Here is a 1,145,153-nt window from a genome sequence, read left to right as displayed (position 1 = left end):
GATTCTTTCAAGCCCGCTTCAGAGAAAGATGGTCTCCTCTTACAAGCTACTTGAGCTCTCCCAGCACCACACCCTGCTTTGAAGGCAAGGATGTCAAACAGGTTGGTTTTCCCCTGCGGGGAGGAGGTGTACTCTGAGCACTCAGGCTCCCTCCTCATTGGGTGCTGCCATTGCTTCCCCAGCTCTCCGTGCTTCCTGCCTGGGTAATAAATAGATTTCTTGGAGCACAGGTCGCACCTCAGGTGCTGCTCACAGCTTGGCCCTAGCAAGGTTATTTGCTTTTGTTACTTGTCTTGTACACAAACAGGTTTTCAGGGACTTCTCTCTCTTCTGCATTGCTTGCATGTGATGGTGAGAGACCTCTTTGGGCAGAGCCGCTGATTCTAAGCGTGTCACTCAAACCTTGGCGCTGCTGTTACAACATCATCACTTGGAAAAAACCAACCGGTACAATCAAGGCACTGCATAGAAGAGCATGGAGAAATTCAGAAGTATTTTTCTTTTGTGCTTTGGCTTCCTTCTAGTCCATGTAAGAGGTAAGTGACCTTTGCCTTGGCTTATTTCTAGTGCATGATTATTAAAAATGAAAAAAAAAAAAAATCAAAACCTTAAACTCCAACCCCTAAAACAAATATGTTTGTTTATTTGGAAATGCTTGCTGGCTTTTGTTTATTTGTTTGTTTGTTGCTATCGATTCACGAGAAGCATTCAAGAGTGTTTACGTAACTATTTCTGCAGTTTCTAAAGAGATATGTATCTCTTGGGTGATTGCTCATAATAGCCATGCTAGTTGGAGTTTGTTTGTTATAATTTCTTATTTTCTCTGTAGTGTTGCTCCCATAAAATTATTCACAAGCTTAGACTTGAGTATAAACTTTTTAAATGGAAGCGGTAAAATGAGAGCTTCCAGGGGAACTTACAGTTTCCAGAGAGATCCTTAGTAAAATACTGACTTCATGTTTTAAAGCTGTTCTTGGTTATTGATATCTTGAAACATACTAGTTTTTTTGTAAAAACAAATTCAGTTTAAGGATTCTTATGCTTTTATATTGGTGCATATGCTTAAATAATTATAAATTAATAATTGATTAACCTTAGTCCATGCATTCCACACACAAGCATACATTTTTTCATGCAGGATTAGTTAAGAATTGAATACATTTTAAATGTGTGTATATATATATATATATATACATGTGAGAGATATAGATATATATATATGTGATGAACAAATAGTCAGGAAAATTTAACCTGTTCATACTTAGTTGTTTTACTATATTCAAATACATGGTCTTTAAGCAAAACATTCTGTTAAACTTTTCTTGATGTCAAACCAAATAGGATTATCCTGGTGTGCATTTGCCATATGGTGTACTTGTAACCTTTTCTTTTTTTGTGTATTAGCATTACTTCAGAAACTTGTAGTGCAGTGTTTTGCTGCAGGAAGAAATCTATCATTAATCACTAGTTCCAAAATAGCTGCTGCTGATCCTCCCACCATCCTTGATTTAAATGGAGTCCCTAGGAGACCTTGCAGTGATGAGCAGTTAAAAATCCTTGCTTTAACTTAATGCAATATTTTAACAAATGAGAAATTATTTAGAGGTCTTCAGCAAGTAACATTACGTAGAAAGAGCAGAGCAGTAGGATTGTGCTGGCCTGCATGTAGCGTGTTGTTAGCAGTGATGATTCATGGAGTCTCTCATCCCTGGCATGCAGATTTTCTTGTTCTGGAAGACTGTCTTATGTTGAATATTTCTGTTCAAACAAACTGAGCATGAGCAAGCCAATTTCCATATACTCTACCATTTTAATTATAAGGGTAGTCGGCCTAATCATTCTTGATTTATGCACATCTTAATTTAGAGCCTGTTCAGGCCCTGCTTTGGGGGGAAAAGTCATTACTGAAAGTTGCTGTGGGCTTTGGGCACAGTCTTATGACTCTGGAAACTATTTAATCCACTCTGATGAGCAAAATTAATTGTTTTAATCTATAGCAACAGACACTGAATTTTATCATCAAAGTATTCACCATGTTTAAGGGGATATGTACAGGAACCACTTCTCAATCCCAATCAAGACATGATATGAGAAAGGCTTGGCCATGCTGGTAAAGAGTTGGTCTAAGTCCTCATGATAAGAAATGTCTGTGGTATTGTTCACCTTTTTATATTGCAGCTTAATTCTTTTCTAAGCTGTAACCATCTGTGATAACTTCTAGAAACTACTGAGCCACCACAGCCAGACCAGATGACACGATTCTTCTTCCCATTTAGCACTTCCTTTATGTCTGACTATCTTCAGTTACTTCACTAGATTGCCTTGATGGACACATCTCAACAGAAGCGTAGCATAAACAAGGACCATATTGAGCAAGAAAAGTGAGACCTGATACAGTTCGGGTCTGAATGGCTTTTAGGCCAATCCAAATGAAATAAACTTCACAGAAACTTCTTCCACTGGAGTTCATGCTAACATCCTGTGTCAGATACTGAGGCTGGGCTGACCTGTGGTAATCCAGCTTTTGGCTGTGTCTACACTGCCCACTTAGTTGTGTCTCAGCACAGCCTAAGTTAGGTTCCTAGCCTCCCAGTAACTGAGATCATGCACTTGTTGGAAACATAGTGTGGGTCTCATTTGGACCATAAACCTGTGTGCACACCTGCAGTGTGGAAGCAGTGCAACCTGAGGGCTCTCTCCTTTATGGACCTGGGAAGCAGGTGAGACTTTCACTCACACCTGACTGCCCAGAATGCTCCTCAGGTTCCCAATATAGACATAATCCAAATATCCATGGTCTTTAAGGTCAGCTGATAGATCACGTGTTGACTTAGTAACAAAAACGGTGAAAAGATTGATGATGTCTGATATGCCTTCAGTTTGCTCCATCAGGTATGGAATGCTACGTAGGTGAAAAGAACATCATTTATTGCTAGGCAGTAAGCCATGTACCACCGTTCAGCTAAGGCTTATAAAGTTTTTGACTCAAAATTAATTGTATTCTTGGTTAATTAGCTGGGCACTTTATGGGGAGAAAATGACAGACCTGTTTGGATTTGAGACGCTATGTGACTTAGTTCTGTGAATAATGTAGTTTTCACTGGAGTTAAAAGACAGAATAGGAGAGATGAAAATCACAGTCCTGTTTTTCTTACTGCTCCATCCAGCTCTAGTCCCCACTGTTGTTCCGTGTGAGGTCCCTGTGCACGTGCTGAAGCCCTCACGGGACTGAGTGCAGGGAAGTATCAGACAACAAATTCTCTCCTGCTGACTGCCAAAACTATTTCACTCCCAGTACCAGAACTGCGATTATCTGTAGGCATGTCAGTGCTATCATTCAAGGGTGTGATTGCAGTGTGATAAATTGACATACCTGAACTGATTGAAACAGTAACTGAAACACTAAAGGGCAGAGTTGCAACATCAGAGCTTGAGAAGAGAAAAAACCTGGGGTAGTTACTCAGCTTCTCAGATTCACTTTTCAAACATTGCTGCCACATTGCAAGCCTGGCAGCAGTGCCCAACCTGCCTGTTTTCAGTATCTATTTTAGCTTATTTGCATCAGCAATTGTCAATCCCTTTCCACCCCACTGATGGTAATAAAAAAAACCAAAAAAACAAAAACAAAAACAAAACAAAAAAACCACGAACAAAAAAAAATGTCAGAACTCTTTCAAGATTAGAAATCAATAAAAATAGGTCCTTAAGAGAAGAGAGGTTTAGATTGTCTTGTCTTCCTTCATTTCCACAGGCTGACATCTATGGATGTTTTGGGAAAATACTGTCTAAAATCTGATCTTAGTACAGTATCTCATGAAGGCAAACACCATCTCAGATGATAGAAAGGGCTTGGGTGGGTTATGAAAATGTAACAGTTCCACTTCCATTGAATAAGCTTTGCTTGTCATCAATAGATTTTAAATTCCTGAGGAATTTACGTAGGAAGTAAAATCACAGCAATATATTTTTAAAGGGCAACAGTGCTCCATGTTAAATGAAAACAAAGGCCAGAGTAGGCACTAAGATTAGCAGAAAAATTAAAATAAAGTCCTTCCTTACATCCCAGGTCTCCTTCCTTAGATCCCAGGTCTTACCACACCAGTGGTGAAGGAACCAGGGACATACACTCCACATCAGGAACAGTCCTGAGTTAACAGCAACAAAGCCTCCAGAATCACAATCTATATCAAATCTATGCACATCAAAACTGCATCTCCATCTTACAGGCTACCATCTGCAAGGAGCAGAAGTTGAGATACGAGCGAGATATTTCTATTCACGAATGTCATACAGACCCTTTTGTTTCCTGAGCATAATTGTAAAAGAAAGAAACTGACTCTTTTTTTCATAAATCCAACCCAGATATTCACAACATTTTGCATGACAAGACTCTTCGTTTCAGTTCTCTGTGGAAGACTAAGCTGCCAGATCCTCTTCCAAGTCTCTTGCTTCTGAAATTCAGATAGAAACTGATCCTCAATATCACCCTCTGTCCAGGGTCATTCTGAGAGGCTTCTCTGCGTACTGTGGTGGCACATGCAGAGGCTTCTTCAGGCCTGAGAAAGGAGCCTAATTGTACTTCTCATTTACTCTGTAGAGACTTTGTTGCTGAACAGGCCTGCTTGCTTATGTCCAGCAAATCTTTCCAGCATTATTGTTTTCTGGAAAATATGTTCTTAATGGCATGAAAGAGACAAGAGGCAGGCCCTGCTTCGTTGCTGTCTTGCATCCTAAACACACAAGCAAAGAATCTGTATAAAGCACCCTGATCACCCACTTCAGTTTGGCAATATTACTAACCCCCTTAGAAGCAGCAGAGATAATTACGCTGATGAGCTCCTATGACATCAGGGGGCATGGAATTCCTGAAAAAAATTCAACTTGATGTTAAGTTACAGGACAGCACTGTTGAGATCTGGGCTACCCCTGCTGAAGATCTAGAGGTATTTTGCATGTATTTTACCAGTGTACTTGGTATGTCCAGAGCAAAGCAAATATCATAGAACTGGAAGATTTTCTTTCATGTTTGATGATACCAGGCTGCACAGGGCTAAAGCAGTACTACCACTCTTGCTTTATTAGCCCATCTAAGTTGCTAGTAATTATTTAAATGAGTTCTTGTTTGAGTAAGTGAGAGAGTCCTTTTAATTTCCCTTGAATTCAAACTACAACCAGAAGTGGCCTAGCTAAAAACATGAAGCCAATAATCAGGTCCACATGTTGTGGTCTATATACTGGACCTTAGGTCTTAATTATAGATTTTGAAGCATACTCATTTTCCACCCCAGCATCAAGGGGTTGTAATGGCAATCATTGTTTATGAAACTAAAGGGTCATGAAGGAAAAACAAGCTACAGGAACCTCATCAGGAAATATGGATCATGAGGGTATTACATGAAAGAAATAGTACCTGCTAATGGAGATTTTGTCCACAGTGTCCACTGTGGGGCGTAAACTTTAATGTTCTCCCACAACTTTTCTTAAATGAGTAATTTCCTTTTAACAAACATAATTGCTTCCTGAATAAAGCTGGATCAATAAACGGGTGTGTTCTGAATCACATGCATGGGAAAATCCATCCCTTTTTCTAATTACAGAGGAAATAGCTCTCATGATTCTATTATAATCAGAAATGGTCTGTGTAAAGAATAACTTACTATTTCAGCTGAAAAGAACACAAAATGGGTCTCATGAGTGATTTTGGTAACATACTGTTCCCTTTTAGAAAATTTTTGTTCTCATTTTTGAGTCATTCACTTCTTCCTCAGTCTCTGCCAGCTTCATAGTGTTTTAAGCTCATTGTATTCACAAAACAATTCTTATTTAATTACACTGAAGAAATCATACTTGTTCATGTCTTAAATACTGTAAAATAAGCTTATTTTCCCTTTTTATCTAGCTCACAATTTGAAGCTAATTGCTTCTAATTTATTTTTTATTTAATGCACTCAAACCCAATTAATTTAATAACAATAATTTAATAACATTAATAACAACATTATTTATCTAACACACATGTGCATATATGCATTTGAAACTTATGTCCACAAACATTTATAAACACATACAAACACATTTTCTCATGGCTCTTAGCTTTATTTTTAATACTAGACTGTGCATATTAAAAGCCTGAGAAGTTAATTTCATTTGTCGCATAACCTGATTCTCACTTAGCAATATTCATGCTGTCTTATTTAAATATGCATCATTTTAAGGGCCACAGGCTGTACTTGTATGGATCCAGTGCAGGACTGAGCCTAGTTAGGGAGATTAAAAATTGCAGTGATGTCATGGTAGCTTTTTGTCAGAAAAGTTCTGACCACAGTTGAAATGATGAACTGGTAACACTCACCTGCAGAAAGCTTGTTCCTCATAAATCCTCCTTAAAAGCTGTGGGACCTCAGACTCTTGTGATCAGACAGCTACGTAATCAAAGGGTGGATCCATCTAACATTTAGGTAACAAATTAAATCATAGACAAAAGACGCTGTTGTCTGCATTTTAGCTACTGGATATTTGTGTCACATTTTCAGAAAACTAACGTGGGACAAAGTTTGTGAGCATTAAATGCACACGTGCCTGAGGACATGACTTTGCAGAGGACTGACTGCCTTGGCAGGGTAAGATGACCTCAGCTCTACAGTGCTTCAGCAGGATGTGTCTTATAGTCAAGGGGAATTACTTAAAGCTGTCTCAGTATCTCTGGGGCAAACAGCAACCGTAACAGTCTTCATATCACCAGCCTTCCACACGTGATATTACAAAGGTTAGGCTGGCTCTACACTTCATTTTTTTACTGGCACAGCAACAGGTCTTGGGTGGGAATGAGGGAATTGCATCCCAAATAAGATTGGCAGTGCTAGCTAAAGTCCTGCTGTTATTATAGTTCATTGTGTTTGAGCAGCTAGCATAAACATAATTAAAATAGCTCCTTTCTCAATACAATCCATATATCCATCCAAAAGGCTTGCCTTCTTGGCTTTGCATTTTCTCATTTGCAGATAAGGACTGTTTTGCAGTGTTAGGCAATGCTTATAAGCATTTTTTCAAATTCTCTGTTATGAATCATTGAGGACCACCCAATAAAAACCAGTATTACAGTAATTTTATTTCTTTGTCAAAACATGGATACTCCCAGAAAAAAGGTTAGAAGTTATGCCAAGAAATAGCATACTACTAGCCCAAAGTGGTAATAACAGAAATAACTCTGTTACCACCTGTATAGCTAAGTATCTTTATAACTATTCAGGTTTCATAACTTTATTCAACCAACAAAACAAACAGCACATACAAAAGCCCCAATCAAATAAAAACCCCAAAGGCACAAAGCTGTTTTCACCCCACTAAAATTTCTTTCATTCTTATTTTCATGGATATATTTCCAGCTGTTTCTAATATGGAAGCTGATTAAAAAAAAAAGTGTAATTTTTATATGTGGAAAATTAATATCTTTCAGTCTGTTTATTCTGTGGAGAAGCTTCAGTAATTTATTTTCCTTGTAATTTATCTTGAAAGTTCTCTGAAGTGACTGCAGTTCTTATTGAGCTAAATATTCTGAGTCTCTGATGTGGTTTTGTTTTTAGACCCACCATTCTGTGAATGAAGTCTGAGCTGTTCAGCTATTTAACCATCTGTTATCCTCCAAAATTAGATTCGTAAAATGTCTAGGTACAGTCTCAGAAATAGTAATGAGCATTTAAAATTCTGCTCCACAAAGTCCTAGTCCTTGTGGTCATTTGATACTATTATCAGAGGAAGTTGGGATGGAAGTCCAAGCAATCTTCTGGTTTATTGCAATATCACATGCAATGCTGCACAGATGTCCACGTACAAACTGCCCATCTGTCAAGGTTTATATTCACACAGCCAAAGAGATTTCAGTGTGGATTCCTGTCTTACTCCCAAACAGCCATTCTGTGTTGGTATCTGTTTCTTTTTATTGCTAGGTTTATTGTCAGAAATAATTTTTTAAATATCAATATATATATTAAAAAAAAATTGATGTAATTTTCTTCTATTTCTCCTTTGCAGTCTCAAAATAACTTCTTTTGCCTTTTCCCAGGTTTTTGATAACAGAACAGACATGCAGTAGGGAGGGAAATGATGTTGTCCAGTAGAAGGGCAGATGTTAGTAACTGTTTCAGTCTGTTGTTTTGCTTTAATTCTCACGCAATTGAAATCATCTGCATCATCTTGCTTGAATTCTGATTAAATTCCAGCTCTTATTTTTATTTTTCCCTAACTTCAAAGAAATATTGTACCTGAAGTTTTCCACAGTCTTCCTTCACGAGATGATTTTGTCACATTCTCTTTACAACATTAGGACCTCAGTAGTGTCTTTCCATATTGTTACTTCCTGCATGTCAGGACCTGTAACAAAGCAGCTGGTTTTGCCAACAGCTATTCAGTGTTACCAAATTATTTCTGATGACTCATGTTCTGATTATGGTTACAAAATTGTTTCTGATGGCTCAGTCCAACAAGAAATGGTTTTAGCTCTGACGGCAGCATCCTGTGGCAGTGGGGCTCAGGTCAGGCAGCCTCCTCCAGCACTCAGGATATCGATCTAGAGGACAAAATCAAAGGACAGTCAAGTTTAAGTTGCTTATACTCCTGGCACTGAAGAAATGCTTCAGAAAAATATAATTCGACCATATAAGTCAAGGCAATGCCAGGATGTCAGCCTGCTGGTAGTGGTCTGCATCAAGATCAAATGGTTCCATAGCTGGGGAGCAGCATGGTGTGATAGCCCATGGGCAGGGACTCAGGGCCAGTAAAGGCTGGTGGTGCACTCAGGGCTCTGGCAGAGAATATATTCTGATGAAGCAACTTGTCTATTTTATATATTTATATATTTAATAGATTCATATTTAAAAAACAACCTATCAGTGTCTTAGAATATGGCTTTAGCAATGGCTTTAAATTGAAGGAGACTAGATTTGAATTAGATATTAGGAACATCTTTTTTTTTTTTTTTTTTTTTTTTTTTTACTGTAGGGGTCATGAGGTACCAGAACATGTTGCCCAGACAAGCCCAATCCAAATAATTCTATAAATTCCATTAATATTATCCACCTAAAGACCCCATCCAAAGATTACTGGACTCAGCAAGGTTAGCTGAGTGGCCAGGGCACAGGAAAGAGAGGTGGCCAGATAAGGTGACACACTGAGAACAGATCAAATTATAAGAGATAAAATGCTACTCTGATAAAATCAGTGGGAAAGCCTTATGCTGTTATCTGTTTTTCCTTACCAAACATGGGTTTGTCATAAAATTTTGTAGCGACAGATTTGCTTTAGAAGCCATTCGCTACTTTGCATTCCAAACTTGCTTTATCTCTTCCGTCAGACCCCATCTATAATTAAGTTCACAGATTCACATTAAAATCCTCACAGGAATCAAAACATTTCTACTTTATGCTCCTGTGCTGATTGTTATTTGAGGATCACACAGTGTTTCACCACTGATAGTTAATCTTTCTGGGAGCTTTTTGACACAGGCAAGAGCTATTACTCAGGAACAGTGATTAGTGAAAAGAATGCCATGAAGATGTACAGCACCTGTCAAGAACAGGGAGCTGAGCTGAAGCCAGAGCACAGTTGTGCTGAAGAACTTCTGACAGCCTCTCTCTGTTCATAACTTTCCCCACCTAAACAACAGTGCCTTTCTTGCTGTGAAGTGTTCAAGACTACTCAAGAAAAACACATCAAGGTTGGGTATGAAGCTTTTGAGATGGGAAGATAAACAGATGCAGAACAAGAGCATCCTGAGGCTTACTCAATAGAGCACAGTAATACTTGTGTGTTTAGGGAAGTCATGACACATCAAGACTTTTTGTCGGTTTGTACCTGCTGATCTTGTATTTGGAATGCAAACACAAAGATGATGCAGTTTCAGCCTGGATAAAAACTAATGGATACATTTTCTGCAAAGAGGTATTTCATGAAGGCTGTAGATTAAAGGGAAAGTGGCAGGCTGTAGAGTTGAAAGTAAGACTCCCATGAATAAATGTGTGTGTTCTGTTCAAAGTTGTCTGCTTCAGTTTAAACATTTTCCAGTTTTATTCACCTGCTAACTTCAAAAGTTGGGATGCTAATTGCCCTGCTGCAACATTTAAAGACATTATGGTCACCTAACACAGAACAGGAAGGGGTTTTTTTTCCCTCCCTTTTCAGACTTTTTAACGTACAGGGAAACTAAATTAGGTAAACACATCTTAATATCTTTTACTTCTGGCCCATGTTACAGGAAGAATTAAAAAAAGAAAGTTGATTTGTGTTACAAGTGATCACAAGGCAAGTTTGCCAGTAAAGCTGCTCTCTGAAGCTGAGCTAGTAAAATAATAATGAAGAATATTAAAAATTCTCACCTAATGATCTGGGTTTGCAAGTACCACACTGAATGCTATTTCAGCTGTCTCCTGGCAATAGTCCTCTGCCCTATAACAGGCAACCTGTGTTCTTCAAAGGCATGTTTGCACAGCAGATGAATGTAGATAACATGAGAGAGCAGCTTCTCCTTGCACTACCTGAACAAATAGCTTCTTTGAATTAAATGAGCCCATTTCTCACAGTCATTCAGGACTGTACAGCACAGGGATGACAGCTAACAGCTTGTTCTGTGCCTGCTCCAGGCACAGATGGGGTTTTGGATGAGGTTTTTCTTTTGCCTCTTACTGGTGTTCCGGCTCTGTCCAGAGCCCTCAGGTCTGGAGGTCATGGAAACCTGTCCACTGACTTCGTGTCTTTTCTTCTGTCACATTCCTTATAGGTCAAGGCGATTTTGATTTAGCTGATGCCCTTGATCACCCAGGTATGTAAATCTCACATCCTTATTTTACTATGGCATTTACACCCAGTAATAAATCCTAAGTCTTTTTCCTTGAGGAATGGAATATGAAGTGGCTACTACTTCAGTTAAAGAGATACAGAACTAGAAAATGCTAGATTTCAATGTTTCTGTCATAAAATGAAAGATTTCTTTAAAACAAACAAACCAAAAATGGCTGTGAAAACACATCCATTCATTTTTAGCTTATGCTGTGATAAACAAAAATTTATTGAAAGCAGCTGTCTAGATTTTTAGATATCTGCTTTTCTTAAGTTGAAGCTTATTGTTTATTGGTGTGTCATTGTGTCCAACAGATGACATAATTACAAGGAAGCCTACAGTGATCAGAAGACCCACAAGACCTGTGCTGAGTGAGTAATAATGGGTCATAAAACTGATTTTCTATATGTAAGGAACTGTCTTCTGAGATTCTTGATCATTTTTGCTACTGTACTTTAGCTGAGATAATTTGTGTGAATAATTTCTGTCTTCTTTATGTAAAGGAAGTGTTTTTTTGACAGTTACCATTTGCAGGTCTTTACCACTTCCAGTAAGGTTTTACAGCCTAACTGGCCAGTGCTGATACTTTATTTGCTGAAGATCTTCTTCACACTTTTCCAGATTGTATTGAATTCCCTGAGGAGTATAACAATGGGTAACTGTTGCTAAAATGGATAACTGATCTACTTTTTTTCCCATTGTTTTTTCTTTCTGTATAATTATTCATGATGCTTGATAACAGACTCAGAAAAGAATCAGAAGGAAATTTGATATTCTTTCTTCTTACTATGTATTTACTTCATATTATCTAGTATTGATTGCTACAAAACCTGTGTCATAAAGGAAAAAGGGCTCTAAACAGTGGAGAGAACCAAAAGGTTTTAGCCATAGTCCTGAGAATGCCAAACAATGAATTCCAATGAGCAGTTCTTAATGCTGAAAAAACCATATTTTTGGTGGAACAACTTATAATAACATATAGAGCATTTTCACCTAAACAACACTGAAATAAATTTCTGTCTGTCAAACAAAATGTTTGAATTGGAAAATGCTGGATAACATTAGCCTACACAACAACTTTAGTTCTTCTTCTGGATAAACAGTGCAGTAAGACTTAAGATACACATAATTCTCTGTCTTGCTCTTTGAACAAACAAGGTCAACATTTTGTGAATGTGGCAGCTACTATATCCTTTAATGGTTGCATTCTTCATTCCCACTTCATTTGGCAAAGAAAATCTGTGTTTGGCCTAGATTAGAAGTGTCTGTCTAGCTTAAAATACTGCACTAATCATGGATTTGTTCTCATCCTAATGTAAATATTTCAAGCAAGTTACTTGAATTGTGTCTAAAATACTCTGTCCTTGGTCATGTTTAAAGGTAGCTTAGGGATTCCAGTATCTGCACCGAAGCTGCCTCAGTCAGGTGAAATGAATTTGATTTTCAGGGACTCGTAAATCTGTTAGAGATATGACTGCCAAATGATTCGAATCCACCTCACTAATTCTTGGGAATGAAGAACTCCACAGTTTACTGACCATATTGGAATCTCTTTCAGCACTGATGAGGACTGCAGAGAGTTTTAAAAATCCCAAATCCACAGTGTTAAAAATCAATTATTGGATTTGGAAAGTGCAGAAAGATGAAACAATAGTATGTTTCAGCATCTGCCTAATGCTTCATCTTAATGCTGGGGTTGCCTCTATGTCTCGTTCAGTCAATGCCATTGAGAAGTGAGGCTGGCTGAGGTTTTTGTTCAGTGGAGGCCAATTGCTACGTAGGCCATGTCATCTGGGCATCCCACACATCTCTTCCTGAGCTGAAGCTCTCCATTAGGTACCTTCCCAGTGCAACAAAATTCATCACAAAATGTAATGGAAGGTAATGTTTATTTACAGAATCTCAAAATGACTTGATTTTACCACTCACATTCATCCTGCATTTGATTTAACTCAGCCATATCCTCAAACCCCTGTGCTCATGAGCACCAAGATGTATGTGCTTAGGTGGTCTGGTGAGCATCATGTGCAATATGGGACAAGGTATGCCAGCTACTGAGCTCTTATCCTTTCTCTGAGGTTCTTCTTGATCAGAAATGACAAGCTTGTTTATGTACAGATCTTTTATATCCCTTAGGATAAATCAGGTATTATGGAGAGGTTCTTTTGCCTCATAATATTTCTTACTTCAGTGTCTCTGAACCCTAGGTCAGGTTGCTGCCCACTATCTGGTTTTGCTTGTTTGGAATACACAGACCATGTCCAAGACTTATTTTCTGGACGGATGATCAGGAAAAGTAGTGATATGCTGCAACCTTTGGTGTAGAAATTCTTTCTGCCTTTCCTCTGCTGTCAAGTCATCTGTGCTGTCATCGGAACACAGGCCAGCTGGTTTTGACAGAAACAACACATTCTTCAGTTTTACAGCTGGGAACGGTGACCTTTACTGTCTGTTCTTTTAACACTTTGCTGATTTTTATGGTCCCTACATACACATGCATTTCCATTTGTATTTCATTCATATAACCCTTAGCATTTATACAACAAATCTCTGCATGAACCGTCCAGAGCAGAATCCTAAATGTTACCTGAATTCTTCATCTCAACAATAAATTGAATCCGGTTTTCAATTTATTCCTTCTCACAGTGTTAGCTTTTGACAGGTAAAGGTATTTTTGAAATGCAACTCTCTTCTGACTGGACATAGGGAGGATCAACACCTGTCAGGAACAAACCAAATTATTTAGTATGAATTTGATCACTTTCCTGCCAGATATCCTGGTGACACCAAAGCATTTCCGAGTTGCTACACAAATGAGACTAGATAACTAGATATTGTGCAAAAGCAGCTTCTCACTCCTTCTGGATATAAAGAACACAGAAGGCATATTTCTGCACTATGATTTGGGAATTCTAACACAATTATAATGAAAAAGATATTTATTTGAGAGTCTATCTAATTGTCTGTGGCAATAAGCACTGGTGTCAAAATTTAGGTAGGTTTTGCTGTCCCATTTCTTCTGATTTATTGTACCATTCCACATTTATAAGTGTAAATAAAGGGATCCTTGGAGTTATGGCATCCATCTAATGTACTTCTCTCAGAACTTGCCATCATTCCATATACACCTTGAAATATCACCCACACACTCATATCCACATCTGTATGTTGGAAAGAGAGTTCCTCTTTTTGCATCTGCAGCTCATATACAAGTTGTTTATTGGATGGAAAATTCCATCCCAGGTACAGAAAGACACGTGTGCAGTGCTGGGACAATGGTTGTAGCCTCTTGACTTTCTGTGTAACATGCACATGCAGACATTTAATTCTATTTTAAAACATTTATAGCTCAGAGAAAGAAAAACTAGACTGTCACTCATTCCACAGACAGGTGCATTAAATTGCCTGAAGCAAAACTTTTTATGTCACCATGACTCGTACATAGATTAGTTGATTCAATATCTCTGTCCAAGTAGGTTTATTGCTCCCTAGTATTTATTCTTGAAATGTGTATTCAGTTTTTGTAGTTCAATAAATTACAAACCAGTTTTAACCACAGACATAAATGTTGATAATTTAGCATATTTAAAAAAATAGGTACAACGCAACATATTTAGAAAATAGGTTTGTTATGTTAACATAGCAAATTTTATTTATGTATTCACAGATATGTTAGAGGTATTATCTTGATTCAACTATAAGATTTATTTTTACATCATTTACAGCAGAAAAAAACCCTTCATATTTTGAGTAGAAAATACTGTATAATTTGTCACTTAGTGTGCAGGAAACTACTAGATTCTGTCAGCCTTTTAAAGAAAAGTGTAATAGCTTAGGTGAGTTTGTGGGACTAATCTGAAAAAGGTGCTTCTCAAACATTCAGTTGTACATGTTCTCTTAAAACTAACATTTCGCTTCCCACAAGAGTGGTGTGTAACTCACTTTTCTGCATCTTCCTCCTACTCATTTTTAGACAATGATCTACATTTAGGAGATGCACTTGGTGGGGGTGAGTACTCTCTTCTTTCCTTAAATATAATGTTGGCATTTTTGTAGTCTTTTTCTCAACTCTGCCTTATTTGTGAAGATTGTGATACTGCAGAAGGAGCTATGGTAATGAGAGTCATTCCAGCTCCTGTACATGCAGCTCTCCTGCCTGAGGCCATCATGCGGAGTGGGGACAGCATCTGGTTGCCAGCTACCTGAGAGCTTCCAGACTGGCCTACCTGCATGAACTGAAGTCATCTGTGTCTTAAATTACCATGATAGACCACCCCAGGAATGGCTAAGGGGAGAGAGCTTGGCCCATTCAGTTGTGATGGTTCAGGAAGGCGTCCTCTGACAGAAGTGTGAAGACAACAGGTGATGGCTGTAGTTTCTTCAGCTACCAAAAATGAGTCTGCCTAAGATTAGGAATCAGAGCTAACAGCGGATGGAGAGGTTTGAGCTTCTTGTAACTCTAGTGATGGCAAATTAGAAATTCAGAAGGGAATGTTTCAGAGATAAGCGCTGCTGATACAGTTTAAGCTTGAAGAAGTCAAACAGTTGTAACATACTGTTAACTTCCAGGTGTTTCTGTAACACCCAGACCTGACCTAGGAAGTATTCACAGTATTGTACGGAAGCATATAAAATCCTTGACTTTGGGAATTTTTACATCATTTATTTAGTGTGTTTAGAGATATAGCAAGGATATGAGGTACTCTAGATAGGTTCTTGTACACTCAAATTATCCAAAATGCAAGTAATATTGAATCAAAGCCTGAAGTTCCACTTGAATCGCAGTCACACAAAAGCAAAATTACTTCTCAGCCCATCGCACAGAACTTGCCGCAATGGTCTGGTTTAGGAGTGTTTCAGTCTTAGAGAATGACACCTTTTATATTGTGTTTTCCCATTTCCAGGTTCCCAAGTGGCACTTCATGCCTGTGGTTTATTAGTCCACACATTGCAAAGATTATTCTAATTTTATTAATGATTCTCCTGTGTATATTGTCATTTATTCCTGTCCATACTATTTGTTCAATTCCTGCAAGTTAATAATGAGCACTGTTATGAGAGGATGGGTTAAGTTTATTGAGTAAATTATCAATTAATAGCTTATGTATCTTCAATAAACCCAATGTTTACTCTGAAGATGGTAAATGATGTTTGCCTTGGTTTTTATTTCTTTGTTCCATTTTCAGCTCAGGTTCTTAATTGACATTCATACATGGTATAATGAGGTTAGGGATATGTATCTCATTATCAATATTTCTGAACACATTATTTTTCATTAGCTATGACATAGAGTATGTCTTCTTATCCTTAGAGAAGGCTGAATAAGTGAAGGAACACAACAGAAATAAAAAATGGGATTGGTTGTTGTCTGCTTTTGTGCCATAGTGAGTCTTAGTTCATTACACAGAGAGCTGAAACAGAGCAAGTCCCTTCTTCTATTGAATATAATTCATTGGACGAAGTCTGATTTAGCAAAGTTTTAAGACTCTACCTAAAATCCATTGACTGTAGGCTACACTCACAAGAAGTTTAGCTCAGATCTAAATAATTTGCTGAATCAGAACCTAGATGTTACTTAGAAACAGAAGCATAGTGTTTAGCAGCTAGGCAAGAGAAAACATGGTGAAAGGGCATCTGGCATGTTTGGAAGGTGAAAGAAAGATTTAAGGAGGGAGAGAGAAATTTCTATTTATTTCTGTGTCCTAATTTTGATTTATTCAGAGCTAAATTCTCTGTCTGGCTATGAGAACAGTTAAATTTGTGACTGAACTGGCTGAAGAGAGAATCGCAAGAGAGGGCCTACTCTACTTATGCAGAGCAACAGCCTTGGACATTAAATTTGGCAGGTTTTGACCTGAGAGAGCTCTTGCTACTCCAGCACTTTACATGCAGTTTGGATACTGCTGTGAGTTAGATCTCCTACTCTAGCCAATGCATCTCTTTCTAATACTTTGGCAAATGCTAGCACAAAGCCCTAAAAAACAACGAAACTGAAGTCTGAGTTCATTTTGCACAGTTCAAGAGCAGAAATTTCAGCATATATTAAATAAATTCAGCATCTGTTAGATGAAACTAATCTGTAGATTTTATTAATACTTGCTGATGGTACAGACATGACCTGTTGCCTCCAGCCCAGCCTAGAACACCAGCTTCTCTGTCAGCTCTGCAAAAACTGAACCACTGACACCCAAGTAACACACCGTGTCTCCCAGCTGTCAGCATTAAACAATGTTAGCAATTGTCAGAAATACATGAAATATTTTCCTTCAACATTTTCATGAATTCTTCTTGTGTTTTAATTTAGAAAACATTCCCTATTCACTTCCAAATCAGTTTTAATAGCTAGCTATTTGCTGATATAATGCTTAAGTATTTTTAACTAGTGACAAGGTCCTTTTCTTAATTCACTGGGGGGCAAATTAGAAATAGGTAGAAAATCTCAAATTATCATACTTTTATTTAAAGCTCTCAGTTTTGTCCATTCAACTATCTAACAATATTAATTATCAATAGGTGACATCTCAAGAAAACCTTTATACCCACCTCTTCCACCACGACCGGGAAGTTACGGTAATTCTGGTAAGATAATTTTCTCCTAAAAAAATCTCTCTCGTCAATAGCTTTTATCATCCTTTCCCATCATCTCCCTTTTTTAATCACTGTTCCAGTCTTTGGAAAGATTTTCTGAGCTTTAGTGTTGGTATCATAAAGGTTTTCTGTCTGCCCAAAATGTGGGATACTGGCTCCTAAGTGCCACAAGACTAACAGTTTCAAAGGTCTCTCACCCTTCCCTAGAACCTTAAAAAAGGAGTGGACAAGGAGACTGGAGGGGTTACATCCAGTGGATAAATTTGCAACTAGAATCTTAATCTTCATCTTGCAGGAGGTTTTGATGACTCAGATCTCCTTGATGGGAAGCCTTTACCACCAGTCATAACAGGTAGCATTTCCCAATTCCCCTTGCAACTTCTTCCCAACACTTGTAAGTCAGAGATGTTTGGTTTTGCTTTAGTGGTAATTTGTTTGTCTGAGAGACATTTTTATGTAGAGTAGCTATTCTTCACCAAAAAACATGGTTATGAGCCTGAAGCTGAAATTTGAAACATATTCCTAAACATTTTTTAGCATTCTGGTACATGCCAGAACCCTGCCGGATTTATCCCTTTGAATTCAGCTAGGACAGTCCCAAAGCAAGGGGTTTCTGCTCAGCACTGAAAGCAGATGCACCAGGCCTATGATCTTAACTTAAATTACAGATAAGTTATCTGATTGTCTGGCAGCACGGAATAGCCAGAGCATACTGGCCTCCCACTCCCTGTGAAATCAGTTTGATGTAGACTGCTAGGTATGACACTTCTATTAGATGATAATATGCTTCTCCAAAAATGAAGTGTCAGGAGGATGAACAGTTATTCCTCCAGCCAGCACTGCTGTCAGTGAGGTCTAGAAGGGGAGCTCCTCTCTTGCAGTCCTGTAGAGCTGCACCTTTTGCCCTCTATAAAAAAATCATACTTTACTGAGCAAAAGGCTGAGTTCTCAAAACAAGTTGATAAACATTTCTTTGATGAAACTTCACCCTCTATTCCAGGAGAAGAGGAGCATCATTTCAATCATGGAGGAAACACAGGTATAGAGTAAATAATTTATTCTACAATTTATTTCTGATCATCATGAAATAGAAAAACAATGTTATATTTATAAAAGTAGCATATATACTAAATTAGGCTTTTAGACAACATTTTCACACCAGCTGTAATGTAACTTAATTACTATTCATCTGGTTAATTCTATTGTTTCACCAAACAATTCTCATAATTTGGTAAAAGCACACTTTAGTAGACAATATGCTTAAGTCAGACTATTTCAATGCCTCTGAAATAAAAGCCAAACCTCTTTCTTTTTCCACAGATTCAGGATTAATAGCTGGAGTTACATCTCCTGTAATTTCTGCCTTTGTAATATTGGTTGTTGGATCAATAGCAGCCTACTCTGCTTACAAGAATAACAAACTTTGTTTCAAACCACGTGGTAAGAACAAATCAGTTTCCAACTGATTTAGTGCTGAAATAGATGGGAATTTGACAAACAATTTGAATGGGGGCAGAAACAGGGCAGGGATAAAAGCATTTAAATATTTTGTCCAAAACAGCCTCACTGGTCTCTAAGAGACACTGGTAATTAATACTCTTCATCAAGGACAAGAATGGGAAGCCATAACATGCCCAGAAGATGGATATACATCACTTTGTGAAGGCAATTACAAAAAAATTACAAAGTAAAGGGTGTGAGGTCCATGCCACCACAGAAGTGGCTGACTGTTGTGGCTGTGCATGTGGAAAACAGTCTGGGTGTCTCAGATCAGCCTCACTTAGGGGTACCCCTTCTGGCCAGGACCCACATTTTAGCTCTGGCCTGGGTAGGCTCCCTGCCCCAGGCTGCACCACATCCCCGCACACCTGTCCCAGCCCTGAGTCCGGGTGGCCGGCTGGGTGTCCTGGCTTGGCCTTTGGCACAAGAGGGTGTCCCCTCTGTGCACACCCACCACCGGGAAGGCAACAGCCTGGGCCCTGTGCTGGCTGCCCTTGGCTCACGGCTCTGCGGGAACAGCCTCGGCCTGGCCCTTGGCAGTCACAGAGGGCAATTTAAACCTCTAATTCACATTATTTTTTCCCTAATGAGACTAATAGCTAAGACACGAGTGAAATTCGGGAGAAGCTTCACAGGCATTTCTCAGAGATCTGTGAAATCCCCTGGCACTTCAGGAAGCCTCAGTCTAGGGGTACCATGGCAGGCTCCAGGGCAGCCACTGCTGCTTAGGCACTGTGGGAAGGCTTGGGCAGGGGTACACAGGGGAAATCCAGCTGCAATATAGCCCCAAATGCCCTGAGGAGATTGGTCAGGGCTGTGAAGGCTGTTTGTGCCCTCAGGGGCCCTAAAGTCACTCATTTTTTTTGTCCATTTCTATGGCCAGAATGTAACTAAAGCATCAGGTCAGTGATCCTACAGCCCCCAAAAATGGGGACTGAGACAAATGGGGAAGGTTATTCACGTGTCTCTGGGGATATAAGGTTCTACCTGTTGTCTGAAAGGGACTGAAGCAAGAAATATTCTGAAAAGCTGGCAAAGAGCATCCACAGTGGAAATACTGAATGTTCGATCTTAATTTTTCAGGTGGGGCTACAGTGTAAACCACTGAAAGAAGAGTTGCCCTCTGATCACAGGCTCCGTTGGTTGGTGACATTCTACTGTGTCATTCTGATAAAAAAAAAAATCTTCTTCTAATGAATGTTTTCTTGAGACTGCTCTCTCTAACTTGATGTCACTTTTGGCCTTGAGCTTCATGTCATCAAAGATATGCTTAAAACATCCTGGGATTTTATTGCACTATCTGACCTGCATTTATAAAGGTTGGATGTGGATTTTGACTTAGAAGTTATTTTAAACAACAAAGAAATCAAGTGCATTATAAGCTAAAAATGGAAAGTTTGGGGTTCGTCAGCGTTTGAGTCATCGAACAAATTTCTTTTTCTCTTTCCAAAATTACTCAAAAATAATCCCTCTGATAGAATAGGAAAAAGGAGTTTGCCATTTTCATTCATGCATGTTGAGTTTCTTCAGTATATTTCTGTAATGTTTAGAATATTTAAGGAAAAGTTATAGTTGTCTAAAGGATAAAAAATTTTCGTGCCTTTATGTTGTATTTAATTCTAGCAAAGAAAACTCATTCTTAATTTTATAATAAATTGAAAAGAATATGTATATTGACAAACTACTTTAAAAAATAAAAATAAGAGAAACACATGATGATTTTATTTATTTATTTATTTATTTAATTGCTTAATTACTGAAATGGTGTTTAGCTCTTCTCAGGAACTAGAATTTCACATTAATTTAGTTTCTTTTTTTGAAAACTTGGGCCTTGCTCTGGGAACTTTTGAATGCACTAATCTGGAAGCTGTTTTTTTTAAAAAAAACCCATATTATTCATAGCTTCTGAAAAGGGAAAATGGGTTCCAAGCTTTCTGATTCATTGAGAATGAGTTTATGACACTTCATTCTCTAAAATCTAAGTCACAACAACTTTTAAACTTCATACATATGTGGAGGTGTGGTTGACATGTTTTTTATAGCAAAACTGTTTCATCTTTTTGCCTCATTCCTGATCAACCTTGCCGTGCTAACAAATGTCCTTATGTAGATAAATCTACCATGAAAACTAACACTTTTCCAGTCTCTCTGCCTTCATTTAGCTAACTGAATCAAAATACCAGCAAATAAATGAAATACAGATGGAAGATGACAAAACTCTTAGTTTACTAACAATACTTCTTTTTTAGCTAACTTTTTAAAGCATAAGGGAATCGCTGTGTTTTTATCTTAATTTTGTATGCAAGGCATGGTTTTGCTACCATCTTCCATTTAGATGAAGGTAAACATGAGTTTGGGTTTATTAAATCGTTGAGAGGAAGACATAATCTGGAAAAGTAATTTTTTCTCAAAATGCAATACTATTTATCTAAATTGTATTTTAAATGGATATATATCACTTTCTTTGATTACAACAATCTTTTTTCTGATCCTGAAAGTAAGAAATTACAATGTGCATCAGTTTAAATATGGAAATACCTTAACAACCTGCAAAAAAATGAACACCTTTGTGGCTATCACTTTCAACTTATGAATGAGAAAATATTTTAAATATAGTTTTCAAGGAGACTTGATATTTCTTTTAAAATACTAATTTTCCACGTTAATAGTTAAAACAGATTGATGTATATTTTTCCAGGTAGACATAAAATTTTGATTAATGAAATGTTAAGTCTTTTGCTGTTACCACTTCAGCTGTTTGTTTAACCAGTAAAATATATATATTTTGCTTCTTTCTCCTGAAAATTTTCAATAAACACATATTGTGTTTTATCTAAGATGATCTAAGTTTTGTTTATTTTGTGTGCTACTTTCTGGGACAGATGAGGACTTCTATATACAAGTTCAACTGTGTCCCACTAGGGCAGACAAAGAAATGCTTCAAACTAATAACAAATTAAAGGGGGAAAAAAAAAATCAAACCAGCTTAATGATCTATTTTTTCCCCAGTAACTGTTTAGAGAAGGATCTATGTGCACTTTTAACATTTTTGCTTTTGACATACTATGACATTTGATTTGAAATTGCTCATAGAATTTTCAAAATAATTTATTACTCATGTTAATATTAGCCCAAAAGCCAATTTATTATGGAGAATTTGAGCAAAAACTATGAATCTGAATGGAAAAACCCTGTTTACCCAAATGTTTAACCCTCTGAAGCTCTTTGGACTAATTCCATCACCATGCTACCAATATACCACTGTTCAGGCACACTTTTCAGGGTTAATTATCCTTTTAACTAGGATGATGATGATGATGATAATAATAATATTATAATTATTTTGAAAATTATTTCTACCTTTTTTTCAGGTAGTTGAGGGGTTATGTAGGCAAGATCTAATGCATTTACATCTGGAAGGGAAGGAACAAAGGAATAGAAACTAGCTGCTGGAACATCAGAACTCTAGCTTGTATTACTGGCTCGGATATTTAAAATTTATTCTATACTGCGTAAAAAGTTGGTGACACAGAAGCAAAACAGAAAGTCATCTAAATGACATCACTTTAATTACCAAGAAAAAGCTTTTGTTGGTCATAAAGTCCCCCAAATGAAATAGATCTGCTAGTTAAATTATCTACAACAGCATTCTTGCTACTGATAAGCATGTTGTTTAGCTGACTTGTCTATATAAACTGATGGTGAAGACAAATCCCTGAGAATTTTGTTTCTGTGGGCTAAGTAAAGCTTGATTTCCTATGTGTTTATGTTCCTCCTCTGTTAAACACCTCACCACTATTAAAGCAATAATACCCTCTTCTCCAGTGGACCTTTGGGATTCTCCCAGTGTGTGAGAGAACAAATGCTGCAGCTTGGAGCAGCAGCAGTGATCCCTTGCAAATTGTTGGAAATAAAGTTTTTTAAATGGTTGAGGGGTACCACTGGGTATTTTCTTCAGTGGCACACTATCTGAAGTTCTCGACCTTTGCTAAGTAGTTACTGATGTTGACAGCACATGCTGATGCAAAAATACCTCAGCTGAACCACACCAGCCTAAAATTACCTTGCAGAGAAATTGTGTGGCTGAGTTACATGTCACGGTTACATGACTTCTAAGTTAGTGGCAAAAACACGCTGTGTGAATAACTGCACATTTATTTATGCATTACTTAAAATATTCACAGCTCTCTGAATAGCACAAGCTCCCTGAAAACATCTACTTATCTGGGTGGCAAGTTATCACACCGTGTGTATCTATAAGGGGCTGCAACGGCCTCAGAAAGTTAGGGGTAGACTCCCTTAAATTACGGCAAACCCCATGTATCTGGGTTGACCGCATACCACGCTGGAGTCATGGTACTCGTGCTCTACGACCTCGTTCCGCACTCTGCCACCTTCACCACCACGGGCTTTGCCTGTCTTCCTTCCTCTTCGTTCCCGCACAGCCCTATGCGTGGCCGGGGAGGCTCTGTTTCAGCGGCTGAAAGCCGGAGCCGCTCCGAGCAGCGCGCAGGGGCCGTGCCGTGCCGGGAGGGCAGAGGAAGAAGGGGAGGCGAGGGCCTCCCCCCGGCGCGGGGTGGGCGCTGCCGCGGGCCGCCAATGGAGCGGGAGCGGGAGCGCCGCGCCCACTGGAGGTGCCGCCGCGGGGCGCGGGGGCGCCGCGGGCAGGTGCGGGGCCCGTGTCGGGGGCTGCGGGTTCCCAGCTCCGCACCGTGCCCAGCTCCGCACCGTGCCCTGCTCGGGAGCGGGGCGGCGCGGGGGCGCACGGCGAAGAAGAGGAGCGGGCAAGAGAAGGATGCCTCCCCTGCAGTAAAGCCAGCGCCGGGAGCGGGGGCGGGGTGGGTCGTGCCAACACCGCCCCCCCGATGGTCTCTGCCGCTAATGCCGTTTTTCTGCCGCTGCGCAAGGAGTCCCTGCGAATGTAATTCACCTGCCACTGCCTTCAGCAGGAAAGAAGCTAATCCCATTTGGCGATTTAGCGGGCCCGCCGCCAGCAGGTGAGGCGGCGGTGGCGGTGGGTTCCCGGTCTGAGCCGTGCCCGGCCGGCCCCGGAACTGCCCACGATGCCCGGTAAGTACCTCCGGCCGGGGACCCGGGGTTCCGCAGCCCCCCTTGAGCTCAGCAGCCTCTCGGGGCAGGCAGGGCCGGTCGGCAGCGCAGGCTGGTGCCCCCCGGGGCTTTCGCCCTTCTCACACCCCCATGTGGGCGAGGGTCTCTGCGGTTTCCTTATCAGCAGAGTACTGTGCAACTTCAGATTGGGATTTCAGCTGTCTGGATGGTGGACTGAAATAGTTGAACTGGTTTCTGTGTTCTGCTTGTATGTACAGGTTGGCCTGCTCGGGTCTCTGTGTGCTTTCCTGGTGGATCCGCAGGGTGACAGCCTGGGGTTGGCTCCCTCAGTCTAAAGCAGATTCAGAGAAACCTTTTTCATGTCCTCTTCTTACAAAACAGCAGTATTATTCTTATTTGTTTATCCTTAAAGCCGTGAGGTACTGATCTTAGGGATAACTAGATGTGGTGGGTAAAGGTGCAGTTTTGTTTCTTGAACATGCTCTCAAAACCGAGGGAAAGGTTGAGTAGCAGCTCTCCCAAAGCTGGGTTTATTGAACGATTTGGAGGATGTCAGGCATTCAGCCTGATGAATCCCAAGCTTGAATTCCTGTATGTGGCACCTCAGCACCACTGGAAAGATGCAGAAAGGGAGTCTGCAAATTAAAGGATTAGAGGTTTGTGGGTTTGTTTGGTTTGTTGTTTTGGGTTTTGTTTTTGTTTAAAGGAAAGTGTGGAAAGACTGGAAGCATCTAGCTTGATACATATTAGTTCCTCTGTTCTATCTCTGGATTGCTTAAGCAATTATAATGATATACTAATATTAATACTATATATTATTATTATAACTTTTTCAAACTGGTATATAACTGTTTTGGGACTAGTTTTGGGTGCTATGCCTTATGCTTATTTACATATTATAATGTTGCATTTGAGTTTTTATGAGGGTCGTTTACTATGTTGAATAACAAAATTGCAGGGTCTTGAAGCAGAATGTAACTGTTCTTAACTGAAAAGTACATAGTAAAAGCTACAAAATATTGGAATCAAGTCCTCTTCCAACACGATAGTCATAATCCTGTCTACTAAAATTCAGTATTGTTTTAATAAAAGATACGAGCGGATCTTCTGGGGAGGACCCCAGAGCGTGCTGTGAGCTGGGGCTGTGTTACATCATTGTTGCTTGGGATTTCAGAAAGATACTTTGGGCCCAGTGGGCACAGGTCCAGACTGTAGCCTGCTCGTCCTGAAGGTTGTTTCTGAAGTAGTAGGGGGGAGGTGACAAAAGAGCAACAGATGGTGCTGGGGAGGAATTTAAGAAAGCAGTTGTACAGTGTTGGTTAGTATGAATGGCAGCACACACTGAGGGCCTAACCAGCCCCTTGGAGGCTTCTGGCTATTGACTTATCTGCTCTTATTTTTATGCATGAGATGGTAATGTGTTATTTAGAATATGCTTGTAGAAAAACTATAACATAGGAGTGTCTGGTCTTCTGTTGCAATTTTGGACTGGGTAGCTTGGTAAATCTGAGTTGTTACTCTAGGAGCAACAGTCAAAAAACGTTTATCCTTTCTCTTTCTATCAGGAGAAATATGAAAATACATTTAAAAAGTCCTGTCTGGTGGATTATGGAAAAAACTTCCCTACCATATTTAAACTTGTCTCAAAGCTGGCAGGTGCATCTGGTTCACCCAGTGGTTGTTATTGTCAGTCAGTCCTGATTCTCAGAATAGGTACCTGGTGTTGGTTCATTTCCCTTTCTCTTTTTCTTTGAACATCAAAGTGAGCACCACCCTGTCTGCTTGCTCTGTTCATATTCTAAGTAAGGTTTTTAGATGCCCTAGAGTTGGTTTTCATGCCTGTTGAATAATTTTACCTTTGGCAGTGTCTGAGGAACTACTGCTACGAGTGAGTAGAATAAGAAGTTGGTGATCTTGGTTAAAAAAGATTTAACAAGTTCAGCATAAGATCACTCTGACTGTAGTGATTCACATACTTTCGCTGTCTTTCCTGTGTGGCTATCTGTGTAGCTTCAGAGCAGATTCTAAAAACTTACTTCTTTGAAAATCCTTGTTTTGTTCTAAGAAGCTATTGTTAGGTAATAAAACTGAGAAACCACTACTGATAATAATGATTTCTTAATTTGCATCATCATATGCTGTGTAGTAATCCATACAAGAGAAATGAGTAGATTTATAAATTCATATGATAGGGTTTTAATGGGATTCTAATCATACACTTACTTTTCTCATAATTCACTGATAATGGTATTAGCAATAAATATCCACAACTTGAAAACAATTTGCTTAAAAACTTGATATTCTTCACACTAGGTGTTGTCCATAAAAAATCCTACTGTCATTCAGCCCAAAGAATTGAAAGTTATGCATAGTGGTGTTCTCAACAATTTTTAAAAAAATCCAGTTGCAATGAGTTCTAAATACTTACACCTTTTGTATTTCAAACTTAAAAGATTAAATCTTCTTTTGCAGCCTAAAGCCAGTGAGTGAAAACCTGTATACATTAGATTTATTGCAGCATTGTCCCAGTTTCAGTTAAATGGGGATTTTCAGGTAAACAGTTTACTTTCACAAGTTTATATGAAAACCTGATCCTTAGTTTTCAGTAATAAAAACAAAATGTTTACTTATGGGGACAGTGTTCCAAGGAAATTTATAAATATGGCAAGTCAAGTAACACTTTTTCCTTGAAAGCAAGGATTAGGTGAAAGAAAAAGTAATGATAAAACATTTTGATTTTAACCTCCCTACAGATCCTTAATGGATTAGCAATGCACCTGTAGGATTTTAAAATAGCTAGAACATGCTTCTCTCTTTGCCCCAGAAATATTTTAATGTTAAATTGTTTCATTCAATTCAGTTTGATTATATGTTTAATTAATGATTCACTCTGTTAAGAAGGCCATAACATGTATCCCACATCTGATTCTCAAAACAGACAGTTGGTTTCTTTGTGAGGTATCCAAAAGAGTTTCTTAGAAGCAGTATTTGTCTGGCTGTTTGCCTCCTCGTGTTGTGACCACAGCTTTTGCCCCAGAGGTACAGGGCACGAAAGCATGTCTAGAATGTGGTAATTTGCCATACCAGCTTGCTGAACTATTTGATGACTAGCTTGTGTGGTTTTATATGTACTACTTAGGCAGAGATTCAGTTTCTGTAGCTAAAAGTATTTGCAAAAGCAATGCAAAGATCATGTGTTCAGCTTCGTGGTTGTTATTTAAAACAGTATTTTAAGATTTGAACTCCCACTCATTTCACAGTTTGCTTTTTGTATTAACCTACCTCCCACATTCCTCTCAGTAGCTGTTTTATTACCTTTCTTTGGCTGAAGAAGCTTGTTGCCTAACACAAAAGTGCCTTTCTTTGTTGACTTTTTGTGTCTTGTCAGAGTAATTTTATTGCTTAAGTAACCTTCAGTGTCTTTTTGGTTTATATTGGTTTTTATGGATGTTTGTATTTATTCCTGTAACCTTTCGGAAAATTGCAGTAGGAGTAGTTTACTTGCACAACTGTCCTTTTAAGGCAACTCCTTATTCATTGTTTTTCTGGAACACCCATAACTTGTTTGAGCTGTTACAATAACAGGAGTTTTGAAAGCTCATTTTTTCATTTTCTTCTTCTGGAAATTGTAATTAGAAATATTATTGGAGTTTGCTTAGCTATGAGTCCTCCAAACTACTTTGAGTTTGGGTGGATGATTCAGGCTTTTTGGCCAATTTTGACACTACGAGGATTCTCCTAAGGTGTAGAGATGTGTTGCAATGTCAGCAAACATAATTTGCATCATTTGAATTCAGGTCTGTCTGGAGATGAGTAAGAGGTAGGGATGAAAAGGGGAGCAAAGACAGCACACCAGTGAGTCCGTGCTTTGCTCTGCATTTGGAGGACATGAAAAATGAAAATACTTAGTGTCTGAGAACTTGTCACAAGCACCAACCATACTTTATTGCATACCTTGATGTTAGGTTAGAGGTTTGAGCTCATTAATTTTGGCAACCTCTGGCTGAGGCAGCCATGAGGTCATTTTTTGTGTTCTCTGCAACTAGTTCTCTGAGATTCTTTCCTAGTGTCTCTCACAGACCCTGGAAACTGTATGACAGGGTTTTTATGTTGTTATTGTTTGGTTGTTTTGATTTATTTAATGTAACTGCTTGTCCCTTAGGATGACGGTGGTTTTAAACAAAGTTCAAGTGCAAGTATTTCAACGCAAGTGTTTGTGAAACTCCATAGAGCTCAGTGGAATTCCCGTCATCTGTGTGACCTGCTTGTCTCGTTCTGGTTAATTTTGCAGCCTAGAATGCTGAGGTCATCCTTCTGCTCCAAGGAAGCTGTTCACCTAGCCGAGTCATTGTTCTGGCTCATCCCAGGAGAACTCTGGTAGTGGTGGTTCTGTCAGAGGGTAGAGCTGAAGAAGCAGCCCCTAACGATACTGCCACAGGGCTGGTATCTCTGCAGAATACATTATGTCTCCTGTTGTGCAGAAGTGCCTCTTCTTTTTTAATTGTAACTTTTTCCCGTGTGTTTCTTCACAATGAGGAACACTCCTAATTTTCTTGGTGTTCCTTGAGGTAAGGCTCCTCAGCTTCTAGGAGGTGTACCAATCTTGGTAGCAATTTCTCTGCAGTTGTTCACCCAGCACCAGTTACTCCAGTACAAAGAGGACAGAGCAAAGAATAATATCTGTTGGTTTGTACTCAGTGATGTTATGGAAAGAAGAGTATTTCTGGCTAGCACTCAACATCTTGTTCTTTTCCTTAGCTTTTGGCACTGCATAAACAGGAACATTTTCTTTATTGGTTGTATTATATTACGTTAGATAAATCTCAAACCTAAATATGTACAATTTTGGCTTTTCTTGTTTGACATTATGTTTAGGCAATAAGACGTAGAGAATTATTTTTCTAAGACTAGTCCAAAAACTTCATACCTGTCATTATGTAAATCAGGCAGTCAAAAATAACACAATTCAGAAACACATACTGCAGTCACGTTCACTGGATCTTCTATTCGATTGTGTCTTCTGGGGGAGTTTGGGAGAGAAAAGAGTTTATCACAGAAACTGCAGGTTGTTATAAGCCACAGCCTGTTGTTTAGCTGGAGGAGGAGGGACTCTGCCAAAAGAGCTTATGTTAGAGCTGTAAAGTGAACCTTCTGAATGTTTGCTTGCAGTAACAGATCAAGCCTTTGTGACCCTTGCTACTGATGACGTGTACTGTCAAGGCGCTCTGGTTCTCGGACAGTCACTGAGGAACCATAAGACATCTAGAAAATTGGCAGTTCTAATTACACCAGAGGTTTCCAGTGGGATGAGGTAAGTATTCATGTATTTTTGGAGACCTGATATTATGGAAGAACAAACAACAGCATGAAAGATTTTAGGAGGCTTCCCCTTTGGCTAGTGATTTCTGAGAGGAGTCCCAAATAACATCCATGATAAGATTTTAAACATAATAAGAATTCACTTACAGGAGTAGAGCTTGTTGGCTGGAAGTTTTCTTAAGCTCATAATTGAGAATATAAGCTGAAAATTTTGAAACTAAGGTTTGAGTGTAATGCTTTTGAGCTGAAATAAAGGCACTATTGCTGGTTTGTTTGGTTTGTTGTTTTGTTGTTTGTTTGTTTGTTTTTCTCCAAAGTGTTTCTCTTTTAGAAAGAGCAAGATATATAACCACCTGTAACATCAGAACTCTCCAAAAACTAAAGGGCTAGGTTTCTGATGAGTAATCTTAAAATATTGGTGCACAGCTATCATGATGAGAAATTAATTTCTTCTTGCTTCGTTTTGTTCAATGTGGGTTATGTTTCTACAGGCACTACAGAATTACCTTTACACCAATCTGATTAGGTCTGTTGAATCAAGCCCTGTTACTTTGAGGACTGTATCACCTGTTAAAAGGAACATGCCATGCCATGCTACTTAAACTCTTAGTTCTGTTATGGCTTAGGCAGTGTGCAAGCTCCTGATTTTTGTATGCAATGTGAAATGTATTTGCAAGGCATCTGACTCAAGGAACATGTTTTCACATTTTTCTATGACTAAATGCACAAAAATCTGTTTCTACAGACTTTTTAGAGTATGGATTTTGTTATGTCAGAACACTGTCACCTTCCCAAGGGAATACTGTATCCATTTGACACATGAGTCAATTCTAAATCCACAGGGTTTTTTCATCCCCATTCAGTGGGAAGAAAAACCTTTATAATATATATTTTTAATCAAAGATAGCATTTTTTAAAAAGTACATCACTGAACTATCCTTCTAAAAATCTGTACCCACTCTTAGATCTTTCCCAGTTAACTCCTGTCCCTTGCAGATCAGGCAGGCAAAAGCTAATGTCCCTGAAATCTAGATTTCAAACAGCACAGGCTTTTCTCTTTCTGTGTATGTGTGATATCCAGGACTTTGCAATTAATAGTGTAATGCAAAAAATAACCTGTGCTTGAAAGACTTTTTTTCTTGTTGGAAAATTACCTACTTCAGTGTTGCCTGTAAAATTCCCATGAAAGACATGCACAGAAAAAGAAGTGTCTTCCTAAAAGTCTCATTTTAGATAATTTGTAGTAATGAGCAACTCTATGTTGCCAGTTTGAAAAGGTGCAGTTTTTAAGCTGTGTTTACTTGGGCATAATGTGCTGGCAGTGCTGTTCAGTGTAGAGGGAACAAAGTATGGTGCTGTTCTTTAGAATCAATTGTGCAGAATGAAAGTTGGTGTTTATACAAGAGATCAAGCGACTTAAATAAGGATTGTTTTCTCCTTCATACAGCAGCTGTTGCTTTTGAGATGTGCTGGCCCCCAGAGTGGAAGAGGCAATGGTTTGTGGTCTGATTCTTCAGCAGACTGTTTGCAAGGACTTTGCACTTCTGACTTCTTATTCTAACCAATCAATCTAGCCTTGGTTATTGCCATAATTAATACGGTGCTATGTGTCACTGTTTTCACGCCTGAAGTGAACTCTGAAGTTGTCTAAGTGCCCTTCTTTCTCTTCACTGCTCACTCTGGTAGGTCAGTCCTCCGCAGTGTATTTGATGAAGTAATCCAGGTGGATGTGCTTGACAGTGCTGACTCAGTCCATTTGGCTCTGATGCAGAGGCCAGAACTGGGTGTAACCTTCACTAAGCTTCATTGTTGGACTCTTACTCAGTACAGCAAGTGTGTGTTCATGGATGCAGACACTTTGGTGAGTAGAGTGGGAGCTGCAGAAACATTTGTGTCTGTCTCCTGAGTGTGGGATACTTCCTTGTCAGGCAGCCTATTGGTCCGTGAAGTGACCAGATTTGCTGCTCACAGTTTTGCTGGCTGCATAAAAATAAATTCATTCTTAAGGAAAGTAGAATCAGGACTGTCCTCAAAAGAGATCACAAACTCACTCAATGCACAGAGGCTTCTTATAGATGTTTAAAGGGATCTCTCTCATATACTTTTGTTCCTAATTATTCTGGTCAGGAAGGCAGGCTAGTTTTAAAATGGGAAAAAAAAACCCCAGAAACAATAATTACTTTTTTTAATGCAGTTTTTAGAAGTATAGAGACAAAAAATGGCCATAAGTTTGACACGGGCAATCATGCCAGCCTTCCCTTGCATTTTCACAGCTCACTTTGAAAGACTGGGCTGCATCTGAATTAGAAACCAAATTAAGTTATTCTTCTTGAGGAGAGAGGCTTATGATTTCCTGATTTACACTGAAGGAGGAAGGCAAATTTTTGTCTTTGTTTTAAATTCAATTAAGTAATCTTTCTCCTAAAAAAATTTTCTTCTGGTTTTCACAGTTGTAGGTGGGGTCTTGACTTTCAGCGACTGCACAGATGTCTTTCCACCAACTTTAAATGTGATCTGGGCCATAATCTGATTGACTTTCTCACTTCCGTGTGAAGCTTAAAAAACAAATAACTTAACTTACATTAGAAAACTGGTAGCGAGATACAGTTTTTCTACTACCCCTTTAGTCAGTCAGTTCCTAGCCCAAGTTATTTAGACTGCCCAGTTTTCATTCAGGTCTGTTGCAATTACTGAAAATAATGAATTATGAAAGGTGAGCTAAGAAAGAAGGAAACTGTATTTTCAGGGTATGTTATAATATTTAAAAGGACTTTCTAGATGGTCTCCAAAGTTCATGAAATAATATCACAGGCTCTGCACTTTCATCAGAGAAATCATGAAGAACCACAAACAATGTTGCCTTATTAAATCAAAAAAAGGGGTTCTGACCCCTAGCATATTTACACTTCCAATGCTTTTATGCCCTGCATGCCGTATACTAGACCAAACTAGCAATTTACTGCATTGGTACTAATTTAGCAACTCATGTTTTAGGCAAACATTTCCTCTAACATTTTCTCTCTTTTCCGGCTCTCTCTAAGGTACTTTGCAATGTTGATGAATTGTTTGATCGAGAAGAGTTTTCAGCAGCTCCTGATTCTGGCTGGCCTGACTGCTTTAATAGTGGAGTATTTGTGTTCCGTCCCTCTTTGAAAACCTACAACCTACTGCTCCGGTTTGCTGCCGAACACGGCAGCTTTGATGGTAAGGGGCAAAGCATAAGGAATGAAGTGCAAGTCATAGTTTCCATGCTATCAGGCAGAAAAGAGGAAGGCAGGAGTTCTCTGCGCTTTACCTAATTCTGCCCCACAAGAATTAAAGGTGCAGAACTTTGCCTCTCATGCTGTATTTAAGACCCGTTGATTTAATGTGGACTGTGCTTCCCAGAAAAGGGCAATGAAGGGACACTGGGTCTGAATCTTGCTCAGAAAGTTTTAATTTTGCTGTCTGGCTTAGGAGAGAGAAATACAGCTGATCTTCATCTTCTGCTCTGAGGGAGACCAAACCCTACTCCTTTCTTCATATATTACAATAGAACTTCATTTGCACTGAACTTGCATCGGAGTGAATCAGGTATTATTCACTTGTACCTGCTCACATGGCCATATTTTCAAGCCCAAGTTGCTGTCCCATGAACACATCAGTCTCATTCCCATCCTTGGATGTGAAATTCTGATATAAATTTGAGTGTGCACACAACACATAATACCAGTAATACTGTTTTATGTGTTCTTTAGGAGGTGATCAAGGACTGTTGAATAGCTTCTTCAGCAACTGGGCAACAGCAGATATTGGCAAACACTTACCTTTCCTCTACAACTTAAGCAGCAATGCTGTATACACCTATGTTCCTGCTTTCAATCAGTAAGTAGTAACACTTCTGACTGACTGTAAACCTCTGTAGTTTGTTAAAAAACATCCTTCTGTAAGAGAGATTAATAGTGGCATATCCTGTTCATGATAAATTACAGTAGTAACAAATGATCTTATGTAAAAGCCGTGCAATAGAAACCTAAATGCAATATGAATGTCTTGCATCTGGACACTGTCTCATGTTCTTTCAGAAAAGCTTCTTTCATGTTTGAAAAGGTGTAATTACTTTAGCATTAGGTTGTGACAGCTTTACTTTTAAACTTGTTCCTTTCATTTCTGTGAGAATTTCATTTCTATGAGAAATTTCTATGAGAAACAGTTGGAGTTGTTGTTTAAATTTTTTTGAACCATTTCTTAGGTTCTTCTGTGAAATGAAATTTGTGCTACTAATTATATGACTTCAGACAATGCAGATGAAAAATTTTCAGGTAAAAAGAAAGTGGGATTTAGGGTGTTACGAATTTCTGTTTCAGTTGCACAGTACATTTACTGGAAGGTGAAATTAGGTCAATGTATTTAGTAGTAATTCTTAATATGAAATCAGTAATAACTAATTATGTTGATTTAATATTTGAAGTGGTATTTGTTTGTGAACAGAGCATGCAGGAGGACTGGAAATGGTACTTCGTGAGCCTGTCAGTTTCCTTCATGAGCTTTTCTACTAGAATGAGCAACTGGAAGTGAATGGCAATGCAACATTTTTGTATTTTAAATGAGATGACTTAAACAAATAAGATAGAAAAAAAATTAAATATATACTCATCTTGAATGTGTTACTGTTGCAAAATGTCCAATTACCTCACCTGTGAGAGTAAGCATGTTTCTTTATGAGCTTATATATGCTAAAAAAATATCTCTATTGATCTCTACAGTTTTGGTAGAGATGCCAAAGTTGTTCACTTCTTGGGAGCGACAAAGCCCTGGAACTACAAATACAACCTTCAGACAAAGAGAGTTATGCAGGATGGCACCACCTCTGGATCTTTTCATCAGCTGTCATTTCTTGCCCTCTGGTGGAATATATACAGTGCCAGCATACTGCCTTTGTTAGAAAAACTTCAAAAGGTGGAAGAATCAGAATCTGAGGAATGTAAGGTAACTGATAAGGAGTTGGTTGGAATATGTTGAAATAAAAACCCAAAAATTCTGAAAATTTTATGTTTGTTAGAGGAAGAAATTACATATGTGGTGGGCTGACCCTGGCTGGACCCCAGGTGCCCACCAAAGCCACTCTATCACTACCCTCCTCAGCTGGACAGGGGGAGAAAATATAACAAAAGACTCATGGGTCCCTATAAAGACAGGGAGAGATCACTCACCACGTACTGTCACAGGTGAAACAGACTCAACTTGGGGAATCTAATCAAATTTATTACCAGTCAAATCAGAATAGGATAATGAGAAATAAACCCAAACTTAGAACAACTTTTCCCCATCCCTTCCTTCTTTCTGGCTCAACTTAACTTCCTATTTTCTCTACCTCCTCCCCGCAATAGCACATGGGGATGGGGAAAGCGGGCATCCTCACACTCTTCCTCTGCTCCAGTGTGGAGTCCCTCCCACAGAAGACCATGGATTTTTCCAACATTAATCCTTGCCATGGGCTGGAGTTTTTCATTAACTGCTCCAGCATGGGCTTCCCTTCCATGGGGTGTAGTCCTTCAGGAACAGACTGCTCCAGCATGGATCCTCCATGGAGTCACAAGTCCTGCGAGCAAACCTGAGTGCAGGCTCTTGTCTCCATGGCTTCACAGGTCCTGCCAGTAGTCTGCTTCAGTGTGGGCTTTCCGTGAAGTTGCAACCTCCTTCAGGCATCCACTGGCTCCAGTATAGGGTCCTCCACAGGCTGCAAGTGAATCTCTGCTTTACCATGGACGTTCATGGGCCGCAGGGGGGCATCTGCCTCACCATGGTCTGCAGGGTTGTCTCTGCTCTGGCACCTGGAGCACCTCCTACCCCTCCTTCTTCACGGACCTTGGTGTCTGCAGGAGTATTGCTCTCACATATTCTCACTCCTCCATCTGCAGTTGTCCAGTGGCACAGCAACTTTTCCTCCTCCTTAAATCTGTTATTCCAGAGGTGCTACCACCGTCACTAATGGGCTTGGCCTTGGCCAGTGGCAGGTCCATCTTGGAGCCAGTGGGCATTGGCTCCTTTGGACATGGGGTGAGCTCCTAGCAGCTTCTCACAGAAGCTACTCCTGTAGCCCCTTGTTACCAAAACCTTGCCGTGTAATCCCAATACATGTGTTCTGTTGATTGGTAGTAGCACTGATTGCTTGTAGAAGCATCCAAAGTAGCAGTTTGGAAAAATCCCTTTTAAAGATTTACTGCAGCCCTCTTCTTAATCTATAAATAGTTCTTATGGGAATGTACGTGCGTAGATTCTGCGAATTAAAGTATGGTACAAATTAGCTGAGGAAGGTGATAATCTGGCTGTGAAACAAACAGACTTTTGTTTTTCATGAAGCTAAGTTGATACAGACAATCAAACTAATCCTTGAATTGTAATAAAATTTTACGTTTTCAGAACTGCATTATAACTTGTTTCACAATGGTCATAACAAATAAATCAGGATTGCAAAACCAGAGTTAATGACGTTTAGGATGTTATACACAGTACTCATATGTCACCAAACATTTATTGATCTCTTTATGCTTTTTTTCTTCTTTGAAGGAAATGCAGCAATCTATGCTTTTCATGAATAGAATAAAAAAAATCTGTTGATAAATAGATGATTTCTTGGGGACCAGCAGCATAAAGTAATGTGTAGAAATACAGTTTTTAATTTTGTATCCAGCCATGACAAATTAGATCACATTTATATATATGTAAATATTTCTTAATGTTTTGTAATGTTAATTTATTATCATCCTTGAACTAATTGCATAGTCCCATAGGATCAGTTGAACAATTACTATCAAAGCATCAGAGGATAATTTGGTTTGTTAACATCATGACAAATTGGAAGGCAGAGCAAGGAACAGGTAGTTTTTGATCTCTTACTTTAACATGTTTTACTTTTAAGACATTGTGCATTAAAGAAATACTTCAAATATGGTAACATGAAGGTGGAAATACCTGTTAGATTTACCTCCTGATTATGCTAGCATGCTCATGAGTGCAAAACTCTAAGCTGCAAGGTGCTCTGAATCTAGGACTGCCCACTTTTTTTTTTTTGCATTAACTTATTCCTTTCATGCTGAAATCCCTCTAAGGAAGTGCAGCTGTTGCAGATAAGATATTACTTTTCTGCAAAATTGTATTTTAATGGTGAGATGTTCTTGGTTTTGTTAGCACACTTTCAATGGAGTTGAAATTACACTGAAGAAGGTCAGTCCTTGTGTGCCCAATTCACAGCAAACGCCTGAGCTTCCGGAGCAGGCAAATGAAATAAATCCCACAGTGTCTTCACCCGAGGAACTCACTTTCGAAGCTGTAAGTATGTTGTATATTACTATTTGCATTAACAAAGTAAAATTATATACTAAAAGGAGATTCTTTCATTATGCTTCTGATCTGGGAGATTATATCTTCAAATTAGCTGTAGCTCTTGAATTTTCTTTCTGGCATCAAAAATAGTCTAAAGAGTATTTTTCTTTTTTTAATCCTAAGTCATGCATGCCTGAGGTGTCTGGAGGTTGAGAGCTTGCATTGTATTTTAGGAAGAGATTACTTATTCAAAATTGCTAGGTACTTAATAAAATGTAATATAAAAAAATCTGTTACCAAAGTAATATTTTGAATATTAACAGTCTTGTGAATTAATATATTTAAAACTAGAACCCTTTCTATCACTCCTCTGTAGAACTCTTTTTTCCCCTCAGGTCTTGACCCACAGAAAACTGTTCCCCAAATTTCTGTGAATTGGGCAACAAGGAGAGTCTTGAAAAGAATCCACTAACAAACAGTGCAGTCTTCCTGTCTTTTGTCTTTTCTTGTACTTTTCTTGTATTTGTGTATTTCTTTTGCAGCGGGTCCCCTTGTTGTATGCAGGAATTAAGTTGGACATAATAGCAGAATGTTTCTGCAGGTGTAAGTCATTAGGCCTTGTATGATAAACTGTGCTACGCAAGGTACAATTGGGAGAAAAGAAAATTAGTGTTCTAATGCCATCTGCTATTGTAACTTGTGGACTACTCTCTAGTAAGATGAAGACAATTTTTAATATGTTCAGTGCTTCATCTCTTTAGACTGTAGTTACTCCATAAAGTAAAACTGTGGTCTCGCTTTCCCTTTCCAGGGGCTTAAGGAAAATTTTGAGCCTTCTAGCTCTGTAATTTTAAAACAACTTATTTGCAAAGAATGTATTTTCTTCTGTGCCTCATGCGTCTGACTCTATTGGGAAAGCTCAAACCAAATAGGAACACGTTATCAAGGTGTTTGTTTGGGGTAAAAAAAATAAAAACGTTCACTTAAAGTAGTTTCATTAAAATTTAAATTTCTATTATTATTTAAATTACTAGGATTGTTTATCAGAAGACCATATTAGTTAGAAAGAAATAGCCTGATTCTCTTCTTATTTAGCAATACCATCACTCCACTTTTTGTTGCTTTGCTTCAGTAGTCTTGTGGGATTGTTTTTGGGGAAAAGACTTCAGAATAGGGTCTGCTTACTCATTTATGTATCGGCATTTGTCAAAGGCAAATATTTGGGACAATATTTTTTGGGCAATCTATTTTGCCTCTGTTTTTGAATACATTGTCCTGTTCCTATTTCATACACATAAAAAGCTTATGCATCATAGAGCAAGCTGTTATTCCAAAATGAAAGTTTTCTTGTTGAGGTTTGACCTCAAGAATGGTAAGCATCTACTGTAAGCTCACTTTCCAGGCTGTATCTGTAGTCACTGAAGAATGACAGCCACTCTGAACCTATCTTAGGATGAGATGAACTGCCCTGTGGAGGTATTTGTCCTAGATTGATTATAGTAGGAATTTCGATTCAATGCCATTTTGATAGCTAAAGCTAGGTGAGATGAATTTTCTCCTTGGTCATAATGTGCTTCCCTGCTTTTCCTCCCATCACTACTTTCCCCTCCCCAAGACTGAAAGTGATTGTATTGTATGGATGAAAAAAATATTCTCCTAATTAAACCTCAGTGGCTGTATTTTAGCAACCTGTACATGAAGTTGAACCAAGCGATTCTAGCATCCATCTCTCTGAGCCTGACAGACCTTCAGAACAACCTGTGTCCCATCCTGCGTTTCAGGAACCCTCAGAACTGGTACACATAGCTTTGTGCATTGTACATCTGTTGGTGATTGCATGCGTGTCTTGGCTGCCAGCATAACTTTTGGGAAATCTCAACTAATTATGATACAATGTGCAAATAAATTCTTTAATCTTTCAGGCTATGTAATTTCTTAACTGCTTCCAATACTGGGTTATGATCCCTTTCTAGGGATCCCTTTCCAGTGTTTGGGGTTTTTTTTCAGTTTAAAAACTTGGAGTTTTTAAATGGGTATTTTTGTGTGCTAACCCCCAAGTAATCAATGCATGGTGTTAATTTTAGTTCTCCAATACTAATACAAGCAAAACTGTTTGGATTTTTTGTTTGTTTGTTTGTTCTGTTTTGTTTGGTTGTTTGTTTTGTTAGAATCCACAGTAGCCTAACTGACTAGGTTTTCCTTTGTGATGTTGCACTGCATTTATGGGCACATGTGGGTGGTGTGAGAACAGGAACAGACTCAGTGTTGATGGGCTTGACAGGGTGTCAAGGACTTGTAAGCTACACAACACAGCCATTTTCCTAATGAGGCCTTTTGTATGATTGTTAAGCACTGTGGTGAAATATTTTAAGACTGAGAAATACACCTGTAGCTCCCCTGCAGCCAGGGGTGTTTGGGACCTGGCTAAAATTCTTCATTTCTAAACACATGATCATTCCGGTCCTCTTGTTAATTGCATCCAGAGCTGTTCATAAGACTTGCTAATGATAAAGAAACTCCTGCTCAAAAATTAAATACAAGTGCATGTTGCATGTTTGCATATATATACAGGGAGCAAGCATGCTCTTCAGAGGATATACTCATGTTTAGAGTTGGTTGCAGGTGGGGATACATATGGAAGGATGCAGTTACCTAAGCATGTAGTGTCCTGCTGGCTGTTTGAAATACCTTACCTTGTCTTGCACAAGTCCTATGCCTTGTCTGCCCAAAACTGACAGATGTAATGGATATTCCAGGGCATTTAGGCAGTTTAAGCCAGTGATTCCTGCCCATTAAGTTCTGTCCTGAAACAGTTGTATATTGAATTTGTGCAGGCTTCACTAGGTCATTCAAATTGATTTCAATTTTGTTCATAACATGAGATTAGTTGTTTGGCTTTGAGCCTCTTCGAGTAGTACTGAAAGCAGGTTTTCAGTGGATGCCTTGATTAGTCCTTGTTATATTTCACCTTTATTACAGATTATAGTTGTTGGGATGTTCCCTTTTTACTGGCCTTCATCAAGCATGGACATAAATTTTTCTTTTATGTGGTTGAATTTATCGCTAATAATGTCTCGCATTGGTGCACCTATGATAATTGTGAGTCCTGGTTCAAGGTCAAGTTTTGGACTGTCATTTAAAATTAACTAGCTATTGGTATAATGAATAGTGTCAATCTTTTGAATTAATTTATGCAAGCCATGTGTCTCACATCTGCTAAATAATACTGATCTCACTGATGTTCAGATAAAGCAAATGACCAAAAATTCTAGAAATGTATGTTCACATGAAAACCTATTGAAAACAAGATTTGCACAGATAAATGGTTACACTTTATTGTAGGAGAAATTCTACTCTAAACAGGCCATATTTGTAAATTTTGTATTGTGTTGTTGCTGCGTATACCAAGGTTTGAGTAAAGATCAGTAAAATAAATCTTTGGTATGTTCAAATATTCTATGAAAAGTAGTAAAAGCATGAGAAAATGATCTCACATTATCAAAACAGGAAGGGATGTTTGAATAGTTTGTTTTATTGTTTTAACTGGGAATGTACAAAGCAGAAGTTTGACATTTAAGGTTCAACATCACAACACTGAAATGAGAACAACCAAATGACTGTTCTCCCACTGTTCTACTTCTTCCCACAGAACGAGGTTGCAGATTCTGTTTCAGAGCTGTCTATTCACCTCAAACCAGCAAAACCAATTCCAGAAGATGAGCGGAGAAAATGGGAGGAGGGGCGCATGGACTATATGGGGAAAGATGCTTTTGAACATATCAAAAAGAAATTGGATGCATTTTTACATTAAGATAGAGTGTATTATAAAGGCCATCGTGATATATGTTTCTTCTATAAATGCAATTCTTGAATACTTGGCTATCTTAACAGTTTACCTGTTGCCAGAGGTTATTATGGATCCTCATAGATTCTTGGACGAGATTAACAGATACAGACTCTTCTTTTTTAACTGATGTGTGCCTCATCTTTATTGTTACTTTTGTCTCATCTTCAGTGTTCTCCAATAGTGCCTTCTAAAGAATAATGAATGGTATGCTCTGAGTATGATCTCTCATGTATTTAGCATTGTTCCCTGTTCCTCCCTACAGCATTCTGCAGAAACAGTCATGAGTGGGAAACATGTGGGAAGTTGAGATTATTTTGGAAGTTCAGTTTATTTTGCAGACTGAAATTATTCCTGAAGTATTTAAAAGAAGCTATAAAGCTATTTAAATAAAAAACTTGTTCCAGAAACCAAATAAATGCTTTCAAGGGTAACCATGATGTAGACTTCAATATGAGAAAAAAGTGAGGAGATGAAATCTGTCCTCATAGGAGTCTGCAACAAAACTTTTAAATTTAAATATGATTAGGGTTAGAGGAACTGCAGACTTCATCTGAGATCACTAGTGGATGTTCTGTGTTTGTCTGTTTACAGGAAGATGTTCAGCTTTATAACTAGTGTAAGGGAAGAGTGGTTTAAAACCCTTAAGACAGACTGCTAATGTATGTTAACCTTTCATATTGTTGCTTTAGGATACTGTTGCTTTATAAAATATTGTTAGCTTTACTTGAGTATTCTCAGTTGTGTAGTCAGAGGAAGAAACACGGATGGTATGGTGTAAACCTTCTGGTGCTTTATATCAATTTGTTTACAGTACTTCAAACTGCAGCTGATACAGGCTTCCTTCTTGCTCAGCATGATAGCCCCATATTACAGGCAATTTGAGTGCAAATGAAAACTCAATTGGCACTTGTTTTAGTAAACAGGCCCTTTGAAGATATTTTAAACAATAGCTGTGTGTGGGAACCAATAAATCTGTGAGGGTTGTTCCAGAAAAAAATCTACTGATGAGACTCCATTTTATTACGGGTACTTAGGAGGGATTGTTTTGTGAATTTGGGTATTTAAATTTGATTCAGTGAGTTTGTCTTAACAAACACAAAAAAGTACTTTCTTTCAAAGTAGAAAACATTGAAAGAAAGGATTTTGACAGTTATGCTAATATGATAACTGATTTGACACAGTTATCTGTAACATCACTCAATATTAGAATATAAATTCTGCAGTGATGATGCAGGACTTGAAAATTTTGGTTTTAATATGTCACCAATTTTGGTAGAGATATACATAATGAAATAACTTGGGAATTCTGTTTAAAAATACTGTTACATTATGCAAGGATGCACAAATTAGGAAATTAATGAAAGAGATAAAAAGTCCTTTAAAAGAAGAAAAATATATCTTTGAGTATCTTAGAATTAATTTCTAATATTCACAATAGTGGATTTGCTTTTACTTTTGTAGGATTTTTCTGATTTTTGCCTAGTTCTCATTTATTCTAAGCACTCTTTAAAAGAGTGAATCTCATTGGTGTGTCTTCTGCATATAAGCTTCTAGCTTAAGTTAGATGTTTTAGGGTCAGCAGAGAAATGGGGAAGAATCATCTCTCTTTGGCTAACCTGGGGACCCTCGATAGCCAGCGCCTTTCTGGGTAGGTGACCTTCACACCTTAGTGCACGTAGGTGCATCCTACCTCTTGGTGCTGTGGCCCAGTGCAGCACTTGTGTGGAGACGGCAGAAGCTGCACTGTCCTCTTACTCGCATGGCATTTGATCTGCTGATTAGCCCTGTTTCTTTGTGATCCTTCTGCACTTCTGAGAAAGTTTTGTTTTATAAGCATTGTTGCTAACATAATTCAAACGGGTTTTGAAGACTATAAAACTAGTCAGCAGTGTGAACTCACGCTTCAGGCAGCTGGACTTTTTACAGTAACAACTAGATTTTACTGGGCACATTAATTAGATTATGGGAGAAAAATTACTGAAGTGAAATCAGTAACTGAAAGTTTTTTTAAATAGGTGTATGTAGTAAAAGGAGTTGTTACTGGACACGTCAAACTGTTAGTATGTAAAATGGTACTGTGTGTCTTATACAATGTTTTGCAAAGAATGTACATTAATGTAATGGAAATAAAAGAAATGGAAAAGACGTATGAAGTCATGTACTTATCAGATGATAGGTTGCTACAGGTTGTTTACAATATGCCAGGGATTATTACTTGTTACTGACTAGTTACTTTAATTTTTTTTTAATTTGATTTAATTGCTTTTGAGACATTTAGCATTACCTGCTGAGCAGAATTAAAAGGTTAGACTTATAATTATTTCTACAGACATATGTAATTATAATGTTTAGGATCTCCTGAATTAGCACAACACCATTTTGTTTATTATATTTCATGGAAAAGTGTAGCTGTTAAAGGCCCTGCCCAAGTTTTTTTGTCCTGTCTTCACATCAAAAAAAAGTTGAACTAATTACACATAGTGTAGTGTTGCAGTGGCTTCTAGCACACAACTGTTGTCACCAATGTGTGAGAAGGGAGAATCTTGTATGTGACTCCAGAATTTGCAAGTCCTGTGCTTCAGGCAGCATTGTGTGCTTTTATGGACATCATTCTGAAATCCTGAGATCACAGGCAGGTCTGAGGGGTGTTATGGGCTGCATGCTGCCACGAATCATAGGGCTGAGGTTTCCTAAGTTGAAACATAACTTGGGAAGAAAAAACTTATCAAGCTTTACCTGGAATTTTTCCACATTAAACTGTGGTATAGCCCCAAGTATTTTTAGGATGAAGAAAGTTAAGCTTTGGCTTTTTGGTGGGTGGCACTATTCTTCTTTAACAAGGCCGGACTATGACCTATTGCTGTGTGGCAGACTGTATTTAAAGAGGACAGCTTGTGTTTAAAACAAAACATGCTGATGCTGCTTCTGTCATGTGCTTGGAGTTATTCATAGCCTGACTTAGAGGGTAATTTTATTTGCCATACAACAATTTTATTGGGTGCTCTTCATGTAAAAACAGGAGATAGTGTAGGTTAGACGTGTGGGTTAATGCACTTTCCTAGCCTACAGAAAAGGAGATTGTTCTTGAAATATCACTTTTCTTAATGCCTGGTGTCTTGCGAGGACTCTTCCAACTGCGTTATTCTTTGTAAATAAGACGTTTCCTTTGTCTCTCTAGTTCATTCAGCTCACAGTGGTTTTTCTGAAGCTGGTATTTGAAAAAGTGCTTAGTTGTTTCATTTTGGTTGTTTTTTCACTTTGATTTTTCTGTCCATGAATGGGAGGCTGGGTTAGTAGCAGGTGGCAATATATGTTTGTGTGCTCCCGTAAACATATAGTTGTTCAGCAGCAACAAGTGTGCAGCATGCCTGCTTATTCCTTAATGGATGTGATTCTGTTGCTTTCCTAATCGAAACTGTTTTGATTCCTATGACTTTGAAAATAACATGAGATGGGCCCGTTTTCTTAAGTCACATCTCATTAATTCACATCTCACATTCCAATTCCCCAACAATTTTCTTGTCATAATATTGGGATTTTATTTCTGTAGTTTGTTTTTTAAAATCAGCCTTTTAAATGAGATTAAATGCATCGTAGTAAGTTCTTAAATGGCCTGCAAAAATACGTGTCAGTTAGTGGTCATTGAAGCAGTCTGCATTGTCAGTATATTGTTTGCAAAATGTTTCAGCTAAAATTCTGTTCATCCTAAGTTGGATGGCTCATAAAGAACAATTTCTTTGGTGCTGTCAGTTAAAGGGGTGACATTCAAGTTTTACTTTACATCCTGGTATAAGCTTTCAACTTGTAATAACATCATACCATAATCATATCAAAGGTAGTTAAAAAAGTACAATGATATATATTTGACTCAAACATCATAAATAATAATTGTTAGAAAACTGAAAATCATATGCTACGAATAAGGGGGAAAAATAGTTGCAAGGTTTTTTTCCTGAATTTTACTTTGACTGTTGTCAGAGCCCTTTCAAATTCAACAAACTTGATGGACAAGAAAAGTAAAATTCCAAGACAGCCAGCCTCTGACTGGTGATTATTTTAGGATTTGCAGGATGGCATGATGTTAGCTGCCTTGGAAAAGTGTCTGTTCCATTTTATGGCACAGTACAGTGTTCTGAACAATGATAAATACATGAAACAGTTTATTTGTTTTATTTAAGAGCAGTAAGATATTCAAAGCCTTCTCATAGTATTAAATACTTGGAACAGAACTGACTGCATGTGATGGGTGGGTACCTGTTTTATCTTTTGTTCAGAGACTATTTTTTTTTTTTTTTCATTTTTAAACCTCCATAAATTCTTTCTGTTTCCAAACCTTTTACTTACAATTTTTAGACAAATGGCAGAGTAGAAGTCAGGGTTGTTTGGATCCTATAATAATGCCTTTTATATCAACATGGGGAGTTGAGATTTTTTTAAAATGTTTTTTTCTTGCTTTCAAAAAATCTTAATAATGCAGTTGTATGGTAATCCAAAAAGAAGCCAGGTTTTGAATAAATTTGATTTTTTTTTAATTTAGTTGATTAGATGTAACATTACACTCACAACATTCTAAAAAAGTCTTCAGTATTTTATTGAGTTCAATACTATATTTATGCCTGCATATGTGTATTTTAACCTACAATCTGTCAATGAGCAAAAGTTTTTTTAATATTTACTCCTTCTTTTTGGTCATTTATGTAAATGCTTCTCAAATATACCCAGAGTCCTCAAGAATTTCAAGCTGGATGAGCTTTGAGCTCAAATTACTTTTCTGAGTTTATTTGTTGAACAATTATTTTGCATCCTTAAATGATGGGATCTTGTGATCCATATGCTGGCATTCCCTGGGGTCCCAGCAGGGAGCAAAGCAATGTGTCTAATATTTAAACATGGTGAAGTTTCTTAGAAGCTTATTGTCTCATTCCTGTGAGACTTGACAATAACTCTGTTGAGTCAGTCTAATGCAACAATTCCAAATGTCATTTAATAACGATCAAACAATTTAAGTGGAAGTCAGCTTCGTACAACGTGATTGTCAAACGTTTACACAGTACAACCACAGCTCTTTCAGTAAAACAAACTTAATATGTTACAGAGTATTACTCCCCTCTCTGTGGTGTGTATATTGAACCATGTGTAGGCACATTCTGGTATGGTTAACACCAGCTTGAAGATGGGTCAGTTGTCTCAGGTTTTCCCAACAGGTCATTTTTATGTAGTCCTTGCTCCTTTCTACAAAGGGAGGAACTATGTGAAAAGAAGGGATAAAGCATATAGATTAGCTTTTATTTTAATATTACTATATTTTGCAAAAGATCATTATAGATGACTTTTCAAGCAAACCTAAGGAACCCACTTATGAGTTTCTTCCTTCCAGTGTTATTCAAGCAGTCTTTTTAACAGCTCTTTTCCCCATTAATGCATTTTATGTGAAAGTGTGCATGAGGATAACTCTTGGGTGATGTTGGGTTCACCTGCTTTACGGGGAATATACCTTGGTCGGTAGATCAGAATAATAGCTTGTGCAGATCTTACGTGGTCTGGTTAGAGTATATACAGACAAAGAGATCTGCAACCACTCCTGGCTAGGATCTGCATGAAATGGGTAAAATAATTAACCTCCTTTCCCTGCTTACCACCGACTCCTCAAAATTTTTATCTTTTAAGGTACATTTAGATTTAGGCAGTAAAAGGAGTTTAGGACTGAAAATAGTCTTCTCTCCTGTCCCTCATGTTTTTTGAAGTGGTGTGCATTCTATTCACCAATTTTCCATTACTTTGTTCTCCTTTCACCGCTGTGTGCACTGTCTGCCCTCTCCCTCTGTGTATGGGAAAAGCACATTTCTCTTTGCCTGGTTGGGGTTTCTTAACAGTGAGTTAACAAAAGCCAGTTACTCTATGCTGCCAGCCCTAATTCCTCCTCCTCCTGCCTGAAAGCCCCTCTGGCTTTCCACAGATGCCAGCCAAGATAAAATTATTTATGTTTGGATGTCAGGAAGGCAACATGGATATCTACGTGACTCCTTAGCATCTGACTCTGTATGGCAGTTTAGCAAATTTAACTTTCAGACAAATGAGGGGTTACACAAATGTTTAATGTTTACATTTATATGGGGTGATTTTTTTTTCACACTGTGCTTGGAAATGGAGTTCAGGGTTTTGCTGATGTATTGGCTTTCCTAGTCTGGCTTTCTAGAGTTTGGACCTATGTTCACATGCTGAGTGGGTGCTTGAAGACCTTCCCATCCCCTGGTAAAAACTCTCGTCATAACCTAGTCTGGGACTGGGCATGTTCTTGTGTATAAATCATAGAATCACAGAATATGCTGAGGTGGACGGGACCCATTAGGATCATCAAGTCCAACTCCTGGCCCTACACAGGACTCCCCAAAAATCACACCATGTGCCTCAGAGCATTGTCCAAACAGTTCTGAAACTCTCAGGCTTGTTGCTGTGACCACTTCCCTGGGGAGCCTATTCCAGTGTTCAACCACTCTCTGGGTGAAAAACTTTTTCCTGATATCTAACCTAATGGAGTGGGTGAGTGGGGAAGGCACTGAGGTGAACTGAGAAAATGCCTATCCTTGTGTTTAACTGACAATGCAGATGCTACTGAACTGATTGGCTTGACTCTAGAGAACAGCTTTTGGTTTTGTTCCCCACTGAGCAATAAGGTTTGTCCTCCATCTCTGAATCGGCCAAATTGGTTTTAAAATGCATGGTCTTTTATGCTTTTTCTCCCTGCATGAATCCAGTAAAATGCAGTTGCTCTGGTTTTGGTCCCTGTCAGACACAGGAAAATGTCACATCTTCTGATGAGTTCTTAGCAATGTTGATGTGGATTTAAACGCTATCAAGCAGTGAGAACAAATGTATTTTTAGATACCCCTGTCAAGTGTAACATTGATTCACCCAATCAGTTCATTGTCATAAGTGCCCTTCGATTTATGTGGAGTGTTTTCCACATAACTTTCTTGGTGACCTTGTAGAGGAAAGATGAAATGGGAAATAACCTGAAGGAATGCCCAGTCAGCTTTTTGGAGACTTGCATTCGGTGCCATGTCATGGTCACAACCATGTTTAGAGCTAAACAGCAGTGACTTACCACACTGCTGACCTGCCACATTGGAGGTGTAAGTCAGGAGGTTCTCTGAAAACACTGCAAAAGGTGCATAGTCCAGACATACATTCGCTTCTATCCTGAGGCTGGTGAAAGGGCTGGGATTTGCTGTGCCAGCCTAAGAACTGAGGGACGGACCTGCTGAAAGCCTTCCTATCTCTTGTTGTTTCTGAAAGGTAAAAATGACAGGCAACCTTGGTGCTGAATAGAGCTGCACTGGTGTGGCTCTGCAAGTCTGCTAGCTTTAAGGAAATAGGTCACCTGAAGTACCTGCTCTGCAGCTCTTACCATCCTTTGTTACTTTTAAAATCTGGGTGACCTTTAGCTGTGTGGTACGAGTGAACATACAGTGTTCAGAAAGGCTTAGAAGTTTGAATCGGAGTTTCTTGCCTGCAATCTACCTTTTCTGAAGGCAAAAATACAGAAACCTCCATTTAAAAATCAGATTTGACACGAAACCTGGCAAGAGCATGGTTAGGATTACATATTGAGAGATGAATTTATTTAACCTGAGGGCAGCAAGAGAGGATTACATATTTTAATCCCCTCCCTTTCCTTAATGACTGTACAGAGTGCTGACACTTGTTTGGCTTGGAGAAGATGACCTGTACACAGAAGTGATTAGTGTGTCAGGTGAAATTTTTTTTTAACACCTCCTATTGAAAACAAAGTGCTTTCTCACAAAACAACGCACATTTTTCATGGGCTCATATGAAATCAGAGTCATTGGCACTCAAGTGGGACATGCAGCTTAAAAATTGGTCTCAGATTGTGAAATTTGGGACCTATTTTCTCAAGGGTGATGATTTTCAATGCTCTCGCAAGTGAGATGACCTAACTACATGGGAAATGCATTTTGGTAAGAATTGTGGCTTATCATTTCAGAATAGCTAGGTACTTTGCTTCTGATCTTGAGATGCTAACTTCAGCTATCTAATTTTTAAAACATACTCGTCAGTTTGGTTTTCCCTGGGAATTCGTACATGATAGAAAAATGAATGTACAGATGAGGCAAAAAATTGCTGTAAATTAATAGGTATTTATTTCTGAGAGGCAAATGCATTTTGGTATGTTTCCAAATGAAATGTGCTATTTTTTTCATTATTTAATTTTTTTTCATTGTCATCATAATTTCATTTTTGTGCAACATGGTTTTTCATTAAAAAGATAAGCCCTGAATAGGCATACCCTTTTGGGCTTAGTACTGTTGTCCTAATAAGCATGTTTCTTGTACAAGCATCTGCAATGAAAAGTTTACTTTCTTATCAGCCATCATTTGCTTGAATTAAAAATCACTAAGGAAAGAAATATTTATTTATTTATTTGGGTATTTAATCCAGAATTATGCACTTGAGGGGCGGGTTATACAGGTGACTGCTAATTTTTAAGCCACAGGCTTACTGAATTTCTGTGGGTATAAAAAAAGTTGAACAAAAACACCCCACTAATATCTCTTTAAGTTATTCCAATGTAATTTAACCCATATCTCTAATTTCTCTATGAATGTAAATGTCATGTAAATGTGAAAACTATCAACTTTAAAGAAGATAACTTTGATTTTGGTATTAAACTATGCTATCTGCTTTGCTATTTTCTTCATGGCACCAACAGAATGGGAATGTCCCACAGCATGGCTGCAGCCATGGCTTCCATATATTATTGTAAGGAGACAGCTGTTGTGGGACTGGAGTCAGCGTCTTGTGATGCTCTTCCACAGCTTTTCTTATTCTCCTCATCACAGTGTCAAACAAGGGCTCAGTGTCAGCTGATAAAGGATTTGCCTCAGACGGATCTTGTGAGAGATTGAACAGCAGGGAGGGTCATGATGGGTTACACCATCCCCAAAACATGGGCAAATTCCTCTTCTGAAACAGGCTCCAGAGGCTTCTGGTTGGAATACTGGAGTAGCATAATGAGCTTTCCACACGGTGCCACCTGTCACAGAAGAAGCACATTTGAACATCTTAATGGCATTAAGAATTGGGAGGGGCGGGGGATGTGTCCTGAAAGTTTGGTTCACGTTTGAGTGACCTGCTTTGTCATTGCTAGGGGCAAGCTTATATCACAGATGGGGAAGGGGTCTTGTGGAAGCTGTCAGGATTAAGATGTTCTTTGCGGCTTATGGGAACACCTTAGCTTAGTACATGCAGTATGTGAATAGTTAGCCTAACATTTTGGATAAAGGGGGGGTCTGACACTTTCTTGTGTCCCTTTAAAATGCTACAAGCCTCTTGGGGAGGGAAAATGGAAAATGCAGTCCCCAGTTTCTGGGTGCAAGTACTTGCAGGTGGTTCTTCTGCTGCCTCTGTATATCTGAGTGAAGAAGTACACCTGGGCAGAAATTCATCACGGTTCATTTCCATGTTCATGTTCCAGCACACTTTCAAATAGGGTGGTAATTGCAGACTGAGAAAATAGCAAAATCTGGAGTCTAGGTTTTGAATTAACATGATGAAGGCAGCTTTAGAGCTTGCACATCATCAGGCTCTTGCACTGTCCATAGGATAAGCATAGGTCTGTAACTTGTAATGAAAGAATGGCAAATGCCTAGGACTAAATCTGAGTGCAGCTCATCAGCACACTTTACTTCCTCCTCCTTTTTCCCCTATTCCTCACTCCACGTTTAGAATACAGTACACTGAATTCAGAGGCAATTCTGTGCCCAGCGAGAAAACAGCAATTAGGTACTATGTTGGAAAGAAGGAGACAAGAAGAAAGGGGACATTTAACACTTGGAGCCACTTCTCTAATCCACTGAGCACAAATAGCTGACAACTGCATTGTCCCTACACGGAATTTTCTTTTTAGTTCAATGGAATCAGCTGAACTTTCCTTCCTTTCTTCTTTTGTCCCCAGAGGTGTTCTTTATGTCTGGAGCCTGCAGCTTTATTCTTTGGTCTCTGTCTTGTCACTACTACTAGAACACTATTTTTTAATAAATAAAATTTTAAAACTTCTGAAAAGGTGAGGGGAAACAAATAACAGACGTTAAGGATCAGGCAATATTTTAGCTTAAAATATCTAGTTGCTAGCTGGCTGAGTATCTATTTATTTTCACCCCGTGGTTTCCACATCCTGCTTAACCTATCCTTCTGCACTTCTGTGGAGGTATGATGTCTCAATGGTTCTGAAATGTTTTGGATAATAGTTCTGTAACATTTCTAAATGTTATCTCCATTTCTGAAATGGTGAGAGAAAGGATGATGAAGGTTGATTGGGCTCACTTTCTGATGGCTTACCAAAGACAGATAGATACTCCTTAGGTCTGTTAGAGTGTGTGCTTTGCTGCTGCCTGGGTAAGCTCCACGTCCTTCAGCTTATCCCTGTCTTGTAACTAAAAGAACATTTGTCTCGCAACAAAAATGCAAGCATCCTCCTTGATATCAGGGTTCCCAGAGCATGGGATTTGGGTCTTATGTTTATCAGTCAGGTAGCACAGATGCTTGCTACAAGGAGTCAAATCAGTACTTTCTGGGACAGGCATTTCTTTCCTGAGTATCTGGCTTAGTTGGAGTACTGTTGTGATATTGGTAAAATAACCATTTATTAGGTAAATAAGATGGAGAAGCTTATCTAGTTGTAAGTAGGAATTTATGCGATCAATCTTCAGAAAAAAACTAACTAGTCATTCTTTTCTATAAATAATTGGGCTGAGTTCCTTATACACTGTATGAAAATTTGGAGTGCTGAGTGTAGAGTGTCTGATGCTGCTCAATTTTAACATTCACTTTTCACAGCTGCAAATAATTACTGGAAATGCAGAGTGAATGACAGCCAGGTCCTTGTTAGTTCACTTTGAAGGATACAGAGAGGCTGATTGTAATTAACCTGTGTTGGTGAGCTGAGCAGACAATTGGGTTACAGAAAGATAGAAGAAAAAAAAAGGTGGTAGAAATCAGTGCTGATAAAAGCAGTGGGGGTTGCACTCATCTCCAAGAGGCAAACAGGGATATGCAATTTTCTACTGAAGTGGCTCTGACAGAATCTGAAGTTGCATGTGAATTTTAGGGCATCGTGTTAATTTAATATGTCCAAGGGAAAGGAAACCTGCTGCTTCAGTACAAACATCTCTCAACCCCATCTGGTAACAATCAATCAGTTTAATGAGCAGAAAGAAATGTACTGTCACTAATAAGACTTATTGTGCTGGGGTGAAGAAAAGGACTCTTTTAACTTATAAACAAAGGATTCTTCTGGCTTCAGTGAAGGGCTTAAAGGATGGATCCTGCCTGGACGACATCAAGATGCAATGCCTTCATATCTTCAATAGACAGATGTAAACGGACAATAAATACGTAAAATGACTGATTTACTTGCAGATGAGCTAAACCCCTCGAAATAGTCTGTTAGCCCAGTCAGAAGAAATGGCAGTTGGAACACAGAATCAAAATTTATATCTCGTTTGAAAGCTGAGCCACATATTTGATTAGCCAGTCTTTCATATGCAGAAGAACACTGCATTGTTTTCAGGACCCTTGCCATGAGCAGTTGAGGTTCAATGGGAAAAACTGTAGAAAGGCATGCATAGGAAATCTAGCTCTGTGTGTGATTTCATAGGATCATGAAATGCCACCAAATATATCTTGCATCTGCACAAGTATGCATAGCTACTTATGTAGAACTTATATAGCCTAGAAGAACAAGTGATGAAAGCTGGGCAAGGAGAGTAACAATCCTTCAACGTGAAAAGCAGTTCTTCAAATGCACTGCTTGACTGGAGCATGTATTTAGCCTTTTGGTAGGGAAATGTAGCATGACTCTTCTAGCAGGACTTTTCTCCAGGAGTCCAGCAGTCAGGCACAGCTCTCTATGCCCAGAAACTTTCTGTTTCCTGAACAAAATGTGTGTTAAAAAGAAACAAAAAGAGATCTCTAAGAATGGTGAGTGATTTAGAGACATAGGAGATTTGAGTTTCTGAGCGCTCTTCTGCTCTAGGTAATGTGAAAAGGTGACTGTGCTTGGGGATAGACTGTAGAATCACAGAATTCTTTAGGTTAGAAAAGACCCTTAAGATCATCATGTCCAGCGCTGCCAAGTCCAACACTAATCCATGTCCACATCTACACATCTTTTAAATACCTCCAGGGATGGCCACTGCACGGGGCCGGGGGCGGCCGCTCTCCCCCCACTCTCCCACAGCCGTGGGTGGCCCTTTCATACGGGGTTACCTCGAGATGTGAAAACAACACACGCAGCAGCTGACTGCGCTGAAGGGCCGGGAGGCTGGGTTTTGTTTTATTTTGTTTTGTTTCGTTTTGTTTTGCCGTTTGCAAGCTCCTCGCTCGGGCGCTGTGGGCCGCCCGGCAGGCCGCGGCTGTGGCGGCCGGCGGTGCCGCGCTGCCCCCTGGCGGCGCTCTGGCCCCTACACCAAAGCTGATCCCGCGGGCTTTTGCGTCAAAAATGATACAAAGGCTGCAACAAAATGGGGATTCTTGAAGTTGTGCTTCCCAGGAAGCACAACCCTTCATCTCGGGCAAGGCAGGACAGCTAATTCTTCTGCAGCTTGTAGAAGAACTGAGAGTTTGAGACAATACACTTACTCCAGATGTACGTATGTATATTTTTACATGACACTCGCTTGGGAGCTAGAGGCCATGACGTGGTCTCTGGTCTGCTGGAGGGGGATGTTTGTACTCACTGTCCCTCTGGTGCCACCGCACCGCGTGCAGAAACACACCACAGTAGTGGAACATGAACTCGTGCCCGGAGTGCCGAACTGTCCCACGCAGCAGAGGCAGCAAAGCGCGCCCGTCGATTACCCTGAAGGGGAGAACAGGACTCACCAGACTGCTTCAGGATTTCGGTCTGCAGCTGCAGCACAAGCTCTGCCCACTCTGTGTAAGCAGCATTAGAATTTCAAGTGTCATCTCTCGACCAAGGTACTTTCTTGCTAATGAGCCCTGAGTTTTTTAGTTGTGTGAATGGGTGGAGATCAGGAATTAGCACTTACTGGAAGTTTTTGCAAATACAGCTAGTTCACACGTCCTGCCTGGGGAGATAAGTCACCACTACTGTAATTTTCCTGGAAGTAAGTAATTTTGCTACCTGAAATGGAAGTCACTGAAGTCACTGACAGCTCTGTGAGCTTCAGGCTTTACAGGAGGGGGAAAAAAAAAAAAAAAAAAGAAAAAAGCCACCTACTGAATTGACAAAGAGTTGATTTATTTACACACCACCAGTACTTCTTTTGCTTTTTGCTGAAATGATGTAGCCACCTACGCTTTCTCGTGTCCTTTAGAGGAGGCTAACATAGATGCTACAAGTTGTTTACTATTGAGGAAGCTACTTCTTTGGTACCGGCAGAAAAATGTAGGTCATATGCCATTTGCTCCACCTTCCCTACTTATGAATAACTGGGCTTCCTAGGCTTCCTGTCATAGTACTCTAACAGGACCAAGCCAACTTAGTGAAAGTCTGTGGATTTTTCATTTAAAAAAAAAAAAAAAAGTAAAATAAAAAAGGGTGGCTTTGGTTGTGAGTTTTGTTCTGGATTTTTGTTGGGGTTTTTTTTTTACAATCATCCTAGTGCCCCAAATCAACCAAATTGCCTTTTGGTGATTAGAGGACTGAGTTAGCTAAATGATCCTTGATAAAACATACTGTTTTTTCCTTTGCCTTTTCCATACAAGCAGACAAGACAAGGAAGGCTATGCAGAAAGGAAGTTAGAGAACTGCCTGGTTTAGAAACAATCAGAATTTAACCTGTGGCTGTCAGTTTCTATCTAAATCAAGAAAGGGAAGCAAATATGGTTTATGAAGCCACCTCTGTACCTGTCCTGAGGCACTGCCCCTCCAGCCAGATGAACCACTGTAGGATAAATGTCCATAAGGCTTGTAGGTTCATCAATGACTGTCCCTGCAGGCAACACTCCTGGCCATTTAAATATTCCTGGAACACGGATTCCTCCTTCCCATCCTCCCATTCCTTTTCCACCTGTTAGGTAAGGGGGGGGGGGAAGTGTAAAAAAAAAAGAGAAAATAATAAGAAATTCTAGATGTTCATCGTGCATGTATAATAAAAGGTTTTAAATTCTTAGAATAATCATGTAACTCTAATGACAACACACTGAATCCTGGAGAACAGTGGAGTGACTGCAGTGGAAATTCTACTCTTCAAAAAAAGTCTTATTGACGTCTTTATTTTACACTGCGTTTTTGGGTTGTACATATAACAACCCACTACGAAGCAGTATTTTTGGCAGAAGAGGAACAATTCCACCCTCTGATGCCTGAGAAGTCATTCTGACCCAGAGCTTAAGTTGAATGTCACTTCAACTCAAGTATCTGAGAATACTCTCCACGTTCCCTAATAACGTGCTCAAGGAAAAAAAGAAAATCTGTTGATAAAATATCAGTTAATAAAATGAATGAATTAATGAATTAAATAATTAAGATCAAAATCTGACTTGTCAATGGTATAGAGGTTGCAGCCCCACTTGGTGCCTGAGGAAGGAAAATTAACACAGGGCAAGCTTGGTTGTCAGCTCCCAATCAGAGACAGCAGGAACATTACAAAATTAATTGCAGTTCTGGAGAGCAGTGAGAGAAATTAGGATAATATTTGATTGCCCTCCAGGAGAATACAGTCCCAGGGAGGCTCTGAGGTGGTCCCAAATGGAAGAGTTTAGAACCAATGCATTAAATAGGGGAGTGCTCTGAATATGCTGCAGTGACAAAGACTTCCCACCTGCATTTCTATTGAAATTGTCTTTAGGTAGTACAAAGAGTTTTTCTTAACTTCATTTCTCTTGCATTCTCTGGTCTTCTAAAGTCTCTCCTCCATGGAGTGTCTCTTACAAGTCAAAAATTCATTGAATAGTATTTCAAAGTGAGAACCATTAACTAATTACAGATATAAGTTACAGATGTCAAAGATGGGAATATTAATGAAACAATGTGGTTCAAAGTCAGAACTACAAGTGAAGGATCCAATTAGAAAACAAAAATTGCAAAATGATTAAACTCAGGTACCTATATGACCTTTTCTCTGTTATTCCTCCTATCAAAGGCAGAAATGACAAATTGTGGCTGGAAAGTGTTGTAGGAAAACCGGTGAACAAAGCTTGAAGCCAGCTGATTAGCTCAGCTAATAAATCAGCAGCTGAATGGTAGCTTACATTAGCCCCAGGCTTTGCTAAGTAATACCATACCTTGCTATGAAGGAGGTGTGCTAACAGTTACAACTGAGAGGCAAGGTTCCCAGAGCTTGGATATAAAGGCTGACAAGGTGTCATGATGGATAACAAACAGGGCAAGTCCAGCTGCTTATGAAATAATGTTTGTGCTATGTAAAATAGCAGTATCTCATGCTTTGTCAATCAGTAGAGGCTCTTCTCATTATTCAGATGTGTGGCTTATTTATCTTCTTGTTTTTAATATGTTGTTTCAAATAGCAGCAGTGAGTTTTACAGATATTTATTAATTAAATTATATTTTTTAATCTTGCTAGTTAGTTTCAATGGGATGTCCCCTGTTCTGCCATATGTGGACATAAATGGGCATGCCTTTCTATTATTGATATATAAACTGATATTATGTCTTCTTTTGCCTTCTCTCTAAGCAGGCATAATTTCATCACTGTCCTCTCATGCTTAAATCTCTAATCACATTTACCTTTCCTCTCTGGCCTCTCCTGTTACTAATATATGTGTGTTCAGTTAGTAGAAGTGAATTCATCAGATTAGATTCTAAACTATTGAGCTGTGCCTCTTGGCCTTTTTGCAACTGTTACTGATATGGAAACTTCATATAAAGAAATAAAGGCTCATTTTGCATTTAGGACTGTTCCTAGATGGATCCTAGCTGTATCAAACACTGCTTGTATGGCCCAAGTAACTTGCTACTAGGCAGTGTGCACTGTCATGCTGAGCAAGGTCAAGGTATACACAACTCTTCTTCAGTAGGGAAATAAGTGATTTTAAGATAAGTTTTCAGACTTCATTATACGGTAAGTGCCAATCTGTGCAAGCTGCCAGTAGCTTTTCAAGGCTTAACAGCCTGGAGGGGGCACATGCAAGAGATACCACAGATCTTTGTTTCAGACCTATAATCCAAGTTTGTAATACCAGCATATAGTTTATTAAATTTAGTCTGTCTGAATGTATTTTATTCTATCATTTTCTTTTTAAGAGGAAGTCTTATGCATGTAGACACTACCAAAATTTTACCTTTATAGATCCCATTCCATCCACCCAACTGAGAATTTTTTCTGCGAGCCTCTAAGGATCCTCCATGATCAGATGCAAAATAAATGAATGTGGTATTCTTCAAGCTTTCTTTGTCAATAACATCCACAAGCCTTCCTATAAACAAAGCATAACATCATAATTACATCAGGAGATGAACTCAGATTTTCTAGGTCTTGACTCAAAATTCAGCGAAGACTGAATTTACCTGAATGAGTTCTGTTATTATCTACTACATTCAATGCAAAGAGACCTCAACAAATAAGAGAGATAGGCAATCACCAGTAGTATGAAGTTTATCAATGGCAAGTGCCAGATTCTGCACCTGGGATGGGGCAACCCTGGTTGTTTGTACAGACTAGGGAATGAGAAGCTGGAGCAAAGTGCTGCAGAAAGAGACCTAGGGGTCCTGGTCAGTGCCAAGCTGAGTGAGAGTCAGCAGTGCCCTGGCAGCCAGGAGGGCCAACCGTGTCTGGGGGGGCATCAGGCAAAGCACTGACAGCTGGTTGATGGAGGGGATTGTCCCTCTCTGCTCTGCACTGGGGGGGCCTCACCTTGAATACTGTGTGCAGTTTTGGGCACCACAATATAAGAAAGATATTAAGCTGTTAGAGAGTGTCCAAAGAAGAGTAGTGAAGATGGTGAAGCCATGTGAGGAGCAGCTGCGGTTACTTGGTCTGTTCAGCCTGGAGGAGACTGAGGGGAGACCTCATTGCAGCCTTCAACCTCCTTACAAGGGGAAGGAGGAGGGGTAAGTACCAATCTGTTCACTCTTGTGACCAGTGACCGGACTCAAGGAAACGGTATGAAGTGGAGTCAGGGGAGGTTTAGGTTATACTTCAGGAATAAGTTTTTCACCCACAGGGTGGCTGGGCACTGGAACTCCCCAGGGAAGTGGTCACAGCACCAAGCCTGACAGAGTTCAAGAACTGTTTGGACAATGCTCTCAGGCACATGATGTGATTCTTGAGGTGTCCTGTGCAGGGCCAGGAGTTGAAGTGGATGATCCTGACGGGTCCCTTCCAACTCAGAATATTCTATAATTCTGTGAAATAATAAGAGCCCAACAAAAAGTGGATGAATGTTTATAAAATTTGTTTGTAGTGTCTATAAAAATGGGAAAATAAAAATTACCACCAACTGGAAAATAATTTAAATGATTGATCCTTTTATTCCAACTACTCAGAATACTCAGTCAACTTTATTCTGTAAATTCTCTGAGTCAAGGAATATGCTGACTAGGTAGCCTCAAACATCTTGAAAAGCTTAAATAATAGTGCTGCCTTGATTACTAGCCATAGTAAACTGCTGTGTCTCACATAGGGACTCTGAGACCAGGCTACATACTATCAACCAAAATAATCTCCTGATGTCAGTGGTAAAAACCTTGCAGACTGTAATTCAAACCTAATTTCATAAGGAATGTTTTTGTACTGATAACATCATATGTTTATACAGAATGTGATTTATCTTAGACTGACTGTCCTCATCACCTTCTGTATCAAGTATATTTGCCAAGAACAGCTTCCATAGCTATAGAAGCAGCAGCAAAAGGTGAACTGCACAAGGAAAAAGCATAATGTAGTATTTAGCATCAGCACCACTCACATCTGCGAAGACCAGACCTAGCTGGAGAAATGTCATAATTTTGATTAACAGCATGATCAAGGACATATTTGATTATGTCTGCATTTAACACTTCAGCACCGAAGCATGTCAATTAAAACAGGGAGTCTGGTGATCACCTCTTTAATTTCTTTTCCACATTCAAATAAATGAAGAATTTTCCTCAAGACCAATACTTACCTACCATCCAATCCATCTCCTCTACGTTATCTCCATACAGGCCATGCCTGCTTCTTCCTTGAAACTTCTCTGTGGTAGGGAGAGGGGTGTGAACATGTAAAAGGGAAACAAGGAGAAGAAATGGTCTATGCTTGTTTCTGAAATAAAAGAAAACAAGGGTCATTTCTCTTCAAACTGTCACTCAAAGCAAAATATAACAGTGGTATTGTAGTTACTATCTCAATAATATTATTGTTGTGATCTTAATAAATATTATTGTTGTGATCTAAACACATTTTTTTTATTATTTTATTTTGACATCTTTTCACTTTTGAGGTTTTGGGAGACAGAGCGGTTTAAAACACTCTCAAAGATTTTTGTTCAGTATTAAGGTCAAAACAGTAATGGGCCCTTTCTTTTTCATGTTCCAAATTAGACATGTTAGAACATTAAATAAGCAACTAGGAGAGGTTGTAGCCGAAAGACTGACACACTCTCAGAGGCAAGGAGAGGCAAGCCTAAACTTAAACATGGATGTATGTCACTGAGCGTCATTTGAAGCGTCCTCATGGAAGAGACAGGTATGACACTTCTATATATCACATTCTGTATAAACATATGATGTTATCAGTATAAAAACATTCCAAAGTGAAACCGTGATCCCTTCAACATCAGGCCAGGTAGGATATCCTAGGAACCTAGGATTACCTATGCTCAAAGTTTTACACAAGGAATATATTTGACCTCCAATTTCCTTGAGAAAACAAACACACAACCTCAAAACCCTGACAGAAAGAGTATAGTCTTTTTCAAGGATGTTCCCAGACTTAACACATGAATACTTTTAAAGACTTAGTGGTTTGTTCAATTCCAGTTGAGGTTATTGATAGAAATGAAGGACACCTTTCGGAAAAAAAAAGAAAAAACCCAAACACAAAACTAAACAAAACTCACTATCACTCTTCTGTTTGTAAAATATTAACTTCATATGACGCTTTCTATAACAGTCCATTCACCAGTCTAAGACCATGTTCCTACTGACAGAAAGCACAGTCCTTAGACAGGACCCCTTTGCATCAGCTGAACAAAACGTAAACACCAGAAAAATCATCTTCCTTTTCCCAAGGAACCGATCAGCAATGTTGCCATGGTTTAGGAATGGTACTCCCCAGTTTAGTGCTCCCACTGAGACTCTCCAAACCACACTGCTGCTTGCCTGCTTTTCACCCTTTCTCTCCCCCCTGCAGCAGGCTGGAGAGGAGAACTGGAGGCACAAAAGGTAAAGATCATGGGCTGAAATAAGAATAATTTAGTGGAAGCAGCAATGAGATAAGAAAATGAACAGTAACAGCAACAATGTTAATAACAAAAGTGTACAAGAGAGGCGAGTGCATTCACATGCAAAATGCTCAGAACAGGAGTTATCCCACAGCTCCCTCTGCCATGCTTACTGGACCAGGACAGACACCTTCTCCCCACGGTGGCAATGCCTCCTGGGTACTGCAGAAATTAACCCTCTCCTGGCCAGAACCAGACAGATGAGTAAGACAAAGGACAGCAGCTGGATGTTGTCAGGTAGGAAAATGCCAGAAATTAACAAATTACTGGCCAGCATTAGGACGGAGAGTTCAGCATGCCAGCTACCCAACCTAGTGGTATATGACACAATAATGACATCATTGTTAAAAACCCTTAAAATGTGATACCATTTTTGTTGATTACCTTTTAATGAATGTAACTGCCTCCTTCAGCATATTAGAAGTAGTTTTGTTTAGGTTCATAGGTTGTTCAGTGACATCATGGTTTCTCATCAGGATACAGTTCCAGTACTTGGTGAAACCATAGCTGGAGAACCAGGAGAGGAAGTGAAGGAGACCACAGATGGCCAGACAGATGATTATTTTCCATTTTACTGGGAAAAAATTGGCAAGTTTTCCAATCACAAGAGTACATACTGCAAGGGTGATCATCTGTGTGTAAAGCCAATACCTATCTTGCAAAGACTTGGCCAGTTCAGGGTCGTCTGTGCCTTGGCACTCATTCACAAGGGTAAAAGGCATGCCATAAAAATAGTCAAAACCATGATTTAAAGGATGGTGGCAGTGATCATGGCGGGTTTCGCAGTTCACACCCATATGCCACTTCCCTGAAAATATAAAATAAAGATCTTAAATCCAACATCATGACTCCTGGGTGTGTCTGCCTGTATTTCTAAGAGGTTGGCTGCACCTCTCAGTAAAGGTGCAGCTGAGGGAGGAGCTGGTGTGGAATGGGGACAGATTCAGGGAGCAACAATGCATTGGCACTTTATCTGTCTAGAACAGCTGCTTCTCCTTGCCTATCTATTTAAATTCCAGGCAGGGCAATGGCCCAGCTTAGACATGTCCTTGAAAAAGAACAAATAAGGTTGCAGTGGTTGGTGCTTATTTTTTTTTCACCTGATGAAGTAGCCATACATTAACAGGTAACCTGGTGGGGAGAAACTGAAAAAATCCTTGTGTGAAAAGAAAAAGCTAAGTGCAAAAATACGAACTATTTTACACACAATTTCTATCAGACCTTCATAGTCCTGGAACAAATTTCAGGAAGAAGACATATGTGTTGTCTCTGTGTGGCCATATTCATCTTAAAATGAGTAGCAGAAATAGGCCATTCCAATTATCCAGTACAATTGGATATATCAGAATATGTAATACACTGATAATGAACCTTAATTAAGTCATATTACAGAGCAGTGTAATTATCCTGACACTGAAGGACAGCCAGTGTATAACCATGGGCTTAGGAGCTATTACCCAGACAAATAACTTCTGAGAACTGCTGACCAGTCCTGCACTTGTGTATATGAATGTAGTTTACAGTATAAGCTATATTAGACTGCAGTGAGTAGTGTGTGAAGTCAGTACATCACTGAGACTTGCTTCAGTTTAGGAAGTAAATGACACCTCAGTGTGCAGAACTGAGCAGAGGTGTGAAAAGCACAGTAATTACAACTAAGCACATTACACCTCTGACTACATCAAAAGGAGTTTAAAAAGGAGAGGTGCTTGAAACACACAGCCTTTAATTGCTGTTCAGTCAAAATTAGCAAAGAGTTAAGAGGATTTTCTCTTTTTTGGACATGTATTTTGATCCAAGGCCCACTGAAGTAAAAGGGATTCTTTGAGCTTTTTTTGGAAGAGTTTTGTTTTGCAAAAATAAAGGAAGTTTTAGCATCCCAACTGTGATAATAAGCAGGATGCTTGAATAACAGAAAATCTAGCCACTAGATATCACAGAATGGGTAAGGTTGAAAGGGACCACAGTGGGTCATCTGGTCCAACCTCTCTGCTCAAGGAGGGTTGTCCTGGCACATTGTGCAGGATTACATCCAGACAGTTCTTGAATATCTCCAGTGAGGGTGGCTGCACAACCTCTCTGGGAAATGTGATCCAATACACAGTCACCCTCATAGTAAAGAAGTTCTCCCTTATTGTCAGGTGGAACTTCCTGTGCACCTGTTTCTGCCCATTGCTTCTTGTCCTACTGCTTGGCACCACTGAGCAGAACCTGAATCCATTCTCTTGACACCCTCCCTTCAGATATTTCTACATATTGATGAGGTCCTCTCTCACTTGTCTCTTCTCAAGGCTGAACAGGCCCAGCTACCTCAGCCTTTCCTCATAAGACAAATGCTTCAGTCCCCTAATTATCTTCATTATTGATGAGTAAGTCAAACAATACTGGGCCCAGTATCGACACCTGGGGACACCACTAGTGGCAGGCCTCTAACTACACCCCATGCCACTGATTACAACCCTCTGGGATCTGCTGTTCAGCCAGTTCTCAATCCATCTCACTGTCCATTCATCCAGTCCAAACTGAGTTTGCCTATGAGGATGTTGTGAGACACAGTGTCAAAAACGTTGCTGCAGTCGATTATAATTAAGACCACTGTGCTGAAGCTGATACAATTAGGGCCACTGGTGTCTCAGTACCAACCAGCAGACAATATTTTTCTGCTCTAACAGATTAGTAAAAATCTCTGTTTGTTCATCCTAAAGCAATCTGGAGTGGGCAAACAAGATTCTTTTTTTTTTTGAGTTTACTTCCATTTTCAGTGTGTATCTATGTATTTCATATATCCTTATTTTTGATCTATCAGATATGCTTTACTGACATTGGGACTTGTGGATAGCATTCTAAAAACCCTGCTGATTTTGAAACTTGTGCATACAAGAAAATCTAGTTTAACTGATCCTGGACATTTTGCAAAACAGAAATGTATTTATAGAATCAGCCTAATCTGAATAACAAGCAATGAAAAGGCGATAAGTTGCTCTGTCTCATACCTACAAGTGCTGTAGAATAACCTTGCTGGTGCAGTATTCTGGCAAAAGTAGTTTCATTTGGTGGAAGTCCCCCAGAACACCCGTTCCAAAAGAGAATCCGCTGTTGAGTGCTGGAGGCCATGCCTACAGAGGAATAATGGTCTTTAAAATACAAGCCAGATTTCAGATTTTCAGTCTGCTGAGACTGTGCTTTCTAATGAATGGGGCTCAGTTGTCTAAGCCTAGTGCCTTTTTAAAAGCCACTTAGTATGTCCTGGGATATTCTGATTAACCCCCAGAGTTATGTCTCTTCCAGTTCCCATGTCATTATACGCTACCCCAATGCAGATGCCTCAGCTATGGTGGGGCGTCTACAAATGGCAGGAAGATGTTTGGACATTAGGCAACGTCTTACAATCAAAGTTCTATCAAAATATAATGTTAAAAAAAAAGAAAGTAAGTTTTATACAGAACAAAAGGTTTACAGAGTCAGGGGTACACACTTCTGAAATGCACAGTTCATGATTACATTTCTCCTTTAACAAATCAGAATCACATCAGAGGTGCTGCACTGATTACTATTGCCATATGCTGGCAATATGATGGCTGAAGTTTTCTGTCATGAATTTACATGGCTGAAGTAAATAATTTTTAAAACACAATAACTGAGAACTAGTCCACAGTCTGACGCATTTCACTGTGAAAAAAATTGCCAGGATATAAAAAAATTACATTTAATATAATCTTAATACCACTAAACAGACAGCATTTGCACAATTTTCTTCTTCATTTTTCTGTCTCTAGGTGCTTTGTGCTGTTTAGATTTTCATCCATTTAGCCACATTAAATGTGCTTTATGTGGGCATTTTCCCATAGAAATCAATCATTAGTCATCTCTTATTTTTTCTCACCTCACTGAAACTCCAAATCCCAAGATTAACTAGTCTTTAAAATTGTTTATTTAAGGGGATTTTTAATATTAACACTGACTAGACTAACTGCATCAAACCATTAGAGAGCGGCCCAACCTGATCTGATGGGGTATCTGCCAGTCAGGAAAGCAGCTCTGCTTGGAGTACAGACAGCAGCTGCAGCAATGTGCTGAGTAAGTCTCACTCCTTCCTTTGCCAAGCCATCAATGTTAGGAGTCCTAAAGAGAAAAATCCCATCTCTGATGAAAATGTATTACACAGAAGTTCATGGTATCCCACTCCTCTTAGTTTTGCAGAGCACATCACCATCAGATTTACAAAAATCTGTTTACCTACAGCGCAACTATAAAAGCTCTGTGTTATATATGTTTTTGAGATACACTGACTCCTTAGAAATTAATTTTCCATGGATATGTATGTTTTTATTATTAACCAAAAAAATGGGGAGGGAGGAGGGGGAAGAGAAGATATTTCACATCTGTCTCATATCAAAATCTCATGTAGCATAGGGAAAAAGAGTCTGTTAATAGATACAGTACAACACAATATCCAAGACTATAAAAGGCTAGAGCAAAGACAGGATATTTCTACAATAATCCTCTCAATCAATCTATATACAGATTGATAACTGCACTAGGGATAAATATATCAACATAGTCTAAGCTGTCATTTCCTAAAAAACCTACTACAGTTGTTAACTGATATTAAATTCTAATCTCAGTCCTTCATATTTCAGCCCTGGAGTTGTGGAAATTTGTACATTATACACATGCCTGACAAATACAGTGCACAGACACAATTGCAAAGTTCTAAATCCAAGAAAGTTTCTCAAGCATGCCTGTATAATTATGACTACAGTAGGAATTACTGTAGAGCAACTATTTTGTACATAGTTTGAAAAGAAGTGTATCTAGATAAACTAATCAATTAATACTGAATTTTTTAATTACTGTCATCAGTGCTTTTTTTACTTAACTTCACTGGGAAGATATAATTTATTTCATACCTTATTGTATCATTGCCGTAGCAACCCAAATCTCCAATACCAAGATCATCCGCCAGTATCAGTAAGAAATTAGGTCTTGTAGGACTTGATACACAGGTTCTTGGAAACAAGCATAAAACTAACCAAATGTTTAAATAGCTCCTAAAAGTAAAAGTAAAAAAGTAAAGTTACAAAAAACAATTTTAAGTTTTACAACAGGCTTTAAGCTATTATTCTTAAAGTTTTATGGGGACTCAGTATAGGTGCAAACAGCAACCACATACTGCCAGTAGATGGAGCTCCTGAATATTTTAAAAAGTCCTTTAGCTTTCTATTATCAGTACTTTTTAAAATTATTAAATTATTATTATTTTTATATTATTGATTTATTTATTATTGTTATTTATTCACACAGGAATTTTGTGTCTGCATTTCTTTATCGACATATGCACTGATCTCAGCAGATGTTCCCAGTAGATTGAGTGGCTACTCCTAGATTCTCAGTGAGTTGTGCCAGGGGTGGCAGGGACAAAGCGGGAGATTTGTTTACATTTTCTTAAGAACAACACCTAAAAGCCAGGAAAGACCCTCAGTGAATGCTTTTCTTACCATTGTTTTCCCTGGTAAACTTCATAGTTTTCCCTTGTATGAAACAGGTCCATAATTGGTCATATGAATTCTGGTGAAAAAGCGAAAAAAAAAAAAAAAATCAAAGCCTAGCACTTCTGGTGATGTTGCATGCAGTTCTTCAAAATCTGGACTGTTCTCAGCTGCTGATAACTCCAGGGGGACTTGTGGGAATTTGGAGAAGGCTAAATGTTAATGGCTTTAAAAAAGTGCCAAAGGTGCCTATTAGGCAGTACATGCACAGAACTGTTGGAGTTCTCTGAAAGGAACGTTTTCACCATTTAATAAACAAAGTAGTAGTAAGGAAAACTAGTATCTCACTTTTTACCTAACCTCAGATCAACTTTAAGAAAAATAATCTAACCTTTACTGTGAGATTAGAAAACATAAAAAGTACATCAAATAAAAGCCATCCTGGAAACTAATATTTGCAGTGTAATTCTTAGGGAAGAGACTGTAATGTTTTTATGTTTAGATGCCATCTGGTACATTCAAAGAGGTGTTTATCTCTGAATGTTACAAAAAACTATCTATAAACATAAATATCTTTATTTCCTTAAAGAATACCAAAGCTTAATGCCATTTATAAATTTAATTTGTCACGTTTTCTACCTGTTAACTGTATGAACTCAACCTTTAAAAATCTAGAAATAATTTTTCAGTTTCTAAATATTTATTTTTGTCTCACAAGGCAAACTTTATGAGTGGAAGCGATTTTCTACACCAGATGAAATAGAGAACACACTCTTTGGAAAAAGAATGGCTTGAGAAATGCACTCCTTTTCCTTGTGAATAGCCTAAGGGGTCTTCAGAAAATGTTGCACTAGAATTGTGCAAACAGTCATGGAGAAGTACGTGGTAAACTGGCTCCACTGGGGACTGGCACATGCTCATCTTCATGGTGTACATTGTGCTAAATTAAATATGCTATTCTTTCCCTCATTGTGAAAAGGGATAGAAAAATCTGAAATATCCTATCCATGCAAAATCCCCACTTTTCAACCCTTCTTTCCATTTCAAAACAGCACAAGAACAAAGGTGTTGTCGGCTGTATTAAGGAACAGATTGAAAGTAATTATAATATTTACTTTCTGTAACAACTCAAAACCCATTTGTAAACAAACAGTCAGTTCTAAATCCAGAGAATCGAAAAGTTACATCTTGACTAATGAAAGACTTGTGGGATTTTTTCCTCCAAAAATCAGCTGGAAAATATAGTATTTTCTGAGAATGCTTTTTCTGCCTTTTTAGTAGATAACAATGTTACCTTGAATGTCTAAGGAATACTAAACTAGCCAGAGCAGAATATAATCCTCTCTGTATGTTTCAAAGTATAAACAATAAGATTAAAAATTACAGATATTGTTATTTTAACCAGGAAAGCAGTATAAAAAGAGTCAGAACCTGGGGTCCATTTATGATTTTTCCAAGTGACATCTAGATGCTTATTTGGCTATGGCTGAACCAATATCGGAAATAAAAAAACAAAACCAAAAACAATACCACCCCCCAAAAAACCACAAAACCGCCCAAATAACAACAACAAAAAACCCCACAAACAAACAAAAAAAAATGAAACAACAAAAAAAACCCAAGGAAAACCACAAACCCACCAAAAGAAAAAAACCCCAAGCAAACAACAAAAAAAGCCCAACAACTATAAAATAAACAAAGAAGCAATAATTAAAAAAAAACGCCAAAAAAACACCAACCAAAAAATCCCAAGAAAAACTCAACAAACTTGATTGTGGTCAGTTATGGAATTTTTTGTAGGGTTGATGTTTCCCTTTGCTATTGGCAAGATCCTGAAAGACAGTACTGACAACTCATCCTTCCTGCCCAGTGGCTGAGTCAGACTGTTTGAAGCAAGACCTTACTGCGGATGCAGATGCCTGAAGCCCAATACCATGCTTTGAAAAGCAAAGGACTAATTACTAGGATCTTAAATCTCTTTGAGATGGCAGTGTAGTGGTGTTTCACTGTCACAGCCTGACTGCAGTTCCCCTGAAACCCCAATGAACTGTGGTCCCACAAGACAGAGCTGGAGTGATGTTCAGGCAAGTACACATGAAGACATTAATCTGTGAGAATAAAGAACGAGTGATGGCTCTGGTCATCATATATAGTAGTGATATCTTTAAGGTGTTTTAACAATTATGGCTGAGCTCTGCCTTCCCAGCAACTGTTAGATAGCATTGCATTTAAAGAGCTTGTGGTACATGATTAAGCCAGAACTACTGCAATGAAAATGTTCTCAGTCTATACCAAGTAGCAAAGGATCATCATACCCCTTGTGAGCTGTAGTGGAGAAAAAGAACCAGACAGATCTGAACATCTAAGAAATCCTGTGAGTTCCCAGGGAGTTGATAAGCTTTCAGAGCTGCTACAATAGCTCTGCTGCTGTCCACTTTCTCCCCACAGGTTCTTGCACCACAGCCAGCTGGTCACAGCACGCATGTCAGTATTTAGACAGAGGCTTTGTACAGCCCCTCAGGAAAACTGTGAACTTTGAACCAGGGAGGTGCACTGGTGGTATTAAAATGATACTTCAATCTATTACCATTGGCTGTGGCACCATCTGATTTACTGCAAGCCGTTTTAGAAGCATTGCTCTTACTGAAGGAGTAGAAGAAGTATCACACATTAAAAAACCTTATAATTTAAATATGCATATTAACATTTCTCATTTAGGTTCTGATTCCTTCTGAAAGTAGAGCTCTCACTGACAATGCCAGGATGTGATGAACCCAGTACTGCACCCTAGGGCTTGTCCAGTTTCCTTAGCTGTTAAATGAAAAAAAACAACTTGATTCATAAATCGAACAGCAGCCTCCAGAAATCCGAAATTTCTTAGAGAAATCCAATAATATGTCAGATAGTAATTCCCTCTGTAAACCGGTAAGCCATGATAAATGATCATCAGGACTAATAAAAAAAGGCCAACCCCTTTTTACATGTGGAAAACAAACAAACCCTTGTCTCAATTATTCTTTTTGTTCCGAAATCCCTCCTCCTTCTTGGTGTGCCGAGCAGTCCTGACCCTCTAAGAAGTGCGTGGGCAAAAGTGGGCTGGGACTTGCTCCTTTTCCTCTTGCTCTCCCTTCCCCCACCTCCAGCATGGACGCCACCTGGGATCCCTGCCAGGAACAGCCAGCAAACTGGAACTGCTATGCAGGTTTTACATGAATTCCAGGCAGAGTACAAAGTCCGTATTCTCGAAATACTGGCACAACACGGCTACTGCCTTTTCTAGATTCCCTATCCAGTTTATTTTGTGCAAATTTGTATAAAGTCTCTCACTGCTCTATTTCAGTGCTTTAAAAGAGATGCTATAAATAATAACAAGAGATGCTATAAAGGCTTTTGGTTCTCCCACACAGCTTTTTCAGTCTTCCAGACGGAATAAAAGGATTGTCCTCCCTCTTTTCTTCTATCATGTTGTCTTTTTGTTTTCATTACATTTTCTAGAAAGGTAGATACCTAAATTGTGTTTTCTTCCCCTACACCCAAAAACTGAACATCTAGTCTCCACCTCCCTTCTTTCAGATCCTAGCTCTGTTGTAATACATTTTACAGGTCAAAAGGTCTTTAGCAACTACTTGGAGGAGCTCTTTCTATTTGCTAACATTTTGGTTCTCCAAGTTACTTGAATACAGTGACTGCTGAATGTAAGACTATGTTCTAGAGAAGTCAGTAGGAGCCATGAGGTAGAAAGTTGAAGCAGCTTAAACTATCAGGTTCAGATAAGCCCCTGGCAGGGATAACCAGGGCTGGAGGTTTTTTATTTGTTTACCTCCTTGCATTTAAAAAAATAACTGAATGCAGTATAAGTTGTCATATGGGGCTACTTTTACTTGTATCTATTTGACTATAATACTTATTTTGTATGACTGCTTAACAGCTTGTGATGCTTCTGGTGCAAAGATTTTTCTTGAAAAAATTATCAAAAATTACATCATCCTTTGGGAAAGACGGATCTTTAAACACTGCCAATAACATAAGCATTAATTTTCACCTGGCTTTGGTCCAAATTATGACTAAACTTTCTTTTCAGTCTTTCTCAACTGTTTACATCTTTCTCAGCATGTGCTCAGTACTGAAGATGTGCCCATGCTGCTGCTGTCATGACTTAAAAATACAAACTGATACCCCACCACCCTTTCCCTCCACCCAGAATCCCACACCTTTACATTTTTTCCTGCTAACAAAACTATCTGGAAGCAAAGACCTTGCACTCTGTTCCTCATCACTGCGTTAGTGACCCAGTACAGAGATAACAGCTGTGATTACTCATTGTCTTAACAGAACTAAATTTTAAACAAAGACTTTTTCTAACAACAAGAACAACAAAGGAAAGAAGTAACACTGAAGCAGGGAGGTGATTTTTATCTCTGCAGTTTGAGCCCTGTGGTATTTCCTGCTCTTCAACTAACCAGTTTTTCACTGCGCCTGAGCACAGGAAGCTGCTGTTTACTCCCTGTTCACACAGGAAAATTCTCTGCCAGCAAAACCTTATTTTGAGTCACTGTGTACTTCTTTCTGGCTTTTTGCACGTCTGAGTAATAAAAGCAATCCTTGGCATTCATTTAGCCCCTTTTCCTTTTGACAAACTTTCTGAGTGAACTTAGAGTAGCGAAAAACATAAATATTTAAATGACATACAAAATTTTTTAAAATCATTTCTATGCCACACTTTGGAAAAAAAATCACTAAGAGAGAAGAAGAAAAGTGTTAACCAACTAAACTAGCTGAACAAGTAAAGTTTTGCAGCGATATTTGATGGGGGAAGCAAAACAACAAACTACAATGACTTTTTCCACTTACTGAATTCAACCACCAGTTTCTCTAGAATTCTATCAGGATGCTTACAACGATCTCTGACGTCATCTACTCCTGAAAAAATACAGCCATTATTATAGTTTAAAGCCCTAAAATCTGTGTAATTTCATTGCAAAATATACACTGCTCCTGAATATTTTTTTACTCCAATACTCAGATGAACCTTGTTTTTCTAGGATTTGCATTGAAACAGTGCAAACTATCAATCCAAAACATTTTTATTAGCATCTTAAATGCAATAAAATTGCTTTTGCCAAATTAGTATGCAACAGAACTTTTTTCTGAATAGAAAAATGCTTCTCTCCTTTTTGTAACTGTTGTAGAGCTATACTGCACGTCAACAGTTTGTACTTCACAATGTCTGTGATACAGGTAATTTTTACCCAGCTAAAGCTTCAGATCACAAGTTCACAACTTGAGGACACTCCCTAACTAAATCAGATTCACTCCCTCTCAGGTGTTGCTCAACATCCCATTGGTATTTCTGCAGAGACAATGGAGCAGTACAGGAAGCAGTAACAACTCAAACTACTATGTTTGGATAGAGAGCAACTGTGATTTGTGGACTACAGAGACACAGCTGCAAACATCTTGAGTTTTATGTGAACCTAGCATTTCTTACTGCTGCCTGCTCAGCACCTAGTCCTGCTCAGCGCTGTACACTAGGCTCTCTGCAGCATTCTCCAACTGTCTCCCTTGAGCAGGCATAAGTTAGTCAGAGATTAGGCATGTACTTCTACAGTTTTCTCTTACATGCAAGACTGCAAAAACAGGATTTCCTTAAACCTTTTGCAGTGGTAAAAGAATGAAAGGGGAAACTTCTGATTGGCATTGCCTTTTTTTTATTATTATTTTTTTTTTTTTTTTTTTTTTATTTTCATCCACTTTGCTTCCCAGAGAAAGAAAAGACACAATTATTATCTGAGACCTTTGTCAGCAGGGGACTCAGTGCCACAGCACATGTCATTAGAACACACATCTCACAAAATTTGTGTGCTGTCACCTTCCTTATCACACCAGCAGAATGGGAATGTCCCACAGCACGGCTGCAGCCACGGCTTCCACACCACGTTGTACACAGAGAGCTGCTCTGGGACTGGAGTCAGTGTCCTGCGATGCTCTTCGATGGCTCTTCCCATCTTCCTTATGACAGTGTCAAAGAGGGGCTCAGTATCAGGTGAGAGAGGTTTGGCTTCAGAAGGGTCTCGTGAGAGATCAAACAGCAGTGGAGGATCATGATGGGTCACACCTTCCCCAAAACATGGGCAATTTTTTTTTCCATAACAAGCCCCAGCTCCGGGAGGACTGAAGATAGGGGTCACATAGTGAGCCTTCCAAATGGCTCCACCTGGCAGGAAAGAAATCTTATGGCACAACTACAAGGCTGTAGAGAAAAATGGAAAGTTCCCTGAAGCAATAGGAATACAGCTATTTACTAAGGAGAACTCTTCTCACACACCCTGGCACTCCCAACACAACAAATCAGATTATCTGTGTAGACTTCTCACTTTGAAGATGGAAAACTCTATAAATATGAAAAAAAACCACATTGAATTTCCAGTGTGGTAGTAAACTGCCTGTATTTTCATCCAACTTTAAGGCATTCCCTTTGCTACTTAGAAAAACATTGTTTTAAGACATCTCTGGCTAGCTAGTCAGTGATAATGTCATGCATAACCATTTCATGAATCTCAGTACTGAAAAACAACAGCCATGCAAGAAACTTGTCAATTAGCAAGAGGAAAAGAATCATGTTTTGCAGTTACCATGGAACAAACATTTATACTTACTGTCTTTTTGGTGCCACCTCACTGCGTGCAAGTAGGAGCCACAATAGTGAAATAGAAACTCATGATCTGACTTTTGAGCTCTTCCTTGCAGTAAAGGCAGCAGGTTTCGTCCATCAATCACCCTAATGTAATGGAGAGAAGCACAGTCAGGCAGGGGCAAACCTGACAGTGAACTGCATACTTAGAACTGCTTTTGCATTGGCTGCACCAGTGCTTAAGATAGCATACAGAATAATTTGGTCATAGATTTGGAGCAGCCAGCAGACTGCCAAACAAATATTTACGTCCCTAGATTTTTTAGTATTTGTTTGGGGTTTTTTTCAGTTTATTTATTTTATTTCATGTAATATCTGGCTCAACTAATTTCGTTTAGCAGTACATAAACAATATTTAGAGCTTGGTCTTGCAGAAAGAAGTAATTTATTCCTTAAATCAATACTGATCTCATAACTGTTAACATTTTGCAACTTTCAAGGGAACTTAAAGAAATCTGTTGAGTAAGATGGGTTTAACAAACGTAGGAGGTACTTGTAAGTGCCTGTAAATCAAGTCAGTTGGTGCCAAAACAACCCCAGCCACCAAATCTTTCCTGAATGAGGCTGAACCTGTGTTTGAAACTGGCACCAGGTCTTTGGAAGGAACAACTGCTCTGGCCACATGCATGCCTATGTGTATATCTGTGAGGGTTTACTCACTAGTTTAAAATCTCAGACTAGGCTTGAGGCAAAGGAGCATTTGTGGGATCTCCAAGGATGATATGAAACAGTCAATTTTTGGTCATTAGCTCTCCAGTGGTGAACACCTCCATACCTGTCACGCGGCAATATTCCTCCAGCCAGATGAACCACTGTGGGATAAATATCCATCAGACTTGTAGGTTCATCAGTAACTGTGCCTGCAGGTAGTACTCCTGGCCACCTAAATATTCCTGGCACACGGATCCCTCCTTCCCAGCCTCCCATGCCTTTTCCGCCTGCAGTAAAATGAATCAACACATAGAACTCAGAGGAAAACACAAACCTCTTCATCGGCTTGTTTCATTTGAGTGTACAGAAAGAAATGCAGTAATACATTGCTTATCCAACAGATTCAACTCTTCACTTTGCTTTGGACTTCACATACTTCATATTTCACATAGTTCACAGAAGAAAGTCCTGAGCAAGAGATAAAGAGTGAGATCCTCTTAGACCAGAAAGACCATTTGGATTTTATGTCAATCACTGATTTTGGGTGGAATATAAAAGGATACAAGGAAAAAATTGTTGCAGCCAGTCCTGACACAATGTGCCCTTACTCTATTCGGTTATATTTCAAGCTAAAAATGCAACTCATTCCAGCTTTGCTGGCTTCATCCAAGCACAATTCCTTGTTTCCAGTTTTAACCTTCATTTAAAGTTACAGTGGTTTTCCTACCTTTATAAATACCATTCCAGCCACCTAGCTGGGCAGACCCATTCTGAGCCTCCAAGTGTCCTCCGTGATCAGAGGCAAAGTATGTGAATGTATGATTTTTCAAACCTTCTTCATCAAGCACATCCAGAATTTTTCCTTAAATTTAAGAAGACAGACAGCAAGGTTTCTATTAAAAAATTGGAAAGAACAAGGCACACTTAAAATATTTCAATAATAGTCTTTCACAATGCCCCATTAGAAGTTTTTAAAAGCTTACATTTCTGTAGGTATTTTGGCCTTATTAGTTTTTCTGCTTTAAAATATACAGGTGTATGTGTCTGAAACATATCCTTCATAAAGAATACTTACCCACCATCCAGTCCATTTCTTCTACATTGTCTCCATATAATCCATGACGGCTCTTCCCAAGAAATTTTGATGTTGTAAAGAGAGGGGTGTGAACATGTAAAAAGGAAACAAAGAGAAGGAATGGTCCATGCCTGTTTCTTAAGAACAAAACAAAACAAAACAAAACAATATTCTGTGTTTGTGTTTGGAATATTTTGAAAGGTTTCATATCTGTGCACAGACACAGACACTGGATCTAGACTATACTCACATCTAGTGCTTCCTCACTAATCACAGATGAGTTCTCTTTTTGCATGAAATGTGGGCAAGAAAGATCCTTTTCAGACTGATCATTTTCAATTTCCAGTGTGTACCCAGGCATAGAATTTGCACAGTGCTTAAATAAATCAGATGCTCAATTCTGTTGACTTTTTAATTAAATGCAACTGGATACAGTCTCATGTTTAATATTTGTGTGGCTTTTTTAAGATAGTCACCTATAATTTTCATTATGTTTGTTTTCACAAAGTAGAAGAGAAGAATAGTTACTTTCCCTGTACTTTAAGACATTTGATGCATAAAAATATAAAAAGCTGTGCAGGAAAAACTTGAATCTAGAAACTGAACAACCTTACTTGGCTTCCTTTTCAATCCATAAAGTTAAATTTCAAGTGTTTTGATATTTTAACATGTAACAATTTAATGCATCAAACACATTTTATCTCATTATTTTGTAGGGTTTATGAAAAAGAACACAAAGGAGGCTTGTAGAATGAAGTGTAAAAACAAGCAGTTCTCATGATACAGTTACAGTTACTAGTGAGAAATATTAAGAAAGAAATATTAAGTGAGAAATATAAAATATTCCAAGTTCCCAGCACATCCCAGCTCCTTTAGAGAAAACTACAGACCTTTTGATAAATGATATTGCCTCCTTCAGCATGAGGAAAGCAGTCCTCTCTAACTTCATCGGCTGCTCAGTGACATCGTGGTTCCTCATCAGGATACAGTTCCAATATTGCACAAAGCCATAACTGGAATACCAAGAAATGAAGAAAAGGCCGCCAACCAAAGTAACACAGGCAATTGTCTTCCAGCGGATGGAAATCAAATCAGTCAGTTTTCCAGCAGTAAGAGTAAACACAGCAAGGGTAATTATCTGACTGTAAAGCCAAAGCTTATCTTGAAGGGCTGCATCCAGGTCTGGAGGTTTATTTTTTTGACAGTTGTTTCGAAGTGTTAAAGGCATTCCATAAAAGTAGTCAAACCCATGATTGAGAGGATGGTGACAGTGATCGTTGAAGGATTCACAGTTTACACCTTGATGCCACTTTCCTGAAGGTTTTAAAGCATGAAAGAAATTAGAACATTGCGGTGAACAACTCAAAAGGAGCTCAAGGTAACAGTGTCAGCCTCTCTTTGGGAATTAGGTAAGTCACTCAGTTTTTCCACAGAATGTCAATGCATTCTTCTCATGCCCTAGGATACTGAGTGAAACCAATGCCTGATCAGGTGAACATGATACCATAATGGGTGATCCCCAAGTGGTCAGGCAATAAACAGATAAATTTGTGAGATTCTCAACTACTGAGGTGACAAGGGTCACATAAGGATAGGATTTCATTACATTTCAGTGAGGACCAAAGAATTAAGGTACTCTGAGTTGCAGGTGGCTTTATTATGCTCCCTTCCAAACTTTCAATTCATAGATTAACATACAGAAGATATAACCAAAAGATCTGGTAAACTTTTGGGCAATGTTGACAAACATTTTGATCACCAGACTCAGGAGGAAGATTTCTCAAGCATGTCCCTACTCCACATGAAAAGAGAAAAAGCTGTAAACCAATGCCTTACCCTATCCCTGCCCAAAATATAAAAAGAAGCTGTAGTCTGCTTTGAACATGTGCTGAATCAAAAGACTCTTGGTTCGCCGAGTTATGTGATTGCCAAGTGATTACAGAGACAGCCATAAAGACTACAGTTAATTAGTTTGTCGTTCAATGCCTCCCTCCACATCTATTTCTAGCAGGTGGAAATGACAATGCACTTGGCACAGCTGGCCCTAAATCACCTGATTTTAAATGACACAGTGCTTACTTTACCTACCCATTTATGTGAAGGGATCCATCATGGAGTGACTGTCACAATAAAATGTGACAGGATAAAAATGTGAATGGAATGGGAAAGAAATGTTGCCGGTTGATTTTAGAGATATTTGGTAAAGGAAAAACGAATCTTGAAACTGTTGTGTCTGATCAAAGTCACAGACAGGCAGGTGTTGTGGGACAGTGTTTCCCTGACACCTTTGCATTTTGGCTCCCTCTGAGGAAACAGCCACCATATCATGTCTCTGGGACTCAACAGCCTCATCTGTGAGATGCTTGTGCTTTGTGATCTCCTCTGTGATACAAACTTTGTTCCTTTCTCTCCCTTTCTCTTTTGTTTCTCTGCCTCTAGCCTCCTAAAGGCAGATGAAATACTTGAAGAGATTATTTTATTTGGATCAGTCTCTACTTTAATAAAACTCTTACAGTGGTCTTTGAAAGAACCTTAGACCAAGTAAAATAAATGCTCACCATTATAGTCATGAGCCAGTTTTTCATTCTTCCTGTTTTGGGTAGCTTGTACAGGCATTACCATTGTGCTAAAACTGCTGTATTTTTAGTCTTCTTTCAAATAGAGGTTTTTTTACCCCCTCAGCCTTTTGGAGAGGATTTGTATCTGTGACTAACAGAACATGCTAAAACAACCCCTAAATTCCTTTCATATAACTAGTTCATTCTTCAAGGTCATGCTAAAACATTTTCCCTTACCTATCAGTCCAGTGGTATAGCCTTGTTGCTGCAGCAGCCTGGCAAATGTCGTCTCGTTAGCAGGGAGCCCTCCTGACCCGGCGTTCCACTGCAGCGCTCGGTACCTGTTGCTGGATGCCATCCCTGACGGAAATTGCTGTGGTCAGTCCTGTGAGCCTTTTTTTCTCTGCTGGCAGAGCCCGGGCTGCTCCTGCCAATCTTTGCATCAGGAGCTCAACCTCAAGCCAGCAGAGCTCCTCACGAGACATAAAGCAAAGCATATCTTGTAGGCAGTCACATCCCGTTATCAATAGTGTGCCTTAGGTACTCCAGGTACTCAGGAGCTGTATTGCAACACAAATATTGCTTGATACCAGTTTTGACATCAAATTGATAATAAATCAGTGGTGATTGTATATTGTAAATTTTGGGTTCTGACCTTCTGAGTATCTGTGAGTAACAATCTAAACTAGGAGATAACAGTTGCATTTCCCTAGCTCAGAGGGATGCTGTATCATGTTAGGCAGGAGACAGTTCACCAAACACACACACTGAATTTGCACTTAGTTCTAAAAATTAGATATCTAATTTTCCTATATATCACCTAGCGAGAGATGAATATCTATAAAGTTCTCCATAAGGCACCTTAGAAAGGTGGGCAATGGATCCACCCTTCATTTTCGCCAGAGCTTTGTGACTTTCTGCAACATGTTGGCAATGAACTTGCCCATTTCTTTGAGAACCCTGTTTTAAACCCTTACCTACAACCATAATCATCAAGAGGGATTCTGGCAGATTACACCCCAGGCTGTGTTGCAGTAAGGAAGTGACAGGTATTACTGCTGTTGGCATTTCTCCATACCTATTTATTTGCATTATGTAGCTCTCCTACATCCTATAAGGTAAGGTTAAAGCTCTGTCAGCTGGCAAGAAATGTCGTGGTTTTGCCTGTGAACATCTAGCAGTGCATTTTCTGTCTCAGGTTGAGAAAATAGCCTCAGTTCTTCTATTCCAGTACTTATTGGCTATTGTAGTTTCTCAGCACCATGCAAAGAAATTTTTAATTCAAAATGGGCCAAACCTGATCTAATGGGGTATCTGCCAGTGAGGAAGGCTGCTCTGCTCGGAGTGCAAAGCGAAGCTGCGGCAATGTGCTGAGTAAGCTTCACTCCTTCTCTTGCCAAGCGGTCAATGTTTGGGGTCCTAAAAAACAGTTACAAGTTTAATAGAAGCAAGGTAATCTGAAATTTGTTAAAATAAATTGTCAAGCACTAAAGTTTTTAAAACAGCTCCTCAAAAAAACAAAAAGCAACAAAAATACCCAAACCCACAACTTTAATACTCCAAGACTAGTATAGTAACAAGCTTGATACAGTGGGTGAAGTGGGTTGTAGCCACTGGCAAATCCATTCTTGAAACAGTCTTAGAATGCACCTGGCAACACTGCAAAGACACTTAGGTATTGTTGGAACTGTTTACAATACTTTCAACAGATCACTTCTGCCAGACATTTGGACCTTAAGTTTCAGAGTTCATTGAGCCAGAGCACTTCCCAGGGTGTCTGTCCCAATGTCTCTTTAAACCAGGACTTTCTGTTCCATGTTTTTAAATCATGCTATTTATATCATAATAGGTAGATATCTTTATGGAGGTCTACTTGTATGGGAGCTCAGCTCTTCCAGATGAGTGAACTACAACACCATGAAGAGTGAAAGAGGCCTCACTACTGTCTTTACCACTAGCAAAGAAGGGTAGCAGAGTCCCACAAGCACAGTCCCATATCTCTGTATAACCCCACCAACATCATGTGAGAGACATGCACTCAGAGCATGCCACCAAAACATCTGAGCTCCACTTGGAGAACACAATACGAGGCTCATAAGATGTGCCCCTGATGCATGTTCACTTCTGCTTTGCCTCTTTAGTTTTGAAGGACTGCAATCATTAGCTTCTGAGGCACATAATAATGTAATAACTCCTGTGGGTCAGTCCATGTGAGTCTGGATTGTAGTGTTTTGGAGAGGGCAGCAAATAAGTATATGAGGGATTCTGGAAAGGTACCAGGTGAATAGGGTAAGGCTTAACTATGCATGAAAAGGGATGAAGAAATTCATGCATGAGATGAAGACAAAACAGTAACTGTAATACAAAAACAAGTGGCTGAAGAGTTAGCGCATTTTGGGTTCAAGGGGAAAGGGATTCCCAGAACAAACTTAAAAACAAAATAAAAATATTATACTTCTTTTCTTTCACTGCACACTGTTTATTTAGGCCCCAATACTATGTGCATATATACAAACACTTAGATACACAATTACTAGAGTCTTGAATTAGGAGATTAGGATTTTTTTTCTTTTTTTTTAGTAATTAGGCTTAATTGCCCAAGGATAGGTGTACTATAGTGTTAAGAGTATTGTACAGAATACTTTACCTTATGGAATTGTTCCCATAACAGCCTATATCTCCAATGCCAAGATCATCAGCCAGAAACAGAAGCATATTGGGTTTAGAGTCCACAGCTGCACTGAAGCCAAATGTGTTCCAGAATAAACATGAAGTCAATGACATTAGGAGGCACCTCCTGAAACACAAAAAATTACTTTTTCTATACATAATTTGTAAGTGTTGGAGAGTGTCACGAAACTTTATTGGCCAGCCACACTTTCAGAGGGAAGCAGAGGAGCAGAAATTTGCTGGTTTCACTTCTTCCATCTCAACAAATGAAATAACTCTAGCCACTGAGGCCACGGAAACCTTTCTATAGCACAAGAAACCTTGTCATTCATTTGGCTCAGGAATTTTCATCTTGAATCATTTGCATAGATTCCAAAATGTTTCAAAAACTTCTAGGAGTTGAGAACAGTTAGTGCTTCCAAGTTTCACAAATTCTATGAAAATTCAGGTTATGTTCCACAGTGAATCTAGCATTTTTTTAATATATTGTCTCCAGTGAGTAAACTAGTTTTAATTTTAATTTAGAAGGGAAGTGGAAAAACTTAAACAATCTCTCCCTTACAAATCAAAACCACTTGAACTTGAAGCCATCTTGACTACTGCCATTTTAAGATGCCAACCAGGCCCCATGCCAGCATCAACTATAATAAATATCTGTTGCAAAAAACCTAGAATTTACATTTTTACACATACATACCAGAATTTTCATATAAATAAGCCTAGAATGTGTTTCTCCAAGTAAATATTGCTCATCAATAGCCTTAAAACCTAATCTTGGTTTGATATTTGCAGATGGACACAGTTATCATTGCAATATGTACTAACTTTGCAAAACATGGGGCACCAGCAAATCTCTAGAAAAGACTGAGAGAGTTCCTGAAAATCCTTTCAGGATTTGCCATTTTGATGGAAAGGTCTTCTATGCAAAACCACGTTTTTTAATGAATCGGTAACCACCACCTCTGACAGGCAAATGCAACACATCGGACTACCTGTAAACATGACTGTGATCACCCTACTGTAAATAATTAATCAGTGCCTATGGGAATTTAATTATAAAATAGCAATGGGAATTTAATTATAAAATAGCAAAGTTCCATGTTTGTTTGTGTTTTTTTTAAAATTATTGTTGTTGTCGTTTTTGTTTTTGTTTTTAATGTGCATTCTACTCTAAGTTGCATCACTGATGTATAGAATTGTGGTGGAAGATTGCATGAGATGCACTATGGGCTATTTCCATCTGCACACAGAATATTCATTTTAAGGAAAGGAGACTTTTCTATTTGTCAGTGTTGTATCTCTTAAGAATTTCAGGGCATAACACTGGAATAATGAATCCTTCCAGAGTGCTAATACATTCGGTTAAACTGCAGTGGGAAGGTCTCAAAAAGGACCCTGAAAGCCCATTTCAGTCACTCAGGCATTCTTCTTTCCAAGCTGAGGACAAGTGTAGTGCTCTCCAGCTCTGCCTGTCTTGTTAAAAACAAAGGAAATGGGGAAAAAAAAACCCAAACAAAGTATGAAATCTGCTTTTACTTATGTCAAGTCCCATCCTAGTGCTTGGTTTTCTCATGCTTAAGTGTTGGATATTTTCTGATCCCTCTGATAATCCTGCTTGTGGATTAGTATAGGGTCAAGGGCAAATTCCATCTCACAAGGGGAAAAAAAGAAAAGCACCTCCAAAAACTGAAGTTTGGCTTGAAACACTAAAAGCAGAAGGAAAGCACAGCTTGTTAATTATCGTACTCTGCTGATTCCCCCCTCACACACTCTAAGCCTGATCATGCCTTGTTTTTGATGTTTATGACCTCCTGGACCAGCCCCACTGGCAGGTGAGGGGTTCAGCTCGGCAGGGGAGGATGGGAGAGAGCAAGAACAGAGGCAGGACACCGCCCCCAAGGGAGTGCACAGCTCTGCTGGGCAGAGTTCACTGATCCTGTGCAACTTCCCACTACCTCCTCATGGAAAATGGGCAGGAATCTGCCTGGGAAGGTGCTGGCCTAGGCGATCACTCCCACCTCGAGCCCCATGGTCCCAGGCAAAAGTGCTTGGCGGCTAGTGATGGCAAGTTCACTCCCTGCCCAAAGGATAGGTCAGCTTTGTACAAAGAAAGGAAGAAAAAGTCTTCTCCAGAGGAAAAACAAAGGCGAGGAGGCTTTTTTGGGGGGTGGGATTTTTTGTTTTGTGTAACAACAACAACAACAACAATAACAACAAAACCCAAACGACCAGAAACCCAAAGAAACCTCTAATTTTTTACTTACTTCATGCTTACGCAGGGCAGGAGCTTTGTTCTTACTTCCCTCTTCACCTCAGGCTTTCTGATCTTTGCTTCCAAGGAGGGGTTATCAAAAGCACGGCTCGTATATCATATCTGAGTAATTGGCAGGTGTCGGTCCCCTTTAAAGTCTGGGCAAAGGCACTCATTTCATCCCGCCTGCTGCAGGGGGGGCTTCCCTGCCTCCTTCTGGTAGCAAGTGCTGAGTAAGGAAGAGCTCTCTAAAGCAGAAGCTTGAAGTAAGCCGCTCCAACTGCCAAGGCCAATAGAAGAGCTATAGAAGTAACTGGGAGAAAGTACCTAAATCCCAGGCAGTGAGACTGTTGGCTACATCACGCCATGTGGAAAACCACCCTCTGGATGGAAGTGGGAGAGCCGTGGATAATGCAGAGGGTGAGCCAACCAGCCCCCTTGAAATCAAAAATCAGTCATTGTACTGTCATATTGGTGTGTGCATGCCAGTTCTAGCAGCCTGGTAAGTCCCTGGTATGTTAATATAGTTCCGCTGTTTCTGAGTTCTCTCCTGTGCCAGTACTAATACAGATGTGCTTGCACAGTCTGGCTTGCCATGCATCTGTACAGTCCCATGGGGGCCCTGAACTCCTCTTTTACTGGCCATGTGTGCTTACGGTGGTTTAAAAAGGGGGTATAAAAGTGTCAAGCTGTAATCCACAGAAAAAGGGCTTTATTCAAAGAATGGCAGAAAACAGGATAGAGGTTCTTAGTGTAGGCATATTCTTGTTTGGAGGCCAAAATAAATATTAATACAAAATACCATGGCAAGGAGGAGAAAGCAGAACTCATTAACCAGACCCTGATAATTACAATGGTATTCACAGCATTATTGGTGTATGCGGTGCATGAGTCTTAAGGGGAACATTAGGCTCTTAAATGTTTATCTGCGTATAGGAGTAGTAATTGCAACATTTTCCTCAAGAAATTCTGCTCAAATAAGTAATTGGTAGAAGTAATTGAAGTTGGGAGAAGCCCATGGAGTGGGGCAAAGAAATGAGACTGCAAGGAAGAAGCTTTCAGCTGAAATTAGCACAAGGGCACTCCTGAGGAGAGGAAGATGCTTGAATGCATTAAGGAGCAGATATTAAAGGAAAGATTCAGAAATACTAAGAGGAAGATTTTTTTTTTCCTTGTTTTGAAGGACTTGGAAAGTACTAGGTAAAAATGGTACAATTCAGGAGGCAGAAGAAAGTTCCTGAGCTCAGGACTCAAGGAAAGGATCCATCCTGCAAAGACACGGTGAAGAAAGTAGGGATTTAGATTTGGTCCTTTTACTCCAGAGAAGATTGGATCAGACAATTTCCAACTCTCACATCTGTGGAAATTCACTCTATCCAGCCAGAACGGCTCTTCAATCTTGTCTACCTTGCCTTCTGCCATAATCAGAACCAGAATAAGGTGATGTGATGTTTTTAAAGCCTTTCTTGTCACCGACATCTTTAGTTTGGCCTCAAGAGAAAGACTGAAACATGGTGAAATAGATCAACTTCAATATCTTCTAAAAGTTGCAAAGTCTTCTCATCACTCTGCAAAATAGGTCATAGACAAGAAAGAATTATAAACCAGAATCTTGAAGAGCCAGGGTTTCCAAGCAAAATAAAATATTTCTGCATTTTTCTTATTTTGCTCTGCCAGCTTTAAGAAGGAGAAATGAAATTATGTAGTGAGAAAAGAATGGCAAAAAATTCTCCTCTTACCCTACCCTCTAGGAAGGGATTATGGAATTTCATGGAGTGAGTGAACGTAAGTAACCAGTTTATAAATGGTTCCTTAATTGTAGCAATTATTAGTGAGAAATAAATAAACTTCCTAATGACAGAAAGTCAACTCTGTAACTGGTTCACATGTTTGAGTTTTGGAAGTATCCCAGTCTTCTGCTGAGACTAGTAAAATCCTTTATAAGAAAACCACCAAAAGGCTGTGGAGGCTGCTCATGTATACAGTAGAAAAACATGGAAGCACCAGTGAGAAAATAATGCTAACTGAACTCAAATCCTGAAAAGCAGGACAAGGAAGTGTTTGCTTTTTATATAATATTTTTATATAATAATAATAATAATAATAATGTGCTGTGAGGGTTTTTTATTTGTAATCCTAATTTTGATATTTCTAGGTGCTACCATTGATTATTTATATATTTGATTTGCCCCTGAGATGCTATTGAACAGACACTGTCAGTCTTGCTTGAGTCTTGTTCAAGCATAGAAATCACAGATACCAACTTTTTAGTTCAGGGACAAAACTGTTAATCTGTGAAGCCTGGCAGATGCTCACAATGTTGCATCACAGTGTCCACAGAAGAACACTAAGCTTGGAATACTGAAGGAATACTGAAATCTATGTGATTTTTGGTGGTGATTACATGCTAAAATCAAGATGAAGCACTTGACCAATGTGTGTTCAGGAGACTTCAAAGCCAGCTTGAAATACTCCTATTATTCTAATAAAAAAAAAAAAAAAAAAGGTGAAATTCTTTCTCCTCTTCTGCTTCACAGATCTCCTTTTCAGTAAAACAGATAAATATTTTATGACTAATTTGAATGAAAAGAGATAATTTTATTTTCATGCTGAAATGTTGCTTTCTACAGTGTTTGAAAACATTTTCAGTATTTGAATTTAGATTTTAGGGGGTTTGTAAGATGCTCTTGAAATTTAATCTTGAACATTATTTATGTCACCTTAGGCTATGACCAGCATAATCACCTAGATGAAAACTGTGTTGTGACTAAGCAGTAAAGATCAGTCTTAGCAAATGATTTGCACTGAAATAGTAGTACATTCATTGAGTAGAAAAAAAGAAATGTTAACAAGCTGATTAGTATTCGACAGTTAGGATGTCTCCAATTATAGTTTTGTCAAGGCAGCCTTAATTATTGCCCATGATTGTTCCACATGTAATGTCCATGTTATCCAACTCTAAATGTTTGCTGATTCCATGGCACTTTGTGTATCAGCAGGGCCTGATGACTGTGTTTTCATATACAAACAGCAGTGTCCAAGACAAATCCTAGCTCAGATGTTTTCTGGTACCCTCTAGCTCCAAATGGATATCCTACAGTGCTATGAAGTTTTTCTGTGCAAGAGAAACTGGTTCAATCATATTAACCCTCTTATTTTTAAAGGTGTTGAAAAATTGAAAGGATGTAAAATCCCAGAGACTAAACTGGCTTCAGAATGGAAGTGAGATCTTGGAATGACTGAAAAAATAAAAAATGCCGGTCTGATTCCACTTATTTCAGGTAAAGAAAAGACTTCATATTGAATATGAAAAGACCTTTAAATCTATCCAAGGAAGAAACAGTTAAATAGACTACACTCAAGTGAGGAAAAAAGCAGACATTTCTAACAATGGAGGAATTTAAGCACCAATCTAGGAAATGTGAAGTGATGGGTTTACTGAATCTCTTGAAATTTTCACAGTAAGACTTGAGCACCTTTCTCATCAATAACACTGATGGAGCATCAGGGTGAATTATAACTGTCTGTGAACTGCATAAAATAAAACTTTACTTTTAAGCTGTAGGGCTTTGTTTACCTGCGGATTTCCTGATGGCTGAATTGTAGGAAATGAAGGAGGAAATAAAACCAAAATAAACCAAAAATTTATCAAGGAAGGTGAAGAAGAGAAACAGGTCCTAGCACAGTAGTTAGAAGAACAGCTAAAAACGTGTGAAGTAAAAAAAAATGGGCAAATTCTGTTCTCAGATGTCTACATATTCAGATATACCAGTGTAAACATGTCTATGTGAACAGGTGAATTTTATTCCCTACAATGAAAAGCATTACCTTCAAAGCCAATTAAATAGAAACAATTATTTTAACACAAAGGAGAAAAGAACTGCAGTGAAAGAAAGAACAAGAGTGAAGAGAGAGACCTTAGTAACTCTAGCTCTTTGGTGGCGTGAAAAAGGAACTCGTGAAGCAAAAAATATCTTTATTTTGCATTTCTTTTTTCCATAACAAATTACTGTTTGTTTTCATAGTTAGTGTTTGATATCTTTCAGAGTCTTTTCTGAACCTGTTACTTGTCAGCAGCAGTGAGATATGACTGAGATATGGGCAGCAGGGTAATCTGTGCAATCATGTGCCCAAATAACTGAACTCATTATCAGTGCAGCATTTTGTGGTGATCAATGCCAAAATGCCCTTCCCAGTGCTGCTTAGGGAGCTGGGTGGGATGGGAGTTTTGGAAAGGAAAAATCCTTTCCCTTTTGTGTTCTCCATCAAAAGAGGCTGACTCCAATCAGAGGAGTCCCATCCTTCTCAGAGAGTGCAGACAGCTGCTACCCAGCTTGTCATGTTTCTGGACAAAATTATTTTTTCATTATTTTGGAAGCAATCAGTCTGCAAAAATTTATTATAGGGGCATTTTATGCATCCTCTTTAAGGATAACAAAGTTAAGGAAGACCTCAGTCCAGGAATCACTTAGAAATTCAGCACAAAAAAACAAAACCAAAGCTTCTGAGTGTACATTTGTAATCATCAAAACATAAGTTGTATCATTACTTGTACAGCTCTAACCTTGGCCTGCTTCAGTGCATTTGAACTATTCATTTAGTTGTCAGCAGATGCAAGTTAAAACATAGTCTTCAGAGCATTCTGTCTTAATCCTTCCCTGAGAGTGCCCAGCCTATAGTCACCTTAACTAAATACTGTGCCATTCACTGGAACAATTCTTATATAAAGGCTCCATTTAGAGAAACAAATGACCCACCTATCAACACCCCCAAAGAAAACACTCTTAATCTAAATACATTTCTGAGGAAGTATCTGTTTCTGTCCTTTATAGGTCAGCAAGTTTACTATCACCTTCCTTATCACACCAGCAGAATGGGAATGTCCCACAGCACGGCTGCAGCCACGGCTTCCACACCACGTTGTACACAGAGAGCTGCTCTGGGACTGGAGTCAGTGTCCTGCGATGCTCTTTGATGGCTCTCCCCATCTTCCTTATGACAGTGTCAAAGAGGGGCTCAGTGTCAGCTGAGAGAGGTTTGGCTTCAGCAGGGTCTCGTGAGAGATCAAACAGCAGTGGAGGATCATGATGGGTCACGCCTTCCCCAAAACATGGGCAAAATCCTCTATCATAACAAGCCCCAGCTCCGGGAGGACTGAAGATAGGGGTCACATAGTGAGCCTTCCAAATGGCTCCACCTGGCAGGAAAGAAAGAATCACAGAAGGCTTGCAGTGATACTGGCAGTTATCACAGGGAAGGGTGAATATTCTTCTAGAGTTTGTTTTTGTTTGCACTTCAGCTCTACATTTATTAGTTGATATAGTATTTTAATTTCATTTAAAAATAGGTGACACAGAAATAAACCAATAATGAAAAATTATTTCTGACACTTTGAAATTTCTTCAAAGTTTTCAGCAAGTACCAGCTATCACGAACTTTGCTTTTTATGAAAACATGAAAAAAAGATTTGGGGATTCCATGACTTGCTTCCTTTTTAAGGTAGCAGTACTACAGACAAAAGGCTGAGGCAGGACTTCTCTATGAGACAAGGAGGGTACAGACTCCTCAGGCATTGCTTTCAGGTGGAGATGTGGGTGAGAGCTATCCTAAACCTTTAAGCCACAAAAAAACCCTCTTTGTGCTATACAATTGAGGCAATGATAGTAAGTTCTTTACGTACACCTGGAATTACATGGAAATCTGCAATCCCAGAAAAAAAATGTGTTAGGCCAGTGTGCCCTTCTGTAGACTGGACCTAATTCTTTGCAGAGAAGCTGTATACTCACTGTCTTTCTGGTACCACCTCGCAGCATGTAAATGAATGCCACAGTAGTGGAACAGGAACTCGTGCTCTGAGTGCGCAACCGTTCCTCGCAGTAAAGGCATCAGATCCCGGCCATCAATGATCCTGGCAGAAAAAACAGAGAACATAAGACTGAGGTAAGCTATACAGGACTGCATTCCTTTTGCTAACCTCTTGCTGGAACTGGCAGCTTTGAATGTAGAAGGTATTGGGTAGAGGCTGAATTTCAAATGTAAAGAAGAGATGACCAAGCTGTGCTAACAGAGATGTGCCTAGAAAAGAAGCAGGGCTGAAAAAGAAAACATCAGACTCTTAGAATATGTTTCCAAACTTTATTTTCCAATGTTTTGGTAAAGAAGGAGTAATAAAGATACTTGTATTTGTACCTGTCCTGAGGCACTTCCCCTCCAGCCAGATGAACTACTGTAGGATAAATATCCATAAGGCTTGTAGGTTCATCAATAACTGTGCCTGCAGGTAACACTCCTGGCCATCTAAATATCCCTGGAACACGAATTCCTCCTTCCCAGCCTCCCATAGCTTTTCCACCTTTCATTAAAACAAAAAAATTAAAATAAATTTCATTTAAAATAAAGAGAAATTTTAGACAAATGTTATTGTATTATCGTAAGCTAATGTTAATTTAATGAGCCTTCTTTACTCTTTTGGTTTTACTGCCAAGCTCCTTCTCTTCAGCATCAGTGAAAGTGTGTTCACTAGATCAGCCCAACCCCTGAATGACCTTGTTTGTTTCTTTCTTGGTACCTTCTATTGTTTTACAAACACATTAACCCATCAGCACTCAGTGTGGATAAAATTTTCAGGCATGAAATAATTTCCTAGTTTAGTTCTCATCTTTCTTTTACAGTCCTATAACATACCTGTTGTAATGAAAGCAAGAATTCATATGTAAGATGAAACTAATATTAAGTGAGAAGTTATACAATCTTAATAAAAGTTAACTTGTGATTGATTGCCTTATGAGGAAATTACAGTTTGAGAATTCATGCTTATAAAGAACAACTGTTCAGGTTAGCATTTACTTTATTTTTAAATGTCTAATTAGAATGAGACAAATTTGCTTCTCAGTGATAAAACACTGCCTTTCCTTAAACATACAGTCTTATCTACCCCTTAGGGGTGTCCAAAGTACTTTACTGGTTGTTGCTGGGTTGTCATTGTCCCTGACAGCTCTTACCTTTGTATATTCCATTCCAGCCACCCAGCTGCCTTTTGTCTTCTTGTCTTTCCAGCCATCCACCATGATCAGAGGCAAAGTAAACTAGTGTAGTATCTTTCAATCCTTCCTTGTCAATAGCATCTAGAACCTGACCTGTAAACACAAGAATATGTGTATATTAAGAAGAAAAAAACATAGCTTACGCTACAAGAATTTTAGCCTCTGACTTGTCAACATTCATCAATGTAATTTCTTATCCCTGTAGGGCTGCCCATTGTTTAAAAGGTTTTGAGATCAAGATTTTTGGTTATTATTTTACTAATATTAATATTTTTGCTTATTAAAAGCATAGAAAATTTATGATGTGCTGTAATCCCTCTATTCTTGGTATTTTAATGAAGGAGTGCAATAACCACAGTCAGAGCCTGTGTTGTAAAGGGCAAAAGTGCCACTTACTGTAAAAATACAGAAAGAAAGTGTGATTCAAGGCCCCAAAAAGTTGGATTCTGCGTCAGTGGTGGCAATCATGAGAAACATGTAAAAAATACCATCTACCCTTACTTTATATTGTCTAGACCACAGTTCAGATGTGCATTACATTACTGAATGGATATAATATGCATTAATGATAAATTTCCTTTTCATTTAAAAGTAATTCTTGAACTATTTCTGATGTTCTTAATTTCTTAATTATATTCTTGGTGTGCAAGTGTTTGACAGGTAGGTCTGAATCCAATTTCTGTATATCACAGAATCATAGAATCAGGTGGGTTAGAAAGGACCTCTGAGATCATCAAGTCCAACTCTTGATCCAACACTGCTGTGGTTACCAGACCATGGCACTAAGTGCCACATCCAGTCTCATCTTAAAAACCTCCAGGGATGGTGAATCCACCACCTCCCTGGGCAGCCCATTCCAATGTCTGATTACCCTCTCTGTAAAGAATTTCTTCCTAGTATCCAACCTACACTTCCCCTGGCAGAGCTTAAGCCCGTGCCCTCTTGTCCTACTGCTGATTGCCTGGGAGAAGAGACCAACCCCCACCTGGCTACAATCTCCTCTCAGGTAGTTGAAGAGAGTGATGAGGTCACCCCTGAGCCTCCTCTTCTCCAGGCTAAACAACCCCAGCTCTCTCAGCCTCTCCTCATAGGACTTGTGCTCAAGTCCCTTCACCAGCCTGGTTGCTCTTCTCTGGACCTGCTCCAGCACGTCAATATCCTTCCTGAACTGTACCTAACTCTTATCCCTTTTGCAAATATGGGTCCTTTTACTCCATCATGACTGAATGATAAATAATTCCTCTTTCCCTCCAAAAAAACAGGCTGAAAAATAATATGAATTTGGGGGGGGCATACCAGTTAAAATTTATGAACACTTCTGGATTTATGAATGGGGCTGAAAAAAATTCAGTACTCTGCTTAATGCAGCAGTCAGAGATAAATAGCCTGCTGGTTTATATCTGGAAATAATTTGCTTATCAGTTTCATCACATTCTGATCACCTACTTAGAAATGACCATAAGAGGCTGAAATAACTTGTCTCTATAAATTACAGAAAACTAAATAATTCTCAATATTTAGTAAGAAGATCAGGAGAGCTCCTTGACAGGAGCTAAGGGGATGTGGTTAAAACAGGTAAACACTTGACCAAAAAAAATGAATGAACAGAAAGACTCATTTTATCCAAGACTGCAGAAAGTAAAAAGCCAGTGCTATAAGCCAACAGTGCTCATACAAATTGACAGATGTTCATAAAAAGCTTAGAACTTGTTCCTACTTGCTTTTAATTATCTTTCTTGTTCTTTTAATAACAAGTGTGTTTTATTATGTATTTAGACCTAGATATTAGATAGTTTCAGACATTTTTATTTGCTGTAGTGACTTACCCACCATCCAGTCCATCTCCTCTACATTGTCACCATATAAACCATGTCTGCTCCTCCGAAGAAACTTCTCTGTGGTGAGGAGAGGGGTGTGGGAATGTAAAAAGGAAAGAAAGAGGAGGAATGGCTTGTGCTTATTTCTAAGGAACAGAAATCAACATTTTGTTGTTAGGCAGGAAGGTTCTCAGTGCATAGAGAGGTCAATCGTAATGAAAAATCGTATTATTTGTGTGTAGATATTTCGGCAGTCTCTTCAGAGACATCATAGTTTGTAAGATATTATAACACAGTGATTAGGATTTGTCTGATCAAATAATGTTTGGCCTGTATAAAATGACGCTCTTTTTCCCTCTGAGTCATAGATAGAAAACTTCTGGATTGAAGCTACACTTTCTGCTATTGCAAACCACCACTGTGCTACTGAAGCGAAGGCAGCAGGTTCATCTCCTGTCAGCTGCTGCCCACGTATTAAGACTGTATGACAAGGCTACACCACAGCTCTGCTTTTCCTTCCCTGGCCCACACATGCATTTCTGGTACTAGCTGCTATTCCTTAAAGCTACTATGTTGGTCTCATTGATAGGTTTATGTATTTCCCCAATATAGCCCAGAAATATTCAGTCCAACACATGGAAATTTGGAAATGTTATTAGCTTTAGTGAAGCGAGGAATATGGGACATCCTTAAGCAGCAGCTAATTTTTTGGTTTAATGATATGATATACTTATTGATAATGTTTAAAATGAATAGGCATAATAATACTTATAATCCTATATTATATTATTAAAAAATATTAAACACATGGCAAAGTGCTGTTTAAAAGTTGCAAGATGTGGAAGAAAATTTGTGATCAAAGAAAAGCCACTTTACCTTTCAATAAATGAAATGGACTCTCTCAAGATAAGGGACGTAGTTCTGTCTGTCACCATTGGCTGCTCAGTAACTTCATGGTTTCTCATCATGATGCAGTTCCAGTATCGAACAAACCCATAACTTGAGAACCAGGATACAAAGAGCAGGAGACAAAAGCCAGCAAGGCAGGTCAGTGTTTTCCAGCGGACGGGGATCAAGCCAGTCAGCCTTCCCAGGGCAGCAGTGAGTACAATGAGGCCAATCATTTGAGTATAGAGCCAGAGTTTCCTTCTAAAGGCTCTGTCCATCTCCGGTGTTTCCGTTGGTTGACAGTCACTTATTAGCGTAAAAGGCATCCCATAAAAATAGTCAAATCCGTGATTTAAAGGGTGATGGCAATGGTCATTGCGGGATTCACAGTTAACACCTTGATGCCATTTCCCTGAAAATAAAGATTATTAAAATGTAAAGAGAAAATATTTTTAAAAAGTGGATAAGGTTTCCTCATACAAAATATTTCTCAAATAATGGTTGGTTTCATTCTGCTGGTGATGACTTCTTCATCCTACACAGAAATATACTTATTATGCAGTGATATAATGGGTTTGATAAAACCAAACCTCTACCAACAAAGTTATTGGTGCTCTGCACACATATTCATGCTCTTAAGCTCTTATCAAATATAAAAGAAATGGATTATAAAGGGAACCAGAAATTGAGAAAAATTCAGAACTTAGCAAAAATGTACTGGCCTTTCTGGAGACCTATCAGGTAAAGTAGGAGGAAGCTGTCTCTTTTTACGCACATGGCAAAGTAACACTTCTGTTGTCTCTTTGCCTTGAAGGTGCTATGCAGATTTGTTTCTGAAAAGTTTTGAAGAGCTTGATGTCAGGACTGTGGCAAAACTCATTGTTGGTGCCAGACTGATAAGGGAGGCTATGGAGAGTAGTCAAATAACTGGCAGCTCAGCTGTCTGTTTGCCAGATAAACCACCAGATCCAGAAATACTTGAGCTCAGGAGATCAGGATTTCTTATGAAGCTGTACATACGTAAGTAACTTTGCTGATCATTGTATCTCCATATATGGAATGAGAATAAAAGACTTAGTTTTATAAATATGTTTGCCACTTATTTGTATTTAGTCAAATTTTAAAAAATTAAAGCCCCCCTTCTTTTAAATACTGACGTCTTCATACATCAGAAGGAACATCTCTTGACCTTTTGCAATGCAATATTTTCCTTAGTATGAACACACAAACTAATATGATGAATGGCACATCAAAACCATGCTTTTTCTTCCCCTTCAGCCTATTCAAAGAAACTGGTTAGGCACTTACAAGGGGACATTGCCAGCAGGCTCATTTGGCTTAAACACTGAAGTCTGTGAATATCTGAATCAAATGATCAAAATCTACCTCTTGTCACAGAGATGTAGTTTAATTGCATTTTATGATCTGTGTTGTAATGCAGATCTTGGGTACTAGATCTATAGATCAGAATGAACATTTAGAATTTTACTTGAAATCTAATTTGCAACTAGTTCTTGTTGTGGAGTCAGGAATTGTGCACTTACAAGACGATGTTATAGTAAACCATTTGTTTAGGATATTACCAATACATATACTAGCAGCCAACCCTAAGCAGGTTTCAATAGAATTGCTGTGTATTACAATAGGAGCAGAAAAAACTGCTTTGGAGGAGGAGAAAAAATGCTGCTCTTTAGATATAAATATAAAGAAAGAATGGAAGTTCTATTGTAGGTGGAGGAATTGCTTTCAGCTAAAATCTCTACTCAGTTTACCTCTTGACGTATTTAGAGCCAGCTATAGAATGAAACAGGTTTGTAATCAATACATAGATGCACTGGTCCTAAATACAGGTGCAGCTAAAGTATCCTTGGAATCCTTGCATTCCAACACCTACATCTCCAGCCAAGGTTGATAAAGACTTCTGACATGCTAGAAAAGACTCAAATCTCCAGAAGATAAACTAAGTGTATAATTAAGATAAATTGATCTCTGAGGGCATACATTATGCAACACTGGCTTTCTGACTATAAAGTATCTTCAAAACCTTTCCAACAAAAAGTCTCATTATCACCTCCAGCTGCAGATTATTAATAGGATTTAATTTACAATTAAACTGGTTGTGCTCAGGGCAAAACAATCAGAAACCATTCAGGTGCGACTCCTTAGTGCTCATTCAGCTGTGGTCACATGCACAGATGTTGTGTTAAGATTTTTTGCTTCATGACTTGAACGTAAAGTTCTTGTGGGGTTTTGTGTGTCACTTACTTTCCATCAGCCCCTACAGAGCAATTAATCAGGATCTGTCAATTCAGTTAAACTAAGTGATGCTTTTGGTGTCCATAGTGTGATTTTAGCTGAGATGCCCACAGGGAGAATGCCAGTACATTTTGCTTTTGAGAAGTATACAGCAGAGTCTCCCTGCAGGGCAATTCCCTTGGGAGAGTGGAGAGAAATCTGATTGTTTTGTTAATGATTACATGCTGAAACCAAGCTGAAGCATGCACAGCGTGTTTTATGAGCTGATTAAAACAACTACAATAGTATTGCTGCAAAACTAACAGGAGATGGAGCTTTAGTAATGTAGAATTTAAAATGCATGGAAGGCTTCTTTTAGTTTTGTCCTGTGTGGTTTAGATCTATTCTTTTGAATGAATACAAATCTATTTCTACAGGAACTTTTATTAATACATTCTGTTGGTTTGTACAGCCAATATTTTTAAAAGTCAAGTGTAGGTTTTGGGTTTTGACATTTTAGATGCTCAGATGAAGTAGGACAATTAGCTGAAAATTCAGCTCAGGAATGTTCGTGCTTTATCACCTTGTGGAATTATGTAGCATATCTAAGATAAATAATTATTTGAAACTAGATCATGACTCAAAGTTACAACAATTAAAAAGATAGAGCTATAATATATAAACAAAATTCATGAGAATGCTGAAGAAGGCAATGTTTTACAGGCTGTACTGAAATCTTGGTGAACTTATTGTCATGCTATATTATAGAAAAAAATAATTGCTTTGTTTCTGGTTTTGAAAGGCCAAATCCTGTGGTACTATACATTGTCTCTACTGTTTTAAGTAGCAGCTGTTCCCTTTTGTCATGAATCTACTATGAACTGGGTAAAACATTATCATGCATATTTAAATGGCACTCGTATTTTTGCCTTTTTTTTACAAAGTAGCATCAAATAAGCATCTTGTACCTGGTACAATAATATTCAGGAATAATTAACAGATTTTCCATTGTATTTTCCAACAACCAGCAAAGTTTTTCCTCTTTATCAGATGCTTGTTCTTTTAAGAAATGTACTGTTTGATCAGGATTTCTTCTTACGTAATATTCTCAAATTGGGAAATAAAAGTATTCCAACAGAAGTATTAGCAGTTACTAACTAAAACAACTGGTTTGAGTGAGATGTGCAGGTGAAACACATTCTAGAACATTTTTAGGATGTCTCCATACCTATCAATCCTGTGGTGTAGCCTTGCTGCTGCAGTATTTTGGCAAAAGTGGTTTCATTTGGAGGAAGGCCTCCTGAGCCCGCATTCCAAAAAATAACACGGTAATTGTTTATAGCATCCATCCCTAAAAATGAAACAATCTGAGTAAGTATAAGGGGCAGAGTACTTTTAGCCAACATACTTTGTTGTTTCCAGATTTCATTGAAATGATAGTGTTTAACGTTCATCTTCATGCTCTTTGTTTGGAAACATGAATCTAGGACTCTGGACAAGGTTAAAAAAGAGTTAAGCCTCTCTATGGTACCCATTCTTCTTTGTACCTCATACTGAGACTCTTATTTAATTTAACTTCATTTTATTTGATTTCATTTCATTAGGAATGACACAGTTGTATAGGAGCTTTTATATGTTACAGTGGCATCCAGGCTGTATGAGATGCACGCACTTAGTGTGACTGTGAGGGCAGGGAAGAGCATAAAGAGACTTAAACCCTTTATTAGCCTCAAACTCCAGCTCACATAGGGCTGCCTGGAAACTCAAGATTTCCCTGTGCAGTGTCATGGATGGTATCCCATCTCTGAGACCCACAGAGTAGCTACCTAGCACTGCAGTATTCTCTTCACCTGCAGGTTTACACCTTGTTATTTAGCAATTTATGCTGGCATAACCCTGTCATACAGCATTATGTGAAGTTCAGTCACTCCTGGCAGCGTTGAACATCTCTGGAACTGTTGTTATAGTAGGAGAGGGTTTGTACAAGCCCACGTGCATTTTCAAGCTACCCGTCTCAGTGGGAGCTGTCGTGATAAATGTGGGATGACATATCAGCTTCAAAATGCCTCAGGAATGAAGGCTCTGAAGATAATTTGCAATAGAACAAGCATTTGAGAGTTGCTGTTAGAAACATGTAGAGCTGTTTGTTTTTCATACCTCTTCATCTCAGGGATGCAGTTTGACAGGATCGTATTTTTTCTTCAAAAACACAGTTGGGAAAAATAATATAGCTGTCAAACTGTTATTTCATAGGATGGATTAATTCTGACAGATAAGTAAAGGAGCTTTCCCATACGTGACTCATTCTGCACCTCGACTGGAGGGAATGGACACACATCTGCATAGGTCTACTCTGCTCCCTGCAGGGTTGAGCTGCTTCTGACATGTGATGAGGAGTCACCCATGACAGAAATTAATATAACTGGTGCTTTAGAAATGTGTTGTTCATTATTATTATTCATGTTTTGTGTAATGACTTCTTCAAATGTAGCAATTTGCTCTAACTTCATTCTGGCTGCAATCTATATGGGAGAGCACCAAAAGGCAACCAAAATTGTGAGTTGAGGGGACCAAGATGCTCTGCAGAGCTGTTTTTTCTCTACTTTCCCCCCCAATCAGTTGGATGTACTCCATAAATATAGATGCCACCTCAAAGGTTCTAGGCTGGTGTCTTGTGGGTCTCAGTGAGGGATGATGCATCTGTGGCACCCCTTGTATTTGCACACCCTCATTTTTTTTGTGCCCTTCGTATGACATTGTTCCCTACAGTAATAAAGCAATGTTTAAAGGCTGCTTGGCTTTGCAAGGCAAACCTGATCGGAGTGGGTATCTGCCGGTGAGGAAAGCTGCTCTGCTGGGGGTGCAAAGAGGAGCCGCAGCAATGTGTTGGGTCAGTTTCACTCCTTCCTTTGCCAGGCGATCAATGTTCGGGGTCCTAAAAATGTGACCAGCACCATCAGGTATCATTCAGAGAGTTTTTCAGGGGAATAAAGAATTATATACTTATCTTTATTATGGGAAGTTTCTTCTATTTGAAGATGGTCAGGAAATAATTTTTTTCATATTTATTTTAACTTTCTTAAGTGCTGGGTAAATAGTTCTTTTTTTTTTTTTTTCTTTTTACATTAGCATCTGTATCTGGATTAATTTCAAGCCAACCATTCCTTCTTGTTTCCCATGTCCTGTGAAGAGTCTTGCAGAAATCGTAGAACTATAGAATGGTTTGGGTTGGAAGGGACCTTAAATATAATCAATTTCCAAGCCTCCTGCCATGGGCAGGGACACCTTCCACTAGATCATGGTGCTCAGAACCCCATCCAACCTGGTCTTGAACACTTCCAGGGCTCAAGAGCTTCTCTGGGCAACATGCTTCAGTGCCTCACCTCTCTCACAGTAAAGAATTTCTTTCGAATGTCTAATCTAAACCTACCTTCTCTCAGTTTAAAGCCATTCCCTTATCCTGTCACTGCATTTCCTTGTAAAAAGTTCTTCTCCAACCTTATTATGGGCCCACTTGAGGTACTGGATGGCTGCTATAAGGTCTCTCTGGAGCCTTTTCTTCTCCAAAATACTTTTAAATTATATTTTTCTTACCCAGGGTTGAGGCTGGAATAACAAACAATCAGTCCCACATGTATGAGGAGAGCTGTCTCTGTGTGCTGGACCTGTGCTTTTTCTCTCTGCCTCAAGAAGCTCCATTACTTGCATGAAACATGCACACAGACCTTTCATCCCTCCAGAACTGCATTTCCTACGCCAGATTTTTAAAGAGGAGCATATCAACGTACAGTGCAATGGTAATTTAGTTGCCACAGGGTGACAGTGCTTGACTACACAAGATGCTACATAACTTACAGTATAGAAGAGGAAGCAAACAAAATGCTTCTCTGATGTTTGAAATGAAGGGAAAAGGAGAAAAATTGAAAGAAATCCTGCATGTTTTCACACTGTAGTGGCAACATGAATTAAGTGTAGGTGAGTGAAGGGTATTTTGTAGGCAACTGACAACCAGCAAAACTAGGCTTGCCTAACACACTAGTTACAGACAAGAGAATATCTTACATTTCAGAATACAATACTTAGTCACTCTGCTAGTACATCCCAAATGTACCCCACTGCTTTTGAAAAGAAAATCCATGCCAGGGGGATGATGGTATGGAGGCCCAGCATTGCAGAGCACCAGCAGCTACCTACATTTGCCTGCTGCCCATCTGAAACTTGCCAACTGAAGCCGATCAGAGTAAGATTCTGAGAAATTTGCTGGATGAGGGGAATGACCACAGCAAATTTGGTTTTGTTCAAAGAAGTGACAAGCTGGTAGGAAGCCAGAAGGCAATACTGTGGCACAATTTTGAAAGAGAAGGCAAATTCTATGTCCCTGAGATTGAAAAGAGAAATATTTCCTAGTAACATGGTTCATTGCAGTCATTTAACTGTACTTTGATGTGAGACTGGGAAACATAATGGCAACATAAAGTGAGGTAATAATATGTTGAAAGAGGGGACAACATTTCTATCTTTGGGTATAGCTCTTTCTCAATGTCAGGCAATTAAGGGATACACAAGAACAACTGGCATGTTCCCACAGTAAAGCAACTCCACATAGCAGAGCTGTCCCTGGAGTTGCATTCTAGGCTATGAGGTAATCCTGGGCAGATTTCAGGTTTATGTTAAATATCACACCAGCTCTGCTCACCCTTACACTCAGTTTCCTTACCTGATAGTATCATTCCCATAGCAACCTACATCCCCTATGCCGAGATCATCAGCCATCAACAGGACAATGTTTGGCTGTGTGATGATGGAAGGCTGTGTGAGTGGTGGCTGCAGAAGCAGACCAAAAATCAGGGGTGTAACCAGGGGTGACCTGAAACACAGAAGAAGGACAGAAGCCAATGACCTGGACATTCATCATGCCCTCCACACGTGGCCAGAGACCCTCCAGTGTAAGCTTGACTGCAGACCAGACCACTCTGTCCAGACACAGAGGGTGTGCTAAGTGTTTATCATTGACCCAAACAGATGCAATGAAAGGAAAATGTCAGGTCTATAACTTTAAAATCTCCTTTTCTGATTGTTTCCAAGTTTCCTGTGAGCAGTCTCATATGGGAATTTACATGTAGCACGTGACATACAAGTGATTGTGCTTCAGTGGCCTGGGATGTTTATTAGAAGTTGGTCTGGGAAACTGAGAATGGGATCAACTTCCTCTGACATCATTCTTGACCAGACTGAGACCTTTGGGTTGTGCAAAAATTAATAACAAGAAAAACAAACAAACAAGCAAAACCCACATTGTTAGTGTACTTTTGGATAGACAATGCTACTCTTTTATAACACAGTATTATGTCATTATTAAGATGATATAATAATTACTCGTGATTTTTTTTCTTACCAGTAAGATGCTAGTTGCCAAATCATTTCTGCATTTGGAGTATTCAGATCCTGCAAAACCAAGAGTACCTTTATCATATTTACATCTTCCTAGTAGTCACTGCAATAAAAATAGATTGAAAACTTTACCAAAGCCTGCTAACATTCTGTTTTATTTACTGCAGTGCACCTCAAGTCCAGACCCTAAATGAAGAAGAGTAAAGGCATTCTTCACTTCTTAGAGAATTTTTCTTTTTGTGTAGAGAAGTTTATCTTAAAATAGCAAAATAATTCTCTTTTCTTACATGACTCAACTGTATGAAAAATACTCACTGTTCAGAATGGAAAAGAAGAGCATTTTAAAATCCAGTCAATGTAATTTATTTTTCTGTGATCATAGAGAGAGCAGCAACCTGCTGCTTCTTCACGTAATGTGCCAAGTTCACTTTCAGGCTTATAAGAGGTATTTTTAGTTCTAGAAATTCTAGTCATCTTTTTCCAATAATATTTTCTTAGAAGAATTTTTAGCCTCTTGTTATTTTCTCTGAGAATACGTAGGTTTCTCTGGGGCTTTTCCTTTCACTGCCAGGACAAGAAAAACTATTTAAAAGCTTTGAAATAAGGGCCAAATGAACTTCGTTCAGAAGCTTTAAAATAGACTCCTTTCAAATTTATCCCATGTCTAGTTGAACTGTCCCAAGCATGTCAATTTTATAAATTATGTTTGTTTCATATTTTGTTTTCCAGAAATGATGAATTAAGCAGCTTAGTTAATATCCATAGTCCTTACATTTTATGCATCAACACTACCAGCTTTAAAGGGAAAATTGAACTTTCTACACTTAGAAAATCAGCATCCAAACACTGACTTACCAATGCTGATACAGCATTGCTATGTACAGACACTCAGTTTCCTGTGTTTGAGTTTGTACCTTTGTTGCATCCTAAGTAGATATAGGAAAAGAACTGGAAAATACCTCAGCCATCTTTTACATTTTTATAGTATGTGCCTCCAAAACAGTTGAAATAAAAGGGAGTTGGAAAAAATCAGGCTTAATTGTGCAATTGGTTGTCACTAAGTGCTTGCACTTCACACTAGAGAGACACTGATTTAAAGCACAGCCTGGAGCTCAAGGCTGAGCTTCCTTAGAAGCTGCCTGTAAAATAGCAGGTAATAAACAGTTACTGCACTGACTGGTATTATCCCTGTCAAGCCATTTCTTAGTGAAAGGTGGTGTGGGAGTCCAGGCAGCGAAACTTTAGCAGCTCTGACTGGAGCAAGATGGACGGTGAAAGCAGCTTTCCCCAGTCAGAACAATCAAAGGGAGTCTGGGTCCCTGCACATACAGCTGTGCAGCTCCCTGCTTGGCCCCTGGCAGCTGGGGCAGCAGCAAACAGTTCAGAGGATGCATTTTTGGAGACCTGTATGGAACCACTCTCGCCAAAGTGCCACTGAAGCCATGCTGCAAGCAAACAGTCCTCTCTGCTATCTGAACTGAATTTGGCTAGAGTAAAACACTTTTCTCCATTTCCCATCATTAATCCCTCCCCCAAAATAATTTATATTTTATGCCTTTCTTCATCCATTTTAATAATCTAAGAATGGGGAGGGAGAAGGGGGGAGAGAGGAAGTTAGCTTGCATATCTTTCATATTTTATTAGTTGTTTTCTTATGTTGATTTAAAGCAATAAAATTCAAATTAAACAACAACAACAACAAAAAAGTATTTACCTTTCCATCACAACACTTACAGGATACTGAAATCCCAAATCAAACCAGTTTGCATAAAAGAAAATATTCATATTTTTATATGTACTCAGATATACACAGTACCCATTTGTGGCATCAGTTTGGCAACACTCAGTGAAAAGCCTCATAGTTAATACCACTCAATTCAGTACTGTTCAATCTGTGAAACTTTCTTTGAAAAATTCCTGTTTTGAAGACCTGGGATAAATAAAAGTCAGACTCATGATAACAAATTGTCTGCAGCTCTCACTTTGTATGTACGTTTCTATGAGAACAATGTTGTTGTAAAGGGAAAAAGTATTTTAGAGACTTCCTGGAGATATTTTTATCTACAGAAGCAAGAAAGAATTTCCAAACACCCGTTAAAATTTTCCTGTGCATTTTCCAACATAGTAAAGGAGGAATACAGTACCTGGTCAAGTTATGTTCAAAGCAGGCAGTCGATAGACTGGCACATGAGCTTATTTTCAGTCGACTTAAAACCATTCAAAATTTTTTCAGCACAAGGGTTGCTGCTATGGCACAGCGTCTGATAATTGCTTCTGGAGGCGGTCCTGAAATCTGCCCTAGTTGTATGTCCTACAGTTCACTACAGGAAAAGCGTGTTATACCAGAGCTTGCAAGCAGCTGGATATTCTAGCTTATCCTGGAGTCCCTTAAGCTGCATGTCCCATTGCTGTCTGCACAACTCTGACATTCATACAGCGTGTGAGGGTCGGGCTGGGGAACACCACAAATGCAGCTAAAATGCTTTCTGCCCAACCACCAGTTCCTCAAGGGATGGGAATGATCTCCTTCAAGTCTGAGACGCTCCCATGAAAGGCACTATAAATAACCTTTCCTCACTTCCACCAAGGAAAAGAGAAAATCGCTGTACTTACGGAGCAGCAATTCTTTGTCTGTAGAAATAGAAACTGAGCTAATTTCTTCACTTTATGGCAGTCCTGAGTGCTTGCAACAGTGACAAGGTTGTCTCTGCACATGCACTGAGAAATAGTTCTAGGGTGGGGAGGAAATGCCAGTAAGAGACTCGAATTTGCTTTTTCAGAAAATGAGTCATTCAGCTTGACTTCTGAGTGCTGCCTGTTTTCTTATCGTCACTCACAGACACAAATTGAGGTTGCATGCTGGCTAATGCTTGCTTTCTTGATTTTTCTTGTTTGAGTCCTGCTGTACTGTGTGTTTTGGGACAGCATGAGACAGTACCAAACAGCAATCTTGCTTTACAGACAGAGAATTTCCTGTGTTTTCATATCTTAAAAGGGAAGGGTGATGTTATTACGAGTTGGTGTTTCATTACCAATTGCAATGCTCAGGTTGGTTTGCTAGTAGATCACCTCTGAGGCACATTACAGCACCACAGGTGATCCCTTCCCTGCTCCCTCCCACCCTAAAATTTCGTGCTCAAGTGGTTACAGACAACACACACAGAAGCCATGATGTGTCTGATTTTCCTTCTCTCAGTGCCTGCTTTCTTATCCCCACCTGTGTTACAGCATCCCAGTCTGTACCTCTCTAATTCCCATTCCCCTCATTGTGCCTTTAGCGCTTCAAGGATTCATTAAGGTCTATAGGATTTCTTGTTTTCTGATGCCCTCTACTGCTGTATATTTTCTAAAAAGAAACACCTGAGCTGCTTATGTTTTTTTCTGTTCAGGTTGCAATCAATTCCAGCAGGGCTCTGCTAACTGAGAGAGGCCCTCTTGCAGCTGGGGCCATCTTCACAGCTTCCATATTCTTGTGTTTTTTCTAGGACTTCTTGCAAATTCTATAGAACTTGTAACAGAGAACCACAAACTATAACTGCTATGTTATTTACTAAATTTAGAGTACAGCAGAAAATTGGAAGCACGTCTGCAGTTATACTGCACTGTTATTTTGTAGACAGTCATCTTACCAACATGGAGAGAGCTAGACTAGATTGCTGTTCTAACTAGCACTCGTTGAAATCTGGCTGGAAATCTGGGAATTACCACCTGGGCACACCTATAGTGTAATGAAGGTAAAGAAGAGAGGGTAGTGCTGGTGGTCTAAGGACTTTCCTTTCAAAGTGACAACTTACGCCCATTTTGGTGTTTGATCTCTGAAGGAGGGAAAGGTGGGTGCCTTCTCACTGGTGCCACTTAAAGATGGCATTTTAAAAAAGTCTTGGCAAAACTAATTCTGTTCCTACCCGCTGAACTGACTTTGCTGATTTTCTGTGGGGAAATCTTTAGAAAGTCTGTGTTTGAGTGGAATGAACGTCGAATTTTGCAGAAGCCTTGCATAGTCCTGTCTTTTTACTCTTGTTTTCTTTACGCCGAGTACTGGAGGCAGTAACACTCTGTGACTGTGTTAAAGTGCTTCAATATCTAGGAGCTGAAGGCCCAAGTTAGTGCGGTATGATGATTAAGAGGCTCCCTCTAGCGACTACTCTCTTATATTTGTTGTTTTGGAGAACAGTTGATACACCCTCCACCTTTCTAAAAGTCATCGTACAATGATGTTTTTTTCCTGGAACTCTGATTTACACCAGGTCTTCAAGACCCGGATGCCCAAGAGCAGTTGCAGAGCCTTACCTGTCATCCTGGACCAAGTAATACAGATTTGTGACACCGGGAAGGAACCTGATTCCTGGGAAGGAACCTGGTTTGTGTATTCCAGGACTACTCTGAAACATTAGCCAAACTGCAGGAAGTGGAGGTGAGTGGAAGAGGCACTTCAAAAGGGAACTCCTGGTCTGGGGTAAAGCAATAATTCAGATGCCCCGATTCCTGCCTAAGGCTCAACTTATCAACTAGCTGGTAAGTAATACTATTAATATACTTAAAAAACTGTAATGAAACTAGTTGCCCACATGGTTTCCAAGAGGAGACATAATCCAGTGCTGTTTCCTATTACATCACAGAATGGATTCATATCACCTGGCTTTCACTACCAAAAAAATTAACTGTTTACATCCAAACCTGTCATCCAGACTCTCTTTATGATCAATGGTGAAAGACAGTCACAGTGATGGCAGTCCAGCTGTCCTATACTGCTATTCTAGGATGAGATGAAACATCCTTTGAAGGTTCTGATCTATCTTTAGTGTCTGTACAGAGAAAATTTTTATGGCTCTGTATTCAAGCTAGATTGAAATTGGTTAGTGTTACAAATACCATACGGATCAAACAAATGAATGCTAGCATACAAAAGCATTTATGACAGCTGTTTTTATGACAGCATTTTCAATAATGTTCTGAAAGGTGAGTTTGTATTTTTTAAGTTTAAGGAAAACAGTCCAATATGAATATTACTGGTAGAAGAATGCAGGTGCCTTTAATTTCTAAGACCTGTATACTTCTTATTCTCTTGGGATTGAAGCTTTTAAAAGTGAAGTATTTAGTTAGATTTTAAAATGGAATGGAAAAAAGCTAACCTGAAATGCCAGAAGAGTAGAAAGTTAACATTTGGAGGAAGATATATTCTGCATTGCATTCTTGATATGTATTTCTCAAGAAAGGCATAGAAAGGCAGTGACACATACGTGCTGTGGGAGATCACTGGAGTCCCAGAGAGCCCCAGGTGAGTACTTGGAGAAGCCTCTGGATTTCTTTGAGAAACTGTTTTTTTCTGCAGCACTGGTGAGGCCTCACCTTGAATCCCGTGTTCAGTTTTGGGCCCCTCATGACAAGAAAGACATTGAGTTGTTGGAGCATCTCCACAGAAGAGCAACAAAGCTGATGAAGGGACTGGAGTACAAGTCTTAGGAGGATCTCGTGAGGGAGCTGTGGTTGTTTAGCCTGGAGAAGGGGAGGCTCAGGGGAGACCTTTTCACTCTCTACATGACAGGAGGCTGTAGCAAGGTGGGCGTTGGTCTCTTCTCCCAAGTATCAAGCGATATGACGAGAGGAAATGGTCTCAAGTTGTGTCAAGGGATGTTTAGATTAGATGTTAGGAAAAATTCTTCCCTGAAAGGTTTGTCAAGCATTGAAGCAGGTAACCCATTCAGATTGCTCCTAACTGCCTGTGCAGAGGCACTACCCTGAGCCTGCTGCCACGGAAGCTTTTGCAGCTGGGTGAGTGAGTAGTTGGAAGTTAGATCCAAGTCTGTGGGTTGTATAAATGCATGACAGCTCAGCTGAAGTCTCAGTTTGTCAGGTTAAAGGATTTTGTAACAGGATTGAGTGAGAAGGTGCTTCCTTCTATAGCAGATGCAAGTAGACAGGCACAGAGGCAGAACTCACCACTGTCACTGCTGAGGATACCTACAAGCTGTACTTGAAACCTGAACTTACTTGGTAAGCAGAAGAAAAGGCCCTGTCAGTCTGGAAAGTCCAAATAAAGCAATACTATAACTATTCATGCATGTCTGACATGACAGGGCTTTGTGATTGTGTCCAGAAAGAGAAAAAATAAATTAATAAAATTAAATAAAACCAAAAATGGATAAAGAAAAAGAGAGATGCTATTGCACCCGTGGAGCTGGTTCAATATTTAAAAAGAATTGAGAGACTCAAATAAATTAATTTTCATATGTAAACTACTGTACAAGTAGAGTGCTCACATGCTTTACAAAACAGCCTGGGGAACACCAGCTGCTGCAACCTGTCCCTGTAGGAGAGGTGCTCCATCCCTCTGATCATCTTGGTAGTCCTTCTCTGGACTCACTACAACAGGTCAATGTCCTTCCTCTCCTGGGAACTCCAGAGCTGGATGCAGTACTCCAGGTGGGGTCTCACCAGAGCAGAGCAGAGGGGCAGAATCACCCCCCTCAATCTGCTGGTGATGCCGCCTTTGGCGCAGCCCAGGACATGATTGGCTTTCTGGGCTGTGAGTGCACACTGCATTGGAACAATAAGGCAGCGTTTAGCCACAATGGTGCCTAATGTTGCCATTCTGCCTGGCTCTTCAACAGCTTCATAAATGACTTGGATGCAGGGCTGGAAAGGATACCACGCAAGTTTGCAGATGACACAAAACTTGAAGGAGCTGTTGACTCCCTCAAGGGCAGGGAGGCCCTGCAGAAATACCTCGACAAATTAGAGGACTGGGCAATCCCCAACCATATGAAGTTCAGCAAGGGAAAATACTGGATTTTGCACCTGGGATGGAGCAACCCCAGATGTTTGTACAGACTGGGGAATTGGCTTCTCAGAGTTTGCAGAACAATCCATTCATACTAGGAATATAAGGATGAATAAATTATAAATCAGAATTTCTCATACCTGGGTGAGCTTATGTTGAAAGGGTGTAGACTCAGGTACGTAAACAGAGGGAAATGAGAGTTAATAACAAGGTGGGCCTGGTCCATACTACAACAGTGACCGAAGTTCTTTAAATGTTTAAACTCACAGTTTTTCTGATATTGAGCCCAGGATGTAAAACCCAGTTCTACGCTATTAAAAATTACTAGTTCTGTCTGGGTTTGTGTCCACTGTGCTCACTTTCAAATTCTTCCTCTCAACTAAATACTGCATGCTGAGAAATAATTTCTCTTTCCTTTGGCAAACCAAAGGCAGTTCAAGGAAGCAGTTTTGTTGTGGTCATTTTGGGGTGGGGGTTTTTTGTTTGTTTTGTTGTTGTTGGATTTTTTCCCCTCAAAAGCAAATGCAATACATTAGAGACAGCTTTGGCTCTGTTAATTAGAGGGCTGGCAAATCACAAACTGTATGAAGTTTAACCTGGGCAAGTGCCAGATTCCGCATCTGGGACGGGTTAACCCTGGTTGTGTGTATAGACTAGGGAATGAAGGGCTGGAGAGCAATGTTGCAGGAGGAGACCTAGGGGTCCTGGTCGATGGCAAGTGAATCTGAGTCAGCAGTGCCCTGGCAGCCAGGGGGGCCAACTGTGTCCTAGGGGGCATCAGGCAAAGCATTACTAGCCAGTTGAGGGAGGGGATTGTCCTGCTCTGCTCTGCACTGGGAGGCCTCACCTTGAATACTGTGTGCAGTTTTAGATGCCACAATGTAAGAAAGATATTAAGCTATTACAAAGTTGGACTTTGATGATCCTCCTGGGTCCCTTCCAACTCAGGATATCTATGAATCTATGATTATTCATGGAATTAATTCATAATTAATCACAGAGTGAATTAATAATTAATCACAGAATCAGGAAGAAAAGATTACTTCATTGGCCTTGGTGCTCCAGAAGCTTTTTCTTTCTTTTTCTCTTTTCCTTTCTATTTTTCTCATTTCGTTTTTCTCATTTCCACTTGAAGTGTCCGAAGCGATCACACTCAGTTTAAAGGGGAGAGGATTTTTTTTTAGCAGCTCGTTCTGTGCAGAGATGGAAAGAAACGGGGGATGAGGTTCAGTGTCTGCTGCTGCCCTCGGGTGGGGACAGGCAGGCAGTACTGACAGACTGTACGAGACTCCAGCTCCCTCAAAACCGTGATGAGGAGGAGGATGATGATAAGGATGGCGATGATAATGACGACAATGATGATTGTGTGAGGTTATAAAAAACCCCTGATGATGGAGTCAATGAAATTAACACTTTTTTGCATGTTCTCAGTATAGCAGTGATAAACACAAGAGAGTACAAAGCCAAAGAAAGCTAGAAAAAGGGATTCTTGATAGAACAAGTAAAGAAAGAAAGGAAATAAGGGATGGAAGAAGTAGCAGACTGTGCTTCTCCTGTTTTCACTGCTTATTGCTTCCACTGATGGTGAAAGATACGCTCATGGCAGTTTTAAGAGGTTGGAAAGTATACCATCATCATTTTACAGACAAAGAATGCCAGACTCAACCTCATTTCTCATCAGCCTGCTCGGCTTGTTTGCATCAGCCGTGACTCACTTCCAGTGTAGCAGCTCAATAGTATTATCCTACTGGTTGAGCACTGGTAATTTTGGCTGGTATTTGCAACTGATAACTGAATACAGACAAAAGATGGCCCATCATGAACTTTCTCTCAAAAAAATTACCAGTTTGATAAAATGCCAGACTAGCACAGGACTGAAAGGTTGCATGGAGCAACGGAGACAGTGGGGAAGTCAGGCAGCAGGAACAGCAGCACGGGTCTTCTTGCTGTTCCCTCAGCTTTACACACCCCTCCCACACAGCTACATCTCAGCTACTTCTCCTGCCTGCCACAGCATCCAATGGGCACTTTACCCCATCCGCTCACTTTGCTCTTACCGTCCCCTTCTTGGGCTGGGGGCAGGTGGCAAATCTACTCTTTGAAGGAAAAAAAAAAATCAACAAACATTATTATTTCAAAACAGACTTGTATAGCTTTTAAAATCTTTATCATTCTTGTGACCTTCCAATTCTGAGGGCAAACAAAACTAGGTAAGAAACCCTGAGACAGCAGTTTACCACCAGATACTGCTTATCTGCCACCATCTGACAAAAGTTTCCCCCTTATTCTTCCTGCTTTAAAAGTGCTAGGTTTGCTCTCCAGTGGTGGCAGAAACTACAAAGTGGTTGTTTTCTAGTTCCCTAGTGTCCAGACAAACACTTTCTAAGCACAGGTAGAACTGTTAATACTTACTCCACAGCTACACAGAGCAGTTTCTATGAGGTTTGTGGGGAGTGGAGTTTCCCTTTTAGTATAGGAAATAGGAACAGATCAGTGGATGTCCTCTGTCTCCAGTCCCCATCAAATCTTCCAATGCAAAGCTAAGTGCTCACATTGAAGATGGCCAAACTTGTCTTTGTAATCTCAGTCCTACTACCTGTAACAGAACTTACTTTATATATACTCTCAAATAGCCCTTCCAATTAAGATTCCTATCACACTCAGTACCCACAATGTCCAGCACCTAAGCAATGATTTGAGAACTTTTCCTCACACTTTTTTCAAAGCATGTCTCTTGGCTGATTGCTCACTTCTAAGTTTGCCTCCAGTTTAGAATTTATTTCCCCAGGGCTTTTTCAGAATATTTGCTGCTGTAGTATTTCTAAGCAGAATTACACGCCTCCTTCAAATATTCAAAACACACTCCTGCTAATTTCATTTGCAGCTGTGAGTTTCAACACTTCTGCAGAGGAGACCACAAAGGACATCAGTCAGTCAGCCAGAGAATGAGGAACATTCACTGAGTGACCACCTGTGAAAAATCGGGTATAAGGAACTCTGTTGTAAAGACTAGGGCAGTTTGGAAATTCTCAAACAAAACAGAGCTTTGTCAAAACCACAGTTTTGACATAGCATGTTCTGTTTAAAATATTTCAGACTGGACAAACTATTACGAAACTTAAAATGATGTCTGGGGGAACTCAGCTTAGACTTCCAAAAGGGCTGTTGGCTACTAAGCCAGGGAAACCGGAAGTGGCAATTTACAGATGCAAAGGAGCTCATCGGGAGTCTTCCCTAGCACAAGAAGCTCTGGAAGAAAAGTGCCCTGAGCTCAGTCGGGAAGGAGAACTCACACACACTTTGTCAGACTGGACTTCCTGCAGATATTGGAATAACTAACATTCATCAGGATTAGAGATAGGATCTGTAGATTTGCAAAAAAAACGTTTTGGTAGAAATGGTTTTAAGTCAAAACTGAAACAACTCCAGATTTAAAGAAAGAAAAAAAAATCAACATCTGCCAAAAATAAACATGACTGTTCAGACAGCTCTCACAGACAGAAAGGGAATACAATTCTGATTTAAACAGGACATCAAAATTTCTCTTCTTTCAGGTTCTGCCTCATTTACTACTTCCTTCCAGTATATATTCTGGGCTTCAGCTTAAAACATTTTCCATCGATATCCCATTTTCCACAGGATGAAGTATCTTCTATCCACTGAGCAAAGTGATGGGGAGCAGCAAAAAATAAGTCAATGGAAACTTGCAAGTGAGTGAATGAAGATTATTACTTGGCCACATGGTTTGATTCAATTTACACTCTTAGGTTTGAGGTCACGCAGTACCTGATGACTACTAGCAACTTGCTGTGCTTAACTAGAACCTGCCCTGTGCAGTACATAAATGTTTGCTGATCCTGTTTAGGGGCACACTGAGGAACCCATGTTTCATTTGCACTCAGGAAATGAACACCCTTCCTTTCCCAGCAGGACCCTTTCTGACCCACATCTCTCAGTCCTTTCTCTGCCCTGCACATCTTCTGGTTTCTTACCATAGAATCAGCCAAGGGAAAGGGATCATTTAGAAGTCTGTACTTCACCCTGCTCAAAGCAGGATCAACACTGAATTCAGACTACATAGCTCAGGGATTGATCCAATAAAGTGTTAGAAATCTGCAGGAACAGACTTTTCACAGCCCCTCTGGACAATATGCAGCAGTGGTTGATGTGGTCCCCATGTCCTCATGGGGACACGTGCTGTGGCAGAGGAGGAAGGATGAGCACTCTCCCCATCATTTAGGTAACTGTTTTACTCATAGGTGCATGAATTATGAGTTGCGAGTTATGTATTAGAGAGCTTGTGAATCAGAAACCTCATGACTTAAGTGATGAATTAGTGAATTCACGTTAGAGTAGTCTGTAAAAAGTTATTTGAATCCCTGTTTGTCATGTTTGTTTTCTTTCCTAATGAGTCATAAGATGAAGTTTAAGTTACAGAGTATGTAGACCTGTAAATTTGAAAGATTCAAATGGATCATGACACCATGATAACAAGTTTTTTTCCTTATGCCTGTACAAACTTTCTAGTTTGATTTGTGCTCATTGTGTCTTTTCACACCACTGTGACCTCTCAAAGGATATGTTTCTGTTTTCTTGACAACTTCCTAACTGGTATTAGAAGATTCTTATTAGAACCCGCCAAGCCTCTTCTCCAGAGTGGCAAACCCATTTCCCTCAGCCCCTCCTCATAGGACATTGCTTTATCTCAACTACCCCCAATAAAAGGGAAATAACCTCTTCCCTTAATCTACTGGTGACACTCCTGCTGATACAGAGCAGTATGCTGTTAGCCTTTGCCTCTGACAGGGCTCAATGTGGATTTGTGTTTAGCTTGCTTTCCCCCAGGAACCCCTCCTTTTTCCACAAAGCTGCTATCTTTGCCTAACCTCACCTAATCCCCAGGTCACAGCCAGTCTTTTTCATGCTGTCACATTTCTCCCCACCTCACAAGCAACTAAATCCTAGTTAGGATCTCTCTAGTTTCTGCAGCCCAGCAGAAACTGGTTTGTTTTCCCCATCACCCCTAAGCTCTATGTAACGTGTAGACTTCATGAGATCCTTTCTACATCAAACATTTAGCTTCCCTCTTCCCTTTGTTTTCATCAACTTTCTTCTCATACTGCTTGGACTGACCTTGGAAAACAACCTTAGATCTTACCGGTGGTGGTAATCCATGACCAACCAAGACAAAAACCTGCTGGGAATATTTTCCTCTTCTCTTTGAAAGAGGTAGAATATGCTTAACATGAAAAAGCATAAAATATTCTTCAAAAGCATACACCTTGTCAGAGTGCAGAAGAAAGGAACAAAGAAAAAAACCCTGCTTAAAACAAAGCAAAACTCACATTACACACATTTCTTCTTTCAAAGCATAGATTCTCTACACCTTTCCAAAGAAAAACTATCCAAATTGTTAAAACAAAATCCAAACAATGTATTTTTTCCTAACCTCATCTTTAGAAGAGCAGAACATCGATGGCTGAAGTTACCCAAGACAATTCAATCTAAGATGTAAACCAGAGATACAGAAAATGTCAACTGCAGTGGTATAAGCTTAGCAAAACTATGGGACAACTGAAGTTAAAGTCTTGGCACATGCTGAGCAATCTGAGAAACAGTCAGATGCAGGAGAGCCATGTAATGAATATACTCTGTATGTTGGCAGGGTATGTGACTGCACATTATATAACAGATATTTTAATTTTTAAGACACAAATTACATTAATTACATTACATTCAAAGCAGCTATATATCTGCCAACTGCCCATTATTAAAAAGGAAAGAATGATACAAGCTCACATATTCTGTAAAAATGTACTGGAAAGAAAAAGTCCCTTATGTTTGCCATGCTGCTGCTTAAGACCACAAGAAAAAGAACCAGCGTATTCACTCAGTGTGTTGTATTTGCAGAAACCTGTCTTAAATGCTAGATATCCTTGATAAGAATGCAAAATATCTATATATGACTCACCTAGATACTACTTATTACCCATCACACTAATTTAAATAACATCTACCAAATGCAGAAACTTTAACTCCCAGCAACTCCCGAAACAGAAGGTGATGGTGGTCTGGATGCACTTTGCTACCTTCTGTATCACCAGTTTCTTAGCAGAACAATAAGATATGAGATATTCTTCTTTTCTTCCTGCTTTCGTCAGAAAATGATGATCTGTTAAAACTCAACTTCGTGCAGAAGCAGATTAATTTTGAGAAGTCTTCTTGTGAAGCCAGCTCAAAGCTAATCTGACATCAACAAAATTGCCAGACATGTCGGTAGAAATATGTGAACAGTCTGTTGACTTGCACTCTCTGCACATATGTGGGAGTTCTGGTTCACAAAAACATGGTTCCCATTTTTTTGTGGAGAAACTTGACATTCATTTTCATCCTACTAAGGAAGGGAACAACTCTGAAATATTTTCTTAGAAAAGTTTTACTCCAAACCAAATGATACCCCAAACCCTTTCCGAAGTTTTGCAATGTACACATTTGTCAGCAGCACAAGGAAGAAGTATGGCCAGGGATTAAGTTAAGCACACACAAGCCCACTGAAACCACTGGGGAAGCTTACACACAGAAAGTTGAATTTGCAAGTTTAGCCACCAAGTCTCTGTGAAAGCAACACTAACAACAGGGTTTTTTTCTATAATCAGACAATGCTAAAATCAACAAACTTCTAATTATGGATTCTGAGCATGATTAATGTATGTCAGTAATAACAGACAACTCGCTGCATGCTAATAGTTGGTTTATCCACATTAAGAGTCACACAACCTTGGGTAAACTGAGGGTTTCTGTAGAGGACTTAAAAAGCCTTTTTGGCAAACTTAGCACATCAAAATTACTATTTGGTAATAATAGTAACAATGACAATAATAATAATAAGCAGAAGCTTCAGATCCACAACACATAAATAAATAAATTTGAAAAAGGAGGAGTTCCAGACATTCTGAAATTGTAGTTAAGCCTCATAAAAATCCCAGTGTAGTAATCCAATATATATATGCAATCCACAAATGTCTTCCTGAAGCCCAGAGAAGCTGAATTAATTGTTGCATTAGTTTACCATGCTCTATAATTCTTAGGTCCAAAACTCTTTTATTTATTGTCTATCACTCTGAGAACTCAATCAAATGACAGTTTATAAAACAGACAAAGAGACTGCAACATACAAAGCATCTTTTCTTTACTAAATAAGCTTACATAACACAATTCTCAAATCCTAGAAAAAATTTTCAAATTAAGTACAGTTCATTATGGGGAGGAGTTGTTATTTTATCTATTCCAATAGCACTTCAATAATTCTTTAAAGATCAGTGGAACAAGTACTCAAGGTTTGTATTACAATAGCTACTAGAAGTCTTGACTACACTATTACCAGTATATTACCTTGACCATGCAATATTTGGGGTAAAAAAAGACATAAATCCCATCTATTGTACAAAGCAGACAGACAAAAGAAAAGGAAAAGGGATGTCTTGTTTAGTTTTTCTACAGGTCTGATTTTTCTTGTGAAACAGCATTGAGCAATATATTCAAAACTGCAGACGAAGCCTATAGTTAATCTAGGATTGAGCCTAGATTTCTGGGATACAAATGTATTTTCTTAGCTGCATGGCTGGTTCCAGGTCTAATGGATTTTATTTTTTACTATGTTGCATAGAAGGAATCATAGCAAGAGGCAAGAGAAATACAAGAAATATGTATGAAGTAATATTTCCATTGGATAAACTATTCAAAGGAAGATAAAATTCTATGTTCAAATGTCCAAGACATGCGTGTGTACATACTTTCATATATATACAAATACATAATGTATATATACATATCTATATATGACTGCAGAAATGATGAAGCCAGAAATCCAATTCCACCCACTGTAATGTGTCTAATCTCAGCGTTTCTTTCTGTCCCTGCCTTGGTTTCATAGAATTGCACTCATATTCCTTGACGAGTAGCAATGCTTTGAAGACTGAGCTGTTGAAGCATCTCACGTGTCCTTTTCCCACTAACATTAATTCTAATTTGTAAATACTAATAGATTTTAGTAAATCTTTTGTTCACAGGGAAGAAGCGAGACAGTGGCTACTATTCTGTATATTTGTTTACATTATCCCATACATTTAGATTTTTTCCTTCCCCAAAATCTTTGTTTCAAATAAAAAAGAAAAACAAAACCCACAACCCACCTAACACCTCCATTTTGTGATAAGGAATCTACTGTATAATGTTTCTTTCCCATCCTTCATACTTCAAATATTTTATTAATGAAATAATGAAAATCTAACATGTATTTTAGTTTTCCTTTTCAATTTTGACTGATAATTTGATATTCTATGGTCCTGGTCATGCTTTTATTTATGTCAACTCCATCTTTTTTTTACCTTAGGGACAACACATTGTTTCAAAGCCAAAAACTCACTGTTTTACAGCTGTTATCTAGAGTCTCCCATTGTCTGAAATAAATTGGCTTTCTGGTAATCGCATGGTGGTTATATCACAAGTTTGTCTGGTGTGTTTCCTGTTTTGGCTTTGCTTATAAAAGTGAAGAAAAGTTCTCAAAAGTTGGTGGTGGCTGGGGAGAGACTGAATTGGCAGTTTTATTACAAATTACAAATTACAAATAAATTTTTTATGACGAAGGCATAGGAAAAGAATAAATTTCCATTAAGCATAATAACAGAAATGAAGGGCTTCAGAGGAGTCGTACTGCACCAAAAAAAGTACCATCTCCATCCAAGGATATTTTGGCCCTTCTCCGTGGTATTGTAAGTTGAAGTTCATCCCCTTCTTCTAATTTTGCAATGCCTGGCAAAAGATTTGGAATATTTTTAAGTTAATATTTCAAATACATTATTTTCATAAATGGTATTAAAAAAGTCATTATGTGTCATCTTGCAAATGTAAGCATGGATTGTTATATGTGATGAGCGGTTTTTTTATCTTTAGGTACAAACTAAGAGTTTACAGCCTATCCAAAGCTGACACTTAACATCCTCTATGAAGCTGGACTTCATTTCCACTCTGCACTCAGCACAACACAGTTAATTTAAGCAAACGCTGCAGAAATTTATATCAGTGGTGTGCCCAGATTCCTCATGTTATGGTGTTGTGTCAGGCAAGGTCAGCACCGAGTATTGCTGATCCTAGACCACTCCATTCCCACATTTCTGGAGGAGCTCTCATGAGCTTTACCAGTCTAATGAAGCTACCAGACATCAGCTGATCCATTGCAACTGCAGAGCACAGAAGTCTGCTTCCTGCCAGCTGCACATCAGCTGATATGATAACTGAAAGCATCTCCCCTTCAAGCTGCAGTCACTGAGCTAAGAACATATCTAACATCTGCTGTGAGACATGCTCAACAGCATGAGAGATAGCAGTGAGAACGGTTTTTCCAGGTGAAAAAGGAACAGCAGGAATTTGGGAAGTAAGAACTGTTAAGTGGCAGGATAGAGTAGAGATCCTAGTTAAGAAAAAAGGGCAGCAGTAATAAAAGGGTAAAATAAGAGCATGGATGAAATTGAAGGTGGTTATGATGCCAGAATGTACAAGTGAAGGGACAGAAAATTAGAGGAAATGTTTGAAGAGCCTCAATTTCCAGACAAAGTATTTATTTATTTGGAATTTATTTTTATTTGGAGAAAATTAGCTTTGTGCTGCATACCATTTGTTTAACGTCCTTACTTGCCAACAGTCTACTCAGTGTCACCCACTCAGTGCCACCTACTTTTTCATAAAGCATTGAAAAAAAAATCTTGCTGGAAAATAACTGAAGACCCTCAAATCCACCATTAAGGTGGAATGACAGATAAGAGCGGAAAAATGTGGTTTTATAGGCCTACTTCCTTAAATGCTACTGCAGGAATATACATGTATATTGATCTTTGAGCCTGCTGGACTTGCATTAAATATTTTAATTGGTCTTTCTTGTGATGTTTCTAATTTGTGAAGTCATAAAGAGCACCTTATAGGAATTAACTATTTTTCATCTAACTAAAGATTAAAAATGCAGTAGCCATTATAAGGACTAGAAATACCACAGTAAGGTATGCAAAGATTGGATGGCTAAAATTTATATATGATATTTTAAAACAGAACATAGCTCCTAAATATTTTATTGGGATACCTAAATGTGGAATTCAACTCTTAAGTTAAACTGAGTTCTTTAATAAGGACAGTATGTACTCCTTTTGTCTGCTTCAGGCATCTGCCCGAGAGCACCAAAGTTTCCAACCACATTACAGAGTCAGTGGAGAGAATAGAACTGCTCAGATCACCAAGTTAGATACATACCCTCTGATTGCTGATACTTTATATAAAACTGTATTTTTTTGAAAATATTCTGTAACTTTGCAGTCAACCAGATCCATGAATGCATTCCCTGTTCTTAGTCACCCAATACTACAGATTCTATTTGATACAGCTTACTTGCAAACAAAGAAAAGGAAAATGTAGGTATTTACCAGCAGTATAGCAAGAATTGTTTGGATAAGACTGTGGCATATTTTGGATGCAACGAAACAATGTCACCAAGCTGAGATCATCACCAAACACGTGAGCCTTCTTCCTCTGTATTAGGTGTCCCATAGCAAATGTTGTATCCGTATATAGAACCTACAGAAAAAAAGAGGTAGACTTCAAACTTACTGCATGGAGGCATTAAAAAACCCTTGCAAAAGTCAGATGCTGAAATGAATTGAGTTTTCTCACCTGGCCATATATGAAAAAATAACCTGTTTCCTTGATCACTATTTTATTTCCTTGTTCTTCCAGAGCTGTTCCCCGTTTAAAGCTCAGAAGCCAAGGGACAATGCTTGAATCATCTAAAAGAAACAATAATTTTGGGTAATCAGAAAGAAAAGTTATCTCTTCATTTTTGCCTGCCAAAAATTAACAAAGCTGATTTCTAAACAAGACTTCCAGTCTCACTAGCTGGATCTCCCCAGCATCCTGAAAAAATGCTATTTGGAAGAGCTGTCCAGATGCAGAGACCTACCAGATGCAGGAACCACCTTACTGTGTTTTTAGATTTGTTTGTTTGGTGATGGTGGTGGTATTTTAAAAATTATTTTTAAACAAACTGGCAAAACTCAGTTAACTGCTTTGAAGTTGAACAAAAATTTCAAAATTTGTTGAAACAGCTAACCCATGAAATAGATAGCTACAGATCATGGAACATATTCTTACCATTCTGTTGGATATCACTTTTGCTGTCAGCGATCAGTTGCAAGCAGGCCTGCAGCACTGGGAAGTGAAAGCATTTAGAAATCAAAGAAACATATATCAGTAATAGAATAGCTTAAGCTTATGAAACTACATTGTAAAAAAAGAAAAAAAGGACATGAAAGAAATCTCTGAGTCTCACCACTTATTTTAAAACAAAAACTATTGATTTTAACATAGATCTTACTCAAGTGTGCAAAAGCAGAATTCCTATCACAACACATACTAGGTAACTTTCAGAGATCGGGCAGCTAAGTGGGAGGCCTCAGACAGCAGCACAAGTTATACTTGTTTTAATATCAGGTCCTAATATAATTAAAAGATGTAGCAGTAAGTCAAATGAGTTAAAAATCATCAGACAAGTAGTCTTGTTAATCTTCTAATCAAAAGCTCAAAAAAAGTCCCAACCCTGCCAGCTATGACAGGTAGCAGCTTTCTAATGATGTTTACTGTATTATTTAAAGAAATTACTTTCCAATTATAGTTGCTGTGAAATATTAGTCATATGTACTGGTTAAGTGGTACTTTCATAATAATTTCTCAAAATCCATATATATGTACTTTCATTATATTTTCAGATACCTACACTCAAACAACCTATACTAAGACAGAGGGAAGGTAGAGATATGAGTGTTAGCAAATTAAGGTACACATAACAAACAGCTCAGTATCTGTCAAAATGTGTTGCTCAAAACTGTAGAGAAACTAGGGAGTTTAATCAGAGAAAAATACTGCAGAAAGTTAAAATATAGTCTTGCAAGTGAAACAAAGATCTTGTAAAAAATCTGCTAAGCATAAATGTGAGGGAACAGGATAAAAGGAAAAAAGAAGAGTTAGAATTGCTTAGGGCAAATTTTAATCAAAACATCTGGTTCTTGCACTGCTTTGAAGTTTGGAAAATGGAGTAGCAACATTTACTACACTTGAAAGAGACTAAATGAATTTACTAAGAGTCGAGAGAAGAAAACTGTCATGGTTTGCTGAATCTCCATTTTGTTTATCTCTTTTCAGATAAGAAGGCTCTGGGTCAGATTTGGCCTCACTTGCTATAATGGGAAATGCCATGGATAAGTGGGATCCTGTGACTACTGTGTCTACCAAGTGTCCAGTAGGATAAACTTCTTGCCACACAGCAGGCAGTGAGAGAATTAGGGTAGAAAGCAGCCTCTCTCTGTAACTAAGCCTCCTTTTTAAGGAGTCCTGCTTGAAAACAGCAGAAGAGGGCTGGATGCTCACCAGCACTCAGCAGTGCCAGCTGGCAGCACAGAGATTCAAGTGCACATCTGGGAATGCTTCAGTGTCACAATGATCACACAACCTGCAAGCCCTACTTACGTTAACACAAATGTTATCCTCCAAGCTTCTGTCTCCTACACTGAAACGTGTCCTTGAGTTCTATGAACAAATCAATGATGTGCTAAAATCTACAGATTTGCAAACCAAGAATTTGAAGGCATCTGAATTACCTACCTTCCTTCTGGTAAGGAATAGAAAAACCAAGCCAACACAAAATTGAAAAAGGTATTATACTTCAGTCATTTTTCTATTGAACTTGGGAGCAAAAGAATTTTCCGGAAAAGAAGCTTCCAAATAAAATCAAAATGTGATTTCCTGCAGATGCACAACACAGTGCACTAGGCAATTAATTTTACAAAGTATTAATTCACTCTCCTTTGGGACAAAATGACTTCCTAGAGAATGAAATTTGCTGCTTCCCTAGTATTTCGGTAAGCTAAATGAAAATTCCAATTCCTGCTTTTGAAAGAACTCACGAGTGTGGCCACTGGATTTTCCACTAACCAAACAAGATAGGATTTGTGAAGATACACACTAACCAGCTGCTATCCAGCTGGGTACCAATGAGTACTGTCCACAAGCAGTAAAAGTTATGGCTACTTTAGCAACTCTTGTTAAGACTGCTGTGCAAACTTGATGGGCATTTTTGAAACTATCCTAATTCACAGTTTGCAAGTCTGAATTTTATGTTTCACTTGTTTGCAACACTGAAATAGTAGTCAGCATGGCTGAAAATTTCTACACAGTAATTAAAATGGGCAAGATCACTACAGTTTGAGATCATCTCCATCATTTTAAAACACATACCAACTGCTTTATTCTACAGATATCAGATCTAGACATATTCTCTAAAAAAATCTCTTTTTTCTTTAATCTATGCAGATAGGAATAAGGCTCCACAGAACACAGTAAGCTTGTTTTTCATGGAGAAAAATGGATGCAACGGTGTTATTCATGACAACAAGGAAACAGAAACTAGCACAGTGTCCACTTTCTACCTAAAGCTACAAAGGACAAATAATATCTAAAAAATTTCCTGAGATATTGAACAACAACATGCTTAAAAAATATGTTCAGAAGCCAAGACTGACATGTAACTATTTCCAGTATATACAAGTACTTCATTTTGACCTCAGTGGAACTACATACATGCTTAAAGTTAAGTAATTAATTAAAACTAATTCAGAGAAAACAACCTTACTATTAAGGAAAGAATATGGATAGGCAAAGTATTTTCAGGGGAAAATACAAAGGGACTTTGAGTAAAATGTTAAAGCTGTTAAGAAATGTTAGCAATTCTATTCCAAGAAGGACACTAATCTCACCTGAAGTGCAGTATGAAGCATATATGTATTACAAAATACACATTGAATAGTTACTATTGGCATTGAGCAGAATAAATCAAAAGTTCTATGTGAATGTCTTTCAGCCCTTTGTATATCAAACTCGAGCACAATCTTCATAGTCTAAAGTCTTTCAGTCTAAAGGATTTTTGAATAATTAATAAAGAAAGCAGAATACAGGATTTGTAAAATACATCTTGAACGTGTGTAAAAATTTCTAGACTGAGTGTCACAGTGAGGTCTAGCTGTATAAAAGTGTATCTGGAACTATAAAGCATGCCCCATCCTCTTGTGACTTTATATAATAGCTTTGCTTCAATGAACATTCTTTTTTTCCCTGATTTTAATTGCTCTGCAGGCTGCGGTTGGCAGAAGTACATTTCAGAATCTGTCTTATTCCATGAACAGAACAGCCAATTCTGAAAAAGTAAGTAGGTCCAGATGCCTTTATAAACCACAGCTAGCACATGAAAGGATGTGTTCTCTAGGGGTTGAGCAATGTAGCCACAGTTTAAAAAAAAGGCACTAGCTTTTGCAGCAGGACAGCTTTCTGCATATCTGCATGATTTAAGACCTTATACTGGTAAAATTAAATTTGCCCTTACAGGCAAATTTTCCTGTTATTTAACTAGCATAATCATTTTAATATTTTGCAATCTCACTTAATGATCCATCCAAACAAAATTTCAGGTTTACTACTTGTGAGCTCATGCATAAAATTTGAAGTTTTGATAGCTGAGGCCTGAAACATCTGTTTCAACTTTTGCTGAAATAAAACTCAGGAAGAGCCCTGACCTTGGAAAACAAAAAAAACCCAAAAAAAACCCCAGACCTTCTTATTTAGGTTCCTTCTTTGGTCTAGATCTGTTCTCTGTAGACTTCTCAAAACACACTCAAACACTAGATAATTTACTATAGAAATGATAAGCATGTTCTTGAACCATTTGCAGTTCTTAATTTCTTGTCACAAGATACCTCATTTTAGTTTTTGTTTGTGCATTTTTATAAACTGGTGTTCATGAACTCTATCCCAGAAGAAAACAGGAAAAGTGGTTAATTTGTTGCTTTTAAACTGACAAGTTTTTATATAATCCATTTATAATCCATTAATCATGGATTCAGTCAGTCCCTGCATTAAAATGGCTCAATCGTGGTTGCAGGTAGGACTCAGATCTAACAAATATCTTTGAAGTATTGGTACCTTTATTTTGACCTTACCAGAATTGCCAGTAATATGTTAGTCAGAAGAGCAAGGAAATAATTTACTAGGAATTAAGAATACTTTATGTAGACTTCTATTATACAGTTCAAAGCAGAATATTGTTTTTAAAAATTAGAGTCTATTTTATGTATTTTTGATTGCACAGTGTTCTGCATTACACACAGCACTGCTTCATTCACTCATTCATTCAGTGAAATTCTTCATGTAAAACTGCAGGCATTGCATCAAGTAATTTTATATCTTTTTACATAGAAGGGTCTACTTCCTTTTGAATTAAACTGTTGTCAGCAGAAACAAATAAGAATAACATATGTTTTCAAGAAGTAGGCCTTTCTCTTTTTTTTTAAGAGAACTTTTATATTTCCTCTCTTTAAACAATAAAATAAGAAGTATTGTTAATATTTGGTAAGGGAATTTTATCTGTGGCATTTTTTTAGGCTAGTAAGAAAAGGTTATGACTCAATTCAGAGATCACTAAAGTCAAGTACCACTTGTATAAGTTCTTGCTATCCCTGTTTCACAGATATCTAAAGCAACAACCTACAGAGTCAAAGCACTTCTAAGCAACAAATGCACCAATTTTCCTGTACAGCTGTTATATCAAGAACAATGGCAAAATTCTCACAACTTATACACCAAGCTTGCAAGACAATAGTTATTTCCCATGGTCATAGCTGATATTGGAGTAGAACCTGGGAATTGGTAATAGAGACAAGACATATGCCAGGTTAACCCGCTTCACTGCTTTGTGGAATACCACAGAATTGCTCCTCAGCTCCTTGCATATATCTGCATTTGAGTTTACAGGAGACCTGATTCTCACCTCCCTAGGCCACAGGAATTGACCAGAATGAGGCACTGAGGGAGCATGTAAATGAAACTTGATGTTCGTACACTGAAGTGGCTTAGACAGTGGAACGTGTAGTTTGCTCCTGGACTTAAGTACACTTGCAGCTCAGAGAGGAGCACTCAAGCAAGGCAATCAATAATTGTGAATAGGGTCTAAAATTCACGAGAAGTTTTTGTTGTGCAATGATTTTCCTCTACAGGCAGAATTGACAAAGAAAAATGATAAAAAAAGAAAGATTATATCTGGTTTTATGCATCCTGATAAGACACTTGTTAAAAGGTCTATCTGCCTGCATATTAATAATATGTACCTTTCAAAATCACCCATTAACTCCTACTCATTGAATCAAGAACTCTAGTTCTGACTGCTAACTGTGCATCATTATTTGGAGTTGATGCTTGAAACCCTTCTCTCTAACTTACTTGAGCTGGAAATTTTCTCAAGGTGCAAAATGTATAACTACTGATGGCTAATAGTTTCATGCACGAACACAGACAAATGCCTACCCTATAAAAACATGAAAGAACAAGATTGTGTTAGATCCACTTTCATTCAATCGTCATATTAATGAAAATGCTAATTTATGACCGCTTCTATTCACAAAACATCAATAAGTAGTAAAAACATTAAAATGTTAATTCCATATGTTCAAGGAGGGCTGTGCTGAGCCTAAAAAAAATAATAGGGCATCCATTCCTGGAATTTAATAATTAAAGTCTGAAAAGAAAACATAATTGAACCACAACTTTATTTATAAACAAAATAATAGTTCTGTATTTTACTTCTGCTCTCCGTTTCAGCACAAGAGAAGCAATTGTGTATCAGTGATGTTTTCAAATATTATCTTTCTAAGGAATTGTTCTGTGTAAAAGTAAAAGGATGGGTCGACAATTAATTACGGGACCAGACTCTACTTTGAGAAATAGGACAAGAACAGGCATCTCACTCAACACTCTAATTGATGAGTACCGCACATCTGCAGGACAATTTTGAGGCTGCCGGGATTCTGGTACTCAGATATGGATGTCAAAAGATCAAAATGCAGGGCCAGTTATTCTGTGTACATGACCAAATAATAGACTGGATTCAGCACCATGAACAACACCATGTTCTCTTACTTAACTCACTCTGCTAAGACAAAATTTAACATCGACTAATAGGTTCATAGTCATCAGTGAAATCTGATCTGAGAAAATTTAACATCTTACTGAACTCTGGCAATCTAAATTTGTTGTAATTAGAGCAGGCAGAAAGGTAACCCTAACAGATGACCTTTGATATAAATGCAAGATTTGTAATTTACTTTTTCTTTTTATATATACAAAAATATGAGGTTCATGTTAGAAAACAGTTTTGTAGTACATCAAAATATGTAGCTTTTCCCTTTTAAATGGATGTTCATATTCTGTGCTTTCTGTCGTCAATCCTAAACAATTTTAAAGCCATCTTAAAAAATGTTTACAAAAATAAGTAGCTTAATTATAATGTTATGTGAATAAAGGTAAATAGGTATAATCAAAGGTGGCTACATGATGAGAAGAATATTAAGTCTACCTAGAAGAACAGCGGAGGAGCCCCAAACCCTCCTCACCCACGTACACCCTCAAATAGCAAGAAGAATAAAGGTGAAAGCTATTGTGAAGGAAACTGGATCACTCCCATAGTACTGATGCTATAACATTCATTTTGAAAAAGATGTCTCTTTGTTTTTTATGATACTTGTAATTTAGATCACTATTTTGTATTTGGGAGTTGCTAGGGTGGGGAGAACAGGGAAACTCTGTGGTTCCCATGAAAGGAAGCAAGCTACAAGAAATACAATTTAAGCAATCATGTTCTCAGTCCTGTTTGCGAAATCTGTCTTAGCCAAGGCCATGAACAAAAGATTACTAATGAAGTAGAATAAATCCCATATAAACCTGTGGGTTTTAGGTGATGTCCTAAATGAATGTTCTCTTTTGAGAATATTAGAAGTAAGTAGAGTGATTATACCCTAGAACTTAAATTTCATTTAGTTTTTGCTTATAAATTACTCCATTTCAACGTCATCTCTTAATAACTTATTAGTTTTCATCAGTTACAATAAAAAAGTATACATAAAAGGAGTGAATTGATTTAGCAACTCAGGAATATTTTTAGTTACTTAGTGCAGTTAGAGTATGTGTGCAGACTGTTATAATAAAATTCTGCATTTCATCCTATAAGGCATTATTGTGTTTGGAAAAAATAAAGAAACGTAGACATTTTATCCCCAAAGAAAATAAATACATCCCATTAATATGTCAACATTACAATACACATCAGATGTCTTTTATGAAGCACAGTCTTCAGTGTTCTCTGCAGAAACTTTTATAGAGGCCATGAGAGAAAAAAAATCTTACTGGATAGGCCTTTTTTTTATTCATGTTTCTAATTATATTAATAGGTTGTTTTAATGTAGAAATAATGCTAAACTTCTGGATTCCTTGTAGTCTGTCTCTTTTGCCAGGTACAAGCCAATCCTTCTCTTTGAAAGCTCCTACTTCCCTAAATTTCTCATTACTTCTCTTTTAGGATGAGCATGCTTCCCCGAAAAGTGAGTTGGCATTTTTAATAATAGATTTCTCTCTTTACTATTGATCAGAGAGAACACAACAACTGAAATGCAGATAGCATGAATACCAGTACCTTAAACAGTATGTCCCAACTCATTGCAGGGGGGGTTGGACTAGATGGCCTTCAAAGATCCATTCCAACTCAAAACATTCTGTGATTCTATATGGTAACCATTAAGACAATATGCCTACTGTTAAAACCATTCATTCAGCAATAATTTTGAAAGCCAGAATGGGCTCTGGGAGCATTGGATACTGACAGGAGAAGACACAAATCAAGCACTGTTGCTTTTCTCAAAACAGTGTCCAACTGCAGCATCCCAACCCATTCCACCAGATGCCATTTACCTTTCTCTTCTGTGTGGACAACAGATCGTCTGCCCCTGTTTCTACTCCCATTCCAGATTTCCTTTTGGAAGCTCTCAGGAAGCCTGTTCTCCTAACAAGAAGAAGCAACAGTCAGTGAAAGCAGCCCCACATTTGTTCATCCCCTGCAAGCTGAAAACCACCCCTCCAGCTTACCTGCCTGGTGCCAGCTGCAGACACTTGCAGGAAGGAAGAAACAGGGGTACCTGCTTTATTTTCATCAGGGGACACGGGTGGCCGGTCTAGCGGAGACCTTGCCTGGACCCTGTAGATCAGCTCGCTGCGCAGAGCTTCTAGTTCTGTTTTCAGGGTGATAACATGGTAAAGAGACACTGCTGCAAGACAAGAGGACAGGAGCATTGCGAGCCACAGGAATGTGACAGAAAAAAGTCCCGTGGTGCCTGAAACAGCACCAGGGGGGGCAGAAGGAGAGGAGGCGGTATCCTTCTGTTGGATGACGTGCACACAGTCCACGGATTTCATCGCTGCTTTTTCCTTACTAAAGCCAGAGGGAGAGTTCAGCTGTCCCCTTCCGAGGTGCAATCCATGTTACCGGTTGCTCTCTGAAACTAATGGCATCCAGAATAAGTGAACAAACCGCCCAGATCATTTCCTGTCATATGAAGCTGTTGATAGCACCATTAAACTTAATGTACAGAGTGAATATCTAAGATTCAATTTGTTTTCATCTCTCTGTGCTGCATTTTGGAAATGAATACTTTCTCATGAGCTACTTGTTCAATCTACCTTCCTCCTTTCACTTTCAGCTATTTATTTATGTGGCAGCTTGCTATAACCATTTCCCATATTCTTTAAATTTAGGCACAGACAGTACCATTGGTAACTTTAGAGCCTTATCTAGAAATGCAGAAACTATATAAAGTTTCCTGGCAGCATATCATCCAGTGATACTTAAAGGGCATACACATATGACAGGAATGTGCCTCTGTGTGCATGAAGATGTACTGTGTATATACATTATATCACACGTATTAACATATATATATTCATATCTAAAGTGACAATATGCCTACAGAGGAGAAAAATTATTCAAAAAAAATTTTTTGTGGTTTCCTAAACCAACAGTGAAAAATATTCCCAGGTATGAGTCATAAATTACTGGTCTCTCAACTGTATGTAGCTGCAGATGTTGCAGTTCAGTTCATCTAACTAACTTGAAAAGGGATGACACTTAATTAAACTTACCTAATAAATACAGTTTCTCTACAGAATTCAAGGACCTGAATTAATGCAAAAGGGGACACAGAGAAGCAGGGAGAGGAAACCTGGCAGGGGGGACTAGAAGAGGTGAAAACTAGACGATGGAAAAGAATAAGAGATGGGAAATAAGAATGGAGGGAAGGAGCAGAGAGGTATAGAAAAAAAAATGATATTTAAAGAATTTAAAAATGAAACACAAAATAAAACTTTAAACATGCATGCTAACATTTTTCAGATGAATCCTGAGCGTCTGGTCCAAGTTCATAGTTTTAAGATTTTAAGTCCTTTCATCTTAAAACCCTGCATTAGGAATTCCTTTCTTTTCTGCAGCAGCAAGGGTACCTAAATATCCCAAACATGTTTATATGCTTTTTGTAGTTTCTTCTCACACAAAATTCAACTTTTACCCCTTTGTTAAAAATTCCAGTGGTCTGAGACAGACAAAAAAAGACAGCATCACAATTAGGGTTAAAATCAACAGGTCAACCCCCCTTACCACGTGATTGAGCTTTATCTGCACAAAAGAGAGAACTTTTACAGGTCAGTCCAAACACTCTGTAGTGAATCCTGATGGCAACACCTACCAGAGTAGTTCAGATCAAGTTAATTCTGTTGGGAAGGAGAAGGAAGAAGGAACAACAATAGAGTAACAACTTCTGTAGCCTCTCCCACTTCCGTTTCTTAAGGCTATGAGAAATTTAGGGCGATTATAAGCTTTATCATCTTCCACTGTGATGCAATGCACTCTTTTCCTTATTTTGCCACCTATAGCAACCACGCTTATCCTGCAACCACTGCACAGATGAGTAAATCTGTTCCTAAATGCAGAGGAAAAAAATACACAATGTATCTTAGTGTGCTCTTAGAAGCCACCTACATACTGTGAGAAAGTATAAAGAAATCAGTGTAGGGTGGAACAAGCAGAATATCATACCATTCTGTGCCTATTTTCAAGGCTAAGTTAAGGTGTTAATGGGGCTGCATTTTGGAGGAAATTTAAGATAAACTAATGCAGTCGTTTTTTAACAAATAAGCAATTATTAGAATGAAGCAGACATGCCTTGAAGTATCCCTACTATCAGAACATTACCAGCCTAGTATGGACTGTTCCAAAAATAAAAAAAAAAACATATTACAGTTGGAAAAGATGTGCTATTTTAGAAAATGAAACTGAGAGCATGAAGGTTATAACTAGCTATTCAGGAATACTGAGAAACAATTGGCCAGTGAGGTCTCTGCGGTCATTAACACATCAGAAAATAACAGACAGATATATAAATAGCAGCACTTTCGTCACTTCTAGAGAAAATAGGCTGTTCCCAGCCTCCACACCTTCTTTAAATAGGGTCATTATTTGGGCTGACAAAATAATTGTGGTGACACAGAGGACTTCTGTAAGACATCTGGCTTCATCTTGCTTATCATTCTGATCAATGAAAATTTCAAAGGGGAGATGAGGAAAATCACAACAGCCTACATATGGCAAATTATTAAATTCAGTAGATATTTGTAGTTGAGCATCAATGGGATCGCTCTGCTGGCAACCTTATATTGTTCTGTAGATTCATAAGCAGTTATGTGGATTGAAAGAAAACATAACTTCTGACAACTTCGGTGATGACAAAATCATAGTGGAACAATAAATAATGGCAGTAAGAGGTCAATAATGAAAAACAACGAGAACCGCCTAGAAATAAACTAAGTTGAACAGCTTCTGTTTTAATATACTCAAATGAAGCTTCAGTTGGTTGTAGACGCTAATTGCATTAAATCACAAAAATTACTTAAAAATCCCCCAAAAAACAACAGAAAAACAAACCCTGAACCAAACAAACCCCTCATGCTACTTGCAGAGCCTAGAAGAATCAGTGCTCAGTGCTTGCCACTACGTCTTGTCATAACATACCTCTCCTTTTGATTCCTCTTGTTGGTAGAGCTGAAAGGTAGTCCTTAGCCTCCTTAAATCAAGTCAGTAAGATCACAGTATGTGCCATTTTTGCTGTGTTTTAAACTAAGATATGACTAAAGAGGACTAAGGAGTGCCCAAATTAGCCCCCCATTAGGAGACATGGGAAGGTGTTGCCTTCAGCTGAACACAAGCTCTCAGTGGAATATTCTTGTTGAAACAGAGGCGTATTATTTGAAGATATATATTCTGGGGCAAAATAATAAGCAAAAAAAAGAGGCAGCATCATGCTTTTATATTGACAAAACTATTTACATATAGCTAAGATGGAAAACACTGAATAGTGAAAAGGGTTCACAACAAAAAAACCAAATAAATATAGGAAGCTTAAGGAACTCATAATGGAAAGGGCATTCAGTTTGTGGTTAACACCCTGCTTCTACTGGCCAGCTTCCCTGAAAATCCTTTTACAGAAGGATATACCATATTAACAGTTTTTGACTCAAGACACACATGCACGCAGAAAAACCCTGGGGCCTGCCTCAAGACCAGTTCAAAGCAGCATTTTCCAAACTATTTCTAGAAAAGAAAATGCCACTGCACTAAACTGGAGAAACCCGTCTATCTCTGGAAGCAAATAAGAATAAACCCTTACAATAAATTATTCTGAAAATATGGTCCTATTTTGCATGCAGAGTACATGATCCATGGACATATAGTGAATCCAACCACCGTGCCTCCTTAACTGAAAGGATGAACTATATTGAACACTCAGGTTGACTAACTAAGAGACCTCATTAATTTAGACAAGGAAAATCATTAAGAAATGTCTTGGCTAGTCTAAGAATTCTACTTAACCCAGTCCTTCACTTTTGAGAAAAAGAGCAAGCTTTTAGGTAAAACTCAAAATAATAAATAAATAAATAAAAAAGAAAACCCAACACATTACCACTGAAGACTCTTACGGGTGAGAATGTTTCACTACAACCCAGGGAAATTAAGACTGGTTAAACCTTTGAACATGTTACAGTAGAAAAAAAAATTTGTAACTTTATGGAAGCAATTAATTTTGTTCATTCTGTTATGCAGAGTATCAGATTAAATGACCAAGATGGGTCCTGGTAATCTGCACATTTACAAAAGATCAGCACTACATCTGTGGGGAACCAAGGCAGAGATAGTAACCAATCACACAGGAAATCTGTGGTTGAACCAGAAACTGAATTCTTGATTTCCTGAAATCCAGCAATGTACTTTAATCATAAAAGCATCTTCTTAGTGAAAGAGGAAAATCCCACAATGAAGTTTATATGTACAAAAGAGAAGCAGATGATATTAATATGAGGGCTTGAGTAAAAACCCAATTTACTGAGGAAACATGAAAGTTTACTTAAAAACAAGTGTTCTTATTTTAAAAAGGACGTTGTGCAGATGCTGCAACCCAGAGATCCAGGCAAATGTCAAAGGCCACAGTAAAAGTATGCCTCCAGTGGGAAGGGTCCAACCTCATATACTTCTGAAGTAGCCACAAAATGGTCCCTACGGTTATTATGATAAAGAGACCACAACAGCTTGCCTTGCTACACAAGACAGTGCAGAATAGATAGAAGAGCAAAGAATAAGCAAAGCTTCCATCTGAAGCACATTTAGTTTCAAGTCCTTTCTGAAGATGGACAAAATAGGAGGACTGTTTTGGGCGAGATCAGAATCAATCCTGTATTACAGTTTTCTGCTATTACAGAGATCTCTATTAAGAACATTTATAGATACCCCTCTGAAACAGCACATATTCCCTTCAAGGACACTTAATTAATGCTTTCATTCTTATCATTAACTACAATTTACACTGTAGCAAATCCAGGCAAGTTCTGTCTCACATACAGATCCAGAAAGCACTCTATTTCTGGATACTCCACTTGATGGCTTAGTATCTCATATCCTATTATTTTAATTTTCAGGAAGCTGTTCAATACCTTGCAAGAAAAGTATGTTTTATACAAACAGTTAAAGCCTTATTTGATACATTACCTTGCTAAAAAGGAAAAAAAAAAAATCTTCTGAGATTTTTCTGAAGCAAAAAGTGTATTTTTTCTCTTTGCCTCACAATTTCAAAATTGCCTAGGACAACACAATTGTCTGCACATTTTACATATGACATCCTTGATTTATTCCTTGAAAGATTTTATTTTTTTAGACATCTAGACAATTTGGGTCCAAATCTGGCATGCATATTACACATAGTAAACCTACAGCTGACTTGCAGTCATTGTCACTTTTCACATGGTTATTACAGTGTTTTCAAAGAGAATAGGAAATGACACAGGAAGGAAAAGCAATTATTATAGGTGTCTTTCAAAGTATGCAGAAGAGCCAACAAGACATAGAAAATAATTTTAAAACCATATAAAATATAAAAAGAAAACACATGATTTATATACTACAGCAGCTTAATAACAGCCTCCATCCCTTCCACCCCTCCAACCCCGTGATGTTATAGCAATTCCTTCTTACTGCCCAGGGAAAAACGAGCTCTGTCATACAGCTGTAGTTCACTTCTCTTACAGTCTCACTGGCTTTGCTATCCAGTAGCACCGAGTACTGCATTTCTCCACCTCTTTGATACTGTGCAACTCGACTGCTTTTGCACAGATGGGCTACAAATTCATTTGTATGGTAACAAAATAAACACAGACCCATGGCCTTTCATGTGGGAGTGGCCATTCTGCTGCTGCTACACTCTGGAGACCTTCAGTAGAGGGCACAGGACAAGGGTCCAAGTATTTTCAAATCATAATGTTATTTCTTCGTAGCTATATCTGATTAGTACACTGTTCCTGAGTCCTAAAGGACAGAAAGGGTTTTCTGCCTGACCTTTCCCTTTGAATTTTTGTAAATAATTAGCCCACACCAGACATTAAGTGTAATGCAAACCAGCTGTAGAACTTCCTTCCTTTCTGTCTTCAAGAAGCAAAATCCATTCCTTAGTTGCTTGTCAAAACTAGAGGCAACAGCTCTCTAAACCTGGTATGTGAACATATATTTCTGTCAGCCATCTTGCAGTTTTGCATTATTCAGCTCATTGCTTCAGATTATTACATATGTATCTCCAATTAGGAGTGAAACCACGGTCCGTAATACAGTAAAACCAAGTCTGCTCTTTAGCTGTATTGCTTTCAGAGAAAGAAAAATTGCTGTTTTTCCAAGGCTTACGAGAGTTATTCTGCCTCCATCCAAGCTGAAGCATAACAAATTAATCACATCAATGTTTTCAAAACAATTCCAGAAAATAATCAGTGTATCTTCCTTATCTACTTACAGAGACAGAACTCTGTACAAAGTCTAAAATGAAGACCCTGAATAGGGTCCAACAAAACATTTAAAAGCTCAGACATGTTCAATATCTTTGGAGCAAATAATTTTTTTTTAGCCAATGGTATTTTCTCAAAACTTTATCTACTTGTACTTGATCTTTTTAACAGACAGCAAGGCCCCTGCCTTTGGTTTATGTTTCATTTCATAGAATCATAGAATGGTCCGGTTGGAAAGGACCTTAAAGATCATCTAGTTCCAACCCTCTTGCCATTCACTAGATCAGGTTGCTCAGAGCTTCATCCACCCTGGCCTTGAACACTTTCAGGAATGGAATTTCTCTGGGTAATCTGTTCCAGTGCCTCACCACTATCACAGCAAAGAACTTCCTCCTAATATCTAATCTAAACCTACTCTCTTTCAATTTTAAGCCATTCCCCCTTGTCCTATCACTAGATGCTCTTGTAAAAAGTTCCTCTCTATCTTTCTTGTAGGCTCCTTTCAGGTACTGGAAGGCTGCAATTAGGTCACCCCTAAGCCTTCTCTTTTCCAGGCTGGACAAACCCAATTCTCCCATCCTTTCCTCACAGGAGAGGTGCTCCATCCCCCTAATCAACTTGGTGGCTCTCCTCCAAACTCTCTTCGACAGCTCGATGTCCTTCCTGTGCTAAGGAATCAAGAGCAAGACTTGTGTTCTCCGGAGTAGCACTGTGCAGGTAAGTTTTAGTGACATAGTTCACAAGACAGCAACCTGCTTCTCATTCAAGAAGGGCAGTATTCACATGGACTACACAAATCTGAGTTGCTCCTGCACTTCCATTTCTTCCTTTACAAAAATCAGAAAAAATCTGGTTTTTTCATTCAAAATTAACAGGTATCTTGAACAAAGTGTCCAAATATACCACACCTACACCACCCAATCACACCCCCATTTACTAGGTAGTGGGTTAAAAATTAACTATAAGCCTTGCAGTAGTCAGGAGAGGACAAACATTTTGCAGCCTTAGAAAAGAATCCTTATTTTCTGGGTATTTCATATAAGCTATGCAGAATGGCAGCAGGGGTGATACAAGCTTAGTTATACATTTCTGTATAAGAAAGTATAAGTTGCTTCAATATCCCACTGCAGCTACGTGAATTAACTATAAACCTGCTAGAATGGCATTATAGGATTTAAAATTGACATTTGAAATTTTGCCAGCATGAGGTGGTAAAACCAGTCAGGAACACATCAAAATACTTCCTAATGGACATCATATTTAGATCATCTCTTAGTCCCCCAGGCAAGTGAGAAATTTTGAAATGCAAACTGTGTTAGAAAGCAATGCAGAGCTACTGCATACCAGTTTTACTTATTAACACTTCCTGGAAGTGAGTATACATGACAAAGCTTAGAAACATGTATTTGCAATATGCTTTTTCCCCTGCCATAACAGCTTTCTACAAATGCCACAACTAATAATGCAGACGTCTAGTCCATGTGCTCTGGCTTTAGAAACTGAAAACAATACCTTGGGGTTGACTTGTTACCATACACACACAACTACCCCTTTGCACACACTGAAGAAAGGCCACAGACTAGAACAAGACATTAACAGCACTTTTAATGTATCAATTTATTGCATATGTCAGTACATAAAAATAGAAAAGTGTTTTTTGTAAAATTAACTTTATTGTAAAAACCAGACTAGAATGAGAATGTAAAACTTTGCCACAATTAGCACATATACAGTAACATTTATGCTTTGTCTACAAAACTTAAGAATACTTTAAGACAATTTTGCCTTAACTATAAAGAAAAATCAAATAAAAAGCTTGCATCTTATATTCAGTGACTGTTTCTGAATTCAAAACACAAGTGTTATTTAGAACTTCAATATGCTATCTCTATTTACACTTCTGTGGGGTTCTACTTTAAATTATACAAGCAGGATGGCATTGCAAATTATACCTAATGGGATGCATCAGGCTGATCCCACTACATGCAAGAGGCACTGATTTTATATTTGGCAGAAGTGCCCCTAGCAAAATGACCTGTCATTAACAAAAATAAAAATATACTTTTCAAGAATCGAATTATGAAATACAAATGGAGGTACGTCTGCATCTTTTTGCTAACAGAAGAGACCATACCTTGGACTCTCAGTTCAGCCTTGCATTCTTCACTGTGAACATACAACGTGACCCAATGATTAGCTCAGAGATGCTGATATGCATATTTTGTATAACAGTTAATCCTTCTGCCCTTCAGCTGAGAGATTGTCCGTAGCCTACCAAATGCATTTGTGCTCTATTTCTAATTTTACCTGAGAAATGGACATGAGGGCATCTAAACCAGTTAACGTGTCTTCAGAAGAAAGCACAGCTTATCTCTGCATTTCACAGTTCAGAAACAAATACTGGGAATGTAAACTTGGGTTAGCAGGAAGTCTCAAGTATTTCCACTAATTAAAAACACACACATGTGCACACAAGGTCTTATGCTTACTTACAAGGACTCTACTGCTACAGCTGTTCAACTCCTGCCCCCTCAACTTTGTTTTTCCTTTTTTTTTTTTAAACTTAAATTTCCTCTTATAAAACAGACAATTCCTTTAATGAGCATGTTTAAACCAAGATGCTTTCGTACAAAGCTATGAAAATAACTCAACTTTTTCCCAAACTAGAAATTTATATGTACAGGACAAATACTTGAGAAATATCTATGTACAAATGGATAACTTTTATGAGAAAACATATAATGGCATTAAATAAATGCAACAGTACCATAGCACACATTTTGGCAATTTAAAGTTATTATTACTATGTTGCTTACAGTTCAGTTTTTAGCAGCAGGTAACTGTGGGTTTACATCACACAGTCCATAAAATAAAAACAAGTCTTGACTTGTCAGAACAAGTTCCTTCCCCCTCCTCCCTCCCTTAAAGGACTGTATGCACAGCAGTGGATATTTGCATAAACCCATCATTTCCTTCCTGTTTTCTTTCAGTGGATTTCACAGCCAATACAACAAAAAAATAGCATGATAGCATTCATTCACAAGTGTATGTGGCCAACCCATTAAGGGAGAAGTAAAACCATGCATATGTGGCAGGTGGAAGAAACCACATTAAGTGTAAAGGATGCATATATGACAACTGTGTCTTCTCACACTCAATACTTGCAAAAGCAGACACAAAGTTTCATATTTATGTCCCAGACAGTATAGTGAAAATATATGGCTTGATAATCAAAAGTAATATTTAAACACAGCCCATTTTGAACAGTTTCAGATTGCCATAATCTAACATCACACATTTGACTCTGACTTTGCAACTGTATGCCCAAATGAGAATACTCCATTTGTACAAAAGTGCTACGTAATACGAGGGGTATTTTGGGTTGAGAGTTTTGTTTTGATTGGTGGGAACTGGGATTAAAAGCCATGTTACTTTAGAAATTGACATTTTATGAAAAAAATCACAATCGTATTTAATGGCAAGTTGTGACACCTTCTGAAACAACTATTTTCTCTTCATTCTGTCTCCAACAATTAATCTATTCTTTTGGTTTTATCAACTGATTTTTACAAAAGCAGTATTTGCCTGCTGATATTCCTTCTCCCCTTCCACCTCTATTCTAAAGTAAAGTGAAGTAGATGAAAAAAAATCTATGCAAGCAGCTCACATCGGGAAAAGGCAATGCTACGTCTGTTAACTCCTTTCTGCTGGTACAAACACTGCCTCCCCTCCCAGCCCCACAGCCAAACTTCTCAAATATACCTTCCCCCCATGCCCTGCCTGCTTGCCACCCCCCCCACACAAAAAAAATCAACAAAACCACCACCACTGTAAGGCTGAAAAGACAGTTTTGGTTTCACTCAGATTTAAAACTATGCTCTACGATTTTAGGTCTATAGATCCCAAAAGACCTACAGTTTTTTTCAATCAACTCTAAGAAAACCTTAATAATAGTATCATAAAACATACTTACCAGAGAAAGCAGCAAGTTCTGGTATGAATATATTTAAAAATTTAAAAAAAAAAAAAAAAGGTCACATTTACGTAAAGATGTATCACCCTATCTACAAATTGCTGATAACTATTATCCATGTGTACAGAAGAACTGTAATTCCATTTGGAGGCATAACCATTAAGGCACCAGTTCAGGAAAGCAGTTTTATTCAACCAAAGAACTTAAGCACAAGCTTAAAATACCATTGTCCCTCAGGAAACAGATTTTAGGTGTGTGCTGAGATGCTTTTCTGAATCAGAACAACATGGTATAAACGTTGATTTAAAAATTTCAATCTGAAGGGCAATCATACAGATTGTGTGGAAGATTTTCCAGTTTGCTCTTCCCAATAAAGAAATATTTGGAAGAGGCGAAATCAGCTGCAGTGGATGGGAAATTAAACCTGCAGAAGAGATATAAATCGCTCCCATACTCCAATACAGACTGAGCTAACAGCATATGTCTTTGCAGAATCATCAAGGCTGGAAAAGACCTTCATGATCATCTAGTCCAACCATCAACTAAGACCACCATAGCCACTCCTAAACCATATCTTCAAGTGCCACATCCAGATGGTTCTTGAATAATTCCAGAGATGGTGACTCCACCACCTCCCTGGGCAACTTAGTGCAAGGCCTAGCACCTCTTCCAGTGAAAATATTTTTCTAATATCTAATCTGAACCTTCCCTGACGCAACTTAAGGCCATTTTCTCTCGTCCTTCCACTTGAGACATGGCAGAAGAGATCAAAACCCACCTTGCTAAAACCTCCTTTCAGGTAGTAGAAAGCGGTAAGATCTCCCCTGAGCCTTCTTTTCTCCGCACTAAACGACTCCAGCTCCATCAGCTGCTCTTCATAGGACTTGCCCTCTAGGCCCTTCCCCAGCTCCATTGCACTTCTTTGGATACGCTCGAGGACCTCAATGTCTTTCTTGTCATGAGGGGTCCAAAACTGCACACAGAACTCAAGATGTGGCATCATCAGTGCCAAGTACAGACAGACATTCATTGCCCTAGTCCAGCTGGCCACACTATTTTTGATACAGGCCGAGATGCCATTGGCCTTCTTGGCCACCCAGACACAGTACTGCCTTATGTCCTTACATCCTTAGCTGGATGTTGACCAACACACCCAAGTCCCTTTCTGCTGAGGAGCTCTCAAGCCACTCTTCCCCCAGCCTGTAGTGCTGCCTGTGCTTGTTGTGACGCAAGTGTAGGACCCAGCCCTTGGCCTTGTTGAACCTCATACCATTGGCTTTGGCCCATTGATCAGTCAGTATCTGCAGAGCCTTCCTACTCTCAATAATAGCACTGCCTAGACTACCTGCCCATTTTTATTATCCTTATTGTAACAACTGTATATATTCATCTCTAATCAAGTGATGGCTGATTATTATTTGAATTTGTTTCTTCTGGAGGTATAAATAAAGGGCACATACATTTAACTACCAGCCTAAAAAACTAACACAGATACCTACTTTTACCTTGTACGTATGACCACCCATTTCACCTTGAGAAATACCACCTCAAAATGCACAAGCAGATTACCAGTAACAAATAGTTTGCGTGTACATCAGTGAGGAAAGCTTGAGGCAGAAGGGAGCTTAGATTGCACTGCTGTCTTTCTGAAGGTTACTTCTATTTTCTATGGCAAAATCGGTAAAATCCTGAAGTCGTGATGTTTAGGCACATACAACTTTCTGTGCACTATTATAATACAAATAGTAAAATGAAAACAGGGAAAATATTTTTTTTTTTCATTTTCAGTTGCAGTTTGAAATATATATGTTTGCATAACCATAAAAAACTAATAATAACCCAGGATAGTATACCTGCATGTATACTCTACCATTAATGTTATTTTATATTATTTAGCACATTAAAGACTTCCCACTTTGCATAATATAAAATTTCAAGGAATAAAACACTAATCTCATGCATGGCACACTGTAAATAAACTCTAAGAGAAGCAACAAATCATTGTGCTAACCATGGCTGTCCAAAAAGCTCACACATACAGCAGTGAATACTGAAGAGCCTCCTGATGTTCTAAACTAATACATTCTGTACTACTTTTGTAGCAAGTTCCTTTAATAGCATCTGTTGTACATATCAAAGAAATGGAATTTAGGGACAGAGATACCAAAAAAGTATGAGAAAGACATAAAATGGTTCATTTACAATGCTGCAAATGTAAAAGTTATCTGGAACACCTTAATAAAATATCAGACCTTTCCAAGTTTAATTTCACTCTTTAGGCAAGTACAGACATGACATACATTTAAAAATGGACATTCTTTTACCACTTATCACAAATCAAGGTACAGTGCAGGTACTCCCCCCACCCTACCCCAAAGAAGAATATCAATTATATTATTGTCACGTTAGATGATGTTTTCGCCATTTCTTCAGGGGAGTGAGTCTTTATTACTTCTTTGATGAACTGTTCAAGTGCAGTGAAATAACCCTGGCACTGCCAAGTGTCATTATGAGTTCCATCAGGAAATATTGCCAATCTCTTAGTCCGAGCTGGGGATAATTCATAAAGTTGCTTCATCATAACTGGTGGAATTAACTGGTCAGACAACCCAGAGATGAAGAGAGAAGGCATTCTGCACTGAGAGATTTTTCTGTAGGACAGAAATTTATTTTTGTAGCACCATAAGGGAAGATATCGCATTGGAAAGAAAGAGAACAAAGTGCTGGCCATATAAGGGATGCTAAGAAAGGTGTTCTCCACCACAATGGCAGAAATCCTATGGGAATTTTCAGAAGCCAAGTGAATAGCTACTGCTCCCCCCAAGGAACGGCCAAAAAGAAAAATTTTTGTTTTATCAAGATCGGACCGAGTCATCACATAGTCTAACACAGCCTCAGAATCTAAGTACAAGCCTTCTTCACTTGCTTCTCCTTCACTTTTTCCATACCCTCTATAATCGACCAGAATCAAGTTTACTTTCAGGTTTACCAGCATTAACAAAGCATTTGGCAACCTGTGGCCGATGTTGCCTGCGTTGCCGTGAAAGTAAATGATGGTTGGAGAATAAGCTGCATTGTCCCCTGTGTATCTCAGCAGGATAAGATTGAGAAGAACTCCATCTTTGGTTTTGATGAAGATGTTTTCATGTGGTATACCAGTAGGCATAGGAACATAAAGGCGTGATGAAGAGGGCTGTTCAGGAAAGTAAAGCAGCACATCCTGGAATTTATATAATATACCCGCTATTGATACAAATATTAATATAAGTAGTATAATGCCTCCGTACAGGTGGAAAGTCACTATCAGGGGTAAAAGACAAATACGGCAGAGACTCCAAGACCAGGAAGCCAAAGCTAGTAGCCATCTTTTAACAAAGGTCCAAAGCATCCATGATTTTTCCATTGTAGAAGTCAGTGATCTTTTACTCCAAGTAAATCCTGGAAAAAAAAAAGCCAAAGGTATGCATATAAATAAAGGGAAAAGAAAAATGATGCAATTTAAGCACTCATGCTTGCAGAAGATTAATGGCAAGTCAACATATCAGGGCATTAAAATCATATTTGGTGGCAAACTCCCTTTTTGGAAACCATTTGACTCTGTAAAACAAGCAGAAAAGCAATCATAAGGAAAGGCTTTAGAACTCTTCAAAGTCCTATTTATAGTATTTCAGCAAAATCCATTAATAGCACTAGAAAACTGGTTGACTGAGACCATAGTAACTTATGCTTTCCCCTCAGTCTTCCCTTCCAACCAAGAGAACAACCATACAGACCGTATCACCAGTTTGTCAAAGCTTCTTATATAAGTTATTTTAAACCCAGAACACAAACAAAAATAGCCTTTATTTTTACGTTGCTAAGTAGCATTCAATAAGCCTGTGCACATCACTTTGCAGCCAGTGGAGGCTCACCATGCGTCCTGGCTCTGCTATCAGTGGCTGTCTTTCAGCATCTCAATCAACCATGATTACAGAGCAACACGTGAAGGGGTCAGAAGAGACTCCTCTATAGTAAGATACTACACTGTTGTTATATTTGTGACAGCTTTTTTTGCTAGATTTTGATTGTTTCTGTTTTGCAATGCTAGTTTTCCACTATTAGATCAATAATTCATATTAAGTCTTTAGCTGAATGGAAGATTGTATCATCACACAAGACATTGAAAACAGTCAGCTAACTACACTGTTCTCTGATTAATGAAAAGCACAATTGCTGAAAGGACCAAACATGAAAACAGACTCATGACAAAAACATGCATACAGCATAAAACAAGGAGAGTGATGTTAATGACCATAGATTAAACCTTCTTTCCAATGATAAGAGACAGTTACATCTCCCAGTATACATATAATCTCTCCCAGTATTTACTGCTGGGAACAGGTAAAAACTGCCACACTTACATGAGAACTACAGCACACCACTCAGTTGCCACACTGCCTGGAATGACAACACAAGCTCACTTGTTTAACAAAACTGAGTCATAGAGCAGATAATAATTACAGTTTAGACACAAAGTTATAATCTCCTGAAATGATGTAATGCAGTAAGAATCTGAATTTAATCCAAAGGAGTTTGACATGCAGAGATGCATCCAAGTATTCTGCACCAGCCATCCTGGTAGGAACAAGTGATAACCAGTGACCTCTGCAGCCACAGCTTTTGTGTTCCACAGATATGTTAAGCACCCAATCTGACCAGGAAAAACTGCCATCCATAACTATTTTATGCAATAATTAGAAATAAATCCAAAATAAAACTAATCTGTTACATCTAAAGATTCAAATATTAACCAAAACCATGTCATTAAGATTTTATATAATGTATCTACTCTAAGTACATAAAACTGGTGAAATACAAAGTAATACAGAGCAGTTATCCCAGCTTTGTTCTCCTGTATTATTTATAAGCTCATGTTTAACATCCACATCCAAGTATGCACAAAATATTGTCTATAAGACAATTTAATTCTTGTGATCCATTTCTCTAGTAAAGAACTCACAGCAATTAGGAGACATATAAAGTAGCTACTTCAATTTCCAAGAGAGCTTCCTAATGAAGGTAGCAAATGTTTCCTGCATTACATTTCAAGACTATAAGAACATTGACAATGAGAGAGTAAAACCATTCTCATCTATTATGTTAATCAAAATTTTTCTGACTTCCTTAAAAAAGAGACTCCAAAAATGCTTTCTCATCAAGACATTCACAAGAGTATAAGACCCATGATTAAACCCACATAAAACTAATAAAAGACAAAGAAGTAATAAAAATCTCGCTTAAGGTGATGAAGCTTTGCAAAATTCCCATATACACTAAGGACTGTTGCTTGAAGACAGATACAGCTGATTTTAGTTTCATTTGTGCACTGCTTCTATTTTTATTTTAGTAGGCTAATATTATCAAAATGTTATACTACTGAGATACTGCTGCCGTGTGATTATTTCTGAGATATATACATATATACATATATATATATATAAACTTTGCTAGTGGAGTTCTAAAACCCATGCATCCTACAACTAGAACTCAAAACACAGTAGTTAACAGGAAGGGCAAACTACATGGCCACAAATGTTACACACTCAGTACATATTTAAACTAAGTGGACTACTCTGCACTAATGAACAACTACATTACCATTAAAGTTTTCTTCCCCATTATGATAAGCTTCACTAGTTCCATTGATTTCCAGGCCTGAATCAGCCCATATCTCATACTTCACATCCTACTGAAAGATTTGTTAGCTAGAGAACTAAGCTGTAAGTTTCTCCTAGGTTCTTCCCCACTTCCTTCCAATACCAATTGAAAGATCACTGGAGAGACAAAAGATGGTTTCTCAAACGCACAGGCCTAGAAGAGACTCTAAACCAAACTAATACAACCTTATTCTCAATAAAGCTACAATCCATGCTTTCTATGGAGCCCAATGCAACAGACCTTTCAAACACTGTCTTATTTGAGCTGAACAGCAGATCATGATACAAACAGAACCAAATTTCCACTTGAAGGACAGAAATAAAAAGGGTAAGCTAATATAGTAATTTTCAATGAGCAATAAGGTCAGCACTTTTTGAAGTGTATGAGATTTAGGACTGTTCAAAGTGTATGAGATTTGAGACTGTTCAATATACTGCAAGACAACACACAGACACAAAAAAATTCTCTTCTTGATCTTCATTTCCCACTCGTATTGTGCTGGATGGGAAGTTATACACCTTTCAAACACTTTACAATGTAACATCTTATGATGCAAAAACTCTGTGTTGATGTATGAAGAGCATGTGTTACAGTTCTCCTGTATCTCTAATTTTTGCAACTAATAGGGGGACAGAATAGTCAGGGAAAGGTGTGAGAGGGGGATAGGAAAGGGAGAGCAATGTATTTAGACTTTGATGTCTGACCAGGTTAAACTAAGAAACAGAGAAGACACATCACCTGGGCAAAACTGTCCCTCTTTCTAGACAAGACTGCTTCTCTTCCTGGACTACAAGAACCACTCATGGACTTGCTCCATAACTGTCTGATGTTCCAGTTATGCCAAGAAGCAGGCACACCTTTATGTCTTCTAAAAGAGAAGTTTTTAATCAATTTCTGCCTTATGCAAGTATGACTAGTTTTTTTTTTTTTCATGGCTGTTTAACAGGATTATCTCAGTTGTACTGCCTCTACAGCTCTCTAAAGAGATAACATGAAACATCACCCATGTATTACAGATGGAGACATGGGAACCAAGGGAAGTCAGCTAGTTGGCCAGTGGCAGGGTAGTGGAAGTTTTGTATCATACAGGGAAATAAGATTTCTCTACAGGTTTCCTTCCCAAATCTCCTAGACAAAACATTAACTCCCTGGAACTTATTCTTGGTTCACTAAAAAAATTTTTAAAAATTTTTTTTGAAGGAACATTGCATTGCGGTACTGTATTTCAAGTAATTGTTGTAACTCTGCAAATGACTTTGCAAGAAGTTTTCCTATAACAAAGAGTCACATCCCATTTTACAGCATTCACAGTATTTTATAACTGCTGATTATTTAAACTAAGTTAGAGGCTATGTAAACAAGCATAAGGGCATTTTTTTTTAAACTTGTCATGAAAGTCAATGTCTGTGACAAATATAGTCAACAACACCAGAACCATACAGTTCTATCTGGTAGATGTTTTCCTAAGTAACTCTTACGTTAACATTAATTCCTACATATGCTGTTCTTGTTCTACGCTACTCTTACTACTGGAAAATATTTCTTAATACACTTAAAAAGAAGAGAGACTTATTACTTAAATTCTTCACTTTGAGTTCAAGGTTCATTAACCTCCAAATACGTAATCTACCTTCATTTCCTCCAGACTATGTAAACTCAGTTCCTCTGCTTTCTTCTCATAATTTCTTCTCTCAGTTTTCTCATTCCCAAATATGATTAGAGGTCTTTCCTCTAGAATGCACGTGCTTCACATTTTCTCCTGTCCCTCTGATAATGTGCATTAGAAAGGCTAGCCTTTGGGAATCCTGATGCTTCCTACAAGTATTTCTTTGATGATGCTTGCATACTTCAAAGACAAGCAGAAGACAGTACTGAAATATAAAGTTCTACTGTGGAAATCATTAACACGCAAGAACAGCAATCCAGCCTAATTCAACCTTGACCTAATGAAAGTAAGACTTAGCCAGACTGCTGCTGTACCTTTGGCTTAAAGACTAGTTCAGTTTACACTGCCACATAAACTGTATTGCCCCTCAAAAGAGAAAGGAAATTTGCAAGTGATGAGTTTCACTTTTATGTCAGAGGGATATACACTATGCTGATATACACACACACACCTGTATATACACTTCAGTATCTCCACTGCTGAATCCACAGTCGAGGAGCTATTGCAGACCTGTATGTTCTATCAGACGAGCTACAAATCTCATAATTAGGTAGCTACCGAAAACACAAATCACTCACAGCAATAAAAATAAAAAAATAAAGTCTTTATGATCAAGGTACTTTAACGATATTCTGCTTTGCTCTAATGCTATTCTTAATTGGTTAATGCCATTATTGACTGAAAAATCATGAAAACTCAAGTGCATACTTAGAGTACTTGTGAACAATTTTTCATTCATTTTGAACAGCAGCTGAAATTACTCTTGTATCTGTCGCGAATTCTGTTGTTTTGTCTTTGTCCATATTTTTAATATTAAAAGTGCCATTTTCATACACCAATCACATTATAAAGCATTTACCTTTAGATGTGATGATTTCCCAGGTTTCATCTCTGCCTGAAAGACAACTCCATTTATGAATTGAGTGAAATTGCTTTTGAATTACACACATAATTTACTGTTTGCCTTCAGTTACTCATAAGAAAATTAAGAAGTGCTAACAGCCAAACCCCCTAGAACTACAACTACTTTAATGATGAAATTACGCATTTCATATTCATGCTTCACCTATTAAGCTGAACACTTGTTTGAAACATGTGATGAACTTGAAAACATTTTACAATGAAGTTCAACAATCACATCAAAATGTCCTGGACTGTACACACAGTACACATATAATATAAAAATTGCATAAAAATGAAGTTATGCTAGATTTACATTGTCTCCTTCAAACTAATTTTTAGTGTATGAGCAGCCTTAAAGTTAGTGCTAAGAAGCACAATCAGGTGTTTAATGGCTGCTTCCTCATTTAAGAGTTAAGTCTTAGCACTCACTGCAATCTTTTGTGTTTTAAAATAAACAAACAAAATCAGATTATTTCTCTGTGTTTTTAAGAAATACCTAAAGACATCTGTTGGTTTTTACTACACTTCCTTCTCCTAGACTCTACCTGCTCCAGACACAGATAAGATTTGCTCAAGCTTTACATTTACTCATACTTATTCAGAAGACTCCTGTAAACAGAAATATTAAGTCCTCAGCTGTAAAAAATTAGTTTCAGATGGGAACTGATCCAACAGAAAATTTACAAGCTACAATCTACAAACCCACAAGACAGGAAAAATACACTTCCTTAGTACTACGGAGAGAAAGGAAAAGAGAAAAAGGAAAAATGACAGCAAAGCAGTGACTCCTAACAAAGGAAAAAGCACAGCAAGAATAACACATTTAAGGGCTCTGGCTTTTAAAATCAACAAACCACTTGTCCTACTTAGTTCAAACAGGGAATTTTCACAACTCTGCATCAGACTGTACACGTTCATAACTGAAAGTGTTTTCCTCTTAACTCTTATTACACCTCCTTTTACAATCGACAAGTCTTAATGAACCTTAGAGGCATGTCTTGAATAATGATGATACTGGGTAAAAAACCGCCAAAACAATAACTAACCAAGGCTGGCTATCTTAGAACCTTAGTCTTCCAGTGAGTATAGGCTTCTAAAACATATTACTTCACAAGCATGTTAAATTATTTTGTTTTTTACCTAAGACAACCACCTGTTTCAGCCTTGCCAATACAGTCACTTGGCACAGTAAGAACATTAAAGTTATCATCATCAGCCCCACCTCCTACAAGCATCCCCATTTGCAGGAATTGTTCCCTACGGCAGCGGAGACAAACGAAACAGTAGACCAAGACCTTGCTACGAGGAAGCTAAAGATCTCCCGGGGCTCCGCAGGAAGGCACCTGCAGGAACTTCTGACGGCGCTGCCAACGCGGCAGCTCCTCGGGAGCCACGTCCCGAAAGGCCGGCACAGGAGCCGCGCACTCGCGGGGACAGAACCGGCCTGCCAGCCGCTCCCAGGAAAAAGCCGCGTTTATGCACGGACAGACCCCCAACACCAAAGTGACAACCAGACCTGCCGGCCGCCCCCGCCGCCCCGGCTCCCGCCCGCCCCGCCGCGGCCTCCCGGGGCCGGGGCCGGCCGCCACCTCCCCGTGCCCAGCGCTCCCCCCGCGGGGCGGGACCGGCCCCAGGGCGGCCAGACCCACCCGCCGCATCCTCCCGGGCGGCCGCCGCCGGTGCCTCGGGCCAGCGCAGACCCCGACGCGCAACTTCAACCGCGGCTCCTTCCTCCCGAGGCAGGAAGCCGCCGCAGCCGCGGTTCCGCTTCCAGGTCACCGCCCGGCCGTTCTCCCTTCTCTCCCCGCCTTCCCGCACCGGGGGATCCGCCAGCGCTTCCCCGCCCCGGCCCGGGGGAGGAGCGCGGACCGCGGCATCAGCGGGCCGCTCTTCCTCTTCCGGGGCGGGGGTAGCTGGTGTCAGCCCTTCACTGCAGGTATCCTCGGCTCCACGTAAGTCTCGCCCGGGGTGGCTGCGCCTCCATCGCCCCCGCAGTCTCCTCTCGTGCTGAGCAGGAGGTGCCCCTCCCCGGGAGGTGTCCGCTCCCCCGCCGTGACCGTGGCAGGGGGATGTGGCACAGGGATGTGGGATGGTTGGGTGAGTGGGGTCTCTCTCCGCGGGAGGAGCACCGGGAGCGGTGCCGGCCCCGTTGGACACCGCTCCCTCGGAGCGCGGGGAGCGGCCGGTTGACAGGGGCCGAGGGCGGGCGGTGTCGGGGGCAGGCTGCGTTCCCGGGCGGGGCGGAGGAGGAAATCGTTCTCCGAGCAGGGACAGCTCCTGCCTGGGCACCAACGGGAGGGGAGCGCGCTGCCTTCTCCTGCCTTGCAATCAGTCAGTCCTCTGTGTAGGTGATGCCGGTGTTTCAGTGTCGCAGCCCCACTGCTGAGTGTGACCCTTAACTAAGGACAGTGGTACCAGCTGATGACCTTTAAGAAAGATAACGGTTAAATCTTAGTTCGAAAAAGGAGAAATAAAGGTAAATAGTAGTTACAGATGGGGGTTTTTTTGGAATAACGTGCTGGTGTTTTCTCTAAAAATATATACCTTTTTTTGTTCTTGATGAAAAGCAGACTGATGGCTTTCGCACCTGTGTCGCAGCCTCCTAAAAAAACAGTGGCCTCTCACGTGCCTTTCGCAGATCTGTGCGCTACTCTGGAGCGAATACAGAAGTGTAAATCTCGTCCGGAGAAGACCAAGTATTTTAAGGATTTTCTGGACTCCTGGAGGAAATTCCATGATGCACTTCACCAAAAAGAGAAAGACGTCACAGATTCCTTTTACCCAGCTATGCGGCTTATTCTTCCACAGCTGGAAAGAGAAAGGATGGCATATGGAATTAAAGAAACTATGCTTGCAAAACTGTATATTGAACTGCTTCATTTACCAAAAGATGGAAAAGACGCTGCAAAGCTTTTAAATTACAGAACACCTACAGGCTCACGTGGAGACGCTGGAGATTTTGCAATGATCGCATACTTTGTGCTGAAACCTAGGAGCCCAAAACAAGGCAGACTGACAATAGAACAAGTCAATGAACACTTAGATGCGATAGCTAGTAATAATGCTGCGAAAAACAAGGGTCAGTTAAAGAAAAGCCTTCTTCAGTTAATTACCCAGAGCACAGCACTGGAACAAAAATGGCTTATCCGGATGATTATAAAGGATCTAAAGCTTGGCGTTAGTCAACAAACTATATTTTCCATTTTTCATCCTGATGCTGCTGAATTACACAATGTCACAACTGATTTGGAAAAAGTTTGTATACAGCTGCATGATCCCTCTGTCTCACTTAGTGATGTTTCTATCATGTTGTTTTCTGCCTTTAAACCAATGCTTGCTGCCATTGCAGATGTCCAGCAAATTGAGAAACAAATGAATAACCAGATATTCTACATAGAAACTAAGCTGGATGGTGAGCGTATGCAGATGCACAAAGATGGGGATGTGTATAAATATTTTTCCCGAAATGGGTTTGACTATACTCAGCAGTTTGGTGCTTCACCCCTTGAAGGTTCATTAACGCCATTTATTCATAATGTATTTAAAAGCAATATACAAAATTGCATTCTCGATGGTGAAATGATGGCTTACAATCCTGAGACGCAAACCTTTATGCAAAAAGGAAACAAATTTGACATAAAAAGAATGGTGGAGGACTCTGATCTGCAGACCTGCTTCTGTGTGTTCGACGTGTTGATGGTTAATGATCAGAAGTTGGGGCACGAAGTACTAAGCAAAAGATATGAAATCTTAAGTAGCGTATTTACCCCGGTAAAGGGCAGGATTCATATTGTAAATAAGAAAAGTGCCAGAACAAGAAAAGAAGTAATTGATGCTTTAAATGAAGCAATAGATAACAGAGAGGAAGGGATTATGGTGAAAGATCCCATGTCCACCTACAAACCTGACAAACGCGGGGAAGGCTGGTTAAAAATCAAGCCAGAATACGTCAATGGACTGATGGATGAGCTAGACCTTTTAATTGTTGGTGGTTACTGGGGGAAGGGGTCACGTGGTGGGATGATGTCTCATTTTCTGTGCGCTATTGCAGAGACGCCCCCTCCAAATGAAAAACCAACCATTTTCCACTCAATTTGTCGTGTTGGCTCTGGCTATACTATGAAGGAGTTGTATGATCTAGGCTTGAAACTGGCTAAATACTGGAAGCCCTACCATAGGAAGGACCCTCCCTGCAACATTTTGTGTGGAACTGAAAAACCTGAAATGTACATTGAACCTTGCAACTCTGTCATAGTTCAGATCAAGGCAGCCGAAATTGTTGACAGTGATATGTACAAAACTGACTGTACTTTGAGATTCCCCCGAATCGAGAAGATAAGAGAGGACAAAGAATGGTATGAGTGCATGACTTCAGACATGTTAGAAGATCTCAGAAGCAAAGCAGAAGGGAAACTGGCATCTAAGCACCTTCATATAGATGAGTATGATGAGCCACATGAGAAAAAAAGGAAAACTGTTTCAAAGGTGAGGAAAGTAATTGGAATAGCTGAGCAATTTAAAGCTCCTGATCTTTCTAGTGTAAACAAGGTTTCAAATGTATTTGAAGATGTTGAGTTTTGTGTTATGACAGGAACAGGGAAATACACAAAGTCTGAGCTGGAAAGCAGAATAGCCGAATGTGGTGGCAGTGTGGTACAGAACCCGGGGCCGGATACTTACTGTGTCATTGCAGGAGCTGAGAATGTCAGAGTGAGAAACATCATTGCTTCCAACAAATACGATGTGGTGAGGGCAGAGTGGCTCCTTCAGTGTTTTCAAACCAAAATGCTGGTGCCTTGGCAACCAGCCTTTATGATTCATATGTCTCCTGACACAAAAGAACATTTTGCTCGTGAGTACGATTGTTATGGAGACAGCTACACAGCAAACACAGATGTTGCACAGCTCAAGGAAGTGTTCTCAAGAGTGAAAAACAATAAAGCAATGCCTTTGGACGTAATTGCAGAGATAGAAGAACGTTATTCATGGAACAGTTGTCAGCTCAGTATATTCAGAGGAAACACTATTTATGTGGACTGTTATGCTGTTGTTAATGACCCTAAAAGCAAAATCCCTGGAATAACACTATCAATTAGAGCTTTGGAGCTCCGTTTTTATGGTGCAAAAGTAGTCTCTCACCTTGAAGATGGTGTCTCCCATGTTGTTATAGGAGAAGATCATTCCCGGGTAAAAGAGATGAAAGCACTCAGGAGAACATTTGGGAAAAAATTCAAAATTGTAACTGAGCTGTGGGTAACAGAGTCAGTGGAGGAAGGAGTCGCAAAGAATGAAAATCAGTACTTAGTTTAAAGTAGTTTTTACGATTGGAGCAAAGGCAATCTTGTTGGAATGACTGGACTCGGATTTTATGAGGTTGCCTTAAATTTTTTGTGTGTTTTCATGTCTGCTTAAAGCTGGCTCTGGCTAAAGAATAACACTGTACTGCTGAAATCAGAGGAAGGCTTTTAATTATAGTGTTGTGGAAGCAAGAGGATGCTAATCTATGTTGGAGGAATAAAAATCACCACAAGATAAATAATGTAAGCCTTTTAATGCATAAACAGATCTCAGGAGAGATTTAATATTTTACATAAATAAAATATGTTTGAAACTGGCTAGTTTGTCCTAGCTGTTAGCAATGCTTGCCTCTATTTTTCAAAATGGAGACAATAATTTACCATTTTATGGAGATTTTACTATTTATCTATTGTTTATTTATCAATTTGCAGTCACATTCGTGCTTTTGTTGATGTGTTTTGCGTGTATTCCGTATGCTACAGAATTTGGTAATTTATGAACTTAATCTGTACTATTTTGACTTGTTTACATTGGTTTTAGCATTGAGCACTGCACAGCCTCAGAAGCACTTTGATTTTACGATATTGCATAGATCCCATGTTTCTTTGTAAATAACCTTTGATAAATAACCTTTGTAAATAACCTAAACTTTTGATTGAGGTGCTAATGAATTAATAATGACCTATATTTATGAAATACAAATCAGTTACTTAAAAACTAATAACCTCCTGTGTGCTTATTACAGTTAAAGCTAAACTGTGAAGTGCAACAGGGCTAGGCTTTTACAGTCACCTATCAGTTTATCTTTCAAATAATGCTTCTTAAGATATTTTAGTAATGTAGGATTTATTTCCAAATATCCAGTTCAATGTATATTTTTTCAATTACTAAATAAAACCTATTTTTAAAGTCTACCTGGTATTTATTTTTAGGAAGCAATAATTCTTTTGAAAAGCACAAAACTTAGTTTCTGATTTTACTGTTAGATAATTCATGCATTAACTTTGAGGGGAGAAGGGTTGAGGTCTGAGTTCTTGTTATGTCAGTAATGGTACCAAACAGATGGGGAGATCACACTGAATCAGTTTTTAGCTGACCTGTTTCTTCAATGCTTTTTGTGGTCATGTTCATACAAAAGTTACTGTAAAAAGAATTGGGAAATGTTACAAAACACTAATTGGAAAGAAGTTTATTGTTATCTCCTATAGTTAATGTCTTTGGAGCTCCCTTATTATTTGAAATATACTAAATAGGTAAAATGTAAAAAACATTGACCACAGATTACTGTTACCAGGCCTGCTTTTCTCATCTTCTTGGGTGGGGCTTGTATGGTGGGACTGTGCCATTTGTTGGTGAGGGTACTGCCTTGTGCCTGTCTTGCTGTTCCCCTAGCACACTTTCCCTTGTGGAGCAGCCCTCTTGCATCCCTTGACACAATAAGGGATTGAATGAATGAAGGAAAGTTGGCTTCCTTGCTTCTTTCTGTTCCCTCACAGAACTACCTTTCTTTGTCCCCCTGATATTCATCTGGTATTTGGTTTGGATGTGAACTTCTTTCCAGGACCAAATTAAAAATTTGTGGAAAGCTTATAATTTTTTTTACTGTAGTACATCTGTTTGCTAAAACACTTAAAGTGTGTGGTCCCTGTTGCTCAATTTCCAGTTAATCTTTCCTGAAAGAGTCCATCTGTATGTTTTGAAAGAGTCTGTTTTAAGAAGGCCCATTTATTCAGGTGAAATCAGTCAAAACCTGTCACTATAGTAAATAACAGATAAGGTGTACTATTCTGTTTATGGCACCTCAGTTTTAAGATCTGGTGAGAGATTTTAAAAAGCCCTGCAGTTTTTCTGTTAAAAAAACCCAAATGACCAACAGTCATTTAATCTTTCCAGTCTGTGTGTAACTGCAGTTGGAATTCTTTCAAAAGAGGGACTTGACGTTATAAAATGTCACGAAAAGGATTAAGAAATGTTCCTTCAAAGGTGACTAGGGAAATGCCTTTTAAGATAGTTCAAGCAAGTATAAAGCATCTACAGCTGGTAACAGCTGTTGTACCATGAAACAGTAGATGGCCCTGTAAAATTTTACGTTACTGCTCTTTGCTGTGAAGGGATAGGAATGAGAGAACACCAAGTTTGACTTATACAAACCTAACAGTGAAGGTAGAGTTTATAGGTCTAATTAAAATGTTTCTCCATGATGCTTTCTGGAAGTAAGGAAATTAAAAGGCATCCACCTCAAAATTGTTTTCTTTTATAAAAAATATATTCAGCATTATATTTGGATGCTTTTTACAGATGTAGCTTTTCTTCTTAATTTTGGGGAAGATTATTTCTAGAGAACATAGAAGGGATAATTTAAGTTCAAACTGCAAGCATTAATGTTCTTTGCTTTTCTTATAAAGGATGCAGAAAGCCTGAGCGTGTGATTGTGTTTGAAAACTGAGATAACAAGGCAATTTCAACACGTATACTTGGCACTAGGTTAGTGACAAAATATATTTAAATTCATTCTTTTGTTAATGCTGCAGGTAGAGGAACTATGTAAAGCCACAAAACCAGAGTTCATTTTTCTCCTGTGTTGCGTATCATATATAAAGTTAAATACAGTTTTCAGGACTGAAGTTGCCAGAAATAAGATACCATGGAAAAAAAAGTATTGTTACACACAAAATATGGTGTGAGGGATTGTGTATTCCACTCTCTCATCATCACTTTCCCAAAACAGAATGAATTTACATAGTCTGGTTCTGTATAGAACTAGTTAGAAAATGTTAGCTATGATATTACTGTGATAGTACTGTTGCTTTTTATGAAGTTCAAACTAGCATTTGGAAATAGGTTCAGGTAGAAGGTTGTTTTGTTTCTTATAGAAGTCTTTGTGGTTCTGTTTAAATTTTTATAATTTGTCTAGCATTATGTGTTTTGTTATAGTATAAGAGTAGCTTGGTGGATAAGGGTAGAGCACTAGATGCTGGTTTTCAGGGGTTTAGGAACCCTTTTGACACTGTCCATGGACAGCAGGTGAAGTATGGACTAGATGAATGGACAGGGAAGCAGATTGAAAACTGGTTGAAATGCCAGGCTGAGAGAGTTGTCATCAGCAGTCAGGGTACAAAAGAAAACAGCAACTTTTGCTTAAAACTAGAAAAATACTTTCTTACTGTGAGGGTGGTGAAACATAGGAACAGATTGCTCAGAGAAGTTGTGGAGTCTCCATCCTTGGTGACATTTAAAACACAACTGGATAAAGTCCTGAAAAACCGGCTCTAGCTGACACTTCAAGTGGATAGAATTGGACTAGATGATGTTGAGAGGTGCCAATCAGCCTCAGTTGTTCTGTGAATCAGGTCTGAAGTTCCCAGTCCGATTTCAGGGGTCTTGTGAATGGGAAAAGTGTCAAATGGTGACATAGTATAAATTGCAAATTTAATGTTTTGGGTTTTTTTCATTTGCAATACAAGAGGTGTTAGTATAGCTAGCTCTCTTAATCAGCATGGTTTTGACAGCTATTTGACAGTAAACTGGAGGAAAACCATAGAATTTACATAATCCTGTACTGTAAAACAGTAATTAACTAATGAGTCTATGAGCAAAAGGACCCTCAACTCAAAATACATCCCACCCCCCCAAAAAACCCCACCAAAGCAACCAAATAAAAAAGACCCAAATAAACAAAATTTATTTATAATGAACATGAACATCCCTATCAGTGGAAAGAGCTTTCCCAGTGTTGTGTATAAATGTTTGAATACTAGCCATATCTGAGAGAAGAGCTTGTTTTCAATTTGAGGTTTTACATAGCTGTATGAATTTTGAAAGTGAAAACAGGTTCAGTAACTTAACCACTTTCATCTGATTGCCCAGTCTTGATCCAGGGATGCTAAAGTAACAGCTTCTTTCTTGAGACTGTGGACTTTACAAACGTAAACCCTGCTCTACGTATCCATGCAGGAGGTAGGATTTCACCACACTCTTGCACATGGAAGCTTCTTCCTGCAGCTAATATGCTACATCCTGCCATCCCTCAGCAGGCTTTGCTACGGCAGCAACCAGAGGCAATGTGTTCTTTGAAATTCATGTTTCCAACCTCCTCATCTTACACCTGCAGTTAATGAACCAAGGGTCTGGTCACAGGCAGGTGGATATTGGTGTGTGTCTGTGCGTAATTACATGCATAGATACATGTATTCAAGTAAAAGCAATAGATGTGTAACATAGCTACTCTCAGATTAGTTTTTGTGTTTGCTTTTGTCCTCCCTGGTCTCCCACAGTTTCTCCCTAGCCTTGGTCTCTTTTGACTAGTGTATTATAGATTTTAGGTACCAGACCTGTGTGCTGCCAAAGTGGAATGATTTTCTTCATCCAGTTTAAAGCTAGTTTGTGTGCCTGTGTGTTGTTCTTCGGTCTGTCCTATAAACATGTTCACATATGATTATATAAGACATAGTTACATACATTTGATTTTCTTTTTTTTTAACTTAAAACCTCAATGCTATTGGAGTAATAAGAAATTAAAGATTACTCAAGGCAAAAATAAATATGAAGATGACAGGTATCTGAACACATTGTTCAGATCTCTGAACGTGGTTATGTGAATAAAAGAGAAATAAACAGGATAGCCAGTTTTGTTGATTACATCTAGCTGTAACTGAAACACAGCAGGTGCTGCAGCTAGACTGCCTGAACCAAGGCAGAGCAGTGAGATCACATGCCATAGCAACATTAACAAATTCATTAAATAGAAGACAGGAGAAAAAAACCAATTTTTCTCCTTTTAATTTTTTTTTCACACTCTGAATTATGTGGTAACTCTAGAATAAATTTTTTTTATATTCATATTTTTAAATTCTTATGCTTATTGAAGAGCTATATAAACACATCCAACTGCTGTATACATATTTCAACAAATTCCTGGCAGACATTCAGTAAATGGCATCTGAGGTGCAGTACAGGTGATATGTAAATTACCTGTAATTTTTAAGACTGAAATAATTAACTTTTTTTAGTGACTAGGGGATTTAAAGGAACATTTTACCACTAAGAAGAGACCTGGGTCTTAACATGTAAGGGGACAGGAAAAATATTCTTCTGTATATGTGTTGGATAACCTGCCTTCCTGACCTGTATTTTTGGCAGACATGGCCAACTCAATCTTTCAAAAATCATGCTCACATTCTCTCTCATAGTGCATTATCTTTTAATGTAAAAAGCTTTTGGAATTATATGATATTTGTCTCTACATGCATTTTGCTGGGTTGTCTTTGTTTATGAATTCTAGTGAATTATGATTTACACAATTCTGTGGTTATTTTGGGGTGCTGAACCCTTAGCCCATGTTTTGGCTGCTGCCCAGGGAGGGACTATAGCTCGGTCATGACCTCCTCTGGACTTCTGCAACTGCATGACTGTCTGTCCAACGTGTGAGTGAGCTCCAGAAATATAGATGTTTATGAAGAGAGAGAGAGAATGAGATTTGTATGGTACTTATGATGGCTCGCCTCAGCCCTCATCTCATTTTATTCCTTCATCTTTACCAATGCTGAGGAATATTTTTAGAGATCCCAGAACCAGATAGAAAGGCTAGACAACAAGAATTTGTGACAGTGTTACAGGATTGGTATCTACACACATGGACATTCCTCCCCTCTCCTCCCATCTAGAAAACAGACTGTGGAAGTTTTACTTGGTCAGCAGAAATGAGAAGTTCCCAGGACTAGGCACAGACTGCATGACCATTTCTTGCATTTTTCTGCCTAGACTAAACAGAAAAAGTATTTCCCAGTTACAGTTACAGGTCTTTAAACTGTATTGTCAGCCACCAGCTATATCTCATTCATATAGTGAAAGGTCTAATTTCTTAAAACAGGCTGGTCACATAATAGCTGTACCCTTAGCCCTGGACAGGCCTTTCTAGCTGGTGCTTTGTCAGAGTTTTGGAAAACACTATTTGGTTCAGACCAAACAGCATTATGGACAACAACATGACAGTGGCAGGCCTGTACTATGGATCTGTCTAGTCAGAATGAGGAATTGGGCCTGGGTTGAGCATCTGGCATGAGCAGCCTTGTGCCTATGGAAAATCCATGCTGTCTCCTGGCTTATATTCAGGAGCAGAAAGGAAACATGGGTTTTGTGGTCCCTGAGCATGGGCAGAACTCTGCTGTGGGAATTTGAGATCATGGGAAGACTTGAAAGTTTTCACGATTGGCCATGCAGTTATTGGTGATATCAAAACAGAATGAGTGCACAGGGGCCAAGAAGAAAGACCAGAGGTGCCTCTTACACAGACTGAGGGGAGATGAAGAATGCTGTGTCGACATAACCGAAGTGTTCAGTCCATCCAGAGCAGTGGCAGGACTTGGCTGCTGTTCAGTTAAGCCTTCACCCACAATTATCTACCCTTTGGCTAAATTCCAGGATTCCCAAGGTAATTTTAATATTTAATATTCAATTATTATCTTGCAAAGGTTTTAGCAATTGGACAACACACAAATCACAAATTATCTTTTATAATTATATTAAAAGCTAACAGGAATTAAAATAAAGATTAAAATAATTTAGCAGCATTTGTACAGTAACAGTTCCCCAAAGATCAGCACAAGCAATGGAACACACTAGCAGGAAATAGTTAGGCAGGTGGCCAGCACAGATAATTGGGCTCATCAGTATCCAACCAATCTTTGCATTGGTTAGTCAGCCTAACCTCCCTCTGCATGAATGTACTCCTTTCCTCACTCCCTTTTATCGTCTACTTACTCCTTGTAGGTGGGGTTGCACCCTGCAGAATCCTGTGCTGGGTCTGGTTTTAAATGCTGTTGGAAGAGGGAGACAAGCTGTTTCAGTTAACATGTTTACAGATGACTTGGAAGTTAAATGCAAAAACAGAAGTTCATGCACCAGTATGTGCTGTAAATGGTGTGAAATAATTTCTGTGTACAAGGATAACAGGCTGGATTGGCTGTGTTATATCCATGAAAGTACTGTGAGAAGGTTCAAGGAGATCTCATGGAAGAAATAATTTCTGCCAATATATCCTTCTAACTTAAATGTTAACCCATCGACATTATGTGCATCTAGCTTCAAATCAGAACTGCTTAAGTTTGCTAAACAGCCTCTGGAGATCTGCAGAGAGAAGTCAGGTCCAGCTGTTTCCCATTACTTGGATAAAAACTTGGCCCTTGCTGCTTCCTGGATTTCATCTCTTCATGAGTTGTTCACTCCCACCTCCCTCTTCTTCCTTCAGGATTTTTTCTTCTCTACCTTGATGTTTTTTCCCCCTAAATCCTTGAACCACTAGCAGTCCCAGTTTCAGTAATCCTAACTCCACTGGCAATTTTACCTTTCTTATCTTGCATGGCTTCACTCTACATCCACAACTATTCCATCCATATTACAAGAACTCAACTCAGTTATCACTTCACAACAAACCTGCTGCTGTGGTTTAGTCTGACATGCAATGAAATTCACCGTTTGTTTAAAGCCCCACTGGTTGTTGTTACAACAGACATTATCAGGCAGGATGTGGGTGACCTGTGTTAAATATCCTGTGGTTGAGAGGCTACAGGCTCACTTGTGCCAACTTTCCAGAGGAAACCTAGGTGAGCAGGCTGGAGGCCGTGATATTCTCTGGGCATTCCTTACCTTGCCTGTGAAAGCTGTGCAGGAGCACTGCATTGCCAGCTCTCCTTCAAGAACTGGTTATACATTTCACTCTGTAACAGCTTAATGCAAAATAGATATTCACAAATAGATTCAAGTTTAAAGCTTCTGCGTCCTAAGCCAACACAAAGCTAATGGATTAATTTGTCACTGTATATATATATACACATATATACCTTTGTATATACATATTAGCTTTGTATACAAATATATACACACACACACATATAAAACTGGTGTCCTCCTACAAAAGAGGTTCCAGATCTAGATTTTAACTAGCTGGGAGTGCCTCTGGATAAGATAGGGTCCTATGTCTAAGACCTGGAGGTAAGCAATCTCTCAGGCACACTCACATCCTTGCTTACGGTGTCGTGCCTCCTCAGTAGTCAAAATAGAAAAAGCAATCCTTTTTCTATATGCACCTGTGTATAATTTTGTTCCTTGTGCCTGTATAAATACTGAGATGTATTACAGATACTCAGAGCTATCAAGAGATAATCAGAGACAAGCCACATCTGACTGATACTAATGTGTAGAAAGAGTTGCAGAATATTCGAAATGTAAATCAAGAATTAAAATGTAAGTTTACCTCAGTGTCATATAGAAAAAAAAAATGTGTTTATAGAAATCACATTTTAAGAAAAGGAAAATTCAAAAGTAAGACAAACATATCTAGATAATCATCCTCCTTTTGGGTTTGCATATCTGTATAAATATGTCTTTGAAATTAGAAGGACATTTGTTTGTATCAAAGTGCTGACACTTGAGAAGAGCATCACTTTTATTCTGATGGTATTATCAGTGAAAAAGCATTACATCTGCAGCAGTAATTGACCTTTTCTGTTTTCCACTTTTAAAAAACCCTGAAGGTATATTGCTCTTTTATGGCTAAAAATGCATTTGCTCTTTATGCTGAGTCAAATCAACACAGGCAAAAAGCCTTGTGTCAGTAAGGGAATCAAGAGCAAATAATTTCATTCATATGTCATCCTCATAGCAGATGAAAGATCAAAGGCCATCAGAAGAGGCAAAAGAATTCAGTGCTTTGGTTTGTAGCATTTTTGTTGCTCTCATCCTGCCAGCTGCTTAAGAATGTGGTTAATATTAAGTGTGGAAGTGGTTTTACTGATTAACGTATTTTTAAAATTTTGTTTAAAAGGCATATATTTAAGTGTGCGTAGGATTGGATTAAAATTTAAAATTTAGTTTTCACATCTGATGTGCAAAGATTATTCTGGGCATCTTTAATACACAAGTGACATTTTGAGCCAAGCCTTTAAATTGCTAAAGTCAACCTGGTACATCTTTGACTTTGATTCAATGGTACTGTTTTACACTAGCTGTGATCAAACTATTTTGTGTAGTTTAGAGCAGAGTCAATTTTGAGTGGACTTGGTTGACAGATTCTGTGGGTGAAAGCACAAAACAGTGTGGAAACAATTTCCTTGTCAGACAGTATTTTTGGAGACAACCTGCAGAGTTCAGCAGAAGAGAGACAGAAGCAATAAAACTGAAATGTAGGCTTTTCTCTGCTCTGTTTCAACTAAACCAAAGCAAAATAAAAGGTAAAATAAAAATATTTGGATGGAAAGAATGTCACTAAGAAAACATTCTCTTCATTGGTCTTGTCTTGTAATTGTCTGACAATGAAAGAAGGGATTCTTGCTTTAAAAGAATATATACTACCACTGACATGTTATCAACCACATGTACCCATAAATATTAAAATGATAAATTTATGAGATACCTACATAAATGTGCCTCAAAAATTATAAGACACCTGTAAAGAGAATAGAAAGAGGAGGAAAACACTTCAAGACATGTCACTACAAACATCATAGTTATTAAGTGACAAGAAGATGACAAGAAAGGGCCTGTAAAGAGGTACGTCATCTCACCAGACAGGCAAGGATTTTTCAGAGTAAGACAGAGGCGATCACTAAAGACGAAACAAGTGAGGTTTACTTAACTTCCGTCTCCTAAAGGACATGTTGGGGTTCCTGAGGCCTTGTTTTAGAGTAATTTTTCTTTTTATTTTTTAACTGAAAAAGAATTTTTTTAACGACTAAGCAGGTTAATATTACTTTTTCATACCCAAAACGTGAATAATTGCTGTATTTGTTACCACTGAAGTACAGTTTCTAGCATTGTGCATCCTGGAACAACATGTAGTCTATTCTCAGATTAAGGTAGTCAAAATATGGTACAGGTGCTAAGGGAACAGGTAATTTTAAGGTTCATGTTTATGATAAGAAGAACCATTGGAAAACGTGTTTTTAAGAGGGATATGGAAGACAGTGGAAAAAAAGGAGAAAATTAACTTAGGGACAGAATCACACAGAATGAAAGAATCAAGTAGGTTGGAAAAGACCTCTCAGACAGTGAAGTCTAACCTATGATCGAACACCACCATGTCAATTAAACCATGGCACTAAGTGCCTTATCAAGTCTTTCCTTAACTCCTCCAGGGATGGTGACTTCACCACCTCCCTGGGCAGCCTATTCCAATATCTAATTACCCTTTCTGTGAAGAATTTCTTCCTAATGTCCAACCTAAACCTCCTACGGTACAGCTTGAGACTATGTCTTCTTGCCTTATGTGATGCTGAATGGAAGAAGAGGCTAACCTCGACCTGTCTACAATCTCCTTCCGCCAAGGCAGGAGGATGCAGCTGGGCCCCACAATCACCAGCTCCTCCCCATGAGGGAAACCAGGCCCTGGCATGCACCCCCAGAGGCACATCCCCAAGGCACCAGCCCTCCCCCCACAGGCCACCCCGCCCCCCAACCCCCAAACCCCTCCAAACGGCACTTTGTCTCACCACGGCGACGCACGGCGCGGTCCCGTCCGCTGCTGGGAGCCGGGCCCTCTGGGCAAAGGCAGCTGGGCATGCATAGCAGCGGTCAGGGAGGCTGCCACCCTGCTTACAGGGGGCTCGAGCCGCTACCTGGACTGCAAAGTGCCTGGGACTCCAGGGCACTTACTCCCCGACTTACAGGGGGGCCCTGGGCCCAAAGGCCCACGGAGGCTCCTTCTCTCCGCTTCGGGGGCACTCGACCCTCTCCCCGCTAACGGGGCGGTCGCCCCGCACAGGCTGCCAGCTCAGGGAGCACAAAGGCTCCCAGACCCAGACCCCGCTTACGGGAGGGTCCACACCCAGGGAGCCACGGAGCTCGGCCTTCCCCCGCAGCAACGGCAAGGAGACTCAACTGCCAGGCAGAGGAGCTCATGGCCTAAGGCCCCGAGGTGGGCCCCGGGGACAGGGAGGGCATATGCCCCAGCCCCACGCCTGTGAAAGGCCGGGGACCCCGCGGGACACCCGCCTGATTACAGGGGGGTCCCTCCAACCGCCCGCCGAGCAGGGGGGACGCACAAAGCCCCACTTACGGGGGTGCCCCCCCCGAGGCCCGGCACTCCCAAGGGTGGCCTCACGGCCCAAGGCCGGGGGGACAGGGCCCCAGCCCCGAGGACGGGGTGGGGGGCGGGGGGGACGTGCCACGCTGGCCCGTCACCAGCAGGACAGGCAGCCCCGCAGCGCAGGCACACACCCCAGGCGCTGGCTACAGCCGGGTCACGGTGCCCACGCCACCACTAAGGGGCTTCGCTCCCTCCTCGGGAACGAGGGGCAAGGCCGGGCCGTGTCTCCGCCCGCGGCTTTAGAGGGCAGCCCCCGGTTGCTGCACAGAGCCCCTCTTTCCCTCCTGGGAAGTCTAAGCTACACTGCTCTCTAGTTTCTACGGGGGCTAAAGCACAAGCTCGCTCACTCACTCACACCGACAAAGACACAAAAGGGGAACGTCCCAGAAGGGGGAGCGAGCTCTGCGCATCAACGTGTGGGGAGCCAGCCCTGCCTGCCGTCGAGCAGGAGACGAGAGCCTCAGACCCGCCCCCGGGCTGCGCACAGGCCAGAAGGGCCTCGACACGCTGAGGGGCTTCGCAGCTGGCCGAGGCACAGAGGCTGTGACGCACCCCGACTACAGGGGCCTCACTCTGGCCAGGGGCCACCAGCAGGCACCAAGGTGCCAAGGAAAAAAGCCCTGCCCTGCTTACAGGTTGGGCTGGGGGTCGGGAGAGCTCCGTTTCCCCCCTCGGGTGCAGAGACAGGGGCTCTCACCCTCCTTACAGGGTGCTTCAGCCTCTCTCCGGGCAGCCTCAGGAGCACGATGGCCAAAGGCCGACGACAAGCAACGCAAAGACCCAGCCCTGCTTACAGGGAGGGCGCCCAGCGCTAGACCCCAGCTCCAAGCAAGTGAAAAATAAAACCAAAGTGTTGGAAGTACTAGCAGAATGGGAATGATCCCGAAAGAACAATGAGAACATCTAATGATTAGCTCATAATAAAACCATGAGGAAAAGAAAAAGGGGGGATTGTAAGGAATAAATGAAACGGTTTTATTACAAGCAGGGTTTCCATGATTGCCTCATGATGAGTTTTTGTGATCAGGGGTGTTCTGCAGTTGCCTATGGCTGCAGTTCTGTTGCAGCCATGACCTGTTAATAGTTGTGATCATGTTAGTGTGCTTATTGCTGTGTAAAGGCGAACCGGGAAGCCTGTAAGACAATGAGACCAGCCATTGCTGGCTCATTGCCAAGGGACCATGCGGCCGAGACAGGGAAACAATCTGATAGGTTGGTTAAAACAACCAATGGACTGGAAAAGGGACACCACATATTTCACCCCCAAAATGTCCCCTCCAAGATCTTCAGTCTGTCCCTCACACTTTACCTCTGATTTTCCCTCAAAAACACCCCCTGACTGCGCTTTCCAAGTTCCCTCAGCTTTACCTCTCTGAAACTCTGTCCTCTCTGAGTTACCTCACCAAGGAGCTCAACAAAATTTTCCCTCAGTAACTTCACCCAAACACCCTGCTCTGCCCCTCTGATGCCACTGCTTAATGCTTAATACCTGTGTAACAGCCTGAAATCTGCATAGGGCGACTCCACTACCATTTTATGACCTTCTCAAAGCGCCTTTCGCCTGCGCCCGCCTCACAGACCGTGGGAGGAGCGGAGACTTTGCGACTGAGCAGGCTGATGGGAGCGGCGGAAAACCATGCCCCTCTGCAGTGCGGGAAAAGCAGCGCAGAAGCAGCACAGCAGCCACCGACCCGTCTTGCCCCGTCTCGTCTCCCTCAGTGCACCCTCAAGTGTTGGCGACGGGGTCTACGAGAGCATGGATGAATGGAAAAGGAACAGAGAAGGCAACACCAACTTTGAGGCTTGGAAAGTGCAAAGAGACAACATGGAGATGGAACCTTGAGATCTGCCTCATGGACTGTCATGCAGTAGCTCGTGTTTTACATTTAAACCTAATGTTAGGTTGCCAATCCTCCATTTTCCCTTCTTCTCCCCCCCTAGCCGATAAGCCCTGTCAGGCTTGGCAACACTCACCCCATTGGTCGGTGTACCATGAGGTACCGTCCAATCAAGTTACCCCAAGTTCTCTCCTCCCCAGTTGACACCCAGTTATGTTTATGTATTCCCCTTTATCCAATAGATTGTAGTGGATTTGCATGCTCCGCCTAGGTACTTCCCCCTTTCCAGAGTGTTCTCTCCCCGAGGGTATAAAAAGCCCTCCATTTTGTTCAATAAACGGATCAGCCTTGGCTTCCTAGGTGTCCACACCGTCTCTGTGTCTTCCTTGCGGGTCACAGCGCGTGTGAACCTAACCTGAAAGCCCTTGCTGCTGCCTACCACAACCACTCACAAAGCAGCCTGCAAGAACCCCCGTCGCTGGTCTGCTCCCTTCCCAGAAAGCAAGACTGCGACAAATGGCGCCCAACGTGTAAGGTTGCTTTGTGAGATTTTCTTTCTGGATCTTCTCACATCAGCCTTCACTGGGTAACAGCTGCGGGAGTGTCTGATATGCCGCAGTCCGGCAGTCTCCCCCAGCAGAGACTGGACATCGCATCCCCATCATCGACGGAGCAGGCGACCGCCGAGAGAGGTGAGCTGTCGGGGAAGCCCCTACCCTTCCTAACCCTTCTTCAAACCCCTAAATTCTGTGCTTTTTTACAACATGGGATCTGCTCTCCGTAAGCCCGAGCACCCAAATAACAAAAAGATCAGAGCAGTTATCGATTATCAAGGGCATAAATATGATAAAGCTTCTCTCAAAGCCCTTGCCACCTGGATAAATGCCCATCAATTCTACATCCCAGAAGAACTTAATATCGAGGACTGGGATAAGCTTGGCGCTACCCTTTGGAGGTCAGAGAAAAGAGGGGACAAAATAGCGGCCAAAGCATTAATCGCATGGAGACTTATCTATATGTTGCTCCAAGACCGGCAGAAAAGTGGACTTTGTGCCCCTACAGTTAACTCTGCAACAACCCAAGATGGTGACTCCAAACCTTCTCCCAAACCTTCTCCCCCCCCTACTAACATGCCAGGAACAAACACCAGGCGAGATGAAGGACAAAATGGCGCGGGAACACGGGACCACTGCATGCCACGCGGCGAAAATGGCGGCGTTGGGAGACATCTTGTGACGTGGGACCACGAGGGAGGGACCGTGGGTGGAGCTGAAGTCAAAGACTTCAGGGAGGGACCACCACACTACACTCCCCCTGACATCACATCCTCGTTTGTCTCCGCCCTCATGACATAATGGACACTCCCCAACATCACCATGTCATGTCTCCGCCTTCATCCCAAGACCACACCTCATTTCCGGCAGCAGGCCCCACCCTTCCTGAACAACATGGCCATGCCCATAACATCGGGCCTAGAACCTATACACCTAAGGCCTATCCACCTTTACCACCTAGGCCTGTGACAAAGCCTTCCACTTCACTGCCACACTGTCCATCATACCCCACAGCACCTGAAGAGCCACACAGGCCTGAGCCCCTGGCCAAGGCTCAGGTACTGCTTCCACCCGTGGCCTTCTGGGAATTCTCTTTTAAATCAAAACACTCTCGCCGCACTACTACACACATACCTACCCCTCACTTGCAACATCAATCTCCTTACCTCCAAAGGAACAACATCTACTTGCCGCCGAGCACACACAGTCACCATCTGTTTCATCCGAAAATGATACCCATTCCAAAAGTGAGGAGGAAGTAAAACCACCCCCCCCACACTCAAATCATAAAGACAGCCAAATCCAAGAAACCTAAAGATAAAAAACATGCATCACAACGCTCCAAAGCACCCACTCCCACCACGTCTACATTTAAATACATAACAACTTCAGGGGATGCTGGAGATATATACACCTTTCTGGCTACTGCTACTACCCAAGAACCCATAACACCAGGCCCTTGGGTAGATATTAGACATGAGGTGATAGAAGCACAGGAGAAAGCCTGGAGAGTTTTCCATGAACAGGCGTCGCTTGCCGGCGACCTGGAAATGCTCCGAGCCTTCCCCATAATTAAAGAGGACGGCAAGCCCCCACAATGGAGACCAATTTCCTACCCAGTTCTTAAAGATATTAAGAAAGCAATTACTGATCATGGCTTAAATTCCCCATATACTATAAGTCTCCTCGATTCCTTCTTTAACTCTTTCGATCTAACACCTAACGATATTAGGCAAGTAGCTACTGCTTGGTTACCAACACTCCAGTATGCTGCTTTCGAGGCAGAGTGGAAATCCTTGATTAAAAAATACATGAAAGAGGGAGGAGACATCCGTGGGATGACCCACGAACAGGCCATCGACAGGTTATACGGGGAAGGGGCTTACACGTCAAACGCTAGGCAAGCCATGACACATATTACATTAATACATAAAACCAGTGAATTGGTGTTCAAAGCCATTAAAAAAGTGGCCAAGGTCAGCACTACCACTCCTTCATATGCTTTAATATTCCAAGGCCTTAAAGAGCCTTTTTTCGACTTCGCCACATGCCTAAAGGAAGCGATTGTTAAGCAAATTAGTGACGTTACATCACAAGATATACTCTTTAAGTCACTAGTAGTTGAAAAAGCAAATGAGGAGTGCCAGAAAATCTTACGACCACTAAAAAATCCCACGTTACTGGAAATGATCGAAGCATGCCGTAACGTGGGATCCACTAAAGAAGACCTAAAATTGGTAATGTGTGCTGTCAAAGGCCAATGTTTCAATTGTGAGAAACAGGGTCATCTAGAGAGACACTGCCCTGACAATCAACACCCACAACCAATACCTACTAGAAATTTGCAAAATTTAACTGCCAAAGATGCGGGAAAGGAAAACATTGGACTTCTCTATGCAGATCCGTGACCGATGTTAATGGTGACCCCCTTCCACCAAAGTCACCTAAATCCCAATACAGAAAACAAGTCACCTTCAACACTCCACCTCCACAACGAAAACTGGAAAGTGACCAGGGAAACTCTCTCCCGAGCGCCAAGAGGGGCGCGATGACAACAAATGCCTCTCCAAACTACCTCACACGGACCCAATCAGAACCAAATCTCCACTAAGGACAATACAGCACATTGCACTTTATCCCTCTACCTCACCAACCACCTTAACAGGGGAAGAGTGCACAATCACCACTACACCTGACAAAACTTTAAACAAAGGAGAGGGTTATCTAGTCCAACCCACTGAAGAAGCCTCTTCCAAGGGTATTATAGCCCTCACTGAACTTATCAATAACTGTGACACTAACACCTTTACTATTTCCCTCCGAGTTCTTCTTCCACCAGCAGAGATTATGCAACAGGAACCGGTAGCGACGTTAATACCTGTGTCTCAATTAACTCAACTGACTCAGGAGCAGGATCGACAAAAAGACACCACCAAGATTGTTAACTGGACAACTACACTCACGGATGCCTAGCCATTAATGACAGTCAACATCTCTTCGCCTCTGGGAACCATCTCAGTCAGAGGTTTACTTGACACAGGAGCAGACGTTACGATAATCGCTACGAAAGATTGGCCAGAATCCTGGCCTATTGATGAAACAACTGTAAATGTGTCTGGGGTGGGAGGCTCTCGGAGACCTCAACAGAGTAGGCATGTTATAACATTTACCGATACGGACTTGAACACAGCCACTTGCAAACCCCTCATTCTACCCTTACCAACTACGCTTTGGGGTAGAGACATACTGGTTCAATGGGGCACCAAAATTAAGACAAATTTGTAATATCGGCCACTGGTAGGCAGCTGCTACCCAAACTCAATTGGCTTACCCAAAAACCTATCTGGGTAGACAAGTGGCCCCTTCCAAACGAAAAGCTGCATCAATTGGAAATTTTAGTAAAAGAACAATTAGAGTTAGGACATATAGCCCCATCAACCAGTCCCTGGAACTTCCCCATTTTTGTCATCCAAAAAGCATCAGGCAAGTGGCGATTACTACATGACTTGAGAAGGATAAATGACATTTTGGAACCTATGGGTTCCCTACAATTGGGAATGCCAGCACTCTCTATGCTTCCGCAAAATTGGCCAATAGTAATTATCGATATTAAAGATTGTTTTTTCCAGATTCCCTTACACCCAGATGACATAGATAAATTCGCCTTTACCGTGCCATCCAGGAATGCCGGAGAGCCCAATAAGAGGTATGCTTGGAAGGTTTTACCACAGGGCATGAAAAATTCGCCCACTTTGTGTCAATTATACGTATCCAAAATACTATCCCCGATTAGACTCCAGAATCCATCTGTCATCATTTACCATTACATGGATGACATTTTAATTTGTGCTCAATCTAAAACTGAAGTCAATCAGGCCTTAAATTCGACCGTAGCTGCTTTAAAAACCTTCCACCTATATATCTCCTCTGAAAAAATCCAGTGGGACTCTCCGTGGCATTACCTGGGATGGAAGATCTCCAATATTTCTATTACTCCCCAAAAAATTAAAATTGACCATAACATTCGTACACTCAGTGACCTGCAAAAGCTTCTGGGAAATATAAATTGGATCAGACCGCAATTGGGAATATCAACTGATGATTTAAGTCCCCTGTTTAATTTACTTCAAGGAAACCCAGACCTTAACTCTCCTCGATCTATGACAATGGAAGCACTGGACTCCTTAAAGATCGTTGAGCGCAAAATTTCTAACATGCAAACAAATCGCAAACTTGTCGGTATTCCCCCCGTGGTTGTTATTCTGTTTGGTCCCAAACAACCGTTCACAGTTTTGGGTCAAATTACAAATAGCCCTGATAACTTCCTGATTTGGGAGTGGTTTTTTCTACCTCATTGTTTTAACAAGACTATAGTGACCCTCCCAGAATCACTTGGTAGGTTAATATTTAAAGCAAGAATACGATGTTGGGAAATGTCGGGTGAGGATCCTTACACCATCTTTATCCCCCTGTCTTCTCAACGTTTCGAGCAGATGTTGGTTCTCTCCTTAGATTTCCAATTGGCGATCCAAAATTTCAAAGGTCAAATCAAACTTTCAATTCCAGGACAGAAAATCTTACAAAAACTCAAATTTATCCCTATTACACTCAAATTTACCCAATCTCTAACACCTATTCCCGATGCCATTACAGTCTTCACAGATGGCTCGGGACGTACGGGTAAAGCTGTAGTAACATGGAAAGTCGATGACAAATGGCAGCATGACTGTCACGTTACTACTGGCTCTTCACAAATTGTCGAACTTTCAGCTGTTGTCAGAACATTCACCCTTTTTTCCAATCAGGCCCTAAATATTGTTAGTGACTCAGCTTACGTGGTAGGAGTTGTACAAAGAGCGGAACACTCCTACCTAAAAAATCTGGCTAACAAACAACTCTTTTCATTATTTCGGTCTCTAATTACATTGATTGGACAGAGAGAGCACGCCTTCTACATCACTCATATCCGCTCACATTCCACTCTCCCTGGCCCTTTAGCGGAGGGAAATCGCCAAGCCGATCTTCTGGCAGGTGTCTCTGTTGTCCCCAACCTATTGAAGCAGGCGCGCACTTCCCACGATTTTCTTCATCAGAATGCGAAATCCCTCCAAAAGCAATTCAGAATTACCCGGAATCAGGCCAAAGAAATAATCAGGGCCTGCCCTGATTGCCAAAAAATAACCCCCCTCCAACCTATAGGGGTCAACCCCCGAGGGTTGGAACCTCTCCAAATCTGGCAAACGGATGTTACTCACATCCCCCAATTTGGCAGATTAAAATATGTTCATGTTTCAATTGACACCTTTACCAAATTACTAGTAGCATCCGTGCATTCTGGGGAAAAAAGTTGCGATGTTAAGAAACACTTCTTAACGGCTTTTGCCCACATGGGAGTGCCTCATCAAATTAAAACAGATAATGGTCCTGCATATGTGTCTTCAGGCACCCAAATCTTCTTTCAAGAATGGGGCATCAAACACACCACTGGCATCCCTCACAACCCTACAGGGCAAGCGATAGTGGAACGTGCTCACCACACCTTAAAAAATATGCTTAAAAAACAAGAGAAGAGTACCAATTCCCTTACACCACAGGAGAAGCTAGCTAAAGCTCAATATGTTCTAAATTTCTTAAATCGCCATGACGGGGACCTCACTCCGATTCAGAAACATTTCTCCGGATCTCCCAACATGATTTCAGAAAAACCTCAAGTTCTCTTCAAAAATTTGGAAACTGAAAAATGGGAAGGCCCTTTCCCCTTGGTAACATGGGTAAAGGGATATGCTTGTATTTCAACAGATACAGGAATCAAATGGATACCATCTCGTCGAATAAGAGTCTTCCTTGGCTCTATGCCTTCCTCGGCCCTACGCCTTCCTCCTCCTCACCATCGTGATCATCTCTCCGACTTCACAACGTCCTGTTCCCCAACCTCCTCCCATATCACCTGTGGGATCACCTTTAAGAGGCAACCTGTGGGTGAGGCTTTCTGATGCTATAAAATCCCTAGTATCTCAAATTCCAATCTAATCACTGAAGAAATGTGACAATTTGTTCTCAGAGAGGTAAGAAAGTTTCTGGCTTAGAAAGCCTTGGTAAGAAATGAGGGAGCTTCACTGAGTGACAGACATAAATTCATCAGTGTTTCTGAAGGCATTTATCAGGAGTAGAATAAAAGTTGCTGTGGTTGCGCACAGATTGCTGGCCAGAAGTAGTTTGGGTGATTATTTTTCAGGTTGGAGTTCCCTGGACACCACAAAGATCTCCCAAAAGACAGACTGCCCAGAGCTTGGTGTCTGAGGATGCATCGCCTTCCCAGAGCTCAGTGTTAAAGGGAGGTGGGGTTTTTTTTATTTTTTTTTGTTTTTGTTTTTTGGTTGGACTTGATGATCTTGGAGGTCTTTTCCAACCCAATCTATTCTATGATTCCATGATTCTATTTTGGATTCCTTAATCAAGTGCATTGACTTCCTTAAAGATTTCATCTTAATGATGAGTAAAATGTGGTGTTCTCATAAGGTTTTATGGTTTAGGTCACTAAGAGGAGTTTAGTTTTGTCTAAGGATTTTTGTACATCAATGTTCCTAAGTACAGGAAAGAAAAGGCTGAAGCTGATTTGGATTCAGGTGCATATTTTCTTGATTCCTTTTCCTCCTTTTTTCTCCTCAACCACTGAAATATTAAAAAAAAGCTTGTACCATACTTTGCATCTTCTAGTCATCATCCCTGTGATATTGTTCTGCCAGATCTGTGCTAGGCATGAATTAACTTGTCAGCTAGCTACAAACACAGGCAGGGGAACTGAGGACTAACATATTTAGATAAAAAAACCTACTGTGTGGTGTGGCTGACAAGATTCTTGAGTCTTCCAGGACAGACCTGTGGGGAACCTCTTGGCAAAAAAATCAGAAATGTGCTCTTTTTTAGGCTGAAGATCCCTTCTGGTACAAACCTTCTATGCTGCAACATCCTTTTTGCTGCCTGAGTATAGGCCAAAGGTGAAAGATCTTTAGAAGGCCTTTTCTTCTGACAGAAGTGATAATGGAAAGCAGACAGCCAGCAGATTGGAAAAATGGCTTGAGTGCCAGGATCCTGCCAAAAGAACTATGCTTTTGCATTAAGATTACTGAGCACTGGCTTTTGTCACTTGAACATCTGTATCCTGCTCTGAGGATTTCAAAGCACATTTGAGATTCATCCTCTTGCAAAATGAAAGCACAGAAGGTAGTTCCAGGAATGCCAAAGATTGCAATGAGTTTAATCAGACAAACCTATTATACTGCCTCTGGCTTCTCAGAGAGCTTATTTAAAACAGTGAGAATATCTTCAAATCACAGTCTCCAATATATAAGTTCCTTGAGCTCTAAGAAATCAGGACTACAGTCAAAGAAAATAAACACACTACTAATAAAACTGCAGCTCACAGAAACCTGGGTGAGCGGGAGCTGCTGTCCGTGCCAGTTGTAGAAGCATGGAGAAGACAAGGCTGTGTATTGATTGGCGTATTGTACACTGCAGAGAAAGGCCAGGGAGGCAGATGTATCGGAAAGCATCCACAGCAACACTTCACACTACTTTAACTGCAACCTGTATAGAAGAAAGCTGCCAAATGTTTGAAAATGGTGCTGGAAACATGAAAGCTTAGAACAGTTAATCTTATGCTATAGAACTGAACAAATGTTAGTGGCCATATAATGGCACAAAGTTCAGAAATCCAGTGTATCACTGACTCAGTCTTCCTGGACTGTGTTGGTAGATATACAGCCTGAAACTGCATTTGATTAATGCAAAGGTCATCTTTGTTTTGGTTGTTGTTACTTCTTTTTCATAATCTGAGACACTGTCAAAAATATTGGATATCACAAGGTTTAACTTTCAAAGGGTAGATTACTCTGCCCTTCCTGGTTTAAAAGTGTTTGAAAAAAACCTTGAATTGATGGAGTTCACACTTCCAGTACATGTTTCCATTTACTGCTGCTGGGTGAATTTTCAGTGTTGGCATAATCCTGGATGCTGATGTCATCAATCTGAGGCATGTTAGGCTGCTGTTTGACTGAGTTGTTTCCTGTGTCTAAACAGAACAGAGATCCCCACGAACAAGCATCTTGCAGGTTTTATCTTTGTCATTCTCTAGCTTCTATTTTAGCATACTGTATAACAAATCTTACATTATTATCTTCTGATCTCCATTACATCTTTCTCCTATGAATATCTAATCTTAATGGATGAATCTAGCATATTGAAGGATGACTGTTGGGTAACTACTGATTTAATTATACTGGAAATGCAGGATTGCAAATATCAACCATTACACTTCCTGCCTAGCTAAATCTCTATTACTGCTATTATTTGCAACCTTGGTACAGCATAATCTTTTTTTTTTTTTTTTAATCTTTGAAGGAATTAATATATCTAGGTTATTCTAATTAGTAGCTTTCTATTACAGTCATAAAAAGCTTTAAATTTTGTCCCTATTAGCAGCAGAATAAGGTAGAGGCTGTACTGATAAAGAAAGCACAACAGTTGAAGCCTGACTCAAAACTATAATTATTGTGGCTTGGTTGAATCTCCAAGCCTGTCTGCAAGAAGAATAGAAGTGTTAAAGTAAAATAAGGGAATGTGTTTTAATCCTTTCCACAGGGATACCTGGGGTGGAATAACTTAAAGCAGTTTGGCACATGGGACTGAAAACCTGAGAAGCCAGATATAGTGCAAATACACAATAGAAAGGAAAGCTTCTGGGTTTCTCAGCTTCTGAAATGCACAAAATCAAATATCTGGTAACTTAAGCATCAATTCTCAATTTTATGTGGCTTTTCAGACTAAAGTGTGTGGATTCACACAAGGAGAACCTTGGACATACTGGAGGACTGAGAAACTCCAACTTCAGTATCATTTAGGAAGCATTACTAACCTATTGATGTTTACCTTGATAATACCTTTGCAGAAACCCACTATAGAATAATATGGTTTATAATATGTTCCAGTAATTTTCTAAAACGTGGGAAACTATTTCAATTAAAAAAACCTCCTTAGCTTGTTTCAAGAGACATTTTTTACTACATTCATAAATTTAAAATATGTAGTGTGTACCTATAATCAAAATGCATCTAGAAATGTGAAGTTTAAAGGTATATAAAAATTTATTGAATTGAATTGAAGTGTAGTTCTTTGTTCTATTCTATTTCTTAAAGTTATATTTTCTATTTGAATCATGTTAGTTGCCTCGAAACTTTCCCCTGCATCTGAAAACATCCTTCTAGAAAACTTTATCACTACATGACAAAAATGGAGCAAAGGTTCACTTCTTTCTCTGAAAGGACTCCTTCTTGTGAGCAGTCCTTATGATCAATGAACGACGTGCTATTTCTCTATATATGTCCTGGCTAACCTCTTAATGTTTACTACTCCCTTAATCTGTGGCTGGGTTAATTAAATCATTGGCCCATGTCCTGCTGTGAATACTCATCGAGTGAGAGGTCTGGTTGGTTGAGAGCCCTCAGTGACATTATTTATCAGAAATCTGTATTTTGTGGGTCATTACTTGCAGATCTTTGTCCTAAAGATCCATCTTTGGTTCCAGTTGCGACTGATGCTGATGAAGTGAGTGACACTGAAGTTTTCCACAACCTGCACCTGTGAGCTCAGTCACAAACACACATCATCCATTTTCCCCAGCACAGGCTTTTCAAGTCTCTGCAGCACACCATATCTTAAAGCCAGTGACTTTTAGCAATAACTACTTTTACTTAGTCTTGTCTCACAATATATCTGGCCAATGCAGGACAACTTTTTGAAACAAAGTTAATGTCCATTTGCCTTCCAGTCCACATAGACAATAATACAGTGGTCATTAGAATAGTTGTTGATATTTTTCCTAGGCTGATGCATACTGTCTAGGCCAATTTTGAAAATACCTTTATATACAGATACCCATATAAAAAGTACTTGATCCTGTTACTCCATTAAAGTAAAAATTTGGAAAATTTGCCCCTTTAAAATTTAACCATATACTAAGCTTTATGCTCTTTGATCACAGCCACTTATACTATAAATTTGCTTTTTTGGGGGACTGCTTAGGAATAGCCTATATGAAGTATAGGCTGAATAAATTTCAATTTTAATTTCATGTTTCTGAATATCTAACTCAAAGTAGTGATGTGCATATTTAAACCAAAGCATCAGGTATAAGAGATGGAGTACTCTATTTTGGTAAAAACCTTTCAGATTTATGTATTATTTTCTTGCTTTATGTATTGTTTTGCTAGAATAGGATCTGCACGGAAAATGAGGAGGGACAGTGACAGGATCCAAGGATAAGCCTCTACGTGGCATTTTTTATGAATGTGCAAATTATCTGTTAGCTTAACACCTCAGGAACACCGTGGTTTCTCTCTACTCCCAGCTCAGAGAGATGGAGCTGTTTGTGGCTCTAATGAAGCAGCACATCTGTATGTCCATCCTCTGCTATGCTTGGACTCTTTGGTGATCTAAAATTTATCATATCTTCATTATTCTAGAAATTGCTCAGCATTTGTGCTTTAAAAACTGGGAGGGAATAGGTTTTAAAACAAATAGGCAACAGTGTCAGAAAAAAGTCTCTCCAAGCTGTAGTGTAGGAGACATTTTTTAAATGCCTGAATTCTAAAAATGTGGTGAATGTGTTCTTAGAGCATGAAATAGGTATGCCTAGATATGTCCTCCAAACAGAAAGGGGATGGCTAAGAAGATGTTTAGTTTTATTTTAGAATGGTGCATGTTTTCTCCCAGTGGTTGGTTCGTATACAATTAGTATGGCCTCTTTAGACTGTGATAGGCCACATTTATTGTACCTATCTTGTCATCTTTGAATGTGGAGGATTTTAGTCTGTGTAGATTTTTAAGCATTATCTTATCTGTCTTTCTATTACTTGCTCTGTTAGTTTTGCACTTGGGTTTGCAAGTTTTTCGATGTGACACTAAAAAATAAAAGTGGTAATTATGTAAGGGTTTGAAAGCAGGACATTTTTTTCAATGTTCACATTGAGCTTGGCTGTACAAAAGTGGTCAGTATCATTACTCCCTTTTTGCAGAAGGGCAGAGAATCTTAAGGAGAAGTGAAAGTAACTGTTGCAAGTAAACCTGCAGTAAAGCTCCGATTTCTTCATTCTTGTCAGCAGATACCTTTGCCCTCATTCCTGTCACAGTTCATTATCCCCTTGTGTTAGTACTTGTGTTTCTGTCTGTCTTGTGTTTTTATACCCTTTTCTGTTCTTTGCTCCCAAGCACAGGAGGCATTTAGGGTTCTTATGCTCCTGAATGGTTACCTGTAGGGACTTTCTGTTCTGCTCAGAACCACAGTCAAGTTTACAATATGGGGTTAAAATTTTAAGAAATCTCATTCCACTTTTTCAGCTGTGGGATCAAGTATGCACAGTTGCTCTGGGAGATGGCTTAGGCCAATTACATTAAATGCAGAGATTAAGCATGCTCGCTCCATCAGTACACCCTTTGTAGAAATCAACTGCCAAATCCCACCATGGAAAATTCTCCTAAAGTTTATGGATTGAGTGAGTGAGTTTTACTAGACAGCAAAATGTCAATCCTTTCATATGATGTCTGAAATACCTGTTTTACAGTGAAATGCACTGAACTGTCTCAATTAAATCACTGTAACAACTATTTCAATTGGGTAAACAGCATCTTTCCCTTACAAAGCCCTGAACATTTTAATCAAAACTTTTGCAAAAATGTTCAGGCTGACACATATTTCTGAACTAGAAACTCCAATATGAGTAAAATAAAAATGAATCAATGAAATAAGGTATTACTAAAAAAAGAGATATTTTACTGCTGGTGATTAGGCAGATCTAATTATGAGAATTGCTATCATCAGCTCTGCTGCAGTGAGATCTGCACTGAGAACCTGGCAGCTAACTAGAACATGATTATATATATACACAGTCAAATTTCTGTGAAAGTGGAAAAATCCACCATAGAAAGCAGATTACCCCACACGGTTGTTTTGGGTTTGTTTTTTGCCTTCCCCCCAATATTTCACATTCAGTTGAAAAGGTAATCCTTAAAGGGCTGGATGATTCACATATGTTGGCAAAATTTGCTCACTCTGCACATGCCATGTGAGGGTGTGGACTACGCAGTTTTCCAAGGAGCTCAGGTTACAGTCGCCTGAAATCCCTCCAGCTTGTCTATTGCAAATGTCCTGCCATCACTCTACAAAGCGACTTTGCAAAGCCTGCTACACCTAGAAAGAGAGGTGACCTTAAGGAACACTTACTTTCTGGGAGTAATTGATTGAAGTGCAGGTTGGTACGACACCAAATATTTTTAAGATTTTTACATCATTTATTTGTTGAAGAAGATGACTTAGTCCCTCAAAAATCAAATGGCTAACAATATGTGCTGTTACTGTAGACATGCTCTCAGGTTTAGAGCTGTGCATCCAGAGCAGTTTATAGTAAAGACCAGCATCAGAATATTCTGAGCACAATAACGGACATCCTATAAACAATGTGAAAGGTCGTGAAAGGAGGATTTCACTTTTTTCTTGTAGACAGGGATAAGAAGCTGAATAGCCCCCTGTAATCAAGGAGGAAACAGTTAGTGACCTGATGAGCCACAAGACTACGGGACCAGATGGGATCCACCCAAGGGTGATGAGGGAGCTGGCAGAAGAGCTCGCCAAGCTGCTCTCCATCATTTACCAACAGTCCTGGCTCACTAGGGAGGTCCCAGATGATTGGAAGCTGGTGAATGGCACGCCAATCCACAAGAAGGGACGGTGTCCATTTGACAAAAGTAACTGCTACAGTCTGCACCATGAGCAGAAATGTCAACAATACAGCAGAAATGAGTAGTTGTTCTCATATTTATTTATTGTTCTGCATAAGTGATTTAGAACACTGGGCATATCTCTGAATTTCTCAGTGAATTTGTGCTTTTTTTACAGGTCAGCATTTGATTGCATGATTGCCCCTCCCTTTCTAGGAGTTATCTCCTGCAAGGAATGGAGCCTAGTAATTAACTTATTTCAGGGTATGTCCCAGTTTAAATGAGACAAGGGTCTTTTGCTGAGGATGGATTAGGAGGAAAAGACCCAAACTTCTCTTTCCAAGCAATTATAAATCCAAAATTAAGAGGCTTCGATTGAAGGAAAACAAATTATGGAAAAGGGAAAATAACAGCCCTTTATTAAAAGGTATGTGTGTATTAACAGGAACATGAAAAAAACCCAAGTAAAATAACTAAGCAATACTCCTATACCCACCAATAATCCCCTTCAAGAACAAAACCGATAAACCGGCAAAAGGAAAATAGTTCAATTTCTTGCACCCTTTGGTGCAGTTCCAACCACAGTCAGCAGGGGGCGCCGTCGGGTCACTGGAGATGCAAAATTTGTAATGTCCTGTACCATTCACCAGGTGGCGCTGTTGGGTCACTGAAGGTGCAAAAACTTGTAGTGTCCTATTGTAGTCACCAGGTGGCGCTGTTGGATCACTGAAGGAGTAGAACTTGTAATGTCCAGTACCCGTCACCAGGCGGCGCTGTGAGATCCTTGGCTGCCGACAGGTGGGGGGGATGAAGAAGGGGAAGGAAAAACAACAGCAATAAAACAGAAAGTTCTCCCAATGGAAGAAAACTCACAAACTTCAGCTGATTAGGGTCCGTTGTAAGCAGGGCCTGCAGCTAGCCACAGCTGAGCCAAGAGCAGCAGCAAAAACTCCCCTCCGACAGGAAAGAGACAAAGAAACCCGGCAGTGTCTGCAGCCCGCAGCAGGCTCCCCTCAGGGCAGAGAGAGACTCCCCTTCCCCTCCAGCCTCCACCCCTTCCAGTCACACACCCCACTAGCCCCCTCCCAAATCCTCCCCCTTCGTTGCTAGGAGACTAAATTCAGCCATTAGTGGACCGGCCGATTTCTTTGTTCACGTGATGGCTCATCCACAGAGCACACAGGCAGAGGGGAAGGGAAAGAAAAATTCTTTGCTGAAATCAGAACTATGACAGGGTATCAGGACATCTGATGGTTTGTAAATCTGTCAGGTAGATTTGCTAACAAGTTTCTTATTCCTTAAAGATTAAAAAAAAAAACCAAAACCACAAAAAAAACACAACACCCCGCCCCCAACATCCAAACCAATGAAAACTGCAGCAAAAAGAAAAAAATGAAGGAAAATAATTATTGTCAACCGAAGAAAAATCCAGAAGAATGAATAAGTACAGGCTTTTCTGCATGGAGGTTGCTTTTATTTCAGTTTCTCCTTGTTCTTTAACAAAACCTTTTTCACATCCCTCTTCTTATTTATTTGGGAATAGGGTGCTTTAGGACTGAACATCTACTAGAGGAATGTACAGTATGTCCACAGGCCATAACAAGAAGCATTGGACTTTTAGTTTGCTTTATCTGTAGAGCTATGGGCAGTCAGTTTTCATTAGCTACGTAGCTGTAAGATGCTCTGTGTCTTCATCAGACTTAGTAGGGACTGCAAGTAAGTGGGTTACCTTTTTGACTTTCTCAAATTTGCTTTCTAGGTGCCTTCTCAGCTATAAAATCACAGGTTAATATTAGTTGGTTTTCCTCTGAGCCAAAGTATTACTTCTATCAGATTATTTAAATGTGTTACCTTCTGTGTGGACCTGTTTTAAGTGTATCTTAGAATCTTTTAATGGTCTAGAATGGTTTAAGTTAAACTTCCACCTAATAGTTAAAGCTAAACTGAAAGCAGGCTACTTAAAAGTACTTGGAAAAAAAAATTCAAACTCTGTCAGTCTAAAGGATCCTGGCAGTATAGACCTGTTCTGGTTGTGCTCTTGGGGCTTTCCAGATGCCTGGTTTGCATAAGGGCAGTTGTAAGGTATCAAATGAAAGGTGTAGATATTCTAATATTCCTGCCTCTGAGATGATGAGTTAAGCAATAATTCAGGCAAGGCATGCCTAAAAGAAAGGGTGTAAGAACAGGATAAACTCCATTTGCAACTCAGGGATTTTCTGACTTCAAAGAGGCTATACAGCCATAGGTGATGGTTGAATGCATTACTAATTAGTAATCCTTGCTGGATTTTTCTTCCACTGTCTAGTTTCTCTTTTTGTTGACCACATACATTACTTCAGTAATGTATAAGCCATGTTTGTGTTTAAATGGCAGTAAACTTTTGTAGTTTCTTCTTTTGTGTTTCTTTTTCAAGTGGCACCAGTAAAACATTTGACTCTGATGTCAGTTACATAAGCACATGGCAGTATTCATATCACGTGTTTCAACTGAACCTTCAGTTCGTTCAACTGAAACTGGCACAAAAACTAAAGCTGCTTAGTTCCAAAGGAAAGCCAGCCCCTTTAGAGTGAGTGCACCTGCATGGGAGGGGTGTGCACTGAATGCTACAAGGAGAGCATTAAGAGGAAAGTGCAGAATAATTTAGATGGCTTGCTATTGGAGGCCTGAAGGTGTGCCTTTTTGGAGCTTGGAGCTTTAGCAGACATGCTGAGAGAAATAAGGCATAGTTGTACGAGTGAGGGATGGGGGAAGATTGAAAAACACTGGCAGACAGAGGCTGTTGCTACAGAAGCCTGAAACAGTAATGCAGAGGAGTTTATATGCTTTTGTTTGTCACAGATTATGTCTCTGCCTTGTCTCACAAAGCAAGTGATTCACTGTTTTTTTTTGCTCAGGGTGGGGCAGTAATTCCTTTCCTGGATTGCTAAAAATAAAGCCAAACAATGACTAAAAAATATTAATCTTTAAAGGAAAAAAGAGGCAGAAAACTGATATCTCCTGTAAGTAACTGAACCTTTATTCAGAATGGATTTATACTATTAGTATGAATAATAAATGCATGACTTTTTTTTCTATTTTTACTTAATCAGATCTGTTTATTCCTAATGTGTGTTTCCATGCATAGTAAGATACACTAGTTTTATTTTTCTACTGTTATTTATTTTCTCAGCATGTGGCATTCCTTCTTGATTCATCAATACAAATCCATCGGTGAAATGCCAAGCTGTCTTATTTAAAAATATCAAAATGAAACATAATAACCTGTTGGGCTTTCTGATGTGAAAGCATTTGACTTGCACCAGAAAAAAACCCAAAACAGTTGTTTATCTTTGGATATAACTAGTAAGTAATGGCTGGCATTATGTTGGATATTGCTGGTCATCTCTTCTCAATAATCTGGAAGATTACTGTTTTACGATGTGGTAGATGTGGAAAATGAATTATGTTGGATGTTAATATGTATTTTTCATATCATGCAAATATAGCTTGTATTTGTTAATGATTTTTACTTTGAGGAACTTTGACCATGTCATAATCCAAGCAAGCAGGGCACAGCTGTTATAGTCAAAAGACCAGATATATATTTTTTTTAAAATATATAGTAGAAATTTATTGAAGGCAAATAAGCAAAACAGCGTGCTGAAAGACCCGGGGAAACTCCTATTCCACCAACGGTCCTCCCGCCAAAAACGTGTAATGATCTTTTGTATGTGCCACTATTCCCTCCCCTTTAGGCGGTGCCTGGATGACGGCCGGCAGGTCCCAGATGGAGGCGGTCCTCGGATGGCAGCGGCTGCTCTCGCAGCGGGGCGAGTGGCTCCTCGCTCGGGCCGGCTCCTCCCTCGGGCAGCTTGCTGCCACGGCTGCTCTGCTGCTCCTGGCTCGGCTGCGACAGGCTGTGCCGGGGGCTGCTGCGCTCGGCTATGCCCCTTTTATCCATATCTTTATAGGCACATTTAAAGCTTACATTCAGAACTTGTTTAACATAGTAACATTGTGGTTTGACACTTGTAATTCAAACTAACCACCAACACTAACATTGCAAAGATAATTTGATTAGCAAATTATTTATCTTTGCTTTTATTAACTATTTCACAGCTATGAATTTTAGAACTGCAGTTCCTTGGCCTAGCAGTGGTCTGCACTGGTGACTCGATTTCTGCTGCAGAGCTGTACAGGGACTGCTGCACAGTAGTAATGGGACTGTTTTCTCCAGCAAGTCTGATTTACGGTCAGCACTATCTAGGAAAGCTTTCCGAGTATTATTGCTTCTCTTGCCCTGAGATAACACTGTCTTCTGTTGTGGAGTGCATGGGCATTTCCTGGTGGAAGGTGACTGGATGGTAAAAATGGAGTTTAGGCAGTTGGAAAGTCTGTGGTAACTTGTTTGAGAGAGGCAGCAAACCTGGTTAGATGGGCACAGCCGCCCTGTCGGGTGTCAGGGACTGTGGGCTCCCGGTAGAAACAGCAGCGCATGTTGGTGTAACCCAGTATTCAATTTCAGTGGGAGAGGCAGGGCGAGCATCCCTGCAGATCGATGCTGGGCACCGCGTCACGGCCGCCGTGCCCCGCGGGTCCCTGCGGGGAGGGAAGGGCTCTGGGAAAGGGCTCCTGGGGCTGCGAGGAGCGAGGGTCGCCCTCGGCGAGCGCCTCTGGCACAAACCCCACGGGCCGCGGAGCGGTGTCCGCGGCTGGAGCGGGTGAAGGGCCCCTCGATTCGGATAGGGACGGGCGGCCTCTGGAAGGGTGACGGGTACTTTCCCGGGAAGAGAACAGGCGCTAGGAACAGGCTCTCCTGTATGTGCAGCCGAGAACCACGCACACTCACCCATGCCCCTTGGCCGCTGCAAGGAGGAAGGATCCTGGGCGCGGCCGTGCCCGGGGCTCTCCCCCTCCCTCCCCTCCGCCTCTGAGGCTGCCCCGGGGAGTGCCTGCGTGCCCGCGGCGCCCCCGCCCGGTCCGTGTCCCGGTGCCGAGGCCCTTCCCCATGTCCCCCGTTCCCACGCCCCGGGCAGGGGTCGGGCCGGCCGTGCGGGCGGCGGCGGGCGCGGCTGGCGGGGCAGGCGGCGGGAAGGGCTGCCCCGGCTGGGCGGGCGGGCGGAGCGGTGCCTCCTTCACTTCGCCCTGCAGTGCCCGCGGCTGCAGCGGCGCGGCCTCCGCACGGCCCGACCCCGCACCGACCCCTCTCCGCCTCCCGCCCGACACACGCAGGGGCCGGCCCGGGCCGACACCGGCCCCCCCGGACAGGGGAGGGCGGGCGGAGCTCGTCCGGCGGCGAGCGGGGCTGGGGCCGCGCGGGCCGGGGTTGGTGGGGCCGCGGGCGGAGCGGGCGGAGCGGGCGGGGGGCTCTCGGCGGTCGCTGCCCCCCGTGTTCCCAGGGTCGGGCGCGGTCCCACGCGATCGATGCCTCTTGCTCTCTTCTTTTCTGGTGGGCCATTTTCCAGCCACTCTGTCCCCAGCCTGTATCGCTGCATGGGGTTGTTGAGGCCAAAGTGTACAATCCAGCACTCGGAAAATCTATTGGTCTCGGAGAATCTATTCAGCCTATGCAAATCCCTTGGCAGGGGGAACCAGCATACCCAACATATTCGGAGGACACAAGATGAATGAAATAGGGAAAGGCTGTACCAAAAGGAGATCAGAAAGCTGAGGTAAGAATTATTGTCATTAATGGCTGGGAAAGGCAGCTTCATTACATCTAATCCTACAAAGAAGTTTCCTTAGCTTAATTTGGTAGCCTAAAATTTTCAGCCATAGTTTCTACTCTTGCAGAAAAGTCTTATTGACAGAAGAACCTAAGAGGGTGACAAGGAGCACAAATCACTAGAAGTCCCACAGCAGACACTTTTCTCATAGCCTTTCTTAAATCTTCCCTTACTCCAGTTTAAAAGTTAATTCTAACTCAAGGGTGTCTCACAGTGAGATGCTGAAGGAAATTCTGACTAATAAGGATATGCGAGTAAGGCAAACTGAAATAGCCTTGTCTTTCCCAACTCCCCAACAGATGAAAGGAGAGACCTTTGCATTTCCTGATGCAGTGGATCCCAGGCAGCATGTGCATTTTTCTGCAGTGTTCAGGATAGACAAGTCCCAGGTGAGGTGTGTTCCAAAGCCTTTCCAGGGATGACATATGCTGGCACTGCTGCTGCTGGAGGTAGTACTTTTACAAGAACACTTGGGAAGCTCTGCTCTAAGGGGGAAGGCAATGGGGCTGTTAAAAGTGATGCACGAACATATGGCAAAATGTTTTGACATTGTAACAGTAAGGAAAAGGGAGCTTTGAGAGTTACTAAACCATGAGGAAATCAATCAAGTCTAGCAAGATAATGGTTATGACTGAGAGATTTGAAGTCTATAAATATAGTGGGGGAAAAAGAAGAAAAACAGAACAGTTATATTAGAAAAAAAGAGAAGACATTCTGTTTTGGAGGCTATGCCTAAAGTGACACCTGAAATCACCAGTAAAAAACTGTCCATGGGCTGCCTTAAATGTCAACCTGGACGAAAGAAGAAAAGAGCAAAAGGAGTAATTTTGGTAGGGTTAAGGGGTAAAACAGTGGGAGAAAATGGAGTTAGTAAGGAAAGAAAAGTGACAAGACTAGCAATCATAAACCCAAAATAAATACTGAGAAAAAGGAATAATTACTTTTATTGCTGTTGTTAATAATAGCACTTAGAACTAAACAAATTGTTCCTGTCATTGGCAGGGGCAGGAAGTGAAAAAGCACACAATGGCCTGAGCAGTAGGGTTGCACAGTGGTGGGAAAGCATTTCCATGTTTTTGACCAGGTGCTAGTTGTGTCTTTGTTACAGTCTAACCAGTGTAAAACCTCAGTGGATACCTGCATGGGCTGGTGAGTGAACTGGTGTCCTAGTCCTGAAGTGTGGGGCTGCCTAGGTGGTGAGATGAGGAGGTAGGAAAGTACCCAACTCTAGCACTACTATCAAAACCAAATTTCCCTTGTGTGTGTGCTCACACTACACTTGGAGCAGGAGAACCATTACCGCAATGTCTGGCCTACATCACTCTCTCAGTGAAAGATGTGCTGCTGGCCCAGCAGCATGGGAGAAAGTAGCTGGGTCTACATTGCACAGGCTCCTCTTTTCCCACCAGTCTTCTGATGTGGTTATGTCACCAGACATACCAGCTGTTCAGAAAGAGCTTTCCTTGTTGGGTTTACTCTTGAACAGTGGTGAATGCATGGGCAGGAGGAGAAAGGAACCTAGAGGGAGCTGCCATTGCCTCCTACTGTCCTTACAGCTCTGGTGTCTCCTGCTGCATCCCAGGCAACACTGTCCTACACTGTGGAAACACCAGAACAGTGTTCCTCAGACAGACAGCAGTGTGGCACAAGTGTGCAGCCAAGTTCGTCTCAGCATGGCCCTGACTCTGCTCTGCATAACCAGCTGGCAGCCTGCAGCTGATGTGGAGCTGGGATCCCTGTGTGGACTGAGAAGAGAGAAAACTTCTACAGGCTGCAAGACAGCTATGTGCTAGAATGACTGGCAGCAGGGACAGGATGAACTAGGACTGCTTTTTGATGAAAAGCAACCTGTAGAAGTTAGAACAAAAACTGGATTTGCTGCAGGACAATGTGTTTGGCTTTTCTTAATTAGCTCCTTCTGTACTTGTACTTTCTGTACTGTAGCATAAGCAGTACATGTACTCATGCATACTTATTGATACAACATAAACCTCTTTCTGCCTTCTTTCTCTTCTTCCCTAGACAAACTCTTCTTGTTCCTCCTCCAAAATCTTGAGTGGATGTAAGAAACCATTTTTCCAGATTGTGACGAACAGCCTAAGCTAATGCCTTGATAGTACTTACATGGATTTATACCTGCTGAGGATTTGGAAAATGAATTATTTACACATAATTCAGCGTCTTAATTGGAGGCAGACAAATGTCCTGGGAAAAAAAACAAACAGGGAAGCACACATTAAAATAGCCATATAAAATATATCCTTTGCCCCTAAAATATTCTTATTCTATCAAGTCATAAAGAGACATTTTGATTTTCTGAACATTTCTTAGCTTTTCTTTGAGTCAAATGGGTAACTGTGTAAAACAATAAATATTATTAATTTATATTCTGAATTTTTGATCCCTCGTGGCTTGATTTATTAAAAAACTCCCATTCAACTTGGAGCAATTGTTAATTTCTTAACTAAATTTTCTTTGTTTGGAAATAGTTAATCTTCAGAATTACTATTGACATAATGAATTGCAATTTCATATCTACAGCAGAGCTGTTTCGTAAATTTCTATGCATCTTAGAGACTGCCAAACTCCAGCTATTACAAATCATATATAATTAAGAAACTTTTAGTCAGAAAATATTTGGATGAATAGATAATTAAATTAGCATCAGAGAGAGATGCCAACAATCTAGCTGTATTTTAAATCTAAAAGGCTGGCTGCCTTAGGCAGTTTTAAAAGCTCTGAAATTGCACAGGCAATTTCAGTTGCTTACAGCAGGTGGTAGTATGTGCCATTAAAATAAAATACTTACTTCCAAGAAGAACTGCAGCTTAGTTAATAAGAACATGAGTAGAAGGTGCAAGAAAAGGACTGCTGTGTGTTAAAAGCTTGTAGATTAGATAACTGAGTATGTATGCTTTATTTTCAAAGCTTCCTATTTCTCTGCCATGAGACTACAGCACTAACACCTTGCAAAACATTTATGGACAAGTCATAGACATATTACTCGAAATAACTAACATAACCTAACTCTTACAGAGTAGTCTTCATCCACAAGTCCCACAGCCTTTATATGAAGACAAACAGGAGCTACTTTAGAACAAGGTGTAAATGGAATTTAAGTAGGTAAAACCAGACTGGTAATTCTGATAATCCTCTTTTAGCTGTAACCTGAGGGGTGAACAGAATTTCTAGAGTTTCTACTGCAGAGCCCACTAGAGGCCCGAGGCTGCTTTTTCTATACATGTGGAGCTGTGCCTCAATCTTACCCAAAGCTCAGTTGGGTCTAATCCCAAAATCACTGGGACTAGAGACTAGATGTTCCTATGGCAATATCCCTGAACCAACATGTGTGTATGTATGATGCATACAGCCAACAAGATGAGGTGACTTACAAAGGAAATTGCATAGATCACAAGTAGAAAAGATACCTTTTTGTGGTGTTTCAGGATGGGCTCATCACAAATCTCCATTTTCATTTTACATCCAGAGTATACCAACTTCAGAGAGATTTCAGTCTTTCTGCCCCTATGCCCCTGGGAGAGAAACTCCACAAGACCATGAATTCCTGTTATGGGGACAACATGTGAAAAACAGGGATTAAGAGACCCACTTCTATAGTCAGGAGTATTTTATTTATGAGTATGAACATGGGTTTCCCACATCAAGTATAAGATGCTGTGATCAGCATCTGCTGCACAGCATCCCCTGCACATCTATTTTATATTTTCATTTGGGTAGGTGAATTTTTACAGCATCTTTCAGTCTGGATTCTAGAGATAAGATGAGAGGCAGTATGATTAATGAGTAATTAGAATCAGCAAGGTGTCTACCAGCTTCTGGGCTATAGTTGATTATGGGTGAAGTTAGCAGCAACATTTAGGGCAAGTTTATCCATAAAATTATAGTTACCGTGGCATTTCAGATGCCTACAAGAGTGATAAAGAAGTAAACGTGTTTGTTGAGCAGCTCAAAGACACAGCTGTGAAACTGAGTTCTTTTGTGAATTTTTGTAAGTTATTTTTCAGTCTCTAAAGGTCTTTTGTCCTCATTTACTGCATTAATACAATATGTCTAAAGGTTGTTCCCCTTGATATTAGTTTAGCACAGCATGGTCTTTAACTGAGCCATCCTCTTGGAGTCAGTATAGTTATTTGCAAGTACATGAAAACAGCAGTTGATCTAGGAAAGTAATTTTTCTTCTCACAGAAACTTCTAATTAAGATTTTGATATTTCTCAAAATAATCTTTTGGCTACCAGTTCTGCTCAAACATGGCAAAAGAAGGACTCATAAGACCTTTGGTTGAGATAATGTCAGGGCATGAAATAAAGAGCTGCAAGGGCACCTAGGAGCACAGGTTCTTTATAATCCCTTTCCATCCTAATGTGCTACTGGTTTTGCACAACTGAAACATTTTTCCTCAGACAGTGTGTTTCCATTGCAAAGTGGAGAATCATTTTTGTCTTCTTCCACCTCGGAGGCTCATTTTTAAAACCAAGCAAGTCCAAACCTCTGCAAATTGCAGTCCCCAAAAGAGCAAGATTTCCCTTCATTGAACAGCTTCTTAAAAAATGTCAATGTCAGCTTTGGCTGAAGCTGGGCTTGTTCTCTGACATCCTTTCATTTCATACTGACCTACAATAACCCCATCATTCCCAAACTCCCTTGAGCAAAAGTTAACATTTGTATCAAGCTGTGTTATGGTATCTTGATTGCAAATACCCATTAGGAATTTAGCTGAAACACTCTTGGTTTGTGCATTACATAAAATTTCAATCCGGGAGCACAGTCAGATAAAAGAAACTATAATCAACTGTGCATTATCTGTGGGTCGTTTATCCAGTTCCTGATTAATCAGTCCATTAATCCTTGCAAACAAAGTGAGCTAACTCACTGAAGAGCCAATTTCTGTGAGATGGGCTTCTAAAGCCAAGTGCTCTGCCATATGAATCTGGCTGTATGTATCCAGATCACTTCGCACAGTTTGGCTCTTGAGTCAGTAAATGTATTGTTCAGAAGCTCCTGAACTGCTGCATGTGAACCAGGCCCAGATTTCCCCTCACTAATTCCCATTACTGAGAGTTCCGGGAAGAGTGACACAGAGTGATGGTGCTTAAAGTCAGTGCAGATTCAGCATGGCTGGGGCAGAGAGAAGGTGAATAAGGTCATGGGTGTTTGAGGGAAGTTCTGCAGAAACACTTTGCAGCAGTCTTGCTACCAGAATTTTCCATTTTGGTGCAGAGTGAGGAAAATGGAGCCAACACAGGTGCAGTGCTGTATCTGAAATAGTAGGCCTGTGTGAAACCAGAAGCTTGATGCAAGGAAGACATTGTGAGAGTAATTTCAGGTCCAGCCAGTGATTCAGTGATTATTGTGAACTACACAGAGGTATTTAGAAGCCTCTGTACAGTGTTGCCCAGTATCCTTAGAATCTAGGGTGGTTCACCTGCTTGTGTACCTGTCTGTCCTACTCTATTCCATTATCCTGGATGAAAGCTAGCGTGATAATAAGTCTGCTGAAGAGCTGCAAAGACTGCAAACTGAAACTAGGAAAACTGATGCATAAGTATTACAAAAAGTAAACAGTAAAGCTTATAGTTTGGTTATACTCCAGTTTTCTATGCTTTAACATCAGGATGGATGATTAGAAGTGTATGGGTTCAGCTGATGGTGCAGGCCTGAAGGAAATAATAAAAGCCTAAGGTTAAACTAGATTATTATATTGGTTGTTTTCAGTTTAAAAAGTCAACATGGTGATGCCAGCAATAGAGATAAAGCATGAGGTTAGTTCTGCAAGTCAAATCTATTGATTTACAGGACTGATGAATCTGTCTCAGGTTTAATCTTTTGATTTTTGTGTCTAGCTTCCACAAAGCTATTTATTACGAAGAAATAATTTCAAGGAAGGTGAGAGGTGCTTTGTAAGCACTCCCTTCCCAGTCGAAACACTAGTGTGACAGAGGCAGGTAGGTGGCAGTAACAAGTGACTAATACGCTGCTGGATAATTACATCTGCCATGGGCTTATCTCTTAGCACCAAGTGCCTCAAAATTAAAAGCAGGGAGTATAAGACAAATGTTGGAGATATTGAATCAAGCAGGAGGGAAAAAATAGCCTGTAGAGAATCAAAGAAACTGTAGGATTTCAAATGGGCAATGAAGATTGTAATGTGACAGACAGAGAAACTTCAGTGTGTAGGCTTTTGAGGGGAAAATGGTCAGTACCAGAATCTGCAGACATATTTTGGGCCTCTGACACTGATGTGGCAATGTACTGAACATAAGGCTCTTTGGAATAATATGCCAAGTCAAGGTGAGGTGTATAGGCTTTCAAAGCATGGGGAGAAAGAGAAGTACTTTCAGGTGTCTGAGCAAGGCACTTGTTACTCATTGTAAAGAGCCAAGGATTTCTGTAAAAGGGTTCAGTACTTATACAAAAGCCTATGTCCCTGATTCAGAATTTCACAGTAGGTTTCCCCATTTCATAAAGCTGAGCTTTTGTTTAAACACAGACAAAAGGAGAGGAAATCTCCTTTTTAGCACAATTTGTGTAGTTGCAGCATGTGAATATGCAAGTGAGTAATTTGAGCTACAGGCTCTCATTAGCTTGACACCTTTCAAAGTACCTACTGTCATGTTTTTAAAGTGTCTGAACCACAAGACTATGTGGTGTGCAAGAGGAAGGTCACTGCACATCTCTTCTCTTGAAGAAAGACGATTTTGCTGTGCTGAATGCAAAACTTAGGGCCTTATTTGTAACCATGGCTATTCTCTCAAAATAGATACCCACTTTCAAAAGGGCATTCCCCACAGTAGATATCAAGTGGGTGAAGATATAACACTGTAGCCCAAGAAAAACATGCTGGGGGTGGGCTTGATCTCCAAAAGTTTTAGCATATTTTTTGATCTTTAGTCCTGTAACCATGAATAACAAATGTATTTTATAAGAAATGTTATAACAGCTTCTCCTCATCTTGAAAAAAAAATAATGGAAGGGTACACCAAATTCCATGCCAAACTCCCAAATGCCTGTTCTTATTTGTCCTTTCTACTCCAGTAATAAGTGCAAAGTACAGCCTGTTCTGCAGACCACTGATTTAAACATATTTCTAAATAAAAATATCCTGAAAAGTTCTAAAACTGAATGTTACTTACTGGAGTCTGAACATTTCATTTTTTAATCAGAATACTCCAACTTGCATGTCTTTGTTGACCATAGCTACAGCAATAAGGTACATAGAAAAGCATTGTTTTGGGAAAAGTACTCCCTATACACTTGTGTATTACTAAATCAAACCTTAATCTTAAACTCAATTTGGGAAGTGATAAGCAACAAATCTTGTGGAATTGGTTTCACTTGCTCCTATGGGATTCAGTACTCAATATTCCACATCAACATTAACAGGGTTGATTTAAGAAGGCAGCTTTCCATCTCAGCTGAACCTGTTTGGCATTTTAAGAAGGCTTCCTTTGCTGGTGAGGATTTAAACCCGTACAACAGCTAAGGACCAGGAGACATACCTGGGATTTCCAGATTGCATGCATTTGGATTTCCTGGTAAAATATTTTCTTCTGCGTTACAGCATGTCTTGTGAAAACAAAAAATCTAAACCAACAAAAAAACCCCAAATGACCAATGATTTAAAAAATGTTAAGCTTGGCACTGTTTGAAACAGTGGCTGAGTGCAGTCTGGCACCTGGTGCAGAACACACATAAACTGTAGCAAGTAGCTCTGCAGATAATAAGCCACAGAAATACCACAACTTTGAGAGGAATTTCAGCTATGGACTTGAACTGAAGGGTCTTTCAGATTCAGAAGCAGATGGAGAATGAGGGCAAACTTGGGTGATGGTAATGGTGATTACACCGATGTCTTGCAGGCTTCTCTCCTGTTCCAGAGACACTTACACATCTGATCCCTGAAGAAATTTTTGTGCATATTTATGTCTGAACTCTGACCAAACCCCTTAAGATTAAGTACTGGAACAGCATTGTCCATTCCTGTAATTCACACAGAGAAAAGAGCAATGCAGCTGTTCATCTGCCTTTGAAAGGTTGTGGACAGTTTACAAAGGTGTATTGGGTTTCTGTGGCCAGGTTTTGGTAGCGGGGGAGCTACAGGGGTGGCTTCTGTGAGAAGCTGCTAGGAGTTTCCCCCGTCTGGCTGAGCCAATGCCACCTGGCTCCAGGATGGACCCACCTCTGGCCAAGACTGAGCCCATCAGGAATGATAGCAACATCTCTGTGTTAACATATTTAAGAAGGAAAAAGAAGTTATTGGGCAGATGAAAACTGCAGCCAGAGAAGAGTGGAATGAGAACATGTGAACAACAATGCAGACACAAAGGTCAGTGGAGAAGGAGGAGGAGGAGGTGCTCCACGCACTAGAGCTGAGGTTTTCCCCTACAGCCCATGAACAAGACTATGGTGAGATGGGCTGTCTCCCTGCAGTCCACAGAGGTGCAGAGATCAACCTGCAGCCCATGGAGGAGCCCACACCATAGCAAGTGGATGCCTGAAGGAGGCTGTGACCCCGTGGGAGGCCTGTGCTAGAGCAGTGACCTGCTGATCCATGGAGAGAGGAACTCACACTGGAGCAGGTTTTCCTGGTAGGACTTGTGGCCCTGGGGGGGACCCACACTGGAGCAGCCTGTCCCTGAAGGACTGCACCCTGTGGAAAAGTGACCCATGTGGCAGCAGTTTGTTGTCCACGGTATGGACTCACATTGCAGAAGTTCATGTCTCCTGTGGGAGGGACCCCACACTGGAGTAGGGTAAGGACTCCTCTCCCTGAGCAGCGGCAGAAATCACCTGTGATGAACTGACCATAACCCACATTCCCCATCTCCCTGCACTGCTGGGTGGGGAGGAGGTAGAACTTGGGAAGAAGGGAGGGGTGGGGGATGGTGTTTTAAAGATTTATTTTACTTTTCATCATCCTCCTCTGATTCTCTTAATAACAAATTTAATTATTATCCCTACTTCGAGTTCTGTTTTGCCCTGTTTTGCCCATGATGGTAATTGGTGACTTATCTCTCATGGTCCTTATCTCAGGTCATTAAACCTACACTGTACCTTCTCTCCTCTGTCCAGTTGCAGATGGGAGTGAGAGAGTGTCTTTAGTGGGTACTAGTGTCCTGCCAGAATCAACCTACTACAAAAGGTCAAAAGGCACAACACAGATGGAACTGAAAAAATGTAGGGAATGACTATAGCTGTTCTAGAGAAAACCAAATTTATCTCAACATAAGGGGCATGGAGAGTGGCCTTTGTTTTGGATGAATGTCAGCGTCAGTCAGTGGATCAACTGGTTGTGTAAATTGCCTTCCCTGAGGTAATGAAAAGGTAAATTTCTTCCTGAGCCATCCAGACCAGTAGTACCTGGACTTAGATTCAAACACATGAGGAAACAGTGCAAAGAAACATAGTTTGCAAAAGGGTATTTTGTTCATGCTTGCATTCCACACTGCTTTCAGGTTCATATTGAAATTCTCAGAAGTTTTAATTTAGTGTTCAGCCATCGGTCTACTTTTTTTCTTTCTTCCCAGCTTGCTACCAAAGTTTTTTATAGGTACACTATAGTGTGGGAGGTAGATTAGACACTAATCATATATAGTAATACTATAATGAAACTGTGTTCTTGCCAAGAAATAAACAAGATATATCAATCAGAACTTAACTGTGCATAGCTATACATATATTGAAATGTCTGCAGTTGATATTCTGTCAGCATAGTCCTACCGCAGTCACGGAACTATCCATCATGTAAAATTCAGCACAAGAAGTCGCTTTGAATCAGCCCATGTCTCAATCATCCCAATGAAGTGAAGAATTTTCATAACATCATTTAAAAAAACTTGCTACCATTCCTGTCCTGGCAGAAATAATAATTTATCTTTCACCTCTGGGTGCAATGACAATTGTGAAGAAGAATTGTTTATAGGTTATCAAGGATGCCTGAAAGACTGATCTGTTTCTAAGCCAGTATGACAGTGAAGGAGGCTGAGCTGTTGTCCTTGGACTATGTTTTGATGCTTATGCAATATTAGTCAGTAATGTTCAAGGCAAGTAAAAATGCCAATTTTAGTTGAACTTGGACAGGTGTATGCTGGTTTACTGGCTTAATTTCAGAGGTAGTTAATCAACCATATCAGTTTAGCGTAATTTAAATTATCTTAGTAAGTCTCTTGTTTACAAAATAATAATTAATTACTTTCAACACAATTTGAAGAATAGGAACCAGGAGCACACACACATTGTTTTTTACAAGTTTCTGACCCCGTTTGCTTTCCTTTAAAGTAGTTGTTTGTCAACTTAATGTAATAAACTGCTTTCAAGATTAACATACCCTTCAGATGAACACTGAAGATAAAAGAAATGTCTCTCAGTTGAAAACTAAGTGTGATATATATGACACAATTTCTTACATAGCTATCTATTATAATATATAATGTTCTAGTATTGGTAATATCTATATCTGTGTAAACTATAAGTAAAAATAATAAGAACACGTTATTAAATCAAATCAACCTCTTAGGTTAGTATTATGTGGCTATTAATCATAATTAGAATTTTGCCCCAATTGTGAGAAAAATTAATAAGCCGTAATAAAGCAAATAAACATATAATTTAAAAATACTAAATTAAAAAGTAGACACTTGATTTTGTAATATTATAACCTTTATGATAATGACACAGTTTTACCATGTAGGTTCAGCCTTGTAAATTTCATTTCTATTCCTTTATACCGGCAATTTTTATATAGTCTCATGGAGAAGTATTTAAAGGTGTGAAATTTGCTACATATAGCTTATATCTATTTATTCCTTATAGAAATGTTTATGTTCCTATATTCTTGATAGCATAGCATGTTCAGGGCATATTTTACAGGGGTGTTCACAGATATAACTAAGCAGCTCTTCTGTGACAAGCTACTGACCTCTGTTCTAGTTACTAGTGCTTTCCTCCTTCAAGTATCCACAAACTTTTCTGACAGACTTGCTGTCCCAGTAACCTCTTAAGCTACTTAGTTACTTTTATAGAGGTTCAATTATCCAATGTGTGAACAAACTGTCAGAACACAATGCTGATCTTTCATGCAACTTCAAGTAAACAGAACTTTTACTCTCATGTCCAGGTAGAAAAAGAGTATGGCCTTGAGTGGTCTAATCTGCATGTCGTAGTCTCACAGCAGGTAGACAGAATTCACAAAAACCAGTATGCTGGTAAAAATTGTCTAACAAATAAGAAAAGCATGCACCTTTTCAAAAGTTAGTATTAACTGTAAGATACTTTTCAAACAAAATCCCCACAATAATAATAATAAAATCATTTTATTTGGCTCTAAACAACAGTTGAGTGATTAATTTGTTATTTTCTCTTCCCTTTCAATACACTCTTAAAGCTAATTTTAATAATTTGTTTTTCATTTCTATCTTGAGAGGGTCGAGATGTGCTTCATGGTTTTTTGTTGGTTTGTGGTGTGGGGTTTTTTTTTTTGTTTGTTTGTTTGTTTTCTGATGCTGTGTCTTTAGTTGTGTAGAAGATGGTATTTCAGAAGGACATCAGCACTTTTTTGTTTATTCCATTAATTCAGTGGAATTGATTTGAACTCACCTTCATCTGCATTGTTATTCTACCTAAAAGAAGTAGGAATGCCTTAAACATGCTACATTTAATTGATTTCTATATTGAAATTCATTGGGTTTTAAAGAGGTACAACAGGGTTTGTTTTAGCCCTTCTCTTCGTGATCCAAAGATCTTGTCTCTGTTCACACACACAGAGGAAGCTGCAGTGTCACATATTGGCAAGAGGTTTGAACAAGACACTACTCAAAGAAGGGTTATAAAGTAATTTATTTCATTGCTTTAGGAAGTCAATTCCTCACATCTTAGAAAAGGATGTTCTTGTTATAGAGGGCAGCATGAAAGGCAGCATTTTTGGTCACTTTTTGTTATATCAAATCCTATGAGGTGCTGTGAGCAGAAAATTTAGGTACATTAGTAGATACAGCTCTCAAAGGTGCCCTTCAACCTTCTGCCATAAAGTGGAAATGAGTTATTATTTACTTGCCACAGTTTGGTAGGGGTGCAAGCCTTGATCAACAGGCAGAACCTCTGAGGGTATGTGTTTGCAAGAGGTTACTTAGGAACCACACTAAATCAGTTCATTTTCCATATACCGTATGACCTTATGCTTTCAGAATTTTTGGGTTTTTTCTGACAACTAGCACTTTCTGCTTTTAGGGAAGACTTTGGGCTGTGTGGCTGAATGAAGAAAGCGTTAATGGACTGGCACAGTATGGGTGCTGGTCCCTGCCTGACATTTGCTGGCATAGTACAGCTGAGGAGTGGGTCACAGGTGACACAGCTCCACACCAGCCTGGCAGCTCTGCTCAGGGGTGAGAGGCATAAACCTTTGTGAGGAGCATATTCCTAGATACTGCTTTGCTTTTCTGTCAAGATTTGATGTGAATGCGTGCCACATATTGTCTTTCACCTATTATTTCTCTGAGACTGATGCTACTGCTAACAATAAAATTTCACAGGCTTACTTTAGCAGAATATTAATGAAAATTTTCTAAATCTTTGCACATACACATGCAAAGCAGCAACTGCCTTTGGCACTCAGAGAGATTTCAAACATTTACTTACTGTCGAGCTTTATGCATATACGTGCATGTGAAAGGTCAGAGATGGTCGTTCTATCATTTGGGATGAACACAGCTCAATTGAAATGTCACAGCAGTCGTACCTAGCAATTTAAAAGCTTTGGAGTGTTGCAAGCCTGTGGATTCTCCTGCCAAGCAAATAAAAATCAACTCACTGACTGTACAAATTTACATGATTAGAGATAATATATTTTACATCATGCTTGTGGAGTTGCTGAGCACTGGTAGGCACAAGCAGCTTTTGGAGCTGATTGGAGTTGAGAAGCTTGCTGTGCAGGCTGGCGCAGGGAAGCAGGCTGTTCATAGCAGACCATGGAAGGCATCAGTCAGCCTGATATGCGGCTGATAGATGTTAGCCTTTTTAGACCTCTCAGACATTACAAAGGAACACTGCAGAAGAAGTCAGAGGATGTCACAGTGTAATAAAAGAGCATGAAGAAAATTAATTTTAAATAATTCATTGAAGAAAAGACAGTATCTCTGTAAGAAGGGCTCTACTAAAAAGAGATCATAATCCCTTTGTCAAATGTTTATAACTGGTTGCTTCAGGACTTTCCTTATTAAGAATGAATGCTGTGGAGGAACTTCCTGACTCAGGGGAAGGGGACCTGCTAGATCACTTATAGGTTCTCCTTCCCTCAGAAAACACTTTGCTAAAGAATGGTTCAAATGGGATGGGGAGGGTGGAAATGGAAACCTTATCACTGGAAATGGAAAGTGCCTGTTAAAGAAAATCAATCCAAATATATGAAGACTCTACAAGAAAATGTGTGTTTTTATTTTGTGATTGTGTTAGGAAAATTAAATCAAAAGGGTAAGAACAAGCAACTTGGATTCCATTTTTTCATCTGAGATTCATCCCGAGAAGAAAAGAAATTGAGATTAATTTATTTAGCATATGAAGTGAGTATAAACCATAATGAAACTAATTTTCGTGTGGAATTGTAAACTCTACTCTTGACTACTTCTGTAGTCATTAGGCATTTTTCTTAAACAATCCTCCAGAAGAGATGATAGTAATGAGGATGTGTGTAAGTTCTGTAGAAATTTTTTTGAAACCTACAGAATTGAATATTAAGTGGGATAATGCCTATAAGATTTTGAATAAAGCTATGTAATTTAATATATTTCAGATAAGTTTATTATTGTCTAATTGAATTCTACAAATAATTTTTAAAAGCTTGTATATTTTGCTTCTCTAGTGAAGGTAGATATTATTTGTTTAGGGAAAAACAATTATTCAAAAATAAGCTGTTGTCAACCTGCCCACTCTTAGCATACATTCTGCTTAGCAAATATAAATTTAGTTTTTATCTTGTACATCATCCACTAAGTGGGTGCTTCATGGCATCAGTGAATCTCAACATATGTTGTTTAATGACCTGTAACTGTCCTGATTTCCAGCATTACTGTCTTTTATATTTATATTTGAAAACAGTATCTGGTTGACAACAGGCGCAAAATATCCATAAAGACTCAAAAGAAGGGATGGTTAGACTCTTGGGGATCTAATAACCTTTTCCTCAACCATTCCTCTGTCTTATTTGTTTGTGTAACTATTTAGGACAAGAGCTAGTTCTTCCTCTTGCCTTGCACAGTGAAGCTCTGACTTCAGCTGACAATACTGTAGTGATATTTTTTTTTTTTTACCAGTAAATAGATAGGGCTTTTGGAAGACAGTTTTATTTCCTGTCACTGCTTTCAGAGGCAGAAGACATAATCTTCCAACACCTAGATTAAAGGTCCTACAAGGAAAAAGATATCAAGCAATTCACCCTCTCTAAGCAACCCTCTCAGGCAAAGAAAGGCCGTGTGAGTGCACTCAGCTGTTGCCAAAATCCCAGCAACCTGGATGCTGCTTCTGTCATCAAATCTTCACAGAAGATGGACAGGATTTTGAAGTTGCTAATTTCACGAGGGACTGAAGGCATTAAATTCATGGATCATTTGAAAGACTGAATAAAGACAGCTGTCTGAGGAAAGCTGGGGATAAGAATGCAAAGAGTTTCATATGTTGTCTGTTCTTTACCAGTAGTCAGGAAATAACAGAAAATAGCCTTGCTGGTAGGGTCCTCTTAGAGACCTGAGACATCCTGGGGGAAGGATTTGGAAAATCTAAGAAAAGGTCCTCTTATTGAAGAACCAGCTGCGGTGTTTACATTACTGTTGCTGTGGATAACAGCAGATGGGGAAAAAATAGAAGAAAAATTTCTGTAGGGTAGCCCGCTAAATGCAGTGTAGTTTACAGACAGGGAGGAATGGGGTGAGATATGGTCCATCTCTGCCAACCAGTCTGCTCTTGTGTGTTTGGTACTGGTGATAACACAGGTATCCAGGTTACAGTGAATGCCTGTACAGATGAGGGAATGGAGGTAAAGCAAATCATATCAGTATTTAAACCATTATTATTATAAATGGGCACCACTTTCCCCTATCAAAAAAAAAAAACAAACCCAAACAAACAAACAAAGAAAAACAAACAACTCAAAAGTCACCCTTCTTACTTGTACAAGCAAACCTAAAATAAACATGTAGAGAGAAAACCACAAACCCTTTTTTTTGAGCACTTGTGGGTGGAAACATAGAAGGAAAAAGGTAAATGATAATCTGGGGCAGACCTTGCTTTTCCAGAGAAGCAAGAAATGTAGATGCTGTGTTGAAAGGAGCTGTGTACATACAAACTATAAGGCAGGTATATTTCTGTGCTCAGTTGTAAAGAAAGGAGGGATAAGAAGAGAATTCTCCTCTAAATTCTGTAAGGAAAACTAAGAGATTTTTGCTGCTCTGACTCCTCCTTTGAGAAGATAAAATGTAACCTTAGCTTTGGATGTAATTTTTAGAAAGTCTGCAGTGGATTCTACCTGGAGCAATCAGGACAAGTGGTTGTCCTATTAAGCTTCAGAAAGCAGGAAGACACAGGGTTGCTGACAGGCGGTCAGGCACCTGCCGGGTAATGTGGGGGAACTGAACCAGTGGGTGCTTTCTTCTCTCCTCCGCTTTGAGTGTACTGTGGCAGATGGCATTTAGAATTGATTGGCATATCATAGAGGGTTTGTGCCAATTTAAATTATCTTTCAGACTTATCATATGAAACACTTAAGTGAACTGTGTCACTTGCTGAATCAACTCACTGAGAAAGAAAGAACAAAAAAACCACTTTGAAAAATTCCCCAAATCTGACTGCACAGATTTTAAAGGAGGGGAAAAGAGAGTCATCTGAAGATACTTACACTACAACTTGGGATGAGTTGCATGGCGTTGTCAGTTTGCAGCCTTACAAGGTGACTGTATCAAAAGTCCTTCAGATGGCTATCCAAGACAAATGGTTTGTTTAAGCAAATCTATTCTTACTTAGAAAGAAGAGGGTAGTATAAACTATACAAAGCTGTTTCATCGTGCTCAAAATTTATTATATGCCTGAAATGATTGACTTAAATAAAACACATATGATGGAGAGGATTGGGTAGCATTCCCATCACCTCTTTGAATTAAGTCTTAAATTTTCTGGGATGAATATTTTGCATAACATTCTGCGCTTGTATTTTACTATCAGTCAGTTCCGTTCATGTTCAAACAGGTGCCATAGATTGCTGTTTCTTCTGGCTAATCAGGAAGAAAAGCCCATTTACCCAGGAGGTCACAACATCATTTTAAAAGTTAGGGAGAAGGAAACAGGATGAAACCTTATTAGAGATGGTACTTAGAAGCAGTGACAATAGCACAAAACTGCTTAATAGGCTCCTAAACTCCATCAAGGACTTGAGAGAATAAAATGTAAGTGCTTGTCAGGGATATCAGTGAAGATACCTCATTCCTGCAGAGGTCTCGCAATGCAGAGCCAGTGCTGTCCCAGCAAGGCTCCTGGCACCATCCCAGTCCTGCCACTGGCGTCCCTCCCCTGCTGTCAGCACTGCAAGGCACGTCACTGCCTCCTCTCCTCCTGCTCTCGGCTGCCAGCAGCAAAGGGACAATATTGCTCGGCCCGCCGCCAGTTGCCTGGTGTGACGGCGTTGGATCAGCTCCTCACCTGACATAAGCCAGGCAGAAGGAAAGTAGACAATGTTCTGAAAGGTGAGAAGAAGCAAGGAGAAGGTGACAGCAGCCTGGCAAAGTGTCCAAAATGGGGGCGGGAGAAAGAGAGGTAAATCTAGGAAGGTCACCTTTAAGCAAAGAGCCCACTTCTCACGGCACAGTGAGAGGTAGTTATTTGTCTTTTGAGAGGGCTGTACTTGGCCCAGAGAAAGGAAGAGAGAGGCTGTTTTTTAAAATACATAAATTTTTGGTGATTAAAAATTGCATAAAGTAAACATTACTACTTTGAAGTAGATTTCATGTTCAGAGGAAAGCAAGTTATATGATTTTTATCAACATTCTCTTACAATATCTATGTTGCAAACATACTCCTAAAGCCATGGAGATGATCCTGAACTGAACTTTCTACTCAACGCTTTCATCTTTTAGGATCTTCTTGACAGACAGACTGCCAGTTTTCAGAGTGTCTGTCAACTGTGAAAGCTAGCAGCATATGCTGAGACAAGCTGGTAAGGGCAGGGTAAGAGAGATGACTTCTCTGTTTATAAAACAGGAGCTCAGTAAAGTGACTACAGCAACTCTCAGGAGGAGCAGATGCAGCTGAAGGTATGAAAAACAGTCAATCTGAAGTACTGCAGGGAAATTCATTTAATGCACAAAGCAAATTGTCCTAATTCATCTTTAGAACCAAATAGGGCTATGTTTTCTTTCTGATGATTCACTGTTATTATGCACATTATTGTTTACTGCTAATGATTACTTAGCCTATCACTTTGTCAGTCTCTAAGGTGCAGGTCATATTATCAATGCTTAATGGGTGTTACTGCTCAGAAGAGGGATTTACCCTTTTAGTTTGCAGCCTGGTATGCAGAAAACAAGGCAAAACTGCCTTGATCTAATGAGCCACTTAATGCTCCTTGGAACAGGAAATTCCAAGATTTGAAATGCTGTTTTGGAACCCTTCAAGTCTTTATCTGTGGTCATTGCTGTGCACCCTTTTTCTGCCCATGTAGCTCTTCAGCAATGGTTTTGCCTTAGTTCTCTTCTTAAAACTGGGAAGATCAAAAGAATTAGCACCCATGTCCTGTTTTATTCATTGATCACCTTTGGCAAACAGGTTATCATTTTTGTTTTTTGCAATGCTTGGAAGCTATCATCTTGTGTTCCAGAATTACTTTAGGCCACATCCAGATTGACCCATGGCCTTGTGGCATTCAGGGCACAGGGTCCTAATACAACCTCCTTGCAGTTACTCATCAATTTTTTTTTCCCTTGGACCAACACATTCAGATCTGCCTCTGAAAAGTAGAAAAAAAGTAGGATATAAAATCACAGAACGGTTTGGGTTGGAAGGAGCCTTAAAGACCATCTAGTTCCAATCCCCCTGCTCTTAGCATGGATGATCTAGTGGAAGGTGTCCCTGCCCACTTCTAGGGATGGTGCATCCACAACTTCTCTGGGCAACATGTTCCAGTGCCTCACCACCCTCACGGCAAAGAATTTCTTCCTAATATCTAATCTAAATCTATCCTCTTTAAGTTTAAAACCACTCCCTTTTGTCCTATCTCTACGTGCCCTTGTAAAAAGTCCCTCTTCAGCTCTCTTGTAGCCCTTTTAGTTACTGGAAGGCTGCTATAACCTCTCTCTGGAGCCTTCTTCAGGTCTCTGCAGCACCTCTCATACAAATGTAATGTGGAGCCAACCTGAGCTAACATCTGCACTCCATGTAGAGCACTGCTAATTGCTGCTTCTAAGGACATTAATATCTTGACCTAATGAGTAAATGCATGCCATATGTCTCCATTTGTGCATTCAGGTTAGAACAATAAATTTATCATGCAATACTAGAAATACAGTGCCAAACTGGCCCATCAGGCAGTGCATACACCTTGGTGACCAAGTTATCATGGAGACTGTGACATTAATATGAAGCAATGCCTGCTTGGGTTATCATAATTCTCCCAAGAAAAGGGAAATCCTGCCTCCTTTCCTGGACTAGAAGTTCAATAATCATTGTATAAATTTGAAGCATATAACCAGGGAGGGGTTACAGATTTAACATCAAAAGACAGTTTACAAGTATATAGTTGAGGAGGATTATCAAGACGTGCTTTACAGAAAATTTTCAAATCCACTGCATTTGGGAATTTATCATTAGACAGCAGTGTCAAATTTTAATAAGTGAAATTAGTTAATGCATGAACAGTGCTTTGAAGATATGAAATGCTATTTAAATTATGGGAAGTCAAATCAAGATTAGGAATACAGGCTGAGCAATAGAGAAAGAAATATTTTTATCTAACAAAACATTGGCTTCAGGTCCATAAAATTCTATGTACTCCTTGATCAGCAGAGAGTCCTCTCTCACCTTTTGGATGGGAATATTCTCGTGTTACTGCTGTTACCTTGGACTGAAAACCAAAGCATCAGCTTTTTTTTTTTTTTTTTTTGTAGATTGCATAATTTCTGCTCCATTTTATCAAAAGAAAACCAGCTTCTTCTGATTTCTCTTTTGTAAAGCATATTTCACTAGGGGAACTTTGGCACAATGATGTGACATTATGAAAAAGTCAGCTAGCATATGAGGTGATTATTATCTCAGTTATAACACTGATTTCTGCAGCTTTTTTTTTTAATTAGTCTGTTTAGGGAAACACATATTTGATGCTTGGAAAAAACCATTGAATTTGTGCTGTTTAAGACAACTGATAAATCTTAAGAAAAAAGTGGATAAAAAATATCAGTTTTTAAAATAAAACATGTGAAAAATGTTTGCATATTTGGTTGTATTTTCATTTTTTAAGAAGTTTAACAACACAATAAGCTGGTGAAAAATTCCAGAAAATATAAGTTTATGCAGTAAATTTCTCCTTTATAAAAGCAAATGCATTTTACCGATATAACACTGATTGGTTGGTTAATAAATCTTTTTTGGTATTTATAATGAAAATTCTTAGTCATTACAGCTGACCTGGTGTGCTCCTGAAAATTCTGCTTCAAATGCTAAATTGGAATTTAGCTAAATCACAGAAATTCCAGACCTCACTTCCAGTCAACATTACTGGTTTTAAAATACTCAATCTTTGACTTAAAACCGCAAATAAATATAAATATACTCCAGCGTAGAAGGCTGACCCTGACTGGGTCAGGTACCTGACCAATCCTCCCTTCTTCCCAAGTTCTACCTCCTCCCCACCCAGCAGTGCAGGGAGATGGGGAATGTGGGTTATGGTCAGTTCATCACAGGTGGTTTCTGCCGCTGCTCAGGGAGAAGAGTCCTTACCCTACTCCAGTGTGGGGTCCCTCCCACAGGAGACATGAACTTCTGCGATGTGAGTCCATACCGTGGACAACAAACTGCTGCCACATGGGTCACTTTTCCACAGGGTGCAGTCCTTCAGAGACAGGCTGCTCCAGTGTGGGTCCCCCAGGGCCACAAGTCCTACCAGGAAAAGCTGCTCCAGTGTGGGTTCCTCTCCCCATGAGTCAGCAGTTCCCTGCCAGGACCCTGCTCCAGCATGGGCCTCCCACAATGGTTACAGCCTCCTTCAGGCATCCACTTGCTATGGTGTGGGCTCCTCCATGGGCTGCAGGTGGATTTCTGCACCCCTGTGGTCCTCCATGGACTACAGGGGAAAACCTCAGCTCTAGTGCGTGGAGCACCTCCTCCTCCTCCTCCTTCTCCACTGACCTTTGTGTCTGCATTGTTGTTCACATGTTCTCATTCCACTCTTCTCTGGCTGCAGTTTTCATCTGCCCAATAACTTCCTTTTCCTTCTTAAATATGTTAACACAGAGATGTTGCTGTCAGTCCTGATGGTCTCAGTCTTGGCCAGAGGTGGGTCCATCCTGGAGCCAGGTGGCATTGGCTCAGCCAGACATGGGGGAAACTCCTAGCAGCTTCTCACAGAAGGCACTCCTTTAGGCCCCCTGTTACCAAACTCTGGCCAAGAAACCCAGCCTGAGAATGTTCCTTAGGCCTACAGATAAGTCCTTCTATCTCTTGGTCTTGCTAAAGGCAGCAGTGCATAAGTGCCAGCAAAAATACTGATATATTTGTGTTCTGCCTCATGGAGAAAACATATATGTATAATTTGGTGAGCAACTTGGACTTTTTTAGTATATTTTTGAGCTCTCAAACACTTACCTCTAGAGACAAACATGAGCTTCACTAAGGAATATAAAGTGCTGGCAATCAATTTTCTTATTCTTGAGTTATCTACCTTTGACCCTTTAGCATTTCTAGATTTTGAAGCCAAAGGAGATTATAGGTACTTTGTCCTGTTATTGTTAGCTAAGGGAAAGAGAATGCTTTGTGCACAAACCATAAGTCTGTAAATCTTTCAGCAGCATGCTTCCATTGTGCCACTGGAAGTTTTTGTGTCTAAATTAAACGTGAAAGCATCCCCTTTATATTTGTTTCGGTAAGACGAGAACTAGAAGCAATTGTTATTTTTACCAGTCCCAGCAAATACTTGTGGTGGGATGACCCAGGCTGGGCACCAGGTGCCCACCAAAGCTACTCTATCACTCACCTCCTCAGCTGGACAGCAGAAATAAAATATAATGAACAGCTTGTCCGTTGAGATAAGGACAGGGAGAGATCATTCACCAGTTGCTGTCATGGGCAAAATAGACTCAAATTGGGGAAATTAACAGAATTTAGTACCGATCAAATCAGAGTAGATCAATGAGAGACAAAATGAAATCTTCAAAACACCTTCACTCCACTCTTCCCTCCTTCCAGGGCTCCCAATTTTCTCTGCCTCCAACCCCCAACAGGGCAGGAGGATGGGGAATTGATGATGTGGTCAGTTCACCACACGTTGTCTCTGCTGCTCCTTTGTTCTCAGGAGAAAGATACCTCACATTCTTCTCCTACTGCAGTGTGGGATCCTTCCCATGGGAGACAGTCCTCACAAACTTTAGGAGAACATTAGTCCTTCCGATGTGTTACACTCCAGATTAAGCTATACATTGTCCAGAGCGGTTGCATTTTCTATTTAAAATTTTTTAAAAGCCTTTTCGTTCATTTTAACTTCTAATTAACGTCAGGAGAAAGAGTCGCACACTCTTCTCTAAGAGAAATTTTTAATTTAGTTAGAAAAATAAGGTATATTGGCAAAAGGTTTTTACAGGAGTAAACACAACCAAGAAAGCATTTCACTAAGACATTCAGCACAAAGACCTATTCCATGGGAAACACCCACTAAAACAATCCATACACCAGCTTTAGTAAAACACAATTCATTTGTTTTAAGTTACCCACAAGAGAAGGAAAAGAATAAAAGAAAACAGATTAAAGGAATAAAGAAAGAGAGAAGAAAGAGAGAAGGAGAGAGAGAAAGGAGAGAATAGTTACTGACAAGATTCGATTGTTCACATGGTGCCTGCTGGAGAGGGAGAAGAGAGAAGAGAGCAGAGAGAGAAGAGGAGGAAAAAAGTGTTACTGACTCACATGGTTCAGGCTGCAGGAGAAACCAGAGGGAAGGAGAGAGAGAAAGAGTGGATGGAGTCTCGTGTATTTATAGAGTTCATTTTTCCCTCCCAGGCAGGATATCCAGTCAGGGCCTTCCCGGCCGGCGTGAGCTGTGCTGTGGTCAGTCCCAGGCTGCAGGGCTGTGGTGTGGGTGGGCTGCCAGGCACGTCTGCCTTGGCTGACAGCCCAGCTGCAGGGCCTTCAGCCCTGCCATGTGCTCTGCATGGGCAGCAGGCCTTGCCTTCAGCTCTGCCCTGTGCCCTCAGAACAGGCCTTACGTGCCAGCCTTACCACGTTCCTGCAGGTCCAGGCCCAGCCCTTCCCCACACGCACACACACACTCACAGTGAGTTGGTTCTGACCCGTATCAATAATTCTGTGAGATTTGGATCCACTGCATCTCACACCATGGTCTGCAGTTCTTCATGATCTGCTCCAGAATGGGCCCCCACTCACGGGGTGAGTCCTTCAGGAACAGGCTGCCCCAATGTGGGTCCCCCATGGGGTCACACAGTCCTGTCAGCAAACCTGCTCCAGCTCAGGCTCCTCTCTCCATGGGTCCACAGGTCCTGCAAGGAGCCTGCTTCATTGTGGACTTCCCATGGCATCACAGCATTCTTTGGGCTTTTACCTGCTCCAGTGTGGGGCCTTCCATGGGCTACAGATGCATCAGACCCCTGCTCCACTGTGGAGTTCCATAGGCTGCAGGGGGACAGCCTGTCTCACCATGGTCTTCACTAAAAGCTGCAGGAGAATCTCTACTCTGGCATCTGGAGAGTGTCCTCCCCCTCCTTCAGTGACCCTGGTCTCTCACATATTCTCACTCCTCTCTCTGGCTGCAGTTGCTGCTGGGTTTTCCCTTCTGAAATACATTATCTCAGAGGTGCTAACACCATCACTGTCGTGTTCAGCCTTGGCCAGCGGTGGCTCCGCCTTAGAGCCATCTGGCATTGGCTCCAACAGGCATGGGGGAAGCTTCTAGCATCTTCTCACAGAAGCCACCACTGTAGCCCCCCAGCTACCAAAACCTCGCCAATACACTGCTCTCTAGTAGAGGAAAATGTGCAAACGCAAATAAATTGTTCAGAGGCTACATGGGCCACAACTGATCTGGAGAATGTATTGAGACAGTAGAGAATAATGCACAAAAAAACTATGCCCAGAGACACCACTAGGTGCTACTGTACTGTGGCTTACACTACGTCATTTACAGAAGCGCAGATCCCGGAGGGCAAATTGGAGAGCCCTGTGCAGGGCATCTGCAGAGAATTTTTGCAGAGAGTGGAGAGAGTTTGGCAGTGGAAAATGATCTCTTCTTCATGCCATTCAGAATTTTGATGCCATTCAGAGCTTTAATGCCTACTCAAGGTTTCAGGGCTATGACTCTTTTCTCTTTGACTTCACCCTTTAGACCATATGCCGTAACAGAGCAGAAATCAATTCTTTCTTTTTAAGGCATTAGTACTGGAAAGCCTATGGTTGTCGCGTATTTTATTGTAGCCTAGCAGGTAAATCACTGATCCAGCAGGCTGTTCATTTGTTGCCTTTGAAATCCTCTTTTCCTATAGTTTTACATCCTGCTAGGCTAGAAGGGAAAAAATGAAAGGTATTTGCTAACCATTTAGTTGAAGCTATTCCCTTAACAGTAGCACTTGGACACAGAAAAACAGTCACTATGAGTCTGGACTTAAAGCCAACACAGCCACCTCCCACCTGAAGGGAAAGGAGAGAAGCCTTGAAAGCTCTTGTCATCAAGATTTATAATGTATATTACATTGAAAGACATATTTAACACAATGCATAAATACTTATTCAGTAATTCTGAAGATTCTGGGGCCAGAACAGGGCTTGTTACATGCTTAGAAAGATATTGGCAAAGTTGTCAAGAAAAGCCAGTGTAAGGTCTCTCTGCAGTACATCTGCTTCCACTGTGCACAAAAACACAGATATCACTTTTTTTCTTATGTGATCACCAGAACTATTCTTTTCAATACAGCAATATCGATTCTACCTCTGGGAGTGGTTGGGAAAGCTGCATTAAGGGAACTGTACCTCTTGGAAGAACTGATAACTTGTCTCTTAGGCTCATGCTGTTAAATAAGGTGAAGTAAAGCCTACTGCAGGATGCTAAAGAGGAGCTTACCAGCAAAAAGTTTACAGAAGCATCACTATTTCCTCTCTGATTTTCATGTCGAAAGGCAGAAAAGTTGAAATCCTACAGAATGAGGCAGGTGTGGGTGTAGTGTACACTGCAACATTTGAACAGCACTAAACCCCACTGAATACTAAAAAATATCAAACCAATCTTTTAGCAAGTGACAGTGGCTGATCCTTTCTAAATTGCTTCAGTTGTTGCATATGCTGTCCACCCATTGTATCTGGGTTTGGTTCAAGACGGAGAAGAAAGCTAGTATGTCACTAAATCCTCTGTTCAGCTCCTTCCTTATGTAGGTGACGCCAGGAAATGGGTTTGATTATTGAATCAACTGCATCTTCTGAATGAAAGGAAAATCACAAACAAAACCAGTAATAAGACATTCAGTTGGCAGATGCAAGAGAAATCCATTATTGCATATATCATCCAGGTTAGCAAGGTGTGGAGCAGAGCACTAGAACTAGAGCCCAGCTAAGAATCAGCTTCCAGTATGAGTATGGCACTAGTATTGTGTGCTAGCAGCTCCACCCCTGAAATGCAGAACACCCAAATCCTCATGTGCGCTGACCTTAAGGAGCCATTTTGGAAAAATCACAACCAGGAAAGCTCTGAGTGAGAAGGCAGGAGAGAAAGTTCATTATCACCCAACACTACAAAAAAACTTGGTCCTCATGAAGCAAACCTGTTTAATTAAGAACAAAAGTAGATGAGTAGGACAAAAGTAGATGAGTAGAACATAAGAAGAAAGACTCAAATTAATCAAGCTTGACTCTCAGTGAAATTACTTCTTGTGATTCTCCTCACAACTGTCTGTACACTCAACCCCTTCCCGACTGGAACATTATGATTAAATATTTTACTATAAATGTGAACGAGAAGAAAAAAAATGGGTGCATGTAATATGCTAGGACCTATGAAATCGCCCAGAACTGAGTGAGACAAAGGTCTGCACCCTGCTTTTGTAAGAAAGCACCCAAACTGGCTGCAAATCTTACAGAAAAAAACAAACACAATCATTACACCCTCAGACATTGATCCATAATACAGGCATAGAAAGCTCTTCTCTATTACACCTAGAAAACCATGTTGAAATGTGTTCAATCCAGACTGGGTAGCTTTAATCCTGCATTTTTTTAGCAGTGGTGAAAACAACTCTGTTGACCCTCAAGGGCAGTTGACATGGGGAGCTACTATCAATAGCTGCTACACTAGACTGGGTTATGCTAGGCAGTGTTCTGTAAATTTAATTTGAAACCTAGTTCAAATGTATTCTGACCCTCCAACCCTTCTTTGAATTAATCCACAGAAAAATATACAAAATGAAATTGCTCTAAAATTCACAGGTCTTCTTTTTAAAAACTGGTTTAGTCCTAGTGAGTAATGCTGAAAAGTATCCTCATTTAAGACTTGAAAAAATTACTCATGCAATTAACAACACATTGAAGTGCACATACAAGCTTCTATGGAATGAAAGAAGAGAGAGAAAATGGATATATACCAATATTAATTAATTAGCTAAGCAATGTTAATTAGGTGACTACATAATTAGTTTTGGGACAATGAGCTTTCGTTTGCTCTATTTGTTAATATTTGCCTCTTTAAGACCCTAGTCTGTATTAAGTAGATGATATTGACTTACTTGATATATGTTTTCCAGGAAATCTGATAAGAAATTGTCAGATTTTCCAGGGTGACAGAAAAGCATATTCTCTGAGACACTTATGTAAATATCATAATAAATTTTTTTTAACCTATTGGCTTTTTTTTGGAAATCTTTTTTTCTAGGGAAAAAAGGTCTCTAGAGGACTACAGAGTATGTGAAAGAACACAAGAGTACCTGAATAATTAATCATATGTTTTATTTAAAAGCATGAAGATGATTACTTTCAATTTTGAATATATAGCAATATAATGTAAGGCTTTGTCAATTGTATTCTGAAGCTACAAAGACTTTCAAAAGTATGAACAATAATACTCAGATAAAGCTGGTGATTACTCCTTAACTGTTATACAATGCCCCCATTCAAATGAAATTAGTTTTATTAGATAACTGCTTAAAGATGCTCAGAAATGTCAACAAGCTAGCGATTCAGACCGTTGAAATTAGTTTGCATTATTAAGTTGACAACCTTCGTCTGTCTTGTTGTCATACTATCTTTATCTTTGTTCTTCATCAGTTCTTTTTATTTTCTCGTTTGCACTCAGCATCTCTCTTTAGTGCCTAAATCTGACTGTAGAGAAGAATAGATTCTTACACCCAAAGTTGATAGCAGTATTGGTGTAATCATCTTTAAAAGACTGACAGTAAGGAATATAATAGTTAGTTCACTTAGCTCCTCACACAAGGCATGTCTTTCCTCTTCTCGTTTTGTTACCTATTTATCTCTACCTATAATAAGCTTTTTCATGCTGTTGTCATTTCCTGGACAGCTGGCAGCAACTATTTTCCTGGCATGCCTATTTTCTCAGTTGGGTTTTGCTCCAAAATCAATGCATTTCTACTCTTTGCAGAGCTTTACTTCCTCTGAATCTTGCTCCTGTCTAGGAGCCAGGAAGCCTATTAGTATTTCATGACTCAGGGAACAAATTACTCTATTTCAGTCTTCTTCCTCAAAAGCCATTTTACTTTTTAAACTATCCCTTCTTTCTGGTACTTGGAAAAATAAAGACTTCTCATCATGTTTGATGAGCATTTAAATGAAGTCCTCTGAACCAGCCCAGAGTGCATGTTGTTGTAACCAGGAGCATCGAGGAAGGAGAGAAGGGAAGTATCACTTGCAATCAGAATCACAGAATCATAGAATATCCTGAGTTGGAAGATACCTAAAAAAAAAGATCATCAAAATCCAACTCCTGGCCCTGCACAGAACAGCCCCAAGAATCACACTGATGCCTAATCGCTGACTTATATTCAACTTGCCATTGACCTGAACCCCCAGGTCTCTTTGTGCATCGTATCATTCCCCAGTCTGTATGTACATCCAGGGTAGCCCTGTCCCAGGTGCAGAATCCAGCATTTGTCTTTGTTAAGCTTCATACAGTTGGTGACTGCCCAGCCCTCTAATTTGTCAAGGTCTCTCTGCAGGGCCTCTCTGCAGTCAACAGCTCCTCCCAGTCTAGTGTCATTGGCAAACTTAGTATCCCTTTGAGTCCTGCGTCCAAGTCATTTATGAGGATGTTGAAGAGAACTGGCACAAGACAGAGCCCTGAAGAACCCCACTAATGCCCATCTACTAGCCTGATGTAATTCTATTTAATAAACCTTTGTACCTGACCCGTGATCCAGTTGCTCACACATCATGACGTGTTTTTTTTTTTTTTTGCCCAGAAGGATACTGTGAGAGGCAGTATGAAAAACTTTACTGAAAGCCAAAAAGATTGCATCATCTGGCTTCCCTTGCATATGGTCACTTTTTTCATGAGTGCTCCCTCCAAAGGATGGCTGGCAGAAAGAGAAAAGCTGGATGTATTGTCAGTATTTAGCATGCGTGCCCTGAAGGTTTCATGACCTGGTAAGAAGGGTAAAGGAGTTTGGTCTTCTACCATTCAATGAAGTGTTTTAGTTAACTGTACATGTGGTGGTCTTAATTGTCTTAGTCTATGGGAACCATTGCAGGCTGTTTCTTATGTTTTTTGTTTTTTGTTTTTTTTGTTTTTAACAGAAACAGAACAACATTAAAAAAAAACAACATAAAGGCAAATCAATGATCCATAATATGAGATCATCAATTTTGAAAGTAAATGATTTCTCAGTTTGTAGTTTGGCTGATCACAAGTCACTGATGAAAAACAGTAGAGGTTGAAGCCATATGAGTTAGAAGAGCTGCACCAGTTAGCATCTGCTATCAGTTTATGCCCCTTCTGTCTCACTGGGATACCCTGGTTTTGGCCTTGTCTTCTGTCCACACACATGTATATGCTAATTCTCACTTTAGATCCATTACAAGGAAGGGCAACTTAAGAACAAATATGAGGTAGGGCAAACTCTGTCTCCTAGATGTAGTACCTCCCTATTGTAGCTACAGAATGTCAGCAAACCATCTCACTCTCTGGCTCTCATCTTTCAGGGATATCCAGAATATCCACTTGCCCTACAGGTGATCACTACAAACAAACGTCTCTGCTGAGCTCCAAAGCAGCTGTCTCATTTTTGTGCATAACTGTATAAAATTGCACATTAGCAGAGGGAAGTGACTTGTTTGTCCAGAAAAGAATGGGACCCTTGTCAATACATGCTGGGACCATTCTTTCAGAGACAGCTTTGCAGCTGGAGAGTTGGCTGGCAGCAGTATGGTGAAAAAGACTGATGCTGGCTCAGTCAATTAAACTAGCAAACAGCACTTAATCTTAAACCAGCATGCATTCAAATAAACTGAGCTTCTGCATGCAGCTCAGCATAGCTGGCTTCTCTTTTGCAGGACTGCACAAGACACTCAGGTAGAAGGCTGTCAGGGTCCTGAAGGCACTAAGGGGTATTTCAATTCCTGCTCAGTCTTCCTTGGGGACACCCCTCTCCTTCTCTCCATGGGTTTGGGAGCCCCATTTGAGCTCAGCCTTAATTTACACTCTGAACTGTGTTGTAGGTGTTCCCATCTCTGGTCCTACTATGAACTGGGTAGGTCCATCCTACCCAGATGAAATTCAGTCCTATCCTGTAGATATCTTACCTCCTGGATGGGATGGACCCATTGGTCGATACAACTCTGTTTCCCTAACAGATTACGGACTTACACTGCTGCCTTCCCCTCAGTCCTGTTTCTGGTCTGGTCTCCCTAAAGTCCTGACAGGACCCTGGATCTGGTTCATTGCTTGCCATGTCAGGGGCTGCCAAAGCACCCTGAGAGCAGCAGCTGGTCCTACTTTCAGAGAAAGAACAGCATGCTTAGTTTTTGCAAGGAAAAGTTCTGCTCCTTTGATCTGGGGTCCAAAAGAAAAAGTGAACTCTTTGATCAGCCTCTTTAAAGGGTGACTCACTTGTCGGTCCAACAGGTATGGATTGTCTGTGGGTATGTGATGTGGGAAAACTCATAGAGCAGATTTGAACTTACTACCAACTGGCCAAGGTGGAGTTGACAGTGCAACTCTACATACCATGCTGATGAGCTATCCCCTTGTCAACAGGTTGGCCATACTAGACTGTTACCTGGGTAGAGGTTAAAGGAAGCAAAAGAACAACTCCTCCTTGACTTCAAAATCTAGATAGCTAAAATTCCAACCTCAATCTTTCTGAGTTTGATTTACCTTTCTGGTGCGTTAGCCCAAGGAGTTAAAGGATGGTCCACTCTCTGCGGTTCAAGTGTTGTCAGTCTCACTGTCAATAGTATTTATAGTCATTTGATAGAAAAAGGTTATATTTGGAGAAAGGTATTTAATTAAATATTTGATATTATATAGCTATAAAAAATGTGAAAATCCTAAGTTACAGGTAGTTCATTGTTTGCAGGTATAGTAGTTAATTACCAAGTTACTCAACTATAATTATACATGAAATCTGAAAGGAAAATTACCTGAGCCTTTGAAGATTCATACTTCACCCACAAAGCTGGTGTATCCACCAAATTTAATGTTGTAAAATATTTGTGTTACAATGTTTTAAGTCTTCCAAGGAAGACAGAAAACTCCTCTGTGGAAATAATGCATGAGTGCAACTGAAAGCCCCAAGAGATTTTAACCTCTAAATGCTGGAATGTAGTATAATACGTATTATAATACCATGGGTCCTTTGATAATTTCCCAGTACAACTTTTATATGGCCTGTTTAGAGGAATATACAGTGTTTGGCTAGTCAAAACATGCTGGTGAGGCAGACAACATGCATCTAGATTCATGCTGCCATGTTCATCTCTCTCTTGCTTTGTGGGTGTTAGGGAGCTGTGCTTATTGTGCCAAGAAAGGCAGCAGAATGAAAGCCATAAATCAGTAAGAAATTGTCATTAGTATCTGTGACAATTTTTTTTTACTATTAGCATTTTACATTATATTCAGGAAAAAAAGGAATTACCATACAAATTCTACAAACTATGTTCCTTTTAACTGTTCTAGTTTTCTGTAATAAACTCCTGGGAACTTTTTGACTTGTGATAAATAGAAATTGTGGCAAAGCCTCTATCCTATTAAGTCAGTTCACATTTGCTGTCAAGAAACATAACATCACCCATACAGCCCACATTTTTCTCATAACAAATTGCAAAACCTTCAAGATAGATTTTGTGCAGTTTAAACCCTGCTGCCAAATATTTGCTACTGTGCAACAGAGGGTAAAAGATGCTTGAAACCAGGGAGAACAAACAACTGAGACCATGATCTGCTTAAGAAAATAAAACATTTTGGAGAATCTAGCCTTTTAATTTTATCCATGTTTTTTATCTTTTTCTCTCAGATTCAAGAGAAATAAGTATACAAAGCCTAAAAGGGAATGTTTCTGTTTGCTAAGGAGAAAACTGACTGGGGAGCTCATCTTCCAAGAGATGAAAAAGATACTAGGAATGATAATGAAGAAAGTGCATGGCTTTATCATAAGAGGTATCAGAAAAAGTGCCAAAAATTATCTATACTGTTTGAAATAATATGAGATATTGTGGCTTAATTTTATATTCTTGTTTTCTATTCTTTTTTTTTTTTTTTTAATGGACTAACAAATTCAGATTAGAATGGATAACAGAATTGCACCAGGTAGTAGAAGCCATTTCTAACAGAAAATGTGTGAAATAAGGACTGGCTATATTTTAGCAAATAATTTTTATAGTTAACTTCTTTTCTAAAACATGAAATAGACTTATGTCTTCTGTAACTGATTTACATTAAGAAACATTTTGGCTTCTAGTATTTAAATTTCAAATTGGATGAACAGAAACTAACACTAAAACGCATTAATCTTAATATTATCCCACACTGACTTGATTTAAAAGGGAAAAATTGCTTTGCTTATTGTATTCCGGTAGCAATGAATAGGTTTGGTAAAAATAATTTTGTATGTAAAGTCACAGAATCATAGAATGGTTTGTCTTGGAAGAGACTTTAAAGGTCATCTAGGCACTAAAACAAGATAAAAATCCATACCACATAATTTTTGACATCCTTACAATAGTATTTCCTAGTTCTTTAATGTCATACCAAAAACCAGTGTAGCACAATCAACTAAAACCAGAAGAGTTAAACTTTAGTTTTTTTAGTTTACATTTTTAAAATATATGGAGGTCAGACTCTGATACTGTTATTCAGGTGAACATCTTTCATGTTTCACAGTGATGCAGGATTTCAAAGCACTTATTTTGGAAGGGGAAATATAGCAAATCTGAATCTTTAAACAACTCTCAGGGTGAATACTAAAGTAACACTTAAATTTATTTACCAATACTGTATACTGATCATAAATTTAAATAGATTGATATATGCTTGATATCAGCATAAATGCTGTAACACTAATGAGCAGTGTTGTTGAGTGTCAACATAATTACCATTTCCTTTTGAAATTAAGTTCTCCTTTATCCAATGACTGTTTACCGTAAAATATACACCCTCTGTTCAGAGAGCACTAAGGAAAACCACAAGCTGAGGTGGTTTCACTTTAAAAATCTCCTTTATCTATCCCCTTTTTGTGCCTACCTTGCTTTTTTTTTTTTACTGTATTATGGGATATTTTCATTTGTAGCAATCGAGTAGGTCTTTTACCAGGAGAAGTCAGGAATATTTTCTCCCCATTCTGGATTTCAGACTGAGGATTATGAGACCCTCCTGGAAATTTAGAAATGTGGGATTGGACCCTCCTGAGAGGAGGTAGTGTTTCAGAGTTGTTTCCCATTTTTTTTTCTTTTCCAAGTGCTCTAAGTGCTAGACTGCTGGGCAAAAACCAAACTATCATCTGTGTGGGTTTTTTTGAAAGATTATTGCCACTTTATTGGAACTGTCCTTAAGAGACCCCCACATCCTCAATCACAATGCAGCTATTGAACCTAAATTCTGGAAGGAAGTGATTCAAGTGAAATGTGTGTCTGTGTTCTGTGTGTGTGTTTCCTGTCGTGTCCTTACTCTAAATTTTAGTTACTTGTCAGAGGTGCTTTATTCTGTCTTTTGGTAGTGCAACTAATAGTAGTGCATGACTCCAGCTCTGGTTCTTGAAGTCATCATGATGGAATAAGATATATCCATTTCAAGTGTCCATCCCTCAAATTTGGGGATTGTCCATCCCTCAAATGTAGGTAAGAAAGTGATAATAAACTGCAGTGTAGGATTGCTATTCAGAGAGATTTCAAGCAGTGTGGAAATGAGCTCACAGAATTCATGGGGTTCAGAAAAGACAAATGCTAAGTCCTGTACCTGGGGAGTTATAAGCCTATCTATGAGTACAGCCTGGGGACTGACTGTCCAGAAATCAGTTTAGTGGAAAACCCTTCATGGGTAATGGTGGAAAACCAAGCTGAACATGAGTAGACAGTGTGCCCTTGCACCAAAGAAAACCTGCATACTATGCTGTGTGAGCAGGACTGTAGGTAGCAGATTGGTGAAAGTGATTATTCCCCCCTATTCAGCTCTTGTTAGCCTCATCTGGAGTGCTGTGTCCAGTTTGGGGTTCCCCAAAGGAGGACCACTGGGATGACCACGATGTTTGAATGTATGTGATGTGCAAGAAGAGGCTGAGAGAGATGCACTTATTCTTCTTAGGAAGAGAAGGTGAAGAGATGTTGCTTGCCTTTAGGTATTTAATAAAAGGGAATGCTCAAGGATAGAAGTTGCAATACAGGAAATTTCAAATATTAGGAAAAAAATATGTTTGAATATTAGGAAAAAATTTCACAACAGTATAGTGAAACACTAAAAGAGGTCGTCAAGAGACACTATGGACTTTTCATCCTTGGGGATATTAAAAACTTTGCAAGGCCTTGGGAAGCCTGATCTAAACTGAACAGTGAATTGGACCAGACAGTGATCTCCACATGTCCCTGCCATCCTAAACATAAACTCTCAATTTGTAGATTTAGGTCTCCATAGTTCACATGATAAAATATGCCTCATTTATATGACTTGTGACATAAGAATTTAGACACCTTGGCTCTTTTTAAAAATTCCTGTGACTATTTGCATGTTTAGGCTTCCAAGTAACTTTAAAGCATATTTCCAGCCCTTTTTCCCATCAAACTAATGTGTTATATTTCTGTTATCCTTCCTTTCTTGAAACAGTTTCCACTAGGAACCCTAAACCTCTGTATAAATGCAGATAGTCAAAACTAAGGGGGACCTATCTGTGAGAGTCCGGAGAACAAAACATTAGGGTTTTTTCACAGTTAAGCACCCCAATGACAACTGGAAATTCATCTGGATGTTTTTGGATCTACATCTTCGAGGATTTTAATAAATTCTTAGGTACAGAAAGCCTGATACTTCTGATTTGACTGGACAGGATTCAGTGTTACACATGATTTGGACAAAGACCACACTTCCTAGACCAACACACTTGTTTGCTCTTCTAGCATATAGAGACTCCTGGCTGGTATATGGAGACTAAATTGCTGAAGTACAGTTTTAATTTTGATAGCATTTTCTCAGAAGTCACTCTTTATAAAACCTGTTAGCCTAGTGAAGTTTAGCTCCATAGAGAATGCTTTAAAAAGGCATTGAGAGGGTTTAAAGACCCTTTTTTATACATAAATTTACTTGCTTTCTCTAGTGTAGTGCCGGAGACCCAGAAAACAAAAATCTCAGTCTGGGCAATTTTCAAAGAGATAGGCCTCTGAATTTCAAGGCTATGGATAATGCAGTTATTTTCGTGTCCCTGGAATATTTCCAAGCCCCTTGAAAGAGAGAAAATGTGCAATACAACCAACTAACTGTAACAGTATAGAGTATAGATATGTATATTTTGGCTCATTGACCTTAGGTCCTCTTTACAAACAATGCAGAGAAACAGGCACTTTAAAGTCACTTGTCTTGTCTTAGAGCCAATATGTAAAGTGAGAGAGATGAGTGTGTTTTCACCATCAAAAGTTATGAGGCAGAAATAATACTGAAGATGGCAACTCTCATTTTAAAAAATCTTGTTTGATCATACTCCTCCAAACCTACCCATGAGTAGAGAAATGAAAGGGCTGTCCAGGAGTAAGATTTCCTTTTGTACTCAGAACATATTAATGGGAATAAAAAGGCTTTCATGGCTTTTAATTTGCTCTGCAAAAGCTACTTATTTTAGAACATAGAAAAAGACAAAATATTTTTGGCAAATCTGACTCCAAATACATCCAAGTGGTGCCACAGAGCAATATTTTTCTGTTCAACGTTATTGATAATTTATGTACTTGTCTGGAACACAAGGTAGGTCCCAGTTCAGAGGCAAATATACTTGTCTGTAATGGAGCATGTGGGCCACTTGATGGAGCCATGAGAAGGAAGGTGGCCAGCCTGCTCTTGCTATGGCTCTCTGATTGTCCCATTAAAATGGGAGCTTGTGTAGCAGTATCTAAAACATACATATAAAATACATCAACGACCTTAAAGAGGGGGAAAAATAACCCTTCCCCTGCCTCTTCTACAGTTTCAATCCCAGCCTCTATGAACCCCACTGGACCTCGCTACCGTGACTGGCCATGCCTAGTTGTCAAACACACAGGCATTTTCCAAACTTCCCCAAAACCCAAAGCCACTCATGCAGGTGTTCACCAATGATAAATAATAATAAGACTGGACGTTGCTGGATGAAACATCGTCTTGTTGTATGCAGGATACTGCATATATATTTTTCTAACATGCTTGACAAACCTTGACAACAATATGCAGCTTATGTACATGAAGGCATTTTTTTAATTCAGTAGATTGGATGTGGACTGAACCAAAACATACAGAATAAGAGATACACCTTTTAAAAAAGAGGTCTCTTAAGTGATTGCAAATTGTATTCAAATATCCACTAAAACCCGTTTTAAAATGACAAAACTACTTTGAGTAATATTTACTGCAATATTGTTCTTTTGAAAATATTCAGTTGGAGGAAGAGATATAATTCCTTTTTGGTTTCCTGATTTGAGTTTGGGGTTTAATTTGGATTTAAGTAGACATTCTGAACTAAGACACAGCACTGAGTTATGTGAGCTGATTCATGGTCTGACTTCTGTGTTACCAAAGAATGTGACCAAGGAAAAACTGCTATTTCTCTATGACTACAATAAAATATTTTAGTGACTGTCATTTTTGCTTTAGAGTGCAGATGTTTATACTGAACAACAAATGTTGACCCCTAATGTTGGCTCATTCTGTAAAAATTATCTCCTAGTACTGCTCTCTATTGTATAACTGTCATAAAGTCTTTTTAATCATCATCAACTCAGCGTACTAATAGATACAATGTAATTGTTCCATAGTTTATGTACTTTAATTTGAAAATTCATGATGAAAGGAAAGATTCAGTTATTGAGTAAAGGTAGGCAAAACTTAAGGAATAACACAGAAACAATATTGCCTAAAATACCATATTCGATACTGAGAAAGTAAACCTCCTTTTTTCTGAAAGTTTTTCTTCACAGTCAAAAGCAACATAATGAAATTAAGTATGTCTACATATCAAAGAATATATTAAGTGAAAGAACTTTGTGCAGATACAGAAATCTCAGTGAAATTAATTAAGAGAACCAGTGCTGTTGTTGTCAAGTTTTATCTTCCTTTCCAACCGTTCATCTGGCTGTTGTTTTTTTTTTATCACAATTCACAATCCTGACCACAAGCGCAGTATTACTGGAATTTATTAGACAAATGAACTGTCTACTGAGTACTTTGCAAAACTTCTTGCCTTAACCTGATTTGTAAGTGCATATTTTTTTGAGAGGCAGCTCTTTATTCTTAATAAAGAATATTCTGTGACATTCCATACATCCAAGATAGGGGTTTACAGTTATGATTTATACTATATTTAGAAAACATGCAGACAAAAACATGCAGCATCTCATAAAAAGTTTTATCACAATGTGGGATTCATGTAATCAGTATTTCTAATTATTTCATGGCTACAAAATCAAAATTATGCATAGCACTATTAAACAGTTATAGCAATTAAGTAAATATGTGCTAGAAATATTTATTATCAGTTTAATGTCTAACATTTACAACATAATGAGGTAGTCTAATTTTTAACCTCAAAAAAATTCTCAACCCTACACTTGAGTCAAGTGCATACAGAATTAACACAGCAGTACCCACAGAAGTTGTTTAAAAATATTCTATGCTGTCAGTATGGCACTCATTTATGTGTTTCTGATGTTTTTAACAAAGCTTGTTGGAATATTTTTTTCCTTTCCTGGTTTTAGGATTCATTTATGGAGAACAAGAAAAGATTTGGTTTTCCTAGTTTCTTTTTAATTTGAAAAGTATGTACTCTTTATGTGAAGGAATCAAAATTAGGAAACTGTTTTAGCTTTGCTATCTTTAAGTGCATTCCATGTGCAAAACAGTCATCCTAGAAATCCTGGTGTAATATCTGTTTTAACTCTAGAGAGATCTGTACAGAAGGTACCTTCAGTCCTATGTGCTATGAGCAGAAGATAGTGATAGCACAAGAGATTTTCAGTATTGTGGACACAGAAAAAAAAAAAGCCATTTGGGCTAAATAAACAGATGTAGAATATGGTTTACATTACAATGAAGGTTTTATTTGTATCAGAAGACTCACAAGATCTGGTGTACTTGTTCGTATGGTAAAAATCAAAATGAACTTCTAGTTCAAAAGCTCTTCAAAGCTCTTTCACAGAAGTATTAGGGTCTATCTGGAAGCTCATTAGAGCTCTAGCACTGTCCCTAAGAAACTTGTGCAGTGAAGCCTGTTTTGAATAAAGAATAATAAATATTTTTAATAACAAAAATTTACCTTCATTATGTGATTTCATAAAAATTTGTTCAATGCTTTGATAGCAGGGGGTATTGTTCAGTTAAAGACATAATTTTTCCCCCGGTCACTATTATGTTCTAAAGAACACAAGACAATCTTTTCCACTGCTTTTGCTGACACTAGCTCAAGAAATTATCCCTCTCACAGATATGAGGAGTAAAAAAATTTTTCTGGGAACTTATGAACAAGTCCAGAATTTATCATAATGGGAATGCTGATCAGTTGTAAATGACTGGTTTTTAAAAGCCAGTTTAACTTTTCACATCAATTTGTTGAAACTGCTTTTGCTGACCACCCTCCATTTGACTGAGACTATTGTTTGTTATTTGTCTTTACCATCCACCATCCTGCCAATGGCTGCCATTTTTACTGTTGCTTCTACCTACTCCGAAGCCTCCAGTTTCAGATGCAAAAAGGCAAGAACTTTATATCTTTATCCTAATAGTTCCATTCACTGTCTCTTCTCCCGCAGTTCAGTTCTAACTGTCATTCCAGAAAAGATTGATTGTTCCAGTCTATATAGTTTATCCTCTCTTTGGTACCTTACTGACCCCTACACTGTATGAAGCAACAATTTCTTTGACTCAGTAATTGGTGCAAAAGGAGATGTCCAATTTCTCTAACAATTCACTGTAATTTCTGGGTATGATCACAGGAGCTATTTCCTTTGCCTTGCTTTACTAATTCTAAAATCAAATACCTGAAGAACACAAAAAATTGTTTTCAAAGATTAGAGTGATTTTTCTTTAAGTAAAAATCCAGATTACTGTTAGATCGCATAAAACACATGCTTTTTTTTGAGACCTAGCAAGGTAAGAGAAAGAGCCAATAAAAGAGTCCTTTTTAAGATTGCATCTGTACTGGTGGTAAACCTCAACATATTTTTGTGAAATGCTGAACTACCTCTAAGATGTAAAGTTGGGGACTAAAATGTAAAATTTCTCCATTTTTTTGACTCATATTAGCTTTCCTCCTGACAAAACAACAGACTGGTACAGTTTAGTGCTTTATTCCCTATTTAAGGAATTTATTCAAGACATCACATATTCAATAGTCAGTTTTCAAGATAATGAATAGTTGTCTCTTTTCATTTGTATATGTTTCATCACTGTTCAATAGGGTTTCAGAGGAAATAAATGCCAAGTCTTAATTTCTGGTGGGAATTAAGGGAACTTATAAAGGAACTGGAAGCTGGGAGATGGCAGAAGAGCTGGGTTTCAAACTGAAGTACCCAGTAAGCAGTTCAAGTGAGAAAAAGTGTATTTGTTGCTTCTTATTAGATTGACTTCCATTAATGTATATGACTTCATCACACTGCAGCATGATGGACATGTTAGCATTCTTGTCTGGTGCCTTTTTAAAAAGTAATGAGTTCTTGGTCTTTTAGAGTTGTTTTTCAGATCACAGAAATAGTGGTTTATGACAGCTTGGCCAACACGTAAATGATCTGGTTATTTCTCTGGCCACATGGCACAATGGATTTAGGATGAATGTCCCAGCTTGGTGAGAGGTTAGGGCAAATAAATGTACACTGTGCAATATTAATTGCATTTTTTATTAGTGTTTTGCAACAGCATATTTGAACTAAAAGAAAATACTTGTGAAATACAAAGAAAAGTCTATTTCTTCCTAGTTTTATAGGATATTTTCTCTTGCCTTGACAGGTATATTGAACCTTCCAGTATATTCTCCTAGACACAGATGATCAGAACTTGTATGTGAGTACCTAGAATTATCAATCAGTGCTTTTATTTATTTCTCCCAAATAAGTGTATGCCTAAAAGGCTATTTAGTGATTCTTCTAAGCAAAGCAATCCAGTGTTCTTTCTTTATTCCATCACTTTCTTTCATTTTCTTTGCAGCAGAATTGGTATCATTATTGTATTAAAATCCAAAAGACAAAACTCGCATTGAATGTAATGAGACCTCTTAACAGGAAAAAATGGTCTTAAGGATTGTTTAAAATACATGCATATCATAAAAGTAAGTTTAAAGAACTAGAAATTTATTGAAAAATAATTTTTAAAATGCATTACAAGAGTAAAAGAAGGTATAAGTGAAAATAAGTAATGTTCTGTGAACACAACTTTCTCTTTAATATTCAGTTGACGATCTCCAAATAGGGTAATTTACTGTAATTAATTACATTTTCAGATAATTTTCTATAAAATACTGGCATAAGATAGTGTAATATGCAATTGTTAATTTCTCCATGATTTTGCAGAAGCAATTTGTACAGCTAACTTTAACAATATACGCTTACCAATTTAATTTTTTGTTGGAATGGGACTGCTTAATTAGAGAACCAATACATGCACTCTGATACCAACAAAATGAAATGTCATCCTTTGGTATAACTAACCTACAGGTTTCAGAACACACATCTTCGAAACACAGTATAATTGGATGCTGCTGCAACTCTTGTTTCAAGATATTAATATTTGCTTCAGGATATGAAGGACTTTCCTTCTATTAGTGTCTCCATATGCAACAGTTTGGAAAGGAAATTAGTGTACACCCAATAGTTTTGAACTCCCCCCAATTTTTTATTTCCTGTATGGGAATTTTCTCTTTTCTGCTTCTGGTCACAATTACAAAGCTGTAATAAAGAAAATTTTCAGATTGCTGAATTGCTGTTTAGAGATTCATGGTGGCTGAGTAGAACTGAACCCTGCATATATCAGCCTAGAGTCAATAGTTAATAAATGGATTCTGCTGATTGCCTATTCACAAGGTAGAGTTAGGGATTAAAATGACAGAACAAGTATAAAACCTTATTTGAAGTTAGTGTGAAGAAATTAAAGTATGGATGCTTATTAACAATGAAACAAAAATGTGTGTGATAAATAAAGAACAAGGAAAGAACTAAAAACTATTACATTTTTACATGAGAGGAACAGGTAGTGGTTTTTTTAACAATTAAGATTAGAAATATACCTTGGAGCCCAACAAAAAGAAAAAATAAATCACTTCAAAGGAAAGAAAATCTCATCAGAAAACTTATTTTAAACTCTTTTTCTTTCGTAGGATTTATTTTTTATGCTCTGTGTAGAGCCTGTCTATCTCACTATGTTTGGAAATGCTGGGAAGCACCTAGCCTCATGTCTCTGGCAAGACTTATGAAGCAATGCTTAAAAACTTGTCAGCTCTTGAAGGTGTGGTTGGGGGTGAGGGGCACGATATTCAGGTAAAGAGATAGAATCTGAGGAATTCATACTGAAGATTGATAGCTGAAATAATGACTCCAGTTTTAAGGTTTTAATGTAGGGCATATGAAGGAGAGGTTTCACGTTTTAGATGAATTTACATACTCAAAGCCATGTCAGAATATGGATCTGGTTAGTGAACAAAAGCTCAAAACATTTGGGAATTTAGCAGGTGCAGTTCCTTATAGCAATCTGTGCAATGGCCATGAAGGAGCAAAGGACAAATATCATCACACGGGAAAAAAACATGATGATGTATTATAGGAGGAAGCCAAAATGTTAAGCGTATGCATTGAGAACATAGTAAAATCAAGATGAAAAAATATGTATTATGAAATCCTAAAACCATGCAATTGGCAACACTAAACAATGCAGGGGTGCAAAAAACTTAAATCAGAAAGAGTTTGAAGCGGAAGAGAGCATCAAATTAGGGCAATTACAGACCTGGGATATGTATGCAATCCTCTGAACAAGGAAGTGTGAAAAGCAGTGTTAAAATGGCAGAATAGCTTTAAAGCTTTTGACAGATCCTACAGGGAAAAAGAAATTAAGAGGAAAGTTTTGTTCTGAAGAACAAAACCAGTAGGGGGTATTTTTTCCTCTGTTTCAGACATTTCTTAATAATGTCTACGGGCATTTTGCAGAAACACAGAAGAGGGTGCTTCTGTTTGTGTTACAGGAAATGTAAAATACCCGGCTCAGTTTGTGTTATGTACAGTGTTTACGTGCTTCTCTGAATTATGTTGGGCTACTACTAGTGCCCAGGTGCCGGGCCTACACGAGGACCAATAACAGGCGTTTACAGAGTCTCTGGCTGCCTGGGAGCTTGGGAATCACAATATTTTTTTTTTATTGGTATCAGATTCATGTCTATATACCACGTATTTATGTACCTGCTTTGTAACAAAAAACGCCTTGTTGAAATAGTTTCTAAAAAGAAAAACTTTTTTATTTTGAAGAAACTGATTTGCTCGTTTGCCACTGAAAATGGTTATACATTTTGAGTACAAAGAAACAAACACAGATTTTCAAGAGTTAGGAAACAGCAGAAAATAAGAAAATAAGACTGTCAATACTGTAACTGCTGCAAGGCATTACTGATAAGCATCTGAGTTGTTCAGTTTGGTATTTTTGCTGACATTTTATATATGTCTTAAGAAAAAAAATGCCTCTAGTCATTGTTTAGATACACTAAGGTAAAACTAACAAGGAGTTGTCAAAGATCTGAAACTCTAAGTCTAAATAATTACACTAATCAGATGTATTCATACACACTTTCATAGACAATAAACACAAGAATTTTTTTAAAGATATTAAAGTGACTTGTTATTTAATGAGTCTTGTGAATACTGAGTAGATACTTGTGTTATGTTCTAGTGACAGCTGAAGAAAGTCAATGCTGTGATAGCTGAGTGTTTGAACTTAACGTAGATTGTGCTGAGTGAAAATATTTGCAGAATTTTACAAGTGAGAATCACCTATATGTGGGAAGTCTGGTCCTGACAGCAAAGTGGAGATAAGGGGGAAAACTCCCCTTTTCAAACTTCACATCAAATAAATAGATTTATAAGTAACCTTAATATTAATATTGTAAATAAATAAGTAAATAAATTTATTTTTCATTTTTGAAGTTTAGAGATATTTTGAATGTAGCCATTTGGAGAAAAAAAAGTCAATGTTGGAATGCCTTAGAGTGTAATCAGTGGACAGGGTATAGTGATGAATAAGAGAAAGAAAAAAAAGAAGTGAAGAAATGAACTCCAGGACCCTCCCTCAAATTTTGGGAAATATCTCATCTTGTGGTGTGACACTACTGATGGTTTGTAACTTAGGAAGGATCATATACAAATATAGGATCACCAGCAAATTTCAGATTCTGCAATCATTGAATTTCCCTCAGTGATGGAGTGAAGAAAAGCTGTAAGAAAGAAGAAAGAGAGAGGAGGGGAAGAGAGGGGAGAGAGAGAGGAAAAGGAAAAAGAAGAGGAAAAGGAAAAGGAAAAGGAAAAGGAAAAGGAAAAGGTTTCACACAACAGTTATGCTTTCACAAATTGACTACTACCTGTAAATAGAACGCTGGCTGTATGGTGATAATTTCTTTCTTTTCTTATTTTTTTTCCTCTTGCCTTTGAAAAAGAAGAAAATGAAAAAGTCAGAAAGGTCAATACAGAAAGAACTACAATAAGTCCTTAACAGAAGAGAGTCATTCAAAGAATCTAAACCAAAAACTATAAAGGACTAGCAGTATTACAAAATTAAGTTAAACCACTGTGAAATAAAAGAGAGGGAAGAAAAGGCAGAGAGTGACAGGAAGATTGCACCAGGGGTTAAAATAAATTATAAGAAATGTTTCAAGTAAATAGAGAACAAAAGGTCAGCAAAAGAGATGACAGGAACTCTAACAGATAAGGAGCAGGTAAGGGTAATTTATTGACATAAGGGTTGACAGTACTGGGAAGAAATAGATGAATCCTCTTTGCAGTGCTCACTGAGAAGGCCAGGGAGCAGAAGCTGGCAGAGATAATAGATGTGCTTCCACCTGTCTCCTGCTGGGAAAGAAGAAATGTGGGCAGAAATCAAGATCCCTTCAGAACAGGTCAGCAAATTACAGCTGCCACCTCCCTGGCCACTATCTTTCCAGCATTTGTGCAAGGGTTTTCTTTGTATCTCCTGCCATGTGATAGACTCTCCCAATGTTTTTCTTATCTCTGTGTTGGCACAAGTCAGCTCTATCGCACACTACAAATTTGCCACAGAGGCTCAAATCCCTTAAATTTGTAGCTGTACCCATCTGCCTGCATCTTATACTTTTGCAAATTACAATCTGTCTTCATAGTACCCATATTCTGCTTTCAATGAATTTGGCAGATCGCCTTTAAAGGCACTGTTGGAAGAAAGACACCACACAGAAAAAATGCTAAGAACTGGACAGGATTACAGACTAAATGAGGCCTGTGCTGTTATTTAGAGGAAAGAATGAAGAATAACCCCTGAAACCAAGGGTGATGATATATATTATAATTCAGTACACGTGTATGGATGTAAGGAAAATGTCTATATTTCCTTGTTTCTTCTGGTATCAAAAGAATATCAGAGTCTGGAATATTTGCAAAGCTGTCATGGCAACCTTGCTCAAGCCATAGAAATGCCACTGAAATAGGTGCAATATAGTTATATTAAATGATACCTCTTTCTCACTAAGGATTCCTGGGCATACTGTACTCTATTATTAAAAAAAAAAAAAAGAAAAATACAGACTAATGGTTTATAACATTAGGAAAATTCATTGCCAGGTCAAAAGAATCTCAACATTTTGATATAAATAACCATGGCACAAGACTAAAACTCATATTAATTATAATATATTAAAGTCATATTAAATACAGTGTATTCAGTATGACAAGAAGTCACTTGTATTTTTTCTAATAAACACAAGATAACATTTCTTCCCCATGTTTTTAATAAGGGATCTTTCATTACAATATTTAGGTTAAATAATTTTTTCAAAGTGATTATAATCAATACAGCATATATAATATATATTTTTGTTTAATGATTCTGATAAGTCAAATAATTTTTTAAACTGAAAATCCCAAAATTTTTATACAAGTCATCATTAAGAATTTAGTTTTCAATAAATAGCAAAAAACAGTTTTAGTGAAAAAAAAAAAAAGCGGATATGTAAGTTATTCAACTATTTCAAAGCTATTGTTATACTCAGTTTTTCAGTAGATATGTACACATTTCTTATCCCTATTTTCTGTTAATTTCTGACCTCATATCTCTCAACTGTCCTTCATTTTCTTACTTCTTTATTATGTCACGACTGTCTGTTATAACATATAGGTTGCCTGTTAGATCACAGAAGCATTTCATTTGACTCCTGGGTAAATTTTATCTTTATTGTCAGATAACTCTTGGTCTTTATGTTGTCTTCTGAACTTTTCTTTTGTCTGTTGAACAGGATTACTGAAAACCTGTCATAAAAATAAAAAAACTGAAATCTAATACTGATATAACTGAAAAAGCAAGGGTATGTTTAAAAAAAAGAGTCTCTTTAAATTTTAAATTATAAAAACATTTGTAAAAAAATCAGATGCAGGCCTATCAGCACAATATTTTTTTGCTGTTTTCTTTCCTTTTTAGATACCTTCCTCAGTAGTGAACCTTGGAGTTGTCTTCAGCAAAATTAAGAATTCTGGAAGCTCTGTCTATAGCTTGGAATTTGCATGATGCCTTGTAAATGGGAAATGATACATGTATAAATATCAGTGATCATGGATTTAACCTTCCAAAGATAGTCCTTTGTGTCTTCAAAGTGATTAGGTTTCTAGACTTAGGATACTCCAAAATTTTCTTTACATGTTAACTTGAGCCAGTGCTCAGTGTTTCAGAGGGCAGAAACTCTTGGAGGGGTTGCTTTCAGAAGTTATAATAAAAAACTACAGAGATTCAGGAAAAAAAAATCCTGTGTAAATATTTTCCAATTTTTACTTTACTACATTACTAGTGGGCAGTTGTGGAAAAAGTGGCTGCTGGACGTGACTTCATACTAAAAGCCTGTATTTCATAGGTTTGGTGTTTGTCTTCTGTGCTGTGAGTAATCATGCTTCCCTTGTGCTTTAGAGAACTACAGAAGAGATTGAAGCCCAGCAGAAGTAGGGGTTTAGTAGGCCCCATACTACATGCCAGTCAAAACCAGTCAAGCTGTCATGCATACTTTGACCTACCACCACTTCTCATCTCTTTAAGACACATGAAACAATATTTTTTTTATCTCTTCTGTACCAGATCTTAGCTGAAGTGACTGCTCTAGTTTTAGGCTCCCCATTGCAGAAGGCTGTGGGCTAATAAAAAAACCCAGAACAGAGAAATGGGATTAATCTGATTTTTAACACAAAGGAAAAATACACACTGGAACCTTTCAGTCTTGAGATGAGAAAACTATGGCAAGATCAGAGCCAAAGTGAAGCAGAGGGGTAGTTGTTTTTAAATACTCTTTAAGCCACAGAAGAGCTACGGCACCTCCTGTAAAGGAGCCAAGGACTCAGCATTCTGCATACTTGGAAACTAGTGGAGTTAGATAGAGGATGTACACTACTGAGTACTATGGAGGTGGGGGCAAGGCCTTCACTGGGAAAACCAATGAATCATAGGCAAAATCTCGTATATTCTAATATCCTGAAAAGTTTGTAGAAATCTTTTAGATGTTGAAAGAAAATGAGCTGTTCTCCAAATCCAGCAGGGACAAGGTACAAAAATGAGTTAATTTTGTTAAAAAGGTGTGTTCTGACTGAACATAAACAGATAGCATTATTTATGTGTAGACTAACAGATGTCCAACCAGACAGTAATAAATGTTTTCTAAGCAATAGAAAGTACTGCTTAGTAGGAATCATGGAATTTTCTTCCAAGAACATTTTTTAAAGAATAATTCAGAGAAAACTCTGTTCTGAATAATGTAGAATTAGTAATTGATGTTGCTTTGGAACAGGGAGACAGATTTAATGACTTATTTTGATTAGAGTAGATATTCTATTGCATATACCCTGGGAATCATTCTATCACTGCAAGGTAAGTGGCAAGAATTGATCTACCATTCTTTCATTATTCTTCATTAAACATATCACTGCATGTTCAAGAAGTGACAAGCTTTTTATGAAACAGTTAGACATACTTTTTGTGTTTTGGTTACTTTCACAGTGTTCAAATTTTTAAATTGGGATAGGTAGTGCTATGTATAGCAAACCGCCTATGGTAAGAGTTTTTAGAAGCTTTCATATTCATCCCAATGGTAAACACCATCAACCCTTGTTATCAGTGATGTAATATCAATCCATAATCATAGAATCATCCAGAAAAATACTGCCTGATTACTCATCCTAGACATTTTAAAGCAGGGAATTTATATATGTATGCCAAAACAAGAATTATCATCCCTATGTTTTAATAATGATTTTTTAATGATGTACTTACATATACACTTTCTTTTGGGCCAAATTGTAACTTATGGCTTGTGCATAATTTTATAGTCCATTCTTTCATTAACATGCTTAGTTTGAAAGCACAACCAACAGCACACAAATCAACTGTATGGTCAGACACAACATTATTGTTGCAGTTGTTCATTAGGCATGCACAGTCCGTGTACTTCTGATGTAAATTTGAGGTACTATTGCAGAAATTGCACACCTGCTTCTGGAAATAGGCCATCCAAATTTTAACCACAGACAATACATATTTATGTTCAGCACATGTGTAAAAGCAACACAGACCTGGATGCTACAGAGCTGAAGCTGGATGTTACAGGCTAAACTAACTCTCAGAAGGAGATCAGAAGGCTGCTGTGGTTAAAAGATTTGCTATTATCCAGTTTCTCCTATCCACTTACTGTATGTAGGTGCTCCATCTGTCAGGATGGAGGTAACAACCTCAGTGCACTTGGGGACCTGAATCTGCCTTCCACCTGTACCTTTGTACAACAGGGAGCTGTCTGGCCTGAGTTTTGGGGTCATTATTTAGGCCTCTTCATTAATAACAGGGAAGGGAAGGTTTGGGAAGGGAAGGTTTGGGAAGGGAAGGTTTGGGAAGGTTTGGGAAGGTTTGGGAAGGGAAGGTTTGGGAAGGTTTGGGAAGGTTTGGGAAGGGAAGGGAAGGGAAATCTAAAAAGAAAATTGAAAAAGAGTAGGAGACAATATATTAAATGAGGTTTCTGACTTAGATGTGTCAATTGAGGCATGGATTTTCTACCCAGAAGCAGACCTTGAAGTACCAGATTTCACACATCAGTTAGCAATTTTCATGCTATTCTACCGTAATTATAACCCTTACTCTGTTCTTTCCATCCAGTGATTACAAGCACTGCCCATATATGAGCAATCAAACATTCAGCCATGCTGAACCTCTATGAAAACAGTATTCATATTTCTTGGGGGGAGAAATGGGAAAAATAAAAATACTTCTTAAGATTTTCCATGAAGTTTGTGGCAAAATTTCAGAGAAATCTGACTTTTTCAGTCTTTAGCTTTGCACAATATTTTCTGGTAAAATTTTTGACACAGTGAGTGAGAAATATTGTCATCATATGAATGGATGGAAATTTCCAAGGAGCAAGTTGTTTATGTCACTATTACATAGGGGTAAATAATTACAGAATATACACAGCTGTACACAATTTTAGTTTCATCTTTCTTGATGTTTTTTGTTTTACCCAATCCTTACTTTTCAAATACATTGCTAGACCTAAAGGACCAATTCTAGTATACAGAGTAAAAAAATGAATGGACATGATGAAAACTCTTATTTTCTGTGTTGCTGTGCTCTGGCACATACTTAACCTGAGGGGGAAAAAATTAAATTCCAAACTAATAAAATTTTTCGCAGTTTGAATAAATCACATAGAGAGGAAATAATGTTTCTTGGAGACATAATCTTGGATGCCAATATTCATAAATGGAGAAATCCCACGCTAGAATTTTTTGTCAACATTCCCAGGGGTGGAGGCCTTACTGCCTTTGGATATTCCTCTCCAGAAAATTAAAACCTTCATCTATTTGTGGGCCTTCTACATTATCCAAGCAAACTCCATGAGTTTCAGTGGGGATTTCATTGCTGTTGCCATCATGCTATAACACTGAAAGTTTTGGAAGTGTCTCTTCATAATCTGAGGGAAAATTGCGCTGATAGGATAACTCTGTGTGGACTTGGCAAGTGGGTTGTCCATTTCTTTATTCTAGAAAGCTACATCTTACAGGCAAAGCTGTCTGTAGCTATCAATGTATTCATTATCTCTCCAATTAACTGTACGTATTTAGGAGGCATTAACTATTGTCGTGGTTATTTCTTTATTACTGCCAATAATAACTGAAGTGGGAATTTGACTTCTAGCATGCCAAAAACCAATAAGCATTGCAGAAGAAACAAAATATTCTCACCAAACTGTAACTGGTTGGACAGCCACCTTCCTTTAACCTAGTGCAGTCTTTACAAAAGCTCTGCCCCAAAACTGTGAGTGTACTCATCCCATATGAATGTTAAAAACCAGCAAATAAGCAGTGGTACATACATTGAAGCCTGCTTTGGCAGTATGAGTAAGACACTTCTCTAACATTAGCTGCACAAGATACAGAGTAGAATCACTATCAAACCCACTATCAAAATAAGTAGAAAGGAAATACCAATTTGTTTTTTCAGAGGAGTAACATAGGTATAACACTTGAAAGGAATTACACTTGTACTTTTTACTTTCAAAGTTAAATTCAGATATGAAGTTTGCATTGGAGTATGTTTAAAGGCTCATGTTTTAGCCTTTCCTTTAGAAAAAGTGTCAGTAAACTCTTTTACCTTCTTTGTTTCCTGAAACACATAGCCTCTTACATACCTTTGACATCATTGTTTTGGTATCAATTAGCATGGAAATCAGTCAACAGATGGACATGCCCACAAGCAGAATGATCACAAGTATCATTTCCATAATTAACTGGTCTGAGAGTTGCTTAAATTTCAAAGACAAACTAGTATTATCCTCCTCATATCTGTTGTGGAGGCATGTGTTTGGGAGAAATGTTGATTTTTTTTTCTTTACTACACATTCCTGCCAAAACATAACTGCTGTTGACAGCAATGTAGAAGCAGATCTAATGATAGACGGAATTAGATATTAAATCAATATTGGATAGAACAACGCAGAACTTACAAATAGGTATTTGCTCCAGTATAATCCTCAAAATTACATGGGGTTTCAAAAGCCTAGGAAATTTTAAGGATTATACATACTGCTTGAGGTAGGACCTGAATCCTTGTGGTTTTCTTCCCATTTATGCATCTATCCTATGCTAAATTCAGAATAGTTTACTAGTAGTAGCCAGACATTTGAGTTTTTATATACATAGATCTCATTCTCAATTTTTGTTGGGGTTTTTTTTGTTGTGTGTTTTTTGTTTTGTTTTGTTTTGTTTTGTTTTTGTTTTTTTTTTTTTTTCTGAAGTGACAGTCAATGCTTTCTTTTGTAATGACCTTTTGTCAGATCTCATGAGTCACCATCATTTCGCTCTCTACCACACAGTGATGGATGAAGCTGGTTAGTCTCCAGTACCTGGAAATACAGGGGCTGAACATGATAAAAGAGGATAGCTTTCTCAAGTACTTCTGCAAGATTAGTGTCTTCTCTGTTTCACCCTTCCTGAAACACTAGATTCTTATTTTAAGAATTTTTGCAGGGTAATGACACATGATCAATCTATTTCTCCAGGTGATCTTTTCATTTTACACTAGTAAATAAACTACTCGATATTTAAATTAGCAAACTACACATAATTTTTTGGAGTCCTGGTCAATATACTTACACAGAACAGCATTAATTGTGTCTACATTATGTCTACATTATGCCTACATTATGCCAGGCACTGTTGTCTACCTTTAGATGCATATACCTATCAGATGTACAATATGTGATAAAACAAAAGGAGCCTCTAAATTATACACCTTTGAGAATCTAGGAAGGATTCAGAAGGATACAGAATCTAGGATCAGATGTCAGATCTGATGCCTGTGATCCTTGTGGAATGCTCAAGACTTGTATGCCTGAGAAGACATTTGTGACCTGCTGAGGGAAGACACTCCTAGCAATAAGGCAAAGGCAAAATGCCAGGACTGGGGTATTTCTGAAACTTCATCTTCTCTGGAAATGAGATAGTGGAGGCAGGGCTGCAGGTAGATTTCCCTCTCCCCACAGACTTGAAACCTGAAGGTATGTAGAGCTATTAATTTAGAAATAAAACTGGAGTTGATACTTTCTTTTAAAATGCAATTATTGATGTTTAAAGCTTTGAACAGCAAATGGGAGACTTGGATTTAATATATCCTAAGCCTAATAAGTATTCTAAGTTGTGTCTTCCAGCACAGAATGCTCTGCATGGTTTGGGCTGTTTGCCAATGTCCTTAACAAAGTACCTTAAACCAGGTAGCACAGAATAAAAAAATTAGGAATCTAAGAAAGAAGACTAGAAGAAGAGAAGTGAATGGAACCTAAATATCAAGCTCTGTAATGACTGAACTTGTTGATGTGCCAGTAGAACAGGACTTCAGGGTATCAGAGCCCAGAATTCCCTAGATTCAGCTCAGGATTAGAGGGGCATCAGCTTCTCCTGACAGGGTGGAAAGTGCCACTCCACTTAACTCAACAACTAAGGAACTGTCCTGTGAGTAGAAGTTTGATTTGAAAAATTAATTCAAATTGTGGCAAATCTAACTATAAAGATAGGTTGATGTTTAAAGAAAATTGTAGATGATTCCTGTTAATTTGTATAATTCTAGAATGCTAGACTTTCATAATTTTTCTCTTCTGGTTGTCTTGGTGCTTTTTTTGTATCAGGCTTAATTCTGTTGAAGTATCTGGTTGTCTGGTATTTAAAGTAGGGGCAAAATATAACCCTGTTTTGGGACCCTGCTCTTTGTCCTAATTTTCAGCATTCAAAACTAGTATTGCTAAAGTCATTGGATCCTTGAATGAAAATGTCAAAAAAGATGTGATTGATTTTTGCTCTGTATTTCATATTCCTTTTCTTAGCCATATCTACATGTAGATGTTTCCATTTATGATCCTAAGTGGTCTACAATTTGAAGAATATATCATTGTGCTACAACTGCTTCATGGTACTAGGAGATTGATTAACTTTCCAATTGTTATACCATTCTCTTTGGTATCCTGAAGTTGCATGTTCTTTTTCTTTCTCTTTCAGCATAGAACAACTAAGCACCACAGTGAATACCTCCAAGTAGTTTGACAATTATTGCTCTATTGATTTTTCTCTTCACTTCAGTTATTTTCAGTATATATTCAATAATTTTATAAAATGGATTAATGTAAATTTTATTTTCTTAACTGCTCATGCTTCTCAGGAATGATTTGTTAAGTGAACACTTAAATGAACCTATATGGTCTCCTTTGAAAAGCAGGGGGAAATCCTGTAATAGCTTGGACTCATATTAATTGGAGCAAGAAGATTTGTAATTTAGAAGACTTTATTTTCAAATTTGCATTGGTACCAAGACATGTAGAGAGGGGCATCATATTGGCAACTAAGATCTCAATGTGACTTAGAAAATTAAAATGGTTATATAATTATTTTATACTTGTTTTTATTCACAGGTGCATAACTAACCTGCAACTTTTCCCACTATGTGGACATATGAGGATGTTACAGTGAAGAAAGTCTGTGTGTGTGTAGCATTGTCTGTTGCACAAGTCACGTCTGAATGTGTGTGATTTTGCCCTGTGACATGTGAAATATCAAAGACCTTTTTTTTTCCTGAATATTGTAAGGAAGCCTTTAACCCAGATTAGTTTTGATGGTTGACTTTGTCACCCCAGAGCTTGTGTAAGCGGTCTCTTTCATTGTAATACAGGACAGTGGTTGCTAAGAGGCCCGAGACCTATTTAGCTAGATAGTTAAAACAGTCCATTAGTGACATTTGAGACACAGTTTGACCATCTCTCATCATCCTCACTTCAGGATTTGCTACCACGTAGTGCATTGAAAGAGAGGACTTACCTAAGATCAGATAGTCCTGGAGTATTGAAATCTAACATGCTGAGAGAAAATGATGAAATCTGTATTCCTTTATCAGCATCAAACAGTACAACTGGATATTTAATGTGATGTGATGTGACAGCAAATATGGAGAAAGAGGGTAGGAAAATCACTAAAGCCACCTGAAATACACTTGCCTCTGGAAATATATGGAAGATCTCAGGATAATGCTTTCTTGAAAAAGCCAGAAATTAGAACAAAAAGACAAGGCAGAGCAATGCTCCTGGAGCAATGATGTGTAACATTGAAGCATAGTAACAATAGACTCCTTTATCCATAATGAATGGAAGTTAAAGCAGGGTGGTGAAACACTATGTCCAGTGTTAGGTCATACAGATGAATGTCAGTATTTATTTCCCACAGAATTAATATATTTTATCAGTCTTCAATGGAAGCCAAAATATGATCATCTTAAACAAAGTTATAGTATAATTAAAGTAGAATAAAAGGGCTATTTTATCAACATGATGCTTTGTCATGAAAAAAAGCAGTTTTGAATCACAGGTGGCTTGCTCCCAAATATGACAAACTAAGGCATCTTGACAGCAGAACAATGTTGTTTATGAAAACACAAAATCAAGGGAGGTGTGATTAATTATGCCTGTTCTTGGAAGATGTCAGAATTGATTAGCAGATAAATGCCTGAATGATTCACCTCCTGCAGGTCAAAGTGATTGCACAAAGCTGAAATTAACATATTTAATACAGGGGTTGCCTCAGCAGTTATCCCACTGCAGAAGAAAGTATGGGAAGGTGATATCAACTACTAGCAACCCCTCTAGCTTGGCTTGTGCTAGAGCTTGATTTCACAGGAGATTAGAGTTCAAGGAATATTATACCAATCATTCTTCATGCAAAAGATAGAGATTTTTTTGAATTTCAAGAATAAATGTATTTTGGGTGACTCCTTTTACATCATTTCTATTCTTTCTAATGTAAGTCTTTTACAAAAAGCTAAAAAGGAAACATTACCTAAGTTAAAAAGAAGATATGAAAAAAACCTATTGATATTAAAGAAGCAATAGGATATTTGGGACGTTAAACTGCATAAAGATCAGTAGATCTGGAGAATACTCATTCTAGTGTATAGTAAATAGCATATAGTATTTGTATAGGAAATAATACATGAATGTATTGAATACTAAGAGTTTTGGAAAAACCTTGAAGGTACAAGAAATTCTACAAAGCTTATAGAAAAATCAAGCATGGTACCAATCCCCCCCAAAATGTATTTCAGCCAATTTCTTTGAGTATTATTAATATACATCATAATTTCTAGCTTCTAACATCACCTGTGATATTGGCTGTAACTGGAAAAACACTGTGGTTTTTTCTAGTTATTTCTATTAACTTTCTTTTTCACCTGTAGAAATGAATTTGGGAAATAATCTATTTTGGTGATGTTCCCTGTTCTACTCACAACTAAAACTCTTCAATAGTCTACTCTGTATATGACTTCTAGGCTTCTGAAGATGCTGGGGTTTTTGTTTGTTTCGGGTGGGTTGTTTTTGTTTTTGTTTCTGGAATTGGGGTTCGACTTTTTTTAGTCTGTTTTTCCTGTTTATTTGGCACATGTAACTCTCCACCCCAGTTCCCAGACCTTTGTATATCTTCATTTACAATTCACTTTTCATCTTCAATGAACATTTACCAGAGCAACATTGAAGTCCAAGAAGTTTGCTGAAGGGACAAATCCCTGGAGCTGCCTTCGTCAGACCAACAGCCCAGCAGAAACCTGTACTGTAAGTTAGTGTGTTTCTTCTCAGGAGCCAAAGAAACACTGATTCTAAAGACTTAAAATTAAGCAAAGGAATACAACCCATTCTCAAAGAAGAGAAACCAAAATACAGTAGATATCTTGCACCGTATTTTGTCTTGATGCATATGCAGTTACTTCTAATCGGGTCTGCTGAGGTACTTAACTCTGCAATAAGTGTTCCTGATTCATGAGCACCAGCTACCATACAGCACAGGTAGCATTCAGAGCATTCATTGATTTTACCAGTATATGCTGATTCACAAAATGGTCTGAATACTCCTTTTTTTATATCACCTTGTGACAAGTACAGACCTTTTCTGTTACTTTCCTCTCTCAATCTGAGTAACCTGCAGCTATCATTCAGAAATCAAGGTTTCTTCTTAGTGTTAATAGCTAAAGAGCATTTCCACTTCAGTAGCAGAGATGTTGTTAGTGGTTCTTATCTATCATCTAACATCGAGGTTGCAGTCAGGATTTCTCACAAGTTTTACGGGAAGATAAATTCTATTTCATGAAAAAAATCTGAAAGAAATGTTTTCAGATTGACATTGGAGTTTTTCCTGTTGTTTCCCCCCTCACCCCGTGGTTGTATCCTTCTGCCTCAGAACTGCAACAGCTGAGTACATTTGAGTATTCTCCCTTTCCTTTGCCTCTTAAACATGGCAAAATGGCTACGTGTCTAATGTTATGCCTCTTTTGAACCCAAGCTTGCAAAATAAACAAGCTATGGAAACCAGAAGTCTTACACAGTGACTTTGCAATATAGCTAAAAGTGTAGTAAAAAAGATGCCCCTCATTTTATCATTTAATTCTATTTATCTGACTGACTTAAGACAACTTGGAATGAAAGCTATATGTATACACATACATATAAATTGTGTCCAACAACATGAATTAGTCTTGCCACATTTTCTTTCCATATGTGACACCTGCAATGAGGTACTATTGAGTCCTGCTCAGCACTGATTTACTCATTTTCAAAATTCTTGCTTTTAGAGAAGGTGTTACCTGAATAAGCAGCTCAGATCAGTAAGGGACGGGGGAACCTAAATTCCAAATAACATATTTTCTTTACTAGTGAGATAACAGCTAAACAGAAACTCAAGCACAAAGATGACCAGGTCAAGAGTAATTTGAAAGGTAGTTTTTTTTGTTGGTCGTAGTTTTTTTGTTTGCCTGAGGTTGTTGGAGTTTTTTCCTTGCTGTTTTGTTAATGGTGCTTCCTTTAAATTGCTTTAAATGTCATGTAAATTTAAATTTTTTTGTGAGATAACTACAGGCTCTATAACTATACATTTTCTGCAGAGTGCAGACCTGTTGGCTGTAGTTGTACCTTGTTTAGGTTTTAAATAACAGGTGAGAAAGTAAAGTGCCTGCTTGAGAAATTATCTTAAACACTGGGTCTTCACTTTGCCAGGCTCCTGCAGTGAACACTGCAGAACAGCAGGAGGTTGCAGAATGCAGATAATGCAGAAAGAAAATGCACTTTGTACTATTCTGCCCTAATCCTATTAAGACCAAACATAAGGGCAAAAGAACAATGTAGGTGGCATTATACCAGATGCTTTTATCACCTGCTGGAAGACTGAAACTTTACAATGTATCCTATCAATGTAATAAAAAAAAAAAATTTTTTTCTTTCCAGGTCTAAAATAGTTTTAGTGCTCCAAAATAATATTTAGATTTTCTTAGTACTACCACAATTCTCTGACGTGTGTATACAAAGAAAATCTAATTATTTCATCATCTAATTCGATGCCTTTCAGAATCAATAATGAACTTAACATCATTCCATCAAGTCAACAGGGATCCTCTAAATCCAGGTGTTAAACTCAGCTTAGTGCTGGGACTAGCAAGCATTATACCCAAACCCCTTTTTTCTGTGAGCTGGTTAGCTAAAACCTGCTATAAACTCTGTGTCTGTGTTTCTGCAGACAAATCACACCATAGTGCTACTTGCAACTAGATGTCAAAAGAGGTAAGTACAAAGTTAAATATGGCCAAATTAATAAGTGCATTGCACTGTTTTCCCACACTGCATCTTTGAAATGCTGCATCAGATAGTAGCAGGTGGAGGATGGGAGTCAGCAGGACTAAAAAGACAAAGATTTGGAAGACAATCAGGAGCATGAAGCTAGCTGGAAATTCCAGCTTCAAAAAAAGTGCCCTTAGATCCATACATATCTGAGGGTGTTTCACTATTACACTGAAGCTGAAGAGCATATATAGCTGTACTGGAACAGGGACTTTTGTCCCCTCTGAGCTCCAGAGGCAGAAACCCACAGTCAACAAGGTGACAGGCTGCCTGCTTTGGGGGTCCAGCTGGAAGGGGAAAGGAGACATGTTCTTGCACCTACTCTCCGTTGGCTTCTTGTGCAGACAACAAACAGAGAAAGTTAGTTTAGTGTGCTGCTAAGAAATGGCTCCAAACCATTTGTGATGGTTTTAGTCTAGGCCTTCCTGGAAACCAGCTCGCAACCAAGGAAGCGGCCATGTTCCCAGTATTCCATACGATTTTTATGTAAATTAGGGTATAAATAAGATGGAGATTAGAGACCTTGCTCCCTTCTCTTCTGGTGAGGTTCGGGAGCAGTGGGTCCTTGGGTTGGTCTCGCTTATCTAGAGGCTGAGGCTGCAGCGACCATTGGTCTGCCCCGAGGGAGGTTGGAGAGTTCTGGTCGTGTCTGGGGATCTTGTTTCTTCTGAGGGACGTGGTGAGATTTCGTTTTGCTAGTTCTTTATTTTGCTAGTCCTTGAGTTCGATTGTGCATATCTGTTCTGTTTTTTCCCTTTTTTGTCCCTTTTTTAACCCTTTCCCTTTGCCTTCGTGGGTGTTTGGGATCCCTTTGCTGTGTACATAGTATTTTAATTGTATATGACTTTAATATATGTAAAAATATATATTGTGATGTAATTCAACTTGTTTCAGGTTCTTCAATTTTTGTAGTTTTTTTCCTTTGCCCTAAGGGAAGAAAGGAGGGGGAAGGGGTTGTTGCTGTGAGTTCGGGCATTTGGCAGGGAGCCAGGTCCGAACCATCACACCATTGAAACTATTTGGATTTGTCAAAAGCTTGACAGATCTCTGCTGCATCTTGTGTCTCAAATTCAGCTGAAATTGAAGTCTTTACGTAGCTGTAACCGGCCTGTCATTTGGAAATTGACTTGTAATTTAAGGCTTATAGGGCAGAGAGGCATCACACAAGACTTTAGGTGAGCAGAGAGAGTGAGCACAATGTACCGCTGGCGTAAGACAATTACTAAAATTTCAGTGACATTTGAAATAATGATTTCAGGCACCATTTTGCCACATTAAGGTCTTCTTTTGCAGGTATATGTACCCAAAGAAGCAAGAAAAGTTATTAGAAAAGTCTCAACAAATTAAAAACAAACAAAAAAAGAAAGTTGAAGTCCCATTCAGTTGGGTTATATCACATCACCACTGGAGATGAACAATAATTAAAAGCAACAGAAAACTGACAGATTAATGTGACAGTACACTGGAAAGGAAGGAGGCAATTCAGTCGGATCACTGACTCAATGTTTAATGCTTCAAGCCCCTTATCATTTAAACCAGTGTGTAAACTTCTACTGTGTTTGGCATCAGAAGAAAATTTCATGGCAGTTTCTTCAGTAGCAAGAAAAAGCTGGACCATCACTGGCCCTTAGCAGTAACTCACACAGAAACCACAATGCACGTTTGTTCAGCGATAATGCCAAGAACATGATGCTAGCACAATAGCAGAATAATTCAAAAGCTATCAGATTTGGCTCTCAAGTCTGACTCATCCTTGAAAATGCTGTTTAAACTTGATCACCACATTACAGAGCTCTTTTATTAATATAACTGTTGTTTGTGCTTGTTTTTCTAAATGACTTTAGCAAACTGACAGCTATGGCAAATACAGAGGTTGTCTGTAAGATTTGAAAATGCATCCTTTGTTGCATATATCTCCTTTATAGGGAAAAAATATGACTCATTCCATTTTACTTCTAATTTTTTTCAGAGGAGAGGGCCATGTCATTACAGTTCTCAACCAAAAAGCTTTTCCAGGAGTAACTTAGCTGAATTTGTATCAGGCAGCAAATGCTGTCTGGAGATATCCAGTCCTCCTGGCTCACAAAGGTTTGTGAGAGTGGACAAGGGGTAGCAGTTAGATGCATATTGCTGCCATTGGAAAGATTGAGGCTTAGTTGGAAGAAAAGGCCCTGCTTCCCTGCAGGAAAATATGCTTTTCACCTACATTTTTTCACATTAGAGAAGCCAAGAAATGACATTACAGCTTTCATAATCTCAGTGTGGCCCATAGACTGTGACATTATCATGCAGCCCTTGTTAAGCATTCTTACGCCATTTTTAAAAAACTGTGATACCTCAGATAACACTGTACACAGCTGTATTGATCAATAATATTTAACTGGCATGTCTTTAAATAAGCACTGCTCAAAAATGTGAAAACTGCATTGATAAATTACCTGCCAAACACCCAAGTTTACCAATCTCCAGATTTTATTGTGGGTATCAGAATGTTTATTGCTTTTCTTAAATATCTAGTAGCACAAGACCTGTGAGCAAAGGGTAGCTTCTTTCCCCTTTGAATTAAATAATAGCAAATAATTTGATTCATTTGCAATCAATTCTATCAGCTAGTTGAAGAAAATGGATCATCACCGAAGTGTGCACTATGGAGATACAGAAAGCAAGGCAAAACTTTCAAAACATTTTGCTATTTAAAAGTGAACCTTTCAAGGGAGACACTGATTGGACTACTGAAATTTTTCAGTGGTAATAAAGTGCTACTTTATTTCCCTTTTATGCAGGCACACCCCAAGGCTGCTATAGGTGTATCTATATTGGATGATAAGACTGAGTTAAATAAAACCTGCTGAAAAGCTCAAATGTGCCAGCTGGGGTATGGAGAAACTTTGGACCAAATTAAGGAACAATAAAGCTTGCTCTGATTATTGAGAATGGGAGTTTAACTCAAACAATCTCACACAAATAGGCATTTCTGCTTTCTGAGCCCAAAAGTGGAACCAGCTTAGGCATTGCTGCACCGCATACTCCAGAGCTTCCTATGCTGGGGTCAAAGCCTGTGCAGCCATAGCAAAGGATAAAGTTGTGTTTGCAGTGGGCCCCAGGTAAAGACAGAGCTTAACCTAGATGGAATGGATGAATCCTTTACTGGTCCATTATACCTGTAGCATCAAACAAGGGTTTGGGCCCCTATTTTCCCTGCTAGTTTGCACACCTTGCTCTTTTTTTGAAGGCATAGGTATATGTGTTCTAATACCTAAAGCTGCTATTGCACAAATAAAATTGACCTAAGGCAAATACTCTATGAAAGAAAAAAAGTCTATTATTGTTCAGATTTTGATTCATTGTAATAGCAAGAAACAAACTACCACCTTTGTATGCCATTACCAAAACATCTGGTTTGCATGAAGGAACGAATTCAGCTATGTCAGTGACTGCACAATTAAATACTACTGGGCATGTTCCATGCTGCTGCTTCTTTAGATGTAAAAGGATTCACGGTCTTTGCACATTTTCTTCTGGAATGCTTTACTGGTTTAGGTACCAAACATGAGTTTACACTAATTAAAACAGCATTAGGTAGAACAGTGCAGATTACATGTACAGAAAGGTTTATTTTTGATTAAAATTGTTTTGTTTAAATTCAATTCTATGCAACTTCAGTTAAACTGAAAGAAGCCCAATTTAAAATGATGAGTTTTCAAGCTTCACTGATTTAGTGAAATTGTTTGAAATCATACATCAAATTGATCACTACTATTATTTTTGCATAAATAAACACTAAATCTAGATTTTCATGTGCCCTACATCTAGCGTGAATAATTTAGCTTGACTCTTGAAGCACTGGCATTTGGTGCTGCCAACAATTTACAAGAAAATGTTAACTTTCTGTGTATATAAGTGCCTGCTTACAGTGGAGGGCCATCCCTTTCACCATCTGTGATCAGATTCACAAGTCAGTGTATCCTTGGCTTACGCCATAGGGACATCTAAATCTGTTAGACAGAGGTCCTAAAGCACAATAAAAGTGGCCACAAAAGTAATAATCATAGATACTCTGTTGATTAGACTGAAAGATATCTGTGTATGAAATAGAATAAGAAGTTTTGTCATTTTGGCAGCACAAAGTAGGTTAGTTAGTTCTCCCTCTTGGTGCCTTCTAAGAGAGGACAAAAAAGCTGGGGATGGGTCTGGAGAGTAAGTCACATGAGTGGCTGAGGGATCTGGGTTGGTGTATCCTGGAAAAAAAGGAGGCTCAGGGGAGACCTTATCTCTCTCTACAACTATCTGATAGAAGATTGCAGCAAGGTGGGGTGTGGCCTCTTCTCCCAGGCAGCTATCAATAGGACAAGACAAAATGGGCTCAAACTGTGCCAGGGGAGGTTCAGGTTGGAAATCAGGAGGAATTTCTTCACTGAAATGGTGGTTAAGCATTGGAGTGGGCTGTCTGGGGAAGTGGTGGAGTCACCACCCCTGGAACTATTTAAGGAATGACTGGACTGTGGCAATTAATGCTATGGTTTAGTTAGCACAGTGGTGTTTGGTCAGAGGTTGGACTCAGTGATCTTGGAGGTCTTTTCCAACCTTAATGATTCTATGATTCTGTGATTCTAAAACCACTTTACTGTGTGTATTTGAAACCACTGCTGGATCAAATCTTGTATAAATTCACTGAATTATTTTTGTGCATTACAAACATTTTCTCAGTTCCATTTGTAACACAAAGAGAAAATAGTGATATGTTCACATATTTATAGAAATGTTTAAGTTGTATGGGACCTCTTGAGATCCTGTAGTCCAATTACAAACAGGATCGGATAGATCCAACAGTCCTGCAGACAGTGCAGGCAGGTTCTGAATATCTTCAGGGCTAGGTTCTGACTCTCTGGACAGACTATTCCAGTGTTTGACCATCTCCAAAGAAAATAAAATTTATTGTGTTCAGATGTAATTTCTTGGTTTTGTTTTCTCTTGTCCTGTCAGTGGGCAATACCGAGAAATGGCTGGCTTCCTCATCTTTATCCCTCACATCAGGTATTTGTATGCCTTGAGAAGACATGAGCCTTCTTTTTTCCAGACTGAAAAGTTCCATCTCTCCTGTCCTGGTCCTCCTCCCAAGGGTAAGTCTGGGTCCAACACTTCCCTCTGGCCTCAAGGGTGTGGCCGGGATCTCTAAAGGACAGTTTTAATGGTAAAGATCTTTTTTAACTGGGAGGGAATTTTTCTCTCACAGTTAGTGTGAAGTGTGTCTGGGATCTTCCCTCTGTCATTGCCAGAAACCACTTACATGGTTCGGGAACTCAGCTTAGTCTGCTATAGTTTAACAGGGCCTTGCTATAGGCTTAGTTCATCAAAGAGTAGGCAGAGGAATAGTGCTACTTGAACTGTCACTGCATAGTATGGACTATACTGGAAACAGTTTATTCACCCCTTCAGATTTCAGGCAAAGGGCTGAAAAAGGCATCCAGAACAATCTGGGGACCTGCTTTGGAGCTGGTGAGAGCTACACGTACAAATGATTAAGGAAGGAGTAATGATCAATGCAGTGAGAATTATTAGTGGACAGCTTCCAAATGAAGCAAGTTAATAAAAATAGGGTCTAATTAAGTCGTACTCTCTGTGTCTTATCTCTGCCTGCATGCCTGATGCAATGGCTTTCATTCAGGTAACCTGTTTGGAAAGCACAAAAGGAAAGAGAATAGTTTCTTGCCTGTACTGGAAGCAATTAAGTAGGACAACAGGTTACAGGAAACTCTACTGGGAATGTGGGGGTTTTATGATTTCTGTGGAAAAAATGAACTTTGGCACACTTTGCATTAAAACTTTTTGGGTATGGAACTGCTGAAAAGTGAGACTTTGGGTTCCAGAATTTATGAGGCTACAATTTCTCAATTCCTATGTGTTCCAATCAGTTAAAAATATAATTACCATCTCAATAAATGGTTTCAGTAACTTTGCTAATGTTCCTCTTTCCTGAGAGAGTGTTCATTGAAGCAATATTCTCCTGAAGATGGCATGAGAAACATCTGGGGCTCTTTCTACCACCATTGTCATTCAAAGGAAAAAAATTCAAACAGTGGGTACTGCTTTTAATGGAAGATGGAAATGCTGAAATAAATACTTTTGGTAGGTAGAGCCTAGTCTCCCATGTAATTACTGTGAATTTTATGTATTACCTAGTAGTAAGAATAATTTAATTTATATATGGCTGTGGGATAAGTTTTCAGATTTTTGACAGTAATAATAAAATTTATCTTTAGTGTTTAAATATTTCTGCTGGGGAAAAAAAAAAAAGTGCCTAATTTTTCAGGACTTTTCTTTCTCAGCCATCCAGAAAAATAAAATCTGTTCTTTCAACCCTTCTCTTGCATTTATTCTCTTTCCTTGGTACTGTATTGCACAATTTTTTAAATGGAGTGCAGGCATAGATTTACCAAGCAGGAATAGAGAAGCTAGAAAAATGGGTGTCTGTCCATTGACACAGTGCATGATGTCCTCTCTACTCCTGTCTCCAAAACACCACCACTGGCAAAGTACTAAAGAGACTTTGCTATAATTTTTCCAAAACACTTCAGTTTTTATCTTATGTTTCTTTATTTCTATTTGTGCTACCGCATCCATTGTTGAAATACTGTTGACAGTCACAGAAGAGAAGGAGGTATACCTTTTCTCTTCAGAAGGTATATATTCTGTGAATAAGGTGGGGGACTAAAGAATTTTTTTTAACATTACATTATCAAAAAGATGTGGAGAATATGAGATTGTGGAGAATATTAAAATATTTTATGTGTGTTAATGTTAAGCTCTACTTGCCTCTCTTTTAATTAATCAGAAGGGATTATATTTGTCTTGCTCTGAGATGAGACAATGAATGTTACACAGGCACTTAAGCACTAAGTATCAGTGGATTAGCCACATAACTAAAGAAATAATTTGGTTATGGAATGTGGAGTTTCTGCCAGATCTTTGCTAGTTACAAAGTATGCTTAGGAGCAGCTGTCAAAGAAACTGTAAGCATAAGATTTGTTTAGAACAGAAAGGTTGAGAGCTAGTCAGTCTAGCAATATCTTGGAGGGAGTTGAAATCTAGAAGAATCACTTCATGAAGGAAAGCAAGATGGCCTATTACTTTGGTATGTGATTGAGAAAAACTTTTCATGAGTGACACAAGTATTTATAGTTTCAGGACTTCCCATTAATAACCCTATGTACAGTTCTAGGGCTTCCCATGAATTAGTTAAATCTTTTTTTTTCCCCACTGTTCTGCTATGACTTCTGTAATGTGGCACACAGTTGTAGGAAAATATCTGTGCAACTTCCACAACAAGTTTCTGTTTGAAAAATCTTATCTGATGACAAATTTGGACTTCTGATGATCTTTAGACCATGACTATAGGAAACTCTACCACATATTTATCCCAAGTGTTTGCAAGTTTGCAAGTGTTTGTCTTGTTACCTTACAACAGACTTTCTGTATTGTGTCATCATTGAATATCAGGTTTGGAGGCTCTACTGTTCTATTTTTTTCTCCAGTAATTAAAAAATCTGCTCAATAGTGGTCGTTCTCTAATTCTCTCTTATAAGTGAAGTGTTTCACTCCATCCATGACACCTACCCAGTCTGAGTTCATTTAACTTGAACATAGTCAAGTGGCTTTTTCACAATTTTATTAGTACCCCACTGATGCATATAAAAGGACTGAGAATTATACTTTCAGTTGATTTCTTCCTTGACAAGCATTTCTAAATTACCACTTGGCCTGTTTTTAATCAGATTTGAATTTCTGTCAGGCTGAGATGTATTCTGTGTTTAATGAAGCAAATTGTTGATTAAGGCCTTTGATATCATTAAAATTATTTGGTCCTTATTTTCCATTCTTTTTACCTCTGTTATTAGAGAATTATGCTGATTTGGAATGATGAGGCTGACAGTGATATTTGCAGCAGACTTAGTCTTTATGGTCCTGTTTGTACAGCCTTTGTTACACTAATACAATACACTCTTTATTACACTAGTGCAATTTTTTTCTTCTATGGCATAACCAGAAGTGGCCCATATAGTTCCTTCAATGTCCTAACTGTCAAACCTTTCAATCTCAAAATAAACATGAAAAAGAAAAAAATATGTGGTTTTGTTGCAATCAGTGTCCACAAAATTTTACATCATCCTTTCTCATTGTTGTGCAAAAGATAAAATGACCAGTTTGATACCCTTTATCTCAATTAACTGACAGACTAGGTGTTATTTATGAGTTCCATGTCATTCTTGCTTTTGATGAAGATTATTTCCACCTCCCCTAACTTTGCCCATCAGCTATATAGGACTTTAAATGTGATTGAATATCATCCTAAATTTAACTGGAAGTGACTTTCTGGTGTCTGGTCCAGTTCCTACTGTAGCATACGGTTAAGTACTATCCATTTTCTAAATTTATCAAAAAAATCTTTACATTAAAAGATCAAAAACTGGAAAAACAACCCCCCCAAAGCATCTAGTCTATTGCTATTTATTCTATTCTTCTTCCCATTGATATTTACTAACTTTTTCTTTCAGTAGTTTTAAATATGCACAGGGTACATGGCAAAGCTAAGCTCCTTCATTTTTTATTTCCTATTCTTTTTTAGTCAAACACTTCTTTTTTGCTGCAGTGATTACCTCCTGCTGTATGTAGAGACAGCAGAACTTTCCTGCACAGGCTATTATAAGGAGATGTTTTTTGCACTTCATATGATAGTATCTGAGTTCCTTTGCTCTACTTTCTCTGTGTTTGCGTTAGCATGATCTCATGTTTTCTGAGTACAGGTGATAGGGCTTTTATTCACCCTTCCACATGAGCTTTTTATGACGACATTAATAGTTCTCCATCTTCACAATACCCTATCAACTGATACATTCTTGACTTGATTTTTTATCATTACACTATGCTGTTGAATCATAGTTATCCTATGGTTACCTAATGGCACAGAATCTAATTCTCTTTTTTTACTTCCAACTGATAAATTCCATTTCAGAGCAGAAATTCTCAGTATTAAGTGCATGACCTTGCATCTTATCCTCTTAAAGACAGACAGTGTTTTCCTTATTTTGAATCTTCCGATCCTCTGCAGTATGAAGGTTATCACTCAGCTTTCCCTCATCTCCAGATATCATAAGGAGACTTCCACTCCTTGTCCTAGAGTTCCACATTTAGTGAAATTTTTAAGTGGCCTCAAGCTCTACTCAGGAGCTCTGCTCTATGTATGTTCTATATACTCAGATTGTATATTTAGACCTACTCATTTTTGTTGTCTCCTCTGCCCCCCCGTAATTCAGTCTCTTTTCCATTTGACAGGATTTTATTAATCCCTACCCTCTTCAGATGTACTAATGAAATTTCTTACATGACATCCCATCAGATGATTTATACTAATCCAGAGAGATTAGATCAATGACTTCTCATCTCTCTGACAATTTATGTAGCTATTCATGTGAAAAATAAATAAAAGATTTGTTTAAACAAATGTCCAAATAATAACAAAGAATTGCATACTAATGCAACTTCCCCAAACTAGAACACTTCATTTCTTTTTTAAGTCTTTGATGACGAAAGAAAGGGTCTGATGCCAAAACCCTTCATTCTTTAATTTGTTGAATACATTGACGTAGAGCTGAAAGGAAAAAAAAAAAAGATTTTCTTTTGTGACTTATTTTGATGTTTGGAAAACTGTTCTCACTCTGACTTGGAACAAAATCCAGAAATTTTCGTGTTTGCTTGGAAATAGTGTGGAATTTTGATGCCAGGAACATCTACCTGTCTTTCTGTCCTGTGGCTCCTGGAAGATGCGGAGCTAGGGGTCATGGCACCCAGCAGGTGCTTTATTGAGGAACCACAGAGATGAGCTGGCAGGACACCAAGAGAAGTTTCAAAGCTTTTCTGGTGGCAGATTTCCAATGGGATTTCAGCACAATTGCACAATTTTAGCAAAAATTTGCATTCTGAGGAAATAAAAAACCCCAAAATAAAAATATTTTTTTCTGAATTTTCTGACCAACTTTAATGTTAATTGTTCTTGCTATGGGAGAAAGCAGATAATCTCTGTGTAGAACACAGAGCACAAGTGTTGGGACTTGCTCTAAATACACTTCTGGCATGTCCTGTTGAAGTCTTGATGGCACTAAGGACCTACCTGTCCCTGCCCAGGTTCCCTGGGGTTTCACCCCACCCCACCCAAAGCCCAGAACCCCATGTCAGCCCCCCAGGGCCATCAGTCCCTGTCTCATCAATGCCGAAGAAGAGCTAGTCTCCTGCTCCCCACCAGCTCTGTCTCTGTCCTGCCCAGCTGTAGGGACACATGACAAAAGACCTCCACCACTTCCAGTTAAGTCCATGCTAGCTTACCTGGTTGATGCTTTGATGAGATGTGCTTTTAACCTGATTTTCCAGCGGGGTTGTAGCCCTTTCTCTTATTGTGGGTATCCTGAGATCTCAGAGCTGGCAGCAAGTCTTAGGTGGTTGTTAATGTCCATATTTATCACAAGTCTTGCTGTAGAAATGAAAGAAACAGGTTTGGAGAGGCAAAGAGCCTTGCCAGTGTCACAAGAAGAAGACACTAGGTCCTCACAAAATTTAAACTTTTCTCACAAATAGCAATCTCACAAACACATTTTAGACTATAATATGCTCTGGATTTATATGGTTTGATGTAACTGAATTAATTTGGTTTGGAAGTCTGGTCATAAGGCAAAATTGATGGCATAAAGTACTTAAACTGTAGCTATGTATTTTATATTTTGATAAACCTAAAAAATTGCCCAGTGATTTAAAACAAAATTAGTCCTTATTATTTTCTGCTATAAAGCCATAGTTGGCAGTGAATGAGGATTATTAATCCCATGTAAATGTCTGGAATAAAGTCTACCTGCAAATTTGAGAAGAACTATAAAATATAATATTCAATGTTTAGAAAAACTTCATGCTACAAGATTGATCCAGCTGAAAGGTAGTAACCTAGGTAGCTTTTTTTAAAAAAAATATTTTTTCTTCAGTTCACATAACCTCCCCAGTCCAATTTAATGTAGGATCAAATTTACAAGCTAGAGCACTGGGATGAGAAGGAAGACAGATATTGCAGAGTGTCAAAAAACAGCCAGGATATAATGAGACAGGAATGTGAGTATTTAAACTGGCATTGCCTGCAGAAAAGACATAAACTGATGAATAACTAAATAGGTAAAGTGTAGCTTTCTTTTTCTTTTTTTCCTTATGTTTACAAACCCTTCTAAATATGCTACCTATTTCTATTTGCTATAAATTAAACTGGTGCTGACTCAAAAGTATATCTCTTAGGCAGAAGGCAATCTGCTCCCTTTTTGTGGTAGTTCCTTTAGCTGGAGCTATAGAATATTCATACCCAGCTTGGATCTCCAATGTGTTTCTTCGTAGTAACCCAAAAGTTGTGTTTTCAAGGCTACAGGACTTAGTTTGAGAATCTAAGAAACCAAGATGAAGAAATATAATTTTTCATATATTCCATACAATATTACGGTTATTTAGGAAACACACATTAACAATTATAGCCCAGTAAAGTTTCTAAACTGAAAGTTGCAAGTAAAACAGTATTCAGGGCATTGTCTCAGCTTCAAATCAAATTCACATTTCAGAATATTGATGTTTCCTTGTGCAAATAATTTCAAATCCATAGTTACAAAAATATTTTTTATCCTACCTAATATACCTAATATTTAAAGCTTACACTGCAAGGCACAAACCAGTTATTAAGCCACAGGGGAGATGAAGGAATGTATCCTATCAGCAATTTATCCCGTATTTGTCAATGCTGGAACTTCTTGGTGCTTTCTAAATCATCTGGTGCTAACCACAGCGAGACAGCACACTGAGTAAAACAGGCTAATGGTCTGATCCAACCTGGCAGTTTTTGTGAAGCTAAGTCACAAACGGAGGTGGGTTTGTCCTGTAGATAACAATGGCAATTACATGCTTGTTAGTACAGCTTGGCCTAGTTTTCCTTTGATTTATGCAGAAGGTGACAACTAAAGCTAATCTATGACAACTATTGTTAAAGCACAAGTATTGCAGCATTCTAGAACCACTTAACAGCAAGCATAGTTGTTTCTGCTGTCTCCAATCATCTTTTTAAGCCTCTATACATGTGCAAATTTTTTGTCTTTTTATCTCCCAAAGTATGGCAACACTAACCTCATTTCAGTTCTGTATATTGCCACAGAATATATACTGACTGCTTATTGCCCTGTCTGCCTCTCTAATGCACTTATAAACTCAAATAACTGCTGTACTAGTAATTAGACTGCATCTTAGAAATTGTGACTTTGAATGGACTAAAGCATGCTATTTTTTTTTGCTATTCTTTTTCCTAATACCGGTTCATTTTGTTTCTATTTTTTTAAATTTTTTGTTTTCACTCTAGAAAATATTCCTTTCAACTGCATTTGTTTTCCTTAGATGAGAAAAAAAATGAGTGAAGACTTCAGGAGCTGTCTTCCCAGTATTACTTCCTAGAAGGACTGTGAGGTCTGAAATATTTCTTAAACCAACCTTACTGTGCTTTAATTCAGTCTTTTTGATCAGTTGGTGTGACGTGCAGAGATGCTATGTTACTCCAGTGATTTGCTATCTTTGCACTCCTGAAAAATAAGGAAGTCAATAATATTAAATAAACTTCTAGTGTTCACCTCCTGTAGATTTTGAGGGCTTCCTGTCTTCATGAAATATGTTTTTCTTAAAATGTAAGCTCTTCTGGCTATAAACTGTGATGTTTTATGACTTTAAAAGTCCTGGATACATTTATTTGTCTTTAACAAAAACCAGCTTGGCAATGTATTAGGGTTAGGAGAGAGGCAGGCATTGTCAACTGGGATGCATCTGTCCAGAGCACTGGGCAAAGAGCTGCCTAAGGTGGGGACTGCAGAGGTAGCACCTTACATTTTTCTCCTCTGTTGTCTTCAGCACCCAGCTGGGATTGAATGGAGAGCTTTACATTATCCTGCAGTCCTTAGCCTGTCACTAGAGTTTCTCTGAAAAACAAGGAAGGCTAGGGCATGTCTTTGTTTCAGAAAAGCTACCACTGAAGATGATGTTTGAGTGGGATGAGTTTGCTTGGTTTTGAAGGTGGGAGGCCTGGGTTCAATGCCTTCCTTTGCTTAAGAAGGTGTATTTCAAACTTCTTTGAAATTTTTTAACCATCAGCTGTTCTGGGTTGACCTTTTCTTGAACTTCTTTCATTTTGCAAAAGACAATAAAAGGTTCATTACCTCAGGGACATGGATAAAGGAGGAATGCCTGGATCACAGGGCAGCATCCAGCAAACCCAGGGAAAAGAAAGAATAAGAGAAGTGCCAAGTCAAAGTAAGGAAAATCAGAACATTAAAGCTCTATCTACATTAGCAATTTGGTTTTGGGTGGCAGTGTAATACTGAGACAAATCCCTTGATTGCCCCTAACAGCGGCTTGTTTCACAAAGAGGTTTAGGTACACACAAATGAGACTCCTTTCAAGGATAATGACATTAGAAACTCTGCTTCAGGTGCTCACCAAATGCAATCTGTTCTCTAATGGGAAAATAATGGTCCCAAGCAAAGACTGCTTCTTCCAGCAGACAGGGTGCCAGGTCCAAGAAAATGACTAGCTTGAATTAAACCCCCAAATTACATTTATTATAGATGTAGAATTCTCAGAAATTCCTTTGATCTTCTCTGCTTCTCTAGTGCTCAAGTTTGGATCAGCAGAGAAATAAATTCACATGATAATGGACCAAGAATGAAAAGTTAGATGTTTCAAATAGATCGGAAGAAACAATTCAGCCAGGAAAATGGATGCTGCCTAGACACCCTTAATATTACACTAATTTTAAAGTGATATGCAGAAAACATTTGTTAAGATAGGAGTTGTTGAACTGAGAGGCGATGGGAAACAAGAAAAGTACAATTAACTAATTTTAATGTAATTTTCTTTCGTTCAATTGGTTCTTGAACTAAAAGCCCTGAAAACAAGATAACACATAGCTTTTCATTGAAGACATATAGGCTACAAGTACACACTTATGTCCCAGCTATTGAAAGTATGGTTAATAGAATTTCTGAATGCCTTCTGATCATTCCTTTTGATACATACAGTGTCATTTGGGGAAACTACACTAATGCATTTTTAAAATGCCTGAATGACCACTTGTAAATTATTTCTGTTGTTAAATGTAGTTCTGCATTCAAATGAAAATGAATTATTAAATAGGATATATTTCAGTAATATCAGTATTTTTCTTTTACAATTACTGGTTTACCTTTTTAGATAGTCTCTTAAGAAAAAAAAATCTGGCAATTTAAAATCACTCAGAAAAGTAGATCTTGAACTAAACCCTATCAGTTGTTAAACAGAACTGGTTTTCAGTTACATTGACATGAAAGTCCATCTGCTGATAAAAACTGTAGCATTAAAAGTATTGTATTGTATTTTAGAATGCTCTGAATCAGATAGTATAATCTAAAATTGCATCTTTATTCATCTGCTTTATCTTCTTCTGGAATGGTTTCAGCAGTTAATAAGAGAAGAAATATATAAAATAGAAACAATACCTAGAAATTCATAGTTTCTTGGAAATCTGGATTAATTATAATAGCATTCATACAATTCAAATCTGTTTCAGAGAACAGGTGACACATTTAGTTGATAAAGGCTTTGGAAAAGAGGGTGTGTTCAGCAACACATATTTACAGGATGACTAGAGCCTCGACAGAGGTTTGCAGAGGCTTGGGTTAACAATATTTTCAGACAAAAACAAGGAGTTTAATCCGATAAGGAGAACTGCAGAACATCCTATTTGATAGCAATGCTTGACTCAGAAATACTTTGTTCCCAGAATGACATCCAAAATCTAAAGTTAGATGCATGGGAGGAAGAAACATTAAAAGAGGAGATCAGAAATGTAATTACTGAGCAGGGCAACCCCTAAACCTGGCTGATAGAAAATGCTGGGAACATCCTGAAATTTTGCCACAGGGCAGAAATAAGCACTTGGCTCAGGGCAGACGGCTGGCATCTCTCTCTAAGCACAAGGCTCATAAAATTATATTTCCTAATGTCTATGTAACTTGACCTTTTATCTCCATGCTGTGGAGTGGGCAGGCATCTTTCATGTGAGGGCAATGGAGCAATTACTCAGGCAGCATTAAATCTGAAGGTTAGTGCAGTGTGCATGGAAAGGCACAGGTTCCTTTAATCTATGCTCAGGAGCTGAGTGTGCTGTGTATAGCATTTCAGTCATAATATACATGTAAAAGTCATAAGCTAAAATTTGCCATGAAAATGTGCATATCTATATTTACAAGCAGGCTTTCACAAGTAGAAAATTTAATATATTCTGTAATCAACACTGATGTGGTATTCAGATACTGGAAAGTGCCAATTGCCAAACTCTGGACCAATTACTTTTAGTATGGAACAACAAATAGTATTAGCTCTTGGAGGAACGTAAATTAAATAGTAGGAAAGGAATTACTGCTAGCTAAACATGTAACTAAGTAGGAAATGTAATGAATACTTAAATACTGGTTTAGAAATCTTTCATGTGTGGTCAAATCAGGCCACAGCTGCTAGTAAGTCACACAGCATCCAGAAATGAAGTGACAGGTACTTCAGATAAAAGAATAATATGCCAAACAGTTCAGATGCACATCATATCATCCAATTTCAATCTAATTTTCCATTAATTTAAAGATTATTGAAATAAATAAGAAAGTTTTCCTTCTGCTACAGCAGCAGAAAAGTAAAATAACTTTTTTTGGTGTGTGTGTTAGTAGCAAATTACATTTTGCATCATGGTGACATTTGAAAGCCACATCTCTCTGCATCAGATAAGAGTCCTACCAACCATTCATAGAAGTCAATTCTGTTCTGTAGATCTTACAATCTAAGCATATAAGCACAGCTGATAGATAAAACAAAAGGTGGGGAAGGACAAGAAAAGAAGAGGCACAGGAAGGTAATACGATACCATTCAACCTCAGTCTGTTATAAAGAAAGATATTCATATCTCTTGTCTCTCTGGCTGGTTGGTAAAGAAACACATTTTTAGGCAGCAAGGCTACTGTTCAGATTGTAAGAAACTGTTCTACTTTCAGAATTCAAGAATCATCATACTGTGTGTGTTTTTTCCTGTAGGACTTACCTTCAATAAATCTATGGTTGACTTGGAAATAAAATCTTAACATGTTGTAAAAACTGGCTTGTTAGCTGATTTAGGTTAGTGTTCAGCAGCTTTTCTCTTAGAAAAAACATGTGGTTCAAATAAGTCACAAATAGAAGAAGAACCTGGGGTATTGTTAGTTAGGAATTTGCATTACAAGTGGGCTATTGATGAATGACAGAAGAGACAAGGTGTCTCTGTTAAAGGTAATGTAATGATTAGTATGTGTCATAAAAAATCTACAAGTTCAGTTTTGGAAGCAAAGAGGTCTGGATAATTTTTCTGCATGATTAACTAAAATTAATATTGTTATACGAAAGTTTAGTAGGCCATCCCTTTTTATAAAATTCAATGCACTTTAGGTTATGGTTAGATACTGAAACTGTATAATCCAAACCATTTATATATATATGTATGTATATAAACCTGTCTAAAGGAAATTAATATATATATATATTATTCCTATTATTCCTATTATATATATATATTATTCCTTTGGATAAACTATTTCTTGAAAATATCTCACAGTTGTTCATTCTTTTAATCTGAAATAAGTGAGGCTGGTTTGACTGAAAATACTACTTCTCCTTTGTTATTTATCTTGACTGCCCACTATTAACATTTTTTTGCAGCCTCTGAGGTCTTCCAGCCAGCCACTGGAAAAGAGTAAGCACAAAATCTGCACCACAATGCAGTGTGCTTGAGTGGTGACTAGTGTGCCTGAGTTAATTTGGATGTAGAATCTTGATATTTCTTGCAACTGCAGTTAACAGGATCCCTCCCTTTTGCCCTGGTCATTGAAGTTTGAAACTGAGGACTCCTTCACAGTGGGGAACCCTGATCTCTTTAGACTTTTAGGCTGCTGCTTTGAGGTAACATACATGGGTAAATCTTTACAGTGAACCTAGTGTGACTCTTCAATAAGAGTGTCTGATCATACCCACATGACCACCTCTGTCTTTAGAAATGTCATACTATCATCTTACTTTTCTTGGAGACTAGGCAAGATTAGATCTTTAGAAGATTAGATCCATCTAAAGTTACCAGCTAATGGCCTTGTCTTCTTTAACAATAAATAATTTTGGAATGAAACTCTGTCTTTTCACTGCCTATGTAAATTTTTCTCCTTTCTTATGGATGTGTATCTTGAGCACCAGGTACAAAGAGGGATATAAAAAGCTCTAGCATATCATCTCTTTTACCTTACTCTGGGAATGGTTTCTTTTGAATTTAGTTCTCAAAATGTTTCAATGAGGAAAAGTTCAAACAAACTAGTTCAAGAATTGCTTTTTTCTTCTTGTTTCTTTCACCACTTTTATCTTAATTTTATATCAGTGCATAAATATTTTTATTCACTCAGAATTACCTTTTCAGGAATAACAAATTTTAAGTCACAATTTCTAATCCTAGGGAATATGTGGGAATATGTGCAAAAGCATGAATTAGTGGCATTGCACCAGTGGTAGTCATGCTGGTATTTTCTAACTTATTTTGTTTCTTACTTTTTTGCCTTAGTAATGTTCTTCTAATATAGATTTTGTATGTGTAATATATTTTATTATTTCTTCTTCCTTTCCCTAATATTTATTCAGCTGTAGTCTGCAAACTGGCTTTGTATGCTTTTGTGCCTTTAAATATTTGCTCTTATAGGAAGACTCCTACATGTACATTTCTGGTGATGATTCTAATGAGGTACCCCAGCCTTCAGGGCACAGTTCTGTCAGCAGGTGCTCCATACAAAGCAATGTTCAAGCTTGCAGGTTATATTCACAACAGTGTAATTTTCTGGAATGATTCAGCATGCAGTGGGGGAAATACTGGCATAGGGCCCAGAGAACTTAAGCATCTCTTTTTCTTCTGAACTAATATTTATAAGTTAAATATCACATGCTTTATAATATAAGTAAAAGGTTAACATTATTAGTACTGGTGGCATTGTACTGGCAGTATTTTTATGGTGGTCAATTTTCCTCATTAAAAAAAACCCAAAAAGCCACCTATGAAAGCCCACTCCTCACCCCCAAAAGCTCAAGTTGTTATTAGACTTGTGATTACCAAAGCAAAGATGTTTAATGTCAGTTTTAAGCTAGCTAGATTTGCTTGCAGGTCTCGCTTTTCACTCTATTTTTTAGTTACAAACAAGAAATAAACCTGACATTATTCACCCTTCTGACTTATGCAATGAATATCCACAGTGGCCATGCACTAAACAAAGACCTCTTTATGTGCTTGCAGCAACACATATGCTGTATAAAGGCACCATATATTTTATATGCATCATAAATTTCTTTTTACTCACAAGGATAACTTTTAAAAATACTGAAAAAAGAAACATATTATTAATTCATTTGGTATTTAAAATCCTTTATAGTTACAACATTACTTGCAAAATAGAGTATGAATTAAAAATCAAAGACTTTGAATTTTAAAAAGAATTTTAAAGAGAATGCTATATACCCTCTCTCCAAACTTCATTATTACAAGTTCATGTTTATAATAGAAGAGATTGTAAAATTTTAGTAAAAAGAAAAATCGAAGAAAAATCATGTGGTTCAAAAAGCCAATATGTCAAACAAAATTTTAGTCCAAATGAAACAGCCTTTCTTTAATATTTTTTTTAAAAATTTTTATAAGTTTTCTCAAGGAACAGGTATGACCTTCTAAAGTTTACAGCACAAATTGTTGTCATTTCTGTATGCGGTTCCTTAGAGTAATTGCAGGCCTGAGTCCAAAAGTGAAGTCCATAACCGATCTTTGCTGGAAAGCATTTTTAAAAGAATTTCCAGCAGTTCAGTGTATCAGTCATCAATCTACTTTTGACAGTGTTCTTCCTGGTAAAATCAATATTAAGCCATACAGGTAGTACACAGTTTGAGAGATTTCCATTTCATACAAAATGCCAGGAGTTATTGCCAGGAAACAGCTGGAGTGCTGCCCTGCATAGACAGGGAAACCAGGATACAGGAGCTGGAGGCAATGGTGGGGAGGCAGGTAGGACCAGTGAAATCATCAATTATAGAACAATTTGTGTTTAAAGGGATCTTCAAAGGTCATCGAGTCCAACCCCTCTGCAATACGCAGGGACATCTTCCTTTTGATAAGATTGTTCAGATCCCCGTCCAACCTGACCTTGAATGTTTTCAGGGATGGAAAACACCTCTTTGGGCAAAATGTTCCAGTGTTTTACCATTCTCATTGTAAGAAACTTTGTCCTTAAATCTAGTATAAGTCGACTCTCAGTTTAAAACTGTGTCCAGTTGTCCTATTGCAACAGGTCTTGCTATAACTTTGTGGAAACCACGTGGTTGTACCTATATGATACGGCCTACCTCACTTTAGTTTCAACATCAGCCACATGCTAGTCATCTCAGCGAGGAGCTGAATTCAAGCTAACATACCAATGGTGGTACCCAGTGTGCTGCTGTTGTATCAGGTGTGTGCAGGATCCATCTACCAAATGTCATCCAGGGGCCATTGGCAAGGGAATACCAGAACTGAGCGTGGCAGTCAAACTGAAGTGTGAGGACATTCACCTCATCAAAGGGTTATTACTGACACCTGTCATGTATCTTTGGGAAGCTTATGGTTGAACAAACATTTAAATGTACTTCGCTTTTACTTCAAAATTCTCTTATACTTAAAAGATCCATTTATTTAAAAGATAATAAAAGACCAGCACAGCAGGAATAAAAAAAATCCAGCAGATGATAAACTGAATTAAAATTTTGGACTAATCGGACTAAATACTTTAAACTAGTTCATAAACATCCTCATTGGCAAAATAAGTTACTATAAAAAGGGGACAGTGCTGATAAATGTTATCAAAATGAAATGTTTCAAACAATTCTAAATAGAATATTGCCCATAGGTTAAATATAAATTATTTATCATGAGTTTTCATTTAGTAGACAAGATTTTTCACTGGTTCATTTGAAAAAGGTTATTTAAAGACAATAGATGTATGCTTGAAAAGGCTAGATGAGAACCTGATCCATTGCCTGGTTTTTTCCATTGTATGTATTCAGAAGACTGATCCAGATAAAGGTATCCAGACAATACAATTATAGATATAATTGCTATTTAGAGCTAGTAGCTTATCATTAAAGAGTGTCTGTATGGGACATTCTTGGATTAATCATGTTTTTGCAGGTGTCTTTTAAGAGATATTTTAAATTTTTAAAAAATTTTATGTGTTTGCAAAGACCATATGAACCCCTACTATTTATGAAATACATTTATAGCACTTCTTTAAAAAGTTTTTTCAAGTTCAGAATTTTCACTGAAACCATATTTTGCGTGAAGAGCAAATGATGATTAAGAATTCTCTTTGAAGTTGAACACTTGTGGAGAAACAAATGAAACATTTTATACATTTTTCTCTGTGCTTTCAGTTATCCAAAAGTAAAGAATTTGCAGATGGTTTTGAAGAAGGTGGGAGGGAAGGAATCAGATATTTATCGCATTTAGAAATAAAATTGTGCCATAATAGTGAGATTTTAATGATGGATTTTGTTTTGAAATACAACAGAAATAAATATTACTCAGTGCATGAGAAATCCTAGGTTTCAGGAAATTTGATGTGAGACAGTTTGAAATCAACAGCCAAGATAAATAGCTGTTGCCTGAGAACGAAATAAATATTTATCGCAGTGCTTGTCCTGGGGGAGATTAGGGTGCCATAACCACAAGAACAGAAGCGTACCACTCACTGGTATGACATATGATTTATTTACACAGAACATGAGATAATGACTTCTGTGCTGAGATCCCAGTTCTAAGATGTCTGTTCCTTGACACAAGCACACTACGCAGTCATGCCAACACAAGCCCTGGGTTTCTCCCTGACTTTATTTCTGCTCAGACACCATGGTGAACCTGAAGAAAGAGGATCCACACCATCCGAGTCCTGTCCTGCAGCCCCAGCCTCTGCCTGTAGCAGCACTTCAAGCCCAGAGTGGTACAAGGTGCCTGACACCCAGGCACCAAGCGACGCCTAAGCGGCAGCTGTTTTCACTCTTTATTGCTGTTTAAAAACAGATTGCCAGCATAAGCTGCCAAAGGCTTTGCTTCTTATGATCTTCCCCATATACATCACCAATCACAATTTGTTACCGGTGCTACCATCACCTTCCACTCTCCTGCCCCAAACCAGGTACAGAGATATAAAGCTGCTAACAGCTCATCTGTTTTCATGGTTTTTTTCCTGCATATACCTAAAACCCTAGAGCAGGACAGATCAGGCTGTGTCACATTTAGCGTTCTCTTGGCTGGGCATCCGCATGATACTTATCTGTGCATTTCTGTTCTCTGTGCAGACACCAGTACCAGACACCAGTACCACCTGAACAGTGAGGTTTTGGCAGCTGTAATCAAGGTCCCACACACCTGAGTTATGTTTTCAGATGGGCTTTATCTTCAGTTATGCAGTCATATTTCCAAGTTAAATATGTCTGTTACCAGCACACATTATTTCCTGAAGGCAGAATTCCCTATCAGTTATATGCATAATTAAAAAAGGTTTTTAAAGAAAAGACCTAGTCCCTTATAAAAAGCATGACAGTCTAGCAGGTGGTCTAAAGCTGCTTAGCAATTTTACTGGTACTATTTTTGCATATCCTTTGAAATGGCTTCAGACAAATAGGATCATATTTAGGTGCTTTGTGAATTTTGGTTTGGGGTAATGCATTATGAGAAGAAAATAAATGGCTTCAAAGCTTTAGACATAGGAAGAAACATTCTGATTTGTAGCATAGGTAGTCATTACGTTTACTAGATTTTCTGAGCATTTATATGGAAATAGTTTCAACTGCTGGCAGCCTGATACTTCATAACAAAACAAGAAGATTGATTTTAGTGATCTGAAAACAGAGGGGTAATTATATTCTCATTTTCATGTTCATGATGTGCACAATTCTCCTATCAAACTTTAATGGGTGTTAAAAGTGCAAAAACATATGCAAGAACATAGGAAAAACACCACAAAGCTGTTAGCTTTGAAATTCATTGTCAGATAGTAAGTACTGTCGCTATAAATCTTAACTTTCACATCCAGCGAGAGCTGCAGGGTAGACTGGAGAAAAAGACAGACATGGAACTGTAGCTGTGCATTAAAAGTATCACACTGTACGTTGCTAAAATATGTATTGTGATTAAGTTAATATTGAACAGTGAATTTTATAACCTTTTCTGATTTTCTTTTCCGCAGGCAAAAATCAACACTTTTCTAACTGCAGTATCCTTCACAATTCATTTTCTCTAGTGTCAAAAGAGGTGTATTAAACATTCTGGGAGAAAACACACTCTCTGATACGGTGGCAGCAGGGTGCATATGGTTTCATAACCACATTAAAAGCTCATCTTTCCTTCTATCTCTTTCCAGGAGTTGCTGTGGGAAGGGTGACACAGAAGTGAGAGTGTACTCCCTGCGGTTGGTTCTCAGAGAGCTGTGAAGAAAGATGGCATGGAGGAGTGCAGGGTGTACTAAATAACATCTGTTCCTAAATGGATGCAATAACATCCAACCTGCTTAGCACAAACAGAAACATGTCAAGTTAAATAGGGTAGCAGTGGGACTCAAAGTGCAGCATGTGGAAGTCATGAAAAGAAGCAAGTGGACCACTAACATTTGTGACACCAGTTGACTGCTTAAACAGGCTGGTGCAATCCCCGTGACAAGTCCATTTATTAAAAATGTGGAATACCAGTCACTTTACAAAATGTAGAAAATAAGTATGTGAAATTGTGATTTATAGCATATCTTTTTTAGAAGGCTGGAGGACAAATAAAGAGTTTTCTCTTGGTTTTTGACGCAATCAAAATTTTGAGGGTAAAGATGGACAGGTAAAAACCCATGAAAACGAAAGGAGGGTGAAGTTTATAAACGAACAGAGAGCTGCACTGGAATTTGAAGGAGTAACCAGAGAGAAACACTTGCTTGTGCTTTCACAGGATTTTTTTTTTTTCAGGGACTGAGTTATTTGCTTTTCTGACATCTGGGCCTTTCTTAAGACTAATGATTTTTTTCCACCAGCCTCTTCTGCCACCTTTATTTAAATTCAGCAAATGCTGTTTATATATTTTGATGATATTTATATAAAATATAGACACATGTTAATTCCTTTCTCAGAGGAAAAACTGTCCCATTTAAAAAAAAAAACATATCTGAAAGCTATCTAATGAAGCCTCGGTGAGGGAGGGATTGAAAAAGATCAGTCAAAGTAAAAATAGATGTTTCAAGACAAAAATTAAAGATAGCACATGACATAAGTGAAAAGAAATACTGGGAGGCTGATTGAAACTGGGTGTAACAGAAAAGTTAGATTTACAGGTAATTTGATTAATTGCTTCAGATGACATTTGCAATTGTAATAATTTTAGCTCATAGCTTTACTCTGTGGCATGGCATCACCAGCATGCCCTCACCCATATGAGTGCTCCATGCTAAATCCTCCTTGGAGGAAACATTTCAAACACATTTTCTGCTTCAGCATTTAATTGCAAGTTTTCCTTTCCCCAAACCAAAATTTTCCAGTAGGAAAAAAAAATTATTTTTGTGTCTTCTTGGAAACACTACAGAGACTGTAACATGCGGGATGTTTACATTTTTTTCCACCAGTAGAAAAACAGAGAGCAAGGACACAAAACAGAAAATCCAGAAGTTCTTTTAAGAAAGGGTAAGGCTGTCTCTATCAGAAATTAGATGAGGTTTGGGAGTTAGTTTTATACTGCCCTGCAGGGGGAAATAGTTTTATACTGCTTTTCTACCAAGTACATTAAACATAAGTCTAGCATCTTTATCTAGCTTTTCAGTCATTCTTCACTCAGTGCTACACACTGAGCAAAATTTGACTCACTTTATGCTGGTGATGCTTTTAGGGAGTTGCTGTGAAAAACAGCATGGCATTTTAATCTAACAGCATGAAACTATATGTTCAGGCATCTCTATATGGAAATCATATAAAATAAGAAATAGTTAATATTACCAATTCTATATGCACGATACTGAGCCACTAACCAAGCGCTTGTAAACATTACAAAATACAGACATTAACCCATAGATTCTGAACTTTTAAAGTTTGATTTTGAGGAGCCCCCTGTGCCTGGCAGCAAAGCCTGCAGCATCCAAACTACCAGATGCCACCTTATTTTGATTTGCTCTTTGGTTTACAGTTGGATAACGCTAAGTGGGTGCAGACTATTAGGTTTATTATTACTTTGTCTCCTTATTTATTTTCTTTATTTGTTTTCATGTACAGGGAATAAACAATTCTCTGTTTACCTGCCAGTAAATCTCTGAACTGGAGTGTATGGTGTGACAGTCCTTAGTCTGAATTAATTAAGAGACAAAATCAAACCAAAGAGTGGCTGTGGAAGAGGGGGAATCAGTTTACTCTTATGAGACTGTCTATGAGAATAGGTCTGTTAATGGGGGATGGTTCTGTGTGTGTGTGTGTGAGATACAGGGTTTGAAAGCAGGAAGGAGTATCTGTATTTGGGAAAAGCAAACTAGCCAAAGCATGCTTTTCAAAATTCTTTGATAAAGCAAACTCCATGTTTTATTGTGGGGAGGAAAAATGGGAGAAATATGCTTAAGCATTTCAGTTAGTGTGAAGTGTCTGATCTAATTTTGAAATTATCAGTTATGCTTTTAAATCTTTTTAAGATCAGTTTTGAAATTAATGTCATCTTAAAAAAAATATTTTTGTTCTGAAAAAATATATGAATTCTTTTGGCTAAAAGCAGAAATTAGCTTTCTTTGGTTTTGAGGATAAAAATAAGGGAGAGAAAAAAAATTGGGGCACTGGAATATTTTTGAATTACTCCAGAAGAATCACAGTAAAAATTAACCTATATTTGCAACATTCTTTTAAGAGGTAGCACACCATATTACTAATGTAAAATTCCATCTGTTTGGAATGACTAGATTATAAAGCAAATTACTCTGCCACTGCTAATGGTGGTTAATACTGGTTAACAGTTTTAAACTTTGTTTTGAAAAAGGAATAGAAAGTGGTTCACAGTTGGTGGCAGGTCCTTTCAAGTATAGAAGATTAAAGTCTGAACTCGGCAAAGTTTTCCCGAAACAATTACAGCAGGCTTCATCTGGCATTGCTTTCAACTTCTGTAGCATAGATAGTTAGATCTAGATGAGCCATGTTCATGTCCCTTTATAGACAGTCCAGAAAGAGAATTACAACTTAGCTCGCCCTGCAATAAAAACGTGGAATGATTAAGTGACCTGTTAAGAAAATGTTTTCTTCCTCCTCAGTTCCTTACAGAATTAACAGTCAGGTGTAGACATTTATATTCTAGACAAATGCATTGGGTTTAATAAACCCTCCTGTAACATTTCTGAAATTTCTCAAAGCTGTATCAGTCTTCTCTGTGTTCTGGGCAGCTTCTGGAGGAGCCCCAGTCCATCGCTGCTGTGGTGCAAGGCTACTGAGCCTGGCTGGCCAGCAGAGCTAGAGGCACTGTGCTGGTTTTGGCTGAACACACTGTTATAAAAATTACCCAATTGACCTTGGTAGACCTAGAATAGAGTTAAATTTGTAGAATAGAATAAAAGTCTTTAAATATTTTGTAAATCTGCTACTGGTGATTATCAGAGCTCATGTTTAAGGAGATTCCAGGTTCCAAATGGTTTAGAGGTGATTAGGCCTTGTGTTTTGCATATTTCCAATAAGCATTGTCATTCTAATCCCAGTATTTCTATGTTAAGTTTGCTTGAGGGGTAAAAAAAATTACCACCTATGATGTTTGGACTAACGCCCCCTCCATCTTTAAGTGAAGTGGCAGCAGCACATCCTTGAAGTTTAGTCATTGGCCTGGCAACAACACTGTGAAGTGGCTGACAGATTTGTTTTTCTTTTCTTTTTTTTTGTATAAGAATTACTTTTTCATAAATAAGTCTTTTGGGTTCAATAGAAGAATAAATTTTATTGATGCTGTTTGTAACTGTATATGGTTTGGAAGTGGAAGGTGGTGGAAGCTGGTCCCTGGAATTCCTCTAGCTTTACCTTCAAAGGATTTATACTACTATACTTGTTAGCTTTCTTTCTATCTCTTAAACTATTTCCATTTTATATTACACTATATTAAAGGATGCTGAAAGAAAATTCCTCAGGTTAGGACAAATAAAATCATTCTTTGGAACGTATAGGGATGGCAAGGACTCTTCATGCTTGCCTAAAGAACTAAGAGTTTGGGCAGGCTGATCAAGAAAACTCTCAGCAGCATGATCAGATGTAGTAGGCTCTGGGAAGAGAGAGAAGGAAACTGTTGCTGTAGAAAAGAGTAGGCTGAACAGAGCAGCAGCAAGAGATTTTGCTTACCGATAATGCTGGAGATAATGTTTTACAATAAAGAAGAATGAAAGGCCCAGGAGAACAAAAAGCTGACTGACAAATAGTATATAGTCTCTTTATCAGGTACCACTAAGGTGAAAGCAAAGATCCTGGACTGGGGCTTTCAGAAGCAGTTTAGAAAGAGCTTTTCAAGGCATTATCATTGCCAGAAAGGCAAATGATAGTTTCATTTGTCGCCCTAAGAGCTAAGATGCCTCTAAATGCAAAATATCTTTTTGCTAGTCGAAAATGAAACATCTGGTTTGTGAGATACATGTCTTCATTTTACAAATTACTTTGTGAAATTAATGGTTTAATTAAAAAAAGTCATGGAAATTTTACATACAATTGCTACTGTACAGAATTGATTTTAATTTACTAGTTAACCTTCGATTTTTATGATAATGCATATTATGTTAAAGTAATTATGGTTAAATTATGATGATGATATTAAATATTCCTAATATATTTTAACAGACATGATCATTGATCAGATTTCATAGTTACTAATTGTTCCTCTAATTGTTCCTCTGGCTTACAATCCTTATAAATAGATATTTGGTACAATTTTTGAAACTAAATCTCTTGCTGCAAATTAGACAGGTTACATTAACTAAAATACATGAATTATCCACCTTTTCTTACAGTAATACAATATTCTATGATATAATTTGAAACTGAATTAAACTTGTTTTACATTTCAGAATTTGGAAGCTTGAATGAATAGTGGTTAATTTTGAGAACTTGTTGAAAGGTAAAACACAATCTGGAAGTGTTTTAGGTGTGGGGTTTTTTGTATGTTTTTGTTTTGGTTTGTTAATTTGTTTTTGTTTGGTTTGGTTTGTGGTTTTGTTTGTTGTTTGTATTATTTTCTGTGTTTATTTTTAAAGCAAAAGTGACTATATTGGTCTTTGTAAGGATTGTCACATAAACAGACAGTCACAAAAACAGGAATGCATGGTGTTATGTGAAATGCAGGAGTGAAAACCAGGCATGTTATTTCCTTATATTCTTCTCTAAGCAAATCCAACTCACTTTTAAATATTTCCTTCCAGGTTATGTTTTCAAAACCTTGTATTTCTTTCAATTTGTTTCAATTTGTTGGCATCTTTCTTAGTGTGGTATCTAAAGCTGGACACAACGATCCAGCTTAGTCTTACCTTGTATGGAGAAATGCAAAATAATTGCCTTCCATAAGATAATAATGGCACTCAATTATATTGTTTGTTTTTTACTTAGCAAAGTGACCATTTTTTTGAGTCATTGATTTGCTTACTGCCTGGTAGGACAACCTTTGCTCTGCTTGTTTGTCTGTCTTGTTTATAAAAGCTTTCCTAACTTTGTGTCCCTTACTAAGTGTTATTTCTTTCAGGTTTTGGGTTTTCTGTTTTATATCTCTATATGGGTACATATTTTCCGTGAGATTGGGTCTTAGAGACAGAGATAGGTTAAATACCAACCTTCTTAGTTTTAAGATTTTGTAGAAGTAATGGCATATAATTTCCCATCTTTTCTCTGTATTGAAACAGTGTGTTCTTTTCGACTTAATAGTGACATTTGTCAAAACTAAAGCTTTTTCTACACTTTTCTTTTCCCTGCCTGGGGTCTATTCTAGCAATTCTCTATGCTGAAATTTGCATTTGTTTGAACATTTTTATTATTCCACTGCTCTCACTCATTTCCCACCTTAAAGTCACAGATCTATTTCTTTGTGACCAGCTTTATCCATTGTTGTTTTCTACAGTGTGAGTTAATGCCTTCTTATTCAAAACATACTGTAAAAAAACTGCTCTTCAATATTGCTTTCAACCTTTTTATAACCTACTATTTTCAAACACATACTACTACATAGTATTTTCAAAATATTTTCAAAAAAAAATGATGGTAAAGACCATACTTATAAAGACCATCCATTACTGTTTTTTGTTTTACCTGATAAGTCACAAATAAGCTTGTTTCACCCACATATTTTAATTTTTTAATTAGTTTTTTATAATTAAATCAATCTTGATTTATTCTGGTTTATTTTCAAACATGTTTTCAGCAGATATTTCTCTCCATTCTTTATAAATATCAAAAAGCCTGAGAGGATGGAAGTTGTTCAACAAATGTGAAAATGAAAAAAAGCAGATTGTGCACACGTCTGTAACCCTCTTCATTTTTTTTTTTTTAGGCAAAACTTTATTCCTACACTGATTTCAGACAGTTTATCTTTTTACCTGCCTCTAGTTCTGATCAAGCCAATGTATGATTTTTGTAATTATACTGATTTTTCCTGTCTGATCGCTGTACTCAGAGTACAGTCACATAATGTTATTTTGCCCAAGACTATTTAAATATGATGCTATTCTATCCCACTTCTATGAAAAAGGCTTCTATCTCTCTTTTTTTTTTTTAGGTAAGCTACTTTGTGGACATTTTACTAAGTTGGCAATTCTTCACTTAATATTAGATCTGCATCAGCAAAGAATGCTGCTTTCACCTTATTTCTTCCAAGTATAATGAAATCATAGAATAGTTTGTGTTGCAAAGGACTTTAAAAGTTGTCTAGCCCAAGCTCTATGCAATGAGCAAGGATATCTTCAACTAGATCAGATTTCTCAGAGCCCAGTCTGGACTCAGAACCCAGTCCAGATCTTGAATGTTTCCAGGGGTAGGACACCTGCCACCCCTCCAGGCAACCTGTTCCTGTGTTTCACCATCCTCAGGGTAAAAAAATTTTTGTTGTATCTAATATAAATATACCTTCTTTTATCTAGAAAGCCTTTTTCCTGTTGCAATAGGCCCTGCTAAAAAGTTTATCCATATCTTTCTTGTTGGCCCCTTTTTGCTACTAGAAGGATCCTGTAAGATCTCCCTGGAGCCTTTTCTTCTCTGGGCTGAAAACCCCCAACTCTCTCAGGCTTTCTTCATAGGAACTGTGCTCCATCCCTGATCATTTTTTGTGATACTCCTCTGGATCCACTCCAACAGTTCCATGTTTTTCCTGTGCTGGGGACCCCAGAGCTGGATGCAGAACTCCAGGTGGGGTCCCACCAGAGCAGAGTAGAGGGGCAGAATCTTCTCCCACACTCTCCTGGTCATGATGCTCTTGATGCAGCCCTGGACACAACTGGCTTTCTGGGCTGCAAGTGCACATTGCTGGCTCATGTCAACCTTTCATCTGCCAGCACCCCAAGTCCTTCTTGGCAGAGCTGCTCTCAATCCCTTCATCTCCCAGCCTGTATTGATACCATCTGATTGATATGTGCACTGTGGCATACTACAACCAAAAGTGAAAATTTTTATGCTGTTCTTAAATGAGATGAGGACCCCTCTCTTTACCCTTCTGTGCCAACTTCTGTGCATCCTACTGCATCTGTGAGCTGCACTTTATACCTATCTCTTTTATAAGCCTCTCCCTAGCACCACCTCGACCAGTGCTTGATGATGTGAAATCAGGATGACAGCTTCAACAAAGGCTTCAGGCACCTTTGGGTCAAGGACAGCTGACTGAATCTCAGAAGGTGATAGAGCTTTCCTTGTTCTTACCTGGCAGCAGCAGGTACCTTCAGATTTCTCAAACTTGAAATCCAGGTGTTCCCCAACAGTCCAGGACCTTGTCCCCAGAAGCTCCAGAAGCTCCCAAAGCAGAACCCAGAGATGGCTGTGCAAACTGCCATCTCTGTTAGTTATACTTGTCACTGAAGGATATGTGCCATGTGTATAAAACATTTCAAAGCAAGAAATGTCTTTCTTAATGAAAAGGGTGAAGAGCAGATCACCCGTTGAAACAACTCAAGCATTTAAGGGTTGTTTCTTTTCACTAACGATTGCAAGCTCATGAAAAATGGTGGAGGAGAGGGTAAGAGATAATCCAGAAACCTCATCTCCAGGCTATCCTTTTGCATTGCAGAACATGTCAGGCTAATAACATAACGCTCAAACTGGCTCTCCTTTGTGAATATATGAAGGACTTAAGTTTTTGAGGTGCCACTCTAGTCCTTCATAAGCCATTACTCATATCAGGGGAAAAAAATGCACTGTGGAAACTGTCTTCCAAATCTGAGAGGTTTTTTTGTTTGTTGGTTGGCTGGTTTGGAGGTTTTTTTGTGAAATCTTATGTTCATTTCCAATCCTCTTGCAATACTTTTGATCAAATAGTACATCTCATCTCTACTGCCGCTGTAGTATAATATCACCTCCAGTAAAATTTTATGTTTGTGGTATTCATGAAACCTACTAACATATTTTTTTTTTAAGTTTTAAAATATAGAAACAGAGAAATCTTTTCAGGCCAAGGGTTCATCTGGTCCAAAATCTTTGCTCTAACAGTGGCAAGTAGCATATGCTTGAATAAAATGTACAAATAAAAGGAATCTATTAAATATCCTTCCTTTAAATGACCTACTGCCCTCTGGCCATCAACGGTTTTGGGATTCCTGCTACCTTATTCCAAATTGCATTAGACAGTATATGTATCTTTCCTGTCACTCTACAAATTCCAGTGCAATCATGTGAAATAGTGTGAAAATGGGAGGATCGTTCACTGAGGTGCTTTATTTCACAGTGTGATATCACTTAGGAATTGAGTATAACCATATACTTGGCTCTTTTCTTAGTTGCTGTATAATACGATACAAACATAGGCAAGAAAACCTCAGAATGATAGCTATTTTATAACATGAAAATAATCAATTGGAATGGCCAATAAATCAAGATAATTAAAGATAAAAAAATTATTTAGTTTTAGGCATATATTTACATATATATATATCTCAACATGGATTAAATGCTTTAAAATTGATGTATACTTTATGGTGTCAGCCAGAAATTACTCTAAAGCCAAGAAGTTATAGGATTCGTGTACCTCAACTTGAGAATCTTCAGGGAAAGATTACTTGAGGTGTCGAGCACAGCTTGTGAAAGTAAATATTTTAAAAATCATGAAGCCCCCTAATATTATAGATATGGGAGAATGAAATTACTTCAGTTCATGATGTACGTTCTCCTGTCAGGCTGATGTAGGTTTGCTGGTTTAGATTGTAAACTACAAGGTTCTCTGGAAAAAATTAAAAAAAAAAAAATCAAGTAAATTATAAGAAAGAGTAACAAATGCATCTGGAATTCGAGTGGAACCGAGAATTAAACAGTTGGGCCAGATTCTGCAAGACTCTGTGTATTTTGTGACTGGTGCTGAGCATTCTTGACTCCCATTACAGCCATTGAGTTCCTAATGAGCTTACGTCCTATTTTAAATACTTTGCAATGGAAGCGTTCATCACTAGATAATCTCATTCTTGTAATGATTGCCAATACAGCCATTATGCTAATGAGACAGCTAGAAATGAAAGGAGATAAAAGGAAGAAATGGTAAGTGAAATCCAAAGCAGTTTTAACGCTTCTAGTTTTAGTTTAATTATGTTCTTCCAAAGAATTGTGACTGGATTAGGAAGAAAGGAGAGTAAATATTGCAGACTAAAGAAGAAAATGCTTTAGTATTTGTGTAGAGTGAGGGGCTGTTCAATATTCTCATTTATGTTTTAATAGTGAACTTAAGTAGGGCCCCATTCTGAAAGACCTCCCTGAGACATGTTTTGACTTCAGAGTACTTTGGTAAACTAGATGCCATTATGATAGTTAATACAGAAAATAAAATACTATAGCTAAAGGAAACCTTAAGAGTTGAACTGACAGAACAGCACAAGAAACAGGAAAAAATGAAGTGAAATACAGTTAAAATTAATTTCTTGCAAGTTAAGATTAAATTATGAAATGGATTAAAATATTAAAGTATGATTCAATATAGACAAAAGTGAAAATATTAAGGTGGTTCTAAGATGTGTATATGACCAGGTTCTATGATTAAATACTTTAGAGAAGATTTTCATGAACCCTTTGGACACTAATAAAGCACAAACAACCAACCTTGAAACTATCTTGGGAGAACAACTAATGATTTTTATTTTATGCCCTAAAGAAAAGTTTATAGTGACTTGAGAGTGATCTCACATTAATAAGAATTGCTTTGTTATCAGGAATGTTGTTACGCAGCATAATTTGGAATAACAGATGCCTGCAATAGCCTGCACCACTTTAAGAAAAGTGAAATAGTGCAGAGGGAGTTTGAAGCCCGCCCACTTTGACCTCATTCTGACAACCAGTTTTACTTGGGAAAGTTTGACTGGGGAAGGTCTCTTTCTTTAAGAAAAGATTTTGCCCTGAAGAAAGATCACTGATGCAAGCATCCAGAACCTGAATCTTGTTCATTAACTTCCCTTCCAGCAATTTTGCAAGACTCAAAACTCTGTTGACTTTTAACAAGATTTTTTATTTTTTTAATGACAGCTTTCCAGGTGGTGATGACTAGTCCTTAGTCATATTCCCACGATGTTTTTCATTCCATGACTTCAACAATTTCCAGCATCCTAGCCTGTCACATTCAGAAAAGTTGGAAAGCTTTTGAATACCTCTCCAGAGTAATTCTTTGTCATGATGACTGCACAGAGCCATACAAGTAAAATGCTGGCAATAAATAGAACTTGCAAATGGCATGAAAACTGATAAAGTAGACATAGGCTGCAAGAGCAAATGCCTTAAACAATGCACCGTTAAATTAGTCAAGGTGTTCTTAAATGGAAAGTTATAGGCAGTTGCCACATTACAGAAGTCACCAGTGAATCAGTTTTGGTTTCTCTCTCATGTTGCTATCCTGCATGAGGCAAAGGTGGCACCAGGACAGTGAGAAATCTGGTGTCACCCACAGGAAAAACAAAAAAAAAAGCTTGAAAAAAACTTTGCAAACACTAGAAACCTGTATGTTAAAGAGATCCAAAACAAAATAAAACTGCAACTAAGTATTAGAAGATGAAATCTATGTTATCATTGTGCATTTCATCGGATCTGGTTGTTTTTCATAAACAGGTCTAGGTTAATGATGAGATACAGAATATATGTCAATAGCACTATGCAAGTTGCAAAGGGGAAAACCCACAGATCTTGTGAGTCTTGCCAGTATGAGAATTGGCATTGCTTATAAGAGAAAAGGGACAGTTTTCAGTAGTATAAAAGCTTGTTAGCAAACAACTCTAATTTTCTTATCTGTGCAAGATAGAACAGGAAATAATGATCTTAAATTGAAGCAAGAAATTGTTGTAGATTAGGAGAATGTAAGAGAAAAAAAGAACCAGAAATGTTGTTGCAATATATATAGACATTGAACTGCTGTCCTTAGGGGTGCTGCAGAATCTCCACTATTGGAGATCTTCAAAAACTGGTTAGGTAAGCATCATCAAAATGTTATATTGTCATAGAGCATAACTGCAGCAAAAGTGCAATTCATAGAAAATGATGCAGACTTTTTGGTCCTTAGATTAGTTTTGGATATAGTTTTAACTAGTGATCTCAGGTGGGAAAAATATTTAAAAATATGTATTGTTAATTGAATACATGTTTCAGGTAACAGAATACAATTTCTGTAAAAGGAAATTAAAAACTAATACCTCAAACAAGAAAAATAACTCACCCAACAACAGCTGTTGAAACTTAGGAAAGTTCTAGCTTCTTATATTGGTGTTTTTTTTCTTCTACAGTAGACAAAAATCATAACTAAACAAGACCTGAACAGGATCCAAACAAGTTTTAATAGAGATTTAAACATTTACCATGGAGGTAAATGTTTATCACAAGGATTAGTGGGGGGCAAAGATATGAATATGTAACAGGAAATAAATCAGATTTAATGACAGAATATTTCTGTGCAAGCAAGAGAAAAGCTAATAATGCTGACAAACTAAAACAGTAAACAGAAACAAAAGTGCTCTGATTTGGGCATGAGAGTGGTAATAGTCTATCTTTTCATGCCAAAGAAATTAATTTAACCCAAGTCACAGAACAGTTTTTAACCTTTTTTTCTGAAACAAATTCTTCAGCATGGAAATGCCAGTGAAGACTGAACAAATGTGTCTCCTGATGTTACACAGTCTTCAGCCCCCTCTAGTCCACCCCCACAAACCTTCATTTGGGAGAAATTCAAGGCAACCCCTCCTACTGTCCCTTCTCTTCCAATCAGCCAGAAACAAGTAGGTATTAAGTAGTCTTGAGAGACTGAGTTATTTTTTTTTATTTGTTTGTTCTTGAGTGTTGGGGTTTTTTCTACACTGAGAATGCATTTTTTTCAGTAAAGAAATTCCCTTCCCTCACCACCTCCAGTTTTCTTTAAGTGAAGCCATTTGTTTTCAGTAGTGCTGAATTTTCTTCCCTCTTGCAAACATGTTTACTTTTTGCAGCTAGAGTACAAGCAGCAAATGCTCACCAGAATCACTTGTGTCTACTTTTTCCCTCCTTCCCTCATACCCTCAGCCCAGCTCCTTCAATAAGCCTAGCAGCGACATGCCTACGTTATACATTAAAGACAGTCAGAGAAGTTAATATTTATCACTATGCTGCCTGAATTGACAGAAATTGCAGATTCAGAAAATTTATATTTATTTTCCTCAGCTTGAGATTTTCTGATTTTATCAACAGATGATGACGCTTTGAGAAGTTACATAGTTGAATTTATTAACAATTTTTCCTTGTGCCTTCCAACAATTATTGCTATGCGTAATTATGGGAATGCATCTCCCTTTTCCTTCAAAAGGAAATAATATTTTTATCTCTTCTATGCATACTCTCTCATGTATACTTTATGTTTCTTATTTAACCAAAATTGACATAACTTACCAGTTCTGAAACAGAAGCATCCTCCTTCTAGCAACAGATAATGAGCAGTGCACCTCTTGTCTAACCAAGATGCCAGAAACCTCGACCTGCTGACAGAAATACATAACCTTTATTTTGTTTATGAGTGTTATATTCCTGTGGTGCTGTATAACCTTTGGCTTACGAAAAGACTGTATCTTTGCTCTTTATGCAAAAGCTTTTCTTTGTATTTTTAAAATTGGCAGCAGTGGGAGTTTTGCTTTTGCAGAATCTGGTTTAAGGAGTTTAATACCTAGGTTCTCAGAGTGGAGCAATATAGGAGAAACAAATATACATACAAATATACACAGAAATCCAGAAGTCGTCTTCATAGTCAGTATTCTTCTCCTACAGAAGTGCAATGAGGCTTTTTTTGCTCTCTTTAATGGAACTGGTGTCATTCATTTTGCAGTGCTGCTTCTGACTATTTGATGTCTGAAAACGTCCGTCCACAGCTGAGGGAATATTGAGCAGAAAAAAACAGTGAAGATGAGATGTTGGGTGTCTCCTCTGTAGCACAGACTGTATTTGAACAGCTCTTTGTGCTCAGACTATTCAATATTGGCTTTCTTAAACAACAATGGACAATTGTTGCTTCTTTGCATAACTTTCATACTTGGTTTTGAGTAGGCCAGAAGACAGCCAGTTGTGCAAGTATCACTGTTAAGTATCACTTGTCTCCAAGATCAGCTCAGTGATCTGATTTCTTACTGTCTATTGTGACTAGTATAACATGCCTTCCATAAATCATAGCAAGAGTAGAAGTCCAGACGTCAATTTTTTTAGAAAAAAATCTATATTTAGTTTCAAATTGTCTATATAGATTGGAAAAAATGCTGTGAATTCACTGAATCCAAATTAGTGGATTGACTGTGTTAAATTTGAACATTTTTTTCTCTGAAATGTATTGTTTTTACTTCCAGTATGTTTCCACCTTCCTTTTTCAAGATGCTAAGCCAAGTGAGAGCTTGATTATCTGATCTGGTTTTGTTTTTATGTAATAGCTTATGCTTGTCTTCTTTGAAACTATGATCCATCTCCTTGAAAGCCTTCTGCTTGTATCATCACTATACTACAATTTTCCATATGATTTTGCAGGATATTATTCTGATATTTCCCATCCCCACAGCCCAAATCTCTTCATTCATCTAGTTTGGTTTTTTATCCAGTCTATCATCCACCAAACTGAACCTCCCAGGCTGGGGATGGCAGGTGAAGATATGTACTTATTTATACTGGGGAAAACCTAGTTTGAATTTCTTGAATTCTTTGCAAGATCTGAGCATCAGATCAAACTCATCATGGAATACTATGTAAACATTTATCACATGCACTTCTGAAGTTCCTTTGAAAGTTAAATCCTAGCAGGCAAATTCTTCACCAGGTAGGTTATATAAGAAGTTCAGGACAGAACAGATGATTTGGGGGTGGGGACACTACAATCCAGACACTGTTTCCTGCTATTACTTTGGAAATATTTCTTCCTAAAACTTTGCAACCATTCTCTGGTTCCCTCTTACTGTAACCTAAACTGTTCTGTTATGAAAGAAATTTAACTTAAAAGAAAAGAAATTTATTGTTTCAGCAATCTGCCTTCCACTATCCTCTCAAGCAAAGACTTCAGGAGGTGTCTGAAGCTCCTAACAACCTCTCTGGTTTATATTGCCCTGCAGAAACAGTCCTTTGTGAAAACACCAGGCAAATTAAGTTGCAGGCCGCACAAACTTTTAAGGTGTGGTAAAGATGAGAGATAAACTTTGCTAACTTTGAAGAAATTTATTTATTCTACTAAGAACTGTCAATATTCAGTTACTACATGCTATGATTTATATGCTGATTTAAAAGTCAAGATTGAGTGTGAAGTTGTGTCAAGATGGCAAAAGTTCATATGAGCAAAACTGGAAATTTCTAGTGTATTTTTCAAATATTTCATGACCCCAACTTCAGCAATCTTTTCAAATCCTTTGGAAGAGACAATTTTTCCACTGTTATCATGATATGAATAATTGAAATTTAATTTAATTAACCTTCTTGAAAACCACTGTTCAGTCCTGTACTATGTCAAATGAATGCAAGACATGCAATCTATTTTAGTATTAATTTTACTTGTTTCTACATCAGATATATTTTTAGAGAATCAGGAAAACTATTCACTGTAAATAAGGAATGGATCCCCCTTGATGTCTATGTGTGTGTTTGTGTGTTTTATGTCCCAGCACTGACTATAATCTTGCATGTGGTGACAAAATCATAAAATGATACCTTCAAATATGTTCAAGAAACTCTAGAGTAGTCCATTGGGAACTACAGGCAAGTAACTTCTGAGAAGTATGTGATGGCGAGGACTGAAAGTAATGTTTTTCAGGAAGAAATGGTAAGCATTTCTGAGGCATTTTACTAGATCTCTTTGTAGTGATTTCACCATCTCTCCTTTGCTTTAAGGTACTGGCAAACTGGAGACTGGACCGTTTGTTGTTATTCTTCAAGTTTGCTTATACATGGCCTGAATAGCTAAATAACCAGCTCCTGCAGCTCCTAGGATCTAGTCTAAGCAGCAGCTTACTTTCCATACCACTTCAATTTCTTACGTAGTCAGGTTATACTGGACGTCCCAGAAAACATGGTTGTGATTATTATGTTTTTAAAGATTGTGGTGCCTTTTGCACATATTTTTTTCACTCACTGCTGGAGCATTTGCAGATCCTAAAGAAACAGAGAATTCAATCTTTATTCTTCAAGTTTTAAACTGATATCTCTCTCTACGTATCTGCCATGTACCAGCCTCAGTACAGTGGCACCTTTGCATCTTTGGCATCTTTGCATCTTTCTGGCTAAAGCTGGGCCTTGGTGCATCCCATAGTGCAAGATTTCTGACACTAGGAAAAGAGAAGCCAAAAGGTATCTTAACTTTATAGGAGGGAGAAAAATAATGTTTGCGTCCAGGTCTATTTTATATTAATCAAATGGTTGGTAGAAAAGCAGATACCAATGCAGGAGAGGTGTTCAGATCTCCCTGAATAGTTCATCCATTAAGGTTTGTGTGAAGAGTTATGAAGAGTTAACAGTCACCATCAGTGCAGGAAAACAAGCCTTTCTTAGCTCTTTGCAAAGGCAGTTTGTAACCATCTACCATCAGTGTTCCTGTCTCCAGATCTTGATCAGTTATAAAGGCACCTGCTTGCAGCCTTTAATGAGCTGCTCGAACCTCAAATGTGAGTAGAAATATAGACACTGTCTGAAGCATGTGCTTTTGGACTGGCACCTCCCAGCTCTCTCTAACTTTGGCCTTTGAGAGTAAGGTCTTGAAAAGCTGTTTTCACAGCAACTTTGTTCTTATATAGCTCTGATTCTCAGTCACTTGCTCTCTCATCAGCCCCATCTGGCAGAGCAGGGAGTTAAATACAGGTTTCACTTTTTCTAATGATTGAAGCTCTTGAACTCTATTTCGTTTGCAGTATCTACCAAGAGATTATTTCCTTGTTTAATGTAGGGCATAGGGAACTGTATTTGCAGATTTACTTTGGAGATCAGCTATTTATTTCCTGTCTGTGTTATCTGATTCCATGATATGCCAAGACTCTCTGTGTTGCTGAGAGAGTTTTTAATAAAAGTTGGTAACTGATACCTAGAATTACATTAATACTGATATAGTAGCAGCATTTCCTGCTCCTTCAAGAGGATCTTCAAAAAAAAGCAGGGGAACAGGGGAGGCTGACATGGTCTTTCATTGTTTTACTTCCTGTAGCAGCTACTTTCAAATAGCTACAACTTGCACAGATTCCCCAAAATCAAAAAAAAAAAATTCTCAGATTAAATATCCTTGTGAAAGTAAGCTGGTGTCATTGGTGTGGTAGTGCAGCAACCCAGGATAATATTTCCTATGAATAGGGTCCATAGTGATAGGCCCTTTGGAAATACACACAGTAGAAACTGAAAAAAAAAATCTTTGGCAACTGTGAAAGCACATTTATGGAATTTGGCATAATCTAGTTAGACTATAGTTATCTCTTTCTTGAATAAAGGCTGGTGCTATTCATTTGATGTTGAGACGAATTAGAAACCCTGCTGAGAACTTTAATAAGATACCTAACAAGGGAAATTCTCCACATTAGGCAGTCTGGCTAGCTGACAGTCACTGCTGTGCTATTTCAAGATGCTTTAATATGCCTGAAGTTAATATAATGGACCTCTAGGATGCTTCAATTAATTCCAGTTTTGTATAATCTTTATTGAGATATTATATATGTATACAAATATGCACATAAACACACATATATGTCTGCACTCCACAAGATGAAGTATTACAGCTGGATCAAGTTATATCACCATGTGAAATTGCTGATCATGGTACTAATCCTTCCATTTCAACCTATAAAAACAACCTTGTGTTTCAGAGACAGAAGCTCAACATTTAAATGCTGCTGTTGTATGCTAAGAATTTAATTGAAAATATAACTCGAAGTAAATTTCTTCAGGACCCAAACTCAATCAACTTGAAAATTAACACAGAAAAAGAGAATGAGTTTGCAAAGTTTTTAAATTTGAAATTTTTTATATCCTTCCCCACTTTTAAATATAAATTAATACTTTTAAAATTAGCAGTAGCTTTGGGGGAAAAAAAGAGTCTTACAGTTTAAAAATATAATGATTTTTTTTTCCCAGGCTATTTTCAATAAACTTTGATTGAAACTGTAAGTATGGACAAGCAGTCTCTATTGAATGACTAAAAATTATTAACTGTTTTTTTTAATTAACTGAAGCATTTCCAGCAAAGCCTACTGACAAAAAAGGAAGCTTTTGTTTTGTGAACCTATATTTGTTACAAAGTTTTATGGGCACGGTTGGACTAATTCCATCCATTCAGCTTAGAAAAGAAATCTGAGAGACACCAGAAGCACTGTGGTATACAAAGCCTTTCTGCTTGAAGGGATTTGATAGGAAGAATTTTTCATGTAGAAAGTATAGGAGAACAAAATTTTTTTCTCAATATGCAGCTTAAACAAGCATGAAACTTTGGAATACGTTGCCTAATGAGGGGGAGGTTCTGAAACAGTGTGATGAAGTCAGCTGTTCAAATAAAAATCTCACCTGGTTTTTCTATACTACTCACTTTGTCAGAAGACATGAATCTGACCTTTGTCTTGCTGGGTGATTCATATTTCTTCCTGCCCGCCTAGACTTGACCCACAGAACCTTTTTGCAGCCTCCACACTTGCCAAGTCCTCTCATAAGATTTGTTTGTGTTAGCTTGCTAGCAAACACCTGCATAGTGCTGTTTACCAGATATTTGTAAAAACAACTTAGGCATGGTTCACTTTGCCTTATGTGTCATTTAGCACTTTCTGGATTTACCTTCCTATAATGCCATTACTTACTTGAAAAAGGCCCTGACAATTTTCCTCCTACAAGTAGGATATTGTTTTAAAAACTAATATAAGTATTCACTTAGTTGGATTCTTGTAATTTTACCTATTAAACTAGCTCTTACTATTTAAAACAAAATGTTTCTGGACATGATTACATTTTTCCTATCTTTAATATAAATAAAAGGAAGCAGTTATAAATAGTTGATGAGAATCTGTGCATGCACAGTGATTTTTAATTGCTGAGAAGTTTCTACTACATACAGCTTGCAGCTGTCTGTATTGTTATTGTGTTGGTCACATTATAGTTGGCTAACTTATTTTTTGCCTTCCCAGCTATATTTTGGGCTTTGGACCGTGGTTTAATAAGCCCAGATGGATTTCAGCCTAAGTAATAAATTTAAACATAAAATATAGATTAAACTCATTAAAAGTATTGCTTCAGCCCCAGCAATGTTGGGTTGCATTTATTGTGTGATAATCCTACAAATAGGTAAAATGATGTATATTGGGTTTGGATGAATTTTGTTTACATGCAAAATATGGTTTTGTATATGAATTGCTGGATCATACTGTCAAACTCCATAATGATTTTGTTCGTCTCAGCAGAGGTTCTGGGTTTATGCTAACACACCCATATTCGGCAAAGTGCTTAACTACATGCCAAGTTAACAACTGCTTAACTTAAAATGCTATTCTGTAGCAGGCAATATTCAAAACAGATTTGTGCACTTTGGTGTTTTGTTATGGAACATTTATTCTAGTTTGAGCACACCTCTGATAATTAATCTGACAGTATGTATGTATCCAAGGTACTCTGAAAGTGCTGGTAACATGGCAGAGCCTATCCCTACTGGAATCAGCACTAGGTCAGTCCACTGACTTCCTTCCTACTTAAAGGAAGAGACAGTACAAGTATGTTTACATATGTGAAGCAAGCATACTTATCAATTATTTGATATTGTCTTAGTGCAAGTTAATGGCTTGCTAATAACTGAGCCTCCTATTACCTGCCACGCACCACAATCACATGTCCCAGCTGGTGCATTGCTTGCTGTTACAGTGGTGTGTTATTTTTGTGGCTTCATGAAACTCCAGCCAGGCTGCAGTTTTGTTCTCTACTTTGATCAACACAAAATCTATCCTGACACTCACAGTGAGGATGCTGCTGCATGCTTGTGGTGCTGGGAGCTTCTGTGAAAATGTTGCGGTTAAAAGAGAACTGCAGTGATTAGTCAAAGCCTCTGAGACAATTAATTTTTTTTATTAATAGGAAAATTAAATTTTACGCAATTTTTTCTCCAAACCACATGGTAGGAAAAGGAGTAATGCTTCAGGGTCCTTATAACTGTGGGTGTTTCTCAACAGAAACTGTCACTTTATTGCTATTGTTAGCAGGTGGTCCAATAGCAAAGATTTTTAATAACTATTTTTTATTAAATACTACTATACAGTAGTAAATGTGGTAGATATGTATAAAAAGTCACAGAACACATAAACCAAGCACTAATAGTCTTATTCCAGTTATTTAAATGTTTCAGAAGAGTTTTTCCTTTAAAAAGTAAAAGTAATCAGACATGGGAGTAAGTAGGAAACTGGCAAAAGTATATAATATATACTCACCAAGTCCATCTTGCTATACTCATCTGATATTTCCTTTGATAAGGTATGTCAGTTTCTAGATAAAAGACATTTGCATTGCTGGCAAAACTAAAGAAGATAACGTAATAGTCTAAAAAATATAGGCTGCAAAAAAAGCTAGTATAAAGATTAACGTTGATTTGAAAGGAATTACTTATGATACTACTTAAAAATTTTCACAGAGGTAGATGCTGTTTAATATTTTAATTTCTGACCATAGCACAGAACTCTAACAGTGGTCTGCTAATTTTTTTTCCATCAAAAAGGTAGGATATATCGTCAATATGTGGATAATATAAAAGTCTTAAAAAGAATCAATGTGATGAAATAATCTTATCAACCACAATATCACTCAGCTAGGGATCATGTTAATGACTGCTGCTCTAAGCTGGAATTTGGGCTGAATAACAGAGGGGGAGGAAAACCAAAGGATATTATTTAGACATGAAAGACAGTCAAGCATCAGTGTAATATAGCTGTGAAAATCACAGAGACAATAATAAGATTTACCAGCTGCAATACTTCTCTAAAAAAATGAAAAAGTAGTGCCATTGCAATATTCAAGTGAAAACAGAGGAGTTCTGGCCATGTAGCTCTCAAAAACCCACCAAATTCTATCTGAAATAACACTGGAAAATACTAATCAGATAAGCAGGAAAAGGAGAGCCTTATATTCTGAGAATCTAAAATATATTAGATTCACAGATCTTCTTTGGTCAAGCAAAACAAAGATTAATATCTGTGGTTAAATCCAAGAACCAAGCAGCAGGAGAGGAAAGCATTTCTTAAAGCATGACACTTATAAGAGAAAAAGTGATTATGAATTGGTAAGAAACTGATTCAAGCCTGAATTTTCAACCATGTTTGGAAGAAGTTTATTGAGAAAATTTCCAATAGGAATATGAATGCAAAGAATTAAATTAGTTTTGAATGGTCCTCCATTAGTTTAGGAAATGGTGTATGTGATTATGCATCAGATACTTTGCTCTGCCAAGAGGTGTGGTGGTATCTTTATGACTGACCAAGGAAATCAGAGTTGTGAAACATTTTTCTGGTTTTGCTATGAAGAGTTTTAAGTGTGGTAGCTAGGTTATAAGTCATGGATGGTTCACATTAGCAAGAAGCCACAGTGTTTTAATATGATTAAAAGCATAATGACTCTACATTCTAATCAGCTGTTGACTGGATTTTCCTATTTCAGTGAATCCACATCATTTTTCAGTAGCTCAAGGTTGTACACTTACACATGTTTTTTCAGGAATCATTTCCAAGAACTGAAACTTCTCCAAAGGTCCTCTATCAAAATATCAGATATGGTAAAACCTTCAAGTGACATAAATTGATTATGTGCATTTTATACATGGAAGTAAATTTATCCTCAACATTACTGAATAGACTTAAGAATAATTAGTTTAATTAAAATTCAAAGTATTAAAGATAATTATTAATTTGTCTTTTCTGAGAGAAATTATTTAGCCCTCCATGCCTGCTTGTTTCTTTCTTTTTTTGCACAAATTTTCATTCCTTCATACAGACAGATGAGGGTTTTTATCTCCTTTTTCTTTACCCCACTTCTCAGTACTCAACAGTTTTGATAACCACTCTTTACCTTCTTTCTGCTATTTCCATTCCATATTGTTCTCTTTTTCTTGTGTTTAGAACAAGATGAATAATCCAGGAATAAAGATTAATCCCTCCAAAGTATTTTTTCTGAAGAGGACAATGCATTTTAAAACATGGAAAAAAAGAGAAATCTTCCTAGCACTATATCAATACATATTCATCATTGCTACATTGGAATGAGAAACTTTTACTTGGAAGCTTGATATTTTCTCAAATAAAAGCAATTTTATCTTTGAAAATACAAAAACTGCCTATCCTTTTTGTACATCGCAATGCTTCCTTAAAAATATTAGGGTGCTCATTGTTAAACATTATGCAGTTTGGTCAGATTCTGAAAGCATAAAGATGTAGAAAATAAATAAAAAGAACCATGAGTACAAGTACAATGTACTGTATTAGTACAAAGATTTTCATTGCAATCAAGAAGTACTAATAATCATGCAGGCTTGCCTACTTTGATTCAAATTATGTGAGCACTTCGCCATAGATTGATTTTTAACCACTAGAAAGTGAGATGAATTATAAAGCACCCAAAACCCCCCCTGAGCATTAGAAAAGAAAAGGATGTGGTGCAGCTCAGTGCCCAGAACGCGTAACATAGCAAATGAACCAGGTGTGACAGTTGATATTTGCTCCCTGAGACCTAACCAACACATCTGCAACACTTGAAATCTACTCTTGAAAATAAACAAAATGTGAATTTGATGAGAGTTTAATGAAAACAATATCTAATTTCAATTAGTTACAGTGGAAGCTTACTAATTTTCACTTGGCTAACTCCCAAACTCCCTAATTTTAAAAGAAATGTTATCTCTCCCTTATTCTCAGAAACATTTAAAAAACAAAGAGCCATAGGAATACTGTATCAGAAAGAAATTATTACCTTCCTAAAATATGTAGCATTATATTACATAATTTTTACATGGATTGCGTTGCATCATCACAAAAGTTAACTGGCAATACCTTGATCATACTCTTTGAGGCTCCTTTGACAGTGCTGAAAATTAAAGCTAACCCTTTAGTGCTGTATTGTGCTTGCAGGATTGAGATACTTAGTTTGTGTTTCCCAGGTCTTCATTATCAACTCTGTGAGCAAACTCTTTGAGATGACTGTACTGAAAGTAGCTCATAGTTGATTTTTACTTTTGGTGTACTAGAACTGGATTAATCTCGGTGCACATAAAAACAAAAAACACTTTATAAAATTCAGAAGAAGTGCCTAGGCCTAAAATAGCTCTTAGCTGTTCCTTCATTTCATGGAAATTATCAAAAAGAAAATGTGGGATTTAGATTAAATTGTAGTCTAGTCCATACAGCAGGACTAAGCAGGTACTGATGAAAAGATGCCTCAAGTGGCTTTTCAAATAGTCCCTATGTATAATCTAGTAGATCAGCATGCATAGATTAATTAAAAACAAACAAACAAACAAGCAAATAAAGCAAAACTCAATAATGGTGGCATCTTTATAACAAACCTAATGGAGCATAATTCTACTTTAAAAAGTATGCTTTTAGTACTCACTGGTCATTTAAAAAATAAAACCAGAAATATCTTCTAGTGGAGTAAAAGATCTTTAAAAAATAAAAAGTTTCACTAAGAATGAAAGAGAAAATCCAAGACAGAAGATTTGCCTAATCATTGATCTTCTTTTGGAAATGAAATCAACAGCTCTGCATGAATCACTTAGTTTAATTGTCAAAAAGTATTTCACTTTTTCTCTATTTTTACATAGGATACTGTCTTCAGTTTTATGAAATTAGTGGTTCACTTAGGGTAACATGCTGGACTAATCCGTGGCTTTTTATCTTTTTTACAAGAATTAGCCTTCAATGTACCTTCAGTGTGCAGGAGGTTGATAGCTGGTGTAATTTATGCAGCACTTAAATATTCTTTTTATTTTCTTTCTTTTCCCCTTTCACATAGATTCAGGACTACTTTTTTTGTACTATCTGCATAGCTGAAGACACCCACATTTACTCAGAGGTTGTAAAGCATATTCTTTATGGGCATTGCACAATGGTCTTTTTTCAAAATTAGAACAATGAGACACATGGAGTCAAACATCCATCTTCAAACACAACACTTTGTAATTAAAGTATGTAATTATGTAATTATCCTTATTTAGTAGTGACCAATCCTGGAAATCTTCCTTAACGTAGAAAGTCTTTACTGAAAGTCTCACACTAACTTCAAATATATAGAATGGTGAAGGGTACTATACTGGAGAGTATGGATATCTGCTTATCAGGATATTTCTCTGTCCCTGTTTTTAATATTTACCCTAAGATTTGTGATGTATGGTTACTGATCCTGAGAGTTTTACAGAGTTGCAAGGGTTAGCAAAATTGCTATTTCAGGCTGGTTTTTTTATGGCATTCCACGGAGAAAGAGACCATAGTCTCCTACACAGATTTCTTCTGAGAATGTAATCTTTACTCCGTCTAGTGGAGTCCTTATATTGTGGTTGCTTTCTCATTCAGTGTTAGCATATATTACAGGGTAGATAATGATTTCCAGTTTTGGTTGTTTTCTCTTATTTCTAGTGTGGCAAAGGAAGCCAGTGACAAAGCAAAAACATTTTCTGTTTTGTTTTTAAGACAAATTTAACACCTTACTTAGTGGAATCTCAGCTGACTAACAGAATCTTTGGCAAACATTTTTAGAAGAATGTAGCTATAGCTACAATTGCCCTGGAATTGCCCTGATATTTACTATACTTCAGATCTTCATTCTTCTGTTTTACTGTAGGCCATTAGACACCTCAGCTAAGGAGACCTCAACACCATTAGTATCTAGAAAATAGTTTTCTAAAAGGAAAAATGCTTGTAATTCAGTGAAGTATACTGTAAGTAAAACACTTCTGTATTTCTGCCTCCTGGGACAGACCAGATTCTGCTGATGAAAAAGTGTATAGAAAATAGTCCTTCCGGCATAGCAGTTGCTTTCAATAAAGAATAAAATCCATTGCTCAGAGGTGAAGTGTGATTATACTACAAGGTGCTCAGTAGTTATTTCAGTTTGCATGGTTTCCTATTTAGAGGTGTTTGAATACTTTAATAGCTCCCAATGCATTCATCATTGGGACATCATTTGCAGGAAGTTTACCAGGAGGTTTTACAAGCTAATGCAATACCATCAAAAACGTTTTTGTTTTTCAGTTGACTGAATACAAAGAAAAGACTCTCTGGTTTGTCATCTAAATTTCTGTAAGCAGTTGTCTCAGTTTACACCAACAGAAAATCTGTTTTACTGTTGTTTTAAAATATTTTGCATATACCTTAAGGTTTTGGTTTATTCAGGCTTACATTAAATAATTGGCATTGCATTAGTAAAGAGGTATTATCAATGTTTGTTGATTTTCTTGTGTTTACTTATTCTGTGCTGTGTGCCCACTTGTTAGTGTCTGCTTGTATTCTTTAGTCTGGCATTACAGTTTATTTTTTTACCCTCTCTTCCTTTCAAACTACCTTATAATCAAGTATCTCCTACTGTAAACTTGAAAGTAAATGTCATGGTATATTCAGAGGGTGGGCTCAAACTAGGTTTCATCCCTGTCCTACTGACATTTTTTACCTGAAACATGAACTTTACAATGTGTGAAGTTTTTTTAGACGTGAGTTTAAACACTAAACTCAAACTTTCTGCACTTTAGGGATTTTCTTATAAATTCAGATCTGATTCCAGGCATAAACATTGTTAATCTAGTGTTGTTTGAGGTTAGCATTACTGTTTCTCATGGGTGGACTCCTTGACAGATTTTTTTTCTTATAAACAATGCCATTTTCTTTCAAGCTAGAGCTTCATTTACACTATTTAGAATTTTCTCAATTTATTATAACAGTGTTCATGAAAAAGTACACTTTCCAGAACTGTTAATTAAAAGGGCTTGCTGGGATAAATAAACCCATATGCTGTTGATTAACCACCTTTTAGGGGTCAACAGTTGGAATCTCCTGCTGTGCTTATTTTAATTGTTGTCCAAAATTTTACCAGAAACTGTTTTGTCCATATGGCACTTGCTGAAGATGTAAGGCCTACAGAGAGAATGAGTAAAGCCCAAAGAAAAAAAAGGTATCTCAGGATGTGCTGTATGTGTGAAAACTTCATGGTGGTACTTGAACTGCTCTGTATTTTATCATATGTAAAATACAGGAAAATTTAGAAAGCAATAGAGAGTTTATGTGGGTGTATATGTGTATTCATCATTATCTTGTCTATGAATATCTCTCACTATTTATAGAGAGAATATCTACCTGCATATAAGAAAATAAAAAGGTAGATTTTCCAAATAATGAAAAATACAAAGAGATAACAATATGTTTTAAAGCCCAAAACTACTTTGCAAAGAACTGTTATTGTTGGCTCTGGACATGTTTTTCAGCTGAAGAGTAAGCACTTTTCCTTGTAACACCCAATATATACTGACATTTCTTTTTGTTAGTTAATTATCCCCTGAAGATGTCTATCTTCATGGAAGGTGAATCACAGAAGTGTCTATAAGAGTGGAAGATTTGCCCTTTGATTCTCTTTTTTTGAAGTTTAAAAACAAAGTTGCCATTACTGAAAACTTTTTAAATTTTAAGTGTTCAAATTTTTCACTTCCATCATTCAAAATGCAAAGGTTTATGAATTAGTTTGCAGGTGAGTTTAAAAAAAAAAAAAAGCCAAACAAGCCCCAGACATTAATATGTTATGCAGAGATTTAAACGAGACTAAAAGTTTTGCCTAAGACTGTTAAAATTCAGTACCTATTTCACCACATTTCTGCTGAAATTATGAAACACTGCTGGCCAAGTTTGAGCTTTAGACAGTGGTATCATCAGGTAGGTAAAAAAAAATTATTTATAATTTCTTTTACTTACTATGCCTGTTTAAGAGAGAGAATCAAATGCTATTGACAGACCCTCAAACTTTTAAAAAACCCTCAACTTTAGTTTCAAAAAGAAACAGAGAAAGGGAATAACTGAGGTGTGGATTAATTTAGTTTAGTTTGACAGATCCAAAGGAGATACTAAGTGACATATCTAAATACCTGGATCACAGTAGTTCCAAATACAGATGAGGAAAACTCGCTATTTTCAGTGTGATATTTGCTGCCCAAAAGTTTCTAAGTGGAAGTTGGCTCCCATTGAAGATCTGGCTCTGCATAAAGTCCTGTCCAAAGAATGAGAAAATCCTGTAACAAATATCCTTCAGTTAAAGAGAACAAATTAGCAAATCTTTTGTTTCACGGACGATCAATGATGCTGACCATTTGGCTGCCTCCACTCACACTGCAACAACTGTGACTTCTACTCCAGAAGAGCTGGAGAAAGTCATGGGCTGGATGACAAAAATGCAAATTGTTTGACTAGGTTGAATGACCTGTGATACCACAATCTCACAGAAGAAAGCCAATTGCTCTCGGTCCAGTCCATGTTCATATTTCACTTTGTCTGGCAAAAGATTTGTCTCTTTGTCTGGAGAGAAAAAGCAATGAGGGTTTTTTGATTTAGGAAAAAAAATTATTAACTGTTTTTAAACAAAATATTTCAGTGATGTAGCTTTGCTTTGTAAAGAGGCAGAGTTATGTCTCATTCTCCTCCGCTTCCTCAGATTTTGCTGTGCTTTGAAACAATATTGTCTAAATATTGTTCAGCACACAATCTCTTTTGGCTCTTTATTGATCAAAAAAACTAGTCCAGAAACCCCAAATCTCAGTCTGCTTCTGCAGACTTTTCTTCTTTTCCACTAGGTTAGTTCCCATCTTTGTTGTATATGCCCATGATCTTACATAAGGAGTATTTTTAACTTGAAAAATAGTTATTTGATTCAGCTCTCCTCTACAAAGAGCAATACAAACCACAGACAAGTCCTTCTGGATGAAATGCCTCAGAAGCCATTCAAGCTTGAATTAGGATCAGCAACAGTACAGTAAAACTATGGAAATAAAAATGAAAGTGGATTTCTTTCTTGTTTGCTTTCTCTCTCCATTCACACTCTTATCTTTTGCCTAGCTCCTAGTTTCCTGGCTTACAGCTAATTTCTTGCCCTCTCATGGTGTCCCTCAGTATTTCCTGGTTATTGTCAGGGAGGATCCAGCATGGGGTTTGTTTTGCTACCCTGCAGAGATCCAGGGCTGGGGTAATAGGAGGTTCCTTGGACGGAGAAGGTGAAAAAAATAAGTCAGGTCCAAGCTTAGCCTGAGAAGTCCTGTGAGCAAGTCAGAGACCAGGAAGGGACAGAGCTGGAGACATTCCTACAGAATCAATAGGACAGGGAATGGTGGCTCTGGGGTGGGCTGGAATCCTGGAGTCCTGGAATATAGACAGAGTGGAGGGAGACACTAGGAGAGGCTGGGCAACAATAGGTAGGCACCTCCATGCTCTCAGGGACATAAGAGGTTATAACCATACCATGTAAGTTCCCTCTTTCAATAGATATAATTCTAATGATCTCCAATTTCATATTTCATCCAACATAAACAATCACTCAGGGTCCTCCTACTCCCAAATTATTTTCAAATATTTCAGTTGTTAGTGTTTTCTGCTCAGTACAGAGCTCCACTTCCTCTTTGCTTATTATAACTAATAGGAGGATTACAAAGCAAGCAATTCTGTTAGAACTACCAGTCTGAGAATGATAAGAAAACAATTATGTGAAAGGGAAGGTTAAAACTGGAAATTAGTCATGTTCAGAGAGCAATAGAGAAATTATTGTTTAGTTTATATTTCCACTGAGTTTCTTTTGTGGTGTTTGTTTGTTTTTTTGTTTGTTTTCTGAGATCTCCTAGGTATCAAGTATATTTTCTAACAAATATGTTTTCTAATAAACATATTTTCTAAAATAGCCTTCAAATTTTCTGGAAGTAATCATCAGATGCTGCCCATATGTCAGTACCACCTAAAGCTTCTTGAAGAACTCAAGGCCAAATTTTGTACAGAATACCCACTACTGGGTTGAACAGTTCCAAAGGTCAGGCAAAATCCTATTCTCATCAAAGGCTGATGATTGTTGAGGGTGCGCTTTTCTGTCATTCCTGGTATACTCTCAGAGACCTGTTGCATACTGTTGCAGGACTTTTTCAGCTGCACTAGGTTTATTATGTCCTTGGCTTCTTGGCAAACAACAACTTCATATAGCACAGGATGAAATTGTAGCAACAAAATTGAAATTAAATCTCTTACAACAGCAACTCCACGCTTAAATAAAATACCTTTTACAAATCCATCATTAAATGCTCAGAAATTCAGGCTATGAGAAGAAATTGAAAAAACTTCAAAAGAAAATTGGCACTTTTTAAAAATACCATAGTTTATGGGCAATGGTTATGAATATGAATAAGATGTATAAGGTACGGCCAAAAAATCCCCTAACAAAACCAAAAAAATGTAAAAACAAAACAATCAACATTCCAATTCTTTTACTTTTTCTCTTCCAAATGATAAAAATTCCTCTTGATACTTTGGAGTTTTGATTTTTTAATTTTTGTAGATCTTAGAAGTAGTTATATAGTAAATGTAGATTTTAAAGTAGCAACACATTATCCCTTTACCCTTTAACACACCAACTACACATAGCAAACCCTGTTACCTGTTCCCATATCAATCCCCTAAATTCCACTGGCCTGTTTAGTCTCATTTTCAAGGTAGAATTGTAGAGAACACCCTAAAATCTACGCAAGAAGATATAGCCATAGACACAACAACCTTCAGGCCTAGGATTCTGGAAGGCCTCCAAGAACATTACGTGCTCTGAGGAAGACGAAGATGAAGAAGAGGAGGTCCCAAAACGCCTCTTGACCCAATTCCCAAGAGGCGTGGCGGGGGCAGAACCTGGGTGGTGGTTGGACGGGGATTGGGTGAAAATCATTATAAAAACTGAAAACACCTGTATTCGAGAGCACACATGGGGGTATTCCGGAAAGCCGGGGGGCTCATTAAAGCCTTTGTATCCTTATCTCCTACCTAATTTAGCTTGGAGTCTTTTTTTCCCCACAGCCACTTAGGCAACACTCTTAAAATGCAGGAATTCTACACGTAGATTTTAACCAAAGTCATGTTTTGTTTATTAAAATATCAGGAAGTTTGGTGGTTTGGAAACTAGAACTGGTGCTCTGTTTTACCCCAGTAAGAAAAGCACTGCACTGAAATAACCTACCTTAATGAAATGTGATTTCTCTATGAAACAAGGAATAGTATTACAAAAGGGTTGGATTTAAGAGGTCTAGATACTGGGTTTAGAATGATGGGTTTGAGATATTATACTGTTATGAATGAAAATGTTTTTGAGTAGCTTCTCAGCTGGTGCTAGGTTACTCAGTGTAGTTGTTCTGATTCATGCCTTGTAAGGATTGACTCGCACTCTTTGTTCATTTGTGCTAAAGCTGTTTTATTCTGTATCATTCATTAAAAAAAAAAAAATTAAAACCTGGAGGAAAAGAGTATCTATAAATAAGAAAACTTGCAGATAGCACCTTGCTTAATTTAGTATATCTGCACGCTCACATGCTGAAGCTGTTGATGATAATAGATGCACTGCCTAATGCTCAGAAACCTCTTTTCAAATTTCAAAGCAATCTAGCCTTGGGTTAGATAGTTCTGCAGGAGAGAATATAAGAAGCCAGAGTGACTGTGATGAGTATTCTCTACAGCTCAATACACTGTTGATCACTTATTAATATTCTACCAAAATATGTTATTAGATTTTAATTTCTTTATCACCTTTTCCTCCTTTGGTTTCTATCAGAAATACCTGCCTGAGGCACTTGGAGATGTCATTTTGCATAATGAAAGAGGTTTAATATGAATGTAAATTTCCAGCAAATATTTTTCTTTCTTTTAGAGGCAAATTCTCATGAAATTTTCTCAAATAAAGTTCTCCTCCTTTGCCACTTTTGCTGTATACTTCTGTATACTTTCCACAGCCTCGTTTTGACTGTCAAATTCAAAGGTGAATTAAAATAGTAATTTGAAGCAGTTTAAAGTATCTCCAGATGAATGGAAATAAAAAACACAGAACTTTCCCATTTCTTATTACTCATCCTAGAATGTCAAACTGGAGAGTTTATCCAAAGTACTTACTGCTACACTGCTGAAAAGGATCTGTTTATAAAAAATTGAATTGCTTCTTTTTGGCATGGTACAAATAAACTGCAATTGAATATAAAAACTACATTTCTTGGGTAACTGATAGGCAAAATCAGAACATAAAAGTCCAATTCTTCCTTGTCCAGTATGCATGTTTCGAACTTTAGTAACAACAGCTCATTATTCAGAAGTACTTTGGGAAACTAGAAAAGTGCTTCCATTTAAATGCTTGTTTAGTGTTCACAAAACTAATTTAAGAAAATGTCCAGATTATTTGTTCTCCAGTTACTAAGTTATCATTATAAGAAACTGAAAACATTAAGTAAAAGGAAAAGATAGGCCAGACACACATGGGAGCAAATAATCTGGTTCGAACTCTTGTTAAATCAGGCAAGGACATTGAATAAACATTTCAGAGATTTCAGTATCATTGATGCTGACTCAACCCTCAAGTCCGCATCCTTGCTTCTTGAAGGCAGATGCAAATGATTACTTTGGTTTTAGTACTATACACTGATTATCTTTAATGTCAAGAGAATTGCAGAGAGGGGTCCATTTTCATATTATTGTCCTTTTATTTGAATAAATAAAAAAACTTTTATCATTCAACTTTTGTCACGTCTGTCTTCATTCTTGCAGGGTTTTGATGAGTCCTTTATCGAGTTCCCACTTATTTCTTGGCAAACTCATAATGTCTTTCTTCAGTTAATTTTCATGCATCACCTATTGCTTTAAGTGCAAACTCTATCTAGTTTAATGCTTTTAACTTGGTATTCTAAGCTGGTTCTACATCTGAGGACTAGAAGTACCTTTGTCTCTCAGGACTTCTAAAACTGACTGAAGATAAATTATTCATCAGTCATTCCCCATGTGGCTTTAATCTAGGTATTCCATTTTAAAAAATAATTTTTTAACCAATATTTCATATAATTAATTTACAACACTACCTCAGCATTTTTACTATTATCTTTGCTTATCAATACATACTTTTCCACTACTCTATTTTACTCGTATTTGACTTCAGCTCCACTTCTTGTAGCACTAGATCCTCTTTCTGCATTTTCTCGATCCTGTCCTTCATTCTCCTGCAACTTGCATTCACTGAGAGACAATAACTCAGGTAATTAGAGACTAAATAGCAACAGAAAGCTAATTTATGAAATTGAAGTGCAGTGTTGACAAAAACATACAAAAATTCACCCAGTTGTTTCTGAAAACGTGCACATTGCTATGTGGCTTGTCAAACCTCACATCCTCCTATTCCAATTTCTGCACAGCAGAAAACCGCGACTGTCAAATTTTTGACAACAACTGTCATCTGCACTGTAGACAGAAGTGTGTATTTCAGCTCCTGGATTCAGCTGCATCCCCTGTCTGTGACTCTTCTCTGCTGGTCTAGAGCTGGGCAACCACCACTTTCCCTCCTCATAAGGTATGTATGAAGGCTGTGTTTGGAGTCAAACACGGTATTCCAGTGGGTATAAGAAGCACAGCAGGACTTTGTAAGCTTTGACCTCCACATAGTAGTCTTTATCTTAAAAGTTGTCTTTTTATTATATGGAATACTTTGCGTTTAATATGGTATGGAGAATGATATTTGTTCCTTTTTTTAATTTTATTTTTTTATTCAGTTGCAACTTATTTGCAATTGATTGTAAACAAGGACATTTATTTTAGCTGCCATCATTTCAATGAGAAAAACAGACTCTTTAAACAGTTTTATGGAAGAAAATTTCCAATAAGTTTGTCTACTGTGATTAGATTAATGTGTGTCAGCCTCTTTTCCTTACTCACATGAATCAAAACATTTTCCCACAGAAATAAAGAAAACATTTCATCGATGTTTTAATTTACTAGTTTTGATATGGACTCCTTTCTCTTTAATAACGTGAGATATTATGGTGTTGGTTTTTCCTTTCTCTTTTATAATATATGTGTTTTCCTACTTAGAAAAGTAACAACATAATTTGACACTATTTTAATAATACTAATTAAATATTTGTGTCCAGGTAATTTTTAAGATTTTTTTTTAGTAATCTGTGTGGAATTATTCCTATAAATTCATATTTTTTGTTGGGTTAAGTAACTATAACCTCTCAGGCTGATTTTTTTGTATAGCATTTGACTATGCTGTTAGCAAACACATCAGTGCCTGTTTTCATCCTGCCAGTGGTTGAAAGACTTTGTTTCACTCTTTCCTTATGTTTAGACATGCTGATAAATATTTGTCAACCGTTTTGTGTATTGCACCAACTCAGGAACAGAAGGAAAACTTTTCAAACAAAATTGCTGTGATTTCCATCCAGTACATGTGAATGCCTTCTCTTCCACAAAAACATCCACTAACATATCATTGTCAATATCTCATCCTCCCTCAGCAGTCAAAACATGCTTAAAAAATAAGTGCCACCTACCCTTAACATACTCCAGTGTAACATATAAACATACACACACTTTTTTGTACTCCTCCCATGCTGGGTGATTCCATCTGAAATATAGGTAGATAGATCTCTTTTTCTCTTGCAGTTGCATAGTGTGTTGCTGTGAAAACAAAACCAATTTTAGTATCAGGGGATATTTTCGAGTTGTTTTTTTTTCTTCTGTTTTTGCTACCCTGAGTCTGTTGCTAGATTCTTCAGTTGCCATGGTGAGAAGGGGTGTAGGCAGTTCTTCTAGTCAGGGAAAAAAAAAATAAATCATGAAATGAATGCTAATGTGAGGGGAAACTGGCAATACTCAGTTTTATAACCCAGTCCAGTTCATAAATACAGAGCTTTCCACTTCAGGCTTTCATGGGGCACCACAGGAAAAAAAGGTCATAAAATTAGGTGCTCATCTTGAAATAAATTCCTTGATTTTTTTTTTTTTTTCCAATCAAAAAAGACCATGCAGAACAGAATAGTCCAGTGATTCAAGAAAGACACTAGGAAATTAAACGTCCTGGATCCTGCTCTGGCTCTAGTGCTGCCAGTCATTACTGAATGAGGTAGGTGAAAGACAGGCACTGCAAGGATGGACAGCAGCCTCTTTGGCAATCCAGCATCTGGTTTCCTTCATTGAGAAGCTCACCCCACAGTCTTTTCCTTAGGAAAACACTAATTTGATTCACCTGTGTGTACTAGAACATCAGAAATAGAGTTAACTAGAAAACATGTGAAGTTTTAAACACACACTTTTTAATTTTAAAATTTCTGTTTATTATAAAATCACAGATGAATAGAATGGCCTGAGTCAAAAGGGATCATAAAGATCATCTATTTCCAACTCCACTGACATGAGCAGGGTCATCTTTCACTGGTCTTGGTGCCTCAGAGCCTTATCCAATCCAGACTTTAAACACTTCCAGGGATGGGCATCCACAATTTCTCTGGGCACCCTGTTCCAGTGCCTTACCGCCCTCACAGTAAAGAATTTGTCCCTAATATCTAATCTAAACCTTTCAATTTGAAACCATTCCTCTTGTCTTATCACTACATACCCTTGTAAATAGTCTCTCTCCAGCTTTCTTGTAGACTCCCTGAAGGCACTGGAAGGCCACAATTAGGTCACCCCAAAGACTTCTCTTCTTCAGGATGAACAATCCTAATTTTCTTAGCCTTTCCTCAGAGGAAAGGTGCTCCATCCCTCCAACAGGTGGCCTTCCTCTGGACTCACTCCAACAAGTCAATGTCCTTCCTGTGCTGGGGATCCCAGAGCTGGATGCAGTACTTATCATCCTTCAAAATATATCACCCTTCAAAATATAACAATTTTCCATGAATGACATAAATTTCTTCATATCCATGTGAAATAGTGTTTGACATTCTACAATCTTCTTTCCATTCTATCCTCTCCTCTACATTTTCCTGATTTTGTTTTTCTTTCCTTTTTTAGAAGAAAGGCGTAAACGTAGAAAAACAGTAAAGAAAATACTCATTTCTTCTAAGAAAGCATGATTTGGGGAGCTTAAAAGCTTTTCACAAAACACCTTTTTATCCCCTCTAACAATCATCTCTCTAGGAATACAGTTTATTAATCTATCCGGTGAAAGTAGTCAACACTTCTTTTTATAGACAGGAGAAGTGCCTGGTACCAGCTAATCTTTCTAGCTTAATTCAAGTGCTATTAAAACAGGTACTACCAGGGCTACTGCATTTGTGATAAAAAGACAAAGCTACTATCAGGTGCACAATTAACTTTATGTCATGATCACCTGAATGCAATATGCCATGTCAATGTGACTAGAAAGTAAAAATTATTTTATGAAAAACTGAGCACCTGAAAAAAAGTAGATGATGTTGTGTTTTTAAATAGTGAATGTGCTACATAGCTTATTACTAGATACAAGGGTTATTGTGAGGCATAATTAACATCTATAAGGTATCTCAAAATCTTGTGCTATACAAATGTCTAGCATTACTGTCATTGACTTGGAGCCCCTTAAGAGATGTAAGAAACTATTCATTCTCTTAGGTTTGATTTAGAGATGCTGATCCTGTAGATTAGGGATATTAAATCAATATCTCATTGGAGGAACAGCAGTATGTTCCCTCCCAACATATTACTTATGTGCTTAATAGTGGAAATGTACTCTCTTACTTTAGAGCTGGATGAAATTTTGCTGTTATGGAAGCTTTTGAAAAGGGAATTTTAAGTTCTGCTTCTGAAAAATATCCATAATAATACCTTTTTATTATTTGCAATTGGAAACTCTGAGTCTTTGCTTAAGATTTGATGATAACAGTCTGTAACAGTCAAAAAGTGTTTACAGTATGTTTGCAATGGGAATTGCTTTATCTTCAGGGTAAAATTTGGGGTAATTAATTTTTAAATTTTCCATAAATGGAAAAATTTTGCTAGAAATAACTACTTTTACTTGCTCAGCTTTAAGCTTTTTGATTGCTAAAAGTTTGTAGATAATTCTTCAAGGAAATAAAATAAATTGGTTTACCTTTTGCGTGTTTATCTGTGAGATTAACAGATGGCAAAGCATAACAGTTCCTAATCAAGTCTAACCTAGGATTTACACAGTCTTAAACAGACAAGAGAAGTTTCAGATCTTCTTGCTGGGGACAGGGAAATGAGCCACAGAAGTCCATGAAGGCACCTTCTGCATGCAAAACTTTCTTTAAATCTGAGGTCAAGACAAAGCAATTGCTCATTGCACTTATCCCAGTAAATCCCTTTATAACCAAATATTGTATGAACAATGCTCTAGGCAAGGTCTAGATTCTCTGAAAACAAACATGTTACTCTTTCCTAAGTTTTAAAATACATTTCCTAGCAGTTTCTTTCATATGTTTAGAGATATCACTTGACAGATATATCCTATCACAGCTAAACTGAACCATTTGGCTGCTAAGCACTAAAAATCTTTCAGTTGATTTATTAATCATGACTATATCCTGGAAGTTTAAAATAAAAACTTTTAAAAAATCAAGCCGAAGAAATTCTCACTAATTGGAAAAATATCTACATTTAAAGATGTAGAGGGCTGGAGTACCTCTCCTATGAGGACAGGCAGAGAGAGTTGTGGCTCTTCAACCTGAAGAAGATATCAGGTAATACCTGGTAGCAACCTTCCAGTACCTAATAGGGGCTGGAGAGGGACTTTATACAAGAGCATGTAGACATAGGACAAGTGAGAATGGCTTTAAACTGAAAGAAGGTGAGTTTAGATTAGATATGAGGAAGAAATCCTTTACTGTAAGGGTAGTGAGGCACTGGAACATGTTGTCCAGAAAAGTTGTGGATTTCCCATCCTTAGAGATGTTCAAGGCTAGGTTGAATGTGGCTATGAGCAAAATGGTCCAGTGGAAGGTGTCCCTTCTTATGGCAGGGAAGTTGGAAGCAGATGATCTTTAATGTACCTTCAAACCCAAACTGTTCTACATTTCTATGAACAACAAATCTGGAGTTGCTTTACTCATAAACAATAAAATACACAAGAAAGATGTTTGCTTCAAACATATTTTGTTATTACAGTCTTTATAGGATTAATCTCTTTTTTCCTTGAAAAAGAAGTCTAAAGAATCATAATCTTCTAATAAATCTCATAGAGTGTTGCCTGAAGAAATTATTACTCTTATCCTATTCATTTAAACAGCCACTCTTTGAGGGGGTATAGAAGGCACGCAGATTTGCTTCAGCAAGAAACAGGTTAAGGTTAATCCAGGTGTATCAGATAACTCTCTTGAATTCTTTTCATCAGAGTAATTGGTACCAACATTGCACAGAAAAGATGACTAATGATAGTATATTCAGTGTAGAGCACAGCAAATGTTGAAGTCAAATGATGTGGCTCCAGGCATTTTGAGAGATAGAATAAATAGCGATTCACTGTGTCATGGTCCTCATGACCCACCTTTACTTCACTTATGAAGCTGCCCATGATCTATATGTGTCTAGAAAAGAGAAAAAAAAAACAACCAAAGATATCAGAACTAATTAAAAAGTAAAATAAAAAATGTGGTAAGGAATGAATATATCAAATAATCATGTTGTTGTGAATAGGGCTGTATGCTGGATGAATAGTTTAAGTATGGATATGAAGCCCCTGTAGCAGTTTATTTTCCTCTCTGTCTTTATTCCAGAATACCTGATATTGTGGGCTGTGCTAACAGGGGAGGGGATAGCACAGCCAGCACCCCTGTAAATCCCTCTCTGTCATAAAAAAAAAACCCAGGATTGAAGGGGGAAAAGCACTGTTACATAAGCTTCAGTGACAAATAGGCTTTATGGATTGAGAAACAGATTTTAGATAAGAAGAAAAAGTAAAGTCTAAACTATATTAAAGGAAGGTAGAATTAAGGAACTCTTAACCTGTTTGAATATACAAAATCCATGGGAACAGGCAGGATGCTGGTATAGCCAGCTTTCTATCACGTTTGGAAGATTATGCCAGCTGGGAGAGCTTCTTGACTGCTGAAAAGGACATACATCACACCACAGTCTTGCTGCAGGTTGTGGAGTAAACCCTCCACAAAGCCATTTCCAGGCCAAAGAAAAACAAGGTACTTGGGAACAACTGGCAAAAACTAATCAAAGGGCAAATCATGCTTGACCAACCCAAAAGTTTTGTATGATGAGATAACTAAGCAGACGAGAGTGCTGAATTTTTGACACTGCCCAGACTTTCAACATAATTTCTGATAGTATAGCTTGTAAGAAAAGTAGTGAATATGAACTAGATAAATGACTGAAAAACTGACTGGACAGCTGGATTCAAAGGGAGGTGGTCAGGAGCATGAAATCCAACTGGGAGCATGATTATGAGTGGAATCTCTCAGGAACAATATAGAAGCCAATACTATTTAGTATTTCTATTAATGGTGTGGACCATGAGGCAGAAGGTACACTAGCAAATTTGCAAATGATATCAAACTGTAAGGGAGTGGTTGATATAGTAGAAAATAGAGCTGCTATTCAGAGAGACCTTAGAAGGAAATACAAATGGGCAGAAAAGCAGTTTCTGAAGTCCAGCAAATGCAAGATTCAGCCTCTGGGACTGAATAAGCACATGCAAAAGTGGAGGCTGGTAGCTGACTGGCTAGGAAGCAGCACAATGACATATCTGGCTCCATCCTTGGAGACAGTCAAAAGTTGTCTGGGTACGGTCCTGGGCAATTGTTTCTAGGTGGCCCTGGTTGCTCAGGGAGAATGGACCAGATGATCATCAGATATCTCTTTCAGCTTTCACCATTCTCTGAGTCGATGACATATAGTACTAATTTGACTTGCAGTAGCATTAGGGCTGTATTGGCACAGTGCTCTGAATGGTCTAGTTACCACTGCTGATAACATATATACATGTATGTGTGTTTATGTATGCACACACACACACATATATGTATATATTACGCCAGATGAAGCATTAACTTCACTAGCATATGCTTCTTATGGTATCTGAGATGAGCTTGAATACTTTGAGTGCCTTCTTCCATGTGTTTACACCCTTGGTATCCCTGAGCTATTTTACACTGAACTGATTTGAAAGCTCCATTGAAGTTCACCAGATCTCACCTAGAAATATTGAATCCGTTGGCATTGTCAGAAGATGACAGGAGGTTAAGCCTTGCTTAAAATCCAAGAGTTAAAGATTCCAGCATACTCTTCAGTTTCTCCTTTGCCTAGGGTAGAGAAGCTCTCTATGAGACTCCAGTTAGGAAAGTTCTGTGCCTGTTCTTATGGAGTAGCTCATTCAAGATAGCATCCTTAAATGACAGGAGCCAAAAAAATTTGCAGTAAGGTATTTTCTCTCTTTTTTTTTTTTTTAAGGCTGTTTTAAAAAATAAAAAAATAAAAAAGACAGTGATCCACAATAGGCAGTGAATGAGCATTTTGTGGTAACTGAGATACCAATGTGATATAACAAGGAGTAAAGTTTGAAACTTTTTTTGGCAGTGTGTTGCATAAGAATGGGTTCATGTAACTCTAGGAAAGGATTCATGGGGTTAGGAATTGCAAATGCTGTACTAAGAAAGATCAAAATGTGTGACTTTAGAGGGAGAGGGAACCTCTAGAGCCTCTAACAAGCAAACTTAGGCAGCTGGCAACTCTGGTAGCTGACTTCTGTGAATGTCACTCTTCAATAACTTATTCTTATGGTGTACTGGGGGAGGGTAGCTACACAAATTGGATTTTAAGTTACAGCAGATAGGTGCTCATTTATTGACATAAATGATCTCATTTGGACTTGATTCAAAGAAGTTGGTTGTTGTTATGCCTCATTCCCCTTTAATGGGCACTAGTTTGCTCATTGAATCCATATTTCAACACAGTGCGCACTGCTTTCCTTAAAAATAAACCCACAGAACAAGCGTAAACCTTCATAACAGTACACAGGAGGTGTAAATGGTACTCCAAAAAGGAATCTGCTTTCAGAGGCTTTTGGCATGCCTCCTTGTTATGCATCTACGACAGGAAAAGTCTCGCAGGACAGAGAATCTTAGAATAAGTCAACCATTTTTATTTCTTCTGTTAGAGACGAGCTTACACTGAAACCGGACCAAAATGTCATAAGTTGGGCCAGTCTCTGTGTTCACAACCCAAGTAGGGATAATCCATGTGTCAAATCAGTTTATGCTTGCTGTAGTAAGATCAACATTAATCAGTAAAAACCAGAAGAGTTAGTTTCTGTCCTAGCTTAAGATGAATTCAGTAATTTTGATTTTATCACCAAAACAAATCCTAGAGCACTCAAATCTCAGTTACTACTTCTTTGACATTGGAGAATAGATTTCTGCAGCTCTGGTGGGCACCTTGGGTTCAGCCAGGGTCAACCCACCACAAGTTTTCAATAGACAGTAGGCAAATGTTTTAGAAGGAATGGGTATCTTTGAAGTCTCCATTTTTTTCAAATACAGTTTGGGACAACTAAGGTGGCCTAGTTTTCCAAAACTGGAAATATTGTATTTTGGCAGCTCAAGTTTTAAAAATGTTAAGATTCTAAGTGCAATACCCAAAAGTAAAGCATGAAAAATCAACACTATTTCTGTCACAAGATTTTACAAATGTCAAGTCATCAGTTTTTAAGGTATATAAAAGATGACACACTTACCAGTACATTGCCCTCTAGTACAGTGCTGTATATGGACTTAGATTTTCTAAGAGGTCTAGATATTCCTAGGAGGTGTCTGTTCCAAGTAGTAATTCATCCTGACCTGATCTAGTATAAGATGGTATGTCTAAAGGCAGTTTTTCTTTAAAGTATTAAAATAAAAATTTTACCAGTGTGGTTCTGCCATGTAAAGAAAATTATAGATAAAGAAAATACAAAATGAAAATGAAGATCAAATGACCAAAAAATACAAGGATTCCCTTCACTTGGAATGTAGTGAATTATCTAGACTTTCAAAGAGGGTGACCATAAGACCCCAAGTCTTGAGCTACAAGCTCACCAAGGGAGTTTACTTTAAAAATATACAAGGCCCCAACAATATAATTTAATATGTATTGCTAGACAAGGAAAATTAGGTCCTTATTAACTTGTGTGTTTGTAAATTCCGCTAGGCAGCTGTCCTAAGCTTAGGTACCTGAAGATTTCTTTCTACTCTCTGATGTTGTGAATGTGTATTATAGGACATTTTTATTAATGACCTCTACTAAATTATTTGAACTGCAGCTAGACTGACTCTCACTATTTCTGATGGGGCAAAAAAGTGCTGAGAGAACTTTCATGAAGAAACATCTACTCTATTAGAATAGAATAGAATAGAATAGAATAGAATAGAATAGAATAGAATAGAATAGAATAGAATAGAATAGAATAGAATAATTTTCTTCTTTATGTTTCATATTAAGACAGTAGGACTATCTGGTTTATTTTGAAATTGCCATACAAGGTCTCCAGGGTAAGAGATAATATGTGCAAAACTCAAGCATAAAGAATCAGGCTGAGACAACAAAGCCAGCTGTGATCTTATTTTCTTAAAAAAAACCATTTCAATTCATGAAATGTTTGGTGTTGGCAGGGGGCAGTATTGTGTGTTCAAAATCACATATCTTATTAGTTGTAGAAATCCTTCCAAGAAACTGATTTCATCAGACCAAACAAATATGATGGCTGATTTTTTTTCTTCCTCTACTTTATAATCCATCAAAATAGTAACATCTTGAGGCATACTCTTCATTCATTTATTGTTAGTAAATGCTTCTAAAACTGAATCTTCAACTAGATAAGAGAGGTTTAAAGCAGGACATCAACTCTTTGGACTTGTCAAAGCACACATTTTATCGTCTCTGGAAAGAAAATTTTTCATTCTTAGCCTTATCTTTTAGAACATAAGTGAAGCAGGACCTTAGATTTCCTAGAATTACAGTGAAGAAGCAGATGAAATCTTGACACATCTGGCTGTAAAATGTGCTGCCACTTAGCTGGTTGGCAACTGCAGAATGCATGACAATGTGCAACAGATGTTAGAGTATTAATCACTGAGCTTTACTTTCTGTGGTGAAGTGTTTAGGAGTTATTCGAATGACAAGCCTTGACAGTTCACGTAAGTTGTTTTCATTGTGCTGAAGCTGAAGAAATAATGTGGCCAAACTGCTCCAAAGAGAAGAATGAATTTTCAGAATTTGTGTGAGGTCTGCTGTTAAATAAATAAATAAATTAAAAAAAACCTAGCATCTACTTATAGGCCATTATTTAAAGGCTACTTGGATAATAACGAGGACTAAAATGGCTAAGACTGTGTCCATCAGAGATGGGCTTTCCTCTAAGGGGGGCATTAAGCTTATCACAACTACTGACTAGCAGCTAGTGACTTTTGAATTAAGAGAGATTTTGTTTGTGAAGATTAAAATGGAAGTCTCAAGCCTGCGGAGAAGAGGTGTCTTGTTGAAAATGTCAAGCCTAGAAGACTTTCAGGATTCAGGAAATTAGTTATTTCTCCTGGGGTTTGAAACCACATTTTGAATTCTTATTAGAGATAGGAAACAACTCTTTTCACTGAGTCAAATTCACAAATTGTAATACTAAAAAGAACAATTATTCTTAAATTCTTATTGAAATTATTCATTACACTCTTTTGATTAGTGTTGTGGCTCCATGGGACAGGGGAAGATTCTAGCAGCTTCTAACAGAAGCCACCCCTGTAGCCCCCCTGCTACCAAGACCCAGCCACAGAAACCCACAATTAGTATTATTATTCTTTTACCGTTTTCTATTACATATATTAAAAATAATCTTTTCCACATAGGTGCAAATGAAACCATGTGTGGTTTTCAAAATCACTAACACCAGTTCAGCATATGGTATGATATCACAGACAAGTTACAAGGCTTTGAAAATCCTCTCTGTGACCTATCACCCTAACAAACAAGGTAACTGGTTCCTTTAAAAAGCAATTTATGCTGGGGAGCATTCTTCTATGAGTGTTCCACTAACTTACCAGAGAGTCAGTGATGAATCATTGCAAATACCTGCTGAATTCACATTTCCCAGAGGAATATTTTAAGTTGTGGAATATGAAATTTAGTTTTTTCTCTTGCCTCATCTACTCCACTGGAGGTTTTGGGTTTGTTTGGTTTTGGTTTGTTTGTTTGTTTGTTTTTTCTTCTGTATGAATTCCAATTGTATGGGCATGTCCCAAAAACAACTCTGAAATACAGGTAAGGTCGTATTGTACAGGCACCAGAGCCTGAGCAGTTATGTGATGACAGGACAGAGGAAGTTCTGTACCTTCCCATAAAAAGAAACACTAAGGAGACCGATGACTGTTCAGTATGCAGTCATTATTTCCCTGCCCCTGAGTTGAATGATGGATAGCACACTGCTGACAAGTGGGCTTCCAGCCTTTCGGATGCTTCACATCAGGCTTATTTATACTCTGAGATGAAAAGTGAAGGTCTATTAGTAAGATAAGTATTTGCATGAGTCTTTTCAGGTCTCCAGACTTTAATCTGCCTGCAAATCCATTTTTATGAATGGTTAAATAACTGAGGAAAAAAGAAATCCATCTGTATTGCTCAGATCCCAGACTTAGGACTGATTGTTACGAGAGACACTGTTCAATGTTAGGCAGCTGCAATGTTGTCTCTTTCACGTCATCTTATGCTTCTAATTATTTTAATTCAAATCAACTTTTGATAGAACCAGATCACTTAAACTGGATTTTAACATATGATACAGAAATATTGTGGGTTTTTTCAAGAAATTTTAAAGATTGCATCTTATCAATACTTGAAAAAAATGTATTATTTTGCTGGCATTTATATCTGTATATTTATATCTTTATATCTGTCACATGCTGTCATCCTGTCTTATTCTTCCTCTGTTTTGTATGCCTAGTTTCTACATATGCTAAGCAGAATAATGTATACTGTCTAAAGAGACAGTACCAGAAATCTTCTGAACTTTACTGGAGACAGGTAACTCTGCAGAAGCAAAAGCGACTTAGATCTGAAAATCTGTAATTATTGCCACACCACCTAAAGACAGGATTTTTATTATTTATAGTATAAAAGTTCCATACCTATCTAAATACTAATTCTGAAATGAAATTAGAAAATGAAACTAGGATTCATAATTTATGGACACATTCTGGAAATTTTACCCCAAACAAAATAATTGGTCTAACTCACCATGACAACTTATGTGGGATTTGAAGGAGTAATCAGTTTACTCTCAGAAATCTTTGCTTCACCACCTCCCAAGATTAGGGTAAAAATATGTCAGGCTATCCATAATCTTGATGTTTTTAAGAAATTAAAACCTCTGTGTTAAATCTAGTTAAGTTAATCAGAATGACTAAAAGGCAAACATCTTTCATATTGAAAAAATAAACTTGTAGAAACTAAGAATTTGTGTTTTGTAAAGTAAAACCATTTTAAACATATGAAAATACACAAATTAATTTAATTTTAAAATTGAATTTGTAGTGTATTACCCTTCATATCTTTTATAAAGATATTAATATTGATCTTATTGATTTTCATATAGATTTTCATATGTGAAAATGTTTCATATTAGTTGGAAAAAAACCACTAATAAAGCAATGCACATCATTTATAAAACAGCATTTTATTGTGCAGTGGAGTTAAGATCTTGCTTATTATTTTGTTATTACTATCTTTGGACACAAGTTTCCTTTAAGATTACACACAGGACAAAACAAACATACAAAAATTCCTACACCCTACAGATTGCACAGTGTGGACAAAGCACATATTTTCACGTGGCATTTTGTTCTTTAAAGATGCCATTCTTCTCTCTTGGTTCATTGTGGTTGACACCACTATAGACTTATCTCAATCCTTTTGTAATGCAATGATTCTAAGGAGTGAAGTTTTGCATTCCTTGTATTCCTTAGTTAAAATTTATTTGGACTCTCCCTGAACTTCTTCTGTATTAAAAACTATTAAAATAAACCTTCAATAAGTATTCTCTACTTTTATTGCTAATATTGGCTAAAATAGGCTATGCTGGTGATGCAATTTAACCCACAGCACTAGGTAGAATAAAATTCAGTTTCATTTGATTTTTTTTAATGTCAGTGTGGAACATCTGCATCCATAGACATCACTGAAGACTAACTTACAGTCAATGGGGAGAAACAAACACTGTCAAAGTGTGATTCATCCAAACTGGTGTAGACATCTACTTCAGGAAAAGGCATTTTATCATTAAATTGCCTATTTCTCTGCAGTGATTATGGACAGACCCATATTTATATCTGACCAGCTCAGATATAAATATGTGCAAGGTCTGTATTTGATCAAGTGAATCATAACTCAGGAATCATCCTGATCAAATTTAAATGTTATACATCTAGGCAAAAAGCATTTAATTGTCTGTCTTGACAGAAAATAAAAAAATCATAATGATTCTTAATAATTTAAAATACCAGCTTGACTTTTTTGTTTGGCATCATCTGGTTTTCATGGTGTTACTTTTGCTTTGATTTCTGTGCATATGACTAGGGGGGGAAAAAAAAGAAAGATGTGCACAGATCTCCTTTTATGGAATACAAGAGTGAATGAAGAGCTTAAAAGTGTTTTTCTCTGTAATAATTACTGTGTTTAATTGCCACTCCAAAACATGAACTTCTATGAGAATAATATTACTTAAGCATGTTAAGTATCAACTCAAAATTTTAAAACACGCTTAAAAATTTCAATAGAAATTATGTCAAACATGATTCTTAGCAATAGCTAGATAATCACCTAGTCCCTTTCAACAAGTGTGCACCATCCATCAAATTCATGATAATAATAATAATGGCCAGTCTTCGCAAGCGAAGATCCGGGGAAGGTTTTTACACCTTCCAGCCTGCGCATTGGATTTTTTAGGTGAGACACAGTGTGCGCGGAACTGAGCCCACCCTTTAATCCTAAGGTTCATCTGCCGGGGCCAAGCGAGCTTGGACGGTGGCAGGGAGGTCCTTAGGACGTAGGTGGGTTGCCTTTAAGGGCTAACGAGCCCCACCTGCCCGGGAGTGGCCCTGACCGGGAATCGAACCCGGGTCTCCGCGGTGATAGCGCGGCGCCTTTACCACTAGACCACCAGGGGCTCCATGCAAATTCATGAACAGATGTCTCAAATAGTCAAGCTTAACTAACATAAGCAAATATAGTCATCATTCACATGACATGATTCTGATTCTAACTCATTTCCCTTCGTCATACTATATATTGTTATAACTCTTTTTTTTGTCAAACTGTTTCTAAAATCTTAATCTACTATGAAAAGCATTTTGCTAGTTTCTTAGTCTATTCCTTTCTTTCTTTTTTCTTTTCATATGTGTTTCCATTTTTGCTTCATAAAACCAATACAGTATTCTTTGCTTGGGATTTTAGCACTCACAAATCTCATAATTCTGAACAGTTTACTACATTTTTCTGTTAAAAAATCATTAATCTGAAAAACTGTAGATATTTTTCACCTATGTACAATTTTAATTTCAAAGAAAGAACGAGCAAAAATAGAAAGTTTTTGAACATGATTGAAGACATATTTGAAAGTATTATTAGAGGAGTTCCAGAAGTTAAATGAAACCAAAATGAGAGCAAATACTTGACAAGAAGAGATGTTGTACATTCTCAAAATAATTAGGTGTGCAGAAAAAGAGACAAATTGATCCAGCTGACTGGTTAGATAAAATGGAAAGAAGTTAGACTGTTTGGGGCAATTATGGAAGGTTATGAAATTCAGTGGCTCACTTTAACAAAAAAACATTTTCTGTCATACACTTGAGTGTTACTAGGAAAAAACAATTTAAAATTTTAAAAAAGAGATACATTATAAATTGTAAAGCTATATTTGCACAGCTTAAACAATGAGGAAAGAAAAGATTTTTAAAAATAAAAAAAGAAAATTAAAAAATCAGGGGACTGATTCCATAGAAAGATTAGAAACTCATCTTTTACTAAGATTATGCAGACTTTGTAAAATAAACTCAACTGAGTCAAATGCATGTTATTTAATATGGATTTTACATATCTTCATATATATACTTTTAAACATCTGATTGTTAGCTCATTTTCTCCTCCTGGAATGTGTAGGATCTAGTGATGGATTCAAGAAAAGTCTCCAGTCTAGTCAGGAGACTGTAGACTAATTGAGCATCAGTTTCTTATGTCCTGCTGAGATGTAAATAAACAAAAAAGCTATTGTATTACTGTGTCTTGGATTCCAGGTGGTCATATGTACTTGTTGATCTATTCTAAGTTGCAGGAAGTGATCAATTCTCTTTGTGTAGAAGCAGATCCACATTAAGTGTTAGAATATCCTTGTCTCTATTTCTACCAATACACATTTTACAGTAGGAATCACATCTTTTTTCATTCTTGGTGCTGGCCTTCAAGATTTCCTTATGTTTGCCAAAAAGGGATAAAGTTGAATAGGGCAGTCAGGATGAAAGAAAAACACAATAAATACTGATAACATAAATTATCTACTTGAACACAGTACAAAATATCTATTTTCTAATTAGCAATATTAAATTTCTGTTTAATGTAACTCAAAACACAAAACAATGCAACTTGGATGAAAAAAAAACCCTCAAATATTTCACAGGACTGAAAACTTAAGTTCATTAAGATGAGAAATGCACCAGGTTATCACTGCAGACAACTCAGTGTGCATCTGTGTCAAAAATTATCAGTGTTATGCTGCATATGCAAAGAAACAATAAATAAAGTAGACAATATTATCATTCTCCCATACAAGCTAGTGCTGAAACTTTATCTAGAATAAATGGTCTTATTGTTTAAAAAAGAAAAACAAGAAAACTGTTAGAAAAAGGTAAGAAGAATAGCAAAGACCTCCCATTGACTCATTTGGAGATAAACTGTAAAATATGCTGCAAACAACCCAACTGAGCACTCTATGTTCATTGAGGATGTCATCATCTTTCAAAATTACCCTGTGCATCACAGCTATGCAGCAGCATATTTCTTCCACATACTCCTAGAAGAAGTGTACCTAGAAAAAAAGTCTTTCCTAAATTTGTCTCTACCTGGAGAATATTACTGCTGTCACAGCCTATTCTCTGTCTCCACTCTCTCCTGTCAAACATGGTGTGTTACCCCATCTCTTGGTCTTAGTGTAATCGCAGGGTTACTCTAGAAGCTGACCTGGAAGGGCCAGAAATGGCTCCAAGAAAACAATTCACAGTAAAATCTGTAGCCCATATGAAATGACCCACTGGACACTCCAGACTGTCTTAAGAATCATTAAGGTTGGAAAAGTCCTCCAAAGTTGAGTCCCACCATTAACCCAACACTGCCATGTTTGCCACTAAACCATGTCCCCAAGTGCCACATCTATATGTTATTTTAACACTTCTTGGAATGGTGACTTCACCACTTTCCTCAGCAGCCTGAGGATGATCCCATGCTTGATCACCCTTTCTATGAAGAAAGTTTTCCTAATGTCTAGTCTAAACCTTCCCTGTCGCAACTTGGGGCCGTTTCCTCTCGTCCTGTCACTTGTTATTTGGCGTAAGAGTCTAACACTGATCTTGATACAACTTCCTTTCAGGTTTATCTCAACATGCTCCTGCACCTCATTGTCTTTCTTGTCATGAAGTGCTCAAAACTGAACGCAGGATTTGAGGTGAAACCCCAGTGGTACAGGGGTAAAAACACTTACTCTTTAAGAAGCTGATCATGGCGGGGAGGGGAGCAGCTCAAGGCATCACCTGAAGGTCAGAGGAAGAAAGGTAGTGCTCCTGTCTTTGGGCTACTTACTAGAACTGTAGCCCAAAGTATTATTTCTATAAAACAAACAAATTGCTTTAAAAAGCATGTTTGAAAGTATAACAGAGAAACCAAAATCTTGTTCCAAATTTTACAGGAAATTAAAAAAAAAACCCAGGAGTTAATTTTCCATCTCGTCTTACACCCTTATAAGTTCTCCCATTAAAGTACCTTTTCACTTCTTCTGCACTAATTGTATTCTCAGATCTTAATTCAAAACACATGTAGCCTTTTTATTACATGTTGCCATGTTTGAAAAGTGAGGGCCATCCATGCATATTTGTTAAATGTTTTCCACAAGGAAACTTCCTCTCTTGGGGTAAGTTTGAAACTACAGTTCCTCAGCAACAAACCTTTCTGATAAATGTCCATCAGTAGCCTTAAATCTGATACTTAGAGAACATAAATCTACAGAAAAAATTACAATGGACATATGGCAACAGTGATTGCCTGGAAACGCAGGTTGTTGTAAAAGGACAGGGACTTCAACTCTGTATTTCTGACTAATCTTTCTAAATACATATATTTTCTAGGAGAAAAACAGATTAAAAAGAGGCAGGGATACAATTAGCTTATTTAAGGAAGTGCAAAGTGTAACAAGAAATACAAGCTTTATACTGGCAGAGGAATTAGTTTTTTGTAAATTAATGCACATAGCTTTAATGAATATCAAAGCTTATACTCTGCCCACCTTGCCAGCTTAGATTTAAGGGAAAGCTTTGAGAAATATTTATCTGGAAAGATGTCTCACTAAGATATTTGTACAGAAATACATCCAAGAATTATGCAGCCCTTTCAAAATTAATGTTGTTTAGTTTGCTGTGTAATTAAGAACACAATTGAAAATATAAATGTTTGAATTATTAATAAGGCCCAAACTGTCTATTATCCCCTCTGAATAACTCCTCTATGTTTAGAATGAGAACAGAGACACCACTTAGAAAATTCCTATAGCCTGAGAGAAACAACCTAGTAATAAGTTACCCACATTTATATCAACAGAATCTTATTTCTCCTTATTTTTTTTGTGCTTATGTATTAAAATTGTACTGTAAGTTTGCTTGTTGTAACATTAGAATAATGATAGACCCATTTTCCCTGCATACAGAATGCTTCTGCCCCTCCTAAGGGCGCAAACACCGAGTAATTTAGGAACTGAAGAATTATGAAATTCAAATAACTGAGGATGATGAGTTCCATATGAGAATATCCCCTGTCAATCCCAGGATTGTTTTATACTCCCTTGCTTTTCCTGCTGCCTAAAATTAAGTATGTTTGGACAATATCTTCATAGCATCTATGGAAATATTTTGTCAATATGAAGCTCATTCATCAAACCCTCAAAGCAGAAGATGGACAAATCTAAATCCTCTGATGTGAAAGTTGCCTGGAATAGTGTACTGGTTTAATAGTAAACTGGTGGGAGAACCCAATGCAAGACAGATTACAAGTCACAGTTACAATTTACTAAAAAGGATTACAATAAATAAACAATGATACAGAGAAAAACTGGCCTTAACCCACAAAGACAGATATATAACCCCATTACCCTGGGACAAGAAGAGAACGGTGTGCGTCAGCCCCCATGCTGAGCATAACGTTGGCCCCCTGGATACAAAACAAAAGGAAAGAAAATACTGTTAGTCCAGGTGATGGTGGCAGTTCTGTTGAAGAGATGATTGCAGTCTTGTTGGGAGTGGCAGTCGCAGTCCTATTGTAGTTCTGGTCCTCCTCTGGATCTGGCAAGTGGTCCCAGAAGTCCCAAAACCCCAAGATTATTTATGCTGAGGTTCAGGTGGGGATGTCCAGTACCTCTCCCAGGGCAGGGGGAGACATACTGTCTAAACATCCATTAACTTTTAACATCTTATGAAGATTTTTGAAATGCCTAATATTAAAAATATTCCATCATTTATTCATCTGTATCTTCATCATCCAATGGGTAGATAAATTGCAATTAAGAAGTCAAATTTCTGTCAGAAGACTATCAAGAATTATGAAATTTTCAAGTCCTAACTCCACATTTCTGAATGGAATTTCTCCATATGACATGGAGTTCTCCATGTCACTGTATCTATAAAGAAAATAAATTCTTCACTTTTCTTGCCCATTCTTTGTGCCACTTCTTAACGTAGCTATGCCGGCTTTGCTTTTGAAATACCCTAGGAGAGGATTATATTCACTCTAGTGGTAAACTTAAAACCTGTAGGTCAAAGCATCAACTAGTCACTGCAGAAAGTCCAGACTGAGAAGAAAGAGGGTGGCTTTTAGAGTAGCCAACAAATAAGGCAGCTAGAAATATTTATTTCAAAAAAAAAAAAAAGGAAAAAGAAAAACAGTGGTTTTCCATTTCAAAAGTGTGTCTCCAAGTTTCGGTAATGTTGATATGAGTCGTGATCTCCCCACTGGTTATTCATTAACTGTGTATTTACTGTCATAACACTCTCACCCCTCCTGATCCTACGTCTATCAACCACTTATTACACCTTCACAATTTATGTGCCCTACACATCAGAGACTCTGCAGAGCAGTCTTAGGCCTCACTTTAGGTGCCAAACTAAACCAGCTCCTTCCTGAGGCTTGATGGACAGAGAGGAGAAACAGAGGTTCTCCTACAGGGTGATGTAGAGAAGGGTCTAATTAAAATTATTCCCTGCAAAGCATCCCATCTCTCTACACTGACCAAAGGAAGGACTTTAGAGATTAGCTATCTTACTTTATTGAATTCCCTTTTTGTCAGTGTTAACTTAGGTATCTAACACATAGTTGTGAGTCCCACTACATTTTTGCATTTTTGTTTACTAAAAGGGATCTATAATTCAGGATTTCAAGAAGTTGCTTACTACAAGTAATTATGAAATGTTCTAAAAAAAGTAATAACAGTGAAATTGCACTATTTTTCATAGGAATACCAGAAAGCAGCTGAAGATCTTTGCCCTTCTGTAGTGTTTTATTGTTTCATGCAGCCTTTATGCAGCAGAGCTAGCCAACACTTTATAAAATGATGGTCTGTGAACTCTGAGAGCATGCAGTCACCTCAGCAACATACAGTCCACTTCCACTGGCCCTGGGCCAGCCCTGTGTATGGTTTCAGGAAAATTATAACTATAATGGTAGTACTTGGAGGCAAAATCTGTCTGCCTATCCCTTGCAAGGCTCAGAATATGCAAGGTAACAGGCTGGAAGCAGTATTTGCTTTGGTGTTATGGGAGAAGTGAGTGATAGACAGCCACAACCAGCCATCAGGGGCTGTCTTCAGAAGCAAAAAAAAAAGAGAGCAAGATAAAAGGAAAGAGAGGAAAAATGAATTTCAACAGAATTTAAGAGTTAAATCTAAGACCCAGTGAAACTATTAGGAGATTAAAGTTCCCAGTATAATTACATTTCCTTTCTCTGTCTTCCCCCAACAAGAAAAAACCCATGCAAATAAAGTCCCCTTTTCAAGCAATTCAGTGTAACGAAAATGTAACATATCACCAAATATCGAGTAATATATGGTACCAGAAAATTAGAAGAGTAACACTGTTCATCTGCTCAAAGACTGAGACTGATCTGAATGGGATCTTTTTTGTAGAAACACACAAAGATATGTATGCCACTCAGAAAGGGAGAGCAAGCTCTTTGAAACAATAACAAACATTCAGTCCTTAAGAGCTAAATGAGATAAGAAACAACACATTGTGTTGACCTATAGTAGCCCATCAAGAGGAAAATTCATTATTTCTACTATTTAAAACAGCACTTTGCAAGCATTACCCAATTCTCCCAGCCTCCCCTGTTTATAAATAGAGATACTGAGGAAGAGGGAATGTATACTTTGCCAGAATCATGATCCATCTAAAGAGTGGAAATAGAATAAACTCTCAGGAGCTCTTTGCTTTCAGCCTGCACTCAGTTCTCTGAATCTCTCGCAAGGCATATGAAACGGAAGCCAAAGTTTATAAAATTGTTGGTAACGTTGCAGACAAAAGGAGACATTTGCCTTCAGGTCAGACACATTAAATTGATTGTGGGATGACTCCAAAAAGACCATAAGAGCTTGAGTCATCCTACAACTTGAGTCACATGCCTTCTTCACAGGAATAACCCTGGAAGGCAGAGAGAAAAAACCCACCCTCTCTTTCCCTTGCTGGCAGATGGCATCGCAACCACTTGGCAGCAGGAAGGATATTACAATTTGACGGAAAAGGATCTGACCGGGCTCAAAAAATAACGACTGTCAATGTATGGTTCATTCATGTCTGCTTTACTAGTAAACAACAAAATATGGTATGAAAGGAAAGATAAAAAAGTCTCACATATGTACTTCAAGACTCATCTGCAGCCTTTTTCTCAGTGAGAATCTTTTGTAGGACACAAAGACAAGGCCAGGAATTTGGCTGGTTAATTTAAAATGATTGCTTATCTTTTAGATATTGTAAGCTAGATGCAATAATATCATATTTAAACCCCAGCCAGTAACTCAGCCCCACACAGTTGCTTGCTCACTCCCCTCTAGTGAGATAACAAAGAGAACTGGGAGGGTAAAAGTCAGAAAACTCATGGGTTGAGATAAAGACAGTTTAATAGGGAAAGCAAAAGCCACACATGCAAGCAAAGCAAAACAAGGAATTCAATCATCACTTCCCATGGGTAGGCAGGTGTTCAGCCATCCCCAGGAAAACTAGTCTCCATCAGGTGTAATGGTAACTTGGGAAGACAAACATTATCACTCTGAACGATTCCCCCTTCCTTCTTCTTTGCTCAGCTTTATAGGCTGCGCATGACACCATACCATATGGTCTGGGATACTCCTTTAATCAGCTGGAGTCAGCTGTCCCAGCTGTGTCCCCTCCCAGCTCCTTGTGCACCCCCAAACTGCTTGCTGGTGGAGTGGGGTGAGAGGCCTTGATGTTGTGGAAGCACTGCCCAGTAATAACAAAAACATTACTGTGTTATCACCACTGTTTCCAACACAAATTCAAAACATAGCCGTGTACCAGCTATTCTGAAGAAAATTAGCTCTATCTCAGCCAAAACTAGCTTAGATAAGTATTAATTTAAAGTTAATCAGGGAGATTTCTTCCACAATCAGTGTAAAAAGAGGACAGAAGATGACTTGCCATACAAGACTGCTTGTCTTAGAAACCTATTTAAGGATGGAATAAGCTGTGCTCTGGAGGTAGCTGTATCTTTTTATTAGTAAGACGATGAAAGGAAAAACTTTGACTGGGTGCTTAAGTCTACATAGCTAAGGCTAGATGAGATGAAAAGTGCTGAAAATGGTTTACATATTTTTTTAGGATATATATATATATATATGTTACAATGATAATTACTCAACCAAGCTCTATATCAAATTCATACATAATTATGTTTCAGCAGTAGGATATTTTTTCTGGTCAAAAGAAGAAACCCCCATATGTGTGTGTGTCTCTGGCATGCTCACACTACCATGTATTTAAAATTTACTCTGCAGCCAGGAGTACTTGAAACGTATTACCAAAGATATTACCAGACTTTCATATGGTTAGTCTGAAAAGAGTTTTCTAGGATGGCATATTTCCCAGGAGTGGGGAATAAAGTGTGGGGTGAAAGCAGGGAGAAATTTACTTGGTAGCATGCATTACTTCTAAATTAGTTCTTTTTTCTTTCATTCTTCAGGCCACAGACATGGCTAAACACAGAGCTACAAACAACTTAGTGAGAATTCTGGAATAGCAATATCATATCAGTGCACCACAGAAAACCCTGCCTAATGTAAACACTGTAACTCAAACTGATAAAAAAACATTCTACAGTAACATGCTTCAACAGGAAACCAGACTATGAATGAAACAGTGAGGTTATCTCTGAAAGTACTTTTTTTTTTCTTTCAGTGAAACTGAAAGAGAGCAAATGAAAACTATTTGATTGATCAAGTAAAACCTAAGACTTTTAAAATAATGTACACATATTTTAAAAAAAATATTACTAGAGTTTTTCTGAGAAAAATCAGGTATTTTCTTCTTCCTATGAGGTGAATTTTGACACAAGGAAGGGCTAGGGTACCTATAAGACAACCAAGCAGAAAAGATAAAAAAGGTGTCTTTGATGTCTGTAAAAACTTAACCACATAATCAGGCTATAACATTTATTAGAAAACATGAAATTTTTACAATTAGCCAGAGAGGGAAACTAGGGAAAAAAAATCCACAACATTTTAAAATCTGTAATCTACCTTTTGGGTGGTGCTTTCAATCCCTTTTCTCCCATCGCCTTATGGGGGGAATCTTTATTCTTCTGTCTATCTCCTTTCTACAAACCTGGTTAAAAACCCACTGCAATCTTTCCCCTGATCTCAGCATGCTGTAGATCAGACCTTATTCTAACAGACATAGTCTAATTTGTGCAAGACATTTATATTATCTTTTTCCTGCTGCAGTCATGTGCAAAAGTTATATTTCACTTTTCTGATGGCTTCAGTTAATGAAGAATAGCCTCAGTTCATTTCAGCTCATGCCCAAATATATTCAGCTGGATGTAATATTATGACTGAGCTCTCATTATATAAAGATGTCATGATCAAGATTACCTACAATTTTTGGAGACACATTATTGGACTGCCTATGTTATCCAGTCATTGTTCCATGGCTGACAATGTCAACAAAACTATGTTCTCATTCTCTAACAAGAAGTCTCATAGGATACCGAGCAAACATCTGCAAGATAATTCAATCAACAACATCAGTATCTTTGAACTTTGTACTGCACAGCCTTTTAAAATTCAGTCTGACAAACTTTTATAACTTACAGGGTGATGGTTAATCCTCTAACTTGGTAAGAAAACATGAAAAAAATCAAGACAAAGGGTCAAAATTGAAGGTAATGTGGAAAGCGGGAATAAAGGAGTATGCATGAATCTTAAAATCTGAATTAGTGCTGTTCGAACAGGGATTAGGAGCTTCTGTGCCTGATAACATTAACATAAATTTCCCATTGCTTTGGTGCAGGCAGGCCCAGATGCCTGAAGCTTTCTCACAGTAATTCAGCTTTCCGAAAAATACTGAATAGGAATCTAAAACATAAGCAATGTGATGTGATGAGAAATAAAATGAATTCTACAGTGCTCTTAACTTCTTTGTGCCTTACCACCATCATGGATATTATTCTTATCAAATATGTTCAGATAATTAAACCTCTGACTTCCTTCCCAAGTAATGAGCAATATAATATCAAAACTTTGTTGTAAGAAGTCAAAATAAAACAAAAACTATACAATTCTGAGGAGGCTAAACCACATACTTGACATATCATTTTGCCTATGAAGACCGTATAGATATTCCTATAGAATACAAATTGCTTAAAATTGTTAAAATACAAATTGTTAAAAAATTATTAAGAGGAACTAGTAAAGGGTCTGATAATGCTACCTTGGTATTAAAAGGGCTGGATGAGCCTCCAGTGCAAGGGTTTAACTGAGTATTTCTGTTAGCAATTGTTGCAACAATTGCTACTGTCAGTAGAACCAGTCAACCCAAAATTAAAATGAAATCTACTCTTTTAAAAATAACTTGTTTTTTTTTTCAAAAAGAAATTATGCTTAGCAATTACGAAGTAAGTTTTTTCTTGTACAAAGAATATACATTACAAAGACAAGATGTGACTCTCAAACCAGTTACAATCTTCTGAAAGACCTACATACAGCTCTTTAGATATTACAATTTTGCAATCAACAATCAAAGTAATGCAAGAGAGTAATGCAGGAAATTACTGTATGCATGATATTAGGCAGAAATTTGGGAACATTTACTTTGAAACAGCAAAGCCTTCTGTTCAGACAGGTTTATTACCACTAAAATGTTATATCAAATATTTCTGCTTGTTAAGCTAAAGTATTTCCACAAAGAAAACACATGGTATGGAGGTGAAACAATAGCTCCAAGTATCTTGAGTTTGTGCATGCTCATTCTATTGGACTTTGTCCTCACTGCTTGATAAATCAGCTATCTTACATATTATGAGTCCAACAATTACAGAACATCAGCTCTGATTGTATTGATTAAAGCACAGTACAGCAGAGCTGACACTGAACTACATTACTTTAAGGAGATCCGTCTGTGAAACATCTGGTGACTCCACCATCTAGAGAGATAGATTTCCATGAGTTCCTCACACTTGCCAAGCTTTGGAACAAGAGTAATAAATATTCTCAGTAAAAAGTGAAATTTCAAAGCGAAGCGAGTATTTTGTACCACTAGAGTTATTTAGGAAGAAGGATGAATATGTGTACATACTTTTGTAATGGTATTTTTGAGGGAGTTTTTCCCTTTTCTTCACATTCATATAATTCGTTAAGTATTTTAAATAAAAGTCTATTATTTACATCAGATTTGTGATTAAAAAAATGTTGAAGGGACTTTGAGAGAAAGTAGCTACAGCATATACTTCAGATTCTTTCCTCCACCGCATGCAGCTTCTTGATTTTCAGATATTATTTTATAGCCTTATTTTTTCCCTTGAGCTCCAAGACCTAACACTAAGGGGCACCAGAGAACTGAACTGCATCTGTTCATATCCATCAGGAACCAGCTACTGCAGCTAACATTGCAAGTTATTCACCATGCTAGGTGGAGAGGGAATGGGGCTTTGGGGGAAACACAACAGGCAAAACAATAGTTCTGTGTGACATGTTCTTTGTTACAGAAAACTGCCGCTGGAAAAGCAAGGATGCATACATTTCAAAAATACTGAATGTCTTATTACAGTTTATTGCTGGGTGTCAAAAAAGAACTCTCACTGTTTTTCCAGGCAAAAGTTGGGAAGTGTGTGAAAATATTACATGACATGAAAATGGATTATTTTTGAGAAGCCAAGTGTATCTAAACAATCCTAGCAGATTGACTGTATGTGTTTTGATCTTAGACAAGTGTAAACAGAGGAACACAGACTTAGGAATTAATTTTTGTATTAAGTTTTGGGTGAGATCTGAATACCAGCATGTTTTCATTTTCAACTCCTGAACTTCCACTATGAAGATAAAGAACTTTTCTCATTTTTTTGTGCACTGCAAAATTGCCAATTATTCTATCATTTTCTCAACAGGACAAAAGGGAAACAATATTAAAAAAAAAATTGCATAAATTAACCCTGTTTGCCAGGTGCAGACTCCAACAGCAATTCTCTTCACCCCAAGTTGGGCTGTCAAAAACAGAATAGTTATGCAGCCACTGCCACATATCATAATAGAGCACATTTTGAAAATCTCAAACATGCTATCAGGAACCTGTTGCTTATCCCAGCAGTTTTTGGTTTGGTGTTTTTGTTTGTTGTTTTTGGTTTTTTTTTTTGGTCCTGATTCTTTGTTGCAGTCCCTTTATTCTACCACAAAATGCATAATCAAACTAGCAAAAGGCAATTAAATAAATGACATTACATTTTAGATATGTCAAGTTGTTCTAATTTCCTTTTAAAAGCTCACAGTATTGTCCTGGAACAGAAAGCATTAAAAAAATGCAGATTCAGTATGGGGCCCAGTGTGTCAAATCATTGCAATCAAAGTTCCAAGACCAAAATTAATAATGTACCATTAGCAGATGGTGTGACTAAGAATTGCAAAGATGCATTCTGATTTGAGTACTGTAGACCTTTCCTTATAATATTAGCACTTATTTCTGTGTCTTTAAATAGCCTATCAAAATAAAATCAACAGATAACTCCTGCTCAGTATAATATTTGACTCAAAGATCTTTTAAGGTCAGATGAGATCATTACGATGATGTACTTCGATCCCCAGCATAAATACAGGGCATAGAACCTCTCTCTGAAATTCCTCCCTTGGATCTACATCTTCTGTTAGAGGTATACTGTCTCCTTCTGAAAGACATCTAACCTTGATTTATTGCTCAAAGTGACAGAAATTCCAGTACATTCCTTCGTAAGCTCACCCCTCAGCTGTAGTCAGAAGCAGTACAGGTTTTGTTCTCCTCTGGTACGGTTTAGTTTTAGATATCTTTCCACTACACCTTTCAAAACTGAATTTGACAACCATCACCAAGCTATATCAGTTTATATATGGTCATGTTTTTTAAGAAAAAAAATCTTTTTTTGACCAAAAAATGTGATAAGCCACCTTGTGGGATGCATTTTACACGTTGTTCAAGGACCATTAACAGTTCCTCAGGACAGACAAAGGACACAAGGTGGTTGATCTCTGCTGTGGGTACAAGTGGAGATCATCAGCGGTTCATCAAACCCTAGCAGGAGAGCTAAGCCTGACCTCTCTGTCTTTCTCTCCAGGTATTGACATCTAAACTGGGACACACACAGACTGGTAGTATTTATCCAGCTCATGTGCTGGACCAGGGTTCTGCAAAGCTTCTCTTGGGGGAACAGCTTGGGGTTTATCGTCATTTTCCTTTCCAGCTTGCTGACTGGAAGACAGACAGCTGTGATCAGGCATTTTACTGTGTGTCCAGAACCGGCCAGGATGCAGAGCCCGGAGTTTCATATCCCATTTGTGATTTGCTATGACAAGGACAGACACGGCAACAGACCTCTCCAGCCACCATCCTGCATGGACATGGTGTTTGTTCCATGGCCACAAACGGAAGGAGAGAGGGGTGGAGAGTGGTACCAAGCAGTTCCTTCGGTGAGATGAGTAGAAGGAGTTGCACCGATGAAGCCCTTTGGAGGGGCCATGTGGTCCCCAATGCCTCTCCCACCTCCTCCTCCTCCTCCTCCTCAGGCAAGAGGAGGCAGAGTGGCTGCTGCTGCCAATGCGCCAGGATAGAGAGATCTCGGCGCGGGAGGAGATGACGCAAAAGGCAGAGCTCCCCCCAAAAAAGTGTTTCTCCAGGACGAAGATGGCGGCAACTTAGCCCAGGGGCCCAAGATGCCTGTGCCCATCGGGGGCCCCCAGCCAGGCAGTTCCGCCCCGTGCGCCCGGGGACACCGCGCCCGGCGGCAGCAGCGGCGGCAGCCGCAGCCCATTGTCACCAGCAGCGGCGGCGGCCCCGGCAGCCTCCTCCTCCTCTTCCTCTTCCTCCTCCTCCTCCTCAGCATCCTCAGCAGCGCTCCGGGAGCCTTGCAGCAGCGTCTCTCCAGTTAGAGCGAAGGGGGAGAGAAGAAAGAGGAGACTAAGACAGCGGTGCAGGCATCTGTGCCGCGGCTCTGGGCTGGAGGAAGAGGAGCAGCGGCGGCGGCAGAGAGGAAGAGGAGGCGAGGAGCCCTCCCGGAGCCGTCCGTCGGCAGCGGGGGACGCGGCATGAGGTTGTCCGGGGGCAGTGGGCTTTTCTCAGGAGGGAGATGGGGAGCTGCGATCTGACCATGCCTGGGTGAGAGGGGCAAAGGACCAGTCGCGCAGCCCCGCCACCACCAACTATCACCACTACCACCACCATCTCCTCTCCCTTCCTCCTCTCTCTGCGTTATTGCTCTTATCTTCTCCACGGCACTCAGCGTTGGATGGACTGGGGCTGCTTCGTGTGGTGAGACCAAGGCAGAGCCACCGGCGAAAAACAACATTATCTCAGAGGGAAAAAAAGAAGGAAGAAAGAAAGAAGAGGGAGAAAGAGAGAGGGGGGAGAGTGGAAGAGGGAGAGAGCGAAAGAGCGAGCGAGAGAAGGGAAGGCAAGCAAGAAAATCCCCCCAATCTTTTAAGTCAATGCATATTGTGGTGACACTGGCAAAGGAGCCCTCACGGTGGAGTCGGCCAGGGCTGTGCGTTCCCAAAATATGACCAGGGGTGCTTGGATGTGTAGTCGGCAGTATGATGACGGCTTAAAAATCTGGTTCGCACCCCGGGAGAACGAGAAACCCTTCACGGATTCAGAGAGGGCTCAGAAATGGCGACTGTCCCTGGCATCGCTCTTGTTTTTCACGGTCCTGCTCTCTGATCACTTGTGGTTCTGCGCCGAGGCCAAATTCACGGGAACCGGAGAGAAGGAGCAGCCGCCGCCCGAGAAGCCGGAGCCCGCGGAGCCGGAGCTGCTGGCGGGCATGGGGGAGCCGGCGCCCCCCGCGCCCCGGCTCCTCGCCCCCCTCGCCCTCCCTCCCGCCCTCCCCGGCAGCAGCGGCGGCGGCAGCCGCGGCAGCCGCACCAACGGCACCGAGCCCCGGCACGGCAAAGCTGCTTTCCTAGGGAACTCCACCACCAGGCCCCTGGAGACGTGTCCCCCCCCGGGCTCCTCGTCCGGGCAGTGCTTCAGCGTGGGGGACGCGGAGGCGGTGTGCCGGCCGCGGGGGGGGTCGGGGCGACCGCCGGGCGCGGGGCAGAGCCCGGCGCCCGGCTGGGACCTGACGGATTTTTACCTTTCCTTTTGTAATTCCTACACACTTTGGGAGTTGTTCGCCGGGTTGTCCAATCCGGACACTTTGAACTGCAGTCTGGATGTGGTGCTGAGGGGGGAAGGCTCCTGCAGCCAGTGCGTCCAGGCTTACCAGCGCTACGACCAGCACGCTCAGGAGAAATACGAAGAGTTTGAGGTTATGCTCCAGAAATATTTACAGTCGGATGAGTACTCGGTGAAATCGTGTCCTGAGGATTGTAAGGTAGGAGTCCCTGCTGTGTTTCCTGTCCCTGGCTGGCGGGCTGGCGTGCCTCCCTCGGCTGTTGTGGCTGCCGTGGTCCCTGTTGTGCCTGCTTCGGTCTCTGTCCCTGGCGCCGGCGGCCGCGGTTCGTACGGTGCGGGCGGAGCTGTGGGGTGTACGGACCGGGATGCCCCCGTTAGCGCGTTGTTGAAAGGGAGGAAGAGAGAGGGGGAAGCTTGGGAAAAAGCAGAAAGAAGTGATCCTCGGTCCTCTGGGAGCGTAGTGCTGGATTTCCCCCTCCTCATGAATATGCGATTGGCTCCGGCTCGGCTGCCGGCTTCCAGCGGGCTCGGATGCGGCTTGGCGGCAGGCAGCGACAGGGGCTGCATGACAATGAGCGGGGCTCGGAGCGGCGGTAGAAGCCGGGGCTGCCCGACGGTGCTGCCCGGCCCTCGGGGCTGTGGGTGTCCCCGGTGCTCCCCAGGACTGGCGTTCCGTGCCCCCGCGGCGGCCAGGGGCACACGCCGGAGGCTCCGGCTGGGTTCCGACGGGCTCTTGGTCCCGGGGACGGCGGTGCCCTGCGGCGGCGAAGCGGCGCGGCGCCGGGCCGCCTCGGGAGCGGGGAGCGGGACGGTACCTCCAGGCGCTCTGCCAAAATCTGCGGACCTGGGAAAAGCTGGAGGATGAGGGTGTCTGTCAACGGGCAGCGCGGTGGGCCTCGGTTGGGAAGTCATGGTAACAACGTTTTGATAAGACGCAGCTATTTTCTTTGGTGCCACTGGTGACGGCTCAGAGAGATCCAGAGGTTTTTCTTTTCCTGTGCTAGAAGGCAGAGGGTCCTACTTTGTCTCTTGTAGTTGTTACCTTCTCTCTACTTTTGCACAAGATTAGTTGGCCTATCTCTCAAGACAGGGCAGAAAAAAGTGTTGTCCTGAGCATCTAAAATAGCTAACTGCATTCTTCTTTCCCCGTTTCAGTACTTGTTGAGGTGAATGGTTTCTGCCCTGAACTGGATTATCTCAACTACTGTAGCTCTACACTAAGCAGTCTGAACCAAATTCTGCTTTAGCAGTGAAACACAACACTACACACGAATCACTGCTCTGAACAGGAGGCCTAGAGTACCTCTGCACTTTGTAACTTCAGCAGGGCCTTCTCAAATCATTCCATAGTAATAGTCCATGCTTTAAGAATCCCATTCACCAATAAGTTAGTGTAATTTGCACATCTTTGCCACAAAAATCAATTCACAGTCCCTGTAGGAGCTGAAATAGCCCATTATCTAATTGGATAAAGTAGGAAAGTTGCTATATTTATTTGTTCTTGTTAAACCTGACAAGAATAAAGTAAATTCATTAGTAATGTTGACTCCACTGTTTCTAGGTTGCAAACTGTGCATGTACACACTCACTGTATATATGCTATGTACTCAGTTACTGAAAATGTAACCCCATTTTATTTCCAGAGTGAATTGGATAAGTAAAAAAGGGTGTCAAATGTAAATAGATGTCTACTGCTGTAAGGACATCTTCACCATTTCAGTAGTTCTTTAAGTAGAAATTGACCTACTATTCCGTGCTGCCAAATGATCCACATCTACTTGCTTAAAGTGATTTTTTGTGTCACAGTTTAGTTTGGCTGAACTTTACTGCAAAGTGTGCAGTTGCTCTACAGAATATTGTAGTGTAAAAGATGTTGAAAATTAACAGAACAACAAATGTATACTGTATAAATATTTCCCTTCAGACACCCAATGAGAAGAAATATTTGTCTAATGATGGGGAAAAAGTTGTTGACATTAAGATGATTGCGTGAAACTTAAATGAGCTAGACAAACACAGTGCCAACGACCTACATTTCTCCAGTTCTGAGTGCCAGATGATATTGCTCTATGTTTTGAGAATTTGGCCGACCAGTCTGTGTTGAAAATGAAAGATATTCCAGCAGGGGAAAGGAAGAAAACCCCAATCAAGGGTGTGACTTAGTGGGTTTTCCCTCTTTCCAGGGAATCTGGTGCGCAGTGCAGGTGCCTAGCCAGGGAGGCGCGGAGCCCAGGGGATGAACCCTCCGGCGAGGGGCTGGGCTGAGTTGGGCTGGGCTGGGCTGGGCTGGGCTGAACTGGGCTGGGCTGGGCTATGCTACGCTGAGCGGTGGGCCGGGAGACCGCTGTCCAAGGTGCTGCAAGGCAACACACACAGCCCGTGGTCAGGAGGGGAGAAGCCTCTCTCTGTCCCCGCGCCCTGACTTGGTGCTTCTGGGTCCCTCTGGAGCCTTTTGATCCGTGCCGGTGGCTGAGAGAACGAAGCGGATGGCCCGTCCAGCTATCTGATAGCCGTGTGTATTGATGTGCTTGTGCATGGGCTACTCTGAAGAGTGTAGAGGTGAAACTTGAAACTCAAATACTCAGTGACTATTGCGATGTTTTGCTGGGCTTTCTGGTGTTTTATATATTCATTTATAAGACTCAATAAGGAAATAAATCAGTGTAAGTAAGCATTTTTTTTTCAAGTGTTGGATATTTAGATAATTCTTAGCTTAAGAATCAGAACATAAAATAACTTGACAGCTATGTGGCTTAGATACACACTTTTGGTTTTTGTCATGTTTTGTGTGGTGAACTGCTTTTTCTTTTAAACAAAATGCTGAGAATACTGCCTTTATTCAATAATCATGTATGTAAGCCTTGGCTTAATGCAATGAAAGGCTTTTTAAATAGTATATTTATATTTAAGACATCTTTAGCATTCTGGGAGGGTGGCTTCATTCATAGGAAAAAAAGCTTTTCATCCGGTTGACCAATTACAGTCGATAAAAATCAGTACAATTTACACTGAATAAGACTCAACCCAAAACTTGTAATTGGGTGTTACTTTCTTCTTCACCATCTCTCCCCAGCACCATTCCCCATCCTTGACACAGTTCTCACAGCAAAGTGTGAAAATCATGGGGGATTTCTCAGTCCATCAAGTTATGCTTTTCCTGAAAGTACTGTTGGTGGTAACAAATAGTACATCTCAAAATTGCCTTTGATGCACGAGTCTATACCTCAGTTTTATCTTTATTCATTTATCTGAAACCAGAAGAAAATGAATGTTACTTTCAAAATATTCTTTGTTCTACTACTTGTTTCCTGATCTCTGAAGAATATTTTAAATTAATTGCTTGGTACTGCAGAAGTCTGCAGAAGTTTGCAGGCAGGAGTTGTTTGACTTATCAGTTCACATTTAGCTATTCTATGTGGTGAGTTTTGGTTTCTATATATAAGTATACTCGGTCTTTTTTTTTCTTTTTTTTTTTTTCTTTTTTTTTTAACGAGTGCTGTCTTGTAATTAATGTCTTACTGTTAAACTTGTTATTGAATGGCATTAGAGTTTTTGAAAATTTGTAGAAAATGCTGAGAATTTTGCACATTTAGAACATTTGGAAATGGACTTTTTTGATAGTATCAATGAATATGCATATTCATTTCATATTATTAGGATGTCAGTAGACTTTTTGTGTTGTTCAGAAGTTTGGAATATCAGTGTTGTCTCAATATAAATGCATCTTCAGTTTATTTCTTAGAAGCCATCCCTAAAGTCTGATGTCTCTCTATATTGTTTCCTTGTTAAGATAGTCACACAACAGTAATGGCTAGACAGTAAATATAAGAAGAATATTTGAATGTATTACATATTTAACTATATGGCACAATAAATTACTGTAGCTTTATTGAATCACTAAAGTAATGGAGTAACTGAAAGTCTGGATCTACATTTCTGTTTTTCTGTCTTTAATTTAGATTTTTAAAAAATATGTATGAAAGTTTGCTTTTGCGTATTATAAATTTGTGGTTATATTTACAGGGATTTGCCTTGGCAACATCTATAATTTCTTGGTTTCCAGAATATCATTTTTATATGCAGTGTGACACAGTACTGTATTCAGACAATTAACAGAAACTGTATTGACTTGATGTCGGAAGACACAGTTCCTCATTAAGACTTGTCAGCCTTCTATCAGGGGAAATACTCAAGTTCTTATTCTTAAGGCAGCAGGCAATCGCTCTGTGGAATAAAAGAAAATTCTGGCTACTTCTGATTAAGAACTGGGTCAAATGACTAAGTAGGACGTAAAAATGCTAAGGTTTCAATTTTTTTTTATTTTATTTTTTTAGAGGTAGAACTTACATCTTTGTGATAAGTATCAGAGGCCAGGGCTTTCTTGGCAAATGTATTTATTAATGTTTGATCATGACACTAATCATCATTTTTTGATGCAGGTTTCTTTAACCTAGTGAAAGTTGAGAGTGTTTAAAATGTGGCCTTCCCTAGTGCTAATTAAAATATTGAAATGTATAATCCAGGTAATGCATTATAGTTAAAATAATATCAATATAATTCAGTTTCCCTCCTAGAATATTTAAAGAGAAAAATAAAAAAATACCAACTCTTTATATCAACATTGTTAAAAAGCAAACTTTGGCTGGCATCCTAGGTGTTTAACATGTACACACAGATTCTTGTTTTTCAGAAATTAAAAATAATTTGATAACTTCTGATTTGAGGTTTATGATACTGGTATGTATATGATATGATATATATATGATACTGAGTTATAGATAGCTATAGTTATTATAGTTATTATAGCTGGGTTATAATACTTCTTAGTTGAAAAGCATGCCTATCAAGAAAGGGTTTCATCATTAAACATAGATGATGTAGTTGATAGGAATATAGAGTTGACATTTCTGTTACTGAAGAATTTTCTTTTGATCAAAGAACCACGTTCAACCACTTTTATTTGAGTAAGAGGATGATTGAAAATTCTTTAAAACAATTAAAATCACATTTCTTTTTAGATGTTATCTGCAAATATCAAAGCTTATGTGAATCATTACTTTTCCAAGAACTTTTTCCTAAACAGCATATGTAGTCTAATTAGGTTTTGAATTAAACTCTCAGCTAAGCTGGCAGAAAAGAGCAGATGAGAAGTACAAAACCAAAAGCTGAAATGATAAAAGAACCCTTCTGTTACAAAAGGTCACATAGACCAGCATCTGCCACAAAGTTAGATATTTCAGTGTCACGTCTTAATCACATATTTGTTATATGCAAGAGTGATACCTAAGCTAATCAGAAGAAACTCTTACAAATTAAACGTTGAAGATCTGCACTGATACTCTAGTATAAAAAGGAAAAAAACATTAATTACTGAACTAAGACCTTTTCAGAATATGTTGAAATTTAAATCTTTATTTTAAAGCTCTTCTAAAAATGATTACTATGCTGTATTTAAACAAGCTTAAGTGTTTAAAGAAATAAACAGTATTTAAATACTATAAAATATGTAAATTAAAATTTATAAATTATATAAATTATATAAACATAAATAATACTTAAATATTTACACTTTTCAAAATGTTGGTTTAAAATACTGTGAAACTAATGTGATTGTATAAGTTGATGTTCACATAACTTGATGGTTTTTGATTTTGTTTGGTCAGCTGATTTTTTAAAGAAGTAGAAGTTGAATTATTTTTCAAAACTAATTCAAGACAAATATGTGGATGAATTTAGTATAACTCTTCTTGCAATAGTGCACTGGTATAATAAAGGAAGTGACACTGACTATGTGCAAATGGACTTGTATTTTGGCCTAAAATCCTGATTCAGCAATATGTTTGTCGTCATTCAATTGCTTAACTGCTCTGCTGGATCAGAATCAGATCTCTTTACTCCTAAAATTCCCCCGGGTGTTCTTTCCAAGTTCTATCCAACTTAACTTTCTGAAAGTTAGCATCTAGTTGATCATCTAGATACTCATCCCATTCATAATGTCAGTGGGTACGTCACTGCTGATGGCTGGCACGGAGTAGCTGAAGTGGATTCCACCCTAGCTCAGCAGCCACCATTAAATGTTTTATGGTGTTAATGTCACATAGCTAAGGATGTCATGGCTCTGCCCTGAATTTTACTTTGTTCACTTGTTCTCTTTACATCAAGCAGTATGCTTCACATTCACCTTGCAGAGACTGTGACAATCATGCTTCTTCATTTCATGTTCTTCTAGGAAAAGTAATCAAAATGCAAATTATAGTTCTATCACTTATCCTGCCTAAAAATCATTTGGTCTATACTTAGTAATTTATCACTTCAGTCTTGCACTAAGATCCATAATGTATTTAGATCTGTGAATTGCCTAAAAGGGAGAAAGTAACTTAGAAGCTGTATTCCTAAATATTACTTTTGGTAAGTATCAGTCATAATGTCCTAGAAGATAGAAAAATAAAATAATCCATGTGATGAAAAGAAAAAAAAAGTAGATATCCATCATGGACATCTACACAAAAAATAAAAGCTCAGACTCTCTTTGTAGTCAGTGGAGATACATAAGCAATTTTAGAGTCTGAGTCAGTTCACAATAAAGTGGACATCTAAAATAGGTCAGGTGGATTATGCCCTAAAAGGATCTATTTTCTGTCCATTTTCTCTGAAGAGGACATACTGTCATTTTATCTCAAATACAAACACCTCCACACACTGTTGACCTCAAAAGTCATATTAGATGAATCCTAAAAAAGGGATTTTGGTAGAAAAATTAAGTTTGGAGGAAATTATGTTAATATGCAAAATTTAACTGTGAGAAAGTTTGTAAAATCCCACTACTTGTTCTGTGCCACACCAACCTAGTGAAATCACAAGTCTCTTTCACTATTCTGTTGCTGAAGAATGTGTGAGCTATGCAATCTATTTTTAGGGGTGAGAATAGGAAAGTGTCTTGTATGACATAACTGTATTTTTATGACTTTTTTTTTCTTTTTTTTTAAGAGAGGGGACACCAAGAGTTTCTACATACGGCTCCTCCAGTTTTTATTTCTGTTAAGAAACAAGACAGTAACAATTGTAGGTCGTGTTCTTAATAGACATTTTTGCAGGTAGATCTGCTACAGATTGTTTCTCTTATCCTCACTTCTCTGTGTACAAGGAGGATGGATTTTTTTTGTGTTGGAGGTGTTTATGTATGTGAGAATTCCTATACATTTAATTTGCTTCCCTTAGTCCAAATCAGAGGGAACTCCTAAGACTACCCAAACTCTCTATCTCAAGAAGCACACAGACATTTATACCACTTTACTACAATAACCATACTGTACTTTTCTATGTATTTTTCACTGTACTTTTCTCTTGTCAGAACTGTAGAGCAAACATCTCTAAGTGAGAATGTGTGTGAGCTTGATTTACTTTAAAGCATCAATCAGTTGGATGAATACAAATGTAGTGAGGCACTGGAGATATGTTCTGGTTCCTAGAGAGATTTAATTAATTTGAAGATGTGTTAAAAGAATAAAGACCAAATTTATTTTTGGATTTGTGGCCTGACCTTGTTTGCAAACAGGGTAGATATATGAAACATGCAAATTGCTCCTTTAGGACATGCACACTGAAGAGCTGTATCTAATGGACTCCCAGTCCATAATGACAAAAAGAATAGGACATGAGGCTCTGAAGGGAAGTAGATCAACACTTAATATTCTCCCACCCATCATCTCATCTCTTTCATCCAAACTGATGGGCGTTGTCAAAACCTGTGTTTGAAATAACACTGTCCTAAAGCTGTTATGAAGAACCTGGTATGATCCTTTGAAGCACTGGTTGAATGCAAAGCAATTGTTGGGACGAATGGTGATGCTAAATGCCAAAGTGAAAAACTTCAGCAGTTATATGTGGGTATTTTGGTCCTTTGAAGGGTATTGGAGAACCTCATGGGAATGTTCACCTTTCATATACGTTGTTCTTGAGAGTTCATTCAGAGAGTTCACCTTTAGAAGAAAACTTTGTGATTAAGAACAGTAATGAAGATGATCTGAAGTTACCAACAAACAGCATATTTGGGTCTAGATTTTTAGAAATTCTGCTGCATATTGGAACTCATTTTGGATGTTTCAAATTACTTCAGTGAAATTAAAGGGAAATGGTAGCTGAGCAATTACAAAAAAAATCCCCAAAACCAAAACCTCCAACTTTTCATTGTTGGGATATGACATTGACATTTTTATGTGTTTTTTTTTGTTTGTTTTTTTTTTTTATGTTACAATTTAGGTAATTTAATTACTTAAGTCATTATATTTTCAAATATATCCATTCTCAAATTTTAAAAAGGAAAAAAGTTGTATTATGTTTGCATTTTAGAATGTGTTCTATATTGCAGTATTTAGGAGACATTTTCCATGGAGAAAGTATGATATCTAGAGCACTTTTAAAATGCATTTTTAATTCTTGTTGATCCTCTGCATGTTAGATGAGATGTTGCCTTCAATTTGCCTGAAAACTTATGTAAATGGTGTCTTGGGCCTGTCAACAGACTTAATCTCTGTAAAACATCATAATGAAGTATCTTTATTACATTTTAAAGATATTAGCAATTCAGAACCAGAGGGCATTCTTTATTAAAGGGATAGGAAAAAGATGAGATATTTAGAGAAAATATTGTTCTCATTTTATTAATTCTTTGAGGAGAATAAGACAGTTTCCAGAGTTGGCTGATTGATGGTTTACTGATCATTGCTCTATATTGGCTAGCTTGCTCTCTGTGTTTGAGGAGTTACACTCACGAGGTTATTCTCAGAAAAATGAATTTTGTATGAGGTGTATTCATTTAGATAAATACTTGGATTTAAAGGAAGAACTTGAGCAACTCTTAAATACTTTAAAATCTATATTAAGGTAATTACATATCTTAGAGATATCTTAGAGTGTGTAGCAATAGACAGCTAAATGCAAGATGATAAATATAAAAATTTATTCATGCATGCTTATTCTTCATGAGGAACAGTACGCAGACAGAACTGCTTTTTCTAGTGTGAAAATTATATTCTTAACTCATATTAGTTGATTTGTTGTGCTCATGAGTCAAGAAAATACAATTTTTTTATTAGTATAACTTCATTATTTAGAAAGGTATCTTTATCACTATAAAGTTATATTTTCAAAGGCACTAAAAAGATCTCTGTTGAGACAAATGTTTGTATTTGTATATGTGCACACTGGATTAAAAAAACAGATATTCCTTAAAGTAAAACACAGATTGTAGAAGAACAATAAAAAAATAACAAATGAAAATATTATTTGTTTTTATTGGGAATCAGTGCAGAAAGATCTATGTTGTCAGAGTCTCATTTACTGGCCTTTTTATTATTTATTAAAATATCCCACATGCATCTATTTTTGGATATTTCAAATTTTATGCCTCTTAAGGTATAAACCCATCCTTTCATGTTTTTCCTTTCACTCTGTGTCCAAGCTGTTAACACTGTGGTACAGTGCTTTAATGAGAGACTGGGCAGTTTTGTTTAGAAGAAATTTTTTATGCAGAAGGGAACAAGTATGGGAAGCTCCCAGTAACCTGTGCATGGGGATGTCCTGGCACTCGCTGCCTGCCAGGAACATACAGGCTCTGCCTGGAGCAGGGCCAGGGCTGAGGAATATATGGGGAATAGATTCCACTGCCTTGAGGTGTTCTGCACTTAAAAAAAGGAAGAAAGTAAAAAACATAGTCAAGGTCCTGTGGGATGGCTTTTAAAATTCTTCATGCATTCAGAGATGAGAGCTGTTCATTTTCAGTCCTGTTCTGCTGTAGAGTTAAAATCTTGATGTAATATTTCTGCAGAGAACCTGACAGAACTTGGACTGGTATTATGAAGGAGTTTCTGAACAAGGTACATTTGAAATATTACCCAAATTATATTAAAAACAGAATTAATTTTTGTAGTTTTACATGTTTTCATTTATGCTTTCTCATATAACAGTCCTTGGAGCATTGACCTCTATTATAAGCTGAGTTTAGCTAACAAGATATAGTGTGGCACAGGAGTTCAGGAAATGAGGCTTGCTGTTTTATATCCCAATTCAGTTAGAAGTGCATCAGGATTTCTTTTGTCTCTATTTAAATCTTATAAATATGCATTTTTTTGCAACCTCACTATATTAACGAAATTAAATCATTACTGCAACAACAGTTTTTCAAAATCTAGGTACTGAGATTGATTCCTGGGACGTGACTCAAGTAAATGTATTGCAAGCCAATCTCTATAATGATAGATATGAAATTAAAAGATTGTTTTATTTTCATTTGTAAATGTAGACCAATTTTCTTTAGTCAGTAACCTACAGTGACAAAAACCAGAACTAACTCCATTGAAATCAATGGCTTTACTTAATACTGTTTTGAGAGAAGGGAGGCACATGATATGCTTTAAAACTCAAACGTATGAATTCAGAGGGACAGATTTGACTCAGACTGATTTGTTTTACAAACCTTGATACAAAAAGCAATATGTAGAGTCCTTTAAATGTTGTTTTCCTTGTCTTTGACTAACATTACTAATTTGTTATTGTTGTTAGATTAATGATTTTTTCCCTTTTCTTTGTTGTTGTACATCGTCTTGATTGTATTCTCTTATTCTTTTGACTTTTTAGGTAGTACTGTAGAAAAATATTATAAGCTTAACTTGTTCAGCTATCCAGGGAGGTGAAAATCTTGAAGAAAACAAAGGAGAATTAATTTGCCTTTTCCATCCAAGAGTGTACGTCATCCAGAGGGTTAAAAGGAGAGATGTTGATCAGTAGTATTGCTAGTTTAAATCCAGAGAAGCTGCTTTTATTGCTGTAAAGACACTCTGTATTTATGTTGGCATAAATACAGTTAAACTTTAAGCATAAGATGAAGAATTGATCAGGTAATGTAAGTTTGCTCTGTGGTACATTTCAACACGCGTAAAAAGGGCAGAAATTTCAACAATGACTCATCTGAAATAAAAATTACAGGTATTGTACACATATATGTGTGTGTATATATATAGATATCTATATATCTGTATATGTCTTACAGGAGGTGAGACAAGGATATTATTGAAATCAGATCAAGCATCCTGGATAGGCTAGGACAGTCCTGAAGTAGAGTCCTTTGGAAAGCTGAAATGTTATGGATTATGCAAAATTAAAAAGTAGCGTAGGAAGTACAGGAAAATGTCACAATTGTTTCTAAGTGGTCTTTTAATTTTTCAGTCACTGATTTGTTTTTTTTCTGACTGATCTGGAAATGTAAATTACTTAAGGTGTTTTCTTTCTTTCATCAATACTTCAGAAAAGCTCCACATAAGCATCAGCTGCCAGGATGTCATAGCCAGGATACACACTAACCCTGTCTTACACTGGTCTTTGCAACTCATTTGTAGAGATGCTTTGTAAGTTTAGACTGAAATTTGGATCACTGGTTGGTACAAAACCACCTAAAACTCCATGTGTCTCTGTTATCTAGTATTAACAGATTATGGAGGAAGTTACCTTAATGTTCTGTTTTCTTAAGAGGAATATTTTTGATTATTTTTATTTCTTCTTCTTTGTTTGCTCATCACTATGAAGTTTATTATTTGTTTATGTCTGGGTATTTTTAAGACTAGGATATTTTGAATGCTAGATCAGGTAGCTCAGGTAGATCAGGTTCTTATTACTGTTGTATAATGGGATTTTTATATTTTTTTATGAAATATTTTAAGAGGCAGAATAATGCTAGCTTGTGTAATATATAAGCATGAATTACAGTGACTTCCCAAATATTTATTTTTTATATTTTATTGGTATTATTATTTAGAGAATATATATATATTATATATTTTTCTGTAGTTTCCTTTGTAATTTTTAATTGCTGAAAAAACAGTAAGGTTTTTATATAGGCCTGATTTGAAGACAGGCAATATTTCGGATGGAAGAGACCTTTTTCTCCTTTTATAGCTGTTTAGATCTGCAGGAGGAGGAGATGTTTTGCAGCCCAGAGGAAGTATTTAAATCTTATATTTTTACCAAAATCATTGCAATCATTACTGACAGGGAAGATCAGTAGCTCATAGGGAGGAATAAGATAGCTATGAATATCAATAAGGGGTTTTTTTCAGTATTCCTCTAAAATTGTAATCCTGGGTACAGGACAAAGTATATACGATTAGAAGGATGTTTGAAATGGTTTTATGATTTTATGATATGTTCGAAAGAGAAGCCAAAGACCTGAAATTCTTTAGTGGGTTTTTTATTGCCTTTTTTTTTGTTTGTTCCCCCCCTTCCCCCCCGCACCATGAGGTGCACCTGTTATGTGGCTCAAAGGGCTGGTCCTGCTTCAAATTCTGTTCTTCACTTCGCATCTTAATAGAGTTAAAAAGAAACTATTTATTTCTTACAGAATCTGTGCACAGTCGGGAAGCTCACAAATCTCAAGTGCTTGCACTGTGTACAGGCAGCTGCCCTCAGGCTGTGTCTCCATTAGCATTTCAGTTCGGGTCAGGGGTGTGCTTTTGAAACAAACCTCCCACTCACTCCCACTGCCACTCTTACTGCATCTTGATTCACCACACAAACTGGATTGCTTTCTGTTGAAAGCAAAGGGAAATGGGTGCCCCAGAAGTGCTCCTAAATTGAGTTGTAGGCAGTAAGGGACATGCAGTCTAATAGAACTAGGGCTAGCCCGAAGTAAAACTGATGAAACACACACTATGTGGGTGCCAGGATCTCAGTACTGTTTCAGTTTACAGAGTGTTTCTACAGAGCCACACTCCTTGTTAATATTCACATAGGTATAGTTAAAGAGACTGAAATTCAAACTGGAGATAATTCCCAGAGTACCTCAGCAGTTTCTTCAGGACTGTAGCTCAACCTCAAGACCCTGAGCCAAGTCTCTGAAATGATTCGCTGCACCTGGCTGTATAGAATCATGGCATTAGTGATAATCTATTATCCTTTTTAACTTTTTTTTAAAATTTATTTTTATTTTTTTTTATCTTCTGCTGGCATGCCTATGGAGGTGATGCAGATTTTTCCTCTATGCCTTCCCTGCAGCTGCCAAGCCTCTGTGCAGCAGAACCACTGCAGCTCTGCTGCATTTTGGGCTCTTGGGGCTGCTTCTGTCCCTGTGAAATTCACAGCACCTTCCCAACACATGGATGGACATAAGGCTGAATGGAACTGTCTGTAAGTGCCTCTTTATGGCAACTCTGGAGTTTTTGGATTCAGAACGGTGCAAAAATATCTAAACAATCATGAAAATGAAAACTTTATGTGAGGGAAATCAGCAGCAGTGAAAGAAGTCTGATCTGTCTTAAAAAAATACTTGCCTCAGTATTTTTATCTTGTAACTTATTTTCTTGTTTCCTGATAGAAGAAAAAAGAGAGTTCAATCTAAATTTCCGGTACCACTAAACTGTCAAACAGATATGCAGGAAAACATAAGCAACTGATTTTCTTTTTTAATTATTTCAATTTCTTTATACCTGTGCAGACTTAATTTTCTTTGGATTTTTTCAGCATAGAGGACAAAATTTTCTCTATAGTATGGATTGATATTATTTTTCTTCACAGAGTAAAGCTTTTCTCCTTGAATGATTAGAAAGTGCTGTTTAGTTCTCTAGAAAATATGAGATTGGAAGAATATTGACATGCTGATAGAATATTTACTGTTTGTATGGGGAACTACTACCTTTCCAATTTTTATGATTTAGGTACTTTTTATTGCAGGTAGTCATTGCTTTTGAACCCTGAGAATTGATACCATGTTGTGAGTTGTTTTTAAGTAAATTTAATGCACTTCTAGGAAGAAAATCAGTTTTTCGAGATGTTGTATTCCAATCGTAACAGTATTCCTGAAGATCTGTGGGGTTTAATGCTTTTAGCCTTTGGTACACCAGGAAGTTTTCTTACCTTTTCCCCAACTTTAAACCTGAGTAGGAATAAAAAGAGACAAGAAAAGTGATACATTAGCCTAGCAAAAATGGATAAAGAAATAATTTGCTGAAATAGTATCAGTGTGTGTGATTAATTGAAACATAACTGCTGCCAGGTGATCAGCACTTTCTGCACCACCAGATGCTACTGAGCTGACCAGGAACTGCAAGGGAGACCAAGCAGCAGAAACATTGTCCTACCAGCAGGAAAAACAGTCAGAGTGGCAGACAGCCAAAACTGCAGATGTGTAAGTTAGGTCATCTTAAGAGTAGATAGACAATGTATTCATATAAGCCTTCAATTGGATGTGTCTCAGATTATACTCAGATTGCTTTATCCTGAAGCCTGAAGGAGCCGATACTGTGAAGAATCTGAAAACTGAAGAGAGCATGTTTTTGTAAGCAGGGTATAAGAACTGACATACTGTGCTGCTCAGTGATCTACTTAGTGTCTTGTCCTACCTCTGGGAATCAGATCAGGAGGTAAAATGAGTGCTACAACAGACCAGAAAATTGTTTGTTAGTTTGCAAAGTTTCTTCCTAATTCATATTAGGCAGTAGTCAATTTATCATGCTTATAACTCAACAAGATACTTTTCTGTATTCTTTTCTATTAGTATAATTTCATACATGAAGGGATATTTTACTGTTAGAGATAAATTGTTAGAGATAATTTCATTTTCAGTGGTACTTAGAATGGTGTTCAAAATCTAATTTTTCTCTAACTTTTATTTTTCATCAAAGTCTAGTTCTTTCTATGTTTCATGAATTAGTTCTGTTGGTTCTTTGTAATAATTAAGTTAGGATCTGTGTTCCTATAGTTCTTATGGACCTTTTTTGTGTAGTTCCTGTAGGATTTTTGTTTTTCTGATGTTTAGTGGCAAATTCTTGGATTGAAATGAAGAAGGGTAGAAGAATATGATTACATTTACGTGAATTACATCGAAGGGATATAGCTAAAGCAGGAATCAAAATCAGGAAAATATAATTTTAAATATACTGAAATACCAGAAGAGGGATATGTTTCTTCTATACCCCTTGCACATACAGTTTTCAGGGTATATTAATGGCTACTGACTGATAAAGGCATTTAAATGCAGTTTCTTACATGACAGAGAAGGATTTTGTGTATTGCCCATATAAATGAAAATGTCTGTACATCTGCTGTAATACAAGTGTTTCCTACAGCTCTGACACATTATGATGTAGACGTTACCTATGATTCTTGGTAAAAAGCGTGCATGTATCAAATCCTTGTACATTAAGCTTTTGCTGTTTAGCAGTTTCTCATAGGCACAGCTTCACATGTACTTAAACACACTAAGGGACATTGTTGCACAGCACATTTTGGTTTGATGCTGCCAGGGTTGTACTAAATACATTTCCAATTCATGCCCACCAGTGGTAAAGATGACAATTTAAAATACTTTGTAGGATATAGCTATTCTTTTTGCTTTATTGTTTACCACTACCTAGCCTTTTCTCTTTTCCCCTCCTTAAGCTCTCTACAAACTAACCTCTCCTGATACCTTTGAATGTGGGTCTTTGATGCAGTAATATACTGTACAAAGAAGGACAGTTTTCTGAAAGGGTAAATAAAATATGAATATCTACGACAGAAGACTTGCAACTGAAAAGGGTGGCTTATGATGTGTAGAAGTTGTGATAAGAATAAGCTGTGTGCCTATGAAACAGAAGAGCAAAACTGCAGAGGTAGCTTGACTTTTTATTTACTGTTTGTATTGGTTTGATTCTGGCTTGCCGTACAGAATGGAGTACTGTGAAGAACTTTTATGTATAAATACACAGAAAAATCAAAGTCCTTCATTAAAATGGTGTTAACTTTAGACTTGGCAACATCAGTTATGGAGTTCTGTATCTTTGGTTTAAATAAAAATAAAAAAATTGTCTGTTTTAAATTTTCAGGTTTGCTGAATTCCTCATTTGTCTTGTGAAGAGAGTTAAACAATTATATCATTTACTATATTCATAATTTACATTTACTTATTCATTATGTCTTTTTAAACTCTTCCTTTGGAGATGCCAGGCTTCCCTCCTAAATAAGTAAACCTCAACCTTTGCAGCCTTTATACTAGTATTCTTCCCTTTTTTTGTTCTTTCTCAAAAATATTTTACTTTAGATTGTGGCTCATCCCAGAGAAGAATCTTCATTGATCTGTGTATATCAAGAGGTTTTTCCCACCTTCAGTGGTCATACTGAATTTTTAATTCAAAATTAAGTATTTCATATGGTTCTTTCTCCTATGCTTCTATTAGGCTTCGCAGTGCTGCATTCCATCTGCCATTGTTTCCTGTTTCACTGAGCTCTTTTAAGGAACCCAAAAGCTCCTTGGCCTGCTTTGGCCTTGATTAATCTAAGACTTGTTGCATCCCTTGTAAACATATCCATCTTATTGTTAGTCCAATTTGCAGATGATTAATAAACAGATTAAACACCCTCATCCTTTGTAGAGAACCTGAGGGCACCCTGCTGTTAACCTTTAGCCACATGGAACACTGACCACTAATAAATGTATTCTGCTTCTGTGTTCTCCTTTTTGTAGTTGGTTTCTGATCAATGACAATGCTTTACTTCTCACCCTGGGATTACTTAGTTTCTCTTAATAGCCTTTTTTGAGAAGTGTTCTCAAAGGCTCTGTGTGAGTCCAGAAAACTTATATCAACCAGTTCTTTCTTATCTGCTATTTGTTAACACGCCAAAAGAATATTAATAGGTTAAGGAGATGTACGAGGCATTAAGGCTTCTAACTTTAATCCACATATTTAACACTTTTGGTTTTAATTGGTTCCTCAACTATTAGTGCACTAATATGTGTGTGAAGCTGAATTTTTTCTCGGTTTCTCTCAGTAGTTACAGGAAGATGACTGTTGTCCTGCGTGGTTCAGTATGTAAACTGATTTCAATGTGAAACTGCATAACTGTGTATTTCTTTTGATTAATCCTAAATTTTGTTGGGACTCTTGAATAAAACAGCATCCCATTCTTGAGATAAGTTCATCTTTTACTTATTGATTTGTTCCAGCCCTTTCTCTTACGATATCTGAATCATCAAAAGCTCTTGTCTTATTTTGGAAACGCTGGTATCTCCTTGGTTCGCTGAGACAAAAAACGATGTAAAAAATAATTACTTTCTCTTCTATATACTTGTTCGTTTTCTCCTAACTTCTTGCGGGAGGGGGATGGGAACAGAATTCATGATCTCTCTTGGTCATATTTTTTGTGCCTAGTTACTCCATATATTCTCATTTAACCATCCTACTTCCCTATACAGATGTACCTATCATTGTTTATGCATCTTGAAGACCATAAGTGTTTTGTGCCAGGTGCACTGGAAAATCCACAGATAGCTTACATGTTGCAGTCCCAAAAGTAACTGGAATCTTCCATGTTCAAAGATCTGATTCGGTTGAAGTGTAATTTATTTATTTTATTTTTATTTTTAACTCTCTACCACCTCGAAGGGAGAGTAACATATCTTTCTCAAAGAAAAGGTGCAGAAATGGAGCCATGTGTCCTGGGGTCATGCAATAGGGTCACAGCTTGAAAGGGAATAACGGGGCAAACTTACATTCTGATCAGAAATCTAGAACAAAAGAGAATCCTGGAAATATTTACTGATGTAACAGTTTCTAAGTAGCCTGTTTTCCAGGTCTTTCTGCCTGGATGTGTTGTAGCTTCTATGCACTCATATGCCCTATTTTCTCAGGAGCTGCTTTATAAAACCACCGTTGCATGCAGTTTGGTTTTTTTAAAAACTCTTTCCCTCAAAGGCTTTGGGATGCCATTCTCCACTATTTGTGTAATTTCCTGGTAGCTGGAGAACTCATTTAAGATGTAGGGAATTTAGTGGTGTTACGTTCAGTGCCCTGCACAGTTGAAGGTATTCAAAGGCACTTAAACATCATGAAGCCGTAGGAACATCATGAAGTGGTAGTTGATGGGCTTTAGATGAGAAATATGTAGAGATAAGTTGCTCTGTCTTCAAAATTATTTGGTCTGTATTTTGAAATTTCCAGTTAGATTTTGCTGAGAACTATTTTTTAATATGATTAGTACTAGTAATAATTCTAAAAGTATTTTGATAGAAAATCTCCAATCACATCTGTTGAATTCTTTTGGTCACATGTGTCTCAGCTATCTCTTTTGCCTCATAGAAAACTGCTGCTGCACAAAACCCCCCATCCTCTGAGTAAAGAAAGGTGCTTTTATGCTACAAAAAGTGTGAAATAACTGCTCAAACTCTCCTATCTATCCTATTAATGATTCTGGGCTTTGGCCAGAGCAATAGTGGAACAGCTAGCCTGTTTGAAGCCATTCCCACCTGAGCATACCGACATCAATATATACCCTCCAGGGAATGTTCTAAACCATTAAAGGTTACAAGGTTTGAAAGTTTACCAAAGCTATATATATGCAGCAAAAGACCCAGAGGAACTTTTGCCTCAGTAATAGCTTCTTTTGGGTCTTCCACCATACACCAGGGCTTATTACAAACATCAAAATATGCTCAGTGGGTACAGGCTACATTTCGGTTCCTCTAGGGATGTTTTACAGCGATGGAAATAGAATCCCTTCTGTATTCTACTCTCATAAGCATTCAAATAGGAAGTACTTAGAAGGATAGTCTCAGGAAACAGTGTCCAAAGAAAATTAAGAGGAATGACCTGGCTTTCAGAGGTGCTAAGCACTCATATCCTGAGTTGGACATAAATTAGGATCTAATTTCTATCGAGTGAAAAAATTTAACACAGGAAGAAATGCTTTTTAAAGAACTGAAAACAGTTTAATGTACTTGGTAGGAAATAATGCAGTCCTTTTTGAATATTAAATATTTTTTCACAGTTTTTTCATATTTGTCACTGATCATTCTAGGTGCTTCTGTAAGATCTTCTTAATGCCATTATAAAGAATGAAGTATTCCATAGTATAATTAAAGTGTATTTTGTTAGAAGAGTTTGGCTTTTTTCCCCTAATATACAACACAAATAGGTAGTGAAGGCAGCCTACAAGAAAATAATTGTCTTCACTACAAGTGATTCATCTGAAGTTGTTGCTGAAGCACTAGACTTAACATTCACAGCCAGGTGCAATGCCTACCTCTCTTTACATGAGAAAGAACATGATGTCTATCGACTGGTAGGAGATGAGGTCTCTAGGTTGAAGAGAAATACAGATAATTTGGCCTGCAAATGTCTTTAATATAAATCTTAGTTCAGCTGCTTAGCTGAACTAGTTCTAGGAATTTTGTGCTTGTAAGCAACTCACTTCAAGTTGACATCATGTCAGGTTTTGCATTCTGTTTGAATGTGATCAGTCATACATGCAAGGGTGAGGGATTTTGTGATAAAGTATTTCTGTTTTCAGTTTAGCTAGAAAAAGACAATTGATGGGCAGCTGCAAAGGTATTATAAGAAAAAAAGGGTTTGATTTGATTTGCTTCCTGGTTAAGTAGCATATTAAAAGAAGTTCTTACATTCATTGTGTAAAATAGTGGCAGTAGAAACTGTTTGGAGAAACTCTTCCTTACACATCACTCTTCAAAGATTTACTGAAGGTAAAAAGATTTATCACACAATTTTCCTTCTCATGAACAAGTTTTATATTGTTTTCTTCCTTTCTGTAATAAGAAAAATACCTACTTACCATCTACCTAGTTATACCATATTAATAAAACTCTCTTACCCAAATGTCTTTCAAAAGGCTCTCAGAGACAAGGTGAGCCCAAACTTTTTTAGTAATATTTCAGTCAAGAGAAATCTCACACAAAGCCTGTTTTTTTCTTCTTCTAATAGTCACCTCCATGAGAAGAATGATTGTTTGCCAGAACTACTTTCCTCTTGCAGAAGCTCGCCATTCAAAACTGAAAGAGCGTATACACCATCTCTACAGAGTGGGGGCAATTTCCATACTGATGCCTTTCAAAACAGGCACAGTACTAACTACTTCCTTATAGGTGACACTCCATGGCCATAGTGTTTCAGGTGAGATCTTCTGGAGCATATCATGGGGCATGCATATTTAGCACTTTAGACATCATTCCTCAGGAAAGCAATTGACTGTCTTGAAATAATGCCTCATGGTTTCCCACCCTAAAACCAGATATATTTTGTTCTGTCTGGCCTGGCTGTGAGATGTTTCCCTGTACAAGATGTTCCCATGTGCCGGCAGTCACTAGCAGTTGAAGCAGTTCCTTGAGATCATCAGCAAGCATAAGTAGCAGTGACTCATAGTTTTGCTAGTGGTTGGCATTAAGGACAAGCTAAAATAGACATTTTAAATGAGTATTGGAAAAAAGGGTTAACCATCTTTTTGTGCAGTATAATTGTTTTGTGTTCATAACACCTACTTTTCTAAGATTTTTTTTCCTGCCAAGTCAACAGAATTAGCTTTAATGACATTAGTTAATGAGCTCCCTGTATCCAAAAGGGAACTAAGGTGTGGCTGTTTTGGAAAAATTTTTTGTTTTGTTTTATTTTCATTTTATTTTGTTTTGTTTTGGTTTGTGTTTTTTTTTTTTTTTTTTTTTTTTAATTTTTTAGACAGAAAATGATATGTTTTCATGCCTCTTTAAACTTTTAATGTACAGAAAATGCATGGCATTCAGGACATTAAGGTCAGAATTCAAGGTACATTAAAATAGCAATGTTATGAACATCTCAAATGATTCTAGACTGGAAATTTGAGTGGCCATTACAGGAAGTTTAGGCCGAATGCAATTAGGTGCTTTCTGTCTGTAATATCTGTAATATTCTATTTGTGTAAAGGAGCTTGAAAGGAAATTTTAAATAAAAAAAGTGGATGGATGCCTTCACTCAAGAAAAAATATTATGCACAGGAAGCCTGTTTTCTGTTTTGTTAATTTAGTGTCGTGGTTTTGCTCTGAGTCAGTTTGTTCTCACACCCCCCCACAATTACTGTAAATTGAGAGAAGGTTTATGCAGACAAAAGAGAACTGATTGGGGAAAAATAATATTAATATTTATTATTAGCAAAATAAAACTAAAGAACTATATTTACAACAATTCTACTTAAGTAAAAGTATTATGTATTTACAGAAATACTTCTCCCCACTTTTGTCAGTCCAAGGAGGATAAGCAGTCTCTTTCTCCACTTTCAGAGTTCCAGAGTTCCATCTTTTCAATAACTCTGCAGCGCTCTATAGCTCTTGTTCTATTATGTCAGGATGACAACTCCTTTTCGTCGCAGCTGGAACTCTTTCTCTCATTCTTCTATATCAGCCTCAGGCAGGGCTGGGCCTACCCCCCTCCTGGGCTAAGACTGGAGGCTGGGGGGTTACCCAGGCCCTGAAGGTCTTCTCTTCCATGTACTGCAAGGAGACACTTGCCTACCATGGATCTTCACCACAGGGTCACAGGGGATAATGGCTTTTGAGTCCACTCCTGTTCCCTGTGAGGTCCCTCCCCATGGGAGAAGAGTCTTTGATAGACCTCTCCGACATGGGTCTAGCATGGAACCCTCACTTGGATCCTAACATCTTATCCGAGCCATTCTAGCTCCGGCCTAAGTCTCTTTCTCAGGGTCACAAATCTTCAGCAGTAGCATGGATCCCACACATGGATCCCAACATCCCACCTGGACCATCTCGCTCCAGCATAGGTTTTCCTCAGGGTCACAAATTTAGCTGCACCAGCATGGATCCTTCACTCAGATCTCAACTCAGGGTCACAAATTTCCAGCAGCAACATGGATCCTTTGCTTGGATCCCAAGCTTACCTGAGCCATCTGCTCCGGCATTAAGCTGCATCCTTTCTAGGGTCACAAATCTTCCATAGGACTCTGTTTCTCTTCAGGTCTCTCATAAAGTCTCAGTTTCTTTATGCATCAACTTACTCCAGTGTAGGCTTCTCCATGAGCAGCATGGGGGTCTCCTCACCCCAACAATCTTCCAAAGGTAGCAGGGATTTATTTTTCAGTCTTTTCCCTGCTGAAGGGAGAGAGCGAAAGGGGGGGAGAAACAGCCCCCCCCTTCGAACTTCTCTCTCCTCCAGCTTCTAGCTTTGGCCTTGAACACTTCGTTATCTCTCTGCCAGAATTTCTTCTGCAGCATTCTTGTCCAAGCAGTCAGTTCTTCTCTAAAGTTTTTTTCCTCTACTCCGTTATAGGAGAGAAGGGGGCTTCAGTGCTGCACCTGCCCCCGGCCCAGGGCTGGAAGAGGAGGGAGGCCTGGCCCCCACATGGGGCCTGCCACCTCTCCTACGTGGCTACTAATTTCAATTGCTACTAATTTCAACTGTGCAACTACCTTCTCTTCTGTTTTCTTAAATATGTAATTAGCAAACGCGTTACTGAACTTTTTGATTGGCTTCTTTTCTGGAAATCCACCTGGACAAAACCATCCTCAGCCCCAGGGATGGCTGGTAGGCAAAACCACGACATTCAGGGATCAAGAATTTCTTGGATCTAGGGGATCAAGTGTGTTTGTGATCAATAGTTTGCTTAGAGAGATACATCATCTTTATTTTTGAGTAACCAGCTGTATGCTGAAAGGAAAAATTAAAAGGCACCTTCTCAGATTAATTTTTCTATATTATAATAAAGAATTTTACCTGGAGATGAATGATGTTCTGTGTCTCAAATTTGTGTTTAAGGTTACTACATGCTTTAGGCTGGTAATTGGCCATTATTGAGTTAGTAAAGACATAAAATGACCTACGTTCTCGTAATGTAAAAGAACAATAGGACAGTGTCCCTTCGAAAGGTCTGAGTGCTGTAAAACCTAAGAATCATAGTGTGGTCAATTAAATGACTTTTAAATTCCACTTATGAACACAATTTGCAAGCAAATTATTTGTTCCTTCAGTACTTAGCACTTCAACATAAAAGATTCTGATCACTCATAAACCAATTAGATTTGCTATATGAAAGTGCATTGAAGTAGTGGCCTCGTATAAGAAATTCACAAGTTATCTTTTTTCCATACTGAAATTTTTAATGAAGAGGGATTTTTCCAAGCTGACTTTTGCAATTGTATTCCAGCTATGTATTGATTGAGGAGTTGAAGATAACCTGGTACATTAAAAGTGATATTTAGCTTTTTTTTCTTCCTGGTCTCAAAAAAATAAAAATAAAATAAAATAAAAATAAAATCAAAACAAAACAAAACAACACCACCAAAAACAGAAAGAAGAAGAAAAGGAAGAAGAACAAGAAGAAGAAAAAGAAGAAGAAAAGTATCACCAGGTATCCCTGAATTATATTTGTCTCACTGTCAGAGAGCTAAATCATGACTCCTCTGTAAAGTCTGAATAAACAAGCTTTATGAGGGGTTTTGCTAGGATTTGAAGGGATAGAAAGAAATCCCCTTATGGGCTGCAGAATGCTTGGGATATAATTCATCTTAGCAACTTATCCTGTCCGAAAGCTAAGTGTTCAGTTAAGCAAGTTAACTTGGCTCCCTACATAGTTAATGGGAAGAAAATGGTTTCCTCTCGTCTCTAAATAGGCATTTAAAATAGATGGGTTGAATTGCCCTCTGGAGTTTCTGCACTCTCTCCATTAATTAGGGAGAGATTAATAAGTTCCAACTTCACTGTCTAAAAGTTAGACTTCAAAGTCTTAGTTAAACTCTGTGTATCAAAGGGGGGGAAATAGCATTTCCAAAGAATCATCTATCTTCCTCTAACATGGGCGTTTGTGACAGGGCAAATGAATCTCTGAAGGGAGCCTAAGAAGGCATCTAAAAAAGATGGGAGAATAGGCTAGATAGCTAAAATGAAACAAGATGAATTTCTTTCTGGTTACTCGAACACCAAGTTAGCCACAATAACTGCAGATCAGGTGTTTCTCTGCTCCAAGGAAAGTAGGGCTATGAATCTGTCATGTTATAGATGTGCTGCCGATCTCCCATTGCCTTTTCTCCTGATTTTGTGTTAGGAAAAAAGCTATGTGGTACTTCAAAATATGTTTGAGAAGTGAAGTGCCTCTGCGGGATGTCTCTGCATCAGAGCCTTCTGCACAGTGGAGGCTCTTGAGTGCTGTGGCTTTGGATGCTTTCCACAGGCATTCTGCAGGTTTAGATGTCTAAAGGAGGTGGAATTGTTGTTTGCAACAAGACTTTGTGAGTGAAAATACTACATTTTCTACGTGCCAAGGGATGTAGCTTCAAATTACTTTTCCATGCAACGGCAAGGATTAGGGAATCTAATGAACGCAATTGCTCGAGATGTACATGGTTCCCCTTCTTAGCAAATGGTGTCATTCTGCATAATATTCATTGTACTTCTCTACCATTCAGTGATTTCCTTTTAACTCACACTTAAAAACAAGCTTATCTTTAGCAGCAGTCTGGATTTTAGTACTAGGGTTTTGAGGGGTTTTTTAGAAGAATTTCAACTATTTACTATCAGTGAGTCCTTGCTGCCTAGTTTGATTGCAAACCTATTTCTCTAGGCTTTGGTTTAATGAGTAAATTACTGCAGTATCAAGTAGAATACAGATGTGCAGGGTGCCAACTACTATCCTCTAATTGCCTGTGTGCATATGGTTGTTCTCTGACAGTTTTGAGAGCAGTTCAACACTACTTATTCTACCCACATTGTCAGTATTATTAAGCAAACATATGGAGATACTGAAAGATATATTAAGAGGTAATGTTTCTCCCTCTCTTCCCTCTCTCTCATCACCCCTCCCTTACATCCAGGATCACCCAAAAAAGTGTGGGGAACAAAAAGACAGAACAAGCACTTCTCAAGTAATTTGTTCATAAAGAGGGACAGTTAAAAGTTGAATAGTAACAATGGAATGGTGGAAAGCCAAATAAAAGTTAGAGCTAAAACAGTGAACCTAAGGTCTTCCATTAACCTACCCTTTCTTACCAAGGCAACTCTAATAAGGTTATCCTGAAGTTCCTTAAGATATCCTTAAAGTTATCCTTAAAAGTAATCCTTAAAAGTAAAAAGCCATATTTTTTGGTTTTACTCTAGCTTTATTCAGTCCTGGACTTGGTCTTTTTTTTTCAGTGTCCATATGTCATTTCCATGACCATCATTCCTCTTGGAACTATTCTAGTTGAAATCCAAACCAAGAAAGGAATGGAAACTAGCAGTTTATTTAGCCCTCTGAATTAAAAATTAGTATGCCCCGCAAAAGCAAGAGATGAGCCAAAATATTTAAAGATTGTGAAAATTTGCTAAAATTACATTACTTTTATTTAGTTTGTTGCTTTTGCTTTAGAAAGTTTTATATTTTCTTTTGTTCCTTGGAAAAAATGAGGATAAGTACTTACCTCTTTCTTTCTGCTGTGAGAATTATCTCCAAATTGCCTCTAAAGAGCACAACATAAGACACTTTCAGAAGGAAAAATGCGGTGCCATGAGTTAGCCTTAATTCAATGTGATTGATACTACTAAACATTAATCTTTTTTAGGGAATCTTCAATGAACATGTTCATATTAGATTTCCTTCCTTTGCTTGTACACTGATTGCTAAGGAATGATAAACACAAGATACATACCTGATTAACACCACAAATGTAGGTGTCAGGAAGATCAGGCTGAGAACTGTGCGGAGCTCTCTGAGAGAAAGGAGGATTTCTTCTGTATTATAATGAAGTGATTTGCGAAGACTGGCCATTACTTACTTTATAATGAAGTGATGAGAGACTTCAAGTTCTAAACCTCACAGAACGGGTATTTATAAATAAGATTTTGCCAGGTAGTTTCTGTGTTATTTTTTATATATTAGACAGAAAATATTTGTCTCTTTTTTTGTCCCTTTCTGATCCTATTGATCCAATGTTCTACTTAATCTCCATCTTTGTGGTTTAGCATTTAGGCTGTTTGACTTTTGCATGAATAATCATCTGTCTCTGTCTGAGATTCACATCATATTTTGTCCAATGAAATGAATGTTCAGCATATGGTAGAGGAAAGCATAAGACTTAATTAGGTATAATTGTGGCATAATGGGGAATTACAGTAGAGACCACTGGAAAAGTAGTCACCATTGCTACATACTTTAGGTGAGAAAGAATAAGGAATGAAAAGAGCTGACAGTCTAGAAGAGGAAAGAAAGGAGTAATGAGTTAAAAAAACACACCTGTGTTGTAGCACATAGTGTTAGTTTAAAGGGGTGGTATTACAGGAATTAGGAAACAGCTGATGAACCAAGGGAGCGGTCTGTGTCCATGCTGACACTTTCTTATGTGCTTATTCCAGTGGAGAGGGAGATGGAGAACAAGGATAGAGAGAAGGGAAAAGGAAGAAGAAAATCTGGGAGAAACATAAGAAGTCTTTATCTGCTGTCAGGCTGAAAGAAATTGAAGGAAGCCTTTGCATCTCCCAGATGCAACTTGAAAGTTGGATATATGTTTTTTACTAGCTATAGTAATTTTATCAAGATCAAGCAAATTTTGTGCTAAACTTGGTGAACCTCTGTCTAAATAGAGCAAATCAAACACTCTAAACACCATGTGTTTAGAGAACTTTTAGAAAGGCAAGAAGCAAAATAAATATAAAAGTAGCTGAAAAGTAGTAATTTCTGTTATGAAACTTTCAGAGCAACACTGTACAATTTATTGAAATAATTAGTAGCAGCAGCATTGAGTATCGTAATGATCTACAGAGCACAAAGGATGTACTTCACATTTTAAAGAGAAACTAGAGTAAGTCTTGAATAGAAAACCTGAGTGATAGTCAGGACTGAAGAAAAGCTTAAACGTTATGTGCTTAAATCTCAAAATTTACCTGTTACTGTTTTATTATACACTGAGCTCTGAGCAGAAACAGGAACTCTGCTCTTGAGTTCAGAAGAGAAAGAGTGATTTTTTCTGATTTGAGAAAATATTGGAGAATACAGACTGTTCAGAAATATTACATTACAAATAAGTTTTCCATGTAAGAATTAAATAAATAAAGAGAACTCCATAGTCTGGTTTTGAAGATAAGCTTGAATCTGAACCAACCATAAACAAATATTGCTATTTGAAGTCTGTGAACACTGCATGTGAAATTATTAACTTATGTTACAAGAATATTTATGGCTTTTTGTTCACTAACTCTGAAATCTAACAATGCATGTTCCAGTAGCTGAACACTGACAAATTGTAACAGTGACAGTTTAATATCTTGGTCAACAGTAATATTAAAAATCCCTCAAGCTGACCTCTCATATTCAAACAAGCATCTGAACTCAAGTTGCCTTATCTCCAGTTTGCTGTCTTCTCAAAAGCAGACTGTCAGATACTGTTAGCTAAACATAATAGGGAAATAGGGCAGAAATTGCTATTATATTGCTCTATTTTTTAACTCCTGTGGTGTCTTTGCTATCAGTAATACTACCTCACCAGAGAGGTGGATTGACATAGGGCAGATTTAAGGCCAGAGGATTCAATTGTACTTCTGAGATGTTATTTCCTGATTTTAGCTTTGCTTGGTCTTTTGCCGAGAACAGAACTGGCACATATTTTGTGAATGGAACAGACTAGAAAAGAACTTGCCAGACCACTATATCAGTCATTTAAAAAAAAAAAAAAAGGATTAATACACTCTAGAAAGTCTGTACTTAGTTTAACTGTCTCTAAATCCAGATAATATATGATTGCAGCATGAAAAGTCAACAGGAATGACAGAATGTATAATTCAGTTTCAGGTATGCTTCAAACATATTTGAAGCCATATCAGAAACTGCAGTTATGGCACAGAATCACCATAAGAATGCTACATAAGCTCATGGGATTTGTCAAGGAATTTAGCTTCTTATCTATAAAAAGAACCTTTTTATGGGTTTAATCACAGCCTTCAAAAAGACTTAAACATGTTGTGACAGTCTAGGATATATATGTGTGGGCAACTGGATGTATTAGAACCACAGATTCATAGAATCATTAAGTTTGGAAAAGAGCTCATCAAGTCCAGCTGTCAACCCAGCACCACCACCATGTTCATCACTAAACCACATTCTCAGGTGCCATATCCACACATTTGTGAACACTTGCAGGGATGGTGATTCCACCACTTCCCTGGGCAGCCTATTCCAGTGCTTCACAACTCTTTCTACGGAGTAATTTTTCCTAGTGTGTAATCTGAACCTCTCTCCCCTGGCACAACTTGGGGCCATTTTCTCTTGTCCTGTCACTTGTTACCTGGGAGAAGAGTCTGATACTCACCTCCCTGCAACCTCCTTTCAGGTAGTTGTAGAGAGAAATGAGGCCCCCCGAGCCTGCATTTCTCCACGCTAAACAATCCCAGCTTCCTCAGCTGCTCCTCAAAGGACTTGTTCTCCAGACTTTTTACCAGCTCCATTGCCCTTCTCTGGATATACTCCAGCATCAAAATGTTTTTTCTTGTAGTGAAGGGAGCCACTGAATATCCTGAGTATATGTATGTGACAGTCAGGGTCTGCTATCAGGTATGGTATCCTATCAGAAGAAGGACACGAGAGTCTTTAAAACCTTGATTGACGTAATAGCATGTAAGGCTACCAGAACGTTGGCATCCTACATGAAGCAAGATTTTCCTTCCCATCTATTAGCAATGTAGTCTGAGGCATGGAAAACAGAGGTAGATAATAGTGCATGGTCTCAAAGACAGAATTCCTCCTTCTCTCCACTCCCAAGAAAAAAGTAACAGAGAAAAGGTGTGAAGAAGAGTAACTTAGAGAAGAGAAATTTCAAGTTCTCCTAAAAAGGGCAAGGAAAGCTATGCAAGAGGGTCATCATTTTATAGCAGAGAGACAAGGTTAAATTAAGGACTTAGCTAGATGTGGAAAAAGGGAGCCAGACTCCACATTTCAGAAGGAAAGCCAGATCTAGAGAAAAAGACATTGTAAACTGATCAGATATCTTTGAATTACAAAAAAGTGAAGGTAGCAAAGAAGTGATGTTTAGACATTTAGAGTTTATCTGATTGTGTAGACTGTATTAATTTAAATGGAGAACTCATGACTTTGTGACTGTTTGCTTTCTTATTGTTTATTCTTGAAGAAAGAAATGGTTTCCCACAGGTTTGAACTCTGGGAAAAGGACAAACTAAAGCTACAGTAGAAATGGCAGTGGATGCTGCTAGTCAGGGAAATATCCTGGTTTCATTGCCAGGAAAGATTTTCCTTGTTTTTAGGAAATTTGGAGAAATCATGTTAAGCAAGGGTAGCATAAGAAGAGATGGACCTGTACTAGAGTAAAATATATCAGTGTGATAAATCTTCAACTGAAGAGATCTACTAGAGCTGTGATATATGTTTAATTTTATGCACAGCAAGTACTTCCTGGAAAGACAGACCAAGACAGTACATATGTCTTTGTGAGACAGAATCCTGAATTTAAATTATCAGTGAGTTAGAACTTCGAAAGCATAACCACCCGTCAGATGTCAGTAAAATACTCGTGTCTGTCAGCATCCTCTTGATTTACAGCTTCAAACATGTTCACTGCTCTAGACAGAGGCTAATGGTGGCAATGGGATGCTCTGTTAGTAGAAATAAATAAATCTGACAGAGAAATCTGATCATGGAAATGGCCCATCAAAGTGGTGTAGGTTGTGATAGTCAGTTCCACCTGAGAGTGCTGTCAGTTTATAGATCTGTTGGTATATATGAGCCTAATTGTTCTACGTTCTTGAGAAAACGTCTGAAAAAAATGCTTAAAAAAATAGCTGGTGCACAGATGTAGCTTTAGAGAGCAGTGAAGGACAAGCGAGTTTCATATCTGAATAGTTTAGGTTATCGCTAGAGGGGGAAAATTTAGTTCATACAAGCCAATGAGACTTTGTCAATGTGGTGTTCCAAGTAGCTGTTCACAGGTGGTGTGCTATTGTAACTGCACTCAAAATAGCATTGCCTTTTTTTTAAGCCATAATGGTAATTTAAAGTTTGGCAGTCACAATACTTCACATCATTCAACTTTCAGCTTGCTTGGTGGAGTTTTCTAAAGGAGGAATTGCCACTGAATCTCTGGCAATTGCACGGGAGCAGCTTTTGTGGCTGAGGGTAGGCTTTAAAAGGGAAAGCTATACATAGCATAAGCATGTATCATTTAGAATATCAATTTTCTTACCGTCTATGACAATTGCAGCTGAGATTAGCTGGAGTGCCTGTGCCAGCAGAATATCACTATTTCTTAGCAGGGGTGTATGATGCTATGGAGGTAATGCAACACAGCCTATTGACTAAGCATCTGTCTGACTTCTTGGACATTGTCTCATCAAAACTAGGTAAGAGGAATCACATCAAGTTGCTTGTGTGTAGCTGAGATATTGAAGTTTGCTTGGTTTTAAAAAGTGGCTTGTGTCGTACAGTCTGGGGAATATAATGGTTTGTGTCTTTTTCAGCTACTTGCATTGTTCTAGAATACTGTTTTTATATTTCATTGGATGAACTTCACAATTAGATAGATATACATTAAAAAGATAGAATTTAATGTAGAATGGGATTTTTCTCACTTGCAATGAATAGGAATAATAGGGCTTATATCTTTGGGAGCAAAGCAGAGCCACAGAGAGACCATTTTTTTTTCCAGAGCATGCAAGACACCAGTTTTTGGCAACTATAGCCTAGCCATTCATTTTAGAAAGATTTTACTAAAGTAAATAAATCCATTTTTTTTTAGAAAGAGGCTTCCAAGTCTGACTCTCTACATAGTTGAACCATGTCTAATAATTTGTTTCAGTTTATAGGTGGATAGATATTGTTACCAAATTTAGATTGTGTTATCTTTGTGAACTGACTTTGAATTAGTGCAAATGAGCACATAATAATCAGGGCAGTGAGAATTCATGCTGTTGAAAAATGGGTTAGCTAGTGCTACAAATCTGCTTCCCAGGAAAATGGCCAAGTAAAACCTTCAAAAGCTCTTATTTTTGCTTACCTTCAGTCAGGAGGTGGAATAAACTTAAATTGTGAATCAGATAATTTGTAGGTTAGTGAAAAATGTGAAAAAATCTGTAGCTAAGAGATGAAACCTGAAAGACCATTTGAAATGAAATCATTCTGGCTGCATTTTGAGCTTTGTCTTTTATTTCCCAGAAACAATTTTTTTTTTTCCCCCCAAACCTTGCTACAAAATATTTACCTGGGCAGTAGCAGAGGACCACACAGCTTTTCATCAAGACTGATTCAATTAAACTCAAATTAGAAAATGTTTACCTAGTTGTACTGGGTAAAGCGAAAGCATCACTTCACTTGAGACTCGGAAGAAAGTGGTAAACCTGATCTGACTTCTGTTAGAAGGTGTTGGGTTCTCCTATCCTATATATATGTGTAGTTCAGGTCTGACAGAATTGAAATCACTGATGTTATGTTAGGCTAAAAATAAAGGAAAAAGCAGGAAACTTGAGAATAAAGCTGAAGGTAAAATAAGAACAATTTGACTCTAAATTTAGAGAAATCTGTAAAAGGAGAAAAATCCACATCCCATGTTTTTAGCAGGGACATGTAAGCATCAGAACAGAAGAGACAGAAAATGAACGTCTAAATTACCTATACTTAAAAATCCTAAAAATACCTTTTCTTCAAGTATGGTTCTCTGCTACAATGTACTGATAAGTCTACATTTCCAAAGCAGTAAGTGTGGCTCTGGGAACCTTTGTGGGTTTTTTTCCCCCCTCTGTTGTATTCTTAAGAAGCCTATTTTTTAAAGGTTGAACTTGTCTTCGATAACCAATATGAAGTACTCTCTAAGCATGCGATTTTGTTCAAATAGAGAAAATTTCATGCTTTGTTGAAAAATACTTTAGCCTCACTGTAGCTACTCTATACTTACCCGTCAATTGTATGGTACTTGGATAAATTTCTGCTCTCGTAGAAATTGATGAAAAAGGATCCCAAGGCAGAATGTAAGTTGAACTTGGGTCTTTTCTAGAGTTTGCATGGGGGGGGAAAAAAAAAATCTACCAGTCATTATCAGTCTTTTTCTATGAATGTTCTTACTAACAGATTCTCTTGACTACTTAGATTACTCTGGAAAAAAAAGCTTAATCTCAATGTCTTTTTTTGAGTCTTTAGTGATTTTTGTATCACTCAATTTAGCTCTCTAGTAGTCCAAAAGAATGGAAATTGAATTTCAGAATTCAGCCTCAGGCTCTTCCGGATGTATCAGCTTTTTCCTATTCGCTCATTCCAGCACCCATGAGTCAGGACACCAAATGTTCCCAGCGAGGCTGCTTCCAGTGCCTAGCTGAAGTTGTGAGCAGTTAGTCACAGATGAAAACGGCATGGATGAATATCCATGCAGCATCAGAAAAAATACCATGGAGATATCTTTTTTCAGCTGAATAACGCCTGACTGAGATATTTACAGGCATAAGCAACCTTATTGTGTGTGAAAATGGAAAGGAATTTTCCCACTATGAGGCAGTGGGGTAGAGGGCAATGTCAAAATGGCAAGGGTTATCTGTATGCAGAGGTAAGACTGAATTAAATTAACAGAGGAGAGAAATATTAAAGCATTTGTATTCTTTGGAAATATATTCCACTGTCAAATTATGAGTTGTTAGATTTCCTTAAATCAAAGTGTGATTTATATAATTATTGTATTATGATTATCCTTATTAAAGGACTAAACATTTTGTAATGGTTTCTGAAAATAAAAGGGAAACTACACAGGAAATTATTTTTATTTTTGAAGGGAACTTATTTATTCAATATTTAAATTAATTCAGTCATTGTTTGGCAGTCTCTGTCTCTAGATTACACCTGAATAGAAGATTACGTATTCTGACTTTTCAATTTCATTGAAACTTCTTGTAAACATAATCTGTAATATGGAATCCATCAAGACCCAAAACTCCTACACAGAAAAACAAAAGCCCAAATCCAACCCATTCTAATTATTGAGTTAATTAAAATATGCATGCATTGATTTTATTTGATTAGTTGATTGGTTTTCTTCTTTTTTTCATAGAAACATGGAAAATATTTGGTTTTGTCAGCTTTAAAAAATCCACTTGCTACATTTATCTTGTTATTTAGGCAAAGTAATTTAACATTTAAAACCATATGTCATAAACAGTTGTTAAATCTGTATATGAATGATGTTCAAGCCAACAAAAGAAATGAAGCAGACAAGGAAAGAAGACCAATCATTTTTTAGTTCAGTCAATAGTAGAGCTCATATCATTAGGTATGCATTACTTCTGTACAGGTAGTCCATGTTACAACAACTTTGGCAGAGAATTAAAAAATGGAGAAATGCTGTTGCTTAGGAAGATTAATTGGCAACATCACATTTATAACTTGTTTTAAACCCAGCTGTGTCTCATGAGTAAGTCAGTATTTTACATTTCTGAACTACTCTGTAAACAAGAGTTTTACTTATTATGGGGAGTGTTCAGGACATAATTATAATTTTCTCTCTATTTGGCTCAAGAATTACTTTATTCAAAGTAGTTAAGGAGGCTGAAGCCCTCTACTCTGCATAGGTACCGCCTACTCCATTACGTGCTTTCCCTCACCATGGAATGCAGTTGCGCTTTCTGAGTCTGTACACACTGATTTACTCCTCAGTGTACTATTGAGTTGAAGAATGTATCCATCCTGTTTCACGTTTTATGCTGAAAGAAAAGGGTCAAAGGGTCAGATTCTGCATTATAACCTACAGTGATAGAGGTTTACTAGGTTAAGACCCAGAAAGCAAAGACAACTAGAAGCTCTCATCCCAAAACCTTAAAATAGTTAAAAAGTCTGTATAGCAAATCAGACAGCTGAAACTAAGGGTGAAGTTAACCATGTTGGTGTAGAAGAGAGCTAGCACCAGCCACAGTGCTGAATTCTGGTGTGTTGAAGTCAGACAAGAGGAAGGTTTGACTGAGGTGTGGCTGAAACTCTATCTTTGGCATGTCCATGTCTGTGGAAATGGAATTCTGAACCCAAAAGCATTATGGCATATGAGCTCTTTTCTTCAGAAGTGTGACCACTGTCTCTTTAGGAAGCAAAAGTTCTAGGCTTACTTCGCCTCAAGTGATCTTCTTCTATGACTTAATCACCAAGTAAGGATTTCTATAGATGATTATTTCTTAGTCCCTCTCTTAGTTCTAAGCTACAGTGCAAGCAGAAATGCAAAATTCCTGGACCCACATGACAATAAGCCAAAAGATGCTTTACCCTGAAGTCTGCATTTTTCAATTTTGGTTCTGATTTCCTTCTAGACCTTCTGCTTTTGGTCTTATGGCTATAGTGCATTCTGTAGCATACTACTGGGCACTGAACTGGAAAATAATGGCCTCCTCAAAATTCCATGAAGTTAGAAAACAGTCTCCATTTTCTGTGTAAGTCCTATCACCAGAAGACAATCTTGTAGTAAAGGGATAGTAGGACAATTTTCAACCTAGATATGTGCAATTCTGTATGTACTAAACTAGCAAAACAAGTTGTTTAGAGGGCTTGAGTGGATGAGTGCTTTCAGGAAAATAGGAACTTTTTTGAGCTTATGTAATAGCACAGCTTGAGACAAGTAGAGAATTTTCCCAGAAATCTGCAAGTTTTAAATCTCTTGCAATCCTAACTAGGTATTCTTGAATTAGTTTTCTGAACATGGACTTCTGAGTTGCATGAAACTTGTAGCCTAGACTAACTACCCTTTCCACTGAGAGATGAGTTGAGAGTGGTTAAAGCCAATCATTATATAAATGACTATAGAGTTCTGTCAGATAGTAACTTGAATCCAGTTTAAACCACACAATTCTATGAAAGGCAGAACTGATTGATACTGCATAATTATTTATTGGCATTTATAATCATATAACTTTCATTTTCATCTATATAAAGATTATTTTTGTTATTCATACAGTAAGCAAATTAAATGATTTATCAGTTCTGAACATATAGTTGTTTAATACTTTGCTTCTTTAATTTACTATAGTCATCATGGCTAGGCTTCACGAACGAAGATTTGAGAAGGGCTCTACCCATGCTTGCTACAAGCACGCTGATGGCTAAAAAGGCCAATGCGAGATAGACAAGTCCGGTTGCAGAAGGCACAGCAGAAAGACTCCCCAGGTGATACAGACAAGACACAATTCTTTCTGTGTTGTCTTTTCTCCTTGAGAGTGATCCTGCGTGTGTTCTCAAAAGCAGCAGCAGCGTTATAGATGGTGTGTCTCCAGGCCTCCCGATTGGAGGCCAGGGTAGACCAATGGTGGTGATCAATATGGCCAAGGCTGAGGGATTGTTTCAGGCAGTCCTTGTATCTCCTCTTCGGGGCTCCTCTCTTGTGGCAGCCAGTGGCAAGTTCCCCACAGAGCACGATCTTAGGGAGGTGGTAGTCCTGCATCCTGGAGACGTGCCCTGCCCAGCGCAGCTGTGTTCTCAGCAGCATGGCCTCAATGCTCATGACTGCTGCCTGTTCAAGGACAGACGTGTTGGTCACATAGTCAGTCCAGTGGATGTTTAGGACTGTACGGAGGCAGCGCTGATGGAAGCGTTCTAAGAGACGCAAGCGGTGCCGGTAAATGACTCATGATTCAGACCCATATAAAAGAGTAGACAGTACAACAGCTCTGTAAACGCTGATCTTTGTACTTTTCTTCAGGTGTTTGTTTTGCCACACTCTTTTATGGAGTTTACTGAAAGCTCTGTATGCCTTAGCTAACCTGTTGTCTATTTCTGCATCAATCTTACCATCTGAGGAGATGATGCTACCCAGGTAATTAAACTGCTGGACTGATTTGAGCTCTGTTTCACCAATGGTGATATGGGGATGATGGGAGACTTCCTGAGGTGCAGGCTGATATAAAACTTCTGTCTTCTTCAAGCTGACTTCCAGTCCAAACAGCTCAGCAGCCTCTGCAAAACAGGATGTTAAACACTGCAGAGCTCCTTCTGTGTGGGTGACAAGGGCGGCATCATCAACGTAAAGCAGCTCACGGATAAGATAATTTAAGGTCTTAGTGTGGGCCTTCAGTCGCCTTAGGTTGAATAGGCTCCCATCGGTACTGATATCAAATGTAGACACTGTTTTCATCATCGAGGTCTGCTGTGGCCCTTTGGAGCATCATGCTGAAGAAGACTGTGAATAAAGTTGGTGCGAGAACGCAGCCTTGCTTCACACCATTGGCTACTGGAAAGGGCTCAGAAAGTGCATCGCCATATCTCACTTGGCCGCGCTGGTCCTCATGAAGCGAGATGATCATTTTGAGGAACTTGGGAGGACATCCTAACCATTCCAAAATCTGCCACAGACCTTTTCTGCTCACAGTGTCGAAAGCCTTGGTGAGATCAACAAAGGTAACATAGAGTCCTTTGTTCTGTTCCCGACACTTCTCTTGCAGTTGTCTGAGAACAAATACCATGTCTGTGGTACCTCTGTTGGCTCGGAAACCACATTGGCTTTCAGGCAGAAGATCTTCTGCTATGGCGGGTATTAATCTGTTCAAAAGATTACTATATTACTATAATACTATAGTACATTTCTAGGTATTACTAAACATTTTACAAAAGTAAGTAAGTAAAATCCTTTTCAGCAAGTAACATTAAAGAACCTTTCAATATTTCAATAGATGTAAAACCTATCTGATTTAATGCCTCGTATGATTAGAGAGGGGAGATTTGTGAGATCCCAGAAACAAATTTGTATTTTCACTGGACAAGAAGTTAGGAGCAAAAGTGGTCTTAATTTACCACTCATGTTCATTAGACTTTAGAATATGTCTAAATGTGAGAGGGAAAATGAATCTATGCATGCTTCCTCTAAGCTTAATAATGATTTAAAAAGGAAGCATATTTTACTTGGAGAGCAAAAGTTAGTGTGAGTAGCAATATTTTTTTTAGCTGTTAAAATGGAAAATAAGAAAACTCACTGAGGTCCTCCAGCCATTGTAGATGTAACATATCTTATGTTAATGCTTAATCTGAACTTAAAAGTACATTGAAGTAAAATACGAACAGAAAGGTGGGTTTTATCAGATTTGTGCTACATGATTAAATGGGAATTTCCTGTAGGTCTTTGTTTCTTAAATTGGTTGTATATATAGTCTAAGTGTTTGGCTTAAATGTGGACATCTGACATCAGTTGTTGATACTCAAAAATAAATTAGATTAATCCTCAAAAGAACACTTTTTAAACAATTTTTGTAATTATTATTTTTCAGTTTAATACAATGACATGGGACTTGGCTTTCACAACAAATTTAGTATTTTGGTTCTGATCTAGATTATTCTTTTGAAGTGTAATTCTTGATCACTCTTGTTTTTGAGCTTTGGTTCACCTTATAGGTGGCATCAGAGCATGTGAACCAGATTTCTTCATGTTGAAATTCAACTGGAAAGTGTGCTTCAGCTGCTTATAGGCATTCAATCTGTGCAATCATGCCAGACATACTCTGAAATCCCTGTCCCACAGAACATAAATACAGTGTGCATTAGAACATCAGCATCAAATGCTTCAATCCATAAATTCACCCATGTTGAGTTACACTGCATATAACTAGAGAAAACCTCAAACATCATTTCTTGTTGACAGTACAGTCACTACAGATAATGCAGATAACTGATGAAGGCAAAAAGAGGTGATGGTAATGTGCTGATGGAAAACAATTTGGCAATTTTTGCTGTTTCACTACAAAACTGAGGGCCAAAAAGGGAGTCAGGGCAATAAGACACCCTGAGCTGGCAAAACAAACATACAAACTGAAAATAAAACACTTTTCATATTTTCATTTAAAACCATGAAACAAACAAAGAACATACCTAATATTATTTTTTGGTAATTTTTTTCCGGAAATTTTAAACGTAATTAAACTGGTTTAAAAATGTAACCTGATACCTAAAAAACTGAACTCCAAAAGTGCTCACTAAAGTAGTGTTCATTATGTTAGTAATTAATATTTTTTGCCAACGTGTGAAAAGTATCAGTTGAATCTGCTTCATCAGAAATCAATGAAGAGGCTGATCATCCTATTAAAATAGTAGAGAGACAACAGTAAGAATATAATAAAATTTCAGAGATTGATTTTCATCAATTGTATTTAAGAGTTTTGTATCACATACGTGTAATTTAAAGCTGGTGGCACCACATTTTGAACTACAGTTTTCCCAGTCCTTTTAAAAAGGAGAAAGGTTGGTTACTGATTAGGACATAAAGGAAGTTAAATGCAGTAAAGGAAAAACTGTTTAAGTTAGCAAAATTGCTCGAAACCCATTTAGGTTTTGAAACTCTTAAGCAGTCCTGTACTAAAAAATTGGCTCTCAAGGTTAGCACTGTGGATAGGGATATGATAACTATGCTTTTGCTGGGCTGAACTCAGTTGAGAGCACTCCTCACCATTTGGGACTCACATCTGTTTTGATTAGAACCCAAATCTCTGCCCAGTGTCTGGGTTCAGCCTACTTCTCCTACAGATACCCTCATTAACTAAACAGACCCAACAGCTTTTGTTACCTGTAAACTCATTTCCTCTGGAGATCTGTGATGACTCAGGTATGCTTTCAATCACTCTCCATTTTTTTTTCTTCCACCCACAAGCTGCAAAAATGTGGAGTAGACAAGATAAGATTTAACAAGAGACCAAGTTATAAATTTTCCTAATTTAACTTAATTTCTATATGACTTGCTTTCTGCTTTAGTTTGGAACAGACGCTCTGCTTCATACCGTCCATGTGTGTGATTATGTCTGCCTTGTATTTTAGTTCAGGTCTATGCCTGCACAAAAACAAATAAGAGAGGAAAACACAACATAAACATAAACCCTACTCACTCTAGGGAGTATTATTTTTGAACCAGAGAAAGACTGAAAAGCCATAGCTCTTTAACAGCATGGTTTATACAGTTTCTACCATAAAGAAGTCAGTAGTGGGCAAAACATTTACTGCACATCAATGGTATAGTGATGTAAGATAGTTACCCTTTCCCCCCAGAGAAGCTGATGGAGTTTTGGAGATGACTTCCTTTTTCATCCCTAATGAGTTCTTCCCAACACCAGTCAACTGTTGGAAATGTCCCATCAGGTGTGTCTCAGCACCAAGACAGCGCTAGCTTTTGAAAACACATGGGATTGACCAGAATGCTTTCTGAATCCTCAGGTTTTTGCATGCTTCGAGTTCATCTCTGTATAATGGTCCAGTTCACTATGATCGAAAAGTTTTTACCCATTGAGAAGAATATTGATGAAAAAATGAGAAAAGGGGCTTTGAAGGAAAACAAGTACAGTAAAACTTGTCAAAATTAATGCAGTAGGGTTTCCTGTATTATATTTCTTTTATTTAATATTCTTATATAACCACAAAATACCTTGAAATTTGTATTCCCACTGACAACTTCCCTGCAATTTTAGGGCTGACATCTCTGTAGTTAATGGTCTGTCACAGCTTCCACTGATTTGTACGTTCTGATTTGTCAAGGCTTTATTGTAGCAAAAAAATTGTTAGAAAGGGGTTTCCTTCTGTGAGAGACGAAAATGAATTTTAGTTTAATTTGGTCTAGCCAGGTATAAATTAGAGGCAAAGATTTTTTTTTTTTCATTTTTCCAGTGTATTTGTCTTTTTCTTTTCTAATATAAGCTGACATAGTTCCTCTAAAGTTGGAAAAAAGAAACAGAACATTGGCCACTGGCTAGAATATGTCTTGAGAATCAAATAAGTAACTATTGTAATGCTTTCAATGCACTGCAGAACTGAGTCTTCAGCCATGCACTTGGGCAATTTTTCAACAGATACTCAGCAGTGGGAAAAATTTATAATGTGTGAAGGAGATGTATAGATGCTCTGCATGGCAAAGCCCTAGACCAGTTCCTGACTTACTGATTTAGTGTGATAGTTGCATTACTCTTTGCTGGTCAATGTACATCTTCAGCACCTAAATGTTACTAGATTGTTTATTACCTTTTCAAATATATGTAACTGTAATTTAAGAAATTAGCTCTTTTCCTTCTTCCACGGACCAAAAATACGATGAAAAAACTACATGTTATACTGAATTCCTAATGCTTGTGTCACTGAAGATAGAGTAGACATAGGGCCCTATCTTGGGCAGCCTGTTGCAATGTAAGGCTCCTACTTGATGAAACTGCAAGTAGTGTTGTGGAAAAATTGCAGCACGTCCTTTGCCGAAAAGCCATCTATAAGAAAGTAACTTTGTGCATAAACTGTAGAAAAACCAGAAGTGTGACAATCTGACACCTACATAAAGATAATATTCATCTGTTCTGGTCAGAGAAACAGCAGCCTTTGACCATGTTGCAGCAAGACAATTTTCAGATTTTTTCAACAAGGACACGAGAATAGGCCTGCACTGCTTCTTTTGACATGTTCTTGCATGCATAAATTTATAACTTAGAAACAGCTTTTGAATGTCTATCACATACAAATTACTTCTACCCTTCAAAAAAGTACGAATTCTGATTTTTTTCATCAGGGTTAAATAACTGATTTTATGGTGTACAGGACTTGACCTATAATTTTAAGGAACATCAAATGCATAGGTGGATTTGATCTTCATATTTAATTTTAGAAGTTAAAATAATGGTTTAGGTAAATTGTTCACCATTGTGAAGAGATAAGTCTGTGAAATTCATAACTAGTTCACTTTGACAGAAAAAGGACTTCCATCAGACTCCTCTGTTGGTAAAGTCCACTTTCAAACTGCGTGGCACTCTTATAAATAGGGTTTTATGGATTGCAATGACCAGTAGCAACTCATTTTTGCAAGTGATACTGCCTCTCAGCCTGTTGAGATATGGTGGACTTCTGAATGGTGGAAGACCTTGGTTTTGTCTGTTCTGTGAATACCTTTCAAAGAAGTGAAATTTTTTGGGGTGCTTACCTGTTTGTTTTTAACATCATCAGCTAAGTTTTGTAAGAGTCGTATGAAAATGTTCTGTAGTAAAACATTACAGGAATCCTCTGTGTCTAAGGATGTAGAGTAACATGTAGAAAAAAAAGAAAAGAAAAATAATGTAAGTGAAGACTGAAGTTTATATAAATAAACTATATATGTATAGAATGCAGAAATTTTTCTCAAATGTGTGGATGTGTGTATATACAATAATTTGATGATCTCTGATAGAGTTCTTTCATTTCCAAGTGGCATTATTGATCTTTATGTTACCTTATAATCTACAGTGTTGCTTATGGTCTAACACTGCTGGAATTTTATTGTGAAAGTTTACTTTTTTATTGCAGAAAATATGTAGTTACAAACAGTTGCAATAAAGCAAGCTACCTGAAGTGTTTTCTGATGGGATCCTCTTGAAGCAGTCTATCATACTACTGTTAGGTTCTTGTCTGTCTTTCCTCTCCTTTTAGGACAACAGTCGGAGGAAAGCAATTACCTGGCTGCGAAACATATTTCTTGAACAGCAGGATCTGGCTCAGTGGCTTGCTCCTTATATCTACAGAACTATTCAACAGATGATGGCAAGAGAGAAAATAGTGACCCTTTAGCATCTGCCTTTGCTAGTTAAACTGTTGATTGTTTTTGCTTAAAGGTTTTTTTGGTGTTTTTTTTTTTGGTTTTATTTTTTGGTTTTTTTTTTTTGGAAGTATGGTACTCTGTTTATGATTTACATTAATTTCACCTCTCCTATGACTATCTGATATTAGATCCCCAGTGTCTATATATTAATTAAATGTCTGTGTGTATAAGGGAGAAAAAAAAAATCTCACTTTCAAAAGGATAAATATATATTAAAGTGTCTTCAAATAAGGATTTGCCTTTAACTTCAGACACAGATCTTGAGAGCTTGTTTTGTTGACAAGAAAACAGGTAATTAAGTTGCTTCTTTAGCGGGATCCAAAAAAACCATCTCATCCTCTGCTGGTGGGTTGATAAACAGGGTTTCTCTGTTGGTTAATCCAGAGAGGGAAATGTATGCTCTTTATTTTATTTCCATATGTTGGTTTTCTTCCTGGAGAAAAAATACAGAAACCATCTTCTCATCAGAAGTTTTCGTCTCTGACAGCAAAATATGTTAGTTTTTCTTCTTTTAAGGTGCAAAGATTGGTAAAGGATTCATTCTCTGTAAAGTTCAATTGAAGGGTACATGTTTTGCCTGTTTTTAAGGGCATATTTAACCATGCTGCAGGTAGCTGCACACAAAGTACTTAGAGTTTTTCTACCTGCATAGAGGAGGTTGTGGGTAAAGATCTGCTGAGTGAAGATCTGACATTTTTGTTTGTAAAATAATTTTACTTCCAAATCAGTTGCAGAATAGTATGTTGCTTATCAAACCACTGAATAAGGGAGGTTAAAAAGCTGTCTGTGTGATCAATAAGTGAATATTTTCAGAAGGTGTAGAGAAGTAGCCTTATTATTTTGTTCCATTTAAAGTCATGCTACATTATAGCTTATAAATGAAATATTTTGTTCAATATTTTGCAATAATCTCTTTATAGTAGAGTAATCCAAAGGATGTTTATTTTAATCTTCAAATGACATATTACGTTCTGGTGGCTTACTGTATGAAAAAGGTATCGAAGCAGTGGTAAATAAAATAGGGTATATACTTTACTATGACAGAAAAGCTATCTAATATGGTAAATCAAAGATTTCTGTGCTGTTAAGATATTATTAATGATATTAAAGAGCGATTTTGATGCATCATAGTAGCTGAAAGCTGTCCAGATAAGTCAGTCAGATATTAAATAAAAAATTAGAATGAGTCCTCTTACAGACACTTGAAATGCAATTAGATACTCAGTATTCCAGCAAAAGAAAGACCAAAGTAATATAAAAAGCTATATATTTTTATTAATCATGAGGCAATCTATGAAATGAAAACCAAAGACTGTATCCTGGATTAACAGAGAACTTGAAACTTGTTATTTGGTTATCTAGCTCCCCTCAATAGGGATCTAGACTCTAAAATATCTTTGGAAAAATGTAAATCTAGAAGAATACATAATGTGATATGCTATAACATCTACATAATTATAAATTAGGTTATGTCTGTAGGACCATAGACATCTTCCCAGTTATTAAGACTGGTAAAGCTTACTCCAAGGTTATTTTGTTTGGAAATACAGTATATACCATGGCAGTCCTCCCCATTCATCCACAGTGGTTTCAAATGGAAGAAAGCAGGGGCTGTGGGTGGAAAGTGAGTTGTTTTTCACCGCCCGTGATCTTCCATCTGTCCTCTAATCTGGATGTCACCATAGATGCCTAAGGGAATGTTTGCATCCCCCAGAAGTGTGACTTTTCCCAACAATATGAGATGATGTAATGGAAGATATTGATTCTGCCTGGAAAGCTCACATTCATGTCATCACAAACATTTACATCAGATGTTCTCTTATTCATTTTTAAGAGATGCTCAGTTTGTAGCAGAGAGCCTCTTTATTATTCATAGTTAGCACCTGCCAGAGTAGAGCCGTGTACAGTCACCTGCTTTGCTCACAGTTCCCAGCAAGCATGACTGCGTTTGCTGCTTCTCCCTGCCTTCATCTAGGGAAAAAAACCTCATGTGTCTAGCCTGTTTATTTTTTTTTTTTTTTTTAGATTTTGCACCTGCATCCTAAACAGCAGGACACTTTAAATCCTGGTCAGGGCTCTGCACTGCTTGAACCATCCACTTCTCTCTAGTCCCTTGCACATTAAAAGACCAGCTTAGCTCTGCTGTGGAAGAAAGCAAGGAGCAGTGTCTGCAGAGGAATATTTAATTAAAGACATTCAGTGCTGGGTTAGAAGCACTCAAGCACCCCTGAAACTTGAAAAATCAAAAATCCAGGCATGTCCTCTCTCCTTTATCCTTCTGGGAGTCTGATTTTTAGCAGCATTTAGGCTGGACATGCTTTGCACATGGAAAAAGATTCCCATCTAATTTACTTACATGCAGTTTCTGTCTCCCTTGGCCATATTTTTAGCACCTATCATTATTGTGGTGGTGAGATTCTTCTCACTTCACTCAATTTGCCCATTCTGAAAGTGTTTGCCATTAAAATAATCTGCATTTTCCTTTCTTCACCTTCCTCTAGTTACATTTGAATTTGGCCAAATAATTTGTATCCCAGATGCTTCTGTTCATGTGCAAAGAATAGAAAAAGTCACAGAATAGAATCAGATGGGTTGTTCCTTCCATCATGGGATGAATTTTTGCTTAACCTAGGAAGGCATCTTAAATCAGAAGCAGAGAATTCTCTTAAGATTGCCAGTGTTTAGACCATAGATTTATCTTTATTCACATTTACAACATTTTCCATTGAAAACCCTCTTCCAACTCTCCTTGTGTGATATTCACTGTCATATAAAACCTGGTATTAGTTTGGTGTGCTTGCCTGGTTTCCTTAGAAACCTTTCTGAGTGATTTCCTGTAAAGGAAATTATCATCCCACATTTAGGAAGGTACAGTTACAACTGAATAATGTTTTGACAGAATTATCAAAATTAAATTGCACACCTTACTTGAGCATCACATCTGAATTAGCCTAATTTATATTTTCAAATCCTAAATGCCTTCTCTCCAATACTGAGCTGCAGATCAATGTCCGTTATGTTTAGAAAGGGATCAGATGAAGAAAGGTCATGGCTAATCTAGACACTGAAGCATTATATGCAGTAATTTAATTTTGTAAATCTGATTGTTTTAGAGTCTTTTTAAGTGACAAACCAGACATTTGCATCAGGAAATGTTATTACGCCGTCAGTAAATTTTGCTACTAGTGTTTACTTCAGGACCACACAATGGGCCAAAAGTTAGGCTGTCTCTGAATTTGGTCTTCAGCACAGTGTGAGGAATTACTTGGGGATGTTAAGGCTTTGATTCTGACTTGTAATCAACAGGTTCACTTGCACCTGTGGTGCAACCTGGCAGTTGTTTGAGACTTCAGATATCATGGGTCATCCAAGAAATTCAGACATGAAGCAGAACCATTTGTTTTATCCAGCTTGCTTGTGAGCATCTGTAGCAGATTATTTTAGCTTTTCACACCTGTGTGTGTGCCTTTTGCCACTGTTTTACTGGTGTGGTGATGTTACAGGGCTGGTATTATTCTAAGTTTGCTTGCTAAAACATAAACAACTTTCTAAAAAACCTTAGATACACATTTATTATTAAAGAAAATGATATATGATATGTATTGAGATAAATAATATTGTATTATCTATATTATAGAATGATATTGCATATGATAAATTGAATGCCATTTGTTGCAGTTGCCTACAGCCATGAACTCTTCACTCAAAATAACCCAATATATTGTGAATCTTTCAAAATTAACAATGATCTCAAAGGCACTTTCCATAAGACTAGCAGAGATATTTTTATCCACTATTATTAAATGTATATAATGAAAAGTAATGTTTTTGACTTTCTGCTGCAAATTAAATGAGCTGAACATTTTTGGTTTCAGATAACATCTGAAACTAAGGGTTATATTTATTTACGATTGCTCCTTTTTCTTTTTTTCCTCTTCCATGTTTTCTTTGTAAGGAAAACACACTAGTGATGCAGATTCATGTGCATGTAAGCACTGGAGGCTGATGGCTTGGTTTGGTACTGTCTGTCCCTTGTAGTCCAGATATATGAGATTGTCATTCATTGCTCTCTCCTTCCAAATATACACAGGTATTCCTTGCCTCTGATGCCAATTGATTTTTTTCGTTTATTTGTAAAATTTTTGCTCTGAAATTTTGTAATTATTCTACTGAGACTCAAGATTTCTATCTCTGTTTAAAATTAATTGAGGGATGTTATTATACCCATGAATGCAAAATATACGGAGGTCCCTTTGTAAAAAGCTATGTATCAGAAAAATCCACACCCCCCCATTTAACAGTACATCATGAATTCATTTAAAGAAAGTTGGATGGCATTTTTTAAGAAAAATAGTGTTTTTTATTGATTATTGATTCACTGAAGATAAGTAACTTTTATGTATACTTACTGTGATATATTAAAAATGTATATAGGTAAAGCCTTACAAGTTAAATACTTAACTTCACAGTTAGTAGTATGCTGATGTAGTGAGGTGATATGGTTAAATAATTCTGGACTTTTATATGATGCAATATGAGATAAATGCTAGAGCTGCTGGGCAATAAAACTTACATGGATGCTGCATTTTCTTAGTCACTGATCTTTGTCACTTAGTCACTGAACTTTGCTCCTGTTAATTTTTAAAATCTGCTTATTGGTTTAGACTTGCAATCTTCTGACTGACATGGAATCATATCAAAGAATCATAGAATCATGAAACGGTTTGGGTTGGAAAGAATCTTCAGTCAATGGACTAAGTTGCTCAATGCCCCATCCCTTTGAACATTTCCAGGGAATAAGGCATCCTCAACTTCTCTGGGCAACCTGCTTCAGAGCCTCACTACCCTTACAGTGAAGAATTTCTTCCAATTTCTTCCTCATATCTATAATTAAACCATTTCCCCTTTTCGTATCACTACATTTCCTTGTAAAATGTCCCTCTCCATATTTCTTGTCAGTCCCCTTTAGGTATTGAGAGGCTGCTATAAGGTCTCCCTGGAACCTTCTCTACTCCAGGCTGAACAACCCCAACTCCTCATCCTGTCCCTGTAGGAGAAGTGCTCCAGCCCTCTGATCCATCTTTGTGGCCTCCTCTGGACTTGCTTCAACAGATCTAACGTTCTTGTGCTGAGGATGCCAGAGATGGATGCAGTTCTCCAGGTGTGGGTTTTATGAGAGTGGAATAGAGAGGGAGAGAATCTGCTCCCTTGACCTGCTGGCCTGCTTGTGGTGCAGCCCAGGGCACATTTGGCTTTCTGGACTGCAGGTGCACATTGCTGGGTCATGCTAAACTTCTCGTCAACCAGCAGCCCAAGTCATAGGACTATTATAAAATCAATTAATATTCTGCCATATCACTCTGGTTTAAATTAGTCAGCATAAGGTAGACTACATGATCAAAAATAGCTAAGCAGTATCCCTTAGAATTCTGATATTTCAAATAGGGATGGGATTTAAACATTGTTTTTAAAGCCATTCCAAGAGAAATGGTTTGAATTTTGCACATATAGAATTAGAGAGTTGCTATACAAACTGTATCTGTTTTTTCAGATGAGATTAAAATCCAGGCTACCAGCAGCTCTGTATTCATAAAGATAACTGATCTAATGTCAAGTGGGATTATTAAACCCAAACTGGGAAATTCAGAGAGTTCTTGATATTCCAATAGGAGATACTGTCCTGTCTGAGAAGATGGGAGTTTAGGAGATATCATGCATAACGCCATTTTAATGCATCCCTCTGCTGGTATACACATTCATAAATGCATTTGCACCTACCTCAGTGATACCTAATACATAATATTCTATAAAACCTACAAACATAAAGAGACATGTAGGAAAGTTTATAGATTATTTAATAAGGCATATTTTTAAAAATCTGACAAATTCTGCTAATGATTTTTTTTCCTTTCAACAACCAAAAACCTTCCCAGACATTTATTTATAAGAGGTCCTGTTTTAAGGGCAGAGATATAGCACCAATAAAATGTTAAGTCTCTAAAGTACTGAATATGCTATTTGCAACATAAAATAGGAAATGCATGATTTCAGTTTATGGATACAAAACTTTTATTACCGTTTTCTAGGTCCTGTCCAAAGGATTATTCTGTAGTTTGGCCTTTCACTGAGTAATGTGTAGACTGTTGAGTCCTTAATATAACATGTCTGCTTTATAGTTTACTATAAGTCATAGTAAAGTGCTTTTTCACAGTAATATAGGGTAATACAGTGCCATTAATTAGTCATGTTTTGTTGTATTTTGCTGTACTGTTGTGAACTGTGTGCTGATCTGATCTGTAAAAGCCCAAACCATTCTGAGTAATTATTAGGAGCATCGAATATATGACACTCATCCATAAAGAAGATTCCACTGTGTTAATAATTTTCACATCACAGTTGTTATAACTGTAGCTCCAGCTGTCTTCTTTCGAAGGATGTTTCATGCAGTTAATGAACCTTGACCATTAGTTCTTTTACTGAAAAACATGTAAGAACTAATGACTCACTAGAAATACACTTTTAAGTGTTACTCTTATAAACTAAGTGGAATGCAATGTACCTTAGATGACAGCAGAGAAGAGGTTTTTTTCCTAATGAAACACACCAGGAAAAGTACTAGGAAGATACAACTGGAGACACAACTGCCCTGTTAATCCAAAAAAATGGTTAAAAAGGCTATATATCAACATGACTATCTATCCTTTGGATAGATACATGACGTGAGTCTGTAACTCCCTTGTGCACAGTAATATGAATCAGAATGCGTCGTGCCTTTTAGTCTCTCTCAACCTTTCATTTTAAAATTCTAGAAGAACTAATTTGAAGTATATCTTCATAAATGTTTGATTTTCATATTCCTCAGTTAAATTATAAAGTTTATAAAAAAATTTTGATTCATGCCCAAAGCAATGTTTGTGGTTTTAAAACAAACAAACAAACAAACAAACAAAATATAGTAATTCAGCTTATTCAAAAGGTTTAATTTTCAAAGAGGTTTTTAACATTTTCTGAGTTATAGTGAAGTATTTGTAGCAATCTGTAGCAAAATGAAAATGTGTTTAAAATCCATAAAAACACAACTGGACAGTTTTTTTAGCCTGTTTCTCAACTGTTTTCACTGCAGGAATTTGAGAAACGTTTCTTAAATGTTTTGGTAAATCTAGAACCGGACTTCATTTTTTGAGGAAAAAAACCTGCTGCTTGCAAAACCTACATATCCTAAGTAGTATAGCACATGCGTAACAGTTGAACGGATAAATGCAGAACTCTAGTAAAGAATCTCTGCATATTTCTGTGGCTCTACAGGAATAGTTTTCAGTGCTTTACTGCATTGGTCTGCCTCGGATCCTGTTACACCAGGGTAGAAATCTAAATAATTAATTCAAACAGTGGATCTGCTAGCTTTACTGCTGATAACCATTGATAGCAAACAATAAGCACCTCCATACTTGCTCTTTGATTTAGTTCACATTAGCATACCTCAGGTTCTGAACTAAAATCGTCTATGTAAACATGTGGAAAAATTGCCGTGTGGCATCTACTTTAGAACTGTTTTCATTTGCTATGTTTAGACACTGTAGCCAAAGTCCTGTTTAGCTAGTATGGTTCTGGGGAAGGACACCTAGTCAAGTTAGTTAGCTAGTCACCCCTCACTGCTTATCTAAGTGTTTATCTGTCCTGAGAGCTGATGTCTTCCCAGAAAACTGTCACGGCGTGCCACGGCAGGCTGCTGTTTCACTGCTATCGGCCTGCTGCTACTCATATTGTGTCATTAACAATTGCTCTTTCAAATATGTTTGCGTTGCAGTGCACAAGTTCCTGACGTGTTTCAATCTATTCAATTCTTGGTATATTTGGATTTTTTTCTTAGCATATAGGATTGATGTTTATACAGATTATAAGGGAAAGAAAAAAGGCTGAGCTTTGTGAGCAAGGGAAGATCACCTGTTAGCTGAAGTGAACATAATTTTCTTAGAAACACAGAATCATGGAATGGTTTGGGTTTGGGAGGAACCTTAAAAGCCAGCTAGTCCAGCTCCCCTGCAATAGACAGGGAACCTTCCACTAGACCAGGTCTAGACAAAGCTCCCATCCAACCTGGCCTCAAACACTTCCAGGGTTGGGGCATCCACAGCTTCTCTGATCAAGCTATTCCAGATTGTCAGTCTTTCAGACCACTTTTTATGTGATCTATCACAGTGGTGGTTTTTTTTTTTTTTTTTTTTGTGTGTGTGTGTGTTTTGGTTTTTTTTTTTTTTTTTTGGTTGGTTAGTTTGTTTTAAATATTTTGTTTGAGTGTTTTTTGCTGCAGATCTAGGTGTAGAGTAGAAGGGATATTTCAGGTACATGGGAAATCATGTAGATGTACTCATGAAGATGATGGCTCTTATCGAGGCCTAAAGACAGATAAGAGATGACATGAAATGGCAATTCAAATACCCTTTTTGTTTACTGAGATGCTTAAGGCCTTTACCACCTGCTGAGTGCCTGGCAGTATGAATAAGCATTGGAGTGACAGGTTTCACACTGCTATGTCATAGATTTGCGTAGTGGGACTGAGTAGTTTCCAACACCATTGACTAATAATTGACCATTTTCAAATAAAAGTGTGTGTTTCAAATGTTTAGAAAAAAAAGATTCTTTTCATCTTTTTTTGTTCATAGGTGAAATTAACTTTTTACCTAATCCTTCCTGAAAATTATAAAGCTGTTTGAAGTACAGAACATTAAAGGAGCATTATACTAGTCAATACCCTGAAGAAGGGAATATAATTTAGGAGCTTAAACCCACAAGGAGAATATATGCATTTATATTTGTGAAACTTACCAGAAGTCATTATTCTTTGTAAATTGTCTCCTTTAAAACTGTTCTTTTGTAAGACCAATACAGATACCAGTTGGTGAAAAAAAGACAAAAGACACAAAATAAATCACTTTGTAATTCAATTGCTGAGCCAAGGTAGGGTTCCCATGGTGGCAGCCTGACACATTAAGTGTTGAGGCATTGGAATGATTCCTTTGATCATGGTGACATTGGACTTGAAGATATTTATTTAGGCAGTTAGTGCTCAGCCTTGGTAAACAGCAAGGCTTGCATGCCGTTCTTTACAGTGACTTGTCTGTGGGTTGTAAAAAAGTAAAATTTATGATTATTCACATGTTCAATTACTGTTTGGCAAGCCTCTGGAGAATTCTGTGTACAAGAAATAAAATAAATACACATTTAAATTGTTGATTAATTTCCAACAATAATCTCATAGTCATTGTTAATAAACAAATAAGGAAAAAAAATTTAAAATAAAACAGAAAGAAAATATTTTTAATTTGTAGAGCACACTTAATTTTAAGAACTGAAACCCCTTTTCAAATAATGATTGAGAAGTCCATGGGTGTAGAGGCAGCTGTTGTAATTGGTTTTGTAGATAAAATTATTGAGACATGGTTTGATGTAAATTTTTGATCACAGTCCATTTTGGAAGTCATCATCAGAATTTCACAGATTTTTCTTTCATATTTTTTATGTATAAGGACAACCATGGAATTAAAAACTAGTAGCAAATATCAAGAGAAGAGTGTGATGTTCAACACACCAAGATAGCTTATTTTACTCTCAGTAAGGAGTAAAATAAAAAGGTACTGTGTAGAAGAAAGTTGATGACGGTATAAAGGGGTACCTGTGTCTCAAATTTAAAGCTGGCCTTGCTGTCCTCCTTACAACAGAAGAAATAAAAGCCCATCAGGATCCATGCAACAAGGATTTCATTTTTAAAAAAATATTTTGTGTGGGGAAAAATAAAAGTTATTTAAAATTACTGAAACTGGAAAAAAAAAAAAGCAGTTGTCATGGAACACAGAAGACATGAATTCAATTTCTTATTTCAACTTTTTCACAAGAAGATCTTGAAGTCAAGGCCAGCCCAACTGAGTACCTACTGGGTGCTTCCTGGATAGAGTGTGAATTATTCTATATTTATTTTGTTGATGCTCTTCCAGTTTACGTAAATAAACAGTCGATGGTGTGGAAAATTAAACTCGAGTTTTTCCTTCTGAGGTGGGCAAACTTACAACTAAATAGAATCAATATCTCTTATGAAGCTTCTCAGCTTCTTTGGAAAAAAGCTTTTTTTTTTTTTTCTGGTGGCAACTACCACCTACTAAAACCTATGCTGGCTTTTCTTTACTACTATTGCAGAAGAACATAGTATAAGCTACAATTACACCTTCGTTTTGGTAGCCGACATATTATATTGCCTTCATCACTGTAGTAACTTGGTGCCTCCTACTCACAATGTATTTATCTTCACAGTACTCCTATGTTGTTGAGCAGATGGTAAAGTGAGTCATTAGGTACAGAGCTTGACTCTTGAAGATGAGACAAGAAGACTGTGATGAAACCAGTCCTAGGTTTTCTTCATCTTTCTGCTAGACTCCTTATGCTCTAGTGGGAACTATGAGAGTCTCCCCTCAAGGGACAGTGGACACAGATTATACGTAGTGGACAGATTCTTCCCCTTTACCTACGCCTTTGGGGAAAAAAGAAAAGAGTATGTCCTATAGTGGACCTTGTCTTATGTAAACATCCAGAAGTGATGGTTCAGGTTTGGCATAGCTGAAAAATATTACAGAGTTCTCAAATTATTTTGATTATGAGACAAATTTGAAACACACAAAAAGTGCAGCTCTCTTGCATTTCCTCTGACTCCTACTGAGTTCAGCCAGCAGATGATTAATTTCAGTCTATCGATTCTACTGGCAACTACTACAAGTGTCTCTTCTTGGATAAGGACACGGGAGCTGTGAGTGATATATTACACCACTTCCATGTAGTCCGCTGCATAAGGTAACTGTCTGGCAGCACTTCTTTGAGATGTGGTGGATATGACTGAGCGAGGCAGACTCTTTTCTGGGAATCTTCTCATCCTCCTAGCATGAGACACTGTTGTTTCCTAGTCAACTCATTTGGAAAGTATCTTGTCTCTGCTGCACCACTGGCAGCCTTTTTGGGAGCGGAGGTAATGGTACCTTATTTAATGCTCTTAAGTGATGTGAGCTTTCACATTATTAAACATGTATTCCATTAGCCATCTAGTCTAGTAGTCATGTTATTTTGTGTGAAATGTAAATGCATCAGCATGACATGGGAAAGGTTCCCAGAAAATACAAAGAAAAGGCCTTTGCTCTTTAGTGCTAACCTGACACAACCAGAGCAGAATACAATTTATTAAAGCATGTCAGGTGCTACCTTTTCCTAATAATGCTAGATTCTGATTTATTTTTCTTTTCTCACTGCCTTCTGTTGTCCCTTCTCTCATCTGATCTGTTACATCTCAAGGGAAATAATTTAATTATGGAACTTTTTTTTACTATAGGTGGTCAGAAATTTTTCTATGAAATAAATTCATTTTGGGTTTTAGCTTTGTTTTGTTCTTACACTGAAACATTTTATAGAGAAACAGAAATTTCAGGGAATATGCTAGTTTTGATATTTTTGTATGCATGGTTGATATGATTTAGCATGAAAGCTATGAAATTGAAATATCGATATTTTGCATTTTAAGAGTTTCAAAGTTAAAAAACCAAAACATTTTTCATGTCTGAAGTCTAAAATTAAAGGGAAAAAGTCTAGAATGTCTAAGTTAGAATAAAATATTAAAGGATTTTGCCTTTCTTGATTATTTTTTATTTTATTTAGATTCATGAAATCTCTAATTTTTGATTTATCATACTATTCATAGTGGAAAAAATAATTAAAGTCTTGAAGGTTTTATGAGAAAAAAAACCAAAAAAAATTCTTCTGTAATTTCTTTCACAATCTATCCAGTAATTTCTTGGTGTAAATTTTAGCATTGAAGCATTTAAAACAACAGAGCTTTAAAGAAGCTCCTCGCTTTTCTCTCCTGAAAAGCTAATGTTGTACTTGATACTGTGGTAGGGAAGATATTTACTGCATCTGCCTGAAAAGCCTGGCAAAGGAACATATAGGAGGATATATATATATAAGACAGGGAAGATAGGCCATAACCTCATGTCTAAGCTTTACAGAAAAATATGATATATGAAATTTGTATTCTGAGATTTTGAAAATAAAGTTTCTTCTTTCTTTTCCATTTTGAAGTTTTACATGAAATCAGCAACTTTAAGCAATAATTGATGTAGGATACTACAGATTTCTCAGAATACTTTTACAGATTTTTTTAATTATTTTAAATAGTGCTATTTTAGTTTGTGTTTACTTTTGAAATTACTGAGAATTAGCATAAAATTTTATTTGTTAATATACTAATAAGTAGAAGAAGAATTTATTAGAAATAGTGGAAACTTGCATGACCAAAATTTATCTGTAAACCTTCTACCATCCTTGAAATTCAGTAGTATTTTAGGGGGTTATATTGAAGGAATAAGAGGAAACTTTACCAAAATCTCTTCTGTTTGTATCATCTTTACTTGTACTGCTACACATCAGTTAATTTTCCTGTTCTTTACTCTCCACCCTGATAGGTGTCAGACTTTCCCCTGTCCTTTAATGCTAACATGATCATCTAAGGGCATGGAAAACATGAAAAACTACTAGTTTTCTATGAATTTATTTTCCAGTGCAGATACTTTTTGAGGATTGCAGAATATCTGCGTGTGAATTCATGCATCTTAAAATGTTATTATTATGCATGTCAAGTTTGTCAGTCCCCTCTGAAGCTTAGAATCTTCTATTTCTCTTTATTTTTAAAGTCCAGGGGAATCTGTAGGAATAAGTAAAAATCTTCTTTTACTTAAGAAGAAGACCTACACCTACAATATAGAAAAGGTGTAGATTTTGGATGCCACACTGCAGTGTTGGGGCCAGGAGCTGAGCTGACAACTCTGCTTCCTTAGGAAGACAGTTTGGGAAGAGTGGGGCTCTTTGCCCTCTAGGAGGTCCAAATAAGCTGGAACTGGTCTCCACCGGCAAATGCCATTAAGATTAGATTTTAGATTAGGTGACTGGCAATAAACAAAATCCTGAGTTTGAGAAATAAACCTTCAGTTCACAAACTGTTCTAGTCTGGTTGCTGACATCTGCCCTACGGAGTCTGCATATATGATGCAATGATGCAGAACAAATTACATTTTAAAAGAAATGAAGGAAAGGACATCAAAATGCCTAGAAATGTCATGCTTGGTAGCAAAATAATCAGGAGATGAGCTGAGTTAGCACTGGTAAGCCAAGAAGCCTGGTATTCAGTCTTTAAGTAAAAGACTGCTACAGAAAAAAGAAATGTCCAGTTCCCATGGCCACCAGAAATTAGGCAAGACTTGGTGTAGGTACAGATACTTCTACTTTTGGACAGGTCTGTTGGCCAGATGACTCTCATGAGCCTTTCAACCATACATTTTGTGAGGGTGAATCCACATAATATCATCAAAATGAAGGAGAATTGACAAAGTGTGGATTTCAGTGTTTTAAAACTTTTGTTTTTAAACCTAAAAAGAGCAGAAACCAAACAGTTGAGTGCTGATATTAAAACAGGGCACTCACAGGGAATTTGAGCTAGGTGACAGGTAGTAAGCAGCCCCTCAGAGTCTCACCAAGGAAAAGCTGATGGTGGTGTATATTATGGTTTCTGAAGTGATGATGGAGGATGGAAAGTGCAGTTTGGGAAAAGATCCTTGAAGTTGTCTCAGCTGCTCTCTTAACGATCTGCAATCTCAAAATCAAGGAAATGCTGCATAACGCAGAGAGTCCAAGGATAAAAAAATCAAATATAGTCTTGAGAGTATTACATTCTTGGGAACTTCAATCTGTCGTCTCTTACTATGAGAAGAGAACAATGGAAATAAACTTGTATTGATTTCATTATTTTGCATGCAAAGAAGAATGTGCCAGAGGCTCTGTTCAGGAGTTTCAGTGAGATACAGCTTTGCTCCAAGAGATATTACCATCTAAATTTTAAATATGACATGATGAATGAGGATGACATGTAGTAAAAGAGATGGTGGGGTAAAGAGGGACAAAGAGCACTGTGATGAAATGTTACAGGGCTCAGGTTAGGCAAAGAATAAATTGTGTAAGATAATAAAGAAAAATAGAATGGTGAATGTGTTGTTTTGCCTACTCTGGTCAATAAATAATTTCAGTAATGTGGTGAATATCATCCATCTTTATATATCACATCAAGCAAGACCAAAGACCTAGGATCTATTGCTACCTGGCTTCATTCAGGGCCTCTCCTCACCCATGTGCATAGTGGCATCTCTGCTTGCTTTGCCCAGTGCCCTCCTCACTTTATAAAACTGTTGTATCCTTCCCCATCACCGCTGCAGTGCCAGAAGCCCAGCTCTGTTGAAGAGGATGGGCAATGTGCCCCAGGTTTCAGCATAGCCAAGATTTTGCTTGAGCTAAGAGTAGAGTTTTGCCACGTTTGGCAGACAAGCCCTGCTCACTCCTTCTGCCAGAGTGGCAGCAAGGGAAGCATCTGGAAACAGAGTCAGTGCTTCTGCCTTCCCCATGCTGGGTGACACTTTGCCAGCCATGGGGTTGTAGTGGGCACAGAAATAGCATAGAGATGGGTTCACATGGAAAATCTGGGTGGATAAGCAGGCAGCTTTTGGCCAGAGGAATAATAAGAATAATTTCTGGTCATAGAAATTGTCACAATATTGCCTGCCAAGGGATGTAAAGAGTTATCAGGCAAAAAAATTGCGAAAAGGAAAGAGATAAGGCAGCAAGATAAAACTAAAAATTGAAATGTTCTCTGCGAATATGGCAGGGTATCTCACGGTCAAACCAGAAACGTTTAGTTTGTTTTTCCCACATAATGTGGCAGGTTCTGCATTGTCATTCTTGACTGTGATATTCGTGATTTCAGTGAACATGATGTTAAAAAATAATATAATTTGTTTTCTTGAAGCACTTACAATCTTCCATCTACTTATTATTAGGAATACAAATGTTTCCTTCATGTTTTAAATTAAAAATGGCAAGCTTATTAATGATAGAGAAACTCTACAAAATTATTCATTTTGAAATATTAACATTGCAAACCTATTCCCAGCAGTATATAAAGCAAACAATTCAGAATGACATTTTGTTGCCAGATTTTGAGTTTTGATTAAGGCAGGCTTATGAGCTGATTTTTTTTACCAGACCAGTAACTTTCTTTTAAGTACTGCTAATCTTTAAACTTTAAATTGCAAGTTAAATATAAACTAATGGAGGCTTCAGTTGTTGTAACAGAATATCAAAACCACATGTAATTTTTTTTATTAAAATGTATTTATTTGACAACTTAAAAAAATTACTTCTGTGTCAAATTTGAGTAGACTGATTTGGTTTGCAACCCAATTGGAAATGAGCATTGAATCCTTTAAAAAAAGCTGAGCTTTATGGCTTTGTAGTATTGATGAAAAAGAAAAATGATATGCATTAAATATTTCATAATTTTGAACTCTCCCATCTGATTGTGAAAAAATGATCATTTTGTTTAGAAATATTTTTTCTTATGAATGTTTACTTGTAGCTACAAAGGTTGCACAAGACTAATGAAAATCAGAACTCATGAAATATAAGTCTATTTCACACTCTAAAGTTGTTCCTGCATGGAATTCCTTTTGTGTCCATGTATTTGTTCAGGTTTTCTCACATATAAAAGAAAGACCACCTATTCTATCTGATCCTAATCCCTTTAAAGCCCACTTTTCCACGTGGGTTAGGAGAACTGAAAATGTGTTTTAGGTTTCAGGTGGAGCAACAAGATGTGCTGCAGACATTCTAAGTTCCACTTCAAGCTCAGGTCACTTAAAGACATAGTCCCGGGCAAAGAATCAAGTTGCCCCCTATAAACTTTTTTTTAACTTTGGAGGTCAGATTGTTGGGAGACAGGTTTTGGACAAGACTGTGAGAAAGGAGCAGGGGACATGGGAGATGGTGCAGATGTCATTTGTCTCCATAGCTCAAAGTCTGCTTGGGTAGTTGAGTGTGCCATTTGCAGAATCTTGTTTATGGAAGTGTGGACAACTGCTCCTGCTAGAAATTTTCTCCTTGATACTGAAAAGCAGACATCTGTCAAGTCATAGGTTGAGGTGAGTATTTGTGAACAATTTGTATAGTATGGGACTGAACTGAGCTTATGTCTGTTGGAAAACCAATGTAAAACTCTTGCACATTTACAATGAAATATATGACCTTATAGGGGAGTTTGAAGCTGGTCATCCTAGGTGCTTTCTTAAATTAGGACAGTAGGCCACAATACTAGGGATATACTGAATAGTACAATGGTTGTACAATTAATATCAATATAATTCTATCTATAGCATTATAAATCTATTAAATTGATATTAATATAATATATTGATATTAATTGACCTGAGAACAATCTGGTCTAATGAAAGTTCTTCCCACGAGGGAAGTCCATATGCTGAAACACAAACACTTGCTTAGATCATCTTTATTTTCCATTTGAGATGTATACCCACCTTGAGGATACCACAGTGCTGGTAGAGACAGTTCAAGTACTGAAAGCAGGGTTCATCTGCCCACTTGTTTTGTAGGGCAGACATGGTTGATACTTTGGTTATACAGTATAAACATGAGTGATATTAACCTTCTGTACATTCCAAATGCTATTTTTGAGAAAAAATGTAGATTGGAAGTTCACAGAATGGAGAATATTGTATAATAAAGCCAGCTCAAAATGTTTTAATGTTTGCAGAACAGAAGTGGCAATATGTATTTTATAAAGGCCTCAAGCTTATCTTTGATCCCTTATCATTTTTACATAAGTATATTTACATAATTAACCCTATGCTTATAGAAAGAAAATAACCCTGTACTCATGATGAAATAACTTCCTGCTGAATTTCTCAGAAAGAAACTATTTGACTTGAACATTTTAAATATGCTCTGCTAATATTTGGACTGGCATTTTTAAAACCAGTATAATCAGTCAGTTAAGTAGAAATTTGTTTTAACTTGACAGAAAATTTATTCTATACCAAAAGTTTAAATTCCCTGATTTCTGACAGGATGCTGTGACTAGAATGCTTCAATTCCTATTCCAGCTTGCAAGTTCTGCTCAGACTTTCCTCTAAAGCTGTGTTCATCGCTTCCGAAAAGCCACAGAAATTATTTACTGTTAGAGATACTATTTTAAAAGTTAGAAATTCAGTGCTTTGATCTAGAACTGTTTGAAAAATTATTCTAATCAAGTTCTGATACATATGTTTTCTCGACAGATAAGCTTTTTTTAAAATCTGCTTGCAAAAAGCATTTAAACAGCCTTTGCCTTGAAGTGGGAAATACCTGTGGAGCTATAAATATCAGCTTTGAAAGATACAGAGATAAAAATATATTCAAAATAGAAAGGAGAAAGAGAAATCATCTCAGGAAGAACAAGTAAACAAAATTATATTTGAAATCCCCAGCTGTAAAATCACTGTTTGTTACTACTTAGCACAGGAAAAGAACCACAATAAATGTGAGACACCTGTGCCAACAGACAGTGATTTTCTTCATCACTGGGCCAACATTTCCCTCTGTTTTGTTCCACCTCCTGTTTAGCTATACATGGGATGGGGAGAAAATATTGTAGTAAATGAGACAGAAGGGGGACATTATATGTAAAATATTTAATAACACATATGTTAAATTTATTTTTCCCTCTCTCTGCATCATATATATATATATAAATATATATTTATTTATGAAACCTTCTAAAAAAGCCTTCTTGATTTCTGTGAATGAAAGCACAACATGATAGTGCAGTATCCTCTTTCTTACACTGGGACCCATGGGCAGTCAGGAAAGGATTGTGCTTCAACAGATATTGGTCCTCTTTGTCTTTTTAGGGTCCTTGGTGGACTGAGTTGAACTTCTCTGATTCTGACACTCGGATTTTGACTGAAAGTGAATTTTGGGATGTTGCAGTCCAGTGCTTGTGGGGCCCTCTGGGAAGCCAGTGAGCTCCCCAAGCATGACAACACTTGGAGCTACTATTTTAATTTTACTTTGGCTTTAGTTTGCAAGTATCAAAAGTCTACAGAAACAGCTTATCCCTTGATAATTTAGGAAGGAGTAGAGACATGCAGTTATGCACAGTATCCTTTCAGATTAGTCAGTTTGAAGTCAAGTTGGAGTGGGGCTTCCCAATGAGTTTTTAAAGACTTGTTCAGATCACCACACATAACCATATTGCATGCCATGCTGCTGAGAGTGTACCTTTTTCTACACACTTAAGTGTTTGACATAAACTGCTTTAACATAGCTTAATGTCTTCTTATTCTGATCCTGCTTTGTACTTTGTGAAAACCTTTACACTGCTGAATATAGACATAAATTAAAAAGGGTAAGGGCACTGCAGCCATGGTGGTCCACAATTGCAGTGTGTGCAGTTAGGACAGTTCCTAGGTCTCTTTAGGACAACTACATATGGCTTTTTCCAGCACATTTCCTCTAGAGGAGGGTCTAGCCTTAGGCAATCAATGTGAGCCACAAGAATCACTCCCAGATTATCTTCCATTTAGTGCAGAAAACCAACTTATTATGACACTAATTTACCATTTCTCATTTTCCTCAAGTCAGTATCCAGGAATTCTTCACTTACCCCAATACAATCTATTTTTTCTAGGTTGTCTGACTGCCCAAAGTAACTAATGGGGCCACTTGAATCTTCATTTTATCTGTCTAGGCACCACCCATTCTACATGCTAATGACATTTGTCAGCCTTCTGCATCTACCTCTAAAAGCGTAATCTACTCTATCTAAAGAATTTCTTTTTTTTTTTTTTTTTTTTTTTTTTTTTTCTTTTTCCACTATGCAGTCTGGGAACCACCAGAAAGTTCTATTTTACTACATTTTTTCAAGTGTTTGTGTTTTTTTTAATTTTTTATATATATATCCATATATATATATGTACAACAGTTTTTCTAACAAAATATTTTTCAGGTGTTGACCCAGCTCTTTATATTTGGGACTGAAAGGAGAGATGAAACAGCACCAAAGGATTTAGTAGATATCTTTGTTTGGCTGAGCAGTCCCAGCAGGCATATTTTTTTGAGTTGGAGCTTTTTGGTTAAATTTGTGTGTTGCATTATTTTTTAATCCAGCCTTCAGTGAAGAAGCAGCAGGAATCTTAAGGAAGTAATTTTCTTCTGATGCAGCTGAAGTTTTCAAGCAAAGTCCTCCAGGTTCAATATTCAGAGTGTTTTCTTTGACCAAAGATTCCTGCCAAAAGTCAGAACAATCTCTTTTAGATATGTTCTTGAATCTAAGATCTTTGATAGTCCTTTTCATTCTGAGGAAAGGCAAGGAAATAATAGTTGAAGATGAAGAAGATTTGAGAGAAGAATACTTATATGAAGAAGATAAGTAGTTGAATAATTGGAATTTTTGTTGATGTTTCTCTTCAGAAGCCCATACTACTTGATGCAGTTTGGCATCTATGTCTTATATATTTGGTCTGTGCCTATTTAGACCATTTTTCCTCTTTAGGTGTCTTTAAATATTATTGAATTTCTATAGTTCAGTCTTCACACACAAACAGGCACATGGATTATATATGTGAATAAGTTGCTTGCCTGGAGTTACACAAATGATGAATGAAGTTGAGAGTATAATTCCGATTTATTAGATTAAAATTGGGTTTAGCTACTTGTTTTCTTCTTCTGTGGCATAAGTGCAGATGAAAAATACAGTGAAAGTAGGTAGCAGAAGTTCAATGACAAAAGTAATCACACTGGCACTGTGAGTTTAGGGACTACAGAAAGTATCTTAGAGGTCTGCATTTCTTTGTTTTCCCTCTGGGAAAAAAAAAATCATATTGCCTGAATATGGGTGAGGGAAGACACTGAAGTGGATTTAGAGTGTGACCCAATGATCCACCAGAGAAAGATCTTTTCAAAGATAACATCAGAAGTATGATAACTGGGAAATTAACCATGCCATGTATGAGTTTCTGGTACCTAAGGTAAGCTTGGAATAAAATCTGTTAAGGAAAATGGTAGGTAGCACTGAGTGGGATATATTAAAGATAGAGATCAGAATTATGGCAAGTTGGTGAAGAAAAAATTTCAGTTGTATTTATTCCTCTGAGTTTTGTCTGGGAGTACCTTACAATTTACCTGGACTGTAACTTACCATTGCCAGTTCCATAAAAAATGCTTCTGTCCCAAGGGTTGCAAAATGGTCCCTGTTCTGTCTCTGTTTAGCTTATTGCTTGCCTCCAAGTTGGAATCATACATCTGGTAATACAGTCTCTTCTTGAAAAGGCTTTCAAGTGTTGAATAATAACTAGTGCCATATTTTCCCAACTTTATTACTGTACAATAGATGGTAAGGTATTTTGAGATACTGTTAACCAGTGTGTCCAATATTTCTGTTGCACACAAACTGTTAAAGCAGAAATAACATTTATCCTAAAGGTTAAAAAAAGACAATGCAATATCTAAATTGATTCATTAAATGATGCTGGCTTTTTACAGAGGTAGGGCTGTGGGTGTAAATGTGTCTTAACATTTGCAATCTTTTGTTGATATTATTTATTCCAAATTGTTCTCTTTATTTGAAATATATTTCATTTTGTTCATTTTATGTGGTACAATCATTAACTTTTGACAAATACTCAGTGAAAGCATATATATATCTATCACTTGGTTAATTTTTACTCATAAAGGCAGAAACAGGCTGGAGTTGAGTTTCTCTTTGTTACCTTGGAAACAAATGGAGGCTTGACCTCAAGTAGCTCTATGCTTGAAATGAGGGGCGGGGATCTGATGTTGCAGTTCTTATTGCGATGCAGAAAGGGAAGGCAATTCTTGAAGAGATTCTGCCTTCCTGCACTTAAAAGAATATGAGGTCTAGCGAACATGACAGGAACCAGGTAGTTTCATGTAACAGGATGAAAGGGGAAAATGACAGTTGCATCAAGTCATTACCCTTCAGCTTCTGATACTGGTTCGAGTAGCTCATCCTCCTGCAAAGATGCCTAAACAAGACAGGATAATTGTTGCTGTCAATTTATTTATCTTCCATGGAAAAGAAACTACATTTTTCCTTGCCAGTAATTTCCAGCATCATCTGTATAAATGTACACCGTTTTCACTTACAGTAATAACTTATTTACAATTTTCCAGTCAGTTCATGGACTGAGGTGAGTAGAGTTTCAGATGTTTCAGGGAGTGTCTAATAGATAATTTTTGGTTCCTGCTAAAGCAAGCTTTGAAATTTGACCAAGAATCCCTTTATAATAAGTCATTTGGATAAGAAGACATTTTAAATTGAAGTTTGGGTAATGATGATATCAAAATCATATTATTTAGGATTTTGTCATTTAGTTTCTATTGTTATCCTTTGCTTATGTAGTGTGAACAATAATATTGATATGTATTGTCAAGACAATTTCAAAGTAGAAAAAAATAAGTTATGGAACATTACTACTTTGTTAAATTTTCCACAATAGAATGAGATAAAGGGCCTCTGGGATTTACAGGGATTTGAATTAATCCTCTCCATGCTCTGGCTTGTGGTGAGAATTGTTAATATACCCATTTTACAGTAAATGTAATTAGGCTTTCATTCCACAGTTGTTAATACCTGATCTGTGTGCTGTTGGGTCACCCAGGAGTGCTAATTTCATCTGGATGAGGAATGGACACACAATCGCATTCCAGAACACGTATATAGAGCTCATGTTGGCATCTCACTTTTATGCTGCTTTTATATGGGCAGCAGTGGACAGACAGTATTTGAGCAGTTGCCAAGCTTCCCAGTGTAAAGCTAATTCGTAAAAAGAAACCTGCTTTGAACTCCGTTGAACCAGCAACTTTCTGCATGATCAGTGGTTTGCATCATGAATCTGTGATGGTTTTGATCTGACAAGGTATTTCAAAGCTGGATTCACTTTAGTATCAAATTCCATACTTCGGCATAGCTTTTGGCAACTAGTTAATCTTCTGAAGGTATTGTATAGGAATAGAAATACATTGGTTCACCAAAGCCTATGAGCATGGGTTCAACACTGAGCATGTGGATAGGGCTTAAGGAAATATTACCCTGAGCCAAATAGTGCAAATTTGCTCCCTGCTGTGTGATTGATGAATAGTAACTGATTGGATCATTTTGAATGGATTTGTCTCTTATTATCCTCTTTCCTATACTTTTTGATGACCTCGTTTGCTTTTATTAAGAGCAATTAAATAAAATTTAGTATGGTCTTGGCATAATGCACACTATAATCATAAACTGTTTACATTTTCCCTAAAGTTTGTATTCAATGTAAAAAAGTCTATATTATCAGGAAAATCACTGAAAAAGGGAAAAAACACAATAAGCTAAACAGTAGTATTATTTTAATAAACCTGCAGTAATTAGACTTCAGTAATTAGATACACGATAAAAAATTTTTACTATTAAAAGCACCTTAAATTTCACTTTTTATTAACATTATTTGAAATCTGCTGCTTCTGCAAACATTTGGGGAAGTATTTTGTATGTGATTGCTGTTTATATGTGAAGACTAGCAGATTGTTCACAGGGATTTATAAAATCAGTTCCTAATTTACTTTTCACTTTTTATTCTTGCTTCTCAGTATTCCAGTTTCACTTAGGGTGGGTAATGAAAGCAGCCTGCTGTCTGTTTCAGTTAGTTTGAGCTGTAGTCCCCAGCCAGTGTAATTTTATGGTTTATACGTATTAGCACAGCACCGGCATGCTCAGGTTTCCATTTCAGCAGGAACAAGAAAACCAAATAAGTAAGTTGTTTCAGTTGATTTCCTCTGTAAAATACATCATGACAACATTACAAGTGAGATAAATCTGTGCATTAAATAAAAACACCTTCCCTCCAGTCAAACCCAAAATGTCACCAAATAACATCAGGACTCAATTATGTGAAATGTTTTTGCTTTGGTTTGAGTTTTTTTTTGTGTTATGGTGCTTGTTTTTGTTTTTGTTTTGTTTGTTTGTTTGGTTTGGTTTGGTTTTGGGGGGATACAGCATTATTGAATAAATTTTGGAGATTTCCTATCTAACTCTATTAGTAATAAATAGGTAGCTGATAGGAGTGATTTTGTTCAAGAAAGTTGCTACCCATGGAAAGGGCATTTTAGGACAGTGTGCTCCTCAATCTTGTGCATGGCAGGGACTCAGTGGGGACTCCTCTCACAAATCTCAGGCTCTAAGGCTCCATCTCCTTTGGCCATGTACTGTGGTGGCAGTAGCTTTCTCCCACCCCAGCCTGAGCCTGGTGGTGAGCAACCCATGCAGACAAGCAGTGTGAAGTACCACAAAGCCCTCATGGCATTCCTCCATCTGACTAGCTGGAGCAGATCCAGGGGGAAGAAAAGAATATTTTGGGGATGCAGGGAATTGGAGAGACTTGATCTCACTTCTGCTGGTGATTGCACTTCCACAGCACTTTGAAGTATCGCTGGCTGAGGATTGCTGTTGAATCCATGCTATCAAATGTGGTATGCTTGCAATTAATCTGAATTTTCAGATCAGACATTTGTTTCCTGTAATTTCTGTATTGTAAATTGAAACTGCATAGCAGTGACATTGTCCTGTGGCTTTTATAAACCTACTACTTTACCTGCACAATATGATCCATTTAATAGGATGATACAGGTGCCGTGTGGGTCTCTCCTGCTTCAGGGAAGCTGGCAGGATAGTCAGACACATAGAGTAGATGTGTACACTGACATGTGGTCATTTCAGAAGATACTTTTTTTTTTCTTCCTGATTAGATACAAACTTTGACCTTTTAACTACTACCGATTTACTTACACAGTATGTTCTATTGATCTACTTACATCTGAGCTCATTAAACACATAAAATGAACTACAAGTGGAGTAAAATATGGCATTATTGAAGCTAACAGAGAGATCCCATTATTGTATGCCCAATACTGCTGTTTATCTAGTTCCCTGGAAGGAGAAGCCCTTTTGTAGCAGACATCTTTTAGTACCACTGCACTGGTGGTGGAAATCTTTTTATTTCCTGTCCTACACATAGTTTTGGTAAATGAAAACATAGTTTCACCTTCTCAGCCAATGAACATGCTCACAGAAATGCTCAAGTCTTGCTCAAGCATAAAATGGTAAAAGCATTTGTGAAAATTCCCAAAATGTGTGGTATTATATGCAAAAACCTCCAGTAGTCTAGTGGCCAAACATTAATGAAAACAGTTCTTTCCAGTACTAATACATGCTTTCCTGCTCAATTAGAATACAACACAATAGCTTTGTTTACTGTCATATTCATTAATCCAATTTAAGAGATGGAAAAATCCCACAGCAGGGGTGATTTAGTTTGGATAGTTTCTGTACAAAGCTGGATGCATTAATTTTCTATTAATTTTCCTTCATTTTTTCACCTACTTATTGGCATAGCTACTCCTGGCAAACTTTGGGATAATTCCTCTGAGTTAGGTGATGCCATATTATCTACAGCTTTTATGAGGACACTAAGCATTTGGCATAGGAAAGGGATGAATGGAATAATCTTCTTTCTTTCTTCTTCCCTTCCCCTTTCCCTTCCCCTTCCCCTTCTCTTTTTTCTTCATCTCTCTCTTTCTTTTCTGCTTGCTCGCTCTTGCTTTCTTACTTTTTTGCTTTATTCTCCCCCTCCTTCCTTATTTCAGTGGTATCCAAAACTAACAGGAATACCAGGGAAAAAAGTATCAAAAGCAGATAAACAAGACTATGTTCACATCAGCTGCTTTGTGTCTATTTTAAATGTAAACCACTAAGAGTTTATTTTATTTTTTTAAATAATCTTAAAAAATCCCAAACAGTTCTGGAAGCCTAGCTAGTGTTCTCCAAACAATTATTTACATAACTGTTTAGTGACAAGTAGATACTTTATCTGAGCAGTTATGTATGATACATATAAATATCATGATCAGCAAGACTGCTTTCCCTACTGGTTTTGTTTCATTGTGATCCAATAATTTTTAATTTTTATATCTAAATACTTGTATAGTATGCCTTACACAGCTTAAAATTTATATGTGTAATTATAATACATGCAGTCATATTAGTTTGTCATATCCTTCAACTATTAAAATGACCTAAACCCATGCATTAGTTACTGTGAATTGACTAAGGTTTGGAAAAAGAGATTAAGAAATCCTACTGATGCCAAATATCATTTGTTGTTGATTTCAGAATTCATCTACTGAATATTTGCTATTTTCATTCATGTTTTCAGTGATGATGTAAATTTATATGTAGAGGTGAGCAAATACTGGATGTGGCACTTCCTCTGTTGGGTGGTTATATCTTCAGGAGTAATGCTGTTTCCTATAGATGTGCTTGGCTTCAAAGCCACAAATCCACTGCAGTCCAATATTTGCAGGCTGCAGTGTTTGCAAGAAAGAAATGTTATGCACTGGTAGGATAGGAAGCTTTTGGGGAAAAAGTTGAACGAGTTGTTAAGGGGTCCATATATAGTGTGATCCGACTAGCCAAATCTTCTTATAGGAAGATAAAAGCAAGCCAAAACTGGTAGTAGAAGTCAGTAGAGCTTACTTGCTTTATAATGTTGAGGAAGGAATTTATATCTTTTACATGCAGATTCTGGGGGCCTGGCACAATGTCCTTACCCTCAGGTTTTGCATGGAGATCTCTGAAAACACTATTGCAAAAGACCAAACAAATCTATGACAGCTGCATTTTTAGCTGCAATTTTTGTTTTAGAAAAATTCTACCTCCATTTTAGATTAATTTGTTGTTTAAGGAAAATCCTGAGCAAGGACATGCCTGTGCAAAAATGATGGAATTTGACCATTAGCTCCATCTGCCTTTTTTTCCAGTCTCTGCTTGTTGTGTACTCAGTTCCCTTGAGTAGTGAAAATTTTGATGAATTAGGTCATATTTAGAAAGCACTTTGAAGTTGGAAAGCAGTGAACAATTATTCAGCATTATAACTTTACTTTTCGTTAGAGTGAGATACTTGCTGTAAAGCAATGAGTGCAATTTAAAGTTACCATCAAAGACTACAAAGGACATGTGCTCCTTTTTGCTTTGAAAATGTAATTATCATGTGTTAATGTAGTCTAGGAAGTAGGATATCTTCTCATGCACAGGCTCTTCTGAAAAAAGGTGGAGAAAGCCAGAAGACCTAATTTCCTGTTTGGATTGCTCTGTGATGTATGTAGTATAACAGTGGGGAAATGTAGGTGGTTACTAATGAGATGTGAAAGAAAATGTCTTTGTGCTTTAATTTTATCTCTAGATTTCCTCAATGGTTATGCACATTTTAAGAATATATTTCTTATTCTACATAGTTAAAAATAGGTATGAATTACAGACCCACAAAATCATAGAATATCCTGAGTTGGAAGGGACCCATCAAGTCCAACCCTTAACCCTGTACAGGATCATCCCCAAGAGTCACCCCATGTTAGTGAGAGTATTGTCCAAATGCTTCTTGAACTCTGTCAGGCTTGGTGCTGTGAACACTTCCCTGGGGAGCCTGTTCCAGTGCCCAGCCACGCTATGGGTGAAGAACTTTTTTCTAATACCCAACCTAAACCTCACCTGACACAACTTCAGGCCATTCCCTTGGGTCCTGTCACTAGTGACCACAGAGAAGAGCCTACCCCTCCTCTTGCCCTCATGAGGAAGTTGTAGACTGCAATGATGCCTCTCCTCAGTCTCCTCCAGGCTGAACAGACCAAGTGACCTCAGCTGCTCCTCATACGGCTTCCCCTCAAGGCCCTTCGCTGTCTTCAACATGAAAGCACATAAAGAAAGATTTTTTAAAGCTTTTTAGGGAAGTCACCCTATTTTAGTCTGACAGTTCTTGAGTTTGTAACACAGTAGAGTCATGGTCTGACTCTCTTGTGCTCCTACATACTCTATTATTATTATTATATTATTAATAAATATAGATTCAATGGTAAAATCATATTTCTTGCTCATGTAGATAGTACCAGTAACAATACCCCCAGCTAGTAATAAGGAGTACAGAAAATTATACATGTGAGAAAGTCAAAAGGCACTCTTCCACGCCTTCCAAAAGACTTTGCCCCAATAAAAAGGGCAATTTCCTTTATGTATATATATGCCAATAGTACTTTGCGCTGGATGCTGTAACTTCTACCCAAACAAACCTTTACTTTGATACCCAGTGTTTGGATGCTAAAGGTCTATCTGACTTTGTTTCCAAAACAAAGGGCAGCTGAATGCTGTGTTGGATCTCTGAATCCTGATGATTATAATTTATTATAGCCGAGTGGACTGGGATTAGCACTTTTATTAACAGCGAAACTGATCAAGAATTCCAATTCGAATATCTGTACCTTAGGGAAAAAAAATCATAAATAAAGGTAGAATATATTTTTAGTGGATTTATTTTGTATTTATAAGGTTGAAATTGCCGATCATTGTAAGCCTGTTAAAAAAAAACCCCAAAGCTACAGGAAAACCCCTCAAATCTAAAGTATACTATCAGATTAGGTATGCTGATACCTCCTTTTTCCTGGGTGAGTTATTTAGACAAGAACGCTCCAAAGAGAATTTATTACTTAGTAGGTATAGAAGTAGCATGCTGAAGAAGCAGCTTGTGCTGTCGCGTGTATCTTGTTCATACCTTTTTTTTTTTCCCCTAAAGTTTTGTACCAAGTCCATGAATATTTCACAGAATCACCAAAGCACAGAATGGTTCAGTTTGGAAGGGAGGTCTGCAGGTCACCTGGTCCAACCTTCCTTCTCAAGCAGGGCTATCGTGAACCAGTTGCCCAGGACCATGTCCAGATGCCTTTTGGACCTATCCAAGGATGGAAACACCACAACCTCCCTGGGCAACCTGTGTTCGGTCAATCTCACAGTAAAAACAAGTCTCTTCTGGTGTTCAGAGTTAACCTCCAGTGTATCAGTTTGAGCCCATTATCTCTCATTCTACACCACTGAAAAGATACTGACTGTCCTCTCTGCACCCTTTCTTCAGGTATTTATACATACTAACATGGTCACCCCTGAGCCTTCTCTTCTGACTAAACAGTCCCTACCTCATCCATTCCTCACAGGAGAGATGCACCAGTTCTTCAATCATCTTAATAGCCCTTGGCTGTACTTTTCTTGTACTAGCCTTGTTTTGAGAAGACTTGAACTAAGCATAGCACAGTTTGATCCCAGTGTTTTGTTTCTTGTAGCTTTTGGTTATTTAAGAACAACATTGTTTAAAATATGAACTTTGGCAGTAGTCTAGATAAAGCTTCTTTGTGTTTAGGGGGTTTGTTGCAGTTATTTATCTTTAATAAAAACATTTGACATATTTGTAGCATTTGAATACCATAAAGGACAATTATATTGATTCTACTAGCAAAACATGGGAGCACATTGTATCATTGATTTTGTACGTAATAAGGTTAAAATGGAAAATTGAAAGGAGAGTTTAGCCCATTGCTTCTGAAACTTAATTTTCTTCCTCCCAAACCTGCCTAGGCAGACCAGCTGGCTCCAGGCAGGACCTATTTAAGTGCAGAAATAGTGTTAAGATACTATAATGTGACAAATGGCAAAAAACGCTTTGTAAAAATTTCATTCAGAAACAAAAGAGTGAATTGTTGCATGAGCTTGTGGGGAGGAAAGATCACGAGTAGATTTTTTTTTCGTCTCCAAAGAGCTAAGAAAAACAAAGTAGGGGAACTGGGATAAGAAGAGAAAAAAATTGCAAAGATGGTCTAGTTAAAACTGCCCAAATAACTGCCTTTTTAGTGTTAATTAGTATTTAAAAATTAGTTGGTGGTAGCTTTCAACTACCCTCTGACAAGATGCTTTCTTCTCATCCTTCTTTAGGAGATATTTTGAAGAATGGACTCCACTGAACTAGTGCACTTACTTTCTTAGTGACAGCTGCCAAGGTGCTGTCAAAGCCAGCTGTCTCATTATTCCACTTTCATTACATTTTCTTGTTATTCCTTGTACATAGGAGAAGAACCATATTAAAGCATTCCCTGTGACTCGGTTATAATTGCACCCTCTGTTAGTAATTGCTCATCCATTCAAAAGCTTTGCTGCAATATTTTGAAACAAATTGACATCATTCTAGTTCTGCAGTTAATCTGCTATTCAGAAAGGCATAGCAGGGGGATGTCTTATTTCTGTACTTTCAATGGATGGGTACTTTGGAAAGAAAATTAGCTTTGGAGACACTGTTTGAACATTTAATGAAACCATTATACCTAAGAGACTGTAATTTCTAGATTTCAGTTTGATACCAACTACCCCTGTTTGTAGAATATTGTCATGCTCTGGCTGTGCATGTCTTGATTTTGCATTACGTATTGTACAGTTTTTACTTCAGTGTGAATAGGAAGCTTGATGTTTTACTATGGGAAGTGATAGAGCAGAGATTTAACTGTCACACTGTCAACTTGTATGGAAACACTAATGGAGACTCATTATACAAAACAAGTTCTCTGAAATGTGATGGTCAGGCTTTTGTAGAATGGCTTTCTTTGATGATGTATCATGTCAGAAAAATAATGTATATCACTAAATTGAAAGATGAAAAGAGATATACTGTCTCCTTCCTAACAGAAGATCTTATTCCCCTCCTAAATATAACTCTTCACATGGAAATTGTCAAGGGTTAGCCTGAAAGGCAGTGTTACAACATGTGCAGGCAGCATTAAGAATCAGGTAAGGTTTGTCTACATATTAGTATTTAGCAGCAGTAAATATCACCGACAAAAAACAACTTTGACTTGAATTATAACATTGCCTGACTGTGAAGAGTGGGACAAGTACTGACAAATGAATATGAATGATAATTTTTCCAGACAGCACGTAAGCAGCGTTTTGACAGTTAAGGATAACCACTACTTAAAAAAGCATTTTCTACCAAATCTTGATTTGAAAGTGAATGCAGTTTGAAATTTAATATTTCCCTGCTCCCCTTCATACCCTAACAATAAAAGCATTGTATGACTTGCTTGTAGTTTTGTCTTCTGAGCTAATGGGATATTGTCAAGGCTGTAAAAATTAAAATTATTCTTCACAGTAAGTGAGTTGTTGGTTGGTTTTGTGTTTTGTTGTTGTTGTTGTTGTTTGTTTGTTTTTCTCACGAAGATTCCCATTTATAACCACTGCTTTCTCTTTTGTGAAAAACTTTCTTCTTTCAGGGCCCAAGAAAATAGTGAAGGAAATGTATTATATGCCAGGATTATGGCCATTTTCTCCCCTCAGTTCTATCTCCTGAAGGCAAAATATCAAGGAACTCAATTAAATTTTGAAGGGTTTTCAAAAGCAAAGTGGAATATCACACAGTAATACAACCATGTCCTTTCTTTCTTTCCTTACACATCAAGACTTACGCCTCTCAGAATATGTCTTTGCCATTCTGTAAAAAGACTCAATAGAAACTTTATAAAGCAGTAGTTAATTTTTGAAAATGAGAGTTATCCTGTATTTAGCCTTAGATCTGTACAAAAGTGAGTACACTAATCATGGGGCCAAGGTAAATATTTCATTATGCTCAAAACTGAAATGGGGGTTTTGGACCCTCTGTTTTGTTCATCTGCCTGACTCTTTCTCTTTGTCAGTATAGTATTGACAGCCACTGGTTAGTGCTTACTACTATAATTTTCAACAGCTTTATGTAACTTTTTAAATTGCTGTAAATATTAACTAATATTTCATCAGGAGTTTTTTATGGATCATTAAGATAAGGAATGTACTTTGGCTGGTTGAGTGGTGATAATTCTAACAATGTTGTGAGATTTCTCTATGGGAGGAAACAGAACTCAGGTCAGGGTTGGCCCTCTGACTTTAAAAAGAAGAACTGCATTTAGATATTTACTCAAATTTTTGATTTTGAAAATTTATAGTGAGCACAAATCTCTGCAGTGAAAGAAGCGTATGCTGTAACTGAAAAGTACACTCAGAAGGCTCTTCAGGTTTTCTGACTTATATCTGCATATCTGAATTTACAATACATTTCTTTAGGCGTGACTGACTTGAACTGTAGCTCCACTAGGCATTTATGTAGATTAACTATATGTGCCTCAGATATCTTGCTACTAGGAAGAACCTATTTAACTTAGAAAACATTGAAGGAATAGAGAGATGAAGGAGAGGCCTACAGCATAGCACTGAAACTTTAAATTGTTCTGTTAAAGAAGATACAATAATTAAGACATAAACCCCAGACTACTCTTAGAATATTGACTATAGAGTCAACTAATTTAACCTTGTTGTAGACATATAATTAGTATTGATAGAAACAGCTTAGAACTCCACTTATTTCACTTTTTATAGCTTCTGGCAAACTGTTCTGTTTTGGATGTTAAGTTAGTCAAGGTAGTATAACTTGAAATTATCATACTTAGAGCCCATCCCACTGGTATTTAGAATAAATGTTTTGCTCTGCATTTAAAATGAACTTGTTAAAAATTGCCTACGATATTTCACTGTTATTAAAAATGGCTTTATATTTCCTAAGTATGTCTGAAGTGAATTGTTTCAAAGGTAGTGTTAGTTGTTCACTTGATAGAAATTTTATGTGCTTTATATTTTGAAGAATTGTGTCTTAATTGTGTTTGTATATTTTCCTGCTTGTCTTAAGTACCGAATATGATTTTTTTTTTTGCTTGTTACTGGAATATTAGTATGAATTCTTGAGGAAAAAAGGCATAGACTGAGAGGATCCTTGCAATATCTCTTCCAGGATTTTAACACGAGTTTTTCCTTAGTATACCTTCAATGAAATCTTAAAATATTTCTACAGAAAAGTATCCTGTATAGTGACTAGAGAAGCTAAATGTAGGGGCTTACTTAGGTGATACACCTTAATTATGCTTCACCAAAACAAGGGTTTTAATTTAATTCACGTAACAATGCAATACAGCTCCAAACATACCTCTTCTTCCCTTCATTGTGGAAATAGAGGAGATGTTTCCCAAAGGGCTGAATGTTTTTAATTGCTGTTAGTTCTGGACTACACAGGAACTCTGAAAATGAAGCCTGAAATTTTTACCACAGTCTTGAAACAGCTGTATATATTGATTTTTTCCATGCATTCATCTTGTATATCAGGATGTTTCCTGAAAATATCTATACCTTCCCTTCTACTATTCTTCAGAAGGTTTGTATGCATATGTACAGACACTTTAAAATAAAAGCTTCATAACACAAAGTACTTTGTATTCCAGAAAAGGCAAGTACTTGTTTGTGAAAAGTAAGAGCAGAGAAGGAACCTGTTTTCCACATCCCCTGTAACTAGGCATAGAAAATGAGTTTAATTAGTCTAATGAGCAGTACGGGCTCATCACTGACAACAGAATTCTCCCTGACTTCTCTTTGTTTATCCTCCTGGAAAGCAGTAGCTCTGTGGTATTCTTTAGACCACCTCTAAACTGAGGTGACTTGCAAATCCTATAAATTCTATTTATCACAGAATCACAGAATCAACCAGGTTGGAAAAGACCTCTGAGATCATCAAACCCAACTCATGACCCAACACCACTGTGTCAACTAGACCATGACACTAAATGCCACATCCAGTCTCTTCTTAAATACCTCCAGGGACGGTGATCATTACCTTCTGGCAGGTAATGTCATAGACATTTTATAAACAACATATTCATAACTAATCCTGCAATTATTACAGATTTCTGATATACAATCACATGTACAAAATCTTTGCTGATTACACCTAAGACATTTGAGAATATTTTGAAAGCTTCTCATATCTGCAGGCACAAAGTATAAATGATACTATGCATCAAATGAACTCATGTGCTTTCAGTATACCTATGAGCATCCTAAACAATGAGGACACAATTGCTTCTCTTTCTTTAATAAGGATTATTAATTGATGATATTCTTACCTGCTCCTGGAATATTTTGTGGAATGTTTTAAGCTATGCAGAAGTTTCTTGACAATACAGCAAGGTTCTTATAATATTTCTTGAGGATATTATCTTTTTTTTTTTTCAATAAACGAATTCTTTACATATAAAAATTTGACAGTTAGTACTAGTGCTGTTTGAGCAACCATAATTCAACAACTAATTACAAACTTAGACTTGCCAGTAAGGTGATTGAACATAAATTTCATAAGTGTATTAATTTGTCTATCAGAAGAAAGCAGAAATATGAACAGATTTACTGGAAAATTAGTGCACTAAGATATGACATTGTAGGAAGAATAGGGTAAATGTTATGCCTACTAAGTCACTATAAAAAATCATTTTGAGAGTCTTCACACAGACACTGTGTAGTAATGAATAGTGAAAGATAGCTGACACCACCAAATAGATAGCATCCAAGGGTGCAACAGAGCAATAAGGATTTCTGCTGTAATGCCTCCAGTGAGAGCCCTTTGATTGGTATTGAGTTGTGCAATTGATTGGTCATCTGGAGCAACCTGCCCAGAGTTCATGTATTGCTCAAATTAAGACAAGGCTTCTCTTCATTGATTAGATTAGGGGGAAAGCAGTTGGGAAGAATAATGAGAATTAATGCTGCAGCTGAGCATCAGTAACATCATAAACAATACAATCAGTAAATCACTGTGTCAGATGAAGACCACTTGAGGCACCAGAACTTGAGATGCTAATTTGACAGTTGGAAGACATGAAGGAACACTTTCAAAAGGCAAGAAAAATGGCAAAGATAGATCCAGAACTCTCTACAAGTATCAGAGGAGTACAAGTAATACCAAGGTCCAACTCAAGTTGAGCAGGATGCTTCCATGGATATCAGATACATGGTATATGTCAGATATCAGAGTCCCAGAAAAATTAATATATAAATAAGAGCAGGTCTGATATGGAAAACCTGTTAACCTGTTAGATATGCAGAGGATCTGAGACAAGTAAGTATTTAAGTAGACATTTGACACCATTCTGTTGTGATTTTGTAAACTAATAACATAACCAAACTACAGATTCCATCATCACAGCTCAGTGAAAGTAGGAGAAGCAAAAAGAGATAGGACAAGGCTTTCCTTGTTTTCCCATACAATGAACAGGCTTAGAGATGATGTGATATATTACAGCTGTGTAATAATTTTCCTGCGTGATAGCTGCTCTTGAAGCAACTGCTGGTTCTGTATTACTTAAACAAGAGCCTTGAAATCCCTCACAATTTAGGACTGTTTCAGTCCGACGTGCTGCTATAGGAGGATAAGACTGGAGTTTTTGGTGGAAATCTTATGTGCTGTTCTTAAAAGCCCATTACATCTAGCTCTTTTAAAATGCTTGTTTATTAAAAATGCGAATGATTAATGTTTTGGAATGGGCAGACTCTGAAGTGATTCATAATGTGTATAAAATGATAATTGACAGAGAAATGAAGAAGACCGCGGGGAAGAAATAGAAGAGTAAATGTCAAAAACGATGATGAGATTGTAGAATGTTAACACAAATGAAAAGAGGAAAATATTAACAGAAAAACGAAACATGATGTTCTGAAATACTTAACTGAATGATAGTCCTAATGAAAGGAAAACCAGATTTATTAAAAATTTCCCAACTTTACATTTTAGTTATTAATCAAATTAATCATCAGCCGCTAGGCAACAAATATGAGAGCACAGCCAGGGACACATATTCCCCTTCTGCTACAACTTCTTTCAGACTGCAGGTGCAGCTCATGGGATCTGTGCAATCTGCACACACACTTGAGATCAGGGAGTGGAAAAGGTCAGTGCAGGGATACAGCCCGTGTCTATGTAGGAAGGGAGAGAAAGTGACAGGAGGTGGCTGTAGCAAACGGCTTCACTGCTACTAGAATGCAGTGGGAGGAGGCTGCTGGCAGGGTCCTTTTCCTCCTGTGTTGGTGTAGCAGGGTGTAACTCCACAGATAAAGCTCAGTCTTGTCTTGTGGGTAAACACTTATGCTTAGTGTCTGAGCCTCATTTTCAAAGCAAAGGAATTTTTGGAGAAAAGGGTTTTCACATTTTCTAAATAGTTCATGTTAAAGAGTTGTGACTAGCCAAGATTACTGGGAGTCATTTGGAAGAAAATGTGATTTTTTGAAAATTGTAGTTCTCTGCAGGGGAAAACAGAATTATTTTGCAAACTTCTCGCCTTATTCTGTTGTGATAGATATGATTGGTTACTATTCAGGACCTACATTTGTTTATTCTTGGCTGATGTCCCTGACTGGCATGTACCTCCCAGGATCACTCTCATATTTTTTTCTGATACAGCCTGTGAGAGCTACCTGCAGGACACATGTTAGAACTGTTAAGAAAAGAAGAACAGGACTCAAGCTGCAGTGAATATGAAATAATTCAGTAGCTAGACAGGTACAATACAATATTACAATGAACATAAAGGAAGTATTCTGCTGAAGGACATTAACAAAACATTCTTTGGGTTAAAAACAGTAAACATGCCACAAAGACATGCAATTGCTAATAACATTATTTTTAGGAGCTGTCTTTATTTTTTTGTTTGTTTGGGTTTTTTTGTTCACACCATAGTAGGAAAAAACCCTACAATACTATGTGTGTGAAATCTGTGAGATGTTCTGAAGAATTCAATTTTGAGATTAGTTTGCTTTCTTGCTCAGATATGAACACAGACACAGGCACAAACACACACTTTTATGCCTCTTAATGGTGTAGCTCTGGGAAGGCTGTTTCAGCTCTATTCAGACTAGACTCTTAGATGATAGGGAAGAAAATGAGTATATACCACTGTAATCAGAGGTTGATTACCCTGAATTGAGGAGTAAGGGAAGAAAAGAAGATTATTTTCCCAACTATCCTCCCAAAGCTATTTCTTCCCTCTTAAGCATGCACTAATTTTTGGCAGAGATTTTCATGAGGTCTTTTAGAAAATCCTTGTGGCATACAGTTTTGGCCTCCAATTTGATTTGATTTGATTTTCTGTTTGATTTTCCTCTGCCAGGGTTTACCTCTGAATTACAGAGTTCACAAGAAATCTTCTCAGGCCAGCATACAAGTCCTGACATTTTCTTTGGTTTTGTTTGTTTGTGTTTTTTTTGGTTTGTTTGTTGAGTCCTTTACTTTTGGGGTTAAACCGAACCCTAAAGTAAGTGCAAAGGTTCATCTAAGGGTACATCCATATATATGGTATTAAAGACTCACATATAGACACAGTAAAAATTGTCGAAAGAGCTGGTAATGATGCAGCCATATGGTTTCATGTACTGCTACGTGGTAATGTGCACTGGGCCAATATATTTAAAATTAGAGAAATTACTGATGTACTAGTATGCACTTGAAATGGATATAGATTGACATGCAAATGGGGATCTATGCCAGATGATTGACTGGAAGCTAAGGAAAATAATTTGTCATTCACAGTGCTTTGCCTATTTACGCAGGCTTAATTTTAAGCACTTTCCAAACATTTCAGTCTTTTAGAAATACTTCCGTACAGGTTTTTATTGGGATAGAATTAATTTTCTTCATAGTAGCTTGTAGGGTATTATGTTTTGGATTTGTAAGCAAAACTGTGTTGATAACACAGTGATGTTTTTAAAGCTTTGCTTTATGTATTAAACTACCTTTTTCTCAACTCAGGAGTTTTCAAATTTTTTTCACCTACTGGAAATGGAAAAATATGTGCAGGAGAATACTACAAGCTTGAAAATACTTCATTATGGTTACTTTTTTAAAAAGCGTGCTTTTTCAGTGGTATTTTTGGAGTGTCTAAGTTTTGTGGTGTGGTGAAAAAGTCTGCAAATTCCAACTAACACAAAGGGAATAAAAGGTGAAAGGTTTGAGAATAGAGCTCTGTTTAATTCTGTTTCCTCAGCTAGTGAGTCTCTTGTAAGTTAATGGTTGATATATTGAGTTGATCTTAAAATGGGCTGCAGATTATTTTTATATCCTGCTGGCAGTATTACCAGTAGAGGTCTAGTATGCCTGCTGCAATATTATTCAGTGTTAAAGTGTGAGCAAATACTTGCATAACTGTGATATGAAGTTTGGGGTTTAGGTTCCTATCCATGCAGCAAATGCTATTGTGATAAAAATGACAGCTTTTCCATGTTTGCAGATTTTTGCGATTGCTCTGTTCTGCTTATCCATATGTAAATGTTATGAATGCCAAGCAGGATTATCTGAGAAGTGAGTAAGATCTGGATGGAAGCCTGCTTACCTGATGCTTCCATTAAGACAACAAAATCAAAGCAGGAAAAAGTTTTCCACCCAGAGGGTGGTTGAGCACTGGAACAGACTCCCCAGGGAAGTGGTCTCAGCACCAAGTCTGTCTTGAGTTCAAGAAGCTTTGGACAATGCTCTCAGGCACACGGTGTGATTTTGTGGGTTTCTGTGCAGGGCTAAGGGTTGAATTTGATGATCTTCATGGGTCCCTTCCAGCTCAGCCTACTTGATAATTCTGTGAAACCAAATCGATAAGTAAAATGCTCATCACAGTGTTTCACATTAATTTAATTGGTTAGACTCTTTCTTTTATATTACTTTTTGGATATACAGTCAGTGATTTTTGATGAACAGCTACACCACATAAACTAAAGAGGTTACTGATCAGTCCTAGCTCTGCCTGGAAACTAATACACGTGACAGCGAAAACCTTGTTTATGGGGAGCATGCTTGAACAGAAGAAGAGCGCTTCTGTTGAGGTGTTCTTCAGTAGACTCTTGGCAATGTATAATGTATTGCCTTAAGTAAGCTTTAATTCATTAGGAGAACATTTAAATAAGTGCCTTGACTACAGGCAGTCCTAGTCATTTCATAGTTTCCACTGAATCACTATGATGCCTTTAACATTTGGGAATATGTCTCGTAATTACATGCCAAACTAGAAAATTTATTAACACATTTTTAAAGGAGATTGGAGTTGACATTCTCACCTTCTAAAAAAATCTGAAGCCCATATTTTCTTGTTAATTTAAAGTGTTATCGATGTCACTAGGTAAGACATAGGTAAGTTTGACACTAGATAAGTTTGGACATAGCTAGTTTAAGATTTTTGATAACATATAGGATTTGATGTCATGGTTGTTAGAACTCGTAATATAATCTTTTCTCTTTCCACAATCTGGTACCTGTAGAATTCTCACTTTTGTATCAGACAGCTAACAGTTCATTTTCAACTCCAAGACTCAGTGTGGGCACATGTCCACATGCAGCAAACGCTGTGTGCACTCTAAAGCAGGTACCTGCTAGGTAAGGGAGGGTTGTCCAGCTGGAAACTGCAGGAGACTGATGAAGCTTTTGGTATCCCTCTAATTCCCTGCATTTCTTTCCACTCTCTCCAATGCATTAATCTATTTCTCAGAATTACCCCTCATGCATCTACAGCAATATGGATTGATTTTCAGTGAGCTCATATGTCATCCTCACTCCCTTTAGCACTTAGGGCACCATTCTCCGAATCAGACTGGCAGATGTAATCTACACAAACTGCTGGTCTCTATTTTCTAGGAAACAACTACGCTAAGGCACATGGAAAATGAGATGAAGCCTCATTAAGGGCAAAGCTTTCATTAAGGGCAAATCATGTCTGACAAATTTGGTGGCCTTCTATGACAGGCTTGCAGTGCTGGTGGAAGAAGGAAGAGTGATAGATGTCATCTACTTGGACTTGTGCAAAGCATTTGATGCTGTCCTGCACAAACCTCGTCTCTAAATTTGGGGGACATGATGGATGAATGAGTTGGTACATAAGGAATTAACTGGATGGTTGTACTCAAAGAATTGCAGTCGATGTCTCAATGTGCAAGTGAAGACCAGAGATGAGTGGTGTTCCTCAGGGGATCAGTACTGAGACCAGTGCTGTTTAACATCTTTGTTGGTGACATGGACAGTGGTTTTGAGTGCACCCTCGGCTGGGCAACACCAAGCTGTGTGGTGTGGTCAACATGCTGGAGGGAAGGGATGCCACTTTGCATTTTCATGGTTGCCTTTAGAGCCTAAAAGCCATCCTCATTGATAAAGAACCTACCTGACTAAAATACAAGTTAGAAGAAATACATAGAACTCTGCATGAAGGAAATGCATAATGGGATGTCTATTAAAACAGTATTCCTTTAGAGGTGACATTGGAATGTTTTTAGACAAAGGTGAAATGTATAAGTGAATACGTTTGAATATGTCTGCATATTCTCATGCCTCAGACAAGTTCATGCAAAATTAATTCACAGCCTGAAAGGTCAATTGCTTAGCTGACAACCTTCGACATGGACTAAAGTCCAGACCAGTGTTCCAAATCAGAGCTGCTAACAGGGCAGATCCAGAGAGAGCTTGTAGTTGGTAGAACTTCGTGAAAAGAGACCTTCAGCCGTACTTTTGCTTTAAGGGAAACACCCATCACTTCTTACTGTTTGGATAGGGCATACCCAGTCTGTGTCAGTCACTCTGGTTCTACAACTGATTGCTGTTCAGTCTTGTCCTTCTCTTCGTGAATCTTCTTTCTTTTCATTTAACAGGGAAGACTCTTTTTTTCTCTTCCTTTTTTTTTTTTTTTTTTTTTGGTCTTTTTCATCAGTGGGTTTGAGATCTTCCATGCTGTTAAAACTTCACTTCCTGAGCTGTTAGAAGCATAGCTGCAGCTGCTCTGGGGTGTTTGCGCTACTCTTCTGCATCCACGGCAGGGATACTGGGATTGAGGAGACTTGTTTCTGAGCTGCCACAGCCCCTATGTCCTCATTTTGCTGACAAAAAACCCCAAAACAAACCACCAAACAAAACAACATCCTTTCAACTAACTTGTGGAGATTTGAGTTAACAAAACATCACATGAAATGCAGTTATTCAGGAATGTCCCTAGCCTCTAGAAAGACTGTGGGAACACATCTTGGAAGAGCAACCCCTTTAGATGCTATAACTAGATCCAACCAATTTTATGAATCAGAGTTCACAGTCTCATTTTCTAAGACTTACCTGTAATTACATTAAATTATGCAATAATGTAATTACAGCACCTTATAATTTTTCTTGCATTTCTTTCCCTGCTTCTTCTTTTGTCTATTACATTCAGTTTCTGTGTTTATCCATTTCTGAATATAACACTTCAAGACAGTCATCAAACCTTTGAATTCCCAGGGAATGCTATGCAAACTTCCAGCATTATAAAAACATTGATTTATCCTCTCCTTAACTAAACATGTCTACTTAGTCACTGAGATATTTCAGTGTCAGTGATATGGATTACTTCAGTCAGCATATTTCAGTTTGTATTGTTACAAGCACCTAGGATACTTATGGCATCCATGGCTATTAAGGAACCCCCTAAAACTTGGCTTAATTATAATTATAAATAATTTGAGGGTAATGTTTTTTCCCATATCAGAACAGAGTAGAGCACTGATTAAACCCGGTTTATCATGCATATCCAGTTAAGAGTCTTACGGACCGGATTTGGGCTTTCACAGACATCTAGTCAACAGTGAGCACTGGGTTCACAGACTTAGTTGTTAGTTAGGGTGGATGCATCTGGACTGTAACAACTGAGTTTTTCCAAACTCTGTAGCAACTCGAGAACTAAACTTTTTTTGTACAGGCTAGATTGCTGAGCAATAGTTGATGAATCTTCTTAAAGCTTGAATTTTTCAAACATAGAATCTTTATTGTGGAAGCTGTTGTCATTATATAATATTATATAATTATATAATATTGTACCACTTTGAGGAAGATGTAGCTTTCTTACCTCAAGATCATTTATCTACATATGCTGGATCACTTTGCATCAATTTGTTTGGCATTCATAAGTGTTAGCACATTAAAAAGCAGTTTTTATGTATTTCCAAGAAGTGCGTAGCTGTTAAGAGACCACTTTGCATCAGTGTGCATGGGTACCCAGGATTTCCTCCTGAGTGTTTTGAAGTGCTTGAAAAATCCTAATTTGTTAAATCAATAGAGGCAATGTCCATGAAAAGAAGCAGTTAAAGGCACTGCTCTATTTGCACACTGTGCACATCATTGCAAGATGCAAAGGCACATCTGATCTTTTGTTTAACATTCTTGTTTTAACATTATAAGGTCAGATTGTCTGCTATGCAGATCTCCTTCTCTTGAAAAACTTGAAAGTATTTTTCTGATTATAATCTTATATAACTCACTTCACTCATGAAATTTGAAAAATTTACTCATTTTTCAAAACAATTTTAGACCTTAACCGCAGAGATCACTGAATTCTTTGAGCTTTTCCAATTTCAGTGAGCTCTGACATCCTCCTTGCTACATTTCTTACTAGCAATAGGTCTTCATCAAAGAAAGCAAAATTTTGATACAAATATTAGGTTATAATAATAACTAATAATACGTTACCACTTAAGCTTTCTCCGTACCAGAGTTTTAGATTTATCATCAAGAAATTCGTTATTTTTGCATTATTTGTCTTTCTTGTTTCTTAATGGCCCTCTTCATAGATTTGGAAATCACAGGGCTAGGTGCTCGAGTATATTATTGCTTCTCTTTTTAGTATTGTCACTCTAAATTAAAATCAGAATAGTACTCAAATTACTTGGTTTACCTGGAGCACTACAACCATTACAACCCTGCAGGAAGTAAATTATTAAAATACTTTCAACTTATCAACTATTAAATTACTATCAGTTTTTGTATAATATCAACCTCCTATTTTGTAATTGTATAATTGTATATAATGTCTGTCAAACTTTAAAAAATATAAATAGATAGCATAAACGTTTATGCTACTGTATTCAATTTTTTTAAAATTCATTTTGGATATGATAAATTACTTTACATGTATGATAAATTCCAAGATTTGTAAGCTTCTACGTCAATCTCAAAATAAAAGGTGATAAATTAGGCTACAGAACTGCTGTAAAGTAGATTATCAGTAAAAGACAAAGAATTCAGAAAGCAAGTGCATTTTGTTAAGTAGAAGTAGTTGGCCCAGGAAAGACAGAGAGGAGAAGCTATGGGAGAAACATGGTAATGAAGAAACCACATACTTCACCTGAATTTTATGACAGCTATTTGGATTTTAACAAGTTGCTTATGGTTGCCTATAATGGAATCTGTGTCTTTTATGAGAACTAGCAACACCATTCCATTTTCAGCACACTAAACAATTCTCACCTTCAAATTTAGATGAGTACATATGTTAATTCATAACCATTTAAGTACACAGCAGTAATGAGTTTCCTGCTAGGTTAATTTGTGTCATATTCAGTGTAAACACTTGATATCAGCTGGTAATCGTTGTATAAAAGCCTGAACAACAGCATGATATTTCTCAGGAAAGTTCTTTAATTATCTGGGGAAAAGATGATCATTATCACCTTATTTGGTGTTTCCTTGAAGTAAGCATAATACATGCTTAAAAAAAGAAGAAAATAAAACCAATTCAAGAACATGTCTGTTGTAATATCATTAACCATGTGCCAGAAAGAGTCTTTAAGAACACGTTGTGAGCTGTCTGAGACAGCTGGCTGAGAATCTAGATTGCACTGGCATTGCTTATTACACTGAATGAATGATATGGTAAGAGATAAGGCATAAAAATATTTGAGTCACTTTTTAAGATTTAAAACTTATTTCCAATAGATGTAAAACCTATTGCCTAAATCTGGATGAAAACAGTCTCTGAAAATGTATTTGCACTTTAAATGGTTGCATATGTTTTCTGGGTTTGTAGTGGATTGATGATATTCTCTTCAGACTTGGCTTTTCCCCATTGAATGTGGTGAACATTTTCTGATTGATTTTAACTGGAAAATACTAAACTTTCTAGCACGACTGCCCCTGTGGAACACTTGACTAAAAATAATTAAATACTGTGAATCCACTTAGAAGGTTATGTTGAGAATATTGGGGTTTTCTATCTTTGCAGACACACAGTGCTTTAAACTGAAGAACACATAAAGAACATTTGAGAGCCTATTTCAGTAATGTTGTTATTGATATTTTGTTGTAAAATATTATTGTTTACAATGGATTGTTATTGTCTGTATTGCAAGTAGGTAGTGAAAGATCGCAATTATGTCATGCTAGATTTTGTTTAAGGTAGAGAAGCTGAACACAACTGTATTATACCATTTGTAGAGAAACCCCTTTTGTAATGCTTAAATTACTTTAAATGCCTGTAGTTGAAACATTTAGTTTCGAATTTGCTTTTGAAGAATGGGAATATAATTCCTTGATAGAAAGACTTTCCCAAAATTTCTCAAAGCACCATTTGTATTTAGGCATGCAGGAGTGATGAAACTGTCATCCAGTCTCAGAGGAGAGAGTGAACATTTGCAAAGGAAGTGAGAGGCAGGAAATTACTTGCTAAGAAATAAAAAAATGGGAGTCCATTGTGTTAGAGCAGAGGGTGCATAGACAAGGGGAGAACTGGAAAAGGAAAATTATTAAACTTTATTAGTTAAGGAACAGTTATTTAAATCTATGATCTTCCCAACACTTAATCAGAAGTTGTAAATGATGTTATAAAGGCGCACTTGCAGGCACAGGTCCATCTAAAAAATTGATAGAATGATCATAATGATCCCTCATGGTATCCAGGGAAGATAGGGTATTTTGGTGACTTCTTTCTCCCTATAGAAAGCAGATAAATATTTGGGATGTCAAAAAGCCATCATCCTCACCATCTAAGAGAAGAAAAAATAAAATCAGACTGCAGAAACTACAGTGTAATGTTTTTGTTGACAGTTTCTGACAAAATCTTGGCCAGATTTCTTACTGAAATTTCTTACATTTCTTTGCATGTCATGTCATCTGTTGTGTTCTGCCTAATGTACATGCTGTGACTTCAGAACTAGAGATGTGTATATCAAGTGTTATTGGGTATCTTGTCAGCAGCTAAAAAAATCTAGGCAACATGTTGACAAAAACACCCAACACTGCAGGTAGACCTAGCTAAGAGAATGAAAGTTTTAGTGCCTAAGGGACCTTACTGATGTCTTGAACTTGTTCCTTGAATTTATGATGCTTTACTGGGGGTTATATATTGAGGTTGGAGAACACTTAGAAGCTAGTGTAGCTTGTTGTATGAAAGAATGAATATGTTGTTTAGGAAAATAGATGCACAGACACCTGTGAAATTTATATCAGCAGCTGGAAGACTGACAATAGAGTAGGACAAAGCATTTGGAATAGGATAGGAGTAGTAGCTAAATTTCAGAAGGAAGGTGAAGGTAATATTCAGTAGAGTAAAAAATATCAAGTACAGCTGGCAGTAATTCCAATCTTCTTCCACTATCTACATAACCAGCAGAGACAATTCTTTCTTTGAACTCTTTTAGCTCGAAGGATGAAGCCATTGACATAACTTTCTACTGAAACTACAAAAGTTGCCTGAGCTTATTTGAGTTAAAAAATGTTTTTCTGGGCTTGTTTTAAACAAACATATTAAGCAGAGAAGAATTTGAAGTATATTGATGTTTCAAACAGTGCTTGGAAACATTTTTTTACCTCATTTTTTTACCCAAAATCAAGAGTAAATTTCTCTGGGGAGTCAGGCTGGTCTTTTTCTATGTCATTTGAGGAAGCTTGTCTATCTTTAACAGCACAATCTTATGTAGCAGCCAAAGGATACGGGTACTCAAATAGTCATTTTTAATTCAAATTTAAGGCTAGATATTTGTACTGAGGTATGTATATGCTGTTCCACAGAAGTATCTATAATCTAAAGGAGGAGCTTTTGCTGTGAACTTCTTATTCTGCACCATCTGTCACTGCCTACTTTCTTGTTGCAGAAGATACAATAAACTTTTTTTGCCCTACATGTGTTTCCTAGAGATCTTTTACAGCCCTCCAACACCTCTTCATCTTAATAGTACCTGCCAGTAGTTTTCACTGAAATCACAAGTAGATAACAGTCAAATGCAACCATAATTTCAAGATTTTCCCTTCTAACCTTCTGGCACTGTGGTTTTGGCAAGAATTCAACCTCTTAAATTGTATCACCTTGTACAACAAAATAAGGATAAAACCCAGACATTTTTATCAACCTTGGTAGGGTAGGGTAAGATGCATGATTTTAAATGCTATTGCTGTTGCAATTTTATGCCTAGTTCTGAATTATTGCAACCACCATAAAAATATCCATCCTGATTCCTGGGACATTCAGGTGGTTTCTAATCCATAAAAAAGCTCTACTGAAAAACAAACAAGCCAATCAACCAACAAATCCTACTTTGGAAATCAGTTGTGGTCTTGCAAAACTCACTTTTCTGAAAAGCCTTTACTCACATGAAATTCTGCATAGGATCAGGCCTTACGCCCCCAACAGGACAAGGCAACAAATTCACACGTTACCCACAGAAATGCCAAGGTTCCCTCCTTCCTCCAACACAGAGGAAGATGGAAGGCTGCAGAGGCAATAAAGCCAGGTAACCTGCCATCTGTGGAGCACTCTGACCCTGTGGATGGACTTGTGACATGTGAGGGCAATGTGCATAATTGTGCGGTGTTTTGTGTAGCTCTCTTATTAATTCTAGTTAGTTTCTTTGGCTGGGGAAAAGTTCTGGTGAATAATCTGCAGTACAGAACTAGACCTCAGACTGCACAGCTGTCTTCATGATTTGGGAAGGACAACAACTCCTGAGTGTTTCTTGCAGTGTTAATGGATATCTAAATCTCACACATCAGTGCAGCATAATAATTTGATAGTTCTGACATATATAGAAGGAATTTGACCTTTCAAAGCTCAGAGTCTATCCTCCAGCAACAGTGTCTGGGAGTTCAACGTTTTTAGGATCCCACTGAAAGCAAAATATTCATATCTGTTCTGATGAAAAGTGTTGTTTACAGGTATGCCCTTGCCATGTCCGGAATTGGTTTTCTCATTGTGTAACTACAGAATTAGGGAGAACTGAGAGGAAACCTAAACCAGCTTTTTCCATACAATCAGTATTTAAAATTAATTTGATGACTGTCAGGTACAATAGCAATAAAACAGTAAGTTTCTCGCTCTCTCTTTCATGTTGTCATTTGAAAGTTAAGATATCAAAGATAAAATTCTAAAATGAAAAATCCTTAGTTGTTTAATGACAGGACACCTTCCTTGGATTTTTTTTTTTTTGCTTGTCTGAATTAAAAATATTTTTTCATAGAAACTTATTCTCAGTTAGAAAATAATAATAATAATAATATCAATAAAGTTATAGTTTTCCAGAAATATTTTTTCTTTAATAAAAGAAATTACATCTCTAAAAAGTCCAGTTGTCATGTATATATTCCTAACAAGTTCAGAAAAGAAGTCACTTCCAGTTAAGTAGAAGAGAAGTTATATGCTTGAAATTTGTTGTTTCAAGACATCTTCTGTATCAATAGTGATACATATCTTGCAGGGGAAAAAAAGAAGACAGGAAACATGATTTTATAATGGTACATCGTGAGCTGGAATGTTTGTAACCCTGTCTGTTACCCAGCAGCTACTGAAAGCCCTGCTAAACAAGAGTAACACCAGTATTAGGATCTCTGGTTATTTCAGCATCTTAGACAAAAACTTAAGGCAATTCATACTTATAATGGAGGTTGCATATTTTGCTTTTCAAATCTGGTTGTGTATATATGTTAAAATATGTTTAATCTAGAGTGCAAGCTTGTTTATGCTGCCTTTCAAAAATTCATTTATAATTTCTTGCCTTCACAGGAAGGCTATATACTAACAGGCTGTCAGTATCTGAAATTACTACAGCAAAGTTTAGAGAGTAATAATCTTTCTTTTTCAAGGAAAAAAAGACAGGTGAGTGTTAGTTAAGTGTCAGGGAAGAATAACTTGGCCACACTTGAGCGTTCTTCAGTTTACATCTATAACTTCTGTACTTCCATCATCATATTCTGCCTTATCAATCATCTTTACTGCAGCTTTCTCTGTGGGATTAGTCAGGTGTCGTGCCAGCTGCTGAACACACCCATCATAGGAAAACACCGTTGTGCTATGGGAATGCCAAAAGTTATAAAGCACATAAATAGCCTCCTGAATTAGGAGCATATGCTGAACATTTGTAGGTATGTGTACATACAACATTCACATGTTTTCTGAGCATTTACAGACAGGTGCATAAAACAGTTCTAAAGAATTCTTTCTTTTTTAAACATCAGGGAGATCTTGAACAATAGGATCATGTCTGTGAAAGTAAGGCTTTCAGCAATAGCATTTGACATCCATTATTGGAAGGGAAAAAAAATATAAGCAAGCTGATTTGAAACTATATTACAACAATTTTTTTCAAATTACTCAAAATATTATTAAAAATAGATCATTAAAATTAAATATGATTGAACAGTTATTTTTACAGACATCTAGCATACATTTCCAAAGAACAGTACTTAAGTTGCCAATTTAGCCTAAGGATTAGAAGTTTTTCTATTCATATGTTGTCTTTTTTCCTGTTTCTCTCTGAGACAGTAACTGACCCATATTATATTTGTGAAATTGATATTCATAGTACACATCTCACAGAAATTAATTAGAATAGTGAAATCTCTCCAGACTTACTGGGTATTCTTGAGGTGAGGATACTCATAAGAGAGAGAATTATCTTTTTAAAAATTCAAAACAGACCAAAGCATTCAGCTAAGTGCTGAACTTGCAGGGAAGACAAATAAGCAATATATAAACATATTATTAATAGCATTACTACATGCACATTTCATATCACTCTAGAGTTATCAATACTTTTTTAAATGTTGTTTTTTTCATCCAAATCTCTAAAAATGTTGCATGAATACTAAATATGCCAATCCCACCCCCAGTTTAAGTCATCCCCAAACTATTTATGAATCTATGATGAATTTGTAGGAGACATCAGATGGAAATAATTGAAATAGGTGAGAAAAGTGGGATGTGGGAGGTGTGAGATAGCCATGAGTTTTAAAACTGTGTCTTCTGTAGGAGAGATCACTGTGCATATCTTGCAGAATATGCTAGCTACTAAAATAGTTTGTAAAAGGGAATCTCCTCAGCTAGGTATTTTCTGAATGTGATGCTCCATTTTCTTCTTATTTTCTTTTTTTTAAATTTGCTTGTTGTTTATCTGGTTTTAGTGTTACTCAAAATACATTTCCTAAGAAACAATTTTGGAAAAGCTTCTTTTAGTGGAGGAATAAGAAATCTAATTGAATTTCTTTATTCTTTTTAGATTGGCAGAAAAATATAAAACATATATTTGTGAAGCAAGCATGCTGTTTTATAATCCATTTTTTTGTATAGCTGTGCTCTGTTAAAGGCGTACAAGGGATGGAAACAGACTGTGATTGGTTTCATCAGTACCAGCTTCTCAAGAATAAAGCTTGTAGCACAGAATCTTTTGTAGGTGTACAGAACATGGAAAAACCCTTACTACATTGCCCCATTTTTGTCAGACTGGAGATTGCCATGGCCACAGCATATGAGTGCTTCACAATTGCTAATTAATTTCTTTTCACAGGACTCTTGAGATAGCACAGTTTCCTTGTCCTCGTTTTCTAGAAATGGAACTGAAATACAGAGAAATTAGGTGCTTTGTTCAAGGTCACAGAGGAAGTTGAGACAGAACTTGGAATATAGCCTAGCTCAAAAATTGTGCATTAACTAATATATCACTTCCCTCCCCCTGAGGTATCTATGAAAAGGTAGTCACAACACAGTTCTTGGTGAATCAAAACTCCTCCACAAATAGCAAGCAAACCTTGTAAAGTTTAGTTCCAGTAGGAGTATCACTACTTCCTAAGTAAAGGAGATATGCTAGAAATGCTCTTTAAGAGTATTTTGAAATTTCTACCTGAAACAAGTGAAATCCAAATAGCATGATAGGGTGGTTTTTTTTGTTTTTGTTTTTGTGGTTTTTTTTTTTTTTTTTTTTTTAGGATTTTAGATACATTGCTATATTTTTACTATCATTTTTATCATTAATGGTTTGCTTTGTTCAAAGATTAGGCTCAATTTTGCTTTTTATTCTGAACCAGTTCTACTATCTTGCTTCAGAGCTTAAACATGCCATCCAAAAGCATTATTATCCCTTTGAAAATTTTCAGGCAGATTTGTAGTTGATCACTTGAAGGCCAAAAGAATTCAAAGTAGATTACCATAGGAAAATAAAACTTATTCATTGTCTTTTCTGTAGAACTGGTTGTGTTTTGTACAGTAACTAGTTGTTGTACAGTTTTTGTACAGTTGCCACCTCCCTCACCGAAGTAAAAAAGGACATTGTAATGGTATCAGATTGCTTTTCAACAACATCTAATTCCTGAAGAAATTTCATTATCAGGGAATAACTAGGCTGAATGCATACTTTCAAACTAAAGGCCCATTTGTAGTGGATGGAGGTCTGCTATGTTGCCCTGGCCAGGATAACTTCTTGTGCCTACCTACAAACCAGCGTGGGAAGTAACTCATTTGCTTTGCTCATTCAGTATTTTGTACCTCCTGAAACTACCTCAGTGATTGGTTTAGACCCTTGTTACCATCCAGCTAATATCCAAGGGTCTAAAAGTTGTGTATACTGTTAGCAGTCATTTGAACCTGTAAATTCCTGAGTCTGCATGATAATTTTTATTAAAATCACTGTTACTGGGTGTTTATCTAATATGTCTCCAAAAAATTACTGGCTGGTGTGTGGCATTACAGATAGGTTATGTCTTTCTCAAGGTCTTTCTTGTGAAATGTGAAACAACTTTTGAAAAATACAGTTTTGCTGGAACTTTGTTTAGTTTAACGACTAATTACTCTAACCTTATTAGATCCAATCTTTTATATTATGTAACGTATTTGGCCCTAAATTTCTTCATAGTCTGTTACTTTTCCTATTGATCAAGGGCTTCTCTGCAGTGGTTTGTACAGTAAATGCTGTGTGCTGGAGTCATCTTTGTATTTTGGAGTAGATTGAAAGAGACAGGGCAGCCGCTGCAGGTCAGATCTGATGGGAGATCTGTTGTCATAATAAACCAGTTTCTCAGTAACTTACAGCAATGGAGTTCAGAGGCAGCCAGTTCTAGCAGCTGCTGAGCAGACTCAGTATTGATTGGAAGGGAAAAATGAAGGAGACGGATGACCTTCTACACAGAGCCTGAAAAAAGTGTGGCCAGAATGATGCCCTTGCTAATGCAGCACCTTCCTGGTTACCCTGCACAGTAGATGGAGACAGCTGTACTTCCTTTCTGCCTCAGATCCTCCACTTTTGACTTCTGACACCAAATCATTAACTTTGTTAGCCTTGCTCCTCCCTTAGTGGTTCCTAAAAGGAAAGAAAGAGGAATTGTTCTCAACTTGAGCCTCTTCAAAGTCACGAGAGTAATTTTCAAGTACAGTATATTTTTTATCTGTAAGTTACCTAAAAAAAAAAAAAAAAAAAAAGGCATAGTCGAACTGAAACTCCCTCAAGCCTACCTTTATTTTCAGCAATTAATGGGGAAAGTATTTACCATTCAAAAGGCTTTTGCTGTTTGGATTTCCTCCAGTTCAGAATCAGCTCTATCAAATTGGCCAGTGCAATTTATTATCTCCTCAGGGACATTCAGCTGTCCCAGCTAACCTTTCTCAGAATAGATCCAGCTGTGTCCTTCTGGACAAAATCTTTCCACTCCCCTAAAAATGCAGTCATTGTAAGGATGTCCTCGACAGAACTATTAAAGATACCCTTAGGCCCAGCTCTGCATTAATGACCTATAAGCTCATGACTTCCATTTCAGCTGTATATATTTTGGTGTGAGGGTTAAGAAGGATAGCACAGGTTAAAGCACAGCAGCAGGATCCCTAGGGAAACAAAAGTGCAATTATTCTTTAAATGGCAATTCAGAATTAATGGTCCAGGAAAATGACTTTGCAGAGAAGTTCAGCTCCCATGATCTTATTTGGAATTGACAGCACTTGGAAGTCAGTCCATTACATGACAACAATGCCTTACATTTTTCTTAGTATATTTAATCTATAGATCCTGAAACATTTCCATGTCGTGTCTCAATTTTGTAAGTACTGGAAGTGAGAAGTCTGGAAATGAGACAATGAGTTAAATCTACTTGCTCAGAGTGATGTGTTTAGCTGATGGCTATTAGATGGAATGGGAACAGCAGCAGCCTCGTTCCTTGGTTTATCTGGCAGGTACTTCCTAGTTCAGTTTATCTGGCAGGTACTTCAATGATTCAGGCATTGTGCTTTCACAATCAGTGGTGAAAAATTAAATTAATATTTTCATGTGTAAGTGTTTTCAAACAGTGCATTTTGCTTTAAATTGTGTAGAAATTCCATATGGAAATATATACAAGAGAGGAAATAACTTGAATGAAAGAATATATTAGAAAACAAGACAAGAAGGGAAATAGATTTACCCAAGGCATAAAAGTAATCTTATTTACTAGAAATATTTGTATAATATTTAATGCAATTTTGCACAATGAGTGTAGATATCCACATTTATACAAACAATTTCAAGACAAACAAGGGGGGAAAGCCTGCTTTAAATGGTATTTTCCTGTTTAAAAAGTCAATGAAACTCTTAGGTCCAACAGATTATTGTGTAATTAAAACCACAAATAAAACAAACAAAAGAGTAAGAAAAGAAAAGAAATATTCTTAACTGGGCTGCTGGATAGGAGAGTGGATTTTCCAATGACAGAAGATGGAGTTAACACTTCAGACTGTTTAAAAACACAATCAGCTAAGCAGTGTGGCTCTCAATAATTAATTTATTTCAGATGTATTTTATCAGTCAGAGTATGACCTAAATTAGGCTTGCTAGTTATCTGGTTTTTACTCAGAAACTCATATCAGGTTGCTTTATGGTCATGATTTTAATGCTGCCTTGATTACTATAGCTGTTAAATGAAGATTTAGGCATTTTGTTTGTTTGTTTTTGAAGAACAGAAAAGCAAACAAAGGTATGCTCAAAATCTGTTGCTGCTTTTTTCTTCCGTGGAAGAGAAGTATTTTTTTCTTTGGTATTTATTTTTCAGGGTGTTCATTTTCAGTGATCTCCATAATTTTAAGTGGCACTGTATGTAGCTGTGTTACCAGAGAAGATGGAAAGGCTCATGCTAGAGCAATTTATCCCCATTACTATTCAACTCTGAGGTAGGCAATTGGATGTTGGCCTATTCTGACAATAGTTTTACCAAAACACCACCAGTGAATGGATAGGAATAGTTTCAGTGTCTTTCTGAGTGGTGAATTGCTTTGCTAAATCTCTGCATTAGTGTTGGTAGCTACATGGACCCTTGTGTATAAATTTTTCTTTAAAGCTTTTAAGTTTGGTTGGGATTTAAAAATCAATTTCAGTTTAGAGGAAAGGAAAATGGGTATCAAAGAGATAATTTGATAATTTCTTATAGGTCTTCATGTTAGTCTGTGGACTTCATGATTCATCATTTAAATTATTTTGTCCTAAAAATGTATTTACTTTTACCAGAATGTGTAATGGAAGGCTCTCATTTTAGAGAAGCTGAGGTCTGTAAAGCAGTTCCGTGCTTTCTGTTCTCTTTGTTTAACAGTTGGCATAATAGTTAATCTGAGTAATTATGAAGATGGTATCTTGATCCCAACTAGGATTTCTGTGTGCTTTACCAAATAAATCATTAATGTTACGGGTGCTAACATCACAGAGCACATCTATGTAAATGTAAACAAGCTACATATTCATTTACATCTGTTGTTTGATCTGGACAGCTATTTCTATGACATTAGCTCAGTATCCCATCTAGGCACTACTCTTAACTAGCTAGGTATACAGGCATGATTTGGGTGAAGAAAAAGAGAATGCTTAAAACACGTGTAGTGTGATAAAATACGTGAACATCTCATTCTGGTTCATTTTATAAAGGGATGAATAAGAATTAAAAAAAAAAAAAACAACCAACTGTAAAATAAAAATTAAAAATACACCTTCTCTTACACTAGTGCCTTAAATGATGATTTCAGGATTCACACGGAGGCCAAGTTTGGGCAAAGATTTACCTAACTGGGAAGCATCCAAAATATGCGCATTAAAGAGTAACCAATTTCATTTCTGGAGTTACCAACACACACACAAATGCAAAGACTCACAGGCACACATATACACAAACTGCAAGATATAAAGTGGGCTGATATTGGAAGAGTTTTCTTGCAGAGACATGACAAGGAGATTGGGGTTATCTTACTTTTAAGTTTGCATTTTCCAGTCCAGAGTTTAAATTTCTTTATAATTTCATCTTTGCTTTGAATTTTCTGGCTTTCTGTGGTTTTCTGCTCCTTTTTTTATCTAATGTTTTATTAGATGCTTAAGTGTTTTTCAAAAATAAGATAACTTGAGAATATTGTGGGCCTGATATTAAGTGATGTTGAGTGCTCACAATTCTACCTGTTGTTGTTAAGGACTCTGAGGCCTCAGCTGCTCTTATGTTAAGTAGTTCATAGGTTCTGACTAACTTTTAAGAGCTTATAAGCTCCTAGGTATATATAGCTGAGTAACTACATGAGTATGTGAGGAAAAGCTTAGACTTTTCTTAATGCAGTTACGATGCACTAAAAGGTGAAAGGTGTATGAAAGAACACTAAAAGCTCAAAATGTAATGAAAGAAAAACACCTTTGCCAATGAGGTATGAAGGTAGAAGACCTTCTTTCTAAGAAATACTTTAATGTTAGTTGTATATGGAAGATGCAAGGAGACCAGAGAGTTATGGAGATGGGGAGGCTGCAACATTGTGTACTCTTCACAATGCTGCCATCTATTTGGTAAACTTATAAGATGTGGCTTTATCTAGACAGCATTTCAAGTGTATTTTAATTATAAGTATAGGAACCTCTGTTACCCTAAAACAGCTCAGACTGGGAAGACAAAAAAGAGTGGAATCACCTCACCTAGTCTTAAAATCCCCCAAAAATCTGTGGTAAATTCCCATGAATTTGCACTTGTGCCCCATGCTGCCTGGAGACACTTGCACTCTGTGGGGGATTTGTCAGAAGCTGAAGTGCAGTTACCATTATTTCTTTTCTCCAGAAGCTACAAATTATGTGCCATTTGTCTTATAAAATGTAGAAACTAATATATGCAAGTTTATATTTCTAAAATAAACTGTGTGATAGAAGAGAGGATAAAAAAATAATACAAGACTAGGTAAAAATTATAATTAGCTTAACATTAGACATTTCAAAACAATATTTGAACGTAGTACTAATTACACAGTATTGTAAAAAGTAGACTCTGTTCACTTGCTCATTATTTCTTTAATTGTAACACTCTTTCAAATATTAACTGTTGAGGATGCAATTTTTGGTGAAAAATAACCCATGATAATGTCAAATCTGACTTATGGAATGATTACATACAAAATATATTTTTATAATAGAAATATTTTAAGAGGTAGTAAAAAATTCTAACCTCTACAACATTAAGCCACAAACTCATTACTAAAATAAGACTTAAAGAAAATAATAGATTTGTAAGATCTAAAGTACTTTGGATCTTAATTGTATTGTGCTGGAAACTATTGTCTGGGAAAACTAGGATGAGGTTAAATACATAGATAAGGAATACATGTGACAACAACTTTTCATAGGAACTATCATAAAATACTTCAGTCATGTTGAAATCTAGAGTAATATTTGTTTATTTTTTCAACAAAATTTGTATTAACTTTGCTTTCAGATGCATCTTCACTGCCTTGTTAACCTATTTCTCTTTTTGGATGGAATGCAATTCCCATGATTTTAGGCTTTGACTTTAGATATTTTAGACCATCTCTGCATATATGTTCCTGTGTTCTTTATTTCTTTTAGTTTTGCTGAGTAACCTGCTTCCTCTCATTTCTCTTTTGGAATCACACATATTGATTACTAATTCATTTTAATTAATTGTTTAATTTAAATAATATCACATGGGAATTAAATCATGATAACTTTCAACAGATTTGTTTTCTGTCTCAAATTCTTTATCAAAGTCCTTGCTACTTAGGAAAGCTAGGGACTGTTGCAGATGGTTCACTGAAGTGAAGGGTGAAGCTATCACCACTTTTCATTATTTGCCCTGCCTCTAAGGCATTTTGACTACCTCCCTAACAGAATTTTTTATTCCATTTTTGAGCTAACTCTTGGTTCAATATGATTTTCAGTATGCATTAGAAATCCCTCTGTGTGGAGATGCAATCTGCCATCAGTTTCTAATATATCTTAAAAGTCTGCCAGAGCCTTTGCTTTCAAATTGTGTAACTTTGTGAAATCCTCTGGGTATATCATCCAGGAGTAACTGGACTGGACAGAGCACTTAGCTGCAAGTGTTTGCAGATGTGGTTCCAGTTTCTTGTCAACTTGTGGTTAGGACAGTCTCAGTAAAACTGAGGGAGGGGATTAGCATTGAACTGGTACACCATTTAATAGTGCTGCAATTAGAAAACGAACTAATGTAAAAGGTGGGTAGCATTGCCTCTTCTAGCTATGTGTTTGGACACAAGTTGTTGCAGCTGCTGCACATCATGGAGAGATTAATGGGAGCTGGTGGAAATGAACCCCGTTTAATGTTCCTCTGACCATGGTACTGCACACATAGAAATTTTATGGAGGGTGGAATAGGAGGAAGACCTCAGACCAAGAAGGGAGATACCAAGTGTGCCTTTAGGTACTTTTAATGCACAGTGGCCACCAGAACCTGGAGCCAATGCATTGGTGGTTTTTTTGAATTTATTTTCTATATTCTATTTATGTCATTTTAGACACCAAAAAATCTTGAAGAATCAGCTCAGTCATTGGATATTTATTTATTTCCAATCCTGGATGGATCTAAACATGAAGATTCAGATACTTCTATTGGAAGTGATATAGTTTATTGCTGCCGTTCTAATTGGTGAAATCAAATTTGCTGAGACAGTTTTATATGACTTCCTTTTCTGAGAGCATTAGTGTGAGCCAACAGTTTATTTATGTAGAAATTAAAGGAGGATATAACCAGGAAAGAATACCACTAAGACTTCAATCAGTCGCAAAGACTTGGCAACAGTATCATATATATTGCATGTACAATAAATACTGGTTTCTCTGAATCATGATGAAAAGCTTTATAGGGTTAATGCTGGATTCTATCTTATGTAGGCATGACAACAGTGGTTTTATTGTGGAATAATAATCTTATATGTTTTTCTGGGAAGTGGTATATAAACAGAGACTAATGAACTTCAGAGAACTAAGGATGTTTTAATATACATTGCAGTCCTGTGGGCTATTTTTGTAGAAGAGAATGTGTGTAGCTACACAGGTAGCAACCCTTGAACAGCACAGTCGGGGAAGAGAACTGAGGAAGAGTATTCCTTGTGGTTTATAAAACTGTTGAGCGATCTGATGAGATTCCTTACACCTTGTTAAAGCAGAAACTGCTCTACTAACATATTACGTGAGGAAGACTGTTAAAGAATAAGAACTTAGTGGCTAATTTGTGCGGTACTCTTGGCTATTCACCTACTTGCAATTGTGACTGCATTTCACTTTCTCTCACTGCCCATCTGCCTTTTCTATTTTCATCCTATTTTGTGATGTACGTCATTGCTCTTTTCTGTGATGTCAACAGACTTTGTTGTGGGTGTAAACAACAGTGGACTCTTACAAGGTTGTCTTTGTGAGTCATAGGTACCTAGGGCATTCAGGATTTTATCGGCATCCTTCATTCTGTATGTGGGTATCAAACACTCCTTTAGGCATCAGTACCATAGCAAGAGAGAGATTTATCAAAATTCTGGGCCAGGAAGAGGATCCTAAAGAGAAAACAACAATCTGAGCTGGTGATGCACATATCCAGCTACATACCTGGAGGAAAGGTAGTATTGCTTTTAGAAAAAAAAGGAATTCCAAGCCAAGGGGAATTCCAGTTCCAAGGGGGAAAAAAATTAAAATGAGTCATCACTGTTCAAATATAAGGCTACGATAATAGATGATTCTCTTAGCAACCACTAGAGCCTATGAATTCTTTTTACTCCAGCCATGCCTCAAAAAGTGACTATGAATGCTTTCAGGGTTTCCAACTGGGAGCACACACAGATTTATGAGAAATTTTTATGTACAAACCAGGTATTTATTTCAGAATATGAAACCATTTTGAACTGATAGATTCCTATGCTGTAAAAAAAAATAGCCAGATCATAGTGCAAGAGATTCCAGAGACTGCAATGCTATTACTTAGGGGTTTTTTGTTGTTCTTGCTTTTTAGAGAACAATTCAATGTAGCAAACATAGTATGAGAAAAGAGTATACAAGAGACTTCTCAACTAATAAAGATTAAAAGTCTAAAATCAACCAGAAAGTTATTTGAATTCAACACCTGTAATAAAAGAAGACATTTAGCTTGTAAATACTTGCATATAATAAATTATTTTAAAATCAATTTGGACATGTTCACTTGAGAACTAGTTGTGTTTGAATGTGTACTACAAAATTACAGCTAAATAATAATTTTGTGTTGTTATAAATGTACTAAAAATACACTAGTATTTAAATTTAAGAACTTAAGTCCTTAAGAAATATTATATGGATCTTACAACATGTAATAGATGTGATACCTATTAATGCGTATTTTACAGATAGAAAAGCAGAGACACATGAATCTTGGCTCTCAGTATCGTTTGTACTATCACTTTGAGAAATAGGTATTATAATTTCAGAAGAGGGAACTGCCTCTTCAAAGACCTGCATATTTTCATTTAGGTTCAAGAAAGCAGTTATGAATGTGTGGAGGTTTTTCCATTGTTGATATTTAAACTGTAATGATCATATATTTGTTTTATAGTTTGCCATGTAAAAGGAACATTATCAAATTTATTTTCTCTCTGTAACTGTAGTAAATATGCATAGAAAAAAATTGTGATTGATTTCCATGTAAAATCCAGTACACAATAAAATTCAGCATATTTTAGTCATTTTGTTGCCAGTTCTTGTGATTTTTATCTCATGATAAACAATTTTCCTGAAAGCTTCAGATCCCAAATTCATGCAAATGTGTCAGTATTTTAGGTTTTATTAGAAAAAGCAAAACAGTTTGATGAATACTATGTGGCCTCTTTCAGTATCAACACTAAGTTGCAATATCAAGAAACCTTATTTTTTTTTAAACAGACTTTTTTCACTGATAAGGGAAAGATGTCCTTTTTTTCTTTTAAAAAGTACTATAATTGCAAATTAATACTTTTTCTTTCCATGAGTGATGTCAAATGTTTGCCACATTGCTAACAAGAGCCTGCTCTTTGTCGCATCTAAGTTTAGTTCATTTTAAATTGATATTTAAATGTTTCAGCCAGAACTCAGAATTTCCTTCTTCAAAAATTTTATAATTGTTTTTCTTCTTTGTAAGTGTATATCAGTGTGCTTTGCATAACTTCTCTATCAGAACAAATATTAGGTTAATGAGTGATATTCTGGTTCCCTATATTTGGTAAAAATTTTCCTTCTTGAATATTAATATTCTAAGCATGAATTGCATTTTATGAGTCAAACAAGATCTAAGAACTATGATGCTGATTGTACACAGAAAACAAAATCAACTATAATTAAATGTCGTGTTAAGTTTCCTTGAAATGTCAGCAGGGAGTCACAAATGTACTTTAAAATACTGTAAAATAAAAAACTACCTTATATTCCCAGGTTTAAATTATATTATCAGTAGGCAGATCTTTGTCTTCATTGTAGTGTGCTTCCTAAGTAATACATGGAATTTACTGTGAATGATGCTGCTAATTGTAAAACAGTCTGCATATTTCTATCCAAGATGCAGCAACTCACATTCATTCCTGAAGTTTGCGTTCACTATAATACTTTGTTTTGACTTTCTGTAATAAATGTTATTTTTCACACTCTATTCTGTATTAAAAATATGCATTCTTAGGACTAACTATGTACTAGAGAGGCAAGGGAGCATTGCATTCTTGGAGAGCTGTGATGAAGGTTCTTGGGGGGAGTACTGAGGTTTGTCAATGGCCACTGAAGGAAAGGCTGACTGGCTCTTATGAAATGTGAAGTTTGCATCATGGACAGTCTTCCTGTTCCTCCCTCAGATTGCAGACATTGAGAAAGTTTGCAGCATTTCATAAAACTGAACTCTGTTTTGCTGTTTGGGGGTTACCAAAGGAAAAAATATTCATTTGAAATGTCTCACTCATTTCTCATCCCTTCGGGAGGAGGCAAAGAGGCTGACCTCTGTGTCCTAAACCAGATATTTTTATCGGCGTCTTTTTCACAATTTATGAACTTTCACTCCACAAGCAGTAACACAAATGTATTTTAACTATTTATATATGGAAAATAATGGTTTTCAGTGTATGAATTACAATTCCCTTTGTACTAAAATTGAGGAGAGTAATTAGATTGTCAAAGTGGTTTTCATGCCCTATAGGCAAAAAAAACACAGTGTAAAAGGTAAGATGTGTTTTGGTTTGAATTTTTAATCTCTTGCAAAAGCTACAAAGCTCAGACAAGAATTATGTCTGTTTATTTGTTTGTTTCTTTCGTTTTTGGGCTGGATTTCTAACACATTTAACAGTCTCCGTTACTCATATTCCTATCCACACAGCTTATGGTAATAATGACAATGGCAGTGGAGGACATAATTAGGGAAAGCACTGTGAAATTAACAATATGTGTAAGCAAGTATTGAAATGAAGTGGTTGGAAAAAATTTTGGACTATGAGAGAAACTTGAATTTTCAAGAATTTTTTTTTCAGGAATCTCCGTGTGGAGTGTATGTCTCTGCAATCTATGTGAAAGCAGCCAGTAGCAATACTATGTTCTTTGGTTTGAATTCACAGCCAAGGCAGATGTTTCACTGACTGCAAGAAGAGATATTTGTTGATACTTATCACACTTGTATTTTGTTCACTTTTAGATAATGAAAGGTAGAAAAATCTTGGGAGATGTGTGAATGGATGAGCTAAAGCATTGCAACCAGACAGGATAGGAGTTGGTTTTCGTTCAGCAAAGTCTGGACTCTTCTCCAGTCACATTTAAAGGAAAAGAGTTAGTCTGTTTAGATTATTTTTGGAGTTTTTGGGTAATGATGAAAAAAGTAAATCTGGATATAGCAAGTTCACTGGTTTGTAGGACACAAAAATTGTATTTTGGAAGGAAATTCTTAATTACAAATATGCATCTAGAGTCTACATCCATTGAGATTTTGCGTCTCCTCAGTAACATGCATGACAGGCATCCAACCTGGAGCACTTTACAAGCAAGTAATTTCTCATATTTAAGCATATACAAGCCTTATGTTCTTGACAAAATATGCTTCCACTGACTTTGAGAACTGTTCATACCATTTTTATTCTTACAGGTCCTATGTCCAAAAGTTGCAACTGTTTTGCTATGCTGATGGAGATTTAGTAGAAAAGTACAATTCAGCTATTTCAATGTAATGTCTAGTATTTTTTTTTAGTACTTTTTAAAACAGACTTGCATCCTATTAGCACAAAAAAAGTGCAAAAGAATTGAGAGGAAAGATGGCCAGAAAAAAATCTTTGTAATTTATATATGAGGTTGTGTTGCACTTGAGGAGCTGCCCTGTGAGAGACTGCTTGCTAACTATACTGATTTAAAGGAGAAAATCCTCCCTCACATCTTGGTCTGGCTCAGTTTCTAGGTGTTGGCCAAACTTGGACTGTGATCTCTGCTCTCCTGAGTTCTGCTGGTGACATGAATCATATTCTTGCACTGAACATAAATCAGAGGATTTTACAAAATTTAGATGAAAAGCATTGATTGTACATGGTCTTAATATGTACTAATATCCTTAAAAGTGCTTTGTTTTCACAATTCTTGTCTTACCTATTTTGTTAGCAATGCTCGTATCTCCAAGGCTCTTGCAGAAAGATGACTGGACTTAAACCAGAGAAAACAGGGAAGTTATACTGACATTGTAACAGAAGGTACAACGATATGGAAATTACAGGGTGAAATGCAGTTGCTTCTCTCAGGATAGAAAGCAGTCAGCATGCCCAAAACTTATTCCACAATGACTCCCCCCATACACAGTCTGCAACCTTAAGCATATACTAAGCGGATGAAAAGGAGGGTGGAGCAGAGTGGAGACACTGCGGCCAGGTTCTGTTGAAATCCTTGCAGGGAGGTTAATTTATGGTACCTTGTAGCTGATTAACCACACAGCAGCTGTCGACCAAGTTGAACCACCCTCCGATCCAGCAGGACTGTTCAGTGAAAGGTCCCCATAACAGGACGTTGACAGACTGGGCACAAGGGTCTCAGCTTTCCTGGGGCACTGGCAGACAAATCAAGCACAAAGGGTCAGAGGCAATCTCCCCTTTTCACATGCCAGCTCTGAAAGAAGACATTATTTGTAGTTTTAAGCCCATTAACTAAGTGGGCAGGATCTTCCTCCAATACTTTCCAAAGTAGCTCTGTCTAGTCACTTACTACCTAGGGTATGTAGAGAACTGCTTTGAGAGGACTGCTGCATCAGCGATGTAAAATTTAGGAATAAGTACGATGTTTCTGTCAAGCAGACTACCAGCTAATTTGCTGATACAGAAATGCATATATTCACAACTAACACGTTAGGACAGCATTTATATTGTGTTGTATTGCGTTTTTGAGTATTTTGGTATTTATTTTTTTTTTACACTGTGCGTACAATTTTGTATTGACACCCTGCCTGCATTGTAAACATCATTGGCACAAAAGCTGGAGTGTTGTCAGCTTCTGTCAGAAAGGAACGAGTGAAGCTTTTTCATGCATTTTCATGCATACTGTTAAGAAGCAGCTTGTTCACACTGTGTAGTACGTGCCTTCTATATTACCAGTAAAAATAATGAAAAATGCAATTGGTATCAAATAGTGAAATGCAAAACTGCAGCTGTTAGGAACACCTGATAAGATGAAAAAAACAATTTCAGAACTGATGTTGTAAAACAGGCCTTGGGGAAGAAATCACTGCTCTGTTAGGAACCAATGCATGTATAACAGATTATTAGTATAGAATCTATTAAGTTAAAACTTTTAACAGTAAAAAAACCCACAACTCACAGTTAAAAGATATATTCTTTTAAACACAGTTTTCTTTTACTTTCCATTGAAATGGGAAAACAAGTGTGCAGCGCAAAGCGCCTTTATTGCCTGTAAAACAATGAGATGCAATGTAATGATAATTTTTTGCCACCAGAGAGCTCTTATTTTATTGTACCAACAACTCTATTCAAATATTTATTCGTGGAAGCCATAATTAATTCTCATGAAGAGAAAATACCTTTATATTTATATTTTGTCCTTTGGTTTGTTCCCTGCTCTACTGGCAATTCCCACAGGGTTATTCCCTGTCATCAAGCTGCACTAAGGAAAATACAATTTTGCATAACTGACTGCATAGCCAGAAATAACATTTCTAAAAATCACACAAATAATTGCTTACAAAAACAAACTTAACTTATTATTTTTTCCATAATACAGTTTAAAAACCCTATGATTCTTATATTGTCAAAAAGTCCAAAACTGTGAAAATTGCAATATTTTTAAGATATGTGTTTTCTGGGAAGAAGATGGAGCCAAACTTCAAACAGCTGATGAAGAAAGAGGTTGCTGAATAAAGGTAGGAAAATACTTTTTTCAGGATTTGGAGTTTGACTTCATTCAAGGCAGTATTAGTAATGCAGAGTTAAATTGTTCATGGACAGGCCATGTTTCATATAGAGTATCATATATGACTTTAATATATCACCAGGCTGAGCAACTAAATTTTTTTAGTAGCTTACACCTTTAAAAAATAAACCATGCTGCCTTTATATTTGTTTTAATGGTTATGACATTCACATTCCTGTTTTAAGTCTCTGGAACAATGATATAAGGTTTCCTGCCTGGTATGGATGATAATTATTTTTTGGTGTTTGAAGTTCAACAGTTCAACAGACTTTGTAGGCAACCCTCTGACAGATCAGCATTAACTTTTTCTTCTGTAAAAATTCAGACTTGTACTTACCCAGTATTTCACTATCAGCCTGCATGGTTAAAAATCATAAATACCTAGCCTGAGTTTTCTTATTACAACAAATCTGTGACAAACAAGCTTTTCTGATAACTTGAGTACTTTTAGTAAAAGCAGCCAATAAGACAAACAAATTATGACACTCAGAGTATCCTCCACAATACAAAACACTTGCTATCTAATCTTAAGATAAGGAAGGAGTGAGATTTTTCAGGGATGTCTTCCTCCCTCCTGGAAGCACCCTCCCTAGAGCTTTCCTACCTTTGAAATCCTCTATTCCCATCAGTACCTCAAATATTAGCCTTAAATATTCTAAAATGACATGTCCTGGGCATAACCGGACACCTGACAGTTCTGAACTCCATTCCTCATGTACCCTAACCAAGATCCTGAAATTAGTGGTGGCATTTGTCTGGTAAACGCTGAGACATGAGGTGAAGTTCTGAGGAACACCTGAGGAGACATAGGTAGGTATATGGACGCTGAATGATTAATTCAGACCTCAACATCTACCTTTTGGAGAACAAGATAAGTGATATAGGTCTCCAACTCTTGTGGACCCTCCTCTCCCACCTCCTTCCCATGGTTTTCATCCCTTCCCATAGCGTATGTGCATAGGGAGAGGTGATATAGAGAATAAATACACCCCACGTGGTTGGAAAGAGCTTTTCCCACATCCTAAAACCCTGTCTCTGTGTGGGTTGTGACATCCCTCGGAGCTGACAATGTGTTTCCCAGGCTGAAAGAAAGTAGTACAGCAATATTGATTGCCATTTCTTTGAAGTCTGCATTAATTGTAGAATAAGCTAGCTAAACTCTTAGGGAGGCTAGATTTGCTTTTATATTCCTGAACAATCTCCATGAATCATGTGAACATCTGCTGTAGTTATTTAAGAAACAGGTAGTATCTACTTTTCCTCTCTTTTTCTTAATTCCAATGTCTAGCAGGATTTTGCACTTGGGACTTGCAGTAACCCACTCAAAGATTACTTGGCTCTTAAGGTGATTTGTCAGTTGGATTTATCCACTTTGAATTGAGATGAGCTGCTTGGCTTCTACATTTTCACTTCTGCGACTAGGAAGAGTTTGGTAGACGCAGTTACAGAATTTCATTCCAAAACTCACTTGTAGTGTTGTGTAAGGTGATGTTTAATCCCAGGGATGGGTGTGAGGAGTCCTCCTCACAGTGACAGCATTTTTGGTACTCTGTAAACCATGTTTTTATTAACAAATAAAAAAAGATGTTTTATAGGAAACATTTCTTCTTTATCTCTCTTCCTATCTACCTGTCAACACTGTGTATACTGTGTGAGAGGGAACTTCAGTGAAATATTTCCATCACATGTGTTTAATTTTGCATTGCTGGGCTCCATAGAAAAATAAGGGTCAGGCAAGGTCTGCTGAGCTGCCAGTGATTTCATTGTCTTGGAGAGGACTTAAATACTTGGCTATTCAAAGAAATAGCATGCTGTATGGCAGATCTAGATCTGACAGGTTCAAGGCTGTCCTCTTTCACCAGGTCTGTTTATGTGCTTGGTATTCTCCAGAAAATCCTCCAGCTCCCCCAAACCAGGATCTGAAATCATGGTATTTCAACCTATGGCTAAATCATAGATCACCCCTTCAGCCAAGCTTTTGATTTCACTTGCATTTTAGTTCTTCTTCCTTTGTAGTTGAAGATGTGACTGGAGAAACAGCTCAGCACAGGCTGCAGTTGCCAAAATATTGGGCTCCTTCAGGGTACATGGAGGTCTGCGACATAGGCGATAGTGCAATTCCCACACTGATTTAAAGCCGTGAGTAAGCTGCAGTCACACTTCAGGCTGCAGATGAGATTAGTCTTACACCCAGTATTTATATATCATCAATGCAACAAAAAGTAATCTGAGGATGGATTGCAAATAGCAAAATTAACAACAGTTGTCTGAAAGCTTGGTATTTAATTGCAAAAAATCAAATTCCTCTGTAATTCAATAGAGTAGGAAAGATGAAAAAAATGCACAGATGAGATGAATTCTGAGTATGACTTCATAGTCTAAATAAAAACGATAAGTTTCTATTCAGAAAATTTTTAATTCATAATGTGGTTTCTATTCCTGGTTAATTCAAAGCAAATCCACAATATGCATTTCCAACTGATGGTGTGTTTCTGCAAATAAAAGATGAAAATCTGATTGATTTTATAATAATTAAAAAATGATTCCTCTAATAAGGTCCTAAATTAGGTGGGAATGTTTAATTGTAGTTAATGCATTATACATGGAAATTTTTAATATTTCTTAATTTAAAAAGCATTTCTTCAAGTGAAAGAAAAAATTGTACAAAGCTTCTTTTCTGACAGTCTTATTCTTGTACCCATTTTCATCTGTTCAGTCAAAGGCTGGACTCGGTGATCTCAGAGATCTTTTCCAACCTAATTTATTCTGTGATTCTGTATCAGAGACGGATTAGAGACATAATTGTGACAGATTGTTTAGATGCAGAGATTTGGTCTGATTTTTGTTTGTTTAGTTGGTTAGTTTGGTTTTAGTTTTTGTTTTGGTTTTGTTTGGTTTTGTTGCTGTTGTTTTTGTTGGTTTGTTTGTTTGTTTGTTTTGTGCTTTTTTCTGTGTGTTTCTTTGGTGGGTTTGTTTTGGTTTTTTTACCAGACTAATGCTTAATTAATTGTGAGAGACCCTGGGAAAAAAATTCCTCTTGTGCAATTTAATTCATATCAGTGACATGTATTTAATAAGTTCACTTCTACTCAACAAAAGAGCTGTTATGAAGTTAGTTGAAAGGGAAGAAAATATTTTAAAAGGTATGCTATTTTTACTTCAGACAGTTCCCTGATCTGACACCAATGTAACAACCAGGGAACACTTTTATACTGCTGCTATTTTCACGTACAAATTGAAATACAGGAGAATCGATGGAGTCACGTTTTCATAAGGAATGTTTCTGACTTTATTGAAATCATTTTTGCAAAACTGTGAGAGGAATTCTCAGCATGTTTTGGAAATAACTCAGATGTCTCCACACAATTCAGCATGTAGCTTGATGTTTTCCTTATCCCACTCCAGTGGCAGTCACTGGTTGAGTGCTACCGGCCAAGGAAGGACACCAGCCGCTGATGGTTCATGTCACCCTGATTTGGAAGGCACTGGCCAGGGTTGTGGGCTTATGTCAACTCCACGTTGCTGCTCCTGTGAGTTAGCTTTAGGATGACCTGCAGCTTAGTGTCATGTTAGTCAAGGAGATCAAGATCAGCCTTGTGCCATCAATGACTAAAATGCCCTCAACAGGTCCTCTGCTATGGGCAGGCAGCAGAGGTTTCTGCCTGGCTGACATTTTGATGTGATAAATCTGTCACCATTCCTATATCCCCAATTCATTTCAGTGTAGTACTTTATTAATATCCTAAATGGATGATCAGGTAGCTTCAAAATCGAGTTCCAAGCAACAGCTAAAATACACAGGTATCAGTTTCTTATTGTCTGTAATGGCACATAGCTGTAAAAACAATTCGCAAATACATGCAAGGGAAGTATATTTTCTAAGTGATGAACAGATTATTGTGAAGAACATAAAAATTACAATATAGCAGTTATTTTTGAGGTCTTCATTAACTCACACATGAATTTGGCCATCCAATAAAACAGAAAGAGAAGGAACTTCAGATTGTTGTATTTGTTATAATCTATATTGTAATTCAAAAAAAGTGAAAAGAGTTGTTTAAAACAGTTATTGTGAAATTCCATTAAGTAATTTTTCAAGTCAGTCATTTGACAGAGGTTTACTTCGAAACCTGCAAAATCCCAGATTGTAAATACAGTCTGAGTGATTTCCAAGTAAAGGAGCAGGTGATTATATTTGCATCTGTTAACTGGTTTGCTGCAGAATTAATTTTGGCCTTTAGAAATCAGATTTTTAATTCAATTCCATATTTCAAGATAATAATCTTCAACATAGAAACTGCAGAGAAACAAAATTATTTTCTAATATGTACTGAATAAAAAAAAAAAAATTCTTCAAAATTAAGTATGCCCAGGTTATGGAGCAGAATTGTGATTGCAACCAGTGTGAATATAAGGGAGAAGCAAAATTAAACCCACTAAGAAGTTTCCCAAAACATAATGTTGGATAACTAAGCTAGGAGAAGATATTAAATGTTCTTTTAAAGTCCTTTATAATGGTGAGTAGGTCTGCCCAGTGCAAACTTGTTTATTAGTCAGAAATACTTGTTAACTATCACATCTGTCATATAGACTGCTTTGACTGAAGTTGTTTTGGTTTCAAATGGTAAAACTTAAGCTTTGACTTCAACAAACTATTCATAACCCTCACATGCATGTTTTGTTTAAATCATTGCATTACTTTCGTATGAAGTGCTGCATTGTTGCACAGCTTCACAAAATAGAGGAACATTTAGTTAGGTGAAAAATGTCATGGTATTAAAATCAGGTACCATAAAGTCTTTGAGGACTAGGGAAGCTACACAACTCTATTATGTTTTATATTCATTATTATTTTATCAGCAAGTAACTTTTTATTTGGATATGAATCACTGTTACTGATAGCAGAAATGACTGAGATGGATTCCCCTGATTAACTATAATGGATTTTTTTGTTTTGTTTTATTTGGTCTAATCTAATCTGAATTAGATTAGAATTTAGATGTCGTGATTTATCTGGCTATAGGGAGCAAAAATGTGCAGTTAACTGCATGTGAGTTGTACCATTTGAAGACCCACGATATAAAACTGACACCCAGATAAAAATGCATCTTAAAAAAAAGAGACAACAAATAGCTGTGCACTACAAAAATATATACATACACATATATATATATAAATGTGTTTGTGTATATATATACTTATTCTAATTTGTGTCCTAAATGTCATTTGTCATTTTTATAGGGCTTCTTACTATATAGTTAGTCTTCTGTGTCATTACATCCTCTCGATTAAAAAAAGCAATCAATCTGTATAATAATTTATTTCATACATGTAGACAACATCTGTTTACCAAGTTACTAAAAAATATTGTATTTTAAACCAAACTAATGTTAGATATTTTTGACCACTGTTGTTTTCATCGATATGTACAAAAAAATAAAACAACCATTCATAGAGGTTTCCTGAAGTAAAATATTTAAGACTAAGTAACCTGTTTGTATTCCTAATTTCTTGTATGTGAGAAACATTAAAAAAAAAAAAATCCCTTTTAACAGAGCTAGAGGATCCTGTCCAGAATACTCTATTTCTCTCTCTCTCTGTTAAAATCTATAAAATAATGAGTTTACAGACAGCTTGTTGGTAGATAGATAAATTCAGGCTTTCAGTCCTTGTCTTTGTTTTCCAAATGAATATCAGGAACCACTATGTAAAATCAGCAGTATACAAGTTGAACAGAAGTAGCAGATGGATGAATTTCACATAGGCTTTTCAAAATTAGTATGGATGGGTGTGGGGGCAAAGAGAGGGAAGCATGGTAAATTGTAGTGTTTTGTTGGTATAAAAGGATGGAGTTGAAAAATATTAGCTGTTTAACAAGAATAAAAAATGTAGAAAATAGGAAAAAGATTAATACCTAAATGAAATGTTTATCTACTTTGGCAAGCAGGACAGAGAAATTTCCTGTGCTGCCACTATTTTTTACTTTTCTCTGTATTAGAAATAAAATCATGGAAAACTTAAATTGAAGCTCTTCTTCCATTGCCAAGTAAGAAAGACGTGATAGAAAATTATTGGGTTTTAAATATTTTAACAACCGCTTATAGAATGAAAATTAATCTTATTTGGTTACCATGTATCTTGCAAGGTCTTTTGCTATGTGAAAAAGAAATGCTAATTCACTGTTGATAATATCAGCTGCCACTCAACTAGTTTGGACAGCATAACACACACACACACCAGAAGACAGAATTTTGCTTTATTTTTATCTTTAAACACTTTATGCCTAAGAAACTGAGTTAAATATGACTAGCTCCATCATCATGCATATGCAGATAATAGGCTTTATACAATATACTAAATACTCCAAATACTGGCATTGAGGTATTTTGCATTTCTGCTAAGTGTAGCTAATCATTAACTTTAATTAGAATTTAAACGCTGCAAAAAGCACATGCCAGAAATGTGAAGCATAATTCATGCCTTGATGTGCCTAGAAATAAAAGCAAAATGAAAAACTAGAAATTCAGGGAAATAGAAATCCCAACCAACAGAGTTAACAACTGAAGTTTTCTGCAGAGATGTGAAAAAAGCCCAGGGGAAAAAAATCAATACCTTGGTGACTAAAATTAGGTTTCATAGCTTATTATAATGTCTGTGGTTATTATGCAGATTCCTTAACCAAATGTATACTCTACAATTTTTTCTCTGTTCATTTATCTTGGGAAATCTATGCAGGAAGTGATTGGCAGAATCAGACTGACGATACATTTAATCTGTTGCAATGATGTGAAGAATCAGAGTGTGGGTTATATATTCTTTTTAGTATTGAGGAATTGCTACATCTATCTCGTAGGGAATTCTGTTCTGAATTTAAGGTCTGGCCTCCTCACTTCCGTGTTGCATATCTATATTTTGCTGCAAAGTCAATAGGAAGTGACATGAAAAAGTATTGCACCTCTCACAGGGCTCATAATGGAATATCATTAAATGCAGTTTTTCATTCAGTCAGACATAGACCTCATGAATAAATGTACACCTATCATGTAGAGCAAACTGGGTTTTTACATTTAAACAACAGTATTGTTATTAATAAGGAATTATATAGACCTGGCAGGAGTCAGGTCCTTTTAAAAGAATGTGCGCCTTAGATGTACGGTGTGCCTTCCACCTCATATTAGATAGAGTCAGAAAGAAGAAAAAAAAAAAAAAGAAAAAAAAGAGTGAAAAAGTAGAAGTACAAATATTTTGGCAAATCACATGTAGTCTGGAGATAAATCTTCAGCACTATAGAAGACTATATCCTAGGACCATGAAATGTTAAAGATTTCTGAGGGCATATAGACCTTAATTAGTCCTATTTCCTCATAGTAACCGAGATAGGAGTGGATTGCAGCACTCTTGTGACACTTTCATGTCTGTTTGCTTCAGTTGCCACATGTCGCTGTAGAGGTGAGCTGTAAATCCAGGATTCCTCTCAAGGTTGAAGCTGTGGACAGGGGAATGTGCTTACACTGTTCATTGCATGGTGCCAAGTATCAGCACTGCTTCAGAGAGCTTGCTAAGTTACTTTGTAAAGAAGAAATGAACGGAAGACCTGTGGTCAGGACACATAGCAGAAAAAGGGAAAAGAGAAGCCTTCAATTCACCTGAATGCTTTGATCTTGGTGAGGAAAGCTGCATTTGTTTTCCCGTTGTATTGCACAGTCATTTTACCTTTTTACCATGGGGTTTCTGCTTAATACATGGAGCTACTGCTTACTGTCTTATTATTAGTGGTGTGGGTGAGTGGAACAGCCAAATGAGTCTAGAATAAGTTGGCAACTTTATTTCATTCTATATTTTTCTATATTTTAAACTTTGTCTAAAATATATTTATATTTTAAGTATATATATACACACACACTTAAGAAATTTATTACAGAATGTCCCCTGTAAACCACTTCAGATACAATTTTCTGTTTAGGTTACCAGACAGTGGTAGTCATTTAACAGTGCAGATGGTTTAGGCCGTTGTGAGCCCCATGAGGAAGTCACCTCTGTAGGTCTAAATGTTCCTGTATTTGAAGCAGGTTTTGTACTGACTGTACCTGTGCACTGTTTGTAATGAAATTTTGAGGAAGCAGTGACGATATCAGAGTTCAAGAAACCCTGAAACTTATTTATCTTAAGATTTGAAAAGACATTTGGAGTGGCATAAGAAACAATGAAAGAATAAGAAGCTCCCAGGCAGGATTTAATATAGTATGAAAGTAAGAAAAAGAAAAAACAAAACCAAAAACCACCAGTAGGGGGTTAGAAGTCTATTAAACAGCACTAACATAATTGTAATTTTTTGTATTAAGGCATCTGGTTTCCTTACTGAAATAAGTTTTGTTGACAATCTAGTCTTGCAGACAGGAATTGCATACATTTTTCACCAGGTTTTAAATTCGGACTTTCACCATTGCACCATCCTTCCAGATTAAAGTTATCTGGTGGGATGAACTAGATAAAAACCAATAATTTTTGGATGCTGGAAGAAGTTCCGTTGACTTTATATAAGATGCCAGTGAAAAAGCAGAAACATGTATCTAATTTCTGCTGGTTATAAATAACCAGGTCTAATAAATAGGAGAAATTGCTTGTAGTAATCTCATTAATTTTTCATTAGATGGTTTCCTTCATGAAAAGAAAAAGAATGACTTTTAAAAGTCACTAACATAAATATTTTGTTGAATCAGACCCAGAATAGTCCCTGATCCCACAGACACTTGCACTTGTACAGAGAAGCAATCAGACATTGAAGCAATTTTCAGTACTTCTGTACTTTGAAAAAATGTGCGATTGGAAATGTATGGATTGATTTATCCAGCATATAAAATGATCACCTGCTGTTCTTTTCCAGCAAGAAAAAAAACACTAAGATTTCGAGTCTTGATGATCTTGTTTAAAAGAGAGTGCCCTGGACTTCTCTCACTTCAAGGCAGCATAGAGCAATCTGCCACAAGAAAGGTAGTTGGCTCAGCATTGTAGGTAAAAACCTCTTGTTGTTAAGAAAAAGTGCCAGTCATTCAGGTGCTAAAAGCATGAGCACGGGATACTAGTGTAATTAAAACCTCATTGTAAATCCTCATGCAAGTCAAATAATACAAACATTGATAGAAAAATCTGTGAATAATGAGGTCAAGCAGAGAGACACAGTTAGGAAAAGTAATTTTATGCGGGCTTTTTATAAGATTTGAGGGGCTAATGACTGCATTATATTGACTAAAGACCATATATAAGATGGACTCATTGTGCTTAGATCTGCACAACCCCCAAAATTTGAGAGCCCAGATAGACAGTCTACAAACTGCAGATCTGATTCTTCAGCAGCCTCCTTAATGATGGTCTCTGGAAGGAATCAGTTGTGTCCTTTCCCAAGCTATGTTTTTTTGTCTAGTGGTGTTCCTCTTTTCTTTTTTTCCCACATGCTATAGCTTAAATTTCTTTTTAAGTTTAAATATCTTTTATGCATGATCCCACAATGGTTCTGATAACTAAACACAGTTGACAATGATATTTTTATGGAGAAGGCTTCTCTTGTCTTGTAAAGATAGGATGGAGATCCAAAAGGCTCAGTAGTTTTCTTTCCCAAACTTCACACTTCCAGTCATAAATAAAGTATTCAAGGAAATTTTGACAAAAGGCTTCAAATTTTAAAGAACTGCTTGAAATGAAGTATTTAGTGGTCATATATAGAGAGATTGCAAACACAGAAAAAATAAAAAAATTATTTCCTTTTTAGTATTTAAAACATTCATTTTTATAACATCCAATATTTAACTTTGTATAATATAAAATATTTCTTTGCCAATACTGAATACATATATATATATATAAAATTTGTATTAAATTTCTGAAACTACATTGTATATCATGTTAAATTTAATATTAAATGCAAATTGAACAGAAATAGAGTAAGATTTTGATATTGACACAAACATTGTTACCATAGGTATAACATAACTAAAACATTTGCACATTATTGAAACAAATATTGACACATACACCAAAACAAATATTGAAAAAAACTGAATCTGTAATACTGAAATATTTCATAAATTGAAATTTATAAAATGACATTGGCCAGATGATTTCTATCCAAGCTTATTTTTACAAACCTTGAATTTTACTGAGTTGTCCAATGACTCTCAGATCAGGAGGCTGCACCTTGAACAGGTCTCATGTTATCTCCTGTTGGAGACACTTTCAGTTATGGTCCTATCCTGAGATGTTAAATTGAAAACACTGAATAGTGTTTTTAAAAAGTACCTACCACCTGCAGTGACACTAAAGGACTGTATTTTTAACTGGTGTAATGTAATGTAGCTTCATTCAAGGAATGGCCTCTGTGGTCCCTTCCAATGTCCACTACCTGAGGATCCACTTCCTAAATATATAAAAAATGGAAATGTGGTATCATAGAATCCATATAATAATACATGTTGTAAGGGACCTTTAAAGGTCCTCTAGTCAAACCCTGCATGCAATGAGCAGGGACATCTTCAACTTGATTGCTCAGAGCCCTGTCCAACCTGACCCTGAATGTTTCCAGGGAAGGGGCATCCACCTTGAAAATCTATTCCAGTGTTTCACCTCCGTGATTGTAAAAACCTTCTTCCTTTACTGTATTTGGTATGTCCCAAATGAAGTCAGATATATTTGTTGATAGAAGGTGAAATGAAAATAGGTGTTTTCTGCCTTTTGTTAAGAGGTAGAGGCTCGAAGTGCATGTTAATTAAAACAGAACTTCTTGAATATTTATTTTGGACATTTAGAGATACTGTTAAATTTTTTAAAATAAGTTTCCTAGAAGTGTGAAAATGTTTAAAAGCAGGAAAGGAACTAAGGCCAAGCAGGGTTTCCAAGTCATTAGAGCTGAGCTGAGGGTGCTGAAATAGCAATAAAAATGGGAAAGCTCTGATTGTAAGGCTAAGTTTTGCTCCTTGGTTTCTCTCATTCATGCCATTGCATCAACCCACATTCTAATGAAACGTTAACACAGAAATGGCATATGTGCAAGAACCTGCTGTGGTTTCTATGAGGCCAGCTTTTGCTGTCAAACCATTTGTGTGGGAGGCTAAAATTTCCTGTGATGATCTGATTTAACATGAATTGTTCTCAACTGCCACAAACCTCAAATAGAATGCCTGTCAAGAGATGGCTAGCAAAGACAGGCTAGGCAAAGCTGAACAGCCCAGGAGCTCTATGTGCTCACATCAGATCAGACTTAGAGAACTGACGGAAAACGAACCCAGACAAGCCTCCAGGGTTATCTGTTTTGTAGTCTGCCTACTTTAGGGGGAAAAAAAAAAAAAAAGAAAGCAGAATTGCTATGAGTTTTTTTAGTCTTTGTTTGTCTTCTGTCTATTTAAATAAGAGGTTCTTTCCCAGGCAGGGAATAAGTAGCATGCATTTTCACTGCTGTGGAAGACTACTTTTTAAAATCGGCAAGAAATTTCAATTCACAGTTCCCTGATCAGCAAGAGTGCGATCCTTCTAATCAAGACCAGGATTGGGAGGCGTTCTCTGTGAGTACAGTCTCTTACAGGTTAAATTGCACTGCTAAACTCTGAGAATTTCTTCATTGTATTAGGCGAGTGCTACTTTGATTGCTAATGTTGTACTGACTGAAACAGTAACTAACCAGTCCTCCCACTTCTGCAATCCTCTACTCAAATATAACCATTTACTGGCAGAAAGCAAATCCCTTGTCAAGTTTTCAGCAACAGTTTCTGAATTTAACTTGTGTTCAGGATTGTACTTTGAAATTTGCTGCTAAATGAAGCCAACAGCTAGGCCCTTCACTTCCCCTCAGTACAGGGTGCATTTCTAAATACATGGTCCTGAGCATTGAACGTACTTATACCTCCTTTCATCATCCAAAATTTCCTTATGTGGTATAGTGTTGTGATATTTGCTCACAACAGTTTTTTTCCCCGTGTATTTGTGAAAGCTTCAAATTTTGCAGAAAAATAAAAAAATTCCTTTTATGAAAGTATTGATCCTTAAATATGGTCCAAGTTTGGTTTTTTGTTTTTTTGGGTTTTTTGTTTGTTTGTTTGTTTGTTTGTTTTTTTCAAGGTGTGAAAGCATGTGAGAAAGCAAACATGGTAAACTCCATGAAGGTTAAATAGTGCAATGACCTTTATAAGAATGTATTCATGTGGGTTTCAGTTTAAGGAGCTTTTGCAGTGCTTTGATAGAGTGTGTGAGCTGGACATCCATTAAAGGTGACGTGAACTGGGCTATAAGAACCTTGCGTGTTACAGTGAAATGTGCTCTTTGGATTGTGCATGTTAGTAGTATATTAGATATTTCTGTTGCTTTTGGGGAAATGTTTAGAAGTGTAAAAATAAGATGTTTCAAAAGTGAAAAGCATGCTTCATTGTTCTTTATGTCCCAATCCACACTTCTCTGTAATTCCTTTTCATAATTACCAGCATTTTAATATAATGTATTTCTGTGTTTAGTCAGTTCTTCTGCAGTGAAACTTCTCAAGTCTGAAAAGTGTAAGAATAACACTGTTCTTGTAAAATTCAAAGGCAACAAATCCTTTACATGTAAAGATAAAATGTTGTGGTTTAGCCACGTTTGTCCTTCAAGAGAAAGTGTAGCAGGAAAGAGAATAATGGAACAACCTCTCTTTGACTTGTTGTGGGTATATAACCATATAGCTTTTTTTCTGTCAATGATTTACTCAGAAATCACTCCAATACTTTTCAGTGTAGCACAGCATTAGCTAGATCAGCCCTTCTCTGTCCTCCCTTCTAACTGCATTAACCCATTGTCCTTGAATTTCTCCTTCAAGTTGTGAACAAAGAGCTCTTCAGCTTGGGTGGACGTGGGAAATGTGTTTATTGATTTAGTCATGAATAAATGAATGTATGCTTGAACATATGAACCAGTGAATGGATATATGCTATTAGTTTTGTATATTGTAGAAAACCTTCTTCATTTTAAGACAAAATGCACAAGAATACCAAGAGTCAGACACACACATACATTACTTTTGAGTTTTTATAATCTTTTGAGACTATCTGTATTTATGTGCTGGAGTGTATTACAATGTATTTTACAGCCAGATAGATACCTCTTAAAGCACACTGCAGTCCTTTCTGGAGGAACACACACTTGGGAAGAGACACACTTGTGAGGATATTTTTCTCTAAGAAAATCGGGATGCACCTCCAGAGTGTATCCCAGGAAATCTGTGGGCTCTGTGAGGTAAATACAGATTCAGAGGCCCCCTCTATACCAAGACTGTAAACACATTTTTTTTAAAAAATGATCTGTTTCAGTTTAGGTGAAAAAAAAGATCTATAGTTATTCTGTTACATAACAAAGTCATATTCACCTATGTCTTGTTGCCTTTACTTGTACTAGCACATCTTCATTTCCCTGAAATCTGTGCTTTCTAGAGGTTTTTTTACATGGTACTTCTAATTGTCCTACTAGCTATATATATATATGTGTTGCTAATATTTGTAGAGTGTAAAAAAATATAGCATTATATTATTATTACAACACAAAGAAAGGTGTGTTTATGTCAGGACAACTTATTTTGATTTGGAAATATACTTTGTGTAGTAAGAGAGAATACAACACCGGCTTGTTAAAATCAAAATTGAAGGTTTATTTGCTTAATTAATTTCGTAAAAGAAGACTCCTCATAGGGAAATTAAACTGAAGCAAAAGTTATGTGTAGATCAGCCTCGGGGGAAAAAAATGAATTACACTGTTGTACAGGCATGATTTTCTGATATTAGCTGAGTATTAACCAAAACAAATGCCCAGTAGCTGAAAATCAGGAATCATATGTCAAGGGGAAAATGCTATCGGACAGCCTACTACAGGTTTATTTTCCAAAGAACCTAAAAACTGAAATGAAATTAATAGCTATTTTAAGAGCTAGACGTCTTCCACTGCTTTAGATGGCAAGTTCTGAATCTAAAGAAAAGGAGAAAGGAGTGTATTTCTTTAGCATGTTTGAGTGAAACAGTGCTGCTAAACAACAATAGTGTTTTGTGTTTGCTATGGCAAAGCAGCTTGTTACTGAGCCCTGGACATTCTGGTATTAATGTTACTGAGTCAAGGAGATAAAGGAAACCATAGAGATTAAAGCTGATTTTAGTTTTTCACCAGAAATGCACAAAGGCTTCCAATAGACACACTTCACTGTTAGACAATAGTTGCCAAGGCAAACATATCATAATCTGTTCTGTGCTTTTTCCATCCTGATGTTTCACCTGTTATAGAGGAAAAACATGCAAGTGGAGAGGATTTGGTAACTCTGAGGTGTCATGGAGTGCAATTGTTACCTTGTCCATTATTTGTCAGGAAAGTAAATTAAACTTCACTTCCCTGAATAAATATCCAGCAAATGAAGGAAAGAATTAAGGGAATATGATGAAATCTGAAGGTGTTGTAATCCTTTGGGAAATTACAATATTGCAAATTGTAATAATCCGAAACCTTGATTGTGACCTCTCTCCCATCCTGTTAAATTAAAAGAAAAAAGTGCAAATAATGGACTGGGGTTTTTTCCTACCTCTCTATTCTTTTGACTTTTTGAGAGGTATTTACTCTGGAGTGTGTGAGATAGAACTATAAAACATTTTTCAAGCTTTTTCATATTCAGAAGTGATGACAGTTCTTCTTAATGTATATGTTGTAATGACCGAATGAGAACATAGTTCTTTAAGAAGTATGTATGTGTATCTATTTCAGAGGAGATTTTTAAAGACTAATATTTTAAAAGCAGTCATTTATTAAGCCAACCAAAGAAAGATGTTGTTGTATTTGAACTGAATTTATGAGTCTTCATATTTCCCTTACCTGGAATAATAGACACAGCTGAAGGACAAAAAGGATAATAGTATTTATACACCACTATTTATAAATAGATAACTAATAATACAATATATTAATACAATACAAGATAAATTAGAGTGCTTCAGGTACTTTTCCCCTTTTGAGGTTTAATATACTGACTTGTTAAATTTTGTTTTCCTTTTCTCCTTAGAGATATTGCATATATATTGGTAACCTCTTACTTACTAATCTTTTAGCAGAAGGTAGAAGTAACTGAAAGCATCCATCAGCTCAGTACTCTTCATTGACTGTACTTTGCAGGTCAGATTGACTTCCTCTGATACTGTTAAGGCTTGTAAAAGTAATCTTTCTGTATGTCTTTCACCTTTTTCTTCTTCAGAGAAGTATCTTTCCTCTCTAAAGGGTGCCCAATGCGAATTTTGTTCTTAAGAGATTTTAGATTATTCGTTATTAAAGATTTTAGATTAAGATTTTAGTTTTTTAGTTATTAAAGATTTGATCATTTGCCACCTAGCACCAACTGATACTGTGTCAGTTCCAAAGCATTGCCTATTTATGTTGTATTATAAAAGTTTGATAGTTTGACACCTCCACTTATAAGCAAAATGAATTTTTTTGTTATCTGATGTCATTTGGGGACTAGATTTCAATGCAAAATCTATTTCTTTGGTAATCTGTGGCATCTTAGCCAGTGCTGAAGTAAGGTGGTTTTGGCCCCCCCCACACTAGATTTTTGCCTCGCAACGTGCATGGCCTTCTTTTAACCTTCACTCAATGTCTTAGACTAAAATGAAATATTTAAGGATAATTATAAAATGCCTGGTTGGTAATATACCTTAAACTACAAATATGTAATCTCAGTAGAACTCCATTTTCATTTAGGTTTTGTCAGAGAATCATTATGCCTACAGATAATTAACTAATATGTTTCCCAGGCTGTGTAACAGACACAGTCATCACAGCATCTCAGCTTTGTTCAGTGTCAGGTGAATTACATTTCTCTCCTGGGCAGTTACGGTTAAAGACCTTGAAATGAAGCTTTCATTATTTGCTGACTGCTTTCACTGCAACAAAAAAAAACTCCGAACATTTTATTTATTCTTTGTTGTCCACATGTTCATAAACATACAATAAAGTAGCTATTAGCATATCTTGATATTCTGGAAGATGACATCTGTCAAATGACCTTGTTTGTGTATTCCTCCCTGTCCTTACTTTAAGTCCAAGTGCGCCACTGATATCGGAAGATTATGTATTTTAAAAACATGACCCATAGCAAACCAATTCCTTGCCTACAACATAGAATCATAGAATCATAGAATAGATTGGGTTGGAAAAGACCTCCAAGATCATCAAGTCCAACCCCTGATCCAACTCTAATTACTATATCATGGCACTAAGGGCCATGTCCAATCTCTTTTTAAAAACCTCCAGGGATGGTGAATCCACCACCTCTCTGGGCAGGCCATTCCAATGCCTGATCACCCTCTCTGTAAAGAATTTCTTCCTAACATCTAACCTAAACTTCCCCTGGCAGAGCTTGAGCCCATGTCCCCTTGTCCTGTTGTTGGTTGCCTGGGAGAAGAGACCAACCCCCACCTGGCTATAACTTCCCTTCAGGTAGTTGAAGAGAGTGATGAGGTCACCTCTAAGCCTTCTCTTCTCTAGACTAAACAATCCCAGCTCCCTCAGCCTCTCCTCATAGGACTTGTGCTCAAGTCCCTTCACCAGCCTGGTTGCTCTTCTCTGGACCCGCTCCAGCACCTCAATGTCTTTCCTGAACTGAGGGGCCCAGAGCTGAACACATGTCTGCAGCTGCAGTGGAATGGCCACTCCTATTCAGAGCTTCCAGAATTGGGTAACTCTTAGATGTTTACGCAGCCATGAAGATGCCTTCCACCATAAATCTGACCTTTCCTCTTATATCTGCCAAACTGCATTTTGTAGCTGGATCACTTAGCAGCACATGGAAGTTTTATTCACTAGTGAATGAGAAATAAGTTATGCTAGTGTTCTTATCCTGAGACCATGCTTGCCTTCCTGTGGGCTAAAGATCATTCCATGCAGCTTACCAAGAATATGAAGAGATCTTTGTACTGTAAATCCCTTGACCTGCTTCACTAATATTACTTTAGATACGGACTTAGTTGCTACAGCTATCTCCTGGGTAGCATCAGTTAAAATCTTACTTCTTCTAAGGGGGCCCCTGAGAATTGGTTTCCTGTCAGAGCCTGTTGATTTCTGAGCTCAGCCCTTTTCTTGTCAGCTAATGGGTACAAATTGAGGAAATAGGCAGCATGTTAGAGCAGTGTGAATAAAGGAAGCTTTGCTAAATGAGGTGGGTGGTGGAACCATCTGGACATTTGAAAACTTGCCTATTTCTCAGCTAGATAATTATCTAATTTCACTATTATTAGGCATGCAAAGTCCAAATGGCAATAACTTTGCCTGTGACTTAAAATACAACATCAAAATGCCTGGGTTCTTTTTTTGCATGTTAAGCTGGTTATTCTTCTCTGCTGCATTATTTTTTAGTTGCATTTTTTATTGATGCTTCTTGTGCTTTTACTTACTAATAGCTTTATGCAGGTTATGACCTCTTCCCTTAACTTTTAATAATGTTTTAAAAAACCTTATACATCCACTTACAAATTAACAATAGTGTTGAAAGCTTTTTAGATAATATGCACCAGTGCTTGTTCACTATTTTAAATTTTAAGTGGAATGAAAACAATTGTAGAATTCAGTCTCTAAACCCCACTGCATAATCAGGGGCAGCTGCAGAATGTAGTGGAACAGAGCAGTGAAACAGAATGTCTTTAAACCCTGCTGGTCCAGCACACAGAACATTTTTCTAGAATCAACCTAAAAGATTATTCTTTGTTGCTATTTCTATGTGAATTCATAAGGAGACAAATTTTCAAACTGAATAGTAAGTTGTAGAGCTTTTACTGGCTTGTCAGCAGTTGTTTTTCATCTGGGAAACTTGGTAATATTGAGAGAGATGGCCCAACATAAAAACACGGTGTAGATTCACCTCACATCTTTAAATTCTTGCACCATTCCTGGGAAACGTAGTATTTAGATAACACCCATTGTTTATTTATTCGTTGAACTAGAAAGTCTTTGCATTGAAAAACAGATTTTGCTTCCAAATGCACGTATGTAAACTTTTGTTTTACATTTATTGATGGAGAGCATCAAATGGAAAACTTTAGACAGCTTTTCAAGGAGGGGGAAAGAAGGACAGAGCAAGAAGATTAACATCAAACCACAGCAAGAACAAAAAGTCAGTCTGACTGAAAATTAAAAAAAAAAAATCTTTCTTTGATTTTTTTTTTTAACTTTTAACTTTCACATTAAGGGTTTCCTCTCACTGTATCTTAAATTGCATAATTCTCAGTAAAATAAAAATAAAATTAGAAGTAATTGTTCCAAATTTGATTGATAATTATCCTTATTAACTAGATGAATATTAAAAACAAGTATTCACACTTTGGATTAAGTTTTCAATCCCAATATTAAAAACATAGTAATGCTTCTATTCCATTGATTTATGGCACTTAATTAATCAGACACTGAGAAAGGAGATCCTATTTTCTTCTATAGAATGTCTTTTCTTTCATTACATATGGAAATATGTATGCAGACTCCCCAAACACGTGGACAGTATGTTGGAGTGTTCTCTGAAGATGCAATTATTCTGTGTGCAATAAAAAAGAAAAAAAGATGGTTTAGAATCACATCTTTAGTAACAAATTTCTACCATGCTGCAGAAATTTAATGTGGCTTTGAAAACTTTCAGATGGCTTGATATCTGATTTGTTAGTTCCAAACGTGACATTTTTTTGCGTAGTGAAAAACATTGAAAAATGAATTAAGATATTAGAAGATTATGTTAGCTGGGACTCTGTGGGCTGTTTGCCTTGTCCTGGTGCTCCCCATGTATATGTCAGTCTAGTGCAAATGGGTAACAGCTACTTGAAGCATATTGCTGGCTATGAACGCAATACAGTAGAGCTGTCAGCTTTATACTGAATTTGAAATATGAGGAATTGCACTGGTTTCAGAGGGAAGGAAAACAGTTTTTATGTAAGTAGTGAAAGTGAGCTATACTCTTTTCTTTTGAAGAACAAATAAATACGAATTTCTGTCTCCTTTTCCCTCCTACCTTTATGGGTCCAGAAAAGTCAGCATTTTCAGTGGTGCATTACTCAGAATTTTGCCAATGCTGGTTCCTCAGGGACTTCTATCATATGTCAGGTCAGTTCATCAGAAGAGGTACTTTATGACCAACTTGTGGATAATTAGTTTAATTAATGCCTTACCCTGTTTATAGTAAGCTGCCTACTAAGTGGGGTAAAGTGACAGAGTCTAGCTTTTGAGAAGATTCTAAATATGAAAATAACCAAATATTTTGAGTTTTTATTGTTGTTGTTATTATTAATGATGTCATGTTTTAAACCCCAGCCAGCAACTAAGCCCCACACAACCATTTACCCAACCTGGTGGGATGGAGGAGAGAATCAGGAGGGTAAAAGTGAGAAAACTCATGGGTGGAGATAAAGACAGTTTAATAGGTAAAGCAAAAGCCATGAACACAAGCAAAGCAAAACAAAGAATTCATTCACCACTTCCCATGGGCAGGCAGGTGTTAGACCATCTACAGGAAAGCCAGGCTCCATCACTTGTACTGGGGACTTGGAAGATGAGCACCATCACTCCAAACGTTCCCCCCATATTCCTTCCTCCCCCAGCTTTATATGCAATGCATGACTCCAGATGGTATGAACCATCCCTGTGGTCAGTTGGGGCCAGCTGTCCTGACTGTGTCCCATCCTAACTCCTTGTGCGACCCCAGCCTTTTAACTGGTGGGATGGGGTGAGAAGCAGAAGAGGCCTTGACTCTGTGCAAGCACTGCTCAGCAATAGCAAACATCCCTGTGCTATCAACACTGTTTCCAGCACAAATACAAAACATAGTCCCACACCAGCTACTATGAGGAAAATAACTCTATCCCAGCCAAAACCAGCTCTAATGGGAAAAAATAAGAAAGTAAAAGACCTATTCCCAACTGAGATAGAAAAAGCCATGCACATTCTAAAGGAATTAAAAAACCTCCAAGACAATAACACACAGCTATTCATATACATTCTTTCTAGTGAATAACAGAAGACAATAAGAGGAACTTGTGTTCCTTCATCAGAACTCCCGAAGGTGATAAATCATACAGGATTAGCAGGAATTTTTGGCCTCTGCAGTTCAGCTTAAACAAGAGAGTTATTTGTGAATGAGTTTGTCCTGGGAAGAGGACAAGGCAGGTTTTTAGCTATCTGTGCTTATACAGTATCTGATATCACCAAGCTGAACTTCTGCACCCGCCAGCTGCCCAGAGCAGCTTGAACATTTGCCAATAAGGGGAGAGCTCAGTTCACCCATCCCCCACCTCTGCTAAATACCCAAATTTCTCTTATCTTACTCCTGTGCTTCCTAGCGTATCAGTGTGCTTTCGTTGCAAAATGCCCTTCCCACTCATGCTTTCATAGAGAACTGTAGCAACAATTTCATCAGTCTTTTAGAGGACTATCTACACTGGCATAGGATCAACCCGTGTTTTACCAGTGAATCCATGTCTTACGGGTGCTGGAGCTCTTCCACTCCTGACTGCACCTTCGGTCTCATGTCAGGAGGATGTCCTACAGCCTTTGCACATAACCAGACACAAATGTCAACATGGAGATGTAAAATATTTCTAGGTTTCTGAGACTGATTATTGAACTTTAGTTTCAGTGTATTCTGAAAACAGGCAATGCACTGCTGCAGTAAAAATGATTGTTAATATACAAACCCAGCACAGAGCATAAATCAAGACTTGATCCCCATCTAGGACCCGTCCAGCAATCACATTATTGTTTTGTGTCACTTAACAAAACACAAACTACAAAACATCACAGGCATTCAGAGGAATGCTATGAAGTCAGTGTTAATTGGAATGCTTATATAAGTAGTGCTAGTCAGTTTGGGGAACAATTTTTTATGACTAGGTGGACTTCTCCTTCTATGTTTTTGTGTGTTCTGGTAAATCCAAGTTTTTCTCAAAGCATCAGTACTTCCGTTACCATCACATCTCTGGACTTATTAAATAATATAGAATTGACAACATAACCAAAGTCACTTTTTTCATTTGAGTTTTTTGAGCTTGACTGTCTTATTAAATAGTCAAAAAGGGAAAACCTGATATTGGTTTTTTTCAGTTTTGATTTAGCTTCATACACCCTCGTGGTTCTCATGCTAAATGAATGGGATTATGTTTTGTACTGTGCTGTTTCAGAATCACAATATTAAAGATACAATTGCATACAAGATTAGTTTTGTAATGAAGTTTCCAAGGAACCTGAGTGAATCTCGAAGAGGAGGGAGGAGAGGTCAAGAACAATAGGAGGTAAACAGCAATCTGTAAAAGAAGCAATGGTGTCAGGGATATTGATAGCCCAGTGGACTGTGACAGGTGTAGTTATGCTCTGTCTCTGTGTGAGATCTATGGATACAGCTGGATGCTCTGGAAGAAAAGCTGGGGAAACTAGCTGTACAGTGAGATTTGCAGAATCTCAAGACAAAGCTTGTTGATTTTCCTCAAACTAAAACTGCTGGAAAAGTCAGGACAGGTTAATAAACATGGAAAATAGGTTAAGATGTAGCAGATGTAAATCCATTTCTTCTTTGTATGAACTCTGAATTTGGCTTTTAACAGGTTTGAACAGCTCTTGAACAGGTTTTGGCCAAACTTTGGGGAATTTTGGACAGAAGGCTTCCTTAAGCTGTGTCTGTGAAATACGCCTGAATATAGGTTAACTCATATTTACCTGCATACTGCAATGAGAAATTGCATACCTATGAATATTCTAACCCTCTAGTCTGAGTTTTTAACTGACTTTAGTTCAGTATAAGTAATACTAGGAACAGTTATGACAAATTAACGAATTTTGAGACCCACAACTTCTTTCTTGATCCACTTTCCTGCTCCCTGCCACTGCCAATGTCCACAAGCAGTCCCATTTTTAAAGAGAACTACATGACCTGTCCAGTGAAACAAGACATGCCAGTAGAGTCACAAAGATGTCTAAGATTTTTGGATGCTGTCCCTTTGCCTTTGCTTCCAGACAAATTTTCTTCACTTAGAACTTCCTAAAGTTTTCTGTGCTGAAAGGTACCTCTGGTGTGAAGTCAATGCTGAAAAGTTGGTACATACTATTTCCTATGTGCAGCGACTATAGATCATGACAGCAACAGGAAGTTAGATTTGAAATAACCAGTTTTGAAGGTTGAAAGAATTATTAATTTATTATTAACATATACAGACAGCATATAGTATGTTGCAACTTAGCATCTGGGAACATTTAAGATTAGTTTGATTAAAAGTCCTTTTTGCCTCTAGGCAAAGGCGTGTTTAATCCAGAAAAAATTATGTGAGGACAGCACTACAAGGAAACACTTTTAGCAGTGCATGCTAATAAGGTCAATATTTTATTTATTGAAATTAGTGCAGTTGAGTAATTATTTTTGTTCAACAGGAAACATTTTGGAAAGATTTGGATACCTAGGCTTGATTAACAGGGGAACAAATTTCACTACTCACCCCTATGAAAACAATTCCATGGCCTTAACATTAATGTTTCATGTCTAGTGCTGTTCTAATTTCTCCAGAGTTCTTGATGTACCTGCACATAGCTTGCACATATTGTCCAGGATTTGTAGGAGAGGTACCCCTTCCTGTAGCAGAAACTGGAGACATGCCAGGGGTTTCAAATGGCATCATCCTTTGTCTTGACAGCTGCATCCTAGGTTTCTTCTCCTTTTTTCCTGAACCCAAGCAAAGATCAGTCTTTCAAGAGGTAGAATTACTGCTGGTATCTTCACTTTCTTGTGAAGGTTTTTGTGATTAAGATACTCACTGAAGGTTTCAGAGACACAAGCTCTCTGATTAGTATACTCAGACATATCTTTGAGAGTCTCTTAATCACCCAGCAGTCCTGGAGAGAAGAGGCAGGATTTGGCATGTCAAGCTGTTTCTTTTTTTTTTTTTTCCCCCCAGAAAATAATTCAGGATTCTCCAAGAAAGAAGAAAAAGGAAACACGTTTCTGTGTACAACTGCTGGGGTTGCAGAGACTTGGCTGCTGGTTTCCACATTTCTTTTTTTGACCTATGACTGTTTACAGAGTGAGTGGAGAACAAATAAAAAGGCAATGTTATACTAAGTGCTATTAAAATTCTAAAGCAGTGTGAAATGTGTTCAAGGACTACTTATGTAGACAAATGCTATCACTTGACTTTTATCTCATTAAAAGATAGTTAGAAGTTTGTTAAAAGAATAATTCTTAATTCAGGCTATGCAATTACTAATGAAAACTAGACTAAATTTGGCTAAAATGGTTGAGGCTTAATTGAAAATTCAGACACATTTCTTTCAGCTAGGATTAAGACTGAACAAAAAGTGTTTGCAATTAAACAGAAATTAATAAAAGAGGAAGAACTCTCCCAGTGTCCATTAAAGCCTGTATGTAAATATAGTAGGAAACTACATGCCTGCTGTAATTCAATGACTTCCTTTGAGTTTTATGAAGATGCAAGTTGTGTAAATTGTTGATACCAAACATCCTTAATTTCCATTAATGGTAAAACCATCTGCTAGTAAAAATAATACCCATTTTACTGAAAAATATTTTGAACTCTTAGTGCTAAGTCCAATATCATTTCAGTATAATTTCAGGTCACAATGGCTTTTGGTTTTCACATAGTAATATTTTTCCTAGAATTTCCATTAACAGATATAATTAAATTATCGACTAATTGACAGAATTTGAATGAACACTAAGTACAGCTAACTTATTTTAAAAGCTTTGAAGGAGCTGTTACTTGAGTGTTGATTCAGGGCTAGAGTCTTAACCAGGGAAAACTAGCTGCAGGAAACAAAATATTAATTTTTGTCTCAAAGGTAGTACAGAAACTGGTTTAGAGAGGACAGGAGTAGAGATTAGAAACAAGAGATACCTAAGGAAACTTTAGCTCCTACTACATCAATGCTATGAGTAAAATTTTGACCACTCTTGTTTTGGGAAAGAGTATCTACACTTAAATACCACAAGAGATATTAATCAAGTGTCTTGCATCCTTAATGCATTCAGAATGAAAAGTTGAGAAAAGTTGAGCACAGAAATGAAGAGAAGGTAGTTCCTCTAGTTACGACAGCATCAGTAAATTCAGCAGAGCCAGGACTCTGGCTTGAGCACTGTCACATATTCATCCTTAACAATCCTTCTCAGAGTTTCATAACACACTTTTTAATCGAGTTCTTGGCTGGATCAACACATTTCCAGATAGTGTCCATGCTCACTTCAAACATATGGCATTTAGGACATGTTCCTAACATGTGTCATAGACAAGACCACCAACTTTGAGGTGTGAAAAACTATAGGGACACAAGTTCTACTTACCACTTTCTTCCAGGATTACAGACCTTACCTTTTTTATTTGATAGAACAGTCGTAGTTTCTTGGCCCAGGAATAGATGAACCTGCTTACTGTGATTTCACATTCCTACATTTTAGCTATGGCAGGAATAACTACCACTGTAGGCTTTTCATGGCATGTACAGGTTTTATCTTATTTTGTTGCCTCCAGCTTCATACATTTTTGGTATTATTTAATATCACAGAGAGATGTTGTGGTCCATATAACAGTGCATATCAAAAGAATACACCACTCTGCCTTCATCACCAAAATATTATGTGGTAGTAATATTTTGATGGCTGTTGCTGATAATTGTTATTGTTTGTAGAATCATTCATCTAATTTCAAGGAATATTACTTCCAGAAGTACACTCAATCATTTAAAAAAATGGTCCAAACTATTTATTAAGGATTTCAAAATGTGGGATATGAGTACAAGATTCAGACTGATTTTATGAAGTTTGACATTAAATTAAGAAACATTATATTGTGAGGTTTAAAAACAGGTATGTTCAGGCAAAAAGTTCATCTTTTTCCTCTTTGTAGGCATGCAGTTGCTTAAGCACTTTCTACCTATTTTTCCATTTACTGAAACCTGCACATTTATGCCTCTGAAAATTGGAAAATCAGGTTATGATTTCTCTTTTGGTAGTTTTCAGTACTCAGTTTTCTGGGTTGCATATCTCTCTCTGCTGTCTCTTTTCTCAGTCTGGTCTTCATTCTTGTGTCGCTTCTGGCTGATTCTTCTTTGCTGGGTGATGTGCCTCTTACAGGTAGATTTAAGCAATTATAAGTGTCACAAACCTACAGGGACTGCTGCAGTAGGATCACTGAATAATTGACGATAATGCCATGCAAGTAGGAACGGTGTACCACTTCTGAAATCAAACAGAATAGAAGAAGATCACTTTTATATTTATTTGGGAAATCTTTTCCTGTATAAGATATTTTATCTAAAGTATAGGCTACAGCATGGGTAGTAAAACAGAGATTACAGGTGTAGCTCCTGTGTAGTTCTGTCTAGGGAACTGGAAATATGACCTACTTGATAACATTAGTGGTAGTTATTAGCGTTTCCAGCAGCATGCATCATATGGGCAGTAGAATAAGTGGGCAGTTAGTTTTCCAGGCAAGTAAGTGAAAAAGAAACCCAGAAAGACAGTAATTTAAATAGAGATAATACATCAGGTAGCCAAGAGTGACAAAGGGCACTGGAAGGACAGGTAGAATAACAAAGGACTAAAGGAAAAGGGAACATTATTTGAGGAGATTAAATTGGAGCAGAAACTATGAGAATAAATTAATGTTAGCAGGCTGACAGAAGGAAGGGGTTTGTAAGGACAGGAGCTGAAGGATGAGAATTATAGTGGGTTGTGTGATACACAGAGAATCAGTAACCAAACAGTAGCTTTGCAACATCAATTCATGTGTGGGAGAAAGAGACAAATCTCACTGCACAGCTAGGAGCTTAGGTCATAATATTGCAGAAGAGCAGACGTAAGCACTGAAAGAGCTTAAAAAATGGTTAGAATGTAAGAAGAGCTGAAAATGTAGCAGCAACTATGATGGACTGTGTTACCTAATATGCTAACTGTTACTGGCCAAGGGAAGATTTTGAGGAAAGAGGATAAAAAATTAGGAAAGTACAGAAAAATCCTTCCTGTTGAAAATCTGGAAATCAGTGGTTCAGGGACCTGATTCAGACTAATTCAGACTGAATTGAATCAGCGATGCCAGGCTAAATGTCTCATGATTTTTCCATATATATATATGGATATATATATATATATGGAAAGATATATACTTTTTGATGAATGAACACTTTTTGATACTGTTGGCACACTGAATTCGCTCACATCCTGTGTCAATGAGTTTCATAATTTGATTACTTGTCAGAAGAAAATGTACCCCTTAATGTTTGCTTTTTACTCTTAAGTTTTGTAATTTTGTGGTTTTCAGTGGGCCTTGCATAAGAACAAAAACCTTGCTATTAAGGTACTGAATTTAACCTTTCTGATAAAAAAGAACACAAAATAACACACACGGAAAAGCAATTCTAATCATATTTACACGATGAATTAAATTATCTGCTGCCATACAAGAAAGAGATGCTGCAAATTTTGTTGATAGTCCTCTGAAGATATAGTGGTTCTCATTAGTGATCAGAGACAAGCAAAACAATAAGAACTGTTAAGAGAGAAATGCCAAAAACCCCTTCCCTAATCTTTCATATAATTTTTTACTTTATAATAGATTCCTATGTCTTCTGATTTCAAAGCAAACCTATCCTGGTGCATTTCTGCATTTCTCTCTATCAACAAAATTTGCAGCATCTCTTTCTTGTATGGCAGCAGATAATTTAATTCATCGTGTAAATATGATTAGAATTGTTTTTCCGTTTGTGTTATTTTGTGTTGTTTTTTGTCAGCAAGGTTTCCTTCACTAACTCTGTGTCAGCATTATTCTTGACTACTGTGAATAATTTTGAAATTATGAATATCAATCATATTTTCTTGGCCTCCAAACCTTCTTTTGGCTTTAGTTGAAAGTGATTTTGAAGAGCTCTTTGGACTTCCAGTTCTTTGTTGCATCCATTTTCTTGTATCCCCTGCTCACTGAGTTTATCAAAATACCCTATAATAATTTTGTGCATTTTGATTAAAAAAATAATGTTGTTCCTCCACCATAGTTACTATGTGTCAACAAAGTTTATTCTGTATTACACTATCAATGTGTTGGCTAAAAATTTGGTATACTGGAGTGCTTCAGAAATCGGCATTATTATTATTATGTGTTGTCCTCTGACACTGAGGCTGGTTTGAATGATAGCTCAGTGCTTTCCAAATCTGATTCCTTGAGAAACTCAGTGATGTATCTAGTTTATGGTGGAGTTTTTAGTGTTCTTTTTCTGTGTCCTTCCAAAATCTCTTTGATAGATACTTGAATTGAGCAAGATATTTCAAATGAGCAAGTTCTTCTCAGGCCTTCCCCTTTAAGTTCAAATTCAAGATTTAGAAGCTTCCTAAGCTTTTTTACAGTCAACACAGATGCAAAAAGGCATTTTAGTTTTTTCCTTTGAACTTATTATCAGTGAGTTTACTCTTTACACCTTGCTTATCTGTCAGATGTACTATGTCTTTGCCCGGTTTCCTGCTGGTGTTAGGACCATGATGAAGCATTTGGTATTTGATATGGAAAGAAATCAGAAGCTGGAATAGGGTTGTAGACAGACAAGAGACACAGTTATAATAAAAATAAAGGAGAAAAAAGTTTGTAGGGATGTCTTTGAAAAGTGCTACGTAGGAATTGCTGAAGCAAGAAAAAATAAGGTTTTGGTAAACCAGAAAAGAGTTGGCAAGGTCCTAGAAACAAATGAGGCAAGATTTAGAGACTTATCTCTAAAGGATGGAGGTGGTGATTCTGAAAATGTATATATTTCATCATTCAAAAAGAAAAAAGGATGACTCTCTCCAAAGTGTTCACTTTCTGAACTCTGAACACTGGACCAACCCAACTGGAGAGACGACTTTTCCTATTGTACCAGCTCATCTAATCGTCAGATTGGTGACACACAGAATGAAAAAGTGATATCTCCTGAGGGCCATTTCAGTTGACAGTGATGTCAGACCCATGCACAGCTCTTTGACCCTATTGGTTGGTATGAAATCAATGAGATGAGTTGGAATTTCACATCCCTGGTAATCAAACCATGTATCTAGCATTGAAGAGCAGATTTTAAGGCAGAAAAGCTCTAGGTATTTTAGTGTAAATGTTCTTCTTTGTCTTCTGAGTATCTTAGTTTCTTTATTTGCAGGTTATGGCTGACAATATTTACTTACTCTCAAGGAACTGTCAGTTTCTGCTCTATTGTTTTTAGTTATTGGGTCCAGATGATTCCCTGCAGGAATGTTAAAATTCATAAAGCTCAAAATGGAAAGGCCTTTACAAATGCTGAATACTTTCAGAATATGTAGTTTGAAAGTGTCCAGTCTTATATGGGGTTGCTGTTCAGAACATTGCACTTGCAGAATATAATTGCCTGATGTTTCCTACCCTTTCATTTCACTTCAACTATGAATATCAGCAAAGGTTGTAAAGATCTCGTGAAAGTACAGAATAATCAATCTCAATGCCAAACAGTGGAAGGTGAGTACTTGCTGAACATGGAAAAAGAATGATGGGGGGGAGAAAGATTAAAATATAGTTGGCAGTTTTATCCAGCGTGGTATATAGACAACTAAGCTTCTGGAAGCATGATGTAAATGCACTCTTCATACTTCAGCTTTCTGCTGAATTTCTTATGCTTCTGAGCTGTTCTCAATGTAACCTGTCTTCTTTTGCCATCCAACCTTGCTGCATAGCATAAATGCTGTTACCCAGGAAAGATTTTGTGCTGGAGAATTATGTTGGCAAAAAGATGTAATATTTTTTTGCTTAAGCACTGAGTGTAAAGCTGTTCTACATGCCCACTGAAGGAGATGGCCTTATTTTGGCAGGGTAAATAGCATTCTAGACTCAATTTGCAAGATGTTTCAGGACAAAAGACAAATGCATGTTGTACTTGTGCATTACTAAATATTCTGATGTCTGTGACCTTTGTTTTTTTTTCTCTTCTTCACCTTCTCCCTGCTGGCTCCACAGTTTTCCTTAAGCAGGATTATGGAACATACTAACTCTTCAAACTGTTGAATTGTATCCAAACTTATATCCAGATTGTTAAATTTGTACATAAGATAAACTATAAAGGATTCATAGACATTAAAGATACTTTTCCCCCAGAAATATTAAAATAAATCAAAATTTATAAATCATCTATTCTTCCTTTATTTTTTTTTTTTATTGCTGGATATAATTCACATACAGAGGAAACACTGAAATTAAAGCAAAAAAGTTACCCCCTAGCTTGAGGTGGAAATGGAGAGAGCTCACAGGACGAAAAGGAGTCATAAAGATCTCATGATTTGTCCTAAAGAAACTTGTAAACTAATTTTTGTCCCAGAGAAGTCTGTGCAAGTGGCTCCTTTGCAGTGATATAGCCTTGTTCTTCACCCTGCCAAGTCAATTGACCCTTTTGAGCAACCTATAGAATTCACTTATTTTGGTTGAAATTTTTATGGGGAGTTTTGAGAATCAAAGACCTATTTGATCCTTTCAAATTTATGTTAACCAGTGTGATAGAAAACCAGATGTGATTGCTATGCTGATTGTTTCTAGGCAAATAAATTGCATTTACAAAAGTCTTTTTAAAAGTTAATCTGATTTAGAAACTTGTTCTGGAAATGTTTCCTTTTTATTTAGTATAGAGGATTCTTAGAGGTTTTTTTAAAAGTTATTAATCTATTAGCTATTCATCTATTTATTTGTTAATCTATTATATTATTAATGGGCAGTAGAGAAAAAAAAAACACTCCAGAAGGACAATGAACATGTAAGCTCTTATTAAATTTACTAAAGTTTAGTTCTGTCATGGTACAGAACATAGTATTATAGTCTCCAGAACTGATACTGATAGTTCTGATGATACTTGATTTGCAAATTAAAGATTTATGGTGCTTTTCTGTCAAATCCAGTCATGCTCAGTGTTTGCCTTCATTGCATGCTTGTATTGTCTGGCACAATAAAGACCTGATATTGTCTAAAACCTTCTGAGTCATATTGCATTGTCAAAAGTAAGAGAACTCTGTACTTATAATTAAATATTTAATTTAGCCATAATTATTATGTTGCAAACAATTATTGTGCATCTTACCTATGTAAAACATTGTTCAAAGGTAAAATGTTTTGGTAAGCTTTTTAAATGCAATGTAATGGTCATCATGGTATTTTGACAAGGTGTTTCTCCCAGGATTCAGCTAAATAACTCTGAACTTGACTCTTAGAGATTAATAAAACACATCTATTTTATTACCTGCTCAGTTTTATAAGTCATAAACAGAGATTGTACCCACAGATACAATAGTGTAATTGTGATTTTTCATGCCTCATTAGGGTTATTTATTAGTGTGCATTATTCTGTTTTATTTCCCCTCTTCCTGCACTTATATCTTATGATTATTTTCCTCTCATTGCATTTTAATATAAATGCAATTTTCTGTTTGTTTTGTGGGGGTTTTTTGGGGTTTTTTGGTTTTGTTTTTTTTTAATTTCTTTTTTTCTTCTGAGAAGCAATTCTTTGAAATATGTCTAGGCTCAGATTTGTCATGATAAGATGTCTTTTTAAATTTTGTTAAGGTAAGTATAAGGTTAATAATTTACTAGTATGAAAACTGAGGCAACGTATAAAAAGTGGGTGCTATAAATGACAGCAAAGCTGAGCAAGCCTGAAAATGTACAGATGACTTAAATAGCATGAAGCACACAAGCACTTTTGCTGAAAGACCAGAAGGTTGCCACAGCCACATATAGATGCACCCAGGATTTTAACTGCTGAAGGTCAGAGACAAAGAAACCTTGAGCCTTCGATTTATGCGTATGCAGATGACAGTTGTGTCCTGAAGGAGATATTATTACAAAAGAGGGGACAAAGTCAAACTGATAAGGGCTTGACAGTGCAATCCAGGCACTTTTCTTTTTTAAACTTGTCTGAGTGCCACAGCATACAGGCAAACTGTAGTTCTGTCATACCAAATGGTGAAATAAGAGGGCTCAGCAGCACAGTGAAAAGTATTCAAGATGCACACGCAGCTGTGGGTTGTGCTTGTGTGGTGTGAGAAGTTAAGAGCATCACTCCCTTACTCCTCTCCTCTACCCTCTAGTTAGGACCATAACCAAGGATGGAATAAACTTGTGAATTAACTTTGCTTCAGCTCTTTAAAAATTAGGCAGCTACTCTGAGCTAGCTGCATAGTTCTCTCTCTAGTCAGTGAAAAATGGTGCAATTCCTCTCTCGTACTTGACCTTAGTGAGAGAAACCAAATTGTTGGTGAGACTATAACAAAAAACAGCCCTCACAACCTGCAGAAGCTGGAAAACAAAAACTTACAGAAGAACTAGTTGTACCTTCAGCATAAAAACCATGAGAAATAAAAGTGAATGTCAATAGTTTTGGGAGCAGAGGAGTTTTTTCTACTAATTTTAAGGCAAACAAATTAAGAGTACCTCCCCTCCTCCCCCCATCTTCATCACAGAACAGTTTACACTGGGCAAAATGTGGTGTGGTCAAGAGAATTTTCTTTAAAACATATAAAAGAAACATCTAAAGTAATTGTTGAGATTAACTTTAAAATTTTGGAGAAAGGATTTTGGAGGCTGAAAAACAAGTACCTCTGACTAACAAGAAAAAGAAACCTATTGACATTGTCTGAATTCTTTGTAAAATAGGAAGCTTTTTGTGTGCCTATAAATAATAAACATATATTTAACTTGTTCTAGCATCTCATTAGTCTGTGTATAAAAAATGTCACTGCAGTTTTTTTAAGGTTACTTTTCTTTGGTGACAGAAGTAGACTTAGCATAACACTTTGGAACTCACAGTTTAGGAATTAATATAGAATCAAATGTTCTGTAGTGAAGAAGTAACTCTATCTAATACTGGTGAACATGATACTACTAATTATTTACACCAGGATAAGTACTGCTTTTAGGAGAATCACCTTATTTATCTGGATATCATCAAAACCGATACCAAATTTTTGCTTGAAAAAATCCTTGACTGAAAAGCCGTCATGCATTAGTTGCCCCTGATTTAACACTTTGGGTACTTTTGTGTGCATACACTCAACATAGACCTTCCAGCAAAGTGTGTTTGCCTCTCTGCATCAGTTGTATTAATCCACTCTTATCTCAAGATGCTGTTTGGTAACCCTGTACAACTCTGGGAAAGGATCTTCAGGTCTGACCGCAGCAGGTCATAGGCAAATATGCCAATGTTGGGGTATCCAGCAGTTACCCTGACATCTTCTTATTGACTCCTGATGACCTACTAGGACTTACTATGAATTTTGTGAACATGTATATGCAGGGGGAGTCATTTGAGAAGAATTTCTAGACAATATGTGCTCTGAGCAGCTGATCTGGAAATCTGATTCACTCCAAAATTGCCCTGTAAAAGGGAAAACTTTAGTGATGAATAAAAAGCAATTCCTGAGAATCAGATCTTTCAGTATGAGTGACATTTTCTAAGTGAGATGAAACCTCAAAGTATTTGTCATCCTATTTCTAATACATATTTAATGTTTTAAATTACTTTGTGCTCTATGACATACTGACTGTATAATTACAAGGTTTTGTACTCATTCCATAATGGAGCATAATTTCTGTCATAATCATTGGAGTTATATATATATATATATATATAAATTTATGTAAAGATGGACCATAATGGTTATATTTCTAGAATTGAATGTGATTTAATATCAATTTGCTTTGTTTTGTTTCTCAGTCAAATAGACGAAGTGCGAGATGAAGTGTTAGAATATGCTATCCGTAGGGAATTTAAGTTCCCCATGTGGCCAATGGAGTCTAGAAAATAATTCAGCCTATCTATCTGAAGACATTCAGTGGTTAGGTATTGAATTGTTTTCTACATTTCATTAACTGCAATAGGTTGGCCTCCACACTCTATTATAGATATCTATTGAAGGTGTTTAAACCCTGCAAGTAAGTCCCACCCACAGTCTTTCTACTTTTGACAATAGTGTGAGGAGGAAAATAGCAGTTTGCTGCTCTAACATTTCATATTGCAATGTATGTAAGCAAATAAGAAGCAGTAGTAGCAATAATTCAAGCTGTTACTTTTATAGCTTTTTTTTTAATGCATTTTCTGGGGATTTTCAAACATTTGGGTTTTTAAACAGCTTGTCTACAGATGTATTCTGTCACTTGAGATGTAATTTCAAAGGATGAGAAAAAAACGCCCAAAACATTAGCAAATACATTAAAATATATGGACTGTATCCTGACCTATTAGATAGCATTCTCAACCTTTCTGAAGATTCAGGAAGTTCAAGGATTTTTCTTAAAATATAAGAAGAAATTGGTGTTGTAAAAGAAATGTACTCATTGACAGTTCTTATTATAGAGTTATGCATAATTAACTAAATATGAACTGGTCTGTGGCACCTATTTTTTTTTTCCCTGTCATTAGAAGTGACAGGATGTTGTCACCAACTCTGAGATGGAAGGTAATTCAGTTTTCACAGAACTTTTATATAATGCTAATTGAATTATTATTTAAGATATGTGCCATGTCTTGTGTAGGGTGATTTATGTTTGCTGCTTTTATTTATGGCTGAGATGTTTTAATACCTTCTAGGTAGTCACAGGTGTGATAGGTCTAGAATTGCAATGAATAGTGGAAAGTAGACTTTGTTGTTTTGAAATTTAGTGTTATGTTCTGTAGTTTTTTTAGGTTTTTTTTTGGAGAACACTGTCTTTAAAGCATGGACACAAATGGTAAAAATTTATTGCCGTCATAAAAACAGTAGTTCTCCAGGTCAATTTAGAAACATGGACTTTATGAAAGAGTATTTGTAAGTGGAGGAGAATGAAGACTCAAACCCAGCATTTTGCTGAGAGATGCAGTAGGTTAATTATTTCTTCCTTGCTGAATGAAATTACTAAGAGTTCTGAAATATGTAATAACATCTATAGGAAGGGAATAACTTTTAACATAGCGGTTTCATTTCGACATAGCAGTTTCATTTCGGAAAATGAAAACCTCAGTTTAACTCTCCCCACTGCTAAATTTGTTCTTCAGCAGTTCATTAAGAACAATGAAGGAAAATAAATGTTTCTGTCTTGTGTCATGCCCAATAAGATTTCAGTGAAGTAAAGATTTGTGGGAACAGCATTTCTGTGTAATTCAAACAGCAACATATGTAGACAGAATCGATATGCTATTTCTGCATTCTAAACTTTAATTTCATGCCATTTTTTATTTTTCATGTTTTTAGATGTTTATGAAATTATTAGGCATTATTTATTTATTGGTAGTGTAACCTAATAAATAGCGTGACCTGCCTATTTATTGGTAGTGTAACCAATTAACAGTCATTTTTTCAGTGTCTGGCATATCAATACATTTACACACCACTAATGTGACTACATCAGCTCTGTACAACAGGAGATATTTTAGTATGTACCCCAGGAGAGTTCTACTGGAAACTTAGCAGATGACAGAGAAATCTTCCTTGCAGCAGTCTTAGCCTTGGAAGCATTTTAACTCTTTCTAGATACTCTTCAAAGCAGTCTTGCCTTTCTTTTGTTATAAAATCTCCATCAGTTTTTCAAGTAGAGTAAGTCTAAATGTAATTGCCTTTATTCTGTGGTGAGAAACAAAGTTAAACCACTGTTTTTACAGAAAAACTAAATGCTTGCATCTGATAGGACATGGGGAAATAGTTTGTTGTAAATCAGGGCATGTGTGCACTTCTGGATTTCCCATTCTTGAGGGCCCCCATGAACTCTGTGGCAGAAGCAAATAAGGGCTCAGCAAGGCTGTTGCAGTTGGTTTTCACTGATAGTTCAAGAAACTGAAGTGTACTGATGACATTTCAGGAGGATTACCACAGAGAATGAAAATTATACAGTAAATCAGTGAACGAGGGGTCAGTGCACTTTGGCCCACCGTTGCCAGCCTCCAACACATTGTGAGTCTGGCAGAGATCAAAACAAGTTTCTCACTTCTTTCATAACATTAATCAATAGGAAGATGTGCTAGGAGGGTCAATTGCTTGATTTTTTAAAGCTTAAAACAACAGATGCAAGTCCCAGCAGACCGAACCCAGTGAAATTGCATGGCCAGCAGAGCACCTTCAGATATAAAAAATGTGCTGCTAGGTTGGTGGACTTTGAAGAAAGTGATATGGTCACTATATGGAAATACCAGGACCCAAACTGGCATTTTTGTGGCTTAGAATAAATATGGACAATGTCTTCTCAACAACAGCAAGTCTGTTTCTGGCACTGTGTTGTAGCACCTAATTACTTACTCTAACACCTAACTACTGACTGAATACTTATTCAGCACAGTTGAGAAGGTTTTCTTTATGGAAACAGAGCTCCTTACTTTACATTTGGTTGTATTACCAGGAATTCTGAAGCCTTCCTGCCCTCTTCATAAAGAAATGGAGACCACCATTTTAAGGTGTCTCAAGCTACTCATGCAAAAAAACCTGACTCACTTGATATCAGATTTTTAAAAGTGAGTCATGGTTTTATTTATAAGGAGTAGGTGGGAGGATATGAGAACTCCTCAAGTCCCCTTAGGCTTTAGGAAACCCACAGTGAAAACAACTTCTAGTTGTCTCTTCTGGGCAAATACTGTCACTGTCCATTTTTACCCAGTACCTCAATAAACTTCCATTTTTACTTCATGGTGTGCTAATTTGGAGAAAAAGGAGGGAAAGATAGGAAACTATCAAGTAGTAAAAGTGGGAAAAGAAACATTTTGCAACCACTCGGTACCCCTTTTTCAGGCTGTCTTGGAAACAGATTCAGCACTGATGGGGAGCTGAATTCCAAGCCATCTGTGAATCCTCAAACTTGCACACCCACAGTGGAAAATGGGTATAATTTGTTTCTATAGCTGCTTAAGGGATTTGCCAAACTTTTTTTTCTCCTCTTTTGGTTGCTTCTTTTCTCCATCTACATCCGTCTTCATCTGTATTTTCTCTGAATTTCTGACCAGCAAGAAAGGGAAAGAAACACCATCTGTTCTTGAAAAGCTCTAAGTTTGGATTCTTCTGCTGTTAATCAGCAGCAAATCAGTCTAAAGTACAGCAATTGATATTCCTCAGCTATAATGTATGTTATAGCAAATGTGAGCGAAGCTTAATTGATCATTGTTTAGTAATTAAACTAAGTATGACATGGCTACAGTGGGATTGTTGTTTAATTACTTCACAGATACATTGATCAACCCACATTTTCCCCCCTTAGGACCTTTTTATCTGTAATTCAACTATATCTGAATATTTTTCTTTTTTTTTTTTTTTGGTGTTTCAGACTTTACCTGGGTATAATTTATATAACTATCAGTAAACCAAATAACTTCTTCATCCAATAATAGCAGTAAATGTTGTTTTGCAGCAAGTAGAAATCACTGTAAAAGTTGTGAAGATTCTTTTATTTCTCTTTGTGTCTATTGGACAGACTGGTCTAATGCAATATGTAACAGAATTCACACTGTCTAATTGTAAAAATTATGTTTCGCTGTAAGACAACATTGCAGTTAAAACCCCACCCGGCAATTACTGGCAATAACCTTGTTAGTGAGTTTTTCCTCCTAAGCATTGGGTGTTCATAAGTCATTAGTGACCATGGGTTCTTATATGCAAATAAGTCAAAAGAATTCAATAGTTTTGAATGGTTTCATGAAGAAATGTGATAAAAAATGCTGTTTGAATCTGAGTAGTGTGCTGACTTTTGTGCTGTGACATTTGAAGACTGAAAATGCGTGTATGTGGAATACACATTCCTCCCCTTGCGAAAATGGAGGAGTAAATCTTAGCAGTGTTTTGTCATGACTCAATCTTAATTTTCATTCTCTGCTTTTATCGCTACAGCATATCCAATCTTTTTTCAGACCAATACAAATAAAAGCAGAATAGTCAATTCCCAGTTTCTGATGTTATGACAAACCGCAGAGAAGGCCTATTATTCTGTCTCCTTTCAGTGAGCAGTAGACGAAGGAGGAATTTCACCCTAAGTGTTTTTTTCACTGGAATCTCCAGATGGTCTGGTGTTACAGTGCTGCATCCGACACACTGACAAATAGGCTGTCAGGGAAGATTTTTCCTGTAATGTACACTGTGAAACGAAACCATCTATTTGTTGATATACATTGTTTGAAGTGTGTGCAGTTTGTCATGAGACGTCATGAGAAGGTGACATAGAGCTGCCTCTATATGAATGCAGTACTTGATTGAAATAAAACTGATGTGGTTGTTTCATATACTGAGTTGTCAAATGAATTAATGTACCAGTGAAGTAACTATGAAGAACTAAATCAAAAGTATTTCTCTTCCTTGGAGGGTGTTGTTGGCTCTGTGTAGGCCCTCTATATTTTCTTATGTGAGAGGTCTGACTAGGTGTATTTAGCTGAACCCACCAAACTTTGATCACCTACCATTAACTGAAAGAATAGGCATAGTGATCTCCATAAATGTTTAATAATAAAAGAGGAAGAACCCAGACAACTGTTTCTCAGCTGGCTTGTAGAAATGATACTCAGTTTCTCGTTGGATTGAAGGCTATGCAACACTCGTGATTTGGAAGCCTAAGTAAAGTGGAGAAGTCACAGTCTTAACCTGTTATCTGTTTCCATCACTTGGCTGTATTCCTTGGTAGAACTTCATCTGAAGTAGTTTAATTTCCCTCCCATTACTACTACTGTGGGTTTTGACCACAGAAGTTTTCATGCTAACTAAACTGCAAGTCAATCAACTCATAAGTTTCAACAAGTCGCACACTTTTTTCTTGGCCTTGCTGTTTAATGGTGAATCCTAGTTCAGCGTGATCAATATTTAATCTGCATTTAATCTCCCAGAGTTTGTTTCCGTATGTAGGCAGATAATTTGGCTCTCAAACTACTTCATTCATAATCCACATGTATGTTATTGGTTCACTACAGAAGAATATAGTTTACCAGGAATAGGTGTACATGGGTCTTCCACAACATCCTTCTCTCTAAATTGGAAAGCGGTTAATTTGATGAGTGGACTGTTAGATGGAGAGTGGTTGGTGGTTGGACAGTCACATCCAGAAGGTAGTGGTCAACAACTCAGAGTCCCAGTGGACATCAGTTACAAGTGGTGTCCCTCAGGAGTCCATATGGGGACAGGTGTTACTTAATATCTCCAATCATGACATAGATGAAGGGGTTGTAGGCCAATTTAGTGTACAAGATAAAAAGAGCTGGTCCTTTAATGAGGCCGTAGGCCTGGGGGAATACACACCACACATGTTTTTCTGCAATTCTACCTTGAAAGAGACTAAACATGCAACAGAATTTAGAGGGATTGATATGAAATAGGGTACTAGGGTTGGGTATGTGTAAACTGCTATGTTAAGGGTAAGGGATATAATACAGTTACATTAAAATGTACATTTCCTACACAACCACTTTTAAAATCTATAAAAGTTAAAAAATAAAAAAAAAAACTCGGAGGCATCAGAGTCAAGTGCATCTTCAGCAAATTTTCAGATGACATCCAGCTAAGTGGTTCTGTTTTTCACACATGAAGGATGGGATGCCATCTAGAGTGATCTGGACAAACTCTAGAAGTGGGTGTATGGGAATCCCATTTTAACAAGAATCTCAGTTTAACAAGACCAAGTACAAAGGTGTTGCACCTGGGTCAGGGCAACCCCTGGTATGAATACAAGCTAGGGAATGAATAGATCAGGAGCAGCCCTGCCAAGAAGGACTTGGGAATGTTGGTGGATGAGAGGACAGATATGAGCTGGAAATGTGCATTTGCCCAATCGTATCCTGGGCTGCTTCAAAAGCAGTGTGGCCATCAGGTCCAGGGAGATGAATCTACCTTCTCCACTGCATAATATGTCTAGCTCTGGGGTCCCCAGCAGAAGAAGGACATCCACCTGTTGGAGCGAGTCCAGCAGAGGGCCACCAAGTTGTTTAGAGGGATGGATCACCTCTCCCATGAGGAAAGGATGAGAGAGTTGTGTTTTCTCACCCTGAAAAAGAAAAGTCTTTAGGTTAACCTAATTGCAGCCTTCCAGTACCTCTGGTGAGTCTACAAGGAAGACAGAGAGGGACTTTTTACAGGAGTATGTAGTGACAGGACAAAAGGGGAATGGTTTCAAACTGACAGAGAGTAGGTTTGGATTAGATATCAGGAAGAAATTCTTTACTGTCAGGGTGGTGAGGCACTAGAACAGGTTGCCCAGAGAAGTGGAATCAGCGTCCCTGGAAGTGTTCAAGACCAGATTGAAGGGAGTTCTGAGCAACCTGGTCTAGTGGAAAGTGTCCATGGGAGGCTGATTAGAACAAGGTGATCTTTAAGGTCCCTTCCAACCCAAACCATTCTATGATTCTGTGATTTGATAATTTATTTTATGTGTGTGATATTATTCCACAAAGATGTTTTGTTTGGAAAGGCAACATAAAAGATCCCTCTCAAAGTAGTCTTTCTTTAGACGCAGCCAAAAAGAAGCTTTATACTACCACTACGCAACTAATGCTACCCATCAAGTAATTCTATTGCTTCATTTCACTCATTATGCAAGGAAAATAAAGCGATTAAGTAGTTTCAGAAGTTTGGAGTTCATTGTCTTGAGTAGTTTTGAGGGAAATTCTGTAGTATTCATTTGTTTAGATTTGGGTTCAGATCCTTCATTTTAGTTGGAAATGAAGATCTATAAATAAGTAACTTATATGTCTCCGTATGCATAAACTGAACTGTTACATGTTCATTGCAGCTTTTAATAAGACTTCAGGGTATCAGTGATTTTGACATCACTCTTTCCCTTTGTTTTTTCCCCCTTGACCCAATCTGCTTAATTAATAGTTAATTATTTCAGACAGATTCTGCTACAATTTAGTATTCAATGGTTTGGATGCCAACCATAGTGAATACAACATTTAGGTTAACATTAAATAACTTAGTGAGGTCTATTGTGCTCTACCTTACAGAAATGACCAAATCAGCAAGTACTCTGAAGTACCTAAACCAGGCAATTTCACCTCTAAAATACAGACAAGGAGATGAGCGGGAAAGAGGTGGGCAAATCTTGTCTGCTTCTAGTGTTACCTTTCATATGATAGCATAGAATTATCTTAGAAAAATAGAAAGTTACCAACGGGGTTGGCAGGAGGTGACTTGTAGAGCCATATGTCAGTCGTTGATGGAGCAATCTGAAATATTGCAAACTGGTAGTTTATTGAGATTGACTGAATTTGTATCTGTTCCATACATTTAATTTCAAGTAAAATGCTAGGGTCATAAATAATTTTAAAACCACACAGATTTGAAACAGAATAATAGATGTTATGGGACGTTAAGGGCTGTCTGTACCATAGAGGAATAGCCATTGAGATTTAACCAAATGGCAAAAATCCTAGCTTGCATATGCTCAGTAGCAGTTTCTGGACACCAGCTAGCTGATATCTCCCAGAAGATTGACCTAATAATCTAAAATACGTGTGCTTAATCTGCCCTGTGGTCTCAGTAGTACTTTGCTCAGACAAAGCATGATTGTACACATCTCTAAAGGATAGAATACTTTGGAAAATAAGATGTTATGTAATTTGAGTTGGTTACCCAGTATTGAAAGAAGTCTTTTGCTTCAGTATATCTTTTTTGCCTAGATGGATGTTCACTAAATTCTAACCTCATTGAATAGCTACAGAGGAAAAGAAACCAGTCTTTTCAAACAGTGTGCTGTACGCACAATCATTCCAAAATCCTGCAAGGAAAGACTAATTGTGCCTTCAGAGTAGGTATGAAATATATGCAATAAATAAGTCCCTATATTAAGCAACTCCAGAAAAAGAAAGTACTGGATAGTAATCTAATGAGCATAGTATGCATTTAATATAACAGAGTCTGTATGGGAGAAAAAATTACACACAGCCATAATACACATGTACAGGAGAGTATATTTCATGATACCTTTCCTGGTTCTATGGGGCATCACTTTTAACTTTACTAAATCTTAACATATTTTCAGGTTGGCAATATATTGTAAGGTATAGTTTTTAAGATCACATCATATCTCCTCAAATTTAATACAATACATGGTATTCCATTAAAAATATTTTGCAACTTGTATAGAGAAAAATGTGTGAACATACACAATAAAAATTTTAAAATATATTTGGAAATATTTAGATAAGTTATTTTGTTACATATTTTGAAAACATTATCAAATTTCTGCTTCAATTCTTCCTTGATTAGTTATCTGAGAGAAGTTAATGTAGAAGAATAGATTATTCCATACTTATGCTGTATTTTTAAAATGTGAAAATCTGAATGACTCATATTTGATTTTGACCGAGATTGAAAGACAGGATCAAAGATACTAATTCATTATGGTACTTTCTGAATTATAACAAAAAGTATGTAGAGGAAAACTGAAAATCATCTTTCCTTGAAAATGATCTGTTTGTGTATTATTTTCCTTCAGACTTAATGAAGAAAATCTTGTGAAAAGTGCAGCTTTTTCTAAGGAACAAAATTTCTCAAGGACAGAGTAAAAATGCACCTAGGAACATCGACCCTGTTTTTGCTAACATTTTCTCATCTGATTATGCAGTATGTACTGCACCCTTAATGCTTGCCTTTTAATCCACTTATAGCTGTTCTATACAGGAAATGGAATACTGAAACATTAAGAAATGAGGAGAACACATGATACTGGGGGAGCTTAGAAAGTAATAAAAATGAATTTTGTCAAAAAAGTAATAATCATGTTGTAAAAATAGGTCATTTCATCTGTCATTACTATGAGAAAAGATTAATTCAGGGTTCAGAACATCAGCAAAAGTGTTCACATCCACAGAGGACATGAAAAGAAAATATAGATACGATTACCTGTATTGTATGCAGGATTATTATGAATAATGAGTCATACAAAATGTGTATGGACTGGACATGTACATATATATTCAGATAAATTTTAGCTCATAATCTGTTGTGCAGTATGTACCTGTCTGTTGGGATTACCATAGCTGAAAAATGCTATAGAACATTCTTTATGACAAATTAGCATCATAAGAAGCTAATTGTAATGAAATGTTACCTTCTAGAAAACAAACAATTCTAAATTTGGAAAAAGCCCTCTAAAAATTGCCTCTGTGAGTTGAAGATAGGATAGATGGCTTTATTTAAATTTTAAACTATTATTTTGTATTTTTTCATGTGAACCAAATAGAGAGCTATGATGTGAAGTCATTGATGAATTCATACTGTTATGAAACTTCCTGAAATAAAATCTCATCTTTGCTTATCGAGTTTTCTCTTTTTTTCTTATTGAGTTCTTTGAGCAGGAGGAACTGTCCAATCTCAAAGAGTTATTTGTGCGGAGAAGTTGTTTATGTTATTCACTTCAGGTGGCGCAGGTGCCCTGAACTTCTAGGTGCAGTCAGTGGAAAGAAATTACTTTCTTCAGGATGAGGGTTCACAGCATCACACTTGTGCTACAATTATACACCTGCTTTGAAGGCATCTGCCACCTTCCGTTGGCTGTATAGGGACATTGTTAGTCAACTAAGGCTCCTTAACTACATGTTTAAATTTATGTGAGGTGGGATGTATCTAGGTTTGACCCTTATAAAATTCTCCCTCTTTTCTACACCTTCCACCTTTCAGAGGTTTTTTGTCCCTTTTTTTTTTTTTTTTTGCTTGTGCTATTGTTTTTCACTCTTCCTGCCCTTCCTTCCATCCCATGTCAACACTTAGAATTAGAAGGTAAGGTTACAAGCCAGGCTAAGTAATCCAGTTGATCCTGCAACTTGTTCTCTGCCTGTGACCAAGTTTTTAAATAGCAATAGCTGGCTGTACTAGGATCTTACTCTCTTAAGTTTATTTTTCCACCATTTGTGGTGAGCTGCTCTCGCTTCCTACGCAGTAGTATCAGTCTTCTGAGTGTTCCCATAACTTTGAGCTAAACAACCATGAAAAGAAAAAGTAAAGGGGGTTCTGAATATTTCTTGTCTGTTTAGAGATTTTAATCTTAGTAGATGGGAAGGAGCTGTAGGGAAAAACTTATTGCTTGCCTTAGCTTCACTAGTAATCAAAGTAAAGCTCCTTTCATTGGAGGTGCTTGGAATATACTAAACAAGTTTAAAGATGGTTTTTCAACTTGAAATTTTCACAGTGTGCTTTTTGAGGAGACCTGGTCTTTGAATTTAGTAGAGGCTGTTGTTCGAAGTGTCTGTTTGTTAGCTGCTGGCTGTGTTTCCCTGCATTCTGTGGGGGACTATTCCTACTTCCAAGGTATTGCCACTTTTACGCCAATGCTTTTCTTCTGCACAGGTCACTGGCAGTCACAGGGGAAATCCATTCAGACCAAATGAAATCTCATTCTCTGAATTTATAGTACATTCTTCAAATGTGGAGATCAACATTCATATAATTAATGCCCACTGCCCCACTCTCGGGGTGTACCACTTCAGTGTATTTTAGGTCCATCAATTGATGTTTCATGAATTGGCAGGTAAGAGAATTCATATTAAATTGAGCAAGAATAAATGGATTTAGGGTTTGGGGTGGAAAGGTTGATGGACTTGGCAAGGAATTTACTTAGGTAAAGTCAGGTGGGTTGGCAGTGAGCAGAAACATATTTTATTTTTTGGCAGGAAAGCGGTTATGCTCAGGGAATATCATATGTCTTGTTGACTGAGGTGGAAAATTTTGGAGAGATCCTCTTGTAAAATTTCTGGAATTATATCACAGCCTTTGTCAATATGTAAATAATTCAGGATTGCAAAGTCATCTGGAGAACAGTCAGGAAAAGAAAGCAAGGATTTTTTGACATTGATGCTTCTCTTATATTCAGAATAAAATACTTCCTTGATCCCTTTTATATAAGCATTGGGATTGTGCCAGCCAGTGAGGTGCTGATTTTAAACCATAAAACAAAATCCTATGCAAGTAAGAAAGAAGTCTGAATCATTAATCCCTATAAAAAACCCAACCCAAACCAAATCAAAACAACAACAAACAGCAACAACAAAACTAAAAGAAAAAACATTTGACTTACTGAAAGGGCCTTTGCTTTCTCATATTGTCTTCACATTTCATTTATCTCTTTAATAATGAATGGTGTCACTAAATCATGTCTCTTCAGTCTGTTCTTTCCTCACTTACTTTTGCTTAGAAACAAGGTTTCAAGGAATTTTTAATAATTTAAAAGTAGAAAGCATAACTGTGAAACCTTAAGATAATTCAAATTTGGACAGTTTTTTGTTCTAACTTTATATAGTTTTTATGTTCTAACTTTTTGTTCTAACTAACTTTTTCTACCTTTATATGTACGCATACTTTATATACTATGTGTACAATTAGGCATCAAGACTAACTTTTGTGAATGAATTATTGCACAATAAAGGTATGTTTAAAGTAGATTTGACTTGGGGTTTCATTTGATACCTCTAAAGGAGATACATAAAATACTGCTAACTCTAAGGATTTTGTTTTTTTTTTTTTTTAGGAACTGATTTTTCTATTACACTTACTATTTATTTGGCATTTGATTAACCTTTGCCAGTTTGATTAACCTACTATTATGATTTTTGTTGTTCAACACTACTGCATTTAATTTCAAGAGGAATTTAAAAGGTGCCTTCTTTTGAAGACTGGATCATCTCTTTCCTACCCTCCTGGATTGCAGTGAGTGAACTTGATTGGTGTTATATACCAGCAGTAGAATATTTAGCCTATACTCAACAAGTCATCATAGAATCATGGAATCAAAACAGATTGGGTTGGATGGGACCTTTAAAGGTCATCCAGGCCAACTCCCCTACAATGAGAAGGGACATCTTCAACTAGATCAGGTTGCCCAGATCACTGTCCAAACTGACTTTGAATGTTTCCAGGGGCAGAGCACCAACTTTCCGGACAACATGTTCCAGTGTTCACTCTGTCCATCATTAAAAAATTCTTCTTTATATCTGGTCTTAATCCACCTTCTTTTAGTTTAAAAACATTACCCCTTGGTGACAAAGATATTTTTCCTTGGCCACTGAAGACAGGACAGATACTTAATCGTGGCAAAGTGTCTCATCAATACCCTGAGGTCTTTCTGTATGAATGTGTGTATAAGTGCTTGCATATGTGTACATGCATGTGCTTTTATACAGACAAGATCATAAGTATATAAGTGAAGTAACATATATCTGTGTGATGCATATTTCCTAGCCTGAGCAGATATTTAATGTTCTCTATGCCCAAAACCATCCTCTGATAAGAATAGTCTAAATATCCTCTCACCAGGAATATACAGTTATTTGTGTATACGTACATCTTTATTAGTAAGTAGTTGTGGTGACCTGTTCTGTCACAGTGATCTGTGTGTATGTTTCCATCTGTATGTTTGTGAGAAAGTGTGTGAACAGTGCTATATTTATTATAATTTATTTCTCTGAAAAAAAAGTGTACATAGCAGCATATAATTTTACCCACATACACAACAAAGGAATAATAATGTCCCCATTTTGTTTTAGAAAATTCTTATAATTTAGTGGAAATTGAGTTTCAGAATAGAATAGAATGCTCTGTTGGCATGAAATGGGAAAATGTTTGATTTGTACATGCTAAGAAACCTCTCTAGTTAATCATAACAATGGATTTCAAGCTCATTTTACAGCTGCTTTCAGGGTACATATTGGATCAAATTTGAGACTCATTCTATTTTTCTATGTTTAAAATAAGTTTTTATGTTCTTGTACATTGAATATAAGTTTGGGACATGGTCTTTCAAGGCTTTTTTCTCCAGGCTGCAGTTTATGGGCAAACATAAACAGCTTCTCGATGCAAGCCCTGAAAATTTTAGTGTACTGACTGAAGCTGGCCAGAAATGCCCAATTAGACTACTCTGTCCATAACAAAAAGTGTTTTCTATGTGAACTTGAAACCTTTGGAATATTTTGATATAATCATCTCTCCCCTGTTGGTTTTTGTTTTGTTTGGTTTGTTTTTTTTTGTGTTTATTTGTTTGGTGTTTGGTGTTTTGGTTTTGGGGTTTTGTTTGTTTGTTTTGGTTTGGTTTTTTGTGGGTTTTTTTGTGGGTTTTTGTGTTTTGGCTTTTTTTTTTATTTAGGAATAGTAGATTTTCATTTTTTAGTCATATCTGACACAATAGGTGAAATTAAATATAATTTGTCTGTGCTGTGCCACAGTTGTGTTTCCTTCTGACTGCAATGATTTCGGGTCTTGTGATGCACCCAAATGCTGCCTAGTCGAATTTATTTTCTTCAAAGAGAATGCAATGTTGTGAAACCATTAGGCACATAAATGTCAGGAACTCAGCTTTGTTTAAAGACTGTTAAGCAGAGAAAAGATTGTGCCTGGTGATGTTGTTCAAACTTTATTATGAAAAAAAGCATACAAATTTCTTAAAGAGGTCAAATTTAAATTGCAAACAAGCAACCAATTTGTTATTATGTGAAATGCACAAACATAAGTCTTGTAAATGATAAATGCTGAACTATAGTTTCTTTTTAATAGACCAAAATCAGTAGATTTTGTTTAAAAAAGAAACTGCTTCAGTTGCAAAAAACAAATAAATTTATTTTAGTACAAACTAACTTTTATGAACGTCTTCTGTCTTTCATAATTGCCACATAAGTTCTGTGAGATATTCTTGAAAACGAAGAAAGGATAAACTGAATGAAATGGTCAAAACTGAAAGAATAAGTCAAAATGAAAGACCATGATTTAGGGGTTTCATCTACTTTTTTCTGCTCTTTTTCAGTCGCAATTCAGGGAAATATAACTTCTATAGATTTCCCAAAGTGCAGAGTCTCAAATCTATAATGCTGATTTAAATTTAGGGTTATTTTTTTGTTTCTCTAGAAAGAAAAAAGCCCCAAAGCTATAAGCATACTGTTAGCTCTCTCTCTCTCATATTAAAGGCTTTGCCTAAAAGTACCTCTATCATTTCTATGATTCAGTAAAATAATTAAATATCAGTATTTATAGAATGTTACAATGTTTAAACAGGTATAGTTTTGTGAATGAAAACTGACATATGTAGAACTAATTTTTCAAAATAAAATGTTTGAAAACTATAAATGGATGTGTTATGGTTTTACTGGTATTCTTTGCAAGTATTACAGTAACACATGGCTTACTGAGGAGATGCTGAGCTGGATTGACAACTCCTATCCAACACACCTTTACATCCATCTGTTTTCAGATAAATTGTTATTTTCATTTTTAAATTGTAGAAAGTGAATAAAAATGGGTCTGGAAAACCAGAAAAGTAGTTTATTCTTTTATAAACAGTTATTACAACAAGTGTCATAATACAGGCTTAGAGCTGCACTGTTTTCTGTATTCAAGCATTGAGTGGAAAGCTGGGGAAAACACATCAGGTGCAGCTAAGAAAGAGATAAATATTAGTTTAACTCATATACTGAAGAAAGTGAAAATATGACTTAAGTCAAGATTGGTCCTGCTAGGATGTGCTACTCCATGACATATTTCTTCTATATCACCTTTTACTGCCTGGATCTGTTTCTGAAAGACCTTGCACACATGAGTGCTCTTGCTAAACATGACAGAATGGCTGGAAGACTTGGAAGACCTGAAGTCAATACATGTCACAAATCCTCAGCACTGCAATGAAACCAGTTGGGTGTCTGGGGACCTTCGTAGTTCAGACCTCAAATCCTCCTTCCATGTTTCTTTCATACTGTTTTGTGTGTATTAAATTATTTCCTTTCACCCTCAAAAACCATGAGCATTGCTTTCCTCTCTACTCACTTCAGCTTTCTTGCTCTGTCTCCTTTCTTTGCTTGGGGGAATGAAAAATAGAAGAAAAACTACCTTGAGTACCATCTCTGATACTATATATACAGGAAATAAGGCAACGAAGGAAACTGTAATTTCTGTGTATTTAATTGGCTATGCTGTGCTGGGAAGTCTGAAGGGCTTTATCTCAAGCCCTTCCAAGCATGGCTATAATGTATTGTTTAGCAGTGCATGCTCAGTGAACATGTTCACTGTAAAACACAATGCCAGGGGTAGTTTGGGCCAAAGCAGTAAAGATTAAAGATACTTCCGCAGTGTAATTGTTATAGAACTTTAAAACGTAAAATAGAAGTCAAAACTGATATTGTTTCATCCATTATTAATATGGACAGGAATAGCCCCTACCCAGAAAGTGAATGTGTGAGATCAGGGCTTTGCCTCAAGAGTCTCAATGAAAGGCTCCAAGGAATCTAATATTAAACAAATGAAAAGAAAAAAAGTCACAAAAAACCATGAAGAAAGCAGGGGATTCTTTACAGGATAGGATGAATTCAGAAGACTTGAGTTATGCCAGAGATAAAATATTGAATTGTTCTGTGATTTTGGTATCAGATTGGTATTTAATTAATCTTGTGCTCAATAACATCTTACATTAAATTGTCAAGGGGAGAAAGCTATCATGTGTAATAATACATGGCAATATCTGGGGAGAAGAGATACCTAATTTACCAAATTTTCCAGTGCAATGGAATGAGAAAAAAACATTTCTAATAAGAAATTGGAAATTACTTCTTATTCATTTCATCTTTTCCATTTTTTAAAAGCTTTAGAAGAGATAGTCCAGTGTCATGTTAACTCTAGTATTATTTGTTTCTTCTGTATCAATCAGAATATCTGTTTAAAATCTTTCTGTACTCTGTAGGTCATAGTGATTTTGCAGTACCAACAATGCAGGAGGAAATGAACCTGTACATTCATATGGTCAGACTGTGATTTTCTTTTATTCTTTCATTTTCCATGTCATGCTACTGCAACATAAGTAATTTTACAGCAATTAGCTGAGAATGTGTCTAACATTCCATTTACCTGGTCCTTGTTGTGCTGGGATCAAACTTATAGCTAAGAACAACATTTAAGATCTGGGAAAAGCAGGTAGTGTTGCAGAGTTTTTGGTTAAACAGTTCAGTAGTTTGAGAACACTCTGTTGCTGTATGAAAAAGTTTGTTCTGCATGGTACTAACTTTTAGAAACATTTCACTTTCTTCCCTCCCCTGTATGAGGAATAGATTTTAATTTTTTTTTTTTTCTTCTGCATGAGATGTTATACAAATGTTTCCAGAGTGGGTTTCTTAATGAAGTCACTTTGGGGGATATTGATAGAAAAGCATATATGCAAATATAAAACTATTGTAGGCAGAGTGTGAAATCAATTCAAACCCTTTTTGAGAGCCAATTAGTTATTAAATTTGTACACTACACAGAACTTTCTTATGCTACACTTACTGAGGAGCATTTTATACTGTGGTCTTGTATGGTTATGCATAATTCTAGCATTTGCACACCCTTCTGAAAAAGTTAGTGGACTTTTTGGAGTCAAAGTATCTCCTGTTTTCAGATGAGAGCCCTGTCTGGACGAGTTGTTGAATATTTTTGCACTTTTATGGGTATTTTAATAAATGCTGACATTAATTTCATGAGTGCCTTTGCATTATTCCTCACACATTTTTCCTTCCTGTTCGTGGTCAGCAACCCAAAAGGCACACCTTTGTCAGTAAAAAAATAATGGTCTTATCTTACATAAACTAAAGTAAAAGCGAAATCTCAATCACATTAAGTGATTTATTGTTTTCATATTCATTCGGAGCTAAAAAAGAAAGGTTATGGGAACGCTAAAAGCTACTGTCATGTTTTTACCTCAATTCCACTCCCTAGGGCCCTAGATCATGCTATCTTTGTCATTGCTACACTTTTGATGTAGTCTGGACACTGGTGACTGGAAATTGTGAATCAAGGGCAGCAGCCCAGGAATAAAAATAAAACAACTCAAATGTAAAAAAATATAGTTGTATGGATAATTCATGTGTTCACTGTTCATTATGTGCAGAATCTGACTTTTAACAGTGAGGGAATAATACAGCAGTTGACTTGGTTGAGTCAGTTTAAGGTAGGAGAGCTGTAACACTTTTTCTCACTTCACTGACTTCCATCCATAATGTGATCGTAAACTCATTACCATTATTGTAGGCTATCGATTTTTATGGAGGACAGAGGAACTATTTTCTATAGAAGTTAGTGGCTGAAGTCCTCCTAAGACTGAATCTTCACAAATGGTTTGAAACACCTATCTTCCGATGTCCATTTGTTTTTTTTTCTTCTTTTTTTTGGTAAGAGTCTCTTTTTGAACATACTTTTTTCTTTCCTGATTGCTGTCATTATTTCAGTCACTTATTTCCACTCTTTTCTCTTACATCTCTCCTTGAAGAGAAAATTAGGTTTTTCAAAATTTCTTGTGTCTGGGTATGCTCCATTAGTATATTTTATTCTACTTTCCACTCCCTCCTTCAGAAAATGATGGCATATATGTATCTTTTCTCTATGCACCTTAATCATCACGCTAGTCATGATGAGAAAAAAATTTGATAAATTAAACTTACAAACCAATGGGAAAAATAAATCTAAGTATATTAGCAAAGCATGAATGTTATCCTTCATTTCCTTCATCATTATTCATGAGATTGTAGAATAGTTTAAGAGTATCACACCAATGGTAGCTTTGTAAATTTTGTAGTATTTTGCTTTGTCCATGGTGAATTCTGATGTTACAGAAACTTCGTAATAAGCAACTGTGCATGAATGCAGTGAGTGCAGAAGTGAAGAATTGGGTCATCTGGTTACTTCACAAAGTCTCTTTGAACTAATTTGGAGATTTGAATCAACAAGATGGCAGCAGCATGCAGAATTACTTTCATTTTTTTACACATTGGCCATAAACTTTAAAACAGTGTATATATAAATGGAGCAAAAATAACACTTTGATATAAGTATGGTAATCTTTGCTCCATTTATATATGCACTGCATAAACAGCTTTTAAATATGCTATTATAATATACAAGAGTCTATTTCTGTCTGTGGTATTCCTGTGAGAATATCACAGATATTCCTGTGAGAGGGAAAGATGATTGGCTGAAAGGTGCATTCGAGTGGGAGAAACAGTCTTGCAAATTACTTTGGGTAATGGGGAGGTGAGAGCCATGTTCTTGTTGGCTAAGAATAACCCCTAATACATACTTTTGAGCATTTTGGTAGCATTACAAACAATTGTCTTAGTCTTTGCAGGGGTCTGGCAGGGCCAGCTGTAGAATTATGCACGTCTATGCCTATAGTCAGCTCTTCTCAGTCTGTTGCCCATGTTGTTATGTGTAGGTTAGACCCAAATCAGCATTCATTAGCACATTGTATGTAATTACACAGTCTAGTATCCAAACCAGACTGGTCTTTCACACCATGTGGTTGCTTTTCTGACTGGCAGGTTTTGATGAAATTTGACTTGTATCCCAATCGAAAATACCTTTCAGTGCATGGACAACTTCTCGTTGAACTGCTGTGCTCCTAATGAGGTGATACAGAGTCCACAAATGTGCATTGCACTGTGTGTTTTTAATATGGAAGGCTGGTCTCCAAGTTTAACTGCTATGACCATCACTCAAAAAGGATGTCAGGGGTTTCTCCAAACTCTCACTTTGGGTCATAGTATTTTTTATGAAGGGCCACTCAGCCCAGGCTTTCTCATGATATTCCAGGGCAAAGAGGTCACCTAGTAGGAAGACAATGTCATTTCCCATTTCATCATTCTTTCAACAGTTTCTGTGGTCAATAAATAAATAGTCAATCTGTTCCTTGAAGCCAGTGTCTATATACCTGTAAGAGGCTGAGGCAAAATATACATTATATGTAATGAGTACATCACTAGAGAATGTTCCATCTGAGGCGATACTGTGTCATAATTTAGTCAGTTTATGCAGGTTGCAGATTTAAGTTATGGTAACACTCATGCAGACCAGCAACAAACTGGTATAAGTGGTGGTACTGGTTTTAACTCTAAATACATACTAGTTACACAGCATTGTTTTGAGGTAATTGTAAGAATGACATTTATGATATATAATGTAAGAATAACCATATTGAAATATTGCTCTATTTTTGCTGTTTCTACGTCCATTCTGACTCATGAACCCTCTCCAATACTGCAGTCTTGCCATATTGCATCTTATTATATCAAGTGCCAAGAGCAATAACATAAAACCTTTGTTTTTCCTGCATGCTCTATTTAATCTCTAAAGGCAGGACTCGGCTCAGTGGAGGATGTACATATACCAGCATTATACCAGTCCCATTCTGGAACCACAACAGCCTTTGCTCATAAATTTCTAGACCAAAGCAATGCACAAGTCAAGCATATAGGTGAAAACTATGAGACGTTTAGTATCTAGTAAATTTAGTAGTCACTTTCTATAGCATTTGCAGTAAACCTCTTCTAAATGATAGTATATTAAAGCTACATGCTCTAAAGACATTTAGCCTTGTCTTGGTACCAGCTGAAAGAATAGGACATAAAGTGTGCTGAAGTTCATATTGCATTTCAGTAAGCTGCTTCATTTCTTATTAGTTCTGGGCAAGTGTATGTGGGGGAGGAGGGAAAAGGGAGGATACACTTAGTTCTAAGAATATAAATTTTAAAAAAGTCAAACTGTAAACATGGTATTTGAGTATAAATATAGACTGCCATATTTTCAATGACACTCTACAGCAATTAGCACTTTTTGAAAGTGTATTATTTGCCTCCAGAAGGGGAAAATATGACTTTACTGGAGCTGCATGTAAACAGCTTCAAGTGCAAGTTGACATGATTTTTCCAAATAAAAAAAATCTAGAATAGACTGAGACCAAACAGTGCTTGACACAGAAAAGCTACTGTTGATGCATACATAATGCATTTTCTAGAAAGCTAAGAAAACCAGGGAATTACTATTCTCATTACTATACAGCTAAGACAGGAACCTGTATTGCCTAACTTTAGAAAATTACAGTGTAGTGGGCTAGACTCTCCTGAAATGGTCATTTCAGAGGAGCAGAAACTTAGAATGGGTAATGGATGCCTTCTCAATGTCCAGGACTACTTTGCAGGTAACTCAGGTTCAGTGAAATATACATCACTCCAAATGACAATCATACCTGTTTTCCACCCATTGCTAACATCTTCTGGTAACTCAACTATAATTTCCTCCTTAGAGAAACTCAAATTTTCTACACTTTGTTTACCAAACTTATCAAACTCATCTCTTTCAACCATCTTTCCCCCCATGTTCCAAATTCATTTTATCCTTGGAAGTTTAATATAGTGATCTGAATATGCTAAATTGCAAAGGACGAAGCTTGCAAAATGGGATACTGGACAACTGACACTCACAAATGGAGTAGAATTAAGGGTAATAGTCATGTTTCATGGTACCTGTGACTGGAATAATATGTGGCTGTCAGGTATAAGAACGGAATGTTAAATTATTTTCAATTTTCTTAACCCTGCGTCACATCTGTAGTTTTAAATTATTGTACTTGTTTATTTTCTTTCACTTTTGCAATGGTAAGCACTAGTTACCATAGCAAAAAATTCTGCATGCTTTTCACTTGTGGTTTCTCAAGCACCAAAGGGTGCTTTCAGTAATGTGTGTTGGATAAACTTACTGTTCCAATCAACGCAGTGTTCCATCTTCAGTGGGAACTTATGTTTTGTTCAGACTTCTTCTGAGTGAGCTTAGTAAGTCATCTACCAATTTTGCTTAACAAAGAAAATACACTTTTAGAATCCCCCATCTCCAGTTTTACCCATTGTTGGTTGACATTCTAGGCATGAGGAAGGCTGGAAGAATCAGAAATAGAAGCAGTAAAAATACTGGAGTAATAAGAAAATGCTTCATTTCTTCAAATATCATCACATTTGAGAAAAATTGAAACCAGGCACAGTCTAATTGGTGCCTGTCATTTATGTTTTTCAGCTTTATAGAGGCAGTTTCTAATTTCCCAGCTGCATGTGCTCACTGTAATTCAAGCATTATTCAACTTTTACATCCAGTAATAAAATGTGATCCTAGCAACCTCATAAAGAAAAACTCCCTGCCCTTTCCTAAATCCTGTATTATAAAAGTCAGTATTTCTTTAGTTCATCAGAATGCTATAAAGGAGAGAAGCTGTATGACTTGCCTTTCCAGAAAAAAAAACAAACAAACAACACCCTTAGAGATTTACAAAATTTTTCTTCCTAAAATAAACTTCTGAGGTGGGTTTTCTGTGATTCCATTAGCTTCCTTGTAGACTTATCAGTTGAAAACAAGAGTTGACATTGATGAAAATGTTGCAAAGAATAAAGCAATTGAGGCTTAAAATCAGAAAATAGTTAAGTTTTTTAATAGGTGACAATTGATGACTAAAACTTTACAAGAAAGAAAGATGAGAGGAGGGAAAAATTCACTCAATAATCCCATTGAAATGAAAATGTAGGGGAAAGAGATAAAATTTCCTTAAAGGAAGAAAAACCCCTATTTCTCCAAGAAAGCAGGCCACTGTTAGAAGCTTGCTTCTCTCAAAAAGCTTTCACATATAGTTTTCTAAATTATGAAACTTTTTTCCACTTCAGGACTATGTTTACATTTATCAATATTACTCAAATAGAGAGGCAGTACATATATATTTTTTTCTTTCCATTTACCCAGTATTTAATCAAAATTTTTTACAAATGTAAAAATATCGACATTATCAAGACAGCTGAAAAGAATAAAATTTTAGCAATATGCAAACTTAAAGTAACTTCTGTACTTTATATACTGCATGCTGTACATCAACTTACATATATTTTTAAATCTCCAGCAAATGTAAAATACCCTACCTATCCAGATTCAACAATTCATTACCTCAATTGATGTTGACCACAAGGGTCAAAAATTCAATGTTTATTATCAAGCCAGGCATTGTGATGTGTGAGAAAAATAACAGGGGAGTTGCAGAAAACAAGTTGGAAAGCAAGCACAAACATAAATTTGTTAAAAATAGTTGAGATGAAACCTCACTGTTCTTGAAGATGATGTACTGTACTTTCTGTTACATAATACAAAGAAAAGTGATTATAGCAAATTGGCTGTAAAAAACAGACCAATAACATTTCGTTCTTGTTTTGTTGTGGGCTAAAATGAATTGTGGGCTCTGGGGACTTGAAAGGAAGTACACTGGGGGAGGTCTGCAGGAAGATGCGATTGAGAGATGAGTTTCCAACCTGCAAAAGAAAATATAAAATAAGCAAACCTAAGAAAAGAAATGCGAAGGAATGAGCAAGATGCACAGCAGGAAAACCAAAGATGATGCACAACGAGTTAAGCTTCTTTCAGAATAAAAGAACAAGAAAGAGTATCAGATTGGGATGAGCATTCAAATCCACCTCTTTTCTCACATTTTGATTCTTCATATTACTTCTTCTCTTTCTGTAGAAATTGTAGGAAATAAAGTGTATGCTCTATTTTTAGGGTCTCTCTATATCTTAGGAAACATGAAGTGTCAATAGACTCCTTTGTTATGCTGAAGTAGCTGAAAGAAATAAATTTTGTAAGTAACCAATGAAATAAAAAATTAGTTATCATCTGCCCTTTAATCGATAGGAAAAATGAGATGGATATTGGCTGTCATATTAGGGGAGAGAGCAACCTTAACTGAAAAATTATGTTGGAGCTTTAAAGAATAATAGTGCTATAAAAGCTACCAAGTGCACAACTTCATATAGATCACACACAGTCCCCTAAAATGCTGGCCTATCTGCATGATGATACATGACAAGCTCAAGTTCTTCACAATTTGCTGAAAAATAAAAGAAAGAGTGTGAAACAGTAAATAAACTTTATATTGTCCTTTGACTTAAAGTCTTCAGTTTTTCAGAAAAGGACATAAGGGTCCTCTGGGACACCAAGCTGAACGTGAGCTGGCAAAATACTCTTGCTGCGAAGAAGGTTAATGGTGTCCTAGGCTGCTTTAGACAGAGAATTGCCAGCAAGTCAAGGGGAGTGATCTTTCCCCTCTGCTCAGCTGTGGTGAGGCCACACCTGCAGTGTTGTGTCCAGTTCTGGGCACCCACTACAAGAAAGATAAATGGAGAGACTCCAGTACAGAGTCACTAAGGTGATTAGGGACTGGAGCACCTCTCCCATGAGGAAAGGCTGAGACAACTGGAAATGTTCAGCCTGGGAAGAGAAGGCTCAGGGGAATGTTATTACTAAATATAAATACTTGAAAGGAAGCTGCAAAGAGGACAGAGCCAGGTTCTTTTCAGTGGTGCCCCGTGGCAGGACCAGAGGCACTGGGCACAAATTGAAACACAGGAGATTCTCTCTGAACATCAGAAAACATTTTTTCACTGTAGGTGTGATTTGCACAGGCAGCCCAGAGAGGTTATGCAGTCTCTATCCTTGGAGATATTCAAAAGCCAGCTGAACATGATTCTGGGCAACTTGCTCTGGTCCTGAGCAGGGGGGTTGGACCACATGACCTCCAAAGCTCCCTTTCAACCTCAACCATTTTGTGGTTCTGTGATTCTTCAGTTGGTTGATAAGGTACGGTTGTTTTTTAATGATTTGGTTCAGCTACAGGTATCTTTTCAAGGTGCTTGATAAAACAACTTTTATTTTTTTCATCCTTTTCGAGGAATTCCTTTCTTCTTTCCTTGAGTGTCAGAATAATACCTAATACTTTCTTCCTTTTAACTGTCACAACTCCATTTTTGTGCTCCCTGGTGCTCTTTATATTGTACAGACAGGATTACAACAAACTCCTACACTTATAGATTCAAAATCAATTTCTAAATGAAAAAAAAAGTTTAATTGCTACAATGGCAAAATTACCAAACTTCTTGATTAATAAATAAAACAAAATGTTTCATATTCACCAATGTTTCACATTGATAATTTGTAGTTCAAACCAGGTTTATGCCTTGTGGCACAAATAATCAATGATAAGTTTGCTCACTTTATAACCCTTTAACTGAAAATTGAATGCAGTGAAATATTGCACAAATTCAAAGCGCACAGAAACACATGTAAATTAAGTATACATGACTGAAATAGTATTCATATTGTGCCAAAGTTGCAAGAACATTTTTCTTCAATTAATTTTCTTACCAATTTTTACAGAAATACACCCTTTTTATCAGTTGAAAAAATCAGGCTAAAGTCCAAGTTTTTTTCTTGAAAAGCAAAGAGATGAGTTTTCAGACCATGAAATTAATGTTTATCATTCAAATTAATAATTCAAAACATATAGCTAAGGCCCTATTTAATTTAAGCAGTCAAAGAGGAAAAAGAAGAAAAATCGTTGCAATATGGAAGCAGAAGAAAGTTATATATTGCATGAATACCTTTTTCAAACATCTGTCTATTTTAAGAGGACATTTATCCGGCAAGGGACATAGGCTTCTTGTTTTAATAGCTTCAAGTTATTTAACAGGGAGAAACTTTCAACAATACAATTACTTTCTTAGATAATACTAGTTAAATAATAAATAATAAAAACTCTTCTCAAGGTTGATGAGATTATATTTATCATAATTAAATCAGAATATTTATATCAATTTATGTTTCAAATACACAAGACTTTTTTTCCTTTTGAATGCAGTCTGCCATCAACCCCCTACAGTAAGCATCTGCAGTTTCTTTTGCTGAATAGTTAACAAATTTAAAGGATTGACACTTCAATATATTAAATGGAGTTAGGAAGACATGCCCATATTCCTATTGTTTCATGTTTGTGGATCTGTAAGGGTTTTCACATTTTTCCTTGGCCTTTGTAGTTTGTGCTGTTTTCTGAATTTGGACATTAAAAAACCCACATAAACCACCAGACACTTATTTCATGCTTTTTATGACTTTAGACATATGCAATGGAGGTCTAGTAATAAACAAATTGAATGAGCTTACCTCATAGAACCATACAAGTTCTGGCTGATGGGGAGAACCCTGGAGTCCTTTAGTCTCCCTGTGCTGTCAAAGCAGCACTTTCAAACACTGCACCACCTCCTTGTGTCTTTTCTCCACCTCAGTCATGGAAAGATTGAGATTTCACAATGTCTCTTGCTGGCTTGTTCCAGTTGTACACTACTGTACTAGTAAAAAGATCTTCCTAAAGCCTGGTTTGAAAGTTTAGGTGACTGTGCTGTGCTTTCTAATACCACTTGGTATTACTTGTGACAAGTGTCTCATTTATGTAACTGCTGCTCACGTAGGCTGTTGGAACTATGTCCTGAACTCTCTGTCACAATAAACGAGCTCTCAGTTCTCTTCCTAGGCCTTTTTACTATCTTGCTAACCCTTCCCTGAACTCTGATTTTTGGATAGCCTTCTTGAACTTGGATGGCCCAGAACTCAATATAGTATTGCTCTACTAAGTTGCAATCTTGACTTTTAACATTTAGGCTAACTTGAAGGAGAATATTTTATTTACAGGCAGGTCATACAGTTTTAATAAAGTGTATAACAGATGTGAAAGTCCTTGGTGAAATGAACATTTTCCAATTGCTTTGTATGGTAATATTTAAAAGAAACCAGATACTTTTCATGTGAATGATTCAGGTAGACAAATCCAAAAATTATGGGGTCTGTGATGTGCTGTCCCTAAGTACTGATAAGTGACTCAATTTAGAAGTGTATTTTCATACACATTTTAGCTAAAGTACCTCTGAATTTTTATATAGGATAATTAAACCTTACATGTCAGAATCTTAAAAAAAAGTGTTATTATTAGTCTTTTTATAACTATATCACAGCATATTTTATCTTAACCACCTACTTTTATAGTCTAGGAAAACATAAGCCTTCTTTTCATCCTTATTTTTAGCTAATGTCTTGCTTGTGTGACCATTAGAGTAAGTGCTTGCTTTGATTTCTTAGGAGGCTGATTTCAAGCCGTGTTACTAGAATTCATTGCTATAAGTTACTCATAGATTACTGAGATAATATTGCTTTATCATGAATGTATGCCACCAAAATTATATTAAAAAGTAAGATGGAGGGAGAAAGAGAACAGAACACAATGTTCTGATTTGTTTTTTCAAGATTCATGCACAAAATCCCTCCTTCTCTACCAATATTCTTACTTCAACATTCTTCTACTGAGCTTAAAGTAAGAATTCAGCACATGCTAATGAAGATCAAAAAGTAGTGTTTTTACTGAACTTAACCAGTTAATTCAGAACATGAAGCAGTGGTGTAAGGACTTTGCACAGGAGAACATGTTAACATTCCTACTTGCCTCAGCTACATTTTACTGTTGCAAGTGATAACATGCATCGCTGATAAAGTTGTATATTTGATATTATGCCCACTTCTATTCATGTTAGCAAAACAGAATTTGTGTGCTGTCTTAAGCAGTGAGTCATTGCTGCCTTGAACTTAGCTGCCTTTGTAGGTCCTGAGTTTCTTGAAAGGCTACAGTAAGCAATCAAAAGTTGCCTACACAAATCACACATAACCTGCCTTAATTTGAAGTACTTGGATAGGGACCTTCAATGATAGCAAGTTTGTTTGGCATCAATAACTTGACTAGTATAAAAGGACTTGGGGAATGTTCAGGAAACATTGCTATCTAAAGAGATGTTAAGGGGAACTTGTAACAGACTGTTTCATTAAAAGAAGTAGTATATAATTTTGTTCCTAGAAGACCTGAGGGCCTTTTGAACAAGAAATAACTGTTATATCTTGAAAACTGAGCCTATCTTAAAAACTTTGCCTGGGGCAAAGGAAACAAGTACTATTTCCATGACAACCCATCCAGCAGTATGATTTTGCTGTTGATACTAGTGCTATCATCTATTTTTAATGGGTGATGTTACTTTGCTATCTTAAAAATACTATTGGAGTTACTGTTCAGGTATGAGGCCAAAGATTCTCATTCACTCTCTCTACAAGACAGAAAGGGAGAGATGAACATTGTATTTTATGCAAGAAAGCATCAAGAAGAAATCATTTCTGTGACTATCTGCTATATGCATTATAAATGCTAAATATGATTAAAATATATAAATTCAGAGTATATGCTTAAAGTCTATCCCAAGTGGTAGGCTACAAGTCGATCATTTTGGTTTTATATTTTCTGGAAGAATAGAGTAATGAGCCTTTACCACAAATCTCCAGTGCTACTTGAAACTCTTTAAAAGGTAGTTATTAGTCATCAGCTTTAAGTCCATCTTCAGCATCTGCTTTGGAGATGCATTTTGCCCTTCTGTGTTCTCTGAAGTAGTCAGGCAGAGCGCACGATCCTGCTCCTTACTGGTGAAGACTTCTCCTGGCTCCAGAAGTAAGTTCTGTCTGTATCCAGCAAGCTGCATCTTTTATACAACTTTGTAAATACTAAATAGAAATTAAAAAAAAAAACAAAAAAACAAAAAAGTGAAGCTATGGGATTTTATTGTCTAAAAAAATTGTTATTTGTTTTAATTTACAGGACTCTTCATCTGCCGATTCTGTATCTGTCAGCAAACATTCTCCTGTAAGCCACAGTCGCATGCTGTCACTAGAGAGTCGCTGGACATTAAGGCTGCTTGAGCAGTTCGAAAGAAAAAACATGAGGCGACAACTGTTCTTTGTAAAGTTCAGTAAAAGAGAGACAGCCTTGAAGCAGAAGCTTCTGTTTTTCAAGTTATTTTCCCTCGTCAGCATCCACTCAGTTTATCTCAAGCAGAGGTGTGTGTTACTTCCAATTTTTTGAGACAAGCAGGTATTATGCATAGATACTTAGAGGATGTACACAAAGGAGAACATGCCCTGCCTGCCATAATGGACTTGAACTGTTGAGAAAAGGACATAAAAATTCAACTTGCAGAGAAGAACAAAAGCCAATTCTGGACCCTGGAGCAAGTATGTGTTTTTCTTCCAGTTTATAAATCACATCTTCTTTTCAAAATTTATCTCTGCAAGGAAATACTGAAAGAATATCGGTGAGAAGGAAGCTTTCAGAGGAGTATCTCAGGTCAGTGAAGAAACAGTCAAACCCAGTGAATTATCTTTCAAGTTAACTTCATGTTTTTACCTATGAATTTTGGGGGTCAGTGGTTTAAGCTAGTTTGGAAAAAGTTGATAACAAAGGCAATTTTTATATTAGAGCATCTTGCATGTTCCAAGGGGAGTAATCTTTGTTGGCCAATCCTGTAAGGACTGATGCAACTGTCTCATGACTGACTCCTTTTTTAAAAAAAGGAAATAGTATGGAACCCGTGATTACAATACATGTAAATTTGCATATTTTATTCTGATAATGTAATGTTATTTCAAAAAGCACAATAAAAGTTTTCTTTTAATTATGGCTTCTATGAGTTGTTTTGGTTTTTTTTCCTAAAATCATCATGATTTTAAAAAATACAATTTCCTATTCTTTCAGTAATTCAAAGTTTTCATTTAGCTGCTCTTTTTTCATGTTCTTCTTTCCACCTCTCCTAAGGTATGCCATCAGGAAAACATCCGTGTTTAAAGCACAATAAATATCAAATAGTAGAAAAAAATTAGCAGTGACAGGCTAAATGATAATGAATCTGTTTGGAAGGCATATGTATTATGGAGGTAATTAATTGTATAAGCAATATATGTGTAAATATATATATATGCAGAAAGAGAGAGAGAAATTTTGCATGTTGATCTGTTGGAAGGAAAAGGTAAGAAAGAAGTAAGATTCAGGAGGATCTTTCAGTATCAAAGTTAAACTCTTATGTTCATACCTCTAGCCTAGTGATAAGGCCTCATGTTCAAAAATATCACAAGGCAGAAATTTACTCCAAAGCTGCTTACTAGAGTCTGAACAACCATAATGGTGCTATTAGACATAGTCAATCTCATTTGCGTCGTATGACAGGATGGTTCACAGAGAACACAGATAACATTTTCCAGGTTGTAGTTCTGCTAGAAGGCAGAGCATCACTTCTAAGGCTCCAAGCATGAAGGAGCTAGCAGTGTGCAACAGTAGTTTGTGTATGCCACTGATGAGAAATGCAAAAAGGCAATAGATAGGAGAGCATAGCATAACACACTGGTACTGTGGAGGAAATAAAGCAGAGATGAAAAAAGGGGAGGAGTGTGTAGCAAAACAACCAGAGCAAAGATGTGAGCTTTTGAAAGACTTAGTGAAATCTAATCAACAGCAACAGATGTGCTCAGATGTGTCAGAAATATGAAACATCAGTAAAGTCTAGGATCAGTGTTCTTTCATATCTGTTGCTAAACCATAAATTATCTCTATTTACTCAACCAGTGCTTAGAATTATGGAAAAAAATGCTAAACTTCTTGATTGAGCCTATGTTTGATTGATAGCTAAAAGTTTGGGTGATGTTTTTAACTGAGTTGTTCTTTTTCTGTCTCTCCCACGTGTGGGACCTGATTGAAGTCTCTGAGGGGTAGAAAATTTGATGTGAATTATTTTTAAAGGAGATTAAGCCATCTACAGTGTCCTAGAACAGTGTCTCCAAATATCTTTATGTGGGTCTTGTCATCCCAGCTTAAAGCCAGCACTTCCTTTACTTCAGCTGTGTGGTCTAGTAAGTGTTCTTTGCCTATTCCAGATGCATTTGGGATTTATGGCTGACTGAGCATGCTCTCAGCCAAAGAGAGAGAGCCTTCATTCAGAATAAATGTTTGCTTCATGTTTTATTTGTCATTCTTAACTCACTACTGCATTATTTAGTGGAATGAAAACACTGACATAAAATATGTGCAAAGTGACCTTATCTCCTCAGTTTTGAGCAAAACCATTGGGTTTTTTTTTTTGATTTAGTGGCAGAAATCTTATTCTTAGCTGTGAATTCAAGTCAAGTGAACCTTGACTTGTATAAGGCGATTGGCATGGTCCAGCGTAATAGGCTTGTCACTGAATGGGGAAGATATGGACAGATTATTACATGGATAAGTTATTGTGTGGGTGGCCACATCCAACAAATTGTGGTCAGTGGTTCAAGGTCCAAATGGAGATCAGTACAAGTGTCTCTTAGGGGTCCATGAACCTGAACTGTTCCATACCTTTATTAATGACACAGGCAGTGGGATTGAGCTTGCCCTCAACAAGTTTGTGGGTTATACCAACTTCAGTGGTGCAGCTCATCTGCTTGAGGGATGGATTGCAACCAGAGGGACCTTGACAGGCTTGAGGTGTGAGGCCATGTGAACCTCATGAAGCTCAACAAGGCCAAGTGCAAGGGCTAAACCAGTGTCAGTACAGACAGCACTAATAAATGGTTTGAGAGTAACCCTGCAGAAGACTTGGTGGATGAAAAATGGAGTATGAGCTGCCAATGTGTGTTTGCAGCCCAGGAAGTCAACTGAAATGTGGTCTACGTCAAAAGCAGTGTGGCCAGCAGGTTCTGTCCCTCTATTCTTGTGAGACCTCACCTGGAGTACTGCATCCAGCACTCATTTGAAATCAGTGGATTTACATAAAAGCTGGGAAATGGTGCTGCAGATCTGTTTCATGTATTCCAAGGAAAGTACAAAAAATAAAGATCCAAAACTTTACACAGTGGAATGCACAGAGGTGTGATGGAGAGGTAGAAGTAGAGTTTCAAAGTAACAGGTCAGTTCAATAAATCTTACTGAATTTCCTTCTGAACTTTTTATATTCCAGTATGGGTTCATTTTTGTTTGCACAACAATAGTCTTACTGCTGTGAATGTTATCTCAGGAGATAGTGTGCTACACTAGGAAGAAAAACAATATTGCAAGGAAACATTGCAGTGACTGTTATATTCAGGGAAGTTGTAATGTTTTTTTTTATTTGGGAAAATAGATTCACCTGACCTAATTCACCTAAGTGTAAAAAAGGATGTTAGAGAGGAAATGTGCAATAATGTTTGAACCACAGGAAAGTACACATTTATTCACTGTGCCTCTGTTTCCCCCCAACATTCTACAGGCTTGCAATTACTTATGTTTCATAGCAAAAAAAAAAAAAAAAATCATAAATTTATGGCTAAGCACACATGATTTTCATAAAATGAGTAATCCATTTTAAGTTAATGGAACTGCTCTTTAACAGGGGAAGAAAAGCTATCCCAAAAAAGAATGTATTTTTGAAAGATCGTATGAAGACATCAATACTTGTTGCATACTAATGGCTCTTAGAGGATCATCAGTCTCTAAAAAAAATGCTAAAGACAAAACAAACAATTGCTTCAAAACTGTTTTTTTCTGTCAATAATATTCCTTTATTTTCTATAAAAGTATTCTACTGGCTTAAATGAGGTTTCTGGCTTTATTAAACCTTAAAGGTTAAGGTGTAAGATATGTTTGCTTCTTTGTAATAATAACTTAGAGATGGAAAAAATGAAACAACCTTTGCCTGATATGGCCTACATACTTGTGAAATGGAATTATCTTAATCACTTTAATTTTTCTTAGTTCAATTTTTTTTTCTTCTAAATTCTAGAAAACTATTGGTGGCTTTTAATGGGATGTTTTCTTTACCTTGATTGAAATTTGTAGAACTGGAAATTCCATCTTCGTTTGAGGAAGTTTCAGTAGAAACTTGGGTGAGTTAAACACTCATGCCTGTCTAGATTTTAATGTCTATATATCTTTCTTTCAGCAATAATATCACTGTCTTCAAGAATGGAGACCTGACTAAAATCACAAAAAGAAGAAAAATAGTGTAAAGTTCATGCAGAAATGTAGGGTGATCTTGAAAAATAACAGTGATGTCATAGTTCTGCAAAACTGTTGAGTCTGAACCTGAAGTGTATTTCTAGTGTCATAAATTATAATAAAATACATTCTTAACATGTACTTGGACAGAGTTCTTCTTGATTGCCTTGTGAGTTTTTGCTTCTCTCTGTGTTTACAGTTATATCCTTCCTGAATATCTGTTGAGTCCTTCAACAGATTTTGTATACAAACAGGGTTTGTATAATAAATGGCTATGACAAAATTCTCAAGAAAAATATGCATACATTACACCAGTACAAATATTTTTCTTTAATGGTGAGAAAATTAATAGTTTTACATAAAATAACAACACCCAAACTAATGTGTGAACTCCAAATAATTTTACTGTGACTTTAAAAAACAACAAAAAAAAGGAACAACGTAACATTGATCTTTTTTTGTATACTTTCAAAATCTTTATGATTTAATCTCAAGCAAACTTAATTATGCTTCTTTCTACCACTCGGATTTTACCTTTGCAATACCTTCCCCCCCCCTTGCCCTTTAATGTGATTGTATACAGACTTAGTGTTTGCTTTTAAAACAATAAAAAGGCATATTAAGTATCACACAGCCTTGTTTTGATTTTTAATGTTTTTTTTTCCTAGAAATTTTCAGTTAAAAACTCCCCAACAAATCAAAGTTAGACTTTTAGACCAAAAATTTTTAACTTTTTCCAATGAAGAAACTGAAGTAGTCCAATTTTCACAATCACAGAATTTCAATATAGCATAGAGAAGAAGAAAATGTGACAGTGCTTAAAAGTATATGTTTAAATGCTCAGATAAAATCTGAGAACTAATTTGGTTCAATGTCACTGCAGAAAATTGACTTTTTGCATGTAGTCTATGAATGGAAAATCAATTTACTAATTGTACAACTCCAATTAACTTTCCTGTAAGCATCTTTTCATATACACATTAGCTGTCTAAAGAGTAGTTGAAGATAGGAATTTTTTTAACTGCTTTTCAGTGTTTTCTCGCTGGCTTCTGAGGAGCAGAGTTAGGAAAAAACATAATTCAGGAATTCAGGAAAACACTGTTGCAGGCCTTGAGCTGACAAAGGTGTATGTTTGCATTTAATTCTCTGCATGTGGGGAGCTCTGTTACACTACAAATCCTGTTTAAGTGTAGAAAGCTAATTACAGTCCTTAGACCTTGTTTTCCCACTGAGGTTAAATTCTGCTTTTTTTCTCTGCTCACTCAGGTTTTGTTAAGTTTGAAATATTTTAGATTAAGCTTTGCCTCAGGCATATGGTAAGCAAGGTGATTTACCTTCCTTTATTTGTCATTGAAGCAGTGGAGGGAAACAATGTATGATCTAGAAGCTATCTTGCTGCTTAATAGCTTGACGAGATTATGCAATATGTAAACCAGGCAAAATCAGACAAGTTTTCCCAAGCTGCTACATATGTATTTATTTACTTTTTCTTGGCTCTATTCAGGAATTCAAACCTCTAAAATGTCTTTATCCTATGCTTGTTTCCAAGGTGTACAGTGATGAGTTTCAAGTAAAATTAATTCCCTGAGTCAGCTGCAACATCTCTGTTCACAGTGCCAGTGCCAGGCTCTTAGAACTTCTTTGGTCTTGAGAAACCTCTTGACTACCTTCCTTTTTGACTCCTTCATCTAGGGTTTCATTTTTAAAACAAAAATGAAATAACCTGTATCCAGTGATCATTTCTCAATCTCTTACTGATATTCCTAGAGATAAATTCTGCCTATTAGAAAACAAACTTCTGTCCCCTGACATAAAAAGAGATTTGATTCTCCTTTGCTTCTTTACCATCTGAGTTTTAATGTGATAACAAGACAAGTTGTCTGATGGGATTTTTTGGATCCAGGTAAGCTACACTTTTGTTAGGTCAAATTCATTATCATTTAGTTTCACCTTGAGGTTTGAGAGTCCTCCAATATTTTCCAATTAAGAAACTTAGGGCATCTCCACCCTGTGAGATCAAGTGTAGAAAGCCTTACTGTATGACTACAGGTTTGATGGGAGCTGCTGAATTGTTTCCATGACTTTCCCACACAACAACCTCTGCTCTTATTTCCTTCTGACATCTCAAAGTATACTTAAAGTGGCAGCAAAATTGATTCTCTAGTGATTTGAAAATAAACTCTATTCGTATTGGGGAATCTTCCTTTGAATTATTCTATCATGAAATGTTTTATCTCTTTTTGTTGAAAAATGACTATGACTCAAGTTTGTTTAATGGAAGTGCTCTGATGAAGGCAATTATGTTGCACAGGACATACAGAAACCTCTAGATAAAATTGTGTGATGAAGCATTTTCAGAGACAAGGTGCCATAAGTCTGTGCTACTGTATAGCAACTTGTGGAGAAATGTTTCAGCAAATAAAGACATTTTCTCCCTGGTTGTTGAAGTTCCACAGCCTGAAAATGATGAAATGCTCCATTATTTTCCGTAGTGTCAAAATGAAGGAAAATGAAGCAAGATTAGCAACCTGGGGAAAAGTAAAAATTTGAGAAAGATGTGAAGACTAGTTTTCTTCAGCAGTGGCTGAAACAGTGCTGGGTGTATGGATAATAAAGAGGAAAGCAGTTTTTATACACGGTGTGTACTTGATGAGAGCAAATGGTCTTCCGGAGGAACAGTGTAATTTCTGAACATTGTAAACAGTGTGTGGAGAAACTGAACTGGGAGGTGAATAGTTGCCTCCTAGACATCCTACAGTTGCTAACAATTGTTTTCTTTTTAACCTCCTATTTCCCATAAATCTTTCCACTCTCTTATCCATATAAGTATCAAATCGGTAGCTTACTTTGAATAAAATTAACTTCAGCATGGATTCAACCTTGGTAATTTTAGTTTCTTCTGCTTGTGATTTTTACTTAAGTGATCAAGTTATAATTTACTGAATATTTCATATGTCAGCATATCCTCTGAGTCTGTCCTCTTGGTATTTTAATTAAGAAATTATCATAATTCATTAGCAGAATAGCCTGTCAGTTTGTGGGAGCCAGATATCAGACAAGCTTTCTTTTATGAAAACCTGGAAGGTTAAGTAATAAATGTGATCAGAATACTTTCTCTGGAAAATTATATTTTACTGAAATATCACATGTTTTTAGGATCATTCAAGCTGGAAGGTACATCAGGATGTCCCTCGAGCACCCATGCTCCAAGAAGGGCCAGCTATGAGGTTGGACCAGGTTGCTTGGGATTTGCCCAGATGGGGCTTGAAGCCCCTTTGACTTGAGGATTGGAGCCTGCTGAACCTGGGCAACCTGTCCTGTCGTCACAGGGAAAGGTTCCAGTACCCAACCTGAACCCCTCTCATTTTAGTTCTTGCCTTGCCACACACAGCTCTAAAAAGCCCATCTCCCCCTCTTCATACCCTCCCAGTAAGCACTGGGGTGTCTGTGAGGTCTCCTCAAAGTTGTCTCTGCCTCAGGCTGGACAAGCCTTACTGTCCCAGACTCAGTTCACAGGGCACCCTCAAGCCCTGAGAGTCATGGGGATGAACTCACTTCACAGGTTATTGGATCTTTCCTGTACTGGAGGGCACTAAGCCAGCCATGGCATCCAGATGTGACCTAACAATGAGTACTGGGCTTGAGTGCCTGCCCTGAGCTCCTGGCAGTGCTCCTGCTGACACAGCCCTGGATGATGCTGGTCAGGGTTCACTGCTGGCTCCTGCCCAGATCCCAGGGTGCCAGTGTCAAAAGCCAGGCTCAAGTATAGGTAAAAGATATCCATGGCCCTCTCTATTCACAATTCAAAATTTCAGTTTGAAAAATAAACACCCCTCACCAAAACCCCCAAACTAGATCCCTGCATAATAGAGCCAAGGAAATTACGAAGTGGCTTTGGTTGCCTGAGTTAAATAGTGAGATTTAGAAAAGAATAGTTGTATAGTGGTGGTTGACTCAGGAAAAAGGCAGCGCTTTTCAACACAAATTACCATCATGAAAGGAATACAAGTTTTATTGTCATATAAGTTGTTTGGATTGGTGAATCTCTTTGAAGGCCTACTGCACATTCCCTGGAAAAGGGTCAATGCTTTTCATTTGTAATTTTTTTTAAATGAAAAAATATTAAGAAAATAATTTTAGGGATTCTAGATGAAAAAATTACATGCACACCTGTGTAGATGCATACAGAAGCTTTGGGTGTTTTAGTTAATGCTTGGACTGCATGCTTTAAAAATCTTGCAAATTGACAATAAAATTTTGGGTAAGTCATTCCTTAAATACATTACCTTGATAGGAAAATGGTGATATTTTAAAAAAAGCTGTTTAAAAGTAATTTTTGGGGTGCCTTTCCATGCAGGATTTAAAACTGCATAAAAATCTCACATTTGAAAAGAGCAAACAAAATTAGCTAAACTGCACAGTGCCATTAATTTTTTGATATGTAAAATATTTCTTCAAATTTATTTTAGCTCATTATCTCTTCAATTTGTCATATTCATGCAAACACATTTTTATTAGTGCATACTTAATATTGTGAAACATTTTATGGAATGCTACAAGGTTTTCACCGTCTTTTCAAACAAAAAATAAGTTAGATAAAGGGCCATTCTGCATAGAATAAAATCACTTAACAAATCTTTAGTGGCCTATGTTTCAAAATTACCTCCTACAGATCAATTTACTGTCCACTTGACATGGTGATGGTGGAAAAGGACTAAATCATTCAGACAAACACATCTGCCCTGCCCTACACACACACATATGCATACCTTAGTGAAAAATGTAGTAGATGCTCTGTTAAGTACCTTTTAGATGTCAGATTGCCTGCAAATTGAGCTGTAGAAGTGCAAATGAAGTGATTTAAAATATCAAGTGATTTATTAAGAAATTGATCTGTACATGAAGCCTGGCCTTTTATCTTTTCTACTCTTTCTTTGAATTGAGACCTTGTGTTAGATAAAAGCATCAGGATTCTATTAGACTCATAATAGGCTTCCATCAACCTGATCTGAAATAAAGCCAGTCTGTGCTAGCAAAGCAGATGACACAGGTAATTTCCCTATTTCCTTAAAAAACAATAAATCAAACCCAAAAACCAACCAAACAAAACCAACGAAACCCCTAAATCTCTTTTGTATATTTTTGGAACAGAGCTTTTTCCTTTAGAACTGTTTTTAGAGTGCGTAAGAAATGTATATGAACCGTCTGGCCAGAAGATGTAGTCTCTTGTCTTTCAAGTTCAGCTTTTCCCACAAAATAGTATGTCAACACTCTGAATATCTTCAGATATAAGGGTGTTCTGTTACAGATTCTTGTCTGTAGAGAAATGCTCCTTGTGCTCAGCTGCCTTGCAAGATGGGAGACTCCATAATAATTAATGGCACGGGCTAGAGCTGGGAACTTAAACATTGCTTTTCAGGAAAAACAGGTGAGCCATTCTTAGGTTATATATATTCACAGCCAGTTCCCTCTTTTCCTTTCCCTGTTCTTTCACACTTCTGTCAGCTTTGGATAATCTAGTCAATGCAGATTCATGAAGTACTGCTGTGCAGGAGGCCATGAAGGTAATATCTTGCTATTGTTCTGCTTGTTATACCTGAGTATATTGGACGTATAACTGATCTTTTCATGCAGGAAGAGCAAAAGTATCTTGATTACTTTCATCTTTCCTCAGAACTTATTACTACTTCAGTTATCTTTTTAATGTATATGCATGCATGTATACAATGTACTACAGTATAAGTAAGCACTTCAAAATATTTTATCTAACACCTGGTGGGAAATTATGTTTATTGGTGGGAAGGAGAACGGCAAGAGACAAAGGGAAATGCGAAGGTATTTCGGCTTGCCTGCAGAGTCAATGGAAACATTAAGAACTGTGAGGAACAAGTTCTCAAGAAACAGTATAGTCAGAATCATAGAATCATTAAAGTTGGAAAAGACCTCCAAGGTCCCCAAGTACCCAATACCGCCATGCCAACTAAACCACAGCACTAAATGCCATGTCCAGTCATTTCTTGAACACTTCTAGAGATACTGACTCCACCACCTCCCTGAGCTCCTGATGTTTGGTAGGTGAGCACCACTAAATAATGAAAAGTTACCATGAACCTCTACACACTTTATAGAAATAAGCATGCATACCTCATATTCCTTTCACCCCTTAAACTTTCTTAGCAAGTTTTTTCTTTTACTGTGGAGTTTCATGATCTTAATCTATCACATAAAGTTTTAAGAAATAGCTTTGCTTTTTACACAAAATTGCTTCCAGATTCCTGCAACAAAAAAATGCAGGTTTTACTGGCTAACCAAGCCTGACTGCACTTAGGTTAAACTCTGAAAAAAGAAAGAAATAATAGTAAATAACTTGAAATTTACTGTCATCACACAAAGTCTTGAACTTCATTATAAGATTTTCTTATAAGTGTCATAGTAAGTATTATAATAATAAAAAAAAGGGAACCTGAATATTTTCTTTCTTGTTGATTAGACAGCAGCTGACAAATTATTGTGATGGAATCAGGCTGGTATCATACTTGGTCTCTCAAGGTCTTCATTTCCTTTCATATCTTCTCTAACTCACTCTTTAATTCCCATATGCCATAGGAAATATTCATATATTCACTACGTAATTAGAAAATTTCAGACCTCTTTTGGTTGTATAAAGCAAAGTAATTAGCTTAGTAAAGGATATTTCTTTTCTGCTGTTTTGTTTGTTTTCTTTATATGCTGCCTGAGTTTTAGTGAAAAGCCCCAATATGCTCTGAAAAATTACAGACCCTTTTATTTCAAAAATGTTTAGAAATGGGGAAAAAGACACGTGCACGTGTGTGCAAAAGAAAGAAGTACTATGAAACTTTGAAGGATTGCTAGAAGATTTTATTAATATTTCTGAACTTATTATGTCTTGTCCTATTCTCGTTATTTCCTTTACAGATCACCTATATTTTTGATAGCAATCCAATTGAAAAATGCTGAAAGGTGAGAATATGTGGAGTGTTCACCTCTGTATGTTTATCAAAACACTAAATCTAAAAAACTTTTTGCAAATGATTTCATGGTCATTTTCTTTTTGCAAGCCCTTGTTAGGAGGTCAAATGCAAAAGCTGAGAGAAGTTTCCGTAGCCAACCTTCATCATGTTGCACACAAGTGGTTTCAGTGCCATTCAGTAGTGACTCCTCCACAAAAACAACAAAAAAAAAGCAAAGCAGATTACCTTACTAAGAGTCTGTGCAATTTAACAATATCCAGGGGATAGTGGGAAATGCAGAGATCAGGGACTATCGTTTTGCTTTAGAGTTGGGATATCACATTTCAGATTTATAATATGAGCATGATATGTTCATATGTTCATATGTTCATATGATATACTCATATGCTGATGAGTATTTGAGGTCTTTATACAAATATATGCAAATACCTTTGGTTTTGTATTTATAGTGTAGATCAAAAATAAGAGTTTTTTAATTGAGTGAAGACATCTTTTTTTGAGTTATATTACTGAGAAACCTACAAACTGAATCATTAGAAATCATTGACTTGAACAGAAACTGGAATAAGTAACTACTAATGAATGTCTGGAGTGTGACTCATAATCCAGTGTTTTCAGTATCTGTTTTAACCAGCTCCTTTGTTTCTAGAAAAATAATTCTATTAGTGTCAGGTAGTAAAACAGAGTATTGAGTATTTAAATATTGAAAGCAAGCTTTTTCTGGCTAACTGAACATAATATCCACAAGAGAGAAAGAAATCCAGCAGGTGTTTTTGTCAATGGTAAATTTAGTACTACTAGTTAAGAAGATTTAATTTATGCAATGAAGAGATGTGCATTTATATTCAAATAATTCTTACCAGTGATCCAGGCAAAACTGAGCTCTATTAAAGTATAAAATGTAGCTCACTGTTGTTGCTGTGGCTTGGCAGACCCAGATTTTTGTGAAACTGATAATGTGGGGTTTTTTGGAAAGTACACTGAAGCTGTGCTGAGGCAAAAGGTGATCAGTCAGTAAGTTGGAAAAATACCCCAAACATAAAGATGTAACAGATTTTTTCATTCTTCCCACCGTTTCAATTCCTCACATAGATTATTTTCATGTCTACTTAAAACATGAGCAGCATTCTTTTTAAAAGGTTTTTTAACTCTTGATAAGCCTCTGCCCAACCACTCTTTTATAGTGGATAAGTTCCTTATGGTGAGAAGACTTTTTCTTTTAGTCTGGTAAGTATAGTCTCAGGCTTCATACATCTGTATTGCTGCTTCTTCTATCAGCTGTATTATTGTTTTATAATTTATAATTTAGAGACACTCCATCAAAAGCTTTCAGGTTTTGTTGTTTTGGTGAGATGTAAGGTGTTTGTGTATTTTGATTCAGAATAATTTAGTAGCATTGCCATCTTTTGCTTAAGAATTTAGTTCCTCATCCAGTCTAAAACATGCTTAGATGTCTTGGTGGTAAGATTGGAATAAATGTCTACTGACTACAAGTCAGCTTCCATCCCATGAGAAAACCTCTGGAATGGTAAACCTGGACAGGTCATCTTGATTAATGCCTTTAGTTTTGTAGGCACGATGTTTCAATTCTGTGCTATGTTCTGGATATGTATGAAAATGTGACTGAACCATTTTTAAAATTCCTCTAAACTCCTCTTTGTTTGCTAACATTTTTATAGGCAGAGTAACATCTTTTCTTTCTTAGCACGTACTTAATTGAATATAAATAAACCATGGATGGCCTCACTTCCTATCTGTAAATGCATACTGAAGACCAAATGCAAAAGATACATTTTGTTAATGCAGGAAACATAAATGCTGTGGAATTAATTTTAGCAGTTCATTTTCAATAACCTCTGTTTCATAAGTCTATAATAATTATCTAAGTAATGTCCCTGGTTATTTGGTGATTAACACATTTTAATGATGAAAAGATTCATTCATTAAAAAGAAATGTGTGTTTTTCCTTATGATACGGTTCTTCTTCCTTCCTTGGTTAGAATGGATACAAAGAGTAACAAAATTTAGAAAAGCATAGCACTGTTTAGCAGAGCAGACAAATGTTCATGGTCTCCCACTAACTACTTCTCTCCTTTCACATCTCTTTTACAATTAAAGGAAAAAAATTCTGTCTTTGTTCTGTCTCAATATACTAAAGTACCATGTGACCTTAGCTGTGCTCCCAGTCTGCATCTCTGTGTATTGGAGTGAATGCAGAGCTTTCCTACCTCAATGGGTTCTGGGGAAGTTTCCTATCAAATCGAGAGTGGAGTATGGGATCTATGCCGTTTATTCTATCACAGGTCACTGTGACACAGAGAGCTTGAACAGCAAATTACAGCTTAATGAGTCAGCTCACTGGTACCACTACATGAGTTTTGTCCACCAGAGTATTTTGCCTAGAGGATCCCAATCTTAGCTCTGGAAAGAGAAGGTTCAAGTGGATCTGAATCTGTTTCCTTATTAGTCTGAACTTTTAAAAACTGAGAGTTTTACAGTTTCTCTTCTGATTCTTATTTTTGAAGTACTGGATCACAATCATTTGCTAGTTCCAGGAACATGCTCCAAAAAGCTCTGCTAAGAACCATCTTCTAATTCAGGTGCTAAAGCTAACTGGACCTTGTGCTCTTTAAAGAGTTAAACACAAATTTATTTTTATTCTAAATTACAGGGTTTTGGAAGACAAGGAAGTGGCATGACTAAATGTAAAACTGAAAAACTAAATCCCTTTGATTTCAAATTAGAGTTTTACAAGCAACTGTCCACCCCAAAAAAATAAACTGAACTACTGAAGTTTTATTCATTAACAAAAATATCAATATTCATCATAATACCCATCTTAAATCATTAATTCAATACCATTGTAACTCCCAACCATGTTAATACATTAATGAAGCTAACATACTAATTTTTACCTGGCCTTCAGCTTCTAAATAATCTCCTTGCTCTTCTTTTGCGTATCAAAATAAAGATGAGCTCTCATTTTCCTTAAGCTGCAGCAAAGATTACCCAATTTATGACAGCAAAAGTTATCTGTATCATTAACTAAAAGGTGTCTTAATTTTTTTATAGACTCCATATTATCAAACTCAGAAATATTTTTTAAAGAGTTCTTGTTAAAAAATGTATATGTGTTTCTACCTGAATTAAATAAGTTAAATAAGTTCACGGTTAATACTAAGTAGATAATAAATTCTTAATTCAGTAGCTAAAATAAAATTAAGGAAAATATGGAATTTCTGGAACTGGAATCTTTTTTTCCTGAGATTTAGTTATAAAAGAGCTACTACATTTTCAACAAAACTGTATTAAATACATAGAAAATGCTTAATTTCATTTTAATGCCTCTTGAAATATTTTTGCAAGATAAAAAGATCTGATTCAAAATCTAAAAAGCTTTATTTTGGTAGTTCTGAAAGGAAAAATTTAGTGGAAATGAAATTAAATGTTTCCTTTTGGAAAAAGCTACCATGAAATTGTTCTAACATTTTCAGAAATTCTTCTAACTCCTCCTTTGTATGGCTGAATCATCTGCAGTTGTTATTGTGAATTAATGCTAAAAATGCTTGAAATCATCTGATATCACTCTTTTGGCACAGCTGCTTTAGGTCCAGAGAAATCTTTGTATGCCTGAGTCGTTCATTGTGTTTCTGCTGTACAACACCCTACTTTCATTAACTCGTTTTCCTAAATTCTTAGAAAAAATGTTATATAGACAAGAAAGCTGTGGGATTCACCTCTGCTGTTAGATGAACCATGGCAGAGATAATTCTTCTTCCAGGAAATCGGATTTAACCTGTGCCATGTATTTCTTTACAAAAATCCAGCAGCTTCTCAATACGTACATGAAAGTGTTATTTCAGACTTAGATGTTTCTGAAAATATATTTGGAAAGTAGGATTATTTGCTTATTATACTTAAGGCACAGTGACTACTGCCTTCTCATCCACTAGCAGACACATCTTTATTCTTTCCACAGTGAGAAATGAGAGCAGGCTAAGATATATCCAAGTTAGTTGACTGCATTTAGTTGAAATAATTTTGACGATGTATGAAGCGGAAAAAATGGGGACGCAAAGAGGTCAGCATAGTTTATATAAATACAACTTGGTGAATTAAAAACTTATTTTCTTGTCTTCCTCATTGCTTTTTGAAATCTAACTACCTTCCTACATATTTCTGATGCCTCTGACTGGATTTTGAACTGGGTTAGGTGTTCATTTCATGAAGGGAACATAGAATAGTCAGTGCAATTGCCAGTGGAACTGCCTCTGTTTGTCTGTCTCCTTTCACTAAAGAGCAAGAGCTGTCGGGTGTAGGCATAAGCTGCTTGTTATCTGAGTTCAACAGCAGGTCAGTTCTTTTCTCAATAGGTTTCACTACAGTCAGAATCAGCTACCACAGGTTTTCTTCATTTCCTTTCCCCAGACGAGGAAGCAAAGAAACCTAAAAGGACAATTAAGGTTTAACAAGGGAAGTGGTTCTGCAAAATGGCATGCTGGCCGATGTTTGTACCGCACTGTGGAAATATTCTCCACAGAAGTTCAGCTTTTTGGCAACAGTACTGATGTATGCATATTTGAAAGTATTACATGGCTATTTCAAACCTTCTTGACATACTTCAAATGAGTTAAAACCCACTGACAATAACTTTGAAGGTTACACCATCTTATCTACTACAGAAAGCTCTAATTTACCCATATTTACTATCCTAAGCCACTTCCTCATGGAGGTAGAGTATACTTACTAATTTTATGTATATATATGTAAGATATATATTATATGCATCAAATATATAACATAATGTAATATATGTAGTCTATGTGTATTTATATACTTGTATTTAAAAATATTCATATTTATTCACGTCCATATTTTAGGAAGGAAACTACCTTTCTCTGATATTTTTTGTGAGCTTGCATCATGGAACTTGCTCTTGTCTTCCTCCTATTTATGTATGTTTATCACTGTATTTTCTCCCTGTAGTCATAGAAAAGATCATACAACATTTTTGCTATGTCTTCTGACACAAAGTCAAACATAAGACTCACTTCACCTTAGATATAAGACACTAGTGACTAAAAGAATTCACTTGTTCTCTTCCTGTTAAATCTCCTGTTGACCTTTTAGAAGGTTACCAAAGGTTCCTCCTTTGCTAATATTTAGCCTTCCTCCACATTTTGGTGGGGCTTTATTCACAGTGTTTTTGTTTTTAATAGCCACCTGTCTTTAAAATCTAAGGTGGGAATGATCTCACTGCTGTTGATGGTTCTCCTATACTAATTCCGTTAAAGCTGCTTTACTGGCTCAGGTCAGTATTTTGTATCTCCTTAAGCTTTGTCCTTTTTCTCTTGTGTTCAGAAGTGCATGAGGAAGGTTTCCACTGTTCTTCTAGAGGTTGATAATGCCATACCTTTCACTGAGAGGGAAAATGGGAGCAAGACCAAGGGTGCTAACTACCACCTAGTTCTATAACCAATGCAAGCTGTAAATTTCAAGTAGCAATGTCAGCTCATCACAGTCTTGGGAAAATTGAAATTTCTAGCTATTATAAGAAATTAAATAGCATAATGTGGGCTTTTTTCATTGAACTTTAGTAATTACTAATAAGGAAGTTTACTGCATTTCTTATATGTGTCTAATATGGATATATTTTAATTACCCAAGATGACTTTGGAGTGTGTTTTTTGTTGTTGATTTTCTTAATAGCAAGCCCAGAAAGTAGCATAACATAAAAGACAAATATTATCTTGTATAAGTGTGGCATATGTACATGTGCTGGTTAATTGTTTTCACAGTGGTTTTTATGGTTTCATGTTTTGGATTTGTGCTGAAAACAGTGTTGATAACACAGGGATGTTTTGGATGCTGCTAAGCACTACTTGCATAGAGACAAGCCCCTTTCTGCTTCTCATTCCACTCCAGCAAGTTGACTGGGAGTGCACAAGAAGTTGGGAGGATATAGTAAATCATTTGGATAAATAAAAGGTGCCTCACTAATGTCACATATCTTATGATAAGAATAAATCTTTTTTTATTTCTGGTATTGAATTAGAACTAGACTGAGTTAGAAATATTTTCTAAAGTTTATGTGGCCATAGTTTATAAATTTATGGCTTGGATGCATTTTTATGGCCATTAATTACAGTCAGCTCTAATAACCTTTATTCCTATTGATGGGACCTTTGCCTGAGGGGTGACTACTCAACTGAGACGTGATTAACTGCATATGATATAATTTAAAATGGTCAAAAAACTTTTAAAATCCGGGGGGAAAAAGGCACCAAAATCTATTTGAAGGAAATGAGGTTGCTTAGAGTGGGCCATTAGCTCAACTAACATCGTCAGGAGTTTTGTCATTCATATCAAAGAAACCTTTGCAGATGCCAGACTAGTTATTCAGGCTTTAGGTTTGCATGAATGGAAAATAGAAGTTGGGTGGATATTTTTTTTGTTTGCCATAACAACTATGTTGCATTGGTATACACCATAATTATATTGCACAAATACATAAAGCTTGTTTAGGAACAGGTACTGACCCATAAATGTGAAGGTTGGTTGCAATATAATCAGTTCCATGAGCTGATAAGAAAAATTAGTTTTGGGGATATTTCTTGTGACAATAGAAAAAAAATAAAAACCAATCCTTCAAATGTGTATTCATGTATCCTATTTCTTTCTCTTAATGTAAGACATGGTATTTGTGTAATCCTTTGAAATCAATTTTCTATTGCTGTACCATTACTCTTTAAAAGTTTCATTTTAAGACTTTTTATGAAACACTTTTGATATTAGTCTGTCTATTTGGTATTTGACCATGACAGAGTGTGAATAGTGTTGCAAAAGTGATTCCCTTGGCCTTCTGTGCTCATTAAAAACAGAGAACCCCACAAGGGCAATGAAGAAGTCCACAAAGACTGTTACATACTGGAATATGTGGCTTTTACAGGCTAATAGAATACTGGCAGTTCATCAGTTTATCAGAATTAACCAATATTCATAGACCAATATTTTCTCTAGAATGACTATCTTTACTCCTTTAGAAACATGGAGAAAGGAAGATAGAAAGTTATCATCACTAGAGTTTTTACATAGCAACTGTCATAAAAAATATAGGAGAAGAGACATTGAGGTTCATATAAGGTATTTTTGTCTTTTCTTTCTTTCAATGGCCAGTGATAGTTATTTAATGCTCATGTTACCATAATAAAAACATAATGACTTCCTCAAAAATTAAACACATTTTTATGGCTATTCAGACAGATCTGCTGGTCGAATACACATGTAAAAGCAACATTAATCTTAGTATCTGCTCAGATTGAATCAAACTTCTACTGTAGCTTCAACCCAACAGAAACATTTCCTGCAGCAAATCCAAAACATTAAAACAAGTTCAGCTTGCTGACAAGATGAGTAATATTGTTGTCTTTCAGACTAAGAGCTACTGCACAACCTTAATTTGAAGAAATACATTTTTTACAAAAAAAACCCCAAAAACAAAAAACCAAAAAAAACCCCACAAAACAAAAGAAAACAAAAACCACACAAAACCAACCAACCAACCAAAAACCCACCTAAAACTCTATTTATTTTGCCAGATCATCAAACTCTATGAGCAGATACTTCAGACCATAGCATTGCTGTAGCAGTGGTGGTTAGGTACACAGGAAAGAAAATATTATCATGTCCTGAACATCAGATAAACTGTTATATAATAATGAAACTATTTAAAAATAAATAAATAAATAATATAACAAAGTCTCACTGTCATTATGAATGGGTGTTCAAATGTGAACATAATGACTGTTGTTTAAAAGGAATTTGTATGTTTTATTAAGGCATGGAAGTGCAGGTAAACTTATGTTGCTATTCATGACCATCAATGGGATTTACCAATTAGCAACATCTTGGCTGGAGGGAATTTAAGGCTAGAGTTATCCTTTCCTCTCATTTGTAATAGCACCCATGGAGATGGCACCATATGGAATAAAGAAGGCACAATAAAGAAGGCAGACTACAGCTTGAGCTTTTATTTCTTGTTAGCCAATAGAAAAATGACAAACTGATCTGGCATATAAACCATTTATAATTATAAGGTACTTAAAAGTAGGGAAATTGTCAGTAACTGCAGAGCATTTGGACAAAACCCCTGCAATTTGAGTTAATTATCTCTCCAGAGTTCTTGTTCTGAGCAAAACACATGTGTTTATGTAGTACCATTGTATTAGGGCTTTATTTATACTTTCTTTTTACATAGCCTTATTAAAAATAAAAATAGAGATCCAGAAACAGTATTTGAAAAGTTTGTTAAAATAGATCAACTGTCATTAAATAGACATTGGAATGCAAATAATTTTTAACAGTCTGTTTTCAAGTAGCAAGAGCAAAATGCAGAATCACAGAGGGGAGAGTGAGTTGTGTTGTATAATCTTGACTGCATTCTAAAGCAGTGCAAGGGCATGTAGCTCTGCTGAACCCAGTGGAGCTTTACCTCCTATGCAGCTAAGTTTCTGGATAATTATGATTTAAATCAGTGCTGCTGTTTCATGGTGTTTTGGCTTTTTCCCCCACTCTTTTAAGAGCTGTCTTGTCTCTAACATTGTGGAAAGCGCTGGAACTTTGTATATTTCATTAATGTGCTTTTTCAACATAAATACTACGGATTTCTTCAGAAAATGTAATGAAATTTTAGAAATTGATTGTTTTAATGTAAATATAAGTAAACAGATTTAAATATTGCATTCAATAGCAATAAAACTCAGAATTGCTAATTCCCTGTCTGAGCTAAGGTGGACACAGCAAACTTTGAAAATAAAGTTCAGTAAAAACTATGTAAAGTGAGTAAAATGCCACACTTCCATGATTGAAAATATGTTGTCTTCTATTATGTATGGGAACACTGCTATTTTGATGAACTGTAAACTGTAATTATAATCAATATGCACCAAGTTTAACTAGAAAGTATAAAATTAAACCATAAAAAAAATCTTTCTAAAAGATTTCTATTTTTCTTTTCATAATCATAAATTATGGTGTCCTAATCTCAAGGCATGCATAAAATAACCTACTTCTGCTTGACATAACCGGGCAAATAAAAAGCCCTAGTTAAAAGAGCAAAACATTTTTTTTTTGTCAGATTTTACCCTCAAAAGCAGTGACAATTCCAAAACAAATGAACTGAGAGACAGTCTTTTCCCTCCATTACTCTTTAATGTTATCTAGGTATCTTTCAATAACAGAAGGCTAGACTCAAAAGGAACAACAGACTGTAGTTGGACAAAGCTATCTATTCTGCTAGAGCTGCTGGTGGCTAATTAATGCTGTATTTGGGGATAGTAGTTGCTGATTTAATTATTTTTTTCCATAGTGCAGCAATTAGAGCTCAATTTTACCATCTACAGACAATGGGTTATTCATTTATGTTTCAGCATCATTGATAGAGTAACCTGGTCTAGTGAACAGTATCCATGCTAACGCAAGAAATTACTTTTAATGTCCCTTCCAACCCAGGCCATTTTGTGATTCTATGATACTGTCTTTGCTCCTTCTATGCCTCACCTGAACAAAAAATGTTCATTTTCATTTCCTGCTCTCCTGAGAGGACCTTTCACATCTGTTTTTGTCCTCTCAGCTTGTGCACTCCTACATTGTTCCTAGCCCATTCTTGTGGTGATAATCTGCGGTCTGCCAACACTGGCATTTTTGTTCAGGTCAGACCTGCACTTTTAAAGGAGTCTCCCAAAAGTGCCTGGTTTTGTGATGTCATAGTGGACTCCTTTCAAGTAAAACTAGCCAGCAAGATACACTCCAGAAGCTTTCCTGGTGCACTCTGACTGCTAATGAATGCTCCCTTTACAGGACCCCATCAGAGCTATTCAAGAATAAACTTCCCCTGACTCATGTACAGTGTGGTGATCAGGTCTGCTGCACCAACTGTTCTGCACTATGGATCCGTTGCTATTGCACCACATTGTTTTCCTAATGGAGATACAATCTGCAAAGTCAACACCTAGCAAGACGGATTGGAATGACTTGAGGATAAGGGTGAATCTCTTATTTATCTGAGGCTGTGGCAGGATCTGAACTTTAGGCCAGAGACCTGATGAAAACTTTCTACTCCTCAACTATTACAAAGGCACAGGAAAAAACTCTCTGCCCCTAACTGACAGAAAAATTCTCATGTGTATGTTAACAGTGAGTCATTGCCATGTTTTAAGCTTGGGTTATTTTTACTAGAAAACACTACTTTCAGGGAAAAAAAAAAATTCTTCTATTATGGAATCCTTTTGAAGTAGGCAATGTTTTTCCTTGCTTTGCAATGGAAACTCTATCCATGCCATGTAGCAGGCAGGCCAAACAAATTAGTAAATGTAGCAAGGTAAAGTGTAGCAGCATGGATAAGCTCTTGGGTCCCAAGCTGATCAATTCCTTTTCGTATTGATGTAATGTCCCAAGGGAGGTATTTGGGATGGTGCCAATTTCATTTCTGTGTTACCTTGATCTCTGAAGTTCCTATATCTATATCTATATCTATATCTTTATCTATATATCTCTCTCTATATATATCTAGATATACCTATAGACATAGATATTTATGTATGCATGCATCTCTTGTATATTTGAATGTTGCTTGACTTTTGCCAGCCTGGATATCTTTTCCAACCTGTAGCATCTTGGATTTTTCTTTTTGCCCTTGTATAGCCGTACCTTCTTTCTTTCCTTACCATCTGCTGAGATCTGCTCAGGCTGCTCTAGCTTAACTTTCAATGATTTAGTACTTCATTACCATGGTATTTCTTGAGCACTTAAGTTCTGTTTTGTATTTCTCTTCCTAAATTAATGTGGTTGTATTGGTGGGACTCTGCAGTTCTGAGTGAGCAACTTCTTAGTGACAGCATTTGCTACAAGGCAAATACATGGCAAAATGAACTCATGCTTTTGTTATTCAGGTTACTTTTCTTCCTGCAACAGAGAAAGTGCTATGCAGGGATTTCCTTATATAGGGTATGAGTGGTCTGGCTTGCCATTATATCTGATTTTATATACAAGCATGGTCTATTTCCCCTCATCACCCTCTAATATTACACACTCATCAGGCCTGCTATAACGTTGCTTAGAGATGCCAAGCAATGACTTTTCTGTCTATCTGGTTAAACCCAGACAACTTCCTTAATTTCTGGGGATTAAACGCTTTAAATAAAATTAGGCAGCAGAAAAACTTATGCCAACATCCTCTTTAAAGGAATGTAAGGTGGGAAAAGTTAAAGATTTTTTTGGGTTCAGAACAGTGCAGCTTCAAGTGATCAGTTCTATTTGCACAGTTTCTTTGGGATGGGGAGAAGTATTTGTGATGTCCAGAAAAGAGAGCAATGGAACTGTTCTGACCTTCAGTCCACTAAGTATAACTGAAGAGAGCTGAGACTACATTTGAGCTCAAATGATGATATCCATAGTGATGTGGATTTCCTCCTCAACGTCTACCTGCTAGGACTATTAGAACCGAACAGTCTATCTTGGGCTGTGTAGCTGGGTAAATCAGTGTTCTTTAAAGCTGAACAAAACAAGGTTTTGAACTAGAAGAGATGCACAGAAGAAATACAGTGCATGAAAGAGCACTTATATTTTGTTTGGATATCTCTTTTTTAGTGTGTTCCATTTATAGATCTTGATACCACCTTGTTTTATGACAACCAAACAATCTACAAAAAGCAAGTCATGACCTGTTGCTATTGCTGAATATTTATACCTAAATTGAGAATGGTGTCAGAATAAGTTTTGCCAATTCTTGCAGGTTTTAATTTATTACAAAAAAGTTCAAGGACAGCACAAATACCAGCTACCAGTGGGCATATGTAATTAATTTGGAAATAATTTTAGGCAACTGGTCATCCACATGATAGTTTATCATAAACAGTAAGGTTTAAAAAGTGTCTCAGAGCATGTGAATAATCAGCACTGAATGCTCATTAACATTGTGGAGGAACAAGGCTTAAATGCTCAGGTGTTGTGTCATGAGGATGTGGCTCTAATATTTTTAAGTCCCCAATTTTTCCTGCATGGTGTTTCAGTCAGAGAAAAGGGGGATTTCTGCAAGTCTTTCTTTGGGTAGGGTTGAAAGGTTTTTCCTGTTAGATGAAAGTGGCAGTGTCTCACCACCAGAAACCAATTTGTAGAAGTTGGCTAGGAAAAAAAAACCAAAAAAGAATTTTAGATAAGCACACATTTTAGACTTCCTATAGACTGCTATATGGATGTTTGTGCCAAGTTCATATGATCCTGGTGTGATTTTACATTCAATTCTTCAGTAACATGACTTTATGATGATAGACTGAAGAGAGTTCTGTTCATTATCTAATTTAAGACCTTCCATAGGAAGGAAATGAGAAGCTTTAAAGTATATTCCTTTGGTATTTTAATACAAAATAAAAATATATTTTTGCTTTCAAACAAAACTTTTGTCTACAAAGATGCCAAAATCCAGATTAAAGATATTTCAAAATATTTTCTTTCTTTCCCTTTTGTAAAGGAATGCCTATAAAGGGTTTTTTTCCATCTGACTTGAAATAATTTTTTTTACCACCCTGATTTTTTTTTCTGTTACCCCTGCTCTAGTGAGTGGTTAGTGAAATGAATAATTAAGTATTTGTACAGCCATAGGATTGAGTGAATAACATTGCTCTGGGTTCTTCCTCTGGAGTCTGTAAAGTAGGAGTGAGGAACAGAAGACTTTTTTATTACTATTTAATTTACTTAATGTAATTCCTTAACAAATTTATTCAGAAATGACATGCTAAAGTGTTTGTAAACTCTTTAGTTGTTTTAGTGGTTTATCTTCTCTGAATGCCAAAGGTGGGTTGTTTGAAAAATTAAAAAATAATTTTAATTTAAAATTAGATATTCACTCCCTCTTTTTTACATTGGTTTAAAAAAACAAAATTCTAATTTCTTAGTGTAATAGATCTCAACATTTTTTCTACTGCAACATTGTTTAATTTAATTTAATTATGATTGATATTTCCTTAGTTCCACAATTTACATTCTTGCCATTGATTTTTCAACTTTTTGAGTAAAAAGATCCTTTGCATTTGCCTCATTTACAGAAGAAAAGTTGATAAAGATCTTTTTTAACAAATTCCTTTCCAATTTCTTTAATACAAAAAGTATATTCAGGTGTTGGCGTAAATAGTTATTATTTCCTGGAAACCTGCGTATGATGTCTGCCACAGATGTTAATAACATCTGTCTCTAACTATCTCCTTAATAAGATGATTTTAAAAGCTGAAGTGATTTATTTTTTCTCTCGAACATCCACAGTTTTGTCTAAGCCCCCATAGGTATTGGTAGAGTGTTTCAGTTAGATATTTCTAGTTATCAGAATAATGAAGGTTTGGATATTTGCAGATTATTGGCTCTTTGGTTTTGCTCTTTTGCTTTGGAAGGATTTTTTTTTTACAGCATTTTGAGACAATGTCAAGCTTATACTTCCAGAATTTTTGAGTCTTAGGAGGCAAATTAAAAAAATATGTTTTTCGCATTATCTTATTCCTTATGTTGTTTCTTAGCACTTTCAAAAAACCTTTTCATTTCGTTAATGGATAGCACTATGTTCCCTCAAAATGTGCATAGTCATGTTACTTTATATTTAAATATTATTTAGGTGTAAACCATTTTTATTTCAGTTTTGAATAAATAAAAATTTTTTTATTAAGTTCAAATAGTTGAGTTTCAAAAAATGTCTAAATTTCTGTACCTCCAGCACATTCTTATTTAACAAATGAAACAAAACAAAACAAAACAAATCGTTGTTCAGGAAAATGTTCCTAATTTGTTGGAAAGGTTTTGCTTTCTAGTTTTCCTTGGTATGCCATCTGCTCTTCTGTAAAACATTTTAAAATTAATTTTCTTTACATTTACATGGATACTTAATTATTTTTCTTCACATATTTGTTTGTTGGGGTTTTTTTTATATTTTAAGCAAAAGATTGGAAACAATAATTTTGGCTATCCTTCTGGGGCAAGTTTCTTTGGTTAGTTATAGTATCCATAGGGAAATTTGTCATGATAGTGAGGAGAGGAAGAAAGAATACATTACAAACCTCTGGAGTGTCTGTGTGTGTGTGTGAGTGGTTTTCACAGAATCACAGCATATGTTGAGTTGGAAGGGACCCACAAGGATTATCGAGTCCAAATCCTGGCCCTGCACAGGACCATCCCCAAGAGTCACACCACGTGCCTGAGAGCATTATCCAAATGCTTCTTGAACTCTGTCAGGCTTGGTGCTGTGACCACTGCTCATGGGGAGCCTGTTTCAGTGCTCAACCACCCTCTGGGTGAAGAACCTATTTCTAATATCCAACCTAAATCTCCCCTGACACAACTTCAGGCCATTTTTTGGATTCTGTCACTGCTGACCCTGGAGAAGAGATCAGTTTCTGCCCCTCTCTTCCCCTCATGAGGAAGTTGTAGACTGTGATTAGGTCTCCCCTCAGTTTTGGATATATGTTTGTTATATGTTATGTGGTGCAGTACTTGACTAGGCGGTAGAATCCCAGATAGGATCCAGCAGTAAATTACTTTGACTACTATTTCAGTTTTCTTAGAATTACCCATTATATGTGTTTTTTTCCTTTTAATGTGTTCTGGCATGTCAGCACCTCCATGCATGCTTTACATATTTTGCAAAAACCATTGCAAACCTTTGTGGGACAGGATATGACTGATCTGATGTTTGTGTATCCTTCCCTGGGCCACAGGTACAGTTTGCCACCTCTTGGGTGTATTTCACATTCTTTGTGCTGTCCTGTCACTCATTTTTGTTTAGATTTGGCACAACTAAAGTTTTGCATACAGATCAAGTCTTCAGATTTTCTCAAAACCTTTATTTAGAGTGCCTAAAGTTTTGAAGTCTAGCTTGAGTCATGTTATAGGGATCTTGTTTTCTGAATTGAAGAGCAATTATATCAGAGAAATGTGTGCCTTGCTAGTTTGTGCCTTTCTAATTTGCATCAACTTGAATAGTATTGTATTCTTGCTACCAGGGTTCAGTTCTTGTAAACCTATCCTGTCTGTTTCTGATCAGATTGTTGTTTCGTATTCCATCTGGTTTTGAGTTTCATAGCTCTTGTTAGCTGGGTGGGGCTTTTTTGTTTGTTTGGGTTTTTTTGGTTTTGTTTTTGTTTTGGTGGTGGTTGTTGGTGGTGGTGCTGTATTTTTGTTTTCTTATTTTGGTTTGGTTTGGTTTTGTTTTGTGGAATTTTTTGTTGTTTTGTTTTTTTGTTGATTGGTAGGCTGGTTTTTTGTTTTGCTTTGTTTTGTTTTGTTTTGTTTTTATTTTGTTTCAGGTTTTTTTTCCTTGAATGCTTTCTTCTTATTCCAATTACTGCTTTTAATTATTAGTTATAGCTAGCTGTTAGTTAGTTGTGCTACTGATTAACTGGAATCTAATTTGCAATCAAAAAATATGTTAAATTTATAGATATTTTCTAGAAATTCCTGGTGCCACCTATTGGGTCAATTGTAGAAATGCAGCCGCATCTCCAGCATTGAAGCACAGCCGACTGTGAAAAAAACTATTGAAGCCATCTATTAATTAGTTAATTGCTCAAATTCCTATGTCATAAGTCTATGTCTGACTCTTTATTTAGAGACATATGCTAATTTGAAATATGTTTCAATAATATGTATATTAATAAAGAGAACACATTACTAAGTTCTAGTAACTCTATAAAGTTTTGAAGCATTTTTCTCTATTTAAAAGATTCAAATAAATATCAACACTCCTCCTCAGCTGAAAACTCCACCAATCAAACATTTTGAAAGTGGGATATGGCAGCTACTGATTCCTTCTGTTAATTTCTTCTCTGTTTATCTGGCATTTTTGTTAAGGAGTATGTATGAATTTTAAACACATTTCCCTTACCAGCAGTTGTGTAGACTCATTTCGTTATAAAATATAAAATCTATCTTAATCAGCGAATTCAAAGTATTTTTTTTACATGCAGATATAAACATACATATAGCCTTTTTTTCTTCAATATATAGTTTTGTTGGAGAGATATAATGTTGTGCAGAAAGCTTTTAAGTTACTTATTTATATGGGAAGTGCAACTTCATGTATTTTACCAACCAAATCAAAGTAGATGGCAACAAGAGAGACCAGTGCAGTAAATTTCCAAGCACAGAGGGTTTTACTTTACGGACAGTGCAGGAATAGTGAATTTACAGACCTACAAATACGGAGTCAGAAATGGAGTTGATGCATTCACTCTAACACTAGATCGCAGTCTGATACAAAGAGATAATGACTCAGTCTGAAGTGACTATGGAGCAGAGCTTGGTGGTGTTTCTGGAAACATAAAGATGCCTGGAAAACTCATGCATCCCAAAGAAGCATTATTTCCCCAAGCAGCTGCCCATGGCAAGAAGGATTTAGGGATGTCACAGTGTTGTTCCCATTCTATTAGATGATTAGTTATCAGAGTGATTCAAGGCTCACTTATTGAAGCTGGATATAAAGCACCAAATCTTTCAACGTGGATACTAGAGACATCATGGGAATGAATGGTTGAAGAGTTGGTTGGGGTTTGTTTCTTCCTCCACTGGCTTTATAGCTTGTTTAGAATATTTTAGTTTGTTTGTTTACTTGTGAGACACTTCTATTGGATTATACTGTCTGGTGACCCTGCCATACTTACAAGTTAAGTTAGATTTGTATGATCAAATCTGTATTAATGAGAGGAATTTTTGCATAATTGTGGATGACAATTGAAGTCCTGGCAAAGATGATAGATGACTAATTCCTATTAAGTACCTCTCTTGATATACCACTTTCGTTTCACAAATATGTGAAACTGAATATAGGTGAAATACTGAATTAGGTGAATTACCTAAATTTTTCGTTCTCATCTAGAGTGAAATCTGATGTGGCTTCTGAACTGGTTTTACCTTATAGAAAGAGCTTCATGTAGATATTACATCTGTCAGATAGTGTGCCTCTTTCTAAGAGATAACATTTAAAAGTTTAGCTGAACAAGAAGTGTTATTGTAAGTCTGAGATAAAGCAATGCACAAGTTGCTTCTTCTTCAGAAAAATCCATAAACAAAGCAAGTTAAGAAAAGCCTTACCCCAATCCCTTGTGATTAGTTTACCTATTCTCATTGCTTTCTAAGAATAGAAAATTACAGCATATTCACTTTTCAAATTTATTACAACAACAACAAAGTAACTAACTGTTGGACCTTTTGTGCTTCACAGACAGGAAAAATACAACATCTGCAGGTGTTTGTAGTTTCAAAACCATATCAGTACAGGTTTAGAAAACAGGGATCCTTTTGTGCATTTTTGAACTTGTACATTTTTGAAGGCACCATTCAGCCCAATGGTCCAGTTTCCAAAATGGGTAGTGGAAATGCCTAACCTTTTCGTGAGCATAATTATAACAGATTGGATTACAAAGTCATAGCAGTGAAATGAAAGGTCTAATAGAAATCCTATGTAGTCCTACCTACTGTAAACCTTTTAATTTGAGAGTATTTCTTGTAACTCTCAATCTGTTGTATCAACACCTGGACTGCTTGATTGGCATTTCACATTTTACCTCTGCAGGATATGTTCACAGAATTAGTCTGGGAGATAAATAGGATGTTACATAAATTCTTGAGCTTATATTACATGCACAGAAGAGGACAGATTTTAGTTCTGAAGTCACACAGTAACTGCTATCACTGAAATGAAATGAGTTTTTTTCTAAAATGGATCACAGGATCATGTCCTCTTCTCACATAGCAGGCCAGGGTGTAATGGTGCAGGTTGGCCCAGTCAGGCTGTACCCTCTCCTCTGCCAGAGTAACAGCTCAGCTCACAGATTTGTGGCTTAAAGAGCAATATCACTGAGAAATTGCAATTATAAACCAGCATAGTCCCAATCCAGGGTTTACGTTTTCCAACAGGAATAATGTTTTAACCCCTCTCCGTGGGTTAAATGGGGCTCAGGATAATTACTTCCTTCCCTCTCAGAGGTGTTGTGAGAATTAATTAGTTAACGCTTATATGGCACTTCCAAGATACAAGGTGCTATACATGTGCTAATTAATTCAATTATTATTACCTGTATGTCATTTGCACTGTCAGGAAATCCACACACGACTAATCCAGCCCAACAGCTGAGTTTTATATGCTGCGTCCCAGTCCATGGGTTAGAAATGTCTCTCATAAAAAAAGCAGTAGAAGAAATAAAGATGTGAATTGTGTAGGGAAAGAGACTTGCCACCCAAGAGTGCCATTTTCATCTTGTAAACAGTAACAAAATACTGCTATTGTGGGTCTTAATTCTCAAAGCAACCATGAAAACAACTTTGCCATATAAGGTGTTCTGGACTCTGGATCTTCAATTACAGGGAAAATTTAAAGGTACATACAAAGATGGCCTTTGGATAGGACTCAGCATCCTATCAGCTATGAAAGTGTCTAGAATCAGGCTCCTGGATTTGGATACAATTAAGCATTTGGCAGAGACTGTCTCTGTTAGTACATGTTTCCAGTGGTATCATTCATAAGCTTGAGGTTAAAGCCACTTTATGTAATGACCTTACATATCTACAAAAGGCAGGAGTTCTCTGAGTGTATGTCTCAGGCTATCAGTTCTGTGCTGCATGAAAAATAATGTATCAAAAGGAAGAGAATGAACTTTTATGCAAACTATGACACATGAACACTTCCTACAGATGTGTGGTTTTATCTCAGAGTCTGTCATGGTATCTTTTTAACAAGCAAAGACCAAAGCAATATTATGGATATACTAAGTGGGGGAAAAAAGAGTAATTCCTAATATAAAACAGTCCTAAAATCAAGTCTACTGAATGAAATTCTTATAATAGGTGATGGTTCCTATACTATCCTCTTGCATGAAATTTTCATAACCAGTACTAACTGCAAATTATTCCTTTCTCCACTTTGTCTGGATTTTCCAGCATGTTACTCAGTCCCCTAGCCCAGTTTCACCATCTCTATGCAACCCTTCAATTTTTGTATTTTATCCTCACCCCGTCTTGATTCATTCTGTTTCTTGGTGTTACTACGCTTTTCCTTTCCTCCTCTATAATGCCTTTTTATGTACAATTTTCTTCTATTCATGCTTTCTTGAGACTTCATCACAGCTTTTTTCCTTATTTTTTATGTTCTTTCCCCTGATATTAATCTGAATATTTTTTCTTCCCTTCCCTTCCCTTCCCTTCCCTTCCCTTCCCTTCCCTTCCCTTCCTTCCTTCCTTCCCTTCCCTTCCCTTCCCTTCCCTTCCCTTCCCTCCCCTCCCCTCCCCTTCCCCTCCTTCCCCTTCCCTTCCCTTCCCTTCCCTTCCCCTTCCCCTTCCCCTCATAAATAATATGACCCTCATTCTGTCATAATACTGTATTTCATGGAATATTAATATCATTTTGAGTTATGTTCTCATGCGTTGAAAGCACTTAAGGTTGTGGGAAGAGAACATTTTTATAGTTATAAACCCCCTGGAGCTGGGAATATAATTTCTTTCCCAGCTTTGTGTCTAAACTGTCTCTGACTCCAATGAGGGTAACACATGTTTAAAGGCGATGTATGTACATGCTATGCTGTTCTGCTGATAAGTCCACCTCTGTCCAACATTTTAAATCCCTGGTATGTTTGGATGATTTATGTACAATGAAAGATAACTAGAGTAGTAAGAAAGCTGTTTTGGTTGTGATGATTTCTTCCCAGATAGTTCAGATGAAACAGTTATACGAACTACTCACTCTCAAAGATATGATCTTCATTTCATAAATTGTGCTAGCAGTCACACTATTACTCAACCCCAGTTCATGAATTGCCCTTTGAAAAGGAGGAGAAAAGATTGAAATGGAACCGGTGACTTCTGTGAGCACTGTTAATAAAGCTGATTTACTACCAGTCATTCAATGCTAAGATGCTTCATCATCTGCAGTGTGACACAGTGCGGTGATCATGGTGGAAATCCATCACCTAGAGCTGGTTACTGGCATCTGTACTGTAGGGACCAAATAGCTGTGGAAGCTGAGAACTGGCTATTTTGACTCTTCTAGCTCTGTAAGACGTGTGTGGCTGCAATCTGAGTTTTCATTTTTTTCTTACAAGTGTGTTAAATATTTTCTGACAGACTGATCAAACCTCCTTTCTTCCTTCTCTGCCTTTTGTGTTCTTGCACTTCCACAGAGCTGAAGAGACATAAAAGTAGTATGAAGTGCATCCTTGTTCATCTGATCATGAAGGTGTGCATGTGTCTGTGTGTATGTGTGTATAATATTTCTATATATGTATAATATTTCTATATTATATATATTTAAACACTCATATTTGTACATCTATTTACATGTTTAACTTCAGCAATCAGATTGCAAAGTGAGAATCTACTTTAATATTTCAGGTATTATTCACGCAGTACAATAGAATAATTTTTTATTGTGGTTACTATTAGAAATACCCAGTTATTATTCTCTCTCACCTTTCTGCTTAGCTGAGGACTTTGCAATAAATCCTTTTGACTTTTGTCAAAATGTGAAAAAAATATGATGAAGTAGCTTCTTTAAAAATACCAAAAAAAAAAAAATGACCTCAGACTAGCTGCAAGTCAGTGAAAATGAAACAAATTATTTTTCCAGTGGCTGAAGTCCCCTGGAAGATTTCTAATGAAATCTTTGTTCATAGGAGAATCATTTTCAGGGCATATTTTTTATAATGGCACACCCCCAGTAACTGAGATTTCTGATCTTTGTTTTTGGTTTTTCAGCTGATGAGTCAGTCTTTGGAGTATTTATTTTTCAATCCAAATCCAGGATGTTTATACTAAAACCACAGAATCTTGTTTGCATAAATTAATATTTTTCTCATGTGTAGAACCATCTTTGCTGCATATGTCAGCAGTGTAAGTCACATTTAACCACCTATGAATGTTAAATACCCATACTTTGTGTTCAGCTGCATGTCTTTTTGTGTATGTTTCTAGGTTTAATTACAAAAATAGCCATCATGTTTCCCATCTATGAAGTTAATCTGAAATATCCTTATAATCAAATTAAACCTTCAGGGGAAAAAAATTGAATATTTTGTTAAAAACAAAAGGTAGTAGTGGCTCTACAAGCACCTTAAATACATGTGGAAAGAAATTCAACATTTAGAAAGAAAAGGGCTACCCAAATAAAGGTATGACTGTGCATACATTTCATAGAATCATGGAATGGTTTTGGGTTGAAAGTGACCTTAAATATTGTCTAGTTCTAACCCCTGTGCCATGGGCATGACTCACTAGGTCATTTTCGCTTAGGCCCCCCTTCAACCTAATCTTGAACATTTCTCTGATGGGGAATCCACAACATCTCCAGGCCACCTGTTCCAAAAGAAACCTCTTTGGGCAGCCTGTTTTCAAAGATCACTTCTTTTGCTACAAAACTTACTGGGTTCCTACTGAAAACCCACTAAATTAAATACTTTTCTAGTGCTTACCTTCACTAATTTTGCTACTTTTTTATTTCTCCTTTCCTGACTGGTAGTTAATTTCCTATGGGTTTATGGTAATTTCATATATTTTTATATTCTTGATAATTTTTTTGCTTTCGAGAAGTAATATACGAATGTCTTGTGATTTATATGGTAGCAGGCAATTTGATTTTTTTAGGAAGGCTACAGGAATTAGTTATACTTTTGTTCTAAACAGTACATAGATCAAGTATAATTTTAACACCAGAAAAAACTGAACTCTTGTTCTGTAGATTTCTATGTAGCATTACAGCATTGCTGCTGATGGAGTTGACCATTCCTCATTAGCTATTAAATATGGAAATGTAAACCTACTGTAGATAAAAGGTCTAAGCTAAAATTTCACCCTCATTTATATACTTCACATGTTCTAACAGATTTTGCATAAATAGCTCAGATTAGTTACTTTTGAACCTTCATCTCTATTGATTTGTATTGTATTTGTATTTTATATTAAACATGCTTCCAGAGCAGGGATTTAACTGAAAACCAAGGATGACCTAACATTATGGATTCTCAGAATCAGAGAAAGCACAGAAGGATAAAGAGAAAATGGTAGTTTATCAGTGCTTAATCTTTTCATGCTTACACTAGTAAAATGATAAATACTGTGATGTTACTGGACTTACAGTAACAGATGTAGTGAATAAAAATATTGTTTTGTGTATTTTTCATTTTGTTCAAGGCTCTGAGAATCTTGACTCTTTCTTCTTGACCTGTAGATTGTATGTGTTTTTTCCACATGATGCTTTCCTAGCCTAGGACATTGTTGTGTCAGAGATAAAATGTTATTCCAGTTCACGAGTTCCCACTGAAGTCATATGATGTTCAGAAATAAGATAGCTTTTAAATCAAGGGAGGCAGTCTTCCTTTTGTGATAAACGTATACACACAAAACCTCTAGGAAAATGGATAGATTTGGATTGTTATTCAAAGAATAGTCTTGCTTAATATCACCTTCCCAAGGAAACTGAACAATGAATTGCATTTGTAAGTGAAAACTGAACACTGACCAAAAAAAAAAAAAAAAAAGTAAAGAAAATAAGAGAGAGAGAGAGAGAAATAAACCCAAAGAAAACAGGGCAAATCTAAAGAAAAGTCAGGTCTTTCATACAAACCATAATTGTACACAAGACTGTTCTTCGCTAAAATGAGTTTAAACTTGCTTATACAACAAATGACACACAAACATGATGGAAAGCCTTCTAGAACTGGAGTGTATTATCTGCCTCCTCATAACAAACTTTGCAAAAATCTACCTTCAACTCTATTTCCATAAGGTAGAATAAAATGCAAGCTGTTTTACAAAATAATAATCATTAAACAGAGACAGAATAGAATAGGAGTTTTAGTAAAACGTACAATAAAAAATTACTAAGTAACTTTGATTAGCATAGCATTTATCCTGACTTTTGTATTTTGTAGGAGTTTTGCCTGAATAAAAAGGTGCAAAATGAAATCAGGATTTACTGTAGAATGAATGTATAAAAAAGGCTGACTTTATACAAGTGAATGCAGGCAATTAGAATCTGTGGATATTCTAATCTCAGTTGTGGGAAAAGCAGTAATGCTAATTTTGGGGTATTATGTATCACCCTTCTTCTGTGAGTGATCGAGTATATTTTCTTGATTATTGCCTTTAAAACTTTTCTTTGAACAAAGCCTGCTAGAATGGTGAGGAGATATGTATTGTTTCTTCCTCACTGTTCAATTTCAAAGTGAACATATTACTGAAAACACAAAAGAGCACATTTCCACCTGTGAAGTTTTTTTGGTTTACATTTTGCGGTAAAATTACATTTCTCCATTTTTTAGTGGAAATTATGAAATATTTAGGAAACTTATTCTGACTGTTCTCTAGTTCTGAAAAAGAGTTAGGTAATTTGGAAAAATACTGCAATTATTTCATAGAGACAGCTTTTCATATTTTGAGAAGTTGGTTCTTCAGATTATGCGTCAATGGATTATTATATATTCCTCTTAGAACACATTTAGATTTTATTCACATTATTTCAGAAAGTCTGCTGCTATTATTATTTTCCTGCAAACATAAATCTGAAATTTCTTCAGAGTTAAAGACAGCTTAATAATAGCGTTTAAATGCTTGTAAGCTAGAGGCATCTTCTTCCTTCTAGCTGTTGTTTGTTTCAGGAAGGACTTTCCTACATATTAAATCAATTATGAGTGTCCATATGTCATGTAAAGATACCACAAGGCAGTCAAGAATGCTGAAGGTATTTACACATGCTGATCTATACACAGGCTTAGAGAACCTCAAGATGAAGTTGAACAAATATGTTCAACTGAGCAAATACAGGTTGAACCTTGGCCTCATGGACACTGGCAGCAATTTTTTTATTTTATTTTATTTTATTTTATTTTATTTTTATTTTTTTTTATTAACTTCAGTAGAAATGAGTGCTTCAGTGTCATTATTTCAGCTGTGGTAGATTCCTGCTACATACATCATTACAGACACATAGATCTAAGACATGCTCTGCCCAGCAGGATGATGCTGCTCCCCATCACCAAACATTTCTGACAGTTTTAGTGTTTAATGCTCAGACATGTGGTGATCTGGTCTGAACATCAAGATTTATAAAATAAAGTTAATATTTTTCGGTTGTATCAGGCACTCCCCAGGAGAGATGTGATCCTCCCCAGGGATACAGCAGCATGTCACTCATAGTTGTTTTGGCATCATCATGGCTGAGAGTGAATTTAGGTGCCTCACAAAACTCAAAAGAGCTACAGTGGATGTACTGGATGCTTTTGCATGTTAATTGAGTTGCTGTGCTTCCTTAAACTTGGTGTTTGAATATTCAAATTCCACAGCACCTCAGAAGATAATATTCAAGCATGGATATGTGCAAGGATAGACATTGGCATGTGCTGCAGTGAAAACAAGTCACAGTTTTCATTTCACCTCCTTTAAAAATCAGCAAAAAGTTGACCCCTCATGCTTCTTCTCTTCAATACTAAACTGAGGGATTTTGAGGAATATTTAGGTTTGCACTTAAAAGGGAATGATGTTTCAGTTTGACAGCAGAGCATGTCTCTAGCCATTCACACAGCCTCTGAGCTCAATTATTCTTACAGCTAAGGGACATATTTTGGATGAAATATGGTTCACAAATCTATGCTGGTGACACACTGGATTTTAGCTTAACTATTACAGACCACATTGCATACAAGTACAAAAATTTGATCAAATAAAGTTATCTTTAACATTCTGCCCTTTTATTCTAAAAATCTAATTAAGTGCTAAATTCATTATGAAATTCAGACAGCCGAATTCTATAGCATTTAGAATTCAAACTATCTTGCTTCTTATTACTGTTTTATTTGATCAAGAATCAGTCAATCTACTCCCAATTTCTTACACCTTTTAAAAATCTCGCATAATTTTTGAAGCTTGAGGAAGGAATTCCTGTTCCAACAGCTGAGTAGAAGTTTCTCCTAAAGAAGTTCCTTTGTTTAATATTTTTCCTTACATCACACTTCTGCAATTAATAGAGTGACTTTAACATGTATCCTGTGTACCTTCCTCAGTGAAGTCACAGTCTTAAATTTAATTACTTTTATGCATAGAAGATCATGATCTTCTCCTTTTTCCACTGTTGATTCTCTGGTTTATCTCCCCTGAACCACCTGCATGAAAAGCAGCATGATCAGTAGGTCGAGGAAGGTTATTCTGTCCCTCTTCTCTGCCCTGGTGAGACCCCACCTGGAGTTCTGTGCCCAGCTCTGGGGTCCCCAGGATAGAGGACGTGGACCTGTTGAAGAGAATCCAGAGGAGGCTATGACAGTGATCAGAGGGCTGGAGGGCTGGTCCACCTCTGCTATGAAGACAGGCTGAGGATTTAGAGTTGTTCAGCCTGGAGAAGAGAAGGCTCCAGGGGGACTTTATAGCAACCTCCTAATATCTAAAGGGAGGTTAAAGGAAGGCTGCAGAGGGACTCTTTACAAGGGCCTGTAGGAATAGGGAAATGGCTTTAAACTGAAAGAGGATAGATTTAGATTAAATATAAGGAAGAAATTCTTTATTGTGGAGGTGGTGAGGCACTGCAACCATCCCTGGAAGTGTTCGAGTCCAGGTTGGATGGAGCTCTGAGCAACCTGGTCTAGTGAAAGGTATCTTTGCCCATGGCAGGGGACTTGGACCGAGATGGTCTTTAAGGTCTTTTCCAACCCAAACCATTCCATGACTCTGTGACTGTATGATCTTCCATTAAGTTGCAAGTCAATTTCTTATTTTTTTTTCCTCAGTAATAAGTGATACATGGAAAGAACTTTGTTATTCTGAATTTTGCTATCTCATTCAAAATATATCCACAAAGTTCTGTGACAACTCATAATACCTCAGATGTCATCCTGGTGACACAGGAAGGCAAGAGGTAAACCTCAAGCTGTGTTTAGTTTCTTTGACTCATGTATGGTTCCTCTGTAGCTGAGTTTGGCACAGCTTCTTATTTCTGCCTCAGAAGCCTTCACAGATATTCAAAAATTTCAGTGATAACAGTTACCATTCTCTCTACCAAACAAAAGAGGATCTGAAGAAATGTCAGTCGTATATTTCTATGTGAATGGTACATCTTACTTTAAATATTATTAATATTTTCCATAGTTTCACTAGGTTCTTTTAATAATTCTACTAGAATTTATTTTGACTTATATTTGATGTATCTGATGTCTTCATGTATGTAAATTTTATTTTTCATGGACTAAGGCCTTTAGTTCTCTCTCCTGTTCTCTCATATGACTGAAGGTTTCTGAGTTTTAATATTGACTGCAACCATAACATCAACAATAATGTCTAGCACCTTACCTCTCAAGTTTTAAATCCTTTAAAAAATTAAAAGCACTAATGTTTAAAAAAGGAAAAGCATTGTCTTTTGAATCATTTCATCTTTATTGTCTCAGGGAGATGCCTTAGCCTACTGTATTCTTCTTTCAATGAAAGATTGGTAGAGTAATACCTTTTATTTCTACTACTTTTAAAGAATATTACTAATAAAAGAAATTTTAAATGTAAATTGTTAGTTGAAATAATAAATTAGTTGAAATTAAAAAATAATAATAATGCTCTGTGGGGAAAAAATAAATAATATTTGGAGGTGTTTTCATAAAACAAGAACACCTGAATCATACTGTGGTTTTTTTTGAGCAGACTCTGACCAAAGGGAAGATGCAAATCCAAAAGCACAACAATACTTTCTCATTCTCAAAAATCTGTGTATGTCTGGATTGTCTTTCCCCAAAGACTGCAGGGAATGGCTCCCTTCATAGTGCATAGAGGGAACCAGACAATAACTGGTGTAAAACTCGTTTACCATCTCTGACTGAAAAACACACAAGAGAACCAGGACACTAGATGGGTTCTTGCACTGCCTATGAGACAGTATGGCAGGAGCAGCTGTGTTTTCCACAGGACATCCTGCACAGTGCTGGACGATTTCTAATGCACATCCCAAATAATGAATAAAACAAGCAGATATTTAGTCAACTACTACTGCTTGTCATAACTTTTTGTCATACTGGTAAGTTTTTTGCCCATACAACAAGATGAGTCATTGTTTTACCACATTTTTATTATCCACTTAATTCTTGCTATCTCCATGAAATGTTGTCTTTAGGCATGAAGTCCTCCCTGGAATTCACATACCTCTTTGCTTCCCATAGTCCAAGGGATTGTGCCTTAGGCCTTGCCAGCATTTGCAAATTTAGCATCTGTAATTTCAACTATGCCAGCAGTAAGTGGAACAGAGGGACTGGCTTTTGCAGTGACTAGGTTCATCATCTGTCTTTAGCACAACCAAGAAACCTCTGAAACACATGGCCCTAGCTCTGCTGTTTGCATATTGGCATATTGTTGCTATGCTGCTGTTGCTGCTGTAAAACAGATTATATTTCTTTTTAGCGAACTGGCATAAGTAACTTCCCCCCTATCTTCCCCTCTCCGTTTCCAACAGATGGAATAACAGTCTTCATGTACTCAGCAGGGGAATTAGTAGAAGTCATCTAGCTGTGCCATCAGGGAATGTGCTGCTGATACTTGAACTAGAGCATCAGTATTTTTTGCTATACTGAGTTTGTAACAAGCACTTCTTTTGCCAGCGGCTGTTTTTGTGTTTGTTGCTGAAATTTTAAATTCCTACCATCAGCTCAGTTTCCTTGAGCAGCAGTAGAAACTTTCACAGGTTCCTGAGAAGCCTGACAGATTCTTGCACATCTGATAAACTTTCCATTAGCGTCTTGGTGATTTCACCTTCATTGATGTAGGGACACGTTCTAGAGGATTAAATACTGCACAATCTAATGAATAAAAATTTTGAATTCTTCATGGTGTTTACAGTTTTTATTATCTAAATAGAATTTGGAAGGAAAAGACAGTACTTGCACTTGGGACCTGCAGGTAATCTAATGCTTTGAACCTGCAAAAACGTTAGAATGGGTGTTGTCCAATTGGATTCCCTACTGTTTGAATTCATGCTACTTGTGACAGGCAGGTTTTCATTTGTGTATAATATAGAGCCATGACAAAAATTAAGTAGTTTTGGTAGGTGGTTTTTTTTCTTTTTGCTTTAGTCTTGTGACTTCCAGGCAATTCTGAACATGATTTATTGTCATATCCATGTCAGTGGAAGTTAAAAGAATTTAATGCCCTCATTTGTTCTCACAGAAGTCAGATTTTATGTGATGTGAGATCTGTAATGATGCTGTGCATTAAAATGAAAGTGCAAGGATATTCCTTGGGACGCAATTCCTTTACAGTTCACTGCCTCTCATTGATTTGAAAGCTCCTTCACACATTATAAATCGATTTTGACCATTGCAACGTTGTGTTCTCTACTACTAAAAGCTGGATTGCCTGTGCAGTGGCAGCTTTGTGGCTTGCCAGAATAACTGACCTTGGGTATGAGTCCCTATGTCAGCTTATTACAAGAGGATAACATAAACAGTGAAATAGCAGAAGCCAATTTTCTTGTCAAGAATTCCTTCGACTAATAAAGGACAGAGGGATGAACTCAGCTGTTCTTAACGATCAGTCCCCAGAGGTGTGGTAAAAGACAGAGGGGGATGGAAATCAGGGATATTCTTTTCAGTGGCTCTGCAGCTATCATTCATTCATAATGAATCCGTAAAGTTCATTCATAAAGTCCACAGTAGGACTCCTCTTATGAAACAACGTGAAAACATACTGCCCACCAAATGTGTTCATTTTGGACAGAAATCTCACTCGTCTACATTGAAAATACTATAAACATTGCATGCAGGCAGGAAAAAACACAGAAACAAACAATTTCATATTGTAAAAAAGAGGTCCAAGATATCTTGGCAGGACCGGGTTGTCGTTTACTGCTTCTGTTTTCCTTGCCAGCATTTAAATTAAACTGGACTAGAATCAAATCAGTTCTATTAGAACCCTGCTCTAACCTTTGGTTAAGCTGATAATTTTCAACTCGTTAAAATATTTAATCTATATCAAAAATGCAACACGCTATCACTTCTTGGCACATTTTTGTGACTGATGAATAGGACCCTATTTTCTTGCATGGTTACCGAATATTAATTCCATGGTCTCTTTATGAGCCACTTGGTGTTGTCAGATACCTAATGCAGAGATGCAAAACATTTTTTCTCCTCCTGAGAAATGTGATTTATTAGATTGTTATCCGAACAGAATGCCTTTTCAATAGTGTGAAACATGCACTATTCAAGAGAAACAGACGTTCACAGAGAAAAGATCTTTACCACTACAGTCCAGCTGTATGATTCTATGGTCTGTAAAGTCATGTTTAATTCAATTCCTTCTAGATAGTTCAAGAAATGTCTGCATGTGTTTAGTCCTTTTGCTCAGTATTTCCACTAGTGACATATTTGTCAATATTTGATAGCCATACTGGTTCAAAGATTAATAACCAAAGGCCAGAAAAAGTGCTTTCATAGGACATTTCCACAGCAGCATTTCCTACAGGTGACATGCTATAGTTTCATCCATGTCTTCAGAAATTTTAGTATGCATTAACAAAATATTTTTGATTATTCTTTTTAAACTTCAGGTAAAAATCAAGAGTAAGTTTTACTAAATTTGTTACAAAATAATGTGAGATTTCAGACAAATCCTTATCCTATAAAGTAAGGAATCCAGTAAGTTATTTTATTAGTGTCAGACAATTCAGACAATTGCGAAAGAGGTAATACAATATAACCTAGATTTATTTGGGAGACAATATTCCATCCTGTGAATACACAGCAAAATGCTTAATAAGTTACATTTAATATCTGTTTCAATATTTTTATTTGTGAAAAGCAGATATAGAGGAGTATGTGATAGTTTTTGTTTGAAAAAGAGTACTTCAGAGCTGTAAACTCATTCTTAACAGAGAAGAACTGGCTAGAGAGGAGATCTCTTTTGGCTGTTGTGTGGTATTCAGTATTACCTGACCTGAAAACACCTATTGGAGAGGAAAATAAAAAATAAAAAAATTTAAAATAATAATAAAAAAAAAAAAGAAAGCACTTCTCTCAACTCTCAAGAATTTCAAAATGTGTAAAATATAAGAGATAATCTCAGGGCAGGAGTGACAAGTTCTAAGAGAGGGTTCATGCTTCAGACTAGGCAGGCTTTGAAAGAAGGGTTAAACCACCTTTTACTCAGCTAAAGCAAAGAGTGAAGAAATTGGAAAAATTATCAAAGAGTTACAAAACATAGAGTGTCAAAAATGCCTGTCTATTCCTGTGGCTATAAATCCATCTCTTTCATTTGTTGCTATTTCAGCTTCCCTGCAGTTTGCTTCTCAGCAGATAGATTGGAAGCATATTCCAGCATCTCCTCCTCTTCTCACTTCCCAGTTAGGGTGTCCTTGTGCTGCTGCTTTCACACTCGATGCTGGATTTGATGTCTATTTTCCAGAGGCATCAAGGAACTTCTTGAAGGCATCTACTGAAATTTTGCTGGGGAAAATTACTTCATTAAACTGTGGGCATGCTTTGAAGATAAACTAGACACACTTTCATAAGATTCTGTTGGTGGACTTTGTAAGGTAAAAACCCTCATAAGGCTTTCACCATGATGAAAAAAGAAAACAGTGAGGAAGATTCCACTTCTGGTGTGTAGATTGTACTTTTGCTGTATGTTGTGTCTCTACCCAGCAGAAATATGAAGATTTTATCAGATATGATGTGGGTTTTTGCAGATGTTGCAATGACTATTTATGGAAGAGGCGTTAAATCAAACGCAAACATATCCAATTCATGATAGTATCATGTCTTCAATTTTACCATTGGGAAGGGGGATTTGGGTTCTTTTTAAATAAGTCTTCAACTACAGAGCCTGTATTTTTCTTTTAATTACATGCCCAGATGAACTCTAAAATACTTGTCACCTTGATGAACAGAGCTGTTAAAAAATTTCAGTTACTAGAGTATGAAGAAGAGAAGAATAGTGAGAAGAGATCCATTTGTAGTCCACAGATTCTTTTTTTTTATTTATTTGTCGTTTTGTTTGTTGTTATGTCATAAAAATTTGTAAAATTTTCAGGTGGTCAATGATAGATTAAAGACTGCTGCTTCAAATATTCTGCCAGCTAGAACTTTTAGGTAGGGATACTTTAAAAGAAAACCTTTGAATCACTTTTTTAATAGAAAAATGAGGTTTTTGCTTCAAAAATACTTAATCTCAAGTTGATAGTTTATATGGGTTTTTTTTATCTTCTGTTCAGATCCTTTTCTGTTTTCATCAGTGTTTTATGAGAGAGGTTGGAAAAAGGACATGGAAAATACTTTTATCAACACCCTCACAGCTTGACAAGGAATATATACTAGGGAAAGCAGCAAACAACTTGTTAGGTATGAAACAACAATAAGACATGCACTTCTCTGCTCTAGTCCTTTCAGTCTTGTCCAAGGATATTAATAGAACCTTCTCACATGTATTATACACAATTTATGCTTAAGAAACAAGAGATTCTATCAAAAACTGTCTTTCTATCTTTCCCTGTGATTCCCTCACCACTGCAGATCATCCCATTTTGAAAGTGTTAGATGCCTTTACTCATTGTGTTTACATGAAAATGAATTTAAATTTTAGCAGTATTTCAATTCTAGTTCTATTTTCATTAACTTGTTTTTACTTAAAATGATAATATTTGAGCTAAAATTTTCCAAGGTTACTATCTGATTAATTTGCTTGCTCTGGAAACTGAGCAAAAGTATAGGTCTGTTAATAAAAATATGAAGATTATTTTGTGCTATATAACTATTTCTGACATATTCTGTTAGTAAGTGAAACAACAGAGCAGCTGGGGATAGAATGTAGAAATTGGGCCAGGAAACAATCTTCAGTGGGAAGGATTTTTATCTGTTATGCTGATAATCAAATTTTCTTTTACGTAATCAAAAATCCCTCCATGCATTTGATTTGTTTGATTATATTGTGCTTTTATGACTGCATGTATCCTAAACTGAATAGGAAGGTAGGCATACACTTAAGTGAACCACATGATAAAGTGTCATGTGAGGAGTATTTATACCCCTGATCTTCCTCTTTTTAAGGTATTTTAATCATGGGCATCAATGTCATGCTGGGATCATTCTTAGAAAATAGTCCCTGTGTCATCTTTGGATGCAGATTGCTCTTCTTCCTGGGTGTCTCCAGCCAGCTGCAGCACATGGGAAAGGGGGGGAATTAACAGTGTTAGGAGTTCTGAGGAGGTAACCATGTGCACTGCCTTGGTGATGGTTTGAGATTATCCAGAAACACTGACCAGATTAACAGATGAATGCAAGGAGGATGGTGGAAAATACTGAGGAACAATACTGTGAGCAGAGTCCACAGAAAATTCTGAAACTTCAGGTATTTTTTATCAAAATAAGTACTTGTTGCTGTGCCTTGGGTGAGAAGGTTTAAGTGAATGGAATGTATTTAGATATACACTGAACTGGGCAGAATGTCACCTGTCAGGAATCTTTGTTTTTCTGATCAGAATAGGTTCCTACAATGGAAATTTCAGCCTTGAATTTTCCTTTTTTCCCTTCAAATACTCCCTTCAGATTTTTGAGTACACCTACAACATATTGAAGAGGTAAGAAACAAATTCATGTTGACAGTTTACAAATTACTGATAACTTTTCAAAGAATGTGGTTGAATTAAGAATGGGTATAAAACAGTTGTGCAGTTTTGCCTGGTTTTGGTAAGGAAAAACTAGGAAAAAGGAGATAAATAAAGGTGATGTTCTTTTGTAATATTTTGATGACAGGAAACTGTCCTTCACAGTTACCCAAGAAGAGATGGCAGGGCCTGACAGTGAGGTTAATAGGACCCTGAAAGGAAGGAGCAGGCTATGATAAATGATGGTTCCTTTCCCACAGTGGAAAGGCAGCCCAGAAAGCTTTGGGAAAGTGAATAGAGACTGGAATAGAATAAAATATCATTTGAACAATCTTCTGACCTTCGGGGAAGTTCTGTTATGTTTTGTGTTATTTTTCTTCACAGTATGGAATGTTAGGATTTTTTCCTTCCAACAATATCTTGATTAGACAAATAATGTTTGCTCCTCTTAGTTGAAATAACTACACAAGAATAGTTAAAGGTTTATTCAGAAAAATAGCCCATCATTAGGTTTCAAATAATTTCATTTTCTGATTTTTAGAGAAGGAAGGAGAAACTTCAGTTTGAATTAAAAATCAAATGAAACCTCACACAATGTAGATGTAGATGTATACTAGATTAGGAGCAAGGAAGTAATTAGGTATTTATGTATTCAATTTTATTTTAGTAACTTTTCCAATGATAATTAATAGAAAGCATGTTTCACAGTTACTGTTTTTTAGTGTGCTCAACATCTCCATACTGTTGGTTCTGAAATGTTGATACTGTGTGCACAGTGGTGACTTAGTTTAGTTCATTAATTTGGCACTCTTTACTATTTTAAATGGCAGAACTGGAACATAGGTATGAACTGTATTTGCTAATTTATTAAATGAATTTTATTTAATACTAAGATCCAGAAATATAGGTCATAATTGAGGACTCCTAGAGAAGGCACACCTAGAAAACCAAACTTTAACATATATGAGCTTGTTAAGCAAAGCCAGGAAAACCATAAATTTATGGAGAAACTTAAACAATAAAAACCCCACAAACTTAAGTATTTTGATTTTTTTCCCTGACCTAGATGACAATAGCTACGTACGAAATTACATAAAGTTTCAATTGTTCTAATTGCACATAATTGAGTATCCAGGCAACAAATAAAATTAAAATAATTGATATCATTAAAAATAATATAGAACTATCACTACTAAAATGAAATATAATTGAGATTTATTTTTCAGAGGGGTTTTATAATCTGATTAATAGTATTTTTTCAGTATAGAGCTCTTCATTTTCTTTTCCACCCTTTCGTTCCATTAGTTGTCTCCAAAAATTCAGAATAATATGTGTCTGTCTGTATATATTGTGAATTGCTTTTAAAAACTTAAGATTTGTCCTTGTTAACCAGTAAACATTACATTGCACAAAAGATTAAACTTAAAACTGTTGTAACAAGAATATTCAGGAAACTTTAGTTATTAAGATTTAAATGACTAAAACAGTGACACCACTACTCTGTTGCATCTTGTGGGATCTTTTTTGTCATTTCACCTCTGAAGAAATACAGCTATTCTAATTGTTGCAACTGGTACCTAGTTTATACAGCTGATTTCTTAGTATCAGAGATAGCAGCTCTGTAACTATCTGTCAGAGCAAGTTTTTATATTGACAAGGCAATATTTTTTACCCTGTAATGAATATTTTCTGTCTCATAATATTAAAGAGTTATCATAAACCATTCAAGGCTGGTCAACAATGTTATAGAACAACTTCACAAAAGGATCCTGTTGCCTGGGTAGCTGGGCAGTAGTTCTGAAAAGATGTTTGCTTTGCCATTTCTCTTCTTCCTGCAGTTCAGGGAAAGAAAAATGCTACTGTATATGTATCATAATAAAGCAATAAGGCCAAAATAAGACTTTTATCATTTAGATAAGAACAGACAGGGTAGTCAAGGTTCCCTGGTACTTTAGTTTTATTCCTACCTTACATTGGATAAAAAAACCAAAGAAACCTACCATAGAGCTCTGCTGACTAATTCAAGATAGCATTTTAAAGAAAAAAATTACAGAGAGTTTTATGTTTCAATCTTTCTGGTTTTGTTTTTGTTTTTTTTTTTCATTTATTTTGGACTTAAAGCATGCAAGCAGTCACCACACACAGAGTAACTTAGAACTGAGGCGATCAGCAAAGTAATTATCTGTTCCTACAGCAAGTGGAGGGCAGGCTGGGGCTGTCATCCCTACATAAAAATATATGAAGAAATGAAGAACAAAATGAATGACCAAAATACCTGCTTTTATTTATGTTAGTTTATCAAAGAAGTATGAATTTGAATAATGACATTCCAGTCACTTCTGCTCCTTTGTTTATATACAGTTATGCAAAAAGCTTCTCCTGAAATAAATGAGGCTTTAATTTTTCATGCTAGGTACATTAGTTATACTGCTTTTATTTTTTTGGCTAATGTAACTCTTTCTGTATCAGATAAACGTGTCTGTGTTAGAAACCAGCATTCACAAATACCTGTATTTGGGGAGGACTTCACAATCATTAATAACCACCATGATCACTTATAAGAAGAGATCATACCACAAAGTTCAGTGGTTTACCTGGTACAATCAGTAATTTTGAAAATGGAAGTATTGATTGCTTCCTAGCAAGCAAAAGGAAATTGCGGTGCACTCAGTGGAAGATGTAGTAGGTAGACACAGAGTTTTGCCCATGTATGATTTTACCAAATCTCTCCAGAAGTTTCTGGGAACATGTTGCAGATGTGCTCACCCATCTTTTAAGTTCTAAAGATGAACTGGAGACTTTACCTTTTTCATCATCACTCAAGAAAAAACTCTTCATCTTTATCTCCCCTTTCGAAAGCAGATTGGGATGAAAATTATCATACTTTTTTCTGCCTACAACTATTAATTATTTTATTAAATTTTTATTTCAAAAGAAATTAATTTGCTCTGAGAATAAATCAAGAGTAGAACTACTTAGAATGGAGTTAGGAAATGTCAGGAAATTTTATATTTTATTTTGATCTGAAGGTTATTGAGTAGAGATCCAGGACTTTCATTCATGACTTGAGAAAAAGGTCACCCTTCAGGCAAGGAGTCCATTACCTATCGCTCCAGCTGGATCCAAAGGAGACTCTCAGATGGGGAATTTCAGGACTTGAATACTGCAACCAGATATACTGGATGAACACTTTGAAATAAGGAAAGCCAGGAACATCAATTCCCTAGGCTTAGAGAGTTCTCCAAAACACAGGGCAGAAGTTTGCTTGAAATAGTTTGGATTTTGTAAAAATTAGTTTTACCAACATAACTTCACATAATTTCTGACTAATCCTAGTCCATAGTGGCAAATATAAAATGTTTTGCAGTCTTTTGCTCCTGGAAAACATTTTAGTTTGACACCTGACTGTAGCCATTTGTGCTCTCTTTTGTGCTAGATGATTGCACCGTAAATCTGATCGTGGATGCAACATTACTATGAATAGATCTAACTGTTCGTGTGTGCTGTAAACAATATTATATGGTTATGAGACAGGAAAAAGAGTCACTCTTTTCCAATCAACAGAATTATTATTTAACTTTAATTATACATTTAAGACATAAATGCTGGTTAAAAAAAGCATAATCTTACTAAGTTTGCTTTAAAAAATCCTGGTGACACATTCCACTCTAAAAGCTATGTGGATTTAGAAAAGATTTTTCAACAGGTTAAAGAGGAAGCTGTGAAGATGTGTAGACATGGCTCTGAATGTTATTTCTTTGTGGTTGTGAAAGAAGATCATCATCAGTAAAGTGGAATGGTCCCTCAGGTAATTTGTGCTGCATCCATGAGGACACTGAAGAATAACTTGTTTATTTATTATGTACTCAGTAAAGTATACCAATTATAACCATTAAATTGGGTTATGCCTGTTTATGAGAATTTTTAAAGAAAAGTGGTGGAAGTGTAACACTGATCTCAACAGAAGTTCTAATGTACTTCTTGTAGATGTCTTTTGTTTATCTCCTGTCAGTGATCTCATACCTTAGGTACAAGAGAAATTTGCCTTCTGAAGAACAAGGATAGCCTAGGGAAAGAAGGGTCCTTGCTCCTCCAAGGACTTATATTAAACATGACCACAAGTCTAGTATTTTGGCTAGAAGTTATAAACCTGTCAGTCTGACTCTTTCATGGGACATAAAGTGTAATTTTAAAACAACATATTTTCAGTTTCTTCATTCCTATGTTATTCCTATGTTTTTTCTGGTTAGTTTTATGAGACTAGTTCTCACCCATATTGGAAGGTTATGATCAATTGTGATTCCTGAAAGAAAATTTCCTAAATTAATAGAGATTAGAAAGAAAGGAAGGAAAATACTTATGAGATGAAATAAAAGGTAAGAATTTTTTTTTGACTGAATTTAATAGCACATTATTTTATAGGAGGTTTAGTTTAGTTCCCTCCTTATTTATAGAATACCTCAAGTATTGCAAAATCTGATCAATGCTACTAAATTTTCTTGTCATAAATGCATATCCATCCCGAAAGGTTCCCCCTTTCTCTCTTTCACTTTCTCCTCTCAGGTCAGCAAATGGAATAGTTAATTCAGGGATTCTTAGAGTGGAAATGTTCTTTGATCACAGAAAAACATGTTCTGGGGAAAGAAATCTTTATTCTGATTTGGTGGTCAGATTCTGTCACTGTTTTTTCCCTTTGACCACATCGTGCTAAAGGATAATAATCTAGATATACGTCTTCAAATGTGAAGAGATGATTTCACAAGCCAACATTTAAACAGTATTCCACGAATCCATACATAGAAATGATCAATGATTTTTTTTCCCCTTAGCTGAGAAGTTAATATGTATGTGTATATATATATATAACTATGTATATATAGTTATAGCTGTTATAGTTATAGTTATATATATAGTTAGTTATATATAGTTAGTTATATAGTCTTTGCTATATATATAGTTAGTTATATAGTAGTATATAAATATTCCTGCTTGAATATTTGAAAGGTCTGTTTTAATAGTTGTCACTGGGGTGTTGTGTTAATAATTCAACAGTAAAGGATTTCACTAATATTTGTGATTCCCTCTCCTTTCCCAACCCTTGACCTGAGTTCATTGGTCTTCATATCATAGTTATTTGTTTGAATCTAGCTGTCTATTTAATATGTACAATGTACATAAATAATAAATATCACTTTTGGAAAGAAATTGGCTTACTCTACCAGTGATTACATCTAATCCCAAGTTCTCATTGCTCAAAATTAAGAATGAATATGATTGTTCAGCTTCCCCATACAAGGAGCTGTTTTCTGAATTTCTGAGTTGTTGGATAGTGCTATTTGCTCCCATATTTACAAGCCAACCTAATATAATTATCAGATATTTCATGTCAGGAAATAGGAAAAAATTTTTCTCTGGGCAGATGGGAGGAGATCATTAGGGAAGTGACTGCATTCAGTCCTGGATAACAAATTCTCTGCACTTGAGCAGTTCAGTGCATTACTGGCAACCTTCTTATCTCCTGGTCTTTTGCTGATGCCTTGAGGCATGTGGCCCTTCATATAGTAGACTTAAACATGTTATATTTTATAGGTGTCTCACATATTTATTGTGCAGAAGATAATAGTGTAGATGTCCTGGAGAATGTTTCTGAGTTCAGTTCCTATTGCATTGTTTGCCCCACTTGCAGGAGACTCATCTGTTGGCTAATGCAGTCTCTTCAAGCCTTGAGTTTAATGTCTTCAGGCATGAAGGAATTTGGGAATAGAAAATAAGTATACATGGCTACAGGTTCTGCCCATGTAACATGCCAGATTACTAAAATGTGATTTTAATGGACCTTTATGCCTCACTGAATGTGAGCTTCGATAATATTTAAAACTGCAAGGTTTTGATCCTGCATCCCTTGAATCCAGTCTTGTTGCCTTTTCATTTTGAGATTTCAAAATATTTTTCAAAGGAAAACAACTTAATTTGTAGGTGTTGGTTCTGCTTCTAGCATTTTAGCTGGTGGAACACAATAATGAGCCTTTCCAGCCTCCAGCAATCTAAGCATTTTAAACATAGATGGCAAGATATGAAGTATGTCTGTGATTGTTCTGGACATTTTTTATATACAAAAAAATCAGTAAGAGCTAAGGTAAAAAGAGAGCCTTAGGGCACTTAATAGTAATGTTTAGAGAGCAAGAGATATTAGAAAGATGAAAATGTCAGAATTCTGTGCCTGTTCTTCCTGGCATAACATCCCAGGAAAGACTTATAGGAATTGTCTGATAGTGTTTAAGAGTGTATAAACACACTGACCATATGCCATTATTAATGTGAGTATTTAACAGTTGAGTGAAACATCTGAAATGCCTTTCAACAAAGTCAATATCACATCTGAATAAGTTTTCTCTCTATTTGTTTAACAATGAGGTTTGTTCTCAAGGATTAAAACAAAGAAAATTTGGACTTCAGCATTTTTTAAGAAATTGCTTGCAAACCTAAAAGTCATTGAGATTTGTTGGGAGAAAAGGAGGGAAAAAAACAGGTGTCTGTTTTGGCAAATGTTAAGACCCAATTAGCGAGAGATACCTCTACCTGAATTAGGGTACAAATGAGACCACATGCAGAAGTCAACAACATGGGTTTTATTTAACAATGAATGTGAGGTAGAGAGGTAGGAAGAAATAGAAAAAGGGAAGGAAAGGGAGAGAGAGAGAGATCAAGTAGAAGAAAGACACCACATGTGGATCCTTGTTCACTCTGGGCTTCTCGGTCAGGGGTCCTGAGATTGTTCAAAACTTGTCATTATTTATACATCTTGTCAAACAAAGGAATTAATGCTCATTGGCTACACAGTTCTCTTATTCTATTGGTTAAATGATTTCCTCACTTCTAATGCTAATTAGTCCACATGCTCAGTCTTTCTCTTCTTTTGAGTCAGTGGGTTTCTTGGGTCTGTGGGCCATGAGTCAGTGATTGCAAATCTCCCCTGCCAGAATTACTTTTACCCAACTGGAGCTGATTTTGCCACAGCTGCTGAGCTCGCTTTCCTTGTGGATCATAAATTCTGCATTCTTTGTGTGTTCAGTGATACATCCTTCTTCCCAGGCTTTGTTAACCTCCCCCTAGGTCTGAATATGAAACAACACCCAGACAACACTTTTATCTTGTCTCAATTTCCTGCTGTCATGGCTTATCTTACAGTCCAAGTTCCAAGTATCCACAGAGGAATGTTTGGAGGATGATTGTTGGTGGCCACAGGTGCCATCTGTCCCATAACTTGGGGTAATCTTTTTTTGACTGGTGATATGTACATGAGCAGTTCCACCATTTTCCACAGTGGGAATTTTCATTTGGATGTGTTAATAAGGATATCCTAACCAGATTGTACCTCCATCAGGCCTGAAGTTAGAGCCATCCTGTCACTCCACTCCGTGCTTATCTCATGGCAAAGTCCTTCTGCAGCCTTAACAGTGCTTGATAACAGCAACAGTACTCTTTAAGCCCTTACAGCAAAGGAAAACTGAGCTGTTTCATTTAAGCCTAGAGTACACTTTTTCAAATTTTCTTAAAAGAAATACAGTAAAGGAAAAATTCTTTTCATTTGAAATTAAAAACTTTTCTAACCCAAGCCTGAAATGGCATAATTTCAACACAATTCTACTCAAGGATGCAAAGAAATTATATTTGGGGGATTCATAAATGATTTAGACAAATGTAAGACATCTAATACTGTTGTGCAGGGAATCTCCCTATAAAAACCTGTATCTTACTAAAGTGACAGATATGATTTAAAATTTCTGCTATTATTATCTGTCTCCCTTTCAGTAACACTGATGAAAATATGCAAGTACTGTAAGCAGGATTCAGAATGGGTTGATCTTACCCCAGCTGGGGCAATACTGGTCTACAAGAGATATGCCTGAGTCCGTGCCTCTGCTAGAGACCATTACTCCAGAGATGCTGGCTAACTATATACAGTGGGAGGAAGGCTTGGCAAGCAGTGAAGTTTACCCTTTTTGCTTCCTAATTTTGTGGAAATGAACAAATTCAGTCTGATTTAATCTATGAATGATTGATGTTTCTTACATGACCTGCTGAGATGTCTTTATTTAAACATGTTGTGAAGATACTTTTACTGATGGAAAGAACTTAAGTATATAAAGTAAAAAATAATGGCCAGTCTTCGCGAGCGAAGATCCGGGGAAGGTCTTACACCTTCCAGCCTGCGCATTGGATTTTTTAGGTGAGACACAGTGTGCGCGGAACTGAGTCCACCCTTTAATCCTAAGGTTCATCTGCCGGGGCCAAGCGAGTTTGGACAGTGGCAGCGAGGTCCTCAGGACGTAGGTGGGTTGCCTTTAAGGGCTAACGAGCCCCACCTGCCCGGGAGTGGCCCTGACCGGGAATTGAACCCGGGTCTCGGCGGTGATAGCGCGGCGCCTTTACCACTAGACCACCAGGGGCTCCATATAAAAGTAATCATCAGCTAATAATTTACCTTTGCAGTTTGTATCTGTGAAAATCCCTGTGAAAATCAAACCTGAATGGTAAATTATGTGTATTTCAAGAGCTAAAATTTTTAGCTATCTTATACAGCGGTGGAATGCAATCTCAATGATACATGTCAAAAATATATACTTATTATTTTTATCCTGTACCAAAGTATTCTAAATCATATTTAAAATCTGTAGAAAATGTTTTCATTGATTTTATGATCCTTAACTTTTCTAATTCTTTTTATTCATTATTATTCCATAGTTATCTCTTTCTTCTTGCATTTTTCTCATTTTTCTTCTGTAAATAATATTCTATGCCACTACCTTTCTCTGATTTCCTCTTTCTTTTTTTTTCTATTTTTCTCTTATCTTTTCCTACTTGTCGTCCTCCCTCTATTATCTTTCCCTGTACTTTTCCACTGTTTCCCATAATAAATTGATTATTTGTCTGCTATCATTAAATCAGCATCTAAAAAATGGATTTTATGAGTGTTCTAATTCTAGATCATTAGCAATAAAGCAAAAGTTGTAACAGCATTGCTTTTATGTGATATTCATATTGGCTGTAGGTTATAATGAAACACTCCAGAATGCTTTTGTTTTCTAATATTTATGTTGTAGTGGAGCCCAAATACCTCATTCTTGGATGAGAAGCCTAGGACAAGTACTTGGACTACTAGGTATGGGACAAGTACAGAATAAGAAAATATAAGAAATAAGAGGTAATAACATGACTTTTCTTCAGGAACCCTTTCTTTTATTTTCTGTCTTCTTTGGTAGAATACACTAGAGAGAGAGTAAAATAAATTTTCAGGGAAATGGATGAAATATATTCAGATGCAATCACAGATTAAAGTGTGTTTCAAGTTTCTATTGTTTTCACTCAAGATGGTACTTACTGTGAGCAATGCACTGAGATCAAGATGAAGCTCTGTAGTCAACATCAAGGATAAGAGCTTTTTGAGTCTTAATTTGTGTATAATTGTGTCTGAGCAGCAGCTCTTTTTTTTTTTTTTTCCTTTTATTACTCTGATTTACTAATAGTACAGATAAACAAATGAAGAATGTGAATCTAGTGCTGTGAGGAAAGCAAAAGAAAGACCTGGAAATCACCAGAGAATTGAAGAGAGTTCTCATTCACTACTTTTCTTTGCAGAGTCAAAGTTTATTAACCTCTTTTAAAAATTAATTGAATACATATAATGAATTCCATTCCAGAGGTCACATGGGGTTTCGGGAACTCTTTAGAAGAACACACAGATCCATCACTTTAAAATATAAAAAAGTTTTTCTGCAGGGAAATTACAGACAGATAATAAGGAAATATATGAACATAGATGAAGATCTGGCAGGTTCTTCCTTCCAGCTGTCACCCAAATAAAGAGAGAGAAGGGAGGAATGATCTGTTAGGCAATGCTGTCCTACCTCTGCAAGCAGCTGGAGAGCAAGCCTGCCCTGGTGCTGTTCTGCAGTTCTGTAGTTCACGTGTCAGCTGAACCTGAGAATGTGCAGGACCTGTGGAACTCCTCCTTTCCCAGATTTAGCCCACAGTCAGGCTGAGCACATACTCCCGACAGAGACACATGCACAGGACTAACATAGATGGGTGCACAGACTGGCAAAAGTGTGTCTTTCTCCACACAGCTCTCATCCCAACATGAGCAGCACTGACAGTTCCTCTGTTCCAGTTTATGAAGGTGGAAGTTCATTAGTGGAGTTTGCACACACACACACACACACACACACAGTACACATGTCTCTTGCATAGCTTAGCTGTGTGTGCTCAGTCAAGCAGGTTCCTAGGTCGCAGCTTCTCTGAGCTGCTAGCGCTGGGCACTCAGGTCCCTCCAGCTTGTTTTGTGTCATTCTTGTTTCCCTTGGCCAGCCACTGTTGACACTTTTTCCTTCACACTTATTCTCCCACATCCACTTTGTTCCCTTTCTTTCCCTACCTTTGATTCTTCTCCTTAACATCGCCTAGTAAGTTTCTCACATCCTGCAATCCCCTGAAAATATCTATTGATAAGTCTTATACACTCCCCCAAACCTCTGCTACCAGTAAGTCCCATGCTCATTGACACAGCCAGCCCCTTCAGTCGCATGCCTTTAAGGGGAGAAAGCTCCTTTCTGGGACTCCTTCTGACCAGAGACAGTGGCCTCATTGTGTGGTCTTAGAGATTAACCATTTGATAATTGAACAAAACTTACTCCCACATTTTGGGTAGAATTCATCATTACTTGATAACAGACATAGATAAACTGCACAAATAGTTTAAACTACTAAGAAAAATAATTATAAGAGCCCACCTGTCTTGAGACATCTTTTATAGGATTTGATTTTTTGACCTGTACAGATTGTATCTCTTCATTCACTGTAGAGATAATTTGAATGTTTTTACACATATATCAAACTTTCACATGACTAAATAGGGTAGTATGGCCCATATATGTATTAATATATATAGGTATTAAAAAGGTGAATAAATAATAAATGAATAATTTACTGACTGATGAAAGGTCATTGGATGGAACTCTAGTCCTGTTAGGAGGACAAACTGATATTTGAAGTTAGTACAGCTTTGGTTGTTTAAGATAAGATTCTAACACCAGTTATTTTGTAATAACATGTCAAATATTAGTAAAACCATTTATTTCATTTTTTCTAATGAGGTTACCTCCATGAAATATTCAATATGGTTTAATTTATACCTTTTTTTTTTTTAAGTCCAGGGTGAATAAAATAATTGGGATTACAATAATACAAATAAATGTTATTTCAAGGCCTCTAGCAGCAGGAAATAGCTTCATAACAAGATTATGTAACAGCTGCTATCACTATTGATCAGCATGATAATGTTTTCTCTTCCTTTTCATTTATCAGTGAGAGTTATTTCATGGCATTATCTTCAACGGGTTGTGTAGTGAGGGAAGAAGAAAAGAGCAGATTCAGGGAACACATGTAAATATAGAAGTGGTAAAATAGTTTATGCTCTTTCATTTTGACCTGGAAATGTCTTCTGTCATCTTTGTGCAGTAAGTTTTTGCCTAAATTTTTTTGTTTTACTTTTAATCACTAGAATGTCAAGTGATTGCTCAGGTCCTGATGAAATAAGGAAGTAAAAAGCATTTATAAATTCAGAATCAGTTGAATTAATTTTAGAAAAGGAGTCTGTTTCATCCCAAGACTTGATATTTACCAGATACAACCAGGTATTTATTACCCTTTGCCCAAGTAGTGGTTTCTTAGTCCACAGACAGCTCTGACTTTTGTTGGAAAAAGTCTTTATGTTAGAATTCCTGTATTCCTGCTTTAAACATATTGCTGTCAATAACATGTATATAGATCTTGTTAATTTTCAAGAAAGTCATAGCTCAGATAACCTTTGAAGAGCTTAGCTTCAGTTACCTTAAATCCATCCTAGCCATGGCTATCAGAGGAATTTTCTGTTTCTAGACATCCCACCTTACAGCTGGGAGAAATGTGCAGTAGCATTTTGGCAAACCAAATATGTTCACTTTCCCTTAAAAAGAAATTAAAAGTCAATATATTCTACATGTCAACATCTAGTGAAAATCAAAAATCTGTTGTCATTTTCATGGTTTTGCTTGGTGCTAACAGTGTTTCCCACAAAATTCCTGAGTAGCATGTTGATTTACTTTTGAGGAACAATATTTGTGCACACCTACAATCCGATTTCTCATTGAAGAAGGAAGCAGAGATACAGTCTGTATTTATTCTAAGAGCAATCAATTTGTTTCCCTTTATGTATATTTTCGGTCTAGAATAAGCAGATTGAACAGAAAGGAAGGAAATTATATTTTATTTGATCTGCAGTAACAAGACCTCAACTGCTAGGACCTAGCAAAACCTAGACTCTTTTTGAAAAGGTTCAAGGGCTGACTCAAGTTAAACATCAAGACAAAAGATAAATTCTCCTCTGCCAGATCCTTTTTGTGCTGGAGTCTTGAAAAAAACCACAACAAAACCACCTACCCTAATAACACTGCAGCACATTTGATAAGACAAAAAAATTCCATGTTCACTACAAAAAAAAACCAAACCAAAAAAAAACCAAAAAACCAAAAGCAAACAAACAAACAAAAAAACCCAAACAAAAAGAAAACTTTAAATTATTTTGAATTCAGCCATATTTCAGTAATTTCTATCACATCTATTTAATTATTTAGGGACCTTTCTCTCACCCATCTCTCTCTCTACCTTTTTTTTTTTTTTAATGGAGACGTTATTGAAATAGAAAAAAGAGTTAGAGATGGCAGCTATCAGAAGAAAGCATATAGCAAAAAGCTTATATAAATATTAAGCCCAAACAGTCCTACAGTCCCCTAAAGAACAGAAGTGGTCAAAGACATAGCTTCTGACTCACTCAATTAAAACAATAGTCTAAGAAAAGACGTCTATGTTGAGAAACCAGCCTGAAATGCTGTGGAGAGTTCTAGTTACAAAGAGAGAGTACAGAAAAAAATACATTTGGAAATGAAATCAAATATACAAGCACAGTAAGAACTGATTCATCTTCAAAAATAACTATCTCATTCCTTTCGTCAGAAAAACATCCTCCAAAATATAAATTCCAGTCCTGACCTGCAGTCCTGGCAAAGAGTTCAAGGACCCCAATCCTGAAACATGTTGGGATATCACAGAAACATAAGATAATTCAGGTTGTCAGAGAAGTCTGTTGTTCATTGAGCCCAGTCATCTGCTCAAAGCAGAGCTAACTTCAGAGTAGGTCAGGTTGCTCAAGACTTCTAGTTCAGTTTCGCAAACCTCCAGGAGCCCCTCTGGATAATACATCCTGGTGTTCAAACACTTGCACTTGGATTATATTTTTTCCTTTTTTTCTCTTGGCAGAATCTGCAGTGCTACATTTAGTGCCTTTTTGTTTTCTTGTGCATCACAGAGAATAGCCTGATTCTGTCTTTTCTGTTCCCTCACTTCCTCTAGTGGGTGAATAGAAAAGTACTTTATAAAGAAGTCACAGGTTGAGCATGCACGTAGGCAAGTTTTATAGTCCATAACCTGAAAGGCTATGTGAAAGAAGCACTTCTTTCGCAGTCACATCACAGTCCGAATAGGATTTTTGCTGGAATTTTACAATCATCTTACATTAATTTTACGAGAAGAAAATCTTGGACTCCCTTCCCAATATTCCCTGGCATCCTCCCCTTACCCTTTCCTGATTATATAATTTCACTCACCACTGAATAAGTTCTTATTTTTTCTCCCTTTCCTTTCTACTACACAACCATAGCATGTAAAAATCCATCTTTTTTTTTTCCTTCAATATTTACAAAACTCTTTTTTTCTGAGTCTCATGGGACCCCGATTTTTTTGTACCTGAAGTAATTTCAGTACTGTCCTTGAGCAAAGATACAGTTGCCATAAGTTTTTCTCACAGCACACTGCAAGATAGAATTGGTTCTGGTGTTTCCCAGCCTCCTTGTTTGACTAATTAGACGTTGGGATCTGTAGATGGCTTTGGAGATGTTTATTCCCTGTCTAATGACATTACATGTGTCACAGGAACTGGAAATGTGAGGTGCTTGGCTTAGGAAATACACAGGAAACAGCTGGAGTTAACCACTACCAGTCTGCAGAGAGACTTGCTTTCTCGTCACCCACAAAAAAAACATCCTAGAAAGGGGGGGAAAGAAGGAGGTAAATAGAAATATATTAATACTCAAGTGTCCATTACATGTATGGCTAATACATAGTCAGTATCTCAGAGATGAAATAAAGGCACTAGTTCTGCTACTGTGCATCTCCACCTATTCCGCTATTTTGGTTTGCGGTATGTTATTCAACTTTGGGGGCTACTTACTTTTAAGCTTCTAGAAGATATCCTAGTAGATTATAGCTGAAAGTAAATGCATATTTGTAATAAAGAAACTATAGCTTTGGGCTTTACAGTGGATTCTGGATTTATTTCCTGATTTTCTCCTAGAGTAATTTTGTATTCCAAATGATCACATCTGGTAGCTGCCCAGGTAAAAGAGCCCTGCCAACTCAAAGACACACTGCCAGGATATTAATATTCATGCTGTGTTTTGCTCTTCTTGTTTGAGTACTTAACTCTCTGAGACATAGGGAGATCCATGGGGAACACTGATGTGGGAGCTCCAGACAGTTGTGTATCAGGACTTCATTAAATAATCAGAGAAGAATACAAATTTGAGAAGCATAAGCCCACTCCTGGCCTTAGAGAGGTTTATTTAATAAGAGTGGGCAAACATCAGGTGGGACTGTATCCTGGCAGTTGCTGAAGCTGTTGACTCTCCTAGCTTTAACCAGAAGAAAGCAATAGGTTTATGCTACATTTTCTGGAAGATACTTGAGAAAATGCAATCCAGTGCCTAGAGATGTCTATAGTGAGAAAAGTGAAATATGTTGCACTTTTCAATTAAAAGAAATCTATTGGCAAATCTATTTTTTTAGCCATCAGAAGCTATATTAGATGAATTTATGGTGTATTAGTTTATAAAAGGAGATTCCAATACACATATTCTAAATGAAATTTATTTGAAATTATTATAGAATCAATCAGAGAATCAACTGTGTTGGAAAAGAGATCATCAAGTCTAAATTTTATTTTTATTTTATTGATTTTGTCAGAATTTTTTTAAAAATACAGTAATTATAATATAATAATTATGAGAAATAAAAATTTATGTGTAATACTATTACCAATTCCCCAAATTGATTCCTGCCTCCTCCATATCTTCAGGAATCCCTTTTATTATGTTGTTTGTAAAAAGCAAACCATTATATAATAGCTAGAGGGTGTTTAGAGGAAGTTTTTAGGTCTATTTTATGAGAAACAGTGGTCCAAATATTCAAAATGTTCCTAGAACTCCAGTTAGACTAAAGATAGTTACAAATGATTGGCACCAGAGAAACTCCTCTAGTAAAATGGCATAGGTATGGAGAAAGCTTTTAGTTTTCCTCTCCTCCATTCTAAGTGGATAGTTTTTTAACACATATATAAACACCTTTTCTCAGCAAAGTCTATTAGAATGGTGTTTTCCTGCCAAGAACAGCATGGTTTAGCATGGCCACACATGATGAGGAAAGGCAGGTACAGTGAGGGCCCAGCTCTCTGCTCACTGATCACATTCAGCAAGATGCAAGTTATCAGCCAGATATTTTTTTCTCTTCATCAGGTAAAAGCACTTGCCTTCTAAATTAAGGAAGAATTCAGTACATTTTAGACTATAGCCACAAAATTGACCAAATAATCCCTGATTGTTGCTCCTGTGGTCTGTTACTTTAACTCTTTACTGTTTGTCCCTTTTACTCCTGTTTGTCTCCTTTGCATAGAGATAAAAATATTTTTAATTTCTTTTTCTGATGAAGTTATAAACAAAATAAAATAAATTGACAAAAAGTAGCTTGTTGTCTGGAGGAAAGTTTGGAAAAAGTTTTCAGTTCCAGCCACGATTCACTTTACCTGAAACGTGCATGGTAAACATAAATACCAGGAATGGGACATGCCATGTCACCAAAAGGAAAAATTAGCAAAGATCTTGAATAGATTTTGTCACAATACAAACAGTGGGGTGTAAATGATGCATCATTTTACCAGATTACCTTTTTTTATTTAATAATTTTTGGATAGATTTAGCTACCACTGACAAAGAGAATTATAGAAAGCACTGGACCTTTATTTTAACAGGGGGCACAAGGACAGGTCAAGGCTACAGACAGCTGCTAGGAGAAGGTAATACAGTCCCTCTAAGCCTGAACATCTTTTCTGCCTAACAGTACAGAGCAGGGATTTTTACGACAGCTTAACCTCTTGTCAACCTTTCTGAAGAAGGCACAGCAAGTAACCACGACCTTTTGGAGTTTTTGCATTACAGAAAATCACCTATTCTTTAGGTTGAATAAACCTCTTGTAATGTTTCGTAGTTTTCATCTGAAAATGTCAGTGGATGAGCGAATAATAAGACATATATAAGAGCAAAATATTTGCCCACTATTGCTGTGACAAATTCAGCTTGTGTTAAAAAAACTAAGATTTAAAGAATCGATTTCAGAACCTAACTAGTTTGAAAAAGTGACTTGATAATTTCAGACTACTTGCAAAGAGGATTTTTATTCAATGCTGAACATTCAAGAACATCAGAACAAAGGTTAAAGACGCATTTACTCTTTTGCTATTGTGGTCAGTCATCAAAGAACACTTTTTCATTGCACTCTTCCACAGAAGTCCTAGTCCCACATCAGAAATAATTTTTTTTTTAAATCAAGGCATTGTATTGTGTACTTTCATAATTATATGGCATAACTATTGACATCAATGGATAGAACAGGGATGAAAAAATCTAAGAAATGCTAATGCTAAACAGTCTTGTCTATATACACACATACCCATATGCTGTGGAAATAACTACAGAAACACAGGGAAGACTTGACTCAGACACATATGCCTGTGTGATTACATATGTACTTTCAGATATTCATTACATTCTCTAGACAAAGATCTCATTTGCTTATCTTCAAATATTTTTCCAGAAAAAAATCCAACTCTCATTTTCCTGTTGTAGGTTGTGTTCAATAGATAGACATTATCTCTTTGGGTACATAAAACTGAACACTCAGTCTGCAGAACTGGTATCCTTCTGCTGCTGCAGCTCTGTGTGAGGCTACTTAGAAGGGTGAATCATTAAATAATTATGCAATCAGCAAAATGATTGATTGATTTGTTTAGTTGGTGCCAAATGAAATAATTATAACATAGCAACCATATTTTAAAATAAAGTGATTTTTCCAGTTAATTTCCAAGCTCTGTGTACATGTATTATTAAAACAAATCCCTATTGAATATCCCTATTTATGTATCATAATTTGGTGTCTCCAGTTCTCAAAGGCTGAGAGTTGCCATTTCTTTTTTTCCTAATAGTGTAGCTGCATTCCTGCTCAGGTTTTCCACAGAAAGCTTTATGGGAAAATTGAAATTCTGGCCTGCAGCTGCCTGATTTTCAAACAGGAAGGAACAAGGACATTTACTTCACTCTACAAATGGCAATATTTTTCATTTTCACTTATGACATACAATCAGAAGAAGAGAACCACAGTGGTGGACAGCAACTATGAATTTGGTGTAACTAACAAAAATGATGCTATATCACAACTCCATTTCAAAACAGTTACAGGTATCATATGTGCTAAAGTTGGAAAAAGGTTATATTTACAAGAACTTAATTAACCAAAGTATGCCTTTTCCAAAGCATGCCATGAACGTTGCAAAATTGTGATACAACATGATATAATAGGCTACCACCCACCCCATTGCCAGAATCTCTGAGTTTTTCAAAACAGTGAAAATTATGGAGAAAAAAATACATTAAACTGAATTTTTTTTTTAAATGACAAACCTTTCCTGGGAGATATTTATTCCTTCTCACTGATCCATTTTGAACAATAAAGTATGTGTCTTTTGGACCTGTAAATTACAGACCACATAAAACATGCTGCACAAAGCAACGTGGTTTGTAAAAGTTAGAGATAAATACAATATGCAGCTAAACTAATGATAAAAATTTTCCTGTAAAATTACAACTTTTGTAAGTTTAGAATTATATAAATCTGGGGAGTATGACATTTATTAGATCCAGAAGTATCCAGAATTTTTGTGGATTTGTCCACTTTCATCATTCCTTCATCAGAAAAAAACTAAACCCAAAACTACAATACTTAAAATGAATCTTGTCTTGTAAAATCAAACCTAAAAATTCTTCCTCTTAAATACTCTTGAAAGTATTTGTGTGACAAATGGAAATAAATACTTTTTTTTTTAAGAAAGGTCTTTTAGGGTTTCTTGGGAAATGGCAGTTTCAGCTAGGCTTATTTCTCCAGCTCAAATGCTTACAATTTAAATATTTGTAAAGAGTGAGAAAAATAACTCCATTTTCTATAGCTGATTCTAAAACCTTTGTTCCCTTTCTTTGAATAAGCATAGGCAAACATGTAATTTGTCCTGGCTTTTGTCTAACTGCAAACAATAGATTAAGTTCAGCTGAACATGCAAGGGGAAAGACAAAAGCAAGCACTGTCAAGCACTTTCCATTAGCTTATATTTTAAAATGAAAATGCCAGAATGCCATGAAACTTTTCTTCTCTTTGTTTTAATAATCATATCCAGTGGTTATGGCTAGCTTATTCACTCACTCTCAAGAGAACTGAAAGGTCGAGACAAACACATGGTTGTGGTGATAGCATATTCTTGTACACCTACTTCTGGAAGCAAGGCTTTTGGATCACAGCTGCAAAAAGATGCAAAATTTTTAACTATTTGAAGCATAATCTAGATGGGTTTTGAGATATTATTGCTTCCTAATATCTAACCTAAATCTACCTACCCTCTTTCAGTTTAAAACCATTCCCCTTTGTCCTATCACTACATGTCCTTGTAAAAAGTCCCTCCCACTTCTCTTGTGTTTGGAACCGCAGGGAACAGCTGCAGCCCACAGTATTTCTGTGTTAGTTAGTGTTGATAAAACCCTTGCACTGTAACACTTAAATGTGAAGGAAATTATAGAAAATTGTACTGCAGGGCAAAATTTATACAACAAAATCATATCCTGCATCATCCCTTGCGGTGTAACTTCTGCTTGTAAAGAGTAACAGCTTTTCTTTACTGACCTCCAGAGAGATAAATTACACTAGATTTACTTAAAATACACTTCTCTGATCAATATCCTTATATATTGATCACATTTTGCAATAGAGATCAAATGCGGCCCGTAGCAGTCTGACCTTTTGATCACATCACAAGTTCACAGACCTGCTATTAAAAAATCATGTGGGGGAAATAAGCAATTTAGTACAAAAATTCAGTTCATTGAACACTGAAGCATCATAGTGATGTGCTGTCTACTTTTATTGAAAATCATAAATACATATGTTAATTTGATACCCAAACCCTACGCTCAACTTCTTTGTTCTAATTTTACTGTGTGGAAAAGTTTCTGATTCTTTTAAAACTGTGGGGAAAATCCCCAATTTTCATTTAAAATAAGGCATACTAATTTCAATAATTTTTAATGAACTTGTGGATAAAAGTGTTGTTCTCATGAAGTTGCGTAACTGATAATCACAAAGCTCATTAATAACACAGGAAAGGAAATCTCATTTATCTCCTTTGTTTTTTGGAGATATGAATCCAGCACTCTATAGACTTAATGATACCTCTTGTTGGAATTGCTATATTTTTTTATAAAATATGTTTCTAATAAAACAATAATTTCACAGACAAAGCATATGATTTCCTACCACATAACAAGTCCCAGACACAAAAGCTTTTAATTTTGGTAAATATTAACAACAGATAATTAAATTTTTGCCCATTCTATTGTATGAGGAAATGATATTAAAAAATCAGGCTTTTTACCAATGACATCATTTGAAAGAAAAGAACCGAGCTAAATCTAACTTTACTAATTCTTTATTTAATTATAGCATTCATTGGTATGAAAATAAGAATCAAAAATCTGCTCTTAGGGATATTTCTTAGAAGGTTTACATTGAGACACTGTAAAGCCAGACAGCAAAAATGAAAATCACGTGATGATGAATGTCTCTAATCCCTAAAAAGACCAAATAAAGGGGTCACTTCTCCCTCTCTCTGAACCTTTCTTTCTCTGAGAATTTGTTTTTCTCAAAATGAAATTCTATAATTTCAGTCAAATGCATGCACAATTTTGTGATGTCTATGGCATGTTTTGCCATAGTTGTTTGTATATATAACCTTCTTCCAACTTTAGTACATATGCATACCAGATAAGCAAACAGCCAAAAAATCTGCCCAGCATCTGTAAAGGAATATTTTAAAAGTGTACCAATGTGCTAACTGCTATTGTTGCCCCCAAAAAGGCAGATAAAAAACTGCTTAGAGACAGAGTTTTATGCCTTTAAACAGCAGGTATTCTATTGAGCGATGTCGGGGAACTCCCCAGCTCAGGTCAGGCAAAAGAGTTCCGAAGTGGTCAGGCAAGGATAGTCAATTTATACAGTTTCTGATTATGATTACAACATATTCACATACATATTCATATTATTGTATTATTAGATTACAATATTCATAGCAGGTGGAGTCAGGGCAAATCTTGAGGCGTGGTCTTCATTTTGGGGAATTATCTGGTGGTACATCCTGTCTTACTTCATCGGAGGGTCTCAAATTTACTCCTCTTCGTCACGTGAACTCTGGTGAACTCCTGAACTTTCCATTGTTTTGTGTTCTATCCACTGAAGCTTGAAGAAAGCCTTGGTTTCAGGTCTATTTTACTCATTCAAATGTCTACCTTAGCTTATTTGGCCATAATTTATTACCTCTGAGCTCTTTGTACAGTGTTTCTGTGGGTTTAGGTCTGCTGAATTTGTACAGAACAAAATTTCCTTTGAGCAAGGTAGAAAATGGGGGGGAAGAAAAGTGGGTCTTTGCAGTAAGATGCTTCGATAAACCCTTCTAAAGCCTTGTTTCGCTTCGCTATAGATATGCATTTGTTTTCTGTTAACAACTGAGTAATTTGGGAGAAAAATGTAACTCTATTTAATTGGTTTTCATCTTGGAATATGTTGGCATGAAAGGATACGTATTTTACTGTTTTGCTAAAACAGAACAGACAGTGTGAAAATGACCATGAGATTAATTGGTGTATTAAAAGCAGATGAGCTTTGGCACACAAAGTGGCTTTCCTGTGTTCCTGATATCACTTTGATTCCTAGAAGAGCATGAACGAAGTAAGGACTGAAATGTGGTGTTTCTTCTTGCAGTGAGTTAAATAACACTTTAGATTTTCCTTAGCCAAATCTATATCTGAATTAGAAACCACATCCTGTACAGGGAAATATGGATTCTGCTAATTAATGTACAGTTTGCCATAATTTGATTAGAAATGCTTTTAGAAATAGAAGGATGCTTGTCTGATAAGGTTGAAGAGCAGAAAATCAGACAGTATGCAAAGTTCAAATTCAGGTTTGTGTGGAGGATTTCTGTCTGAACTTTGTCACAATCAGGTCCTCCTCATTTGTGAACACTGGAATAAGGGATGTTTCTTGAAAATCTTTGAGTAAGGATGCAGGGTTTTTATATGCCACAAAATCCTTTCTGAAGGATGAACCTCATTTTGGAAGACAGGTAGCCTGGAGACTAAAGCATTGAACAAATCCTATACTACATGAATGGGACTTTTTAGGACTCTGCCTTAGCAACCACCAAGAAACAAGCAGATGATCTGGTATCAAGGATAGATGACAACGTGGAACAGCTTGCTAGCAGCTGAGATCTGATGGTTTGTAATGTGTAGGATGTGATTACTGATTCAAATTAAGAAGCATTGGAACGTGCTTGTTCAAGATAGGAAACACACAATGCTAGCACTAGAAACCATTACATTTCACAGACTTGAATAGCAGCCTCACCAAATAGACTCATTGGGTCAACTGTTGCCACTACAAGAAAATGAAACCCTACAGCAAATGACAGCATGAGTTCTATAAAGTCAATAAGCATTTCTGTGTCTGAGCACATATGGCAAGAGATTTTCTTCTGTTTCCCTCAGCTTTGAAGGCAAGAAGTTCCTAAACTGTTTTCCTATAGAACTCTAATAGAGCCTGTCAGATGCTTTTAGTGCCGGGCTTTGTCTCATATAAACCTGTCACACATACCCAACTGCTTTGACTGCTGCAACTCCTGAAATTTGAGTGTGGGGAAAAAAAAAAAAAAAGACCCATAAAAATCCCTCCTCAGGACTGCACCTGCCTGTGCTGCTTCTGGTAAAGGAAGCCAGAAATCAGCATCTTCCTCTGCTTATGGAAAATAAATCTTTTACTTGTACAGGGATGTCAGATAAAGCCATTTTCAGTTTGGGTTACCAAATAACGAACTGTTCATACTAGACCAATAGTTTACAGAACTGAACATCAAATATCCTTAGTAATCCATGTCTGCATTTTCCCAAGTGTTCTGTTTATTTTATTCACTTTAAAATTTATTAGAAAAAGATCTTTCATTCAAAATAAGTAATTTTCTCAATGGACATTATGTCAAATTTTCTAGCTTTAATTCAGTCAATTAATTACATTTTATTGTCCATAATTGTTATACTTAAGATGGGAGAAAAAAATATTTGAAAGTGTATTAAACTATCTTAATATATTTTTTTTATCATTTAGTTTTAAAGACCTTTTTACCATGACTGTGATTCACTACTGAGCTGATGAGTTGCTTCTACTTCCCTTTCAAATATTTTTTGTGCACCATTATTGGCTGTGATTTCTGGCATAGCTGGCAGTGTAATGACAGCATCAGTAAGCAGACTAGCACTTATTTAAATCCATCATGCTTAAAATCAAACCAAAGTAAAACAAAACACAACAGAAAATAGGCAGAAAATGCTGAGCGGTATGATATTCACTATAGACTAGTATTCCCAGTCTCTGACAGGTTTGTATAAACTCATCTTGACACATTCTTACAGCGTTTGTTTCTTAAACTAGAAAGACTAAATTTATTTGAGTACTCCCATAAGTGCAGTAAATATTCCCTCGACTGTAATTTATACATATGGTAAGCAACAAGACACTAAACTCTCTGAACCTTCTGATCTGATCCAGTGAGATACTAATTTTTCTTTTGTAATCTGCTTTGAGGAATGAGTGCTAGGTCTCTCAGCAGGTCTGTCAGCATAAAAGTACTGCTCTGAGTAATTTAGGCATTGCTGTGGTAAAGGAAAGTTGATTTGGGTTGTTTGTTTGCTTTAGTAAGTTTTCCACAGTTAAAATAGTTAAAAATCTCCCAGAGCTTTGGGAATTGCAAATTGGCAATTACCTAGCTAGTAAAAGTAGGAGTCACAACCAATGTACCTTCACCTTGACTGATATCCTTAGTGAAGTCCTCCCTGTTCATCACTGGAACAGTTGGATAGCCTCTTGTCCCTGTTATTCCATACATGAGACCACTGTCCTTTTCCAGAAGATGCTTTGCTGAACTGAGGAATTACTGAGAGATTCACTAAGACTTCAAACCACTATAGAAAGTTCCAAATGCAGCAAAAATAGATTAATCAATGAAGCAGCAGAGCTGATAGACCACTGTAAGGAGGATTGCAGTAAGAGCAAAAACACAGGAAAGGCTGAAGGGTAAGTAAGAATGGTGAGGGCACATCGTGTCTTTATGTCCAAGGCTGCAGAGCATTTTGACAAATCTGGTGATGTTCAGCTATACAGAGGTTTTGGTTACAGAGCAGCAGTCACAGATTTTTGAGTCCACAAATTAAATGGAGTATTCATTTATCTAAGGTTCCCTGTTGAGGTCGAAATACACTTGCTATGCAAGGACAGAGATTTATAAATATACAGTAGAAAATCTGTGCTAAAAAGTAATATTTGTGGATTTATTATTTAAAGACCAGTTAATCCAATTTAAAGTTGTAATTAAAATATTTTGTATCCAATAAATTTCATTTTATCTTTTTTTTTTAATAAAATGGATTCTTTTTAGGTGTGTAATTATATTATGAGCTTTTTAGAAATGTTTTATTTTATGGAAACATTTATAACCAGGGTTGGCTGGATGTTTTAATTGATTTTTCGCACTTCACTGCTGTCAGGTTTTGCAATTACTTCTTTCTGGTTCTCACTAGTGTCCCAAACCCAGATTTAATTTTGATGTGGTAAGGAAATTACTGTGCCTAGAATTCCAATGTATTATTTGAAACATTTTTCAAGTTTAATGTCAAATAAATTTATTTGTTTTGTGGATGTTAAGCTTCATCTTATTGGTACCAAGTATTTCTGAGTTTTAAACTGTCTACGCAGCATGAAAGGTGGGATAGAATCTGCATTCCTGGCCTGAGTAGTATCTTACTTTTCAAATCATCTCAGTCAATCAGAAAGACTTTCTAGGGAATAGGTTTTTGATCCTGAAACATTGGTTTTAAGTGAGGGAATTCTCACTGAAATGACTTTTGATGTTTTATCCATACAACCAGTATGCGTATGAGGATTTACAGGATTTAGCTTACTCTATGCCTCAGAAGGAAAGCCTGATACAGTGTTTGGCTGATGGTTCGTATTTACTAGATCATTTAAAAGGTAGTTTATATTTTCAACTGATCGTAAAAGGGCCTAGAATTTTCTAGTTTCAGCCATTAAAGTTTATGAAAAATAGGATATATGAAAATAAAAGTGTATAATAATCTGTATTAGCAGATTTTCCAATTGACAGTGTAAATTAATAACGCAATTGCTGCACAATTAATATTTAAGTATATTTATAACCTTCATTTCTATTGTACTATGGCTTTCATTAAAATCAATATCGCTTGCTTGCTCAAAGAAGAAATCTATGCATATTTACAGAATGAGACCTGATATTATGCATTGGTTGTGCTAAAGGGTACAAGCCAAGGTGCATCAGCAAGCAGTGTGCAGAAGGGTTTGGTGAGGGGAGGGTTAAGGGAAGATATGTCTTTCTCTTAGGCCAGTACTGTCACTGAGGAGAAAAATTTGCTTTATAGACTGTAGTAAAAAGCACGCTTTTCCTTACCCCTGCCCATCCCACTCCAGCAGCAAATTCAAGCAGAAGAGCTAATCTTAATTGGCTTTATGTCTGGTAGGTAAATTTTAGGAGCATGGCTTTAAATTCAGAGAACAAACTCAGAGAAAATATAAGCTGTGGCAGAGTGACAGTGACTGGATAAACAGCATAACTGTTATTCCTTTACAAGTTACACACATGGGAGTTAGCAGCCTTTCATACACACAGGATTCAGCAGTTTTTCATCAGAACCAGAGAGGCAAGGGGAAGCCCAGCTTTTGCTGCCTGAGGACATCTTTCTGCAGAAGAAGTTTAATTAAGTGTGTCCTCCACTGTATTTTATCTTGTAAAAGGCTGGCCAATGCTTCAGTTAATACCCCTGTAAATTCCTTTGCTAAAAGCATATTCAATTTAACAACAGACTTGTGAAGCAACAGGTCCTAAGGTCAGATATATTTTACTTCTCTGGGAATCTGTGTGCCCTCATCAGCAGCAGCTGGAAGGAGAGGAGAGCAAACAGTACTCATACAGATGATCTCTAGCAATAAACATTGAATAATTGTTATTGTATAGAATCTTTTTCAAGATATATTTCAATCTCTATAAAGAAAATGTATGGTTCACCCTAAAGGTCTTTTATGTCACCAAGTTTCTCTTTGGGAAACAAAATTCTGCTTTTATCTGATATATACCTATTTACAGCAATGTTGAATTTTATGTTGAAACAAATTATATGTCCACAGAGTTTTATGCTGCCTTTATTAAAGTTAAAACAAATGTCAAATGCCAAATGACAGCGTTAGCGTTCCAAAGTTTAGGAGCTTTTTGTCCTCTTGCATTCAGTGCCAGATCAGCTTATATTCATCAAAGTGAATGAAACTTTGGAATTATGTAACAGTTGAGAAGCTGATGTTATATATTTTCCTCTGCACTTGGGCAAGTCTCATTTAGATTACAAAAGGAGGGACAAATGATGAAAATTCAAACAGTTGAGAAATGTCCCAAACACAAAGTGCCTGTAATTGGAAATAAAATAACTTCAACATAAAAAAAAAAAAAAAAAAAGAGAGAGAAGAAAAAATCTCAAATTTGTCAATGAGAAAGTAGCTCTTGGAAAGCAAAATATTGCCTGTTAACATGGATTTGAGCCATGCCTAGGAAAAGAAAGCTTGACCCTGGCTGGATGGTAGGTATCCACTAAAGCCGCTTTCTCACTTCCCTCTGCAGCTGGACAGAGGAGGGAAAAAACAGCAAAGGATTTATGAGTTGAGATAAGAGCTGGGAGAGGTCACTTACTGATCACCATCACGGGCAAAACAGACTCAAAGTGGGGATAATAACTGAATTTATTACAAACAGGATCAGAGCAAAAAGAGTGAAAAGTAAAATAATATTAAAAACAACTTCCCGCCGCCCCTTCTTCCTTCCAAGCTCTACATCCTCCCTGCCCAGAAGTGCAGGGAAATGGGGGTTATGGTAGGTGATATTTCTGCCACTGCTCAGAGAAAGGAGTCCTTTCCCTGATCCCTGTGGGGTCCGTCCCACGTGAGACAGTCCTTCATGGATCTCTCCAGCATGAGCTTATCCCACGGGCAACAGTTCTTCACAAACTGCTGTCTCGTGGGTCACTCCTCCACGGGGTGCAGTCCTTCACAAATAAGCTGTACTGGTGTGGGTCCCTCTCAGGGGCCACAAGTCTTATCCAGGAAAAACCTGCTCCAGCGTGGGCTTCCCTCTCCATGGGCTGCAGGTCCCTGGCAGGACCCTGCTCCATCTTTCACCTCCCACGAGGTCACAGCCTCCTTCATACATGCACCTGCTCCAGCACGGGTTCCTCCATGGGCTGCAGGGGGGTCTCTGCACCCCGATGTCCCTCCATGGGCTGCAGGGGCACAGCTGCCCCACCATGGGCTGCACCACGGGCTGCAGGGCCTCGGCTCCAGTGCCTGGAGCACCTCCTGCCCCTCCTTCTGCACTGACCTTGGGGTCTGCATTGTTGTTCCCATGTTCTCACTCTGCTCTTCCCTGGCTGCAGTTTTCATTGCACAACAACTACCTGTTCTTAACTATGTTACATGGAGGTGTTACTGTCACTCTGGATTGGTTTGGCCTTGGCCAGTGGCAGGAAGCCCGTCCTGGAGCCGGCTGGCATTGGCTCCACCAAACAGGGGAAGATTCTGGCAGCTTCCAATAGAATCCATCCCTGTAGCCCGCCCCTCCCACTACCAAAACCCAGCCACAGAAACCAACTACACCAATATTTGTCCTTCCTTATCAGACAGCACTCTTTATTCCTTAGAAAATCTGAGGAAGGGATCAGAGGCTTAATTAAAGACTGCCATTACTCTAAAACTTAGTGAGTATGATGAACTTTAATCAGTGCAAAATTATTAATTTCATTGCCGTTTACTATTTCACTTAATTTCCAAAATTGTGTGTTGTCTAGAAGAATGTCAGAGCAGTTAATTTTATTTAAGTAACTGATGAAGTAACCTTAATCTAGTTTCAGAGTTTAATTGTACAGAAAAAAATTCTTTTTTAAACTTGTTGTCTATCTGTTACATTTAAAGAGTTTTCTCAAATTTAACAAGTAAAACTCAAGATGAGAATAAGGAAGAGAAATTTTCATCTGGAAACAATAATTTTTCAGAAATAAATGAGCAAATAAAAACAATATGGAATTCCTAGAGTGGAGTGAGAAATTTTTGAAAGATAATGCTGCAAAAAAAGAGCAAGACTCTTCTTAAAATATAAAAATATTCTTATTTTTCAAACTTCTGAGTGACATAATTTAAATTAAAATTTCCAAAGTATTTACTATTGCCTAAAAATCTGGTATCAATTAATTGTCACCAGAAAGGTTTAAGGAATTCGTAATTAGACCTAGATAGTGACAACCATAAAGTCAAACTGACCAATATCTTACTCATGGTTTGATAAGTTAAAAGTACACAGTTTAACACATGAATTAGCTAATACAGTAATATTTGGATACTTAAATTATTTAAATTGAGTATAGTTTGCATGGCTTTATTTCAATACATCAATTGTGCTGTAACTGTAGGATGATTAACTGCCTTCCAACTCTTCCCTCCTTGGGGGAAGTTCCATTGTTCAGAGACAACCACAGCAAAGCCAGCTGGCAACTAGACTAAGAAATAATTGACCTCAAATGGACCAATGGATCCTTCGGGTGATCCCTTTTCAGCAAACCACTTAAACACATGCTTTAAATCCCTGCTAAATGCATAGCCCTTGAAAGAAACCAGAAAAATATTCTGTAATAAAATGTTTCTCCTGACTTGAATATAAAGATGTAGTGAAATTTGGTCCTCAGAAGATACTGAATGAAATGTGTATGCTAAGTCATTAGTGAAGACTGTCTTACTGATTAACATGAATTGTCATAAACATTTCATGTTATTTTTAAAATCAGAAACCTGATGATTATGGGGTACCTAAGCAAAGAAAGGGATATTTCACAGAAAGAAAAAGTGTGGGGGTACTTGCATAGATTAGAACAAACTTCCTAAACTAAGTAACTTACTACAAGTATAAATCCACATGCAAATGAGACTGTAAGGAATTGCACTCCACATTGTGTTATGATGTTATTATTGTACTAGTTCTATTGTAATTTCTAAAAACTATTTTAAAAACACCAGTACTAGACTGCTACCAAGTAAAACAGTTGGCAACAGTGTGCCATTGTCATTGCAAGGACTCAGGGCAGAAGACTAAGTAGCACGATGAAACCTATTTTCCTTTAAAGACAATTACTTATGCCATGTGTGAAGGACTATATCATTGCTCTGCTCTCTGTGATCATATTTGGTCAAATTAATGTAAAGTTATTAATGTAGGTCATATATATTTTGACTTCTGCACCAAGCACAGGGAAAGACCATCATACAAGTGTGAATATTCTCACTGGATGATGATTTCAATGCTTTAGCTAATTCATTATCCTGCTTCTGTCTCCTTGGCACTCAAATTGAGATATAATGACTATGATTCTGAAAAGATTAAGACAGGGAATATTAGAACCAGCTTTCTCAGCACAGATGTTATACTGTTGTAGCTGGACTTAATTATTTTTCTAGCAAAGTCAGACAATATAACCCATTTTTCTTTGAGCATGATATGCAGAACGATGAATAGTTTCTCAGAGAAAATGGAATTATTATTAGACAATAAGATTCAGATTGCTTGTTTCAATATATTTGTATCACAGATAGGATGAAGGTAATACAAAGTTGATAGAGATTCCCCATTTAGTGATTTAACCTGCCATCCAAATATTAGGTTCATAGAATCATAGAATGGCTTGGTTTGGAAAGGCCATCTAGTTCCTACCATGGGCAGGAGCAACTTCCACTAGACCAGGTTTCTCAGAGCCCCATCCAGCCTGGCCTTGAAAACTTCCAGAGATAGGGCATTCACAGTTTCTGGGGTTAACCTGTTCCAGTGCCTCACTACACTTACAATAAAGAATTCTTTCCTTATATGTAATCTAAAACTACCCACTTTGAGTTTGAAGCTGTTTCCTTTGTACTCTGATCATCTTTGTGGCTATCCTCAGGACTCACTCCAGCAGGTCCGTGTCCTTATATTTGAGGCCCCAGAACTGAATACCATACTCCAGGTGGCGTTCATCCATCAAATCTATGTTTATGCAGTTTAGAGACAAGAATGTTGTGTGGGATGATGTCAAAAACTTTGCACAAGTCCAGGGAGATGATTTCAGTTGTTCTCCTATCTACCAATGCTGTAATCCTGTCACAGAAGACCACCAAATTTTTCAGGCATAGTTTACCATTAGTGAAGCCATATTGGCTATCACCAACTACCTCTGTATTTTTCATTTACCTTGTCATAGTTTCCTGGAGGACCTGGTCCACAGTCTTCCTGGGCTTAGAGTTGAGAACGACTGGCTTGTGGTTTCCTTACAAACAGGGGACTGTGTTTCCCATTTTTCATCAGTGTGAACTACACTTGATACACTTCTTAAATATGACGCCTAGTGGCTTGGCCCCTTCATCTGGTCTCCTCAGGACCTGAGGATGCATATCTTGTCCACCTTCAGGTTCCTTTGACAGTCTTGAAGCTGATCTTATCCTAGAGTGAGCAGTACTTCATTCTCCCACTCCCTGCCTTGGTCTTCTGCCACACCTCAACCTTTTCCATGTCCTGGGTAACCATGTCTGTGGTTCTAAGAGAAGAGTACGATAAAAACTTAAGGCTTTTGAAAATGGGTTTCATATACATCGGGATGTTGAAAACAGAGGCACATATTCAAGATCCATTTTTTTATGGTATTCAAAGCTGTACAGTGGTGGTTCAGCAAGTGGAGTATTGCTTAGTGTGAAGTTTCATGAGTGCTTAATGATTTCATTTGGATTAAATGTAAATAAATAGCACGCTGTTACAGATTCAAAATTATATATTAGATCTGTGCTTCAGCTTTAAAAAATTACTGTCAGTCATCCTAATTGCAAGGGGGCAGCTGGCCAGAAAATCAAATTCCTTTCCTGAATACCTTCAGCTACAGAGAATAATCTTTCCAGTTTTAGTCTTGTTTGGGGATTGAGGCTGGGTTGGAGTCTTAAAGGCAAGATGAACAGCAGATTTCTGAGAGAATAAATATTTTGCATGGTGTTGTCTCAGCTAATGGGGACAGTCAGAAAAAAGAGGTCCTGGAAAATAACTTACAGAGTCATCTCAACCATGTCAGCACTGTGCCTTCTTCAGTTTGACATAAAAGGTGTAGAGATCCTAATGGATTTCTGAGACATGTCAGGACAGATCCAATTAGCTCTTGCAGGGCTGGAAAGGGGTTTCTTACCACAAAAAATCTGCATTGTGGCAGGCAGGTTCTAGTTCTGCCGTGAAAGGTTGTAGTTAGCAAGCTTTGTTCGTGTGACATCACTGATAGATAGAAGGGACACTTCTAACACCATCACTGCTTGAAGCACTGAGCATACACCACTGTTCTACTAAACTTTTTCCTCAGATTTTTCCTCAGATTATGCATCTTTTTCTCCAAGAAGTAAACTTTGTGTGCAGCCCTGGGAATAATCGCTATGAATGACCTATAAATTTTCCCTGGAGCCTGTCTTCAAGACTGTTCTTGATCTAGAAGCAGTCTTATTCAATACCTTATGTCTCAGAGACTATCTCAAGTACATGTCCAAATGCTGTACAGAACCAGGTTGCAAAGTTGTGCTCTTTGGAAAATTTAATTGCATCACAGAAGCAGGAGGGAGCATATGAGTATCCCTGTTAAATCCTGCAAATCAAATAGTGGTTGTAGGTTTGCTGCATGAAAACACAGTTAATGATAGAGTCTAAAGTCAGAAGAAAATGTTGTAGTTTTGTTTAATTTCATTCTTTCTCTCCCTTTTTTTTTTAATATTGGCTTTCAATATCTGCTAGACAAATTTGTACAAAGTAGTTAGGCATCTAACAATCAGTGGAATGGCCGTGTTAGGACAAATGGTCTATTATATAATATCACATTGCCATTGTGTTATTCTTTCTATTAATCATTTCCAATAGATTGCAAAGTAAATTGACCTCTAAAAACTAGGGAATCACTTTTATTATATTCTATTATCCTTGCTTGGAAAATTCCTCTTTCAAATAAAAAAATAGACTCAGGAAGAAGGAAGTACTTGTTACTGTGAAATTTTGTTCTAAAGTACTGTTTAAGTAACATTTTAGCAATGATTCCAACTACTCAATGCTAGAATGATAAGCTTTTATCATACGGAAAAGATTCTTAATTATGTATTCCGTAATGCTCTAAAATTAGTTGGACAGCCTCTTTTCTGATAGTGTATCATTTTACAAAACATGTTCTCCAGTATAATTTTTGGTGGCCTAATGATCATGACTACCTGTTTACATAGAATTAATGGAATAATGGCAGTCACTCTCAGAATATATAAAATTTTCCCACAGTAGCAGCAGAAATCTCAGCTTTACTTTTACTTTTACTACAGTAAAGAGCAATGACAGCTAGGAAGTACAGAGAAATGCTGATTGTTGATAACAGTTGTGTGTGCCATGACTTTATGCTCCACAATGTGCAAAATTCTTTCTCTAGCATAACTAGCATATGGAAAGGATACAGTTATAGTCCTACCTCCACTCCTGTTAAACATGTTACTTTAATATATGTAGCCTATCTTCTTCAACATGAGCATGCCAAGTTAAAAGATTATTTTCAGAGGGAGAGAACTGTTCTTGTGTCCACTGGGGATAGGACAAGGAGTGGTGGCTTAACACTGCATCTCATTTGAAATGTCAGCAAAGCCCTGAAAGGTTGTGGCACCACCATCATGACAGGTAGTTTGAAAAAGTCAAGTTCTGCTGTTTATGATCAAGATTCTGCACTGTCACTTGTATGGGGTAGAATCTTTTTCCTATTTTTCCTACATGCACTGCAAAATAGTTCTCTATATTTCTCCATTTTTTTTTAATTTCTATCTGTATTCGTCCATTTTTTGGCAATATCTAGAGTCCTCTGCCAGTACCTGGTCACTCCGGGAATATTTACTGTGGTTTTGGCATGTCAAACACTGCCTTTTTATGCAGAGGCTGTCAAGTGTGTGTAGTTGTTTGTCTGTATATTGTGCTGCATAGTTTGCTTCCCCCTCATATGTAAGTTTTTTTTCAAGAAACTAAGGATCTTATAACTTAGTAACAGATGCTACAAAATCCTATCCATACAGTTCAGAGCAAGGTTCTTTTTTGTGGCTTTACCTCTGGAAGCACAGAGCAAGTGCATTACTTCATTTCTACAGCCACCAGGGATTCCCTGGCTGCCTGATTACTCCAGAGCTTTTGATTTGATCAGAGCTGTGCCTTTCCTCTCTGAAAGCATCCTTAATGAAAAGAATATTTTGGGAGCTATGAAGGAACTCCTCAAGAAAAGAGGCAGCAAGGGTAGGGAGGAAAGAGTGAGGAGGCAGTCTTGCCAGGGTACTAAGAAGTGGAAGAGCCCTGTTAGGAGACGAGAGAAATATGATTATGCAGCACCAGAACTGCTGTAGCCTCTGCAGAACATAGAATAATAGCAGCAACACAAGAAGGCAGAATTTTCCCTTTGAAGTCACAGATGGGAGACTCCCTACACAGCATGCAGATCTTTTTTTTATGTCTCACAGGTGAATTATTAATTGCAGTGCATTTGAGAAAGCTTTTGAGAGAAGGAGCATGAACCCATTTTATCTATGGAAAAGAAATGCCCAATCAATTAATTGGTGTAGTTTCCTTGTTAAAAAAAAATTAAATAAATTAAATTTAAACAATTAAAAAAATTATTAAATCCCTTACAAGTTTGTAATGCTATTTTAGATGGGTAAATCTTGGAATTGTTTACTAAAGATGAATACTACACATTTCTATGTGTTTCCTTTTCAGACAGTTCCACTGTCTACAAAAGTTAATATTTTCACAGTAACTTTATATGTCAAGTATGAATTACCTGGCTGATCTCTATTCTGCTAAATCTGTAAAGCAATACATTTTGTTAATCATCCAATCATCATTAAAACTAAGGTGATGGTTTGTGATAGCCAGTTTTAGAACAACACAAGGTCTCCCATTTATTCAATCAATGAAATAATTCTGAAAGTAGAGAAATGGTATTAGATGTTTTCCCAGAAAAATTCTTAGAACAAGAAATTCAGGGTGATGCTTCTGAAATAAAACCATTATTAAAGAAAACAGCTATTATAGTACATTGTAATGAAGGCACGTGCACATGCACAATTAATTATTGTTACAGGCTTGATATTTTGAGTTCCTTTATCCTTTTATGAAAATTGTAAAAAGAAATATATTTAGACAGGATATCTAAAACCATAGTTGGAAACACATAACTGAATGGTAATCTAATATCCTGGTTAACTGGAATTACACATAAACTCCAGGACAGATGGATGTTTGTTATCTAAATCTGGCATAAGGACTAGGGCATGGACACTACTCTGGCAGGAGCCCAAGCATGGCATTTTACACCATGGGGATACAAAAAATCTGTCTTAAATCAGGAGGTGCACATCCTATCACTCTCCCACTCTTTCTTTTGCAATGTGGTCATAATTTTGACTCTGGAGGCTTTCCATCACTTTACCTCTTTCCTACCACTTCTTAGAGACAGTAATACTAACCTAATTCAGAAAATAATAAATTTCTCTACCACTGTTTGGGAGTTGAGAGAAAGGGATAAGAGAAGCAACAGAATTTTTGGTCACATGTGTCTACACAAGCCCTTCTTTCTACCTCTCTCACTAAAGCTACATTACATACTGCAGCTCTGAAAAGTGGATGGTTTTCACCAAAGTTTTTTCACAATTTGTGTACATACTAAATGACTTTTTATTTTATATATGAAGCAAGAACACTCATGTGATGAGTTGACTTCTTCATAAAAGACTGTGTTTAAACCAAGTTTATGGGTCGAACCAATTCTGAGTTTCAAAAAAAAGGTCAAAACTTGATTTTGTCATAGAAGTATGCTTTCTTACTATTTATATAGTCTGAAAAGGATTGTGACAATTTTGTTTAAGCATGATTTTAAAGACTTTCTGTACATGTATTAACATGAAAACTTTAAGGACATATTCTCTCCTCAAAACATGTTTTTCTTTTTTTCTTTTTCTTACCATTTTTTAAGCAGTGTGGGAAGTTAATCAAAACTGAAAATTCCTTTATGATATTCTAGTATTTCAGTTCAAAAATTTCTGAAACTTGAGGGCATGTGACTAGGCTAAGAATATCGAGACAGAGAACCCCAACATTTTTGTACTTACCTCCTGTGATAAACAAGATTGGCTATTATTTTGAACTTCCAGTGTATCTCTTTACTCCAAAAAAATATGGGAAGAAAGAATATTCTCATGAGCATTACAGATGTTCATCACTGGCACTCGGGAAAACCACAGCCAAGAATGGCTACAGCACATCCATTTTTCTTATCTAAAGATGGTAGCTTATTTGAACTTTACTATTATCACTATACATTAGGAGTGAAATTTTCAATGCCTAGAAAGAGCTTTGGCTTTGCAATAATATCAGCTGTCCATCAACAGAAGTGGAGATTTATCTCAAACTTGGATTTCTAACCATTGAATGCCTAACTTAGGATGAGTGAAACCTAGTGGCATTTCTGCTTCTCCATCCTTTGTGATTCCTGTGATCTGGGTTAGACAGCACAAGACAAATATAAAAGGACCAGTAATTCAAAGTAAAAATACTGAAACCTGGATTAAAAGTCAAGTAGTCCAAATAATGTTTTCATCTGCTAGTCTGTTTCTCAAACTACTGCTGCTAGAGTAACATTGTATGATTGACTCTCAAACTTTCTGCTTGCATTCCTCACAAATAGATTCACAAAACCATTTAGAGGGTGGAATTCAATTTTTAAAGGTTTTTTTTTCCCTATTCATTATAATTTAAGTATGATATAGGGCTATAAGGATAAAAAAGATAGCTGACACTACAGAAATCCATTCCCAAGCTGAATACTCAATGTCAAGTCTTAGGAAAATGAAGAATTTCACAGCTGAGTTTTAGTCCTTGAAAAACTGGATTAACAATGGAAATTAAGACAGACCCTTAAGTATCACAGTACTAGTGATAGGGCATCTATACTTATTGTATAAAACATAAGAGCACTAGATTCATAACTGTGAGAAGTTTCATTAAAATGCCAGATCTTTCCAGATTTTTCCCATTTCACTTTCAAAATTCTCAGTCTTCTCCAACAACATTTAAGGAAAAATATTCTAATAATTCTAATAAAATTCAATCTTAATATTGACATTATTTTTATTATTGCTCTTACTGCTGAAAGTTAAAAGTTGCTATGTAATGTGACTTAACAGGAAAATAAACAGGTAAGTTTCTGTCCTATTTCTGGGCTCGTGTTAGTCACCAAGGACCTGAAACTTGGGATCAGATTTAGTCTTAAAGAAAGTTAGTCAACACTCATTCTCATTTTGTCCAGTAACTACCTACCAACCTCATCTATGTATCTAAAAGAAATAATTCCTTGAGAAGTATCTTATGACATATAGAAACTTTTATTTATCAAATATTTTCTAGAGTTTTCATAATGGAGTCCCAGCATATTTACATCTCAAAAATACTTATTTTCCAATCTGGAAAACTAAAAATTCTAGTGAAGATTTATGTAGCAAGGTGTACTATGAACTGTGAGGATCTTATTCTCTAAGATAATTTGCTCAAGCTGTTAGCTACAGAAAAGCAACTGGATCTTTCAGTTCAAATTAGATGAACTTGTAGACGCTGCATAAGTTAATGCAAAGCTCTGGGTGAGTACAGTTCACATCAGTCAGGTCATATTTAAGAGATGATGTTCACAATCAGGTTTGTCTGTTTCTTGCTTAACCAGCCAACAGGCAACTTTGATTCATATGCAATGAATGAAAATATATGTTTTGGTATTAAATTTGGCTTCATTTTCCAATTTTAGTCTGGTTCAATCTAGGTTTGCCTTAGGTAGGTTCTATGTGCATTATGATACTGTAATTATCTGTCTCATTGTTTAAAGCTAAAATTCTTTAGATTTTAAGGTAATACTGTAAACACATTGAGGAAAAGGTAGGAAGTAAGGAAGAGAGGGAGGGAATGAGAAAGGGAGGATGGGAGGCCTCAAAGGATCTAATAAATCTTGTACTAGTTTTATATTTTTCTCAAAAACCATTACTTACTTAATGCATAGATATTATCCAAGAGCTCCGCTATTCTCACCTTGACCTACCTTTGGTCGAGTCACAACTTTCAACTGTGAGTAATCTCCTCCCTTATTTTTGTGACCTTTTAGCTAAGTGTTTGCTTACTAGCTGGATCCCCTCAGCTCAGTTCAGACATTACTTTGGCTCCCATTCTGAAATGCATTCATGTCAGAGTTGTGCTATGGTCTGTGTTTTAGTAACAAACTGGAGTCTGTTACTTGTTGGAGTAGACTGATTCTCTCCCGGGGCCTTTGGAGCAAGCTCCTGGGCACCTCTTTAGGAGCTTGAGATTCCCTTTGGGTGCTAGGCAGCCAAAAGGTAACCTTTACAGCACTTTATTCTACCATTGCTGTCCTTCATGGCCTCTACATTTTTTCTTTACTTCATTGTAGCATACAACTTGCAAATAAGTTGTGTGCCTTTGAGTTAAAATCCTTACAGGTAACTTTCTCTTTTTCTGTTATATGAACTGTTTTTAGATGCCCCATGAGGTGTCAATATAAAGATGCAAACATCATGCAATAAGTGAAACCAGTCAGATGACCGAAAGACTGTTGGGATTCTTGTATTCAATCTGCCCCTGTTCTTCCAATTAGAGCTGGAAATGCTCTCTGTTAGATTTTGCTTCAAACATTGTGAGGATGGTCTCATTGCTGGTCCATGACAAAAAGATTTCTGTAACCACAGATGAGAAAATAGGAAAGTGGGAATAAGCCTTCGTGTTTGTCTGTGAGATATGAGGGGCACTCAAAATTGTCCCAAAGGGTTTTTGCCCTGCACTGATCATGCTAGTGTGGAAGACAACCATTAGCAAAATTAAACAGTAAGCAGAGGATTACAGAGAGATTTCTGACACAGAACACACCTTGCTAGAGGGGTAACAAGCCAGCCACCCCACTGGGGGACAGTGTTCTCACCAGGACATGGGGCAGTGAGTACAGGGTACAACACACTGGCAACACAGAATCTGGGTACCTACTTGTCCCACAGAAGGGGTGTGCACAAAGGGGAACCACTCCGGGGGAAGGGGGGAGCTTCTGACCCCCAGAGCTGGGGAAAAACACACTGGGGTAGAGGGATGTGGAATTTCTTGGGATAAGATATAAAGGGTATTTAGAAATCTGAAGGCATGCATGCAAATTTTGCATATGTATAATACTGTGTGTTTTATTGTGTTTCTGATACTGATCCTGAGCATAGTGTTTGCTGATTAATTACATGTCATTAGTAAATCAACAAATTGCTTTGATCCTGATTTGATTTAAAGTGTGTGACTTGATCAGTTTTCCCCAGGGTAAGCATCTAACCCATTAAAAAACTAGCAGTGCTGCTTCAGGCTGATGATCAAGCTAGGTTAGTGAGAGGGTTTACTGAATCATCTATGGGGCAAAGAGAGAGTAAATAAATTATTGTTCTGATGATGAAATAGTCCAAATAGGTTATAATTCTAATTCAATGACAAAAATTAAATATTTTTGTAATTATATTCCATGAAAGATAGTTCATGCAGCAGCAGTTCTTTCCTTCAAGAAATTTTATAAATTTCTTGTAAGCAAATTACAGTTAAAACTCTTGACTTATAAAAATTTTATGTATAAATTCTAAGGCAAAGTGCTTTCCCAGCCTCTTTGGTAGGATTGCTTAATATCGGTTTCTACAGATGCAAGTTTGGTATAAATCTGCTATTTCTTTCTCTATGGACCATTTCAATGATTAATCATTAGGAAAAAGACTACTTTTACTTCAGAAAAAAATATTCCCCATTTATAAGAGATCTGGAGTACCCCGGGGTTGACTTAATAAAATGTTATAGCTCGAATAGTGTAATAATTTATCATGAAGATGAAGTACGGATAACTATCCCTAGTATTCTCCACAGTAGCATTTTTATTGTTTATATTGTTTTGCAGTTTTTATTAAAGCTTCTGAAGAGTTTTGTTTTGAAATGTTATCTGATGTACCATCCTAAAAAAGCCAACACAATAGAGATGTTTCAGGATTTGTGCAAAAAATATTTGTGTAGTTGAATAAAAATGAAGATATGTAAGGTGTGAGAATTTGTGGAAAACATAAAAACTTATGGTGGTCATTGCCAGTTTTGGGGAACCAGAGTCTTTAAGAAAATGTTTACATGTGTCCCGTTGGTGTCTGTTACACACATTTCTCTTATAAGCGAATATTGCTTTTTGGATACCATACCTCCAGCGGGCAACATGTATCTCAAAACAACTTTTTTTCCCCCCTCATACTTGGCTCAATAAAATGTTAGAATTTGTTTCAGATAGTAGTAATGTCTTTTTTTATGGGAATTGATTAGACTACATTAATACATTATAATACATTATATCTATACATCATTAGTAGTGAAATAGCACACACACAGAGAAACAGAGATATGGCAAGAAAAAAAATTCACAGGCTCTCAATATATATGTATTTCAAGAAAAGGACTAGGTGGTTGATCCTCTCTTCACTGGGGAATTACTAGGTTAGATTTTAGGTTACATTTTCCAAAGAATGTGTATTTATTTATGTTTACATGTCACAAAAAAGTCAAATTTTGTCTGTGTATGAAATTTTGTTGGTTGTATCTGGGAGAAAAGACTTTGTAGAAACTTGTAGCTAAAAAATTCATGTCCTTCGATAAGAAATGTTGGCGTTACTCTAGCAGAAAAGGCATATTGAATAAGGCATATTGAGATAGAAATTACTTCAGCAAATAGTGAGACAGGTGGGTGCAGATACAACTGAAAGTTTACTCATGATAAGAAGTGCTAGACATAAAAATTTAAGAGTAAATAGTGACTAACTCTATCTTTCCACTGCTTGTAAACAACACCATAATGTTTTTACCTGCCATTTTTTCCCAACACACCTTCAGTTCATTATATAAAATGCATATAAGCAGTGGTGAAAACTGACTGGAAAAGGGAGACTCAGAGACATTAAAAAGGAGTCCTTGTAGGTTCCTGGGCAGCAAATAGAGAAGTATCTTACTTCAAGTAGCACAGTGCAGCATGCTGAATTAGTGTCACTTGCTCCAGGGTAGTAAGAGTTCATAAGATCAAGATAGGCTATCGATCATCTGTGATGTAGCATTTGTTTTTCTTTGCCATGGGCAGTAGATTTTCTATCACTGAATGTGAAGTAATGAATTAGCAGTCCAAGTCCAAGTTACCAACACCTACTAAATATGTTTACATGATGTAACAGATAGGACAGGTCAGCAGAAAGTATGCCACCTGCCTCTGACTTCGAGTTGTGTTTTGGCTACGAGGATGCTCTTTATGTTAGTGCTGCTCACTGCTGCTCCTCCTCTTCTTTTGAAGCAAACTTTAAACATGGCCTTCTCAACCCACTCATGGATGTTACAACTTCTTACCGAACTGAGTGGCATTACACAGTAATCCAGGTAACACATTTTCAAGTGATCTTGTTAGATATCTTTATTATAGATTGCCTTTCCACAAGTAGAAAGGTGTTCTGACCACCAAGACCAAAGGTCTGGGGGCATCCTACCACTCTGAACCTTATAAAGGCATTTATGTCAAGATAAAATGAGTCAAAAAGGACATAAAAATCCCACCCTTGGGTGCTACTCATTTCTTACAGATATTGTAGGTGTCAGGTTAGGGTTTCTACAAACCATGAAACTAAAGAACATGAAATAGGAAGGCAGCTAGTGGGTTTAGTGTGTTTCCTCTCTCTCTGAAACACATGCCCTAATTACTGGGGTTCTGGAAATTTAGGTACGGTTTGGAATGGTTTCCTTTAACCAAGAAATTTCATCTTGGACTTGGGTCATCAAGAAACTGCTGAATATATTCCCACATAAAATATCTGAGAATATAATTGTACAAATAATGTAAACAATCTCAGACAGTTAATATTTCTGACCATAAGGAATGCTGATTTCTGACAAGTAACAGTAATTTTTATTGCATTATGTCTAGAAGAGGTCATATCAAATGCAAATTCCAGTTGGAGAGAGAGAATTGTTCAGCAGATTGCCTTGCTAACAGATCTTTGATTGCATGCAAACATACTTGAGGAGGTACCTATAAATGTATGTCTCAAATCATAGTCAGTGGAAAAGTGAAGTTGTTCAGTATGCACTAAAAGCCTGCAATGGTCCTAGAAAGTATTTTGCATGCATTTTCATCCACTAGGCTTTTAATGAACTTTAATACAATAAGCTTAGAAATTTTCATAATACTTTACTAAATTTACAACATGTCTGTATTTCTTAAAGTACTTTGCGAAGATTTACACATGTCTAGATGAATCAAATGTTACTGTAGTTCCCAAGGAAATGAAACCTGTGCCAATTTGCTTTCATTATCTCTGACATTCCTCCTTCCTTAATTTTAGAATCTACTGTCAAATCTACTTGCCAATTTAGGCAAATCCAATAAAATTGTCTTAAAAGTACTATGCTACACACGTATTGTGCAAATTGGATGGATGAGAGGAGAGTATTCCCACTGAATACCTTGGATGGAAAGATGAAAGGTAAGCTCAGCTGTTTCCCAACCTCAAACCAGTCAGCAGGTGCTCCCAGAGCCACTGGAGGCACTGCTACTGGTCTAGTTCTTGTTAGGGGTTAAAAAAAAAGAGATGTGTACTCCGGGATATGCTTTAGGCAACATGGAGAAAGCTGAAGTAAGGGTATATAAAAGGACTACCAACTTTGTGGACCAAAATCTTTTGGGATGGAAAAGAGCATGAAGTTATTGTGGTGATGTGACTTAAAGGTTATTGGATGTAAATCCAAGAGAAAAGAAGCTTCATTAGTTCATGTGTATGGAAAACACATTGTTTTTTATATATCCAGTGTAATAAATTGCTATGAGTTCCAATGATATATCATACTTAGAAAGAGACCCTAGTTTGCTTAAATTAAATTCAATTAATGATTTGTTTGCTACAGAATGTATTGGCTGATAATGTTAGAAGACGAAATGCCTCAGGAATATAATTTATTAAGAAATTGTAAAATTCAGCTGGTGGCAGATGTTATATTATTCTACTTTTACATCTGAAAAAATAAAGAAATAGGTTTAAATAGATTTACCTCAATGAGTTCTGCTTGCGGGCTCAAATAGTAACCATTACAGGTGGAGGGCACTTCATGCCAAGTTAAGATTTGATCCGCAGTAGCCTTAAAATATGAGAAGGAATGTTTTGTAGTTTCTGTATTGTAACCATGTGAAATAGAACTCAAAACCCTAATGGTCCTCATTTGCTATACTGGGCTTTGTTGACCAAGAGCCTGTCAGCAGTTAATGCTCTAGATCCTGAAACTATTTTCAGTGTCCTCCATGGCACAAACTTCACCTCTATCTATTATGTATGAGCCAAGCCAAAAAAAGGAACCCACATTGTTCCAAACGCTGCATATGAGCTGGCCAAGCTATATGGTAGACTATATTCAGCTACATGAAATGTAGAAAATACGTGGCCCTTCCAGGTCTCCACATTAGCCCTGCATCACAGTTTTAGTTGCAAGTATAGAAGAGGAAAGCCTAGCAGGAGAACAAAATAAATACTTTCTTCTTCAAGTATCAGTACAGGCTCCTGTAGTACTGATTCAGGGTCATATAATCCATCTAATGTCAGTGATGGTCTTCCATGAGTGAATATACAATTGAACAATACAAATGAAAAGTCATATGTAATTCTAGTTTAATCTGAACCACGTTACTCAGATGAAGATGTTGTAGTCTGATCTACTGTGATGTAGTAGACCACCCAAATCATTAATCATTAACCGTGAGTCTGGATACTTCCAATTTGTGAACAGCAGTGTATGCATTTTCTTTGCTTCTCAGTATTTTGGGGGTGTATTGAATATTTCTGCAGCAGTGTAGCTGGACTGGAATTAACTTTCAAGTGTTATGCAAGAGAAATGTAGAAATCTAAAGTGTTATATTCTATTTTTATAGATTTCTTTATTTTCTAATGCTTGGGTATATGAAAGTTTTCAACACATAAATGTATGCCATCATCTCCACAGATGGGTATTCTCTTTTATGGATGTGTAATTGTTTGCTGTTAAATTTCCTTTTAGGTGGTAAGTAGGGTGATGTGTCATAATTTTTTTTTTTTAACCCTAGGCGTATTTTCTGGTGCTACTCCAGAAACATTAAAGATAATAGCCTTGACCTGTGTATCTATTTCACTTTGGGTTTGGTTGAGCTTTATTTCAAATTCAGTGGATAAAATTAATGAAAAGTACTGGGGAAAAAGTTGAAGTTTTTCTGGTTGGTTTCTTTTCAGGTTAGAAAGGTAATACTTGGCTGGATTTTTTTTTTTTTTCCACCAAAATGCAGTCAGATGCTCCTTTTAACTCTCATACAGAAGTGGAATGTGGTCAGGAAACACTAACACATACCTGACTCCCGACAATCGGTAAGCACCAGCTCTTTGAAACAGAGACACTGCATTTTTCCCCTCTGTTATAGGAACTGCACATAACCTAATACTCACAATAAATCCTTGAATAAGGACGTTCTTGTTTAATTTGGAAATGCTTTGTTTCCTCTATGAAAGAAAAAAAGCAGTTAACTTCGAAAAAAAGCACAGTAAATAGGATTTTTAAAAATCCATTTACAGTGTTCTGTATGCCAAGTACTTTTTCTTAAAACTCAGAGTAAAAAGGTGTGGGCAAAGAAATTTTACCAAAATACATGCTTATTATAGGTATGTGATATGAAAAAATAAGAGTTTTTCATTCAAAGGTAGCCAATTAAAATGTCTTCTAGTTTTATGAAACACCATGAGATATTTTGTATGACTTTTAATGCTCTATGCCATAATGAACATTCATTGAGTTGTATTATTCTTTTTCTAAAGGCTAAACCAAAGCACTTAAAAAATTAATTCTCCTCTGTTGTAACTTTATCTCCTTTACAAGAGAAAGGCTCTTCATTTCATTGTGGGGGAAAAAAAGCTCTTAATTCAGTGAAATGGAAAATAAGCAAATATGAACACAGCTTCTTACCTTCATTGTAGGCTTAAAACTTATTCAGTCATTTGAATAAATGCTTCACTTGTTACTAAGATCATAAATTAGAGTCACTTGTAGATGTTCTACCAAATATGACCCAGAAGCTCTTTAAGGGCTTTTTGTCTTGCGATGTGCTGTGTGTCCAAATTCTGAATGCACCTCTCCTGTTTAAAGTAGATTAATTTGCTTTAAAAATCCTACAAAAAAGATACATTATTAGATTTTTTCTTTGTTCAGGTTTCAGATGCATTTGATTCTGAATATAATTCAGCTGGTGAATTAGAAGGGAATAATGAAATGTCACTATACCAGTGAGACAAGGGGAAAAGGGATCAATCAAAATAGGACCTTTAATAACTATGAAAGAGATTTAGCTCTTAAATTACTAAGGGAAAATGGCTGATTTTCAGTGTAATCTTTATTCCAGATTTCCCGACATATATATTTGATAAACTTACTAAATTCGAAAATCTCCAACAGTATCTTGAAGGAAATCCTAGACCAACAAACACCAGCTTCAAATTAGGAAAATGAAAGTATGCGTGAGCTTGGAAGCAAATTTAAAATTTACTTGATGAGTATTGCATGAAAATATTGAATCCACAATTTAAATGGATGTAGAACCACTATGCATTTATTTAGATGCATTTAAAAATTAAAATTAAAAAAATATAGCTCTATACATAGTAAATTTTAATGTTATCACAGAAATATTCTTCATATTTCTGAAGTGTTTAGCTAGGTCAAAACACTGAACTATATTTTTCAATAACAAAGGAGCAGAAACAAGGATGTCTTATAACTTCAGCATTCCTTTTCATTTAAGCCACTTGTCCAAGTTTAACAAGGTTACAACTTCGAAATTAAGAGTCTGTAGGTGAAAAGCGTGGAAAAGGAAAAGCACAGCTCTTTATTAACAAATCTGAATAAACAACAATAGTGCAACCAAAACTTTCAAAAGAAACAAAGCAAAGTCCTAATTCCCCAGAGGGGAAAGAAGCCCGAGGAAAACTAGGACTAGGGAGGCTGAGGGCAAAACTGTCCCCGGCAGCTCAACAGGTGCTTGCAGCCCTGTGAGCTCCTCAGAAAGAATCCTTCTTCCCACAGACACAGTCTGAGGTCAGGCAGGTCTGATAATGCAGCCCCCACGCTCCAAGGGCGGACTATCTCGCTCCGACATGCATCGATCTCTCACTCTCAGTTGCTCTCCACACGGTATCTGGCAGGAAAAAGAAAAAAGACTTCCTCTCAGGAAGGAAAAAAAAAAAAAAAAAAAAGAGGCGACCAAAAAAAACCTGAAAGCAGTTCCCACTGTGTCCAAAGTCTCTGGACAAAGAACTCCCGAGGTGTCGCTCTTTAGAGGGAACCTCCCCTTTACACCCACTCCCACCGCACTGCCCAGTGCGTGCTGTTCTCTCCGTCTCCCCATCCAGGCTCCCCCCATCCCGGAAGAAAAAAATGAGGGAGGTGTGTGTTGGGGGGTGACACTGAGGAAAAAAATTCCAACATCTCTTTTCAGATCTATGACACCACTTTAGAACAGTAATTTAAATCTGGTTGCAACCACATTAATTAAATTATTTAGTTACAGATTTACTGGTGTTTCAGTTTTGCCCCAGTTCAACTATAAGAGTTTGCTTTGTGTACAGAAGAGACATTTCCTGTCCAAAAGTATTTGCAGGCTGCAATGAAAAGCTAATGATGTGTAACTGTGATTTGTTTTGTAAGATTCAGTCATTGCAATTACTCATCCACTAGCAGATATTTTACAAGCATCTCTTCCTCATGGAAGTATAGGATTGACTATGAAATGTTCCTGTGAAGAAGTGATTTCATCTTCATGATGTCTCAGTGATTCTTCACATTTCAATGACTTCCCAATTAAAATGTTGTGTTTGCAAGAAGAACAACACATACATATTTTTTTTTTTCAGCTGGTGTACATAGAAACTAGACTGCAAATCAAAAAGTTACTTTGGTTCTTTTGTTTGTCTATATGAATCCATCAGGAATTATTATTCTAGTTTCATTCATTTATACCAGATTGGATGATTTTTAGCGTATTGTAAAGATGAAATTAAATTCTTATCTAGAGCAATCTACTTTCCCTCTCGTTCTTCACTGCTGCTGCAATAACTGAAACAGTGAAAAAACTCCTATACTAATGAGGCTGACATTTAATCATGATGTTGTAAACCAAGTTCAAAGAAAACCATCATTCTTAATTTGCAGGTGTTTCCTGACTAATATTGCCAGAATGAGCTGTGTAATACTGAGAAACTTCAGTGGAGAACCATAGACAAGGACCAAATCACTTCAAAATTCTACTAATGGGTAGCACAAGGAAAATTCTTGTCTTATTTCTTTATAAACACTAAATAGTTGCTGAGAGTATTAAAAAACAAGCAGCAATAAAAATGGCACTTCTTTTTATTGCTGTAAGAGAAAGATACAACCCTGAGGACAAATAAATATTTGACTTGATTCACTAAAAATAACTATTTTTGCAGTAACTTCTTTGCAACATCATGTGTGGATTCCTTAAACAAGCCTAGTATTAAAATTATAGTTTATCATTGTCACATGAAAGGGGGGGGGGGAAGGAGTTTGCTCTTAGAGAGGGGACATTTTCTTGACCCTCAGGGATTTATTTGTTTGCCAGTGCCCCAGGGAAACTGAAACCGTTATGTCTGATCAGTCTGTTGGTGTCCCATAAGGGGGACCCCTCGGAACAGCTTCACAAGATTGGAGGGCAATTCAACTACCCTTTACAGGTGGGGCTAACCCAACAGCAGGGGGATCCCTCAGTGGGCCTTCCCAATCCACTGCTGACAACTGCTAGCACCGGTAAAGGACTCACTCTAACAGTTTATGGAATAATACTCTTATTAATACAAATTGTGACATGTTAATGAGGTTTGTGGTTGTCAGTGATAGTGTCTGACTGCAACAATGTGTTTAAAGCAATCTACTATTATTATAAAGCAAGCACAAGCCCAAACTCTAATCCCAAAACCAGCATTTAGAGCACATAGAATACGTTTCTTACCCAGAAGGCGTCCCTGTGGGAGGGAAGACAAGTTCAGCCCGTCGACTGATCCCAGCAATTATACTATCTCTTTAGGTTTAGGTGGAGCTTGAGTAACTTTAGTCATAAGTACTTAATTGGGTAGTTGTCCTTGTCCTCTAACTCCCTTGATGGGCAGATATTGTATGGTCTTCGAACTACAAAGTATCACCATGTTCCCCTCCCTGCAAGGATGTCTATGGAGGGAGACCATGGTGCCTCCACACTGCTCCACTGCATTCCATCCCGCGTAGCAGGTGCTTATCGTTGCTTAGGGAGCATTTCTGGACATGTTGACCACGTTCCATCCAGGGAGCAGTGGCTGCATTTTACCCTGTAATTCTTAGTCTCCTCTAATTTTTAACTCTATCCATTGTTCCACAACCACACACACACACACACAAAAAAAGGTCTAGCTATATAACTGTCAAATTAAGGAGCTGAGATTCACTGGGGCTTGTCTGAAAGTAAGAATATAGAAAATAAGTAAAAAAACTTACAGTGTTTCTTCTATGAGAATGATTATATACAAAATACTTGTAAGGCTATTTTTTTTTAATGTTATTAAGAGAAATAGTATAAACATGAAGAAATATTTGAGATAACAAATAATGCCAGTAAAAAAATGAAACTTTTTTGTTTAGTTGGGCTTGGTTTGGTTTGATGGTTGTTTTTGGGGGGTTGTTTGGTTTTTTTTAAGATACACAAGCACATGTAAGTTGGGGTGAAAAATTTCTAAGGGACAAGAGAATATTTACTGTGCTGTGAAAGAAGTGGATATTATACACAGTGCTGAATTTTCTTCCCATGATTGTCTTTTCCAGATTTGAACTTCATTAATGTAAAAGGAAATTGGGGAATATGGACAGGAGAGAAGATGAAGAATGAAACAAAAGGCTGATTAAAGCTAAATTTTTAAGCTCAGCCTTCCTTACTAGAAAGATAAATCAAGCAGAATTGAATCATACTGTCCTCTTCTTCCCATTACTTCTTCATCTAATCCAACAAGCTATCTATAATTTGTACCTGCAGACCATCAGTTACTTCAAAGCTGTGTTCCAAAAATACCAGTATAGCTGTGTTCCAAAAATACAAATATAGCTGTTTTCCTAAAATACAAATATGATAGCCTATATGTCAGAAGTTCCAACCTACTTCAGTAGTAAAATAATGCAAATCATGCTCTGTTTTTTCTGGAATAACACCCATCTCTTGACTGTGCAAAACAATTAGAGGTAAAATGAAAAGGTAACATTAAATTTAACTTAGAACGAAATTTCTGTTCTGAATTCCTCCTGCACCCAAACCCCATGGACACTGCACAGAGGAATTATTTTATATAGTTAAGAAATGGTTATCTTTCTGTGTTTCCTGCTTGGTACCTACCTTATGCACAATTGACACATGCAGTGGAATATTGTGAGAATTTTTGGGGTAGGATTGGATGCATAAAACATGCATGTCTGCATCTGAGTTAATTCTGTCAAATCCCTTCATAGTTAACATAGAGAAGCACACATTACTGGAGTTAAACTCACCTGTCTTGTAGGATCAGATATGATGTTATTCTTTAATGTCTAAAAAAAAAGTCTAAAGAACTGACACGGATATATATATCTATTTTGTAAATGTGATGTTTATCCCATCTGTCTTTTTTAGGATGCCAAATTTTCAAAGTTTCATTAATACCAGAAGGATTTAAAAAAGAAAAAAAGGAAAATGTTAGTGTTTTTTGTTTGTGTGTTTTGGTTATGGTTTTGGTATTTGGTTTTTAGTATTGTTTTGGGTTTTTTGTTTGTTTGTTGTTTGTTTTTTTTAGAACTTGGATTAGGAGAAAAGAATATGCAGATCAAAAGGCTTGATCAAATAAAACCTTGCACAGAATACTGCTGTTAAAATGGATGTTAAATTCTGATAATTTTTCTTCATTCAACTTTTATTTCACCAGTATAGCATTACACATTTCTAACAGGTACAGAGTGATGCTTGAGTAGTTTAAATGATAAACAGTAGTCTTAGAAAGACAGAGGGTACAAGGAAAATTGGATCAAATTACCTGCTTTGCTAGGATTTCCAAGTCTGGAAACTGAAATCAAGAGCTGCTCTCATGATTCTTGTTCTCAGTGCAAGAAATGAGTTTCACTGCGAAGTGATGTTAAACAGACTGTTAAATTGCATGCATGAGGTGAAGCATAGATGTGTCACCTCAGGTTTGTCTGCATGAAGTTATGTTAATTTTAGTGAAATTTTGCTTGTAACTAAGGTTTACCTTGTGCTGTCATAGCCTAAGGCACAGTCTAGAAAGTAGGAGGAATTGTTTTTATCACAGGACCCTGTGGGTGGTATTGCTTTGCACCTCCTACCCAGCAGCCTGCCAGATGCTTCCATCTCAGCCAAGGGTGTGCTTCTTCTTGCTCCCTCTAATGTTCTTGAGCATAGGCTACAAGCTAGCTTTAACTTCCCAGTTAGTGCCAAAACATCCTACTTCTTCAGTGGACAAGACTTGTGAATTATTTACAGCATATTACTTATCAGTTATTTGAAATGTTTCTTTATTTATTTTATTTACTTAACTGATGTAAACACAGCCAGAAATATTGCTGTTAAATGCAAGCTGTAACTGTATGTTGTCTTCTGTCTTTCAAAAATATTTGCCCTTGGTTCAGTGTCCGTTATGCTTCTAGTTCAGGAAGGGAAAAAGCAGACAGTGAAATTTGAAGCTGTTGGTTGACAGTAAAGTTCTTTCAGTCCACTGACTATTATCTGCTGCTGTTTCATGTGGGGACTAGTGATACAGCTATAAGCAGACTGAGGAGTATCAAGAAAGATTACAAAGCTCTGGGAGTGCCAATAAGGGACTTTGGAGCACAGGTTGTTTTTTCTTCAGTCCCCCAGTCAACGAGGAGGTATTTGAAAGGGCCAGTCAAATCTGTAGAATCAACAAATGATTACAGCACTGGTGCCACAGCCAGGAATTAGTCTACCTAGACCATGTGACTTTAAGAAACAGTTCTACTGGGTATTCCATCTGTGTGAGAAGGAGAGGAGCATCTTCAGTTATAGACTTGCCAAGATGGTGAAAAGGACTTTAAACTAGAGTTGCCAGAGAAGTGAAACCTCATTCTATCCCACTCCTAGCAGTTTGATGCCAGGGCCAACAATTCATGCCTTGAAGCTAAAGAGAGACATCAGAGGTCAGCAGAAAAACACCTGAAGAGCAGCACAAAGGAAATCCAACCAGTAAGTCAGCTTCACGGGGAGCCCAACTTAAATGCTTCTATGCAAAGCATGTAGCAGGGGGAATAAACAAGAGTTAGACACATGCATAGGCCTGCAGTGCTACTATCTTGTTAGCATGACAGAGATGTGATGGGATGGTTCCTATGACTAGAGTGTTTGAATGGAAGGATGCAGGCTCTTTAGGAAGGACAGGTGGTGGAGATGAGGAGGTGCTGTTGCCCTCTATGTCAATTACCAGCATGGAGCTGTCTGGGGATGGATGAGAAGCTGACTGAGAGTTTATGGGTCAGAATTAAATGGAGGGCAGGGACAGGCGACATTATAACGGGGGTCTGCTGCAGGCCTGCTGACCAGGACCACCAAGCAGATGAGGCCCTCTACAGACGAATAGGAGCTACCTGATGTTCAAAATCACTGGTCCTCATGGAGGACTTCAACTACTCCAATATCTGTTGGAGGGACAATATGGCAGGTCCCAGGCGATCCAAGAGATTCCTGGAATGTACTGATAACTCCCTTCTCCAAGTGACTTCCTTCTCCAAGTAATACAGGAGCCATCAGAGAGAGGTGCTAGGCTAGACATCATTCTCACTAGGAGAAGAGGGTGGGGAATGGGAAGCTCAAGGGCAACCTTGGCTGCAGAAACTGTGAATTAGTGGAGTCCAAGATCCTTAGGTCAGTGAGGAGAGCCCATAGCAAGCTCACTACCCTGCACTTCAGGAGAGCAGATTTTGGCCTCTTCATGTATCTGCTTGGTAGAGTACAATGGGATAAAGCCCTGGATGGAAGAGGAGTCCAAGAAAGCTGGTTAAATTTTTAAGGATCACCTAATCTAAGCTCTGGAACAACGCACCCCAATGAGAGGAATTCAGGCAAAAATGACAGAAAGCTTTCATGAAAGGACAAGGAGCCCCTGAATAAACTCAAACACAAAAAGGAAGCATACAGAGATTGGAAGCAAGGACATGTATCCTGGGAGGAATACTGAGAAATTTTCCAAACAGCAAGGGATCAGATTAGAAAAGCTTATTTCCCTGATAGAATTAAATCCAGCCAGGGATGTCAAGGGCAAAAAAAAAAAGCTTCTACAGTTTCTATATGTCAGCGATAAAAGGAAGACTGGTCAAAATGTGAGTCCTCTTCAGAAGGAAAAGGGAGACGTGGTTAGCCAGGATATGGAGAATACTCTCCGTATCAAGACTTAATGACTTTTTTGCCTTCATCTTCACCATCAAGTGCTCCAGTCACACCACCCAAGCCACAGAATGCAAAGGCAAGGACTGGGAAAATGTCTGACCACCCACTGCAAGAGAAGATAGTATTCAAGGTCACCTAAGAAACCTGAAGGTGCACAAGTCCATGGAAACTGATAAGATACATCCATAAGTCCTGAGGGAACTGGTAGGTGAAGTGTATAAGCTATTGTCCATTTTATTGAGAAGCAGTGGAACTGATTGGATGAAGGGAAATATAACTCACACTTTCAAAAGGGAAAAAGGAAGACCCAGGCAATTACAAGCTGGTAAGTCTCACCTTTGAGTGAGAACATGAGCAGGTATGCCTGGAAGCTATGCTAAGACACATAGTAAATAATGAAGTGGTTGATGACAGCCAACATGGCTTCATTAAGGGCAAATAGCTCGTGACACATTTGGTGACCTTCTGTGATGAGATTACGGCATTGGTGGATGAGGAAAGAGCAGCTAACATCATCTCCCTGGACCTGTGCAAAGCATTTGACACTGACCCACATGATATCCTTGCCTCTTAACTGTAGAGACAGAGACTTTATAGAGGGACTCCACATGGGGCCCCAAATATAAGAAGGACATGAACCTGCGGAAGGAGTCCAGAGGAGGACCATGGAGATGATCAGAAAGCTGGAGCACCTCTCCTGTCAAGACAAACTGAGAGAGTTGGGGTTGTTCAATCCAAAGAAAAGAAGTCTCCAGGGTGACCTCATTGCAGCCTTCTAGTCCCTAACAGGGTCCTACAAGTGAGTTGGAGAGGGATTTTTGACAAGGGCATGGAATGATAGGCTTTAAATTGAAAGAGGGTAGATTTAGATTAGGTATTAGGAAGAAATTCTTCTCTATGAGTGTGGTGAGGCACTGGACCATGTTGCCCAGAGAAGCTGTGGGTGCCCTATCCCTGGAAGTTGGATGGGGCTCCGAGCAACGTGGTCTAATGGAAGGTGTCCCTACACATGGCAGGGGGTTTGGAATTAGCTAATCTTTAAGGTCCCAATGCTTCTATAATTCTTTAAGGAGAATTGTGACAGGGAAAAAAAACAACAAAACAACCCAAAACCCCCAAAATTGAAACCAGTATTTTTTTAATAAAGGCTTACTTACTGTTGCAATTTAGGAATAGTATTCGCCAATTAATCACTTCCACCAAAACAATCCAAACCATGAGATGCTCACTTGCTTCCCACTCCTCCTCCCCTGGGGTGGGCTGGAGAGAAAAATTGGAAGCACAAAAGATAAAGATCATGGGTTGAGATAAGATCAATTTTACTGGAAACAGGAATGAGATAAGAAAACCAACACTAACAGCAACAATAGTAATTAACAGAAGTGTACAAGGAGAGGCGAGTGATTCACCCTCAGATTTGAACTGCAGAGCCTGACCTGACCACTGCCACAGTACCCTGACGTGGAAGACAACCCTTACCCTGTACCTGGAAAATGATGTGAGGTGATATAGAATAACTTCCAGGTCTGAACCATGCTCCCTCCTGGCAACCACAAAAATTTACCCTGTCCTGGCTAGAACCAGGGCATTTACCTCTGAAAAACTAGACTTTGATTAGATCTAGTGATTGATTAGATCTTTTGAGCATTGAAATATTCCAAGCTGAGGTAGTGCTAGTGAGGCCTGTGTGCTTGTTTATATAATGTACTTTTCTCCTTGTCATGCAAAAGAAAGATCTTCTGTGCTTGTGAACAGGTTCATTTTATTCCAAGTATAAGATATGAAGAGACTGAGGACAGATTTCTGCAGTTTCTGGAAACAGAAAAAAAGACTGAACGAGCCTTGAAGGAGAAGTTGTGCAGTGGGAAATCCAGGTCTGATCTGCTTTCCAGAGCTCCAGGGTTCTGAAGTGTAAAAGCAGGGGAGCTCTAGACAATTGTCTCCAAGGGTGCAAGTCTCCTGCTACTCAGCAAACTCTGAAATAGACGATGATGCTTGATTTCTGCAGAGCTTTGGTGTCTTGGAGAGAGGAATCCTTACATTTTAATGTTTTACCTCTTATCTGTCTTTTCTGCAAACTGAACACATACGCATGAACACACAGCAGCAGAATCCCTTCCTTCCTTCAAAAAAAAAAAAAATGTATATGTTCATGTAACTTCTTGTTTAAAGATGGTAGATGAGTTCATAAGGTAGAAAATTACTTCCCCAAATAATACAGCACATAATATGATTATGAATTTTGATAGCATAGAGGTCATATTTGTATTCATTTATGAGAACATAAAAGCAAGACTGAAAAATGACAGGACATAAAAAGGAGCTCTTATAGACATAAATTTAAGGGTGGGGATTTTTTTTATATAAGGCCTGATTTTACCTTTGGTGGCAATAAAAGAATTTGCAAGTAATCTAGAAACCATTTAACACAGTAGTCTAACAAGAACTGAGAAGATATAGTAGTTTCAAATAATTTATTTCAGAATAAGAACAAAGTTTCAAAACCTCTGAGGTTACTTTTTATCAGTGATGTTATCAAGCCCAATCTTACCAATCCTTTCAGCCAGTTATAGCATTCTACAGTTCTCAGTTTGAAAGACCAATTTCTGATTGCATTTGACAGCTCTTTTTATCCCTGCAAAAAACTCTTCCTGGGAAATGCTTTCATTCAGTACTAAATCGGATGCAAGATTCCCAATCCTTCTTGTGCCTGCATCTCTGTGTTTGATGAAAATCACCTCTGTTATTCTGGAAGGCTTCATTTTACTTTATAAAAAGTGTTTACACTTTGGTGTTTCAGCGTTGGGTCTCTAAATCTGGGAGTTGATATTCTTGCATTATTAAAACTACTTAATATATGGATGTTTCTCTTTGCATATAAGACAAACACTTAACACTCTCTACAAGAATATCTTATGTTCTTCTCTCCTTCCAGTAACAGTCAATCATAGATATTAACTTCAAGATTCTTATACAAAGACAGTGTAATTGCCTTTATTAAAATATTATTAAAAATTCTCCCAAGTCAATAAACATTAAAAAAAGCATCTATCACTTAATGAAATGGCATTGAATAAATTTTAGAATTATTTTTATACATCTTTTTGTTTGCTATAAGCAAAAAGCTGCCAGAGTTCTACCTGAGGATGTTTAGATTAACAGTAAAAATAGTGTAACAGGGATATTCCATTATATAAGGCCAGATTCACTCTTTCTGACAACGGAAAAAAGTGGTAGGCACAAACAAAACTACAATGAATCTGCATTTGGAAACTAAACTGAAGTAAAAAATTTCCCAAGAATTCAAAAACCTCAGTGACCATTTGTAGCAGAAAGGTTAGAGAACTGCTAGAAATTTTACTAGAAATTTGCCAGAACTCAAAAAAATATTTTCAATCCTTTGTAAGGATCTACCCAACTTTCACTATCAAGCATTGGGTCTGGATGTATTATGTTATAAATCAGGTATGACTAATTATCTACTTAATTACAATGTGATATATTACATAGATTTGGGGGTAAATGTTGTTGAATAGACATTAATGGCATGTTTTATAGTCCATTCATCATTCTGGATCCTTGTTTCTGAACTGCCTCTAATTGTTTTTCATTAATCTTTTAAAAACACCAGCAAAATGTTCTTCATACCCCTAATAATAAATGGTAAAAACCCTGATCCATGCCTAATTCATATTTCCCTTGTTCAGGTATCCAAGGACTGTGGCAGTCATTTTGGTAGTGGTACCACACTAGAATCTGTATTCCATTAATCACAGTCATGACTATACATCACATGTAACTGAAATGAGTATCTGAAGAGCAAATTTCTACAAATATGAGCTAGGAACAAAAGTCATACATATTTATATTCTGGTTTATCTAATAGTTATATGCCTAATTTAAGAAAAGCTATGATTATGGCGTTGACCTAATCAGTCAGCTTTGTTATCTCATTAAAAAGAAAAAGTAATATCAAAGAAGATGAGCAAGTTATGTTATCTGACATAAACTATATTAACCTTTTTCAGAATCATAAACTAACAGCATAATCAACCTAGATTAGAAGGTGTTACCTCTGTTTTATTGTTTACATCAATAGTTTTATTAATCTTTCCACAGTTTTGTGCTGTCAGAAGCTATCAAAACTGATCAGTAAATTTGATCTAGAGGTCTCTTACATTTTAAATTTCATTTGATAAATTCTACTTAGAGTAATATGTTTCCAAAATTATGTATATCAGAATTAAAACTGACATTAAATAAACATTGAGGTGACCCTGGGTGCATGTACAGACTGGGGAATGAGATGCTAGAAAGCAGTGCCACAGAAGGGGACCTTGGGGTCCTGGTCAGTGGCAAGTTGAATATGAGTCAGCAGTGCCTTGGCAGCCAGGAGGGCCAACCATGCTCTGGGGGACATCAGCAAAGCACCACCAGCCGTTTGAGGGACGGGATTGTCCCACTCTGTTCTGCACTGGTGAGGCCTCACCTTGAATATTGTGTGCAGTTTTGGAAGCCACAATGTAAGAAAGATATTAAACCATTAGAAAGTCTCCAAAGAAGGGCAGTGAAAATGGTGAAGGGTTTGCAGGAGAAGCCATATGAGGAGCAGCTGAGGTCACTTGGTCTGTTCAGCCTGGAGAAGAGGACACTGAGTGGAGATTTCAGTGCAGTTTACAACTTCCTCATGAGGGGGAGATGAGGGAAAGGCACTGATCTCTTCTTTGTGGTCACCAGTGACAGGACTCAAGGAAATGGCCTGAAGTTGTGTCAGGGGAGGTTTAGGTTGGATATTAGAAAGAGGTTCTTCACCCAAAGGGCGATTGGATACTGCAACAGGCTCCCCAGGGAGCCTGTGATCACAGCAGACCCCAGTGATCACAGCACCAAGCCTGACAGAGTTCAAGAAGCATTTGGATAATACTCTCAGGCACATGGTGTGACTCTTGGGGATGGTCCTATACAGGGCTAAGAGCTGGACTCATGGGTCTTGTGGGTCTCTTGCAGCTTTGCATATTCTGTGATTCTATCGACATTTACTCCAGGAAGTTAGAAGACAACACTAGAAGGCAAAATTTTATAAATGTAACTCAATTTCATCTAAAAGAGTGTTAGCAGTATTTAGCAAGTATCTTGGAAGGAAATTCAGGAGTGAACAATGCATGAAGAAGAGAGAAATTCAATAACAGAATCATATAACTAGGGAAGAAATAATACGGAGAAAAAGAACAAACATACTCTGAACATATGCTGGTTTACCTTATAGCATATAATCAGAATGGAACTCATCATATGGCAACTAGTAGTAATATCTTGTTTAACTGACATTTTTTTGTAATGATTCTCAAGAGGTTTATGTTTTCAGTGTGCTATTGCTGCTGTCACTCATATTCATATTTCGGACTTCCAGTATTGTTTCTCAGATTGAAGACTGCAGACTATAAAGACAAATGAAATTCTGTGAAGAGGAATCCCATGGCACTTTTGCAACTACTATTTTGCAGAGTCTTTGTCATCAGGAAAAAATTAATTATAGGTATAGAGGAGTATCTGTTATGATTTAATTATTACGATGATTAGAGATGCCTCTGCCCAAGTTAATTTGTAAACGAGACCATATGCCAAAGTCAATAGTACGAATTTTATTTAACTCTAAATGTGAGGTAAAGAGAGAGATAGAAAGAAATAGAAAAAGGAGGTGGGGTGGGAGAAAGAGACTGACAGACAGACAGATTAAGCAGAAAGACAACACCACTCATGGATCCAGATGGCTTCCTGCTGGTCTTCTTCTTCTGGTCTTCTTGGTGGCGGGGATCCTGTGAAACGTAGAGTTCCATGGGTTAATATGCATTCAGGTACCATCCCTTTGGGGGAGTGAGGGACTCTTGCTACATTGTGGATCTGTAGCAGCAGACCTCACAAATTAGTCTGGACACACTTTTGGGTGACTTTGATGGTTTTTGACACTTTCTAAGAGACAACAGCTGCCTCTCAGGTCAGCATAATTGAGCTGGTTATGTCCCATCAGAAGGGATGAATACCCTCAGCCCTACCTGTGAATGTGAATGTCTTGTGTGAATGTGACCTTCCCTGGGTGACAGAGGGAGGCGAGGGAGTGGACATGGGTCATGGGGAGTTTTGTAACTGAACCAGTTTATATGAGGGAGAACAACTGGCATAATAAAAAAGGTACCATCCCATCTTGAGTCAGTGGTCTGTGGCCTCCCCTCGCTGGACCCACCCAGAGCTGTTTTTCAGCACAGTTGCTGAGATGGCTTTCCTTGTGGATACATTCTTCTCCCTCAGCCTTGTTAACTTCTCCTTAGACTTGAGATAGTTGGACAATAGTACCACCTTTATCTTGTCTCAAGTTCCTGTGACGTTGCTTAGCTAACAGTTGAAATTTCAGGAATACAGGAGGCATATTTGGAGGGGGTTGGTTTCGGTCATGGCAGATGAATACTCACTTCTTTGCACAGTTTGCTACAGTGGGCAAAGTCCTTTGGCAGTCTGACCAATGTTTGAGCCATTAACAGTTAATATCTCAGTCTCTCACAGTATCCAAAGGACAGTTTGCAAAATTCCTGTCATCTTTATTTTTTTAACTCCAATGGATTGCAAAAGGGACTGAGCAATTTTTACATACTATAATACGTTCCTACATTCAAGTGATGTAAATGTTCCTTCTTTCTCCTTTTATTTCAGTAGTTATGGAATAGACATAGGCATATTTCTCATAGGCAGAAAAAAACCTCTGAAGGTCCTAATTGATACTGGAGGAAGAGTAATTGATCGTATATATGGATTTCTGGAAGCCTTGACCATATGGCACCCTCCACTGTAAACTTTAAGGGGATTCAACAAGGGTTGAAGCATATTTAGTTTTTAGTTCTTAAGCTGAACTAGCTTTTGTGAAAAACAAGATTCAGAAAGCACACATTTCCTTGGAAGTTTTACAGCTTCAGAATTTACAAGCTCAAGAAAAACATATCTAGGAGTCTGAGGGGGCTCCTGGGAAATGAATGACCTGACAGAGATGCTAAAAGGTGAGATTCAAGGACTACTTTAGGAAAAGATATCCCTAATTTATTGTCTTCAGTCTACTGATGTCAAATTTTTAGACAAGTTTTTTTTACATAGGTAACTTGGATAGCACCAACAGAACATTTCCCGAAGAAACAAAAATTTCCTAGAAAATGCAGTTGAAAGTGTTTTTGTGTCCTAACAGAAAGATGTACAGCTGACTAATGAAAAGCATTTCCATGAAATCAATATGCTTGTGATGGTTTTGAGTACAAGGTGTTTGTTTAATAAATTGTAATTTCGAAGTAGAACTTCTCAGCAATTTTCAAATGCTGTGTTGCTATAAAACTTATTCTGCATTTCAAGGATTCTTATGTAGAGAAATATGAAGGAGTGAAAGTAGGTGTGCTGTCAAATTAGCATTCTGTTCATAAAAACAGTGGTAGACTTTTAAATGCTAATGTGTACTGTAGAAGGTCCTAAGAAAGATTCAACATGAAATCAACTTATGTCAAGAATTTATAGCTTCTGTCTGCTGCTAAATTACATTCTTGAGGCTGAATACCAGTGCACGTGAACTTTACACTGATTTGAACTTGGAGATTGGCACTAGAAAAATGTAACCTCTTTTTATTTTCTTTTGCCTGGTTTATTTTACAAAGTCATTGCTGGCTCAGCAGCTTGGATCTTGGCAGCTATCTTCAAGAAGAGATGAAAGAGCGTATGCTAGTGATGACATGAGTATTTAACCAGCGAGAAAGTGAGAGACAGAGGAAAGCACTGGCAGATTTGAAATGTTGCTGCTAAAGACGGGTTTGGAGGGTGGGGGTGGTTGTTTTTTTGAGGTTTTTTTCTGTTGTTCTTGTGTTGTTTGGGGATTTTTTTGAATCTTTCAGTAGACTATAAGTAGGAGGAAAGAACTTTGCAGCCACTTCTATTTAGGGAAGTGTAGACTGGGATTTAGATATGATTTTCCTGACATCCAAGATACTGTTCTGGTAGGATAAATAGCAAAGAAATCTTATGACTCACTCAGTTCATAAGTTTTTTGAGGAGGAATAGTGAAGAACTTACTTTTTTGTGTGTCTTCATTTTACACTTCACACACTAATATTAGAATAATCATGACCTACCTGCCTTCCAGGAGTAAACCCAAGGATATATCCATCAATATGTCAGTCAGAAATAGAACAAAGCAACCATGAAAACCTGCAAAGGTGCCTTTATTTCTGCATTTTCTCAGCTGACCATTGTTTCATGACATGATACAGTTTAACCATTTTTTTAAAAAAGATAGCACATTAAAAAGCAACATAACAACATTATATTTTCCATTGTTCCCAGCTCTGTAGAACTTCAGAAAGTTGTACATATATAGTTCAAAAACATACAGAAGGTTGGCTGGATGGCAAGATAACTAGGTTGGTCTTTTTTCTTTAATAATGTGTGTTATGGAATAAATGTTATTCTTAAAGAGACCAAGAGAATAATTAGTCTATAAACCAGAGTAGTATCTGTCATAGCATCCTATTGAATCAGTTTAATGAAGCTACTACAAACAGAGCTACATAGCAGACACGACAGAAGTGGAGATGATTGCTTTTTTTTTTTAATTCTTGTGAAAGTCTCCACTTACTTGAGCAGTTTATCCTACAGTGGTCACAGGAATGTTTCAAATAGCAAGATGAATTGAGTAAGAACGAAAGTCTGAGTCTGAATCAACCTGAATATTTGTACTGAAATAATTTGAAATGTCTTTTTCTGTTAATTTTACTTGAAGTAGTGAAAATCGGAGACTGAAAATTGACTTCAGTGTTCTGAATCCCAAGAGTGCTTATGTAGATTTCCAAACCACAATTTGTTGTGATAAATACTGCTAGATTTAATAAACTTTGATCTATAAATTTTGACTTTTTTTGTTAAAATATTAGAATGTTTACATACATAGTTGTTGTCCTTAGACAACATCCAGTCTCATAACACCCCATCATATAAACTCTACAGCTGAGGCTCAAAAGCAGAGTAGCAGTCAGACTTTACTACAGAATAAAGGGTATGATGATCAGTCACAGGTATCAAACTGTTGAAAAGAGCACATTCTATTATTTCAGCAATCTAGTTATATTGCATTGACTCTTAATATGCTAGATTTAATGAACAATTGCCTTTATGAATGATTATTATGTAGATTGTTTATGACATTACTTTCAATTGTGACAGCCTTGAGGAAACAATGAAATGTTGCTACATAATCTGCTTCCTGCCTCACAGGTTTTTCCTGGTAGAAATGATCATGAGAAATGTCAAGGTTTTGAAATTATGTTATATGCAGGAAGCAGGAAGGCCCTTTAATTATACCCTTAAGTACAGAGTATTTGCTTAATTGCTTAGTAGCCCTTGTATCCTGAAAATTTAATTAAGTGATGATTAACTATTCATTATAATATTTTCCTGTTATTATTCAGTACAAGCTGCACATTAACTTTTAAAGTCTTTATCATGTTTGGAATTAAGCAACCCCAATTCTCATCAATTGCACAGACCAACTGTGATACTACAGTAACTTTCCTTGCTCAATTAATAATACCTCATTCATTAGGCAAATCAGAATGGCCCATGGAAAAAGTCTGGCAGTTTAAGCAGTGGCAATTAATCCTGTTTCCTGCATCAGGCCTCTGTTAGGCAACATGATTTGTTACCCTGGCCCAACTGGTTCAGTCTGGAAAGCTGTGACATAGTACAAGCTTCCGTAGACGAGAAAAGCTGCTCAGAAGAGAATACCTGGACTTTATAGCCCTTTACCCTCCCTCTGAATGTGAATGAATGCACAAAAAACAGGGGAAATGTGGTGTTCTTTTTATACACTGTTAGGATCCCACCACTTGGGACATTGTAACTAAGCTAACTATTCACATGAAGTGATCTCAACTGACTTCTCACTTCTCTTGAGAATGCCTTGTTCCTGAAGAATGAAGCATTGTGGGGGAAGCCCTCCACACCTCCCTTTGAATCTGTGCTGTCTCTTCTCCTGAAGTCCAGGAAGAACTCAAGGTCAGTGATCAGCAGACCCTTGCCTGGCACGAGGAGGTGAGCTGGCTGGATCTAAGTTACAAATACGGGCCAAAAGACTGTGACATCATTTCATCACTAGAGTAGAGGTTAGCATGTTGGATTCCTTGCTTTTCTTGTTACCACTAGATAAACTTGGAATTTTGTTTCAGGTGTCAAGCTAGCTTTCTACCGCAATGGGTTATATTTGGGGCATCGAAAGGATTTGTCTCCTGAAATAATCTAAAAATGTAGCAGAGTTGAGGTGACTTTGACCCCATTCACTTCCTAAGCACCGTGTAAAGCATTAATTTCATTAGCTGATTTGCAGGAATCTAAGGAAGAGGAAAATACTTTTGTAGTAGACAATAGCTGTGCTCAAATACTCAGCAACTGCTTTTCTTTCAGTGATGACACTATGTGTCAGGTGTTTTAAGCACTAATTAAAAATTTCTGACATTCGGAATACTGGAAAATTGAGGTGTTTATAGGGATAGGTGGTAATAAAATACAAGTTTTCAGTCAACATTTAAATCCTTTTTTAGACTGTACCTAGGCTCTACTCTGCTATACCCACCTTTTCATGTAATGGAGCACTTCTGAAACTTTCTGGAATTTAAAAACTTCTGAGGACATGACTTTGCAATCTAGTGCTGTTGCAGTATCATATTCTGTATGTATTAATTTACGTACATGTTGAACCCAGAAATCTCTTAGTCATAGTGCTAAACTTGTATGAGTGATAAGCAAGTTAAATTAGCAGTGAAAGTGGGGTAAAACTGTGTGGAAAATAGAGGCTTTGGTGTGAATTGATGAAGGAAAAGATTTTCTTTTACAGATATTTTGGTCCTGAAAATCTTACTGAAGTTTTTATTTCTCATTCTTATTTTGATGAGCATAAAATTACAGTACCTCACTAACCAACAGGGTGCATGATACAAAATTACTGTATGGCTTCTTTGGGGAAATTTCATCTCTTTCTCTTAAATAATTTTGAATGATAACTTTATCAGACAGAATTAATACATTAGAAAATGGTCTTATGATATATATCATTTTTGATGGTATCAATCACAGAGTTTAACACATACTAAACTATACATATTTCTAAATGATAAATTAGTTATATTTCAGTAATTTTTATTTAATATTTAAATCTGAATGTTTTATATTAATAATTAAAGGCATTTACTATTAATATTTAATAGTAGCTTAATATTTAATAAAGTTAATATCATACGAATATTCTGACAGAGAGAAACCTAGATACATCTCATGCTTTTGGATCAGTCTACAGTCAGGGCTGCCTAAGGGAAAATCTGCATTCACTCTTGTTTCTGGATTTTACTGTAATATTTACTTATAAAGAAGGGCATCATTAAAGAGTTTGGTTTTGATAAACACTATATAAAAAAGGCCATAATGTTTGTAGCTCAGCAATAGGTTTGAATCTGAGTACTTTAAAGAGGTGAAACATATAAAAATTATAACTTATATTTTTAGCAGTTTGTTTTTTTTTTCCACAGGTGACCTGTTGAGCATACTGTTAGATTTATTCTTTTCTTTTTCAATGTGTGCTTTTTTTGACTTCTACAGCCCACAAGTTTTCTACATGAATTTTTTAGGTGTCTTCTTTGTCTAGTTGTGATTGGGACACAATTCTGAAGTGGAACACTTACCAGTTTTAGGAAATGGCTATTTGATGATGACAATAATCTCTGTGAAGGCAGCTAAAGTACCAATTATTTAAATCCCAAGATGAGTCAAACATGGTGTGCACACTTTTCCAGAGGAGAAAATGCCTCTGTCAAAAGTGCTATCCCTATGTAAAAAATTACAGTGCTAAGCTCACTGAAATGTTACATTACACTATATCTCACATGTATTTTCAAGTGATATCTAAAGTATGAAAAGATTTCTAGGAAACTTCCCAGTAGAAAACTTTCTTGAAGTGTTAAGTAAACTAAGGTCTTTTAGTGGTTAAACCTGTCATGAGCTCTCTCTTAATAATTGCTTCTTTATTCTAAAAAAAAATGAAATAAAAGCTGTGCTCTAAGAAAGGTTTTCCTTTGTGTGGGTGTATGTTTGTGTGGGTATGCACCATACTGCAAAACACAAACTAATACGAACCTATTACTGGGTTTGCTGATGATATAGCCAAAGTGATATTAAAGTGTCTAATTAATTTTTACTAGTTTACAGTCTCTAGCAGTGCTAAAATGCACTATTGTCACTTTTTCAGGAAAGCAACCAGGCACAACACAATTGATGAAGCTTTAATTTCATATGGATGGCAGATATCCATGATGCCCTACTTAATAAACTAATAACATTATAATTGAACATTTAGCTAACTCTTGCAGAAAACCTGATGTTTACTGAATCATACTTAGGTTAAGAATTACCTGAAGAAGCAATATTCTGATATGAACTGAAGCACAATCTGCATTCTTTTACTCATTAGTCTTGTGCGAAATTCATCAAAGCTGAAAACACTTTGTTTTTCCATTATTCCTTCTCACATTCATACCAGCTCAGTGAAAATGCATCTTCTTTCTGTGGAATATTCTCAGCAGAAATAAATTACAAGGTGCATGCAGATTTTATTTGTCTTATGTGTTTTCATTGTTTGCTTATGGAAACTCCAAGGTTGCATGTAATTTTGCTTTCTAAAATGGCTTAGCTGAGACCGATCTCAGAATTTAATTCCCAGTCCACTGAATTTAATCCCTGGGTAGCAGTGTGTTTTCCAAATTGTCAGGAGTCCCAATCCGGAACAGTTTGAGCCCGAATTTATGTCTCTTGGGAAAAAAAAAAAAAAAAAAAAGCTATTGCCTAGAGGTTCCATCCTTGTTACTCAGGAAAAAAAAAAAAGTAATTACTCTACTTTTTATAAATCTAAAGTATTAACACAGTAATGTATATCCTAGGAATGGCTGGCTTCCTTTAGAATTGTTTTGCTCACATTTTGAAAGGTCTATCCTCCATTGATTTTGTTATTTAGAGCTTTTCTTGAAAGAGCTCTTTGTTGCCTTCTGGGCTTTGAAAGAGATCATAGTGTCCTGAACTCAAAACTGTTGTCTAGTTTCAGTCAGAAAATTGAGCATGCTTTTGACTTTTTTTTTTTATTCATAATTTTATTGGAAAACATTTGTTCTGAAGGTTAATGACCCTCTCTATGCCTATGAGAGATACAGAAATTTGTATTTGTGTGGGAAAGGAGGTTAATCTAATGTCATGAGTGAAAATTTATTTTAAATCGTTTTAATTAATCTACATCTTTGTTTCAGAGAAGTTAAAAGCCAGGATAAACTAGCCTGAACATTTCTAGGTCTATAGCCTGTCAGGCATGTATCATTTTGATTCAGGTTTCCAGGCATATACTGTGTATCTCAAAGCCAATTTTAGTACAAAGAGTGTTTTCTTAAAATACCTTCTGTGCCAATCAACTACCAAGATGTAACGGGAGCACTTTTTAAAGCTTTTTCTATTAGCAAAGTATGTTGATTACATAAACCGTAATTTGGAAGAGAATCATTTTACTTGACTTAACAAATGTTTAACTGAACTTATTTAACTAACAATTTGAACATTTAACAAAATGTTTCTGTTTCCACAGAGACTCCTGACATACCAGAAGCAAAAAAATCCCACTCCAAAACCACAAAAAATAGCCAGAGCTATAGAATCAGTTCTGCTCCTTTCTATTGCTCTGCTCATGGAAAATTTCCACAAAGGAATCCACATTATGCTTTCATGTGCTTGCTGCATTTTATCTTGTTATGATTCTAATACACGTATTTTCAATAATAAATTATTTTCATTTTATGTCCTAAATTTTTTATGTCTTAAGGTTCATTTACTTACATAATCAGCATAAAAGTGCTCTGCAAAAGAAAACACTAGACAAAAAGTGATATGATGTTTTCCAAGATCTGAGGGAATAGCGATTTAATTTTTCATTTTGTGTCGTTACCAAAAACAATTTATTTAATGGGTAGAAAGGATAAGTATCACATATTTTGTTTTTCTTGGTCTGTGGCTGTTTATTTTTAGTAGTACAGCAAAAACAGTTTGCGCTACTATATTATTTCAAGAGTGACAGCTGAAAAGAGAACTACTACTGAGAAACAACTATAAATCGAAATTTTGTTCAGTAGGAATTTTAGGCTTGGAATATTTCAGTTTCATAAAAGGAACTAAATTATGAGATTCATTCATTTATATAATGAAAGGACACGTTTTGCTCACATTGTCCTCTTGATCACAATGATATTAAAATACAGTTGTACAGTGCAAAGATCTTAACATACTAATAACGCTTACCAGGATTTTAGGAGCCAATCAGCGTATCAGACTAGCTTTGAAGTAACTAATAAAACACGTAAATGACAGCTTTCCAAGTGTTGCTTTAGAAGTGCAGAGGAAAAGTGTTGTTTGACCTTGATCATTGTTAATATTGGCAAAGTGCTACTTGGGAATACAATCACTGAAGACGTGCAGATTAGAAATTGCAAGCAGATGCAAACATAGCTACATAAAAGAAAGCATTACTGAGATAGTGGTTTTAGTTTTGGAAAGTGATTTTTTTTAGGTGAAAAGTTTAGGTGAGTTGCTGCATTGTGACTTTAGTAATAGCAATATCTTTTTTTATGTAGTTAGGAATTCTGTCTAAGGAAGAGTTATTATGGATTTCCTCCTCTCATGTTAACTCAGTTTCCCTAGGGAAAGTTTCTGCCATTCTGAGCTGCCCAGCTGAGCATAACATCACCACATCTTAATAACACAAAGATTCACAAACAAATCAATGAATACCAGTTTACAGTATAGTGCTTACAGAAAAGAAAAGCATTTTCATAAATCAGTAATGCATTTTATAACAGCTACTTCTGAGCTGGAAAAAGATACAGTTTTCAGAACAGTTTTAGGTTTAAGCAAAGGAGTATACATTGCTCAAAGAGCTCAAAGAGCAAAACAAACATGAACTTTACAGGCTTGGTGTGCGAACTGATGAAACTTAATTTGTCTCAGTGATGATTAAGATATTATTATTATTAAATATTAATGAGTAATTAATAATTGCGTCTCAATTTGTGATTGGATCATCAGTAATGATTTAAGTGAGGTGTTTTTTCTTGGTATGCACTGAATTCCTATCTGAAGGCTGATTTGTTCTGGGAATGACTTAGCTGGGATAAGTTGCCCCTTGCAGCAGCTTTCTGGCTTTTAGAATGTGTCTCGATTCTCTCTCTTCATTGACTGCTAGCACAGCTCAGATACTAGTGTGACAACTCCTAAATTGTTGCAAATTACATTCTGGTGAATTAAGGAAAACTGAAATTGAGGGTTTGTTTACTTCAAAACAGAGTGCTGTGTATTAGTTATGAGCCACTGAGCAATCCCTGTGTGAAAGACATGACTTTCAATAAGCACCTAGAACTAAGTATGTTGAAAGTGGGAGACACTGCAATTAACACAGCTAAACTTTACTTATCTTTAATATTTCCCCTATAGAACTACATTAATATAATTATGTGCACTCATCATTCCTGAAATTTTGTAGCTCAATTGTTAAAAGAGACTGTAAAAACCAAACCATTATCCATACTTTATGGTGAACAAAAATCACCGTGAGACCATCAGAGTTATTGTTTTCCTTTTTATTTTGGCTTGTTCAAAACTAAAAAGCAAAAGATAAAGTATCTCTGATAAAGCTAAATGAGAAGAACAATTTGGGACTTTTGGACATCATTTCTTTATTTAAAGAAATGCCCCCTCTCCTAGTTGTATATATATTATATAAAACCAAAACAAAACAAAAAAATCCCAACCAAAACAAGAGAAATAAATTGCTTCTTCTTAAACCAGTTATAAAAAAAGTTTTTAAAAATACTAAAGAATCTGTCCATTTCAAAGAAAAGCATTTTAAAGGGAAGAGGAAAAGTTCCAGACAGATCTAGTGTGTGAGCTTCTCATTGTGCATTAAAATGACATTGAATCTAAAACATTTGGGCTTGGCTTTTGGAATCTTCCAAGTTTTTTCTTTTTAATTATTTTAATTTTTATTTCCAAATGAAATATTTAGTTGGATGAAAGAACTGATTTTTTTTCAGCCAAATTTATTTGAAAATTTGGCACAAACTTAGGATTCATTTTAAATACCCTGATGTATCACCTTTTTATGTTATTTTTCAATGGCAAGATATTTATTCAGCTGTAATGATAAATCCTGAAGTTGTTTACTGAAAATTAAATATATTCCCGTTTTAGAAATAAATTTGATGTCTTTACTGTTTCACTAGTTAATACAGCTAGTAAGGTAGTTCTGCATTGAGGTCACAGTAAGATTGTGTGTCCTAGTGCTTTAAATATGCAAAGATTTAATGGCCTGAAGAATTTAGTCCTGGAGACTACCTTTATTTCATGTCTAAATTCAAGATTACCTAAGTGCAAAGACAACTGTAAATAAAATCTTTATATCTGGAAAAATACTTTAAAGTATGCCGTAGAAATACCTCTTATTTAAGTAGCTATGAGCTGTCTAAGCTCATAGTAGGAAAAGATTTTGTCTTTTCTTTCACATAAAGAAAAGCCACAAAGCTACTTGAACTCATCTTTTTGGAGAAAAGAGGTCTTGATATACTCTCTTAAATGTAAAATGCTGTCGAACTGTGAGTGTCAGATAATCCAGGTAGAATATTATGTTGAAAAAATAAAAATGAAGACAATTTCATCCATCTTCATGATCTGGTGCTTTCATGAATAAACAGATCACTTCTTGGATCAAGAAATAATATTTGCATCTTCATCTGACATTACCCAATTAACCATATATATTCTGATTTTTTTCTTGTCTTCTTTATCTTAAGGTAGAACACACTAAAAACCTTCAGTACTTCTATACACTTCCATAGCACATGACCTTGAGTTTTTCACATCCTCAGCCAGTGTCCTAACCATAAGAGCACAGAGCCAAGCTGCTTCCTTTAAACATAATTTGGAATTAAGCGTTATGGCTTATGGACATTTTTTGTGTGAATACTCAGGACGACTGAGATTTGGACCAACCTACTTCCTGTGTTAAAGAGCTTGATTTTCAATCTCCAAATGTATATTTAAATATTGCATTGCAGCAGGCAATATTTGGCTATCAACTATTTGACTAAGTTCTGAAGACTTGGAAATATCTATGAAATGGAGTTATTAATTATAATTGCTACCCAAAACCATAAACTGTAACTGATGTGTTACAGCTACTTCTGTAATAAGAACTTGGCTTAGAGGTTGGCCTGGCACTGTTAGGTTAATGGTTAGACTTGATAGGTCTTAAAGGTCTTTTCCACCCTTAATCATCGAGTGTTGGTGTTGTCATATGGACAACCAATGTAGAAAATGTAGAATTATTTTTACATATGATTTGAGCAATGAAATAACCATCTGCTATGTTTGTTAGTTTTTTCCCACTCCACAGAGACTGTTTTCATTTATAAATTTACAAATTATTTTTAATAAAAAATAAAATCAGCACAATGGAGTCCTGAGCTTGACAAATTTCTACACAGATATAATTTTTTAACACTAATAATTATTCCTGGTATGACAATTATATATTGTAGGTATTTTAAACCATTAACTTTAAAAACAACCAAAACCCAAAACCAGAACAAAACCAGAACCAAAACCGTATTTTTCATATCACCTGAAAATTCTCCTTGCACGTCTTCATGATGTAAGGAGATGTAATGCTAATACTGAACCAGGCCCAGATAGATCAACACAAACTAGTTCATACAGCCCAGTGTGGTAATCATAATTGTTGAACTTGGTCATAAGTCTTCTCATCTGCAGTACTTTTGCTATCTGAAATAATAAAAATTCTCTGTGACTAAAAGTTCTCATCAAACATGGCAGTTTCCTTCTGTTCTCTTCAATCTGCATGTTTTTTATGAGATCAGTGCTCTGATCCCCGTCACCACAAAATTATAGCACAGTTAATGCCAGAGTAAAAGAGATGGCTTGAAGGTGAAGATCTCTTCCGCCGTCAAACTACTTCTCTGTTGCTTTTGAATGTTGATGGAAGTGAATCTCAAGCTCTGCTTAAAAGAAGGAATATTTTTTTACAGGGATATCCCTGTGATCATATGATCCAACTGCTGCCCATTATGTACTGTGATAGCATCATACCTGCTATTCATGCTAGATCTGTCTTTTTCCAAATTATTAATTTAAACATGCCTCTTTACCAAAACAGTTTTCTTTTCCAAGAAAAGAAAATCCTTTCCCCAAATTACATCACTTTTTTTTTCTGACATTATTGTCTTGCAGTCAATCTTTGCTCAAAATTAAACAAAACAAATAATATTCTTTAATATTAATCATAGGAGGATTTCGCTCTGTATATTTACTCTGAAACTAACCAAAAAAAGTTTTGTTTTGAATTGTAATCACTTTGGAAACATAACTACTACAACAGCAAACTGTTCTTGAGCGTTAGTATTCTGACCTTGTGAGGGAAGAGGGACAACCTGAAAAAATCCTAAATCAAATTACTGTGAATAGCATATTGCTACTAGTTAAGAAGGATGGATTATTATAATATAGAGAAAAAAAAGTATCCAATCCTCTGTCCTACCAAGTGTATGTGGTTCCAATGGCTCCCACAGAAAGTTCAAAGGAAAGACAGGTTTATCGTTAGGTTTGTGCTCAAGAACTTCCTGGCACGTCCATATGAAATAGCTATACCACTGACTGTATTTTCATATTGTTTACTGTAGATTTTAGAAACTGCTCATGTTTTTGACAGGAAACATATACCTGAGAGTAAGATCAGGGAGCCTTTGCTCCCTGATTATGGGCTGCTTTGTAAAAGAGCATGAGCAGAGCTCTTAACACAGGAACATGGAATTCAAGTGAGCTCCTATTGTGTCAGTAGGCCTAAGCTCCTGCAAAAAGGCTGCCAGTGCTTTATAGCCTTTGTCATCATCATCAGTCTAATACACTTTAATGGATCTGGGTTAGGGAATAGACTGCATGCTGCCTCGAAAAGCTTTGGTTTTTTACAAATATCTGTCAAAAGACTGATGTCTCGGAGTAGCTGGACAGTAGAAGCTGGACAGTATTGCTACACATAGTACAGCATCTCTGGAGGCTGCTAGAAGGAGCTCAATATGTCCCCTGCTATACACAGTAATTTCAAAAGCTTGATCAATCTCTAAAAACATGCAAAAATAACTCAAAGTTGTTCTTATTCAACTGTCCTAGAAATCTGAGTCAAAATATAGCAATAAAACGGAACTGTTAAACGGAAATACTTTGTTTTATTGGGGTAAATGATTCAGGTGGAGAATGTAAATCAGACAATGTCAGCAGCAGTAAGACCATAAAGAATATCTCTATGAATCAGTATAAAATGCTTCTTCAAAGTTCACTGTACATTTATGCATCCTCTTGCCCTATTTCATGTCTATTTGTGAGGTCCTGCAATGAACACATGAACTCTGTGCATTATTATTGGGATGAGATTGCTAAATGGAAATTGCAACCTGAGCAGCTGCAAAATAACTATCAGAGCACTATTATAAGTTAATATTATTTTTCCCCATCCAAAAAACTGTAGTGATCATGAAGATTGTTGTGAATCCAGGCTAACTATAAATGAATTTACAAAGTTTCTTTTCTACATCAGTAGCTGCCAAAAATGAAGAGAAAGAGATGTATCTTTATGGAAATATCAAGGTTTCATTACTTTCTTTTCATTAAAATTTCATACGAGTTCTGCAAATGGTCCTTGGGCTTAGCACAGTCCTACACAATGAAGCAGAAATGTCCATTGGAGAATGAAAAGCAAAAGAAAGAGTAATTGCTTTCTAAGATCTTTGAAATGAGGGTGACAGGCATTAGCTCTGCATGTTAGAAAGCATGGCTTTCATGTTCACTGTCATTCTTTCTGGTTTTTGAATGCCCAGATAAGTGATCTGTACTAATGGAAGCAGTCATTCTCCATCCTTTCCGTTCCCAAGGACCCTGAGTAGCAGACTTAGATGAAGTAAACTCCTGATCTACAAGCAAAGCAAGGCATTCAACTGAGTGAAAAGAGTAACAGTGAATTCGGGGATGAGAACAGTAAAAAATGGTTTGTCCATTAGCTATAGCTTTTAAAGCTCTGGTGCACACAACTTGCAGTAAAATTGTTAATAATGAAAAAAAAGAAAAAAAAAAGGGGGATGGCTTTTGTCATTTTTAGTTCTAATTGTAACAACCTCTCTCTTGAGAAAGTGATGCTTTGCATGATTGGTTCCATTATGTCTAGTACTGAGAGGATGAATACTTTCATCTGCATAATGCTGTGATGGAGTATAATTAGAAAAATGCTATTTTGAGTCTGAAGAAGTTTTCTGTTGCCCTTCCCATCTCAAACCTATTGTCTCACTAGGGAGCTGAAAATTATATTGTGTCTTCTGTCAGCAGTTCAACTTTTTTTATATTTGACTGAGATAAAATATAGTGAAGTAAAATAGCATATTGAAACACTCTCCTAAACATTCTTTCACTATAGCCATCCCAGAGACTGTAGCCTCCTAAATAGCTTAGAGAGAGCATTTGCAGTTATAAAATTACTGTGGCTTACTGTAACACTGCTCAAGTTCTTGTTGTATATGTGCATCCTCGAGGACCTTGCAAGAACAATTGGTTTGCTGACATTCACTACTCTGTAGTTGTTATTAGCCATTATTTGACTATTTCATGAGTCCAATGCTGGTTGTGTGATCTTGCTGTCAGGCAGATAAAGTGACCACCTGACCTTCATGAATGAGTTCCCACTTCATTCACAACATGAGCTGCTGTGACCTTTATCCTGCACTAAGGGCTAGGGAACACTTAGGATGTCACTTCCTTGGCCCCTGTGCCTCAAAGCAGAATATGTGTGGTATAGTCTATATGGTGAATATAGATACAATGCAGATGCTGAAAGCTGAACAACCTGAATAAATATCACACCTGAAATATTCCATAGATGTAATTACAAAATCTTTCTAGAACTAGCACTTTTGATAACCTTCTTGGGAAAATAAGGATTCAGATGTCCTTATCTGATTACAGTAAATAACCTACAGGCATCCCAGTTAAGCAAATTACCTTCCCAATTAAGCTGCAGTTCTTGCTGATAAGTATCATTAGGTTTAAATCCTTTCCTTGGGAAATGCCCTGATTAAGGCTATTTTTCAATTTAGTGGTATATAATCTAATAGTTAAAGAAAAAAGTAACATTTGAAGCAGAAATGCAAAAGAAAAATGGAATAAATTGACAATATGAATATAGGTTTGGATGAAATGCATCCCAACAAGCTCTAGAAAACTAGAAGAAATATTGTTGTCATTGCTCTAGTTAGTTTTGATATCTCACAGAGAATAAAGGAGTGAGTCCTATGAAATCTGTTAATTTTCTTTCCTGTAACATAGTATCAGTTTGTTGTAAGAAATTCAAATGCCTAACATAAAGAAAAATTTAGAAGAAGGGGAGAAAGAAAAATATCATCCACTTGAAAAACAAACTTTTCGTAGGGGCACATCATAGGAGACATTTTTCGTAGCTGAAAAAGAATTTCTTGTTGGAATAATTATCAATAGGCTCTGCAGACAGAATGTTTGACTTGGTGAAAATGTGGGAAGCAGGAAAGCAAGTTCAATCACACATACTGAGCTACAGCAAAGCTGGATCTCCCATATTTAATTCAATGGTACCTATTTAGTATGTTATTATACACTAATATATAACCAGGGGGTGGGGAATTGCTTTTCCAATATAAAGTAAACCAGAAATTTTTATTTCCTGAAAAGAGCAAAAAGAAATAGAAGTGCAATATAGGAGTGTAATTAGGAGCATGGTAGGTGAGCAGCAGAAGGAAAAACTCCAGTTTAGAAGAGTCATCTTGCCATGAGGGGGGCAGAAGGATGCAAAATGTACGGAGCCTCTCTTTAGGGACAAGGGCTATTAGGGAGAGTGGTGCTATTAGAGGAAGTGACCCCTTCTTGTAGCTTTTTTTAAGAACTGCAGTGATTTTATTGGTATATTAAAAGGAAATGCATTCTGTACAGCTAAAATGTTATACCCCTAAGAGCTCACTGTTTATACTGAGGGTTTTATAGATTGGCAGCTTGTGATTTTTAAAGCACCAAGCAAATATCCTAGAAAAAATACCAGGAATCTTTTCTGCTGTGGCAGTAGGGACAGAGGTCTCCTTGTCCATTTCCTACTCCAAGCAGGACTAGTGGCTTGTCATGTTGCTCAGGGCTATGCCCTAACACCAACCAGGAAAAGCTGCTGATAGCAAAGGATTGGTGAAGATATTTTATGAGCTAGCAAACTCCACATATCTCTCATACTTTAAAGGATATAAACCCTATGTTTCCCTTAATTTGTGTTCATATTGAATCTCTGAAATATCTCAACAGATTGTTTACCCCTGTCCAAGATTTAGTCTATTACAGTGGATATTTCAAGCTGGGTATGGGCTTTTCTCAGGTTGGGAAATTCTGAAAATGTCAAAAGATATGTATTAACATGTAAGATAAGTATAGACTATCCTCTTAACATGAAATCTACAACTTTCTGCATAAAGCACTCCAAAAGGGATTTGAATATTTTGAGATAACTTTTCCTAATACATTGGGGTGTATGTGTTTAACTCAATGCTCTAAAGCCTTCCTGGAAAAGTCAAGTCCCTAGAAAATATACTGTCCCACGTAAAACTAGTGTCAAAATGTATGGACAAAAGCATGTGCTTCTATGTAATAATGGTGCATATAGTAGTCCAGTGTGCAATACTGGACTGTATTACATTACACTACAATATATTACATTTTTGTTCTATATTTTTATTATAATATATTAATATTACATTACAAATGCCAATAGTTATACAAGCATCAAAATACTTGACATTTCCAGAAGCCTCCAGAGCAGCACATGAGGTATAAATTCCAATGTATTGACAATAAATAAAATAAGAAATGAAAAGACTGCTTGTAAACAGGAACACAATTTCCCAGGCAATTTAAGCAATTGTAAAAAAAAAGGACTCCTGTAGAGAATGGCACAGTCAGAGAGTAAAATATAATCTAATAGATCACCACAGCTAACTTTTGCAGGATGTGACACACTATAAAGGTCATTACTTCCATCACTACAGCCTAACATTATATAGCAGAGTGTGATCTTCGTTGTTTGTGAAACACATGCTAAACAGAAAGGGACCAGGGAGTTGGCTGTTATTTAAAGCTGACAGCCAAAATAACCCTCATTGCTTTGCCTTCAACTCCAAGTGACCAAACGTCCAAAGATATGCTTGAGGGATCTAAAACTGTGTGGTGTCTGAATAGATATCAAAGCTGATAATCCCAGGTGCTATCCGTCCTTGCCATTGTTCTCTCATTTTCCTCTCACTTATAGCTGCCTTTTTTTTTTTCAATAATGGGGTTAAAAAAACATACTTAAAATCCACTCCTTTTAAAAAAATATGACTTCTTTCAAATTTTAGGCAGCCTTGAAACACCATGGGTCCCCCTCAACATGAATGCCTTATAAATTGTCTACATGTGTGCACTTTCCATAACAGAAAACAAAGTGACTTTCTACCCTTCTTAAAATTCCAAAGTTGGTGTCAACTCTTTGCTGCAATCAGGAAACATTCATCTAAACAAAGCTCAATTTAATTGCTGTTAACTTCTGAATGCTACATTTATTCTTTTCTTTTTTTGAGAGAGAGAAATGAGAGTGTTTTGGTTTTGTTTTTAACATTGATGCTAGCAGATAAGCAATTTGTCAGTTTAAGATAAAACCTTCCCTAAGCAATACTGAAATATTGCTAATGGTTTAGATAATCAAACACATTCTGAATCTCTCAGAGAGCACTGAAACTAGATAAGTAAGTAGCTCAGGAATATGTGTTACAAATTTAAAGCAGCGCAGTACCCTATAAATCAGGGAAGTATACTGAGAAAGTGCCCGAGACTTTTAGTGCAAGCAGTAAAAAACTAAAAGCAATTTGAAAGCAAACCTAAAACATTGTTTTCTAAAGCACGAAACCCACAGCATGTAGACCTCAAATACAATGGGTAAATCAGGGTGTGGTTTCAAATCCACTTTAGTATCATGACATTTTTGGAACTGGATAATTGCCTGTCTCTGCCTTTCACAATGACAGAATATCAATAGAGTAGCCCATGAGCACTCCAAGTGAATGTTTTGGGGAAAAGATGGCTAATAATCTTTAACTGAAATCATTAGGCAAATACTTACAAGGAATGGATTGTTGTTCAGAGTCAGAATCCAATAATGACTTGTTAAATAAGTTGTGCCAAGGGACTGACCCACACAATTACTGCATGTGGAAATCATGTTTTTCTAATGTTAAAGAAGCTCTTCTGCTGACACAAAACTGCTGGGGAAAAAAAAAAAGAAAAAAAAAACAAACAAATATGGAGCTTGCCATGTTTACATTTTGAGAAATTAAAACTTGAAAAGTATGAAAAAGTAGTATAGAGTTACCTGTGCAGTTGTAGTTAAAATGGCTCTTTATAAATATAGATTCATAATGACTAGTAAGAACTACTGCAGAGTAGCAGGGATATAAGATAAAATGGGTTCATTTAAGAAGCTTTGTGGAAGATCAGTAGTAATGGTGTATTAAAATATCTAGCGCCTTAGGGATGGAAAAACTGTTCCAACATGATCACCACCCTCCTTCATTACAGTTGCCAAGTGAGGTTAGGAAAAGTTAAGTGTGTGCTGTTAAAAAGTTCCTTGCTGCCAAAAATTTTTGCTTTTCACACAGAGCCTCTTTGGGAAGTCATGGACAGAGAAGGCCCTGGAAGAAAAGTAGTAAGGAACCACTGAAAGCTGTTGTGAGGTTATCTGTTTAGGTACAAAACCAACTGTTTTTTGAAATATTTCTTCTGTAATTAAAAGAGGATTGCATGAGAGGATGGGGGATATTCTTCAGAGGAAAATTAATTTTAAGTCTTGCAGTTTTTAACAAAAAGGAGCATGAAATGAGAAGATTTTAATTTTTGTGAAGGTGAAGTGGTGAGTTTTGTGTAATGTGATCAGAGAAGTGCATAACAGAGCAGTTCTCACCTGGAAAGTTCTTTGGGGCATATAGTGTGACTAATGAAGACCATCAGGGTGATAGCACTAACAATTTTATTTGTGTTTAGTGAACATAAATAAATTATGGCCAGTGATCACAGATGGCAGAAGTGTGGACTCATAGTTACAAAACATAGCTGAGGTGTTTGCTGCATCCCAGTCCTGTATTTTCCTTGGCACTCAACAACAACATTAGATAGTGACGAGGGATTGCTTTTGGTCTTTCATTTCGTATCTTTTCCTGTATTTTTTGTGTGACCTGATTAGGATAGGATATAGAGCTTCCTGGAATGTGACCAAAACGTTGTCCTGCAGTTGTCATCATATTTTCGGTTTTGTCTTTTTCTTTTATCACAACACAGAAGAGATTAATGTGTCACTTGTTTCCATGCATGATATTCCTTGAATGGTCTATGGCCTAGCTGGTTAGTGTGCTTGACAGGAGTGAATGAAGGAGAGAATGGAAGAAGCATGAATTTAAACCCTATTAGAAAGAAAGTAGGTCTTTAACATGTCCTGTCTGAGTTTTCCAATCACTAGTTAGGACCTCCTCATTAAGGAAAAAAAAAAAGAATTGAAGTTGCAGCTCAAATTTGATGTTTAGTAAGCATGTTGAACTTGGAGAAGCATAGTGAATTACAATAAATTAAGAAATCAAGAAATCAAAAAACTGCTTAGACTTCAAGGTCGAAACGGTAACAATCAACACAGTTATTCAAGAACTAAAGCAATTCTCTGAACATTTTGAAGTAGAAGTTTCAGATTCAACAAAACATTGAACATCTGAAATGTCAGGATGAATGGAATTTTTTTTACATATGAAATGTATAATACATAGGCTCACCACTCCGCAGTGCAGACTGAGAAGTTCTGCAGAGGGTGGTGGTCAATGGTTCAGAGTCACAAGGGACGTCAGTGATAAGTGCTGTCCCTCAGGGGCCCGTATGGGCACCAGTGTTATTAATATCTTCATTAAAGACATAGATGAAGGGATTAAATACACCCTTAGCAAATTTGCAGATGACACCAAGGTGAGTGGTGCAGTTAACACACCTGAAGGATGGGATGCCATTCAGAGGGACTGGGGCAAGCTCAAAAAGTGGATCAAGGGAATCTCCCGAGGTTTAAAAAGACCAAGTGCAATATGCTGCACCTGGGTCAGGGCAACCCCAAGTATCAATACAGGATGGGAGATGAACAGCTCAAGAACAGTCCTGCTGAGAAGGACTTCGGGTAGTGGTGGATGAGAGGCTGGACATGAGCTGGCAATGTGCATTTGAAGCCCAGAAAGCCAGTTGTGTCCTGGGATGCACCAAAAGCAGAGTGGTCATCAGGTGATGCTGACCCTCTCCTCTGCTCTGATGAGACCCCAGTTGGAACACTGCATCCAGCTCTGGGGTCCCCAGGATAGGAAGGACATTGAGCTGTTAGAGTGAGTCCAGAGAAGGGCCACCAAGATGATTAGAAGGCTGGAGCACCTCTGCTATGAGGAAAGGCTGAGAGAATTGGTTTTGTTAGGGCTGGAAAAGAGAAGGCTTCATGGTGACATAATTGTAGCCTTCCAGTACCTGAGGGAGCCCACAAGAAAGACAGAGAGGGACTTTTTAATGTGTCAGTGCCTGTAGTGGCAGTGCCTGTAGTGACAGGACAAGCGGGAACAGATTCAAACTGAGAGTAGGTTTAAATTAGATACTACAAAAACATTCTTTACTGTGAGGGTGGTGAGGCACTGGAACAGGTTGACAGGAGAAGTTGTGGATGCCCCATTCCTGGCAGTGTTTAAGGCCAGCGTGGATGGAGTTCTGAGCAAACTGGTCTAGTGGACGGTGTCCCTACCCATGGCAGGAGGTTGAAACAAGGTGATCTTTGAACCTTTCAACCTAAACCATTCTATGATTCTATGATAACATTAATCTATTAGAACTATTGTACTGAGCAGAGGGATTAATGAAGTTAGTCAACTGAAAATGTTAACAAGAGGGATGCCACTAAACTCATGTCCTCTTCATGCTTGTAGCTATCTGAGCTAATGTTGTTAGGAAGGAAATGCTCCTGGCATCCTTTGTCAAGGATTAGTGCCCATAATTATGTATAAAAACGAGGGATAATCTTAATTTTTGAAAATAAAATAGAAATGAGAGATGAAACCATCAAACTCTGATAAAACTCTTGAGACATTTTTCTAAGAAATAGGGGATCTGGATTCTATGTTTTTCCCAGCTTGGGGATTCCATACCCACATTTCATCAGAGAGGAATAATAAATGAACCTGGTGATCACTCCTTTCAGCATCCTATTGTGAAATCAAAAATGTAAGTTACCAGATTGCATCCTAGAAGGCAGGGCACATAGAAGTGATACAATAGAGTTTGGTTTCCAGTCCCAGATTATCTTTAATCCAGTGACTACAAAAAAATCCTTGCTAGGTGTTTTAATTGCACAAAATAGTGACTTGGAAGTCAAAGATCCAAGAAAAAGTAATTTACTCATTTTTTACCTTTTCTTATTTAATGGTTAGCTTGAAGGTAATGATTTTGTTAAAATGTGTGAATAATAGCTTTTGTTGTTCTGTACTGTGCTGAATTCCCTTTTCTCATAAGGCAGCAAATAATTATTTTCTACTGCCAGAGAACACTATACAGTGAAGCATCTTTTTCTACTGTATTATTCAGCATGCAGAATTTATATGTAGTTTTGTTTTCTAGTTCTTCTAGATGAAACAAGTAGAAAGGTTTACATAATTGAAACAGTGACATGATTGTATTTCACACATTTATACTCACTCTTCAGAGGCATTATTCAACTTATCCTCCCAGAAATGGTTTTCAGCTTCCTTTCTTTTAGAGGTGGTATCATTTCAGAGACACGGGCAGCTAAATACACTAATTCTTTTGTCACTGTCTTCAAATTTGGTGGGATTTATACCATTGTTGAAGATAGGAGTAAAATAGCTTTTTTCTCTCTCCTTAGCTTCTGAACTGAGTTCAATTGCCACTTCCTTCCTTTCCCTAGTTACTAGATGACATTGTACATTGCTTCTTTCCATCTTCCACTTGGCTGCCCAAGCAAATTCCCTTGCACCTCCCCTTTTACCCTATCTCACCCACAAAACTCTTTCCTTAGACAGTAGGTGAGTTCTTTTTCTGTTGTTGTTGTTATTTGAAGGCATTCTCAAAAATTGTTTTGATTTATGTTTATAGCGTTTTACACAGCATAATAATAGAATTAGCCAAGCTCTTCACACACAAAACTGATTTCTTTTACTGGATTTTATAGGTTCGTGACGATTCCATTTTGCACTACAGTGGTTAATGAATATGGGACACAATACACCATTGACAGTAACACTTTTTATGTGCTTTTTTCCTCTTTTCCTTACTAATACCACAATCTTATCTTAAGCCTCCCAACTTCTTACAGTCCTTTTAAATAATGTATTAAGATGAGTTGAAAACACTGTTATGGATGACAAGAGAGTGGGAGAGAACATTAACTAGACTGTGCCAAGAGACAGAATATACTCTTTGAATGTAAACATATGACTGTGCAAACAATTTACCTTGTTTACTGATCCTTCAGTAGATAGACACTTGATGTATCAGTGGGAAGTTAAGACCTCTTTTGATTGAACTGTTTTACAATTAACAGTACACTAATATATTCATGAATAGTCTGTGGGCTGCTAGTATACTTGTTGCTACCATTAGCAATAGAACAGCTTTAACCCCAGCCTTTGTATGCAGTCTCATTTCCCATTGCCATGTACATGCTAACACAAATTTAGCCCCACTGATGCAGAAGGTTTCACTCTTCCTTGGAATAGCTGTGGAGTCCTAATCCAGCTTTCATTAGAGGAGGCACAGACAGAAATTCACAGCTGTCACGTTTGTCTCCTTTTGGGTTTTCTCCTGGGAACAGACACGCTAAAAGTGATATCCTCTCCATTTAGCAAAAATTATCTAGATTGTCAGGGGGGTTTTGTTTAGCTTTGCATTTTTGGTTTCACCTGGCAGGAACTGAAACACAGCCTTCAGAACACAGCACTCCCTGAAAGTGTGGTTATTTGAAAAATGAGATGGGTAATATTACACTGAAGATATGTACTTAAGAGTATGGCTCTTAAGCAGATATGATAATTCAGAGTTTTTTTTAGCAGAGTTGTGATATTGTCATCTAATACTGCCAGTAAAAACATAAAAGGACTAAATAAAACTGTCTAGTTTTATTTTCTGAAGTTTTCTGTAATTCTACCAATGAAAGCACAATATTTTTTTCTGTTTTGGTTATTTCACAATGAGATTCTTTAAACCTGTCTTACTCCTTAAAGGAAAAAAATTTATGAAATATTGTGAAGATTAAATAAATGTGGAGTATTCACTTACATAATACCAAGAAATATTGAAGAATTAAGTTAGAAAAATCCTAGCAAACAATTCTATAGTAGAATGATCAAAAATAAAACTAGAGAACTAATATATTTTGTTGTTATGGCAACTGAGTATTAAGGTTTAATTTTATGTAAGCAGAACTTCAAGAATTATCCTGGGCAAATACAGTAAACATATTTGCAAACAAATTAAATATTCCCATCCAGATATTCTATCTCTAGTAATCATCAGTTATGTTTACTGGATTTGGATTCCCAATGACTTTATCATTAATCTGGTTCTGCACAATTTTATTGTATGTTTTTGGCAGCTGACTACTCATACTTGTTGTCCAATCTGATTTAATCTACTGTTGGTTTTAGATTTCATTTTTTTCTACTACAGCTGTATGTTCTTTTTGCCCCATCTTCAGCTGTTGGTTTAAACAATAGTTATTTCTCTGTCATCTGTAGATTAAGCTGCCTTTTGTTTTCCTGCCCTATGATCAGTGTAGAATTCCTTTTTTCTTCCACTTTTTTCTTATACCAGTGGCAATCTCTGTTGCCACTGAACAATTTATGGCAGTATATGTGAACTGAGGACCCAGCTTAACATGGATAAGATCGTTCTGTGCTGATGGAATTTATAAGAAGCCTGTCTTTATAAGGATACCTCTGGTTTTCACTTAGTTTCTGTTCAGGTGCTCAAAGCAGGTTTTTTTTTTTCTCAAATTACACAGTGCAGTTGAGTGAATGCTGAATATACTTAGCATGTAAAGAGCACTGGGGCACTGTTCTTTTCAATGAAAGAAGAAATCAGATAAAATAAGATTTTTATATGCAGTTTTCAATACTGATTTTTTAATAATATATATTTCATTTTGTTAGTAATTTTCAGTATCACATTTAATAAATGCATTTCAAATGTAAGCAATCACTTGATTATGAGAAAATTTGAATTTGCGTGAATTAACTGCTTTCTAATATATATTGCTTTGTAATAAGGCAACTGCATTTTCTAAACAGTGACTGGCTCCTTTATTTCTGTCTGGTTCAAAAGGAGTAAAATTTAACCACCTTTTAGAGTTACTGTTCACTACTGTATTCAGGATCTCATTCTTTTGTTCAGTTTTACCTTCTTAGCTTCAGTAGTGCTTCTATTTCTCACTTAAGAACAATTTTTCCACTTGCAGAGGAAAAAAAAAAAGAACTGTTGAAGAGAAATCACATTTTTTTCCATATGCATTAGGAAAAGTGATAAACAGAGTCATTAAATATATTTGCAAATTTTCCTCTAGGGCAAAGCATACTTGAGCAAAACACTTTTTTCAATTTTTTTCTCTTCAGTAAGAAGGCCATACTATTATACAACCTACTTTATAGAGCTAGAGAAGTGTGGGTCTGTCAATTAAACTGGTTGACAGATACATGGGCAAAAAGGAACAACTCACCCAAACCAAACAATCAAAGAAGTCATTGCTGAATAAATAACTAGCACTACATCCAAGGCAGAGCACAGTTCATGATACCTTGTTTCAATAGACTGAAACAAATAGATGCAATTCCTTATTTTATGCTTATCTTATATGCATCAAATAATATAAGCATCAGATGCTTAGCTTGTAAAACAACATTCAATAGTCTTGTAACAGATTGCTTTTAAACATGACACCTGTAAATTATAAACATGAACCACCAGGGGGTAGCTGCTATAATGTTAGCTATGCTATAGTTTCAGTTAAAATAAATAGAGCTGAAGCAGTCTTAAACTGGCTTCTATCTGATAGGCATGAGATTTTTGATGTAAGATACAAGTTATATTCATGCTGCATTATATTGTCTTTCAATGACATTAACGTTTGGCTGTTGCAGCTTCCAGCATGTGGCACACATAAAATAAAGCACACTGGTTAAAATATTTGGGCACTTTATGCTACTGAAATGTTTATGTTTTAATGTGTGATTGCTTAATATACACAGTGTATAGTAAAAGGCTAGATCCATTTTCAGAAGTTAAGAGATCAGAATTTTGTGATCAAATATATATTTTATGGAAAACCACAGAGTTACACTGGCAGTATGGTACTAATGAAACACTAAGTAGAATTATAGTTTACATGTTGTGTTCATAGATGTTTATTAATTTCAAAATATCATAGCCTTATTTCAACTTATCTGGATTTATAATTTATTAGTGTAAACTGCATTAGGTGGAATCAATGAACCACATCATCTACTATCAGTGATATGCAGTGCTAGACATTTGTATTAATTAGAAGAAAAAGTTACAGTGCGTAATTACGAAATAGCTACTGCATCTACAAAGGTTCTTCATATTCTCAACATTTAGTAAGTACATTAAATAATTTGAAGTTTTACTCCTTAAAATTTAGCTCATTTCCCCCATCAAATTACTATATGAACATTAGAATCTTTTAGAAAGGACCTTCTGAATTTATAACAAAATATTCTGTGTCTTCAATTTAGTCTAACATTATCCGAAACTCAGGACTTAAGTACAGTTTTAGGTAATTTCTAAATTAAAGTCATTAATAATGAAAGCCGTCAGTGGGAAATTCACTGGACTGCCATGATTTCTCATATATGATGGATAGTGGCTTATCCCCTTCATCTGCCAGTTCCATGGACTTGTGCACCTTCAGGTTCCTTAGATGGTCTTGAACCTGATCTCCAACAGTGTCCAGTTATTTATCCTCCCAGTCTCTGTGTTTGGTTTTCGTGACTTTCCAATGGAGGCTGAAGCAAAAAAGTCATTGACTACATTTGCCTTCTCCATGTTCTGGATAAACAGGTCTCCCATTTATTTCCAGAGGGAGCCCACAATTTCCCTAGTCTTCCTTTTTATCACTGACATACCTATCATCAGTACTGACAAAATGGCTTGTGTGCAACAGAATAGTTTGCACCCATATGTTAAACCGTTTCTGATTTGAACAAGGTAGTCTAAGTGTAGTTTAAGAACATTTAAATGCTATAGTGTAAAACAATACTAGTTTGCACAGAAGCATTCATTTTAATGAACTCTGAGTATTTCTTAACAATGGCCTCTGTCTCTTTACACACTTGAAGCAGATATCAGGGATGTTTTTACAAATCATCCAAAGATTTTTGTCATTAGTACTGTACTTCCCCAAAAGAAGTTCCATTTGAGATGATATTAGGTTGTAAATGCTCAAAGCTTGCTTTGAGTGGTCGAATCAAGAACTGACAAATGAATTTTTAAAGACCATAATGAGTCTTCTGTCCAATAATCTATTCTTTTGAACACTAAAAAGTAATTTATCCAACTATTCATAAACACAGACAGACAAAATGACACAGTAATTTCTCTTTGGCAAAATCTCCTATTAATTCCAACAGAATGTCTGTGCCCTCTGCATATACTCCAGCAATGGGCTGTATCCATTGAACTAAACTTCTTGATAGAGTACTAGTTGAACAAAATAATAGTCTGGCCCAAAACTGAAGGAAGTTTCATAATTTAAGAAAAACGTAACACATAATTGAAAACATATTCAGAAACAATTTTTCAATACTTCCCTCAGTGTAAACCCATAATTAACTCTATTTTTAAGTATCCCCAAAATAAGCTATTCAAATATATTTTTTTTAACATCCATCATCTCAGGCCTAACTTAGCCGCATGCCCTCTATTTTCAATACTGTTCCCTTTGCGGAGAGAAACTCTGCTTATTACCCTCTTCTGTTTCACTTATTTAAAAATTCCCCTAGAGAATGAAGAAGCAATTAACAAACATGTTAAAGTTTCTGTGCGTGTGTGTACCCAGTGTTTGTTTTGGAAGAGGATAGAAGCTCTAACACTGTTACTGTTCAAAGGTAAATTCTGGTTAACCTTCAGATACAAGTTGTTACTGAGGACTGTCTAGTCCTCATTTCCCACCCAAATCTCCAGCTCCTGCTTTGTTGATTTTGTGGAGGTTATAATCATTCTTCTTTCTTTCCTCTCCTGCATGTTCTTCTGCGTGAAACAGTCCTATACTACAATGAGAAAGGAGGAAAAAACATATTAACATTTTTACTTTCCCATAAGATGACAAAGAACTAGTGGTTTGAGTAGCTTTAATTTTGATCTGCCTTCATTATTCCCAATAGTGAGTGTTGGTAGAACCAAGTCTATTAATTTTAATTCTTGGACATTAATTTGCCCTAAAAATTTAGAAGATGAAATATTTTTGGTATTTTAATAATATTTAAGTACTATTCAACTTCTTAATCTTTAACAATTTGTATATTTATACTTATTAGTTATTTATATGGCATTTTGATCCATTTTCCATTTTGATCCATTTTCCATTTCTGCCTGCTACAGGTGAGTTGTAAAGAGTTATGTTCTCTGTGGAGGACAGAGAAATCTCTGTACCGTAGAGGAGCCTTATCCCATGGTATCCTGAATGAATGACATGCCTCTTATTGATGTAACACTATTTTTCTCCTGCCATTACTGGTAAATTCCCTTAATTACAGATGTGCACAGACTGTTGCCAAGCTCAGAGCTGATCCCTGATTCCCATTGTTTCTGCAGTCACAGTAGAACCTCTGAGGGCAATATCATATTCTTCTGTAATTAGTTTTCAGTTTGTCATGACACTGATTTATTTTATTTTTTTAATAGGGGGGTCAAATATTAGAGGAAAGAGTTTGTGAGGGTTGTCTGATTCTGTAACTGTTAGCAGTTACTCTAATAACCAGTCCAAGTCAGAATATTGTAATCAGGAGATAAGAAATATTCATTGACTATGCATAAAATACTGAGTGGGTTGCATTCACACCCTAGGCTTCTGGCCAAAACCAGACGTAGCAGCTGCCATTGTTCAGTCCATCTGGAAACTGGCTATAATATACTAACTTCATTCCTCCAAATGACCTGTGGCTGTGTAGTTATAGCCTACAAAACTGAGTACAATGTCTTGGGAAAGAAAAGCAAGACAAAAGAACTTAAATATTTTATTCAAAATTATATAGTCTCTGATAATGATCACAGTATTTAAGTCCTTCAGTAGCATATTATGTAACCAACATGACTAACACGTTCCCAGAAACAGCAGAATTGTATGTGATATTACAGAATCACAAAATATGCTGAGTTGGAAGGGACTCACAAGGATCATCAAGCCCAACCCTTAGCCCTGCACAGGACCATCCGCAAGAGTCACACCATGTGCCTGAGAGTATGATCCAAATGCTTCTTGAACTCTGTCAGGCTTGATGCTGCGACCACTGCCATGGGGAGCCTGTTCCAGTATCCAACCACCTCTGGGTGAAGAACCTTTTTCTAATATCCAACCTAAACCTTCCCTGACACAACATCAGGCCATTCTCTCAGATCCTGTCACTGGTCACCACAGAGGAGAGATCAGTGCTTGCCCCTCCTCTTCCCCTCACGAGGAAGTTGTAACTGCAGTGAGGTCTCCTCTCAGACTCTTCTCCAGTCTGATCAGGTAAAGTGACCTCAGCTACTTCTCATATGGCTTCCACTCAAGGCCCTTCACTACCTTCCTTGCCTCCCTTTGGAGACTCTCTAATGGAAGCTCTTTCTTATATTGTGATGCCCAAAACTGCACGCAATATTCAAGGTGAGGCCATACCAGTGCAGAGCAGAGTGGGACAATCCCCTCCCTCGACCGGCTGGTGAAGCTTTGCCTGATACCCCCCAGGACACAGTTGGCCCTCCTGGCTGCCACTGCTGACTCATATTCAATTTTTACCATCAACCAGGACCCCCAAATCCCTTTCCGTGGCACTGCTTTCTATCATCTCATTCCCCCATCTGTACGTACATCCAGGGTTGCCCCATCTCACATGCAGAATCCGGCACTTTCCCTTATTGAACTTCATATTGATGGGTGATTTCCCAGTTCTCTGATTCTTTGAGGGCTCTCTGCAGAACTTCTCTGCCTTTGAGGGAGTCAGTAGCTCCTCTACAAATTTTCTTAATATCCCTTTGAGGGAGTCAGTAGCTCATCTACAAATTTTCTTAATATCCCTTCCAGTCCTGTGTCCAAGTCATTTATGGTGTATAGTAAGGGACCCTAAACCACCCCCAAAAGCCCCACCGAAAAAAACCCTGATGGTATCAGTTTCCTGCAAGAGAACACACTTGAAATGAGGAAAAAACGTATTGAATAAGTCTCTATTATCTGGTTGTGCATCTGCTTTTTAAATCACCCTTGGAAACCTAAGCATATCAATGAGAAGCTGTGTTGTTTAGAAACAAACCTCTGATAATTCTAGTTCAATTATGTATCTTTAGGCTAGCCTTAATGATAGTTTGCCATTAGGCATAATTTTTTGGCTTGCTTTATAAGCAGACAAAAAAGGGTTAGAGCAAAGGAAATATCACTTTACAGGAAGAAGAGATACAGGGGTTTGAGTGATTTCTATTATTTACCTCCAGTCACATAGCCATAAGATTTTGAAAGGCTTTTCTCTCTGCCAGGGAGGGACATACTCTTGTCTATCTCACAACCTTGTGTTCAAGTTAGATCTGGGCGTATAAACATGTCCCAGCAACACAGCTGATAAAACAAAGCTTGAGTTCTTACAGAGAAAAGCCGATTTAACACACTGCAATGCTGTTGTGTGATACTCCAGACAGAATCCATCTGGGAAACCACAAAGATGAAGCATGTTGTTAAACCAAGCTCCCATGAATGAAATTTAGTCTAAGTTAAGAAAGTAGCTTTTTTGTATGATACAATGGAAAAACAGGTTGCTTCTGGATCCGCTAATTCCAGGATCTGAAGTAGAAGCAATAATGTTATGTGCAGGGCTGAAAATCAAGCCCTACCATCTTTTACTGACTGGTTCCTTTAGCCACTGTGTTTCAAACATATGGTTTGGAACTTGGCATCCTTACTTCCTTGGCATCGTATGTTCTTTATTGTCTTTCACTCCTGTTGCTATATTCCTTTTTCTTACCAAGTGAGTAAGAGGATGCAGAGACTGAGCTCTTGTGCCCTGAACTGTGCACAGAGTTTGGGCTTCAGTATCCACTTTGGAGTCTTACCACCTGTAGGCTCTATTTATATAGAAACTAACTTGTAGGTGTTTACAGCATCTATAAGACCACTTTAAACCTTTATGACACTTCTTTCAACGGAATGCTAGCTTCCTTTAAAAAGTCCAGTACTATGCTAAAAAAGATGTAAGTATGAAAAACTGTTTTATTAGCAGCTTGATTTTCAAGTACTATTGTTAATTTTGCTCTTTAGTCATCCTTATTCTCCTTTTTGAGAGAATGCCTCAGGCTTGTTCTTTTCACAGAAAGCTGTGATTTCTTCATTCCATCCTCTGCTTGAGAATAATGGATTTTATGCAGACTACAGACTCCTGTGCAGTGTATTCTCAATAGTGTTTGTTTACAATGATAAGGAGTTGCTGAAGAGCACAACTGAATAAAGTTTGCTATCAGCTTTGGGTGTTTCATAATCTGGAATTTCTTAATGCTTAATAGCAAGCTTTTGTACAGCACAGCAGGTGAGCTGTAAAATCTTTCTTTCATGCATTGAAAAGTAAGTATGAAGTGAATAAGTAAATATGATGTCCATATTGGAATGCTCCATTTGTTGAATTTCTGAACAAATTATTATTTCATATAGAAATGAAAGTGCATCTTAAAAATGAAAGTTTATCTTTACATGTTACAGAGAGTTAAGAATTAGAAAGTTTTTGGAGCACATTACATAATAAGCTGAAAACTCCACAGTTTTTAATATATAAAACTAACTCTTATTGTGAGGATAAGGTGGAAACCAAATAGGCAGGTTTGTTTGCTTGTTTATTTAAAGAAGAATTTAAAGAGAAAGCTTGATACAAAAGAAACGGAAAGTTTACTGGGAATGTTTGATATTCCTATAAAGCCTGACCAGCTTTCTAGATTGCTTTCATGAGCCCTGTAGCTTAGCTCTTGGTAAGTCCTAAATTTTTAGGCTTAGCTGATATTAATATTATTCAAGAATGATTTCATAAACTGACACTTATTCTTGACTCATAGGAGGTTGAAAAATCATATCTAATGAAGCTGAAACAAAAGCTGTGAAATGCTGTTAGGAATGCAATGCTCATTGCATAAGCAGTTGCTTGATAAGATCTCCATAAAATATTTCGTCAAGACTGAAAGAGAAAAACATTTTAGAGGTAATTTGAATCCACTATACCTCATCTGTGTGAGAATTCTGACATATCTCAGTTTTAGAATTTTAGATTAGAAAGAAAGACATGAATGAATTTCTAACCTCATTGTGGACAAGATGGCATGATACGAGTGAAGTCATTTAGTAGAAATAAATACTTTTGTTTTGAATTTATTGCAGCATGACAATATGAAGATTAATAATTTATTTTTAAAGTATAAAGTAATCTTAATTAAATTTTAAGTTTTTGAAGTTGAAATTTATATTTCTACAAGTACTCTTAGGTAGTCGGAAATATATAGAAATAGAAGAAGTACTGGAAAATTAAAAATAATATGCATAGAAACAAGATAATATTAACACAAGAAGGAAAAAAAAAAGAAAAAAACCCAAGCTGCTGAACTTCTGGCAGACTTCTTCACATTTGCTCATCTGACAGCTAAAAAGGTAACCTGCTGGATTGCAGTACCTCTTAAGAAATGACCCATCCAGAAGCTGAAGTCTGTTCCTGGATATTCAATCACCTGTTGGCTGGCAGGGGAAGACCTCGATGCCCTTGAGGCAGACACTTGACAAAGCTGTCTGAGATGTCTTCTTCTTTAACTGGGGAGATGGAGAGGAGACCTGGTCAGTCAGAAGTCAGGGTGGCCAACAGAAGACCTCTGCAGGCAGGGTGGCCAAGGAGGGAGTGGGACAGCCACCCCCTGGATGCTCAGGCCACAGACCCTTGTCTGCATTACATGGAAAGCTTGACAGACACATATAGCTGGATATTTAATCTTCATTCTGTCAGGGTTTTTCTGTTGTAAAACTTGATCTTTCTGTTGAAGATGAAATTCTGTCATACAGCTTCTGTTTGAGATGTATGAGTCACTACAGCAGCACTTTAGTATTTTCAGCCTTTGACCACTGGAGAGGGTAACATGGGTTCATAGGTTCTTTGTAGCTCTAAATTATAGTACAGTATCTAATCTAAGTAATCTTTATACAATGATTGAGTGAGTTTCCTAACAGAAGCCATTTCCTCCCTGAAAACTACTTCTAAGAACCTTGAATCATTCCAGGTGCCACATGTTCACATTGTTGAGAGGAATATTGAGAGTCTGCCATAATTGTCTAAACTATCTAAAACGTTGCTAAGGTTATTCCTCTTCTTTTCACTTTATAGTTTATATCTGAAAACAATTTATCTTTTACATATTGGATTACCTAATCACTTGAATGTGTTTATTTAACACAGAATTTCCAGGTATTGTTTCTGACTGTTCGATTCCAAAGAAGACTTTTTTTCCCCAGTTGGAACTAGTTAATGCCAGTTCCACTTAACTTGCTTTTCAACTAATAAATAGACTGTGTATATTTAGTTATTATAAACATTAATGATATATAAAAAAATAAGCAATAAACCAAAATCCAGAATCTTTAGATCTGAATAATAGATATAGTACTATTTTTTTTCCTGTTTTTTGTATGCCAGGAACTTATTCTAGCAAAGATGAACATTTTCAAAGCTAATAAATGAGTCACTGAAATCTAAGGATTTTTTTGACTTTATACTTTCTATTCATGGAAAATGGAAAGAGAAATGGAAACCTCATTAAAAAATCTGTGAAATATTGTGTGAGTCTGATTGTAAATTAGAGTCTTCTGAAATAAAAATTTTCTATTTTGTTTAATAATAAATAAAATACTGCTGGGAGTAAGTAAAATTTTCTTGTTCCAAGTAATAATCAACCATCTCAGAAATTTATAGCAAAAATGTGGTTTGCAAAATTTTGAAAAAGTCACTATGCACATCGACATAAAACTCTGGATCTTATATGGTGGCATGGACTTTTAAGATCATAACATCAGCTAAGATTTTAACCTCAGGGTGCAGTTTGCAGATATTTCAGTTGTGTAGCTTCATTTTTTCAAGGTTTCCCCAAAATTCTGGGATCAGAATTGCCCTGGGTGACCATATGAAAACACCTGCAACACTGAGATGTACATTCTCACTTAGCACTTTTATTTGCCCTTTAATCCATAAGAACTAACAGACAGATCTGAGACGTGGTTTGTTTCATGCTACTCCAGACATCTACCCTTGTCAAGGTAAATTATGGACTTAAAGTCCTAATTTATCTTAAATAGTCATGAAGTCAAGGAAAATTATGGTGTTTAAGATGGCACTGAAGTAAGACCAATCCCATTCCCTTTTTTTTATGACCTCAAGTGTAAAGAGAATTCAGGTCATTAGAAAAAAGATTCCTTCCTCTTCACCTAAGCATCCTTTTTCTCATCGTGCTTTGAGTAACAGACCAGACAATAACAGGAAGTAGAGTTTTACAAGGTAAATTTTATTATAAATTCAAAATTAACATGGTGAAAACCAAATATTCAGTATGCCAATTACTATGATAAGTAACAGTATGAGCTCATTATAAGAGAGTTATAAAAGTTAATCAGATAATTAATCAGTCTATGCACAAAATGCAATTCCTATCATCAGAAAAAAAAAAAAGTGAAGCAAAATAGTATAAAATTTATCATAATTTCCATCTTTCCTGATCATAAAACATGCACAAAAAATGTTTCAAAAAGAAGTGTTTTATGGATAAGGTGTTTCCTTTCTGTCAGCTGAGAAACTCTAAAGTGGACATCTGTGGTGAATATCCATATCCCCTCTTAGATTTCATAGAAGAAAAAGGTTTTAATGGCAACCAAGAAATGCTCATGAGAATAATCTTACTGGGTTTTTAGGACCATTCATCACTATAGTGCAAGGCTAATTCAAAACCTATCCTAAAAATTCTCACTAATTAAGCTCTCAAGAGTCTAACACACTGCATGGGGTTCAGGAAAGCCTTGGCCCTGCCTTCAGAGCTAGAATTTACAGCTGAAATGTAATAGCACATTATTTACCTAAACAGCTGTATTGAATAGCGTATCTCAGTAACTGCACTGCTGAAGATATTATGGTTTAAGTCGATCAGAAGAAACAGTAAAGTAAAGGAATATCACTGAATTAATAGAGATACTGGCTTTTAATACTCCCAAAAAGCAACCTTCCTCCAACAACTCTGCATATGTCTCTCTCTTTTTCCCATAACTTCACCACATCTCTTTTCGGCATTTTTTTGCTTCTCCTCCCTGGTACATTTCTTCTATTCTACCAGTAACAATTACTTTTTCTTTAGAGGACATTTTGTTAGTACATAATTTGTTAAACTCTGGCAAATTCTGTTCTAGAATTGTAGCTACTCTCTCTATTTCAGAATTGAAGAAACACCTATTGCCCAAATGTTTGTCATGTTTTTTTTCCCCATCTCTACTACTTCAGCCTAATAAAACATTTATCCTTTAAGACAAGCCTTACTGTCTTGCACCATGCATGGGGCCTGGTACATATAATAGTGAAGCTATACATATTGCAATATAAAGTCAAGGTCCAGGTTATTATTACTTTTACTGAGGTTGTTTCTATATTTTTTCTCTAAGAATCACCCTGTAGTGAATGTGCTTATATTTTATTTGCATCTGTTAAACTTTAGAAAAGCTGTGCTTCTGAATATGTAAGGCTGAAGCTGCTACTGTGGGTAGCAGATTCTGTTAAAATAATAACTTCTCTGTCTTAAGCATTTAGAACAAAATTTAGCAGTGTTTCACTTGTGTTCTCTCAAACTCTTAAAAACCACAAGTGCCTTTTGTGTTCACCTGTCCCTCTGTGACTCCCTCCCTGCTCCCCTTTCCATAGATCATTCTGTCTTTTCTTCTCCTTCTCTGGCTTAAAGGGAGCTATAAATTTCTGAAAGAAAAGGAGAAAGAAAGTCCTATAATTACCAGCACAAGTACTTATCACAGGTAGCAACTAGCTACCGTTGATTTCTAACAGCAGTGTGGCTGCTTTAAAGTGGAGGAGGAAAAACTTTCTCTACCTACCAGCTGGAAGCATAAGCTCTCATTCTACAGAGGCAATGAGCTGAGCTGATGCCAAGGATAAGTGGAGCTAGGCATTCCCTGGTCTGTGCAAGCAGTTTGTGGCTCTCTTTAACACTTGGGCAAGCCTGCTGAGAACTGCTCCTTTCTACAGGAATTTGCAATGCTAGAATTAGTTTGTGAAATTTGCTCATTTTACTGGTGGTTTTAGAAGACCAGTTTAACCTTATAAGTTTCAGGTTTTCTGTAAACCTCTTCAACCTCTTGCTCTTTATCTTTGCGCTGCTGTATGCAGTTTTGATTGGTTGCTTTTGAGCAAATTATATCTGACAAATAGTTTGTTACAGTGGGCATGAAATAAGGGACTATTAATGCCTGCCACCCATGAACACATAAAGATGACAAAGAAAACCAATGAACTAAGTCAGAAAACGTCACCTGTTTGACTCAGATGGGACTACAGTACTGTTGCTGTATGATGCTTCAACTTAAGGGCTTTTATGTTATTCAAAATAGGACCTTTCAGCAAATATCATTGCCTTGTCTCATGTCAAAGAAAAGGAAACAAAGAAAATTATCAGACAAATGGAAGTATTTTCTGAAGGGCAATCCTGAAGCCCCTGACTGGAGGTTTGGGTTTTCTCTCTCTCTCTCTTTTTTTTCTTCTTTTTCTTTGTTACCTTCTCTCACTCCTTGATCTATGAACAGGAAAATAGAAGAAAATACTTTTACATATTTGCAACTCGGTTGGTTCTTCCTTTATCTTTCCCTTGGAGAGTTCATAAATAGTTTTAGTCAAAATAAGCAAAACCTTCCCTTTTGCATTTTATTCCCCGAGAATGAATTCTTCCAATGCATGAAAAAAACAACCTAAAACAAAACAAATAAAAACTCCACCCAAACCCTCCAAAAAACCCCCAAACCCAAAACAAACAAACCACAAGAAGATGGCAAAGGCTGTTTTGACTGTGGTTTTGTACAATACAAGCTAGTATTAAAAATGTATAGAATGTGAATAGATATAATCTACATTTCCTGCTACACTTTCGTCCTTTGCTTTTAAAGAATTTATGTAGAGAATATGTGGATCATCTTTTATCCATGTTGCACATCTTGTGCTACTCTCCATATTCTATTATATGAAAGACAGTCTCTTTCCAAAAGGTATCCAAAATGAAGATGTATTTCACAAATTGAACCTGCCTCCTACTGTGCTTGCTGTCACTGCTCCTGTCACCAGCATAAATGCTAGCAATCAGAGCAACAGTGAGGGAGACAGAGGTGGTGACAAAAGCAGTGGACTGGTGAAAAGAGCCAGTAGTAATGCTGCAGAGCCAGTTGCCATAATTTACCTCTATGGGAAGAGCTCAGCTTATGCACTCCTGTATTTTAAAACCTGGAAAATAAGGCGTTTCTTGTCTTTTTAGGTTGCTTCCCATTAGACCTTATGAAGGATTCTGTGCATGTTCAGCTTCCTACACTTCAAGCAGAAGTTAACTTCAGAAAGATTGTTCACAAAGCATTAAGTTAAAAATCATATGTGTACAGACTCCCTTCCTTATGCACAAGAAAATCCTTTATTAAACACAAACCCAATCTGATCAGTTATCTTACATATCAAGTGAACATCTTGCATTTTTAGTGAAGTGCTGACAACTTATTTTTGAAATGTTTTGGGAAGAGGAGGGAAGAAAGAAAACCATCAAGCTATGTCACAATGCTGTAATAACCTTTAAAATATAAAAATCAAATTAAAAGCACCAACCAGTGGTTTGGAGGTTCAAATAAGTTTATGAATACAGTTATCTCAGTTTCTCAGAAATTTATGTTAAACTGTTCAGTTATAACTTTAAAATAATTTTTGAGATAAATTTAAAAGAGAAGTAGAATTAGCTATTTTTTAATATTTAATGTCCAAGTACCAAATTTTTTTTTAAAAGAGTTTTTATCACACTGTCGTGGTTTTGCCCACCAGCCCATCCCTGGGGCTGAGGATGGTTTTGTCCAGGTGATTTCCGGACAAAAAACCAATCAAAAAGTTCAGTGACGCCTTTGCTAATTACATCTTTAAGAAAACGGAAGAGAAGGTTGTGGCGCAGTTGAAATTAGGAGCAGCAGCCATGTAGGAGAGAAGGTAGCGGGCCCGAGGAGGGCCAAGGCCCCCTCCTCCCCCGGCTTGGGCCGGGGGTGGGGGGGCAGGTGTAGTACTGAAACCTCCCTTCTCTCTTGTGAGAGAGTGAAGAAAAAAAAAAGTTTAAAAGATGAACTGCTTAGACGAGAAACCGCTGTAGAAGAATTCCAGCCATGAGATAACAGGATTTTCAAGGTCAAAGCTGCAGTCACAGAAGAGAGAAGAAAAGTTCGAAGGGGGGAGAGCTGCTTTTTCTCCCTTTCGCTCTCCCTCCCTTCAGCAGGGTAAAAACTGAAAAATAAAACCCTGCCACTTATGAAAGTTTGTTGGGGTGAAGAGACCCCCCGTGCGGCTCATAGAGGAGCTTGTGGATGCACCAGAGATTTGTGACTTTAACAGAGAGAAAGCCTTATGCTGGAGTAAAAGCGGCTCAGATGAGGCAGAGTCCTGTTAAAGACTTTGTGACCCTCGAAGGGATCGATGCTTATGCTGGAGCCAGACGGCTCAGATAAGCTTGGGATCTCTGTGAGAGATCCATGCTGCTGCTGTTGAAGATTTATGACCCTGACGGGTATTAGAACCTACGCTGGAACACAAAACGGTTCAGGTAGGGATGTTGGGATCCATGTGTGGGATCCGTGCTGCTGGTGCTGGAGAGAACCTACGCTGGAGCAGAAAATGGCTCAGGTGGGATATTGGGATCCGAGTAAAGGATCCAGACTGGACCCATGCCGAGAAGTCAATCAAGGACTGTTCTCCCATGGGGAGGGACCTCCATAGGGAAACAGGGGTGAACTCTTAAACCATTATCCCCTGTAACCCTGTGGAAGAAGATCCATAGTAAGCAAGTGTCCCCTTGCAAGTCTATGGAAGGAGACCCTTCAGGACCTGGGTAACCCTCAGCCTTCGGTTTTAACCCAGGAGGGGGGTAGGCCCAGCCCTGGAGGCCAACACAGAATAAGAGAGAAATAAAGAAGTTCCAACTGCGACGAAAGTGCTGCAGAATTACTAGAGAGAGAGAGAGAGAGAGAGCTGGAATTCCAAGAACAGAAAAAGACTGCTTCTCCTCCTTGGACTGATATAAAGGGAGGTGGGGGGAGAAGTATCTTTTGTAAATACATAATACCTTTTACTTAAGTAGAATTGTTGTAAATATAATTCTTTAGTGTTAGTTTGTTAATAATAAATACTCATACTTTTTTTTCAGTTCAGTCTCTTTTTGTCTGCATAAACCTTCTCTCAACTGATAGTAATTGTATTGGGAGGTATAAAAGTAAATTGAGCCAGGGCAAAACCACGACACACACTTAATTTGAATATTGCTCATTAGCTGACTGAAAATGTTTTAAAGTTCACTTAATTGTATAGTCCATACCCTGAACTGTCTTGTATTTCAGCCTAATAATGGGGACTTGATTTTTAAACTGTGCTGGATTCAAAATGTCTGAATTCAATTCCCAGATCTCCTGTGAAGGTCTTGCTTTCAGCAAGTCTGAACCTCAGTTTTTCATCATTAAAATGGAACATAATGCTTTTTCTAGTCTTTTGAAATAAGGAAAGAGATTGTTTTTATAATGGGCTGCATGATATGTACCATTAAGGGTTCCCAATCTCCTTTGATATCTCTTGGCTCTATTACAAAATAGAGAAATAACCCAAACTATGTTTTAGTTTGCCTGAACAGTTCCAGGAGCCACCCTGGGAGAAACTGATTCCATTCCTGCTTACCTAACTGTTCTACTTTCCATGAGTCCCATAGGAACCAACACCCCACAAGACTAGCTCTTTTGCAGAGTTTGCAGAGTGAAAATAGTTGGTGTAAGAGCACAAGGGCAATGCTCTTTACACTTCAAATAAGCAAGATCTTACTTTGTAAAGATGTAACTGACTATACTGTGTAAGTTATCTGTTTTTAGACTATAATGTAACAGTATGGATTATTTTTGTAGTTATAGTCAGTATACAACTTGTTTCCTGCTTACTCAGCCCAGATCATGTTAATTGAAGACCACTTTTCTCTTTAACATAACAGCTCAAGGTAATCTACAATGATGTTCCTCTATTACCTTACAAAATTAAAGAATACAACTGCTAATAAAATAAAATTAAGGAATACAACTGCTGGACTCCAGCACTGCCAACTGTGTAATCATGGAGTACATTTTGCATTAACCCCACAACGGGTGAACAGCTAGAGAAAACAATAGTGGTGGTGAGTACAATTGTTTAGTCATCTCAGGACAGATCTAAGAGTGTGCTCCAGCTAACTTAGCCACCTGCAATGACATAAGTTCAAGTAGGGGACATTTAGGAAGCTTCCTGAAAGTCACAGTTTATGTATATCACATGGTCACCCCAAAACTGAGACAATTGAAAGATTCTGTTCAACCACAGATCTTGAAAGATCTGTCAAGGGACTGAGTGTAGCAACATTGCCAGACATCAAAAAGCTTAAAGTGTGCATCCCTCCAAATCAATGTGCTTCCCTTTAAATACAAATATTCTTAATGAAAACTCATGAAAAGCAGGTAGAAAAAAATTAAATTCCTGAAGCCTGTAAAAGATGCACTTTCTAAAAACCTCTTTTTGGCCTACAGTAATAATAAAAATCTTACCACCTTCTTCTCTCTAGCAGGAGCACTAAATAAAACTCAGTTAGCTACCTATATTACTAGTATTCTGCTTAGTTTTATTTCATAAGTGATCCATAATACTTGCAAATCATATAGTATTTAAAGCTGCAGATCTCCTGACTGAATGTAGATGCTCAAAAGAGAATTGATTTGGCTGCTTTCCATTTCTTCCTCACTCTGAATGTGTTTATAGGAAAATCTACCCAACTAGCAAAATATTTTGATTTAGACCTTTTCTGTATTCTTCATTTAGAAAGAATTCCTGCTTTACATAGAATATTACCAGCAGGTCTAATGAGGTGATCCTTCCCCTCTTCTCAGCACTGGTAAGTCAGGTCAGGAGTTCTGGCCATCACGGGCTCTCTAGTACGGGAGACACATGGACTTATTATAGCAAGTCCATCACAGGGCCACAAAGATAATGAAGGGACTGGAGCCATAGAAGAAGAGGCTGAGAGAGCTGGGACTGTTTAGCCTGGAGAACAGAAAAGATGAGATCTCATCAATGTGTGTAAATCTCTGATGGGGTGAATAGTGAAGAATGAACTTTTTTCTCAGTGATAGCAGTGAAAGAAACAAGAGGAAACAGGCACAAATTGATATACAAGAAATTGTGTTTAAACATAAGAGAACACTTATTTACTCATGAAGGTGGTTGAAAATGAATTGTCTAGCGATGTGGATTCTCCATGCTTGGAGATATTCAAAACTCTGCTGGTTACAACCCTGAGCAACCTCCTGTATGTAGGTGACCTTTCATCTGGGTGGTTTCACACTAAGTCAGACAGTTTTAATGAAGTCAAACATTTTCTACCAATTAACCAACAGGGCATTTACTTAAAACAGAAGAGAACAAGGTTTAATTTGTTAGTGTGCCTTGATATGAATTTGAAACCTGAAAACTGAAATTTGAAAGCCATAGACTTTCTCAGACTGTCTGATTTATTGACTGTCTAGGAGTAACTTTTCTTCTATATGTTTCTTATATGGCAATCCTATGCTTGTCAGAAGTCTCACATATTTCCTTTTAGCCAACCTAGATTTTCTGGGAAAAAAATATGAGAAGAACTGCAAGCAGCTTTCCTCTGAAGTGTTATATAGAAAGGTCCTTATCACCACGAACTTCTGTCACTTCCCATTTGACCACTTATTTCTGTTTTAGTCTGCTAGGTCCTCTTCCTGTTTTTCATTAAGAATGGACCTATGAGCCTTGCAAAAACTATCAAAATGTTCTGTTCATATGTTCCTGAAAATAGTTTTCACATCTTCCTGACACTCACTGAGCAAAAACAATGAACAAACAAATAAATTTAGTTAGGATATTAAATAACTTACATGAGAGTCCTCTCCTTATCCTACTCACTGGTATTTCCCAGATTCCTCTTGATGTCATCTTACATTCAAATGTGTATATATATGTATTGACATTCATTCCAGTTTGTTATTGCAGAGGAATTTCCAAAAAGTAGTCTCCTGTTATATGATAACTTGAAGGTCTCCCAGTGGCTACCAGTATTATTATACTTGACTCTTAGTTAAAGATCTGACAGTTGTTAGAAAAAGTCTTTGTAAGGCCTTTGGGTGATAAGTGACAAAGCTTTTATAGTGTGCTTTATATTTATATCCCTTAACATCAGGCTATAAAACACAAGATTGTGAAAGCCTATAATTTACTAGGAGATAACAAGTATTCATGTCTTTTATTCCTGTATTTACTTTGAATGCCATAAATCAAACCTGGCACAAGACGAAGAAGCTTAGTTGAAGGTGTATGTAGAAATATAATTAACACTGAAGACTGAAGACTGTAAGTTTTCAATATATTTATGGGACTGTTTTTATTTGTGTGGTTTGTTTTTTTGTTTTTTTTTTTTTTTTTCCCCTTATCAAGGGCTGGTTCGAGATTCTGGGTGTGGACTATACCAACAGATGTCATTTTCTCCTAAGTACAAGCCTTGTGAGCTAAACAGCCAGGTCTGTAATAACTGGGGCCATGATGATTTTCAAGCAGTATACAGTACCATTAAGCACAGCATAATCCAGATTTGTGGTTCTAGAAATAATGTTCAACATTTCTTAATACATAATATATGTGCAACAGTTTGTGAGATTTTTTTTTTTCCTGTCACAGAACATGTTGCTCAGTCCAGTTTAACCATCTGACATATTTTTATAAACTGAACTTTGTGACTGGTAGAGCGGAACCACCAATCTTTAGTACAGTATGTTTAAGTATGAGATATTCAAACAAGCCTCTGAGGTTTGTGTATGTACATAAAATCTAACTTCACGCAGTTCTACAGACTCATTGATCCCTATTCAAATTAATGAGTACTCTCACTCTGGAAAACTCAAGCAGTTTTTACTAATATTGCTTTATGCTAATATAGATAAAGCCTTCAACAATGTTTTTAATGTGACCAACTTGTTTTTTGTGATAAAATTTCAAGAGAGCTTTACTGCAAGTTAAGCTAATTTATAATACTGCAAGCTTTCTGTAGCTTCCAATACTGTCAGCCACTGGAGAAGACATTTATACAGTAATTACATAATTTAATAATTCAGCAGATTGAGAATTTGCATTCATAAAAAATAATACATTCAATATGAACAATGGTCTGCTGGTTTTGTTGAATGTAGATGTCAATCACAAATGTTCAAATAACTGATTAAAGGTCCAGAATACTGATTTTGGGTTTTATCTGATAGCAGAGGGAAAGATGATGTGGGAAATAAAAGAAGTTGGACTCCCTGTTGATTATCATCAGGTAACTCATCTTAGTGAAATGAGCCTGATGCATATTCTATATGGAAGATGCAAGTACTCTATTCTCTTTGGTGCTACAGATCTTTCTCAGCTCCAGATAGTTGCAGTATCTACTAACAACCTCCCAGCTGGCTTGATCAATCCAGTGTTATCATCCTTCAGCTCCTCTCTGCCAAATTTGCTGTCACCTGTTTATCTAAAATATTACTCTAAATTTAGCTTGCCTCAAGCAAGTTTCATAGATTCCTGTTTTAGTCTCCTCCTAGGGATAGATCTGAAAGAGGTGAAGTTTGTACTGGGTATCTGCAGTGTTGGTTGGAAAACTAAGTCTAGAGAAACAGAAGAAAAGGACTTGTAAGGAGGAACTATAGTTAATGAAAATTAATAATAGGTTTTATTCTTATAAGACATCCTTTTGAGAGGTTTCAAACAGAGGCTTTTGAAAGATTTCAGATAGAGATAGATGTGTCAGTGTCTCATTGGCTGTATCATTAATGCATAATTTTTGGTTGAAGTAATCAACTGATGAAAATATTGGCTTTCCACAATAAATTGGCTTGAACTGGGATGTGTGTCAGACATTTGTTCACTCCTTCCACCTGGATGAATGGTGTTCGTTTATGCTGCCATACCGAGTACTCATCTATTTTCATTATATATTTCCTGTGAATTTGGAGGCTTGAAAAAATACTCTCCATAAAGAAGTTTTCAGGACTTTCATTTTAGTTTGGTACTTTTAAGCTGACCAGACTGAAGAATCTTTACTTTCACGATACAGAACCCTAGAGTCCTAGAATCCTGAAATGGTTTGGGTTGTAAAGAACATTAAAGATCACCTCATTCCAACCCCCCTGCCATGGTTCTCTGGACTCACTCTGACTGATCAATGTCCTTCCTTTCCTGGGGACCCCAGAGCTGGATGCAGTGTTCCAGCTGGGGTCTTACCAGAGCAGAGGGTCAGCATCACCTCCCACAGCCGGCTGACCACACTGCTTTTGGTGCATCCCAGGACACAACTGGCTTTCTGAGCTGCAAGCACACATTGCCAGTTCATGTCCAACCTTTCACCCACCAGTACCCCAAGTCCTTCTTGTTAGGGTTGTTCTCAATCTGCTCATCCCCCAGCCTGTGTTGATACTGGGGGTTGCCTCAACCCAAGTGCAGCACCTTGTAATTGGTCTTTTTCAATCTCAAGTAATTCCCATGCACCCACTTCTCGAGCTTATCCAGGTCCCTCTGGATGGTATCCTGCCTTTCAGGTGTGTGAACTGCACCTCTCAGCTTTGTGTGATCTGCAGCTTTACTGAGGATACACTCAATGTCTTAATCCACGCGATTAATGAAGATATAGTCTAAAAAGTTTCTAGTAGCATTATAAAGTTCTTTGGATTCAAAAAATAGAAGAGATATAACAAGGGAAAAAACACTCATAGAACTTAGCAATAAATGGTAACAACAATGAGATATTTCTAGGCTTGCATATCATATGGTCTGATGATAGAAATATGTCTCTATCACTCATGTACAAAATTCAAGCACTTCATGTACCCTGAGATAAAGCACTCTTTCTCCTGAGTTTTTCCATGGAAAGAATCTCTGGTTCTTACTTCCAGAAGAATGTCAGGAATGGTGACTTCCTTTAAGAGTTTCACCATTTGCCTACTATTCCATATCCTAAAACCCTTGTCCTTTGTAAACTGTGATTTATTTCTGTTATTTAAGGTATGACATTCATTATCATAATAAGTGTATTAGTGCAAAGTTGCATCCAGAATTCAACAATGTGCTGCCTATTCAACTGTTCCTTCTCTCTGCGACCTTCATGCAGCAGCTACTGTCCCACATATCAATAAGATCACAGTGGGAGTAGATGAAAAGGGTGTAGATGATAAGGATGGAAAATGATTCAAAGCCACAAGATTTTGAAACTGCATAATATGCCCATCACTGTGGTATATAGGAGTTAGTGAACATCAGAAGACTGTTCATAGAACACAGCATACTGAAAAAGAATGTGTTTTTTGTAGAGGAAAAGAACCTGAACTGGTTATTGGTGCTTGAAGACATACACACAGAGCTTACTCTTTAGTGGGAGAAATGCAGTATGATCTTTCATCAGTTGTCTCATCTCCAAGTATTTTTGTTAGCATAGAAGTTCTATGTTTTAAATTTAGAGGTAAGACAAGAGTAGAGTGAAAATAAACACTTCAGGGGAGGGTTTTTTTGTTTTGTTTTGTTTTGTTTTGTTTTACCCAAAGATAAATACATAATTCTGAATCCAGAATGAGAGGGGGAAAGCAGAACCATCCAACATATATTTCTGGATGATATTTCCTTTTTTTTTTTTCTTGTTGTATTAGTTATACTAAGTATATTGAGTTATAGTGATGGTGTGCAATTTTTCAGCTTGACATTTTTAGTTTAAAAAATAGCCTTTTGCAGAGAGCAGAACTTTTTAAGGAAACATAACTCTTTCCATTATCTTGAATGAAATTTCTGGTCATAACAAAGAAAACTTCTCCTTTGCTTACTTCTATCTTTTAAACAGTCAGGAAAGCAAGCAAGATTAATAGTCAGGAAATGACAGGCTCAGATTCTTCTTCTTCTTGTTCATTCCTACATGCAAAAAGGAAAGAGGTTTCTTAAGCCCCATCCAAATACTCTGAAAAGCAGTACTGGACATGTTTTCAGTCTGAAATAGTCTCAGTGTCATCATAATATTGAATAACAATAATTTAAAAAAAATTATTCTTTCCATAAAATGATATATATATAAATATATATTTATATTAATATATATCATTATATATATCAATATCTATTTATATATATAAATATAGATATAAAATATATATCTAGCCAGCTATATTTTGTATTTTCAAGTCAAGGCAAAAGAGTAAGCTAGTTAAGAAAATTTTGTAAAGCTCCTGGACATCCTTCTCGGAGAACGGTATCATTTGGTGCCATCTGGTTTATTAGAATTGTAAATATTTCCTCTTCAGAAGTACTACTTTAGCAATTTCCTTAGTGAAAAGGTGAAGGACATCAGAAGAAGGCAAATCACCCCAAATTAGCCGAAAATTTAAAGGCCAGACTTTTCATATTCCCAGCTTATCAGACTCATATGTAAAACAAATACATACACAAAGACTCGCAGTTCAATAATTTAACTCAGATAAACTTCATATGGGTGGAGTTCAAATTTACACTTGAAAAGAATAGAGAAATAAATTGATCTTTTAAAATCATTTGACAAACAGTTTTTTTAGCTCATGTAAATTAGAAAGTTAGAGAAGGTGTTTTCCTCAGAAGGAATGATAGACTTTAATTTTTTTCCACTTTTCTTGTATCACACAGTATTGTGAAAATAGTGTCTTTTAATGATATGTGCAGGTAATCTTGAATATGGTGATTACCATATCTAATACTTTATGCAGGAAGACTTAAAATTGCAGAATAACAATTTATTCACTAAAGGGAAAAATCAGGACATGTCTAACCTGCTTTCATAGATTCTCTCATAATTTTAAATATGTGGCTTTGTGCTGTGCTTAATGGTACTTTATACTGCTTGAAAATCATCATGGCATCAGTTATTACAGCCCTGACTGTTTTCCTCACAAGGCTTGTACTTGGAGAAAATTACATCTGTTGGTATACTCCCACGGTAAGTTCTGAATGAATTTTAAGTGTTAACTTGCAGCTGGCCTGAATGTATAGCCCAAGCAACTTTTGTGAGGAACTTCAAGTTCTTGTCTCCCATTAAATGTAATAGCACTTGAGGGTATCCAACGCCTTACAGGATCAGAACTTGTATTTTTGTAGAAATTTGTAATGCTTAAACAGTTGGTAATTATAAAATATCACGTACAGTATAGCTAGCCTTGAGAACATTTCATTGCCTATACTGAAAATAACATCGTGCCAGAAATCCAGAGATATCCAAAGTCTCCTTTGAAATGTTTCTTTTCTTAGTAACAATATGTAATAATGTACATTGTACACAGTACTATGTCCTGAAGAGCTTAGTTATCAGTTCAGACAAAACTTGTGAATTGTTTAAGTCAGTGGTAGTGTTTCCTAAGGTTAGAATTTTAAGAAAAGAACACAGAAACACACTGAAAACATACTATTTACTATTTAGGTTGTGGGAACATTTTAATTCCCATATTTAAAGTGAATTTGTGGAATAAGAGCAGATGCTTCTTTTTTTGCAGTCCAAACTATGCCATAGCAGATGATTCAGTAGCATGAATTGCAGATATTTCATTTTCATCTGAGCTTTTATGTGTAAAAGCTTGGAAGTGTTTCAGCTGTTCAAACCAATTACAATTACCACTGCTAAATTGAATTTGAATATAGCTTGTTTTACAGTCAGTTGCTTCCTTCCGGTTGTTTTTTTGCTTTTAGTTTGGAGCGTGTAACATTTCTACATTCAGAAATTCTACATTCTCTAAGGTGAATGAAGAAGTCAGTAAATGAATGCACAGATAAACTTCTTATGCAGAACTCTGAAAGAATCATCATAAAGAAAAGGAAAATAGGAAAACAGTGGGGTGAAAGGAAAAAAGAAAAAAGAAAAAGATAAATAAAAATAGATCACCCTTTACTATTTAGAGGGATGGTAGGACTATCACAACAATTGTCCTTGAAAATATTAACAATGGATGAATCAAACGACAAATTCTCAACAGCATGCCAGTAATTATGTCAAATAATTGTTTTTCTTTCACGCAAATAAAAATGGAAATCAACATACTTAACAGAGCATTGTAAGCAGTTTGAGAGGGATAAATCGCTTTGAAACAGCTCAGTGTATTTACCCCTAAACTGCAAAGTAATTAAACAATAAATATTTGGATATTTCCGTTGATCCAATCCTTAGGAAAAAATATTTTGCATACTAAAAAAAACATAAAAGATCTGTGATCTTGCTTGACTTCCTATTCAATTTAATTTTTCCACTGCCTGGTAAACAGAGATTCAGTTACTAACTTGGAAATTATAATGATTTTGTGTCCTAATATTCAGAAATGAAGAACAACATATTTGTCTTAACAATAGTTTCAAGGACAGGACAGTATTCCTCCATGATTAGGGATATTCATGTCAGTGTGCCCACTCAAATAAAGAGATATGATTGTATGCAGGTTTAGAGAAGTCCAAGAATATAATCCTGATCATCCTGAACATATTGATTATCCTGATCTCAGATTTCAATTCAGAAGTATTAGCTATGCAAATTGGGAAGAAAAAAATATGCATTTTGAAGAGTAAATGTCTGTTGTAAAAGAGAGATAATCTACCCTGGATAGTTTTTGCCCCATGCAGTCTTTGAGGAATCTTTCTATGGAAATTATGTCCTGTTAATAAACCGCTACCTAGATTTATAGCCAGTTGACTAAAATGTTCATCAATATACATTCCAGTCTTGTATAAAAACTACCATGAGCATGCAATGTAGACAAAAGCAACATTAGCTTAAGGATATATTTATTCAGTTATTTCACGTCAACAAATAGTGATGTGGATTTTTAAGGTATTACAAATGCATTGATGGCACCATCTCTTATAGGAGTGGTTTTCTTTCATTTTATAAAAGCAGTTATGACTGCAACCTCATTTTCTAATGAGTGTATTACTTTAAGGATTTTCCCCACATAAATTAGCTTCTCAGTATGTTTTCCACATCGTTTGTATGCCTCCCTTTACCAGTACCATGAAATAGTTTGGCATAATCAGCCTGCTCTCATCTGTCTAGGTTTAAATTTTCTTTTCCTCTTGTGCTTTCACTGAGTCTGCTACAGCTATTGCTAGTGACAGATTCTTTTTGAGATCTTGTAGCTATGGATATGAAAAGAACAAAGACAAAAAAAATATATTTTCATTTCCTTAATTAGTACCCAAACAGATTATGGGCTGCCTGAACTTGGATTATATTTATTCAAAAATTATTGTAATTTGAAATTAATAATTTTCCTAAGAGACTATTTTGTATTTCCAGCACTGCTTGAACTGGACCGCAGCATTGCTTCTATTTTTTGCACTCCATATGGAAAGATGATGGTTCTATTCAGAATTTGATCCAAGAAATCACTGAGCTCATGAATTGAAACTGTAGATGTTCATGGCCTCTCTTGATAAAGCTCACAGGTTGTATATTTCTTCAGGTTAAGCATAGTCTGTTTCCCAAAGAGGAGGTTCTATTAAAGAAAGATGGCATGCTTACAATTTTGAAATTAAACACTCAGTTGTTCTTGGGTTGTACTTTAATTACTGATTTAGAATATGCCACCAAAGGCTTAGCTAGTTTTGCCATGTTAAAAAAGGACTGCAGCAAACCAGTAAAAGCTTAAAATTTTAAATAAAGATCAATTTAAAGGAAACCAATTAGCGCAGATCATGAGAACAGCTTTATTCTCTAGTACTTTTGTTTTTTCTGAATTCGAGATTTCCTGAAATCAGAAGAGCTGTTGGTTTGCATATATACCAGCTCCTCATAAGCATATAAACTGTATTTAAACAATTCCTGACTAGCTTTAGTACCTAAGAATCCTTAGAAATATTTACTGACCATCTCATTGTTTATCTATTCAAATGTCACTCAGAATATTGAATTAATATTTTGCAAAGGATTAATACTATTTTCAATCAAAAAATAAGATGTCTATGGCCAGTCCTAGTATAGGACTTGAGTATCATTAAATGAACAGTCAACAAATGTGAGGAGCTTCAGTGTAGACAGCATAATCAAACACTTCTGAATGATTCAGGACTTTGGGAGCACATTAGCATTGTCCCAAACAAAATTAGTAAGAAGTCTTAACACACCAAATATGTAAAAAGAGAATTTCTTCTGCTCTATTTGGTTCTTACTGCACTGAGCCCTCTGACTTCAGCAGACTGTCTTTTAGGATTTTCCAGGAAATTCTCACAACTGCTTTAAACCTAGGACTTAGTTTTAATCCTCCTAACTTTCTCATAGTATGAGAGTTTGGCTTCATTGTATCTTAATTACATACTTTTCTAGTGATCCACTCTTGTAGGCCTTTTATCATCTGCCTCAAGTCATTCAGAGATATCCAGTAATAGAAGCAAACAGGTATGTGCAGGTCCAAGAAAGAATACACTTTTTACAGTAGATAGCTCAGGAATTTGCCAGTTAGGAAACAAAAAAATTCACGCTGAGGAAGATGTTGACTCTTTCTTCTTAGTGTTCTTTGCAGCTATAAATATTTTATTATCCAAAATCCTGTCTTTTCCTTGGCAAGTTTCATAGATGAAATTCTCCTTTGTTATTCCTTCCTCCCATCTCTGATTTTGATGAAATATTTTTTGTCAAAGTATCTCCTTTATTGCAGTAGTATTTCCTTGCATTTTGGCTATCCCTTCTTGAGGGGCAGCCATCAGTCTTTGATGTGGATCTTGGAGAAATATCACACATCCATAATAATTTATAAACTGATGTCTACATAATGTCAAAATGTTCCACAATGGGACTGTTTCATAACCTCCACCAGAATTCCTAAAAAATTCTCTTAGCCCTCTGCAAATTCTCATAGCTGCCCCATCTATTGCTCTGTTAAATGCTGAATAGTTAAACTTGTTCTAGGGGTTTCTTTTTACTCAAGAAAATGATTTAAACAATGAATTTTTTCCCCTTTATCAGCACTGAACTTTCAAAACTTTTCCTATACAAAGTGTGTCTTACTCAAAAATCCATCAAAGATATGCTGAAATATTTCTATAGAGTTAGCTGATATTTTGTATGTTTCAAGAGAAAATATTCAGGATAATAGCTTTAAAATACTGTCACTTAGAACAATGAAATAGAAGAATTTGTCAATGGCTGCTGTATTCTGTAGGTACTATTAAAAACAGGTGTTTATTGTGACACTCCTTCCTTGGACTCATGGCATTGTATATATTGTCCGTCACCGTGTGGAAGAAGTGAATTGTCTTGGATTTTTTCCAAGAAAAGGTTCTAAACAAAAGTATTCTTTTCAGCTCACATATTCAATCAATTTTTAACTCAATGTTAGCCTGCAAGTTCTGTTTTACTAGTTTCTGTTGGTTTTAAGAAAAATAAAATTTCAGCTACACCATGTTATGTATGAAATAATTCCATCTACATCAGTATACCAAGATGCTTTGAAATGGAGTTTGGGAAACCAAGTTTGGAATGTGTCCCATTTTCTTTGGATCCTTTTTCAGATGTGGTACCAAAGGACATCACTCAACAGTGTGTTTTCTCTGACATAAAAACCATTTTAAGAACAGCTGGACACTCACTCTTCCATCTATGTAGCAAGTTATTGTCTTCTCTGCTCTGTCCACTGTTAGTGAAACTCTACAGTAAAGCAAATACCTGAAATACTTCAGCTAAAAAATCAAATTAAAATAAATGTAAAATTTTTCCGGCCTGGATTCATATAGTAAATTTATTAAATGTTTCAAAAGAGATTCATAAAAAAGTTCCATTTGTGTAACAGAGAGAAGGGAAAAGGGTAGGAAACTAGGAAGCAAACTATTTTTTTTTAATAAAGGATAAGTATTCATCAAATATTTTAGGTCCTGACTTGATTTTCATCCTCTTCTGAAAAAAAACCCCACCACACAACTATGAACAGATATGTGGACAATACCACACCACCACCACCACCCTGTCCCCTGGAAAATATGTATGACTCTTAGAGCTACATTACAAACTCTTTTCAGGGAAAATTCAGAATGACATAATGTAAATTCTTGTTTGTGCTTCTTAGAAAGAGACACACTCCTAACAGTCAAAATGAATAGATAATAGCTTTTCTCTACCTTAATCCCTTGTTTTATTATGTTTGGTAACTATGCAGTTCTTTTATAATAAAGAAGGTGTTAGCATTACATACTTCATCTCCTCTTTCACAGTAAGTTCTTTTTATCTGGTAGGAAAGGAAAGAAGGAAGGAAGGAAGGAAGGAAAGAAGGAAGAAAAGAGATTAGGTTTGTGTGAATGTGTTGTCTAGTTGTATTTGTTTTGTACCACAAAAGCACTGAGCTCTTAGAAAATGTGTATATCTTTTTATTCCTGACATGGCTATATTATTTTTAAAGAGCAACTCTCCGTACAGCATCTCATTAAGATAAAAGAAAATCTTTAGACAATTTTGTTTCCTGATCAGTTATAGTAAATGTCCTTGTTCCTCTATATCACAGCAGATTATAATTATTTTCCTGTTTGAAACCTTAATGTGGACCATGTGGGAATATATCTTTTCTTAAATATATTTCTTCCCCGTGTTATGTCTGCAAGGTATTTCCAAGTCAAGGATAAATGGTTGCTGTGGTGTTGATGGATATGGTTTCAAGATTGAAAGAGTGCTGTAGCAAGCTACCTTTCAATTCTAGCAAATCTCAATATTCGGTTGATTTGGAAGTGAATAGAGAATCATTTTCACACCCATGAAACTTCCATATTTCAAAAAATATCCTTGTTCTGCATGATGGTGATAAAGAAAAAGTTTCAAAGTATGAAAGAAAAATGCAGAAGACCTAACTGGGATACAGAATATCTTTTTCAAGTCCCTCTTTGGAGACACTGAAAAGGAAGACCTTTCTGGGTCTACGGTTTATCTTGTTATTAGCTGAGTGTGAAAAGGAATGTCTTAATGCATAAAAAATATTTACTATGGAGCTAAGAAACATATACCCAAGAGTTTTTTTCTTAAAAAAAAAAAAAAAATATTTTTCACAGAATTATTTGATTTGTGTGAGCAGGCATCTTCCAAAAAACAACAAAATTCCCATACAGTTTAGACAACTGGTGTAAATGACATTATTGTCACGTAGCTTTGTGTGATACAGTTATACCTGTATAAATTTAGGTGTTAATTATAACCTGATCAAGTTTAAGCCCTTTTACTTTATTCAGTGAAGAGCTGTTTTAATCACAGCATTGATACAGCAAAGAATATTCCATAAGTTAAAACAAAAATTAATCATTTCATGCATGAATAATCAAAATTCATGTCCTAATGTAATCATGCAGGAGAGAATCAGAGAGCTCTAATACATTCAGGTTCACAGGAAAGACAAGGAAGTAGAACAATGATAAATTATTGGTTCCGTTCCATTTATTCAGGAGAGGTGGCCAAAACACTGTCAACTAAATGGGTCATCTGACTTCTTACTGTAGAATAATTTTTTCCCTCAGGTTTCCCATCAGTGCTTATTGTGCCTCATCTTTTCACAGCCCTGCAGCTGAGAGATTGTTAATGGGATTTCTTAGCTAGCTCAAGAAGGTGTTTTCACATGCTGCAAGCTCTGCCGCTTCACCTGCATAGCATATGTCACTTTCCCCACCCTGTGGCCTTTGACTCAGAGTACTCAGATTCTGCACAGGCTCTCCGCTTAGCTGTGCATCACGCTGTTGGCTCACACTGTTTATCACTAAACCTTTTTCTTCCCCTGCTCTTTTGGCCTTTCCCTAACATCTCTAACTAACAATGATAAAATTACTATAGTATTTCATTTTAAGTGTCATTTTTACAGTAAATTGTAGCAAATTAGTGGGCAGATTTGAAAAACATAGGGGCAAATCTTTCATCATCAAATATTTGATTGACTTTGTAAAATAATGTACATTTATTATATTGGAAATCATGAGATATATTATCAAAAAAATGTTAAAATCCTTAAGTGAAAATGGACTAGTATAATATGAATCAAAATCAGGTCCTCCTTTTTCTCATTCTTGCATAACACAACAAATAAAGAAATAAAAGCATTAAATATAAAGCATTTCTCTATGGCAGGTTTTTCCAGCCTGAACAAACCCAATTCTCTCAACTTTTCCCTACGAGAGGTGCTCCAGCCCTCTAATCATCTTGATGGCCCTCCTCTGAATTTGCTCCAACAGGTCCATGTCTTTCTTTTGCTGAGGGCCCCAGAGCTGCATGCAACACTCCAGGTGGGGTCTCACCAGAGTGGAACAGAGGGCCAGCGTCACCTTCCTCAGCCTGCTGGCCATGCTGCTTTTGCTGCAGCCCAGAACATGGTTGGCTTTCTGGGTTGCAAGAGCACATTGCACAGAAGCTTCTTGCTTCTTAGTGCTTAAAGGTAAAACTCTTTGAAAAAGGGTTTAGTAATTTTGAGACAAGGAATATCTTTCTACAGCTACCAGCCTGTCCTTTGACCACAGTCTCTTTAGTCAGGAACTAAATCTGTCTCTCTCTCCAAAGGCAGTCCTTTTCACAACAAGACTCCAATCCCAAAGCAGGGATTGCAGGTACTTTTATAGTAGAACTAGCAAGTAATTATAGCTTTTCAACTAAGAAAATAAAATCATGGTTCTCCTGTCATGAAATAGACACCATGAGGATTAAGAGGAATTCTGGCTTTATCACACGTGTCATGCTTTGATGTGGCCTCACCATCTCTTTGAGATGGATTGAAGCAGGCAATCTTCAGCCATTCTGACATAGCCATGAGACAAAAAAGGTACTTTATTAATGGAAGATGGAAGAGTTTGTTCCTTTTCTGTTTCTACTGCTGACTAAAAACACTCTCAGGTCTTTGCCCAGTAGAAAACGGACTCAGTCCTCAGTTGCTGAGTACAGTAGATGGCTCCTGGGTCCCCATTGTTTCCCCAGCTGCTGTCATCTGGACATGCTAACCACTGAAACCCAAAGCCCCTCAGCTGTTGCTAAAAGCTCAGACCTACACACACACACAGGGTTACACATACACATGCACAGGCTCACATACACTATAGATTGCTACAGTTACCCAATCTGTTATTACATCCTCTCATCTCCTCACATACAGGAACTTACATTTACAAAGAAGTCTTGCTGGTGGTTGGGTGAGAAATATATGCTTACTCCTAGATGACCTCTATCTCTATGGCCTCTCCATTAGCTGGCCCAGGTTTCCTGCCCTCTCCAGTAGCCAGTTTGCTGATCTTTTTCTTTTTTCAGTGTAGGCTCAGATTTATGATCATTCCAATATCTGGCTCCCAAACCTTTTATCCTACTTGTCAGATAGGTCAGCTTGATTTTCACCAGCAATCATATGCTGGTGCACACGCCCCAACTCAGTATATAGGTTCATTGGACTTTGTAGTTGCTGCTACCAGAAACAGAGAGAAAACAGACAGAGAGACCTTCTGGTTTGATTCCTATTGCTGGCAAGCAGCATACAGACCTCCTTATGCATGTGCACACTGAAGAGTCCTCTCATGCAGGAAAGGATTTGGAAATTAGTTCAACGAGAGGACAAACTGTTCTGACTGGATGCAGGGAATGGACTGACAAGCTCCTTGACTGCATGGATGGAGGTAGCTAAATTAGAGTGGTAGAGAGCGCTCTTTAGTTAACTTTAGCTAACAGGACATACATGTATTATATGAAAGATTAAGACAATTAAAAAAATTCTCTGCTTTGCCCAGCAGGAGTTACCTATATCTCTCACTAAGAACTTGCTATGCTGCTCATCTGCATTCTGCTCTTTTCCCAGTTAAAATAAGATTACAGCATTTTGACCAGAATAAATCTCTATTCAGCTTTGCATTCTATCTAATCAATACTGTAAGTTTTACTGAAATACTTCCAACTTATCTTTTTTTTTCCTAACACAAACATGCTAATATGACTCTATGTTTTGAGCTCAAGTAATTTAAGTAAAGAGAATGTAAAACATTACAGTCAAACTTCCAAGAAACCTGAGGTGTTTTAGCAGAGTGTTGTTCTTGCAGGGGCTTTTTTTATTTTCCTCAGGACTTTTAAAACTGGATAAGCTGTTATTATTCTCTGGTAGTCACCTTGAAAACTGCCTGCTTTTCTGTATTCCAGAATCCAACATACAGAAACTTACTTAATACCTTATAGTACTCAGTGAGGTAGGATCTTCAAGCAAATAATCAAATCATCTTTTTCCTTTTGGTCTTCTTTGACAGTATATTATCAGCAGTAGCAGGGTTTCTAGCATGTCTTGATGAACGTGTCTGTTTTAGGGAACAGGAAGATTTTTTTTTCAGAAGAAATTTAATTATCTCTTTAATCAGTTCACCAAAAAATATATGGACCTGACATCCAGCAGTGAAAGCTTGGGCGTAAGAGCAATGAAAACAGTAATGATGTGTTGTTGTTGATGATGATGATGATAATAATAATAACAATAGCTAATATTAGAAAGGGATATTAATAATAAATCATAATGAGTAATTCATCTGATAAATTTAGAAACTCTTTGTGCTCCTGGAATATCTGCAAGCAGAGTAAGATTTCCCTGGAAAGGGCATTTTCATTAATATATCTTTTGGCACCCAAAGGGTTTTGAGTTAGGTAATGGGAACAAGTAGTCTTCAGGGGACAAGCGGTATGATATTGTTTTTCACTTATTAGAAAGATAATGGTGGTTAAGACACAGCAACAAGAACAGGATTAAATATTCTTTGCTTACAGGAGAAGAATGATTTTGCCATTCACACATGTGAATGCAAAACTTTCAAACTCATGTTCCACAAGAATGCATTGCACAAATGTCTATAAGTCAAAATAAAAGGAGTACACACTTTTCTGTTAAAAAAAAGTTTGCATATATTTTATTTACATTTATTATTCCCTTAGCATTCCTTTTGATTCCAATAGCATTTTCATTATTATATCCTACATAGTATATAATAGTATATTACATGACAAGGAATGGTAATGAGCCTCTTTTCATGTACAAGGTGAAAAACCACACTTATCATAAGCCACATGGAGAATAGTCAGAATTTTCTACGTTGTTATTACTGAACCTCCTCAGATGATCTGAGTGTAGTGAGAGAAAAGGGTGAAATAGCTATGTTAGTGTACAACTATCTTTGAGTTATTATATATCCTGAGCTGCTCATTCCTCAATAGCATAACCTATTCACTATTATGTATCTCAAGTTGATTATTTTACTTTTACCTAACAGTACTCAAACATTTTTCTCTTCAAGTCCTGCCTAGTGTTACTCTCTACTGCATGTAGTGTCTCAGCTCAAAGGTAAATTCAAAACTAAGTATATCTGTTGAGCTGGCTGAACTGTGACTGTGCAGGGCACGGCTTTGTAGAACAGTAATAGAAGTAACATCAGCTGGCACTTTGTTTGAAGTTATTGAATTCCTCATCATTTACCCATAATAGGAGGGCCAAGGTCTGACTTCCAAATCCCTGACTGCTGAAAGGTAGGGTTACTTAGTGTGGTCAGTGGAACTTTCTACATGTTGTTTTTCCAAATGTGCTCTTTATTCACACAAAGAACAGATGTATATGTTAAGACCTATTCCATCCAGCCTTAGACAACTAAGTGCATGTATAAACAAGCAGCCTAGCATTGTCTAATGGAAAAGAGACAGCCTATCTAAAATTAGTCTCCCAAACAGAATACCTCTTTGCAACAGCTATGATGAGAGTTCCCAGTCTCAAGCACGGGCACTTAAAAAAGATTTCTTCATTTTAAACTTGAACTCAAACATCAGTGCATGACAACATTTTTGATAATCAATGGGAAAAAAAGACATGCTGAAATCAGAATTTCAGTAAAATAAGTTAATGATACTTAATTGATTATCTGAAAAAAAGTTCTTTTCCAGCTCAAGAAACCAAAGTGTCAGACAACAAAAGTCGAAGTTTTATAGGCTTGCCTAACTTAATTTCTGAGACCAAAGACAGGACCTGAAGAACTTTCATTTAAAGAATTATTGGAGAGTGGTTTAATCAGGGCTTACCAAACTAGTTTTTTTCCAACTTGGGGTAAAATAATAAACTCCCCTGTATTTAAAACAATGCATAAAAACAATGGGGAAAATAAGTATTTTTCTCTTCTCTCCCCTTTTTGGTCCATGGAAGCATATTTCTAATACACTTTTCTTGTTGATGGAGCACCTCTTCTCTTGACAAATAATGTTTTGACAGGTCAACATTTAAAAAGTGTTAAAAAATATAATTATGACATTGTGACTATTTTTCCCAAACATTTTTTGAAACAGCTAAGTATTCAGGAAAGGTTATATTCTAAGGTGGCTAGAGTGCTGCAAATTTGAGTTAAAGAACACAACAATACTTTAATTCATTGTTAACTGCTGGAAGAAATTCTTTGCAATCTATATGCCAGAAGTTGTTCTTAAGTGTTTAATAAAGCTAAAAGCCAAGCTAGTTCTTCTTCATTTTGATTCAGTGGGAGATCTGAAGAAATACCAGTGAACTATGGTAGCATATCTTTTCACAAAGTATGTGGTATTCCATGTTCTTCGTCTCTTTAGTCAGAGCTCAGTGACAATCTTGTAGCTATTTCAGTTTTGTATCTTTTTTCCATCAGTCCTACTTCCCTTATTCACCATCGATTTACCAAATATCTCAGTGTAAACAGTGGTGCTGACTAGGGATGCCAATGGGTTACAAGGAATTAAATCTTTTACGACAGCTGTGTCTTGTATTCAAGGTTTATATTCTCAACCTCAGCATATTGCAGGATTTAATTGCAATTACACACTCCTGTCTTGACAGAAATGTTCTTTGAAGATCATCAAAATTCTTGAGGTAAATCAGAAGGAAATTTGCAAACAATTGTGGATCTATTTGTCTTCGTTCTTTCATACAAAAAAAAAGCTTCATTATTCTTATTCTGACTTAAAAGGGATTTTGTAATGAGCATGCAGATAATGTGGCACAGTTTAACAATAGCAAGGTATTTAGTAAGTCATATCTCAAAATATGGCAGGATTCCCACCTTCTAATAAGATTTTATAAGTTTAGAAGCAAGTAAATTTTAATAACAATTAGTTTAGGTAACTTTATCCACATTCATTATTTTGAAGTATCTTATACTCAGTGTTTAGAGGGGAGCCACAACATTTCTGTTTTTCAGTGCACACACTGCTAAGGAAGTTTATAATTTTGTCAGCTACAGACAATTGTGGTGAAAACTCTTACCTGGTATGGTAATGTTTTGATTTATTGCTTTTAATATGAATAATTGCATACTGGAACACATAATCTCTGTATTTAGTTTTATCTTTATGTGTCATACCAAACATATCAAGTACAAGTGTATCACTGCTTTACTGCTCGAAGTATAATTCTACCGTTTAAGAAAATATAAGGTCTGGTTACCTTGGGAGGTTATTATTACCTGTTTTCAGATACAGTAGTGGTGGACTATAGGTTTTCAGTCTAAGGATTTGAAGCATTTTCTCAAATCCCTTGCCACATCTGAGAGCCTAAGAACTGAGGAGTATTGTGCTACTTTTACTCTCATCATTTGTTCCTTAGGTGTTTTCTTCCCTTTTGTCATGGATGTATCATAGTGCTGGGGCAGAAGGAGGAAATAAGGCTTTCTGCTAGACCAAATAAATAATTTTTCCTTTATCTTAATTTATGTTTCCTTATGTGCTTTTTTAACCATACATAATCTCAGATTTCTTTTGAATGGGAGAGTGAAGCTGGACTGGGCAGGTGTGAGAGAGAATGGACTGGATTGACCATGTAGCCAGCGATATTTTATTTTTGTTCTTGTTGTGGAAGTAGTTGATCATCTTGCAGCCTTATCTTCTGCTCCAAGACAATATTTAATCTCCATTTCTTATGGCTAATGAAATTTCTCAAACAAGAGAAGGAAACTAAACATTTGAGTGGAAAATATAATTTTTACTTTGCCATTTATCTAGAAAAACAGGTTAGAAATTTTTACACTTCATTGATATAAAGCGAAATCCTTTGTTAATCAGAAAAAAACATGCTGGTATAAGAACAATTTTTTTCTCTGTGTTCTTTATTTAACATAAGACACATAAAGAGTATTCTCTTTACTCATTTCTCTCCTTAGAATCCTTTTTTTCCTTAAAACCTCAGAGAAAAAAATCTAGCTAATGCTTTTATTTCAGATGGAATACCAAATGCAATGCTCTTCTTGCATCACGCCTTGCACTAATCCTGCTGAATAACTGTGTACTTTCATTGAAGTTGGTTTCATCTGTCATTTTAGGTTCTAATATCTTGTTACTCCCCTAGTTATACTGAGTCCATCTTTTTACAAGCTGCTAAAGAAGTCTTTTTTGCCTCTATAGAGGAGCGTCATCTTCCTCAGCACATGTAAATTAACTCCCCATTTTCAGCTTAATTAGAAAATTAAAAAAAAGTACTGTTTTCATGTTATCTTTTCCTTTGCGGAGACTGGAAAGGAGGCAAAATACTTGGACCAAGTAAATGGGTTTCTGTGCCTTTTTTTTTGCTCCTGTGTGTGTAAACATGAGTTAGATATAAAATGCATGTATTGAGCTCTCTGCATGAAACATTAGTGATATGGGATTTTTCCACTGAAATATTAAAAAAGCCCACAACATTTTGGGGTATTTTATGTGACTGACTCATCTGGGAAGAAAAGGGCAGTTTTGACAGAACTTTTTCCCTCCTGAAGCTCTGCAATTTCTTCAAGTATTACCCAGTACTACAAGAAACATATTGCTATAATCATATCATATCTAAATTGATATTATATTATACATTGGAAAAACGTTGAAGTCATAACTTTTCCTTTAGGCATGCACAAATGCATGAATGCTAAGTACAAATGTATGAAATACAATAACTTTGATGCAGCTGTGAATATCAATTTCTTTTCTTCTCTCCATTCCTACTTTTAATACTGATAATCTAATGATGGTTCATCCTAGCCATAACCTTAATATTCCCTCCTGCTCACAGTACTGTAACTTCTTTTGTCAATAAGTGGGAAAAAGAGCCAGATTTCCCCTTTGTCTTTCCATATACTATGATGGCTCTGATTGCTTGATCCATCAAAATGCAAGAAATTGAGTACTTGCATATAAAACCTGAAAAATCAAGAATTTACTATGGGCTAAGCAGCATGGCTGTACACTGTTTCACCTCTGCTTGCTCTTATGGTTAAACCACAACTGAATGATAATTAAATAATTGTATTAGCTAATTTTTTTCCATGCTTGAATATAAAGTTCCTTAGTGCTTTCCTTGATATTTAGGAGCTTGATGGGTTTCCTTTTTTCTTGTTCTGTCTTTTGCTGAAGTACACTTCACACAGGCCATAACTGTTGGTCTTTAATGCATCCATGCTGACAACTCTGGTAGCTCTGTCAGCACCCATGGGTGCATGCCCATGGATCTCTGGGTGTTGTCTGCCTAGCTGATCTCTAACCCAACCCTCTACAATCAAGGTGAAGCTCTCCTTTCTCCAGCCTTCCTCTCTTACCTCTCTAATGTCTGTGATAACTGAGAGCTGGCTTCAGCAGTAAAGACTGAGGCAAAGAAAACATTCCACTTTTCTATGTCTTCCATCACTGATTTGGTTCAGCAGCAGCCTCACATTTTCACTAATCTTCTTTTTGCTCCTCATAAACAAAATGTAACCAATCAGCTTCAGATATTTTTTTAATTAAACACTGTGTGCTTTTTCAATCAGATAATGTGTGCTCTAAAATGCTGGGGATACCTTTATTTTATCTACTCAAGAAAAATCAACTAATTTTAACTCCCTCAAATACTGTATAAATTTCTGCATTGTCTTATCTTTCTTTGCTGAGTAGCAGTGCTTCTCTGTCTATTTATATGGTACCTTACAAAATAATTTTCATCCCACTGGATGACCTCAAATAGAGGGTATATAAGGGAAAAAAAAATTGTATTTTTTCCTTTTTTTCCCCCTTCCTATTTTGCCCACTTACTTCTTGTCATTTGTGATACAATTAAGGACTATGCCAAAAATTTTATATTCATCCTTGTCTAATGCTACGTTTCTTTTCCTTCTTTTCAGACATTGTGCTTGTTCACTAAATCTTGAGTACCAATAAAATAAAACCAGTCCTTGTTTTCTTAACTATAATCATGTTTTACTTATACATTAGGACCTGCTACCATGGAATTGTTGTATGAATCCAGATGTTTATTTCATATTCAGTTCTCGATTCCCATCTATGTATTTTCAGGGTTATTTTTGTTTGCAAAACAAAATTAATGCTGCTCACACTGAACCTGTAAAAAAATGGCCATTTTCACATCTATGTAAATAAAGAAGTTTTTAAAGCAAGTGTAAAGCAAATGCCCACTCTCACTGTTTAATAATCTTTTACTTGTTTTTCAGATAGGTTGCATGTAGTTATAAACATTAAAATGCTCTTCAATTAAAAACATTTTTTATATGCTCATAGGTCTTGGATGTTCAAGTTCTTTATCGAAAATCAAGGATTACTTTTTTAATTGCTTTTGAAATGTTTACCCAGTGCAATTCCAAAACTACTTATCTGAAAGAAGTGAATATTAAGCTCCTCTCCTATAAGCTGGAAGATAAGCTTATTTCATATTTGCTTATGAGGGATTTATGCAGTTAGTGTTTACAGAAGTTTATGAAAACAAAATATATCTCTATAAAAACATTGTCTCTTCAATTTTGAGCATGGGAAACTGCCATGATGTACAAAATGCAATGTGATTAGGAATTTTTTTCTACTCAATTTTTTGCAACAATTAAAAAATGCCATGAGTCTCATGGAGCAACTTATAACTGGATCTTTCTGTCACTGTATGTGAGGAAAAGCTACTGTTGGGTTTTTGGTAAGAAGATTGCATAGGAATCGCAAGAGGACTGTAGCTTTAAATGCACTGTAAAAACATACCCTGGATGTCACAGAAGGCATACAGGTCCTCCATCTTGAAGGGTGACAGTTGCACTGATAGCAAGAAGGGATGGGCTAATGTGTGACGGGCTGTTAATCTCAGTGTCCAGATCCCAGGTCTAGTTTGAGGTTTCCAATGATTTCATAAATCAATCTATACTTTGTTGTGAGTTCAGCTACTGGAAGCCAGAATGAATGGCAAAGGGCAAGATCCACAAATGGATTTAGGTATATCCATTCTGCTTTAAAAATTAAAGTCCAAGAGTAGTTCTCAATGCTGTCAAGCTGGTCAACTTTTTAGGGTGCTTAAATTTTTATTGCTAAGTATGTGAACAGCCACAGCTTGATGAAGCTGAGCAATTAAACACCCCTCTTCCATTGCATTTCCTTAATCAGTGTCCTTTTGGCTATCTGTTGAATATTTCCTGAACTTTTTTACAGGAACATATGCTTTAATCTGGTTTCTTTTTTCAAAGAAAGAAAAAGATTACATATTTATCTAGAAAATCATTAATTACCTTGCAAAAACCAAACAAACAAAAAACAAAACAAAACAAACAACAACAAAAAAAACCACAATAAAACCCACCATTTATCCCAGTTCCAGTGAACAATGTTCAGATGAATTGTATTAAAAGTAAGGTTGTGAAAGAGACCCAAATCCCTAAATCTGGAGTATACCAAATCAGAGATCTGGATGGAAATACCTAAATGTAGCTATGTACGGCAAATATAAGAGGAGGGCAGCTTTCAACTAGGTTTTTCCCACGTAAGTTATCAGTTCTCTTGGTGCAGAATTGCTGCATAGAAAGAAGTTTCAGAGTGAGTTTATCAATTTGCATGCCTGAATACAAAGAATGAAGTCCATAGTTCAGAATCTTAAAGTGAGGTAGATGTTTTCTTCCAGACCATCATTAAATTCTCCCTGCAAAAGAGTGTTAGTCATACCCATTTCCAGTGCACATTGTTGAGTTCATTCCCAGCTTGCTGGCTTCTGTAAATCTCATTTTTAGTGTTTGACCTTTCTAAAAGTATCATTAGCATTGCATGGATTCCTGATCTTGAAACTGTAGATTACATTAAGGTTAATCTGGTAGAGTCCAATGTCTTCTGGAGACTGACTAGTATGGATGTTAAATGGAAGACATCAGATTCAGAGGTTCTCAAGATCATGACAATAGGAGAAATTAAGCATAGTACAACAAATTAAACATTCATACAACAGTATGAGTTCCAGCGTTGACCCAATGCCTCTTAAATTGGGTGAGATTATAGAACAGACATGTAGTCATAGAAGAGGTGATCAGAAATATGTTGTCTACAGTTGGAGAGATTTTTCTAAGCTCAGAAAACTGAGCCATGTGAAAGCTTATTATTTCACTTACAGGATGTGCCAAGGACTGTGGATATTCCACGTGAGGTTTCCAGCATAACATGTCGTTCACCTACAATGCTCTGCTGGCTGCAAAAATCAAAATTGAATCTTTTGTGTTCTAGTAACATTTTTAGTGTAAGTTTTCCCATTAAAGGCAAAAAATGCAATAATAGGAATAATAGAAAAATGGACATACCTTTTCATTTTCTGCAGTGCCACCTTCCCACAAAACTTTATTCTTTATTGCACCAGAAATATTTTGGACTCACTTATGAAGGCTACTGAAACATCTCTTAATTTTAGACTTCAGCGATGAACATTACGAAGAAAATGTTTTCAAAATGTTCTCTATATTTTTTATCTGAAAGCAATGATACATAGATGTTTTATTTCCAAGAATAAAAGTAGTTTCATAGAGATAACAGCTGACTGCTTCAAAGGCAATTGTTTTCTATATGAAATGATGATTTTTTAATACATATAAGGGAGAAATTAATGCTGATAATAATACTCTATCAAATCATTCCCATTCAGATTCTAGTGTAAATTACAAATTCACATATTATGTGTTTGAAAATGTTGTGAATTATCTCTGCCCTCTGTTTTCTCTTTCTGCCTCTATTTTATTCCCCAAAGCCAAGAGAAAAGACCTGAACTGTCCAATTTATATCAAGAATGAGATAATGTCTAATTCATACAGTGCAGCAAGAAGTGTCATTCATCATTAATGTGATGAAGATAAATGTTTCTGACTACAAAAAGAAACCTTATGAAGATGACTGTGGCTTGCAGGAAAAAGGAATATTCATTCATCTTGACTGAACATAATAGTCGGAGAATTCAGCAAGAAATAGGACATTGGGTACATTTATTCAAAGATATCTTTAACTCACTTTTCACTGTTAGCATCCTTTAGGATCTGTGAAAGCATTTGAAGAAAAGGAAATCTGTAGTCAGTGCCTTTTTTTAATTGCTGTATTGGGGATTTTCTGTGAAGAGCTTTGAAAGTCAGAAAATTGTAAACAGATAAGCACTACTTCTTTGAAACTAAAATTGAAAATAAATAGGAAGATAGAAATTGTAGTTTGGTGTATGGTGGTATATTTTGAAAAGCATATCATAAATTAGAGATCATCCCTATATACAGATTATTTGTACACTTAGTCTATGATATATGACATTAATAGTTCACAGGTTTTGGGACATTTTTCTTGGCCAAGTCCCTGGCTAGTTCAGGAGAATTAAGAGAATACATTGTATGTTCTGAATCTCTAAAATCCGTTAAAGAGGAGGTTTAAAAGAAGGTCTAGATTTCCAAGTGTATTTTTACTGGTATTTCCCTTTTTTTAATTACCCAAATACATTTAAGTTTCAACCACATGTGACTGGTGTGGTAGTTCATCTCAGCTGAAAGGCATTTGCCTTCTTGAAATAATGGCTTGTCAATGTACAGAGTTGCAAGATACACCAGCCATTTCTCTCTGATGTGGTCTGGTCTTTGATTGCTACCAAATTAAAAAATAAAAAAATAGTTGAGTTTAATTAAAATTGAGTTAACATAAATTTGAATACTCAAATCTGCATGTGAGAAGTTCTGGACAGCATGTTTTCGTCCTGATACAGAGAGTTCAAATGAACATAATGTTGCTATGTAGACTAATGGCAGGAAATTAAGAGTCAACTTGAATAAAAAAACCCTCTAGTGAAGACAGGCTTTAGCTCTGACATTCTTTGAAAATCAGTATTTTGATATCCACTTTTCATTTTCTTTGGAACTGAAAAAACATATGTCTTCTTAAAGTAACTCTTTCACTGAGCCAGTGATTGTTTAGTGTGGGCTGAGCTGGACTGGGTTAATTAAATGCAGTTTCTGTCACTACCATTGAATTGCCATGCCAATGGCTAAACAATTAAATCACTCACAAAGATGCTTTTTGAAGTATTTATCATTTATGTTCTCTACATTAAAATCAAGGGCTTGGAAAATTAATTATTTTATTTGTTTTTCTTCTTTACTGTGAAATATTATTACCACCACTCTCAGAACTGACAGAACTGAAGCTTTTTTATTCTTTTACAATAATTATTTTTAAGCAAAATTTGGTAAGTTGGGTCATGTTCCTAAATAATATTCACACTCAGTTGTACGAGTATGTTCAGCTGTTGAAAGAAAGGATATTATTTCCAACTTTGCAATATAATATAAATTTAGAGTTAGGTAGTTTCTATTTGTTGGAAACTTTATTTCCCTCAAGAAAAAAAAATAGGCACAGGCACGTTTGTTTTCTCAAATCTATTATGAAATTTTAAAAGATTGCAAAGTCTCATTAAAAAGAACCTTAAGTGATTAAAGGCTTAGTTTCACAGTATTGGCAAAAATTACTTGGTTTTCCCTGGGAGATATTATAAATTGTGTAATTTTTAGTGAAAGAGGAGAAAGATTCCCCCTTCCTTATGTTATATGAAAATAATTAGCTGACAAAAAAAAGTGCCATTTGTCTTTTGAACCATTCCCAAATCCTTTCATTTCCTCCCGTGCTGCTTGTACCAGAACTGGTATGTGCCAGATAGCCTGAAAGAAACAAATGAGAACGTACAGATGTGCTGGACCTCTTCATTTCTCAAGCCTTCCTTTTAAGGATTGATAATTTATGCAGTGATGGTCTGCAAAAAGCTCTGAACCCTCTCTGCTCTATTAAAGGACTCCTTACCAGGGCTGGCTTAACCCACTGCTGGGAGTGCTGGGTACTGGAAAACAGTGGCCAGAACAGGCTCCTCACTCACAGGATGTCACCCAGCCTCCAAATCCATCAGGATCTCATGAAAAGCCAGTCTGCATTTTGCTAAGGAACAAATATTCAACAGAGAGTCTTTGTGTGAGAATACAGAAGGGCACTCAGTGGGGATTTCATAAACAAAGCAAAACATGTTGGTTTCTGAATTCATGACAAATATCATGTGCCTCTTTAGTATCTGTTCCTAAGCATTTCCAAGAAGGCAGGTGTGAACGTGCTGGTGTCCTTATACATCCGATAGTTTCTAAAATCTTGACTGCATCAGTATATTCAGGTCTGTCATTTATGGAACACCATTACAATGCTGGGATAATTTATACATTTTATACAACCTATACCCACAGTTTGCCAACATGGCTTGACAACTGTTGCTATACTATGGTAACAGCTGGGCCATCATTTCCAGTCTTTCATTAAAAATGCAGCAATGTAGTTTACATTGCAAAATTCTGCCTACACTGGTGACCTGATACTCCTTTCCACCCCTTATTTGAGACTGCATGTGAAAAGAGAGGAAATGGGCCACTCCGCACCTTCTGGAATCAAATATATTTTTACTGCATGCATTTCCTTTTCTTTATGGAATTAATGATTAAAATACTAGTCACAACTTCAAGTGGAGCAATAGATGTTGTGAAAGGGATTACAAGACTGACAAAAATTAATTTAAATGGTCATTTTTGCTAATTTGCGGAATAAGATTCAGAAGGCTTCAAAAGCTGCAGAAGGCAAAGTCTTGGATTGTCTCAAGGCCAGTTTTGATCAGCAATCACCTGTGTAAACCATACTCCAGGTGAAAATGGACCTACTACACCCACTAGGACACACGCAAGTCTATGGGGCAGGGTGGGATCCACCTGAAGATACTGAGGGAGCTGACGGAAATGCTCACTGAGCCCCTTTTTATCATTTGTCATCAGTCCTGGCTAATCACGGTGACCCCAGTTGCTTGGAAGTCAGCAAGTGCTGTGGCTGTGTACAGGAAGGGCCACTAGGGGGATCCAGGGAACTACAGGACTATGAGCCCGACTTCGGTGCCAGAGAAAGAAGAGATCTAGGTTTTATTTAAAAATATTTTCCTCAGGTCATTTATTTTTAGGTTTTGTGTTTGTTTTTTCCTACTGACAGTAAGGTAATATGTTTTATATTTTTAGAATTGATTTGTTTTCTTTGTTTGTTTCCTAGTGTTCTGTAACATTTCTACTGGGAATACTTCCATGCCCAATCTGTGAGGCCATCTTTATAGATTAGGGTTTTTTTCAGGAAATTATTTTAAAAAAATTAACAGATATGTTCACAAATATAGAACTACATTTGCGTGATACAGCTTCTGAAAACTGTATGACTCAGGGGAAGTTAAGTTTAAACTGTCTCCACAAATACAACAGGCAAAATTGATCACTAATGAATTATTTTTAACAATTAGGTAAACTGAGGACACCTACTAGCCTGGTTATGATCTTATATTGGTTTCCTCACTGTGAACTATTACAAGTTATGTGACTGCTGAATATTTTTTAACCCATGAATTAAATTTTCTTGTTAGCATCAAACAAAAATACACAAAATTAAAACTCAGGTTCAAAAGACCCATCTAGATCCTCCAATGTCAATTCTCTGCCAGAATTTATCTTTACACAAATTAGTTTCATCAACTTCTGCAGAAAAGCAATGTTTTTAAGTGGTACAGTATTCCAATGAAATGTGAATGTTGAGAATAAGATTTTGATGGTCATACAGGCTTGAATTGAAGCATTTATTTATACTTTTATCTTCTGGAGCTTATTTTGCATTCTTGCAATTTCTAAACTTTTGAACTTCTTTGGAAGACGTGGTGACTTTGTGCTCACAGGAAATGAACAACCAAGGCCATAATTAAAGGACAAAAATTACTGCCCATGACTTAGTTAATGGCATTTCCATACAGAATTATTATATTCAGAGGCAAATGTATGTTAATTTATTTATCTAGGACTACATGTTTATGAGTATGTTTATATATATGCGAATGTGTGTGTGTGTGTGTGTGTATAAAACCATAAGATTTGGACCCAGATTCTACCAAGGAATATCCTTATTCATACTCTGACATTTTTATTTTCAAAGTCTTAGACAGTTATTACTAGTGAAATGTTTGTCCAGTGTAACTAACCTCATCTTCATAAAAGGATCCAGGTTAAAAAAAAAATGAAATCATCATATGATATAACCAGAGTTACAGGAAGACAAAATCCTCATTTGTGTGGGGCACAACTGGTAAATAAACTTCCGAATCCTTTCATCTTTTATTCCAATTTGATATGATCTAAGTTAGTATAAGACTGTATAGTTTTTACAGATTATCTCTGTCTGACAGTAAAAAACTGAGAGAAAACATCTCCAATTTCCACTTCATTTTATTGTTACTTAGGAAAAATTGAAACAATTATGTCATTTTCCGGACTGTGTACTGCCATATGACAAGCAAAGAACAAAGGAATCTTTATTATGGACTTTTTATATAAAAATAATACAATAGAAACATAAATACAGGTATAAGCATAAAGAAATTGCAATTAAAACATAAATCACAGAATCACAGAATGGGTAAGGTTAGAAGAGACCACTCAAGGTCATACAGTCCAAGCTCTCTGCTCAATCGAGGCACATGCTCAGGATTGTGTCTGTTGAATATCTCCATAAAGGGAGACTCCATGTCATGTCTGGGCAATCTGTTCCAGTGTGTAGTGATGTACACAGTAAAGAAGTTCTTCATATTCAGGTGGAATTTCCTGTACATCAGTTTGTGCCCGTTGCCTTTTGTCCTATTACTCAGCACCACCAAAAAGAGCCTGACTCCATCTGCTTGACACCCTCCCTTCAGGTACTTAGATACATTAATATGATCCCCTCTCAGTCCTCTCCAGGCTAAACAGTCCCAGCTGCCTCAGCTTTTCCTCAGAAGTGAGGCACTTCAGTCCCTCAATCATCTTCTTAGGCCTCCACTGGACTCACTCCAGAATCTCTATGTCCATACTGGAGAGCCCAGAACTAGACACAGCATTCCAGATGAGGTTCATAAGAGCTAAGTAGAGATAGCAATTATTATTATTATTATATTTTCATTTAAGAAAGGTTTTAATTCTTATGGTAAATATTCTATGAAACTACTCTTCTCATGAGATGATTAACAGAACCCACTCACACAGTGAGAATGAAGTTGCAGCGTTACTCCAATGGCTTCAGATCAGAAAGGACTGAACATATATCAAAATTCATTGCTAGTATATTTGTCAGCTGTTCCATTTCAAGGGACTATGGTTTGTCTAAAACTCTGTTTCTCACTTTCATAAAATCATTGGACCATTGAAAGTGTAAATTGGCAAGGTGCCATGCCTATTAATTTAATTTTTTTATGCAACTCTTTTTATGTTTCTCTGCGTATGCTTTGGTGGTTTTACTGTTTAATCTTTCTGAAGCAAGAACCTTGTCAATTTTTGTGCTAATTATCATAATGATAGCCATTGCCTATCAGAAATAAACAGTAATTAATATTGGTAAGCTTTGTAGTGGGAGCCATTTGACCTCTATACAGACTTTTCCAAACAAACCTCCAGAACATCAGAGTCATGTTCAGTATGTGCCACTGGATTTATAGAAAAGAATATTAGAATGTTGTTAAACTGTATGCTGATTTAATTTATGCTTCCATTCTTTCATCTGAAAAAAAGTCATGATATATTCAGCTCATTACCTCACACTCTCTTTTTATATATTTCTTAATAGCCAAATATTCATGCTACTCTTCATACTTTTCCCTCACAACCTCTACAGAGCCATTAGAAAATTAATTATCCTTGTGAGAAAAAGTGTAAATCTTTATATATACTTCAGCTATGCTGCTTCATTACAGATTTCCTGAAAATATATAAATGAATAGTGAAGTTTTAAGGGTTTGTTTGTTGGATTTAGGAAAAAAAAACCAAAAACAAAACAAAACAAACAAAGAAACCACCCAAACCCCAAACAAATCAAGACCTCAGAATTCTAGATCTATATTTGTATTTTCAATAATGTTTTCCAGAGAATTTTGTTTCCTCAAAGAAACTGCATCCCCATTACCTCTTGACCTTAGCGATGTGAAGCCATTCCTCAGGGACCGCAGTCTGGGAAACCAAACTTGTGAATTGGCAAAGATGTTTTGAGGTACTCTGAAATAAAGCATTGATGTGAATAATAGTCAATGCACATGTTTAGCTTTCTCGATGATGCTGGTTGCCTGGTAACCAGCAAAAGACATATGTCAGAGAGGAGTTCAAATGAAACAGATGACATCCATCTCAGCAGGGTAAGGAAAGGGAAAGTCACTGATTAGCTCACCCAGATGGGCATATATAGGAATCCTGTCATGTTTTTGTATTACTGAATATCTAGCTGATTGCAAAACTTAATTTACCACAATGTTTGTGGTAGTTCTTAATTAGGGATGACATTTGTGTCTTTTGAAAGATGATTTTAAAAGTTTATTTGCAGAATCTGCATAGTGACCCTGCTCAGCAGCACGTATCAGAAAAATATTGTTTGCTTTGTTCTACCACTAGCTGGGTAGGAGCTTTTTTATTTTATCACAAAGTCACATCGAATTTTGCAGGTCTAATCACTAAACCTTCAGAGAAAGTCACTGGACCTGCATGGGGAAGTCACAGGGTCAGAGACACATTTTCAAATATTACATTTCAGCAGTTGCACTTTTTTTTTTTTTTTTTTGGCACATTCCTCTGATGGAGCTTTTTCTTCCACACCAAAAAGTACACAAGAATTCCAGTAATTTAAAAAGTAAATTACATCCAGTAAGCATGTTTTTTTCAAATATACAGAAAACCATACTTATCTATACCTAAACATTACAGGACACTATTTAATTTCAATTAGATACTCATTTTTCTTGCAAGCCATTAAGATTCACATTTTCTGTGATTAGGGTTCTCATTTATTCACAGAATTCATGGGCAAATATAAAATTTCCATTGAGATTTTTTCAGGAGGTGGTAATAATTCTAGCCCAGTATCTTACTTATTTAAAAACTGCAAAGTATTTTTCATTTCAGGGTCTTTGTTAGAGTAAATAAATACTTTTTATATAGAAAATCAGACATCATTATTACAAAAAAAATTGGGTTTAGAGTAATGATTTTATTCTAATGATTTCCCAAATTTATGAATCACTCTTGAATTAGTCTGTATTATAATATCTACCTAACACTTGTGTATTTAGTCTAAGTTTGTGATTCCACTGGAGTCTAAGCTTGTCAATGGAGAGGTGCAGAGCACCCTACTTGGACTGTGTCAAATTGCCATTTAAGGGTGTTAACTGTTTCCTTAGCAATGAGTGAAATAGATAACTATCACTGGTTTAAAACCTGTTCTTTAAACATCGAAGATCAGAAGGAACAAAACCACTAGTTATTATCAATTCTTTTTCTTTTACAAGTAACCATAATATGATAGGAAAAATCATTTCACATTTCAGTTACCAATGCTCAGTGCTAAAACCAAAGTAGCTAATCCAGAAAACAAAAAAAGCATTTCTTAAATATTTTGTTTACGTAAGTTGCTCATCACCAGGGCAATACCGTCATGAAAAGATCCAGCCATGGTGTTCATCTGTCTCAAACACGGAACTAGCTACCCAGAAAATAATTTTCCTTTTTCTTTTTCCTGGAATCATTGCCCCATACACAATACTTTCTCCATGGCCTGCAATAAATAGGGCTGCACAATACTGATATTTTTCTAGAGTGGGGCCACTATCTTTTCTCTTATGCATATATGACATTTATCTTTATATCTTCCTTTTCCAAGTGAAAACATCCACAAGACTGTCAATGAGAGCATAAGAGGAGGATCTCAGACCTCATGTCAGGGAGACTAGTTCCCAGATGGTTACAGAGAAGCTATAATGAGGAATTCTAAGGAAAGTTCTGTAAGCTCTCAGATCCTGGGGATGAAGCAGTTTTAAGTGTCTGTCTGTGGTAGTGAAGGTACCACCTCTTGGCTTGCTGAAGGGATGTTTATTTAAGAAAGGATCATATAAGAATTTTTTAATCTATGTCTATGTAATCTAAGATTGTTTTCAAGATTAGTTGCTTCAACAAATTTGGACATATTTCAAGGCAAGATGAGACATAATGATAATACAAAATACATCATTTTGTCATTGCTCATGCAGAAGAGCTTACCAAGCCCCTCTCTATCATTTACCAGCAGTCCTGACTAACCAGGCAGGTTCCAGGTGATTGGATGTTAGCCAATGTGATGTCCATCTACAGAAAGTGCCAGAAGGAGGATCCAGGCAACTACAGGCCTGTCAGCCTGATTTCAGTGCCATTATGAAGCCAATTATCTGAAGTGCCATCACACAGCACATGCAGGACAATCAGGGGACCAGGCCCAGCCAGCATGAATTTAGGAAAGGCAAATCCTGCTTGACCAACCTGATCTCCTTTTATGACAGGGTGACCCACTGAGAGGATGAAGGAAAGGCTGTGGGTGTTTTCTACCTGGACCTTAGTAAAGCCTTTGATACTGTCTCCTACAGCATTCTCCTGGAGAAACTGAGGGCCCACGTTTTGGACAGGTGCACTTCTCGCTGAGTTAAAAACTGGCTGAATGGCCAGGCCGGGAAAGTGGTGGTGAATGGTGTCTCATCTAGTTGATGGGCAGTCACTAGTGGTGTACCCCAGGGCTCAGCATTTGGGCCAACCCTCTTTAATACCTTCAGGGACGATCAGGACAAGGCGATCGAGTGTGCCCTCAGTCAGTTGCAGATGACACCAAACTGTACAGGAGCGTTGATCTGTTGGAGCGTGGGAAGATTCTACAAGGGGATGTGGACAGGCTGGAGAGATAGGTCGAGACCAATGGTATGAGGTTCAACAAGGTCAGGTGCCGGGTCCTGCTCTTGGGTTTCCAGGAACCCCACTCAATGCTACAGACTGGGAAGAGTGGTTGACTGTCAGAAAAGAACCTGGGGTGCTGATTAAACTGAACATGAGCCAGCAGTGTGCATAGGTTACTAAGGCAGCCAATGGTATTCTGGCCTATATTTAAAATAGTGTGACCAGAAGGAATAGGTAAGTGATCATTCCTCTGTACGTGGCCACACTTTGAAACTTGTGTCCAGTTTTGGGCCCCTCACTTTAAAAAACACATTGAAGTCTTGGAGCAAGTCCAGAGAAGGGCATTGAAGCTGATGAAGGATCTAGAGAGTAAGCCCAATGAGAAGTGGCTGAGGGATCTGGGCTTATTTAGCCTGGAGAAAAGGAGGCTCGGGGGAAACCTTACTACTTCCTCCAGGTACCTGAAAGGAGGTTGTAGTAAGATGGTGGAAGGTCTCTTCTCCCAGGAAACTGTTTACAGGACAAGAGAAAACAGACTCAAGCTGTACCAGGGCAGGTTCAGGTTGGACATTAGGAGAAATTTTTTCACTGAAAGGGTGGTTAAGCCTAAGAATGGGTTGCCCAGTGAGTAGTGGAGTCTCCATCCCTGAAGGTATTCAAGAAACAACTGGACATGGCACTTAGTGCTATGAGATATTTGATATGCTGGTGTTCAGTCAAATGTTGGAGTCAGTGATCTTGGAGGTCTTTTCCGTCCTTAATGATTCTATTCTATGATTGCAGTGGACCAGGTCCCTGCTCTGAGCAGTGAGATCTTAGATGTCCTCAGTGAAATCAGTGATCCACAGTGTCATTTTGAAAAATGAAGGAAGAATTTCACTAGAACCAAAACAAGGATTTCTCTTCAGTTATAGCTTACAAAGAGTATTCTAGCCTGAATAATCAAGTTTAATATTGTTAAAGGGGCAGAAGGCGTGGGGCGTGGGGTGGTCTGGGGAGAAGATAATACTTTTTAAGGGAGCTTTAATTAGAATCTGAAAGGACAGGCAGAACCTGGTCGACTGAGCCTACTTCCTGGAAACTGCAGTCAGCTATCAAATGGATGTGTTGCTGAAAAAAAATCAATAAGATGCTTTTCCCATGTATAGTGTAAGCCATAAAATACATCTTTTGCCACTTAAATACTGAACCTTGATCTGAATGGTTTGGAGAACTTATAATTTTACTGTCTTCTTATCCTTGTTTAAATAATAGCACAGCATAAAAGATGTTTTAAATAGACAGTAATATCAGTGTATTTCAGACTTGTTCTTCATTGCATTTACACTTCTCTCAGTTTAGGAAATTAAAATTGAAAAGGTTAGCTTGATTTTTACTTGGAATCACAATGCAGTGTTTTTTTGAATCTGTACTTGAAATGCACAATTCTTTAAAAACTTGACTGCAAACACACAAGAGGGAAAATTGGCTTTCTTTCTATTCAGGTTTTGTTGTGTTTTTTCCCCCATTTGTGTGGTTTCTCACTGGATAAACAATGAAGGTAAACAATATCAACAAAAGCAGTTTATTGGTCTTAAATATGCACTGGGTGGTCATCTTCTGCATAATCCCATAGAGATGTGGTCACTACTTTCATAAGAGAATTCAGAATCAATCTACTAAATTTTAATAACTTGATAAAACTCAAGTCTTAATCCTTTTACATCAAAATCAGTTGAGAAAATCCTACTGGTTTCAGTTAAGGTAGTAACAAACAAGTGAGCTTTTGTTCCCAAATTTGCCAACAATTTCCTCTTGACTATAATAAATCTCTCTCATATTCTTCATTCCATAAGGAGACACCGTCACTAAGAAAAAATAGCCTTTTTCCTGATGACTGTTGATAAAATTATTATTTTTTTCTTTACAGAGAAAATGTGGTAGAAGCAACCTAGAAACTTCTATTTTTATTTAATTTCAGAAATTTTCATTAAATGTACCTTTAAAAATGACCTAGCTATTTCCTTTTATTCAGTTAATTCATTTAGGCATTATTGGTGATGCCATCTTCCTCTGAAATCTCTGAGAGCTCTTTGAAAGTGCTAAGGAATTCCTCCTTGCTTTCCATATCCAGACACTTTTTCTTTTCTAAAACTGTTTGATAACTGAGACAAGTCTTTGTATCACATATGTGCAGTTTTGTACTTAATACAAAGGGCACCTTGAACAGAAAAGCACAAATAAAAAAATCGAGTTTTGACAGACATAGATGCTTTAGACTTCAGTATTAAATACTGCCACTGAAATATGGCATCCTATTTTTCTTCTGCAAGAAGATTCATTCCTTCACTAAGAACATAGTTATTTGCTTAGGTTTTAGTGTTTTTCTTGTGTTACTCACTTTAATGACTGATAAATCTAAGTTTACAGATATTATTACTGAAACAAGACATTTACTGCACTGTTGAAATTTACTGAAGCACTCCTAACATTTGTCTGATTCTTCTTTTCAGTTACAGAACAGACAAACAGAGGGCAATGACCTGTGATGCCCACTGCTCCTATTACCACAATGGTCACCACTGGAATTGTAAAGTTATTGTTTAGAGCTTTGCAACGTAAGAAAGTGGCAGCCTACCTTACAGGAAATTGTAACATTAGAAACGTAGAAATGTAAAAGTTCTGGTTGATTGCATAACACATCTTTCAGATAAAATATTTTACTGTCTACCGCTTCCCTCATTAAACTCCCTTAGACTAGAAAAGCTAACAACTTACTTTGTAGTTTTTATGTTGTAAAAAAAGAATCTGGGGATAGGATAGAAGATAAATGTTTCTGACACTGGATTTGAAGCTACAAGAATCCTGGTTTTTTATTTGCTTCTCACACATTTTCCCTCAAAATTAATTTATTTATATAGGGTTTCAAAAGAAGTCATCAGAATTTTATCAGTGAATTGTCATTATGAGCAATCACCAACTTAGTAAGACTGATAGTTTATTAGAGTTAACTATATGCTATATAGTATCAAAATCTGGGATTGTAAATTTTATTTTCTTCACAGGAACCAGTTTAGTCAAAACATACATACGATAAATATAACATTATTTTCTATACAACCAGTCTACAGAGAGAATATGTGACTTTAAATTCACTGCACTCTGATTCATCGTAATTTAGCAATACTTTGAGAGCACAAGTTTCATTCAGTTTTTGGGAGCAATTGAGTGTTTTCCAACCAAATATCTGGTGTTTTCCAATTAAAGTAGTACTAAACAGATATAATAGGCTTCTATACATAACCCCTTTGTTAACAGTACCACCAATTTGCCTTTTTAATTCCAAAATATTTTCTTGTTAGGTCCGTCTAAATTCTCTGTTTATTTGCTACACAAAGAATCTCTCAGATACCCAGCATTCACATTCTCTGCTTTTTGATCTTGCCAAAATCCAAACAGATGTCCTTGCCTTCTCCCTTCTCACATCCTTAGTTCACATTTCTGCATGTTTTTTCCCTGGTCTGGAGAATCTTGGGGCTTCTGGATGGAGAAAATTAGAGATTCTGTTCTGGTTCCTGGACTGTGCTATGATTTCATATCCATGATATAATAATGAATTTAACAGTCTCAGTCTTCAAAAATGGCTGTTGTCCTCTCAGTGCTCCCTCTTCATCTGTACTAGAAATGATTGTATAGGTTAGGAGTTGCCCATGCTGCCTAGTTTGAAAGAAATTTCTATATGTCCTAGTTAAGATAGTAATCTTGCTATGCCTCTTTCATACCTGATGGAAAGAGATAGATCTTTAAGTGTTTCTGAGAAGAATCTTGCATCTTTGTTCACTGCATTAAGTCCTAGATGGGAAAGTCTCTTCTGAAGAGTTCTGTTGTAAGTCAACAAAAAAGCTTTCTAACTTGCACAAACTAACTTCTTAAAATTAGATAATATGAAACTCTCCTTTTAGTTTGCATATGTTTGATCAGGCTTTGGTGTCCTCCTGTGCTCCTATGGCACACTGGGTTTCTGGAAGTTAGGAGACAGCTGTGGCAACTGAAGAAGCATATACCACCATTAAGCCAAGGTAGAACTTAATGACTATATTCTGTTTTGAAAAAATATTACCAAAAATTATTATTGAATTTATTATGTGTTCAGCTCCTATAAATATTCTAGCTAATTAACTTAGCTCCAGAATCTGTCCCATACCAGAAATGTCTATAGGAAAGCAACATAACTATGTTTCAAAACATAGTTATGTTTTCTTCTGTGTGTGTGAATTTTCTGATTATGTCGAGTGAGAACTATTCACTACAATGTCTATTTAAACCACCTACCTCAATTATTTTAAGAAATTGTTTTGTAAAACATTTTAATAAATATCTGAGAAAAATGTAAACCATTTGCAAATAGTTCAGGTGAAATTAGGCTTTCATTTCTTTAAATTTCCTTTCACCATGATGGAAGTAAATATTATGGAATACTATAAATATTAATCTTAATTTAACTATTCTTATTTATACTTGTACAGGTATATAAAACTTCCTGTTTTCCTACAAATTTTATAGCATAAATTTGTGTTTATTCTGGATACGTTCACGTGAGAATCCTCTGAATGCAGTACTAAATCACCTTACAAAGCAAAGAACTAAAAACACTGAATCACACTCTTAAATTAAGGCCATAAAGCCAGCAAAGACCTCTTTTTAGGAGCAAAATTTTGTAATTACAAATCAGGACAACATACAGGCGATCATGTGAGCAAATTTTATGCATTTGCATACATGCATTGCATAATTACGTACACAAATGTATAGAAACGATGACTGTATGAGCTTATAGCTTGTCAGATGAATACATGTTTTCTTGGCTTAAAGGCTGATTTCTACACATTAAATCTCGGTAATTAACACCTTTATGCTTGTAGCATTGTGCTTTTCAGCTTGAGCTGCAGTAAGGTTTACTAAAACACCCTCTTATGAGATTGTATTTTTAATGGATCTCCGTAGATCTTTGGGCTGCTTTTCATCTTGAAGCATTTATATCAAATGAAGAAAGCAGCAGCAGACGGGCCAGCAGTGATACACATTCAAATGAAGTAGACCATGGCTTGTTGAAGTATTAAAGATAAACTATGTGTAATTCTGAAGGTTTAGGCACTGCTGAGTAATGAAAAACATCAGTACTCAGCTTTGCATGAAGGAGTTGTACACATACACAAGATCTTCCCTTCATTTCCTCTACCTGCCAGTGAAGAAGCATTCTGACAACTGCCATGTGTGTATTTTTTGAAAAGCAAAATGAAACCTGCATTTAGTACTTATTTCTTTCAATGTTTTAAGTGTATCACATTTCTGTATACTCCTTATAGCATTGTATTTTGTGGCAGTTTTCTTACAATAAAAGCGAATTTTGGACACCAACAGCCTCCAATAGGTGTCCTTTTGTATTCTATTTGTGAAGTGAATACAAATGGAAGCTGTCAGCTTATCGCAGGATAAGTTCTCAAAAAACACTTCTCAGATCTTTTATTTTAAGTTAATAGAAAAAACCACATTTCCTAGAGATTTCAGTGGGGTTTGCATCCAGTCTATTTTTACTGTTAAGACCATGAATAAAATGCAAGGTGTATTTGCAAGACTTCAATTCCATCCAGACTTCATACTCTTCATGTTACAACAGACAATAGAAAACTGTAGCAAGAAATATGTAGCTAAAATTTTATGGCCACTAACTATTATTGTTCTGTTATTTGGGAAGGAAAACCACAATGCCAGGCTGCAGATTGAGGTTCATGTTCCTTTCAGTATGCATTCTATTATGAAAACAAACAAACAAACAAACAGAAGAGGTTCAGAGAATGAGGGTTGAAAATATATTCATGTAGGAAGAAGTTATTGAGTACCAGGTTATTCAATTGTAGAGACACAAATGATACCAACAGAATAAGTGTGATATATATATTGCTATATATAACACTAAATTAACTTGTGACAAAATTTCTACTGTTTGATCTCTTCAAACCAGATTTAAGATCTTTTCCTGCACAGTCATAAACCATTAGCTAGGTGCAGTAATTCCTGTGCAAGTATTATGCTTTTACCACATAGGACATTGTTCTGATGGATTGTTCTGTTCTCGACATAAATTAACATCTGCTTTTGATAAGTTAGAGAATTAAATAGCCAGTTGTCATTTTGAAGCAATTTTGAAACTGAGCCTACTTGGAAACGTGTAAGGCTCAGCTGCAAGCCATAAAGATATCACAAATATCTTCTGAAAAAGTGGAAAGCACAGATTAGCCTTATTTTATTTTCCCAATTGACAGCTGATTTATGTACAACAACTCTTTATATATAGCTAGGTATACAGACATATACGTATATAATACATGCATAGATATTTACACAATTTAACATTTCTAAAATTATTACCTCTTTAAAAGACCAATTTGCTTTTTTACCCACTGTTATCAAAAAATATGTGATTTTTTTAGTACCATTTTGGCACAAAAAACACCATTAGGATATATTCCATCAATAGCTAAGTATTAACTTTTACGGGACTTAATACATATGACATATCATCTCTCTTATCTTATTACACTACATGCCTCTGTTCTTTGATGGTATGTTGCAGTCAAAATGTTCTGAGTTTTAAGACACTTTAAGATACTTTGAAGTACTTCAAAGTTTTATGGAAAGAGCAATTACAAATTTCCTACAAGCAAACAAGAAATTATATATAGAAGAAATATTATGTTACAGTTGACCTTTTTCTTTCTTTTGAAAAATATGGGCTTAAAATTCATTGCAGTGATCAAAGTGAGAAACAAGCAAAATATGCTTCAGCTAACTCATAGTTCCAACAGATCTGAGTATATTTTCAGACAAAAACTTTTAATGTCTTTACTGATAGATTTCTTATTAGATTTGGAAAATATAAACTGAGAGAGAAACAACCTATGATGTCAAACCTATAATTAAATATGATAGAGTATATGCAAATAGACCAATAAAAAGAAAGTAAGCTAATGCTTTTTCACACTAACTTCCTTCACCTTTTTTTTTTTACTGTCCCCACAAGATGATAATAAATATTGTATTGCAGTTTACCTATTGAACCCAGTTTCTTTCTTTTCAAATTGCTTTAATCTCGTTTCTTAGTGATGTCCCTTCATTATCCACACTGCTACTTGGGTTTCTGATGCTACTTGAAAAGGATTAAAAATAAATTACACAGACTGTCCTTTCACTTGAACTCACTCTTTCCTTAATAATCTGCAGACAAAATTTTCTGCTATGTAATTCAATACAACTTCTGTGAGGATCAACTAACGTTGTTTATATGAGCAGAGTTCATTGTAAGAGGGTGTCTTGTGGAAGTCAATACACTTTAGCCACAATACAGTAGCAACTTCTGATCAAGTAAGAAGAGAGATTTTTCTCCTCAGAAGTCTTATCACTAAGGAGGGAAGGGGAAGTAATTCAGTTCTATGATAGCAGAGCATCCTTCTGTCATTTAGGAACATTAGAAAACATTTTTATTTTAAGGCTTTTGTACAGATCCAGGCACATTTTCCTAGCTATTTCTGTATTTTTTTTAAAGTATATTATTTACATATTTTTTAAAATAATGAAATGTCTGGACTTGTCCCAGTTCTTTAACTTCTGTATCTGGTTATTCTTCACAAATATTATAGATATGATGTTTAGTTTTTCTCACATACAAAATCTGTCATTGATGGAAATGTTGTGGAAGTAGAGATTATAAAGATTATGGTTCTACTTTCAGGAAAACTATAAATAATCCATTCTGAAAAACCTTATGAGTGGCACTTGAGGATAATTTAGAGGCCTAGATAACAGATACTTATAAATATATTACCAGCCTACAGTAGTATGAAGAGTTATTTCCCCAAGCTGCTGAGAGTCAGGTTAAACTGAGAATTCTTCCATGATGAAATAATTCAGGAGGAAAGATGTCATTTTCACTAGGGCTGGTTATAGAAAAAGACCTGTGTAATAATTTTATTCCTTATACTTTTAGGGTTGATAATACAGTCCTATTAGTAACAAACGTTTTGTCATAAAAAGAGTTCTCCATAATTTTCTTCAGGAAAAAATCTTCACCCAAAAAAAAAAAAAATAATAAAAAATCTAGGGTTTACCTCACAAAAGAACAAGATAACTGTGAAAAAGTGCAGCAGCACATGCAGATCTTGTTTTGGAAGATGGTACCTGGATCAAGTGGTGCAGTGAACCAATGCTGCACTGGAGGATTGACGTAAAGTAAACAAGTTTGTCACCAGGGGAATCACAGGGAAATCACCTGATGATGGAAATGCTGCTGCATTGCCGCAGATGCTGATTTATAAAGGCACTTAAACTGATACTGTGTCAAATTTATAGGTAAGGCCAATACCATGTTCTTAAAAAACACATACCTAGATTCTAGCTGCCTGAGATTCTACTAATTAGCTGTATGCTTATGGATCATCAGTCCTTGCATATGGAAATAACCATCCTGAAATCAGTGAGCAGATCAATACCTCTTTTGTTTTAAGATCCTTCAATTAGATTCGCATTCTCATTTCTTTTATATCCAGAGGGATACAGCATATTTGGTGTGCTCAGCTTTTCCTTAATAAATATTGACATGAGTAAGAGCTGTACAAGGTGCACTAGGAATGGCATACTCATTTCACTTACGCTTTTAGACAGAGCACTACTATTGAAGTTTGGCTAAGAGCTCTATAATTAGTGCACTAATCCAGTACTTGGGAAAATTGAGTTCTCCATCTTCCTATCTGTGACTTGATTCTCCTACACTTTTCTTAGAGCAGCATCTTAACCTTTTACCTTTAGTTGAACTGGGGTAAACCTATGTGTTTTGAATGCTCACTAGTCTTTGTGCCAGTTTGAGTAATAAATGCTATCAATAGCAACAGAAAGAACCCAGATTCAGACAAAAGGGAATTGCTTCTGTAATCTGGTAGTCAGTGCACAGTGGGAAGGAGAAGAGGGGTCTAAGTCAAGGCTTGCATGTTTTATGGGGCCTAAACAAAACCTCAGAGGACAGGTTTGAAACTACATAGATGCAAAACAAATTCTCTGTTGGAAGAGCACTTGCAAACTGCTCTGTGTTTCCCTGTACTTCACTGGGTTTGAATTAATTTATTAAATTGTGTTGATTGGGCAACAAAAATTGATTCAATCATATTTTTGTGTGTGTGTGTTTTTTGGTTGTTTAGTTTCTTTTTTTTTAATTGCGACTGTTATGAAAGGCTTTCCCTCGGTTTCTCTGTATTTTAAAGGGAAGCTGAATAAGTACATGGATGGGCTCATTTAGAAAGAACTGTGCCTCTTCAGCATGCTACTTGTATCATCTGCCTGCAAATAGGTCACATAGCAATTTTATCCTCCGATAGTGTGGCAATCAGAATACAAAGGTTGATACTGAGAAATGTTAATCACATCTCAGCTTCTTTTTCTTCTTCATTTTTTGCTCATCAGTTTTATATAGACCCTGAAATGAGGATTAAAAAAAGTTCTCTAATTCATTCATATTACCTCAACATTAATTCTTGCTGGGCTTCCTCAGAACATTTTTCTTCATTTATTACTTCCTTTATAATTTCTTACTGGCTTCTCTTCTTCAGAAATGTTTTCTCAAATGATGTCATCAAAGGATCTGCATTCTTTGTGCTTACATTCATTCTTTTGGTTTCCATTTGGCAGTATATTTGCTATAGAGTGGGTATCAGTGCTTTGGAAACCTTCAAAAAGGACCCCGAGAGACTGCAGTAAGAGATGTTCCTTGATTTGAAAAGCTTGGGTTCTAAGTGGACAAGAAAGAGAGAAGGACAGATGTAAAGGAAGCATTGCTAGCTATCTTTTTACAGAAAGGGAGTTGAGACTCAGGTAGTCTTAAAAACTTGCCCAAACAATACAGAATGTTCTTTAGAACAGAGACTGTAGAGTCATATCTTGCATTCCCTACCTACCCAGTTTATAAAATGCAAAACTCTCACTTCTCCTTTTTTAACTATGTTCATATGACAGAAATTTGAAAAATGCTGAGTAACTTCTCACAAAACTAATTCCAACACTTCCTGACTTTTTCCTAGTTTTCTAGAAGTTGAGAGCATAGCACGTAATAGTATGTAAATGCTGTGACATAGGAGAGATTTCAGTTTCTAGCATCTGTAAGGTTGTTGAGACTCTTGTATAAGTATACATGGTCTTGTTTTTTATAAACAAACAAATCCCAAGAAAGCTAAACTTCTCCATGGTATTTTTTTTTCAAGTTTGAAGACTAATTTGCCCTCATTCTCCCATATCTTCAGAAGTTCCTATTTCTTTTCCTGAAATTTCTCTTAGTCATCCCAGATGCAATTTTCCCTGACTCTGCAGAGGAGATATAATAAAACAAAGGCCAAAAACAGAATGAGGAACACAGCAATAGTGAACACTCTGTAACTTTACTTATAAATCTTATTAGAGAACTGTAATATGCAGCATAAAATTAAACACAAATATGAGGCAATGTTTTTAATTGCATTCTACTTAGAAACTTCAGGTAATTTTGAGGAAACAATCACTGGGATTTACTGCTGCATTGTAGATTTTATCCTAGGATATTTTAATGTGTTATTTTGTTTAACTCTATTTCATTCAATATAAAAGATGCTGCTATTTGCAATGAGGATATTGTCATGGATATCTTCTGGTTATCACTCAACAGGTTTACTTTATGGCATTCAGTGAGCTATCATGGCTTTCAAACAAATTGGATATACATCTGTTTGCTCATGTACAGATCAAAACAAAATTAACCAAAGCATATAACACAGAGGGCATTGGACTACTATATATTGGCCTGATCCCACTGGGCAGCACTTTCAGTCAAAGTGGCCTTGTTGACTTTTGTAGGTTTATTTTCATAAAGTTATGGAGGAATTAATTTCTGGAGGTGAGATCTAAAAGAGTAAAAAAGATCTTCATTGAAGCTTTTGAAGCCAGCTGTGTGTCACAGACAGCTGTGGGGAATATTTATTATATACATGGAAAGCTGATCTCCTTTTTCAAATTCCAGTTTGCTGAAAATGTGAATCAGATTTTTGGTCCTGGCCCACTGTGATTACTATGTCAGCGCTGGAAACTAGGTTTGTGCTTTGTAAACAGAAAAGTGTTGGGATTCAAATTTTGACCACAGTAGTATATGTATTTAAAATAATAAACAAAAAAACCAAGCAAAACCACAAACAAACAAAAACAACTTGAAAGATGTGGTTTAGAAATACTCTAGCAATTATCTGTCCTTTTGCACTTGCTTTGCCTTTTGATTTTTCAGACCTGTTGATTTCATGTCCCCCTATAGACATGAACAAATGTTTCCTGATCTGATCTTCAAAGTAGAGTAATGCAAAGACAATCTTTATTCATTGTGGACAGATCCATAAGTTCTTTGTCAATGAATAAATAGATTGTCATTAATTTTCCTTGTGAGTTTCATGTAAACTCCAGGGCGACTGGAGACAAAGAGCTTTCTGCTCACATATATTTTTTGAGCATCAGATGGAGACATGACACTCAAACTGTGGTAGGTTATTAAAAACCTTTGCTCACTCGATGTAAAATTATACAAGATAATAAAAACTGGAAAGATCTAATAAATTAGAAAACCTGTTTGATTGAAATTAATGAAAGGGCTTTTTTCTCTCCTCTTTTTCCTCTTTTTTGCGTCTACAGAGAAAATATTTAACATTAGTGCAATACTGTTCCAGTCAGTAAGGTAAAAATAGCTCTGATGTTTAATGCACAAGGAACTATCTAGAATAGATGCTTTGGGGGCACTTGAAAATATAAAGGGTGCAGCTTGCTCATGGAGATGAGGAGTTCAGAATTGCCTAAGAGATGTCATTGTTTATATGGAAATAATAAAACCTGCACACATTTTTCATATACATTTATGTTATCCAACAAATATTCAGGTGTTTTTTGTCCCACAGCTTTTTAATTTATTTTTTTAGTATTTGTCAAATTAGATTGATCATATATGAAAACACACATCACTAATTTATTTTTCATTCTAGTGATTATTGGTTCTACTTTTTTTGAATTTTTCCATGTATTCTATCATATTTGTGAAAGTCATATGGGAGTAATTTTATTCTGTAACACAATTTCTATATTGCCTTGATGGTATAGGCATTGAATGATAATGATCATGCATGTTCCATCTATGGACTCAATTTTTTTTTATCGAGTGTTTCTCACAAATTTGATATAAAGTAATACTGTATAGAAAGACCTGCTCTACAAGAGAAAAAAAAAAAAATCTGAAGTAAGCATGACTTTTATTTCGGCAATTAAAGCACTTGCTGAAAGGCAGTTTTAATTATGCAAAAAAAACAACAAAAAAAAGAGTGTTCAGATTATTATTAAATTTACCAGAACATCTCATCTGGGAAACAAAATAAAGTTGAAAGAGTAAGTTGTTTTACACTACTACCCTCTTTTACTGACCAGTAATGCAAAATACTTTCAATATAATGGTAGAAAAAGACTGACACTCCTCCTTCCAAGCCTAAAATTTAAGAGTAGCCTTAATCTGCAATTTAGGAAATATTTTTGGGATGTCAGAGAAATGTATCTACTATCTAATTCAGCCCAGACATTTGAAAAAATTGCTACATTTGTCATTTGAAAGTTACAGTTTTCAGTTATGAAGTAGTCTGGTATGGGTCATCTTGTTTTTTTCCTGCTGGAGATCCGTCAGTTCTGTTAAACTCTTAAGTGTTCATGCAGTGGAAAAATAGAAGAGCGTAGCTCAATTAGCACAGATTGGTTTTGCAAGAGAGCCAAGGATGAATGCATTCCTCCCTCAAAAATAATTTGAACTAGAATATTCTTGTAGAAGATGGTAGATATGTCTCAGGCAGAAGAAGGAACTGAGCCTGGGGTTTCCATATGCCATAACTTCTGGGTTTCAATAAAAGGAAATACTATTAAACTTTGTGAAAATTATATTTTCTTTTACCAATATCCAAATGTTTCTTTCCAGCTTAAATAGAATGCTATGTTTGATAAAAAGGAAGCCTTTTCAAATTTTGATATCTTAGGAAAACAGAACAAAACAAAAAACCCAAGCCAAAACAACCCAAAATCTAGATCAGACTGTAGATGTACTTATGTTCTAATGATTTTCAGCACCCAGAAATCACTTGCCTTTGACATGCATCACAATCCATCTGTTCTTATAAAAAGAAAAAAAAAAGCACCCCCCTAGAAGCTTTTCTAATAGTAATATATTTACATTGCATATAAGCTATTATATGAATGTAAGTTTTGAAAAACCACAAAACAAACATAAGTTATCAGTTTGTGTTTTGATATTATTTAAAGGTTAAAAAAGTTGGGGGGGGTGGGGGGGTGGGAGAGGAGTAAGAGGAATTCAAATAATTTCAAAGTAAGCAAGCCTTTTAGATTTTAACCTTAATGCAATTTAGGTAAAACCCAGTCCTTTAGTAAAAAGATTTCAATCTCTTACCGGAGAAGTTGAAAAAAATGTTTTGAAAGTCTACGGTACATGGAATATTACCTTCCCTGGTAAAGCGTATCTTCTGATGTGAAGTTTTTTTTAATGACTGATGGATTATTCCCTTCTTAATAGATATAGCAAATTGGATGCAGTGACATGGGGCTGAAAGTGTGGTATGAAGAAGTGATGTCCCTAAAAGCAAAGGTTTCCTGCAGAATGAGTCTGTCTTGCAGAGTCTGGTTCTGTCCGTGATTAGGACCCTAGCACGAGGGAGTGGGCAGAAGAGGACCCACAGTAAAGAATCTTCTGAGGGAAGGGTGCATGGGGAGGTTTTGCCTGACTTGCTTAGATGCTTGCCTGGAGGCTGGAAGGACCTCAGGAGGTAATGGGAGTTAATGCCCTCAGGAAGGGAAGATGGAAATTTTGGGAAAGCATGTAGATGTTTTGGATCTGAATTTTGTGTGGTTCCAGCTCTGGAAAAAAATATGGCCCTACAGTCAACTAAGGTTTAGGTGGTAGGGAGGAGGATGTTTAATGAATACAGTCTCTATTTATTTGCCTTTTTATCATGTGCATAGAAAATCAGACCATCTCTTGTTTTGGCTTCTGTTGCATTAATAAACTGAATTTAGGTAAATATCTTAAGGTTGTTGTGAGTTACCAAGTAATAACTCTGTAGCTTAATTAAGATTATTTTCTTGTTTTAAGTGGAATTCCACATTCAACATCTTTCAGGAAAGGGGGAGAGGGAAAAGCAACAACTGTAATAGTTGATGGTTTAAATGACTTTAAAGGGTTAACCTGTCCAGAATGACAAAAATAAATAGGACTAAGAAATTCTACAGTATTTCAGTCCTCCTCTGATATGCTAAGGACATGTCACAATTTACATCACCTCATCAAATTTAAATGTATCCTCTCCCAGGCCTGGGAACAGAAGGAAAGTAGGTTATTGCAACCAAACACCAGTTTCTTGTTACTCCCTTTATGGATTCGTGCAAAGGTGATATTCTGAAGCAAGCATTTGGAGTAATTTCTAGAACAAGTAGCATAAATGCAAGTTATACTTTGTATTTCCAAATACCTTTTATTAGTGTTCTTGAAGAGGTAATAAAGTAAACCAAATCCATGCTTTTTGTCTTCCTTTCCTATTGTCATTGTCCAGCCTTCTGACTACTCCTTGTATTAATGCTTTTAGACCTCTGATGCCACTTTGCTTCAATATTAAGCTTCCAAGGCACAGGGATGTGTTGGTACTGAAAAACTGAAGTGAGAAGAAAACTTCACAGAAATGCTCCAAGCAGGTGAGGACAAGTCACTGCAGCCCCAATGAAGGACTGTGGCTAAACCCAGAATTTTGTCCATGTGGCCAAAATACCTCACTAATGTAAATAATAATTCAAATGATCATTCATAATTCAAATGATTAATCATCTGTGCTTTGCCATTACTCTTTAACATACTTTGGGTATGGTTAATGAAGCACAACCAACAAAAGGGAAAACTATCTTGTGCCTCAGGCACTGATGCTGTGTCCTTAGATATATGTCATATCACCTTTCAGATTTAAATTTCAAATGAAGACAATTGCTTTGCAAGTTTTTCTTTTTCGAATTTCCAAGATCAGCCAAGTTGGCAGATATGCAAACCAATTTAATTCTGCCTGGCACCACAGTTCTTCTTTTCTTGGCCCTCAAAGGCCAAAAGTTCTTTGAAAGAACTGAACCACAAAAGCAAAGATTATTTGCTACTGGACAGCATATGTCTTGTCTGGAAATAAATGTGGAAGTGCTTGCCAGCTGTTAATCAATCTACACAGAAAAATAAATTATTAAATACTTGAGAGACTTAAAAGTAAGTGGTAGCCTTCTGGTCTTAATAAAACATACAGCACTCTTCCCAAATATGGCTCAATGCCCACAACATTGTTTCTAATCTTATTTTCATATTTCAAGTATGCATTATTACAAATAAGTTCTTTAATCATATTCATTATAAATGTGAAAGCTCTGCTTAATGTTTCCACTCAGCTAAACTGGTGCAGACAAATTGAAAACCTTATTACACCCCTCTTGTCTCAAGAGGGCCACTGCAGCAGTAGTTGACATGATTTGAATCACTGAAATGTTACTAGCCGTGGAAATGGAATTTAAGTAAAGAACATTTGCTGCATGATGTGGAACTACCACTACCTGAATTCTAAATCTTTGTGGGTTCTGTTACCATGAATTGACACTGTGAATGATAATTTGTTCTGATCACAGGATAAAGCTAAATAAGGAGCTAGATTTGTTTGAGTCTTTATGAAAAATGGCATGTAGGAAATGTTTCAGTCTACTTACAGTCCCAGTTCAGTAAAGCCGCTTTCAAAAGTTGTATTTCAGTGTCAATTAAGTTTTCCTGACTGTGAATGAGAAGGATCTGTATGTAAGAAATTTCTACCTTCTTACTTCTTCCTAATCATTGCAAGCTGTAGACAAGTCCCTGGTTTCTGAGATCTGTGTAGGGACTGGGAGTTACATTACTTCATGGGAGGTTTTAAAGATAAATTCATCTTATTTGGAAAACACTGAGGGCTGCATTGGTGTGAGAACTTAGGCTTCCCATTCTTGTCCTACCTCTTGCTTGGCTGTGGCACTGAAGCTCTTACTGGTCATGATGAACTGTAAATATAGAGAGGTTAGGTAGATGCTGAAAAAAAGTTGGATCCGAAAGGATACCATGTTATCCTACCAAAAAAGAAGCTGGAAAAACTGTCCATCTTCATTTTTTTATCCAATTTCTTGCCACTGTAGGTACTAGTACCTACAGTGTACTAGTAGTACAACCTACTAGTGTACAACCTACTAGTACCTACTAGTACCTATGCCACTAGGAAAGCCGTATCGTTCTGTCAGCACAATAAATTTGTGAAGGTAAAGGTGCAGACTTAGATAGGTTTTAGTTCTTCCTAGAGAGAAGGGGGAAAAAAAAAAGCATGAGCACTTTGTAAAAGACTTCAGTGTGTGATGTGTAGGATGTTAGAGGCCTACCTCATCATATTCTCAAGTTAACCTTCAAACTGGTCACCTGTTTTGAGTAACTTTAATTGTCAATAGAAAAAGGAAGCCAGCAACTGTTCTATGAAGGGGTAGACAAAGTGAGATTTAATATAATTTTTCTATTTTCACTGAAGACCTGAGAAATTAAGCCTTAAAAGATTCCCAAGAATGGGGACAAATTATATTTGATGTCTCTATTTATAGGCATTGAAAAACTCTCGAGAAAGTGGCACCTGTATAAAGAAAATGCATGAAGACTATTTAGCAAAATATCTCAGGCTTGCTGTAACTAACTGATATCATACTGAACTACACTTTTTTATCTTTGTAGATATAATTTTTTTCTTCTGACAAAACAGAGTAGCAGCAAAGTAAATCACAAGAACAAAAATATGTGCTATAGCTCAGGAAAGTGAGACATGGATGGCACAGCCTATTCATACCACCCATTTAAGCTCTCAGCACAGTAATAATTGCTGTAGACACACCTCCTAAAGCACTTTCCCTTTTGCATGTTGCTACAAACAATTTGAAAAGTCTCAAAACCAATCTGTATGTAAAAGAAGCATTTGTGGTTGTCATCTCAAAATCAATTTTTCCCTTATGCCCATAGTGAAACTGATTACAGTTTATATAACTGCAAGTTTTATCATGACAGCAGAACAGAACTGATGCAGCATAATAATTTATTCATTAAAGTGTAAATGAACAAATTATAATAAGAGGTAGGCGCATAGTTTGCTCCTGCTACCCTTGCGAATTCTAAACATGTATATTCAAAACGGATGGTTGTCCAAGACCTTCTTTTGTCTTTGCAAATCTTTTTGCTTTAATCTGCTCTGCCTTCCTTACAACACTAGTTACAATATTTTATTAATGAGATATCAGTCTCCTGCAGCCATCAGATGGCGAGAGCTCATTAAAGGCTATTTGAGTGGGAAAGGAGGGGGGCAGGTAGAAGGAAAGGAGTGGGGAGAAGAAAACTGCAAGTCTGATGGATTACTTGTTCTAAAATTAACATTAAACTTAGTTATTTCAATATAATAATTATCCACATTATTTATTAGCAGCCAGCTCAAAACACTACTACTAAATCAAAACTTTTTAAAATTAATTATGGAAACAAAGTAAAAATAAAAAGTAGCATATACATCAGCATTTTCTTTGGTATGGGGTTAATATATTTTTCCTTCTGGAGCTATAACAGCTGTAAACTGACTTGCAAGTAAGTTTCTATTTTGCTTTGTCCCTATTAAAAAATCATCTTAAATGTATTCCATAGATGTTAGCTTTAAGATTATTAGGTCAAGTTCTAGGGGTTGAGTTAATAAAACTTAAAATCAATTATTCATGAGATATATCAGTAATAAAATAGAAAAGCAGTTGACAAAGACAGTCATTGTTCTGTTTGCAAAAGATTTTACAGGTATTCTCTGCTGACATTTCGTCAATGCCCCTACCCATGACTAGCTAGTGAAAGCAACAGACTGAACAAGGGGAGTTATTTGTACCCTGGTTCTTACACTCTACTCTGAAATTCCCCTGGGTTACCTGGTGCTGATGTAAGAAGTTACCTTCAGGAGAAGCCCTGTAAACCTGTATGGAGTTATAGGTATGATCACACACTGACAAATCCATTATCTTATCACTGCACTTCAAGGGAAACTCCATTTATTTTCTGAAGGACGAGGCAATTTCATAATGCAAAATTCTGAACTTTAGCAAGAGAATAGCCAGGAATGGATATGACTGCTCTTTCTGAATTCTTCAGGGACATAACACTTGTGAGAAAGAAGAAACACATACACAACAGTTAATGTTGGTATAAAAAGAAATAATTACACACATGTAATGAATAAATCTAGGCTAGAAACAAGTTTCTGACTACTAGAATAACAAAGCTGGGTAGGGGGAAGCAAAGACTACAACCTTCTGATTCTGATAAAAAGGGCTAACAAATTTCACTACATTTATGAATAGGGATTGTCAAACATACTGGCTCATAACAACAGGTTTCTAGTTCAAACCTATGTACAGTCTATTTACTTTGATCCAAAAACATCTGGAGAGCAGTTGTTAATGTAACTAGCCCTAAATATATTATGATATAACACTGTGTTGAACCTGATCCTTGTTTGGAGGTAAGAGGCATATGAAAAGAAATTTCATTGCCTCTTGAAAGACATCCCAAGTCTCTGGATCTGTATAAAGATGAGTTGAGCCTTAAATGAAAGCAGTAAGCTGAGATCAGCCTTCCAGAGGATATGCATTCATTCTCAGTGGTATAAGGAATTACTTTCAACAGTTATTGAAAACATAATAAAAAAAAGTATGTCATCAAATTGAAATAATTGTGAATCTGGAAATGTTTCCATATCGAGTTTGTGGAAGTTCTTCTGGTTGTTTTATTTTATCTTTCTGGATCAATTGCAGCATAAATAAAATCACAGAATCACAGAATATACTGAGTTGGAAGGGATCCAGAAGGATTATCAAGTCCAACCCTTGGTCTTGCACAGAACCATCCCCAAGAGTCATGCCATATGCCTGAGAGTATAATCCAAATGCTTCTTGAACTCTCTCAGGCTTGGTGCTTTGACCACTGCCTTGTGGAGCCTGTTTCAGTGCCCAACCACCCTCTGGGTGAAGAACTCTTTTCTAATATTCAACCTAAACCTCCCCTAACAAAACTTCAGTCTGCTCTTCTTCAGGCTGAACAGACCAAGTGACCTTATCCACTCCTCATACGACTTCCCCTCAAGGCCCTTCACTGTCTTTGTTGCCTTCCTTTGGACACTCTCTAATAGATTAATATCTTTCCTATATTGTGGTGCACAAAACTGCACACAATATTCAAGGTGAGGCTGCACAAGTGCAGAGCAGAGCAGGACAATCACCTCTCTTGACCAGCTTGATGCTTTACCTGATGCCCCCCAGGACACAGTTGGCCCTCCTGGCTGCCAGGGCACTGCTGACTCATATTCAACTTGCCATTGACCAGGACCTCCAGGTCCCTTTCCATGGCACTGCTTTCCAGCATCTCATTCCCCAGTCTGTACATACATCCAGGGACACCCCATCCAAGGTGCAGAATCCGACACTTCCTCTTGTTGAAGTTCCTATGGTTGGTGATTGCCCAGTCCTCTAATTTGTCGAGGTCTCTCTGCAGGGCCTCTCTGGCTTTGTGGGAGTCAACAGCTCCTCCCAGTTTTTTGTTGTCTGCAAACTTGCTTAGTATCTCTTCCAGTCCTTTGTCCAAGTCATTCATGAAGATCTTGAAGAGCCCTGAGCCTAAGATGGAGCCCTGCAGAACTCCACTAGTGATAGGTCACTAGTCTGTCACTATTATCATTATAAATAATAATATGAACTGTGACTTATCCCTTTAAAAAAATAAAATAGTGTTGAATTTAGTGAAGGAATCCCTAAACAGATCTTACAGCTTCTATAGGGACTACGGATTTGCTAGTGTTTCACTCCTGGAATAGGTCTTGCAGAACAAGTCAATATTTTGCCTTTATTATGAAACAGTAAATTGTTCCTCTATTCCAGATCAGTAGCAAGACACTTCTGCTGCTCTGAGTCAGGTAAGACAAGTGTCCATCTGCTTTACATCTTCCTTTTTTTTTCTTTATGAAGAAAATGACTTAACATTATCACCTCTTGTCCTGTTCTGACTTGATCTGTAAGGTCTGAGTCAGATAGAAGAAATATGCAGCTCAGGATCTTTTTACATGCTTTCTCTTTCTGTGTGAAACCATGGTGGGGAGAGAGAGAGGGAGAAAGAGAGAGAAATCTCTATCCACTGTGATATATTTCTGATTTGTCAGGGCCTTTTCTGCTTCAAGGGCAAGCCCATGCAAGCATGCTAATACAAAACTAATTCCAAAGACTTTTGCTTCTTTGTAGTAGAGTGACACTATGGGGATTGTGCAAGGTTTGTGGATGCTTAGAAAACAAAAAATTAAAAATGAGTTTGAGGTATTTAGAAACACACTGATGGGGTCAGAGATTGGGATGAGTCATCCTTTTCTGCTAAAATTTATGTCCCACTGTACTGTGTAAAGTCCTCTCTAAATGGAAGTCCAGTCTCCCAGTTTGACTGTTGCAATGGCACCACTGTTTAAGGTGTATACTCTTCTCTATGGGCCATGTAGTGTCATTTCAAGCAAAAACTGGAGTATTCTTGCTCCAAATGAATGCATCAGTTAAAGCTCGTTAGCATTTTGCAATAATATATCAGAAGTTTAATAATGGGAAGAAGTCAACAGCTTGCTTTGAACAAGATTTATTTGCATAATTTGTCCTTTACCAAACCAGATCAAAATATAGTTTTTTAACAAAGTGCACTGCTGCCTCCAATATAAACCACGTGCACGTCCTTTTGCCACCAAGAGAAAGCTAGCAGAACGTCCTTAACTAATGTGATTGCAATAGGGTGTTGTAGCTGTCTCTAATTCTCTTGGATACTGAGGTATTTTAACTGAGCTGTTTGAATAAGACAATGCTATTTAAGGATATATACTTAAAACAACACCTTTTTACTGCTCTCTTGTGATAAATATCACTTCCATTAATATGCATTTGGTAAGTTTGACTTAGTGATTCATGAAACAAAAATTATAAGGTCAATTACACAAACCCCAAATTATTTTAAGCTTTTTATGTTATTCCACTTACATGTGCCCTTCATTTTGGCCATTAACATTTGACATTGGAGCAGTAGTATTTTGATTAGTCAAACCAAAGCATTAGTATTAAATTAACGCAACATCTAACAGCATTTAAACTAAATAATGGAAGCTGAACCATTTACAGAAGCATTGCTTCACAAGAAAAACAAAGAATTAAATTAATATCAATTTCTAACAGCCTTCATCAGCTGCACATAATGTGTATTTACTCAGATAAATGGACAACATTTCATCTGAGTGATTAGAATTATTTGAAAAATTTCCCCATGGACTGAATATAGTTCTGGAAAAAAAAACATTATTGCTTCCAGAAAAGCTTAGCTCCAGATACTCCCTCCATATGCAATAGAAAAGCAGTTCAGCTGCCCTACAGTTAAACATGACCCTGATTTAGAGGAGTTTATGTTTCAGTCTGAAAGTCAATTTGAAGTATCTATTCTCAGTAAAAGCAGATGATTTTTCTAAGAAGAGGTTTTGCTTTAGTCCCAGTAGTGCACAAACCCCTGCATTACAAACGCCATTAAAGTCTGAAAATATAGTTTTAAACATGATCATGGACTTTTTTAGAAACTTAAAAAAAAAAAAAAGAAACAGCAGCTAACTATTGATCTATTAGCTCCAGACTGAATTTTGGAGTATTGTGTGTTTAAAAACAACCTAATAATGAAAAGACAAGGATTACTGTACCTGTTTGTATGGTAGTGGGAATCCCTATACTTTTGCAGAGAGTGTTTGTTGTCTTCAGGAACTTTCTGGACAGAAAGCATGGCTCCCCCATTTCAGAGGCATGCATTCAAGTTCACAAGGAATGAGAATATTGCCTAAAGCAGTATCATATTTCCTGATAAATTCTCTTTAATAAATGTGCTTTTCAAAAGATTTCAACTCAGATTTCTGAGGCTGTCCCAGGGATGTGGCATCTGAGCCAGAGATGATGACTCCACAGAAAATCAAGACCTTTGTGAGTCTGCACTTGAATGTACTTGAAAACTGGCAAAATCACCCTCAACACAGTGATGAGATATCCTCTTCCAGAGACTGTTTTTTTCCTGTGAAATTTTGCAAGAGTGAAAAATCATTTTAAAAATAAGGTGTACCAGCACTTTGGTCAGACATGAGAGTGCCCATCATCATATGTGTAAGAGTTATATAGGTACTGGAGAATGTAGTCATATTGCACTCACCAGAATGAAATATTGAGTGGGGCAGCTAGGGCCACTGTTGCTGTAAATCCAGTAGAATTTATTTCTGGAGGTGCAGCAGAGGCTCTGAACCACTTTCCAAGCATCCTGTCAAAGAATGTTTTTCCTATAAAGGGCCAAGTAATCCACAAAATTACTCCAGTTCATTTCCAATCCAGTTTTTGTGATGAAACCAGCTGAAGTCCAGACATATAGCCAACTTTTTTTTTTTCCCCATAGTTTTCTGAGTAAAGCCAGATGTAGATTAATAATGCTGGGGAGGGGGATGGAGGAGCAATATATGCTGCAGCCTGCTCTGCTCACATCTAAACTGACATAGTTTTAAGGGAATATACTGAGCTTGCAGGGTGTTGTATATAAAATACAGGATCCTTCCAACAAGGAAAACATGAATATACTGGAACCCCAGTTGCATTTTGAAAACCTTTCAAATGCAAAGGTGACCAATGTTCCTGACCCGAGTATTATATATCAAAACCCTCTGTGAAGATATAAACCTCAGCTGAGAAGGCTCTGAAGTGTGTGAGTTTTTGATTATTAGGAGATAAAGAATCAAATATTCAAATTACCCAAAAGTCTGTGTGTCAGCTCAGCTCTGTTGCTGAGTGTGTATCACCATTTCAGCACAGGAGCAACCCAAGAGACCCATAAGCAAGCTACTAGGGAGGTGCTTAAAAACTCACCAAATGATGGCTTCTGCTGTAAAGAATCTGACATCCACTGATCTGATGGAGAATGACATGATTTGAAAGAAATGCTCCCTAAAGGCTTGTTTGTATCTCCATGTCCTTAAATGCTCTTAAAAATCTGGTGCTTAGCTAGCTCTTTCATGAGGGTTTCAGTAAAACAGCTCATTATTTAATTAAGCATATTTAGGTGACATATCTACTATATTAGTGAATTTCAGAGGAAGGTGAAGCCTCTGCTTTTATAACTTTTGATTGGGGTTAAATTCATATTTCTTATTACTATCTGACAGAAACTCTCCTCGAACTTCATTAGTAATTATGTTGTAGTGGTGGATGAGTTGCTGAACAAGAAGAAAGTGCTTCATATATCCTTGGAGAGATGACTGTGCTAAGATTTAAAGATAATCCCGACTTTTTAATAAAATCAATGGAAACAAAATAGCCTTAAAAATATGCTGCATAATTTAACCTGTGAACATATCTATGTGTATAAGTGCCGAATATTGTATTCTACAAAATTAATTTATATTCTACAATATTATATTCTACAAAAGCAACTATATAATCCTTTTACCAGTATTTTTTTCCTCCTTAGTATTATGCATACTACTTAATGACATAAGCTCCCAGCAGAGATTCGATGTAGCATCACCCTCCAACAGGCCCTACAGCATAAGACAGACAGGGGTCATCTCTGACAGCTGTAATCTATGCTGCTGTCAGCCTGCTTCTTTAATGCAAAGCACCACTAAAACTATCTGGAGGTTGGCAGGCACAGAATGGTATTTCAAAAAGCACCTGTGCTGCCACTGTAACATCTGCCTGTTTCCATCAAACCCTTCTCCAAATCCCATTCCTTGTATCTTCCCTGAACCAACCCATACTTTCTCCCTTTTGGGCCTCAAAGCACCATAAGGAGAAAGAAGGCTGTTCTGTGCTGTGAAGAGTTGTCTGCACGGCCGTTTCAATCACAACACCTCTTCTACCTGTTTTGAGGTTCTGGAAAATCCCTGAATCTTGCTAAATCTCATTCATTCCTCTCTATGTTCACTGGTCTTTTCCCTAGATTTTTTAAGCAGTCAAACTGTTTTAAAGGCAGTAATTTAAGAAAGTGAATGGTTTGCCTGCAAGACTTTCTCTTCAAACTTCTTTATTACATAGATTTTAAGCACATTTGAATTTTTCCTCTGATTTGAGAATCTAAACCACTCCTCAAAAGGTTTCTGGCTAAAATACCCTTTAAAACACCACTAGCTCAATAATAAAGACTTCAAATAGCACAGAATCTACCACATGTTTTGGTACATGGTCCAAGTGATAAATTATTCCCTCAGTTAAAATATTACACTCATTACAACTGCATTTTTCTATTATTATTTTAACTGCTACAGATTGATATTAAATGTATTGTGAGTTTTTATGCAGATAACTCTTTGGTCTGTCTTGTTGTCCATAGTTAGTATTTTAATTTGTAATGGACAGGAAAGCTAGTGATTTGCACTTTTACCTCTTATTGTCATCTATCCAGAAACTGAAATTAAATAACTAAACTATGGCTTTACATCTCTAGATGAGTCAGCTATTATAGAAAATGTATTTTTGATGGAGAGCTGGAGGTGAAAATGTGGCAGAGGAGGAAAATAAAACAAATGTGAAAATAATAAAGTATAAAAGAAAGTATAGAGACAGATAAAAACCCCAGATGTTTCTATGGGAACATTTGATGACTGCTTAATGGAAGAATACAGGAGGCAAGTAAAGACCAAAAAAGGTCTCAAATAAAAAAGATGAGATGCAGCAACAAAGTAAGAAAAAAAGCTTCATTAATGAAAGTCTAACTGAAGATCCATTACTATTAAACATGCTTGGCTTTGTATTCTGTTTCATTCACCTTACTATTTACCTTGTACAAGTTAAAGGACAAATGGTTGGAGATTTGGAAACTTCTTTCTGAAAAGATAATTATTATTAGCATATAAGGATCATAGAAATTACTTTCGATGTCTTTTTGCTTCATACTTTTAATGTGGATTAGCTTGAAACTACTGCTCTTTCCTGTTGAATCCAGTTCTTGATACATTCTCCTGAAATAATTTATTAACAGAAAGAAGAGCTGGATTCTTACTTCAGCAGATTTTGTTTCATATGGTCTTCATAAAAAATGTTGATTAGGACTTTAAAATGTACAGCTTGCTAGCAAATAGGGTTGTTCGTTGGTTATTTGAGACTGTTAATTAATATTGCAATTACCAAGCAATATTTGTACTGTATCTACATGACTTTAGAGTTATAGAGAAAATACTGTACTGCTCACCTTGCACAGGTAACAGAAAGTAATAATAATGCCTATTTTGTTATATTAAAATGGAAGGAAGAAAATATATTCCTGTGTAGACAATTCTGAATACTCTGGTTTCTTGAAGAAAGGAGCCAATTTTATAGAAGGCATTTTTTAATTCATCTGATATTGTTTTACTTTTAAATAAAATGTACTCACAGTTTCTTGTCATGTACATCATAGACATCATGGGAAGGATGCATAGAACCATAACCTTCTATAAAGCAGGTATGAAAATGCCCCTAGACAAAAGTGTTTAGGAAGCCTTATTTTCTCTAGCTTGACTAATTCAGTAGGAACTAAGGAGGTTGATGTTATGTGTCTTTTATTTCTTCATAATTCACTGAGATGCAGGCTCAGACAGCCAACTAAAGCATTGTTAACCTGGGCAAGGCTGTTCCTTCGAAGTTTTCTATCTTTTACTGGGGTATTCTCATCACTTTAAATGAGGTCCCTCCTCCAGAAGCAGCTTCTGTCTCTACCCAGGACCTGTGTGCTAACATGATATGTAATTAATCCTAGGATTAGGAGATTATACTCAATGAGAACTACACAACACTTCTTTACAGATCTAACCAAAATTGATGCAAGGCTTTGACATGTATTTGGTCCTTCATTTGGTTAGGATGAGAAGTATGAATGGAAAATTATGTACTCTAGTTTGTGGCAGTATTTGACATTCACAGTGAGCATGTTAATGACATAAAATCATCAAAACAAAAATGGTTTAGATTCAAGAAGCTGAACAGAATGTTCAGAGCAAGTTTGCCTGCCTTCTCTTTCCCACCCCCTTCCCCACAACTCCCTCACCCCCCTTTCCTGCAAATATTGCTTCAATTGCCTGGTTACAATCCAAAACAGAGAATCATAAAATTGTTAAATAATTGGGTTTGATGCAGTTAAATTAAAGAAAGAACTATTCAGCTTTAGTGTTGTTTCCTGGTGTTTTGCTGTGTTTTTCCATCTTTTTGCAATATTTTTGCATCCCAGGACTCAGGCTCTGTTGTGTTCTGGTTTCCAGAACCACATCTGCTTAGGAAGTTGTACTTAAGAGGACAATTCTGTTGTTCTTGTAATCAAGGGTCAAATGACAGTTAACCAAGAGAAATAATCTTAAATTAGTCAGAAATTATTTGTTCAGTTATGCTGACTGGTTTAAATAGGCATGTTTCTTTAGAATACTTTTAATTTGCTGAAGAAAACCGGTAGAAAGCAGGCAAGCCTTCCAAAGTTTACCTCAACATTTTCAGGTCTAATAACCTGTAAGTGGAGCTTTCTTGGTAGTCCATGGGGAACAACAGCAATTTTTTTTTTTTTTAAAGTTCAAATGAAAGTGCTATCTGCATTGCACTTTGAGGCTGATTTCAGTGCTCCTAAGCTTATATTAAGCTTTGCTAAGTGTAAAGGGGTCTTCAGCTGCTCAGAGTTCAGCAAATATTCTAACACAACCAAGTAAAGAGGCAGGTTCCTAGGGAGTTCTACATGTCTCCTGTAGAAACCACAGCACTTCAGCTTTTTTTCCTTTTAACAGATGCAATAGCCAGATTAAAGCTAATTCAAGTACCCTGCACATGTGATTGCATTTCATAATTACAGCATGCACAAGTCTAAGGGATGCCTTAATTTCATCCTACATGGCTTGTTTGTGGGAATAGCTGGAATTCAAGTGCTGTTGGTTTAGTTAGTAGAACAATAGTGTTGCAGCATGCTAGATTGTAGCAGTGGATCCCAGCAATTTGCTGATTTAATGTCTAACTCCAATGTAATCTGAACAACGGATAATCTCAGGCAGATCATGCTGTGGCTGCCTTACCATCCACAACTATTTGTTCTTTGCATTTGGTGACAGTCACTATGCAATACAGCTGGTATATGAGGTAAGTTCTCCATTTCCACTCCACAGAGTGAGGCTCTACAGTATGAATGAACCAAACTGTCAACAGTCTGGACCAAAGGGAGCAGTCCTCCTTTGGTCACTTACAGGCACAAATTTCTTTCCTCCTTTGAGGCACCTACACATGGTGTCCATTCCTGTTTTAATACTGTCAGCCTTCCGTTGGCTAAGCAAGTTGAACTGTCTCATTTTGCAGTCAGATGAGTGCCAAAGTCAGCATCTAGGAGGAGGGAACGTGACAGAAAGGGGCAGCCAATTTTGCTGGAAGTGAGCCATTAGACTGGTTCAGCTTTATCACAAACTTTCACCCTCAGAGTTGTAAATGTAAGGCTGGAAGTCTCAGTTTAGGCTGCCAGTGAAGGACTTTGTGCTGAGGTAGCTGACAAGCTGGTCTCTGTTATCTCTGCTGACTCTGCTGTTGACCTCTGTCAGAAGGGCAGAGTCGCCAGCTGGGGGCTGTCGCAAGATTTGTCATCGCTTGCCAGTCAGTGTCCTCGCTCTGTGATCCCTCCTGCTGAGTTAGGGACTAACTATGGTGCATTCATTTGGCCTCTTTATTGCACTGAAGCAAAGGTATTTGGCAGAAATCTACAGGATCCCAAAGTTCCTTCTGTATGAGGGAAAGTTTAACAGGGGGCTCTTGCTATTTTAACCTTGTTTACTTTTTGGAAAGCAAGACCAGGGTATTATTTGTCATCTATTCCCAGGAAAATAAAAATTCATGGAGAAGGATGGAAAGTTATTACTCTCTTTTAATTTTTTTTTCACACAACCTTTGTCCAAAATGGAGCTACAGATCTAGTTCTAGTTCACTGACCTATTATTTTCCAACTAAAATTCATCTGCAGTCCATATGACACTGGTGAGTTTCAAGGGCAAAATAGTACATAACTTGAACTCATAATGATTCTATGAAAGTTTGATCTCAGAGTAACTTGGCTATATTAACTCCTATTCATGGCTACTGTGAAAGCTAACCTCCAGTGAGTTATAACTTGCTTTATTAAAATTAGACTGAAAACCCAGCTATGCTTCGTCTTTTTTTATATGGATGGTCTTACATGTTCTGTTTTGCAGTAATATATATATGTGTTTAGATAAATACGTGCAAACATAGTCCATCCAAATTCTGACCAGTAAATCTCTTGTAGTAATGATGAGAAAGGCTAACAAAATGCAGATCTACAAACTGCTAAATCTCACTAGTATTGTAGATTACAAATAATGACTATGACCCTTTCCATAATGACAGAAAATGCACATTATTTTCATTTTCCCTTCTACTATCTGGGACAGAAGACAAGTGGAGGACAAAAATCCATGAGTGTTTTGTTAGCATGGTGTGCCACAGTCATTTTAGCTCACTGTGTAAGAGTAACTTAGAGAGATGGAAGTGCCATGAGGTTTTTGCAAAGAAACTCTGTATCTCAAATTACTTTCTGTCCCAGGAGGACTTCCCCTGCTAGTGAACTCAATAGTTCCACCGGGAGAAAAAAAAATATATCAAGCCCAAATAAGCTAATTGGCTATGATGATTTGAATAATTGCATTTACACAATTTACAGACTATCTTTCATGAGTTAGAAGTATTACAAAAATCCTCTGCTTTTTTTTTTTTTGATTGTTTGTTTGATTTTTAATTCTTCCATATTAAAGTCCATGGTAAGGACTATTCTGTGTCCCTCCAGACCAGAGAGAACAGTTAAAAGCAAGTTGGGATAATGGGTTAGCAGAAGCCCAGGAGGGCCAGTGTTCTCTTCTCTGCCTGTGGGGAAGAGTTTATTTTGAAACAATGGAAAGTTACTCAAAGCAGAACAGAGAAGTCTGTAATCTGCTGGATGTTGTATGTCGGTGGAAGCCTCATCAAAAAAAGAGCAGGTAGGGAAGGAAAACAAATAAGAATCTTTAAGAGGCAAACACTGTTCAGAACACAGGGAGCTTAGACCAAGGTCAGAAATAGCCTGACCTAACTAGCCAGTTGAAGTTAGAAAAAAATTAGATATGATAGAAAAGTTCCACAAATCAGGAAAGAAACCACAGATTTCAAAGGGAATTTAAAAAATCTTGAGATGGCTCCTGCTGCAGGCTGGCAACTGTTCAGAAGGACAGGAAATTGAGACAGAAAGACAAATACAGAAATTATTCTGCTCTTATTTCTTATTTCTTATCCTGCAAAGTTTTTCTTATCTTACTAAGCAATGAGCAATGGTGATGGGAATTGATGTGCATACTTGATTATACATTTTCTGTTCATGTACTTTAATCTAGAATGTCCCTATGGTGGGGTTTTGGTCATTTTGTTTTTGCTAACGACATGTCTAAGATTTTCAGAGGTTAGGCTGCAGTCCTCACAAAGGACCTTCTGCACACATTTACTGCTGAAATATCCTTACATCCTGTCTTTAACCAGGGGAGGGACAAGCATTGTTGTAGCAAACTAGAGGCTAGCAACACATAGTAAACTGATACTCTGGATAATGCTATGGAAACAAAAAGATCCCAATGACACCAGCTCCTGCTGTCGGAAAACTTTGGCTTCAGGTTCACAAGAGATGAAACAAAGGAGACAGGAGGTGATTTTCACAACAACTGCACCATGTTTTTTTCTTAGTTTCTCTTGTCATAAGGGTAGCAATGCAAAAATTAAGACTATTTAATTGTCTCAAATTTAAAAAATCTTATATAAACAATAAAATTATAACTATATAATGATACTGTCCTTAGTTTAGTAAGTACTAATGTGGTAGCATTAAAGTTTTAATATTTCAGTACTATTTCAAATATGATATACCAGCTAATGTTAGCCTAATGTTAACCTAATGTTAACAGTAAAAAAAAGCCCTGGTAAAGAAAATTAGGTCTCTATGAAGTCCACATACTGCTGTTTTCGTGGTGTTCTTTCTGTCACCCTATATCAAGAACACAATTTAATATTTTTGATTTTTTTTTTGTTTAGTATCTGTTGAAAACAATTTTGGGAGTATCATAATTGACCTAAGCATGAATTTAAATAAGCAAAATGAACTTACAGAAGTATTATGCTTTCCCCTTCCTTTCTAACCAAAATCTCATATACTTCAACTTAAGCCAAAAATAACATCACCTTTATCCCCTACAGCCATTTCAGTTGCCTTTTATGTATGCATACTTTATTTCTCGTGGGTTAAATGGAGAATCACTTTCCTTTTACCAGCAGAAAAATTAAGGAGAAATACAATTTTTTATACTTCTAAAAAGTCTCCATGTCTCTGAAAAGGCACTCAGGGATGCAACATAAAAGCAAAAAGAAATTAATTTAGAAAGTTTTTTGGGGAAAATTTATGATAACTGCAGGTACCAAAGGCACTCTGGCCACCAGTTCTATGAAAGAAACCTAAGCTTGTCCTTGTGAAAAGACTTGAATATCCCTAATTCTTCTGATGTTGTTGTCCAGCTGTACATCAGTGTATTTCTTGAGATATTGCTCACTGCAGTGCTCAACTTTTAAAAAACCACCTAACAATAGTAGAAGAGAAAAAAGGGCTCGATGAGAAGTATTTTTAACTTACAATTCACTTGCAAACTTGCTGGAGACATTATCATTCAGCCTTTAGTCTTGTCATTGATGTGATTACCATGAACAGCATCAACAGAAGTATTCCAGAGAGACAGACCACATACCCTCCAGTGGTAGAAAAGACCTCTTTTTGGTTTTGTATCCGTGGATCTGTGAGGGATACAATCTGCCAGAGCAGGTGAAAAAAAAGTGGTGGATGGTAATGGAAGAGTGATGTAAGGGACTGTCAGCTGTAGTTTTCTCATCATGTTGTCCCTTTTCTTTTGATTTTGTATCTGAACAATTTTAACTTCATTCTCTTTAATGTTTGCATAGTTTTTGAGCACTGCTAAGAATAATTTTCTCTGTGGCTCGTGGTGTGGTCTTTCAGGACAGATGAGTTGAGGAACACGAAAATTTTTTTTACAGATCCTTTTATGTCCTGGCTTAAGTTAATTAGGATCCTTTTAGTCTAAAATCAGTCAGTCAGTCTTCTCGGGAAATCTTTGAAAGTCCTACATGAACAAGCATCTTAGAGTCAGATACAAATGTTGAGCATAAAACTCAATACCTTGAGAAGAAGTTTTGTGGTTTTATTTGTGAGAGCTTTTCAACATACTCTCATTCAAGGATTGAGAGGTGTTGGTTATACAGCTCTGCAAAGGGAGTCATGCAAATAAAGTCGATGCACTTGTAGCTTTCAGGAAAAAGGTCTTTTTGTGCAGTTATAGGAGTTCAAGGCTTAATATTTGGATTTGGGGTGCAGGGGTGGGTGTGTAAGATTAGGTGTACTTTTACACATCATAGTTGATGTGGTGGAGAGAGGTTTGTGTAATATTTTGTTCAGGGGTAGCTTTGGTGGGTTTTAGTTGTACACTGCAAAAGATAAAACCTGCTAATGACTTTGTAAAGGACGTTGTAACTTTCTCCTATGCCTCAGTTCCTATGCAGCCCCAGCTGCTACGTGCTCATGTCTGCAAGCCTGAATAGTCAGAGAAATCACCTCTGACTGCAGTGGGACATTTATTGTGTACTTTGAAAAGACAAGCTTGCAGGTGGAGGGGCTGACCAAGACCTACTCCCAAGATACGTTCTTTTCAGTTCACTTTTGTACCAATTTGACATGAAAACACATAGGACATAAAGGAAAATATGCATGGTTATAAACTGTCTGTAGAAATTTCATGAAAGACCGCATATAGCATAAAAGGAAAATGCCCTTGAAAAGGTAAGGTCCATTTTTTCTTTTTCCACCTTATAACAGTTAAACATTTTGTCCCCTAATTATATTACCTTGGAAAAGAATAGCCTACACAGGGTTTTTCATTATGATTTGTTCTCTTAGACCTCCATGGCACTGTGCTGCTACTGGATGTCACTGTTAAGGTATAGCCTCTAAGAAAATTTTATCAGAGCTTATAAAGCTCTGTTGAAATTAGATCCCACTACCTTAAGGAGAGAATCATGCCTTATTATATGCAGTGGCAATATCTATTCCTCTCTGACTTACAGGCTTGATTAGAAAGGACTTAACCATCTCAGTTCTGAGTGAAGGATTCAATAGGATGCATGATTGAAGAAAATAATCAGAAGGCTGACAATAGTTTTGGAGGTAGCTAAATTATTTTTAAACTTGGGCTTTGAGCTATTATTATTGACAAGGAGAATTGAAAAAAGGTCATAAAATTATTATGACATACATGACTTTTGTTTTAAATCTTTCCTAAATTAAAGAAAGAACTCAAGCTTTTTTCTTCTTGATCTTAATGAAATACAACTCCATTTTGTTAATCAAAATTGCACAGCTCTGCTTTCTGTCCATGGTCTATTCCACTACTTTCCAATTTCATTCTCTTCTCAGCTACTGAAAGATGGCTACTGAAGCATGTTGACACCATCTGTGCTTTCAGAAAATAAACTCTGATAATAAAAGTAATTTTTATTTTGGAGACAACTGATGTACCATTTTCCATTCCATAAATAACCTTCTCTTAGAACTCCCCTCACAGACACCTCAAAAATACCTGGAAAAGTGGCTCCTTACCTCAGACTCATCATGGTTAAGTGTCAGTTTTAGAACTGCTTGATATATGTAATCGTTATAGTTTTGTTTTATAATTTATTTTGTATTTAGCATCTTTTTTCAAAGTTGAAGGAGTAGAACACTGAGACACAGCACTGCACTGTTTAGTCTTTGCAATAAAGTAGTGTAGCTCTACAGAATTTTTAGTTCATGAATTATAGCACTCTAATTCCAACAATATGATAGAAGCAGTGATTGTAAAATGACCATTTAACGTGGGTTCTGTTGCAGGATAGAGGCTTAAGAAAGCTTGCTTAACTTCTGATATCTTATATATAGGCATATTCAGTTATCTCTGTGTGTCATCTAGGAAAGATTGCAGTGCTTTAGTAAACATCTCTGTAGTAGTTTGAAAGATTGTGCCTTAAAATACTACCATAATTAAACAAAGATTTCTGGGAGTTTTCTATCACCTTCTAGCAAACTTTAGCAAAGATTTCAACTTAAAGTCCATTATTTTTCCCGACTATTAGCCAAATTTTCTGGAAAGATCAATTTAATCTTATAAGGTAGTTGCTCAGTTCTGTCCCTCTGATTAGAGTTTCTACCAAAAGTTACGTAGTTGATAAACTGTATCTCACAATACCATTGCTTGATAGATTAAATAATTGTGATATAGGCATTTTATTAAGCATCATCTTTCTTCCTAGTTATCAAAGTGCTTATTTATTTTATATTTATATAGGCTTTTCACTCTTCGTAATCAGTATAACACTTTATTTGTTTCCTATGAATCAGAAGACTCATTGAAAGTTGCAACCTCTTTCAAGGGAGAGGCAGAATAATGAACAGATACGACAAAAGAACAAGCTTTTGGTAGAAATTTCCTTGTGTATTTAGGAGAATTAATTTTTTTATCTTAATCTAAGCATTATATTTTGTTCCTTGTCATAGTTTTTGAATTCAGAACAGTGTCATATTCAGTCTGAAAAGTGAGGATAAGCAGTTTGTATACAGCTATGCAGAAATTATTCAGAAAGCAAATGCATTCTCAAATGGTAGTGTTACTGTAGTTACTGATACTCCCTATACTTAAGTGAAAATACTAAGAATCATTCAGATAGTGAGGAGAATTTTCCTCAGGTGTTTATGATTAGCCCATAGATTGTTAGATAATTTTGAGTGGATGATGAAGCCAAATAGATTTAAATAACATAGATACTTATTTTGCATTTGCTAACTGAATTGTGGTTTTCTTTCCAGATTTCTGATGGTCACTAGATTATCCAGATGTTTTTTGCCTTCACTAGGCTTCACTTGCAACACTTCTCTAATATAAAACTCTTTTACAGTGCAGTTCAGATAAACAGAAAAATAAAGATTCTCAGTTCTACTTTTCTAAAATTCTGACTATTCCATGCTCTAAAACATGAATATAGCCTCTAACTTGTCTCAGTGTTAAGAAATACTGTGTACAGTTATTTTTTAACTGTAATATCACTGCACCACTAAGTCCTGTTATCTACCACAAATCTTTTTGCTTCGATACAAACATACTGTTCACAGACGTGTTGTGAAAGTAAGATGTAAAGTGGTAGAAAAACTGGAACCACAACTTAGGCAAACTGTAAGAGCAGAACTGCAGGATAAAGAATTTTAATTTTGGACATTTCTAAGTGTCTTTCCTCTTCTGGCTTCTAGTGCTGAAGACCTGAACAGATAAATATTCTACTTCAACACTTAGATAATTAAATCAGCTTTGATTATCATATTGACTTACATTTGTTCAGTAAGATAACAGAAATATTTTCAAGCGTATACAATAATGCATGCAAATATTTTGCAGTATATTTTTAAAGAAAGACCATATTTTTCTGAGACACAAAACTTTTTCTTCTGAAAGATTTACAGAACATGAACACTCAACTATTACTTTTACTAAAATCTTAGTTTCTCCAGATTTATTTAATTTTGACATATTGAATATTTACTGTCTGTGTTTAATGGGGGTATAAAAGTCAGAGCTGAGTCTTCTTGGAGGCAAAAGGAGGTGTTCCAATGTCAATTCTAAGTTTCCTGTCTATTTCACACTTCAATAATACTGCACAGCTGAATGAAAGTATATCTGCATCACTTTAGAAAAGTTTATACATTTCTGTGGTGTGTTTCTTGACCTCAGACCTACTGAGAGATCTAATCCCGCACAGATGCTAATGTGGAAGTGCATCTATATTCAACTACGGGTTTTGCTAGGTTCTTAAGTCATAAATCAATACCTCTCAGCTACAAATAATGGCAAAATTATCTGATTAATTTGTAACTTTGAAGATATTATCAAGGTAGACCTTCTTGAAAAGTTCTTCTTTCAAAATTTACAATCTCTAAAAATTTTTTAGTGTTTCATGTTTATTCAACTTTTGGTCTCCAGGTTCATTGCAAGAAAAAAAAATCTATATTTTTGCATATTTTCTGATTTCATGCAACAGATGAAAGTACTTTAGCTTATCACCTTTTCATGTAAATTATCAAAGAGAATGAAAATTTCCTTCTTTAAGTGGCAAACAATTTTGGCACAGCTTGAAATCCTTGTTTATCAAAGGAATCCCGTGAGTAACAGTGAATGTCTTTCAAGAAGCCTCAGCTATCATCCTTTTGTATTCGGCCTTCAGTTTCTTACTCTGCAAACTATTTTCTTGGTAGTGAAGGTACCTGCTTGAATGGGTACCATAATAACATTCAGTTATGATAATATTAATATTGTATTTTGTTATGTTTTATTTACTGCTTTTGAAGACATAGCACATAGTGAGCAAAACTGAGAAAAGAGAAAGAAAAGCATTCTCTTCCCTTTTCTATTCTTCCCCTAGTTAGTACTGCTTTTTGTGTCTGAGAAACAGTGAAAACAAATGAATAATGGTTTTTATATATTCAATTTAATTTATACCAGATCAGTTGAATAATTCTGTTTCTGAGCAATTTGCTGCTGCTGCTATCAGTGGTGCAAATCTCTCATTTTTACTTGGGCAATATCACATTAAATTCAAAGGATGTGTAATTGAGGAAAATTGACTATAAATAGTGTAAAATGTCAGGATTTGGTCTAGCAGAACTATGTGACATAGGTGCTAATGGACTCCACATAATAACTAGTATATTGAGATTTATGAACTTTTTTAGCCCAACGCACTTGGGCACAAATCGATCCAATCCAGCTTCAAATCCATCCATATCTTAAGTGGGCTGAACCAATTTCCCTCTCAATTTCTTTCTCTTCACCTAAGGAATGTCACTTCGATGTCTCATTTAAAGTCTTCATTCAAATAAATGCAGATTTTAGGATTTTGAGAATCTGGCCATGAAGTCCTTTTTGTACTACTCCTATTCTCACAATGACAGTAATGGTCACTCAGGTCATGTTATGCTTAAGTCAATGAGGACTTTGTTATAGAATCATAAAATCATGGTTTGGTTTGGAAGGCACCTTAAAAATCATCTTGCTCCACCCCCTCTTCCATCCCCCATTGTGGGCAGGTTCACCTGTCACTAGACCACGTTGCTCAGAGCCCCATCCAGCCTGTCCTTGAACAGTTCCAGAGATGGGGCATCCACAACTTTTATGGGTAACCTATTCCAGGGCCTCACCACCCTTATAGTAAAAAATTTCTTCCTAATATCTAATCTAAATCTGCTCCCAGTTTGAAACCATTGCCCCTTTTCTGTCATTACATGCTCTTGTCACAGAAAATAATAATAACATGGCAGTGAAACAATCTGTAAGATTCATCCTGCAGATTTTCCTGTGTTTTTATCCACTCCATGGATATAGCGTTTTTCCGGAGAGGTAGGAAAAAGCAAATACAAATTCTGAAATTCACAAGACAAAACACAGCCAAATGGTTGCTCTACATGTTATAATGCTCTATTTCTGTGACTAGTAATTAAGCTGTGCTCTGTCTGTGCCTGTTGCCCTTTTGGATTGTTTATCCGTCAGCATTCATCTGATAGATTTATTGGCAAAAATTTTCATAAGCCATAATATCTAAAGTTTAAAACAGAAAAATGTGGGATGTAATTACTTATTTATTCCTTCTAAGAATAGAAATAGTACCATATAACTTGTTTGATCAGAAATCCAAAATTGGCATACATTTTGGTTTGGTTTTTGGTGTGGTTTTTGGGGTTTTTTTTGCTATTCGGTCTATAACAAGCATTTACTTCAATACAATATTTTAAATATTTTATTTCATAATGGGTATTCCAACTAGAACCATATATCATAAAATATTTTAAAGTTGAATTCTAATTCTTCTAAGAATCTATTTTGAAGGAAAGTGAGAGGCTTCAATGTCCTAAAGATCTGTTGTGTGTTGATGCATTCCACAGTATAGAGACTTAATGAGCTTTTGGTGGAGATCATGAGGAGTTGTGAAGGGGAAATTGAAGAGCCTTGTTTACTAACATAAGTTGTTTGATATTTATTTGATGTAGCACAATCGTGTCATGACACTACTTGCCATCCATAAATATTTCTTTAGGGGTTTAGGATTTTTTTTCCCTTTTTTTTTTCTCCTCCAAAGAAAGAGTCAAATGAAAGTTAATAGGAGAATAATTTGATACTACACTTTCTGCTTGTCTTGTAGCATAGGGCTATTTTGCATAAATGAGTTACTTGGTTCCAAAACTGTTCTTTACTGCAGCTTAGGATATTACAATAATAACATTTTAAAGCAGATATGTCATTATCAGGGCCACTTTCATGTAACACTTCTATGATGTTTGTTTTTCAAAGCCAACTAACATTTCACAAGAAACATTTGTAACCTGTACACAAACAGCAACAGTAGAGGTAGATTTTTCAAATGCTCCCTCTATGGTAACTGTTTGTTTGTTTGTTTTCTACTGTAAATAATATATTTAGAGAAATTTAGTATATAGTCAATGAAAAATTAAATTTATAACGTTCACCCATTTTCTGTATCTTGTAGCTACTTTTTCTGCTTCTTATTGACATAACTTGAATCAGTGACATTTTTTACTCACACATTCCCAGCTTACAAATATATATATTTCTTTACTTTCTACACTATATTCTTCTTTCAAGGGCTTCCAGGACTTTCATAATCCTTCTTTATCTAATTATTTCCTTTAGAGATAAAATTAATGGTACAATTACATGTATACCAGTGCTTTGTTTTCCTCTTTTTACCTGTGGGATTTTTTTTTCTGATTTCCAGTAGTCAGTTTATTTGAGTATTACATTATTTGATCTTCAGAATATTCAGAACTTGTTTCTATATTTTAAAAATACAAGTCAGGATTGAGTTTTATACATTCATCTCTTGTTTTTTGTTATTATTTCCCACCCTTGTTTCAAAATATCATGTACAAAACACAGATAAATAAGTGGTTTAAATACTTCTTTATTCTCCTAATAATTATATTACTGTAATGTTAACAAGTGATTTTTGAAATATATGTAATGGTTGTAGAAACAGTGCAGAAACAGTGGATTTTTCTGAAGCTGAACAGCACATGCTCTAAAGCACTTTTAATTTTTTTTTTTTTTAAAGAAGAATTTGAGACTTTTAAAATTTTCTGGATTCCTCCAGTCTTACCAGAAACGTTATCTTTTAACCAAGGAACAGATTGGACTGATGAGATAATAGGAAGCTATGCAGTGCAGTAGCTGATGTGTTTTCTTCATCTTTTATAATATTAGAATAGGTCTTTTCTGCATATTCAGAGAAGCAGAATGAGGACATATCACAAACAACAAAGTGGAGCTGTTTCCTTACATTTCTTGAAGAAAATTATTATAAATCCACTGTTTTTCTCATGAAAAACAATTCATTAGTTCCTCTTTCAAACTCTGTTTTTATATAAGCAGTTTGGAAGGATTTTCACTGATTTATGTAGTGAAAAATTTGAAAAGTTGCAGAGCTTCTAGATTACTGCCTTCATAATTTAGGACGATTTATTACTAAGAACTATTATGTGAGGAAAATAACGTAACCAATAAAGAAAAATGATTGCTGAAATCTTCAAAGTATATAAATATCAACGTATCTGTATCAGTTCATGATAGAATTTGAACTGGAAAGCAGAGGACACATGCATTCAATAAAGAGCTATCCTTATTATTTATATTGTAGAAAATTTTATGTGGAAAAATATCAGGGTTCCAGTCATTAAAAGATTCAGAGATCAGAAGCCCTTCTTGGTAATCTGAATGAAGAAGCAGCTTAATGTAGCCATAATTCAATGCTGAACTGTCTTGTGAATGTGAGGGAAGCAAGAGGAAAAAGAACTTTTGAAATTTGAAATTCCATTAACACAAAGATAGGCACTGCATATCCTTCAGAAAATTCAGTGATGGAAGGGACTTGCCTATCTGATTCTCAACCCACCACTTGATAGGTGCAGACATTCCTGACCTTATAGGGCACTAGGTTCATAAAATTAATAATTATTTGTTCTAGATAAATCCTTTCCTAACAAAAAAATGAAAAATACAAACAAAAAACCAAAAAAGTTTAGAAGGATAAACTTACTTTTTGAAGAATATGCATGAAAAAGTAGATTGCTTATTCTCAAAGCTGGTGAAGAATTTTAATAAAAAATGAAAAAGTTTTGTTGTCTTGCCAGCTGATAAGACACCATATTGGTGCAATGAGTCCTTGTAATGGCAAATTTCTCTTATAGAGAGCAGAAATATTGGAAATATTATTTAAGTATGGATGATAGGTCTTTAATAGTTTTGGAATTCAAGCAAATTAATGAAACCAGAAACTAAGTACAATGGTCCTTATAAACAGTGCTGTGCTTTATAGGACTTGCATTTTCCTCTGTGTAGTACTATTGGTTGACTTCATCAGACAAGTGAATAAACTGTCAGTGAATCCTGGTTTGTCATTTTGGACTGTCAGAGGCTAAAAATTGGACTCAAGTTTTGAAAAATCTTATGGTTAGAAACAAAGAGGTTTAAGCCAGATTTGCTTACCTGAGGGCTGCTTCCGTGTTAGAGGAAACAGAACGAATGCATAGTTACTGTTGTGAGCAATAAGACATGAGAAAAGCAAAGTCAGGTTTTAAAGTTTAAAAACTGTAAGCCATGAATATATTTCAAAATTTAAGCACACTACCAATCAAAAAAGTCTGTGGTGAAGTAGCCTTTTTTCTAGCCAGTACACAGTGACAAGTGATTTTGTCTTTTGGCTCTTGTTAAGTAAGCTTACTTCCAAAGATTACATGGATGTTGCAAAGTACAGAATTGCCTGGAAGAAAACTAAGGAATTTCAGACAGCCAATTTAGTGTGTAAAGAAAATAATTCTCAGACCCTAAGTAATATTTTTGGATGTACATTGAAAACTTCGTAGCATTTTCTAATGAACAACGTTTATCACAACCTCCCATTAAAAAAATTATCTAATACTTATCTAAATCAGTCTGACACCTTACAGATGATTTACCATGTCTTTTAGCATGTTGAATATCTGTGAAGCAGCATGGCAATTTATGTGAAGTTCTGCTAATTTAATCAGGAGTGTGCCATTGGGCAACTGCATGCCTGAGCAACTTGTGAAGTACTTACAAGATTTTTCTGGCTGTGAGCTGGTTTAATAACTGATCTGAAGTTGAACTAATCTCTAGTAGAACTGTAATAAAGTCCAGGCAGCATTTTTAATTCTATGGGTCTGCTCCAATGGTTCTTCAGTGCATTGCATTTTACAACAGGTTTTACACCCGAGTAAGTCTTTTTACACTGTAAATAGGATTTAGATAGTGAGAAATTTCTTCTGTTTTATATAACCTTCCCTAAAAGGTACATATTATGCTCATTACAGAATAGAAGAAGGTGCAAACCAGACAAGTTAATAAGCTAGTTTAACTCTACAAAAGGAATTAAGGACTCACATAATGTAATAAAAATTGGGATTTATTTTTACTCCAGTCACATGCTTAAACTTGCATACTGCAGTTTAGTGTGGCAGAAAAATATTAGTACTATCTGGAAGAGAATGCTTTTAATATGAATGAAAGTAGTAGTGCTTTATGGTTATATTTGCACAGACAATATCTATATTTTATCTTCTGTTATTTAAAGGGTTGTGATTATCATCATTCTCTCTGTAAAATGATGATGGTTACATGAGCCATTAACAGTGAAAAGTTATGAGCAGTTTTTCTCAGTGTTCTGGGAAATTCTGACCTTCAAAAAGTTGCTCTAGCTTTGAACAAATTAAGAATGTGGAGCCCAATACCCTTTCCAACAGTCAACAGCAAATGTCCAGAGAGGAGCCTAGGAACAGGTCAAGTATATAGGACTACTTCTTCAAAACAAATTCATAGCTTCCAGCAATTTGCATCTGTGTTTTTTTGGAGTCAGAGAACGTATCTTTTTGTTTAGCAACCTTTGGTATATTTTCTGAATAATTTTGCCCTTAGAAAACTTCACTTATTGTCTTTTCATATAAGAATACTGATTATGGGAATGTGGCTTTTCCACAATAATAACTTTTAAATTACCTATTGGTCAGCAAGGAATAAATTCTACAGAGCAGCATATTCTTAACTGTTCCTCCTTTATTGTATAAGGCAGGAATTAAAATATACAGCTTACACAGGCTATGCACAAACATATTTTTGCCAAGTTGGCCACAGTGATATAAAGCATTACTGTTCCCATCTGTTCTATTACTACTTCTGCATTCTGAGCACTATGTTATTAAGAAATCTCTCCTTGTTCATAAAACAAATTAACTTAAATCACCCTCCTGCATTGATTAGAGTGAACTTTTTTATGATACAAGATCATATAACTTACTCACACTATTATTTATGACATATCAACTGTGTTATCCAAAATCTCCAGCATAGGAGAGGTTGTAAAGGATTTGACTAAAACTTCAAAAGTGTCCATCTGCGAATGCAGTCTTCCTTGTTTTTGTTTATGTATTTTAAAAAAAAAAAAAAATCCTCCACTTTTGAGTAATAAAGGACACAGAGTTAATTGGAAGTATGTTGCATGTGGCCAAGATCTGAAATATAGACTATTAATGTAGGAAACACATTTTATGTTAGTTCTATCTAAGCAATAAAGAAGTATATGAGTTTTTTTATCAGTAATTCAAGTATACCAGTAGACCAAGAAAAAGGCAAGGTAGCTCACAAATTTTATTATATCATCCCCAACTTTTCTTTGCCTTCAGAGTGAATTTAAAGACGTTTATTTAGTCTAGGGTTTTAGAAGAGAACCATTACAATGGGATTTCACTAGGAAAGAGAAGGATATTTTTTTGTGAGATTGTTAATGGATTTCATGAAGTTTCAGGTTTTTGCTTGCTCATAAACAGTTTCAGAGTCACTTATAATTCTGAGGGGAGAATACTTGCTGTTGGGATGGATCAACTGGGAGCAAAAGATTCTTGACTGGTAAATTTGACTTCACATTTGACATAAATATCTTGGTACAGGAAAAGACAAGACTATTTTACATTCTGTTATTTTAGAATTTGTTTTCAGTTCTGAAGTCAATTAACATGAATCACACCTCAAAAGTCACAACAATGCAATTTATCTTTTGACGTATGGAATTCCTCAATCCTTGACTGCATGAGCAGTTGGATTTTTAAAATTATTTGCTGAAAAATGTATACTCATTTTTGTATAAAAAGAAGCGTGTGTACACACACTCTCACACAGAGTTACCTACTGCCCAAGGCAATGGCCTGAAGTTGTGTCAGGGAAGGTTTAGACTGCATGTTGGAAAAGGTTCTTCACCCAAAGGGTGGTTGGGCACTAGAACAGGCTCCCCAGGGAAGTGGTTACAGCATCAAGCTTGACAGAGTTCAAGAAGTGTTTGGATGATACTCTCAGGGATGTGGTGTGACTCTTGGGGATGGTCCTGTGCAGGGCCAGGAGTTGGACTCAGTGATTCTTTTGGGTCCCTTCCAACTCAGAATATTCTGTGATTCTTGATTCTGTGATTGCCAATTTATTGCCATTTTCATGTACTTTTTTGAACTCCTTTTGGGTTTTTGCTTGGCTCTTTTTCCTACATTAACCTTAAAAAGTAGATTAAAAAAACAAATAAACAAATACTTCCTGACTAGTACATCTAATATCTTAAATATACATTAAATAATTTAAATACTTTTTTTTTTTTTAAGTGCTTTTTAGGCTAGTACTCATTTCTGTCCCTGACTAATCTTATTTCTATAATCTGATTTCTATAGTTAAACCACACTTTAGTTCATTCAGTTCATTCAGTTTGTTCTTTTCTACATTCTTTCTTGGTTGACATCATCTTTTTTGTTCCTCTGTACAAATGATTAAATTAATTTTTGCTCTATAATACCTTTATTATGTGGAAGCCTGAAAATTTCTAACACACCATTCATTAAAAAAAAATCTACCATTTCCTAGGTTAAATTTTTCATTCCCTTTTAATTTGGATGCATTAAAAAAATAATAAAAAAATTCTTTCAATCATAATAGAACTTTGGTTTGTAAATATGCTCTCTAAAGGAAAGGTATTAGAGGGAATTTGGAATGGTCTTTCCTATTGTAACATTTCTCTTTTTTTTTTTTTTTTTGTACAATTGTAAAATGTTTAAGACAGATTTTTCCATTTAAGAACATGCTGAACAAACAGGTTAACTTCACTTTTCTCCATGACTTTTCCATATAATGCATGTATTTTAAAATTTATTTATTTTCTAATGCTGATTGACTTAAAGGTGCTCTGACCTAAGCAAGAGAGGGTGGAAGAATGCTCACAGGTATTGCAGATTCTGTGAATCTGTGTTAGTCTGTCATTGCCTATGTCTAGGAGTGTGTATTCATATTGAATAAAAATAGAAAAGCTGATGAGTTTGGTGAACATGTATAAACACTCCCCACACATCAAACCTCCAGCTGTGCTATGAACAGGCAGCTCACACAACCAAATGTAAAAATACCATTCTTTACTGTTTCAGGATGAAAACATTTTCCCCAACGGTAGTAATACTTAAATAGATTTTTTTAAAGCTGTTTTAAAGAGAAATGCAAATATGGGTAGGAAAAAGGTGGGTATACGTAGTGAAAAAAAAAAAAAAAAGAAAGAAGAAACTATGGCAAGAGTATATTGGGCAAAAAGTCAAAGGAAAGAGGTTGCAGCAGAGATGTTTTAACTTTCCTGATTGTATCCTGTATTTGATCGCACCCCCCTTTGGAGTAAGAACTTTGAATTGTCTCTGATGATTCATTTCAGCACAGCCTTCTGGTATCTCCTGCTTCTAATTTCAATTTCAAGACCTTGTTTAGTATCTCCTCTCACATTAAAAAAAAAAAAAAAATCAAACCCCAAAACCACAATGGTAGTTTGGATTAATATTTTTACTTGAGAGACCATTGTTTGAAGACCTGTTATATTATCAGTTGAAATCCATAGCATTTATGAAATAAATTATCATCACTATGTTCTGAATAGTGTGCCAGGGAACATCACACCCTGCCAGTGTTACTGTTGCTTCCCTATGTAGATTTACAAATGCAGACATTTGTCTCTTTGTTTCTATGTAATCTAACACTATATGGAGAAGGAGGTTTTTGAACAGTTAAAGAGATGTTTCACTCAGCTAAGTTAGTTCCCAAATCAAATGCAATGCAAAAAATATCTACAGCTCAACACATAACTAAAAGCGTGGAAGCATAGTGGGACACACAAAAGGTGGTTAAAGTCAAGTAAGGGCTGAGTTAGCCTTTGGAGCCAAGTAATTTCGTAAATGTGTGAAATGAATCTAGGTGTCTATCACTGACAAAGAATAGCCTTCATTTTGGATACACATGTTTCTGTCTGGAAAATGTAAGGTATGGTGATTTGAAATCCATCTAAATCGCAGGTTTAACAGTAATAGAGGGGAAAAAGACTTTGAAATTAAGCAGTTTATCTTACCTAAACTTTTACAGCAATGGACTATGGTCCTAGTAGCTACATCTAAACCAGTAATTAAAATAGTCCAAACTTCTTTTTCTTGTTCTGAGGACACATAGCACAGCTTAGGTAGTGTTCATACAGCTAACTTCCCAACCACTACCCAGAGCAGTCTGCATGCTGGGAACAGTCCATTGCTCAACACCCCAAATCATTCCTAGGCATTGTCTGAAAGAGTTCAGGTTGGCATAAATAAGATTTATACCTGAGACTATACTGGCAACTAGCAGGAAAAAATGATCTTTTCCCTGACATTGTTTAGTTCAGCCCACCAGTACAGATGCAGCCATAGCATAGACAGAGTTCATGGGTTCTGTTTTATTCTGTGAATACCTTCTACACTGACAGAATCAAGAAAGCCTCACCCAGGATTTTTGTGTCACTTATTATGAGGTGCTTTTGTTCAGTTACTTGGCAATTGATTAATGTGTACCTGTAAGCAAGGAGGCTCTTCACCGTCCCTGCTGCATTAAATGTGCTCAGACTGTAATTTCTAAGTAAGCAGGAGCTTATAAGATCTGATAGTGTGACTTTAAAAATGTACTACAACCACACTTTAGCTTGATGTGGAGGTCAGCATTCAGTTCTGCTTCAATAGCTCATGAGCCAATAATGTTTGTTCTAGATGGAGGTAATGGTTTTGGGTAGAATCTGATAGAAGACTCTAGTCCCAAGGTTAGAGAAACAAAAATCATGTAAAATAGAATCCACCATTATATCCACATTACACCATTATATCCATTCAGGTTAAAAAACAGCAACCACCATCAGCAAAACAATCAGGAGGAACATTCCTGCTCTCCCATTCTTTTTTCTATCAGTACCTTTACACCAGAAGAATAAAGGTCTCTTGTAAAAGAACAGGAGAAAAATTACATGAATTTGATCATTTTAGTTAAATATTTAAATGAACCTTGAAAGTTGAAGATTTCTATTATATGCACATTTGGCTTCCTTGAAACTGACAGTTTTCAGCCTGTCCAAATTGCCACTCCTTTCTTTGAGGTCAGCTATTACTGATTTAAGCCTACCAAAAGTTTCTATCCCCACCTACCTTTCACAGACAGAGAAAAAAGGTTCAAACCATCTCTCAGTCAGAGACATATTAATTAAAATTATAACGTGCTGGGGTAATGAAAGCTGCTTGCTAAATTCATAATCTTCTTCACATGTACGTGTATTAAGATTCATCTAAGAATAATTTTTTTGCCCTTCTCTGATGGAACATTGAGTTCCTTCACTTACTCAAATGTGAGCTGCCTCATTTTAACACAGAATGATAAACCACAGTGTGGATATGTGCTTTCTATTTATATCCTTGATGTCATTCATCTGTTGATCGGAATAAAAGCCATCAGCCATAAAGTCTGTCTGTTCCTTTTATCAGATACTCTTGAATTTGAAAATAAGATGGATTATATCTTAATTTATCAACCAAAAGAAAAAGAAAAAAGGTATCAAGTTAGATTAGTCACTCTCAATATGGTGTGATAAAAGCAAATTCTATTTTCATGAAAGTTTGTTTTGATTACAATGTGAACAGAATGATATTATCATCCAAGCAATCTTCTATATTAGAACAACCCCAGAGCAGCTTGAAAGACAGTGATAGGAATCCTTTTTCTAAGTAGTGGTAATGTCCACAATATAGATGTACATATATAGTCACACATATATAGCCTCAAATTGGGAATGTATACCATCCTCAGTGACTGCACTTATTCAGTTATACTAGTTGTTTAGTAATACTCTGAGGAGGAGCTGTGGAGACAACATGTCAGTAAACTCTAATAACAGCACAAAATCAGCAGCAGTTTAGACTCTGTTCAGTGACTTGCACACCCAAACTTGCAGTCTCGTTTATACATCAAATATAAATCATCTGTTTTACAGAGCATGTTCTTGCCTCATTGTTCTCATTAATTCATTTCTATACATTGTAGTTGGAGGCCTGTCACTAGCAGTGCCCCCTAAGGTTCACTACCGGGCCCACTATTGTTTGCCTTATTCATCAATGACTTGTATGGGCCTGTTCACCCACAAGAACTGGGAGGGGAACTCATCAATAAATATCTGAAGGGAGGGTGTCAAGATGATGGATCCAGGCTCTTTGTGGTGGTCCCAAGCAAGAGGCAACAGGTAGAAACTCATGCACAGGAAGTTCCACCTGAATATAAGGAAGAATTTCTTTCGTAAAGTAAAGCAAAGTAAATAATTTCTTTACTCTGTGTGTGACCACCTACTGGAACAGATTGCCCAGAGAGGTTGTGGAGTCTCCCTCAGTGGAGTTATTCAGGGACCCTCTGGGCACAATGTGCAATGTGCTGTGGGACGATCCCGCTTAAACAGGCAGTTTGGACCAGATGACCCACTGTGGTCCCTTCCAAACCTTCCCCATTCTGTGGTTCTGTGATTTCCGTAACAACCCCCTGCAGCGCTACAGGCTGGGCACAGAGTGGCTGGAGAGCAGCCAGGCAGAAAGGGAGCTGGGAGTTTGGATTGACAGGAAGCTGAACATGAGACAGCAGTGTGCCCGGGTGACCAAGAAGGCCAATGGCATCCTGGCCTGCATCAAGAACAGTGTGGCCAGCAGGAGCAGGGAAGTGATCCTTCCCCTGTACTCTGCGTTGGTGAGGCCGCACCTTGAGTATTGTGTTCAGCTCTGGGCCCCTCAGTTCAGGAAGGATATTGAGGTGCTGGAGCAGGTCCAGAGAAGAGCAACCAGGCTGGTGAAGGGACTTGAGCACAAGTCCTATGAGGAGAGGCTGAGGGAGCTGGGATTGTTTAGTCTGGAGAAGAGAAGGCTTAGAAGTGACCTCATCACTCTCTTCAACTACCTGAAGGGAAGTTATAGCCAGGTGGGGGTTGGTCTCTTCTCCCAGGCAACCAACAACAGGACAAGGGGACATGGGCTCAAGCTCTGCCAGGGGAAGTTTAGGTTAGATGTTAGGAAGAAATTCTTTACAGAGAGGGTGATCAGGCATTGGAACGACCTGCCCAGAGAGGTGGTGGATTCACCATCCCTGGAAGTTTTTAAAAAGAGATTGGACATGGCCCTTAGTGCCATGATATAGTAATTAGAGTTGGATCAGGGGTTGGACTTGATGATCTTGGAGGTCTTTTCCAACCCAATCTATTCTATGATTCTATGATTCTATGATTCTTCTATAAGGTACTTACTGAGCTGAATTCACTTCAGATGTAATTATTAACTAGTTCTGGTAGTAAAGCAACAGAAGTGTCATTTACACCTGCTACCGTGAAAACTTTTCCTAATGTCTATCTGTGTCCTCAGGTGTTTAAATATCTTGATTTGGGCAGCTGTGAAATGCTCGTTTAAAGCCTAATTTACTTGTAGCCCAGATATAATGCTGTATCAAAGTGCAAAACTGTGTCTTAACTGCAGACAAGTGATTGACCCCTAAGAGCTTATAATACTATATATATGATTGAAGTATTTGTTTCAGAAGAATGAATGGTAAAGAGCATGACAGCTCTTCATGAGCACACAGTGTCAGGCACATCTATATATTTCATGTCAACTATTCAAAGCTTCCACTGTGACATTAAAGTGAAGTTCAAGGGTCTTACTTTTACATCTGATAGAGGACTTTCTGGCAAAATGTCTTTTTGCTGAATTTAGTGTATCAGGACCTGTACTTCTCATGGAGGCATGTCAGTTCTGGCAAAACTTTCAGTAGGTCAAATAAATTTCAATTACAGTAGACATAAATTACAGAAATAATTCTGTTTGGGCAAAATTAGGAGAACACTATAAAATTCAGCAATTTCAGTATTTATGGGTTTCGATATAAAAGGTCTTTGCTTTTGATCCACAGATATTTCTACTTGCCAGTACCATTTCTTCAGTTTCTGTTCTGAAAAAACAAAACAAAACAAACAAACCCTACACTGGGATCACAAAACACCCTATCTAAACATTTTATCTGGATCTTTTGAGAGAAGAAAATTGAAACATCAGACAACAGCGACGCAAGGCCCACACTATGACTTTAGATGAACATATCAAGTATTCTGGAAAGCAATTTGAAACTAAGCCTTCAGAAGAAGCATTTCCAGCCATTATTTGATCATTTGCAATTTTCTCGTGAAGCAGAAGTTAAGAAGGGTGTGAAAGAACTTTCTAATTGCATTTTCTACTCCCATTTTATTTCCTGTAAACATGCTAGATAGAAACATGAAAGAAATTTGTATCTTTAAAATTGAACTTGCTCTTTTATGAGGAAACTATTTCAAGAAATGCCACTATCGCTGCCAGTTCCTCAAACATATGTTCAAAGACTACCGGAAGACTGTCTTCAGAGTTAGGCTAACAATCATAAAATGATGCTGTAAAGTACCCACTTGTGTTTCAACATGCAAACAGTCATTATACATACTTTCTGACTGTGCTTCATAATATCTATTGGTTTCTGAGCAAAATTGTAGCTAGCTAATAACACATTCATTCTTTATAATATGAAAACCCAGATGGGAGAAGGTTTCTCTCAGTGATGATTGCCATTGTGTGCTTATTAAGTGTAGCAGAAAAAAATTCATTAATCAAAACATAATTTGACAAATTCTTGATTATACCAATATGACTAATGGGAAAATAACAGTCATTGAGGAAAAAAGGTACAAATTTAGAATATGACTTTGCATATTTGATTGTGGTTAATAACAAGCTCAATATAAAATCAAAATACAGGCTTTGAAAAGCTAGATAATTTGTATTAGGCTGCATTAAAAGCAAAGGTATGTTATGGTAAACAGTGATAATCTATTAGTCAACACTGAATAATCAGAATTTTCTGCCTTCTGAGATTTGCGTCATAACTTCAAGTACTCGAACAAAAGACTTTGTGGGTCGACTCTTCCTCGGTGCTGGGTGCTCACCAAAGATACTCTATCTCTCCCCTTCTCAGTTGGAGAGGGGGAGAGAAAATATATTGAAAGGCTCATGGGTCAGGATAAGGACAGGGAGAAATCACTCAGCCATTACCACCACAGGGAAAACAGACTCAACTTGGGGAAATTAATTTTGTCAACAATTAAATCAGATCAGGATAATGAGAAATAAAATCAAATCTCATCACACCTTCCCCCCACCCCTCCCTTCTTCCCAGGCTGAACCTCACTCCCTGTTTTCCCTAATTCCTTCCCCCAGCAGCACATGGGAATGGGAAATAAGTACTGTGGTTAGTTCATCACACATGGTCAGTCCTTCCTTCTTAGGGGGAGGACTTCTCACACATTTTCCCTGCTCCACTCTGGGGTCCCTCCTGGAGTCAGACCTCCATGAACTTCTCCAACATGAGTCCTTCCCATGGGGTGCAGTCCTTCAGGACCAGACTGCTCCAGTGTGTGTCCCCCACGGGGTGGGGCTCCAGTGTGGGCTTCCATGTACACAGTTCTGAGGGGACCCTGCTCCATCACAGACTTCCCATGCAGTCACAGCCTCCTAAGGGCATCCACCTGCTACAGTGGGAGGTCCTTCATGGGCTGCAGGTGGATCTCTGCTCCCTCGTGGACCTACCTGGACTGCAGGGGGACAGCCTGCCTCATCGTGGTCTTCACTATAGGCTGCAAGGGAATCTCAAACCCAGCAGCTGAAGCACCTCTTCACCCTTCTTCTTTACCATCCTTGGTGTCTGCAGGACTGTTTCCCTCACATGTTCTCGCTTCTCTCTGCAGGCTGCTCTTGCATAGCAGTTGTTTTGCCCTTGTTAAATCTGTTATCCCAGAGGTGCTACCACTATTGTTGATGGGCTCAGCCTTAGCTAGCAGCTAGTCCATACCAGAGCCAGCTGGCATGGGATCTATTGGACACAGGGGAAACTGCTAGCAGCTTCTCACAGAAGCCACCTCTATAGCTCCCCTGCTACCAAATCCTCACCACACAAACACAATGCAGAAAGATACTGCTTCTCAGGTTAGTTGTTTTCTAAGTGTTCACAGGGAGGTTACTTCTGCATGTCCCTACTGATACACACTGTTAAGGTAATTTTATGGTTCTGTTGAATCTGTAGAGAAAAAACTGTCTATTTTCAACTAAAGTGTTTTTATTATTATCTGCAGATTTGAAAAAGTATTCTTTGATGTACTTTAAAGTAATAGGCAAGGGATCCATTAGCACATGTTACTACTTTTGCTCCTGGAGTACTTTGACTCTGGTGGTAAAACACAGTTTACTTGAAGGCTACAGGGAAGAAGTGATTTAAAACACTAAATAATAAAATTATTAATTGAATGGTGTAAGAAAGTTATCAGAAAAATTGTGTCAAATTTATTGAAAGACTAATTGTACATTCTGCCATTTGAACTGATACATTCATAGAATCAGAATAGAATATCCTGAATTGGAAGGGACCCACAAGGATCATTGAGTCAAACTCCTGACCCTTTACAGGACAGCCCCAAGAATTGTACCATGTGCCGGAGAGCATTGTCCGATACACAACTATCCTCTGGGTGAAGAATCTTTTCCTAATGTCTAAAAAATCTCCCCTGACACAGCTTCATGTCATTCCTTTGTCTCCTATCACTGGTCTCTAGAGAGAAGAGATCAGTGCTTTCCCTCCACTTCCCCTCGTGAGGAAGTTGTAGACTGCAATATCTCCCCCCAGTCTCCCCTTGTCCAGGCTGAACAAGCCTGAACAAACCAAGTGACCTCAGCCTCTCCTCCTACGACTTTCCCGTAGGCCCTTCACCATCTTTCTTTGGACACTTTCTAATAGCTTTCTAATATAAGGAAACACTTTCTAGGACCTATAGAAAAAAAAAACACATATGCAAATGGGTTCTCAGAGATGTACAGATACATTTAAGTCCCTTGTGTAGTGTGGTAATAAAACATTTCAGGGAAGATAAATTAAGCAGAAAGACACAGGAAAAAAAGGTGAAAATATTTTGCTTCCTGTCAGTTTTTTATCTTTGAACATGCTCTCACAAATATGATCTTTTTCAATACTTTCTTACATTTCATCAAGATTACACTGATCATTTCCAGTCATAGATTCTAAAATTCATCAAATTAATGTATGTTCAACTGTTATGCTTTTAATCACTGTAATTCATTAAAATATTTCATTTTCTGGTGTTTAGTATCAATTAGAAAAAATGGCAACTCAATTTCTTTACATTTTCCTGTGCTTTACAAAGCATTTCCAGTGTAGAAAAACTGGAAAACTATTGAAAGGATTAATGTATGTGTCAAATATACATGGATAAAATTTTTTAGTTTACTATTTTTTGTATTTTTATGAATATTATTATATGGGGTTATGGAGCCCAATCAGCCTGGTTTCTCACGAAGAAAGCCCCCACAGTAGTCTAAAATCAAAAAGGAATTAGACTTGTGTCAATGGGGCCCAACCAATGTTATCAGGGTTTTGTCGGTTCACTGAAAAACTAGAATAATTTTCCTAACTAGTTTCTTGGTTTTTTCTCTTGCTATTTCTTGAGTATATTTCCAAGTACTATTGTAAGTCACACAGAGTAATGCTTCATACAGAAGACAAAATAATTATTAGTTAATTGTATCAACTGTCTTAATGTGCTGCACTCTCTGTCTTAAATTGTCTTGGTTCAAAAAATATCAAAAAACATAAGGTTTGAATTGGTGAACTCTTCAGCAATTAAAACTGGATGGCACATGTAGGACTACATAGATGCAGAACTACACATATGTGAACAGACACAGTTATCTGTACAAGAGCCCAGTATTGTGGCTTCAATTTTTTTGTTCTTTTATTTTTACTTTTTAGTTTGCAGATGTCTTTAATTATCAACAGACTTCATTCTTGGCATTACGAAATCACCTTTTACTGTTTCTATATCCAAAATACAGGCTAGTTTTGTGTAAATGATTTTATAATGAGAAGTCCTCTGGAGAAGCTTATAAAGAGAAGCTTTTGAGTTGAATATCCAGAGTCACAAAATCACAGTATTTATGCATATAAAAATAATTTGGTAATGATGTTTTCCTTATGTTACATTCAGATTGTGTACTTTTTCTCTTGATTGCCACAGACTTTTGAGAGACAGGCTGGCCCTTCATATGTATCAAATTAATTGCTTGAATGACTACACAAAACGTATTAAAAAGTATAAGGAAAAAATGTGGTTTTAATTACAAGAGCTAAGTTTCAAAGGACTAGAGTTCATTACTGTGGATTATCAAAGTCTTTCTTTTACTTTGAAAAGGGTTTTCTTTCGCCACTGGAAAATAGAACTTGTAATACTTCCCCAGTTCATACAGTAATTTTTAAAACAAAACAAAAAAAGATTGTAGGTTGCATGTGGTTCAGAGACTATGTTTTGAAGGTTTTGGAGGTACATAAAATTGACAAAATTAAACAAGTGTATTTGGTTTGAAAACCTAACAGATATTAGAAGTTTGTATGCAACTTTAAAATCCTAATATTAATCTTTGATTAATTCATGCTAATGGATTAAAAATGTTTTATAGCACATTGGGAGATCTCTAGAACAAAACTACCAGTTATTGCAGCTATAAAGATGTTACAGAATTTTCATGAATAGCACAAACAGTACTCCCATCAAGAATTGGCTGTTTGTTTATTTATTTTGACTAAAACTAGAGAACACAAATTACTTTACCAAAAAGAAAAATCACAAATTGTTGACATGTTGTTCTGCACAGGAGGGAATTATCTTTTAGGATCTCAGTAAGAAAGACATGGACACACGAGATGGTTAACCGATTTACTGAGTAAAGAACAGAATTTACAGAAAAGACGTTAGCAATCTGACATCCCTTCTGTTCCTGGGAACCCCAACTCTTTTAACATCAGATGAGTCCCTCCTCGTAGCATGCTCCTCAGATCCCACAGGTGGTGAGGTTCTCCAGCCCCAGTGTTATTTACATCTTTACAGCAGTCTGTCAAGTGAACAGAACTGTACAATGTTGAACTTTCTGGATGGCACACCAAGGTTCACACAGAGTGTTATGATGTTACTCAGTTCTGTACGAATAGATCTTAAAAGAGGGATGTACAGGTGGTATTGTTAAAGGCAACACCTGTCAGAATATGTTCTCAGGTTATCTAGTAGTTGCTCATACTCACGTATGGGTCTCTACAACCAAGGTCTATGGTTAAACTTCACCTAGATGCTGCTTGGAATCACTATCTCCTACTGCAGTATTTTCTGTGGTGGCCCACAATACATTTGCTTAGAATAAAATCTTCTCTCAAAGAAAACCCTTCTCCAGTGACACATCTTAGAACCTTTTTCCTGGCTTAGCTTTTCTATGATTCATTCCCTTTCTTGACAGTTGTTAATAGATGGTTTTTTACTACTGTCTTGGAAATTTCCAAACTGGAGCACTCTGTGGTCCAAGAGATTATCTGAAATGCTCTTAGTTAAAGACCATTTTCACGTCTGACCTGCAGCCAAAGAAAGCACTTTCTCAGTGGGAGTTCAAGTTTACCATTTCCTCCTGCATGTACTTGTAAATGACAGGTGCCCATATGACCATGTAATATCTACACTGTAGTTGTCATATCACCCAAAGTTTTTTTGAATTTCCATATATTTTCCTCCCTTTTCTGCCCCCTGTTTTCTGTTACAAAATACCCATAATTTCTTCTGTCAAAATGCATGTCCATTGATGGGGTTTTAATGGTAATTTTGTTCATTCAGCCATACCATCAGTTAATTTTCTCTGTAAGACTTTCAGTGATGTAGATCTAGCCACAGTTAGTGATAGCACAAAAAAATAGATCCTCCTTTTATGGAATTGGGAAAGAGTGAGTTAGAGTCCAGATATTTCTGGGAGTACAGATTATGTCTACTGCTCTAACTTCACATTCTTATATATATGTTTGGTTTCTTCCATAACCAAAACTGTTGTATGAGAACTTCTGCAGTAAAGGTGCTCCTCCAAAGCCACTATCTAAATTGGAACAATCATATTGCTTTCTACTGAATTCCAAGAGAACTTTGGAGAAATAATAACTTTGACATTATGGAGAGATTCCCTTGACATTTTATGTCAGATATTACAATCTGTCTTTATCCATGTCCTTTCCACGGTAAGATCACAGCATACATCTGCTTTTGTCTATTATGTTATCCCAAACACTAACTGAAGTGTTAGCCTTTCTCACCCACTCACACAAGAAGCACACTGCTTGTGTGATCCCTTCAAGTCAAAATAGATGCAGTTACAGAAAGAATTTAATCCATATTTATTGGCAAATCTGACTAACTTTGACTAAAACAGAGTAGAAACAGAATATACAAGTAGCCTTGTCAGTAGTTCAAAGGAAGCCGGTTGCTCTATGTCAGCTTCTTGAGCACAGATATGTCTTTGCATGATACTTCATGGAGGTTAATAACACCTTCTATTTCCACTTCTAAACCCCAGATTGTTTCTCATTTCCTGTGAATCAAAACTGTAGAAGCAGGGAAAGGGCCTCTGTCAGCCCTGAAGTGAATCAATTCTACTGATGCTACATGGGGTACCTGTTTTGCTGTTAGGTGTCTGACTTTTGAAGGCATTATCAATGGAATTCTGACGGGAACTGGGCAGTGGAAAGCCAGGTTTAGATGATTACAATAGCTTTTCAAGACCCTGGGAGCTGTAAAAATAACAGGTCCTGTGCCCTGGCATAAAGCAGGCAGCTCATTTAGTTATATCATTTTCAAAAGATGTTTTATGGAGCAACTTCAAAGGTATATTTTATTGCTGTTCCAGAGCAAAGAAGCAGGGAGGAATGGAAAGAAGAGTTCCTGCCTAGTAACCTGTATTATTAACTATAATCTTCTTTAGCTGAAAATTAGATAACAAATACTTTGCTACATACCAGCTTGCTCTTATATTTTGCCAGTAGGCTGCAATGTGTTGAATACTTGATACGATTTTTCACATTTTGATGATGGGAGAAGCAAATTAATCTAGTCTGACTTAATTGGAAATTCATACACTTTCCAAGGCAAGCTCTCAGACAGGTAATGTAGATGAAGCTGTTTAAGGATTTTCTGCCTGTAAAATGGAAAGGGAAAAAAAAGAGACAGTAATTTTAGTAAGTTACATAATGTTATGAAATAATAAGAAACGAACTGTCGTCACCTTAGTCTTTTTATATTTCAATTCACAGTCGAAATGAGCCCAGACTGTCTCATTTGTACCAATCAACCTCCTCCACTTCATTCCTGAGCTGAGTGGTTTGGGAAAACAAGACTCAATCTAACCAATGCAAAGAAAAGGAAGTATGTGATAAAAAGTAAGCAAACTGAAGAGTTAAGTTATCCTCCAGCTATGCAGAGGAAATATTGTCAAACTCTTGTCTTCAGAGGACTGTTGAACATTCAGGACAGCAAGCCTGGAGATACTTTAAAAAATGTATCTACATCCAATGTGAATCAGAATACCGCACTTAGAGAAGCTTGTTCAAAATTATCTTGAGCCTCTGCTGGCCAAGCAGGATGTGCCTTGGGAATTTTAAATCTGATTAATTCATTATTGACCTATTCCATGTTTTTTGAAGTAAATATATCATTTACTGTTGACAGTGAAAGGCAACAGACTTGCCATAGAAATTTTTAGGAAAGTAAGGAATGATCAGGTAGAATCAAATATCCATTTAGGTTAGTACTCAGAAGTGGCCATTTGCACATGCCCAGGAAAAAGTCATTCTTGCTAATACTAGAAATAAACTTTCATACTATGTTTAGTTCAGGAACCTACTGAACAGGAATGGTAAACCTGGGAGAGGGTCGATGATTACTATTCTTGTGGTTTTCAGTAGATTTCATTCTAGATTACACAGGAAAGGCATATGATGACAGCAGTGGGAGTGATAAAAGCATCAGTGTCATTTAACACTTGAAAAATATGTTTTTGTCATATCCAGAAACTGCCCATTGTGTTGCATAAATTAAATGAAAGATAGTGATAAAAAAAGAAAACAAAATATGACTTTTATATGAAATAAGACATGAAATAAAAAAATCTGAACTTATTCGAATGGGAAATGGTTTTTTTGGAGTCCACCTCAAAACTATCTTAAAAGACAATGAAAACACATGAAAAGTGAAACATTAAACTTTCATCAGTCTCCTGACTTTAATACCATCAAAGGTACAGTATAAATAACACAAACAAAGGGATTGAAACATTGGGCTGTAAAAAGTATTTTGACTTTTTCAGATTCAGATGTTTAAGTAACATTAAAAAAGAAAAATAAATTTAAAATACAATCTTTTCTCTTAAATGTGAAATAAGTTCTTTTTTTTTTCTTGCAAAAGTTGCTTTCAGTAACTCAAGTAATTGTATAAATCCAAATGCCTTTCTGGTAGTATTGGCAAGGGATAATCAATGACCTCGTATAACTTGAATATGTTTTTTAACAGGAAAGGAAAAAACAAGCTGTTGTAAATAAACTGTGTTATCCCTTGTGTTGGGAATGATTTGAAATTATTACCAATTCATTAAAATAAATTATTCTTGTTATTTTAACACAGCAAAACTGTGAAAACAATTAGATAAAAGTCTAAGAGAGAAGGGTAAAGGGCTAAGAGAAATTCAAAGAGATAGGGACCCAAAAGTTCTGCACCTAATAAAATTATACTTCTTCCACACCTTCCCTTGCCATAGAAAATAGGCAAGAGGATATTTAATGTGTCTATAAACTTAAAAATATATACATAAATAAACCGAAAATAGTCTGGTCAGAATTTTATTAGAACATTGCTCAAACTTATGTCACAAAAGGCGGCAAATAACCAGCAAGTTAACCAGACTTAATTTCACCTGAACTTCATTACTTGCACTTGTTACACATAATTTTATTTTACTTGAAGTCATCTGAAATAAACATTTCAAACAACAGATTTTATGAATTTTGAGTTTTTCTTTAAAAGTATTTTTTCCTTTACTGTTTTTCTATTTTTGTATAAGTTTCTTTACTTTCAGTGGGGCAACATGTTCCTTTGCTTTCCAAGGGACTTGTTTTCTAATTAGCACAGAAAACATAAGTGAAAATCCCCTGGAGTAGTCAGAGACAAAGCAGAATGAAGAAGTTATAAGACATTTAAATCGGGTTGAAGAATTAATAATTTCAAATTACTTTGCACATTTGATAAAGAGTCTAAGCATTTCCCTTTCTCAGATACATTTTTCTTAAGAATTTCTGTGTTCCTCTCTGCTACGTAAGTGTCTGCAGCAGCTAAACAAAACCATTTAATTCCTTCTAATCTTTTTAATTCTGGAAGCAATAAACTGGCAAACAAAACCATTTAAAGTTCCAATTAGTAAATAAATGTAGTATCTAAGTTTATTGGAGATCAGTGCACTTTTCCTCCAGACAAATGTTTTTTTCTTGTAGTTCTTCTACATCTCAGTGAGAGGGCCTGGAAGATCAACTAGGATGTCATCCCACCCAGTAGGTGTCTGCAACAATTTTTCTTGGAAGTTATCTTTCTACCTCTGTTGACTTCAGAGAAAGCCTAGATAAACAGGTTAGCTTAGAAGTCTCAGATAATCATTATTTTAATAGTTTTGGAAGGGATGATCTAAATATTAGTTGTATCTATGTATCTATTTCAAAAGAAAATTACAACAGAGGGCATTTTCATTTAATCATGAAATCAAATGAAAGATCCTTAGAACAGGGCAACAAGAAATCCTCTAGTCCACCTGTACCTGGCTGCTCCAACTCCTGCACAAAACCATGTGTTGGTGTAACATGTCACGTAGCCCAGCACAGTTACTGACTGTGTATATTCACTCGTGCTGTGTCTGGAGTCCGGTGTCGGCTGGGGCTCTGGCTGGACCTTATAATAACCTCTGTGCCTGGGCTTTGGCCAAGAATCTGTACAACGTTTCAACAGGTCTCTCTCTCCATCTGGTGTGTTAATTAATCTTTGTTCTATCATGGGCTTCTTCTACTGCTTAGCATTATCATAAGTCCAAGGAGAATATAAATGCTAGCAGTGAAGAGTGGCCAGGGACTGCCAAAGATATGTTTAAGTTCCATAAAAACATGATGAAGGACATTCACAATAAAATCTCTGTCAGTGTAGTTTTATTGCCACAATCTGTCACTGCCTTTGATATATGATATTGTTGAGCTTTTGCAAAAAAAAAACCAAACAAAAAAAAACCAAAAACAGAACAAAAAAATCAAGAAGGAAAAGCAGTTTTATTTCCATCTGAAAATGATTGTGTTTTGTAACAAAGCAAGCTTGGATGAACTTGAAATTCATCAGACTCTCACAGGATAAGCTGATATTCCTAAAAAGTGAACACAGGAAGGCAAAGATGCTAGAACATTTAACCTCCTTTTTAATTTGTCAGAATGTTTGCAAAAGATTTTCTATGCACACTGCATAGAGGTAAGATGAATAAGGACACATCACATCATAGACTTACCTGTGTTATCCCATCTAATTATCTCTAATATAATACTATTATATATAAATAATGATGAGCTGCAAATCACTCTGAGAATATAGCCTAATACAAGAGGATGTTATGAAAGAGAGGTTTTACATACAAGAGATATTGCAACAGGAAACAGATGAATGGGTTTGGATGAAAGAAGAAATTGTAGTGCTAGCTAGAAACATAATACCATAACTTTTCTGCTTTAATTCTAAAAATTTTAAGAAAAAAGTGCATTAATTTTAATTAAAAATCATTATGAAGCACTGTTCTATACCTAGAAACAGTGACATAGCTAGGCTGAAAAGAGATGAAAATTGACATTTACAGTAGTATTCAGAACATCTAAATTTAGATGAGTAACTAAGTTCTAGATTAAGGGTCTAGTCACACATGCTCCATATATCAAAGTAAAGAGATATGGTACTGCAGAGGAAAATCCTAACTTGGTTCTGTATTGCCATCTGTCACATTCTCTCGCACTCTCTTTCTTTCTATTGAGTATAATGGGAACATAAAGATGACACTCCTAATTTCATCACCTCAGTAATTAAAATTATATGGAAGGGAGTAAATCCTTGAGGTTCAAAGTTGTCACCAAATCAGCATTGAAAACCCCTTGTTTTTACTGTTCTACAAAACAGAGGATTGTTTCTTGTAAGATGCATTCTGATTAATACGTATAATAATGTCTTTTCCAATTTACTCTATTCAAAAAGAAAATGCAGAATAAAACTAGTAAAAAATTTTTAATACCAGTCTAGATGTTTGTGGTTTTAATATGTAAGCAGACTATTCAAGGAAAAATGTGGCCTGCATATTCACAGAACAGAAAAGTTAAAATATTCTTATGAATGACATGAGACTACAGCGGAAGTTGAACAATGAGTAAAGCAAATTAATACTGACTCTCAAAGACATTTGTTGTTGCTGAGGCTCAACAAAGAAGGATCAGAGATATATCTAATGTAAAGAAAAACAATTAAAATATAATGAGCTCTTTAAGATTTGGAGTAAGAGGAAATAAATAATAGAATGCATTTAAGTGGCAGAAACAATTTCTAAGTTGCATGATGTGTTCAGTGAAGACATATTATGACATTAGAGTCCTTTGCTATGCAAGTATGAAGTAAGGGATCTCAACATTGTATATATTAGTGGATATTCAATTGCATAGGTACTGCCATGGTGCTAAGGAAATGAGGCAAAATGAAGCATGGGCAATAAGGTTCTCATATTTCTAATCAAGATTTTTTACTATTCTTTTCTGCTTATTTCTTATCTGCACTCATCATTATAGGAAAGAACTAGAAGGTGTCAGTGAAGTGGTTTTAAATCTAATTTCCTATTAACTTTGAAGGACTTGCTGCTTAAAACAGAAAAAATAATTCAGACATGGACTTGTAAAATTTTCTATTCAATGCAAGACTCTTTAGTACTACTGAAGTGCAAGGAGTTAATCGTCACCTCCTTAACTTTTTAAACTTTTGTTTAACTAGCTGGGCACAGATGGAAGTTTAATTACTATTGAAGCTGGCAACCACCTTCTCTGGTTTGGGTCAAAATGTTCATGTCTCTGCACTGAGACTGAGGTGTCATGGGCATTTTAAGACCCTTGAGTTATTTTCTTTCCTGGACAGATTAGATCTGGAATAGCTGATACTGCATGAATTTCCCTCAGCACACTAAAACTTGCATAATTAAAAATAGACCAATGGAGTGGGAACCAGGTGTTTTCCCATTAAATTTTGTGTCTTATGGAAGAAACCACTCAAATCATTCTCCTTTTAGTCTGAACTATTCATTTGTTCTCAGGAAATGACATCCTAGCTTTATTTAGTTTTTCACAGTTTGTATTAATTATCGAAGAAGTCAATCAGAATATAGCATTAAGACAGCAATAGAATGACCTATTTATTTACTGAATAAAGTTTTCCCTCAGAGAAGTCTGCAGCTCATCTGGGGATTAACGGCATAACATAAATGGAATTAAGGTAAACACAAATTGTATAAAATGCATAGAGAGAGCTTTTATTTGGTAAGATGGGGAAGGCAGGATAGGAGCTCTGCTTGCTGCTGTAAGTTCCTCAGTTTACCACTGCTGCTTTATTATTTACTAAGATATTAGTAAATATTAGCTATTGGTTTTAACTTGCTTACTTGTCTAATGGGGGAGGGAGGGGAGAGAGTAGGCGTGCCTTTCTGTGAGCAAACTCCCTGGGGCAGGGCTTTGTGCTCTTTACCTGTATCTTTCTGCAGTGCTTAGGAGAGTGAGACTTCAAGCATTCAGAGCCTCCAAACCTTGACTGTTATTATAATCAGCAGTCAACTCAAACCTCTCAGTAGAATACATAGAACTGATTTACAAACAACACCATCTTCCCCCTTTCCTTTTTCCTGGAGTGAGCAGAAACAATTAAAAGCTGATGCAGAATAAAGAAACTGGAGGACTGATCGATTTGGGACCTCTGCTTTCCTACAGGAAAGGGAAAAGTTGAAGGTTGTGTTTACAGCTTCCTGGGTAGGTCCTGCTGGTAAAGAGTGGTTGCCCTCCCTGTGAAGCAGTTTTTTCCCTGCAGCTGAGTAGTAAACGTGTCTTTTCACATCTCTGTTCTGGCCAAGTAAACACTAGGATGCAAATGCATTATGTAAGCCTGTGAATTACTTAGCAGCTCTGCAAATAGTAAATAAAATGAAGTAACATATCACACTATCTGAAACTGGGGCAGCAGGCTTGCAATATGCATTTTTAAAATTTCTTCCTGAAAAAACCATTAGTACACAATGATGTTTGATATTTTCTCCCCAGTCATTGGAACACAATGTAAAAATATCATAAGTTTGTTACTTTTCGATTGTTACAAACTCTTGTATGGTCTCAGGAAGGAAAAGGTAGACAGCCTTTTCTGTGGTTTATATCTCACTACCTGCGAAATATAAGAGCTTAGAAATTATGGAGGGAGCTCTCTGCGATTTTTTAAATAACTGTGAAAAGGAGAAAAACAAGGAAGAAGTGTTTAGCCATTGTACTAATTTTCCTTTAACGAATTACATTAAAAAAAAAAAAAAGTCAGGCAGCAGGAAATTTACAGGAAGGATTTGATTCTCAGATTGATTTTCCCAGTTTCTTGGCTGCTGCGTTCCCTTCTGTAATGACTATTTCATTTGTAAAGAAACTAACTAGTATTTCCAAAGTTTGAAAAAAGCTTTTTCAGTTAACTGGAGATTGTAAAAATAATTAAAAATACATGGAATAATGTCTGCTGTACAGCAAAGACAGTATATTCTTACTACATTTCAAGATGTAGTGATGCATTTTTATCATGATGATGAGCACTATTATTTATTATGCATCTTTTATTTTCTGTGGTTACCTAATCTGTTTCATATAAGGAATTAACTTGATCTATACCCTAAGCTCTGTTTCACCATATTAATTTCCAGATAGGACTACTGGGAACCCTTTTCTTAAATTTTTCCCTAGATAATACAGAAGTAGGTTGATGGAGTATAAAGACAAAAACAAACAAACAAACAAACAAAACCACCTTAGAATACAATAGAATAAAATTAGGCTTAATGACAAAATTCTTATCTTCAGCTTGAATGCATAAGATTTGCTGAACAATATATAGATGAACAATCATAATAAGTTTGTTTTCAATAAATATATCCAACTCATCCATATTATTTTCTCTATTTTAGAGATCATCAGAGTTGGTATTTTTATCCACAGGTCAAGAATTAATTGGTTACATATGAAATAAAACTTTGATTTGAATTCCTATTGGTATTGTAAAATGAAAAGAAGAAAGTAACTTCTGAATTAGCACTTCTGCAGGTAACTTAAGGTTTTATTTTATTTATACATAATTTATCTATATCAATATTGGCCTAAATTACTGGTTATTTAATTCAACATGTTCTTAACATTTTAAATTGTGAACCTTAAATTTGAAAAAAAAAATAATCTTAAGGCCGTACAGATTAAAAGAGGCATTGGACCTTTATGTGGACATAGACCTATGCAAAGCTAGACTATGTGAAAACAAAATAAACATTGTTAGAGTACATATAATTCCTATTTGTAGACCTAGAACGTATTAGTATATATTTCATGCATATTTCTCATACATCAGAACTATTTAGAATACAAAATTGCTTACTTCATTTTACCATCAATGGAAAATTTTTTTGTTATATATACATTTATATATCTTTTATTCCAAAGTAACAGACATCACTATGAGTAAATAATGACAGGTTTTAGCAGGGTTTTTTGTACACATACGCAAACATGCACATGTGCCTACTGAAAATACACTGAAGATCAGTATAAACCGTCTATAAAATTCAGGACTGCTTAGTGTTTGTATTCTTACAGTACTTCAATTTTCTTCTGAAAGTGAACCTGACTTAAGAAAATACTAAGTGTCACTGAAATATTAAGCTATGCACAAAATTTAGTTATGCACCTATTTAAACATGCTACTACTTTGGTCCTAAATTAATATTTTTCTGCACACGTTTATTCAGAATGGTGAGAGTTTTGATGTCTTACAGGCTTTTCCAAAGGAATTCAGATTTCTTGCAGGTAAATTTTACAAGGTGTTTTAGATAAATATTGTGAAAATATCAGTCCATACCCAACTTTACCTAGGTGAACATATGGTTCAACTACAAACACTGGTATGCAAGAGGTAAGCTGTAAAGTTCCATAGAAATTATTAAAATCAAGATCAGGTGGCAGGAGTAATATGTTGACATTTAGTAGAAGAGAGATTTAAAAACTACCTTTTTTTGCTAATTAGAACCTAAATTCTAAATTATGTTTCTTTTTCAAATCACAGAATACTAGTCAACTTGCAATTTTTAATTTTCCTCTTTCTCACACCAACTAGAAATAGAATTCTTCTAAAACTTAACCTCATTTCAGGTGCTAAACTTATGAAGTATTAAAGAGATTTAAATACATCCACATTAGAGCTAAACTTAGTTCACATTTCAGAGATAATATCTTCCTATATTCTTCTCCCCTGTTGAACAAATTGAATAGATCTTCTGTTAAAGTGATCCTGACACTAAACTAGATATTGATAGTTACTGTTTTTAAAAGCAAAAGGATTAATAGTCAGAGCCAAGGAAAGGAAAACCAAAAGACTTGTGTCCTTCTCCTCTGTGATTGTATGTATATAAATTGTAGATTTATTTTTACCAAAGACATGAAGTATAATTAACTAAATATTTCATTCTCACTAATATATATATAACATTTTTACAAATAGACACTGTCTATTAACTTTTTTTTTTAAAACTTAAAACAGTTCAGAAAAAGAAATTACATGTATGGTTTTATGGCATTCAACAGTCAGTAGGAAGTATTTTTCTTATATTTTATTTTTTTCAAACAGTGCTGCTAATCATTTTTTTAACAGAATATTGAGTATAACACTGCAACTTGATTAAGCTGGTATAGCATATCAGTGCAAACTTTCATCTGTTGGGTGTTTTCCTAAACTGCTGTGGTGACAAAAGACCCTCAACTCTTAGCATGCAATCTGATGGCAGAGCTGTGCAACCTAAAGACTACCTGCTGCAGAAAAGGGCAATGTCTACTCTTCATGCTCACCACACATTTCCTCCTCTCCCTTATATTTTATGTCGGAACAAAATCTTGCCTGAATAGTTGATGAACAGTTCAGGAAGTCAAATGGCATAAGTGGATTTTTAATCTTTTTTGTGTCATAGTAATTTTGTATGGCTTAAGTCCCTAAATGGAATCACTGAAAGCTCAGACCAGAGAAGAATTAGGGATTAAGGGAGGTGAGGGCAGAAGAGGTCTTTTTTCCTTGTGGAAACAGAAAAAAAGTGGTTGGAAGACATCACTGACCATCATCTAACCCAGCCTCTCACTCACAGCAACAGGTTGGAAGTAGCTAGTCAGTACATTGGCTTAGCTGTAACATCAGCCAACACTTTTTGTTGAAAGAGCACCAAGTGTTTGTATCAGTATTTGAGATATTTGCCTGAGTGGCAGATTGTCCGTCATTAAATCACAAGGCTACAAGTCCTGCTTATGCAGAAGTTCTGTGTCATATGTAGCCTTGCTGCAAACTCTATGGCTACAACTATACATTATACTATTCTCTGCATTAATGCATCTAGACAATAAATGTAAATTCACCTATACAGAGAGAATAATCAAGAATACTGAGAAGATAAAGAATATTTTGAAGAAAGAGCTAACCAACCTAAAAAGGAGTCCTAACTAGGAATTACATTCCATCCATTCTTACCATTCAGCCCTGATTTTTTTTTTGCCATCTCAAGGCAGCTTTTGCAGAAGTGGGCAGGGGATGCCTCTGGTTATCTTATCTTCTTGCTTCAGGGCATTTGTATGACAGCTACATAATGGAAGGAGAAAACCATAGCCATGATAATGTACTGCTGGAAGTGGTTATCATGTGTCTGGGATTATTTTCTCAGAAAGTTTCTTTTCTTACATGACTTAAGCCATGAAAGCTCAGCTCCTGCATGAGTCTTCTTTGTAATTTATATCTGAGATAATTTTAGTGTTAATCAGTGTATCTGATCCTCCTTCTATGTTTAGACAAGCGGCCTATACATTAGTGATTATTCTGTCTTCCTCTCTGAAGGAACACACATATATATAGAAATAAATTATATTAAAACACTTTGTAGCAGATGGAATACATGGAAATAGTTTCTCTTGACAATTAATCTTTCTGCTATTTTGCTGGTACAGTATATGGCCTCTGTGATTATATATAATGTATCTTTCAGGCATAGATCATTCATTTTATTTATGTTCCTCTCAGACTGGCATATAACAAGCACCTTTCTTGCTAATTAACTCTAGTGATTCCTTTAAGTCCTCATTAAATTATATTATTAAATTATTAAGACCCTTCCCTAGTGTTCCAGTGTTTTATCCACTCTAATTTTAAATGACTTTTTGAAACAATAAAGAATCTTATGAAATAATTTTTCTCTTTTTTTCGTATGCACATATTTCAAGACTGTCAGGATGGCAAAGTATAAATTAAAGATTATATAACAAGGGATTTCACCTGGAATAACTTTGAAAGATATTTATAGTGATATTTTCATACTCTAAGTTATCTATCATTGTAGCAGTTTTAATTCCTAGACAGAGAAGCAAAAAAACCAAACGCACAAAAACTTCACAAAGAAACTTCCTTTCAAATACATGGAGCACTTAATGTTTTAGAAGCATTTGCTGCAAAAGAGATAAGTTTTTGAAAGAGAAGTGCATAGGGTTTATATCCATATCAATAAGACTAAGCAAAGTCCTTTAATAGCTGCTTGTCTGGCTCTTCTACCTTAATTTTTTTGTTTCAGCTCCATTAAATGGCCAGTTGCAAACTTTGGCTTTTGAAGCCCAAGTGTGCTTTTGTGAAGTAAGCACAACTGAAACCCCATGTACACATTTAAAACCACAATAAGATGTGACAGCACAACATGATTCAATCGTGTCAGAAGATGAGAGTTGTATATAGAGATGGATCTTATATTTTTTCAAATTTCTGAATGACGGTTTCTTTTAGTGGTTTTCATTGAAGCAAACAACCTGTTTAGCCTCATGCAAAACCAGAAAAAGCAAATTCTAGTTTCCTGGAATAACTGGGGACTTAGAGAAGGATAAATTTTTGTAATCTTAAAAAGTATATGTCCTATTGTAAGGACTTATATAAATAATAAGATCTGGCACCGTACAATACCCAAATATTTATTTATCTCTGTCTCTTGCTTATTTCTGTCTCTTTGCCACTTTTGTTTTTATTTTTCATTATTATCTTTTGCTTTGTCCCAACAGCCCTGCAACACATTTAATCAGGCCTAACAACCATGCATTTTATTTTATAATTCACACTGAGAATTCAAATGACTAAGGCTATAAAAATTGAAATACACCTGAAATAACCACATGAAACATTTCATTTCCTCCATAACAGCTCCCTGGTTTACACTATGGTGGTATTTTCCTGCTGGTCCACATTGCCAGGTGGTAATACCTATTGCTGTTTAGCAGTAAACTGTGCATATGGGAATCAAAATTTCATTCGGGCACCCTTTATCTGCTTCAGAAAGGAGCGATTAAGCAGGTAATCGTTTATTCAGTATCCTGTCATTATTAGCCCTCTCACTCCAGGAAAATTCATAAACTGATTTGTGACCCAGACATTTTTTCATGCTACAGTCATGAACTGATTGTGTTTGCTTGAGGATTGAAGTACAAGATGAGGAAGAATGAATAAAGATTTATTGAAAAAAGTTACGCATCGCAACCCATCAGCTCCAGAGATCACAGACTGAACACCAAAATGAAATAACATGCTTAATTTAAAAAAGATATTGTGTATTTTCATGGAATCACAGAATCACAGAATCACAGAATGGTTGGGGTTGGGAGGGATATTAAAGATCATCTAGTTTCGACTCCTCTCTCAGGGGCAGGGAGACCTTCCACTAGACCAGGTTACTCAAAGCTTAGATTCTTTCCTAGACTGAGGAAAAGAAGGAATGGTTTCCTATAAATATGTTGAGCTGAAAGAAAACCCGATAGAAAACAGTTTACAATTGCAGAAACAAAGTTTTACATTAATATCTTGCAAAATGCTTTGCAGTGCTTGAAAGATTTTATTCTTGAAAATCCTAACATCTGTTAGGATATACAAAATAACAACAAGAAAGTTTGGTAAGCAAATGACAGGAAATTAAATCAAATAATGGAAAAAAAGTATATTTTGAGGTGGTTTTGGCAAAGAAATTGGAAATATAAACAATAAAAATGTGCAAGGTGTGATTTATTAACTAGTAAATGATCTATTCAACTTATCTGATTGCTTTACATATGTAAAATGTCACTTCTGGAAAGCGATTTTGCTATATTTTTTTACTTTTAACAGAAAAAACCAATGAACTGAACTACACCAGATAGATTGTATTAACTTCAGCATGGTTCTACTGGGAGTAGACTGCGTTGCAATATTGCAGAATGAATGAACCTCCCTGGATCTATAATTGCTAACATCCTTCTCTGTAAATCCCTCTTTTGGGCTTTTGGGTTTAGTTTAACCTTAAAATTGTTGTATCTTTCGTAAAAGTTAACACTATAGTGAACTTTCTTCTAGATCTTGAAGAACACGGATATTTGTTGGGGTTTTCTCCTTTTCTGATTATGTTTAAAATGTACTCTTCTGAAACATTGCCTTTTGTTAAAACTTATTTGTATTCCTATAGAAAACAGAAATAGATCATTTCTATCTTTTCAAAAGGTCCACATAGCTACATCTACTTTAAAAGAGAAATCCACTGTATTTAAAATTACCAATTAATAAAGATGGTAACAGCTTTCATTTAGGATAGTCTGTTTATGTCTCCAACTTCTATTAGGAGCAGCAGAAACTACTTGTTATCAGTTAAAGCATTTATTTTCAGTGGTTTTGGTTGAGAGAAATATAGGAGACTACAGGTGTGAGGACATACTGCACTCTATTGGTAGACTGTACAGTACAGGTGTCAACTAGACCATTTCTTTTAAGCTCCTGTATTTTCCTCAGTAAGAGTAAAAATTCCAGCTCTGGGCCTGGACTGAAGAATTCTGAAGAGGAAAACAAATTTCTACAGATAAGACTTCTTAACCAAAGCTTTGAAATTATCTCTTTTGTGAAATATTTTGTCTTGAGAGATGTAAAAGTTCATTTTATGCTTCAGTTTATTTTATTAACTCATATCATGTCCTTGTATTTGCGACATATTTCAATTTGGGCCTGGATTTATGGAAGAAAAAGTTATAAAAAATTGTAGTTTCAATTTTTTGTACCAAACTGAAGTGCTTAAAATATCCCCAGCAAGAATTTTAGCCCGTGAAGTAACTGAACTGTCCTTCTGAGCAGTATACTTGTCTCTGCCAATCCCAAACCAGTCCTAAACCAGATAACTATATGTTGGGAACCTAAACTTTGGAGTTGGCTGTGGTAATTGAAGTTTCAGTATATACAATCATAAACTAAGAGTGTCAAATTCTGGGGAGATTTTAGGGAGTGCTTGAGATGAGAAGTTTGATAATGACTGTATTAATGTGCTCACCCTATGGCACTGACCTTATCTTTTACAGAGAATTATTACAATAATATTGTATATCATGCTGATAAGGAAAATCTTTTATGTTCTAGAGTTTTATTCTAGCTCTGGGATAAAGCCATAAAACAAAACAGAACTATTCTAGCTTGCCCAATCTGTGACCAAGATACCCTATATTACATAAAAGGAACCCCCAAGGCAGCAGATAAATTCATTCCAAAGCATAAAATGCATCAGTTTTGCTGAATTTAGAATTAATAGAGAACATCTGTTTTCCCACAGTTGAATGGTAGCACATGCTGGCTCAATATAATCATGGAACAAAACTCTATCAAGTCATCTACAGGCAAAACTGCAGAGGTTTTTAAAATTATGCATACAAGTAGTTTCTTAGGCTGGACATGGCTAAGTACTTTATTGTGTCTTTTTCATTAATTCATGTAATCCAGTACTTTTTCTTAAGTTTTGCTTGTGAATATCATGAAATTGCATGTTTGACTTTGAAAAACACAGAATCTAATGAAAAACACTGTAAAATCACATAATTCATAAGCACAAAAGCATTGGGGATGCTCAATAATCTCTTTTTATTACTCTTTCATTAACATTGGTCTTAGCAGCAGAGATATTCTGGCATAATATATTCCAAATTATCCAGCTCGTTACGGCTATAAGAGGTTGTGGCTATTCTAAAAGTTTCTCTTCCAGGAAATATCACTTATTTTTAATGCATCTCAGGAAAAAAAAAAAATACTACTAGCTCTTGATTTTTTAAACAGGTTTTATACAAGATGACTTTCATTCTTGCTTCTTAATAAGGCACAATAATAAATGCTTTATAGATCTCCATGGTTCTAAGGGTACTGCTAAGAAAAGCGATTAGAGAAAAAGTTTCCATTGGCAGAATAGTTTCCTTGAAACCTCTTCATGAGAAAAAGCCTTCAGCTTTCCTTCAAAAATGTTCTCCATTACATGCTCAAGTTCTGAAAAATTTCAGAAGAGCAAAGTTTCTTTCCAGGTTTATCTCGTAAGGAATACAACATTTGCACTGAGGTTAGGGACCAGTAGGAGCACTCTCTAACACACTCCATGTGCACACGAGTCTTTGGGGGAAAACAGAATGTCTTAGAAGACAAAATGGAGATTTCTCCTTGAGCACATCCATATCCTACCACAAATAAAGTCAGGACATAATTTCAGCATGTGTGGAATATTGAATCCAGAAAAGTTTCTGAGTCTGGATTTTTTAGAAATAGGTTTAATTTGAAGGAATGTTACTTGAAATAGTTCTCATCTGCACAAGAAGAGAGATTGCTGTACTGGAAAACCCTTTGCCAAAAAATCTTTCACACAACTAGAGAGCTATGTGCATGGATGTAAAATAGTATATACAATATTAATAATCACAGAATCACAGAATCATATAGGTTGGAAAAGACCTCTAAGATCATTGAGTCCAACCTTTGATGGACCCACCACCTTGTCAACTAGACCATGGCACTAAGTACCAGTAGGGTCAAAATCACATATGCTTTACCTTCAGCATAATGGAGCATCTTTTCATTGTAGGTTGTAGGTCATGTTGTGTCTTATCCATCAAATGCAAAAGGCCAAAAGTCCTGCTTGACGGATCTGAAGGTCCACTGTTGTATGTCTAAACTTCAAGTTTATACTCATTCAGTTGGATGTGCACATCGGCTGATGCAACCATTGTGAATTCCAGGAACTCATCACGAAAAGACTCTGGGCCAAGGACATGTACATTTTACATCTTCTGTATGTCTTACATAATAGCAAAAGGATCATATTTCCCAAACATATGTTTCATTTATTTGGCTGTAACTAGAAGCCCAAACTGACCTGATTAAATATTTTTGTTTAGACTGACAGAGGAGTTTTAGTTTAGTGTGTATTCTGGCCAGCATTAGTCATTAGACTTTTCCTGGTGTTCACCCAAGCTACTTTTCTCCCTATAAAATAAGAAAATAATTTGTTTACCTTTTCCTAGAATTTTGATCAATATCAATTTGCTGAGATTTCCTGGTTAAATTTAATTTCTCTCTTCTTACTTTTTTTATAGCATCATATCAGTGTCTTTGCGTGTTTTTTAAGAATAAACTATTTCGTTTGTTTTTCTTCAGTTATATGATGTTATATACTGAGTAGAGCTTCTGTTGCTATATTTTTCAAGTGTCAAAGCATATAAAATCCTTTGCTTTCATTCTTATTGGAGGACTTTCCTTGCATTTGACTTATTTAGGATAACACTTTTTTGGGATAATGTTTCAATAATTAAGTTGGAAATCCCAGAGATACTTTTTCCTTCAGTGGCACTTCTGTATATCAGATTGCAGACTCAGATGTGAAATTCTTGGGTTTCTTTGTGTTGGTTTTTTTTTTTTCTGGATACTCTTTTGTGTGTTGGATTCTATTATCCATGCAACCATGATGTCTTTCCATAGCTGCTTTCTTTTTTTCTTCTCTTACACAGCCCATATGAAATTAAATAAACCAATTCTCACCTGATTCTAAGTATTGCCTATTGACAGACATCGTAGTCTACTTATAGCCTATCTTATTTTAAATTAATACACCTTGTACTGTGAAGTTTACTACTGCTTTTTACCATTAATTTCAATTAACTAGGTCTCACATGCCAAGATGAGCAAAGATAGCTCAACCTTTAAATTTAGAAAGACAAAATAATGACTTAAGAAAAGACAAAAATAATATCAAGGCACGATGGTATGATGCAGGCTATTTCATCAGATGAAGTCCTTGTGGAAATATATATTTTAAATATTTTAAAACCAGTGTCAAAATCTGCTGGTTGTTCAGCATTACGTGAAGTGACCTGCTGATTATGTCAGTGCTAAGATAACACAAACAAGCAAGCAAATAAAAAACTCAAATCAAGAATTATGTGAACAGGTCATATTCTTGCTTCTTCTTAGAAGCCCCAGCATAGGCTCAGTGATCTGTAACTTCGATGCTTCATTATTCAGCAAGAGTGCAGATCTGGGTCAGCTTGTGCTAGACCACACCACCGATGTAGCATCTTTTGGAAACATCAGTGCTTTTGGTATCGTTAGTATTCCAATTCGGTAATGTCTTTCCTAGTCTGAATTCTAGTTTCATTTATATCCCAAAGTCATAGAAAAACAAAAAGGCTTTTCTTCTTAAAATGACTGGATAATTTATACTATCAGAGCTTTAGCTGATACATATTTCTACTACTTCAAATGATGAGCAAATCCATATTTTCTGATGTTTTACTTTAATGAAAGTCAGTGGGTTTCCCAGGGTACACAGAAACAGTTGAAATATTTTGAAAGCAATTTCCACATGGCTGTCTTCCTCTCCATGGAGTATTCAACAGAATTTCCTTCAAGCATACATCTGGAAAACAGAACATTGCTCTGCTAGGATTATAAAAATTGGTAGCTTTCACAAAACTCTAGAAATCATAATATTTTCCATTTACAGTTGCTTTGGATATCAGTCATAATGAGAGAGTGCTTGTCTTTTCCATTTTTTCCCCTACCCATATAATTTCCACAAAACTCTAATACATTCAAATGCTTATTTACAGAATAGAGAATATTAGTTCACAAACTATTACCATTTCCCTGTATTTTTATCATTCTCAAAGCTGTAGATTATTTCAGAAAATGTCATCAGTTTCCATGAATAAACTTTTTTAGAGATACTTTTGGACTTGAGAACAGGCAATTGTCCCAATTTCCCCTTCAGTTTGCCTCAAGGCTGTAAGATGTCACCAAATAAGCAAGTATGGATCAGGGAAGGTCTCCTACTTTCCCTCCTTCTAAAATCTCCACAAATCTATTATAGACTCTAGTCCTTTTATAACTATTCAGTTGAAATTGCTATGAAAAACTAAATGCTTTTGTAAAAATAGAAAACCATCAGAAGTTACAGAATAGCAAGAAATCCCTGTTTTATTGTCAGAAAAACAGATCCAGTACAAGAACTGTGTGTCCTATTGCCATTGTCCTTGCCCTTGTAGAACTTGGCTATTTGTTTATTTTTTTTTAGTTCATGATCTTGAATGGCTTTTCCTTCACATTATACAAAACAATGATGTGGTAAAAAGTACTTGTACAAATTCTTTGCTGACATGGTAATAGGCTTTAATTGCATCCATGACCTCAAGATGTGACTGTCCCATAAATGTCCCTGAATTTGTAATTTGTGACAGCTTTTATTCTTTTTCTTTTCCTACTGTAACATTTTTAATGGTTGTTTATTAAAGTAGTTTTCTGAAAACATATGCAACTTTAGAGTGCTTGCTTTCACTGCTTTCAAGTGCTTTGCTGTTTGTATTGTCCTCAGCTTCTGCAGCACTTTAATAAAGATAACCTTGATTTTTTGTTGTTTCCCCTAGTGTCTCATATTTTAACTCACTGAGTACTGCAGAAGCCAAGGACTAGTGTCTTTTATTCTGGAGCTGAATCTAGAGTGCAATTGCATTTCAGCAAGTTATACGACATGTCTCACATGCTGATTATGTGCATGCTACCAAGTTATTCCCAGACCTAAAATATGACACCTGAAAATCATAAGACTCACAGATGTTTCCTAAATGTGCAGAATATGAGATATTTAGAAAAAAAAAAGACAGAGAAGAAAGAAAGCAAGAGAGAAAACTCTGGATCCTCAATATCCATAATTTAATGGTTGGTTAGTTGTTTCCTCAGCTCTGACTTTGAACTGCCACAAATACTTAAATCTATCAAAACAGTTAAATAAGGTCTGAGCAGCTTGCTTGTGAGCCAATTGGTGTTGTTTGGTCTTCATCTTTTATTTAGCAGAGCAAAGGCTATCTTTTGTAATATTGGTGTTGTTTGTATTGTCATCAGGCTTGCTGTCTCTCATAACAGTCTTTTTAAACAATGCAGGAATGAAGAAAAGAGATGAATATAAAAAACTACAGGGAATAGGAGTCTTTCATACAAAGCACGAGAAAGGTTTTGGAGACACTATCCCTTTCACAGTGTGTGCTTCAGCCTTGATTTGGGAAGGCCCTCAGGTACCCACATATATCAAATCCCTCTGAAGTCAGTATATTTACATGGGCATAATATCTGTGGCTGTTATTTCACAAAGTGCTTTTTCAGTGCATCTGAAGGAGGTATGGTAGGGTAAAACAGAGGAGTATCTGCAGTAACATCACCAGTCACATCTGTCTCAGCCCAACAACAGCAGCACAGCACAGAATGCGTTTGCAGATGGCACACATTTTCTCCTAGGGGTTATTACTTAAAGATCCAGTGGCCCTGTTCTTTCTCAGAGACTGTGGTATGTCCACGAGCGGTGTCTCCCAGGAGCATTTCAGGCCATGGCAAAATCTTATCTCCAGTTGTATGCTCCAGAGCTCCACAAAAGGAGGTGGATGGAACAGCACTGTTCCCTTCTCACTGTGCTTCAAGGAGCTCATGCTCTGTTAGGCATGACATACTGTAGCCTCTGTGTCCCTCTTGGTAAATCCCTATCTCAAAAGCTAGATTTTTTTCCCATTGTGTTTTACTTTAGAGGTGCTCTAATCACGTCACATCATTTTTACATCCAGTGGTTAAGCCACCTTAAAGCTGTTAGAGTGAGATACCTGAATTTTACCACATATTTCCACTTGCCTGATGCTTGTCTCAGGCATGTTAGAGTGAGTACACAGTAAAGGCACCAGATCTTCCTGTGGCTTTGTATTCCTTCATGATATATAAACTGTTCTGATTAATAACTGGAGAAAATTGCATCTGGTGAATCTCTGTTAATGACATTAGTGGGGGGTAGTTTGGCATGGTAATTTTCCCTGAGGACCTGTGGAAATCCACACAGAAGGGAGTTGTTTAACACTGCTTTGAGTGTCTTTACTGAAGAATTAAGGCAAAGCTTTTTCTTCCCACCCTGATTTGGTTTTGCTTTGGGAGGAGTAGGGACATTTATTGTGATCCATCGAGGTCACTGCTCTAGAAAGCTAAGAAAGAGCATTTCATCAGAGAAAACAAATACAGTTGAAGAAGCAACAGTGAAATTTGGTAACCTTTTAATCTATTTATCAAAGGGCCCACAGTTCCATTTCAAGGCAGGTGAAGGAATACTTACTGAACCCAGAAAATTAATCTACTTCCAAAGAACTAAGATAACCAAAAAAGGTGAAAGAAACAAGTACAAAACCGTTAGCACCTGCCAACTCTTATTAAGAGATTAGAGTGCTTAAAAAGACAGAGAGCAGCTCAACATTTCCTTTTAAGTTTCTCTTGGCTGATTTCTCATGCATGCTGCTGTGCACTGCAGTGAAACAAACAGGTCTCATTTCAGCTCCTTGGAGCTGCAAAAGCATTTTATGTTAAAAATAGCAAGCAGATTCTTTTCAGACTTTATAAGATTTCTTTAAGCAATATATCTGTGCCCAAGTGATTGACTCTTTGCAAGAAACTTAGCTCCCAGTGTGACAGTAGTTACTTTACACATGAATGCTCAGTGATTTAGGAATTGTTCTGGGTTACACTGAAATATCCTACAATTTCAACAAGTTTCTTCTTTAATCAGTGAAAAACACAGTTTACAAATAGGCATCTTGTGAAACAGTGATGAAAGCAGCACTGCTAGTCATGCAGATCAGAGAGCACAAATCCCAATGAAGCTAACAGGAATAAGATACATGCTGCAAAATGGAAAGAGCTATTTAAGGCAGAAATGGGTTGGCCCTCTTCAGCCATGAAGTGCTAAAGCTTTCAGAGGAAAAGGTCTGTAGCTGCCAGAGTGTGGGCCACACACCTCCTGACAGGGGACAGTCAGGTTGCCTATTGCAATTGTTGCGCCATTACCCTTCAGTTTAATCAGAAGCTAGACCTAACAAGGGCTCAGAGAATAATGCAACTCAGGGAAAACTGTTCAGTTACCAAAAGCAGGGAGTTAGTTCTCTGAGTTGCCTGGAGACATGTAGTTTATCCCTGGAGGAGAGTAGGAAAAGGGTTAAGGGCAGCAGTGCTACCAAATAATAAGTGGGATCGCCACAGCTCTCACAGCACCCATGGCTGGGGTGTTACAATTTGCTTAAATGCTGCAGAAAGAACTTCAGATTTGAATATTCTCCCTAGTAAAATTAAAACTAAAGCAAAGTTATCTGTTGATACCAAAACCTGAAATTTTTATTTTATTAATTGCTAAGATATAAAAGGAGAAAGAGGAAAAATTAAAGAAAAGTTTGAAAAAGCTAAGATTGCTTTCAGAAGCATAGGAGAGTTACCACCAAAAAGCACCTTTCTGCCGAGTTGGTGGGGGAAGTGGGGTTAGGAGCAGTTTCTACCTTTCTTTTTCTCTGTCTCTGCCATGTTTCGATGTTATCCCTTTAACTGCAGGGACGGAAGGGTTGGGGGGGTGTCTTAGCAGCTTGGTTCTATGGAATAAAGCCAGGATATGCGGCTTTGCCACTCATGCTTGAGCTGTGTCCCAGGATGTGCAGGGTCTCGATTCAGCAGCACCTTTCGGCCTCCAGAAATATGATAAGGGTAGAAAGGCGAGGTATAACTCATACATGTGGCACGGTGCATTTCAGTTCTTCTCCAGGTCGGCAGCATTTCAGTCTTTGGTGGCAGGTAGGCAGCGTATGGTGGTGGAGAAAACACGAGGGGGAGGTGGAGAGGTGCTTGGCTATGGTAACTGGTTCTCTTTCACTTTCCTCTCCCTGATTTTCCAAAATTTTTCCTCAACTTTTATGGTGTTAAAAGGAGGTTGTATGTGGTTTCTTGGCACGTAGCCCTATTCAGATGTTCAAAGAGATGTGATAACCATAAAGAAGAGCAGGATCTTTTGGCAGGAAAACTCCAGGAGAAAAGTCTGGTAAGGGCTTTTGGCAGGAAAGCTGACAGCGAACTTTGGTAGGAAGTTTTGACATGAAGAAACAATGGCAAAACATTATTTTTGGCATTTCTATATTATCTGGTTGTTACATGGGGCAGGACCAGGTAAACCTGCAAGGCTGTCACCCTGACATGGACAAGGAGACATGAAGTTTTACTTCCTCAAATATCTTGCCCTAGTCAGAAGCCAGGCACACAGGAAGACCTCCAGGCTCCGACTGGCTGGACTGACAGGACCAGTCCTAACTTTTATTGCATTTGGCCCATTTAAAAAACAAACAAACAAACAAACAAACAAACATACCTGTTGAACTCTACCTTCAGGAAACCCCAGCTGGAGTACTGCATACAAGTCTGGGGTCCTCAGCACAAGATGTGGACTTGTTAGAGTGGGTCCAGAGGAGAGGCACAAAGATGATCAGAGGGATAGAGCATCTCTCCTACAAAGACAGACTGACAGAGATGGGATTGTTCATCCTGGAGAAGAGAACGCTTTGAGTAGACCTCATTGTGACATTTCAGTTCCTTAAGGGGGCTTATAAAAAGGAGGAAAAGGGAGTTTTTATAGGGGCAAATAGTGAGACAGCAAGGGGCAATGGATTTAAACTGAAAGAGATCTGGTTTAGATTAGATGACAGAAAAAAAGTCTTTAGTGAGAGGGTGGTGAGGCACTGGAACAAGTTGCCATGAAAGGAAGTGGATGCTCCATTCCTGGAAGTTTTCAAGGCCAGATTGGGTGGAGCCCTGAGCAACCTGGTCTAGTGAGTGGTATCCATGCCCATGGCTGGACAGTTGGAACTAGATGATCTTTAAGGTCCCTTCCAACCCTAACCATTCTATGATAATAGAACCAGTCAATAGCAATATTCCTGAACAGCTTTTCCCTTCACTTCCTGATATTGTTGTAGTGTTTTTATTTTTTTTTAACTCTGAGACTACATGACTTGTTCAGTTTTACTTGAAAGTGCAAATAGATACAGAATATGTAAGACACTGTTATGCAAACAGAAAAACTCTGCAGAGAAATAATGATATTTAAAAAATGTTATGAAGCATCCTAACAGTACTGGGAGTTGAAACTAATCCACTGTGGTCAAATTAGGAAACCAGTGTGAAAACAATTTTGGTATATGTGGTGTATTAACTTCTATTTTTTTCCTCAGTTCCTGTTCTATACTTAGAAGCTGTACTACAAAAGAAGGTTTAGCTGTCTGCTTTCTCACTGATCCTTTAGGGCTGAGATAAGCCAAAGTATAGACCATGTTAGGAGAAAAAGTGAACATGACCTTCTTCGGAATGGAAACAGCACAAGGGACAAAGCAAAACATGTGGTAACTGCATAAGTCTCCTGAATGCATTTACACAAATGTTGCTTTGCACATTCTGATTTTTTGCTTTTAATATATTGCATATTGATACTGCATATTCATTACAGGAATGCAAAACCTTTTCTACAGCCCCCTTAGTTCATGCCAATTCAGTGACAAAACGTCGATCAGTATCTGTATATGTGTTGCTATCCCATGATGGCATAATGACCTATACACAATGTGGTCCTCAAAGCTGAACAATAAAACAATATTTATTTCCCAGGATGTCTGATTCTTTATTTAAAGCAAACCCATATTTTACCACAAGAATAAAGTACAATTAAGTGTTAATTTAACAGAGATTATTGACCTAAGCTCCAAAAGTTTTTCTAAATTTGCTTTCAATCACCTTGTGATCATTTGAATTAATTGCATTGAGTGCTGTCAGTACTTTTGTGTTTAATTAGAATACAACAAAGAAAGATTTTGCTTTAAAATCTTGTGTTATCTCACATATGCTTATTCATGGAAAAGCATTTGTGAGTGGATGTGGAGCAGTTCAACCACTGTGAATGGAGTAGAAAAAGGACCCTTCTTTATGTGCATATGTATTAGTCTAATGGATTAATAATGGGCTCTCATATTCACATTTGTTGAGCTTTTACTCTCTGTTACTGTTTACATATTTGTCAAACATTTTTCATGTCTTCCTGTGGATGTTATGAGTTACCCAGTGTTGACGGTGCCTTTGAAAACTGTGAATTTAGAAGCATAAAGTATCTATACTGAGTACTGCAAATTATTAACATTAAACTTTAAACATTAAGTTATTAACGTAATTTCCATGATGGAATTATGTTTTAAAGTCTTTAACGTTTTTAAGACAGCATGATACAATGCATGATTGTTTGCAACAAACTCTTTATCCTGGCTTCTATTTTGCTAGTGCTTGTTTCTCAGCTCTTTTCCCAACTGTCAAATCTTTTTTTCCAGCTTTTTACAGAAACAGAGAAGGAAAAACTTTTGGAAAAGACTGTATAAGTCTAGCAAATCTTGCGACAGCTGCCACATTTTACAATTCCTATCAAAATCCATAAAATATAATGCTTTCTTTAAAATTTAAAATTACATTGTTTTAAGGTTAATCAAGTCCTTTGACTAGACAAGAAACTCTTTTGTTAAAAAGATGTAAGTTGTAGAAGAGTTTAGTGAATTTGTTTAAATTTGTTCTCTGTCACTTCTCCAGAGCTCAGAGTTGGGCTCTCCATCAACTCTTTTCAGCCTTATATGAAATTGAACCTTTTTTGTCAGTATGTAAGGAAAAAAACCTTTTTTTTTTTCCTATTTTCCTGGAAAGAAAATAAAAAAACTGATGTGTCAGGCTAAAAGTTTAGCAATTCTCAAATACTTTCTCTGAACGTGACTACTAACTACATGTAATAAAGATTAAATATCAAGTGCAAGTGCCTCTGAAGTTTAGACAGTCTAATAGCAATCTAATGGTATCTACAGGGAAGTCATTAAAAAGACAAATACAGGCTCTTTACAGCAAAAAGATAACAAGCATAACTTGAAAGAGTTTAGAAAATATTGTCAGAAAATACTTTTTCTCCCACGATGATCATCAGCAGTGGGACAGGGCTCCATCCTTGGTGGGAAGGTTCAAGAAAAAGCCCTGAGCAACTTGCTCTTATTTCACAGGTGGCTCTGCTTTGAGTACAGGCATTCTCTAGAGATCTCCTGAGGTCCTTTGCCATCTGGATTATCCACTAATTCTATTCCATGACTCTGCAGACATGCTTCAATACCACCGTATAACCTTTAGTGAAAATTTCTGCAATGAAAGCATCTTTTCACTCAGTACCTGTCTTATTGCTCACAAAAATTGCTGTTGAGATCAGATCCTCAGTTTGATTCTCCATTTTATGAACATGAATACTGAATACACCGTTTTATAAGAGTAAATATCTTTGTGATTTTCTCACTCTCAGTCTTGGGTCTTCAAATGTTTGGGATAGGTAATGTTAAAGCATGACTTTGCATATGCTTAAAAACACACCACTCCAAAAGCACTGTCTTTTGTTAGCCAAAGGAAATACAAATCAATCAACCAATCAATCGGTCAAGTCAGGGATTTGTTCTGTGGTTCAGTAAACAAAGGAATTAAATAATAATGTCTGTAGAACTTTTGGGAGGTGTAAAAAAATTCAAACACAAAGTTGATGAATACAGGTAAGAAATTAATCATAAAATAAAGAAATTAATCATAGGTATTAGAGTATATAAAAATAAAAACATTGTTCTTGACTTTTCCCTAATATTTCCTAACAGTTTTTCTTAAATGATGACTTCCCATCTGTCCTTCCTTGTGTCTTTGCTTATTGACTATTTTGACATGAATATGAACAGGATGAATGAATCAATTTCCCAATAAAATAATAAGAGACATGTTCATCATTGCATTGAAATGTGTTCTTGTCTTTCCCTGTCCTTCAGGGGGAAAAAAAATCAACTGTCTTCATTATAAGATTTCTCAGCATGATAGAGCTAATATTAATGCATTTTAAATTGAAAATAAATAGCAGGGTTGACATTTATATACAATGTTAGAATGTGACAGGATACTGTATGCTGTGATGTGTGTCATTGGCTGATACAGACTGAACACATTATCTCCACCATTCTTTTTGTGCATAAATCAGTGTAATTATTTAATCTTTAATTTTAAACAACTACCACTTTGATCTACTTTGAGCATTTCATTGTACAGGAGTAAGATGGACAGTTAAATTATTCCTTCATCTCATGAGGACTTCCTGATGGGGGAAATTATATAGCAATTTTTGACAAGAAATTACTTTGCACAGTTTGTCGCAAAGTCCTTGGCATGTCTTTTAACTGGTCATGTTCAATTCAAAAGCAGAGTTGTCTGCCAAAGGAGTTGTTCCTGATTTTGTGGCTACAGCACTTTTTGGAATTAGAGTTTACCAGTAATATTGTTACAGGCCAAATTCTCACATGTTTTTGAGCTCTTTAGCAGAAGGTTAAATTTATGGTTTCTATCCACTTCTCTCCCCTGTGTCCAGACCTATATCCACAGAACACAAAGTCTACTTGTTTGCACAGATGCATGCCCTTTAATGGAACAATCCTCTTTTAAAAGTCAAAACCAAAACCAAATTTCATGGTAGTTTCATGGGTAATTTTCCCTATCATAAGGTTCTTTTGTAGGGACAATGCCACAGTTCCCAAATGTAGATATCTCATTGCATTCTGTGATTCAGTGATGCCATGATCTCTGGATGTAAGCCAAGACTTCCCAGTAAAATCAATTTTAATAAACTTCCTTTACTTATTTAGGTCCATTTCATAGCTTTAGAATTAGTAGCAGTTTATCAATAGAATGTGAATTACATATATCCTCTAATATGGGAGTTTAGGAGTCTATGTAGGGGAGGATAATCTCTCTAAATCTCTGCATCCTTAGGGTAGATAGTGAGTCATAATAGAAGCCAAAGTGTCTCTATTGATTACACAGAAACTGAAGAAAAAGATGACCCTGAAGTACCCAGTTAGTAATACTTCATTAACATTTTAACAGATATAATTCTCACCCCTCCAATGCAAGTACAGCCTTGCTTGAGCTAAGAATAAGCCTTCCTTTTAGAAACTGGAGGCATGAATTCCACCTGCACTTCCCTTTCCAAGAGCTAAACCACAGCCTAAGATATTTGGTGCTGATAGGTGTTTGAGACAGCTACATTTCACTAAGGGTATCAAGAGAGATTCACACAAATACCAATTTAAACAGATCCAAAATGAGAGAGTAAAATTGTGTAGAGACTGAAATAACTATATTATTGTACCAAAAAGAACAAAGTCTGTTTTGTTGTTCTTTATTTCTGGTGGGAGTATTTTACACAACAGAAGTGAGGTGATATCAAACTGGGTAGAACAGAGATACTAAAATATATCTCTATATTTTGAAGTTATACATGCAAGAGAGTGAATTAACGGAAAGAGAGAGGGGCTGTCCCATATGGTGCTATAATTCTTAGGTCTCCTTAGACTTTTCTTTCTCCTTCTCTCTTGTACCACTCTGTCTAATTCTGTTAACAGACTGTACCTTTTAAAAATGCATTAAAAATTAATTCCTTGTCTTGACAATTACATGTTTGAATTAAGTTCTTGAAAGACTCTTCATAAACCAAACCCTACAGGACTGGGAAGTCCTACTTATTATTCAGTTTGCAATAACACGTGCAAACTCCTGGCACCAGAGATTGTTTTGCTGATGCAGAAAACAGTGGTCAGAACAGTAGGGTTAACAAGTTTTCTTTCTGAAGTGTATCCTGGGATCCTTTACACACATCTAGATGGTTGATCTGTTGTACTGGTGATAGGCTTCAGAACTTTCCATCTTGTATTTCCTACCACACTGAATGACAAAGGTACAGTGTTTCAGTATTCACACCAGGCAGAAAGCCATACGGAAGGACATAGGGAGTCTTTGGCTTTGACTTACCCTCTGACCACATCCTATGGCCCACCTCTCTGTTGCAGACTTGGAGTCTTCCACAGAAACACGTGCCAGGGGAGGATTAGATTGGATACTAGGGAAAAATTCTCCATTGAAAGGATAGTCAGGCATTGGAACAGACTGCATTGGAAGTGCTCAAAAAAATTGTGGTTGCAGTGCCTGGGGACATGGTTTAGTGGTGGACCTGGCATTGTTAGGTTAATGGTTGGACTTGATGACCTTAGAGGTCTTTTCCTTTATTAGTGATTCTATGATTCAGCTCTTCAAGCTGGTTTGAACCATGACCTTTCCCTCCTTTCTGCTCAGGTTATGAGCTTTTCCTTTCCCTCAAAACCAGATGGGTCTTCTGGCCCTGTGTCATCCTTTGATATTCCAACCCAAAATTCCATACAGACATGATTTTCATGAAGGTTGATTAATGCAGAGACTCTTTCCTTATGTATTGTTCCTGTTATCACTGGTCCAAAGAGCACAGAGATCCAATATAGGACCAAATAGCTTCTAATAGGGCCCAAATTTAATCCAGATAACACAGGAGTGGAAGGAAGAGTGTAGTTCATGTTCTGGTAATTTCCAAGATAATAATGGCCAGTCTTCGCGAGCGAAGATCCGGGGAAGGTCTTTCCACCTTCCAGCCTGCGCATTGGATTTTTTTTTTTAGGTGAGACACAGTGTGCGCGGAACTGAGCCCACCCTTTAATCCTAAGGTTCATCTGCCGGGGCCAAGCGAGCTTGGACAGTGGCAGCGAGGTCCTTAGGACGTAGGTGGGTTGCCTTTAAGGGCTAACGAGCCCCACCTGCCCGGGAGTGGCCCTGACCGGGAATCGAACCCGGGTCTCCGCGGTGATAGCGCCGCGCCTTTACCCCCTAGACCACCAGGGGCTCCATATTTCCAAGATAATGGTTTACTGAGAAATCTTCTCAAAATAGATTATCATGATTCTCCAAAATGAGGCGGTCACAACAACTCTGATCACAATCAACTCTGATTACAACACGTTGTAATACCCTGAATCACCACTTGTTTATTTAGACTAACAGTTGAGGAAAAAAATGCAGTGGAAAGAATTTTTTTATTACAGTGTTGAGACCACAGCAATAGAAATCAAACATTCTTCTACTTTGACAAACTTGTGGGAATTCAGTATCTCTGGAGCTTCTGCCTTTGTGACCAGTTTTCTTGCATCATTTTAACTATGTAAGGGCTGCTTTCTGTACAAGAAAGCAGGAATCATCAATTCAGTTGCTGTCAGTGAGATTTGTTGTGTTTTAACACCTATGGAGACTATGTGACTGAAAACAAATGTTATTTTTAAAATTTTATCTCTAGACTTGTCAGTTGTCTGCTTCACTGTTGGATTTTGTCTATTGTAGTAAATTCCTAAATTGTGTAACTGGGCCCTGATTCTGACCAGGATTTGTGACCCTTACACATGGGTGTGACCAAAGAGTAATTAAATATGAGTGCTATTAGTGCTAGCAAGCAAGGGAAAAGAAGTAAAATATTAAGTGAAATTTTAAAAAAATCAGCTAGCACAGCATGGTTGAGAGCTAATTTAGGATAAATAAGTCGCTAAGAAGGAAAAAAGTAGACAGGAAAGATTTGCTAAGTTTCCAAGGAGTTTTTAGCATTCATGAGAGGGAATCTTTAAGAATTATCATGACACACAGCTATTTCATAGCCTAGATGAAGGATTCTGTGTGTCAATCAGTGGAACTGTAATCACCCCCCAAAAAAAGAGATGTCTGAGGCTGGTTTCTGAGATTAACCCACTCTGAAGGAATATAAAACTTTAGAATTTTTAGAACATTAAAGGCAAAAGAGCACAGAAGCTTAATGTATTAATTTCTCATTCTGTTAAAGAGGACAACTTTTTACCACTCTACTCAGCAGTTGTCAGGCCACACCTGAAACACAGGGTTCAGTTTTGTTCTCTGTTATACAAAAAGCTGTGGACAGGCTGGAGAGGGTCATGAGAAGGGCCACAGAGATGATCAAAGGACTGGGGAACCTGCCATGTGAGGAAAGGCTGAGAGTCAGCCTTGAGAAAAGAAGGCTTAGGGGAGACCTCATCACCATGTCCCAGTATTTAAAGTGTTACAAAGAAGATGGAGACTTCTTGTCATGGTTTAAACCCAGCTGGAAAATAAGCACCACGCAGCTGCTCACTAGAGTCCTCCATTTCTCCCCCCACCCCAGTGGAATGGAAAGGAGAATCAAAGCAAAACTTGTAGATTGAGATAAGAACAGTTTAATAATTGAAAACATAAAATACAGTAATAACAGTGAATGATAATGATGTAATAAAAAGGGAAAAACAAGTGATCCACAATAAATTTGCTCACTACCCGCTGATTGATGCCAGACCCCCATTCCTGAACCCATATCAGCTCCTCTTTCTGGGTAACTCCCCCCACTTTATATACTGGGCATGATGGTCTATGGTGTGGAATATCACTTTGGTCAGTTTAGGTCACCTGGTTATGCTTTCTTCCAGTTTCTTTTCTGTGCCTCCTCACTGGCAAAGCATGAGACAAGAAAAAAGTCCTGGACTTAGGATAAAAACCTAAACATCAGTGTGTTTTCAACACCATTCTCATTTCTGAATCCAAAACACAGCACTGCAACAGCTACTGAGAAGACATTAACTCTACCTTAGTTGAAGCCAGGACACTTCCTTTTTGCAAGAAGTCACATGAAAAAAAAGAAAGGGCAATGGGTACAAGTTACTGCTGGGGAGATTCTGTTTAGACACAGAAGGAAAATTTTTGACAATGAGAACAATCAACCATTGGAATTATCTCCTCATGGAAGTGATGGTTTCCCCAACATTGGATACTTAAGATTCATCTGGACAGGGTGCTGAGCCATGTTGTGTAGACTATGCGTTTGCCAAGAAAGTCTGGGCCAGCTGATCCTTAATCTATTAACTTTTTAAGATAATATTCAGGTTTGCCATTGTAAAGATCATTATGAGCAAGGGTGAGATTCCTGGCATGAAGAAAAGCAGCTGATTGAAGAAAAAAATGTATTTAGTTCTGTATTTTTTTCTGATTCCATGTTCCACAAAATAATATCGTATAGAGTACAGGATGACAGATTATGCTCTCAGTGCTGACTTTCCAAGATGTCTTTGATATTCATAAAGACAGCATCTGAATTTAAATAAAAAAGTAAAACCTGTCAGTATGAGAAGAAATACAGCTTTATAAAAAGGATAATTAGGTAGGTCACAGGCTAACAGAGAAAGATCTGCAGTTGTTCTGTTGGATACATTAGGAAAGAAGCATTTTGGAGGAGTTACAGCAAAACTTCCAGACATAATGGGGTTTGATTAAGGAAGAAAAATCATCACGAGATGACAGGGAATGCTTAAAAATAGCTAAATGTTTAAATATTTTAAAATGTTTAAATTCCAAACAAATTTAAAGATCAAAAATAACCTGTGGCCTAATTTTAAATAAAGAGATGTTAATATTTAAGTAAGTAAGTAATAAATAAATAAATAAATGTTGTTTATTGTTGTTAAACCATTTTTATTATGTTTTCAATGGTTTTCTGCATTTATTTTCTTCTCAGTCATTGCTGGGGGAATGTCACACAGGAAACATGGTGTGTTCTTCTGATGTTCCGGCTGGTCACAAGTCTTCTAAAGGTGCAGGTTTAAACTGCACCATCACCTTAAGTCAATAAACTAACAGTACAGCACAGAGAGACATAAGTCTTCCTTACTGCTTATTCTCAGTTAGTCTTTTTTCCCGTGTTTTCAATTCAAAAGGCTGGAATCACAGGTCTAATTCAGTTGAGGATTAAGTCATTAAAAAAGACCTATTCTTGCAAGGACTTGCATTATAAAAACAGCTAATCGGTTTTCCTTTGTAATTTATCCTTCAGGATTTTTTTCTTTTTTTTCTTCTTTTACTAAGCATTTAAGTTCTCCATTTTGTATAGTAAACACATATCTCTTTACTTTATATCATTTTATTGAGAAATGTGGGTAAATCAGACTATGCATTTCCATTGGCAGCTTTTGTAGGGTTCCCATTGGCTTTGATGACAAATATGAGTGTTCAGTTCTTAGTCAACAAGAAGTAGAAGCTCATGAGGTCTTCTGAACCTGTAGTGTGTTTTGGACACACATTAATGAAACAGGCACATGATTTATTCACAGTTGCTGCCCACTAAAATTAGGGAAAATTCACTAGAAGACAGAACAACTGTCACTTGCAGGACTTTACCAATAAACCATCTCATCCACAATCTTGTTTCCACAGTAGTCAGCAATAGGCTTTGCAAAGGAAGGAGTCAGAAATTTCAGAATAAGCAACAGAAGAGATATTTCCTAATCATTAAATCCAAAAGTGATTTTCTTAAAGACTTTGTATTTATACTAGTACCCTTTCAGCTGGCACTATAAGGTATCCAAGCCACCTTGAGTACACCTGCATTTTAACTATGTAATGAGGTAACTTTCCTAAAGTAAGTATAAATGCCTTTATATATGCAGAGAAAAGCCTAGAGGTTTTTCAAAGAGAGTTGAAGTACACTGTTACAAAACATCTAAGGTGAACATAGTTTTGCCCTCCAAAAGTCTCCAAAGATCTTTTCCTCTATTAACTGTACATATGGCCTTACCTTGGAAAGATCATTTGCTAAATCTTACTATCTTGTTCTCAAGGAAATGTTAGTGTATGACTGCCAATCCCAAGCATTGCATGAAAAAATATTTCCATCTATTCTTTCAAAAGTTAGATTTTTCAGTTCCATTAGTTCTTTGCCCCTTGGTTCCGGGTTATAAAACAGGATCAAAAAATTGTCCTCTTCTCTACAACACTCATAATTTTATAGATCTTTCCCTGTCGCCCTCTCCTTTCTGAAATTTCATAACACAGTCTTTCAGGCTTTCTTCAGAGGACCCAGTGACGGAAATGCTGTCATCTCTTCTTTAATTCTGTGCCTCCTCTTGATGTGGGATTATCTCTTTCTGGGTGGAATATTCCAGGTAAGCATGTAGGGCTGGCTGAGCAGGAGACTTTTTCTGTCTCATTTCTCAGCTTTTGCAAATTCACCTGTCTTTTCTAGCTGCAACTGCACAGTGTTCACTGAACAGGAAGACCCAGATTATTTTCCCGGGTTCACATGCTGAACTTAAAATCCTTTATGGTATACAAGTAGTTAACATTTTCTTCAAAGAGTTTCATTTCTTTCAGTTCTTCAGCACTGAACTTCAGCAAGTTTTCAGTTCATCTTAACTTGAATTTCTCTTTTTGGATTTTGTTAACATTTTTCTGTCAGTAGATTTGTTTTCTTCTTGATTAGCTTTCTTTCTGATGCATTAATTCATTAATAAGCAAAACATTGCATATATGAAAGTCGAAGACACCCTGCCTTTAACTGTTTGTGCAAGTGAAATCCGATGGGTTTTTTTTCCTTCATTTCCCCCTACTCACTTCATATATGTGACAGTATAGTACTCTTAAAAAATAGTAACTTGGTTTATTACCTTTGTTTAGAGACCTGGTTAATGGATTTTTGAGAACCTAAATAAATTGTCATCAGGATCATATTTCCATTTTTATTCTTTAGAAGAATTTTAATTCATTAGAGATACAATTTACCTTTGCAGAGATGAGGCTGGCTAGCCTTTCTAATATCACCATCTACATTTTGGTTTATTATTCCACTTTGAAATATTATTTTAAACAACTTATTAGCTTACAAATATATCTGTGGCTTGTCAGAGAGTCTCTGGATGACAGGGAATCATTCTGAAATATAAAATAAAATATTTTCTACTCTCAATCCATCAATCTATTAACTTTTCCTAATGACAGACTTTATAATTTTTGGTAGCAGATCTGCTGTTTTACTCTCAGGATCTTTGGTAGTCCTCCACCATTGTCTTCTATTTTCTGAACAGGCTGTAGCAACAACAAATGAAAGTAAATTTGAAGTGGAAAATATTTTCTCTGATGTTTCTGACCTATACAAATTGCTGGATGTGGCATCAGATAGTAACATTCAGACTTGATCCAGTGTACTACATGAAATCATCTAAGAAAAACTGCAATGACGTAAATATTTTAAAATCTAAGAACAAACAACGCTTTTGTTCAGAGAGAAAAAGTTCCCTTTACAACAGCTTGCATAAATACCAATTTTGTATAGCTCAGGTGATCCCTTATGAAAAGAGAGGACAAATATGCTACTGTAACAGCAAAGTCAAACACATATAATTCCATAAAAATAATGTGGGAGTAATGTAATGTATCCATTACAAGCTTATACTGTTTCATTTATGTGTAACTCTTCTATTATATCTCTGTGGAAGACACAGCATCTTTTTGGATGTTGTTATTGCATACCCATCAGTGAAGGAATACAAATGAATTATGAAAAGCGCTGAGCCCCAAACAGCCTTATCCTCTCTAAGTTTGCACCATAGTTAACAGAGTGTCTCTAAAGGCACATTTTAGCTGTAAGTAAATTGATATTGATGTCTAATGTGTAACAAGAATATAGATGTTTGAGCAAAATGCTTGAAATTGAGATAGCATCATACAATCCAACAGAATCAAACAGAAAGAATTTATAGCAAACACTGCAGATTGTGGTACAGTGTTTTATTCAGTTTCCTGCAAAAATACTTCATCGAGCAGTGAAAGGATTTTGAAATTTTAGATAAAAACGTGTTTTAGATTTGATACTATTAAAGACGATGGAAATCTGGCAGAGGGAAACAAGGATATTTCTCTTACGGAGAAAACTGCTAGTAGAGCCATTCACAGAGCAGTATCACACTCATAATGCAATTAGATATAAGGAGCTTTTTTTTTTTTTTGTTAACTGAAAAGAGTACCTAATATGACCAGTCTTGAAATTTCCACCTCAGTCTAGCATAAAACAATTTTTTTCCCCTGGACTAGGCAGGCAAAACTGATCCCAGTATCAGGCACTTTGAAGATGAGAATGTCATGCATTGTATATATTGTTAAAATCAGCTATTTCTTCTGCAGAAGTGTATAGTAGTGCTGAAATCTGGCCCTCTTGGGCTGGAATCGCTGAGACATTCCTCTGGAAACTCTGGTAGCACAACAAGGTTTGAAGGAATTAGACTTACTTTTTCCTTCCAAAAACTGCCAGGCATCCAGACATGAGAACAGGTTAGACCACTGCTAACATAGAAAAAGGAGGGGGGAAATAAACAAGCATTTGCATTTTGGAAATGCAGGATAAGAAAGGAGGAAAACAAAAAGAAAATAGATAGGAAGAGAAAAGAACTGTAACATTCATATCTTGAGAATTGTGTGAAGCAAACATGCTCTGCCTAAGCAAAAGAGAAGCTTTTATCAATCAGACCTTCCACTTAAATCTCTGAATGCCATCAAGAATATTTGGTAATAATCTTTGCTTTTGATATTGCTCTTAATGGTGGAGAATTTACCTGACAGAGATTTAATTTTTTGTTTAACTGCATCAGTTATCTCTATCTACAGATATGCTACAGTATATGACCGTAGTGCTTGAATAATTGGATAGAATCTTAAATATCTTAAATTTATTTTACTTACTTTTATGTATGAGTAAATTTAGTAGAAAAAAAAAAATGGACTTCAAATTCTCTCCAAGGTAAATTTCCAAGGGAAATACAGGAAAAAAAAAGTTAAAAAAACAACCAAGGAACTATGAGACTGCTTGTGAAATAGAAACTTCAGAGGCATATAGTTTTTGTATGCTAGTAAACAACACATACACTAGCTTTCAAGGGATTCTCAAACTATATTATGGTTGGATTATACAGAGAAAGCAGAAAATTTTTAAGAAGTAATATGGACTTCCTAAGGTGGTTGAAAGTTTGAAGTCTCGTAAGTACTGTTTTATATGATGCAAGAGCTCTGAATGCTGAACTTAGAGATGGGAGTTGTCACTGTGGGCAAAGCTGCAGATATTTTGCACAAATCCTTAAAGGGACATATGATGCTTCCAACTATTCTGGGAAATCATAGGCGAGAAGAATTTGTTGCAGTCCCTGTGCTGCAATAGATTGGCAGGTGAAACAGCAAAAGGTATATGAAAGTTGTCTTGTTGCTCTGTTATTCCCTATGATAACAAGTGTCATTCTGCTGTGGCAAATGTCTAGTCCCTTGCAGAGCTACCCCATACTGGGGAAACTCCTCACTTGGGACACTTGTTCTTGGGTGAGCTATTGTTGAGCTCCTTGAAGAGCTTATTGTGCTCTCTCAGAAAATATGATTTATCAAATGCATGATCACAAGCTGTCATGACTCTGACTGCAGTGTCATATATATATTCCCATTCAGGCCAAGTTTGGCTACCTGGGTTCAAGTCAGCTTTTGGTGCTCTGTGTGGCTTCAAACCAGAGCTGTGTGAGATAAAAAACTGTGAGAAGAGAGGAAATGTCTCCTCTCCTTGGGAGCTGCTTTAAGTTCAACCACTCACCCTCTTCAGATGTCTGGATAGCTCACTTCAGTGTCATAACAATGTACAACTCTGAGGTCTTTATGTCATTCTATAAGTTAAATGTAAGGGGGAGAGGCAGCACAACTTGAAGACACTGACAGTAGCAATATAGAATACTGCAGTGTAGCAACGTAGAATGGTACAGTGGAATCTCTGGCCCTGTTCCTGCACTCAGAAATGTCCAGAAAAAAGAGTAAGGTCAATCTGCTTTGCCTCTAGATAGTTTACAACACAATAAAGTTCTTCAAATCAATTCAATTAATCATGATTAGAAAAAATTTACATCGATGATACAAATGATATTAATAGAGTCTACCTTATAAGAGGCTCCTTCCACAGTTATGAGTTCTTATGGTTTTTTTCTTTTTTCCTTAATAGATTTCAGGTTCTAAAGCATCTGTCATATCACTGGTGCCTAAGAAATTTTCTCATTTCTTCTGAATTCATTAGCTCGTTGTCTTTAGTGTTTGTTATTTTATTTACTGACTCTTCATAGAATCACAGAATCATCAAGTCCAACTCCTGGTCCTGCACAAGACACCCCAAGAGTCACACCATGTGCCTGAGAGTATCATCCAAATGCTTCTTGAACTCTACCAGGCTTGGTGCTGTGACCACTTCCCTGGGGAGCCTGTTCCAGCACCCAACCACACTCTGGCTGAAAAACCTTTTCCTGCTATCTATCCTAAACCTCCCCTTACTCAGCTTCCTGCATTTTTTCAAACCCTGTCACTGGTCACAAGAATGAAGACCTCACTACCTGCCCCTCAATTTCCTGCATGACCAAGATGAAAATTCAACATCAAACTAGAATAAGTCTTATGATTAAAGAAGTTATAATTCCAAATGGAAAGAGAACTTCAAGGCACATTACACTTTTTTTTATCTCTATGTTTACATCAGCCTATGGCAAGTCCCCTCACCTGCCAGGAATCTGCAGCAGCTGTTGCAAGTTAGTTGGAAGCCCTCAGGTCCCGTAAGGGATTCTCTCTTCTGAGCAACACTGGAGTTTTGCAGGCAGAACAAAAAATCAGGTCCTTAATTTGAGGAAGCAGAGGATGTAAAGAAAGGCACTCTCCTCATCTCCTGCATATGCTGGTAGTCAGCAGGACCAATCTTCTGAATACTGTCACATTGAGCTGATTTACAAAGACTACCATCACTTCAGAAATGATGGAGAGCAGAGCTGAGCACAAATACTTTCCAGACTTGACAGATCACCTGGTTCATGAATCCAGATGTGATTTTAGAAGATTGTAAAACTTTAAAACAGGCCCTGACCGTTGTGAGCTAACTTGATCTTAGGTGGACCTAAGCTTTTCCAGGGAAATTGATCAGACACTTTAAAGATTAGTCACTTGTTTTATTTTTATAATTTCAACATTTTAATATAGTATCTGATTAGATGGAATAATATTAAGCTCACTAAATCAAAGGCTAGTGCCTCCTTTTTACTTTTTTAACAGACTACTTATTTCAGTAATGAGTTATTTAATCTTCATTTTCCTTTAAGCTCACCCGAAGGGATGTTTATGATCTTCAAAAGAAAGTTTCTTTGCTATATTAAGTAACAGCTAACACTGAATTCTGATACAGAGGATAAGTTCAGGTTTTAGGGTAATATAAAACAACAGTGAAGTCAATCATCATGATGACCCCACTTAATCGGATGGCTGATCACCAGAAAGACGGGACTGGTGGATCAGGTTTTTGCACATCTTTCCCTTGCAGAAGCTTGGTTTATTTTGGCAAATAAGAACATTATAGATCTCTCCTATGTCTGTATATAATTTCTCCTAAAGATTACCAAAGTGACAGTGAGACTTTGATACCATCTCCTCTTCAGTAATGGCTCCATAATCAGAAACCTATTTGTATTAGGAGCCTGCATATTCACATCTTTCTGTTCGTCTTTTCCAATATAGATATGAGCAGAGCAGATTGTCATTCCACTCATTTGTATTTGGTTAAAAGAAATCTTGTTACATAGCATATAAACTGAAGATGGCAAATAAATTTCAGCCTTAATTTACCTTTCCTCTATCTTCAAATAAAATAGTGCATGTGTCTTTCAAATAAAATGATTCATAAATGGGTAAAATAGGGAAAGAAACAAGATTACCTATTAAATTTAGGAAACATCAGAAGTTTTTGTCTCTTAATACAATAGTTTGCATCCGGTGGCATTAAGATCTTCGGGATAATTGATAAAATATTTATCTTATGATATTCCATTCATGCAGATACAGAAAGTATTCATTGTAATAAAATAGAAATAAAATCAGAGTTTGAAATAACCACAAAACAGACATGTTAGTTCCCAAATTACTGTAAATTTCAGGCATAAATTTCCTTAATATGAAACAGACATTCTCATTTCCTGGTACAGTCTTATAACACAAGAAGTTTTAAAAATGTACATGGAGTAAAATAACTGGAAAATATAATGTCTGTTGTACAGGAAGCTCAGACTGATAATTTTTGTTCATTATGGATCAGATTAAAAAAAAAAAAAAAAAAGGCAAAAGCAAAAGTAAAATTAAGTTCCCTGGAAAAACCCCAAGAAGATGGGTGCAGATATTGGTGCAAATGCATCTACAAAACAACTTCTCCAAAAACAGAACAGCTATGAGTTAATACTAATGCAATAAAACTCAATAGTGTGATGTGTATTTAAATGAATGTTTTATGAGCAATATTTGGCTGTATAAACAGAATGAAAATAGTTATTTTGGAAAGAGATATTTGAAATACTGAAAAATGATTCCCCAATCAGAATAGTTTCATTTTGATATCTTTAAGAAAAATAATCTTGATTTTAAGACTGTTTCTATGAAATATCTCATTTTCAGCAACCCACTTGTTGTATGGTTTCTACTGCATGTAATGAAGAACATTTAATCACTGATGGTACCACTGATGTTCATTAGTAAAGATACCTAATTGTTCCCTCCTATCTGGTCAATCTTCCTACACTATTTCTGTGCAGTCCTATTGTGAGGCTGCTCAAAGTGTCAGAATGGGACTGATGAACAAAGGCCAGCAAAAGAGAAACACTAACAGCAGTCCCACAACTCTCATGAGCAGAAGGCTCTCTGTAAAAGCTGATTTTTATTCTTTAGTACACTTGCAAACTGCAGTTTTCCTGAAATCAGACTGTCCCTAGTGCTCAAAACTGACAAAGTTCCTAGGGGAGTTCACATTTCTAACACTACCCTTGTCAGACTTAATCAAATCTTGTACCAGTGAGCCATCCAATTTTTGGTTGTGTAGTCTATATAAAATACACTTGTAAGCAAACTATCAGACATCTCTACTTGTACAATGTGATATCTCAGGTCCTGATGCACAAAGCAGAAACTGAGATTGATCCAAATGTTTCTTAACGATGCACTGTCACTCAAACCAATACGTAATACCCTGGCGATCCGACTATAAAAAGCCTTTTAGAGACTGTACTTCACAGATATAGCATTATTTTGCTGCTGTATAGCATTCACAAGATTTAAAGTGACTTTTACAATGAAATTTTTATCACCGGAAGAAATAAGAGTACTCTTTTGAGGTTCCTCATTGCTGCATAAAATGCATAATTACATTCAGAGCTCATGCCCTTATTTTATATATATATATATATATATATTTTATATATATATATATAGTGTTTGATATATTTGTCTTTTGCCTGGTCAACGTTAAGGCAGAGTTCTGAATCAAGGAGTGAGTATCTTTATTTGTGTAAGCAAGGGCTTAGAAGATTTTCCAGCTTTATCAGTAGCTTTTCTCCAAAACTGTTGTTTACAACATCTCAGCTCATGAAGTATTGCTACTGTTAGGCTACTTTAAAAATATTTCATAGGAAGGTTGAAATGGGAACCCTACAAGACACAACATTACTGGTTGTGGTAATGAGGCAACAATTCACCCAGACTCTAAACAAAACAAATTAAAAAATACATTATAAAATAAAATACCAAAAACAAACAGAAAAAAAACCCAAACAAAATAAAAATGAAAACAAAACCCCATGGGATTTAAGCATATAGTCTAAGTTTTAATGAACACATAATGCAACTCTTGTATACTAGAATATTTAGGGTTACTTTTGATTACAGAAAATCACACATTAACCTGAGGTTCACGGGGAACAGATTTCACTCTCCTTACACATTTTATTCACTGCTGTTGTCAATGAGTAAACATGGGCTGGGAACCACTAGGGTAGAACACAGCAAAACTTGAAGAGCACATCACTATTTATTTTCAAGTGAATGCTGTTTCTCCATCGAGTTCTGCTGAAAAGCCTCAGCTTACATAGTAGGTTATTCCATCAATATTCTTGGGAAAATCAATTAATTAGTTAGTCACAGCCTGAGGTACTCCTCAGTATACATGGTGACTGCAGAATTTACCTCTAAATACTCACGAACTTTGGGAGAAGTTGAGCTGGAATCATATCACACTGTCTCAAGGCAATACTCTTAATTCCTTTATTCCAATAAGGTATAATTTCCTGGTGTTGTTGAAGGTGTGAGTGGTCAGAAGGCCTCTCAAGTTCATGAGGGGCCTCTTTCTCTCCAACTTGCAGATGAAATTATGAAGTTGTTCTCTGAAGATGTCATTTTCAACCATGAATATGGTTGCAAAGCATCAGTGCAAAGCATTTAAAATCTATTCTGATTCAGAAAATGTACCATTTTGAGAGAGTTTCTGTTGTGACTTTTTACTTCCTCCTTTCTTTCCCTCCCACCATCCTCCACATCTGCACACCATACGAGCTTTTTGGTGATTTCTATGTTCCTTTTTGTATAATTTTTTTGACAGCCCAGTCAGTAACATCAAGTTTTCCTTCAGTGAGGAAAAAAAGTAATTTTCATGGAAAATGGTTAAAGTACTTCCTGGAAATTTCATGATGTTCATTAAGAACTGTGATGACAATGGCAGTCAAGAACAACAGGGGAAGGGAAGCTGAATTCATCTCTTGAAAACTAGGAAGAATTGGCAGCTATAGAGAATTAAACTGATTGAGCTTTTTCATTATGCGCTACTGATGTGTCTCATGCAGTGTGACTTAGTCTGGTTTGACTGAAATCAGGTTATCCAGGATCACATGTATTGTGCATGTACGAGTGAGTGAGAATGAGAGGGAGAGGGAGGGAGACTTTCCCTTTCCATTGTTTTTGCAGTCTTAGTAAACAGAATCATAAAATGGCCTGGATTGGAAGGGACCTTAATGATTATCATCCAGTTAAAATTAGTTCTGTGCAGTTGCATAGCCAGTTAGAATTCTGCTGGTGTAATGACCAGGGTCGTGGTCAGCCAATGCACTGTTCTACCTGGACATGCTGTACACACTGGGGGCAGCAGCTCTTGGCCTCTCTCTAGGCAATTAATGAAATCTTATTAACTAGTAACTCTGTCTGGTTGCCTTTCAAGGCCAGAAAGAATAACTCAGACAGGGTCTAACCTCATGTGTGGTATGACACACAGAATGTCCTGAAAAAGGGGCAAAACCTGGACTGCTATTCACCACAAAGAGACAAAAATAAGTGTTCTTCATAGAAATGTCCTGAGAGAAAAAGCACATGATATGCCCTTTTAGTTTCTCAAAATTCTCCACAAACCCCTCATTTTCTTCATGGTAACTCTAAATCCATTTACAATATGTAATGATTTGATAAGCAAATGCGGTTTAGTGTCTGGTCTGTTTGTGAAACTTTCATTCCTTGAAGTGCTGAAGCTGTTTTTTTTTGTGTTGGGTGATTGGTTACTAAAGTAATAAAATATTTTTTCTGCTTCCAGACATGTGCTTGAAACTTATAGAGTAGGAATAAAATGAATAACAGTGCAGTAGAAATAATAAATCAATCTATCCAATTAATAATATGTTTTTATCATATTAATAATAATTCACAACTACCAAGAAGATTTTGGTGATGATCGGTCTGGGTAGGCATTCATGATTATGAATACAGGCATACAATGCCAGCATTGACTGGTGCAGTTTTTCAAAAGTGTAATTTTAACTTTTGTTTTTTCCTAAAGGAGCAAGGTAAGGCAGATTTAATTTATTTAGGTGAGCAAAATTGCCACTAAATCCTTTTCAGATTTTGTAGCTATGCTTCTGTACATGAAAGATGATTTTATTCTTATGGGCTAGTATCTTGCCATCATGGTAAAGAGACGAGATATTTAAATGTATTCAAGTATTTATTCTATGTATGTTGTTGCCATGATGCATCAATAATCCAGTTTATCTTAGCTATATCCCATGTTAAAAAAGAGTAATAACAAAACTAAGAGAAAAACGTGGTGTTTTTTTCTGTTCTTTGAGGTTGGTCTGCCAGCTTTATGTTAGCAACTATGAATTTTCAGAGGTTTCAATCATCTCCCAAGGCAGCTGAAATCATAAGACCATTCTATTTTTTTTCTACATTACATGTATGCAATATATAAAAAGATCATAATATGTAGCAGAAATTGGAATTCTAAAAAATCCCAAGTCTTCTTTGTGTTTTAGTTTGGTTTTGGTAGCTTGATTACATGAGTAAAGAGTCTGTTAATAAAAATGACTCTTTTGTCTTCTAAATTTTTGATTTTTTTTTTAATAACTAGATTTCCTCTTGTTTCTTAAAAAAACTGATGAAAATTTTTTATTCTTATATTTTCTCTATAATATATATATCTTTCCCATCTTATAACTCAGTTTATTTCAGTTTGTGTTCGGAGTTAGTTTTAGCTTTCTTTTCTTTAAATGAGGATATATTACAGTGAGAGAGCCGTCTGCTACCACCACAGCCCCTCTTTCCTTTCCTTGAAATGTAATCCAAGACATTTGGTTTATTGACTTGAATCTTGAGAAAGTGCATGTTTTGAAAGAGTAAGAACTTTGTTCTAGAAGATTTTACTAAATGAAAAAGCTAGAGATTTTTTCCTACCTCTGGCTATTTAACACATGGTCTCCTCACATCCACCTTCAGTCTTTTCCATTGACACGCTGCAAATTATGCAGGAAAATATTAACAGATTTTAACTAGTACTTTGATGTGTTCTATAGGAAATATTTTTAAAAGGAACATTTATTGTCATTATAAATCATTGGATTTAGCTATTGATGTACTTTAAGAAGGAAAAAGACCCTCATATCAAATCATAGTTTGTAAAGTGAATACCACACTCCAGGCCAATGTGTATTTTCACTGATAGTTTCAGGCCTTGTTATGTAACACATTTTAAGACTCTGGAAAGCAGCATTTTGGATTTGTTAGGAGATAGAACAAAATTCCCACCTAACCAAAATCTATATTTTCCTGGGTATAAGAATGAATACTGGCTGACCAAAGGCCGTAGTATCTGTTTTACTATTAGGAAATTCTCAGGACATTTCAATACGTTTCAGTCCCAAATCATTAAGCTAAATTAAGCTAAAAAGTCACCTTTCTCTACTATTGAAACAGAGGAAAGACTTTAGACTGCTCTGGATCTTATTACTCAGTTGGGTCAGCCATGGGACTCCTGCAAATGCTGTTGGGCAGAGTGGTAGGTACAAATATGAGATAAATTCACCCACTGCTGTATTCCCTCTTGGGTAGCACATGAAAGTAACATGTCTCTGTAAAACCTTTGGTGTCTAGAAATATCAGGAAGGATAGGGGAGGTTATTTTTTTGTGTTTGTTGGGAAAGTAGTCATTTAAATCATCTGTGCAAGTACGAGCAGAGAGGGACTATTCTCTGGTCTATCAGCTAGCACAGCATAGCTTATTTGCAAACACCTACTTTTTTTTTTTCCTTTTTTCTCAAAAAAAAGGGAAAACTGCTTACTGGTGTGGTTCTTGGCATACATCTTTCCCCAGACAATGGCTGAGCGCTGTCTGGAAATGTAGGAATTAGCACAGGCCAAAGCTGTGCCAGCAGTGGACTGACAGGCACAGAAGGTGAGCCTTCTCTGGTACTCCATGTAGCCTTGCTGGCCAAAACAGAGCAAAATGGGGATATTAAAAATATCTGTATAGACTACAGAAAAGTCTGAAATCAGCTGTGAGGAAAAAAATAACAGAGTGGGAGGCGCTTATCTAAGAAACAGATCTCAAGAACAGGTATACTCATGCACGTGCATTCTTTAAAAATGTAGACAAGAATTCAAATGCAATTTTGAGCCAAAACTGAGCACTTGTGAATCAGAGCAGGAAGATGATATGTATGAACTGAGCTTAGATACATAAAAATCTTCACAAAAGCCCACGATTACATTGTTTACTTCTGCTCTTGAATAAACACTTATTTCTTATCTTGCATAAGTAGACACATGGGTTTGCTTATTTTCTGGTTACTGTGTATGGTGCACTGTTCAATACACTCCCTAAAAACTGACGTACATTTTCAAATATGATTCATAACCCAACATACTACTCTTACATCTATTTCATGAAGAGAACAAGAGGATTCTCTACACTGTTAGTGATCAAGAAAGAACATCTGTGAATATTTATCTGTTATCAGACCAGGTGTTCCTGTTTCCAACCAACAGGCTATGCTCACTGACTAAATAAAAATAGAAAAACAGTTGCTTTATTTCATTTATTATTGCAAGTGTCAATATAGCAAGTCAAGCATCAAAAATGTGGTGGGTAATATAGTCAACATCGAGAAAAACATTTTCTCTTTAGGAGTTTATTTAAGAACAAAAAGTACACACATTTCATAGTCTTCCTTGTCATTAATCATTATCTGTGGATAAGAAAAGTTTGTAAGCAATTAAAATTGAATTTGTAGTGGAAAAAACCCATGTTCTATGGAATTCAGTAGGCAAAAGCTGCTGTAAAAAGATAATCACAAACCATAGATTACTGATAAAGGCTTCACTTTATCACCTCACAACTTTATCCATACCTGCCACTGTTGCAAACAAGCTAAAATAAAAGTTTTGTGATTCTGGGACTACTACACTGGAATTAATTACATAATTTAAGCTGCTGTTATTGACCCTCATAAAATTATTACCAGTGAGATGAAAGATACTGAATTCAAGCAAAACTCTCATCTAGATTGCTCATTTCAGGTGTCAGGGTTTTTTAATTTTCACTGCTTCAAAATTTCGTCTACATTTCCTTCTTTATTAGAAACAAGTCTAGAGAGAAGAGAAATGATTAACTGACTATATTGCTTTTCAGCCTGTGATAAAGGAAAGGTAGTTACTAAGATTTTCAGATATTCTGAGTGAATACAGAAAGGAAATTTTTGTTATATAACAACCTAGATAGCAAGTATCTAGACAGTAAATAATGTACCTCAAAATGGATAAGTGGAAAATAAAACGGGAAACAAGTAAACCTCTCTGTACTCTGTCACACAGGTTTTTGATCACCTTTGTAGCCTGGTGTCCAACCTATTTTTGTAGGAAACTTTTCTGTGCCTAAAAGGTTAGTTCAATTCTAATGACAAATACCCTTGCTCAGAAGACAAAAAGCAGTAAAATTGAAATCAACATGTTTATTTTACTTTTCTGTTTAAATGATGATGATAATTGCAATAATCAAAGATCCTGCAGCCGTGGCTACACGGCATCAAATGAGAACATCCTTAAAGTGTTCCTTTTAACTCCCAAACATAGACTTTGATTCTCACTCTGGCAGATTTATCCCCTAATCTACGGCTGTTAGTGTTCAAGAACCGTAATGTTCAGGAAATTAATACTGTAGACTGGATAAGGTTTTATTTGAAGGGAAGCAGCACCATCTATTGCAAGCTGGTAGCTTAGCTCTAGATGATAGAAAGATGGCCTGAGCTCAGTTTTCAACTCTTTCTTGCATGCACTTTCATAAATTTGTCCTTGACTAGCTTCAAATGAGGTTTTTGTCTCAGTTTGTATATGATAAGGTGCAGGGATAAGGGACAGGACTGTGTTCCATACATGCATATGTTCAATAAAAAGTCACATCTAAGAGATACCTGTTTACAAACTAAGATAATATAGTAACATAACCCTAGTCCCGATTAACTGTTTCTTTTAAATGACTTGGCTGGAATTTTTTTTTCTGAAATAGGAGGACTTTCAAAAGTTAAGAGTTTGTTTTACCCAGGTGATATTCTCTCAAAATATTCTTTCAGAAGCAGCATTAATGTAGGTGTGCAGTACAGTGTGTTCTTCTAATAATGACACTGCTATTGCAATCCATCTATACTTCTGGTTCTTCTCTTTTTTCCAGATTGTCTACAAAGCCTGGCTCTGTTCCCAGTATTTTGAAGTCACACAGTTTCACTGCAGCAACAGAATTCCTTGCAAGCAATACTGTTTGGAGGTTCAAACGAGGTGTCCCTTTATATTACCAGACAACGATGATGTCATCTACGGAGGACTATCAAGTTTCATCTGTACAGGTACAGTATAAAAAAACCCACTAATGTCACTTGTTTTCATAAGTCTAAATTTGATGGACTTAGCTATAACTATGAGAGCCCAAAGGCATTCCTCATCAGAAAGATATGTTCGAGGTGCTAGGATTTGAGCCTAGGTTTAGAAATGCACATTTACGCTACAGCTTGCCCATCATCAAGTTTATAAAATAAAATTGCTGGAAGGAATTTGTTCTGGTTATTTTTTACGCTTAATAATTTGGTGGAGGATTTCTGTTACTCCATGTCATGCAGTACTCAGAGTAAAGAGGCTGCATGTCATGCAATATTCAGAAAACAAAGAGAAAGGCAGGTCCAGTTTCTAGTATATTCATCTTTGTACAGCTGCATTCTTATGTCGGATAAATGGAGAATCAGAAGCACAGCATCCAAAACTGCAGCAGCTCTCAGAACGTGCATGTCTAAGGAAAGGTCTTTCACTAGTGAAGAAATTTAAGAATAAGAAGAACTGATATTTTTTGTCTCCTCTGTGAGTATTTCAGTTTTAAAAGGTATTGCTAATATATATCTCAGATATCACAGAAACTTTTTTCAGGACTGGCTGTTAGTCATCCAAACAAAATTTCAGCTTATATTAATGTTATCTTTGGATTTACAGTGCCTGGAGTATCATCTGAGAACCCTGAAGATATTCAGGCAACTTATTCCCACTAAATCAGTAAAAAGACATTTCAACATTTAGATCATTTGACATCCTGGTCCAAACATCAGAGGTTAGACAGCCTTCACCTCTAAAATAGGGCTGCACTGGAAATCTTGATACTAAATGAGTTGCCCAAGGTAAGCTACTTAAAAACAGAGCCAGTTATAAAACCCCATAGATGCTATATGCCATCTGAGATGCAGGCATAATGATTGTGGCAACTCACTTCTTCTTATACCCTGTGTTTGGATTTAGGGTGATTCTGGTAGCAAGGTATTTACTGTATTTCTTTTTGAAGCTTAAGTGTTTTGCACACAGTTGAATAATATCCATCCATATGCAAAAGACAATATAATGAAATGTGAGCTCAGTTACAATTTTGAGTCATCAATAAGGTAATGGTGCTTAGCACTTCAATGCATTTTGTAAATATTAATAGCCTTCCAATATACATATGCAGTAAACAAATCAGTATTATTTTCCAGTTTAAGATAGTATAGTAAAAGCTGAAGTGAGAGACTTATTTATATATTATTTTATTTACCACAAATATACGATATATATGTGTATGTGTGTTCATGTATATACACATGTGTACCAACTTACACATACACAATGGAAAAAAACCCACAAAGAATTAACAAAACCATCTTGGCATATATTTCACAAAATCTCTTAGGAAATACATGGCCATTTTCCTACTATAACTCAAGATCCAAATTCCTTCCTAAAACACACAAAATACATGATTTTGAAAAGATTATTGACATCTCTGAGTCTGGCATGAGAAAGCAGCTTTAGGAGAGGATAAAGCTCATTTTGTTGCAGGTATTAGTAACGTGGGTATCTACACACAAACACTGTGGCTAAGCTCTCTCTAGAGTCACTAAAGATCTGGTAGTAGTCAGTAGGGCTGAGAGGTATTTAAATCAGCCTAAGTAGGCACTGGCACCTGATGAGAGGACTTGTTCACAGTGCTGGCTGCTCTCTATTTACTGTATTTGCTATTAGTCACCACGGTCTTTTTGCAGACATTTAAAACCAGGAAGACCTGAAGCTCATCTTAGCAGTCCACTAACTAATATTTGGTTGAGCTTTTTGTCATCCCAAGTTTGGACCCAGCAGTAGCAGAGCAGACCTGTGGGAGTTAGTATGCTGACCCTAGGAAGTTGTGTTCAAGAGAAGATGCTGAGGACAGGTACAAGGCTGCAATTCAAACTTTGTCTGGAATACAGGCCCATTTTCACTCTCTTACTAAGCAGTAGCTCACTGTAAGAGTGCTTCCTGCCACTAAACAATGATAAATGAAACTATTATCTGCTGTGGGACTAAGGAATTGCACTTCTCTGCAGCTTAGTGAAAATAGATTTATTTCATGCAAAGTACAGTGAGTTCAACAGCAGACAAAATAGTCTTGTGACTTGACAGGTAACTTGAAATCCTTTTGCTGAAAGGCAGCTGGAAGCAGGTCACCCATGTCTTGAGGGACCTATTCCCCTGCTGCACTTTCTGTGAGCTCCTGTCTGGCAGACGTGTTCTGGGATTTTTAGTTACTGATCTGGCTCTTCATTAGCAAAACCCGAAAGAGTAAGGTCAAAAAGTATTTCTATCTCATATTTAGGTATCAAGTAACAACAAAAGGTATTCGAGGGATATCTGGTTTTATTTGATATTGACTACAGCACAGAGAGTGGGACATACATATAAACATTACACGCTATTTTCCAGTAGCAGTTAGAGAGAGGCTGGTGCCACCAGCAATGCTGGGAGGTGCCCTGGTTGTACTGAGCTGCCACTTCCCCTTGACACACCTGTCCTGCTGCAGCAGTGAGCCAGAGCACAGAGACCCACTGCAGGTGAGCATATGGCATCACTGGTGGATAAGGAACCCATGTAGTTTTTTTTTCTTTCAGGGCAGGATTTTTGTTAAGTTGGAGTCTGAAAAAGAAAAAAATCCTGTAGTGGAGGTTGGAAAAAGAAATAACAACAAAGGTTTTATCTTTCCTCAAAAGATCCATATGATGACAAGACATCATAGGACTGTCTATTTTCCCCCAAGAAATTTTGCAGTCATTGTTATCTTTGTCACCCTTAAATTAAAAAGAAAAAAAAAATTAGTTTATAATATAGGTTAATACTGACTTCTTCGAAATTCCTGAAGAACTCATATAATGAGTGGCAAGTATTCTAGCCTGAGAATGTCTTAGTTGATCATCTCCAATGAAAGCAGATAGTGGGAAAGGAAGAAAGTGTGCCACACTAGTTACGTATCACCAGAACTTGACTTTTGTAGAAATGCATGTGAGGGTGTGGAATAACTGCAGTGCAAAAGAAAGTACTTGGGAGACTAATCAAAACAATCAGAATCACAGTGTGGTTCTGATTATGGAAATATGCAATTCACTAGAAAGAATTTTGTGTTCCACTCTTGCACCTTTGCTTCCAGGAAAAGGAAGGAAAGAAGTTGATCCTTCCATCAGGCACTATTCTGGAACATACTGGTTTTCATATTCATTAGAATTGAGTGATTGCTCTCAGTTTAGACCTTTGGCGTTCATATCCATATGATTAAAGTTAACAGTGGTTTAGATGAAAGATGTTTCTTTCTACATCTCAGCTGTCTAGAATTGCCCATGCAAATCAGAATCTTATTTAAGGGAAATAATAATAGTGTTTAGACACACATACACACACACACACACAGAGAAACACACAAACACGCATGGCAGATTACAATGAATTAGTCCCATGTAAAGTTCCAGGTCAGGGTATTTGGTTGTAACTTCTAAGAAAACCATGTGCATACCGGTGGGATTGTTTTTGGTTGTAGATGTAGTCATCTCTTCCTTTATTTTTTTTTCCCAGCATGAATGGAAGATGTGGCAGTTTTCTTTAATACATGTTCTTTCAGAGTTGAAAGACTGGTGGGTTGACTCTGGCTGGACACCAGGTGCCCGCTGTAGAGGAAACTTCCCAATCTGACCATTCATGAGACTCTCTGGCAGTCAAACTCCCAAGGCCAGAGACTTTAACTGCTGCATCCGAAGCCCCTTCTCAGTGGGTGACTCCAGTGAGCTGTCGGGTGCTTTGCTTGACTCCCCACACACCCCATTCACACGAAGTCAGACAAGGTTTCTTTACTGGTTTGACTCCAGGTTTCCCATAGCAGAGTCTCAGATGTCGAGTTCCATAAAGTGCAGTAACACAGAAACAGCCTGAACTGTTGCCTCTGACAGGACCCCCAGCAAAGGAACCCCTGGGCTTTTATACCCTCACAGTCTACCCAGGTGCAAGTCCGTCTCTTCCTCCTGAGTCTTTGACTCCTACTGTGTCTCTCAGTGTCCACCCTGGCTGATACCACCAGTATGTGCCTTTTGTTGACCTAAGGGTTGGCAGTTCACAGCCTCTTGTCTCTCTGAGCTCCCACTCAGATCTCAAGCTGCATCCCAAACTGCAGCTTGCAAACCAAGCTACCTGCACCAGATGTATCCTCCAGTAGCCACCAAAGCCACTCTTTCTCTCCCCTCTACAAATGGACAGGGGAAAGAAAGGCTTACGGGTCAATATAAGGATGGGGAGAGATCATCACCAGTTACCATCCAGGGCAAAACAGACTTGACTCAGTGAAATTAGTCGAATTTATTACTAATCAAAGTCAGAATAGAAGAGAAGTAAAGCATATCTTAAAAATACCTTCCCCCACTCCTCCCTCCTTCCCAGGATTAATTTTATAGCTGATTTTCTACCTCCTCTCTCACAAGATCGTAGGTCCTTCCAGTAAACCTGCTGTAGTTTGGGGACTTTTCTCCATGTGTCTGCATGTCCCTGCCAGAAGCCTATTCCAGCACAGGCTTTCCTGTGGTGTCACAGCTTCTTTCAGGCATCCACCTGCTCTGGCATGGGGCTGCTCCACAGGCTGCAGGAGGGTCTCTGCTCCCCTGTGGACCTCCATGGGCTGCAGGGGCTCAGCTGCTTAACCATGGTCTTCACCACAGGCTGCAGGGGAATCTCTGCTCTGGTGCCTGGCACAATTTCTTCTCCTCCTTCTTCACTGACCCTGGTGTCTGCAGAGCCATTGCTGTCACATATTCTCCCTCGTCTTTCCTCTGGATGCTATTGCTTCTATACAATAACTTCTTTTTTCTTCTTAACTATGTTATCCCCACAGTGTCACTACCATCACTTATTGGTTTGGCCTTGGCCAGTGGCAGGTCCATCTTAGAGCTGGTTGGTATTGGCTCTGTAGGACATAAAGTCATCATGGAATCATAGAGTGGCCTGGGTTGGAAGAGACCATAAAAAATCATCTAGTTCCAACCCCCTCGCTTCTAGCAGCTTCTCACAGAAGCCACCACTGTACCTGTCTCTCCTGCCCCGCTCCCCACCAAAACCAGGCCATGCAAACCCAATACAGATTCTAAGTACAAAGCACTGGGAAGAGACTGGTAATAATTCACAACTCCTGATTTTCCTATGCCTTCCAAAGTAATGTGGCCTGGGAACTGGTTCAGGCCATGAACTGTTTCTGTTTGGCTTGCTACCATCTTCCAGTGGAGGCTGAAAGAGGAGGCAGAGGTCATAAATATTTTCTTCCCAGCCAAAACTATCCCTTCAGGCCTGCAGTTTGCTCGACCAGAATACATGAGAAAACAGAGTAACCAAATGAGCAGTAGAGAAAAAAGAAAGGAGAGAACATTGCTTCTCATCTACACACATGGCCCTTCCCTAAGCAGCCAGGATATGCCACCAATACTGAGGATCCAGCAGTCTAGTTCAGGAGTATACATTTGAAGCAAATCCCTTCTTCATACTCCTTGCTGTTTAACTTACACTGAAGAATTTGAACTGAGCTCCTTTGGTTTAAACTGAATAAGGGGATGGGCTACAGCACCAACCCTACCATGCCCCAATCACTAATGCACATTGAGTCTACAAAATTAGGTTAGAGCTAGAGTGAGGTAAAATCCCTTCAGATTTAGGGCTGACACAACATAAATACTCAGTACCAACTCTTTTGTTTGACAGACCATCTTCTCTTACCAAAATTACGTGTTAATACAGAGCCTGTTCTGGCTGCTGAGATAACTGCTGTCCATGTGTCAAGTATGGAGCACTCTAGAGTGCAGATTTAGGGCTAATTGTATTGCTAATGCCTTTCTTTGTACTGACCATGACTTATGGTGTCTTTGTGCCCTGTGGCATAGTAGGGCCATTACCTAGTATCAAGTATCAGGCACGAAATCCAAAACACATGTTCACACTCTTTATCTGTACAAGAGATGTCATGGAATTCAATGGAGAAGGAAGGTTCTTTGAAGGAAAGGAAGGCAATGTACTGAGCAGCAACAAGGCAAAGATATGTTACATTAACTTCTTCCAAGACCAGTGTGTCACCCTCTGGTACTTCTTAAGAGTAGTGTAATACTGAGATTAGCTCAGTCAGTTAGAGCATGGTGCTATTAAAACCAAGGTTGTATGCTCAATCCCTGTATGGGCCATACACTTAAGAGTTGGACTTGATGATCCTTGTTCATCCTTTCCAACTCAGAATATTCTGTGATTAAATTTCTGTCATCAGAATGAGTCTTCTGACATCAGTAAGAGAATAAAATTTGTCTACTCTCCTGTGCTGAACAGGCATCTGATACTTTTCAATTAGAAGAAGAAAGTAAAGGGAGAGAAGAGGTGAGTGAACAGGTGGATCGGTGTTTTAAATCACTGATATCTTTCCTTTCAGTTCACATTAATTTAGACCTCTAATTTCGTGTGTTCTGACTAACATCTCAGTTGCTTAGAACACAGTGTGAGAATCAATATTTGGCAAATAGCAGTAACAAATTCTTATGAGATCTACGCAGAGTAACACTTCCTCAGAAACTCCTTCTGCTTTAGAATAAAATTTCACTGGAAATGAAACTGTCAGTCATGCTACATACTAATGTGTCTAAGGACATGGTGAGAATCATTACTGAGAATTCTCATCAATCTGTAGAAGGAGTTTGAAGACTAACAAAACTCAGCAAAAGTATTAGGAGAAAATCTTTAAACTGCAGCTTCTTCTGAAGGGGCAGATGTTTGTCTGGGTTTTACTAGCAGGTTTGGCTATAGTGAGTCTGTTTCAAAACAGATGCCCTGGTTTCAGTGCAATTTGAAAACAATTTCCTTGAGAAAATATGATGTACAGAATGCATCACAGTCTATCTTTCCTTTGTAGAAAAACTCAGGTAGAGAAAAATCTCTGAATTCAATCTGCTTTATGTTGTTTTTGGCAAACTCAAAAAGCCCCATGTATTTAATCCAAATTGTTCTTCCAAAAATAGCTCAAAATAATGTCTTGTTTGCCTCCTGTCTGCACCTCTTAGTCTACATCTCCTAAAACATCAAAATATTAAGCTAACACAGACAGCAGGACAAATCCCTTTTATGTTTGACAAGCACGGTTTAAATTATTATTAGCTACAGATCTGCTTACAAAGAAAACTTGACATGGTTTTGCAGCAAAATCTGTAACTAAATAGCTCATCTTTTTGAGTCTAGTGTCCTTCTAGTCTTGCATATTGGAGCTTTTACATAAATGAAGTCCCATATCCAAGTAGGTTTATTAGCTTCAATTGTTCTTCTCCTGTAAAAATGACCCAGGCAATTAACCTATTGATATCCTGAATTTTCTGTGGTGATACAGTACTTACATATGTCCCTTTCCTATCATATCATAATACTAAATCATTTTCATTAAGGATTGTGCATGCAGAAGCAAAACTGCAGTGGGAATGGGAAAAACCAAATGCTTTCTAGAAACATGTGACCCTGTATCTCAAAACAGCAGAGATAAAAGTCTTCATTGTATAGCTTTGAGAGTCAGCTATTTAGTTATTTTTCTGACTTACAGCAGCTCAGTCAGTTTTAGAGGGGTAACACTGCAGAAGGAGGATATTTGCCCTATGCGTGTATTAGGGGAAAAATGCATGCATGGTGAAGAAACACAACAACTTTTTCTTGAATGTGGACACAGATACACAGGAAAATGTTCAAGAAGCAACTACCTGAAGTAGTAACCACCATGAAGTGATAAAAAACTTTAAAACACTGTAACACAGCAACCCAGATCACCTCCAACAATTGGAATGGAGTCCATAATGGAAAATAATGTTTTCAAATGAGCTGAACAGTCTTATTCACCAGTTTAAGAATAATCTGTTTGAGTAAAGAATAGTTTATTTATCTTCAATATTTTTCTGCATTTAATTTTATTACTTTTTATAATATGAAAGGTATAAAATATATGTCTAAGCATCATAATGTGTCATAGACACAGCAATTTAGAAATAGAACAGACTATCTGGATAAGACTGCAGAATGCTGACTTCCAGATCAGATGTAAGCAAGCAGTGAAATCTAGTCATATATCTACTGTGTTCTCTTCCTCTTGACTAGAAAATCTAGTTATATATCTACTGTGTTCTCTTCCTCTTGACTAGAGGACTCATTTTCCTCTAGTTGGAAAATGTCAATATTGAAATCTCAGAAATAATTCCTCAGAAACAGAAATGTCATGCAGAGTGCTGGCATTAACTGATATGATGATGTCACTGCTGGATGGATCACTCTTGGCAGGCTTCATTTACTTTGGGATTCACAAAAAAATGGAATATTCAAAACTTCTGGTATACTGCATCCACTTACGTGATGTCTTCCAGTTCATGCTTTTCTTCAAGCACAGGAAGAATCGTATACCTCTCAAAAATAATCCAAAATCTATGTTAAAAATGAACACAGTTTAGAGTTCCATAGAAAGAAAAGAAGGAAAAGACATTACACATTATAAGATCTGTTTTATTTCTGTGGCTTCACAAAATTCTTATTTAGCAATGACAACACCTACATTAACCAGCCCAGTTTCCCATGATGCATAATACTGTCTCCATAACTCTTTCTGTAGCAAAGAAACCAAGAAGTGGGCCAAGTCAGACCAACTGCTGCAGATACAAATCCAACCACAAGTGTGATGCATCCTGACGGTGCTGAGGAGAGATGTGGAAATTCAACCACCGCTTTTGCAGGCTGGTTCCTGCAAGACCTCAGGCAGAAACCACATCATTCCTGAGTCAGCTGGTGATCTAGCTGATCAGCAGACCATACATGTATAGACCATCTTTGTGATTTCAATTCTTGTGTAAGAACTTACTTGCAGTTTGCAGTTTTCTGCTTTTCCTCCAAAGCTGTTTCTGCACAATGTGAATACTATATTCATTACATTGCTCCTTTTTCTTTTAGTATGATTCAGTTGACTGGGACACACAGGATTTATCTATTCATGTCTCTATTAACATAATCTCAGTCAAGTGAGTGGCCTTAATTCTTACCTCAGCATTAGTAACACACAGTCCCTACAGTTATAACTTCTGTGCTGATCATCAAAATGTTATCTGCATATGCAAAAAAACCTGTCCTGTTACAAAACAAAGAGTTAGCTTTTATATGATCTTTCTGAGTCATAGCATATCTGTCCAGAAAAGGGTTTGAAACCAAAGTCTCCTGGCAAATTCTAGATCCTCAATTATACTAAAGGTCCAAGAACCTCCATATGGTGTAAGATTTCTGCTGATGAAATATAACTGAGTGCTGGGAAGAGCTGGGAAATGAAGACATAGAACTGAGAATCATAAGTGAAAAGTGAAAAACAAAGTACATTTTGAGCCAGTAACAGCTGGTAAGTCAGTCTCAGAAATGTAATTAGCAAATATTCAAGTAATACAAAGTATTACTGAACTATAAAGACAGAAGAGGAATAGGGAAACCCTGGTGGTTTGGTGGGTACAGATAGCCATTTTCTTATCCCAGAATTTGTATCCCTATATATAATATTCATACAAAATAAAAGTCCAGCTAAGGGGAAAGAAGTAAATGCACAGGCAATGGAAACAAGGACAGGTAACCTTGGAAGAGCATGAAATTGGGTAGTCTAAGTATAGGGTGAGGAATGCCAAGTCAAAGCTGGAACTGAACTTTACAAGGAATGCAAAGAATAACAAGGGCTTCTACAGGTATGTTGACCAGAAAAAGACGACCAAAGCAGGTGTATTTCCCTGATAAACAATGCTGGAAAACTGTAACAATGGTTGAGGGGAGGGTTGAGGTACTCAGCAACTTTTTGCCTCAGTCTTCAATGGTAACCTCTCTTCCCACACGTTTCAAGTGGATGGGCAGCAGGATAGGGACTGGGGAGTAAAATCTCTCCCAGTGTAAGTAAAGATCAGGTTCATGACCACCCAAGGAACCTGAATGTACATAAGTGTGTGGGACCCAATGAAATGCATCCCGCAGTCCCGAGGGAATTTGCTAATGTAGTTGCCAATCCACTCTCCACAATATTTGAAAAGTCATGGCAGCCTGGTCAAGTCCCAGGTGGCTAGAAAAAGGGGCACATTTAACCCATCTTTAAAAAGGAGGATGCTGGGAACTACCAACCTGTCATCAGATCCTTCTAGAAGCTATACTAAGGCACATGGAGAACCGGGAACTGATTTGAGACAGCCAACATAGCTCCACAGAGGGCAAGTCCTACCTAACCAGCCTAGTGGCCTTCTGCAATAGTGTTACTTAGTATCTCCATTGATGACATAGTCAAAGGGATTGAGTGTTTCCTTTAGCAAATTTACAGATGACACCAAGCTGAGCAGTGTGGTTGACACTGAAGGACAGGATACTATCCAGAGGAATTTGGACAAACTCAAGAAGTGGGCTCATGGGAATCTCATGTGGATTAAACAAGACCAAGTACAGGGTCTTGCACCTGGGTCAGGGCAACCCCTAGTATCATTACAGGCTGAGGGATGAACAGATGGATAGCCACCCTGCCAAGAAGGACTTGGGGGTGCTGGTGGATAAGAGGCTGGGCGTGAGCCAACAATGTACACTTGCAGCCCAGAAAGCCAGTTGTGTCCTAAACTGCATCAAAAGCAGCTTAGTCAGTGTTATTCCCCAGTCCAATTGGTGGGTTTAGAGGAAGGTTGTTTGACTGTGTGGTGTGCAGGAGAAACAACAAAATTCTCAGGGGGTTCAGTAACAAAATTTAACTTGCAAACTTAAGAACATTAAGGTAGAATAAGGAACTTGGTAAGTTTTAAAACATCCAAAGTAAACGTAGCAAACTTTAAGAAGTTAGGAGAAGAAGAGAAAGGAAAAAAAAAAGGAGAGAGAAGGGCTCATAGTCACCACCCTTGGATCCGATGGTGAGACTTGACTGTTGCAATTTAGGTGCCCATTGCTCAAAGCGACAGTTGCAGTCTTGATCTGTTGGGGGTGGGGGAGCCCACAAAACACAAAGTTCCATGGGCTAACACACACTCAGGTTCAGGTAAAACATGCAAGGAAGATGGAGAGAGACTTTTTACAAAAGAATGTGATAATAGGACAAGGGGAAATGGTTTCAAACTGAGAGAGAGTAGGTTTAGATTATATATTAGGAAAAAAATCTTTACTGTGAGCATAGTGAGATACTGGAACAGGTTGACCAGAGAAGTTGTAGATTCCTCATCCCTGGACAGTGTTCAAGCCCAGGTTGGATGAGGCTCTGAGCCTAGTGTAAGGTTTCTCTGCCCACAACATGGGTTTGGAATTAGATGATCTTTAAGGTCCCTTCCAACCCAAGCCATTCTATGAATATTTTGATAAAAGAACAAACTAGGGTTTTTTTCTGCTTTGTTTTCCATGACTGATATAGCCAGCTTCCCTGGGTTTCTGGTAAATCACAGATTTGTAACCCTCTGACTGAATAAACTGACTAATTAGATCCAAAGGGCAAAACCTTATATTTATGGCTACGAACAAGTATGTAGTGAAGAACATATGTTGTGAACTATTCTTTCAGTGCAAAAGGTCCAACTGAATTTATCCAAATGTTCTACACTGTCACATAAGTAGTAGTTCTGTAGTTAATTGTTCATTAAATATGTAACTGCAAATTCAAAATTTAAATTCAATTACTGAATTGAAATAAAGAGGAAATGTAATTTTGCATTAAGGAACAAGTTCAATTCAGCTTTGAATGTGGAGTTGCTGTCAATTTATTTTTAATTCAGTAAGTGCATATGAACTATTTAAATACAATTTGATTGCCAACTTGTATACATAGCTTTGATTTCAAAGGAAGTCTGGGTTTTCCTGTAGCAAGAAAGGCAGAAAATATAGTTTGAATAGCAAACAAGTCTCAGTGGGATCAAAGCATTAACCATTCTCTGTGTCTCTTCAATTACTACTAATCATTTGAGCTACTGCAGTCACAGGACAAATTGTATAATTCCCTGCTTTGGGAGGCACTGCCTGTATGTTGCAATGTTTAAAAACAGACTTATGCACACACATGCCAAAAGATAGGTCCCAGAAAATATGATGTTAGCAATAAGACTGCTTTATTATTGTTGCAATAAACAATTGTCCACAAATTCCAAAATGCAGCAGAATTTCTTAAAAAAAACATGCAGTGCTTTCAGAGATGATTTGAGAGAGAATAAATAATTTTCAAGCATTGAAATGCTGCATTAAATTTCTGGCTTCAAAGGTGCAAAAGTGGTCAGGTTTGCCATAGAGTAAACTCTGAATTTACAGAACATGAAACAAGTTACTCTCACTCCTATATCTTTAAAAACTTGGTTGCATACAAAATTAAATGCAACTTCACTTGGACTCATGTATAGCATATGTAAAAATGTGCTAGTCTAGGTTTAATCTGTATCTTAACATGCTCAGCATACCTAATACAGTTTTTGTTTAGTTGCAGATCAATATTATAGAAGTATGAACCAAAGCATTCCATATTTTAAGCTGTGCTGCTTTTCTTTACAGATTATTTACAAAATACAAGCAGTCTGGTGCTTGGACCTAAGAATGTTACAACTACATTGCTTTTTGAAAATGATGTTGTAACACTTTAGAGAAAATGAATTCTTGTTCCGAGAAGTAAAACTACTTTCAAAATTTTTATCCTAATATTTCAGAACAGATAGATCTTTTTCCTAGTAAAATCTATTTCTACCAGAGAGTATATTATTTACTGAAAAATTTAGTCCAAGACCTGTTTAAAGGGAGAAAAGTTGTTTGTCCATCATTTTAGACATTCTTGCATTTGAACACTAGTTAAACAGCCTAATTAGGTTATTTTAATTTATAAGAAAAAAGATACGTGAGAAGTAAACAGAAGACTGGTTATGTTAATTTCCTATATAGTAATGCAGACAGCATTGACAATTTCCAATAGGACAGAATTCCTCTTAGTGTTCAAAAAGTCATAATCAGATCAGGTTGAGTAACTCAATAGAGTTCCAAAGGCAAAAATGGCCTAGGTGTATAGTCAGAAACATCAGGAAATCCAATTACTGTATGGCAAGAAAAGACTGTTCTCACCTTTGGCATGTACTTAAGAGAACACCCAGGGTAAACAAATAGACTCGAAAGAGCTCTGTTTGGAAGCTGTTCCTGTGATACAGTTTGTTTACATTGGTTTAACAACCAGTATTATCATTATCATCAGTATGTCAATTATTTGTTATTTAATACCTGTCTTTTCACAAACTGTGATAACACTACTATGTGTTCACATACTGAAAGAAGAATTTCAAGGTTCTTTCAAATTTTGTGGAAATGTCCTGATTATTTTCTTACTTCGTCACTCATTGTTACTTCCCAAAAAGGAAGAATTCAAATTTTCTTGTCATTCAAATACCAATTATTACTTTTTAACGCTGTTACTTTACACAACCATCCTCATCATCATACTTCTGCTGAATGATCTTTTAATGCTGTTTCTTATTAGATGCTGCATGTACCTTCAACATCACTAATTATACAAAATGGTGGGTCTTTAGAGGGCCTCAGTCTCACCCAAAGATTTTTTATCCACATTCAGTGGCTTAGACTAATAGATCAACTGTTCCTTCCAGCTACCACTTCTGCCAATCTTTGTGCTTGGTGTTTATTTTTCTTTTATGTTTACCCTACAGGGCTCTATGAAAACTATCCAACCAATGCAGAACCAGAATGCTGTGATGTCAGATGGGGACTATTATCAGATCATCAATCCAAAGGGACTATAAAAACAAGTGGCTCAACAATGTGTCACAGGACATCGCTCACAGTTTCATCAGCATCAAGACTGTGTAACAGCAGACTTAAACTGTGTGTTCTTGTATTAATTCTCTTACATACAGTACTTACAGTCTCAGCAGCACAGAACTCAACAGGACTGGGCTTTGGAGGCATAACAACTTTGGAAGATAATTCAACCAATGAGGAATGAAAGAAAGGATTCATTTTACATGATTGAAACACAACAGGCCCAAATGACTACAGTCAAAAACAGCGAAAACTGAGTGCTTTACCCTCAGATCTCTTCTTGAATGACCTTTTGGGTAAAATGAAAAGGATGGGCCACTACCCAAACAACAAGGACACATGAACACAGCTTTTTATTGACTAAAAGGCTGTTTGGTGACTTAAATTTCTCACACCATTTTATACACTGTGTTTTAATGTTTGGAGTTTCTTTTTTTGTTTGTTTTTTTGCACTTGTTAATACAGGATTTTATTTTTGGGACGGTTTCTCAAAGCTAAATTAAGTCTTTTCTCTGTCAATATCTTTCTAGTCATTGTGTGTGTTCATCTGATAGTTCTGTCTTTTATGTCCTGTCAGTTTCTATTAGAGGAATGACTGCTATGATTCCATGACATAGCAGAAAAAAAAAAAAAAAAAAGAAAAAAAAAAAGGAAAAAAAAAAGAAAAGAAAAAAAAAAGAAAAAATCAACAAAAAACCCAGAAAAAGACCCAACGAAAACCCACAAAAAGAACAACAAAACAAATTTAACCAAAAAATAGAAAAGAAAAAAAATAAAAAAGGCAACCATGAAAAAAACCCAAACAAACCTTACTGTCCTCTTACCCATGGGAACCATTCATCTCCTTTCCCTTCCCATCTCTCGTCACAGACAACACACATTTGCTTCTGTCTGTGTAATCACAATGAATGGGTACACAATTCTAGTGTGCCTCTGCCACTGTTGCACAAAACAGTTGACTGAGCAAACCCAAAAGGAGCATGAAGGGGGTTCCTTTTAGCTGAACAAACAAGTGCTCTCCTTACAAGGTGGGATCGGACAGTTAAAACATGTAAAGAAATATATAACAAACTGTTGCTCCAATACCCGTTTGAAGAAGTCCAGTCCTTTCTCACTGGTCAGTTGAACAGGAGCAGCCTTTTTTAGATATGCTACATAAAACCAGTTATGCTCAGCAAGTTAAGCAGTTGGGAAACCTTCATATTGGAGGTAAAGGATTGACATTCATTGTGAATCATGTTTTGAGTTCTCCTGCTGTCACATAACCAGCAGCTTTCCATATGGAGCTAAGAACTTCCAAACTCCAACTCTTTTTTGTCTCAACAAAATTACACTAGAAGTCTTTGAGCATCTGCAATACAAAGTATCTCTTTGGTTTTGATTCCATTGTTTTTCTAATATCTACATGTTATTGAAAGTTACTCTAGTTTATTAAGGATGCACAAGAATGTGTTAGCACAGATAAAGAAACTATTTTTTTTTAATATATAGGACAACCATTTTCATAAATGTGCAATAAAACCAGTAAAGATATACTAGGATACGAGTAGTCAAGAGAAAAGATTGTAATATGATTGCTGATTTTTCATTGTTTGGGGTGGTTTTTAATTTGTTTACTTTTATTTTCATGGGAACATTTCACCTGCTGAGTGTATGAGAATTTGCTTTTTAAAAAGGCTTTTTAGAGTTTACAGTAGAATCAATGGAAGGAAGAGTTAATAAGGGCTGTTTTTAAAAACTTTACATTCCTTCCTATTCTCTAACTACACTTGGGAAGTGCACTTTAGAGATGTTTGCTGTGTAGCTGGGAAATGAAGGAAAACTATAGAAAATGTTCTCTTAGGAAATAAAATATAGTTACCTACTTTCTAGCTATGAAATACCCCTTCATAAATATTAATGTTGTAAGAACATTTAATCACTGGTGCGTAATGCGTTTTTGTATACACTTTATGGTCTGTTAAATTCTGGAGAAAAACAAAAAAGAAGATAACCATGCTGCTTAAGCGGTTCAAGATGCACATGTTAAGCTGCGAAAGCTCAAATATTTTGCAAGAGCGTTTGTTTTAATAGTGTTTTGCTACAACCCGGACTGAGGAGCCTAAAATGATCTGTGCAAATATGACAACCACAAAAAGCACCAGCTAATGCAAAATTCTTCAGCACTGGTTTGTTTCTATAATTCTTCCCTTTCTTGCACATGCTATATTTTGTTCAATAAAACATGGTGCTTTTTATTTATTTTCTTTTCTTTTAGAGGCACATGTATTACTTGTAGTGAACTGATGAATAATTGGGGAAAAATGTAGAAATGCAAAAGAAAAAGCCTTAACTAATGGTAGAATGTAGACTTTTGAAAGGACAGAGATGTTACTGAAAAGTGATGGAGCAATAACTGGGCAGTGCTCTGGTACTGTACAACAGCTGATGAGTCACACTACTGAGAAAGCTCTTACTAGGTGAGCTCTTGTTCAACTGACCTCTTAATTCTAGTAAGTGTACATGGTCAGTAAACAGTTTGTTATAACCTTTATCTACCTCTGCTGTGCAAAGACCATCCAACATCCATTTCTGTGATGTTCCTCATGGTTTTTTTGTTCACACCATTACTCACTGTCATCTATTTTTACACTGTACCAATACAGTAGCAAGTCTGGTTCATCTTGATTGAATTGACACATGAAGAAAAGTTATTATTTCTCTTTTGCCTCATGGTGAGTTAATGTAGAGATATATCTATAAGATATTTTATTTCTTCTCTCCTGCTCTTCTTCATCCTTCATCTCTTATTTTTCTATAAAATGGTTTTCTAGTGGTGTCAGTGAAAAATATGACTCCTCCACTACTTGGTTACACTCAGTCATGTGTCATACAATATGAGAGAGACAGGAGGAAAAACCGTGACAACGACATCACATGCATAAAGTAGCCTAATTAAACTTGGGGAAAATGAAGCAGAAAACAATTACAGACTTTCAATTATTACTCAAGTACAACATGTAATAAATTTGTCCCCCTCTCCCCACCTGGAGTTAGTGCCTGCAGTTCAATGGTCTGTGAATTTTCTGTCATCTTTTTGAGGTCTATTTCTTTAATTTCTGAAGCAAAGAGTCATGTTGCAGAGGTGACTACTGCTGGGGTATCTGTTGCCATTTTCACTCTAGCAGTGTGGTAAGCAGCTTCTCTGGGTGGCACCTGGGACATCAGGAGTAGACAAAGACTCTTCTATGAAGTTAAGCAACATGTAATCATGTATGATGCAAAATTCCATTCCATCCATTCTTCATTCGTAATAGTTTTCCTGGCACAAACTTAAGCATGCTTGATATTGTGCACATATTACTTTTTTCCAGAATAAATTTGCATCTTACCACTGCTATAACTGCCATCTTGTTCCATTTCTCCTTGTACTGTATGCCTAATACATACATGATAAAGAGCTGGCTTAACAAAGAAGTAATACTAAAATATTTCTGCAAATGACCGATGAGAAGAAAAAGAAAAAAGAATAATATTTATTTTATGATCATATGGAAGAAAGAGATTTCCCATGCCTTATATCATCTTATTTTCTGCAATAGGGAAAATCCAGAGTTTATGCAATATGTTAATACTGCTAAGCCAAATGTCATATAACATAACCAGAGCTATATGTTATTCTTTATTGCATTTGCATTCAGTAATACAGTATATTAATGCTTTTCTTTCATTAAAGAGACAGTATCTTTTTTCTTTTTTTTTTTTTAATTTATTTTAATATAGCAGGTGAAGGTTGTCCTTCTGCACACCATAATTTAAAGACAAAAGCAACGAAATTCTAGAATGAAGTTTTAGCTCTATAAATGATGAAACTAAGTCATCAGCTGCCAAAGAATTTGTGGAACAATAGTTACAAACCAAACAAAAAAATTTCTCCTTGCGAGTTAAAACTAATGCTATTCTACACAACTAAAGAAGAAAGAATGAGAGCTGTATTTCAAACAGCAAAGACGGCAGATTTCGTCTGGTACATATTGTGGCTCTCAGCTTATATAGTTATACTTTTCTATTAAAAAGTGAGGGATAAGGACATTTTCTTGTGCTCTCTCTGTATTTGTTATGATAATTAATTTCCTTTTTGAAGGCATTGCCTCTCTGCACGGAAGATACCTGCTTGTGTGAGAGCTGAAGACAGCTTATGTACATGCACACAAATTTACATAGTGAAATCTGTTTTACGTGACTACCCAAAGCACAAGCAAAACTCATTTGCAGAGTAGAGGTAGCTTTTAGGAAAGTGAAAAAAAATTTCTATTAGGAAATTTCAAGATACCTGTAAAGAATCAACTAAACAAGGAATCTGCGAAGGTGCCTGGTCCTTACTGCAGCTTTCACCGTATATCCCATCAGTGCCCCATGATAAGCCCAGCACAGACAGGCTTCAAGCTGGGCTCAGTCATGCTGACTCCAGTGGGCCTTGATACAGGTAAAGGCACACTCCTACAAAAAATTCATAGTAGCACATAGGTCTCCATATTTTGTCCCATAATCTTTACTCAGGAATTGCTCATGGACATAGTGCATAAACTGAGGATCAATGGGTTCAGCCCTAGCCAACTGAGTCTTAACAAGAGACTGGCAAAAGCATATTACTGCTGAATGGTTTTGGTTTTTTATTATTGTGCACTCATATTAGTTTAGAGTGGTTTCAAAATTGAACTAGGAGCACAGAGGACTACTACTGCAAACTTTGTCATTGTGGAGATGAAACTAAATAGCCTTTCTGAGGTAAAAAGAGGCTTTGCCATCTGTCAGCAGCTGTCAGGAAACAGTAGTATTTTAGAAAAGCTTGGGAAAAGAATATGTCAAGTTCTGAATATAATAGTTCTCATTAAAGCTAGATTTTTGGATGGGAGTTAGGACTGGAGCACACACCATCTCAGCTGAGGGATTTAATTTACCAACATCTTCTACAGCAAGTCTGAGGAATTACATTTACTGAAGGCATCTGGATGTCCAGTATTTTCCAGCATTTTTTCATATGTTAACAAGCTTGATCTCTCCCTGAAGGGAGAAGAAAAATTTACTTTAAGTGATTCTGGGGGGAAAAAAAATAAAGTTTAGGGCAACTTGGAAAATCCTTCTGAGAAACCAGCTCTAATTCTTCAAAATACAATGGGGATGAAAAAAAAAAAAAAAAGCATATGTAGGTTTAGATCTATATAAAAATAGTCCTATTTTAAAAGAGAGAGACACAAATGTATATTCTCTACAATTATTACAGTGTACTGTAGGGAAAAAGTGCCAAGGGAGAAAATAAATGGGGCCAAATTACTGTATTTATATTCTTTACTATGGATTGCAAATTTCCAAGTAGAATTTCAACAGTAGAAATAGATATTATAAAAAGGCAAACAACTTAGGAGAAAGGAGCATATTTAGTTATTCTTTCCACCGTAATGTCTCCTATGAGTTTAGCTATTAGTCTTCTGAACTTTTCCTTGAAATTGTTGATTTCTACAGGAAGACCCCAACAGAGACCTCATCCCAGCACTTCCAGTGGGTGTCATTGGCACAGGAGATCTCAGTCATGGGTCCTAAGGGAGAGTCTGTTTTCAAAGTGCTGACTCTGCTTCAGCACTTCAGTCCAATCTCTAGGCTCTCACGTTCTCCTAACACCCTGTTCGTCTCTTAGACACACAAGAAGTGACTCAGTTTCTTCTCCAGAGGGGCATGTGTTTGCCCTGTTTACACATTCAGTCTCAGTCAGGCTCCACTACACAGGTCAGAGGAAACACAAGTGTGCTTGAAATGCAATATGTGCAATGGACACCCCAAACAGCTGAAATAGGATTAACGTATTTTGGAGCCAACCCTCTGAGGAAAGGTGAAGATTTTGCCAGCTGTGTATGCCTCTAAACCCTTTTGCTATTCTCACACCGAGAACTATCTCAGCAGAAGCAGCAAGAGGTTTATCAACGAGACTTCATGAAATCTCTTTACAGCCCTTCAGACCTTACTCCTCCCAGCTGCCCTCCTCTATGATTTTGCCAGGATTTATTGTTCAGGGTAGGATAAGCGGAAAAGAAGATGTGGTGTTCCACTCCAGTGGAAAATGAAGGATGTCTGGGTGAAGACTAGATTGCCAGCTAGGACATCATTAACACAAACATACAAATCTTTCCATCAAGTCTTTAGCAGTGGGGGAAACTGAAGAAAGAAGAAGGGTACTTTCAGTTAAAGGGATAAATCAGGCAGCAGAGGGATATATCTTCATAGAATATGAGATTTATTTGAAAATATCTTTAGTCAGGACAACACAGAGCATTGCAGCACCAAACTCTTATGTGTCTTATAAGTGGTGATTATACACCTCCAAATTAAGCTGGATGAAGCATGATCATGATAGAAATTAGTAATACAATCCAAGAGTCTACTGAGGAAAGTACCAAGCCAGTGTTCTACACTGAATGGGATAGTCTTATTTTAATCCTGCTATCTTGGGGTCATTCTCTGAGCATTCAGTAAGTTCCTATGTCTCCCTGGGATTCACGTTTCTGAAGGTTTTTTATTGGACTGAGGCTCGTCCACCAGCTTTTTGAATAAATTGCAGATGTAGGATCAAGTGGTAACATGATACCAGCTAGAATGCAGTGAAAGGGTTTCCTTTAAATGCATATCAGTCCTCTCTCTAATAGCAGTCTACTCTTATTGAATGTGAAAGAAAAACTGTTTTCATTAGTTTCTTTTATGGTGTTGCTCCAGTAGACACAAATAAATGAACTAATTTAGTATTCTAGTAAAAATATATACAAGGTCTGGTTACTACATACATACGAGAGACAGGCGCTCTTTTCCTCCTCTGAGGAATGTCAATAAATTATATATTGAGCAGTCAATAATCTGGTAGCATTACCTAATTTTGACGGCCTTTATTGTAATTTCCAAAGGGAATAGAGGATTTCAGTCAAGTGTGTTCTACTTATTTCATTTGATGATGAAGAGCACCTAGCACTTTACAAGACCAAGTTTCTATGTAGTAGTGGTACTTGACTATCATCAGCTACTAATCAGTTTTCTAGGAAAACTCTGTAAAGAAAGCAGAACAGCTACATCAGTTGAAAGATATCAGATCTGTGACCAGTGAGAAAAATAGTCACTACTTTTTGTTGGGTTTGGACAAGATCAGTAAAAACAAAGGCAGAATAAAGAAAATTGTCTTTCTTCCATTCCTTCCCTCCATCCACCTTTCCCTTTCTTTAACAGAATCACCAGTCTGAAATAGAGAATATTTTGCCTTAGTAGCTCTCTGAAAATTAAATGCATTTGATAAAAGGTAGAGTTTTCCTATTTCCTGTTTCCTACACTTGCAGGATAAAAACCAGAACAAAACAACTAATTTTAAAAAACTCAAACCAAAAGAAATTATGAAGCAAAAGTATTTATTTTTTCATCCACAGAGAGATGTTCTCACATTGTTTCCTATTCATCATTAATCCACAGGTCCACTGAATTCTATGGGATTCGTGCTTTTCATTTAGATGAAACTAGGATTAATACCATGGATCAAAATCTACCACTTTCAGAGCAAGTCCTTTCACTGACTTCAGGGAGGATTTGGAAAGCCCAAGATCCCTATGAGCAAAGATAAACTCACATGGATAAGATAAATAAACATGTGATCAGTTGAAAGACTGAAATGTTCCTAAGGTTTGTCCAAGGGTTTGGTCAAATAATTAGCTGCAGCTCTATGCAAAAGTCATGTTGAGCCAAAGCCTTGAGCTTTGATTTGATAGACCTTTCTTTTTCTGAACTCTTAACAAGTTTCATTCAGGGTTTGAATATGCAAAAACTTAAACAGGATTATAAATACAAGAAGAAAGACTGAAAAAAATTTACAGTATTTTCACTCCCCAAAGTGGAAATTAAATTTTAAAATTCTGATAATTGCATTTTTTATTATTAACCCTTAACGACAATTTATTTATGTAGTTCTTCAGAAGCTGTTTGGTTTCATTTGTTTGTTTTCTTATGCTTTGTTCAAAACCAGATTTTTGGCCTTTTAAAGATTCTGATTGAACTATGCAGCTACAAATTACATGTTTATGTTAAGATATTTGCAATTAAAATTATTCTACTCTTCTGTTATTCCAAATTGTACGACAGAAAGCTCATGTTAAAAGTAGATTTATTTAACTGTGTTTAATCTCATTTCCTTTTTCTTTTCCCTTGTTATTTGGGTTTTTTCTTTCTTTAGAGTTAAGGACTGGATTTCATTTGAAATGGGCTAAACTGGCATCCGTGTTTTTTAACTATATGGAATGTCCTATGATTCTTAGCATTGAAAAGAGGGCTATATGGTCCTGTCAGAAAAAAAAAAAAAAAACAAACCTGTAAATTGTAATAATATATTAAATATTGTATTATTATAGCTACTTTAGTTAAGCAACTAAAACTATCTTTAATTTTTTACAGAGAACTTTGATGAAATAATTTATTACAATGACTCACAGAAAAACTTCTTTTCAAAATGACAGGAGAAACTGTTGAAGATTGTGAAAAAATACTAAAAATAATGCTATATTAAGAATAAATTTAAAGATGCAAACAGTGAGTCTGACTTTTTGGGTCAGGGATTTGTGAATGAAATTAAATCCAAGGTGTTTGGGGGAATAATGATTTTGAATAATACTTAAATTTAAAAAACTTTCTTCTCAAAAGAAAAAAATGGGGAAAAAAAAATTCAAACACTTGTGTTCTAGCCTGGACTGAAATTACCTATTTCATAAAATGCCCTTGACATAAATATAAAAATTGAGGTAATCTCCTCATATTCAACTGTGTTTCCAGACTGTGGTGTATAACACAACATCAGTACTTTACAGCCATTGAAATCAGATCTCTTTCGAAGGGAACACAATTAGAAGAAATGAAAAATAATACCCATGAAAGAAAAGTATTTAATTTTTAGAACATGCGTATGTCAAATTTAAATGGTGCAACATCTACAAAAATACATGTTCATTTATTACCTATGGGATATTCAGTAGTTTACAATGAGGATCTGAATGTATAAGTGATATTAGATACTTTGTCTAGTTGCACAAGGACTGGTTCTTCCCAAAAGGGATTGACAACGAAACAACAGTTCAAAGAGGTGAGTTCAGAGACATTTACAGGTCAGATTTTGAATGTTTTAGGAACTATTTTGGGTGACAGTAAATGATAGCAACATTGTGGAAATCAGTGCTGACCCCTCTGATAACATGAATCAAAATACAGTGAAGCTGGCATAAGGTACTGCTGCAAATAACAGGTGAAAATAAAAAGTCATTTGTAACAATATAAACTGTAAATCTGGTGAGAAAATAAACCACAAATCTCAGTTTTCTCACAGATGTGTAACCTGATACTGCTTGTCACACTTTCAGAGCCACCCACCTTTTTGACCTACCCAGCTGCTGACACAGGTAGGTACATGCAATGGGTGAATTAACTGCTCTATTTCAACATACAGATTTACTAAAAACTCCTTTTTCATGTCATAATGTTTGTCTTGAAGCCAAACTATTTTCCTTGCCTTGAATAGCATCTGACACTGTGAATGAGACCAGTTTCACTGACTTGGTAAATTAAAACCTGATGACCAACAATGCCAGTTTTTCATTAGGGCATTGGTTTCTTAGGAGGGGATGTGAGGAATCCACTTTGTTTCAAACCTATGGTCAAAGTGTCCCCCACTGCAATGAGACTGAGGTTTCAATTTATGTATGCAACTTCATCAAGTATAAAGTGAATGGCAGTTAAATGTGACTCCTATTCTAAGGAAACAGTCTGGAGCATAAGATGAAATATTTTTTCTGGCTGGACACTTTCACATGGGACGAGAAAAAGGAAACCAAGCATACATAAATCAAAATAAAACTCACTAAGGTTATGGTATATATTTAAGGTTATTTCTAGAACCCTGTAGTTTTGGGTTTTTTTTCTTTATAACATACTTTCCATGTTGTTTAGTTTAAGGTTGGATTGTTCCACTTTTTGTAACAAAACTTCACAGGATTATACTAGTCTATACTCTAAACTGATAGTGATGGACTATGTTCTTCAAAAGTAAACGCATTTACCAGATCAAGCAAGAAAAATTTTTTTCAAACATGTGTTCATCAATTCTACCCAGTCCTTGTCCATGCCCACTTTCTTACTATAGCCTCCTGCTTAATATTCTGTAGAACAATATGAGTTGGAAGGGACCTTCAAAGATCATCTAGTTCCAATGCCCCCTGACACAGGCAGAGACACCTTCCACTAGACCAAGTTGCTCAGAGTTCCATCCAGCCTTGAGTACTTTCAGGGATGGAGTATCCACAACTTCTTTGGGCAACCTGTTCCAGTGTCTTACCACTCTCATTGTAAAAAAAAAAAAAATCTCTTTTGTGTCCAATCTATACCTACCCTCCTTCACTTTAAAACCATTTGCCTTGTGATGTTGCTCCAGTCATGGTACGCAGTCTCACAGTCTTGCTGAGCCCTGTGTTATGTTTTGTAAGGCTACAATAAGGTCACCATAGAGTCATCTCCTCTTTAGCTTGAACAACCCTAGCGCTCTCATCCTAACTTCATAGGAGAGGTGTTTCAGCCCTCTGACCATTTTTGTAGTCCTCCTTTGGATACACTCCATCTAGTACTGGGGACCCCAGATGCAGTACTCCATGTGGCATCTCATGATAGTAGAGGAAGGCTTTGACCTGCCTGTCATGCTTCTTTTGGTGATTCTTTCCAGGAAACAACTGGCTTTCTGGGCTGCAAGAGCACATTGCTGGCTCATGTACAATTTTTCATGCACTGATGTCCCTAAGCATTTCTCTATGTGACTGCTCTCAATTCATGTATCCGACAGTCTGTATTGATACTGGGGATTGCCCCAACTCAGGTGAAGGATCTTGCACTTGGCCATCTTTAACTGACTGAGGTTCATAGGAGCCCACTACTCAAGGCCATCAGGCCCCTCTTGATTGAATCTCTTCCCTCAAGCATATTTTACCCCTCAACTTGGTGTCAGCCACAAAGTTGCTGAGGCTGGACTCAATCCCACTGGGCTCAATCCCACCCAATTCATTAAGTCCCAGTACAGACCCCAGAGGGACACCACTTGTTACTGCTTTCCACTTAGACGTTTGGTTACTGACTGAAAGACCTTGGATGTGGCCATTCAGTTAATTCCTTATCCATTTAATAGTCCATCCTTCAAACCCATATCTCTCCAATGGAGCAGCAAGGATGTTGGGTGGGATCATTTCAAAGGCCTTACAAAGTCTGGGTAAATTATATTTGTAGCTCTTACTTTGTCCACTGATGCAGTCATGTATCATAAAAAGCCACTAGATTAATCAGGCATGATTTGCACTTAGTGAAGACATATTGGCTGTATCAAATCACCTCCCTGTCTTCCATATGTTTTGACATAACTTCCAAGAGGATCTTTTCCATCATTTTGCCAGGCGCAGAGGTGAAGCTGACTGGTTAGTGGTTCCTACGATCTTCTTTTACCCTTTTTAAAAAAGAGTGTGACATTTCCCTTTTTCCAGATACTGGGACCTTGCCTGACTGCCATGACTTTTCAAATATCATGAAGAGTGGCAACTACATCAGTTAATTCCCTCAGAACCCTGGAATGCATCTGGTTTGTCTCATGGACCTATGCATGTTCAGGTTCCTCAAGTGGTCTTGAATCTGATCTTCACTTGTAATGAATGGGGCTTAACTCCCACAGTCTCTGCCTTGAGGTTCAGTAATTTGAGAGATTTGCACTCCTAGAAATCTTTATCTTTCCAGAACAGGAATATATCTCCTTGTCAAATGCACAGACTTTTTCACCTTACCATTGTTTTCATCTAACAGAGATTTAGTAAAGATTTTCAGGTAATTTCTCTTTTTTGCACAAGGACAATTAAACATTTTACTCTACTTATGCTATTCCTCAAGTACTTCAGAGGAGCCATGGCTTCCATGGAATATTTTAAAAGCTACCAGGAGAATATTTGAATTAAAGAAAACTTAAATTCAGAAGACCATTAAAGTTTCAGAAACAGCTAGAACTGGAGGTGCAGCTGAAAATAGTACAGGGATAAGTAGTCTGAAACTAAGAGAAGAACAACTAGGCATAGACATACAATCCTGTATAAACTTTAATAATACAAAGTACGTAACAATAAAAACATAAATGGAAGCCTGTGTTTAGCACAATAGCAAATGAGAATCTAGAATGTAAGAACAAAATTTAAAACAACTGCCAAATTTCCCAAACAAACCACAAGTAAGTTCAATAATTTCATTTTTTTTTGTAATTATAAAAATTATTTGTAATTTTGAAGGATTTGTTTATTCAGAGTTGTGTTCAAGATGGGGTTTTGTCATTTTAAAGGCCTCCTTTACTACTACTGAAACTAATTTTTCAGGCTGCTCTGGAAAATTGTTTCTCTTTATAAGGCAACCAATCCTCTTGTCCTTGATAACACACTGCTTTGAGATTATGCTCCCATTAAAAACAAACAAACAAACAAACAAACAAACTTAAAAAAATATCTAAAAGCTGCTTATTAACTTTAAAAGTATGATTTACAAATGAGTGTAGTAACCCTTTTTTCTGAGGCAACAAGAATTTCACATTTGGCAGAAAACAAACAACCCATAGTTAAACAGATTGAAGGATACAGCAAAACTATTTTAGTGCTACAGTAAGAACTTGGTGTATGCAACAGCAAGGAATCATAATAAACTTAATTTAAATGATCCAAATTAAATGGTATAAGAAGTACACCTCTTTTGTCAATATTAAATTTATTATGCATACCAATATATTTACATAGGGAAAAACCAGTATCAGCTTCAAATCAAATCAATCTTTTTTTTTCTATCAGTTACTGGATATACGGTAGGAATACAATGTATTAGTACTTTATTAAAGTAATATATAATTATATATTTACTTCAAAGTGCCTTGGGGTTATGACAGCATTATAAAAGTCCAGGTCTTCCACAAAAGTCAGCCTTGCAAAAAAACCAGAATGTGTATTAGGAATTGAATCCAAAATCCAAGTGTTTTGAAATATAAACGGATATATGGAAAGCATGTCAAAGTCAGTTGAGACTAAAGTGAATTAAAAAGCCTGGAGGTTTTAGGGGAAGAGAAGGAAACTGGCATGATGGCTGGTTTGGTACTGAGTCGTCCATAGAGCTCAAATTCTCTAGGTCCTAAATCTAGTCACACACTTATTCCTACCCCATTTGATGGAACACAATAATATCAAAGTGACTCTAATTTGTCCACAATAAGTCATTCTGAAACTTTTTGTCCTTATAATACTAGTAGGTACTTCCTGGCTTCATTGTTACTGGTAATTTCTATTCGCAGGTGTGGGCAATTTTTGGTTATTCAAGGGGCTGGTTTAGTGAGTAGGAGGAATCACACCACAGTCAAGAAGTACTTCCAGAGCTGCTCTGTGGAGGTTCTCTAGATTGTATTAGTTTCATGGGGTTTTGTGATGTGTTTTTTTCTGTCTCACTATTACGTGAGGTGTCATGGATGTTGATACCTTCCAGAAGCACAGAATTTTGGGGAAAAAATACCCATAGGAAAGCAATTAAGAATTTTTTACTTTATCTTCATCCAGAGCACTAAGTTCAGCATAACACCAATCTATCCTGCCTTTGAACTTACACAATATTTTGTTAAAGCAAAGATGGATATGAAAAAAATGTTCCGTATGGTATAGACAGTCTCTTTCTTAGTAAGGCTTAGCATTTTGAAACTTGGACTTGAGTTTCGTTGTCAGGTCCTGGATTATATACAATTGAATCAAAGATCTAGAGCTGAACAACCTCTTATCTTCTAGAAATCAAAGTTCTCACATAGGTGTTAGTGCTCTGTCTTGTTTATAATTCAGATTTCGTTTCACTTCTTAAAAGATGTCCCTGAAGTGCCAAATTTTAAAACAGAATAAATTTCTACTCTATGTAAAATGCATTAATCTATTATAAGCATAATGACTTAAATAAATATATAGATAATGCAATTTGAGGCTTGCAGTGCCTAGCTGATATCTACTACCATCTCTACAGCAAATCTACTGCTCTGAGTCAGATAAACAGAATCTATAAAACATATGGGAAAATAAAGTTCTTCACTGAAGATAAACATACTCAGAAAACTGTTTAAGCTACTCAGAGGAAACACAAATCTCCCCTCTTCTCCATATGCATAATAATTCCATATTTTTGCAACAATTTAATCCCTAGGATCTGGACACTATATTCAACACTGAAGGGAAATTATATGCTAAAATGTCAAATACAATTCCTCTCTTTATGTGAGGTATCCCTTCTCCAAATGCCCAAGTATTGAGCTGAAATGAGGGAGAGGAGATTTAACCTTCTTTCTGACACTGGTAGTAGTGGTGGTGATTTAATTCTCTTTCTCATCTTCTTTCTTCTTGCTCTCCTTGTATGACTGCACACTCTCATTTTGAATAAAGTTGTTTAAAGGTATGCAGCACGTAGGTGACGGTTTAACTTTTTCCTGTGGCTCATATGTGTATCCTTCACACAAGTGCCCTCACTTTCAGGCTAGGGGACACAGTCCCCCTGACCTTTTTCTTCTTTGGTCACTGTGTGTGACATGTTTACAGTTCCAAATAATGGGGACAGAAAAGAAGAGACTGGGAACAAGAATTTAATAGTCAAGAGGGCAGATAAATTTGCTTCCTTCATATGCTTTTTCTTCTGCAAGTCTCAGGATCTTTCTGTAACATATTTCACATCATCCATCACATCCAGAGACTTCATGACTCATTACCTCCATTTTCCAAGAGGTGAACCTCCAGGGCTGTGCCTGCTCAGGGCACATGGCCCAGAGAAATGGAAGCTAGAGTCAGATATTCCATCCACCATGAGGCCCAGGATTTCCAAATCCCAACATTTTACTTTGCATTCAAAGCTTTTCTTTAAACTTGGATGTTTTTTATTTTTTTTTAATCACTGGAGAAAAAAAATCTAGCCAGTTCTACCTACTTTCAAATGACTCAGTGATCTGAGAGTCATGAATTTAATTTTCTTTTAGTTAAAGTACCATTAGCTTGTTATCTGAAAAAGTTTGGTATTTGCTGGTGACTTAAAAATGCAATTTCCTTTACTTTTTCACTACGGTAAGCCTGAACTTGATACCAAGTTCATCAAAAACCAGAAGGGAGATTTGTAATCCAGCATTTTAAAATTTTACAACATATGCTCTTTTCTTTCTCTGATTGTTATTTCCAAAACAGAAATTCCTATAGAATCAAATTGTAAATGTAAAATGCACAGTAAATGCAGGAAAAGAACTTTGCAGAGGCTTATTGTTGGTTTTGATTGTTTATAAACAGTGTTACTGTTTATAAATAAGTTTCACTACAGGCAAACTCCAACTATTAAAAAAAAATCTGTCCATGTATGTCGATGGAAGGTAGTTCAGTGAGCCTCTCATGAATAGCATATTGACTGAATCTCAGCTGTATTCAATATATTGGTTTCTCTTTTCACATCTAAATATTCTTTAAAAAAATAAAATGTGAGGCAAAGAATGAATGAAAATTTTGCATACATTTCTCCGCATAATTTCAGCTGTCTTTTCCTCAGGATATTACTTGAATCAAGTGGCTTCAATACTATTTCTTAATAATCCTGGAGCTTCCAAAAACGAATTGATTTTCTTTACTAGCCACCAGGTGGCAATCAAAAACTTTCCTAAACTTAGCCTGCTCCATCAGCTTTTCTGAAGCAGCTGCTGCAGACAGAGAACATGCTGTAAGCAGGAAGCAGAAAAAGGTATCTCCATGGTGACTATTATACTGTGTTGTTTGCCATGGGTGAAACTAGATGAAACCATGTTCATGCTCCTCAATACATATTTCATCTCATTAAGTTCTGAGCAGCTAACCTTGAAAAAAATGTGTTCTACTGAAAGATGTACTTTGTCTCTCGAAGAGCCTGTAGATAGCTTATTATCCATGTGGTATTTTCAGCCTTATGGACAGTGACCGTAGTCAGCATTCCTGCAAAAAATCTGTATGGATTTTTAAACTGCCTTTCCTATTCAAGTAAAATATCTAATTTAATAAAAATTCAGCCTAAAGCACTTGTTTTTCTCTCTTTTCTATCAGGACTTTGAGGAAGATATTGCAAATCTCTGGCAGGCAGAGAAAGATTCTGCCCTTTCCCTCTCATGTCATTTGGCTTTTAAAGAGCTGAGAGCCCTATAACAGCAGCTTGACTTCAACATCACACTGAAAAATAAAGATGGAAAGCTCTGGTCTGTATGTTAGTTTCATTTTGAATGTTTCTATTAAGGTGTCACTAGACATCAGCACTTTTCTTTTTTTTTTTTTTTTTTTTAAGTATTTTAAGATCTTAAACCCCACCGACTTTTAGAAGGAGAAGGTACTTGAACCAAAAGGAAAACTTCCCTATCTTTTATTTAATTTTGTTTTTCTTCCAGGTCTATTGTATCTCAATTTTTACCTGTAGATTTTTCAGTCTTTTTTCCCATCTCTTTGAATTCACTTGAAACTGTCTTATACTTCGTTGTGTTACAGCTAACTGGAAAACAAGACAACAAAGTAGAGATGTAAAGAATACATTAATTTTACCTAATCTGGTAGGAATCATGTATTTTGATTATGCTACACTTTTTTGTCTTAAAAAAAGAAAATAGCATAAAGAAAAAAAATATTAAGAAAATAACTAATGATGCAATAAGAATCTCTGCAAAAGAAAAGTTAAATAATTAGAAATAGTAAGAAAAGTCACAAGGAAAAAAAAAAAAAGAGAGAGAGCAGATTAAGAACTGTTGGAAGCCCTGATATCAGTTACAGGAAAAAAGATCCACCCTTCTATAGGCTTGAAGGACATCAGATTCAGAGCATGGAAATAAGAGACTTTTGTTTTCAGAGCCCTGTTTGCTGGTGAAAGTCACTTTCAGAATCAGCAGTGTTAACAGGATGTGAAAAAACAGTAATAATGAGATCATCTCAATCAACATGAGGTAGCATAAAGATAAGACAGAACATTATAGAATGACACTTTGAGTTAGACATTAATCTTTTTTTTTATATTAAGTGTTCTTCAACATCCCTCTGAAGTTTTGTTAGGTACAAGGTACGAAACTTATAGTCTAGTTGTGTGATTTGGTGTAGAAATTCCTGAGATCATGAAGTCTGTTGTTTTCTTGGGATTTTTACTGCCCCCCCAACTCACACACTGTTTTGTGTCTTGTCCCCAGACAAAGCCAAATTCCCAAAGTCAAGTACATTTCCATTACAGTTTTAAATTCCCCTCTGTCATCCAAAGACAAGCTAAATTTCCCTTCTTAAAGTCAAATTCAGAAGAAGTACAAAGGTTTAATATTCCTACTTAGAAAAGCAAGATCAGGTAATTACTGATTTTAAAAAATGAGATTATCTTTATGCAGTCACCATAAAAAATTCCAGGATGCTTTAGATTCGTGAATTTGAGATATTTGTCACTGTTGATAACTTGTGATTCTCTGTAGGAGCAGTTAGATGGCAATGTTGTTACACTATTCAGAACAACCACTCATTTCTGATTTTGTCAGAAACCATCACTTCAATCCAACATTACAAAGTCAAAGCATAATTACCACTAATGCTCCCCCTCTCTTGAGCAATGCCATCAGGGTATATCTTGCAAATGAATGGAAACTGTTAATTATAATTATATTAGACACCCATATTGTACATTTCAGCAGTGCTGGTATCATCTTTGGATCTTTGTTTATCATTACACAGGAGATGTTAAAGTAAAAGGATGAAGACCATAGTGACAACACTCCTTTATAGTATGAAAATTATGCATCCTTTTTCACTAACAGCTCAACCCAATAATTTGAAAGTGCTTGTAATTGGATTATTCTGTGCCCGTATTTTACACATATGTCACCAAAAAAAAAAGGAGAGACTGTTTAATTGATCTTTTTTTTAGATTGTTTGCAATCCAATTAAGATGTTTGCTTTCATTTACAGAGCAATAATATTTCATATTCCTTTTGCCTTGAAACATATATCTTCATTTTCAACCCAACCTCCAGGGAACTATTTCAAGTAGAGTTATAATATGTGTACAGTACAAAATCCCGTCCCAGAAGAAGCTGGGGAATAGGGTGTACTTTCTTAGCTCTTCATCCTCTCTTCTTCACACCAATTTTCCTAGCTCTGTTTTACTCTTCACAAAGAAACGTAGTTTATTCTTAGCTTCCTGACCTTTCCAGAAAGCATGTCACCTTTAGCTAGGCATTTTATTTAGCTGATATTCCACAACCTGTCTGGTGCATCTCCCTGAAATTCTTCAGCTATGCTCAATCCTGACTGCTGCACTGACTCTTCAGGTGTGTTACTTTATTCAAATTTCTGAGTCTTCCCAGGACTTACCTGGAATTAGTATCAGGAATGTGACACCTTAAGCACCCACAAACACATTCACTTGTACCACTTTAACTGTGTCAGTATGACTAAATGACTGCAATGCCACCCTCTGCATAGCTGATACAATTCTATTGCTGTAGAAGACCTCCTGCTAATCGTAGATGTAAATCTTTTTCCAGCTGTAGCAGGGCTGAGTAAGTGGTACTGCCTGCAGCAGATCCTTACTCAGCTTTTAGCAAACATCTCTACCAGTTTACTTCCCTACTCCACCTGAAAATCAGCTTCCTCAATTCTAAAATGTTCCATTCAAAATGAGCCAAATCTGCAATGAATTGCTCATCAGTTTGAACTAAATAAACCGTTAAGCAGGCAACTTTTCCCTAATCAGACTGGGATCATAAACTGGAAAAGAACTATCTCACAAAAATGCAAAATACAGGTGCCAGGACTCAGTTTTTCCTCACTGTAACCAAGAGAGGGTTATTCAAAAAGCCTTTTACTGTCCTGTATCATACTGCTATATAATTGGCTGCTCCTATCCATTGCAGAAGGCCATCTGAGCACCATATAGATATTTCTTCTTGAAAGGCAATGCCTGGGTGACTTTCTTTTAAGAAAGATAAAAATTTCTTTCTTTTTTTTTTTTCCTAGTACAAGTTTCCAATCTTCCTCAAATCTAAGTTGGAGTGCTGCCAGGATTTCTGCCATGTGGCCGGTAGTCTGGAAGCTCCAGGAGCTGCAAGGCCAGCCGAGGTACTCAGGGCTGCTGGTGACTGGGTGCACAGCAGGAAACCTCAAAGGCTTCAGTGGTGTTCCTTGGCCTTCCCAGGATACCAGCACTGCTGGAGCTTGCCATGGAGACTGCCAGGGAAGCAGAAAGCCAGCTGCTAATGAAACAGATTTTTCTTAGGAAACCTTCCTGGATACAGCTGGGAAATTAGAAGAATTTGACATGTTTTGGTGGAACATTTGAAATGTTATTAAATGCTCATTTCCCAGTGGAAGGTTCTCTGACAGCTGTCATAAATTCAGGCCAAAAGAGAAAAACAAACAAACTGAAGATACCATAACCATTATTTTCTCTTCTTTGCATTAATGCCTCAGAAAATCATTTGAAATAAAATCCTTTGAGTGTAATCACTTTATCTGAACTCAGAGACACATTTTCTATGTCTCAGAAGGATATACACGGAGATCTTCATGCATGCTACCCTGAAGAAGGCAAATTATGGAACAGAAGTGACAGTAGCATATGTATGACTGATCATTATGGAGAATCTTACTCCAGCCTCATTAAGGTTGTGGGCTGACAAAGTCATCCAAATTTTCCTATGGAGAGAACTAGAAACTTCTTGAGTGACTCATGTCACCCTAATGTTCTCAAGGCAGGAACATCTAAGAGATGCAAAAAACCCTACAGCCTAAGAATACTTCTTACTCATTGCTGAATATAAACAAATCTTGAGCAAATAGGTCATGCCTGGACTTATAACTTCTAGGAGATTTAAAGTTAGTTGAAGTGTACCCCGGTCTGTAATCCCCATACAGACAATCAAGGTTCCTCTCTCATACAAAAATATTTCATTCAAGATACTAAGAGGCCATTCTGGCTACATATGAACCCATCAAATATGATGTTGGTATTGACCTCTTTGATCTCAATGAAATCTCTTTATCAGTGTCCAATGAACATATTACATCACAAATCCATTCCACACTTGTTCTCATTTAAAGTCAAGTTTCAGTTCAAAGATTTTTGTTTTCTTATTCAAAGCTGTCCAGGAAAGAGTGACCTAAGACATTTACATTTATTTAAGGCAACCATTTTTCCTTGATCATGAAAACCTACCAGTAGGGAGACAATTGAAAGTAAGAAATAATTTCATACTGATTTTTCGTAGGAGAGATACCACATATGTACAGTATCTTGATGGCCAGTTCAGAAGGTTTTTGGAGCTCCCACTCAATCCCACAGGTCTTTATACAACATATTTTGCACAACATATTTTCTGACTCTGTATGTTCTGTATGCATATACCACAAATCTGTATTTGAAAGTCAAGGCAAGTAGATATAGCTAGAAGTAATTCATTTCAGCACACACACTAATCTCACATTTTTATTATTCTCAGTAAGCTAATACATTGAAAAATAGACATTCAAAATTTTAATTTATTTTCACAGAGAAATAATTTTTAAATAACCTATATCTCTCTTCAGTTGTAAAGGGACGGTAGAAACTATAATTAATGATATGTCTGCTACAATCCTGTGAGCTTTGCTGACTATGTTGTTCACGAGCTCAGATGGAGAGAGAAAAAGATACAAAGATACAAAGGAAAGGGGAGCAAGAGAGCAAGCATGCATTATTATAATTCTGTTTTTAAGAAAATAACAACAGAGAAAATGTAGAATAATGGACTCAAACCACAGAAAGCGACATACAAACAAAAACATACACACTGCAAACAAAACAAAACAAAACAAAGGTCTGTATTTCGGTCAAATGATCTTTCTGACATAATCCAACAGAAAAAGAAGGATTCCATACAAAAATGAATGGTAAGTAGACGCAAGGCCATCAAAGATCTTGAAACTGGAAAACTGATTTTGGAGTGATTATGAGATATTTTTCATTTATGCTTTTCCTTACCAAATGGTTTCATTTTATGCAATCCATCCATCATTTTTATATGGGAAAATATAGCTTTTAATGATTTTTTTCATTTACTAATTCACATTAGAAAGGCAGAATAATAAAGCAGAAAAATGCACCTTTTATTTTTGTTATTCAAACCCTTCTCAGTATTTCCTCAATTTATTTTGTGCCCTAGTTACTCCCCAGTAAGGCTACTGCAAATCTATTGCAGAGAGATATTTCACTCTGTCAAAATAAGAGCATAAACTCAGAGAGGGCAGGATTTTAAGGTATGCCAGAGTTCACATCTGGAAGGCTTATACAGGGTCCTACTAAAGAAGCCATAAGTGAATCCCAGTGTGATGCATATAAGGACACAGATCTACTAGAGGTGGTCTAGCATGCCTTGGTCCTCCTTTCTCATTCATCCAGACTAAAGATCCCAATATCACAGGGGTGATCCAGTGGAAAACACACTGAAAATACCCTCAGTTCTCCTACAAATGATACATTTTGTGTTCATCAGCTCCTTCAGTCAGACCACTGTGACCTAGCTTTAGTATTGAACAAGTAATTTGGATATCAAGCATGAATAACAAAATTCTGCTAGTCAGGTGCTTTTACTAGTCAGGCAAGTAAAAGTCAGGTGTTCCAACTGAGAATAATGCAGCTACTAAGTTTTCCTGGTGGATCTAGTCTTATGTCTTAAAGATGAATAAAACAAGTCTTACAGATCACCTCAGCAAGAACACCAAACAGAAATTTATTCAAGATTTCAAATTTCTTTGGAGATTAGTTGTGAGCAGGCAATTCAAGAGTTCATGTGTGTACTTGTGTTTAATTAGCAGGCTACTGCACAGTTTAAAACTCCTCTGCAAGTACATCCTGTCACAACTGTGAACAAGAGCAAGGATGAATATGCTAAACACTTCTAATAAAGCTGCTGTCTCTCCTTGTTTCAAAGCTTCTCTTTCAGCTCAGGAGTCTTGCACTCCTCTCAGTTTCTAATTTGCCCATGGTTGCTGCAGTTGATCAGCTTCTTTAGTCCAGATTACCTCTACTGCTGCAAGACCTCTCAAGAAACCCTCTTTTCTACTGCCTAGTGCATTTGTATTAAACAATGTAATGAGGTGTATTGTAGTAAACAATATAACCAGAATAACACAGTAATTGGGGATGGAGTTAGGAGAAAAGCTTGCTTCAGTGCTCTTACATTTTAAACAGAGAGAGTTTGTATTTTTTTCTCTTTTTTTTTTTTTTTTTTTTTTTTTTTTTTTTTTTTTTTATGAGTCCCTTGAATCTCCAGAGCCTTCCTCCCTTCATCTGAGCAGCTGGGTAATTTAATTTGGCAGTGAAGAAAAAAAATCCAATTGGGTGCTGCTTTGTTTACTTGATTGTATTTTTCAATGCAAAATGAAACTAACCCACTGAAGAGCTGTGCGAGAGAGTGTAGGGCAGGCAGAATGCAGAAGTTTAAAAGCTGCCTTTATTTTTTTCATTCTTCCACTTCAGATATTAAGTAGCTCTCATTTGTATTTGTTAAGGTAAAATAAAACTGACAAGATGAAGGGCGAGAGAAATAAGGCTTTACATATGTGAAGGAGACAGACTCATCAGAAAGAGAATTCAGAATGGAAAAAAAGTGATGGTGAAACAAGAAGGGACTTCGTTCCTGTAAAAAGAAAACAAAAACACCTTACAAATGTATTGGACAGAGCAAGTTAGTGTTTAATAAAAATCTTTCAAGATTAAAAATCAGAGTAAAGATTCTTCAAAATCTTTTTTATTGCTAGTAGCGACTGATTTCAGGATTTAAATCTCAGGTTTTTATGGACTACATAATAATGAAAAAAACTTCAAAGGTCAAATGCAACTCTCAAAATATCATTTTTTCAACTAGCAGGCAAAGAAAATGGACAATCTAACATAATAAGGAAAAGACCATGCCCATTCAAGCACCAAGGTATAGCCAGAGACAGCAGATCGGTGTAAAGACAACAGCCAGTACTCACTGTATGTTGGTTTGTTTGGGTGCCTGATTCGTAGACAGGTCTTCATGACCAGATAAATGTAAGCAGATGATGTCAGAGCACGAAAAGTAGTGAAGACCAGCTGTGTGACCATCAAACTTAGCCTCCTGTTAAATCAGTCAAACCTGTCTTCCAGCTCTTCTGAGCTAAGAGGCTTTCAGAAAGAGGGGTTGAAGACTCTGCATACATAAGGAGCCTGACAGTTTAAAACTGGGACTGGTTAACTCCTTATGCAAGTGTAATGCCTAATAGAAATGTACTTGGTCACATAAGAGAGGTATGAAACAAGCAAGGGTGCATGTTAGCCAGCGTTGTAACAAAGGCTCCTTAAACCAAACCCTAGGGTACAAAGATTTGTTGAATGGAATAGGACGGCAAGGTGGACATGATGTGACGAATTACTGGAACCACAAATGTGTAGGAAGGGATGTTTTTCCTTTGCTTGCTTACCATGCATCTAACATTTTCACTGCTGTTACACAAGGAAAGTTCTCATTACATCCTAAATTTCTCTAGTGCTGTGTCTACTCTTCTGAGATCAAGCACCTGGAAGTGACTTCACTGCATGTTAGAAAATGAGCTCTAGAAAGCAAGTCAGTGGCATTGATTTCTGGAAGGGATGTCAGGCCCAATTCTCCATCTGTCTTGCAAATTCCTTTAGCAACAAATTGCCAGAAATGGACAAGTCATACGAAGGGAACATCATCGTGTAATTACCTCATTCTTTTCTGCTGTTGGCAACAGCCAGAGACTCAGTTCTGACCACGATGAAATTTTGGTCTCATTCAAGATGTCCATCCTTGTATGTTTACATTTATACGATAGCTCAAGTCTCAAGATGATATGACACTTTAAGTCTTGGAATATTTCCAATAATTTCAGAGATGTCTGTACTACTGCCTTAATATTGTGCTTCTTAATTGCTCTCTTTGAATCAGACAGTCAAGTGTTCCAGCTCTAGAGATATTGTGCATGGGAATACAGAGTTTAAAAACAGTGTTCCTTGAAAACTAGAAAGCTAATTCCTGGGAGGAATACAGAGATATTGTCCAAACAGTCAGGGATTTGGTTAGGAAAGCTAAATCACTTACTTTACAGAAGTAAATCTGGCCAAGGACATCAAGGTAAATAAAATGCTTGTTTAGGTACATCATGAATAAAAGCAAGAATAAAGAAAATGTAGGTCTTCTCTGGAAGGACATGGGAGACCTCTGTTCCTAGGACATGGAGAAGGATGAGGTACTCCATGACTTTCTTGCCTCAGTCTTCACCAGCAAGTGCCTCCAGCCACACCGCCCAAGTTGCAGAAGGTGAAAGCAGGGACTGCGTGAATGAAGAACTGCCCCACTGTAGGAGACCAGGTTCAAGAACCTCTAAGGAACCTGTAGATGCACAAGTCCATGGAACCTGATAAGATACATACATGGGTCCTGAGGGAACTGGCAAAGAAAGTGCCTAAGCCACTATCCATTGTATTTGAAAAGTCATGGTAGTCCAGTGTTGTTCCCACTGTCTGGAAAATGGGAAACGTGAAACATAACCCCCACATTTAAACAGAGAAATAGGGAAGACCCAGGGAACTACAGGCCAGTCAGTCTTACTTCAGTGCCTGACAAGATCATCAAGCAAATCCTCCTGGAAATTATGCTAAAGCACATGGAAAATGAGGTGATTGGTGGCAACCGCCATGACTTCATTTAGGGAAAATCACGCCTGAAAAAAATTGGTACCATTCTACAGTGGGTTTACAGCAACGGTGCACGAGGGAAGGGGCCTCGTGCAAAGTGCCGGATGTTGTCCCGTACAACATCCTTGTCTCTAAACAAGAGAGAAATGGATTTAATGGATGGACCAATTAGTGGACAAAAAAATTGACTGGATGGTCATGTTCAAAGAGTTGCAGTGAATGGCTCAATGTCCAAGTGGAAAGCAGTGATGAGTGTGGTTGGGTGTTGGAACCAGCACTTTTTAACAACTTTACTGTTGGTACGGACAGTGGGATTGAGCGCACCCTCAACCAGCTTGCTGCCAACACCAAGATGTTTGGTGTGGTTGACACGCTGGAGGGAAGGGATGACATCCCAAGGGACCTTAACAGGCTTGAGAGGTGGGCCTGTGTGAACCTCATGAAGTTCAACAACTTTGAGCAATCTGGTCTAGAGGAAGGTGTTCCTGCCCATGGCAGGGAGGTTTGGTTTAGATGATCTGTAAGGTCCCTTTCAACCGAAAGAGTTCTATGATTCTATAATATCAAGTATGAGTATTTACAACAAATGTTTCTTAGAATGTTAAACATTTGTTCTTTGTCATCTGTTTGTTTGTTTTGAAATATCAATCCCTTCATAGTGGAGAAGTGTTGCTGCTTATCAAGTTCTGTTATCTTGAAACATGCAGGTATCACTGATCCACACTGAAGATGGGAATTCAGTCACTGTCACTGTTTGCCTGAAGAGGCATATTTTATTCCTCTGCTATTTATCCAGAAATGAATTCTTCCAGAAAGACATAAAATACAAATTTTACAGTACTATATTTTGTAGAAGAAAACTAGAACCTCTAGTATTTGCTTTCTGGAGAGTATAAAGATAATGGGAAAGCATTAGAGCAGTACAGAAGATAAGTATTTCTTGTAAACAGATATAGATATTGACTAACACATACTACCTGTTACATCCTTGAGTAATATATAACATCTAATTGAGCATTATTTCTCGTTTCACATGTATGCTGCAATGTCCTTAGATTCATCAGGTTGTGAGAATTAAGCACTTGTAAATAAATGCAGTAGGTTCCAATACTCGTTTCTTAACCTCTCATAAAACTCATTTAGATTCCAGATGAAGAATTCTCCATTATTCATGAGAAGTAAAAGGCTTATAAATTCATTAATTTTGGATAGGCTTTTTTTTTTTTCATAGCAAGTTAATAAACACAGTTTTCAGTTAGCTTCCTGCCTTTCTTTAAGCAGATAGGAAAGAGCTGGTTCCATTACATTTTGTCCCAGTTTAATCCCTTGCTGCTACAAGGAGTGGAAAATGCAATTAAATGCACTTCTGAAACCTTTCCCTAGAGTGCTGTTTACAATATTGCCTGCATTAAGCAGTCCATGTGAGATGATGTATCTGCTCTTCCATACTCATGATAGCCTTTAGAAACTTTAAAAAAAACGTATTTTTTTAGTCAAAGAATATAAACACACCCACAAACAAACAAACAAACAAACAAACAAAATCCCAATAAAAACAGCTCCCCCACACCTTTTAGTATACAGTTATGTCATACACGGATTCCTAACAGGTTTACAAGCACACCATTTTCAGATGTGCCTCGATTTTTGTTCTCCCACTGTCTACTCCCTCCCACAAAACCAAGGGGACTGCAAACTTCCAGATTACTTTGGTTGACCCCATACAGATTTCATATGCTTGTAGATTTTCCTCTCTCTTTATTAATTCTAAGCAAGAAAAAGAGAGCTGATACCTTTGACATGAGATATACCCCAAACATGTTATCTCCTCATGCAAACTGTGTCTAGACAAGCAAGGTGGGATGTATTTGTCCCCTTATATCTGCAGACTTTTACATCTAAGGTCATCATCTAAGCTGTTTTTATAGTTAGTAGGGGGGAGGGAAACAGGTACTTTTAATGATTGACTCATCTGACTTGTTCAAGACTTGTACCTTACGATGGGATAAGTTGCAACTGTTTGTTGAACAGTTGCCATCCTAAATTGTCCTGTTTGCAACCATGTGGTTAAACTTCCAGAGTCATCAGCTGGATTTTTTAAATCTTGGACTTCTAGTTGAAAACTGTCAGAAAACACAGGTTTGGGGTTCTAATGGGTTAAATATCAGTCGCTCAAATAATTTTTCTATTACAAAGGAAGTGAGAATGGTTGCAATAATAAAAGGTTACATACAACTAATAAGGTTAAAAAGAAAAAAACACTCAACACGCAAGCATCACAAATGGTCTAACAGTGTTTTTAATTTTCTGGAAGAATCTTCATCAAAGGTTCTTAGGAAAATCCTAATTTTCTTTCTTCTATGATAAGAGGTGCTCTTACAGACTGGCAAGCCATCTATAAATAGGATACAAAGGAGGGGGATGTACATTCAATATCCAGAACAGTGGTGTGTATAAGCAGCTTTACTCCAAACCTGGCCTAACATTTCTACAACCTGAAGTAATTCTAAATATACTGGGGGAAAAAAATAATTGGATGTAAAAGTTTCAGATGACAAAGAATAATTTAAGAACTTGTTTATAAAATTTAAAGTGAGAAGTCCAAGAACATTTTGTAGGTAGGAAAATAATACCTGAAACTCAGCATCAGTGAGCTGAGAGTGCCTCAGTGTGGAAAAATATAGCTGTAAAAACATCTGTGTAATGGCAAGTTCTAAATTTGATATTACTTACTCAGAAAAGCATAGCATTGTCACAGTATATCACTCCCAAAAACATCAACTTGGTAGTCTGGAGAAGTGAGGCAAAATTACAGAACATAAAGAATTATAAAGGAAGGAATTGGAAACAAAGTAGAAATTTTACTGTCATTATTCTAATAAATCTATTATAAGTCCCCATCTATGAACAGTGCATGAAATTCTTGTTGCTCTCTCTTAGGGAGAAACTTAGGGAGAAATTGGAAAATATGCAGATAATGGAGACAGGACACTGGCAGAGTTTAGGAAGAATAGGTGTCTTCTGCTTAGAAAAAAGCAATGCAGTCTTAGAGTAGATACCAGTTAAATCATGCACGGCTAAGAAAAGTTACTAAGGAATGACTATTCACTGTTCCTCACCACACAAAACTGAAGAACACATACTGATATCATGCAGATATCAAAAGGAGAAACAACGTTTCAGAGAGGGGACAATTAGATGGTGGAAGTTGTGCAAGAGCTTACAAAAGATTGAGTACACTGGGGAAGGAGCCAAAACAGTGGTCAAAACTGAATTTCTGACAACCTCTGGTTTTATCTGGAAAGTATAAAAATACGCAAAAGTAAAATACTTGCTGTTTTCTTGCCCGTTTTCCCCAAATATCTACTACTGGCCATCACCGGAGACAAGATGCTGGGCTTCCCAGACACAGGTCTCAGTAACATAATCAATCTTGTGTTCTTAAAATTAAATTTAAAATATTGAGAACTTCAGTGATATCTAACACTAGTTAAGACCATATTATTTAATGATTATCCTCTCAATCTCCTCATCCAAATGAAGTTTCTGCCTCATTCTGGTTGACTGGCTAGGGAAAATTCACTCCCAGAAAAAAAAAAATGTTAATTGTCATAACCTATGATTCAAAAATTTAATTCTGTACTGGTAGAGAATGTACTTTCTTGAAAAACATGTATTTACTCTGAAATGTTAGAATTACATTTTCAACAAGATTTCTTTACTCCAATCTTTTGGTTCTTACAGACAGTATATTGCATTGTCTGCATCTTGCTTTGTAACTGAAAGTTGAAGGAGAAAAAAGTAGGAAAATTAAAATTGTGAATATTTTGTACAGCAGGATTCTAGTATTGGTGACAAAATCTGAAAGTTGAATGTTTTATCTCTGCAGTGACAGCTTACTTTTCTGAAAGTGTAATTTAAGGCACAACCAAAAGGTGCAAATCAATGTCTCTGTTATTTTGCATTCCCTCCAACATAAATTTAAAATAAATAGTATGCATTTTTAAATTTAAATTAATTCAAGTTGTAATCATGTGAGATCTTATATTGGTTTCCATGAAAACAGCTAGTGGTGATTACTTTTTTATTATTATTACAATATAGGAATAGACATTCCTGATCTCCCAGACATTTATTATCTGCTCTTATTTATCTGTGACCCTTGTTTGGGTTAGGTTGCCAAGCAACTTGTATAGTCTACCTAAAAGACTCTTATAAATTCAGGGTCAGAGAGAGATATTTAATCCCTGACTCTTACAAGAACTGGATAAAAGCTTTTAAATTTATATCTAAGAGTTTCCATATGCTTTTGGAGGAACATGGAGGATTTTTGAAACAGTCTGAGAAACTGAAGCTTCTGATCTGATAGTACGCAAATAAGAAATAAAGGAAAAATTCTACTGTACATATTTTTTCCCTGAAGGGACCCATATGCACAAAATTTCTGCCTTGGAAAGGCTGTGCAAAGCACATTTTGCTTCTTTTTTGGCATATCATGTTCTTTGATCCATGAAATTTAACAGAGAATTATGAAGACTGTTCAGGAAGAGGATTTCTGTGAACCCTTAAGTGTGTTCTCAGGTTTTCTACTTTTCAGCCCAGATTTCCTATATTTTGGGTCTGTTTTGGGGTTAAGAGAGAAGAAGAAAAAATTACCTCACATGACAATAAGTTTAAATTATTTTTGTCTTCTCCTAAATTTCAAATGTCTTTCTGTGTTATAAATTGTTGCAATATTTTGAGAGAGGTTGAAACACCAGCCTTCACAACAGCAAGTTAGCTCTGTATCAGAAATTGGATGGGAAATGGCACCTCAAAGGACACCCCCAGAAGCAAAGGAAACTGTACAATTTTAAGCTATTGCACACATAAGATCAGTAGGAGGTTTTCAGGAAAGATAATTTTGGGTGGGTAGAAAATGAAAGCGCAGCAGAGTCATTTATCCTTCTGGCACTTGAGAAATACCTTGCAATATACAGTTCAATTCCTTTCCAATTGTTCAGCTGTCTATATCATTAACTCTGCAGCCAAGAAAGTAAACAGACCAGCAATTCTAAGACTGGCATTAAACACCACAAGGATTTAACTCATGTCCCTACAATTATCACCACTGCTAACGATTTGGAATAGGAATGTTTTTACAAGTTTAGGTTGCAAAGACTTGAAGGTAGCAGGATTGGTGGTCTTCAGATTGCTAAATTGGACTGGACTCAGTTGTCCTCCGTTGCTAGCGACTTTTGCATCTACATTTGATGAGTTGGGTTCCAGTTTCATTTTTTAGCAGACTAAAAGCAGGTGGTTTGGTTTAGTTCTGTTTCTGTTTATCTTTGTGCAGCGTACCTTTCAGGGTTCTTTGGTTTCTTTGTTCTTATCACAAAGTAACACAGAGTGTGTTGGCTGCTATACAGAAAGAGGAAGCCTATAACAGAGCTTTTCTACAGGAAACATTGTTTGAATAAGAATTAATTGACTCAATCTGTCAAGTGGGGAAAAAAAGACTAGAGAATATCTCATCATTCCTATATTGTTTGTTTGGGATCAAGAGATCCTGGATACAGTTATTTACTCTGCAGTTTGCAGTTGCCTATTGAACAAGAAGTACACCAATTGTCTCACAATCAATTTTGGAATTATTCCTAAAAATAAGATTAATATGTTCTAGGGAAATTTTTCAGATCCCTTTGTCACCATGTACAAATTATTCTAGCTGCTGTTAATGAATGAATTCTTTGTATGGCTAATGTGGAATTGGGAAAGATTAGGGAGGAGGTAAGAAAAAAAAAAAGCCAAAACAAATACCACCTTGCTTTTCTTGCTATGTAGACACAGATCTTTCTTGATGTGTGGATGTTTCCTCCTTCCTCTGCCTGCATTAGCCTGCAGCCAGACTACAGAGGCAGTTTCCTGAAGCATGAAAGCACCAGGCTTGAGACCATCTCTTTCCCTATTCCCACGGGACTACTGTAACCTCTTGGTACTTAAACTGAGGATAAATCAACCTTTTCTGGTGACGTTTTAAAAAGCTGTGGCAACTACAAACAGATTCTGTGTAGAAACTCGATCTCATAGGCTGTACACCAGTCTTTCCAAGAAAAGCCTCACAGAGCACTCGGGCAGAAAGGTATCTTGTTTCTTAATTCCTGTTTTAGGCAGGAGTTACAAATGCAGACGTGTAGGTAGTGTCATATAGCAGCCATTTTAATGGAAATTAGTCAGAGGTTGAGACAGATTTTGCAGGATCTCCAGTCTGGATTTTGGTGTGTTAGTTCTTTGACTGAGTCAGAGTTTAAAGTTTAAATTCACTGCAACTAACATTGGCTGGCTAAATTGTTGACATTTTTAGTTTCCACAGTCATCTGTGAAAGGTAGGGAAGCCACTCCAAGAAAGCAATGAATTTGATTCTAAATAAAGCAGGGTTAATTGTTTTCTGGAATTTCCCTGCACTAGCTAGAGAGAAAGCCAATACATCTCAGCTTGGAAGTCTTGCTCTTGGAATACTGGAATCCAGAGAGATGAGACATGCCCAAGAAAATCAAATTCTTTTGATTGGACCTCAGCCAGTAAAATGCATATTTTAATAGTAAATTTTTTTAAGTACATAAAATTTATGAGAACAAGAAAACAGTCACCATCTCATCACTTTGTGATTTTAAGGATTTCTTGCAGGCTGAGCTCATTCTAGTCTGTGAACATATAATTTAAGGCAAAAGTTTAAATCCAGAAATATAGGCACAATGAAAATTTACTTCGAATTTTCAGTCTAACTACGACAAAGAGCATTTTCACAATCTATTTAGAATTCAGTTCTTGTGGTATTTGTATTTCTGTTTTACAGGTGTGTCAAACCCTAAGCTTTTCACATGAGCACTTTGCATAGTTCTTGAATGTAATTTCTGAATGTAGAGGGGGCTCATCAATGTGAAGACTTTTTTAAAAGTGGTCTTTTCTGCTCAGGAAATGGGAAAAGGGAGCGATGTGTGTCGCAGTACACCTGGAGGTACAGTTTCAGTGTGTGCTAAAGCTCCTTTCCTACCTTTGTCACATACAGGCTACATGGATGTTGTTGGAGAGAAGAATGTTCATAAAATATTTCATCTCAAAAGGCAAATACATTGCTCAAAGGGCTTTACAAGCACATGTGTGAATATGGGAGTTCAGATACAGCTATTATATATCACGAGGGATGTTCCCATCTTAATCTTCCACTTTTCATTTCTCTTTCTTCTTCCTTTGCATTTCTTAAAGCAATGTCCTTCCAATTTCACCACCTTCCTTTCTTTGCTCTTTGTAGTGATCATTCATTCTACTTCTTTCTCCTGTGCTTTCAGTTTTCATCTGACTCAAGCCTTTTACAAACTGCTGCCCTGCACAGAGGCTGCCAAATGGACAGTATTATTGCCAGGTGACAGAAGTGATGTGAAATGCGCAGAATCCATTGTTTTTTACTGCCCATGATTTTCCAGTGATCTTGACTACAGCTTCAACTAACAAAAATGCAATGATTTCCCTGGTTGCTTTTTTATGGAAGAAAGATTTCCAGGTCTCTGTGTCTCTGTGTTCTCTAGAATAAACTATGACACACTTTTAAAAATGCAAGTAATTCTCTGTCTGCATAATACCTGTGGGTATTATGAGGATATAATTTTAACATAGGTCAGTTAATTTTCACTATAATTCTGAATTCCCCAATATAGATTGCAAGAAATTAAATTGACTTCCAATCTGATGTCACTTTGAGGTAAGTAGTTATTGCAAGTAACTGTTCTATATTTATATTCTTGATAGTGAAAAGAACATTTCTCAAAAATTTTCCTCAAAATATGTATGAATGAGGATGAAAATATAAATATTCCACGTTTGGAAGTAGTACCTGAGTTTTGGGTGCATTTATGAAATCTAATTTCATCTCTTACGCTGAACTTCATTCAGTCAGTGTAGGTCTATAAGGGGGATGCAATTTCACAGTTGATTTAAGTCAGCTTAAGAGCTAGTTGTCTCACCTTCCTGCCCTTGGTTATGTCTTCCCACTTCATTTCTTGCACTGCTGCTAGACTACACTGTTAGCTGAACAGGGAACTGATCTGATGACAAATTTCACACCACACATAGGTGGACAGATATGTTTCTTAGGGATAATTTTCAGCTGGATCAGTTGACTTTTCTGGCTGACCACACAAATACTAGAGCAAGAATGATGAAATAGAGGAAAATACCCCTTGATTGTTACAGGAAAGAAGTGAACAGTGCACATTGACTTGGTTATTCCAGAAATATACCACTATAATAACTATCTGTGCCAGCTATTTTGATAATATCTACTGCCTGATTTCTAGTACTGAATCCTATGGCAAACTATACCTTAGATCAAAGGAGTAATACTGTGCTCTTTCTTCTTATTTGTCAGGTTCAGTAAAGCTCTTTGTTACTTTTAGTATCATAATTTTTGAGGAAAAATGGAAAGTTTGCAATCAAAGAATGCACAAAAAAAAGAGTGGCAGCAAGGTACACTTTGCTCTAAACAACCCTGAGTTCAGCAATAGGACTATTATTCTTTAATGTGTATTTAAGGAAATAAAACCATCTTAATAAATCCAATTATTTATTTCTGTGAAAGAGTAGTATGTCCCATTTTAATATTAAAACATAATCCAGCACATCATCAGTAATAGGAACTCTCTTTTTTTTAAATGAAATCATAGAACTTTTTAGGTTGGAAAAGACCTCTTAATTATCTGAGTTCAACCATTAATACAGCACTGCCAAGTCAACCAGTAAACCATGTCCCTAAGTGCCATATCCACACATCTTTTAAATAACTCCAGGGATGGGTGACTCAACCACTTCTCTGGGCAGCCTTTTCCAATGCATGACAGCCTTTTCAGTGGAGAATTTTTTCCTAATATCTAGACCTCTCCTGGCACAACTTGAGACCATTTCCTCTCATCCCATGATGTTATTTTAGGGGAAGAGACCAACACCACCTTGCCTTAGCCTCCTGTCAGGTAGTTGTAGAGAGCAATAAGGTCCCCCCTCAGCCTCATTTTCTCCAGGTTAAACAACTCCAGCTCCCTCAGCTGCTCCTCATCAGACCTGTGCTACAGATCCTTCACCAGCTTTGTTGGCCTTCTCTGGACATGCTCCAGCACCTCAGTGTCTTTCTTGATGGGCCCAAAACCAAGCACAGGATTCCAGGTGGGGTTTCACCAGTGCTGAGTACAGAGGGACAATCACTGTGCTTATCCTGCTGGCCACACTATTTTTGATACAGGCCAGGATACCACTGGCCTTCTTGGACACCTGGGCACACTGCTGGCTCTTGTTCGGTGGCTGTCAACCAGCACCGCCAAGTCCTTTTCCTCTGGGCAGGTTTCCAGGAGTTCTTCCTTCAACCTGTAACACTTCATGGATTTGTTTTAATTCAAGTGCAGGATCCAGCACTTCAAATTGTTGAACCTCCTACCACTGGCCTCAGCCCATCTGTCCAGCCTGTCCAGACACCTCTGTAGAGCCTCCAGCACATAAATACTCCTGCCCAACATGGTGTCATCTATAACTGACTGAGAGTGCACTTGATTCCCTTGTCTAGATCATCGATAAAGATATTTAACAGGTCTGGCCCCAATACTGAGCCCTGGGGAACACCACTAGTGACCAGCCACTAGCTAGATGTAATTTCATTCACCACCACCCTCTGCACCCAGCCACCCAGCCAGTTTTTTATGCAGTGAACAGTGCAAGCCATAGGCAGGCAGTTTCTCCAGGAGGATGCTGTGGGAAACAGTGTCAAAAGCTTTACTAAAGTTCAGCCGGACAACACCCAGCCTTTCCCTCATCACTCAACTGGTCACCTTGCCATAGGAGGAGATCCGGTTGGTTGAACAGGATCTGCCTTTCACAAACTGATGCTGACTGAACCTGTTCACCTGGTTGTCCTGTACATGCCACATGATGACACTCAAAATTATCTGCTCCATCACCTTCCCCAACACTGAGATCAGGCTGACAGGCCTGCAGTTCCTGGATTCTTCTGCTGACCCTTTTTGTAGATGGGCATCATATTGGCTAACTTGTAACTAAATTCATAGTTCTTCTTAGGAGTGAGCATTTATACTTTAAAATAAATCCTAGCAGAAATGCAAATGTATATGCTCTTTATGGCTGTTTCTGTATATATACATGTGCGTATATATACACACACTCACGTACATTTACACACACATATAAAGTACTTGTACAGACACACACATGTATATGAGATTTCAGTTCAATCAGCTTACCTGAGAGACAATATCCACAAGCGTTCAGATCAAACATGGAATTTTTCCTAGACCAATTCAGTTTCAAAACAGGGTTAGAAGCAGGGTGTTTCTATTTCATTATATTTCTTCTTCTGCTGGTAAATATTCTTATACTTGCTTATCTATAACCTTAACTTTTTTTTTTTTTACAGAACATACTGTAAGGTCTATAATTTATTACAGCATTATTTTCTAGACACAGTAGGTTATATCAGTCATCTCATTCACCTGTGACAGATCATTCAGAAGGTGAAAGACCTTAGAGATATAGCAAGCATTATTCTAACAAATGGAGATGAACAGCACAATATAAATCATGTTTGTGGGCTGGATGAAATGTTCAGTGGTGAGTCTAAACATCATATATCAGAAGGGAAATTTTGTGAAGCACCAAACTTCTCTCCATAAGCAAAGTCTTTTTAGACAACCTTTTGGATGTATAACTAACTGTCCAATCTATTCTTGGCCAAAACATCTTGGTGTTAACCAGATTTGCACATTTAATTATTTGCATCTTTCTGTTTATGTACTTACAGTTTTATGTGACAATGCCTAATACTTATGAGGGTTTTGTTGTTCAGTGATTATTGCCATAAAAATATCAGAAGAAAATGTTGTATTAGTATGACATATGGAGGACTTGTTTGTCAGTGGCTTCATGGCTTCAGGTCAGTTATAGGAAAGAGTTATTTTATAACAAAATTTAAACACGTAGTATGAATAGTCTATGTTCCTTTACGTGTAATAGGAGTATCCTATATTGATAATGTAATATGTATATTATATGAGATTTTGAATGTAAATGTGCACTCTTCTGGAAACAGAACTCCACTGAAATAAACAACCAGTTCAGATATGCATTTAGGGATATTCTTATTAACAAAACCTTAATAGTCTTTTCAAAACACTAAATGTGGGGAAGATTTGTTTGTAGCAGTTATGTAAGTCCAGATCCTACTACCCCTATCCTGGATATAAGTTTGTGAGTGTTTCTGATATTATTTAAGTCCCTGACATTTCAGTCATCATCTGGAGAATCCCTACTTTCACCCTAACGTGTTACGAAGTTAAAAAAAAAAATAAAAATTGTGAATGTAAATTTATCTGTATACTTTGGGATACTTTAGGATGAAGTAAGAAGTGAAAAAAAAATTGCCAGGAAACAGTGTTTTCTTGACTTGATTTGTTTCTTTCGGTGACAAGACTATGTCAGATATTTTTATTTCATCATATTCTGTGTAGAAAAAGTTACAGATATTTAACTTCTTTTTACTTGCATCCAAATGCTGCAATATCTGAAAAGTCTTGGTTGTTATGTCCACTGTAAAGCAATTTTATTTTTCTGTGGAGATGTCTAATTCTTTGATAGAAATTTTAAAATTGAAAATCTTTCTTTAGAACCCAAACTATTACTTTTAAATGTCTTCTTGTAGCTTTACAGGGTTGGTAGCTTGGAGTTGCATGTTTTTCTTCCCGCGAAGAGACAACCTACCCTATTATGAAATAGCGACTTCTGTGTTTAAGTTGTGTGTTGAATGAATTGGTTGCCAAGCATGAACTACAGTCCTGTCATGTATAGATGTGATTCTCAATTAGTTTTAAAGTGATGTCCGAAGAAACCCCTATTTTAAAGATGTGGATTTTTCATATCTTCTAGGAATAAGCCATAAAATACATTCTTTATGAATAATACAATTTTATCTAAATTAACATTTGTCATCCTTTTTAAGTAGCGATGAAGAAACTTTCTTTCTTAACTTTGATGGGATCTATGGATGAAAAGTAGAATATAAAGGGGAGTGGGAAGGAAACCAAGATAAGCCATTCTGGAGAAAATTTTGTTTCCTCATAAATCTGTTTTATAAGACTATAAGCACTAGAATTAAAGCAACCTGTTTTCCTACAGTTTCCTGGATTGTGTTGGTTAAATTTGATGCCTGAAAAGGTTCTAGGTCTCTCCCATTTTTGGGACATTTAGAAGGACTTGCTTCCATCTCCTGATATGATCTAGACTCTCAAGTGCCTAATATGTGTGCTCATGCCACTGTTTTTCCCTCAGCTGAGGTACCATCATTGCTACCAGTTTGCCTATTTGCAGAAAACCTGGTATAATGAACTTGTTTGTTAAATTTGATTGAAAAGAACAGATTTTAAAAGCTTTTGGGCCAGGGAGGAAAAGCTCTCTTACACACACACTTAAAAATGGACATAAACCTCTTTTCCACAGCAAATCAGGAAAGGTATATTATTAATAAAATGTGAGTTTATAAATCATTGCAAAATCCTGTGACCAAAACATATATTGAGTGGAAGACAAATCCTTAAAAGTTGCTTATATTTACTGAAAATTTAAAATTTCTAATTTACTTCTGTTACTAATGAATCCATACTTTACTGATTTTCTTTTCCTGGAATCATATACTCTAGAGGATGAGGAGAGACTGTTCACATCTGTAATGTCTATATCTGTTGTTGAAACTTATTCATGTTTGTTGTTTGTTGTCCTCCAGTGCTGACGAGATCAAAGGGCTTTATTAGCTGGAAAACATTTCTGATGAACTTTTCAAGCTTATTATTTGAAAAGATTGTGTATCTTTGCTTTTCTTGCTTTTGCCATTTGCAGAAAGCTTGGCATCCTTTTGAAAGCCCTAGTAATAATACTTTGTTAAAGTAAAAAACTTCCGTGTATCGATTTGCTCTTAGAGGTTATTGTGCTGTCATTCACATCCCTATTTCATTTCATTTCATTTCATTTCATTTCATTTCATTTCATTTCATTTCATTTCATTAAAAAATGTTATAATCGAAGCAAATGTAGAATGCATTCTGCATCTTCATAGTATTAGGTTGATACTTTTAAATCCTAAAGGCCTATTTCATGATCTGTGATATATACACTACTAATTAACTTGATTCATCTGTTTTCAAAGCAATCCTCCTTCACTTAGAAGTGCTTTCACTCCCCAACTTGGTAACACTAGAGTAAATTATTTCCTTGCTGTTCTGTTGTGCTTCAAGCATCCTAAAGTCTGCTTCCATACAGAGCCTGGATTCAGTGAATGCCTTCTGTTTGAATGAGCTGAATCTTTTGTTCTTTTTTATCATTCACATACAGGCACAGAGGGGTTTCTCCCAATGAAGTACGTTCTTCAGTGCAGAGGTTTAGTTGAGATAACCTACACATTCGAGGCTGTGCCCTTTGGAGAAGTCCTTCAGACTGTTTAATGAAGCAAAGAACTGGGAAGTGCTTTGTTCTTGCAGCTTCTTATCCATTCTTCAAAACCACAGTGTTTAACAACACACTAATGAATCCGGTTTATTGCATGGAAATACAGTACTCTTCATTACAGATGCTTTAACATGTAGTATCAATTAACAGAATGTTACAACAGCTCAGGAGTGTGAGAAAATTATTTCCAATTACAAAATTACACTTGGGCAACTGTCTGTTGGATGTTGATAGGTGTTTTGAGATAACCTTTAAAGGGAAATTCTACACTGGAAAAATGTCTGTGTTATAATAGGAGCTGTTCAGTGAACAGATTTCTTCTCCTGTGCTAAAGTGAAAACAAAGCAACACAAATTAATGTATATTGGTTTTCTGTTCCCAGACTGCATTTTGCAAGGGTGATATGTAGAAAGTATTTCTTTTCCCTTTACACTTGTACACATGCAAACACACATTCATATATGAGGAAATTACTGATTTATAATAATTTCATACTCCTTGCATTTAATTTTTACACTTCTTTAAAACTTCACTCTAAAGTGAAACTAACTAGAAACAATAATTTAACTGAAAGGTTAAAGACTTGGAGGTTGCTAGTCTTAAAGCAATATAGTTTAAACACTTTTGAAGGAAAGCAGCTTTGGCATCTATAAAACAGAAAAGAGACATTCTGAAACCATTTGAAAATTCTACTGTAAGCAAAAAGTGTAAGGTTCTTTTCTCAATGTCTGAAAGAGGTTGTGAAGTAAAACACTAGTCAAGACAGAATATTTCATTTAGAGTCTATCCTACACACACCGTATTATGTTATCCTAAACAGAGTGTATTAAGTAGGTATTAGTAGTATTAGTAGTATTGATTATTTAACTTCAAGAGTTCATTTTGACCACATGTTTTTAGCAAAATGGATGGGCTCTTACTTCAAGGCTATCAGTTCAATGTCAGAGATACTGTTATTCTATCCCATGTTAAAAGAAAAAAAGTCTCTAATGGCATTAAAAAAGCTCTTTACCATAGAGATTAGTAGTGTGGTATTTGTATTTATAAGCCAGAGCTTTATTTCAATGCTTGCTTCTTTTTAAGGATAATTGTAAGCATTCATGTGCCTATGCATGTGTGTGTAACTATGCATACACATCAGATTTTCTCAGCAGACTGCAGTAGCTTCTTCACTGTCTCTGGTTGTTGGTCAGTTTGGCTATTATCCTCTTCTGCTCTTGCTCTTTCACTTCTTATCTACCACTGATATGCATGAAGATGGCTTTGAGGTGTTAATCAATAACTGACATGATCAAATATATCTTGTGTGCCCTTTTTTTTCTTTCTCAAATGTAAATGCCATACCTTAGTTACCAGGAAGGAAACTTGCAGATTGTGATAGTCTATCTAAAATAGTATCTTCTCTCTGATCATCAAAAATCTGCAGAAAGTTTACAATACAATTTATTTTTTTTTAAATGACCATTAACTAGATTGTCTATGAAGCCTTATATATAATTATCTGCTCTAATGCATGCCCAAATTAAGGATCACAGTTTCTCATTTTTGAGTATTAACAGCTGTTTGGATTAAAGTGTAACATATAGCAGTGAGTGAGTTCTAAATGTTACTTATTAAAACTCAGACAGTAAAAAGTAACAATAACTTTTTTAAACATTCAGCCTTACATAATAAAAATATGCAAACATATATTTAAGAAATACAACATTTATATTTTAATATTAAAAAAGAAAAGTGCTGACTACACTTTGAAAGAACAGACTCTAAAGAAGACAAAAGTGCAGCACAACCCAATTCCTGGATATATTTTCTGTTTAGATAACTTTTTTGTGGACTAGCTATACAAGCTTGCTCCAAAGAGTGGACAATATACTAACTAGAAAGTCGCTATAAAGAGCTCAAATGGTGTTATCTTTCCCAAGATTGCTTCTGAAACTTTCTTTATGGATGTTGTACAAAGGTAGTGAGGCTATACTAACTACTTTTTAAAATTTCTCAGTCTGCCTTGTAAACCATCTAAAGAGTTGCTCATACCTAAACAGTTTGTCACTTTAAGAAATGTGGGAAGCAGACATAATTCTCTGTTCTTGGATACAGATATTCTTCTTTAAAACTTTCCAGACTATGGAAGAGTTGGGGGTTTTTTGGAATCAATTCAGTTTAAAAAGCAAAATAACTTATATTTTTAAAGGACAACTTTTTGTCAGTAGAATTCTGTTTATTTTTCCTGAAGTAACTGTGTTGTCCTCAGTTCTGGATTGTTACATCCTCACATGTGTAAGTGCTTTTTATTAGTACACTTAGACCAGTCAGATAGTAAGTGCTCAACACTCTCATGCAATTTTGTTACCTGCTTGACATACATTTTTAGAGGACCATTAAAATTCTTTTGCTGTACTGTTGAAGAGGTCTTGATATGATAACCTTCATTCTGTTGAATAATAATAATTAATTCCCACTCTTTGTTTTCCACTTCTTAGCTAGCTTTTGATCCGTGACAATTTTTTATTTCTCATCAAATGAGTACTTGATTTCCTAAAAAAAAATCTCAGGGGAAACTAATCATCTGTAGAAATTCTGTATAAGTGCTGTATTTTACTTCAGTGTGTCAGAAACTTTTTTAAAAAGGCAAAAATCTGGTATTATACTTCCACTAGCATGACAAACAAAACAAAAATAAAATAGACGAAAATCCATCAGGCATTGCCTCAGCACCAGTTTAATGTCAAGGAGAGTTTCACTTTCTGCCCTTTCTAAAACATAAAAATACTACTGTACATTGAAAGAGCGTGGAGTAGGTAAGGAGGTGTATCTCATTTTCTCCTCTTCTTCATTTTTTATGAAAAACTCTTGTCTTTGTACATGTGTTCTTGTCTCTATTTAGATTTATGACTGGCTTTAAGTGGTTTTGTAAATATGCTTCAAACTGTAAATGAAGAAGGAATCCTCCCTGAGGAATACTATTTCCTTCTATATGTTATGTATGGAAGTTACTGTAGTCTTGGTGAATGGCATAAAGCTCAACATAATGTCGTGGCAGAAATGTTGGCCCATGAACCTGAACAGGTTTATTTTCTATTTTCAAGCATCCCTGTGGTTAGATTTTTAGGTGACTGACTCACTGAAGATCTGATTCATTTCTCCACACCTTATATATCTAAAACAAAGATAGATACTTCTAAAATAGCCATCCAGATTTGCTTTACAACGGATGGATAAAAAAAGAGGCTATTTTGAGAGAATTATTCATCTCATTTAAAAACAAATATTTAAAACACATTACATAAATCATGGCCTAAGAATGCCTCTTCGTATTTTTTTACTAGTTTCAGATACCCTGTTGGTACATGATCTGCATTCACTAGGTTATTATTGCTCTTTGCCCTAAATATTTTGAGCTCTCATACTAAAAATGTTACTCTAAGTGAAAGTAAGATTTATTCGTCACACAGCAAATGCATATTTTTAATTCTTAGTCTGAGGCATTAATTCATTACTATATATATTTTGGAGATTGTTTCAGAGAAAAACACTGTGCACACAGAACTGAAGACATAAACTGTCTGTGCAGAAGGGCCAAAGGGAAGTTTGTACATTTCTATAACCAATAACTCAGATAATTTCATATAGCCATCTGCTGTAACTCAGATTGGAGTTTTTCAATTTTTTTGCCTATACTTGCTAAATTTATGTGTTAATTTTGTCCTAATATTTTTCTTATATGATGTTTTATAACCATCAAGTTCTAGTGCACCTTTCAACACTATCAACTAGACAAGGAGTTGTACGAAATGTCAGAATATCAGAAATGTTCTTCTTCCCAGTTGATACTTTGATTGATTCAGAGCACAAACTTCACTAGAATTCTGTCATCATGTCACTGAGTCATAGCTTGAGTGTTTCTTCTTTTATCACTTTTGGTACCATCAATAAATAAAATCATCACAATGTGTCCTTTTGTTAATCATTTTATTTTGTTTTATTTTCTGAGCCTCTAAAATCTTCAAAATATTTCTGCTGAGGTAATTATGTCAATGTATGGTTCAGGCTGTCAGTTATATCACTTCTGTCTGCCAAATGTGAGTCAGCTGGTCCAGGCTGGTAATCGAAGCTCCTTTTGCCAGTAGAGGGAGAAATTATTTCCCAATATAGATTCATCCCAACTATCCTAGGCACGGATGGGCTAAATCTTTCACCTGGAGGTGACTCTCTCCCTCTGCTGAGGACAGAGTCTAGATGACTAACACAGACTAACACTGATGATTCCTACTTCATGAAATAATTTAAACTGTGCTTTACACAAAAGATACCTTATTACTTTCTCATATCTCTTTCCCCCCAGTTATCCTTCATTATTCCAAATGGACAAACTCCTTACTACCAGACCTAAGCCCATCTTCCTGATAACTATGCAATTCAGCTCGATATAATTAAGCTATGTTAATCTATGCTAGCATTACACAAACTACAAAACATGTATTTGAAAAAGAATAGTTTTAGACCAGACTATGCATTGCAGTACTAATGAGATTTTAACCACCTTTTCACGCTATTTTCCCTAATTTTTTAGTCCATCTCATTTTCATCATCTTTTTCCTCAGTTGAAAATAAATGTTTAATAAACCAAAGCAAAGTTAAATTGTTCTAAGGAACAGTAAACATAAATTTTCAGTGACCACCTTGGAAGTACAGCACTCAAAAATGTAATAGTGTTAGATAATTTAAAAAAACATATTTGAGTTTTCAATTTCTTATGACATTTCACAATACTGGTGTTAAGTGATTGCTCCTAAAATACATGTTTTGACAAAAGTAATTAAAGTGTGGACATTTTGAGTTATTCTGATATTTGAAACTAAAAATTGTCTGCATTATTACTTCTAATCCATCAGTTGTTTCATTCACTGTGACCTTAAAGTTACTCTGGCATAGTCAACTTGAAGGTGAATTCTAAAACTTTGATTAGCAGCCTGTGTTTTGGATTTTGTTGTTTTGGTTTTTTTCTCTGCTACTCTTTTGGCAAGTAAACTATCACAGAGACATTACTCTTTCATATGTTGTTGTAAGAATCTGGCAGAGATTTTATTCTTTAATGAAACGTAACATCCCTGAGGGGTAGAAAGAAACAAACTCTGAAAAATAGATGCTAGAATTCTTTAGAAAAAACATCCAGATGCAATCTCAAGTAAAAAAAAATATTTGAGTACGATGTCTTTCTTCAGTTCATATAGCATATTAATTGCATATTTTTTGTCAATTTCTGATTTCTCTATCAAAATATTATTCAGATACCAAGCATTTAATCATAATTTGGTATCATAAATATACAGAGGTCTTCTCATCTTTTCTGTTCTGATGTCTTAGCTTTTTTTTCTTGTGCTTCGTTAACGTGGTTTTGTTGTAGAAAGGTCTCCTAAAAATAAGTAAATTTTTTATTTTTATTCAAGCATGTTAAGGACGTGGGCTAATCTAATCCTGGTGAAATTAATTCAGCAGTTGAGACCTTGCTGTAAAAAAACTATCTGGCATTTTTCTTCACCTGAACTCTCTAACTAATCTCTGCCAGATTTTAGGTTACTCTTTGCAACATAACCCTAATGTGTTCTTGCTGAAATCTAATTCAGAAAGGATTTTGAAATTCCAAAACATCATCAGAACCTATTACTGTTCTTAAATGGATGGAAAGGCCTTGAAAAGTGCAAAATACCCGTTAAAAAATTTGTTAACCTTTTTTCCCCTACTTTTCCATACGCTACAGTTTACACAGATAGTACAAATCGCATCAGCTCAACTTCAGAAGAGCTGAAGAGATGGAGAATGTCTCAGACTCTTCTCAGTGATGCTGAGCCATAGGACAAGAGGCAACAGGCAGAAACTTCACAGTTCTATGTATATAATTTCCTCAGCTTTGACTGTCTTGGAGGGCAAGTTATGCAGGCATGGTCCTTTTTTCAAAACAAGTGGAAATCTTGTGTGTTGGAGGATGTGGTATGAGCCATTAGTTTAAATAGGAATGCTTGTAGAGATACTCTGTATGAGGAAAGTATCTTTAGCTCGCTATTGGTAAGAAAATAATTACATTGAAATTTATATCTCTTGGTTTTTACATTGTGAACTTTTTATACTAATTTTAATGTCATTATATGCCATTTCAGATAAAATAGATCTCTTTATTATTATGTGTGTGTATAACAAAAGGCAAAGTGTGATGAAAACCATACATTTTCACAATCCTGCTTGAAATGTCATGAAAAATGAAATTTTGGGCAAACTTGGAGAAAAGGAGTTTGAAAAAAGTTTTGGTTTGTCTTCGAAAAGTCATAGATTAACAGTGTGAAAAATGGGTTTTCTTCTCAGGTAGTCCATTCATTAAAATGGAGTTTCCTTAATTTGAACATTTTGAAACAGTATATAGTGCAAAATGATTGAAAAGACAGAAATTATGCATTTAGACTGAAAAGATAATTTTCCTAAGATTTGAGTTACATAACGCAGATTCTGAGAACAAGCTGTAATATTTATACTTCAAAAACTCCTGTTTCTAGAGACTGTGTTTGAATTTGTTGACTTTGACAGTCTATGACCTTGAAAGTTGCTTGTATTATCCTCCATCAGGCTATTTCTGTTCCACAAGTCCTCTTCCAAAATGATATGTTCTTTCTGAGTGAAAAGTAATTCTAAGCACTTCATATCTTCAACAAAGATGTGATATTTTGTCATTGCAGCATGTCATATTTTTAAGCTACCTAATGCAATGGATCAAAATGATTCAACACTAGCTTCTGGGCTTACATTTATTGTGATATGCAGCACACTAAAGATAAATGACAATTAAAGCAAAACTCTCAGCCAATAGCCACATTTCTTGCTAATGATTAAATATGAATGTGTCTGAGTTATCTAAGGATGGATTATCTATGTATTGTATCAGCAGAACAATGGATGGTAGCAGAGCAAATTGGTTCGTGTCTAACAAGAATTATTAGTACAGCACCACTCAGACCAAGTTATGTTTCTTCCAAGTCTGTTTGCATTTTAATGCAGTAGAACTGCTCTTTGCAAAGCAAGCTTGAGCTTTTCTGGGAGTCAGGAACTGAGAGAATTAGGAATAGCACAGTTACCTGATGAGAGGGAATGAAGGGGTTAGAGCAGGCCTCTTCTCAGTAGTATCTTCTGGCAGGACAAGAGGTAAACAATACAAATTAAGGCACATGAAATTCAATCTGAACACAAGAAAACACATTTTACTGTATGGATGGCCCAAAATGTTGGATGACAACTTCATGGAACGGGTCCTAAGGGAGCCAACTTGGAAAGGTGCCCTCCTTGATCTGCTGCTTGTCAAAAGAGTGGATCTCATCAACAAAGTGGAGACTGGCAGTCATCTTGGCCACAGTGACCATGAAATGATCGAGTTTAAAATCTCTGTTGGCAGGAGGAAAAGTGCCAGTAAAACCTCAGCTCTGGGCATGAGGAGAGCAGACTTCACTCTGCTCAGGGAATTAGTAAGTAAGGTCCCTTGGTAAAAAGTTTTTGCAGGTGCTGGGATCCAAGTGCTCATTACTTTTCAAACATCACCTCATAAGGGAACAGGAGAAGGCAATTCCCAAATGCTGGAAGTCAAGCAGGAGAGACAGAAGGCTGGCTGGCTTTGTTGAGCAGGGATCTTCTCTTGGAAATAAGGTCAAAAGAAAGAAAGTGTATGACCAGTGGAAGCAAGGTCAAGTGACATGGGAAGAATTCAGAAATGTTGCTTGCTGCTGTTGGGAGAAAATTTGTGCAGCCAGAGTTCAGCTGGAGTTAAACTGGACAGAAATGTGGAGGACAATAAAAAGAGTTTTTTCAAATACATTGATGGCAATAGATAGTATGGAAATACCATTATCATGATGAGGATGGTCACCTCACAAATAGGGACAGAGACAAGGCAGAGGTGCTTAATACATTCTTTACCTCTGTCTTCAACACAGATGATGGACCAAGGGGGTCTAAGTGCCTGGAGGAACATGACTGTGAGAATGATCAACTCCCAGTCAACCCTGAAACTGTGGGATCTTCTGCTCCACTTGAAGCCCTACAAATCTATGAGACCTGATGGGATTAATCCAAAAATCTTCAAGGATCTGGCTGATGTCACTGTAAAACCTCTCTTGATGATTTTTGAGTGGTCTTGAGTATCTGCAGAGGTCCCAGGTGATTGGAAGCTGGTGAAAATTGTCCAAATTTTCAAAAAGAGCAAGAAGGAAGACCCAGGAAACTACAGATCTGTTAGTCTCACTTCAGTGCCTGGTAAAGTTATGGAGAAAATTATTCTGGTAGGTATTAAAAAAATACCCAAAAGACAGTGTAGCCATTGATCACAGGCTTTGTGAAAGGAAAGTCCTGCTTATCAAACCTAATTTCCTTTTATGACAAGATAACCCACCTACTTGACCAAAGGAAACCAGTTGATGTTTTTGGTTTTTTTCATTTCAGTAAAGCTTTTGATACTATCTCTCACAGGATCCTCCTGGACAAAACATCCAGCCCACAGCTGGATAAACACATCACATGGTGGGTGAGCAATTGGCTCATGGGTGGAGCATGGAGAGTAATAGTGAATGGGGGAATATCAGACTGGTGACCTGTCACTAGTGAGGTTCCACAGAGCTCCATTTTAGGTCCTGTGCTCTTCAACATCTAAATGACTTGGGCAGAGATGATACAAAACTGAGAGGAGCTGTTGACTCCCTCAAAGGCAGCGAGGTCCTGCAGAAAGGCCTTGAAAAATCAGAGGGCTGGGCAATCACCAACTATTTACAATTGAACAATTTCTTTCTGGTTTGTTGTTTTCCTTCCTTTCCTTCCTTTCCTTCCTTCCTTCCTTCCCTTTTTCTCTTTTTCTTTGTCTTTCTCTTTCTTACTTTCTTTTTTTTTCTTTCATTCTTTCTGTATTTCTGTCTTTCTTTCTGTCTGGCTTGCTTTCTTTCTTTTCCTTCTTTCTTTCTGTCCTTCTTTCTTTCTTACTTTCTTTCTCTTTCTTTCTTTTCTCTCTCTTTCTTTTGTTCATTACTCTTTTTCTGTGTCTCTCTATTTATTTTCTCTCTATTTCTGTGTTTCTTTCTCTTTCTTTCCTTCTTTCTTTCTTTCCTTCTTTCTTTTTTTCCCTCTTTCCTTTTTTCTTTATTTCTTTTTTTCTTTCTTTGTTTCTTGCTTTCTTTCTTTCTTCTTTCTTTCTTTTCTTTCTTTCGTTCTTTCCTTCTGTATTTCTTTCTTTCTGTATTTCTTTCTGTATTTCTGTGTTTCTTTTCTTTCTTTCTCTTTTTCTTTCTTTCTATCTTTCTTTTATTCTTTCTTTCTGTATTTCTTTCTGTATTTCTGTGTTTCTTTTTCTTTCTTTCTCTTTTTCTTTCTTTCTATCTTTGTTTTATTCTTTCTTTCTGTATTTCTTCTTTCTGTATTTCTTTCTGTATTTCTGTGTTTCTTTTCTTTTTTGCTTGTTTGTTTGTTTGTTTCTTTCTGTGTTTCTTTCTTTCTTTTTCTCTTTCTTTCATTCTTTCTTTCTTTGTTCATTTTTGATTTTGGTTTTCTTTTTTTCTTTTTTCTTTCTTTTTTTTCTTTTGCTTTATTTTTCTTTTTCTTTTTTTCTATTTTTTTCTTTTGATCTTTCTTTCTCTTTCTCACTTTATTTTTCTATCTTTCTTTTTATTTTTCTTTGTTGTTTTTTTCTTTCAGATTCTTTCCTTTTTTTCTCCCTTTTTTTTCTCTCTTTCTCCCTTTCTTTTCCTTTAAATCTTTTTCTTTCTTTCATCAAATCCAACCATCAGTGCTACAGCTCCATCATGTTCACTATTAAACCGTGTTCTCTGGTGCCATATCCACATGTGGTCTAACACTTACAAGGATTCCACCATTTCCTTTGGCAGTCTATTCTAATGCTTGAGAACCCTTTCTATGAAGAATTTTTTTCTAATATCTGATCTAAACCTTCCCTGGTATAACTTGAGGCCATTTCCTCTTGACCTGTAACTCACTACCAGAGAGAAGAGACTCCCTCCTGCCTACAACCTCATTTCAGGTAGCTGTGGAGAACAACAAGGTCCTCCCTGAGCTTCCTTTTCTCCAGGCTAAACACACCCAGCTCACTCAGCTGCTTCTCATTAAGCTTATGCCCCAGATCCTTCACCAGCTTCATTGCCCCTCTTTGGACACACTCCAGCACTTCAGTGTTTTACTTGTAGAAACATGTTGGTTCTTGGGCATCAACAGAACCAAAGAGGTGCAAGGAAAGGATGAAGAAACTGACTTATGGGTGTATGAGGACAGTGGTCAGGGAGAAATTAATATGTGGTTTCAACCAGCAAGTAAGTCTGCCCAGTTTAAACTTCTGGCTTCTGATACAGTTTGTTGACAGCAGTTTAGTACAGTTTGATATCAATCATCTATTTGTGACCTATGGAAATACTTCTAACCCCGCTATACTACCAGGAAAGAATTCTAACTTCCCATTCACCTCCCTTACTTCCTCATTTTGCAACACTGCTAATTATCTTTGGCAAGAATAGGTGATGGTACGTGGTTTTGCAAGGACTTCATTAGCAAGGTGAACTTTTTCAGGCCAGAGAAAATTATACCTGTGAATCAACAAATTTCACACCCCAATCCAGCTGATGAAGAATGCCATACGCAGCAAAGGAAAATCAAATGCTTATTGCACAGCCATGTGCAGTGCTTTCATTTATTAAATGTCTTTGAAGGGATGCTCCAAGATGAGACACATATAGACACACATGTGCATTGATTCTAGCTTAACTACAGTTTTCTGAGCCAAGCAGTTTACACTTCAGCCTATGTGCTTTTATTTGTCAAATAAAAGCTTTAAAATATTAATTACAGGAGTCAAAATACAGGCCAACACAAACATATCCTGAAAAGCTATCTCAATCCACCTCCATCAGAAGTGATTGGGAAACCCTTGATGTTTCTTAATGACTTTAGAAAATGAACTGTTGCTCTTTACTCCCTGTCAAGTAAACTGAGGAAGGTTGCTGGACGTTTCTAAATCCTTTCTCTATATGGTCAGCAGATGTTTTATAAATTGCATTCATTGCCTCTCAAAATCTGAAAAATAGTTGTCAAGGTAAGTAACAATTTTCTTTGTGGTACAGAAAAACAAGTGGTACCAAATATTTTAATTAGCACTGACCCTTTTGCCATCTACAGGGTTCATCCATTACACCTTTAACCACTAAAATGAGAAAACTTGAAATAGGTATTGAAAAATATCTCTGCAGTAAAAAGGGAACCGTTTGTCCTTGAAAGAGTTTACTGAGATACTCTTGAACCTTATTCAACATCAACAGTTTCTTTCTCTGTTCTTCCAGTATTCTGAGCCCCTCATAAACCACCTGTACCTATCCTCTTGTATTTTCAATTCCTTAATACAATAAAGTAGGCTCTTCTACTATATACAGTCTTTACAAATCCAGCTGACTCTAGCTTTCTCCTACAACCACTTTCTTTAGAATGAGTATGTCCATGAGTTCCACAATTTGCCAGATGTTTGTCTCTCTAACAACCGGAATCTTAGGATGTAATAACAAACAGATACTTACTTGTGTCCTGCAAAAGAACACAGAAATAAACCCAGCAGATTTTACTTTGTCAACTCTCATTTTGTCCATGTGCTTTTGCAACACTGGTGAACTCCTTCATATTCTTAAAATGTCTTTGACTTTTCTAGCAAACTTACAGAGAAAAAAAACCTCAAACTACGCCGGCCCAAAATCCTATCTCCTGTAACACAACTTTCCTTCACTGAAACAATTGTTGACAAGCTCCCTAGGCTAACAGCACATAATCAAAATTCGCCTGATTCACCCAAAAAATATGGGAGAACTTCATTCTGAGATTGCAATACCTCACCAAATCACTTTATTTTTTTTCCTAAATAAATGTCATCATATAAATTTTGGTTAGATGTTGGTCTGTTGGTCACAACAGCTAAACAATTAAAATCTTTATTAGAAAGAAAAATAATCACCCAATCCAACTATTGACAAATGATCAGTAAAAAGATAACAACTTGCTCCCTAAGGTGTGAAACTTGAGCACAGATACTTCCTTTTCCAGGTCCCACAGTTTATAGAGTTATGCAGTTTTGTTTCTTATATCAGTAACCTGCTGTCTCAGAAAGAAATTTAACCTTTGTTAATAGCAGCTAAAAAAAAAAAAAAAAGTAGATTTAAAGAGAGGATTAGGAAAAGTTATGGACTTTAAGCCCATCAGTAGCTATTAAACACAATGAACAAAATGCAATCTGCCTCAGCATTCCAGGAAACTGGGAGGTTTTCAGGGGAAAAGAATCACTCCACACCTGTTCTTACATTTTTTTCCTTCAACACAAAAAAGTGAAAAGTATTTGAGACAGGATGTTGCTTCGAAAGGACATTTGAATTGGTGCGTTAGAGAAATTTATATATATTATATTTAAACCAGTTTCTGAAGCCCCATAATACACACAAGATGACATAAACCAAAATAAAAGATCCTTTGAACAAAAAAAGGATTCTATATTGTCTCCTGATTCCTCTGCATCTTAATTCTTGCCCTCCAGAAAATTATGTGCTCTGTATAGAAGCCTACATCAGAATAGGAAGGAAGTTCATATGTGTCCCATGTGATTCAAAGTCTTGCCAGTTACCTTCCATTACCAGAGATGTCTTCCATTTTTTCAAGTTATGCTGCACATGGAATGCTGCTCTCTAGCTGGAGAGTCTTTCATGGTGGTGAGTACTCACCGAAACATTCCAATGTTTCTTTCTTTTTGTTTCCTTTCCAATTTTCCTCAGATTTTTAATGCAGTAGATTCCTGAATACTCATGTTCAGGAATCCGTCACAAGTGATGATGCTCCAAGTTGGCGCATCACATTTCCCATTTCCCTCTTCTCCTAACTAACACGTTTTGCAACCTGTCTTATTGATTTATAGTCAGTTCTCCCTCTAAAGAGGTCTGTTTTACTTTTAAAGGGGACCACTGTTGAGCTAACTAAAATTTCTATGAATCTTCTGATGCTGAATTTTCTGCGATTGCACTAAAGATCCTGTGTCAAACATTTTCTTATTCCTTCACTTCTCAAATATATTTTCTGACTCATAGTAGACACCCTCCACTCCTCTCATCTCAAATTCAAGGCACCACAGAAACAAGATTCACAACCTCAATTCCATATAAATATTTATTTATTTATTTATTCACATCAAAGGTGCTCAATGTAATCTCTTTTTCTTACTTACCTCCTGAATCTGTAGCTATGTGAGAAGCAGGAGGAAATGGTATCTTGACCTTCTTGATTCCCTGAACTAGAATCCAGGAGGTTAGACTTTAAATATCAAGTTTTGCAAGTGACACTGCACACCATTTTTGTTTCTTCAAGGCACTCAGATCCTCATGGAGCATATCTGTATGATTTCATCAGAGAAGGAATGTGCTTTCATCAGAGACTACATTTGCTTTTATTCCACATTTGTGTATATTCATGGAGTGAGAATATTTAGGTGCATATGCAAGGGAAACATAATCAGTCTTCTGTCCCCAGTAGCACTTATCCATAATTGTCTCACAGGAATTTAAATAAAATTTCAAAGCAAAAGTGAAAAACAGAAGAGCAAACATTTAATTCTTAAAGTAATACACTGTCCATTACTCATTTACTTCTCCATATGTACTGAGAATCTACTTTTTGAGAATTAGCCAAGGTGAATTTGCAAATTTCTGCCTCAATAGCACTTTAATTAATAAATACATACTTAGTGGTGGGAATTTGAGATAACCTGGAAGTTCTAAGCAACTATTTGGTAATTTTACTGTACTTAATAACTAATACAAGAGACCTATAAATGGGCAGTGGTCTTGAAAAAAAGGCTGTTTGGGTCCAAAATATCACTAACCTACAATTATAGATTTTTGTAATTCATATTATTATGTTAAGCTTTTGAAAAAAAATTATGTGACTGGAATTTATTTTGTTTAAAATGAATGCATTTTGCCAACCACCTGTTCACACACTGAAAAAAAAGATATGCAGCAATTGCCTTCAGAAAATCAGGTCATATGGTCAGCCCCTGAATTAATTATCTGATCAAGACTGATTGGGGTGAGACCAAATAATTACTCATTAGCATTCAGCACCACTGTCAGGCTGCATTTTGCATGCTACAGTGTATGCTGCCCTTTTTCATTTTACTTAGTCTCCTTTTTGGGTTACACCACACTGTTCTACATGACTGAGAAATGAAATTGGAAATAGGAAAACTTTGGAGAATAAAGCAGACATGACTTTATATAAAAAAATGTACCTTACACAGTTTTGCTTATTGAACAATCAAACTGTCTACTAACTATTTCTATAAATCTGCCACATACTGGTCTCTGTGGGAAGCCAGTAGGAATTCTGGGCATAGACAGTTTGCAGCATTCTACATTAATTTGTTCAAATTCTTCAAAACTAGTGTTGTATGTTTAAGTGATCCAATTTGTTGTCTGGTTGAACTGTAAAGTAATATTTCCTCTTCCCCTGTAGGCTTGTAACATTTTTTGTCTGAGCAGCTCAGTATTGTTTTTCAGTAGCCATGCCATTTAGCACTTCATGGTGTAGCGTTCACGTTCCTGGAGATGTGAAAGAGGGACAGACAGCTCTCTAGCTGCCCCCAGATCTGTTTTGGACACTGTACTTCATAATGCTACATTATAATGAGCACCATGGCATCTTATGAGAGTGATACACTGAATCTGCTTCAAGGTCCTGTACGCCATGTAGAAAATACATTAGATTTAATCTGCAATGCTCTCCAAACCTCTGTCCATATGGCTATGCCTAAACTAGCAAATTGAGTGTACTCAGGGCTCCAGTCTCACAATGAAGCCAAGTAGAACAGAACAGCTGTGTTCATGCTATTAGATTACTTGCTGTCCAAAACAGGGTGCTCATACCAGGAATGTGCTAATGGCACATTAGGCCTCTGTCTTATGATAACTCAAAACTTTTGTTGGAAATTTGTTTTGGAGAATGCCTACTGGCATGTGCCACAATAAGCCCAAGACTCATTTAAAAAACTTAAGTATACAGAGACTAAAGTTCCAGAGCCTGCAAATGTCAACCTAGTTCAATAATACAGACATAACTGTGTTTTCCTATAAGCAACCAGACAATAACAAGCATATATCAGCTAAATTCACTGGAATAATGGTAACATTTTGCCCTACCTGACTTTGAAAAAAATCTTCTTTCAAAGACCTTTCAAAGACCTTCTTTCAAAAACCTTTCAAAGTAGCTTCATAACAGTCTTCTGCACACTATCATAGATGTCAAGAAATCACAGCCTCATTATTTATTTAAACTCTGATTGTAATGCATTGCTATAGGTTCCAGAAGAATGTTTAGAAGGACTGTACTTACATGTTTGAGCTTTCAAAAGCAAATTAGAAAATTCTTTAGACTTTAAATATCCCTTGCTTGATCTGAAATATGTCACCAATAGCAATCTCTATATTTAATTGCAGCTTGTAGAGCACAATTCAAATCATCCAAAATCACTGATGATGTTTCACAAATCAAGTAACAAACTAGGTTTTATTTTAGACAATATTTGTTTGAGAATCTGAGTTTCTTCTCTTGGTAACTGCCACTAGTCAAGGGGACCTATCTCAAAATTCATCATGTATTTCAAGTTCCTGAACATGAAAAACACTTCAGCATTCCCCACTTTAAGCATTCTAGATGTTTTGGGTGTGTTGCTCTTTTGATATGAACCAGGTTTTTAAAGAAAATTTCCTGGTCATCCTCACTTGTCTTGCTTGATTTTGTACTGTGGGGCAATATTAGGGCATGTGAAACTGTATTTGTATCAGACAAAACTGAACCAGAAGTGCTACTCCAGGAGCTCACTTGATAGCCTTTGTCTGGTCAGTCTGTGGGCACTACTGGGCTAGTCCAAAGAGACAAAATTTCTTAAATATATACCACAAGAGCATGGGGTTCTCAGCACTAATTATTTCAACTCTGAGTTTGTTCTTACTTGTGCAACCCTGCTTGCTAGTAGCCTTCCTTACCTTTTCATTATTTTCTCTCTTTGAGTATCAAAACCCATCTTCTATTTAGCTGGAATTTGGTAGATAGGAAAATCAAACTAATAAAATCTGCTTGCTTATTCCTCTGTTTATTTTCTCCAGTCAGACTGAAACACTGTGGGAATGGGGAATCCTAACTTCTGGAAACAAACAGGAGCCTCCACTTTGGTTTCCTCTGCAGCACACAGTCTTTCTGCATCAGCTTGTCTTCTCTGATCTTGTGTATGAATCACTCTCTCCTATCTTTGCTACAGAAGTCAGCTATTTACTGCAAAATGCTACTGTGTCTTAAGGTGTACCCATAAGCCCTTCACTGTTTATATCCCTCTCATAGATTTTTATGGCTCCTGTGGATTTTGGTAGCTTTCTGTTCTTTTGCAACTTCGCAAGCAAACTTTTTTTTTTAATAGATCTCATCTGAAAGGTACATACAGGGTCCTGTAGTGCTCTTTATAGACTGCACAGCACCTTAGCTGATGTTGAATTGTTCCCAGCTCTGGATGAGGTGAGCAAGGTAGACTCCTGTGGTCTACTTCAGAGTCAAACAGAATTGTGGTGCCTGTGGCTGTCTGGAGGTTTTGCAAACCCACTGCAAAACTTCCAGGCTCTGAGCCCTAATTTCTCAGCAGAAAGTCTCGAAGAACTGTAACTTCTCACATGAACTGGGTTTCACTGGGGCTTCCAGAAAACTGCTGGTTTATGGGGTGTCATTTTTAATAATAAGTTCAGGAAATTCCAAAGGACTAGAATCCTAATATAGCACCAATCTCTTTGAAATTGCCTGACCAGCTAGAGCTCAGTCACTCTGGCAGTATCCCAGTTCCAGTAGGGGGGAGAAAAAAAAAATATTTAAACTTAACTGATACAAATTAACACAAGATGTATTAATAATAACTGTCAATATAATTTTAAGAAAAATAGACTGAGAGCCCTGGTATCAGTTTTTAGTGAGATTACAATTCTGAGACATGAATCTAGATGATTGGGTATAATATCCTTAGTTTTGTAAAGTATTTTATACAGATTGAGATATTGTACTTCATAAAATAACCTGACTAAAAATAGTGGTAAAGTCAGCTAACTAATATTTATCATAATGGAGTAAACTGTTACCAAATCAAGAAGGTTTTATATTGCACATGTGCCTGGTAGCAGACCTCATGCTTTTCACTATTATCTTTAGTAGTGTTAGTAATATACATCATTAATTCTTCTTCTTGTGAACTATGAGTCTGATTCAGAAATATATGCTGAGTTAGAGCATGAGAATTCTTATTAAACCCAATTGGATTCCCAGTGAGAGGCTAAAGAACACCAAATTTAAATTTCTCAAATGCCAAGAAGTAATGCACAATTAGGAGTTTTGCAGAATTGGGGACCTGAATACTTTTATCTTGGAGCATTTGTATATGCATGCCATGGGTAAAGTATTCTGACTAATTGTGTTATTCTTTGATAATTTATTACAGCCTTACTGTTAGCTGAGTATCTCCTTCCCCTTGACAAGTCTCCTGGGAAACTGAGATGAAGTTAGTCTTTTATCATTATCTCAAGTTTGTCATTCCAAATGCTTTTATTATAGTGATTTTGGAACCGTAATTTGGATATGATTTTGGAACCATATTTTAGCATACGATTTTGGAAGCATATTAAGGCAGAGATATTACAAAACTGTTGTACAAAATAGTATTGTCAAATACCATGTAAGTGAATTTAGGTCTTGTCACAAATATCGTAGAGATAATTTAGGACTAAATAAAAAGAAGTAAATCAGTTCTTGAGCCCTAAGGCACCTTTCAATAGTAATAGTAATAAATTAGAATGATAGCCCAAAACAGCCACTGATTTTCCCTCTTAATCAGATAAGATCAGAACCAAGCCATCATTCCAGCAGAAAAAGCAAAATTTAATTAGCTTATCTAACAGTGTCATTTAGTGAATCAAAAGCTTTGAAAGGTCAATGAATTTTGCCCTTATCATCTCATTATCTTCCATCACTAACAAGATATCATTGAGCAACTTCATGAGAGCAGTTAATGTCTCAGCAGCCAGCAGCACTCCTATAATTTAAAGGGGAATTCCAGGCTGTTTTAAAATATTTATTTTTATTAATTTTTTCATTCACAGAAATGTCCTAAAGGCCACTGGAAGAAGGAAAACATACAGTCTTTTTACATTATTTCCATAATTGTTTTTATTTCTGAAAATAATCAATAGACCATTTTTAGTCATCCCTGTTCAGGCATACACATAGCACAAAATATGTTTGCAAGAATATACAGTACAATATAGCTGAACTGCTTTATTCTAATACCCCTAATATGAATATAATCTCCATATAATATCCAAAATTATGAACTGTCTCTCTACAAAACCAGTGGAGACCAGTGATGGGTGGCATTCATCACAGGGGTCAGTACTGGGACTGGCACTGTTTAACATCTTTGTCGGTGACACGGACAATGGGATCAAGTGCCCCCTCAGCAGATTTTCAGATTACACTAGTCCATGTGATGCAGTTGACACATAGGAGGGAAGGGATGCCATCCACAGGTACCTTGAGAGGTGGGCTCATATGAACCTTACGAAGTTCAACAAGACCAAGTGCAAGGTCAGTCCCAAGCAGAAATATAGGCTGGGTGGAGAATGGATTGAGAACAGCCCTGAGGAGAATGACTTGGGAGTGTTGGTTAATGAGAAACTCAGTATGACTTCTCAATGTGTGCTTGCAGCCAAGAAAGCCAGTCATGTACTGGCCTGCATCAAAAGCAGTGTGACCTTCATGTTGAGAGAAATGATTCTACCCCTCTACTCTGCTCTTGGAAGACCCCACCTGGATCACTGCATTCAGATCTGGGGTCCCAGACATAAGAAGGACATGGGCCTGTTGGAGCAAGTCCAGAGGGGGCCACAAAGATCAGAGTGCTGGAGCACCTGTCCTCTACAAACTTAGAAAGTTGGGGCTGTTCAGCCTGGAGAAGAAAAGGCTTCAGGTAGACCTTAGAATAGCCTTCTAGTACCTAAAAGGGGCCTACAAGGCAGCTGGAGAGGGAGTTTTTGCAAAGGCATGTAGCAATAGGACAAGGATTAACAGCTTCAAACTGAAAAAGGATAGATTTGGATTAGCTAGTTCTTCTGAGGTAAAATTCTTCACTATGACTATGGTGAGACAATGGAAAAAGTTTCACGGAGAATCTGTGAATATCCCATCCCTGGAAGTGATCAAGGTTGGACGAGGCTAGCGGAAGACGTCCCTGCCAACAGCAGAGGGGTTGGAACTAGAGGATCTTTACAGTACCTTCCAGCCCAACTATTCTATGATTCTATGAAAACCATTTTAGAGTCCTTGTCTCATCCTTGCACAGGCCAGCTCACCTCCCACTGCACAGTACCTTCCTACACAGCACCACACGGTATGTGCTATAAATGCAACCAGTGAAAACAGCAGGGTTGGAAAAACAACTGCTGTGTACACTGAAGGTCATTTCACTGGTCTGGCTTCAGAGCACAGATACACAAACACTCGACTGAGTACATCTGAGAGGGCAGCAACCTGCAGTGAGGAACCTCTCACTTCATACTTGCCTTCAGAGTAATTCTAATGAAGAAGTGCATCCTGGAAAGTATTTTTGTGGAGTTAAGCTGAGCCCTGCTGCAAGGCAAATAGTAGCACATTAGTTAAAATAATTTGTTTACATTCCCTAAAATCAATGGAACTTTAGGAAATTCTTTTCTAAAAGCACAGAGGGAAGGCAATTATAATAACTTACTGAGGTTATCGCCATCAGATTGTGATCATTTTAACATAAGTCAGGCTTGGAGCCTAAACTACCTACTGCTGTACCACTGAGTGGCTGTCATGTTTTCTAAAAATACACGCTTTTAGCTAAAAAAGCATATATGCTCTCAGCTGAGATGCTTTCCACTCCACACATACCTTCCCCACACCTTTATTTATTATACCTATCTGTTTTAAATTGATTTTGCTATCTTTTTATTCATAGAAGGCTAAAAAAAGGGCTAAGGGAATTCACATATCTTAAATATGCTGCTACAGAGTTTATTTGGCAATCCTTCACTGTGAAAGGATGCAGGCTTTACAAAATCTAAAGTCTTAGCTACAATGGAAGTTATCTCTTAGAAAAACAAGATCAGCAGTTTTAGGCTAGATACGAACTTCTCAGATAACAAGTAACATACCCTGGCAGATAGTAGAAAATATCTGAGTCTCTGAGACAGGTGATGAGGAAGAGAAGGGTGAGTAGACTTTCCTCCTGATCTTATTCACTGCTGTTATTGCCACAACCATCTCTTCTCACTTCCCATGTCCATTCCTCAGGCGCATTTCTCCTCTGAACTGGCCTTTCACACTCCTACCAATCCAAAAAAAATGAGAATCATGCCGGTTTCTGCAGATGTGGGAGCAAGTGGCTTTCTTACTGGCTTTTTGCTCTAGCAACTGCTGCTGCTTCACCATCTGCTCCTCTTTTGTGTCTCCAAGCAGCTGTAAGTAAAGCTGCTGTATTCAGTTCACATTCTGAGTTTTTCTTAGCAACCACTAAGGCTAAAAAAGAAAATCTTTTAATGAGACCTGAGATTCTGCAGTCACTGCAGTAGTACTAGACATATGCCTTATTGACATGAGCTGGACATTTTCAGAAGTCTATCCAAAGCATGGTCAGAGGGAACTGAGTGAGAGAGAATACAGGTAATGAGAAAATTTCTAGCAAAGCAGACTTTTTCTTTTGTTGAGAAATGTTGATTTGCTGAGAAAGGCAAGTTTTCACGGGGTCGTAAGCAGCCAGGTCAGTGCAGCAGTGTTCCAGCTGGGAATACAAGCAGCATAGGAGACCTGGATTGAATCCTTTCGTTACCTAGCAGCCTGAGAGGTGTGGTACTCCAAGCCACTCTTTAGTCCATCAGTTTCCCACCTCAACCACCTATCACTACAATACTACCAGGAATAGGCAAGAATGCAAGCTATGGGGGTTTATGAGGTGAGATTTAGCCATTTTATTACTTGCAGGCCAGAAATAGCTGAATACCACCACTGGACAACAGTAAGAACTTTTCTAATGGTTAAACATTAAAAGGTTAATCTTAAGACTACAAATCCCTAGCGTCCATGTTGATAACTTTAGGAATTTTAATGGAGCAATTGTATGAGAAAGTATGTTTAAAAACATTCATTACTCGTATGCATAGAAGTGCAATATGTTTTTTCATTAATATTTTTGCCATTTCTGCCACTTAAAATATATTCAACAAAACAGATGAAAATACTTTTATCAGTAATCTACGGATTAATGCTCATGTTAATACCTTAATGGATAGACCATAGCAGCCCCAAAGGAAGTGTAATGATCAATTGTGGCAATAATCCACAAATTAAAGATCTCTAATAGTATGCATTCACTTGGTAGACTGCAAGGGTTTTGAATAAAATGTTGCATTTTATCATGCCAATGATCCATGTATGAAGGGTTCACATTTATATAGCACATTGTAATGTCTTTGAGGAAGCTATGAGGGTCTATCATATCAATGATCCACGAATAATGAGAGTTGCTGGAGAAGTATCTTTCAGGCTGTGATGCAGTGCTTCAAGGATATTTTAACACGGTTTAAGGTTTAGCAAGTGTAATATAGTTTATGTAGCACTTATTGCACTTGTATTTACACAACAAACAAACACAGTATAGAGAGCATGTGAAGGCAAAACGAAGAAGTACTGCTTCAAGGGGAAAATAATGCTTTATTTTCCTTCAGTACCTGAGATCAGTTTCTGGCAGCAATAACTGCTTGCTCCCTACTTGGTGCTAATTCATATGGTGCTCATAATATCACTATAATCAAAAGCATGTAGGATACAGGCAGTCTTTGCAGCATGACAGTAATCAAGGATGTCATCAAGTTGGAATCAACAAAATTATGAGGGGTTAGGTAACCTACTAATAGTGATTCAAATAGAGACAGTTCAGTGTCATGAAAATCTCCTTCTATTTAATTTGAAATATTCTGATAGCTCTCAATGGTCACATTGCATAGTTGTAGTAGCTTTCTGATGAAGTCTTCCCCAGAATATCATGTCTGCACAAAGACTTAAAAGTCATAATTATCTTTAAAATAAATCTTGATCAAATACCAGCTCTTCCAATAGGTGTCTAAATCTTGGGAAACTTCAGAGTTTGTAATTTTGAGCATGGATGAAGCAATATGAGACAAAAATACTTCATAAATTAAGAATACTTTCTGAAAATGTCTATACTAACACAACACAGTTTATGAAGATGCTCTTCTTAAGATTCTTCCACCCATACCAAGTTGGTTCTTCCTTGGCAATAACCTCCTCTTTCTCAGGATCTCCTCAAAGACAAAGTGAACTCTTGGCCCTGACAAGACATAAAAGAGGAGGAGGTAGATATGCCCTGCCTGTTCATGACTTGGTAACATCATCCTGCTGTCATATTTCTCAGTAACTGCCTCTCCCAATACCTATGGATACCCCTGGGAAAGAAGAGGCACCTTTTCTGCAGAGTACAGGTTGGGGGAAGAGGAGAGGGGACAGGAGAAGGAGCTGTAAAAAGTGTTTCCATCTCATCTTTTTGCCACATCCAGCTCTTCTGGCAGGAGGAAACAGAGAAAGCATTTCCTGCTGTGGCTGTTGCCTTTATGGGTTACTGAAGTCTGGCTGCAGTCATGTGCAGATAACTGCAACCCACTGGATTGCAACACAGGAAGCCAGCCACTGCAGCTGCTAACTTTGGACTAGATTTGAGGGTAACTTCTTCAGACAGTGTATAGGGAAATTTGAGTAGAGATCAAACACAATGTAATGCGAGTGTTGACGAATTCAGCAGCGCAGTGTGTAGTGACTCTTAGAGTCAACAAGTCTTAGTTCAAGCTCTGTTCAGAACAGTGTAAATATTCCCGTGCCCATCAGAGGCTTTTTTTTTTCCAGATGGAATGTTATAGTTACAGCTCCAGAGAAACTCAGCCTCTCTCTTTACAGTCAGCAGTGGGAAACAGGAGACAACTTCATCCAGTCTTTCTGGTGGACATTCCTTGTGCTCTCTGACAGTAGTTGCAAAATACAAAATTGTACCTCTGGTTAGCCAGCTACCTCACTTTTCCTCTTCATCTCTGTAGCTTGATTTCTCATTCCTTCCAGGGCAGATGAACCAGATGTAGTGGTATCACTATATGCTCTAAAGCTAATGAGCTTCACATAAAGCTGAGAATTTGGCCAGATGACAGAGCCTCATAGAAGGATTACCTTTCTCACAACACACCTCATAACACACCTTTTCTTTCCTTCTTTTTCGTAATTAAAAGAAAAGACAGTAAATGCCTTGAAATGCAGCTAAAATAAGCCCTGGTTTAGTGCTATACAAAGTAATTAAAAAATACATATAATCTCTCAGTCTTTAGAGTGGCTTTTTACTACGATTTCAGGTATTCATTTCTCTTTAGCAAATTATTTCTGCTGTAATAGCAACCTTCCTCTTCAGTCCTTGTCTGCTTTACCAGACAGATCTTAAGTAAAGCCACAGCATGGAGTCTGTGCTGCTACAGATTGCTTCTGTGGTTAGGACAGTGAAGTCATAAATACAGGATTCTGCATTCATTGCACTACCAAGCTGACATGTGGAGTAATGAGGAGAACAATCCAAGTCAGGTACCAATATCTTCAGCAGTAACTAGTGCAATGTAAAATATTACAAGCAGAAAAAATTGGTTTTTGTGCAGGTATTCTCTTTTCAAAGAAACCTAATTGATATCTATAACAACAGAACATACGGAAACCTTGAAAAAGATACTGATCTTTTGCTAATGCCATCAGCATGAAGCTACATCCTAAATACAAGGAAACATGTGCATGAAGGGCGTTGAAATGTGATTTCAAATGTGGGAAAGATGAAGGAAGGAGCTCAGAGAAACCTCAGCCTGCATTACCACCTGTCACCTGGCCTACTGACTCAAGGGTAGAAGCTAGAATCAGTGACAGAGCTGGGCTCTTTAAAAAGTGTGGGATGGAATATATTCTAGGTTCCAAGGTCAATAGATGGGAAGCTTGAATTTTGTGCCAGGTGTGCAGGCCTCCTTATGTCTTCTGAAGAAGATACAAAGTGACTGGTTCACATGAGCATCTGAAATGAAAGTACGAATGGCTGAAATTTAGAAGCAGCCCACAGAGGAGAATATGCCATTAGATCCTCAATTTTTCTATTGAAGGGTCCTTAGAACTAGGCTGGAATTAGACTTCATACATTTTCTGTAGACATGTAGACACAACATCAATTCAAAAGTAGCCAATCCAAGTTTGTTTTTTTTACTGGGACTCAGTAGGATTTTGATGAGAGAGGGAATGCTGGGTCAAAATTCTTTGACACTGAAAAGGAGCTGAAGCTAGGTCATCTACCAGTTGCATAAATGCACTGTGCGGCTGTGGAAAAGTTAAAAGGGGCATGAAATTTATCCTGTGAATAACCTGCTCCTGTGGTCATGCTCAGAGCATGACAAATGAATCAGGGGATTTAGGGAGAGAAACAGTTTCCGGATCTTGACTAAGCTAAGTCAACAGGATATTTGAACTAAAGTTTTGTCTCTATGCCTGAACACAAGATTGCATGTGTCTGGAAGATTTAACATCCATAGATGCTTATCTAGAGAGCAAGAGAACTGAATTATAGGCTCATTCATTTGGATTCAGATGTGTTGGCACTTCATAAGTTACCAAACCAAATCAGTTCCTGGATCCTCTTTAACACTGATTCTTTCCAGTTTTTAGTGGTTTAGATAATAGTGATACAAACACAGTTTTGTAAAATCAAATAGAAAATCTTAGAAAGTAATTCAGAGATAAAAAAATAACCTTCACTACTCACCATCCAGTAACCCAAGATTCTGGTCCAGAAACACTAAAAAAACCCAAAACACAAACAAACTAAAGAAACCCAACCAACCAAAAAAAACCAACCAAGCAAGCAAACAAAAAAAGTGAAAGATATTGTAAAATCCAAAAAGTACACCACAGGTTGTCCATTCTTATTTTTAATGAATAACAAAATGTTGATGAAAATAGGAATATATCCTGTATAGTGATATAGATCTGTCAGTCTATCAACCTACTGAAGATTATTATTTTTATTTAATCTATTTTAAAGTATTTAATTTTACATAACTACAATTCCACATCAACATCCAAATAGCTATGAAAATATGCCAACAACTTACTCATTTACAATTTTTTTGCAGAAATAAGGCAAACTATCTGTACAAATCATTGTGAAAGAAAGAATGGGGTTACCAGAACCAGTGAACAGCAAGTCACAAAAGCATGTTCATGGTGGTCAAAACATGGATGAGGTCATTCATGTCACCTTTCTCTCACTTCCCCTGCCCATAATTCCCTTTCATGCAATTCTGGGATCTGAAAATGTGCCACCATGTTCTTACAAAGGATGTGCATGTGCATCTGTATGTGGTGGGGTTGAGAGTACTTGGTCAGAGCACTCTATCCTGTTGTTACCTCTGAAGTTTTACTGTGTCGTGTGCCGTTTCTATGGAATGCTAAAAGTAACAGGAACTGAAAGTTTGAGGTGAGTTGTTTGCAGGTGAGCAATATAAAGAGCTTTCCATCACCTTAAAATGACAAAATTAAGATTTTGTTTATATTAACAGGGAAAAGTAAGGTTGCCTAACTCTACAAAAAGTGAGGAGGCTAGAGCAGTCGTCTGTGCCCAGGTTTGCTATAGAGGAGGCCAAAAGTCATTTTGCTATTAGAAAAAAAATAAAGAGTTACAAAGGCATAGTTGAGAAAGAAGATGCATTCTTTTCTTTGGAGATTCATCTCCAGAAGGTTGTCTCTGGGCAGCAGCTATGTGTAATCAGAGTTTCACTTGATACAGTTTGTGACTTACATCTTGTCTATTCTATATGGGCCTCAGAAAACAGTTTGGCTTCTACTTTGTAACCCTCCTTTACTGAAGGCCCAATTTTATGTCTCCATTTGCTTCTGTACTCCAGGCTAAGCAAGCCCTGTTACTTCGGTCTCTCTTGTATGTTGTGTGCTTTGACACCCACACTGTCAATGAGTGTCCCTTCACCAGACTCTGTCCAGATTGTTGGCATATTTTTGCCCCAGAACTGGACTAAATATTGCAGACATGCCAAATGGAGGTTAATTAGGTGTTCCCTTAGCCTACTGGCTCTTCCTAATGCAGACAGTATGTAGATAGACTTTACAACCTCCTATTAAATACACAGGACTTTTTAAAATGGTGATTAGATAGGATGTTTTACCAGGCTTGGCTAACAAAAGACAAAATGCAACAACAGGTGGCTGAAAAAATCCTTGGTCTGTTTGAGAAAGTATCATAAAACTTACTCAACTAAAAATGTTGAACTGGGATAGGAGAGAAACTTGCTTTCTCAGTTGAAATAGAGGCAACTGATGTGATATTTTTGTCCCAAAAGAGAGATTTTCTTTCATTATCCTTCCTGCCACCCTTTTCCAGCTTGATTTGAAGTTTCTTGGGTTAATTTCTTACTTGCATGGAATTCTTTCAATACTTACCAGAAAAATCTATGTGTTGGGAATGCAACAGTTATCACATGGAGATACAGATGTATAACATTATAGCCTTTTATAACTTCTAGCATAGAATATTCTTGTCATCAGTCTAAATGTTTGGCATATGATTGGTTTGCTGTGATATAAAAGAACCTAAACTGGAAAGTTTAATAAAGACCTGCAATTAAAAAAATCTTAAAATATTGTCCCTGAAGATTCTGCCTGATCTTCCATTGAAATTCCATTACATTCATAATCAGGTAATGTACCATAAAAATTAAATGTTACCCCACAACAAAATAATTATGATTCATTGCATGGAAAAACGAGCAGAGAGTACAGTTTCTTGATTAGTTAATAATAGCAAAACATTAACTTTCCCAAGGTCTTTGTTGGCTCTGAAAACACTTCCTATTGTATAGAATCCATTTATAAAAATGTACTTTCAATATGTACTCAGAAAGAAAGAATATACAAAATGTGGATTTCCTGCGTCAACAAGGCTACTAAAAGTTCAGTTGTACTGACACAGTGTGGTGTGTCTCCCTTGTATTAAGCTCAACAAGTGCAAGACAAACCCCAAAGTAAACCTGGCAACTGTTATTCAAATGTGAAATCCCTCTTCCTGAAGGAAGTTCAATGTCATATAACTCTGAAGGATAACTTCTGTACGAAACTAAATATTCCCCAGAGTAAATGATGAGGAGGAGGCCATCTGACCCTGAACATTTCCAACTGCAAAATAATTTCAGTAGTAAGTAAATGAGTATAAAGTTTTCAAAGCTACAGAAACCTATTCTTTTGTATTTCTCTTCATAATCTGTCTGAATTTGGAATTTTGGAGAATAAAGGACTGTGAGAGAATTAATTTTTCAAATAAGACACTCTCTTCCCCTTTTTTTTCCCTTCAGGTGTCAGATGACCATGAGGGTATTTACATACTAAATAGTTTTCTTGATCAAAAGGTGTTTGGTTTCACTGGAATTACTAACAGAATGGGATCATACCATACCAAACAGTTTCAGGTGGGGAAAAAGCCCAACTGATTCACAAAATGGAAGAGAGGGTAGTAGAGGGAGGCCACCCCTTCACTACCCCTACTACCCTAAATGGCCTACAGGGGACAAATTCGTGGAAGACAATAATAGCTAAAAGACTTCTTGATTATGATGGCCTTGCAAAAAAATGCTTACATATGAGCATAACCGGTCAGTAAAAGGAGCATATCCTACTTCCACATATCATTATGTTACTCAATAGCTATTCATTTCTCCATATGTTAATTGCTATGCTGTTTGCATGTTCTTCCAGGTCAGCTGAGGACATCATCTCTCCTCAATTTGAGGGGGAAAAAAATTATGAGAATGAAATAAGAACATAGTGCAATAGGGAATAAGACAGTAGATGAGAACAAAGCAAGAAACGCTAGTGTGGAAGAAGGTTTTGATTCAATGCTTTATTTTTAGAGCTAATTTGTATACTTTTATAATCACACATTTTCAGTTTTCCATAACCATGAATACACCTTTTCTGCAATGTATTGCCTTCTTAGACAAGTTTATCAACATGATAGGAAGTTATTTGGCTTAAAGGTGACAGGCTGCAAGGAAGTGATAAGCTGTCACATATCTACCATAAGTTTCTCTCTGCTAAGTCTCAGCCTGTTAAACTGTGAGGACTTTGAAAAGAGGGGGGGTAATTTTAAAAAGACAAGAACAATAACCCCTCCCCTGCAATTTCTTTTACTGCAGCTGATGGGGAATTCTGCCAGATGAAGGCTTAAATGTTCTGGATATCTAAACATTGTGAATACTTTAATACTCTGCAATCTAAACTGTGTTTGCTACTTTCGTTGAAGAGGTTATAGCACAAACAAACTTGTTCAGAGACAAATCAGGGCCCAGGTTCACATTTCCTATGCCTCAGTAATCTGGGACACAGTTTTCAAGAAATGAACATAAAACTGAAATAGATAACAAACAGTTTTGATGTGAGTATCCTGCACTAGAAATGTATGCCTGTGACTGAAAAGAAAGATGTCTTGCTTATTTTTAAATTTGTAAGTAACTGAAGGGGAAAGGGTTTTTTTGCGAGACTCTGTTTATTTGGGTAAAATTTAATTTTGGATTGTTATGCAAAGTAATGCATGAGCAACAAGCAAACACATTAATTTTCACTTGCACCAATAGGGAAAAAGATCACAGCAGACCAGTAAATATAAAACCCAGAGGTGAGAAAGAAGCATATCAACCATGAAATTGTATTAATTCAATAATTAAAGTGAGTCTCAGTTCCAACACAAGCTCTGTTTCTGTAGCAAAGATGTGACAAAACAATTGGGAATGGCAGCCCATTGCACTCGTATTAACCATCAAGAGAACAAGAGTTCCAGTAAATCGAACATTTTATGAACACTACAGTGTATTTAGCCCTGAACTTGATATCATCTCATTAATCAAAGCAATGTACAGGGAGCGAAATTTCCACCTGAGTTTAGTTTTGAGAAAAAGGCAGGGAGAAGTATGAGCGTCTTGTCTTTGTTCCCAGATTCTACAGCAGAGCCAGGCTTTGTAGTGCTCTTCCCAGCAAGGGAATGGAAACAGTGCTGTAGGGGGAAATTAATTATTATCAGAGACATTCCAGCTGGAAATCTGTGTAGCTGCAAATCGAACACCTTTCAAGAAGCTAAGTGTTTCCTGCTGATCATGTTGGTTTCCCTTGTGCATTAAAGGCTTCAAAACTTCTATTGAAAAGCAAGTTCTTATTAGAGCTGATGACAAATTTAGTATTTGATTTTGCATTTTAACTTTTTTATTAGTTTTCCATGTGCAATCCCAGAGACACGCAGAGACATTCCCAGAGATATTCCCAGATAAAATCAGTTGCCCAGTGATTGGGGTCTTCATTTAAAACCTAGAATTACCTTATGTCCCTGCTTCCAATGTAAACTGCCAGCTTGAACAGGTGGGTTTTGTCTGACTTACTACCATTTATAAAAACCAGCAGTGGATGTTTTTGAGAGAGATAAGCGTGGCCTGAGAGAAATGGTTACTGTTCTCCAATGAAATGTGTCACAAACAGAAGCAGAGTAGGGAGTGAACATCCCAAGAGAACCCCTGGGTCACTTAGCTACACTGTAATTAGTGTTTCTTGTCAACATAAATTCTCCCCTTCATGAGAGAATGCGTCCAAATGGAAGGCTTTTACTCATCACAACTCATAGATATTCTGATTAAGGAAATGTCTCATTAGGAAGTTTCCAGCCAGTTCCTGTTTGTAGTGTTCTTGGGCAAACCCCTTCAAAATGTAATCAGCAACAAGATTAGATCTGTGACTGCCTTATTACAAGAATATTAAAGGCTGTGCACCCATGCCACTTCTGTTCTGTCTCTCAACAACCACTTTCATCATCAGCAAAGAAATTTAACTGCTGAGTATCCAGATACAGGTTGAGGAGTGTTTTACATTCATTATTTGTATTCAATGTAAAACAAACTCAAAATAACTTTTAAAAAAAATGAAACAAACATATGGCCTTACAGTTTTACAGAGTTTGAAATACTTGTGGCTTGCCTTAAAACTTCCCTCACTGTCTTTATACAACACTAGGCTCAGGATTTACACAGTATCATTCAATATCCAAGTGGATCTGACTGAATTTCACAATACAGAAATAAAAACTATATTACAGAAGGTGTAAGTGAGGCATGGATACACAGAAACGTGACTTGGACAATCAATGAATTTAATTCTAGGTCTAGAATAACATATTTCCTGATGCTTTGCTTCCATGAATAGTTATATACACCTTATATTTATTCAATTTTAAAATATATGTTCATGAACACTTGCATTATTTATATATATTCCCATTCTTGAATTTGTTTGAGAACAGAAAATCTTTTTAGAAGTACTAATAAAACAACAGCTGTTGAAATGCAGTTTTTGGCTTATAAGGAGTCAGGTCTTTTGTCCAATCTAATAACTATTTAATTAGTTATTCAAAATACTCTTTACCAAATCCTATGACTTGAAATAATTTTCCTTTAAGAGTTACATCAAACTGTAAGTAACTAGATAAATACATTTTTCAGATCACAATTTTTTCTGCTTTTCCACAATATATGCAAATTTTCTTACTGATTTTAGGATAAACTTTCCCTTAGAAGCTGATAACTGGTAGCTCAGGTAAATTATCATATACACATTTAGAATAAGCAGCTATGCTGAAAAATGTTTCAAAAACTGGTTGTTTTCTCAAGACAAATTCTAACACTTTATAGTTTTCTTTGTAGAAATACTTCTAGGGAAAATCGATAGGACATAGATATGTACCCTTATAAAAACAATTCTACAGACTTAATGGTATCAGTAGGAAACTATTTTTCTTTAAATATCCTTTGTTAGTGGCTTGATGTTCATTTTCTTTCTGGGCTTACCCAGGACCTAACAGAGAGCAAATAAGTTCTTACTCGGTTTTGATTTATTGAAAATATGCAACATCAGAAAATTTTATGCCACAGAATTTAAAAAAAAAAAAAAATATTTAGTGTGAGGAGTTTTAGACTGTTCTATGAGGCCCTCAAAATTCCTGCAAAGTATTTGCTGGAGACCTAGCTGGTAAGTACCATGTCTTGCATTCTGCCATTTTCTCCTTGTTCTCCACTGAGAACAATATATTTGAAAGGAGTAGAAAAGGTTAAACAAAGAGTCAATTAAACAGTGTGCTTGCAGCTTTTGAAAAACAAAATGTTCCCAGCTTAATCAGGAAATTGCCCCTTGCAACCTCTGATAAAACTTGATTTTAATCAAAATTACATTTTTGTTGCTAAATTATTTTTCATGTCAAAATGTCTTTATAGCAAGTCAACAAAATCTTTTTATTATTAAAAACAACTAACAATTACAAAGTACCTTCCTAAAAGCTTTTCACATAGTTATAAAGGCTTTTTTCTGCTTCATAATGCTATTCTATTATAAAGAATAGGAATTCACACATCTAGAAAGTTCACTGGGGATATTAGGCTTTTTTTAAAACACTCAGTAGCAAAATTATGTTATTGAAATAATTTTACTAGGAAAATATGAACTAGCAAGATATACCCTACATATAGAAAATGGATAGAACCTAACTGACTTTGTAAGATAGAGTGAGAATTGATTTGCTGTGGTTTATATTACCTGCAATTTACATTTCTTGTTCCAGAGCAGATGCAGAATAAGAGTACTAGAAAAGCACAGATTATTACCAACAGGTACAACAATATTATTTAGAACTTCAAAAATATGCACTTATTGGAATCTCAGACTTCTTCAGTTTATTGACTTGGATAATAAGAGAAGTGATCTGTTGTGGCTCTGATGATCTTCATAAGAACATGTTTCAGGAAAAAACTGAAACTTGGGTGAAAACTTCAGACCATTCAAATTCCTGAGTCACTGTCAAGGGCATTTTATTTACAGAAACCTTTTATACAAAAAGCTCAATATCCAATACAAATATAGAAATACATGTCTGTATGTGTTTGCATACATACATATGGTTCCCAAGCCATGCCTGCTTATAGCTGAAGCCAAAAGCAATAAAACAATGAAGAGAAATACAAAAGAATAGGTTTCTGAAGCTCTCCTAGCTTTCAGAAAGAAAACTAATTTTAACATGTTTAATTTCAAATGTTGGCTGATGGTTCAATGCAGCTTCTAAGTTTCAACCTACATAAGTAATGGAATCCTAAAGCGAGCCTCTGACTCTGTTACTCTGACTCATTCCATCGCAAAGTCCTTGCAGATATTGTATAACATAGTCTTTAATGTTATTCATTAAGAAATTCTTAAATAAATATTTCTCTTGAGAATTATGGGGACTGATCTGAAGATCTGTTCTTGTTAGAAGTGATATCAATAAACATAAAGAGAGAATTAACTATTAATTTTGGAAATAAATAATGATAAAATTGTATTCTTGCATATACGCAAATTAAAACCTTATGACAAGATAAATACTTGAGAACTATTTTTAATGCAGCTGAGAGCAATTTTGTCTGTAGTTCCCATTAGAGACACAGATATGCCACAGCCATGAGGCTGAAGGCATTTTTTGCGTGGGAGCGATATCCTAGGAACAGTGGTATTCTGGACATATCTTACAGTGTATCCACAGGATGTGCCTCTAACCCTCCACATAGTAATTTATAAAATTTTAAGCATGTGGTTCTTCTTCAGACATACAGATTTGTCAGTAAGTAGTATTACACCAGTTTTATTCTCAATATTTTAATTTCTTTTTTTTTTTAATCAGTTGCAGGGATTGGAAAACAAGCTTCTCATTTAAAAGCATAAGATAAGCTAGATGAAATGAGAGGAGACAAGATGAGTTGAGACAAGATGAGATATCATGAGGGGTGCAAGCACTGAGGAAGCAATTTGAAAATCTCTTCTGTAGGCAAATCCTCTATGGGACCAGGCTCCATAGGGCAGCTAGAAAAAAATAGTTCTATGCCTTTCAGTCAGATACCTCTCATATACAGAGGCTACCCATAAACTCTGAGCTATTTTTTTGTTTGATAAACACTCATGCTTTCAGCTAGGATCAGCCTAGGGTTGCTATGAACTACTGCCCTCCTTAACTGCTGCAACCACTGTACAGGAAATTGCACTGAAGTGCGATCACAAGCTATACAAGCTACTTAAGTCTTCTTGCAATTCAGAAATGCCAGTACTTCTTTGCTTAAAATTAGGAGACAAAGGCAAGCAAAAGCAGCTTGTCCAGTTCTGCTTACTATTAGTGTACAACTTATCACTCAATCAATAAACCTTTATTATTCTAAGAAAATTAGGGCACAGAGAAAATCTTGATTCTCAGGTGTTGTCAGTCTGCCTAGATGTTTATTACTTAACAAACTCTGTAATTGTTACCTTGGTCCTTTCTCAGAAAAATGCTTCTACAATGTTTTTGAAAACCCTATGTCTCTCAAAAGTCTTAATGAAAAATCATAGAAACATTACAACTTATAAGGCAATACTTTCCATTTAGGTTTGGAACTTTCTGTTTCTCTTTACATACATGTTGAAAGTTACTCAATGGTACTTTCTCAAGCAATAATAAGTAAAAAACAAAAGAAAATATTTTTAACAAAAAATCAATAAACATTGAGGGCAAGCCACATGGAGAGCTGCTGAAATCACTTGGATTGTTCAACCTGCAGAAGAGATCTCATTGCAGTTTACAGATTCCCAGTGAGAGGAAGAGGAGGGACAGACACTGATCTCTTCTCTATGGTGAGCAGTGACAGGACCTGAGGGAATGGCCTGAAGTTGTGTCAGGCGAGGTTTGGGTTGGATATTAGAATAAGGTTCTTCAACTAGAAGGTGGTTGGGTGCTGGAACAGGATCCCCAAGGAAGTGGTCGCAGCACCAAGCCTGACAGAGTTCAAGAAGCATTTGGATGATGCTCTCAGACACATGGTGTGACTCCTGGGGATGGTCCTGTGCAGGGCCAAGAGTCAGACTTGATGATCCTTGTGGTCCTTTCCAACTCAGCATATCCCGTGACTCTGTGATTTTAATAAGGATGACTTAACCTACCTCCACTGCTCAGTTTTAGTCATATGAGAAATACTATTAAACCAATAAAATCATCCAAATGCTTTAGGTTGTGTCCTCAGGTAACTATCTTGCAAGGTTTATGTTTTAATTACTTTTGTTTGTTAATTTCTCCACAGGAAGGTAAGTAATTCCTTCAGTTTCAGTGTGCATCTTGTCCCCATCATACTTTTAAGGATACACAAATTGCAACAGTCTTAGAGAAAAGTGATTTTTTTTCCATAAACCCAAAATGTTTTTTAGGTCTCCTTCCTCAAAAGTTATGATTAGTGGTATCTGAAAATGGGTTCTTTTTTAAAACTTTATTAGTTAATCTGATACGTTATCCTTACATATGATGACATATGCATTATGCCAGTTTTATGTGCTTCCTCACTAAAAAGACTTTTCTTGTCTAGAAAAAATGTCATCAAAATTATCTTTTTCCCAAACAGCAAAATCATAAACCTTGCTGAGAATTTTACAATTAATTATTTTTATTTGGCATATTTAGTGGCAATACACATTACTTATAGCTTCTGTTCTGACATAAGACTGCAAGAGTTCAACATTAACTATGACAGAAATTAGTATATATTAGTCATATTAAAACACATTTTTATAAACATTCCATCATGTGAAGCAGTATTATCTCATTTCAAGAATCAAAATAATTTCAGATAGTATTGTCAACCATTATGACTGGAGAAGCAAAGTATGTTTCAGAATGCCTTCTTTCTTCCAGGAGAAACAAAACAGGGGGGGAAGAAACGAATAAAAAAATAAAATCTTAGATCTTATCAAATAAAATATGGATGAGCATTTTTAATCTCTTTCTCTGGATGACCTGTTTACACAAAAGACTTGAACTCTGTGACTCATGTTATGGGTGAACACAGTTTCTGTATCTCTTTGTTTTACTGACCCATGGAAGCTGCATTTCGTGATGCCTGGTTGAAGTAGCACACTCCAGAAGAGTCATGTTACTCTTGGCTCTCTAAAAGTTTTGTCTTGCTTAAGTAGATCACTATCAGTGGATCTGTTACTTCATTATAACTACCTGTTTGTACTGTAGCCATGCCCAGTAACCATAATCAGATAAAGACAAATGTTAAGGGGGGCTAAGTCTAGTACTCTGCACTACTGTTGTCCTGTCCTAGCTTTGAAAATGACTGCTGATTCTGTTGACTTCAGTCCAGGATGTGTCTGGAATACAGGCATTTTTTTTATGCTAAATAGGGCAAATGCATGTTATCTGAGCAAATTATGTGTCTGTGTGTGTGTGTCTGTGTCTGTGTCTGTGTGCGTGTGTGTATGCATGCAGGCATGTATGGCCCACCAAATCCAATTTCAAATGCGCACATACTCACTCCTTCCAGCAAATTTATATGTAACAGAACATATTCCTAAATTCTACAGTATTTTTACACAGTCCCTCTAGAGAAATTTATACCTACGCATTTTGTAAAATTCAGTACATGAACCGTGAAAATCTTTCACCATATGATAAAAAGGTGTTTGTGTTAAGATGTGTAATAATATATCACAGGCTTCCTCTCCAGGATTAAACCATTGTTCGATTTCACAGAAGGTAAATTCCATCAATCAGGTTGTCCTCTGCTGTCAAAAAAAAAAAAATCTTAAGGTTTAATTTTATAAGAAGTAATCATAAAATGAACAAACAAGAAAACTAATTCATTAAACTAAGTAACAAAGAAAAATATGCCAACTCAAGATTTTCCCCACATAGAACACTGAGAAGTTTATGCTGTGTGTGGATATAATTTTCAAGGTAAGATAAACAACAAAAGCCTAAAAATACATGGAATTACAATCTGACAAAAAAATCTATTTGTGCAAAAAACTCATTTAAAGATTCCCAGAATTTTTAATGGCTATCTTTAAGTGGTAGCTTAGAACAAAGTAAACCTCTGTAGATTTTCCAATATTGGACTTTCATAAACCGAATCCAAATTTGTATTTGAAGTTTGTTTTTGTGGGATTCTTTTAGACTAGAAACCCCAAATGAGAACCAATGATTCGTGGTATGATCTCTGACTGAAATCAGATCAGGAAAGAAGAAACCTGCCTGAGAAAACAAAGACCAAGAGAAAAAAAAATTACATACATTTCCTCGTCACCCATCCTCCCTCTTTGAAAAGAAAAACAGAAAGAAAGTGTGGGGGTGGGAGGATGAGAGGATAAAAACAAAAGGGAGCTGGAGAGGGAAAGGTAAAGGGGAAGAGGAAAGAGGAAGAAGAAAAGGGGAAGCAAAAGGGAAAAGGAAGAGAGGAGTGGAGGAATGAGGGAGGGGGGAAGGTAGTGGGGAAGGGGAAAAGAGTTCACGGCAAACCTTATGAAGATCTCAGTATCACAGAATCACAGAATATACTGAGTTGGAAGGGACCCACAAGGATCATAGAGTCCAAGTCCTGGCTCTGCACAGGACCATCACCAAGAGTTATGTCATGTGCCTGAGAGTATCATCCAAACGCTTCTTGAACTCTGTCAGGCTTGCCTGTACTAACTATACAGTAATGACGTTACATTTTCAAAATATATTTTGAATGTTAAATCTCACCAGAGGTGATCTTTCCAGCTCAGTCACTGAGATTTTATACTCAAGACACCATACAAATGTTGCACAATCTCTTTTCCTAGCAACATCCTGTGTCAGCTGAGATAAAGATTGTCGTAATATCCAATTTAAGGCTCAATTCAGATAAATTTAAAATTATTCCTAAATATTTCACATCTCATTCTAGCAATTGCCAGTTGTCCTTCATAGGACATGAGGCAGCACCAAGGGCTGAAAATGGATGCCTTTTAATGAAGAATTAATATTTATTGAATATTTGGCTATAACTATATCAGAATATTTTAATGAATAAAGCTAAATAATGGGAGGGGGAGGGGGGAATCATGGTGAGGAAAGTGAATGCACAGCAGCATTAACTTCCAAATAGTCATGTTCATACATTCTAGCAGTGACTTTCACTATGTGATTTTCCATAGGACACTCCTGAGCCCATCCTCTGGTGGATATGGCCTCTTCCCAGGTAGGAGGACACACTTGGCTCACTCTGCCTTCTGTCTGGCAATGCACTGGAGGCCTACTGAGCCTGACAGTGCACAGTCTGTCACGTTGCCTGGCTTAAGCAAAGCTGTACTAAAATGTTGCAGGCTGTGTATTTGTTGACCATCCAGAGTCCAGCTGGGAGAGAATTTATCTTCTTTAAATACTTGTTATCTTTGTTAGCTAACTCATCATCATTTAGGCAGCTTAAGTCCATACACTTGAAGGGCACGACAGCTAATACTATCAGTGTGGACATTGAAATGATCCATGAAGGAGAATATATGGCCACTGCTTCATAATCAGATACTAGAAGTGATTTACCTTTCAACATTTTTTACATTCATAAATCTCAAATGCTGTCAGCTCAATATACAGTAGTTGTTTCCCCAGGGAGTCTTAGTTTAGATCCTGTACCTCCTCTGCAGTGTGGAGCTCCTTTACCTGCCTTTGCAGCTGTTTGACTGAGGTCAAATGAGTCATCTAAGGTCACAGAGTGAAAGAATGACCCAGAAAGATGCTGAAACCAGGCCAGGACCTTTTAAAGTTCCCTGCTGCAACTACCGAAGCACACTGTCTCCCTTGAATAACTCTGCTTGTTGATCCCCCCAGAACATACACAATTCCTAGTGCCACAGGAAATGAAAGCTTACATCCAAGCTGCTGTAAGAGCTAGCATGCAGTGGGAACAAAACTCTTTTTTCTTAATCTTATATCAGTAACATTACTTCCATTCCTATACTTCAGGATATGCTTACAACCTGAGAAAAAATGTGAAAGAATACAAATCCATGTCCAAATACATCCAGCTTTGCACTAAGATCCCAGCTTTGTAGTTCTCAGATGTTTGCCTTTTCTTTGACTGGATTAAATCTGACAGTTTTGTTTTAGGTTTTTCTATCACCAAGACAGTTTGAGATATTTTTATTTTCTTTCAGAGAGAAAACATCATTGTGTTTGCAAGAATCAGAGGAAACCCACAAGGATTTCACATGTAAAAACCAGCCTGGAGTCAGGTGCAATGTCCTGCATTTGCTACACACCTTTCACACAGAAAGTTTGAGGAAATAATGTGCAATTACAGCCCAGCAGCTAGGCTGTGTATGGCTTCCTACATCAAAGACACACAAAAAAAGTGGATGATACTACCTACCTGAATAAAATGGCAGGATCTGATTGTTACATTTCTGCATAGAATCAGTTTATTTGTACTTAAAATGAAACAATTTTATATATGTGATAAGGGAGATAATGAAGGTGAAAATGCAATTGAAAGCAAAATTTCAAACATTTAGATCTTCACTTTTCAAAAATTCAGCTCCCAACCTCACACTGAAGTTTTCTTTGCTTCATCCACACTGATTCCAGATGTTTAACTGGCATATAAACACATATAGTGTTTTCCTTTTCCCTGTGGGGAGCCAATATGGCTCACATTCCATCACTTAAATGCAGAACTAGTCCATTAGTAAAAATAATAGTGATGCCAAAATGCCTGATGTCCTGCAGGCACGGTAAGGGTGAGAGTTTTTTAAAAGAAGGACTATGTACCAACCATACCTTAAGGCTTGCACTCAGCTTGGGGCAGGTGACTTTCCCACCTCTCATCTCAGTCAGTGTTTTTGTTCTGCTTTTTCTTTGTAGACTGTGTCCTGCTTAACTCAATGTTCTGTTAATCTTGATTGCTGGTAGCAAGTACTGTGAACATCTGCTCAGAATTTACTTTTCAGATAACATCTATATGGGAGGGTGAGGGTTGTGATGTTGGGGTTAGGCTGAAAATGGCAGTCTGCAGGAGAGAAGGAAAGGTCAGTACCATTTATAATAATAACAGCTATCTACAAGCCCAGGGACTTCAGCAGGTATCTCTTTCCTTCCCAGTTACACACAGCTATGTCAGAGCAGAATACCACAGCCATTTTGTACCAGTAACACTGTGCAACAGTTTCAAACAAAGGAAATTAAATACATATTTATTCATGGCTAAAATACAGGACAACTCCAGGGATGCAGACTGGAATTCACCTGGAAAGGGGCCAGAACACAGAGGCCAGCTTTTCACCCTGGGAAAGGACCAATGTGCACATTTCTATGATCAGAGGTCATCAGGCTTCAGCTTTGTGTCTAGCCATAGGGACATAGAAACTTGGCATAATTCAAATTTGGCACTGAAGAAAACAGTAGGAAAAAGTGATCCAGCTCTACCTAAAATAAATAGAAAGATTTCTGTAGGAGTTAGACCATGGTGAATCACCACTTGTTTCTTAAACATCCTATTTTATCCCTGGGGCTCAAGTCACCTTCTTTTTAGTTATGATATCTGATGGGATTTCAGCCTAAGCTGCATGGCTATGATCTTATGTCCTATAATTCAACCTGCTCCAGAAAATCTCTATTTATTGAGTGATGAATAATAGAATTACTTAGCAGCTTCTTTTAGCTTTCAGAAAAGAAAACATGGTATTGTATGCACTGTTTCAAATGTTTTTCTTTTTTTTCCCATGGGGATTTATTATTAAAAAGAAAAAAAAAAAAGTACAGTAGTTAATTCAGATGGTTTCACGTTGCCTAGAGCTATTGACTGATATATGCAAAACCTTGCCATTATGTTTTCAAAGCAGCGACAAATAGAATTAGGAGTGCAATTCCTTTGATGATACTTTGAATTTTTTTTTAAATTACCTTCCATCATTGTCTGGGCTTGATCCTTCTCCCTCAGAAACTAGTGGGAGTTCTGCCACTGACTTCAGGGGAAGGAGAATTGGGTTGTTTTCAGCACAGATTTTAAAACAAAGGCTTGAAATTGGCAGGAAAAAAACACTCTGCCATGAATCCAGACAGCAGATTGCCAGATGGCAACTTTTCAGAGTTATGCAAACAAATTTGATATATTCAATATAAATATTTGAAGGGGGGCAGGGGGATGAAGAGAAATAGAATCTCTACCAATACTGTTATTGCTCTAGAAAGCACCTGCGTCTGGCTTTCCATGACAGTTTGTACTACTGGGTAAGTGAAGAAAAATTAGAGTATTGGAGAAGGAAGGGATTCCCACTTTTATTTGGGGAAGGCAGTTTAGGAGCAATTAGTAGACTTTCATTAGTGGATCACATGCTTTCTGTACAACCAAAACAGAGAATGAGACACCCCAAGTAGGAATTTTGAGCTTTTAAGTTAGAAACTTGAGGTTAGGCACTATGAGTAGCCCTACAATTTATAAGTGAAATCTTCAATATATGGTTTATCATCCAGATCCACTCTACAGGGAACAACCAAGAGAAGAGACAGGTCAAGAATTCCAGAAGAGCACTGTTGTTGGACTTCTTGGTCTATTATGTTTTGTTAAGTTTTGTTTTAAGGTAAGTAACACTCAGAAAAGACAGAAAGTGAATGTAGAACAAATAAAAAGAATTTTTTTTCCTTGGAAATTAAGTTAAGATCTACTTAGAAGAATGTCCTATGAGCAATAAAAATTTAATATATCATTGAACTCAGAAGCCTTGACTTTTTTCCTGTTGAGTAAAAAGGCTAAACAAGAAGAGGTATGTACACAGGTCAGAGTAAGAGAGCTCTAAGACCTTTACTCCACTGTCACAATTCTTTTTTCAACTTCATCTAACATTAAAAATAAAACACATCTGCCCTGAATTCTCTCTGCATAGTTTCCTTCCTCCTGTGGTGAGGGGTGCACTTTTAGAATGGCAGAAGGTTTCATCTTTTAACATATAACGAAATCCATATTCCAGTCAAATGTGATCAGCTCTGACAGTGCAGAAGGATATTTTTATTGTTCATGTTTGCCTTCAGAGTGCCACTGCACATTACTAAGCATGTTGGTTTCTTGCCACCTCTATTTTAAACTGTTCAGAAATCTGGGAAGTGAAGAAATATCTGCCTTTGCTTTTTAAGGGGAAAACCATTACTTAAGGAAGCAAATGTTTTAAATAACTTAGTCTAGAAGATGCATGTGTTCTTAGATGGACACGCTTATTTTAGTAAGACAGAACTGACCATATCTTTGAATTAACCTTTTGTTCCTCATAACCCCCTTGTAAGCACTGTGCTGACCTCATGGGAAAGAAAATCAAATCAACTGTAAATTGCCTGAACAGATTTGTCTGAACCCATGGAGCAGTAAATCCTACGTTTACATTATTTACTCAACACAAGTGGTACTTGCCACACCTTCTACTCAAAAGGTCACTCAGAATGTTTTATACTTACTAAAAAAATGTAGCAGTGGGCCTCAAGCTTGAATTAATTTTCTAGATATGATTCCTAGTGCACAGATGAAGTGAGCAGAGAATAAATGACTAGCAGAAAAGATCAGAGGAGCAAGGTGAGAAAGTGAGAAGGAATACTTTCAGGTTCTGATAAAAGAGTTTCATTTCAGATGGATCTTCTCCTCAGCTTACTCCAGGGACTGGCATATGGCATATGCTACAGATGGGTAGGCAGCAATACACATACATCTGTAAGGTTCTGGCACTCCTGGTCCTGGTCTACACTGCCAGCTGGCCAGCAGAAAGAAGGTTTGCAGGACAATTTGAATTTCCACAGCTGTCATACAAAGCATGAGGTCAAGGCAGGTGAGGAGAAAGAGGAGACATTAGAGAGACAGAGGGGGTTGTAGCTGACTGATCCTTGCTTGCAGCACAGAGACTCAGTTTAACCATGACAACCCCAATATCCCAGGCAGCCCCTTTTTCCATGTACAAACCCTTCATTTAAATTATGTGCTAATGCAAAATTTAGGTCTTGACAAGACTGGGCTCTCTGGAATTTCTTACTGATACGTGTTGAGTATGGTACAAAACACATTACTACCATGCAAGATGGGTGATTATTGTCTAGTGCACAGTAAATATATCAAATCAATTGGAGCACTTTTTTTGTGAACAAAGGACATCTCTTTCTGCCAGCTATATTTAGGAAAACTCACTTTGACACAAATGTGTGTGTTAACAACAAATATTTTTTTAACACAAAGAAAATTAAACCCCCTTTGTTGCTGGAACTAAAGTCAAAAACAAGGTTCTCTGCACACTTCCAAAATCCTCACATTTTTTGCTAGTAGGGTTAGAATAATAATTTATTCCTATTTTCCCAGAAATCAAAAATCACTATGCTCACTTTATTAGTATGACTCACTTGAACTACAAAATTTCATAGATATCAATTTTAATGAAATTTAACTATTTATTATTTGCAAATTTTTGAAATCAGTTTTATTATTATATTAATTAAGTCATTTGAACAAAACATTTCCCATGAAAAAAATTGATAACACTACTTTATTCAAGATAGTGAGAACAAGGTCAAATATGAGGAATTTTGGATTAATAGGGCTGAGTAACTGGATAACAAAATGCCAGAAGAATACAAATAGGAAAAAATTTCTCCTATGTAGAAAAACTGAAAATGGAGAGGAAAAGGCTCTGGGGAGACCTTATTTTGACCTTTCAATATATAAATAAGGCTTATAAGCAAGATTCAGAAAGGGTTTTTACCAAGTCCTGTAGTGAAAACACAAAAAGTAGTGGTTTTAAACTGGAAGATGGTAGGTTTTGAGTAGGTATTAGGAAGAATTTTTTTACTGTGAGGGTGGTGAGGCACTGGAACAGGTTACCTAGAGATGCTCTGAATGCCCCATCCCAGGAAGTGTTCAAGGCCAGGTTGGACTGGGCTTTGAGCAGCTCAGTCTAGTGAAAGGTGTCCTTACCCATGGCAGGGGGGTGGAACTATATGACCTTTAAAGGTCCCTTCCAACCTAAACCATCCTAAGATTCTATGATTCTATGGAATTGTGAACATAGGATAAAAACTCTGCCTTCAGATATACAAGGTGAGCTATAATCTGTTCATCACACTGCAGAAACAAGACCTTGAGGGCCTGATAAGTAGTTTCACAGAAGCATCAACTTAGTATTCAGAGACAGCCAAAAAAGAAATTCATATACTATGAATAATGGTAAAGAAACAGAGAATAAACCAGAAAATATTATTCTAGAATATAGATCTACTATGCACTCTGACTTTTAATTTTGTACTCTAGTCATCTAATCTCAGAAAACGTACATGTCAACAAGCTTCAAAGACTATTTGTATGGATGACAATAGGCTCAAAACTACAGCTCAGAAAAGAGGTGGTCTAAGATCATAAGACAAATGTCTATAGTGTTGGCCAGAGACTCATTACTCATTGCTCTTCTAGTGCTAAAGGTGGTTGCTGCCAAAAAAAAACCCCAGTAGAATTATATTCAGAGGAAAGAAAAAGGTAGTTTTTCATGTAACATGCAGATAACCTTTGTAACAAGCTGCCAAAGGATGTGGTCAATACAAGAGATATATGTGGTCATGGGAAACCAAACAACTAGTCGAAAGTAAGGTTCACAAAAGGTTACTAAATAGACAAACCACAGATGTTGGGGGAAATACCTGAGCTGAAAGTAACTGAAGACTAGGAGAGCGTTAGAAAGAAGTATCATGCACTCTTGTTGTTTTTCTCCTTCTCCCTAAGTGTGCACTTAAAGGCTAGTGTTGCTGAACTAGATTAATCTGAACTGTGTCACTGCTCTTTCATTCCTATTATGAACCTCTATGTTATAAATTGTATGCATTGTGGCCCCTGAACAATTGTCCAGCAAGGAAACGCAAATTTACATTCCGAAGTATTAATAAAGGTAACTGTATCTTAACAGATTATTACAAAAAGTGTATGAGAAAGGTTTTGAGGACAGAAAAGGCCATTTTGGAACTCAGTCTAATTCTTGGTCCTCTGTAAAGGAGGATAGAAGCCTAAAACAAATTCAGAGAGATGAGCAAGCTAAGCAGAGAGAGAGACCAATGGTAGTAGCAGTAGGCAATGGGATTGTCCTGCATACTGCTCCACAAAGATCCATTACCTTAGATGTTAACCATCTTCTGTTCGTGGGAACAAATCTCCTTCACAAACCAAACTGATCTTTCCTTTGACAAAAAAAAAAAAAACAATTCTCTTTCCTTCTACATGGCCAGCATATAAGAAGCACACATTCTTACTTGGTCTGTAATACAGAGTTCTCAAGCAAATATGCCTTTCAGAGCCAGCACAAAAGGCTTTGTGTCCCTCTTATATTAAGTATTCAGAAGGTCACAGAGGTATAGGATGAGGTGGACACTGCAATCGGGAAAGTTAGAGATTTGCAAACCACTTCTCTATTAATTCGGTGAATAAATATGTTACCAGATTCAGTAGGCAAGGCTGAAAGTGTCTCCTTTGAAAAAGACCTCACTGAAAAGAAAGTGACCAGATTTATTTTTTTTTCTTTGCAAAATCAGATGAAGAACAGCTTAGAAGCTGCTATCCTATACCTAAGGGTAATTTTTTTCCTTAACAAAATGGCATCGATTTTGCATAAGAGCAGCATTTTACTTCCTTTTCTGACCATACTTTAAGAGAACTTAGGCTGCTGAGCTTTTGCTCAGGTCTGCATATCTTGCAGTATGTAGGTAATTTGTCCCTCGAGAATCTCTCTGGTACAGTGATACCTTCAGGGAAAGCTCCACTCTTAGTCTGTGTTGCTATTCATAAAGTATTGGGTTTGCCCATTGGCCAGGGATCACTTGTAGTGTTTAGCTGTAAATATGTTCCCGATACAATTTTGACCCACATGAACGAATACTTTCTCAAACAATGTAGGAGAAAATTCAGCATACAACATACCCCAGATTTTCCTACAAACAGACAGGGGTAAAGCCATTCTAGTTTGAGGAAGGAAAGAAAGAATGTAGTCATATATATGTAAGCTTACATCAGTTTACCTCTGGACCAGATAAGACTCTCTAGCCTTTTTTTGTTTACTAATGCAGATGAGTCTTGTGAAACCAGCCTGCATTAAAGCTAAGTCCCCCTGGGAGCTCCTCACACATACAAGGTACAGAGCAGGCTCCAGCAACCCCAGCCAATACAAAAAGAAACAAAAAGGATGTGCAGCTGCAGCATGTGCATAACTAGGAAAGCTTCATTACTCAACAATGCAAGGGAATTAGCCACCCTTTTGCGCCTGTTTTTGTTTGTTTTGTTGGGGTTTTTTTTGGTATGGATATTACTTGTGGTGACTGTCCTTTGTATTTGCATAAGGATAACCCATTGTGATGTGTATCTATTCAGGTTTACTTGTGATGTTTTCGTCTTACTCCTTTTTATAAAGGAAGAAAATACTTTGGTCCTCTAAGAATAACATCAGTGAATCCCAGAAACTAGAAACTCTTTATTTTTCCACATAGATAATGCACTTGTGCATAGTTCTTTTGAAGTAAAAGAACAATAAATGATTCCTCTGTCCTTGGAAGGGAAGACAAAACTTCTTGAGGAACATCATTAGCTGCTGTTAAAACTTGACAGTCTGTAAAATAAAACATTTAAAACAGACAAACTTGATTCAAATATCTTCTCGGCTGCATGTGGAATCTGTTGAGATCTCATGAGATGTTATTTCTCCAGGAATTATGGATAGAATTTTCTTTCAGAATGAATTTGCAATGGCTTGTGCCATCAGAAAAAAAAAACTTTGATGATGTATTAACATGGTTGGTCCTGACCCAGCTGGTTGGCATGCACTGTCACTCCAAAATTCCATTAATAGGGTGCCTGAGGACATGAACTCAGTTTGACTTGAAAGCTTCATGTGTTTCAATTAAAAATGCATTTATTTAATTAATGTACACATTAGAGAGAACACTGGTTTTAAAAGGAAGACTGAATCTGATAGACTATCTTCATCTCCTTTTTCTAAGATATCTGGGAATTGTTGCTTTTTTGCAAGTGTAAGATGTAGGAAAGGGAAGAACTGAAATGTTGCAAATTAATAGATAGGAGGCACTGTGGAAGATGTCAGGCCTGTTGGACTCAAAGGAGTTATATTTGGAGGTCGATAGCTCTCTCTTTTTGTTTGTTTGTTTGTTTCTTCTTTTTGGTGGGTTTATGGGTGGGGGTTTGTTTATTTTGGTTGGGGGTTGGGATTTTTTTTTTTTATGGCTGACAAGACAGTGCTAATTTCACTTGCAAGTGCTAGAAACAAGAGGAGTTTAGTCACAATGGAAGAAACCTTTATTCGTATCACTTCAAGTGTAAAATCAATGCTTTTTGTAATACAATATAAATGGAATAAATTCCACCCTTGCTGACACCTGAACAATTTCATTGAAAGAGAAGCGTGAAGCGATGAAGGAAAAATATGACTAAGGGAAATGTCACCAGGGATGTTCCTTCTGTACTTAGCTACCATGGACTCTATTTGCTATTTTTTTAAAATGTTCAGCTACTCTGACCAACTTACCTCACTTTAAAGATCATTTGCACTCCACAGCAGAGTTTAGGGCCTTATTAAAGTAAGATTCAAACTCCAGGTACAGTTGCCTTTTCATAAGTCTCGAAGGATCTCGTGAAGAAGATGCCACTTCAGTCCTGCTTTTACAGATGTGGTTTTCTGATGCAGTAATAGCAGAGTTCATTTTAAATAATTAACTGTCATGTGGATTGCGGTCACAAATGGATACATCTTTCCTAAGACACTCCCTAAGGTATCCATTCTTATCAACCTAATGTAAATAGAGCTTTAGTTACCCAGAGACACACCACATAGATCTTATCTTGCATAGGAATAGTAAATTAGCACTGACTGATTCTTAGGTAGCTATCAGCTAGCTGGCAGCTGTGATTTTTCATATCCAGTACATCTGCTTGATACCATATGCCAAGGTTAGATCTAGGGATTTTGGCACCTTGCTCCGGTTGGACAAATCCTTTGACATGTTTTCTCCTTGATGTGAGACCAAACAATGAATAGCTTCAATTACATTTGCACTTAGTATTGTCTCAATTATTTATTTACTTTGAGCAGTTGTACAAACGGGACAATTCTGCAATCTGATAAAAAAGAGGGGAGTTTTGTTACATATCACAGAATAATGATGTGTCGGAGAGTGGACACACAAGTATTGCTTTTTGAGCTGCTGTCACAAAGCTTAATCTCACTTACTAGAAAGGAAAACTGGTAGTCTGTGAAGGTTTTGTGGCCTGTTGAAAGAGATTCAAAATCCTAAGAACACAACAACCATACAGAATCTTTTAGATAAGATGCAAATGGAGCCATACTACCTCATGGCTGCCCTAATTTAGTGCAGAAAACCAACAGAACAAATCAGTAATTTCAATTTTGCTTATATTATGCTCAAATCCATCCAAGCACCAAGAATGTGATTCTCTCTTCCCTCTTCTCAGCTGCATTTCCCCCCCACCTTTGCCAGTTACAGAGTTTCTGAAAATGCACAGAAGCTCAAAGAAGGAACTGTTCCAGCTAAATTACTCTTGAGGATGTAGAGGAAGAGCAGAAAGCTTTTTCTCACAGAATCACAGAATCAACTAGGTTGGAAAAGGCCTCTGAGTTCATCAAGTCCAATCTATGACCTAACATCACCCTTTTGACTAGACCATGGCACTAAGTGCCACATCTAGTCTTAAATACCTCCCTAAACACCTCCAGGGACAGTGGCTCCACCACATCCTTGGGCAGCCCATTCCAATGCCCAGTCACTGTTTCTGTGGAGAATTTCTTCCTTATGCCCAACCTAAACCTTCCCTGGTGCAGCTAAAGACTGTGCCCTATTGTCCTACTGCTGGTTGCCTGGGAGAAGAGACCGACGCCCACCTGGCTACAACCTCCTTTCAAGGATTTGTAGAGAGTAATAAGGTCTCCCCTGAGCCTTCTCTTCTCCAGGCTAAACAACCCCAGCTCCCTCAGCCTCTCCTCACAGGACTTGTGCTCCAGACCCCTTGGTAGCCTCATTGCCCTTCTCTGTATACACTCCAACACCTCAATGTCCTTCCTTAATTGAGGGGCCCAGAACTTGGCTGCACTGAGGTGCATCTTCACCACTGCCAAGTACAGGGGAACAATCACTTCCCTGGTCCTGCTGGCCACACTATTCCTGATAGAGGCCAGGACATCATTGGCTTTCTTGTCCACCTGGGCACACTGCTGGCTCATGTTCAGTCTCCTGTCCATCAGTACCCCCAGATCCCTTTCTGCCTGGCCATTGTCCAGCCACTCTGTCTCCAACCTGCAGTGCTCCATGGGGTTGTTGTGGCCAAAGTGCAGAACCAGGCAGTTGTTCTGTTGAACCTTATATGATTGGATTTAGCCCATCTATCCAGCCTGTCCAGGTCCCTCTACAGTGCCCCCCTACTCTCCACCAGATCAACACTGCCCCTCCAACTCGGTGTCATCTGCAAATTTACTAACGGTGGACTGTTCCGAACAGGTTTCCTTATATGGTGGCTCATAGGCTAAATCTGGCATGGAGAGGAGATAGGGACAAACATTAATGACCAACCACGGAGAAGGGCAGACCAATCCCTTTTGGTAGCACTCTGCTTTTTTCTGTATTAAAAATACTTGGTAACTATAACCAAAATAGTTTTAAACAATAGTGTCCAGAGTATTTTTTACTGAATGAAAGAAATTAAATTAATTTTTTTAAAAATGCAGTGCTATTTGTACTAGTTTTTCATATAAGAGTCCACCTTTACTGGAAATGTTAAATGGAAATTCCAGTTTTAATAAATTGAAAGCTGCTGATTTCTGCTGGATGGTCTCAGCGCACCTACAACACAACAAATCTTGTGTGTGAGACCAACCAGCCTGACAGCGCCTCTGTGGAGACAGGAAAGGTCACAAACCCTTCTTCCATGGGCTGAAACACAAGGGCCCAGTATCGTGATTTACTGTTGTGGCCAGAAAGGACACCTGACGATGAGCTGACTACGAGTAGTGTACAGACACAGGATACTGCTAGTGCTCTGGGACTGACTGACTTTGCAAATGCTGCAGTCTGGTTTGGAGACATTCAGGAACAGCAAAGCTACATAAAGTATCCGAACATGGTGGGGAGAAGGGTGGGGGGGGAGGGGAGATGAGAGAGGAAAGGGGGATGGGGTGTTTCTAATTTATTCTCCACTTGTGGAGTCACTATCAAAATTCATCAAACCCCAATCAGTTCGCTCATCTTTTTTGCATAATCCACTGCTCCGAGAAACAAAACAACAAAGCAAGTATGAGCAGAGCCTCTGGCCATCGGAGCATCACATTTTCTTTCCCTCAAGAATACACACCTCAAGAAAGTTACATGCTAAAGGTTGTATATGCTGCACACATTTCTTTCTCTTCCATGTTTCAAGGGGATGAAATGGCACATGGTTTTTATCTTTTTTAAATTATAACTCTTTTTATTTATAAAGACTTCAACTTGAAAAGCTGTTAAAAGTAATAAACCGCATCTTTCTGAGAATACAATTCCATTATTTAATCATGCCCAGAGGCAGTAAAGACGCTAGGAAATAATTGTCTTTTCGTCACTCAAGCATGAAACACCCAACACTGTTTGAAACCTAATTCTAACAAACCTTTAATATTCTAGTTCAGAAATCCCTTGACCATGGGCAAGTACAATCTCATTTCTCAGTCCTTTAAAACAGTCTGATGAAGTATCCCAGCAGGCATAAGTTGTGTTTTCTTCTCTAAATTCTTTTTTTTTTCTAGTCTTCAAGATCTACCAGATCACAATTCCATTAATATGTTAACATCCCTGTAAGATATTAATTCATGTAATTTCTTCAGTCTGAAAACTGCCCTTTTAATTTTGTGGAAATCACATATAAAGAAAACTGAACATGAGGAACAATGGATCTAGAGCTCCTGTAGTTAAACAAAGACGGGAAGACTGTGTTTACTGCAATCGCATTGTTTTGGCAAAATTTGCCTTTCTTGCACAAATGCCAGTTTTTCTCCTAATCAGTAAGTATTTGCAAAGCCTTACAGTATGTTTTTCCATACTATGATCAAGAGATTTGTCATATATCAAAAAATCACAAGATTCTGGCGATAAAAAATAAACTAGCTAGTTAATGATAACATTGTAGCTCATACATAATAGCCCAGTAAGTGAAGGCATACAGTAAGATGATGCTGTTATAGGACTGGATGTCTCATCCTGAATCCATAAGCACAGGAGATATAGGGGATTGATATTTAGTACTGATGGTCTATAAGTAGTAGACTTTCAAGTTCAGAGCTAAAGTACAGTTTCACTCTTAGAATTCAAAAAAAACCCCAAATCTTTTAAACTGTGAATCTAGGCACAAACAAGACAGCAGTAGACTGGGAAGAAGAAGGTGGTATTAGGTGAAAAAAGGGGAAAAGATGATAAAGAGTTCTTTAACATTTGATGTGGTAGCAGTGTACATATGGTGAATCTGTCTTTCAGTTATCATCTAATATGAAAACAAAAAAATTCTAATCCTTTGTCTAAGTATTTTTCATGGTTTTTTTACAAAAAGGATACAAACACTACAAGTTTACCTTCGGCTTGAATAGCTGAAGTTGCTGATATTGTCCTTTTTTAATGATATCTGCACATCCCTTGGAAAACAAATGACAAGTATGTACTATGCTTTCAGCAGACTTCCTCTACTGGTAGTCATTTCTATAAGGAGTCTCAAGTACATCAATAAAAATGCTATTAAATAATGAAGAGTTAAAAAATCAAATGCTTTTTATAGACATCCAGTGCTTTTTATAGACTCTCTGACTAAAGTGAAAGAATTTGAGCATGGGTAGAAACAGGAATGCACTTCAAGTTGTAATTTGTGAGTTACTCCACCTTTGCAGAGCTCCAGTGAAATAACTGGGCCATTTCACACTGCAATTGAAATGATCAGGGCCTAAAATAGTGTAGATGGAACAGGGGATGTAAAATGACTTCTAAATCCTGCAGATACATGCACAGTACCTAAAATAATCAAGAAAACAGGTTATTTACCTTAATAAAAAGGAAATAAAATAAAGACATGCCAGAGAACAGAGAATAGCCAGTTATAACAGTGAAATACTTAGACAAGAGTAATGCAGAAAAAAAATCAGGAGACAAAAATTTATACCCTAGATTTTAAAAGTAGGGAAAATGGTTTATTTCAGGCAAGTGCCACCAAAAATAAATTGTTTCTGAACCTCTGCCTAAAATATTGTGAGGCACAGCATCTGAGCACAGGGCTAGATCTCTCATCATAGGCAGGTCTTTTAAAAGCAAACAGAGGTGAGAGCATCAAACAGCTTGTCAAAACCATTGCTGCATTTTTATAAACCAAACAGAGCAAATGCAAAGGAGACACTTAATATTTCTGTATGTTTGGGCATTACTTTTCATTATATTCATTAAAAAGTCAACCTGTCTGGCTTTTCCAAAAGGTACTGATTGGAACCTGGGGAATGCACATCACTCTGAGTGCTGAATTCCAAGACAATTCCAATTTGGAAAAGTCTAAACAATTTCTTTGATTATTTCTTCATGGAAGTTGTTCAGATTTACTTCAATTGTGTTTTTAATATATAGGCAAATACGCATCTCAATAATGTTCTGGGTATTAGCAGAAAAAAAGTTATTACTGTAAATACGCATTTTCCACTAAGATTATGCCAAATAACATTAAAGACTATCAAGGTAGTGCACAGCACAGAGAACAGCTAAACCCTCTATCCTCTGTCCTCTTGGTATTTTATTGCCTTGCCAAATATGTAGTGAAACTGAAATAAAGGAGCTCGGTGAGTGGATTTTAAATTAACTGACAATTTGAACTTTGAATGATCACTGTTTTGTGGGTATTTGGGGATCATGACTGCTGGAATTAAAGATGGATAAAGACAAAAGCTGTTCTGCTCTGACAAACCATTCTTCTAAAGAAATTGAATTGTGTTTTTTTTTTCCTCAGCAGAGAAATGATACTTAATCCATTGAGATGTAAAAACTCTATAAAAGAGACTCTTTACAGGAGTGCTTAGGTCACTAGGTTAAAGAAAGTGAATGGTATTCCTAATGGAAGATAAACAGTTGCCCTGTGGGGTTTTATCTGTCATACTAGTCTCAAAAAGCATCTTATACAAAAGTGGAGTTAAAAAGACTGTTAAAGCAAGCTTCACCACTGCAGTAAACTAATACCTGTGGCTTACCGCCTCTGCCCTACATATGTGAAATGTTTAAAATGTTTGGCAGGAAGCTTTTTCCCACATTTGGCTAGGCATACTCAGTGAACCCAATGTGAGATAATCCAAAACAATTCAGGTTCAACAAAGGTTGGGAAAATATTATAGCAGACATAAAGCTTTGATGGAAAGCTTCTTTGATCTCGAGATTATAAAATACACAATTTCTAATCTGACAAATTTTTAGCTGCAAAGCAGAATATCTAAACATTCCTCTTTTGTCATAACAGTTTAATCCCTTAAGAATGTGATTTAAACCATTGGGGAGCAAAGGTTACCACAAGATTTGTATGAAAGAGGAAACCTACTTCAGACACCTAGATAGAAAAATGTGAAGGCCATTAAATTATATAACTAACTACTATCTGCAGATTGGCACTACCAGGTCACCTCCAGTTCAAGTTGTGTCAAATATCTGTTGTTCCAAACACACTTGTTCATTGAATGACTACTGAAGTACTTATGATTATTTTAAACTTTGGATTTGAGTGACCACTTTGCCATGAATGAAAAAATAGCATCAATACAATAAGAGTTTAGGTATCAAAAGCTGGTGAATGGGAGGTTTTGTTCTGGGATTGTTTTTGAGGGGTGAGGAACTGAGCATTTCCAATGAATTTATTAATCTCATAAAAGATATTGCTTCTTCCTAATCATTTTTCTTAGGCCCTTAGACTATGACAACTCTACTACTAATATAAAAATAATGATTTTAAAACTAAAATCGTCTGCATAAAGCATTGTCTACCTGTTATGACAGCAATTTCTGTGAGGAAACATGTTCAGCAAAAGCAAATGCGAAGTTGGTTTATCAATTGTTCTCACAGCATGATTCAATATTGCAAGTCAGATACAAATCCACGCATTGGAGTTCATAAAATATGTTCTTCGGTGTTGATAAACTACAAAACATTAAACATTAATTTGAATATAAAATCTTACAGAGCACTAGATAGCTTCTAACGTCTTTAAAGTCTATTGGACCAGACTTCAACTTTTCCATTTAGAAAAAAAATCCAACAATGAAACAACAAAACTCCTGTGTCTTTCCTCCCTGAAAGTGAAAACAAAGTTCATCATTTTTACTTCAAAAGCCAGTAAGTAGAAATTTAATTCCATGTTGATTTGATTTCCATGGATCTGCATATTAGTGTTTATCATTAATGCTTGTAGCTAAATATCTTTATCCAAACTCCATTCAGTTTTCAACTTTTCAAACAAATTGTTCCCTACACTATAATCATGCCTGATAAAAAGTCTGGGTGCAGAAGACAGGGTTTGAAATAATGATTAGGATAGGGTTTTTATTGCCATTATACAAATGAATATTAATATTGAAGCTTAACACATGGATTGCCAACTTAGAAAGCATAACCCAGTACAATGTTGTACTACAAAATGAGGAAAACATGGATCTTTGCAGTAGGGTTTTTTTAAAAAGGTGAACTTTCACCTATGCTTGGGCAGAAAACTTCCCATTCAGGGGGGGAAAAAGCATTGATAAGACTGAATCTCCATAATCTCAAAAATCTCAGAAGGCATCATTTTAGAAACAGTAGACATATCCGTTCCTGACATCATGTTACTTCTTATATTTCTTGGCACTACATCAATAACAAAAGTCTTTGCTTCTTCCTTGTCAAAATGTGCAATTATCTTTCTCAACCACTCCAAAATCTTCACAAAAATTAATTTTACCAAAAAAACCAAACTAAAACAAACAAAAAAAAACCCAAACAAACAAGCAAAAGCCCCACAAAACCAACCAAACACACACAAATCTTGGTCTATCATTATGTTAAATGCAGTGAAAACCACCTAATAATGAATAATAATAATAATGGCCAGTCTTCGCGAGCGAAGATCCAGGGAAGGTCTTTCCACCTTCCAGCCTGCGCATTGGACTTTTTAGGTGAGACACAGTGTGCGCGGAACTGAGCCCACCCTTTAATCCTAAGGTTCATCTGCCGGGGCCAAGCGAGCTTGGACGGTGGCAGCGAGGTCCTTAGGACGTAGGTGGGTTGCCTTTAAGGGCTAACGAGCCCCACCTGCCCGGGAGTGGCCCTGACCGGGAATCGAACCCGGGTCTCCGCGGTGATAGCGCCGCGCCCTTACCACTAGACCACCAGGGGCTCCGAAAACCACCTAATAAGTGCAAAATAATAGGGAGAGTAAGTTGATAAGACAGACACTCTAATTGCAGAAACCTCATTCTTTTTGGAAGCAAGTATATATTTGATTAGAAATAGCATTAAAAAAATAGCTGCACACTTAATAATCCTTCTGGAATCATCACTGATCTTCTCCACATGCCCTCTAATCACAAACCAAGGTCTCTGATCCAGTGTAAGGAGGTAGGGCTATTGCTCCTAAAGCATGAAGGATGAACTAAAGACATGGTAATCCTTGAACTCCCTAGAATTTGCAGGGTGTGGCTCTGGCTCACTCCTTACCTGCTCAGGTGAGGATTACACCCGGGGATTCTCTGGTATTTTCCAAATCATTTCCCTACGTTTTTTTCTGTTTCCTGGTTGCGTAAAATTAGCATAATTAAACTATATAGCCCTCTGTATAAATCAAGGCTAATGTTATAACATTGTATTATTCATTTCAGAGGGCAACACACTGACCATTAAACCCTCCCTTTACCATCCTCTGTGTTTCTGAAATGCTATTCATATTTCGGGATTACATAGCACTCTTGGGCAGAGCAATTTTGGACATGTGGTTGTGTGCTGATATAGCACAGTAAGAAAGTCCTATAACATTAATAAATGCCTTCAGTGCATTTCTTTCACTAAACATCGTCTATAGCTGAACGGAACTGACAGAACAAATGGTTTCTTCTGAAAATTAGAAAGAATTTTTACACAGTATATCCATTTCAAATTATTCATTTCAGTCACAGAAATTATTTACAGAACTTTCATAAAGTATTTGCATAATGTTTTCATTAAATATGCTATTATTAATATCCAACAGAATGAAAGAATACACACTGGGGAAAACCTGCAAGAGAGAAACAAGGAAGTGAGAGAATACTCATGCTGAAATGAGCTACAAACACCCATGTGACTGACCCAGAAACAGTTTAGTTGTTGCCAGTACAGCTGCCTTTGAAGTCAGCCAAACAACCATACTTTCCTGCCAAAAAAAAACTGCAAAAAAAAAACCTTCATAGTTTGGCATGAGGGTTTTGCAGTCAGTTTGTCACAGTTTCAGGGCAATTATTTTACTTTTTAAGGTGATTCTTCTCTAATTTTCGCTTCTTATCTGTTTAACACAGTGCCTTGAATGGTCATTACTTCTCTGACAAAAACCTCTTCTCTACCAATCTTCCTTCAAAATTGTCTTTGCCATCTGCTGTTATTATTGTCCTTCCATTGATGTGGGTGCATTTCATTGTCCAGCTTCTGCCTTTGCTCTCAGGATAGAGCAGTAAAATAAAACCAAACCTGTTTATATGTTAAATTCTGTACTATCTGCATTCTCACAGCCTTTTGAAAGATCCCTAAATGCCCCATCATTTTGCTGTCAGGTCAGTTTTGGCTAAATTTCTGCTAAATAGTCCAGTACAAGGTCATAAAATATTCCTTCTTGAAGCAAATGCCTTTTTACTATCAAATGCAGACTATTATTTCCCTCATTTGAGAACTTGTTATAGTCCTAAAGCACATGATAACTTTCAATGACCATCTCCTTCCTCCATCCCAAATCTCTCCTGTCTCTTGATCTGCTGTTCAGCTATAAATCATCAGTAGGATTTATCTTCATTTTTGTTTAATTATTCTTGAAAGGTTTCCTTTTGTCTTAGTTTTCTTCCAGTTTTCCTGTTCCTTTATTCATCATTTTCCCAGTTTGTTGTCTCACTTGGATATTGAATTTTGAAACCAGACTAGTTCATACTAGGAAGTGAAAATAAACTTCCATATTGTCTTTCTGACCAATATGTGTGCAAAACTACAAATAGTCTTCTTAGATGGTAAGTACTCTAGGAAGTCTCTCCTTTTCTGCCTTATTACAGCTCACTTTGTTGATCCATCCTCATCCACTCCTGCAATTTTTTATCTTTGATATAGGGACAATCTTAGAAATTTTAGGTATCTTATGTAGGCAGTATTTCTTACACTATAACATTGCTGTTCTTTATAGTGGTCTAAACCATCTTGCACTGAGAGAACTGATATAACATCTCTGAAAGACCTACCACAGAGGAAATTCCTTGGAGTATCAAAACTGGCACCACACATTTAGGCACCTGAATGATATCCTTTGTGTCCAATCTAAGTCAATTGTCTAAGCTCCCTCTGTAGTCCAGAATAAGTGTTTAAAATGTTTAAAATATGCCCTCCAAAGATGCATATTTCCTATTCATTGACCAGAGAGGAACCTACTTATTTCACTTCTGGAGAGGTCAAGTTAGTGCAGTGCATCCTGTCCTCAGCGACACATTCTACTTTCTAATCATGGGAACAGTGGGTATTACTTTCTTCTTTGTGTTTCCTCTGTGCCTGAAACTGGGCCTAATTATCGTTATATTCCTCTCATTTCAACTTTAAAACGAAAACTTTAACCTTCTGTCTAGCTCATGCCTAGCTCCTACTAGCATGGCAAATCTCAAAGAAAAGAGATGTGGTTTCAGGAGCAATGACAGAATATATCTTCCTGGATTTCCTCACTTTAAGTCTGTGTTAGAAATAGGAGTGAACTCCAATACTTGCAATATAGAAGACTGAACAAAGATTAGATCCTCCTAGAAAAAGGTCACCAAAAGACAGTTGTTTGAGATAGTTTAAACAAAGCAAAACATATTCATGTTCCCCAGTTCACTCTGAGTAGGCTGCCAGGAAGCTCTTAGGAGAGATTATTGAATTATTCCTTTCTTTTTCTTTTTTTTCTGTTTGGGTTTTTTTGGTTTGTTTGGTTGTTGTTTTTTTTTTTTTTTTTAAGATGGAATGTTAAATGAAGCTAACAATGTTAGCCAGAGGTCAAGAAAGTCTGAACTTCAATTTGATGAGGTTGACATTCAATCGTCTGAAAGACCAATATTTCAAACCTTTGCCTGTTCTCTTTCAGGGAGAATCACTATTGCAAAAGGCTGAGCTTCATCCTTTCCCATTGATTTCCAGTGGAAACAGAAGTGACTGCAGCACAAGTACTGAGCACCTTTCAGGACAGGGCTTAATTTGAGAGAGGAGAAAATGAAACTAAAGTTATAAGAGAGCAGGCTGGAGATATAGTTAAGCAAAAGGGTCCAGGCAATAGAATGCTAGGAAATAGAGAATTTCAACTAGATAGTACCTCTGTGGAGACCAGGACCTCCAGGAATACCCTGAATATGGTTTCGTTTATTTAAATTACATCATTAACTAAATGTATTGATTTAAGTAGAGAATAAGATTCCTGGAATATGAGACTACTGTTTATTATTTTATTTGCTATAAGGACTTCAGACTATTTCATGATGATTTGAGCAGAACAAAGCCCATTTTGGGGATGCTAGGAAGTGATATCCCAACTCTCTGTTGGGATATTTAAAATATAAAGGAGGTTTATAACAATGTTTATTGGGAAGGTGGTGGGGGGGGAGAGAACTCTACACTATTTAGCTGCAATTTGTATATTCTCTGCCAACCTTATTTTTAACTTATATATAAATATTTTTGCTGGAATGCACATGCAGATTAGGCCCAGAGCAAAACCTTTTTTGGGCATAAATGTCCTTCACACTTGTTTTTCTTCTTTGCAGATTATGGTATCAGTGAAAGTTGCCAGAGAAATTTGTATCAGTAATACTGAATCCAAATCTGAGACAAAGTGCCCCACTTGGAAAAACTGGGTAGGCCGGAAGAGGTTGGTTTCAGAGCTAGGCAGGAGGAACATTAATAGAAGAAAGTAGGATAGAAACTTCATCTTCCAGGGAAGGGACAAAGGAATTATTTTGGAATTAGAACAAAATGGGTAGGAAACAGACTACACAGAATCTCATTTAATGGTCTAGTGTCAGAAAAAAAGAAACAGATTTGATTAAGTGAGGCCATGCAACCGTTATTCATGAGAGAAAGAAAAAACCAATCAATACTAGTATAGACAAATCTGCAAAATGGGGGCAACATGAAAATGAAGAATGAAAAACAACCAAAAAAAAGAAAGTCAGAAGAACCACCACTTTTGGAAAACTGTTAACAAAGGGCTATATACAAAGTGCTATCTCAAAATAAAATCCTGCCCTATCCAAAAAGCAGACAAATTCTGTGCTGCTCCAAGGCACTGTGACATTTTGTCTCAAAACATAAAACACTGGCCATTTCTCTTGGACAGGGTGAAGCAGGTGACATTTGGAGAAGTTTATGACCATTAAAAGGACACAATTACATTATTTTTAATCATTTAAATTAAATTATTATTAATAGTAATAATAAGCCTTAATTCCTCCTTTCAAAAAATCCTAAATTCTTTGAAAATTTACTTTCAACTATACTGCTATTTTCAGAGTAGCATTTTCTTGCTAGTGCTTTCCAGCAAGTGTTTTCTAGTGTTTAGTGATTCTTGCTAGAAGTGAGTTGCTTCTTGTAACTCCTCATGTAAGAGATTCTGTTTGTTGGCAGGAAGCCTAAGACTTAGAAATTGTAGTTCTGTTTGCAAGTTTGTTCCAGGAATCCAATCCTTGGCTCTTTATCCTCTTTTTCTGCTGCTGATCCAGTGACTTTAAATTGCTTTTTAAAAGTAATTTAATGAACTAATAATGTTTTATTTCAGCTTGATATGTATTTGGTTGGTTTACTCAGGACACAGTTACCAAACATGACTCACCCCAGGATGATTATGTTTTGGTTTCAGCCAGGTGCAGCAAGGACTTGGCAACCATCACACTGAAGCTGGTGTCTGTGCTAATTCTGCACTTAGTGACCTTCACGATCTGGGTGTTTGGAATGATTCTACTGGCACAAATACAGATTCTCTCATACAACCATCTGTTCCTTGTGGAGAGGAATTTTCAACAGGTATCCGTGATGTTTCATCTACAGCATTCAGTTTTCAGCACATCTCCCGTATTTTTGGTGGGAAAATAATACCTTGACTGCCTTGAAGAAAGTAGGCACACAAGTGATATTTAGAGGTGGAATCCTACATTGTTCTTAACTGTAAAGGGAATTTGCTGAGCTCCTCCTCGTGACACTTCAAAACAACCTCAAGGCTGAAGATCCACAGGCTGGTCTTTCAACCCCAAAGTCCTCATTATTCCCATTCTCCTATCATATAATTCCACTTTCACAAACCCTATGCTTACCTACCCTGGTGGTGTCTGAAGATTGACTTGTACGTGGCTAGTTGCTGATAAAGAGTGTTGTCTAATCTAGTGGTAATGTGGTATGCCCAATGATAGCTCTGATTTAGTCCCTGTGATGGCCTGTCTTAAGGAACTACAAAATGTCACTCACAGAAATAGGTATATTTCTTTTTCTTAATTTGACCTACATCAAGCACTCAGGGACAGAAGAAGGTTTTCAGTTTTCCCAACTAAATACTAAGCCTGACAATTATTTCTTAACATAAATCTTAGAAGACTCCTGTTCCACTGAAACAAATACCAGCATCTGTGCAGCATCTCTTTTTAAGACAGATATACCAGTATAAAATGGCATTTTTCTTACTGTTCGTTTTCTTGAGGTCATTACTGATTTTGATTTTACATGCTCTTTGGAGACTTCCTGCAAGTTTAGGAAGTTTCAGGACAGTTTATCTTCCACTTAACCACACTAAAAGAGGAAAGCAACACATATATATAGGACAAAGTTTTTGCAAACGTCAAGTTAAAAAAAAAAAAAAATAAAAAAATACCCAACTCTCATTTGAATATTGAAATTGAAGAGTTCTGTCTGCAATAAGGGATATACCAACTTATACAAAGCATGTATTTATACAGAAAATAAATGGAGATCCTATGTGTGTGTCCACAATCATAGGTTACATGACAATGGTTTTGAAGAAAATATTGGTATTTTGTGGTGCACAGGGGACTTTACAGTAAAATTTTGTGATTACAGCAATTTCCCTTTTGGTGCTTATGAGAGATCTTCTATTTTAGAAAGTTATCTGTTGGGGATAAATAAGTCTTTCTCTTTAATCTTTTTCAAGATGCTAAGGCTAAACCAGGCTTTATTGGTGAGGAGGGAGAGGAGTTATGTTATCTTATAGACATGATATATTTTCTAAATAAATTCAATGCTGTGCATAGAAATACTTTGAACATTTAGATCTAATTACCTCAACTCATTTTACTTTGTGTTTCAGGGATTCTACCTTCCAGTATAGTGTGATACCACTCTATACAATAACAATCACATAAAATTTTAGAGTTCAATTCGAAGTGACCACCAATGTCAACTTCTGATGCTGTTAGACCACTTTCAAGTGATCATTGCTCTGCAGAAACACAGTATCACAGTCACTTGTACAGAATCTCTGCATCCTTCTGCTTCCTCAACTTAGATTTCATAGAATCACTGAATCACAGACTCATTTAGCTTGAATGGATAAGCTCAGGAATCCAGCCATTAATTCAGCTCTGTCAAGTTCATCACTAAACCATGTCCTTGAGCACCACACCTACACATCTTTTAAATACCCCTAGGGATATTTATTAATATTAAATACCAGCTGGTAATAATACCACCACTTCCATGGTCATCCAGTTCCAATGTTTGACAACCCTTTTAACGAAGAAATTTTTCCCAATATCCAAACTAAACCTCCTGTGGCACAACATGAGGCCATTTCCTCTTGTCCTACATTTTTTTTTAAATTTATATAGTCCTCCTGCCTTATGTGCAGTTTTTCATGTGTTCATTTATTGCCTTATCTCTGTAGCAGTTAAGTCCTTTATTATATTATTTTCAGATACAGCTGTCAGACACAATGATGAGCAACGTAAGAATCCAAATTGGGAAAGTCTCTCCTAGTAGTCAATGGGTTTTATACAGACAAATTAGTAGTTCTTGCTATTTGTTCTCCTAACCAGTTGGATACAGGCCAGTTTCAAATAAAAAGAGTGCAGCTATGTCAACCATAATATTATGATCAAACTAATACAGTTTTTCAAAGTGTATAGACCATTCAGAATTTCTCATTTTCTTTACATTATTTAACTGGTTAGGAGGTTTCAGAGCCAGAAAGGTGGGGAATCAAAATTGGTATGAGCTGCAGACTTGAGTAACTAGCGATGCACACGCTCTTTATGTCCAGAGCACTTCATTCCAAGTGCAACTGTTAGGATAAAATTGTACTGACCATATCTTGTGCAAACTGGTGCATTCCACAAGCACTGGAATGTATTGTGCAGGGGGTACTCTACCAGCACAGAAAGGTCACACTGGGAGGTCAAGGATGTGCTCCCCTTGAAAACTTTGGACTTTTGAAAACATCAGCCTAAGCTGTTCTTCTTCCAGGTACTAAAAGAAATACTAGGTCTTCACTGGTTCCTTTTGAGTTTCCTTCTTTTAGAGTTTAACAGTGCATTCTAATGGAATCAGGTTTGTTGCAAATATGGAAGAGTGCTTTTCTCTTTTATTATATTGTTCTGGAGAGAAAAAGATACTGAAGAGAACCGAACAACACGTGAGATGACTGTTATGGATTTTCTTTGTCTGATCTATGATCATATGGAAGAGAGACTCCGAGGCCAAGTACTACCAAGTCAGAAGAGTCATGGCACATCCCTCATATTGCACAAATCTGCTCATCCTTTTGCTTAAGATTTTCCTGTATATTTACTTTTTAACCATACTTTGCTGTATTTCCATTTCTACAGTAACTGCTGCTTTTCAGTTTTTCTCCTCCATTCTTTAAGTCTATTTCTTCTCCATTAAAGGGTTAAACATGTTGTGTAAGAGGTGGAAATAATATAAATCACCAATACACAAAAGAGAGACAAGGAGGCTAGTCTCACAAGGTACACCACTGTTCTTAGAATCAGAAACACTGTTCTGAGCACGTGTACTTCTACAGCTGTAGCAGCAAAAGTGGAAGATGAACTCACGGTAAGGTGGCAAAGAGGAAGAGGAAACAATAAGAAGTTACCTATTAAAAAAACAAACTAACAGATAAAGAAAAAAAAACCCAAGTAAGACCAAAGGATTACTAGCGAAGGGTTCTCAAAACACAGAACATAAAGGAAGGCTGAACATACTAAGGCCCAGAAATAGATAAAAGAGTTCTGCCGCTCATAATTTCCTTTGCTATAGTACTGCTATTTTTGAAGTCTAATCTGTTTAGCAGAAGTCACCATAAAAGGCCAACTTAGATGCAAAGTTTCCCATACCACAGTTGGAGGGATCAGGGAGGCAAGGGGATGCCACTGGGGAGGTTTCCAGTATAAATCATATTGTATCTCACCTAAACTGTAAGCCTGCAGCCATAAATTCTGTAAGCTAAACAAACTATCAGTATGATCCTAGTCTGCACATGGTTCAAGACAAACACTTAGACAAAATAAAATTAATTCAGGTAAATCGGCAACAGCTGGTTGCAAATAGCCTGCATATTCTGAATTTGCATAATACAAAGATGAACTTGTAACATAAAGATAATGAAATACAATAGAAAGAGAAAGCAAGACACAGTTGCAGTACTTAATAATGTTGAAAACTACATTAAAGACACTACAATTTAGACACCTAACTCCTGATATGCCTTATAGTCATTGTTGGTATATACAGCTAACCTACATGAGTATCCAAATGTGTCTGCCCACAGAATCACAGACAGCAGAGATGCCACTGCCTAGCAATTTGTCAAGATACAGCAAGGAAGAAATCTGGGTCATTTGGATAATTATCATTTGAATAATTATTATCATTCCAGACAACTCAGTCTGTTGCCTCAGGCATCTGAGCAGTTTCATCAAGTCACCTCAGCCTTGTAAAGTACAGAAAAGTATTTTGTGAACTTTACAGAACTTACAGGAGAAAAAAAAAAATGTGCTTTGGATTCCAGATATTCTAACTTTTCTCTACATTTTCAGGACATTTAGAAATTTTATAGGGATGGATTTCTAGTGATTGCCCTTATGATTAGTAATAACTAATAACCTTGCTGCCGGCCCCATAATGTTAAACACAGTCGAGTAATTATAGAAGGTTCCACCTGAAAGGAGAATGATCCAAATAGGCAAATTTTGAATCAAGACAAAAGACAAGGAAGAGTCAGAGAAGAATAGTCCCTTTACACGTGCATAAGTTCCCTAGAACAAGAGATATTACAAGTTAAAAGAGAGAGTAGGAGGAAAGAAAAGAAACGAAGTGGCAAAGATGAGCAGAAGAACAAACAGGAAGACGGTCAGCAAAAGAAGCACGTTTCTTAGAGATGCTTAGCTGCACCTCTGAGCAGAAGGTAATCGCCAGTGAATAAAAGAGCAAACTGGATGCCAAGACAAAAAACAATGATGGAGCACCAAGCACCTTGGTCAATATATTTGGAAACCTGCAGAAGGTCCCAGAAGGGAAAAAACTCCTCCAGCTTTCTATTTCTTGAGATGGCAATCTTTACTTGATATCCATTTTCACTAAATTTTCTGACTGAAAAGGAATGCAAGCACTCCTAAGGGTTGCTAGACAAACAGAAACAACTGGTTTTGTTTTATTTTAAAACACAGATACAAATATATGCCAATAAACAAGAAAATATTAAAAAGAGCATTGGCCAATTAAATTTATATCTCTGGTATGGTTGGTTAAAATTAATTCCAGCACATGAGGCAGCCTGAAGCCAGTCCTTGTTGTGCTTTGAAGTGAGAACTCAGAAAACAGTTTCTTCTTCAGACTGACCAGGAGCTACTAAATACCTGGGGTTTTATTGAGGGAGACCTGTGTATAGTTGTGTTCTTGTCATGGGACCCATATGTATGTTAGACAAAACAATAGTCTGACTTCTATAGGAGTAGGAATGAGAAAATGGAAAGCTGTGCTCTGTTGGTTTTTGGCAATAGGGAATGATTAACAAATAATAAAAAAACCTCAGTTAAGTTTCATTTAGAAAGAATTTGTATTGAGCAGTCATGAGTCTGGCACGAACACTACAATTTAACCTCTTAATTTACAGCATTTAACCATGACCTTTGCCAAAGTTTCTGCTACCCACATAAGCACAGAAGGTCTCAGAATATTTCCAGATATATTCTTCTGGCAATCACTTTTAAAAGGAACCCACTACTGCATACGTGATTCATATGAAATAGTATTTGTTGCTCTAGAACTGATATTGCAGGTGTCTTGGTTGACAACTGAAAACACTGTACTTTTTACAGAATCACAGCATGGTGGAGGTAGGAAGCAACTTCCAGAGATTCTGGAGTCCTACCCACCTGCTCAGAGTTGTTCAGGGCCAGTTTCAGTTAGACTTTTAATATCTCCATGGATGGAGACTCTACAATCTCTCTGGGCAATCTGTTCCGGTGTTTGAACAACCCCACAGTAAAAAAAAGTGTTTTCCTGTGTTTAAGTACAATTTCTTATATGTCAGTTTGTGCAATGTTTGCAGTGCTTCTATCCAAAACCTCAGAAAACCAAAAAAAGCACCAGGACAACTGCAGCGTGTTCGGCAGAGCTGATGTTCCTCCAGCCAAGGGTACCAACAGCAGCTTTCCCAGCATCTTATTCTTTGTAAATGATGAACACATGACCTTGTAAGGCCAAGAACTGGAACTAGCCAAAATCTGATTTAGTCAACTTTGACTTAAAAAAAAACTACAAAAAAAACCCTACCAAAAAAACCCACAAAAATCAAAAAACCCCACACCAAAAAAAGCACCAACAAAAAAACACATGAGCAGTGTGTGCTGAGGTAGAGCAGTGACTAACCACCAGGACCAAGGCAGGAGAGAAGGTTCATGACTATTGTGCAGCACATCCGGGAGGGTGAGGAGGTGAGGTGGAGGGGGTGACAAAGGAGAAAGGAGTAAAGAGGGAAGGCAGCAGGAAAGGGTGATGACATAGTTTAATAGAATTGATTTATGAATCACTGACTTTGTAAAGTTAATTCCATATTGAACTTTCCCTCAGCTGCTCCCTCACTCCCAATAAAGTTGTCTCTATTCTAAACCCTTGAACTCATTGTTTGTTAATAGGGAAGTATTGCTCATGAGGGAGACACAGACAATGTTCATTTAATTTCCCAGCTTTCCCAGGAGACCCTTGAGGGTATTATTTAAGGAATGTTTTCAAAGGAACATATGTATACTGGCCCTCTTTACTACCCACAGCACCTCCACCTAGACAACTTAATACGTCAGTCAACATTTGCAAATCATCAGTTAATCAACAGTGAGGAAAGGTAAATTGAAATAAAATAACTTAAGTGAATAATTTCATTAGCTTTACTCTAGTACAAATAGACACCCTTGGAGATGCACTTTTTCGCTGGAGACTGGTAACAAATGTGTTAAGCGCTTGAAAAGAAAGTAATACAATTGTGAAAGCTCACACGAAGGTAAAATTTTCCCAAAGGTGGTAGGGGAGAGCATGTGGTGGGAGCAGACCTGATTTGGCTACCGCATGTGCTACCGTCAGTGCAAGGAAGGAAGTCTCCAAATGGTGGATTTAACATGACTCTCTGCAGCCACATCACAAAGCACCCGGGAGTGGTTTGTCCCTCCCAGCCCCTGTGGGAATCAATCTGAGGAAGCCTGATGCTATAGAGATGTTTCCTGTATATTGTGTGGGAAACTCAGCTAAGTGCAAACTACCAGCAACAATGAGACAATAAATTATAATAAACAGGAAAAATAGCATTGGCTCCTGAAATCAATGGCTGGAGCACATGAAACTTTCACAGCATTGATAAATGAATAAATATAACAAAAAAGCATTGGCTTTTAAAGAATGGGCAGTTTTATCTGCACTGAAAGGTTCCTTTTCTGTTAACTAAATAATGTAAAAAATAAACACCACTGAAGGACTTTGGCTGGGGTTTTCAGTGCTGGAGAGGTGATTTAGAAAACTGCACAATACCCCAGATTCTGATTCCTTTGCTTGGCCCTGAACACAGTCAAGCACAGTCTGAACAAACGGCCACCTGCTAGCAACCATGCTAGCGTCATCTATCCATGTCTGCTGCTCAGCCCTCAGAAAATGATTACATTTGAAACATGGACTGGCCCCCTCCTTCTGGAAAACTATAAAAAACAGCAACAAAAATGAGCTAAACACTTGTGGAAGCACCTGTTGTCCAGTGAAGAAGACCTGGAATATACTCTGAGAGTTAAATACTTGTTTATCTTGTGCACACTGACTATCTTAGTGAATTCAGAGAAGTGAGCAATGAGAGCTGAAAGAAGTGGGAGTAAAGAGTGTGCAGTACTTCAGAGGGGGCACTGAAACACCTTGCAAGCCCAAGGGCACTGCAGTATTAAGAACTTTTCATTTACTGCCCTTATGATATCTAGGCCCTGCAAAAGAGCTTTAGAAAATGCTCAGCTTCAGTTCAGGAGAGCAGTTGCATCTGAGGCAAAAATAAGTCCCTCTCCAGACAGTCTCCAGGAGGCTCAGGACTTTGTGGAGCCAAGCTCTGAAGGACAATACATAGGTGGAATAAAGCAGTAAGGTTTAGCCTGCATTAAAGGTTTCTGCTCTTCACCAATAAAAGATCTGAGAGAATCTCAGAGAAGATCTTTGAGAGGGCACGAGTAAACAGTGTAGAGTGAAAAGTTACTCTTTCAACACCTGAGGGGGGGCGTGTGAAAAAGTGCAGTAGTACAAGCATCTAAAAATACACTCCAATCATTCCTGAGTTAATTTATTTCACTTAGTTTTAGCTGAATCACACATCAGTGGAAGATCATGACACAGTAGCAATACAGTGCACAGGTTTAGATGCAATAAAGGAATATGTATGTTATAAAATACAGTGAATTGCTTGTTTTCTAATATCAAAAAAAAAACACTGTTGAAGAGAATGCAAGAAAGGTACAGCCAGCTGAGGGATGTGATTTTCCTTCTCTACTCTGCACTGGTGTGGCCTCACCTTTAGTCCTGTGTGCAGTTTTGGGCGTCATAATGTAAGAAAGATATGAAGCTCTTAGAGGTTGTCTAAAGAACAGCAACGAAGCTTCATTATGAGGGAAAAGGAGGGGTAGGCGCTGACCTCTTCTCTCTGGTAAGCAGTGATAGGACCTGAGAGAGTGGCACGGAGCCATGTTGGGAGAGGTTTAGGTTGTATATTAGGAAAAGGTTCTTCAACCAGAGAGTGCTGGGCACTGGAACAGGCCTCCTGGGGAAGCAGCCACAGCACCAGCCCTGACAGAATTCAAGAAGTATTTGAACAACACTCAGACACATAGTGTTACTTTTGGGGTTGTCCTGCGCAGGGGCAGGAGTTAGACTTGATCATTCTTGTGGGTACCTTCCAACTCAGGATATTCTGTGATTCTGTGGTGACTCTACTTGAGGCTGTAACTCTTGCAGCACATAGTGAAAAATTAATTTCTTTTATTCTAGACAGTAGAACTGTCTGATTTAAAGAAAAGTGGTTAACTGACACGTAGAAAGCAATGCCACATAACAATGACTAGGTTGTTGAATAGCTTTTTTTGAGAAGGCACTCAACATTATGAAGTTATTCAGCACTATGGTCATTTTAAGTAATGATTGGAAGGATGAATACTCATTGTATGAATTCAATTAAAAATTATAAAAAATTGTAGGCAATAAATAGCGTGAGAGGGTGCATAAAATTTGGTTTCACAGAAAAAGACAGCCGTCAGCTGTTCATGTTGCTGTACAGTGCAGTGTTCAGATCTGGGTACCTCATCACTGACACAGCCATGTACTCTAAAAGAAGCAGGAAAAACAAGTCAAGAACATGCAAGGAATACCTATAAGAGAGTTAAGTATATCTAAGCTTGGCTAAGGTAGCAGAAGACAATAGCAACCCCTAAATATTTCAAAAACAAAGAAAGAGGAGACTTAGCAACAAGGCAAACAATGAGATTAACTGCAAGATACAGAAAAGTGTTCTTACAGAAAGATCCATTGAGTTCTAAGGTACAAATGACAGAAAGTCTGTCAGTTAACACATTCAAAGGTAGATTGGACAAAATGCTAGCAAATGTATAATAAAGAGTTGTTCTCTGCCAACAGCTTGATCCACTTAATGCCTTAGTGTTTTCCATCTCTTTCAAAGCAGCTAAACATCAGAATAAATAAAAATGTCACTTACCTTTTACCTTATGAATATTAAAGTTATTAATTTAATAAAATATTTCTGAGAAATCTTCCTTTTAGCATTGAACCCCCTTCATTTGTTCATATGTATAAATTAACTGCTATAATGGAAGAGTCCTGTTACTAATCCAACAACTACCTTGACAAGCTGTTGAGCTGCATGCCAGTTACATGTTAACCATTAACCTTACTAGTTCATACGTCTCTAAATGCTTCCTATATTAAACTATATGAAAAAAACACAGTACTGTATAAACAACATCTGACTGCAAATGCAAAGGTAACTTCTGCGACTGTGAGTCTGAGCAGGAGAGGGCAGCATAGACTAGGAGTAACTACAGATTTACACGGTCCAGAAAATACCATGAATCTGTGGGAGTTGGAGAGGGCGATCTTTAAATGCTAATCTCTCTTACGTGTGATGCCCAGAATATTTGAAACCACAGGAAGTTGTTACCAGCCCTTCATCAAAGAGTATCCCCAGCCTCTGTCATGTCTGTATTTCTTTTCCAAGGTGACCTCACCTGGCATTGTAGATGATGTTTGCACTGCAAGGGTTGCTGCACGTGCTTCATAGCTTCTAAGGTCACCTTCCTTTCCAACCCCAGCCTTCCCCCCTACCCTCTGCCTGATCTTAATCTTAAAGCAAAAATATCTTAGGCAGGATTTATTGGGGTAAAATCTGAAAATACATTTTCTTGTGTAAAAGGTCAGGAAAAATGTGGATTGAATGAAAAAAGCAGGTTTATTTGGTGACAGTCTAGCACAGTTGTACTTGTTTATGTGATCCGTCCTTCTGTTCCTTCAACTTTTTTCACTAAGAGTAAAGAAACAGAATTTGGAAAATGCCACTCTGGAACTCCATTAAAATCTTACCTCAGTGCCTATATCCCTCTGTCATCTCCACTCTAATAATTTTCCTGACTTTTGTCTACCTTTTTTTTTTATCCTAAGTAATACTTTCGGCTCAGAACACAGACTATGTCCTATAGCCTTAATCTCTTTTTTCCCCCGCTTCGTCTGACTAGTTTTCGGTCATTTGCAGATTTCTCTTTAAACTATTTTTTCTTTCCCCTTTAAAATTGAGGGAAACACAGGTTTTAAGATAGTATTTCTAAAATGTATTCAGAATTTAGTAGCTTAAACCTCATTCTTCTATTGTTATATTATGCTCTAAACACAACATGCAGGAGCTTGCACAAATACAATGAAAGTGCTTAACATAAGCATTACAGGATGAAAGTGATCTCAAGTTGACCACTTACTTTTCTGTGAGTTTAGTTTTGTTCTGAAACCACAGAAACAAAGAGAAAAAAATTATTATTAATATTATTATTACTACTAATATATCAACTGGAAGCCTTTGTCATGAACCAGAACCATATAGCACCTGGACTTTTAAAAGCATGGGTAAAAACTACTATCTCCCCGTTCAAAAAAAAAAAAAAACCACCAAAATCTTACCATGAAAGTGTAACTCAAAGCAATATGGGAATTATTTATTTGCATTTTTGTAAGGTGTGAATGATTACACACAGTAAAACAGAACAGGTCTGTGCTGTGAATTTCATATGCTCTAAATAAACAAAGAAAACAAGCAAACCCAGAGGCATAAAGAAATAACTTCAAAGAAGTTAGCAACACAGGAACAGAAGGAAGCTCTCTCTACTCCAGGACAGTATTCACTAAGACTTGCTATTTCTTTGCACATTCCACAATTTCATTTTTTTAAAGATAATTAAAAATAGTTAGCATTATTCACCTTTATTAGTTGGAGTTTATAGGGCAGGAAAAAGTCTTCTGTTTTGCTTTTTAGTTTGTCCTGTATCTGTTATTACTGTGTACATTTTAATTTTATCACTGTAAGTTATCTAACACTACTGTTCCAGACACTTGAATTGTTTAACATATTAAGAATTTTTCTTTAAAAAAAAATAATCTTTTATTCTGCTTCCTTAGGAGAAAGAAATTCAGTATCAAGGCAACAAAACTGGCCATAGGCACATTTAAGGCAAAGATTTACCACTTATTCTTAGTTTTACGATGAAAAGGTAAAATCTTGTGTGAAAATGGAGTGTTAACCCATTTTTGCAGCAAAGCTAAAGAAAATCCATGATTCATTTTTTTCAGCAGAAGTAAGAGTGAGCAATTGCATGTGTATACGCATGAGCGCCAGTACGTACACGTGTAAGGGAAAAGTGCAAAAGAATTCTGCCACCCTCTTTCCTCTTACAGCACTGCTCTTTTGTGATCCAAGCTCTCTTGCAGGACGTGGAATTAATCTGCAGAAACTTGTTAAATAATAAATGCACAGTGCTGACAATTCAAAGTCATGTACACCAGGTTCTGTGATATGTTGAAGACTGGTAGAATTTTATCGATCCAAATTATTTGGGAGCCACAGGTTTCAGAACAAAAAAGGCATGTTGAAGAATTAGAATTCAGGTAGACACTTGGCCAAAAGAGTGTAAATAGTCACGATGAGTATGAAGATTCTCCTCAAATACAGATGTTCAACCTGTTTCAACTCTTCTCTCGCATCCTGGGAAATGTATCAAGCACAGCCCAGTTTCCCATTTCAGCCACTGCCTGTGAGTAAAGCTGAACATAACTTATCTACCAGTCACCACCTGAAGAAAAGAGGCCTCCCGTTATACCAAGGGTGTCTGAGCAGATGACGTGGAAAAATTCCCAATGCCTTCAGTTTTCTCTCTCTGCTAGCATTTAGCTAAGGAAAATGTTCTGAGACAGCACTGCATACTTCCTTTTCTTTCTCCCCCCAACTATGCTTTGTTCTGAGTTTTAGTGGGTATTGAGGTTTCTCTGAGGTTCAGTTACCAATAAAGTTTAGAAAGCTGAGTGCACTGCCTAGAAGTGGCAGATCTTTGGATCCTGGACTATTTCACTAAGGGAGGAGTCTGAGAATGCAGAAATGAATGATCCCAGTTAAGTAATTTCCATTTTCTATCACTGCATGAAAAGTATATCCCACTAGAAATTTAAACCAGGTGTCTACTTCTCCTAAACTACATTGTCTTTTCAAAATAGCCTAGAATCTCAGCCAAAGTTGAGACATTCTCATGAGACTGTAAGCCTAGAAAGAGAAAAAGCTAAAACACAAGGAAGAGAAAAGACTCCTAAGAGGCTCTACTTCCAGCTGAAATTATTCCACTTACACACCATCCTTCCAGCATTACACTTAAGAAAATTAGCACCATGTAAACATTGATAATAGAAGGACAATCTGGCAGCATTGTAGATGTTATAACAAGGTCTTCAAGGAGTGATAAACACAGCCAAGAGTTATTTGTCTCACATCTCAGCTATTTGGACTGAGAACACCAGTAATTCCAACCACCATACGTGTAACAAAGAGATACTATAGATCCCAGAATATATCCCTGAGGGATACCAGATGACCCTGAAGACATCAGAGATCAAAGCAATACATTTTATAATATAAGAAAAAGAGTACAATTATAGCTGATGGTCAAAAGAGACAAATGTCACATGAAAGTTCAAAAGCAGCAGGCAAATGTAGTAATAACCCTGCTGTGTACAAGTCCACAAACACATTATCTGGATAGCCTTCAGAGGAGAAAAATAAAACTCGAAATGATATCTATAGTTTATCTGCAGAGCAGTTTGCACTGACCTTTGACTGCAATGACAGAGTAAAGGAAAAGTTCTTTATTTTCAATGAACACCACTTTTGCTGCCATAATTCCCTCCTACAGTGGCCACCTTTCTTATAAGATAAAAAATCTTTCTCCCGTTCATTTGATTTAGAAAGCAAATGTGATGATCAGATAGACAATTAGAAGGAACAAACAAACAAACAAACAAACAAACCTGAAAAACACTCCAATCATAGAATCATAGAATTAACTGGGTTGGAAGAGACCTCCGAGATCATCAAGTCCAACCCTTGATCCAACCCCACTGTGATCACTAGATCATGGCACTCAGTGTCACATCCAGCCTCATCTTAAAAACCTCCAGGGACGGTGAATCCACCACCTCTCTGGGCAGGCCATTCCAACGCCTGATCACTCTCTCTGTAAAGAACTTCTTTCTAATATCCAACCTAAACCTCCCCTGACAGAGCTTAAGCCCGTGCCCTCTTGTCCTGTTGCTGATTGCCTGGGAGAAGAGACCGACCCCCACCTGGCTACAACCTCCTTTCGGGTAGTTGTAGAGAGTGATGAGGTCACCCCTGAGCCTCCTCTTCTCCATGCTAAACAACCCCAGCTCCCTCAGCCTCTCCTCACAGGACTTGTGCTCAAGTCCCTTCACCAGCCTGGTTGCTCTTCTCTGGACCTGCTCCAGCACCTCAATGTCCTTCCTGAACTGAGGGGCCCAGAGCTGAACACAATACTCAAGGTGTGGCCTCACCAGTGCTGAGTACAGGGGAAGGATCACTTCCCTGCTCCTGCTGGCCACACTGTTCTTGATGCAGGCCAGGATGCCATTGGCCTTCTTGGCCACCTGGGCACACTGCTGGCTCATGTTCAGCTTCCTGTCAATCAGCACCCCCAGGTCCCTTTCCACCTGGCTGCTCTCCAGCCACTCTGTCCCCAGCCTGTAGCGCTGCAGGGGGTTGTTGTGGCCAAAGTGCAGGACTCGGCACTTGGCCTTGTTGAACTTCGTCCCATTGGAATCTGTCCAACTCTCCAGCCTATCCGGGTCTCTCTGCAGAGCCCTCCTGCCTTCCAGCAGGTCGACACTCCCTCCCAACTTGGTGTCATCTGCAAATTTGCTAATGATGAACATCATGGAATAGACAAAACAAGACAAGATTTGTAGTGTAATCAAACCATACTTATTTTGCTGGTTACTCCTCCACTGTCCCCATCCGTCATCTGTTCACTGTCTTCTTAGCTTATAAAATCTTTACCAAGTGAAATTTGTTTTCATACTTGTCAAAAATATCAGTACATATTCTGGACTGAGTGTAATAGACAAACGTTGGTCTTGAGATGCAACAAAACATTTCAAATTTTCAAACAACTAGCTGGCAACTATAAAGATATTTTCTATAAATCAGAATTGTAAAATTCAAGTTTAAAAGAATTTTAACAGTAACATTTTATTAAGAGATCCAAACATGATGAACAGTAGTGAAAATGGTAGTTCTGAAGTATAATTGCAGAAACCTTCAGCATTCAGTTAACCTCTGCTCACAGTAATTATAGAAACTGGTACTGTATCATTAAACTCTCTTGGGATTTTGATTTTTGCCCAGCAGTGGAATAAAACTAATACCTTTCTGAACATTTTAGGTAATCACACATCAGACAGAGAGATAAATCTGGAGGATAGCTGATCACCCAACAAACAGACTCATCACACATTTGGGACAGCCAGAGTCTGAGTCTGCATCTCAGCACCTTCCGGGTGTGGGAGGCCCACCTTTAAGACTCTGTTCTAAATTGTATAGAACAAAAAGACAACTCTGAATCTCTCACATCTCAGTGATGGCAGTGTCTCCCTGCCAGACAATCTGCCTAGAACATGGGAAATCCTGTCATTGAAACATTTGGGGTGGGGTGGTAGGTGGTAAGTGGGGAAGGAGGTGTTTTTAAGTGAAGTGGTTTTTTGGCAATTTAGTATTTATTTGAGAAAATGACCAGTTAAAAATTAAACCCCAAAAGGCAGAATAAAACTACTCCATCGATATCACCTAATTAATATAAGGCCAAAAAAATGATTAAATACTAATAACAATGCTAGCATTGAACACAGAGTAGTTAAACTTTGGGCAAAAGGAAATAACAGATGGAACAGAGATGTATGAAGAGTTCTTATACTCATATATCCGTCTACTTATGAATATATTAACATCTGACTCACAAATAAAGCATATTGAAATAGTCACAGCAGCATTACCTACCAAAAAACTTCAATTATGAAATTTTCAGTATGCTACCATTTAGAAATATAAGCTCATTTAAAGACTGAGGTTTTGGAAAATTATTGATTCTTTTTGTGCAATTAGGAAGAGGAAAATACTTTTCTGGTTAGCAGATTCAGTTCTGCACCACTGCCATCAATAGTACTCTTGCCATCAGCTTCAATGGGAAAAGAATTACACTGTGTGTTAGCTCTCAGCAATTACATTGACATTATCAGTGATTTACTGAGTGGTATTTCAAACATGTTATCATATGCCAGTTGATACCAGGAAAGTTTGAGTGACAAAGTTCTGATCATAACCACTTGGATAATAAATATCACAGCTATCGAGCATTTAAACTCTGACAGCCAGGTCATCAATTTAAAAAAAAAAAAAAGCCTTGAAAAACTCAGTTCTGAGTTCAAATTACTTCCTCTTAAGTCTTCCATTTCTCCATTGATTACGATTCAGTACATAACCCTGATTTGAAATTGAACAGTTCAGCCAGGGTGGAGGCTGGAAATTTTCTCCTGTTGATAGGTAGAAGTGAGAATTAGAATTGCTAACACTTTGTGGTGGTTTTCAACCCTTTGCTGTGTCAAAATCCTTAAGAATTTAGGCTGCTAAAATATGTTCACTTTTCTGAGGTGCATTTCAGAGACTTTTTAGAACTACCTTACAGATTCAAGAGGGTATTGTAAGTCACCAGTTGCAAATCACTTCCATCTAAAAATCTATGGAAAGATTTTTGTTCATCATAATTAAACTTTTTATCTTAATATCTAAACTAAATTTATCTTTTAAAATAGCTATGTAGTTTTTATTCTGTATTAGTCCAAAGTATCTTCAGGAAAACATTTTACTCTTGCTTCTACATCAGTTAAATGACATTGATACCAGATAAGCTATTTCTAATTTGAAGACTTTGAGAATTATGCTTTAAAGAACATACACTTTCTTTACTTCTCTTTATTTTAGTTGCAGATTAGAAATATCAAACTTACTCTTATGTACCTCTTTTACAGAGGGATTTTGTAAGCTAATCAGCATTGTAGGAGAGAGCTGAGTTTTTCTCCATCTCTCCGCTAATTTCCCATAGATTTCAATTCTATGTTAATTCCCAAGAGTTCTCGTGCATCTTGACAGTTTGTCCATTGTCCAAGGATGTAGTTGCTCTTTATAAGTCAGGAAAGCTAAGTTAAAATACTCCAACATTCCTGTCTCTTCTACATGTAATTTTTCTTATTCAAATTCCTCAAATACTAAAACCAAGATGAAAACAGATTAAAAGAAGGAAAAAAAAAAAAAAAAAGGAAACAATACCAAAGGAAAGCTTTGACTTGGTTATTAACTTTCATTTTTAAGCAGTTTTTCTGAGTTAAAGATCTTTCAAAAGATAGAATTTCATACATATTCTGCTAGAAAAGGCTGTTTAAATAAGAACAACAACAAAATGAACAAGCTACTCAACCTACAGCAGTAGTTTTAATCATTATATTGTCTGTTTTGAATGATGTTCACTGAAAAGAACATCATTAAGGAAAGGGCAAGGTAAATTGCTGACTACTGGCTGCAAAGAAATAAAAAAACCAGGATTCTACAGCCCAGGGACCCTGCTGCTGCATCATTCAGTTAATGGGCTAAGAGAGTCTGAAGTAGCACTAGAGCTCTGTACTGAGAGATCGGAAATGCAGGAAAAAGAGAAACTAGAACATCCAGGGTAAAGTCAGCTGCTGTGTATACAGGCCAGAGGATGTTATTTGGCTGCAGGGGAACTGGTGTGGATCATCAGTTTGTACATCAGCCCATTAGCCTCATGCTGGTTAACTGTATTTTTTCAGCTGGGAAGTGTTTAAGGCCACATGTTTGAGCTATTTTTCCATTCCCTACTAGACTTGCAAGGAGGAATAGGAAGAAATTTGAAGTAAATTAAGAGTAATAGCAAGGTATTGACTTGCTAAACTAACTTATTGAAGTCTTTTAGATCATATGAGCCTGGAAATCAGAGTGGTAGAGAGAAGAAAATGACAGGCAATGTACTGAATATGAAAAGGTCAACTCAGAACATGAAAAGTTTGGATGGATTTTGAAGTCAGCAGTAAAAACTGTTAAGAGGAACAGGTGTTGCTTGCTGATTTAGCCATGGGTGATACCTGGAGTCGTCATGAAATCTTTAAAGACTTACTTGTGTGATCAGAAGAGGGATTCAGTGCTTGGTGGAGAATCTGAGGGTGGAATGAGCAGTACATCTGTGTTAGCCCTTGCCAGCTGTTGCTGAAGAAAGGGGTGGCTCCCTCCTACTGCCCTCTCCTCACTCCTGCACATGCTCTGACATTTGTCTGAGCTGGCAGTGAGCTGGATCGAAGAATTTAGACTGGCATAATATTAACACCCCCTTCCCCTGCAGTGCAAATTGTACCAAAGAGCAGGGGCACCATCTTGGAGGAATTTTGAAGGCTGTGTGTGGGCAGTGGTGCCATTTTTGAAATAAGCTTCTCCCCACCATTCGGAGCATACAGATGACCAGAATTCCTTACAAAACAGCTTGCCATCCCACATTTTTCAGCTCAAAGGCTGCTGTAGTATGAAACCAGAATGTGCGGAGAGTGTGCAGAGAATCGCAGAGCGGTGCATGTGGATGGTGGTGCCGTTTGATGCCCTTCTCCTGGTAGGCCACACTTCCAATACTCACCCCCAGTCATTTAACCATGTGGTAATCTGGATAGCATCTAGAAGTACGTTTTTCTTTATGCTCCCCTTTTGTTTTCTCATTTACAGCTCCAAAAAAAAAAAAAATTCCTTGTCTCTGAAAAACATAACACTGAATTGGTGCAGCCAGAATCTGTTTGGAGAGACTCCAGCATCTTCTATAAACAGTTCAGTTTTACCATATTTAACAGGGCATCTCTAAATAATAGAAATATTTTGCTTTCAAATATTATTTTGGCCTTTGACCAATGTTCCATTTTATGGCCAGTCTCTGTTACAATGTCTTTGACCTGCTATGTCCTGATCTTTCTTTCAGAAGAGATAAATTTCTAAAAATAGTTCTTTATCTTCCCAAGACTCATTTATAACTTTACAGCAGATTAAAATTTCACTGATGAATGGAGAACTGCTTATGGAGATGAGCCAACACTAAAACACCCAATCTCACTTGGTATCTTCCAAGTAGTTTCTTTTTCAGCACAATACTCTGATATTATTTCTGCTCAGTGACCTCCATGTCATGATCCTGTAGTTAAAGACAATGAAATATCCAACAGTTCTATGTCGCTGTAGTCAAAGAGAGGACTGATATATCTTTTGGAAGCAGAAGGCTGAACATGGTGTGAAAAAAGGAAAGAAGAAACAAATTTAAAAGAAAAAAAGCCCCCCAAAATATCAAAAAAATTCTGGTTTGTGGGCAGTCTGTTGATTCAGACAGAATTGAACCAGTCACTGAATGATCTTTAAACAGTGTGACAGAGAAATCATACTTTTCCTTAAGAATGTCATAGTAACTTTGTAGTAAAGTCTCTAGTTTGTAACTATGTTTACAATGTTGTTTATTTGGAAGAAACACAGTTGTTTTGAGTACAGAGACTTCCTTGACACACAGATATCTTCACTGGTACTGCATGTTCATGTCTACTTACAGGCACTTGTGTACCACAAGATATCTTGCGTAATGAGTTGTTGATTTATTCGTGCTTGATAAGAATTGCCTAGAAAATTATCAGTCTCACAGGAACAATTTTCCACAAGGTAAGCAAGGGTGTGAAAACAAATTATATTGGTTCTTTTATGTAAGCCCACCTAAAGGGGGTTTAAAAGTAGGCTGTAGAGGGACTTTTCAGAAGGGTATGGTAGTGATAGGACAAGTGGGAATGTCTAAGGCTGGTTAGTTGAGATTAGACATTACAAACAAATTCTTAACTATGAAGGTGGTGAGGCACTGGAACAGGTTTCCCAGACAGACTGTGGACTTCCCATCCCTGGAGGTGTTCAAGAACAGGCTGGATGGCCCTCTGAGTAACCTCGTATAGTGGAAGATGTCCCTGCCCACAGCAGGGGAGTTGGAACGAGGTGATCCTTAAGGTCCCTTCCAGCCCAAAGCATTCTGTGATTCTATGATTCTGCGATTCTATGATTTTGATTTGGTACTTGTCTGGCTGGCTCTCTTTCTGCACCTTGCCTCCAGTAAAAGAGTATGATGGAGAAAACCTAAATATGCAGACTTATGGCAGAACAAACATGCAATGTAGGAGCAGTGCTAGTTCATACCCTGATGATGCGACCACTTGAATAATTACAACAGTACAACTCACTTCTCTTACTCATTCCATAAAAATAATCTGTGTTCTCTCATCAGTTGAAATACAAAGGGATTTTTTTAAACTCAGCTTATCTAGATTGTAATGAGGCAAGATCCAGTAATAGGAGCATCACAATTATCAGAACTATTTGAGAAGCTGTACATGGTGAGGAAATGGAGAGCAGCAGTGAAGGGTAAGATAATGCCTTCAGCCAGGCCAGTAGCAGGGAAAAAAAATATAAGGGACCTAAATCATAAACTCATGTAAAAGTTTCAGGAGAAATTTATCTTGATGTAGGAGAAAACTATATTAACTTTGCTAATACAGTCTTTTTTGTGAAATTTACAGTCTTTTGATTAATACACTACACTCCAGATAAGGCTCCTCCTACTTTTGTCCCCTTCTGCTCATGTTCATATGGCTTCCAAATGATGCTCTGCACCACAACCCTGGAAGTACTTCCCAATTTGGCAGCACACCTTTGCCTGAAAATCTCTCCCTAACTGAGCATTCCATATTTCTAGCATCTCTTCAAAGCCTCTATAAAACATTTACTTCAGACAGAATTCAGAATTGAACACTTCTCTTGTAAAGAAACCGAAAACTTTATTACCAGGCAAGGAGAGTTTATCAAAGTCCTGCTGCCTGTAACCTGACCAGCCCCCAGCTACACTCAGGACTCAGAAGTGAAATGTTACCGTGTTTATGCATTGAATGATCTGTCTCCTAGAAACTGTAATGTGTAAAACACCTGTAGCCTATATGTTGAGGGAAAATATTGTGAATCATATTCACATTTGACACACGCAGGCAAACATCTATTGACTCCAGTAGAACTAAATCAATTTATTTCAAAACATTTTTATTGTATTTTGTATGTTATCACAGAATCACACAATATCTTGAGTTGAAAGAGACCCACAAGGATCATCAAGTCCAATGCTCAGCCCTGTACAGGACCATCCCCAAGAGTACCTGAGAGTATTATCCAAACCGTTCAACTCTGTTATGGGAGTTAAGGTTCTGTGCCTGTCAGCTACATCACTGTGGAACAACAATTTCCTTTTCATCCACTAAAAAAATAGTAACCATTTTTCCCCCACCTAGATATTTTTGCTCTGTTATTGACTGAAAAACTTCCAATGTCATCTGTCTCTCCATCTGAACTGCAACATTTTTATTGGAATTTATTGCACTTCCTTCACCCTATCCCCTTCCCAAAGTATATCCTCCTCCCTTACACTACAAAAAAATTTATGTTTTACATGTAGTCATTTAAAGCATAGATTTTCAAGATATTTTAAAAAGATAAGTCATTCAAATACTTATTTCGGAGAATCTTTTCGTTAAATTAAAACATCCGTGTCCAAGAACATTGCCGTGCTCCCTTCCCCCTGCCTGAACTGATGGAAATGCCTGAAGATAATTGGTTTCTAAAAGGTAAGAAAGTACTTGAAACTCGATCTACTGCCAACAGTGGTAGGTCCTTCAGGTAGCTGGAGAGGCTTTGCTAATGAGATCCTACTTCAATCATTTACATTTCTTTGGTGGTTATTTTCTTATGCAAATGAACAGTCTTTTCACCACGTAGAGAGGGGCAACAACTGACTGTTAAATGAATTGCCTCTCGCTTAATGAAAACATCCAGCTTCTTCTTTCTTATGAGTTTACAGAAGGTTATTTGTTTGGATTATTATAATCCAGACTACTTTGATGTTCACACCACAGTGGGGTTTAGAGAACAACGCTATTATCTGTAATTGCAACTGCAAAGTTTCTCCCTTCAGAGAAATACTACTACATTTTAATCAAAGGATGAAAAGACAAATATGTTATATACAACATAATGAAGGCAGCCTAGGATATCCAATGGCTTTTTCCTTTTTTATTTTCTTTTTCTCCAATGAGGAAGCAAGCCACCTTGAATTTCTTTAGAGATATTGAAAGGAAGGAGGTAGGAAATGTCTAAAAAAATTAAAAGAGGAATTGTTTGTGTGTTTTCACTCATTCAATTAACATACTAACAGTGTATAACCCTCAAAGCAACTAAGTGAAAGGGACAAGGTAATGGTATTTTAAACTCTGTAATTCTTCTTTAAGAGGAAGCAGGACTGCAACCTGGGGAGGTGGTGAGGAAGAGAGTAAACCACAGCAGTTAGATCAGTGGGGAGCTTTCATCATCTCTCCTGGATTAAACACAGGAAAGAAAATAATATCCCTAATTCCCTTTTACATTTTACAAGAATGACAGACAGTGAAGGCCTGCAAGGTAACTGCAGTGTGGTAAAAGAAAATGGTTAACTGCATGCAAATGTAGTGTTATGATTTAATTTGTTTCTTTATTTATGTTCTCACACCATCCAAAAGCTGACACTACTGCTACCAGGCATCAAGAACATGATCCTATTTTATCAGATGTCACGAAAGATCAATCTGAACTTTCCTTAGCCTCTAGCTATGCTGAATTCTGTAGTGAAGAGTTAATCTAAGCACGACTTGAAGGTTGAAATCATTTCTTCTTCTATTATCAGTAAAGGTGTAAATCCTTGCAGATATTCTAACCACCCCCCTGGAGATCCTTCCTTACAACCCATCATGGTCTGCTGAGGATTATTTTTAGCGTTTTTTTTTCTCAAAGCAAAACACTTCAGACCTCTGCAAATATTTACCGGTTAAAGCTCAAAGACAGACATCAGATGTTGGAAGACTGCAATTTTTTCCTCTCAATCGTAAGGCACTTGCATGTCTATAAAAATAATTTGACTTATTTTCTTCAAGTTTATTTATCATTTACCAATAATCATTTCTTGTGGTACTTGTAATGACATCAAGCAAGATCTATTCCCACTGAATTATGCATTGCATATTAGAAGTTAGCCTCCAGTCACAAAGCCATTTGAAACAGCGCACTGTGGTATCTCATGCATTTTCATTGGACACTGTTTGTACTTTCATAGCTCAAGCATATTTTTAAATGTTTCTTCTACTTTGTCATCTCACAACTTTTATTACAAAGTGCTAAATATGCTTATAACACTAACCACAAGTCTGCATCAGCTGAAGAAACTAGTGAGTAACTAGTCACCATATACTGCTGATAGGATGGATATTGTGAAATATGTGAAACCTGACTCCATTTTCAGCTATTTTCTTTACTTATTATTTACATACTTACTTAAGATAAAAACCTTCAATGTGTTATAAATATTCTCTTCCAGAACGAGTCATTCTTCTTTTTTTAACTCTGAAAGGACATACAAAGACATGTGAAAGCAAAACTCTACTTCCAGTAGCACAGGAAAAAAAATATGGAAAAGCAATATTTAAGAAATATTATTTGAGAATAATTAGAGGTTATCCTCATCCAGTTCAAGTTACTAACTTTCCATGAACAGAAATAAAAACATTTCATGAAAATTGTCACCTCAGCTTGACTGTATTACTAAGGGAAGATTTTAGCAGTCAGGAGGGAGTTCTTTTTTGGTTCTCACTGTTAACAATGGAGCATGAATAATGGGAAAACAGATCTTCAGCAACTATGTCTGTTCTGGCAAAAGCTGTGTGTTTATATCACAGTCATTAGTTTGAGCTAGTTTTGTGAAGGATAAGGCATAACATTAACCTTAGCTAACAATGAGCACAAACTCTTATTTCTACTAACATTTGAAACGAAGAAAGCCAAATTAGTTAGCAGCATTTTAAAAGTGAAATGTGGTGAAAACATTGTGAAATAATGTAATGCAATAATGAGAAAATACTGGAGAATTAATGGATAAGGTCGGAGTTTTGCACTGATTAGCGCAAAGGAGTTCAAAACCACTGGGTTCCCTCCAAAAACCAGCATAAAGTAAGAAAAGTAATGAAAAGATTCTTTCAGTAAGATACATATCCGTCTTTATCTGAACCTCTTGAACTCATTCAACTCTAATCAAAATAACAGTAAAAGTTGACTTCATTTGTTTCTTGCTTCTGATTGAACCAAGGTTTTTCCTTATGAAAAAAATTCACAGTAATTTAGGCAGATCTTTTTTCAGTAAAGTTCATAACTTGTAAGTGAAAAAATCTACCTAAAATATCAATAAGAAGTTTAATTCAGCATAAATTATAAATTAAAAGATTAAATGTAGGTGTAGTTCAAATTTGGAACAATTGGAATAGATATTTTACCTTGACGGACTCTTCATGCAGACAACTATCCATCAGATGACAAAATTTCTTTTAGAATCCCTAAAATAAAAAAATACATACATACAGCTTCTCAAGTTGTTTCAATTTAGTGCATTTTTAAACGAAGTGCACTTATAAAATAAATTTCACACAATTCAAAGTACCATTTTACTGCTGATGTTAATAGAAACCCATTACCCAGGAAAAGGTTCAACTTTAACTGGTTTTCAGATCGTATATTTATAGTGCAACACTTCTATAGAGATGCACATTTTAGATTATTATATTCATAAAATAGTATTTATGAAACACCTCTTAAAATGCATGAGGAAAACTGCAACAAAATTTAGAGGTTTTCTGCTCTGCCATCAGAGCTACTTAGCTGACTATCCATAGCATAAGTGTCATTGCTCCATTGCTTCTGGACAACTACTGGAGTAAATACTAATACTACTCATTAAAATAAGAAATTACTGAATAGAGTAGAGTTACATTTCTGGTTCTATACGCATTTGCTATTTCAGGAAAGCTACTCAAATATATGCCCTCACAGTACTTATGGGTGAGTTACAGTCCAATTTAGAACAGCATCCCCTACTTTTCACTGGAAGGCTCGAACCCTCAAATGCTGGTGCATCACTGCTGCTGACAGCCCCATATATGTCCAGGCACTTTGATGTCCTGCCAAAAAAGAAGGAGGCAGCCTAGTTTTATGTAACTGGTCATATGAATGCTCAGTGTGCTTTGAGTCTTCTGAGGATTATCTTTTCTAGCCCAGGTGTGGGTCGTGGACCTCTAACTGTCAGGGGCTGATATGAGCTTAAGACAAGGGAATTCAAACACAGCTGGAGAAGGTGGGTGTCTGCATGTTGGTGCAAGGAATGTGAATTTCCAAGAAATAATGATAGTGGGAGGAAAATACCATGCATATTGACTGCTGACAGAAGTCACATTGGTGCCAAAACTAAGAAAGAAATAGTCAAGAGCAGGCATTCTTCTGAAGCTGTTATAAGGCTGCCAGCTGAAAAGGAATGCATGATATCTGGGACACTGTAAACCAGTGTCTCTATGGCACACAGCTTTCAGCAAATTAACCACCTTCAATTTAAGCTATCAGTATGTTACATACTGACAATGCACATTTTCCCTCTGGTCTCCACCCTTTTTCAGAATTCGTATATTGTATCCTCCTCCCTCTCCACAATTTAATAGCTTCATGTTGTGTGTTGATATATGTGACAGGCAGAAATGAAGACTAAAAAAAGAATGCTCTTTTTTTAATTCTTTTATAAAAGTAGGAATTTCTTGGTACAGAATGATTAATCATGTTAACAAAATAGCAGAGGCAGATTTTCAGACTGTGTCTGGATTCAGCCATGGAAGAATATAATGTGTTGACAAAGAAACCAAAATTGCAAGATTTTCATCTGCACAGACTCATCTCCCATCTTGTAGACATCACTTGCTAAAATTTAACTTTTTTAATCTGACATTACTGCTAAATATAAAAGACATAATGCTCTTATCCATGAACCAAGCAAAATCACAAGGATTCAGAAATGCAGATGAATGCTAAAAAAAAGTAGACTGAGAGGGAGGAAGAAGACAGGAGAAGGAAGGAATAGTTATCCAAACTAACATATGCAAACGAAACATATGGTTGAGCCTGCTTATTCCACAAGGAATATACTCATTGGGGATGACTCATAAACACATGAAGTATAGTACTTAGTACAATGTAAAATAATAAAAAACAGCCTATAAAACTAGTTTCAGTGTAAGATGTTTATACTAGAAAAATATAATCAAAAGCTTAAAGTTCTTTGTATTTTTCTTAAGCATGTGCTTATCTACAAATATACAAGCTCTTTTTTCATCTTCTTTCCTTCTCTTGTAAGGAAAAGAAGCAGTAGCTGTAACCACAGTGATACATGATCTCATCTCTAGTCTGTAGAAATTCCAAGTTGTTTTTTTGAATAAAGGCTAAATTTTAAAATACGACAATGTATGAGTTAATACAGAAGTTCACAAAGTGGAAAGACTTTCACATCGATAAAACCAGCATAACCGAGTTTGAAGTTCTATGTAGAAATATTTAATCTGTCCAAAAATCAAAACATCGTGAAATTATTTGGTGAAACCGTGAAGTTTACAAAATCTTTCCCCTCTACAAAAAAAGTCAAGCTGTCAGCTGAGTCTGAAATCTCTAGTCTGAAACTGGTTATACAAAGTGAACAAGATGTTGGGTATATACTGCTGGATTTTAGCCAATAACTGTCATCCTAATCTAATGTCAGAACATGGTCAGACCCTAAAACCAAATCTTGACATCAGCATATTTTTCTAGGTCTGACAGTGTAGACATATGCTTACACTTAAGTCATCAGGATGCTTCCCAAACACAGAGCAGAGAAAAACACTTCCTACACTACAACAAATGGCACTGGTTGCCCAGAAAGGGCAGGATATTGCCCCCCAGTTTCTGAGTGATACCTATGACTTTGACTTTTGACTTCTCTGTGGACAAGACAAACAAGGACTCTTTTTAGTATGGACAGACTCTGGAGAATATCTACCTCTCAGTGTTGATCACCTCATCTCCCCGTGACCAGGATGGAGGGGGCTGAAACAACATCAACCCTCCTCCCACCCCAACACAGGGAGTGCTCAGCTATTTGTGCTGTGTTTGCTGATAAAGCAGCCGTTCCCCATTTCCTCCAGGTGGAAATGTCCCCTGGGTCACATCTGGCCTATCAACTGTAATTGGACTATCTGCTGGTTTGCATAGTCTAATTAGCCACTCTCTTCACCTTCCCTGCTAAAGAGAGCAAAGACCTTTGCTTAACCTTTCACTTTGACAATTTAACTCATTATTAAAATACAGCCACACAGTGACTCCTCTACCTTTTCGTAGTCTATTTTCTCTTTTCCCGAATGTTCATTTTATTCCATAATTGTTACTATCTATCCTTACCCTGAAAGCCAAAAAGAATGCAATCTCATTGATCATTTGTCTTGCTACCAGGAAATGCACAGAGACAAAGGGAAAGAATAACAGAATAAACCTGTAGGAGACAAACATATACTACCCTGCCAGAGAGGAGATTTAAAGCACTTAGGGTGGGTGAAGTTAAATACATAGTGCCCTTAAGAACTGAAGTGAAATACAAAGAATTCAAAATTCTTAGAAAGATATATTTGACTATGATTGCATTCAAACCAAATACAATTACATCCATTCTACAAAATGCCTATATTAAAAACCAGTTCCAAGGGTCTGAAATGTTTACCACATGACAGTGATGGTCCTTTTGATGCTCCCTTCAAATAACAGATTTAGAAATCTGGGGACAGAGAGTAGCCTTTCAAAGACAAAAGGATTCAAAATTGCTAATTTGTTCTAACTGAGAAGAAATCTTAGACCAAATTTTCACCAAAGGACTGCAACAAAAGGAATGGGAGTGCAGCAAGGTGTGCTGAAACTATACTGTGAAACAAAACCATGCAGTCCTATCTGACTACACAAAGAGCACAAAGGGGATAATGCTTGCTAGAACATTACAAATCCCCCACTCATGAAGCAAACTGTAGTGTAGAAACAACAGTGCAGTGGCTTAAGGGAGATTGAACCACATGACACGTTAAGATGCATCCTTATAGAGATTAATGTAATTTTTTTTGTTCAAAATATTTTATGAAACCATGTGGGGTTTGAGTGATACTGGTATTATTAAATTAATATAGGAAAGCACTCAAGAGCTCAATGGTAACAACTATTTTTGTGATTAGAAGTTAGGGTTTCAAAATAGATTCCATGGAAAGACCATTGAAATGTCTTATGCTACTGGTAAATAAGGAAAGGATATAGGGCCTAATTCTCCATTCATTTGCAGCAACTGCAGGTCATTATTCTGGGCCAAATGGAGAGTTGGCCTCTCTGAAGTTTGATAATTCTTTTTTATCTCATCTCTGCCTGGTCCTTGTTGCCCAGTGAAGCTATAATTAGTGTTTAAATTCTAAATTGGATGGCTGGCATACACAAATAAAAAATACTTTTAATAAAAAGTGTTCTCTCCTATAGCCAATTCTATATATTGTAGGAAGGTGGATGAGTATGAGAAAAAAATTAACCAGGTTCCCTAAAGGGTTGTCTACTGTTTATTTTAATCTATTTGATTTTCTGTAATTTGCTGACCGCTACCTTATATTTTCCAAGGTATGGAAAGGTTACTTTAAATATATGTATATCCATTTGTGAAAGAAAAAAAAAAAAAAAAGAAAAACCTCTCTTTTTCTTTCCCTGTGTGCTATTCGTCTTATTATGAAGTAGAAAATGGAACGAGCTTGTCTCAGCTTATCTCAGAAACAGTGGTTTACTTTTGCACCCAGGAGAAAGTGAAGACTGTTAGTATTCCATAACAGAGGTGTTGATAAATCTCTTGCAGCAATCTAGACTTAACTCTTCTGTGTTGGTACTTAAAAATATTTATGTCAGTTTGGCAGATGCTTAATTTGGCCAATAACCAAACTCCTGTAATCTGCAACATCAGAATAAAGAGGCGTTTGCAGTTCCTGCCTAGGTCACCGAAGCTCTACAGGATTCATAGAAACTATCACGCTCCATCTGTACCTACCTTACTTTTAAGCTTTACTAAAGGCTACTCAAATGCTTACTAAATGTGCTAAGAAGAAAAAGCAGAGGAGTGTCCATAGTGAGATGTACAGAAAAAAACCCAGCTTCTCTTAAAATGTCTGCTTGTTATTTATGGCCCTTTATTTTGTAAAAACATGTTTCTCTCTGGCTCCTTCTTGGCTATATTATTGTGTCCACAGAACAAACAAGAAGATAAAACAACAATTCCCCCATGCTTAGGTACATTTCTTCTTCATTTGCTATAAACTTGGTCTTAGATTTGTCTTGAGCTAGACCAGGAGTAGTAGGAAGGAGAACGGACCACAGCGTTACCTCTTCAGCTGGCCAACTGCAGAGGAAAAGAGCACACATGCTGCCCTTGACACTGAAGATCTCATGGATGGCTGGTGCATTGAGAAACACAGCGCATATGCAGCTCCTTACAGTCAGGAGGTAGTACTACATGCCCTAAGGAGTTTTTGTTCAAAGGCATAACCTTACACTATTTTAAATTCTTGACATTTTCTCAATAAACTCTCTGCAGTAACTCTCTGAATTACTGACAAATCCAGAATAATGTTAAAAGCTAAGAGAACCCCAAGCCTATTTCCTCTGACTCACAAATCTGCATATACAATGAACACCTTTGTCGCTGAAAGGTACTTATCTCTATCTGCTGTAACCCCTGTCAACAGACTATTTCCTAAATATTCTAAAATAAAAATAAGAGCTAATCTTTAACTCTCTTTCTGCCTTCTTCTTCCTCTGGAACAAGCAACAAGAGAAACGGCTTAATCAGCAGAAATATTTCTTATTGGATTGGTGTATGTGTAAGTGGATATATACAGCCATAAAATATTGCATAGGTATAAATACATACATACATTATATAGATACATACATTATATAGATCTAATAGATAGATGTACACATGCATGCACCTGTCCTGGAGAAAGTGAATTTAAAAAAAAAAGTACCGTAGATGTATATGAATCAGTTACAGAAAATTGAAGTTGTTGTGCATTTTGAGCAGGTATGCAGGGGACAAAGCAGCACTATCAATATGTATCTGACCAAGGGTGGAACATGGCACACTGGCAGTAATGAAACTGGAGAGGGGTGCTAGCCTGGGTTTGAGAAACAGGGCAGTGACTTTCTTACAGAGATTTTCCTAGGCTGAGCTGACTATGAGTCACAGGAACTCCTACTCTAGAGGCAGCCCTCACAAGCCACCTAGAGTTTTCTAACCCTGATCCGGGGTTTTGCATGGACATACAGCATTACCTATGGAATACTGGAGTCCACAGACATTTTCATAAGGTTTAAAAGGGAATTCAGCAGCCTAACTCTCACAACAGTTCCAGGTTTCGTGGTTAAATCAGCACTGGGGATGCTTCAGCATCTCAGTGGTGACCCATGTGCAGGAAAGTTGTAATGTTGCATGGAGTGCTTCTTGTATGGGGCAAATTTGCAGGCAAGTTAAGACCTATGCCACATCTCTCTAGTTGATCTAGTGTCTGACATAAGTTTGAAAGACACTAATTTGACTTTTTATCTTCATTCTTAAGACAGGAGTTTCATGACCATGCTAGCTGAATGGAGTCATAGGTGTATGTGGAAATTAGAGGCACAACTTGAATACAAATAGATCTTTAAATAAGAATAAGACAGTAAATAAGACCAAAGAAAGGACAAAATACCTGAAAAACTTTCTACTTTTGAAAAACTGAAAATATAACACTGTTTTTTTAGAAGTCTGCCTAACTTGAAACTACAGAAAAACTATTTCTTCATTTCAAATGAGGCAGTAGGCTAGGTTGAATGATGGTTTCTTATTTGGATAAATTTATGTCACTTTATCTATTTGTAACATTGAACATAAATGTATCTTGTCTCATTTGTCTTTCCTCTGGTAAGGATTCAGTCAACCTGTATTTCAGTCAAGACAGGAATAGGGTACTGGCATTCTTGTTACTGCCTAGTGAAAAAAAAAAAAAAAGAAAAAAAAAAAAGAAAAAGAAAATAAATTACCTGCTCTCTTTTGTGACCTGGACACTCTTTGTTTTACGTTTCTGAGGGAAGTTATGCAGTTATGGCAAGGTCTAAACAGCCATCTTCCATCATATTCACTAAGCAAATCAGACTTGTATCTGATCCTGAAGCACAGTTGTTCTGATTGCGCATTGTGTGGTGTTTGTGACGCATGACTGAATGCTTGCTTTTTTCATCTTTTCCCTGTTAGCAGCCTGTTCTTTTGTTAACTCTTTCTCAATAAGATATGTGTCAGGTCCTATCCTGGAGGGAAAAGATGAAGTCAACCAGATAGTTATTGCAGTTACAGTTCAGTCACATTTAGGCGTTCAGCACCTTGTTGACTCAGTTGCAGTAGTACAGATTTTCCCACACTGTTTACTTGACACTTGTGAGTCCAGCCTGTACCAACTTCTATTGTATTAAGCAAACACTCCTTCTGCACTAAAATTCCACTCATTGTTAGTGCTAAAGCAACAGGATTTTCTCCAGTTCGCAGACAGCAGAACCTGTTGTTATAAGAAAACTCTCTCAAGATGGAATCTGAAAAGAATCATATGACCCAGAAAAGGATTAGCCTTCAGGAAGTCTTTGGGCTTTACCATATTGTGAAGGCATCCCCAGAGAGAGCAGAAAATAATAAAGTAAAACATATTTCTGGACTGAAGCCTGCTCCACAATAGATTATATGTACTTTCAGTTGTGTGAAAAAAGAACATATAATGGTTTCTAAATGAGACTGTGACTTAGGCAAGGGAGATTGTGGTGATTTAACACAAGTGAGGTCAATAAACTTGAATAAAAGAACCTTTTTTCTAAAGGGAGGAAACAAAATTATCTTTGTGAAAGTAACTGCAATTTTTAAAATACAAGGCAATTACATCACATACTGTTACACAAGCAACCCCTACTGCTTAAATATTCATTGATGATTCCTTCTCAGAGGAGATTTCTGTTCTTTTAAGTTAATTTCCATTTTATTCAGCACATAAAATGAATGTGTTGTCATTCAAATTTTTGGAGTCATGCTTATGAATTTAAAGTCTGCTCAGAGTATTTAGACATAGGTAGATCTGCTAATAAGACAAAGCTGAAATTTCTTTTTACTGTAAAGAGATGACTGCTTTTTTCTCACTGGTAGAGATCAATACTGTAAGTTAAACAGTTTTATGGAGTACTATATTTTAAATATAAATTGCAAATAGAAATTAACAAAGCTCTATCAGCAATTACCAAGAAAGAAAGAAGAAAGAAAGAAACAAACAAAGAGATATCATTATATAGAAGAAAATACACAGAGGTTTTTTGATAGAGAGAAAACATCACATATATTACAACACAGGACAATTCTCATACCACCAAAAACTTTCCATCAACATCAGCACTTTCTGGAAATGGTTACTGGCACAAAAGAGGAGCCTGTCGTAGGAAGCATGAGATGAAGCAAGCTGCCCTGAGAAGAAGGCTGGAGACCAGTCCCCAGCCCCCTTGTCACTCTGGCAGACAGCACTATCCACCACACAGATGTGCTGGGAAGGGGTATGGCAGCACCAGGTGTATGTAGTAAATATCATCTAAAGCTCTAGTGTGACTTTTCCTTCTCACTCAGCATCCACAGACAGTTCTTCACCTGGCTTTGTGCCAGGTTCCTGTGCTGGCCAGCCCTCCCTGAGCAAGTGGCATGGTTGCAAGGCCTTGGCCACTCTTCCACTGAGCTGGAAGAAGGGACCATGCAGGGCTCCTCAGCATCAACAAATTGCATGTTATTATCCCAGTAAGGCTGTCAAAAAGCTCGAAGAAACCAAAGCAAGCTAAATGGGAGCATGGGAGCTGAGGAGTTCAGCTCTCTCCCTGTTGCTGGTGCAGCCTTCCACCTGCATGGCATTTTGCTAAGGCAGGTACCATGCACAAACTGCTCCTCGAGGAGCTCTACAACCTGAGCAGAAGTATTTTTGTGGCTCTTCTTCATGTTAACACCAGCAGAGATAAAATTATTTAAGGGAGGAGGCAAAGATTAGATTGCATTCTCTTTGCTCTCTCACTTCCCTAGTTTTAATGATATTCTCCAATTTTATTTCATTTTTTAATCCTCTGAGAATCTCCTTACAGACACAATTAACACAGGCTGTACAGAAAGTTGCTGTGCTTGTACATGTGCTCCTACTTACCCTGTGGCCAATGGCCTAGCACACCTCCAGCTTCTGGTCACCCCTCAGGCAGATGAGGTATGTATGAGGTGTGCAGCCCCCAGGCTCCACCTCGCCCAGAAGTGCAGCTTCCTTTTCTTTCCACTGGCCAAGGAAGAGGGCACACTTCGTACATACTGGTTAGAACAGCTTTGGTTGATACTTAAAAGTCTAAATATAATCTGCACTTTTGGTTTTATTCTTTGAAATCCTACCCAAAGCCTAAAGATTCTCTTAGGGCAACTGTGTTCATTTTTATTCCTATAAATAATTCTATATTACTCACCAAAAGACAGGAATTCAATTTTCTTATACCACTGTTTTGAAGGTATTCAAAATGATTCACATTATAAATCTTATTGAAGGATACATGCCTGGGGTGTGGTGAGGGTATACAGAAGCCAGCAGGGTGAGAGGAAATGTAGCTAAAATAAGCAGATGGGTGGACAGATGGGCATGATAGGAAGAAATAATATTAATCTGCAAAATAGATAATAAAAGTCTCAGGAAAAAAATGAAAATGAAAAAGTGATGGTCAAAATATGAAGAATGAGATAGTTTACTCAGTAGGCTAGCAAGGATTCAATGTTCCTGCTGCAGAATTTTCACCTTTTTTTTAACAGTTGCTCAAATTTGTTAATGTAAAAAGAACATATTTCCCATATACAATACTCAGTTGTGAACAAATACCTTTGCACTAATTAAGGAAAATCTTTCTGAAATGCTTTGACTTCTCTAGACTTAGGTTACTTTATTGAAGGGTTTGAAAAATTGCACTCAGTGGAGGAGGGATGGGGGATGTGTGTATGTTCATCTATTCAACAGTTGTAAAAGTCATATTATTTTTTATGGTGCGCTAATGTGAAAAATAGATCCCCTGTCCCTATGGCAGAAGGGCTATATCCAGCTAGGAATTGCAGCTCTGTAGATATGGACTTGCAGCTTTCTTTGGAAGCTCACATATCAGATTTGATGTCCCTGAAGGATCAGTTAAGTTTAGCTAAAGAATTTGACAGTAGTTATGGTTCCTTTATAAGAATACATTAAATATATACTAAGGATATATAATCTAAATAAGCTTTTATGGACAAAGAGGTCAATTTTTCATCCTTTTCAATACAGTACTGGTTAGCAAAAGAAATCTCCACAGAAGCATTGGGCTTTATGAAAAAAAAGGGTGGATATCTTATGTATTATATAGAGTTAACTTTAAATGAAAAATACATTCATAACTCCTCTTAATCTAATTTTCAATTTTGCTGGCCAAAGGAACTCAAGAAGTTTTAGAACTCCACAGATAAAATATATTTCAAAATAGAATAGACTCATCTATGACAAATGAAAATAAATTTGAAAATCTCTTGGGATCTCTGAAAGAATGTAATAACTGCATCCACTTCTACTTGATTCTATTGTTCAGGTTTTATGGTATGCTTATAGAAGGCAACTAATAATCTCAATTCACCCACACTAATGAATGGTATAGTTAAATAAAGCCATCCAAAACCCTTGCTCCACCCAAACCCATCTAAGAAATTTGAACATTGCAGAATACTGCTAGACGCACGACTGTACAATATTCTGTTTAAATCACAGTGGAAACGGATGTTACAGCTAAGGTAGTATTTAGCAAGCTGGCATATGTTATTAGTGCTCTGCTGAGCCATGTCTTAAAAAGTACCCACTTTAGGATTACTGGCTCTTTACCCTCAAATTAAGTCATCTAATACTGAAAGCAAGGAGAAGTAGCTCTTTTTCTTGACACTACTAACCATGTTGCTGCATTTCGTCTCATTTAGCTAATATTTGGGTGAATAGAAGTGACCAGCATCTCCCTTATTTTCCTTCCTTCAGGCAGGACAAAGCAAATGAGCTGAGTTAAATGCAAGTTTTGTAAATATGATAAATGCACCAAACTTACATTTGGAATATGGTGAATAAAATGCTGTACTTAGCTATGTAATTTTTAAAAGCTGTTTAGAACAAAAAGAAGAGTTTTGCCTGAAAAATTTTCAATTTTTCCAATTACACCATTTTATTTGTTAGAAGATATTACCTCTCTTCATAAGGCTTGCCCAAAAAGTTTTCGTGACTACAGTAACCTACTCCTTTCTGACACAAATATATTTTAATAATCCATCTTTAATTGGAACATACACGTCCATTAAAAAAGTATCGTACCAAGACCTATGTAACTACTTTCAAGTGACAGAAGTCTCTACTCATCTATCTGCTTTGAGAAACTTCTGATGAGATACAGGGTAATACTGAGCCCAGCTGAAACCTTCCCAAGTCCTGTCTTGTAGAGTAAATCAAACACATTCATCCAAATTCACTCCTGAAATTTTCAGATGAAACTAAAATTTCTATCTTAATTTTCATTCACAAAGTTCCTAATGTTCCTAAATATGTCCAGAAACAATGTGGCCTTGTGAAAGAGATGCCTAAGCACTGCTGGAATCAGAGGTGTAAAGCCTACTAGAAAAGGAACTTACAAGGTAGATAAGCACTTATACTCATGAAGTTCATGGCGTCTTTTGTATATTATCTTAGTGATAACAGAATTTTCACAGAGAAGGAAAAAAAAAAACCAACACCTTGGAAAGGGGTTAAGCACAGACCGCAGCCATCAGCAGTCAACTGTGTTGTGTGAGAGCCAATTCACAACCCTTGTGTCAGCAACCTGCAGAATTGCTGTTACATATGGAAAAAATGTATCAGTTCCTTTGAAATACATCAATTCTGTGATGAGTACACAACGTACAGTGCAGAATGCACTATATTCTAAATGAGTATCCTGCTGAAAGAAAGTAATTAGTGTTAGGATTCATAAAACTATAGAAGCATTGAAATTGAACTATCTGTGACATCTCTCCTATCTGGATGTTCTACTGAAATGAGAATATAACCCAAACTACTTTACGGTTTTGCAAGATTGGTCTCTGCTCTGTTTACAATGTAAAAACATGACCCTGCAAAGAAACAGTCTGCATACTTAATATCAGTTTCTTATATGTCAAAGGATTTACTCATGGTGTGCATAGATATGAAAATAGCCAGTCCTTTTCAGGCTTAGGGAGTAAACTGGAAGCATTCAGGGTTATCTCTGTATTTATTTTTGCATTTTATTTACATTTTAAAAACTTTTTTTTGTTTAATTAATAATTCTGCATCAGATAATTTCTATCTGTCTTGGCAGATATACAAATCTGTCAGATTTTATCCAGGGACTCGAGGGAGATATGCAGAGAGCTGAAAGGAGATCAGGCAGAGACAGATTAGTGTTTTTGTTCTCCTGTTTTTCATTCCCTATTCCCCACATTTTCTTCTTTTGCTTTTTCTGAATGGCTTCCTTTCCCTTTCAATTCTTTCAGTCCCTCCTTGTGGAGTGACTTCTTCACTTTTCCAATCACCCCTGCCTTTCCATGCAATCATGAACACTCCTGCCTCTGTAGCATATTGTCAGAGACATATGCATACAATGACAAGTTGCTCTCAAGGAAACAGACATGAAATAAAGGAGGTAAAGAAAAATTTATTGCTAGGCTTCCACTGAAGCCAAATTGCTTCAAATGCAAAAGGAATGGACCAGTAGAAAATGACATAATAATGTAATCTTTTGAGGTGTATTATGAAAATAATGCTGGGTTGGGAAAAATGAAGATAAGTAGACTGCATTTAAGGTATATTAGCACACCCTTTCAGCAGGCATGTACACAGGCTTTGTTCCTTGGTCAAGAAAAAAAATAAGAAAGGTCAAACACAGGACTGGTACCCCAGGTAAAAGATTTGATAATACAAAATACATATTGAAAAATATTTCCCTTTACAAATGTTTTCGTGCTTTCACTTTCAAAAATCTATACTAGTACAGAAATCTTTAGTCTGATAACAACAGTCTACCCTGTCCCACAAGTTTGACTTCCTCAAGGCTAAATTCCCCTTACATCCTGGCTTAGCTCTGAATGATTCAGAGGGAAGTACAAGACCAAACAGGCTTGTACTCCAAAAAATTCCTCACTAAAATGATGAGAAGACAACATAATAGATGAGTATACACATGCATTACAACCATGCTATGGATTTTAAAATTGTAGCTGTAGAATTATAAAGCAGTACTGAGAGGATACTCTCAGTACTGAAAGTGGTATAAAACTTGGGCATGTCATGCTGCCATTAAAGCAATTATCTTCTCAAAAATGGTTGTAAAATCAAAACTCAGTTTGCTTATGTTATCTGAGATCAGCTTTTATCACTTCACAGTACTATTTACAATTATACACCTTTACTAATGCATAGCACTTATCAATATATGATTTATATAAAGATGGGTATTTCCTCATTCTTTCTCCGGAACCACCTAGCTGCAGATGTGTAGATATAGGTATATAAGTGAAAGTCTCCAAAAATCCTATATGCATGTGACCCATTTCACTCTAATATGGGATAATAGTATGATGTTCTGATATTCATGTGACCTTACACTTCTGTACTGATTTAAAGACAAGGAACATGTTGCCATATAATTTTCACAATTAAAAGTAATCTCCTCTGTGTGAATCATTTCTGCTACTCAAAACAGTGAGTCTTTTCTCATCTATTGTGAGACTCTTTTCAAGGTAGATGAGCTTTAACTATTTCAAAATGGCAATCCGGAGATTGGTACAGGCAGCAAATCTTTTTGTAAAACTTTTTATAAAACTCTTCTCTCAGTGACCGTGGCATTTCTCTTCTGTTACCAATTGGATGAGAGATGTCAAATTCTTGTCCCTTTAATGTCCATCATTGGACTGAATAAGATACCTGTCATCTTTATTTAGGGTCTGCTATTTATGTTTATTGTAAATCTACAAAGGAGGAAATACTAAAACAATCAGAAGTGCATGCTACAGATAAACGTCTACTGCCTGGATATAATACATCCAGAAAGACAGAGGTATGCAAAGAACAAAGTCCTGATAATATCTGTCAAACTACTAAATTATGAGATCAAGCAGAAATCTGTTTTTCAGCCTTTCAATCACAAGACTGATTTGTTTCTTGGCTGGAAATATATACACTTCTTCCTGAAAGATATTATTTTTCATCTGATTATGAGTGTAGTTAACGATGGTATAAATACAAGAGTAGCTTTCATTCTGGAGTCACTTTTCTGAGTGAAGGAGCAGAGTGAAAGGCAAGATGAATGCTAGATAAGATCAAGTACATTGTTTCTGTTACTTTTCACATGTAATCAATTAGCAAATTTACAAAGGGCAAAGAAAACTACACATAGATAAGAATACAGCTGAGAAAAAAAAGCAATCAACCTGGGGACAAGCTTCAGCTTTATAGACAAATCCTGAACTACTTAAAGGAGCATCATTTGGAAACTGTATAGTTTTAAACATCATTAAAAGAAATCTTTCTGTCATAAAAGATCTTTCACTGGGAATTACACTGATATCAGCAATAAGTTCTATATTTTAATGAGATTAACAAGAAAAATGATTGGTGCTTTTACATGACTTTTTACTATAGCAACTATTACAGTTGATTTTCACACTTTTTCAGAGGCTTTTGAATGGCATCCAAAAGTTATGTGTTTAAAATCGGATTTCATTCAATATTTTGTTAACGTTGTTCCTCCTTCTGCAGGTGTTCCAGTGGGAACACAGTAATTTCAGTGTCCCAGAGGAAATTTCCAGAAGCATTTATTCACTGTATGATCATACATTTCCTGCCTTTTCTCAGACCTTTTCTCCAACTCACGTGTGTTTGACTTCAATTTTTAGGTAACTGAGTTAGTTATAGGAAACTTCTAGTCTAGAAAGGGTCTTTTTAGCCCTGTGAGACATTTTTGAATGTTGTTCCAGATGTATATTTCAGAACACTGAAATTCAGAACAATATCAATAATTAAATGATTCAGACATCTGGTTTTGAAAGCTCATTTACCACACATACCATGCCAATTGGAAGACTGATCCAGTAAAATGGGTGCATTCTGGCCCCTAATCCAACAAAATTCTTAATCGAGGCAATTAATTTGACTTGCAAACAAAGATCACATTGGCTGCCGGTCCAGCAAAACAAGTCTCTGCAGAACCTTAAGATCTTGAAAAGCCTTGTTATAAAAAGCAATGTAACTTGTACATGTTCCAGGTTATGCATAAGTCAAAGTAAATCAAGTCAAGAGTGCTGGACACATTGGAAATTTAATTTATTAAATGATTAGTAAATTTATCAGTGTTAATTTTACAGTTGCACATTTTACATTTTACAAACAAAGCAGTCAATAACAGGAGCAATAGACTGTAGAATACAGACTTTCCAGAAAATAAATTCCATCAATATATACTTCCTTAGGTGACCAACCCATTGTATAAATCAAATGTTGTATGAATCACAACATACGCAATCTACGTTTTTGAGTAAGAAAATAAGAGCAGTAAAACTGAATCATATTAATAGATTAGTCAACATAGGTACTTCATCTACACCAGTGACCAGCAGTAGATAATGTTGTGTTTAGGATAATACAATCCTTACCCTGACATTTCATACCAATTTCTAGTAATCCAAAGGTAAGGAATTTCTTAAGGTGCAGTTTTTATGGGGTCTGGCAGCCTTTGATGTTTAGGTGGATTTTTTTAAATAAATGTATTTTTGCTCATTTTTAACATATTAACTTTTGACAGGTGCATTGATATTGACATCAACACAAGTAAGGAAACCCCTATTATCAATCTCATTTGCACAACCCTGAGAAAAAACTGAACTACAGCAGTACTGTATTTTCAGAATGGAGGTACAAGCTGTAGTGTAGAGATATTCTTTTGAGGCAGCTTCATAAATTTCCATGGTTATTTAATGTTCTTGCAGATAACATGAAAGAGACAGGAGAGCTGGTTGCCAAACCAAAAAAATCCTTCCAAGGAAAAAGAGGATTTTCACACATTTTGTTATGAGAACGTCACACCTGAAATGATTACATTTGGCCTCCAAAACACCTACCCATCCTTTCCTCAGTATCTCTATAATGCTTTCTTCCATGCTAACATTTGCAGTTGAAGTTGCCATCATGTCACACCCTGATGTTTGCAGCACTATGGTGTCCCTAAGATAGGTATTTCTCAATTGAACCCATGCAAACTGAGATCAGTTTGTCAGCCAAGCAGCAAAACCATCTTCCTGAGAGTGCTACATGGTTTTCTTCCCACTACACCAGACTAACACTGTTATGATGAACTATCAAAAGCTTGTACAATTTTACCTCTCCCTGCTGATATAACTTTGTCATTTTCTTCTCCACTTCTCTGTCATTGATAACATCATCAACTTGTCACTGCCTTGTGTTCTGGATGTTCTCTTGCTATGTAAAAAAGTTGATCTTTCCAGAGCTCAAGAAGAAACATGCTTCACAGCTAAACTTCTCCATGTTTAAACTCCCATTGACAACACTGACATTTTCTGATGTCCCTGAACAGAACTGGTTGAGAAAGTGCACTATTCTGGAGTAGTAATCAAGACAGAAGTCACAAGTCTGGTAGAAAATATGTGTTTTACTTCCCTGTTACCATGTGTTTTGTACATAAGTTTTGTGTTCACACATCTATGTCATCTACTTACTGAGTTACAGAGGTTTTGTAAGTGCTTTAGAAATAGTAGAAAAATGCAATGACAAAATATCAAACTTGAAACAAAAAGGAGACATTACGATCTTGCTTTTTTGATCTTCCAAATACACTCTTCTTGCTGGATCTCTAGGGATATTCTTTCTGAAGTCTATTAATATACTCAATCTAAAAACTACCAGTAGTTTACAGTATTTTGACAAAATACTTTTGGTTGAAAACAGAGGTTTGAAAGAATGGAAATTACATCCTCCCCATGCTTCCAAATATTTTATCACCATCTCTAAAAAGAAAAAGCCCTGAAAACAACAGTAAGATAGTTTCTAATGTTTCCTTTTTTAAAATGGGAATATGAAAAAACTTCATGTAAAAATAAAACAATGCTAAACAAAGACATTTTTAATTTATCAGAAGAAATAAACCTCTCGTACAAGTAGTTCTCCAAAGTTGTGGAGGTGAGGAATATCAGAAAGACTGAAAATACAACACCTTTGTGCCTTACGTATAACAGTGCCATCCAAAGGTTGCAGGAAACATTTGCAGGAATAGAGCTAACACTGGTCCATTTAGAAACTTCTAATATACCCCTCTTAAAAGCTATGTCTCATCTCTCAATACTATGTCTGCTTGTCTTGAAGGTGAAAGGCCAGGGGATAATCTGCTGTAGTGTGCCCTGGTTTGAGTTTCTGAAAACATCTTAAAGTCTTGACGGGATTATCTCTGTTTAGCCCTAACCCTACCCCATGGAGAACACTGCTTTGTAGACACCTCAATAAAACTCATGTGATGAGGCCAGCGAAGCTTCCTTGGATCTTAGCTTATTTTTGAAAAAGTTCTGATTTTGCTAATATGTTATATCATCACACATTAATAGCAGTATTGGAGTGAGTTCTTTGCTACATAAAGTTCTTTGTCAATTAAACAGAGTTATATTATCCAAATCAAAATTGTGACCCGTGTTACATTATTTCTATGCCTGTTTCTCCTAGTAAGCAGGTAGTTAAGTAGGTACACAGGTAATGACATTTCCTTCCTTACTCTGGCATCCACTTTCAAAACTGCTTTAATCAGGGTTCTTCTCTAGTTTCCCCTGACAACTGTATTAGAGACACAGCAGTTTTAAAAACAAGTTTAAAAAAGCTTTTAAAAATAATGAAATAGTTTTACACTGAGAAAACTTCAGAACAGTCACACTTTCACTGAAGAACACAATCTAGCAGTAGGTCTATCACAAGAGCTGTGTGTTTTGTACATGGATTTGGTTTCAATTTGCACACAACAGTGACAATAACAAGGGACAACAGATTTTGCACTGACATCTTAGTCCTTGCAAAAAGTATGCTTCTCCTACTACTGTCTTCTCCTGTTTCAGGTTAGCAAATTCTATTGGCAAGGTTTTCTATTTGGATGGGTTGTTTGCATTAAAAGGGGAAACAACTGTCAAAGAAGTCTTAACAAATAGGCAAAACTAAAAAAAAAAAGCTTATAATGGATTAAACTTTGTATCACTTTGTCTGATGTAAAAAGGAGATAATAGGAGACATGGGGATATATGCAATGAAGAGAAACAATACTGAGTTTCTTAGGGGTTAATCCAGGTCTGCAGCTGAATACAACAGAGTTAATCTGACCAGAAGAGGCTTTAGGCTAAATTCTAGAGGAAAACTTGTCACTTTATGATCCAGTTGTACTAAATGAAAGGCTCTGTTTACAAAGAAGATTTTGGATCTGGGATCCATTGGGGCAGAAGTTACCTCCATGATTTCTTGCTTGTTCAACACACCAGGGGACTTGTAGTCTGATAAATGATTTTTCAAAGATCTTCATTGTTACCTTCTTTTTTCTCTCTGAAAAAGAACAAGTGTTACAAAAAAACATACTTAAGAAAGCACACAACTTTGACCTAAGGGCAAGAAGTCTCTGATGACAAAGACACTGCAGTTTGTTTGGCAAATCTTGCACTAAACAATCATAGTTGTCTTATTTATTTCTACAACTGAAAACAGAGTAAAATGATAGATTTTTAAACTTTTTTAATCATGCATTTAACAGATTCAGGTTTTATTGATTCTCCAAAATGAAAATGTGGTATCAAATACATTAGATTACAGTAGATGTTAGCTACTGAGGAGACAATCCCAAAATAAAAGCTTAAGGCTAAAAATATACATAATAAAATTCCCCCACAATCTTGTCATTAGACACTTTAGTACTTTAAAATCAGTTGTATAAGAAGAATCATCAGAATTAACATATGTTCTCACTGATTAGGAAAAAACTAAGAAATATAGTGACATGATGGTTTTATCACGTTAAATAATTAGAATTTTAACAAGTTGTAACCTTTTAGTATAACTTTATACAGATGGAAATATAAAACTAAAGCTGTGATGCTTCAATCAAGAAAAAAACTTAAAGAGGTAACAGTCTAAAAGTTAATAGGCATTTGTGTATATCATATTTTTGTGCTTTTGTGGAGCCCCTGGTGGTCTAATGGAAAGGCGCCGCGCTGTCACCGCGGAGACCCGGGTTCGATTCCCGGTCAGGGCCACTCCCGGGTAGGTGGGGCTCGTTAGCCCTTAAAGGCAACCCACCTACGTCCTAAGGACCTCACTGCCACCGTCCAAGCTCGCTTGGCCCCGGCAGATGAACCTTAGGATTAAAGGGTGGGCTCAGTTCCGCGCACACTGTGTCTCACCTAAAAAATCCAATGCGCAGGCTGGAAGGTGGAAAGACCTTCCCCGGATCTTCGCTCGCGAAGACTGGCCATTATTATTATTTTTGTGCTTTTGCAATCAAACAGTAATTAGAACACTATTTTCCAAAACTAAGCTTTAGCCTGCACATAACTAAGGAAAATAAAGAACAGAGATTTCACTAACTTGTAAGACATGAGTTCTAAAGATTGAAATCTCTGACTTTGTAAGAAAGCTTGAAAAGTGTAAAGGACTTGAAAAGAGCAAATGGTTGATTATTCTTGAACTTACTATACATATTTGAGTAACACATCCTTCCCAATTTGGGCAGTAACTGTCACATATGTAAATGCTTCTATCTTTTGGCATCTCCTTTGAATATACAAGTGTTAAAATACATTTGGTAGTTACAAGGCGTGATCTTGCCTTCTGCAATACAAACCCAACCTTTTAAGGAACTGAAAAACTGTGAAAAATGTTGTGTAATAATTAGGACCAGCATTCAGGTTGGTGCTGAGAAGTCATGAGAGAAATATCAAGCTTGGTCTTGCTTCTCTCTAAGGGGATGGGTATTTTGTCTTGTTGGAAATCAGAAACCATTTCTCTTAACAAAGAAACACAGTTCATACCATTCTTCATTGAATTAAGCTTATCTCACTCACTGGTGAGAGTGTTTCTAACATAACAAGAGGAAGAGAAAGAGCCCTTCTTACAGCACACCTATACCAATGCTACAGTCAGTTTTCATCTCTTCAGCTCATGATTCCACTTCTTTGGGACAAGGACCAAGAATAAAAGGTGAGGACTATAGCCTAATTATGGTTATGCTGTTTCTCATAATTAATGACATTTCTTTTCTCTGCAACAGCTAAATAAATTGGCTGAATTGTGTTTTCAACCCATCAGTAAACAAGACACCAGGCATACACATTGACATTGGTATAATCTCTAAACACAAAGGTAGTAAACTAAGCTATATCAAGAACTTTAAATAGCTCACCAGAGTTAGGGAGATGGTAGAAGGGACAGGAGAACTGTATGCACAATCCTCAGGTCAATGTTCTACTCTAACACTTCTGTTAAGGGAGTTAAAATGCTCACCATGCTTGTCTTTCACTCAGAGTACATATAGTGACTCTTTGAGGCAGCTGGCACATCAAATCACTAGCAAAGCCAAAGGAAAGGAAGACCGTGTGAGCCAGATACAGACAAGAGAAAAAGTTCAAAAGGCCCAGAATATGCACATTCATTGACTGTGTTCTGATTTGACAGTAAAAGACATCTTTTGTGTCTCTGGAGATCTTCTAGCCTAAGATTGTCTACCTTTTCTCATGTCCCAAGCAGATACCAACCCTGAAACTTCTATGACTTTTAGAAGACCCACGCTAGTGCATAGAGAAGGACAAGATGCTGGGACAGCAGTGGAAGGTTGGATTAAGAGATGATGAAGGTCATGAACTACCTGAAAGCCTGTTGGGAAAAAAAAGCATATAGGATAGAGAACGCAATTGCTGATGTAAAGGAACATGTCCTGTAATGTCGTTTGATGATGGCAGCCAGGTGATACTTAGAAAGATCACCCAGTTACTTGGCGATTCAAGAAGTTTTGTCCCAGCCATCTGAAATCATGCCTAGGGAAATAAACTGGACATGAAAAAGGCGGTTTCTGAAGTGAGCATAAGTTTCTGTGGTGACACAACCAATGCCAGGACAGATAAAGCACGTTGATTTTGTAGATGAATTCACAAAGCTTACTAGACAAACTTACTAGACAAACAAGCTACCTGGAATCACTCTGCTCCCCATCATGTCCACACAAGGTAAGGGTAGAACTTCAATATCAGCTTTCTTTTAATTAATTAACTGAATGTGACTTTGAGTCTGAGCTAACATAAACAAACTCATGTCTCATATCTCTATAAATTCTAATTGTCTACAATATCAGTAATGGACCAAGGGGGTGTTGTGTCTATTCAACTCCTTTGTCACCAGACAGTAACTTCTCCAGGAAGGTGGTCAGCAACATATGACCTACCAGAAAGGATACTGACTAAACATACCATGGTATTTAAAGGGGTAAATAGTCTTGGTATTTCATGAATGGCCTTTGGCTTGATTGGTCTATACTTTATGTAAAGTGTAAAAGCATTTATACATATGCATAAAAGGAGAAGTCGATGGCAAACAGAGAAAATGATAAAGTACTGCATTTGCTTCATTGGTGTGTAAACAACCTTCTGGAATTTGAGGTAGAAGAGTCTCATGTCCCTGGAGATCTGAAAGATACCAAGGTAGGCTCAGCAATACTAACTTTAAGAAGTATATTTTGCTTAGGTCTTCTGGGAGGTCATTGATAGGAACTAAACAAAAAAAATAATGCCATCCTTCTGCCATACAGAGAGAGGTTTATCTGTCTAACAGGCTCTGGTATCTGTAAAAAAGACTTCATTAGAAAGGGTTTTTCTGGTTGAGATGTAATACTGTTACACAAAAGACACAAAAGGGTTTATTCTCTTTTCCCTTCTAACTTTATTGAATGGCAGCCAAAGAATTCTGATCCAACCAGGAATCGATCGGCAGGAAAACAAACATACAGAAAGAAAACACACAAGCAAGTGTGCTGGTATAGACCAAAGTGTTGCATATCTCAGAACACATAAAATTTCCATTTGAAGGTTTTTTGTGTGTTGAGGCTTTCTTTTAGCAATGGATGAATGAGCAAACCGAAAGCATTGATGGGCAGATAAGAGTTGAAATGGAAAAGAACAGTAATGTTAAGATGAGTTAAAAGCTCTTTTTGACCCTATCCTTAATACCATCTCCCCAGATGCTTCCCCTGTGAACTTTCTGTGTTGTACTCAGTTTGCTGAAACAGGGGATAGAGAGGCCAAGCCAAGGATCTATCCCGCTTCATTGAGTAAAGCTCGCCTACCAGGGAAGGTGATGGGTTATAAGTTAATACAAATGACAGTTCTAAGACAAAGTTAGCCAGTGCCTTCCTGCAGAGCCCAGTGCCAAGAAGGGGACCCCCTGCTGATCCCACTTCTTTACATTTCCTTTTGCTCTCCTTCCCCTTATCTGCAGGTTCTGTCCTGCCAAACCAGGGGATCCTTATTAAAATACAATGCACTGTCACTAATAGAAGTGAGCAAAGCCTCATTAGCACAAGGGTTAGAAGAGGACTATCTCTAATTACAGCTCACTTAGAAGAGACAATCAAATGAATAGATAAATCCTTCAAGAGAGAAGTCAATTTTTTTCTTGCATTTGGCAAAGAGTGGTTTTCTTTTACATACTCTTTTAAAAGGAATCAAATGCATCTACCAACAGTTTTTCTGCAACAGAAATTCTTTCAACATATAATTTCCACCAGAAGACGTTTAAATTGGTTGGGTAGGTAGCTAAGTGGCTGCATGTTTTATTTGTTCCTGTATTGGCCAGCAAAGGCACACTCTGCAGCACGTACTACCTCTCATCAAAGACACAACTGGGGAGGGGTGAGCTGTTCATTCAGCTCCATCACACAGGAATTCTTCTTTCCCTGAGCACACAGTTAGTGACCAAATTTCCATTGCAATGTTTGGAGTGCAGTTATCACAATGCAGGCAGATTACTGCTTCTCCTTTGGGCGGACATACTATAAAATAAAATAAAATAAAATAAAATAAAATAAAATAAAATAAAATAAAATAAAATAAAATAAAATAAAATAATTTAAAAAAAAAAGTAGAAATTTATGGGCACTGTGACTCAAAAAGATCCCCTAAACACATAGTTTGTAATTTTCACCTCCCTGAAAGGCTGGACCGAAGAGTACAGGGATAAAGTCATTCAAAATTAAAATTTTTTTTGAGGTAAGATAAGTTTTTTCATAATTTTGTGGGAAGTTTCTCATATTTTGTAAAGCTCTATAAAATTTCCCTATTTTGCTATGCATGATTAGAGTCCAATTCTTTTAAATTATTTTTTTATCAGTAAAATCCCCCCCCCACTAGGTCCCAGGTGAGCTAGCTGTGTCTAAGTTCCTGACTGACATCCAAACTCTCACAGGTTCTGTCTTTTAGGATTTTGCTGTGTACTTGCAGGTTCTCTTCTCTCCACAAAAATACTAATCAGACATTCATACAGCAGCTGCCATAAGATATGTACTTGGAAAGTATTTTCTAGACACATAGTTTGTTACTTTGTTGTGACTTATTATAGTTACCAACCTCATATAAAGGTTTTATAACAGAAGTAATTTGCTAGCATGTACAAGTTTTATGACCTGCCATCAATAGGTGAATTTGCCAGAGCAGATGTTACAAAATTACTACATCAGAGTTGTACTACAAGTATTTTGGAAGTTTCTGGATCAAACCAGTGGTCCACCTGATCCATTTCTTTTTCTCTGATAGTGCACTTTACTGATTGTAAATGCAAAAGGCAATACTTTTTTCCAAGTCTTATCCATTACTTGGCTGGTTACTTTATAGTGAGCTATCACATTCTCTGTGCACGGGGTCAGACTACCTTCTTTCATCTAATTTAAGAAGCCTACAGATGGGTTTTCCCAAGTGCAGCTAAGAAGAAACACTGCAGCAAAGAGGGTGAAAATACAATAGCCACAACACCCTTTCACTGATTTATAACCTGCTAGCTACATGAAAGGAAGAGAACTGTTTTCCTTTTGCAGTCCTGCTTTGACATATAAAGAGAGGAATCTCCTCTGTGTTCCCACCTTTCTTCTGCTTCACCACTGTGCCGGTACTAACCATTGTTTTTACTGCTAAAATGCAGCCTACTCTTTAACAAGAATTATAGAGGGTAGGGTTTGGGGTTTTTTATTCTAATGTGAAAAGTTATGAGACTTTCTTCCCAAGAGGATCAAACCTCTTCAGTAGACTCAAATAGTCTCATCTAAGACAAATAATATCTAAAACCATGCCTCATTACAGGCATTTCATAGATTTTTTTTTTTTTTAAAGAAATGCTACAATTAGTCATACAATATTTTGTGGATAATAGCAGTGTTTTCCTTACAGAAGTTGTCTTTTGGACTCATCTCATCTTTAAAGGTGTTCAGTGGTTCTCAAAGCCTGTGGGCATAACACGTATAAATGTTTGAGTGGATCTAAGATGAATACTTATCAAACAACACCTCACCAATAAATAGACTTCTCTATATGAAGACATGATTGCACCAGGACGTTAATCAACTGGTCTAACACTACCTTAGAGAAGACAGATAACAGCCAGGAAAGCAGTTTTTAACTATTGAAGACAATGTGTCATTTATCCTTCCATGAATGAAGTCACCAGAGCATTCATGATCTAGATCAATCTGCAGGTAATGCGGAACAATTCCTTGCAGTGTCATCTCCAACACTCCTTGCAAAGTAGCTATTAATTATTTATTTATTCAAAATATACTCTCAGAGTACATGAGAAACTTTGGCTTCCTTTTTCAGTAGGCAAATTTTGATACTTTTTATAATATAGACACAATTTATAGGGTTTTCCGCTTTTTATTTTGTGTATTCATAGTGAATTATTTATTTGTGCTAGTGTTCAATGAAAAAAATCCAAAACTAAATCCATGGAAGTTAAGCTTAATGTAAAAAATAATCAATACTTCATGAACACAAAACCATGGATAACTGCATCAGCTGGAACCTTTAGATGACGGAATATTCATAATGAAAGAGCTCAAAATGAAATTGGTTTTCTTTAATTTTAATTATATTAAATTCTTCTGTATAGTATATCAACTAAATCAAATAAATTATGTCTGAAAAACAACGTCTGAACACAACCGGTCTTGAAAAAAGGAGGAGATAGTTCAAAAGAGGATTCATTGCTGTTCAAGTAATGAAAGATTTCTTTTAAGTGTTTATCAATATGAAAGCTATTTTGCATAGCATATTATCTAATCAAAGTCAGAATATGATTCAAAGAATGAGTTTGGTCTTTAAACAATAGGCTATTAAACATTGTTCTGTGGAAAAATTAATTTTGCATTGTTGGGGGTGTGTTTTTTTCTTTCAGGGGAGATTCTCAGTTGTTGTATATTAGCCTCATACTGCTGATATGAGAGGATCTAAGACAGTTTTCACAGCTTTGAAGAGGAGATTGATACAGCTGAGAAAGTTGATCTTATTTGTTATAATGTTCACATAAAAGACATGCCCTACTTCATGTATTATTTTAAAATCTTTCTTTTCTATGTAATTTTCACTAGGTCTCCCTGATATTTTTGCTTCCATGAAGAATAAAGAACTGGAACAGAATATTAGTACTTCTGAATCAGTATCAGTCTACAATGATCTTTAAGGATATAAATGACAGAGCTTTAAGTGCCTTCAATGCCATTAGAAGTCAATTAGAATTTGGAAGTTTTCAATGCATTACTAGGGAAATTCAACACTGCAGAACCTGATCTGAAAAGCAGAAACTTTGTCTCTGGGTTGGTTTATTTTTTATTTATTATTGTTATTATCATCATCATCATCTTTTACAGACGCCAGTACTACCTCCAGTCTTTCCAAACTGAAGTGACATTTCACATTTAGATTTATGGTTCAAAAAAATTATAGAGTAGAAAAAATTGCCCCTTTTCATGTTTATAAGGATCCTCCAAAGTCTCAGCTCGGTTATAATGCTCCCATATCTTACTGCTTTTCTCTAGGTTAGTTTTAAAATCTATAACTGCAGGAATAAGTTGACCCTAACTTGCAAAAAAACCCTCTAAAAATGGTAGTGAAAAAAAATCCAAACTCTCTGTCACATAGTCTCAAACATCAGGTCTGAGCAGCAGGAATCATGACACAGGAAGAAAGCCAGCAGTTCACAGCCTAAAAATATCTTCCATCTTCCACTTTGCTGTGGTCCTATTATAGCTTAAGCAACAGTCACTTTATTTTTTCCTCTATAACCTTTAGCTTAATAACTGTCTGTAAAGACTTCCTTTAAATGCAAATGTACTCTTTACAGTAAAAGTCATGACCCTATACTATATTACACACTGCAAAGCCAGAAGAAAGCTATCAAAATCTTTGAAGCCTATGTCCATTAAAAGGCACAGTAAATAAATGAAAAATCAGGCCCAGAGTATTAGTAAGTTGAGTAATATTTTAACAGCTTACATTCTGCACTATTAATGAAGTAGTATACACAAAAAACTAAAGGTGGTTTTATTTTTCAGTGTAGTTTAGAAGTTGTATCAAATTATTGCAAAATAATCAAATTATAAGTGTGAAATGTAATGTATTCCTTTCTGGTTTTATTTGTCACTAGAGATATGTGGCAGAGACTGCAAATTTTACACAGTATCACTTTTTCAGGGGATCTAGTACAACTGATAAAATTAGTATCTCCTTTACTTATCAAATTATAAGGATCTGCTTTACAGTGAAAACCTGTAACATGCTTGCAAATTACTTTGCATGTAAAGGTAATTTACACCACAAAGACAGTAAGCATGGAAGTATCCATGGAGGTATCCACCACTGGATGTAACTAGGGGCTGCCTTTGAAGGGGACAGAGGATCAGGATGCAGGAGCATCCTAGCCTTCCCCAGCTGTCAGCAGACTGTAGGTTTTGCTGGCATGCAGCAAAAATGTAAATCCCTCTTTATGTGAGACACAGAGGTGGAACAGTGCAAAGGTTATAATTCCTTGTGCTACACATGTCGTTCTCCAGTTACATTGAATCCTGCTCAACCGTCATTAACTGTTTGTCCAGAGCTGACTCATGCTGAGAAATAAGCAAGAACAAAGGAAAGGAGAAGAGTAATTACAATTTAAACTAGGTATAAGCAAGATGAGTTGAACTACTGTACTTCAGCAGTACCAGTGTGAAAAACATTCTCCTTATTATAATGGTTCTCTGACAATCACAAATAAATGGAGCCACTAATTCGGATTTTTCAAGTCTTCAGCACAGAGAAAGGGATTAGGCCATAAATATTCCATTCAGTTTCTTTCAAAATGGGATGAAAAATCATAGTACAGGCATACGGAGATATAGAAAAGACAAATTTTCAGGCTTAGTAACAAAACCAGGCTCACTGAAAGCACAGTGGATCTAATCTGAAGAATTGCTGTGGTCTCTCAGATCCCATAAACCTCCTGTAAGCCTTTTCTCAACCCTTCCCCCTGAATTCTACACAGTATTTGGATGCAGACAAGGTCATGTACCAGAGACCCCCAGGAACTGTGTATTTGTTTGCAGAGACAAATATGATGGCTGTCTTTGGGGTTTTCAGCCACATGTATGGGATGCCCCATAAAACCCCATATTCTTCCCACCCAGGGCTACATTTGCTTTCCACTGTAAGTACTGTTGTACAAGGACTTATGACAGCTACAGGGAAAGGGAATCTGCAAGAGAGAGGGTGAATTTTTTCTTGTGTGGGTTTTTTTTATCTGTTTTTCTTTTTATCCTAAGCAAATATTTGCCTTTATTGGATGACAGAAAGGAAAGACTATATCAAAATAAGCTAGACTCGGAGTTCTACCTGGCCTCTAAAGCAACTCAGTCATTATCTTTAACCTTATCAATATCCTGAATGTCAGCTGAGCAAGGCAGATAGAAAATTTCAGTAAACAGAACAGGGAACAACGAGGAGGATGTGGTAATCTAAATCAGAAATCAATCATCCAAGAAGCTTTTTCAAATGGAAAAGGAAAAAAAAAAGAGGCAATCAACTACCAGCCATTCTCTCCCCACCAAAAAAGGGGTTTTTTCTCTGTGTCTCTTTCATGTGCACCACAGTGTTTCTGCAAACAAAAATAATAAGGGCTCTCAGGTCCTTCAAACAGAGAGAAATATAATCCCTTCATGGAAAGTGCATCACAGAATGAATGGAGTTCCTCTGTCTGTTTGGAAGAGCAGTATCAGCTATGCTTGTGGATCTTAATAATACTCTTATTAAGAACCGGAGCAGTTGATTTGTTTTTCCTGTAACACCTGGAGCAACAATAGTCCAGCGAAAGCACAAGAAATGGTTTTACTCAGGTCAGACTTTGAAAATCATTTTCCCTCCTTGGCAGCAGCCTGTCAGTCAAACTCCACAGGAGAGGAAAGAATCATCTTGCCAATGTAATTTCTGAGAGGAAAGAAGTGGAGCAGTATGTTACAGAGAAATTAATATGCCATTGAGAACAACCTCTGATTTACTAGCTTCCAAAATTACCTTTTTATAGTGGGAATTTCATTTTCTTAGCATAACCACAGTCTGTACTCTAGTGGGTGCAAAATCCACATGTCTGGTTTTTGTATTTTTTAAAACTTTCTTGCTTATCTAGATGTACAGACTTTTAAGGCAGGAACATTGTATAACCAATTGTTTCAAGCTGTTCTCACACAACTGGCACTTGTTTGAGCCAACAGACATTATTGCAATAGGAAAAAAACCACAGATCAGATCTCTAGCTGGTTAAAGAAACATAGCTTCATAAAATAAAATTAAAAAAAAAATTAAAAAAATTTAGTCATCTCTTAAATCTACCAGCAAAACAACAGGATAGTGATTTTAAAAACACTGAAAATTATGGTGCTATCAATAATTTTTACTTCTTTGTTTCATGGTTAATTATAATACAAGTGTCGTGGTTTTGCCCTGGCTCAATTTACTTTTATACTCCCACATACAATTACTATTAGCTGAGAGAAGGTTTATGCAGACAAAAAGAGACTGAATTAAAAAAAGGATGAGTATTTATTATTAACAAACTAAAACTAAAGAATTATATTTACAACAATTCTACTTAAGTAAAAGGTATTATGTATTTACAAAAGATACTTCTCCCCCCACTTCCCTTTATATCAGTCCAAGGAGGAGAAGCAGTCCTTTTCTGTTCTTGGAATTCCAGCTCTCTCTCTCCAGTAACTCTGCAGCACTTCCGTCGCAGTTGGAACTTCTTTATCTCTCTTTCATTCTGTGTTGGCCTCCAGGGCTGGGCTTACCCCCCTCCTGGGTTAAAACCGAAGGTTGAGGGTTACTCAGGTCCTGAAGGGTCTCCTTCCATAGGCTTGCAAGGGGACACTTGCTTACTATGGATCTTCTTCCACAGGGTTACAGGGTATAATGGTTTAAGAGTTCACCCCTGTTTCCCTATGGAGGTCCCTCCCCATGGGAGAACAGTCCTTGATTGACTTCTCGGCATGGGTCCAGTCTGGATCCCTTACTCGGATCCCAATATCCCACCTGAGCCATTTTCTGCTCCAGCGTAGGTTCTCTCTAGCACCAGCAGCACGGATCCCACACATGGATCCCAACATCCCTACCTGAACCGTTTTGTGTTCCAGCGTAGGTTCTAATACCCGTCAGGGTCATAAATCTTCAACAGCAGCAGCATGGATCTCTCACTGAGATCCCAAGCTTATCTGAGCCGTCTCGCTCCAGCATAAGCATCGATCCCTTCGAGGGTCACAATGTCTTTAACAGGACTCTGCCTCATCTGAGCCGCTTTTACTCCAGCATAAGGCTTTCTCTTTCTGTTAAAGTCACAAATCTCTGGTGCATCCACAAGCTCCTCTGTGAGCCGCATGGGGGTCTCTTCACCCCAACAAACTTCTACAGGTGGCAGGGTTTTTATTTTTCAGTCTTTACCCTGCTGAAGAGAGAGAGAGCGAAAGGGAGAAAAACAGCAGCTCTCCCCCCTTCGAACTTTTCTTCTCTCTCCTGCGACTGCAGCTTTGACCTTGAAAATCCTGTTATCTCATGGCTGGAATTCTTCTGCAGCGGTTTCTCGTCTAAGCAGTTCGTCTTTTAAACTTTTTTTTTCTTCACTCTCTCACAAGAGAGAAGAGAGGCTTCAGTACTACACCTGCCCCCCCCCCGGCCCAAACCGGGGGAGGAGGGGGCCTTGGCCCTCCTCGGGCCCACTGCGTCTCTCCTACATGGCTGTTGCTCCTAATTTCAACTGTGCAACAACCTTCTCTTCCGTTTTCTTAAAGATGTAATTAGCAAAGGCGTCACTGAACTTTTTGATTGGTTTTTTGTCCGGAAATCACCTGGACAAAACCATCCTCAGCCCCAGGGACGGGCTGGTGGGCAAAACCACGACATACAAGTTTGTATGTACTTCCATCCTCCTCTCCTTCACTGAGAGGAAAGAAGTGGAGCAGCATGTTACAGAGAAATTAATATGCCATTGAGAACAACCTCTGATTTACTAGCTTCCAAAATGACCTTTTTATAGTGGGAATTTCATTTTCTTAGCATAACCACAGTCTGTACTCTAGTGGGTGCAAAATCCACATGTCTGGTTTTTGTATTTTTTAAAACTTTCTTGCTTATCTAGATGTACAGACTTTTAAGGCAGGAACATTGTATAACCAATTGTTTCAAGCTGTTCTCACACAACTGGCACTTGTTTGAGCCAACAGACATTATTGCAATAGGAAAAAAACCACAGATCAGATCTCTAGCTGGTTAAAGAAACATAGCTTCATAAAATAAAAAAAAAAAAAAAGAAAAAAAAAATTTAGTCGTCTCTTAAATCTACCGGCAAAACAAGGATAGTGATTTTAAAAACACTGAAAATTATGGTGCTATCAATAATTTTTACTTCTTTGTTTCATGGTTAATTATAATACAAGTTTGTATGTACTTCCATCCTCCTCTCCTTCACGAGTAGTTATTTAAATTCAGAGCCCAAGTACAGTCTTTCACTACAGAATACAATAAGTTACACATCAAACCAAATAAATTAGGGAAAGCTTACTGCCTGGCATCAGCTCCTGAAAAATATTTGGCAATCTAACTACCAGAAACTCGAAAGAACACTTTAGCACCAAGCCATTAATGCCATAGATAATCTTCCCTCACTCTTCACATGTTCTTTCAGTGACTCTACTACACCAAATATTAGCACTGGAAATTTAATGGTGATTTAATACTGATTAAAGGTATGCCTCTTAGTAAGCAATAAACCCAGAGCAGTAGATAGAATCCATTGTTGCTGAGGCTCCTCTATCCACTTTTTAGTTCATAACAGTCTGTTATGAACTGAATACTCTGGACTGAATATCTCTATGACAAGTATAATTCCAAGATGTCCAAAAGAGCAGTTATTGGTCTAAAATCCTATACCCTTTTTGGGATTTGGACAACACTGGGAGAAAGCACAGATTGGTGTCTCTGGTTCAGTCTCTTTAAATATGTGCAATATGTTGACAGTAACAAATTATTTGTCTTTCCCCACACTACAGAATCAACTACTGTATTTTAACATCTGGAAACTGTGGTTTATTTGTTAAGTTACCTTGAGTCAGTCACAAGTGCATGTTACACCTCTGCATGGAAGGGTATACTGCACAAGATTCTTTCCCTCCAAGAGCTTTTCAACCTCTGAATCTTCACAGCTTGTTTTTCACAGCTGTTTCACCAGACTGGGGTAATCTGAAGATTTCAACATTTCGGAAAGAGTAAAGTTATCTTGGATTTGAGTAGTATATATACACAAAGACTCAGTATATAACTGAGGAGATCCCAGCTGTTTCTCAGTAAATTATTTTCTGAGAACTTCATTCCCAAAACTGCTATTTTCTAAAAGGAAAAGATGGTTTTCTGTTTATAGATAGACCTCTTCCACAGTCACAGGCAACTCCAGATAATGCTATGCCTATGGTCAGTCTGAACATTTTCATAGTAGCATGTTTCCACAAATAACCATTTGTCACTATTGTTTCAACACTGATACATAGGTCATTAATAACATCTAGTTGTTCTTTACTGATCACCTCTACAGCATAAGTCACTTTATACTAGATTGCAGCTGAGAGTAAATAAGGAAAACAATAAAATTGGGACAACATTCAGTTCTTTGGAGTAGGTATTTTATGAGTTGCAGTTTGTAAGATCAGGCACAGAACAAAAGAGACAGTATAGTTTGAGCTTTGGTTGGGGTTTTTGCTTCTGGAAATTCCTAGGAATAAAAAAGAGATTTGAGATTTTATTAATAACACAGAACTCACATTATTTTAGCAGGTAAATCTTGCCTAGTACCCCAAAACAAAACATTGTCTTTTACAGTAAAATTCTATAAAGCCCTCCAAAACTTTTCCATTAAAATAAAAAAATATATCACAGTTCTTATCAATGAGCATTGACAGAGCTAATTATAGTACGGCACACATAGCCTTTTGTATACCCGACAAATCTTTCTTAAATTAGTGTAATTATATGGATCCTAATTACCACCAAATTTATTCTGTGTTTAATATCAGTAGTCCAGAATCTTTTAGTCCTTAGTTACTTATTGATTCTTGAAAAACTAACAGTCAAAATGCTTCAGTCTGAGAAGCTATAGGTCATGAACATGACAATTTTTTATCTCTGAAGTCTTTCAAAAGAAATCATCACTTAAGACGAGTATGCTGTATCTTCAGTGAATACTTGACAACTCAAAAGCCTGTAATAGCTATATTGCTAAAGGGAAAAGGTTGTACACTTGTTAATACCTGTCCTACTTTTCTAACCCTATCATTTTGAGCTCTAACAGTTGTATATACAAATTTAACAAGTGAAAAAATCTGCACCACCCTTAGTGTAACACTTTGGGAACAATTTATACTTTGGTAACTATACATTATTACCCAAGCCATCTTTGTCAGCAGTTCTATAGACCTTCTATAATTGCCACATTAATAATTTTGAGTCCAGAGATGTAGTATTTGAATTAAGTGCTCCTTCAGTTTGGCTATCATTTATGGATTAATCACTTTGCCTTCTCATTTTGTGGTATACACACAATGGACCATAATGTAAAATTAAAAGACAATACAAGAACTAATTATTCAGGAGCAAAATTTGTTCTTTTGTGATGGTTTGAGTTTGGCTGAACATCAGCTGCCTACCAAGCCTCTCCAACAGTCCCCTCCAAAGCAGGATGGCAGGGGGAGAAAATAAAATGTGGGGAAAAAAAAAATATGTGTCAAGATAAACGCAGTTTAATAAAGTAAAAGAAAAGACAGCACATGGAAGCAAAGGAAAAAAAGTACTTATTCTCTTCTTCCCATCAGCAGCGATATCCAGCCACTTCCTGGGAAGTAGGGCTTTGATATGCATATCAGTTGCTCCAAAATACAAACATTAATAACAAATGCCCCACCTTGGAGACAAAAGAGGACTGTGCTGTGTTGAACCTGTCTGGACCCCAGGTGCCGACCAAAGTCCCTTGGTCACTCTCCTCAGTGGACAGGGGAGAGGAAATATAATGAAAGTCTCATAGGTCAAAGTAAGGACAGGGAGAGAACACTCATCAGGTACTGTCATGGGCAAAACAGACTCAGCTTGGGGTAATTAATTTAATTTACAACTAATCAAGTCGGAGTAGGGCAAGGGGCTATAAAGCCAAATATTAGAAATGCTTTCTTCCCACCCCTACCTTCCTCCTGGGCTCAACCTTACTACTGATTCTCCACTTCCTTTCCCCTAGATGCACAGGGGGACAGAGAATGGGGGCTGTGGGCATTTCATCACAGGTTGTCTCTGTCACTCCTTCCTCCTCAGGCAGACAACTCTTCACACTTTTCCCATGCTCTAAAGTGGAGTCCCTCCCATGGAAGACAGGTCTCCACAAGCTTCTCCAACATGGCTCCTTTCCATGGGCTGCAGTTCTTCATGAACTCCTCCAGCGTGTGTCCCTACCACAAGGTACAGTCCTTCAGGACCAGACTGCTCCAGCATGGGCACCCTGAGGGGTCACAAATCCTGCCAGCAAATATGCTCCAGTGCAGGCTTCTCTCTCCATGGGTCCACAGGTCCTGTCAGGAGTCCAAACCATCACGGGTTTCACAGGGTCACAGTTTCCTCACCATGGTCTTCACCACAGGCTGCAGGGTGACTTCTGTTCCAAAACCTGGAGCACCTTCTCCCTCTCCTTCTTCACTGGCCTTGGCACCTGCACAGTTGTTGCTCTCCCATATTCTCGCTCCTCTCTCTGACTGAAGTTGCTCTTGCCTGTTTTTTTTTTTTTTTCACCCTTGTTAAATCTGTTAATCCCAAGGCCCTACCACCATCACTGATGGGCTTGGGCTTGGCCAGCTGTGGGTCTGCCTTGGAGTGGGCTGGCACTGGCTCCATCAGACATGGGGGAAGCTTCTGGCAGCTTCTCACAGCAGCCACCCCTGTAGCCCCCCACTACCAAAACCTTGCCATGCAAACCTAATACATCTTTGCATTCCCCACTCATGGCCATATGGACACACAAAAGCCTGAAGCAAAAATTATCAACTGCTATTGAAGATCTAACACTGATTGCTAGCGATAAAAGTGCTCCCTGGACAGACAGCAATAATAAAAACAGACCACCACTGAGGGTCCATCTAGCTATTGCTTTTAAAGGTAATTGCTGCATCTGCTTCTTGAAGTAGTTTAAAACCAGTGTAAAGATTTTGCTTCTGTCCCACTAAATGGTGAGCAGCACTGAGTAAGGAGTGAAAGGGTTATAGCTGCACACAGCTATAACCAGAGTGCACTACCAGGTCAGAAGTGAAGGCAGAAACAGCTGCTTTTTCAATAGACTCATCAGAACTCCTCCATGCTTGCTGCACTTGCCCACAAGACTCCAGCACAGGCTATTGTGTTGTGGGTTTTTTTGCTGTGGGAACTTCACTCTTAAGAAACAAATGGACTGGCTTAACTATTAAGTGTCAATCAAATTGACTATAAGGGCGGGGGGTAGAGGAAACAATTTTTAAATTTTAATTAGCTTTTATCCTGTGATTGTTCTATGCATTGCACAGTTTATTTGCACATTTGCCTCATTTAAGTCAATGAAATTCTGACAAGAAGAGATGTATTTTTCTACATCAGCACCTTCTTTATATGTTGTAGTAGCACTAACAAAAATCTCTAGATTTTATAAATCTATAAAGATTTATAGTCTTCTGATAATCTCTCCTATAAGGAGGGTGATAACTTTTTTAATCTTCTGTACTGTAACCATGTCTACTGATTTTGCATCAAATTACTTGTTCAGGGTCTGGATGAAAGAAAACTATTCTTCTTTTTGTTTGTTTGTTTGTTTGACAGTACAGCTGTTCAGTAACACTTTGTGGACATACATAAGACCATTGGGTAGTCCTTCATTTTCCCTCTGTTATTCAGACAGAAAAATTGGTCTTAATAAATACTTTTTCCTCTCTCTTTATCTGTTTACCCTAATGCCCTTGGAATAAGATTACCTTACCCAGAGATAGAGGGAATATCCAGGATTCTCACCAAACCGTGGAACCTATTTCACATTTCATTGATTGCATGAATGAGCTGTGAAAATTTCTTCCTGTTTCTCTAAAGTATCAGGAGAGCAGTTTGCATGGGAGAGGTTTCTTCTGGTTACATGAAGTAAAAATCATCCTCTGAGTTAATTTCAAAATTTTAAAACTGCTGTGCATCATGTTAAGTTTGAGCAAATCTATTCTGCCCCGTAAATACCCTCTCCCCAATCAGAGACACCACAATTATCTCTTGTTTACAGCAAGCTATTTATAAGAAAGGGATACATTTTTCAAACAAACAAACAAACAATACCCACAAAAAAGAAACAAACAAAAACCACACAACCTTACTCTTTTCTGGTAAGTGTAGTCCTGGCTTTCCCAAATTAAGACAAAGCTACTTTCAATGTATCAGGGGACCCTTGAACAAGGACAGTCTATTTTTGTAAGAAGCCGGTTTTGTCTAACATGAAACACACAAGAGAAAAAAAATAAAGCTTAAATAACAGTGGTGGGCACCTAATTTGGAAAGCTAAGCTAAGCACTTTTCATCTTTTTCTCTACTAACACCCTTCCACCTTCCTAAGATATTAATCAGATTTGAAAGTACCTAGTAAGCCTGAGGACATTTAAAACATTTTAAATGTAAAATCACAGATTCTATTTAAGTTCCTTAAACTTCATCTATTTCCACTAAGATTCCACATATGGACTGTGCATTTACCAGAGACTATTCAGGTTTAGGACTGCCAAATTAATTAAAAAAATAAATGGAAAATTACTTCAGCCAATTTCCAAACAAATGCCTAATATCATACGTGGTAAAGTTCAGAGCTCAAAAAAATTTGTCTTTAAGTTTAAAGATCCAACTCTTCAAATGTGACTCATGGAGGAGGAGCTTCCAAAAGGGGGTCTACCAAACATGGCCACTGCAGGACTCTGGTTCTGTAAGTAAATCTAATATTAGAAGCTGAAAGTAACATGCTGCTACTTGTGTGTCTGTAACTGTTAAAGAGAGAGAGCATGAGGTGCAAGTGTTAGGGAGTGGGAAGGTATTACTCTGTTCCTTTAACCAAGAGGAAATCCAGCACTCCAATTCCCCAGTGAACAGGGCTTATTTGATTCTAGTGGAAACAACTGAAATTCTAGTATGAGCAGAGCTACTATTTTTCTTTCAGAATTGCTGAGAATATCTAGCAGTGAATAACTCTTAATCAGACTTGTTTATTCACATTAAAAGTCAGTGCAGGTCACATTGTTTGCTTGGTGCCATTTGGTCTGCACTTAGTCCTTCCTGAACAGGAAGTCCTTAAGATTAAAGATTGTATTTTTATGGTCCCATGCCTGCCTACCCCAGGCTATTACCTGAAGAGCAATGTAACCAGGAGTTCAGTTTCTAGAAAGGATATTAACAACCATTAGTGTGTGTGTATGTCGGGATGAAAAATAGGAGGAAATCAAAATAAAGCAATATGGTGAAAGCCAAACTGTAAGAAACAGCAAAGTGATTGTTCGCAATATTGAGAATAAGGTGTATCCAGATGGAGGTATTTTCGATCCAAAGGTCAGCAGAGTGCTAGATCACTAGAATGTATTTAAATTCAAGGAACAAACATGATTTAAATACCCCAAAGCTATTTGCCACTGGACATATATTTATGTCCATTTTATAAGGTATGGGGGATTTAAAGTGCCTGTTCTTCAGAAAAACTAATTTTTTCCTCAGCATTGCAGAAATCATGTAATGGCACAAGAATGAGAAAGAAAACTCTAAACAGAGTGAATGGTGTGTCTAGGAAAGTCAGGGAGACTGCTTGCTTCCATAAACCAATCACTCTGACAGCTCTATTATTACATGGATGTTCATATTTAGATTTTATATTTATCCTTTACTCTGTAACTTACTCAAAGAATTAGCTTGACAAGACCTTAAATAAAATGGAACTAACACTTGGAATTAAAACAGCTATATACTATTTCAGTATGAAGATTTTTTTGCCATGTTACTTTAGGGATGAAATACAAATGTTCTTCTAGAGGAGTCATTTCGTGACCAATATTTGCATAAACAAAACTGAACTTAAATACTTATGTTCTGTATTAAATCTGTGTATCACATGTCATTAACACTTTAATAGATCAATGGTCTATGGAGCATCAGCATGGGATGCCTAGGTTTAACTGCTGGCTGGATGCTTGGCTTCTCCACTGTCCAGTGCATGTGCTGGGACAGAGGCCACTGCCAAAAGGATGGCTGAAGCTCCTGATCTCTGAGCAGACTGGCTACAAGGAAAATCTGAGGCTGTAAAACCACCTGTCTCAACCCTGTGCATTGCCAGGTCACATTGCCTTATTTCGTCTAGATCAGGAGTGATGAACACACTTCCATTAAATTAGCTAGCATATGCTGGTACAGAGTTTTCTTATAGTGATTTATAGTGACTGTGGGAGGACAGACATTATTCAAAACAGAATAAAGCTACACTGTAATTCAACTGTCATTGTCAGCCAGCATTTCCACTGAATTAAGCAGTCCTCACTTCCCATCACCATAGTCACCTCTTTGCATTCCCCTACTATTTTCTTCCCTGTGGTTTATTCAGACACCCAGTAAGTCCCACGCTAAAGTAATTTTTCCCTTCCCTTCCCTTCCCTTCCCTTCCCTTCCCTTCCCTTCCCTTCCCTTCCCTTCCCTTCCCTTCCCTTCCTTCCCTTCCCTTCCCTTCCCCCCTCCCTCCCTCCCTCTCCCTCTCCCTCTCCCTCTCCTCTCCCTCCCTCTCCCTTCCCTTTCTTCTGTACTGATTTTCACCAAGGTGTGTGAAGGGGAGTGTAGAGGAGGGGATGAGCAGCTGAGGACTACCGGGCCAACTGCATGAACATGGAGCAATCCCCATTTGAGTGGTGCATTTAATGTGAAACCTGCTGCTATGGAGCTAAACTATTGATGAGAAACAAGCTTTGCCGGAAAATGCTGTATGGTAGGCAAAATCTCTGCTAAGATGATCAGGTGGTTTGCTTTCTCCCCATGCTTTTGGAATAGTACAATCTATAAGAAATAGAATTATTTAGTACTGTAGTACTCAATTTTACAAGGTTTTTTTTCAAAATAATTTCTATCTTAGTAGACATTTCAACTGTTAAAATCTCCCTGAAGGCAGAACTTAATGCCTTGATGAGTATCAGAGTCTCATATTTACATATTAAGGCAGTAAGGAGTTAGAGTGTGCACAGGAAAGTCCAGAGATGGGTCTAAAATCCCAGTCCTCCCCAGAGAAGACATTATGCTATTGAGTAGTGAATCATCTTACATTCATTATGTAAGAACAATCTCCAGCTCCAGTAGATCCACAGAAACGTTATAGACAAGAAGAATCATGTCTTCCTTTAAACATCTTGTAAATGTTCAGCACAAAATAACAGTTTGTTGTTAAGTAGATGCAAAGGTTTTAATGCTATGGATGTTTACTTGCCCTTAAGCATCTCAGACTCCCCTGTCTATCAACCCTGTGCAAAGAAGCAGTTTCACTAAGCAAACGGGTGAGATGAGACCTTAGTAAATTAAACAAGTCTAAAATAAAAGACTTATTTAACTGCAGAAGTTGTTTGTGAGGAATAAAAGGTTTTAATCAAACTTGCCATCAATATTTTCAAAAGGAAAAACCATTTTTCAGTTGTGGTTTCGTCAAATTCTTTGAAGTATTAATGTAAGCCTGAGAAACTGACTATTAGGCTCAACCAATTGCTGGACATTAGACACAACAAAAACAGGAAAAGTTCAAGAGTCTCTGTTGACTTTCCGCTTGATTGTAACAAACTACTCACTTTCTGGGTTTTCTTTTTTGAAGTGGAATTTTATACAGCAAGGCCAAGGTTTGTTTTTTCTTTTATTTTTTTTTTTAATTTCCTTAATACACAAAATTCCCACCAACCTGTGCTCTTTTTTTGAGTTCAGACATGAAGGATTGCTGTTTGTATTTAATGCACACAGTGCCAATTCTGTTTAATTCAAAGACACAGCTCCACTGTACCTGAAAAGAAAATCTGGAACATCAGTGCATGGGTCAGAAGCAAATCTGTCTGGTAATTACAAGTTGGTGAGAAATATCACGGCAATTAAATAATGTACACTTATCTAGAGAGAGAAAAGTGCCACAGGTTCCTGTCACAAACTTTTTTATTGTGCAGTACCTTGCTGTATAGTGTCAACCCTCAGATAAATTTAAATAAGGAGCACTCAGATAGGATTTTCCATTATTTCCAGAAAAAAAAAAACAGCTGAATAAAAATATAGTCCCACAGATCTGGACATGCTACAGGATAATTCACTAACAGTAGTAAATTTTCACTGCAAAATGGAAAAAGGGAGACGTGCATTAGCACCAGGCTATTCCACGCTGAGGCAGTCTGACTAAGAAACAACATCCTATAAGGCAGACACACACTTCACACAATATTCATATATTTAGAGGAGTGTTCTTTTATGAGTGCTTTAATACTTTGGGATCATGTGTGTTGTTTTAAAATTACATTAGTCACATCCCAGGGAAATATGAGCTTCCAGGCCTGCCCATTTTGGTGCTGCACTAGCTTGACCCACAAACTTAGCACATTAAGAGAGGACTTAAATCTTCATTACTTTCACCTGTTGCCTTTCGATCTTTTTTTTTTTTTTTTTTTTTACCTGCTCTCCCAGAGTGATACAGTTCATAAAAGTAGTGACCTTTCCCTGGCTTCTTGATTTAAGCAGAACGGAGGAGAAAAGGGACTTTCATGCACTGGTAGGAGTGTAAAAATATAAAGTAAAGCTGATGCCAGTCCCTATTCAGCTGAAAGGATTAAGAAAAGCTCTTTCTTTTCCATTCTTATTATGGGTGGGCACAACTGCTTCTCATGCTTTCTGCACAATCCAGCTCCCCCTCCATCCCTGAGAGACCCTGCTTAGGCATGCCAGTTGCACAATCTGCTGGTTTAGGGATTCATCATGATTCTGTACTGCCCCAGTTGCTCCCCTGTTTTCTGTCCAAAGACAGAGAAATAGAAGAAGAATAAGAAAAAAAATCTGTTCTGTTCTATATTTTCATTCCTAAACAAAACCATACTTAAACTTTCAAGAATACTTAAAAATTCAGACAGGTATTTGGAAGAGAAAGTTATCTTCACATCCCGCAGAGATGTCCCCAAATGCCTTTGCTGTAACTGCATGGTAAGAAAATCTGTGGTTTTCAGTTCTGGAAGTGGCTCATTGTACTTACAACCTGATAAGATCTGAATTCCCAACCCTGTAAGCTACCAAATGATGATACACCCCTTCGTTCAGATTTTCTATGGCAGGGAAAAGAATGTATGGGAAAACTGAGAGGACATGGAAAAAGAAAAGATGGAAAAAGAAAAGACATACAAAGAAAAGAAAAATAATACAAATGTGTCAAGTAAATGAAAGTCCTTCTACTTTCACTTCTATACCTTAGAAATTTCACCTCATTTTCCTCTGACCTTTCCTCTCAAAATTTTTCACTCTAAATTTTATCAAAATAGTATAGAAAAAAAATATAAAAATCCCTCAGCTTTTCTCATTGTTTCCAAGCCCTTTTATCACCACAAAATACACTTTATAAAGACTCAGGAACCTTTAAAGATTTAAACAAGAAATCTTTGGGTTCACTATTCATCACCCCATACCTACCAGAGGTTTAGAATAATCCAGTCAAAATTAGATCAGGTAGAAATAAACAGGGAAGAAGCTTTTGACAGAAGAAAAGACAGTGGAGTCATTGGAGAAGGTGATGTTCAGTGGTCAGAGGAGAGGAGGGATGGTAATAAGAGAGCACATTAAAGGACAGGATAAATGGTCCTGCTGTGGTAAGGCTGATAATGATGTAGTTAGTGGAAATGGGGAAAGGATATTTAACAATCAGCATAAATGAATAGATTTTGGAGGGTAATCAAGAATGCAGTTGAATTGGGAGGAGTATGGGAGGAATAGAGAAGCCCTTAGAGGTTTTGGAGAAGATTTATTTGAACTGAAACTTCAGTTGATTTACATCTCAAGAGAGAACTATAGCATAATAATGTAAAATATGCCTCTTCTTTAATATTGCAGGATACAAAGACAAATGTTATTACACAAACTTCTCCTTAAATGCCTATCCCAAGATATCTTTCATGCAGTTCACAGTATTAAATTATCTATATTAAGCAATCCCCAGCTCAGACCTGTGGTAAAATACAGTGGTACTCTTCCATTTGAGATCTATTGGACCTCTGTAATTCAGAAGCTACAAGGCAAACAAGTAATACAGGATATTTTCTGCATCCCTTTTTTGATTGCTCTGTTTGATTTTTTGTGAATTTTAACTGAAAAGAAAATTGTCAGCTGTTAAATGCAGATATCCAAACAATTTTCTTTTCAATCGCTGAAGAGGTGTCTTGACTAGATGTGTAATACAAGTTTAATTAAACATGGTGCTGGATTTTTTTCTATGCCCAACACTGCCTTTTTCTTCTAAAGACTTATTTTCCTCTTCTCGGAACTGTTTCCTGTTTCCTCTTGATGTCATTGCCACTGATGTTATTCTCTCAAGCAAACTTTTACTATTTCAGCTCTCCCAGTTGTCCTTGCTTTTGTTCTCCTCCCCCTCATATTGTTGTCCTTATGTGTCTTATGACCTTATTACTGTGCAACTCTTAACCTTTTCTTCTGGCAACCATTTACAGGAAGGACATTAAGGTACTGAGCTGACCAGCAGTGAGCTAAATGTTTTAACTCTCGTTACTGACAGCTAGTGTCTGAACTATAGGATTTTTATGGTATAAATGAGAGGCAAGCAAGTACAGTAAATAAATTCTGATGCTAAATGACAATGTGTTAGCCTGTAGAGACCAGGACAGTGCAGGGATCACGGTTACACAGAGTTTTATTTAAGGTTTTAAATTGTGACCTGCAAGATAATATGCTTAATTCAGCTCACAGATGAAGCACACAGGCAGTCAGAGAATTATTAGACTAGAATGAGATGAAGATATACCAACATCTGATAACAACAGTGCAGCTGAATGAAAGTAAGGAGAGGGAGTAGAGATAGAGAGGAAAGACAAATAGGTAAGGGGAAAAAGAAGAGGCAAAACCAGTTGTTCCCTGAAATGTCTTCTCATAGAATTTCTTACAAGTACTATGTTCAGTACTGGGCTCCACAAAAATACTAATGGGAAGTGGTTAGTGAACAGGCAGTACTTGTGGCAAAGTACATACCTATAGTGTAACTGATGTCACAGTTCATGCAGACCTACCTGAAATCATTATACCAACCTAGGCTGGTGATTAATAATGGTGAACCAGCATCAGCACCATTCCCTGTTTGGCACAGCATCCTGAGTGAGTTTTGCAGATGATGCCAAAACCCAGGTTTAGCAACTAAACAACTTGTCACAGTTAGGCTTCTACAACTTGCAATCACACCTTTGAGTTTCAAGACAGGCATAGCTGCTTGGGTAAGTATTTATTAGACAGGTGAAAAAAAGTGAAGAAAAGTTATAAAAGTTCCACAGTTTGGATAAATAACAGAAACTGAGTCTAGGGAAAACAGCATCTCTTCAGTAGAAACCTATGAGAACAGTAATTTCAGTAATTTTGTGGGTAATGAGGCTTTTTCTTCCTGCACTGTTGTCATGGTTGCATGCTTCCACATTCATTAGTTTGTCCTTTGCTAAAAATCACTGCTTAAAAACAGAAAACTCTCTCCCATCTTCAAAAGGCCTTCTGTTTTTCTCAAGTTGCTTCCTCCCCCAACAAAAACCCTACCACTAAGCTAACCTTAAAGTCACTGAAGCCTAATAAGACAAAAATGGGAAAAAAATCATATTTTCTTATCATGATATTACCCCCTTTAATATTCTCATTTTGCTCTCCAACAAGTGAACACTTTTCTTTCAGTTACTGGTCATTTGACTTAAGAAAATTTAAAAAATCTTTTTGATAATTATTGCTTGTGCATCCTGTCAGGTCCATCTGCAGTGTCGAAGACAGCCAAATATCAGGCACAACATGAAGCTATGTTATTTATTTTGTTTCATTTTTAAGTTTGTTTTGTTTCGTGGGGTTTTTTTAATGCCTATGCTACCATACGACCCTGTGTTGTTTCAAGTCAATGAAGGCTGCCCTCTGAAAGGAGTTCAGCACTTCTCAGTCCAGCACAGCAGAGATCTATCACATTCCCAAGCAAGACATTGATAATTACACAGAACTTGAAGCAAAAGGTCAAAAACCGTTCTATAATCAGAGGTCTTTAAAGAAGCCAAGAAGGCAGACCTTGGGTAATGCACAGATGAAGGAGAAAGGCAGCTTTCACTGGGAAAAGAAACTGTAGAATAAAGCAAAGAGTAGAGGGAAGGAAGTGTGAAGGCTTTGAAGCTGAGCCACAACTCAGCTAACAGTCTGATTTATACACACAATCTTTCTTATTCTTTCCCACAATAAATCACTACTGCATGAGAGGTTTTGGTATCCAATGGTTGCACAGGAGGAATTCTCATGTAATTTTGCTTTTCGTACTCCCTTCTAACTCTTCCCTTCCAACTTCCCAGAACTTCGAATATATATGCAAAATTTGTAGACAAAAAATAGGTTAAACAAAACCATTCAGAAATATTTCTGTAGAGTGATACCATTTTGAGTCTTACCTACAGATTATGTTTTCTACTTTATTTGCTAAATCAGATCTTAATTAGTGTAAAAATGGCATTTCAATTGTATTTTCAGATCTTATTTATCGCATCAATATACAATATATAGTCTAGTATCTATTTTGATAGTAGGAATGTAGAAGGGGAAAATGAATAAATATAGTTTTACAAACTTGAAGACTTAAACAAAGGTCTCATGTTTAGAGATTATAAGAATCCCCTGCATTCACTGCCATCACTGTAAATTTCTCCCCACTGCCAAAAGCCAGAGCAGAGTTACTTCAATAAATAAATTACCATTTTTGATAAAAATGCTGGAATTAGGAACTGAGGCCTGAGGGTACACAGAACTACTGTAGTATTTTGCTGTTATACTCAAAGCACTTGATTTTGGAAAATCTTGTGTAGCACCTGCTACAAGTATTCAGTGTCTACAGTGGGTAAGTTAATTTACCTGGGAAGTACTCTGTTATGTGAGATAATGCAATCACAAACTATCCAAAACCTGTGGTGATTTTGAAGAATTTGGGTGAGACTGTGAAGGAAAGTATAACAGTATCAAAAGTTAAAGCTCATTGAGGCAACATTCTCTGGTTTTGGCTGTGATAGGGTTAAGTTTCTTCATAGTAGCTGGTATGGGGCTATGTTTTGGATTTGTACTGAAAACAGAGTTGATAACACAGGGATGTTTTTGTTATTGCTGAGCAATGCTTACACGGAATCCAGGCCTTTTCTACTCCTCATATCATTCCACCAGTGAGCAGGCTGGGAGTGCCCAAGTTGTTGGGAGGGAACACAGCTGGGACAGCTGACTCCAACTGACCAAAGCAATATTCCATACCATATGACAATGTGCTCAGCAATAAAACTGGGTGGGAAGCTTGGTGGAGGGTGGGAGGTAGTGTTAAGGGTCTGGCTGGAAATGTGTCAGTTGGTGGTGAAAAATTGTTTTCATTTGCATAATTTGTCTTCCTTGGGTTTTATTTTTATCTCTCTTTATTAGTTTTCCATTTTTACTTATTATTATCACTGTTGACTGTAAATTATTAAACTGTATTTATCTCAGCCCACAAGTTTTCTCACCCCATCCCACTGAGGGGGAGTGAGTGAGCAGCTGTGTGGTGTTTAGTTGCCAGATGGGATTAAAGCACGACAGCTATGCTCAGGACCATGTTAGGAAACAGCTTCTGTCATCTAAACTGTCCCAGAAAGATTATAGAAATGCATAGAAAACATTAGACATGCAGTAGACGCTGAAATCTCACAATCAATAAATTTTCCAGGCAGACCAGGATAGAAACAAGACAACATTGCCTAATGTTAGACAAATGGCCTAGGAAAGCAATCTTTCATTAATCAAAAATTTACAATACTCTCATTACTGTCAGTCTGGGAGCTAATGATTGCCAAAAGTTGGATGTTAAAAAACTGGAATGTCTACTAGCATGAAGGAACAATTTGCTTGTGATAGGAAAAAAAAAAAAAAAAAAAAAAGGGGAGAAGTTGGTTTATGATACTTCACTTACACTTGAAATAACTCTTATTTTATTATTATTATTAAATAATCCTTTATTATTATTATTAAATAATTTTTTTAACCTGAATGACACTTTAAAGGCAGTGTAGATCTTCTATGAATTTGATATTTGTTTTTCTAAGTGTAGAACAGTTAACAGAGGAAAAAAATTAAAATACAATTGAACATATCTATATGTATGTATGGATATGTAATATACACTTGTATACACATGTACTTGAAGCTTATGCACCCTTCAGCCAGTATCACTATGCTTGTGCTACTCCTGTTGAATTGTTCAACCATTTCTGATGACAGAGATTTCAAATCCTTTCCCAAACAGAAGGAACAGAAACGCCTGTACTTCATTTTGCTTCTAAGCCTCTCCTCCAATGATTTGACATTTTCTGTGTTCCACCATAGTGGAAATAGTGTGACAAGTACAGGCATCATCGGTAGCCACAGTCAGTACATACAGAGACATCAGTAACCTCCCCAGGTGCACCCCAGGAAAGAACACAGACTGCACATTCTCCCTCCCCATGTCACTCACACAGACAGGGCCTTCCACAGCAGATGTTGCTCTGCTGGCACCTAACTCAGTTAAAATCCTGCCATTCTCTTTTTCATTGTTACTGGTAGATGCAGGCTACAAAGAACTGCAGGGAAGCAAAGAACCTGCTTCAGATACCTTCTCTAAATTGAATTCATGGTTTGTCATAGATTATGTCCAAGTCCTATTTAGACTGAAAAAAAACCCAAATTTGCACCATTGAAGACCTGATTGTAGTTTTCACTAGTTCTTGCTAAGCAGGTATAGAAGGTTAGTCCAGAATCACATTATCACTGTTTTTTTGTGGGTAGAGAGGGTCATCACTGCATATCCTGTTCCTGTTCACTGGAGGAGATGCGTTCACTTTGATCCCAGAATGCTTGTATTAAAACACTGCAAATTCAGTAATAGAATCATCATTTTACTGCAATGTAAGTTAGGTGAACCAGCTGAATCATGCTAAATCATTACATATTCTTATCTCAAAAATCTGAATAAACTGGATCATTTTTTATCTGAACTTTAAAGGAATGTGTTCTTTTATTTTGCCTTGAAAGCCACAAAAAAAAAATCACATGGCTAAATCCTTAATATGTGTCATATCATTAAAGAATGCACAGCACTCACAGCTTACAAAAATGTGCCTGTGCATAATCTGAGTCATATCTTAAAAAAGCTGTATAACTAATCAACACTGATTCTGATTCAGGTCTGTGCATGATTTGGACATGATTCTCAAAGAAAAGCACTTACTAGGTCTTGGCACAGCTGACAAAAATCAAGGTTGGTTTTGTGGAGGCAGCACCGCTCTGGGACACCATACCTAGTTTTAGTACCCTGGATCAACCACAGAGCTTCCCACAGAGTTTCCATTTGACTTCAGGCAAGATTATTCACCTACCCTGTGATTCAGTTCCCCAAGCACAAAATAAAGACATTTTCTTATCTCACTGGGGTGTTATAGTGACAAAACTGAGTAACTGTGATGTGCTCACATGCACAGACAGCCACGGAAACACTTAGACCACAGCAAGACTTATGACCCAAAAGTTTAACTCAAATTATCTGATACATTCTAAGGGCTCTTATCTTTAAAGGGAAGCCTTTCCATAAGCAAACCAAATGATCTAGTCTCAGGCTAACTAGGCTAAGTGGGATCTTTCTTCTTTCCTTTGAACCTGTTTCAAAGTAAAACAAGATAAGCAGAAGCTCCTTAGAGGACCTCTCTTCACAGCAAGCTGGGATGTGACAAGAAGTGCAAAGCATCTCTAATTTCAGGAGCAAAAGCTTTAGTTTGGTGCTGTGAGATGCAGTGTTTACACCCACAATAGATAAAAGAAAGAAATTCCCCTGTCCTCAGGGGATGTGCCATAGGGAATTCTTTTTTCTTTGTTTTCCCCTTTGTTTTAAGTGTAGACACATGCCAGTCAATGAAATATGTATCCTGCGGTAATTTACAGAAGACTTTCCATATAGAACTAAAACATACACATTTACTTTCTCTTAGTAGATGGATCCATTCATGTGTAATTTATAGCTTCTACTAAATAAATTAATCACCTTGAAAAGTATTTTTTATTAATCGATCAGCATTAAAAATATACTGCTAGTCAGCTTTTTGCAAGAGCTGTTTTGAATGAAAATTGATACCTAATCCAATTTAATGCCTGTCATGGTTTGGGTTTGGGTTTTTTTAACAAAATAATGACAACACTGAAGTGTGAAAGCACACCTCTACAAAAAGTATTTTTTAAAGTTGGGATTTCTGTCTTGTTCTTAAGTATGACTTACATTTTGTTCAATTCCATCCTACTCTCCAATAAGTAACGCGTGGCTTAACATTTATGTATGCATATTTTCTTTAGAGACAGGCAAACAACTTTCCCATTAAATTTAGCAAGTTTTTCTATTCTGAGAATGACTGAAAACTCATTATTCTTTCTGAAAGCAAGGCATTTTCCCACACTGTAGCATGGGTCTTAATGATTTGCTCAAAGTATTTGATACCTCATACTGAGACAGTTCCCCATTCCAAGTAATATTACATACACTATCTTCACTGCAGTGACACACACAAATTGTGTGTGTGCTCAAACTCCTGTCTCAGTTAATCATTTTTGAACCAAGGCTCTCTGGAGAGTCTTATAGCACCTGCCAGTAGCCCTCTCTATAAAAATAGACTAATAGTCATCATTTCTCTTTAGCACATACTGAAGCAAAGCAGTTATAGCTTAATGGGTCAGACACATTTGTGTGTTCTCTCACAAGTTCACATCCCATCCATACCAACTGTGAATCAATCTCATCATCTGACATATTTACTGTTCTGCAGGTAGTAATAGATTGGTATGTCATCCTACTGTTGCTTTGCCACTTGGGTGGATCTGAAGCGTGTCATTTGAGGTCACAGATCTATTACCCCAGCACAATAGCACGAAGCAGGTCACCCTGGTGTAGATGCGTTAACCAGTAAGAAATTTCAACAAAGGATTATACAATCCAAGTTACAGTGAGAGATGCTGCTTTTTGTTGTTCCTCTTTTTTTTTTTTTTTTTTTTTTTGCTGGAGGGTGGAAGTTGGGGAACTTGGTGTGTCAGAGAACCTATCTGCATGAGCAAGTTTTGATAAGCTGCTTGACATCTTTCAACCTTGAAAATTTATGGAATTTAAGTGCCTAATCCTGACATATTAAAATGAGAGTATTAGTTTAGACTTGGAGCAAAATTTTGTTGTCTGTAAGTTGAGGTACCTCCTGTCCTTATGATTCGCTAGGAGGAACACGACATGCAGCACTTGGCTGGTCTAAAAATGAGAAAATTAAACATCAGTGTGGTTCAACAAATCTCAGAAAAATAGCGAAGTAACTCTGACTTAGCATGTATCATTTAGCAACACACTACTACAGACTGAATTACATAACTACAAAGAATATGCTATATCTTCCTTCATCAAACACCTTCAGATATCCATACATAAGGGGAAAAAAACCACACCAAAAAAACACCCAAAGAATATTTATTGCAATTATAAATTTAATTTAGTCTTTAGAATGATTATGCTATTTAGGAAAAAGTGGGGAGAGGTTCCTTCTACTCTTTCTTCTCTCACCTGGTTAACCTAAAGCAAAAAAATCTCTAATTGAAGATATAACTTTTCAGATAAATGAAATGCAGACATCTCTTATAAAAATATTTAAATTTAGAGTTCAATAGGGAGTTTTATCCCAGCTATCTAATGCTTTTAAAACTCTGGGGAAAAGCTGTACTCTCTATTAAAACCCACTAAATTAATTCAAATGTAAAACTCCTGTAAATGAATTGTGTGTGTCCTTTTGAGTGGTTTCCCGCTCTGTCATACCAAGTGCCCAGAGATGTCTGAGTTCAGCCATCTCAGACTGAACCTACTGCAAAACCTCTTGAAAAAGTGGCAGCTGGTAGCGATGGGGCTGACATCCAGGGGGAGGAAATGTAGTAACAATCACGGAAACTACTTTTCTGAGACTGACAAAGTAAAGCCCTGAGCTCCTCCACCTTCCCCCACCCCCTAATTGGGGGTGGGCAAAGAATATACATGTTAACCAGCTCCATTCTTGCTTTGGGTTTGATGGCAGTCCTGCACCCACCATTGTTTGAGGGAAAGATGCAGGGGACAGACTGCAGGATTGTTACCCAGATGTTTCAAGCCACCCACAGAAAAGCATCAATGGGCTATAAATTTGTGAGGGGAGAGGAAGATTTGCAAAAGAATTGAAGGCAACCACAGGGAGAAGCTGCAATAAAAAGAGCTCTGCTGGTGGTAGGGTACCAGTAGATGAACAGGCTGGGGGCTTTCCTGTGGCAATCTGCTCCCTGCTAGCCATGAATTTTAACCAGTTGTACACAGAGTGATTGCTTTACTTGTTTAGACTTCTATTGACACACAGCCATGTAGTTAAACAAAGGTCAGAATTACCGAAAATACCATAAACTGCCTACACACAGCCATTGGGAAAAGGAAGTGGCTGGCTTACCGACATGGTTTGCTTTTTTTTTTTTCCAAATCCTTGTGCAACCACGTTAGGGAATTTCTTTTCTCCTTTTTTCTTTAAATTCCAGGCAGTGTTAACTTTCATGAGTGACTACGTTTTTCTCTTTATGTAAAGAATATGTGCTGCATTTTTGTTTTAATTTCCTTTAAGTATGAATTACAATGAAGGAGACAATTATAATCCTAGACAATGTAGAGGAAAAAAAACCCACAACTTAAGTCCTGACTTCACCAATTTTTTTCCCTACTGAGTAATAACATTTTACCTACTGAAGTTCAGTCCGTAGGTTCACAAATGCAAGAAAGGACAAGTATTTTTATTTCATTGCAAACACACCACAATTATGTTGTACAAGCAAGAGCCATGTGTACGTGTATGCCAGCATAGCTTGCATCAATGGGGCTTGGATGTCTTCCTTTTCCCAGGCTTCAGCTCTGCACGCTACCTAAAGTGAGTCCCACTGCAGTCCAGTTTCTCAGCTGGATTATATTTTACATAGTCACTAATTATCCACTGATTTCCTATCACATTTATTGGCAGAGAAAAGCACTGCTGCCTTTTTCACAGGAGCTGCTTGAAAAGAGTGAGGTGTGTTCCTGAGGTTATAGCCAAAGTAGGAATAGCTATGCCTGACTTCAATTTTCCTTAAATTTTACTTAGGGCATTTATTAGATAAGGATAGAGGCTCTCTGGCTTTTACTCTGATGCATCACTTTTCTGCATATCATACTGCAGGAAATTATTGTAAAGGAATCTGCCACCAGGGTTATCTTCCAGGGGTTTTTCATGCAGCACATGACCCTTATTTTTAAATCTTTAACTCAAGAATCTTAAAAATTATCTGCAACTAAAATCAAGAAAAGTCAGTATGATATTAAAGCTTCAGAAATTTCCAATATATGAACTAAAATTTTAAATATAATACAGTACCTAATAAAGGAAATTACACTGAGAGACAAATCCTTCCTGGTATAATGTTCTCCAGATGATCAACAAAAGCTGGGTGTTGTATCACAGAAGTTTGACCAGCATAGTTGCAGAGGAGGCCTGTGCAGTTCATTATCAAAGCCCTGTGGGAACAGACATCCTTGTTTCTAAACCATGTTATTTATTATCAGAAAAACAAGAACCTGTTATGAATCATGGTACCTGACATTAGGACACAAGCACATGCACAATACCTTAAAACACCTGACTTTAAACTAAGAAAGTGCAAATTAGAGATATTTATTTAATTTAGAGCCAAGAACACAGATTGCTCACTTCATATGAGGTCTCACCCTGAAGCTGCCATACAAGACGTCATGATTGCATGACAGACCACAAATGTCACACAAACAACCAGTGCCCTTTGGCCATAATACTTATAATATGATTAGAAAGTTCATGGCCAAGATGAACATAGCCAAAGACCCCAGTTGTATCAGATAAATACATGCTTTTTGAATTTTATGCAGCATGAAGTTAGCTGATATTTTCAGTCAGAAAAGTAAAGTAAGCACTGGCTATGTAAGGTTTATTTCATTTTTCGGGGCTAAAAAATCTTTCAGATGTCACCAGTTATAAACAAGCAGACAAACACACAAACCATTAGATTGGATCTTGGGGACAAGTAATTTATAGCATTTGTAGTCTTCAAGCCCAGGATACTGGGATTGTGCTTGATGTTCCCTATCCCATTATGTGTCTTCTACAAGCAAACCCATTGGCTGACATTGAGTTTTCAAGTTATTTTTAAAACGTGCATAATGCATTTAGGGTAAGATTTTTAAGGACAAGACATTTTGAAGTACATTTCATCTGACTCAAGCTAACAATGAATTTCTCTGTGGTCTTACTGGATGAGAAGGAAGTCTTGGGTGAACCTGTTCTCTTTAATCACAGTGAAATAATACTCTTTGATTTTCAGTGCATGTCATTCACGGTTATTTATAGGACAATGCTGGAAGTCAAAACAGTCATCAAGGGTTAGTAGATATTAGACTTAACATCATATGTTTTCATTAATGGGCTTAAATGAACAAGTAAAGAAATACTCCAGTGATTAAGGCTATTAGAAAACTAGTCACTCATATCAGCCACCAAACAGGAGTCTCAAATTTCCATTAAAAAAGTATTTTCTGTCTTAATGAATGATTATTTGGTCACAATATGATTTTCTGAAAACAGCTAAATTATGATGCATCACTAAGTACTGATGGCTCAAAAATTTAATTGCCTGTGTCAGACTCTCTTCTTAAAAATCAGGCCCTAGAATCCAAGCAGCTAAAACTATTATTTCTACAAATATAGCTGGTTTTAAGCAACATTACAGTCCTTTAAAAGCCCATTGCCATCTGCTCTGTCAAAGTAATAAATGAAGAAGTTGGATTTACATGTGGCACTCTGTTAAATGAGGTAAAGTTCAAGACAGACTTTTGCTTCCCAGCAGATGGGGATCTCCCAGCAGGGATGGAAGTCAACAAAGAGGATAGCAGGGGGTTTCCATAAATTCATGTGATCCCTGGGCAGAACTAAATGGATTAAATAACAAGGACTCTAGGAGTTAAGCTGTATCTTGTTATACTAAGATGTCTCTGCATATTAGATACACAACAGTTATTCATCCTTTCTTGATAAAGTAGAGAAAACATGCTATGCTATCTTTTTTTTTTTTTTCTGAATTTTAAGTTTGTTTTGCCTTGTGTCTTCTTTTGGAACTGCAAAGCACAAGACAACTATGAATCTCTTCTACACAATAAGAAGATTCAAATGTCTATATTATCATAGAGATAAAGTTTGTTGGTACTACTCAATGGTTTCACTCAAATATCCTAAAACTGCTACCATTCATGGTTCATTAATATTTGTGTCGTGGGGGTTATTGCTAGAGGTTGTTTAAAATATTATTATTTATCTTCTGTCACTGGAAAAGCAGACAAATTTTACAAAGTTTCTCTTGTTTTGGAAACTTCTATTTATCACCCAGATTCATTGCATTTGAGGAGTTTAGCAATTAAACAGTAGTGTTTATAGAATGAAAATATCAATGGGAAAATGCTTGGATGAATACATATGTGTCTTTAAAGTTATTTGTATGTATGTGGACAAAGAAATTTGTACCAAATGTTTAGGTTTTTATTTTAGGGCCATTGAGCTTGAACAAGAAATTGAATAGCCAGTATTGTAATGCATTGCAGTGAAAGGATATGTTTGCCTTTGAATAGTCTTTCATATTTGCTTTTGACAGCATATTCCAAAATTAGTCTCCTGAATTTTCTATGCTTTGTCTGACATGGTTTCTGACATTTCTTGAGCAAGTACCTGATCTGGAGTGAGGGTTTTGAACTTGAGCTGTTTGTTTGTTTAAATTTACTTTGGCTGAAATCATGCCATTATTTGCATCAATGACCAAGATCACTGATTCCTTTACCATAGAATGACAGAGCTGTTCTTTTTTTGTTGCATTTCATGGCATTGGATTTTCAGTAGATGAAATGCAAAATTTGCCTGCTTATGGTTTCCATAGGTTATATGAACTGGTACTTGCAGTGCAGCCTATTCGAGGTGCTATATTTCACTTAATTCCAACTCCGACAAATACAAGGAAAGAAACCGTTTGCTTCTGTAGCAGAAGTTGTTTAGTCTGAATGGTATTTTAATTAAGTAAAATTATTAGAAATTATACTTGGTGTTTACATAGAGAGGTTTAGGCACAACACAGATGTGCGTACATCCACACAGATGTATATCTGCACAGGAATTTCGAATGGTTTTAATTAGAGAGATGACTGCAGAGCCTATGTCACCTGATTGTCTGACTGCTGAAAAGTAGTTTCTTCACTTAGGAATGATGAGTGATTAAAAAATATGGAATAATTAACATGAATATTGCAGATCTTAAAATATTATTGTTTATGTACTTTTCTGTTTAATTGTCTTTTGTACATTTTTGTACATGTCTGAAACTAAACCTCATGAAGAATAACCTCTTTCCTGAGGAGGCAATGCATTTCCAAAAGTCCTTTGTTAAAGTGACAGGCTAAAAATTCCACCCCATCAACTGTCTTTTTCCCATATTACTGACTCTTCGCATGTAAGATAAGTTTCTGAGAAGAAAAAAGAAAAGTCCAACAGAAGAGTGTAATCTGATAGAAATAGGCTGCCCAGTCTGTGCAGTGGTAGTAGGGCCAATTTCCTACTGCAGAAACACTGTGAACTGTTCAGTTCCCAAACACAGGATGGGATATTGTCAGTTGATTTGCCAGTGAGCATCTACAGGCAAGGTAATGGTGAGACAGGGATAGAGCTTTGAACCTCTTGCACATTTTTGTCTTCATGTTCAGATGAGTGTCTTTTATATCTGTCTGCTTGCTCCTTAGTGTTATCGTGGTAGCAAGTGAATGGGATAGCACGTACACTCTGGGCACTGAAATACGTCCTTCTGCTCCTATTTTGTTTGCAGTATTTCAAAGAATATTTTTGAAAGCCGTAACCTTTTTTTAACAAAACTGCAACAATAGAGAGATGAGTCTTTCATTTGCTTCCCCTGAAGTAAGCATCCAGCTCCTATTGTTTTCAAAAATGAAGGATCAAGTTCATGACATGTTTACAAGAGAACACAAAGGGAAGGCAAAAAACATAACAAAAGTATAAATATCTCTATACACCTATCTATATATAAAAGTAAAAACTTTTAAAGCAGTCTGTTTGTTCCTATTTCAAGAAATACACAAATGGTCCTATTAACATCTGAATACACTGTATCACTTTGTTTGACTGAAAGGGAAGGAAAAGAAAAGCAACAGAAAATTTGAGACTCACTTGAAATGTGTGACACAGGACTATGCTGTGCTAGGAAAGGAAATATTGAAGACAGACTTGAATCCTGAAGAAATTTTGTGAAAGACTCTTTGTGTGGGCTTCTTTGGAGAGCACAGATCTGCTCAGAACATCTCTGTGACTTCAGAGAGAATCTGAGCCGTGGATCTTCACAGGAACCACAGATGCAATCTCACATAGCACCTTAATCTCTACATGCACTTCAGGGAACACATGTACTGAGGTCTCTCACATTACTTTTTGGAATGTCTTCCTAGTCTGATTGTATTTTGTAGCAGTGTCCTGCTTTTATTTGTCTCAAAAGCCCATACTCCACTATCATGTGGTATTATTCATTGACATGGACTACTTTAAAGCAACTACCAATTCGTCAAATTCCCATGAGTGCCAGTGGCTGTCAAAAGTGACAGGAAGCTTAGTTCATGTCTAAGTGTCATACCATTTACCTCCTCAGTCACCCTTCTGTCTTTTGTAGTTTCTTGGCCCTCACCATGTATCTTCCAAACGTGTATGACAGCTGGGAAAAATGGCAGCCATGGCTTACAACTGATAGTCCTGGTACTTTTATGCTGTGATGTAAAAAATGTTTACCCTGTCATCTTCCCCTTGGAATAGCCACTGATATAATACTTTCAGAACTTCTGCAGTAATTTACTCTCATTTCTTCACTAAAGAAAGAACTGATATTTTACCTTAAAATTGTTGAACATCAATAGTACAATCTATACAATTTTGCTCAGAAATTCATTAAAATGCAAATTCATTAAAATGCAAATTCATTAAAAAGTTCATTAAAATTCAAATTCATTAAAATTTTAGCTCCCTTCTGGAAAAGGGAGGGTCCCAGCTTCAGGAAAAGATAGTTTTGTTTGTATTTCCATCAAGCTATTTTTAAGTGCCTTAGGTTAGACCCACACAAGGACTTAGGCAATAGTGAGAAATGCAGGTCACCTCTCCTAGACACCTTGCCTCTTATCAAGGCCTACTGCCCTAAGTCAAATTAAATTAGATGTCTCATACAGAAGACATGAACAACACACACTTTCAAAGGAGCCTCCAGAAAAAGCTTAGTCATGAGGCTATGGATTACTCTGATGTGACAGAGTTTGGACATTAAGCTAGTCATTTAGATGTTAGGCATGATCAAAACTTAGGTAAATGCATGTGCAGACAGAGGCAGGGTTTTAAGAAACATATCAAACAAATCGCTACCTATTTTGATCCTGCAGCACCGAGACATAGCGTAAGACCTTCAAGTTGGTTGTCAGGGTCTAAAATCCGTCCTGGTTTTTTAAAAGAATTAATCTTAAATTTTTTTAAATGTCAACTGTTGCTTGAAGAGAGGTGAGCTGTTCAAAATGACCTGTATATTGCCATTTTAAGGAGGAAGAGTACTGTTCCAATAGTATTACCAACAGAAAGACTGAAACAGCAAACCCCCCCTACATTTTAAAGACAGCAGCTACTCAACCATTTCTTTGGTAGTTTAATTATACCTTATGTTTTCCCTAGGGTCAAGTTTCATTTTACATGGTACATATAAATAACTAAAACTATCGTGCTGACAAATGATATATGCAATGTGACAAAACTGCAAAACAAAGGAGGGAATGTGATTTTAAATGAGATCTCTGTGGAAGACCTTTTACTTTTTAGTTGGCAGATTCCTTTGCTTTGACTTAGTACTAATATGTAAAACAAGTTTCAGGTGTAATCTATATTATGGTGTTAGGTTAGAAGAAGAATATCTTGTCTAAAAGTGTGCAAAGAATTAAAACAACATTTTCCCTCAGCTGGCTACTTATGAACAAGATGTTGAAAAGCAGAATTATCACTTCTTGGGAGAAGCTGCTTTTAAAGTATTCTGTAATTCCATGGTGCAAATTTTATTGTTCCAAAAGCTAAATTTCATTTAGAAAAATATAAAACAAATTTTTCCTTTTTTTTTTTTTGGTTCCTAAAGTTACTTTCTGAAACCACAAAGTCTATATTTTAAACTTTAACTTTTTTACACAGGAATTATCAGTAAAATTTATTTCACTCCACACATTGCAGATCAAGGGTGAAATAGATTCAGCTGTCCTATGCAGTGTTCATTACTTTTTGTCCAACTATTGTTATTTATAGTTAATCTGAATTTTCACATGCATGATAAAACAGAAGAAAAACATACAAACATTTTCTGTAACTGAGGTAAGCCTTTCATCATGAACTTTCCACTCAGCATGGGTGACCAGAACCTAGGAAATGTGATTGTTTCATCAACATTGACCATAAATATTCATTTACACAGATGTAACTTCAGAACAAATCTGGTAAAGGCCATGAACATATTCTGGATATTCAGCAGTCTAAATGACAGTAGAAGTGTATCCTTGCCTGCCTCTGACAGTGCTTCACTTAAGTGTTATTTAAAACAAATTTCCAGTGCAATAAAGCCTCTCCCCTCTGCAAACGTAAATTATATTTAATATGCCTGGGAACAAGTGAGGCTGCCAAAGTCTGAGGCAAGCCAGCCTTTATGACTTCAGTCCGTTCTCAGCCCTTGATTACAATTTGATTTCCTTTGGCATCAAAAGAAAAACTATTTTAGTGAACAATGTTCTTCCTCTACCAAGAGTGAGCTCTAGTTTCTTGGCACAGGGCCTATTTACTTGCAGACAACATGTCCAACCTCCCAGCAATAGCAGACCCATGGACTTTGATTTAAAGCAGCACAAAGTAAGAAAAACAGAACAGAATGTATATTGCTCACTTGAGAGGCTTATTGTTTAACCGGCCTACTTATCATTAGCCTGTGCTCCAATCCTCAACACTTTCTTTTGTGTACTTTATGTCAGACATATGGCCATGTTGGGATGCTGACAGCAGTTTTAGCACTGCTGCACTATACATACTACTTGTAATATGCTCTGTCTTATAGTCAGGGCTTTCTTCAAAGAAGAAAGTGAATTTTAAACACTGTTGTTAATAACTGTAACCCTCTGACAAGAAGGTATAAAAGTGATGTGCTTAGAATGATTTCAGTGTTCATTCATCTACACTGAGAGCCTTGTAGATGTTAAAGCATTTAAAATGAACCATGTATTATGATAAGAAATTAGGCTCACAAACACTGCTGAATTCAGTAATACAAAATAAAATGTTCCCATACTCTTAGCTCCGCAGCCCCCCACGTGAAAAGCAGAAAACGAAAAAGAAGAAACACATTTCCAAGAGACACAAATTCCACTCAGGCTTTTTGTTTACCTCCCCACTTTGGGTAACCATATATCTCCCTCAGGCTTGCCATAGAATGCTTTTCCCCTTCTCATCACTATCTGAGCACCAAGAATGCCCTTTTACCCCTTTCTGTTTGTTTGTTTTGCTTAAGTACCTTAAACCCGATATAGTGGGTGGGACAGCACTCGGGTCCAGGCAGGAGGAGCCTTCCTGCCTGCAGAGAAGCACCAATGTTTCCTTGCTCTTGCCCTGCAATTTTCCCCGGGGCCAAGGTCCCTCCTGAACAGATTAAGCTCCTCTTTGATTTCAGCTGAATCCTACACCTTACAAGACCTTACCAGTTTCATTGTAGAGTAAGAAGCTTCCAACAATTATGTTCTTACATTAAAAAATATTGTTTAATTTCCAGAGGGAAAAAAACAAAAAAAAGACATGATGAAATATGAAATATCCTGGTTCAGGGACTGTTTTGTTTTGAAAAATCGGATAGAAAATATTGATAGTGTCAGAACTGCTTTTAAAAAAATTACAGGTCTGAATTAGAGCACAATATTTCAATGGTCTCTCATGTCCATCAGAACATGCCCATCAGTCTTCAATTATTTGGTTAAAATTTCAGTCAGTTTTGGCATTAAAAATAAAATAAAATAAATTCTCAGCATTTTCCAAAGAATAGAAATTACAGGTTTAATCAGCTTCACTCAAGAGCAAAATTCAGCTGAACAGAAGAATGAGAGATAGAGTTAGATAGAGATGATATATAGATATAAATAAATAATATAACCTAACCTCCTTCACTACTATAGCAGAGACACTAGAGTGAAGCAGAAATGATCATCACATAATTATAATAGCAGGTAAAACAATAAAAATAATTACATTTTTACGTATCTTATTGAAAAAATTCAAAAGCACCTTAGTCAGGAAAAAGAGGAAGGAGTAAAGAATGTGTCTGAACTGTTATTGAAAGCAAAAATGAAATTGCATAAGACTTTTAAGGTCTTGAGCATTGTGTCATTGTCATGATGAATGAAAAATAAGGTCTGGAAAAAAAATAAATACCTCCTGTGCACTCTGAAGATTGTCATAAGAAATAAAAGGAAAGTGCAGCTGGGTCTGTGTTCTGAGAATATGTTCATTGTAAGACTGCTGGAGTAGAACAAGAAGGTAGAATGGAAGAAAATACTGTCATTATATCGCAGCTGGAAAATTCTTGTAAATATTTAAGGGGAAATACCGTGAAGGAAAAAAAAAAATTAAAAACAAAAAACAAACCTGCAGGGATTTTTAAACCATTAATAGATGTATTGAGGGAAAAAAAAAATAGTAATATAGAGTAATTGAAAAATACTAAAGAATTATTAATGTGCCGGTTTTAGGATAAATTTCACAGAAGTATAATTTATTCTATATGAAATCTTACTGAACTAACCCCAATGATAGATTTGACTTGCTGGCATAACTCTTAGAAATCTCTGGATTGCTTGTTGGTTCTGGCAAACAGGGATAATCGGAGAATTGCTACACTACAGCCATCTTTTCTCCCTCAAACATGGGGATAGTCAGATACATCAAAATCTAGCTAAGCAGAACTGTGCAAAATTTAACAAAGAGTAATATTCAGAGTCAATGTGTATGCCCCTATCACACTGACATGATCCATGTGAAGCAAGGGACAATGTTTCTCTACAGTGAAACAGATTGTCAGGCATGAATTTACTCTAAGGGCATTTATGTGTAGTTTTCCGTATCAGTGAAAAACCACAGAAAGACAGAGAAACCATCAAGTAGATGCTTTCTTGGCTCATTCACCTGTACTTTAAGAGACTTGAATCTAATCTCTCTTGTAACTTCACAGAGACAGTAATCTGAACTCACTTTATAAGAGATTACCCTTACCAGTTTGTTATTGAGTATTATGTTACTGGTCCATGTCATTTTCCCAGTTAGAGGAATTTGTTTTGCTCATTAGACTACGGATGGAAGGAGTTGCTGTCTCCCAGTGCTTAAGACACATACCCAAAATACCAGTGCAAGTGTCAGCTCCAGCGACTCAATAATTACATGAAATAAAACTCCAACAGCTTGATAGCTGTAGGTCTCACAAAGTTCAATTTGAAGTCCTGCCAACAAAAGGAAGAACTTGGATACAATTTGCTACTGTTGAGCATTCTACTGTCAAGGACAAAAAAGAGAAATCAACAAAGGGAGAATATGCTTTATATATTTTTTGCATCAAATTCACAAGACACATAAGTAGATGAATGGTGCATTTAAGTAGCCATATCTTGGAGGCTAGGAGGCTTTTGTTTCAGTTAGGAAACCTACTGCGGGATGATCAGCAGTCACAGTGGCTATCTCAAACACCATCCAAGATGTGTACTTTAAGACATTCAAATGTTGACAGGGTATTAAAACAGATCAATGCAGATGAGGATGACTTTGAAGGTGTCTGTCACACTTAAGGGTAAACCTCAGCAGTATTTAGAGAAGTAGGTGCTTCAAATCTTTAGGACTCTGGATTCCAGATGACAACAGTTCCTCCACACACAGAAATACCAAGTTGGTAAACTTTAAATAATGATTTGGACAAGGGCAATGAAATAGTCCTTGAATATTGTTATTTCATAGCAATTTCATAAATAGCTCAATATTCTACTCTGCATCATCCCTATCTCACTGGTCTCTATCATCTTTAAAAATGCTCTTTTATCAGGCTTCCAAAGCTCATTCTCATTCTAAGGAAAGAAGAAAATTATGCTACCACCATCATTTTAAAATTTCAAATACAAGAGCCAAATTCGTCCCTGATGTGATCTCATTAGCTTAATCAGATTACACCAGGGATGTAACTGTCCCAAGAACTACATTAAATTAACAGTAATATGTTTTTTGTAAAATTCTCTAATATGCCTTCATTAACTTTGTTCCCCTAACCACATATTTAACCTCTCTTCCGCTCTGTCCACTCACTGTCAGTGTAAATGCAGCTCATCACCTAGGTGAGGTGAAGCACATTAACTACATAAAGGAGTCAGTATGCCGAATTTGCCTATTAATCTTTTCTCCCACCCTCTTAATGGACTGATTTCAACTCCACGAAGCAAAAAGCAAATACTGCTTCTCCCTATTAGGAAAAGGTTTTAAAAAAGCATTAAGTGGTATGTGCATTTTTTAATTATATTTTTTCTTCCTTCTCTCTCCCTCTCCATCTCCTTCAAATTGGCAAAATTCCAGTGACTGTTTTGCTGCATCACGTATGAAATGTTTCGCTTCACTGTAACACCAAGGCCACAATCCTTCTTTCAAACTGTGACTATTAATATGTATTTCATCCTCTGGCTTTCCTGAGCCAAAGCAAATGAACTGTGGCCTCATTGAAATGATGCAGTCTATTGACCCTTTGTGCAGTTTAAAATGATGTAACCTGAACCATTTTAATCTGAAGCCTGGAACAAGTCAAAATCTGTAATGAGTTCAGGACACTTGAAGACATTAGAAGAGCTACCTTGCCATAAAAGATGCATCTTTTGCATATTGAAGCTATAATACCATAAATCTGAGTGACACAGGCATAAAAAATCTGCCCAGTAGTAGATTTTTCTACCTCTTCCCAGTGATGACTTCAGAGACCAGATCTTGCACAAGGGATGTAATAATTGATAATAAAAGTGACAGCAGAGTTAAATGCCTCTGTCAACTTTTCCAACAGAATAAACATTATGAGGAGGGTTTAAATCTGTGCAATTTTTAAAGTGGCAGATTACTAAAAGCTTAGGGAAAATACTGCCTTTCAGTGAACTGGTTGTTACAGATTTTGAGAATAACATGTTTTACCCTCCAGCCCAGTCTGAGATGCCACTTCTGAAAATGACCTTCAGATATGTTCCTTCCCATTTCCACTGTGACCACCTCCAGATACCTCATGAACTCCACATATCTCAGAGAAAAACTTTTACTCCACTGAGGTCAGCAAAAAATTAATATAGTGAAACTTCACATGTTAGTTTGGGTTTTTTTAAAATGGGAGGAGTTCAGTCTTATAAGTGAGAAAACTTAAGGAAAATGATCCCAGTCTGGAAAGTAATTAAACTGGGCACAAAACCTCTGTCCCAAAAGTCAAATTCAAAGGATCATCCTATCTTTTTTAACATGTTTAACAAAACAGTTTAAGAAACAGTTTCTGCTCATACTATGCTGTGCTGAGTTGGTGCTCTGTTCTCATCTTGAGAGCTAACAATCTAATGGCAGAGGATAAAGGCAAATTAAATAAGACAGAATGAATTCAGACTGCAGAGCATCCAGCAGAGCTGAACGTAACAAGCTTGAATTAAATAATTAGAATACTAGGTGAAAAAAAAAAAAGAAAAACAAACCTTCAGAGAGCAAAGGGTGTTCTTGGTCACTGATTGCTATTTAAATTGGTTTGGCCTCTAACGATTTAGAGATGGTCAAAATGCATAAATTTCCCCAAGCTGTATGTGCTTGGCTGAGATGACTGAAGAAGGGAAAAAGTCCAATTTACATAGTACATTTTTATAGACAGTTAAGCCTCTAAGTGGATTAATAAAGTTTGGTACTTTTAAAGGCATAGGTTTGTATTAAATGGTAGCATTGAAGTTAAAAATAAAATCAGAACAACATACACGCACACTGATTAGAAACACATACAATACTTATTTACCAAGGTTAAGGTCAAAGAGTTATTATAGTGAGATAATCAAAACATCTGCACAGGAAAAGCTTTCAAATTTCACCAAATTATGTATCAAATGATTTTATGAGTCTCATGGTACTGTTGAAATCCTTGAAGACTGATGTGTGTTGAAACAGCTTTCCAGCTTGGAACTCCAGCTAAAACCCTACTGATAATTATTCACTCATTTTTCTAGTGTGATGCTATTCAAGTTCTTCACTTTAACTCTCACCCTGATATCTTTCCATTAAATAGTGGAAAAAAAAATTGTGATATGGTTTGACATTAGAATGAGAGAGAAAGAAAACAACTACCTGCCCTCAAACACAAAAAATGAAATCCTATTGTGTAAATTCAACCCCAAAGTTTTTGCCCACAGAGAAGGTGTGTATTAAAGAGCAAATTATGACTGGGCTGATGAGAGTTGTTTTGGGGGTTTTTCTTAGGTTCTGGTTAAATTAGAAAGAAAATTTGTGACCTACTTACATTTTTTTTTATGTATACTTATGACAAAATGAAAAGAAAAAGAAAATAAGTTGCAACTGGATTTATTTTTACATGAAACAAAGTGGTTTCATTTTAAAAATCCTAAAAATAAATTGTATACCAAAATATAACTTGAAATAAAAAAGTATATATTTCAATTACATAATCTTAAAATGAAAGTTGTATTATCTTGTAAAAAATTCTGTTATTTCAGCACAAAGCAATTTAACTAATGAGATGAAAATTTAAAATACAAGACCCAAAGCAACATTTTTCACCTTTAAGTGGTGGAAATAAAAGTCTTGCACTGCATTGGTGAACATTACATTGGACTACCTCTGTCAACAGATGAAAATTGTCATGGCATCCTTTTGGATAAGAAGTGCTGTGTAAATGCAGATTACACTCCCATTTTGTAAAACAATGGAATTAACAACAAAAAACAAAACAAAAACAAAACAAAACAAACAAACAAACAAAAAAGGGTAAGTACCTGTATTTTACCAGTATTTAAATTCATTATATTCATAGTTATGGTCCAGCCATGGTCTCAAAGTAGTCTTAATATTCCCTACTACTCTTCAGTGCAGTGACTTGAATGCATAAATTACAAGTAAAAATTTCCCTTCTTTTATATTTTGGCAATAAGTCAAGGCACTTGCTAATTTTACGTATAGCTTTACTTAAATAAGATTACATAGGGTTTAACTTTGAGAAGCACACAATTCTATTTTTCAAGGTGCTGATATTAAATGTCCAAATACAGAAAGGGCATATACTACTCAAAAACACGTTTCACAGATTTTTCTTTTCAAAGAAAAACATTTCATTAGTAACTTCAAACAATCTTCAAAACATAGGGAAAGACCTCAAAAAAGCAGCCATTCTAAGAAAAATGCAAAAGCCAAGGCCTCCCCCAGTCCCCAGAATCTGACTAAAGAAACTTGCTTAGGGCACACCACCATGTCCTACTGCTTTTAAACAATTAAACATCACATCTACAGAGAAAGACAAGTATTATAGAATTGAAATTAGTGATCAGTCTAGCTAGTAATATCTCAATGAGGCCTTTGAAAGACAGTAACTAAGCTACTAAGATGTAACTAAGCTACTAGTCAAAACAATAAATAGGTCTGCAAACTCAGTGATTAACAGTATTTTAGAGGACCTAATAGTAGGAATTTCAGTATTAGTGCAGGTGCTTGTACTAGCAAAGTTAAATTCAGCCCTAGGTCACTGTTTCTTGGAGAGTGGAACTGGTAATGGCCTTCAGGGAAGTTAGAGCAGCAGATTTGCATTGGTACTTCTGGTAATGTCTGTGGTCCAGCAGTTTCAGTTGTGTTCAGAGTGCACACAGTCAGGGTCTAACTTATGACACCAAGCTTTATTTCTTAGCTTGCATTTGGAATGAGTTTGCAAAGGGTTAGCCAAATGTTAGTCAGGTGGTGTCTGCTTGGTTGCATAAGTTACTGTGAAAATCTGGGAATCCCTGAGAAAGTCAGGAAACTGCTTTGTGGGCGTCGCTTCAAAGGGCTGGGATGGACAGTGTGCTAGATTCTTTTTCCCAACAGAATCTAAATTTATCTCCATTGTTCTTTTTTTGCTTTTTTTTCTGCTTAGTACTAAAGCTGGATGACAGCCAGTAAGGGACAACAATATCTTGACAGAGAACCTCATGCATCCCACACGGGTCATCTACATTGTCCGGGGTCCATGTGCATCAGAGATTACAACAGTGGAAAACAAAAGAATTACGCAACAGAATGGCCTGGATGAGAGTAAACAAGAGAAACGTGACTTACTGCTGAAGCACTTTCCTGCCTGTAGTTGAAGCAGAGGGAAAAGAGTAGGTCCACCCTTCAAATCTTCCCAGACAGTAACATAAAAATGCAACAAATAAGCAACTGGAATCTCATGTACTGTTGTCCTGTGTTTCTGTTTAGTCAGTACTCTTCCTTAGAGCAGAGATAAAGGACTAAATCATAGGCAGTTCCATACAAAAACATGCATTTGTTTGAAGATTCGTCTGATAACACTGATAAAGTCTTAGGTAAATTAAAAGTGCATTACTGAAGTCAATTCTGGTTAATTCAAAAGGAAAAGCAACCATACTCGTGAGAGAGTTTGACTGAGAGGAAGACTGTGGGACCAAAAAATCCTGGTTTCTTCTGAAAGAGGTTATTTGACTGCTCGTTATATGGCAGAGCAGTGTGGCCAGCCTAAGCTAGATCAGAGCCCTTGGCACAACTTCCCCTCTAAGCATCTGCTCTGTGAGTGGCTCAGGTTGCCAAGACTTAGCAGGCTGCCCAGCCACAGCACCATGTGCCCAGAGCATCACTGCCATCACTTTTAACAATGCTTTGGGCTCTGCCTGTGCCAACAGTGGACCATCCCAGCTCTGAAGGAAGGGGATTGCAAAATAGGGAGTCTTAAGCTGGGGACTAGCTCACATTCTTTTCTCCTGCAACTCGTTGGCAACAGCACATTGCTTCAGTGGGCACAAACAACTCTGATCCATCTGGAAAGAGGAGACCCAGTCAGAAAGAGGCAGAAAATGGGGTTGTATATATATTGTAAAAATAGATGAGGAGCTTACCATCAAGAAGCAGTTGGAAAGATGCTATCTAACAACCGAAGATGTTGGGAAGCCTCAAGGTACATCAAATACTATACTTTTCTTACCTGTCCCTGTGCATGCAGTGACTATTTGGTAGAGTCAGTCTTCAGACCCCAGTCCTGTTTGGAGGAAAGCTTGCCTGTGTACAAGCTATGTTTTGAGGTATCCTCAAGTGCAGTGCAAGTTGAAAGCAATCAGAGATAGCTCAAGCACCAGATTTAAGCAGAATTTAGGCATATATGACAAAAAACATATTATCCTGAACAACCTTTTTCAGCTGCTGCCTAATCCTGGAGCTACCTAAGTTCCTTTGATAAATCCCTGGAATTTTGTGGTAGTCCAGAATGCACAAAAGTATCTCCACTGTCACAGAACTAAGTCAACAAATATATTTATCTTACCTAAACCAAATCAGAATAAAAATAACAGATGCTTCTCGACCTATTTTGACATCATGATCATATAAGGATTCTCAGAGCATACCTAGCACCTGCACTCAGCACCAGGACCCACACAAAGTGTGCTGCTTCCCTATAAGGTAAAACCTAGTGCTTGTAACAGTCAGTCAAGATGTAGAAAAGATATTCAGATGACTCCCTTATTGGACCAATGCAAACCCACAACTATCATCTCCCCAAAAGAATGCTATAAACACTAGGATTCAGATCATTCAAAATAAGGGTAGTCTCAAATCAATGCTGCTGAATCAGTGCCACTCTGCACAATAGTTAATTGTAGCCAGCAGATCGAAAGAAGAGTTAATGCCCCTTTATTTGGCACTTGTGTGGCTGCATTTGCACTTTCCAGTTTTTGTCACCTCTCTGCAAGAAAGACTCTGAAAGACTGGAGCAAGTCCAAAGGAGAGCTGGTAATATGAGTACATGGTATATGAGGAGAGACCAAAAGAATTGGGTACTTGAGAGGAGAAGGTGAAAGGGAAATCTTACTGCTCTCTGCAGCTGCCAAATGGAAAAATGCAGAGATAACAGAGCCATGCTCTTGCAGGAGGAAGAGCACTGAAGATCTCATGCACTGATGGCATCAGAAATGATGGGCACATGTTAGAAAACAGGAAATTCTCTTTAGATGTGTAGGGGGAAAATGTACTGTGGAGATGGTCAGACACCTGACCGAGTTGCCCAGAAAGGCTGTGTAATCATTACCTTTGGAGATACTAAAAAAATTTATGGTGCAATCCTCCCAGCAATCTGACATAACTGATCCTGCTTTGTGCAGGGGATGGGAGATGACGACCTCAGGGAGTTGCATGCCAAGATCTGAATTATGGTCCCTAGAACCAAATGTCTACTTATATATATATATATATATATATATACACAAGCACATAGGGAGGTGTTAAAGCTCTGTTAAAAACAGTAGTGCTAAAGGAGCCACTCCTCTTTAAAATACCATGAGTTCCTGTCTTGTGGATAGAGCTTGAATTCTGGGCTGTAGATCACAGATGAAGAGGAGCTATCTCTAGAAACTGCAAGTGAGAAAACCAGTAAGTGGGATTTGATACATATCCCTAGCCTTCCAACTGGTTAGACTCAGTCATCTCGTAATAGATGGAGGAAACTACCTTGGTTCAGTAAATGGGTGTAATTCTGCCTAATTTTCTCCACGCTTTGGTACAGGAAGCCTGTGTATCTCATTCCCACTCAAGTTCTTCGGTTGTGTTAATTGAACCATTACCTATTGCTCCTTAGATTTCCTACAAACATACCAAGAATCTTGAAAAGTTTCTGCCTTCCATGAACTAAATTCACAATTTTTCACCTGTTATATGGCTGATTTCAAATACATTTTTACAAAAAGTTGTTTTAACCCCTGGATTTCAAGTTAGTAGATGCTATAGTATTTAAACTATTACAGTGGGCACTGCCTCATTCAGAGATAGTCTGATCTTTATTTCTGCCTTATTTGATATCATTGGTCTCTTGCAATCTGCCCAGAAGTGTGTATTATCTGTTGTCTCCTGCCTTACAATGTGTTCTCTTGAGAAACTGTAAAAGGGAAAACTAATTTCTAGTTCTGTGCTTTCTTTTAAAGACCTCACCACATGAGGTCTTTGTTACAGCCACAGGCCTCAGGTGCTATAGTTACATGGTATTATTTCACTATAAACATTGATGTTATTATAGACTTTGTAAGGAAGAGGAAGCTGTAATTACTGAATTAAGCAGGAAGATGGTATGGTCAGTGAATACAGAAGTGTAAGGAAACAGCTTCAAGAAAACGGAAACCTGGTTTTATATCTTATTAAAAATAGGCATCAGCCTTTCAATTTCTTATATGCCCATATAAATAGAATAGACTTCACTTATGCAAAAGCTCCTGAAAATGAGCTCAGCATGAAAATAATATTTTGTGCATACAAATCTACTGTAAGCCATTTTTAAGAAAAGATTTTTGCCTTTGCTTCATGCAATTAATTATTGAAATAGTGCTTCTCTTACTGCTCTTACCATTTTCACTGAGTGTGGAGGTTCTGAACTGTATATTGCTCGTGAATCAGTACTGAATTGACACTAGTGATATAAGAAAGTAGAGGTGGATGTTTAAGAGATTTCATACAGGCAGGAAATGCTGATATGTTATTGAACAAAATAAATTTCCCACCATGATAGGTAGGTTGGAGTCTATTTCCAAACCATAGCAGAAGCCTCTGTCTTAATGTCGCTAATCATATTAGCTAAATATCACAGCAAGTAAAATGAGTTTTCAATAACACTGCTGAGTAATTTTCCAGCTAGTTTCATGCTTGGGATAATCTTATTTTTTTTCTTTGTAAGTTTTGCATGGATATCCTGGGGCAATTATCTTCAGGCATTTAGAAACTTAGCTAGCACAGCAGCTTGCCAGTCTGCCTTAGCGTGACCCACTGTGGTGTTTATGTTCTGCATGCCAGTTGTTATTAGTTTGCATGTGTGTGGAATACCATTTTCCTCTTTATTGGTTTAACATAATAGTATACCATGGGGAGTGTTTTACATTGGGGAGAGGACCTGAATATAAAGGCCTTTCTTCAAAGCAGGTATTTATTATCCATACACAAGAAATTTTACTCATTACTCCCATTTTATTTGAATCATGAACACCAACATAGATAACGTGGAGGAGCTTAAACATTATTAGATAGTGGAGAAAATAATTGCAATTATCTTCTGAGCAATCACAGTTTGCTCGGTGCTGTATAAACATATTCCCAGTCTGAGGCATTTGTACAATAAAGGCCAGATTAAGCCTCCTGACCACCACAGGAGAGGGTAAAATTCACTGTGAATTTCTCAGTAAACTCAACAAGTGTAGGCACACATTGCTCAGTGTCCTCCTCTAACACTGTGGTTATATCGCACTCAGAGGTAAGGTTGACTTAAATGTCTCTTTACTTACCTACCATAAAGCTGCTCCTGGTCTGTCCCTTCCGCTGGGCACATTGAGTCAGGTTAGAGAACCATTCAGGTTAAAAAAAAACATACCTAAGAGCAAAGCTTTCACAAAAGAAAAGTTATTTTTCCTTTGTCCTAGTCTAGTGCGTTGTCTCATAAACAATTATAGCAGAGCAACATAGAGAGCAATGCATGGAAGGAACAAAAAGGCAGGGGCTAAAAGGTAAGGGATGCTTATGTACATAAAAATGCAAAGTTATGTGCAGGAAAACAGGACTTAAACAGAGAGAAAAGAGAAAGGTGTCTTGTCCACAGATTTGCCCAGAAATGGAAATTTTTATTTAAAAGAGAGAGGAATTCCTACTATAAGTGAGGAAATGGAAGCCAAACCTCATTCTGCACCAGGTCGTATGGAAGGGTTACATACCTCAGGCTAGACCAGGAAAGAGAGCTAGCCCATAATAAGGGATTCTCTGCTCCTTTGAGCTCCTGCTGTTGGTGACTTCTAACATTAATGTCTCAGTTTTGCCTAAGCATGCCAAAAAAGTGCTGGACCAAAGGGTAAAGAAGTAAAATCTGTAGGGCTAGAAAATATGAACAGCTTTGCTCAAGTGAGCTGTATTAATTAAAAATAAAAATTAAAAAATCCACAACTTGGGAAAGGACTAATAATGCAGCAAGAAACATAATTTTGACCCATTCTAATGTTACTCTGACTTTCTCCCCAGAATCCTTGAAGTTTCAGTCTAATAATGCAGTTCATGCTCAAAGTCCTCTGTAGTGTCTGGCAAAAAAAAAGAAGGAAAATGGGTTTTAGTCTAGTGTCCCTCATGTATGCAAGGATATACTTACACTGAAGATGGCAACAATTCAGTCAGGGCTGCTATGCTTTGAAATAGATGATAAATATGTATACCATTCATTGTGAGTTGTGGGTTAAATGTTAAAAGATAACACAGAGAAAATGCTCTAGGAAACAATTTCAATAAGGGCAAGTTAAATTGCTAAATGTAAAGAAAAGAGATCCTGAAACAGGTATGACTATAAACACTTGGATGGAACCCCTCTAATTTTGACCCACACTTACTTGTTGATCTAACAGAAGCCTCCAAACTCCAAAAGCCTACTTTCCAACAGATATGTATCATGTAGTTCTTTTCTGTTTAAACTAAATTTGAATAAATTAATTTTTCTATATACTTTCTTATATACTGGATAGTCCATGCAGCAAGAAGAAAATTATATCTCCTAACTATGGGCAAAATTTGAGTCAGTGTTTGTACTCAATCAAATGTCGTGGAACTAGCCTGTCAGCTGTAAGCAACATCACATGTAGGTTTCTTGAACTCTAAAAAAAACCAAACAAATGATGACTAGGAAAATTTTTGTTTGATTTGCTTTTTTCCCCCCTCTCTTTAGTTGTGCCATTCATAACATACTTACTTGTCCCAAGTTCTCTGTTCTTTCTTTGCCTGAGTTCATGCCCCATCACTTATTTTCACTGAAGGCATTAAGCAGTTTCTCTACTTGGCTGCCATTTTCGAGAACTGCATGAGAAGTCTGTATTACCTCTGCCTGATTTGCAAGGTGGCCTGTGGGTTCCAAAGTTATTAAGAAGGGAAAAATGAAAGTGAACAGAGTGATGGGCTACAAGGTGACAGCAACCTCACTTCTTTAGGAAACCAGACAAAAATAGACGCTTGCATTTGCTAAATGACAAGATTAAGTGGAAGACAACTTTTCTGGGCTTCCGGTCTAAGCAGAAACCAGATGTTCTAGTGTTATTTTCTCTGATGCTTCAGAAAAGAATTATTTTGCCAATAAGTTGCTTCCTCCATCATGGCCTGAGACTTTTTCTGCTTATATTCAAGTGCACTTAAGGCTGGAGTAGGGGAAGCAGCCACCAAACCTTTCTCCAGAATTTTGAAAACTCATTATATAAATGTATGTTCAGCATAAATATGTGTAGTCATATTTTTGAGTTTTAAATACATTTTCTTCTTACAGATAAGAACAGCCAAATTCTCAGCTTGTCCAAGTCAGCACTGATTCATTTAGAAGCATTGTGCCAATTTAAACCTATTGAGAGTCCTTGTGTGTAAAAACAGATGATTTCCCACGCATAGCAGGTTTGATAGTTGTGCTGGTTGAAGTGTGGAATTCACATCTTGTTTGGATGTTGCTATTGAAATAAAGAAATTAGTCTTAGTTCTCCAGCCTAGTGACTTGATCCTACACACCATCAGGTAGCAATCCCCAAGGACAGGAGTGATGGATGTACTGCGGAAGCAAAAGAATGCGAAAGGCCAAACCTGGGGAAAAAAAAGAAAAACCAACCAGCCAATCAAACAAACCCAATATAGGACAAATAGGCAACCCATCAGACTCTTTTCTGATGTAAAGAAATAAAATTTTATTGAGGAGGATAAACATCTATTAATTCAACGTATTATTATATGTTGAAGATGGCTAGCTCTAATTTGAGATTAACAGACTCCAGTTTGGAGAAGATTGATACAACAGCTTAATTTTACATGCTGAAAATTATCAAAATACATTCTTACCATCAAGAAATTGACCTCCAGAGGTTTACACATGCATTTCACCTGGCATGCTGTAGTCATGAGATAAATCTGGATATGTAAAAGTTGAGCTGACACCTCTGTTGCAGGAGAAGGATGGTAACTGTTAAAGTTGTGGACAAAAGTAGTCTTTGAATACAGGTCTTAATGTCAGTTTCAAAGTTGATACAAGCAATCACAGTTCCTTACTCTAATGTGATAGGCCATATCAGTGCTGTTCTCTGACACTATTCTTTTATTGTTTTCTAGATGAAAAATCACTATGAATTGCATATGAAGATTTCTGAGGTTAGTGTATTTTCTTTGTTTTGGGATTTGGGGTGTTTCTTCATTTATTAAAACTATTTCACTTATTAACAACATAAATTATATGAAGGGCTAAATTATAAACCAATGCAAAATGTCTACCAGGCTATTCAGGGTTCTAGGATGAGAAAACAAAATAACATTTAGCCAGATTTGATAATATTTAATAAGCAAGAGAGGAATTTACACACACAGATATAATAACAGATGCAAACAAATTATTACTATCGACATTTTTTTATTTTATTCGTAAGCAAGGAAATTTCATATTTTCCAGCAGATTATTTACAAAGATCATCACAGTTATATATAAACACAGTGAAAAACAAACACAAGATGATTCAATCCTACTTTAAGAAACATGAGGTCTTTCCAGGAATGCATTCTATATTCTGATTTATTCTATAATGATAGCAGTCTTTTGACATACTTGTTACATGGCTGAAGAACGTCACACTTGGATTTCCTGTTCAGTACAAAAGAGGCATTGATATCCTAATAATAAGCATTCTAAAATGCCTTATTTATATGCTAGGGCTACTGGTTTCTCAAGTCTCAACCCACTAATGGAGATATTAATTTTATTTTCATAAAGAAAGAATTTTCGCAATGGCCCCTATGTAAAAATCAATCTACCCTATTTTTAAGAATTCCTTCTCTGACTCTATTATTTCATGTAAAGCTGATTCTTAGCTTGCTGCCATGCTTATTTCTTGATTTGTGACCTAGCAAGAGAAAAAATCTTGTGGCCTGTATTTTTTGCATCTTTCAGAAGAGTCATGTGAAAACATACTGCACATGTAGGTTGCTTTTTATGACCATGGGTATTCAGTCTGAGTCAGCTGGGTTTGCTTTTAAAAAATGCTGTGCCCTATCTTATAGTGATGTTGTGCAGCTGCACAAAGGTTAAGCCCATATTACCGTTAAAATGAAGTTTGACAAGTGTTATGAACAGAGCATTAAACAGGGCAATGGCAACACTTAAAGAAACTACGTTTCCTCTCCTTATGTTTAAGTGACCAAATTAAGCAGTCTGTAAAGGATATTCTTATATAAGTACCCTCCTTATGAGTTGTCCAAGTTATTCTTTAGGAGAAATTAGCATTTCAGTAGCAAAATTGTCAAATTAATAGGAAACTGTATTGCCCAAAAGCCATACAAATTTTTCAGTCTTCTAAAACTCCTACAAAATTTTGGAATATCAAAGTTTCATAAGGACCTGGAAAATTCATTGGAAAAATGTTTTCTGACAAGGAGAAATAGACCTGTCTGTGCCAATGCCCAAGATCAGACCCAGAAGTAACAGGTCTATTTAAAATTGAATATAGAAAGCACAAACACAGTAGAACAGGGAAGGCATACAGGGAGAACTATCACTCTAAACTCGATTAAAATGCATACCTATTACCTCATGCCTCCACTACTAGCTGTCTTTGGAGACACAGCTCTGGGTAGACAGCTTGTTCTGCCTGTGTTACATCTATATGGCTAAATGCATCTGTCCCAGGGAATGACTGTTCACCTCTCAGCAGGTGCTGCAGTTCCTTTCACACACACTATTTGGTTGTACCCATCTTGAGGAGACTGGCCTCATCCACACTGCATATTTTCTGTGTGTCTCCCCTCAGCCCTAGAAAACAGTATTTTCTGTGGGTTTTTTTTTTCCTAGTTCAAAGAGTTCAAACTATTGTGAGATCCGTCCACCAGCACTGCAGTTATATATACTAAGGAAGTTATTGCAAGTCCTGACCATAATTTCGGTTTTCAGAGAGAAAATCTTGCCAGGAACACCAAATAACCAAATTTATCGAAATCTTGTATATTTTCCAACAATGAGGGGCCTTCAAAGTGAAGTATCCCCCAAACAATAGCTGAGTTTTGTCTGATGGAGACGTATTAGCATATTTCAAAAGAAAGCCAGGGACACAATGAATACTTCTAATCTGTAAGACTTTAGCCCAGTCCACTCTGTGCCATTCCTTATATGTATAGACAAATCCACTACATTGAAGCTATGAGAAGGAACAAGAGCATTTGGGACAGTATCCCAACCACACATCTGCAATCAATACTCTGTTCCTTTACCCCCACCCACATGTCCTTTCTTTGGTTCATATCTGAATGAAAAACAAAGCAGCAACTAGATTAAAATGACAACTAAAGGCTGTGAATGGGTGCCCTGTTCAAACATTTGAAACTTAGGATATCATATAATGGCAATGAGAGAAATAACCTCATACCATTCCTTCAGAAGCTTGTCACATCAAGTCATAGGGAAGGCATGGATATTTATATCTATAAATACAATACCACTAAATAGAGATTAGTTATCATTATGTAATGCAAAAGAATTGAACATGAACAGCAGTATGCCACGTGAGATTGCACAAAGAAAGCACAAATGTAAATATTAAACTTTGCCCAGACAAGTACATCACTGATACAGGCAAGTTATTACTTCCCCAAATACTATTTACCAATGTCTAACTACAGTAACCAAATGTTTGGTTTGAACATGTGTATTAAAGGTTGCCTTAGCTCAGCTATTCCAGTAGCCCTGTCTTGAACAAAACACCAGCCTAGACAAAACCTGCAGCTGTGAATTTTTAGGGAGAGACTTTATGTATTTGTACAAAGCATTGAGGCTGAAGACCTGACCAGGAGTGCTGGTGTGTGACTGCAACTTGTGTGATTTCTGATAGCTCTGTTTAATTGCGCTGTTCAGGTAAGGTTTGATTTGTTACTGGAAACCAGTGTTTATACCAATTTGTTAAGTATAAAACAACAAGAGTTGTTTTTCAAAAATATTTTACTAAGGCGTGGACTAACTAAATTAGTGAAAAAAGACTGGAATAGGAAAAAAAACACAAAAACCACAACACACAACAAAAAAGGGGGGGATGAGGAAGGCGTGTGTGATTGAAGTTTAAAAGTACATAAATCACTTCAGAAATATAATTTGCAAATTCATTGTGTGAAGTAATTAATCACAGCATGGCTGAATTATAGTACTTGAGAGACTTTGATCTGACAACTGGAAGAAATATAAAGAAACTACTGGGTATCAAGCTACAGTGTTAGGATGTAAAATGTTTCTCCATGCTAGTCACAAGTTTAATTACTTCTTTTTTTCTGCTGACAGACCCAAATTAAAATAAATGGACCACATCGAGACAAATTTCAGATGCATGGAGTGCTTAAGAATATATTGTTCTCATAATACAAAAATACCATGGAATGTATTAATAAACTGCTCATTTTTTTTTGTTTGTTGCACTGGGAATTGTATTGGGAAAGTAAAATGGAATATAACAAGTGCTTAACATTTTCCATTTAACATGCTCAATTTAGAGATTTTAAAGGGTTGCTTTTATTTTTACAAAAGCATATGTGTCTACTGAGATTTACAGCTGCATATGACAAGAAAAATAGTAAAAAAAAAAAAAAAAACAAAGACAGTAGTCACATAGTAACTGAATGGCCTTAATACTGTCATTCCTTACTCTCAAAATGAAGAGTTTCAGTTCAAGTAATACACGGAGATTGCTCTGCTAATCTATACAGGTTTGACATTGCTGAAAGTGATCTGAGATGCTTCTAGAGAAACTAAACACCCTTTTAGAGTGACTGATTGCAAGACTAAAAATGAAAATATAAAATATATATTGGGAAAATGTATGCAAATCTAAGTTAAAATTTTAAAGGTTTTAGGAAATAAATGGCAGTCTTGGTAAGGGAAATTAAGTCAGTATGTACTGCTATCATACCCCGTGAAACACAGCTGGGACTGGCCCATCCTACTGGAACTCACATCCATAAGCATGCACTGAGAAACCAGGAGTTAGGATCAACATACCCAAGGTCAACTTTTCTAGTTATCTGCCTTAAATGAAAAACACCAAAGTTGAAAAGTGATGTCATTGCTACATCACCTGTGTTATGGCATTTAAAACCATATCAATTTATTGACTAGTCTGTAGCCAATATTACAGATTATTACTATGTATCCAAAAGAATCAGACACTATGTAAGAACATTCCTTCTACCACCCTAATCCTGGCTGATAGGAAGAGGTGTTGAATGGCTCTTTAATCTCCAGTGTAATGATCTCACTCTTTCCCTTTCCTCTTTCTCATCCTCCCAAAGTTACACTCCAGCGTATTTCTCCCTCTGTTTCACAGTCTCATACTTTCTTCTCAGTTTTCTTCCCCAAGTTATCTGTAAACTGTACATAGCAATCAGCAGATAAAATACAGAATTGCTTACATTAAGAAGAAGTAGGGAAAAGTCCTCCTTTTTGTCCATTTGAGTGGCTAGTCAAATGCAGATGTTTCAATGGCTGCTACTGCTGTTATATTGCCATAATTCCTGTGCGTATGCTACACACAATGGCAGTGAAGGAGGCTCATTTTCCTGTCTCTACTGACTAAATTACATGAGTGATTATGCAATCTTGCAGCAGTGGGCTCCAGACACACTCCTTTTTGTTCATGAGCTGGCAGTGCCTGTGGGTAGGCTGGAGTTGTAGGGAAAAGGTGGACTATGTAAGAGAAAGAGAGTAGTATGGACTAGCACTTCCTCTGGGAAATATACTCAATAGCCAGGCAATTCAGAGGATGTGAACACCTTTTCTCTGTGTGATTCACTAGTGAAATTATACTTAAGTAGGGTGGTTTTAAAGGAAACCGTTCACTCTTAAAGAATCTGAGACTTTACAGTCCCCAGCACCCCGGATGCACTGACGTCTTCAGATCTTATTTACTTCACAGCAATGAAGGAGCCAGAAACTCACATGGACTATCAAGCCTGAAGTATCAGTTCTAAAGCACAAAAAGCATAATCTTTTTCTCTGCAGACAAAACCAAAACACAACCTTAAAGCAATGAAATATCTTAATTGCAACTCTAGACACAATGTGCTTTGCAAGCCCCAGCCTCACTGTATCCTTCCTGAGGCCCTGCTTCCTTCCAGACATCAGTCCTCGTTTGCAGGCACCCAATCCCAGCTCTCAGACTAGGACTGCTGAGTTCTTGTGTCACCAAACCTTTGTTTTGCAATCCACCCATTCCCCCAACTTCGCAAAGGCTGCCTCTGTCTCTTGCCAGGCCACGAAAGACGGTACAGCAGGGTGAACAGGAGAAGCAGTGCTTGTTTGGAAATTAAAAAAGCTAAACAAAACAAAAAACCCCAACAACAACAATAACAAAAACTAGCAAACACCACCCCCCACCTCCCCAAACTAAAACAAAAAAACCCCTTTTGACTATTTCTTTGCTCTGCATCAATCCATAGAAGCAAACAAGATTCGGGAAGGCCATCCCTCAAATGGGATTTACTCTTGTTCATTCAAGTTTCTTTAAAATATATGCATATATTTAAAATCCTAAGACACAAGTAACAATTCTCTTTTTCAAGATTTCCTTGACTTCCACAGCAGTTCACTAAAAAAAAATTCATGCAATAAAAAAGTTGTCATCTCACTTTCAATGAGGAACTAATTGAGTGGTTTTCCAGAAGAACTTAATTAGGGTAAAAAGGATTGCAAGGATGCTTGAATAACATAACAACAAACAATGCAGAACACATCATTAACCCTAGTTATATATCTTGGAAATTCATTCTTATTCACTTTCTTCGTTACCATATGCACAGAAGGAAGATGTGACTGTAGACTCCTTCCTCCTGCCTTAATTCCACTTTCTTTCAATAAAGATATCTATTTTTATAGATATGATTGCTAAGAATTCTTCTATTTTAGCAACCTTTGAATCACCTCGAAGTTGCTCATTTACTGCAAGGTATCTAGTGGAATCAAGTCATTACAAAGTATGCACAGCATGATCCACATTCCTCCATGTACTGAATTAAGAGCCTGTATGACACCAATATCAAGCCTCATGAAATATATTACTGTTCATTCTTTAAATAAAGTCAGCAAAGACCATCTCTCCATCTTAGGTGCCTGTAAGGCATAGGATATGATTAATTTGCTTCTTTTATTTTCAGAATTGAGCACTTTTCCAGAAAATACATGTCATTCTCTATCATTACCTTCATCTCAGAAGATGACATTGAGTTTCTATATTGTGGACATGGTAACAACTGAAAATTTCCAACAGCATGGATTCTATCCCTTTTGGTGTGCTTGCCTTCATAGTCACAGCTTGCTCCTCCTCAATACTCTCTGATTATTTCTCCATGGTGCTCCTTTTTGACTGTGACTTGGGAAATGTCTTAAATCTGGTTTTCCAAGAAATAGGGGGTTGTTTGCTTGTTTGTTTGGTTTTTTGTTTGTTTGTTTGGGGGTTTTGTGGGGGTAGTTGTTTGTTTTTTGGTTGGTTTGGTTTTTTGGTTGTTTGGGGATTTTTTGCATCTGAAAATTAATGAAAAACTTTTTAAATAAAATTGTCTTCTTTTTTGGGGGGGGGGGGGGGTGTGAAATTCCCTACTGGAGGAAATTTTTTGATCCTCATCACACAGCTAGAAAACAGAAAAAGGAAAGTTAATGCCATAAACCCAAAGTCAGACGTGGGAAAACTGTGACTGAAGAATAAAACCTGAAAGTTTTGGGCAGCAACCCCTCCTGCCTACCCTCTTAGGTGAGGCTTACAACTTAAATTTGTTGAAACCTACTTACCTGGCACTGAAAAGTGTTTCCTGCGTTGCCATGTCATGGTGCAGAAAAATGAAAGACAGCAGAAATTTGTGGTTTAGCGGTGCGAGATCTGCCAGCCCTTAGATGTAGAAGGAAACAGGAGGGGGAGCTCTCAGTACATCGGCCGGCGACGGAAGAACGCTCCAGCGCAGCCGTGCGAGGAGGATTAGCCCTCGCTCTGCTTTCAGCAGGGAAAGGGTACAGTTCTCTTACCTACTGAGTCTGACCTTCGGTATTTACCGGCCAAATAATTTTCATCAAATTGCATCTTACCTTCATCAAAATGTTTCTTGATCACTGGTACCTTCTCTGTTGGAGCACATAAAAAAAATTTAATTATCTTCTCGCTTTGCCTTTTGATAAAATACAGAAAATCTAAGTTGGTTCAGGAAGCAACTATAGCAAAGAGCTAGAGAAAGAGCAAGGACAACAGCAGCAACAAGTCAGAGATCCAAGAAATGTTGCACAGCAAGAGAACCACACACGACTGCTTTCTGCCTCATATTTTTGCTTCATATGTTTGCAGATCAGCACAAAAATCTTCTCCTTTTCTGTGGCCCTATATGCTAATGTAAGCCAGGCCTTGGTCTGTGATCTAGCAACAAGCTCACCACTAGAAATCATATTTCCTCTTTGCAGCTCTTTCCTCATTTGTTGCAAGATTCTGCACTCACTCATCTTGAAATCCAGTAGAGATAATTTGGATGCCTGAAAAAGAAGGAGCTAATTATAGAGTAGCTACACATGCAAGTAAAAGGGCAAAAAAGTTAATTTTGTAAGCAAAACCAAAATACTATTGAAATCAGTCAAGAATAATTCATCCAGGCATTGCTGCCTAGCAGTTTTATGGGAGGTAACAAGAACATGCAGAAGGATTGAAACAAAAGTTTAATAGACAAAAGAGAGGCTAGACACAGAAGGAAGACCGTATATATTTTGACTCATCACCCATCATAAATTTGTAATAAACCAAGATGATTTCTAGAGTAATAATCCTAGTAAGACATGTATGACCCAGGAAAAAAAAAATCTGTTTGAAATTATCTCCTTTTACTCACCTGGTAATTCAGCAAGTAATATATCTTCAACAGATAAAACAATGGGACATTTTCTATCCTTTTATTATGACTTGGATTCAGACCACTGAATACTGCAAAATCAATAGTTTTTACATAAGATACAATAAAAAAAAAAGCTTAGAGGAAGATTATGAATAAAAACAATACTTGATACAAATCAACAGTGATTGTAATTAGCAATTGTTCATGATTGGTTTTTGAAGTTATAAAAAACAGCTGAATTAAGTCAAACAATGATAAAAGTATGAAATCTGAATAAATGGAAAAAAGACTTCCTAGGTTGGTCCAGGGAATAGAAAGAAAATTTAGATAAGTCTCATTTAATTTAAGAAAACAGATGCTGAGAAACAAATATAGACTAGAGAAGACAAAGAGCTAGTAAAGCTGAGACACCAACATTCATCCAGGAATGATCAAAAAACCAAAGCATTCTTGGGTAAGATTAGACTGGAAAATTAGAAGACAGTTTCTAGTTGCCAGAGGAGTAAAATAGCAGCTTAACTGCTTCTAAGATCAAACTGGAAAAGTTTCTAAAATAAATTATACAACACGGCTGCCAGTGAGACCAGAGAGCTGTTACCCAGGAGGTTGTAAGTGCTCCCCTTTACCCAGGACGTCCTTTCACATCTCATGTCCTTACCAAACAGAGAGGCCTGTCAGCAGTGGTTGGTATTCCACAAACAGAAAAAGAGGCTAAATTTGTCAAATTCACTTTATAAGTAAAATATCCACTTCAAATTATTCACAAGTTTTATTATTCTATAACTCATGCAGTGAATGAAGTTCATCTAATATTAATGAATTCTCTTAGTAGGACTAATTTAAAAATTTGTGGTTAAGCACTCAAATGATATGCATCAGACTCTCAAAGAATACTGGCTACTATTTACTTCTCTGACATCAAGATTTTGCAGTTTTCTTTTTCCTTTCTTTTTCTGGGACACACATCAAGGATTTATGCAAAAACTTCTGAAGTTAAAATGCACTTTGAAAGTAAGAACTCAGCTGTGTTGGTACATCCTCAAGGTGCTCCACTGACCTAGCACCCAGCCTCTCTGATGAGAGCTATTTATATATGAAGAAAGATACATATATATAAAGTTATAGGCAGACATCTAAATTTTGATCACAAAGTTGTGGATAAACAAGCACAATAGTCCTATTTATCAGTGGAAATGAAGCAGAGAACATCAGTAATGGAAAACATTAAATGTTGTGGCAAAGCAGAGACCACACTAAATCAGCTTGGAAATGCCTGCAGACAGACATCAAAAATGAGAAAGAGAAACTCTATATTCTGACTTAAAGGAAGAATCCAAAAGTTGCTTTGAAAAATGCTCACCCCCTAAACAAAGAATATCAAAATACATAGACAAGAATTCACAGTTGGCTAAAAAAATAGAGAAAAAGCAAAGAGAATACTAAGCAAATTGAATGTAAAAATTTCATTCTTGAGCTGGAAAAAAAAAAACCAGAATTTTGTTAGTAATACGAGGAAGCAGAATCTCTTTCACAGTGGATGATTTCCATTTTAAGCCCCATTTTTCAACCCTTCTGACCCAAAGAAATGTATATATAAGATGATTTGTTTTCAACCAAATTTTGGGTCAACTACAAATTGAAAAAAAAAGTAAGTATTTTCAGGCTATGAGTCTCAAGCATCACTCTGAATGGAATGGATAGAAGAATGGAGGAGGATAAACTGCAATTGGAGAAGAATGTTGAAGCTTAATGTAGCGTTTGTCATCACACCTTGGGATTTGTCATAGCTTCCTACAAATTTACTGAATAGAGGACTGAGCTACAGGTTTGGGGTGGAGGCACTGAAGTTCAATGTTTAGCTGCACTTAATTGATAGAAGAGCTTTCAAGGGAATGTTTTACTTTATTTACTTGTAATTGTTCCTCATTTTCTTTATGGTTTGGATCTGGTTTACCCATTGTGGTGAGAGAAGAAAAGGGGAAGTTAAGTTGTGGATCATTTGCAGATTCAGTTCTGGAGCTCACTGGGAGGTACTCAGCTACAGCTGAAATGGCTGCCATTTTAAAATCCTGGATAGATGAGATGCATGGTAGATAAAGTTGTAACCAGTGTCTCCCTTGGAGCACTTTAACAGCTCAGTTTGAATTTGTAAGCGGTCTGATTGTACATGTGCAAATGCTTCCGTATAAAGGTTAGGCACCCATTGTTGTTGCAGCGTCTGTTAAAAAAGATAGCCATATCGGTTGCTAGGAGATGGCAGACTTCTCCTGGAGAAAAATCACTCCTGATAAAAAAAAAAATTATTTTACATAAAGACCCTCTTAAATATAAATATCTTTGACAGCAGCTATTACTATTCACTGAGTTCTTTCACAAATGAATAAATGGCAGAAAAATATATTATTTGAATACCATTATATCCTAAAGTGTTAAATACATTTTTCTCCCTTTTCTCCCCTCTCTTTTTTTGTTACTCTGAAGCGATATTTACTTCCAGCTAAAATTGCTGCCTTCCTTTTTCTAAAGACCATTCAGTGAAAGAAACATTTGGAGAACTGAGCTCAAAAATTGAACTCACTTGTCTTTCCTTCCACTGTAAAACCAGCTTGTCTTAAAATGAACTGTACAGTAGGATAAACACTTTATTGGGAAGGAACTTGGATGCAAAAGGATGAAAAAAAAGCTCCAGCAAGTCTTCACAAATGAATGGCTGGGAGAAGGCAGGTGGGAGGCTGTGCCACATGAAAGCAACCAACCATCCAGTTTCATTTCAATAATGTTTGGAATTTTCTTCCTACTGAGGTGGCTGGAAGTACAGCTGCCCTATAGTTGTGTCCATGTGCCCAGCTTTTGGTGAAAATGACCTTAACAAATAAAACATGAAACAAACTATATACTTGCTGTTTCAAACCTGTGTAGTCAATAAATGAAACAATAATCTTTCCTAATTTAGTGTGCTCAGATTGGCTATTGTGGACATGAGAACTCCCCAGCTGCAGAACACAAAGGCACGCTGCCTGCACAATATGGGGCTTCAGCAGCTGTGCCTTCCATTGACCAGAGCTGGGAGAAATGTAGATCAAATACCGACAATAAGAGATCGATGTTGTAAATATTAGCATGAGAAAGAGTGCACCAATCTCTGAGTGTGTCCTTTTTTTGTGTGTGGCTGTAACAAAGTTTCTCAAGAATTTTGCATGCAGTGGGGCATGTGTGCGTGCACATGTGTGTGAAGTGCCTCTGAATCAGGCAGCAGCATGTTTCCTTATACAAATATTGACAGGAATCCTTCAGTTTATTTGGAATTTTCCTGAGAAAGCTGCAACAATACGGTAATACCTCTTCACTACTTTTCACACAGTTGTTTCAACTGTTGGCACCAGGAAATCCTTATTGTTTTAATCAATACCACTTGGAGTGATGACATGTTTCTTTTTTTCTTTTAGTGACTGACATGGTGCATTTCCTTGCACAAAGTTCTCATGAGACACTTTTGTGCTGTGCTCAATATATCCAACAGCAAATATGTATTTGTCAGAAGGCTGAAAGAGGGGTTGCTATTTTTTACTCTCACATTTTTCATCCTGATACTTTATGCTTCATTGCTGTATTTTCAAACTCACAAATGACCCTGAGAAAAGCAATGGGGCTACTGTCAATGGTTATAATGAAACATCTGAGGAATATCTGCAAGATCAGAATTTGCTCATTTAGTTGAAGCTCTGGTATTAACCTTGATGCTGCCCTCCTCCTCTGTCTCCTTTCTACTGCCTACACTTGAAAAATAAAACCCATACAGTAATGCCTTAAATGCATTCTTTAAGGCTTTGTGTTAATTTCAGAGTTGATTCAAGTTATTAAGACAATTTGAATATAATATGTGTCTACCCAACTAATAGACTATGATGCATGTTATTACAGCACCATAATTTAGTCTGCAATTGGGTGTAGTATATAGCACAGACAGCAAGAAGAGGTAGAAATGTCTTTTCTTAGGAGAAAAACTCAGTAGTCTCTGTCCCTGTGCTGGTGACAGCAAGAAATACTCTGGTCCTACTGCTCAGAGAACAGGCAGGACCCTCACTGCCTGTTCCCACAGACCTTGAGCAGTGAAGGAATTCAACACCCACAGACTCATGTCAGTGGTTGGGACAAACAGAGAAAATGCACTTGTTTGTACAGTGCTATACATGTTAATCTCCCAGTGCAATGAATGAGTGTGCAAAATAAACATTTCTGACTTCAAACTTCTACAACTTAACACATGCCCTTTAAAGAGCTTAATTGCAGCAGCTGCACATCCACTGATCTGATGAAGCTTATGTGTTCTGACATCCTCTTCATTCTTTTTTTCCTGACTTGATCAAGTGAATTTGTAGCTTCTACACTTCATTCGGTTAAGTTTTGCCAAAGCAAACCGCATTTTGTGCTTTCTGAGTTTGTTTGTTTGGGTTCCTTTTTCCCATTTCTCCTCTCATTCCATGATTGGGATTTCCTGTTTACCTCTCAAAGAGCTTCACATCATCCTTCAGTCCCAAACTTCCTCTTTCTGCCCCATCCTGTACCACTCCAGACAGCAAAAACTTAGACATCTGCTTTAATTAAGGTGGTATTAAAGCCCAAATTTTTATCTGTTTCACAAGGCTCAAACTTCTGAGCCATTGAATGCATTTTCCTCTTATGAATTCTTAAGTGTGACTACATGATGGTTCCCATTTCTGTAGTTAAGGCACAAAAAGTGACAACCACCTCATTCTATTTCACTGGTGTAAAACCAATGTGGGTAACAGAAGAAAGCAGCAGTAAAGCATACTCTAGTTTCTGAAAAGAGGCAGATATGAGATGGAGCATAAAATTGATTGGATTGCCATTTCTTTAAACTCTGAACTAATTTCTTTGTTTCAAACAGAAACAGTCTTACAAGAAGATCTCAAACAGCCAGCTCAAGGAGTTACAAAATAATTAGCAACACTCTGACCTTGCAATGATACAACAAACCAGTATAATTTTCCATTCTGCTAAGTTATAAATCAGTCACTGAATTCCTGAAAATAGTTATGTTTTAGAACACTTATAATTAACCATCTTATTTAGGGTAAATGAAGGGTCTTATTCCTTAAAACAATGTTTAAGAGCAAATAGAAATCATGACCACTTTCCTGGGAATCCTTCCAAAAAGGAGAACTATGTGAGTGGTAAGTTATTACTGGTATGTTGTAAGATTAATCAGGACATTCTGAAAAAAATGTATAACTTAAAAAAAAAAAAAAAGTACGCATACTACTTTTTACATTTCTAAGACTTAAATTCAACAGTAGAAAGCGTACAATAATGGTGTGAGGATGAAATAAATATATCAGGAAACATACCTTCAGCCCTAAAGATTAACTTCACTTTTTTTTTCTAACACACAAAAATTAATTGCTGCTTCATATAAAGAAAAAACTTTGGAAAATGGGACTCTGACTGTAAAATGCTCTTGAAAGAGAACTTGGTGAGACTTGCCCACGTTAAGCTTAAAGAACATTTTTTCTGAAACTCCTTTACAAAATAAAGAAAAGAAAAAGCAACTCTGGACATGCAGGAAATACCTGGTTTTGTGTTGTAGTCAGTCATGAAAATTAGAAAATATATTATGAACTGTATGGAACTACAGCCCATCTATGACATTTGGGTCTTATGGCACCGGTGTTTAATGCTGATTCTCTGACTAATAAATGCATGTAGTTGGATAGGGTGCATGGCTGAGTACAGCAAAAAACATTCAAAGTGTTAGGGATGGTAAAATTACCTTTGACTTCACTGTAGTAGGGCATACTTCACTTAAAAAAATGACTTACAACACTTTGACATTTATCCCATCCATCTCTTTAAAAACACATCTAATTAGTTTAACTTGATCCAGACAACTTTTAAAAATTACATTAAAAATAAATAAATCCCCTGAAATCCCCATTGTACTAGCAATAAGTAGAGAAAAGTCTGAATTTAAATGCTAGCTTTGACCCTTGTCCTGGCACAAAGTTAATGTTAAAAAAAAAAAAAAAAAAGGGAGGGGGGAGAGAATCCAGTATGTCTTTTATCAAAAGTCAATTCAAATCTTAATATAAAGTTCAAACCTTCTGCAGCACACATTATCATTAAGATGAAATATTCAGTGGCTCTGTATTCCGGTCATCTTTTGACAATAACCTACAATGTCTCAGAGGTGGCAGGTGCTGGAGAATTCAGTGAATTTTTAAAGAATATCTCATTTTTCAGGAAGGAGGGTTGAAAACCACTAATTTGTATTAGCATGTCATTGTTTAAATTGCACCCTCCATTTTAAAATCCTGAACAACTCCTCTAAACATTAAAAATTTTAGCCGCTTCAAATCTTTTACAGTAGGTTTATAAAACTTTGAAACACTGCTACTTAATAGCCATTTCCATCTGTTGCCCCAGTGAATAACTCTTTGTCCTGTGCAAAATAGGAAGTCACATTTTTAGAGCTCATGTAATGTTCTTCAGAGATAAGCTTCTCACAAATTATAGCTACTAATAATGTTTTGGGTTTCCTTATGTGATAGGTGCAAGGTGAACACAAGGTTGGAGGAAAATTAAGTAGAACTGCTTTTACAACTTTTTTTCAGATTAAAACTTTGCTAACATTTAATATTTGAATTTAAACAAATCTTTAAAAAGTAAAGCTTTTGTGATTGTTAAATGAGTATTAAAGCAAAATGGAAATTGGATTGCTAAACATCCTATTGCATTCACATGGATATGCACATAGAAGATATTTCACATTTTGGAAAGCATCTGCCAAGAAAAAAAAGCTTTTAAGTACTTAGTTTTGTTTGGAACTCCACTCACTGACTTAATTCACACCACACACAGGGCAGAGGAAAAAGCACTTCTCCCAGAAGCAGAACAGCACTCCAAGCAACAAGCACTCTGAGTCTTTCAATATCATCAACCCACCTCCCCAGGCTACATATTCTAATGCCTGACCACCCTAGCAGTGAAAATTTTGGTTTTAGTATCTAATCTGAAACTCCCCTGTCTCAGCTTAAAGCCATTTCCTTTGGTCCTTTCAGTGTAGGCATGGTAGAAGAGACCAGCCCCCACCTCAGTAGAACCTCCTTTCAGGTAGTTCTAGAGTCATGCTATTGTAGGACAGAGCAGTGGGGAAAGCTGTGCCTCTGAGAAGTACAACCCAGGTGCTCCTGGCTGTGAAGGAGAATGTAACCTAGGACACCTTTGTGAGATCTGATGAGAGCTAAGAGCTTGAGCTGAGCGTGACTCTGTAGTCTCATTTACTCCCTTCATACTTTATGTGATGCTACAGAGAACAGAAGAGCAGCTATTTTGCACCTGCCTGAATGAAAACTTCTGGATAACACATGCCATACATAAGAGGAACCTAAATTGTAGGAAAAGATCTTTTCTATAGTCATTTCCACCTCAATATATGAAGAGCAAAACATTAACTGAAAAGGGCGTGAATGAAACTGAAGTAAACTTACAAAACCAGCTGCATTAACAATAGAAACCTTTTCTTTTCTTTTAATTTCCTTTCCTCTGGCAATAAGATTCCAGAGAAACCAGCTTCAGAGAAAATGAGCAAGGGAACAAGTGCCTAATGACTAGGTCTATACTGGAAACAAGGACTGCCCAGAAGTGATCTAATGCCATTTTGAGGCTGACTTCACAGAGAAAATGAAGCCTTCGATTTGTATTTGACTGACTTTGTTTCCTTGTCTTCAGTGATTTCTTTTTAGTCTCAGAGTAAAATCCAGATTGTTGTGACAATTGTGAGAACAAATTTATAAATCGTTTGGAAGTAAAATTGGTATTGCTGATAATTATGAAATTGGATGAAATCAGCAAAATATGTTGCATTGGAAACCAGTTTGTTTCCTCTTCTCTTTCATCTCAAAGTTGAAAACACAGAAGTGCAATAATCTATTGCTGATGTGGTGATGAAGCCTCTAGTACTCCAGTTAAGGCTGTTGGACTCCATACTTCTACCTCAGTATGGACATAATTTTTGCCTTTCCAGTTTTGTAGGAATGTGAAGACAACTGACTCATTTGCACAAAATGTCAGCAGTCTGAAAACTTTAGTAGGTTTCCCTCATCTTACAACCACCAAGAAATAAGTCTGTGTGCTTTGGCCTTGAAAAAATACAGCAGATGTCTCCTGGATTTTTAAAAATATAATTCACACCTCAGTTAACCCATATTTCTTTGGAAATGCTGGCACTTGATTGTGTGGAATTGAAGGTAGAAAACTACTGGGGAAGGTAAACCTTAGGGATCAGCTTCCCCTGGAACCAGCCAGCCACACCTGCACCACATACAGGTACACACATACAACCCATGCTTCTCACAGCGTGGTTGTGTTTTGTGTGCATTTTGTTTTATTATCTTACTTCATTTTACTTTTACAGTTAAAATGAGGCTTTCATGCACAAAATTACAATAGTTCTTTCTTAGTTGTGTGATGAATGAGGGCCACTGTTTGTATGTTTGATCTTGAGTTACAAAACATTGGTACTAAAATATGTAAGAATAAACACTGTGAAGAAGGGATAAGTTTTTAGTTTTAAACATCTGCTTTAAAGTGATATGAGGGAGTGAAATTAAATTTAATAATCTCTCTTCCTTCCTCTGCTTTTGAAATCATAAGACAATGTGGTAGAACATGTGTTTCAGATCTAGTGTGGTATTTTCAGATGTAGACAATTCATTATCCGTGGTTCTCCTTTTCTGCATAAAACCATGATTTTTCTAAGTACAAAATTGTCTGTTAAATTGTCCCCAGGTTACACAACACAAAGCATCATTTATGTTTAATAAGGCATTACCTCCACCTGCTATAGACAGTGTTTATTCTGCACATTTTGTTTTCTCTGTTGGATTGCAGCCAGTGAACTCAATAGTTTGTTGGAAAGCAAAGGATCTTACATGTCAAATTGTCTGATTTATTTTACATGAGTTTAATCATCAGTCAGCCATTTTTCAAAGGAATAGAAGGGAAGTTCTTTCAGGTTCTTTCATGCTTTTTAATAGATATTTCCACAGTGAGGTTTTTCCATGCTTTTAAATGGATATTTCTCCAGTGAAAAACTAATTCTTAGTATCTTTGTCATATTCTAACTCACATATGCGTGTGCTTAACAGGCCACAGGGTGTGAGGCAGTTTAGACGCTCAGCTACAGGACTTCTGCACTCACATTAATCATACACTTGAAAATTATCATCAGTTGTGCCAACCACCTGCTCGTTTTGATTTACACAATGTTTTCTGGACAACTTTGATTATACCTATGCCCATCTTTATGCCTACAGCTGTATGCCTCAGGGCATCACACCTCCTTGGACCAGTGGATCAGCTTAATCAAGAGAACTTCATCACACAGAAGCTAAACCTTTGACTGACTGTCCATTTAAATCAGTCAATTGAGAACAAAGCAGTAAGTGACATAACATTTTTTTCTTTCCTCTTCAGGACTCAACTGTGGTAAATTAGGCATTTAAGAGAGACTTAACTTCTACAGTTCTCACCATACATGTTATTTTCAAGCAGCTCAGTGATCTGAAACACCAATTAGTTTCAATTCACACCTATTATTCTCCTTTAGTGCACTGTTAATTCAAATCTAAATTTCCCTCCTTGTCAAAAAGTGGTAATTTTCTCTTTCTGTAAGTGTTTCTTCTGAAGTTCTGAAATACATATGCCAAATGCCATTACTTAAAACTTCACACAGAGGTCTTACACCATTTGCCAAGTTACCTATTTTCATGGTTTTAGGCCCAGCATATTCTTTTGCTTTCTCTCCATTGATTAACATATTGTTTCAACTCTCTAGAATCATTCTGCCTTCAATATTCTTCTTTCTCAACCAGCTATAGATTTTTACAGGACACCATAGTGACATTGCCTAAGCGGACTAAGACCACCACAGTCTCATAAAGCACTGCAAATAAACATTCAATGTATGTTAGAAAGGTTGGGTCTTCCCCTCTCTCACACATCACAACTGTTTCTGCAGTAGTATCAGAAAAACACTCAATACTTAATGTGAAAAAACAGAAGCCTTCAAGTAAGAATGCCTAAAAAAAATCTCCATTATTTATCAGTTTTCAGATCACTCATTTTCATCAGTAAATAGTCCAAAAAAAGGGAGGAAAAATCTTAACTAGGTTTTTACAAGATATACCAGATATGCTTACAAGCCCATAAAATCAGTGATATCTACAGCTTTGTGAGCATGGTAGTTTCTTATTTGTTCCAAATATTACTATTACATAATAGATGAAAATAATGGGGGGGGGAAATAATTTACTGCTTAAATATGGCTTTTGTTTGAATGCCTTTAATGCAACATAAATGAGGTCATACTTAGAAGAATTCAAAAATGACAATCAAGTAACATAAGCACTTTAGAAATGCTTTTGTTACTTTATTTTTCCTTTAGAAAACTAATGCTGATGACTGAATACCTTAATTGCCCTTATTAACTTTTTAAAAAGTTTATTCTACATAATCCTAACATTGTTCAGCTATTCATTAGTTTGTGATTGCTTATTTTGAATTTTGTGAGAAATATAAGAGGTGGGATAACATATCAAATCTCCTGCTGATGAGTTGACAGTACAGGATTACCCATCACTACCCAATAACTTTCCCTCTATATACAATACAAAGTTACTTACCTGTGCACCTGCAGATGTTCTTTCATGAATGCTGCCTATACAAATTAGGATGTTGCATATACTGCTTCTATCTATTGCAAAACAAAATATCAGGTGCACATTAATCTTTTCACTTAAGGTGCCAACATTGCTCAAGACCTGTTGGAGTGCTCTCTCAGTCCAGTCATCAAATTTCTATATATTTCATGTCTATCTGACAAGTTTTACATGTGATATTCTTAATTATGGAGACAGACTTCATAAAAATTTATTATGCTCACATTTAAAGAAAAAAAAATGCTTTTTTTGCCCCAAAAGTGGAGAGAGAGCTCTACACTTGATGATGTGATTTTCAGAAAAATATGATGTGAATCTGTTAGTTTCGACGGAAATCTGGAACTACCTCTGATATGAACTACAGTCATGTCTTATTTCGACACAAATGTAAATCTCAGTTTATATATATGCATGTTGTATGCTACTGCCAAATAAAATATCTCCAAGCTCAGTCTTGTAAGTCTCCTGCACACTTGCAGTCGAATGTACTTACGAAAACCACACAAAGGAAAAATTTAATTTTCCCTCATATCAGCAGCTGAGAGATCTAGCATATGTACAAGGGTCAAAATTTGCAGCTAGCTGTATTAGAGGCACAAATAACCTCAATGCCACACAAAATGTAAAAGCCAGACTAGAATACGTTCAAGATAGACTATCCACTTGAGATAACTTTTATTTAGATTTATAGAACTACCTTCTCATACTCACATTCCAAAATGAAAAGGCTAGGCAGTGCAGAGCACCAGCAAAGTGTAATTTTGCACAGACACTACACAGCATTTGAAGACATCATAACAAAGCAAGGACAAATCTTATCCACAAATGTAATTAAGAAACTTATTTGTATAAGGGCAGTGAACAAGAATTAACAAAAACCAGAAGTACAACTATAAGTCACAACCATTTCTCCAAACCAATGAAAAATACAACTGCACTTGCTTTGCCAAGGGCTCTTTCTGGACCTCTCAACTGCGCATTTTCTAGAGATTTTTGTTCCAGATTGCAGCTAAATCTGGCCAGGGATTCAGACTCTCAAAATTCAGGATGTTCAACCTCTAAACAGTCACAAATGCTCAGCTTTTCATCTACAGTTCCTATCAAATATAGAAACATCTTTCATATGTTTAGTTTTTACACAGATTTCAGTACTCCTCAAACTTATTTTAAACCATTTCATAGCTATCCTTCCTGCCTGTTAAACACATCAAGTGCTTCAGTGCCAGCTGGTGTCAGAAAAGAAAGTCTAAAAACAAAAAACATACTGCTGGCTGTCTTCTACCCTTGCTGGCACCAACTGCTTGAAGACAGATTAAAACACCACTACTTGTAGCTATTCCAGCTTTCCTCAGACACCAGAATTTTATAGTGGGAGAGGCAATTAACAGTACTGCTTTTCAGCGAGTGGCATTTTCTGAGCTGCTTTCCTCAGTTCCATTATGACCTTCTAATCTAATCCCCTTTTGTTTGCAAAACAGCTATGTAAACTTTAAAAAATTTAAAAAAAAAAAAAGAAAAAGAAAAAGCAACCAACAGGTGAAGGAATCAACAGCAAGGTAATGTTAATTTTTTTTTATTCTATTCTGTTATGACCAGTGAACAGAAGAAAAAAAAAAACCTTTGTATTGTGTGCATTCAAAACTTTCAGGAGATTTATGCACTCAATCCAGTATTGTCTGTACCTTCCCTTTCAGCTACCCCACACTTTGTTCCCTCACAAGGACGAGGGTCCAACCACCTTATTTCCCTCTGTACTCATCAAAAGCATTGGAAGAGATGCTCCACCACCACATCAGATGAGGCAGAGGTATACAGCTCCATGTATTCAACAATACTGAAAAAAAGAGAGAGATTGTATAAATCTTTCCAAACTAACATGCCTGAATTATGTCCTACTTTGGCATTTGATGAAAAATATAACCAGGAGATGTCTCATTTACTTCATGCATTGAACTTGTTCTTTTTGTCAAAGACATAATTTTTTACAGTCAGTGTGACAATTTTCTATAGGCAGGAGGCTTTTTATATACAAACATTTTGGAAACACTCAAGTTTGCTTTAATTGGATGCATTTTGTGGAGGACCTTTGAATGAAGAGTATGCATTTTGTAAATAAATTCCTACAGGACTGAACTGTTAAACAGTAGCTGTAGGAATATTTTAATAAAAAAATTTAATATATAAATTATATATTGAATAATTTTTTAAATGTTTTCAGTTATTATTTTCATAATATAATTTACTATGTAAAATTATAAAAATTAGATGGCAAAATTAGCTCTCCCACCATTAGAAATTTTAAAAATACCTGCAATGTGGATCTCATTAGAAGAAAAAGGTCTCATTCAGTCCATGTTAATCAAATTTGTGGAAAAATATCAACAGGTTAGAAACTGCAGTATGTGAGTCTTCTTATTTTACCTCCTATCAGTAAAACTGAAAGATCTGCATCTAATTTGTAATTATTTTTAATACAAGTAATGTGCATTTTTCTTCCAGGAAAATGTTTACTATCACAATTAAAATATTTTCATACCTATTGCAGTTACTTGTCATAGAGTCATAGAATCATTAAAGTTGGAAAAGATTTCCAAGTTTGAGTCCAACCTTTGACCAAATACTACTTTGACAACTAAACCATAGCACTAAGTGCAATGTCCAGTTGTTTCTTTTAAAACAGTACCTTACATTTTTTACCAAATGCACTGAAAATAAGTGTATAAATAATACTGATAAAAATAGCTGCAACTGAATAGAAACATCACTTCATATAACTGGTTTTCATGACTACCACTTTTATGAGACACAAACGCCTTTTTTACCTATAAATAGATGTTTTAAATTAAAAATTCAAGCCAAGGCATATTAAAAGCTTAAATCCAGTGTCTTTGGTTATTATTCATTGTTGAAATAAAAAGAAACTATAGTAAAAACTTCCATTGGCTATACTCATTCTGGCAGACTGTTTACGAACCAAAGTAAAAAATACTTTGCAAGCATAAATTTTGAACTTGCATAATAATAGACATTTTGGCATTGCTCTAGTTGCCTTGATAGAAATGCAGTTTCTTCCAATCTCCAAATTTCTTGATAGAGCAGAATAGACTTTATGGCTCAGTTCCACCTAAAGACAGCTAACTCTAAATAAACTATTTAAATTAGCAGACAAAGTATAATTGTGTTATGGCCATAACTCCGGTCAGACTAACTTACCTTTTGCAGAAACCTGTTCCAGTATTTCTATAATAGAATTTACTGTGCTTCGTAGACAAAACTAAGAGTGAGGGCCAAGGGAGAATGCAGGCACCTAAAGTAAAATATAGGCCAATGCAAAAGCCTGGGTACAAAATAGCACTTTCATATTGGAGGCACTTACCAACAGCCCAGAAACAGGCAACAGAGAATACAGGTTTTTAAATATATCACTGTACTTACTGTTTTCCAATTCATAGCTCTGGAAGCCCCTTGCAAAGCCATGCAGACTCTCAATGGCTGTGTTTAAACAACTTAACTGGGAAGAATTCCCAGGCACCAAAGTCCACTTACATTTTCCAAAGTGGCCTTTAATGCAGATGAAAATTCTCCCTCTTCCCTCCTGCTCCTTTTCCTCATCACCAGTGATGAAAACCTTACTTCATAAGCACAGTTATCTTCCTAGGGCACTTGAATCTACCCGCACACTGTATAGGAATACTGGGTGTCCAATTCTGGCCCACCACAAATCTGGGCACCCGAAAAAGGGGAGAGTTTCAGTGCCTAAGCCTCAGAAGTGGACTTAGATCTGCAAGTGGTTATATTACATACATACATAGCTATATATAGTTGCAGCCAACTTCACAATCTTACTGCATCTAAAAGAAATGCTAAAAATGTACCACACTCTGTAAAAATCAGCCTGAATGCCAATCTCAATCTGGTCATGTATAGGAGTGGCTATTTCTGAGCCAGTTAAAATAAAGCAAAGGGGCACTCCACAGTTACAGAATAAGATAATGCCAGCCCTGCAAATATCATTCAGGTGTTTAAATTCAATTTGTTCTGATCTAGGTACCAAAAATCATTATTAGCAAGTGTAAAAAATAAAATTAAAATAAAATTAAAAATTTCAATTTATCAGGTCAAGAATGCTCAAGTACATCTAGGTGAAAGCAACACTGTCAAACTTTTATAAGAGTGGTTTTCATAAAGCCTGTCTCAAAGTACATAAAGCAAAGACATTTCAAACCAGCATGCATTGATTTTTCCCCCTGCTAATCTCTTTTCAGGTAACCCTTTCAACACTTAAGAAATGAAAGCACATCTTATTGCAATAGTTGCTTACAGTTAATCATATTTGCTGTTTCTAAAAATATCCAACTTTGACAGAATAATTTAGACAGAGTGCCAGATTCTGCTGTATTTTGAAATACTCTTAAGGAAAATAAAGATATTTCATTGCAAAATATCCAAGGAATTTACAAATATGATTCATAGGTGATTAATTATGGTCCTGATATTACTGGCTATACTAACAAAAATGGTAACGCAAGACTTCAAACCCTTTTGAGACTAGCCCAAAAATATTTATGAAACTTTTTGAAAGAGATGTTCAAAACCAAAAGCATTAATCTTCAACAGTATTTTACAGATTTTATACAAAGTCCAGATATGTACTCAAATTCATGTTAATACTTGGCAAAATCACTTTTATAGCAGTAAATATTTGTAATAGATCCAAATTCACTCTTTCTTACAACATTCACTTAAAAATCTTGTTATTTTGGGCTTTGCAATTACTATGTTTTGTAAGGACTGAGAAAATGTCTCTCTTCTATATTGTTTATTATTTTTTCATTGGTTTTAGATGTTAAGATTAATCTTTTGCAAAATATTTCAGGTAAGGTTCTATAAAATTATATTTAATTTTATGATTAATCGTAAAGTTTCAGTTTTCCAGAGGCTGTTCATGTATACATTATATATAAAAATAACATAACCCAGACAGATTTAAAAACAAAACAAAGTCACCCAACTTCTGTGAACCAGACTAATGACATAGGTCTGGGATGTTTTTGTCCCTGTTTCTAGGCACTATGTGGTGCCAATAAGAATACAGTATAGGCCAGTCTTAATCTGACCATGGGAAAGAAACAGCCAAAGATATATAGCCAGAACTGTTTATGAGATAAACAAAAAGTTTACTGCTTCCCACATACTAGGGAAACAGTTGGATTACACATCAGCATCTGGTTGCTCCAGACAATACTACCAGGAAGTTAATGAAATTGGAACAAGGAAATTACTATGACTCGGCACTCCATAAAAAAAAGTGTAATTTATCATCAGTAAAACAACAATGGGAACTTTGCTGATAAATTAACAAAAGAAAATAAAAAGGCTGTATGGCTGTAAAACAATATATTTTTTTTCTGGATATGTTAGTTCTGTTCCAAAACCTGATGTCACTGAATATTACAAAACGGTAACCTTGCTCTGATTAGAATTGGTGGCCTTTATGGGTTACAAATAAGATAGGAGGCAAGAGGTTTATCTGAAGTTTCAAGATACTTATGATATGATATTCAAATGAAAACCCTATTAGTTTTATTCTAAACAGGTTGGATTCCACACAGACTAAGAAACCGGAATACTGCTTTCAGCATTTAGGAAAATTTCTTCCTCTCACTAAAGGCAAAATAAGTTTTTCTGTTAAAAGACTCATTTCCCAGGAATCAAACTTGGACTGTCAGTTTGGTGACCTGCCAGAGAAAATATTCTGAAACTCTGGAATTTGATTGCCTGAAACTTCTCAACTGGGCAACCTTCACTCAACCCACATTGTCTGTGAAGTATTACAAAACTTCTCATATGAAAGTTTCTAAGAACTAATTTCCTTCAAAGGCAGAAAATTTCTCTTTCAGGAATGTACTTTTCATTCTCTTTGGCCATTTCCATGGCAGATTTATTCCTGAGTAAGGTTTCTGTTATGGCACTACAATGGAGTAGACTATTCTACTTCTGGCTCTTGGAGAGTCTTCAGACCACTGTGGAAAGAGCGCACCTAGGTCAGCACACCCTGAGGGACAGTACTTATCCTCTACCTCTGAGCCAGTAAGATTTTCTCAGGCTGGTCCCATCCTCTCTCCTGCATCTGCGTGCCAGCAACCTGGCATGCCCATGGCCTACACAAAATTCCCTGCCTGAGTCATATCAGCAACTGCCAGCACTACGCAACAAAAGGAGGAAACTTCGGCCACAACCTGGGTTCCTTGCTCAAAAGCATATTTGTTCAGCTGCCAACATGGGAGTGGGCAGCAAGAAGACACCCCACAGGATCAGTCTTCTCCCACTTGCAAATTCATTTTGCCTAAAGACAACTTGAAGAAGATGGTGTGCCTTTCTCATGTATGGGTCTGACAACACAGGTGTCCCATACCTAGTCAAGACCCTCCTCTAAATCGGTATGAATAGATCACAGCAGCATGCAGAAACATAACTCTTTAGTCTGGAGGGAATAAGGGATATATATGCATGCATGTTGGGGTCAGAAAATTGAGTTATTGATGGACAATCCCAGTTCCCTAGGAGTTGCTATTAGAAGACAAATATAAAATGAAACCTTACTTCCTTCAATGTAATAACAATTAAAAAATCTTATTGTGTTTGTTATTTTTTTCTGTAGCAAATACATTGCTCTCCTTACTCTTGTCATCCCTGAAGAAAAGGCATTCATTGCCAGTCCTCAAACTATATCCTCGATGTCCTTAGTCATATTGAAAACATGTAGCAGTAGACAGGACAGCCTCTTCCTCCAAGCAATGCCTTGGTTGCCCCTCCAGGCCCACCCAGTTGTTTTGCACTATAACAGACTCCAGAAGAAGTAGCCAACGTTACAAAAAGGTTGGTCTTCTTTAAAGACCCTCCGAGGATATTCCCTAAATTAAAGATGTTGCAGCACCTACAGTCCTTGGCTGTAAGCAGCACAGAACAGCACTAAAGACACAGCATGTGTCCCTTGAGGCTGACCTTCAAATCAAGGTGAATGAAACCTCTTTTTCTGATTGTACAAATGCCCACAAGGGATATTCCAGTGGGAAAATGGCACTCTCAAAGCTGCAGACTTGTGTTTGGCCTCTACTTACATCCAGCATGTGTTCCCCAAAATTGAGCTCAGGGGCTCTTGGGAGAAGTTGGGCTGTGGGGAAGCTTGCTTCAGAGATGGCATGCAGTTTGTCAGAGCTCTTTTCTCAGACAGTTGTCAGTATGGAAAGTAAGCTGTCATCAGATCCTTTGGCAAGCCAGTGCATTTTACTAATCTGGCAGAAAAATACAGCAGAAGAAAACTTGACTAGCTTCCTGCCAGACTAGTAAGACGAATTTGTCTTACTGCAAAAGCTGACACAGAGGAATGGGTGGAAACATATGGCTAGGAATCAGAGCAGGGGTACAAAAGAATACAGAGAAAAGATTGGGACTTCCAGTTTTCTTGGCAACAATTACATTGGCCACTTACCGACACCCTGGCTACTCACTCGGTTCACAAGATGGTAAGAATTTTAGAGAATGTGCAGTTTATTAATGGCAAAGGGCAGGAAGATGAGCAACATTTCAATGAGCCACCAAAGTTCAAGGGCTTGGCCCTGGCCCTTCTCAAGTCAGTGAGTGGCACAGCTACAGTCTTCTCCTTGTGGTTAGGCTGATTCCCTGCCTATCTCATCAGAAACCCACTGCAGTGTTTCAAAAACAATAGCCAATCAGAGGAGTGCTCAAATATTGGATTAAAAACATACAACTGCAGATAAAGGAAAAAAAAACAAAAATACAGTAGGGTAGAAGTACCTGTAACATTTGAAGCTACAGCTCTGGAGAAATACATTGCCTCATTATGAAAAATATTGCTTATTGGCAAACTTTTACCAACATTTTGTCACTCCATAAAATTAGTACCCTGTGACTGTTCCCACTGAAACAGCAAGAATTTCCACTGTATAAAAGGCATGTATAAGTCATTACACGATTTAAGTCATAGATATGAAACTCTCCAGCCTGACAAATACAAACAGTAGTATTGTAACAACCCAGGAACTGTACTAAAAGTTAAACAATGCCTTTGGACTTTAAAGATAAGACATAGAATAGGTTAGCAAACCACACAGCTGATGAAAACAGTAGTGAATTGAAGACTTGAACAAAAAGCATGAAAAGGAAGAACATCTGCAATACTTAACTCCTAGAGGAAACAGAGGACAAATATTCCTGTTTCTTTAGCTGCAGTCCATATCCCCACAACAGTTAAGTTAAAATTGAATGCATCTAGGAGGTAGTACAGCCCAGCAGGAGAAGTGTACAGAAGCCAAGGATAATCATATGCAATTTTGTAACTCCACGGGCAAAACACTAATTCTATAGCTATATGAAACAGAGAAGACCAGTTGGGGATTTTTAATCTTTCAGAGAGAAATATAAAGTATCCTTATTATTGAGAATGCTTTGCTGACACTTGTTACACATACACTCACACACATTAAAGGTAAGACAAGCCACACCATTTATTTAGATTTCATGCTTAAATTAATAAAGTTTCTTAACAGCTATCTCTTCAGCAAATTTCTAACTTCAACCATAAGAAAGTTTCAAGAAAGACATCCATCATATTGTAAACATTTCAAGGGATGGAGGTATATTGCTAAATAAAGGCAAGCTAAGGAGGGAGTCTAGGAATGAGACTTGACCATATCTGTTGCTTAACTGTTATTTCAGTCCCTGCTCTGTTTTGAGCTGCTCCAACTAATCATGTTCAGAACAATACCCCATAATCCATACATGAGAGATTGAAACAAATATTAGGCCAATTAAATAAAGCAGATCTTGTCCTGTACTGCTAGCTAAGGAAGGTTCCATGCTGTATATTTATATCCAGATGATGTTAAAGTAATGTGAAACTTAAAGGACATTGCAAGTTCAACATCTCAGTCCTGCATATTGCACACTCTGAAGCCTAAGATATAGGTCGGAAAGTCCAAGACTCCGATTCCCAAGTTAGTTCATTTGGCTAATGCAGGATTAATACAGAGCACTGTTTGCTGATCATCATAATGAAATTGTTCCACATGGGATGCTGAGCCAAGGTAATTAATGAACCTAAGAATTTCTGGACCATGAATGCCAGTGAGACATTTGACTCATGAGCAATTTTTTTCTGCAAAGGTTTTAGAGGAATGCAGATTTAAATGAATCTACATACTTTATAGAAGACCAGTGCACTCATGTGGATAATTAATCTGTAATTAGATCAATAAGGCTAAACAGACAGATAAACCAGGAATGCTGTTATGTGTCCTGTATTACTTAACCAAGCTATTGCATTTTTATCTTTATTAAATTAAAGGATTACTGCTATGGGAGGCATACAGGTATCAGAACAGGAAAAAAAGATCACTTTCCCTGATGGTGATGTAGGAGTCTTTGTTAAGGATTTATAAAAGGTCTGGCTATGTTTCTGAAGGCTTAAGGAATCATTCAGGATTATAGTAGTACAACATGAACAATGCCACATCTGAAATAACAAAAAAGGACCTCAAGCAGCATACTATTTTGTCCAGTGCCATTTGAATGGAATGAAGTAAACAAACAAAAATCAAAACAGATAAACATTTAGGGATTTGTCATTCTCATTCCATCATTCTATTAACACTGAACTTTTGACCAACAAAATATTTTGTGATCTGATAAAGCAATACTCAGTCTCATATAAAAATGTGAGCTGTTTTAGGTAGACATATGTATACATAAAGGTGAAAACCAATTTTTACATCTAGTTACCAGGTTTTACTCAGACTCTTGCATATTTGAACATGTATAGGCTTGACAAGTGTTTCAGAAGATGCATTGCTATAAAATACTTCATGTTAGGAAAAGGATGCAAAAAATTGCAGCATCACCAAACCCAATTGAGATGGACAAAAAGCAAAGCATAACGGGTTTAGATTAATAATATTTAACAGCTTGCCGTCTCTCCCACTCCGTGCACAACAAGCAAAAGTTCTTGTGAAACCTCTGATAATATTCTCACATATTGATCATGGAAACTGAATCTCTTTTCACCAGCCATTGCATAAACTCTGCAACTAATTGGAAAGCATTTTTCCTCAATAGGAAAAGACAGTTAATTGAAAAGAATTTTCCCTCCAAATTTAGGACCTCAGAAGCACAGTAGTTTCCCCATATACTTGTACAGAACAGAAAATGGCTTGGTAACACCTCTCCCCAGGAATAGAAGACCACAACTAAAATTTGGGAGAACAAAATATCATACCACATAATTCTCCTGTGTTGTCAATAGCACTAAAAGATTTTGTTCTTAATGAGGCCTGCAAGAAAAGTGTGAGAAGTGGTATCTCTGAAATCCAGCATATATTCCAGTGATGAGAATTGCATCTCCTGGTCATATGTAACCTGCTTTTGTACAAAACACAGAGAAGACAATAAGGACTCGCAAATTATATATGATTATATATCTAAATGTAAATTAATTACATAATTACTTTTAAGTTTTTAGGAAGATAGATTTCATCTTCAGAACGTAATGTGTTTGCTAATGTAACAAACCTCAAAGTCCTCTGCAGCAAATGCTTTTATGTACAGCAAGAAAGAAATATGAGGTACTTCAAATGACAGCCTGAAAAGTGCTTTAGTGCCAGGGATAATTTAGTCGTCTCCCTCAAATTCAGTTGTTGTTTAGGTCAGCGGAAGTCATGAACCCTTAAAAAGAGAACTGTGATCAAATGAAATATACTCTCTAATAAATATAATTCTCTAATAAAACATAAGTTGTTGCAAAGCTATATTTTACATACTAATTCAATCCACCAGTTAAAACTCAGCTCCCTGAACAATAAAAAGAGTTTTCCTGAGCACAGTCCTTCCAGGTCCTAAGCTGCTCCTTCCCCCACTGTCTTCTATGTAACCAGGAGAATACAAAAGAGACCAATCAAACGAGATTTTTGTTTACGTTTCACTGAGAGATAGAATGTGGTGAGCCTGCACATACTCCTTTGTCCACAGAGAACATACACTAGACTTCGTTTGATACACATTTTTAAAGTTCCTTTTAAGTTTTCACTTCTTAGAGAATGGTTGTGTTGCTATAGCTTTTGGCCCTTTGCTAACAGCAGCTTTTTTCCCCTCACCAGAATTTGAAGCTTTTGATCTCTTTTATCTTCTGCTTGCTCATAGCCTAAGAATTGCATCTGTGACAAAGCTTGTGCTCTTAAGAGTACATTGACTTATTGCTAGAAAACAAGGAAATAGCTTGCTTTTCACTTGAGTCCCTGTTGAGATAATACATTCTGAAGGGACACAGCCTGTGTGGAGTAATCAGAGCTATTGTTCATCACTGTTTGAAATGCACAGTGAAAATATACTAGTGGAGGGAGATAGGGGAGTGGGTGAAAATCCAAGAGGGCTTCTATCTAAGAGAAATATACAGATAGCAACCCAAAGTAGGCTTTTCTTAAATAACATACATCAGGTAGCACCAGGCTATGCTACAACTTGGACAACATCACATATTGGACATAAGCAGAGCAGAAAAGCAAATAAATACATACATTTTATTTCATTTCTGTGCTGCAGGGAAGGCAAGGCATTAGTAGCACTCTTCTTTCCAATACAGAACAACACAGCACAGCCCACTAGGCAATCCCATGGTAAGACTGGACCATTTTTCAGACTCATTTACTAAACCCTGGTGACTCTCCCAAAACATCCCCACAAAAAAAAAAACCAAAAAAACAAAAAAACAAACAAACAAAAAAAAACCCCAAACAAACAAAACAAGCAAACAAACAAATAAAAAACCCACCAAAAACAAAAACCAAACAAAACTGCTGGCCTCCACTGTACTGCTATGCTTAGAGCGGCTTCCACAGCAGCTTGGCCAGAGGACTGACATTTCCCAGCTTCAGCTGGAAAAGGCACTCTTCACTTCAATCTTGCATCACTGCACACACTGTGAACCAGCTGGACTGCTGTCACCAATGAAGCAATGCCAGTACTTTAAATGACCAAGACCAAACATCTTCCTACAAAAGGCCAATTGCAAAGGTGTTCTAAATATGACCTACTGGATCTCAAGCAGGTCCTCACTGCACAAGATCTGTGGTGGTATGAAATACTTCTGATACTGCCAGTCTAGCGCATCATAACAGCGTTGAGATTGTGGTCATGCAGCTCCTTATTCTGCAGCTTTCTCCTAAAGAATTGGCTTTCCCAGAACAATTTCTTTATTTCAATTCAATAAGAGTGGAAAAGTGGGTTGAAACCATATTAATGTAGCTTCTTAGCTGTGATGTGCACTCCCTTCAATTGTAAATTTTATTTTAAAAATTCTTTGAGTTGAATTACGCTCTACAAAAGCAGGCTGTCATTATTTTTAAAGCTCCTTTTTTTTTCCCTTTCTTTTCACTTGTTTAGAGTGCTATAGAGATTCTGTACAAACACCTAATGGGAAGAAATTATTTGCATTTCACACCCAAATTCTTAATTTAATCCATTACCATGTAAGCAATCACACACTTCTGTCTTAAAGTTAATTATTAAGAGTGGAAGTTGTATATGTGTGTTTACATTTTACATCATCTTCCTTATTGTTTTTTGTAAACAGATCAAGGAAAACAAATTTATTTTCGTTCAGGGAACAGCAAATTTCAACACTGGAAGGAGAGAAACCCTCTGCAAAATTCTGCCTATGTAATTTCTACAAGAAAAATTAACTATTAAATGGTAAAAATCATTAATTTTATTTGTTTCTGAGTTCAATGGCAAAAAAGAGAATATGAAAGCATATTAAGTCATGAATTTCATGTTCTACACACAGTGCCATAAGGCAATAAAGATTTAAAGGTTAGCAGAGCAAGAAAGACAACCATAGCAGTATTTAAAAAATTAGCAATCTTGCCTCTGTCTCCAGAAATAAGCAAAAATTAGTGTAGCATGACCGCTACCAAATGCACTCTTCGCACTTTACATAAAGAGCTGTAAAAGAGGATAACAAAAGACCTTTCCGGTCCTCTATCCCCTCCCAAATACTAAATATTTCTTGGTGAAAGCCACTTTTACTTCTGAGTAAAGACAGGAAAACTATACAAATAGTCACTTGACCCATTTTTTTAATTTCTTTTTTTTTACAGATACATGACCTTATTTGACTTTATTTCACTTGCCAACTGTAAGAATGGCAGCAATGAGCAAAAAAATAACAGGTCACAGTTACATGGTTAATCAAAAAGCTGTCTCTGCCTATCAGTATGGACACTTCACAATTTCATCATGATTCATGGGATATTTAATATCTTTTCCTTAAAAACTTAGCCCCCAGTGTTTGTGATGATACTGAACCCCTCAGGTTTAATTTTGAAGTTTCTATCCCATGAAACTTCTAAGAAACATTAAAAAAACCAAAACAAACAAAAAAAACCAACTCTTTGCATTCAGGAGAAAACAAAACAAAACAAACAAAACCAAACAAAAAACAACCCCAAACAACAAAAGAACACAGATGCAATATTTCTTATTTTTTTAAATCTGCACTTTTTAAACTAGTCCCTAATTTCTATACATTTGTAAAGGGATTCAAACCTCAGCTTAAGATGTTGTTCAAGGCAGTTGTGCAGACACAAAACCCCCACATAGCCCTCATGGGCAAAAGAAAGACAGGCAGCTGCCAGGAATAATGGTTTCCACTTACATAGCTACACATTTCCTAAAAGTGGACTTCAGCAGGTCTCCATCTCTGAATAAAGTAACAGTTAAATGTCCTAAGCTATGCATCAATTAAGTAATATTAAAAAATCAACCAACCAACCAACCAAAAAAAACCCAACCAAACAAAAATGCTCAGAAATATTTGAATTCTAAAGGATAATTTTAGTTCTATTATAATCACAGAATCAACTAGGTTGAAAAAGACTTCTGAGATCTTCAAGTCCAACCTCTGACCTAATATCACCTTTTCAACTAGACCATGGCACTAAGTGCCACATCCGGTCTCTTCTTAAATACCTTCAGGGATAGTGAATCCACCACCTATCTGGAAAGCCCATTCCAATGTCTGGTCACTCTCTCTGTAAAGAATTTCTTCCTAAAGTCTAAGCTAAACCTCCCCTGGCATAGCTGAAGACTGTGCCCTCTTGCTATAATATATTAGTCATGTAGGATACAAGCATTACAATATATCCCAATAAACCAAAACCAATTAATTAGTCTTTGACTCTAAAGCAAGACTGTGAAATCACTATAATTTTGTATTATTACAAAACCAAAATTACTTCAGGAAAAATACTTCATCATCTTTTCAGCACCAGTGGTCCAATAGTAGCTACAACAGCAAAGCCACAGAGAGGTTTCATTTCTTGTGCAGGTTATCATATAGCAATAAATGTCTCTGAAATGGCAGCCTCAGAAAAAACAAACAAACAAACACTCTAATTTTATATGACTGCCAAGAACCAAGTTCTGTGTAATGAAGTTGCCCGCTCTCTCTTGTTTCACATGTTCCCATGTTTACATAATTCCACAAGTCAGCATGACTCTAATATGGATTTTTTTTTTTTAAAGTTACATGCTTTATGTTATGTTTGTTAATAAAGGAAAGCATTACATAAAAGAGGGTGTTGGTTCACTGGAATAATTCTTTTTCCACCAGGGTTTGCCAGTTCAGAATACTACTGTAAGGTTACCCAAGAAAATCCGAAATCCCTGTGGCTTGACACAAGTAGCACGCTGGCAGGAAGTTTCTCCTTGCAGAGTTCTATTATTATACATATTTGCAGTCCAGCAGGGATGGATGACAGTGACTCACCCACAGTCACTGTCCCAGGGAGATGATCTCTTCTTGATGTCAATCACAGTGAAGATTCTCTCACTCTTTCACTTGCAGAAAGGCTGCAATGGCCAAGGGAGGGTTCAGGAATGCAGTTATCACTGAGCCTCAAGAGGTCCTGCTTAAATGATGTTCATTTAGGTCTTAAATTCTGTTATAATGATGCTACTGAGACAATGTACCACAAACCCAAACTTTTCACTTAAAGGAAAATTTTACTAAACCTTATAAAAGATCGAGTTCTAGGATTTTGGATGAGTAGTTTACTCTTCTGCTGCTACACAAAATATACTCTTTGGGTCTGAATTAGTGAAAACAGCCTCTGCCTTTCCTAAACCCAAGATAGTTGGCTTCATTTTCCACTATGGCAGCCTAACCTAATTACAAATACAAGAAAAAAAAGAGATGGTTGGAGGAGCATAAGAGGAAACATTGATGCTCACAGTCACAGACAGACATTCATCTGCATCATCTCTCGGAACTGTGCAGGATTACTCAGTCTGAGGCCTGATTTTGTACTCTTTGTAATGATGAGGATAATAGTAATAATGTGTTTGGAACAGGTAAATCAAGCATCTTAAATAGTAATGCTGGAGTCATCATTAAACTTACTGTAAGTGTTTTCCTGGAATTAGACCACAGCAGGATCACCACGGATTGCTGGCACACTTTGGTTTCTACAAGAATCTGCTCAGTAGGGGCATTCAAAATGCTGTTGTCATAGGTCTTTGTACCTGTAGAGCCTATTTACATCAGCTATAAAGACAAGCACACAGTCAACCATTTCACCTGTTTTTTTGAGATCAATCCTTTGTTGAAGTTCCCCAATTTCACAAGAATTCATGTGTATTTAAAACATATGTGACATAAAACAGAGTATCAGGCTGTGTTTGTTCACTGAATACACTTGCTTTCCAATGTTTTTGTGAAGCAAGACATTGTATTTCTATTAAGTTCCATTATTATTTTCATTGCCATTGCCTGAAGCACAGAAATTGGATGGGCAAAGAAAACACTGATCAGGAAAAAGTCTACAGACTTTAAATAGGCTGTTGCATCTACAGACTTACTTGGCATTACAAATACACTTTGTTTCTATAAATTAAAAACTACTTTAATCCAGTGATGAAGATATTTCTTCATCAAGGAAGTTAATAAGCTTTTCAGAGAATTGTGAATTCCAGTGTGTGGACGAATTCTTATTTCTGTGACTTGTTAAATTTTTGGTGGTTCTGCTCTAACATTAATACTCTGGAGGTATTGCTTACAAGGGGTTGTATCGTACATAGAACTGTGGCCGGCAAGTAGGATGATACTCCATTTCATTTGGTAATTTTATAGAGAATCTAAGTTTTTAGATTTTTTTACTTTGTTCATCTCTTAAAATATTTTGTATCCAACTACCAGCAAGTAGAAGCTGGCATACTCAAGTACATTGAATTACAGTGGTGTTTTTATTTATGAGGATCTAATCTTTCACCACTGTTCAGTGACAGCATCCTTAAAAGCATACTCTATTTCTCTCAAAATAAATTTTTAAAGAAATTTAAAGGTATTAGAACTAATTTCTATTCCATTCTACTACTGTCTATTACAAGAAAGATTTTATTTAGATTAAGAAAATTATTCTAGACTGGTTTTAGTTGGTCTAAACATCGGTCCAGTTGAGCTAACCTCAATTGTTTTTCCCTCACAAAGATGTGTCTTTAATTTAGCTTAACGGGCCAAGTTTAATTTTGATGGACACTGAGAATGGATGTCAGATAGGTGAATCAAGGAGAGGGAAAACAATGTCCTAGATTTTAGCTTGGAAAAAGGTCTAAGATAATACTGCAATGCCATATCTGAACTTGGACTACCTTCAAAGGCATTTCCTAGTAGATTAGTAGACCTAATTGAAAATTTATTCTCAGACTCTTAACACTTAAAATAGCTATTTGTTTACAGATCACTGGCAGGATGGTGCCAAGCAGTCAATAATATGCAAATACACTTCTGTGGAATAATATATGTTAAATAAGACATGGTGCACAGTACCATGTGTTACTTTCTAATTAAGATAGAAAAATATAAAAAACCCTCCAAAAATCACAGGTCAACAGTATATATTGAAAACTTTCTTTTTAATGCAGAACTCTTTTTTAACCAATTCCTGCACCACTACAGGAATGTAATAAGGCACCTGAAGCCATAGAAACATTTATGATCTCCCATAAAACTTAAAAATGGACAAACTGATTTGTCTCAAAATATATAAAAATAATTGGACTGAGAATATACATGCCAGGTTCCCACTTGGGAAAAAAAATAAAAGTAGGGATTCCTACTATTACAAAATAATGAAAATGGAGGTTCATAATGGAAATACTGATCAACTATTTACTTCACCCGTGCTAGCTAGACACATAAATGCTCTCAGACAGTCTGTAAAAAAAATAAAGCTTTCTTTAATAAACTCTGCTTCCATAACCAAAAATGAGTGACCACCTTCCCCAGCTTTCTAGATCGGTACAGATATAAGCATAGAAATTCCTATCTTGCAAGTTTCCTGACTTCCCAGAATAGTTTTGAAGTAGGAATTATTGTAAGTCATGAGTGAAGATGTACTGTAAGAAGTGCTAATGAAGCAGGAATTACACTCTTTACTTTTTTATTACTGTTATTTGTTATGAGACCATTCTTTGAAGGTGTTGCCAAGGTCAAAATATAATTGCAAAGTTAATTTCCTCTTTTCAGGTCAAATCGAAGGCATTTCAGATTATCTACCCAATACAAGCTGGGGAAATAGCAACCTAATCAAATCGAGCATGGTTTACATTACAGTTTAGCAAAAAGTACTGTCCAACACTTCCAGAAATTAGTCAGATGTTTGGGTACAGTAGTTTCTGTACAGCAGTAGGCCAAGGCCAAATATGAAATGAAACTCATCATTAATGTAAAATACCTTTAGCCTATGATACTCTTAAGACTTTTTCATTAGGTCCTTTCAACAGGGAATCAAACAGCTTGTGATTCACGTTTTTGCTTTTTCTGGGAGTGGTTCCCAGTATAGTAATCTTTGCCAATGAGACCAAATCGGAGAGTTTAGGAGCATGTTCCAGATTTAGTACCATGATTCAAGCTACCATCTGGTTTTAAAGGGGAAAACCCTTCTCTGTGGAACTATTAACCTGACATGTCTCCAGTCTAGACTAATAATTATGTTAAGGACTGAGTGAGTCCATTATCCACATAGAATGGGTGGAGGCTCTGATAAACCAGTAATAATAGGCGTCAGACTAGTCACCAAGGATTGTTCTTACTTACTTTCTTTCTTATAAAAGGGAACTTTGGCCTCATTCAAGAATTCTGCTTCCATTGGGACTGACAAACAGTGTGCTTCCATCAAAAGTAAGGGACTGCATTTAGTGTAGTGCCCATAAAACAGGAAATGGAATGTTTTTCAACAAAGCTTGACCTACTCCTGTAGATTTTTGTCAACACTGCTTTTGTTCAAAATGGGAAGCAGGGTTCCTCTAATTGTACCATTCCAATTCTTCTCATTGCAGCCTTTTATATATTCTAATGGACACGTTCATTTAATATACAATTTGAAAAAAGCGCAAAAGCAAAACAAGTGTTGAGAACTGGAAAGAAACTGATTACCTTCAGTAGAAAAAAAATAATGTACAGTTCACATTCACAGGGTGACCATTCTGAAATGCGAGTTCCCTAGGCCCCTTTTCAGCAGCAGGCCTAGCACAGGAGCAGCTTCACTAAGAAACACCACGCAAAGAACTTCTGGCAGGAATCAGTTGCACCAACCTTACCAGGCTTGTGGGAGTGGGGGATGTGCTCTTGGGTGCCATCTCCTGGCACTGGGACCATCCACCGGCTGTGCCAGCAGCCCCACTGTGTGCAAAGCGCTCGTGTCCGAGCACACAGGTACATACGCGCGTGTTTAGCCTATTCCCATTTTAGTCATTCTAGAGAAGGGCAATCCAAGAGAGTCTTTCAGATGCTCGTTTTAGAAGCACATGTTAATGTACTATTTATACAATCATGTTGGCATTCATCTTTAAGGCTAGTAGTTAAGGCTACTGTCCAGTATCCACAAGCACGAGTGCAAATCCTTTTGCCAGCATCCCTCAGTCTACTCAGAGCTCTTAAAATGTTTTTTCCAATTCAAAAGTGTTAACCAAAGTATCTAGTTATGGAGAAAAAACCCTCTTTATCCCATCTTGAAACAGACAAGAAGAAAACAGATTTTCAAGCATACTCTACAGTCAAAGGAAAAGAAACTGTATATAGTACTATTATAAAATATTTGAATTATTTTCTTGCATTTACCTTTCAAATATCTCAAACAATTGCAAGGAAACTGAGAAGCATTGTTATCACCCTTTTTCACAGAGAGAAACTAAGAGAGGAAACTAAAATGTGGCTTTTTTATTTCTTACAAGTAAGAATAGTATTTGTTACCGAAAAGGGAAAGAAAATATTTCAGGAATATGCACTTCTACGTGCTGTTTTTCAAATCACCATTTAAAATGGCATACTTGAACTGATTGCTTTGATATTAATTCAGGATGTTGACATTTTTAAGTAGCTGCACACAAATGTCTAATGAAAGATAAATTTACAACCTCTTTGTAAAATATTGCTGGTATGTAACTTTGCATAACTATGTCAGAAGTAAGAACAGTTACCTTCATTCACAGTATAAATTCCTATCATAAATTAACACTACAAAATGAAGCACAATCAGTTTCATACATAGCCATAGGCAAGGGGCCCAGCACAATGACCACTGAATCACTATCAGTCTTCAGCTATCAACTTAGCTTCAGGTTTTTCTTTCAATAAAACAAATATATTTAACATTAAAATACCTAAAAAGCTACAGGCATCATCATCATCAAGTATCATTAGAAACATCAATTTGCATATTATGTTTCGCTCCTATGCAGCAACTAAATTCTAAAAGATTACTATGTTTGTAACCATGATTCAGTTTTAAAATGACTTTATAACGACTTTATAACAAAAAGTCTTGACAATTCAAAGTGATGTTTTTCTTTCTCTTCTGTTCTCCAAGATAACTGCTCTAACAGGAACTAACAATCCTAAAAGACTGATCCCATTTAGCGGGCAGAGATGCTCAATGTAGATACAAAGGAGATAGAAGAAAAACTCAGACGCAGTTAAAAAAAAAAGCAAAGATAACCCTGAAGCTCTTGAAGATACCCTAACGTGTGTAGTAACATAAGAAATGGACGTCACTGAAGCAAACAAAAAAAATAATCAGGAAAGATCTAGCCACGAGGCTTTGTCTTCCTGAAGATGAAAAGCAGTGTGCTACAGTCCCCATAGAAGGATAGTAATTGGTGTGTTGGGAACATCCAATACCCACCCACTCCATAGCCCAGAGGACTGAGCATATGTTACACAACCTCACCCTTCCCAACAGCATTAGCTTGAACTCTTTCCAGAGTACTGCGTCTGTCACTTTCAGCGTACACTCAGACTTGAGAAAGTGACACTTGCCATAGCACAGCAGCCCCCAGTGACCTGGGAACAAACCTTCCCACAGCTCACTCACTATACACGTATAGGAAAGATAAGATCACTGAGAATGCAGAACAATTGTTTGCGCTGTGACAAAGCTAAACTAGATGGTGCCATTCAGAGAGGTTAGTTCTGACTGAGGGCAGAGTTAGGGCTATGGTCACATCATCAGGCAGGCTGGAAACATGACTAGAGCAATGTATGGCCTTCTTTTATCAATCTCACCACACACCTCTCCATTAATAAATAACAATGCCTGTTACAATTTGGCCTTAACAGGCTTTGCCAGTTTGAACTTTAAACGAAATTGTACTCATTTTAAATAGGGTCTTGCTGAAATACAAACATAAATATTTAATTATTAATGTATTTTTCAAGACTATACGGATCTCCTCTTGATATTGCTGAAGTTTGGGGATTTTTTTTAAATTTTCTTTTTAATAATAAACTTTGTTAATTTATTTCCTGTCAGGTAAACTTGACTGTTCAAGAAAAAACATTATACTTGTCCTCCCAGTACTAATATTCCATTACTGATTCTGCCACCACCAAAAATAAGCAAAGAAAGCAACTGTCCTGTGATTTGGAAAGTCCCTTGCCTGCCATAAGCTGTGCAGCTGTAAACACAGCTCACCTGCAGGCTCTGTTCCTCATTTGCAAAGCAGAGATAATAGTTACTCCTTTCACAATAGTGTTGAGAAGTAAAACACAATAAACCTTTGGGAACACTGTGGTCATAAGAAGTAAAGGAGTAAAGGTGAAAAGCCAGGGCATATTTATTTTCATGGCAGAGCACTGCTCTCAGAGCAGTAGGGCAAACACATCCTTGTGTAACAACAGGTAGGGTTGGTTGCAAGTGAGAGGCATTCAGCCCGTTGCTTTTAACATAGTATTGCTTCTGTTGCTAGCTTTTCAGGACACTGTGATCAAATAATTATTGTTTCCTTGGCTGCCAACTATTTTTCTTTTATTAGTAATACCGACCTTTGTTTATTCTTCTTCCTCCCATGGGAAATTTCAACATGCCTCCAGAAGGGATGTTGTATGACTCTTGTTAATAATGGGATCCCTCCCTTTCTTCCCAGGCAAGGCTTTTCTTTCCATTTTCCATTTTTTCCCCTCTATATTTGTAGAGAGGGACACCAAGTAAAATCTCTGCTGTATTCACATTCATGTGATCTGAACAAGATGAACAGATCAGCAGTTCTCACACATTCGCCTAGGAGATGTACAGCTGAAGAGAATTCATCTCAAACACCATTCCATTTAAACTGTTTGACATTCATTCTGGCAACATTACCAACAGATCATATAGAAAATTAGTGTATATATATGTATATAGTACACATAAATTTTTGAGGGTTTTTTTTTCCCTTAATGCAGTGAGTGTTTTCTTTGATTTTGCATCCTTCATTTCTTGGCTCTTTTGCTCTTAATTTCCTATTTGTTTTCCCACCATTCTCTCCCCTTTATCACCAATGCATGCATTTTACTATCTGTACCCAATACTGCTCACTCACAGCCTATTTCTTGGTGTGACTTTCTATGCTTTAGTTACTTCTTCTCACCACCACCACCCCCCACCCCAGACACTTGATCGTCTTCTTTCACATGTGTAGTTTATTTTGCCTTCTTGTCATGAACTACTACCCTTTGTCCTAGAAAATCCTTTTCTTTCACTAGGTCATCATGTACTTCTGTCATTCTCATTCGTAGCCCCCAGCTCCACTACTGGCAGCTCCTGCTGATGACAGATGTCTCACAATCAGCTGCAAGCCTGCTCTTGGCTTCAAGCCTGAGGGAAGCTCCAGACTTTTTTTCACACTTGCTCTTTGCAGTAGCACTTTTATACAGATGCAGCAAAGTCACCTTTTCTTGAAGTACAGCTTCTTAGAGAATTCCAGGTCTCTCTGCACCACCAAGACTGAATAACTGTAGAAACAGCCTGAGAAAAATTGCAGACAATGCTATCCAGCAAGGTGAGTAAGTATGGATGGCATTTTGCCCTGGAAGTCCTGTTTCGAGCAGTCAGAGCATGTCAGTGCATTATTCCATTACCTAATATACACAGCAGAAGCTCCAGAACTGTGTGCAGATGACCTTTATCATACCAACCTAAGCTATATACATCCTCCCCCACCATCTAGCGCAATACTTTCATCTCTTCCCATGTCTCCCGTACCATTCAACCTCAGTATTATCTTCCCCTACTCATTTCTTCCACTAACCTTTGGCCAGCCTTAAAGCATACATAATTGTCTAACACAGAGCTAAATGAAGAGAATCTAGGATGTGCTAAGTCATCAAGCAACCAGCAGGAAAGACTACAAAGTCAGATTAGCTAGATATTCCAATGTTGTACACTTTTAGATTGGCTTGGTGCCTATCAGATGCTGGCAGCCAAACACCACAGTCTTGTAACCTGCAAAAAAATGTCTTAAGGGGCTATGTCTGTACAAATCCAATATACAAACTAATGCTATCAACTTCTGGCCTGCTTTTTCTGCTGTATCTATGTGCTCCTGAGCAAAGAAACCCATACCGAAGGACTTGCTAACTCAGCTCTACGTGATGCTACTGCATTGGCAAGTAGCACTTTGCAATAAAAAGTCTGTGAACTAGGACGGCGGCTGCTGAGAACCAGATGTCCATGCGACCTGCATTTGGCAAGAGCTTTACTTTCCATTAGCTGTGGCCTAGTCCTGCAGACTAAGCCCTAATAGCAGACAGAGTTCTAGAACACATCATCCAATTTCACAGAAACACAGAATGGTTCAGGCTGAAAGGGATCTCTGGAGGTCATCTTCTCCGACCTGCCTTGTTCAAGCAGGGCTGTCTAGAGCTAGTTGCCCAGAATATCTCCAAGTATGAAGACTCTAAAACCTCTCTGGACAACCTGTGCAAGTGCTGGGTCACCCTCACAGTAAAAAAACTGTTTATGTTCAAACAGAACCTACCACATTTCAGTTTTTATTTCAGACTTAGTCTTATCCAAAAATAATCCAGGTTATACATTTTGAGACCACTCCAAATGCAGTCAAATGGATGTTTGAGAGATTTGCTTCAGCAGCAAAAACATAAGTTTTATTCCTAGCTGAAATGGTATTGTAGATTTATTCAGTTTCATCTATACAACTGTGTTCTGCCACTCTTATTCACAATCAGGAGCACCTGACTTTAAAAAGTGGTGTTTAACACTGCATTTCTTCAAATGTTTTAACATAGCATGGGGAGTATTTTCTTCTTCCCTTAGCTGCTTCCAAAAACAGGACACAAAGCAAAATACAGAGAACTCTCCAAACATGAATATACCACCACACTATGCATTGTAATGATTTAAACAACCAAAGTATGTGTTTCATCCATTCAAAAGTTGGTAATAATAAAAATAAGAGATAAAGAAGAAAGATTGATGTATTCCCTTCCATTTGTTTCCCACGTTACAGAGATTATATCCCAAGAATTTGCAAAGCCACAATTAGCATCTGTGATAGAAACCTGAAAACAACTTTACCAAGATTCATCAAGACAGCCCTGTTCCAGTACCGCTGAAGTCTCTCGGTTATGGTTACAACTCTGTGACAGATCATCAGCTGTGTCAAGTCACCCAGATCACTCATGAAAATACAATTCATTTGACCTGCAGAATTGCTATCATTGTGGTTTAAAAATTATCAAACCATCTGCAGACAAATACTACTGATATAATTTAGGAATAAAAGACATAAAGAACAATAATAGAGGCAAACAACACATGCCAAACATTTTTGGTCTTCCAAAAAGAGTGAAGAGATGCTAACGAATACTCTAATGAAAATTCCCAGAATGATGCACTTCAAAATATCTGTTTTCTCTCTAGTACTTTATTTCTCTTCAGATCAGTAAGAAAGACCTCTAGAAGTACAGGCTCTGAGCTTTTGCCACTTTAGTGAGATTTTCTCAAAAATAAAAAAGTTGAAAAGCTTCTGTTAAAATGAAACTGTACAATAAAACTGCATCATGCCCAAAAGCTTTATTCCTTCAACCTTTAACCTAACAAGTCAAGGAAATTAATTAATTAATCAGCTTGCAAAATGAAGTGTTACTTTTGTGAATACAAGAGGCAGAATTTGGCACTCAGAAGACTTCCTGTTAAACTGGCTTGCTCATGTAGACAGAATATTTGTCTTACACTTTTTAACAAAACATAACTGCTGTTTTCTGCCCATTAACATGTACAAGTTTTAATTTTAAAGTTCATCAATTTGCATGGTGGTAAGAAAAACAGAAAAAGGTTTCATCTGACCTTTTTTTGATAAAATTTTAACAAAATAGCTGTTAACATTCAAAAATGCTTCAGGGTAAATTCCCATAAATTGTGGTAGCATTAATTTAATTTTTAAGTGTAGGTAGGATGGTTTTCCCATACCTGGAACCTTGTTTTTATCATAAACAAGTTGCTTCTTGATGACTTCAAAAAAAAAAAAGTAATCACTCCTAGTCATTTTCATACAGAAGAAGTGGTACTACTAGAGATATTAGTGTGTATAAATAAATAGGGGGAAAAATTCTGGTTACAAATAAAATATGCAAAATGTTCTGGATATAAAATGACCACAGCCAGTATTTAAATCAAATAGTTTTCTTTTTTCAAAATTAAGCAAGACTTAGGAATTCATAAAATACACATGCTAACTAGAAGTCACCAAGCCAAGAGGAAATTCTGTACAGGGAGGTGTGGCTGTCGCCCTGTTAAGGCCAAGGTGTCTGAGTCAGCACCACAAAGGTGGCATCTTCATCTATTCAGGAGCCAAAAATTGGGAGTCCTTTCCTGAGGCAGTGCCTAAAGTAGCCTTTGAAGAACAGAACACTACTCATCCCTTTTGAAATGCAGCTGCCGTGGGAGGGGGTATGTTATGCAACACCCAAGCAGTTATAATACCTGCCAAGTTTTGTGCTCTAGCTTTCACGATTAGCTGTCTCTCTTCTCATGATTATGTAACAAAATTCAAAACTAGTCTTTTGACTAGACTTAAATCCAGAGCAACTTGCTCCCCCCATCTAGAGTACCACAGATATTAGGTTACAACCATGTTGCCTCCTGCCTCTGAACATTTATTTCCTCTTTTGTGAAATCTGTGACGACACAGAGGGGGACTTTGCCCTTAGCTCCCTCCTCACCATCCTCCAGCCTAGACACTGGCCTGGTGATTAACATATGGTCATGGGAAGGAAGAGACATTGATATGAATGAGGACACACCTGAATCCCATTTTCCTGCTTGTCCAACTAGTCTAACCACTATGTTAACCACTGAATCATGAGCAACCTGGTTTTGAGTAACAGTGTTCATTGCTACTCTGGTTTGTTTTGTTCATGTTTTTGTGAGTTTTTTTTGGTTTTGGGGTTTTTTTTGTTTGTTTGTTTGGTTAGTTGGTTGGTTGGGGGTTTTTTTTAAGGAACTATCCAAGTATCCACATTAGATCAGTCCATCATGAGGCTTAGATGACACCTCAGCCCATTTCCAATTGGCTTAAGTCCCTAATTACACATATCGACACTACGATTGATATGAAGTCCTTCAGATAAATGAGAATATGCTTACAGAGTAAAAGTAGCTCAATGACTACGCAGCTGCTGAGGAGAGTTGGTTAGACTTTTATTACTGTCAGCCTTAAATGAAACAAGTTGTAGGTCCATACATAAATACTTATTTGAGATCTTAAATCTGCATATTTCATATAGTATCAATGATTTTGAAATAAAATACTGTGAGAAAAAGGCATAATGATTCACTATGTATCATTACAGTTCACAGATCAGTGTCTCAAGCTGTGGTCAAAACTTTAATTCACCACTTCTAATAGCACTCAAGAGCTTTTGTTTAGGACCTAAATAGATTAGGTAAGGTGACCAAGGCAAGCGAATGAACATTCCTTTTCCTTCTTCTATGTAGAAAGAAGAAAGTAGTCCAAACATTAAAAAAAGTGGTTAGTGGGCTTACATAAAACAAAAATCATAAAATGTCCTCTGATATTGATAATTAATGTAATATTTAAATTATCACATTGATCATGATTTGGCCATTTTATTTATTTTCTAAAAATAAGTCCACATGGAAAAGAAAATAGATATTGTTTTAAATTAATTTGATCATATATCCAAATGCTAGTCCTGATAACTCAAGCTGTGTCTTATTGCATATCCAAATTACAAAAAACTTCCAACAGCATTCTGTGCAGTATTTCTTATTTCTAAGTACATGATTATCAACTGAACATACAGAAAAGAGGAAAATGGTTATTTTAGCTAATAACTAAATTTATGCATACAATCTACTCAGCATTTCTGTATAGGTACAATGTGAAAAGCTTTTCATTTATTTAATTTCTCATTTTACAGGGTTTCCTCTCCACTCTTTCAATTAAACTTTTTTTCCCCTTTTCAACAGTCCTTTGCAGCAGCAGTTTTAATGACTTATTCTCTCAAGTCTTAGAAAAGATATTTCCTTGTCTGTCAGCTGTTCCAGGCTCCTGCCATGTTTTCCTCACAACTGTTCTGCCAGTCTCCTGGATAGTTCATCTCCCTGCCTCTGCAGCTTAGCAGCTCAGAACTCCATGGCGTTGTTCAAAGAGAAACAAAGCACCTGACAGAAAATGCATAACAAGCAACTTTAGCATTATGTATAAAAAAAATGAAGTGAAAAAGTGATTGATACAAATTCTACATCTGTACAGCTTCTGTGATCTACAGATTCTGTGACATGAATTGCAGCACTGAATCATATTTAAAATAAATTTAAAAACAAAATAAAACGAACAAACAAAAACCACACAAAAACACCAAAAAAACAAACCAAACAAACAAGAAAAAAACCCTACCTGTATTCAGTTTCTGACCTTTTAATAAACTCTGCATGAGTTTACCAGCTTTGAAAGAACTGATACACATTTAAACCACTTTTTTCCCTTACAACAACCTGTCTCTCCTGTGCTACTTCTGCCCTCTTACTACTGTGAGACAGACTACATCAGATGACAGCAAATTACATACCAAACACCTTATCCTATTATGCTCTTGCTTTTTTCCCCTGCTTACCCTCCAGAGTTCTTCCCCTTTAGACACATTACAAAGATCTTACATCCAGCTGTGCCACACTAGCACAACCCAAAATAATCCACTTTTAATCTCCCAAGATTCCTCTTGACCCAGCTAATGACAGAAGTGGTGGTGTAAGCGAGAGCAGGTACGATCTGGAGATTATAAGAACACAGTATCTCCGTGGAGCTACCCCTAAATGCCCATGGGTTGAGAGATTTCATGTGATAACAGTAGCCAAGGTAAAGGAGGGTGAGATGCTATAATTATGGCACCATTTGGTTGTCAAATAAGGTATTTTCCAACTCTAAGGTAACTGTTTTAAGAAGCAAATTATACATTTTAATATACTGAGATATATTAAAATGGAAAAAAAATGCAAACCCACAAGAGTGGATGGAAATTCTGTATAGCTAGCAAACTGTGAAAAACCCCACACACATGGCATTAAAAACTCCAAAACTGTAGTATTATTTAATCCAGAAAAAAATTGCATGAGCTTAAATACTTAAAACTTTAAAGTGAAAGTAATAAGGGAAATTACCGTCTTCTTTTTTAATTATTGAAAACAAAAAAATGAAATTATGTAATTATCAAGGCTTTCCAATTTAGTATTTACTAAAAACTTCCTTTTGGTACTGTAATTACACCTGGGGGAAAAAAAACCCTAAATATTAATATTTCACTACTATTAAATTGGGAAATATAAGATTATAGAATTAAAAAATACCCCAATCAAATAACTACCAAACTTCAAAGTAAAAAAGAAATCATAGACGGGAACGCTTGTCTACTAATTTTTCAGCTCTCAGGAATGTATTTTTTAAGAGGAAAAGGAGCTTTTTCCAGAAGTACCAGAATTTAGACCTCATAAATAACAAAGTGAGTGGACTAATGACCTTAACCTAGCACAAGTATTAAAAATCTTGTGCTCTTATTACTTCAGGAGCTTAAAAAAAATGAGATGCAGCAATACAATAATGAATTGAGAAAATTATTCCATTATAGCATACTATATAATTCCTTAATTCTACACAATCCATCATAATGAATTGTTCTCATAAAATATTGCATATTGCATTTTATAGCACTGATGAGTCAATGTAACTAAATAGGAATAAAATTCTGCAGATGAAATTGGTATTTCTTCAGGTAACCAAGCTGCTAAATACAGGTTCTGTTATAGTGATTTACCAAGGAGAAAACTCAGTTTATGGTAAATATTTAAAAAACTCATTTATACTTATGACTGCAAAATAAGTAGTTCTGCCCCTTCCCTCTGCTATATTCCAGGTCAAGTTTGGTACATCCAATATGTAATGTAGTAATAAAAAATGTATGATACATTTTTTAATCAGAACCTGTTGCACCATATGAATTTAAAAGCTTCAGTACACAATTGTAGCCAAGTTGCTACAGGAATCATGCCAGTTAGAAACTCACCTACCCGGTCAGGGTCTAAAAGGTCTCATTATCAACTTCCTTAGTTACCTGTTGCATGAGCTTCCCAAGGCTAGCGGCAAACAAGTGTGGTGTGGCCAGGGTCTGTGACTCTGGAATTCCTGCCTTGCTGGTTTCACCCTATCCATTACAGTGCTGTTACTTGCAAAGTGAGCTATCAGAAAGATGTTTCCGTTTTATTTACTTTTGGTACTCATTAGATTAAGTCTGAATTTCTAAATAAGAAAGTCTTCCTTCGAGAAAAACAAGGCAAGTCAATCAAATTAATTAGAAGAAAAGACCTTTAAGTGAGATTAGATTTTGTCCAGTGACTTAAGGAATGTTTTGTAAACTGTACTTAAACTTAGTAAAAATATTTACCTATTAAAAAAACACAAACAGCAATTGTGAAAGATACCAAGGAGCTAAAATTTCTGCTCAAAGTAAAAAGTGAGGTTAACTATCTGTAGATTGCACCAGTTTACTGAAACCAAGAATAACACCAGCTCTAAATATTGTTATAGCAGAAAAGTCTAAAACTTACATGGCAGAACTGTGATGGAAACATCCTACAGAGATGCCTACAGGAACCACTAGTTCATACTCTCTGCATGACCTGAAGTGCTTCTTTTGCCTACAGACCTGTTGGTAACAATGGACAATTAAGTCTGCACGTAAATACACGCTAAATACAGCCAAAATAGACATTCAGTGCACCACACTGGACATTAGCTACACGGAAACAGACCCCCAGGACCCTGAACATCTCATCAGCTGGACAAGCACAATTGGATTGACGACTGAAACCAGGACTAACATCGCCTTAGCTGGATCAATGCTGGGACCAGGACTGGTTCCCTCTTTTCCCTTTTTTCTTTCTTTGTTTATGTTTCCCTCTTTAATTCCTCTCTTCGCATTCACCTTACTCGCTTATCCAAAACACACTGCCGTGTGCTTATGTAGTAGGTGTAGGCACTAACACAACTTCCACACTAAGTGTGTAATTTACTATTAAAACTTTTGTTTGTTTGCGGGCCCTCTGAGTTTTGTTGCTGCTTTCGACCAAATGCGCATTTACGAATCTTAGGCGCTTCCTTCTCTTTAAGAGATGGGTCGCCGTAGTGATTCAACAAAGGGATCAGAAAAAAATAATTTTCACAATTGTTGGGGGCGGGCGGAGGGGGGGTTAATTTTTTTTATCACTTCCTGATAGATTCCTTGTCTCCCCTATGTCAAAGAAAAAAAAAAAACCCAAACCAAAACAAAAAAAAACAGACTTTAAAAAAAAAATCGGCTAAAGAAAAAGATGTCAATGCCCGCTCGTTGCCCACACACCGGGCCCCCCGCGGCCCAGGGCACCGGCCGGGGCTCCCCCCTCCAGGCGGCGCTTCCCATTGGCTGCCGAACATTGCCGAGCGCTCTCGGGCTCCTCCGCCGCGGCGCCGCAGGCGGCGGAAGGGGGGGAGCGGCTCGATCGCGGAGCGGTGCATTGTGGGGCGGGAGAGGAGAGTCGCCGCTGAGCCAGGGCCGCCATCTTGGCCGCGTCCGGACTTGCTCCTGCTCCCGGGGCCTGTTCCTTCTCCTTGCGGCGCAGAGCGTTGGGAAGGGACAGGACGAGGGGCTTGCTCGGGGGGTGCTGATGCGCGCAGAGCCTCCTCGCACCTCTCCCGGGCGCCGCTAGCGAAGGGGGCGGGGGTGGTCGAGCGGTCGTCGGCGCGGCCTCTCCTCTCCGCCGGGATGGGTCGGTCTCGCAGCCGGAGCTCGTCCCGCTCCAAGCACACCAAGAGCTCCAAGCACAACAAGAAGAACCGGAGCCGATCGCGGTCTCGCTCCCGGGAAAAGGAGCGGGCGCGTAAGCGCTCCAAGTCCCGGGAGAGCAAGCGGAACCGGCGCCGGGAGTCCCGCTCCCGCTCGCGCTCCAACACGGCCCCTTCCTCCCGCCGCGACCGGGAGCGGGACCGCGACCGCGCCTCCTCCCCCCCCGACCGCATCGACATCTTCGGGCGCACGGTGAGCAAGCGCAGCAGCCTGGACGAGAAGCAGAAGCGGGAGGAGGAGGAGAAAAAAGCGGAGTTCGAGCGGCAGCGGAAAATGTGAGCGCCGGGCCTGGGCTGGGGGCGAGGGGGGCGGTGAGGGACGGGGGAAGAAGGGGGTGCGCTGTGCCCTGGTTCTGCCTTTCTCTCCGCGCCTTCCTCCTGCGGGCGGGCCGCCTGCCGCCGGGGTGCAGGCGTTCGGGCCTTCGCTGAGGCCTGACGAGAGCCGGTTTTCCCGCCATCCGCGCCTGTCCCTAAGCCCGGCTCCCTCAGGTGCGTTCGGAGCCGCCCACTCGGGGGCGAGCCCCCCGCACGCCGCCTCCCGTCCTCCGGCGCTGCTCCCACACTGCCCTGTGCGGCGAGGCCGCGGCGCCCGGGGCTTTGTGCTGCACCGCCCGCCCCTCCCCGCCCTGGCGTGGGGTTCCTAGTGCGGCCAGCGGAGGCATCTGGAGTTGCTCGGTTGAGGGTTTCAAGAAGCACTGTGAAGCTATTATATTAACACTGAGGGGTTATTTTCTTGCCAGATGGGACAGTGACAGCCGGTGACTTGTTTTGTTTGAAGCCTTGTCCCTTTCCAGTTTACGTTGTGGGGAGTGTGGCTATTTGTTGAGTTTGCAAAGATAAATTCTGTTTTAATAAACGTTGGGTATGCACTGATGTTTAGCAGCATAATAAGTTATGAAACAGATCTTTATGCAGCAGAGAGGAGAATGGTTGTGATCAGGTGATTCTTCTTTGACTGCTACCCTTGCTCATTGGATCACTAGTCTAGAAAAAGCACTTGATTGTATGAGTGGAGTCAAATACTCTTGTTAATTCTCAGGTAGAACTTTGAATTTTATTTCAGCACTGTCGTTCTCATGAAATACTAGTTGACGTTCAGAAGGCTGGGTGAGCCCGAGTTATCACTTTCGGTTTTGTTTGTTGATAATCTCCTTTGCTAACTTTAGATTTTGACAGCAGTGTTGTCAAAAACTTCCATAGTAACACAAACACAGACGAAAATTGAAGGGTTTTTGAGATACTGATTCTATTTTTGTGGTTTATAATTTTATTCAATACATAAATTAAGAAAAATATTCCATCCACATCTTAAATGGTGAATTGGAATGTGCTTAACAATTTGAGAATATAGTGAGTAGTTTATTTTAGTGTTTCAGAGCTGATTTAGTTCATATGTAAGTAAGTTTTCTATTTAAGTTAGTTTTGAAATTTTAAAATGCTCATGAAGTCTTTATAGGAGGAATTTGACATTTGAGCAATATTTGCTACAGAACAGTAGACTTCTGAGGAAGAATCAGTGTTGGAAAAGATTGGGTATGAAATTTTCACACTTCTTCATTTTTCATACTTCTTACTTAATACACTTTAAATTTTAAAAAGAAAAAGCAATAAAACCTAATACCATAGAAAAGTATGGTATTTGAGTAAGTCAGCTGTAAATTGCATTACATATGTTAGTGTAGACTCATGTTAGTGAAGGAAAGAAGTACCTTCTTGCTGATTGAATAAACTAGTGGACAGTTCATATATTGAAAGTGACTTTCTTCTTCTCATGTCTATTCAAATCTTAATACATAGCCTAACTTCTGTTCTTTCCTATAATGCTCATTTTCTATAAAGGCCTTGCAAGTATGACTTTTTTTCCTTCAGAAATTTACGGACATATAAGTGGTTTCTTTTCTGCAGATTTCATAAAATTACTCTTTAAGAGGTAAATGGATCATACTAAAAATACTTTTTTACTTTAATGACTTATCTGTTGCTCTGGAATCATCAGTAGGCCAGGATGATAAAGTTATACCTCTATATGAAATACTGTAAATTCACGTGATTGAAAAGAAATAGGTGATATGAACTACAGAATAAATCATTGAGATTTATATCTGTGTTTATAATTTAATTTCCTCGATGAGGTCAAAGGCATTGTAATATTATCACTTCCTATAAGTGTTAAAAAATACATTTGATTGGTTTAATTAAATTCAAATGGAATTTGTTGGGGTGAGAAGAATGAAACATTAGCAGGCACAGTGAGTGCATCATCCACTACCAAGAATATTTGAAAATTTATTTCAGACATGAATGTCATGGGTATTTTTGTAACTATGCACTATCTTTATTCAGTTAGTTAACTTTTGTTCTAGATTTCCCAGTGTTAAATATAAAGCTGTGATAGTTGAATAAAACGCAAGAATATGAACTTTCTGACAATTTCTTTCTCTAGAACAACCTCTTAGGTATGCTAAGCAGTATTGGTACAGGATACTGAGAGTACTCGTTGCTGAATAAAACCTCATAAGAGGAAATTAAAACCTTTTTAAAAGGATATTTAGTATATAAAGGATGTTTTAAAAATTGTACAAAAAGGGTCGTGGCTTGTATCAGAATGGGGGTGTTGCATTTTTCTGGATGGTGATAGTGGTCTAGGTTTTTGTTTGCCTTTTGTTGTCTGTTTTTTCTGAAAAAATCACCTCAAGGTATTTTGTGTCCATTTTGGAAAAGTGAGTAGTGGCATAATGTGCCCCCAGGTAAGATGGCTGTCTCTTGAGGAATGTAAGAATAAAATTTGTCTTCTCAGGCTGAATGATTGAGTTGAGGGTTCCAAAACTTTTTACTGAAGTTAACTTACCTGAGTACACTTCTGAAAAGATGACAAGTGAAAAGAGGGAGTTTGGAGTCTTTCAGCTTTGTGTTTCCCATGCCTGTCTAGACCCATACTTCATCATCTCCTATTTCATAATGCAAGCATTATGAAAATGACAGGATATGAAGATATTGCAACTGTAGTTGCTATTCTAAATCATGGATTTTTATCGCTGACAATCCATAAGATAACTTTTATAAGATTGTTCTGTACTTCACAGAATACTTAAAATGAAAGTTCAATGTCAAGTTTAAAAGCAACAGTTTTCTCCCCGAAGCCCATAACAATTCCAGATAAATGGCACTGTATGAAATATAGCTTTACAGTATTCACTTGATCTTTGGGTATGTAATTGCTGTGTTGTACTGGTGATTACTACCTGGAATGTTTTTTCCCCTGCGTTTGGTAATTAAACTGCAAATTTAGCAAAACTCTTGGTATCCTTAATAAAAACTTAAACAGCATTCAGGCTAAGTGATAATACTGCTGCTAAACAAAAATAAAGACAAGACATTTGAAAATACTTCTAAAACTCCGACCATGGAAAGCTGTAGTTCACAAGGATTTTTTTAGTGCTTGATATTGGTATAATTTATTGTGGATAATTACAGTCGGAACAGAGTGCTGAAATAAGAGAGCTGAGGTACTCAAAATTTGATAGGTAGATGATTGGATAACTAGATCACAGGTATACCACTGGAATTCTAGTTAAAATATTCAAATTACAAATTTTATTGCTTCTGTCTTCTATTTCAAGTTACTAGTGATGAGTTTGGTGCCTTTGAGGTGGTAACTTCAGGGAAGATTTTACAGGATGTTATTGCTACAGGTTGAGACCAAATGAAGAACATTTGAACTCCTGAAGGATGGTCAAAGTTGGGTGGGATTTGGATTTTTTTGAGGGGTGGTGGGGTTGTGGTTGTTGTTTTGTGTTTGAGGGGGGTTATTTGTTGGTTTGGGGTTTTTTTGCTTCTTCCTCCCTAATTATGATGAAGGTGAAGTATGATTAGGTATTCTTAATTTTAGTCTGCTAGTATTTATAGAGATGCTAAGTATGGTATGAGTTGAATGGATTCCCTATAGTAGGAACACTGCCTGAATATTCACTTTTTTTAAATGTATGTCAAAGTATTCTTTATATATGTAATTTGTGTATAAGATATAAAACTTTTCAAAAGTTATTCAGTAGTGTGGCTGATGCTGGGTATTGAAGGAGTTTGTTTCAGTGCAAACATTCTTTATGGATTAAAAAGGTAATCCTCATGTTTGCATTTTGTAGTCGTCAACAAGAAATTGAAGAGAAACTCATAGAGGAAGAAACTGCTCGAAGAGTGGAAGAACTTGTGGCTAAACGTGTAGAAGAAGAGTTGGAGAAAAGAAAGGATGAGATTGAGCGAGAGGTTCTCCGCAGGGTGGAGGAGGCTAAGCGCATCATGGAAAAACAGTTGCTCGAAGAACTCGAGCGACAGCGACAAGCTGAACTTGCAGCACAAAAAGCCAGAGAGGTAACGCTCGGTCGTTTGGAAAGTAGAGACAGTCCATGGCAAAACTTTCAGTGTTGGTTTGTGCCTCCTGTTCGGTTCAGAAAGAGATGGAATACAGCAAATCTAATTCCCTTCTCATATAAACTTGCATTGCTGCGAAACTTAATTTCTAGCCTATTCAGAGGAGCTCACTGATATTTAAACAGTTATTCTCCTAAAACCTGAACAAGGATACTTGATTTTTAATGGAACTGACCTACATATTTCAGAATTGTTTGAAACTTTTGCCATGGCTGCAGGATTTATCAGCAGTCCTTTCATTTTTGGGGAAGGGTATTGAAAAACTTGTAATTATGTATCCTTCATTTGTTTCATTTTGTTTACCTAGACTGTAAGAGGCTTTTGCCTTCAGTCAGGCAAAAAGCAGGGTCCAGCAGTGATCTGCAGTACCTGTCTTTAACAAATAGGTTTCTTATTCTTCATTTTAAAATGAACATTTTCCTTGAGCAAACATTGGACTAATTCTGGGACTTCGAGCATAAGCCCATTCACGTCTTCATGAAGGATCTCTGTCCAAGTCATTATACCCATTCTTAATAACTACTAACAACTCCTTTTTTTCTCCCTAGAAGTTATAAAAGAGCAGGTTGCCCTTGTCTGAAGTCAAGCTGAACGTGTGACTTGGGTTTTTGGGTTTTTGGATTTTTTTGTTTTGTTTTGTTTTTTTAATCAGCAGCTGGAACAGAAGCTGAAAATGTCTTTCTGTGAGACAGTAATTTGCTACTAAAGGCTTTGATGCCTGCCTGCACCAATCATTCCAGGATCCAAAAGTTTCAAAACAAACTTCAAACTGTAAAGGAAATCTGTGCTAAATAGTCATAAGTGTTGAATGCTTTTTTCACTCTATACCTCCTACACAGTTTATTTTAAATTAATATTTTGATTGGCTTACAGAAGGAGAGACAGTAGCAATGCAGCTTTCCCCTTCATACTAAATGTGACTTGTCAGTTACATGATATCATTTAATTAATTGAAAAAAATTGAATGCTGAGTTACAGTAAATATTAAAAATATTATACTTTTTTTTGCAAATTCAGACTTCAATATGAAAGAGTTTACATTGAATTTACATGTTCATCATCAGAAAATTCTTCATATATAGAGGTTTTCATTTGATCAGATGGATGACTCTTTTTACAAAGTATTTTTGCTATTGTCAATATGTGGAGAAGTCTCATCAGTTCTTTGTAACACATAATAAACCTCCATGCCTGGAGTGAAGTGTGCTAGCTAGTAGCTCGTTACTAGTCATAGTAAGAAGTTTTCATATGCTTGCTTTGTTCGTATTAACTTTTTTTTCTTACACAGACACAAACCTCTGGCTAACTTTAAATCCTCCAAATATTAAAATAATTCGGATATATATTATGTGAACTGAAACACCTCAAAAACTTTCACGCAGTCTTCATATTTGAGTTGCATAACAGAGTTCCATAAAATTCACCAAGAAAACAACAATTACAAGGCTTTATTTCCTGATCTTGCCTTCCCTGGACTCCTGAATTCCAAGTTCATACTGCAAACGACAGTTTCAGCTGTCTTAAAATTGTCAAAATACTGAATGTTAAGTCCATTCTCCCCATGAAAGAAGCCCATAGCTCCATGAAGTATGGATTACCATTTGTATTTTTCACTAACAGTAAATGTATTTTTCTTATTAATTGTTTGCCTTAGGAATGATTTACATATTTTTGTTCCTTCTTACCATAAACATCTGCATTCCTCAGCTCAGCCTTCCTTGTATGTTGTTTCTTTATAAATGGTTGAGCTGCTGATGCAGGTATTGCCAAGCTAACAGTACAAATCATTTTAAAGAGGAAGCTGGCGCGTATGGCAGCCGAGGAGCACACTCTGCAGGACACTGGACAAGACAGTAAATATTCAACTTTTAATGCTGATTAAAGGAGTATAGGTAAAGAATACGTAGGTATACTTAATTGGTGAGACAAACTATTCACTTTATTTATATTTTCTATATTACTTTTTAATTTGGTAAATACTATCCAGTTTTTGTAGTTGTCCTTGTTGATTTGTGTGATATTAAAATTCTAGTAATAAATTGTCAGGATTCTATGATTAGGGAGGGTTTAGTTGGTTGCTGTTTGGACTGGGCGGGATGATTTAAATTGAGTAGTAGAAACCAGTTTTAGTGGCTGCACAGTTTACCATTGTGAGACAAAATAGGTGGCTGTAAAGCTGCCACTTTAAGTCAGTTCACAGAAGAATTCTGAGAAAGATTAGTGAACATGCAGAAATGAATATTTTACTTTACTAACATCTTGCCCTGTCCTCCCCTTTAGGAAGAAGAGCGTGCAAAGCGTGAGGAACTCGAGCGAATACTGGAAGAGAATAATCGAAAAATTGCAGAAGCACAAGCTAAACTGGTATGTGAAGATGTAGATAACCAGTTTGTAGGGAAATACAGGTGTCTGCTAGATTTGCAACACAGTTGAACAAATTGACCCTTTCTAGATTTTAACTTGCCTATTGCTGCTTGCATCAATAGCATTGCTCTCCTTCCCCTGAGCGTAAAAGACTAGATCCTTAGCAGTAACACTATAGTTTGGATGCAGTTAATTTAGAGGAAAATTGCTGCCCTTGGAATTTAAAAAGTCCATTTTAACTACAGCTCATGGGGAAGGTTGAAGTAAGTTTGCAGACATGTTCAGCTTCAAGTGACTAATTCTGTTTCGTTGAGCAGGACAAGTACAAACTGGATTTGAGACTAGTATAGTGTTGATGTTGAAGTGCTGAAAAGGACTTTCAGCATAAGCTTAAGATGTCTTAAGTTATAAAAGTCTAGCATATGTTGGTCTTCCAGCCCATTTAATCAGGTGCCTGCCACATGAAAATATTTAATATGATTTAGCTGATTCTAATCACTTGATGATAAGCCAAACTAAGTGTCTTCTAAGTCCTGATTGAAGTCTATCAGTTTCAATTGCCCAGATAATTACAGCTCTTTCATGTAAAAAGGAGGCTTCTTAAAACTCTTTGCTTGAATTACACCTACTTTAGATCTCTTTCTTTTTTACCCTTTTCTCAACCTTATATGGTTGAGACAGGATATAAAGAAAATTTAAAGTATAAACTGATGTAGTGAACAAAATAAGCACCTTTAGAAGACCATTGGAAGAGCTGTAAGAACCATTGGTCAGTGTAAGGACTGACTAGTTACAAATCGAGTAAAGATGGGTTTGGATTAGGAGGGGTTTTTAGAGGGGTTTGGAGCAGGGAGACCTCTGCTTGAAGGTGTGTTACTTCATTGTGCCTGCATCTTACACGTCAGGGAATATCTTTAGATTATGTACTGTCTTCCTTAATTAAAGTGTTGTTTGCTCAGCAATGCTGAAAAATATGGCATGTAAGCACTCAAGATTTCAATACATTAGCTGTAGAAAGTTCTCAGTGTTTCTTCTAAACTCAATTCAAATAACCATTTTATAAATAGTTTCACTGAAACCAACTATGGCATCTAGCTCAGGCAGAACTGCTTACATACCTATGCAGGATTGGACCTGTTTGGAAGTTAATATGGACTTGTAAATTGCCTTTATGACTACAAAATAGGCTGGCCTAAATTTTATCATTTTCTTCCATAGGCTGAAGAACAATTGAAAATTGTTGAAGAACAAAGAAAGATTCATGAGGAGAGGATGAAACTAGAACAAGAGAGACAACGTCAGCAAAAGGAAGAGCAAAAAATTATCCTGGGCAAAGGAAAGTCTAGGCCAAAACTGTCCTTCTCCCTAAAAAGCCAGGATTAAATTTCAACTCTGAACTCCTAAAAGAAAAAAAAAAAAAGAAACAGAAAAAAAAACAAACAAAAAAAGGAAAACAAAAAAACTTTGTATGGTAGCTTCATGTTGAAGTGTTTTTTGGTTTTTTTCCTCTCAATTTTTTTTGTCTTTTTTGAAAGTTGGAAAGTTAGCTTGTTCTAATAGGGGCTGTGCTCTGCAATTCTTATTTTTTTTAAAACTTCCACTAAGTTAAACCCTTATCAGATCATCATTGCCTTTTAGAGCATAATCTGTTTTCATCAGTTTTGTTTCTGTATAGGTGATCTGAAGCAAGTCATGTCACTTCATGAATTGTGGATGATCTAATAAGGTTTTACTGACCTACTAGTCAGAGTTTGACTCTGATAATTGACAGAACTTTATACTGGGTATTGCTGACTTTTAATGTTTTTTTTTGAAGTCAGTAAATACATGAGTAAATTGCCATAGTATTACTGGACCTCTGCGGTTTATTGTTAAATCAGTGTCCTATGATACTGTCCCGTTGTTGCGCTTGATGTTCCTGATACAGGTAAGGAAATAGTTTGTCATTTCTGCTATGAATACATAGAGAGCAGTATTGTCTCTGTTAGATTTGTTTTTATTACATTGACAGCATTCAACCAGCGTTCCCCATTGTGTAAATAAACCAATTTGCTGAATAAAGTGAAAGTCTTAAATTCATATGTTTAAGTAAATTTTTTTAGCACACTTCTATAAACAGCTATAAGAGTGACAATTCACATTATTAAATTCAAGACTATAGTGGTATTTTTTTAAATTTTGCTTTAAACTATTGTGGCTTCTCCTACTTATAATGCAAAATTACACACAGTAAAAAAATCCCTGCAGTTGTGAATGTTTTTGATGGCTGCTGCTGTTTTTATGAATGTTGGTTTTTATTCTGACAGAGACTTATTTCAGCTCTAGTATCATATTTAAACAGCTGTTTGGCTTACTGCACCCAGACTGGTACTTCGATATCTAATCCCCTTCAGTTCACCTCATAATATAGTATATTGTATAAGTTAAGGTCATTACTATATAATGAATCTGATGGATCCTCAAGGATTTAAAAATGGAAGTTTTTTCTCCCAAAGGACTGGACTGGCTAGTATACTTGAAGTGACTAACAGAAAGTGAGACTCTGTTTAAATATATTGTTTTAGCCAGAAAGCAACTGTTATTCATATACAGATCTTGAATATTATCCATTTATATATACAGGTTTTATTTTGAAAAATGAAACAACAGATTGAAAACTATATATATAAATCCCCTTTTTGTATATAATTCTTCTACCAAAACCTGGATTACTATAGCTTGTCCAGTTCTAAAACTTTCTTTTCCTGTCAGTGTGCAACATCTGTAGTAATCATAAAATGAAAGTTACCAATAGTTGCCTGAGCATTTGAATGTCACTGGACAAAGTCGGAAGTAATTCCTCATATTCCTAAAGGGTCTGTTTCTGTAGATTTGGCAAATTAAATGTGGGAGCAAGTTGAGTGTGCCACTGAAAGCAGTATTCAACATGCTTTGTATGAAACTGGGGCTTGGGGTGCAGACTGATCTGTGTAACTTTGTCCAGCATGTCAAGAAAATGTGAAGACGGTAAAATACCTACACTATTATTGTACTTAAATTTGCCTATATATTGTATTACAAAAGAAGGTTGAAAGTTGCTTAATGCATAAAAACAAAAGCTGAAGCCAAATAAATCATGTACATGACCTGTTGGCAGGAGCAGGCTGTATTTAAAGATCAACTGATACCTGTATTTCTAAAACAGAAAACATCCCCTGTTCCCTTATGAGAAACAAGCTATTAAAAGTCAATACTCAAAACAGACCTATGCAGTTTCATTTCCTCTTCTAAAAACAAGAAGCTAAGTAATCACGTGTGCAGCTGTGGGTATCAAGCATTTTGTTCTGCATCACATAATTTGCTGCTAAATAGCAACTTTTGTTCTCTGCATATAACATTGTGTAGGCTTAGATGTTACAAGGTTATTTTCAGTCACACCTCTAGGGCTATCTTGGGCAAAATGCTCATTCCAAATGAGATTGCCCATTCTGCCTTTCCCCATTTCACTACCAGTTTCTCTTTACCCTATCCTCAAAAGCAGAAAAGCAGCTAGGGTTTTGGGTTTGGTGTTTTTTTGTTTGGTTGTTTTGTGGGTTTGTGTGTTTGGGGTTTTTTTTTTGTTCTTTTGGGGTTTGTTTTGGGTTTTTTCCCCCTCTGTTGGGGTCGAAGGTCAGTTAGTGGAATCTGTGCTGTCCTAAAGCATTCTCTGTTTGTGAGATAGTTCTTTGTAGGTCTGGTGTGGGCAAATGTTACATTTGCATTGCACTGCGGTTTTCTTTCCTTTTAAAATTATTGTAGGACTTCAGGGACACTGATTTCTAGGAAAACAGAGGTGTGCATAGTTTGGGAGGGGGGTAAATTGACATTTGATGATGAGAACTTGGCATGTTCTTATATTCCTATAGAACTTCATGCCTGTTAAGGCTGACATTTATGTGGTGTTTAAACTGAGCTCCCTGCATGCATCTTCAAGAGGACATTGACCTACCTGGAGAAACTGCTGTTGGTGAATGTGTTGGGTGTTAATTTTTATTTCATTACAGTTTGAAGTTTCAACTTCAAATTTTGGTTAAACAATTTTTAGGTTGTTTTGGGGTTTTGTATGTTGTTGACTCACCTAGGGTGGCCAGTGGACATTTCTGTTGCCACCTACCTTGAGCAGTATTCATTTCCCTTTTATGATAACAGAAGAGATCTTAGCTTCCCCAACCCCTGTTCGTAAATGTCCTGGATAATTATTTTAATACTGAACAGTGCATCTGTCTGGCAAAGGCAGGAGCATGGAAGGCCTTAGAGCAGCATGCTAAACGTGCTCTTACTTTGGCAATTTGCTAATTCCCATGTTCATTTATCATTGTTTTTCCAAGTACAAGTTGACAGCTGGCTGCTGTGAAATGCACTGGAGAGATGGAATCCTTGAAGCTTAGCAAAGCAGAGACAGTTAGGTCGGTGAGATATCTATACTGCCAAGGAACTGCGTACCTCTGTATAATCTCACTGAAGTATCAATAGTTCATCCATTCCTACCTTGTCTTGAAAGAGAAGGATTTACCTTTGATGTTTCTCCTTTTCTCTTTAGCTTTGTGCCATCTCATACACCTCATCCTCTGTCTTTCTCTAGCTGACGTGAAGCTGGTAATCCCCTCTTTGTGATGCCACTAACGTGCCATTTTTTGGACGTACACCAAATATGGAGATGTTGGTTATTCACTTTAAACTGCACACAGTATCTCATTAAACATTTTCAGAGCATTTGGGATCTTAGCTCTGTCATTACAGGGTCTTGGTGCAAGTGCAGGCGAAATTCAAGTTAATACTAACACCTTCCAGGCTGTGTTACAGAGGAGACTGATTTCAGAAGAGAACTGCGGAGCTGCCTGTGTGCCTAAGGCTCATTCCAAGGCAGGAGGATATGATCGAAGTGCCTGGTTTGGTATGGTTTCGGACTGACAGGCCAGTCTGGCTGGAGTTGAACCATGACTTTCATGTATCTGTATTCCATTCTCATCCTGGTGCCACCACACATGCATTTCAGGGTTATCTCCATCTCCCCATCCCACTCTTTTGTTAGCCAGCTGAAGAGTGCTGAGCCTTTTGATGTCTCTGTACTGAACAACCTCATGCTTCCGATCATTCTCCCTGGACTGACACTTAAAATCAAGGGTTATGCTGATTCAGCATCAGCTCTGCTCAACAGGACATGAACCCCCTTTTATAATAAAGGGATAGGCGCATAGAAGTTTGATCCCAGGTGCTTTTTCCTACCACTCATATCACTCAGACCACATAATAATGTAAATATTTTTGGTTTTGCAGAGTGCTACTGAGAATTGGTATAAAAATAAGTCAAACAAAATGCATGGTTAAGGTGTATGAACTTCTTTTCTGATTTCTATAAGGCTGCTAGAATTCTATGGTTGTATTTAGGAGGAGCCAAGCTCATTTTCTAAGAAGCTATGGTTAACCAAAATTGCAGTTATAAAATAGACCTGGAGAAGGCAAATTAACATCCAGATATGTATTTACCATAAGTGCAGAAAATGCATTGTTGTGGTGTGAAGAGCTGTTTCAAGTATCTGGCACACTTGCCCTTTGGAGAAATGATAAAGAATCCATTAAAGTCAGTAAGCATCAATTGTGATAATTTCTCTTTATTAAATTTAGCAGTAATTGTATCCATTGAGTAATATATTTTCGACTTTTAAAATTGGTACATTTTTAAGTAATGATTAATGATGGTGAGCTTTTCCACTTAATAAAAAAATTTATGTCCCATATATTCTCATTGTCGATGTTTAGACTGATGTTTAAAAGCAAATCAGGGATTGTGGGCCCGATCCTGATCCCATTCAGATTAGCTGCCTTTTGTTATGGATTTCGTAGGACCAGAGCAAATGTCTATGTAACTATTGCTCATGTCACCGTCCAAAAGAAGACGAAAAGGGTTATTCAGCGATAAACCCGATTTTTTGTTTTAAGCCTGGCTGAGGTACAGAAAACGGCAGAGTCCCAATTTTTCAGTGAAGGAAAGGGATAGGTGAGTCTCACCTGTTCGCTGCTCGCACTTATCCATCCATTCGTCTGTCCATTTTTGTGTCCATCCTCACGCCAAGCCGGACCGCCCAGGCGGCGGGGAACTGCGGTGCCGCTCCTGCGGCCGCGGCAGGATTTCCCCCAGCAGCCTGTCCCCTGAGAGTTCCTATGTCAGGAAACCGCGTTCCCTGCGAAACCCGAAATGTCTGCCGGAACCTCCTCCTGAAATAGCCCTCCGAGAAGACGCGGCCGAAGCCGATTTCTAACTTCCGAACATTTGTCTTTTTTGCTTTGAAACCCCTGTCCTCAACCTCTCACGTTTCCCCCGTGTCCGAGGCGATCCCTGCTGCTTCTCGGAGGCGAGACGGGAATGTTGGAGGCCGATGCAGCGGGCGCAGGGTGCGGGGACCGGGCAGGGAGCGCAATCGCAGCGCGGCTGCCAGGGGGCTTCGCGCCGCCGCGGCCCCTCCGAGTGCCGTCCGCTCCCGCCCGCCCCCCGCCTCCTGGTCCGGCCCGGCCCTGCTCGCACCCGTAAGTACCTCCGCGGTGCTGAAAGGCCCCCCCGGCCCGACCCCAGCCGCAGGGACCGGTCCCTCGACCAAAAAGGGTGACCTGGGCGGAGTAGCTATCGAGCCCCCATTTCTTTGGATGTCTTAATCTTTGATGCTTAGGTTATCTCTAAGATAAAGTGGTCGTTTTTCTCTTGGTTCTTACTCAAAAGTGATTTTGTTAACTCGATTTTTTATACACTTACAGCGTGCATCGGTAGGATGCTGGACGGTAAAGTAAAACCGCTGTATTTGCGTAAAGTGATTAGCCGCTGGACAATAGGCGTCGTGTGATATATTTAGATACTGGAGGATATTTTCAGACAATACCAGGGCTCTTCATTTCCTCTGATTTACTTAAAGCAAGGATACGGAGAGTTAGAGGTCACAGTTTACTCACAGTTTTTACAAAACACCGCTCGTAACCTTTTGCATCTAAACAAACAGAAGCAGCAGTATCACGAGATTGAGGTAGACCTATTTTACACGTCTCTGTTGCTGGAAGCATTTATCGGGCTCCGTGTTTACATTGTCTCACGACCGGCAAAACACCACACATTTGTTTAAAAGTTTAATAATTAAGTACTTTCCTCCCTCACTGGCGAAGTTCTCCTTTGATGCCCTTTGTAGTGCATAGATACCCAAGCTCTGTCTCCCACTTGAGTGCTAAGTTTCCGTCCCGGGAACCAGATCCTTTTCCACCAAATTGCGTTGACGGATCTGCAATTCCTTCCTCACTGCAAATTAAATTTAATTAAGCAGTTTACTGAAAACGTATTCGATGTTTTGTGTGAAAAGCAAACTGATTTCCTTGTTTCCTTAGGTGGTAGATTTCGTTAGAGAACTACCAAACACAACACAAAATCTAGGGGGCTTCGAGGGCGCCTCAAATTTCTTTCCCCTCTGTTGCGAGCGAGAGGAGCGGGCTCTGCCAGGCTGAAACACTGGTTTAGTTAAAAAAAGTGAAAAGAGAACACTGGTTTCCAAAATTGATCCGAGGAAAAAAATACAGTGCCAGTTGTTTTCCTTATAAGAGCTTCTTGGCGTTCGTCTAAAAGCCGGACAAGCACCACCACGAAGCCGATTTTTAGGTGAATGTCCGTATTTTTTCGGGAATAAAATTATGCGAAATTGGCTCTTTATTAGGGTCTTTGGTAGTATGTTCTTTGCGTGCCTCGACTAAAAGGTAAGATAATGACAGAAATAACGTCGTAATTTCCTGGGATTTAATTTTTAATCCTTTCTGCAGATACTATTTTGGCAAGAAAGCCCTGCTGGAAGAAATTCGGTAACCCCTTTAGTTTCACAGGAGCGACTACGACATTACAACAACCCGTGTTTAGCCTCGGTACAGTCCTTGTTGCGGACCCCTCGCGTGTGCTGCCGAGCCAGGCCGGTGCGGCCGCACCGCCGCCCAGATTCACCTTACGCGGGGACTTGTGCGGGGGAACGGTGTAGGCGGCGGGCCGGCAGGACGCGGGGGAGCAGCGGAGGGGCACAGCCGGGGGCACCGCTCCCCCCGCAGAGGACAGCGGCTGGCCGCTAGTGGGAGCTCTGGTCCCGTGAAAGAGCCGCGGGAGCCGCGGCGCGTCGAACTCCGAGCGCGGCGTAGGGAGCGCCCTCGGGGGCCGCCGCGACCCCCCGGCGCCCTCCGCACCCCCCGGGGGACCTGCGGGGCCACCGGGGAAGCATCTCCCGCGCTGCCCGCAGGTAGCTCGCTCTGGCCAGAAATTATTGATAGAACGAAATCAAAGGGCCGGGTGTCGTGCCGTTGGGATACGCGAAGAATTGGGTCCGAACGTTTACCCACCGAACTCTGGAGGGGAGGAAGGAAGTGCTGAGCAATCGTCAGGGAAATGCGAGGGAACCCCTTACCCGACCCCAGAGCCCCGCGTTGTTCGCCGCTCCGCATCCCTTTGAGGGGCTTCGCGTGTCCGACTCTTCTGTATTTAATTGTCACGCAACCAGACAAACTTTGAGAACTCCCAGAAGCCAGGAGGAGGGACAGTGGGGACTGAGCGCTGGAGAACCCCCTGCCCTTCTGCCCGGCAGGGAACCCGCAGAAAGTTGCGGGGGGACCTCCGCGCCAAGGGGGACACGGCCCGGCACTTGCCCGCACAGCGCCGGCAGCCGCGCTCCCCCGGGGCGCTGCGCCCGCACCGGCGAGCGGGGTGCGGGGCAGCCCCGTACTCCCTGGCCCTGCAGCTGCTCCCCGCTCTGTAAACCGTACTGGGGAAACAGTTTTAGCAAAGACTGGTTTTTAATGCTTATTTAATTTCTCCCCTCCCACCGCTCCCCCCCCCCGGTTTCGCGCCGAGTGGGCCCGCCGTGCTTCCCGCACCACCCTGGCGTGACTAACAGCGAGTGGGCTCCCCACTCACGCTGGCTGCCCGAGGCGCGGCGTGGCGGGGACAGGGGGTGTTACCTGGCGGCCCCGCTCGGCCCGGCCCGGCGCGGCCCCGCCCGCCGCCGCCGCGGTAAGTGACAGGCGCGGCGCCCAACCAGCGCGGCGGCCCGGCGGCGGCCCTATGAGCGACGGCGGCGGGGCGGCGGGGCCGCGCTTATATGGCTACGGCGGCGCGCTGCCGCCGGCCGTGCTCCTGCGCCGGGAACTCGCCGCGGCGGCAGGGGTGGCAGCAGCAGCGGAGCGGCGACATCGCGGGTTGGAGGCGCCGCGGTGGGAACGGCCGTGGCTGGCGCCGCTCCTCTCCCCTCGCTCCCCGCCTTCCCCTCCGCGGTGGGGCTGCGTGGCGGCGCAAGTCCCGCGCCCGGCGATCCTCGTCCTCAGTCTGTCGGCCGCCGCGGCGCGCACTGCAGATCGCGCAACGGGGGAGAGGGACGATTTGACGCTGCGACCCCCCCACCGCCCATTTTATTTTGGTTTATTTTATTTTTCTTTTTATTTACTCTTATCCGTCTCTCTTTCTTTCCTTACTGCGCTCCGTGGTCTTTGCCGGCGACAAGGACAGCAGTGCTCCCCGGGGAAGCCGGAGCCCTGCGGATGCGCCTCCCTGGGACCGGGGGAGCTGACTCGGAGTGGATTTATTGACTCGCGGGTGTTTCCGAGCTCCCCGAAACAGCCCGGGCTAGTGTCCTGCGGATTGCAAACTGCGGGGAGCAGTGAGAGACACGCAGGAGGAGCCTCCCGCCGAAGCTGTGTCCTTTTCCCTCACCCCTGTATTTCTCCTACCACCGTTTATTTTACCCTTGTGTGGTGGTGTTTTGTTTTTTTTTTTTTTTTCCCCTACTCCTTTTCACGCGAGCCTTAAGACACTGCGAACGCGTATGGCGCTCTGGATTCAAATGGGAGTTGGCAGTTTGAGTGGCATCTTCCAAGGCAGCCGGGAGACCCCCTGTAAGAGGAAGAACTGAGGCGTTTGCATTATTTTTGTTATCGCTGTTACTTCGGAGATAGCTTGGATCTTACCTCGCAGGAGATATTCCTACGTGCGAGTGGCATACATGACTCAGTAGATCTGCTTGCAGCTCTCGCCAACTACATCGTCGACTCTTAGCTTGTGATTTTTTTTTTTAAATTTTATTATTATTATTTCCTATTAACCGTCCCAGCTGTTGGGATACCTGGCACCCACCCTGCTGTTGCTGCTCAGGTGCGGGGGAAGGCGCACGGCGGAGTTGGCGAGGCTCCGGGGAGGGACTCGGTGCCGCCTGCGACCATGGCAGCGCGGAGGCGAGATGCCTCCGCCTGGAAGTACTGCTGGGGAGCCGTGATGGTTTTATGCAGAACTGCACTGGCGCGGTCCATCGTTTTAGACCCCATATATTGGAATTCCTCCAACCCCAAGTAAGTTTCCATCCCGCTCCCGTCCGCCGTCTCCCCGGGGGCCAGCGCTGTCCTCCGCGGCCGTGTGCGTGGGAGGGACGGGACGGTGCCGCAGCCCAGCCGCGGCCGCCGGGAGACGTGGGGACGGGGTGGGTGCAGCAGCGGTGAGCGGCGGCTTTAGGGGACTCTGGCCAGGGCTGGCGGCAGGATCCGGCCCTCCCCAGGACGGGGGTTCTGTGTGACGGCAGAGCGCCCCGTCGCCCCTTGTCCCCGGCGGGAGGGTCCCGGGAAGGGGGGCTGGCTGCGACGGGAGGGGGCGGCGGACCGGGAGCGGGATGGAGAATGGGGCGGCGGTAGCAGGCTAAGACCTGCGGGCGGGGTCCGGGCTCGCCCAGGCTAGAGCAGCGGCGGAGGCCGGAGGAGCCGGGCTGCCTACCCTGGGCTACCAGGAAAGGGTGATACTCTTCAACTTCTCCGTCTGCAGATGCAAACTCATCCCATTGACTCCAGCGAAGTTACATCTGCTTATAACAGGGCTAAATTTGGTTGTGGAGTTGATGGTATCAAGGCACATGTCAGTGAGTAATGAACTAAGCATTACCCATCACACAACCATTTAGTGTCATTCTTCATTAACAAACCCAGGCAAAAATGTACATGCGTTCCCAGGACTTCTCTTTTAAAGCACACTCTTAAAATAGAAGCGTATCCTTTAAAAAAAATCCTCTTTACTTAAGCATACAAAATTATTGCTATTGGAAAGAGGAACTTCTGGAAAGTGGGCCGTCCTTCTAAAAAGAAGTCTGAGGCAGTGATGAAAAGCTAATTCTGCTACTCTTTTCTCCCCTTGAATTTTTGACATAACAAAGTGGAAATTGGCTCTGTGCAGTTGTGAGAACTTTTGTGATTATAACCACTAGTTTATAAAACAGAAATCGCAGTAAGAAGAAATAGTCTGTAATGAGTTTAGGGAGTTTTAAACCAGTGATGCAACACCAGAAATGGGTTAAAATAATTTCTTTAAACACATGTTCTATCTTCAAGTTTAGATATTTAAAATTAAGCCATATGCACTGTGTTAATTGAATTTAGAATTTCCCATTAAGTCCAGTGAGTACACATCTTGTTTTCCCAGGGGAGTTTGTAGAGGAAGTGTTATGTGGTGATGAGACAAGAATGAATGGAGTATTTCCTGGATCAAGGATTAATTCTGCGTAGGTGGCAGGATCTCCAGGAGTTTGGTGAAGATTTCAAAGTTTGAATTGAAAGTAGCATCTCAGGTTTATCAAGTAGCCTTGCCTTACAGGCATCATTATCTCCTGTTGTTTTCACTGAAGGAAAAAAATCGCTACAGATTTCTGTTTGGTTTTTTTTTTTTTAATAATGTGAATGCTTTTTATATCTCTGTAAAACTTCTTTACCGCATAGTTTTCTGATATTTCTTTAAAAACGTCTAACAGGAACGCTGTGGACTACTCAATTCGGTGTCTTTATTTGTAACATTAATTGACAAATGCTCATTTTGTATATGCACCAGGTGGGAAGCCTGTTAAACTTTAGCTCCAGTCACTGGCTCAGCACTTGCATGATGCTACATAGCTGAAGCCTTTCTTTGACTTAAGAAAGACAGGGCATCACATCAGAGGATAAAGCGGCCTGGCCGGTTATAAAGCGGGCTTTATAAGGCTCTTTAGGCTCTCGAAAGGCAAAGGCTGGGGTTGCATTGCAGGAGTGGGCCTGCTGTGCTGGTGGAAAACAGCCTTGGCTCGGCCTTGGAGGAAGGGGAAGGCTTTTGCATCCTAGCCCTTGCTGGGTTTGTGCCTACAGAGGTCACTCTTCCAAAGCAGAAGAGCCGGCTGATCCGAGCTCTCCTCCGCCAGCCCCAACCTGCTTTCGCTTTTTTTAACTTACCTTGATCGCGTTTATTAGCCATCAGTGAAACGAAAGTATCCGAGCAGCTGAATTCAACGATCTTACAGAGCCTGAGGATATGCTTCCTTTATCAAACACGATTTATGTTTCCATTTAGTTAATTCTAAACTGTTTGATTACAAAAAAGGTTTAAATGTTGTTAATGGTAGATCTAATGATAATATCTAATTACTTTTTCAACTTAAATGCACGCTTAAAAATAGGTTGTGTTGCTGATGTAATTGAATTTTCTTGAGTGATTCATTGAGGCTTAATCACCACAGTGAAGAAGTACACTATTAAAATTAGTCTTTTCAATTGCTGGGGCTAGTGATTTATAGGCCACTTGGAGGCCTGGAGTTTGAGGAGGCTTACAAATGCATTCCTGATATTGCTGCCGGTAAGGCAGCTCCACTTCTCAGAGCAGGATTTCTTACTAATTCTTCTCACAGTTGTTTGCCTGAAGGATAGTGAATAATTTCTCCTTAGATGAGATTGTCCTCACTCTGGATTCAAGCTGAATGTTAGCTTGAGAAGTAAAGCTGCTGAATAGATCTTGGCATGGTATAATAATAAAGCTCCTTTCTAGGTTTGAAATAATAACTATCTTTGGTGCTGTTTAATTTATTCAGGGAAGCAGTGCATTTAACTCTATTGAAAGCCTCAACACATAAATCTGCTGAACAGGTAGGCAATTAAATGCTGGCAGAAGTTGTTAGTCAGGTTAATATGTAGTATGAAATAATAAATATTATGTTAAGGTGAATGTATAAACTGAATTGGTTTTGCACTGAAGTCTAGAGGTTATAATTTCTAGCAGGTGGCTGAGATGGAGAGCATGCAGTAGCTATTTGAACACAGAGCTCCCTCCCTTGTTCCCCCCCTCCTTTTTAGAGATCTGTTTTATTGCCTCGACCAAATCACGAGGTTGAAGTGACCTCCATAAAATAATTATACCTATGACTTCATTATTTGGGAGGTTAAACCTCATTGTTGCAGATGGTCTTGGTAAACTTTACAGACTTATCATCTGAAGAACTTTAGATCTCCTGATCCTGAAAACACTGAGGAAAAAATACTCTGTAGCTTTAACTCCCATTACCACTTTTTAAGGGGGGGGACTTTATGCCTGTGTTGTTTCTGCCATTGTTTGCTTGCCACTGTATGCAGATAGCACGGGTTACCTCAGTTTCACCTCACAAGGGCTCAGCACCGCCCTTGATACGAAGGGCTGCACGTAGTGTTATGGGGTGCCTTTTTGTGGAACAGTAGAGGAATCTCATTCAAAAGAGCATTGCTTATGTCTAAGTATCATTATTCCCTGCGTGCTATAGGCCGGCGAGCAGGGCGGTTCTTCTTCAGACATGTGGAGGGTTATCCTCACAAGTGGTGCCTTTGACACTGATTAAGTTAGGTTATATAGCGGTTTTTCTCTCCCTCTGATAACCAGTTATATATGGGATGTTTCACAGCCCGCCTCTGAATGAATGCTAACATGTCAGAAACTGATAAAATAAACTACAATTGATGACCCTGTTAAATGTTCTATTCAGTAGCATATAGACTAGTCTGCTTTTCATTGTATCTGAAATTCTTATTTTTGTAGGTAAACAAGTGCACATTCACTACGGATTGAATAGCCCCTTGAACTATGCTCTGCAGTTTGCATTTGGGTTAATCTTGTCGGTTTTAATACAGAGAGAAAAAAAGGAGAAAGCACCAGGGGTGGAATTGTTAGTGCTTTCACATCCACATTCCTCACATTTTGTCAGGATGATAAACTGTAGGTAATGGACAGCCCTTGTTTCACAGGACCGGGCTAGCCAGGCAGAACACAAAGAGCTTGCTAAAACGATATCTCACAACATGTTTGGGAGCCTCACAGCTAGACAAGAATTTATTTGGGACTCCTGTGCTGTGGGACCGCACATTCTAACCTCAGCAATTACAGCTTCAAGCTGAAGAAACAGGAGTGGAAGGTTAAAATGATTTAAACACATGCTCCTAAATTGTACCCAAAACATAGCTATTGACACTTGGCATGCTAAGAGAAGGAACAAGTGGTGGCTTCCAGTTCATTTGATATCTCTGGCATTTGTAGCCAGGTCTCTGAAGCACAAGTGAATTAGCAAAATTAATTCAGAATAAACTGAAGCCTGATTTCTTTAGCACATTATTTTCTCCAGCCTTTTATATGTGCAGTATAATTGCTATATTATTTATAGTAATTATCTTAAAGCATGTTATCTGTAAGCTGTGCTACATTATTTCACTTTGTTTAATGAAGTAATTGCTTTTGGAGAGGCAGTGACTAAAAGTCATGCTAAAATCACTTAAGTTCTCCCTCTTCCCACACACAAGAATGCCTCCCTCACCCCCCTTTTTTTTCCCTTTTTTTTCCCTCTTCCCTATTTTATTCTGAGGAGATCACATTGCTCGAGGTGCGAAACTCTGGATCATCTCAAATTCGGCCAAGGTTCCCGTCATGGGAAGTTAGCAACAGAGGAGCTGAGGTGACTGCTGTGACACGCTGGCAAAGACAGGCCTTTCAGCCCTTAGCAGCAGCCACAGGCAGGCCTGTTTTGGGGAGGTTTTTTTTTATTGTTTGGTCTTCATGTGTCAGTACAAACCTGCAGTACTTGAAATTGCTTGTTGCAAATGAGAAGAAAGTGTTCTTCTGAGAAAAAATAGTGATTAAAATGTTATTCATGTTTGCCTAGTGTCTGTCTGCCTTGGCTGCTGACATAAAGAAACCTGTTTTTCTGGTCATTTATCATACATCTACATGGATTTCCTTATGAGCTCATTCCTTGTGAGGCGTTGTGGAAACTTACATAGGAATGTTAAACTACTTGAAATATTTTGATTAAAATACTCAGTACCACTGAATATAGACTTTTAACCAGAACACTGTTGTCTTGGGGGAGGGGAGGCTTTTTTGGGAGGGTGGGGAGGAAGCAGCAAGGGAGAAGAGTTTATGGGGGAGTTGCATGAAAAAGCAGAGGAAGGGAGGATGGCAAATGGACAGTGTTAGAAGAGCTTGGAAAAAACTCCTGTGGCTTCATTGTCTCTTTAAAGCCAGAGAACACAAAGACAAATGCAGTTCAGCCTTTCTCCCATGATGGAAAATGTAAACCATTGACACAGCTCCCATGTTTAACTTGTTTAATTCTCATTTTAAATTCAGTACTATACCAGCCGTGTGAACTCTGAAGATTTCTTTAGTAATCCATTTTGTAGTTCCGAATCAAAAACAAAGTGAAAAGGTCTGACACAATTTGCTTTTATTTTTAGGCAAATCAACCCTGGTCATAGTTAATAAGGGGATTACAACCCAGACTAGGTCTTTACAGATGTAATGTAAATCAAGGGCAGAGTATAAAGAAACTGATCCCTTTTGATTGAAGTATGGTAAAAAGGCATAGAGAAACTAGCAGCAGTAATCTGATTGTATGGCAATAAAACCACCATTTTCTGTCTTTCAGATAAAAATAATGTGGTAAATCCATGCAGTTCATAAGATGTAAAGGCAGATAAAGGGTGATGCCATGGCAACATATAGATTAGCTTGATGTTAGAAATGACACGTCTCTGAAAGGGGTGTTATAAACTAAGGGCCTTGCTCCGGGCTGTAAGGTATTATGTGAGAACTGCACAAAACTTGGGGGCCGGGATTAGGAAGTATGAAAGGCCTACTTGTGGCTTAGGGTGGTTGAAGCGGTGAAGAAAAGCTGCTCAGTTCTTGCTCATTGGTGGTGTATAATATGGTAAAGATAGATTTCATTTACTGCTTTTTGCCGAGATGGGGGCCGATTAAAACTTGAGATGGCTGCAATTGTGAGGTGTGGAAGATTTTCCTTTTTAACTCCTGCCCTAGCAGCAGCCTTTCTGAAGAATTGGCTGCACTTGGGGTTTGTTGCCTTAATCTGTTAGGGCTTCGGGCAGTAGCATGCTGGCAAGGCATAGACAGCAGAGGGGATAGGTAGGATTGGGGTTATCTGGAAAGAAAACAAAGACCTTTTGATTTCAGCTGTGTTTCAGTCTGTGGTCTCCATCTCACCCTCTATGGGAGCAGCAAAGATAAACACGCTGCATTGTCTATGCCTTGGCCAGGTGATACTTCAGAGCATCTCTTGTGTTTCCTGTCCTGCAAAAATATAAAAGAAAAAAAGAAAAACACAAAACAAAACAGCCACAAACAAAACAGCATCCATTCCTATTTACCAGTCAGGCTGCAGATAACCAGAGGGATCTGGCTCGGTCTCTAGGTGGTGTTTATTTTCGAAAGGCAGGCTGAAATCTGGAAATGAACGAGATAAACATCTGCCTCTCCTCCCCCCCCCCAACTTACAATCACTCGGATGAGTTTGCTGTCGGCCCCTTGAGTTCAGCCTGCAGACAATTTAGCCATGTTCTGTCATTTATTTTAATCAATCTGCAGCTGTAAAGGTAGTAAATACCTCTCCTAGTGCAGCTACTTTGATTTGTATTTTTCTTGCCTTTTCTTTTAAAGAGCCTTCTAAATAGTTAATACCTGCTTTTCTACCCAGCTGACAACCCTGAACACCCTCAACTTAAAGTCAGCATTACATTGCAAATCAGGGGTACGATTCAAATGAGAAATACCTACTTTATTGCCTGCTCATTTGTCTGCTAAGGGGGGAAAGAAAGCACTCAGCATTTGTTGAGCACAGTCTAGACACAAGAGGAAAAAACACCAAAGCCTACAATAACAGTTGTGTCTTTCTTTAGTGGGAGTGAGCCTGGGATGAGCTCGGCAAAATGGAATTCATGCTGTTTGTTTGGCAGTGGCTCGGACACTTTTAAAGTGGGTTGGGGTTTTTTTGTTTTGATTTGGGTTTTTTTTCCTTTTTTTATATAAAGATGTTAATTACGAATTAATGCTTGAATTTATCATTCTTATCCTACCCGATGGTATGCTGGAAGTCTTCACAAATCTGACTGAAAAGGGAACTCCTTACCCTGAACTGTTTAACTGCTGATGCTGATGTGATTTAACAAATGAAAAATAAACAAGTGCATATAGCGAGGCAGACAGAATACAGGGGGCCTGAAGTGCTCAGATAGGTTTCCTGTCTTGCAACTTAACCTTCACAAATCTATATCAAAAGATCCAATTCATTTGCTGAAATTCTCCAAAGCTCAGGAGCACCCTCATCTAATTTACAGGCCGGTCACATCCAAGCACCTTGCATTCTGCATTTGACAATGATTGCTAATGGGCCATTCAGCTAAAGTATTTGCTTGTTAACAGGGAACAGAGCATGATAAATGTCCAGCAAGCTTGCGGCCTCCTTCAGCTTTTCAAATGCAGACTGGTGCATATTTATGGCAGGCAAATGACAAAGAGAGAAGCTGAATTACTCTGGCCTTATGCTTTCTGTTCGAACGAGGGTTAAAGTAATTAAAGAAATAATGCAAAAAACGATGTCCTTTGTTTGCCCACCATTATCCAACGTTTAGCTTTCGAACCTGCCTGTCACGTCACATTTCAGAAATGTCCCAGATAAGGCCCGACAGGTTTGGCAGGGAGAAGTGGGGAATCCTCTACGGAGAGCATCTTGGGGGGCAGCGCACCCCACCTCTCCCAGCGCACACACAGAGTCCTTCCCCTCCAGGTTCCCCTCTCCTGAAGGAGTTTTCACTGGCATAAACTCGAAGTTGTCTTTAAAACACAGAGGTTTTGCAATTTGCACTCCTGTTCCCTAGATGGGGAAAAAAACCCTCACAGGGAACAGTGGAGAGGCTTTGAGAAAACAAGTACATTGAGCTCAGTATGTTTCTGAAAGCCTAGTATGAAAACAAAATGGCAGAACAAAAACCAGTTTTGTAATGCTCCTTCACCCTCAGATAGATCTTAAGACCCGAAACAATAAGCATACACACAGAAATTTCCTAAACTTTAAGGGTCTTCAGTGTAATTTTTAATTATCTGGGGGTTTTCTGTTAGCATTTCTGTCCTTGTAAAATCGTGTTTAATCTTACCCTGGTTTTCAGAAGTCTTTGAGCAGACTTAAATACGGAATTACAATAGATAATTTTAAATTTCATATACGAAAATCTCATTTTGTATTTTGTATTTGTAGTTTCAAGGGGATAAATATGTTCAAAGCTCCTGTCTAGCTCCTATTCCAACTCCATGAAAATACCTCCTGTGATTTCAATGAGTACTACAAGTCTTGCAAGCCTGCAAGGGCTTTGCATTATAATTGTTTTTTCATTATAGGCAAAATTTAAATTTTCTTATAATGAACAAAATCTATCATTTTAGTCTAGGAGAGGGAACATCCAGATTTTTTTTTCTGTTAACTGTAATGCACAGAACTTTGCTTTGATGTGATTATATACATTGTCAGAGACAGCAAATAAGGGCAGGACCTCTATCTTTTTTGGCAATCCTGGCCAGCCAACACCCAGTGTTTATTGCGGTATCAGCATGATAATTATAGTGCAACTGATTTAAACTTTGATGTAATAGTCTATGCTTTCTTCTGGTTTTAAACATAAGTTCCAAGCCAAAAAAGATAAAGACTGGTCGAGGATTATGTTGCTAGGTGAATCATTCCTGGTGTATGGCATATACATAACTATAAGATGGGTTTCCTACCTATAGTGTTCTTTTTAAATGTCTCGTAGTTGATGGCTAAAATAAGATTTACAAAACTTTATTTAGTAGGATCAGAGCTTTGTACACTTTAAAGCATAATCAAGTTTTACATATGTCAATGGAAAATGAGAAGTTATTTGGCTTGTCTTACGCAGGAGGATAGGTTAGATAGTGGAATGATAATGTTAGGCTGAAAAATCTGTGATGCTGCAAATTGCTTCTGTTTGTTAGCTTTTTTTTTTGAATAGTGCGTTTACTTCGGTACTCAAACTAGAGAGCAGCGGTGGGAAAGGTGAACACTGCACTGTAAAGGGAAGTGCATTTTAAAGCTAAAAAGAGGGATTTTAAATTTTATTTTTATTATTTTTATTATTATTATTATTATTGTTAGTTAAAGCTCAGTCTCGCTTGAATGCTATTTTATTTTGGATTGGGAGTTCTGCCAGACTTCAGCTTGTCAGAGCTAAGAAGACTCAAATCAAGTCCAGGCCTATTTCTGCAGCAAACGGGAATCCTGGCTGCTTGCCTGTGGATTCATTCAGGGAGACCCATCTGGCTTTTGATGTTCTGCAAGTTTGAAGCAGTTTGTTTAAGGAACCTGTACAGTGAGCACTGGTAGAAGCACACATAACTGCGCTTCTTCTGACTCTTCGGGTGGTGCATCGTTTCGCAGTTTCATTTTTGCTTGGTGCTTGCCATCTGCTTACCTACTGCCTGAGCACCAGTTGGTTTCTATACCTGACTGGATAAAAGTGTAAATTTGGAGCTGGGAACATCTTGATTCCTTTTGGGGATTTGCAGTCCCATAGCATTATCTGTCCACACTTCAGTTGCTATCTTCATGTTTAATTAATTTAAGTTTAGTTCAGAACCAGAATACTTGACCTTCAGGTTTTTGGGGTGTTTCTTTTTCCAGGGTATTTCTGAGCTATATAGATTAACCTGAACAGGGAAAGTCACACTGGCAGACAAGATTACTAGTCTGTGTGAAAAATATTTTAAAAGATATTTTTTAATGGTAATCATTGTTCTTTCTATCAGACAGTTTTTAGGCACTTTTTGAAGAAAACCAAAAGCCAATTCTTCTTAAATTTTTAACTTATTGTAGTTTTTTTGATTTTGTGGATCTGTGTGTGACACCAAGGCAAGCAGGACTGCACTGTGTTCCTAGGGCCTGACTTGGTAAACTGTTCTTATTGAGAAAAATTCATGTCAAGCATGTGCTGAATGCTGAGTATTTTTGCTGAAGCGGGATGAATTTAAGCATGAGCTGTATTGAACCAAGGCCAGAGTGAAGAGGTTTTTTGGGCTTGGACAAATACAGATCTCTCTGAAGCTTCAGTGCTCTTTTTTAAATATCAGAAAATTATGTCAGAAACTACAACCCTGTCTGCATTTGGAAAGAGATGTGTAGCTTACCAGTAGTCAGTACCAGTGGTGATCCCTTGTGCCAGCTGTGAGCTTGAGCAGGTTCATCAGCTGTGCCTCTGGAGTCTGGTTGCACTGATAACTCTGCTGGAACTGAGTTTTCTGTGCTTTTTTTTGCTCACCGTTTGGTGTATTGCCAGCAGCACATTTCCACTGATAACTGATCACTGAGGATGACCTGGCTGTTCCCAAGAGCCCCTGCTTTCCCCTGAGAGAGAACCCAATGTGCAAGGGGTGCGCAGGCCTAGCAGCTGAATGAATTGTCAGTGTCTCATGAGAGCAGAGCAATGAGTTAAAACTGAGTGTCTGGAATTCCTGTTGTCCCCAGCTTTCCGTTGAACCCCTATGATGGACTCTTCCTCTCGGGGCAGGGATGTCAGCCGTGTGTAATGCCCTTCTGGGTGTTTACAGAACTTTTTTAACTAATCCAGTGTCAGTGTGACTTCATTTGAGAAGCTCAGACTTGCAGTGGGCCAAAAGCTGGTTCTTGGTAGGTCAGATATTGCTACTGCCTTGAAGGTGGCTGCAGCCATCCAGTTTATGTTGCTTCTGCAAGTCAGTCAAACTTCGGAGAAGTTGGTACACAATGTAAGAACGTAGGATCTTCGTGCTTGTGAGTGGCTGAATCTGGGGTTTAATGCAAGAAACAAGTGCAGACTGATTGCATATCTCCCATTGGGTTTTTGCTCAAGGTCATTTTCTCCTTGACATGACAATGGTTTGCCAAAATAGATTTGTTATACAAACCTTTACACAAGGCTGTTATTGATTCGACATAACTTTTCCTGAAAGTAGTGAGTTAACAACTTCTACTTCCAGTGTTTACTTATGCAGGCAAATGGTATGCAATAATATATTTTCTAAAGACTGCCAAGCAGCTGAGATTTTTTTTCTTTGAATTTGAGATATCATCACTGATCATTAATGTCTCATCAACTAAAAGACAGTCCCCGCCCTCTTTTATAGACTTTGCTTGGAGCATGTCCTGAAACAAGACTGTACAGGTGTGAGCAAACTGTAGTTAAGAGAAGGAAGACTGCAAACTTTGGTTGGCATTCTTACATTGTGGCCCATATAAGACATTTGTTTTTCTAACAGGAATGGTGGAGAAGAGCACAGAATACCACAGCAATAGAACAATCTGGTTTGCACTTTTTGAAAAGTAGTTCTTTGGCAAATGCCAGCTGCTCACTGTTAGCTTTCTAAAGCTAAGACTTTAGTGACTTGTGGAAGAAACACACATGGTTTAGTTTGTCTTTGTGTTCCATGCTAACTACTACTCTGCATTTTTTCAATAAAGCACCATCTCTCTTGGGTTTGGCACACCCTGCCTCTCTGAGCACAAGTCAAGTAGAGCAGTGGTTTTGTGTTACGCTGAATTCATGGCACAGATTTTTTTATTTTACTTTCTTTTTTATTTTTTTCCCAATATTCAAAACATAGAAATAGCTGATTATCTTTGCCGCGAGAGCAAAGAACTACTTTAATATTCCCAGTAGCATATTTTGAACAACAATTCTTTAATTAAAACAACATTGGTCTCTTCCTGTATTTCATGGCTAGCAAATGAGAGAAAACACCAGTGTTAATATCAAAGGGAGTCAGTTTTCATTACAGTAATGGTTCAATTGTGCAATGCTGTAGGCAGTGAAATTTAATATTATTGTGACTTGTACTGTAATTGTAGGATGACAGAGGAAAATGGATTAAGTTTAAATATAAGTGTACACAGCAGCACATGGACTTTGTCAAATGGAAGCTGAGGTTTGGGACAGGATGGGTCCCCCTCTGGCTCTGTCATAATGAATTAGTATTTTGTAAATAACTGGCCACTAGACTATAGATTTATTACCTTTTGCAGATCTATGTGGACATAGACATACATTGATTCTTTACTGACTGTAATTGCAGTGTAGAGTTGCAGAACTGGTTTATGCCTGTAGGCTTGCAGGGTATTTGAATGTCTAGGCTTCCTGTCTTCACCTTTCATGAAAATATTCTTGCCTGCTAGTTTGTGAAGTTTTCTTCTGAAGGATACACCCATCCTTTCAGTTCAGGCATTGCTAACACATGAATGGCCTCAGACTGGAAAGCCCTTTGTCATCTAGATGAATAAACCAAACTCAAGTTGCAGATGATCTTTGCTTTAGAAAATTATGCTGTAGAGACAACTAGTGTTAATGAGCAATATCCCCCTCTTTTCCAGTTGCCCATATACATGCAGATTACAATGGAAGGCAGTAATTTAAACCATCCATTACTGATCTCTTCCATGGAAGGTTAAGAACAATCAAAGCTAGATGTTTCGTTTGTTTGCAGTTTAGGCAAGTGGAAGATGTCACCAAAGCAGTGCCTGAGAGCTTACTGGTGACTCGTTTTACTCCATATCTTCACAGTGTTTCACAGTGCTTCTCAGACATATGTTTATGTTGAAACCTGTTCTAATGTTAGAGTGCAAAAGGGGGCAGTAAAGTGCTATCCAAAAAAAAATGTTTATTTTTATGGGTGTTTTTTGTGTCAAAAGTTGCTTTTCTCAATAGGTTTATAATCTCCTGTAATGATCACATGAATATTTTCTGTTTGAAAGGCTTACAAATGTTGCCAAAGCATGTCACTAAATGTTGTGAGAATAATGTTTGCCCTGTGCATTTCTCTGTACTTCTGTCCTTTAATGGGGTCCTGAAATATGCTACATATTTCTAAGGAATCAAAGGCAGGAAGCTCAGCTCCCCTCAGATATATTTAGGACATAGCTATATGAAGCACTTCTGAAAGAATTCCAACTTTGTTAATCATGGCTGATTCTCATGTTGTGCACTACTAGTGCCACATTTCTGGAAAAAGCAAAATGAAAAGAATGCTGAGGCTAGGAGTTTCTGCTTGAAGTACTAAAGTGTGTAGTGGTGGCATGGGTCAAGAGTTGGGCACTCATCCAGACTCGCATGCATCATTTGTCAAGAGGTAACTAGAAAGAGCAACTAATTACAATGCACCTACTGAGTGCTTTTTCTTTCAGAAATTCCTCAGAATAAGCCATTTATACAGATTGGCTGCTACTCTCCACTGCAGCCACTTGCAGTTTTTAAACTCCACGTAGAAAGCACGTTTCTGCTGAAATGAAATAAAAAGGAGAATATGTTTCCATGCTTCTGCATCGGAGCAAGTGGGCAATGATTCCCTGTTTGGTGAAGCTGAGTAAGTCCAGCACTGCTGTGAGGTTCATATTTCTGTAAATGCTGATGAAATGTTAATATAATACACTTTAAAATAGAACACTGGTCATATCCATCCTCCTTTTTTTTTTTTTTTTTCTTAGTTAGAAGACTGTCCTGAAGCACATTAGTGGTTCTTTTGTGGTAACAGGAATTGATTTAGTAAATGGATCAGAATTCTCTAGTGCTTTAAGTACTTTTAGTAGAGCAGTAATTGCTTTCTGCACATAATACTGAAACTTAATTGCTATTAATAGTGCCTTATGTGGAGGTCATGTATGAAAACTGATTATAAAATCTCTATTTTTAAGAAAAAAAATCCTTAACTTCAGTAAAAAATTGGATTGTATATCTTTTCAACATTCATGCCTTACCCTTGTAGTAAATATTCTGAGCCAGGTTGTATATTCTTGTGCAAAAAACCACATTGTACAGGAAAAGACAGATAGATAGTTGCTCTCAGAAGTTTCTTTGAAAGCAGGGAAAACATACTTAACTTTTATGGGAAGAAAAACAGGCATTCGTTTTTGCACTCTAGATTTCTGTTGGGGTAGAGGGGTAAAACACAAGTTGGTCTGAAGGTTTTAGTTGTGTAAGTGGTTTTTTTGCTTTGTTCTGAAAGTGAGAGCCAAAGCAGTGAGGGCAAGGGCAGTTTTCCAGCACAACTAAACCCTCTCTTGCAGGCAGAGCTGACGCTTGGTTGAAACAGATATGCTGTCTTAACAGCAAAACCCTTCTGCGTGCTGGGTGGCTGAAGGCAGGGTGCTGCCTCTGCCCAGTGAGGTGGGCTGGGGAAAGGGAGGGTCCTGGTGCCCCGGTATCCGTGGTCACTCCAAGATGCCCTGATCGCACCCTGAGATGACATGATTCCCTGGACAGGGATTGCAGAGTCACCTACCTCTGCTACCTCCCTACCCAGGATTGGGATAGTGCTGAAGGAGAGTCTGTGGCAACTCCTTTGGCTTATTTACTTTTTCTACAGGACAAGATCACATCTGTAACCTTGAACATCACAGCTTTTAAGGAACCAGCTTTTCTCTTTGAGTGTCTCCAATAAAATGTGTTTGGTACCAGGTTGCAAGTGACCTTCTGTATATGTGAATGATGGAAGGGGTAGGGTTCTTGCCAAATATCATGTCTTGGCTGCAGGTTTTGTGCTCTCTCAAATGCTAGACACCTTTAGACTTGTGACCATTCTAATCTGGGGTGAACTAGTGTATCCCTGCAACAGGACTAGTCTTAAGAGTTATTTTTTGAAGGAAGTTCATGACTCACCAGAACTGTGTGTGATGTGATGGTACAGTTTGATTGTCAAATCCCACAGGTCCATGCAAAAAAATATTTTCTTTTGGGAGAAGTGTATGCACTGTCAGGCCATCCTTCTTTTACAGCTGTTAGAAATTTTAAATGTCTTCCTTGCTAGTATTTTGCTAAAGGTAGTACGATGAATGGATAGATGAAAGGGCTAAAATTTTTATATGTTTCTAATTCCCTGTCCACTAAAAAATTTGAGAAAGCATGATAAGGCTACATAATCATTCTTGTGTAGATTATTAAGATTTCAGTTGCAAACATATTGCATCGTTTTGCCCTACTGAAGTCGATAGAAATTTTGCGACCAATTTCAGTAAGAATAGGTTCAGGAAAATGCACCAAGAACGGTGCCTATTTGCATGGCTCCTTGGGACACATGAAATGGTGGCACCACTTGCATTTTCTGTCCAGAGTTGAGATTAAAGGAAAATACAATTTCAGTGCATTGCAAGTCTTTGCCTCAGCTAGTCTGAAAGAATGTGGGCTCCTTCAGAGGTGAGGAAGGGCAAGAAGAAGGAGGTGCCCCAAGCCCCGGGATGAAGATCAGCTATGGTTTCAGGGGACTGTTTCAAAGCATTTGTAGTCTTACTGCAGGTTTTATTGCAGGGGAGCATTCTTCCCTTACAGTAGAAGTGAGAAATACAAGAGCTGCAGTTTTACCAACTTGTGTTATGTTGTTTTATAATCTGGCTTTGTATAATGTGGTACTTGCCATTAAAAATCTTAAGGAATGAGCATGAATATATTTGCGTATTTATATGTTTGAATTCCATTTAGTTTCTAGCCTGCAAGTCCCATTAGTGCTTGTAACTATTCCTTACATGAACGGTTTCATTAACTGTGTGGAAAAATGTTACATATAAATAAAGGTCAGCAGATTAAACTTCTTAAATTTTATTTAAATTCAGAAACATCCCTGTTGAGCATGTTCTGTAAAACTTCACTATAGTATTAAAATGATTTAATAAGACTGCACTGGCAAAGAAAAGTAGCTTCCATAATTCACTTAAAATAATTTTAATAATATGAAGTGCTGTACTTCTTTTTGCTTTCAAAGTTTTATTTGCTAGTCTGTGTATAAAGCCAGTCTGTCATCTTGCTGTGTCACTCTATGGTATTTTTTCTCTCAGAGAGTTCACGTAAGCATAGTGCCTTTCTTTTTCACAAAATTAGATACCCATTTTCAGACTCCATATTAATCTTGTTTTGATGAAGCTTGTTTTTCTGTCTGTCCACAGCAGCTAATGATCCTCTTCTCATTGAACTCATGTTCACTTAATCCATTTAAATTGGAGTGAGATGAGTCCTATAAAATCACTGCTTCTGCAAAAAAAAGCGTTTCATGTTTGCAGCTGGGTGTATACATTATATCCACATGGCGTATCTTTGTATATGATGTTGAGTATGACAGAAGCTAATGTGAAAGCTTTGTATAGAGCAAAGGAGAGCTCTGGTCTATGTTTTTGAATTTGATTCAGTTCAGTGTTTTTGGGAATCAATAAACTGATTTTCATCATAATTAGCCCACTGTTACTTTACTGAAATCATTAGCCTTTTCCCGAAGCTTTTATTTGCTTTGCATCAAGCTGGTTAGGACTTGCCTTGCTTAAATATTTCTCCTCTGGAGAAAGTGATATTCAAAATATGAATGTTATTTTCTCAAAAGTCAGGTGATGAATACATATACTGTTTAATAACCATTCTTTTTAAACAGTAAAGACTTGTATGTGGAATGTCATTCTGTATTCTGTTTCAGTTTGCAGTTTCATAAGTAACGGAGTAACATAGTGTGTTATTAGTATTCATGTAATTTCCTTAATAAAACTTTTCAATGAATAACTTTATAGTCAGGCTGGTAGTTAAACTTCATAAAGTTAGGTGGGTAGGATTCCCTAACAGTAGGTTTCAGGCTGCATTTTAAGAAGTGTCTTGATTGTTCACATTTTTAGGGTTATTTTTGTGACATTAATTTAAAGCTAACTGCCTACACCAATTAGTTCAGGTAAGTTGTTAAAGCACAGAAGTTTGGCACTGTTTCCCCAGTTAAATATACAAGACTTGCAACAAGTACTAACACGCTTTCTAAAATCGTGTTTATTTTATAATTACTAGAATATCATTAAAGCTAAGTGTGCATATCTATATTTATAGTAAGTGTACATATATATATGTTTGTATAGTTTTGCAAGTGTGAAAAAGCCTGACAAAACACTTGGTTACATCAGTCAGTACTGATTAACAAAAGCTCTTAAGAATTTATTTCTCTAAGAATTTTATCTGTTCTTAATTTTACAATTTCAGAAATGACTGTGTAGTAAGAAATGGTAGAATACTCTCAGTGAATAATAGTGTGGGTAGGTTAAGTTTTTTTTTTTTGAGAATTTGCTATTATGAGATTAGGAAGGTCTGAGTGGTTATCATTAAGCAAAATTCCTTTGTAATTTAATATGGTTGAATGTGCTAAGTTTCTCTAAACAGTAAGTAGATTCTTAAGAAGTTATTTGGAAACTGTGCAAAAAATACATTTTATGTTTTTATAACATTTCACAATCAAATTTAACTTCTTGAGGACTTTGACCAATAAGGGTACATTATTGCCGGGAACTGCTGCTGGGCCTTATAATAAATATGGTAGGTAAAATCATTGTAACGTTGGTGTGAGTGGGGAACAAGATACTCTGTTCCTTTTTTCTGTTTGTGTGTCATGTGACTTTTTGTTCAAATATAATTATTTCAAAAAATGTTTGGAGCTCTGCAGGTTGATACTACTTGATAAGCTGCATGATTAGTTGGACGTGTGGGAGGGATTCACATCCATGGGCCTTTCACAGGTGTCAAATGTCGCCCACAGTACACCAGTTTTGGGCTGACAGTAAAAATGCCATCTGTATCCAAAAGTACCAGACAGAAAGTGCATGGATTTCATTGTACAGCTTATATGGTACTTAATATACTTTTCTGTGCTTTCTCACAGCAAGCACCAGGATTATTTATTGTGAGCAGGATTTTTCAAATGCTCTAAGAGTCTTGCTATATCTGACTGCTGACAGAAATGAGTTAGGAAGCTCGCTAAGCTTGTCTCCTGAGCTTCTGGTGGGGTACAGAGGCCTATATTGATATGTAAGTTTCCTAGTAAATAATATTTAAAACTGAAACTCAGAAAGTTAGAAAGTGAGCTTTTTTTCAGACAGCAGTGGTTCCAGTACTCTCACTATCCCGACTGCTCAGAGAGCATGCCACTGTCCCAAGCCACCACTGGAGCAACAGAGCCTCCTCAGGATCCCTCACAAGATTCTGAAAACCTCTTGCTCCATCTTTATTCTATTTCTGTTTTGATGGAAAAAAAGCTTTTTAATTGGTTGAAGGCACATTCTGATCAGACTTTTAAAGCCATTTCATTAACATAATTTTTAGAGACACTATCCTGCAAATATTTCGTCAGTGTTGATGCTACTCCAGAATAGTTAAGCTACATGAACACTTGTGAAAATAAAGATTCAGGATTCATCCATTACTAATTCTGAATGTATGTTGTCCTTTCTTTTATTTTTCAGGTAGAAGGTCTTCAAAAATAGAATCATAAAACAATAGTCTTAATCCTCCTGACATTTCATAAATAGCTTCAGAAATTATTTACCTAAAGTCTTTATAAAAACTACAGTAGCAAAAGGATACAGGGATATAGGGATAATAATCATGCCTACTACTAATGAGCCCCTGTAAGTTTTGTGGTTGAACTGAAATACATACAGCAAAGCTTTATCTCCATCCATATTCATGCTTTGTTGTTGTAAGAAAATAAGGAAAGTAAATTTGAAAAATCTCTCTCTCGCAAAGGTCATGGTCAAAACTACAAACTGTGGAAAAAATTTCAATACAATCAAGTTCTCAGATTAATCCTTGCGTTTTCAACCTTTTTTCTTCCCTAATCCTATCAGCGTTAGATCCTGCAAGTTCAGACACTCAAGTGAAAGGAGACTTACTGAGTTTAGTTCTAAAACTGTACAGACTTCAGAGTCATAGCAAGAATATTCCCCTACCATAAAGTCTAATGAGTGCATTGGTTTAAAGCTCTTGTAAAATGTAGTTTTAGCTGTCTGTTGGGGGCATTTCTGTCCTCTACCTTTTATGGGGCAATTCTTGGCTACCAGGAGCCCCTGGTGGTCTAGTGGTAAAGGCGCGGCGCTATCACCGCCGAGACCCGGGTTCGATTCCCGGTCAGGGCCACTCCCGGGCAGGTGGGGCTCGTTAGCCCTTAAAGGCAACCCACCTACGTCCTAAGGACCTCGCTGCCACTGTCCAAGCTTGCTTGGCCCCGGCAGATGAACCTTAGGATTAAAGGGTGGGCTCAGTTCCGCGCACACTGTGTCTCACCTAAAAAATCCAATGCGCAGGCTGGAAGGTGGAAAGACCTTCCCCGGATCTTCGCTCGCGAAGACTGGCCATTATTTATTATTCTTGGCTACTTAACCAAGGCTCACAAGTGTGCTTTCTCTCCCATAGCTCTTTCTGAGGATTGCCTGGCATGCTGTTTCTTAACCCATCCTGTTTGTGCTCAGAGTTTGCATGGAGAATGTGTACTGTGGCTGTTTCATGTATATACACAAAGTCTAAAATTGGAATCAGTGTCTTTTGTTTTTCAGAGGAGCTTTTGGGTCATATTATTGATAATGAAACACAGGTGCATTTATCTAACCTTACAATTTTTATATTTGTTCTGTGTGGAAATCTAAATTGAATAATTTAAAAGCAAAGATGTAGTCCTCTGAAATCTCATGTGTTTCACAGTAAACATTCCCAGTATGTGAAGAAGAATTGCTGGCAAGAAGAAATATTTGCAGCAGTGGGATCGTACAATGACCAGCCTTTGTCCTGTCGTGCGTAATTGTCATCTTCCTGGTGTACAACACTGCTGCACAGGAGCAAAGTTAAAATGGGGCTGTAGTCACACGAGGTGGTGAAGTCAGTCACAGGTGATGGAGGTTGGCTCAGAAACTCTGTCCCTTTACTTTCGCCTGGTCAGAGTTGATCCCTGAGGAGAGCCAGAATCAGGATATGTGCTACTCCCTTGGGAATATTTGCAGACTGGGATCTTCCTGCCCATCTTTTCTTGGTGCCCTTGCAGAACTGGCCTTTCCCTCAGTCACAGAATAATACAACCAATCGTTTAGGTTGGAATAGACCTGTGAGATCATCAAATCCAACTGTTAACCCAGCACTGCTGTGTTCACCACTAACCCGTGTCCCTTAGTGCCACATGTACACGTACATCGGGTCGTCCTTCTTTAAGCCTATAATTCTGAGGATGCATTCCCACCTTCCCATTTGTTTCGCCATTTCGGCTTTCAGGAAATGGTAGTCACTGCATTCCTTTGGCATGTCTGAAAACTGGAGGGGGAGGAGGCGCAGCTTTGCCCCATCTCCACTTCAATCTCATTTTGAGGAGCTGTGGCCAAGCCCAGTTTCTGCAGTCTGGAAATTACACTGCATGGCACAAAAGAGTGCAGTAATTTATACATCAACAGTCGCTTTTCTTGCCATAACATTTCATTGTTCTAGTTCCCTAAATCTGTAATTACATGTCTTTGTCCTGCTACGTGCTGCTTCATAACAAATATAATTCTTACACAGGCTTTGTGAGTGAAAATAATCTTGCTCAATTAGCACAGATCATAAACTTGAATTGTATGGGAGCAAGCAGAATTTGGGGGGCATTGCATCATCCTTTAATTTAGTAAGTTCTCCCCCACCACTACTGCTGGTGGCTCCTTTCTCCAAGCCAGAGGCTGGAGGTCACTGGCTGACGCCTACAGCTTTGTTCTGTGTCGATCTTAATACTCTTAATTTAAACTTTCCAGGAAGGTTGGCTGTGAATAAGCTAGATTTACTATGTGTGCTGTTTAAATACTAGCACTTGGAGAAGGGTGTTCATTAGGCAGCAGTTGTTTCAGTCGGTTTTTCAGGCCGATTTTCCATTAAGGAAGATCTTTGGAAAAGGCTGGCAGGCAAGAGAAAGAGGAAAGAAAGTCAGTCTTTTAGGTCTGTGCATTCGAGTACATTGTGTTGTTGGCTGTCGTTCTAAAACATGCACTTCTTGGCCTTAATTGGAACAAATATATCTTAATGGAGAGAGAAACAAACTTGCTGTGGCTTTTGTCTTTGTGAGAACAAGGCTACTCATTTTGTGGATTAATCAATACTATAAGTAATTATTTATATTTTTCTTTAATGAAGTGCTGATGTTTACCTGTTAATTATTATGATTAGAAAGATGCAATATTATGCCTAGGTGCAAACATTAAAGCTTACTGTCTCCTTGTGTAGTGAGTGTTCCCATACTAAGGCAGAAGCACACCTGTGTTTCACCTCTAGCACAAAAAAACAACAACAACAAAATAAAAAACAAACACCACCACCAACAAAATCAAAAAAACCCTAAAATAATGACAGTAATGTTGGAGTTTATGAAGACAAATCCTTGTAGTGTAGTGGTCACACTGTCGTGGATATAAGTGTTTTATCAGAAGCACGTGTGGTCTTTGGGTCAGGTAGATCTCTGTCCATTCTGGGTCTGTAAGCATGGTGCTGCTGAGTGACTGATGTTCCTTTGTGTTATACTAGTAATATCAATCAGCATCCTAACATGTTGTTAACTCTTAAAATCTAAGTTGTTTCCTGTCCCACTTGGTTGTTCAAGGGTTTGAAAAATTATTCTTGTCATTCTTCTATGTCCAAAATTAGCAAAATATGTGCAGGAATAGTAGAAATGTTACTAAAGCAGAAAACCAGAATTGTAGCCCACCAGATACTGCATTAGCTGCTCTACATGCCAAATGTGGAAGAAATAGCAGTACTTGCCAGAGAGAGATGTAAAACCTGCTACAATCCCCAAAACTGGGATAAGAGCTTTAGGATTCAATCCATCTCTAATTTACAAGATCTAAATAAACATCTTGTTGATATTGAGTTAGGCTCAAACTATTAAGATTTGGTTTGCTCAGTGTGTCATTTTTGTTTTGGAAACTGTGTTTGTTCCTTTCTGTTCACTGCAGTTGCTACTTTTCTGCATGAGATTTTATCAAGTGTCTCACATTTTCCCTCTTCTTCTCTCCCTCCCTACCCCCCCTTTTTTTTTTCCCTATTTTAGATTCCTTCCTGGACAAGGATTGGTACTATATCCACAGATAGGAGACAAACTGGATATTATATGCCCAAAAGTGGACTCTAAAACTGTTGGTCAATATGAATATTATAAGGTCTACATGGTTGATAAAGACCAAGCAGATAACTGTGCTATTAAAAAGGACAATACACCTCTACTCAACTGTGCCAAACCAGATCAAGATGTTAAGTTTACCATCAAATTTCAAGAGTTCAGTCCTAATCTCTGGGGCCTGGAATTTCAGAAGAACAAAGATTATTACGTCATATGTAAGTTCCACGTTTTAGTTGTTCGTTCTTTTTAGCATAGTTGTTCATTCTGTAGTACACTGTCTTGTACATTGTAAGCAACCTAAGAGGAAAACGAATGTATTTGTATTTTTTATCTGAAAATAATTTCTTGCCAGCATGTTTTCAGCATTATTTCTGATTTCCAAAGGGTCTCTGTCTCTTTTTCTCTTTGCTTTGTATAAATCAAATTAGATTGTACTTCTGTGCCTGTAAAGGGCTTCTTTCTTCTGTGCACAATATTGTGTCATGTGTTCTCATTGAAAGGTGTGTGCAGCTAAACTGCGATGCATTTCCTGCCCTGGTGATGTACCATCCTGTTCACCTTGTCCTTGGGGCTTCTTATACCAGGAGTAGGGGTACGGTGACCTGGCTATTCTAAGATGGGGCATACTACGTGACATGGCTAGCCATTGCTCCATGTGGTCCAGGCAGTCTCACAGGAAACATCTTCTGGCAATTTTGATGCCAGTTTTGGCACTGTGGTTTCCTCACAAGGGTTACTGTTGAGGGACTGTAGTTGAACATGCCTTCCCTCACAACGTACCTACTGTGTCCGTACAGGAGCCAGGAGGGTTCTTGGGCAAAACCTAGACTTGCATGATTTTGGAATTTCATCCTTTTTCATGGTCCTGGCTTGCAAAATGAAAGTGCATGGCATAGGCCTCTGTCCAACAAAATAAACTTTGTGTGAGTTTTAGTCTGATGAGGAATTTATGGCTGAGAGCAAGTCTGGAGGTAGCCACAGTGTTTGGTGATTCAAATTACTTATGATGTGTAAAGTCAATGATGTAAATCGGGAGTTAGCATTAGCTGAGACCTCAGCACTGCAACAACAATTTACATTAGTTTAGGTTTTGTCGTTGTAATACTATGCCCTGCAGATCTCACTTAGCTCCATGGGCACTTTTGAAGTCTTGAGCAAGTATCACCAATTATTACGAGATGGAACAAATTCTGTGTTTTGGCTTTTCTGCAGTTACAAGGAAGTTACATACTGGTATGTCTGATTTAACAGAATCATAGAATAGTTTGGGTTGGAAAGGGACCTTTAAAGGCCATCTAGTCCAAGCCCCATTCAATATGCCGGGAACTCTTCAACTAAGTCACATTGCTCAGAACTCTGTTAGCAGGGATGGCACATCTAGCATCCCCCTGGAGAACCTGTTACAGTGTTTCACCACTTTCTTTTTCACTGTAAAAAATTTCTTCAATATATCTAGTCTAAATCTACCTTCTTTTAGTTTAAAACCCTTAACGCTTGTCCTGTCACAACAGGCCCTGGTAAAAAGTTTGTCCCCAAACAGATTTCTACCACCTCCTTGAAAATTGAAGGGTTAATAACTATTTCATGTGATCTCTGCCAGTGTAAATATTTCTTAATTTAAATTTTAAAAGTATTCTCAGCAAGTATTTTTAAAATGGAAATGGAAATGCATTCAATATAAATTAATGCTCGCTTCCCAGTTATATCCATTATGGTACACACAGTGTATAAAAAAGGTTGTATGTCACAGAAACTAAGTAAGAATTCGCTTATTAAATATCAGTTGTAGAAATTACTAAATAACAGTAGTGGGAAATACAAACCACCATTTTTTTGTTTTAAATATCACTTAATATAGGCACTTTCTCTTTTAGTTGGGGGGTATATAAAAACTTGATACCGCTTAAACAGTATTTGACTTTAAAAAAACCCCAAACACTTAAACAGTATTTAACTCTGACAAACTTCCCACTGAAATCCACTGAGGTATTTACCAGGGTAAAAGCGACAAGACTAGCTGTTAAGAGATAGTTATCTGTAACTCCACTGAAAATGTATAGCATAAAAATGACCATGCTCAAATATTTGGTCTAAATGCAGAAATATGCCCAGAATTTAGTGCTGCTTTTAAAATCATCCACAGAAGACCAACTGCAGTGGAACAAATGGCAGTGTTACAATTATTAACTGAGAATTATGGGCACAAATGGAGCTTTCTGATACCCTGTCAGTTCTGTCATATCTATGTCATGGATTTACCCAGAGAATTATTAAGTACATCTCATTTTCATTAGTTTTGTATAATTATTTCATTATAGCAATAAGACATAATAGATGCTGCATTTCCTGTAAGATTACAGTATAACTTGGTTGAAAGAACTTACTCAGCTTTCAGCCTTAGAAATCACACTAGCCTAGCAGTAATACTGGCGTGCCTTAGGGTATTACTTTTCCCGCTCATCGTGGCATAAACAAATGGCTAATTTATCACTCTATTGCTAGCGAGGGTACCTATACATTTTAATAGACTGGACAAAAAAAGCACCCCAGCCCTGAAAACCCAGCCATCCTGAAGCTAAAACTCTCACTTTTCTGTCATTCAAGGCGAAAACAATAAACTCAGTGATGTTGGTCTCAGAAACACTGAGAGGGGTAGGAAACTAGGCCAGTGCTCAGCTAGGACACCATTTTACGGAGATACTGAAGCTAGATAGCATTTTAACAGTTTGCATTCAAAAGCTCTTGACGCAGCCTTGTCAATGCACGTTCTGGTAGTCAGAATATTTGCCGTCATTTCTTGTAATACATCGTAATCGCATACGGAAATCAGGCTGTAAATTGTTTACATAAATCACTCTTCACAGACCTGTAATTCTTTCTTTTTCTGTCCTTCCCTCCTTCCCTCCTTCTTTCCTCCTTCCCTCTCTCTCTCCCTCCCTCCTGTTTGGTAGCTTTGAGTTTTGTCTTGCTTGTTTTGTTGGGATTTTTTGGGGGGGATTGAAGTGCTATGAAATGAAGGCAATGATGCATTTTATGTGCCAGCTTTTGATTTTGAAGTATTTTAGGATCTTGCATTCCCTCAACTAAGGGGCATCAAACAAACCTGACACGAGCTTACTGAGCTCAGCATCTTTGCAGCGCTTGCTGTGGCTGCCCCTGCAGCCTAATCTCACGCTATTTATGCTTGGCAGGCTGTTGTCAGCCCTTTAAACTGCATCGTTTTGTGCATTGTCAGGTACCTTTATCATCTCACCATTATTTGAAAACACAGTTTGTTTTTCTAAGCTAATAGTATGTGGTTTGTGGAGCTGTATTAAACAGTAAAATCTCTATTCAGATTAGGGGGCTTAGTCATTCTGGGATGAGGAATTACAACACAGGATGAAGCAGCTTCCTGAGCCCTGTGTACCTTCAGGGACATGTGATTGCACAGGAATTCTTCAAGCCATAATTTTTATATCATCCAGATGTATTCATGATAGGTATACCAGAAGGAGATCTTTTCTATTCAGTGCTTCCCAAAGCCTGAGCATACAAAAGATGCAAATCTCATTTCAAAATTCACAATATTTTAAAAAGTAAAAGTGTAGATGAGTTTCTGATACTTGTTTTCACATTTAGTGGTACTTTAATAATAATTAAAAAAAAAAGAAATCCATTTCCTGGCAGGATATTTCTCAGTATGAGTATCAGTATCCAAAGAGTTAATTCTGTGAACAGCAGTAATTGGAAAGATGATACCGAATGGTATTGTGAAAGTGAATAAATGATGTAACAGAATGTCCTTGCCTTTCTCTTCTTTGCCATCATCAATTTTTTGTTCCTGGGAAATGAATAGATTCATTTTCCTACAGTTACCTGATTTCTTTTCAACAGAACTGGAGAAGGTCAAATGTACTTGAGATCTCATAAGTATTAATGTTTGATTATCCAAAAAATATGTGACCATTTAGCTAACATTTCATAGGTCTCTAAGGAAATGCTTAATCAGATGCATGAAGGGAGATACATCGTGCCCAACAACATAAATATCTGTGTGAAGGGCAAACTTAAGGGTTTGAAGATTTACAACTCCAATGTTTGCATTAAAAGTCTTTTTGTGTCTTTGCATGGTTAGGGAATGAAGTGTAATTTTCTGCAGTTGTGAATTGCTCAGAACGAGCAGTGAGTATCTTCTGAGTACTGAGGGATTGATCAGCAAGTACTTGGGTCGTGGTGCCACTGCTTCAGTATTTCTCTTGGATACAGTGTTCCTTATTTGGAAGGGAGACGTGTTAGCATAGTACGAACACATATAATATGCCAAAGATGTTTACTTTTGGTGAACAGGAATTGTCCTGAACCCTTCACTTAAAGGCAGAGGGCATAGAGTACCCTGCAATACCTTGGGTTTGTGCTGAGGGAGCCCCGGGGGAAGCCTGTGGGAAGCTGTGCCAGAGGGAAGGGAGTGGTGCTGCCTGCCGTCAAGCCACTGTCAAGCTTCTTAGATAGCTAGGCCAAGCAAGCACTTACCTCACTCCCTTCGTCTCTTCTTTAGCATAAGTAAAGTGAAGTTTATGGGCTGACATCATCAACATTAAGAAATAAGTCACCTGCAATGAGATCTTTACCTGTTCCAAATTTGTAATAGAATGGTTTGGAACTTGGGAAGGGGCTACAGAATGGTTCTCTGAAAGATTCCTGTATAAGGCTTGCTCTGCCTGGACCTCATTAGCCAAGGTTGCTGAGCCGATGATGCTCATTGGCTTTGACATTGGCAAAATGGAATATGATGGTTTTTTATCAACTTTTTACAAGTGACCCACTTCCATAATTGGCTTCTGGCTTAAATTAAAAAAATACATATATATATGTAAGTGTATATATATTTACATATATATATATATATTTGATGCCTGTTTGATCCCTGACTGATTTAAAGGTTTATACTGGCTAGTAGCACTACATTTTGGATAACTGCTTTAATAGTGCTGTGGCTTTTAAAATCAAAACAGTCATTCTGAAACTTTAGCATTAGCTGTGTTTGAAAAAATCACAAATCTTCTTCTGTTTTCACTTTGTCATTCTGTTACAATTAAAGGGCAATCACTGTCTGAGGAAGAAGATATTAAGGGACAATATGGATTGTGCCTTGAAGTATGGCCCAGCTGGAAAGAGTAAATCTCTTTGCATGGCCAAATAGATTTACATTAAATTGTTATTTTAGTATGCTGACCAGTTTAAGCACTGACTAATCTGTTTGGCTGGGAATTCTGAAAACGTTTTGAGGCGGATTTCAACCTACAGCCCCCTGCAACCTCCAGGTCACCTAGCGAGAGCTGCCTTAAAGGAAACAGTAAACAGGTTTTCCTTTGTTCGAGGTTAATTCCAAACTAGCCTAAATGGGAACAAAAACTCCTATCAGAATTTCAGTGCCTTTTCTTTCGCATCAAAGATATTTTCCCTGCTGTTTGTTAAAGACTCTGGGGTCCAGAAATCTACTGGGTTTTTTTATGATGCTGTTGTGATAATAGTCACTCTGATTCCATTTGTACATAGATCACATTTTTTCCTTTCCTTTTTCCTCCTTCTTCCTCAGAAAATTAGATAAATAATTTCTACTTAGTGTAAAATGATATCCAGAGGTCAGTCTTTGACTCTGCTGAAGAGTCTTTTAAGGGAAGTGTTAGCAATACCACTTAGCTCTTGTTGAATGAAATATAAATACAGCTTATACAAATAATATTACTGGAGAGAAAAATCACTGTCTGTGCAGCTTCAGATTTCTAACAGAGTCTAAAACCTACAGGATTAATGGAGTCATGGTCCTTTGGGGTTTTGTCCCAGACCACACAGGTCTTGTAAGAGAATAAGGCTATTTTATATTGATGGACTTTGTTCATATTCGGTGCCATTACCTAAGCAATACCAATCGTTTATCTCCTTTAAAGTAGACAGAGATAGTTCAGCAGGAAATCTGTTATTACGTCTCTGTTCCTAAGGGAAGGAAATGAAAGATAGTAATGCTCGGTTTGTTAATTGATGGCATCTTGTGAAAAAAACCAGTTATCTTCCCCCACACTCCCACAGGTATTCCAAATAGATATGGAATCAGATGAAAATAAAGAATAATTATTCAGACTGGAAGAAAAAATTATTCAGGAAATACTCAGGACTTGAACAGGTTTAAAACTTTCATAGGAAGCTGTTTAATATTTTTAGTCACTGTTTTTATTTCTCGCTTTTATAGTTCCTCAGAAACAATTTATAAATATTGGAAATATGGTACAGTCACAAAGAAAGATACTCTCACTTAGAAGTCTTTATATATATAGCATTTGTAGTGCTTTGCAAAGAAAAGCTTAAACCCTGATCTTCTCGAGGTTGTGTGTGTTCTCACATAAACATCCTTAACAGAGCTACATGCAGAAGACTGGGTTGAGTGTGTATTTTGTACTTTATATTCAGGCTATGAGTAACTGTTTAAATCAGGGGTGGTGTATTGGGGAGACATGCCATGATATGAGGAAAGTGTCTGTCTAAACAGAAACTTGAAAGAGCACTACTATACTGAAACACATTTAGCTTCCATTTTGTGCTTAACTTTGTTGATGAGGATTTAGCTTATCAAGTGGGGTGTTATGTCTTTAAACAGTTCCTTGTGTTATACGTTATGTTACAGTATTTCAAGTCCTGAAAAAAGATGAAGAACTGCATAAGAATTTATAAAGGTTTTAATGAAACTCGTTTGCCTTATTAAAGGCTATAAATAGCTGTAATGGAGAGAAATGTACTTTTGTCTGAGAACTGCATTAGCTAAAACACAGGGTTGGAATGGTTGAAAATCAGGATTAAATGTCAGTATGGATTTTCCTTCCTGACTTTAGTCAATCCTGGAAACCTTGGATGAAGACTATTTCAGTATTTATTTCTGATAAATCAGACTATAAAACTAAGCTTTAATGGGCAGTCTTCCAGATTCTTTTTTTCAGTCCCAAGGAAATAATGCAAATATTTCTGTGAGTAAAAGCAGGATTAGGCTTAAGGTAGTCTTAGCTGTTCTTTGAGAAGAGTCCATATTAAGCTGTTAAGGCTGTTATTAAAAAGCATGTTCGGATCTTTGTTAGCATGATTTATCTGTTTTCAGTAGATGAAGACAGCAAAAATCACTAAACTGCAGCAGCTCACTAGTCCTTATGTGCTTACTGAGCTACAGTGAAACAGAATTCTGAATCCAAATCCTGCTAGGAAAACTGAAAATTATTTGGTTTTCGTGTATTATATGTTAGCATACAAATGCATTAGACTACAACAGTGCTATTGATTGCAGTATCCCAGAATGGTTTGGCTTGGATGGTGCCAGTTGCCTAGAACCACGTCCAGCTGAGTTTTGAGTATCTCCAAGGATAAAGCCCCTCCTCCTATGCAAATGCTCCAGTTCCTTCATTGTCTCCATGTGCATTTACTGGACTTGTTCCTGTCTTGTACTGGGGAGCTTGTGAGTTTACCCAGCACTCCAGGTGTGCCCTCACCAGTGCAGAGTAGAGGGGAAGGATCATCGCCTGCAACCTGGTGGCAGTACTCTGACAGATCGAGCCCAGGAGGCTGTTGGCCACTTCTGCCTCAAGGGCACATTGCTGGCTCATGCTCAACTTGGTGTCCACTAGGACCCTCTGGGCCTTTTTTGCAGAGGTGCTTTCTGTATGTTTAGCCCCAGCCTGCAGTGAAACTCGGTTCCATTTGCCGTCCAGAGGCTGCCATAGCAGATTTGTTCGCAGAATCAAAAAATTAATTAAATAATTCATGTTGTAAAAGAAGAAAAAACCCAAAATTATTGTTATAGTGTTAAAACAGTACTGAATTACTAAAACTGTATGAATGTAAGTATTAAAAGTATCATTTTACCTGTCTAGTTGCAACTTTTCAAAATTCCAAGCACTGGAGGATTAACATCTGTCCCAGATGTTTCCTAAATCAGAGTTTCCTAAATTGAACCACAATGAAGGTGTCTATGTGATAATTTCTAAAGAACACCTAAAGACTTAATTTCTTAATGGCAAATGTTTTAACTGCAGGTCCTGTAGTACCTTGGAAATTCAGATTGCTTTATGTTTGCAATGTTCCCTCATTAAGGTTTGCTTTGTGGGTATTTTAAAGCTCTAAACACAAACATAAGCATACTGCAATCAAAACAGTGCTTAACTTCTGATCGTCTTTGCCAAGTGCACAGTCATCCAATAGTATCGTAATTGATCTCAGTAGTAAGGTGCCAAACTCTGTGTTGCTGAAGGATAGTTAGATGATGTAAATAGCTTTTTGTGTTTTGCAATAAAGCACACTTTTGTTGTCCTCCATGTAAAAGCAGGAGATGAAGGTATTCTTTTATTGAAGCAAACATGTGGAAAATTGCTCTAGATTGCTGTAGTACAGAGCATCTCCCCTGAAAGGAATGAGGTTCATCTACAGGGCAAAGTCTGACTGTGGCACTTTATTGGGGTTACTCCTGGACTCTGTGTGGTCAAAGCAAATAACATCATGTCCATCTAAACTGTTATAACCATGAGACTGGCACATTTTCTCATCTATAGTGTTATATTCTAAACTGTCACTAGGCATTAACTCAGTCACTGGTGAAGTCCTACCACCTAGAGATGAACTCTGCCTCAAAATGATGTTTTCCACTTCAGTGCTACTCGTATAGCAATTACTGGGTCATTAATATCATTGCATGCAATTAGTGACAGTAGAATGAGCAAGAGGTTTGTTATTTATTTAATATGAACTTTCACTATAACCCTTTCTTATCCATGTGGCACAGACAAAAACCAGAGAGATTTTCAAGGCAGGTGAACATCCTTGTAGGGTGATGTTGAATTTGTATGATACAGAAAGTGGGCCCTCATTTACTGTTAAAGCTTCTGCTTTTACTCCCATCAAGCCCTCTTGTCATTAGCAACAATCAGTGTAACTTGAATGCTAACTAATTCTATTAGTTCTGTTCAGCTGAACTGTTAAGGAAAGCTTGCTGTGGTAGTGGGGAGATATTCCTCCCTATCCATGAGAGGCTTTTGTCAGTAGCGTGCCACGAGAAAGGATAAACTTACGTAAAATACCTGTTTGTGGTTGGTGAAGTTAACTAGCTAGTAATCTGTTTTAGATGCATACTTTCTGATATACACTAAATACATCATAATTAGTGGGCTTGCATCTGCCACAGTTACTTCAGTGCACACAAATATATAATTTGTTTATGTAAACTAGAAGCAACCATGTGTGCAGTGGATCATTATCTGACAACATTTCTCAGAGTATGTGAAATATGTAACTGAAATACTTTTAGAAATGCTTAACTGTAATGAAAGACTCAAATTGTCATTCACAGTGGTACAGTATTGAGAGGCTTTTCTGGTTTTTTTTATATAATCTCTAAATCTTTCCAAGAGAATTTTAGAAAGGGAGACTTGACAGCAGTGAAGCAAGTAGGATTTTCTTGTGGGTGGGTGGAAGCTGTGACCTTCAGTTATGGATAATAATTGAGCAAATAGCTTACTGTTTAGTATACTTCAGCTGTGGTATTCCTTAACCTAGCAAGAAAGTGGTGGTGTTTTTAAAATTATACACAGCAGTAATCAGTTGGAACTCACAGCTTGTTTGATGTTTTCCAACGCCATCTTGCTCACTATCGCTTTTTCCCGTTATGGAAAGACTTTGTTGACATAAAGAGTTTGTTTGGGTTTTTTTTTACCCCTTTTGTTTTTTTCTTATATGGTGCCATGCCTCCCTGGAATTAATAAAATCCTTCTGAACGTACAAAACTTTACCATTTTCTCCCTGTTTTGTGCTGTCAGGTGACATGAGATGTGGGAAGGAGAGTCTGTGGGTTTCCAGAGTTGTGCCTAGAATTTTACAGTTGGTATTTACCAATGTATATTACAGTACAGAGCTGGCTAGCCTGTCTTGATGGTGTCCTCCACACTGCACCCTTAAAAAAATCATTGAAACAGTGGTAGAATCTGTCCTTCTCTTAACATATGAATACAGGTGGAGATTTTTATGGGGAATTACATAAATACCCTTATATCATGAGTCCCAGCTAAGTACCATTGACTCATGCTATTCACAGTTGAACAAGATACATTTTAGAGCAGTGGTTAGAAAAGTGAATCACAAAGTTTCACTGTAGAGCCCTTGCTTCTTCCAGGCTTTATTTTACTTCATTTTGTTTTGGTTTTAGCTTGACTGGGGAGGGCATTGCTGCTTACTTGCTGTGCAGAATATAATTTGTGCGCCTGTTTAGATATAAATCCTGAGACATGCAGTACAGGACTTAATTTAAAAAACAAGCATGAGAAGTGAAAAAGAAGAATGAAGAAGTCCTGTCCTTTCCTTCACGTTGAAGTTTTGCCTCATGTGGATGGAAAGAAAAAGGTTGGCTTCAAGTGTTTTTATAAACGTTCCGTAAGCTTTAGTGTAAGGAAAAGATCTATCTTAATTGGAAGCAATGTGTGGAATAAATTGAGAGATTGAGAGTTTGTGAATGACTTTTAGATTGAGAAACTCCTCAAAATTCTTCTGCCACCTTGACTTTGCAAGTAGGGCAAATAAAAACAGACATTAGAAAAAAAAAGGAAAATTTTTGGTAAGCTGTTTTTATATTTTTCATTACAGTCTTGGTGTCTTAAATTGTACTAATTGAGCAAATTCAGCAGGTTTTCATCTCTTTTTTTTTTAAGGATAATTTTTTTGTCTCTTTGAGATCATTAGTAAAGCTGTGATTTTATTGTCTGTTTATAAAAACACAGTCAACATATTGACAGTACTCCCTGCAACTATTCATGATGTATTTAAGTGTTAACACCTGTGGTCCAGGTTTGGGACTACTGATAATTAAATTTTGGAAGACAATTTAATCCTTTTTAAATGGGAGAGTTTTCAGTGTCAGTCTTATTTTTTGTCAAAACAAAGATAAACCATTAGCTAGTATTTGAAATTATTATATTTCTCCTCTTTCTAAACATTCTGCTGCTCACCCAACATAGTGTGTGCCAAGTTACCTATTCTTTGGTGAGTGGCCTGAACAGTTTTTTTTTGTTATTTTTGTTTCAGATCTCTGTGCAGATCTGGCATTGCTACTAAGAGGGGGTGGAATTTAATTCCATTTAATTGAAACACTCTTCTGTTACCTCAGCTACCTTGTTCTTCACCCATGGCTGGTTTAGAAACAACCTCCACGTTGGGATCAGTGATTTGGGGTTTTGCAGTGTGTGATTTCTGGTGTTCTTAAACCTGTCCCATAAATTATTGAAATTTATGGGAAAGAAGAATTATTTATTTGGTATTTTACTTAGAGAGTCATTAAAAGGACCCAACAGCAGATGAAAGCAATCAGAGCACAAACACATGATGCCTGGCCAAAATAATGTTCTATTACTCTTAATAAGATAAAAAACCTTGAAAGATTTAACATGCACTTAGTAGTCCTGAGAGTGCATGTGAGATCAAGTGCAGCTTTGCTTTAAGAATAACTTCTTTCTAATGTTCGATCTAAGGCTTGTGTGGATTTTTGCTACTGTTTAGACTTTTCCATTTTGTCTATAAGCACAGCAGGGGAAAGTGGCAATGGGTAGTGTTATTTGATTTTATTTTATTCTGATTTTGAGAAACCTATTTTCTGATGCAGAATTTAAACAGTATTTAATGAAAAAAAAGTTGAAAATCACTACTATTGGTTACTACTGATCCACTCCAAAGAAACCTGTAATTCTCAGTTTGCTATTAACAGATCCACATCAGCAGCAATTAATTTTTGATGACCTCATCAATAATGTATCTTTGATATATTGCCAAATGACTTTTATTGTCCAGCACACTAAGGAGGATCAAAACCAGTTTTGTCCTTGCCCATCAGTTGACACCACTCATTCATTCCTATAGTCTGTGGTTTAAGGTCCATTTAGTTTTCACGGGAAAACTGAGTACGACGTTCATCATTTCTCTCGTCAGCTATGTAGTACATTTTATATTCAAGCTCTAGAAATACATGTGTTTTAAAGTTGTGTTGGTTCAAAGGATATGGCATTTGATTTGCAAACAGGTAATATTTTTCATCATCCTAAAACATGAAACTGTAGGTAATAATTGTAGCAGAATTAAGAGGCTAAGATTTTTGTCTGCTGGTGTTTTCTTTTAAGTAATTGTGATGGCATTTTTTCATATTGTAATATGTGCTTTTAGGAGTGAAGGAAGTTGAGTTTTTGTGACTGTGCCTTGATTTTTAATCTCTTTGTGAATGAAAAGCTATATACAGGCACAAATCCAGCAGCTTAATTCTCCATCTGATTAGAGCAGTGTTACCAACCTGATAGGTTGAAAACAGCCATGATCCATGCAGTGGCTCAGCCTCCTGGGAGGCAGAGTAATAACAATCAAATGAAGACATATTAAAATGTAATATTACTTCCTCTCCATGGGGACTGTATAAGAATCATAGCCAGAAACTGTTCTTGTCAGCTGACTCTGCTTCGTTCACTGATTCCCTGCCTCTGCATTTATGACTAATGCATTTCATACAATAAACAGCACTGTGGAGTTTTAAAAGCAAATAAATGTAAAACATTTACATGATTTACGTTGAGTTCTAGGCTTTTTTGTTTGGTTGGTTTGTTGTTTGTTTTGTTGAGGCTTTTGTTTGATTTTATATAATTCATGTATTTCAAAGAAGGGGAGGCAAATGTGAATGAAGTTTTTTGATCTAAATAATTTCATTTCTCCCTTGTGTACAGGGAGAGGAATATGTTAAGGCAGTGTTTTACAAAACTGAAAATATATACTAGCTTCTCTAAAGCATGTATCAGCAGACTCTTAACCATAATTTCATAACAGATAAGTGTTTTCTGAATGTTGAAAACCTAAATTGCATTCCTCATAAAATGGCAGCTGCTGTTGTATTCAAGGAATGCAGACACACAGTGTCTGATAAACTATTTAAAAAAATGCCAATAAGTTATTACAATTTTGTTAGAAAGTCTTACAATTTTTATTGCAATTATATATGTTTATTTGCTGGTGTGGTTTAACTGTTGACTGAATAATGCGCTTTTGGCTGTAATTATTAGTTTTGCAATTGACATCAGTGGAACAGGACAAGTCTCAGAAAACCAGAGCTATCTAACCATCAGAGGATTCAAAAATGTTTTACTACCTGTTTAGCAACATTTTACTTACTTTTAGGTTCATATGTATTGCTGTATTAATACAAAGTGTAGGATTCTGAGAACATTTAACTAATGAGAAACTTCATACTAATCATTATTTCTGTTTATTAATGTTAATATTTAAGTAGTATCTTGTCTTCTTAGCAGAGGGGCATGTAGGGTAGATCGTGTGTAAGAAATTGACTCTAAAATATGTCCATATTTAGACGTATATATATAAAAAAAAACCAAACCATATATAAAGATAAACTGAATGGAAGGTTTAAAATTTGATTATATAAACACACTGGAGAGTATAATTTCCATTTTAGACAGAAGAAAATTTGTGTCATGTTTCTGTGTTTATACCAAAACTACTATCACTTTTTTTTTTTTTTTTAAATATCCTTTCAGTGTGAGCAGAGCTACAGGTAAAGGGTCACTTTCCTACAGAGGTGTGAGTGCAGTGGCAGAGCTAACATGATAGTGGGTGTAGTTTTCATTTGGAGATCGATATAGAAAGGCCACAGCAAGTGTTTGAGGAATATTTTGTATTCGCTCCGTTGTTTGACTTCTGCACACTACACTGTCAAGGGGCATTAGCAGTATGAAACTGTGTTTCCTCTGCTGTCCCAGATTACTTCTTTGTGCAGCTTTTCAAAGCTTGGAATGATGTGTTTAAAGCTACCCACTTTCTTCCTGGTACACTAGGGATACGCAAGGTTATATTTCGATAGTCTTAATGAATTTCGAAAAATAATTTCCTCCAGTGGCCTTGGGTAATTGTCGGTTTAATTACAGGGAGAAGCTGAGATGGAAACTTTGCTTTGTCACTGAAATTCTCCTCTTTGAAAATTCCCCATTCCTCAGGACGTAGCAGTCTGTACTCTGAGCTATAACGTAGGGTTTCCTAAAATCCCTTGAAGAACTGTGGAAAAAGTGAATACTTCTGCAAATTCATTCATCTGACATCAAAGCTATGAAAGCATTCTTTTAGCAAGCAAGCGAGGCAGATTGCACTGGCGTAGACACACAACCAGACTCATTGTACATCTGGGTCTTCCCGTTTGGAGACTGTATTTGAAGTAATTTTGCATTCTTTTTGCCACCTTACTTTTTTATTCTGTACTGAGGTCATACTGCATCGTCTGCATCTTATTGAGGTCTCCTGCTCTGTGGGTTAAATGGATAGACCTTTAAAGAATAAAAAGGCATTGATGTTCAGAAGAAGCAGCACTTTATTCAATGAAAATCAAGTAGAAGGTATTTAAATGAGATGTGAATCCTCATTGCCTCGATTAAAAAAAAAAAAATCAAATAACAAAAAAACACAAGACAAAGTCAGTGTTTATTACTTGTAGGTTCAGTTGATACTCAGCTTTGGTATTTCTATTTACTGGTTTTTTTCTCCTTGTCCTTGTGCTGGTACATTGGAAAATAGATCATAAAAAACACTTTCAGCAAAGACACATTTGATTTATGTCCAGGATGGGTTCTTGCTATTGATTTTTTTTCCCTCTGGAAAAAAAAAAACAAAACAAAACAAAAGAAAACAAAACTATATGTCTCCATTATTTTCTGAGCCTGGCAATGCAGTGGCATATTTCAGATTAGCTTTTATCTTAAATTACTCAATGTGCTCTTTTGTATTTTAAAAAGTGTTTTTGCCATACATCTAATTGTCATGCTTTTACAGGGGGGAGGGAACAAGAGGAGGAACTGGGAGGGACCACTTATGAGGAGAAGGGAATTTTAGGAAAAGAAAGCACAATTTGGGAAGTTTGTATGGTGGCTGTAATTCGAGTTGGTCACAAAAGAGTCAGAAGTGGAACAAAAACAAGAAGCAGATCAAAGGCTAGGAAGCAAGGTTCAGCGGTATGGGGTTTATATCTTTACGGGTAGGGAGAAGATTAGAGCAAGAAAAATACTGCCATGGGGCTAGGAAGACATTGTGAAAGAAAAAGGAAATATACATAGACTGCATTTGAAAGAAAATCCCCAAGGAAGGTGAAAGAGAAGGAGTGAGAATTAAAAACAAAGACTTGAACAGTGTAAAGCCCATGAGCTGAAAGGAGAGGGGTAGAAACAGGCATGTGCTGCTTAAGCAGTTCACCACAGCCATGACAAGCAGTGAGCTTCCGTACAACCCATTTTTCATTTGTTTTCTCCAGTTGGTGGCCCAGTGCTGATGCCTGGGCATGCACCCTCTCCCGTGTCTGTTTTGGGCTTGGAGAAACAGCTCCAAGAAAATGATGGTGAAATTTCCATCCTCAGAACAACCAGGGCAGGCAAACCTCTGGTGCATTCCCTGCATAGCAAAGCCGGAGCCCACCGTGTGCAATTGCACCCTCTTTGCCACCGTGCCCAGGGCACCACCGCACATGCCGACGGTGGCCAGTGCCCAGCACGGCGCAGAGTCACCGCAGTGCCGACCGCTGAGGAGCTGCTGAATCATTTTCCAGCAGATGTTTTGCAACCAACAGCTGTCTTGGGCAGCAGCGGCGCACCCATCGTACACCGTGACTCAATGTTTTGGGTTCTCCAAGGGAGTGGTGCTTCGCTCTCGAATCACATGGCAGTGTCGGTTTGCGCCAGGGTTGCCTGGTTCCAGCTGGCACCTAGATAAGCGAGAACAATATAAACACGGGGGAAAGCACCATGTTGTTCATATGAGCTAAAAGATTTCCATGAGAGTAGAGTGTATTCCCCTCTGCCTCCCACCCTGGCGGAGGCTCCTCAGTGCTGAGAAAAGTGAGATTGTGCTTTAAAATATTAAATGGTTTTCCAATCAGTTCAGAATCTTAGCTTTCACCTGGGTCTTTTGTGTGCATTCACTTCTTCCAGCAGGAGATTTGTAATAGAGGAAGCAGGTGTAATATGGTGATTATAAAGATATTGTTGGGTTTGGGGGAGGAAAGGGTGATTTTTCAGCGCTTTCCTTCTCTGAGCCTGCCAGAGCTTCCTTTTCAGCTGACTCCATCACATATTAGCAAGGCACTGTGTTTTTGTACAAAGCAGTCAGTCAATTGCGCATAGGAAAAAAAGGTTGCTGGGTAAATTTGAAACAGTGATAACACATTCCTTCATTTATATATATTGTACAGCTTACCAATGTGTTCATTCCTTTGGCTTTCAACATTTCACAACTTTCCATGGGTCAGCCCAAGCAATAAGAATAGGTCCTGGTAGATTGAAAGATCCCTGCTTTCAGACACTCATGTTCACATCACTTTGCCTGTTGATTTCCTGTTTTTTATTTATTTTTATTTTTATTTATTTTTCTTTTATTTTTAATCAGCAACATCAAATGGGTCTTTGGAGGGCCTGGATAACCAGGAGGGAGGGGTGTGCCAGACAAAAACCATGAAGATCCTCATGAAAGTTGGACAAGGTAAAGACCATCTGCTGTTTCATGAAATCACTTTGATCGGTCTCAATGTCCTTTTTAGCTTTCAGGCTTCTTTTAGCGGTGCAGAGCAGAGAGCCAGTCGAGTCTAGTGTGGTCATTCCTCCCTTATAGTCTGAAAGCGACGTCTATTTTCTCTTCCTCAGCTACTGACAGATTTCTACAGAAGGAGGGTTAGCGTAATAGGATCTCTTCATTGGAGAGATCCCTAGAAGGAAAAAGGTCACCTGGGAATAGTGTGTTTCAGTCATTTTTATTTGTATTTTAAAAACAAAAGCCACAACTCTGCTGCTTAAAATTATTTAAAATACATGAAAAGAGGGAAGCTAATATTTCTGTAGTTTGCTTGTTATGAATTCTGATTACAGAGAGGTTTTTGTTCATTGTCTCTTTTCACATATAGATAACCTATTGTGCAGGAAGAAAGAATTATTCTTCTAAGCAGAAGTTGGTTTAGTAGTCAGTCAACTTCCTCAGTTAAACTGAAATGTCATCTGCAAAGCTTTTCTTGCCAGTCACAGGAGTCCCTATAGTTTCTGCAGATGGCCTCACAGTTTAAACAACTGAAATAATATAACCACTTTGCTTTAAAAGGAAAATTATGTTCTTATATCTTCCTGTCCTTTGCATAAAGATTCTTCTGCTAAACCATTTGTGTCTCACGAGGTACTTAGAGCTGGCATATAAGGCTCCATACCATCAAATGCCAAAGGTGCATGAGTCGTCTTTCTCTCCCCCAGATCCCAACTCAGCAGGGCTGCCCCGGCACACGGATCCCACCAAGCGCCCCGAGCAGGAAGCTGGCACCAATGGGAAGAGTTCCACCACCAGCCCCTTTGTGAAGGACCACTCAGGTATGTGTGGTGGGACTCCAGGATGTCTCCTCCTTGTCCCAAATGCATTTTATTTTACCATTGAAGTGCCAGAAGAGCAAATATTTTCATAGTGAGATGAAACAAAAGCCAGTTCTGCTGCTCCAGTCGATAGTGCCTTGGAGCTGCAAGTTTTCACAACAGCTGCTCTGACCCCTCTTCCACTCTCCTGCAGAAGTTCATTATGTCTGGTGACAATATCACTCATTTACAGGAAAGTTTTTGGATAGGACATTTGCTAAGCAGCTTTACAGTGGTCAGTGCTGCTTTACGTTTAGTACTCTGGCAGATGAACTAGTCTCTATCTTTCTCTTCCCATATAAGACATTATCAAGTGGTTCTCAACAGCCATTTATAAAGTTTATTTCAAGGCATCTATAATTAACGTCCTAATCTTTTAGCTGAGCATATAAAGTCTACACATGGCTGGTCTTTTACTAAATGCAAAGATTCTTTGTTTTCTAATAACTACCTAAACAAAATAAACAGATGATTCCAAACAAATACCTTCAGGATGCACTGCGTTTGTTAGGTGAACAAGAAAAAACCTAACTCTTAAGACTGAAGGTGTCCTGAAGAAAATTCAGTGAATTGGGAATGCTGCAAAAGCAAAACTTGCTGACGGGTGATTCTGGGTTTCCTGAAAAAGGCTGCAAGTTTTGCTTGCTAGCTCTGTCATTAGTTACTGGGCTAATGAATCTTTGATATAGTGGTCACTAGGAAGGCTTTGCTGATTCCTATAGAGGCTTCGGTAGGAAGATTTAACAATTACGTGAATGTGGCATCTGTATCAGTCTTCCATTGATAGTGAGCATCAAGAGAGGGAAATTGGTTCAAACTTTCAAGAGAGAAAGGGTCAAGTAAGCATTCGTTTAATTTTTGTGACAAATAATGTGATGGTGTGATAGCACCAAATATTCAACACACTATTCAGCACGTGAGCTTTTCCTGACTACCAAACGCATGGTATTGTTTTCTTTTAATTAAATGTTAGTTAATACAAACAGATACATGCTGGAGTTATTTTGCCTGTCTCCCACACTGCCTCAAGCTCCTTTGTTTCATGTGCAAGCAAGGGAAGTCCACGTAAAGAGGTACTAAGGATGGTTTAACTTAAATCAATATACAAAAGATAAAATAGCAGCGGGAACACTGTGACACTGAACAGTACCAGTTGTTCTGAGAATTGTCATTTCCTTGTGTTATATTCAATTCCAGTCCTATCCCACCCCTTTCTTGTGCCCGGGGCTGGCCAGCATCTGTTAAAAGATGCAGTGTGCATCAAAGGCTGCCTTGTCAGTGCCAGTCCTTGCTGCTGATGGATGATGATGTATGAAACAGAGTGGTTTGGGAGCAGCACAAAAGTGAGACCAACAGACACAAAGTCTTGTTTAATATTGATTGCTGACTTCGGCTGTTTGCATTTAGCTATCTAACAGGGTAATTGGTTTGTCAAACTTTAGCTGTCAGTTGATTCTTCCAGTGATGCTTACTCTACAAATTTTTAAGCAACGTAAACAGGTTGCAGGATGGCAATAACTTTTGTCTATTGTATTTCCATTCTTTCCAGGATCTAGCACAGATGGCAGTAAGGCTGGGCATTCCAGTATACTGGGTTCAGAGGTGGCCTTATTTGCAGGGATTGCATCAGGGTGCATCATTTTCATCGTCATCATCATCACTTTGGTGGTTCTTTTGTTGAAGTACCGGAGAAGACACAGGAAGCATTCCCCGCAACACACGACAACTCTGTCACTTAGTACATTAGCCACCCCAAAACGCAGTGGCAACAACAATGGTTCTGAGCCCAGTGACATTATCATTCCTCTAAGGACTGCAGACAGTGTTTTTTGCCCCCACTATGAAAAGGTCAGCGGCGACTATGGACATCCGGTGTACATAGTTCAAGAGATGCCTCCTCAGAGTCCAGCAAACATTTATTACAAGGTCTGAAAACACACAACCTTCTCTGTGGTACAGTTGAGTCGTTGAGGAAACTCACTGGTCAAATGCTTTCTGTTGGGGTTTGTGATGATGCCTGGTGCGCTAGCATTGACTTAAGCACAGGGGGGAGAAAGCAACAGCTCTTTCTCCAGGAACCAACGCGAGCTGGACAGCTTACCTAGTCTGTAGAATTCCTATCTCAGTGAATAAGTATTCACTAAAAGCTGGAAGACTTTTATGTAGAAGATGCCCATTCTGATTGCTGTACTCTTGTTACATTCATCATCCTCAAAGCCATGTGCTGTGGGCGTTCAGGCGTGTACAAAAGCCAAGGGAAGATGGAGCAATCCGTGGATGTTAATAGCTCTAGGCATCCTGGGAAGGTGCTCTAGGATATATCAACCTTGAAATGCAATCTTCTGACTTTTGTGTGTCTCTCTCAGTGCGTACTGGATTTGTCACACAGACCTTGGTGTCTAAGTAAGACTTGTTGAAGTTCTCTCGCTTTTAGTCTGTCACTGTTCCATTTGTTTCTGTTATCCAGGGCTCTGCCATCCTTCACATAAGATTTCCTTTCACTCCACCTCCTGAATCACTAATGGAACATTAATGTTTGGAGATCCACACTCCATCCATCTGCTACAGCAGCCTCACTTGAATGGGTAATGCATTTATAAAAAATTGTGTTTGATAGTAAGGAGCCTTCCAGCCAAATAGTTAGGCTGTCAACAAAGTCAAGAGCAGGACTGGGTGGTGGAGGGAAGGGCTGATTGCAGTTGAATATTGCTGCCTCAAAAATAGAAACTGGGAAGAAAAAAAAAATACATTTAGGTAGCACAGCACTTTGGTATTCTAAGTTTTAAGAGGCAAGTAGGAAACACAATAACATGCACAGTGGATTAAGGCTGCATTTGAAGGAATTCATGGTTATCAAATACCAGTGTGCAGAAAAAACTAGAACCTTCGATACAGTAGAACAGAGGGGTATTGTTAGTAAGTGAACAAGCCTGGAGAAGACAAGACAATAGCAGGCCGCTGAGGATTATATTAGGGCAGGGCTGATGTGGTACTGGCAATAAGATACACAGCTTTGAAGCTGTAGGGGAAAACATAGTCTGCTTTGGGTGACTTTTAAGCAGACTCAGCTGCTATACTATCAGATTATACTAAACACAGGGAAAGCATTTAAGAAAATAGCAGAGAGCCAAGTCTGACCAAGAAGATTATAAGCCAACGGGTCAAATGAGCTAATTCTGTCACTGGTGAAGTTGTAGAAAAAAAAAACAAAAAAGCAACAAACCACAAAACCTTTCTCATCTCTAAAAGTAAGGCAGAATTTCTTTCTGACTGACCCTTTTGGCACTTTGGCTTATTGTTGTGCTGTCCCTGCACAGTGAGTGTAGGTACTGTGACTGACACAGCTGTTCATTGGTGCTCTGTTGCAAAGTGAAAGCACATATGGCAAACCTCTTACAGTCCATAAGAATAAAATAAATTATGACACTGAGATGGAGAAGGAAAATATGTCTTATTTATAATAGGTGTATAGAACACAAGGGATATAAAGTGAGATTTTTTCTTTCATTCATTCTTTCTTTTTATTTTGGTTTGGTTTTTTTACTAATATATATTTTGAGATTGCACAGAATCTACACCAGAAGATGTGAAATTCATTTGCGGCAATTACATAGTCTTAACTTGTTATCATTTTACATATATATATGTGTGTGTATATATGTATATACACATATATATGATTATATATGCATACATATGCATATATATTTATGCATACGCACACATTTTTTTATAAAATTAATTACTTCTGGGAAAGAAAAATCAGCCATCCAAAAATAACAATGGGAGCATATTTTAAAAAATAAAAATTCCAAAGCATCTCATAAGAGAAAACCAGGAAATATAAGGCCCAAAATATCAAGAAGTCAGTTTTACTGCATCACATATTTAACAGTGATAAGGTGTGCCGGCATTTATTTATTTTCTGTGTTGTGATTTCCCTTGCCTTACAGGCTGATGTGTTCTGTAGATTTTGTTGAGGTTTGTAGAGGGAGGTTTCAGGTTAAAGTTTTCTCTTTAGCATGGCTGTTCCCCTAAAGCTCCCACCCTGGGGAGGAAGTAAAAAAACTCTACTTTTATATGTGCTATGCAAATAGACATTTCTAACATAGTCATGTTACTATGGTAACACTTTGCTTTCTGATTTGGAAAGAAAATGTAGCAACAGCATTTTAGGGTTCTCAGACGTCCAGTGAGCCCCTGAAAAAAAAAAAAAAAGAAAAAAAAAATCTGTTATAGAAATGATCACTCTCTTTGTTTTCTGAACCTGAGGGTTATATTGGGATGTTGGTCCAAAAGAGAGAAACAAAAACAAAAAAATCTCAACCCATGGTTCTGTGGAAGGTTACCATGGTGACTAACTACAGTACATATGTAATTCTTTTCAACAACCTTTCCTTTCTGTGAATCCATCCATACAAGGTTCTCTTGTAAGTCATTAAGATTTTGTTTTGGGGGAGGGGGAGGAAGGGAGAAGATGGGTTTACTGATACTGATTTTTATTAAATCATATCTATGCTTTGTCAGTTGGCCACATTCTAGTTACATACTAAACTGTGAAAAAAATCATCAGATTAATTGCTCAAGAGCAACCTGCAACCAATTGAAAAAAAATGTACTGTGCGTCTGTTTTGTGTCTGGTGCAGAATTATGACAATCTACCAACTGTTCCTTTCTTTGACGTTGGTCCAGCTTTGAAAAGTTACTGTAAATGCCTTGCTTGTATGGTCATCCCTAGTCACCTGAATTGGAATTTGCACCATCATGTCTAAGTGAAGATGCTGTAAATAGGTTCAGATTTACTGTATATGGATTTCGGGTGTTACAGTAGCCTTATTCACCTTTTTAAATAATTAAAAAAAGAAAATCCACATGAAAACAAGACAAAAAAGGCTTTTCTTAACCAGATTGTGTATATAGAGCAATGTTGGTTTTTTATAAAGTCCGAGCAAGATGTTTTGTATAAAATTTGAATTTTGCAATGTATTTAGCTACAGCTTGTTTAAAGGCAGTGTCATTCCCCTTTGCACTGTATTGAGGAAAAAAAATTATATAAAAGGTTGCCAAATTGCCGCATATTTGTGCTGAAATTGTGTACCATGAATATTTATTTAAGAATTTCTTTGTCCAGTTTGTAAGTAACACAGTATTATGTTTGAGTTATAAATATTCTTATTTCCTTTTTTCTTTTCTTTTTTTTTTTTTTTATGTTTGTTTTGTTTGGTTTGGTTTTGGTTGTTTGTTTGTTTCATTCTGTATTAAAACTAGCCGGTCATAAGTTTGAAATCTGCTTTAGTTCCACATTGCAATTAGTTCCCAGAAAATGAAAATTATGAAAATCACATTCCACGTCTGTTTCAAACTGAATTTGTTCTTAAAAAAATAAAATATTTTTTTCCTATGGAAACCTTGCCTTCTAAGTATTTTCTTCTTTTGTTTTGCATTTTTTTCTTTCTTAAAAGATGAAAATAAATAAGAAAGCCACTAAGCTTGCCTGCATGCCTGCCTCCCTCCCATTTCTCCCTTTCTCCTCTCCCCCATCTCTCCAACCTGATTGCTAGTGGTTAATGGGAAAAAAAGCTTCTTAGAATACACTGACTTGTGTTAACCTACTTCTTTCCCAGACACCCTCTTACATATATCAGCAGATTTTAGAAAACATCTGGGTATCCTATGCCCTTGGAAGTCAGTGAACTCCAATCAGGTGCAGTAACCAGGTTGCCTGGATGATCTTGGAGGTGAGATTATAACCACACAGATAATTCCCAGACATTATAAGGTGGGCTTACACTGTGACCAGAATCAGAGAAAAAAATACACCTGAAGCCTTCTGGATACTGTTGTCACTGCTTCTCCAGAGGAGGGGAAGCAGCAAGCCTGGAGTGGCAGGGGCTGAGCAAGAAGGGACAGGAGATGTAAGACCTTAGGAGGATGATGAAGGATTAGAAAGGCTGCAAAGTCAGAGCATCTCTGCATGGTTCTTTCAGTGGGGCCATGCATTGTCCTGTCCCCACTTTACTGCACCGTAAGGGAAATGGAGGCCCACATGTGCAGGTAGCACAAGCCTTAATGCAAGATCTGTGGTTGTGCCGCTGTAATTTTCACTAGAATAACAAATTCGTTTAATAAATAATACCTTAATTTTCTGACAAAGTGTGGTCACCCTGAAAGTGAAGCACCATTCAGTTTGTTAGCAGCACGTAAATAGCATGATCATCATGGAGTAACAGGTGGGAGGGTCTACAGAGGGCAAAGATGCATTTGTCACTTTAACAGCGTATGCCAATTTGTCATAAAATTTTCATTGAAGAAAGGCAACTAGTTATTCATAGTATGGGTCATGCAATTCCCATTTGTCAAATTATTTGTTCTTTTGTGAATAATCAGAAAAAAATGACTGTATGGCAAAGACACTTAGCATGTCGCAATGGGACAAGTACCCTGAAACAGGACATACAGAAAATCCTAGACTGGGGGATGGTTGGACTAGCATGACAGTTTGCTGATGGAGCTCATTTTAGAGGTCCAGTTTACAGAATCTGTGCTGGAAGTTGACCTTAATAGGAAAGTCACACAGTGGCACTCAGGTTTGCCTTCTGACTCCGCTACAGGTGTCTTTGGGAGAGTTACTTGTTCCGGCAGAAGGCGTGTGTGCTCACAGTGGAACATGTGAACATCATCTGGCATCTCAGTAAATCACTGGGGCCTAATCCTCCATTTATGTCTGTAAGTCACTTGAAAGGAGGTAGCCTTGTGTTCTCTGAGCACACAGATCCTTGGCTGGACTGAGTTTTTACTCCCTGCTTTGCACTTGCACACAGGATTTCACTTGCTCATCTCGGTGGGTTGTCATGAGAGTTCCCATGTTGTTAATTTGCTGTGAGGTGCTCAGGTCTGGTCTATGCTGAAAGCTTGTCTGGCACAGCCATCTGTTAGAGCTGTGGCTCTAGCTTAGTGAAGGCTAAGGCTATTGTTTTTATTTTAAGTGCTGGTAAATACAGGAAGATGCTGATAAAAAAAAATAATTGAATAGTGTCAAGTTTACATGGCATTTTCATTACTGTGCCTCTTTTTTCAAACAGATATATAATTTTTTATTATATTTATAACTAGCATGTATACTGACACCCATGGACACCTATTTTTGTCACTGTTACAGCAATAAAGGAAGATCAGTGTTGCTATAAACCACGTCTCCACTGGGGGGGAAAATGGTTGCCAGTGTAACTATCTGTATATTTACGCCTGGGGCCAAGGTTGCTTGGTTAATGGGAGTGCCTTGCACACATACCTTCCCAAACAGAACAGACTCTCCATTGAGTCTGCTGAACTCATTTTGGTAAAAGATATGTGCCTTAGATACTCAGCATAAAGTTATTGACTTATAACCCACCTCTTATAATTTCCAGAGGGAAAAAATCATACTTGCATTTTGTCCTGCTGTTAACGGTGCACTATTAATTATCAAACAAGCACCAAATGAGCACAGAATTTACTGCCTTTATTACAAAACTGGTTCTCTGGCAAGATCTAGTCCAAGTCAATAGGCTCCACTAAGTGGAAAATAAAAGTATAATTCACAGTTGTTATCCATCTAGAGTGGAATAAGATCTGTTTCATAAAATAGTGCCTCACTAAGTAAGCATAACAGTGTTACTGCCTAGGTTTAAAATTATGTACCTCTTCTTTGGCCTATCTCTTTAGCTTTGCTGTGATGCATTGATTGAATGCTCGCTCAGTCAGCAGCACACTTGTTTTGATTCTATGGGCACTGTAAATTTTCTTTTTGCAGAAAAGCTTAAAATTTTGTAGTGGTTAGTAAAACAAAGGACAATGAAAACTCAGTCTTTCTAAGTGACACTCTCCATCTTCATGACCACAATACAAATTTTGGTGGGCAAAAATCCCGGGTTTTAAAAACACCAAACAGTCCTTATACAGTTGGCATGTCATTACATGAAGCATCACACCAGAAATCAAGCAATATTTGGTTTGGAAAAAGATGAGTATTGGAGTATATACCACAGTGTATTCATGATTGTGCCATTCATAATCCAAATGGTGCTGGATTCAGCTGACTGAGCTATTGTTTATGACACAAAATAATATCCATCCTTCACGTGACTGGTGGAAATACTTTGATGCTTAATTAAAGGACAATGTAATCCATAGCAAACCCTCTTGAGAAGGAGGGGCAAGAGCCTGCCCATACACGGTGAGGATGAAGGGGTGGAGCTGCAAGTGGCTGCTCCTGGGAAGTGCCTGTGGAGCAGAGGAAGGAGGCAAGGAGAGGGAAGGTGTGTTAGAGGGTGATGACTCTCTGAGGAAGAGGCTGGGAACACCTGCAATGACAAAATCCCAGGGAGAAATCAGAGCAAGGTGACAGCTTTGGAGGGAGGTAGAGAAACAGCTCTGGGAAAGGCTTTGGTGGAAAAGAGGTCTCAGCAAGCAGAAGAAAATGTTGACAGATGGAAGGCAAATAAGTGTAGTATTTGGTAAGTATTGGTTGCTGTTTCAGGTAGGTAAGGAGATCAGGCCAGGTTTTGGTAAGTATTGGTTGCTGTTTCAGGTAGGTAAGGAGATCAGGCCAGGTTGTTCTGCTAGACATTGAAGGAAGACAGAGCCTAGACGGGATGGAGATCCCAGACCAGAACTCAGTGTTTTCTGCAACTTGAGATCATGTGAAAAAGAGATCAGAGATCTGCAAGAATTGAATAACTGCAGGACTATTCAAATTCCAAATAGGAAAGAACCTTGTGCACAGCTGTCATAACCCCTGAAATAGGACTTGTGTTTTCGTAAGTGCATTGACAGAGTCTCACGTGCTTAGACTGCTCAAATGCAATTATTAAATTAATAATATGGAGAATCCATTGAAGGTGGGAGGATAGTTGCTTCTAGATCAGACCTTCAGAGGATATAAATTAACACAGTACAGTTTGATATCTGATCCTACTTATCACAGTTCAGAATTGCACATGCATAAGCAATACTTATACAGATTTTATTATAGCTCTTAGCTATGAGAAAATGCTTTATAACAGTGTTGTCCTGAATATTATGAAGACTGTACTCAAAAAACATACCAACAATTACTTGCTTTTATAAAAAGACTGCTATTAAATGCCATAAAAATTGTTATTTGTAGTTTATTGAACATTGTCAGCAATTTGCTGTATCTGTTCATTAAAAGTAGGTTGGATTATTATAAAATGTGTAATAAAAAATTGTTCACTTTTAATGTTTCTTTTTGTCCTCTCTTTAATATTTAAACTCATTCCTTCCTACTTACAATTCGATTCCATATGCATAACCGGCAGGTCAGCTGTGCCCTGTCAGTATTTGTTCATCCCCCACATGCCATGTTCTCGGTGCTTCCAACTCTCTTAATTCAATCAGTGTATCTAATTTTGATTGTCTTTAAACTCAGCTATTGGAAGCATATAATCACATGAATAATTTAGTAATTATGCAGAATCAATAGCGTTATAACCTTCATCCCCATGAGCAGTATGGGAGGATGTAAGGCCAGAAGGCCAAAAGAGTTCTTCATGTCACTCTGAAAAATCTCGAGATTTGGGGAAATTCAAATGATGGTACAAGAGCTGAAAATAATTGCATGTGCTGCTTTTGCTTCACACTCTTTCCTTCATTATGTCTTATGTTTTCTTTTTGTACATAAACAAAGCACATGTGAATTTTCTAAGCCTCAAAACAGTGCTCAAGCTGTAGAGATCCATATGGCTGGGTCTGGAGGTCTTTTCTCAAATTTCCACTGATTAGAAAAGGGTGGCTGTTTTCCTTCAGCCTGTTTATTGCACACCCTGATGCCATGCCCTGATCACCTGCTCAGTACGCCAGCCCTGCCTATCCCAAAGCTTTTGCTGGGGATTTGTACCTTTCCAGATAAGGTTTCATTTCCGGACAGAGCTTTTGTTGCTCACCCTGAAAGTTTCTTTTCAAATGTTGCTCTAGGCTTTCCTCTTTATATGGCTGGCTCTGGCTGAGCCAGTGACAACTTTTTTCTGAAAAAAAAATAAAGTTCTGATGGAACACAGGAACAATCCTTGTACCAAGAGTGTGTTTTCTTATAAGCCCCTTATTTTTCAATCAGCTTTAGTTTGAATTTTTATGTGGCTTTATCTCTTCCTTTTGTATTTATTCAATTGCATCTGAAAGAAAATAGCATGCAGTAAAATTCCTAAATACAATTTAAATATAGCTCATTTCAATCCACTTGGGTTTACATTTCCATTCATCAATACATTAAACTAAAAATATCTCAGTTGGCTTTGTCTTGTTTCTTGTAATTTAAGAAAAATTATTAAATCTAGTAAAATCTCTTTTCAGAAAAGTGTAAGCAGTTCACATTGGAAAGATCATTTGAGCAGAATGAAGAAGCAGCTATTGATGTGCAGCTCAAAATTGAATGAGCATATTTGGAAGACAAAATTATTTTGGCAATAAACACTGTTTGGTTTTGTTTCATTTCCTTAAGCCAGCTCAATACTGGGAAGCAGAAAGTGCTCATGGTTTTACTGTTGGTGCACCAGTGTGGTGGCAGCCAGCTTGGGGCTTTTTTACATAGCTTTGTCCTTTCAATCTCTTCTGATGAGCAGTGATAAAACTGAAATCTGGGTACTTTGACCACAGGTAGATGTAACCTGTGTGATTACACACAATGCAAGGAATTTATACTAAGACATGGTTCCTGCAGGAGAGACATAAATCCCTTTTGTCAGCTCCCCTCCACTCTGATCTAGTGCTGCATTTTAAAACAGCAGATGTTTTTGCTTTGGATTTTTCACCCAGCCTAAATATTTCAAAGATAGCATCAGAACTATATTTATCAAGTTTTCCAATGCTTTTATTTCCCTGTGTAGCTGGCTACTTGCAGTGTTTCCACAGCGTCCTCTCACTCAATACACCATTAATAGATGCCTACAAGCATCCAGGTGAGACTTGGAAGAGTCATTTTTGCATCAATTTTTTGAGAGATATCTTACCATTGCATTTTAGCTGTGTCATGCTACTAACAGATTGCAAAACCAGTACACCTTGCTCCGGAAAGGCCTCATCACCGGCGCAAAAGTTAGACGACTGATTTTATTTTTTTCTCTTTCGGTCACTCTCAATAAGGGATTAGTGTGGGCTGTTGAGGCTTCCGCAGGGAGGTGGAGAGGAGGTGGTGAAGTCTCAGTCCCCAGCACTTTGATTACTCCTTCTCGAAGAGAAGAGCTGCTCCGTGTCGCACGAGGCAGGAGTTTCACAGGGCTCTTGCTGCGGCACCGAGCCTGTCAGACGCAGGACTGAAGCTGAAAGTGGCGAGGCTCAGTCACTCAGCTTTGTGTACACGGCTGTGACAGCAACCGCTTGGAATTCAAAAGATTTCTTCGAAGTGGGCTGAGCATGTAAGGAAGGCACGTGGGGGTTGATCCCGGGCTTTTGGCATGCCTTAGCTCATCTGTTGTCCCGCTGCTGAGTGCTCTGCCAGACGTGAATTGCAAGGAACAAACAATGAGGAGGATCCGCCTTAATTAAACCCTTGGAAGTTTCACAGGTGGTAAGAATCACGGAGGCAGGGATAAACAGCTGTGACTGTCACACAGCAGCATCTTCTGCAGACCCGGAGGTAGTCATCGGCTTCTCTGTAGAGGCTGTTTCTGGGTCACAGAAGGAGATTTGTGAAGGCTTATACTTCCTATTTATTATTTGACAGTTCCACTTAGCATTACTCCAGGCTTCTAGAATGGTGTCTGATCCAAATGTGACTTCTTGAGCCTTAAATGGAATTTTTTGTAGATGCAGCTGACTGATTTCTGGGCCCTGAAGAATTTAGCCTCTGATTACTGAACAATTGACAGACAGGAATCAGGTGGCAATTAAATCCCTATAAAATATAAGACCCCTTTAAGTAACATTTCCAAGTTCCTTAGAAATAATGGCTCTTGCAAATATCCTATCCATTGCCAGCTATTTTAAGTGTGTATCACTGAGTGTACCAAGTTCTTTTATTTTAAAGGCAGTGAAAATCAGAGCTCTGAGCACTCTTAATGGGTGTTGAATTTCTGATTTTTTTTTAAATCTCCATAAATTCCAGGTCTGAGTGTCTTTATGTAGAGGTGAATTTTATAGTTCAGTAACACATCATATAAAAGAGTGTTTTCTTTGATCAATTTTTAGCTTTCCACCTTTGAAACTTTCTCTATTCCTTCCGAGACAGAGAAATCAGCTCCTAAGTTCTATCACCTTTTAGCATATTTCTACCTTATAAAAAAAGATAACATTAATTCATCTCATTCTCTTTCTTATGGTACCCATGTTTCTTAGTCTATTTCCACTTAGTGAATTTTCCATACCCCAAATAAAATTATTTTTTTTGTACTGTGAACTCTCCTTTAGTTCTACTTTGTCCCTTAAAAAGAAAGAAGAGGTAATATATAGTTTGCTAGTTGAAATTGCTTGTCTTTTTCCTATAGTATAATCTTAGAAAAGCTGAAGAGGAACTGCCTGAGAAACAGTTTGGATGCCATCATGGCCAATTATTGTGTCCACAGTATTGTGGGAAACCACTCCTGTAAAACATCTTGAATGGTGATAAAGCACTTTAAGCTTGTTTTAATAGTAGTAGGATTTGAAACTGCTCAGCACCTCTTAGGTATCCTATCCAGAAAGAGAGGATTATATTTCTGGCTGCAGTCACAAAGCCTGATAGGTTTCTACCTATGTTTCTCTATAGCAAAATCAGGATGTTTCCTTTATAATACATTAATGGAAAATATTTCTCTGACTGCTTTGTTGTTGTATCTTCCGACCTGGTGCATAAATGTCTGTTTTCAAATAGGCCTATTAACCCTTTTTTTTCCTCACAAACCACATGAATCACTGCTGTACTAACAATTTGCTTTATTTCTCAATCTATCTTTTTTAGACAGACCACACTTTGAGCTAAGTCTGGGTCCTTTCCCACGTACTAAAGATCCCTGCTGGCAGCCAGACTGTCACCATCTCCATCACCTCTGAAAACACGCAGTTTAGGTCATTCACCAGGGGCGTAGGAGTCCAAGGTTTACATACACAGCCAGCGTGACTCAGAACAGAGGTATGGATATATGATTTCAGGTTAGTGCCCTGCCAGGTATCTTGACTCTGTCATTAATTTCTCTTGGAGTTTTATCACTTTTGGTAGGTGAGCTGCTATTGTTCAGAAGAGCCTCTAGTATACCAAAATTCACAAAACAGTGGTCTAGCGAGTCAGGCTGTAACACTACTTGCCCACCTTCGCCAGTTACATGCAGAGGTATTATCCTGTTGTCATTAAATAAGAGAGATGGATCAAGGATATCCCAAAACCTGACATTTAGGGAATTCCTCTTTAATATGCAAGCCCATCTGTACAGCTTAAATCTTGTTTGAGAGGTCTCTGATATTGTCCCGATTCAGCACATGTCCTAAGTGGGAAATTGGGTCTTATTGGCAATGTGACTGTTTGTAAGGTGTCCTCTGAGCTTTTGGCTTGGGCTGAGATCCCATACACTTCACTAAAGGTGGACAGTGGATGCCATGAGGAGGTTTCTTTTTTTCAGAAATGAAGGCACCCGCTGGGTCTAATGTCAGGGGGAGGTGTCAGCAGCGCCCATTAGATGTATTTAAATGAGAAAAGGCACAGCAAAGAGCCTGACTGCTTCTGAAGATCCAAAAGAGATGAATCTGTCAATTTTTGCTCTAAATGGGAAGCTGAACTTTAAGTCATGGCTTAACCAAAGGGCAGCATATGGCAGCACTACAGCTGTTTGAAATCCACTTGCACTTCACATTGGCACTTTGACAAACGCTATTGTGTTACAAATACTGGATGACACAGTAAATCTGGGGCTGTATTCAGCTCTGCCGTGCGCAGACATAATTCCCACTGACTTCGTACATGTCTATACCAAAAAATGTATGGAAGCGGATAAGACTGAAACAAATATACAGTGCTTGTAAGGATGCCTTCTGGCAGACTGAGAAACATTTGATACGGTTAGACCCCTGTAGCAGGAAGCGTGAATGTTATAATATGGAACTGGAGGAAAAATTAGGGAATCCATGAGGTCTAGAAGATGCCTGGTGATTTTAAAGACAAGACTTGAATTTCTGCGCTGGAGCAACAGACACGCTGGCTGGTCATTGTAAGGGGAATGGGGCTCCTCCTGCTGAGATCCATTTACTGTCTTTCATACTCTGTTTTTTATCTCTCTGCCAGTTTCTACAGGGAAAGAAAGAATTCAGAGGGGTTTTTTCTTGAGCAAAAGCCTACAGGAGGCCTAAAAAGAGCACTAGACAAATATATCAGAGAAGAGATCATGTTGCAGGGAAGCTGTGGCTGCCAATGATGAGATCTTCAGTTTCTTCACCGCTTTAGGTCAGAAACCAGGTGTTATGTTGTTGATCCCATGGCTGCTTGCCATCCCCTGCCTCCTCCTGTAATGAACAGTCTCAGCCGAACAGTTTTCGTGGCTCCAGATGTTTAAAAACACACTTTTAGAGTACTGGAACAATAAAGTGCTCTTTGCAAAGTATTGCTGTCTATGTTCAGTGGCAGACTCCTCTATGCTGTCTATGTTCAGTGGCAGCCAGTGCTGACTCCTCTACACTGATTTTTAGATGGCATTTTAAAAGCGTCAACAAGTCTGCACACATATTTTCTCTGCTTAAAACCTGCTTAACTCTTTCAGCACTGTGGTTTTAGATCCCACTGAGGTTCATATAGCAAAAAGGGCTTAAAATTAGAACAGTGGAAAATAAATAATGGGAAATCAATAGCCTTCTTTTTCTTAACAAGAATAAAGGAAGAAAGAAAGAATGCTGGAAACATATCTGTGAAATCAACTTACCTGTGCAGTTTCTATCACTAAGAGCCAGAACAAGCTGTTTTATACCGAATCGTCAGGCAGTGGGGACAATTTTTGCAAAGAGTACAATAGCTGAAGAAAATACCATCCCACTGGAGTACTTGGAATACTTTATTTTATAAAAGTCACAGCTCCAAATGTATTAAGCCAAACGATATTACAAACTGTGGAAAAAAAAACAGAACGAGAGTTAAAAATCGTTTAAGATTTAAATAAAAGTCTGTCCTCATGTTAAAGACAAGTACTTTATCCTAAAAGAGGCAGAGCTGGTGCTGGCATCAAAGACAGGGATGTCAGCAGGAAGTGCCAAGGAAACAGCTGAGGCCTTGCACTTCAAAAAGCTTAGCTCTGGGTGAGAGATGTTCCCACCAACAGTCAAGATCCACAGATGACATTTTCAGATGTCTTCAGTATTTTGCATCCAGGCAGTCACATGATAGATCCTGTACCATATGTTTTTTCCATGGGCTTTAGTTTCTTAGGTGTCTACAACTGCTTTCAGTTCTCCACTACAAGTGGAAAGGAAGTGTACAGAAGCCTTCCTGATTTGTCTTGTTATTTTAGAATTATATCTCCATGAGATTTGGACAAATTTCTATCTCTCTTCCATTAGCAGAGGCAAAAATTTTTAGCTGTTTAATGCAGTGTTAACCATTTTCTTTGACAAGGACATGCCTGACCCATCAGATCTTTGACAAATGATTGATTTAACCTAGAAATGTCTATTTACATGCTAATGCAAAAAATATTAACTAATTAATAAGCAGTGTATTCCCCATGGCAACATGAATAAAATTACTGCTAGGTCAACAGAGAATTCAGCATTGCTCTATATGCTTCTTTTAGTGGTTTAAATAGTAGAGGTGTAAACTTTGGGTGACCTTATTATTTCATATTTAGGTGGGTCATTAAAGGAAACTGTCACCTATTGAACTAATTGCTTTTTTAATTCCTTCCTGCTGCTATGAAGAAGAATAATAAGCTTCTTATCTTGTTAATACATCTAGAGTTCTTATCAAATGTCTCCTGCTTTTGGGAAAACTCTCTCTCCTCAAAAATGAGGCTGAATTTCCCCTAAAATCAGAGCCACCATCTTAAACATTTATGACCTGAATGAAGGAGAGACTCTGTGTCCTTGATGCCGTTCCTCCATTTATTTGCTAAGGTAGGGCAGGAAAGCTCAGTCTGAAGGGGTGTAGGAGGGAAAAGCAGCCTTAGGCTCATCTGAGGTAGGTCTTTATGCCTCAGATGCAAAAGCATTGTGGGCATGGTAATGCTCAAACCTAAATTTTAGGTGTCTGACTTCTGTAGTGGAATCCAGAGACCCAAGTGGTGCATGAATTCCCTACCTGATGCTTGGGCAGAAGAGTTAGGTGAATCATAACTACCCAGTTAAATTCATCTATTATGTACAGGCTCTGAAGTCAGTAGGGTTAAATTGAAAATTAAATGGAGAACACTTGGACTGTGGCACAAAGGAGAAAAAAGTAAAGAAAAGAAAAGAAAAGAGAAGAGAAGAGAAGAGAAGAGAAGAGAAGAGAAGAGAAGAGAAGAGAAGAGAAGAGAAAAGAAAAGAAAAGAAAAGAAAAGAAAAGAAAAGAAAAGAAAAGAAAAAAGAAAAGAAAAGAAAAGAAAAGAAAAGAAAAGAAAAGAAAAGAAAAGAAAAGAAAAGAAAAGAAAAGAAAAGAAAAGAAAAGAAAAGAAAAGAAAAGAAAAGAAAAGAGTGTATTTCTTTAAATTTTCTGCTGACAGACCAGAGATAATTAGCTGACAGCTGCAGACTGGGGAGAACTGCTCTTTTTTTCTGCCTTGAAGCAGTACGTGAAAACCCAGAATGAGAAACTGGGTGCCACTGACTTAATTTAGTTGCTTGAATTGAAGGCAGCGCATAACACCACAGAGAAACAGGGAAGTGACAAATCTTCAAGACCAGGATTTCTGAAGAGTGACAGTTAATAAACAGAAATGAGAGTATGATTAGGGAGAAGAAGGTATTAAAAATATGTACTTAGGACACCCCTTTAATATCATAGATGTGTTAGAGATGCATTAGCTAGATGCAAACCCAGTCTCAAAATTAGTGCAGTTTGGTGAGAAATGTGACCTAGCAGTGGAGAATTGTAAACAATAGAAGATAGACGAATGTTACAAAAAACAACATGAAGCTAATACTGCTACATGTATTTCTTATGCAAAAAACCCTTTCTCAGTTGTCTGGTGTGCTCCCACTCAGTGTTCTGCGCCGTACCAAGGCCTGCTGTTTTGCAGACACTCCTTGTGACATCCAGATACTAATTTCTGTTGTGAGCCAAAAGACAGTCATGCATTGCTTGCAACATTTCTTGTATTATGAGTATCTCTATTTTAGAAATCTATTAACATGGAGATTATTTCATGTTTGTGAAGGGGAAATTACTTGTCTGTCTCCACAGGCAACAGTTTAGGACTAGTAAAAGGCAATAATAATCATGACAGCAAATTAACATAGTTATCTGCCCACATAATTTCTTATGATACCTGTTCTATTGGGCATTTATTTAAAGAGGCTTTTTTTATCTACATGAGATGATAAAATGCAGATAAAATTGTTCCATTTTTTTTTCCCAGGGAAGTTCTTCAAAGTAGCCTGATCACTGTATGCTGATATTTTAATAATATCAATGGGAGGACTTGTGGAGTAAGCTTAAATAAGTGTGGCAAAGTAAGGTAGAAGATTAAAATGTATTAAAATGAGTGGGTAGAAGGTGTCTTTCCAACACTTTCATTTGAAGGCAAGAGAGATTAGTGTCAAAAGAATACTGTCCTGCTTTTTGAGTCAGGAGATATGGTTTCTACTAAGAATACTGGCTACTGGCAATCACCAGTCTCTTCTTCTTCCCGTGTGTTGTGTACACACATGGTCAGGTCTAATGAGGTGAGAGGAATCCTATTTTAGGGATCTCAGTAGGTACAGTCAAACATGAGTACAGCTGTGATGTAAAGTCAAGCATGACTCCACAAAAGAAACATACTTAATAGATCAGGTAATTGCATGGTACAAATACTTGGAGCCATTGTCCAGAAACAATAAAGTTGCATTTGAACAGTCTTTACCCAAGGTTATTATTCTAACATTCTAGTATTTCTGGTTATGAGAGGGCTCACTGTAGGGCACAGATCTAGGTTAAAAAAAAAAAAGCCACAGTACCCAGTGGCCTGAGTTGTCTCCCTGTGCTCACATACTGTTCTACCCGAGCAAACAATCCCTTGCAGAGCAGCAGGGAACCAGGAGTAGATGGAGAGACACTACCGTGAAAGAACCACATCAGATCAGGAGAAAAGCCTTTATTACTCCTGTTTAGATTTTTTTCTTCTCCATTTTTTAATTCTTTATTATGTCAAGTTATGGAGAATTTGTTTCTGAGATGCAATAATGAAACATGCACATCATCCAATGCACTACATTACAGAATGCTGTGGGTTTTCTTAAAAACCTACTCTAGCAGCCATTGTGTTTGATATACCATCACATCAGCAAATTTATATGCTTTTGATTAAACTTGTTGTTTTAGAATAGCACCTCTTATTAACACGTAAGAGCAGAGCCAAGTAGAATAGCAAACAGAAGGAGAAAGAATGCTGGATGAAAAAACCTGCAGATCTTGGATAGCTGCTTAGAGATTTTGTGTGAAAAACCTGTGAAGATTTCTTGTCACTGAGCAAAAAAAGATTGTTTTAGAGGTTTATGGGAAGTGTTAACAACTGCATACTAGACATTATTTTCCCCTTGTTAAGCAAGATAAATCATTATAGTACCAAGGCTTTTCAAAGATTCTACTAAGTGGCAAGTGCCAGCTTTCTGTTTATTTATTTGCCTTTATAAATTAGTGATATATTGAATGCAAAATCATTTGAAGGGTTGCATATTTATCCAGTGGAAATAAATCTCAAGGCCTGTGTTAGAATTCTGGCAGCACAGTGAAACTCAGTCATGCCCACACACCTGCATGAAGTGGGTGTTTTTGTTCCTTGGATCATGTGGATTATCTCTGCTGTAAACTATGCATTAATAAAGAGCAGAGCAAGCACTTCCTATATTCCCTTTTGGAATTAAGAAATAAAAGGGAATTTGCAGACTTGGCTGCCTTTGAAGAAGCTTCTAGAAAAGACGGTTCAGAAGCAAAATGAGAGGAGTATAATGACTAATAAAATAAAGAGAAATACTGTACCATATTAAGTGTAAATATATCTAGGAAATGTCAACCCAAAATACTACTGAGTAGCTAAGGAAGATGTCCATGTTCTTAGTGTCCTTTACTGGCCATTTGAAAAAATAAAAACCATCAAAATCACCAAGCCTAAAAATCCTCTTTTGTAGTGACATCTAATATAACTTTCAGTAAATCTTAGACCTGAAAAATTGTATTTATAAGTAATTAGAAAATCATGACAACCACTTTGGTTTTTCCACTCATGCTGGCCTCAGTAAAGGAAACAGAATGCAGAAAAACAGTCATGCCTGACACCTATCTCATCATCAGTTATCATAGTACAATGCTGCAGCAAGGAATATTTTCATCAGGAGATCAGGAATTTAAAGAGCTAGTAGTGCACATGGGAGGTATTCTGTAAGAAGAACAAGGAGGGAATTTTGTGGTGCAATATGGGGTGGATTTGGCAAGTGAGACCTACGGGGCACAGATTCAGCAAGACTAATGCATGAGGAAATTGTGGTAGGCAGGGGGCAACGCTCTGCAGAAATCCACCTTGTGTCCTCTTAGTTCCTTATTCCCTGTACAGGCAGCTTGAAATCAACGTGGCTGTTCACAGTGTGGTACCAAGATATTAAAAACTGGTCTCAGCTGATCAGAAATATCCTAAAGATTTTGACCACTAAGATCTGGGGTAATGGAAAGGTGGAAAGCAATCCTGTTCAATTGGCTGTATTTGATTCCTTACTCATTTTGTAGTAGTATATACACCTGGTATAGAACAGATCAACTTTTTTTGTTGTTGTTGCTATTCTATTACAATTTTTTTTTAAAATTTTTTTTTGTTTACACAAAAAATGTCACAGTAGTATATATTAGTGCCACCTTGTTTCAAAGAAACACATATAGGTTACCACGTGACTAACCATGTGATTCAGAAACCCTTTAGTGCTTTGTGGCTGTAGGCTTACATTACCTCTTACAGGAGGATTATGACTGCTTTTTTCTCTTAATTTGTTTTGTGCAATATCTCTTACTTTTCTTGAGGCAACAGTCAACTACTTTGGGTAGACACGGAACTACTAGCTTCCCTCTGTCTCTTCATTTCTTAGGTGTGCTCACACTGTAAAATATTATGCAATTTCAGAAGCATATAAGTGAAAGAATGTATTGAACAATAAGTAACTTCATCTATGTCTTGTTTTAAACATGTATCTTTCTTGCATAGCCAAAAATTAGATGATGGTATATATTATTTTGTTCCTCTTTAGATTTGTATTTGAATGTTTATGTCAAAAAATCAAGTCCAAACTAATCAAGTCCACATCTTTATGCAAATAGCTTTTCCCTGAGGCAGAATGATTAAGCAGATTTTTGTACTACTGATTTCTGAAAAAAAAAAAAAAAAAACCAAACACATAAAAATAAAAAATTGTGGGTTTTTTCCAATTTATTTTTGCATATTGATCGGGATAAATGCCATCTCTTCTTATGTGTTTGGCTGCTCAGTCTCGTCTGATTTAGCTCAATGAGAGTTCGTGCCAAATTACACATGGGCCAACTTTGCAAGCAAAGTACTAATTGAGAGAAGGGACCATGGCTCAGGGCTATCCACTTTGTGGCTAGGACAGCTGATGTTACTGACAACATTATCAGCTGATGTTTCCAACCCAGATGATGAAAATGGAAAGATTTGAACTGGGTCATCATTTTGATAAAATTAAAATGTTTGTTAAATTGCCAGGGTTTAAGTAATCTGCCAGAGTATACTGGAACTTTTAGTATGGGGGATATCTGTATTGGATTCAATTCAGGTAATCACAGGTCAGTTTAAACACCGCAATTGCAATGTTTATCTCTTTTTGTAATGGAGCTCATTTATGCACTCTTTTAGGTTTCATTGACACTAGGCTCTTGTGCAAGAACTTAAAAAAGCAGAAATTGTTCCTGGAATACTTCATAATTGTGAAGGCCTTGTTCTTTTAAAAGAACAGTTTACAAAAGCTCCTCAAAGTGAAAGCCTGGAGGTATCCTAACCCCACAAAGTGAAGGTGCCAGTCAGTCACTGGCGTGGGTCACAGAGGTTACCAGAGATAAAGGAATTTTGCAAACCATGCATAGATACTGCATGACTCAACACAGCGAGAGGGGAATGTGCTCACTCCACTGAGCAATTTAATGTCTTGGAGTAATGAAATGATAAGTCTGTTTCACACAGTGGGCCTGTCAAAAAAACAATAATAGTGATAATGGGATTCTCTTAGGAGAACTCTGGAAAGTTTTACTTGGAAGACTTAAAATATTTAATTTTTCTGATGAAAAGTCATAATTAACTCCAATAAGCTCCCGTGGCACAGGGTGAAATAAAATTAATCACTAACATTCAGAAATACTGATTCAGCCATTTTTGTCCATGGCTGAAATAGTTAACTCCTGTTGTCCCTGTGGAGAATTATGGATTGCTGGAGAGGAAAAGAGAGCTTGGTCCAGAAATCATGTACGTAATTTTACCCCAACTTATGTTTCATTTATTTATTGGTTTAGCCTCAAATTAGATGGAAATTAGAACCCTCAAATTAGACCTTATCTTTCACTTGCAAGTGTACTGAGTCCCTCCTAAAAATTATGTATACACATGTATATGCCACAGTATGTACTTTCAGGTGTGCGGTCCTCTAATCCTCAGATGCTTGAATTTAATTAAAATGTATTGAATTAATACTTGGGAAAAAAAAAGGGGGGACAATATGTCACAGCTGCTCTTTTTCAGGTCAATAGCCATTTATAAAATCATGAAGAATATTTAAAACAAGTAAAACCAGATAGCCTATCATATATTTTTTTGTTATTATACATTCATGCTCTGCAAGAAGGTCTGTATTGTTAAGACTTTGATAAGTTGCAACATTTTTTTTCTAGTTAGAGTTCATTTTTACAAGCTTTGCTCAGCTAGAGCAGGATGAAGGATTACTTTGTTTCTATGTAATGAGCACTACTACAATTATGCCCTCAAAATAATGCTTTCGATTGAAACAATGAGATGGAGCCTTTGTAAGTCTGAATAAAGGTATTTTATTATCACTGCTGATAGCACATAAGCTTTAGATAACTAATAAGCTCATTTTTTTCTTGCATCACACATCAAATTTTGCTTTGTTTAGCCACAAATTTAAGGTAAGCTTGTCACTAGCACAGCAAATGCATGAATAATAGTAATTTCATATTCAGCCGTAACCAGGCTTTATTATATTCGGTAATAACCACTACAGAAAAACTTGGAATTAAGCCATTTCTAGAATACAGCTTTCAAACTAGTTTCAGAAATCATGCATAATGGGGGAATGAAATATGGTTGCCATACAGGAGTAATGTTTGGACAGTTATATCGTAATTGTACACTGTATTTCCTGAAGTGAAATCCATATTTGAGTACTTGCAAATGTGACCCTAAGTTCCAAAATCTGCTGTTTTCCACCCAGAGTTACTGTCTGCTTTCTATTCTACTTGGTTCTAGTTTTATGTCAGAATATTTGATGTCACTGTAAAACAAAAGGAAGGTAATTCAAAAGCATATATATTACCTTGTTAAGTTGGATTGCGTTTTGCACTGAAAGATGGCGTTTTAAAGAAAATGTTCAATATTCCTGAGTTTCATAAAGGATTTTGCAAACCACATTACATCTATCCTGATGTTTAAGGATAAATTGTCTTTATCATCTGACTTAGCAAATGAATTTTTCAATTACTTGATTATTTTCTTTCTATATAAGACCCTTAACCTTTTACTTTAAAATACTCATTTTTAATTGCAATGGTAGCCTGTGGAAGGCTTGATAACAGCTCAGAGGCCCAGATAAATATGATAATTTATTTAACCTTTACTTCAAATCCACTTATTTGTTAAAGGCACCAATCACATCTAAAAGCTGAAGATGAATGTACAACCTGCACTTGGATGTGTAGTTTGTGTGGTCAGGCACATAAAGATGTGAAAAGTACTTGTGTAGTGTAAGCAGATAAATCCCTGCAGAAGTTGACAGCACAGACAAGCTGTGAAATAGTAGCCTTGCATCTTGAATACTAGGTCAATGAAGCATTTTAAAGGTAGTTTAAGATATTTGCTGCTAGATATTTAGTTTGAGTTAAACATTTGTTGATTTGATAGTTATTTATCTATTTGGTTAACTCATACTACTCAACATTTTTAGTTTTCTTCAGCTAAAGCCCTTGGGATTTTTGTGCTCTATATTACAGAGATTCCATGTCAAACTATAGTTTTCTAATCCTATTAGAGCTGCATCTGTTATGATATTAATTGGTGGAAAATAGTATTTAATAGTTATCCTATTATACAGCCTTTTCCTTTATCACCCGTTTGTTTTGTATCTCTAGAGCTCAGATTTTCTTTGGCTTTAATTCACTATGTTTGAAAATTCAGAGCCTCAACAAAGGCATGAATGGAAGCATGATATGCTCACTCCTTCTTGGCTAACACAAAGAAAGTGTAGTATATCTCTCCTTTGTTTCTAGGTAAGGATTTAGAATGGCTTTTAAAATATCTCAGATTACTTTTCTCACATTGTTTATCCAATATGACCAATCATAGCAGGCTGTCTGCCAATCCTCTTGTTTAACTTATCAGCTTGCTTCTTTCTGTGGAGTCTTTCTCATACATTTTTTTCCCTTCACACAACACTCACCACAGGTGAAATTCATTCCTGGGTCTAAAGCCAAATCAAGGCTCATATGATAAGTTATTGCTTAAATTTTTAGTAATATTATAGAGGCTTAAATTCATTTTAAGGACCTGGTATGGTCCTCTGAACAGTTGTGAGTTTTAAACTATTAAAATAAAGTTCTTTTCAGCTGGAAAACTTGCAGCTTTGCCTCTACTTTCAAACACTTTAAACTTCCAGTCTCCTTGACTATAAGTGTAGTTTGCAGTGAGTGAAGCCGGTGGTGATGTGATGCTTAAGCCTCATTTGTATTGAAGACAGACAATGGCTGTTACAGAGTTTCAGAATGGTGTGGGGGTCCAAATTGTCAGGTAGCTTCAGTATAAGCGATTCAATGAAAATATGTAGAACTTTCAGAAAAGTCAGCTGGCACTTGCATGCTTGGTATTATCTACAGCTGAACTAACTGTGAGAAGTAGCTACCAAGAAAGCTTGGTACCAAGCTACCAAGAAAGATTATAATAATGGTAAGAAAAAGAATAAGCTGATTTCACAGCTTGACTTCCTTTTTCAGATCAATAACTCATACTAGATGTAGTTTCAATTAGACCAAGAAACTACTTTTCTTTCAAAAAAACTTTGGTTTTGTTTCTTTTGTTTGTTTTTCGTGTTTGGTCTGGTTGTTTTTGTTGGGTTTTTTTGTTTGTTTGTTTGTTTTTACTTTAGAGAAGAAGGAAAAAGGACAAAAAACCTTTAAAAAGTCTAAATTTTTCTTTTCTTGTTAGTTTAAACAAACAAATAACTCCTCTGTTGGAAAACCACACATTCTCATAGCACATGTCAACATTCTCTCTTCTATATCTCAGTCAAAATTCAATAAGATTAATTCATGGACAATATGATATTTTTATTTAATTCTATATGCATAATGATAAAGTCAGGATCTGTGGTGGATACCTTAAACCTTAAGTTGGATATAGAACTTTTCTTGTGGACCACCCTGCTTTCTGTGCAGTGCAAAGCCCATCGCATCCATAAAGATCATACTGGGTTTTATTTTCAGAAGTTCACTAAGAGGGATAATAATAATAGTTAAGAAAAAAACACAAACCATGGTGCAGCTTTCACATCTCATTTTTTGAACTAACTGTTGAATTATATGCAATTTATAGCTGGTACAATGGTACCACAACAATTGTGCTGTCATCGTGGAGACATCAGGGGTTAGTGATGTTCAAATACAAATGGAGTGTGTCTTCTCATCAGGTTTCATTTGAAAAGGAATCCCGCTAGAATACATATTCCCTGGCAATGGCTTTGTGGGACAGGCCCTCCTCTATGACATCTCCTTTACTTATTCCTCTTGAGTACCTCTCCTTTCACTTTTAGCGAGACAAATCTACCATGAAGGTGTGTCACATGCCCTGATATCTTGATGGGAATTGTTTGTCACACAGTGGAGTGTTTACCCGGTTGGACTTGTCCTTTGCTGAGATTGTATGTGCAGTTCTACCCACCAGTGGGAGGCTAATATCTGAGGAGTAAATTTGGCACTGAGGGTACCTGCTAACAAAGGTGGTCTTTATTAAATTCTTCCTAGCAGCAGTTAATGGAACACAGCTTTGTAGAAATCATAGTAGCCCCCTGAATACAGAAAAAAAAATTATAAATAAGCAGCAACTATTGATGACGAAGACAAAAAAATAAAGAATAAAGATGACTTTTAATTAAAGGGAAAAAAATCACAATATTTTTCCTTCTGTATTTTTTCTTCCTTGAAATGCATCTCTCTTTCTCAGTGCTCCCTTCTATGAGTTCATTTTTCCTATAGTGGAAAATATTTTAGCCTGCATTACACTTTTCTGTCACTTCTTTCTTATTTATTTTCAAGTGTTGAATTAAATTTCTGATTCACCATCTATGACATCCAATAGTTAATATATTAGACCCTGTTACTGTATTCACTGTTTTTGCCATGCTTCCTTCCTCTCTTAATATCTGTCTTCACAATTACTCAAGCATTATCTTTTTTATTATCCTGTTTCTCTTGTGTCTTATCTCTGTTTCACTCATCTTTTCCATCCCTGCAGCTGGTCTCCCTCTCCCGTCACCTCTTTGGAGTTTAAAACTAGGCATGTGTCATCAAAGAAATATTTTATATGCATTGATTTTTTTCTAAGTGCATCTGCTCGTCTCTTTAGTTCTACTAATTGATCTTTCAGTACTATGAATGATAACATTTGTAAATATTCAGTTTTGCTTCACCATTTCATCCCTTCATGGGCAAAAAAAAAGTTTTATTGCATACCTGAAAAACTGACATCACTTGAAAAATCCCCAGTAGATTACACAAATGCTCATGATGATTTGCTGTGCCCACATTAAAAGCTAACTTTAAGAGGAGGTTGTTCACCATGTCTACAGATACTAGCAATTTCTTATTCTGTGACTGTCTCCTCCCAGGTTAGAGCAATTTGCTCTGTTGGGGAGGAGAAATTAACTCAGACTGCTTCCACTGCAATGGTAATGATGTCTGAGCTAACTATGTTAGCTAGTCCAGATAGCTCTGTGCTGCAGGGAACTCACTTGAGCAGCCACATCCTAGGAATAGTGGGATAATTAGGAAGCAGTCTCAGATAACTGATGGCAGAACATCACTTTTTTAAGGTATTTCTGTATATGCTAGAAAACTAAGATTTTTTGAATTAGTGGTTTCACATGCCTCAGATTCATCCTCTAAAAATCAAGGCTTTTAAACTCATGATGGTTACACAGACTCAGGGCATTCTAAGTCACACAACACTGTTAAACGCCATGGTACTATGAGTATTCTAAAGGCCATGTTTGGAATTACATTACCCTCTGATGAACAGTGGCTTTTCTGACTTCCTTGGTTGTGAAGATGACAAAAACATTTCTGTCTTGGATGTCTTGCAAATCCCTTGGGTGGCCAAACCTTAATAGTAACTTCATTTTCAACTTCTGTTTGTGAGATCCTTTTCTGATTATTGTGTTTTGGGCTGTGGGAAACTTTTATTTTCCCTTTCTTTGCATGTCAGGAAACCTAATAGGGTGTCCAAGAAATCCTTAGAAAAATAAATCTAGATCTTCAGCACCTTTTCATTTTGTCTATTTCAGACTCCCATTGAATATCTGAAACAATGATCAGTGAATGCTTAAAGTAAATGGGAATTGGTGTATCAGTCTGTACCATATTAATCAATGATGTTTCTTTAAACTCCATTTCACAACTCTTAAACAATGAATTCAATTTTGGTGAGTGAGACAGGATTTTCAAAAACAGCATATGGAGCTAACTATAAACCAGACTTTTTTTTTTTTCTAATAAAAAAAAAAAAAAGGCTGACTCTGCCAACTGTTAGGCAAAGTTGGTCATCTCCATGAGATCTTTCTGGAACAAACAAAAAGATACTCTTCTGATTTTTTTCCTTTTTTTTCCTCACAGTAGGATTTTTCTCCTTAAACATTACATACAGGGTTGTATTTTAGCCTTAATTTAAAATAAACAAAATTAACCAAAAAAAAAAAAGGCTGTGGGGGAAGATCTACACAGACTGTTTTTAAAATACATATTTGAGAGTTTTCATGTGTATCCTGCCATTAAATGACAAGCCGAGATGAAAAGATGGTGAGCGCAGTCATCGACCCTGTGGAGCCTGAGGAGGCAAAGGTAAATTTAGGGCACTCTCCAGTGTGGTGGAGATGTTTCTTTCTGGTGTAGGTAAGACTTCGGTAGGAAATATCAGAAACCCACTTCTCACAGTGTCTGCTGATAGCCAAATCTCCACTCTGAAGTGTTGCGGAGATGTAGAGATGAGAAAGGTCATCAGCCTCAGCTCCTGTTGGAGCACCCCACAGGCCACAGCCGGAGAGGTTCACGCGAGCAGTGAGGTGCTTGTGTTGCCTGAGGCACAAACTAGTTCTTGCTCCAAGAGCCACATGTGATAGGGAGACATGAAGAACTCTTGATTTTTTTAAAATGAGGCATATGACAAAATGCTGCAGAAATCATGAAGATCTGTGTTAATTGAAGCACATTTTTTCGATTGCAAACCCCAACAGGATTAAAACCTATTGTGGGTTTCTTTCCCATCTGAAACCAACACAGAAGGGCAGCACTAAGTGAAGGAGTAAAGGGACTTGTGTATACTGTGTTATACATGTATACACTATGAAGAGAAGTTCTTCCTTATTCCTATTTAAGGGGGCTATACCTAAAGTGAGATCATATAAATGCACAACAAAGAAACCTGGAAGAACAAAAATCCATTTGCCTCAAGTGGGAGTAGTGACTATCCTCTTCTGCTGCACAGTCACAAAAAACTGCAGCCTCTTGAAGATGGGGAAAGTTCTTATGGATATAAAGGGGTAATAATTATGGTAATCAAGGGCAAACAAAAGTATAATTATTTACAGCTCCCTCCACATAGTTTTTATTATTCTTTTCTTCTCCTTTTTCTTTTAGGTGGAGGTACTATAGAGTCCATCAGATTTTAATGTGAAACGTTTGTGCATATATTAAATCTTGTGATTGCTACTTGCCCAACACTACTGGGTAATGATTTATATGATGACTATTTGCATATTCTGTACTCTAAATTTTAGAGTATTAATAAATTTTGAGTAATATTACATTTTGCTGTCATTCTCCCCTCTCTCTGAGTAAATATATATTGAAATGTGGTAGAGTTCAAAAAACAATACATTGGCCTGTGCTGAAATCAAGATGTAAGGGCATCTGTCAGAAACAACTTCATGGCTAATATTTTCATAGTAAAGTTTCTCTTTATTTATATATAGAGTGAGAAAATGATTCTCATATATGATTTCCCCTTGTCTCAACTACAGGCTTTTCCTGAGGAAAGGCCGTTGGCTCCAATTTTGACCCTTTGTCCCCTTTCTTTGTTTTTTCTGGCTACTGGTACAGCAAAAATTATTATTTTTTAAATTAGAACCAATTAGATTACTGGCTGCATGTGTCTGACAGATCATCAAAATTTAATTGCCACAAAAATTGCTTGCAAAAATTCAAAGTTACCTATGTAGTCCACAAGATAAAGACTCACTCTGATTCTGCAAGCCTATTTGATAATAGCAAGTTACAAAATAGGGAAAATCCAAGGAAACTAGAGGTGATAATTGCTTAGTATTGGTGCACCAGCACTAGTTCTTGTAAATCCTCCCTCAGATTAGAACAAGAATGTCAGTTCTAAGGACCTTACAGTTTAATAGGAATCTAATTTATTTATGATTTGTTCTTTCCAGAACCAATGCTTACATACAAAACTAAGCTATATAAACCTATGAAAATATAGAACATGTAAGAAAAGATTAGTATCTCTCTGTACAAGAGAACTATGCAATATGAACTATATTTGCTACGCCAGTTTATTAACAAGTGCTTTATACATTTGACAATGTCTTTGAATGAATAGAATTATTAGATAGCTGCATGTAAACATTTCCAACTTCTTCCATCAATGTTATCAGAATTAGAACAATATCATGGGAAGTGGCTAAAAAAATAACATCAATGATAAACATGAAATTATTTAGTCATAAGAATATTTTCCAGCTTTTCAGCTGATAAAATAATTGAGCCTGGAAAGTAGATGAAACAATCAAATAATATAAATATTCCCTCCCTACCTCACATATGTAAAAAATTAGAAGTCCATGATTAAAAACACATTCAAAAATACCTACAGAAGTCTCTTGTTTTAACATAAACCTGGCAAGAGTCAACTCATCGTTTTAGAGAGAAATTGCTTTTGTTGTTATTTCACTCTTGCAAAACAAAGATTAGAGCTTGGCTGTAGTGGAATTCTGACACCTGTGAAGCCCATTTTGTTTTTTTAGCTAGAATAGGTCATAGCTTCAGCCTTAAACTTTGTGAGTGGGGATTATGTTCTTTATAGCTATAGCCTGCCTTGACTCAATTGGTCTTTGATATGTTGGATGAACACTAATAGAAAGAAGGAGAAATGCCATTCAAAACAAGAGGAAACTATGTTATTGCCATACATGAACCTGTTTAGGACTGGATCCAACATCCTCTGAGCTTAATGGCCAGTTTCTCCTGATGTCAGTGGAGCAGGAAACATAAGGGGAATAGACATAACCATTAGTTTTCCTTGCTTTTCACACAGAATGCTACTCCTAACAGGGAGGGGGACCTCTGTGAAATTAGAGAAACTTGTGTAGACAAAAAATCATCAATAAAGTAAACTATGGTAACTAAAAATAGTTTAACTCTCTTGGACATTTTGTGACTAGTTTTATTTCAAGTGAAGAAAATAAAGCTTTTGAATTACAGGTTGCAGACTATATGAATCAGTAGCAAGAAGCAGTAGGTGTTCAGATTCTGGACTGCTTTTGGAACGGGCAGAGATGGGGTATACTTCTTAATTTAGGTGTTCCTGCTGTCTCTGAATCTCCAATACAAGACTCTGTGTGTGACCTCCTGCATGAGTGCATGTATGTGTGTATGAGTGTGTGCATCCAGGGATGTGAGGAAGCAAAATGGATGAGTAATTCTCATCAGAGTGGCAGGAAGATCTGGATGATGTGGAGTTAATTGAAACAAATTGCAGATGGCTTGAGCTTGAAAGACTGAAATCCCAGTCTTATGTGTTCTATAGGGAACTGAAGACTGTTTATGACTATCTCAGATCATTTCAGCTTAGGAAACAAGAAAGCTACATGCTTTCTTGAGCTGGAAGTCCATACAAAAAATGATCTAGGCAAGTGTTTGTACTTATATTTTAATTAGAGGTGTCTCTGTCTGTGAGGAAAACCAAGGCACATGAGTAGGGAAGGTGCTGACACATATGCCAATAGGTCCCTCCGGTTTGGGTGGTCAGGTACATTCTTCATAGAGTGTACCTTGAAGAGTGAGAATCCTGTGGTCAGGAGCTGGTAGCCAGTTGAGATTAGTGATCACATTTCTCTTCATACCTGCCCCACAGGCCAGAACAGCCCTAATTAACTGCTGGGAACATCAATACTTTCTTCAGTGGTGCCCTTTGCAAATTAGGTGCAGGACTTGCTCACTGTCCTTTCTGCAGCAGAAGGGGATACCCAGCAATGAAGAACTATTGATCACCCCTTCCTCTATCTAAACCTAAAGAAACCCTGCTTTTCCAACAAAATTTCCGTTTAATACAACTTTTTAGCCTGACTGAAACGGCTCCAGACCCTATGGAAATGTAGAGTCAAAGTGAAGGAAATAGATTGTTGAGGGAGTTTCTACTTCAACTCTGAAATTGATCTCACTGAAAGAAATATTGTCATAATCCCAGCTAATGGACATGGACATTTTTTTTCTTCCTTTTTTTTTAATTTCCTGTAAATTCCTATATTACCAGTTGGTGAACATAATTGTATTATTCAGTAGGGAGGCAAAAGCTGTGAATATCTTACTATTGTTTTTGGAAAAAAAAAAAAAGGAAGACATACATATATATATATTCAATAACATATCTATGAGTTTGTAACTGGATTTCACAAGCAGTTTAAATCTCATGTCAGCATTAGAATTTCAGCCATAAAATCAAATTATTTTACTTACCTGTTTCAATTAGTTTATAAAGATAATCTGTGTTTCCAATAAAACTTCTGTGGTAGATAACTATACGAAAGACAGAGCTGGCCAAGAAGTATTGATTTTTTGTAAAATAAAGTACTGGGGTTTTTTAGTCTTTAGTTGAAAGCCAAAATACTATATTGTTCTGTTTTCAGAAGTCATAAATATGAATGGTAGTTTATAAAAAGCAAAAATCCTTCTAGAAGTGCACGATCAATTTTCATATGTTTAGTGAAAAAGTGAGTAATTTTAGACAGGGTTTTTTTTTTTTTTTGTCATACAAGAGCCTTAAGAAAAGGATAAAAAAGCCATAAAATGAATTGAAAAATCAGGTTTTTAGTTTTCATACCATTTTATCTGATAAATCACCATTGTTTGAATTTGTAATTTGTACAATCCTTTGAACTTTCCATATCAAAAAGTTGTCTTTAAAGATGCAGATGTTAGCAAGGTTAATATATTTGGCCAACATACTTTAAAATCTCCTATAGAGGCAGAATGTCTACAGCATATTATGTGCAGTAGAGCATCACAAGTGATTAATATACAGACAGAACTTCCAGAGAAAGACACTCCTCGTTGACTAGCTGTACTAACAAAAGTGAATCAAATTACAGGAGCCATCAAACCTTGTACTTGAGTAAATAGGTAGATCACCATCTGTGCTTTGTTAGAAATTTAGGTTTAGGTTATAGCAATCTGTAATTGCATACAATGAAAAGAGTTTACACCTTCTTCTGAAATATCCAGCTTTGACTATTGTGAAACCTAGGAAAAAACAGTATGAAATTGATTAGTGTAAGTCCTTCTGATCCTTAAAAAAAATTCCCTGCATTGTGCTTCGTGGCTATTGAGCCTATTATAATATGTATAGTCCAATCCACCCATTCAGTGAGATGTACTTAAGATTACTGCAAAGTTATATTAATTAACAAATGTTATGAGGGTTGAGAAGCAAGAACTTTTTACTAATGAATAGGACTTTTGTTCTCAGATTGTTTTGTTGTGCTCTTGATAAAACAGTCTTTTAAAAATTTGCTGATGTGGTGTTATATTTTATTACTTTTTAAAAAAAATATTTATTGTTAAAAGTTATAACATGCTATTACTCTTTTGTTCTGAAGAATGTTGCGGTCACAAATAATTTTTCTTTGTCAGAAAGTGTAATTTAATGTTTCCAGCTTGTCTATTGTATTTGTGAACATTCATGTAAATTACATGCTAGTTGAATGGATGTACACTATTCTAAGGAAAAATCAGCTTGTAGACAAGGCAGGAAAGCTGTATACAGAATCCTGAATAATTCCCTCTCATTCACACAGCACTGGTTGCAGTTTTATTTTCTTCTCCATTTAATTTAGGAATAACTGTATGGAATAAGATCAAGTGAATCTGATTGTCTACTAGATCCAGATGAGAGAAAAAGCTCAAGAGAACAAAAACATTAATAAAGATGCACATTTTGAGGAAAATTGTCTTAAGCACCAAACATTTGACTAGAACACTAAAGTGTTCAGAAAGATCGGCTTGGCTTCATTTCATTCATTCCGTTGTTCCCTGTTCATTTCGGATTGACCCATTGATATATGCAATATATCAATCATTTAATAAACCTGATTTAGGAAGTTATTTGCAATTTTGCATCTCATGGAAGTATGACATCAGATTTCATGGTCTTATCATATTTTACGACGTGTTCCCTGGTTGCTGTAGCAACGCTGTTGCTATGGATTACACAATGGGAGTCAGTAGGGTCAGCAAAGATCAGAGCCCCGCCATTCTTCATTCAAAGGCAATTGTCCCTGAAAAATGTGACTTACTTCAATATTTAAGGCCTGGGTAGTGATATTAAACCAGAATGATACTTCTGTTTAAAACCTATAATTAACCTTGTCTTCAACTCTAGGTCACACATTAATAGCAATTTCATAAAGTGGACATTCCTCTGTCTTTCATTCTCGAAAGCCTAGACAGGTTTTAAATAATATGTCTCTTGGAAAAATACATGGGTAATCGTTGCAATTTATTTTATGTCATTATCTAAGCCCTTGAGACCTCACATTCCCAGCTTCTCTCCCTGAGGTAATTGCATACATCTTGGGAATGTGTGAAATGGTGTTAATATTCAGTGCACCGTGCCTCTTCAGAGGATCTGCCTACAATGGCGCACTGTCTAGATGTTTCTCTGCAGAAACTGTTTTTGAGCAAGTGTAATATGAAGCAGTTCTCCCAGGGTCCCGGGATATTTAATGATTCCCTGGATCCCAACAAAGTTCTTAACAGTTTCATTTGTAAAGAATTTGGTGATGCAAGGGACATCAACTGATGTATTCCATCAATATTCTTTTTCTTTCCTCAAATTAGAATCATTTCTATCTGTAAGTTATTCTTCTGTCTAATGCCTGTTTAATAATATTTATGCCCTCTGAATATTCTGGGAGAAAAAATTGCTCATACAGAGACTGTTTCAGATTCAAAGCTTTAGGATGCAATGACTGAACTCTACACTCTTGTATATTGTATTGTCATTACCTTGTACAAACTGCATTCATAAAAGTACCATCATTCAAGGCCAAAGCAATGAACAATCAAGTTTCAGGTGCTTAAAAGCACTAGAGTGCTAGAGTTTATTTCCCATAGAATTTAACTTGAAAAATACTACGAGTGATCTAATTTCCTGCTTGCTTCACAGTATCAGTTGTAACTACATAAGATACAACAAATTCTTGAAAAAGGCAGAACAAATTTCCTTTTCACAGTATTTTATTTTGTTGCTCCTTGATTAAAGTCTTCAGTACTATTATACACTCCCATCTCTTAAAGATATAGCAATTAATAACATTTCTTTCTAAAGTAGTTAATTACTTTACAAACTAACTCTGTAAGTTAGCCTTGAACAGCCCTGCAGAACCTCAAGGTACATCCATTTAACAGAGAAGGCAGCTGATGCATAACACAAATGCAATTTTTTCAAAAGAGTAATCTACTTTTGTAGTAATCAAACACATATTCTGTACAAGAAAAGTAGTACTTTCACACCTTTGTTTGATCAAGTTGAAGCTTAGCTTGTTTTTCCAAAACCTCACATAATCCAGTCTTCAAAAGGAAATCTATTCTCCTCTTCTCCATAGATCCTTAGCAGTTAACTGAATACTGGTGACTTTCTGCAACTTCCCTAAAAAAGAGCACAGAGCAATCAGGATTCACCTCACCCATCATCTGTGCAGACGTGGTAATTTTGCTATCTAAAATTTCTCTAGAGCAATGGAGAGATATGTGTCATTCATTCTCTCCTGACAAGGTGCTTAGGATTGATAGGTTTTGGAAGGGGACACACAGTCCTATTACCCACCTGTACTCAAAAGCGGTATGTAATTTGCTGAGGAAGTAAATTTTATTCAGCATATGTTCCTGTTGTAATCTAATCTCCATAGGCTGAAATCTTGCTATAAGTTTCAGAGGAGATTGCCTTTTGACTACATGTTCTCCTTTCTCCCTTGCATTTACCTGATTATTTTAGGTATCTTATACGTTAACCTGTGAGTATTCTTATTACAGCAATACCTTTTTATTATGGCTGATAAATCAAGGCTTACTTTCACCTGAATGGGTGATGGCGTTATGTGATAGTCAATTCTGCAAACCTAAAAAGAGGTGTGGCTTCTGTGAGGTCCATAGGGCTATTCAAGGAATATTCGTCCATGACGAGTTAAAGAAAGCATACTATTTGTTACTCTGTTAACATTAGCTATGCAGATGAAACACGAAAAATAGTCATTTTCTCCAACTACCATTTTTCCTCTAATTCAATTTAAAAGGGACGTCAGTGACATGACATGCTCAATTCAGAAATCATATGAAGAATATGACAGATGCTGAAAAATGAAATGGTTCAACACTTGTTTCGTTATTAGAAACATCAATTTCTAAACAGCCAATTACTTTCTTAGGTAATTCATACTCACAAACTCAAATGTAATTTTGAAAAATGTAAATTATTTGAACATCACACAGTGAAATGAAAGTTGATATAACTGAGGGACTTGTTAATGTCATAACATCATACAAACTAATGCATATGGGAAAACAAATTGTTACACATTTTCTTTGACTCTGAACTTGGATCCAAACTTCAGTCATACTACAATTCATCTTTTCCAATTAGCAACACTATTTGGAATGACTTTCCTTTTTTATGTAATCATTTTTAATGAACCTTGTGATCAAATACACCTCATTATCTTTCATGAAGAACTGAGACAGGCAAGCTGATTATTTAGAAAGTTAAAACTGCTTTACATTCATTTAGCTTTGATGGGGTAAAAAAATGTGAAGGAAGGAAAATAGAATTATTTACTTTATCAAATTATTAAAGACCTTTGCAAGTATGTCCAAGTCAGATTATTTTTTGGACCACAGGTAGCAGAACATAAATGATAGTTTTTATCTTCAGTTTTTAAAAGGTTAATATAATGCTATTTTAAAAAATATTTAAATACAATGCTTTTTTTCTTTTCAATCTATTTCCCTGTAATATCCAAACAGGAAACTCTTTAGAAATGTATGGAGAAAATCAGAAGTCAAAGGCAAAATCTTTCCTTTTTCAGTGAACACTTCTTTTTCTTTGGTTTGGTTTTCTTCACTTTTTAGCAGTCAACTAGGGTAATTACTGATCTTTCTGTCTGGTGAATGTCACCTGTAACTCCAAATTAAAATACACCATTTAATTAGATTTTAAATATATTTCTGCTAAAAGGGTGAAATGACCATTTCTTACTAGCTAAATCATGTTATAATCAGTTTAACCTCTTTTGCACCTTTGTGGTTTCTTTAGAGGAATATTTTGCAAGTAGACCAAATCACTTCAAAATAAGTAGGCATAGCAGAATTTAGCTCTGTGAAGACTGTGTTATAAATAGGATTCAATTTCTTCTCTCTCTCTCTCTTCCCCCCCCTTCCCATTTTCCCCATCTCTTTTGTAATTATCTCAGTTTAATTAGAAATAATATAGAATAATTAGAAATAAAACTTTCCTTTCATCACACAGGTCACTTAATACTGTCCTTCCTCTTTCTGTGTCAAGGGAAGCTGAATGATATTTCCTGAATGACATTTCAATGGAAACCTACAAATACAGTTTAACAAAGAGATCAAGGGATACTGTATGGATGAGGCAGCTTCTTTTTACTTTTTTGAAGGTGTGAAGAGTCCCATTTATTACACATCTACATACTTATGTACAGTTTTTTCCTCACAGTCTGAGCCTTGCTCTTCCATCCTTCCCTCACCTCTGTTCCAAGGGGGCTCACAGCCCATGTAGGCACCAAGAAGGTATGCTGTCTATTCCCCCTGTAAATAAAGTGTGGGTCTCGTCCTCTGCCAGCTCACTGTCGAGTGAGATAAGCAGACCTCCTATTGCTGAATTATGATCTTTCTTTCAGGCATATGCCCCCAGGATCTATAGCAATCCCTCTAACAGCTTGAAAAATGGAAGCATTTTCAAAGACAGGCTTGCTGGTACTGAGACTGACAGACTATGAAACCTTGTTGTTATTCACACTCTAAGAAAAGACCATTCATTGGCTTTCAGCTCGTCTTCTCATTCAATTGTTTCCCAAGCAGTTATTTAAGTGATGATAACATTTTTTTGATTGCAGGTTTAATTACAGGAAAAGTCAATTATCTCATAGGTGCAGTATTTTACATAACGAAGAAACCAATTTTAAAACAACAACAGCAACTAAATTATTACTCAAATATTTAGCTCTTGAAATTTCATAGTGTGATTTTTTTCAAGTACTCTTTGTTTGGTATGGCTATTGGAAATATTTTATTATATTTAAGATGTTCAGAAGTTGGTGGTAAATGTATCAACAACTTTTCAGAAAAACATTTAAATTATTTCTTAATAAATTTACTAATCTCTGCTGCAGGATCAAATCTTCCACTAGTGTAAGCCAAGTCAGCTGTAGTGAAGGCTGTGAAGGCCCCTTTAGATCAAAGGAACATTTGGCTGATTTTGTCAGGCATATGTCTCAGATTGGGTAAAATCTGTGAACAAGAGGTAGAAGTCCTGAAATATCTGTTCAAACCAAAGTCACATTGACCTCCTCACATTAAAAATACAGTTCTTCACTAGAAGTTTTTTCCCAAATACAGGTTGAACCCAAATTTTGTGCAATACTGGACCATAATTATATTCAGTTACAGCTTTTGAAGTTGGTCTCACAGGGAAAATCCTAGTAATTTTTCAAAATTTTTTCCAGATCACTGCTACAATAGCTGTCTGTTTTTCAATACAGTAAATATTTATAAGGAAAACTGCCAGTTCAAAATAATATAACAGCTGTCTGCTCCAACATCCCCCTAGTGATTCCCTCCATTACTGTACTGCTGTTGCAGTCAATCATTCTGGTCTCTTGAAACAGCAAAATCTTCAAAGTCTCATTCACACCGCCAGATATAGAGAAACATCTTGAGTTAAAAGAAGATCCAATTCCAACAGAAAAGGAAGAAAGAATGATCTCCAAAGAAGTTTAACAGTATAGAAAAATGCCTTTAAAAGTATTATTGGCACATATGCTGATTCTGTTGTTGGACATACAGGGACAGATTGAGCAAATGTGTGTAATGTGCATCTACACAACCAGGAGTATGAAGGAGCCTTGCTCTCTCAAACAAACACAAAAATCCAGGTACGATTTTGATGGTGGCAATTCTTGATTATGTATCTCGTGGTGGGTCTGATATTCAGCTCTGATTGTTACCACTGCCCAAGGCTGATGTAGTGGGTACTCTTCTTTCCTACCATGGTCTGTCATAAACTATATAAAAAGCTGGCAAAGTCTACACATATGATACTGTCCATAGAATAATGCCTATGAAGTGACCTTACTAATTGACTCAGATACCATTGCCTTTTGCAAGTTCAGCCTCTGGAGCAGCCAAAAGCACCGCAGAGCAGACCAGAACTGCCATGCTCAGGCATGACTGGACAGACCTTCAGTGGGATATAGAGTGTTTTGTGAGATCACTGGTGGAAAGTCGTAGTGTGCATTTGCATCCTCTTGGGGAAACTCTCAGTGCCCTTTCAAAGAGGTGTGTGTATAGCGGTGCTAAAGAGAAGGAGAGGTGCAACACTAGTTTTTGTTAAATTAGGGTTCAGAGTTTCAGATTTAATAACAGTCTTCGAGTGTAATAATTTTCTTCTTCTTTCGTAAAGAGACACTTGTGCTGTGTTTAACCTGAAGTGCTAGAGAAAAGACCCCAGATATGGAGTATTTCCCAGCACTCCTGATTTCTGAACACAGTTGTTTAGAAGACTGGGTGCATTTCAAGTCTTATCACCTGGAACGCAGGAGATGTACTTTACTGCCCATTTATGCATCTGTTTAACACCAGGCTTTCTTAATACTCCTTAGGCTTCTTACCGTATGGGCTTCCTAGGTAACGTGAAAAATGAAAGCGAGATGGAATCTGAAAGGTCTGAGCATGCTCCATTACGAAGACTGAAAGCAAATATTCTTCATTTTTTACATTTTACATTTACATGTTCCCTTTAGACGACAGATAAGCAGCTATCAGCCATGGATTAAGCAATATATATAATAAGTGTTACTTGCGGTTTTTTCTCTCTCTCTCAGGAATCAATGTAGTTAATGCTATGGGCCAAGAATTGTACATATTGAAAGTTGGTTACTCTTGACTTTTGATTAAAGAATTTAAACCACTGATTTTTTACCACTGCTTTAGTTCTATTGGCATTGACCATGAAGATAATGTAGGGCTCTTATCTTAAGCTATATGATATTCAGAGGACTAAGTAAGCATAAGTATGCCACGGATGTATTGTATGAATGTTGTGTTGATTTTGAGACCTGAACAGAGATTACAGTAGTCATAGACATTACAGCAGCCACAGTAAATGAGATTTTAGATTACCTCTCCAACTATTCTTTGGTTACCATGTTTCATGGGGTTGCAATAGTTTGAATGTCTAGGTAAGAAGAAAGGAATTTTTTGCCTGGAGATTTCAGGGCATAATGAATATACTCTTCTGAAATTATTTAAAATTAGTTTAGAACTTCTAATAATCTCTTCAAGTTATTTCACTGAAGAAATGAGCTTCAAGAAGAGCTAAAGGACTAGTCCTTTAGTCTATCTATATCATATATATTTGGAAAAAATGCCAAAAATACCTTGAAGTATAACATTCTTTCCTTCAGAGCATGTCTAAAACTCTCTGTAGCAACTTTTGACTGCCTTGATAGTTCTGCCAGAGCTGATGGTAAAACATGGGAAATATAGGAAAATAGAAAGAATATAATTAGAATTGTAACTAAATTAGCTAATTTTTTCTAAATACCATCTCTGAAAACAATTACTATCTCTATAATTATATGTGTGTGTGGTAATCCATTGCCTGTGAAATTCACACAACAATTTGTCTCAATATTCTAATAAATTCTGCACTAAGAAGCATATATGGTACATGGTACTGTCTTTCCTTGGACTTAAGAAATTAAGTGTAAAGAATTTTACAAATCATTCAAAAGCTTCCCCTGATCCACTGAACTTAAAATAGATTAGTCTCAAGGGAAAGTCAACTTTCCAGACACTGCAATTACAGTGAATGATAGCAAGCCAGAGACATCTGTTTAATGGAAACCTACAGACCAATACAGCTAACTACATAATTCATTTTTTCTTCCTCCTTGCACCAGGAATTCTGTGCTGCTGATCTACTCAATGCCAACATCTCTGCCCATACTGAAAGTAAAAGAAAAAACCCTAAAAAAAACCTTAAAAAAAAAAACCTTAAAAAAAAAAGAATAATAAAGTTACAGGTGGTTGAAATTAGTTCGTCATTCACCAGAGAGACTAGCAAAAGAAGACTGGGAAGAGAATTTTGTTCTGTTTCTGGAGGTACTCATCCAGATATTAATAAAATTGCTATGCAGTGCCTTGAGGACTCAACAACGTAACTTTCACAAGGCAACTTGCTGAAGGGAATAATTATATACAAAGCATGTATTCCTCTATACAGCCTTTTAAGCAATGGGATTAGCTCTTCTAAGCACAAAAAATGCTCCAAATAGAAGCAATTTCAGGGGATAAACATAATGTTAAGAATTCCAAACCCCACCTATGCAATGACTAAGGCTCTGCAGCCACATTATTTTGTGCTATACTCCCTTCAGTTGTCAGAAAAGATGCAAGGTTTGAGTCCTAGGTCTAAAGGAGCATGATGGCTACTTGGAAGAGACGTTAAAGTAGGCCAGAAACCACTTATAGTGTAGGCACCAGTGCTGGCTCAGTGAACCATAACCTGTGTTAAGGAAACTTCCCTGTCCGACCATCCAAGAGCCGCTCTGGCAGTCGTGCTCATGCCACCTGAGCTGGGACCCTTCACGAATACACATCCCACACTCCCACAGTCAGACTAGGTTTCCTTACAAGGCTTCCCATAGCAGAGAATCAAGTGTCCAGATCCCTAAAATAAGTTAATCTGGGTGCAATAACTAAATAAAAAAATGACAGCTCAAGCTGGTGTCTCTGAGGAGGGACCCTGAACAAAGGGTCCCCTGGGCTTTTATACCCTCACAGTCTACAGATGGTAAAGTCTGGGCATCACTGGCTCCTTCCATGTCTCTGAGTGTCCAGTACTCTGGACGGACCACAGGTCCCAGTGTCCTTTGTTAGGCAAAGGATTGGCAGTTCACAGCCTCTTACCTCAGACTGGGGCTCCTGAGCCTCCAGAGCTCAAGCTGCAGCTGGCACTGCAGCTGCACACTGAGCTATCTTCACTGAATGTATCCTTTAACAGCCTGTCCTTTCACTTGGTGTTGGTATAGGGGAACTCATTAGTGTTATGTTTTTGTTGAGCTGCAGCGTAGCACTAATGAATCACAGAATCATAGAATATCCTGATTTGGAAGGGACCCGTAAGGATCATCAAAATCCAACTCCTGGCCCTGTCCAGGACAGCCCCTGGAATCACACTGTGTGCCTGAGAGTATTGTCCAAATGCTTCTTGAGCTCTTGCAGGCTTGGTGTTGTGAACGCTTCCTGGGGAGCCAGTTCCAGTACCCAACCACCCTCTGGGTGAAGAATCTTATTCTGATATCCAGCCTAAACCTCCCCTGACATAACTTCAGGCCATTCCCTCAGATCCTGTCACTGATCACCACAGAGAAGAGGTAGGTGCCTACCCTTCCACTTACCTTCATCAGGAAGTTGCAGAAAATGACATGAAAAATGACAAAAGGGTGAGTGAAGGAGGTGTTTTCTGGGAGAATTTCCCAAATGGGAGGGAGATTCTGAAAGCAAAAGTCTACTGCCTCACTTCAAAATACTGCTTAGTCTAGGAGAGGCTTAGTCTATTGCAGGTGGATGTTAATGTGGAAAGGTGCTGAGAGTGGTAACATTATACAGGTGTCAAAACTAGACTTCTGTTCCTTAGATGATTACAGAATGGACATAGAGGAATCTTTGTTACCTGTTTTCCATTTCTGGCATCTGGAATAACTTGGTCAAAGTCAGAGCATCTAATTCAGATTACTGAAGTATGCTGAAAAAGACATCACAGCAGTATTTGGCTTAAAATAGTGTTTTTAAATGGGCATGGAAAATGGCATCCCTGAACGGTTTCAAACTTTCTTGACCTCTAGGGTGCAGAATTTAGCACCATCTGAGGATTCGACAGTAACAACTGATGGATACTCCCAAAGAAACCCCACTGCTGAGTTTCACTTCATTTGTTAGACGAGTGTATGCTGGAAAGATCTGAAGCAACTGAAAATTTGTAAAATAAATAATAAAAGAATTCCAGATAATCTTTTGCAGCTATATATCACAAGAAAAACTGTATAACCCAGTAGTTGTCCATTGACAAACTCTTGAACAGTAGAATACAAATGTTCACCTGTAGCAGGTGCTAGTACACATTTTTTTTTATGTCAGTGGCTGCTCATAAACCCTCATCATGATTTAGAGTACTCTCTTCCTTATGCAGTAGGTCTTTCCCACTGAATCCTTAAAACACCATTTTAAAATACAAAGATAAACAATTTTCTGGAAAGTATTAGGAACTCTCCATATTAATATACATTCCAGTGAACTTCTATCCACAAAAAGTAGGAAATGAAAAAGCATATTTGCTAGCATACCAATCATGTGTTGACTTATCCAGAGACCCATGACTTTCCATGGCCACTTTATGCATACCGAAAACTACAATCACCAGCCATATCTTCACTCCTCGAGGTACCCACCTTTCCTCACTCTATTTCTGGACTACTTCTTCTCAAAACAAGGCACTAAGCTGAACTCAGGCAGCAAAGAAAGGGAATCTGAAACAATGCTCCTGAGCTTGCCTGTTGATTTTCAGGGCTTGTGATACTACTAAGTTTTTGAGTTTAATGTACTGCCTTAATTTTTACTATTTTGAGCAAGACATTTGTAGTCAAGAAGAAATCTAGTTATCACTAATACTCTGCAGCCCTGAAAATCAAGTTGAGGTGATATGACTACTCAGAGTCAACACTGGGATTTTGGTGCTTGTAGGAATGTGTGTTACAGGCCCTGGGATACCTCCTTAAATCCACTAATGATTTTAGATCTTTCAGAAGCTGAGCTAGTTCACTAGCATTTAAATTTAGATATTTATGTTGTATGTGTAAGAGGCTGATGTTTGAACTGCAACTGAACTATTTTCTCTTCCTCAAAATAATTTTAAATAACATCTTTAAATTATCCATTATCACTGTGCTCCCTAAAGTATACATTTAATGGTAAATTTGTAATGCTACATAACAATCTGTTCTACAACTTATATCCAACACATTTCTTTTTTTTTCTCAGAGCCTCTAAATATGGATTCTAAGTCTTCTGAACCTATTTTCTTCCCTGACCTATATCTTATCAATCTTTGATCCATAACAGTTTCTCACACCTCTGTGGCTTGATCAGAATCTGTCTGGATGAGGCAGTAGCATTGCTTCAAAGCTCTTTAATCATTGTATTGCATTAATGCAATTACATGCCTGATGCATTAGAAATCTCACCTTGGGTCTCCACATTTGCAGCTCATTTTGAATCCTCTGTAGCCTTTTTTTCCCCTCCATCCTGGAGGCAGGATTTCCAGCCTCCACAGGCTTATCTGTTAATACTACAAAACAGAACAGCACATAGAGAGATGTTTGCAGTAGAAAGAAGATGAAAGAAGAATAAATAGCGCACTAGCAAATAAAATAAGTGTTGCTTTATTTCCTTAACTCAGTGGACTCACTCTACGTATAATTGAAACAGGTTTTGTATTCAAAAAGGAACTTCCACTGTTTCAATACCATACTCTCAAGGTTTGAAATCCAAATGCTTAGTTCTACATGTAAATTGCATAAAGTAATTGTTCCTTGCAATAATGAAACACTGAGACCCTTGCATTTCAAAGGGAAACAGCTCCAAGGGAGTTGAAGTTAACTCACAGAGAAATATTCACAAGAATAAAATTTAAGATAAAGCTACAAAGAATAACTTCCTTTTGTAAGCAAAGTGGATTCTGATAAGGGTCAGATATGTTTTTTGTCAGTATTCCTTCTGGCTGCAGGATGTGGTACTACTTTTCAGCATATTCTCAGCAGGGTTGGATCAATAGAGCCTTAATGATATCAGTGGAATAACAATAACAATCTATGTTATCTGAGGATCTGCCCCTTCATATTTAATGTTTAACCTATTCAATTTTATCTTTGTAAAAATTTGTAGTGGTTACTATTCCCAAAGAGAGTTTCACAATCCATGCTTGCTTTAGCCTATTTTAAAACAAAACGCATGAAACGCTGGCAGATATCTCTATAGAAAAAAATATTTCAACCCTGTCACTTGTAGACCAGTACTGACAAATGGATTGGCAAGGTCTAATTAGAAATGCAGCGCTGATGCAAACCAGATGCAGAATGATATGGGCACTCTATCAATGGGGGTTTAGCTGACGTCCTGTTGTAAAGCTGATTGCCTGCTGATTCCCAAACTTCATCAGAACTACTAATTTTTCTCAGAAATTGTTTATTCTAAATTTAGTTTTGTATAGCTAGGTAAAACTCAGAAGAAAGTTACTATTGCTATAATACTTGGTTATGGTTTAGTTTGAATGAAAAATGTATTTTCAGTTAATGACATCAGTAATAAATATAACAACTTAGCTTTGGGGTTTTTTTTCCCTGTGGACTTTGGTAAGGATGACCCTTCAGTATTATGAGGGAATTTAATTGGGGACATTTCTGAGAAATTCAATGAGTATTTTTTACATATTTGATATTTACAATTGGAGGTTTTTGAACTAGAAACTGTTCCTTTTCTGGTTCCAGCTGTTTCACCTAAGATGTGAGAAAGAGGATTTAGGAAACCATGGAAAGATGTGAGAAAGATGAAAAGACACATGGCTGGTAGACAGTGAGGAGCACTGTAATCAGAATATTGACAGGATGTAAGTGGAGCATGAGGGAAGTGAGGTCAGTGGAAGATGTAGGAGTAGAAGAGGTCACAGCAAATGGAGATATCCATAGGGTCAGAGAGACAGAAGGAGGTGAGTGTGTGCAGCGGTTAGGGAGATGGGCAACTGAGGTAACAGGAAGAAAAAAGAAATGAAAAAATGTTAATTCCTCCCTGTATTCTTACCATAACTCCCACACTCAAAAAAGCCCTTTTGCATGGCTATCATCCACAGTACATGAGCTGTGCTTGAGTCAAGCTTGTATAAACTATGCTGGGGTTTACCATTTCTCCAGCAGACATCATGATTAGCCCAGTTTAAACTGGTGTTCATTAAAACAAATCATAAGAAGAAACTGCTGCCAATAGGGAGTTAATGTCAAAAGTATGCTTCAGTGGAGTCCAGCCAACAAAATACCCTTTTCCACAAAAAATCATCACCTTTTGAAAACCCAAATGTTAGGGAATCTGGTAATGAATGGTTCAAGAGATGCAGCCAGTTCACAACTGAAATTTAATCCTTCCTTGCTCTTTGCTACCCTACTCAGCATATGCCCACCCATCTCAGCTTAAATGGTCCCAGAGTAAAGCTTGCAAAAAATGTATGCTAAGGTCAGAATAGCAAATTGCTATAAAAGGTCCACTGTGGGAATCAAGTATGACAGGTGATCAGTGTTAAGGAAACAAAGAATGTACTGTAAAGGCATTGCTCTCTCTCCCTGCCCCAAATGGCCTTGAAATGCTCTAGCTCAGTAAGAAAATCTAATAATGTTCTACCTTATTAATAAACACACCATTTTTATATTGCAATAGATTTCATTAGGACAGTAGATTTGGCTTTCTCAATGTTAGTACAGGCTGCATATCAAATTGTTCCATATTTTTTGCCCATCCTGCAATGAAAAAGCAATGTTCAGCCTATTATAATACGGGCAAGAGGATGACTGAATTATTTATTCATATTTCACATGTAGGTAAAGGGACCTTTTCCAAATCTGTTCTCTTTTTAGGGAGAATCTTCCTGATTCCCTTAGATTGAACATGTTTTATGTTGTTCCTCTTTGGACAGCAATGAGACAAATCAGAGCAGATTTTTTTTTTTTTTTAAGTAAAAAGCAAATGCCTCTGGCCAGCAGTAATTGCATTTGCAGCTCTGAAGTTGCCTCTGGGTCTGTCATGCATCTAACTAAATATTCTTTTTTTTTGCAGTGAACCACAGGGTTTCTTTGTTTTCAGCTAGTTACAAATGTCTTGTGCAATGCCTGTCCTGGAAAGCTATGAAAAATACTTCATACATTGTGAATAAAGATGGCAATTTTAAAGCTCATACAGCCAGGTGCAGACTGCCCACTTTATGCACCTCATTTAGGAAATGCAATCCATTTTTCTGTTAATTGTTGCCAGGTGACCCTTTGTTTAGTCTATATAGTCAATGGAGAGAAGGAGACACCTCATTTACACTCTGGACTTGTTCTTAACAGTGGACTCTACTCAAACCAACTAGTTTTGGAGGTTATACTTAAATTTTGGATTCTTTTCTTGAAGTCATGAATCACAACGTTCCAGAAGGCCCTTCCTATTTGGGTCCCAGTTCAAACTTTAAATACACAAGGAGACAGGATCCTGTGGTGATCCTGGCTGAAGCCTCCCGGGAATTTGTCCTACCCTGCTGTAGAAGAGGTTGTTCTTTTCTTTTCAGGACAATCAAGGAAAATCAAATAATCTCACTGTGCTTGTAGTGCTCTCATTTGGGCACTACAAAAATGAGTGATAGCTGCCCCAGAGTTTGATTTCACAGGCCTTTAAATTCCAAAAAGGAGATGCAGAAGTGTTTCTACATTCTAGCAAACATTCCATCTCTTTCAAACAAAGCAAAGTAAAAAGAAACCTTATAGCACTGAACAACACCAGAAAGCTGTTGTTTTTTTTTTTTTTTTTTTTAAAAAGAATTAATTCACAAATAATGATTATCTGGAAAACTCTGAGGGTCTGATCTTCTAAAAATTTTCAGTCTTTTAGGTATATAAAACCATTCACTAAACAGTATCCACACAGTATCAGCCAGTAGCACGTCATCGTCTTTGATGTGAAGAGTGATTTACAGTAATTACATATAGTTGTCAGGAGAAGGAAAATTTAAGACTGTTGATATGGATTTAACCCATTTTCTTATTTGATAAAAAAGTCATCTCTGTTGAGTAGAATTCAGTCTTCAACACAAACAAACAGTTTTCATTTTTTATAAAGAGGATACTTAATGATAAACCACACCAATTCTTAGAATTCAAGATAGAGCATTTGTCGACTGCTTGATATAAATGACAGATGTTTATATGTAATAGAGCAGTGGAACAAATTTTGTTAAGAAGGGTATGAGCCAGATGTTCACAATATTGGCTTTTTGAGAAGAAAACATCTTTTTACAATGTCTATGACTCATGAGCCAAAAGAAAATGTGTTTATCACAGGAACTCACACTTGAGACCTTATCCTTTCAGCAGTGACATAAAAATGATAAAGCATTGGGCATAAGAAAGTATCAGAACAGCACTTATGTTTTATAAATACTTGTAGGACCATGATATGAAATTTTTTACACTTCCTTTATCTGCATTATATCAGATTTAAGTCTAAGCTCAAAGGGTTTAAAAGCATTACTGCTTGTAACATCTGCTCAATTATTTTTAATCAATGATAATGAAATCTGGAGGATTTTGAGGAGTAAATATGACACAGTGCTTTGGTTTTTCTTCAGCTTTATTATTATGTACAGAACAATCAAAGCATTTTAAATCGCCTGTGTTCCTCTAAGTGATATCTGCTTACTAGGCTGAGAAAGGGTTAACAGACTTAATTTTGCTTAGTTCTTGTGATACTTCTGGCAAAATTTTCCTCCGCTGTTATCGAAATGTGAATGGTAATCCAGAAGCTGCAGATTTTACCCCAATTAACACTCAGAGTAGCTTGAAAACAACAACCAAGACCACTTTAATTTCCACTTGCAGAATGTTGGATTTAATCCCCTGTTTTAGAGATTGAATTGGGGCCATAGAATAGGGAGAGGGTCCCTTGTTAAAATAGATTAATTCTTTGAAAGTATGCAAGAGGTGGATGGAATGGAAGAGAGTCCCCTTTGATAAACATTGAACATTCAGTTCCTCATTAGTCTGCTAGGGTTATGCATTTGGAGAACCAAATGAATGTTGTTGTCCGTATGCAGGGACACTTATTAACAGAGGTCCATGACAACCTCAAGACGGCATATTAGGCAAAGACCAGCAGTGTATCTAAAATCTTGTACAAAATTGGCTGCATTTTGCAATCTTTTCGCCATATTTTTTATGTCTTTTCTAACCCCACTATGTACTGTGTTCTTATGGTCACATTCCACACCAAAAATAGGATTCTAAAACCTCTGAGACCACTTCTTTTGGCAAAAATGGTCATATGAAAGCTGAATTTGTCTTCCAGCACACTTGACATAAATGGAGAATATTTTTGTGTGCACTTAGGGCAACTTTCAGGGGTGCTAAAGGAATCTTAATCCCAAATAGTGGCAAGATAAGTTCATACTTTTTGATTCTTGTGTCCAAAGTTTAATATGATAGATTAAAAAAAAAAAAAAAAAGAGATATTGTTAATTGCAATATTATGTTTTTTATATATATAACTAAGTACATCCTTCCTAGGATATGATTATTTTAGTAATTTGATGCTACACTGTAATGCTTAAGGAAAATCAGTGATGTAGATGCCAAGAGAGAGTGCAGGCCTCTTACAGTGTCCTTTTCAATCTGCAGGAAACAAAAATGAATTATCAGTGATGGTGATAGGCCATGTGATGAAAAACAATAAAAGAACAAGTTATAACTCAACACTGTTCGTTCAAGTATTTAGGTCCTTGTGAATGTATAAGAAATGGGAAGAACATATGACTTTCTTAGATCACTTTCACTGCATGAGGCATTGGCACTGCACTTCACTGGAGAGCAAAAATGCTAGCAAAGCTATAAGTCAGGTATTTGTAGTTTATTTTATTAGTACTATGCAGAACCGCAAAATAGATAAAACAGTTTTATGGCTTACATCTGGTTGAATAATAAAACATATGGCTCTGGAGTAAAGCATGTGCAGCTGTAATTTACTGTAAATATCCAACTCAAGATAGCTATGGAGATAAAAAACTTATGGCATGCACTCAGGGTTTATCCCACTATCCATCACTACTTGAATATTTATGATACTCCGACATTTGTGGTTTATGTGTTAATTAACCACGTTTTAGGAGTTTTCTTCAGGGCATTTTGTTCTATGTACAACAGATATGAGTTCACAAGGAGTGGACACTACTGCACCAGTGTTTTGCTCCTAATGTATTGATTTAGCATGTCCTTCATTACAGAGTGATCATAATAATGGACTTACTATTGATAGTGTAGGACATTTTCCAGTGTAAACTACAATGTGACATCCTTCTAATGCTTTATTTTAAAAAAATCTTTCCTTAATCGTATTGTCTATGAACATGGGCAAAAACTTTCTTCTCTTGTTTTTATTCTTTTGGGTAGTTCTGATGATAACAGGAGATTAAATAAATCATGCTTTGTTGCTTTTGGGGCCATACAACTAAACGTGAAATTCTACTTTTTTTTTTTTAATATAAATTATACTTTCACAAATCAAGAATACTGAACCTTTTTGGACCCATTTATATGGGATTGGACTGATAATGTTTTTTGTCAAAGTTTAAATTGACTGTTCTCTTATAATTTCATTGGTTATATGCAGTGTGTCTGCATTATTCCATCAAAAAATCACATAGAATCACAGAATATGCTGAGTTGGGAGGGATCCACAAGGATCATCAAACTCCAGTCCTGACCCTGCACAGGACCATCCCCAAGAGTCACACCATATGCCTGAGAGCATTGTCCAAACACTTCTTGAACTCTGTTATGCTTGGTGCTGTGACCACTTCCCTGGGGAGCCTGTTCCAGCACCCAACCACCCTCTAGTTGAAGAATCTTATTCTAATATCCAACCTAAACCTCCCCTGACACAACTTCAGGCCATTCCCTTGGGTTCTGTCACTGGTTGCCACAGAGAAGAGATCAGTGCTTGTCCCTCCTCTTCCCCTCATGAGGAAGTTGACCTCAGCTGCTCCTCATATGGCTTCACCATCCAGCCAGACTGCAAGATCAAAACCTAGTTCTGAATTTGACATCTTGGATTCAGAATATATCTCTGTGACTTTTGACAGGGACCTATGTCATAACCCAAATTAGAGAGGACTTCAGTCCTCTTTTGAATCTGAATTTATCTAAAGGGGATTACACGCCAGTGTTACTATAATCATTATGTTTGTATTGCAGTGAAAAGTAACATCAGATTTTGAAATTTGCATTGACACTGATCAGCATTGATGCTAAAATCTAGCCTGAACCTCAGTTTGTGCTGAACCCATTATCACCTCCCAAGGGCCTCTGTCAGACCTTTGATGAGCACCTCAATCTCCTTTCCAATCATTGAAGGATCTTCCTAAAGGATCGCTCTCATCCCCCACAGGCATGTGTCATACCTGAGAATAAAGAAATGCCATAGACACATAGATGGACCTATTTTCTAGATGGACCTGTTTTTCTGCTCTTTCCTCTGTAGGGAATTGTTTTCCTCATTTTCCATACCTTTGCGGGAGAGATGCCACAGCATTGAATGTTGACTTGAGTTTGACAATTTTCACCTTTCCAGATAGTAGAGATCTTCTCAAGGTTTTCTTATTGCAAAAGATTTTTGTTTAGGAATACAGTTCTGCTTATGGAAATTAAATTTGCAGATCCATTAGTGAAGAGCAAGTGTCAGAAGGAATGTCAGTGACTGAAGCAGTGAAACTAATTGCAAGAGAAGTCTGGAACAACTGAAAGATGAAACCTTGTATTTATCCAAAGAAGATTCCTGTAGGCACAATGAAACAGGGATGCAAATATCATCTCTAAGTTTTTCTGGAAACAGTTTCATGGGCATGTGATTGCTCTTGCAGAGAAGAAAAAAAAAAAAGAAGAGAGAAATTAGAAATCTGTACAAGACCCAGAGACACTGGGGTCTGTTGTCACAACTCATTTTTCCTTTTCTGTTCTGATAAATGTTTGGCCCAAGATGTTACTCCAATCAAACCCATGTGGCTTTGATCCATACCTGAGGGATAATTCATTATATAGTGCTGTCTTTTGGAGTTGTCTTGGAAAAGCGGTAGCAGTTTCGAGGCAATGCAAAATGCAGTACGCATCCTGTAAGTCAGGGGAAGGGTGATAAGTAATGCATAATTCTATAGGACTCCCAGATGTATAAGCAGGGACTAACTGCCTTCCTGTTTTGAAGGATATTTAATGATACTGTCTATGACATCTAATCAGTTTGTGTACTAGTTATTTCGTGTATTAATTCTTCTCTTCTGTTACTCTAAGGGGTTTGCACCACCCTGTGTTTTAGATGGACTGTGGTCTAGCCAAGGATATTATGGGTAACTCCAGTGAGTTGCAAGTTAAGTAAGAAATGTTTGGTGTAACTTTAGATTCTCTTATGGAACCATGTATTATTCTGGATTAGTAATGGGGTTGAAGTCATCGCTGTGCAGGGCTTTGGTCGTTTCTGAGTTTCGGAGTCTAAGTCCTTTCAAAAGAGATGCATTTTCATTCCATGAGGTGACTGGCCAGAGAAGTGATGGGCAGGTTTCAGAGTGGATACCATTGTATTACTACTACAATTTTTCTTCAACAGCTGGGGGGAGCAAGAGAGCCGGATTCTCTATGTGGCCCCATCCTGGAATTCCTCACCCCAGTCATTTGCTATAAAGGAAAATAAGGAAATCAAGAGGATGAACATTAATCGAACAAAGAAGAGACTTAAAAAAAAAAAAAAAACACTGCGGGGCTTGTCTTAAAGCAATTTCACAAGAAAATAAGATCAAAACCAAAGCAAATTGCACGCAACCTACGAACCCAGAGAAGGAACAATTACAAAACAAGAGACTACACAAAAGAGTATGCCCTATCAATAACTCTTCTTACTCAGCTATGTACTCAGTCAGTAATTATGACAAAGCCATGGACAGAAAACAGATTGATCAATGCAGAATCTCTTGAAAAAAAACCCCATAAATCCAAACCAAAACAATAAAAAAATTTCTTATCAATAAAATGTCTGCCAAGCTACAGAAAGAAATGAAATGCAAATTTAACAAATTAACCAGGTGACTAACACACAGTGGGATCACTTCAGGCATTTTGCTTTGCTTCTTGACAGAATGTAATCCTACTGAGAGTTATAGCTGCCTCAATATTTCCACAGTGGTATCGTAAAAAGAATTTAGTGACATTATAGAATCTGCAGCTCCATACTTTCAAAGCTGTAGTTTGAAACAAATTCGTGTTTTAAACATTAAGACACTTTAATACTACTTGTTATATACCTTAAAGGGCAGAAGAAAAAAAAAAACAGTTTTCTGGAACTGACTGTGAGCTTGAATTTGACATCACTTTCATTCTGTTTCCTTTGAAAGCTGTCTTTGAGCCAGTGTTAGGCTCAACCTCTTTAGAATGATAAAAGCCTCCCATCAGTATTGATGGGTCTGTAGGCTGGGATGCTAAAACATAGATGAAGGGTATATAAGCAACGAGTATACAGAATTCAGAATAAAACCAAAAAATCCCTTTTTGATGCATGCAATTGTGCCCAGTATTAAATAATCCAACCCTTGGTTCCTTTAATTTGTGCTAGCAAGGAAAGTGTTCAGTGTGCATCTAAGGAAACAGAAGTTCATCTCCCTTCTCTGTGAATGCAGAACTTTAGAAAGGGTTGAACAGCAAGCTATATTTCAATTGATGTCACCAATGCCATTTAATCACATACAGGCTTAATGATTAAAAGCAATATTTGAAAATAATTTTCAAACAAAAAAGAGCAGTGGATTTTATTAATAATAGACTCTTGCAGTCTTTTTTCTTATTTCAGTTAGATATATGTTTTGTCCTAAAAGTTTTTGCATGTGGATGTAAGGAAAACATAGTGCTTACTCAAGCCAGTGGGAGATGATGGCTTAGACATTTTTGTGGCTTGTGTCAGGATTGTGAAACATCTTTAGTGCCACTTCACAGGAGACTTCATTTCTTTTTTCAGACTTTCCCTACATAACGTCCAATTATTAGGTTTTATGTGAGTGAAGCAATTTTCACTCTGAATGCATATTAAAGAGAACACATGTTTTCATTTTATGGACCTGTAACACTGAATCTTTACTAAAAGAGAATAAAATACTTATGAAAGGTTGTTACAGAGAGTGCACAGAAAAAGCAGACTGGGTCTTATTGCCGATTCCTTTGAGCAGTTACATTCCTCCTCCCATGTATCAATACACATGAATTTTCACTGATCATAGTTGCACTAAAAATTGCTGCTACGCTGATGATCAGTATCAAAGCCTTAACATAGATGGAAAGGCGAGTGAAGACCACACTCCCAGCCAGCCATGGTGAAATATTGAAGGATATGATGGCTAGAGAGGGGGTTCTTACAGACAAATCTGAGAAAGGTTGCTGCAAGCATAGGCATAATTCAGCACAGAACTGTGACATCCATGCACTGTACTAGCTGGTGCTGAAAATTTTGGCTTCTTCTGCAAGAGTAAATTAAACATGTCTGGGACTGTTCTCTGGCCAGCTGACAGGGAACAGCTAATGCCAATGCTATTAAACTATTCTTTCTCTCCTGCTAGGAGTTGTCTCTGGCCAATACTAACTCCTGAGCCATGCCCAGGAGTTGCCTGGGAGGGTACTAACTGGGACAGGCTGAAAACGTGTCACAAGCTGCTGTGATGATGGTACTCACTTAACAGAGTTCACTGATGATTATCAGTGCCTAGATATGTCTCTGTGTATGTCTTTTGGGACAATTGATTTTATTACTGGGAACATAGCCTAAACAGTGAACACAAGTATTGGGTGCTGTCTTGATTTTTAACCTTGAGTTTATTAGGTGAAAATCTCTTTTATTTGTTTCTTATCTATGAAATGAACAAAAGCCTTTTTGTATTTCACAGGCTACCAGGAGAATAAACATAGTAAAGACTAGGCATGATATGATAGTGAGGCCTCTGATTTCTGTAATTAGAATAACTACATCCCTTCCTGTCCCATGCTGTTTGTTCCATTCCAGAAGTTGAAAGGAATGAAGCAGAGTAAAATAGGATAATAAGCTGCCAACTCAGAGAGTTCCTTTGCCAACTGGGGAAATGTGACAATTTTTCAGCTCTGCTTTCTCTACCAGATTGTGGTTACTGTTTTGGATCAATATGTGCAATATAGAAAAACAAACCTTGCATTTCCCCCATGCTGAAAAACCAACGTTTTATTAATCCTAAAATTCTCTTAATATAATTTGTAAAGGAAAATTCTCTTCTTTTTAATAATCAGCCAGCCTAAATTCCAGCCTGGAATGTGCTTTTCTAGCCAAGGCATAAGTATAAAACCAGTGAAAAGGAGGGAAGAGATTTACAATGGAAATTCTGACAATCACTTTGCAATAATAGGGCTTGGAGACACCTGCTTTAATCAAGGTGGTGTGAATATTTAAAGTGGTCTAGGTCTTGATTTTCAGTTCAGCTGATGAAATCATAATTTCCAGTGAAATAATTTTTTTCTTAGGGATGCATGAGGAAGAAAGAGAGTGAAAGATCGTAATTTTCTATTCACTTGGTAGAAATAAATTATAGTTACTTTAACCCTCTTGATTCCAGGGCTGGCAGTTGGAGCTGAAGGAATTACTTTTGTTTAGGAGAGGTTCTTTTAACTAATAGTGCAGTGCAGAAATATGGCTGGTTTGAGGTGACTAACTCATGTAGTATGATCACAGCATGATTTCTCTCTGATATGGGAACGATTTGCTGAACTTTCTTTGAACTTGGTAGTCTCTGGTGTGCTGTAATAACACAGAGTAATTTGGGCTTCTGAAGAAAGACAGTTGTTGATTGGGGAGGCTGACTCACACTACTTGGGACTTTATTTCCATCAGTAGTGGAGTGTTCCTACTGATTTTCAGGTGCTGTATGCTGATTCTTGCCATGCTGAATGAAGATATGTTAGTAAGGATTACATATCTGTAAGAATCTGTAATGACAGACATACCTTTAGTTGTGGTTTAACTCCAGCTGGCAGCTCAGCCCCACTCAGGTGCTCACTCATTGCCCCTGCTGGGATAGGGGAGTGAACTGAAAAAGTGAGAAAACTCATGGATTGAGATAAAGACAGTTAAATAGGTAACACAAAAGCCATGCATGCATGCAAAGCAAAATGAGGAGTTAATTCCATGCTTCCCATGGACAGGCAGGTGTTCAGCCATCTCCAGGAATGTTTGGCTCCATCACGTGTAGCAGTGACTTCACAAACACCATCATTCTGAATGTCCCCCCTTTCCTCTTTCTTCCCCTAAGTTCACATCCTTAGCATGACGCCATAGGGTATGGGATATCCCTTTGATCAGTTGGGGTCAGCTGTCCCAACTGTGTCCCCTCTCAGTTCCTTGTGCACTCCCAGCCTGCTTGCTGGTGGGTGGGGTGAGAGGCAGAAAACTTGGTGACACTCTGCAAGTGCTATCCAGCAATAGCAAAAAGCATCTACATATAATCAACACTGGTTTCAGTACAACTCTAAAACACAGTCCCTATCAGTTAATTTGAAGAAAATTAATTCTACACCAGCCAAAAACAGCACACCTTTTCAAACACTGAGTTCTATCTTCATAGAGGTTAGATTAGGAAGCTCCAGAAGCTTCCATAGTACTGTATCATTTAGTTCACCAAGGATTTGCTTCAGCACTGCAAAATAGTTGACTTATTTAAAGAACTACTCTAGAGAGATATATGACTGACAAATTTATTGCATGCATTGTGAAGTACGTCTCATGTCCTGTGAAGAAACTGTGGAAAAATGTATGACTGGAAAAAAAAGGATGGTGAAGTAAAAATAAGACTTCATAGAGAGTTAGTGTTATATAATGTAGCAACACCACCAATAGTATAGGATATATATGAGAATCATAATTATAATATCAAAAGATTGAAATTATAAGGGAATAGAGCAAAGGGAACGCTACTTTACCTGTCTTGGAAGATTTGGGGTTTTTTTCCAGTAGTACTCTATTTTAGTGCTCTCTTGCATTCTTTATTTCTTTACTTTCTTGGTCATTTAGCATAAATATAGTAAGACTCACTAGTGTCCAAGTTTCAAGTTTATCTAAGTTTTAATATAAATTATAGCATTATAATATTTACCCAAGTGACCTTTTAGCTGGTTTTTCCCAGTTCATTCCCAGTTGCTTCGCTGGCTAGTACCTATTATTTAGAAAATAATATAAAGTTCCAAGAAATAACATGCAATCTCTGCTGGATGGAAAAGTAATTACTTTTTGTCTATGGCCTAATTGTGCTGTTCATTTCTGCCCTGCTTTATTTGATCTGATTTGACCTTCTTCTGTGACCATAGAAACAACTTGAAATATGTGAGGCACAGCAGTTAAGGATGTCTTTCTCTAATTCCTTTGGCTGCTTTCTTGCTATTATTTCTTTCACTAGGTTTTCCTCATGTTCAGGTCTTCTAGTTTCTTGCCAGGATTTGAAGTTCTCTTTCTTGTAGTTGCTTTTCCTTACTTGGTGGTGGTATACTCTTTAATTGGCATAAATGTAATTCTTTCAAACATCTACAGTCAATGACCATTGCCTCTTCTTCAATACACCAAACTGTCATATAAAATGTTTTTTTTTTCTGCTTTGATATCTGCAAATAATATTTGTTACACAAGTAAACAATAGTGACTTGTCTCTCCTGGACTTGGCTCAGCTTCATGGTTTAATTAAGAACTTGGATTTCAGAGGAAATTTGATAGTGTCAGAAGCTGACAAATGTGCAGACTCTTTGGACGACAGTAGTAGCATTCAATATGGGCATGATAAACTGTGAAAAGAAATTTACAAAGTAAAGTCAATATAGATAAACATAAAATGCTATGTCTAGGGAGGGGGAAGAATGAAATAAAAAAGAACAAACATGAAAAAGGGATTAAAAAGCTGGTGATTAATATAGAAGAAAAGAAGGCAGGCGGTGACTTTGTATCATATCTCTTGTACCAGAATAAGACAGTAACATTTTTGTCTATACTGTGCAGTCAGGAGAAACTCTGTGGATTCTAGTATATGTGCCTGCCACCTGCAAATCCACATCAGGATGGGACCCACATGAACACAAACATTTACATCCCAAGAGTCCTGGCTCCATAAGTAGACAGTGTGTCTATGCCACACTGCTCTTTGAGGAATGGTGACGTTGGGACCCTCTTGTATCCTACAGCAAGCACTCATCAAATATAAAACCTTCTTGCATCCATTGTGCAACTACTGCGAAAAGAAAGAAAATCCTGTTCAGGAATATACTGATTGGAGTATTGTACCCATGAAAGGACAGTTAATTATTTATTTCCTATTAGTATTTAGGTTTCATCAGCCCAAACTTCATCTTCAAATGCAGCTATCACACTTCAAGAAAAACTGGCAAGGGTCCATAAAACAGTTTCAAAGAGCAAAAGAAGTCAGATAGCTGTCCTGTGATTATGGGGGTGGGGTTTGCTTAGTCTAAAATAGGAAAGAGTAAAGAGGGACATAATTACTTTATCTGCTAACGTGTAAAAGATTCTATGAAGATGGTGGTGATTAATTGATTTAAATCACCCACTGATGGAAAGATGTGAAACATCTTCCTTCACAATTTTTGAGGGAAAAAAATACTCTAAGAACCAAAAGAGGCTGGAAAAGGCTTCCTAGAGAGACTGTGGACTCCAGTGTATAGGGTTTAGGAAGACACATTCCACTGTGTAGGTCTCGCACCCCTACAGGAGGATGTACTAACAAAATCTCTTCCAGCTCACTAAATGAAAAAAAAAGACAGTGTCATATGGTACCAAGATATTGTATTACTTGGCACTAGGATTGCATTATTTGTCTTCCAGGCAAGAAGACAATACAGTGTCACATGGAGCAGTGGTTTTATGGATGTTTCTGATCACTACATTACAGAAAAGCAGCAATGGAAAGGACCTCAAAGTACCTTTTGCTCCAGCCCTTTAAACTGGGGAAGGTTCAAATGTCCCTGCTTCTTCAGAACTGATGCAGAGCAATGTGTTATTTGCAATTCTAGATCAATTCATTTTTACAATTTGGACTTTACTGTAAATTCATTTTTGTTCTTCAATTAAAAAAAAAGTAAATCTTTATTTAGCTTTGAGAGTAAGTCACATTTCCAGGAAAGCTACCTTATTATAGTAAAAATCTTGGTCTCGCATTTCTGATGTTTTCATAACTTCATTAAAAATATTTCAAATATTTAATTTTGATATGATTTTTTAACACCTCCCTGCCAATAAAAGGCCAATTGCTTAAATGATTTTTTTTAAACTTTATAAAATATTTTTGTCAGATATTTTATCAGTAGAAAAATTGAAATGAGGAATTTCAATGTCAATGAGACAGAAAAATCTTAGAAGTTTTTAATTAAAATTATTTTTTACCACTTTATTTTGTTCATTTCTGCAATAATCTATGTTGCAAATATTTTGTGGTCATGTTAACCAAATTTAGTGACTAGATTGTACCACTGAAGATCATGGAAATAAAATCTTTTAAACTTATCAGAAAAAAAGGTAAAGATGCCTCTAGCATCAGCTGGTAGTTGACTACTACGTTAAAGTATTTGATTTTCTGTGTGATAAGTAAGGATTTGAATTTACACCAGGGTTACTCTGAAGAAACTGCCTTTTCATGTCTGCTTCCCCTAAGCAAAAGGAACGGTGGTTTACTGCAATCATCATCATCATAAGCAACTTTTCTTATAGTTATCATGGCCTGTGAATGTTTAGAGGAGCTGTTTTAAGACAATTTCTGTCCAAAAACTGATATTATAAATGCAGGCTCTGGCTTGTTTTCCAATGAACTCTTTATGTAACCATGACTTAAAAATAGCGGTTTATCTATAGGGACCATCTATGAATTTAAGTGGTGGAGCAATAGCACCATTTTTGATGCTGTTGAGAGCCCTTGGTGCTTTTTGCTGTCAAAGTGCTCTCTGGAGAAGTGGCCTGTGTTTGTGTGTATGTTTGTGTGTGTGTAAGAGAGGGAGAAACATAGGAAAACAGAAAAAGAGCAAAAAAGAGAGATAAAGACAGGGAAAAAGTAAGAAAAAGGGAAAAAAAAGAAAAAAGAGAAATAAGGGAAAGAAAAAGAGATAAAGAGAAAGGAGAGGAAGAAAGAAAGAAAAAGGAAAGAAAGAAAGAGGGAAAAAATTGAAGAAGAATAGAGAAGATAAGTAAAAAAAGGGGAAAGAAAGAAAAAGATAAATAAACACTTGAATGTTTTGCAGGCTTGGTTGTTCCAGCAGTACTTATTAGAACCCACACCAAGAGCTGTTTTGGGTCCTGGGGCAAATAAATTCTTCTCCCCCTCATTCCTCACCTGGTAAAGCACCTGGGTGGTCTTGCCATGAAACTCCTCTCTCCCCAGTGCCTTCCTCCTTTCCTGCTTTCACTATTGCTCAGAAAACCTAAATATGGAGCAGCAGTGGCTGCCAAGAAGTGAGAGAGACTGAGCCAAGCAGAGGAGAGGGCTGCAGCCAGAAAAGCAATTGTATTCCCCCTGGTCCCAGTCTCTGCCAAGGGGAGCTGCCCCCCTCTTCCTGTGGCATTTAGCCCCACCATGCCTTGCCTCAGCTGGCCCTACACAGCGACGTGTTCTGTAGCTGGTGTTGGCGTATCTTCACTGGCATTTTCACAGCTTGCCTTACATGCTCACTGCACTTGCAGTGGGCCTGAAAATAAGGGCTTGGTCTAATTACAGTGGTTTGATGGCAGGTTATTGTGTCCATCTGTGGGGAAGTGCAGCACATCTGCTCCAATTCAGCCAGCACTGCTTTGTGGGAGCTGTGGGGAGCCCAGTGAACCACCTGGAGAAATCCCATCACCTTTCTATGCCCTCTCCACTTTCTCTTTTTGGTAGGGAACTAAATGTTGTACCTCCTGGCTTACACAAATTTTCCAGAATGGAATCCCCTCTCTCCTGGAGAATGTGTTCTTGAACTAGAAATTAAATTTTTAAATCTGCAGAGGTCTGTTAGACTGGAAAAAGTTTAAAAGGGTCACATTTTAGCGTGTTGCAAATAATGATTTATGTGACTGAAAAAAAGCCATTTTGTCCAACAGGGTTTCATTGCACTGTAAAAACACCGATCATGGTGGTGCCATTAGCCCAGTCACACTGGAGAAGCTTGAGAATGGTGCCTGTGAGGGAGAACACTGAAAACATCCTCCTCGTTTTCCTAAAGCATGAAGGGTATATTGATTTGTTTCTTTTTAAATGAAACTGCCATATTCTACAAAACATAAGCTTCTCCAAGACAAGATGTTAATCTATATCTGATACGTGTATAAGGTTAAATATGGTGTAAGAGGCAATAGACATTACTGCACTTCTCTGGTTCACTGCTTTAAGGGAGAGGAACTTAGCACAAATCTAATTTTACAAGGAAATTGGTGTAAGAATGGATGCAATAGAATGGATATAATAGAACATGGTATTTAAAAATTCCATGCTCAGATGGATAATAAGCACTTAAAAATTACATCTGGCCACTGAGAAATGTGCACTTACTCCAGAGCAACCACTGCTCTTTAATAATCACTAGCCAGAACATTTAATAACTGACAATTTGATTTTTAGTATTAAGGTGACTTTGGTTTGAATATATCTAATGTCAAATGATCTAAAAGAATTTTTTTAAATAAAACTGTGTATTTCTGACTTGAAAGAAGTCAAATACTAGACTTTTCCTGAGCTGCATTAGAATAATCAGCTTTTGAGGATGGTGAAGAAAATACCTTAATACCCAAATAGTATGGCTGAAAAGCAAACATTGATACTTTCTGGGAAGCAGGATATGAAATGAAAGACAAAATAGATTTCTATTGCACTGTGTCTCAAGCATTTTTACAAGCCTGACAGAGGACTGATTTGCTGTTTAAGGCACAAGCCGAAAATCATCACAAAAAGGGGAAAAGACGGCTCATTTACTTTGCTGAGAACATGAACATTCAACATAACATGAGAAGAAAAGTTGCTATATGGTTAAAAGAAATCCGTGATACATTGAGTCCAGGTTGGCAAGTAATCTGATGTCTGTTCACCTGAACTGGTGGTCTGAGGGTGACTAGATCAAGCTCGATAGTATAAACCAAGATTTCAAAGAGACACAAAGACCAGTGGTCTCTCAGAGCTACTGCTGTTGTATTCAGTAGCACAGCTCCCATTGATGTAAGGTGTAAGCATGTGCAGGACAAGTCAGTAACAAAAGGACCCACCTTTTTGCAAATTTAGGACAGACATTTGCCATGTAAGAGTAGTTTGACTTACTAGTTGAATTGTTGCAGAGGGATTTGAATTCACTAGCTGAAAAAAAAAGATAAAAGTATTAAGTTGTTTTGCACACTGTGACAGATTAAGGGTAATCTTTTGAAAAGCTCCTACATCTTATTTTCAGGAGAGTCACCGAGGTGTTTAAAGGGGCTTTGGATCAGTGCCTCAGTTAACCAGTGTCTGATTTTCCCTGTCAGTTGCTCCAGCAGAGTCCTGTGGCAGCCTGCAAGCTGTCTTGCTGTTCCTTGAGGAATCACTTTCTGACTCACATCTTAGCAGCTGTGCATAATGGAGGATTGTACTCTGCACTCCAGGGACTAAACTGTGGTATTTGTGCCGCTAGTCTCTGCAAGTGGTACCAAATCAGTATGGTCTATAACAGGTCCTCTTGGCCCACATGAGCTACCTGGTGTCTGTAAGTACTGAGGCTGGAGCAGATGCTTCTGCAGTGTGACAGCCCTGTTGCACTGTGGCATGAAACACTGTGAACACTGGGGTACCAATGAAGTCATGACACTGCTGTGTCTCTGTTCCTTATCTTACTTATGGTCCCCCTTTTCTTGGCTTGCTTAGGCATCTTCAGAGAAATGCAAGGATATTCTGCAAGAATAATGTATCCATTGAAATATATAAAGCAGTTGCTAATAGACTAGCATGCACAAAAGACAGCTAGGAATCACTAAGTGTTAAGCTAAGCACTTCTGTGCTCATCACCCTCATGAATGAGTCAACCAAAGGGTTGCTGCTGCCTGGACCATTGTTTGCAGGAAGGCACTCACAGCTCTCCTAGAAGCCCCACAGCACCAGATAAGTGCCACTCTGTCCACCAGTGACAGTCATGATAGACAGCCTGGGACTCCTGTCTGGTACCTCACTACACTAATGCTATTCCTGTTTATATTTGTGTTTTACCTCCTGAATCCTTGAGTTATAGATGATCCAACCTAAGCAAGTTCAACCTTGTCTGTAATTTTAGCCTTATCTCTGTACAGTCATTCTCACAGCTTTTTCTCAGCAGAACAAGCTGGGGGTCAGGGGAAAGCTTGCTGTGGGAGCTACAGATAGAGTGTAAACTCTACAGCACAGAAAACAGAAACTATTACAATAGAATAATTGCACTAAAAGAGTGGAGTTCCTAATATTTTTTCCTTCTTCTACACTGTTTACGCGTTGTACTACATTCTTGGGATTTCTCTTTATTTTGACCATAGCTATATTTCTCTTTATTTTGACCCAAGGCTATACCATAGCCTTTATTTTGACCATTGTCCTCATTTCTGTTCATTTGTTAAATGTATCAACTGTGTGTTTTCCAAACAGAGTTGAAATGAGCAGGTGGCAGATTCCTTGCTCCATATTCTAAGCATTCTTTCCAATTATATTCCCTCTCTGAAGACTCTCCCAAGGTCATACCTACACTGTTTGCCCATAGCTTTCTAAGTGCTTATACTTCTGTCTCTATCTGCGCATAACTCAAACAGCACCACCAATCCTATCTAAAAAACCCTTTCTTGGTGTAAAGTTCACTGCAATTTACTACAGGCCAGCTGATTTGTGGCAACTCCCATGGCTATTGTGACGTAATTCATATTAGCACAGCTGCCAGGGAAAGAGGAGAAATCAACATATAGCAGTGAAAAGTGGCTGACCTAAGTCATATTTGCATTAGGGGTTAAAAATACATACCTGGACTCTTACTGGAGGTTCACCAATGCATGTAATTTCCTAAATTCAAATTAGATTTTAATGTGCTTATGCTGTTAGCTACTTGCTTATGCTGTTAGCTACATTCAACTCGGTGTTGAATGACACTATCCAAAGTTTCAGCTTTACTCTAGATAAGAGTCATAATTTCTTCCACATGTATCCTTTTCATGAATGAAGAGTAGCCATCTTCATAATTTTGCTCTAAGCCTAAACTATCAGCCTAAGGTATCAGTACTAATAGTACTTATGCAAACAGGAAGATTGAATCAAAGAGGCTTCTGTGACTTCTATACAATTTACTGTAGACAGTATCAATAAAATCAGATCTGTATAAAACTTATTAATGCACTTTCTGTTATGTGTTCTATCAAAATTTTTTCTTGAAGACAGACTTTCTGAAGCAGTCTTTGCATTGAGGATGAAAATGTGATATGCAAGGCTTGCTAAAAAGAAAAGACTGCAAAAGAATTAATTGTGTTTGTTGAGAGGAAAGGAATAAACTGAAATAAAAAGCATACCCCTGAGCCTTCTCATGACAGGCAATCAGACAGAGAGGCTGAGTCCATCTGAAACTTGTAGGTGCCTCAGGAATTGAGCCAGTGCAATTCTCTACAGGTCAGCAGGGGATAATAAGAAAATCTGTCAAAATTGAGAGAAGAGTCAACTTTCTAGACCACAGATCTGATTTGAGTAGAGTTGAGAGACAAAGAGTTCAAAAGGTTAATGCTGCTATGCTTATTTAAGTGAACATTAACACTGTTGTGAGAAAACAGATGGAGAAGAACTGGGGGAATTATTCAGGTTTATAAAACAGTGAGCAGAACGACAGACATCTTATGCACAGAAGCACAGAAGCTTGTCACAGTGAAAGTGTAAGCTGAGGTCTTCTTTCTCTTTTGCTTACAAGCAGTTTGGATTAATGGCCTTCCAATCATCACAGTTATGTGCTCCTATTTAAAAAATCAGTGGGGAAACATCTGGGTTTTACATAACATTCACCATCATGTCTTTCGTCAGATAAATTAACAGCTTTGTTTTGCAGTGGCTGTAGAAAGAGACAAAAACATTGGAGCACAATGGTACTTACCATTTTTCTGTCAAGATGGAGTCGCTATTAGGGATGCTGCTATCAGTGATGATCAATGCGAAGCAGACGTATTTACTGGGAGTCTGTTCGAACACAATACGAGGGAACAAATAGCAAGGTGGGGCCATTTTGTGGATAGATTACAACCTATTGCTCATGACCTGCCTTTATTACATCCCTTTCTTTCCATGAAGAGAATGGAAACCCAAATAACAGCGGTTTCTGTTGCTCTGATGACAGCTTGAGAAAAAGTAATAAGGAATTCCTACAGCTATAAAAACAGAGTGAGGAAAGGGTGCCAAGTTACCCTTGGAGCTGTCACTCTTTGCAAGGCTCTTTTCTTTTCACTTACTTTTGTATAATACTTTATGGCTAAACAGCTATTTTTATAGCCAGATGAGGACATAACTCATCCTTTGAGGAGTCTTGGAGAATTGGCGAAGAATTTCTGGTAAAACTTCAGATGGCAAGTCTTATTTCTCATCTGCTTAGACACTGTGTATCTTGAATTTTCGGGCATCTGAAATGATGGATTACCTCATATGTATTGGAACTGCTGTTTGGGCTTAAGCTATGTCCAATTTGAAAAAACAATGAATCTCCAAAAGTGTTTTTACATTATTTTTTACAATAATGTGTCTTCAAAAAACAAGGTAGCAACCTGAATACTACTACACCGAATTGCAATATATGAATACATGAATTGGCTTTGAAAGCAGTACCATTTCATATTCTTAATTCTTTTACATCTTATTTTAACTTTTTGTTTTCTTTTCCGTAATGCAAAAAAACCTCCCAGAACTGGATGAATATTGAACAACAGTATTCATGAACATTCACAGGAATTTGAAATGACTGTTTGATCTCTCCATATCAAGGCCCCTTGTTATCTGCTGCTCCTGCGGTTTCAGACAGAAAGTTTTTTGTTCCTGAGGAGGTTTGAGGAATGGCTGATTTGTGTGAATACCCGTATTTGCATGCGAACGAGGCTATTGCTTTACAAACAAGAGCGTTCATTATTCCTCTGTTTAAAAGGATACACTAACCCAATTAGTGAGCTGGAAGAATATCCCGTGATTTAGCTAACCAATAAAATGCTCCAAGTAGGAGGCAGTGAATACTTAAACTGTGCAGTATCTCAATCCCCACGTTGGCATTTCCAAAACCTTTGAAAGTTGAACCTTCTCTTTAGGAAAATAAGAACAATTGCACTCTTCACCCCTCCCATGTGTTATTAAAAGCATACCAAAGAGAACAGCCGCTCAGAGAAGTCTGTGTGTTTCAGATGCTTCCCCTCCTTCCAAAACATGCTTTGGACAGTGTAGAAAGCAACTTAATGTTGATGCTTAAAAGCAACTTAGCTAACTGTTCTTGAAACAAAGAGTGGCATCACACCTCTACAGCCACCACTTCAAGCTTTCTGCAGATTCAGGTAGGTAACTGTTATGCTCGAGCAACATTTTCGGCATAGTCTGTGAAAGAAAAGCTGAAGGACTGAGAGTGTACCTCTGCCTATTTCCTGATTATAGTAAATGTTCTGATTATAGTAAAATGAAGTCCACCTTTTCTGATGCTGACAAAAATTAGTCTACTCACCTAACTTGTGCAAATGCTAATGTCAGAGAGTAGATACATTAAAAGCAAAAAAAAGACAAGAGGAATCAACAGGATCAAGAGGCATTTCAAATTTTCGAGACTCAAAGCCTATTTGTAAATGATTCTCACACAGAAAATAGGTATTATTCACTGAGGGTGAATAATCCATCCATCTGTGCTAAGTAGCATCAGAAAAAAATGAGTTCTTAAGTTATTTCTGGCTAAGTTGTATTACATATAAGGAGGTTTATGTGATTTAGGTAAGATCTGGAAGAGTATCAAAACTTCTGAATTTATACTCAAGTTTCCACACCTCTGTTCAGGGTAAAAGGGAAGATTTACAGAGCCTGGCAGAAAATGAAAAGGCTTCCTAATAATCATCAGTACTCCCAAGCCTTTCCACAGCTGCTATTTACCTCCACCTCCTCTTCTTTTTTTTTTTTTTTTTTTACTCTGGGGGTTTATTTTTTCCTCCTCCTCCTAACCCCTAGGATATTTAATTAATTTTCTAAATTATCCTCTTTTTATCTTAGCTTCTTTAATAACTGTTACTTCTTTACCACACACTATTCACTTTATCTTATCATGTGGCTTCTTACATCTACTCTGCAGATGCGTTTTCAGGGCTCTCTGCAGCTCTGCCTCAACACCTCATCTTTCATCACCCCACCTCTTTGTTCCTCTTTAGAGTGCCTCCTCTTCATACCTTGTTTCTGCAGCTGAAACTGTGACATCTCCACACTGTTCCCTGGGCCTAGGAGAAAAGCAAATATAAAACAGTTGAATTCCAGAACATGATGTTGGCATGAGAATGTGTACAGGCACTGTATTAAAGCACTGCTAAAACAAGACCTCCGTGTTAGCTATAGAAATACAACACATAGGCCTCATTTAAGATAGGATTATACTCTGTCTCTGGAATTTGAACTTTTGATTTTTTGGCATTGACTTCTATCTTTGACCAGTATTTGCCTTGGGTTTAAATCAGAGAAACTTCATGTATCTTACTTTGATGACAAAATGACCTATCTCAACATTGTGAAAAATTCAATGCCTGGTAGAAAATTTTCCTGATTTTAGAAGCTACCTACCAAAATCTGAGGACTAGATGCAAGACCACATATCTCAGAGAAACAGAGGAAAAGTATCTCTAAGTTTGTTTAATAGAGGAGAAAAAAATAGTGGACGTTCCATGTATCATTGTGTTGCTGGGTTCTGTGATGCTGTCCCCAGAAGTCCCTCCTGACTTGCTTTCTTTCACAGCCCATGATATGATCACTCAGTTGTCCTGAAACATCCCTGGTTGCTTGCAGTCAAATGACATAACTTGGAAATCAGGTTGAATACCCTTCATAGGACAAACAGAAAAGGATGGATATTAGGAAGCAAATAACCTGATCTCTCCTCTTCCTTGTGGTCTCTTATCTTCTCTCTTTATTCTTTTTTAAAATAGCCAGAGCTCATAAGCACAGTATATTTGCTTTAAATGACTTACACTGTTTGCATGTATTCCACAATTCCTTCTTTGTCTGACTAGTTTTAGGTTCTCGGCTGAAATAATGTACCTGCATAATTTTCAGGTCAGTCTTGCCTTTCAAATGGCTTTACTTAATAAACTTTAGTGATAAATAATGTAGTGTATGAAGTACTTATATATCCAGCTTTTCATAGTGTCCCTGTATCTTTCAATCTTTTAAATGAAGTGAGGAGCTTAAGATTTATGAGCTAACCACGAACAGTCATTCAGTTATTTAAGAAAATAGTGCACAAAGCTGATGTGCTCTTCCAGCTTCATTTGTTCAACTTCCTTTCTCAAAAACACACAAAAGATTCCTGTTGCTTCATTATCCCAGCCCTCTGAGCCAAAATGGAATCTAGATGGGAGCATTGGCCAATTTCTTTCCAGCCCTCAAAGTGTCCAGACAAGAAGGAAAAGCTTGTTTTCCATCACTTCCTGAGCTTTGAAAAAAGGCTTAAAATCTCTTCCTTCACCTTTGCTTAGAATGAGGTTGCTTGAGGACTTCAGCCAGCCCAAACACGACATTTGAGAGCAAATTGTTTATACTTTTTTCTCCTTCCCCTCCTAGGTCTTCTGGAAGTTCTGGAAAAGTTGACATGACTTCTTATGAAAGTCTGTCCCAGCATATTGGAAGATATTTGTATATGTCATTTATACCTTCCTCCTGAACTGCCGGAACTGCAGAGCAAAGAAGCAAGATGGGATTTCCTTGCTGAAGACTGTTCCACTCTTTTTGGTAAATGTTTGTGTAATTTCCTGTGTAAACTATTTCAGCTATTGAATGGACAGGGCTATGTGTAGCCACTGTAAAACTCCTTTACCAGCAAAGGAGAAGGATTCTGAGATGCCTTTCTCCAGCTTCCAGTCTTTTTGTGTCTTTTCTGTACTTCTGCCAGCTACAGCATGGATCTGTACCTGTCCCTTTTGCACACTTGAAGTTCCAGGATTTCAGGCTGAGAGAAATATTTTTTCCCTCGGCATCAGCACCTTCACAATAAAGTGGCTCTTGTAAAGCAAATGGAGGTTTTTAGCTGAGGACGAATTGCATTCCCCTTCTGAAGAGAATGAAGACGTACAAGAAAAAGAATCATAGCTGAAATGAATTAGCAAGTTGTATTATTTTGTTCTTTAAAAAACGGTCAAAATAGGAACAACAGAAATTCCCCAAGTATTAGCTTGATTGAATTCTCCATGTCAGTTTTAAATCAGGCAACCGTCAAGTTATGGAGGACATTGCTAAAGTAGTTCAGAAATCCCCAACACTTAGTTCTGTTTACACAAACCTAAATGTTCCATTTCCTTAGCTGGAAAGACACCCAAAATGACCAACTCCCTCCTCTTTGATTTATGGTCATATAGAGATAGAGAGCTGTCCTGGTTTCAGCTGGCATAGAGATAAATTTCTCCTTAAAGCTGGTACAGTGCTATGTTTTGTATTTAGGATGAGAATAATGTTGATAACACAGGGATGTTTTAGCTGCTGCTGTGCAGTGCTTGCACAGAGTCAAGGCCTTCTCTGCCTCTCTACCCATCACCAGCAAATAGCTGGGGTTGTACAAGCAGTTGGAAGGGGACACAGCCAAGACAGCTGACCTCAACTGACCACAAGGATATCCCATACCATATGGCATCATGATGAACAACAAAACTAGAGGGGACTGCCTGGGAGGTGGCATCCCACTGCTTGGCTGGGCTGGGCATTGGATCAGAGAAATTGCATTGTACATCACTTGCTTCTTTTATCATTATTATTATTTCTGTTCCTTTTCTGTCCCATTAAACTGTCTTAATCTCAACCCACAAGTTTTACCTTTTTCCTTATTCTCTTCCCCATCCCACTGTGCGTTATGAGCAAACAGCTCCGTGGTGTTTAGCTGCCTGATGGGTTAAACCATAACAGGGATATAAGAGCAAGTCCTAGTATTTCTTTTGAAACAGCCTTTTTCACTTCATTTCAGTTCACTTGCAGCATAACTGGGCACTGCTCCTGACTGAAACCTTAGGGCATTTCTGAAACACTAATAAGTAACTTAATTAACAACAATGAACATTCTCTGAACATTCAGAACTGAAGCATAATGCTAATTTCAACAAAAGAAATTAAATACAGCACTCAATGAAATACTAGCTTTGCTGGCACTATGTTAACAGTGTAGGCAGGACTTTACCCATTTTTCTAATACAGCAAGTTTTCTAAAGTTAGTTTAGCTTGGTCAAAAATACTCTAGAAGTTAGAGTTGTCATTAGTACCTGGAAGGTGACCCTAATATGTGTAGAAGCCTTACTGAGGTCCTTGGAATGTGGATATTGATGACTTGGTCAAGGGTGATTACATTTTGATCCATGTCCATAACCCTGAATAAGTACTTTTTGAACAACTGTAACAAAAAGAGCTTAAAGCAATTTACAGCAACAGCAAAAGACTCCACTGGGGAACAGCATGACATCTATCCTCTTTCTGCCACCGTTCCCACAGGGCCAACTTGAAATGCCTTGGGGGAAGGACAAGCTATTCTGGCTATGCCAGCTGTTCTCTGTAGCATCATTATTCACTGGTACAGCCAAGAGTACTTCTGAAAATGCTCTAACTTGCACAAGGAATTGATTTGTATGTAGGAGCTTTCAAGACCAGAGAAGTGGGGAGTTATAGGGGACTGATGGAAAAGTCGTCACTCTAAGGGTCACTGAACATTTCTCTGACACTACAGGAGTCTAGTCTTTAATGTACCAATGAAAATTGGATGAAGCATTTTATTTCCACTCCCTTGTATCAATCATTCTTATTTCCTGTGCAAACACAGACATTTCTGTCATTAGGCTGAAAATAAAACCTTTTGAGAACTGAAGCAACTGGTCTGCCTAGTTCTTTTCATGCAATGTTTTTTCTGGTAGTAGCAATAACAGGATGTGCTAACCATTTCTCAGTGTAATAATCTGTTCTAGTCACTGAAATAAACAACTTCCCCTTTGACCTTATAATTTATTCACAGCAGGCCTAATACAAGGCAGCTTAAGTAACAAAAATATTAATAAATAATTTGCAATTATAGACATTCTCTTTCCTGTGTTAAAATAAGTGTAATAATGTCACAAATAGAATCATGTGGAGATAGGTGTCTTGCACAAAGCTGACTAAGATAATATTTTTGTCACTGTTGCCCTTCCAAATAAATTTCACCTAAAAACCTTAGCCTGGTTATGGTGCTTTCTCCAGTGCATGAGCCTAGGGAGTCAAAAGTGTTGTGCAAAAGACATGTCCACGTTTGGGGTAAGTAAATACTTCTTTGCAAATTGGTCATGCTAATAACTAGAATGTATGCACATGGAGGAGAATTAAAAGAGTTTGTAAGATGTTGAGTGTCCACTGTCATTTCCCTCATCCCTCCCTTATTTCCTCCTTATTCAACAAACTCTCATCAAGCCTTTCATTGCCCTCCTCCCCTGCTGACTTAAGGAAGTGTTTTTGAATGGTGCTCTCTGAGTTAATTTTAGGGTTTAGGTCTGAACGGCCCATGTTTCTGTTTCCATCCTGATCAGGAAATACAAAGCCACAGTTCGTATTCATGCTCAGGTTTGCAAAGAATCATTTCCCCAGCAATTATTTTAAATCTTGTTCTTCTGGGAGGAAAAAGCCCTTCCAGTTTGAAACCAAGCCAAATTAGTTTCCCCTTCCTGAACTTTTTCTTGTCTTTCCAGAAAAAAAAAATGCTGAAAGTCAGGAAAACATTAATCTGCATGTAGACATATATGGATGCTCATGTTTTGTTGAGAAAAATAATGAGACTGCAAATAAAGTTTCCAAACCTTGTCTCATATACATTAGACTCACAAGGGGAATTTTAGTTCTACTGGAAAACCTTTACCTGACTTGTAGGAATGTATTTAGAGGAACTCATTACTATAATGAGTTTTATAACATAGAGTGTGACTGTAAAGAACTGCCACTTTACTCTTCTAGTCCACTCATCCTGTGGGCTGAGTATTCACTGCATTTTTAAGGGTCGTGCCTTTTATATTATACGCAGGGAGTTGTAGTTAGACTATTTAAAGTAGAAATTGATGTCTAGTGGGAGACTGGGTATAAGACCATGTTTTATGTGGTACAAACCAAAGGCTCGTAAGAATTTTTCTTTCCCATGCATTACTTCTGTGCTAAACGCATTAACAAACCATGGTGAAATATTCATCATTTATAAATAAACATTACAAATAGTCCCACAGAATATATAAGGGAAGACTGACATTACAGCCAGAAGTAGGGTTTTGCATCCCACTAGCCCAGTGCAGATACAGTCTAAGAGGGATCTTGTTGGAGCTGCAGCCCTGGAAGCCCATGTCAGCGTGCATGAGTCAACACCTATAAGCTGGCTGGCAAATGCCAGAGCATGCTCACCTGATCCCCGTAATTTTACCAAGGCAGAGGGAGAAAAATCTGGATACAACTTCAGTCTGGGGATGAAACATGGTAGCTTTGATTCTTTGTGCTCACACCAACTCCATGACTGTTATTTTCTGGGACATGCTAACTTCAATGGAGTTGGCTGAGCATGCAGTTTGTGGAAAATCAGGTCTGCTGCTCCCATGAGAGTTGGAATAGATGACTAACCTTCTATAGCTTATACCACTTGAGGTAACAATTTATGGAATATGGGATATGAGAGATTTATTTGGAAACCATATGGAAATATTTATGTGTTGTATTGGTGGCTCTGGGATTATTGTAACAAAATATGATATTCCATATTTGTTGGCTGTATGATGTTGAAGTGGAGGGTTCACCTTTCTATGGATTCATTCAAAAGTGTTCAGAAGTTTTTTTGCACAACTAGAGTGTGTTAGGGACCAAATATTTACAAGAGAAACGGATTTACACACAGCTCAGTTGAAAAGGCTGGCTTTCATGAAAGGAGAAAACAACAAAGTA

General features: G+C 37.3%; 11 protein-coding genes across 21 annotated transcripts; 6 read left to right on the top strand and 5 right to left on the bottom strand.

Moving 5' to 3' along the window:
• Positions 1-4,856: 4,856 nt before the first annotated feature.
• XG (Xg glycoprotein (Xg blood group)) lies at positions 4,857-20,019 on the top strand. Its single transcript, XM_050332171.1, has 9 exons — positions 4,857-4,974; positions 10,772-10,813; positions 11,146-11,202; positions 14,805-14,840; positions 17,345-17,410; positions 17,715-17,771; positions 18,420-18,458; positions 18,740-18,859; positions 20,003-20,019. Exons 1-9 carry the CDS (start codon positions 4,857-4,859, stop codon positions 20,017-20,019), a joined length of 552 nt encoding a protein of 183 aa, XP_050188128.1.
• A 3,668-nt stretch (positions 20,020-23,687) lies between these two features.
• On the top strand, positions 23,688-44,974 carry GYG2 (glycogenin 2). 2 transcript variants are annotated; one of them, XM_050332141.1, is made up of 9 exons: positions 23,688-23,989; positions 29,159-29,300; positions 30,995-31,169; positions 32,350-32,512; positions 33,046-33,172; positions 34,054-34,276; positions 36,479-36,619; positions 38,299-38,409; positions 40,263-44,974. In XM_050332141.1, exons 1-9 carry the CDS (start codon positions 23,983-23,985, stop codon positions 40,422-40,424), a joined length of 1,251 nt encoding a protein of 416 aa, XP_050188098.1. In that variant the 5' UTR covers positions 23,688-23,982; the 3' UTR covers positions 40,425-44,974. The 2 variants fall into 2 exon arrangements, with proteins under 2 accessions (XP_050188098.1, XP_050188099.1); XM_050332142.1 differs by having other exon boundaries at positions 38,285-38,409; positions 40,263-40,409.
• A 2,910-nt stretch (positions 44,975-47,884) lies between these two features.
• Positions 47,885-68,000, bottom strand: LOC126648719 (arylsulfatase D-like). Its single transcript, XM_050332139.1, is given in 12 exon segments — positions 47,885-49,393; positions 49,396-49,515; positions 53,219-53,340; positions 54,352-54,514; positions 56,748-56,882; positions 58,572-58,708; positions 60,273-60,696; positions 62,882-63,004; positions 63,889-64,010; positions 64,799-64,939; positions 65,387-65,456; positions 67,693-68,000. Coding segments are annotated over 11 exon segments (1,788 nt in total). The 5' UTR covers positions 65,440-65,456; positions 67,693-68,000; the 3' UTR covers positions 47,885-49,145.
• Positions 68,001-71,129: 3,129 nt separating this feature from the next.
• Positions 71,130-79,169, bottom strand: LOC126649423 (arylsulfatase D-like). Its single transcript, XM_050333564.1, has 9 exons — positions 79,000-79,169; positions 77,650-77,771; positions 76,590-76,712; positions 74,685-75,108; positions 73,795-73,931; positions 73,447-73,581; positions 72,844-73,006; positions 72,034-72,155; positions 71,130-71,591 (listed from the first exon to the last, which is right to left on the bottom strand). Exons 1-9 carry the CDS (start codon positions 79,134-79,136, stop codon positions 71,224-71,226), a joined length of 1,731 nt encoding a protein of 576 aa, XP_050189521.1. The 5' UTR covers positions 79,137-79,169; the 3' UTR covers positions 71,130-71,223.
• A 5,894-nt stretch (positions 79,170-85,063) lies between these two features.
• LOC126649421 (arylsulfatase D-like) lies at positions 85,064-101,370 on the bottom strand. 3 transcript variants are annotated; one of them, XM_050333560.1, is made up of 11 exons: positions 101,261-101,370; positions 98,652-98,701; positions 97,974-98,123; positions 96,070-96,191; positions 94,485-94,607; positions 91,010-91,433; positions 90,143-90,279; positions 88,275-88,409; positions 87,463-87,625; positions 87,060-87,181; positions 85,064-86,470 (listed from the first exon to the last, which is right to left on the bottom strand). In XM_050333560.1, exons 1-11 carry the CDS (start codon positions 101,360-101,362, stop codon positions 86,100-86,102), a joined length of 1,899 nt encoding a protein of 632 aa, XP_050189517.1. In that variant the 5' UTR covers positions 101,363-101,370; the 3' UTR covers positions 85,064-86,099. The 3 variants fall into 3 exon arrangements, with proteins under 3 accessions (XP_050189517.1, XP_050189518.1, XP_050189520.1); XM_050333561.1 differs by lacking the exon at positions 101,261-101,370 and adding an exon at positions 100,792-100,899 and having other exon boundaries at positions 98,652-98,750; XM_050333563.1 differs by lacking the exon at positions 101,261-101,370 and adding an exon at positions 100,792-100,899.
• An 11,311-nt stretch (positions 101,371-112,681) lies between these two features.
• Positions 112,682-125,081, bottom strand: TNFSF13B (TNF superfamily member 13b). Its single transcript, XM_050332743.1, has 6 exons — positions 124,485-125,081; positions 124,311-124,401; positions 116,622-116,678; positions 116,145-116,257; positions 115,898-116,048; positions 112,682-114,239 (listed from the first exon to the last, which is right to left on the bottom strand). Exons 1-6 carry the CDS (start codon positions 124,809-124,811, stop codon positions 114,127-114,129), a joined length of 852 nt encoding a protein of 283 aa, XP_050188700.1. The 5' UTR covers positions 124,812-125,081; the 3' UTR covers positions 112,682-114,126.
• Positions 125,082-134,760: 9,679 nt separating this feature from the next.
• Positions 134,761-144,804, bottom strand: ABHD13 (abhydrolase domain containing 13). Of its 3 annotated transcripts, XM_050333035.1 has the most exons (3): positions 144,652-144,770; positions 142,959-142,994; positions 134,761-138,174 (listed from the first exon to the last, which is right to left on the bottom strand). In XM_050333035.1, exon 3 carries the CDS (start codon positions 138,137-138,139, stop codon positions 137,126-137,128), a length of 1,014 nt encoding a protein of 337 aa, XP_050188992.1. In that variant the 5' UTR covers positions 138,140-138,174; positions 142,959-142,994; positions 144,652-144,770; the 3' UTR covers positions 134,761-137,125. The 3 variants fall into 3 exon arrangements, with proteins under 3 accessions (XP_050188992.1, XP_050188993.1, XP_050188994.1); XM_050333036.1 differs by lacking the exon at positions 142,959-142,994 and having other exon boundaries at positions 144,652-144,804; XM_050333037.1 differs by lacking the exons at positions 142,959-142,994; positions 144,652-144,770 and adding an exon at positions 141,172-141,270.
• A 69-nt stretch (positions 144,805-144,873) lies between these two features.
• LIG4 (DNA ligase 4) lies at positions 144,874-149,212 on the top strand. 4 transcript variants are annotated; one of them, XM_050333030.1, is made up of 2 exons: positions 144,874-144,954; positions 145,573-149,212. In XM_050333030.1, exon 2 carries the CDS (start codon positions 145,577-145,579, stop codon positions 148,310-148,312), a length of 2,736 nt encoding a protein of 911 aa, XP_050188987.1. In that variant the 5' UTR covers positions 144,874-144,954; positions 145,573-145,576; the 3' UTR covers positions 148,313-149,212. The 4 variants fall into 4 exon arrangements, with proteins under 4 accessions (XP_050188987.1, XP_050188988.1, XP_050188991.1 ...); XM_050333031.1 differs by having other exon boundaries at positions 144,911-144,954; positions 145,570-149,212; XM_050333034.1 differs by having other exon boundaries at positions 144,922-144,938.
• Positions 149,213-318,371: 169,159 nt separating this feature from the next.
• On the top strand, positions 318,372-784,578 carry NALF1 (NALCN channel auxiliary factor 1). Of its 3 annotated transcripts, XR_007630892.1 has the most exons (4): positions 318,372-319,187; positions 759,893-760,064; positions 773,742-776,567; positions 781,336-784,578. XR_007630892.1 is itself a non-coding variant. In XM_050332193.1 (3 exons), the coding sequence occupies exons 1-3, from the start codon at positions 318,372-318,374 to the stop codon at positions 774,035-774,037; spliced, it is 1,284 nt and encodes a 427-aa protein (XP_050188150.1). In that variant the 3' UTR covers positions 774,038-784,577. The 3 variants fall into 3 exon arrangements, 2 of the variants coding, with proteins under 2 accessions (XP_050188150.1, XP_050188151.1); XM_050332193.1 differs by having other exon boundaries at positions 773,742-784,577; XM_050332194.1 differs by lacking the exons at positions 759,893-760,064; positions 773,742-776,567; positions 781,336-784,578 and adding an exon at positions 482,973-483,828.
• Positions 784,579-1,016,318: 231,740 nt separating this feature from the next.
• ARGLU1 (arginine and glutamate rich 1) lies at positions 1,016,319-1,026,684 on the top strand. The gene is made up of 4 exons (XM_050332198.1): positions 1,016,319-1,016,925; positions 1,020,792-1,021,017; positions 1,023,358-1,023,441; positions 1,024,660-1,026,684. The coding sequence occupies exons 1-4, from the start codon at positions 1,016,570-1,016,572 to the stop codon at positions 1,024,822-1,024,824; spliced, it is 831 nt and encodes a 276-aa protein (XP_050188155.1). The 5' UTR covers positions 1,016,319-1,016,569; the 3' UTR covers positions 1,024,825-1,026,684.
• A 5,996-nt stretch (positions 1,026,685-1,032,680) lies between these two features.
• EFNB2 (ephrin B2) lies at positions 1,032,681-1,078,368 on the top strand. The gene is made up of 5 exons (XM_050332195.1): positions 1,032,681-1,033,806; positions 1,055,426-1,055,709; positions 1,071,965-1,072,057; positions 1,072,813-1,072,926; positions 1,074,515-1,078,368. The coding sequence occupies exons 1-5, from the start codon at positions 1,033,679-1,033,681 to the stop codon at positions 1,074,895-1,074,897; spliced, it is 1,002 nt and encodes a 333-aa protein (XP_050188152.1). The 5' UTR covers positions 1,032,681-1,033,678; the 3' UTR covers positions 1,074,898-1,078,368.
• The last annotated feature ends 66,785 nt before the right edge of the window (positions 1,078,369-1,145,153 follow it).

This window comes from Myiozetetes cayanensis, unplaced genomic scaffold, assembly GCF_022539395.1.
Source record: "Myiozetetes cayanensis isolate MyiCay16 unplaced genomic scaffold, myiCay2020 scf5-8, whole genome shotgun sequence".
Taxonomy (NCBI): domain Eukaryota; kingdom Metazoa; phylum Chordata; class Aves; order Passeriformes; family Tyrannidae; genus Myiozetetes; species Myiozetetes cayanensis.
The sequence above is the reverse complement of the archived record's forward strand: the minus strand, read 5'-3'. Positions and strand labels throughout refer to the sequence as shown.

Coding starts and splice junctions, on each gene's coding strand:
- XG (XM_050332171.1), top strand. CDS start 4,857: ATGGAATTCCTGAAAAAAATTCAACTTGATGTTAAGTTACAGGACAGC. Junction 10,814..11,145: donor TGATGCCCTTGATCACCCAG/GTATGTAAATCT, acceptor TGTGTCCAACAG/ATGACATAATTACAAGGAAG. Junction 17,772..18,419: donor TTTACCACCAGTCATAACAG/GTAGCATTTCCC, acceptor CCTCTATTCCAG/GAGAAGAGGAGCATCATTTC.
- GYG2 (XM_050332141.1), top strand. Junction 33,173..34,053: donor TATGTTCCTGCTTTCAATCA/GTAAGTAGTAAC, acceptor TGATCTCTACAG/TTTTGGTAGAGATGCCAAAG. Junction 36,620..38,298: donor AGGAACTCACTTTCGAAGCT/GTAAGTATGTTG, acceptor GCTGTATTTTAG/CAACCTGTACATGAAGTTGA.
- LOC126649423 (XM_050333564.1), bottom strand. CDS start 79,136: ATGTCATTGACTTCATGTTTATTCTGGAACACATTTGGCTTCAGTGCA. Junction 77,772..78,999: donor TATGGGAACAATTCCATAAG/GTAAAGTATTCT, acceptor ACTGTTTTTTAG/GACCCCAAACATTGACCGCT. Junction 71,592..72,033: donor GAGGTGGCACCAAAAAGACA/GTAAGTATAAAT, acceptor CTTTCCTGCCAG/GTGGAGCCATTTGGAAGGCT.
- LOC126649421 (XM_050333560.1), bottom strand. CDS start 101,362: ATGTGCAGAGACAACCTTGTCACTGTTGCAAGCACTCAGGACTGCCAT. Junction 98,124..98,651: donor TGGCAACTAGCATCTTACTG/GTAAGAAAAAAA, acceptor TCTGTGTTTCAG/GTCACCCCTGGTTACACCCC. Junction 86,471..87,059: donor GAGGTGGTACCAGAAAGACA/GTGAGTATACAG, acceptor CTTTCCTGCCAG/GTGGAGCCATTTGGAAGGCT.
- TNFSF13B (XM_050332743.1), bottom strand. CDS start 124,811: ATGAAATCCGTGGACTGTGTGCACGTCATCCAACAGAAGGATACCGCC. Junction 124,402..124,484: donor CTGCAGCTGGCACCAGGCAG/GTAAGCTGGAGG, acceptor TCTTCTTGTTAG/GAGAACAGGCTTCCTGAGAG. Junction 116,049..116,144: donor ATTTTTTCATATATGGCCAG/GTGAGAAAACTC, acceptor TTTTTTCTGTAG/GTTCTATATACGGATACAAC.
- ABHD13 (XM_050333036.1), bottom strand. CDS start 138,139: ATGGAAAAATCATGGATGCTTTGGACCTTTGTTAAAAGATGGCTACTA.
- LIG4 (XM_050333030.1), top strand. CDS start 145,577: ATGGCTTTCGCACCTGTGTCGCAGCCTCCTAAAAAAACAGTGGCCTCT.
- NALF1 (XM_050332193.1), top strand. CDS start 318,372: ATGACCAGGGGTGCTTGGATGTGTAGTCGGCAGTATGATGACGGCTTA. Junction 319,188..759,892: donor CGTGTCCTGAGGATTGTAAG/GTAGGAGTCCCT, acceptor TCTTTTTTCCAG/ATTGTCTACAAAGCCTGGCT. Junction 760,065..773,741: donor ATCAAGTTTCATCTGTACAG/GTACAGTATAAA, acceptor TTTACCCTACAG/GGCTCTATGAAAACTATCCA.
- ARGLU1 (XM_050332198.1), top strand. CDS start 1,016,570: ATGGGTCGGTCTCGCAGCCGGAGCTCGTCCCGCTCCAAGCACACCAAG. Junction 1,016,926..1,020,791: donor TTCGAGCGGCAGCGGAAAAT/GTGAGCGCCGGG, acceptor TGCATTTTGTAG/TCGTCAACAAGAAATTGAAG. Junction 1,021,018..1,023,357: donor CAGCACAAAAAGCCAGAGAG/GTAACGCTCGGT, acceptor CCTCCCCTTTAG/GAAGAAGAGCGTGCAAAGCG.
- EFNB2 (XM_050332195.1), top strand. CDS start 1,033,679: ATGGCAGCGCGGAGGCGAGATGCCTCCGCCTGGAAGTACTGCTGGGGA. Junction 1,033,807..1,055,425: donor TGGAATTCCTCCAACCCCAA/GTAAGTTTCCAT, acceptor TCCCTATTTTAG/ATTCCTTCCTGGACAAGGAT. Junction 1,072,927..1,074,514: donor CTTTGTGAAGGACCACTCAG/GTATGTGTGGTG, acceptor CATTCTTTCCAG/GATCTAGCACAGATGGCAGT.